The sequence below is a fragment of the Loxodonta africana genome, chromosome 4 (assembly GCF_030014295.1).
Source record: "Loxodonta africana isolate mLoxAfr1 chromosome 4, mLoxAfr1.hap2, whole genome shotgun sequence".
Lineage (NCBI taxonomy): Eukaryota > Metazoa > Chordata > Mammalia > Proboscidea > Elephantidae > Loxodonta > Loxodonta africana.
The window spans coordinates 19,883,355-21,036,787 of NC_087345.1; the positions used below are offsets into that span (position 1 = coordinate 19,883,355).

Sequence of the window (1,153,433 nt, forward strand, 5' to 3'; positions counted from 1 at the left end):
AAGGCGATATAGAACAATACAAGTTAGGTTTTTACTTAGAAAAATAGGGGTAAATAACAAGGTAACCACAAAGAGGTATAACAACTCCATAACTCAAGACAAAAGCCAAGAAAAACGTAACGACTCAACAAACATAAAGTGAAACACTACGAAAATGAGGATCTGACAATTTACTAAGAAAAACGTCTCAGCACAAAAAAGTATGTGGAAAAATGAAATTGTCAACAACACACATAAAAAGGCATCAAAATGACAACACGAAACACTTATTTATCTATAATTACACTGAATGTAAATGGACTAAATGCACCAATAAAGAGACAGAGAGTCTCGGACTGGATAAAGAAACACGAACCGTCTATATGCTGCCTACAAGAGACACACCTTAGACTTAGAGACACAAACAAACTAAAACACAAAGGATGGAAAAAAATATATCAAGCAAACAATAAGCAAAAAAGAAGAGGAGTAGCAATATTAATTTCTGACAAAATAGACTTTAGACTTAAATCCACCACAAAGGATAAAGAAGGACACTACATAATGATAAAAGGGACGATTGATCAGGAAGACATAACCATATTAAATATTTATGCACCCAATGACAGGGCTGCAAGATACACAAATCAAATTTTAACAGAATTGAAAAGTGAGATAGACACCTCCACAATTATAGTAGGAGACTTCAACACACCACTTTCGGAGAAGGACAGGACATCCAGTAAGAAGCTCAATAGAGACACGGAAGACCTACTTACAACAATCAACCAACTTGACCTCATTGACTTATACAGAACTCTCCACCCAACTGCTGCAAAGTATACTTTATTTTCCTAGCGCACATGGAACATTCTCTAGAATAGACCACATATTAGGTCATAAAACAAACCTTTGCAGAGTCCAAAACATCGAAATATTACAAAGCATCTTCTCAGACCACAAGGCAATAAAACTAGAAATCAATAACAGAAAAACTAGGGAAAAGAAATCAAATACTTGGAAACTGAACAATACCCTCCTGAAAAAAGACTGGGCTATAGAAGACATCAAGGAGGGAATAAGGAAATTCATAGAATACAACTAGAATGAAAATACTTCCTATCAAAACCTCTGGGACACAGCAAAAGCAGTGCTCAGAGGCCAATTTATATCGATAAATGCACACATACAGAAAGAAGAAAGAGCCAAAATCAGAGAACTGTCCCTACAACTTGAACAAATAGAAAGTGAGCAACAAAAGAATCCATCAGGCACCAGAAGAAAACAAATAATAAAAATTAGAGCTGAACTAAATGAATTAGAGAACAGAAAAACAATTGAAAGAATTAACAAAGCCAAAAGCTGGTTCTTTGAAAAAATTAACCAAATTGACAAACCATTGGCTAGACTGACTAAAGAAATACAGGAAAGGAAACAAATAAGCCGAATAAGAAACGAGAAGGACCACATCACAACAGAGCCAAATGAAATGAAAAGAATCATATCAGATTATTACGAAAAATTGTACTCTAACAAATTTGAAAACCTAGAAGAAATGGATGAATTCCTGGAAAAACACTACCTACCTAAACTAACACATTCGGAAGTAGAAAACTAAATAGACCCATAACAAAAAAAGAGATTGAAACGGTAATCAAAAAACTCCCAACAAAAAAAAGCCCTGGCCCGGACAGCTTCACTGCAGAGTTCTACCAAACTTTCAGAGAAGAGTTAACACCACTACTACTGAAGGTATTTCAAAGCATAGAAAATGACGGAATACTACCCAACTCATTCTATGAAGCCACCATCTCCCTGATACCAAAACCAGGTAAAGACATTACAAAAAAAGAAAATTACAGACCTATATCCCTCATGAACATAGATGCAAAAATCCTCAACAAAGTTCTAGCCAATAGAATCCAACAACACATAAAAAAATAATTCACCCTGATCAAGTGGGATTTATACCAGGTATGCAAGGCTGGTTTAATATCAGAAAAACCATTAATGCAATCCATCACATAAATAAAACAAAAGACAAAAACCACATGATCTTATCAATTGATGCAGAAAAGGCATTTGACAAAGTCCAACACCCATTTATGATAAAAACTCTCCCCAAAATAGGAATTGAAGGAAAATTCCTCAACATAATACAGGGCATCTATGCAAAGCCAACAGCCAATATCACTCTAAATGGAGAGAACCTGAAAGCATTTCCCTTGAGAACGGGAACCAGACAAGGATGCCCTTTATCACCACTCTTATTCAACATCGTGCTAGAAGTCCTAGCCAGGGCAATTAGGCTAGACAAAGAAATAAAAGGTATCCGGATTGGCAAGGAGGAAGTAAAATTATCTCTATTTGCAGATGACATGATCTTATACACAGAAAACCCTAAGGAATCCTCCAGAAAACTACTGAAACTAATAGAAGAGTTTGGCAGAGTCTCAGGTTATAAAATAAACATACAAAAATCACTTGGGTTCCTCTACATCAACAAAAAGAACACCGAAGAGGAAATCACCAAATCAATACCATTCACAGTAGCCCCCAAGAAGATAAAATACTTAGGAATAAATCTTACCAAGGATGTAAAAGACCTATACAAAGAAAACTATTAAGCTCTACTACAAGAAATTCAAAAGGACATACTTAAGTGGGAAAACATACCTTGCTCATGGATAGGAAGACTTAACATAGTAAAAATGTCTATTCTACCAAAAGCCATCTATACATTTAACGCACTTCCGATCCAAATTCCTATGCCACTTTTTAAGGTGACAGAGAAACAAATCACCAATTTTATATGGAAGGGAAAGAAGCCTCGGATAAGCAAAGCATTTCTGAAAAAGAAGAAGAAAGTGGGAGGCCTCACTCTACCTGATTTCAGAAGCTATTATACAGCCACAGTAGTCAAAACAGCCTGGTACTGGTACAATAACAGGCACATAGACCAATGGAACAGAATTGAGAACCCAGATATAAATCCATCCATGTATGAGCAGCTGATATTTGACAAAGGACCAGTGTCAGTTAATTGGGGAAAAGATAGTCTTTCTAACAAATGGTGCTGGCATAACTGGATATCCATTTGCAAAAAAATGAAACAGGACCCATACCTCACACCATGCACAAAAACTAACTCCAAGTGGATCAAAGACCTAAACATAAAGACTAAAACGATAAAGATCATGGAAGAAAAAATTGGGACAACCCTAGGAGCCCTAATACAAGGCATAAACAGAATACAAAACATCACCAAAAATGACGAAGAGAAACCCGATAACTGGGAGCTCCTAAAAATCAAACACCTATGCTCATCTAAAGACTTCACCAAAAGAGTAAAAAGACCACCTACAGACTGGGAAAGAATTTTCAGCTATGACATCTCAGACCAGCGCCTGATCTCTAAAATCTACATGATTCTGTCAAAGCTCAACCACAAAAAGACAAACAACCCAATCAAGAAGTGGGCAAAGGATATGAACACACATTTCACTAAAGAAGATATTCAGGCAGCTAACAGATACATGAGAAAATGCTCTCGATCATTAGCCATTAGAGAAATGCAAATTAAAACTACAATGAGATGCCATCTCACTCCAACAAGCCTGGCATTAATCCAAAAAACACAAAATAATAAATGTTGGAGAGGCTGCGGAGAGATTGGAACTCTTATACACTGCTGGTGGGAATGTAAAATGGTACAACCGCTTTGGAAATCTATCTGGCGTTATCTTAAACAATTAGAAATAGAACTACCATACAACCCGGAAATCCCACTCCTCGGAATATACCCTAGAGAAACAAGAGCCTTCACACAAACAGATATATGCACACCCATGTTTATTGCAGCTCTGTTTACAATAGCAAAAAGCCGGAAGCAACCACGGTGTTCATCAACGGATGAATGGGTAAATAAATTGTGGTATATTCAGACAATGGAATACTACGCATTGATAAAGAACAGTGACGAATCTGTGAAACATTTCATAACATGGAGGAACCTGGAAGGCATTATGCTGAGTGAAATTAGTCAGAGGCAAAAGGACAAATATTGTATAAGACCACTATTATAAGATCTTGAGAAATAGTAAAAACTGAGAAGAACACATACTTTTGTGGTTACGAGGCGGGGAGGGAGGGAGGGAGGGAGAGGGTTTTTTATTGATTAATCAGTAGATAAGAACTGCTTTAGGTGAAGGGAAGGACAACACTCAATACATGGAAGGTCAGCTCAATTGGACTGGACCAAAAGCAAAGAAGTTTCTGGGATAAAATGAATGCTTCAAAGGTCAGCGGAGCAAGGGCAGGGGTTTGGGGACCATGGTTTAAGGGGACTTCTAAGTCAACTGGCAAAATAATTCTACTATGAAAACATTCTGCATCCCACTTTGAAATGTGGCATCTGGGGTCTTAAATGCTAACAAGCGGCCATCTAAGATGCATCAATTCGTCTCAACCCACCTGGAGCAAAGGAGAATGAAGAACACCAAGGCCACACGACAACTAAGAGCCCAAGAGACAGAAAGGGCCACATGAACCAGAGACCTACATCATCCTGAGACCAGAAGAACTAGTTGGTGCCCGGCCACAATCGATGACTGCCCTGACAGGGAGCACAACAGAGAACCCCTGAGGGAGCAGGAGATCAGTGGGATGCAGACCCCAAATTCTCATAAAAAGACCATACTTAATGGTCTGACTGAGACTAAATGAATCCCGGCGGCCACGGTCCCCAGACCTTCTGTTGGCACAGGACAGGAACCATCCCCGAAGACAACTCATCAGACATGAAAGGGACTGGACACTGGGTAGGAGAGAGATGCTGATGAAGAGTGAGATAATTATATCAGGTAGACACTTGAGAGTGTGTTGGCATCTCCTGTCTGGAGGGGGGATGGGAGGATAGAGAGAGTGGGAAGCTGGCAAAATTGTCACAAAGGGGAGACTGGAAGGGCTGACTCATTAGGGGGAGAGCAAGTGGGAGTACGGAGTAAGATGTATGTAAACATATGTGACAGACTGACTGGATTTGTAAACGTTCACTTGAAGCTCAATAAAAGTTAATAAAAAAAAAAAGCTATGGAGCACGGTTTTACTCAGACACACATGGGGTCGCCATCAGTCGGAATCCACTTGATGGCAACTGATCCCCATCTGGAGAATGTTTGCATTTTTCTGTAGAGCCGACAAAATTACCCAGATCACTGCCACCTATTGGCTATGTGGAGGAGGAAGGAAAATGGGACCAAATCATCCCCTTTGCTCCATTAGCCCAATCAGAAATGTGGATCAACAGTTGTCATCCACCAACCAGATAACCCACTCTACCACTTTGGAGGTGGGGGGTATAAAAGGTAGGAAAGAGGCTGGCAGGTACAGACGGAAAGATTCTCCCAAGGGGAGAGAGGTGGGGAAAAGATTCCCCCTAACAGGGTTCAGTCATTCTTTTCCTTTTGTCTATCTGCCCCCTGCTTTCCATGGAAAAGGAAACAATGATATGAGGGCTATGTGAGTGGAGAGGAGAGTAGAGAGGAGAGATTTTTATCTGTTTTAAGTCAGCAGCATAATCCATCAATTTCAGGCACATCGAATAGACCAATTTAAAACAAAAGATTTTTCATTGGATTTCTGCATGTTCTATGTACACTAATAACACGCGAGGAGCCGAGCAGTGCCTGGGCGTCTCAATCCTCTTCTTCACAGACGCTAACAGAAGCTGACATTCTTCAGGGCAACTTCTCAAATAAACAGCCAGGTATGGGCAAGAAGCAAATGCTTTGTGCAAACACCAATCATTCTCATTCTATCCTCTTACATATTGGCATGCTCAAGATGTAAAAATGTTTTTTCAACCTATTCTCCTTTGAGAGATGGTGAAGAGGCCAGGGAGGCAATCTCAACGACAGGGAGTACTGCAGAGAGTGGGAGAGGAAAATGGGTGGCATAGGAGAGGTCAGCGCAATGGTAGTCCCCTTGGGGAGCCTACCCCGAAACCTCCCAGTATGAATGACTGCCTCCCCATGACATCTACAACTGTCACATGGCATTCCTTTGTTCAGGTGTTCTACCCTCTCCCTCCTTGCAGGTAGAGCTATGTTGTTCTCCTCTCTTAGTCTGAGGTTCATTAAATGTGAGGTTAAATAACACAGTGGGGTGGGATGGAGTAAACACACGGCCTATGGAAAAAACTATGGAGATAATTATAACATTCTTCCTCTTCCTCTTCCCCACTTGTAAGGCTCAAATAAAACTGAAAACAAACAAACCCATTGCCACTGAGTCAATTCTGACTCATAGCTTTATGAACTGTAATGCACTGTATTAGTCTAAGTGCTGAGAGGCACAGTAGCCAAGAACCAGGGGCTCCTGTTCAGACTAGTACAGACTAGTGCAAATCCCAGTGATACAGCACAGTGGTTAGGAGCAAGACTGCCTCTGTTCAAATCCCAGATACACCTACGACTACTAGCGGTTATGATTTGAACAGGTCACTTACCTTCTCTGTGCTTCAGTTTCTTGAGTTGTAAAATTGAGATTATAATGGAATGTACCTCAAAGGGTGGCTTTGAGAATCAAATGAGCAAACATGTGAAGCTTCTGGAACAATGCCTGGCATATAGTAAGCAATATATTAATGTTGTTGCTGTTAATTGCCTTTCAGTGGGCCCCTGACTCATGGCAACCCCATACACAATTAGATTGGACCCATTGTGATCCATAGGGTTTTTAATGGCTGATTTTTCTGAAGCAGATTGCCAGACCTTTCTTTCTAATCTGTCTTAGTCTGGAAGCTCCACTGAAACCTGTTCAGCATCATAGGAACACACAAGCCTCCAGTGACAGATGGGTGGTGTCTGCACTTGAGGCACATTGGCTGGGAATTGGACCCAGGTCTTCTGCATTAAAAAAAAAAAATCTGTTGCCATTGAGTCAATTTCCACTCATAGCGAACCTATAGGACAGAGAAGAACTACGCCATAGAGTTTCCAAGGAGCGGCTAGTGGATTGGAACTGCATCTGAGCTCTTAACCACTATGCCACCAGGGACCCTCTGAACCATCATTGCCCTCTTAACATTACCCGTTGCTGTCAAGTCAATTCCGACTCATAGCAAGCCTATAGGACAGAGCAGAACTGCCCCACAGAGCTTCCAAAGCTATAAATCTTTATGGGAACAGACTGCCACACCCTTCTCCTGCAGAGTGGCTGGTGGGTTCGAACCACCAACCTTTTGGTTAGCAGCCAAGTGCATAACTACTGTGCCACGAGGGTTCCTTATATTAACATTAAAAAACTATTAATAAACATTGTTATTATCATTATTAATTTACTAACTTGTACTTGGCTACTGCCACAGTCTTAGAAGTAATCTCGGAAGCAGAGAGAATCTTGAGAGCCCCATCTTGTAACCTCCTGCCCCTGTACCCTTAACGGGTGGGTGGCCAACCAGGAAATTAGCATTTCTCAAACACCTACCATGTGCCAGGACTAATGGTAGACGCTCAATACACATCATCACACTTTAGTCCCAATACAATTCAATGAGGTACATACTGTTATTTTCCCCATTTTATAGATGGGAAAACAAAGTTGAGAGAGAAACTTGCCTCTGGCAGCACAGCTAAGAAATGGTAGAGTTTAGATTCCAACTGAGATCTTCATAACCTATACCCTTAATATATCTTCATCAGCCACAGTCTTGCTCTGTGCTCCAGTGGGTGTGTGATAGTTAGCCTTCTCTCTCCAACCAGACACTCGGCATGCTGCCATTCCCTCCTCCTTCATTCCCTCCACCCACTCTCACTAAGTCTAAAAATATTTTGACCGACTCATTTATTCATAAGTTTCTGAACACTCACTATGTGCCAGTCACTGGCATGTGTGCTGTAGGTACAGAAATGAGTAATACAGTCCCTGTGATATGGATTGAACTGTTTCCCCCAAAAAGATATAGTGAAGTCTTAACCCCTGTACCAGTGAAATGACCTTGTTTGGAAATAAAGCCTTTCTTTGAAGATGTTGCTGTTGTGTACTGCCAAGTTGATTCCAACTTATGTTATCAACTAGGTTTATGTGAGGTTATACCAGAGTAGCGTGGGTCTTAATCCTTTCTGAAAATGCAACTACAAGTCAAGGAACACCAAAGATTGCCAGAAGCCACCAGGAACTAGGAGGAAGGCAAAATACTGCTCCTCTCTCAGAATGAATCAACCAGTCACTCTGCAGGAGAAAAAACCTGGCAATCTGCTCTCATAACTATTGCAGCCTAGGAAACTCTATGGGGCAGCTCTAAACAGTCATAGAGGGTTTCTATGAGTTGGAGTCAACTTGAAGGCATACAACACAACAACAACCCACAGAATCTGGGAAGCTCTGTGTTTCTCTTGCCAGGTAAACATCAGTTAGATCATTTGAATAAACGAGATAGAGTAAAAGACAGAGAACAACAGTAAATGTCTTAGTCTGAGTCCCTCCAGAAATCAGAACTAGAGTCAAGTGCTTGCATGCAAGATACTTTGTTTGGAAAGTGATCCCAGGGAACAGGAATGGGAGAATGCCAAGCAGATTCCCCACAAGGGTTCTTTTCGCAAATCCAGAGATGCCCTGGGGTAGAAAACACGGCATTCACCTGGGAGAGCTGGTTACTACAGAAATAGATGGAATAAAAGAACTGACAGTATCAGTGTCACCTGAGAGCTTGTTAGAAATGCAAATTCTCATGCCCCACCCTAAACTGACTACATAAACCAGACATTCTGGTGGTGGGACCCAGAAATCTGTGTTTTAACCGATTCCGAGGCATGCTCAAGTTTGGAAACCACTGGCCTATAGAATTGTTGGGCAGGACACAAGAAGCATCTCTAGCCAGGATTCTAGCAACTGAAAGTTCCAGTATCTTCAGATCGCCCCGGTAATAATTAGTCTTTCACTTTCAACTCCTCCCTTTTCCTTGATGTCCATATCCAACACATGCCCACCAAACCAAGCCAGTTGCTACTGAGTAGATTCAGACTCACGGTGGTTCTATGTGTGTGTAATAGAACTGCCCTCCATAGGTTTCCACAGCTGTGATCTTTTGGAAGCAGATCGCCAGGTCTTTCTTCTAAAGTGCCTCTGGATAGCTTTAAACTGCTAACCGTTTAGTTAGCAGTCAAGCGCTTAACCATTTACACCACCCAGAACTCCTACTGGCCCACACCCAAACCAAACCCACTGCCACGGAGTCAATTCCAACTCCTAGAGACCCTGTAGGCCAGAGGAGAACTGCCCCCTAGGGTTTCCAAGGAGCGGCTGGTGTATTCAAACTGCCAAGCTTTTGGTTAGCAGACGAGCTCTTAACTACTACACCACCAGGGCTCCTATTGGCCCACAAGCCTGTAACATTTACTTTTTTGGCCCTGTAAGAAAAGCTTTGCCTACTCCTGAAATAGAAAATGCAGAAGCTGACCCACACAAATAGAGTTGATTTTTTACAAAGTTGCAAAGGCAATTCAAATGGCCAAAGGCAATCCAGCAAATGGTGTTGGAACAATTGGATATCCGTATACAAGAAAATGAACCTTGACCTAAACTTCACACGTTATACAAAAATTAACTCAAAATGCATAATAGATCTAAATGGGAAACATAATCACACAAAACTCTTAAGAGAAAACCCTCATGGCCTTTGGTTTGGCAAAAAGTTCTTAGGCCTACTATCTGACCTGCCGATCTTTGATTTACCAGCCCCTACATAAGTAGGGGCCAAAAGCTTCATCCATAAAATAATAAATTGATAAATTAGACTTCATTAAAATTAAAAACTTTTGCTCTGCAGAAGCCAAAGTTAAGAGAATGAAAGGACAAATTGGAAACTGGGGAAAAATATTTTCAAATCAAATATCCAAACCAAAAAAAAAAAAATGTATTTAGAACATACATTTTTAAAAAATCTAAAAGCTCAACAATAAGAAAATCCAATTTTCTAAATGGGCAAAAGATTTGAACAGACACTTCAGTAAAGAAGATATCTGAATGGCAAATAAGCACATGAAAAGACACTGAATATCATTTAGTCGTTAGGGAAATACAAATTAAAATCACAAGGTACCCTTCACACCTATAAGAATGGTTAAAACCAATTAAAAAAAAAATCTGACACCAAGTGCTGGTGAAGGAAGGAGCAACTGATCTTTTATGCATTGCTGATGGGAATGTAAAATGGTACAACCACTCTGGAAACATTCTGGCAATATCTTATAAAGTTTTAAGCATACACTTACCACATGACCCAGAAGTCACACTCCTTATTATTTACTCTAGAGGAACGAAAACTTGGTCACCAAAAAAATTGTGCATGAATGTTTATAGTAGCTCTATTCAAAATAGCTCCAAACTGGAAACAACACAAATGTCCTTCAGCAAGTGTCTTAGGCTGAGTTCTTTAGAGAAGCAAAACCAGTGAAGCTTATAAATATATATAGAGAGAAAGATTTATATCAAAGAAATGGCTCACACAGTTGTAGAGACTGGAAAGTCCCAAATCCATGGGTCAGAGTGGAAGCTTCTCCCTACTTATGTAAAAAGGGGCTGGCAAATCAAAGATCGGCAGGTCAGACAGTAGGCCTCTAGCTCACAGGCTGTGGAAGCTGACGAATCCCAAGACCAGCAGATAAGACAGCAGGTAAGCTGCTAGCTCAAGACCCAAGAACCAGAGGTCAGACGAACAGAAGGTGGCTACAGGATCCAGAGCAAGCAAAGGCAGCAAACCTTGCCAGAAAGTCCACCTATATTTGATGCAGGCCACACCCCCAAGGAAACTCCCTTTCAACTGATTGGCTGCTCATGACAGATTGCATCATGGAGGTGATCACATTGTATCAGATCTCACTATGGAGGTGATTACATTATTAAAAAACTGCCAAACTACATCATAACTGCCAAATCACTAAGGATCATAACCCAGCTAAACTGACACACAACCTTAACCATCATAGCAGACAAATAGGCAAACTATGGTATATCCATACTATGGAATACTAGTCATTAGTACAAAGAAACATACTATTGGATGAGTACTTGGATGAATCTCGAAGGCAGTATGCTGAATCCAAGAAATCAATCTTGAAAGGTTACATACTGTATGGTTCCATTTACATGACATTCTGGAAAAAGACCAAAAAACTATACTGATTGCCAAACTATAATGGTTGCCAAGAGGTTAGGAGGAGGGTGTGCCTACCAAGCATGACAGAGATTTTTGAGATGACGAGACTGTTCTGTGTCATGATTGTGATGGCAGTTACATACACCTAAGCATTTGTTAAAACTCATAAAACAATAATCCAAAATAAAGTGTTTTACTGTAGGTAAATTGAAAACAACAACCAAAAAGAAAAAGAATGTAGGCTTTGGGGTCACTGTGTCTATAACTGGTCCCCAGCTTCAATTCTTACTGGCTGTATGATGTTGAATGAATCACTTAACATCTCTGCCTCAGTTTCCCAATTTTTTAAACAGCGATATTATTTTCTACTTCATTGATGTTTTGTGGGTATTGTGAAAATCCATGTAAAGCTCCCAGACATTGTTTGACCCGTAAAATAATAATCATAAATGTTTACTCTCATTATGAAGTTGTTAATACTGAATAGATTTTATTTTGTTATAAGAAAAATTATCTCTTCAGGGGGTTTGTAGAGTAATTCTCACTTAACTCAGAATGTCCTATTTGTCATAGCAACTTTCTTTATCTATTACCAGGGATTTTATGAATGTTGTAATTTGCCCTTTTAAGACCATGAGATCATCCCTAGCTATTAACCTAGTGTTGTCTGTCTTCCAGATTTTGAAGATTTTTCAGGTCTGATAGTTTAAAATAGTTTATGAGAGGAAGTCAGAACCCAAAACAGGAGTCCAGAACTGGAGTGATGGTGTCTGTTCTCACACTGCGTAGTTCAAATTCTTCCCATCTAGTCTTGAATACCATCACTTTGATGGAGTGAATTGTAATCCTTAACACATGACAACAATGATTCACACACGATTCCTCAACCATGGAATTTTCTCAGTTAGTCTTTAGTGTTCTGTGGTTCTGGAAAGAATCCTTCTTTTATATTACTTCCGCCACCCTGCCCACAGCCTCCAATCAACCCTATCACTCTAATGAGATGATGGCCTTTGATATGCCACTTTGGTCTTCAAAGGACTGAGCCTCTCTGCTCCCCTTCACAAATCAACATTAGCTTTCTTTAGCACATTTTTCACTGGAGATAATTGTTGTGACATGTCTTCAATTCCTCTCTAACGAAAGCGGAGCATAACCCAAGGCTTTTCAAAATTTGAACAAAAGGATTTAATCTCAATCACACATAACACAGTCATAGCCAGCTATCAGTGCAATGGCTTAACAAATGTATACTGAACATCATTTTTGTTATAGGTATGATAGGTACAAACATGACTAGACACAGCCCCACGGAGCCACAGGGAGTCTCGTATACCGCTGCTGAGAATGCAAATTGCAACAACACTAGAAAAAACAATTTGCCATTATTATTACAGCTGAAAATATATTCTATGACCCAGCGTTTTTACTCCTAGTTATATATCCTAGAGAAACCCGTGCACTTGTGCTCCAAGACAAATGTATAAAAATGTTTAAAAAAACACCATTCATAATAGCTCCAAACTGGAAACAACTCAAATGCCAATCAAAATTTAAATGGATAAATATATTGCTGTATATTTACACAGTGGAATACAGAAATGAATATGAATTAACTACAGTGATACACAACAACATGAATGAATCTCATAAAGAGTGTTAAACCAAACAAGCCAGACATAAAAGAATACACAACGTACAATTCCATTTATATAAAGTCAAAAAAAAGTATAATTAAACCATACTGTTAAGTTATGAAATGGCTGCCATAAACTCAAAATTACGGTTACTTCTAGCAGGGAAGGGGGTGTGTTGTGATTGAGGCTTTCAGGATATCAATAATGTTTTTTGTCTTAACTGGGGTGGTGGCTTCCCAGGTGTCAGTTTATATTCATTTAACTATATATTTACATTTTACACACTTTTGGGAGGTATATTTCAAAACTGAAAATAATTTTAAAAAGAAGAGAAAACATTCTCTACCCCGTCTCTCCCACTGAACGCCGAATGAATGGCACAGCTATTTAAGGGCTCTGGGAATAAATAGTTTCAGGAGGATGGGGAAGATGAGAATCTGAACCACTGAACCGAAAGTGAGTTTACTATTGCTTTCCTTCCCATAATTTCTCCAACCTGAAAGCAAGGCAGCGAGGAGCCAGAACTGGGCATCCAACACGAACAAAGAAAAAACTCCAGAAAAAGCCCACTAGCTCTGGCTTGAGGCACAGGATAAGCAAGGGCTAACACTCAGAGGGATTGTGCCAATCCCCATTTTCCTTCCGTTCTCTCGACCCAGAAGCAATCCTTTGATGTCAGAGGCCCGCTCCTATGGGAGGGCACAGGAGCTAACACTCTTAGGGAGGAGTGGGAACCTGGCTCTGTGCAGCTTGATCCTAAGGTGGGGCAAACACCGGTTGATGTTTTTAAAATTAACTTTATGTTTTAGAATAGTTTTAAATTCACAGAAAAGTTGTGAAGTTGGTAACAGAGTCTGCATATACCCTCCACCCAGTTACCTCCATTGTTAACATCTTACATTAGTTTCTGTCTTGGTCTTCACAGAGCTCGGCCCTGGATAGGAAGCACTTCCTCAGAAGGGCGCGGCACAGCAAGATAACTAAAGTCTTGCCAAAGGACTGAGAAGGGAAGCCCTGGGAAACAAACTGCTGGGAAGATCAGAGAAGCAGAAGAGCTCAGGACAGTGACTGCATAAAGTGGTTTATCAACTCATGTGCTCACATTCAAGTTGTACACTCTGATACTAATGAGAATATCTTAGGCTTTGAAAACTCAGTTAACAGACAGATCACAGCCGAGGTCCTAGGCTGACCACTGGGTGGTGCATACATGGGTTGGATCTAAATAGGATAACAAAGGTTTGAAAACGGAACAGATATTGGAACCACAGTTTACGAAAGGTGGGTTGAGACACCCAGAGTTGCATAACATACTGTTGAAAATAACCAGAATTTAGTCAGCGAAACAAGAACCAGAAAACTCCTAACTTCCATGGAGAAGCAATCAACAGTGCCAATGCCCGGATGACACAGATGTTTGAGTTATCTGACAAAGTCTTCAAATACTCCACAGTCTTGAAACAAATGGGAAAATAGAAAATCTCATCACAGAAATAAAAGCTATGTTAAAAACACAAAGAGAAATTGAAAAATACAATAAAAAATTTTTAATTTAGACCTTATCAAAATTAAAAACTTTCGCTGTAAAAGACATTTAGGAGATTAAAAACAACATGCAGAGTGGGAAAGAATATTCACAAACCATATACCCAACAAAATAATCATACTCAGAATACATAAAGAATTCTTGAAATTCAGCAGTTAAAAAAAAAAATCCAATTTGAAAATGGGCAAAAGACAGATATTTCACCAAAAAAAATTCTGATGACAAATAAACACTTGAAAAAATGCTCAAAAATACTAATGAATTACAAATTAAAACCATAATGAGATACTACTACATACTTGTCAAAAATACCCAGAGCAACAGATGCTGGTGAGGATGCAGAGAAATTGCACCTCTCATACATTGTTGGTGGGAATGTCAAAAGATAGAGCCATTTTGGAAAATAATTTGGCAGTTTCCTTTAAAAATGAACACACACTTATTTACTGTGACTCAGTGGTTATACTCCTGGGCATTTATCTTAGAGAAATGAAACTTTTGTTCACGCAAATATCTGTACATAATGCTCATAGCAGTTTTATTTAGAATAGCCAAAAACTTGAAATAACCCTCAGAATAGCACTTAGCAATAAAAAGCAATGAACTATTGGTGAAACGGTTAAGCATTTGGCTGCTAACCAAAAGATCAGCAGTTGGAACACACCAGGTGCTCCTTGGAAAGTCTATGGGACAGTTCTGCTCTGTCCTGTAAGGTCGCTATGAGTCAGAATCGACTTGACGGCAACAGGTTTTTTATATTTATATGAGACCAAAGTGACAACAGTAACTAAAACATAGATGACAAATTTAGGGGGCAATGAGTCTAAATTAATGAGGGTGAAACAACCAGAGCCGAAATAACAAGAATGTTGAAACAATGTAACAGAATGTAACCAATGTCACAGAACAGTTCATGTAGAAACTGTTACCTGGGAGGATGTTCTGATCTGTGTATTTTCACCAAAATTTTTCACCTTAAGAAGTGACTAGTTCAGATGCTGGTAAATAGGGAAGATGAACATATATCACATAACACTGACCATTAAGTAGCAAGAGAGAGGTATGTCCCGGTCCTCTACCTGGGGCCTTCACACTTGCTCTTCTAACTTGAATACTACTCCCCGGATTTCTGCATGGCTTGTTTTCTCATTTCATTCAGGATTCAGTTCCAATGTGAACCTCTCATAAAAGTCTTCTGTCTTAGTCATCTAGTGCTGCCATAACAGAAATACCACAAGTGGATGACTTTAACAAAGAGAAGTTTATTTACTCACAATAAAGTAGGCTAAAAGTCCAAATTCAGGGTATCTCAAGAGATTGCCTCAAGACACAATCCAGTCTTGTAGTTTGAGTCCTGCCACACTAACACAACTGCCACTCATCCTCTCTCATTAACATCATAGAGGCAGGATTTACAACATATAGGAAAATCACAAAATACTGGAAATCATGGCCCTGCCAAATGGGTACACACATTTTTGGGGGGACATAATTCAATCCATGACATCTTCCCAACATAGCCATGCCATTCTCCATTCCCCATTCCTGATTTATCTTTCTTCATAGCACAGATCACTACCTTACATTATACTACAATCATATATCACTCATTTATCATCTCTTTCAATGGAATATAATGTTTGGTTCATCCATGTATCCCTCACACATGGAACAATATTTAGCACATAATTGGCAGTCACTAAACCCACATGTCTGTCAGTTTGTCTTACTGTGGTGGCTTACATGTTGCTGTGATGCTGGCAACTATGCCACTGGTATTTCAAGTTCAGTAGTAAAACAACAACAACAACAAAAATCCAATTTGAAAATGGGCAAAAGACTTAAAAAGACATTTCACCAAAAAAAGGTATTCAGATGACAAATAAGCACTTGAAAAAATGTCACTGGTCTTTCAAATACCAGAAGGGTTACCCATGATGGACAGGTTTCAGTGGAGATTCCAGTCTAAGACAGACTAGGAAGAAGGACCTGGAGGTCTACTTCTGAAAAATTGACCGGTGAAAACCTCATGAATACCAGTGGAACAGGAAGACTCATTAACAACCTGTGATTTGCAGATGACACAACCTTGGTGCAGAAACTAAAGAGGACTTGAAGCACTTACTGATGAAGATCAAAGACTACGGCCTTCAGTATGGGTTGTACCTCAACGTAAAACAAAAATCCTCACAACTGGACCAATAAGCAGCACCATGATAAACAGAGAAAAGATTGAAGTTGTCAAGGATTTCATTTTACTTGGATTCATAATCAATGCTCATGGAAGCAGCAGTCAGGAAATCACACAACATGTTACATTCAGCAAATCTGCTGCAAAAAGACCTCTTTAAAGTGTTCAAAAGCAAAGATGTCACTTTGAGGGCTAGGATGTGCCTGACCCAAACCATGGTATTTTCAGTCACCTCATATGCATGGGAAAGCTGGACAATGAATAAGGAAGACTGAAGAAGAATTGATGTGTTTGAATTACGGTGTTGGTGAAGAATATTGACTATATCGTGAGCTGCCAAAGAACAAACAAACCTGTCTTGGAAGAAGTACGGCCGGAATGCCCCTTAGAAGCGAGGATGGCGTGAGACTTCATCTCATACTTTGGACATGTTATCAGGAGGGACCAGACCCTGGAGAAGGACATGATGCTTGGCAAAATAGAGGATTAGCAAAAGAGGAAGACCCTCAATGAGATAGATTGACACAGTGACTACAAAAATGGGCTCAAGCGTAGCAAAGATTGTGAGGATGGTGCAGGACAGGGCTGTGTTTTGTTCTGTTGTACAAATAGGATTGCTATGAGTCAGAACTGACTCGATGGCTCCTAAGAATAACAACAACAAACATTTGTTAAATGAATGAGTGAATGAATGAAAAAATGATGAGTTATCTAGGGGAAGGAAGAGGGGAGGGCATTACAAGCAGAAGAAATAGCGTAAACAAAGGCATGAATATAAGAAAGAGCACTCTGGGAACTGCAACCTTTTTAGAATTGCAGAAGTATATAGTCTGAGATGAGATATGGCAGGGGGTAAGGCAGAGAAAGTAGAAGAGGGCCAAGTCCTTGGAGAGCTGTGTGTGCTCTGCTTAGGAACTGGGACTTTATCCTGTAAGTAATGAGGAATCGCTGAACAGTTAGGCAGTGCGATGACTTGGCAGAAATATCATTTTAGATAGATGACTTGGACTTCAGGGTAGAAGATGGATTTAAGGAAGGTGAAATTGCAGGCAATGAAGAAACTGTTTCAGTATCCTTGAAGAGATGATGGCACTACAGCAGGGAAGTCAGCTGGAGAGGAAACAATATTTAGGAGGCAAATCTAGTCGTCTTGGTGACTGATTGGATGTGGTAGGTCAAGGAATGATGAGGGATCACGGATGGCTCACAGGTTTCTGGCTTGGATAATTTCATGGTTGCCTAACTATGATTAGAAATATAGAGGATAAGCACATTGAGAAGGAAAGGTGAATTTCTTTTGGGCATGTTGAGTTTGAGATACTTGAAGGACTTCGAAGTAGACATAGAAATCTAAAGTCCAGGGAGAGTTCAGGGCTGGCAATATAGAATTGGAAGCCAGCAGAGTAATGGCAGTACATGTAAAAACCATGCCATTAGCTGAGGTTGACCAAGGAGACCATGTCAAGAGAAAAGAACTGTGGACCAGTGAGAGAATGCACAGTGGAGAAGGGGATCAATGAAAGAGAAAAAGAAGCGGCCATAGTTGAGATAAAGAGAAGCAGCAGCTTCAAGAAAAAAGAGGGGTCAATAGTATTCAATGAAGCAGCATGATTCAAGAGAAAAAGAAAAGTGACCACAATTATTGCCCAGTTAGGAGTGTTGGCTTCCATGTCTATCTGACTGGGCTCATATCCTGGCTTCCTACGTAGCGTAAATGAATTATTCAACCTCCTTGTGCCTCAGTGCTTTCATCTGTAAAATGGGCCTGATAGTAGCACTTACTTCAAAGGTTGCTGTGAAAGGGAAATGAGTTAATGGGAGCGAAGCGCATTGCATAGTGCCTGGCACATAGCAAATACTCAATAAACATTACAGTGACCTTTCTGCCAACTTTCCTGCCAAGGAGAAGACTTGGTGGCCTAACATATGTGGAGGCAAAATGAAGTAAGCAACCAACCCCTTTCCTCAGCTGGTCTCATTGCAAGCATACCGCTCCTGCTTTTGCGGTGAGATTTGGAGTCATAAAGCATCAAGCCCTTATCTAAGGAACAAGGCTACAGGACTGATTGTCTCCATGAACCATGGCCTCCTCTGATTTTAGACCAGAAGAACTAGATGGTACCTGCTACCGCTACCAAATGTTCTGATCGGGGACACAGTAGATGGATCCTGATAGAAATGGAGAAAAATATGGGACAGAACTTCAAATGCTTGAAGAATCCAGACTTACTGGACTCATTGAGATTGGAGGAATCCTCAAGACTATTGCCATGAGATACTCTTTAAACCTTGAAGTGAGACTACCACTGAAGTCACCTTTAAACTAAATACCAATTTGGCTCAAAAAGTCAAGAATATCACCCTTGAGTACTGTGCTATTTTTAAAACATTATCTATATGAAACCAAACAGATGACAGCTACTCTAAAGCATAGATGAGTAGTTTGGAGGACAGTGAGACTAAGTTAATGGAAGCGAAACAACTAGAACAGAAAAAATGAGAATGTTGAATACAATGCGAAGAATGTAACCAATGTCACTGAATAGTATGTATAGAATTGGTTGGATGGGAGCGTGTTTCGCTGTATATATTTTCACTAAAAATGCAATAAAATATTAAAATAAGTAAGTAAGGCATCAGTCATTCTCTGAAAATGCTTGGAGAGCATAGGAAATACCCAGTCATGGGTATACTCTTGTTTCCTGGTTGTTTCATGTGAATAACCCTTGTCTTCCAAGTATGATTAAAAGGAAGCATGGTATTTGTGCCTGAACAGTAGTCCAGCTCTCCGAAGATAATGGTTCCAGCCCTTGCTTCTGCCACCAGTGAGTTGAGTGAACCTAGACAAGCCCACTGACTTCCCTGAGCCTCAGTTCCCTTATCAATACTGACATTTATCCTTCCTATCTCACAGAGCGATTGTGAGGACTTTATCACGCACTAACGGTAGGCTCTTTGCCTCAGTGGACATTGCTGAGAGAACCAGAAAGATGTGGCTCTGTCTAACGTTGCCAGCCTGAGACTTACCTGGGAGATGCTGAAGACCAACTGGCTAGTTGTGGATGACTGATAGATTACAACCTCTCTTAGTTTTCTAGTACTGCTGTAACAGAAATACCACAAGTGGGTGGCTGTAACAAATTTATTTTCTCACAGTTTAGGAAGCCTGAATTCTAAACTCAGGGTGCCAGCTATAGGAGAAGGCTTTTTCTCTCAGTTGGATCCGGAGCAAGTTTCTTGCCTCTTCTGAGCTTCTGCTCCTGGGCAATCCTTATGTGGCTTGGCATCTCTCTTTCCCTATCTCTCCTTGCTAGCTTGCATTTAATCTCTTTTATATCTCAAAAGTGATTGGCTCAAGATGCACCCTACACTAATCCTGCCTCACTAATGTAACAAAGACAACCCATTCCCAAATGAGATTATAACCACAGGCATAGAAGTTAGGATTTACAACACATGTTTTTGGGGGACACAATTCAATCCATAACACGAGTTCAATGAGAACACCATGGAATTTCAAATCTCTTCCCCCCGCTACCCTCCCTTGCAACATGCTTTCTAAGAGGTCATCCAGCCCCTGCTTCCACATTTCCAGGGATGGAGGCCTCACTCTTCACCAAGGCTACACACCAAGAGTGTGCTCCACATTTGAACTTCTCTCACCACCTGAAGGTCCTGTATTGGCATGTCTAAGTAGAAGAATCACCATCATGGGAGTCAAGGGAGTGGATGCCCAGTCAAGTCCTGAGCCCAATTAACTGTGAGATCTTGGACAAGAGCTTCTTCTCTGTGGGCCTCAGTTTTCTCATCTATAAAATGAGAGTGTTGGTTTGGCTCATATCAAGTTCACTCCTGGCTCTAAAATCTTTCGTCCTAAATTGAAAGGGACAGAGAAGCCTTCCTGAACTTCAGTGAGAAAGTCTTGTGGGATGAGTCACCTAAGAACGAAAGCAGCTGCAGTGTTAACCACCAGGTTTCCAGAGTCTATGGGAGTCATCCAGATAGCTAAACAAAGGGAAGCAAGTTTCCAACTAAAATACTTTGTTGTTCTTTAACCAGAAAGTTGGATTTTTTTCCCCTCCCTCTCTCTCTTTGGGTAGCATTTAATGTCCATGGGAGAGTACATTTTAAAAATTCCATGGAAAAAAATGCAAGATGACAATTATGTGAAATTGGACAAGAAGAACTTATCTTCATAACCGTCTCTTGTTCAGAGGCAGAGAAGGAAAATCAACCCACCATCATTTCCCAATTATTTCTCCTCCTGAAACTCATTAAGGCTTTCTCAATTCCTAATCAATACATTAAAGTTCCTCTGTTTTATAAAACAGTTCATCAATATTTTATGGTTTTAATAATTTATGTTTTACTACAGAAGCAGATGGATCCCTACAGCACACATGTTCTCTAGAGATGACAGAAGAGAAAGAAAACCTGAGTTGCAGATTCTGGACTGAAATAATCAGCCTTTCTGGGCCCCTGCCTCTAATTTGGATTTGAGAAGGAGATAGGGGCTAGGAGATGACCCACTTGACTATAAACTTCATAAAGGGAGGGTCCAGTTCTGCTCATGTCTTAACCATGTACAGGCACTATGCTGAGCACTCAACAGGAATTACTTCATCCAATCCTCCCAATAGCCACAAGAAAACGTATTATTGCCCCCACTGCACAGATGAAGAAACTGAGGCTCAGAATTAACAAAATAACTTAGCCAAGGCTACAGAGCTAGGAAATAGCAGAGCCAGGATTCGAATTAAGTCGTCTGACCCCAACACCCATGCAGTTAGCATCTCTACCCTAACATTGGTCAAAATCCCTTCTTTTCTAAATATTTATTTATTGAGTACCAACTTGGGTAAACTAGATAAATAGGCACCTGCCCTCACAGAGGGCGACATATTAGTGGGATTAGACCATAATCAAGTACGTATTTTTAATAATAATAAAAACTCCAAACTCTCACCGGTTTCCACCCAATTCCACCCTTACAAGAAGACTTCTGCAGCCCACCTCAATAGCCAGGCTGTCAACACATGACTTGGTCGTCTTAGGTGGACTCATGTGGTCAAGACTGAAGACCTGGATGGAAGAGGAGAGACAAGCCTTCCCACCACTGTTTGGTTTCAGACAAGTACTCTACGCAGTACACTTCTTGATGACTGCTTAGCCCTGGGATTGTGTTTTTCCCATCCACCATTTCTCCCAGTGAGTGTTCTCCTGGGTGCTTATGATTTCCCAGAGGATGTTATTCCCATTGGAGCTGTGGTTTGCTGCAAACCCAGGAGGACAGTAGCTTCTTTTCATGAGCCTACAAAGGAGCTGCAGGCTGGTGGAAACTTTTTCTTCTATTTCTAAGGTTGAGGCAAATGTATAAGGGCTCACCTGACTACAATTTCGTTGTCTGCTTATGAATTCATCTCCCATGTTAATTTCTTAAAACCAAGGTTTATGTTTTTTTCAGTGTTAGATCCAATCATGTAGTTCCACGCTTAGCACATACATAGTAAACAAGCAAACAAAAAAAACTCGTTGCCCCCAAGTTGATTCCGGGTGCTCAATAAATGTTGAATGAATCAACCATTGTTTGAGTTCAAAGCCTGTGACTGTCATTTACTTCCTGTGCAAACTTGGGCAAGTTACTTAAAGTTCTGTGCCTCAGTTTTCCCATAAAATGAGCCATAGGCTAGTGTTTACCTCCTAGAGCTCTCATAAGAAATAAGTGAGTTAATAAATATGACATATGGTGCGCAGGAAATACCTGACAGTTTCCTGGTTTCCATAGTAGGTATATAGGCAAAGGACCTTTTCCTGATGAATATAATTTTCCCATGCATGTTTTACCAGCGGATATTTGTCCCTCTCAAGATATGTTTCTGTGGGTATTTTCCATACTGTTGTTCTTTGTGTCATCAAGTCGATCCTGACTCATAGCCACTCCATGTGACAGAGTAGAACTGCCCCATAGAGTTTTCTAGGCTGTAATCTTTATGGAAGCAGATCTCCGGGTCTTTCTCCTGTGGAGCTGCTGAGTGAGTTCCAACTGCCAACCTTTCAGTTCGCAGCCAAGTGCTTACGTGTTGTACTACCTGGGCTCCTTTTTCCATATAAGATGTGGTTTTTCCCCCATATACTTTTTTTTAAATTGTGTTTTCAATGAAAGTTTACAAATCAAGTCAGTCTCCCATGTAAAAACTTGTACACACTTTGCTGTGTACTCCTAGCTGCTCTCCCCCTAATGAGATAGCACGCTCCTCTTCTCCACCCTATATTCCCTGTGTCCATTCAACCAACTCCTGTACCTCTCTGCCTTCTTATCTTGCCTCCAGACATAAGCTGCCCACATAATCTCCTGTGTCTACTTGAGCCAAGAAGCTCACTCCTCACCGGTATCATTTTCTGTTTTATAGTCCAGCCCAATCCCTGTCTGAAAAGTTGGCTTCAGAAATGGTTCCAGTCTTGGGCTGACAGAGAGTAGAGAGACCATTAAGTCTGGTCTTTTTATGAGAATTTGAGATCTGCATCCCACTGTTCTCCTGCTCCATCAGGGATTCTCTGTTGTGTTCCCTGTCAGGGCAGTGATTGGTGGTAGCCAGGTACCATCTAGTTCTTTAGGTCTCCGGTTGATGGAGTCTCTGGTTTATGTGGCCCTTTCTGTCTCTCAGGCTTATATTTACCTTGTGTCTTTCGTGGTCTTCATTCTCCTTTGCTCAAGACCCCTGCACAGTTTTGAGTGAACATTTTTCCAAGGGAAAATTTTCCTGGTAGGCATTTTTCCTAGAAAGAATACTTCTCTATATGTTATCTACCCCTGCCCCCCCCACCTTTTCTTGCAATGTTTTTTCCAATGAATACTTTTTCCAGTGAATATTTTCATCATGAGCGTCTTCATACTGAACACATTTCCCTGAGGATATATTTCCTAGGGAGCATTTGTAGTAAAACTTCTCCCTGATGTATGTCTCTTCCAGTCAGTATTATTTGCTTGATAGTGTATGTCTCCACAGAATATTTTCCAGAATGAAATTTTTCTCCAGTAGTTATTTTTCCAAATAGGCATTTTTCCTAGAAGTTACATGTTTTTTCTTGGATGCTCCCCCGAATAGTACGGTTCCCATTACTTTATACTTTTCTGGCTGAAACAGCAATAACCTCTCTTCTTTGGGTCACCTTCTGCTGGTCACCCATAAGGCATCCCCTGTTCACTCCATGTTGAGCATGAAGGTCTAACTCAGCAGAAGCAGGAAGTCTATTCTAGACTGTGCCTCCCTTTCATGCCGATGAAAGAATATACTGTCCTTAATTCGTTTCCCAATCTGCAGGTCTCCATAACTCTAGCCCTGCAAAGCCAGCTCAATAATTTGTGCCCTGTCCTCGTCCATGCAGTTCTGAGGTTGAGCTACAAAACCTTGCAGACACATAAAGATCCTGAGGAGTGTGGGAGAGGAGGCTTGGGGCCCTTTGCCTGTGTAATCATATTTGGGGCAACACTCCAAAGGTTTTCCCCTATGTAACTCTTCTACCTGAATATAGTTTCAGAAACATGGATATATGGTCCAAGTAGTTGAGACCCACCACATTATAGGGCTTTCAATGGGGATGGGCATAGCAGCTGGGAAGAAACACCTTATACATTCCATTAAAAACCAAAAAGCCAAACCCATTGCCATTGAGTCTATTTTGACTCATAGTGACCCTATAGGATAGAGTAGGACTGCTACATAGGATTTCCAAGGCTGTAAGTTTTTACAGAAGCAGACTGCCACGTCTTTCTCCCGTGAGGTGGTTGGACAATATTTCCCAGTTTCAGCCACGAGACTGAGTTCTAGCCAATGGGATATGAGCAGAAGTGATGTGGGTCGCTTCTTATTTCAGCCCATAGGACCCTCCTCAGCATGACACTCACACTCTATTCAGCTAAGCAGAGATTCTCTGAGGCCTTACGGAAAGGAGGAGCCACAACATGGAAGGAGCCTGGGTTCCTCAGGCACCATACAAATCAGAGCCGCCCTGCCTATCCACATCGAACTGTAATACAAGTAAGAAATAAAACATTATTGCAGTAAGCCACTAAAATCTGGGGGTCATTCACAACAGTATTTAGCCTTCCATGGGCAATTTACTTGCTTTCTCTGAGCCTCAGTTTCTGAATTAGTAAAATAAGGGGATTATGTAATAGCTAAGACACCTTGTCATTAAAAATTCCATAGGTCTCTAGCTCTCCCCAGCAGTAAGACCCAGGTCTTTGGTGATAAAAAAAGAGCACATCCACCCACCGAGCTGGCTCTTAGTGATATGTATGTTACTCTCGGAATAGATCCATTTCTTTTAATAATAGAACAGTAGATCCATCTGTAACTGGCTCATTTCCCAAACAGGGTTTCGAATGACTGGGCCTCAGAGCAGTTTGAGTCCTATAACATAAAATCAGTCAGCGATTGACTGAATTTAACTAATTTTAACTTGTCGGGTGGCCTCTCATTTAAATACCCTTTCTTAATATTTTTTCTATCACTGTTTCCTTGCCAGCTGTATACCCACAGAAGGATGATTCTGCATCTTCCAGGCAAGATAGCTCTCTGGGGGACCATCCACCTCAATGGAGTAGACACACATCTGATTTCCTTGATTTGGGGAGTTTGGGGCATACTTAGAGGGCATAGCAACTCTTTCCCCAGGCTGACTTTATTTATAGACAGAAATGAAGTCTTTAGTCACTCCTGAATGGCAGAAGACTATTAATCGAAAGATTGGTAGTTCAAACTCCCCAGAGCTACCTCAGAAGTAAGGCCTGACTATCTGCTTTCAAAAGGTCACAGCCTTGAAAACACTATGGAGTAGTTCTACTCTGCACATGTGGGTCACTAGGAGTCAGATCAAATCAAAGGCAATTAACAATAGTAACAACAACAACAATGAAGTCTTTTCAAGCTCCCATGATATTGGCTGTAGGTGAGACTGTCCAGGGCAGATGAGAGAATAAAGGTGGGTTTTGTTTGTTTGATGATGGTAATCAATCTCCCTAATGGTTGGTCAGTTCTGCTCTGTCCTATAGGGTCACTATGAGTCGGAATCTACTCAATGGCAAGGGATTAATGGTCCCAACGCTTCCCCTAGAGTTTATTCTCAACACAGCAGCCAGCATCATCCTGTTGAAACCTAAGTCAGACCATGTCATGCCACTGGTTACTGAATCCCAAAAGCTTCTTGTTGTTCTTAGCTGCCGTCAAGTCAGTTCTGACTCATAACAACACTGTTTACCACAGAACAAAACACTGCCTAGTCCTGTACCATGCTCAGAATCGTTGTTATGCTTGAGCCCATTGTTGCAGCCACTGTGTGAATCCATCTTGTTGAGGGTCTTCCTCTATTTTACCAAGCATGATGTCCTTCTCTACAGCTTGATCCTTCCTGAAAACATGTTCAAAGTATGTAAGACCCAATATCGCCATCCTTGCTTCTAAAGAGCATTCTGGCTATACTTCTTCCAAGACAGTCTTTTTGGCAGTCCATGGTATATTCAATATGCTTCACCAACACCACAATTCTTTGGTCTTCCTTATTCATTGTCCAGCTTTTGCACGCATACGATGAGATTGAAAATACCTTGCCTTGGGTCAGGCGCACAGTAGTGTTCAAGGTGACTTCTTTGCTTTTCAGCACTTTAAAGAGGTATTTGCAGCAGATTTACCCAGTGCAATTTGTCTTTTGATTTCTTGACTGCTGCTTCCATGGCTGTTGATTGTGGATCCAAGTAAAACGAAATCTTCAATCTTCTCTCTGTTTATCATGATGTTGCTCATTGGTCCAGTTGTGAGGATTTTTGTTTTCTTTATGTTGAGGTGTAATCCATATTAAAGGCTGTGCTCTTTAATCTTCATTAGTAGATGCTTCAAGTCCTCTTCACTTCCAGCAAGCAAGGTTGTATCATCTGTATAACGCAGGTTGTTAATGAGTCTTCCTCCAATCTTGATGCCCCATTCTTCTTCACAGAGTCCAGCTTCTCAGATTATTTCACAGCATACAGATTGAATAGGTATGGTGAAAAGGTACAACCCTGATGTACACCTTTCCTGACTTTAAACCAGGCAGTATCTCCTTGTTCTGTCCGAACAACTGCCTCTTCCTCACAAGCACAATTAAGTGTTCTGGAATCCCCATTCTTCGCAATATTATCCATAATTTGTTATGATCCACATATCTTTGCATAGCCAATAAAACAGAGGTAAACATCTTTCTGGTATTTTCTGCTTCCAGCCAGGATCCATCCAACATCAGCAATGATATCCCTGGTTCCATGTCCTCTTCTGAATCCAGCCTGAATTTCTGGAAGTTCCTTGTAGATATACTGCTGCAGTCACTTTTGAATGATCTTCAGCAAAATTTTACTTGCCTGTGATATTAATGGTATTGTTCGATAATTTCCACATTTGGTTGGATCACCTTTCTTGGGAATAGGCATAAATATGGGTCTCTTGCAGTCAATTGGCCAGGAAGCTGTCTCCCAAATTTCTTGGCATAGATGAGTGAGCACCTCCAGCGCTGCATCCATTTATTGAAACATCTCAGTTGGTATTCCATCCTTTCCTGGAGCCTTGTATTTCACCAATGCCTTCAGTACAGCTTGGACTTCTTCCCTCAGTACCATGAGTCCCTGATCATATGCTACCTTTTGAAATGGTTGAACATTAACCAATTCTTTTTAGTATAATGATTCTGTGTACTCCTTCCATCTTTTGATGCTTCCTGCATCATTTAATATTCTCTCCATAGAATCCTTCACTATTGCAATTCAAGGCTTGAATTTTTTCTTCAGTTCTTTCAGCTTGAGAAATGCTGAGCATGTTCTTCCCTTTTGGTTTTTTATCTTCAACTCTTTGCACATGTCATTATAATAATTTACTTTGTCTTCTCAATACGCCCTTTGAAATCTGTTCAGTCCTTTTACTTCATCATTTCTTCTTTTTGCTTTAGCACTCGATGTTCAAGAGCAAATTTCAGAGTCTCTTAATTCAGGTGGGATATACTCAAGGCCGTACTTTGTCTCTAGTGGACTCGATCTAATTTTCTTCAGTTTCAACTTGAACTTACACGTGAGCAATTGATGGTCTGTTCCTTAGCCGGCCCCTGGCTTTGTTCTGACTGATGATATTGAGCTTTTCCATCATGTCTTTTCACAGATATAGTGGATTTGATTTCTGTGTGTCCCATCTGGCAAGGTCCATGTGTATAGTCGCTGTTTATGTTGGTGAAAAAAGGTATTTGCAGTGAAGAAGTCATTGGTCTTGCAAAATTTTATCATGTGATCTCTGGCATCGTTTTTATCACCAAGGCTATATTTTCCAACTACTGATCCTTCTTCTTTGTTTCCAACATTTGCATTAAAATCCCCAGTAATTATCGATGCATCCTGATTGCATGTTTGATCAATGTCACACTGCAGAAGCTGGTAAAAATCTTCAATTTCTTCATCTTTTGCCTTAGTGGTTGGTGTGTAAATTTGAATAATAGTCATATTAGCTGGTCTTCCTTGTAGGCATATAGTTATTATCCTATCACTGACAGTGTGTAGTTCAGGATAGATCTTTAAGAGCTCTTTTTGACGATGAACACAACGCCATTCCTCTTCGGGTTGCCACTGCCGGTATAGTAGACCATGCGATCATCTGATTGAAAATGGCCAGTACAGCCCATTTCAGCTCACTAATGCCTAGGATATCAATGTTTATGCATTCTATTTCATTTTTGACAATTTCCAATTTTCCTAGATTTATACTTGGTACATTCTACATTCCGATTATTAATGGATGTTTGCAGCTCTTTCTTCTTGTTTTGAGTTGTGCCACATCAGCAAATGAAGTTCCTGAAAGCTTGACTCCACCCAAGTCATTAGGGTCAACTCTACTTTGAGGAGACAGCTTTTTCCCAGTTGTCTTTTGAATGCCTTCCAACATGGGGGGTTCATCTTCCAGCACTATATCAGACAATGTTCTGCTGTTATTTATAAGGTTTTCACTGGCTAATTCTTTTCAGAAGTAGAGTACCAAGTCCTTCTTCCTACTCTTTTTTAGTCTGGAAGCTCAGCTAAAACCTGTCTGCCATGAGTGACCCTGCTAGTATCTGAATACCGGTGGCATAGCTTCCAGCATCACAGCAACAGGCAAGCTCCCACAGTACAACAAAATGACAGACTAGTGGGGGCCCAAAGGCTTAGTTCAATTAAAATCCTCCAACTGAGAGCAACCCTACAGAACAGAGTAGAGCTGCCCACACAGGGCTTCCTAGGCTGTAATCTTTATGGAAGCAGACAGCCACATCTTTCTCCCGTGGGGCAGCTGGTGGGTATGAACCATCAACCTTTTGGTTAGCAGCCAAGCACTTAACCATTGCACCACGAGGGCTCCTAAAAGCCAAAGCCCCTTCAAATGCCTAAAGGCCCTCCATTTTCTGATCTGACCTTATTTCCTTCTCTTCTCTAGTTGCTTGTTCCATCCCAGCCACACATACCTCCTTGCTGTTCCCTAAACACCAGAAGCATACTCCTGCCTCAGGGCCTTTGCACATGCTGTTTGCCCTGGGACAATCCTCTCCCAGATATATTTATAGTTTCCTCCCACATTTTCTTAAACTCTTTGTTCAAATGGGGAAGTCTTCTCTGAAAATCTTATTAATAATTGCAAACCCCCCATCAATAACATTGCCTATTCCCCTTTTCCGATTTTACTTTCTCTGTAGCTCTTCTCAAGTTCTAGCATACTCTAATTTGCTAGCTTTATTTTATTGTCTGCCCCGTTCTCCCTGGATGTAAGCTCCATGAGGACAGACACTGTGTTGTTCTTTTATTGCCGTTCTTCCAGCGTCTAAAAGATTGACTGGCATATAGTGAATGCTCAATATATCTTTGTTGAATTGGAATGAAATTTTGTTCTGCCTCTTATAATTAGGAAATTATTTTCTAGGCCCCTTATGTTCAACACATTACATTATATACCATAGACAAGTGTTAATTATTGCTGTTTTTACTGTAACACTTCTGCAATTCCGATTTTGTCACCCAAAGTTAGAAAATGAAATGGCATTGCCCCAGTCTGAAAAGTAAGCCTGGGGAGGAGGAAGAGGATGGTGGGAGTTATTGAGTCACAGGAACCCCTTTCACTTAGGGTTGGGGATACCTGAGTCGCAGCAGAGGTTTCTAACCCAGGATGCATGAAACCCCAAACTTAAGAGGATCTGTAAATCCCCTGAAAACACAGGCACAATGTATGTGTTTGTGTTTATATGTATATTCATTCTTTTAACAAATGTTTGTTGAATGCCTGCTGATGCCGATACTTTCCTGTGCTTAGTAAAGTAGAGGGTCGGCAAAAAAGAGGAAGACCCTCAAGAAGATGGATTGACACAGTGGCTGCAACAATGGGCTCAAGTATAACAACAATTGTGAGGATGGCACAGGACTGGGCAGTGTTTTGTTTTGTTGTACATAGGGTCACTATGAGTTGGAACAAACTTGACAGCACCTGACAACAACAACAAAGCTTACAACAGGGAATGAAAGAGACAGAAGTGCCTGCCCTTAAGCAGCTTACGTTGGCAAGAGAAAACACATCAAACAAATATGTATTGTATACATTGTTGTTGTTAGTTGCCATTCAGTTGATTCTGACTCAGAGTGACCCCATGTGTATCAGAGTAGAACTGTTCCACAGGGCTATCAAGGCAGTGACCTTTCTGAAGAATATCACCAGGACTGTCTTCCAAGGTGCCTATGGGTGGGTTTAAAAAGCCAATGTTTCTGTTAGTAGTTGAACTCTTAACCATTTTTGCTTATACGAATATATACATATATTGTAGTTATTGTTAGGTGCCATTGAGTCAGATCCAGCTCTTACCAAACCTGTGTATAATGGAAGGAATCACTGCCTTGAAGTTCAAAATTCTTATTATTCTTGAGTCCCTGTGTCAAATCCATCTTGTTGAGGGTCTTCTTCTCTTTAGCTGACCCTCTACTTTACCAAGCACAATGTACTTCTCCACAGACTGGTACCTCCTGATAACATGTCTAAAGTATGTGAGACAAAATCTTGCCACTCTTGCTTCTAAGGAGCATTCTAGATGTACTTCTTCCAAGACACACTTGTTTGTTCTTCTGGCAGTGATGGTATATTCAATATTCTTCACCAATATCATAATTCAAAGGCATCAATTCTTCTTTGTTATTTCTTATTCATTGTCCAGCTTTAGCATGAATATGGGGTGATTGAAAATACCCTGGGCTGGGTCAGGCACACCTTATTCCTCAAAGTGACATCTTCGCTTTTCAATACCTCTAGGCTTTAAGAGGTCTTTCGCAGCACATTTGCCCAATACAATACATCCTTTGCTTTCTTGACTGCTGCTTTCATGGGCTTTAATTGTGGATACAAGCAAAATGAAATTCTTGACATTTTCAATCTTTTCTCAGTTTATCATGATGTTGCTCATTAGTGCAGTTATGAAAATTTTTGTGTTCTTCGTGTTAAGGTATAATCCGTACTGAAAACTGTACTTTTTGATCTTCATCAGTAATTGCTTCAAGTCCTCTTCACTTTCAGCAAGCAAGTTTGTGTCATCTGCATATCACAGATTGTTAATGAGTCTTCCTCCAATTCTGATGCCCCGTTCTTCTTCATATAGTCCAGCTTCTTGGATTATTTGCTTAGCATACAGATTGAATAAGTATGATGAAAGGATACAACCGTGATGGACACCTTTCCTGATTTTAAACCATGGACCATCCTCTTGTTTTCTTCCACTGACTGCCTCTTGGTCTATGTACAAGTTCCTCAAGAACACAATTAAGTGTTCGGGAATTCCCATTCTTCACAATGTTATCCATAATTTGTTATGATCCAATCAGTTGACTGCCTTTTATATAGTCAATAAAACACAGACAGACATCTTTCTTTCAGCCAAGATCCATCTGACATCAGCAATGATATCCCTTACTCCATGTCCTCTTCTGAATCCAGCTTGAATTTCTGGCAGTTCTCTGTAGATATATGTATGACTACAACCACTTTTGAATTATCTTCAGTAAAATTTTACTTGAGTGTGATGTTAATGATATTGCTGAATAATTTCCGTGTTCTCTTGTATCACCTTTCTTTGGAATGGGCACAAATATGGATTGCTTCCAGTCAGTTGATCAGTTAGCTCTCTTCTAAATTTCTTGGCATAGACAAGTGAGTACTTCCAGAGCTACATCCGTTTGTTGGAACATCTCAGTTGCTGTTCTGTCAATTCCTGGAGTCTTGTTTTTCACTAATGCCTTCAGTACAGTTTGGAATTCTTCTTTCAGTACCATCAGGTCTTGATCATATGCTATCTCCTGAAACATTTCAACGTCTACCAATTCTTTTTGGTATAATGACTGTGTACTCCTTTCATCTTCTTTTGATACTTTCTGCATTGTTTAATGTTTTGCCCGTAGAGTCCTTCAATATTGAAACTTGAGGCTTGAATTTTTTCTTCAGTTCTTTCAGCTTGAGAAATGCAGACTGTGTTCTTACCTTTAGATTTTCTACTTCCAGGTCTTTGCATACTTCATTATAATACTTTGTCTTCTCAAGATGCCCTTTGAAATCTTCTGTTCAGTTCTTTTATTTCATAATTTCTTCCTTTTGCTTTAGCTGCTCAACATTCAAGACCAAGTTTCAGAGTCTCTCCGGACATCCATTTTGGTCTTATCTTTCTTCCCTGTCTTTTTAATGACCTCTTGCTTTCTTCATGTGTGATGTCCTCTATGTCATTCTATAACTTGTCTGGCCTTTGGTCATTAGTGTTCAATGCATCAAATCTATTCTTGAGATTTTCTCTCAATTCACATAGGATATACTCAAGGTCATATTTTGGCTCTTGTGAACTTGTTTCAATTTTCTTCAGCTTCAATTTGAACTTGTATATGAGCAACTGATGGTCTGTTCCACAGTCAGCACTGGCTCATGTTCGGACTGATGATATCGAGCTTTTCTATAGTCTCTTTCCACGTATGTAGTCAGTTTGATTCCTGTATATTCAATCCAGTGAGGTCCATGTGTATAGTCACCATTTATGTAGTTGAAAAAAAAGATACTTTCAATGAATAAGTCATGGGTCTTACAAAATTCTGTCATGAGCTTTCTGGCATCGTTTCTATCAAGGCCATATTTTCCGACTACTAATCCTTCTTTGTTTCCAACTTTCACATTCCAATCTCCAGTAATTACCAGCGCATCTTGATTGCAAGCCTGATCAATTTCAGACTGCAGAAGTTGGTAAAAATCTTCGGTTTCTTCATGTTTGGCATTAGTGTTTTGTGTGTAAATTTGTCTTGGTCATCTAGTGCTGCTATAACAGAAATACCACGAGTAGATGGCTTCAACAAAGAGAAATTTTTCCTGTCACACTCTAGTAGGATGCAAGCCCAAATTCATGGCATCGGTTCCAGGGAAAGGCTTTCTTTTCTCAGCTTTGGAGGAAGGCCCTTGTCATCAATCTACCCTTGCTAGAGTAGCTTCTCAGCTCAGGAATCCCGGGTTCAAAGGATGAGTAGTCCTGCTCTTCATTCTTGGTAGTATGAGGTCTCCATGCTGGCTTCTCTCTTTTATATCTCAAAAAAGATTGGTTTAAGACACTATCTAATCTTTTGATGTCATCAATATAACTGCTACTAATTCATCTCATTACATTACAGTGATAGGATTTGCAACACACAGGGAAATCACATCAGATAACAAAATGGTAGACAACCATACAATACTAGGAATCATGACCTAGGCAAGTTGACAGATATTTTGGGGGGACACAATTCAATCCATGGCAGTTGTATAAATTGGTCTTCCCTGTCAGATAATATCCTAACACTGACAGTGCTGTACTTCAGAATAGATCTTGAAATGTTCTTTTTGAAGATTAATGTGAAGCCATTTCTCTTCAATTTGTCATTCAGGCATAGTAGACCATATGGTTGTCTAATTCAAAATAGCCAATACCTGTCCACTTCAGTTCATTAATACCTAAGAAGTCATTCAGACAGAACAGGGGGATAATGAGTGGTATAAAATCAGGAAAGGTGTACGTAAGGGTTGTATCCTTTCACTGTACTTGTTCAATTGTACGCTGAGCAAATAACCAGAGAAGCTGCACTACATGAAGAAGAATGTGGCATCAGGATTGAAGGAAGACTCATTAACAACCTTCAATATGCAGATGACACAATCTCACTTGCTTAAGGTGAAGAGAACTTGAAGCACTGGTTGATGAAGATCAAAGACTAAAGCCTCTAGTATGGATTACTGCTTAACATAAAGAAAACAAAACACCTCACAGCTGGACCAATAAGCAACATCATGATAAACAGAGAAAAGATTGAAGTTGTCGAGGATTTCATTTTACTTGGATGCACAATCAACATCCATGGAAGCAGCAGTCAAGAAATCAAACAACGCACTGCATTGTCCAATCTATTGCAAAAGACCTCTTTAACATGTTAAAAAACAAAGATGTCACTTTGAGGACTAAGGTGCCCCTACCCAAGCCATGGTTTTTTCAATTGCCTCATATGCATTCAAAAGCTAGAGAGTGAGTAAGGAAGACCAAAGAAGAATTGATGCCTTTGAACTGTGATGTTGACAAAGAATATTGAATATACCATGGACTGCCAGAGGAACGAACAAATCTGTCTTGAAAGTAGTACAGACAAAATGCTCCTTAGAAGCAAGCACGGTAAGACTTCGTCTCACATACTTTGGACATGTTGTCAGGAAGGATCAGTCCCTGGAGAAGGATATCATGCTTGGTAAAGTAGACGGTCACTGAAAATGAGGAAGACCCTCAATGAGATGGATTGACACAATGGCTGCAACAATAGGCTCAAGCATAACGACAATTTTGAGGATGGTGCAGAACCAGGGTAGTGTTCCATTCTGTTGTATATGGGGTCTCTATGAGTCGGAACAAACTCCATGGCACCTAACAACAACAACAGTGCCTGGAATATTGATCTTTATGTATTCCACTTCATTTTTGATGACTTCTCATTTTTCTAGATTCATACTTTGTACATTCCACGTTCTGATTTTTAGTGGATGTTTGCAGTTGTTTCTTCTCATTTTGAGTCATGCCACATCAGCAACTGAAGATCCCGAAAGCTTGACTCCATTCACATCATTAAGGTCAACAGTACTTTGAGGAGGCATCTCTTCCCTTGTGATCTCTTGAGTGCCTTCCAACCTGAGGGGCTCATCTTTTGGCACTTTATCAGGCAGTTTTCCACTGCTGTTCATAAGATTTTCACTGGCCAATTTTTTCAGAAGTAGACTGCCAGGTCCTTCTTTCTAGTTTGTCTTAGTCTGGAAGCTCTGCTGAAACCTGTACACCATGGGTGACCCTGATGGTATTTAAAATACCAGTGACATAGCTTGCAGCATCACAGCAACATGCAAGCCACCACAGTACAACAAACTGACAGAAGAGTGGTGGATATATCAATGTATATCCATATATATGGACTTTTTGAGTAAATTACTGAGAGCAGAACTGACTCGATGGCAACTAATACCACCACGGTATATATATATATATATATATACACTCACACACATGTATATAGGAAACCATAGGGTTTCCTAGGCTGTGATCTTTATGAGAGATTTCCAGGTCTTTTCTTCCAAGGAGGCACTGGGTGGGTTTGAACCAAAGAACTTTCAGTTAGCAGCAGAGCACTTAACCATTGCGCTACCACATACATGCATATATACATGTATATATTATAGGTAACAGGCTGGAAGGTAGCTTTTCAAGTTAACATGAACAACGATCTGAATAAAATAAGGGGTAGACAATGCACCTATCTGAAGGGGTAGAAGTCCAGGCAGAGGGAATAGCCCATGCAATGGTCCTGAGATGGGAAATTGCTTGACATTTTTAGGAAATGGCAAAGAGGCCTGGGGGCTGGAGCGCAGTAAGCAATGGGGAAAATGGAAGGATCGAGGACTGACAGATTAAGGTGGGAGGGGGGGCAGGCATACAGAATCTTGTAGACCAATGACTTTGGGTTTGGATTTAATGATAAAGACAGTGGCAGTCCACTGGAGAGTTGTGAGCAAAGGCATAACATGATGTTGCTTATGTTTTAAAAAACTCTCTCAAACGGCTGTGTGAAGAGCAGACTATAGGGGGCAAATGTGGAGGCAGGGAGGTAACTTAGGAAGCTGCTGCAGTGATCCCTGTGAGAGCTCATGGCCTGGACCAAGCAGGTGGCATGGGAATAGTGAGAAGTGCAGTTGCTGCCAGATTGGATGTGGATTTATGGAGATACTTCTGGAGAGATGGTCTTCACTAGACACTGTTTCTTCTGGTAGCCCAGCATGAGGTCCTCATTCTTCTGTGAGGAGGATCTCCATTTCACATTTTGTGAACTGCCCAGTTGAGGTGGTGTGCATGAAACCATCATATACATTTCCTAAACTTCCCTTGGCTGAGGGGTCAGCGCTTGACTTCAGCTGGGTCAATGAGGCTCTGTTTCCTGGAAAACTGAATCTTCAATAGGGTGACATAAGTCTGAAACTGAAACACATTCACCCTGACAGCTCCACCCTGGAGAGGCTGCCCATTAGTTCTGCTAGCCAGACCTGGATCTGCTATGGTCCCCTCCTTTCCAATGACTGGGGGTTTAGCTCTTCCTTTGCACCATTCCAAATTGTTAAGACAATAGAAATTATTTTTAGCATATGTACATTTTACACATATGTATATTATATATAAAATATATATTTAACATTTTTTTCCAGTTGCCTTTGAGTCAACTTCAACTTGTGTGTCATAACCCATGTGTGTCAAAGTAGAACTGTGCTTCACAGTGTTTTTAATAGCTGACTTTCAGAAGTAGACCACCATGCTTTTCTTCTGAGGTGCCTCTGAGTAGACTCGAACCACCAACATTTTGGTTAGCAGCCAAGCACGTTAATCATTTGCACCAACAAGAGACTCCATATTTAACATATATATATTTAGCATATATTTATTTAACATATATACCTAACATACTGTAATGCAAAATGTAACGTGTCAACTTGGTAGGCCATGACTCCCAGTACTGTGTAATTTTCCTCCATTTTGTGATCTGATATAATTGTCCTCCATTTGTGGTATTGTGTAATTATCCTCCATTTTATGTGTTCCAGGAGCCCTGGTGGTGTAGTGGTTAGGAGCTCACCTGTGAACCAAAAAGTCAGCAGTTCAAATCCACCAGCCTCTCCTTAGAAACCTTATAAGGTAGTTCTCCTCTATCCTATAGGATTGCTATGAGTCAGAATCGACTCCATGGCAACGGGTTTAGGTTTGAGTTTTGGCTTACGTGTTATAAATCCTAAACTTCTGTACGTCAATGAGGCATTAGTGTGGGGTGTATCTTAAGTCATGCCCTTGCTAGAGGATGTGACTCAAATCATGCCCTTTCTCAAGTCACATCCTTATCCAAGTCACCACCTTACTCAAGTATCTGATGGAAGGGGAGTTTCCCTGAGGGTATGGCCTGCATCTGGCATATACGAATGCTCTGGCAAAGCTCTCTCTCGTTCTGGATCCTGCCTCCAGCTCGTCATCATACGACCTCTGTTTCTTGGGACTGAAGCCAGCAGCCTGCTCCCTAGCCTGCTGATTCTGGGATTCTCCAGCTTCCACCGCCCTGTGACCCGGCACCCTGTCATCTGACCTGCCTATTTGGGTTCGTCAACTCCTGCAATCACCTGAGTCAGGAGAAGCCTCCAGCCTGACGCCTGATGTACAGATTTGGGACTTGCCAACCTTCACAACCATGTGAGCCATTTCCTTGAGAGAAGTCTCTTTCTCTCCATATATATATTTTTCACTGGTTTTGCTTCTCCAGAAAACCCAGCCTAAGACATATGCTATATATTTAATGTACTATATGTTTAACACATATATTTAACACACATACACATATATATTTATACATATTTGTTGTTGTAAGTTGCCATCAAGTCAGTTCTGACTTACGGTGACCCTATGTGTGCAAAGTAGAACTACTCCACATGGTTTTCAAGGTTGCGACCTTTTGGAAGCCAATCACAGGCCTTTCTTCCTAGGCACCTCTAGGTGAGTTTGAACCCCAACCTTTTTGCTAGTAGTTGGGTGTTTAACCATTTGCTCCTCTCAGGAACTGACTCTCTCTCTATATATATATATATCTATATAAAAAAAATCTATATAAATATAAATAATATATTATATATAATATATATTATATAAATATAAAATATCTACATAAAAATATATCTATATAAAGAAAATCTATATTAAAAAAATCTATATATACATATATAATTTGTCAAAGTTTCTCTTGTTTTCAATCAAATCACCTTAAATGACACAGAGTCCCTAGCTGTCAATAGAATTCCCAAGGGGTCCAGTATCTCCAAAGCTTAAGAATAATGTTTAACAGCCCTACTAATCAAAGAACGGCCTTCGGACCAGCAAGATTAGTATTACCTGGGCACTCAGTAGAAATGCAGAGTTTCAGGCGCCACCCCAGACCTCCTGAACCAGAATCTGCGTTTTAACAAGCTGCCCAGGGGATTCCTATAGCCATTAAATTTTTGAGAATCTCTTTTTTAGGGAGGAAGTTACTCAACTGGGATTCAAGAAACCTGGGTCCTAAATTTGGTTCTGTGACTAAATTGTCCTGTGATGTTGGCAAGCATCTTCCCTTTTAATCCTCTGATTTTTCTCACCTCCTATTTTTTTTTCCTGCAAAAAAATAAAGGAGGTAGAAGTGTGACTCGGTGTATACTCCCACAACACTGTGTATACGTCCACATTGAAGTGTGCAGAACTGAACATTATAACTAGTTAAATGTGCATGTCCCCTGCTAGACTGGAGGAGAGCTCAGCCTCATTCATTTGTATGGAGTTGTTTACTGAGTCCCTTAAGTTTCTGGGTAGCACAAACTGTTTGTGCTCAGCTGCTAACTGAAAGGTTGGCAGTTCGAACCCACCCAGTGGCACTGTGCAAGAAAGGCCTGGTGCTCTGATTCCATAAAGATTACAGCCAAGAAACCCCCATGGAGCAATTCTACTCTATAACACATAGGGTCACCATGAGTCAGAACTGACTCTATGACAGAGGGTTTGGTTTTGGTTTTGGTTTGGGGCTCCATGTGACAGGTATTGTGCAATGTTCTTGGGGTGATGATCTGTGTCTGCCCCAGCTCAGTAGTAGTGTTCAGTAAATGTTTTTGAACGAATTATTTAATTTAAGGGTTCCTTTAGAGACTTTTTTTTTTCTTTAGAGACTAGTTAATGCATTTGAATGCATAATGGAAGGTGATCTTTGTTATTACGAGGATTATCTATTTAGAAATTCCCCTCCTGTTCCAACAGCTTATGAATCTATGGAATATGTCACTTATCAACAGAAAAGTTAATGAGGATACATCGGGGTTTCCAGAAATCCTAGCCCCTCACCTAATGTCTCTCCTAAAGAGATGCCATCAGCAGGTTATTCTGCCCCATGCACAGAGGCCTTCTTAGAATATAAGGATTAGTAGATAACTCACCTGCTTGGAAAAACAGATGCTAACTTCTGCTTTATGGCTAAGCTTGGGGGGTTAGGAGGGGAGCAGAATAAAAGCAACTGTTTCCATAGTAACAGAAATGCACAATTTAAAGAACATAGTGTCTTGCTTAAATCTATTTATAAAGAATGTGTAGGAAATACAATTAAGGAAACTAACGCAGATGAAGTGCTTGGGTTCTGGCTTAATTGTCTGTCTTCCATCATTTAGCACTCAAGAAAAATGGGCTGCAAGAGGGCGAGGGGTCAGCACCAGAAGGGGGTGCACAAAGGAGAGCATGTGGCTTTCCTGCAACTTGGCAGAGCTGAGCCCCTCCCTGGTCCAAGCATTCCCAACCTTGAAGTAGCAGTTCTCATTGTCACAGCCTAGCCCTGTGTAGACAGTTTAAATGGCTGGCCTAAGGGTGTGGGTTAGCAGGTCATCACCTTAGGGGCATGATTTAGTTGTCCCTTCTGGCCCACCCTCGTCTGTCAGTTTGTCCTACTGTTGTGGCTTGCATGCTGCTATGATGCTGGCAGCTATGCCACCAGTATTTTAAATACCGGCATGGCCATTCATGGTGAACAGATTTCAGCAGCGCTTCCAGATTAAGACAGACTAGGAAGAAAGACCTGGCTATCTACTTTAGAAAATTAGCCAATAAAAACTTTATGGATCACAACAGAATATTTTCTGATATAGTGCTAAAAGATGAGTTTCCTAGATTGGAAGATACTCAAAATACACAGTGGCCACAATAATGGACTCAAGCATACCAATGATCATGAAGATGGCACAAGACTGGGCAATGTTTCCTTCTGTTTACGTGGGGTCAACTTGACAGCAACTAACAACATCTGGCTTACCAGACTTCAGAAACCTTTAGTATTGACCTGAAATTCCCACCGTAGATTTCCAACATCACATGTATAACCACCACCATCACCCCCCAATTTCTAAAATTCATACCACCACCAGGTTTCATTGGTTCATTGGTACCGCAAAGTCAACATATCCAAAACCAGCTCTTCTTCCTGACTGGTTTCCTTGTATTCCACCACCCTCCCTGGCACCCAGGATTGGTAACCTCTCACATCCCCAGATCCTTCCTACTCTTCCTCCACATTTGTCTCTTGCAATCTTTCAACCATCGTGCTCCAAGGCTGCACAAAAATAAAGCACAGCCGGGGCTGGATGTAGGTGTTCTGAGGCTCCTTCCTGGGCTAGAGCACCTGTCCTAGCCCACACCAGGTCCTGGGCTCCCCCTGTCTAACTGCCTAACTGTCTAAATTGGTGTAATAAGGAAAACCTGACCACACGTTTTCTGAACTCCCTAGCTCACCCCCATGGTTCAGATGCAAGAGAAGCCACAGGCTGATGTCTAACCCGTACAGGCTCAGTGGGAGCCCTGGGTGGTGCAAATGGTTAATGCACTCAGCTGAACTAAAAGGTTAATGGTTCTCATTCACCCAGAGGCACCACAGAAGAAAGGCCTGGTGATCCACATCCAAAAAATCAGCCACTGAAAACTATATGGAGCACAGTTCTATTCTGACACACATGGGGTTGCCATAAGTCCAGATCGACTGGACAGCAACCGTTTTTTTACAGCCTCACCGAGTGGATTTCAGTGTTTGCTGGTTCTGTACCAGCTGTGGTTTTTCACCTTCCTGCTATTTCTGCTTTTGTCTGGGGCACGGCTGTCCATACATACAGGGAGTGCTTAATTGTCAGTGGTGGCTGTTGATCTCTCTCCTTTGTTCTCTCTTGCTCGACAGCAATGGCAGATGCTCATTCAACCTGGAAAAAGCAAAGGCCACCTCAGAGCATGCTTGCTTCTCTCCTACTAAAGAGGCCAGCCAGAGAAGGCCAAAAGCAATGAGGACAGAGAGGGACATATTATCACCCAATAAGCAGGTATGCATGGGCTTAACTGTGTTTATTTACTAATCTGTAGTGTACAATTTCACATGAGTTTGATCTTAATTGTGCTTACTTCCTAATCTGTAGTGTACAATGTGGTGGAAAACAGGTGAAACTGTGCACTACAGATTAGTAAGTAAGCATAATTAAGCTCGTGCATACCTTGCTTACTGTAAGCCAGGTGCCTATAGTGTTTACTAGTTGATCCACCAGTGAGGACAGACTCCCAAACGGAATACAATGTGACTTTCCCTGTCATAAAAAAAAAAAAATATATTGCCGCTGAGTCTATTCCGACTCATAGTGACCCAAGGCTGTAAATCTTTATGGAAGCAGACTGTCACATCTTTCTCCCACAGAGCGGCTGATGTGTTTGAACTGCTGACCTTTTGGTTAGCAGCCAAGCACTTAACCACTGAGCCACCAGGGCTCCTTCCTCCTCGTCATGTTGCTGTTGTTGTTAGCTGCTGTCGAGTTGATTCTGACTCATAGCGACCTTACCTACAACAGAACGAAACACTGCCCAATACTTCGCCATCCTCACAATCATTGCTATGTTTGAGTTCATTATTGCAGCCACTGTGTCAATCCACCTCGTCGAGGGTCTTCCTCTCTTTTGCTGACCCTCAGCTTTACCAAGCATGATGTCCTTCTTCAAGGACTAATCCCTCCTAATAACATGTCCAAAGTACATGAGACAAAGTCTCCCTACCCTCGCTTCTAAGGAGCATTCTGGCTGTATGTACTTCTTCCAAGACAGATTTGTTCACTCTTCTGGCAGTCCGTGATATATTCAATATTCTTCACCAACTTCGTAATTCAAAAAAGTCAATTCTTCAGTCTTCCTTATTCATTGTCCAAGTCCTGCATGCATATAAAGCTATTGAAAATACCATGGCTTGTGTCAGGCACACCTTAGTCCTCAAAGTGACATCTTTGCTTTTTTAACACTTGAAAGAGGTCTTACAGGAGATCTGCCTAATGCAATGTCATTTGATTTCTTGACTACTGCTTCCATGAATGTGGATTTTGGATCCAAGTAAAATGAAATCCTCGACTACTGCAATCTTTTCTCCATTTATCATGGTGTTGCTTATTGATGCAGTTGTGAAGGTTTTTGTTTTCAGTATGTAATCCATACTAAAGGCTATGGACTTTGATTTTTATCAGTAAGGGTTGATAAAGACCCAGCACTAAAAAAAAAAGGTGAGGAAGAATATAATTGATAAAAACACAAGAATAAACAGTTTCTCACTTGTTCAGTGGACTCACCTGGGCCATTTCTGCAGCCCCTCACCCACACCTAAAAAAAGTCTAATCTAAATTTTCAGAGTTTTTTCTTCAGTGACTGAAGCTCTGTGACCACCGGTGCTGCTGAAGGAACTCCATCTTCAGGCCATTTCCCAAGCCATGTTTAAGCTCTTTCCCCGGCTCACCTTGCTCCTTCCTCTGACGAGCCAAGCTCATTCCTTTGGGGCATGTTGCCTCTTCTTCCTGAATATCTCTGCCCCAAATCATGGCTTGTTTGGCTCCTTCTTATCATTCACTTAGCTCAGAAATATACTCTTCAAAGTTGCCTTCCTGGATGACATTGCCTAAAGTGTCTGCCCACCCTCAATCATTCTGTATTTGTTCTATCTACTTCCTGGCACTCATTGCTATCTACAATTATTTTGTTCACTTATTGATCCATTTGTTTATTTTCTATTTCATCCACTAGGATATGAGTTTGTAGAAACAGAAACCCTGTCTGTGTTGTTTTCTGCTATACCCCCAGGGCCCAGAATAATACTTGGCATAGAGTAGAAGTTTGGTAAATGTGCAGTGCATGAATGAATTGATGGATGAAAGGTTGGATGGATGGATGGATGGATGGATGGATGGATGGATGGATGGATGGATGGATGGATGGATGGATGGATGGGTGGGTGGGTGGGTGGATGGATGGATGGATGGATGAAAGGATAGGTGGATGGATGGATAAAAGGATGGATGAAAGGATGGATGGATGGATGGATGGATGGATGAAAGGATGGATGAAAGGATGAAAGGATGGATGGATGGATGAAAGGATGGATGGATGGATGGATGGATGGATGGATGGATGGATGGATGGATGGATGGATGGATGGATGGATGGATGGTTGGATGGATGAAAGAATGGTTGGATGAAAGGATAGATGGGTGGTCAAGTGGATGGATGGTTTGGCGATCTATCCTATTGATTAGAACCACAAGGTTCAAAGCCTAACATGCTTGAGTGTGTATCCTGGATTGAACAGTTAGAAGTTACCCAACCACAGGCAATTTAGTCAACTTTTCAAGGTTTTATTTTCTTAATTTGTAAAATAGGGCTAAATAGAGCATTGATCTCATAAGATTGTGAGAACTAAATGGAATAGCAGAGGTAAAGCAGTAAGACATTGTCTGGCACATAACTCACACTCAGCAAATGGAATTATAATCATCTTTCTCTTTTCCCCTATTCTATTTGATAATGCTCTTCCCATTATTTCCAATTAATGGAGGTTAAAATTCTTTTCCTATCTTACCCGTAGGAAGTTCTCTTGGGGAGAATCTGGTCTAATGGTATCCCTCTTTAGTCTCATACTGAAGTTCCACTTCCTCACCTCTTTGCTGTAAAATAAGAATATAATGGCTGTTTATCAACTATCTACTATGCTCAGGTATGTTACACACATTACCTCGTTTACCCTCAAAGAATGCTGCCAGGTAGAAGGGGCAGACACTGAAACAGGAGTCACACAATATCAATCCTTCCCTTCTTCTTTAATGACAGAGCCATTACTGGGAGAAGAAGGCAGCACATAGAGCATATCCTAGCCTCCCTGGATGCAAATGTGGATTTGAGACTAAGCTGTGGCCAGTGAGATAAAAACGGCAGGGGGCCTCTAACTTCTGTACTAACTCTCTCCCACCACCCACACATGCATAGTTCCTGTAGCCTAGAACTGGGACTTGATGGCAAGGGCAACTTGAGCCACGAGGTGAACTTAAGCTCAGAAGTATCTTCATGAAAGCCATGTGCTAGAATGGTTGAGCAGAAAGGTAGAGGGAACTACCATTCTAGCCCTAGACTAGACTAGACTACTGTCAGACTACATTTATGGGAGGGAAAAATATATATAAATCACTGTTTTAAGTATCTGGCCTTTTCTGCCATAAGCAGAAAAACCTAATCCTAATCCTAACCTAATTCTAACCTTTACAATATGGGGGCAGTGGTGGTTCCATGGTAGAATTCTCACCTACCATGCTGGACACCTAAGTTCAATTCCTGGCCAATGCACCTTATGCACAGCCACCACCCATCTGTCTGTAGAGGCTTGGGTGTTGCTAAGATGCTGATCAGGTGTCAGAGGAGCTTCCAGACTAAGGCAGAGTAGGAAGAAAGGCCTGGTGATCTACTTTCAAAGGCCAGCCAATGAAAACCCTATGGATCACAACTGTCCAATTCCCAAGCGATCATGGAGATGGCACAGGACTGGGCAATATTTCATTCCATTGTGCATGGGGTCACCAAGATTTGGGAACCAACTCAATGGCAGCTAATAACAACAATAACCTTTACAACAGTCATTATAAACCTATGTTATTGACAAGGAACCTGAACCTCAGAGAGAGTGAATAACTTGCCAGGATCACACAGATATAAGGTTGCCAACCTGGTATTTAAATGCAGGTGTACAAGTCTTTTCTATTAATCTGCAAGCTATTCTTCAACTCAGAGCAGGAAAGATCTCAGAGAAGCTTACCTCACACCCTCTGACAATAAAGAGTCCTTTCTAGACAACACCTAAAAGATGATCATCCAGCCTCAGGCTTAATCGCCTCCAAGGATATCAAGCTCATGACTTACTGCTCAATCCTTTATAATAAAATTATTAAGAAGGTTCTTCTTTAAGGTGACAGCTGAAATGTATATCTTCATAACATTCGCACCATGATTTTGACCTTTCAAACCAGCAAGTCTCTTGCTGTGTCAGCTTGTCTCTCCAAACCTTTGAGGACAGCCATCAAGTCTTTCCTTGGTCTCCTGTTCAACAACAATGAAGTTCTCATTCACAACACAGACAGAAGGAGAGACTTTACCTGCTCAACACTGTGCTGTGCTCTGAGACACTCGATCACTGACCTCATGAAGCTTACAGTCAAATAGGACTTTCTAGGAGTACACAGTCTGCTTTGGCTACATTTGAGTTTGTCAGTTTCTTTTGCAAGAAAGGTCCCTCACTCTATTCCTGATCATTGGCACATACACTCATAAGCTTAGATTCTTGGTGTTTACCAGAGTTCTATTCTTAGCCCTCATTTCTTACCCCTGTCTTCATGCTCTTTCTTGACATTCTCAAGCACACCTATGATTTTAATAGCCACTGTATGCCAGCCAAGGAGCGAACAGAGGTTAAAGCACTCGGCTACTAACCAAAAGGTCAGCGGTTCAAACCCACCAGCCAATCTGAGGGAGAAAGATGTGACAGTCTGCTTCCGTAAAGATTTACAGCTTTGAAAACCCTATGGGGCAGTTCTACTCTGTCCTGTAGGATCACCACGAGTTGGAATCGCCTTGATGGCAGTGGGTTTTGTTTGGTTTTCAGTGTGTCAGCCAATCCCAGGCATTTACCTCCAGCCCACAACTCTTTCCCAGGCTCTAGACTCAAATTTTAAGATTGAATTGCCAACTCTACCTTGATGTACCACAAACATGTCAAATGCAATAGGCCCCAAAATTGAATTCATCATCTCTCTCTTTTCCTCCCACCCACCTCTTATACAGTCTCTCCTCCTGCATTCTCTGTTCTGGTTAATGTCACCATCATCTGCTCAATTCCCAGCCTCATTTGATCCCTTCCTCTACCTTACATGCCACCTTCTGAAGCCAATCTTTTATAGATCATGTATCCCTACCTCCATGGCATTATGGAGTCCCTTGTTGTTGGTTATCTAGACAATTCCAGTAACGCCCTGGCTAATCCTCCTGTTTCTAATCTCAACCCTGCACCTTCCAATTTAACCTACACACTACTAGCATTCATCTCTCTACAACAAAAACTGGACGCATCACTTCACCACTTAAAAACCTTTAATCGTACATGCCTACTTATAGCATCAACTGCCAATGCTGTAGCCTACCATAAAATGCCCTCACCCGTCATGGTCCAATTTATGTCCCCATCTTAATCTCATCTCCCTGACCATACAAATTCTATGCACTGTGTGCATTCCAGTTACAAGAAGCAACTCACTGCTTTCCACCATGCCACATGTTTTACTGGCTCTTCATCCTTCTTCTTTCTCTTGCTGATGGTCCATGTTTTGTTAAATAAAGCCTTCTCCAGTCTCCAGACTGTTACTACCTGTGTGCTCCCAGGGCTGATTGGACCTCTGCTAAACCTTGCTACAGACTGTACATGGCTTTTAATGTGACAACCTTTGTGACTACAAGCTCATGGAGGACAGTGATCAATTCTTCCCTATGTATTCCAGTGACTTGTATACACCCTGGACATAATAAAGGGAAATCAGAAGGTAATTAGCCATTCATGAGTCCCTACTATGTCCACCCAACTACAGTGAGAGATTCTTGACCACATCATAATAGTATACTTAAGAAGTGGCATTTATTAAGCACTTACTATATTCCTGACACTATGCTAAGCACTTTGCATATATTCTTTTTAAATAAGCCTCGCAGCAGCCCTTTATGGTAGGCATTAACATCACCTTCGTTTCCCAATGAGGACACTAATTCTTAGAGATGAGAAGGAAATTGCCAAATTGCCACAACTCAATAAGAAGCTAGCTGCACTTGAATTAAATCTATATGACTCCACAATACACCAGTTTATTCATTTCTGCAACCTCGGTGTGTGCTCAGGCACATAGTTGGAACCCAGTAAGTCAGTTTGTTGGATGAATAAATGGTGTTGGCTTTACCACTTCCTGGCATGTAGCTGGCCAAATGATCATGAGTGAAGAGGGCATTAGATTCCACTGGATTCTGTGAGATCTCAGGCAGCAACTTGTGCATCTCTTCCAGAATACTAGGTACCCTATGCCTGAGCAGAAAAGTCACTAGATATCAAGAGTAAGATATAGAAGAGCAAGTAAAAGTAGGTGCAAAATGCTGAAGGCAATTTAAAAAGGTGTTGTTTTTATTATTGTGTGACGTCGATTCCAACTCATAGTGATCTTATATGATAGAACAGAACTGGGCTATAGAGTTTTCTTGGCTGTAATATTTGCAGAAGCAGATTGCCAGGCCTTTTTTCCATGGTACCACTGGGTAGGTTTGAACCACCAACCTTTAAGTTAGAAGTTGAGTGCAACTGCTCATGCCATTCAGAGATCTTGACATTCCCTCTGTTGTTGTTGTTGTTAGGTGCCAGCGAGTCAGTTCTAACTCATAGCAACCCTACGTACAACAGAATGAAATGCTGCCCAGTCCTACACCATTCTCTTCTCAGGTGTTATGCTTGAACCCATTGTTGCAGCTACCGTGTCAATACATCTCATTGAGGGTCTTGCTCTTTTTCGATGACCGTCTACTTTACCAAGCATGATATCCTTCTCCAGGGACTGATTCTTCCTGATAACATGTCCAAAGTATGTGAGACAAAGCCTCCATCCTTGTTTCTAATGAGCATTCTGGCTGTACTTTCTCCAAGACAGAATTTTTCATTCTTTTGGCAGTCCATGGTATATTTAGTATTCTTTGCCAACACTAGAATTCAAAGGCATCGATTCTTCTTCGGTCTTCCTTATTCGTTGTCCAGCTTTCACATCCATATGAGGTAATTGAAAACATCAGGGCTTGGGTTAGGCACACCTTAGTCCTTAAAGTGACATTTTTGCCTTTCGTCACTTTAAAGAGATCTTTTGCAGCAGATTTGCGGAACACAACGCATCTTTTGATTTCTTGGCTGCTGCTTCCATGGCTGTTGATTGTGCATCCAAATAAAATGAAATCCTTGACAACTTCAAACTTTTTCTCCATTTATCATGATGTTGCTTACTAGTGCAGTCGTGAGGATTTTTGTTTTCTTTAGGTTGAGGTGTAATCCATACTGCAGGCTGTGGTAGTTGATCTTCATCAGTAAGTGCTTCAAGTCTTCTTCACTTTCAGCAAGCAAGGTTGTGTCATCTGCATATCATAAGTTGTTAATGAGCCTTTCTCCAATACCGATGCCCTGTTCTTCTTCATAGAGTCCAGATTCTCAGATTATTTGCTCAGCATACAGATTGAATAAGTGTGGTGAAAGGACACAACCCTGACTCAACGTCTTTCATGATTTTAAGCCACGTATTATCCCCCCTTGTTCAGTTTGAACGACTGCCTCTTGATCTATGTACAGATTCCTCATGAGTACAACTAAGTGTTCTGGAATTCCCATTCTATGAAATGGTATCCATAATTTGTTAGGATTCATACAGTTGAATGCCTTTGCATAGTCAATAAAACACAGGTAAACATCTTTCTGGTATTCTCTGCTTTCAACCAGCATCCATCTGAAATCAGCAACGATATCCCTGGTTCTATGTCCTCTTCTGAATGTGGCTTGAATTTCTGGCATTTCCCTGTCAGTGTACTGCTGCAAGGGCTTTTGAATGATCTTCAGCAAAATTTTACTTGTGTGTGATATTAATGATATTATTCTATAATTTCCACATTTGGTTGGATCACCTCTTCGGAATAGGCATAAATATGGATGTCTTCCAGTTGGTTGGCCAGGTAGCTGTCTTCCAAATTTCTTGGCAAAGAGGAGTGAGCATTTCAGCATTACATCCCAATTACTGAAACATCCCACTTGGTATTCCATCAATTCTTTAAACCTTGTTTTTCACCAATGTCTTCAGTGCAACTTGGACTTCTTATCAGTTCTCGATCATATGCTACCTCCTAAAATGATTGAGGAAACCCTGGTGGTGTAGTGGTTAAGTGATACGGCTGCTAATCAAAGGGCTGGCAGTTTGAATCCGCCAGGCGCTCCTTGGAAACTCTATGGGGCAGTTCTACTCTATCCTATCGGGTCGCTATGAGTCGGAATCGACTCGGCAGCACTTGGTTTGGTTTTTTTGGTTTAAAATGATTGAATGTCAACCAATTCTTTTCTACAGTGACTCTGTGTATTCTGGAAACCCTGGTGGCGTACTAGTTAAGTGCTACAGCTGCTAAACAAAAGGTTGGCAGTTCGAATCCACCAGGCGCTCCTTGGAAACTCTATGGGGCAGTTCTATTTTACCCTATAGGGTTGCTATGAGTCAGAATTGACTCGACAGCAATGGCTTGGTTGGGTTTGTTCTGTGTATTCCTTCCATCTTCTTTTGATGCTTCCTGCATCATTCAGTATTTTGCCCACAGAATCCTTACTATTGCAGCTTAAGGCTTGAATTTTTTTTTTTTCAGTTCTTTCATCTTGAGAAATGCCCAGAGTGTTCTTCCCTATGGGTTTTCTAACCCCAGGGTCTTTGTACATGTCAATATAACACTTGTTTTCTTGAGCCGCCTTTTAAAATTTTCTGTTCAGCTCTTTTACTTCATTATTTCTTCCATTCACTTTAGCTACTCGATCTTTCAAAAGCAAGTTTCAGAATCTCTTCTGACATCCGTTTTGGTCTTTTCTTTCTTTCTTGTCTTTTTAATGACCTCTTGCTTTCTTCATGTATGATGCCCTTGATATCATTCCACAACTCGTCTGGTCTTTGGTCATTAGTGTTCAATGTGTCAAATCTATTCTTGAGATGGTCTCTAAATTCAAGTGGGATATACTCAAGGTCATACTTTGGTTCTCTTGAACTTATTCTAATTTTCTCCAGCTTGAACTTGAACTTGCATATGAGCAATTGCTGGTCTGTTCAGCAGTCAGCTCCTGACCTTGTTCTGACTGATGATATTGAGCTTTTCCAACATCTCTTTCCATGGATGTAGTCAATGTGATTCCTTTGTATTCCATCCCGCCAACTTCACGAGTACAGTTACTGTTTATGTTGTTGAAAAAAGGTATTTGCAATGAAGTCATTGGTCTTACAAAATTCTATCACACTGTCTTTGGCATCATTTCTATCACCAAGGCTGTATTTTCCAACAACTGATCTCTCGTCTTTGTTTTCACCTTTTCTATTCCAATCACCAGTAACTATAAATGCATCCTGATTACATGTTTCATTGACCTCCTTTTATTATTATTATTATTGTAATTTAGATGAAGTTTTACAGAACAAACTAGATTCTCATTAAACAATTAATACACATATTGTTTTGTGACAATGGATACCAACCTCATGACATGTCAACACTCTCCCTTCTTGAATTTAGGTTCCCTATTACCAGCTTTCCTGCCCCCTCCTGCCTTCTAATCCTTGCCCCTGGGCTGGTGTGCCCCTTTATTTTTGTTTTGTTTTATGGGCCTGTCTAATCTTTGCCTGAAGGATAAGCCTCATGAGTGACTTCATTACTGAGCTAAAAGGGTGTCTGGAAGTCATGCTCTAGGGGTTTCTCCAGGCTCTGTCAGGCCAGTAAGTCTTGTTTGTGTGTGTGAGTTAGGATCTTGTTCTACTTTTTTCTCCAGCTCTGATTGGGACCCTCTATTGTGATCCCCGTCACAGCAGTCAGTGGTGGTAGCCAGGCACCACCTAGTTGTGCTGGACTCAGTCTGGTGGAGGTTGTGGTAGTTGTGGTCCGTTAGTCCTTTGGACTAATCTTTCCCTTGTGTCTTTGGTTTTTGTCATCCTCCCTTCCTCCTGAAGGGGCGAGACCAGTGGAGTATCTTAGATGTCTACTCACAAGGTTTTAAGACCCCAGACACTACTCAACAAAGTAGAATGTACCACATTTTCTTCATAAACTATGTTATGCCAATTAAGCTAGATGTTCCCTGAGACCATGGTCCCCACAGCCCTCAGCCCAGTAATTCAGTCCCTAAGGGAGTTTGGATGTGTCTATGTGAGACCAGGTAGGAACAGAAAAAGGCCTTAAACAACAAACTGTGTCAGTTAAAATTTTCTAGAAAAAGGATAGCCTTGACCACAAAGCATTGCTTGGCCCCACTTAAAGGGCAGTTAAAGTTTAAACACAATGGCTTGACCACAAAACGTTGTTTACCTGCCTTAAGGGTCAGTTAAATTTTAAGCACAATGGCTTCCGCTTCTTCCTAATCCTCTCACTTACAGTTGTTCAGGTCAGCCAGCCAAAGCCAGACTCCCGCACATGTGCTATGAGATAACCAGTGGCCTGAAGCTCAACCCAAGCTCTGAAACTCATGTCAAGGAACCATAAGACTCATGCCAAGGACCTAAAACTCACCAGACTTACTTCATCAGTGATAAAAAAAAAAATAGCTGAGCCTATTTCAGGAGTGTGGGGTCCATCGACTATTTCCATGCCCATTTCTAGCCCAGCCCCACAATAAATATACATGCTATTTTCCAGGAATTTAATGAATATGTATGATTTCCCCTTTCCTGTGTAGCATAGAACTTTCTCCAGTCCTTTGTTCAGAGAGACAGTGCTTTGAGAGTGCTCTCTCTGTCTCCTTACTTATCACAAGTAATAAACTATGCCTTGCTTTAAAATCCACTTAACTCTTAGTTATTCTTAACGAGAGTACGAGCAGCGAAACCACTGCTTTTGGTAACATACGGAGCTTCCATGACTTTGACTTTGACACATTGTGCTGGCTTCCCCAGGATTGTGTACTGTCTTCCCCTTCACCAAAGTTACCACTTATCTATTGTCTATTTAGTGTTTTTCTATCCCCACCCCACCCTTTCCTCATAATCATCAAAGATTGTTTCATCAGTTTTTATAGTACTGGTCTTGTACAATATTTGTCCTTTTGTGATTGTCTTATTTCACTCAGCATAGTGCTCCCCAGATTCATCCATGTTATGAGATGTTTCACAGATTCGACGTTGTTCTTTATTGTTGTGTATATTCTATTGTGTATGTGTACCATAGTTTGTTTATTGACTCATCTGTTGATGGGCATCTAGGTTGTTTCTTTTTTTTTTTTTTGCTATTGTGAACAATGCTGCAATGAACATGGGTCTGCGTGTGTCTATTTTTGTGACTGTTCTTATTTCTCTAGGATGTATTCCGAGGAGTGGGATTGCTGGATCATATGGTATTTCTATTTCTAGCCATATCATTTTCCAAAATGTTGTACCATTTTACCTTCCTACCAGCAGTGCATAAGAGTTCCAATCTCCCCACAACCTCTCCAGCATTTGTTCTTTTTTTTTTTTTATTCATACCAGTAATGTTGGGGTGAGATGGTATCTCATCGTGGTTTTGATTTACATTTCTTTAATAGGTAGTGATCTTGAGTATTTCTTCATGTGTCTGTTAGTGGCTTGAATGTCTTCTCTGGTGAAGTGTCTGTTCATTTCCTTTGCCCATTTTTTAATTGAATTATTTGTCTTTTTATTGTCAAGGTGTTGGATATTCCTGTAGATATTAGAGTTTGTGGGATTTGCCATAGCCAATTTTTTTTCCCAGTCTGTAGGTTCTCTTTTTATTCTTTTGGTGAAGTCTTTTGATGACCCTAAATGTTTAATTTTTACAAGATCCCAGTTATCTAGCTTATCTGCTAGAGTTTGTGTATTGTTAGTTATGGTTTGTATCCTGTTAATGCTGTGTTTTAGGGCCTCTAGCATTGATCCTATTTTTTCTTCTATGATCTCTATAGTTTTTGGTTTTATGTTTAGGTCTTTGATCCATTTTGAATTAGTTTTTGTGTATGGTGTAAGGTATTGGTACTGTTTCATTATTTTGCAGATGGACTTCCAGTTTTGCCAGCACAATTTGTTAAAAAGACTGTCTTTTCCCCATTTGTTGGACTTTGGGCCCTTGTCAAAGATCAGGTGACTGTAGATAGATGAATTTACATCTGAGTTCTCAATTCTGTTCCATTGGTCAATGTGTCTGTCATTGTACAAGTACCAGGCTTTTTTGACTACTGTAGCTGTAGAGTAGGTTCTGAGGTCAGGTAGTGTGAGTCCCCCTACCTTATTCTTCTTCTTCAGTAGTGCTTTACTTAGCCAGGACCTCTTCCCTTTCCATAAAAAGTTAATGATTAATTTTTCCATCCTTTTAAAGAATGTTCTTGGTATTTGGATCGGGATTACTTTGTACTTGTAGATTGCTTTGGGTAGAATTAACATTTTCACAGTGTTGAGTCAACCTATCCATGAGCATGGTATGTTTTTCCATTTATGTAGATCTCTTTTGGTTTCTTGCAGTAGAGTTTTGTAGTTTTCTTTGTATAGGTCTTTACATCCCTGATTGGATTTATTCCTAAGTATTTTATTTTTTTAGGGGCTGTTATAAATAATATTGTTTTCCAGTTTCCTTTTCACCATTCTTCTTATTGGTGTATAGGAATCCAACTTTTTTTTTATGTTTATCTTGTATTTTGCTACTCTAGTGAATTTTTCTATTAGTTTCAATAGTTTTCTTGTGCATCATTTTTGGTTTTCTATGTATAGTATTATATCATCTGCAAATAGAGACAGTTTTACATCTTCCACTCTCATTTTTTTTTTTTTTTGTCCATTTGGCCAGTGGTTTGTCAATTTTGTTGATCCTTTCAAAGAACCAACTTTTGGTAAGTTGATTCTTTCTATTGTTTTTCTATAGTAAAAACATGAGAGAGGCAAATAATCCAAATAAGAAATGGAATGGGGAACATTACAACAGAACCAACTGAAATAAAAAGCATCATAACAGAGTACTATGAAAAGCTATACCTTGACAACTTTGAAAACTTAGAGGAAATGGACAAATTTCTAGAAACACACCACCTATTTATTTTTTTCTCTGATCTTTATTATTTCCTTTCTTCTGGTGGCTGTGGGCTTCTTTTGCTATTCTTTTTCTATTTGTTCAAATTGTGTAGCTAAAGTTTTGATTTTGCCCTTTTCTTCTCTTTTGATGTGTGCATCTATTGCTATAAATTGGCCTCTGAGCACTGCCTTTGCTGTGTCCCAGAGATTGTGTATTTTGCTGTTGTTGGATGAAGTGCCATATGTCTTTGAGGCTAAGTTGGCTGATGGTGGCCTTTAAATATTCTGCATATATACAGTAAAAACATGAGAGGAGGCATGTTTCATTCTTGGATGGTCAGCTTTCCATCATTCATGATATTAGAGAAGTTTTCTGTCAGCAATTCTTCAATGATCTTCTCTATGTTTTCCGTTTTCTTTCCTTGTTCTGGAACTGTGGTCACTTGTAAATTTTTCTTTTGATTATATCCCACATCATTCTCAGGGTTCCTTCATTTTCTTCATTCTTTTCTCTGATTTTTCCTCAAAGTGATAATCAAATATTTGTCTTCAATTTCGCTGATCCTGTCTTCCATTGTTTCAAGCCTACTCCTCAGACCTTCTGACAGTGTTCATTTCTGGAATCATGTTGTTTATCTTTTGAATTTCTAATTGCTATTTTTGTATAATTTCTATTTGTGAATTTATTTTGACATTTTGTTCCTGTATTATTTTCCTGAATTCTTCCATTGTTTTTATCTGCCTTTTCCATGATTTTGTCTGCATTTCCATGATTTTGCCTATTTTTTCCTTATTTTTGCCTGCTTTTTACTCCAATTCTTGGATAGCTCTGGATATTAGAGATTTAAATTCTCTGTATCAGGTGGTTTCAGTGCCTTTCCTTCTACTGAAAGGTCATTTGGTGTTGCATTTTGGTCTACTACTGGAACCATCTTGTCCTTTTTTTTTTATGTTTTGGTATTGTCTACTGACTTCAGGACATTCAGTAGTTATTTTCTTCATTTATTGATTGTAGATTTGTTTGTTTTGTCTTGATTTTTTGTTTTATTTGGTTATGTCTGAGCAGACTGGCTGTGCGTTCTTTGTTGTTTGCTCATCTATGGCTATGATACTTCTCACCACCTTGTCCAATGGGCAGGGCCAGTCACTCAGCTATGGTGCAGCAAGCCAGGATCAGTGGAAAAGGAGGGGCTAGGATAGCTGGTTTGTGGCACATACTGGGGCCTACAAGGTGGGGCTGGGGTCAGTGCCAGGCAGGTCCCAGTAGGCCATGCCTGTGCTGCTCAGGAGTGCGAAGTTCAGCACAAGGTATAGATAAGCAGGGGCAGGGGTTGGAATTATGATGTGTGTAGCTAAGTGGGTGTGGGAAAGAAGAGAAGAGGGGAGAGAAACAGGAGCCCCCAGCCAAAACTGCTGAGGGAGCCTGCTTTTGGAGTGGCACAGATCAGGGGAAGCCATGTTCCAGTGGCTTTCTAGCCAGGCAGACAGGCACTGCCCATCAAGAAGGAACAGATACAGCACTCGCAGCTAGATGGGTGGGAGAAAGGAAGGGAGAGAGAGATAAGAAACTAGATTTTTAAAAAGGAGAAAGGCACATATGGCTAAGTGATCAGGAGAAAGGAATGCAATGAATGTAGAAAGAGACAAAAAAAAAGATGCTTGGTGGTTGGGAGGAAGGAAAAGAAGAGAGGTAGAGAGAGACAAAAAAGTAAAAAGAAGAAAGAAAAAAATGCCCCAAGGCAGCCCACCAGAGGTGAGTACCTAGCCAAGTGGCACTGCACAGTCTGTCCAGAAGAAGCGGAGATGACACACAGCATCAGATGTTCAGGAGAAGGGTAAGGAAGGGAGATAGAGACAAGAAACAGAGAAAAAAAAGAAAGAAAATGAAAATGCCCCAAGGGAACCCACTGGAAGTGTGTCCCCAGCTGACTGGCACTGCACAGTCTGTCAAGAAGGAACAGAGATGGCACACGGTGCCAGGCATTCAGGAGAAGGGTAGGGAAGGAAGGTACAGGAAGACAAGAAACTGAAAAAAGAAGAGAGACCAAAAAAAAAAAAAGATGCCCCAAGTGATCCCACTGATGTTGTGGAATGGACTGGGGAAGTGGTTCCCCAGCCTTGAGGCACCGCACAGCCCATCTAGAAGGAGTAGAGATGGCATATGGCACCAGGAGTTCAAGAGAAAAGAAGGGAAGTATGGTAGAGAGAGACAAGAAATTGAGAAAAAAAAAAAAAAAAACCCAAGGTAACCCACCGGATTGGCAGTACGGACCAGGGTGGTGGCTCCCAATCAGCATGGCACAGCCCATGTAGAAGGAGCAGAGATGGCACACAGTGCTAGGTATTCAGGAGACGGACAAAGAAGGAAAATAAAGATGAGAAATCAAGCAATGAAGAAAAACAAAAAGGAAAAAAATGCCCCCTGGGATCCCACTGGCATGGTGATGAGGACCAGGGAAGTGGTTCCCCAGCCAAACGGCACTTCACAGCCTGTCAAGAAGGAGTGGAGATGGCTCACAGAGCCACGTGTTCAAGAGAAAAGAAGGAAAGGAGGTGAGAGAGAGAAGAAACCAAAGGAAACTCAAAAAAAACAACAACAGGAACAAAAAAAGCAGCACTGAAGGAGCTGGCCAGTTTGTGCAGGGTGAATCCAAGTGGCACAAAGTCAGCACCCCCCAGCTGAGTGACCACAGCCTGCTGGGAAGCAACATAGGACGAGCAATGGGAAAAATGGGGGATGGGAAAGCATGTGCTTTGTCTCTTGCTGGGAGCTTCCTGAAGCTGTCTTCCCATACTCCTTGTCCTCAGATCTTGGTGGCTGAGGAGTCCAAGATGGCGAATCCATGCTGCCTTAGATGATAGGGGACCTCTACTCCATATCTCTGCTTGCTCTCTATTCTCTATCAGTTTCTTATACCATTCTTAATCTCTTCATTTGTTGCTGAGGGTTCCAGGATTGACGTTTGTCTCTGTTTTATTTAGTTTTTCAGGTCTTTGTTGTGGAGGGATAGTGTGGTGCTTCTGTCTATAATGTTGGCTCTTCCTCTGTTTGATCAATTTCTCACTGCAGAAGGTGATAAAAATCTTCAACTTATTCATCTTTGGCCTTAGTGGTTGGTGCATAAATTTGAATAATAGTCATATTAATTGGTCTTCCTTGTAGGAATGTGGATGTTATCCTATCACTGACAGTGTTGTATTGTACTTAAGGAAAGGTCTTGAAATGTTCTTTTTGATGATGAATGGAACTTCATTCCTCTTCAATTTGTCATTCCTGGCATGGTAGATCATATGATTGTCTGATTCAAAATGGCCAATACCAGTCCACTTCAGCTCACTTGTATCTAGAATAGCAATGTTTATGTGTTCCATTTCAATTTTGATGATTTCCAATTTTCCTAGATTCATACTTCATACATTCCACTTTCCCATTTTTAACAGATGTTTGCAGCTGTTTCTTCTCATTTTGAGTCTTGCCACATCAACAAATGAAAGTCCTGAAAGGTTGACTCCATTCACGTCATTAAGGTCGACTCTACTTTGAAGAGGCAGCTCTACCCCAGTCGTCTTTTGAATGCCTTCCAACCTGAGGGGCTCATCTTCCTGCACTGTATCAGTCAATGTTCCACCATGATTCAGGTCTTTGCTGTGGAGGGGCGGCATGGTGCTTCTGTCTATAGCACCATGTTGGCTCCACCTCTGTTTGACCAATTTCTGACTGAAGAAGTTGGTAGAAACCTGGCTGTTTACTTCTGAAAAAAATTAACCAGTGAAAACCCTATGGATAGCAGACATTCTCTCTAGCACCCTGGTATTCACCCTGTCAGGATGCGGTTGTCAACTCATTTAGAGCAACTCTTGTCCCTGGTCCTCACTGGTGACAGCTGTGATTTCACCTATGTGGAGCGACAGTCCTTCATGTTGCTTGTTCACCTTTTCCAGTTCATATACTAAATTAGGCAGAACCTCTTTCATTTATAAGCTAAAAAAAACCCAAAAAACAAAAAGAACTTCAAACTCAAACTAGCAGAAAAGGAAATCCATTAACAAAAGTAAATTTAAAAATCGAAGGTACTCCGATAACACTGTCAGAAATCCATCTGTCTCTATCCTTTGGCTTTGTTTTTCTCTCTATTGGTTCCAATCTCCCGTGAACTCTGTTTTTATGGTGGCAAGGTGGTCCCCAGCAAAACTAGGCTTCATCTTACAAGTTTTGCAGCTCTGGCAGAAAAAGGTCCCGTTTTCTCCAATGTTTCAGCAAAACTCCAGGGATGATCCTCATTATCCTAAACCGAGTCATAACTCTGACCCAAGCTATTAACTGTGACTTATAAGTCTTTTTTTTTATAAGTCAGATCAGAGCATGGGCTGAGGTTAGCTGCAGAGCTTCATGGCTGGAGATGAGGGGAAGTGTGGTTCCTCAAAAGAAAATCAAGATGCTATTACCAAAAGAAGAGGGAATGGATGCAAAATTAGAGAAGCAAAAATTAGATGTCAATGGTAAATCTTATCCTCTACACTGATGTTGGTGTTAGTCAACTCTGAATTGAATGGTTTTGTAATTTGTTTCTAATAGCTTAATACATCATTTTTTTTCAAGGATGGGCTTCTCTTTTCCCTTTTCCTTGCAGCATATAATGCTGATACTATCATTTTTGTGTTGTCCAGGATATCTAAGGAACTTCTACTTGTTGTGGACTTTTCTTGAACATTGAAACTGTTCTTTTGAACTTGACCATCTTTTCCAAAAAACCTGAACTCATCAGGATCTTCCAGTGGATGCAAGTGGATTTCTTAATATATCTATAACTTTTCTCCCTCCTTGTATTCATTCATTATTATAAAAAGTACAATTTTATTTTATAAGAATGTATACATTCTTTCAATAGTTATTTTTTTAACTGTGTGCAAGATACTATTATATAGCCTGACACTATTCCAGTTAACAAGAGAGACACCACCACTGTCTTCCTAGAGCTTATATTTTAGTAGAGAAGAGCAGGCTGTGAGGGTAGTTGAATCCAATTCTTGATGTCTAGGTGATTGCCTCGAATTCCTAATGATATACCCTGGAGATGCCCTAAAATATGAAATTTCTACCAATTTCTAGTGGTTTGGGTTCCTGCATCACCAAATACCCTCAGTAAAAGCACACTTTCTTTTTCTCTTTCCAAAAGAAATCTTCCTACAACTACATTTGTTAAATTATGCTGAAGACTTAGTGAGTAAGTAGGCACATATAAGTAAGATTGCTTAGGGAGAGTATAGTGCGAGAAGAAAAGATCTAGAATTACACCTTGAGGAGCTCCAGCATTTCAAGGCTGAAAAGAGGAGGATGTGGCCGTACAAGACTGAGATGGAGTTTCCAAAGAAAGGAGAGAAAGAGCAAGAGTGCAATGACAAGAGCCAAGGGAGGAAGAGTTTTACTGACAATGCTTGAAACTGCTATAAAATTAAGCAAGATAAATGTTGGGAAGTATTCATTGAATATAGCAATGTACAGATCTTTGGCAACCTTCTCATGAGAAATTTCAGTAGAGTGAAGAAGATAGATGAGGACTATGTGGGAGGTGAGAAAAAAAAATGCATGGAGCTCCTTTGAAGAGTGTGACTAAGAGTGGAAGAAGAGTGTGGTGGAAGACATGATGACTAAATGTAATGTGGTATCCTGAATGGATTTTGGAACAGAAAAAGGACATTAGGAAAAAACTGAGGAAATATAAAGTATAAAACCTAAAACCAAACCTGTTGTCGTCATAGACTCCCTATATAAATAAAGTATGGACTTTAGTTAATAATGCTGTTGTTAAAATGAGACTACAGGGGCACACCAGCCCAAGGGCAAGGACTAAAAGGCAGGAGGGGACAGGAAAGATAGTAATAGGGAGCCCAAGTTTGAAAAGGGAGAGTGTTGACATGTTGACATGTTGTGGGGTTGATAACCAATGTCACAAAACAGTATGTGTACTAACTGATTAATGAGACGCTAGTTAGTTCTGTAAACCTTCATTTAACGTACAATAAAAACAATAATAATAATGTTGTTGTTAGGTGCCATCAAGGCAGTTCCAACTCAGCAGCCCTGTGTACAACAGAATGGAACACTGCCTAGTCCTCCACCATCTTCACAATCCTTGTTATGTTTGTGCCCCTTGTTGCAGCCACTGCGTCAATCAATCTCATGGAAGGACTTCCTCTTTTTCACTGAACCTCTACTTTACCAAGTATGATGTCCTGCTCCAGGGACTGGACTCTCCTGATAACATGTCCAAAGTACATGAGACCAAGTCTTGCCATCCTCACTTCCAAGGAGCACTCTGGCTGTATTTCTTCCAAGACAATCTTACTCAGGCAGTTCATGGTATATTCAACATTCTTCACCCACACCATAATTCAAAGATGTCAATTCTTCAATCTTCCTTATTCATCCTCCAGCTTCCACATGTATATGAGGCAATTGAAAATATAATGGCTTGGGTCAGGCACACCTTAGTCCTTAAAGTGACGTCTTTGCTTTTTAACACTTTAAAGAGGTCTTTTGCAGCAGATTTGCCCAATACACCTTTTGATTTCTCAACTGCCGCTTGCATGGGCATTGATTGTGGACCCAAGTATAATGAAGTCCTTCATAAGGTAAATCTTTTCTCCATTTATCGTGATGTTGCTTATTGGTCCAGTTGTGAGGATTTTTGTTGTCCTTGCAGTATCTCCTTACTGTATTCGAAGGACTGCCTCTTGATTTATATATACAGGCTCCTCATGAGCACAATTAAGCATTCTGGAATTCCCATTCTTCGCAATGTTATCCCTAATTTGTTATGATCAACACAGTCAAATGCTTTTGCATAGTCAATAAAACACAGGTAAATATCTTTCTGATATTCTCTGCTTTCAGCTAGGATTCTGGCATCAGCAATGATAACCCTCATTCCACCTGTTGTTGTTGTTAGGTGCCATCAAGCTGGTTCCAACTCATAGCGACCCTATGCACAACAGAACAAAACACTGCCCAGTCCTGAGCCACCCTTACAATCGTGGTTATGCTTGAGCTCATTGTTGCAGCCACTGTGTCAATCCACCTCATTGAGGGTCTTCCTTTTTTCCACTGACCCTGTACTCTGCCAAACATGATGTCCTTCTCCAGGGACTGATCCCTCCTGACAACTTGTCCAAAGTATGTAAGACGCAGTCTCGCCATCCTTGACACTAAGGAGCATTCTGGCTGTACTTCTAAGACAGATTTGTTCGTTCTTTTGGCAGTCCATGGTATATTCAATATTCTTTGCCAGCACCACAATTCAAAGGCATCAATTCTTCTTCAGTCTTCCTTATTCATTGTCCAGCTTTCACATGCATATGATGCAATTGAAAACACCATGGCTTGGGTCAGGCGCACCTTAGTCTTCAGGGTGACATCTTTGCTCTTCAACACTTTAAAGAGGTCCTTTGCAGCAGATTTACCCAATGCAATGCATCTTTTGATTTCTTGACAGCTGCTAATGAAGATCAAAGACCGCAGCCTTCAGTATGGAATGTGCTTCAACATAAAGAAAACAAAAATCCTCACAAATGGACCAATGAGCAACATCATGATAAATGGAGAAAAGATCGAAGTTGTCAAGGATTTCATTTTACTTGGATCCACCATCAACAGCCATGGAAGCAGCAGTCAAGAAATTGTTCCACATGCTCTTCCGAATCCTGCTTGAATTTCTGGCAGTTCCCTGTGGACTGACGTATTGCTGCAACTGTTTTGGAACTATCGTCAGCATAATTTTACTTGCATGTGACATTAACGACATTGTTCGATAATTTCTGGATACCGTTGGATCACCTTTCTTTGGAATGAGCGAAAATATGGATCTCTTCCAGTCGAATGACCAGGTAGCTATCTTCGAAATTTCTTGGCCTAGACAAGTGAGCATCTCCAGTGCTGCATCCCTTTGTTGAAACGTCTCAATTGGTATTCCATCAGTTCCTGGAGCCTTGTTTTTTTGCCAATGCCTTCAGCGCAGCTTGGACTTCTTCCATCCATACCATCAGTTCTTGATCATATGCTACCTCCTGAAATGAGTGAACATTTATCAATTCTTTTTGGAACAGTGACTCTGTGTATTCCTTCCATCTTCTTTTGATGCTTCCTGTTGCAGTCAATATTTTGCCCATAGAATCCTTCAAAATTGCAACTCGAGGCTTGAATTTTTTTTTATTAATCTTTTTTTTTTTTTTTAACTGTGCTTGAAGTGAAAATTTACGGTTCAAGTTAGTTTCTCATACAAAAATTTATACATACATCGGTATGTAACCCTAGTTGCTCTCCCTATAATGTGACAACACACTCTTTCTTTCCACCCTGGATTTCCCATGTCCATTCAACCAGCTCCTGTCCCTTTCTGCCTACTCATTTCACCTCATCACACTCTTCACAAATATCATTTTATGTCTTATAGTCCAGTGTAACCTTTGCCTTAAGAGTTGGCTTTGAGAATTGTTTTAGTTTTGGACTAACAGAAAGTCCGGGGGCCATGTCTTTTGGGATAGCTCCAGTCTCAGTCAGATCATTAAGTCTGGTCTTCTTACTAGGATTCCAGTTCTGCATCCCACTTTCTCCTGCTCCCTCAGGGTCTCTGTTGTATTGCCTGTCAGGGCGGTCATTGGTGGTAGCCAGGCACCATCTAGTTCTTCTGGTCTGAGGCTGATGGAGTCTCTAATTTATGTGGCCCTTTCTGTTTCTTGGGTTCAAATTTTCTTGTGTCTTTGTTGTTCTTCATTCTTCTTTGCTCCAGTGGGTTGGGACCAATTGATGAGCTTAGATGGCTGCTTGCTAGCTTTTAACACCCCAGAAGCCACTCACCAAAGTGGGATACAGAACATTTTCTTAATACACTCTCTTATGCCGATTGACCTAAATGTACCCTGAAACCATGGTCCCCAGACCCTTGCTCCTGCTACTCTGTCCCTGGAAGTGTTTGGTTATATTCAGGAGACATCTTAGCTCTTGGTTTACTCCAGTTATGCTGACTTCCCCTGTATTGTGTGTTGTCCTTCCCTTCACCTAAGATAATACTTGTCTACTATCTAGTTAGTGAATACCTCCCTCCCCACCCTTCTAACCACCAAAGGATGTTTTCTTCTGGGTTTAAATCTTTTCTTGAGTTCTTACAATAGTGGTCTCATCAGTATTTGTCCTTTTGCAACTGACTAATTTCACTTAGCATAATGCCTTCCAGATTCATTCATGTTATGACATATTTCACAGATGTTTCACAGATTATTGTTGCATAGTATACCATTGTGTGACTCTACTATCATTTGTTTATCCATTCATCCTTTAATGGGCACCTAGGTTGTTTCCATTTTTTTGCTATTGTGAACAGTGCTGCAATGAACATGGGTATGCACATATCTATTCACGTGAGGGCTCTTATTTCTGTAGGGTATATTCCAAGGAGTGGAATTGCTGTATCCTATTGGACTTTGGACTTCTATTTCTAGCTTTTTTAAGGAAGCACCAAATTGATTTCCAAAGTAGTTGTACCATTTTACATTCCCACCAGCAGTGTATAAGTGTTCCAGTCTCTCCACAACCTCTCTAACATTTATTATTTTCTGTTTTTTGGATTAATGCCAGCCTTGCTGGGGTGAGATGGTATCTCTTTGTAGTTTTGATTTGCATTTCTCTAGTGGCTAATGATTGTGGGCATTTCCTCATGTATCTGTTAGCTGCCTGAATGTCTTCTTTGGTGAACTGCCTGTTCATATCCTTTGCCCTTTTTTTAATTGGGTTATTTGTCTTTTTGTTGTTGAGGTTTTGCAGTATCTTGTAGATTTTAGAGATTAGATCCTGATCAGATATGTCGTAGCCAAAAATTTTTTCCAGTCCATAGGTTGTCTTTTTACTCTTTGGTCAATCTTTGGATGAGCACAAGTGTTAGATTTTTAGGAGCTCCCATTTATCTAGTTTCTCTTCTGGTGTTTGTGCATTGTTAATAATGATTTGTATTTTGTTTATGTCATGTATTACAGCTCCTAGCATTGTCCTTATTTTTTCTTTCATGATCTTTATTGTTTTAGGTTTTATATTTAGGTCTTTGATCCATTTTGAGTTAGTTTTTGTGCATGGTGTGAGGTATGGGTCTTGTTTCATTTTTTTACAAATGGATATCCAGTTATGCCAGCACCATTTATTAAAGAGACTGTCTTTTCCCCAGTTAACAGATTTTGGGACTTTGTCAAATATCAGCTGCTCATAGGTGGATGAATTTACATCTGGATTCTCAATTCTGTTCCATTGGTCCATGTATCTATTGTTGTACCAAGACCAGGCTGTTTTGACTACCTGGTAGTACAATAGGTTCTAAAATCAGGTAGCGTAAGGCCTTCCACATTGTTCTTTGTTTTCAGTAACGCTTTACTTCTCTGGGGCCTCTTCCCTTTCCATATGAACTTGGTGATTTGTTTCTCAATCTCATTAAAAAATGCCATTGGAATTTGGGTCAGGGTTTGCATTGTCTCTGTAGTTCACTTTGGGTAGAATAGACATTTTTATAATGTTGAGTCTTCCTATCCATGAGCAAGGTATGTTTTTCTACTTAAGTAGATCTCTTTTGGTTCCTTGCAGTAGCATCTTGTAGTTTTCTTTGTATAGATGTTTTACATCTCTGGTTAGATTTATTCCCAAGTATTTTATCTTCTTGGAGGCTGTTGTAAATGGTATTGATTTGATGATTTCTCTTCAAAGTTCTCTTTGTTGGTGTAGAAGAATCCAATGGATTTTTGTATGTTTAGCTTGTATCCTGATACTTTGCTGAAATCTTCTATTAGTTCCAGTAGTTTTCTTGTGGATTCTTTGGGGTTTTCTGTGTATAAAATCATGTCGTCTGCAAATAGAGATACTTCTACTTCTTCTTTACCAATTTGGATGGCCTTTATTTCCTTTTCTAGACTAATTGCTCTGGCTAGCGCCTCCAGCACAGTGCTGAATAAGACTATCTCCACCTTCTTAAGTTCACTTAAGATGCTCTCTCCATTTCAATAAGATTGATACTTGTAGAGAAATGGGGGAAGGGCAGCTTTTGAAAGAGATAGATAGACGATGCATGACTGGGTAGATGGTTGAATGGATAAGTGGATAGGTGGATGGGTGGATGGGTGGATGGATGGATGAAAGGGTGGGTGGGTGGGTGGGTGGATGGATAAGAGCTAAATGACAAGTTTAAAACACTGGACTTAGGTAACTGGATTGGATCCACTTGACAGGGTAGAGATGCACATGAAGAGTTTTGAAGAAATAAAGCTACATTTACAATGCACAGCTATATGATGTGTAAATAAATGTGCAACTCCTCTGTCTATGGAGCCTTGTCCAGGATCCTTAAGAATCTGTGTGGAGCATACACATCTTTCCCACATGCTGATTATAACATCCCAGGCCAGAATTATAATTAACTCATCCCAAGGCTTCTACCATGCAAGTGAGTCAGTAAAGGAAAGGAAAGGTATGGTAAGGAAAGTTCTTGCTACAATAAGGGTTCCTTGTTGTGAGTGATCACCTACCTGTTAAAATTCACTAAGCTCTGGAGGTAAATTGTGAAGCCAGATGAAATGGAGAAGTCCATACCTGTTCCTGAACCATTCCTCAGAGGACTCTCAATCAGAGAAATTTAACTAAACCTGGATAAGCACGTTGGGATCCCCTGAGCAGAAGAAACTGTGAGACCAGCACATGGGTATTCCTAGTACACACCTATAACACCATCAGGAATGACGCTACTGATTTTCCTTCTATTTCAGTATATTCAGGTGAGAAACTAGCCAACTCATTGTTCTCTGTTTTGGAGAGCGGGGGCAAAGAGATGGTGAGGCTTCAGGGAAAATTACTTAGTATGCAGATAATTTTAGAGAAATCTAATTCAGAGAAATCTAATTGATGCTATGTGGTATGATATAAAAAAATTGTGTTTTTTGTTTTGGTATGATATAGACTTGCATAAGAAAGCTTACAATGCCAGGCAAGGTAGCAGGATCTGCAAGAGGTTGCTAGAGAATACTGGATTAAAAAATACAGCCAGCTGCAGGAAACCCACTCCCTTTTTAGAGCTACAAAATGTTGACATCTTATCTTAACTTCAAAATGGAACCGGGTGGGTTAAGGTCATTCACAAACTCAGGCTAGATCCCAGTGGTCTCCACCCTTATCCCCCAACCGTGCATTTATAACAAGTTCCAGGTGATGCTGACGACTGAACCAGGGACCACACTTTGAGTAGTACTGGTCTGGAGAAATTCTTAAAATACCAATCCCTGGTCTCCTCCCCTAGAGATTCTAATTCTATTGTTTCTTAGTTGGAGTCCAGACGTCATTGGTACTTCATAAGAGTTCCCAGGTGGTTCTAACATATAGCTGAGAGCCACTGCTTTAGGCCATAGAAAACTTACAGGGGAATACACAAACGCTCATCCGTACACATATAAACACAGATGGGACACTCTTGCATAGATAGAGTCTGATACAGCCTGACCAGACAAGGGGTGGGCCCAACGGAAATTGAGCATCACTATGCCTAACTCTCTGGGAGACTAAAATTCAAAAAAAAAAAAAAAAAGAAACCAGTTGCCATCAATTTTGACTTATGGCAACCTCATGTGCTTCAGAGTAGAACTGTGTTCCATAGGGATTTAACGACTGTGACCTTTCAAAAGCACCTCCGGGTGGGTTCAAACCACCAAACTTTAGGTTAGTAGTTGAGCACTTAATTGTTGTGCCACACAGGAAGTCCCTCTAGGAGACTAGGAGAAGAGTAAAGCAGGGAGTCAGAGTGTAGAGATGAGAGCTGTGTCCTGCATTTTGGTGATTCCAGGAATTCAACTCTTGCATGGACCTTGTGGAGCCTCGTGGTATGGAAGGGTGGAGGGGGGGAACACTGAGAGTAATCTAGAAGTATATGGTCCCCAAAAGAGTTAGGACTACAGGTGATAAGGTAACTATCTCCAAATAAAGAAAGTGAGCATTCACCAGGTGTCTAGGCTCACTTTATTAACCACACATTTGTGGATGTGCAATCCACAAAGCAAAATGCTTCCAGAACAAAAAAACATGGTTTTGCTCCCTGCTAGGCCCCTGCCTCCATTTGGTATGGAGTCAAGGAGATTCCAAGACAACCTTAATATCCTTAGGGAAAGGAGAATGCAAAAATTTACTAAGGAAAGAAGTGTAGGGAAAGAAATGTTTAGTCATTCAACCACTCAACAAATATTTACTGAGAAGCTACTATGTGCCAGGATAAAGGAGCATTCATTCTTGTGCTTCGCTTTTCCCATCTCAGCGTATGTGAGTTTGCACCCAGTCTGTCAGAAGCATTCACGTTGCTGAAGATGTAGGACTGTTTGTGGGAAAATGAGAAGAAGATAACACTGTAAACTGTAGGTGATTGATGAGTAAAGGGATCCTCCCATTCCATCCAACATATAGTCATGTCCCCATGATCTGCTTCCTTTGCGTTAAAAAATAAGCTTTGGTCCAGTCTTGTAAAAGAAAAAAATAAAATTTGATCAAACTAGGACTGAATTGAATGCATTGGCTGAAAAGTCAGGATCCCCCTGGATGGACCTAAGAGCTCATTTCTTTCTCTTACCCTAGTTAGGATGTTAGCAAGTAGGTCTGAATGAAAGCTGCTCTCACGCTGTCTAGAGTATCAGTTGACCTTCACAGTCTGTTCTGGTAACACACACTTAAGGAATGGAGAATAATTTCATCTCTTATGCACTTTTTTCAAAAGTAATTGCTCATCCCTTACTTCCATTAAGCCTTTTATTGAACACTTACTACATACTAAGTACATTAAGGATACAGAAACAAAGGACAAGATCCATCCCTCAAGTTGCTCACAATCTAGTGGGGAAGAAAGATAAATAAATGGTCCTTGATGGTGCCATTTGATGTGTGCTGGGATAAGAGATATTTGCAGAGAAGGAACCCAACTCAGGATGAGGATATTGCTGAAGGCTTTCAGGAGGAATTAATATCTGAACCATTTTGAAGGATGAGAAGGAGTTGGCCTAGTAACAAAAGGAGGGAATGGCATTCCAGATAAGAGGAGTACTACAAGCAGAGTCCAGAGGGGTAAGAGAGCATGTCATGTTCTTGGAGCTGTAAGTAGCTCTGGATGCCTGAATTATAGGGTCCCCACATTACTGGTGCTACAAGGGAGGTAACAATGACCATGACAACTAGAGAGAAGTCCAAGACAACAGATACCCAAGAGCTAAATTACATACTATCAACTCTAATTAGTATGGGTATTGAAGAAAAGGTAAGTTCAGTGAAAGCTGGGGCAGGGGACAAGGAGGATTTCTTGGAGGGAATATGGCAGCAGAGACCCTAGGTACTGGCTCAAGGCCCAGATCAGAATCCAATATGTTCCCATATTGTGTTCAATTGTAAAATGAGCGTGGCCTGACTCTTCTCATCCCATTTGCAGAAGTTTGCTTTCCATGAGAAGCTGTTTAGGGACATGCATTTGCTTGAAGCAGATTGGAGAGGCCATGGCTTTGGTACATGTGCAGAGTCAATTCAAATTGGATGGATTAAAGTGCATTTTGGCCAAAGGGTTTTCAAAAGTCTTTGCCAGGCTGGTTACAGACAGGCAGTTCACCTGATCATCTGACACCCTTCCATGTGCGGGGCTTATATGACTCTGGCAACCTTTTAGGGCACTTACCCAGAAAAAAAAAAAAAAAAAAAAGCATTATGCATCAAAGTGGAGGCATGATGCACAAGAGAGGGACAACAGAATCTCACTTAAACAACTTAGCACCAGCCTCAGCCACTTGCGGCCAGAAAAGATGATCTGTTTGAAGGGTGATGTTTAAAAAAAACTCGTTCCAAGCATGTACAGAAATAGTTTTTCCTAACAATTAAGAAACATTTTCGGATGCTTCACTGTGGCAGGGTATTTCAGAAACGTTCATGTCTTTAAATGCCAGATTCTTCAGACTGGCTATGGCAGAAGTATAGAGAAAAGAAAAGAAAAAAAAAAAAGATTCTATTTGAAGAAATTAGTTTCAGAATGCACTCAGCAGTAGTGGTTCACCATGGAAAAATTTTAATTTTTTCACCCTTTTAAAGACACACAGGAGTGCCTGGGGACCCTCAAGGCCCTTCATTATCACATCCTGCTTATCTCAGCAGCCTCTTCTTTTGGAACTCTTCAGTAGACCGGCTGCATTCCAGTGCTCTCTAAAGGTCAGTAATTAAGCAAACATTTCACACTGTTGGCTGCCTTAGTTTCTATGCTGTTCTCTCTGCCTAGAATGAATCTTCACCACTTTTTGTTTGGTAATGTCATTGTGCTGTTGGGTGCTGTCTAGTCAATTCTGACTCATAGCGACCCATGTGACTGAGCAGAACTGCCCCATAGGATTTTCTAGTCTGTAATCTTTAATCTTTAAAAGCAGATCACCAGGTCTTTCTCCTGTGGAGCCACGGGGTGGGTTCAAACCGTTAATCTTTCAGTTAACAGCCAAGTGCTTAACTGTTGTGTCACCAGGGCTCCCTGTCTGCTTGGTGAACTCCTATCACCCTTTGAAGTAAGCACAGACATTATTTCCACCAGGTCCCTCAAGATAGTTATTCATTTCCTCTCCTTTTTCTGCAGGAATACCTTCAAATCCCATCTTGATCACTTGAACAGGATGGGTGAGTCTTTACTCTGCTTCTTCCTACCTTAGAAAGATGGAGAGTCAGAAGCAGATACAGAACATGCCCTTTTATTCCGCTACCCACCCCAGCCACACCTTCCCTGGCTCTAAAACCAAAAACCAAGCCCGATGTCGTCAGATCGCTTCTGACTCATGGTGACCCCATGTGTACCAAAGTAGAACTGAGCTACATAGGCTTCTCTTGGTTTGGTCATCAGGCCTGGTTTTTCACAGTGATGCTGGGTGGATTTGAACTGCCAACCTTTCGGTCAATAGCCGAGAGCAAACTGTTTGCAGCATCCAGGTTTCCTGGCTCTGCCCTGAGGTTATTCTAAGAATCTCTTAAACTCAAGTGGGTATGTTCCTTCTCCTGTAAGAGTCAACTCTGTATATGTTCTCTTGATTGACGCATCTGTACCCAAATGTGCATATAATGATAGCGGACACTTATTGAGCACTATGTGCAAGGACACAAACTTGCTTGCTGAAAGCCAAAAGAAATACTTCTTGATGAAGATCAAAGACTACAGCCTTCAGTATGGATTACACTTCAACATAAAGGAAACAAAAATCCTCACAACTGGACAAATAAGCAACATCATGATAAACGGAGAAAAGATTGACGTTGTCAAGGATTTCATTTTACATAGATCCACAATCAATGCCCATGGGAACAGCAGTCAAGAAATCAAGTGACATATCGCATTGGGCAAATCTGCTGCAAAGACCTCTTTAAAGTGTTAAAAAAAAAAAGCAAAGATGACACTCTGAGGACTAAGGTATACTTGATCCAAACCACAGTACTTTCAATCGCCTCATATGCATGTGAAAGCTGGACGATAAACAAAGAAGACTGAAGAAGAATTGATGCCTTTGAATTATGGTGTTGAAGAAGAATATTGAATATACTACGGACTGCTTTTTTTTTTATGGACTGCTAGAAGAACAAACAGATCTGTCTTGAAAGAAGTACAGACAGAATGCTCCTTAGAAGTGAGGATGGTAAGGCTTCATCTCATATACTTTGGACATGTTATCAGGAAGGGACCAGTGCCTAGAGAAGGACATGATGCTTCGTAAAACAGACAGCAAAAAAGAGGAAGACCCTCAACGAGATGGATTGACATAGTGGCTGCAACAATGGGCTCAAACGTAACAATGATTGTGAGGATGCAGCAAGACCGGGCAGTATTTCGTGCTGTTGTACACAGGGTCACTATGAGTCGGAAATGATTCAATGGCACCTAATGACAACGACAATGTGCACAGAGTTTACTAAGCACTCCTCATGTTTGAACATCTTGAGTTTTTTTTACTTCAATCTGTATGAGTCTGGGCTGCTCAGGTGGTGGGGGTGTTGCGACAAACGATCAGCTTCATTTTGCCCTAGTGGCCAAGAGTGAGGATTGCGTTCTAGACACTCTGAAGAGCAGTTAGAAGAGTTTAGTGCAAAGTACTGTGGGAGTGCAAAGGAAGAGGCTGCTGATCCTGCTGGGGAACAAAGAGGGCTCCACAAAGAAGTGCCCTGAGTGAGTAATCAATCCTCCCATTTATGGCCATGTGTTCCAGATGACATAATGCATCTCGTTTATGATTTTTGGTAGTACACGGATGAACAGTTAAGTTAAAGAAAGAAAAAAGATGCCAATATAAAAATAATGGATAGCATAGGTAGAATGTGGATTTGGCAAAAATTTTAAAAATTCTAGTTTGTTATATACCATTCTCTTTACTTAATTGACCAATATCATTTGGCCTTTACTATGAAAGGATCATTAATCTAATTATTTTCAAATATTATTTCATGTGATCCTCATAGCATCCTTTCAAGGTAGATTGTTGTTGATAGCTGCCATTGATTTATCCCCCCCCCCAACTCATGGTGACCCCATGAGCAACAGAACAAAATGCTGCTTGGTCCTGCACCATCCCCATGATTGGTTGCAGATCAGACCATTGGGCCCCATAGAGTTTTCACTGGCTGATTTTCAGAAATAGGTCACCAGGATTTACTTCCTGGTGACCTATTTCTGAAATCTTAAACTTGAAGCTCCACTGAAGCCCGTTCAGCATCCTGCAACACCCAAGCATCCATTAACAGATGGATGGTAGTTGCTCCTGATGGACATTGGCTGAGAATTGAACCTGGATCTCCTGCATGGAAGGTGAGAATTCTATCGCTGAACCACCACTGCCTCCAATGAGGTAGGTGCTGTACTATTTTTAAGCCCGTACATAGAAGGAAACTAAGGCACAAAAATGTTAACAACTTACACGAGGTCATAGAGCTAGCAAGTGTGAGGGCCAGAATTTGAACCCAGACAGGATGAGGCTAGAACCTGTGCACTTAGACACTATAGTACGCTGCCTTCTCTGCAGGTATGTGTAAAAAAAACATAAGCTTCAAGAAGCTAGGCCCCATACCTCCTTTCTTTTTTTTCTTTTCTTCACTGTATACCCAACCCTTAGTTTACAGCATGACACATAAAACCAAAAAATCAAACCCACTGCCGTTGAGGTAATTCTGACTCATAGCAACCCTAAAGCAGCTCAATATTAAATACTTTTCGAACAAATGCATGGTAGAAAGAACAAATGAATATTTCTCTGGTTGCATTGACCACACTATTGTGTATACCTGTGTATATATTTGTTGCCTCTCTAAATCATGAGATTCTTAAAGGCAAGAACTGGGTCTGATCACCGCGTGCCTTAGTTATCTAGCGCTGCTATAACAGAAATGCCACAAGCGGATGGCTTTAACAAAGAGAAGTTTATTTTGTCACAGTAAAGTAGGCTAAAAGTCCATATTCAGGGTGTCAGCTCCAGGGGAAGGCTTTCTCTCTCCGTTGGCCTTCTTGTCAATCTTCCCCCAGGCTAGGAGCTTCTCTGCATAGGAATCCCGGGTCCAAAGGACGCACTCTGCTCCCAATACTGCTGTCTTGGTGGTATAAGTTACCCCCTCCCTGCTAGCTTCCCTTTCCTTTTATCTTTTGAGAAATAAAACTTAGTGCAGGCCACACCCCAGGGAAGCTCCCTTTACAGTGGATCAGGGTGGTGACCTGAGTATGGGTGGTGTCACAATCCCACTCTAATCCTCTCAATAGAAAACTACAATCACAAAATGGAGGACAACCACACCATACTGGGAATCATGGCCTAAACAAGTTAATACACACATTTTGTGGGGGACATAATTCAATCCATGATACTGTGGAATCCTCCAGTTCTGTCACATAGTATTTGCTCAGTTCATTATTTATTCAAAAAACATTTAGTGCTTTATATACTTCAGAGGTCCCTGGGTGGTGCAAACAATTTATGCTCAACTACTAACAAAAGAGGTGGCAGTTCCAAACCACTCAGCAGCACCACAAAAGAAAGGCCTGGAGATCTGCTCCCTTAAAGAATACATTCAGGAAAACCCTATGGAATAGTTCTACTCTGTAACAGATTGGGTCGCCATGAGTCGGAATCAACTTGATGGCAATGGGTTTGCTTTCGGTTTTATTACATTTCAAAACTACATATCACATAATGTTGTTGTTAGGTACCATCCAGCTGGTTCCAAATCATAGCAACTCTATCTGCATACAACAGAATGAAACACTGCCTCGTCCTGTGTCATCCTCATAATCCTTGTTATGCTTGAGCCCACTGTTGCTGCCACTGTGTCAGTCCATCTCATTGAGGGTCTTCCTCTTTTTCACTGAGCCTCTACTTTACCAACGATGATGTTCTTCTCTAGGGACTGGTCCCTCCTGATAACGTGTCCAAAGTAAGTGAGGTGAAGCCTCACCATAATTGCACCTAAGGAGCATTCTGGTTGCAGTTCTTCCAACTCACCTTTGTTCATTCTTCTGGCAGTCCATGGTATATTCAATATTCTTCGCCAACACCATAAATCAAAGCTGTCAGTTCTTCTTCAGTCTTCCTTATTTGTTGTCCAGCGTTCGCATTCATACGATGTGATTGAAAACACTATGGCTTAGGTTAGGCATACCTTAGTCCTAAAAGTGACATCTTTGCTTTTTAACACTTTAAAGAGGTCTTTTGTAGCACATTTGCCCAATGCAATGCATCATTTGATTTCTTGACTGCTGCTTCCATGGGTGTTGATTGTGGACCCAAGTAAAACGAAATCCTTGACAACTTCAATCTTTTCTCCTTTTATCATGATGTTGTTCATTGGTCCAGTTGTGAGGATTTTTGTTTTCTTTATGTTGAGGTGCAGTCCATACTGAAGGCTGTAGTCTTTGATCTTCATTAGGAAATGCTTCAAGTCCTCTTCACTTTCAGCAAGCAAGGTTGTGTCATCTGCATAACGCAGGTTGTTAATGAGTCTTCCTCCAATCCTGATGCCCCGTTCTTCTTCATATAGTCCAGCTTCTTGTATTATTTGTTCAGCATACAGATTGAATGAGTATGGTGAAAGAATACAACCCTGACGCACACTTTTCCTGACTTTAAGCCATGCAGTATCCCATTGCTCTGTTTGAACGACTGCCTTTTGTTCTACGTACAGGTTTCTCATGAGCACAATTAAGTGTTCTGGAATTCCCATTCTTTGCAATGCTATGTATAATTTGTTATGATCTATGTAGTCAAATGCCTTTTCATAATCATCTTTCTGGTATTCTCTGCTTTCAGCCAAGATCCATGTAACATCAGCAATAATATCCCTCATCCCACATACTCTTCTGAGTCCTGCTTGAATTTCTGATGCACTGCTGCAACCACTTTTGAATTATCTTCAGCATAATTTTACTTGCATGTGATATTAATGACATTGTTCAATAATTTCTGCAAACCATTGATCACCTTTCTTTGGAATGGCCATAAATATGAATCTCTTCCAGGTAGTTGGCTGAGTAGCTGTCTTCCAAATTTCTTGGCATAAACAAGTGAGCACATCCAGTGCTGCATCCCTTTGTTGAAACATCTCAATTGGTATTCCGACAATTTCTGAAGCTTTGTTTTTCGCCAGTGCCTTCAGTGCAGCTTGGACTTCTTCCTTCCGTACCATTAGCTCTTGATCGTACGCTACCTCCTGAAATGGATGAATGGTGACCAATTCTTTTTGGTGCATTTCGTTTCATTTTTGATAACTTCCAATTTTCCTAGATTCATACTTTATACATTCCATGTTCTGATTATTAGTGGGTGTTTGCCATTGTTTCTTCTCATTTTGAGTACTGCCACATCAGCAGATGAAGGTCCTGAAGCCTTGACTTCATCCACATCATTAAGGTTGACTCAACCTTGAGAAGGAAGCTCTTCCCCAGTCATTTTTGAGTGCCTTCTAACCTGAGGGGCTTATGTTCTGACACTACATCAGACAATGTTTCACTGCTTTCACAAGGTTTTCACTGGCTAATTTGTTCAGCAGCCGTAGCACTTAACCAGTGCACCACCAGGGTTTCCAATTTTTTCAGAAGTAGACCGTCAAGTCCGTCTTCCTAGTCTATCTTAGTCTGGAAGCTCTGCTGAAACCTGTTCACCATGGATGACCCTGCTGCTATTTGAAATACAAGTGGCATAGCTTCCAGCATCACAGCAACATGCAAGCCCCCACAGCACAACAAACTGACAGATGTGTGGGGATCACAAAATAGAAGATCCATAAATAGTGCTATTACGATGTTCCAGCAAATTGGGGGGCTGTCTTAACTCAAAGGAAATTAGCACATTGATCAGATATTTGTACCTGTATACTACCACATGTCATCACAACAGGGACAGCTGCCTTTAAGAAACCAGATTTTTCACAAAAGAGAAGTTGACAGAGCAGCCATATTACATCCATTCCAAAGGAATATGTTCTGGATTGAATTGTGTCCCCCCAAAATGCATGTCAACTTGGCTGGGCCATGATTCCCAGTATTGTATGGTTGTCCTCCAATTTTTGATCTGATGTAATTACCCAATGTATGGTAAATCCTAATCTCTGCCTGTGGTTACTGAGCAAGATTAGGTTATGTTAAAGAGGATTAGAGTAGGATGCAACACCCTTGCTCAGGCCACAGCCCTGATCCTATGTAAAAAATCTTCCCTGTGGTGTGGCTTGCACCCCCTTTTATCTTATAACAGATAAAAGAAGAGAGAATCGAGCAGAGAAAGAGAGGGAAACCTCGTACCACCAAGAAAGATGCACTGGGATGGAGCTCATCCTTTGGGCCCTGGGGCCCCTGTATTGAGAAGCTGCTAGACCAAGGGAAGATTGATGACAAGGATCTTTTCCCAGAGCTGACAAGAAAAGCCTTCCCCCAGAGCTGGTCCCCTGATTTTGGATTTCTAGTCTCCTAAACTGTGAGAGAATAAACTTCTGTTTGTTAAAGCCATCCACTTGTGGTATTTCTGTTGTAGCAGCATTAATAACTAAGACAGAATAGAACTGGATTCCTACTTTATGTTGAATTCCCCCGAAATGTGCTTCAAAGTTATTCTATTTTCAAAACTTTTAAAACTATTTTCAAAGTTATCCTTTGTTCAAAACTTTGTCAAGAACAGCTCTGTCATATAAAGTGAGGGTACCCATAAATCAATCAACTCACATTATATACATATATCTCACAGTGATGCCCACAAGAAAACGTACAGAACATTCTCATCAGACAGTTCATAATTCTTCTGACAAAATTATGTGATGGATACCCTTTCAATTATAATTAAAGACATTATACCATATGGCATGGCATAGAATAGTAGGGAGAAAATGAACTTTGAAGTTAGACTCATGGCTCCAGATTTGAGTCAGCCACTTGCTGGTTGTGTGCCCTTGAACACATAACTCCACCTCTCTTTCCTTATCTGGTAAATGGGAATAACCAGTGCCCACATGTAGGGGCACTCTGAGATAACCTGCCAAGTGCCAGACACATAATAGCTCTGAAATAGAAATTCTTTTCCTTTACTTTGTTTCCATGACGTTCTGTGTTCATAAAAAATAGTCAGCTCCATGTTATTAATAAGAAACAACAAAGGTAGAAAAGAAATGCCTTTCTAATGTCTTGGCTCTTTGAGTCAACCAAGAAAGGGGTTTGGCTCTTCTTGCTAATAAGGAGTAGCAGTTGAATTGAACAGAGTAATTGGTGGGACTAGCCCAATACCAGACTTTCATGGGTCATTTCAATGAATTCTTTGGAAACTCAGTAAGGGGACTTTCTATTGCACTATTTCCTAGGATGGGTGATACAATCTTTAGCAGACTATATATAAATTATGCATGGGTGCACATACTCAGCAGCGTGGTATCATTTTGAAATCTGTGGATCCTAGAGATGGGCTGCCTAGATTTAAACCTAGACTTCAATATTTACTAGTTCTTTGTCCTTAGGAAATTTATCTAACCTCCTTATGCCTCGATGGATAAGAACAATACAAAGCTCTTGGGGCTGTTTAGAGGACTGAATGAAATAATACATGTAAAGCACTTAGAACAGTGCCTAACATAAAATCATAAGTACCAATAAATTATATGCATTCAAGTATTAACAGGGTTATCTCTGGTGGTGGGATGATGGTGGATTCTCATTGTTTTATGCTAGTCTTTATTTTCTGAATTTTTTACAGTGTTAGTGTATTAATTTATGATCACATACACACACACACAGAGCAAACTTTAATGTTGTTTCAATTTGAGGAATTCTTAAAAACCGATAGCCTTTGATTCAAAGGGGCTGGGCAGAGAGTTGGAGACTCATATAGCACCAATAGATGGAATACAGGATAACTAACAATTGAAGATTTGGGGTTGTGATCTAGAGTAGTCCCTCTGCCACGAAGAAAGTAGCTTTAATGGCTTTTAATATTGCCTGAAACCTCAGGCCAAAGGGATGAAAAGAATTTTTAAAGTTGGTGTCCAAACTCAAATACCTACAGTTGTTCCTTTAGGTAACGTGAATGAGTGAAACCAACAGAGTGTAATCAGTAGGCAGTGGTGGGAGCCCTGGAGAACTGGACAGTACACACTCCATCTTAAGGTGGCAGTCACCACCCAGCTCATGCTGGTTGTAGCCATGCATTGTTGCCAGATCTTATGTTTTTAAAAGAGAATTTATATATGTGGAACATTATGTAAAATATCACAAATTTTAAATGTTGGAAATGAATTTTATTTTTTTAATAATTTTTATTGAGCATTAAGTGAACATTTACAAATCAAGTCAGTCTGTCACATATAAGCTTATATACACCTTACTCCATACTCCCACTTACACTCCCCCTAATGAGTCAGCCCTTCCAGTCTCTCCTTTCGTGACAATTTTGCCAGTTTCTAACCCTTTCTACCCTCCTATCTCCCCTCCAGACAGGAGATGCCAACACAGTCTCAAGTGTCCACCTGATACAAGTAGCTCACTCTTCATCAGCATCTCTCTCCTACCCATTGTCCAGTCCCTTCCATGTCCGATGAGTTGTCTTAAAAAATTATTGAAAGCTAAACAAAACATGTTATGAAGCTATCACTTTATAACCAATGTATTAAAGGCTCATCTCTATCCTAAATAAATTTGTAGGGGAAGCAGAAAGAGTTTATAGAAAGATCAAAAAGAGGCCGAGAGATACCTGGCAGGTGGGAACACAGAAGGAGCAGAAGGACCTGGGTTCTTGATGACATTGTTGAGACATAAACCAACCTGGGAATACGTATCTTTATACGTATCTCCTGTCTTGTTAAGAAAACAATAAATGCTTAATGGTTTCATCCACTGTCAGCCAAATTTTTTTTTTATGTGCAGCCAAATGCATCTTTACTTATATACGAAGTAAAAGTAGATCAGAAACAACCTGACAAGAAAGAAGGTGGTGGGGACAGGCAATTGTCTCAAACAAATATATTCATTCACTCAGTCACTTAACAAATACTTACTGTGTAACCACACTGTGCCAAATGGCAGGCTAGACACTGAGGTTTCAAGGGTAAACCCGACTCAACTCCCATCCTCACAGGGTTCACAGTGCAGTTGGCATTTGAAGTTCATCTTCATGGACCAAAAAGGGAAAGAGAATTGGCTTTAAGGACCAGGCAAGGTGAGTGGGCTGGTTACAGGTAAAATCTAGAGGACAATTTTATGTAGGTCAAGGTAAAGAAATAAATCAGTGCACAGGCCTTTGGCTGGATGCCAAGAACATGGAGCTTGTGTACAAATGTCAAAAACAGAGTGTTCAGCGGTGGCTCCCATGCCTTTTTATAACCTATTTTCATCTGGCTGCTACCTGGGGAGGCCCTGGCTCTCATTTCCTTGCCACTTTCTTGGACCATCCAATTTGATAGCATAATTTACAGTTCTCCCTTCTCAGACACTCTCTGGGGCTGAGGAAATGTAGGTAAGCAGGGTGTACAGTCAGAGAGAGAACTTTGGGAGACTGGGGTATCTGGGAGGAAGGAGCTAGCTGGAAATCACTCTGCTTCATGGAGCTGAGCAGGAAGTTGTTCTTTCTGTCATCTGCCTGTATCTCCTCCCTCTAATCTCCCCCACCTCCGTCTTTCTGCGTAGACACAAACGCCAGCTGTTGGGAAAGATTGAAGCTGGTTCAACAGACTCAGAAAGCCAAGTAGATTCAAAGAAGAGAGCCAGTTGTGTCCAATAGGAAAGAACTGCCTCTCCTTGCTGTTTCTGAGTCTTGATGCTCAGAAGTGGGGGAGGAGGTACAAAGGGCAGAAAGAAGAATGTCTAAAATAGAGTCCCATTTCCTTCCCTAAAACAAACAAACAAAACAAAAAAACAGTTGCTGTTAAGTTGATTCCGACTCATAGTACCCCTAGGTATGTAAGAGTAGAACTGTGCTCCATAGGGTTTTCAGTGGCTGATTTTTTGGAATTAGATTTCCAGGTCTTTCTTTCAAGACACCTCTGGGAGAATTTGAACCACCAACCATTTGGTTCATAGCTAAGCACTTAACTGTTTGCACCACCCAGGGACTCCTCCTTCCCCAAAGGCCCTTTTAAAGTAGCACAAAGAAAGAGAGGTTCTTTGTTGTCCTCCCTCAGACCAGCATTTGCCTGATAAGGCTAAGGAGAAACAGCTAATTTATTAAAGCACAGAGAATATGGTTGTTGAAAACCAAACCAGCTGCCACTGAGTCAATTCTAAGTAGAACTGCCCCATAGGGTTTCCAAGGAACGATTGGTGGACTTGAACTGCCAGCCTTTAGGTTAGCAGCTGAGCTCTTAACCATGGAGCCACCAGGTCTCCTTATGGTTGTTGAGGCACCATATAAAGTTCAAAGACTCACAGAGTGGAAGAACTGAAAGCGAATTTAAGCATCATCCAGTCTGCCCTCCACCCCATCCTATGCTTCAATACGCTTTGCTACATCATTCATTCAACAAGCATTTCTTGAGCACCTACTGTGTGCCAGGCACTGAAGACAGAACAGTGAATGAAGCAGGCAAAAATTGTTACCCCATGGAGCTTACAATCAAGTGCCAAGTGGTTGTCTTCCCTTAGTTTGAGGAGTAAATGAGATCCCATGGGCTCTAGGATTAGAACAGCCCTTCTTGGGGCAGATCTGACTCCCACAAAGCCCTTCCTCCACTGAACCAAAATATCCATTTCCAACTTTCTCTGCTTATTCACCTTATATGTGTTGAGCATATACACAGTTCTAGGCACTTAGCTTGAAGCTTTCACCTACTTGTCATTTTATATTCCTCACAATTATTCTACAGGAAACTACTACTCATTTGCATCTTACAGAGCCACAGAGAGACTACAAGTCTTGGCCAAGGTCAAACAATTGCCCGTGGAAGAGCCAAAACTGGAACTTGGGTCCTCTGACCTGAGGGCAGACCCATTGGTCAAAGGCAGCCAAGGACATTCTTGCTGGGTCCTGTCTGATCAGGCTAGATGAGTTTCAGGAATGAATGATGGCTGATCCCAGCTGACTGAAATTAATTCAGAATACTTCAGTACCCCTGCTGGTAAAGGAGTCTAAACAAAATCAAACCAGCTGCTGTCGAGTTGATTCCAACTCATGGTGACCCCATGTGTTATAGAGTAGAACTGCTCCATAGGGTTTTCTTGGCTGTAATCTTCCTGGATGCAGATTACCAGGCCTCTCTTCTGCAACACTGCTGAACGGGTTCAAAAAGCCAACCCTTGGATTAGTGGTCGATCACAAACCTTTTGTTCCACTCAGGGACCTCAAAGGAGCCTAGAGAGAGGAAAGTTCCCACTGCCCAGAAGAAATCATAGCTATTCTCTGGAATTGCAGAGCCATGCTCCCATTTTGCCTCAAGGTTGTCTCCAAGTACTCCTTGGAGCCCACAGACCCACACTTTGCCAGGAAATACTATAGTAATCCAGAATGGCTCTTAAACAAAGATGCTAGAGCAAGGAGAGGAGACAAAAAGTGATGGACCACAAAGGTGATCACAAAGATCCCTCTCTAGAATTCTCAGGCTCTCAGGAAGGGTGTAGAAAAGCCTTCTTATTGCTGCTCATTTCATTCAAACAGCCTGTCCTACAATGCAGGGGCTCAAAGTTTCAGGGATGGCCTGGTCCAGTCCTCTCATTTTACAGACGAGGAAGCTGAGACTCAGAATAGCTGAAACGACAGGCCTAAAGTAACACAGCCAGTGGATGGGAGATCAGGGGACGGGGACAGGGGCTTGTGAAGAAAGTCTCAGGCATTACTTGGTCTGATGGCACATTACTTGGGCGTTAACTCAATGCGCACAGCTGGCTTACAGGAACAGCAGGGTTCTGGTGGCTCTCTGGGAGGGAGACAATGGCCAGAATGCTCTGGAGTGACCCACTCTCTGTACGACCTAGGGAAAGTTACTTAACTTCTCTGTTCAGTATCTTCATCTGTAAAATGTAGATAATAATGGCAATAACAGCATTATTGTGAGGATTAACTGGGATACCCCAAGTAAAGCACATAGCACAGGGCCTAGCCCATAGTAAGGGCTCAGCAAATAGGGGTCATGATAGTAATGATAGCTCACTTACACTGAGCATCAACAATATGCTAGACAACACTATGCATTTTACACGCATTATTTCAATTCATACCCTCAACTCAGTGAAATAAGACTATCAGTCCGGGAGGTGGGGCCAAGATGGTGGACTAGACAGATGCTTCCAGCAGTTCCCTCTTACAAAAAAGAAGCAAAAAAACCAAGTGAAACATATATGTTTATGACAACCTAGGAGCCCTGAATATCAAAGGCAAAGTTAGAAAATGGACTGAGCGGCAGGGGGTAGGAGAGTCTGTTCAGAAAAGGAAAGGAGTTGCCAAACCTGAATTGCCAGGTTCCCTCAGGTGCCATTCCTGGGAGTGGCTGTCGCAGGCTGGTAGCAGTGTTCAGCCGCAGTTTCCCCAGAGTAACAGCCAGCCACACAGCCTACTCGCACCTCCAGAACCAGAGAAGAATGGTGCTCTCGGCAAATGCTAAGTACTTGCGTATATTTTACTGCACCCCTCACCCCCAAGCTAGCTTCAGTGGCTGTTGATTTTCTTGGTCCTGAGATAGGCCTTGTTGAGCGCCTAGAGCTATCCTCCTGGCATTGGAGAAGGAATAAATTCTCAACTGGGGGGAAAGATATTTTTCCAGCTCCACTAACCTGGGGAGCTCAGGACAGAAGCAGCTCCTGTGCAGGCAAAAATCATCTGTGGACTTTGAATAGCTTTCCCTACTGCATGGACCTGTGTGGGCCTATTTCAGGAGAATAGGCCCTTGTTGGCAGACTACAACTCTTTCAGCTGTGCAGTGAAGAGGTGGGTGTTTGATGCTTGACACCTCTTTGCCTATTAAACAGGGTCCTCGCCTACTACATCAGGGGCCTGAGGACTGGTGGCTCCACTCAGGTCACTGAGTCACCCATGACAGGAGTCCATGGATAACTGGTACCTCCCAGCTCTTACAAACAAAAACATTGGGTGCCCATGGTCCATCTACAGAACCCACCCACCTGTATGCTATAGGGAAGAGGGACATGCTTTCCTCAGAGACACTTGGGGGACGATTCTCATCCCCCTGCCTTATTCAGAAGGTGATCCCCTGCTGCAACCAGATACCGGTACCTACACCAATCACCCCTGCCCCTCTAAGACTGTAGGACAAAGCCTGTACCACACACTTGATGATCAGCTACCTGGACACCTGAGTTGAATTCATACAAGAAAAGAGAATGGAATCCTAGACTGATACACCTGATAACAGCTCTAGCCATCTGGGGACAGGACATCAGAGCTCCAAGGGTGAAAATAATCAAGCTAGCTCACTCAAGCAACCCATTTGGGCATATCAAAACAAAACAAAGCAAAAAGCTACAATACAGTAAGCAAACATAAAATGAACTAATACAATAACTTATAGATGGTCCAGAGAAAACAGTTAATATCAAGTCACATAAAGAAACAGACCATGATCGCCTCAACAAGCTCTCAAAACAAAGAATAAACTAATCTTCTGGATGAAAGTACATTCCTGGAATTACCAGATGCAGAATTCAAAAGATTAACATACATAACTCTTCAAGATATCAGGAATGAAATGAGGAAGGAGATCAGGCAATACGCAGAACAAGCCAATGAACACACAGATAAAGTAGGTGAAGAAATTAAAAAGATTATTCAAGAACATAATGAAAAATTTAATAAGCTAAAGAACCCATAGAGAGATAGCAATCAGAAATTAAGAAGATTAACAATAAAATTACAGAAGCAGACAAATCAATAGAAAGTCAGAGGAACAGAACTGAGCAACTGGAAGACAAAATTTGTGAACTTGAAGATAAAGCACTTGGCACCAATATATTTGAAGAAAAATCAGATAAAAGAATTTTAACAAATGAAGAAACCTTAAGAATCATGTGGTACTCTGCCAAGAGAAATAACCTACAAGTGATTGGAGTACCAGAACAGGGAGGAATAACAGAAAATAGAGAGATATTTGTTGAGGATTTGTCGGCAGAAAACTTTCCTGATATACTGAAAGATGAGAAGATATCTACCCAAGATGCTCATCGAACTCCACATAAGGTAGATTTTAAAAGAAAGTCACCAAGACATATTATAATCAAACTTGCCAAAACCAAAGATAGAGAATTTTAAGAGCCGCTAGGGAGAAACAAAAAGTTACCTACAAAGGACAGTCAATAAGAATAAGCTCGGACTACTCGGCAGAAACCATCCAGGCAATAAGGCAATGGGATGACTTATATAAACTATTGGAGGAAAAAAATTGCCTGCCAAGAATCATATATCCAGAAAAGCTGTCTCTCAAGTATGAAGATGAAATTAGGACATTTCCAGATAAACAGAAGTTTAGGGAATTCGTAAAAACTACAAGAAATACTAAAGGGAGTTCTTTGGTTAGAAAATCAATAATATCAGGTATCAAGCCAAGACTAGAACACTGGACAGAGCAATCAGATGTCAACCCAGACACGGAAATCACAGAAATAAATCAAGACAAAAAAATGCTCAAAACAGGGAAAGAGCAATGTTATTATGTAAAAGAAGACAACATTAAAACAATAAATATGGACTAAAAATGTAGTCATAGATCTTTCATATGAAGAGGAAGACAAGGCGATATGAAGAAATAAAAGGTTTAAGTTTAGAAAAATAGGGGTAAATATTAAGGTAACCACAAAGGAGACGAACTATTCTACACATCAAAATAAAATACAAGATAAAAACAGAGACTCAGAAGAAACAGAATCAACAATGAATATGAGGAAAAGACAATATATAAACTACTCAGCACAAAAAATTAAGTGGGAAAAAGAAACTGTCAATAACACACAAAAAATCATCAAAATGACAGCACTAAATTCATACCTATCCATAGTTATGCTGAATGTAAATAGACTAAATGCACCAATAAAGAGACAGAGAGTGGCAAGATGGATTAAAATGCACTGCCCAAGAGAGACACACCTTAGACTTACAGACACAAACAAACTAAAACTCAAAGGATGGAAAAAATAAATCAAGCAAACAACACTCTAAAAAGAGCAGGAGTGGCAATATTAATTTCTCACAGAATAAATTTAATTAAAATTAAATCCACCACAAAGGATAAGGAAGGACACTATATAATGGTTAAAGGGACATATAGCAGGAGGATATAACCATATTAAATATTTATGCATCGAATGACAGGGCTGCAAGATACATAAAACAAACTCTAACAGCACTGAGAAGTGAGATAGACAGCTCCACAATTGTAGTAGGAGACTTCAACACACCACTTTTGGTGAAGGACAGGACATCCGGAAAGAAGCTCAATAAAGACACGGAAGATCTAAATGCCACAATCAACCAACTTGACCTCATAGACATATACAGAACAATCCACCCAAAAGCAGCCATGTGTAATTTCTTTTCTAGTGCACATGGAACATTCTCTAGAATAGACCACATACTAGGTCATAAAGCAAGCCTTAGCAGAATCCAAAACATCGAAATATTACAAAGCATTTTCTCTGACCATAAGGCCGTAAAAGTAGAAATCAATAACAGAAAAAGGCAGGGAGAAGAAATCAAACACTTGGAAACTGAACAATACTCTGCTCAAAAAAGACTGGGTTATAGAAGACATTAAGGATGGAATAAAGAAATTCAGAGAATCCAATGAGAATGAAAACAGTTTGTATGAGAATCTTTGGGACACAGCGAAAGCAGTGCTCAGAGGTCAATTTATATCAATAAACGCATACACCCAAAAAGAAAAAAGGGCCAAAATCAAAGAATTATCCCTCCAACTTGAACAAATAGAAAGAGAGCAACAAAAGAAACTGTCAGGCACCAGAAGAAACAAAATAATAAAAATCAGAGCAGAATTAAAAGGAACAGAAAACAGAAAAACAATTGAAAGAATTAACAAGACCAGAAGCTGGTTCTTTGAAAAAACTAACAAAATTGATAAACCATTGGCCAAACTGACAAAAGAAAAACAGGAGAGGAAGCAAATTACCCAAATAAGAAATGAGATGGGTGATATTACAACAGACCCAACTGAAATTAAAAGAATCGTATCAGATTACTATGAAAAACTGTACTCTAACAAATTTGAAAACCTAGAAGAAATGGATGAATTCCTACAAGCACACTACCTACCTAAACTAACACAAACAGAGGTAGAACTAAATAGACCCATAACAAAAGAAGAGATTGAAAAGGTAATCAAAAAACTCCCAACAAAAGAAAAAGCCCTGTCCCGGACAGCTTCACTGCAGAGTTCTACCAAAATTTCAGAGAAGAGTTAACATCACTACTACTAAAGGTATTTCAGAGCATAGAAAAGGATGGAATACTCCCAATCTTATTCTATGAAGCCAGAATATCCCTGATACCAAAACCAGGTAAAGTCACCACAAAAAAAGAAAATTACAGACCTATATCCCTTCGGCGGTGGGTTATCCCTCATGAATTTAGATGCAAAAATCCTCAACAAAATTCTAGCCAATAGAATCCAACAACATATTAAAAAATAATTCTCCATGACCAAGTGGGATTCATACCAAGTATGTGGGAACAGGGAAACCCTGGTGGCGTAGAGGTTAAGTGCTACGGCTGCTAACCAAAAGCTCAGCAGTTCGAATCCACCAGGCGCTCCTTGGAAACTCTATGAGGCAGTTCTACTCTGTGCTATAGGGTTGCTATGAGTCGGAATCAACTCGATGGCACTGGGTTTTTTAATGCAGGGATGGTTCAACATTAGTAAAACAATTAATGTAATCCATCATATAAATAAAACAAAAGACAAGAACCACATGATCTTATCAATTGATGCCAAAAAGGCATTTGACAAAGTTCAGCACCCATTCATGATAAAAACTCTCAGCAAAATAGGAATAGAAGGAAAATTTCTCAACATAGTGAAGGGTGTTTATACAAAGCCAAAAGCCAACATCATCCTAAATGGAGAAAGTCTGAAAGCATTCCCCTTGAGATCAGAAACAAGACAAGGACGCCCTTTATCACCACTCTTATTCAACATTGTGCTAGAGGTCCTAGCTAGAGCAACTGGGCTAGATAAAGAAATAAAGGGCATACAAATTGGCAAGTATCTCTATTTGCAGATGACGTGATCTTATACACAGAAAACCCTAAAGAATCCTCAAGAAAACTACTGAATCTAATAGAAGAGTTCAGCAGACTATCAGGATACAAGATAAACATTCAAAAATTGGTTGGATTCCTCTACACCAAGAGAAAGAACATCAAAGAGGAAATCACCAAATCAATACCATATACAGTAGCCCCCAAGAAGATGAAACACTTAGAAATGAATCTTATCAGACATGTAAAAGACTTATACAAAGAAAACTACAAAATACTTCTGCAAGAAACCAAAAGAGACCTACATAAGTGGAAAGACATTCCTTGCTCATGGATAGGAAGACAGAACTTTGTAAAAAGTGTCTATTCTACCAAAAGTGATCTATGGATACAATGCAATTCTGATTCAAATTCCAATGACATTTTTTAATGAGATAGGGAAACAAATCACCAACTTCATATGGAAGGGAAAAAGACTCCGGAGAAGTAAAGCATTGCTGAAAAAGAAGAACAGAGCAAGAGGCCTCACTCTACCTGATTTTAGAACCTATTATACTACTGCAGTAGTCAAAACAGCCTGGTACTGGTGCGACAATAGATACATAGACCAATGGGACAGAATTGCAAATCCAGACATAAATCCATTCACATATGCGCAGTTGATATTTGACAAAGGTCCAAAGTCTATTAAAAGGGGAAAAGACAGTCTTCTTAACAAATGGCACCAGCATAACTGGATATCCATCTGCAAAAAAATGAAACAAGACCCATAACTCACACTATGCACAAAAACCAACTCAAAATGAATCAGAGACATAAATATAAATTCTAAAACAATAAAGACTATGGAAGAAAAAATAGGGACAATGTTAGAAGCCCTAATACATGGCATAAACAGATAAAAAAACATTACAAACAATGCAGAAGAGAAACTAGATAACTAAGAGCTCCTAAAAATCAAACGCCTATGCTCATCCAAAGACTTCACCAAAAAAGTAAAAAGATTACCTACAGACTGGGAAAAAGTTTTAAGCAATGACGTTTCCAATTGGCACCTGGCCTCTAAAATCTACATGATACTGCAAAAACTCAACTACAAAAAAACAAATAGCCCAATCAAAAAATGGGCAAAAGATACGAACAAGCACTTCACTAAAGAAGACATTCAGGCGGCAAACGGATATATGAGGAAATGCTCACAATTGCTAGCCATTAGGGAAACGCAAATCAAAACTACAATGAGATTCCATCGAAGGCTGGCATTAATCCAAAAAACACAAAATAATAAATTTTGGGGAGGTTGTGGGGAGTCTGGAACACTTATACACTGCTGGTGGGAATGTAAAATGGTACAACCTCTTTGGAAATCGATTTGGTGCTTTCTTTAAAAGCTAGATATAGAACTACCATATCCAGCAATCCCACTCCTTGGAATATATCCTAGAGAAATAAGAGCTTTTACATGAACAGATATATGCACATCCATGTTCATAGCAGCACTGTTTACAATACCAAAAAGACGGAAGCAAACAAGGTGCCTGTCAACGGATGAATGGATAAATAAATTATGGTATATTTACATAATGGAACACTATGCATTGATAAAGAACAGAAATGAATCTGTGAAACATTTCATAACATGGAGGAATCTGGAAGACATTATGCTGAGTGAAATTAGTCAGTTACAAAAAGACAAATGTTGTATAAGACCACTATTATAAGAGCTCAAGAAACAGTTTAAACAGAGAAGGAAATATTCTTTGATGGTTACGAGAGGGGGAGGGAGTCAGGGAAAGGGGTATTGACTAATTAGATAGTAAATATGAACTATTTTAGGTGAAGGGAGAGACAATACACAATGCAGGAGAGGTCACCATAACTGGACTAAACCAAAAACAAAGAGGTTTCCTGAATAAACTGAATGCTTCGAAGGCCAGCACAACAGGTGCGAGGGTTCGGGGACCATAGTTTCAGATGATATCTAAGTCAATTGGCATAATAAAATCTATTAAGAAAACATTCTGCATCCCACTTTGGAGAGTGGCGCCTGGGATCTTAAACGCTAGCAAGAGGCCATCATAGATGCATCAATTCGTCTCAACCCACCTGGATCAAAGGAAAATGAAGAACACCAAAGACACAAGGTAACTAGGAGCCCAAGAGACGGAAAAAGGCACATAAACCAGAGACTACATCAGACTGAGACCAGAAGAACTAGATGGTACCCGGCTACAACTGATGACTGCCCTGACAAGGAACACAACAGAGAACCCCCGAGGCAGCAGGAGAGCGATGGGATGCAGACCCCAAATTCTTGTAAAAAGTCCAGACTTAATGGTCTGACTGAGTCTAGAAGCACCCCAGTGGTCATGGTCCCCAGACCTTCTGTTAGCCCAAGATAGGAACTATTCCCAAAGCCAACTCTTCAGAAAAGGATTGGTCTGGACAAGTGGATAGAAAATGATAGTGGTAAAGAATGAACTTCTTGGATCAAGTAGACACATGAGACTATGTTGGTATCTCCTGTCTGGAGGGGAGATGAGAGTGCAGAGGGGGTGAGAAGCTGGCGGAATGGACACGAAAAGAGAGAGTAGATGGAAGGAGTGTGCCATCTCATTAGGAGGGGAGCAGTTAGGAGTATATAGCAAGGTGTATATAAATTTTTGTAGACAGGCTGACTTGATTTATAAACTTTCACTTAAAACACAATAAAAAAAAAAAAAAGATTATCAACCCAATTTCAATACGCAAGAGAAAACTGAGGTTCTTACCGCACTATGTGTGAGGAAAAATTACCTGCAATGTCTCAACACAAAGACTGGAAGGGATCCATATTTATGCCTATTTCCAAGAAAGGTGATCCAACCGAATGTGGAAATTATAGAACAATATCATTAATATCACACGCAAGCAAACTTGCTGAAGATCATTCAAAAACGGCTGCAGCAGTATGTCGACAGGGAACTGCCAGAAATTCAGGCTGGTTTCAGAAGAGGACGTCGAACCAGGGATATTATTGCTGATGTCAGATGGATCCTGGCTGAAAGCAGAGAATACCAGGAGGATGTTTACCTGTGTTTTATTGACTATGCAAAGGCATTCGACTGTGTGGATCATAACTAACTATGGATAACACTGCAAAGAATGGGAATTCCAGAACACTTAATTGTGCTCATGAGGAACCTTTACATGCATCAAGAGGCAGTTGTTTGGACAGAACAAGGGGATACTGATTGGTTTAAAGTCAGGAAAGATGTGTGTCAGGGTTGTATTCTTTCACCATACCTATCTAATCTGTATGCTGAACAAATAATACAAGAAGCTGGACTGTATGAAGAAGAACAGGGCATCAGGATTGGAGGAAGACTCATTAACAACCTGCGTTATGCAGATGACACAACCTTGCTTGCTGAAAGTGAAGAGGACTTGAAGCACTTACTAACGAAGATCAAAGACCACAGCCTTCAGTATGGATTGCACCTCAACATAAAGAAAACAAAAATCCTCACAACTGGACCAATGAGCAACATCATGATAGATGGAGAAAAGATTGAAGTTGTCTAGGATTTCATTTTACTTGGATCCACCATCAATAGCCATGGAAGCAGCAGTCAAGAAATCAAAAGACGCATTGCATTGGGCAAATCTGCTGCAAAGGACTTCTTCAAAGTGTTGAAGAGCAAAGATGTCACCCTGCAGACTAAGGTGCGCCTGACCCAAGCCATGGTATTTTCAATCTCATCATATGCATGTGAAAGCTGGACAATGAATAAGGAAGACTGAAGAAGAGTTGACGCCTTTGAATTGTGGTGTTGGCGAAGAATATTGAATATACCATGGACTGCCAGAAGAATGAACAAATCTGTCTTGGAAGAAGTGCGGCCCGAATGCTCCTTAGAGGCAAGGATGGCGAGACTGTATCTTACATATTTTGGACAGGTTGTCAGGAGGGATCAGTCCCTGGAGAAGGACATCATGCTTGGCAGAGTACAGGGTCAGCGGAAAAGAGGAAGACCCTCAACGAGGTGGATTGACACAGTGGCTGCAACAACGAGCTCAAGCATAACAATGATTGTAAGGATGGCGCAGGACCGGGCAGTGTTTCATTCTGTTGTGCACAGGGTTGCTATGAGTCAAAACTGACTCGACGGCACCTAACAACAACAACACAAAGAAAACAAAAAATCCTCACAACTGGATCAATAAGCAACATCATAATAAATGGAAAAAAGATTGAAATTGTCAAAGATTTCATTTTACTTGGATCCACGATCAATTCCCATGGAAGCAGCAGTCAAGAAATCAAATGACACATTGCATTGGGCAAATCTGCTACAAAAGACCTCTTTAAAGTGTTAAAAAGCAAAGATGACACTTTAAGGACTAAGGTGTGCCTGACCCAAACCAAGGTGTTTTCAATCGCCTCATATGCATGCAAAAGTTGGACAATGAATAAGGAAGACTGAAAAAGAATCCACGATTTTGAATCACAGTGTTGGCAAAGAATATTAAATATACCATGGACTGCCAGAAGAACAAACAAATCTGCCTTGGATAAAGTACAGTTAAAGTGCTCCTTAGAAGAAGGATAGTGAGGCTTCATCTCACGTGTTTTGAACATGTGCTCAGGAGGGATCAGTCATCATGCCTGGTAAAGTAGAGGGTCAGTGAAAAAGAGGAAGACCCTCAACAAAATGAATTGACACAATATTTGCAAAAATAGGCTCAAGCATAACAATGATTAAGAGGATGGCGCAGGACCAGGCAGTGTTTCATTCTGCTGTACATAGGGTCACTAAGAATCAGAACCGACTTGATGGCACCTAACAACAACAACAACAACATATCTTGTTAGTGTCAGAGGCTAGATGTGAATTGAGGTCTGTTTGGATCCCAAAGCTTGTGTGCTTACGCACCATGCCACGTCTGCTAGCCTGGAAGGGTTCAATTTCCCTGACAAAACACTGGCCAGAATGGCCCATATCCACACTGGGCTTCCTGTTCAGAAATCTGTCCTCCACTAGAGTAGGAGCACCCCAAGAGCAGGCAACTGCCCGTCTTGTTCACTACCGCATCCCGCCCCCCACCTAGTACATTTGCTGCTTAATGTTTGTTTGTTTAGTAACTAGTTGAAAGAAAAATGGAGTCACAGACTATGTCACCTGGAGGAAGAGCATGAAGGTGAGGGATAGTGGATCACATCCTCTCCCCCTCTCTCTTTACCTGGGACTTCTTTTTCTATCTCTTTTTTCCCCCCCTTTTCATTACCTGGAAGGCCCTAGAGCCAAAGCCTTGTGGAACCCAGATCTCCTCCTTAATCTTCCTGTGCTATTTCCTCTTCTGGTAAAGTTATTTTTCACCAGGTATCATATCTCTGCCATCTCCCTCTACAGCTAACAATCTTCTATTCACCCTGCAAGACCCAACTTAAATGCTACCCCCTCTGTGAAGTTTTCACACTGTCAGGGGACATAAGACCCATCTTTCTATGCTCCTGCTGGATTTTGTTTTGTTTTGTTCACATCTCTGCTCTTGCACTTACCAGGATGAAATCTCTGCCTCCCACCAAATGGTTTTCCTTTTCATAGTAAAAGTTACCTAAGGGAAAAGACTGTCTTCCTATCTCTATTTGCAGCATCTAGCACAATGGCTGGCAGATGCTCAGTAAATGTAGTGAAGGAATGAATAGAATGTGCCTAGTTCTTTAACAGAGTTTATCATTTTGAAGTAAGCAGCTTTCTTAGTCATCTAGTGCTGTTATAACAGAAATACCACAAGTGGATGGCTTTAATAAAGAAAAACTTATTTCCTCCCAATAAAGTAGGCTAAAAGTCCAACTTCAGGGCGTCAACTCCAGGGGAAGGCTTTCTCACTCTGTTGGCTCTGGAGGAAGGCCCTTCTCTTGGACTACGAGTTTCTCCATGCAGGAACCCCAGGTGCAAAGGACCTGATCTGCTCCTGGTACTTCTTTCTTGGTGGTATGAGGTCCTCCCAAAAATGTGTGTATCAATTTGGCTGGACCTTGATTCCCAGTATTGTGTGGTTGTCCTCTATTTTGTGATTGTAATTTTATGTTAAAGAGGATTATGGTGGGATTGAAATTTACTAAGGTCACATCCCTGATCCAGTGTAAAAGGAGTTTCCCTGAGGTGTGGCCTACACCACCTTTTATCTTACAAGAGAGAAAAGGAAAGGGAAACAAGCAGAGAATGGAGACCTCATACCACCAAGAAAGCGGTACTGGGAGCAAAGTGTGTCTTTTAGACCCGGGTTCCTGAGCAAAGAAGCTTCTAGTCCAGGAGAAGATTGATGAGAAAAACCTTCCTCCAGAGCCAACAGAGAAAGCCTTCCCCTGTAGTTGACACCCTGAATTCGGACTTCCAGCCTACTGGACTGTGAGAAAATAAATTTCTCTTTGTAAAAGCCATCCTTTTGTGGTGTTTCTGTTATAGCAGCACTAGATGACTAAAACAGGTACAGTCAGTTGGGGCATTGGTAGAATTCCCACTTTCCACGAAGGAGACTCTGGTTTGATTCCCGGGCAATGCACCTCACGCGCAGCCTCCACATCTATCAGTGGAGGCTTGTGTGTTGTTATGATGTTGAACAGGTTTCAGTGGAGCTTCCAGACTAAGACAGACTAGGAACAGAGGCCTGGTGATCTACTTCCAAAAATCAGCCAGTGAAAATCCTATTGATTACAATGGTTTGGTCCACAGCCAACCATGGGGTTGGTATGGAGCAGGCAGTAGGTCATTCCATTGTGCATGGGGCCTCCGTGAGTTGGGGGCTGACTCGCTAGTTGCTAACAACAACAACAAGCATTCAGTCATTCAGAAGCTTTTTTCTAGGTGCTTTCTCTGCGTTGGGTAAATTCGAGGGCCTGGGGCTAAACTGTTGAACAAGACAGACAGGGTCCCTGCCAACCTAGAGCTTACATTCTAGTGCAAAAAAGTGAAATAAAAAGCAACTACAGATAAAGTAATCAGTTTAGATAGTGATGTGGGCTGTAAAGAAGCTAATACAGGGGGCTGTGAGAGAGAGTTGATGGCTAATCCTATAGACAAGGTGGTCCAGGTGGCTTCTCCACTGAGGCGACATTTGAGCTGAGAACCGAATGACCAGAAGGAGCCAGGAGTGAAGGTCACTGGGCAAAGCTGTCCCAGGTAGAATGAGCAGCAAGCACATAGATGGGCTCTCAAGGGGACAAACTTAGAGTGGTGGAGGTACAGCAAGGGGACCAGGGGGTCTAGAGGGGTGGGAGTGAAGAGAGAATGGAGGAGATAAGCTCTAAAGTGATGCAAGCGTCAAATTATTTGGGTCTTATGGGCTACAATAGGAGCCCTAGTGGGACAATGGTCAAGTGCTCTGTGGCTAATCAAAAGGCTGTGTTTCGAACCGACCAGCCATTCCCAGGGAGAAAGACATGGTGGTCTGCTTCTGTAAAGATTACAGCCTAAGAAACCCTATGGGGAAGTTCTACTCTGTCCTACAGGGTCACTACGAGTTGGAATCAACTCAACAGTACACAACAACAACATGGGCCACGGTGAGAACATCAGAAGGTTTTAAACAGACCAGTGACATGATCTTCCTTATGTTTGCGGAAGATCACTCTGAGTAAGGACAGTGGGTTCCTGTTGCTTTAGCAGGTGTTAGACCCTGGAAAACCAGCTAGGAGGCCATTGCATTAGTCCAGGTGTGAGTTGTTGGTGGCTGGTTCAGGATATACTGGTGGTGATGGAGAAAGGGAGGAAGATTCAGGAGTATTTCAGAAGTGGTACCTGTAGAACTTGTGGTATCCTCGGTGTGGAAGGTGAGGGAAAGAAAGGAGTTAAGAGTGGTTGTGGTTGGGTCGGGGTTTCTGAAACAATCCATTCCCATTACACCCAGAGGTTTACAGAGAGGAACCCTCCCCATTTCTTCCCTCCACAATCAGCAGAAGATATTCAAGTCTGAAATCTCACCCAGCACCATTGGGGTGCCTTCTCGCTGCTCCTTAACTCTCCTTCACTTGCCCCCTGCCTCTTTGCCTCTTCCAAAGCACTGCTTGAGCCTTCGAGTCATTGCTGTTGCTTTATCCAGCAAATGTAATTTGGGAAAAGCAGGTTTGCTTTCTTTAGACATCATTCGTACACAGGAAAGTGCTACATCGGGGATGATGACTTCCATGGAAAGCAATCCCATCCCAAGGATGGTAGGACATTGCATGAGTCAGCAATGTCAGAGAAGAGTTTGCAACTGGAACATTGTAATGAAGTGCTGATTTTGGAGGGAACTTGATGTCTTGGAGGGAAGCGGCCAGAGCCAATTGCATGCCTTTTTGCCTCGTGGCTGCTGGAACCCTTGGAGGAGGTTGACAGCCTCTTTGCTATGAGAGCCTGTTGTAGACAGCAAACCATTAAATCCTAGACCGGGCTATGAAATTGATTTCTTGCACTTTATTTTCACAGTTTAAATGACAGATGCAGAGGGGGGCTGGTGATTGGTGTACTTGGGGCAACCATAATCTAAAGATCAAAAAGTTACCCCACCTTCCAGCCCCCTGTTCTTTCCTCCTCCCATTGGTGTGCATTTGGGAGGCTGAGCCCCTTCCCTGGCTATTAGACCAACTTGGCTCACAGTGTACACCCAGCATGTATTTATTTAATCATTCAAACAAAGTGTATAGAATGGCCCCAGGTGCTCTGAGGTTATAACCAGGAGCAAGACAGAGGCTATTTCTGTTAACTGCTGTTGAGTCAATTCTGACTTATGGTGACCCCATGTGTGCAGAGTAGAACTATGCTCCATAGGGTTTTCAAGGCTGTGACCTTTCTGAAGCAGAGTGCCAGGCCATTCTTTTGAGGCACCTAGGGGTATGTTCAAACTGCCAACTTTTCGGCTAGTAGTTTGCATCACACAGGGACTCCAAGACAGAGGCTACTGTCATGGAATTCACATTCTACTACGGAAAGAGAGACAGAAATAACAAGATAATTTCATAGAATAGCATTATAAAGAAAACACAATGGATTGCTAAAGTGTGACTCTAGACAGAGCTTGGCAAAATGTTTCTGTACAGGGCCTGAGTGTAAGTATTTTGGGCTTTGTGGACCACAGGATCTCCAGATCTTTTGTCACAATTACTTAACTCTCCTATTGTAGTGTACAAACAGCCACGAACAATACGTAAAAGAATGCAGAATAAAATTTTATTTACAAAAATAAGTTCAGTCCCCCGCTCTAGGGGAATGTGGTAGGAGACTGAAAAGATGGTGGTGTTTAAGCTGAGCTCTGAGTAATGGGCAGGAAACGGTCACATAAGGATTAGGGGAAAAGCAGCCCAGAAAAGGCAAGAGCATGTGCAAAGCCCTGAGTCATGACTATTTGAGGAACAGAGATGCCCATCTGTGTAGTGGAGCAAAGAGGAGAGACAGAACATGGTGCGAGTTTAGGTTAAGAGGTGGAAAGAAACCAAATCACAGTGGGCCTAATAGTCTGTAGTAAGGCCTGGCACATAGTAGGTATTCAATTAATTGATTATGCCTCTGTCAAAGCAAATTTAAGGAGCTCTAGAAAATTATCCCCCAATTCCTGGGTGGTGCAAAGAGTTAACATACTTGACAGCTAACCAAAAGGTTGGCAGCTCAAATCCGCTCAGAAGCACCTTGGAAGAAAGGCCTGGCAATCTACTGTCAAAAAATCAGCCATTGAAAACCCCATGGAGCACAGTTCTACTCTGACGCACATGGGATCCCCATGAGTAGGAGTCAACTTGATGGCAACTGGTATTGGTACTGGTACTAGGTTGTTACCCAAATAATTTAGGCTAAGATCCTTAATCTCTGTTCATCTCTCTGTGAACCAGTTGTAGTAACAAACATCTCATTTTGTTCTTGTGATCAAACTCCATCTAGAACCTTAGTTTCATTAGTGCTGTTTTAGCCATGTCCCCTGGTATGGGACCCCCTTGTGACTAAATGCTGCCTCCATAATAAAAAAATTTCCTACTCCCTGTATAAGGAACATGTTTGCTATGTATCATGGATTGAATTATGTCCCCCCAAAATATGTGTCAACTTGGTTAGGCCATGATTCCCAGGATTGTGTGGTTGTCCTCCTTTGTGATTGTAATTTTATGTTAAAAAGGATTAGGGTGGGATTGTAACACCCTTACCAGGTCACATCCCTGAACCAATGTAAAGGGGGTCTCCCTGGGGCATGGCCTGCACCACCTTTTACCTCTAAAGAGATAAAAAGGAAAGGGAAGCAAGCAGAGAGTGGGGGGCCTCATACCACCAAGAAAGCAGTGTCGGGAGCAGAGCCCGTCCTTTGGACCCGGGATTCCTGCATGGAGAAGTTCCTAGTCCAGGGTAAGACTGATAACAAGCGCCTTCCTCCAGAGCTGACAGAGAAAGTCTTCCCCTGGAGCTGACACCCTGAATTTGAACTTCTGGCTACTAGACTGTGAGAAAATAAATTTCTCTTTGTTAAAGCCATCCACTTGTGGTATTTCTGTTATAGCAGCACTGGATGACTAAGACACCATGTTTGCAGCAGGAATTCAGAATTGCTGCAAACTAGTCACGCTCCTTGGAAACTCTATGGGGCAGTTCTACTCTGTCCTCTAGGGTCGCTATGAGTCGGAATCGACTCGACGGCAGTGGGTTTGGTGTTTTTTTTTTTGTTTAGTGACTGCTAGTATGTCCACTTTTCCCTTTCCTATGGAAGTGTCTTGGTGGCTCTCCCAGCCAAGTTTCATTAGTGTATGTTGGATTTCAAGGGAAACAGATAATGGGTCATTTTAGTTCAGCGGTCTCCAGATAAAGAAGGACCACATTTGGTCCTACCATGCATTGTCCCTGATGAAAAAACTCCTGTGTGTCTCCCAGAGATGCTGGACACTGATTACAGCACCATGGCTGGACTGTTGGCCTCAAGGATTAGATGAGTGACCAGAAGGGCAGACTGTGGTAGTCACCATGGCTTTTCACAAGTCATCTCATGCTCCTCCTTGCATACACATGGTTGTTGTTGGTTACTGTAGAGTCAGCTCTTATTCAAAGCAACCTTAGTATAACATTGCCTGGTCCCTGTGCCATCTTCTTGATCGTTGGTATGCTTTTCCAGCACTGTATCAGACAATGGTCTGTTGCGATCCATAAGGTTTCCACTGGTCAATTTTTGAAAGTAGACTACCAGGCTTTTCTTCCTTGTCTGTCTTAGTCTGGAAGCTCCTGCTGGTACTTGAAATATTGGTGGCATGGCTTCCAGCATCATAGCAACCCACAAACCATCACAGTACAATAAACTGACAGATGAGGGGGTACAGACACATGGTGGGTGTGCTCTTTGTCACACATTTGAAATTAGACATCCCTATGTGACTTTTTTTGGTCAATGAAAAGTGAGCACAAGTGACATGCGTCACTGCTGGGAAGTAGCTTGTAGAGTCAGAGTGCAGTTTGCCCATCCCCTGCCCCTATTAGAAGACTGTGGAAGCAGGTATAAAGATGAAGCCTCAATCAGTCTGTATGCCTGTGACTCTCATGTGTTAATCCACATTGGACAGTTAGTGTAAGGAAGAAATAACTATCGATTTTGTTGAACTGCTGAGCTTTGGAGATTGTTTGTTACAGCAGTATTGTCTAGACCATCCTGGTAGATATACTAGTCATCTCCCTGTCTAAATGTCCACATGTCATTGAACAGCATTTATCAAATGGCTGCCTGCACTGTGCTATATCGCTAAAGTACTGACTTACACAAAGATGAATTAGACATGAACTCTGGCCTCTAGAATCTTATACTCTGTGGGGAACACAGTCAAAGAAACAGATAAATACAATTCAAGATGTCACAAATGCCATGAGACAGATGTCAACCAAGCGTTGTAGGAAAGTGAAGTGACATTAATCGCATGCTGAGTTGATAATAAAAGTACGATTAATTGACCAGGCTGGTTGGTAGATTATGTAGGCTCCATGAAATCAGAAATTTGTTTGCCTTAGTCTCTGCTATATCCCTAGCACTTCACACAGGGACTGGTGAGTAGATGTTTTATTGATATTTGTTGAATCAATGGATTTTGATTTCCATGAATATAGTAGAGGAATGAGTATTTCAGGCAAGACCATATTCCTAGGCATGGTACTTGACTTTATAATCTAAGGATTTCCACTTAGCTAGATAATATGAGGAGTCCCTGGGTGATGCAAAAATGGTTAACATGCTCAGCTGGTAACTGAAATGTTGCAGGTTCAAGTCCACCCAAAGTAACCTTGGAAGAAAGGCTTGGAGATCTGTGTCCAAAAAAATCAGGCATTGAAAACCCTATGGAGCACAGTTCTACTCTGACACACATGGGGTTGCCATGAGTTGCAATCAACTCAATGGTGACAGGGTTTTGTATGGTTTTGTTTTGGGGGTGGGGGGTGGAATATGATATGCCTAGGCTATGGAAGAGAGGCCTGGCAAATTGCTTCAATAAAGATTACAACCAAGAAAACCCTGTGGATCTCAGTTCTACTCTGTAACACACAGGGTCACACCATGAGTTGGAATCAATTCGATGGCAACAGGTTTGGTTTGGGGTAGGAAGGGGGTTGAGAGAGCCAACCGGGAGATGGGAATGGGAGTGAACCAGTGGCTCACTTCTGCAGAACCTTCTCTGTCATACAGCGAGTGCCTATTACCTTCGAGACCAGACGTCTCAAACAACTGGAGGAGAAAGGAAGAAAACGTAAATACGTGAAGTGACAAACTGCTATGATAATCCATTGCAGTGGAAACCTGAGCAACTTGATGACCTGTGTTCTCCCACAGGTTTTCAATGTTGGATATTTAAAAATATGGTGATGGACAAACATAGCATGTCTGTAGGCCATAGGCCAGTCTCAAGGCTCCAGTTTTCAAACCCTGCTTAAAGAGATGATCAGGAGTTTCAGGAAAGAAAAGTTCAAGTCCACAATCCCTTATCCACAATTTTGCAATTCTAAAAGCTGAGAAATGAAGGTTTTTTTTTTTTTTTTATGAGTTTGGCACAAACTCATTTGGCAGCAAAAACTGACTGAACTTACATGAAACAATTTATAAAAAAAGAAAATTTATAGTCTTCATTTATTCCTCTTTGTGTGAATATTCAGAATATTCATGCATTTCAGTATTCTGTGTTTGATTATGGGGCACGACCCCAGGGTATACTGCTAGACCCACCTCATATGGTGTATTATGGTTTTCTTAAATCCACAAAAGTTCTGAATTTTTGGAACACACTGGCCTCAGCATTTTGGATAAAGGACTAGAGACCTACAACACGATCAAATTCATAATCTTTAGGAGGGAAACGCTGATAGCAGTTTTCATGATAAACTAGCTGGAGGAGAGAAGGAAGCTAGTTAAGGAGCTGTGGCCAAATTAGTGGTGAAAAATATTGAAAGTGGCTCTAAGATGGAAGTGCTGGAAATGGAGAGATTTAAGGAATATTTCCCAGTTAGATCAACATGACTTGGTGCCCGATTGGAGGTGGGAGGTAAGCAAGGAAGGAATCCAGGATGAGTCTCATGCTTCTAGTTTGCAAGAGCGGACAGATGGTGAGGCATCTACCATGATGGAAAACCAAGAATGATTAGAAGTAAGAAGAAAAATTGTAAATGCCAGTTCGGACACATGAGTGTGTTGGAGACATGTGGTGGTTTTTGTTATTAGGTGCTCTTGAGTGGTTTCCAACTCACAGCAACCCCATGTGGCAGAGTAGAACTTCCACATAGGGTTTTCTTGGCTATAATCTTTAAGGAAGCAGATCAACAGGTCTTTCTTTCACAGAGCCACTGGGTGGGTTCAAACCACACCAACCTTTCATTTAGCGGCTGAGCGTTTAATTGTTGCACCACTAGGACTCCTTGGAGATATGTTGTAGAGAATTGGAAATGTGACTCTGAAGCCCCGGAGAGTAGCTGGTGATATGGGTACAGATTTTGGAGACTTCAGCTATACATGACATTTTCAACCCCAAAATATAATGAGGGAGGAGAGAGGTGGACCCAAGGACAGAAGACTGGTGATGCCAACATTGAGTACAATACAGAATGGGAACTGAGAAAGGACAGCCAGAGAGGTAAGACAAGAACTGGAGGAGTGGGCGCTCACAAAGGAACGAGCTTCAGGGAGGAAGATGTGCTTCACAGTGTCAAACTTTACAGAGCAGACATGTAGAATTCAAGCTGAGAAGAAAATGCCAAAATTTGCAATAAGGTCATTGGTGACTTGAGTTGGAGCAGTTTCAGGAAACTAAGGAATAAGTAATATGGGAGATAGAGTGAAATCAGTAAGCAGAAATTGTTCTTTCAAGAAGTTTGGTAATGCTGGAGGAAGAGGGTGTCAGTGTCTTGAAAGGATTTAGAGTCAAGAGAAAGGGTTTGTAGGATGGGAAACTTGAATATTTCTGCAGGCTATTTGTAGGAATTAGTGCTAGGGTAAGTTAGTTGGTCAATGCGTTTGGAGGCACTAGTGCTAGGATAAGGTTATCAATGTAGGAGAGAGGAAAGATAATCAAAGAGCTAGGATCATCTAGCAGGATAGTTAAACACCCACCAACATTTGGGATGTAGAGTACAGAGTGTTTCTTAGTATACAGTTGTTGTTGGGAAGAGTTACTCAGTGAGAGGCAACATTTTTCAGCCTCCCTTGCTTCCAGGTGAGGACATGTGATCACTTCTCACCAATGGAGTAGAGTGAAAGCAGTTGGAGTCTCCTCTGAGCTGAGGTGGTGAAAAAATGAGTGTACCTTCTCCACTCTTTCTTCCTCCATCTGCCAACTGGATGCAGAGGATTTTACAGCCCTAAAAGATGGCGACACCACAACATTGAAGGAGCCTGGGCTCCTGAGTCACCACCTGGAAGAAAACCAACAGTTAAGTCTAGTCGACCCTGACTCATAGTGGCCCCAGGTGTGTGAGAGTAGAAGTGTGCTCCATAGGGTTTTCAATGACTAATTTTTTGGAAGTAGATTGTTAGACCTTTCTTTGGGGACACCTGGGTGGACTCAAACCTCATCCTTTCAGTTAGCAGCCAATTGCATTAACTGTTCGCTCCACCCAGAGGGAAGTCTCTCATTATCAGGGAAAATCCACAGTGGACTATGACATGAGTGAGAAACAGGTTGTCTTAATCACTGAAATATGGGGTTTGTTTCAGCAGTTAGTGGCACTCTAACTAATACAGTCTGCTTATATATGCTGCTACTGGAAACCATGGTGGCATAGTGGTTAAGCGCTACAGCTGCTAACCAAAATGTTGGCCGTTTGAATCCACCAGGCGCTCCTTGGAAACTCTATGGGGCAGATCTACTCTGTCCTATAGGGCCGCTAGGAGTCAGAAACAACTCGATGACAATGGTTTTGGTTGGTTTGGTATATATGCTCCCAGATTTCATACTGCTGGATCCCTGCCATCTGCCAGAGAGTTTATCCCCTACTTTGACCCACCAACGACCATCTGGCTGGCAGCAACTACCATCTGTCCCATCCCGACTAAAGGTCTCTCATTCACTCAACACAAATGTGTTATTCTCCTGTTATGCAAATGGGTGGCACAATGGTTAACGCAATTGGCTGCTAACGGAAAGTCCAACACAGAGGTGCCTGGAAGAAAGGCCTGGTGATTTACTTCCAAAATATCAGCCATTGAAAACCCTGACACACATGGTGTCATCCTGAGTCAGAACTGGCTCGACAGCAACAGGTTACTTGTATGAGTCATGCACTGTACAGAGAGACAGGGGTAAAGCCATAACCAGGGCAGATCCTTGCCTTCATGTAGCTTATCGTCTAATGAAGCAGACAGACAGTAAAGAGATAAACATATAGTGTCAGGTAAGAATATGAGTTATAAATAAATAAATAAATATGTGTTATAAATAAATAAATAAATCAGAATAAAGGGAGAGAAGTGATGGGTGGGGTGCAGGGCAATTAAAAAAAATTTTTTTTTAATTTTGGTGAAAGTGTACACAGCCAAAGATATACCATTTCAACAATTTCTACATGTACAATTCAGTGACATTGGCTATATCCTTTGCAATACTACCATCCTCACTATCCTTTTCAAAATGCTTCCATCACCATTATCTTAAACTCACTACCCCTAAGCTTCCCATCCAGCCTTTCAAGTTGCCGTTTTCAATAAGCTGATCAGAAAGATCACTTTGAGGATGTGACATGAATGCAGAGACTTATGCTAAGCAACTGAGCAAGCCAAGGCAAGAGCTGGAGTAAAGGTAACTTAGACAGAGGGAGCAGCTTGTACAAAAGCCCAGACAAGGGAAATGCTTGGCATCGCTGCAGAGCAACAAGGAGCCCGGCATGGCTGGAGCCCCACAAACAAGGGGCCAGGCAGTGGTGAGAGGTGAAGCAGAAAGATAACCAGGTGCCAGATCATGGTGGGCCGTGGTAGGGATTTTGAGTCTGATTCTAAGAAATAGGGGAGCCACTGACCCTGCTTAGGTCCCTGGGTGGCACAAATGGTTTGCACTAAGCTAGTAACCGGAAACACTGGTGGTGTAGTGGTTAAGTGCTATGGCTGTTAACCAAGAGGTTGGCAGTTCGAATCCTCCAGGCGCTCCTTGGAAACTCTACGGGGCAGTTCTACTCTGTCCCATAGGGTCTCTATGAGTCGGAATTGACTCGATGGCAGTGGGTGGAAGCTAGTAACCAAAAGGCTAACGGTTTGAACTCACCCAGTGGCACCAGAGAAGAACAGCCTGACAACCTGCTTCTGTAAAGATTACAGCTGAGAAAACCCTATGGAGCAGCTATAATCTGTAACACATGGTATCATCATGAGTCAGAATCAACTTGATGGTAATGGGTACGGGCTGGGGTTTGACCCTGTTTATCTCCCAGGTGAGCTTTGGTGGCACAGTGGTTAAGCCTCAGCTGCTAACTGAAAGGTCTGCCATTCAAACCCACCAGTCGTTCTGCAGGAGAGAGATGTGGCAGTCTGCTTCTGTAAAGGTTACAGCCCTGGAAACCCTATGGGGCAGTTCTACCCCATCCTATAGGGTTGCTATGAGTTGGAATCGACTCAATGACAGTGGGGGTTTAGTTTTTGATTTAGCTCTCAGGCAGGCAGGATTTCTCCCACCACTCCCCAAGAGCCCCACCTTCCCTGCAGACCTGCCCCCAAGCTCCATCAATTCACCCTGAGCTCACCTGGGTGCTGACCAGTCAGCTGCAGTATGCATTTACCAAGGATCAACAGGGCAGAGCAGTAGCCTTCTTCATGGGGAAGTGAGTCCTCTGCAAAGAAAACAAAGTCCGCAGGCTTACTAGGGAAGCAGCAGCACCCACGAGGCAGGGGAGCTAAGTCTATATTTGAAGTGAGAAGCACGCAAGCAGGCGAGCGGGAGTCCAAACACAACTGCTTGTGCCTTATGCCAACGCAAATGAGTCATTTTGCCTCCTGGAGTTTCAGGAAGTTCCTCATCTCTGATACAGAGCCATCCCTCATACTAGAAGGCTGCAAAGATATGCAGGAAGGCTTGGGGCCTCGCAGACAGACGGTTTTCACAGTCACAGTGGCTCACATTTGCAAACTGCACTCACCCTCCTGCTTTCCCATCTCTGACACCCTGTCTTCACAACAATCTAAGAGGGGACTGGCAAGCTATGTTTTACAAATGAGGAAATTCTGGCTCAAAGTGGTGAAATGTTACGACTATTGTCAAAAACCTCATGATGGGGTTATTCTCGTGAATTTCAAAAGTGTAATCGTTACTTCCCTGGTGGAAGTCATCATGGAAACTTAAATTTTAAGACTCTTCCCATGTTCTACAAGGCCTTAAACCAGAGATCAGCAAACTATGGCCCACTGCTGGTTTTTGTAAATAAAGTTTTATTGGAACACGGCCATGCTTATTCATTGACTTGTCATCTATGGCTGCTTTTTCAAGCTGCAACAGGAGAGTTGAGGAGTGGTAACAGAGATTATATGGTCCACAAAGCTGAAAATATTGATCATCCGGTCTTTGCAGAATGAGTTTATCAACCAATAACCTCCACAATCAGCTCCCCCCCACCTTTCTTCTCTTATCTCCTCCACTCTCCTTTCTGCTCACTCTTTTTTTTAAGGTAAAAAATAATCTTTTTTTAATATTATTGCACCGTTTGTTTATGCAAATAACATGTGTGTTACACATTTTTTTGCCAACCATGCCCTCCCTCCGCCCCGGTATTTTTGTAAGCACACAATGCTAATTTTTTTACAATGATACGTAGAAAATATTAATACAGCACTGTGGGGCAGGATGCGGTTGGTAAAAACCATAACAGATACGTAAAAATACTGCATACATATAACAATACATTTGCCATTTCCACATTTATTGCATGTACAATTCAGTGACATTAAACCCACCAAACCAAACACATTGCCGCGGACTCCATTCTGACTCCTAGCAACTCCATAGGACAGAGTAGAACTGCCCCATAGGGTTTCCAAGGAACACCTGGTGGATTTGAACTGCTGACCTTTTGGTTAAGAGTAGTAGCTCTTAACCACTACAGCACCAGGGTTTCCTCACTGACATTAGCCAAGTTTATTATGTTGTACTGCTCACTCTTTTCCAGGCACATTGATCTTCCTGCACTTCCCCAGACAAGTCAGGCTTTTCCTGCCTGAGGGCCTTTGCACTTGCCATACTTTCTGCCTGAAAAACTCCCCCAATGATTTTCACATGCTGGCTTCCTTTCAAATTTGAAGTCTCAGGTCAGATCCTGTCTCCTCAGAGAGGCTTTCTGTCATCTCTAACTAACATGGCCCCCACTCCTGTCTCAAGTTCACTCTTCTGCATTTTCTGGCAGCATGTATCACCTTCTGAATTATCCTATTTGTTTGTATACTTATTGTTGAAGCTTTCCACTAGAATGAAAGCTCCATGGAAACAGGTGCCCAACTGTCTTATTCACAATTAAATCCCTCATATATAGAATAGTGACTGACACATAGCAGGAGCTCCATGTTGTTGCTGTTGTTGTTAGTTGCCGTTGAGTCAATCCTGATCCATGGCAACCCCATGTGTGCAGAGTAGCACTGCTTCAGAGGGTTTTCAAGGCTTTAACCTTTCAGAAATAGAGCACCAGACACCATCTTCTGAGGTGCCTCTTGGTGGGTATAACCGCCAACCTTTCAGCTTGTAGTTGAGTGCTTGACCATTTGCACCACCTAGGGATTCCTAGGATCTCCATAGTCAAGTGCTAAATGAATTAACAAATAAGTCGTAACTATTGTTAGTCTACATTGAGGTTTCTCAGCCTTGGCACTATTGACATAATTCTTTGTTGTGGGGGCTATCTTGTGTGTTGTAGAATATTTGGCAACATCTCTGGCCTGTACCTAATAGGCTGCAGTAGCATTCTCTAGTTATGACATTCAAAATGTCTGCAGACATTGCCAAATACCCCAGAGGGGGAGAGGACAAAATTACCCTTGATTGAGAACCCCTGATCTATATGGTTTGAAGTTGCCCTTGGAGCTTAAAATAAAACAGCAAGCTTTTACACAAGACCACAATCATTCCAGATTTCTAATTAATTATAGTTGTACCTAAGGGTGACCTCTGCTTCAGGGCCAGCTCCTTGATAAGTTGATGGAAATTGCTCCTTGAAGGGGGTGTCAATATTGTTTTGGAAACAGAGGTCTCAAGTTAGAAATCACAATAATGCTTCCAGTAGGGAATGATGAATAACTGGGGAGCCAGAGTGTACAGAGGTACAAGCCTTTACCTCATTGTGGACAGACATAAACATAAAGAGATGTTGTTTTACAACAAGATGGCAGGGGGAGGAGGCCATGTGGACAGAGTGGCCAAGGGGGTTTTTGGGGGACTTGGCCATTTACAGGGAATCAGAATTATTAATGTAAGTGCTTTGTTAAGTCTTTTTCCATGACAAGAAGAAAAATGGATGAGAACACAGACAGAGCAAATGCACTGACTGGCAGGGCCACCTGCTCTCTCTAGGGTCCGTCGATGAAGGAAGATGTGGAAAGTCATTTAGTGATCTTGTTCTGATGAGGAAAATGCTGAGTGCAGGAGCCTGCTAGAGCTGCAGGCTGGCTGCTGCTGCCCCTTTTGATGTAGAAGCTGGCCAATACGTTTTGCTCAGTTCCTGGGGATGGATTCTATTTTAATAGCTCTGGCCCCTGTGGGGCACAGCTTAATGGGCCACCCGACAGAGAGAACCATGACTCCCCAGAAGGATGGTTGTCCTCTGGCAGATGGCCCATGGGGAACTGTGATGTTAGCAAAGATGAAGGACTCAGGTCAGGACAAGCTGCCCTGACGCATCAGCGGCATTTTCTGATGCAAGTGAGAATTAGAGGGGAGACACTGAGTGACACCATCAGTGCCCAGAAACCTTGCCTGCCAAAGTAAGTAAATTTCTCTCAACTGACTCCCCCTGGGTCCCTTTTTTCCCTTCTGGCAGGCTCCAGTGACCCATCCTGCTTCCTGCTCCTAGTCGCAGCTTCCAGTACTTCCTCTGTTCCTCAGACTTTGTCTCCTACCAAAGGCTGGGCACAGCTAGGGTGTAGTCTTGGCTCCCAATGTTCGCTGGAGAAAGCAAGTGCATAGTCTTTCTATCCTAGGCTGTTGATACTAGAAAATAGCCAGGGGTGAATGAAAATCACCCAAGAGGGAAATGAATATAGTAGAATTTGTTGTTTTTATTTAGCACCCATTTCCCCTTCTGATCATATTTCTCTCATTTTGAAGGTTTCTACCATCCCCTAACTCTCAGTCCTTGAGGTCTGGGTTGTGGCTAAACTCAGCCTCACTGGATTCAGGGGTAGGAACATGACCGAGGCCTGGCCACATGGGATTCCACCCTTCTGTTCAGGGTGATGGTTTCAGAGATGGGCAAATAACGCAGGTCAATCAAATTGTCATTAATTCAAGGATTTATGCTGAAGAATTTAGGGAAGTGGAATGCTCCTTCTGCCTGGATTGAGGAGAGAACAGGGTGAATGCCAGAAGATGCTGGATGCCATCTTGCCACCACAGAGGGAGAGCTTGCCGACAGGGTCAACAGTAAAAAGCAGAACCAAGAGATGGGGACAGCATGATGGGATCCTGAAGACATAGAGAGCATCTGGGTACAACCATGCCTGAAGGATCTCTACCTCTGAACTTTTCAATTACCCAGAATATAAATTACATAAAGTATTTCTTTTCTCAAGCATGCTAGAGCTGGTCTTTGCATCTCTTGCAAAAAACAAATCTTGACTTTCAACCTACAAAAATTTCTCAGAGCCATAGTCTTTAGTCACATTACTGTTCCTAAGCCCCTTTCTTAGGCCATAGCTGGGTAATCCTCACATCCTAGAGTTATCCTCCTTGAACCCCAATGCTGGAAGCCGCAGAGTAAATACTTACTGAGCACATAATATGTGTAAGGCACCCTGCTTGGTTCTTTACCTGGGCTTTTTCATTTAACTCAAGTTATTAGAATAGGTGGTAGATAATTTTATCCCCAATTTAAAGATGAAGAAACTGAGGCTCAGAAAGCAAAGTAAATGCTACAGGTCATACAGCTAGTAAGTGGCGGGGTGAGTAGTCAAACCTAAGTCCTCTTCCCTTGGTTGTATAAAACTCTTCTCCCGCTAAAGCCTGAAGCTACAGTTAGGCAGAGCAAGAGTCACGTACGGCTTGGCTATTCAGTAATAATGATACGATTAGCTCCTTGAGCATTTATTTACTGTTAGCCCAAGCCCTGGGAGAAGTACTTTGCCTATAATATTTCTAATACACAACATTGTGAAATAGGGGTTACTTCTTTCATCATCACCCCTATTTTGTGAATGAAGATACTGAGGCTCAAAGAGCTTAAGATAACCTGTCCAAGGTTGTACAGCTAGTTCCAGAAGAGATGGGATACAAAACCAAGAAGACTCCTCAGCCAGTGCTCCTTCCTCTAGGCCAAATTTCCTCCCAAACCTCTTAGAGCTTTACTTTTTCTCCCACCCCCATGTAGCCCTGATTTGTAAAGAAAGTTCTTCTTCGGGAGGACCCACTTAAATGCTTCATGCAGGAAAAGCTTCACTCCCTAGTGAAAATAAGATACTTGAAGTATCTTATTTATTGATTTATTCATGTTCTACACACCCATAGACATAGCAGGTACATCATAAATACTTACTGAAGAAATCAAGGCAATCCTATACATTTTCCAGGCCTTTAAAATCTCCATATAGACCATTTGTCTCAAATGTGGAAATGGAGATTTACCCAAAAAACCTGCAAAAAAAAAAAAAAAAAACAAACAAACCACTAATTCCATGCCTACTGAATCAGAATATCTGAGAACAAGAGTAGGAATCTGCACGTGAAGAAGCACCCAGATGATACTTTTGTGCATCAAAATTTGAAAGGCATTCTGCTACACAGCAACAACCTGAAGGACAAACCTATACTTCATTCTTTCATTCAACAAATTTACTAAATGTTTCCTATACAATATGCACCTCGTTAACCACTGAGAATAAACAGTAGCCAGGATCCCTGCCCTCACAGAATCTGGCAGAGGAAAGCATACAGGTAATTACAAAAGCCATCATTCACTTAAATTATGCCAAGTTTTGTTGGAACACATAATGGCAGGACTTGATTTTGTTGGGGGCGGGGGTATGGGGGAAGAGGGGATCACTATAGGCTTTGTGGACCAAGTGATATTCATGTTGGGCTCTGAGGTTGGGTAGGAAATAACCAGGTATAGAGGGAAATGAAATGTGGCAGGCATAAGGAACAACATGTGCAAAGCCCTTGAGGCAGCAAGGTGAAAAGAAGGTTCTAGAAATGAAAGTAAAGGGAGAGGTCTACAGCTTGGAAAGTGAAGGTGAGGCTGCTACATTATGAAGCTAGGGCAGCAGATCATGGAGGGGTTTGTACACCATAATCAGATATGACTTTTTAACATATCAGGGCACCTGCTTTGTAGAAAAGAAATAAGAAAAGAACAAGAGTGGAAGCAAGAAAATCAAAGGAGAGCCTCTTGCTATCTAACTAGGCAAGAGAAGAAGGTGATCTGGACCAGGGTGGTTTTGCAGACAGCGGGCAGAAGCAATATTTATTTGGAAATAAAAGTGACAAATCTCGGTGATTGATCAGATAACAGATGCAACGATAAAGGAAAAGAGAGAGTCGCAAATGATTAGATGGAAACTTCAGAAGAGAATCAGATTTAGGTCAAGTAATATGACAAGCTCAGTTTTGAAAATATAAATTTAAGTATGTATCAGTTAAGGCTCAATTGCAGGCAGTAGACACCACTCTAGTTATTTTAAGCAGAAATGAATTAATACTTGGAATTAGGTACTTTCTCAGCTATCTGTTATAGCTTAGCAAACCACCCTGAAACATTGTGCCTTATAACAACAGCCGTTTACTCATATTACTAGTCTGTGTCCTGACAATTTGGACTGGGTTTAGCTGGGCAGTTCTTCTGATCTTGGCTGGGCTCACTCTTGTCTGTGGTCAGTCAGCATTAAATGAAAAGGCTCCGATTCTGGTTGGCTGGCTGCTGGCTGGAGGTAATAAGGGCCACTGGGCCACATGCCTTTCATCACTGAGCAGGCTGGCTTAAGCTATTCACATGGCTACTGGGAGGGCTGCAAAAGACAAGGTATGTGCAAAGCCTTAAGGTATAGTCTTGGAATGAGCACAATGTCACTTTGAGTTTATTCTGCTAGCTAATGCAAGTTACAAGGTCAGTCCAAATTCCAGGAGTAGGGAAATAGACTTCACTTCTTGATGGTTTGGCTTTGGTATCCCTGAGTATAGCAAACAGTTAACACGCTCGGCTGCTAACAGAAGGTTGGAGGTTCAAGTCCACCTAGAGGTACCTTGGAAGTAAGTCTTGGCAATCCACTTCCAAAAACTCAGTCATTGAAAACCCTACGAAGCATAATTCTACTCTGACACACATGGGGTCACCATGAATTGGAATCCACTCAAAAGCAACTGTTTTTTTTGTTGTTGTTGTTTGATTATTTTCTTCATGGGAGGCATTGCAAAATCTCATTGCAAAAAGGCATGGATACCATAGGGGGCACAGTTATGGAGACTTCCTAGACATGTTCAAATGCCTCACAGGATTGGTTTACTACGTTAAAAGGCATGAGACCATAGTCTCATGGAACAACTCAGTCAACTGGCATAGCATAGTTTATAATGTTCCACATGCTAGTCTGGTGAGTAGGATCTAGGATCTTAAAAGGTTGCAAGTGGCCGTGTAAGATACAACTATTGGTCTCTACTTGTCTGAAGCAAAAGGGGATGAAAGAAACCAAAGACCCAAAGGAGAAACTTGTTCACTGGACTGACAGCCCACATGAACCACAGACTCTTCTAGCCTGCGACCAGGAGAACTAGATGGTACCTGGCTACCACTAACGAAAGCTCTGATCAGGGACACAATAGAAGGACCCAGATAGAATGGGAGAAAAATGTAGAACAAAACTCAAATTCCTAAAAGAGTCCAGACTAACTGGACTAGTAGAGACTGGAGGAACCCCCAAGACTATCACACTAAGATGCCCTTTGAATTTGGAACTGAAGTCATTCCTGGAAGTCACCTTTTAGCCAAATAATACATTGGCTTATAAAATAGACAATATTGCCCATGAGTAATGTGCTCCCTTAAACAATCAACTATATGAGACCAAATGGTCAACATTTACCCCAAAGCAAAGATAAGATAGAAACAAAGACGAGATCAATGGAAACAGAACAAACAGAATGGAAATAATGAGAATGCTAGCACATTGAGAAAACTGTAACGAATGTCACGGAACAATTTGTATAAACATTGTTAAATGGGAAACTAAATTGCTGTGTAAACTTTCACCTAAAACACAATACCAAAACTGTTGTCATAGAGTTGATTCCAACTCATAGTGACCCTATCGGACGGAGTAGAACTGCCCCAATGGGGTTTCCAAGGAGAGGCTGGTGGGTTTGAACTGCTGACCTCTTGCTTTGCAGCCAAGGTCTTAACCACTGTGCCATCAGGGCCCCAAGATACAATAAAAAAAATTTTTTTTAAGGCATGGATATAGAGAGGAGTAAGAAATCATGGCCATTTTTGCGAACAATCTACCGCATGTACTTACAAAATCATTGGAAGGACTGGAGGAATAGGTTCTATGCTCAGCCTCTAGAAATGACTCTGAGAACTGCCTTCAGCCTTTACCACGATCAAAATCAAGGGGTTACAGTCAGGACCACTGATTTCAACAATTCATCACTATCACTGTGATCCAAAGATCAAGAAGCCCATTTTGCTGCCACCTGAGCAGCACCTGCCTTTCATCCAGTAAGTCATGCCTGGAGATTGGAAACCTGCTGCAGAAAAAGCCAGCATTCCAGCCACTGCAGTGGGAAGATACCCTCCACCTTCCAATCCCATGCAAGGGCATATAATTGGTGAAACCTGCTTTTTATCCAGAATTCCAGCTGCAAGGGAGACTGGGAAATGTAGTTGTTTGCTTTCCAGCCTCTATGGTACAGGAAGGCACTTTAGAAGGAGTTTGGAGAAGATGCTGGGTGCCAAACCACCACATATAGGTCAAGGTGATCATAAGCAAACCAAACAGAAATGCTAAGAAAGCAACTGGATAAATGCAACTGCAACTCAAGTAGGGGGTCTGGGCTGATCTGAGTTTTGAAGAGATCTGGGGGTTGGGGAGCATGGTCAGGGAATTCATACCTGTATGCCTAGGACTCATGGAAAGGCCATTTCCAGAATATATTTACTATTCTGTTATAGCCCCCATTGTCTCTGTACTTCTTGCTGCAAGAGAGCTATACTAGAAACATCCATAAATTACATTGAGGAGACCATTGAGCTTGTTACTCGGTAGCTCTGTGTCTTTGGCTACCCTCCTTCCTTCCACAGTCTCAGTTCTTTCCCGAGTACCGCAGGATGAGTAGGGACGACCCACAAAGGTGACTCTCAAAAGCCCATTTCAGCAACAAAACCTAGGAAAGTTCCTTGTCTCCCTGCACAGGTATGATTCATCCTCCCTCTCCAAGTCTCTTTGGTGAATGTACTCCGCCCAGCAGGTAGGAGAGGTTACTTACTTGACACTTAGCAATTACAGCAAGGAAGGTGCTCTCCCCTGCTGAGCAGCAGCTGTGCCCCTCACACAGGGTCCCTGCCTTCTCCTGCCCATTCACCTGTCACATCTGCACACACCTACTCCTATCCTGCCAATTACTATCTATGGGGCAATTACAAGACATAATCCAGTTACCATACAAGGGCAGGTTAATGGCTATGATCTAAGTAAGCCTCTAAGTCCACCCATTACAGACTCACTGCTTACTTAGGGACAGCCAGGTGGTCTGTAAGAATGTTTGGAGACCAAAGAGCTTTGTCCTGTGAGATTATTCAGTAGCTCTAAAGGATCAGCTGAGAGAGGTAACTAAAGATGGAAAAAGAAAAATCTAAAAATTTAGCAGCTCCATCTTTTTTTTTTTATCTATTATAGAATATGGGAAAGAATTTGGACAAGATAGTACTCCTGACATACAATTGAAAAAAGAACCCTGTCTATGTATTTAGAGGCCACCTGCATTTAGCAGAATGGTTGGCATCTGATGTTTTAGTCTTCTTACTGTTGTTGTTGTTGTTGGCCTTTCTTCTGTAGCACTGCTGGATAGGTTTGAACTGCCAACCTTTAGGTTAGTAGTCAAGCATAAACCATTTGTACTACCCAGGGACAGATTTGTACTCATAACACCCTCTAAGTCATCCTTCAAACAACTATGTGCTCTTTCTGAAATGCAAACATCATTGTGTTTTTCCCTATTTATAAAGTTTTGATGACTCCCATGGCCCTCCTTCCAGCAATTCTGCTTCAAGACTGCTACATCAAATCCTGCGTGAGTGTTCAGCCTGCCAGGAGGCTACTGCAGTAATCTAGATAAGAAGTGACATAAAAAAGGAGGGAGTCTCAGCAAGAGTGGAGATGGTAGGTAGCAGACATGGAGTATGCTTGGGAGAAAGGCTGTCAGCCCACAGAATTTGGCAGTGCAGGGGTTGAGGAAATAAAGAAACTGAGAATGACTCCTAGTTGTTTTGGCTTCCTCTACTGTCTTGGATGTAGTACAGGTAGAACGCTCTTTTGAAGTGAGGATGCTGAGACTTCATCTCATGTATTTTGGACATGTTACTAGGAGGAACCAGTGGAGAAGGACACCCTGCTTGGTAAAGTAGAGGATCAGTAAAAGAGAGGAAGACCCTAAAAAAGAAGGATTGACACAGTGCCTGCAACGATGGGTTCAAGCATAGCAACTATTGTGAGGATGGCACTGGACTGAGTAGTGTTTCATTCTGATGCTTGTAGGGTCATTATGAGTCGGAACCAACTCATTGGCACCTAACAACAACAACACTGGATGAGTTGTGTTGCCATTCCGATCTGGGAGAACAATGAATTTGGTGAATAAAAGTAAAAAGTTTGTCCTTGTTACATATGAGATGTCCATAAAATGTTCAACTGGACATGAGAAATAGACGTATGGATATATAAACCTAAAGTAGAAGAAGGTCAGAGCAAGAGACGGTAATTTCAGCATTATCATCAAATACATGGTTTATAAAAGCTTGAACTGGGCGACATCACTCAAGAAAAGACTATGAACAAGAAAAGGACCCTGGAATGAGCCCAGGGACACTCCATCATTTGGGAATCAGGCAAAGGATAACAAACTGGGAGAGGAGAATGACAACGCTAGTGAGGTAGGAGAAAAAGCAGGAGAGTGTGGTGTCACCAAAGCCAAGAGAAGCCCAGCACCCAAATAGATGAGGATAGAAAAGTCCAACCAATCACCCCTTCTGGAGGTTGTTTGATCAATGATGCCATCCACAGAGGAAGGGAAGCACTTACAAAGGAAATGATGTCAGGTAAATAACTATCTGATAATCAATAGCCATATCAGGCAGAAGCATATTTCAAGAGTAATTACAAGCTAAAATCACAGATCAGGGTTTGAATTAATTTTAAGAGTTTGATCTGATAAGACTGAGTCTCACAAGTAGGTAGAGATGGGCTAGACAAGGAAATATCCTGGGAGATCCCACTCCAACATCTGGATGATGTTTCTCAAGTGTCCACTTATTTAAAAAAATAATAATAAAGGTCTTAATATTTGACTTATAATTGTCTGGTAATGCTTCTAACTGTAGTTAATCCTTGCCTTTCATGCAGGAGACCCAGGTTCAATTTCCAGCCAATGTACCTCAATGCAGACACCACCCACCTGTCAGCAGAGTCTTGTGGGTTGCTAAATATTCATGTGGCAGTGATATTTCCAGACTAAAAAGGGACTAGGAAGAAAGGACTGGTGATCTACTTCCAAAAATCAGCCCATGAAAACCCTATGACTCACACAGCCTCATCCCATTGGGTACGGGGTTGTCATAGTGGGGGGCCAACTCAGTGGACACTAACAAAAACACAATCAGTTGTAGTTTCAAAGACAAAACAAATTACATCTTCATTTTCACAAACCTTTTTGATATCTGGCATTGCCTTCATTACCTTTTGCTCTGTCACCAACAGAAATCACAGATATTTTTATATCATATTACAGTTGTTGCAGGTATTTCAAAATATTGTTCACACTCATCTCCTACTTCAAAGGAGACCTGCTACTAGATATTATTATTTTATGAATTAATAAAGACATACATATATTACCATATCACAATTTTTTGTTTTGCTTTTTTTTTATTAACTTTTATTAAGCTTCAAGTGAACGTTTACAAATCCAATCAGTCTGTCACATATAAGTTTACATACATCTTACTCCGTACTCCCACTTGCTCTCCCCCTATTGAGTCAGCCCTTTCAGTCTCTCCTTTTGTGACAATTTTGCCAGCTTCCCTCTCTCTCTATCCTCCCATCCCCCCTCCAGACAAGAGATGCCAACACAATCTCAAGTGTCCGCCTGATATAATTAGCTCACTCTTCATCAGCATCTCTCTCCCACCCACTGACCAGTCCCTTTCATGTCTGATGAGTTGTCTTCGGGGATGGTTCCTGTCCTGTGCCAACAGAAGGTCTGGGGACCATGGCCACTGGGATTCCTCTAGTCTCAGTCAGACCATTAAGTATGGTCTTTGTATGAGAATTTGGGGTCTGCATCCCACTGATCTCCTGTTCCCTCAGGAGTTCTCTGTTGTGCTCCCTGTCAGGGCAGTCATCGATTGTGGCCGGGCACCAACTAGTTCTTCTGGTCTCAGGATGATGTAGGTCTCTGGTTCATGTGGCCCTTTCTGTCTCTTGGGCTCTTAGTTGTTTTGCTTTTTAAATGTTTTGAAAACTGAATTTCAGTAACTTTTTGGTAAACCTTTGTGTGTTATTTTATAGGTTTAAAAGCATTGTTTTGAAAAGGGGTCCATAGGTTTTAATAGGTTGCCAAAGGAATCCATGATATGAAAAGATTAAGAGATTTGAGTCTGGAAGGAAGTCTGGCCCCAGTGGGGAACTGCTTCAGGAAAAACATGGAAGACAGATGACTCCTGGTGCAAACCTGATCCAGATGAGAAGGTACTCCAGAAGTAAGATACCATAGATGAGAAGAAGAACAGAACTGAGTGGAAAATCAAGAAAGAATCAAGTAGGTGAAATTAAAACATTTGTCTTACTTATGTAGTGCTGCTATAACAGAAATACAAGTGGATAGCTTTAACAAACAGAAGTTTATTCTCTAACAGTCCAGTAGGCTAGAAGTCTGAATATTCAGGGCACCAGCTCCAGGGGAAGGCTTTCTCCCTCTGTAGGCTGGGGAGGAGGGTCATGTCATCAATCTTCCCCTGGTCTAGGAGCTTCTCAGCACAGAACCCCAGCTCCAAAGGACTCACTCTGCTCCTGGCATTACTTTCCTGGTGATATGAGGTCCTCCTGTCTCACTGCTCACTTCTTTCTTTTATACCTCAAAAGAGGTTGGCTCAAGATACAATCAAATCTTGTAGATTGGGTCCTGCCTCATTAGTATAACTGCCTTAAATCCTGACTTATTAACATCATAGAGGTAGGATTTACAACACATAGAAAAATCACATCAGATGACAAAATGGTAGACAATCACACAATACTGGGAATCATAGCTTAGCCAATTTAACACACATTTTGGGGGAACACAACTCAATCCATAACAACATTGTATTCTTAGTACTGAAATAAACAGCAAAAAAACAAGCATTCACTTTTTAAAAGCTTAACTTGGATTAGGCCTGGGCAGAAACACCCAAAACAGCAATTTCATAGAAAAGGCTAAAAAAAGACAATAGTGTGGGTGATCAGTTGTTATGTTAATGATCCCCAATATAGGGTTGCCTGATTTAGCAAATAAAAATACAGGGCTATTCAACCATAAAGAGAAACGAGATTCTGACACATGCAACAACATGGATGAATCTTGAAAATATTATGCTAAGTGAACCAAGTCTGACACAAAAGACAAATGTTGTATGACCCCCATTTATATGAAATACCTAGAATAGGCAAATGCATAGAGACGGAAAGTAGGTTAGTGGTTACCAGGGATGGGGGGAAGGAGGAATGGGGACTTACTGCTTAACGAGCACTGAGTTTCTGTTTGGGGTGATGGAAGGCTTGGAAATAGACAGTGGTGATGACTGCACAACACTGTAAGTACAATTAAGGTCACTAATTATACACTTAAAATGATTAAAATGACAAATTTCATATCTATTTTATCATACAAAAAAAATACAGGACACCCAGTTACTAAATTTGAATTTTAGGTAAGCAAAAAAAATTTTTTTCAGCATCAACTATGTCCCACGTGGTAACCCTGTGCTACGGCTGCTAGCCAAAAGATTGGCAATTCAGTTTGAATCCACCAGGTGCTCCTCGGAAACTCTATGGGGCAGTTCTACTCTGTCCTGTAGGGTCTCTATAAGTGAGAATCGACTCGATGGCAACAGATATGTCCCAAATAATTCATGGGACATACTTACACTAAAAAATACTATTCTTTGTTTACCTGAAATTCAAATTTAACTGGGTGCCCTGTATTTTATCTGGCAACCATACCAATGAATCATGCCTCCCAGTAGCCATACCTTTGCACCATCCCTTTCCATGCTGACTCTGTTGATGCTGTTTGTCCACGTGACTTGCTTTGGCCAAAGAGATGCCAGCAAATGTAACTGAAGCAGAGGCTTGGTGCAATGAGACTCACCCTCTTGGAATACTGCTGCTACCATGGGAGGAAACTCAGTTTAGCCTTATTGAGGATGAAAGACACCATGAAGAGAGACGCCCAGCTGACCCACACCCAGATGACCTTCTAGCTGAGTGCAGCTGCGTAAGCCAGATCAGGTGAGCCCAACAGAACCTCCCAGATTGCCAACCCATAGAATTGTAAGAATTACTAAATCGTTGTTGGTTTAGGCCCATACGTTTTAGAGGTGGTTTGTTATGTAGCAATAGATAGCCGATACAGTACATCTTTTTATAATTCACTTAACAAAAACTCTGGAGCACCTACTATATGTAAGCTACTGAAATAGGACTGCCATAAAAAGTAACATGAACTGGGTGGCTTAATACAACATAAATTTGTTCTCTCACAGTTCAGAAGGACAGAAGTCCAAATCAAGGTGTCAGCAGGGTTGGTTCCTTCCGGAGTATCTGAGGGAGAAATCATCCCATGTTCCTTTCCTAGCTTCTGGTGGTTGCTCACAATACTTGGTGTTCTTTGGCTTGTAACTGCATCACTCTGATCTCTGCCTCCATCATCAAATGGCTGTCTTCTCTTTGTGGGTCTCTACGTTCAAACCTCTCTCTCCTTTGTCCTATAACGAGACCAATCACTGAATTTAGAGCCCTTCCTAAACCAGTATGACCTCATCTTAATTTGATGACATCTGCAAAGACTCTCTTTCCAAATAAGGTCACATTCACAGGTATGGGGGGTTAGAACTTGATCACATCTTTTAGGGACAACAATTCAACCTACTACACCAACCTACAAAATACTCATCACTAAACACCTGCCCATCACTTTCAATAACCGTAGTTCTAGAGACTCTGCTTACCTTCTGTGGAAGGCACAGAAGGGAGGAGGGAGGAAGGATGAAGGGATGAAGGAAGAGAGGCAGGTTAGTAATTGAAGGAATGATTGAAAGGATAAATAAGTTAATGAATGAATGGTGAGAACAGAAGATTGGAGATCATCTGATAATCTGATAAAATGGCCTCCGATTATCCAGTAAGATTAAGAGGAAGATCAACTGCTTGAGGGTGTTGGGAGTGAGGAAAAGTGTGGGCTCCAGAGACAAGAAGAGCTTAACCAGCATCGACTAAGACAAGCAATAAGGCAAAGGTGCGGGGGTGTAGCAAGACTGATCTGCAAAGCATTGGTCTTTGATGGCCCAGGAGGAAGGGCAGAGAAAGGTGTACGAGCAGAGAAGCTACAGCAGAAGGAGAAAGGAGTATTAGGGGTAGTGGTGGCATCCCCAGACCAGTTCACCCTGGAGTAAAGTCTGAGTGGGGAGCATGTGACATTCCCTGCACTAAGTTCTGCTCAAAGTAAATGAGAAGCACTAATTGGTGATGAAATAAACAGGGAGAGTTCACTGCAAAAGGTCAGTGAGGACATTAAGCTGCCTGGGCATTATGTGTTGGGATCATCGGTTTCTGAGGCTGTGCAGGTTAATGCGATGGTCAACGAGATCAGCCCATGCTGAGAGCTCTTAATTCTGTCCTAAATTAAGGCAATTGAGATCATTTCATTAGCAATCTTCTAAAGTTTTCTCACTCTGGAGAGGAAAAATTACTTCCATTTTATTCTGATTTCTGAGAAAATTAGACTAGGCCCTAAGACTGTGCATGTAAGCACTTTCAAAATTATGAAGTATTATAAATATGCAAGAGATTGCTGTTGTTAAACAACAAAGTTGGCTTAGAAAGGGCAAAAAGAAGCCAACGTCTAGATGCCAAGCATTGTAGTAGGCACTTTATAAACATCGCCTCACATAATCAGCACAACAGCCCGAAAAGATGTCTTGTGGACTCCACTTTACAGATGAGGAAACTGAGCCCACCAATTTTTGGAGTCTGGCTGTGTGCTTGCCTGTGGGGCTGTGATTTGTGTCTCAGTTGTTTGATTTCCCTTTTCAGGGTGCAATCCAGAGAATTCATTTCTTCCAATACTTGAAATATAAAGTATATTTTCTATTACAATCATACTAGATGAACTTGGGAATCCAATCTGGGACCTGACACTTCAATTAGGTTTAATGCTATTTCTTCCTTCTAGTTGAAAGGATAAACACAAGAGTTGGAAACCACATCAAAACCAAACCCATTGCAGTCAAATCGATTCTAACTCATGGAGACCCCATGTGTTATAGAGTAGAACTGTGCTCCATAGGATCCCCTTGGCTGTCATCTTTATAGAAGCAGACCATTGGGCCTTTCTTTCTTGGCACCGTTGGGTGGCTTTGAGCTGCCAACCTTAATATTAGCAGCCAATCACAAACCACTTAAAAAAAAAAGATGTGTTAAATCCAAATATGCCCCTAATTGAGACTCCCTTCCAGTGATAATAATTATCAATGTTTTTATATAGAACATTACCATTTACAAAATTCAAGGCATCCCACACCTAATATGTTCAAAGGTGAACTTTTGATTCCCTCCCTAAGCTTCTCCTATCCTCAATCTCTTGCCAGTCACCCTCATCTCAGTAAATGTCACCATTTTCTTTCCAACTGCTCAGGCCAGGTGTTTCGGAGGCATTTTTCCCTTTGCCTCATGCCCTCCTTACCTCCCATTCAATCCTGAGTCCCAGACCCATTCATTTTCTCCATCCTTAGCCACACCCACCACAATCTCTCACTTTGATCATTGCCATGGCTTTCTAACTGGTCCTCCACGTCCATTCTTACCCTACTCTGACTCATTCTCACACACTAGCCTGGGCCATCTCCTTAAGACATAAATAAGTCAGGAACCTGCTTAGAATCCTCCAGTGATCTGGACTTGAGTTAATAATATTGTACCAACATTAACTTCTTAGTTTTGATAAATGCACCATGGTTATGTGAGACGTTAACATTAGGGGAATCTGGGTCAGGGTATGAGGAACTCTCTGTACAATATTTGCAACTCTGTGGCAAATCTAAAATTATTACAAAGTTAAAAAAAAATTAAACCCCCCAAAGACTTGAACTGAGATTGAAGCTCATGTGGGGTTACCATGAGCCGGGCCAACTGGTTGATGGCTAACAACAACAACCCTGCATCTGACTGTGAGCTCCATGAGGGCACATAGCATGTCTGTCTCATCATCCTTTCATCCCTAGCCTCAAGCACATTGTCTGGCAAATGCAACACGCTCAATATGAATTCTCCCCCTAATCTGTTCCCCCATCGTCTTACAGTGTAATGCTAAGACAGGCAGTTGGTGTGTTAATGCCCTGTGTCTCTAGAGCCAAGATTTCCTTCACAGGAGCACAGCCCTCGTGTCCTGGAAAAACTTGTCTTCACTGAGTTTCATGATAATTTACAAAGGGGCAGTAGTTGTTCAGTGATAGAACTCTCACCGTTTGTGCAGGAGACCCAGGTTTGATTCCTGGCCAACGTACCTCATGTGCAGTCACCACCCACCTGACAGTGGAGTCTTGCATGTTGCCATGATGTTGAACAGGTTTTAGAAGCACTTCTAGGCTAAGACATGGTAGAAAGACCTGCTCATCTTCTTCTGAAAATCAGCAGTAAAAACCCTATGGATCACAACAGTCCAATCCACAACTGATCCTGGGAATGGCAGGGAATTATTGTGCATGGGGTCACTATGAGTCAGGGCCAACTCGATGGCAGCTAACAACAACAGAGAATTTACATTTCCAGCAATATTATAAAAAATGCATTTTTCTCAATGGACAAAATGTCCACAGAAACCATGGACTCCATCAGTCTGAGACCAGAAGAACTAGACGGTGCTCGGCTACCAACAATGACTGCCCTGACAGGGAACACAGCAGAGTCCCTGGCAGAGCAGGAGAAAAGTGTGGAGCAGAACTTAAATTTGCGTAAAAAGACCAGACTTAATGGTCTGACTGAGACTGGCAGGACCCCTAAAACCGTGGTCTCTGGACACTCTGTTAACCCCGAACTAAAACCATTCCTAAAGCCCACTCTTCAGGCAAATATTAGACTGGACTATAAAACATAAAATAATACTCGTGGAGAGTATGCTTCTTAGTTAAAGCAGATCCCATACACGAGACCAAATGAGCAGCCCCTGTCTGGAGGCAGGATGAGAAGGCAGAAAGGGACAGGAGCTGGTTGGAGGGACATGGGAAACCCAAGATAGAAAGGGGGAGTGTGCTGTCACATTATAGGGATTGCAACTAGTGTCACGTAACAATACAAATATAAATTTTTGTATGAGAAATTGACTTGAGTTGTAAACTTTCACCTAAAGCACACACACACACACAAATACACTTTTGACCAAGGTTGATAAGAGAATAAGAAAAAACCCTTCCCACACACTGATTCTGGTCCCATTTCACCTACCGCACAGCCTGTAAAACAGATGTGGAAAACATAATAGTAAGAGATGGAAGAAATCAGCCTGCCGTTGAGACAGCCATCACTAATTCAGATAAACGGCTCTCAGGGGATTGCCTTCTGTCACCCCCTTAAAAGCTTTTGGTATCTTGTGATGCTCAGCTCAGCATTTTGGTGCTTGGATGATCCCCTCCCCCATAGCAGTTCATACTGAAGTTACAAAGATTCTACATATCACCCAGGGGAAAGCAACAGCCTTCAAAACAAACAGAGTACACATTATGGGTTTGTTTAATGAAAGAGAAAATGATACAAATAGCTGTCATCTATTGAGTATTTCATGGCAGACACTGAGTAAAGTGTTTGCCTTATATTATCGTGTTTGATTCTTCCCATTATGTTGCTCAGTGATGTAACCAAATGCCCAGGGTAGGCACATAGTAGGTGCTTAATAAATCTTTACCTGTAAATGAATGAACAGTCCTCTAACATAAGTATAATACTTGCTTTACAGATGAGTGTTCTGAGGCTTGGAGAAGCTAAGTAATTCATGCAACATGACACAAACAGAAAGTGGGGAATTCAGACTGAGTTCATGTCTAGTCTAAGCCTATACACTTAGCTACTATATCACACCACTTCCAATTATAACAGCTGATCATCACAACTCCATCTCCCAACTCTAATTCCGAAACTCATTTTGGATAAAACTAGTAAAATGAGTTATTTTGAGTCCATTTTGACTCATGGCAATCCCAAGTGTGTCAGAACAAAACTGTGCTCCATAAGGTTTTCATTTTGGATAAATGTCCATAAAATTACCTAATACTAAAGCAGAAGTTTAATATTTCCCCAAATCTAGGGATGGCCATTCTTAACACCCACTTCTGTATTGACTTTCCAGATGATTGGATTGGCACACTGTTCTGAAAGAAAGAACAACCTTATCAAGAGACCTTTCTTTGAAATAGCATTTGCCCTTACATTTGAAAGTCATCTGACACTATTTCTTCATTAGTTCAGGGTTGCTGAACTTCCACTTCCTTTTTCACTCAGTAGATGTATAGGGAATACACACGGGTTGGAAAGTCCAGATAAGATTTGCTGAGTAACCCAAGGGTGAGAACACTGGTTTGATTGGTGTTACCATCAGGCTGCTGGTCAGAACTCAGGAGAATCGGGCCTTAAACAGCTCCATCAGCTCTCAAGGCTTCCAGCCTTTCTATGGCGCACAAGAAGCCACAGGGGGAAATAACCTAGGCAAGGAGCTAAAAGGGGAGTGAGTAGTTCCTCTTAGAAAATATAAACAATTTTAGTGAGTAACAGTTACCGAACAGAACCATCATGGAGGAATATAATGGGATTGGTGCCCCTGGAGTTGTGCAATATGATGGACTCATATATGTACCAACAACTGTGTTAAACACCTTATGTGGATTCTTTCAATCAATTTTCACAATAAACCTGTGTATAAACAGTATTATTATGGGAACTTTCCAAATGAGGAAAGTCAGACTCAGAGAGATTCAGTTGCCCAAAGTCAAACAGCTAGTATATGGGAGAAGACTTTTACCAACATCTTTGAAAACCAATAATGATATGGAAACGCTCTGTGCAGTGGTGAAATGGACTGGGGTTTAGGAGGTCTGGGTTGTAGTCCTGAGTCAGCTTTTCACTTCATATACATTCATGGGCTAATCCTCTCCCTGCTTGAGCCTCATCTTCCTCATCTGTAAAATGAAGAGACTGGACTATGTCAGTCAATTTTATGGGGTTTTGCTGCCTGTGGGTAGTTAGTGTTAGGAAGAACAGAAGAGGATCCCTAGTGCAGACTGGGGCAGAGGGAAGGCATAAAAGATTTACAGGAGGTAATGCTAGACCTGGGTGTTAAGGATGAGTAGGCATTTGTTGGATCAGAAAAAAAAGGGAAGGGGGAACTTCATGCATTGGGAATAGCATATAAGAGATGAAACTAGTGAGCATAATGATTACAAACACTGCAACTCTGAAGTCAAAAAGACCTAGATATAAATCCAGTTTCATACTTCCCAGCTGGACAAATTATCTGATCTTCATCTCCTTTCCCCATCTGTAAAAAGGTGGAGGGGAGGGCAGGGAGCATAGTAGAACCTTCTTCCCTTTTCCTTATTCATTTTCCAGCTTTCATATGCATATGAGTCTATTGAAAACACCATAGCTTGGGTCAGGTACACCTTAGTTCTTAAAGTGACATCTTTGCTTTTTAACACATTAAAGACATCTCTTGCAGCACATGGCCCAATGCAATGCATCATTTGATTTCTTGACTGCCGCTTCCATGGGCGTTGATTGTCACTCCAAGTAAAATGAAAGCCTTGACAACTTCACTCTTTTCTCCATTTATCATGACGTTGCTTATTGGTCCAGTTGTGAAGATTTTTGTTTTCTTTATGTTGAGAGTAAAGGCCATAGTCTTTGGTCTTCATCAGTAAGTTCTTCAAGTCCTCTTTGCTTTCAGCAGACAAGGTTGTGTCATCTGCATATCACAGGTTAATGAGTCTTCCTCCAATTCCGATACCCCATTCTTCTTCCTATACCACCTTCTCAGATTATGCATTCAGCATTCAGAATGAATAAGTATAGTGAAAGGATGCAACTCTGATGCACACATTTCCTGGTTTTAAACCCACAATATCCCCTCTTTCTGTTTGATTTACTGCCTCTTAATCTATGTACAGGTTCCTCATGAGCACAATTAAGTGTTCTGGAATTCCTATTCTCTGTAATATTATCCATAATTTGTTTATGATCTATACAGTTGAATGCCTTTGCATAGTCAGTAAAACACAGTAAATATCTTTCTGGTATTCTCTGCTTTCAGCCAAGGTCCATCTGACATCAGCAATGACATCCCTTGTTCCATTTCATCTTCTGAATCCGGCTTGAATTTATGGCAGTTCGTGTTGATTTACTGCTGTAACCACTTTTGAATAATCTTCAGCAAAATTTTACTTTTATGTGATATTAAAGATATTGTTTGACAATTTCTGTATTCTGATGGATTTCCTTTCTTTGAAATGGGTACAAATATGGATCTCTTCCAGACTGTGGGCCAGGTAGCTGTCTTCCTAATTTCTTGGCACAGATGAGTGAGCACTTCCAGTGCTTTATTAGTTTGTTGAAATATTACAATGGTATTCCCTCAATTCCTAGAGCCTTGTTTTTCACCAATGCCCTCAGTCCAGCTTGGACCTCTTCCTTCAGTACCATTGGTTCTTGGTCATACGCTACCTCCTGAAATGGTTGAACATCGGCCAATTTTTTTGGTGTAGCGATTCTGTGTCTTTCTTCCATCTTCTTTTGACGCTTCGTGCATCATTTAATATTTCCCCTGTAGGATCCTTCAATATTGCAACTTGAAACTTCAATCTTTTTCTTCAGTTCCTTCAGCTTGAGAAATGCTGAGTGTGTTCTTCCCTTTTGGTTTTCTATCTCCAGGCCTTTGCACATTTCATTATTTTACTTTGTTTTCTTGAGCTGTCCTTTGAAATCTTCTGTTTAGCTCTTTTACTTCAACATTTCATTCTTTCACTTTAGCTGCTATATGTTCAAGACCCAATTTCAGAGTCTCTTTTGGTCTTTTCTTTCTGCCTCTTGCTTTCTTCCTGTATGATGTCCATGATGTCATTCCCCAACTCATCTGGTCTTTGGTCATTGTTGTTAAATGCATCAAATCTGTTCTTGAGATGGTCTCTAAATTCTGGTGGGATATACTCAAGGTCATACTTTGGCTCTCATGGAATTGTTCTAATTTTCTTCACCTTCAGCTTGAACTCGCATATGAGAAATTAGTGGTCTGTCCAACAGCCAGCCCCTGGCCTTGTTCTGACTGATATTGAGCTTTTCCATCATCTCTTTCTGCAGATGTAGCCGATTTGATTCCTGTGTATTCCATTTGGTGAGGTCCATGTGTACAGTCACTGTTTATGTTGTTGAAAAAGAATATTTGCAGTGAAGAAGTCGTCGGTCTTGCAAAATCTATCATGCAACCTCTGGCGTCATTTCTATCACCAAGGCCATATTCTCCAACCATCAGTCCTTCTTCTTTGTTTCCGACTTTTGCATTCCAATTGCCAGTAAATATCGATACATCTTGATTGCATGTTTGATCAATTTCAGACTGCAGAAGCTGATAAAAATTTTCAATTTCTTCATCCTTGGCATTAGTGGTTGGTGCATAAATTTGATTAATAGTCGTATTAACTGGTCTTCCTTATAAACATACGGATATTATCTTATCACTGACAACATTGTACTTCAGAATGGATCTTGGAATGTTCTTTTTCATGATGAATGCAACTCCATTCCTTTTCAGTTTGTCATTTCTGGCATAGTAGACCAACCATATGATTGTGTGATTCAAAATGGCCAATACCAGTCCATTTCAGCTCACGATTGCCTAGGATATTGATCTTTATCCATTCCGTTTCATTTCTGGTGGCTTCTAATTTTCCTAGATTCATACTTCATAATCCATGTTCCAGTTATTAATGGATGTTTGCAGCTGTTTCTCCTCATTTTGAGTTGTGCTACATCACAAAAAGATTAACTCCAACCATGTCTTAGGGTTGACTCTACTTTGAGGAGGCAGCTCTTCCCTACTAGTATTTTGAGTGCCTTCCAACCTAAGTGAATCATTTTCCAGCACTATATCAGATAAAGTTCTACTGCTATTCATAAGGTTTTCACTAGCCAATTTTTTTCCAGAAGTATACTACTAGGTCTTTCTTCCTAGTCTGTCTTAGTCTGGAAGCTCTGCTGAAACCTGGTAAAAAGGTTACCCTGCTGATATTTAAAATACCAAACTTAAAGCTTCTAGTATCACAGCAACATGCAAGCAACCACAGAACGGCAAACTGATATGAAGAAGAATTGATATCTTTGAATTATGGTGTTGGCGAAAAATAATAAATATACCACGGACTACCAAAAGAACAAACACATCTGTCTTGGAAGTTGTAGAGCCAGAATAGAAGCAAGGATGGTGAGACTTCATCTCACATACTTTGGACATGTTATCAGGAGGGACCAGTCCCTGAAGAAGGACTTCATGCTTGGTAAAGTAGAAGGTCAGGGAAATAGAGGAAGACCCTCAACGAGGTAGATTGACACAGTAGCTGCAACAATGGGCTCAGACACAGCACTGATTTTGAAGATGGCGCAGGACAGAGCAGTGTTTTCTTCTGTTGTACAAAGGGTCACTGTGAGTCAGAATTTACTGAATGGCACCTAATAACAACAGTAGAACCTACTGTATGAAGAATTGAAATTAAATCAGATGATCCATACAGTTCCTGCCTTAACACAGCACTCAGTAATAGTGAGCTGACTTCACTATTACTTACATTACTGTTATTAAAGCCTTAAGAAAATGGCATGTTCTGGGAATGGCAAGTTGATTGGTGTGGCTGCCCGTTCATTCATTCACCACATATTTATTAACAGCATCTGTGTACAAGACATGTTATAAGTTGATACAAAGGGGTGGGGCTGGGGAATCAGGATAATGATAGGAAATAAAGTAGTCATGGGAGAGGAAGACCATGTAAAGCCTACCAGGCTAAAGAAGGGAAATTAGCATTATCTTGAAATCTACGGTGAACCATGGAATGATTTTAAGCCACAGAGAGAAATTATCAGACTTTCAGGATGACCAGTTGAAGGCAGGGAGACCATTTAGGCTGTGGCAGATGATCAGGGGAAGAGAGATGTTGCCCGGAATTGAGGGGAGGCGGGAAGGATGGGGACTGGGGGTAAAGGCAGTGGTGATAGAGATGAGACAGTAAATTCCAAAGATACTAAGGAGATGAAAACTACAGCATAGAATTTTACTGGTGACTGGATATACCAGCAAAGGAAAGGAGGGAATCCAGGAGATAGATGGGTGGGTGGGTGGGTGGATGAATGGACGGATGGATGGATGGGCGGCTGGGCGGCTGGGTGGGAGGCTGGGTGGGTGGGTGTGTGGGTGGATGGTAGATCTGGATGTAAGGCAGCTCAGCTCTGTGTTAGACAAAATGTAACTCATGTTTTTCATCATACTCTATGAAGTGGTATTATGTCAACTCTTCAATAGTTTCCCAATTAAGCAACCCCAGCTTTATATCCAAGAGTGTTTGTAGTATCATATTCTAAAGTACTCTGAGCTTCAGAATTATTTTTAAATGATTTCATGTGTTGGCCTCTGGAAATCCCTATGGATTGCCTTGTAAGTAATGAAAGATCCATCGCACTGGGAAGTGGGAAACCTCTACCTCTGTGTCGTATTAACTGAGGAGACTTGGATAGATCACTTCTCCTTTCTATATCCCCACTATTTCTTGAACCTGTGAAATTAAGTATTTGAGTTAGATATTGTGAAGGTGTCTACCCATAGCTAACATTTTCCATTTGGAATTTGGTGTCTTTATGATACTATCTAGAATACCAGAAGGTAGGTTTTATTAAATTTATTGCAGTAATGAATATGTCAGCCATTTACCTAGGTGTATTACCTAGTCAGGATATCTTTCCCTCTAATATCAACACCTTATTTCAGCTACTATACTGCCTGGATTTGAAACCAGCCCTGTCAACTACTAGCTGTAGTTGACATGAGCCAGTAACATAGCCTGTCTCCATGAGTCTATTATTTCCAGATGATATTGGAAAGGATTAAAAAAAAAAAAAATGGCTCTATTAGAGATTATAAACCAGGAAATAGTTACTGGATTAGACTTCAGTTTTTTTCAACTCTCTTCCTTCAACCTGCCGTCCTGCTCCTAGAGCTAGGAGGACATTGGTCTTCAGTTACATTATTGGAATAAGATGAAAAGAATGTCTTTATTTTCTTAACAGCAGTATTCCATCTGGATACCTGGAGCTGGTTTAGTAGATGCTCAAGACCCAGCAGGCACTTTCACTTCCGATTGCACTCCACCCACAACTGAAACCCAGATGCCTTGGAACATTAACTTACTGTCTCAGTTACCTGGTGCTGTCATAAGGAAATATCCTTCAATTGGGTGGCTTTAAAGAACAAAGTTTACTTCCTCAGTTTTGGAGGCTAAAAATCCAAATCAGGGTCTTGGCTGTATCAGTTCCTTCCTGTGGGCTTTAGCCATGTCAATTCCTGAATACCTCTACCTTTTTTTTTTTTTTCTACCTTAGTTTCCGGTGTCTACCAGTGATCCTTGGTGTTCTTTTGCTTGTAAACAGATCCTCAGATGACATCTGTCTTCCGCTTGGTGTGTGTGTCCATGTCTGACCTCAGTAATGTAACAACAAAAAAAAACATATTTCTAAACAGGGTCTTATTAGCAGGTACAGGGGTTAGGACTTCCACATATGTTTCAGGGGGACATAATTCAATCCATAAAACCTGCCATAACCTGAAACCATGATCACTACTGATTTTAGAAACATCAAATTTACATTTTAAAAATGGATTCACGAAAACAACTTTTAATCACGGTAGATAGAGGACCCAATCTTCAACCTTTTCTTTAAACTGCAAATGAAGTGACTGTAATGCCTTCTCACTGGCCTGTCACACCACCCACTATCAACACCTAACAACAACAAATGCCAGGTGCACATGTCAAGAGCTATAGATTCATTTATTTGGTACTTACATCAGATCTCTAAGGAATGCACTACTATTGTGCTCATTTTATAGATAATGAAATTAAGACACAAATGGGTGTGGTAATCTTAGAGCTGGGAATTTAACCGAGGCACTCTGGATCTTGAATCTATGTACCTAAATCTGAATGCATTACCTATCTCAAAAAAAAAAAAAAAAAGAAGAAGAAAGAAAGAAATTTACTAATTTTTTAAAAAAGGAAAACACACTTACTTTAGAAAAATTAACAGGTACAGAATGTTAGCCTTCGATTTACTTCCTTCTAGGCTTTTTTCTATCCTTTTTTTTAGGGCAGAGTTATGATCACAGCTTAGATACAAATTTATATCCTGCTTTTAAATGGACTGGTTACATAATTAGCTCTGCTACAAGCTTTCTTGTAAATCACTTTTGTAAAGTGAATTTTTTTTTTTTTACTTGTTAATAATGGTGCCCAGTCCAAAAGTTGGAGTCCTACAGCCCCTGGGTCACATGGGCCCTGACAGAGCTTTCCTCCCAGAATTTATTTCAGGAATATGGAAGCTGATGGTGCTTAATTGGTACCTATACCCTGATTTTATATGCTCAAGAACATTCCAGTACTCTCTGTGCCTGGCGTTAGTGTCTGCTCCACAACCTGCTCACTGCCTTCTACCCCAGCCTCCTCTCTATGTCCCAGTCAGAGGTCTATATGGACAATTGATCATGGACATGGCAGAGGACAAGTGTTTGCTTTTTTCCTTTGAGTTCTTGTTAGTTTATTCCTCTGGGGCCTGTGGGTTACAATCTACAGAAAGCAAAGTCTGTACTTTTAAACGTTGGTTAATAAAGTGCTACTGCAAAAATGTGGGCATCCTCTGCCCTTTGCTGCTACCCAAATGCGGGATTTTTTAAGCTTACCTACATGCTGGAAAGAATACACCAGGGTGCAAGAGCTGGAATCCTTTATTTTCTCTTGATATTGACCTGTAATGTCCAAGAAAGTCCCCTGATTTCTGAACATGACTTCACCAGGGAACATATGGATCAAGGTAGTGATTCCAAATTTCGCTGATTAGTAGTATCACCTGGATTACCAGTTGCATTCTAGTTATTATGACCCTGTGCAAGACATTAGGGCTACGGGATAAAGAAAACCATATCCATTCCTCCTAGGAGGAGGTTGGAGTGAGAATGGGGAAAGAGAAGCTGTCTTAGGGAAGACAGTTCTAGAGAAGCAAAACTAGTAAAGCATATACATACATACAGAGAGAGATTTATATCCAGGAAACAGCTCACAGGATTGTAGGGCTGGAATGTCCCAAGTTCACAGATCAGGATAGAGGCTTCTTCTGATTTACATAGCTGCAGGGGCCGGCGAACCAAAGATCGGCAAGTCAGAGAGCAGAGCTCTTGCTCATAGGCTGTGAAGATCTGTGAATCCCAAGGTAGGCAGATAAGCTGCTAGTTCAAGTCCCAAGAACCAGAGGTCAGACGAACATGAGGCAGCTGCAGGATCTAGAGCAGGCAAAAGCCAGAATGTCCACTCATATTCAGATGCAGGCCACATGCTCAAGGAAACTCCCTTTCAACTGATTGGCTATCCACAGTAGATCCCATCATGGGGGTGATCACATAAAAACACTGAGAATCATGGCCCAGCCAAGTTGGCACAGAATCTCAACCATCATAGGAGCCATGTCCTAGAATTAAGGGTAGGGGAAAATTTCAAGAAGGATGAATAGTCAGTACCATCAAATGCGTCTGTGAAGGCCATCAGAACGAGAATGAAAAGGGACCATTTTACTTGGCAGTTAGTTCATTCACTCTACAAATGTTTGTAGAGAAATTGCAATTCTATGCTGTCTGTTGAAGACTTTAGTAAGACAGAATCAATAAGGTTCATGGCCTAAAAAAATAGTCTAACAGTTATTTTTTAATACACTTTTTAAAATAATAATAAAAAATCAAAATTAAACCCACTGCCGTTGAGTCAATTCTAACTCATAGCGACCCTGTAGGACAGATAGAACTGCTCCATAGGGTTTCCAACACTGTAAATCTTTATGGAAGCAGACTGTCACATCTTTCTAAGTGAAAATAATAATACAGTATGAAAAAAATGTTCAGATATAGGTTACTGGTCTCTGTTCAAAATATGATTTCAGTGGAAAGAGAAAGACAAAAGCAAGACTGCTGCAAGTTGGGCAATGAATGGAAGAAAAGGATTAATACAGTAATTGAGAAGAAGGAAAATCAGGGAACATCTTGAAGGAATGCTTGAGTTCCCGAAGTTTTGGTTTGGTTTTAGTTTTGATTTTATGTTTTGTGTGGACCAGCAAAGTATGTTTGGACACAGTACAAAAGAAGAGTTGAAAATAGAAGAAAGAAGCAGTAGCTTTGCCTCCCGTCTTAATCTGGGTTCTTAAGAGGAGTGAAACCAGTGAAGCACATAGACAAATATGTAGAGAGCGATATACTTCAAAGAAATGGCTCACACAGTAGTGGGGGCTGGCAAGTCCCAAAACTGTGGGTCAGGTGGCAGGCTGGAGGCTTCTGCTGGCTCACAGGGTTGTGGGGTCTGGCAAATCCAAAGCCTGTGATTAAGCAGCAGGTTGAAGACTTCTACAGGCTTAGGTCCCAAGAACCAGAGGTCAGGTGATGAGAAGAGTGCAGGGTTCAGAGAGGGAAAGCAAGTCTTACCAGAACATCCACTTCTATACTGGAGACAGGCCATGCCCCCAAGGAAACTCCTCTTTTATCTGATTGGCTGATCACATCAGATCACATCATGGAGATGATTACATTATATTACATTATAGAAGAGCAATCAGCCCAATGTCTGCCACACCACTGAGAATCATAGGCTAGCCAAGTTAACACACAACATTAACCATTGCACTTCCTAAAGGAAAACTGGATCCAGATGACAAGAGGATGGTTTATTTTGGAAAGCAGTGGAGCCCTTCTTTCTCTGAGGCAGGTAGGAAAACAGTAAACTTAGGCACATGCCCATAATTTTTTAAACCAAATATTTGAACATAGAGTAGTTTGTGCCACTTGCTGTCCAAGAGAGGCAACCTAGGGAGATTTACTTTGGATTCAAAGTTATTTAGCATTTCCAAGAATGTCTACATTTTATTGGGAAAACAGGACAGAATAATTACATTGGAAGCTTCCAGGAAAGTTAGGTCATATGCTTGCTTAGAGCTTTCCTGGAGATGGAAGTGATTGAATTTGAGAGAAATCATGCCTGCAGGTCTCCATTTTCTTGATGGGGTTGAAGTAAGGTCATCTGCTGAGAGTAATCAGGGTGGGGTGAAGTACAGGACTTTACGAGAGAGGCAATGGCTTGGAGCAGTAGACACAAAGATGAGAAAGGGCACCAACCAGAAGTCATCTTGCAAATTATTGGGAGCTGCTGCAGAGGGATTTATGTATTCTGGGACAGATGCTTCAGAGGTCATGCTGGTTTATGGGAAGCCTAATTAGGAAAGTTAATCAGATGCAAAATTATCCCAATGAATTCCACGCATTCCAAAGCTAAAGAGTTATGATTTGAGGATTGCCTGCTGTTTTGGAAGTTCTATGCTGCCAACTCCCCTCTATTACTGCAGTAATTGTTGGCCCCACAGAGGGTCTCTCTATATAAATGTACAGGGCATGTCATGCTTCTCCTGGGTGCCACCTATCTCTAGGCCAGCTCACTACCTTTAAATCAGTAGCAATACTTGTGGTTGTGCCTGAAAGAGAGACAGCACAGCCAGGCATGAAGCCTCCATAGCCTTCAACAGTGTGATAAAGTGTGCCATCCTGATTCCTGAAACTATGTACTTTCCATCTGCAAAATCTCAGCTCTGATACCTCTTATTAAAATGTGGTTTCTTATTTCCTAGGAGCACAAGTAGCTGCAGGAAATAGTTGACAATTCCATTTTTTTTTTCTTAACAGTTAAAGTTAAAATAACTGTACTTAAAAAGAATTGCTGACTACTTTTAATCATGATCTTGATGTAGTAAAAAATCTCAGCTCAGATTTTGGAGTCAGATAGTTCTATACTAGAAAATCAACTCTGTTATCTGGGATCTGTTAAGGTCTCTGCATCTCCATTTTGTTCTCTGTATTATAAGACTAACTCTACATGGATGGGTGGGTGGGTGGATGGATGGATGGATGGATGGATGGATGGATGGATGGATGGATGGATGGATGGATGGATGGATGGATGGATGGATGGTTGGATGGATATAGACAGACAAAGGGTGGAGAGAGGAAAAGAAGAAAAACACACACATTATTCAGGTTGTAATGGTTAAGAACAACACAGGCTCTGGAGCTAGGCTGCTTAAATTAAATCCAAGATATTTCAAAGGAGCTGTGGGACCTTGGGCAAGGTTTGCCTCATAGAAGGGTTGTGGAGATTAAATGCAATAATCCTATAAAATCTCCGGCACATAGCAATATTAATAACCAATAGTTATGACATCTGATACATGTTAACCACCAAGGAAAGCAACTTACGTGCATTGACCTACTTAACTCTCCCAACATCTCCATGAGAGGATACTGTCCCCATTTTTACATAAGAGGATGAGGCTCCAAACCATCATGTACAGCCAGGAGGTCTACCCATTGCCCAGCTCTGTGTTTGCCTTTCACAAGAACTAGATGGGCTGGGGCTTAGGGAAGTTAGGTAACTTGCCCAAGGTTACATGGGAAGTAAAGAGCAGATGAATAACATAAAGCAAGGTATGTCTGATACCTAAATATGTACTTTCTAATCCCTAAACACATTTTACCATCAGTACTTATGATTACACTACCTAAAATAGGCTGGTTGAAAACTCAGTTTAGTGTTCAGATGGGTAGAGAAGAAAAAAACTGTTGAAAAGCTTATCTTGACATGTATCCATTTCTTCTCTGCCCCCTCCGTCTCAGGCACTGCACAAATTCCATTAACAAGCCTACAAAGACAGCTTACACAGGATTTAAAATTCTTTTGCACTTAAAGCCCTGGTTATTCCCTACTCTCGATTAACTGGGTATGGCTTGCCCCTTGCTAATCCATCTGCAAATGCCCTTATTTCCAACCAGTTTGCTCTTGGCCACCCTTGCCTCTCTGTTCATTAATTTTTGCTGAGGAAACAAAAGTCAATTTAAATCCTAGCCCTAAAAACCTTAATTAGGAAGTCAGTTGCTGTCCTCATCCTCTGTGCTCTGACAAATTCCATGGATGAAGACCCAGCTTCAACACAGAGTCAGAAGAGTGGAGAAGCCTATCAGCATTTAATAATCCAGCCTGGAATTGACACCAGTGTGCAGATTCCAGCTCACTCAGGAGTTGTTAGCATCCCACTCTAGCCTACCCTTCCATCAACCCCCTTTTTGTCCCCTTAGAGTAATTCCCACATTGGATTCAACTCTAGTATTTGAGAGTTGTTGTTGTTAGGTGTCCTTGAGTTGGCTCCAACTCATAGTGACCTCACGTAAACATAACAAAACACTGCCCAGTCCCGCCCATTCTCACAATCCTTTCGTTTGTGTACATCTTGCAGCCACTGTGTCAATCAATCCTGTTGAGCCATCTGTCTCTCTTTCATTGACCTTCTACTTTACCAAGCTTGATGTCCTTCTCCAGGAACTAGACCAACCTGATAACAAGTCCAAAGTATGTAAGACGAATTCTCACCATCCTCGCTTCTAAGGAGCATTCTGGTTGTAATTCTCCCAAGACAGATTTGTTCCTCCTTCTGGCAGCTCACGGTATATTCAATATTCTTCATCAACACCGTAATTCAAAGGCATCAACTCTTTTTCTGTCTTTCTTATACATTATCCAGCTTTCACATGCACATGAGGCAATTGAAAATATCATGACTTGGGTCAGGCATGCCTTAGTCCTCAAAGTGTCATCTTTGCTTTTCAACACTTTAAAAAGACCTTTTGCAGCAGGTTTGCCCAATGTGATATGTTGTTTGGTTTGGGGACTGCTGCTTCCATGGGCGTTGATTGCAGATCCAAGTAAAATTAAATCTTTGATGCTATGGACTGAATTGTGTCCCACAAAAATATGTGTCAACTTGGCGGGGCTATGTGTCCCACTGTTGTGTGATTGTCCATCATTTTGTCATCTGTTGTGATTTTCCTATGTACTTGAAATACTACTTTTATGATGTTAACGAGGCAGGATTTGAAGCATTTATGTTAATGAGACAGGACTTAATCTACAAGATTAGGTTGTATTTTGAGTCAATCTCTTTCGAGAAGCCATCAGAGAGACGGGGTACCTCATACCACCAAGGAAGTAGCACTAGGACCAGTGTGTCCTTTAGACCTGGGGTCCCTGCACTGAGAAGCTCCTAGACCAGGGGAAGATTGATGACAAGGATCTTTCCCCAGAGCTGACAGAGAGAGAAAGGCTTCTGGAGCTTTCTCTCCAGAAATTTCTCTTTGTTAAAACCAACAATTTGTGGTATTTCTGTTATAGCAGCACTAGATAACTAAGATATGTGACTTCAATTTTTTCTCCATTTATTAAGATGTTGTTTATGGATCCAGTTGTGAGGATTTTTGTTTTCTTTATGTTGAAGTGCAATTCTTACTGAAGGCTGTAGTCATTGATTTCCATCAGTAAGTGCTTCAAGTCCTCTTGGTTTTCAGCAAGCAATGTTGTGTCATCTGCATATCTCAGATTGCTAATGAGTCTTCCTCCAATACTGATGTAACATTCTTCTTCATATAGTTCACCTTCTCAGAGTATTTGGTCAACATACAAATTGAATAAGTATAGTGAAAGGGTTCAATCCTGACACACACCTTTCCTGACTTTAAAACACACAGTATCCCCTTGTTCTTTTCCAATGACTGCGCTTGCTCTATGTACATGTTCCCCATGAGCACAACTAAGTGTTCTAGAATTCCCATTCTTTGCAATGTTATCCATAATTTGTTATGATTCACATAGTCAAACGCCTTTGCATAGTCGATGAAACATAGGTAAACATCTTTCTGGTATTCTCTGCTTTCAGCCAGGATCCATCTGATATCAGCAGTGATATCCCTCATTCCATAACCTCTTCTGAATCTGGCTTGATTTTCTGGCAGGCCCTGTTGATGTACTGGTGCAACAGCTTTTGAATGATTTTCCACAAAATTTTACTTTCCTGTGATATTAATGATATTGTTCAATAATTTCTGCTTTCTGATAGATCACCCTTCTTTGGAATGGGCACAAATATGGATCTCTTTCAGTTGGTTGGCCAGTTGTCTTGGCATAGACAAGTGAGTACTTCCAACACTGCAACTCTTTGTTGCAACATCTCAGTTGCTATTCTGTCAGTTCCTGGTGTCATGTTTTTCGCCAATGCCTTCAGTGCTAATTGGACTTCTTTTTCCAATACCATCAGTTCTTGATCATATACTTGTTCCTGAAATGGCTGAACATTGACCAATTCTTTTTGGTATAGTGAATCTGAGTATTCCTTACATCTTCTTTTTATGCTTCCTGCATCATTGAATATTTTGCCCATGGAATCCTTCAAAATTGCAGCTCAAGGCTTGAGTTTCTTCTTCAGTTTCTTCAGCTTAAGAAAAGCCGATTGTGTTCTTTCCTTTTGGTTTTCTAACACCGTGTCTTTGCATGTTTCACTATAATACTTTATCTTCTCCAGTTGCCCTTTGAAATCTCTGTTCAGCTCTTTTACCTCGTCATTTCTTCTAGCTACTCTACATTCAAGAGCAAGTTTCAGAGTTTCTTCTGACATCCATTTAGGTCTTTTCTTCCTGTTCTGTCTTTTTAATGACCTCTTGCTTTCTTCATGTATGATGCCCTTGATGTCATTCCACAACTATTCTGGTCTTCAGTCAATAGTTTCAACATGTCAAATCTATTCTTGAGGTGGTCTCTAAATTCAGGTGGGGTATACTCAAGGTCGTACTTTGGTTCTCGTGGACTTGTTCTAATTTTCTTCAGTTTCAACTTGAACTTGCATATGAGCAATTGACGGTCTGATCTGCAGTCGGCCCCTCGCCTTTTCTGACTGATGATATTGAGTTTTCCATCCTCTCTTTCCACATATGTAGTCAATTTGATCCCTGTGTTTTCCATCTGGTGAGGTCCACACCATTTATGTTGTTGAGAAAAAGGTATTTTCAATGATTAAGTTGTCAGTATTGCAGAATTGTATCATGCCATCTCCAGCAGCATTTCAATCACCAAAGCCATTTTCTTCTAACTACTGACCTTTCTTCTTTGCTTCCAACTTTCGAATTCTAATTATCAATGCATCTTGATTGCATATTTGATCAATTTCAGACTTCAGAAGTTGCTAAAAATCTTCAGTTTCTTCATGTTTTACATTAGTAGTTGGTGGGTAAATTTGAATGAATAGTCATATTAACTGATCTTCCTTATAGGCTTATGGATATTGTCCTATCACTGACAGCAATGTACTTCAGGAAAGATCTCGAAATGCTCTTTTTGAAGATGAATGTGATGCCATTCCTTTTCAATTTGTCAATCCTGGCATAATAGATAGTATGATTGTCTGATTCAAAATGACCAATACTAGTCCATATCGGCCCACTAATGCCAAGGAGGAGCCAAGCAATAGCTGCTAACCAAAAAGTTGGCAGTTCAAATCCATCAGCTGCTCCTTGGAATCCCTATGGGGCAGCTCTACTCTGTCCTTCGGGGTTGCTATGAGTCAGGATCGACTTGATGGTAATGGGTTTGATTTTGGTTTTGGTAATGCCTGGGATATCAGTCTTTGTTCGTTCCATTTCATTTTTGAAGAGTTCCAATTTTCCTAGATTCATAGGATGTACGTTTCACATTCTGATTATTAATGGATGTTTGCAGCTGTTTCCTCTAATTTTGAGTCATGCCACCACAGTACGGGAAACTGTCAAACACGTGATGGATTCTTTATGTAGGAAACAAGAAAATTCAAGAAAGATTGTGAAAAATCTACTTAAGTTCACATGTACAGATTACCTTCCCCACTTTACAAAGTTGAATAATTGCCCCTCTGCCCCAGAAAAGAGCTTTTTTTTTTTTTTTTTTTTTAACCTAGAGAGGGTACATTGAAAGGTCTCTGGTCTTGGAAACATCATGTCTCTAAGGGAAGGACTTTAGATAAATCTACAGCTTTATCAAACTAAATACAAAAATAATAAGTAAACATATGCATTCTAGATGCTGAAACTCTCAGTTATTCCCCCTTTCAAATTTCAGTATGCTGACATTTATGTCTTTTGTGAAAATCTTTTTATAGGAAAATTGTAAAAAAAAAAAAAAAGTATAAAGATGCTTAAAATGTAAAGTACCTTTCATGAGGATCCAACATTTAGATAAAAGAAGTCCTGGAAAAAGAGAACAAAAAAAATTAAGGGCGAGCATCAAAAAATAATTCAAGAATATTCACAAAGAACATGTTTTTCAGGATTTGGTAATTTACTGAATGTCCAGCACAATGGATGAAAACAAACCCACCTGTCAAGTGACATAATCACAAAAGTTTAGAACACTAGGGATAAAGAGATCTTTTAAGCTCTCAAGAATGAAAAAACATATACAAAGGATATGAATCAAAAAGGCTTCAGACTGTGTAATACCAACACTGAAAACTAGAAGGCAGTGGGAGAAGAATGTCTTCAAAATTAAGAGAGGAATTTATTTCCAAGCTAGAATTCTATACCTAGCCAAACTATCAATCAAGAGTCAATGAAAAATAAATATTTTTTTTTTCAGATACTGAAGTCTTTTTTTAAAAGTACTTCTGTTGGTCCTTTTTCAGGAAGTTACTGGAGAATACACCCCAAAACCAACAAAGAAGGCATGGGATACTAGAAACAGGAGATACTACCTGAGAGAGACGCAAAAAGAATCCCTGGAATGACTAATACGGAAGATTCCAGGACGACAGCTGTGCCCCAGGCATAAAAGGGCAAGAAGTCAAAGGTGGATCAGTTATAAAGGCTCAGAGTATTATTCATAAATATAAAATAGGTGGAAAATACCTAAAATATCTGTACATCTTGAGATATAAGGATATTTACACAAATGAAAAAGATTGCAAGTTGAATTATTGATAAGAACATAGAAAACTCAGCAAAAGGAAAAATAATATAACTAGCAGCTCCAGAGAAAACAAACCTTGTAAAGGAAAGGAAAAGTAATCATAATTTACTACACAGATCAGCTGTGAACAGCTTTTACATAGTCATAATAATGCAAATACAGAATATTAATCAAACAAAAATTGCAATGGTTAGGAGGTTGGGAGCTTGGGGTGATGACAAGAATATGTATGTATGTGTGGTGGAACCAATTGGAATTCTTAATGTCTAAAACTGGAAAATCAAGCTGCTTATTTAGAAACAGGGAAATAAACATCAAAATTTTCAGTGAAAAGAAATTAAAATTATTGCTTCTTCTGGGGAAAGAGAAATTAAACAAGAGGGACAGAGAATTCGTGCTTTATGTAACAAACCTTGTACAAATATTTTACTCTTTAAACAATAAAAAAAAATAATGAATAATAATATGTTGCTGCTGTTGTTAGGTGCCATCGAATCGGTTCTGACTCATAGGGATCCTGTGCACAATAGAACGGAACACTGCCCAGCCCTACACCATCCTCACAATTGTTGCTGTGCTCATGCCCATTGTTGTAGCCATTGCGTCAAACCATCTTGTTGAGGGTCTTCCACTTTTTCACTGTACTTTAGCAAGCATGATGTCCTTCTTCAGTGACTATTCCCTCCTGATAACATGTCCAAAGTATGTGAGACATAGCCTTGCCATCCTTCCTACTAAAGAAGCATTCTGATTGTACTTCCTCAAGATAGATTTATTCATTCTTTTGGCAGTCATTGGTGTATTCAGTATTCTTTGACAACACCTCAGTTCAAAGGCATCAATTCTTTTTTGGTCTTCCTTATTCATTGTCCAGCTTTCACATGCATATGAGGTGGTGGAAAACACCATCGCTTGGGTCAGGTGCACCTTAGTCCTCAAGGTGACACTCTTGGTTTTCAACACTTTAAAGAGATCTTTGCTGTCGACTTGCCCAATGCAATGAGTCTTTTGATTTCTTGACTGCTGCTTCCATGGGTGTTGATGGTGGATCCAAGTAAAATGAAATCCTTGAGAACTTCAATCTTTTCTCCGTTTATCATGATGTTGCTTATTGGTCCAGTTGTAAGATTTGTTTTTTCTTTATCTTGAGGTGTATTCCATACGGAAGGCTGTGGCCTTTGATATTCATCAGTAAGTGGTTCAAGTCCTCTTCACTTACAGAAAGCAAGGTTGTGTCATCCACATAACACAAGTTATTAATTGGTCTTCCTCCAGTCCTGATGCCATGACCTTCTTCATATAGTCTAACTTCTCAGATTATTTGCTCAGCTTAGAGATTGAATAGGTATAGTAAAAGGATACAACCACAACGCACACCTTTCTTGACTTTCGACCATGCAGTATTCCCTTGTTCTGTTCAAACGACTGCCTCTTGATCCATGTACAGATTCCTCACGAACACAATTAAGTGTTCCAGAATACCCATTATCCACAATGAAATCCATAATTTGTTATGATCCACACAGTCAAATGCCTTTGCATAATCAATAAACCACGGGTAAACATCTTTCTGGTATTCTTTGCTTTACCTAGGATCCATCTGACATTGTTGCCTCTCACTGGTCAAGAATGAGCAAGTAAGGCACATAGAGTTTTCCACAGGAGCAAAGCATTACTGAAGAGGCTTGCAAGGGGAGACGAGGAGGGCCTAGAGCAATGCATACCCGCTTCTTGCAGAATAAAAGATGGGCCTGGGTTTTTTAAAGTTCTTGGGTAGGAAAAGGTTCATATTTATTCATAGGCACAGGCGGGGATATGTTAACTAAGGTGCTCACGCAGCAGCTTTCCAATATTATGGGGTGTTGTGCCTGCACAGTCTCTTGCTCCCCGGGTTAGATTCCCCAGCTGGGGCTGCAGCCCCTCACTGCTCCTGGTGGAAAGTCACACAGCAGTCACAGGTGGATGTTCTTTGCATGTCCCTGGGGCTGGTTTTCTCCAGCTGCTTCTGAAAGGCAACTTTAAAGAAGTTTGTGGCCTATTTTTAGATACACTGCCCTATTGTTCTGGGGAATGGCTTTGTTTCTGCGTTTTGTGCTTTGGCCCATTTCTTGTTACTTTGCAGATTTGGGGGCCCCTCTGTTCTTTATCTTAATAAGTCCCTAGGTTCCACACTCAACCCCCTATTACCTCCCTAATAGTATAGTCTATTTCTCTTTTACCGCTCCTCCTCTAATCACACCAGTCTCTTCACTATTTCTCAAACAGGCACCCCCCAATCTCAGGGCCTTTGCTCCCTGTCTTAACATCAGCAATGGTATCCCCGGTTCCATGTCCTCTTCTAAATCCAGCTGGAATTTCTGGTAGTTCCCTGTCGATATACTGCTGCAGCTGCTTTTGAATGATCTTCAGCAAAATTTTGTTTGCATGTGGTATTAATGATATAGTTCAATAACGTCTACATTTGGTTGGGTCACCTTTCTTGGGAATAGGCATAAATATGGATCTCTTCCAGTAAGTTGGCCTGGTAGCTGTCTTCCAAATGTCTTGGCATAGATGAGTGAGCACTTCCAGTGCTGCATCTGTTTGCCAAAACGTCTCACTTGGTATTCTGTCAATTCCTGAAGCCTTGTTTTTTGCCAATGCCTTCAGTGCAGCTTGAACTTTTTCCTTCAGTACCATTGGATCCTGATCATATGTTACCTCCTGAAATGGTTGAATGTAAACCAATTCTTTTCGGTATAGTGACTCTGTGTATTCCCTCCATCTTCTTTTGATGCTTCCTGCATCATTTAATATTTTCCCCATAGAATCCTTCAGTATTGCAACTCGAGGCTTGATTTTTTCATCTGTTCTTTAAGCTTAAGAAATGTTCTTTCCTTTTGGTTTTCTAACTCCAGGTCTTTGTACATGTCATCGTAGTACTCTACTTTGTCTACTCGAGCTGCCCTTTGAAAGCTCTTTTACTTCATCATCTTTTCCTTTTGCTTTAGCTACTTGACACTCAAGAGCAAGTTTCAGAGTCTCTTCTGACATCCATTTAGGTCTTTTCTTTCTCTTCTGTCTTATTAATGACCTCTCCCTTTCTCCATGTATGATGTCCTTGATGTCATTCCACAACTTGTCTGATTTTCAGTCATTAGTGTTCAACGCATCCAAGCTATTCTTCAGATGATCTCTAAATTCAGGTGAGATGTACTTAAGGTCGTACTTTGGCTGTCTTCAACATCTTCTAATTTCCTTCTGTTTCGTCTTGAACTTGCATATGAGTAATTGATGGTTTGATTTGCAGTCAGCCCCTGGCCTTGTTCTGACTGATGATATTGAGCTTCTCCATTGTCTTTTTCCACAGAGGTAGTCAATTTGATTCCTGTGTATTCCATCTGGTGAGGTCCATGTGTATAAAAACCAAACCCATTGCCATTGAGTCATTTTACTTGGATCCACAATCAACACTTATGGAAGCAGCAGTCAAGATACCAAATGATGCATTGCATTGGGCAAACCTACTGCAAAAGAATTCTTTAAAGTGTTAAAAAGCAAAGCCTAAGACTAAGGTACACCTCACCCAAGCCATGGTGTTTTCAATTGCCTCATATACATGTGAAAGCTGGACAATGAATAAGGAAGACCAAAGAAAAATTGAAGCTTTTGAATTACGGCGTAGGTGAAGGATATCGAATATACCACAGACTGCCAATAAAATGAGCAAATCTGTCTTGGAAGAGGTACAGCCAGAATGTTTCCTAGGCGCAAGGATAGTGAGACTATGGCTCACATACTTTGGACATGTTATCTGAAGCGAACAGTACGTGGAGAAGGACATCATGCTTGGTAAAGTAGAGGGTCAGTGAAAAAGAGGAAGACCCTCAATGAGATAGACTGACATAGTGACTGCAACAATGGGCTCAAGCATAACAATTGTGAGGATGGGTCAGGACCAGGCAATATTTCCTGCTATTGTATGTAAGGTCTCTGAGTCAGAACTGACTTGACCGCACCTAACAACAACAACAGTAGCAGTTATCAATATCATAATCCCGACAAACTGGCTCTAGAGTGCCTACTCTCAAACACTATGCCAGGGCTCCTTAAGTTTTCTTTGGCATTCTGGTGAATCCCAGGATGCCTGTATTTTAAATGCATAAAAGCAAAAATATAAGATTATAAGGGAAACCAATTGTATCTCAGTGAAGTTATCAAATCTTTTAAAATGTTGTATGGCAATATACGTGTTTTTTTGTTACCACATTACACAGAAGATCCGGTAGTGGATCTAATATCTACCATAATTCCATAGTAGCAACGAGCAATAAAAGAAATGGAATATAAAAATGTCAACTTCTATTGTTGACAAAGTCTGTCAAGTACTATTAGCACAACTGTGATTTGCTGCCTATATTCACTGACTGAAGACAAATTATAGGGATAGGACAGTAAAACTAAAGATGCAGTCTTTACCTGTACTAATTTATCAACTCTGCAAATTTTATTCATGAACCCCAGGAAGATTCTCTATGCTCAACTGCCTCTCAACTTTGATAAACCCTTGTTGTTGTTAGGTTCCATCAAGTCAGTTCTGACTCATAAAGACCCTATGTGAAACAGAATGAAACATTGCCCAGTCCTGCACCATGCTCACAATTGTTATGTTTGAGCTTATTGTTGCAGCCACTGTGTCGATCCATCTCGTTGAGGGCCTCCCTCTTTTTGGCTGACCCTCTACCAAGCATGATGTCCTTCTCCAGGGACTGGTTCTTCCTGATTAACATGTCCAAAGTATGTGAGGTGAAGTCTTGCCATCTTACTCCTAAGAAGCATTCTGACTGTACCTCTTCCAAGATAGATTTGGTCATTCTTCTGGCAGTCCATGGTATATTCAATATTCTTTGCCAACACAGTAATTCAAAGGCATCGATTCTTCTTTGGTCTTTTTGTACATTGTCCAGCTTTTACATGCATATGAGGCTATCAAAAACATCATGTCTTGGGTCAGGTGCACCTCAGCCCTTAAAGTGACATCTTTGTTTTTCAACACTTTAAAGAGGGCTTTTGCAGGGGATTTGCCCAATGCAATGTGGCGTCTGATTTCTTGACTGTTGCTTCCACAGGCATTGATTGTGAATCCAAGTACAAAGAAATCTTTGACAACTTCAATCTTTTCTCCATTTATCATGATGTTGCTTATTGGTCCAGTTGTGAGGATTTTGTTTTCTTTATGTTGAGGTGTAATCTATATTGAAGACTGTAGTCTTCAATCTTCATCAGTAAGTGCTTCAAGTCCTCTTCACTTTCAGCAAGCAATGTGATAAATTCATAGATACCCTAATAATTTAAAATACTAAAACTTTATTTAAAAAAATTATATAGTAAGGCAAGAACAGAAAAAGGAAGATCCATTAAGGACTGAATACAACAGTAAAACTGTTGCCCTTCAGGTTGATTCTGGTTCATGGAGACCCCATGTATGCCAGAGTAGAATTGTGGTCTGTAGGATTTTCAGTGGCTGATTTCTGGAAATAGATCACCAGGCATTTCTTCCAAGGCATCTCTGCATGAACTCAAACCTCTAAACTTTCAATTAGCAGTTGAACACATTAACTGTGCCACCCAGTGTAACAGTGGGGAGGCATAAAATCCCTGATATTTTCAGTACTCTACGAGTGTTCCTTTCCTACTCCAAGTGCAGTCATTGGATGTATCAGTCATCTATTATCACAATAATTCCATGTAACAACCAAACTCCATTGCTGTCGAGTAGATTCTGATTCATAGCAACTCTGTAAGACAGAGTAGAACTGTCCCATAGGGTTTCCAAGGCTGTAAGTCTTTACAGAAGCAGACTACTACATCTTTCTCCTGGGGAACAGCTGGCAGGTTCAAACTGTTAACCTTTTGGTTAGCAGCTGAGCGTTTAAACATTCTGAGATAACTAGGGCTCCATCCTTGGATAACTAGGCAGCCGTATTTCTTTCATCCTCGTGCAGCCTAGTCCGAGTAGGTTCTCATGATGATGGCTGAGGTACAAGAGCAAGTCTAACTACAAAAAAAATTTTTTTATTGTACTTTAGCTGAAGATTTACAGAACAAACTAGGTTCTCATTAAAGAATTAGTACGCATATTGTTTTGTGACATTGATTACCAACCCCATGACATGTCAACACTCTCCCCTTCTCAGCCTTGGGTTCCCTATTACCGGCTTTCCTGTCCCCTCCTGTGTTCTAGTGCTTGCCCCTGGTCTGGTGTGCCCCTTTAGTCTCATTTTGTTTTATGGCCTGTCTAATCTTTGGCTGAAGGGTGGAGGGTGAACCTCAGGAGTGACTTCAGCACTGAACTAAAAGGGTGTCTGGGAACTGTACTCTCAGGGTTTTTCTAGTCTCTGTCAGACCAGTAAGTCTGGTCTTTATTTATTTATTTATTTTGTGAGTTAGAATTTTGTTGTACTTTTTTCTCTAACTCTGTCCAGGACCCTCTATTGTGATTTCTGTCAGAGCAGTCAGTGGTGGTAGCTGGGCACCATCTAATTGTGCTGTACTCAATCTGGTGGAGGCTGTAGTACTTGTGGTCCATTAGTCATTTGGACTAATCTTACCCTTAGATCTTTGGTTTTCTTCATCCTCCCTTGCTCTAGACAGGGTGACATCAGTCAAGTATCTTAGATAGCCACCCACAAGCTTTTAAGACCCAGGACACTACTCACCAAAGTACAATGTAGAATATTTTCTTTATAAACTATGTTATGCCAATTGAGCTAGATGTTCCCTGAGACCATGGTCCTCACAGCCCTCAGCCCAGTAATTTGGTCCCTCAGGAAGTCTGAAAGTGTCCATGGAGTTTCCATGACATTGCCTTGGAAAGCTGTGCTGGCTTCCCCGGTATTGTACTGTCTTATTCTTCACCAAAATTACCACTTATCTATTGGCTATTTAGTGTTTTTCCGTCCACACCCCTCTCATAACCCACCAAAGATTGTTTCTTTTTGTGTGCAATCCTTTTCATGAGTTTTTATAGTAGTGGTCTCATACAATATCGTCCTTTTGTGACAGACTTATTTCACCTAGCATAATGTCCTCCAGATTCGTCCATGTTGTAAGGTGCTTCAAAGATTCACCATTGCTCTTTATTGTTGCACAGTACTCCATTGTATGTATGTACCATAGTTTGTTTACCCATTCATCTATTGGTGAGCACCTAGGTTATTTCCATCTTTTTGCTATTGTAAACATTGTTGCAATGAACATGGGTGTGCATATGTCTATTCATGTGATGGCTCTTATTTCTCTAAGACCTATTCCTAGGAGTGGGATTGCTGGATCTTACAGTATTCCTATTTGTAGCTTTTTAAGGAAGCGCCATAACATTTTCCAAAATGGTTGTGCCATTTTGCATTCCCATCAGCAGTGCATAAGAGTGCCAATCTCCCTGCAGCCTCTCCAACATTTGTTATTTTCTATTATTTTGATTTGTCCCAATAATGCCGGGATGAGACAGTCTCTCATTGTGGTTTTAATTTGCATTTCTCTAATGTCTAGTGATCACGAGCGTTTCCTCATGTGTCTGTTAGTGGCTTGATTGTCTTCTTTGGTGAAGTATCTCTTCATTTCCTTTTCCCATTTTTTAATTGGATTATTTGTCTTTATTTGTAGAGGTGCTGGATTTTCCTATATGTTTTAGAGATTAGGCCTTTGTTAGATTTGTCATAGCTAAAATTTTTTCCCAGTCTCTAGATTCTCTTTTTACTCTTCTGATGAAGTTTTTTGATGAGCATAAGTGTTTAATTTTTTAAAGATCTCAGTTATCTAGCTTACCTTCTGGAGTTTTCGTGCTGTTAGTTGTGGTTTTTATCCTGTTAATACTGTATAATTAGGGCCTCTAGCATTGATCCTATTTTTTTCTTCTATGATCTTTATAGTTTTTGGTTTTATATTTAGGTCTTTGATCCATTTTGAACAGTTTTCATGCAAACATTTTTTATGGCTTGGCTTCAGTCACATTAGCTAGTATCCCATTGACCAGAGCAAAGTTGCACGGCTGAACCCAGCATCAGGGCCAGAGTGGATGGGTGCTACAAAGTCACATGGCAAAGGGCCTGCCTGGATACAGGGAGGAGCAAAGAATCAGGACCATCAGTGCAATCAGTCTACCACAATGGGTCTTCCTGTATGTCTTGTTTCATTTCATTCTTCATCTTACATCCACAGAATTGTCCTCATTAAAATCTGATAACATCAGAGCCCATCATTACTTTACCTTGAGGTCTTTTTACAACAACCTGAAGTGAAATTATGGGTTGAATAAGGTTGAGGATGTCAATTTCCCAGCTCTCTCAGCTGTTGTTACCACTTAACATTAAATAGGAGAGACTTTTCCGTCTGGACCTCCCACTTGGTTGCTTACCGTATAAACTTAGGAAGTTCAAACCAGCTGCTCTTTATTTTTCTTCACTAAGGTTGGAGACTTCCATTATTCAGCATCAAATTAAAAAGATAAGTATGTTGCTCTATTCCCAGAACACACAGAGAAATGGTAAAAAAAAATATATATATTTTGAATTACAGCAATTTCTCATGCATCTAATTCTCTACTACTCTCTTTACCTCTTTTTAAGTGAAAATGATTTGAAATAAATTATTAGTAAGTCAAGGTGCTGCACTTAGTGGAGAAAAATTACATAGGAAAGGAGCTAGGACTAATGTCAACACATGAGAACATTAGGCAGTAGACTTCAATTCACAAAACTAGGAGTTGTCTGCCTACATGTCAAGAATATGATATCGCATGACCCTGCTCGAATTTGTTAATGGCTCCTTAGTGCCTATGAAAATATTTAGCCTGACATTCAAAGCTTTTCACAATCTAGCCTCAACCAACTTTTCTAATTAGATACACCCAGCACTTCCCTTTATGTATTCAGTGCATTAGCAAAACCAACTTACACACCATATACAGTACAAGTTCCTTATCTCTGAATTTTCTCCTGGGGTCTTCTCTGCCTAAAGTATTCTTTCAACTCTCTGTTCCCTGAGCATCACCTGTCCATATCCTACTCTTCTATCAAGGCCAAGCTCAAAACACTTTCATTTGTTCAATAAGCATTTTTCGAGGGTCTCCTAAGTTACAGAGACTCTCCAGAAACTTCATGTAGGACAGCTCATTTAATTTCCATGACAAAGTCTGAAGATCAAGTAGGAGTTAGTCAAGCAAATGGAGATAGACAAGGAGGGGGCAGAAAGAAGAGCATTCCAGGCAGAAGCAGCAGCATGTGCAAAGGCCCAGAGGTATAGGAGCAGCAGAGTATATTCAGAGGACTACCGGTTGTACAATGTTGTTGTTGCTGTTATTAGCTGCCATTGAGTTGGCCCCTGACTCATGGAAATCCCATGCACAACAGAACAAAATGCAGCCTGATCCTAAGCCATTCCTTTAGTTGGTTGTGTATCAGATCATTGTAATCCATAGGATTTTCATTGGATGATTTTCAGAAGTAGATCACCTGACCTTTCTTCCTGGTCTGTCTTAGCCTGGAAGCTACGTTGAAACCTGTTCAGCATCACAGCAACACACAAGCCTCCACTGAGAGGTGTGTGGTGGCTGCATGTGAGTTGCATTGGCTGGAAATTGAACCCAGGTCTGCATGGAAGGTAAGAATTCTACCACTGAACCACCACTGTCTCCCTCAATATCGTCAGGAATATGCATTTTTCCTTCTCACTATGTGTTCCAAGTGGCCGCTTTCCATTCTTTATCTATGCCATACCAGGGGAAATAGAATGGCATATCTGATAAATTTGGGAAAAATGAAATCAACGTCTCTTTACTTGGGAGCAAACTACACACAAAAAGCACAAGTTCTATGCACCTACATTTCATACATTCTATACTGCTGGTTTAAGACTCCCTGAGCCAGCACTGTCTTTGGCTAGAGGGATATCTTGCCTAGTTCAAGGGACTCAGCTAGGAGGGCTATGCTGTTCACATAAACTGTGTCATCTGACCTAGCTGTTATCAGAATAAAGCCAAGGTCAAGTTGATTCCAAGTCATAGCAACTCTGTAGGACAGAGTAGAGCTGCCCCATAGAGTTTCCAAAGCTTTAATCTTTATGGAAGCAGAGTGCAGCATCTTTCTCTGCCTTATCAGAATGAGAGGTGGTATTTTGGTATTCTGACTCCTTTGGGTGGTTTACCACAACTTTTTCAAAGCCCATAAGAGGAAGAAGAATACTATTTATTGGGCCCCTCAGAGACCCCAACAACCACTGCTAGATCATAGGGTATGAGTTGGAGGAATAAGGTATGAGTTGGAGGAATAGGCAGCAATAAAACTGGGGTGGAAAACAGGGGAGAGACTGGCCAGGGAGAGTGCTGTATATTGTGTCATGGAGTTCTGCCTTTATCCTGAACGCAATGGGAAGCCACTAAAATGAGTAACACAATCATTTTTGTATTTCAGAAAAAATCATTCTGACAAAAGAAAAGATTGGAGGAGGCCAAAAGCGGAAAGAGAGACTAATTAGAAGGCTATGCAACTGTTCAAATGGGAGTTGCTGAAGCCTGAAGTTAAAGAAGGGGAGACAGAGGGATAGACAGCGATGCTAGAAATAACAGAGGCATTTCCTCCATGAGGCTTCCACCAACCTTCCTGTTCTGCCCCAATTCTCGGCTAGAAATAATCTCTTTCTTCCTAGGATGCCATATTCTTCTATTCATCTCTCTCTTACGGTCTTTATCATTTTCACCATTCTCTATAGTTACCGATCTGCCATATTTTACATACCTTACCAGACTGTCACTTCTCAAGGCCATGGAATTTGAAACCAGGGGTTGGTCTTCTGTTGATTCACCTTTATTTTGCCCTCAGTGACCCTACTCAGAATTACCCATGAAGAAATTAATTAAATGGTATCTTAGTTAGTTTCTTAGTAGTGCTATAAGAGAAATATCATAAGGGGGTGGCTTTAACAAACAGAAGTTTATTTCCTCACAATTCAGGAGGCTGTAAGTCCAAGTTCAGGGCCCCAGCTCTAGGGGAAGGCTCTCTCTTTTTGTCGGCTCCGGTGGAAGGTCCTTGTCTCTTTTCACCTTCTGTTCCTTGGCTCCTTGGTGATCTTTATGTGGCCTGCGTCTTTCCCCTCCCTTTGTACATCTTTCTCTGTGCCTGATCTGCTCTTTTTAAATCTCAAAGGTGATTGGATTAAGACATACTCTATACTGATATATTCTCATCAACATAACAAAAAGTGTTATTCCCAGATTGGATTACATCCACAGATATAGGGGTTTCGGACTCACAACACATATTTTTGGGGGACACAATTCAATCCATAACAAATGGATTAATCTTTATACATTGGAAGAGAAGGATTCTGATGATATCGGTTAAAGGTAAGTCTGAATAGAGAGCTGTAGAAGTTAACTTTTGCTGCATAAGAAACCATCCCAAAACTTTGTGACTTAAAACAACCATCATTTATTCATGCTCATAAATCTACAGGTCAGATATAAGCCAAGAACAGCCTGTGTCCACTGGCCTCATTCATGTGTCTGTGGTCATCTGGCAGGTGGCTGAGGGCTGACTAAACAAGCACAGCCTCACTCATATATCTGGCTTGTTGGTGGGCTGCTGGCTGGGGTCACCATATGTTTAACACTCTCTAGCACACTATTTTTTTTTTTAGCACACTAGCCTGGGTTCATCCTAAGGGCTGCAGGCCAAGTTTCTAAGAGAGTAAGCAGAAGTATGCAAGGCCTCTTGATGCCTAGAAACAGAATGGGAACATGTTCCTTCTTCTATATTCTATTACCCTAAATAAGTCACAAAACAAACCCAAATTTAAAGTATAGGGAATAGAATCCATCTGATGGGAAGATCTGCAGTGTCACACCACAAAAGGCATAGATACAGGAAAGTCTACAGAACTGGAGTCATTTCTGCAATCAATCTACTATGGGGCATTTTATTATTATTATTATACTTTAGAGGAAGGTTCACAGAGCAAACTACCTTCTCATTAAGCAATTAGTACAAATAGTGTTTTGTGACATTGGTTGCCAACCCCACGACATGTCAGCATTCTCCTCTTCTCGACCTTAGGTTCTCCATTACCAGCTTTCCTGTCCCCTCCTACCTTCTAGTCCTTGCCCCTGGGATGGTATGCTCATTTACTCTTATTTTGTTTTATGGTCCTGCCTAATCTTTGGCTGAAGGGTGAACCTTAGCATTACTGAGCTAAAAGGGTGTCTGGAGGTCATACTTTCTGAGTTTCTCCAGTCTCTGTCAGACCAGTAAGTCTGGTCTTTTTTTTTTTTCAGTTAGAATTTTGTTGTATATTTTTCTCCAGCTCTGTCTGGGACCTTTTATTGTGATCCCTGTCAGAGCGGTTGTTGGTGGTAGCCAGGCACTATCTAGTTTTACTGTATTCAGTCTGGTGGGGGCTGTGGTAGTTGTGGTTCATTAGTCCTTTGGACTAATCTTTCCCTCGTGTCTTCGGTTTTCTTCATTCTCCCTTGCTCCAGATGGGGTGAGACCAGTGGAGTATTGCAGATGGCCACTCACAGTTTTAAGATCCCAGACACTACTCACCAAAGTAGAATGTAGAACATTTTCTTTATAAACTATGCTATGTCAATTGAACTAGAAGTTCCCTGAGACCATGGTCCCCACAGCCCTTAGCCCAGTAATTTGGTCCCTCAGGGAATTTGGATGTGTCTATGGAGCTTCTTATCAGCAACAAAATGAAGAAAGCAAAATGTCATTAAAAAGGCCAGAAAGAAAGAAAAGACCAAAACAGATGTCAGAAGAGACTCTGAAACTTGCTCTTGAATGTAGAAGAGCTAAAGTGAATTCAAGAAATGATAAAGGAAAAGAGCTGAACAGAAGATTTCAAAGGATGGCTCAAGAAGACTCAGTATTATGATGAAATGTGGAAAAACATGAAGTTAGAAAACTAAAATGGAAGAAAACACTCAGTATTTCTCAAGCTGAAAGAACTGAAGAAAAAATTCAAGCTTCAAGTTGCAATATTGAAGGGTTTTACGGGCAAAATATTGAACAATGCAGGAGGCATCAAAGGAAGATGGAAGGAATGCACAGAGTCACTGTGCCAAAAAGAATTGGTCGACATTCCACCATTTCAGGAGGCGCGTATGATCAAGAACTGATGGTACTGAAGGAAAAAGTCCAAGCTGCGCTCAAGGTATTGGCGAAAAACAAGGCTTCAGGAATTGACGGAAACCAACTGAGGTGTACAAATGAATCCAGCCCTGGAAGTGCTTACCATCTATGTCAAGAAATTTGGAAGACAGTTACCTGGCCAACTGACTGAAAGAGATTCATATTTGTGCCCGTTCCAAAGAAAGGCTCCAACAGAATGCAGAAATTATAGAACAACGTCATTAATTCCACACACAAGTAAACTCTTGTTGAAGCTAATTCAAAAGCAGTTGCAGCAGTACATGCCAAAGAACTTCCAGATATTCCAGCTGGATTCAGAAAAGGGCATGGAATGTGAGATATTATTGCTGATGTCAGATGGACCTTAGATGAAAGCAGAGAATATCAGAAGGATGTTTACCTGTGTTTTATTGACTATGCAAAGGTATTTGACTATGTGGATCGTAACGAATTATGGATAACATAATGGGAATTCCAGAACACTTACTTGTGCTCATGAGGAACCTGTACACAGACCAAGAGGCAGTCACTGGAATAGGACAAAGGAATAATGCACGTTTTAAAGTCAGGAAAGGTTGTGTCAGGGTTGTATCCTTTCACCATACTCATTCAATCTGGATGCTGAGCAAATAATCTGAGAAGCTGGACTATATGAAGAAGAACGGGGCATCAGGATTGGAGAAAGACTCATTAACAACCTGAGATATGCAGATGACACAACCTTGCTTGCTGAAAGCGAAGAGGACTTGAAGAACTTACTGATGAAGATCAAAGACCACAGCCTTCAGTATGGATTGCAACTCAACATAAAGAATACAAAATTCTCACAACTGGACCAATAAGCAACATCATGATAAATGGAGAAAAGGTTGAAGTTATCAAGGATTTCATTTTGCTTGGATCCACAATCAACAGCCGTGGAAGCAGCATCAAGAAATCAAATGACATATTGCATTGGGAAATCTGTGGCAAAAGACATCTTTAAAGTGTTGAAAAGCAAAGACGTCACTTTGAGGACTAAGGTGCACCTGGCCCAAGCTATGGTATTTTTAATTGCCTCATATACATGCAAAAGCTAGACAATGAATAAGGAAGACTGAAGAAGAATTGATGCCTTTGAATTACAGTGTTGGCAAAGAATATTGGATATACCAAGGGCTGCCAGAAGAACATATAAATCTGTCTTGGAAGAAATATAGCCAGAATGCTCCTTAGAAGCAAGGATGGCGAGACTTTGTCTCATGTAGTTTGGACATGTTATCAGAAGGGACCAGTCCCTGGAGAAGGACATCATGTTTGGTAAGTTAGAGGATCAATGAAAGAGAAGAAGACGCTCAATGAGATGGATTGACACAGTGGCTGCAAAAATGGGCTCAAAAGTATGAATGATTGTGAGGATGGCTCAGGGCCGGGCAGTGTTCCGTTCTGTTTTACATGAGGTTGCTGGGAGTCAGTGCTGACTCTACGGTGTCTAACAATAACAACAACCAGCAGCAAACAAGAGAGAGGCTTGTTTGGTAATGGTGAATAATGACGATTCTGAAGATGTCGTTGTTGGGTGCTGTCAAGTCAATTTCGACTCACAGCAACCCCATGTGACAGAGTAGAACTGCCTCAGAGGGTTTTATAGGCTATAATCTTTATGGGAGCATATGGCTCGGTCAGGTCGTTCCTCTGTGGAGTGGCCAGGTGGGATTGAACCACCAACCTTTCAGTTAGCAACTGAATGCTTAACCACTGCACCACCAGGGCTCTTATGACAAAGGTAACAAACCCTTATTTCAAATCTGCTATGTGTTTTTCTCAATAAATCTATAATACAAGTACCGTTATAATCCCCATTGGACTAATATGGACATTATCTTTAAGTGAGGAGGTACCTTACTCAAGATTCTCCAGCTACTAAGCTACTAATCAGCAGAACTAGAAACACACATACAGCTTCAGCGTGTGGAATGCTGGACAGCTTGGCTGAGCCCTAACAGCAGAGAAAATCTGCCAGAGGTTTCCCTACTTCGCTGGGAGTTACAGGAGACTTCTTTTCATCTGTGTCTATTTTTCCTTTTGCATCTTCTTTCTCTTCAACCCTCTTGATTATCCCTATTTCTGTTAAGTCTGGTTTTCAGAGTTAGCTCATAGTGTTTTATAATAAAAGATTTTTTTTCTTTGCTTTATAGAGACATGGAGAGGATTAAGAGTTAATTTAATGTTTGCAAAATGCCCTGAGCACCTTGGAATTACATATGTCTTGTGCGTATAAGTAAGTGAAGTCTTCAGAGTATAGAGTCTCTGAATCACATGCTTAGAGTGTCTAAATGCATGTGTGCACACAGCCAGCTGAAAAAAGCTACTGATTCCATTAGACAGGCAGCAGGCAATCCTAGAATTTGCTCTTTAATGTGTGGTATGAGAAGAAGAAATTAAATCCAAAATTCCATCATCTACCACATTTGCTGTCTCTATATCAAGATGAACATCAATAAAAATGCCTTCCTTAATGTTTGATAATTCAAGTCCTCCTACCCCTATACACACACACACCTTTTCATCTTCTCCTCTTCCTCATTCCATCTCCTCCTCCCAAATACTCTACTTCTCAGGTTCCAATCAGCTGGCTGGTGACTAAGCAGCAAGAGGGAATAGGAGGATCTGCTTTGAAAAAGAGAATGAGAGCAAGACAGTGAGAAGTTTGAAGTTTATAAGGACACAATCTCTAGTTTTTTGCAGTTGCTATCTGCCTTCGAGTAGACTCCAACTCATGGTGACCTTATGTACAACAGAAGGAAATGTTGCCTGATCTTGTGTCATCCTCACAATCGCCAGCATGTTTGAGCCCATCATTGTGGCTGTGTTCCAACCCATCTCACTGAGGTTCTCCAGCCAAACATGATGTCCTCTTCCAGCGATTGATCTCTGCTGATGACATTTCCAAAGCAAGTAAGCCAGACAACATTCTGTTGTAGATCTCCAGACCTTTCGTCCTAGTTTGTCTTAGTCTAGAAGCTCTGCTGAAGCCAGTGTCATAACTTCCAGCATCATAACAACATGAAAGCCACCACAGCGTGATAAACTGAAAGATGGCTGATGGGAGACCTGCAAACCAGTTGCTGTCGAGTGGGTTCTGACTCACGGTGACCCCACGTGTGTCAGAGTAGAAGTGTGCTCCATAGGGTTTCAGCTGGCTAATTTGGGGGAAGTAGATCACAAAGCCTTCCTTATCAGGCTCCTCTAGGTGGACTCTAACTTTCAACCTTTCCATTAGCAGCCACCCAGAGACCCCCCCCCCCCAGTTTATTAACGTATCTTTATATCAATAATCAGTTTATTGCAACCACTCTCTGACTGAAAACCCGGGTGGCATAGTGGTTAAGTGCTACAGCTGCTAACCAAAAGGTCGGCAGTTTGAATCCACCAGGCACTCCTTGGAAACTATGGGGCAGTTCTACTCTGTCCTATACGGTCACTATGAGTTCTACTTGACAGCAATGGGTTTTTTATTTTTATTTCTTTGATTTTCTCTCTGACTGCTGTGGATAGACTCTTCCGTCTGTGTTGGCCAGTCTGAGCTTCTTGAATCTCAGTAAAATACCACCTAAGAACTCAGCATTCATGGAAGCCTAGGGTTCACAGACCCTCTGAAACCCATAATTTAGCTGGAATTACATGTGACCTCAATATGCCTTTGTGGATTGCCCTGAAACCGTTTAAAATATCTTCTTTTTGAAAATTGATTTCAGGTCCTAAACAACTGGTATATGAATGGATTTCTAGTGTGCAACCCCTGGTTGTCAGAGCTCTATGTGTATACAATTAGATGAAGCTAATCAGATGAGAGCCTCTGATGTCCAGGCCAACCCCTCTGACCTCAGGGTACATGTTCATGAATTATTTTCCCATCAATGTTGCTCTTGATTTTCACTTTGGCCAGATGAAATGAGTGGGCAGGAGAACCCAACACATGAGTGATCCCAGCCTCCAAATTACTTCGGTAAATCAGGGGATGAAAAAAAAAGATGGACAAAGAAACTAACATGCAGTAGGCATATCTTTTCCGTTGTTGTTGTTAGTTGCCATTAAGTCGGCTCCAGCTCACGGTACCTTATGAAACGTTGCCTGATCCTGAGCGATCTTCATGACCACTGCTATGTTTGAGCTCATTGTTGCGGTTATTGTGTTCATCCATCCCATTGAGGGTTTCCCTCATTTTCATTGGTCCTCTATTTTACTAATCATGTTGTCCTATTCTAGCCATTGGTATTACAACAGGCATCTCCAGGCGCTAGTTTAATTCTTTTTTTCTTTTTTCTCCTGCATTATCTCATTAAATCCCATCACACCCTTTAGGGATGGATGTTACTGCCTACATTTTACTTATGAAGTTATTGAGGCTAAAAATCTTCTGGTTACTCACATAGCTCTTAAATGGATGCTGAGCTCTTTAAGGAAAGGGTAGTATTTTACTCACCTTCATATCTCCTAATACCTAGTGCAGGACCTGGCAGAAAATAAATGTTCAGGGCAGATTTACCAGAAGAAAATTAAGAAAGTGGCACACTTAGAATGAAATCCATGCCTGTCCACCTCCAACATTTGTGCATTTTTTCTACAGAATCCACCTCTTTGTGTAAGAACACGGGGCATAGGAAACACCCCAAAATGAAAATCTATTCATCTATTTGACTGCTCTTCCCTTCCTTCCTGAAAATGAAGTATTATTGGAATGTGTCTTCTTTGATGGCGCAGGTATGTTATGTTTTACTCTTCCCATGTACTTGTATTATCACTCCTTTTTCCTACTTTCAGACATGAACCTTGAACTAGAGCTCCTCTTGAGAGATCCATTTGTGTCTCTAATAAGACCCTTGAATTCTTAAAAAATTGCAAATTTAGTTTCAAGAAATACATTCAAATGGGAAATTCTCATTGTACTACTAACTAGGGCTTTGGATCCAGTCCTACAAAACTCAACATGATCTTGCCTCGAGGCACCACTCTGTCCTGATTTCCCGCTCCCCTCTTCGTTACTCACTTGGCTCCAATCACAGTGACTTCGTTTCTGTTCTTTGGGCAAACCCATAATGCTCCAACTTCAGTGCCTTTGCACTTATGGGGTTTCTCTTCCTGTGGAAATTACACTGCTCACTCGCCCTCTTCCTTCAGGCTTCTACTAAAATGTCACCTAATCAAGAGGCCATTCCTGACCACCCTACCTCAAATTGCGCTTCGTCCCATCATTCTCTGGGTCCTTAACCTGCTTTCTTTACAGTCTTAAAACTTTCTGACACAAATGAATTTATTTATTGTCTCTCTCTCTCCCACCAGGATGTAAGGTCTTTATTTTGCTCACAGGTCTATCTACAATGTCTGGAGCAGTACCTGGAACTTAAAGGGACTGAATCAATATTTTGTGAATGAACGGATAGAATTCCTACGTCACAGATGGCAAACACATGTGCCTTCACTCTTCTCTTCCGTGTCTATATTAATCTCATTAATCATAAGCCAAGAGCAAACCATTTTATGTTGAATAAATTCCAACTCATGGTGACCCCATGTGTGTCAGAGTAGAACTGTGCTCTATAGGGTTTTCAATGGCTGCTTTTTTTTGGAGTTAGTTCACCAGACCTTTCTTCCAAGACATTTCTATGTGGACTCAAACCACCAACCTTTCATTTAGCAGCCAAGTGTGTTAACAATTTGCACCACCCAGGAATTCCAGGTCTAGGGAAGGGTCCCAAAATGTATGCTTTGATAAAAATTTCTAGATGATTTTGACGCTAATCCAAGTTAGACTTTGATTCTTGTAAGCAATCGATACAAACTTTCCATTTTTTTCACAAGATGAGTTTTTTCAAAATTCCTGGCTTCTTTGCAAGAAACTTTGGGTACTTACTTCACATGAACACTGCTAAACACGCGTTGAGCATTTCGTATGAACAAGCATTATGCTGAGCCGTTTGCATGGATTATTTCATTGAATTCACAAAACAGGCCCGTGAGGTAAGAACTGTTATTGTAGATGTGTGTGCTATTATCATCCCCATCTTACAGATGAGAAAACCGCGGCTTGGAGAAGTGAAGTCATTTGTGTAAGGCCCAACAATTAATAAGAGGCAAAGCCTGATTCTAGAACCCACACCCTTAATCATTAAGTTTACTGTCTCCCAATGACTTTCAGAAATGAAATAATAATTCAGATTAAATTAAATGTAAGAAACCTCACTGAGCAAAAGAATTTTTTTTTTTTAAATGAATCCTGAACATCTCTCCCACACGTCAAATTTCACTTTTCTGGAAAGTCCTCATATAGAAGTCAGAACTGGTTAAGCTAGATTTATATAGGGTGGAAAGCAATCAGAATAATTGGTTTGGGTAGAAAGCAAAGTAACCAATAAATTAGTTTGAACATGACCTTTCGAAGGCAGCCTTCTATTTTGCTCTTATTCCCTGGCCCTGAATTGCTGCTCTTTAATTGGTAGTTTGTTCTCTAGTCAGGCTGCCTGTTTCTGACACTGGATAATGCATTATGAGATAATCTACTTTCTGTGACTTCACACAGTTCCCATGGCAACCGTCAATGCCATTTCCTTGCAGAAAGGCTGCTTCGTGTATTCCAAATGTGTTGCTGGAATGTAAACATCTTCGATAAAAATGTCCAGTAAAATGACAGTCTGAGCAAGGAATGACATTTGTCTGATTATAATTATCCTAACTCCCTCATGTTAGAAAAATGGAGGCAGTTTGTTTTCAGTTTGGAGTTTTTTTTTTTTTTTTTTTTAACTTTTGTTGTCCTAGGGGAAAAATAAGGAAAGGATTTGCTTAACAAGACTTAATTGAAGAGACACAACTCTTCTGTGAAAAGACCTTGTTCAGAGTTCATTAGAGTCGAGGTGACAACATTCTGGGAGGAAACAAGCATATTCATCAACCCGGCTACCTCAGATACAAAGCAAGCACTCACCTTGAGTGTCACTTCAGGCGACCTAGACATCTTAACATTCAAAATTACTAATCCAAAATTCTTTTGGTCTCAGGAGAGAGCTCTTTATTTTTAATTCTCACTGGCTAGCTGTCCATTTCCTCAAAGTGAGTTTCTCAGGAAATTTATCACTCAAATGAAAGGTTTCAGATGCCACTCCAAATTACAGAAAATCAGCCTCTGGATCTTGACAGTATCTATACAGTGCTATCTCCTATTTCTTTGCACTTGCTGTTCCCTCTGCCTCGAATTCACTTCCCTGCCTTCTCACCTTCTAAGCCAGCTCACTCCACTCGTGCTTTGGGGCTCAGCTTGTGTAATACCTCCTCTAGCAAGCTGTGGTAGGCAGAATTCTAAGATGGCCCCAGAGTTTCCTACCACCTGGTGTATATACCTGGTATAATCCCCTTGACTGTGTGTGGTACTTAGAAATATGATAGAATATCTCTCGTCTGATTAGGTTAATCAAAAGGGAGTTTATTGAGTGGGCCTGACCTAAGCAGGTAGGTACTTAAAAGTTAATACACAGCTTTTAGTTTTAGCTCAGACATAGAAAGAACTTCAAAACTGTCATTCTTATTCTTTCACCAAGAATAAACTGGATATTCTGAAAAATCAACACATTTTCTTGGACCCAGCAGAGAGCTGAAGATGCAGAACAAACTGCCTGAAATCTGGAAAGAAAATCTTGTCCAGAGAAACACAGCTGAGATCTGTTTACCTGGAGCAAAAGTTTCTGGAGCCATAAACTTATAACAGACTTATATCCAAAATATAAAAAGAACACTGAGAACTCAACAATAACAAATCAAACAACCCAATTAAAAAATAGACAACATATACGAACATACATATACCTCACCAAAGACGGCATACAAATGGCAAATAAGCATATGAAAAGAGGCTAGAAATCATTTGCGATTAGGGAATTGCAAATTAAAATAACAATGAGATACCACTATTAGAATAACTAGAATCCAAAAAACTGACAATATCAATTGCTATTGGGGATGCAGAGGAGCAAGAACCTTCGTTCATTGATGGTGAGGATGCGAAATGGTACAGCCACTTTGAAAAACTGTTTGGCAGTTTCTTATCAAGCTAAATACGGTCTTACAATATTCTCCAGCAACCACGTGCCTAGGTATTTAGTCAAGAAATTCAAAAATGCATGGGAACTCTGGTAGTGAAGTGATTAAGAGCTCAGGCTGCCAACCAAAAGGTCGGCAGTTGGAATCCACCAGTTGCTCCTTAGAAACCCTGTGGGGCAGTTCTACTCTGCCCTGTAGGGTTGCTATGAGTCTGAACCAACTCGACAGCACACAACAACATATTCTACACCAGTGAGTATACACACATATTTTTCCTTGCTTTATCAGCTGAGAGGACTTAGAAGCACAACACCAAAGTAGCAACAAGCATTCTAGTATCCAGATCTTGGCTTCTAATACAATTCTCCAATGAAAGGAAAGAGGACATCTGAGAAATAGTTGATTCTAAGGCTGGAATAAGGAGCCTTGATGATTCAATGATTAGGCGCCTGGCTGCTAACCAAAAGGTTGGCAGTTCAAACCCCTTCAGCAGCTCTGCAGGAGAAAGACCTGCTGATCTACTCCCATAAAGACTGCAGCCTAGAAAGCCCTGTGGTGTAGCTCTGCTCTATCACATGGTGTTGCTATGAGTCAAAATCAACTCGACAGCACCCAACAACAACAATACTGGAGCAGAAAATATACAAGACAAATCAGGAGCATCTCCTAGTGCAAGAAAGTAAGGAAGTGGTTCAAAAAAAAAAAAAAACCTTGATGAGGTTATGTCAAAGGAACACAGAAGCCAAATGAAAGAGCTCCCAATGGCCAAAGCTTCCAATTTCAGCAACAAAATTAAACCATGTTATGACTTTATAACTCGAAGTACAAAATAAATATCAATGAGTTCATACTGATACAAATAAATGATTGAGTAAATAAATGTGGGGAAATAAATCTCCCATGCAAAAGCATTCCAAATAATTGTGTACACACTACACTCAAGTAGATGGAGCATAACTCCTCACTCTTTAATTGTGGGCTACACATAACTTTCTTCCAAACCTCACAGTACGGAAAAAAAAAAAAAAAAAAAAAACCACTGCCATCAAGTAGATTCCAACTCATAGCTACCCTACAGGATAGAGTAGAACTGCCCCATAGAGTTTCCAAGGAGCACCTGGCGGATTCGGACTGCCAACCTTTTGGTTAGCAGCCATAGTACTTAACCAGTACGCCTATGGAAAGGGGGTAAAAAGAAATGGAGTCCTGGTGGCACAGTGATTAACAGCTTGGCTGTTAACCAAAAGGTCAGCAGTTCAAATCTACCAGCTGCTCCTTGGAAGCCCTATGAGACAGTTCTACTCTGTCTGATAGGGTTGCCCTGAACTAGAATTGACTCCATGACAATGGGTTTGGTTCAGTTTACAGCAAATAGATTCGACAGATACTGCTTTAGGCAGGTGATCAAGATTAACATCAACAGTGGTAAGTCATGTTGATAGCATCTCCTCTTGATATGATAAGTGTCTGCTGGATTTGACAAGTTGAACACCAATGTCCAAAGACCAGACAAGTTGTGAAAGGACATCATACATGAAGAAAGCAAAATGTCATTAAAAAGACAGGAAAAAAGGAAAGATCAAAATGGATATTAGAAGAGACTCTGAAACTTGCTCTTGAATCTTGAGCAGCTGAAGCAAAAGGAAGAAATGATGAAGTAAAAGAGCTGAACAAAACATTTCGAAGGGCAGCTAGAAAAGACAAAGTATTATAATGCCATGTGCAAAGACCTGGAGAAAGAAAACCAAACAGGAAGAACATGCTCAGCATTTCTCAAGCTGAAAGAACAGCAGAAAAAAATTCAAGTCTCGAGTTGCAAAATTGAAGAATTCTACAGGGAAAATATTGAGTAACACAGGAAGCATCGAAAGAAGATGAAAGGAATACACAGTCACTATACCGAAAAGAATTGGTCGACATTCAATCACTTCAGGAGGTAGCATATGATCAAGAACCAAGGTTCTTGGTACTAAAGGAAGAAATCCAAGCCACACTGAAGGCAAAGGCGAAAAACAAGACTCCAGGAATTGACGGAATACCAATTGAGGTATTTCAACAAATGGATGCAACACTGGAAGTGCTCGCTCGTCTATGCCAAGAAATTTGGAAGACAGCTACCTGGTCAACTGACTGCAAGAGATCCATATTTGTGCCTATTCCCAGGAAAGGTGATTCAACTGAACGTGGAAATTGTCAAACAATATTATTAGTATCACAACCAAGTAAAATTTTGCTGAAGATCACTTAAAAGCAGCTGCAGCAGTACATCTACAGGCCACTGTGAGAAATTCAAGCTGGATTCAGAAGAGAGTGTGGAATAAGGGATATCATTGCTGACGTTAGATGAATCCTGGCTGAAAGCAGAGAATACCAGAAAGATGTTTACATGTGTTTTATTGACTATGCAAAGGCATTCGACTGTGTGGATCATAACAAATTATGGACAACATTGTGAAGAATGGGAATTCCAGAACACTTAATTGTGCTCATGAGGAACCTGTACATGGATCAAGAAGTAGTTGTTTGAACAGTACGAGGGTATACCGCAAGGTTTAAAGTCAGGAAAGGTGTGTGTCAGGGTTGCATCTTTCACCATACCTATTCAATCTGTACTCTGAGCAAATAATCTGAGAAGCTGGACTATATGAAGAAGAATGGGGCTTCAGGGCTGGAGGAAGACTCATTAACAACCTGTGTTATGCAGAAGATACAACCTTCCTTGCTGAAAATGAAGAGGACTTGAAGCACTTACTAATGAAGATCAAAGACCACAGCCTCCACTATGGATTACACCTCAACAAAAAGAAAACAAAAACCCTCATAACTGAGCCAATAAGCAACATCATGATAAATGGAGAAAAGATTGAAATTGCCAAGGATTTCATTCTACTTGGAGCCACAATCTACACCCATGGAAGCAGCAGTCAAGAAATAAAAAAAAAAAAAATGCATTTCATTGGGAAAATCTGCTGCAAAAGACCTCTTTAAAGTGTTGAGAAGCAAAGATATCACCTTGAAGACTAAGGTTTGACTGACCCAAGCAGTGGTGTTTTCAATAACCTCAAATGCAAAAGCTGGGCAACAAATAAGGAAGCCTGAAGAATTTACACCTTGAGTAATGGTGTCGGAGAAGAATATTGACTATACCGTGGACTGCCAAAAGAACAAACAAATCTGTCTTGGAAGATGTGCAGCCAGAATGCCTATCAGAAGCAAGGATGGTGAAACTTCACCTCACAAACTTTGGACATGTTATCAGGAGGAATCAGTCCCTGAAGAAGAACACCAGGCTTGGTAAAGTAGACCCTCAAAGAGATGGATTGACCCCGTGGCTGCAACAATGGGCTCAAGCATACCAGTGGCTGTGAGGATAGTGCAGGAACCGCCAGCATTTTGGTCTGTTGTACATAGGGTCACTTTGAGTCAGAACCTACTCAACAGTACCTAACAACAACTTGATATGATGTGATGAAAATGCACTTTACCTCTTTGTTTGTGATAATCTATTATTCAGCAATGGAAAACTAATATACTAGGTTTCCCAGCCTATTCCAGAGCAGATATATGTGTGTCTCTTGGGGATTCTCCTCCCATTTATCTATTGATCCAGTTTATACCTATTGAGACCTCCTGCATGCTGTGATAGACAGAGTGCTATGATAGACATAGATAAAGTGTGGTTATGAATGAGATATAATCCTTGCCTTCTTGGAGCTTAGGGTGTGGTGGAACACAAATACCATGTAGATGTTTAATTTACAAACTGTGATAACTTTTATAAAGGAAGTAAATAAAGCATGGTAGGAGAAGAGATACTGGGATATCAGAAAAGACTTCTCTGAGGAAATAGCACTTAAGCTGAGACCTGAATGATAGGTGTGAACTGGCCAGAAAGTAAATGGGAGCAAAGTGAACAGCATGTGCTAAGGTCCTGGGAAAGGAATGAGCTAGAAGATTTTGAGGAATTGAAAATGGCCAGTAGGATGAAAAACCAAAGACAAAGAAAAAACCTTGAAAGAAGCAAGATTAAACAGGTAGCACAGCTGCTGCAAGGAACAGGGCAGAGAGGCAGGAGGTATGTGTGCACAGGGAGGCCTGTCCACACAGGGTGTCAAAGCCCATGGCATATGTGTCAGGAGTTTATGCAGAGGAAGATGGGAGGCCTTTGAAGGGTATGAGCTGGAGCATACTCAGAGCACTGTGTTAGAATGTTCACTCCAGTTGGTGGAGAACAGATCCAGTAAAGGCAAGAGCGAATTTGAGCAGAACAGTTCAGAGACTCTTTCAGAAGTCCAGGCAGGAGGCTAGCTAGACAAGAGTGGTTGTCATGGATATAAAAAGAAGGAAAAGGTCTAAGAGCGCCTCAGGAGGTAGAGTAACTGAACATAGAGATGGGCTGATGAGGAGTGGAAGAAAGCAGCAATGCCAAGAGGACAACCAGGCTTCCAGTGCCATGAGTAAAAAGCCCTGTTTTCCAAGGTGAGGAAGACTAGGGAGGTGCCTGCTGTGCTCTTTCAGGACTACACCTTCATATTGCTGTTCCCTCTGCTTCCCACACCCTTCCACCCAGCTTGGCCTAGTTAGCTCCTACTCTACCTTCAGAACCCAGCTCAGGTGTTACTTCTTCTGAAAAGCATCCCCTGACCACCCAGCTTCAGTGCTTTTCTTCTGTTGTCCCTGACCATCTGAACATCCTCCCTCATAGCTAAGAGTGCTCTGTGGCATAATTGTCCCACTCAGTCCCTCACCCCAAGACATCAGGAAATTCTTGGGGAAAAAAAAAATTGCACTTCCAAATGCTTTACTTCCGACCAGAACATATTTGGCATGAAAGAGAGGTTTGCTGCATGAGAAAATGGAGTAATAAGATAAGAATGATTCAATATTGGGAACCACTGCTCCTTAGCACACAGTCCAAGTCCAAGGAATAAACAAAAGGCCTCTGAACCATGAAGCAAAGGCCACAAAGTGCAGGCGGTGAAGTTGATGTTCTTGATTCAAAGGCAGACTGCCTCGGCCTCGCTGAGTGCCAGTTCACTTCAGACATAATTTTAAGGAGTTTAATTTATCTGGTTTCTCAGTCCACAACAGATGCGATGAAGCTTATAAGCATTGCCACCCTGACAAGGAGGCGCAGAGCAGGAAAATAAAATGCACGTAAAACTATTGAAGCTGGGGTGTCTTGCTGCAAAATAGCAGCGAGTGGGTGTTTAGTCTTTAGCCTGTAGATACATAATAATTGCAAATTTTCTTAAATGGCCAGCATAATAATGAGCCATAATAATCTGCGTCGCGCTGTCCACATATGAGATTCAGTTGATCTTTTTAACAAATGCATGAGATTGGGTTCGTTGTTATAGAGGTTTTTACATATAATGAAATGAAGTCTCAGAGAAATTAACACGCTTGCTTGCCAGGAAAATAAGTTTAAAATTCATGAAGTACTGGAGGGTTAGAGTGGCCAGGAGTGGGGAGAGACAGGGGTATGAGACAGACAGAGGAGGGGTACACGGAGGTCATCAGAGGTATTGGTCATATATCGAGCTGGTAGTACAAGGGTGTTTGCTTTATTAGTATTAACATTTTGAAATATATTCTAAATATTTATTTGCATGTATTAATGCATAACACACAAAATGTAGGAAGCAGCTTGTTTGCCCAGGGTTACAAAATTGGTCTGTCGTAGAGCTGGTTGGCACTTGAGGTCTGACTTTATGATTCTAAATCTGGTGTCTCTCCTACAGCTTCATAATGTCATTACTGCATTGCAAGTGTCCCCATAGTTAGGGCAGGGTGCATCCAAACCAGTATCTGTGTCTAACAGGAGCATTCGGGGAGGAGACACGAGTGTCCTCCTTGATTAATATCCCAAAGTTAATAATAATAATAATGACATTGTTAATATTATTATTTCTCTTATTATAATCTTTGGGAACAGGTGTCTGAATTTGCACTGCACTATGCTTGTTGTCGTTGTTAGGTGCTGTTGAGTTAATTCTGACTCATAGCCACCCTACACACAACAGAACGAAACGCTGCTTAGTCCTGCACCATCCTCACAATTGTTGTTTTCTTGAGCCTAGTGTTGCAGCCACTGCGTCAATCCATCTCATTGAGGGTTTTGCTCTTTTTCACTGAGCCTCTACTTACCAAGCATGATGTCCTTCTCCAGGGACTGGTCCCCGATAAAATATCCAAAGTTGTATGTAAGACAAAGTCTCTCCATCCTTGCTTCTATGGGTGTTGTTTCCTGGAAGCAGCAGTCAAGAAATCAAATGACACATTGCATTGTGCAAATCTGCTGCAAAACACCTCTTTAAAGTGTTAAAAAGCAAAGATGTCACTTTAAGAACTAAGGCGGGCTTGACCACGGCATTTTCAATCGCCTCATATGCACACGAAAGCTAGACAATGAATAAAAAAGATAAAAGAAGAATTGATGTCTTTGAATTATGGTGTCGGTGAAGAATATTGAATATACCATGGGCTGCCAGAAGAACAAACAAATCGGTCTTGGAAGAAGTGCATCCAGAATGCTCCTTAATATCGAGGATGGCAAAACTTCATCTCATGTGCTTAGGATACGTTATCAGGAGGGACCAGTTCCTGAGGAAGAACATTATGCTTGGTAAAGTAGAGGGTCAGTGAAAAAGAGGAAGATGCTCAATGAGATGGATTGACACAGTGGATGCAACAATGTGCTCAAACATAGCAACAATTGTGAGAATGGCACAGGTCCAGGCAGTGCTTCATTCTGCTGTACACAGGGCCGCTATCAGTCAGAACCGACTCAACAGCACCTAAAAACAACATCAATGCTATATCTAAGGAGCCCTGGTGGCACAGTGGTTAAAGAGTTTGGCTGCTAAGCAAAAGGTTGGTGCTTTGAACCTACAAGCCGCTCTGTTGAAGAAAGATGTGGAAGTCTGCTTCCATAAAGATTACAGCCTTGGAAACCTTAGGGGGCAGTTCTACTATCCTATAGGATTGCTATGAGTTGGAATCAACTTGATGGCAGTGGGTTTGGTTTTGGGTTATGCTATATCTAGGAGCCCCTGGGTGACTCAAATGGTTAAGTGTTCAGCTTCCAGCTGAAAGGTTGGCAGTTCAAACCTACCCAGAGGAGCCTCAGAAGACAGGCTCTGCTTCCAGAAGGTCACAGCCTTGAAAACCCTATGGAGCAATTTTCCTCTGTGCACATGCTGTTGCCATGAGTTGAAATTGACTTAACAGCAACAAACAACAACAAATGCTATATTTGACTTCATATGTATAATGTATACATGAAATCACTCAGTCACATCACAACTATCCTGCAAGACAAGTTCTGTCATCCCCATTATACGGACAAGGAGGTGAGGGTTAAGCAACCAACTCCCAGAGAAGATGAGATTGAACCCATTTCTGCCTGACTCCAAAACTTCCTTCTATCCACCAGCCACTTCTTGTAACATAGGTCCCTACCCTCAGTCTCCTAGTTACATTTCTTAGCAGGAAAAGGCGAAGCGTGCAGGATCGCTCAGGCCGAGACCTGGCAATCCCCTGGTGCTTACATGGGAAGAACAATTACAGAACAGAACAGTTGTCAAGGTTTCACTTCATCCAGAATCATTGCGTAAGATGCTACGCATGTGACTGAGCCATGAGTCCTAAGTATCCTACTCCCATCTGACTCTTGGGAAGAAAAGGCTCAGGCTGACTTGCAGCAAGATAGACAGACAGGCAGCAGAGAGAGAGAGAAACCACTGATTCCTACCCACACAGCCACTTAGGTAAGGGGTTAGGGAGGCTGGGGCTCATGCCTTTGTAGTCACAATAACCTTACCTTCTAGACAACCACAGCTCTGTGATATTCTGGACCTTGAATTAGTAACTCTATATCATTTTTTTCTTCCTTTTGGAGATGCAGTGCCTGAAACGAGCTGCTGCGAGTTGTTGTTAGGTGCTGTTGAGTCAATCCCGACTTGTAGCAACCCCACGTAACAGAGTAGAACTTCCCCGTAGGGTTTTCTAGGCTGTAATCTTTACGAGAGGAGATCGCCAGGTCTTTCTCTCGTGGAGCCACTAGTTGGGTTCGAACTGCCAACCTTTTAGTTAGCGGCCGAGTGCTTAACCAGCTAGGAGTAGAGAGGGTATTTATTCAAAAGCCAAATGATGCTTTCTGCCTTGCTTCCAACACCAGCCTTAATGATCCCAGGCACTGCGCTGGCCTCCCTGTCTTCAGCTGCCCATCAAGCTGATGTCTTCCTGCAACTGTTCTCAGCTAGTTCAAGGTCCAGCTCCCAGGTAGTAAATGAAAGTGATCAACCTTCAGCCCATGCAAGTCACGTGGGCTGGCTCCCTCTTGGTGCATCACATCTCACGAGGCACGGTTACACGTAGTGTTACCCTTACGCCCCCTAACCAGGACCCCATGTCCTCCCTGCAGGTACCCCTTCGCCTTGCCACATCATTAACTGGGAAATCTTAGGGTTGTTTGCATCCTTAGAGATGCTACCGCGAAGAGCAATTGTGAAAATACTTCAACAGCCAAGATTCCTTGCAAACCCTGTGCTTTGCCTGTGTCACTCTTGAGAAGGGTGATTGTTATCCGTTTCTGAGCCTTAGTCTGTTTTCTAGTCTATAAAAGAGCCCTGCTTACCCATCCCATTCCACGAGTAATTTTTTAAATATACGCTTCCATTTGGAAGGAATCCCAGCACTCAGCAAACCCACCCTTGCTTTATTTTTCTCCACACACTAATTTCCTTTTAACATATTCTATTGTTTACCTGGAGTCCCTGGATGGCACAAATACATGGTTAAGTGCACAGCTACTAACCAAAAAGTTGGAAGTTCATATCCACCCAGAGGCACCTCAGAAGAAAGGCCTGACAATCTACTTCTAAAAGACAACAGCCATTGAAAACCCTACAGAGCACAGTTCTACCCTGACACACGTAGGTTCAGCGTGAGTCAGAATCGACTCAACGGCAACCAGTTTATTACTTCCCTGTTTGTTTTGTTGATGGTCTTTCCTCCTATCTGCACAAAAACATACAGACCATGAGACCAGGGCTTTTGTCTGGTATGTTAGTGCTGCATCTACTTGGTGCTCAATAGGTTCAATGAATGAATGAACGGATATTAGCAATAATTTTTTTTCTAAGTTTCCCAATATGCTTGGATAAGAGGCCATTTTTTTCCCCCAGAAAAACACTATGCCTCAGAAAACAGTCCCGTCTTATATTTAAATCCTTACAAAATCCCTGAAGGAGGTTGTTCATTCAGTTTTCCCCAGGATTATCACTTCAGAGTTGCAAATGTTAGATGCTATTCTAAACAAGGCATGTCTGCAGCTAGACCTGCCCTGGAACTTCCATTTTTACCCAAGCCAGTCCGAGCTCAGTTTTCTGTCACCTGCAACCAAGATCACTGACCAATACAACAGAGGAGAGAGCTACTGACTGTTGAACAAAGACTCCTAGAGAAAGGCTGTGCAGAAAGATAGCTAATGTTTACACAGCACCTATGAGGTAAGGGCTATTATTACGCACATTTCACCAGAGAGAAAACTGAGGCACGGGAAGGTTAATGACCTGAAAAAGTCGTACAGCTAGTAAATAGTAAAACCGGGGTTCACACTCTAGCAGACCTGGTTTCAGAGTCTGCACCGAAACCACTTTGCTTTACTGCCCTTTCCAACTTAAAGTCCATGTGAGGGTATCAAAGTATTAATAGAAAAGCCCACCACAAAAGCTAGACTTGCAGCTCTGTCATGTCCTGTGTGACATCTGGCGACACAAGGCTGTGCTGCTCACAGGGTGGTCACCCCTGATTGGATGTCAGCCTGTCATCTGAGGATGTCCATCTGCACAGGTAAGTGACCGAGATGGCCTCATGCAGGCAGCTCAGCACGCACATGGCCAGCAGGCTGGACTTTCTCACAGCGTCTCCTGCCCACTGATCCCCATGGGCAGCACTGGTCGGCTTTGACTTCAAACCCAAAATTCTTTCATAAGTGAGATTATGGGCTTTGGCAGCTCCCAAAAGGAGAAGGATTACTGCTTAATAAAAGAAAAATTCTTACTGAAACAGAGCATGGCAACTTTGACGTGCAGTAAGGGCAATGCTGGCCACACAAGGAAAGGATACATTCCTGGTGATAAACACCCATGGAGCACAGCTAGGGATGAAAACCAGTAAACTCTGGTAACTGTCGAGAAGGAGAAGCGTCATAACGTCTGGTCCTTGCCTTCAAGTGGAGTGAACATGTGGCAGCGGATGAGAGTTCTGGAGTCACACTGAACTGCACAAAGCCAAATAGCAGGAACAGTCATCTTGCTGTTTTCTATAATTTGTTTGATTTGTTTTGTCGTTTCTCTTTTTCTTCCTTTATTTTGAATTGAGTATTTGGTATTTCATTTTGCCTCCACTGTTGGCTTATTAGATACAACTTCGTTGTTTTATATTTTTCAGAGGTTTCTCTAGGCTTTACAATGCAAATCTTTAACCTATTACAGTCTGCCCTCAAATAATATTATACTACTCCACATATAAGGAGGCCTGGTGCCGCCGTGGTTAAGTGCGCAACTGCTAACAGAAAGGTTGGCAGTTAGACTCCACCAGCCATTCCATGGGACCTGGTGATCTGCTCCCATACAGATAAAGATTACAGCCTAGAAAACCCTATGGGGCAGTTCTACTCTGTCTCACCGGGTCGCTATGAGTCGAAATCGACTCGATGGCACCTAATAACCACAACTCTGCATGTATAAGAGCCTTACAACAATATCGTTCTATTCTTCCCACTCTTTATGCTATATTTGTCATACATTTTACTTCTAAGTATATGTTACAACCCCACAACACAGTGTTATTAAATTGCTTGAAATGGTCAGTTACCTTTTAAAAACTTTTTTTTTTAAGAAGGGGGATGTCTTTTATAATCACCTACATATTTACCATTCTTGGAGCTCTTTATTCCGCTGTGTAGCTCTCATCTGGCTTCGTTTGCCTTTAGCCTGAATAACCTCCTTTAGTAACTCCTGTAGTGCAGGTTTACTCTCAGCTTTTGACAAATGCTCTTCACTTTCTTTTGTCTAGAAAAGTATTTTATTTTCATGTTTGAAGGATATTTTCACTAGGTATGGAATTCTTCATTGACAGTGTTTAATTTTGGGGTGTTAAGGGTTCAATTGCATTGTCTTCTGGTTTGCATTGTTTTTTTAATCAAAACATCCAGAGTTTTCTTATGTTTATTCCCCTGTAGATAATGTGTCCCGTTCTCTGGATGCTTTTAAGATTGCTAGTTTTATTATTATTATTATTATTGCTAGTTTTCAGCAATTTGGTTAGGATGGACTTGGGGTGGTTTTCTTTGTGTTTATATCGCCTGATATTTGTTGAGTTCCTTGGACCATGGGCTTATAGTTTTCAACAAATTTGGATTTTTTTTCAATCACGATTTCTTCAAATGTTATTTTCTGTTTTTGTTCCTGTGTATAGTCACTCTAGTTACATTTATTGTCTCATGGTGTCAGGAGCTACATGTCACTGAGGCTCTGTTAATTTTTTTTTTTCAGTCCTTCAATTCAGTTTAGTTTCTGTTGTTACGTCTTCAAGTTCATCTGATTTTTTCTGTAATGTTAAATATACTGTTAATTCCATCCAGTGAATTTTTCATTTCAGATATTGTATTTTGCATTTCCAAAAATTTTATTTGGCTCATTTTTATATTTTCTTCTCCTTACTGTGTTCATTTTTGTTGTTGTTTTGTGCTGTCAAATTGGTTCCAACTCATAGTGACCCTGTGTATGACAGAACGAAACACTGCCCGGTCCTGTGCCATCCTCATGATCCTTGTTATGCTTGAGCCCATTGTTGCAGCCACTGTGTCAGTCCGTCTCACTGAGGATCTTCCTCTTTTTTGCTGACCCTCCGATTTACCAAGCATGATGTCCTTCTTCAGGGACTGGTCCCTCCTGATAACATGTCCAAAGTATGTGAGATGAAATCTTGTCATCCTTGTATCTAAGGAGCATTCTGGCTATACTTTTTCCAAGATAGTTTTGTTCATTCTTTTGGCAGTCCATGGTATATTCAGTATTCTTCACCAATATCACAATTCAAAGGCGTCAATTCTGCTTCGGTCTTCCTTATTCCTTGCCCAGCTCTTGCATGAGAATAAGGCAATTGAAAACACCATAGCTAGAATCAGGCGCACCTTAGTCCTCACAGTGACATCTTTGCTTTTTAACACTGTAAAGAGATCTTTTTCAGCAGAGTTGCTCAATGCAAGGCATCGTTTGATTTCTTGCCTGCTGCTTCCATGAGTGTTGATCATGGATGCAAGTAAAATGAAATCCTTGACAACTTCAATCTTTCCTCTGTTAATCATGATGTTGTTTATTGGCCCAGTTGTGAGGATTTTTGTTTTCTTTGTGTTAAGGTGTAAACCATAGTTTGTTCATAGTTTCCTTTAAATCAGAAAGCATACTTACAATACCTTTTTCAAATCATTGTCTGATAATTCCATCATCTCTGTAATTCTTAGGTCTCTTTCTGTTGACTGATTTTTCTCCTGGTCACATTTTTCTGTTTCTTTAAATGTGAGATTTTTTATTGCATGGTATTTTATTTTCTTCCCGAAAGAATGCAGAACTTTTTTGTCGGGCAGATAAGCAGTCTGGGTTCATTATTCAGGCTTGCTTTTAAGCTATATGTCTTATTTTGGGTTCTCTAGAGAATCAAAACCAGTGATATTTTATATATATATATATAATATATATAATATCACTTTATATATATTTTTATATATATATATAAAATTTTTTATATATTTTTATATAATTTTATATATAATTTTATTATATATATTTATTATATAAATTTTTATATAATTTTATTATATATATATAATTTTATATATATATATAAAATATTTTATATATATATATAATCAACAGTATCACTGAATAATGAACCCAGACTGCTTATCTGCCCGACAAAAAAGTTTTTTATATATATTTTTATATATATAAAATCAGGCCTTTGGACAAGTTCATTCTGGTTCAAACCCCTGCTGAGAATTGCATTTCTAACAGGTTCCCAGGCGATGCTAATACTGCTGGTTAAGGACGAATTCTGAAAACCACAAGTAAAACAGTGGTTCTCAAAATTTATCATATATAAGAATCACCTGGGGATCTTCTTAAACTGTAGAGTCTGAACCCCTAATATGTAAAGAGAGAGATTTACTTCAAGGAAATGGCTCATGAAATTGTGGGGGCGAAACCAAAGAAACTCACTGCCTTCAAATCCATTCTGACTCATAGCGACCCTATAGGACAGAGTAGAATTGCCCCATAGAGTTTCCAAGGAGTGGCTGGTGGATTTGAACTGCCGTCCCTTTGGTTAGCAGCCTGAGCTCAAGGCCAAAATCCATAGGTCAGACGGCAGCCTGGAGACCTCTGCTGGCTCACAGAGCATAGGGGCTGGTGAATCAAAAACCTACGGGTCAGGTAGCAGGGCGGAGACTTCTGCAGGCTTACATCCCAGGAACCGGAGGTCAGGTGATGAGAAGCGTGCAGGGGAGAGAAAGAGAACAAACTTTTCCAGACAGCAATTTATTTATTGGAGGAAGGCCACACCCCCAAGGAAATTTCCCTTTCAGTTGATTGGCTGATCATATCATGGAAGTGATTATATTATATTACATTATGGGAGAGCAACCAGTTCCATGTTGGCCAAACCACTGAAAAGCATAGCCTTGCCAAGTTGATACATAACATTAACCATCATACCATGCCAGGGTAGATCTAGAGCAGCCTTTACTCTGGCACTACTTTAGCCTTAGTATTAACGCATGACTGTTTTGGGTTTCTACTGAACACCCTGCTTATTCAAAGAGCTCTTCCTTTGTGCATGGTCATAACTCGAACGTCTCCAGCCTTGTATGAACCCTGAGAATTCTTTAGCTTCTAGCTCACCAGTCATTCTTTGCTTAGCCTCCTGTATGTGTCTTTGTCCTACAGCAACTAACGTGGGTGGATCCCTATGCAGATTTATGGAGCATGCGTCCTCTCTCTCTCTCTCTCTGCATAGATCGTCCTCTCCGGCTCTCATTCCGATAAATACCAGCCAACTTCTCCTCTCTGAACTCTATTACCTGTCTCTTGATCTCAGTAAGACCACCATGCAGCACAGTCAGGATAGTGTCTCTAAGCAGGAAGCTAGAGAATGGCAGCGCTCATGCCTTTATTTCCCTTCTCTCAGGGATCACAGTCCTGCACAGCCTGTTTCCCAGTGTCAGAAAACAGTCATTTCATATATTTTGTCCTGTTTTCTAGTAGTTTACAGTGAGATGGCATGTCCAGTCCAAGTTGTAGAATGTGAACACAGGAGTCTGGTCTGTTTTTAAACTATGTTTAGTGGCGAGATTCTCTTTTCAAATGAAATCTGTCATCCAAACATGATCCAGCAGAGGAATAAGTGTGAGAAATCCAGGTATCCCTGAATGTGAGTGTGTATGGTTGCACACAATTCTTTCATTATTTGTGAAACCCTTTGTTATCCCTCTATAGACATTAAGCTTGAAAATCATTTTCTAAACCAGTGTGCAAAGTGGAGACATCAGAGAAGGGGGAAAATGACCCTTAGGACTGCTGGAAATACACTAGAATTTATTTTTATTTTCAACTCATTTTGAAATTTCTATTTTGGTAAATGTTTTATGATGAGCAAGATATGTTAGAAGAGTAGCACATTTAAATATTTTAAAATTTAAAATATTTTATAAATAAATGCATATATGTAGGGAAAAAGGATGTGTGTTTTGTTTTTTACTAATAGAAGTGAATGATCAAAATAGCTTGAAAGCCACTGGACTAAATCAGGGATCAGCCAACTTTTCCTATAAAGGGCCAGATAGTAAATATTTCAGGCTTTGCGGGCCATATGGTCCCTGTCAAAACTACTCAGCTCTGCTGTTGTAACATGAAAGCAGCCATGGGCTATAAGTAAATGAATGAGCAAGTCTTTGTTCCAATAAGAGTGTATTTACCAAAACAGACGAAGGACCAGATTTGACCCACAAGCCGTAGTTTATTGTCTCTCGGTCTAGATGGTTTCTGCAGATTCTTTCACCTGGCATCTTCTGGCTCAACTTAAATCTGCAAACTGTAGTGGGCAGAGTGGAGTATCTTCAATACTTCTAGCTCCTGTCTATTCTTAGAAGGTTAATATAATTTATACCAATCGATCTTATTCTTTATATACACACACACACCTTCTTAACAGTGTTCAAATATATAACAAAATATCTTCACAATAGCCGAGTGGTTAAAGCGCAGACCCTGAAATCAAACAGAAGAGATTCAAATCCCAACTCCACTGGGTACAGCTAGACTCAGTTTTATTACCTCCCTGGCCCTCCACCCCCATTATGTGTAACACAGAACTTCTAACAGCTACCTAGAAGGCCTGTTGCAAGAATTGAAAGAGATGATGTATTTGAAAGCTAATACAGAAGCTGAGTCTTAGGGAAATTGGGAAGCTCACCTGAGCTTCCAGCTAACAGGAGGTGGTGCCAGAATTCAAACCCAAGAAATCTTAGTCCATTCATTCACTCATTCAACATGTTCGAGGTTCTGGGAATACATCAGTGCCCCCGCTCTCATGGAGATCCCATCCTGGTGCCCCCAGCATTTCCTTATTTTTAATGCTACCCTACACTGCCTCCCTGTAAAAGAAAGGGGTTATCAGGCAAAGTCTATTATCCCCAAATAAGGGAGATTTCAGATCTTTGACTTTTCAGAGAGTCTGGTTGTCCCCAAATAAGGGAACCGAGAAGGCAAGCCATGGTGAGATCACCAAGCCACCTAGAATTCCCAAACATTCTACTTTTCTTTGGCTGTCTTCTGAAACTCAGTGGGTCTAATGAGGGGCCTTTCTCATGGAGACCAAAGAAAGTCAGTATTGGGGGCTTCTGTTTCCATGGTTATTTATTTAATCTTAGACTGTTTTGATTCTGAGGGTTTTTTTTTTCTCTAGTTAGATTATGATTTTTTTTTTAAGACATTCGAGATAACTCGTATATCTTCCAATAACCCATTTCCATCAAGTCTATTCAGATTCATAGCGACCTTACAGGACAGAGTAGAGCTGCCCCATAGGGTTTTCAAGGCTGTAAATCTTTATGAAGCAGACTGCCGCGTCTTTCTCCCACGAAGCAACTGGTGGGTTTGAACTGCAGACCTTACTGCTAACATCTGAGTCCATAACCACTGTGCCACCAAAGCTCCAATATTGTGTTATTATTATTTTAGATTCACTACTTTGATGTCAGAGCCTAGAGAGAAAGGACTGGAAAGTTGATGCTAGTCTGGGAGGGTTCCTGGTAAAGCCATCACCAGATACCACACCCCACTTGACCAGTGGCAGGAGTGGTTCCAAGGGGGATAGGTCAAATTCCAAAAAAAGAAAAGAAAAGAGGCAGTAAAAGCCAGGTTGATCAGACAAGGCTTTATTAGGGAACTTACAGAAAGAGATCAGTGCCAGAAATCTCACAATGGGCAGTGACGCTCCCAGAGCCACCCAGGTAGAGGTCCGTGCATACTAGTGAGGATTGGGTATTTATATACAATAGAACTACGTGCCTTCCTGCAGTGGAGTCCAGGCAATAATTAATGGGGCTGTTTTTGTACTAGTTAACGAGTTTCAGTTGATGTTACCATGAAGTCAGGTGTTTGGTACATTTTTTCCTGGCAGGTCACTGCTCAGTCAGGTACTCTGGTCCTCCCCCAGAGTCCTCTGTGAGCAGGATCCATCTCATATTGTTTAGGGCCCTTTCATCAGGCATTTATGGTGCACTTCCCGGATGCCAGCCCTCAGCAATGTGGCGAATATAAAGGAAGTCTATCGCGTGCACATGTCTTCAGAGAGATTGGAAAGAGAAACACATAAATATAAAAAGCTAATAAGCACCAGGCTTCTCGGATGCAGATATCAATGGGCTCACTCAGGAGAGTCCATGAGCTTTGGAGCCACACAGACATAGATTCCAATTCCTGCTCTTCTACTCTCCACCTTAGTGGACATCCAGAGTAATAATAATGATAGCAATGTTGTTGTTGTGGGTTGCCATCGAGTTGACTTCATTCCCTGGCAACCTCAGTACAACAGAACAAGACATTACCTGGTCCTGCGCCATCTTCATGATCATTAGTTTACTCAAGTCCATTGTTGCAGCCACTGTGTATTTTGAGTATCTTCAAACCTAAGGGCTCATCTTCTGGCAGTATGTCAAACAGTACTCTGTTGTGATTCATAGAGTTTTCATTGCTAATTTTCAGAAGTAAATTGTCTGTCTTAGTCTGGAAGCTCCACTGAAACCTGACCCCATAGATGACCCTACTAGTATTTGAAATACTGGTGGCATAGCTTCTAGCATCACAGCAACACACAAGCCACTACAGTATGAAAAATGGCCAGACAGGTGGTGGAATGATATCAATAGCTACAGTTTTATTTAGTGCCTACTCTATGCCAGGTGGGGCCCTGGAGGCATAGTGGTTAAGGGCTCAGCTGCTAACCAAAAGTTTGGCAGTTCAAATCCACCAGCCACTCCTTGGAAGCCATGTGGGGTAGTTCTACTCTGTCACTATGAGTCGGAATTGACTCGATGGTAACAGGTTTGGTTTCATATGCCAGGCACAATGCCCTATACATACATCATGAGACATTGGTGGTGCAGTGGTAGAATTCTCACCTTCCATGTGGAAGACCCGGATTCAATTCCTGGCTAAGGCACCTCGTGGACAGCCACCACCTGTCTGTCAGTGGAAGCTTGAGTGTTGCTGTGATGCTGAACATATTTCGGCAGAGCTTCCAGACTAAGACAGACTAGAATGGAAGGTCTGATGATCTGTTTCTGAAAATCGGCCAGTTAAAACCCTATGGATGATGGGAATGGCTCAGGGCGGGAAAATGTTTTGTTCCATTGTGCATGCGGTCACCATGAGCCGGGGGCTAACTCGACAGCAGCGAACAATGTACATACATCATCATGATCACTAATTCTCTCAAATATAGAAGGTACAGTATGATCTTTACGTTATAGGTAAGGACAGAAAACTCAGAAGAGTTAAGCGAGTTGCCTGACATCACCCAGTAAATATTGGGAAAGGTGAGATTTCATTCCAGGTTTGTTTTACTCCTCAACCTGAACTCTTTGCTTCAATTTCCTCATTAATGAAATGAGTTTTATCGTCCCCATTTCACAAGGTTTTGTAGATTTAAATGAGATAATGTCTATAAAGGTCCTGGCCCAGGGATGGGTTCAAGAGATGCCAGTTTCCCTGTGGAAGCAATCCTTGGGCTTCAAGAATCTTAGCAGGCTTTGGGGAGTGGGAGAGGATGGGAGAGACTCAGAGACCATTTTGACAAAGTCTTTACAGCTCTCTCCTTTTTGTGTCTATGGTCGGGCTACTGGGAACCACGCAAAAAAGAGAAAACTTTGTCTGCTTAATGGCACAAATGGTTTGCACTCAACTGCTAATCTACAGTTTGGCAATTCAAACCCACCCAGCAGTGCCAAGAAAGCAAGGCCTAGCAATCTGCTTCCATGCAGATTACAGCCAAGAAAATCCTACGGGGCAGTTCTACTGTTTAACACATGGGGTCACCATGAGTCCGAATCAACTTGAGGGAAACTAACAACAGCAACAACTTTCTCTTAGCCACCCAGGTAACTGGACCTGGGGAAGGCGGGTGTGGTTCCACCCTTGGTGCAGATGCTCAGAGTTGGGCACAACCAGTGATGCCCCAACTCAACTGCCTTGCCAAACAGCCTAATAAACAGACAACGCTGCCCTCCTTGAGAAGTCATAAGCTCTTTTCCGTTTGAATTGACAGGGAAATATTTATCCAGGGTTGCAAATCCTCTAGGAGAGTATTACATGAAAAAAAAAAAAGGAAGAATTTTCTTGCTGTTTTGAAGATGCAGCACTTCCCTTTTGACATTTCATAAGGCATAAATTTGATAGCAATGGAAGCCCCAGAGACACACTGTTAGCTACACTGCAGGTGAAGGCAGATTGTGGAGGAACCCGGGGAGCGCTGTGTCCTTGCCATTGTTATCCTGAGCACACTCTTTTCTCCAGTATCTCTTGTATCCCTCTTCCCTCCAAGGTGAACTCACCAGGGATTCCAGCTTCCAGCTGATGCTCTTAAAAATGCCTGTTTTAATCCATGTCACTGGCTATGTTGCAGAACCCATCCCGACAGGCAGCAGTGCAGGGGTCTGGATTTCAGAAATTTGTCAACACTCTCAGGGCCTTGCAAGAACCGGTCCTTATTGTTTGTGGCTGGCTTTTTAAAGTCACCTTGTTGCTCTTGGGTAAGATTGCCAACAAGGTGGTGACATTAGGACCAAGGGGAGGTTTTAGTGGTTTTTTTTTTTTTTGCCATTTACTCAGTGCTATCAGCAGCAAATGGTCAGTTCCGATGATGCATTTGCTACAACAGCTTCAAAAAAATATTCTGTTAAAGGATTGGGTGGTATCTTAGTTATCTAGTGCTGCTGTAACAGAAATACCATGAGAGAGTTTAAAGAACAGAAATTTATTTTTTCAGCGTAGGAAATTCAGGGCACCAGCTCTAAGGGAAGGCTCTCTCTCCGTCAGTTTTGGGGCAAAAAAAAACCCTCATCTCTTTTAGCTTCTGTAGTCTAGTGTTCCTTGGTTCCGGCAATCTTCACATGGCATCTATCCTCCCCGATTTGTTGTGTGTCTGCGTCTAATCTGCTCTTTTTATAATTCAGAAGTGATTTGGTTAAGATACACCCCACACTGATAAGGCCTGCCTGACATAACAAAGAAAACCCTATTACCAAATGGGATCATATCCACAGGTTTAGGGGTTAGGATTCCAACTCATCTTTGTGGGGGACACAGTTCCATTCGTAAAAGGTGAAATTCAGGAATTGGTCCTATCTGAGAAGATTTCCTGGTGGCACAGAGGTTAAGAGCTTGGCTGCTAACAAAAAGGTCAGTGGTTCGAGCTCACCAGCTGCTCCATGGGAGAAAGATGTTGCAGTCTGCTTCCGTAAAGATTTATAGCCTTGGAAACCCTATTGTTGTTGTTGTTATTGTTGTTAGGTGCCCTTGAGTCGGTTCCAACTCATTGCAACCCTATGCACAACAGAATGAAACACTGTCCGGTCCTGAGCCATCCTTACAATCGTTGTTTATACTTGAGCTCATTGTTGCAGCCACTGTGTCAATCCACCTTCTTGAGCGTCTTTCTCTTTTCCGCTGACCCTGTACTTTACCAAGCATGAAGTCCTTCTTCAAGGACTGATCCCTCCTAATAACATGTCCAAAGTATGTAAGATGCAGTCTCGCCATCCTTGCTTCTAAGGAGCATGCTGGTTGCACTCCTTCCAACCTCGTTCTGAGACAGGGAAGAGATTGGGCTGACTGAATCAAATAAAAGCTACATTTCAAGGCCCTGTGTGCTTGACCAGCTATAAATTACTGATAATCTTCCTGAGTTGTTTTTGCAAGGCCTCACCAGGCACAGGGCATACGCAGTAAACATCAACGTGGCCTATGGATGACCTTCCACATGAGACAAACATGAACAGAGACCCCTCGCCGGGGCTCAAACCAAGATCCAGAGGCATCACACATCCCAGAGTAAGTCCTGTTTGACATCCTGGCAGCCTTTGTAACAGGCTCCATCTTAGCTCTGGCAACCTCTGCGAGTAAGTCCGTCTTGAATTCTAACTGCATGAGCACAGGATTTCCATAATCCCTCTCCTTCTCCTAGAAATCTCCACCCATCTAATGGATAAAGATAATGCCTTTTTCCCACCTAAGAACTTTTATAAGCCCTATGAAATCCTTTGTCCGGGAGAGACTGGAGGCTATTATAGATAGAAAACTCTCTTCCTCTCTCCCTCGCGAGCCTTTTACTCTGTCTCTAATAAACCTTTGTTCGTGTGGAATCTCTGAGCTTCTCCTGATCATGCTTGGTCAGAAGAAGGTGAGAACCTAAGCAGGGCTCAATCCCAAGCTGGGAAGCCCTATCCTGTAACAGTTCTTTTGGCAGTCCATGGAATATTCAATATTCTTTGCCAACACCACAATTCAAAGGCGTCAATTCTACTTCAGTCTTCATTATTCGTTGTCCATCTTTCAGCGTGACACCTTTGCTTTTCAACACTTGAAAGAAGTGCTTTGCAGCAGATTTACCCAATGCAATGAGTCATTTGATTTCTTGACTGCTGCTTCCATGGGTGTTGATTGTGGATCCAAGTCAAGTGAAATCCTTGCCATTTGGGGCAGTTCTATTCTGTCCTGAAGTGTTGATATGAATCAGAATCAACTTGATGGCAAGTTTGGCGTTGGGTTTCCTAGTTATTTAGAAAGAGTGTTGGGACGTAGCAGCTCTCAAGCCTTAGTGTACATAAGGTTTACCTGCTCATTTGATTAAAATTGTAGACTCCTACCAAGCTCCCGCCCCAGAAAGTTCTGATTTAATTGGATAGAACCCATGACTCTGCATTTACCAAGTTTTGTGCGTAATTTTGACGCAAATGGCTGGAGACCAACTTCCAGAAACGCTGATGGAATAAAAAGAAAAAGGACTTTGGACTCAAGTAGCATCTTGTTGTTGTTAGGTGCCATCAAGACAATTTTCAACTCAAAGCAACCCCATGCGGCAGAGTAGAACTGCCCGGTAGGGTTTTCTAGGCTGTAATCTTTATGGAAGGAGCCCTAGTGGCGTAATGGTTAAACTCTCAGCTGGTAACCATATAGTTGGCAGTTCAAATACACCAGCCACTTTGAGGGAGAAAAGACCTGGCCATCTGCTTCTGTAAAGATTACAGTCTAGGAAACCCTATGGGGCAGTTCTATTCTGTCCTATAGTGTTACTGTGAGTCGGAATTGCCTTAATGACACAAAACAACAACAAATCTTTATTGGAGCAGATCACCAGGTCTTTCTCCGAGGAATCACTGGGTAGGTTCAAACCTCCAACCTTTTGGTTAGCAGCCAAGTGCTTAACCGTTTTGCCACCAGGGCTCCTTTGGCAGCGTCTTACTCTGATGAAATACCAGTCCTGTCAGTGACTGCGTGACCCTGGCCATATGACTTAACCTCTTGGGCCTTGGTTTTCTCATCTGTAAATAAACTTCTGTCTCAGGAGCCAGTCACCGTTTTTGAACCTTTGGATAGAAAAGGGAGCAGGAATCCACATCTGATGGAGCCTCTGCTGTGTGCCAGACATGGATGCTTTACATGTGTTTTCTGATTACACCCGCTCCAGCACCCTGGCAGGTAAGTACTTCTCCTTCTTAAGTTCAAGAGCACCTACTTATCTGTGTGGGCTTCTGAAAAATGCCTGCAGAGCCGTGGTTTCTGGCCCATTTTCCCACCCACACACCCACCAAGCGGTTAATTTTGTTCAACACACACTCGTCGTTTTGTAAAAGCAAAGTAAGTTTGTCCAGGCCCTTTACTGTACTTCAGTCCCATAAACATGTATTGCTACTATCCATTCATTCATTCAGCAAGTGTGCATCCAGCTCCTCTAGTGTTTCAGGTCCCCTGTGAGATGGCAGGGGTCCCACAGTGAACAGGCACACTGGCCTCCCTCCCAGGCCAACTGGGTGAGCAGTTGGTAGTAGCTGGAGCAGACACCACTGGCCTCAGCCTGGGCCAGGAGAGGTGGAGGAGACACTGTGTGGAGACCATTCTGGAGAGCCAGTTGAGTGGAGTCAGAGGTTGGCGGCTCCAAAATGAGAGAGCTCGGGCCAGGTGAATTCAAAACACCTGCCTACGATAAATAGCAAAATAATGATAATGTGATATTTAAACACTGGCACCTAGACTTCTTATCAGCTGCATGAGGCTTGTTGGGAGAGGGCCAAAACAATGGAAAGGCCATTCACACACCCTCAGACAGGAATATTGAGATGAGAACAATCAGATTTTCTCTAAATTTGGTGCCCAGACCACAGGCAATGCAACCAACCACCTGGAGGGCTCATTTAAAATTCAGACTCCTGCTTCCTTCCCAAATCTGATTTAGAATGTTCAGCAGGGGTTGGGAAGGTCCATATTTAACAAACTCTCCAGGTGAACCTACTGTATCTGTTCTGAGAATTGCTGCTGTGGAAGTAACTCTTGGTAGTATCGAAACCCAAACCAAATCCATTGCTGTAGAATTGATTCCAAGTCATGGCAACCCCGTGAGCTGCAGAGTAGAAAACTGAGCTCCATAGGCTTTTTCGGGTATAATCTTTATGGAAGGAGACCACCAGGGCTTTCTTCCATGGCATTGCTGGGTGGATTTGAACTGCTAACCTTTAGGTAGTAGCAAGGGCAAACTGTTTTCACCACCCAGGGACCTCTTCTTGGTATTAGTGGTAATAAATATAACCATTGATAATATTTATTGAGCACTTTAAGGTTAGCAGTTCAAATCTACTAGGCACTCCTTGGAAACCCTGTGGGGCAATTCTACTCTGCCCTATAGGATCAACTATGAGTTCGAATCAACTTGACAGCAACAGGTTTGGTTTTTTGTTTTTTTCTATCTGCCAAGCACTGGTCCAGGTGCTTTACAGATAACTCATTCTATTCCTATAGCAACCTATTGTGATACTATTGTCATCTGTGTTTTACATATGGGGGAAACCGAGGCATAGAGAGTTTGGTGACTTATATAAGGCCTCACTCATAAAGGATGTAAACAAGATTCAAATTCAGACCTTTAGATTCTACTTGAGAAGACACAAATTTTCATAAAAGCAGAAACAAGATGTCCGTGGCAGTTATTTCCGGGTGGTGGAAGACCACAAAAAAAAAAAAAAAACCAAACCCATTGCCTTCAAGTCAATTCCAACTCTTAGTGACCATACAGGACAGAGTAGAATTGCACCATAGAGTTCCCAAGGAGTGCCTGGTAGATTCGAACTGCTGATCCTTTGGTTAGTAGCCATAGCTCTTAGCTACTACGCCACCAGGGTTTCTGGTGTGAAGACAAATGAGTTTATGTGCCTCTCTAAGTTTTCCGCAATAAATGATTTATTTTGGGGGTGGGGGGGATGAAAAAAGACCTGGGTTTATATTTGTCATTCTGCACTTGTTTGCTGTCTGAAATCAGGTAAATATTTTAATCTCATCGAGACTCAAGTTTCTCACATGTAAAATGGGTATAATAATTGTAGTTGTGAGATTGATCTAAGATATTTCAATACAGAGAGCTCAATGCTGGATACATACCTAGTGCCAAAACATAGTAAGGTCCCTTTTGTGACTTCTCCACCACTACTGTCTGACCCAAATAAGTCATGATTGCTTTATCTGTGCCACTAGTGACTGGAGCTGGAGCTCCAGTCTGAACTCTAGAACCTTCCAGCTCCAAGTGTAGTCCTGGGCCAACAGCATCAGCATCCCCTGGGAGCTTGCCAGAAATGCAGAATCCAGGGCCCACACCCAAGACCTATGGAATCAGAAGCTGCATTTTAAGATCCACAGGCGATTTCTCATGGAAGCATGAGCTAGAGAATTGGTCTCCAAACAGAGGAGTGTTATCCAGGAAGTAAGAACAATGATTTACTGGGGTGTAGGAAGAAAATGTTAGAATTTCTATTTTTATCGATTTTTAATATCCCTTTTTAATGTCTGATACATGTTTAAACCAACCAAACCCATTGCTGTCGAATCAATTCCAACTCATAGCGACTCTGTATAGGTTGAATGATATATATAGTTGATTAGTACTGAGTGTACATATACATAGTTTATAAGTAAACATTGTCTGAATGAAAGGGTCTCAGAGTTCTGCAAGCTCAGATAACATCATCTCTTTCTGCCCTCAACACTCCCAGCACCCACTTCCAGGGACTCTGTTGGTTCCCCACTACTGATATTCCCCAACTCATGGCAGCCCTCTGTGTCAAAGAAGAACTGTGCTCCATAGGGTTTTTGATGACTGATTTTTCGGAAGTAGATCACCTGGCCTTTCTTCTGAGGTGGACTGGAACCTCCAACCTTTTGGTTGGCAGCTGAGCGTGTTAACCATTTGCACCACCTAAGGACTCTATACTTTGAGTGAGGGACTCTCCATTTTGTTAATACTTTCCATTGTTATCCACCCAGGGAGTGAAAGTGTTTAATCACTTGGTATGTTGGTAGCCCAGCCTCTTTCTCATCTATCTCCTCAGAGAGGACACATTCCACCCTGTCCCTTCCTGGTATACATTTTAAAGGGGCAGTTCCATGCCTGTGGGGTACCCCATTCACTATCGCAGTCAATACTCTGCAGATTCCATCAGCTCCCTTGCTACCCTTCCTCCATCTAAAAAAAAAAAAAAAAACATTGTCAAGGAGTTGATTCCAATGCATAGCAACTTTATAGGGCAGGGCAGAACTACCCCATGGTGTTTCCAAGGTTGTAATCTTTACAGAAGCACATTGCCTCATCTTTGTCCCACAGAACAGCTTGTGGGTTCGAACCGCCAACCTTTCAGTTAGCATCCACCCGCTTTAACCACTATACCACCAGAGATCCTTTTCCTCCATCCGAAGAAAAAAAACAAATCTGTTGCTGTCGAGCCAATTCCAACTCATAGCAATAGTAGGACTGCCCCATAGGGTTTCCAAACAGCACCTGTTGGATTCGAACTGCTGACCTTTATGGTTAGCAGCTGTAGCTTTCCTCCCCACCTACTACACGCAAAATCCAAGCCCTGGTTAACACCAACACTCGGCTCAATCAGTGCCTACTCCAGGAAGCTGCATGTGACTGGGCAAAATACGCAATCAAGCCAATAAGGCTCACCTTAAACTGATGTCCACTAAAGTCAAATCGACCCTTCATCCTGCCTGGCCCTTGTACAGTGTTTCCTACTCCTTTCACTCTCCTACCCCTGTTCTTCAAACCTCCAAAACCTCTTCCTCCCTCCCCACGCTCAGCTCAGGACCTCATTTCCTGTTTTACTGAAAACAGGAAGCATTGAGAAAAGAGCCCCCCATGCTCACACCACATCCACCCACCTACCTGCACCTGTGCCCACACACTGCCTCCCTCTTGTGCTTTCAGATGAACCATCCACGTTCATGTACTGCCAGAGCTGCTGTTGGTAGACCGGCCCCATCCTCTCTCCTCCTTTCAAGGGCTCTGATCCTGTAATGACCCCCTTTGTCTTTGTCGGCTTCTTCTCCCTGTCTGCTGGATCATTGGCATAATGACATGTTCTACCAACTCCTATCTTAAAAAGAATCCTCCCTCAGCGGTGTATCTCCATCCAGCTATTTCCCTTTACTGTTCTGCTTTAGAGTAAAACTGTCCTTGCTAGCAGTCTCCAATTCCTCTCCAATTAGCCTCTCATGTCCACCACTCCCCATGCAGTGGTAAAGCCTCAGTTCTCATCCTAGGCAACCCATCTGAAGTATTTTGCATTGTCTATCGCTCCCTCCCTCTTGAAACACATTCTTCACTTGGCTTTGGGGCACTGTGCTCTCTTGATTCTTCTCCCCACCCAATCTCCTTTACTGGGTTCTTCTCATCTCCCTGACTGGTGGCACAGTGGTTAAGAGCTCACCTGCTAACCAAAAGGTTAGCAGTTCAAATACACCAGCCACTCCTTGGAAACTCAATGGGGCAGTTCTACTCTGTCCTAAAGGGCTGTTATGAGTTGGACTCGACTCCATGGCAACGGGTTTGGTTTTTGGTGTTCTCAAGTCTCTTGGTCTTAGCTACCAACTATATACTGACAACTCCCACGTTCATATTTCCAGCCTAAACCTTCCCCTGAATACCAGGTTCTGTATCCAAGGGCCAATCCAATATCTCCACTAGGAAGGCTAAGAGGACACTCAAAATTAACATGCCCTCCAACTAAACCTAGTCCTTCCGCTCTTTTACAACTCAGTAAAACATAACTTTATTCTCCCATTTGTTCAGGCCGAAAACTTTGAAGTCATTCTTGACTCTTCTTTTTCTATAATAACTCACAATCTATTGGTAAATCTCATAGGGTTTACAAGTCAATCTATCCACAATGTGACTGCATCTCACATCCTGGGTCTAAGCCTGCATCATCGCTGCCTGGACTATTGCAGTAGTCTTCTCACTGGTTCTGCTTCCATCCATGTAACACTCAGAATCATCCTTTTTAAACATCCTTCCATGACTTTCAATCTCCCTCAAAGCAAAAGGCCATGCTTTGCCCTCCTCCACCCACCTCTCTGATTTCATTTTCTTCACTCACCCCTTGTTACCTCCTTTCTAGCCACAGGCGTCTCCTGTATATTTCTAGAACTTGCCAAGCATACTCCGCCCTTGTGGTCTTTGCACTTGCTCTTCTTTTGCTTATATCTTGCTCCCCCAACTACACACATGGCTCAGTCACTGGTTTCCTTCAAGGCTGTACATGAAATTTGTCTATCAGAGAAAGAGGCCGTCCCTCATCGTCCTCTCTCAGTAACTCTTCCCAAGTCTCATTTCATTTTCCTTCCTAGCATTTAACCACCTGACACATAATCTATTCCCTTATTTGTTTATTCACTGCCTTTCTTCACCAGAATGTACACAGCATAAGGGAAGGAACTTTGTTTCATATTCCCAGTGCCTCAAAGAGTGCCTGGCATATTGCAGGCTCACTAAATTTTGAGGAATAAATGGAGTGCTACAAGCTGGGATCTTTTTTATTGAAGAGGAGAGAGAACAAGAAATTATTGATAGTCTACTATACCAGGAAAAAGTGTATTGGTGATTCGGTGGTAGAATTCTCATCTTCCCTATGGGAGTTGTTGTTGTTAGGTGCCGTCTAGTTGGTTCTGACTCATAGCGAAACAATGTACAACAGAACGACATACTGCCCAGTCCTGAGCCATCCTCACAACTGCTGTTATGCTTGAGCCCATTGTTGCAGCCACTATGTCAATCCATCTTGTTGAGGGTCTTCCTCTTTTTCAATAGCCCTCCACTTTACCAAGCATGATGTCCTTCTCCAGGGACTGATCCCTCCTGATAGCATGTCCAAAGCATGTGAGATATAGTCTCACCATCCTTGCCTCTAAGGAGCATTGTGGTTGTACTTCTTCCAAGACAGATTTGTTCGTTCTTTTGGCAGTCCATGGTATATTCAATATTCTTTGCCAACACCACAATTCAAAGGCATCAATTCTTCTTCGGTCTTCCTTATTCATTGTCCAGCTTTCACATGCATATGAGATGATTGAAAACACCATGGCTTGGGCTGGGCACAGCTTAATCTTCAAGGTGACATCTTTGCTTTTCAGCACTTTAAAGAGGTCTGTTGCAGAAGATTGCCCAATGCCATGCATCTTTTGATTTCTTGACCACTGCTTCCATAAGCGTTGATTGTGGATCCAAGTAAAATGAAATCCTTGACAACTTCAATCTTTTCTCCATTTATCATGATGTAGCTTATTGGTCAAGTTGTGAGGATTTTCATTTTCTTTATTTTGAGGTGTAATCCATACTGAAGGCTGTGATCTTTGATCTTCATCAATAAGTACTTTAAGTCCTCTTCACTTTCAGCAAGCAAGGTTGTGTCATCTGCATAACACAGGTCTTTAATGAGTCTTCCTCCAATCCTGATGCCCCATTCTTCTTCATTCTTAAATTATTTGCTCAGCATACAGATTGAACAGGTATGGTGAAAGGATATAACCCTGACTCACAGCTTTCCTGATTTAAACCACACAGAATCCCCTTGTTGTGTTCGAATGACCACTCTTGATCTATGTACACGTTTCTCATGAGCACAATTAAGTGTTGTAGAATTCCCCTTCTTTGCAATGTTATCCGTAATTTGTTATGATCCACACAGTTGAATGCCTTTGCATAGTCAATAAAACACAAGTAAACATCTTTCTGGTAGTCCCTGCTTTCAGCCAGTATCCATCCGACATCAGCAATGATATCCCTTGTTCCACATCCTTTTCTGAATTCAGCTTGTATTTCTGGCAGTTTCCTATTGATATACAGCTGCAGCCACTTTTGCATGATCTTCAGCAAAATTTTACTTGGGTATGATATTAATGATATTGTTCTATCATGTCTGCATTTAGTTGGGTCATCTTTCTTCAGATTGGGCATAAATATGGATCTCTTCCAGTTAGTGGGCCAGGTAGCTGTCTTCCAAATTTCTTGGCATAGACTAGTGGGCACTTCCATTTGTTGAAACATCTGAATTGGTATTCCGTCAATTCCTGGAGCCTTGTTTTTCGCCAATGCCTTCAGTGCAGCTTAACTTCTTCCTTCAGTACCATTCGTTCCTGCTCATATGATACCTCCTGAAATGATTGAACATTGACCAATTCTTTTTGGTATAGTGACTCTGTGTATTCTTTTCATCTTCTTTTGATGCCTCCTGAGTCATTTAATATTTTTCCTGTAGAATTCTTCCCTGTTGCAACTAAAGGCTTGAATTTTTTTTTCAGTTCTTTCAGCTTGAGAAATGCAGGGTGTATTCTTCCCTTTTGTTTTCTAAGTCCAGGTTTTTGAACATGTCATTTTAATACTTTACTTTGTCTTCTCAAGCCACCCTTTGAAATCTTCTGTTCATTTCTTTCACTTCATCATTTCTTCTTTTCTTCCATGTGGAAGATGCAGTTTCAATTCCCAGCCAATGCACTTCATACCCTGCCACCACCCATCTGTCAGTGGGGACGAAACAGGCTTCTCAGCCATATCTTGAACAGTACCTGAGCCAATTCTTCCTTCCTTCTTTCTTCTTTCTCTCCTTTCCCTCCCCTAGCCCTTCCCTGCCTCCAAGTAAGATCCTGATGTTAGCTCCCCAAATGGTTAAGTGTTAACCAATGTTTCCTCTAAGACTGTGGAAAACAAGTGATATTGATCTAAGCTTGTCAAATAAGACGAAGGATGGCGCCAGCTACCCCCTGAGCTGATGGGATAATGGCAGGAAAAGATCAACATGTTTGAGATACAACCACCAAAACCAAACAGAAGAAAGAGAGTGCATATTCCACAAGTCCCTAAAACTTATGGCCCCTTTTCCCTTAAAAACCCGAGCTGATCAGTAACCTGGTGAGACAGACAACTTTAGGAGGAGATCATTCCCCTCTGTCTCCATATACTGGTATATGTAATAAAGCTCTTGCTACCCACCTCACCCTTGTCTCAAGAATTGGCTATTTGCGGTAGGTGGCTCTAACTCACGAAATTGCGGTAACAGTGACTTGGCTGTTGTAATGATGTTGGACAGATTTCAGGAGAGCTTCCAGACTAAGATCGACTAGAAAGAAAAGCCTGGTGATCTATTTCCAAAATCAGGTGATGAAAACGCTATAGATCTGCAACGAATCATGAGAATGGCACAAGACCAGCAGCATTTTGTTTAGTTGTGCATGGGGTTACCATAAGTTAGTGGCCAACTTGATGGCAGCTAGCAACAACTACCAGGAGCTGTGCTATATTGTATTTAATCTTCGTAGCAACCCTATGAAGTATAACTTACATAGATATTATTGCCACATTTTACAGAAAAGGAAACTAATGTTCAAAGAGGTTAAGTCACTTGTTCAGGATCTCGTCATTGTTAGTGGTTTAGAAGACGCCTGTCCTTTGCCAGGGCTTCTCTCTGTGTGACTCCAGTATCTATCTTATACTTGTTAGCTTAGCTCCTTCTAGCAGCACCTTCACTGACTTGTCAGTCAACACCATGCCTTTTGGCCTTGATAAGTGGCATTACAGGATACATCCAAATGAAACTGTCGTGGAGCATGCTGTCTGCTTCGTATGCCAATATCCCCTACACACAATGTAAGTTAACACATTTCTCCTTCTGTCTTGGCCAACGGGAAGCTCAGAAACAAATCTGATACTCAATTAAAAGCATCCAAATCTTTTCATTGGCTCTAATTTCCTATTTCAATATATATTTTGTTAACTAGACAGCATATATGACCTCTATTCTAAACTTTCTTAAACCAGTTTAGAAAGGATTCTGGTACAAAGACTACAAATAAGGAAATACAATGAGGTATACTTCATTTAGGCCATCTTATTTTCTGGGCAGAAAGACATATTTTAACCTTTAAAGTTATTTGTATGGGAAAACTATATTTTCTTAGAGCCTTCAATAAGTAATTTAAATAATATCTTATCTTTAATGTTACACATGGGGGCTTATGAACCAACACGCTACTTCATATAAAAAGTGTATCCCGTGTATTGACAAAGTGGGGGTGGGGTGGGGGGGATCATATATACCAGCTTCCTCAACTGCTCTTCTGACTTGTTTCCTCTCTCTCTCTTTAAAACATGTGGGGCTGGTTGTTGTTTTGTTTTGTTTTTGTTTTTTAAAGTATGAGATACAAAAAGTAAGATGCCTTGAAACTAACAGGAATTTTCTCAGTATACCAGGGTGTATAGTTTAGACCTTTATCCCAAGCTTCAGATTTTGAGAAGACAGCTGTCCTTTGCCAGAGCTTGTCTCACCTGGATTTTGTAGTTAGGTATTTCTAGCCCCTGGAATCAAATCAGATCATATCTAATTTTGTGTTCTTTCCAGCACACGTAGCCCCACTGGCTCCCTCTCAATGCAGAATCCAAGCACCAGGCTTTTAGAAACTGGCCCTTTTTCCCAGGATATCATTAATCCTCAAAGCATTGGTGAGCTTTAAAAGCTGTGCTTGTGGCATGGGACATGGGCGCCAGGCCACGGCTTGTGCTCCGCATTTTCCAGAACAGGAAAAGTGGAACGTCAGCTAAGCTCCTGGTCCAGTTGCACATACTGAGTGACGTCAGAGTTAGTAGGCCTCACCCCCTCTCTAAAGCCCACTGCTTCTTTGGGACTATATTCTAACAGAGGGGTGTCAGAAAATATAAAAGCCTAAGACTTCTCCACCCCTCAAAACAGCTTGAACAATGCAGTCTGGAAGAGATCTATAAGCAAAGACTGGCTTCTAGGCTCAGAGTCCAGGTGGAAACTAGGGGCACCAAGGGGGGTGGGGGCAGTAGTGTTTTTATCCAGTGATTCATTTTAAATAACAAGAATGACCCAAATCTGGAAACACTTCAAAGGGCTTCCAGGTCCTCTGGCCCAATAGTTAAGAGTTTGGCTGCTAATCGAAAGGCCAGAGGTTTGAACCCACGCAGCCACTCCATAGGAAAAAGATGTGGCAGTTTGCTTCTGTAAGGATTACTGCCCTGGAAATGCTATATGGCAGTCCTACTCTGTCACATGGGGTTGGCATGAGTCAGAATCAACTCAATGGCAATGGGTTTAAACCAAACCAAAATCAAACCCATGGCCACTGGGACAGTGGCAGCTCCATGATTTGCAGAGTAGAACTGTTCCATAGGGTTTTCTTGGCTGTAATCTTTATAGGAGCAGATTGAGAGGGCTTTCTTCTGTGCTGCTACTGGGTGGGTTTGAACTGCCAACCTTTAGGCTAGTAGTCCAAAACAAACCATTTGTGTCCCAGGACTTTTTCTAGTGGTTCTCAAATACCAGCCAGGCTAAGCACGGGCTGTGCAGAATCACCTAAGCCTTTTAAAAATACATATTTCTAGGCTCTAACCTAGATCTCATAGCGAATCTGTAAGGACAAAACAGAACTGTCCCATAGGGTTTCCAAGGCTGTAAATCCTTATGGAAGCAGACTGCCACATCTTTGTCCCACAGCGCAGCTGGTAGGTTTGAACCACCAACCTTTCAGTTAACAGCCAAGCACTTTAACCACTACACCACCAGGGCTCTTTACAGGTTTGCTATGAGTTGGAATCAACTCGGTGGCAATGGGCTGCTTTTTTTTTGTTGTTGTTCTTTGTAACCTAGACCTATGAGCTCCAGGTCTTTGCACGTATCATTATAATACTTAACTTTGTCTTCTCAAGCCACCCTTTGAAATCTTTTACTTCATCATTTCTTCCACGCACTTTAGCTGCTCTTTATGTTCAATAGCAAGTTTCAGTCTCTCCTGACACCGATTTTGATCTTTGCTTTCTCCTCTTTTTAATCCACTTTTGCTTTCTTCATGTATGATGTCCTTGATATCATTCCACAACTCGTCTAGCATTCATTGAGTCAAATCTATTCTTGAGAGGGTCTCTAAATTCAGGTGGAATACACTTAAGGCCGTACTTTGGCTTTCGTGGGCTTGTTTTAATTTTCTTCAGCTTCAACTTGAACTTGCATATGAGCAATTGGTTTGTTCTGCAGTCGGCCCTTGGCCTTGTTCTGACTGATGATATCGAGCTTTTCCATTGTCCCTTTCCACAGATGTAGTTGATTTGATCCCTCCGTATTCTATCTGGTGAGGTTCATGTGTATAGATGCTGCTTATGTTGTCGAAGAAAGGTATTTGCAATTAAGAAATCATTGGTCTTGCAAAATTCTATCATGCGATCTCCAGCATCGTTTCTATCGCTAAGGCCATATTAACCAGTTCTTGATCCTTCTTCGTTTCCAACTTTTGCATTCCAATCACTAGTAATTACCAATGCAACTGGATTGCATCGTTGATCAATTTCAGACTGCAGAAGTCGGTAAAAATCTTCAATTTCTTCATCTTTGGCATTAGTGGTTGGTGTGTAAATTTGAATAATAGTCATGTTAACTGGTCTTCCTTGTAGGCATATGGATATTATCCTACCACTGACAGCATTTTACTTTAGGATAGATCTTGAAATGTTCTTTTTGACGATTAATGCGACGCCATTCCTCTTCAGTTTGTCATTGCTAGCATAGTAGACCATATGATTGTCTGATTCAAAATGGCCGATACCAGTGCATTTCAGCTTATAATGTCCAGGATATCAAACTTTTTGCATTCCATTTCATTTTTGATGACTTCTAATTTTCCTAGATTCATACCTCACACATTCCACATTCCAATTATCAATGTATTTTTGCAGCTGTTTCTTTTCATTTTGAGTCATCCCCATCAGCAAACGAAGGTCCCAAAAGCTTTACTCCATCCACATCCTTAAGGTCAACTCTACTTTGTGGAGGCATCTCCACAATCAACACCCACAGAAGCAGCAGTCAAAAAATCAAACAATGCATTGCCTTGGGCAAATCTGCTTCAAAAGACCTCTTTAAAGTATTAAAAATCAAAGATGTCACTTTGAGGACTAAGATGCACCTGACCAAAGCCATGGTATTTTTAAATCACTTCATATGCCTGAGGAAGCTGGACAATGAATAACGCAGAGTGAAGAAGAATTGATGCCTTTGTATTATGGTATTGATGAAAGAATATGAATGGACTTCCAGAAGAACAACAAATCGGTCTTGGAAGGAGTACAGCCAGAATGCTCCTTGGAAGTGACATGTTATTAGGAGGTACCAGTCCCTCAAGAAGGACATTATGCTTGGTAAAGTAGAGGGTCAGGGAAAGAGAAGGGGACCCTCAACTAGATGCAATGACACCGTATCAGCAACAATGGGCTCAAGCATTGCAACCATTGTGGAGATGGCACAAGACATGGCAGTATTTCATTCTATTGTACATAGGGTTGCTATGAATCAGAACCAACTCAAAGGCACCTAACAACAACAACAACAGACCTATGAGCCATTGGTTGTTCAGTGATAGAATTCTCACTTTCCATGCAGGAAACCCAAGATGAATTCCTGGCCAAAGTACCTCATGCACAGCCACCACTCATCTATCAGTGGAGGCTTGCTTATTGCTATGATGCTCAATGGGTTTCAGCAGAGCTTCCAGACTAAGACAGCCTGGGAAGAAAAGTCTGGTGATCTACTTCCAGAAATCAGCCATTGAAAAACCTGTGGGCCACAAGGGTCTGATGGGAAACCAATCACAGGGATGCTGCAGGACCATGCAGTGTTTCATTCTGTTGTGCATAGGGACACCATGAGTTGGGGCCCATTCGAAAGCAGTTAACAACAATAACAACAACCGAGACCTACTAATCACAATCTGCAGGGCTGGATCACAAATAAAAATCGTTGTTTTTAACACACTCTTCAGCTGCTCCTGTTGCACAGCAGTTTAAGAATGCTCTCATCCTTGTCGTTATGAATCTATTTATACGCTAAAATGGCACAGCTAGCAGAGGCTTAATGATAATTTAGTCAACCACATCATTTTACAGATAAGAAAACTGAGTCTCAAAGAGCTGATATGACCTGCTCCAGTTCCTAGACCCAAGGTTAGTTGACTGCAGCCCACTTAACTTTGAGTTACAGTTCGAATTTCAGGATCAAATTGGCAGCATTGAAATGCACTTGAATACTAACTTTTCAATCAGGACTAAAAATCAGATTTCTCATTTGAATTTGTCTATTCAATAAGCAGGTAATCTAAGTCATAAGAATAGGCATCCTCACACCCTATAGGACTCAATCAAGTGGTTTTTCCCCTTGAATGGGGGAAAAACTCATCCTGTGAACCTTTTTATTTTTCTGCATTGACCTTCGAGTATTGAGCAGAGTTGGCTCTGAATCAGGTCTCTCACTCTTTCCACAGTTTCCTGGACTGTTTTGCTCACCATCCCTCCTTGTCTCACTCTGTTGGATCCCTGTGGCTGGCTCGAGCCTTCTGAACACTCAGTGATCAGATGACCTCCTGAATCAGACCCTGAAAGCCACTCACCTGCAACAAACAAAATGCATTCTGCTCGCCACCTTCTCATGGTGGCAGGTTTGCAAACAAGGGTTGTACGTACAGGTGACATCTTAGAGAAAAAAGAAAATACGCATAGCACAAACCCTTGCCCCGGTAAAGAGAGTCAATTGTTCAAGGTGAATAAACATGCCATTTTAGTGATGGTGAGAATTGGAAGGGTGGCTGCAGTTGTTATCACCTGAATCTCCCTACCAAGCTCTCTCCCTCTAAGGATTTGTCCATACTTGTCTTTGCTTGAGCTACCGAGCCTAGGCCTGTTTTATCTTGCTGCTGGCAAGCTGGGTTTTCCACAGCACGTGCTTCCCCAGGCCTCTGCCTGCTTCAACTTGAGCCCAGCACGGAGCCTGGCACTTGGTGGACAGTCACCAAAATATTTTCTGAACCATTGACCTGAGCTTACCCTCTCTTATATCCATATGCTTCTTGGGCAACTTCCAACCTGATAATTGATCCCAAAGCAAGTTCTATCGCATCTTTATCTAACAAATATTGAGCACCTGCTGTTTGTTGTAGCTGTATTAAGATCAGTGAAGCAGAGGCCCTCCTTGCCAAGAGGCTGAAGTCCAGGGGAACTACAGACACACATGCGCATAGTCTTTACATGAGGCAGCCTATGATAAAGGCAACTGCAGGAGGTACAGGAAGGCAGGCAGGACAGTGGGAAGATTCTTGCTTCACTTTCTCTTTTACATTTTATTCAAATCACATCAAAAAAAAAAAAAAAAGACCAATTGCTGTTGAGTTAATTCTGACTCATAGCAACCCTGTAGGACAGAGTAGAATTGACCGGTAGGGCTTCCAAGGAGCAGCTGGTAGATTTGAACTGCTGGCCTTTTGGTTAGCAGCCGAGCTCTTAACCACTGTGCCACCAGGGCTCCATTCAAAGCACATACCAAACCAAAACCAAACCCGTTGCTGTCAAGTTGATTCCAACTCATAGCCACCCTATAGGACAGAATAGAACTGCCCAATAGGGTTTTGAAGGAGTGACTGGTGGATTTGAACTGCTGACCTTTTGGTTAGCAGCCATAGCTCTTAACCATTGTACCACCAAGGCTTCTTAAACTACATACAACCTCCTGATTCACTGTGGCATAGGTGGCTCAGTGGTAGAATTCTCACCTTCCATGCAGGAGATCTGGATTCAATTCCTGGCCAATACACCTCAAGCACAGCCACCTCCCATCTGCCACCACCTGTCTGTTAGTGGAGGCTTGTGTGTTGCTGTGCTGTTAAACAGGTTTCAGTGGAGCTGTCAGGCTATCTATTTCTGAAAATCAGCCAATGAAAACTCTGTGAATCACAATGGTCTGATCCACAGTTGATCGTGGAGATGGTGCAGGACTGGGCAGGATTTCATTCCATTGTGCATGAGATCTCCATGAGTCAGGTTATCAACTGGACAACAGTTAGCAACAACCCACTGTAGATCATTTATTGCTTCGTTCCTGTTATGGATTGAATCATGTCCCCCAAAAATGTGTATTGATTTGGCTAGGCCATGATTGCCAGTATTGTGTGATTGTCCACCATGTTGTCATCTGATGTGATTTTCTTATGTGCTATAAATTCCACCTCTATGATGTTGATGAGGTGGGATTGGCAGCAGTTATGTTAATAAGGCAGGACTCAATCTACAAGATTAGATTGTATTTTAAGTCAATCTCTTTTGAGATATAAAAGAGAAAAGCAAGCAGAGAGACTTGGGAACCTCGTACCACCAAGAGAGAAGCACCAGGAGCACATCGTGTCCTTTGGACCCAGGGTCCCTACTCTAAGAAGCTCCTCGACTGGGGAAGATTGATGACAGGGACCTTCCTCCAGAACTGACAGAGAGAGAAAGCCTTCCCCCAGAGCTGGAGCCCTGAATTCAGACTTCTAGCCTCTTAGACTGTGAGAATAAATTTCTCTTTGTTAAAACCATCCATCCAATTGTGGTACTTCTGTTATAGCAGCACTAGATGACCAAGACAGTCCCAGTCCCCACATGATAAGCTCCTTGTCATGGACTGAATTATTATCCCTCCAAAAATGTGTGTATCAATCTGGCTGAGCCATGATTCCCACTGTTGTGTGGTTGTCCTCTATTTTGGGATTGTAATTTTATGTTAAAGAGGACTAGGGTGGGATTGTAACACCCTTACTAAGGTCACAACACCAATCAATGTAAAGGGATTTTCCCTGGGGTGTGGTCTGCACCACTTTTTATCTTACAAGAGCTAAAAGGAAACGGAAGCAAGCAGAGAGCTGGGAACCCCATACTACCAAGAAAGCAGCACCGGGAGTAGAACACGTCCTTTGGGCCTGGGGTCCCTGTGCCTGAGAAGCTCCTCAACCAGTGGAAGGTTGATGACAAGGAATCTTCCTCCAGAGCTGACAGAGACAGCTGTCCCCTGGAGCTCACACCCTGAATTTATAGGACTTGTAACCTGCTAAACTGTGAGAGAATAAATTTCTTTTTGTTAAAGCCATCCACTTGTGGTATTTCTGTTATAGCAGCACTAGATGACTAAGACACTCCTCAAGAGCAGAAATCTTTGTTTCTATGCCAAAGACATAAAACAGTGTCTGGCACCTGGTTGGTGCTTCACAAATATTTTAGAATAATTTTGGGTTCAGATGGATCTGTAGTCCTTGTTCTGCCACTTACCAGCTATGTGACCTGAGCTTAATAGAATGGGATGGTCATTGATGGGCAGAGACAAGGAATGTTGGTGAGATTGGCTGGAGGGCATTCCAGGCTGAGGGAGGAGAACGTGAAGATTTTGGGTGGGGGGGATGGTGGGAGGGGTGGGGTGAAGACAAATGTCCCCACCCAGCCCCACTGCCTTTCTATGCCTGCCACATCCTGATCCAGGTGTTTCATTTCCCAGACATACCACGTACTTTTCCACCTCTGAGTCTTTGCCTATCTGGTCCCCTAACTGGAAAACCCTTCCGCACTTTCCTTTCCCTACTGTTGGTTAAAAAAAAAAAAAAAAAAACTTTTATATAGCACAATACAGTGCACATATCCCCTCCTCTAGGTAAACTTCCTTCACCCTTGATCCCAGAGGCTAAGCTCTACTTCTTTTGTGCTCTAATAAAAGTAATACTAGCGGTAGTAGCTAACATCTACTGAACACTTTCTACATAGCTGGCACCAGGTTATGTGGTGCATATGAATTAGATTATTTGAATTTCATGACCACCTTATTAAGTAAAAAAGAGGAGAGTCAGAAAGATTGTTGGTCCCACTTCACATGGCCAGAGCTAAGGCTTTGAAGTGTAAGGTGAGGAAGGAGCCACCAAATAGATTGTTGTTGTTCTTGTTGTTAGGTGCTATTGAGTGGATCTCTACTCATAGTGACCTCATGTGGACAGAGTAGAACTTCACCATAGGATTTTCTTAGCTATAATCTTTACAGAAGCATTTTGCCAGATCTTTCCCCCGTGTTGCTGTTGTTGTTGTTGTTAGGTGCCATTGAATCAATTCCAACTCATATAGGCCCTATGTACAATAGAACGAAACATTGTCCAGTCTTGTGCCATCTTCACAGTTGTTGTTATGCTTGAGCCCATTGTTGCAGTCACTGTGTCAATCCATCTCGTTGAGGGTCTTTCTCTTTTTCACTGACCCTCTACTCTACCAAGCCTGATGTCCTTCTCCAGGGACTGGTCCCTCCAGATAAGGTGTCCAAAGTGTGTAAGACAAAATCTTGCCATCCTTGCTTCTAATGAGCATTCTGGTTGTACTTCTTCCAAGACAGATTTGTTTGTTCTTCTGGAATCCCATGGTATATTCAATATTCTTTGCCAACACCACGACTCAAAGGCATTTCTATTGGGTATGTTCAAACTGCCAACTTCTCTGTTAGCAGCCAAGCACTTACCCGTTGTACCACCAGTGCTCCTTCCTAATAGATTAACCAAAACCAAACCCATTGCTGTTGAGCCGATTCCAACTCATAGCGACCCTGTAGGACAGAATAGAACTGCCCCACAGGGTTTCCAAGGAGTGCCTAGTGGCTTTGAACTGCTGACCTTTTGGTTAGCAGCTATAGCACTTAACCACTACGCCTGCAGGAGTAGGGATAGAAAAAAGATGCTTTAAAGAGGAGGAACAGAGACCATGGTGTTTCACCAAAGTAGGTTATTTCCCATGGAGAATGGGAGAGAGAAATGAGGCAGAGGTGAGACCCAGGGAAAGAGTAGGATGAGGACGCAAGCAAAGATCAGAAGGAGAAGAACCAGCATACCACACAAAGACATGGGAATTTCACTTTGCAGGTAATAGGCAGCCACAGAAGGAATTTATGCAGGAAGGGGGCATTACTATAATTGCATTTCGGAGACAGGACAGAGGAGAACATTTAAAGAGCACCCCAACCATCCAGATGAAAGATGATGTGTTGAATCAGAAGGACAGTAGCATCAATAACAGAGATTCGAGACCCCTTTAGGAGGTACACTTGACTGTCCTAGTTTGCACAAGGGGGTTCCAATCACTCCCCAGCTCCTGGCCTGGTTACTCCTCTCATTCAACAGATGTCAGCATTCTTGTCTTAAGGATGAAGACAATGAGGCCCAGGGAGGGTAGGTGTCCTGCTCAAGGTCGCACTAAGGATCTGATGATAGAGGCAGAAAGTCTGCCTGGCCTTTCCAAAGCCCAGATCTTCCCATGATCCTATACTGCCTCTGACCCTAAAGTAGGAAAATATTCTCTACCCTCAACTCTCCTTGTTTGTCACATTCAAATATGGGATGAACCTCTGACATATAGGCCATTGTATAGAGTCGATTCTGATTCATGGCAACCTCATGTGTTACACAATAGAACTGCTCCTGAGGGTTTCCTTGGCTGTAATCTTTATGGACTCCACAGTAATGGGATTTTTTTTTTTTTTTTTTAATCTTTATGGAAGAAGATCTCCAGGTCTTTCTCCTGAAGAGCCACTTGGTGGGTTCAAACTGCTAACCTTTTGGTTAGCAGCGGAGCACTTAACCCTTGTGTCACAGAGCTCCTTCCTTTAGAGATACACACATTTAATTTAGTCATATTTTATTTAATAGAAATTTCCCCTCCCCTAAAGTAAAAGCAAGGTATGACTTTCCCAACACCCTCCACCTTGCTGGAACTTCTGTGGCCTGGAAAGATTTCCTTCTAGCTGAGGCAGGTACTGGGAAGAGAATGGGAGGGAGACAGGCAGAGTGGGGGCTGGACTCAGGGAGGTCATGAAAAGATCAGTAACTTTTCCTTCCCATGAAAAGCATGAGCACACATAAAATGGGAGTACTGTGATCCATCTGCAAGAAGCCGTCTACCTCAAACAGTACCAAAAGGAAAGTCACATGAAAAACCCAATTTAGAAATTGCTCTGCAGATTAGTGAGGAATTGGTGCGGTGGTTAGGAGCGTGCCTGCTAACCAAAAAGGTCAGCAGTTTGAATCCACCAGCCACTCTTTGCAAACCCTATGGGGCAATTCTGCTGTGTCCTATGGGGTCGCTATGAGTCAGAATCAACTTTATGGCCATGGGTTTGGTTTGGTTCAGTAGTAAAATGGAAGGCAGTGGTGGTTCAGAGGCAGAATTCTTGCCTTCCACATGGGAGATCCAGGTTGGATTCCTGCCCAATGTGCCTCAGGCGCAGCCACAACCTATCTGACAGTGGAGGCTTGCTTATTGCTGTGATGCTAAACAGGTTTTATCAGACTTTTCAAATTAAGACAAACTAGGAAGAAAGGCCTGGCAATCTACTTCTAAAAATCTGCAATAAAAACCCTATGGATCACAATGATCCGATCCTATCGTGCATAGTGTCGCCAAGAGTCAGTGTTGAATCAAAGGTGGCTAACAAAATCAACAACAACAATAACATGAGTAATAAAAGACATTTATTTTCCAGAGTGGAGGCAAGGTACAAGTCTTCAAATTTAAAGGGACCATTAAATGCTGAGCAGTTTGAATGAAAAAGACACTATTTTGATGTTATGAGCTTGGGTACCTGGTATATGAGACGCTCAGCGGTAACTGGGCTTCCCACTCACACCCCGCTTGGTGCTCTGCACATAACTCTGTGGGGTAGTTTCCTTTTCTCTCCTCCTCAATGGCTTTCTCCGTTATCTGAAATGCAATAAAAGCATCTGTCCAGAACTCATCCTTAATGCTGGGCAATGGCGTCATTAGGGTTGGTGTCACCGAGTGCTGTAACTCATGGTGTCACCCCCATGCTAATGACTACAATATTGTAGCTGAAACAACAGAAAATTTGACAAAATCAGCAACCATAAAAACACCGGCTGCAAAAAAAAAATTGTGTCCTTGTAGCGCTTGCAAAGGAAAACTACGTGATTCAAAGCGTCATTTTAATTGGGTAATAATGACAGCTCTGACCGGAGCATATTAGAAGGTTCAAAAAATAAATTAGCATACAGTGTGAGCCTTATAGATATATCGATACACATAAGCTGGCCTACAAAAAATCGATATTGTTGTTGTAACTAACTACAGGGATATTTTTATTTAAAAAAAATAATAAATTTCTGCTGAAACACTGCTGCGAAAATTTTATAGACAGTCGTTTTGGTGTCACCCCCTCTAACAGTGTCACCCCATTTGGTCAGCACCCTCTGTACCTGCCTAGTGACGCCACTGATGCTGGGCCAAATGTCTATCTCAGAAGAGGCCTGTGGTGTCACTGGAGATGTGTATTCATTAGAAGTTCATCCAGTTTGACATAGCCTTGGCCTATGACTGTCTAACGCTTTAATCCCGGCCCAATTAGAGGGGAAATCAAAATACAGAACATCTTTGAGATCCTTTATTGCATATAAAACATGTAAAATGGTTTAAAAGCTCTCATGTAACAATCTGTCTGGGTAATATTTGAGTGTATTTATTGGATATGTTGACATTCAAGAGAGAAAATTATTGTTCATAAAGTAAAGCCGGCTGAGGATTGTAAGGATCCCTGAGCAGATAGCCAAAATAAAGAGTTACATAACCAATTAATTTTTAAAATAAGAACATATTAATCTGGCATGTAAAATATCAATTTTATAAGCACGGTTCAGAGCTGGGACTTGCTAACCTCTAATAGTTCTCAAGGAGTGAAGAGTTCACAGGTTATTTTGTTAATCAACTCTTAGGAGACAGATTTGGGGAAAAAAATTTTACTTATAAATGAAATGTATTTAATTTGGTGTCTCATTCTACGTCGATTTATCTTTAGAAGAACCTTTATCAAGATTTATAACAACAGCTTTCCATCAATAACTTTTTGGCAGTTACTATGCTACTCTACTGGGTGTAGCTTTCAAATTTATAATTAGGAAGACTTGGCAGATGGGACATATTGATCAATATCGTAGTCAATTTTCTATTATGGAAATAAATTGATATTTCCACTGTAAAAACATCTCTTTCAGTATCTCAGAATAACACTATTTCCAGAAAGACGGTAACTGAGAGGAAGTATAAATGTTAGACAAATTATACCAGGCATTTACCAGTCCTTTCAACTGTACTCCATTTGCAGCGTCCTGAGATGGCCAAGGAAACCCTGGTGGCACAGTGGTTAAGAGCTACTACGGCTGCTAGCCAAAGGGTCGGCAGTTTGAATCTGCCTGGCACTCCTTGGAGACTCTATGGGGCGGTTCTACTCTGTCCTATAGGGTTGCTATGAGTGAAAATCAACTTAATGACAACAGATTTGGGTTTTGTTTTGTTTTGTTTTGTTTGAGATGACCAAGGCACCTCAAGCACAGTCACCACCTTCTGTCAGTGGAGGCTTGTGTGTTGCTATGATGTTGAACAAGTTTCAGCGGACCTTCCAGACTAAGACAAACTAGGAAAAAAGATTACCTACTTCCAAAAATCAGCCAATGAAAACCCCTGTGGATCACAATGGTCCAATCCCATTGTGCATGGGGTCGCCAAGAGTCAGGGTTAACTTGACAATGGCTAACAAAAGCAAAAACAATGATAAACTGAAAAAGAAAAGACATTTGCCAGAGCGTAGGGCTCACTGAATGCTGAGCAGTTTGAATGAAAAGGACAATATTTTGATGTTACGACCTTGGGTAGCTAGCACATGTGGTGCTCAGAGGTAACTGGGCTTCCCACTCCCACCCCTCACACCTGAATCTCTGGGCTTCGCTATGCGGAGGTAGTTTTCTCTCACTTGTATAGCAACCTCCTCGCAGTTTGTTCTCAGCTCTTTGTCTTGGGTCGGGAGAACTGGATCCAAAAATTCTCTTACTATTCATCTGAGCAGGGCCAACATCTCTGGAGATGGAGTTGCATTGGTAGGAAGTGCGATGCTTTGCAGTGAGCAGAGGTTTAGGAATCAGCTCTGGATACAAACCCTGGTCTTGAACTTGAGCATGTTGCTGAGTCTCTCTGAGCATTAGGTTCTTCATCTATAAATCAGAAGCTGAGAGATGTAGATTCAAATCTTGGCCCTTCTACTTACTTACTAGCTAAGTGATTTAAACAGTTTACTGGGCTTCTTTGAGCCTTGCTTTTCTCAAACAATTGTTGTGAGAGCAAAATGAAATAATATATATAAATATCACAACACCACGGATGTGGCTAACCAATTGTAGTTCCTTTCCCCTTTCCTGTGATATGTTATATGAGCAATGTAAAGTCAATGAACCAAACCAAAAAAAAAAGTTGCCATCAAATCAATTCCAACTCATGATGACCCCATGTGTGCAGAGTAGAACTGCTCTATAGGGTTTTCAAGATTGTGACCTTTTGGAAGCAGATTGCTAGGCCTTCCTTCTGAGGCACCTCTGGGGAGGTTGAACTGGCAACCTTTCAGTTAGTAGTCGAGTGATTAACTGTTTGCACCCCTCAAGGATTCAATGTACCACGGTACAGAAATGTGAGATCTGATTACACAAAGCTCTTAGTCATTTTAGATGTCACTTTCTCTAAGAAGTTAAATTTATACCAAAATCTAAAATCACATTAATGTATCTGTTTTATTCACCAATTGTTCATGGCACCTCTGTCATCAAGTCAGACGCACGTATTTGTTGAGAAGCAAATATAGACAAAGTACTAGAGTGAATGGTAAGAAGACCATGTCAAGACCTTCAACCTCAAGAAGGTTAAATCTGGTTGGGACACTGAAGTACCCACTCAGCCCTGGAACATACCTAGTCTTGACAATGATGCTAATGTCTCCCAAGGTTAAGGGGAGCCCAGGCTGTCTGCACCTCAGGAATTCTTACAAGCACCTAATGTTTGCTGAATCATGCCAGAAGACATTGTGCCTGAGGGTTCTGGCTCTGGGGATTCCCACTAGGAATCCAGCCAGCTTGAGGAAGAGGAGGGAGTGGTACAGTCCTGCTTTACTTACTAACAGTTTCATCACCTCCACAGTGCACCTAAGGTTGGGGTATTGTCTGCTGCCACCATTATGACCATTTGATGCTGAAAAATGCTCAGAATCAGAGTAAAGTTTGGCCACTTCCTTAGTCTTGGCTCAAGCTTTAATCTTAGTGTTGCAATGGTTAGGATGGATAGTAGAAGACAAGGAAAGGAAAAGCTTTGCTTGTTTGGGAGGGGTGGGAGATTGGGTAGTCAAGAGTTCTATTTTGGACATGTTACAGCGTACATTCCTTTTCAGTACCCAAGTGAAAATGTCAAGTAGAATTTTCGATATGTATGTAGGGAACTCAAAGGAGATATCTGAAATGGTGGACTGAAGTTATAAATTGGAGAATCATCATTACATAGAGTAGGTAGAACCACACAATTCGTATGGCTCTCCAAGGGAAATAGTGTAGAGCCAGGAGAGAAACAAGCCCCAGGAAAGGTCTCCTGGGGAGATAGTATTGAAGGACCAATTATGATTTGGATGGATGAAGAAAGAGCAATGCCCAAGGTAGGTTCAAGAGTATGAACAAAGACACTGCAGCCTAAATTATGATGCCTTATTTGGGGCTAGTAAAGATACTAGCTAACCAGGTTTTCAAACCATACCCTATGGAGACCTAGGGGTTCCTCAGACCCTTCAGGGGCTGCCACTTGGGGTCAAAGGAAGATCAGCCATGTGAGTCTTCTAATCTCACATCCCTGCATCCACCATAACAGCTCCTTTCTAATCTCTTATTTTTTTTCACTTAATATTTTGTGGAAAGATGGAAGTTTAATGCTTTTTGAAAAGTTGATTTAGTGACAAGATCACAGGTCATAGTGTCCTAAGTAATATAATCCAGATTCTGCCATTTATGTACTGCATGACCTTGATCAAGGGTAAAAATCTCAGCCTCAGTTTACACTTGTGTAAAACGAGAATTTGTATGTACTTCATTTTGGAATAGAATGAAGTACTATAGTGTTGGCTTTCATGCTGCTGTGATACTGAAAGCTATGCCACCAGTATTTCAAACATCAGCACAGTCACCCATGGTAAACAAGTTTCAACAGAGGTTCCAGACTAAGGCAGACTAAGAATAAAGGTCTGGAGATGTACTTCTGAAAATTAGCCAGTGACAACCCTATAATCACAATAGAATATTGTATGATACAGTGCTGGAAGATGAGCCCCCTAGGTTGGAAGGCACTCACAATATACAGCAGCCTCAACAATGGACTCGAGCATATCAACAGTTGTAAAGATGGCACAACATTTCATTCTGTTATACATGGAGTTGCTGTGAGTCAGAGCCAACCCCACAGCAACAACGACAATAGTTTCTACTTTCTGAATTTTTTTGAGAGAATTAAATAATGAAAGCTATGTAAAGTATCTAATAAAGTGACTGGCACCTTGTAGGTCCTCAACTGTTCTGGTTTCCTTCCTTCCTAGAGAGAGTGCTGACCTGGAAAATCATTCCAGGCACAGCAATCCCTACAACCTCAGCCTTCCTAGCCTGACTCTAATGCCCTTTCATGTCCTTGGGGGTTTCTCTTCTTCTACTACCAGCCTCGATGATGCCCCTCACACCCCTACAGCCACACACATACACAACCACATATACACAATTTTATTTCCTTCTACTTCTCAACAACGCTGTCTTCACCTCATCTCAGCTTCATATGCTCAGGTTCCTTCTCATTTCCATAAATTCCTACATGTCAGCTGTGCCAGATCTACCAAGCCTCCTGAGGCCTCTTTAGGACCCTGGTGCAGAAAGAAACCTACCCAGTGGACCTGCCTCTCTTAAAGGGTCAGGCTTAAATCAGAAATTTCAAGAGTTTACCTGCTCGCTTCACCCCACTGAGAACCAAAACTAAAGATGCCTAGAAAGGGAGCTAGGGGGCTAGAGAATGAAAAGAGAGAAATTCTAAACGTTTGACAGAAAGCTATAAATTGCTGCTTTCCTCCCCAGGCAGACTGTATTTTCCAAAGATAGCTGCAACAATATCCTCTATCCCACATGCTCTTTGACAATGTGAGCTTGTCACTCCCCCATCAAGAGGCGGAATCTCATTCTCCTCCCTCTTGATATCTGATGACTCCCCAAGTGAACACAACTTGGCTGCTAATTGAAAGATTACAGGTTCAAGTCCACATAGAGATGCCTCAAAAGAAAGGCCCAGCAATCAACTTCTGAAAAACCAGCTTTTGAAAGCCCTATGGAGCACGGTTCTACTCTGACACACATGGGGTCACCATGAGTTGAAGCTGACTCAGTCGCAACTGGTTTTGATACATGAACTGGTCTGTGACTTGCTTGTAAACACTAGGATGTGCAGAGGTGACTCTGCGTGACTTTCAAGGCGAGGTCAGAAAAAGCCATGCAGTTTCTACCTGGTTTTTCTGGAATGCTCAGTCTGGATACTCCCACTAGAAAATCAGCCACCATGCTATGAGAAGCCCATGTCAATGAGCATTCCATAGAAACCAGGCCACATGTAAATGCTCTGGTTGGCAGATCCAGCTGAGCACAGGCTCTGAGTCATCCTAGCCCAGATGATTCCAAACTCCACTGTCTGAGTCTCCCCAAGTGAGGCCCTAGACATTGTGGAATAGAAAAAGTCATCTCATTTTTCCCTGCCTGAAGTCCTGTGCCATAGAAACTGTGAGCTTAATAAAATAGGTGTTGTTTTACACCTTTAAGGGTAGGGTGGTTTGTTACACAGTAATGGTTACAGAGATACTCCTCAACACATATGACAAGTGAGCACACGTTTGCACACACATGCTTATCTGTGGTGGGAAGTGGGATAAATGCTAAAGAAGAAAGATTAGCTCACTAACTCTCTCTCTACCCAGGTTTCCCCAATGGTCAGGTGGTAAGGAGGTGAGACCGTATGCTCCCAAAGACCCTTCCAGCTCTAACATTTTGCTTCCATGAAATCCTTCATTTTCTCTGGGGTATACATGACTTTCCAGGAGCAGTTACAATGTAGACAGCATCAAAACCTACAGGGAGAGGAATAAAGCTTTGTTGGTGGGATATCAGAGCCAATTGGTTAGTTTTCCAGGGGGCAGGGGAGAAGTAGTCACCCTAAGTTTCTTGAAATTATATTAACGCACTCCACAGGGTTTTCAAGGCTGTGACATCTCAGAAGCCTTTCTTCCAAGGCACCTCTAGGTAGACTCAAACTACCAACCTTTTAGTTAGTACTTGAGTGCTTAACCATTACCGCCCAGGGACTCCTTAGCCGATAATACCAAACCAAACCAGTTGTCGTCAAGTTGATTCTGAATCATGGTGAGCCCATGTGTGCCAGAGTAGAACTGTGCTCCGCAGGGTTTTCAATGGCTGATTTTTCAGAAGCAGATCACCAGGCCTTTCTTCTGAGTGAGTTCTGAGCGAGTTTGAACTGCCAACCTTTCAGTGAGCCACTTGCACCACCCAGAGACTTCTGTATAATTATTACGTAAATGAATTATATTACACGCAAGTATTGCTATTATTGCATGGAGTGGTATCATGTGTAGATGCTCCCTTTGGGCTAGGCATTCTTTTAGAGACTTCACATGAATTATCCCATTTAATCCTCTGAACAGGGCATTTCCCAGGCCCCCTATAAGCAGTACCCGCTCTGATGGACGCCATGTTAAGGCAACACAAAGGAACTGTCATGCTGGGAGATGAGTATAACTGAGAATTCTACCCCGGAAGTTGTTCTGTCCAGTCCAGGGGTTTTCAAACCTCGATGCAGTGAAACACTGTTTCATATCCTGAATCGAGGTGTTCTTCTGATAAAATTGAAAAATGTTATTTTCTCAATTGGCAGGGAAATATGTTAATAAGGAGAATTTTCAATTTTCCTCCCATAAAAGATGGTTTAAACTATTGATGTTCACTACTGTTTGCTGAATAAGAAAATCATTCCTCACTCAAAAGAGAGAGAAATAGTGGCACAGTTACGACAATGGGTCCGGAGTTTGATATGGGTTTTAAAAAAATGAATATGATGGATCTGCCACTTATGGCTGTGTGACCTTGGGCAAATCACTAAACTGTTCTGATGCTTAATCCTGTCATCTGTAACATGGGGGTAATGATAGTTCCTCCCTCAAATGGTTGTGTTCGGATTAACACGATGCCTGGCACATATGAATGCTCAATAAAAGTTTGCTGTTTTTATTAAGAAATCATTCTTATATCATTGCAGTCAAGTTCAAGATAAAAACCCATTGCTCAGGAGTCGATTCCAACTCATAGAGACCCTATAGAACAGAGTAGAACTGCCCCGTAGGGTTTCCAAGGCTGTAATCTTTAGAGAAGCAAACTGCCACATCTTTCTCCCGTGGAGTGGCTGGTGGGTTTGAACCATCAACCTTTTGGTTAGCAGTCAAGTGCTTAACCATTGTGCCACCACACTTTGCCATCAAGTTGATTCCAACTCATAGCGACCCTATAGGACAGAGTAGAGCTGCCCCACAGGGTTTCCAAGGAGTGGCTGGTGGATTCGAACCACTGACCTTTTGGTTAGCAGCCGTAGCTCTTAACCACTAGACAACCAGGGCTCCACTGTGCCACCAGAGCTCCTTAAATTCAAGATAGAAGGCAATTACTAAGGTGATTTTGACTCTCCAGAGAAAATCTGGAGTGCCTTGGTGGTGCGAATTGGTTAACACACTCAGCTGCTAACTGGAAGCTTGGAGGTTCAAGTCCAACAAGAGGTGCCGTGGAAGAAAGCACTGTTGATCTACTTCTGAAAAGTTGGCCATTGAGAACCCTATGGAGCCCAGTTCTACTCTGCAACACATGGGGGCCCCATGAGCTGGAAAACACTGGATAGCAACTAGTAGAGAAAGTCTTCAGGAAAAAGGGCGGTTGTGTGTGCTTGTGCATACAAATGAAACTTGCAAATTAGATAGCTTCTCACAAAAAAAATTTCCAGATTAGTTGTTTAATTTTTTACTTTTCCAATATAAAAATTTCCTAGAGAACAAAAATGTACCAAAGCAGGAAAGGCAGGGCCTTTGGAGTAGAACCAAAATGAATTCTAATCCTGGAAAAGTTACTTATCTTCTCTGAACCTTGGTGCAGACACATATTATGTGCTCAGTAAGTATTTGTGGAATAGAACTCTAAAAATTATTGTACTAATACCTGCCTTTTTCTTTTTAGGATTAAATGAGATACAAAGTGAAAACACCTAGCTCACATTTGCGGGCTGGCAAATGCTTGTTTTCTGTATTCCCATGCTCTTTTTTTAAGTACTTGGCTTTTCTTTCTTTTTTTTTTTTTTAACTAAACTCCAAATTTTTAAACTCCAAATTTGATTAGTTCTTTTCATTCCAATGACATTTAATTCGTCTGTTTATCATAGGGATAACTGTGTTTCAGCCACTGAGCTGGTTTCACTAAACACGTCCACCCTCTGTTCTAGAAATTCTCTAACAACTACATGCTGTGTGGATAAAGAAATGGCGCTTCTCAGAGGAACTCAACAAACTGCACAGAAATTAATCCTCATCCTTGTGGAGAAAGTGGGAAACACATGATTTTTCATTAACTTAAGAGGTAGTTGAGTTTGCTTTTATCACCTACACACACGTGCACACACACACACACACACACACAATCTGAGCACGATGTCTCCTTATAGCTGTGAAGTCTGAGATGGTCAGGGGATCATTAGATTCCCTTCCTCTGGAGGTAAATTTAGATACCCATGACTTCCTGAAAGAAGGTCATTTGTTATTTCATCTTCAAAATTAAGGAGTAGGGGGAGGTGGGAAGTTCCTGTGCTTCTTTTTTTAATGCTCAGCAATTTCAACTCTTTCACTTAGAAGCAACTAAATCTACATCACATGACTCACCTTCCTGCCATAAACCTGGTGATCAATCTAAAAGGCTGTCTGCCAGCCATTTCCTAGGTAACCAACCCCAAGTGACTTCAAGGGGCAGCCCATAACAGACTGAAACCAGCAAGAGAAAGGAAAAGCCTGTCGTTTTTGTGCGTTTTTCTCAATATGCTTAAATAATTAAAAACACCATCAAGAAGCTAATCCACAGATAAAATGATATGGAAAATATGATTGCAGAGTGCTTTTCTACCTTCATTGATTCCTTTGCCGGGGAAAGAACCATTTACTCAAACTTTAACCCATTGCCGTTGAGTTGATTCCTAGACATAGTGACTCTATAGATCAGAGTAGAACTTCCCCATAGGGTTTCCAAGGCTATAATCTTTATAGGTATGTGAAAGCTGGACAATGAATAAGGAAGACCAAAAAAGAATTGACGCCTTTCAATTGTGGTGTTGGCAAAGAATATTGACTATACCATGGACCGACAAAAGAATGAACAAATTTGTCTTGGGAGAAGTAAAACCAGAATGCTCGTTAGAAGCAAGGATGGCGAGGCTGTGTCTTACATACTTTGGACATATTGTCAGGAGGGATCAGTCCCTGGAGAAGGACATCATGCTTGGCAAAGCACAGGGTCAGCGGAAAAGAGGAAGACCCTCAAAGAGGTGGATTTACACAGTGGCTGCAACAACGAGCTCAAGCATAACAATGATTGTAAGGATGGCGCAGGACCGGGCAATGTTTCATTCTGTCATGCAAAGGGCCATTATGAGTCAGAACCGACTTGATGGCACCTAACAACAACAGCAACAATCTTTATAGAAACAGACTGCCACATCTTTCTCCCGTGGAATAGTGGGTGGGTTCGAGCCACTATCTTTCAGTTAGCAGTTGAACACTTAACCACTGTGCTACCAAATTTCTTGTCCTAAAAAAAATTTCTTCCAACAGTTGACATGAAGTTAGAGTTGTTAGGCCAGATCGTGTTGCGTGAGTGAGTTATAACACAGAGCACTCAAAATTTTAAGGTGCTTAGCTTCACTGAAGGGGTTGACAAAGGAGTAGGCAAAACTCCGTTTTAGTTCTCTTTCTCCTCTTGCTCTCTGTCTAAAATTAACCTCTGTACTGGTTTCGCAAGTAACAGAAAGGGGGTAGTGAGAATATGATTATGCTTAACCCAGGAGAAAATGTTCCAGGAAATTTATGATAAGATATGTTTTGCTTCAGATTGCTTTTGTTCTCAGAAAGTACATACGTAATCAGATAGAGATAGGCTCAAATTCTGTTTCCCTTTATTAGCTGTGTAACTATGGGCAAGCAACTACCCTCTCATCTTCAAAATGGGTAATAAGCCCATCAGAGCCCATGTTTGCAAGCAACATAAATGAACTTGGCTGTCTTAACCAAAAGAGTAATTCCTTGGAAGTACTTGAGGGGACTTATAGAATCAATGAGAGATCAGAAGACCAGTTGGGAAAGCTAGAAAAGGTGTGAGAAGGCTCCAGAGGGAACCATGGAAAGATCATGCAGCAGCAATGGTCTGGTTAGAGGCTGTTGTTGCTGTGGTCATGAATCTGACCTTCAACTAGCTCCATGTCGTTGGGTCACGGCTCAGGATTCCAAGTCCTAGGTTGTGACAGCTACATCATTTACATGCTGCTGCTGGCTCTGCCAGGAACAAAGAGGTCTCTTCAGCTACCATCACTGGGGGTGGATACTACCTCCAGCATGACCACACATATTGAGCTATTTTTAAAAAATAAAGAAGTTGGGCACTAAAATGACAAATGCTCACTCTCATAGACACTGACACATAATGTTGCAAGTTTGTTGCAAGAATGAAGGAGTTAAGGTCCTTAAAGTGCATATCGCAATGTACACCTCATAGCTGGCACTCAAAAACTGGAAGCTGTTATGTTTAGAAGTTCAAATGATAATCCGTGGAAGAAAAACTTTCAATTAACCACTGTCACGGATTGAATTGTGTCCCCCCAAAAATATGTGTCAACTTGATTAGGCCATGTGTGGTTGTCCTCCATTTTGTGATTTTCCTATGTATTATAAATCATAATTTCTGCCTGTGGTTAAAGAGGATTAGGATGGGATGTAACACCCTTGTTCAGGCCACATTCCTGATCCAACGTAAAAGGATTTTCCTTGGGATATGGCCTGTACCACCTTTTATCTCTCAAGAGATAAAAGGAAAGGGAAGTAAGCAGAGAGTTGGGGACCTCATACCACCAAGAAAGCAGCACAAGGAGCTGAGTGCATCCTTTGCACCCGGGGTCCCTGAGCCTGAGAAGCTACTCACAAGGGGAAGGAAGATTGAGGACAAGGACCTTCCTCCAGGGCCCACAGAGAGAGAAAGCCTTCCCCTGGAGCCTATGCCCTGAATTTGGACTTGTAACCCACTAGACTGTGAGAAAATAAATTTCTCTTTGTGGTATTTCTGTTATGGCAGCATTAGATGACTAAGACAACCACCTACTCTGTGCCTGGTGGAGCCCTGGTGGCACAGTGGTTAAGCGCTCGGCTGCCATCCCAAAGGTCAGCAATTCGAATCCACCAGCCACTCCGGAGGAGAAAGATGTGGCAGCCATAAAGATTACAGCCATGGAAATCCTAATGGGGCAGTTCTACTCTGTCCTATAGGGTCACCGTGAGTCAGAATCAACCCAACGGCAATGGGTTTGTTTTTTAGTTTTCTTCTGTGCCTGGCACTATGCTAGGCTGAGGATAGCGACCCTGTAGGGCAGAGTAGAACTGCCCCATAGGGTTTGCAAGTAGTGCTGATGGATTTGAAGTGTCAACCCTTTGGTTAGCAGCTGAGTGCTTAACCACTGTGCCACCAGGGCCCCACTCTAGTATACTGTAGGTTAATACAGTATTACATCTGTCTTAATGAGATTGCCATGTAATGGGGAAGGCAGAAAAGAGAAAAACAACAATTTGAAATAGCTGTGAAGAGGATCATATACTTTGGGTAGGGATAAAGTGCTCTGGACTTTCAGAGGAAGAAACTACCCCTTCTGCCCTAGAGGGAAGGAAAAGGAATGAAATGGTGGCATTTAAGCCTGGAAAACATTCTCCTCTCCATCCATCCTGACTCTGCACATTCTTCAAGCTGCTGCATCTAATGAAAGAGTCCTGTGCTTAAGCCCAAATGCAGACTGCAGGATAGAGTACAGAAACATCCTGGAATGAAACCCTCCAGGTAGGCAAGAGATTGCCAGCCAAAAAAACACACTCAGAAAAGCCGGTTGCTATTGAATTGATTCTGACTCATGGCAACCCCATGCATTGCAGAGTAGAACTGCAGTCTACAGAGTTTTCAAGGCTGCAACCTTTTGAAAGCAGGCTGCCAGACCTTTCTTTCGAGGGGCCTCTGGGTGGGTTTGAACAGCCAGCCTTTCAGTTAGTAGTCCAGTGCTTATTAACCATTTGCAACACCCAAAAATCCCTTTCTTCATTTTTTTTCTTCATTATTTGCCATTGTCATTCCTACACTATGCCCAATGGGCCCTTTTCCTCCTTATGTAATGGTCTGGCACAAAGGAAAGGGTTTTTCCTCACATTCATTGTATCAACAGATGGCCAGCATTTATTGAGCAGGTACTCCAGCAGCACCTCTCAGTGGCTAAGCACCTGAGTTACGGAATCAAGTGTCACAGATGCTGACTTACATCCTTTGCCAGTAACTCTTCATGTGACCTTGAACAACTCATCTAACATCTCTGCAATTATTTACCGCTGTGCAAACCAGTAGCGAACATAGTAAACTAGGACCTCAGAGTTATTGTGACACACATCTGTATACCACTGCAGGCTACAGGTGTTCAATAAGCATTAACTAAATTATTACCATAAAAGGTGTGTGAGAGGAGTCCAAAGCAGAGAGTGATTTCCACGCACAAAGAGAAAACAGGCTGGAATTTTCAAAACACTTTGTTACATACTAGCAAAAGGAAACAAACAAACAAAATAATCAAGAATTACAGCAGAACCCCAGACACCCTTTCAGCTCAGTAATGAGGTCACTCCCGAGGGTCACCCTTCAGCCAAAGATTGAACAGGCCCATGGTACAAAACAAGACTAACGAGGAGCACTAGCCCTGGGGCGGGGACTGGAAGGCAGATGGGAACAGGACAGCTGGTAATAGGGAACCCAGGGTTGAGAAGGGAAAGTGTTGACATGTTGTGGGGTTTGTTAACCAATGTCATAGAACAGTGTGTGTACTAACTGTCTGATGAGAAACTAGTTTGTTCTGTAAACCTTCATCTAAAGTACAATTAAAAAAAAAAGTTAAAAAAACAAAAAACAAAGAAATACAGCAGAGTTTGACATCACCAAAGGCAAGTTTCTGATTCTTCCATAGAGAGCCTGTTCCATTCCACCGTTTCTTCAGGGCCTAAACCAGCGCCTGACTCGTAGGAGATACTGTTTAAATAGTTAACAAATTATTTAATGAACCTTGTTTAATTCATCAGTGAGACTTATCCCAGGATCATCACTTTGCACAATTCCAGAAGGTACCATTACATATGGGACACATCAGTGACAACACCGTGCTTCAGAGCCGGACTTCAGAGTTACCAGGAAGCATTTTAAAGAATACTGATACCTGGATTCCACCCCTAGAGATTCTGCTTTAAGATTTAATTGGTGTGGGGTGTGGCCTGAGCATCAGGATTTTCCAACACTCCCAGGAGATTATAATGTACAGCAAAGTGTAAGAACCTCTGCTCCAAGGAGCCGTTGTATTCAGTGTGAGCGCTGGCCCCAGAATCCTGCAATCAGTGGCTTTGCTTTCAAGTTCTATTTTCTCTAATATATGTAGCAAGTGGGGAAAACGGGCAGGTCAGCCAAAGCTGTTAGTTTTTTGTGGAGAGAGAGTAGAGAATTGAGGTCAGGTAGGCCAAGGTCCCTGGGTGGCCCAAAAGGTTTGCCCTTGGCTAGTAGCCAGAAGGTTGGTGGTTCAAACCCACCTAGTGGCACTGTGAAAGAAAAGGCTGGCAATCTGTTTCTGTAAAGATTATAGCCAAGAAAACCCTACAGAGCTCAGTTCTATTCTGTAACACGTGGGGTTGCAATGAGTCAGAATTGACTTGGCACAAGACAACAACAACAAGTCAGGGGTTAAATCTAGGCCTGCCTATTTCTAAATTGTGTAACCTTGGGCAATTTATATCAGGTGCTTCAAAATTCAACAAGTTGAGATACATGGAGTGCCTGGCAGAGTGTAGACCACAAAGAAAGGTGGTTATAACAAAGGCTTCCCCAACTGTTTAACCAAGATCACTCTTTCTGCCACCTTCTCTCGCACTGAGAGTCTAAACCAGGGGTTGGCAAACTTCAGCCCACAGATCAAACCCAGTTGGCCACCTGTTTTTGTAAATGAAGTTTTATTGGAATTCAGCCATGCTCATTCCTTTGCATATTGTCTCCGGCTGCTTTGATAATACAACAGCAAAGCTGAGTAACTGCAATAGAGATGGCATAGTCCATAAAACCTAAAATGTTTACCATCTGGCCCTTTTACAGAAAAAGCTTGCTGACCCCTGGTCTAATCATCGGTTAAGTACATTTTATATGCTACTTACAAGAATAATGATACATGGTTATTTGCAAATCCTCTCTCCTATATTAAGAATTTAAATTCTTTGAAGCCAATCCATGTCATGTAGTCTTTCTCTGATAATACTATTTCACATTCCCTTCGTGTTTTCCAGAAAACTTTGATGTGTGAGCTATCATTTCCCACACAGTCTAGTATGGTGTTGAGCAAACTGAAGACATTCAAAAAATATTTGACTGATTGATTGCATTTCCCTGATTTATTTCAAGCTCTAAGCAACTGGGCCAATGGTTATTTTTATCGCTGACGTGATAGGTCATGAAAACCATCACAAATCCCTATATCAAATGAGGATGGAATATTTCAGACCACTGTATGAAATAGCTTTTTTTTTTTTTTGTACCGTTTCTGGTTGTCAGTAGTTTCCACCCGAATCCTTTATAAGCATTATGTGATTCTTCTCACAGGAGACAGCGCAGTTCCTGTAGGAAAAAGAAAAAAAGTTTAGAGTCAGACTTGAGTTAAAATCCCAGCTTGGCCACTTTCTTGCTTTGAGGCCTTGGCCATATGGCTTATGTTTCTATATCATTTAGAATCTAGGCAAGTCGGAAACATGTTCTTCCTTTCATTCATTTGTCTAAGTCTCACTTTCCTACCTATCAGTTTCACAAAACAATGGTTTGGGATTTTCCAGTTCCTGAAAAATCATATTGTATGAAGTGCCTTTTCAAGGCAAGGGCACAGACCAGTCTAAAGTCAGGTAAATTAGCTCAGAAAAAACAAAGATGAGAAGCAAATGTTCAAGGAAGAAGATAAGAGACGTCACGAAACACACGTCTATGAGGCTCTGGAGTGATGTGACATTTCTTGTCATTGAGTTGACCTACTTACAACTCTTCTATGCAATCCATGGCAAAGCACTTGATACTATTAAATATTCCATTTCTGAACAATATGTTGTTAATTTTAATGATGCTTTCTAGTTATTTTGTGCTTGCTACAGGAGGACCCCTTGAGTTTACCAGGGAGATGTCATTATAAAAGCAAGCTGAATATGGCCCAACTGCATAATGTGTGGCTAAATGTAAACCTGACATTAAGATTTTAAATGGGAAATGTATGTAATTATTCTGAGTTAATTCTGTCTTTATTTCAGGTATTGGGTGCTTCTTTGTTAGAATCGTGTCTCTGTCTTGTGCTGTATGTCTTCTTAAGAATGTGAATAATTTCTAAAAGAGCCTCTGAAAGGGATTATGTGGTAGAAAATAGACCAATTGAAGAATATTAAATAAAAAAGAGTTGGAAGAGATAGCTTTCAACTACATGAGAAGATAGTATAGTCACTAGCAGTTCTACACTATTGCAGGTAACTACAGGCATGAATTACCCTCCCTACTACGGTGGCGCAGTGGTTAAGTGCTACGGCTGCTAACCAAAGGGTCGGCAGTTCGAATCCACCAGGCGCTCCTTGGAAACTCTTTGGGGCAGTTCTACTATGTCCTATAGGGTCGCTATGAGTCGAAATCGACTCAATGGCACTGGGTACTATCATATACTTGGAAGAAAAATGGATTTTTATATCTGTATTTGAATATGGAACGATCTCAAATTACAGGAATTCACTTCAAAGTAAATAATGAACCAGGAAGACTTGAACTTGGGTACTCTTCAGAACCTTAATAATGATTACCACCACCAGTTACTATTGAGTTGACTCTAACTCATGGAGACCCAGACTCATGGCAACCCCATGTGTGTCTGAGCAGAACTGTGCTCCACACAGTTTTCAATGGCTGAGTTTTCAGAAGCATATCACCAGGTCTTTCTTTCGAGGTGCCTCTGGGTGGACTTGAACCTTCAGACTTTAGGTTAGATGCCGAATGTGCTGTTTGCCCCACTCAAGGACTCTTTGATATTGATAAGACTGGCTAATAGATAATAATAATACCATGGTACTTTATAGTGTATAAAGGCTTTAAACATATCTTATTTGATCAGCATAATGGCCCTACAAGGTAGCATGGCAGATATTTAAATTCCTATTTTTTGTAAAGAAAGAAACTTGGTCACCCAGAGGTGCCTTGTAAGAAAGACCTGGTGATTGTCTTCAAAAGACAATTAACTGTATAAAGAAAAAGTTAGGATATTGTATTATGGATTTTATAACATGTGTATATTAAAACATATAATAGCATAAAGGATAGGGAGGTAATCAAATTTCTTATATTTTATGTATAGCACAAAATGAACTGTAAGCAGAGTATAATAAATTAAGGATATATATTGAGTCCTTAGACCAGCAACTCATGTGGGGCTGTCATTATAAGAGGAATGGGATGACCCCAAAGTCAATGAAGAAAGGGCTTCAAGAAGGAGGGGATGATTCCCCACGTCCAACGTCCCTGAGAGGCCAAGAGAGGTGAAGATTAAAAACTGACAAATTTTGCTGAAAGTTATTGGTAATTTTGAAAAGAGCAATTTCAGTGCAGAGGTGGAAGTGGGGCTGGGGGACCCTAAATGGAGTAGGTTGTATAAGAGAGACTTAGAGTGGCCTGGTTGAGTGGATTGCAACAGCAAGTCTATAGACACATTTTCTTAAAGTTTTACTTTAAATGGAACAAAAAAACAATTATTTAGGCCTGAAATGGGGAATGAAGTTTGTTTAGTATTGTTTAAATATTGGAGGTATTTAGACATGTTTACCTCTAATGGGAATGAGCCAGTAGAATGGGAGAAGTTGATGATGCAAGACACAGAGGAGATCAATGAAGGAGCAGTAAAGTCCCCGAATAGCGGGGAGGGATGAGATTTAACACACAACCACAGGGGCTGGCCTGAACAGAGTTGCACCAGGTCTCCCACTGCAGCAGCAGGGAAGCAAAGGATAGGGGTGGGATGCAGGTTGGTGGGTGGATTAGGAAATGGCAAGACCAGGCAGTTCTCCTCTGCTTGATTTCATCAGCACAATGAACTCAGAGATGGGATCATAGGCTAGAGTGAGGAACCTGGAGCAGTGTTGGAACTTTAAGGAGAGAGGAGAAGCTAAGAAACAGTAGTCTCAAGAGTAAGAGGGTGAATGGATTAGGGAAATATAACAGGACTCCAGGAGACCGTGGGTGGAGCAAATGGTTAAGCACTCAACTGCTAGCTGAAAAGTTGGCGATTTGAACCTACCCAGAGGCGCCTCCTAAGACCAGACTTGCCATCTGCTTCTGAGAGGTCACTGCCTTGAAAATCCTGTGGAGCAGTTCTATTCTGCACACATGGGGTCGTCATAGTCAGAATCTCCTCAACAGCAGCTGACAACAACAAAGTAGAACTGCCAGCCAGTGCTAAAGTCTACTTACGAGTTGTCAAAATTTAAGTGAGATCTGTCAGCAGATTTGTGCAATTTCCTATATCCATGTTCTTTGAAGATTACTAGGGTCTCCTTAAATACTGTCCTAAGCCCTGTGATGGGTTACATCATGCAGGATCTCCCCACCTCTGCACAGAGCCTAGCAACTCAAGGACTGGTGTTTGGGAAGGATTGGGTCACTCCAACTTTGCAGGGACATTGGTATCTTCATGACGGGTATGTGAAGCAGTGACAGCTGTAGAGATCTTTTAAGTAGGTTCCACAGTGGTGCAGATGACCCATGAAAGCTGGAGCAGGAGAAGAAGATAACCTCCTTTGAAGAGTCCCCAAAATGGCCCGCATTCCTGCATGAGCAGAAGACATGGAGCGCAGAGCTCCAGAGTCACAGTGATTTGGGTGTAAGTGTGAAGTAGCCCATCCTAAAATCACAGATGGACGAGGCCAGAAGACATGTAAATTATAGGCAGCAGTTTCCATAGGTAGCCTCTTCACAAAGACTTTCCCTATAAAATCCCCTTCTTCCTTCCTCACCTTAAAAAACAAAAAAAAAAAGATGCAAAATCTGCCTTTTTTAAAGTTTCCCTGGAGCAGAGGCACTTCTTCAGCATTTAGATCTCAAAGGAGACCTCAGTTTGCAGAGTTACTCAGGGTTGCGACGCCAACAAAGTTAGGAAGTGAAGAGATGTGGGGCTGTCAGGTACAGTGGTGCAAGTTACTCTGCACCAGGGCACGCAGAGCATGGTGCACCATTTACTAATTGAAACAAAGGCATATATGGGCATGTGGCAGCCCAGAGTCAGCGAACTTGAAAGCAAAAACAGGGCATGAGTTGAATAGGCAGCAGAGTACTCTTCATCTCTATAAAGTATGCACAAGGACCTCAGGTATGGGAAGAGATTCAGGTTAAAGGTGGAGAAAGAGACTCAGTTATATGAATAGTTCTATGGGTATTAGCCACCACCTGGCTGTCAGTTTGTCATACTGTGGCGGCTTGTGCATTGCTGTGATGCTGGAAGCTATGCCACCGGTATTTCCGGTGAACACGTTTCTGCAGGGTTTCCAGACTATGACAGATTAGGAAAAAAGGCCTGGCGATCTACTTCTGAAATTTAGCCAATGACAACCCTATGGATCACAACAGAATATTGTGTGATATAGTGCTGGATAGAAACCCTGGTGGCGTAGTGGTTAAGCGCTACAACTGCTAACCAAAAGGTCAGCAGTTCGAATCTGCCAGGCGCTCCTTGGAAACTCTATGCGACAGTTCTACTCTGTCCTATAGGGTGGCTATGAGTTGGAATCGACTCAACAGCAGTGGTGGGTATCGTGCTGGGAGATGAGCCCCTAGGTTGGAAGTCTCTCAAAATACACAGTGGCCACAATAATGGACTCGAGCACAACAACAATTGTGAAGATGGTACAGGGCTGGGCAACATTTCGTTCTGTTGTTCATGAGGTCTCCACGAGTTGGAGCCAACTCAATGGCAACTGACAACAGCAAAGGGTCTTAGAGAACAGCCTGTTTAGCAAGTCTCTAAAGAAGACAATTCATGACACTTTATCTTCAATTCCACCTGGGGTGGAGTCTCTCAGAGTCTCTTCTAGTCCTAGTAGTTTCTGTATTTGCTCTTGTGTTCCCTTCCCTTTTTGAATACTCTTACTTATTTCGTAAAAGGAGCCACGGTGGTGCAATGGTTAAGTGCTCTGCTGCTAACTGAAAAGGTCGGCAGTTCAAACCTACCAGCCACTCCTCAGAAACCCTATGGGGTAGTCCTACTCTGTCATATAGGGTCGCTATGAGCTGGAATTCACTCAACAGCAGCGGGAGTCATTTTATATTCTCAAGACTTGGCCAAGAGTGGGCGCTCAGAATATGTTTGTTGCACTAACCTGGGCAAAATGCTGTATGTAATAAAGTGAAGTTCTAGGACAATTCTGAACTCAGAATTGCAACATTACAAAATCAGAACAGGTACTAAAAATAACTAACCTTTATTGAAAACTCTATATGTATTATATTATTTAGCCCTCACATCATGCCTATAAGGTAGATACTTTTATTACCTTCGTTTTACAAATAACGATAATAACCAATACTTACACAGTGTTTAATATGTTTTAGGCAATGTTCTAAGCATTTTGACTTATATGAACTAATTTAACTCTTTTAACCACCCTTTTCCAAATGAATCACTATGGTCTAATCCAAAACAGGTCATGGGGTGGCAAAGGACCAGGCACCATTTTGTTCTATTGTGCATAGGGTTGCCATGAGCTGGGAGCTGACTTGATGGCAGCTAACAAACAATGACCCTTTGAAGCAGGCACAGTTATCATCCCCATGTTACTGACAGCAAAGCTGAGTTTGCAGGTCACACACTCAGTAAGTGGCAGAGCTTGGAATCTATCTGGCTCCGGGGTCTACGTGATTAACAAAATATATTACATTGCCTTCCCAAATTCCCTGGTCAAAATAATAAACATCCCAGGACCTTCCAAAAATATTTACATTGATTCTTTCTAATATGATTTGGAACTTTGAATCCAAAACTCTGGGCTCTTAGGAAGAGGGAGAGTAACAACAAATGGGAAAATGAGTCTATGAATGTCCAATCCCAATGCATTGTGGATGGGAGGGAAAAAAAAAAAAAACCCAAGAGTTCAGAAATGTTTTCTTCCAAAGCTGACTGGGCCCCTTCAATGATTAGCCTGCCACTCTCACAGTAAGTGGCTCAAGTATAGATTTCCCATTTGATCATCAAACATTACCTCACTCCCCTCACAGACTTGTCAAATTTACTTTTAACTGCTCTCAGCACTGAGAAAGAAGGGGGGAGCAGGATAACAAGCCCCCACAATGTATAATTATGATAAACAAACAGAGGTAAACTACACCTGTCAAAATAAACCATCAGCATTGGGAATAGCTGCCTTCTCCATTGACTGTTTTGGAAACCTGGGTTATTCATCCTTGCTCCTTTCTCCTATTCCTGTTCCCAAGATTTTTTTTTTTCCTAATTTGTGCCCCTAGAGTAAGCTCAGGAGGTACTTGTCAGCCCCAAATTCTTCCAAAGATGAGAGAAAAGCTTAAAGTCAATTGTTCCTGCAGGAAATGAATTGCTAAATAACTAGAGTTCCCTGGAAGGGTGTCAGACATAGGCTGGTTCATTGTGGCTCAATCTATCAACGTTCAGCCTTTCAATAATACCCTCTTTTTGTTCTTTTCCTGAGGCTCTGCCAAGTGACAAAGAGACAATGGCGGTGCAGCATAGAAGTCAAGCTAATTTTAAGTATAACTATATTTAAGGAATGTTCAGCCGACAGTATTTTGGCTGCAGGAACACTTATTTCCATAGTCTCCCAAGTTCAAGTGCAACAAATGAAACTATTGACTAGTTTCAAGTCTGTGTCTACACCAGAGGAAAACAGCTGTGTATGTGGCTTTTAATGATAGTACACATATTTATTTTTCCTGCAAATTTGTTTTCCTACTATCCAGGCACTTCAGAGGAGTCCCTGGGTGGCTCAAACAATTAAGTGCTTGGTTACTAACCGAAAGTTTCACAGTTCGAATCCACCCAGAGGTAGCTCGGAAGAAAGGCCTGATGATCTACTTCTAAAAGATCACAGCCATTAAAGACCACATGGAGCACTGCTCTACTTGACACCCAAGGCGTCTCCACGAGTCAGAATCTTCTTGACGGCAGCTGTTTCTTTTTTCGCTTTGTTTTTTTGGTATTGAGGCATATCGGTCAGGATGCAAGAAGCCCTGGTGGCACAGTAGTTAACGTGCTTGGCTGCTAACCAAAAGGTTGGCATTTTGAACCCACCGGCAGCTTCACTGGAGAAGGATGTGGCAGACTGCTTCTGTGAACATTCCAGCCTTTGAAACCCAATGGGGTAGTTCTAGTCCATCCTATAGGGTCGCTATGAGTTGGAATGAACTTGATGGCAACAGGTTTGGCTTGGTCAGGATTCTCAGAGTGTGAGCTACAGAAATAAGCAAAGGGGCTTTATCGGAAGAGCAATGAGGTCACTCAGAATATCAGCCACTGAGTTGAGAATTAGGCAGGATCCAGGACAACTCTGAGCACATCAGGAATATGTCCTTAGGGAGACACGATCAGATTAATTTTAGTACAAACCATTCCTTTGAGAGAAAATCTGATTGACCTCCTAAATTCATGTATTCAGCCCCAAGAGTGGGTGAACAGGCTACTGTGAACAATGAGCCTATAACCAGAGGATGGAAGAAATAAAGACAAGTGGGAAGTGTACCTCCCACCCTGTGTTGAGGTTATAGCCCAATACAAGGAGCTCTTAGCCTTCCTGGATTTAGTCCTGCTCCAACCACGCTCTGCCCCAAGGCATGGAGCTGCTTGTCTTTCAGTTGTTGGATGCCAAGCTGCTCTAAGAAAAGAAGGGCAAGTGGGGTCTCTACATGAGGCCGTTCACACAGGGCTGAATCCACGAACTTGCCCTTGGCAGACTGGTTTAGGGATTCAGAACGTGGGACTGGGCTGTCGTTGTTATCTGCAGCCAAGTCGGCCCCCAATTCATGGTGACCCCAGGCAAAACAAAATGTTATGATCCGTAGGGTTTTCATTGGCTGATTTTTGGAAGCAGATCACTGGGCCTTTCTTCTAAGTCTTAGTCTAAAGATTCAATGAAAGCTGCTCAGCATCATAGCAACACACAAGCCTCTACTGATAGATAGGTGGCAGCTTGACTGGGAACTAGACCCAAGTCACCTGCGTGGTGAGAATTCTGCCGCTGAGCCACCACTGCCCCAAGGACTGGGTGGCTGGTTGTATTCAGCAGACAGTCCTTAAAGACTTCTTATTTGTAAATATCATTTAAAAACCCTCGATCCACTGGTGATCCTCTGTGGTTAGTTTTACTTTGGGATAAATAAATCCAAAGGTAATATTCAAAATCTTTAATAACCTGTGGAGCATAGCCTCTCTTCCCCAGGACGGAAGACACCAGACCCTACTTGCAAAGGAATTACCCCTTTAATTGCTGGATCATGGGAAGGTTCCACTGGAAACCCTGGTGGCTTAGTGGTTAAGAGCTACAGCTGCTAGCTAAAAGGTCAGTAGTTCAAATCCACCAGGTGCTCCTTGGCAACCCTATGGGGCAGTTCTACTCTATCCTGTAAGGATCACTATGAGTCAGAATAGACTCAACAGCAACAGGTTTTTTTTTTTTTTTTTTTTGGTGGTTGCAGGGGAAGGTCTCAGCCTCCAGAGGAAGAAGTTAGAGTGGCCAGGAATTTGTCAGGGCACTCAGGGATCTCAGCCAAGTGGCTGTTTACCAATCAGTACAGAACAGCTCAGTATTTAACCACGGGTGGTGCGAATGGTGAGAGTGCTTGGCTGCTAACCAAAAAGCTGGAGTTTCAAGTCTACCCAGAGATACCTCAGAAGAAAGGCCTGGCAATCTACTTAAGAAAAATTGGCCATTGGCAGCCCTACGGAGTACAGTTCTACTCTGACACACATGGGGTCACCATGAGTCAAAATCTACTCAAGGACAACTACTATTGTATATGGTTGTCCTGCTGGGTTCCTGAACTTCAGCCCAGTATTCATCCCCTGAAAGAGTTAAGCCTGTGGGTCTTTGAGCTCTTCAAGCAGATAAAAATCTGCCTAAGAGCAGTTTTAGAGATTAGAAGTTTTGACTGAAGGGAAAGAAGTCAAGGAGAGAATAAATAAAGGAGTTGTGAACAGGGAAGAGCAAGCCTATCCTAGTACAAGCAGGCGCTTTCTCCTCACTCCAGGGGAGGGCTCAGTCTCAGGGGCCCTGCCCTCCTGCCCACAGCTGCAGCCTCTGAATACCCACCTACGGGTCAGGCCCCACTTCTCAGGACCTCTCCATAGCTCCTGTCTGAGGCTTGACCTCAAGTCCTTTTGCTGCGCATTTGAGCCTGACAGGTTGTTCATGTCAAATAACTGCAGTCCTGTCCTATTCTTGAGCTTTAGTCTCCACTGAGATACTAAGGCCACCGCTGGCCCCCTGAAACTGGCTTCTGTTCCAATAATCTGCTAGTATACGGCACTGGGTTTCTGGGTTGGGTTATCTCATTCCCATCCTATAACTGGGCATGACTGCTCTGCCTAATTTCCCCTGCCATTCATCCGTTTGTCCATTCACAGACATGCCCTGAGGATTCCAAGATGAATCAAACACAATCTCTGCCCTGGAGGAACTTAAAACCTCCTTTTGAGCCCCAGCTCTGTGCCCCAGGATGACTACCTGCTCATGGACCTCTTTGAAAGGGACAGCCTAGTTGGGTATCTGGGTCTAGTCCTGGCTAAAATTTCTGAAGCTGCACTCCACCCACTTGCACCTGAGTACTGGGGTGATCAGTGGAGGCTACAGCACCTGGATATTAGGACCTGCCTGGGAGATGCCCTATCCCCAAATAATGGGATCAGCTCGACCCCCTCATCCTTCTCACACCTTCCCTGTTCTTACTAAATAACCAGGCACATCTAGCCATATCCCAGCATATAACCTTAAGCTGTTTTCTGAATTCCTGCTCCATCATCATCATGGGAGCTCCTGTGTTTTCCTTCTTCCTTGGGAACTTCGAGGCCAAGGGCTATATCAGTCTGTACTAAATGTGAATGTCTGGCATACCCCCAAAGTCTCTGCTTTTCGATGGAAAAAAAAAAAAAGTATGATACGAGCTTAAAGAGGTCACCATAAGAAAATCCTCACAAAAAATAGGTTATTAATTTGGAAGATGCCTGATTTTGAGATGTCCTACTTTGTTATCCTGAATTTCAGCCTTTGCAATCTTCACGTCTGGCTGCTATACAGCTGTATAACATTTACTTTACAGGATACGGGAGGTTAGAGAAATTGGCCAAAATGTGTTGGAGGGTATATCCTTTCTTTTCAGTGAGAAACCCAGTAACCCAGTGCTGTCGAGTCAATTCCAACTCATAGCGACCCTATAGGACAGAGTAGAACTGATAACCCCAAAAAGGCAAAATGTCACCTGAAGGTGTCAGACCAATTATTGTTTTCTTCCAAAATAACTGAGGATGTCTAGCTGGTGATGACAAAGCAGCCAGCCGTTGTCTTCCTGTGTTTGTTTCGTAGTGAAGTGAAACCCATTAATGTAAGTGGGCAAGGTTGGGTTGGCAGCATAAAAGCTCCCTGTCAACCTCCCAAGATGTGAAGAAGGAACAAGACCATTGGTGTTCAGCTGTGCAAAAGTCTATCTTCCTGATTCATTCACCTGAACCTTGAATACCCAGGGTCAACGGATTCTGACCCTCTTCCCCAGCCCCATTTAGCACATTGTATTGCAACCTGGTCCCAATTCCCCAGGCTTTCAAACCCATCACTCTTTTTCCAGTTGATAGCCTTGGTCCATCTTGAATGCCTGATGGCCAGTCTCTCTTTCCTAACTATGGTCTTGCCTGACATTCAGAAGCCCTCTCCAGCTGCTCCGTATGCTCTGGGTAAATATCTTTCTCAATTCTGTTTGGCCACTGGACACTGGACACTAGGATGGTGCCTCCGTTAAAAAGAGGACTAATAGCCAAACACAATTATTCTACGGAGTCAGCTAACACTTGTCTTTTCCATAAAGGTTGGCAATGGCAAGAGGCCATTCCCTTCAAAAGAAGCTGTGAAGTCTATTGCCTTTGTTTCTGTCTTGGATTTCATGAGACTTTGTGCAAAAAAAAAAAAGAAAGAAAAAAAAGCTGATTTGCTGCCTAAGTGGTGAATTTTGAAGTTATATGGGCATTGTGGGTTTTGCCTTTGGTTTGAGCAGCAGGGCCTCCCAGCTGGCTCTTCTTGGCCCAGCTCTTGGCTGTCAAAGCCATCTCTACAAAAGATACTCATCCCTTTTGGCAATTTGGTACATTGCAATAATTAGTTGACATTTTCTGTGATTGATAACAGAGCTTTTAAAAACAGATTATTTTTTCTGCCCCCTTGTCAAAAATCCAGGGCTTAATTGTTCTTTCAAAGCATTCTTGGGAGGGTTGGGGGAGGGTATGAAACCCAAAACAAAGCTGAAGTCTGTGTGAGAAATTTTCTGAAAACGTTCCATCATGCATCTGCTTGCTAGGCAATGAAATTTGTTGAGAAGACAGTCTGAAAAGGAAAGTGACTCCTAGACTTAATGTGCTCCTGGGTTTCATAGTTTATAAAGGCAAGGAGAAGCAAAGTTGGTTTTAGTTCCATTCTTGAGGAAATGTAAAAATTATACACCTGTCTTACTGTGTAAAACGCTATCAAACTACGTTTGAGTAGCAAGAATTCTAGAACCCAAGTTCCTGACCTGACTCTCATCAGGCATAGAACACAAAGTCATTCACTTATTCCCAAATATTTATTGAGCATTTTCTATGTGCCAGACACTATACTGGGCACTGAGAATACTTAGGTAAGTAAAGTAGACACCATGCCTACTTCAAAAGGTCAAGTAAAAGGATAATTAGATCCAGCAAGACAGAGGTCAACGGTAACCTTGTTGTTAGCTGCAGTCAAGTCGGGACCCAAGTCATGGAGAGCCCATGCACAACAAAATAGAATGCTCCCAGATCCTGCATCATCCCCGTGATCAGTTGTGAACTGGATCTTTGTGATCAATAGGGTTTTCATTGGCTGATTTTTGGAAGTGCATCTCCAGGCCTTTCTTTCTACTCCATCGTAGCCTGGAGGCTCCACAGAAACCTGCTCAGAATCACAGCAACATGAAAGCTCTTTCATTGGCCTTAGGAAGAGTCATTTTCCATGAAGTAATAGCATCAGAGGCTTTAATGAAGTGAGTTAAAGAATAACATGTGGGATAGGAGTTGGAGATTGTAAGGGTCAACAAGTGTTTCTAAACTTTTCAAGAAGGTAAACATAACTGAATCGCCCACTCTTACAGAACAGACACTATGCGTAAAGTCAATTTCACCCCGAGACAGGGTAAATGCATAGTGCTAACATTAAGCACTTGATGGGAGAGTTCTCTTAATTGAGTTTAAATTCAGAATGATTCGATTCTGTCCTACTGGAACAGAATGATTGTCATCTTTGTAAGGCTCATCCAAGGATGATTTCTCCTCTGTGTCACTTTTGTATTTCAGATACCAATGATTCTCTGTTATGGTCTGTGGCAACTACAACATGAGTTCAGACTAAGACCTGGGCTCTTTGAACATAACTTTGTTTGGAGTAGATGCTCCAAGGGCTGAGGATTGACATGTTTTTAAATATAGGATGGTCCTGAGATAAACTTATGAGTGCTATTGATTAAATTTTCCCTTGACCCTTACTTTAACTCTTCAAAACTCATTGATGTTGAGTCGATTCTGACCCATAGTGACCCTATAGGATGGAGTAGAACTGCCCCATAGGGTTTCCAAGGAGGGCCTGGTAGATTCGAACTGCTGACCTTTTGGTTAGCAGCTGTAGCACTTAACCACTATGCCACCAGGATTTCCATTTAACCCTTCACTACAGCTCTTTTTTTCTTTAACAGTAAAATTTCTGAAAACACATGATATAAAGCACCTAGAACAATACCTAGGACACAGAGAACACATACATATGTTTCCTGCTATATTACTATTATTATTATTATTTCTAGGGCCTAATCTCCCTCTATTTTCAGTCAGGGTTTCAAAGGTGAGTGCCCATATTGCACCAGTAATTCTTGACCACTAGGCAGATGATCGCAGAGAACAACCAAAAATAAACACTTGTATGAGTAATAGTTTGAAAAACCATAAAATTGATAACTGCAGACCAATTGTCGGGTGGGTGGGGTTGGTGCCTGGATTAATGACTTTTGAGAATCATAGAGCTACAAGTAACAGATAATACTGACTCAACCAACATAAAGATTACAGAAATTTTTTAATTTCTAATTGCAAGCACCCTGAAAAATGGTGACATTAAGGATAGAATTGTGTCCTCCCCCCAAAATATGTGTTTACATATTTTATTTTACATGGAATAATACGAAAAATAAAATAAAATGCTATTTTATATGTTTTAATATATAAAATATGTATATACATATTTACATGTTTACTGGAGTACTACGCCGTCAGTGATAGGATAACATCCATATGCCTACAAGGAAGACCAGTTAATACGACTATTATTCAAATTTATGCACCCACCACTAATGCCAAACATGAGAAAATTGAAGATTTTTACCAACTTCTGCAGTCTGGAACTGATAAAACACACAGGCAGAATGCATTGAAATTAATGATGATTGGAGTGCAAAAGTTGGAAACAAAGAAGGACTGGTAGTTGGAAGATATGGCCTCAGTGATAGAAACGACACCAGAGATCACACGACAGAGTTTTGGAAGACCAATGACTTCTTCATTGCAAATACCTTTTTTAAACAACATGAACGGTGACATATACATGGACCTTGCTGGATGGAATACACAGGAATCAAATAGGCTACATTTGTGGAAAGAGACAATGGAGAAGCTCAATATCAACAGTCAGAACAAGGCTGAGGACCAATTGCGGAAAAGACCATCAATTACTCCTATGCAAGTTCAAATTGAACTGGAAGAAAATCGAAAGTCCACAAGAAGCAAAGTATGACCTTAAGTGTATATCACCTGAATTTAGGGACCATCTCAAGAATAGATTTGATGCACTGAACACGAATGACCAAAGACAAGACGAGTTGTGGAATGACAACATGGGCATCATAACACAAAGAAAGAAAAAGGTCATTAAACAATCGGGAAAGAAGGAAAAAATGGATGCCAGAAGAGACTTGAATATAGAGTAGCTAAAGCAAATGGAAGAAATGATGAAATAAAAGAGCTGAACAAAAGAATTCAAAGGGTGGCTTGAGAAGACAAAGTATTATAACAAAATGAGCAAAGACCTGGAGTTAGTAAACCAAAACCGAAGAATACACTTAGCATTTCTCAAGCTAAAAGAACTGAAGAAAAAATTCAAGCCTTGAGTTACAATTTTGAAGGATTCTACAGGCAAAATATTGAACAACACAGGAAAAATCAAAAGAAAATGGAAGGAATACACAGTCACTGTACCAAAAAGAATTGGTCAACATTCACCCATTTCAGGAGGTAGCATATGATGAATAACCAATAGTTCAGAAGGAAGAAGTTCAAGCTGCACTGAAGGCATTCACAAAAAACAAGTCTCCAGGAATTGAGGGAATACCAATTGAGATATTTCAACAAACACACGCAACACTGAAGTGTTCACTTGTCTATGCCAAGAAATTTGGAAGACTGCTAACTGGCTAACCAACTGGAAGAGATTCATATTTGTACCCATTAACAAAGAAAGGTCAGCCAACAGAATGTGGAAATTATCGAACAGTATCATTAATATCACACGCAAGTAAAATTTTGCTGAAGATCATTCAAAAATGATTGTAGCAATATATCTACACAGAACTGCCAGAAATTCAAGTTGGATTCAGAAGAAGATGTGGAACAAGGGATATCATTGCTGATGTCAGATGGATCTTGGCTGAAAGAGAGAATACCAAAAGATATATACCTGTGTTTTATTGACTATGCAGGCATTCAACTATGTGGATGGTAACAAATTATGGATAACATTTCCAAGGATGGGACTTTCAGAACACTTAGTTGTGCTCATGAAGAACCTATACATAGACCACGAGGCAGGCATTCCATCATAACAAGGGGATACTAAGTGGTTTAAAACTAGAGAAGGCGTGCATCTGGGTTGCGTCTTTCACCATACTTGTTCAGTCTATATACTGAGCAAATAATCTGAAAAGCTGGACTATATGAATAGGAACTTGACATCAGGGTGAGAAGCAGACTCATTAACAACCTGTGACACGCAGATGACATAACCTTGCTTGCTGAAAGTGAAATGGACTTGAAGCACTTACTGAGGAAAATCAAGGACTATAGCGTTCAGTATGGATTACGCCTCAACATAAAGAAAACAAAAATTCTTACAACTGGACCAATAAGCAACATCATGATGAATGGAGAAAAGATTGAAGCTGTCAAGGATTTCATTTTACTTGGATGCACACTCAATGCCCATGGGAACAGAACTCAAGAAATCAAACGATGTATTGCATTGGGTAAATCTGCTGCAAAAGACATCTTTAAATTGTTGAAAAGCAAAGATGTCACTTTGAGGACTAAGGTGTGGCTGACCCAAGCCATGGTATTTTCAATTGCCTCATATGCATTCAAAAGCTGGACAATAAATAAGGAAGATTGAAGAAGAATTGATGCCTTTGAATTATAGTGTTGGCAAAGAATATTGAAAATACCAGGGACTGCTAGAAGAAGGAACAAAACTATCTTGGAAGAAGTACAGCCAGAATGCTCCTTAGAAGCAAAGATGGCAAGACTTCATCTCATGTACTTTGGGCATGTTATCAGGAGGGACCAGTCCCTGGAGAAGGACATCATCCTTGGTAGATGGTCAGTGAAAAACACGAAGACCCTCAAAGAGACAGGCTAACACAGTGGCTGTAATAATGGGCTCGAAAATAGCAACGATCCTGTGGATGGCACAGGACCAGGTCGTGTTTTGTCCTGTTGTATATAGGGTTGCTATGAGTTGGAACCAACTCAACATCACCTAACAACAACAACAACAAAATATGTGTTGGAATCCTAACTTTTTACCTGGGGATGCAATGTAATCACCCTCCATGATGTAACATAATGGTATGTTAATGAGCCCATACCAGTGTAGAGTGTGTCCTAAATCTTATCACTTCTAAGCTATAAAATGGGCAAATTAGACACAGAGGGAAGCACATACTGGAGAAGATGGATGCCATGTGAGGATGGCCAAGAACCAAGGAAAGCCTGGGTTTACCAACAAGGAAGAAATTGACAAGGGCAAGACCCTGTTTTAGACTTTTAGCCTCCAGAACTCTGAGAAAATAAATTTGTGTTCTTTAAAGACACCCACTTGTGGTATTTGTGTTACCACATCATTAGGAAACGAAGGCAGGTGGCTTCAGAATTGATTAATCCAGGGGTTCAGTGACATCATCAAGAACACAGATTTCTTCTAATTTTCAACTCTACCATGGATTTAGTTTTGTCAGCTTTATTCTTGGTGGGGTCATGGTCACAAGGGGGCTGTTGCAGTTCCAAGCGTTCCATGCAAGCATGGCAATGCCCAGGGGAAGGAGAGAGAATATCTACCATTATCTCTTGTTGTCGGAAATGAAACCTATCCCCCAGAGCTTCGGCATATTTCTCCAATTTCATTAGCCAGAACTGCATTAATCCACATTTCTAAACCAGGTTCTGGAAAGGGGAATGGGCCTCAAATAGTAAGTTTAGACTAATTGGGATTTACCTCTAGAGCTGGAAACTTTGCCAGCAATGATGAAGGGAAAATGGGCTTGGCAGTGGGTGCACCATCTGCTATGGTAGAATTACAGCACTGCCAGCTTGTGAGCAGTTTGCAGACTGGCGGCTTTTCTTTAGCAAGTAGAGAATAATCAGGCCTCCTGGGATCTCTTTCAGTGCAAGGGTACACAGAGTAGCCTGTGAGTGTTTTATAAATAAATATTTAACAAAGAGTTGGCATTCCGGGCTAGAGGTGATAAAGGAACAGTCTTGGAAACACTGCCTTCAGCTACTTCCTGCTGGACATGCATTGATAGCAATTGAGAAAAAAAATTTCCATGGAAAATGGATACTCCAAACTCCCTATATAACCCCCTAGCTAGAAGAGTAAGTTACTCCATACAGTTAGTGAGTATGGACAGTAAAATATTTAAAGCCTTTATAAAAATCAACCCCAGGAAAAAGAAACAATCACAATAAGAGCCCCACATTCCTTCTCCCAAATTCATTCCCTTAGAAATGCAATAGGAAGAGCTGAAGTAGAAAAGGAGACAGATAAATAGGTAAGGCATTTCTGAGATGTAGGAAGAGAAATTTAGAGATAGAGACTTACATTGAAAATCCATTTCTTGCCCTCTAAAAACCCAAGAGACGAGGCATTTTCCTCTCAGGGTAATTCTGCATTGTGTAATAGCAACATGACTGTTGACAGTTGGACAGTTGCTTTTTTAGGGAGTTTATCACTGTACAGACATTCAACCATTTCAGGAGGTAGCATATGATCAAGAACCAATGGTATTCAAGGAAGAGATCCAAGCTGCACTGAAGGCATTGGCAAAAACAAGGCTTAAGGAATTGACTGATCTCCAACTGAGATGTTTCAACAAAAGGATGCAACACTGGAAGCACTCACTCTCTATGCCAAGAAATTTGGAAGACAGCTATCTGGCCAATTGGCTGAAAGAAATCCGTATTTGTGCCCATTCCAAAGGAAAGTGATCCAACAGAATGAGGAAATTATCAAACAATGTCATTAATATCAGAAACAAGTGAAATTTTTCTGAAGATAATTCAAAAATGGCTGCAGTAGTACATCGACAGGGAACTGCCAGATACTCAAGTCAAGCTAGGTACACAAGAGGTTGTGGAGTAAGAGATATCATTGCTGATATTAGATGGATCTTGTTTGAAAGCAGAGAATACCAGAAAGACACTTACCTGTGTTTTATTGACTATGAAAAGGCATTCGACTGTGTGGATCATGACACAATTATTGGGATTTACCTCTAGAGCTGGAGACTTTGCCAGCAATGATCCATAACAATTATGGATCACACTGAGAAGACTGGAAATTCCAGAACACTAATGCAGAACCTGTACATAGACAAAGAAGCAGTTGTTCGAACATATCAAGGCAATACTGCTTGCTTTAAAATCAGGAAAGGTGTGCATCAAGGTTGTATCCTTTCACCATACTTATTCAATTGGTATGCTGAGCAACTAACCCAAGAAACTGGACTACAGGAAGAAGAACATGGCATCAGGATTGGAGGAAGACCCATTAACAACCTGTGATATGCAGATGACACAACCTTGTTTGCTGAAAGCAGAGAGGACTTGAAGCACTTACTGATGAATATCAAAGACTACAGCCTTCTGTTTGAACTATACCTCAACATAAAGAAAACAAAAATCCTCACAACTGGACCAATAAGCAACATCATGATAAACGGAAAAAAGTTTGAAGTTGTTAAGGATTTCATCTTACTTGGATCTACAAATAACACCCATGGAAGCAGCAGTCAGGAAATGAAACAACATATTGCGTTGGGCAAATCTGCTACAAAAGACCTCTTTAAAGTGGTGTCTTAGTCATCTAGTACTGCTATAACAGAAATACCACTAGTGGATGGCTTTAACAAAGAGAAATTTACTCTATCACAGTCTAGTAGGTTACAAGTCAGCTCCAGAGGAAGGTTTTCTCTCTCTGTCGGCTCTGGAGGAAGGTCCTTGTACTAAATCTTTCCCTGGTTGAGGAGCTTCTCAAGCACAGGGACCCCGGGTCCAAAGGACACGCTCTGCTCCTGGTGCTGCTTTCTTGGTCTTATGAGATCCCCAACTTTCTTCTTGCTTCTCTTTCCTTTTATCTCTTGAGAGCTAAAAGGTGATGCAGGCCACGCCCCAAGGAAACTCCCTCTATCTTAGATCAGGGAGGTGACCTGAGTGAGGGTGGTGTTACAATCCCACCCTAATCCTCTCAACATAAAATTACAATCACAAAATGGAGAACGACCATACAATAAAGGGAATCATTGCCTAACCAAGTTGATAAACACATTTTTGGGGGGTGATAACTCAATCCATGACAAGTGCTAAAAAGCAAAGCTGTCAATTTGAGGACTAAGGTGTGACTGACCCAGGCTATGGTGTTTTCAATTACCTCATATGCATGTGAAAGCTGGATGATGAATAAGGAAGACTGAAGAAGAATTAATGCCTTTGAATTAGGGTGTTGGTGAAGAATATTGAATATACTATGGACTGCCAGAAGAATAAACAAATCTGTATTGGAAGAAGTGCAGCCAGAATGCTCCTTTGAAGCAAGGATGGTGAGACTTGGTCTCCTGTACTTTGGACATGTTATCAGGAGCGACTAGCCCTTGGAGAAGGACATCATGCTTGGTAAAGTAGAGGGTCAATGAAAAAGAAGAAGACCCTCAACAAGATGGATTGACACAGGGGCTGCAACAACGGTCTCAAACACAGCAATGATTGTGTGGATGGTGCAGGACCGCACGGTGTTTCATTCTGTTACACATACGGTTGCTAAGAGTTGGAACCAATTCGATGGCACCTAACAAAAACCACAACATTGCTGTATCAAAGAGCCCTGGTGGTGCAGTGGTTAAGCACTGAGTTGCGAACCAAAAGTTCGGAGATTTGAACCCTCCAGCAGCTCCACGGGAGAAAGATGTAGCAGTGTGCTCCAGTAAAGACTAGAGCCTTGAAAACCCTATGGGGTAGTTTTACTCTGGACTATAGGGTTGCTATGAGTCAGAATCGACTTGACGGCAATGGATTTAGTTTTTAGTTTGAATAACTTTATTGAATCGACTTGACAGGAAACTGGTTTTTCTTTTCTGTCACCTTATTTTTGTTATTTTTTTTTTTATATCAGAGTTCCTGGATGGTGCAAAGGGGTAATGTACTTGGCTGCTTACCAAAAGGTTGGCGTTCAAGTCCATCCAGAAGTGCCTCAGGAGAAAGACCTGGCAATCTACTTCTGAAAAATCAGCATTGAAAACCCTATGGAGCACAGTCATACTCTGATGCACATGGAGTCACCATGAATTGGAATTGACTCGGCGACAACTGGTTTATCACCGTATCAGGCACTTGGCTGACAGTGGTTTCTCACAATCATCGCTAAAGATTTTTGTTTTTACTGTAAAAAGCCTCTTTATTTTTTATTGATTTATTTTTTTATTGTGGCAATTTTTACTTCATTGATGTAGCATTTCTTTTTTTTTTTATTGTATTTTAGATGAAGGTTTACAGAGCTAATTAGTTTCACATTAAACAATTATTATACATATTGTTTTGTAACATTGGTTGCCAACCCCATGACATGTTAACACTCTCCCCCTCTCAACCTTGGGTTCTTCGTTACCAGCTTTCCTGTCCCCTCCTGCCTTCTTGTCCTGGCCCTTGAGCTGGTGTGCCCATTTAGTCTTGTTTTGTTTTATAGGCCTGTCTAATCTTTGGCTAAAGGGTGAACCTCAGGAGTGACTTCTGTACTGAGTTAAAATGGTGTCCAGGGGCCATACTCTCAGGGTTTCTCCAGTCTCTGTCAGGCCAGTAAGTTTGGTCTTTTTTTGTGAGTTAGAATTTTTTTGTACATTTTTCTCCATTTCTGTCCAGGACCCTCTATTGTGATCCCTGTTAGAGTAGTTGGTGGTGGTAGCCAGGCACCATCTAGTTGTGCTGGACTCAGCCTGGTGGAGGCTGTGGTAGTTGAGGTTCATTAGTCCTTTGGACTAATCTTTCTCTTGTGTCTTTGGTTTTCTTCATTCTCCCTTGCTCTAGATGGGGCAAGACCAGTGGGGTATTCTAGATGGCCACTCACAAGCTTTTAAGACCCCAGACTCTATTCCCCAAAGTAGAATGTAGAACATTTTCTTTATAAACTACTTTATGCCAATTGAGCTAGATGCCCCTCAAGACCATGTTCTCCAGCCTTCAGCCTATTAAATTCAGGATCACTAAAATTTTTAAATCAGATTTTTGCTCACCACTTTTACCAATGATTCTTTGTTCCCTGAGACCAATCACAACTGCTTTGAGTTAGTTTTCATAAATTAACTAACGGTATGCATAAGCCCTTAACATAGAAAATAAAATGTAGTGTAATTAAAAAAATTTTTAGTCTTTAAAGGTTTAATCAAAATGACTTAAAAATTCCTGGATGTTAGAGCTAAAGGTAGATCAGTTTGTATTGTCCATCCGAAATCTTTAGTTAAAACATGAATGTTGTCACCAGCTATTTCTGGAGAATCCTAAAACCTTTCAGCTTCATGAGAAAGAATAACGATCCAATTTTTTTAATATCACAAACTGACACAAAAGAACAGGAAAGCTCTTTAGACAGCAATAAAGAGACAACTGGAATGATTAAGTAGATCAAGAGATTTTTCCAGAAAAGACTAAAAATAATTAGACTTGATAGAAAGAGACTTAGAGAAAGAGACTTTGAAGTCAGCAAATAAAATCATAGTCACAAGAAAAAGAACAGTCACTACCATTTATTGGTAGCCTACTATGTGCCAAGGATCATGCTAACTACTGCGTCAGGCAGAGTTTGAGGTTTCTGACTAAGTTGAACAGAAAGGGAATTTTGGGAAGGATATCAGGTGGTACACAGGGTAGTTGAGAATGCTGGCGAAGTCCATGCTAAAAACTGGCAGGAAATAGAGTCCCTACGGACCGGAACCCACAGGCAGGACATGACTCAGTGATCTGATTGGAGCACTACTGCATTTGAACAACTGCATCTCCTCCCTTGGACTGCTGCAGCTTCCAATTGGCCGATCTGAATCAAGTGGCCATGTCCTAGCTGCTAGTGAGAGGGAACATCTGCCCCTAGCCAGCTTCCTTATTGAGGAGGGGCATATCCCACCAAGGCCCTTATATTAGAGAATTTTACCATAATAGCAAGGGTATTCAGCTGCTGGGTAGGAAAAAAAAAAAAAGATACACATTCACTGAAGAATACCTCATAGTCTCAAAATCCATCTTCCTATAATAATAACAACAACAGCAAAAAAAGACTGCTTCCCACTAACATAATACCCATTCAAGTATCCCTAAGACGATTGACAATCGGCTATGAAATGTTCAGCTCAAAGCCCTGTCCATGGTAGGATTGTCCTCCTCCACTATCCTACAAGACCACTCAGGAGTGCCACCACAGTGGTACAGTCCTAGTTTACGCACATAGTACAGAACTACTGTAGACCAAACTCAAATTGTTTCCTACTCTATCAGTCACTGGAAAATCCCATGATGTCATAGATGTGGAATAAAAGGAAGCAAGGTAGAAGGGGTAAACATACAATCACTCCTCACTTATCAACAGATCAGGTTGTTATGTGAAAATTGACAGTACATAAAAATGGAAGATGACCACATAAGATCTCAAAATGGGGGATGACTACATCATTACATAATTGCCAAATTGCATCATTACATAACTGCCAAACCACTGAGAATCATGGCCCAGCCAAGTTGACACATAACCTTAACCATCACAATCGAAGTTACTATCACCTCCCACCTCAGCATTCACTGCTGTGTATATCATTAATGCACAAAATGGAAAGTAGTTTTTACTCCTTTGTAAATGCAAAATGTCAGATAACAAAATAGTCGATAAGTGAGGAACAGGTTTATTTGGAGTATAAGCAAAGTGTTGATACAATTTATTTGTGCCTTCAAGACCATTTGAGGGACTGTCTTTTGTGTGTGTATGTGTGTGTTGTTGTTGTTATTATGTGCCGACAAGTCAGTTCCGACTCATAGCAACCCTATAGGACAGAGTAGAACTGCCCCATAGGGTTTCCAAGGCGTGGTTGGTGGATTTGAACTGCCAAACTTTTGGTTAGCAGCTGAGCTCTTAACTGCCACACCACCAGGGCTCTATGTGTGCATGTAGTGACCACATAATTTATCATCCATGCTAGGACACCTGAGAATGAAAGGAAGCACTAGTAATAATTATCCTAGAACAACAGCATAAAACCACACTGTCCCGGGCAAATAGAAAATGTAGCACTTTCAGTTGTTGATGGAGTTGTGCTGGGAACACTAACCATTTAGGCTTGGTAGCTGAGACAACATTCTGTGATGGGTGGGTAGATTAGTTCACATGGTTACTTGGTGACTCTTGACCAGGGGTTCAATACCTGCCAGGACTCAGTATCCAACCAAGAACTGTTTGTCAAACAAGAAAACAGTTATTTGCTAAAGAGGGCATGGCATTGCTTCAAAACCACAAGATTTATGTTGTAATTCTTATATTAGACCTTGCCACGGGCTCATTATAAGAGCTCAATTTTCCGTAGATCCTTAAAACAGCACTGGGTCAACTAAGTAACAAGAGCCAATTGGCCAGGCTGCTTGCAATGAAGCCTAGACCATCTGGAAGTCCTTCTCTTACTGTGGGTCCCTTTCAGAGCGTCTATGTCACTTGGGAAAAGGGTGAGAATAGTAAATCCAAATGTGGTGTATGTTGTCTCCAAAATTCTTAGAGGTTGTGGACATAAGATGCAGCAATTTGTCCTTCCCTTTGGAGAGACCTTGCTGAGCATATTCCAGACCACTGGGCCTCCCAAAAACTTCTCTAAGAAGGAAGTCCCTGAATTATCATGAAGTTTACCTAGTATTTTCTGGTCCATATACCGTGGGTGAAGGCACCTCCATACCTGCTACTTCTTGCCCTCCAGGTCCTAAAGCCATGTCAAAAATGAAGCCAGGACGATGTTCAGTAGGGTGGTGGGTAATTAAGGCATCTTTGTTTGAAATTGTGGAATCATTGACAAGATGAAGAATGTGTCCTGCTGTCCATGAAGGGAGAAATCCTCCCTGGCCTAGAGAGAACAGCTATGGGAATACTTCTCAAAGATGCTGGAACTCTGCTCACCAGTATATTTTTCAAGGTCTGGAAAAAGGGTGTTTCTTCTAGGTTTGTGAAGGAAGATACTTAAGAAAATGACTGTGTGAATTGTAAATGATATGGCCACTCTACCATTCCTATCTCCTAGTGTCTTTGATTTTTCCCTTTATATTGCACCAAAGAATTTCTGTCATCCCTCCTCTAGTAGGTAGACAACTATTGAGTATATTTCAGTCAACCAAGCAACTCATCAACTGGAACTACTCCCAGCTGTTTGAGCTAGCACGCTGAACTCAGAGTTTCCAGTAGGTGCCCCCATATCAAAATTACTTTGTAAATGACCCGTCTTACTATGGCTTAAGCTTTTACTTGAACTCTCAGCTCAGGATAGGCTGGAATACGAGTCTAGATGCAGGCATGGACCCCATGTGTAGAACTAGTCTCTTCTTCTAAGATAATACCCCTAGGTAAGGGAGTTTATTCAATCTGCATGCTGAGCAAATAATCCAAGAAGCTGGACTATATGTAAAAGAACTCAGCATCAGGAATGAAGGAAGACTCATTAACAACCTGTGATATGCAGATGACACAAGCTTGCTTGCTGAAAGTGCAGAGGACTTGAAGCACTTACTGATGACCATCAAAGACTACAGCCTTCAGTATGGATTACACCTCAACATAAAGAAAACAAAAATCTTCCCAACTGGACCGATAAGCAACATCATGATAAACAGAAAAAAGTTTGAAGTTGTCAGGGGTTTCATTTTAGTTGGATCCACAAACAACGGCCATGGAAGCAGCAGTCAAGAAATCAAACAATGTATTTCATTGGACAAATCTGTTGCAAAAGACCTCTTTAAAGTGTTGAAAAGCAGAGATGTAACTTTGAGGACTAAGGTGTGCCTGACCCAAGCTATGGTATTTTCAGTCACCTCATATACATGTGAAACACAGACAATGAATAAGAAAGACCAAAGCAGAACTGATGTCTTTGAATTATGTTGTTGACAAAGAATATTGAATATACCATGGACTGCCAGAAAAATGAAGAAGTCTGTCTTGGAAGAAGTATAGCCAGAAAGCTCATTAGAAGTGAGGATGGCAAGATTTAGTCTCACGTATTTTGGACATGTTATCAGGACAGACCAGTCCCCAGAGAAGGACATCATGTTTGGTAATGTAGGGGATCAGTGAAAAAGATGAAGACTCTCAATGAGATGGATTGACACAGTGGCTGCAACAATGGGCTCAAACATAGCAGGTTGTGAGGATGGAGCAGGATCGGACAGTGTCTCCTTCTGTTGTACATAGGATCGCTGTGAGTCAGAACCAACTCAAAGGGACCTAACAACAACAACAAAAGGGAGTTACCTTCAAGCAATAGAAAAATAGCCTCATCAAACATGGAGGCCAAGGGCTGCTTTACCTGTATTCAGGGGGAAGATTATTGAGGGTTGAGAGTTCTCAGTGCTCTAAATCCTCCCAAATATCCTCATCCAAATCTTGAGGGCCCACTATTTTTTAACAATAACCCAGCTTTTACAAAAGGCATTTGGCAATGCATGAGTTCAGCAAACATTGCTTTGACAATCAATCCACAGGATAAAACTTTGCGTTTGGTTTTCGGCTGCAATAGATAAGACATTATTTAACCCTGTTCATTGAAAATCCTTGATTGCTCTTTGAGTTTTGAGCCAAAAATTTAGAGATTTGAGGATTCATCCTATTGCTTTACATTATGACCCACATTCCATGAATTTCTCATGCTCTTTGTAGGTGCAAAATATGCCATATTCATACAATTAACATTTTCTTTCTGTCCTCCTCATTTTTCATACTGTAAGTTTTAAGCTTCTCAGCCTGCCTTTTTTTTTCTCTTTTGCCCCCTCACTGCTAAGTGATGCGATTTCATTGCTTAACTTGAAGTTGCAGGTCCTTCTAACCGCTGATGAAAGAAATGTCAGGAAAACAAAGAGATAAATATATACTCTCTCCCTTCAGCTACAGAAAAATAGACATGATCCTACCCTTGCAAATATATTTTCCTAACAAAGGAGTCTTGTAAAATATTCAGAGTTTAGATGGATTCAGTGGCCTGGGAATGTTAGTTACCTTTAGCCTCTAAAAAATCTGTAATTTTCTTGTTATTTTAATTACTTACTGTCTGAGTATAACCTATAATGTGATGTCCTCAGTTTTGTAAAGTTTTAAAAGGGCTACCAATACCTGTGAAGTTTCTTTGGTAAACCAAAGGGATGCTTCCCTCTTCGTCCTACATGAGTGGAGATAAATAAAAATAATAATAATAAAGCTTTTTACTCTGTTGGCTTTCTTATTTAAACAAAGTATCTCAGGCTATTTCAGTAGCACCCTTTCAGACTGTTCTATAGTGGTGAACACTCAGTATGCCTTCAGTGGGCACTGCCTTTGAGGTGAACGAATGCATTGATTTAACTAGCTGTGGGACCACCACATACCTTAGTCTGCCAGATTCTCACAGCCCCAGTTAGGTCAGAAACAAGTACAGATCATTCCCTTCTGCCTAATGGTCTGCCGTTACCTGGAATCTACTCATCTGTGCCAACGAGTCTTCTTGGTTGCAAATGTCAGACAGAAAATTATTCTATTGGAAGGCTATTGCAGAGGTCACAGAGTTAATGGGAAAGGTGGAAAAGCAGATTCAGAACATATATAGAAATTCAGTGGAAGCTAAGAAGCTAAAGGAAGTTTCAGGGCTGTGCAAATGGTTAATGTGCTTGGCTGCTAACCTCAGAAGAGAGGCCTGGAGGTCCACTTCCGAAAAAACCAGCCATAGAAAAACCCTGTGAAGCATAGTTCACTCTTACACACATGGGGTCACATTGTGTTGGAATTAACTGGTTAAGAAGCTAAAGGAAGCAGTGATGATTCAGTGGTGGAATTTTCGACTTCCACGCAGGGACCCTGGGTTCAACTCCTGGCCAATGCCCTTCATGCATAGCCACCATCTGTCTCTCAGTGGAGTATGTCACTTTGATGCTGTATAGGTTTCAGCAGCGCTTCCAGACTAAAACAAACTAGGAAGAAAGGCCTGTTTCTGAAAATCAGACAATGAAAACCCTATAGATCACAATGGTCCAAACTACAATGGATCAAAAAGATGGCACAGAACCATGCAGCATTTTGTTTCATTGTGCAGGGGGTTGACGTGAGTCAAGGGCCCACTCAGTGGCAGCTAACAACAATGAGCTAAAACCATAATCACTTCCATGCCTTAGAGAGAGTTTGATTAGGATGCTACTTTAGGTACAAACATCCTTGGAAAGTGACTGCTGCTGCCCTAGACCTTCAATTCCACCATGGCCATCAGAAACAATTTCTAATGGACCCTGGTCTCTGCTTTGCTCCCTCAGGTTTCAAACTCCTTGATGGGATCATTTGAGTGGCTCGTTCTAGGTCACTTGCACATACCTTAGCTGCCGGGTAATGGGGAGAGGGGGAAAGGGAAGATCTGCCCTGTAATGGGTATTTGGATAGTTGTCCTGTTTCCTGGCAACCTAGTAGCTTCTGAACATTTTGTAATCTCTGAGTAGCCTACCACACACACATGGTCCCCACCTTGCCAAGGTAAAAGTCTGAAGAATCATGTATCCAGGTTCCCCTGCAGCCTCAGCCCAGACACGTAAACTCGGTTCCAAATATCACAAAGGGACAACATGAGGGAATAGGCTCTGTGTGAAGCATCTGCTTTGTGAAGTCCCTAGATGAACAATCGAGTTCCTCATGCAGAAGTGGCATCCAACAGACGGTGAAAAGTCAAGTTCCTAATAGGGGAGTATCCAGTACAAACTGGGGGCAGTAGCAGCAGTGTCCTCCTCTAGCCAGGTCTGCAGCATGGTTTTGGTGTTGTTCTGTCTTAGCCTGGGTTCTCTAGAAGAATAAAACTAGTGTAGCTTATATAAATATATTGGTGGTGTTGTCAGGTGCTGTTCAGTTGGTTCTGACTCATAGCAACCCTATGTACAATAGAACTGAACACTGCCTGGTCCCATGCTATCTTCACAATCGTTGCTATGCTTGAGTCCATTGTTGCAGCCACTGTGTCAATCCATCTCATTGAGGGCCTTCCTCTCTTTCCCTGATCCTCTGCTTTACCAAGCTTGATGTCTTTCTCAGGGGAACTGGTCCCTTCTGATAACATGTCCAAACCACATGAGACAAAGCTTTGCCATTCTCACTTCTAAGAGTGTTCTGGCTGTACTTCTTCCAAGGCAGACTTGTTCCTTCTTCTGGCAGTCCATGGTATATTCAATATTCTTTACCAACACTGTAATTCAAAGGCATCAATTCTTCTCTAATCTTCTTATTTATTGTCCAGCTTTCGCATGCATATGAGGCTACTGAAAATACCATGGCTTGGATCAGGCACACCTTAGCCCTCAAAATGACATATTTGCTATTCAACACTTTAAAGAAGTCTTTTGCAGCAGATTTACTCAATGCAATACATTGTTTGATTTCTTGACTGCTGTTTACATGGGCGTTGATTATGAATCCAAGTAAAATGAAACCCTTGGCAATTTCAAACTTCTCTCCATTTATCATAATATTACTTATTAGTCCACTTGTGAGGATTTTTGTTTTCTTTATGTTGAGGTGCAATCCATACTGAAGGCTGTGGTCTTTGATCTCCATCAGTAAGTGCTTCAAGTCCTCTTCACTTTCAGCAAGCAAGGTTGGGTTATATGCATATCACAGGTTGTTAATGAGTCTTCCTCCAATCCTGATGCCCCATTCTTCTTCATATAGTCCAGCTTCTTGGATTATTTGCTCAGCATACAGAGTGAATATGTATGGTGGAAGGATACAACCCTGACACACACCTTTCCTGATTTTAAACAATGGAGTATCCCCTTTTCTGTCCAAAAGGCTGCTCCTTCGTCTATATACAGGTTCCACACAAGGACAATTTAGTGTTCTGGAATTTCCATTCTTCACAATGTTATCCACAATTTCTTACAATCCACATATTCAAATGCCTTTGCATAGGCAATAAAACACAGGTAAATATCTTTCTGGTATTCTCTGCTTTCAGTCAAGATCCATCTTACATTAGCTATGATATCCCTTGTTCCATGTCCTCTTCTAAATCCACCTTGAACTTCTGGCAGTTTCCTGTTGATGTACTGCTGCAACTGTTTTTTAATTTACTTCAGCATAATTTTACTTTTGTGTGATATTAATGATGTTGTTTGATAATTCCCACATTCTGTCGGATCACCTTTCTTTGGAATGGGCACGAATATGGATCCCTTTCAGTCAGTTAACTAAATAGTTGTCTTCCAAATTTCTTGGCATAGATGAGTGAGCACTTCTAGTATTGCACCTGTTTGTCAAAATATCTCAATTGGAATTCTGTCAATTCATGGAGCCTTGTTTTTGCCAATGCCTTCAGTGCAGCTTGGACTTCCTCCTTCAGTACCATCAGTTCCTGATCATATGCTACCTCCTAAAATGGTTGAATGTCCACCAATTCTTTTTGGTACAGTGACTCTGTATTCCTTCCATCTTCTTTTGAGTAGTTTAATTTTTTGCCCGTAGAATCCTTTAATGTGGTAACTTGAGGCTCGAATTTTTTCTTCATTTCTTTCAGCTTGAGAAAGTCCAAGTGTGTTCTTCCCTTTTTGGTTTTCCAACTCCAGGTCTTTGCACATTTCATTAAAACACTTTACTTCGTCTTCTTGAGCCACCCTTTGAAATCTTCTGCTCAGCTCTTCATCATTTCTTCTGTTCCCTTTAGCTACTCCATGTTCAAGAGCAAGTTTCAGAGTTTCTTCTGGCATCCACTTTGGTCTCTTCTTTCTTTCCTGTCTTTTTTATGGCCTTTTGCTTTCTTTACATATGATGTCTTTAATTTCATCCCACAACTCATCTGGTCTTCTGTTATTAGAGTACAACGAGTTAGATCTATTCTTGAGATGATCTCTAAATTCAGATGGGATATATGCAAGCTCATCCTTTGGTGTCCATGGGCTTATTTTAATTTTCTTCAGCTTCATCTTGAACTTGCATGTGAGCAATTGATGGTCTGTTCCACAGTCAGCCCCTAGCCTTGTTCTGATTGATGATATTGAGCTTTTCCATCATCTCTTTCCACAGACGTAGTTGATTTGATTCCTCTGTATTCCATCCAGTGAGGTCCATATATATAGTTGCCGTTTATGTTGTTGAAAAAGGATATTTCCAATAAATAAGCTGCTGGTATTGCAAATTTCTATCATGCGATCTCTGGCATCGTTTCTGTCACCAAGGCCATATCTTCCAACTACACACCAATCGTTTGTTTCCAATTTTTGCTTCCAATCATCAGTAATTATCAGTGCAACTTGAATGCATGTTTGATCAATTTCATACTGTAGAAATTGGTAAAATTCTTCAATTTCTTCATCTTTGGCCTTAGTGGTTGGTGTGTAAATTTAAATAATAGTCATATTAACTGGTCTTCCTTGTAGGCATATAGATATTATCCTGTAACGATATTCTGCCTCATGTCTGTCAATTTGCCATACTGTGGGGGCTTGCTTGTTGTTGTGATGCTGGAAGTTATGTCACCGGTATTTACATACCAGCAGGTCCACTTGTGGCAGATAGGTTTCAGCTGAGCTTAAAGACTAAGACAGACTAGGAAGAAGGACCCGGTAGTCTACTTCTGAAAAGAATTAGCCAGTGAATAGCAGCAGAACATCGTCTGATATAGTGCCAGAAGGTGACCCTCCCAGGTTGGAAGGCACTCAAAAGATGACTTGGGAAGAGCTGCCTCCTCAAGGTAGAGTCAACCTTAATTATGTGAATGGGATCAAGCTTTCTGGGCCTACATCTGCTGATGTAGCATAACTCAGACTGAAAAGAAACAGCTGCAAACATCCATTAATAATTGGAACCTGGAATGTTTGAAGTATGAATCTAAGAAAATTGGAAATCGTCAAAAAGGAAATGGAATGCATAAACATCAATATCCCAGGCTTTTAGTGAGCTGAAATGGACTGGTATTGGCCATTTTTAATTAGTCAATCGTATGGTCTAATATGGTGGGAAAGACAACTTGAAGAGGAATGGCATTGCGCTCATCATCAAAAAGAACGTCTCAAGATCTATCCTGAAGTACAACACTGTCAGTGATAGGATAATATCCACACGCCTACAAGGAAGGCCAGTTAATACTATAATTCAAATTTACACACCAACCACTAGGGCCAAAGATGAAGAAATTGAAGATTTTTACCAGCTTCTGCAGTCTGAAATTGATCAAACATGCAATAAGTGTTCATTGGTAATTACTGGTGATTGGAATGAGAAAGTTGGAAACAAAGAAGAAGGAACAGTAGTTGGAAAATATGGCCTTGGTGACAGAAATGATGCCAGAGATCACACGATAGAATTTTACAAGACCAATGACTTCTTCATTGCAAATACCTTTTTTCACCAACCTAAATGGTGACTATACACATGGACCTCACCAGATGGAATACATAGGAATCAAATTGACTACGTCTATGGAAAGAGATGATGGAAAAGCTCAATATCATCAGTCAGAACAAGGCCAGGGGACAACTAACTGTGGACCATACCATCAATTGTTCATATGCAAGTTCAACCTGAAACTGAAGAAAATTAGAACAAGTCCACGAGAGCCAATGAACGGCCTTGAGTATACCCCACCTGAATTTAGAGATCATCTCAAGAATAGATTTGACATGTTGAACACTAATGACCAAAGACCAGATGAGCTGTGGAATGACATCAAGGACATCATCCATGAAGAAAACAAAAGGTCATAAAAAGAGACAGGAAAGGAAGAAAAGACCAAAAAGGATGTCAGAAGAGACTCTGAAACTTGCTCTTGAACTTCAAGCGCCTAAAGCAAAAGGAAGAAATGATGAAGTAAAAAAGCTGAACAGAAGATTTCAAAGTGCAGCTCAAGAAGACAAAGTAAACTATTATAATGACATACAAAGAGCTGGAGATAGAAAATCAAAAGGGAAGAACATCCTTGGCATTTCTCAAGATGAAAGAACTGAAGAAAAATTTCAAGCCTCAAATCGCAATAGTGAAGGGTTCTATGGGGAAAATATTAAACAATGCAGGAAGCACCAAGAGAAGATGGAAGGAATACACAGAGTCATTATACCAAAAAGAATTTGTCAACACTCAACCATTTCAAGAGGTAGCATATGACCAGGAACTGATGATACTGAAGGAAGAAGTCCAAGCTGCACTGAAGGCATTGGTGAAAAACAAGGCTCCAGGAATTGAAGGAATGTCAATTGAGATGTTTCAACAGATGGATACAGTGCTGGAAGTGCTCCCTGGTCTATGCCAAGAAATTTGGGAGACAGCTACCTGGCCAACTGACTAGAAGAGATCCATATTTATGCCTATTCCAAAGATAGGTGATCCAACAGAATGCAGAAATTATCAAACAATATCATTAATATCACACACAAGCAAAATTTTGCCGAAGGTCATTCAAAAACGGCTGCAGCAGTGTATCGACAGGGAACTCCCAGAATTCAGGCTGGATTAAGAAGAGGACATGGAACCAGGGATATCATTGTTGATGTCGTTTGGATCCTGGCTGAAAGCAGAGAATACCAGAAGGATGTGTTTTATTGACTTTACAAGGGCATTCAACTGTGTGGATCATAATGAATTATGGATAACATTCCAAAGAATGGGAATTCCAGAACACTTAAGTGTGCTCAAGAGGAACCTGTACATAGATCAAGAAGCAGTTGTCTGGACAGAATAAGGATATACTGCATGGTTTAAAGTCAGGAAAGATGTGCATCAGGATTGTATCCTTTCACTATAGCTATTCAATCTGTATGCTGAGCAAATAATCTGAGAAGCTGGACTACATGAAGAATAATAGGGCATCAGGATTGGAGGAAGAGTCATTAACAACCTACATTATACAGATAACACAACTTCGCTTGCTGAAAGTGAAGAAAACTTGAAGCATTTACTGATGGAGATCAAAGACCGCAGCCTTTGGTATGGATTACACCTCAACGTAAAGAAAACAAAAATCTTCACAACTGGACCAACAAGCAACATCATGATAAACAGAGAAAAGATTGAAGTTGTCATGGATTTCATTTTACTTAGATCCAAAATCAACACCCATGGAAGCACTCATGGAAGTCCAGAAGTCAAAAGACACATTTCATTGGGAAAAGGACCTCTTTATAGTGTTGAAAAGCAAAGATGTCACCTTGAAGACTAAGGTGCACCTGACCCAAGCCATGGTATTTTCAACCGTATCATATGCATGCAAAAGGTGGACAATGAATAAGGAAGGCCGAAGAAGAATTGAGATCTTTGAATTGCGGTGCTGGCAAAGAATATTGAACATACCACAACTGCCAAAAGAATGAACAAATCTGTCTTGGATGAAGTACAACCAGAATGGTCCTTAGAAACAACGATGGCGAGACTGTGTCTTACATACTTTGGACATGTTGGCAGGAGGGATCAGTCCCTGGAAAAGTACATCATGCTTGGTAAAGCAGAGGGTCAGTGGAAAAAAGGAATACCTTCAATGAGAGGTATTGACACAGTGGCTGCAATAATGGGCTCAAGCACAACAATGATCATGAGCATGGTGCTGGACGGGGGAGTGTTTTGTTCTGTAGTACATAGTGTCGCTATGAGTTGGAACCGACTGGACGGCACCTAACAACAGCAGTATTCTGCCTGCTATCCATAAGATTTTTATTGTCCAATTTTTTCAGAAGTAGATTGCCAGGCCATTTTTCCAGTCTCTGTTAGTCTGGAAGCTCCATCGAAGCCTATCTATCAAGGGTGACCCTGCTGGTATTTGAAATACCTGTGGTATAGCTTCCAGCATCACAGCAACTCACAAGCCACCACAGTACGATAAACTGACAGACAAATGGTGGATATTAATACATAGAGAGATAAATTTACTTCAGGGAAATAGCTAACACAATTGTGGAGGCTAGCAAGTCCCAAATCCATGGGTCAGCCGAGAGGCAGAAGACCTCTACTAGTTCACGTTGTCGCAGGGGCTGATGATTCCAAAATCTGCAGGTCAGAGACATGCTGGAGGCCTTTGCTGGCTGGTAGGATTGCATGGATGGGCAAATCCAAAATCTGCAGGTCAGGCCACAGGCCAGAGACTTCTGCAGGTTTATGTCCCATAAGTCAGAGGTCAAACAACAAGAAGAGAGCAGGATTGAGAGAGGGAGTGAGCTTTGCCAGCACATATGTTTATGTACTGGACGTATACAATACCCTCCAGAAAACTCCACTTTTCCCTTATTGGCTGCTCGCATCAGATCACAAAATGGAAGGTGATTACATAATATCTGCCAGACAACTGAGACTCATGGCCTAGCCAAGTTGACACATAACATTAACCATCATCGCCTGTTCCTATCCTCCTGAGCTGCTTTCTTCAGCCCTCCCAGTGATTCTGTAAATTAGCCCTCTTCTGCTTAGTCATCCAGTTTGTGTCGATCACAATCAAGAGCCCCGGCTGTTGATGTATCCCTCTTAGGTTTCCACATTGGAAGTTGGGGCCCTGCCTCCAAAGAATAATGAACACTTCCCCCCAAACAGAATGAGGTTTCAGAAGCCAGGTAGCCAAAAAAAAAAAAAAAAAAGACATATTAATACTACAAAACTATTCGTACATACATTATCTTTAACATGCACAAAACCAAACCCGTTGCCATTGAGTTGATTCCGGCTCACGGAGACCCCATGTGTTACACAGAGGAACTGCTCCATAGGGGTTTTTTTGGCTGTAATCTTAACGGAAGCAGAGCACCAGACTTCTCTTATGCAGAGCTGCTAGATAAGCTTGAACTGCCAACCTTCCAATTAGCACTCAAGCTTAAACAGGGACTCCTCTAACGCTCATAAGAATCCCTAAATTTGTTGTTGGCCTCCTTATTTTACAATGAAAAAAATTAAGTCACAAAGAGATAAAGTGGCTGTTTGAGATCACACAGCAAGCAGCTGGTAGAACTCCAGCTGACCCCATCAAGTTCTGATTCCCAGCAAGCCTTCCACTGTTTGTAGTTAGCTGCCATCCTGTTGGCCCCCAACTCATGGTGGCCCCAGCTCACGGTGATCCCGTGCACAACAGAACAAAACTCTACGTGGTCCTGTACCATCCCCATTATCGGTTGCAGATTGGACCATTGTGGTCCATAGGGTTTTCACTGACAGGTTTTTTTGAAGTAGATCACCAGGCCTTTCCTCCTGGTCCGTCTTAGTCTGGAAGCTCTCGTAAAACCTGTTTAGTATTACAGCAATATGCAAACCTCCACTGACAGATGGGTGGTGGCTGTGCGTGAAACGCCTGGTCTTTCTAATTCCTAACTTTTTGTTATTTTTGGTGATGCTATACATTTGCATTAACACTAAGTAAAAACACAGCATAAAACAAAATAAAAAATTTGACAGCAGCAACAACCATCTCTTCCCTTCAGAGAAAGCACATTTTTCCCCAATAGTAAATTTTGAGGGAAGTTTCTAAAAAGGGCATTATATGGGGGATATGTAGTGGGGTGATAGGCAATGCCCTCACTAAGAGTTTCACAGCGAACACGGAGGTGGGATTCTTTCTGCTGGTTTTAGAGTCAGTATAACATCACACCTAAGAACACAGGGTCTGAAGTCATACAAACTTGACTTTGAATCCCACCTCGGCCATTTGAGCTGTGAAGTCTTAGGCAAGTCCATTAACCTCTCTGAGCTTCATCTTATTCATCTGAACAACAAGGATAATAATAGAACCATCCCCTTGGTCATGGGGGTTGAAGATATAAAGCATCCAAGGCACATAGAGAGCTCAGTGTCTGACATATACTAGATGTTCAACAAAGGTTGGCTATTATTATCTTGGGTGACCTTTAATAAAAAGTGAAGGCATTCCACAGGGGAACGAATCAGCTAAGGATTCTGAGGGAGAGAGTACCTCATCTTGGCCTAGCTTGATCCTAAACCAGAATGAATCATGACTGAGGTTTTTAGTCTTTTGGTTTTCTTTTTCCCCCTGGGAGATAATAACATCTACCCTCCCTACTTTTCAGAGTCATTAGGTAGACAAAATACGATAATGTATGTGCAAAAAAAGCACTTCGAAAAAAAAAGTTAAGTGCCATAAAGTTGCAAGGCATTGTTGTCCTTGCTGCTCTTATTGTTTTTGGAAAGCTTTTACCCTACTAAATAATAAGACTTGCCCTTGAAAGCCCTTTAAGAGTATAAGGTCTAAATATGTGACCTAAAAAAAAAAAAAGGTTAAGGGATTTAAATTAGTCTTCCAAAAGAAAGGCTGAACAGGGTGATTTAATTATTTTTTGTAATTTGGGTATTACCTCCACAGGGAAGGTTGTGACCAAATTGTCTGGTTTCTACCAAGGTCTAAGCAATAGGAAATTAGCTTCAAGTACAAGTGGAGAAGATTAGGTTGACTCTAAGAAACACCTCCAGATATTTTTTTGAAAGGACTAAAGATGTCATATGTTGGTGATATTGGCCTAGCAGCTGGGGCTTTCAGAACAAGTGGTCCAGGTAAACATTTTAGACAAAACTGGGCCAGTGGTTTATAAAATAGGATCATGGCTTTTATTCTAAAAGTAAGCTGGAATGGGTCATGAGTTTGCAAAATTGGAATCTCAGAGCCAAACAACTGATTGGGGGTGGTCCCAGCAGAGTCACTATCCTGAAGTACCATCCCATTCTCACTGGAGAGAGATGGAAGGTGATGGGGTAAGAGAGAACATCACAAAGCAACTCAATTGTGAGTCAAAGAAAAAATGACAGTTTTCAAATAACCTTGCTGCTTAGGACAGGATGTTCCCAGGATAAGATTTAAGACTAGGCTACATGAGATGGTTAAGTAGGACCCCCAGTTCATATAAGAAAAATGCAGAGGTAGGGGAACCAGACCATCACAAAGTTGAAGTTTAGGTTTCTAGAATCTCCTTAACAGAGGGAAAACTAAAAAACAAAAAGAGTGACAGAATATTGTTGGAGAAGGCCCCCAAACTGAACTGACTCAGATCAGTATTAATTCATGCCAAGTTCAATGGGACCACACTGCTACTTGGCAATCCATTCATTCATCTCTGTTGATTCCCCTAAGTACTTCAATAGCTGTTCATGTCTTATCCTTCTCTTTAAGACTCTCCCTCCCACTCACTAAACTCCAGGGACACTGGCCTTTCAGTCCCTCACACCTACCAGTTTCTCTTTTCTCATTGCTTTGCACATGCTGTTCCCTCTACCTGGAATACCCTTTGTCCTCACTCATTGCCTGAGTAACTCCTACTCCCTGTCTCAGCTTAATTGTCTCTTCCTTGGTGTATTAGTTTCTTATGGCCATAACAAAGTGCCACAAAGTGGTACTTTAAACCACAGAAATTTATTCATTCATAGTTCTGGAGGCTACAAAGATCCTTCCTTCTCCATTTCAGCTTCTGGTGACTCCAGGCACTCCTTGGCATGTAAATGCATTTTCACATGGCTGTTTTTTCTCTGTCTGCCTCTCTGCATCTCCTCTCCCCTTTTATAAAGACACCACTCAGATGAGAGAAGAAACAGGAGAGAAAAAACACATCTGCTCTGTTCTCTATTGTATACCGAGAACTTAGCACCAGGCTAGAATGGTAAGCCCTCAATAAATCCTGGTTGAATAAATGAATGTTAGAATAAACTCTAAAGTCTCCTTTTTCACCAGCTTTCAGTATGGGCTTCACATAGGTTAAGCAGGAAAGAGTTAACTCATTACGATGTTGGTCCCAGTGGGAGGCAGCAAGTTGCTTAGGCTAATCTGACTGGCTTTGGTGGTTTCTCTATTCCAAGTATGTTGTCTTATGCTCTGTTGAAGTGGACAAGTATCCAAAGAGAAAAAGTAGTTTCTTATAGTCCACACTCTATTTTAACCCCAGCCTGCTTCTGCTGGGAAGTTAGAGTGTGAACTTCCCACCAAAATTATAGCACCAAGCAAATTCTTCCAAAGGTGATACTCATAAACAAAGGCCCCATATAACCATGGCACAAGAACAAACTGAGACCCTCACCCTCAGGAGCATGAAATAGCTTTAGCCAATCACACATAACCTTTCAAAATTGCTTACAAAAATATCCATTTAATCCCAGAAAAAGAAGCTTTATAACACCATAAGATGGCAAAGCGGATCTGTCAGATAAGCTATCATTTCCACCAACTACACAGCTGGTGGGTGGGGATGGAGAGGCCCACAGTCATGGGCCACCTCTATTAGGCCAGCAGAGGCAGCAGGTGCCTTAGTTTTGGCCAATCACACACAGTCATCCACAATTGACTACTAAAATATCCATGTAATCACAGAAAAGTCATAAATAGACCTTCATCCTAGGCATTAGTGAGCTGAAATGGACTGGCAATGGCTATTTTGAATAGGGTAATCATATGATCTACTATGCCAGAAATAACAACTTGAAGAGGAATGGCATTGCATTCCTCATCAAAAAAAAATTTCAGTGTCTATCCTGAAGTACAATGCTGTCAGTGATAGGATAATATCCATATGCCTACAAGGAAGACCAGTTAATTCGCCTATTATTCAAATTTACACACTAACCACTAAGGCCAAAGATGAAAAAATTGAAGATTTTTTACTAACTTTTGCAGTCTGAAATTGATTGAACATGCAATCAGGATGCATTGATAATTACTGGTGATTGGAATGCGTAAGTTGGAAACAAAGAAGGATCGGTAGTTGGAAAACGTGACCTTGATGATAGAAATGATGCCAGAGATTGCATAGCAGAATTTTACAAGACCAATGACTTCTTCACTGTAAATACCTTTTATCAACAGCAGAAACAGTGACTATACACATGGACCTCACCAGATGGAATACACAGGAATCAAGTTGACCACATCTGTGAAAAAGACAATGGAAAAACTCAATGTTATCAATAAGAGCAAGGCTAAGGACCGACTGAGGAACGGACCATCAGTTGTTTGTATGAAAGTTCAAGTTCAACCTGAAGAAAATTAGAACAAGTCCACAAGTGCCAAAGTACAACCTTGAGCATATTCAACCTGACTTTAGAGACCATCTCAAGAATAGATGTGACACATTGAACACTAATGACCAAAGACCAGATGAGTTGTGGAATGACATTAAGGACAACATACTAGAAGAAAGCAAGAGGTCATTAAAAATACAAGAAAGAAAAAAAAAAACAAAATGGATGTCAGAAGAGACACTGAAACTTGCTCTTGAACGTCAAGTAGCTAAAGTGAGTAGAAGAAATAAGCAAAAGAATTGAACAGAAGATTTTAAAGGGTGGCTCGAGAAGACAAAGTAAAGTAACATAATGACATGTGCAAAGACCTGGAGATAGAAAACCAAAAGGGAAGAACACGCTCAGCATTTCTCAAGCTGAAAGAACTGAAGAAAAAATTCAAGCCTCAAGGTGCAATACTGAAGGATTCTATAGAGAAAACAGGTGGAAGGAGCACACAGAGTCACTATACCAAAAAGAATTGGTTGACATTCAACCATTTCAGGAGGTAGCATATGATCAAGAACCAATGGTACTGAAGGATAGGTCCAAGCTACATTGGAGACATTGGCAAAAAAACAAAGCTCCAGGGATTGATGGAATACCAATTGAGATGTTTCAACAAACGGATGCAGCCCTGGAAGTGCCCACTCATCTACACCAAGAAATTTGTAAGACAGCTACCTGGCCAACCGACTGGAAGAGATCCATATTTATGCCTATTCCAAAGAAAGGTCATTCAACCGAATGTGAAAATTACTGAACAATATTATTAATATTACATGCAAGTAAAATTTTGCTGAAGATCATTCAAAAGTAGCTGCAGCAGTACATTGACAAGGAACTGCCAGAAATTCAAGCTGGATTCAGAAGAGGACATGGAACCAGGGATATCTTGCTGATGTCAGGTGGATCCTGGCTGAAAGCAGAGAATACCAGAAAGATGTTTACCTGTGTCTTTTTTTTTTTGACTATGCAAAGGCATTCAACTGTGTGGATCATAACAAATTATGGATAACATTTCAAAGAATGGGAATTCCAGAAAATTTAACTGTGCTCATGAGGAACCTGTACACAGATCAAGAGGCAGTCCTTCGAACAGAGCAACAGGATACTGCGTGGTTTAAAGTCAGGAAAGGTATGTGTCAGGATTATGTCCTTTCACCATACCTATTCAAGCTGAATGCTGAGGAAATAATCTGAGAAGCTGGACTATAAAAAGAAAAATGGGGCATCAGGATTGGAGGAAGATTCATTAACAACCTGTGTTATGCAGATGACACAACCTTGCTTGCTGAAAGTGAAGAGGACTTGAAGCACTTACTAATGAAGATTAAAGACCATAGCTTTCAATACGGATTACATCTCAACATTAAAAAAACCAAAAATCCTCACAACTGGACCAATAAGCAACAACATGATAAATGGAGAAAAGACTGAAGTTGTCAAAAATTTCATTTTACTTGGATCCACAATCAACACCCACGGAAGCAGCAGTCAAGAAATCAAACGACGCATTGCATTGAGCAAATCTGCTGCAAAAGACCTCTTTAAAGTGTTAAAAAGCAAAGATGTCACCTTGCAGAACTCAGATATGCCTCACCCAAGCCATGCTATTTTCAATTGCCTAACGTGCATGCAAAAGCTGGACAATGAATAAGGAAGACTGAAGAAGAATCGACGCCTTTGAATTATGGTGTTAGTGAAGAATATTGAATATACCGTGGACTGCCAAAAGAATGAACAAATCTGTCTTGGATGAAATACAGCCAGAAAGCTCCTTAGAAGCAGGACTGGCGAGACTACATCTCACATACTTTGGACATGTTATCAGAAGAGTAAAATCCTTGGTGAAGGGCATCATGCTTGGTTAAGTAGAGGGTCAATGAAAAAGAGGAAGACCCTCAACAAGATGGATTGACATAGTGGCTGCAACAATGGGCTCAAGCATGACAATTGTGAGGATGGTGCAGGAGCAGACAGTGTTTTGTTCTGGGGTCACTATGACTCGGAACTGACTCCACAGCACCTGACAACAACAACAGACCTTCATCATGACTCCCACACCTGCTCTCTGTGTAGGAACTCTAGGTCTCAACTAACCAGAAACTCACCTGCCACCCTCTAGCCCCAGGTGGTGTCTCTTGGCTACATCTTTTAGGTGCTGAAACTCCCAGAGAAAAGTTGAGCAGAAATTAGGCAGAGGGGCATTGGTCCTGGTTCCATCACAATCTGCAAGGTGCAGTCTCCCAGGTAAAGTAATACAGGGAGGGGCAGTGAGAGGAGTATCCACCCATTCAGAGTATCAGAGAGTCAGGTAGCAGGGAAAGAGAAGATTCTCTCTCAATTCGGCAAAGCCACACATGATACAAATCTAGTAGGGAATGGGGCATTGGGCCAGGAGCTGTTTGTGCCTATCAAACTTCTCTCCAGGTGTAGACCTAAAAAATGGTTCAAAACTACCACTCTGAGGATTGAGCTAAGGGAAAGCCATCAACCTAGCATATTGGTAAATGCTGGGTCTAGGTGGATTTATTCTTATTTGAGAACAAATGAGCAAGAAACAACAGGCATATGAAATCAATTTTAAAAAGTGCAGAATAAGGCAGAGAGAACATCCTAAAGACTTAAAGAAGACTTCTCTCAAAATGATTTACTATAGGAAATAAAGCAATATTTTAGAATCTGCTTGACATCCATAAAACTGGAACAGAAAGGACAAAATGTTAAGACAAAGAGAATGAAATTACAAGGGAGACAGGTGGTATAAATAAAGATTGTAAGGAGAATGAAAACTGAACTAGAAAGAGAAAAATTAAAATCTACAATGAAGCAGTAAAGAGTAGAATTGGAAAAATGGAAATTTGAATTGGTGATGTGGAGGATGGTCAGGTTAGTCTTCTCAGAAAGCATATGGAAAGGACTAGGGGTTAAAAGTAATGAGATGGTGAATGGTACCTGTAGTAGATGCTGCAGATAGATGAAATCCATTTGTCAAGGTTGTGAATAACCTTTAAAAATCCCTTGCAGTACAGTCATTGTAGAAAACAGTTCCGTGGCTCCTCAAAAAGTTCAACATAGAACTACCATATTGTTGTTGTTAGGTGCCATTGAGTCAGTTCTGACTCATAGTGACCCCATATACAACAGAACAAAACAGTGCCTGGTCCTGGGCCATCCTTGCAGTCATCGTTATGCTTGAGCCCATTGTTGCAGCCACTGTATCAATCAATCTCCTTGAGGGTCTTCCTCTTTTTCACTGACCTACTGCTTTACCAAGCATGATGTCCTTCTCCAGGGACTGATCCCTCCTGATAGCATGACCAAAGTAGAACTACCATATGACCCAGAAATTTCAATCCTAGGTATATACCCAGAAGTGAAAGCAGGAATGCAAACAGAAACCTGTACACCAATGTTCACTGCAGCACTTTTCACAATAGCCAAAAAGGTGAAAACAATGGAAATGTCCAATAACAGATGAATGGATAAACAAAATATGATATATATATATAATGAAACATTACTTAGCCATAAACAGATTACTTAGCCATAAAGAGATTACTTAGCCATCAAGAGAAATGAAGTCCTGATACATGCTATAATATGAATGAACCTTGAAAACATTATGCTGAGCAAAATAATTGTCACTAAAGGACAAACATTGTTTGATCCCACTTATATGAAAAAAGCAAATATATGAAAGCCAATGGTTATTAGTGGTGGGTGGGGAGAAGAAATGAGGAAGAGGGAATTTTTGTTTAGGAGGCATGGAGTTTATGTTAATTGTGGTGAAATAATTCAGGAAAGGATAGCGATAATGGTTGCACAACTTGAAGAATGTATTCAATGTCGCTGAATTATACATGTAGAAATTATAATAATACTAATAATAAAGCAATAAAATTTGTGTATGCCTGTGCTCTTAAAAACAAAAACAAAAACAAAACCCATGCAGCTTTTTTCTGGAGCCTTGGAGAAGTACCTCCAATTTCATCTCTTACCCTTTGTTATGATCTTCTTAATTTGTTCTAGTGCTCACACTTTACAAAGGCAATATGGCATTGTGGTTAAAAGCACATAGAGATAAATTGCCTGTGTTTGAATTCCAGTCCTATTGGGTACTAACTGTGTAGCCTTTGGGAAGTTACCTTTCTTCTTTATGTCCTAGTTATTTCATCTGTAAAATGGCCATGATGATGAGAATAGTTATCTACTCCAGGGTTTGGCATTGATTAAATGCATAAATGCATGGGCAGTATTTTGTACAGTGCCCAGCAGATTGCAAATCCATGGTAAATCATTATTCAAATCTTTGGTATTCTCCTTGGGCTCTTCATCTCTATTCAATCCTGCTTGACACTTCAGGAATGGTACTTGTTTTGAAGCTTTCATATGAAGTTCTGGGTTTTGGGTTTTCTTTTGGCTTTTCTCTCTGAAGCCTATGGAGAAATTCTATCTTTGCTCTTGGAGACTCCCCAACCCCAGTCTGGGACTACTTATCCCAGTCCCAACATTCCTAGGGAAATCAAACTAGAATTATAGATATTCTTGGAAAGCACCTAGGCCAGTAAAACAGATATAAACAGAAAAAAAAAAAAAAAGGTAATAAGAAATAAACCCAGATTTTCTTTACAGAGGTAATTTGGTTAGCATTTAAGAATAGGGGAAAGCTAGTATTAGAAGGCTGAAATAGGTAGGTTGGTTTTGCAATATTCCAGGTGAGAGAGAAGGGTGTGAGCTAAGGTGGTTACAGTTTGGATGAAGCAGAGGGGATGGATTTGAATGATACTTTATGGGTAGGATAGACAGGGATTGTGACTAAGGGAATATGGTAGATGAAGTCAATTGAAAGTTAAGCATTTAACCCATCACCTTGTTATGTTTTTCTCTCTTCCTATCCACTTGACTGTGAGCCACTAAAAGAACAAGACCTGTCTTTATTTTTATTAAAATCCTCAATGGTCAGCACAGTGACTGACACACAATAGGGATTCAGTGAATATTTGTCAAGTAATTCTAGATCCAAAATTTTCAGTCTCTGATCCCTTAAATAAGTACTCTGCTTTCACACCTCTGCTAAACGCCTTTACTATTTCTCAATGCTATAAACTCCATCCCTTTAAATCTGACCAGGTCTTGCCAAATCTTCAAAGTACAAGAATCTTTTCTCTGTAGAAGCCATCCAAAGACTAGTAGACCCCGGTGGTCTCTTTCATCCAGACTGATAGCACTGGTTGTCCATACTGCATCTTCCAAGAAAACTCAGTAACAATTCTTTGTATTTACCTACTGTTGCAAAATCATTTAACCCTTCCAAGTAAATGCTTTATTTCCTGAATTGGATTTGGGGGTGCTCAAACACATGAACCCCTTCTGTATTTCTTTTGGTCCACTCTACTGCTTACCCCCAAGAAGACCCTGAGTGGCGCAAACAGTAAACACTTGACTACTAGTTGAGAGATTGGTGGTTCGAACCCACCTAGAGCTGCCTCCGAAGACAGGCCTGGAGAACTCCTTCTCAAAGGTCATAGCCTTGAAAACCCTAGGGAGAAGTTCTGTTCTGTACACATGCGGTTCCCATGAGTCGGAACTGACTGCATGGCGACTAACAACAGCAACCACTCCCCCTTACCCACAGAATGCAGAGCAGAGAAACCTGTATATAGTAACTACTCAACAAGTCATTGCTTCATTGGGCCATATGATTCTAAACACTCGGGTTACCTTTTTTATCTCCTTAAGAGGACAATTTTTTTGTTTTTTAAAGATTGTTTAAGATGAGAAGTCCCTGACTTCCTGGCAGGGCTAGGTAAAGCTCTGTCAGATATAGCTCCTCTCTGGCTTTGAGGCATGCCCTAATCTTCCATCAGAGCAATACCAGTCTGAGGTTGGGGTTTGGGTGTTTAACTGAAGTGTAAGGATTTGCCCCTTTCGCATGGTTGTTGTTGTGTCATCAATACAAATCCCCTACTTCTGTGAACACAGCAAAAACACCTATCCAAATGTACAAAAATAAAAGTCAAAGGTTCAGTTGCCATGGTGGAACAACGTGATTCATTACAGGAACTTTGAGTGATCAGCAGTTCTTAGGCCATGTCCTTGCCAGAATGTAGATCTGCCAAGGTTAATGCAAGGATTCCGGAAGCAGGCTCCAACTCTCAGGATGGAAATATAGGCAGAAACCATGGCGTAGAGGTAAAAAAAAAAAAAGAGGTAACGATAGTTAAAAAAGCAAGCAGGCTGGGTCTCAGGACTTGACTCTAGACTCAGCAGAAGAATGGAATGACAAATAGGCTCTGGGAAAAGGATTAGTTGGGCGGGCCAGCCACATGTGATGAGTGTTAGGTGGTATGTGGGAAGTGCAGCTTGATGCTCATGGTCCATTCAGGTCTCTGTTCATACCAAGAGTAAAATAGCAGATGATTTCCACACTAAATTTCGCTTTCTAAAGGAGAGAAATTTCCTCATATCCTTCCAGGATGGGCTATCATTGCTTCCAGTAATAACCAAAACCAAACCAAACCCACTGCCGTCAAGTCGATTAAGACTCATAGCGACCCTACAAGACAGACTAGAACTGCCCCACAGAGTTTCCAAGGAGCACCTGGTGGAGTCGACCTGCTGATCTTTTGGTTAGCAGCCGTAGCTCTTAACCACTATGCCACCAGGGTTTCCTCCAGTAATAAGGAGGATGAGAAATGTTAAGTCTGAGTCTTCCGGCATTAGGCATTTATTATCTACATTGGTTAGGATACTTTGGGTTGCAAGTAAGAGGTTTTTACTGTTGTTAGGTACCATCGAGTTGGCTACAACTCATTGTGAACTTATGTATAAAAGAATGAAGCATTAACCAGTCTGCACCATCCTCACAATCATTGCTGTGATTGAGCCCATGGTTATAGCCATTATATCGATCCAGCAAGAGAAGACCCCACTAAAACTTATTTATACAATAAGCGGATTTATTGACTCATATTAATGGGGAGCTCAGAGTTAGCACAAGCTTCATTCAGTGACTTAATGGTGCCATCAAGGATCCTAAAGGAGGCACTGTTGGTACCCAGAAATCACTTCCTCTCCTTCTTTGCTAACAAAACTCAACAATGCTCTATCTTCAGAAGGCAAATCTTGGCAGGCTTAAGTCAATCAAAAGGGGAAGTGCACTAATACAAGAAAAGGCCCCTTTTGCCTGCTTTGTCCTTTCTGCTTTAGATCCTAGGTTTGAAAACATTATGTGCAGACCTGCAATGGCTATATTGTAGACATGAGGTGACATGAAAAACCAATATGGTGAGGGTGGCAGAATGAAAGATTTAGAAACAGCTTGGGTCCTTGATGAAATCATTCAGCTGCTATACCAAACAAGGACTTGCCTACCATATGATTTATCACTATATGAGATTATTATTATTTAAGGTCCTATTAGCTAGGTATTCTTTTACTTGTACCTCTTAGCATTCCTAGCTGATATAAAACCAAACCCAAACCCAGTGCTGTCGAGTCAATTCCAACTCATAGCGACCCTATAGGACAGATTAGAACTGCCCCATAGAATTTCCAAGGAGCGCCTGGCAGATTTGAACTGCCGACCCTTTGGTTAGCAGCTGTAGCACTTAACCACTACGCCACCAGGGTTTCCCTAACTGATATAGGTTGTATTTTCTCTCTGTGCTCTGCCATCCTCAGTGTCAGTTTTAGACTTTTTGGTAGCAATGTGACTGCAGCAGTTCTAGGCTTGTATCTGTATACTTCACTTTGAGACTGTGAAAGAAAACTTTTAGTAGTCCCAGCATCCGAAGTAAGTGTCTTAAGATTCATTTTGATTGGATCATCCTAGGTTATCTACTGAGCCTTGAACTAATAACGGTGGTCAGGGATATGGATGGCGTGATCGGCTTATGCTATTCAGGGTCTGCTCTTGGAACTGGGAGTAGATCAGTTTCAAAATAAAACCTGGACTTTTTTAGCAAATGCTTCCTGTGCCTTGCTCATATCCCCTAGGGACACCCTGTAGGACACCTCTACCTTTGACCAACAGTTTCCGTACACTGAAGGTTTCCTTCTTCAAGTACCTGTATCTCTCTGCTGAGGGTATGCCCTGAGAGCATGCTATGAGAGCATGGTGGAAGGGCCAGGAATTGAAAAATCTTCGGAAGCAACCTTCAGTGATTGAAAGTAGTTGGTTTATAAATATTCCAGGTTTCTTGACTCTAAGTGGGACTATACTAAGTTTTGTTCTGTACTCTTGCTGTTCAACCTAATAGTCACTAGCCACGTGGTTCTTTAAATTTAAATTATTTTTTAAATTCAATTCCTCAATCATGCTAGCTTCGTTTCAAGGATACATCTTTGTGGCTAGTGGCTATCCTACTGGACAATGCAGGTATAGAATATTGCCATCACACAGAAAGTTATTTCGAACAGTGCTGTTCTGTACAGTTTCTCAGAGAATCCTCAACAAAACTCCACCAGTGGCACACAGAGTAACCCCCTTATTTGCCTTCCTCCCCTTCCTATTTCATTTCCTCCTATCCTCACTGTGCTTCCTGGAATCACTTCCCAAAAAAGCTTCCTGCTCCCAAATTCTTGTCTTAGGGTTTACTTTTGGGGTAACCTTAAGTAACACAATACTTTTAGGAATAGGAAAAGATGTTGGGTAGGCTACTAATAAATGTTCTCTGTTGTTGTTGTTAGCTGCCACCAAGTAGTTTCCAACTCGTGGGGACCCACGATAACAGAATGAAACGTTGCCTAGTCCTGTGATGTCTTCCTAATCATTGGGATGACTGAATCTATTGTGGCTATTGTGTCAATCCATCTCATGGAAGATTTCTCTTGATTTCGCTGACCCTCTTCTAGTTTACCAAACATGAGGTCTTTTTCTAGTGATTGGTCTTTCCTGACGATGTGTTCAAGGTAAGCAAGCTGAAATCTTGCCATCCTGGCTTCTAAGGAGCATTCTGGTTGTATGTCCTCTACGGCCTTGCTACTCAAGGTGTGGTTCATTGACAGAAATTTGTTAGAAAATCAGAATGTCAGGCCCTACCCCAGACTTACTGAATAAAAACCCAAAAAACCCGCTGCTGTCGAGTCAATTCCGACTCATAGCGACCCTAAAGGACAGAGTAAAACTGCCCCATAGAGTTTCCAAGGAGCACTTGGTGGATTTGAACTGCCGACCTTTAGGTTAGCAGCTGTAGCACTTAACCACTATGCCACCAGGGTTTCCTATCAAATAAGAATCAATATTGAATTCTTACTGAATAAGAATCTACATTTTAATAAAATTCCCAGGGGATCTGTATGTACATTAAGCTTTGAGATACCCTGTTTTACTGTTCCTTTAGATGGGGTGGGGTGGGGAGGGGGGACCAGGAACTGACATAATACATCCTCATAACTCTAACTGCTATTTAAATAGGGTTTCTCCCTTAAAGGCTCTAAAAGGTAGACATGATTATCTTTTATTTCAGGACTTTCTTTCATTTTTGTATTGAAGGTCTTGAGGCCTACCAGCTTGAAGTCCCATTTCCGTCATGAGGAATCATAAACTCATTCTGCCCTTTATGCTGACCTCCTGAGTTCATTTATAAGCATTTTTTTTTTTTGCTTTTCTGTCTCCAGAGGGCCTGTGGCTCCCCAGTTAAACATTTTTTCATAAGGTGCTCAGAGAGCCTTATACCTGACAATGTTTCACTCTGATGGACTTTTGCAGTCAGTGAATAAATAAACCCTCTCTCCCAAAGACAATGGGATCTTCCATCTACAGCCAGATTTGTTCTAATTAGCTGGCTCTATTTTGGGAGGTTTGCAGTGGCAAGTCTTCCGGAAGTTAATAATGCTATTTTAAGAATACCTGTCTCTTCCCTGCTTAATGAACATGATGTGAACATAAAATATTTTTCATTCCACTGAGAAAGACTTTATCCCCATTCCTGTCTCATGTCTCAATTCTAGACTTGCTTTGTTCTTAGTTAAATTATGTTCAAATCACACTTCCCATTAGTGTTAATTTGGCGGCTTTTGCAACCTTCTTTCATTCTTCAGCTAGCAAGTGGCTTCTTCTCTGCTTAGCCCTGGTGGAGGCATTTTGTTTTGTTCAGATGGTCTTTTGAATATTGGCCAGAATTAGCAGAGGAACGTTCCATGCCTGGAGCCTAAATTTCCACTTGAAATGTGTCCGGATAGGACATCTTTTGCAGAGATTTCTCCAGCATTGGTTGAAGGATAATGAAGATTCTCTATACCTGTGTGGTATAATGGTTAAGTGCTACGACTGCTAACCAAAAGGTCAGCAGTTCAAATCCAACAGGTGCTCCTTGGAAACCCTCTGGGGTAGTTCCACTCTGTCCTATAGGGTTGCTATGAGCCGGAATTGACTCGGTGGCAATGGGTTTTGGGTTTTTGTATACCTGTGTAACCTGGTACTGTCTGATTCCTGACCCTTACAAAGGACATCTTAACCTTACTGATAAGATGTGGGGAAAGAATATAAGGACTGGGAGGCCTTGAAAACTTGATTGCTAGATACTGAATCCTGGAAACAATGTAGGGTGACTTTATGTAGGATCTTTGTTTTGACAAAGATCACTTGTTAAATATTAAATTTCTTCCAAACTGGCTGGTAAGTAACTGCTGCTGGCACTAAAGAATTAACACCTTACCTAGCAAGAGCCTCTGGGACTTTTTGTTAGTGATAGGACCCCTATGGCTGGCTTGACATCCCATAAATTGGTGGGCGGGTGCTCTGTCTGCTGTATGTTGTTGTTGTTAGTTGCCATGGATTCGATCGTGACTCATAGCGACCCCATGTGTTACAGAGTAGAACGGCTCCACAGGGTTTTCTTGGCTGTAATCTTAACAGAAGCAGATCGCCAGGCCTTTTCTTTCTTGGTACTTCTGGGTGGGTTCGAATCACCAATCTTTGCACTACCTAAGTTGTTAAATATTTTTAATATCACCCCTGTGAAGATTCATTGTCTTGCTATCCAGCACTTGAAGAACGTGCAAAACATTCAGAAAACAACCCCCAAATCTTAGAAAGCAAGTTCTGTTTGGAATAGTAAAATAACTGGATTGCTTTAAGATGGTAAGAGTATCAGGCTGCCTTCATTACAAAGAGTGCAATATTCCTTTCGTATTGTACCTTTTTTGGAGGTGACAAGTGTCAGACAACTAAATCCTTGACTTAGAGTCGAAATTGGACTCTAGTCTTTGAAAACATAAAGCCCGATTTGCCTGTAAACTTTGCACCGTGTTCTTACTTTGTCTTTAGATTCCAGTGCCATCAGGTACACGGACACAGAAAATGAGACCTGGGAGAAAATTGAGGTGAGAGCTTGTTTTCAGGCTTCCTCTTTGAGATGCCTTTAGGGCCCCCTAGTGGCTGTTTTAAGACCTCAGTTTTCTTAGGATTAAGTCTCCTTGACCCTCAAAAAAAGAGGCCTTTCTGAATATTCAAAAAAAATTTTTTTTTCTGAATATCCTCGGTGACAGGTACAATAACTGTGCAGAGATAAATAGATAATGGTTGGTTTAGAGGGCCCAATATTTTTTCATTTCCCAGTTCTTAGCAAAGAACTGTTCTTAGAAAGAACAGATATATCTATCACCTTACATATTTTATCCTGCATTCCTCTTACTACATTATGTCAGAGCTGAAATAATTTAAAGGATTTGTGTAAAAGGGCTATAATTCATAGGCAAGTACACCCTATTTGGGGTTTTCCATACATAAGTACGAATATATATCCCTTTGGGGTGTGTGTGTGTAAGGGGCGGGTCAGGGATTCGTCAGGCATCTTTTGAGTTATTCAACTATCTTAAAGCTGCTGCTTGGATTTGGGAGTTCAGGAGCTTTACAGTTTTCCAACGGAATTCTTTAATTGTGGGGCTTAGGTGGTGTTTGACATATTAACCAATTGAAAGGTTTAATTTGTGAAATCTTTCTCTCTGACAACATTCCTGTAATTTGGAGCATTAGACAGGCCACTGATTTAAAACAAACTGTAACGTTGAATTGATAGAGCAAAGCTTTTGCACATTTAAGGTGGTCATTGACCATGCAAGTAAATATTGTGAAACCCCCAATAACAAATTTTGTCTTCAGTGCATCAAACTGATCAGAGTAAATATTGCTCTTTCCCACACGATGGCCTTATCCTTCTTCCTGAAATACAATCTAGAGCATTGCTACACTTGAGTGAGTATAATGGAAGGGTTCCATATCCTTTAGTTTCTGATGTTCTTCAATTGTTTCTCCTTTGCTTGTAAATTTCAGGTCTCTTTTCCTTCCTCGGTCAAGCTGCCCTTATTAGTACGCTAATGTAATATAACAATGTATTTTACACCACTAATGAAGTGAAGCAAAGCGGTGCATAAGAATACAGCACAAATTCTTGCTTTAACTTTACCCAGTTCCCTGGTGGCTGATGGGGTGGGGTGGGAGGAAGACAGTAGGAAGGAAGGACCTTGGGCCCTCAAAAAATAAAAATGATCCCCTTGTTTTCAGTGCGTTCCAGAAAAGAGCTGCAAGTCAGAGGAAGAACTGAGCCGCATTCGAGCTAAAAGGCTTGGCATTAAACTTTGACACTTTAATGGTCTCTAGGATATTAGATAATATTTTATCATATAATGTTCTTCACCGACTCGGTAATGGCATCAAAAACAGATACGATCTCCTCTCCCTGCAACCTGCACGGTGAGACTCATTCCCACAGACATAAGACAGCAGGACCCCAGCTTCGCAGTTAACTTATCCCGAAGCTTCGCCGGGGACGCTGCTGTGCAACGGCTACCTTCCTTTCGCATTCTCGTCGGCTGTGTCGGCCACTGAGATTAGGTAAACTGCGCTTCAGAGCTGGGGGAGAGCCGATGGTGGTGGTAGTGGCGGCGGTGGTGGGGTGGTCGTGGATTAAAGAATCTGGAGTGAAGAGAGGGGACGGGGAAGGGTCGAGCTCAAGGCCGAGAGCGTGGCGACCTAGGCTGGAGCCAGAGTACGCAGCGGAGCGAGGGGCCTGATCTCCGACCCCTTGGGCTCCCAGCCTGACCTCGGGGGTGTTGGTCAGCCCGGTGGCTCGGGCTAGGCGTCCTTTTCTTACGCACTCCCCACCCTTGCACTTTTGCGTCTTTCCCCTTGCTCTCTTCAAGAACTAATGTGGGCTTCCCGATGCAGCATCGTCCGAGTCTGGCAGCTAAGAGAGATACGCTCGGAGGCAAGGCTGAGACGCAGCGGCCCGCTGGGATAGAGAAAGGTGGGAACCCGGGGGGAAAGGGGACCCCAAATAGTGGGACCGAGCTGAGGAAAAACCCGGCGAGCTGGATTCCGCGCCGGGAGCTCCGGTACCAAGCCGGAATTGTCCATCCCCCTGCGTCCTTTTTCTCTCTCTGCTTCTGCCATCTCGCTCCTCTGGGTTTTCTTTTGAGGCCTCCTCTTTCCATTCACTCTCACACCCCCGCCCCCTTTGTCCCAACCAATCCCACCCTCTCCCCTGGTAGCTTGTGGGGACTCTCGGCACCCCCATCTGAGTCTTTAGGGCTGGGAGGCTGCAAGTCCATTCAATCGGATGCTGGACGCGGAATTATTGGCCAGGAAGGAGAAAGCAAGAATGAAACCAGGCTGAGGAGCGAAGAGTGCCGTGTGTGCACGAGGTGTGTGGGAGGGAAGGGGGTGGACACAAATCTGCAGTTTCCCGGAAAGAATACGGAGCCTTGGACCGGATTTTTGGATACGGACACCAAAAAGCTGCTGTCGGAGCCCTTCAACGTGGCTCCTTGCAGCCTTAGGCTGCCCTGAACCCAGTCCACCTCCAAAGGAGGCGGCCACCCGAGTAGGAGGTGGAGGCGGGGAAACTTCCTACTTCCCACGGTGGCTGCTGTGTAGAAGGGGAAGTGGGCAGGCGGCTCGGGCCCGCGAGCCCGCACGCGCCTCCACAGCGGCAGCTGCGGACCGGCCCGCTTCCCTTCCCCCTCTTTCCGCGAGGCACGCCAAGCCCAAGGCGGCCGGGAGCGGCCGGGGTGGGGGAGCAGGGCGGGGAGCTCCCGGCTTGCACCCTTTCGTCCCGACCCGGCCCCGGATCCCGGCTCCGGGTGTTGCTACCGCCTCCGTGCGAGCGAACTGGAGAAGTGGAGGGGCGGAGCCTCGGCGGGGGGGCGGAGCCTCGGCGGGACGGCCTCCCGGTCCGCGCGGCTGCGGCGCCCGTCATTGGCCGGCCGCTGAGTCACGGGGTAGGGGGCGGGCACCCGGGAGGCCGCCGGCCCCGCCCCGCTCGGAGCCCGGCCCGGCTCGCGGTCCCCCCCAGCTACACAGACATGACACAGACACACAGTCACTGCAGCTGCTGAGCGAGCCCGGCGCTCTGGGCACGCGGCGGCGGCGGGGCCAGCCCGGAGCCCGGACCCCGCGCCCGTCCGCCCGCCCGCCCCCGCCAGCCCCCGCCCGCCTCTGAGCCCCGGCTCCCGCCCGGCCGGGCGCGCGCGGCGGACGTCTCGCCGGCTTCGGCCAGCAGTGCCCGGCTGCCGGCGGCGGCTGCAGCGGCCGGCCAGCTCTAAGCGCGGGCGCTCCTGGAAGCCGGCGCCTCTCGGCGGCGGCGGCCGAGGCCGGCGAGCGCTCCCGGCCGCAGGGCCGGACGCCTGGGCTCCCCGAACCCACCGCGCGGCGCCCCGCTCGCCGCGCCTCCGCTCCGGTGACCTTCCCGGGGCGCCTCCCCCGGCCCCGCGCCCCGGCCCCGCGCCCCAGGCCGGGGCGAGGCCCTCTCCGGCGCCTCCTTCCCGCGGAGCCGCGGGCGGGCGGTGCAGGCCCTGGGGGAGGGGGCGCGCGGCCGGCTGCAGCCCCCCCGCCGCCGCGCTCGGCTCCCGGCCCGGCCGCCCCTGCCCCGCTGCCGCGCCGGAGCCCAGCGCCGGAGGCTGGGGGCGCGGCCGCTCTCGCCTTGTCGGGTCGGGCGCGGGCAGGCCCTGCCCTGAAGGGGCGAAGCGGCCAGGGCACGGAAGGTGGAGCCAGCCCCGGCGGCCGCCGGCGTCTTCCCTCTGTCCTCTCCCCGGACCCAACCTGAGGTGGGAGCGCGGCAGAGTCCGGCCCCTGCCCATGCGGGGTGTCCCCGTCTTGGAAGAGTCTTCCTGGCAGAGAGCAGCTCCAGGCGGCGGCTCCGGAGGGAGAGGAAGAAGGGACAGTGCTCAGCCTGGGAGGTCCGGACCCTCCTCGCGGCATTTGGAGCAGGGGTCTGCCCCGAGTCTGCGCTTGGCATCGCCGGTCGAACTAGGGCAGCGCCTGCCGGGACCCCCCTGTCACTCTTAGGCGGCGTGCCGCCGCGCCGCTCAGCTTTTCCGCGTCTCCCTCAGCCTGGCAGCAGCCTCGATCAAGGTAAGAGCCCTGGGGTGCAAGAGAGCTGCCGCGGGGGCGTCCTGGTGAGCGGAGCCAGACAAGTTCTCCGAACCTGTGGCTGGTATCCCCGAACTCAGGGTGCTGGAGGAGAGGGAGGAAGGGAGGGGTGGGTACACCCTCTATTGCCTGGGCTGGGATCCCCGGAGAGGCTGGAGGTAAAAGCCCCCAAGTCTCCGATGTCCCTAGGACCTGTCCCAGGACCCTGTCCGGATCCTAGGCACGCAGGCTGGCCACAGGGCGCGAGCCAGGAGTTCCTCGTTAACGTGAGCAGGTGGTGCTTCCCTACCCCTTGCGTCTTCACCGCTTGTTAGCCTAGAGCACCTGTGCTTTGAGGACCTTGCTGTGCTTGGATTGGTCCCTCTTTGGCTGTACCCACTTGCCTTTTCTGGCGTGATCTTGTGAAGAACTTTTCTTTGCTTCCTGTTGCCGAGAGCTCAGGCCGATTAGAGGCTGAGCAGGCACAGCTTGTCAGACCCTGTATGGGAAAGAGTGGTTGGGTGGCAGCGATAACTATTGGGGGGGCTGGGGGAGAGACCCAACCAGTGCGTCAGCCCTATTTAGACAAAGCTGCTTGTGATGAGTGACCAGTGGACAGAGAGCCAGGCAGTCCTGTAAATGTCACCGCTTCTGAAGGGTGGAGTGACTGACTTCCAAGTTTGAGTGTCCTCAAGTCATTTTGCTTATTGCCTTATTACCTTCTTTTAAGTTTTCTTCTTAAGGAACCTTGATTCTACAAGCATGCCCTTGCCTGTTTGAAATTTATTAAACCTGTAAGCTTCTCCCGGAACAATCTGATTTTAAATGGGTCACTTTGGAGGGAACAGATTGCCTCCCGTACATTGACTCCATCCCCCCAGGTGACCCTGTTTAATGGAGATGGATTTTTTTTTTTTTTGTCCCTGTGCTGCTGTCCCCGGTTGAGCAGGTTTCTGCTGAATTCCGAATCCGTGAATTTTGTCACTCAGTCCATTAAAATGATCTCCTGAGGGAACAAAATAGCAGCTTACATTTTCGGTGAACGTCACAGGAAGTTTTACAGTGTCTTATGTAAGTGCCCCAAGAGAGATCTCAGGCTCCTGCTTTTTTTCACGGGGGTAGGGGGGTGGGGGGCTGGGGGCGGGGGGGCGGTGCAGTGTTCAAGTCATGGAAATGCAGAGGGAGGTCAGTCTTTGTCACAGGTGAAGATCTAAAGAGCTTATTCACTCCTTGGAAGCAGTCGCCTCAGGTTAAATTTTTCCTCTTCCTCTCCTGTCTTCCCACCTCTGTAGTCAGCTTTGATAAACTTAAGAAAAGAAGACTTAAGAAAAGAGAGGGTTCTAAATTAGGAAAGGTTCAAGCGGTGGTTTCCGTGGTTTCCTTTCTCACCTTTCACAAATGGGTGACATGAACGAATTAGTACTCACCGGCATGCCAGGTCCTCACTGGGGGAAAATAAAAGCAGGGCTTTCAGGCTTCACACATACCTTAGTGCACCTTTATTTTTCGAGAGTACTTTACTTAGTGAAAATTGGCTTGAGAACACACATTTATCGAGCCTGGCCCTGTTAATTCCATACCAGGAAGAAAACTAACTTGAACCAGGAGAGGCAAAGGTCATCAAGATTTAGATCCTAGTGGATTTTCAGGACTGGTGAGGAGAAGCAGCAAATCCCCTTTGGTAAGGTAGGTTATTAAAAAAAAGATAGGATCAGGGAGAGTGAGAAGTAGCTAACAAGTGTGGGCCCTCTTCACTAATGAAGTGTGCTGGGCTCTGGGCTAACTTTTTGGTGTGAGATGATGCTGATTCCTTTGGCTTTTAAACAGTAACTGGAAGGGCCTTAGAAATGGAATGAAAGGTTTTTTTCCATCTTATCCATAGGTCTCAGAAGTGCTTCCATGTCTTAGGAAGGTTGTGAAGGTGTCCATTAGTTCTGGGTTCCTGAGTTGTGCTGTAGAGTTGGTATGTAATGTAAGGCAGTCTGACCTGTCTTGTGTCTATTCAGCCACCTACAGTGGCAGGACACTAGGGGGGACTAGTTTTCTGTTCCACCATTGATGAAGAAACCACAAGGACCACCGTTACAGAAGGTTGTGTTTTATTTTCAGGGCTCGTGAACCTAACTTTCTGGCACACAATGTGCGTTTCACTAGTGAGTGGATTCCCAGTGCTGAAGCCATGGTTTGCTCACATCTAAACTGAGATTTGGACAGCCCTGAACCAGGGAACTGCAAGGGTTTTTTGAGACTGAAAAGGCTCAGTCACAATCTCAAAGCGTATGAGGGCTGTAAATGTTGGTGAGACACCTCCTGCAAATTCTATCTTTTGAACATTAGACCAGTTTAATCTTAAATTCCCTAAGGGTCTGTAATGAAAAGTCTGCTTTTTTGGACTGCAAATCCCCTTTAGTCTTCATAAGATCATGCTACTTGACAGCATCTCTATAGAGTGGACCCATCAAACTTAAAATACCTCCCTGTCATCTCCTTTGGGCACGTTGTCAGGAGGGGTAGGTCCCTGGAGAAGGACATCATGCTTGGTAAAATACAGGGTCGGCAGAAAAGAGGAGGACCCTCAGCGAAATGGGTCGACACAGTGGCTGTAACAGTAGGCTCAAGCATAACAATAACTGTGAGCATGGTGCAGGAATGGGCAGGGATTCATTCCGTGGTACGTAGGGTTGCTATGAGTTGGAAAGAACTCCACGGCACCTAACAACAACATCATCTCCTTACTTGTGTATATCTTACCTGTATACAAATGTCAATATAGCATTTGACAGTGTGGTTAAGCTTCTATCTCAGATGCTCTCTGCATTTTTAACAAACTTGGAATATAATTTTAGTTCCCTGAAGAACAGCCCCACTGTTCCTGGCCTACCCACAGTGGTAAAGTTTATCAAAGTTGACTCCAGAGGGGAGAAGACAGGTGAGAGGCAAAGTCCCAGAAGAGAGTGCCCGGCTCAGAACACTAGCATGACTTGAGGTGCATACATCTCCAAGATTCAGAAGGCCCAGTTCAGCATGTGGAGTTGGACTCAGTGTTTGGAACGTCAGAACCTGCATGAGTGATTGCATTTCCCTGCACCCTGGGGTCTGGCTGACCAATTCGGGACCCTTTGCACATATGTAGAGAGAGCTGCATATTTAGGGAGTTTGAGGGGGAGCCGTTGTTGGGACCTAGGGAAAATGGTCGACATAAAGCTTTATTTCTGCTGTTAAGGCTTTATAGATTGATTCTCGTAGGTGCAGTGCAGCCAAGGAATAGAGATTGGAACAGGAAAAGGCAATTACATTTGGCACTGAGCCCAAGGAATGAAAACTGGTTGGAGGGGATATATGCTGTGGACCTAGGGCACGCATGAAATCTGTGAATTTGAGAGAAGGCGGGGGGAGAGGTGGAGTAGGAAACCGAGGCAGGATACTGGCCTTCCTTAGAGCCAGTTGCTGTAGAGTAGACTCATAGTGACCCCACGTACGTCAGAGTAGAGCTATGCTCCATAGGGTTTTCAGTGGTTGAGTTTTTGGAAGTAGATCTCCAGGGCTTTCTTTCAAGGTACCTCTGAGTGGACTTAAACCACCGACCTTTTTGTTAGCAGCTGAGTGCGTTAACCGATTGCACCACCCAGGCCTCCGGCCACCCTTAGGGTCCTGTGAAAAAGACGAAGATGTCTTTGCATCCAGTGATTCTCAGAGAGGAGGAAAACACATGGGGTTGGGGTGTAAGACCCAGGATTACCGAGAACTCCAAGCACTGCCATTGGAGCAGCTTGGCGACAGCCGCTTCCTGGCATCTGCTCCGGTTGACGAGGCTTTGCTGCTCCAGTCTGGAGTATATGACATTGAGGGGTACTCAGGGACTCAACTTCTCATGGGCAGATTGGCATTTGGAGAGCAGTAGGCAGCGGCCAGTAAAGTTGGGTTTAATTAAATGTATCTTAGGAGACTTCTTCCTTCAATTCAGCAAACACTGATTGAACATCTACTGTATCATAGGTACCTTGCTCTGTGCCGAAGCAGCAGTGGTTCTGCAGTTCATTTATCATCCCTTAGGCGAGGCAGACATTCAGCCATTACTACGGGCTAAGTACTGTCAAGTTGGAGTTGACTTGACAACAACTGTTGTTTTGTTTTTGGCTTAAGTACTATCATACAGGTTTGTGTGAGTTTGGGTTTGCCAGGAGAATAGGAAGGAGAGAGTCTCGGGCAGAAAACCTCAAAGTACGTATGGGGAACAGTGGCAAATAGTGTGGCTGGAAGATGCAAAGTGCTGGCAAAGGAAAACTTGGCGTGAGGAGGGAAATAATGAGTCCGTGCTGAGGACTCTGCGTTAGCTTCATTCTGTCTGTATTCAGATGGTGGCAAGAATGGTTGTTGGCTGAGATCCAGGAATACTAGTTGATTATTCCACATCGTTATTAAAACCAGAAAGAAAAAGAAATTTTCTTGTTGTCCTTTATCTTACACATAGCATTTTGCTTGTACTGCAAAAAAAAAAAAAATTAGCCATGCAAATAAAGAAAGGGTCCCTTATCAATCATGAGTCTCCCCTCTTGTATACATGAATTATATCTGGGGCTTTCATTACGTCATTATGCAACAGTGGGAAAAACGACAATGTTACTTGACAAATGATATAGTAAAAAAAAAAAAAGAAATCCTTCTCCGTGAGAACAAATTCCATTTTGTCAGATTTGCATCTGGATAGAGTGATGGTCGCTTCTAACACTGACAAGGTTCTTGGGCTTGAATCATTTCAATTCTGGTCTAACTTTCTCTACTGTTGAAAAGGGGAGCATTTTGTAATATTGAGTGTGGAAATGTGTGTGTGTGTGTGCAGTTGTTTGTGTGTGGTCTGTGGGATGAGGAAACTGGTGAGGAAGAAAAGCAAAAGTGTAGGTGTAGAGGATGTTAGGAAGAATGGAAAATTACAGTTGCAGCAGCCATCTCCAGGGCCAAGTGTATTTAGTTTTGCAGAACAGGAGCCAGAAGGACAATGGTGGTAATAGTCAGAAACCTTTTGTGTGTGTTTATGTGTGCGTTTGCACATTTAGTTTGTCTCTGTCACCCAGCCATGTGTTGGGTGGAAGGCACGGTGGTTTAAGTATAATCAGATCTGGGTTCTAGCCTTGCATCCTGCATTAACTTGCCGTGTGACCTTAGAGTACTGCTTGACATCTCTGGGCTTCAGGTGCTGTCTCCACACATTCATTAAATTATTTGTCTTGTAACTAGCTGTTTAGAGGCCAGAGAGGAAAAGTACTTGCCTCTGCTAGTTAGTGGTCAAGCTCAGACTGTACCTTAGATATTCTGGCTTTCTAGTTTTGTGGCGGGAAGAGGCCTGACCAGTTAAGAGGTGTACTTTACCTTGAAATAAAAAAAACACTACAGCCGTGCAGTGCTGAAGAGAGGAATCACAAAATCTTTGCTGCCTGGTTGTAGGCTCTGCATAACGTAGACTGCATTAGAACTTCTCTGATATAAAGGCCAGCCTTGTCCCAAGCAGCTAGCCTTACTTGCTGCTAACGTCTTGTGTATTGTGGAAACCTGTTGGTTCTGGAATGTTACCTGTTCTTTCACTTGTTGCTGTTGTTCTTGTGCACCATTGAGTTGATTTTGACTCAGTGACCGCATGTGACAGTAGAACTGCCCCATAGGGTTTTCTAGGCTATAGTTTCTAAGGGAGCACATCTCCAGATATTTCTCCTGTAGAGCCGCCAGTTGGGTTCAAACCACCAACCTTTCGGTTAGCAGCTAAATGCTTAAACCATTGTGCCACCACCACCAACAAAAAAAACCCATTGCCGTCGAGTCAATTCCAACTCATAGTGACCTTGTAGGACAGAGCAGAACTGTCCCATAGGGTTTCTAAGGAGTAGCTGGTGAATTTGAACTGCTGACCTTTGGTTAGCAGCCAAGGTCTTAGTTATACTACCAGGGCTCCTATATTCTTTGGCTGCTACTTAGAAATAAGTGCTTTCTGATAACAAGGAATCCTGGAAATTGTAATTATTTCAAAATTAAGTAGATGAAAGCAGAGCTGCCTGTTTAGAATTTTGCAAAACCTGGACTCCTAACTTGGAAAGTGGAACCTTTTGGTTTGAAGGGGTGGCATGGGGTGGGGTAGAATGGAAATAGTTACTTTGTCAGGGAGCTGTTGGGTGAGTATGCAGGGAGGGATGTATAGAAGAAACAATTGTGCAGACTGACTTAATTTCAAGCCTCCAAATTTGTGAGTTTCTACAAGAAAGGCCGTTCGCTACTCTGGCATTGATCTCAGGGTGTGTGCCTGGGTGGACCGCTCATTGGAAGGAGGAGCTTTGAATGTAAGTGCGACATAAATATAAGGCTTGTTATATGATGATTCCAATATTGAAGCCAAGTGGAGGAGTATCCTATTTTAGGAGAACTTGGCATATAAAACAATTACATTAAGTAATTGTTTGGGGGTACAAAAGAATTTTTCACCTTACACAAGGGATTCATAGCCAGCATATCCTTTTAATTAGACGGTTCTTTTATTGCATTTTATGGTATTTGATTAACACAATCATGATGGACACTTTGGGGAGCCTTACCTGTTATATAAAACCAAGAAGGACTTTTCAAACAAACTGGAATCTTTTTAACTAAAAACCTGCTAGGTTTGCCTGCCAAGGAGCCTAATATTGAACTGTATTCCAGAAAGACATACAGCAGTTAAATAAACTTTCATTATTGTTGTTAGGTGCTTTTGAGCCAGTTCTGTACAATAGAACGAAACACTGCCCGGTCCTGCGCCACCCTCACAATTGTTATTCGTGAGCCCATTGTTGCAGCCACTGTGTCTTCATCTTTTTCTCTGACCGTCTGCTCTGCCAAGCATGCCATCCTTCTCCAGGACTGGTCCTTCCTGATAACATGTCTGAAGTATGCGAGACGAAGTCTCGCCATCCTCTCTTCTAAGGAGCATTCTCAATGTACTTCTTCCAAGACAGATTTGTTCATTCTTCTGGCAGTCCATGGTATATTCAGTATTCTTCGCCAGCACCATAATTCAAAGGCGTCAATTCTTCTTCAGTCTTCCTTTATTCATTATCCAGCTTTCACGTGCATATGAGGCAATTGAAAACCCCATGGCTTGGGAGAGGTGCACCTTAGTCCTGAAAGTAACGTCTTTGCTTTTTAAAAAACTTCCATAGCCATTGTCATATCACACAAAAGGTCCTTGAGTGGCATAAATGGTTTGCACTCAACTACTAACCTAAAGGTTGGTGATTTGAACCCATTCCAGCAGCGCTGTGGAAGAAAGGCCTGGAGATCTGCTTCTGCAGAGGTTGTTGTTGTTACTTGCTGTTGAGTCAGTTTCGACTTATGACAACCCCAAGTGTGCAGAGTAGAACTGCACCGCATAGGGTTTCAAGGCTGTGACCTTTTAGAAGCAGATCGATAGGCCTTACTTCCAAAGCACTCTGAATGGGTTTGAACTGCCAACCATTCTGTTAATCAGTGTATAATCAGGGACTCTTCTGGAAAGATTACAGCCAAGAAAACCCTCTGGAGGTTTTCTTGTTACTCTGTAACAAATGGGGTTGCCATGGGTTGACACTGAGTGGATGGCGGTGGGTTTATTTTATTTTATTTTTATCATACTGGGTTGAGGTGTTACTTTGGGTCCTTACTTCTTTCTGCACATTCTTCCTGGAGATTGCTATTAAAACTACCCACCTGCATGAGTGTTTCTTACCACGCTCACATTCTGCATCTAAGAATATATCAAGAGCAGGAATGGTTTAAAAAAGAAATTAGGTACGTGTTCCCAGGATTCTGAGTTTTCGTAATTGCAGAGACATGGAATTAATTTGCTTCTGCCTAAGCATGCAGTAGAGACGATGTGTATGAGACATTAAAAAAAAAATTGAAATTATGCCTGTCGACTGGCTCTTCTACTGTAACTCAGATATCTGGGGCTTTTTGCTTTTTGTTCTTTTATCTTCTGTGAATGTTTCCAAAAAAGAATTTGTGCTAGGAATGAAATAAGACATAAGGCATTTAAGGCTCCAGGGGTAATTTTGGGCAACCTGGAGTCGTAGATAATCACAGGGTGGGGCTGTAGTGGAAACTGCAGCCTCACCCATAATTTCTGCCACTCTTCTCACACTTCGGGGCTGTGTGTTGGACGGGCAGTGGACCCAGATGGAGATAGAGTCCTGACAACTGTGAGAGGCTGACATAGTACTTTTTTGAAGTACCAAGGCCAATTGGGGAGAAAGGGCTGCTCATCTTTCCAGCTCTCCATGGCAGCATTAGAATTTTAGAGGATTTACAGCAGAACATGGGCAGGTAGGGTTTCTTTCTTCTTGCTTTTTTGAACATTTAAATTCTGCAGGGGAACACGGGCTCTTGATTATTTTTCTGTGGTTAGGGAGTGTAGTGACTGCGTGCCATGCATTAAACACCTTTGTTATCACTGAGTACCGTTAATTCTTCTGTAGCTGACTGGAAATCTCCTCTCCCCCATTTTGTTTCCAGAACAGTTAAGCAGATTCTTAATATGCTAGCACTTATTTGGGTGCCAGGGCCCCTGGGTGGTGCAAACAGTTTGCGCTTGACTGATAACTGAAAGGTTGGCGGTTTGAATACACCTGGCTGCGCCATGCAAGAAAGACCTGGAGACCTGGTTCTGTAAAGATTGTTATTATTAAATGCCATCGAGTGCATTTTGACTCATGGCTATCTCGTGTCACCAAGTAGAACTGCCCTATAGGGTTTTGAGCCCTGGCGGTGTAATGCTTAAAAGCTTGGCTGCTAACCAAGAGGTTGGCAGTTCAGACCCCCGCAGCGGCTCCTTGGGCAAAAGACTTGGTGATGTGCTCCCATAAATGGTACAACCTAGAAAACCTTGTGGAATAGTTCTACTCTGTCACATGGGGTCACTAAGGATTGAAATCAACTAGGTGGCACCCAGCAACAATGATCTTTATGGAAGCAGATTGCCAGGTCTTTTTCACACAGAGTTGCTGAGTGAGTTCAAACCACCAACTTTCTGGTTAGCAGCTGGGCATTTAACCATTGTACCACCAGGGCTCCTTTTCAGTAAAGATTATAGTCAAGAAAACCCTATGGAGCTCAGTTCTACTCTGTAACACGTGGGGGTCACTGTGAGTTGAAGCTGACTCTATGGCAGCCGGCTTGGTTTTGGTTTTCTATTTGTATTCTAGTCTCCTTGACTGATGTCACCATTCATCTGGCAGTGGCATTTAGCTGTGGCTTCGGGAACCAACACAAGCACCACCGAAATGATAAACAGGGTGGGGCTTTCCTGCCTCCAGGCATAGTGCCGGGTGCCTAGTAGGTCTACAAGAAATAGTGTGTCTACCCTGAGTTGTTTGTTTAGTGAATGAATAAAATGGTCACTGTCTCAGTACTGGGATGGGAGTGATGGTGGAGGGAGAGGTAGCAGGGATAACCACAGGCTTAAACAACAACAAGATGGCTTGGGCTCCTTGAGGCCTCTCCAGGAAGCTGTTATTTTAAAAATGTGAAGGACATTTTACATCAGCAAAATGAATTCTCTTAAGGATCATTGTTGTGGTTCAAACATTGACGGCTTTGTAAAAAGGCAAGGAAAGTACAATACTGAAATGTGTGTTTTCTGTTCTCTAAATTTATGGGGATTTTAACTTGAGTGAGTGGAATGGACATAGACATACTGTAAATGTTTTTCAAATTTACTTGCCATGGTGCCTTTGAAAAGCGTTTTAGATACAACAAAACCATAGGATGGGTTGTGGATAATAGTATGTCCAGGGCTGCTGTTGATGATAATGACTTGGATGTAGATGATGATTCCCGTGTTAGGAGGATCTTGGACTTGGGAGAAAGGAGGGAGGGACTTGAGCGCTATATCTCAAGTTGGAAGAGCTCTCATCTGTCATCATGGGGGTCTTCTCCCCTTCCTCTGTTTATGTGACTCGTTCCCACCTGGGCTCTTTATTGCTAGCAAGTACGCATTGGAGTCCTGGGTGATGCAGATGGTTAAGGCACTCAACTGCTAATCTAAAGATTGGATGTTTGAGTCCATCCAGAGGTGTCTCGGAAGAAAGGCCCAGCATCCTACTTCCAAAAAATTAGCTATTAAAGACTGTGGAGCACAGTTCTACTCAAATACGCACGGGGTTGCCGTGAGTTGGAATTGACTCTGTGGAAGTCGATACTGAACTGGTGGGTACACGTTGATACCTTCTCTTGAGTAAGGCAGAGCTGCAGTGTTGAGAGAGCACTGGGGTTGGACAAGACCTTGGAGTCCCAGCAGACCAACACCTTCATTTTACAGCTGTGGAAAACTAAGGCTAGAGGATGAAACGGAATTACCCAAAGTCACATAGCTCCTAGGAGTAGAACCCAAGCTTCCTGACCCTGATTCAGCCTGTGTTTCTGCCTATTCAGACCCTATAACTTCCAGGCTTTTGTCCTCAGCCCCCATCCCTTTTCCCTGACACACTCTATTTCGTTCTGTGTACACCCGTGCTATTGACAATCATTTCCTACAGATGACAGTCATATCTGCACTTTAATCTCAGCTCTCTGTAGCACCAGAAAGACCTTTTCCCCTACTACTCCTTGGACAACTTAATTGGGTTTCCATCCAGCATCTCCTGGTCAGCAAGCATATCCCAGTTGAATTTGTCTTGTCCTTTGCCCAGCTAACTTCTAGAAAACAACCAATCAAAGCTGAACCAAAACAATTACCTTATGAATTTTCCTAAGACTAAGAATCACCCATCCTTAGAACTTTCACATCATTGTTTGCTTCTTCTGTACCATTGACTTCTAATTTGTTACCAGGTGATGCAAATTCCAACTCGTACAGTGCACCTGGGATCTCCTCCTTCCTGTTGATATTCCCTACATTCACCCAGAACTAGATCCTAAGTCGCCTGAAGGCAGTACCCTTTTATCTGTCCTTCTCTGTTACATCCTTAGCATAGGAGCCAGCATATGGTAGGCATGTGACAACTGTTGCTTTATTGAGTGACCCTGAACTAGTACAACAGCCTGCTAGTAGCTCTCTGCAGCTTCTCCCCAGAGCCAAAGCCTCCTGAACACCACTTATGGATTCCTGAAGTGCAGTGCTTATCACACTCTGCTTCCTAACACAGCTAACAAGTTGATAGTGCATATTGATAGTGCATGTCATCCGATGGGGTGCTTTCAGCTGCAGGTAACAGAATTCCTGACTAGGAATGGAGTAAACTATACTAGCATTCATCTCTCTCACTATCAAGAGGTCTCCTGGAGGGTGTGACTCAGGACCCAGCCCTTTTACGAACTTCCTTGGGCTGCAGTTTGGAAGGGATGGTGCTTCTTCTGCAGGCTGGAGCCAGACAGGGAGTAGAGGGCTCACTCCAGTACTTCTCTCTTCTTGGGGTGAAAGCCTCCAAGCAGACCACCCTTGGGGCTCATTGACCAGAACTGGGTTACTGGCCCATGTGTAAGGGTTCACCAGCAAAGGGGACCATGGAATCACCTGTTCTGGCTGTGGCGGCTACCCCAAACTGAACAGAATTTGAACTCTCTTAGGAAGAAGGGAATGGCTGGTAGGTGGGCACACAGAAACACCTGTTTCAAGTGATTCTTTTGTGCCATTTGACTACTCTTAATCATTTAGTCTTGAGAGCAAGCCTATGAGGTGGAAAGTGCTATTTTCCCACTTACATAGATGCAGAAGCTGAGGCTTGCCTGAGTCACACAGTAAAGATGCAACTCTTAATCGCTCTGCTGTTCAGACTCCTCATCTGGATCTCTCAGCGCTACCCTCGCCCTTGGCTTCCCTACCTTGCAGACTCACTGTATTTCCCCAACTCCTCTTCAGGTCTTCTGTCTCCTTAGGTGACAGGCTTTTGTCTGAAAATGCCCCGTGTTCTCCCACGTGGGTGCCTTTAGTACTTTGTTTCCTTTGCCAGGTCAGGCCCCCTGTCCACTTTTCTCTATCTGGTTGAAATCTCGCCTTCCTGCATATGGGCTCCATGGCCCTCGGTGCCTCTCTGAGGACATATCCTTCACTCATTTAGCCAACTTTCACTGTGTTGCTACGTGCAGGCCCTAGACAGCAGGAACACGGGGAGGTGATCACGTGTGATCTATCCTGCTGTCTAGTCTTAGTGAAAGGAGACCTGGTGGTGCAGCAGTTAAACACATTCGGCTGCTAACAGAAAGGTTGGTGGTTTGAACCCACCAAGCAGCTCTGTGGGAGAAAGATTTGGTGATCTGCTCCCTTAACAATTACAGCCTAGGAAACCCTGTGGGGCAATTCTACTCTGCCCTATAGGGTCTCTAGAGTCGGAATTAACAGCACTCAACAACAGTCTTAGTGAAGGAAGTAGATGCCAATAAAGGCATGAACGAAGGGCAGTTGGGGGCATTGTGTTGGATACCATTTGTGCTTGAGGGAGTCAGAGAAGATGAGAGTATTACACGGACCTGGGTCCTTGTGAATAGGAGATGAGGGATAGAGTAGGAGGAGACATTACCAGAAAACAAACCAACAAACAAAAAACAAACACACTGTGCTATGCTTGTCATCTCCTTGGCCTTGTCAATATCTAGTCCCTCACCTACATGTCAGCTCCTTAAGGGCTGTGACTAGGTTACACCCATCCTTGTATCAATGGGAGCATCCTGCAAAACTCCCAGCATTTAGGAACCCTTCAATAAACATTTATTGAATTAAATTGAAAGTCTCCTGTCCTTGCCTTCAAGGAACATAGTTGGAGAGATAAAAGTTAAGCAGTAATAAAACCAAACCAAACCTACTGCGTTAAGACAATTCCAACTCCTAGTGACCCTGTAGGACAGACTAGAACTGCCCCATAGGGTTTCCAAGGCTGTAAATCTTATGGAAGCAGACTGCCACATCTTTCTCCCACAGAGCGGCTGGTGGGTTCAATCTGCTGACCTTTCGGTTAGCAGCTGAGTGCTTTAACCACTGCATGACTGTCTGTGCTACCAGGGCCCACGTGAGCAGTAATAAATGACAAAACGAAACAAAACCCATTGCCATCAAGTCAATTCCAACTTACGGAGACCCTATAGGACAGAGTAGAACTGCCCCATAGGGTTTCCAAGGATTGGCTGATAGATTCTAACTACCAGCACTTTAGTTAGCTGCTGAGCTCTTAATCACTGTACCACCAGGGCGCCTGAGCAATGATAAATGAAACCCATTGCTGTTGAGTCGATTCAGACTGATAGCGACTGTATAGGCCAGAGTAGAACCGCCCCTTAGGGTTTCCAAGGAGTGGGTGGTGAATTCGAACTGTCGAACCAAATGAGCTCTTAACCATTGCACCACCAGGGCTTCTTAAACAATAATAGAATATTTAAATTAGCAGCTCAAAGCAACAATAGAGAGACTGTGGCAAGGCAGTGCAATTGATGATTGTGAATTGTGGAGGCTGAAAGGTGACCTGAAACCAGAGAGGGGAACTTATTTTAGCCACTTAAACTCGGTAGAGGAGGTAAGATTCCAGTGGGGTCTTTGTACACAGGATAATTAAAATCTGAATGGAAGGATTAAAAGAGGCAAGCATGCCAGGTTAGAGAGGTGTAGTGGTAGTTCAGTGGTAGAGTTCTCACCTTCCATGTGGGAGACCTGGGTTCGATTTCCAGCCAGTGCATCTCATGTGCAGCACCACTTGTCTGTCACTGGATGTGGCTGATACGATGCCGAGCAGGTTTCAGTGGTGCTTCCAGACTTTTTTTTTTCCAGACTAAGATGGACTAGGAAGAAAGGCCTGGCTATCTGCTTCTGAAAATCAGCCAGTGAAAACCCTGTGAATCACAGCAGTCCCGTTACCAACTGATTGTGAGGATGGTACAGGTCTGTTGTGTGTGGAATTCCCATGAATGGAGGGCCAACTTGAGGGCGGCTAACAACAAACAAAAGACATGCCAGGTTAGACTGATAAAGGAACCAATACAGCTTTTTTGCCGGTGGATTCTTACTTATAGCTATACCACAGGACAGAGTAGAACTGCCTCATGGGGTTTCCAAGGCTGTAATCTTTATGGAAGCAGACTGCCACATCTTTCTCCCACAGAGCAGCCAGTGGGTTTGAACTGCCAACCCTTTCCTTTGTTTAGCAGCTGAGCACTTAACCACTGTACCACCAGGACTCCTCTGACAGAGGGACAGGTATATATTTTGGGGTTAGAGAATAAGGTGGCTTGGGTTTTTTTTTTTTTTTAGCAAGGAGTTGAAGATGAAGTTGGCTAACTACGTTAGGGCTGTGGGCATTTGGAAAGAAGGGGAGACTTGATCAGGAAAATGGCATATTTAAAATGCTATTTAGGAAGGTAAACTTCGTAAAGGTGGGGGACAGATTGGAGTAGAGAGAGTAGGAGGCTGAGAGGTCATTGAAGGGGCTTTTACGCTAGTTCATATGAAGTTTTAAAGGTCACTGGGCTAGGACTGTTCCAGTAGGATGGAAGCTAAGAGAAGCTTCTGAATTTTTCTCTGATCCCAACCATTGGCTCACCCTGGTTTGCTTGATACTGAAATCTGAGATGGTTTTCATTGCCCACTGGAAGAATAGTCCTCAAGTCTGCTTATGACACAAGGAGCAATTCTTAAACTAGCACTCTCACCCTTGGTGGGCAGCTTGGCGGGGGATGGGGCTTGAGTGAAAACACACTGTCCGGAGCCGCTGTTATGGTTGCCTATCAGATGGGCCCGGGGTGGAGAACAGCCTCTTCCCTACCCTTGGGTGGCAACCAATAGGGGGTATATTGGAATAAATTAATTTTTTCTTCATGAGTGGCCCCTACTGCAGCTGTGGGGAGCTGAGAGCAACATGAGTGGAGCTCTGACCTCTGGGCTTCTGATTCACCTGGAGTGAAGCCTGTGCCTGGCGACCTGCACTGGGGCTGTTTCCCTGCCTCGAGGAAGAGCTTGCTGTAAGATTGCAGCGCAAGCTTTTCAGAATTGTGGAGTAAGCCATTCTGGATAACACAATTTTTCAAACAGGAGAGTCCAATCCCTTGCAGATAGTCTTTATTTTTAATCTTTAACCAATGAGTGCTTTTCTAGAATGTTCTGTATACTTGCCCTCACACAGCTCACTATGAGCTACTGGGAAACATCCATCTTTCTTATCAGGACACACAAAGCTTGCTACGAACTGGCCTTTGCCTTTCTCTGTAGCCCTGTCTTCTCGCACCCACCATTTCCTGTGTCACGAATCTCTAATTTATTCTTTTTCTTCCTTACTGGTTGTTTTCCCTCCAAATCTGCCAAGCAGTGCAAATACCTCTCCTTTGGCCTGGTAAACTCTTTTCCCTCTTTTATGCCTCGGACCTTTTTTTCCTTCTAATCCCAGCTCAGCCAGGGCTTCCTCCAAGAAGCTTTTCCTGACTCTGGACATCGTACTGCGTCCATGCCTCGTACTGACTTTGGTGATGCACATTCTCAGTTCTTTTACCGTCTGTCTTGCCAGAGAGTGAGGCCATTCAGTAAAGACTCCATCTTCTTATTCTGGGGATCTTAAGTATCTCGCCATATGCCTGGAACATGGTATGCACCTAATAAATTGTTGTTGTTGTTATTTTGAGTTTCATGGAATTTACTGTCCAGACATAATGTAACCCTTTCTTGCTGAACCTTGACTATCCTGCTATGTGGCAGGGACAGATACCATTGATGCGAATTAAGTTCTCAAGGTATTCTGAGCATACCAAATGCATGCTGTTGTTATTTGCTGTTGAATCAGCTCTGACTCATCACAATCCCGTGTACAACAGAATGAAACATTGCCTGGTCTTGCGCCATCTTCACTATTGTTGGTATGCTCAAGTCCATTGTTGCAGCTACTATGTATTTTGAGTGACTTCCAACTTAGGGGGCTCACCTTCCAACACTATATCAAACGATATTCCATTGTGATCCGTAGGATTTTCATTGGCTAATTTTTGGAAGTAGATCAGCAGGTCTTTCTAGTCTGTCTTAGTCTGGAAGTGCCACTGAAACCTGCCCGCCATGGGTGACCCCGCTAGTATTTGAAATACTGGTGGCATAGCTTCCAGCATTATAGCAACATACAGGCCACCACTGTATGACAAACTGACGAAGAGGTGGTGGAAAGAATGCATGCCCCCTGCCAATTTTTAGAATTGCTAGTGGGCTTTCCTGAGGCACATTGAGACCCTCAAGAAATTTGGTGGTGGTGGTGGAGAAAAGACCCTTGTCATCTCTTCAGACTCAGAAATATCTTCAGTGCAAGCCTTCCAGGGCTGAATATCAAAGGGTGTGTGGCTGAAGAACCTTTGTTATCTTCCATCGCTTCTTTCCATCTTCTGTCCTCTTCTGTATAATCTCGACGACTCTGCTGCCGTTACCGCCACTTCCACCCAGCCTGTCCTAATTGCTGCTGTAACCCCCTGCTTTTCCCTTTTTCTCATGTCTTCAGCTGCCTCCTTTTTCTCTTTCATTTATTTATTTTATTTAAAAAATTTTTTTATTGTGCTTTAAGTGAGAGTTTACAAATCAAGTCAGTCTCTCATACAAAAAGTTATATACACCTCGCTATGTACTCCTAATTGCTCTCCCCTAATGAGACAGCATACTTCTTCCCTCCGATCTCTCTTTGGTGTCCTTTCCACTAGCTTCTGACCTGCTCTGGCCTCTCATCTCCCCTCCAGATAGGAGATTCTTCTCTTCTTAGGCTTTTTAAACTGTAATAGAGAAGATCAGAATTCAGAGTTGTTGTCAGGCAACCCAAAACACACCCTTCCTCCAAGTCAGAACGTGACCTATCACTGGAGGCCTTAGCTAGAGTGTTTGCTTCTTCCTGGCCATACTGATGGTTGGTTTGGCCAGGATTTCTGTTTACTAAGCTTAATACCATTCCATATTCATTGAAGAGCCAGTTGCAGAATGGCAATTATAATTGATTGAGAAATTACGGAGTGGTGATGGGGGGAGTGGCTAGGGAGGGTTGGATCAATTTGTGCAGAAGCTCGGCAATAGCGCCGAGAACTCTTCTCCAGATAGCCACATGTTTATGTTGAAACATTTAATATTGTCTCTAGTATTCATGAGGTCCATTGGGGTTTTTATTACACTGCCCTTATAAGCTAGGCATTGGTGCTGCATGAATGGATTTGCTTAGCAAATCAAAGAGGGGTGACAGATGAACCCTGGAGTTATCGGGGATTGTGTGGTCCAGCCACTAGCAAAATTTTATGAACTTGCACTTGGCATGGGGCATTGGTTGTGAGGTTCACAAAGCCCCACTGCTTTTCCAGTGGTGTTTGACTTAATACAAAGCAAGGAATGATTTCTCTGGGTCTTAGGTTTTGATGAAGAGCCCTGGTGGTGAAGTGGTTGAGTGCACGGCTGCCAACCAAAAGGTCAGTGGTTCAAACCCACCAGCCACTCCATAGGAGAAAGAGGTGGCAGTCTACTTCTGTGAAGATTATTACCCAGCTTACTGCCTGTTGCTGTCGAGTTGATTCCCACTCATGGTGACCCTATAGGACAGGGTAGAACTGTCCCATAAGGTTTCAAAGGCTGTAATCTTTGCAGGAGCAGGCTGCCACATCCTTCTCCTGCAGAGGCTGGTGAGTTCGAACTGCTGGCCTTTTGATTAGCAGTCGAATGCTTAACCAATAACATCACGAGGGCTTGGGAAGCCTATGGGCAGTTCTCTGTCTGATAGGGTTGTTATGAGTTGGAATCAACTTGAAGGCAATGGGTTTTGGTTACTTTTTCAGACTCCCCCCCACCCCCCCGCCCACTGGGGTTTGTCCAGAACTCTTATTGAAACATAACATTTTTGACTTTATTAAATATGTTATTGTCGTTATTAGGTGCCCTCGAGCCGGTTCCGACTCATAGCGACCCTGTGAACAGCAGAACGAAACACTGCCTGGTCTTGCGCCATCCTTACAATTGTTGTTATGCTTGAGCTCATTGTTGCAGCCACTGTGTCAGTCCACCTCGTTGAGGGTCTTCCTCTTTTCCACTGACCCTGTACTCTGCCAAGCACGATGTCCTTCTCCAGGGACTGATCCCTCCTGACAACATGTCCAAAGTATGTAAGACACAGTCTCGCCATCCTTGCCTCTAAGGAGCATTCTGGCCACACTTCTTCCAAGACAGATTCATGCGTTCTTTTGGCAGTCCATGGTAAAATATTCAATATTCTTTGCCAACACCGCAATTCAAAGGCGCCAGCTCTTCCTCAGTCTTCCTTATTCATTGTCCAGCTTTCACGTGCATATGATGCGATTGAAAATACCATGGCTTGGGTCAGGCGCACTTTAGTCTTCAGGGTGACATCTTTGCTCTTCAACACTTTGAAGAGGTCCTTTGCAGCAGATTTGTCCAAAGCAATGCGTCTTTCGATTTCTTGACTGCTGCTCCCGTGGCTGTTGATTCTGCATCCAGGTAAAATGAAACCCTTGGCAACTTCAATCTTTTCTCCGTTTATCATGATGTTGCTCATTGGCCCAGTTGTGAGGATTTTTGTTTTCTTTATTTTGAGGTGCAGTCCAAACTGAAGGCTGTGGTCTTTGATCTTCATTAGTAAATGTTTCAAGTCCTCTTCATGTTCAGCAAGCAAGGTTGTGTCATCTGCATGATGCAGGTTGTCAATGAGTCTTCCTCCAATCCTGATGCCCCGTTCTTCTTCATATAGTCCAGCTTCTCGTATTATTTGTTCAGCATACAGATTAAATAGGTATGGTGAAAGAATACAACCCTGACGCACACCTTTCCTGACTTTAAACCAATCAGTATCCCCTTGTTCTGTCCAAATGACTGTCTCTTGATCTATGTAAAGGCTCCTCATGAGCACAATTAAGTGTCCTGGAATTCCCATTCTTTGCAGTGTTATCCATAGTTAGTTATGATCCACACAGCCAAATGCCTTTGCATAGTCAATAAAACACAGATAAACATCCTTCTGGTATTCTCTGCTTTCATCCTGGATCCATCTGACATCAGCAATGATATCCCTGGTTCCACGTCCTCTTCTGATACCGGCCTGAGTTTCTGGCAGTTTCCTGTCGGTATACTGTTGCAGCTGTTTTTGAATGCTCTTCAGCAAAATTTTGCTTGCATGATACTGTTCTATAATTTCCACATTTGGTTGGATCACCTTTCTTGGAAATAGTCATAAATATGGATCTCTTCCAGCCAATTGGCCAGGAAGCTGTCTTCCATATTTCTTGGCATAGACGAGTGAGCACCTCCAGCTCTGCATCTCTTTTTTGAAACTTCTCAATTGATATTCCATCAATTCCTGGAGCCTTGTTTTTCACCAATGCCTTCAGAGCAGCTTGGGCTTCTTCCTTCAGTACCATCGGTTCCTGATCATATGCCACCTCTTGAAATGGTTGAATATTGACTGATTCTTTTTGGTATAATGACTCTGTGTATTCCTTCCATCTTCTTTTGATGCTTCCTGCATTGTTTAATATTTTCCCCCACGGAATCCTTCGCTGTTGCAACTCGAGGCTTGAATTTTTTTCTTCAGTTCTTTTAGCTTGAGCAACACTGAGCATGTTCTTCCCTTTTGGTTTTCCATTTCCAGCTCTTTGCGCATGTCATTATAATACTTTACTTTGTCTTCTTGAGACGCCCTTTGAAATCTTCTGTTCAGTTCTTTTATTTCATCAATTCTTCCTTTTGCTTTAACTGCTCGACGCTCAAGAGCAAGTTTCAGAGTCTCCTCTGACATCCATCTGGGTCTTTTCTTTCTTGCCTGTCTTTTCAGTGACCTCTTCCTTTCTTCATGGATGAAGTCCTTGATATCATTCCACAACTCGTCTGGTCTTCGGTCCCTAGTGTTCAATGCATCAAATCTATTCTTGAGATGGTCTCTAAATTCAGATGGGATAGACTCAAGGTTATATTTTGGCTTTCGTGGACTTGCTCTGATTTTCTTCAGTTTCAGCTTGAGCTTGCATATGAGCAATTGATGGTCTGTTCCACGGTCGGCTCCTGGCCTTGTTCTGACTGATGATATTGAGCTTTTCCATTGTTTCTTTCCACAGATGTAGTCAGTTTGATCTGTGTGTTCCATCTGGTGAGGTCCATGTGTATAGTCGCTGTTTATGTTGGTGAGAGAAGGTATCTGCAATGAAGAAGTCGTTGGTCTTGCAAAAAATTCTATCCTTTGGTTTCCGGCGTTGTTTCTGTCATCAAGGCCATATTTTCCAACTACTGGTCCTTCTTCTTTGTTTCAACTCTCGCATTCCAATCGCCAGTAATTATCAATGCATCTTGATTGCATGCTCGATCAATTTCAGACTGCAGCAGCTGATAAAAATCTATTTCTTCATCTTTGGCCCTAGTGGTTGGTGAGTAAATTTGAATAATAGTTACAGTAACTGGTCTTCCTTGTAGCTGTGTGGTTATTATCCTATCACTGACAGCGTTGTACTTCAGCATAGATCTTGAAACGTTCTTTTTGACCATGAATGCAACACCATTCCTCTTTGAGTTGTCATTCCCAGCATGGTAGACTATATGATTGTCCGATTCAAAATGGCCAATACCAGTCCATTTCAGCTCACTAATGCTTAGGATATCGATGTTTATGCATTCCATTTCATTTTTGACGATTTCCAATTTTCCTGGATTCATACTTTGTACAGTTCAGGTTCTGATTATTAATGGATGTTTGCAGCTGTGTCTCCTCATTTTGAGTCGGGCCACATCAGCAAATGAGGGTCCCGAAAGCTTTACTCCATCCACGTCCTTAAGGTTGACTCTACTTTGAGGAGGCAGCTCTTCCCCAGTCATCTTTTGAGTGCCTTCCAACCTGGCGAGCTCATCTTCCAGCACTGTATCAGACAATGTTCCGCTGCTATTCATAAGGTTTTCACTGGCTAATGCTTTTCAGAAGTAGACTGCCAGGTCTTCTTCCTAGTATGTCTTAGCCTGGAAGCTCAGCTGAAACCTGTCCTCCTCGGGTGACCCTGCTGGTATGAGAATACCGGTGGCATAGCTTCCAGCATCACAGCAACACACAAGCCCCCACAGTATGAGAAACTGACAGACATGTATTAAATATGTTAGTAGGTATGTAATGCTTCAAATAGTGTCTTGTACAGTAGAAAGTACTCAATCAGTTTTAGCTATTGTCATTGCTGTTAATTATCGAGAGCTCCCCTACTTTCTCTTCTTCCTCGCCTCCTCTTGCTCTTGCCCCCATGTAGTGGTCGTGCTTGGTAAGATAAGAAAAGAAACGAAGTCCTCTGGTATGAGGAGGTGGCCACAGGCTTGCTCTTTTAGCCCTGTGCGGAGGTCTTAGAACACTAGCAGAGGTCCTGAAGGTAAAGGCGAACTCTTACCCGTTAATCACCCAAGGCTTCTTTACAGGAGCTGTGTGTCTACCTTGCTCCTTTCTTTCATTGGAAATTTGGTCTGTGACAGATAAGGAAGATGAAAACCTGGAAATGGTATAGGGAAGACCCTTCCTTAGGAAGTTATGATTAATAGTACTCAAAAAAAAAAAAATAGTGGCAATAATTATAGGTAGCTAGCTTGCTGCCATTAGGTCAACTCTAATTCCTGGCAACCTTTTGTACAGCAGAACGAAATGTTTACGGGTCCTGAGTCACCCACACGATTGCCAGCATGATTGAGTTCATCGTTGTGGCTCTTGTGCTGATTTGTCGTACCGAGGGTCTTCCTCATCCTCCCTGTCCTCTACCTCAGCAAACATGATGTCCTCCAGGGACTGATCCTTCCTGATTACATGTCCAAAGCAAGTGAGTCAGACAGTGTTCTATTGTGATCCATTAGGCTTTCATTGGCTAATTATCAGAAGTAGATCACCGGGCCTTTCTTCCTAGTCTGTCTTGATCTGGAAGCGCCACTGAAACCTGTCCACCATGGGTGACCCTGCTGGTACATGAAATACCAGGGGCATAGTTTCCAGCGTCACAGCGACACACAAACCACCATAGAACGACAGACACCATTTATTGAGTGCTTCTTATGTACTTATGAATTGTGCTTTACATATATGATGGTATCTGATCCTCGCTACAACCCTCTAAGCAGAGTATCTCCATTTTACAGGGGAGGAAACTGAGGTTTAGAGTGGTTGTTATTTGCCGAAAAGATAGACCTAGACATTGGAATCAGTTTTGTCTCCAAAATATTTGCTCTTAATCTCAGTCCCACGATCCACTCTGGACACATGAATGAATATACGTACCCTTGGGGTGACATGAAGACTTTCCAAGGAGTACACAGGTGTGCGTACTTTTAGGGGTTTAAGGTTTAAGGTTTTCAGGTCTTTGCTCACATATGTGCTCTTCCCTGAAATTAATCAGCCTGAGGCCACCCCTGCCAGGTCCATGTTTCTTTCTTCTGCCACCCCTTTCCCAGCCATCCTTCTCCTTTTTCTAATTGTACATTTCTTACCCAACACTAATCTTACTCTGATACGTTACTCTCAAGGGGCACCAATTTGAAATTAGATATGGGAACCATCTTTTAATCAAGGCAGTGTGGTAGGATTATCTTTGACCTGTTGAAGCTTGATGCTAGAAACAGGGTATTTGGTCTCCTTTCTGATGCTAAGGAACAATATAAAATTTTTAGCTCTTAAAAAATAACTTGTTTTTGATTTTTTTAAACTAAATAATAGGTATCAAATTGCTAAATACATCCTTAGAAAGTGTTTAGTTTATGCTGGAAACTTTTGATGTCAGCCTAAAAATATGCAAGGGGTGTATAGTTTTTCAAATTTCTGAATTCACAGAAGGCTTGCAGATCACTGCCTTTTTTTTTTTTTTCATAGACTGTCAGGGATATTAATAATCCCCTAAAGCTCATACATGCACTCTTGATGAAGTTTCCTTGAAATTATATGTGGCGTCAGTAAGCAGTTTAAATTTTGTTGGAACTTTTACGCATGTAGTTAGACGTGCAATCATGGCTTTGTGAGGATTTAAGATAGAAGCCTAATTCACACTGCCCTTAAGCAAAAACAGTTGGACTTTATCTGCTCAAGTAACTGAAAAATAGAGGCAATCGTCAGCAAGGCTAGATCCCCTCCAACAATGCCATCACGATTCTGTGTTGCTCCATATCCCGTCTCTGCTTTCTTCTGTGTTGGCTTCATTTTCAGGAAAGCTGTCCCCATGGTGAAGGTGGTACCCGGGAGCCCCAGGTGCGCATCCTACCCACCTCACCATTACCACTGAAGGGCTAGCATCCTTGTCCCAATAACCAGATGCTTTCAAGTCAGTTCTGACACATGAGGACTTCATTGGTGTCAAAACGCATGTGACCTCTACGGATTTTTTTTTCTGTCAATTATTTCCGTCTTCTTTTCCTGCCTTTTTATTGTGGTAAATATATGTGCATCAAATCATTGGCAATACCCTAGGGTTTCCAGTGGCTGATTTTTGGGAAGTAGATCACCAAGCCTTTCTTCCGAGGCATCACTGCGTGGACTTGAACCTCTAGCCTTTTGGTTAGGAACCAGGCATGTTTATCATTTACACTCAGAGACTCCCTTGTCCCAATAGGCCTGGTAAAAAGTGCTGGTCATGATTCTGGTTAGCCTGGCCTAGATCAGATTCCTGGAGCTGGGGATGGTGGAAGGGTGAGACGACTAACCTTACTTGATTGCCTTGAGAGAGGGAAAGGGGATGGTTCCCAAAGAGAAACTGCGCAAACAAAAAATTAAAATGTGGAGTAAAATGATTAACCTGAAGATACTGAAGGCATATCCAACAGATCACAGGTCTCTTCTGCAAAGCCCTTTTCTTCTGGGTGTGCTACCCCTGCCCACACCAGCCAACATGGCACCGTTATGATACCCATCTCCCCACTGACAGAATGACATTGGTGACCTTCTCTTTCCTGCTTGGGAATCTCAAGAAAATGACAAAGAATCCTTGACATTGTGTATTTTTTTTTTTTAAAGGCCATTGGTTTTGCAATATTATTTATTAAAAAAAAATTCAAAACGATGCAACTATACTTGTTTTAGCTCTGTGAGTGGATTTTGTTTTATTGGAAAATAATTGTGTAAACCTTGTTTGAAACACAGATTAGTAACAGATTCAATTGAGCAAACTGTTTCAGGCAGACTTTGTTGTTTGGATATGCTGTTCCCTTCAAGAGGAGTAGAGGGAAGCCAAGGTGCAGACACAACTGGCTGTGGGTTTGCCAAAAATGCCTGGGATCTGATAGCTTGAGTCTGGGCCTTTTGCCCTCTTGACTAGGTACTGCTGTGTTGGAATCGTGGATTGTTGTTTCTTATAACGACTTTCCTGCTATAGTGTTGAGAGTAGACTTCAGTTCTGAAATAAGTTTTATATAGGCAGTCCCTGGGTTACAAACAAGATCCATTCCCAAGTCTGTCTTTAAGTTGAATTTGTAGGTAAGTCAGAACAACTATACCAAAAACTCATTGCTATTGAGTCGTTTCTGACTCATAGCGACCCTATAGGACAGAGTAGAACTGCCCAGTAGAGTTTTCAAGGAGTGCCTGGTGAATGTGAACTGCTGACCTTTTGACAATTCTTATTTAGCGTTAGCTCAGATGCCTTTTTTTTTAGCCAAATGCTTGTCTTTGTATATTGTATATATTTTACCTTTCTATGCATATTAAACACTTAAGAGACACTTCTAAACTGTGCACTGTTTTCATGAGCATCACAGACTAGTGTGTGCGTCTGTTATTATGAAGCATTGTATTTAACTCAGATTTTTACTAGCTTTATGGCAGTGAATTCTTAAGTATGAGTTGTCGGTTGTTCATAGCCCAGGAACTGCCTGTCACTATTTTGGAGGATGGTGGAAGAGGTGGCCCTGAGCCTCTTACGGTGAAACCATGAGCACATGTTAAAGCCAGTCCTCTTTTTACTCTATCCATTGGAGCTGTGGATTACCTGGTCTAGAACTCTGCTGGGCTTTCAATGTGTGAGGGCTGGTGTGTGTGAGGGAATCTTGTCATCCTGTTTTTAGTGTCTTAGGGACCAAAGTTTGCAAGTGTGGAGTTTTAGTTGACCCAAGTCACTAAAGGATCGCACTTCTATCAGATACCACTTTCCATTTACACCTGGAGCTAACCTTCTTGAAGACTGTGGATAACAGGCCTGCCTGTTGTTCTGCTTTGCCAAGAAGTTGTCATTATTCTCACTCCTGCCTTAATTATCGTTTTAATATGATTTGTGTGTTCATTGTCTGGTCTGTCTGTGTCCGAAATGGAAAATCACAGCTGAAAAGACGTGGCAAATAGGTAATAGCTTGTCAAATCGTAGGCCTTTCATGTCGAAAAACGAACCCTTCCTCACCCAAATTTTGCTTACCCATAATCCAAAATTTCAGTAAATGCTTTGGAAAGCTATTTGCTTCAAGGCATAGTTAAAGTGCACATGTATTACTTGGAGCTTTGGTGGCACAATGGTTAAGTGCTTGGCTGGCTAACTAAAAGGTTGGCGGTTCAGACCCAACCATCGGCTTCCCAGAAGAAAAGACCTGTCGGTCTGCTCCTGTGAAGATTATAGCCTTGAAAACTCAGTGGGGCAGTTCTGCTCTGTCACTGCAACTCGGAGTTGCAGTCCACTTGGTAGCACCTAACATCAACAAAAACATGTTATGGGAGAAAGATGAAGGCCTGAAAAATCCATTCACGTAGCAGTTACCCCTTCATAGATCCGGGTGCATTGGGTTAACTGATTTGGAGCTTGATTTATGGAAAGCAAGTCACAGTCTGTGAGAGAATGGGACCCAGGATGAAAAAGTTTTGACCTAAAGCATGGTTTGTTATTATTTGCGTGTTATTTGGTAGCTCAACTTGGGTGCTAAGCTTACCCTCTCTGAGCTTACTCTTCTGACCGTGTAAAATAAGGCCTGTCATCCATTCCTACCTTGAGTGCAAGAATCAAACACAACCATGTGGGAAAGCACTCTATGAATTATGTTCCCGGGTGATGGCAGAATGCCCTGTGGCCATAAAATGTCTCTTATGCCCAGTGCATGGTATCTAATAACATTTGCATCTGACACATGATGTGCTCCGTGTGATTTTTTCCAATGAAAAGTTCCTTTGGAAGTGTGAACGTTTGACCTGACCTGTGTGTTGGGTTGAAACCCAGAACCACTTGGCACCAGACTTGCAAGGGAAGCATGACCCAGAGGTGTAGACTTTGCCCTCGTAGAGTCTGAGACTGCTGAGTTGCCTGTCTTGTCCTGACTTGCTGGCCACCGATGGCTGCCCTGCTGCCCTGCGGTATGATTTGGATGTAAATCCTGAGATATCTGTCCCAACTCTTGAATATTTCATGGAGAGCATGGGAATGCGTAGTAGTTTTATTGGTTTGTTTTCATGAGCTGTATTTTGATATACTAAAGAGGTTCATTTGGGGCAGAGACTAAGAATGTTTTCAGATGTGTTTCTTTTTTTCTCCTAATAATTTGCAATGATAAGGGGAAGAAAAGCTGGAAAACAAATCAAAAACAACCCTCATAACCCTCACACTGACATTTAAAGAATTTGGGGTCTTTTACATCTGTTTACATATAGCATAATATATATTGCTGTCTGAATATATGTATATCTAAGACTTTCTGAGATACCCAGTTGTTGTTAGCTGCTGTTACGTTGGCTCCCAACTAATGGCAACCCCATATACAATGGAACGAAACATTGCCCAGTCCTGACCATCCCCATGATTGGTTGTGGATTGGACCCTTGTGATTCATAGGGTTTTCATTGGCTGATTTTCGGAAGTAGATCACCAGGCTTTTCTTACTAGTCTGTTCTCATCTGGAGGCTCTGCTGAAACCCATTCAGCATCATAGTAACACACGAGCCTCCAGTGATAGATGGATGGTGGCTGTGCATGAGGTACGTTGGCCAGGACTCAAACCCAGGCCTCTTGTATGAAAGGTGAGAATTCTACTACTAAACACCAATGCCCCACTTGAGATGCCCAGAGCACTACAGAAATCTTCTTTGAGAAACAGTCCTAGCATTTTCCCCATCAACTGTATCAGAATTTGTAGGGGCTACAAGTCCTCAGAGGCATTTTTCTGGGCTTAATCCCTTCATCCATTCATTCACTGAACACACAGTTATTGATCATCTGCTGTGTGCCAGGCACCATGCTGGTCACTGGGGGTAAGGAGAAGAATAAGACAGGCCCTGCTTCCAAGGAGTTCTCATTCTGGGTGGCCTGGTTCACTGGGACTGGCTTAGGTTGACTCCTAGCTCTCTGCCCTATTTCCAGGCCAAGCTACATTCTTTCCCACCTGCTAACTACAGTTAGTTCTAAGCTAAAAGCTACCATATATCTAATTCGGCTTGGTATTTATTGGGTTGTTATCCCAAATTTTGCAAAGTCAGAGGCATCGCTTGGCCAGAAGGAATCCTCTTTGTTCCGCTCCCTCGAGGCTGCTCAATGGGCTTTGATGATCAGTAAAACTCAGCTCCATTTCTAACGTGGGAGAGCTTATAACTTTTTGCCTTTTCTGAATTTGAGTCCTTTATAGAGTGTTTTGAGAGTGGGGCACCGCCAGGCGCGGGTTTTATGTCAGTGCCTCTCAGATGGGCAATGAAGTTGTGGGATCAGTTTTGTTATATGGCTGCCTCTCATAGCACCACATTTGGAAGCATTATATCACAAGAAGTGTTCTTTTTATGGCGAGATTTAGATGTAGTAATTGAAATGGGAGTGCCTGAAAGGACTTTTGATGTTTCTACGCTGCCTACGGAAGTCGGCGGCCATCTTGCAGAAGAGCAAAGGGGGTATGTTGCCTTGTTCAGTTTGAGGGGGAAGAACTCAAACGGCACCCTGCAGTGGCTACATGGCCCAGCACAGTTCTCTTCTGAAGCACCTATCCTTCCATTCACTTCCTGTAGGATAAAATGGGGAGAGGACTTGTTTACAGTATTTAAAATAGCTGTCCTGGAAAACAGCGTCTCAGGGAGTAAGGGGGCAGGAGGGAAGGTTTGGGTAGGAGAGGCAGGAACTGGTAACCATGTCTTGGACAATTGCATCATGGGTTGGTTTTATTTTAAGATGGACCTTGCAGCGGTCTCTTTGAGCGAGCGAAGACGTAAGTAGTAGTATTTGACTTAAAGTTCTTCACACCTCTTCTGCAACTCTATGAGATGCAGAATCTTTCGGGCTCCAAAGGGACATGTGGACCAACAGTTTAATTTGCAGATGGGGACATTGATGCTCAGAAGGTCAAGGGCCTTGTCCAAGGTCATACTCACTTAGTGGTAAGACCTAGACCCCCTGACTTCCAGCCTCTCGCTGGCTCCTTCCAGCCCAGGCTGCCTTCCTCTTCATTCAGTGGCTCCTTTGAAGCATGACTAAAGTTGTTATTGGGTATGAGTGTCCCCCAAATAAATGGCACGGTCCTCCTGGTGAAGCTGGGTACCTTATGGGTTGCTACGGCTATGGCTGCATTGATGCTGGATGGAATACCAGGGCTGGGTCTTCTTTTTAAGCAGGGTCTCATTGGTCTGATTATTGAATGCATCTTTTAAAGATGAATATAAAACAGCTACCCTCCCAAGCAAATCATAAAACAAATTATGCCCTTGCCACCAGAACTAGACAGAAACAGCAGGCTCTTCGTGGCACCGAGAGTAATGGCTGCAATATCAAAACAGTGATGGAAAAACCAGGATCCCAATAGCTGAAAGGCAGGGAGGAAAACAGTCCTGTAATCCCTCAGGGATAATGGGTCTAAGCGACAGGTTCCTGTGATTTATTGTGCTTAATGTACTTATTTTTATTTGTCCCCTTCAACACAGAGCTTTGTCACTGAAGAGATTTGATAATGGTCTGTTGGCAGTCACTTAGACTCCGTAATAAAGCGCCACATTTTGGCTGTCTGTGAATTCGGCCGGCTTCATTGGCGTTCCCCCTCTGATTTCACCTTCCGTGGCTGAGGTGGGATTGATGGAGATAAGACTTCTCTGCCTCCCCTCAACATCCCAATCTTGCCACCCTGCCCTAACTTCGACTAGATAGCCAGGCTCCCTCTGCGGCCGCCCGGGCCCAGTCTGACTCCCCCTTTTGTTTTCTGCTACTTTGGGACAACAGGAAAACCAAACCAATCCGAACCCGTTGCCGTCGAGTTAATTTGGACTCATCGTGACCCCACGTGTTACAGATTAGAAATACTCCATAGGTTTCTTGGCTCCTTTATGAGGAGTCCCTGGGTGGCACAAATGGTTAAGTGCTCGACCACTAGCCAGAAGGTTGGCGGTTTGAATCCACCTAGAGGTGCCTCAGAAGACAGGTCTGGTGATTTGCTTCCAAAAGGTCACAGCCTTGAAAACCCTATGAAGCAGTTCTACCTTGCATGCATGGGGTTGTCATAAGTTGGGATTTATGGCAGCGAACAACAGCAACAATGTTTATGGAAATGGATTGCCAGGTCTTTCTTCTGTGGTATTGCTGGGTAGGCTTAAATCTCCAACCTTAGGTTAGTAGTCCAGTGCAAACTGAAGGAGGAACCCCTTATTCTGTGTGTAGTACCAGAGTCCCTGGACTTTGTTTCCATGAACCACTAGCAAGAGTTTACTGCTTGCAGCTTTCTGGGTAAGCAAAAATAAAAGTGGTGGAGTGGGTGTGTGAGGTTTTCAAAAAGAATGGGGTTGATTTGAAGACTCCAGCGTGTTCTGATCATGGGAGCCATCTGCGTTGCAAAGAAGGGTGTGTCTGCTTTACCAGATGTGAGGGAGCCAACCTGAGGTCTTCAGCTCTTACTGGAGAGGGAGGGAGGGAGGTGGAAGCTCCCCAGGGAGCCCCTCAAAGGGCTGGGCTTTATCACACAAAAACTACAAATATTAAAAACCTGTGATTGTGGAGTCAGTTCTGGCTCATAGAGACCCCATGTATTACAGAGTAGAACTGAGCTCCGTAGGGTTTTCTTGGCTGTAATCTTTATGGAAGTGGATCACCAGGCCTTTCTTCCATGTAGCCACTGGGTGGGTTCGAACTGCCAACCTTTTGAGTAGTGAAGTGCAAACCATTTGTATAACCCACGGACCTTTCATCACACAGAAACAGCCCCTACCCGGCCAAGGTTCGGCAGGGAACTCCAGGAAGCAAAAGGTAGGAAGAGATGGCTAGAAAAGAGACTCCAACTTTCCTCTGCTCAGTTTCCCCTCTTCTGAAGACTTCTTGCGGGTATTCCTACTCTCAGGCCTGGCCGGGGGTGAGATGCTGTGAGTACCTCATCCTCCTGTGCCTTCATGGCAGGGCTGGTACAGACCATTGCTTTCCCTAGGAGCTTTTCCAAATACCAAGAGAGAGCAAGTAAGGGTCATCACAGAAAACTCAAACAGCGTAATAGCATAAGACTCCCTTGAAAGCAGAATAAGTCACAAAAGTCAGGAGCAAATCAGGGTAGAGGGGGATCAGTGTCCCTGGCCCTGGTAAGTAGGGTGCTCTGGACACTGTTAAGCTTGTACTTTCTGGGAAGGTGGCAGTATCGGTGAGGGAGAGAGATGGTGCTAAGAATGTTACATTGCTCTCCTTGTGCCCCGTAAACGTCTTACAGGGTCCCCAATATTCTCCCCCAACATGGCTACACTTTGGCCTCAAAAGTGTTTATATAGCCTGTGGCAGACAGACTCTGAGGTTATGAATGGAATTGTGCCCTCCCCACTCCTCCCCCACTTCCAAAAAAGAAAAAAATGTATTAATTCCTAACCTTTGTACCTGTGAATGTGATCTTATTTGGAAATAGGGTTTTACTTCTGTTACTGTGGAGTTGATTGTGACTCACAGCGACCCCATGTGTGTCAGGAAAACTGTGCTCCATAGGGTTTTCAGTGGTTGATTTTTCAGATCACCAGGCTTTTCTTTGGAGGTTGCCTCTGTGTGGACTTGAACCTCCAACCTTTCTAGGTTATCTTTTGTTATCTGTTAAGTTCAGTGATGTCGTATCAGAGTAGGGTGGGTCTTAATCTTAGTCCCCTCTGAGTGATGTCTTATAAATGGTGAGAACAGACATGGAAACATGTCACAGGGGAAGACACCATGTGAGGCTCTGTCTACAAGCCAGGGAACACTAAGAAATGCCCAGGGCTACGAGAAGCTGAGGAGCCCTGATGGCACAGTGGTTAAGAACTGAGCTGCTAACCAAAAGGTTGGCAGTTCCAATCTGCCAGCCACTCTTTGGAAACCCTGTGGGGCAGTTCTACTCTACCCTATAGGGTTGCTATGAACTGGAATTGACTGAATGGCAGTGGGTTACCAGAAGCTGAAAGAGACAAGGAAGGATCTTCCCCTAGAGCTAACAGAGAGAGAATATGGCTTGCAGATTCCCTAGATTTGAATTTCTAGCCTCCTGAGCTGTGAGAATCCATTCTGTCCTTTAAAGCCATTCACTCTGTGGTATTTTGTTTTGGCAGCCCTGGGAGACTAAAGGCCTCCACCCCACAATGATCCTCACCTCCTGAGGGTCATGCATAGTATAATCTCTTTCTTGGGTGTGAGCAGGACTTTATTCCAGCTAATATCGATGCATGCCATTGAGTTGATTCTGACTCATAGCGACCCCATGTGACAGAGTAGAACTGGCCCATAGGGTTTTCTAGGCTGTAATCTTTAGGGGAGCAAATCGCCAGATCTTTCTCCCACAGAGTGGCTGTTAGATTCAAACCAACAACCTTTTGGTTAGCAGCCGAGTGCTTAGCCGTTGCTTCACCAGGGCTCCTTTCTAATCGATAGTATATAGCGAATGTCACCTCTGTGATTACGTTCTGTTACAGAAGTCTCTGTCTTGGTAACAGACTTGTTCTGGAAATTTACTGTTGGTTGAGGAAGTAAGTGGCCGTATTGGGGAGGCTCACGGGGCAGGAACTGTGTAGCTTCAAGGATCAGAGAGTGTCCTCCAGCCAACAGCCAGCAAGGAGCTAGGGTCTTCAGTCCTACAGGCACGAGCAACTGAATTCTGCCAACGACCTGAGTGAGCTTGGGAATGGATTCTTCCCCAGAGCCTCCAGGTGAGAACACCACCTGGTGACACCTTGATTGCAGCCTTGAGCCACATTAAGCAGAGGGCCTGGTTAATCCCTGCCTAGGCTCCTGACCCACAGACACTGAGAGAGAACAAGTGTGTGCTGTTTTAAGTTACAAGGTTTGTGGTGGCACAGTGGTTAAGCACTCGGCTGCTAACTGAAAGGTCGGTGGTTCAAACCCACCCATTGGCTCCATAGGAGAAAGATCTGGCAATCTGCTCCCTTAAAGATTACAGCCTAGGAAACCCCGTGGGGCAGTTCTGCTCTGTCCTGTAGGGTCGCTATGAGCCAAAATTGAATTGACGGCACACAACAAGTTTGTGGTAATTTGTTATGCAGCAACAGAAACCAAATGTATTCCTCACAGGAGACTTGTCTGTATTTACTTCATCCTAGTTTTCTGGCCCAGTCACCTCAGGCCTCCATCTTTGCTAGTCCCCTGGGAGTGTATTGATGGCCTATATTTCTGTCTTCTGTTTAAGTTCACATGTGTTCATGGTTAGAGCCCCTTAATGCTCCTACTGTTTTCCTGTTCTTTCCTGGCTTCTGGTTTGAGGGGTGTGTACCATCCCCTGCTGGTAGGAAGAATAGTGGTTTTTGGTGCGGTGACTAGCCTCTCCAGAGTCTCAGCAGATCAGACCCACCCACCCCTGTGCAGGTGAGCTCTCCTCTTCATCTTCACCTCTCCCACCCCCCACCCCACCTCTGGCAGTGGCATGACCCTGTGCTTTGTCTCCCCATTACCGTGCTCACAGCACAATGCAGACGATCAGATTTTCTGGGGCGGCTCTGATTTCAGACATTCCGCCCCATTTGATGTCCCCATAAACCATTAAAGTATTCTAGAAATTCTATTTTGGTATCTAAGCTCTTACTGGACAGGCTCCCATACAATAAATTAATAAGTGCCGCTGCAGTTGTTTGAGTACCTGCTACATGTCAAACGTTATTTATGATTCTCATTTTGCCCTCTCAGCAGCTCTACTGTGGTGGGTGTCCTGGTGCCTGGTTTGCAGGAGCGCACACTGAGACACGGTGCAGTTCATTTACTTGTCCAAGGTCACATGGAGCTCATGTGTGGCCAGACCAGCGTTATAACTCCATAGTTGTGCTTTAAACCACCTGGACCCACTATCTTAGCCCACAGCCTTAAGACAGTGCCGTGGTGTTTTTTGCCAGATCCTAGGTCCCAGTTTTCCTTGTAAAATAGAGTTGGTGCACACAGAGGCCATGTGGAGGTGTCTGGTAACTCAGGAACTCCTTCGTGCTGCACCACAGTGGGACAACGTGGGTAGAGGGCATGACTGAAACTTCACATTGGAATGAGGAGGGAGTGCTTGGTTGTCAGGGCTAGAGAGAAGTTCAGCTGGGGTTAGCTGCTCTGTGAGGTGAGTAAGGGGACCGAAAACTCTCAACTTTGCCTGTGTTTTGGAGTCATCAGGGAAGCTTTAAAATATACTGATGCCTGGGTCCCACCTTCAGAAATACGGATTCAGTTGGTTTGGAGTACAGCCTGGGCACTGGAATTTCGGATGACTGGATGACCAGGACATATAGCCAAGGTTCAGAGATACTGGAAAAGAGGGCCTCCATGTGGCAGGAAGTTGGGCAGGAGGTAGAGATGAGAGATGTAAGGATGGGGCCATGGCCTTGACCACCACTGCACTCCACCTTCCCGTGTAGAGGCAGATCCTGTGTGCTCACAGCCGTGGACCTGCAGAGGAATTAGAGAGTTCAGACACAGAACTGGCTTCTGGGAGTGGTACATGCTCCTGCTTTTCCTGTGGAACTGATGTTGTTATTGTTAGTTACTGTGAAGTCGGCCCTGACTCAAGGTGACCCCTTGTACAACAGAACAAAACACTGCCTGCTTCTGTGCCATCTTCGTGATCCTTGATATGTCTGAGTTCACTGTTGTGGTCATTGGGTATTTTGAATGCCTTCTAGCCTAGGGGCCTTATCATCCAGCACTATATTGGACAGTATTCTCTTGTGATCCATAGGGATGTCATGGGCTAGTTTTTGGAAGTAGATTGCCAAGCCTTTCTTCCTAGTCTGTCTTAGGATGGAAGTACTCCCAAAACCTGTCCACTGGGGGTGACCCTGCTGGTATTTGAAATACATGCTTCCACGTATTTCACTATTTATTTTGCGACTCCCTTTTAACTTCACTCTCGCCTTCTTCCTTACCCTGCTCTATTTTTTTGTATAGTATCACTATTTGTTAATGTGTTATGTAATTTCTTTGTAAGCTGATGAAGATGGCACAGGACCAGACAATATTTCGTTCTGTTGTACATAAAGTTGCCATGAGTCAGAGACGACTCAACACAAACACGTTGATGATGGTGGGATTTTTCTTTCTTTATACTTGCACATGGAAGGCTGTCAATAAATACCTGTCACTCGAGTGAACAAATAAATGGTTGCATGTAGCTTGTGTAGTGGGCTCCAGAATGGGAAAAGAATATTCTAAGACTTGTTCCTTTGGTCGAGCTCTGGGAGCAACTGCAGGGTTTACTTGGGTAGGGGGAATGGAGAGCCATGGGTTAATTTTATCTTACCTACCCTCTTTGAGCAGGTATCTTCTTTCTCAATTAAAAAATTTTTTTTTTTTTTTTTTAGCAGTTACCTTGTAGTGGAAAACGACACTTCTGCCAGCTTTAGTCTTTTATGTCTTCTAAACCGAGCGCTTTTCCCCGCTGTGGCTTCAATAATGCATCATTTCATAAGTTCGTGGAATTTAATGTGCCTCTGCTGAACCTCTAGTCTCAGCTAGGTACTTAAATGAAAATTAACCACTGTAGGTTGGATTCAAAGTCACCTATTCACCTTCTCCCTTTTTCTCCCCTCCCTCACCCCATGTATGCAAAACAGTGTCTCATTTTTCTTTTTTCAGTGAGAGGGTCTGATGTGGTGTGTGTGCACACAAGCTCCTTTGTGTGTATGGGAATGTTGATTTATTTCGTAATCTAAGATCCATGAAAAAAATAACAATATGTGCATGCAAGGTTTTAAAATCCTACCTCTCCAGCTAAACTACAGTGGGGTTTAGCGACCTGGAATAAACCAGTATTTAACGAGTGGTATTTTTACTGTTGTACCAACTTTAAGATTCATAGTGGCTGCTGGAGAAGTTGGCACGTGTCTTTTGGACGAGGCTCTGAAATTTACTCATTCTTTTCATTCATTCATTCACTCATTCATTTGTTCAGTGCCTAATGATCACTTTACATGCATGAGGTGCCTGGGTGGTGGATGTGATAGATGGTATGCATTAATGGACCCAATTCCTCACCGCTTTCTATATATGCAGCCTACACCACGTGACATTGTAGTTCCTTCTGAAGAGTGCAGCATATTTCTCTGACTTTTGACTTTGGGCTCAACTGTGTGACTTGCTTTGGCCTGTAGAATGAAGTGGAGGTGATGACATGCTAGTCCTGGGCCTAGACCTTGAAAGACCTAGCATGTTTCTTCTTTGTCTTGTGCGCCATTGCCTTTGCCAGAAGAATATGTCCTGCCAGCCTGTTGGTCTGAGGAGAAGGAGATTGAGAGACACTTGGAGCAGAGTCACCAGCCGACCCATGATCCTTTGGTGAGATGCCACACCCGGGCTAGATCAGCCAAGTCCTGGCCAACCTGCGATCCCAAAACCCACTGCCATCAAGTTGTTTCTTTACTCGCAGTGACCCTATAGGACAGAGTACAACTGCCCTATAGGGTTTACAAGGCCGGAATCTTTAGGGAAGCAGACTGCCACATCTTTCTCCTGCCAAGAGGCTGGTAGGTTTGAACCACCAAATTTTTGGTTAGCAGCTGAGCACTTATTGTTGCTTCAAGCAGTTGATTTGGGGGGTAGTTTGTTATGCAGCATTATTATGCAGCAAATGACTGATACAGTGCTGTATTAATATGACCCACACATGGATCCTGTTTGAAAGAAGTCTTAGAGGTTCTTGATGGTGGCGGGAGGGCCGGAACAAGATCATTCACTACCGTACAGGGTAGAGAAAGTGCTAAGAAAGGATTCAGTAAAACCTACCCAACAGAGGGAGTTTAAGGAGGGACAGTGTACCAGAATAGTAAGCAGAGTTGGCTCTATGGAGGAGATGGCTTTTGAGAAGGCATTTTTTAGATTATGTTATCAATGTTCAGAGTAGAGGAGCATTAACTAGTTTTCTGAGTTAACAAATACGTGTTGTTCAAAGTTGATTTCTCATCTAAGCCAGTTTCCCATTAAATATCTAAAGGCTTGGCTTTCAGTGGATCAAAACAAAGACACAAAGACTATTAAGACTCTCAACTTGGTGTCAGAGAGCAACACCCCCCTTTAACAATGGTGCTTATCACAAATAACATGTTCAACATGTATTTGGTGAGTAAAACTGAGTAGTGTACCTACTGTGTACCAGGGGTATGTTGGTTAAGGATTTTATAGTCATGATCTCATATATTGGTTGAGCATAGCATGGTGCCTTGCTCATAGCAGGTGCTCAAAAGATGCCTGTTTAATGAAAAAAATGAACAAATCTATTAAAAAGGAATAAGACAATGAACTGTGTCTGTATGGAAGTAATAGCCTGGTAGGGGAGATAGATTCCCAGGCTGATAACTTAAAAACAATGCAGCAGATTCAGTGATGGGATACTGGAACTATTTATAGGTATTTCAAGCACAGAGGAGGGAAGTTTGCCCCAGCCTAGGAAGGTCACACATCTCGGAAGGGGTGAATGCTGAAATGATCTTCAAATGATGAGCCAGCGTAAGGGGCTTGCCTGCAGAGGAGATAGGAGTCCCACAGAAACATATATGCTCCCCATTCAAGACCCAGTTCATAGCAGAACTGACTTGGTCCCGTCTGTCACTAGGGCATGTTGTAAGTGTGTCTTTGTGAGTGTTGTTAGGGTCTCTTTTTCCGCCCTGCTGGAGTGGCCTTTGAGGAGCTGCATCAGCCCTTTGGACCCCCAAAAACACCAGGCCCAGAACCTACCTCCTCACGTTGGACATTCTCTGTGAGTGTTGTTGATGGGAGTTGATTGAACAGAGGCCCTGTTTAAGCTCAGAGTGTGACTTTCGTCTCTGCTAGAACTTCAGGGGGATCAAGAAAAAAGCATTTATTTAAGGAAGCCATTTTGCAAGGCTTCCAAAGATGTATCAGTCCAGTTCCAAAATCTCAGTCTTATGAATGGATGGACTCCAAAGGATTTGCTTTCTTCCATTGAAAAAGATGTCACCAAATGGTGCTAAGAAATGCACAAAAGTCTGCCTAGCTCAAAAAAAAAAAGCACAGGAGGGTGCTAAATCCCTGGACCTTTGCCACAGAAATTGTCAGACCAACTACACGTGCAAACCTGACAATTAAAATGGGAAGACAATACAATTGACTAAGAACCTTTTTCATTTATATTGAATGAGGAGGCCGGTGGAAAAGCTCGTGTAATTAAAAGGAGAACGATGGTGCCTCTGAAGGGAACTTGGAACATCAATAAGAGTTCTAGAGGCAGATGGTACGTCTTGTTGGTTGTGCCAATTTCTACTTCAAAATATATGGCTTTCTTTTTGTTATGTGAGGTGGGATCCTGGACAAACCTACACTTTAAGATCAGGCAGACCTTGATTTAAATTTGATCCTTAACTGTTTTACTGACGTTAACAAGCTAGATGCACCTTAATTGTGGTGTTGGTGAATAGTATTGAGTATACCATGGAGTCCAGAAGAATGAACAAACAGCCTTAGAAGAAACACAACCTGAATGCTCCTTAGAAGTGAGGATGGTGAGACTCTAGCTCACTTAATTTGAACACGTCTTCAGGAAAGACCAATTGCTAGAAAAGGACATCATGTTTAGTAGAGGGTCAGTGAAAACTAGGGAAACCCTCAGTGAGATGAACTTATACATAGCCGCAACAGTGAACTCAAACATATCAGTGATCATGAAGATGGCACAGGACTTGGCATTGTTTTGTTCTGTTATACACAAGGTCATCATGAGTTGGAGCTGACTTGACGGCAGCTAACAACAATAACAGTGAAAATTTTACCAGTTTTCTCACCTCTAATATAGGTGAAATATTTTACATTTGAATATACTTTATAGATTGTAGGAGCTCAGTAAATGTTAGCTGCTTCCTCACACCTGTCTGTGATAAGAATACTATCTGTCACAAGCATTATTATTATGTTTATCCACCGTGCACACATTTCTTAGATTGTGAGGGAAATGGAGAGACACTTGAATATGTATTAGGTAGGAATTTCCTTGAGGGTATTGATGATTTTGACAAAACAGTAGGGGAGAAGGTAACCCACAATGAGTTCGTTTCTGAGATGATGTCCTTCTATGGGCCTGTAGATGTTTCTCTGAGAAAATTTGAAGCACCTTCTGAGTCATCTGCATGACAGCATATAACTGAGAACTAGCCCTGGATTTGTACCGATGAGTCATGGCTTTGGTACCAAATGGTATCTGTTCAGTTGCAGAAAGCTAATGAAGGAAGGACGGAAGGGGCTTACTCTGTAAAGGGGCGTATGGGCAGTTCCACATGGGCAGGAGAATTGAGCTTCACCGCACCAGGGCTGGGAACACCTGCCTCACAGGAACCCAGGCCAGCCTGAGCACACCAAATAGTATTCCCTCAGGATGTGATGCTCCTAGGTTCCTCAAATCAGCATGAACTATCACATTAAATTACTTTAAAATTGAATTGTATTGTTGTTGAACTTTAAAAAAATAAAAAGTACCTCGTAAGTTTATTTCGCTTCCTTGATTGTTTAAGAACAACAAGAGCCATGGGAGCCTGGACCTCATTTAATGTTCACGTGCTGTTCTCTTTGCTTGGAGTTGCTCTCCTACCCCTCACCTTTATTTCCCTCCCCCATATTCCTGGCCTCACTGCTATTTCAATTTAATTACTGCTTCCTCAGCCTTCACTTACTACCTTGCCCAGGTCAAAACTTGTCTTGTATGCTCCTTGAAGCAATTTTCCCAGTTGATTTTTAAAGCTCTTTGTGAAATGTTTTGCTTAATTTCTTTCTCTCTTGTTGGGCTGGAAGCTTCATGAGGGCAGGGAGCATCTTGTCCTTATTCTCCCCACTACTGTATCCTGCAGTGCCTAGCACAGTGCCTGGTATTTAGCGTTCAATATTTGTGACATTACATAACATTAGAATACAAACAAGCCAAGATTAATGTTCCCTGTCAATTTCTTTTCTATAAAAGTGGTCTGTAATCACTCAAGTTTGAGAAACATTGACTGAGGTGGAATGCTTTGACTCCCAGGTGAAAGAGGAAAAGCCAGACTTAGGCAGGTGCCACAAGTTGCCTTTTACTCAACTCTGACTCGTGGCAACCCCATGTGTATCAGAGTAGAACTGTGCTCTGTAGGGTTTTCAGTGGCCAATTTTCAGGAAGTAGAGCACCAGGTGCTTCTTTCGAGGTACCTTTGATTCGACTCAAACCTCCAACCTTGGGTTAGCAACTGTAAAAATGACGTGGAGGCGGTGTCTAACCTCCTTTAACTTCATGATGAGGAAGGAGAATCAAGATCAGCAGCCCAAGGCTGATTTCCTCTGAGGCACATATCAGGCATGCCTCCTCTTTCCACCATCTTTACCAGTTCTGACACCAGCCGTCCCTCCCATGGCATTCTTATTTCTTGGCTGAGTTCAATAACTCATTGCAATGGCGACACAGTACTCACAGATAATACCCATGATTGTGGGGTTTATTAGGGAAGTAACAGGTTACAGTACAGGTTCAGGAACACTCAGGATACGGTTCCCCTATCACAACAGACTTTTCTCAGCTGTGCCTGCAGGCATGCCTCTCTCTCTGGCCTCTTGGCCTCTGCCCTGCTTGGGCAAGTGTTACAAAGTTCTTTTAGCTCTGCCTGCTGAAATAGGCACCCTACTTTACCAATAATCGTCGGCCCTAAGGCGCTCAGCTGTAGCTCTGTGAGTTGGTAAACCTAGCTTCACCCAGTGCCCAGAGGTACCCTACTCTTTTAGCAAGACTTCTGCCTGAAGGCACTCAGCTTTCTTGCTCCACGGGCCAGGAAGCTCACTGCACTGTCTCCTGCAGCCTTTTCTCTGCCACTGCTTCTCGCCATCTTCAGTGTTACAGGCCTCTCTCTCAGTCTCCTGGTTTCTAGAGTTTCTCAGTGCAGGGTCCTGGGTCCAAAAGATGTGCTCTGTTCTCGGCCCTTCTTTCTTGGTGGTGGTGAGATCCCTTCTCTGCTCTGGAATTAGCTCTCTCTTTAAGCCTAGTGAGATGGCAAAACTGCACAGCCCCCGTGATGGGCCACAGTCACTTTATTTGCACAGTCCCACTCAGTCACTTGGGTGGGAGTTACAAGACTATGGCAAGAAAGGCCACATAAAAGCAATCTCTCACACTGCAGCAGCCCAGCACTTGAACCATTTGCACAACCCAGGGCCTCCTGGGGAGGTGCAAACTCCTCAGAGGGTGGGAATTCATTGGGTCTGTGCTTTCTTGCTGAGTGCCGGGGGCCAGGTCTGATGTTGGCCAGCTTCCATGAGGCCTGGGGAGAAGGAAGCAGCCTGCAAGTCAGCTTGGCCACTTTTTTGCATGAGATGCTTATGGGTGTGATTTTGTTCTTCAGGACCTCCCTTCCCTGGTTTGGGATCACCTGACAGGCCATTATAATGGATGTGTTTATGTCTTTTATGATAGTCGGAGAGGCTCAGACTTGAGCATGGGGTTGGGAAGTGAGTAGGAAGTGGTAGCTTGAGCATTCCAGTGAACCTGCACACTCGTAGAGGGTAGCTGAGCCACTTATTCCTGATTCTCAATATTTTAATGGGTATTACTTATTAGATTGCATCATCATTATAATTGTTAATAGCCTTTTTCAAGGTGACAAAGCATACTAACAAGCATTTTATTGCTCTCTCAGTATCACAGTGTCCTTACAGCAACCTTGTGATGTTGTCATGGCCTAAACATTCCCATTTTGCAGTTGAAAAGACTGAGGCTTAGAGGGATTGATTTGAACAAGACTTGAAGATCCTGTTATCTCTACTGTGTTATTTGGCCATCCGAAGGAAGTGTGCCTCCCAATGTGTGCCTGGACTCAAGTCTCAGAGGTCCAGGTTTCATTTCCCCCCTCCCTCCTTAGTGTCCTAGTGCTGCTGTTACAGAAATACTACAAGTGGGTGGCTTTAACAAATGTATTTTCTCCAGTTTAGGAGGCTAAAAGTCTGAATTCAGGTCATTGGCTCTAGGGGAAGGGTTTCTCTCGGGGGGAAGATTCTTGTCTCAGCTCTGTAATGTTCTTCTTGGTATTCCTTGGAGATCTCCACATGGCATCTATCTTTCCCCCATTTATACTTGTCTTAGGCTGGGTTCTCTACAGAAGCAAAACCAATAAAGCACATAAATATATATATATAGAGAGAGAGAGATTTATGTCAAGGAAACAGCTCACATGATTGTAGAGGCTGGAATGTCCCAAGTTCGTGGATCAGTATAGAGGTTTCTCCTGATTCACATAGCTGCAGGGGCTGGCGAGCCCAAGATCAGCAGGTTGGAGAGCAAGGCTCTTGTTCACAGTCTGTGAATATTGACAGATCCCAAGATGAGCAGGTAAGCTGCTAGCTCAAGTCCCAAGAAGCAGAGGTCAGACGAACAGAAGGGTCCAGAGAGGGCAAAAGCCAGAACATCCACTTATATTCAGATGCAGGCCCCACACGAACCAAGGGAACTTCCTTTAAACTGATTGGCTCCTCACAGCAGATCCTATCATGGGGTGATCCCATATAAACACTGAGAGTCATGGCCCAGCCATGTTGGCACCCAGTCTTAACCATCACAGTACTTGCTTGCTTCTGTGCCTAATGTACTTTTATATCTCAGAAGTGGTTGGTTTAAGATAAGCCCTACACTGATGTGTCTTCATTAACATAAGAAAGAAAACCTAGTTCCCAAATGGGATGATATCCCTAAGTATAGGGGTTAAGATTCTGACACAACACATACTGGGGGACACAATTCAATCTATAACCCTCATCCTCTGCAGAAGGGCACTTAGAATATTGGCTCGAGATAAAGTGGGTCAGTAGCAACTTAATCATATTTTCAGCAAGGGTAAGATTCTGTTCAGTTCTTTGAAAGTCAGCATTGCCCATGGAACGTACACTCTAGTCATACAAACTTGGGTTTGAAAGCAAGCTGTATCACTTCCTGGCTTTAGTGGATTACCTACAATCTTTCCGAGCCTCAGTTTCTGTATAGGCAAAATGGGGATAACAATTCTTAACCAGGACACCGGAATATGGGACGAGTTATCATTTAAAAGCTGCTTAGTTTAGCACTCACATACATGACAAGTATTATTCCTACCCCTCCAAACGTCTTATCTGCTCTTTTATTTAAAACAAAATTCTTGGTGAAGAGTCTCACAAATGCATGTGCTGTTTTTACTATAAGAAGCCCTGGCGGCACAGTGGTTAAGTGCTCGCCTGCTAACTGAAAGATCGGCAGTTCAAACCCACTAGCCACCGCATGGGAAGGAGATGTGGCAGTCTGCTTCTGCGATTACGTCCTTGGAAACCCTGTGGGGGCAGTTTTCTCTCCTGTAGGGTCGCTGTGAGTTGGAATCAGCTCGGTGGCAATGAGTTTGTTGGTACTGTCGCAGGCTTAGGGCGATTCTGCCTTCATGCCTGGCCAGCATCTTAGGAGCTGCAGAGGAGCTAGGGCTTCCAGGACTAGGAGGGGAGGTTGATATGTGCCATCTGGAAAGCTAGGGTGGCTGCTGTCATTGCCTCTTTGAGACACGGGTTTCCTTTAGGAGTAAGTGCGTGTACAGTACCTGCTACTGACGGCAGTGATCTGCAGGAGGTGGAGGTCCCCTTTCCCTGGGCAGGCAGATTAAAGGCTGGGTTGCAGGCCCTCTGGCAGTGTAAGCTGTGACCTCGAGAATCTGGCAGCTCTGTGGGGTGGTGGCATCTGGCCTTCGAGGGCCTCCCCAATCTGGCCTTACTTGGTCTCCCACTGATTCCGTGCATAACTGTGACATTCCTGCGAAACTCACAGTCACTGGAATGTAGCATGTGCCTTCCCATGCCAGGCACTGTGCTTGGGCTGGCACTGGAGTGGGCCTCAGGACATGCTGGTTTGATGAGTGGGCAGCTTCTCCTGGGCTGACTAACCCCTAACGATAGCTGTGTCTGAAGATCGCACTCTTTAATGCCATCAGAGGAAAGAGGCTTGACATATGGTGACCCTGGACAATGTTCTCTGCAAATGTAAAATTGCTTTAAAGTAACGTGTCTCCAGCAGCCTGGAGAGAAGGCTCAGGAATAATTAGTAAATGGAAGAAACCAGGGTTCACGGGGGCCAATTGGCTGGACCAAGGTCCTGTCCTCCAGAAGGTTACAGTCTAGTTGAGGATGAAAGGTTGTGTGTACTGAGCAGAGACCAACCTATGGTGCACACCTGGGTTCAGACCTTCATTTTTTTTCAATGATTCTTTCACAAATATTTAGTGAGCTCTGCTATGTGTGAGGCACAGTTCTAAGCACTGTGGACCTATTAGTCAAGCAAGCAATTAAGGTGTCTGTCCTCATGGAGCTTATGTTCGAACCAAACAATCAGAATAAGTAAAACAGACTGTGTCTTGTGTGATAATAAATGCCATGGGGAGAAAGAAAGCAAGGGTGGGAGTTTGGGAGGATAGGGTGTGTGTGGGGAGAGGCAGGGTTTGCAGTTTTAAGCAGGTTGGTCAGGGAGGGGTTCTTAGAGAAGGTGATTTGAGCAAAGACCTGAAGAAGGTGAAGAAGTGAGTTATGGGGCTATCTGGGGAAGAAGCTGAGGCAGAGGTAAGTGCAAAGGCCCTGGGGCCATAGTGCCTGGGTAATTGCTTATTGAGAGGGCACAAGGAGGTCATGCGGCTGGAAGGGAGCCACCCCTGAGGGAAGTCGTGGGGGATGAGGTCAGAGAGGAAGAGAGGAATGGAGACTGGATTGTTCAGGGCCTTGTGGGTATGGGGACCACCGGAGGAGAACCATGATCCGATTCACGTGTAACAGGCTCACTTAGGGCACTCCTGTATTGGAGATTGCTCATAGGGAGCCAAGATGGAAACAGTAGACCACTTACAGGAGAGATTTGGCTATAATTCAGGCACAAGATGAGGGTTACTTGGGTGAGGTGTTGAGAAATAGTTGATTCTGGGTTTCTGTTGCTTACATTCTCTTTGATCCTGGGTGAGTTACTTAATCTCATTGAATTTTAATTTTAAGGTGCCCTGGTAGTGCCGTAGTTAAGTGTTCGGTCGCTAACCAGAAGGTTGGTGGTTCAGACACACTCAGTGGCTCTACAAGAGAGAGACCTGGTGATCTGCTCCTGTTAATATTACAGCCTAGAAAATCCTGCTGTGGGGCAGTCCTACTTTGTTATATGGGGGTCACTATGAGTCGAAAATCGACTTGACGGCACTCAAGAACAACCAAACAATGAGAGTAATGTTGCCTCCTTCACAGGGTGATTTCAGGGTGGCAGCCGCGTGACAACAGCCTGGCCCCAGAGTGGCGCTTCCCTCCCTACAGCTGGCCTTGGGATTTTTGCGCTGCCCTCCCCTCATATCACACTGAAAGGGCCTTAAGCTGCTGAGGCAACATAAAGATCACAGCAGCTTCCTGCTGCAATGGCTCCTCCAGTGTTGGCAGTTGAGGGGCTCTGTAGAAATATTCTAATCTAAACTTCTTGCATTAATCGATTTGGAATCTGGGGCCCAAAGTCACTAATTTTCCCATTTCCAACATAATTCATCCAGCAGTGTGTCATGTCCCACGGCCCCCATGGATTTGTGGAGAGGCGGGGTGATTTGTGAACCACGCGAGGAAAGTTGGATTATGGAGCGATGAAGTAAGAGAATCCTCTGTCTGTCTATTGAAATCCCCATCATTTGGGGCCCTCAGAGTTCAAGATAATCAGAGCAAAGAGGTAGGAGAACGATGGAAAAAAATTAAAATTTCTGCTCAGTTACGTAAGCGGGCCACACGCACCTGTCGTGGCCTGATTGAATCTCAGGGGCTTACTAGAAATACTGTAGTGATGTGTTTAAGTGCGTTTTATTGCTCTGTGGGATTTAGGAAACTTTTATTTGCGCAGTGCCTTATTTATAGTCGTTAGTTATTTCGTATGGCAAAGGTCAGCAGTGCTGTTCCGCTTTTACTGATGAAGGAGGAGTTGGTTCCCTTGCTGAATTTCATCTTTGGTGTTTTTCCCAAGCTTTAACCGTGTCCCCCTGCTGGGAAGTCCCCTTGCTACTTGTGCTTCCTTTCACCAGCCCATTGATGACTGCTGAGGGCAGAAGTGGTATAACCTAGACTGGCTTTAAACACAAGCATTGCATTGGGACTAGGTTACTGGCCTTTTTCATTAAGTGGAAGGACAAAGGGTATTGAAGGACAGGGGTGGTTGTGCTGGTGTGGAAAGGGTGTTAGTACCCTCTCTATAAATGCGTTCTGTGAGACTTCTGTTCCGTGTCATCTGTCCATCCTGATTGCATTCCTGCCCTGCTGGCTTTTGCAGCCTCAGCTTCACACAGCAGTGAACAAGTACCATGTGCCAGTGTCTGGATGTTCATAAACATAAGACGATCCCCTCTCCCCAGTGAGTTGATTCTGACTCATGGCAACCACACCTGTGTCAGATAGCACCTTGCTCCATAGGATTTTCAGTGGCTGATATTTTGGAGCTAGATCTCCAGGCCTTTCTTCTGAGGCATCTCTGGGTGAACATGAACCTCCAACCTCTTGGTTAACAGCCAAGTGTGTTCACTGTTTGCACCTCCCAGGCACTTCTTACCAGCCTCATGGTCATTTCAGTGAAGCAAGGCCACATGGTGCATGTGAACCTGCCTTTCCTTTGGAAAAGTTGTGTTAAACCTCTCAGCCATAATGGGTTGAGATATTTTCATTTGAACCATCAGCTAGATCTTACTTTCAAAATCTGGAAACATTTTTTATATGCACTTTAGTTCTCTCTGCTTCTCTTACTCATGCCACAGACGTTGGTGTAAAGATACCACCGTCCCTTACATCTGCCTTGATATGTGCCATTTTGTGGGCAGTGAATGCAGAAGAGAGAAAAAATATATTTTAATGTATGTTTTAACCTTCTGATTGAAAAAATAAATGTTATCCCTCCAAGTTCTCCCCTCCTTCATAAGTAGCTTTTTTACTTCCAGTAAAGATGCTACTGAGGCAGGCCCCATATGGAGAGTCTAACCTTCCAGATGCCTTCCTGTGTTCCAGGCTTCCCGAAGTACAGTTACAACCGTGCCTCCCCTCTCCGGGTGCTGGAGAAGGAACTCTGCATAAGACACCCTGCTTACCATCCAGCTTAACAAGCAAACTGCTCAAAGCCTGAGGTGGCTTAGATGCCCTAAAGATCCTTGCACTAAGTTGCCAGGTGAGGTCACCTCTGGCTCTTCTAATAAGTAGCAGGGAATTTGAAGGAAAGGCGAGCAGCTGTGTGGGAAGGCTGATCTAAACCTCACCACCCAGAGAAATGGAACATGTGTTTCTCAAACATGTTCATAGACTGATCCCTTTTATGGAGGGAGGGGAAAAGAGTCTCCACAAAATTACTTTTTAGAACTGAATTTGAGAAACACTGAGTTAAGAAGCACAAGTTTTAATTCTATTGAAAATACATTTCAATTGCAGTTATCACAGCAAAAATCATGGCACTTGTGTGTGTGTGTGTGTATTAGTTTATCATCCAAATATAAACCGCAAATTTTAAAAGCTTGGTGGAACTAGCAGCTTCTGTCCCCAGAACATTTCCCTGGGTGGTACAAATGGTTAACCATCGGCTGTTAGCTTAGCACCTTTTTTTTTCTTTTTTAATTAGCTTAACACCACCCAGAGGTGCTTTGAAAGAAAGGCCTGGCAAACTACTTCCAAAAGATCACAGCCATGGAAAACCCTGTAGAGTGCAGTTCTACTCTGAAACACATGGGGTTCCCCTGAGTCGGAATCAACTTGACAGCAACTGGTTTTAAGTTTACGAGTGTGGGGCAGGCCACAGGAAGAGACGAGTGCGACCTTCAGGCTCTGGTTGAAGGGGAATAGGAGTGACTTGTGGAATTATAAGGAATGGGTCTGAATTCCAGCCCTGTCTCTTCTAGCTCTATGATCTTGGACAAGTACATAGTATATTTCTCAGTGAAACCTCATATTCCTTCTATGAAAGCTGGCATAGTGATAGCAATTGCATAGGATTGCTAAAACCGGTTGCCATCGATTCGATTCCAGCTCACGGTTGCTCCACGTGTGTCAGAGTAAACCTATGTGGCACAGGGTTTTTACAAAAACCAAAGAAAAAACCAAACCCACTGCCACTGAGTCTATTCTGACTCATAGTGGCTGATTTTTCAGAAGCAGATCACCAGGCCTTTCTTCCAGGGTACTTGGAGTGGACTCAAACTCTAACTTTTTGGTTAGCAGCCAGACATACTGTTTGCACCACCCAGGGACTCCTAGGATTTTTACGGAGCCTAAACGAGAAAGTACATCAAAGTTTGCTCTAATAACTTTTTGCTTTTTAGAAGCTGTGGATGACTGAGATTTTGGTCAAGACTATTCTTCCATCTGATGTAGACTCAAATATTCTGAAAAGTATGACAGTTGTACAGGGTCCCAAAATCTGTGGGATTCAATCTTTTGTTTCAGCCTAAAGGTTTTTCTTGATCATCCAGAAATGCTTGCAAGAACAAGAACATGTTAGCGTGGGTGGACACAATTTGGAGTGCTTGATTAACCCGGCAATTAATAAAAATGGAGAGGTGACAATTGGTGTTACCAAGCTACAGTTGAAAGCAGTGCACTTGGCCTCTCTCCATGCAAACAGATTGGTGGAGAAGCCACCCATGGGGAAGAACATCAGAATTCAGAAAAAGGAAGCTGGTTGGAAAGAAGGTACTCTGAACAATAAAACTGTGTATCGAAATGGGTTGGTTGACTGATTATTCGTTCAGTCAACAAAACTTTTTTTTCTCTTTTATTTTGCTTTAAGTGAAAGCTTACAATTCAAGTCCGGTTCTCGTACAAAAACTTATACACACATTGTTATGTGACCCTAGTTGCTCTCCCTACAATGTGACAGCATACTCCTCCTCTCCACCCTGTATTTCCCATGTCCATTCAACCAGCTTCTGTCCCCCTCTGCATTCCCAGCCCATCAGCAGACAGGAGCTGCCCACATAGTCTCATGTGTCTACTTGAGCTAAGAAGCTCCTCACAGTATCATTTTCTGTCTATAGTCCAGTCTAATCTTTGTCTGAAGAGTTGGCTTCGAGAATGGTTTTAGTTTTGGGCTAACGGAGAGTCCGGGGGCCATGTCCTCTGGGGCCCCTCCAGTCTCAGTCGGACCATTAAGTCTGGTCTTTTTATTGGAATTTCAGTCAACAGGTTTTTATTGCGTAATTACTGTGCATCTGACAGTGTGCCAGGAATGAAGATACATAAGGCAGAGTCTCTCCTATGAAGAGACTTCATGGTGTCGTAGAGGTAACAGACATGAGGAGTGCATTCTAACGCATGGACGTTGTTCCAAGCTTATGGGTACCCAAAGAAAGGAGTGGTTGGTTTTATGGAAAGGGAGAGAACAGTTACAAGAAAAGACGGTTTGAGCCAGATCCCATGTGATGAGTCCTTGGGAAAGAGCATTTTGGTATAAGAAACTGCAGGAGCCAAGGTAGGCAGGCACGAAATGGAATAGTTAAGTGGGGAGGCCAGATGACTGGGCTTGAATCTCAGCTCTGCCACTTACTAGCTAGGTGACCTTTGGCCAGTCACTGGGGCTTTTTGTGAGTTGGTTTTCTCATCTGTAAAATGGGGATGAAGAGTCCATGACTCACTGTTAATAAATGCCAAGCAAAGTATACTTGGCATATGGCGGTCCCTCCTGTGGTAATTCCAGCTCTGAGACATTTAAAGTGCTGGCTGGACCTAAGAGGGAACTATGATTGGGAATGTCCCTTTAGGCCAGGATTAAAGGCGTCTGAATATCATACATCCTGCTTTTGTCTGCAAACATTTATCCACACCCCGTTCAAGTTGTGTCTGCCCTTGAGATACCAAGCAATCCTAACCAAGGTTTTTTCTTTGTTCTTTCTTGGGGTGACCATCTGGAGAGGTCAGTGTTTTAAGGGATGGTTTCAGTGCTGTTAATTGAATTAGTGTTGAACACTAGAAAGAGCCCTGCTCAGCATCTAGTTAGTTAGACTGGGAGCAGATTCGGGTTTCACCGTTTGTGAGCCACATGACCTTAGGCAAGTCACCTCATTACTCCTGGATGTAGTTTCCACATCCATGAACTGAAGTTAAGGTATTTATGTATGGAAATGTAACATGTGTTTTAAGAGCTGGGATGACAGTTCCTTTTAGGGAGGGAACTGCCTTTGTGTAGGAAAATACCTTGATACACTAAAACAGCACTGTCAAAAAGAAATATAATATGAGCCATATATGTAATTTAAAATTTTCCAGAAGCCACATTTTTAAAAAAAGGTAGAGAAATCAGTGAAATTAATTTTAATATGTTGTATTTAACTCAATATAATCAAATTAAAAATTATTAATGAGACATTTATATACTGTTTTTCATACTAAATCTTTAAAATAGGATTCGTGTTTACACTTATAGCACATCTCGATTCAAACCAGCAACATTTCAGGTGCTTAGTAGCCACCTGTGGCTCCTGGCTGCTGGTAGGAGCCAAAGGCGTAATAAAGTGGTTCTACATGAGAAAACGAGAGGGAGTGATTTTTTTCCTTTCTTCTATCCTTATTCCTCCCTCCTTCCCTCCCTCCCTCTTGCCCCCCATCCTAAAAGGGAGAGGAAGATAAAGAATAGTGGAATCCACAGTGAATGCTTTGTGTTACTGGAGTTTTGTGGAAAATAGAGACTGGAATGAATTTCATGAAGGACCTAGAGGGAGCAACAACCCGCTAGGAATTCACAAAATCATGAAAACAGTAGCAGCTAAAGTATAGTGAGCGCTTACTCTGTGCCAGGCACTGTTCTGAGCATTTTACTGGATGATGTCATTTAATCCTCACAGAACTCTAACAGGTAATAATTTCCCCCACTTTGAACATGGGAACACAGGCCCAGAGAGGTTAAGAAACTGTGCCCAGAGTCACACAGCTAAGGCTTGAACCCAGGTAATTTGTCTCGAGGATCTCGGAGAAGGCTTTTCAGGCTTCCATTTGGCATAAAATTGGTGGTTTACACCAGAGGGTTAGGGACGGGAAGACTTGATTGATCACCTGGACTAGCCTGAACTTTACATTGTTAAGATTAAATTATATGGCAAATGGACTGCCCCAGCACTGTTCTTACACACAGTAGTTGTTGGGTGCCATTGAGTCAACTTCAACTCATAGCGATGGCCATGTGACAGAGTTGAACTGCCTTTAGGGTTTTCTAGGCTGTAACCTTTATGGTTTTTTTTTGTTGTAACCTTTATGGGAGCAGATCGCCAGGTCTTTCTTCTGCAGACTACTGGGTGGATTCAAACTACTAGCCTTCCGTTTAGCAGCTGAGTGCTTAACCATTGTGCCTCCAGGGCTTCTGGTAGTCCTTAGGGAATTCTTTCGCTTTTCTTCAGGTCCACAAAATAAGTTTTTATTTGTTTATTCATTTTATTTTTATTTTTTTAAAGAATGGGCTTTCTTAGCTTTGTTTATATCTAATGTAGATCCATGCCTGGTATATAGTAGCTACTCAGTAAGTATTTGTGAAAGTGAGTGTTGGGGAAGTATAATTAAAAACAAAATCTCCTGCCAACCCAGAAAACCTCTCGGCAAAAGTAGCAAGAAAGAAAAACCGTTTCATTATTGAACAAGCTTTCAACAAGAATGTGGTATACATCACAGGCTAAGAAGATGGCAAAGACTGAAAGAAATCTGATCTTTATATCACCAAGCAGATGCCACCCATTTCATACATGTCTTCATGATAAATGATGTAAGTAGACTTGAGAGCACCTTTTGTCGTACATAAAATAACAAACCAAACCCACAGCTATCGTGTTGTCTCTGACTCACGGTAGCCCCAAGTGCTACAGAGTAGAAGTGAGCTCCATAGGGTTTTCTTGGCCTTAATCTTTATGGAAGCATATTGCCAGGCCTTTCTTCTGTAGTGCCTCTGGGTGGATTCGGACAGCCAACCTTAGTAGCAGTAGTAGTAGTAATAGTAGGTTGTAGCCAAGCACAAACCGTTTGTGCCGCTCACGGACCTGTTGTCACATATGTTGTTGTTAGTGGCCATCAAGTTGATTGTGACTCATGGTGACCCCATGTGTGCAGAGTAGAACTGCGCCATAGGTTTCCAAGGCTGTGACCTTTCAGAAACAGAGTACAGCTAAGAAAACCCTATGGAGCACACTGTTCTGCTCGGTAACGCAGGGGTTGCCATGAGTCAGAACTGACTTGACGGCAACAGGCTTGGTTTTCAGGGCAAAGGCAGCTCATGTGGAAAGGCGAGGCCAGTCTCAGAGGCCGGTTTAGGTGTCCCATGCCAAGACTTATTTTCCATTTGTTTTTCTAGTAAACTTTTTTTTTTTAATTGAAGTGTAACATGCAAGCCGCAAAGTACAGGAAGCGTGAGCGTGCCACCTAATGCATGTCACAGAGGGAACACACCTGTGCTGTAGCTCCCAGATCAAGAAATAGGACATTGCCAGTCCCCCCCATCCATCCTAAAGGTAGCTGCTGTCCTGACTTCTTGACCCCATAGATTACCTTTGTGTGCCCATGCTTTCAAGCAAATCCTAATGGTGGGGGCTGGTGAGGGGATCTGGTTTGCCCCAGGGTTGGAGTTTGAACCTGGTTCCTGTGTCCACTGCCCAGATGGGAAAACCGAGGCTTGTAGAGATCATGCAGTTTGCCTAGGATCCAGGGCTAGAGAATAGATCAGAATTCAAACCCAGAGCTGTGATGCTCAAAGGCTGTGTTCCTGACCATTCCCTGCATTTTCTTCTCTGATACATTGTCTAAAATCCTGAGATGAAGATGCTCCGGGTGAGATAGCTGAGGTGAGCAACATCCTTAGTGTGGCTGTTGGGATGCTGTGGCCAGCTGGTCCTTCTCAGATTCCAGGGTGGCTGCTTCATAGTAGGGGCACACTCACCATCCTGGGGGCCTGAAGGCCACTCCTCACCACCAAAGTGACTTGGCTCACAGCCCCTGTCCCTGGTGGGGCTCCAGAAGATTCTAAAACAGGGCACAGAAGAGTTCCTCATTGCCCTATGCGTCTCACCTTCACTTGCTGACAAGCACTCTCAGGCACTGGTGAGGGACGTTTTCAATTAAACAAAGTAAAACAGTTGATTCCCAGCGAAGTGAAAAGGCTCCGTGCTGCCAAGTGCTAGCTAAATGTACCGGTTGCCAGCTCTGGGGGCATGGCTTTCTGCTGCCTCTGAGGAACCTCAGATTGCAACACTCAGGGGTGGGAAACAGTGGCAGGCTGGGGAGGGCAGCCTCTGCCGGGCCTGGCACCCTCTTGCAGCGGCCGGCGGTGGGCATATGTGTTTCAGGCTCAGGAGCTTTGCTTCTCTATGGCTTTTCTCTCTACCCCCACCATTCCTCAGTCAAGAGGGACAGGTGGAGGCTGTCATTCTGCAGTTGGCCCCCGCCACAGAGAGATTTGCCAACAGCCCTGGAATAGAGATACCCGCTGGCCTCTTTGGCCCTGAGTCTGCAGCTTGACCCATAAAGCTGTGGGCAGGCAGTTCCTTGGGCCTGGCTTCCTCTCCAGAGTGATGGGGGCGGGGAGTGGGCAGAGCTGTAAGCTCTTACACTAGGCTACCTGCCCCGAGGGCTGAACTGAATTGAAAAAGGCAAAATTAAATTCCGCCTCTGGAGACAAGGGTGCTTATAAAAACAAAGCCGTTCTTATTTATTGCAGTAATTCTAGCCAGTGAGTTGTTGAACAACTTACTCTTTGCTGGCCATTGGGCCAAATGTTATAGAATTGAATGGCACAGGCTTGGGCCAAACTGCCTAGGTTTGAATGCTGAACCTCTCTTTAACTATGTTGACCTTGGGGAAGTTATTTGACGTCTCTGATCATCTGTAAAATGGAGCTCACCTCTTAGAGTTGTCTTAGTGGATTAATCCATGTAAAGCAATTAGGATACTGTCTGGCATGTTGAAGGCTCAATAAACATATGGTGATGATGATGAGGGAGGAGGAGCAGGAGAAGGGGCACATTACGGTCTTCTCCACAATCTGGCATAGTAGGTAGTTTATTATTTCTAGTTTCTAGATACCCAAAACCAAACCAAACCCAGTGCTGTTGATTCGATTCCAACTCATAGCGACCCTATAGAACAGAGTAGAACTGCCCCATAGAGTTTCCAAGGAGCATCTGGCGGATTTGAACTGCCGACCCTTTGGTTAGGAGCCGTAGCATTTAACCGCTACACCACCAGGGTTTCTGGGAATAGGTACCAAAAACTCAAACCCACTGCCATCGAGTCGATTCCAACTCATAGCAACCCTATTGGACAGAGTAGAACTGCCCCATAGAGTTTCCAAGGAGCGCCTGGCGGATTCAAAGTGCCGACCTTTTCGTTAGCAGCCAGTATGCAACCAGGGTTTCCGGAAATAGGTACAGACAGGTTAAATTCCCAGCCCAAGGCTTCACAGCCAGTAAGTGGCAGAGCTGGGATTTGAACCAGGGCTGCCTGGCTCCAGGTTTTCCAGTGAATGGCAGGTAGAATGTCTAGTGCCTTGCCCAGGATTTAGTACCCAAAGATTAAATTTATTTCAAAAAAGACCGTGTCCCCCAGCACCTCATTTCTGTTAATGGTGGTGGAAGCATTTGGGAAAGAATAGTGGGAATGGTTGTACAACATGATAAATGGGATCAGTGTCACTGAGCTGTACCCGTGAAAATTGTTGAGTTAGCAAATGTTTTGTTATATATAGTTTTACCACGATTAAAAAAAAAAAAGATTCCCCCAGAAAAAAGCAATTGTTCTGATAAAAACAGGACAAATAGTAGTTATTTAATGATACGTTTAAATAAGACATGTAGCTGACGTGTGTTGAGTGACTTAGCCATTTCAGCTACTATATTTACGTTGCCTTATGGTTTGGGTAAGACATGCTGGTGACGCAGTGGATAAGCGTTCGGCTGCTAACTGAAAGGTTGGTGGCAGTACGAATTCATGCAGTGGCTCTGCAGAAGAAAATAACGTGGTGATCTGTAAAGATTACAGCCTAGAAAACCCTGTGGAGCAGTTCTGCTTTGTCCCCTGGGGTCTCTGTGAGTTGAAGTTGACTCCACGGCATGTAACAACAACAGCAGCGATGACAATTGTTTGGGTCCTGTCCTCAGACCTTAGAGGAAAAGTTTTGAGGTCAGCAAAACTAGAGGCACGTGTCTTCTTGCCCTGGTGGACGTGCTCCTGAAAGGCAGGTGCCTTGGTGTACAAAAACAGTGGCGGTGGTCTTTGGAAAAGTAAAGACATGTTCTAATCTTCTGTCTGCGCTGGCTTTCCTTAGCCTGAGCTGTGCCTGTTGCCCGTCTGGGCACCACAACCTTCAGTCTCTGTGATGATTCATTCTTGGGATCCTGTAAGGGGCTGTAACCAAGCTTGGACCACACCAGTGAGGAGAAGTTGACAAAGGTGTGCCGGCTAAGCACAGTTGGCCAAAATGATGGAGCATTTTCTCATTTAGTTCCCTGCATAGAGGCAAGCAAATAGAGGACCAGAGGAGAAGAATAAAGAAGGAGGGAGAGAGAGAGAGAGAGAGAGGAAAAAAAAAAAAGGTAGAAGGACCTTTGGTGGTGCAAAAGGTTTGTGCTTGGCTGGGAACCACAAGGTTGGTGGTTCAAACCCATCCGGCGGCACCGTGGAAGAAACAGGCCCAGTGATGTATTTCTGTAAAGATTGCAGCGAAGAAAACCCGACTGTGTAACACATGGGGTCTCCCAAGTCACAAATCGGAACAAAATTAACAACAAACCAAAGTGGGAGTGGAGGAAAGAAGAAATGGCAGGTGGATTGGGGGAGGTTGGGTGAGACAGGAGGACATGAAGCCTGCTGGAGAGGAGGGACTGAAATGTGGTGACATGTGCTTGGAATTTTGTGACGTGAGAGGGAAAGGGCAAGGCCAGTGTGGGAGGCACATCACAAGCCTGGTAGGCGAGGAGCAGGGGGCCATGTGAGGATGCAAGCAGCATGCAGGGGAGCATAGAGAGTGGGCAGACGTATAAGAAGGGGCCTTGAAGGCTACCCGATGGACAGACTGGCCCATGCTGGACACATCACTTGTTGTTGGGTGCCATCAAGTCGATTCCAACTCAGCAACCCCATGTGACAGAGTGGAACTGCCTCATAGCGTTTCTTAGGCTGTAATCTGTATGGAAGCAGGTCGCCAGGTCTTTTCCTCCCATGGAGTGGTTAGGTGGGTTCATACTGCCAACTTTTGGGTTAGCAACTGAATGCTTAACCATTGCACCACCAGGGCTCCTTTACACACCACTGGTCAGTGACAGAGTTTCCTGACTCCTCATCTAGTGCTCCTTCCATTGTGCCAGGTTACCTCCCAGGGCAGTGTAGAGGGTAGGCCAGAGGGAGACAGGGCTTGTTGAAGGAGATCTGCTCAGAACCCCACACCTGGGCCGGCTGTTTGCTGCTCTCTTACATCTGAGCTTCCCTCCTTCCCCTGAGGGATGCGGGCCTTTGGTGCTTCAGCAGGTTGCAGGGAGTGCTCCGTTGTACAACATTCAGGGCTGATACACAAATAAACTCCACACGTGCATCATTAGTCCGGGAACAGCGTGAGCTAATCAGGGCGAGCGACCGTCGTGAGCTGCTTATGCCAGGCCGGTTAAAAAAAGAAATACTCCTGCCTGATCCAAGGGCTTTTTGTGGGCGGTGCAGAAATAATAACCCAAACACAGAGTCAAATGTCTCGGGAGCCAGGTTGTGTGCTGCGCTGATGGGGCCAGGTTTTCCCAGCCCCAGGAGATAATCACTGCTAGGAGGGGCGGTCAGTTCCCTACCTGTCCTTCTCGAAGTCTCCCTGTTGTCGGTGGTGGCCCGGGCAGAGGTGAGTGGGGTGTGCTTCTGTTAAAAGGATCCAATTTGAACGTAGAAGGCTGTGTGTTTGTTTTCCCAGCTAGGTCGCTTCCCTGGCTCTTCAGCATGGACCCGAATTCACTCACTTCCATGGCTGTCTTCCTGCCAGCCTACTCCAATAAGAGCAACTCCCAGTGTGAGCCAGGCGCTGGCCCTTGATGCCCCACTCTTGAGGCCTGAACTTCAAATTTCATGAGAACTTGTCTCACGGATGTGGAAACAAGGTTCAGGGACATTAATTGCTCACAGCTCTTATACAGCTTGTGGTAGTAGCGATGGCGATGTTGATGAAAATGATGATGATGGAGGGGGAGGATGTGGTTGGTATGTGCCTTCAAGTTGATTCTGACTCACAGTGATCTAGTATGACAGAGTGGAACTGCCCCATAGGGTTTCCTAGGCTGTGATCTTTATGGGAGCAGATAGGCAGGTCTTTTCTCCCAAGGGAGGGGCTGGTGAGTTCAAACTACTGTTCTTTCAATTAGCATCCAAGTACTTAACCATTGTACTACCAATTCTCCTTGAGAAGGAGGATCACTACTATTTATTTTTCCAAGCACTGTGCTAAATTCGGAGCCCTGTTGGCACAGTAGTTAAGAGCTCGGCTGCTAACCAAAAGGTCGGCAGTTCGAATCCACCAGCTGCTCCTTGGAAACCCTAGGGGGCGGTTCTCTGCCCTATAGGGTCACTATGAGTCGGAATCAACTTGGTGGCAGTGGGTTTGGTTTGGTTTTTGGTGCCAGTTTCTTTGATAGTGAAAATTGCTGTCTTAGTTTCGTAGGTCTGCAGTAACAAAATCCCACAGAGTGAGTGACTTTAAAGGGCAGAAATGTATTGTCTCACAGTCTGGAGGCCAGGAGTCCCTGTCAGGGTAGTGGCTGTGCTGGTTCCTCCCGAGGGCTCTGAGAGAGAAAGTAACTGTTCATGCCTCGCGCTTAGGTTCTGGTGGCTACCAGCAATTCTTGGTGTTCTTTGCTGCGTGTAAGTGTGTCTTCATGTGGCGTCTTTCCCCTGTGTGACTGTCTCCCTGTCTATTCCCTCCTTTTACAAGACACCACTCATAAAAGATTGTTGTTGTTTGTTGCCATCCAATGGACTTCGATTCATGGCAACCTCACCTCGACAGAACAAATCCCTGAGTGGTCCTGTACCACTTTCACAATCATTGGTATGCTGGAGGCCATTCTTGTGGCTACTGTGTATTTTGAGTGCCTTCCAGCCTAGACGGCTTTTCTGCCAGCACTATAAATATCGGACACTATTTTGTTGTGATCCATAAGGTTTTCATTAGCCAGTTTTCGGAAGCAGATCACCAGGCTTTACTTCTTAACCTGGAAGCTCTGCTGGCAGTCATCCACCATGGGTGAACCTGCTGGTGTTTGAAATCTGTGGCATAGCTTCCAGCATCATAGCAACACCCAAGCCGCCACTGTAGGATAAACTGACAGACTGGGTGGTGGCAGAAGGGATTAGTACCCACCCTGCTCTGGTATGACCTCCCTAATATAACTGATAACATTTTCAGAGAAAGCCTATTTCCAAACAAGGCCACAGTCACAGGTGCAGGGGTCAGGACTTCAACGTGTGTTTTTTGGGGGATGTGGTTCAATCCATAACAACTGCCTTAATTGTAATAATGACTCACATTTATTTTGTGTCTATGCTGTGTTATGCAAGGTTCTGGGTGCTTTTTGTACGCTTGATCTGAGAACAACTCTGAGAGGCAGAAGCTGTTCTCCTTTTCAGTGTAAGCCACAGAGCTGGGTCAGGTCAGGACTTGGACTCCAGAGCCTGCTAAGGCTCCAGGACGCCTGATTATCATACCAGTGTGCTGCAGAGCTACTCTGTGGGTGGGAGAGTGGCTGGCTGAAAGGTTGGTGACAGGACACATCTCCGTTCTAGATTGTTCTTCCTCAGCTCCCAGACGTCCACCCTCCACCACCCCCTTCCTCCAGTCTTTTTCCAAATGCTGTTTTCTTCTCATTCGTCAACACGGAAAGAGACTTGACCTCTTGGTGCTGGGATAGTTTAGCTGAATGAACACTAATAACCAACACTAGTCATCTATTAACTTTTTATTTTTGAGGTTCTGAGCTTCAAAAGTATTTTTCTCTTAAGCTGACCAGTGAACTCTGTTCAACATTCATTATGGATTAGCAATTGTGAAAATTAAGCATTGCTGAATGTCCTATAGGTCACCAGCATGGGTTAGGCATTGAAAACATCTAGTATTTCAGGGAAAAGTTGCAAAAAGAAAGAAGGAAGGAAGAAAGGAAGGAGATATGTGTCGGGGGTGGGGATTGGTTGGGGTGGGTGGGTTGCTTTATCCTTCAGATAAGAAGCTTGACATTTTTGTGTCCTGAAGTTTATCCTTTTTTGCTTTGAAGATGCGTTCAGGTGTCACTTTTTTGCTTTGAAGATGCGTTCAGGTGCTCTGTTTACCTGTGCAGATTTAGGCACCTCTCCTGTCATGCAGCAATGCTTCTGTTCTTAACTTCAGTCTTACTTACCAGAGCATTTCCTTTCACACCGAGCCCCTTCTGGGCTGGGCGTGTTTTTTGTATTCCTGTTACCCAAAACAGTGCTGGCACACAGTAGATGCTCATTTAACGCTAGGTGAATGGAACTAGTACATACAAGCTTTGTAAGAAACTAAAACCAAACCAAACTAGCTGCAATCAAGGCGACTCCAACTCCTGGTGACCCCATGTGTGTCAGAGTAGAACTGTGCTCCAGAGGATTTTCAATGATTTTTCAGAAGTGTCTTGCCAGGCCTTTCTTCTGAGGCACTTCTGGGTAGACTCAATTGGCCAGCCTTTGGGTTAGCAGTGAGCATATTAGCCATTTGCACCCCCAGGGACCAGCTTTGTAAGAGAGGAGGTTTATTTCTTAGTACTGTCTATACATACCCCATTTACCAATTTCTGTACCCATTATGGATCTGGTTTGCTTTTAACTACTACAATGAACATGTATAAACTTTAATCTGAGTGCCCTGGTGTGTGCAGTGGTTAAGAGCTATGGCTGCTAACCAAAAGGTCAGCAGTTCGAATCCACCAGGCACTCCTTGAAAACCCTGTGGGACACTTCCGCTCTGTCCTGTAGGGTCACTATGAGTTAGAATCGACTCGGCGGCAACAGTTTGGTTTTTTTTTATACGTGCCAGTACCTATTTAATTAATATGCTTGTGTCATCAAGAAAGCATTTTAAGGTACCTATTTTTTTTTTTTTTTTATTAAGTGCAGATTATTTTCTTTGACAGTTGCAATACAAAGTTGAAAGAGAGGCCAAGGCTTTAAAATCAGACCTTCTAAGCTGGAGTCCAGATCAGACATATTCTCCTGGTGTTAGGCAGTTAAAGTGAGTTAGAGCACAGATTCTGGGCCTGAGTTTGAATCTCAGCTCCACCACATACTGGCTGTGTAACCTTAGGCAAATGACTTAACCTCTCTGTTTCCTTTAAAATAGGGATAACCTCGTGGGGGTTAAATGAGTTAACAATATATGTAAAGCACTTTGGACTAGGTGCATGTTGGTATTTGTTATTGCTGTTATTTACTGTTAACTAAGCCTCAGCATCCTCATGTATAAAATGTGACCATGGTAGCACCTAAGTCTTTGTAGAATTGTGGTGAGGATGAAATGAGAACCCACGTGAAGTGTCGGGTACAGAACCTAGAACAAAATAGTGCCCAGCAAACGTTAGCTGTGCCTGTTACTGTTGTTGCCGTCATCATCATCATGATGCCCGATGTTGGCTGGGTGACCTGGGGCCGTTCTCTGAACAGCTTTGAACCTCAGCTTCCCCATCTATTAAGTGGCGTGACTGGTAGGGCCAGTGAGTTACTTAACCTTTTGGATCTACATTGCCTTTTCTTTGAAATGGGAGGAGGTCAAACTACCTCTGGGCGGGGGGGCCCGGAATAAGGCGAGGGCCTGTGTGCGCGGGTGGCTCAGACGCGTCCGGCGCTACCCAGACATGCGTGGTTCTCTTCCTCCCTTGCCACCTGGCGCTTTACACATGGCTTTTGTAGCCCCCTGTCAGCATTGCCATGCAGAGTGGAGGATGCTCTTTCCTGTCCCCTGGGGCTGGGAAGATTCTGACAGGTGTGTCCAAACGTCAGCAGACTTGCATTCTCCAGACTCCTGCTTGCTTTGCAGTCAGAATGGAAAAAAAAATTTTTTTAACTTGGGAGCTGAACAGATTTGCTACAGAGGAGTCTAGATATCTATGGAAACAGTCCTAATTTTAGCCTCACCACACTTAATGCCAACCCAGAGGATGCTGTACCAGGTCAGGGCCCAGGGAATGAGGAAGGTGAGCAGGCTGAGAACGGTCAGAGCAAGCACAGAGTAACCAGCCACAGGCAGGCACATGCGAGGATGCTGTCGATATCAAGGTGGACACAAAGGGGCAGGCCTCAAGGAGAAAACGGGTCTGAAGAGCGGGCGCTGGAGAGATGAGCCTTCATCACAAAGTAGTGTTTTGAACCAAGGAATCTCCTCTGCCTTTCAAAATCCCACTCCTTTTCAGAGGCCAGTTCAAGACCTTTGTTTCCATGTCTCCACCTTTGGAATCAAGGAGCCCTGGTGGTGCAGTAGTTAATGCGCTTGGTTGCTTAACTGAAAGGTTTATTTCTGCAGGAGAAAAGACCTGACAATCTGCTACGGTAAAGATTCCAGCCAAGACAACCCTACGGGGCAGTTTTACTCTGTTGCATGGGGTTGCCAGGAGTGGAAATTGACTTGACAGCACCTGACAGCAGCCACCGCCGCCAGTTTTGCAATCAGCTACTTCCATCCTGAATTCTTACAAATCAGTTGAGGCGCTTAGGGTAGCCTGTTTAGTTTTGAGGTTAACGCACGTTCCTTGTGGCACCCCTGTCTGCCCCCATTTGATTTTGAGTCCCTCCAAGCCTGCCACGATCACCATCAGTCAGGTCTGTATGCTGAGCCTACCATGGAGTGGTGCAGAACATGTGTGACGAGTGGAATTTGACCGGACTGCTGATTTCTGGTTGACCAACATGGGCTGGGCAACCATAAGAAAGGGCCGTTAAAGGAGTGAGTACAATAAAGTATATGGAAGCACTGTGGAAGGGAAGGAGCCCCTGGATGGTGCAGACAGTTAATGGGCTGGACTACTGTTACGGATTGAATTGTGTCCCCCCAAAATGCGTATCAACTTGGCTAGACCATGATTCCCAATATTGCATGCCTGTCCATCATTTTGTGCTCTGACGTGATTATCCTATGTGTTGTAAATCCTAACCTCTATGACGTGAATGAGGCAAGATTAGAAGCAGTTATGTTAAAGAGGCAGCACTCAATCTACCGAATTAGATTGTATCTTGAGTGAATGTCTTTTGATCTATAAAAGAGAGAAGAGAACAGAGAGAGGACCCTTAGACTACTATGAAAGAAACGCTGAGAGTGGAGTGTGTCCTTTGGACCTGGGGTCCCTGCGCTGAGAAGCTCTTAAACCAGGGGAAGATTGATGACAAGGACCTTTCCCCAGAACAGCCAGAAAAAGAAAGTCTTCCCTGGAGCTAGTGCCCTGAATTTGGATTTCTAGCCTCCCAAACTGTGAGAGAATAAACTGTTTGTTAAGGCCATCCACTTTTTTCTGTTACTGCAGCACTAGATAACTAAGACAGCTACTAACTGAAAGATTGGAGGTTCAAGTCCACCCAGAGATGTCCGGGAAGAAGGGCCTGGCCATCTATTCTGAAATATCAGCCACTGGAAACCCTATGGAGCATAGTTCTACTTTGACATCCATGGGATCACCGTGAATCGGAATCAGCTTGACAGCAGCTGGTGTATTGCTGGGAAGAACCCACCTGGATGGGGGAAGGAAGTTGCCTGTCATTCTATTAAGGACATGCTGGGAAGCCACAGGCAAGAGGAAGCCTTGTTGTGCTGGGTATGATGGGCATGGAAGAAATGGACAGTGGTCCTTTTCAGTCATGCAGGGAGCATGCTGGTGGCATAGTGGTTAAGTGCTACAGCCACTAACCAAAGGGTCGGCAGTTCGAATCCGCCAGGCCCTCCTTGGAAACTCTGTGGGGCAGTTCTGCTCTGTCCTATAGGGTCTGTATGAGTTGGAATCGACTCGATGGCGCTGGTTTTTGGCTTGAGGGAGCACCCCAGTCACCCCATTTCAGCTCTGTCCTCCCAGCCTCATCACCTCCTAGCAGAAAGTATTGTAGACTGTTAGACACAGGAATAACTTAAAGTGTTATCCAGTCTTACGTGTTTTGAAGAGTGATACTCAAGACAACAATTTTTATGGTTGACACTTGGTTATGTATTTTATTTAAGTGTTCGTCTCCTAACCAAGAGGTTGGTGGTTTGAATACACCAGCTGCTCCTTGGAAACCCTATGGGGCAATTCTACTCTGTCTTGTAGGATCACTATGAATCAGAATTGACTCGAAGGCAATGGGTTTGGTTTTGGTATATAAAACTAGTATACCAAACCTGTCATTTCTCAGGTGTCATTGCTTGGGGTGAGGCAGGTATGTCATGGTAAATACCTCTTGCAGACCCCATGGATCACAGGGTGATGTTCACGCACATCAGTGGGCACTTGAGACCTTTACTAAGTGAACGTCTGCTGTAAGCATTTGGAAGTAAGCTGGTGCAGATGGAAGAGGCTGCTGGTATGAATTCTTGTGCTGAGTTTCCATCTGCCTAGTTGTATTCTTTTAAGCAAGATGAAAGGCGACATAGTTGTGGTAAAATTGGGCAGAGGGTGTGCAAGAGATTGAACAGTGGGCAGTAGGAATGGGGACCTCTTTAGGCCAGCAGCCCCGCCTTTGAACAGTGAGGTGAGCGAGGCACAGATAGTCCAGGTGGCCGTGATAGACTGTAGGAGCACTGGGACTTGAACCACATCTCCTCTTGATTCCCAATTTTGGCATACTAGGACATTAGTCAGTCCCTACCAGCACACTCAGCAGCACCACAGAAGAAAGGCCAGGCAGTCTGCTTTCATAAAGATTGCAGCCAAGAAAACCCTGTAGAGCAGTTCTGCGCTGTAACACATGGGGTCGTCACGAGTCAGAATTGACTTGATGGCACTCTTAAGTTGTCTCTTTTAATCTCACTAACAGGGTTGTGAGGCAGACACTCTTTTCCCTGCCTAAACAGAAACGAGGAGACAGACTCAGGGAGATGAAATAACTTGCTGGTCAGAAGAGTTGTTGTTGTGTTGCCATCGAGTCTTCTCCGACTAATGGCGACCTCTGTACAACACAACAGAACATTGCCTGGCCCTGCGCTATCTTCATGATCGTTGGTATCTTTGAGTCCATTGCTGGGCTCATTGTGTCAGTCTGTCTCATTGAGGGTTTCCCTTGTTTTCATTGGGTAGGAGGTAAATCCAGTGACTCAACATAGCTTCACCCCACAACACTTAACTGTGCCAGCGCCCCACAGAGCTTACCAAAGTGAGCTTTCAGGTTTTGGAAATAGAAAATGCAGAGGGATGGTGTCACTTGCCTTCCCCCAGGAAGCTCTGCCCAGGGTGTAATAGAACCAGTGCTGGAACATATGCTGCTCTGGCCAACCTGTGGGTCCCTAGGCTAGGTGGGAGTATCTGGGCAGTGGGATGCCTTGCTCTGGGTGGCTCTGCTTGTCCAGGGCCAGTGAAAGGCAGTGTGGTCCCTGAGCTGCCCTGGGGGAGAGGCGTGTGCCAGCCTCCCCCACTGGCACTGCAGAGAGGAGTGAGCAGCCCCAGCTGACAGGGTGAGTCAGAGCAGAGCCCAGAATAGAAGCCAGAGGGCATGTGCGCGAAGGCCATCGCTCACAGTCATTTGAGTTTTAAGATTCTCGTTAAAGATGATGAAGCTTTTATACATAACACTTTGCATACTGCTTTACAATTATATGTTAGTGTTGCCTGGCAACAGCTTCATGAGTTACCCACATTCACAGAGGGTATTAACTTGGGGTCACCCACGGGCCAGTTCACTTCTTGTGCATTATCACGCCTCCCTTGGCCCCCTACAACATGTCTTCGTTCCGTCCGTCCGTCCGTCCGTCCATCCATCCATCCGAGCACTTGTAGGCACATCCTTTGTAGGTAGTTTTATATTTGGCATTCCCTTTAAAAAGAAAAAGAAGAAAAAAAAAAATTTTTTTTTTCTTTTTTCACTGCTGGGAATATTCAATATGTGGAATATTTAGAAATGGAAATATTGGTGTTCCTATTTGCATAAGCAGTAGTAGCCTTTATTTGTTGAGACTGTAAACTCCATGAGGACAGGGCCTTTGTTCATTTCTTTCTTGAGTGCCACAAGAATGCCTAGCACATAATAGGTGTTCCAGGAACATTTGTTAGAAAAAAAAGAATGAACTGAATTGTCCTCCATGTGTTTAGCTCTGTGGAGGTGCGTTACACAGACTCCTTCTAATCTGCAGGAGCCAGGAATCCATCCTCTACCAAATGTGTGTATGCCCTCCATTTAGGATACCAGCTGGTGAGTGTTTGCCATTGTTGTAAGCATTATTGTAGGTATCGAATCCACCAGCCGCTCCTTGGAAACCCTGTGGGGGCAGTTCTACTCTGTCTTACAGGGCCGCTCGATAAGTCGGAATCAACCTGACGGCAATGAGTTTGGGTTTTTTTTTTTTTTTTTTGGTGTGCGTAGTTTATGGTCCTTGTGACTGAATAATGTCATTTCTCTTATCCCATTTCACTGATGAAGAAATGAGGCACAGAAAGTGACTTGCCCAAGGTCACACAGTGTCTTAGTTATCTAGTGTTGTTATAACAGAAATACCAAAGTGGATGGCTTTAACAGAAATTTATTCTCTCACAGTTTAGGAGGCTAGAAGTCTGAATTCAGCATGCCAGCTTTAGGGGAAGGCTTTCTTTCTCTGTCGGCTCTGGGGGAAGGTTCTTGTCTCCTTTCAACATCTGTTGGCCTGGTGTTCCTTGGAGATCTCCATGTGTCTTGGCATTGTTCTTCTCCTCGGTCTAGGAGGTTCTCAGCACAGTGACCTGAGTCCAAAGGACACACTTGCCCCCTAGCTCTTCTTTCTTGGTGGTGGTGAGGTTGCTTTTCTCACTGCTCACTTCTCTCTCCTTTTACCTCTTGTAAGATAAAAGATTTGACTCAAGCAAGGATGCAACTTGAATAAGGGTGTGATTTAAGTATGGGTGTAACTTGAGTTGTAAGGCAGTGGCTCAGAATACACCCCACACTGATCTTGCCTCATTAACATATAGAGGTTAGGATTTAGAATTGTCATGAACTGAGCTGTGCCCCCCAAAAATATGTGTATCAGTTTGGCTAGGCCGTGATTCCATTCCTAGTATTGTGTGATTGTCCACCATTTTGTCATCTGATGTGATTTTTCTATGTGTTGTAAATCCTGTCTCTATGATGTTAATGAGATGGGATTAGTGGCAGTTATGTTGAGGCTGGACTCAATCTGCAAGATTAGATTGTGTTTTAAGCCAGTCTCTTCTGAGGTACAAAAGAGAGAATCAACCAGAGAAACATGGGAACCTCATACCACCAAGAAACAAGAGCCAGGAGAATAGTGCATCCTTTGGACCTGAGGTCCTTGCACTGAGAAGCTTCTCCACCAGGAGAAGATTGATGACAATGTCTGTCCTCCAGAGCCTACAGAGAGAGAAAGCCTTCCCCTGGAGCTGATGCCCTGAATTCGGACTTGTAGCCTACTAGACTCTGAGAGAATAAGTTTCTCGTTGCTGAAGCTATCCACTTGTGGTATTTCCATTATAGCAGCACTAGATAACCAAGACAATAACACATCACAAAACAGAGGATGATTACATCAGATCACAAAAATGAAGAACAGCCACGTAATGATGGGAATCATGGCCTAGCTAATTTGACACATATTTGGGGGCAGAGGGGCACAGTTCAATCCATGACACACAGACACTCTCTCACCTGAGGTCCATCAGGATACGTTATTAATGAACTAGAGTATTATCTGTCAGTAGAAGAAGAAAGAGAAGCTTCATCCCTTACTGAAGACAGAAGTTCAGTGAAGCTCATTCCACCTCTACAGGCTCCACGCTTATCTGGAAACACGTGAGGGATTAGCTTTGCTGGATTAGCAGTTGTGGGTTGTCATGTGTTTGCTTTGTATTCAAGGAAACCTGAAATGAAATGTGAACACCCAGACAGCTTCGTTTGGTGACCAGAAAATGCTGGGTTGCTTTTGGTGTCTTCAAGTTAAGGAACCACAGTTCACAGCCTTTTGAAAAATAAAAGCACTTCTACCCCCCTTTATTCCTAACAAAGTTTATCTGAGCTCAGATGGCTGAGTCCTGTCTCCTAGAAATGGGGACAGCCCTGTCCAGACATTGTTAGATGTGCCACCTCCCACCCCCCATCATGAGACAGGAAGCCGTTGAGCAGACTGAGGGGGCAGGGATCTGGGCACCCCTCTACCTTGAAAGCAAAGAAGGAGACCACCATTACTGAGAGTTTCCTAAGTTCCAAATACTTTACTCATGCTATCTTATTTTAAGTAATTGCCCAGTGAGGCTGCATTAATCTCCACTTTAGAAATGAGGAATCTGAGGCTTACGGAGGTGACATGCGCCAAGTCAAAAAGCTGTTGAGCAGCAGATCAGGGATTTGAACCCTAATGTGTTGGCTCTGGTGTTCCAGTCTGCCCCAGTCCTGTGTGGAGTTGTGGGAACAGTGAGCTCCCTGCTGAGGCTCAACATGGAGGGAGCCCACTTTCTGGAACACATTCCCATGATCTTGGGCAACTCAGTTAACTTCCGTGCCTCAGTTTTCTCACCTGTAAAGTAGGATAATAATAATACCTCATAGGATTAACAATGATAACGTAGTGCTGCTGTAACGTAAGTACCACTAGTGGGTGGCTTTAAAGAACAGACATTTATTTCCTCACAGTTCTGGAAGCTGAAAGTCCAAATCAGGGTCATGGCTGTGTTGGTTCCCTCTGTGAGCCTCTCTCCTAGTTCTGGTGTCTGCTGGAGATCCTTGGCTTGTAGACTGTTCTCACATGGTGTCTGTCTTCCTACATGCACGTTTGTGTATGTGATGTGTGCCTGTGTTTATTCTGGTCTTTAAAAAAATTTTTTTTATTTATGTTGTTGAGAATATACACAGCAAAACATACATCAATTAAACGGTTTCCACATGTACAGTTCTATTCTGGTCTTTTTATAACTTGGAAGTGATTAGGTACACTGGTATGATTCCAACTGCCTGACTGATTGCGTTCATTAGATTTTATTATGGAAGGTGATTACATTACATTGCATTATGGAAGGTAATCTGCTCCGTCTAAGGCCAAATTGATTTAATCGCATGTACATACTCTGTGACAGCAACTAGGCTAGTGTTTGGTCAAACCTTTGGGAACCAAAAGATTGACAGGTTGACACATAAAATTAACCATCACAAAAGGATTAAATGATATTGTGGATAATGCCTGGCACATTGATTGCACTCAGTACGTGTTAGCTCTAATGGGGATAGAGATACGGTAGCAATAGTAATAACCATTACTGCTTTTACTATTTTTACTTCTGGTCACAATTTTTGACCATTGTGTTACTGGACTACCCTTCTTTGTTAATAGAGTTTTTATACTAATAAAGACTCAGCTCTCCTGATAAGAGCTTATATTTTACAGCGTGAAGCCCACAGACAACATCATGGTGACCTCCCAAGGACACTTAGTAGAGCTGGGGTTTGAACCCAGATCTGTCTTGCCTCCCCATCCTGGTGCTGTTCACCACCCCATACTGCTTCTCATGGGACCCAGGTATCTGCTGGCACACAGCTTTGTTTCCCATGGCCTTGGTGACTGCATCTGGCATGCACTATTTGAGTTAGGCTTCTCTACGTTTAGGTGTGGGGGAGCTCACACTTCACCCCAGGAAAAGTGAAAAGACAAGATTGCAGTGTTACTCAAGGCGGTGGGGTGTCTCAAGACTAGGCTTAACTAATTGCTCAGTGATTGCTGGGAAAAACCCTCTGTGTTATTCATGGCACCATTCAGATGTTACCACCCCATTGAAGCCCTCCCTGAAAACATGAACCCCTCACCCAGCTGCTAGACCTGAGTAAGTGGAGGTCTCCGTGTGCTCTCAGCATTTGTGTTGTTGTATACCATCAAGTCAATTTGGACTCTTAGCGACCCTACAGGACAGAGTAGAATTGCCCCATAGGGTTTCTGAGGAGCTCCTGGTGGAGTCAGACTGCCGACCTTTTGCTTAGCAATTTGTAGGAGCTGCTCTTACAGCAGTCCCCATGGTGCTTTCTTCTGATGGTCATGTGTAGCTCCTCCTCTCTACTGCCTGTGAGCTCTTGAGGTCAGGGGACTGTGTCTGTGATAGAAACATCTGGGTCTCACCCAAATCCAGTTCTCTTCTTCCAAGGACGCGAGAATGTTACCTTGCCCTACCCTTTTGCAGTTAGGCGGGGCCATGTGGCTAATCCTGGCTGAAGTGTGATGAGCAGAAGTGACTCCTCTCTAACTCCAGCCAAACCCTTTATTTGCTGGTCAAGAGCCAGTGAGGCTGGAGCGGAATGGTGGGGGCCGGGTTGGGTAGCGGTGCTAATGATACCAGATGCCAGGTAGGAGATGCGTCTAATTCTCAAAGCAACACTGAGAGGCCTGGGCATGTCTGTGTGCAGATTCTGCAGATGAAGAGTCTGAGGCTAAGTGAGGCTCATCACCTATCCAAGGCCCCACAGCTGAGATTCAAATCCAGGACTGACTTGTTCTGTGACAATGTGCGGCCATTAGGTGATGGGGATTTCTGTGTTGTTGTTGTTGATGTAGATTAAAGGTATGTGTGTAGGTGGTGGAGGGGGTGGGCATGGAGGATCAGCTGGCATACCTGCAGAGCTTGGTTCTTTGTGCTTAGTGGGTAGTCGAGATGGTTGGCATCCTTCACCCAGCTGGTGGCTGCGCTCAGCCTCCGAGTTAACTGAGGGAAGAAGAGGTACCTGTTAACTCTGTGCAGATATCAGCTTTCCTTTAATGTGGAGCTTTGGTGAGAACACCAAGACGGTGCTGTGCTTACTGACCTTTCCCTCTCTGCGCAGGTGGGAACAAAAGGAGGGTGGGAAGAAGAGGAGGAGACAGGAAGTGTGTCTGACTGAGGTGGAGGCTGCCTGGGCCATGCCGCCTCCTTAACACACATCAGGCAGAGGACGACTTTGAGTCTCGCCCACCCCAAGACTCCGGGGTGACGAATCAGCCTCTCAGGGGGAGGCACTGAGAAGTAAGGCTTCACACTCGAGGGGTGTTCCTGAAGGTGTAAGTCATGCCTGCAGAGGGGCCTTGCAGGATCCGCTGTCCAGGCCCCTGCTCTCAGGTGGATGACCATTCCAGTGGGTGTGGGCAGGTGGAGCTGTGGGGTGGCCCAAGAGGCTGCTGGGTGCCTGGCAATCGGATGTGTTCCCTTTGCCCTCACTTTGCCCAGCAGATACCAGTGAGGCTCACAGTGATGAGCCCTTTTCTGTGTGCAGGCACTTTCTAGGCACTTCACCTGCATTAATCCTTGTAATAGTCCTCTCTGAGCTATAGGTGATTCTAGTGCCCACGTTACAGGTGAGGACACTGAGCACCAGTGAAGTTAGGTCACTTCCTCAGGTCATACTTGCGGTTACATAGAGGAGCCAGTTTTGACAGGGCATTCTGACTCTAGAATTCTTAACTGTTCCCTCCAGGCATCTAAGCCATAGCTTTCTTATTTTGAAAATGAGGAGGGTGGGAGAAGCAAACATATATTTGAACACTTCTGTAGAGCAATGGTTATGAGCTTGGCTGCTACCCAAAAGATCGGCAGTTTGAATCCACCAGCCACACCTTGGAAACCCTATTGGGCAGTTGTACTCTGCCCTACAGGGTTGCTGTGAGTCGGAATTGACTCAGTGGCAACAGGTTTTGATTTTTTTGGTATTATGTGCCAGGTCCTATATTATTTAGATTGTGTATATTATCTTATCTAAATCTTATTTCAAGGCCTGGAGGAGTTAGGCATCATTTTGTTGATTTTTTTTCTGTAATTGAATGTAGATTGCCAGGCCTTTCTTCTGCAGTACTGTGCAGTGGGTTCAAGCTGCCAACCTTTAGGTTAGTAGTTGAGTGAAAACTGTTCTACCAAAGGTCGCACAGGTGCATTTAAACCCAGGTCTTTCTTCGACATGCAACTTCTGATTTGTTTTTACTTCTGAGACTCCTCCAGCCCTAGGAGTTGAAAAAGATTTTGATGAAGGAGAGATACTTTTGATAAAGGGTCCAGTGGAGAAGGTTCTAGAAAAGTTGGCTGAGGATTTTCTGGGCTCCTCAAAAAACCTGGCTGCTGTAGTGCTGCTGCTTTTCTGCCTCAGCTTCTGCTGGCTCGGCTGGTGGCTCTGAGCAGTGCCTGGGAGTGGATGAGGTGGCTTGGGGTAGAAAGAGCAGAGGCTGCCAGCAGGAGGCCCTGGTTCTGACCCTGGCCCTTTCTCACTAGATGAGCCCAGGCTGTCTCCCCACTGCCATGGGTTCAGTTTTGTCATCTGCAAGGTGAGGGTCTGGATGACCTCAAACCCTCAGGACCTGGAGGTTTCAGGTGCCTTTGAAGTCTGGCTCTGTCTGCTCTGCTCTTGGGGCTCTTACAGGCTGAGGTGGCCTTGGACCCATCCAGCTGGTACCTTTTTCTGAGCCCCCATTCAGGGACCCAGTTTGCATCCTGAGGGGAGGTGAAGGCCTTTTGCTCCTATCTCGCTGGTGCCCATTGTTTCTCCAGAGTGTACTTTCTTGATCTATGGAATCTACTCCGTTAGTCGGATTCAAGGAAAGCCCTTACCTTTGTTTTGGTATTTCAAACATGACTATCTTGAGATGCAGTTCTGAAATTCACAGGTATAGTAATGTAACATTATTTTCATGATATAGGCTTGAGTTTGCAAGGATAGCTCCCTTGAGGCCAGCAGTGTTTCCTTAAGCTTTGTTGTCGTTATTGGTTGCCACTGAGTTGATTCCGACTCATGGTGACCGTATATGTAACTGTTTCATGGGGTTTTTAATGACTGATTTTTCAGAAGTAGATCCCCAGTCTTTCTTCCAAGGTGCTTTCTTAAGCTTACAGGAAAAACCAAACTAGTTGCTGTCAAGTCGATTTCAACTCATGGTGTGTCAGAGTAGAACTGTGCTCCAAAGTTTTCAATGGCTGTGATCTTCTGAAGTAGGTCACCATGCCTTTCTTCTAAGGCACTTTCGAATGGATTTGAATTGCCAGCCATTCACTTAGCAGCCAAGTGCTTAATTGTACGCGCCACCCGGGGACTCTTCCTTAAGCTTGTTGGTATTGTGTGCTATGGAGTCGATTTTGACTCATGGCAACCCCATGTGACAGAGCAGAACTGCCCTATGGGTTTCCTGGGTTGTAACCTCTACGGGAACAGATTGCCAGGTCTTTTCTTCCGCGGAGCCCCTGGTGGGTTGGAAACACCCGAACAGGACGTGATAAATGAGTAGCTGTCTCCAGTGCACAGTGGTGGGTTTATGGTAGCCCAGGCATGATCTCCTGTGTGATATGCCGGTTTATGTCTGATTCAGTTAATCATCATTTTCTATTTAAAATAAGTGTTTTGTTTAAATAGGAGAGCATTCATTACTAATCACTAACATTTGTGTATAAACAACTATAAGAAAGATTTAAATAAATGCTTTCTTACCGCTTTCCCCTGGAAATGAACTGCAATTGAATGGTTAACTTTACCTTTCTTTAGCCGCATCATTTCTTTTGGTTGCTTGTCCGTTGGGGATATTTATTACTCACATCTCTTGAATTCTGACATATGGGGCTTCCTTGCTGTTTTGGTATCAGAAACTCATCATGGATTTTCTCCTGCCCTTGAGGAGAGTATATTCCTTTTGGTTTCCAGTTTTAATAGAAGAGGTATGTGATTAATGCGGTTAGCTCCCAGAGGCTGTCCTGCACTTCCGGCCCAGCGAACCCTGACTTTAAGATGCTATTTTAGCCTTTTCTGCATGCTTTTGGCAAAACGAAAATTGAAAAATGAAAAAAAGACAGTGACGGGCTCATCTGGCAGCTAACCTTAAAGGGGCCCTGTCTGTTTTTCAGAACCTACGTTTAGAAACATTCGGATCCATCAGCCACTTTAGAGCACTCCCAGTGCTGTTTCTTCAGTCTGCACAGAAACCTTTGCAAGCTCCATTTCCCAGCTGAGTGGACTGTGCTTAAGTGACTTGCCTAATGATCTCAAGGCTCAGTGGAAGGGCCAGACTTTGGGCTCGGTGCAGTCCTCCTCTAAGTCCAGGGCTTGGTGTCTCCCACAGGAGAAGATCCAGTGGCTTCCTCACAAGGACCTGGAAACAGTTTCTAATTCTCAGTCCCAGTGGAATTTTCTGTCTGCATCTTGTTCTCTTTGCTGAGCTCTCTACTTATCACCCTTAGTTACTGGAGAGACTTCACAAGCTTAATTTTAGTCTCTTAATTTGGTCTTAACTGAGGCGCTTAAGGGAAACCCTGGTGGCGTAGTGGTTAAGTGCTACTGCTGCTAACCAAAAGGTCGGCAGTTCGAATCCACCAGGCGCTCCTTGGAAACCCTATGAGGCAGTTGTACTCAGAATTGACTTGACGGCAATGGGTTTGGCTTTTGGTTTAAGGCACTTAGGAGGGCAGTTGGTGGTCCAGTGTTAGAATCCTCTCCTTCCACTGGAGTGACCTGTGGACCAATGCACTTCATGCAGTCTTTCCGTGGAGGCTTGCCCATTGCTGCGATGCTGAACAGGCTTCAGTGGAGCTTCCAGACCAAGATGGATTAGGAAGAAAATCTTGATGATCTACTTCTGAAAATCAGCCACTGAAAACCTTATGGCTCACAACTGTCTCATCCACAACTTATCATGGGGATGACACGGGACCCAGCAGTGTTTCGTTCCATTCTACTGCGCATGGAGACACCACGAATCGAGGACTGGCTCGATGACAGCTCACAACAACGACAGGGTCCTGAGAGAGTGGGAGATGGCTGAGACCTGGCCACACAGCTAGTTCCATCAGGATTGGTCCCATGGAATTACGCTTGGCTGTGTGGATGGAGAGCGTTTCCAGAGGAGCCTGGCCGCCTGAGAGCTGTTCCTGCCATGATTCAACATTCTGGTTGGGCCCTGCACCTGGCTAGGCGTTCTCTTTCGGTTTCTTTCTTCTGGGTCACAGTAAAACACCCTGGGAGGAGAAGTCTGGCATGGAGCGCTCTTCCACTGCCCCTCTTCTTTGTGTTGTCCTCAATCTAGGCTTTCACACTGAACACCATTGGTGCCTCTTCCACCGTTCCTAAAAGCAGGGGCCATTCCTTCTGCCTACTCATCACCCAGGTGCTAGTGAAGGGCTGTGGCACAGGGGGCCCTTGATAAACAGCACTGAGGAGAGGACTGCTTCTCAGAATGCCTCAGTCATTCTGACCTCTCATTATGACTTGAAACCTTTCCGTGCCTCAGTTTCCTCATCTGTAAAAAGGGGCTGAGGGCAGTACCTTATGGTGTAATGCAATGATTCAGTGAGCTAAATGTGGAATGAGGGCAGGTGTTTTTGTGTATCATATCCACAAGTGTTCAGTCAGTATTCACTGAATGATTAAGGAAGGAATCCCCTTTCTAAGCCTCATTTGCTCCTCTTTGAAAAATGAGATAATGGTGTTGATCTGTGGTTCTTAAGGAGAGATTCTTGTTGTTAGGTGCTCTTGAGTCTATTTCGACTCATAGCGACCCCATGTGGCAGAGTAGAATGGCCCCATTGGGTTTTCTTGCCTATAATCTTTATCGAAGCAGATCACCAAGCCCTTCTCCCACAGAGCCTCTGGGTGGGTTTGAACCACCGACCTTTCTGTTAGTGCTTAACTGTTTGCACCAACAGGGTTCCTTTTAAGGAGAGCAACTTGGCAGAAACTCCTTGGGGACCTTTTCCGGAAAGCTTACCAAGCCCCACCCTGGAAATTCTGATTCATTGGCAGGGCTTGATAATGTGTATTTTGAAAGCAAGGGTTCAGGTGATCCTGTGTGCAGCCTTAGTTAAGGATGACAGGCTGTCTTAAGCTCTGAGGTCTCTTGCTTAGTTCTGTGCCAGACAGACAGGTAGTGGGCAGGTGAAGTGGCCAGCAAATTACCAGAGCCTTCTCAATGCTCACTCCACTTCTCACCCATCCTTCAAGGCTCAGCTTAGAGACCACCTTCTCCAGAAAGATTCCAAATCTTTCTTGGCTAGAAAGCACCCCTCTCTCTCTGCTGAATGCCCCATAGTCCTGCTCCTCTGTTTCTTTAATACCACGATCAGCTGGTATGAGACATAAGACATGAGACGTGTTAGGTTTCCCTTATCATTTAAATATGCCACCAATAGCTTTTTCAAAAACTTTAGTTTTATATGTATAAGGAAGACTGTCTCGGAGATTTCTTCTGTTCTTAGACCAGTAAGACAGTTATCTTTGGTAGATTGGCCCTTTTTTAATAAACCAGAGATACTTGGAGGGGGGCCGGGGTGGGGGCGCTTTCCTCTTGCTGTGCAATTAGCCTTGATGATTAGGCTATCTTTTCAATTATGTTTTATTTTTACTTTCCTGGAATGTATCAAGTGCCCTCTTTTTTGTGAAGGTTACCCTTCAAGTGAGTAAAGGAGCTTGATTACAGCATGGGGGTGGGTACTTGCTTTGTATTTTTTAAAAAATGAAGGAACGTACTGGAGAGGGGTGATGTGAGCAGTCGGTGGAAAGGTCAGCCCTGGAGCTCTGGAAGCGGCCTTCTTCCTGAGACTGGAAACAGCTATTTTGAGGACCCAGGCTTTTTTTTTTCGGCAGGCAACTGCTAAAGAAATTAATCGTCACTTTTATTTTAGCGTTTGTTTTGTATTTAACAAAGCTTCCTGACCAATCCCTTGTGGCTTGTCATCTGTGCCCAGGGCAAGATGCTTTTTTTTTTTTTTTTTTAAGGCACGTTAATAATTGCTTTTATCAACTCTGACATTGTGGTATATTAGCTACTTAAATGTGGTGCTGTTTTTATTTTATTTCTCTGATACAAATGGATTTGGGGGTCAATTCTAGAGTGTTCTGGTAGCCTACTAAATCCCCAAGAAGAAGCTTAGTCTTCTTGTTCAGCATCTAAAGCAGTGTCCAGTGAGACCTTTGTGGGCCTCCAGCTACTGCCTGTCTGCATGCTTGGGTGGGGACCTGCTGGGAGTAGTTTTACTTTCACACTTGCTTCCTCTTGCCCACAACTGAACTGAGAGATGCTCTTGGGGATTCCTGGAGCATTGAAAGCAAAGAGCCAAAGGAGGATTTTGCTTCCATTTCACTCCTCCATCCATTCATTCGATAAATATTTAGTGCCTATCCTTCGTGGTGTAGTGGTTAAGAGTTCCGCTGCTAACCAAAAGATTGGCAGCTTGAATCTACCAGGCACTCCTTGGAAACACTAAGGGGCCAGTACTACTTTGTCCTATAGGGTCGCTATGAGTCAGAATCGACTCAACAGCAATGGGTTTTTTTTTTACCCCAAAACAGGAGCCCTGGTGGTGCAACATTTCAGTGCTGGGCTGCTAACTGAAAGGTTGGTGGTTTCAATCTCCCAGCTCCTCCATGGGAGAAAAGACCCGGCCATCTGCTCCTGTGAAGATTATAGCCTAGAAAACCCAATGGGGCAGTTCTGCTCTGTCCTGTAGGGTTACTATGAGTTGGAATTGACTCTGTGGTACACAGTAACAATAACAACATCCCAAGACAGGTTCTGGGGATAAAGAAGACAACAAAAACAGACCAAGTCCCTGTCCTCGTGGGCATGCGCATGGAACCAAGCTCTTTCCAAGGCAGCATATGTGGAAAGGGAGCTGTTTTTTTTTTTTTTTTTTTAGTGCCCTTGGTAACTTAGGCATACTTATTTGGCCTCACAACTATCTGTGAGGTAGTTATTATTAGGCATTATATACAGATACACATACATGTATCTAAAGGAGGCCTGGTGATACAGTGGTTAGGTACTGGCTGCTCACCAAAAAGTTGGTGGTTTAGACCCACCAGCCACTCTTAGGGAGAAAGATGTGGCAGTCTGCTTCCAGACAGATTGCAGCCCCAGAAACACTATAGGACAGTTGTACTCTCTCCTAAAGAGTTGCTGTGAGTTGGAATTGACTCGATGGCAACAGGATGCATGTATCTGTGAACATTAAATTGGTGTTTGCAGTTTTGCATAGCAGCTGTTGTTGCCAGTTGCTGTGTAGTTGATACTGAGTCATGGTGATACCATGTGTGCAGAGTAGAACTGCTCCATAGGGTTTTCAAGGCTGTGACTTTTTGGAAGCAGATCATGAGGTCTGTCTTCTGAGGTGCCTTTGGGTGGGTTTGAACCGCCACCCTTTTGGCTAGTAGTCGAACACTTAGCCATTTGCGCCACCCAGGGACTCCTTTGTCACACACAAGTCCCTCAGTAAACATATGTTGAATGAGCTCTGCAATTATGCAGCCTGGGTTTGAAAATAAACGCTGCCTCTTATCATTTATGCAGGGTTGAACAGGGACTTAAATGTTCAAAGCCTCATTTTCTCTTCTATTGGATGAGGATTTACCTCTGGGGTCACTGAGATCACACATGTGAAGTGCTTCGCAGACAGCCTGGTGCCATCGGACCAGAGGGGGCACCGTAGCTTCCTCTCCAGAATGTGGCTTTGTCCCAGGCACCGACAAAGCTGGCTTAGGGTGCTCCTGGCCAAGGATGTTTTGGGCCCTCTGGCCTTTTTCACCTGGTCCGGAGGGTTCCAGAGCCAACTAGCCGCACTCCCACTCTCATGGAAGACCCACCTCAGCCCAGGTGGTCCTCATACCCTCTCCCCACAGGAAAAGGCTGCTGGGTCAGCCTTGATCACACAGACACAGCCTGTGCGGGGGGGGGGGGTAGTAGGAGGGATGGGGGAAAGCTTTGGGTTTAGAGCTGGCCCTGTCGAGAGGACTGGGGCCTTGTTCTCATCACACCTTCTCAGTTCCACTGTTTATGCTTCTAAAATAAACAGAACTTTGTCACAAGCTGGCTGTATATTAATGCTGTTGGAATGTGCCTCAGGATGCGGGGTGGGGGGTGGGGCAGTTCTTTTGCCCAGGCACTTGGTACATTGTTATGGACGTGTCCTCAGGAAAGACCATTCACTGGAAAAGGACACCTATTTGGTAAAGTAGAAGGTCAGTGAAAACAATGAAATGGATTGACATAATAGCCTCAGCTGTGGGGTTCAAACATATCGGAGATCCTGGAGATAGCACAGGACCTGCGACCTTGAGTTCTGTTATCTGCAAGGTCTGCGTTGACTAGACGGCAGCTATAACAACAACAGACAAATCTGTATGTGAGTGAGGAAGCAGAAGCTGCTTCTAGTTCCAGAGCCCACGCTTTCTCCCCTAAGTCTGGAGTTGTTTCTGGATTCAGTCCTGCGTAAGAGTGAACTCACATCCAGTTGATTTTAGGAAAGGCAGCGTGTGGCAGGCAATCCGAAGACCCGGGTTATGGCTGGCTCTACCATTAAATTGTTAGGTGGTCTTGAACAAGTTCATTGTCCTCTCCAAGTCTCACTTTTCTCATTTCTGAAATGGGTTAATGATGCTAATTTTTCTTTGGATTGCTTTCCTATGGTCACCTCCATCACTTCCTTCAAGTCTGTTTGAATTTCATATGCGGGAGGCCTCACCTGCCCGCCCTATTTAACTCTGCTCCTCGCCTGGCACACCCAATCCCCTTTACCCTGATCTCCTTTTTCTTTTTTTCTGTTTCACTTATCAGCTTTTAACATACTGTTTGATTAATTTTTTATTTTTGGTGAAAATATACACAACAAAACATACACCCATTCAACAGTTTCTGCAAGTACAGATCAAAGACAGTGGTTACATAGTTCCCATCGTGTCATCATCATTCTAACTCTGCTGGGGGTGGTTAACCAGTAAGCACGGTATGCACTGGCTTACAATAAGCAAAGTATATACTGGCTTATGGTAAGCAAGGTACCCACGGACTTAGGTAAGCAGGGTACGCAGGGGCTTAGTTGTGTTTACTTACTAATCTGTATAGCACAATTTCACATGATGCGGTGAAAACCAGGTGAAATTGTGCACTACAGATTAGTAAGTAAGCACAATTAAGCTTGTGTATACCTTGCTTACTGGGTAATCTGTTCCTGATTTGTCCATACTGTCTCACTACCATTAACTTAGAACTCTCTGCCCCTTAAAGTTCTTATCTGTGTTTTAGAGTTACTGTGGTGAATTTGATCTTGTATAGGTAATTCTTTAAAGGGGGGCAGTGCTCAAGACAAACACTCTTAAAAAAAAAACTCTTTATTAGTTCAGCTAAATTGTTATTTAAAGATAACCTCATGGGATAGTTTTGGTTCAAGGTTTAAAGGTTATTTCTGGGCAATGGATCCAGGGTTTCCCCCAGTCTCAGTGGATTCAGTAAGCCTGGTTTCCATAAGAATTTGAAATTCTGTTCTACATTTTTGATCTTTTTGATTAGGATCCAACTATTGGGTCATTGATCAAAACGTTCGGTAATAGCTGGGCACCATCTATTTCTTCTGGTCTCATGGCAAAGGAGGTAGTTCATGGAGGCAAATTAGACCTGCGGTCCATTTCCTTCTATGATTCCTGGGTTTCTTTCTTTCTCTGTTGTACCAGGCGAATGGAGTAATTTCTTTCTTTCTTTCTTTTTAATCTTTTTCTCCCTCTCCTGGAATGTAACCTCATTAAGGGATGAGATCTTTGTTTATTTTGCACCTTGGCCCCCTTGGAATTGCCTGACACAAATAGGTATTGTGAATTGTTGAACGAGTTATTGAGAAAAGGGGAAAAATGAAGAACAGCCACCACCCAGCTTCAGACTGCTGTCACCTTGGAGCTGGCCTGGCTCCTACAGCCAGACCCTGGCATTCTCCTATTGGACATAAACAATTTCACAGAACACTGACATGTGACAGGGCCACTCTGTGATGATGGCGGAGCGAGACAAAAACATGACCACTCTGTAATCAAGCCTGAGCACAGATAAAATCAGGAACACCGTGCCAGCCACGAAACTGACCAGACGTTTCCTGTCTCTCAGCTCACATGAACAACTGCTGCTGCTTTACCGCTTACAGCTTCAGCTCTGCTCTGTTCTCCTGCCTCCCAGATACAAATCATGGAGGTTCCTGGCCATTGAATTCCTGCTTTGTGATCCAATCCAGAGCAAATCTTCAGTTCCTTGAATCCTCCCCAAATCACTGAGCACAAGCCTAAATGCTATGAAGAGTTCCTCCTCATACCCTCCTCCTGAGATACCCACTGTCATGCCTCCCTCATTGCAAAGAGCAGGTAAACCCAACCTCCTTTGACTTCTGGTGTGTTCCTGGTGGTCTTTGACGGAAGGCTTTGCATTATGTTTCATGTGGAAAAAAGTTTGGTAACTAGACATCATGATACAAATGTGTAGGTTGTTTTTAGTAGCTGGGTGATACTGAGTAAGGCTATTTAGGAAGGCATGTTATCTTCTGGGCCTAAATTTTCTGATTTGCAGATGAGGGGATTGACCAGATAATTCACTTGATTTCCTTACAGGTTTTATTTTCTGTAATTCCTTAGTATTGGTAAGCTTCTACTATGCGCTATATAGTGGGGGCTATAAAAGAAGTAGCTTGTCGTGTCTTGGAATTCCCTCCTAGGCTGCCATACTCACTATGTGCCCTGGGCAAGATACTTGAACTTTGGTTTCATTACTGTAAAATTGTGATGAATAATAATGATATTGGTAAATAACATTAATGCTGATAATGGCATAACATTTCCAAGCGCTTATTACTGTGTATTACCTAGATCAAATCTGTCTTGCAGGAAGTACAGCCAGAATGCTCCTTATAACAGGGGTGACTAGACTTTGTCTCACATACTTTGGACATGTTATCAGGAGGGACCAGACCCTGGAGAAGGACATCACGCTTGGTAGAGGGTCAGCAAAAAAAAGGAAGACCCTCTATAAAACGGATTGACACAGTGGCGGGAACAGTGGGCTCAAGCATAACAATTGCAAGGATGGCATAGGACTGGGCAGTGTTTTGTTCTGTTGTGCATAGGGTTGCTATGAGTCAGAACTGCCTCGACGGCACCTAACAACAACAACCTCAATCAAGCTTTCATTAATTCTCATAATAATCCTATGAGGTAACCAAACCCGTTGCTGTTGAGCCAATTCCGACTCGTGGCAACCCCATGTATTATAGATTAGAAATGCTCCGTAGGGTTTTCTTCTCTGTAAACTTTATAGTAGCAGATCGCCAGGCCTTCCTTTTGCAGTGCTTCCGGGTGGTTTCGAACTGCCAACCTTTAGGTTTAGACAAACACAAACTGTACCACCCAGGGACCTGTCCTGTGAGGTAAGTCCTGTTAAATGCATGAAGAAATGAAGTCACAGAGAGTTAAGTAACTTACTAAGATCACATAGCTAAAAAGTGGTAGAGCTGGTATTCAGACCTTGATCTTTGTGACCTCTGAGCGCAAACTTTTTTTTTTTTTTTTAAGTAAAGCAAAAAGAAAGTTTTATTTGGTATATATTCAAAAGGACAAAAGTCGAGAAGCGGACAAGGGTGTTGCCAGAGCTATGTCTGCTTGAGTCCAAGAAAGTACTACAGCGTAAGCAAGAATGGGAAAATGGACAAGCATGCCGCCACATGCATGTCTGTCCGAGTCCTTGAGCCAAAACTCTTAATGATAAAACTTTAATGAACTAAGGTGATTGCTGCTGAAGAGATAGCCAACAGTTACCTTAAATAGCGTTTAGCATGAATCCTGCTTTAAAAAGTGCACAGTTTAATTGGAGAGCTGAGTCATTCATGCATTACGTGGTGGTCGATACAGGATGTGCTAGAAGGCAAGAATGCAGAGGGGGGTACATGTTCGTCAGGGTGTGGAAGGTAAGAGAACAGGAGAGCCTTGCAGACTGGGGTGAACGGAGGAGGCAGGACTCCAAGTGACGTTGAAGTCTCGAGGAGAACACTGGATTGAGAGTCTAAAGACCCAAAGCCTTGTCCTGGTTTTTACTACATATGAGCTCTTAACAACTCTAAGCGTTAGAGTTTTGATTCGTAACAAATAGGATAATCATCTCTTCTCTTTATCTCACTTAGTAGGGAAGAGCGTGAAAGCACTTTATAATGGTCATGTGTTGTACAAGAGTAAGGCCTCGCTCTAATTGTGGAGGAAAAAAATGCAGTTTCAAGGTGTTTCACCCATCAGCCAGGTGCTAAGTGATTCCTGTCTTGCACTACCTAAACTTTAGAAACGAAGGTTGCCATAGGAACCTTGTTATTATAATTCAGAAGATACAGATGTGTTCATGTGGTATAGTTTTAAAGACCCTTTAGGTTACCGGTAGTGTCTGCAGCAGGAGTGTGGTGGGAGGATCACACTGGAGACAGTGTGGACTTACCATGACAGGGGGACCCAGCAGTGGACCTCCTCCTTCGTCCCCAGGTGAGGGGCCCAGGATACAGTTGCCTACCTTTAAACCACCTACCCTCCACCCTCCACTCTGAGTCAAACTTAGTTGTTCAAGGATTTAAATTTGAAAATGTGTTAGCCAGGTTATCCTTCCAAATAAGATTATAAAGTCTTCCTATGTTTAGGGGGCAGGAGTTCTTCCTGTGACATTTCAGGTGATGATGATAATGATGACGACAATAATAATAATATCTTGTTTATCGGGTGTTTGTTACATGCCAGATGCTAGTCATCATTCTCATGCATTATCTCATTTAGTGCTTGCAAATGAGGAAACAGAGGCATAGAGCTGATAAATTACCTACCACAGTCACACAGCCTGCAGGTCTCATAGCCTAGATTTGAACTGGATTTGAACCAAGTCCTTTGGACTCCAAGTTTCAAAGTCTTAAGACTCTGTTCCCTCACCCCCTTACAGATAATCCTATGAGAGATGTATCTAGGCCAGTCATTCGCCTTTCAGATGGAAAAATGGAGCTTAAAAGAGGTGAAATGCCTGTTCTAAGGCCATACAGCTGGTGGTAGCGGGGCCTCGGTGTTAGGGCCTTTGTCATCCTGACCCTCATTCCAGAAAGTTGATAGGACTTTTCTCCTGATGGATTTAAACATGTGTGGGTGATGGTTTCTTGGACAGAAGCATGGCACCTCTTTACTTTTCCACTGGAAAAGAACTCAGGCTGCAGAGCCAAACTACCTGAGCTCCCAGCCTCCCTGCGCCCCTTACCAGCCATGTTATCCTGGATTCATTACTTAATCTCTTTATGCCTTTATGTTTCCTCAGGTGGAAAATTGGGGTAATAACAATACCTACATCATAGGGTTGTAAAAAGAAGTAAAGGAATTGATAGACTAAAACTTTCAGCCTGCTGTCTAGTACGTATTAAGTTCTCAGTAAGTGCTACCTGCTAATGATGTATGCCATTCCTTGTTTGAAGGTTGTAGTCCTAATTTGAGTCTGTTCCAGTAGGCTGGAGCTTCTGCGCTCACCTCATGTGGAGGCTGTTGAGGAGATGGTGAAGTTGTTGGGGCACTGGGAGGTGCGGTGGAGAGGCTGTGGTTCATGGAAAAATGACAGTTGTTTACCAAGCCCACCCAGGTGGTTGGGTATTCTGTGAAGTGGTCCTGTGTGTGTCTTTTGGGCCTGGGGTTCATGGGAAAGGTTTGTTTGGATGGAGCCGGCTCTCCCATCCTTGGGGTGACGCGGAGGCAAGGGCATTTCCTGGTGATTGAAACTGATGACACTTCATGGCACATAGATCAAAAACTGACCTCCCGTGTGAACTTGGGTACATCAGTGTGGTAATGAAATCGAGGCTTAGTTTTTCAAAATCTTCACTGAAATATTTATGGAAGAGATGATAATATATTGGAACTTGATTAAAAATAATATTGGGGGTGGGGGGTCGGTAGGGTAGAGATGGAACAGGATTGGCCACAAGTTAGTGAGTGTTGATGCTGAGTCATGGGAGTATGGAGATTCTTTCTTGTTTTGACCATGTTTGAAATTTCTCCTAGTGCTATTTTAAAGAAAATAATAATCTTGTCTGTTGCTCAGCCATGTCACAAAGATAGGCACCCTCAGTTCCATTATGAGTAACACCCTGATATGTTTCAACTTGCTGCCATCTTAGAAAGATGATCTTGTTCAGGAATTTGTAGGATGCTGGGCCTCCTAGGGGGTGGGGGAGGTGAGAGAGAGAGAGTCTTAAGTAGGTGGGACTTCGTGAACCTCACAAATGCACTTCAGTCACAGTGGCTACATCTGTATGTTTCGTATCTTGGAGTCTCCCCGGAAGATTTCATTTAGGGGAAATAAAAAAGGGACTTTGCTGCTTAAAAAAAAGCTTGGAAGCTACCACCTGATTTTATAAACAAGAAACTGCAGCTTAGAGAGGGAAGGTGATGCACCCAAGTTTACACAGCAGGAAAGTTGCACAGCTCCAGACCCTTCCCTTAGCTGTTACTCTTTAAACCAGTTGATAGTTCCTCTTGAACAGGGTCCCTAAGGAAGCTAGATCGCCTGCATTCTGGTATCTAATGCTGCCTTTCCCTTCCAAGTGGAAGCTGTGCTGAAATCATTCTCTGCGGTCAGAGTGCCAAAGAGAGAGCCCCTTTAGGGATGAGTCAGCTGCTGCGCCAAGCTCCCGATGTCCTGTCTTACTGAACCCCTCACCCAGCACCCGTGCCAGGGAGCCCTGTGCAGCAGGAAGACATCGGACTGGGGAAACAGTCCCTTTGGGACTCCACATGAGCTGGAAAGCCTGTATATTGAACACTCAGTCATTTTTATGCTTGTTTCACCTGCTGGTAATCTCTGTTTGCCTTCAGTAAAACCAGGGGACCTTGGAGGGAATGAAGAGACACCCTGTCTTTCAGGATCAGGGACACACATGGAGCACAGTGGAATTCAGGGTTGCAGGGCCTTGTCTGTAAATTAAAGGGGGTTCCACCTCACTGCATATCCAGATATCATCCCAGGAAAGGAGAAGAATGGGTATGTTATGGGTTGATCCTGTCCCCCAAAAATATGTGTTGTAAATCCTAACTCCTGTACTGGTTATGATCACATTCAGGAATGGTGTTTCTTTGTCAGTGAGGGAGTATTAATGCAGGGTATGTCTTAAATCAGTGTCTTTTGAAATACAGGTAGTCCCAGACTTAAGACAGAGTTCTGTTCTGACGAATCCATCATAAATTGGTTCTGATGCAAGTCAAATACCTCATTTTTTTTTTTTTAGTTTTTATCATTATTGCCTTTTGTTATCAATGTCTATAAATCCAGCAGTTTGAACAGTAAATCATAAAATTGAACATCTGTGAGTGAACATCTGAGAATGATGACATCAGCTAATTATGTAGTGCAGTATATTACTGATGATAAAATGTACAACAGAAGAAAAGAAACAGCCTGTTGTAAGTGTGGTTCATCGTAACTCGAATACATCATAAATTGGGGGCTGCCTGTACCATAAAACCTGCGAAAACTGGAACCTGTATAAGGTAAAAACCTGTCAGAGAAAGAAAACTCAAGTATTTTCCACTAATAGAGAGCTATAGAAAAGTGGTAAGACTCCACCCTGTCAAAGGCAGAAAACTCGTGAGACCTGGAAAAACAAGGCAGTCCTGTTGAGCTCCGGCTCTCACAGGTTTCACTCTATAAAAGCACAGATTAAGCAAGCAAGCAGAGGTGGGGGATGATAGATGCCAGGCCAGTGAAGATTGCCAAGGAGCCAAGGAACAGAAGGTGATAAGAAGCAAGGACCTTCCCCCCAGCACCAGCAGAGAGAGAAAAGCCTACCTCTAGCGCCTGTGCCTGAATTTGAAATTCTAGCCGCCTAACTGTGAGAAAATAAATTTGTTTGTTAAAGCCACCCACTCGTGGTTTTTCTATTATGGCAGCACTAGATAACTAAGACAGGGTAAATCTAAAAGTATGAGGAAGAGACTCTTGAACAGACTTTTGGAGATTAGAATTGCTCGTAAACCCACGCAAAACCCACTGCAATCAAATCGACTCTGATTCACAGCAACCCTATAAGAGATTAGAACTGCCCCATAGGGTTTCCAAGGCTATAAATCATTGTGGAAGCAGACTACCACATCTTTCTCTGGTGGGTTCAAACCGCTGATCTTTTGATCGGCAGCTGAGCACTTTAACCACTGTGCCATCAGTATGCTTATATTAATACTAGCCCAGTGGATCTTAAGCTTTTGTTACTGCTCCAGAAACCTGCAGGATAAGTCATATTTCTGTCAGTAAAATTTTGGTAGAGATTTGGCCAGGTTGGGGATGAAGGGAGAATCAGTGGTAACGGTAGGGCATATAGAGAAGATGGTGGCGGTGGTGAGTTGGGATGTAGTTTGAATAAGCCCCCATGTGAGTTTTTACCTGTGGCTGTACCCCTCAGCCCCTGCCTACCTCTTTTGAGATCTATTTTCTAGTCTCTTTTAGTTTGACCATTAGAACAAGACTAGCATTATGGTGTGCCTTTAACTGAGCACAAGATGGCATCCATCCACCAGAGGCATAATTAATAATTTTAAGAAATGCTTAATGAGTGCCTACTGTATGCTCTGACACTGGGTTATAGGGATGACTGAGGCCCAGTCCATACTCAAAGGTGCACAGTCTAACCGATGACTGCCTTGACAGGGAACACAACAGAGAGCCCCTGAGGGAGCAGGAGAGCAGTGGGATGCAGACCCCAAATTCTCATAAAAAGACCAGGCTTAATGGTCTGACTGAGACTAGAAGGAACCCAGTGGTCATGGTCCTCAGGTCTTCTGTTAGCCCAAGATAGGAACCATTCTCAAAGCCAACTCTTCAGACAGGGATTGGGCTGGACTATGGGATAGAAAATGATGCCGGTGAAGAATGAGCTTCTTGGATCAGGTAGACACATGAGACTATGTTGGCATCTCCCATCTGGTGGGGAGATGAGAGGGCAGAGGGGGCTAGAAGCTGGCAGAATGGACATGAAAAGAGAGTGGAGGGAAGGAATGTGCTGTCTCATTAGGGGGAGAACAATAAGGACTATATAGCAAGGTGTATATAAATTTTTATGAGAGACTGACTTGATTTGTAAACTTTCACTTAAAGTACAATAAAATTTAAGAAAAAAAAGGTACACAGTTTAAATAAAAATAGAATGAAAAATAACATATAAGAGCGCAATCTTACTAAGTCTTTGCTCCTTGCCAGGTACCATGCTAAGGCTTAGACTGTGTTTGGTCATTTAGTTCTTGCAGTACCCTACAGGAAAGGTTTGCTTAATAGCCCCATTTTACAGATGGGACACTGAGGCTCAGAGTAGTCCTGTAACTTGCCTGAAGTCATAGAGCTAGTAGTACATGCTAGAGCCAGGATTTGAAGCTAGGTAGCTGTCTCCAGAGTGCCTACTCTAACTGCCATACTCTTCTGTCTTCCCCTGTGGAGAAATAGGATCGTGACCCATTACAGTATGAAGAACACAGCCATAGAGATAGACATCACTCAGAGGTGTGGAGAAAGAGAGTTGGAAAGAATCGAAGGAAAATCAGGGAAAGCTTCACAGAAGAAGTGAAAGTGGGCTGGGTTTTGAGAATATAAAGGAGTCTTTCAGACAGGCTTATTGTTAGTTTGGCTTCTGAGTCATGGCGATCCCCCATGCACAAAGGAATGAATCACTGACCAGTGCTGCACCATCCCCACAATCAGTTGTGGGTCAGACCATTGGGTTGTCACTGGCTGGTTTTAGGAAGTAGATCTCCAGGCCTTTCTTCCTAATCCATCTTAGTGTGGAAGCTCTGCTGAAATCTATTCAACGTCGTAGCAACACACCACTTGCATTGACAGGTGAACGGTGGCTGCACATGAGGCGCATTGACTGAGAATCGAGCTTGCATCTCCTGCATAGAAGGTAAGAATCCTACCACTGAGCCACCAATTCCCTCCCAGGCAGGCTGGCAGTACGGAGATTGTGGGCCAAAGGAGCAGCACGTGCAAGAGCCCAGTGGTGAAAAACAGAAGCCTTTGGAGAGCTGTAGGTTTGTTCCTGCTGGGGTGGGAAAGAGCAGGAGAGCAGCAACAGAAAACATGCTGGAAAAGTTCTCTAGGGTACCATCTGCACTGTACTCCGATATGGTAGCCACTAGCCACATGTGGCTACTTGGAATTAATTCAAATTAAGCTAAAGCTTTAGTTCCTCAATCTGACTAACCATATTTCAAGTTCTCAATAGTCGCGTGTGGCTAATGGCTGCCATATTGGACAGCACAGATGTAGAGCACTTACCTCATCGTAGAAAGTTGTGTTGGACAGCGCTGGGCTCAATCATTTTCTTATTTGTCACACATCTGTCAGGCTGCATCTGATGTTCTGGGTCGCATGCATGTGTCAGGTTTCAGAGGGTTTGTTTTATTTTGGCAGAAACAGCGTGTGTTGGCTGCCTAGGCCTGCAGAGTAGAGGGGGTGGATCGGGGGAAAAGCCTTGTATAATTTCTCAAGATATGAATATTGGTTATGTCTTTTTTTCATTTAGCGCTGCTCAAATCAATGTATAAAATCCCAAGAAATATATAATTTCTCCACTAAGCCAGCAGAGCTACTAGTTTCATTAAAAAGGTGACAGCAAGTCTATTTTTAATTTTATTTTTTATTAAAAAAATGCCCTACTGTTTGAGATTCTAATCTCTACCTGAATAATAGGTATCATTTTAGAGTTGTAAATGGCCAGTGCAGTAACATGCATTGAGGGTACTTAATAAATAGGATCTGATGCTTTACATTAGCGCAGGGACAAAAATAGGTCAAAAAGCTTTTCCTTTCTTTTGAGTACAGTGTTCTGACTTCCCAGGTGGTGAGGAGCCATTTAGAACTATAAAGGGATTTTGATTTAGGTAACAGTAAAACAGTAGCCTTGTTTAATTTTACAAAATTTCTGTTTTATGAAAGGAACTTGGCTTTCTTTGAAGTTTTGTAGGCTGTCGATAAATATTTTAGACTGTTACTGATGACCAAGAGATTCCGTTCCGAGGGCTTTTTGTGATTCACTCCTTGTGTTTTAAAATAATTGGCTGCAAATTTTGGAGAACTTACTTTAGAAGGTTTGTGCTTGAGTCCTGGTTCTGTCCCTTAGTGTCTGTGTGACGTTGGGTAAGGCACATAGCGTCCGTACTGGGCATCTCTTGGTTCTACTAAAAAAAATAAAAACCAAACCCATTGCTGTCGAGTCCACTCTGACTCATAGCAACCCTGTAAACCAAATCCCAGTGCTGTCGAGTCGATTCCGACTCACAGCGACCCTATAGCACAGAGTAGAACTGCCCCATAGAGATTCTAAGGAGCACCTGGCAGATTCAAACTGCCCACCCTTTGGTTAGTAGCCGTAGCGCTTAACCACTACACCACCAGGGTTTCCAGCAACCATGTAGGACAGAGTAAAACTGCCCCCATAGGATTTCCAAGGAGCACCTGGTGGATTCGAGCTTCCGACCTTTTGGTTAGCAGCGGTAGCTCTTAACCACTACACCTTATTTACCCTGCTCAACTTTCCTCAAATTTCCTGCTCACAGCCACTCTTCAGCCTGTAGATTTAGGTAGAGATAATATTGGGCCTGCCTTCAAGGTGAGACATATGACTCAGACCATCCCTAGAATTGGCTTAGGGATGGGTACATGACCAAGTCAGAGCCAGTAAGATATGAGACTTTTGTAGGAACTCTTGAGAGTTGAGGAGTTCCTAGGTGGCTCAAACATTTAAGTGCTCAGCTAGTAACTGAAAGGTTGGTGGTTCGAATCTACCCGGAGGTGCTTTAGAAGAAGGGCCTGGTGATACACTTCCAAAAGATTGTAGGCATGCTCCTTAGGGTTTTCGAAAACCTTAAGGAGCACAGTTCTACTCTGAAGCACATGTGGTCACCATGAGTCAGAATCCACCTAACAGCAACTGTTTTTTTTGTTGTTGTTGAGAGTAGAGATACATGTGCTCCTTTCCTCTGGCCTTGAACTCTGGGGGTTGTATAGCTGTGTACATCCTAGCTACATCCTAGCCAACCGCTGCTTGACACCTGCAAATGAAGTTAATATTGATAGATAAATCTCTTTGAGACTTTTTTGCACATTTGTAAAAGGAAAAGAAATTGGAAGAAATAGTACTTTGCCACTACACAGGATTGTTGTAAAGTTGAGGGAAAGTTAGATAGCCAGATACGTTTTAAAAATGGTAAGGTTACGTTCAGGTATAAGATATTTGCAAGAGAAAAGATGCTAGACGCTTTCAGAGCAATTTTGATTCTCTTCTTGTTAGACAAGGAGGAACAACTTAGTTTCACAGATCAGAGCTGGGAGAAAAGATTGTTGCTGTTAGCTGCTGTCACATCAGTTCCTCTCAGTTTCTGGTGTCTGCTGGCAATCCTTGGCATTCTTTGGCAATCCTGGGCCTCCTTGGTGCTGCTCTCTGTCTTCTGTCTTCCACCTCTGTGTGCCTCAATGTCTGTGTAGGTATTTTTATAACTCAGAAGTGATTAGATTTAGGATCCACCCTCCACTGGTGTGACCTCATTACTTTAACAAAAGAAAAACCTTATTTTCAAACACGATCATATTCACAGGTACAAGGGCCAGGGATTCAACACATATTTTGGGGGAGCACAACTCAATCCATGACAGAGGCCTCTCATTTCTGGCGGTTGGGGGGGAATGTTATTTAGTGCTTTGCAGGTCGTTTTGCATATAATATTATTAAATCAAATTATTTTGTGTTCAAGTATGAAGTCGGATGGGCTCCCACACCCAGTCAATATGGATGTGTTTCTCACATTTAGATCTCCCAGTGTTTGCTTGCATCATCTATGTTTCGGAGGCATTAGAGACATTTTCTCTAATGATCTGGCCCGTGGATCATTTTATAATTCCTGAAAAGTAAATGGAATGAGCCATCGATAGCTTATTATGCAGCAGAAAGTGCGTGGACTTTAAATGTCCGTGGATCTGGGTTTGAATTCTGGTGGTAGTGGACTTCATCTCTATCATGCGTTTGCCTTGAGGATCAGATGAAGTGATGTTTGCAAAAGTGTCTCACGTAGCAGGTAGTCAGTAATCACTTTTCTTATTTTTTTGTACATGTAAATGAGTTAATTTAAGGCAGTCAGGCTGGCTGTAGGGAAAGTAAGAACTTTATTAAGGAATGATTGGTCCCCATAGCATTCATGCTTTAATTCTTAGAGCTACTAAATCTTATCCCCATGAGATATTCTGTTTTTGTGATCTGGACAGGCTTCAATAGAATGATGAGAATGTTTTCCTTTTAGGTGTGTTAAAAAATGTTTGTTCATTCATTTATCTGTTCATTCACCACATGTGTAATGGACACCTTCTCTCCCAGGTGATAAGGACACATCTTTTTCCCTTTCTGAAGTCATTTCTTGACTTCCTGGCAAGTCTATGGACTGGGCTAGCCCGGGAGCTTCTGTTTAGATGGAAGTAGTATTTTCTTTCAGAGACTCCATGTTTCCCCCTTCTCTTGGGATATATATTTTTTGTGATGGGAGTAGCCCATTCTTTTCAATTTTTTCTCCCTTGATATGAATAAAAATGTGGAAGGCTGCCATGGGGAAGATGGACAGGGTTAATTCTGCAAATGCCACTGGGGAGACCTAGGCACTCTGGGGGAGTAACAGAGAGAAGCCTGGAACCTCAGAAACAAATCTTAACCACTGGCAATGTGGGCCAGTAGGATGGGCACTTCCAGAGTGTGGTTGAGTTCTACCAAGAGGTGTTTCATCAGAAGCCAAAGGATAATTTAAATAAATATATTTTTTGAGATCTTAATGGTTCTGTGAGTCACTGCAGATTGAGTACCAATAGCAGGCGGGACACCTACCACAGAATGTCAGGAGAACCTTGAAGATTAGACCTACTGCAGATAGCAGTGGGGAATGGTCTAGAGCCGGGGCTGATGAACTATAGCCCACCACCGGTTTTCGTATGATTCTTGAGCTAACAATAGCATTTACATTTTTAAATGGTCAAAAAAAATCTGAAGATCAATGTCAGAATATCAAAAGAAGAATAATGTTTCATGACACATGAAAGTTATGTGAAATTCACATTTCAGTGTCCATAAATAAAGTTTTGTTGGAACATAGCCATGCCTTTCATTTGTTAGCATCTGTGTCTACTTTACGGAGCCCCAGTTGTGCTGTGGGTAAGCACTCAGCTGCTAACTAAAAAATTCTAACACACCAGCCTTGGAAGAAAAATATGGTGGTCTGCTTCCGTAAAGACTACAGCCTTGGAAACCTTATGGTGCAGTTCTGTTCTGAGCTATAGGGTCACTATGAGTTGAAATCGACTCGACGGCAATTGGTTTGGTACAGGCAAAAAAACGAACAATGCAGGGGTTGTTACCAAAAGAAGATAGAATACACAGAGTCACTGTACTAAAAAGAATTGGTTGATGTTTATCCATTTCAGGTGGTAGCAGATGATCAAGAACAGTTGACTCGATGGCGAGGGGCTTGTTTTTTTTTATGGCTGTGTTCATGCTACAAGAGCAGAGTTGAGTAGTGGTGGAGTTGAGTATTGCAACAGAGACCATATGATTAAGTTAAGATTATGTTAATGGTCGCAAGCTACCATCTAGAAAGTGGGAGTCTGAGGATTGAACCCATGTAGTTTAAGATTCTGAAACCCGTATTCTTTGCTACCCTGGGCTGCCTCATGAAACCAAAGAGTGCAACTGAGACACCTTGGTGTGGAATGAGGGGTAGGGTAGAGCTTGACAGGAGTAGAGAGGACATTGAATTTTAGAAGGGTGAAAAAAATTATGGATGGGTGGAAAAAGCCAGGTGAGGTTGGGCCTGACATGTTGCAGGAGTCGTGAGCGTGACAGGTGCTCCATGGTGTGCAAGGAGAAGCAAATAGATGGAAAGATACGACAAGGCTTGTACTTAGTCCTGTTGGTTAAGGGAAGCCTTCCATTTTCCAGCAGGGACTGAATGAGGAGATTAACAGTACCCACTGTGTGACTGGCATTTGTTATTACGTTTAATCCCCTAACAACCCTGCGAAGAGGTAGCCTTGCACCCATTTTACAGAGGATACACCATACGCAGAGAGGTAGAGAGCTCTGCCCAGCATCACCTGGGAAGTAAGGGCTAGAGCCAGGATTTGAACTTTTGAACCACCTGACTCCATTGTTTTTCCATTTCATTCCATCACGTCTGTTTAGCCTACAGGAAGCAAAATGGACTTTAGGAGGAGCAGTCTGGACTCCACACTGCTCACTGCCAACCTTTCCTGCTTGCAGATCTTTTTAGAGGCTGTTGAAATGTGGCCTCTTCTAATGTAAAGTGCTTTTTTGAGTGTGCTTGCATGCACATGCGCACACATGTGCACACACACACAACTTTGCATACAAATTCAGGGGCTTTACCGAAGCCCATCTGTGAACCCAGGGTCCTGTTACCGACCTTGGGAAGTCAGGAAAGTCAGTTGGGAAGAAGAGGAAGAGAGTGATTCTCTGCTGGCCTCATCCATGTCGTTCTTGCCAAGTGGTGATGTTGTTCTTCCAGTGGTTAGCATAACCAAACAATTAAACATGTCTGGCCTGGGCTAGGAGCTCACATGCTTGATTTCATCTCGCTATGCCTGTAGCCCTATGTAGTAGGTGCCGTAATTTCCCATTTTAAGATGAGAGAACGAGGCTGAGTTTGGGGGATTTGTCTAAGCCAAGTGAGCCACAGAACCTGGATTCAAATAGCTTAGTTATGCTGCTTCTCTAAGCAGCTGGGCTGTGGTTAGTGGCACCATGTTTTTAGCATGAGTAAATGGTTGCTTGTAGGTATTGCCAGGTCCTCAAGTGTCATTTCTCCCCTGCCTCTGTGAGGCAGCTTAGATCCACGAGCCTGGGGGATGTTGTTGGATTTCTGGTTGCATCCTGAATGCTGTGCGATGCATTGATTAGTGTGACTGAAAGCACACCACATTCTTGGAAGGTGTTTCTGGTTGAATTATGTCCCCCAAAGATATGTGTTGTAAATTCTAATCTTTATGCCTGTGGTTATAATCCCTTATGGGGATGGATTGTCTTTGTTATGTTGTTGAGGTAGGATTAGCATAGGGTGTCTCTTGAGTCAATCTCTTTTGAGATATAAAAGAGAATACACAAGAGAGCTAAGCCAAAGTGGGGGAAGAGAGGTGCCAAGCCACAAGATGGACCAGGAGCTGAAGCTGAAGTGACAAGGACCTTCCTCCAGAGTTGACAGAGAGAGACAAAGCCTTCCCCTAGAGCTGGCACCTGCATTTGGAGTTTTAGCCTCCCAAGATGTGAGAAGATAAATTTCTGTTTGTTAAAGCCACACACTTGTGGTATTTCTGTTACAACAGCACTAGATAACTAAGACGGAAGGGTATAGAAAGGTGAAGTCCTTGCAGCCCCTGTTGCAGGCAGCAGCGCTGTTGATCCCTGCTGAGACAGCACCAAACCGTCCCAGGTGCTGAAAATCATAGGAGGTTTGCTGGGACTTGCCTGCTCTTACAGACCCCAAAGTGTGGAATTGTAAATGAAAAGACACTTAGAGATGCCACGTATTACTGGGCTGCTTCTGTAGCAGTAAAATATTATGCCAACATAAAACCCTTATAAACATGTAATAATAATTTACGCACAAGCACCAGCTATAAAGTGAAATTCCACATTTGCAGGATTCAGTTTTGCAAGAATTTTCCCTGGCAGAGAGTCTAGCCATTGTGTGAATTCTCATCTGGGTGGAGAAAAACAAAATCCATTTTCCTGATCGTGGTTATTCCTTGAAATAGCTCCTGCCTCTAACTTCCGTGGGAAAAAATTATTCTGCGTGGGAAATGCTGAGTATATCCTTTTGAAAGCTATAGCTGTGCTGTTGTTGTCAGGTGCCATCAAGTTGGCTCTGACTGTGACCCCAATACTTCCCAGCATGTTTTCTCCTTTTTCAAAATGGGCAACTGAGAGCTTAACATAACTAAAAAATAACTAAGGCCATGATAAACCTATAAATTGTTCTTCCTCTTTCTGCCTCCTCACATACCTCTGTTAATAACTTTGTTTTGACCAAATGTGTTAATGACTTTGTTCTTTGTTTTAAACTGATGCAAATAACCTTTTGTTACATCCAACTACCTGTGGCATACAACCCCCACAGGAAAGCTGGAGCCCAGGTATCAGATATGTCTATCTTTAGCCTAATAAACAAATGTCTGGCAGGGGACTACAAAGACACTTGTAACCCTTGTAAGATTCTGTATAAGCTCTAATGTAAAATTGCTCTTTGGGACTCCATAGAGACATCCTGTGTTGCTGCCGGGTCCCTGGTGATATATACATCTCCTTAATAAACTTTCTCACTCTTTCCGACTTGGGGTATGTTTCACTGGCTCGACCGCTTCAGGGCACGGACCCTAACTAGGTAACATGACTCATGGTGCCCCTGTGTACAACAGAACGAAACATTGGCCAGTCCTGTGCCATTCTCACAATCATTGTTATGCATGAGCCCATTGTGTCAATCCATCTTATTGAGTCTTCCTCTTTTTCACTGACTATTGTTCGACTCAACGGCAGTGGGTTTTTTTTTTTTTTTTTAATTGTACCAAGTGTGATGTCCCTCTCCAGGGAGTGGTGTACCCTCCTGATAACATGTCCAAAGTATGTGAGACGAGCTCTTACCGTCCTCCCTTCTAAGGAGCATTCTGGCTGTATTTCTTCCAACACAAATTTGTTTGTTCTTCTGGTAGTCCATGATATAGTCAATATTCTTCGCCAACACCATAATGCAAAGGCGTCAGTTCTTCTTTGGTCTTCCTTATTCACTGTCTAGCTTTCACATGCACATGAGGTGATTGAAAACGCTATGGCTTGGGTCAGGTGCACCTTAGTCCTCAAAGTGGGTTCCATGGATGTTGACTGTGGATCCAAGTACAGTGGAATTCTTGACAACTTAAGTCTTTTCTCCATTTATCATGATGTTGCTTATTGGTCCAGTTGTGAGAATTATTTTTTTCTCTGTGTTGAGATGTGATGCATACTGAAGGCAGTAGTTTTTGATCTTCATCAGTAAGTGCTTCAAGTCCACTTCACTTTCCGTAAAATAAGGTTGTGTCATCTGCACATCACAGGTTGTTAATGAGTCTTCCTCCAGTCCTGATGCCCCATTCATTCTTCTTCATGTAGTCCAGCTTCTTGGATTATTTGCTCAGCATATAGATTGAATAAGTACGGTGAATGTGTATAACCCCGATGCATACCTTTCCTGGCTTTAAACCACGCGGTAGCCCCATGTTCTGTTTGAAAGACTGTCTCTTGGTCTTTGTACAGGTTCTGCATGAGTAGCTTTGTTACTGAGGTCTATTAACATGATAAACTCTTTCTGAGGGCTTATAATTTGCCCTCACTGATACTTTTCATTTACTCGAAGAAGAGTGAAGTGAATAAGCAATCTCTCTCTCTCTCTTTTTTTGTCCCTTCAGCACTTTTCCCTCTGATATTCATTTTTATGCTTCAGCTTTTTATTTTTTAATGTTCATAGCAAAAACCATCAAATAGAAAAAGAAAAAATAAATCAGTCCTTTTCACCACTTTCCAGTTATGTCTAAAGATAAATATTTTATATTTACTTATTATGGTTGTCATTTTTCTCCACCATTGATCTGAAAGTTTCATGAGGAAAGGACCTTTTCTCTTTTGGCTACTATCGAATCTTTTGTTGTTCTTAGCCGTCGTCTAGTTGGCCTCCAGTTTATAGTGATGCCAGGCACAATGAAGGAAATGCTGCCCGGGCCTGTGCCACCCCCATGATCGGTTGTGGATTGGAGTGTTATGATCCATAGGGTTTTTATTGGCTGAGTTTCGAAAGTAGATCACCAGGCATTTCTTCCTAGTTCCTCTCAGTCTGGAAGCTCCCTTGAAACCTGCTCAGCATCAAAGCAACATGCAGACCTTCACTGGCAGACAGGTGGTGGCTGCACATGAGGTACATTGGCTGGGAATCAAACTCGTGCATGGAAGGTGAGACTTCTCCCACTGAGCTACCCCCGTTCCCTTGTTAGGACCCTTGGCCCCTTGCAAAGATCTTAGCACATAGCAGATGCTCAGTAAATCATTGTCGAGTAAGCATCGAATCCTTAGGAAGTGGTGGAAGGAGCCAGTGGTTCTGGCAAGTTATTCAGCTTCTTGGAGCTCAATGTTCTCACCATAAAATCGCAATGATCATCTCATACCATGACTGACTTTATGGGGTTACTGATTTGATTATACTTGGTTTACTTGGTAAAGTGTGGTTCAAGTGTTTAGGTATAAATGAGGCATTTAAAGTCTAATTGTGGAGATAGTATAATTAAAAGATAGTTAACAAGAAAGTCAACTGGCTCCATGGTAGACATGATGCCTTTCGGGTCTTGAGTTGACCTCATCAGCCCCCATAGTGGAGCTACCTTGGGCAGTATGAAATACCATAGTGGAGTTTCTGGAATGTGCTTTCTAGTTGAAGGTATATTTTGGCTCTGGAACTTACTGAATCACTGTGGCCTCCTTTATCCGCGTGAGGACATGGACCACACCTCACAAACTGTGGTACCTGTCAGTCCCTGCCTGGCCTAGTCGAACAACAGAGGTCTAATAACAGCTAACACTGGCACAGTTCTAAGTGAGGCCCAGTGTACAGTTTCGGTAAACTCCCCCAGGATCACACAGCAAATGCTGGAGCCTAGCTTTGAACCCAGGGAGTCTGAACCAGGCTGTGTGCTGTTACTTTTGCTGAGCCGTGTTGGCTCCCAGTGAGGGTGTCTTTCTGGTTACTGGGCCAGGTGGCAGACTGGAAGCCTCACCACACCCAGTGGTAAATCTGGTGCTATAGCTCATCTAACCTACTCTCTTCTGAGTGGAGCCAGCCTATCCCCAGCCCTTCTGGGGTTGCCTCATCTTGAATGACCCTTCCTTATGTCCATTCTTTCCAGTTCTACAACTGAGGGTCTGAGCCACAACTTCCTTGAAGCTTGGATGCTGTGAGACCTGGTTCCTTTGGCCATTCACCCCACTTTGGTTAAGGCTTGGGTTTGTCATGGCGTCTCTCATTGATTTTTTTTTTTTTGACCTCTGACCCTCCACCCCACTCCTAGCACTGTTCCTGCTGACATGTCCGTCGGGTGAGAGCTCCCAGTATGCATTGGGTTTAGTCTTTGCTTTCTACGATTTTACATCAGGCTTCACACATGGGTGTAGAAGATGGCCAGGTGGCTGCTGGTACTTCTGGAGCCAGGGTGATGTGAGCTCTGGGTGTCTGGACTCCTGGGAGTGTGGTTATTATGGTAGGTGCTAGGTACAGTGGTTGGCAGTTCGAATCTACAGGCTGCTCCTTGGAAACCCTATGGGGCAGTTCTACTTTGTCCTTCAAGTTTGCTATGAGTTGGAATCAACTTGATGGCAGTGGGTTTGGGTTTTTGGAGGGACACATGTTCCCTGGCCCTAGAAGGGTCCTTGTCCCTAACACATGAAGAAAGCACAGTATTATGGGAGTCCAGAAAAGGGACAACTGACTAGATGAGGTTTCCAGAGTAGGTGGTTGATTCTAGAATCTCATAAATGGAGTTAGAGTTAGCCAGGTGAAAGAAAAGAGGGAGGGCCTTCTGGACAGCAGTAACTGCCAGAGCAGAAAGGTGAGGAGCCTTGGGCATGTGAGGGTGGTGGGCACAGTGGCTGCCCGGGGATTATACCTGGGCCAGATTGGAAGGGGCTTTGTGTGCAAGACCAGTGGCTTGAAGTAACTTGATCCTCTTTGGGGGCTGAAGTGTGTGTGTGTGTGTGTGTGTGTGTGTGTGTATTTTGTGAGGACTCCACCCTGTAGCTTCTCCTCTTCCTTGGTGGTGTGTTTTTAAAGGTGAAGGGGTCTTGTGGCCGGTGGGATATGACTATGAAGGCTGGAGGGGTGGGCATGAAGCCATGAAAAGGAGACAAGTTCTTGTTCATTGATCTTTTTTGAAACTGAAAATACTTGTCTAACAACTGGGTCCAGGGGGCTGCTGTTAACCCTGAGAGTCCTCCTATGGGCCCCAGGGACCACCTGGGGAAGTCGGGCAGGCGAGCATTAGGCTTCTGGTGCAATGAGGAAAAGAGGAGAAGGTGGCAACTGATCAACTGCCCAACCTACCCCCACTGCAGCTCTGCTATCATCTTCCCAGCTCTCCCAGCCTTGCCTCCCTGTCTTCCAAATATGTTGGCAGAGGAAGATGGAAGGAGAAGCAGAGGAAGGATCACACATGTGCCCAAATGGAAGATAAAATGTACATTTTTGCAATACTCTTCTCTGAATGTTTTGGACACTCCTTGACTCTGTACCCTTGGGATCTCTGCTGCCACGTGAACAGCATCATAGTTGTTATTGTCATCACCATCTCCTGCCTCTAGGTGTTTATGTGCTGTTCATACTTTACATATAAGAATTCCTGTGATTCTCATGGAGCCCTACAGGCACAGTGGTTAACGAGCTTGGCTGCTAACCAGAAGGCTGGCAGTTCGAATCCACTGCCTGCTCTTTGGAAACCCTGTGGGGCAGTTCTGCTTTTTCCTATAGGGTTGCTATGAGTCAGCATCCACTCAGTGGCAACTGGTATAATTTTCGTAACAACCTGTGGAGCCAGTTCCCTGTTGCTATCCTTATTTTACATTTGAAGAAACTGAGGCACAGAGAGGCTAAATAAGTTTTCTCAGGTCACACAGCTAAGTGGCAGAGCTGGAATTCAAAACCAGGTCATGTGGCACTAGAATCAGCTTTGAACCATGTGCTTTCCTTTCTCTCCCAGAGGAAACATGTCCCTGGCGATTTCTTCCCCTCTTAGCTGAAAAGAAGGCAGGTCCTTACAGCAGCCTTGGCTTCTGGATGATGTTGGTTTCCCCCCTCCCTAGACCTCTACCTTGGCGTTTTATGTTGCAAGTTGAGTGTGGTCACCACAAAACCCAAACCAAACCCACTGCCGTCCAGTCGACTTGGACTCACAGCGACCCTATAGGACAGAGTAGAACTGCCCCATAGAGTTCCCAAGGAGCGCCTGGTGGATTCGAACTGCCGACCTTTTGGCTAGCAGCCGTAGCACTTATCCACTGTGCCACCAGGGTTTCCATGGTCACCATAGGCTCATGGAGACTGAGCTGTGCAGCCTCTTTCTGTAAACTTCAGCCATGGAGCGTCCTTTGAAGACAGAGTAGCTGTGAGTCCCATGGTGGGAGCACACACCCATCTCTTTAATAAATGAGCTGAAAGCATTGTTGGCTCCCAACCCGAAGGACCTTGTTGACTGATGAGCAAATGGTATCCTATACCTGTCATGGCTGTAGCATCCCTCATTTCCCCACAGTTGTTACCTTGCCAACAGCACTTTTGTTTGGTGTTTCTCCACCCTGTGCCTTCCTGGGACAAGTCATTTGTAATCTCTCAAGCAGGGACTTGTCTGCCCCCTGCCTTCTCCTTTTCAGGGAAGGGTGGTTTCTTCTCAGTATGTCTGGAGGCTACTTGGCTCAGAAGGAGTTAAGCCCAGCCAGGCTGCCTCCTGGGAACCTGTCCCCTTGGATCACTGTTAGTTTTAATCTTCATTATCTTGAATGACAATGCTGTCAGCACCCTGGAGGGGTCCTTGAGCAGCCAGATGGTGGCTGGATTTTTCTGCCAGTCATCAGTTTTCATCTGATTGCGGTACAGGTGCAGGGGAGGAGTTTGTACTTCCTGTAACTTCCACTGTCCAAGTAGACTCCTCCAGGGACTCTTACTGGGGACCATGAAGGCTGGGAGAATTCCAGAGGCAAGGTAGTGGATTCATTCATTTAATAAATATTCATTGAGCACCTGCTGTGTGCCAGGCGCTTCACTAGGCAGTGATGATACAGGAATGAGCAAAGCAAAGCCACTGCTCCAATGGACCTTATATTCTAGTAAACAGAGGAATAAGGTGGAATATGTCAGGGGGCATGAAGTGCTGGGTAGGGAAAATAAAGGAGGTCAACAGCACAAAAGGTCAGAGTTTCTTCATCCATGGAGAAGCCATGTGAGAAGGGGGGGATGTTGCTGTTTAGAAAAAGAGATTATAAAAAGCCTCATGGAAAAGGTAGCATTTGATCATAAGCCTGAATGAAACCACCGTATTACTAGGGAAGCACATTCCGGAAAGAGGGAACAGCAAGTGCAAAGGCGCTGGGGTAGGAGTGTAATTTGTAGGTTTGGGAACTAGCGAGGAGGCAGCAGTGGCAGAATTAAGTTTGGGGAGGATTACACACTGATTTTATGCACAAGGAATCCTTTTTCCTTTTCTCATTCTTAGTATTACTACATTTTGTCATTCATTCATTTTGTAATCCTTTAATAAAGATGCTGTTAATTTCAGGCACTCCCATTAGGGATTGGAGATTCAGAAGTAAATAAAACATAGCTATGCCCCATAGAACTCACAGCCTGTGGTGTAGACAGATTTGTAAACCAGTTATTCCAAGTATAGTCTTGTATATCTTGAGAGACTAGAGTTTCAAATGTAGTTTTCAAGGGATCTAACTTTTTTGAGAAGAGTTACTTTAAATTTTCTTGGTGCTTTTGATCAAGGTGAGGAAGGGAACATTGGCTCTCACACCTGTCACTCTTCTTGCCCATGGGAACTTGGACAGCTTAGAGAAGAGTATGGTGGCTGCAGGGATTTTTGGGTATCCATTTTGTTGATACAGAGTTCCTCTTGGGGAAACTCTTAGGATACTGGGTGCTGCCATTGAAAGCACCCCGAGTTGTCAGTGAGTTGTTTTTACCAACCCCTGGGGCCTCAGATCCTCCACTGTCACTTCTCTTGCTCATCTCTTTCACCTCTCTTTAGGTAGCTTCTTTACCTCTAGAGAGGTTGGTTCCTCATTGAAAAGGCATAAAACCCTTTCTTTCTCAACCTTCCTTCCTCCTGCATCACCAGGCTTCAAAGAAGAGCCAATGGCCAAGGCTTTAACTTTCCTAGCTTGGCCTTTGGAATCTGGCTTCCGTGTCTCAATCTGCTACATGTGCTATCGATGACCTAGCTGTAAGATCTAAACCCCTTTCTGCCGTCTTCACCCTTTCTGAACTCTGCAGCAGCATTTCCTCCCACTGACCACCTCCTTCCTCAGAAGCTCCCTCTCCACCCTTCCTTGAAAGGGATTCTCTTGAGCATTCCCATCTAATCGTCTGCACCAGCACCTCTACTCCTGCCCGTCAGAGGTTCTGTGGCTTTTTCTCATTTATCGGCTGGCTTCTTTGGTGTGTGAACATATTTTCCCACCTGTCCCGCTGGCAACTTCAAACTTATGTCAGATAGAGAACTCTTCTTTCCTCCTACTCATGATCACCCTTTGGACTCTTTATTTTTATGAATGGCACCCTTGTCCCCTCTTGCTGCCTCATTTCTAATCTGCCAAAATCATACGAATTCTTGTAGTATCGTCTCTGATATCCATCCTATTTGTTTCCTTTCAGTTTTTCTTTCTGGGATTACATTCTCTATAGAACAGTAGTTTTCAAAGTTTTGTCCCAAGAGCACCAGCTTCACCATCACCTGGGTCTTGTTAGAAATGCAAGTTCTTGAACCTCACCTCAGACTGAGTCTCAAACCCTGGAAGCAGGTTGATAGACTCTGTTTTAACAATCCACCAGGTAATTTTGACATTTCCTGGTTTGCGAAAGCTGAACAATGAATAAGTAAGACAGATGAATCGATGCATTCAGGCTGTGGTGTTGGCAAAGAATATTGAATATACTGTGGACTGCCAGAAGAATGAACAAAACAGTCTTAGGGGAAATACAACCATAATGCTCATTAGAAGCTAGGATGATGAGACTTCGACTTGCTGCTTTGGACATGTCACCAGGAATGATGAATTGCTAGACAAGGATTTCATGGTTGGTAAAGTAGAGGGTCAGTGAGAATGAGGAAAATCCTCAATGAGGTGGGTTGACACGATACTCGCAAAAATGGACTTGAGCATACCAACGATAACAGAGATGGCGCAGTACTGGGCAGTGTTTTGTCCTGTTGTATATAGGGTCTCCGTGGGTTGGAGCCACCGACAGCACCTAACTAAAACAACAATAAAGTTTGAGGACAACTGAGGTAGACCACTGAATGCGCCTCCTTCCCCGTCTTTATGCCTCATTTCTTTCTGTCCCTGTCAGGTGTACTCCATGATGTCAGCTTCACGTTCTAAGAGAACAGCCCTGATCAGCTCCCTCCTTTCATCACACACTTCCCTTGGCTCTGGCTTAGGCCACTGTGTGACAGGTCTGAGTTCACATTGTGCAGGGGCGAGGCCAGGCCAGAACTCTTCAGTTTTCATCTCTGATCTGCTGGGCTATCTCAGAAGTTGCTTTTTGGTAAATTATATTCCTTTGTAGATGTGCCAAAAATGTATACGTGGCAGATTTTTCTGGGGAGAAGGGTAACAGAATATTCTCTTCAATGAATAAAATGTCTTAGGGAAAGTCATAAGTTAAGGTAGCTTTTGTTTGGTAGGCTGGGTCTTCTGGTAAATCCTGGGCAAATTACTTTCACTTTAGGCCTAGTCTTTTTTTTTTTTTTTAGAGGAGGCTGAAATTAGCTGATTTCCAAGGCTACTTTCAGCTTGGATATTCTAGGTCTGTACTCTCCTTTGTCTGTTTGAAAGTTTAAATATTTCTTGATTTTCTTTAAAGTAGGAGGAGAACCAAAACGAGTGATACCCCACAGATGAAAAAAAAACAAAAATTTTAAGAAGTACTGTATACCAGTGTTCACTGGAGTATTGCTCATAATGGTCAAGAGGTAGAAACAACCCAAATGTCCATTGACAGATGAATGGATAAACAAAATGTGGTATTGTCTTAGTCACCTAGTTCTGGTTTGACAGAAACACCAGCAGTGGATGGCTTTAACAAAGAGAAATTTATTTCTGCACAGTGAAGTAGGCTACAAGTCCAAATTTAGGGTGTCACCTCCAGGGGAAGTCTTTCTATCTCTGTCAACCTTCTCATAAATCTTTCCCTGGACTAGGAGCTTCTCCACACAGGGACCCTGGGTCCAAAGGGCATGCTCTCCTCCCAGCACTGCTTTTTTGGTGGTATGAGGTCCGACCCCCGAACCCTGCTCACTTCCCTTTCCTTTTTATCTCTTGAGAAATAAAACATGGTGCAGGCTACACCCCAGGGAAATTCCCTTTACATTGGCTCAGGGATGTGACCTGGTAAGAATGTTAAAATCCCACGCTAATCCTCTCTATCATAAAATTATAGTCACAAAGCGGAGGACAACCACACAGTACTGGGAATCATGGCCTAACAAAGTTGACACATATTTTTGGGGAACACAGTTCAATCCATGACAGGTATATACATACAATGGAATATTACTCAGCCATAAAGAGAACTGAAGTCTTGATACATACTACAGCATGGGTGAACCTTGAAAACATTATGAGTGAAATAAGTCAGTCATAAAGGGATAGATATTATATGATATATATATATATATATTTCTATGAAATATCTAGAACAGGCAAGTGTATAGAGATACCAGGTTACTAGGGTTGGATGGGAGGGAGAGGGAAAGGAAGATTCAATGCTTAGGGGACACTGAGCTTCTGTTATCATTTACCATCAAGTCAACTCCGATTCCTGGTGACCCTGTTAAAAGTGATGGAAATATTTGGGAATGGATAAAGGTGATGGCTGAGCAACATGACGGACATAAGTTAATGTCATGCAGAAGTTAATACATGCAAAGAAAATTGAAATGGCAAGTGTTGTGTTACATATATATTTACCATACACACACACACACAAAGTAAAAACAGACAAACAAACCCCTAAGAAATAGTAGGGAGTCATCTGCTGTGTCTAGCGGTACTGGTTGGTCAGGATGATGAGCGTCAAGAATTGCCCACTGGGCTTGGCACCCCGAGGCCCCTGGCAACCTTGACAAGAGCTGTTTTTGGGGGAGTCAATTCAGAGGAAGAGTGAGGAGAAGAGTGGGGCTGGTAAGTGCAGATGCCTTTTTAGGGGGAGAGGGGTGGGTTGCTATAAAAGAGAAGAGAAATGGATGCGTCTGTGTTTGAAATGGATCCTTTCATTGAATGGGCAAGTCTTTCTGTCCTTGGCATCAAGATTCATGGATGTGGAACTGGGGGCATTTATTTTCTTCGCCCCATCCCTCCCCAGCTCTGTTCTGATGATTTCCAGAGTCCCTAGCCCTGCTCTCTTCCTCATGAGTGGCAGCTTCTGTCTCGTAATCCCAGCCGCTCCCTCTCCATCATTGCATCACGTGCGTTCGCGTGCATAATTCTCTCCCACGTCCACACCTGCTGCTTTGTTCTCACTAATTGCAGCTGCGGAGTGTAGCAGCTTCCAGTCTTTGTTGGAGTCGGGACTGGTGGGTGATGGGAAAAGCCACGATGGTCAGGTTTGTTCCCCTTTCTCTGTTACCATCCCATATTTGGGGATTGATAACTATCCCTAATCTGAAATGTACAAACTGGCCTCTGAAATGCTCCTTTAAGAAGTTTTTCCTTCACGATAGCCTGGTCATTTGGGGCCTCTCCATAGTTTTCTGTAGTAAAAACGGTGCTCTCTGCTGAGTGGGCCTGGGGAATTGTCTGGGTGCTTAGTCATTAAGTAACTTGTTTGTTGGTCAAGTTCTAGAATCACAAAATAATAGTGTTTGAAGACTGGTTCTTGGAGATGATCTAATCCATTTTCTTCATCTTGCTGTAAGACTATGGTGTTGTCTCAGGCATGAGCTGTAGTAAAATGTGCAATTTGACTTGGCCCTTGCTGCCTACCTACCTCCCCACCCCCACCATGCTAAAATGAGTTGGTGGACAATAATTATCATTATATTCAATTTTATAAACAAGTAGCATTTATTGAGGCCTTGCTGTGTGTTGTTGGTGTTGGGTGCTATTGAGTTGGCCCTTGAGTTATGGCAACCCCACACACCATGGGATCAGACCATTGTGATCCACGAGGTTTTCGTTGGCAGATTTTTTGGACGTTGATCACCAGGCCTTTCTTCCTAGTCTCTCTTAGTCTGGAAGCTCTGCTGAAATCTATTTGGCATCATAGTAACATGCAGACCTTCACTGACAGACTGGTGGTGGCTGAGTTGGTGGTGCATGGCCAGGAAATGAACCTGGGTCTTTTCTGCGGTGGTAGAAAGCGAGAATTCTGCCACTGAACCACTGCTCCCATACTTGTTAGATGCTGTTGAGTCAGTTCCGACTCACAGTGACCCACTGTGACAGAGTAGAACTGCCCCATAGGATTTCTTAGGCTGTAATCTTCACAGAAGCAGCTCACCAGGTCCTTACTCCTGTGGATCCTCTGGGTGGGTTAGAACTGCCAACCTTCTTGTTAGCTGCTGAGTGCTTAACCATTGTGCCATCAGGGCTCCTTTACCAGGTATTTTTTTTTTTAGGTACTGTTATTCACACTTTTCCTGTATTAGTTCATTTAATTCTCACTACAACCCTGCGGAAGTAGGCACTATTATTAGCAGAAAGCATTTAGACTTTATAATTGGTCAGACTTCTCAATTCGAGAACCACTGTTTGCTAGTTAAATTTAACCTCATGTGTGAAATGGGAGCAATGACACCTTTGCACAAGTTCATAATAAATACTTACGGGGAAAAGAATGAATCTATGGACAGATACGTTATGAACTAAGAGAAATACACACAAGAAATTTTGGTCGATAAAATGTTCGCAAAGGCTAGGGGCCTAAGGGCTTGACTTGGGCATGTGATATCAACCTTTTGGTTCCATCGTTTTCCCGTTTGTGAAATGAGGATAATGTCCTCCTTGTGGGATTGCTCTAAAGATTAGATTGGATGGTGCTATGGATTGAATTGTGTCCCCCAAAATTTGTGTTGTAAATCTTACTATACCTGTGGTTATAATCCTATTTGGGAATAGGGTTTTCTTTGTTGTATTAATGAGACCATATTAGTGTAGGGTGTATCTTAAATCAATCTCTTTTGAGATATGAAAGAGCATATTAAGGAAGCAGTGGGAAAGCAGAGATGGGGAAGGGAGATGCCATGCCACATGCAGTTTGACAAGATCCCGCTGAGAGAGAAAGCCTTCCTATAGACCCGACACCCTGAATTCAGACTTCTAGCCTCATATCATAAACGGTAAGAAAATAAATCTGTTTGTTAAAGTGACCCACTTGTGATATTGCTGTTACAGCAGCACTAAATAACTAAGATAGATGGTAATATAAACAAAGACCTAACCCAGTGTGCAAGATAGTGCCGTCAAGTTAGTGCACACTCAATAAATGGCAGCAATTGTCAGCTGGTATGGACTTCACAGACCAGTGAGAAATGCATTGTCATTGAGGGGCGGAGTTCTCTGGGGTGACCCAAAAGCACTGTACCGAGATCTTCCCTTTAAGCAGGACAGCACAGCAGGGTGAAGTGCAGATGACACAGTATGAGCAAGGGTGGCTCGACCCTGTGGAGCAGCAGAAGGAGCTCTGTTCACCTATGGGCCTGGCTGGAAAATTTCTCAGCATCCAACAGGAAGGCACAGTTGGCAGAAGATGCTGTTGGTGGCATGCAGATGCCTCGGACTACCATCACACTATATCTGGGCTGAGTCATTGGTCCCAACGTCACATGTGGAGGGCAGTGACAGAGAACACGTCGTGTTGTCTGTCCTCTCTGGTGGGTGGGTCTGGGGCACTTGTTCTGGAAGGATGACTGGGCCTCAGTTCTTTTCTGGTTACAAGTTCTATGGATGAGCTATAGTATTACTTTTGCATTACTGAAATGTAGCAAGAAGGTTGATTTAGATTAATATTTATTAACCTCTCTTCTGTGCATAGTTCTGGGAAGACAGGAGGAAAAGACGTGGTCTTTTTCATCACTGGGCATCTTTTAATCTCCTGGAAAACATAGGCAATATAGGCAAGGAGGCCAGTAATAACAGTTCAGTGTAAGGGACATGATGTACCAAGGTGCTGTAGAAGTATTTACATCACACACGCACGCACGCACGCACGCACGCACACACACACAGATACACACCCATTTGGGTAGCCAAAGTGTGTTTCATAGTCTGAGTATAAACTCATGGATTTTTCTCATTAGAAAACTTCTTAAATAATGACTCATGAGCTTTTTATTCCTTTTTAATACACCATTTACATTAGTCAGGGTGGATTATGTTTTCCTGTCGTTAAGAACAACGCCAAAATCTCTGTGGTTTAAATACCGAAGATTTCTTGCTCATGAACATATACAGCTTAGGTGTATGTATGTGTGTTGGGGGTGTCCTTCTGCCCTGTGTCACTCGTCCTGAGTTGGACAGTCCTCATCACCTGGAGTGTCACAGATGAAAGTGGCAGAAGTCAGGCGAGTCACATCCTGGTTCTTAAAGGCTTTTGCTGACATTTCATTGGCCAAAGTCAGTCACACGGCCACTGCTAACTTCCAGCGGCTGGGGAAGACCAGTCCTCCATGTGCCTGGAAGGAGAGGAGCCTGAAGATTCCTCATAACCATAAGACTTCCACATAATTCTGACCAGCGTTTTGAAATCCTAAGCTATAGGAGGTCAACAGAGTAGTGCGTTTGAAAGGAGAGCTTGAGCAGCTGGCACAAAACGTGAACAAGAAGTGACAGTCTGGCCTCTAGGAAAAATACAGAAAAGCCAAACCTACAAACTATAAGAGCCCAAACTGTGCCTCAGAGTGGGACCTTGGCTTGAGGCCCATCACCTGGACACCGTTGCAGCTCCCAAGGGCACATACAATGCTATTACAGCTTAGTGAAATTTAGTGCTACACAGTTCCTGTACCAGGCACGGTGCCAAGGTTAGGGATATATAATTAATTGGGATCATTAAGAAAAATTTAGAATATATTTATTATATTGACTACAAGATCAGGGAAGTGTCTTTTCACTAACTTAAAACTGAACATTTGAGCAATAAAAGCAATAAGTAAGCCTCTGTTACCTAAAAAAGTCACCTAAGTGGAACCTGGGTCAGTGGGGCATTGTTGTTGATAGTTTTCTAGATCCTTCCTGTGCACTTTTTAAGTGCTTGGTCATTTGGGCAGACTCTTCAGTTTAGCTTTCTAGTTCTTGGTTTTTTTTTTCCTTTTTCATTATGCTCATGGCTTTTGAGAATTTCCAGGAATGTATTGCAAATTGAGCTCCTTTGATATAAGCATATACGCATTACACACACATAGATTTATCTATTAGGAGAAATATGGGCTTCAGCAAGTAGAAGGCCATTGGTTACGGCCAGGGAGAAGATGTGCTCTCAGACACCCTCTATGAAGCTAGCCTGGAAGAAAGTGTCTTAACTATCCCTGACTCATGCTCCTGGATATCTTCACTTCCTCAGTCAGTCAAACACACGTTTGTCAGATACGGTTTATATCTCCAAGACATGGAAGGAAAAGAAAGACATATAAGGTGTGGTCTCCACGCTCTAGTTTACAAATATTAGGATGGGAAGGTAAACTGGTGTTTATTGAGGCCTACTATGTGCTTGAATGTTGCATTCAAATTGTGGTCTTGGTGAAGAATATTGAATATACTGTGGACTGGCAGAAAAACGAAGAAATCAGTCTTCAAAGAAGTACAACTAGAATGCTTCGTAGAAGCAAAGATGGCAAGGCGTTGCCTCACTTACTTTGGGCATGTCATCAAGGAAGACCAATCGCCAGAGAAGGGCATCATATTTGGTAGAGTAGAGGGTCAACAAAAATGAGGGAAACCCTTAATGAGATGAATTTATGTAATAAACCCAATAGTGGCCTCAATCATGATGATGGCGCAGGATAGGGCAACACTTTGTTCTCTTATACGGCAGGTTGCCAGTAGTCAGAGCTGGCTCAATAGCAGCTAACAACAGCTATGTGCCAGGCAGCATTTCAGGCTTTTTCTGGGTACATCGTCTCATTGAACCCTGTTGTTATGTGCTGTTGAGTTGATTCCCACTCATTATGACCCGGTACAGCAGAGCCATGGCTGTAATCTTTATGGGAGCAGATTGCCAGGTCTTTTCTCTTGCTGAGCCCCTGGTGGGTTCAAACCACCGAGCTTTCATTTAACCCTACAACTGCCCTATGAGGTAGATACCTTTTTTTTTTTCTTCTTCTTTTTTTTCTACTTTACTGATGTGGAGATTGAGACTTGGAGAAGATACTGAACTTTATCATATTTATACGGTAATGGCAGCATTTTTATATGAAACCAGGAGTCTCTTAATTCCAAAGGCAATGCCTTTGCTACAGTATCTACCAGCCCACATGAATTAATAAGAGATTTCTCTACAAGGGTAGAATCTCAGGAGGGAGGAGATTTTTGTCTGTCCTCTTCACTGCTATATCCTTGGTGACTATGTAAGAGCCTAATATAGAGAAAGACTCCCGCCCTCCAGGAGTTCACAGTCTAGAGCTCTAGAAAAGTGAAACTGGCAATTTATCATGTCAGTGCAGGGTATCAAGTGCCTTGGAGCAATGTACTGTATAACAGCCATGAAGAGGGCATACCCCATGCAGTCCATGAGGAGCCACTGAAGCTTTTCAGCTGGGGTGGGGTGTTGCTGGAATTGAGTTTTAACATGGATCGCTCATTTTTTGGCTTTTTGACCTTAGGCAGAGTGCTTAACCCTCTGAACCTTAGATCCATGTAATGTGAGAATACTGATAGAATACTAATTGTACTTATGAAGGAGCCCTGGTGGTGCAATGGTTAAGCGCTCAGCTACTTAACAACAGGGTAATGGTTTGAACCCACCAAGTGGTTCCATGGGAGGAAGACCTGGCAGCCTGCCCCTGTAAAGATTAAAAACATCCTAGAAAAATCCTATGGGGCGGTTCTACGCTGTCACATGGGGTCATTGTGAGTCGAAATTGACTCGACAGCCCCCAACAGCAGCAACAAGTGCACCTATCTCGTGGGGTTATTTAAGGGTTAAATGACACCATGTACCTAAACCACTTGAAGTTTGCTGTGTAAATGCTGGCTATTGATCATCCTTAATAACTAGTAATTGCTAATGGTAAATACAAATAAAGTTTAGCTAAGTATGTTGGGGAAATTAATACATGGTAACCTCTATTCTCATTTGAAAGAGTTGGGGGCAAAGTGCTATAGGAGGAATCAAGGAGAGGAAGAAAAAAATTACTTGAATACCTATTATATTGCCAGGCCCTAAACCAGGTAATAGAAGAGGAGGATCCCAGTAGGCAGGAAGGACAGTGCATTAGCTAGGGCCAGCTGAATAGACCCAAGTGTGTATACTGACTCAAGAAGATGTTTATTTCTCACTCACAGGATGACTGCATATGTTGGGGAGAATAAAGGAGGGGGTGTCTCTGCTCCACACAGTGGTCCAGGCTGAAGGAAACCCTGTTGTTGCCCACATATGGATTCTGAACTCTGCACAGTGGCTTCCTTTCGATATTGCTGGAGCATGAGCACTGAATGTAGGCCCTACATCAGTGCCACTCACATTCCATGGTTAGAACTTAGTCACAGTCACACCTCACTGCAAGGAGGCTGGGCATGTCATCTCTCTGAGTGCCCAGGGTTTGGTGAACAGCTAGCCAGTCTCCTCAAATGGCCCTGATTTTTAGGTAAAGAAGCCTAGTTTCTGAGAAGCTAATAAACTCCCTTAAGGCCCCCTAGATGATATGTTGGAGGCTTGATGGTGTAACAGTTAAGTGCTCAGCTGCTAACCTGAAGGTTGGCGATTTGAACCCATCTACCTGCTGTGTGGGAGAAAGACCTGGAGATCTCCTTCCATAAAGATTACAGCCAAGAAAAACCCTGCAGTGTAGTTCTGCTCTGTCACGTGGTGTCACTATGAGTCAAAATCGACTCAGTGGCCCCCAACAACAACAGATAATATATGGAGAAAGTAAGATGCACATTCAAGTTGGGCTTTTCCCAACTCGTCAGGGAATCTGTCAGGGTGGATGGGTGAGGGGGTGCTGGTTTGAGGATTATTCATTTCACGATGAGGTCATAAAGTAGATTGAATTGGATTAAGTAGTTAATGAAATTGAAAGAAGGATAATTGACGTCAAGATAGTTGATTTTAACTATGAGATGATGTAAGGGCAGGGAGCTAGTGCTGAGGAGGTGTGGTGATCAGTCTTTTGACATCGGAAAAAAATTTTTTTAATTATAGTGAAAATGTGCGTGACAAAACATGCACCATGTCAACAATTTATACATGTACAATTCAGTTACGTTGATTATGTTCTTCAAATTATGCAGCCATTCTTGCTATCCTTTTCCAAATCGTTCTACTACTATTAATATAGACTCAGTGTCCCCTAAGCCAAACTCCTCCCTTTCTCCCTCCCTCCCACTCCCTAATAACCCCTAATAATGTTTGACTTCTATACATTTCCTTCTTTCATATATGTGAGATCATACAGTGTTTGTCCTTTTTGTGACTGACTTATTTCACTCAGCATGATGTTTTCAAGGTTCATCCATGCTGTAGCATGTATCAGGACTTCATTTCTCTTTCTGGCAGAGTAATATTCCATTGTATGTACGTACCACATTTTGTTTATGTATTCATTTGTGGGTAGACATTTCAGTAGTTTCCACCTTTTGGCTATTGTGAAAAATGCTGCGATGAACATTGGTGTACAGGTTTCTGTTTGTGTTCCTGCCTTCAGTTCTTTTGGGTACATGCCTAGGATTGGGATTGCTGAGTCATATCGTAGTTCTATGTTAAGCTTCTTTGAGGAACAGGCAAAGTATTTTCTACAGTGGTGGTAGCGTCTGAGAAATTGAGTACTTGGTAAAGCAGAGGAGTACATGGATACTTATAGGGCTCTTAGAGTTGCCCTGGACGGTAGTATAGTTGGAAAGGAAGAAAAATCTGAGATTTGTTAGAGGGCACTAAAAGTATGAGAGACTGGATGGCGTAACGGTTAAGTGCTTGGCTGCTAACCAGGAGGTCAGAGTTTCGAACCCACCCAGCCACTCTGCCAGATAAAGACCTGGCTATCTGCTCCCATAAAGATTACAGCTTAGGAAACCCTATGGGGCAGTTCTGCTTTGACCTGCAAGGTCGCTGTGAGTTGGAACTGACTCGGATGACACACAAAAAGAAGTTTTTATGGCCAGAAGGTCTGAACTTCAAAAAAGTCGTCAGAACATTCGTGCGTACCTCATTTTCTAGCTCTGCCATGCACCCTATAGAATGTTAGACTGATGGAGAGCTTTGAGTTCACTCACCACTGAGAGGAGATAAAATGTGATGTGATGAGGGGACTGACAGAAATTGGCTGTCGTGATCAATACTTTTGCATTACACAGACCACAGGAGCCTGGGTGAACTCTGAAGTTGTTTGACATCTGGTATCAGGCTGCTGGTAAAATCGATCAGTCTAGTGCTCTTGAAGCTGGTGGTCTTTGAAGTTGTTTTTGAGCGTGAGAATAAATCAATCTACCATCAAGTATTTAATAAGGACATACTGTGTACCCACATATTTATGGCATCAGTTCCTAGGATGGCAGTGGGAAATAGGAATGGAGTATAATCTCCAGCCTTTGCCAGGATCTAGTTGTAGAAAAGATAACACTCGTGGGGAGTGGTTGAGGCACCGATAAAACATTTGGCCCACCTCAGAGGGGTCACTGTAACAGACCTCCAAAAGACCTGGATTCTCACCCTGCTGAGCTCTGTGAGGCTTTGACAAGTTACCAGGCTTTTGCTAGACCATGGGTGTCACATTGCTTAAAAATAAACAAAAAAGCACTGGCAGGGCTTTCTTGTTTTCATCATTCCGTACGTATTTGCAGTGTACCATGTGTTCAGGTCCACGGGGCACAGAAGGGAAACATACAGAGCTGCTGCCTTCAAGAAGTAGAAGGAACAAATTAACACATGCAGGGCGGGAAAAAAGAGCAGACTTTTACAGGCTGTCAAGAAGTATCTGTTGAGAACCTATGTATCTCCCTTCTAAAAGTCGCTTTTCTCAGGGCCACAGAGGTAGTCAACTGAGTAATACTCAGTAGCAACTCTCAAAATTGGAGTAGTGGTGTCAGTGGTAGGATTCTTATGTTCCATGCAGGACACCCAGCTTTAAATCCCAGCCGTTATACCTCACACGCAGCTACTACCCTTTAAGTGGAGCTTTCAGACCAGCACAGACTAGGAAGAAAGGCCTGCTGATCGACTTCTAAAAATCAGCCTTGAAAAAGTTATGGATCACAGTGGTCCCATCGGCAACTGACCATGAGGATGGAGCAGGACCAGGCAGTGTTTTGTTCCATTGTTCACGGGGTTGCCATGAGTTGGGGGCTGACTTGACAGCAGCTTATAATAACGACTCTCAAGTTAGTTACAATCTGATTCAGCCACATCGAACCCTCCTTCCCTTCCCTTTTTTCATTCACCATTTATTGAGCACCTATAGTTTATCGGGCTTTGGTGAGATAACCATGAATGAGTTGGCATGGTCCTTGTCCCCATGGAGTATACATCGTCTTTGGAGTAACAGACCAGCAACAAGTAAATACAAGTTCAGTTAGTAATATGTGCTAGGAAAGTACCGTGGAAAGCGACTTGTGTGAGGCACAGTGGGTGGGAAGGTCTTTGTAGTTCTCTCTGAGGAGATGACAGTGAACTGAGTCCCAAAGAGTGAGAAGCAGCTACCAGGGGACTCTGGGGGACTAGCGTCTAATACAAGTGTCAGAGGCTTGACTGACCCATGGAGAGCCAGGAACTGAAAGGCCACAAAGGGTGAATGTCTCAAAACTCAATAAGATGATGTAGGTAGAGTGCTTGGCCTACTGAAAGACACTAAGAAGTATTGGACATGATGTTTGGTAAAGTGGAGGGTCAGCAAAAATGAGGGAAACCCTCAGTGAGATGGATTGACACAATAGCCGTAACAATGGACTCAGTGATCGTGAGGGTTGTGCTGGACCCGGCAATGTTTTGTTCTGTTATGTGTATGGTTGCTATGGGTTGGAGCTGACTCAACGGCAAACAACAACAAAAACGATATTATAGATGAGAAATCTAAAACATGGAACTTGTCCAAGGTCAGATTAATTGAGGAGCTGGGATCTGAACCTAAGTTGTCTGCCTTAAGGCCCTTCTTCCAATGTATCAAGCTGCCTTCCCCACTATGCTGCTGCTTCCTGGCTTGCTCCCTCCCTCCTTCAGCTTCACCATCTGTCAAACGTGGGTTTTAATTTTGTCCTACTTTACCGCTGACCCCTCAACAATATTGACGTAACGGGGAGGTTGTAAGGCATAACTAACAAAAATGACAATGAAGCATTTTGCCAATAGAAGGTGTGCTAGTGAATGCTAATACGGATAAGGGCTGTCTGGGAGGAGATGGCAGATTTATCAGGCAGCTGTTTAGCCAGCGTGATTCTTCCTGCCCCAGCCCAATTACAAAGTTGAGTCCAGTTCCATGCTCTGTGCCTCCATTTGGATACCTTGCTGTGGTCTCCCCTTGTGTGGACTTGGTGGCTCAGCGGCAACTAAGCAGCTCTTTTGTGCTGTGAATTGGGCTTGACAGTCACAAGGACAATGGCCATCATGTGATGCTGGATACTTACCACCAAAGAATGCCATGTCGTCTGCTCTGAGGGTCTCTGGTCTAGTTGGGAGAGAGAGTAGTAAGTACCCAAGTGCAGTGAGGCGTGGTGAGTGCTGGGATCTACATGCAGACACGGAGTGCTATGGGACCACCTACGCTCTGGTTGAAGGAGAGGATGGAGGCAGGTCTGGGGAGCCCTGCATAAGGAGGTGAAACTGGGCTGAGTTGCAGCAGTGGTGCAGCGTGGTGGTCAAGAACTTGAACTCTGGAGCTGACCTGCAGCTTTCTGGCTGTTAGACCTGGGGTGAGTTGTTTATTACATTAGATCCTGTCATGGATTGAATCATGTCCTCCCAAAAATATGTGTCAACTTGGTTAGGCCATGATTCCCAGTATTGTGTGGTTGTCCTTCATTTTGTGATTCTAATTTTATGTTAAAAGGATTAGGGTGGGATTGTAATACCAACCTTACCCAGGCCATATCTCCTGATCCACTGTAAAGGGAGTTTCCCTAGGGGTGGCCTGCACCACCTTTTATTTCCCAGGAGATAAAAGGAAAGGGAAGCAAGCAGAGAGTTGGGGACCTCATACCACCCAGAAAGCAGCACCAGGAGCAGAGCATGTCCTTTGGACACGGGATCCGCATGCCTGAGAAGCTCTTCGACCAGGGGAAAATTGAGGACAAGGACCTTCCTCCAGAACCAACAAAGAGAGAAAGCCTTCCCCTGGAGCCGACACCCTGAATTTGGACTTCTAATTTACTAGACTGTGAGAAAATAAACTTCTCTTTTTAAAGCCATCCACTTGTGGTATTTCTGTTATGGCAGCACTAGATGACCAAGACAAAAAATTATTATTTACAGATTCTGTGTTTGTGAGTTCACTTACTTGCTAAACTTTGTCACCCCAGAGTCCATACTTAACAGCACTTTTGCGGTCGTTTCTGGACATACATGTGCACAGGGTGAACACATGTTCCCAGCTGAGGTTGAAGCCCTTAGCCACTGCACCACCAGGCCTCCAGGGCTGGATCATTGTGCGCTAATTCAGTGTTCGCAGAGACTTGCTGTGGATAACGGGAATCGGTGGTATCTCTATACGGCTGTATGATGAGGATGGTAATACTACCTACCTCATACTGTTTAAGCATGAAATTAATTAACATATGCAAAATGCTTAGAGCAGTAGCTGATACATGATAAGTACTTTAAATGTGTGTGCACGCGCGTGTACGCTAACCAGAGGTATTGGCACGTGCAAAGGCTTGTAGCTGAAACTGTACTTTCAAAAGGGTTGAAGTAGGAGACAAGGTTTAGGCAGGTGCCTGGCTGTGAAAAAGCTTGTGTGCCTGGCAAAGAAGAAACTACAGGGAATCTACTCTGTGTGTGTTGTGTGTGTGTGTATGTGTAGGAATAGGTGAAATAACCGATTGAGGACTAAACCAAGCATGAAAATCCAGATGCCACTCTGCACTGTTGAGGGTTGATTCTTTAGTTGCCATTTTTTCCCTTACAGGCCACAGGGGGTGCTCGCGAACTCTGGCCTTGAGTCTGTCCCTTGGACTCTTTGTCAAAATAGTGCAGGCATCTGAACTACCAAGCCAGGCTTTTGTGTTCTCATTTAACGGGAAAAATTGAATGCAAACAAGGAAAACTTTGGAGATAATTGGGCTCAGGAGGGTTGCCTGTTTTTCGGAGGTGATGCGCAGTTGATAGTCCCATGAAAAGTTCTTATGATGATCTACAAATGATTAGGCAGCTGAATTCCTTCCTTCTAAGCACACTCCCTGTGGTTTTCTTCATAAGGTGAGGACTCCCCAGTCTGAGGCCTGATGCTAAGCACTCCTGGGGTTCTGCCTGGGCATCTGTGTGGATGGGGAGAAATGTGCCCCTTCTGCGATGTCCTGTGTGGGTGAACAAAAAAGGGGAGAAGGAATCCAGAGCCTTGCTAGGACTCTATTTTTTTTTTTTTTTTGGCCTCCCAGTAATTTTATTCCTGTCAATTTTTTTGAAGGAGCCCTGGTAACACAATGGTTAACTGCCATTGGCTACTGAAAGTTTGGCGGTTTGAACTCACCCAGCAGCTCTGCGGGAGAAAGACTTGGCAATCTGTTCCCATAAAGATTACAGCCTAGAAAACCATGGGGGTAGTTCTGCTGTGTCGTATAGGGCCACTGTGAGTCGGAATCCATTTGACAGCACCCAACAACAACTTTGTTATTATTGTATTGAAATACACAGGAGAACACGTAAACGTTTAATCAATTTCTATATGTACACTTCAGGGACATTGATTACATTCTTCAAGTTGTGCAACCATTTTTGCTCACTTTTTCCAAATTCTCCCACCACCATTAACATGCCTTTAATGTACTCCAAGCAAAAGCCCCTTCTTTTCTCCTCCCTACTGCCCCTGGTAACCACAGACTTTTTTGGTTTGTATGTATTTGGAGCCCTGGTGGTACTGTAGTCAAGAGCTCGGCTGCTAACCAAAAGATGGGCAATTTGAATCCACTGGCTGCTCCTTGGAAACCCTATGGGGCAGTTCTACTCTGTCCTGTAGGATGAGAGGAAATTGACGGCAATGGGTGACGTATTTGCTTATTTCATATAAGCAGTGTCATGTAATATTTGTCCTTTTGTGACTGAACATAAATGCTTTCAAGGTTCATCTGTGTTGTGGCATGTATCAGGACTTCATTTCTCTTTAGGGCTGAGTAATAGTCTGTTTTATGTATATACTACGTTTTGCTTATCCATTCATCAGCTGATGGTGACAGAGTGGCCACATCAGTGGACTCAAACATGGCAACAACTGTGAGGATGGCACAGGACCAGGCAATGTTTTGTTCTTTTGGGTTGCAAGGAGTTGGAACTGACTCGATGGCACCTCACAACAACCACCACCCTTTGGCAATTGTGAATAGTGCTGTGATGAACGTTGGTGTACGTACCCACTCGGTCTTGGTTTTGGAAATTCAGTTTTCATTGCCAGCCAGTCTCTTCTCAAGTTGTAGGCCCAAGTGTGTCTGTGTCTCTGGACCAGGCTGACAGTTGCCTGCATTGCACACTGTTAGGTTCCTAAGGATGAGTCTTGGATGAAGAGTCCTGTTTGGTTGTGGAAGGCACTGTCAAAAGCCAGTTACTCACTGACTTGTGGTAAAACAGGTGAAGGCAACAGAGTGCTTTTTCTCTGATGGCAGATTCTCCTGACAGGAAAGGAACATAATTGAAAAATGGGTGATATTCACAGAGCAATTACTGTGCTGGTTAATGAGGTTTACATGAAGGCTTCCAGTGCATTAATGAAGAACAATGATTTAGGCATTCATGGTGAACAGCTGGACAGCTTGATAAAGAGGCTGACTCTGAAGGCCCTTGGCTTAGAACAGGTGATGAGGACCGATGGAAACGCTAGCCTCTACCTCCCTCTTCTTCAGTTTTCTTTGGGCTCACTACTGCCCTCCCCGGGAGAAACTGAACATGCTCTTGGCTGCCAGACTGGGCCTCTCATACAAAGGATGAGGAAAGCAGTTTGGCTCGGCTGTGGGCTTGCAGCTCCCTTGGGCTGTGCCTCAAAATTCAGCCAGTGGTAAATCATTGAGTCTCCTCTTTTTCTTGAGCATTCTCCTTAGGGATTATGGTGACTTTTGACGGGGCATAGTGTGGCTTGGAGGAGGTCCCTGACTGGCATAAATAGTTAAGCACTTGGCTGCTAACTAGTAGGTTGGAGGTGCCTCAGAAGAAAGGCCGGGTTGCCTATTACCAAAAACTCAGCCATTGAAGACCCTGTGGAACATATTTCTACTCTGACACCCATGGGGTCACTCTGAGTTGGACTTGACAGCAACTGTGTTTTTTTTTTTTTTCCCCCCTGGTTTTGGTGGCTTTGGAAAACAACATACAAGTTTGAGCCCAGCTTCGTGAGTCTGAGTTACGGCTTTATCATTGAATGTCTGGGTGTTCTTTGGACATGTCAATTTAGCTGCAGGGAGCTGCGGTTTCTTTATCTGTTGTGCTTACATTAAACTGTTGTGAGGATCAAATGAGATAATTTACATGAAGTTACTTGATGTGTATGTTACTTATTATCACAGTTACTGATTTGTCAAGGACCAAATAAAGTACTTGATCCTGTTGGGCACTATTGGAAAACCCTCATTTGCTGGCGCAGCATGCATCCTGTGTCTTGGCTCTTCGGACACCTTGGGATGGGTGGTGTCTGGTCAGTGTGTCTTGGCTCTTGGGACACCTTGGGATGGGTGAGGCTAGGTCGAGGAGAATAACTTGAGTGATGGAGGCACTTAGAGGCAGTTGACAGACCATCAGACTAGCCTTTCCTATAGAACATTCTGGAATTCGCAGTGATCATGTGAGAGTGAGCGCTGTGCTGTGGAAGGGTATTAATTTTGAAGGGCAGACAGACCTGACTTAGAATATAGCCCCAGTGTATCTTCTTACCCACCCTGCCCCCAGAGCAATTTAACCTCAGTGATGCTTTTTCATATTTTTTTTCCCCTAAAGTGGGAAAAATAATACTTACCTTTCAGACTTGTTACAAAGGTGTAGACTGTATCTGGCATGGTTTTAATGCTCAGTAAATAGTTGTTTCCCTTCCTGTATATTTATTCAAAAAAGCCATGGTGGCGCAGTGGTTAAGCGCTTGGCTGTTAAAGGCTGGTGATTTGAATGAACCCAGTAGCTCTGCAGGAGAAAAAACCTGGCGATCTGCTTCCATAAAGAGTACAACCAAGAGAACCTTATGGGCCAGTTCTACTCTATCACATGGGGTTACTAGGAGCCGAAATTGACTCAGTGGCACCTAGCAACAACATTATTTGTTCACTGTTCATTGAGTTGTTATAATGTGACACTTGTTTTAATCTAGAGATTTTCCAGTGGGGATTTGAGGCAGAGACTGGGAGCTTTACAGAATGTAAGAGAAGCTGGAAATACTAGTCAAGATGAGGGAAGTGTGGTGTTCAGGGTGCCAGAGCTTCCAGTATTCATGATGAAAATGCGTCTCATCAGGAGATCTTTAATCAGCAGATAAGATGGAACACCCTGAAGTAGTGCTCTGACAATTCAGACTGAGGGAGAACAAAAGCTGTGTGTGTTTCCCGATGGTTGTGTCCAAATAGGAATGAAAATACTTCACCATGGTCTGTGGGGCATATAGAAAGGTAGATGGCTATGGTCGAGTTGACTCTGACTCACGGAGACCTTATGTACAACAGAAGGAAACATTGCTGAGTGTATCATCCTTACCATCACTGGCATGTTTGAGTCTATCATTGCAGTTTTTGTGCCAATCCATCTCTCTGAGGATCTCCCTTTGCTCTTGCTTGCCTTCTACTTCATCAAACATGACATCTTCCTCTAGCAATTGAGTCTTCTTAATGATATGTCCGGAAACCCTGGTGGCGTAGTGGTTAAGTGCTACGGCTGCTAACCAAAGGGACAGCAGTTTGAATCCTTCAGGCACTCCTTGGAAACTCTATGGGGCAGTTCTACTCTGTCCTATAGAGTTGCTATGAGTCAGAATCGACTCGACGGCACTGGGTTTAATGATATGTCCAGAGCAAGTGAGTTGGATAAAGTTCTATTATAATTCATAAGGTTTTCATTGGCTGATTTTTGGAAGTATATTGCCAGGCCTTTCTTCCTAGTCTTAGCCTGGAAGCTTCTCTGAGACCTGTTCACCATGAGTGACCCTGCTGGCATTTGAAATACTGGAGGCATAGCTTCCAGCATCACAGCAACATGTATGCCACCACAGTGTGACAAACTGACAGACATTTTGGTGTCTGAAATACCAGTGCCTGTTGGGCAGAAGGGATCCTAAATGCTAGATGTACCCATCTTAAATGCTAGATATACCCATCTTCCACCAGGATATTTGCATGAGGCAGTATCTGCCACCCCTATTTTGTGATTCTGGTGCAGTCCTGGGGCACTTGCTATCTGAAGACTATCAAAAGAATTTGCATGATCCTGGTATATTTCCACAAGCTATTCAAGCAAGACTGGGGCTTGACAGCCATAGCTGAATAAGCTTGCCGTTTCTTAGAATGGTACTTGTACAGTACACATACTTCACTAATACTGCTTAAACCAATGCTGCAACAATAGCCTATACTTACATATCAATATGGTGCAAACGGTTAAGTGCTAGGCTACTAGCCAAAAAGTTGGTTAGAACTCACCCACAGGTGCCTCAGGAGCTAGGCCTAGGCCTGGCAATCTGCTTCCCAGAGGTTACAGCCTTGATAACCCTATGAAACAGTTCTACTCTGCTTGCATGGGGTTGCCAAGAGTTGGACTCGACTCGACCGCAGCTAACAATGATGGGACAAAGCCAGAAAGCAAGGCAGACCAGTCAGCTTAAATAGACCTGTATTGTCTTTGTCTCTTTTTTTCTCTGTCTGCTTGATGAGGCTGTGAGCTCCTTGAAGGACAGCTGGTTTTCTTTTCATCTCTGCGTTTCAGTGTCTAGCACTGGACCTGGCACGTTGTCAGGCATAGTGCGTGTTTGTTGGATGAGCGAACAAATAGTGAAGAAACTTCATGATCCACGCTGCGCTCTTGGCCCGGACAGCTGTTGAGGCCTGACTGCATATAGAATGAAATACTTCACACAAAAGGACACTCGGTCCTGGACCAGAACCCCAAGGGGACTATCTCAGAGGGTCTGATAGATGGGCAGGACAACCAGGTGACGCCTGCACCATCTGCCTCCAGCCCAGCAGATCAATGGTGAACGTGTGATGGAGTGAGGTCTCACCAATGACAGTGCACCCTGGCGGGAACATACACACTGAGAGGCCCTGGTATGAATCCCACTTTTCCTTGGAGACTTGAGTAGAGAAGGGCCTCATGGTATGAAAAGAAAGAGCCCTCGCTGTGTACACGTCTGGAGGAAACGATCAGTAGGAGAAGACATTACATGCCCCAGAGACCTTGTTTGCCATGAAAATAAGTGGCTGTCACAAATTATGGGCAGATGAGGTGCTATGTTGGAACTATGGAAAGGCAGAATGGCAGGCACAGTTCTCAGTAAGCTTCAGAGTAGGTTGGAGCTTAGCGTAGATGTGACCTCAAGTCTAGCCCTCAGGGCTTTATGCTCCTGGAACTTAAGATATTAAGTGCCCTTTAGTTTGATGAGAAATCAGTTTTAATGCCCATATTTGTATGCTAAGGAGACCTAGTGGCGCAGTGGCTAAGTTCTTGGCTGCTAACCGAAAGGTCGGAAGTTCAAACCCACCCAGAGGCCTGGGGAAGGAAAAGACTTGGCAGACTTCTCCTGTAAAGATTGTTGTTGTTAGGTGCCATCGAGTCAGTTTATTATGACTCACAGCAACCCTGTGCACAACAGAACAGAGCACTGCCCGGTGCTGCAGCATCCCTACGGTTGTTGTCATGCTTGAGCCCGTTGTTGCAGCCACTGTGTCAATCCATCTCATTGAGGATCTTCCTCTTTTTCGCTGACACTCTACTTTACCAAGCATGATGTCCTTCTCCAGGGACTGATCCCTCCTGACAACACGTCCAAAGTATGTAAGACGCAGCCTCGCCATCCTTTAAAAGGAGCATTCTGGTTGTACTTTTTCCGAGGCAGATTTGTTCGTTCTTCTGGCAGTCCATGGTATACTCAATATTCTTCACCAACACCAAAATTCAAAGGCGTCAATTCTTCTTAGTTCTTCCTTATTCATTGTCCAGCTTTCGCATGCACTGTAAAGTTTACAGCCTAGGAAACCCTATGGAGCAGGTCTGTTCTCTCCCATAGGGTTGCTATGAGTCAAAATTGACTCGATGGCGCACAACAATATTTACATGTTATAATGGTTTTCTGCATTTTCATGGTCAGATTTGGCTAAACCTATCAAAATAGTCTCTGAAAGTCTCTTTTAATGACATTCTGTGCCCAAGGTCAAAATGTCAGAATCATCCTCAGAAGCACTCTCTCTCTATCTGATGTCCCCTCCCTGTCCCTCTTTTACTTCCCTCAGTCAGCTGAGTGCTAAGCTCCAATGAGTCTGTTTGCTCTTGAGGTCTCCAGCTGGTCTTTTTGTATTCATGTGTCATAGCCTGGGTGGGGCCCCCATCATCCCTGGCCTGGACTATTGCACTAGCTGCCGGGGCCTGGTCTCCTGCTGCCCGTGTCTCCTAATCCATCATTCTCATGATGTCTAAGTGGTGTTTTTAAAGCTCACAGTAGCTCATGGCAGTCCCTGCTTAAACTACAGTTTAACATGGCGTCTAAAGCTGTTCACAGCTGGGCTCCAGACTGCCTTCCTGGTCTTGGGCCCTACCTCTATACTAAATTACAATTTTATTACTCCCTAAATCCAACATATAGTTGGAGGTTCTGCTCCGCCTGGAGTTGCCTGGGAAGAACGGCCTTGCAATCTGCTTTTGAAAAATCAACCATCGAACATGCTATGGAACACAGTTCTACTCTGACACCGCATGAGGTCTCCATGAGTTGGAGTCCATCGACAGCAATTTTTTCATGTTTCCAAGATTTGGGAATTCTTCTTTTCCTTAAAAAGCCTATTTTCTACCTGTCTGAGCCCTACTTATCTTTTAAGACTCAGTGTTTGTTGGTTGAATTGAACTGTGTGCAAACTGACTAGCGGGATACTGAGATTGGCAGACTTCTTGGGAAGGCGTTGGTTTAGCGTAGTGGAACTTCTCTTTAGCTCAAGCCGCGAGTTCCTCACAAGGGAGCCTAGTTTGCTCATGTCTTTCCTTGCTCTGCTAAATTGTGTTTTATTAATGTGTGTGATTGTACTGATGCTCAGGCTACTGTGTTAATGACCGATAATTGCCTTAATGAGCTATTTGTAAGAAATATAGTAATACCAGTAGGAATGAAACCAGACCCTGCCACAGCTGGAGATGTAATGGCCCTTTGACTGACTTCCGGGAGAAGCAGTCTGCAGGATTCCTGCAGTCAAAACAAGGAAGCGCACAGTTACCCACTGTCCTTGAACACCACATTTACCCATCCTTCATTTACCAGTTAGAAACCCTGGTGGTGTAGTGGTTAAGAGCTATGGCTGCTAACCAAAAGGTCGGCAGTTTGAATTCACCAGGAGCGCCTCGGAAATCCTATGGGGGCAGTTCTTCTCTGTCCTAGTGGGTCCCTGTGACTTGGAATCAACTCAAGGGCGATGAGGTTTTTTTTTTTTTTTTCCACTTATCAGTTAATCCTCTGTATATCAGCCAGAAGGCTGTACTGTGGTAGAGTAACAAATCTTAGTGGCTTATAACAATAAAGTTTTTTTCCCCCATACGTCATGTCCCTCCCAATTCACCTGTGGCCCTGTTTCATCTTGTCTTCACCCTGGGACCCAGGATAGTGAGGTGACCTGTGTCAGCTACCTTGCTGTTTGTCATGGCAGAGACAAAAGGGCGTTTAGGGAAATGCACACCCACAAACTACGTTGCCCTTGAGTCGACTCTGACTCATGGTGACCCTGCGGGTGCCTAAGCCTCCTTGATTACTCCTTGTTGTGTGTCAGAGTAGAACTGTGCTCAATGGGGTTTTCACTGGCTGATTTTTGTAAGTAGATCACGAGCTCTTTCTTCTGAGGTGCCTCTGGGTAGATTCCTATCTCCAGCCTTTTGGTTAGGAGCTCAGTGCGTTAACTGTTTACACCTTCAGGGACTAGTTTTTAAGCTTCCTTCTAGATGTGAAGAGAGCATGCAGGTTCTTACTTTTTCCGGCCAGAGTAAGTCACGTGGCTGTGCCTGGGCAGAGAAGGTCTGTCTGAATGTGCCCAGAGCTGTTGTTGTGGTTAGGTGTCATTCAGTTGATTCTGACTCATAGCGACCCTATGCACAAGAGGACAAGACGCTGCCTGGTCTTGCGCCATCCCCACAGTTGTTATTATGCGTGAGCCCATTGTTGCAGGCACTGTGTCACGCTATCTCGTTGAGAGTCGTCTTCTTTTTCATTGACCCTCTACTTTACCAAGCATGATGTCTTTCTCCAGGGACTGGTCCTTCCTGTTAACAAAGCCTTGCCATCCTTGCTTCTAAGGAACATTCTGGCTGTATTTCTTCCAAGAGAGATTTGTTCATTCTTTTGGCAGTCCATGGTATATTCAGTGTTCTTCACCAACACCGTAAGTCAAAGGTGTCAGTTCTTCTAGAGAAGTGATATTTGTGAACAGCCTGAGGACTGTCATACCAGTGGTAGACTGGTACTTTCATACGTTTCATGTAGTTTTATCCTGAGGAGTCTACAGGGAGATGTTATTGCCCCTGTATGAGGACACCGACTTTGGATTCAGCCAGTCCATGCTTCAAATCCTTACCTGAAATCACTAGCTTTATGATCTTGGCTAACTTACTTCACCTCTCTCAACCCGTTTCTTCATCTGTAACATGGCAACAGAGCTTTGGTGGTGCAGTGGTTAAGCGCTTGGCTGCTATAGAAAAGGTTGGCAGTTCGAATCCACCAGCCTCTACTTGGAAACCCTATGGGGCAATTCTGCTGTGTCCTATAGGGTCACTATGAGTTGGAATTGACTTGACGGGACAGGTTTTTTTTTTTTTATTTTGTTTTTAGGTTTAATGTGACGCCAGCAGTACTTGTCTTATAGGATTGTTGTTAAGGATTATATGAGATAATGGATCTGAAGGCACCTAAAATTTTGTCATAGTAGATGCTAGCTCTCTTTTGCATCTCCCTTTACACTAGATTTCGTTTGGGTAACGGACCCTGTATCTGTTTCAGCTGTCAGTTGTAGTTTATATCTGCATATTCCCATGTGGTAGCCACACCCACATGTGACTGGCATTATGCTGGAAATACAGCTTGTGTGAGGAGTTGAGCTGGAAATTTTATTTAATCTAATTTAAATTTAAAAAATGGAAGTAGTGTAAAGTATTTTTCCTTTGAATGCACCTTCTTTGTTTTGGAGGAACTCGATTTCACTTTAAATGTTGACAGTGTAACATCCAAATTGAGATGTACTCTAAAATACACACTGAATTTTGAATATTTGGTGTGAAAAGAAGGATGTCACATATCTCATTAATTTTTATATTGACTTCATGCTGAAATAATAATATTTTAGATAAAAAAAATTTTTTTTAGATAGGTTGGGTTAAATAAAATATTATTAAAATTAATTTTTCCTGTTTGTCACTTTTTAAAATATGGCTACTAGAATATTTAAAATTACATATATGCCTTATGTATATTTCCTTTGGGCGGCATTGGTTTAGTGATACAGAATGATGCCTATGTCTCACTGGGATTTCAGACTGATCATCCGTCTCTCCTTCCGTCCATCCGTCTGTCCTTCCATCCATCCAATATATACTTACTGACAACCTGCAGTGTGCCAGGTGCTGTGCTAAACACTCAGGAGCCAGTGTTGATCAACCCAAGCATGTTGTGTGATCTCCCAGTGTTCACTGTTTAGTGGGGGAGATGAGGGGTGACCATACCATCACATATGTATATATGTATAAACTGTAGAGTGCTTGTAGGAAAATGCAAGGGGCTAGGAAAGCATAGCACATCACACAGGACCTGGTCTTTTAATACTTTAGGTGGGTGGGTGGGGTTAGGGGAGGATTTGCTGACATCCAAAATGAGGAGGAGACTGGATGGAGATGTGTATGGGGTTTGGAGAGGAGTTTGCTAGGCAGAAGTCCCTGGATGGTGCCAACTAATAACACGGTTGACTGCTAACTGAAAGGTTGGGGTTTAAGTACACACAAAGGCACCTTGGAAAAAAGTCCTGGCAGTCTACTTCCGAAAAACCTGCTACCGAAAACCCCACTCTTATACAAATAGCGTCACCATGGGTCTGCGTTGACTTGACGGCAACTGGATCTTTGGTTTGCCCTCAGCTGAGAGCAGACCCTAAACACAGGTTCTCAGGCTGGAGTAAGAGGGGAGAGCTCCAGCAGTGACCTGGGGAGACCTGGGAGAGAGCAAACCTCTCTCCATCTGGTCCTTTCACAACTTCAGGAATAATCCATTTTCAGTAAAAAATGCAAGGAGAATGTGTGAAACTCCAAGTCCTTGGGTTGCATCCTCAGGGAAGGGGAACTCTGGCGCATGTTTACTCTGGGACTTGATCCATCTCACACATCACATTGAAAGTATCCTGAGGATGGAGAAGTACTGGATCATATTTATGTTTGCCATCCCAGAGTCATGCAAGGTGCCTGGCAGATTGTATTGGTTGACTGGATCTGTGCAGTACTGGAGAAGATTTGCTATCTGGATTACCTACACCCATTCCTGCCACGCACCTTTGGAGGAAGGGCTTGCATACCTTCCTTTACTGACTCCTTCCAGCACTCCAAGCCTTCTTCCTTCTTGTTCCAGATATGGAGACTGAGGAATTTAAAAATAAAGAACCAAGGATGACAGCTAACACTTACTGAGCACTTACTATGTGCCAGCCCCTATCCTAAGCGCTTCATATGGATTAATTCATTTAATCCCCATCAGCCCTCTGAGGCAGATACCATGGCAATCATCCTGGTTCTATAGATGATGAAACTGAGCACAGAGAATTTAAGAAACTTGCCCAGGATCACACAGCTAGAAAGTGGGAGAGTTGGGATTTGGATCCAGGCAAGCTGTCTCCAGAGCTTTGCACTGAATGACATGCTGTCCTCTTCCCTGCTGCACCAAACTGCCTGTCAAGCTGTTTCTGGAGGTTGCATGGTTTGAAAGTGCGTGGAGGTGAGTTTGAAGTCAGCTTTGATTCTGTAACTATGGCCCCTCTGAGCAGTACAGCTGGCACTTACAGCTAACCTTCTGAGGCCTGGACAGTGCACTGGATACTGTGGTTCAAAGATGAACGCGCTATTGTCCTGTTTTCAAGGAACTTATAGTTGGGGAGAGGCTGCATTACACAAAATCCAATATAGTGATATAGCCATGTCCCTGGAAAGTGTTCAAGGAACTATTTGTCCACTTCCAGTGTGTGATTAAAGGAAGAGGTGTTTCTGCTGAAGGTGCTGTAAGCACTGCGTCTCAAACATGTGCCAGGTTTATTTGGCTCTAGGCTGTCCTGGAGGCTGGACTCTCAGACTCTGCACCGTTCTAATGTGTGCCTCTAGCTGAGTTTGGTACGGCTACCCTTGGTTTTAGGGGACAGTGGTGGTTCAGTGGTAGAATTCTCACCTTCCATGCAGGAGACCTGGGTTTGATTCCCAGTCAGTGCACCTCCAGCACAGCCACCACCCATCTGTCAGTGGAGGTTTGCTTGTTGCTGTGATGCTGAAGAGGTTTCAGGGGAGCCTCCAGACTAAGACTAGAAAAAGGCCAGGCAATCTTCTAAAAACCAGCCAGTAAAAACCCAATGGATCACAGTGGTCCAGTCCCGTTCATTGTGCTTGGGGTCGCCATGAGTTGGGGGAAACCTGACGGCAGCTAACAATAACATCCTGGTTTTGGTTTTACTATCATGACTGATTCTCTGAGGAACCCTTTCACGAGCCCCCTTTTGCTTCTTTCCTTCCAGATGATATGGCCCATTTACTCATTCAGTCGTTCATTTACCCCTTCATTCATTCATTTAACAAATGCTTACATTTGCCTATACTTTTGCCAGGCACTGTTCTAGGCACAGGAAATACAGTGGTGAATAAAACAAAGACTCCTGTTAAGCTTAAATTCTAGGGGAGACAAGATATTAAACAAACAAAAAATTCATAGTAACAGTGAAAATTTTAATGGAAGAAAAGGAAGAAAACGGGCATGCCAGGTGGGAATGATGGGTTTTAGTTTTATATGGGGATGTCAGGGAGGGCCTTTCTGATAAGGAGACATTTAAGAGAGACCTAAAGGAGGCGAGGGTGAGACTGTCCCAGGCAGAGTAAAGAGGGCCAAGAAGTCTGTTCGTCCTAGGAACAGCAGTGACTAGAGCCTAGTGAGGGAGTTGGCGTTGCTGCTAGCCCACAAGCTACCCTTGTGCAAATTATCAAAGATGCGCCCTGGTAGACACAGCCTGCCTGTGTACCACTGCATGAGATGAACGGAACGGGATTTCAGCCCTCCCTCGCCTCTCTGTCAGACGCCTTGTCCAGGGCACAGCGTGCACTCGTCTGGTGGTAGCTCTAGTAAGAGGTCAGAGAGGGAAAATCGGGTGTAGGGGCTTGTAGTCCTCAAGATGGCTTTCACCCTGAATGAAATGGGGAGCCCTTAGAGGGTTTCAAACAGAGCAGGATTCATAAAACAAAGAAAGATTGACTTCATCATCAAAGTTACACATTTTGCTTGTGGGAGAGCGTTGTTGTTGTTCGGTGACTTCGAGTCAGTTCCGACTCACAGTGACCCTATGTACGACAGAACGAAGCACAGCCCTGTCCTGTGCCATCCTCACAATCTTTGTTATGCTTGAGCTCATTGTTGTAGCCACTGTGTCAGTCCATCTTGTTGAGGGCCTTCCTCTCTTTCGCTGACCTTCTACTTGACCAAGCATGATGTCCTTCTCCAGGGACTGGCCCTTCCTGATAACATGTCCAAAGTATATGTTAAAAAAAAAAAAGTACAGTAAGTGTTAAGAAGATGAAAAAATGAGCCACGACTGGGAGACAGTTGTGCATATCACATATCTGACAAAGGACTGATATCCACAATATGTAACACCCTCTTCACGGTGAGAAACTGAACAGTCCACTTAGAAAATGGGAAAAAGACTGGAACAGACACTTTACCAAAGAGAATATACAGATGGCAAATAAGCACATGGGAAGATGCTCAACATCACTAGCCACCAGGGAAATGCAAATTAAAACCACTCTGAGATACCACAACTGTCAGAATGGCTAAAATAAAATATATAAAATATGGACAATACCAAATGCTGGTGAGAACGTAGAGAAACCGCATGTCTGGTGGGAATGTGAAATGGTAGAGCCACTCTGGAAATCAGTTAGGTCATTTCTTGAAAAATTATAGATACATTTCTCAGATGACCCAGCAATCCTACTCCTGGGCACTTATCCTGGAGACATTAAAACCTGTGTTCTCATGAAAATCTGTACATGAACGTTTATAGGAGCTTTATTTGTAATAGTGTTTTCAAAACTAGAAACAACCCAAATGCCCTTCAACAGGTAAATGATTAAACAGAATGGGCTAGCTACATCCATATAATGGAATCCCCATTTGTTTGCAATAAAAAGGAGCAAACTTGATGCGGGCAACAACTGGGATGGATTGTAAAGCCATTAAGCTGAGTGAAAACAGCCAATCTCAAAAGGTTACTAACTGTATGATTCCATTTATATAAAATTCTGTAAATGACAAAGTTATAAAGCTGAAGAACAGATCATTGATTGCCAGGGGCCTAGTGGAGTAGTAGGAGGGAGGTTTTTTGAGGTGATGGAACTGTTCGGTGTCTTGATTGGGTTGGTGGTTACACAAATCTATACATATTAACATTTCAGAGAAATTTATGGAAAGACATTTTTAAAAAATGCACACACGGGAAAACTAGTGAAATCTTCCTAAGGTCTGTAGTGTCATCAGTTGTACTGTGCTGATATCAGTCCTGGTTTTGATGATGACTGTAGTTCTGTGGGAGCCCCGGTTGGCACAGTGGGTGTGAGTTCTGTACTGTGAGGTATCACCATTGGGAGAACCTGAGTGAAAGGCACCCAGGACCTCTCTGTACTCTTTTTAAAGCTTCTTGTGAATCTATAATTATTTCAAAATAAAAATAAATAAGTTAAAAATAAAGCATGGAGGTAAATATTGAGAGATCAGAGAGCATTTGACGCAATCCTCATCTACAAAAGGCTTGCTGTTTGAATGGTAGTGGTGAGGCACACCCATGCTCAACTTTTGGAAACAGAACTTTTGGGGCACAACAAAAAGCTGTATAGAGTTAAGTGTCTTAGGAATTAAAACAGGCAGAGAGTGTGTGGGGCAGCTAGACTGATTTCCCCTTCTGCCTACTGGCCGAATACAGCCAGCCACCTGGACATGGCAAATTCTAGTCTATATTTCACATCCCAGCTGCAGTGTGACCTCATCTATGGAGAGGGCTCTATTTTCCTTTTCCCCACTTTCAGTCAATCATTCTTGCTTTTCTTCACCCAAATGCTCCTAATCTGTCTCCTTACAAAAATAGACATCCCTTTCTGTTAGAGTCTCCCCATCTGCCCCCACTATCAGGCTAGCGCTTCAAGGGCATGGGTGATGTCTTTGTTTTCTCAGCAGCACTGCCTGGCCATAGTGTTGCTCCAGAAAGGCCTGTCAAGTGAATGAACAGTAGGCAGTGGTGTGCTCTTCTCCAGATGCTTTCTCTAGCCATGCACAGGTGGAATTGCAAGTGCCTCTCTGGCGTAGTGTTCTACTACTGACAGCATTCTGCAAAGTGTCAGGCATATTGCTGGCTCTCCTTCCTAGTGTGGGTCAAATTGCTATCAGTAATTTCTTGGAGAAAAGGAGAAGTCCAGGCGACAGTATGAGGAACGATAAAGAGATTAAGGTGTCCAAATCAACGATGCAGACTGGAATCCAAAATTCATCACTGTTGATGACCAAGGTCCCCAGTGTGGTTGTTTTTAATTGAATGCAAATTGAGGGCACACAGTGTTGGGTGGCAGGTTAAATGCCTGACCTTGAAATTTCCTTCCAGCTCTCTGGCTCTACTGTTGGGGGCATTAGCTCCACTCAAGAGGAGTATGGCAAATCCTGCTGAAGAATTCTCCCCTATAAAGGATGGAAGGCGGGCTCATAGTGACGGCATTCACAACCTGCGTCATGGACCAAATGAAGCTGGCCAGCTGCCAGTTTTCCACATTTCTTTAGGGCGTAACAGAGCTTGTGGCGGTAGAAGCCTGAGTGATTATGCCACCCCCTTTGGATTAGACCTTTGAAAATATGTCAAGATTTTCTGTCCAGCATTTAGAGCTGCAGTGCCAGCATGGAACATTCCTGATGCAAAAAGCCATGTGTGTGTGGTCAAGACAGTAGAGAAAGGGAAGGAGAGTATCCTTTATTGAGCACTCCCAGTAGCTTGCTTCCATCTGTTCCTCTTTAAAACCTCAGGAATACTCATAAAATTTCACTGTATTCCTTTTTCACTTATATTTTTTAGTATACTATATACAGGAAACCCTGGTGGCTTAGTGGTTAAATGCTATGGCTGCTAACCAAAAGGTCTGCAGTTCACATCCACCAGGCACTCCTTGGAAACTCTATGGGGCAGTTCTACTCTGTCCCATAGGATCGCTATGAGTCAAAATCAACTTGACGGCAACGTGTTGGTTTTTTGGCTTAGAGCCCTGGTGGTGCAATGGTTAAGTGCTTGGTTGCTAACCAGAAGATTGGCAGTTCAAACTCACCCAGGGAGAAAGACCTGGGGCTGTGCTCCTGTAAAGACTACAGCCTAGAAAACCATATGGGACAGTTTTACCCTATCACATGGGGTCATTATGGGTATTGTGAATAATGCTGCTGTGAACCTTGGTGTGTAAGTATCTGTTTGAGTCCCTGTTTTCAAGGCTTTTGGGTATAAACTTAGGGATGGAAATGCTGGGTCATATGGTAATTTTATGTTTGATATTTTGAGGAACCAACAAACTATTTTCCACAGTGAGTACGCCATTTTCCGTTTTACTGAATATTAAACCTGTAGCAGATGTATGGTTACCAAATATTTTCTCCCATTCTGTAGGTTGTCTCTTCACTTTCTTGGTAAACTCCTTTGATTCTCAAAAGTTTTTAATTTTGATGAAGTCTATTTTTTTTTATGTTATTCATCCTTTTGGTATCATATTTTAAGAATTCCTTGTCAAAAACAAAGTCTTGCAGATTTTGTGGTTTTAATACTTATTTTTAGGTCATTGATCCATTTTGATTTAATGTGAGGCGTGTAGAGATCCATTTGTTCTAATATTGCATGTCCATTTTTAAAGATAAATGCAGTTAGTGTGTGTGTCTAACACCTGTACTCATGCTTTATTTCAGACATTATTAAGCAGTTTACATTTATTACCTTATATAATTCATGCAATGCTGCAAATTAGAGTTGTGATCCCTGTTTTATGTATGGTCGAGATGAAACAGGATGGAGAGGGATGGTTACATGACTTGTCTATGGTCATATTCTAAGTGGCAAAACTGAGAAAACACTCAGATCAGTTAATCTTCGGAAGTGATGTCAACCCTGTTTTACAAATGAAGGAGAATCCTAGAACTCAAAGTCACTGTGTCAGTGAGGATGTCTTTGGTTGCAAGGAGCAGAGTCTACAGACTGGTTTAAGCAGTTTAGGGAATATATGGAAAATTTCTCTTTAATTGGAAACACCATAGGTAGGGCAGACTTCAGGTGAGATTGATCAGGGCTACAACTTTGTCTCCTGTAGGTTTCTAGACTCTGTCTTCTTCCATGTGCATCTTTTCTCTGAAGCACCATCAGGTCTACCATAATTGGAGCAACACAGGTACATGCTTCACAAATCGGTTAATCACTGTGGCCGAGAGAATGTCGTGTTGAGATTGGCTGAGGCACATTCCAGAACCAGTCACTGTGCCAAGGGGCCTTTGAGTCCACTGATTGGTATAGGTTAATTGGAACTATCCATAAAATTTGAGATACTGGGTCTCTTAGGCTGGGTTATCTAGAGGAACAAAACCAGTGAAATATATAAATATGTGTGTGTGTGTGTGTGTGTGTGTGTATATATATGCATATACATATATATATTTGTTAAGTGCCATCAAGTCAGTTTTGACTCAAAGTGACTACTATGTTGTACATAGTACACTGCTTGGTCCTATGCCATCCTCACAATAGTTGCTATGTCTGAACCCATCATTCTAACCACTGTGTCAGTCCATCTTGTTGAGGGTCTTCTTCTCTTTCGCTGACCTTCTACTTTACCAAGCATAATGTCCTTCTCCAGGGATTGGTCCCTCCTAATAACATGTCCAAAGTACGTGAGAGGAAATCTTTCCATCCTCACTTCTAAGTAACGTTCTGGTTGTACTTCTTCCAAGACAAATTTGGTGAAGAATATTGAATATACTGCAGACTGCCCGAAGAAAGAACAAAAGTCAGCCTTAGAAGAAATACAGTCAGAATCCTCCTTCTGAAGCAGGGGTGGCGAGGCTTTGGCTTACTTACTTTGGACATGTCATCAGAAAAGACCAATCACTGGACATCATGTTTGGGAAAGTAAAGGGTCAGAGAGAACAAGGGAAACCCTCAATGAGATGGATTGATACAAGAGCCACAACGGACTCAGAAACACCAATGATCGTGAGGATGGTGTAGAACCAGGTGATGTTTCCTTCTGTTATACATGAGTTCCCTCTGACTTGGAGCTGAATCAGTGACAACAACAACTTCTGAGTTTACTTTTAACCCAGCTACCCTCTGACCCGCCCCCTCCATCTGTTTTCTTGCTTTTGTAGTGTCCCTCTGTCTTTAATTACGGCCTTTTGAGATGCCTTTAAAAGCATCACCTTTTCACACCACCTTTCAGGTATAAATTTCCCCTCCTCTTCCACCCATCTCTATTTCCTTAAATTTTCCCAGGTGCTTCTACAAATGGCATTTTGCTGCTTCTCTTCTTGTGCTCTCCCTGGTACGATAATTTTATGCGGAAAAATGGTCCTGTCTCTGCTCTTCCTATGATTTATTAAAGTTTTCTTTTTTTAATCAGAGTTTTGGATTATTTGAAATGTTTCTCTCTTTACCCTAAGATTTTGGTTGGAGGTGGCTCCAAAGATGTTGGTTTCTTTTACCTCTTTTCCTGATGGGCTTCAAATCAGAAGAGGCCAAAGCTTGTCAGCAGTGCAGCTTTCCTCTGGCTTCTGTCTGCCTCCTTCCTTTTTGTTATTCTAGATTCTTAACTGTCTGCTCTTCAGTCCTTTTTGAAACTGACTCTCAGAAAAAGTTCCGATAAAGTGTTAAATTAGATAATCCTGGTATTTATGTGTATTAATGTATGTCTATGGGTGTAATTAGCACTTAATATGTTTTAAAAATTAGGCATCTATTAATTTATTTAAACATCACAGAACCTGAATGAGGTAGGTACCGTTATGATCACATTGTACCAATGAAGAAAGCAAGGCCCAGAGAGGTCAACTGACTTGCACAAAGTTTCACAGCCTGTAGGTTTCAGAGGCAGAATTTGAACCCAGGCTGTATACAGTTTTTACCATTATGTCTGCCATATTTACACACACACACACACACACACACACACATTATGTAACTATATGATACATAAATTATATAATATATAAATTGCATGTGTGTCATGATTGCTGCAAGGGTATAAAATGGTCACATATATGAAACATAAATACAAGTAAGTAATCCAAAAAAGTCTGTTGCCATCGAGTTGATTCCAACTCATAGCAGCCCTATAGGGCAGAGGAAAACTGCCCCACAGGGTTTCCAAGGCTGTAAATCTTTATAGACGCAGACTGCTGCATCTTTCTCCCAAGGAGCGGCTGGTGAGTTTGAACCACGAGCCTTTTGATTAGCAACAGAGTGCTTAACCACTGTACCACCAGTAGTAATAATTATTGTAACTAAGACTTAATTGAATACTTTGTGCTAGGCATTGTGGTAAATACTTAAGTTATTTCATGCTCAGTCTTCCAACGCCCCTACCACTTGGTACTATTGTTATCCCATCTTTTAGATGAAGAAATTGAGACTGAGGGATTAAATATTTCCTACCAGATTACACAGGTTATAGGAGCCCTCGTGGCACAGTGGTTAAATGCTTGGCTGCTAACCTAAAAGTCAGCGGTTTGAACTTACCAGCAGCTCCACAGGAGATAAGACCTGGCAATCTGTTCCTGTAAAGATTTCAGCCTGGGAAACCCTGTGGGGCAGATCTCCTCTGTCCTATAGGGTCACCATGGGTCAGAATTGACTCAACAACAACAACATCACAGTTTACACAGATGGAACCTGAATTCAAACCACTGGAAACGCAATTCTCTAAAGATAGGGTCAGCAACAACTCTCACCATCCTTTTAATCCTATTTCATGATAAAGACGGAGGAAAACACCACTTAAATTGCCTTATTTCATTTTCACAACCCTCCTGGGAGGCATTTTGGCTTTATTTTATGAGAATAGCAAAACATCCCCTTTCACCCTCAAGAGGGTCCGGCTTTGGTCACTATGGCCAATGGACTCTGGTCGCTAGACAGGTAAAGAAATTGAGCTTGGAAGATTAGTGCCGCTTGCCCGTGACCACACACGTGTAAAGGTGGGGTAGGCTTGAACTCTGGTCTGTCTGCGTGAAGAACGAGGCTCTCAACTGTTATACCCTCCTGGTTCCTGTGATTTGCTGCCTCCTTGCTTCTGCTGAGAAGTCCCTGAGTGGTACAAACAGTTAATGTTTTTAGCTGCTAACCAAAAGGTCGGAGGTTTGAGTTTGCCCAGAGGTGCCTCAGAAGAAGGGCCTGGCAATCTACTTCTGAGAAATTAGCCTTTGAAAACCCTATTGAGTACAGTTCAATATTGACACATAGGGGGTCGCCAGGAGTCAGAATTGGCTTGATAGCAACTGGTAGTGCTAGTGGCTCTTGCTGAGGGCAGTCTGGTTAAAGAATCAAGGTCCGTGGGTCCTAAGGGCTCCGCTGGGATTGTTGGTGCCTGCGCCCTCCTAGGGCATTTGTCATCCTGTTTCCTTCCTGGATCTGGCAGTGGTGATGGCGAGTGAGGGGGAGTCAAGAAGGCTCAAGCTGAGACCATGTGTAGTGGTCCCCTGATATTTGGGGTAGAAAGTATCCCAGGGGAGACAACTGCATGGTCTCTTTTATCAGTTGCAGATTATTCACAGATACGGCCATGTCTGTGTGGGGCTATCTGCATATTTCAGTGTCCTGAATCAGGGCTCCTGGAAGCTCCGGGGTATGTGAATTCAGGGGAATGGCATTCGTCAGAGGAGCCAGGGTGCCATAGTGGTTAAGCTCTCAACTGCTAACGGAAAGGTCTGCAGTTTGGACTCACCAGCTGCTACTGCGGGAGAAAGATGTGGCAGTTTGCTTCCATAAAGACTTATAGCCTTTTAAAGCCTATGAGGCAGTTCTGCTCTGTCCTGCAGGGTCACTGTGAGTTGGAATCATCTTGACAGAGGTAGGTTTGGGCATTCATTAAACATAAATTTATTGTTTTCAAGCTTTCAGCCCTATGTTATTCCAGCCCTTTTTTCCCCTCAGCGTTAATAAACTTCTTTATTTTCCCTGCAGTTGTGTGAGGGAGAGGCCCTACAGAAAACATGGAAATAAAAATAGTTTTTTTTTTGCAAAAAAAAAAAAAGCTGCCTCTATCAATGTAGTGTTTATTAGCTTTCCTGTATTTTTAGATCTATTTGCATGAAAGCAAGAGATTCTCACACCACCCCCTACTTTTATGGGTATGACAGAGAGGCAATAAGATGACATATTTTAAAGAAAAAAAAACGGAGGAGAGTGGAGACTTGTCTTATTTAAATAAGCAGAGATCTGTGGTGATAGAAAATAATGTGAACATAACATGTAGATTAGGAGATGAGCTGGGAAGGGTTCTATTTAGGGAGCAAGAATTTTTCCCCATGCCCTTGGAAAAGGCAGGAGGGACTCTGGAAGTGGCAGTCGTTGTTTGCTGCCATCAAATTGGCCCTCGACTCATGGTGACCCCGCGCACAATGGAACAAAACGCTGCCCAATCCTGCACCATCCCCATGATCAGCTGCAGATGGAACTGTTATGATCCTTAGGGTTTTCACTGGCTGATTTTTGGAAGCAGATCACCAGGCCCTCTACTCCTTCTTATTCCGGAAGCTCCCTTGAAACCTGTTCAGCATCATAGCAACACCCAAGCCTCCACTGACAGGTGGTGGCTGAGCATGAGTACAGTGGAGGAGATGGAATCCAGGTCTCCCACATGGAAGGCGAGAATTTTACCATTGAGCCATCCCATCTATATTTTGAAATAACAGCAGTTCTCCTGAGAGAAATGGAGTCCCCATTCCCCGCAGCCATGCTGGGCTTCAGCTTTTGGTGTTGGAATTGGACACTAGAGCCATGTATTTCCTCCATTGGAATTGTAGGGAAGAAAACTAAATTTACATCCTCATTTAAATAAATATGAGGGAACTGTTGGAAGACACTGTTCCCCATTTTGGCAGATTTTCTTCTCCGGTTGTGGTGGGCATTGTGTATGCTAGGCAGGAGCTGAGATGGATTGTGTCCTTCCTCATTTAAGCTTGGAAAAGTCTAGCATCCTTTATCAGATGTGGGGTGGTTGCCTGTTTCCTTTTCTTCCCAGCCGTGATATTTTTAAAATTGACAGCCCTGCAGAGATCCAGGGTTGTGAGGGAAAGACTGACATTTCAAACTTTCAGAACATATTTTCTATCTCTTCTTTGTATCACGAACGTGAATAATAGTGCCCTATAGAACAACTATCTCCGAGATGCCATAAGAGTGGGGCAAACATCTCATAAATCATCGAGGCACTGCCTGAGATAGCACAGCGAGTCATGGACACCCACGCCTCCATCTCCTCCCCTGGGCACAGTGAGGGCTCGCCTGTTTTTTTTTTTTTTGTGTGTGTATGTGAAGAACTGGCATGGGTGTTTAGTAAGATAGTACTTGGCACAGAGTGTATGCTCCATGTTAGTCTCCTTCCTCCAGCCCCTTGCCCCATGTTTTTCTTTTTTTCATAGGTGGGGTTTGGGGTGAAGCTCCCGAATGTAGTGTGAAAGTGTCCTGTCCTCCTGGGAAGATGGAAATTGGTGGCTTGGGAGCGAAGAGGAGGGTGTGGGTGGCAGTGGTGGGGGCTTGGGAAATCTTACATTTATTTCTTATGGAGGAAGAGTCCTAAAGCTTATTGTCTTTGTATGTTTTCCTTGACTTTGAATATGTGGCTTTATTCTTTTGGTTTGTAATGTTGCCTTAGAGTCCCTGGGTGGTGCACATAGTTAACATGCTTGCTGCTAACTGAAAGGTTGAAGGTTTGAGTCCACTCAGGTACCTCGGATGAAAGTCTTGGCGATCTATTCCAAAAATCAGCCGCTGGAAACCCTATAGAGCACAGTTCTACTCTGACACACCTGGGGTTGCCATGAGTTGGTGTCAACGCCAGAACAGCCAGTTATCAGGGCTACTGTGAAAATTAAGTGATACCATGTTAACTGAGCACCTATCCTAACAGATAAGATGTATAAACTATTTCCTTTTCTCATAGACAACGGGACTTATAATACTTTTTTCCTAGAAAGATGGTCGTAGTTGTTGGTAGTGGTAGTACTAGTACTAGTAGTAATTGTACTTGCACTGATAGTGGTAGTACTAGCACTGACAGTAATGGCAGTAGTACTAGTAGTAATAGTAAGCCCTTGGCTTAGCTTACATATGAAGGTCTGTAATCATTTCTATATAATAATCTGTGCTGCTTTGCAGCTGTATTTCTGTAGGAATTTATCCATAAAATGCCTAATAATGATATGGCATCAGTAGGAGTAAAATTTCCCACACAGGTGAATTCCCAGATGAAAGGGCAGTTTTCCTTTTAAGCAGAAATATTTCCAAAACTGAAATGAGACATAAATTGATTTTAAGAAATTGTTCTAAAGTCACTTAATCTAAGTTAATGTACATCTAAATCTAAATTCATTATCTAAACTTAGATATTTGAAGCCTGTTAATTTTTCCCTTCTCACGTGGAAAATATAATACTATTTAAAGTGTTTATAATGTGACTTGGTTCCCCTCTGTGCCATACTCTTATCCATGGGACTCCCCGGGAATTATTGGGTGTGACAAACTGTGTATCCCCCCAATAAACGGCCCCAAACTGTCATGTTTTTGTTGTTCTTATGACTGCTTTTTGTTGTTGTTCTTTCTTTAGTTCTTTTGTCAGCTGTCATGGTGCTGTCAGGCCATCCTCATCATCCCTAATTGCTTGTTGAAGGTTTGCAGTATATAGACGTTTTAATTTTAACTATCTCACCACTCTTTCATTTACTTCTAGAAAAGTGGATTTTTACTTCCTATATGGGTTTTTATAAAGGTCTTGTCTTTATAGCTCGTACAAGTTATGAAAGATAGCCATATACCCTTTACGTTCTCTTAAGGAAACTTAGTTTGCGGTGTCTAAAAAGAAAAGTCCTTGCAGTTGTTTTGGGTAGAATTTACCTGGTGTTCACTTTGAAAGACACATGCCTGTGGGCATTTTAAAGTAAAGATGAGGATTGAAACTTCAGAAGTAATCTAAATATGTATTCTGGATATGCACTGCTATGGAAAAAAAAAAAAATCAAAACAGCTTTTGGAAATACCTGTCAATTATATCCTACATTTTGCTGAATTTAGGAAGTTGGTATGTCACCTTAGTAGATGCTCTTGACTTGGAGTTTGTGTTCCCATTTATGTGTCGGCTAGGATAGACTTTGGTCAACTTCCAGAAAGTCACATAACTCCGTATTTTGTCTTGTTTTTGAAGGCAAAAATTTAGATGTTAGTATCTGGGTGGTATACATTGTCTAAGTATTTCTGATAAGTTATAAATACCTCAAGGAAAAGAACCATCTTAATTTTCTTTTTACTCAACAAGTATGTATTGCTTTTAAAGCAATTTGGTGTGAGCTTCTGTAGTTGAAAATGTATTGGGGTTGGAGTAAGACTTGTTTCAAATTCCTGCCCTGTCCTTGAATGATTTCAATCTTTGTGTGTCTGTTCCCCTTCACAAATAGTTACGGAGTATCTGCTGCATGTTGTGCCAGATGTGACGGACGCGGTTGTAGTCCAGGTGGACACCAGGTCCCTGCCTCATGGGGTTTACAACCGGGCTGGGCTTTGTGATCTCTGTCATTCTCATCTTCCCTTTCAGTGTTAGGCCACATTTTCTTAAGATCTTATTATTTGCTTAAATACATTTATGGTAATAAGACATTTATACCACTTCCATAAGTAGCAGGTTACCAAAGGAACTACCATGTTAAAGTCTGTTTGGATGCTCCTACCAGCCAACAGCTCCCTGAATGGAGGTTTCCAGTTCCCTTTGCCAAGTGTTGAAGGCCTGTTACTGACATTCTAAAACCATATTGAGACTCTCCTTGAAGCCATTATTGTTAGCTGCTATCGAGTTGGCTCCTGACTCATGATGAGCCCATGCACTCGGAACAAAATGCTGCCTAGTCGTATGCCATCCCTTTGGTCGGTTTACGACTGAACTTCTGTGATCCATAAGGCTTCATTGGCTGATATTCGGAAGTAAATCACCAGGTATTTCTTCGTAGTCTGTCTTGGTGTGGAAGCTCTGCTGAAACCTGTTCAGGATCGTATCAAAAAGGAAGCCTACGCTGACAGACCGGTGGTGGCTGCTCATGAAAGGCATTGACCAGGAATTGAACCCAGCTCTCCCACATGTGAGGTGTGTGTTCTACCATTGAACCACTGCAGCCCCCATTGAATCCATTAGAAGAATTGAAAGAAAACTGAAAAGGAGGAAATAACTTTCTTACCGTGTCTTTCTGAACTGATAGTTGGAGGTTTTTAAAAACAAAATTAAGTTCTCGATTTCCTCTGTTGGAGCTGAGCTCTGCATGATAGGGAAGGCTTCATGGAGGAAGGGACAGTTGAGTAGGGTCTTGGAGGGACAATTAGGAGTTGACCTGGAAGATAATATGAAGGAAGGGTATTTCAAAAGGCCAGTCATAAAATTGCTTTTATTTGGCTTTGAAATGTAATTTTTCTATTTGGTGTCAAATGTGGAAATTTGTAATTCCAGAACTTAAAAGCCATTTCACAAGAGTAGTTGGGCTTCACCATGAAGACCTATTCTCAGGAATAGTGTAGGAAAAGTACCCTGATCAATCCCTACCTGAGTCACTTCTTGCTTGGATTAAAGCTACCAGCCCAAACAGGTATGTCCCTTATCCCCTAAAACTTGCCTTTCCAACAAGCTTTCCAGAGGTTTGAGTCAACAAGTAGAGATTTCAAAGTTCTTCTCTAGTTCCTGTTTAAAATTGGGTAGAAGGTAAAGTTTGCCATTTGCTTTACTTAGAGAGGAAGAAGCAAGCCCTTGCTTTCAAGGAACTTACACTCTAGAGAAGACCTTCCTGGATGGCATACACGGTTAAGCCCTTGACTACTAGCTGAAAGGTTGGCAGTTTAAACTCACCCAAAGGCACCTTGGATGACACATCTGACAGTCTGTTTCCAAAGGGTCACAGCCTGGAAAACCCTATGGAGAAGTTCTACTCTGCACACGTGGGGTCGTCACGGGATAGTGATTGACAACAACAACAACAACACTATAGAGGGGAAGAAAGGTAGTAATACAATAAGCCATACCAGTCCATGTAAATAATGGTGAATGCTAGGAGGGAGCGGTGTTCGGTGCTCTAGGAGGCTTTCTCTGAGGACATGAGAGTTGAACTGAGACCTGGCAGAGTGTTGGTGGGGACATAAGGAAGAGGAGGATCTGGAAGGAGAGGAATCCCCAGAGATCCTTTGGAGGGACAGGGGAGAGTTAGGGCTCTGCTTCTTTATAAGGTCAGAGTATTTCCTATCTCCTGGGAAGAAGAACTGCCCCCTGCTTTCCAGGGCAACTGCTCCTAGCTTAGGAAGAGTCGGAAATGGAATTCCAAGGGCTGCTGCTGTGACTGAAAACCAAAAACCCAAATCTTTTGCTGTCGAGTCGATTTCTACTCATAGCGACCCTATAGTACAGAGTAGAACCACCCCATAGGGTTTCCAAGGAGCACCTGGTGGACTCGAACTGCTGACCTTTTGGTTAGCAGCTGTAGCTCTTAACCACTACGCTGTGACTAAAAAAACAAAAAAAACCTGTTGCCATTGAGTTGATTTCGACTCACAGCGACTTTGCAAGACAGAATAGAACTGTCTCATAGGGTTTCTGAGGAGCTCCTGGTGGGTTTGAACTGCCGACCTTTGGTCAGCTTTGCAGCCATAGCTCTTAGCCACTACGCCACCAGGGTTTCCAAATGTGGCTAGTTCCTCAAAAGACGTGCCCTTGGCTATAAGAGTAGTGTTATGGAGTCTCGACGTTGATGGCTCCGAGTGGGGGAATTTGGAGAGAAATATATTTGGGATGGCTGTTATTCCAACTGATGCACTTGAGTAAGACTCTTGGTATTCCTTTGCATTATAAAATGAGCTTAATAGTTAAAATATGAGAGAGTTTCATTCCAACAAGGGTATTAGTAGAACTTGAAAGAGGGCATTAGGCCTCAAAGATGACAGTCTTCTTGAGGAATTCATCATTTCTTAATGATCCTGATTTCTATAATCTAAACGCATGTTTTTGCAGTCTACAGGATTAAAAAACAAACAAACAAAAAAGAGGCTGTCGGAGTTGGCCCCAAGCAATATAATTCTGCACCTGGCTTCCAACATGGAGCATTTTAAATGTTCCTGCCATATCCCCTTTCTTTTACTTTTTTTCTACCCCGCCCTGGTTGTGGCGACTTAATACAGTGTGTCTGTAAACATCTATTCCTTGTTTGCATGGAAATAGTGCACAAATTCGATCAAATAGCTTTTCCTTTCTCTTCTGACAGGTTGGAATTTCTTTTTTTCGTAAGTGGCTTTGACAAGAGTCAGGGCCGAATTATGAAATCACCAGGGTGACCCTTTTTGTTCATGAGTTGTTAATGAACTTAGAAAATTGGGATCTCATCTGGCAGATAAACTTGACAAATAGCTTAAAAGTATTTGTAAACAAGAACAAATTGGGGTGTGTATTTTTTTTTTTTTCCTCCTCAGCTGGATCTGTGATCAGTACATGGGTTTTAGAGTTATTTGTTGTCGTTGTTGTTGTTTTTTTTTTTCCTATTTAATCTTGCCAGAGGTTTGTAGAATTAAGACAATTGGTTTCTTTGTGGCTTGGTTACATCCATTATGTAGCCAGCCTGGGGTACCAAGCACATAATAAACCCTTTAGAGTTCTTAACTGCTGTTGGCGAAAAATATTGAGTATACCATGGACTGCCAGAAGAACGAACAAATCTGTCTTGGAAGAAATACAGCCAGAAAACTCCTCAGAAGCGAGAATGGCAAAAAGACTTCATCTCATGTTCTTTGGACATGTTTTCAGGAGAGATCAGTCCCCGGAGGACATCATGTTTGGTAAACCAGAGAGTCAGTGAAAAAGAGGAAGATCCTTAATGAGATGGCTTGACACAGTGGCTACAACAGCGGGCTCAAACATAGCAATGGTTGTGAGGATGGCACAGTGCTGCTCAGGGTTTTGTTCTGTTGTATGTTGGATTGCCATGAGTCGGAACCAATTCAGCAGCACCTAACAACAACAGCAGTGGTTCTGGGTATTAGACTGCTAGACTTGAAGTAGGCACGTCTGCGCTTGAAATAGAGTTTGAAGTGCAGTTATTCATCGTGTGACTTTTATCAAGTTGCTTACCATCTTTGCACCTCAATTCCTGTTATGGGTTGATTTGTGTCTCGCCACAAGATATGTTGAAGCTCTAGCCCCTCTTCCTTTCCTGTGACCTTGTTTGGGGGAAATTGGGCTTTTCCTTGCAGGTGTTATCAGTTCAGTTGAAGGGTCCTCAAAGCCAGACACAGAAACAGAGCCACACTGGGGGAAGACAGATGCCATGTGATGATGGAGCAGATACATTTATAAGAAGCAAAGAAAGGCCAAGGATTGCTGGCAGCCACTGGAAATTGCGTGACAGGTGTGGAACAGTTCTCTCAAAGCCCCCAGAAAGAATCATCATGGCTGAGACTCTGGAGTCCAGAACTGTGAGAAAATAAATTTCTGTACTTTAAAGTTACCCACTTTGTGGTATTTTGTTATGGCAGTCCTAGTAAACCAAGACAATTCCCTAATCTATAAAATAGACAGCTAACTTAAGTTAATATATATATATATATATATAATTTATGTTTCAATATAATAAAATATATATGTATATGTTAAGGCCATGGTGGAACAGTAGTTAAATGCTCAGCTGCTAACCGAAGGGTTGGCAGTTTGAACCCACCAGCTGCTCTGAGGGAGAAAGATATGATAGTCTGCTTCTGTAAAGACTACTGCCTGGAGTAGTTCTCCTCTGTCCTGCAGGGCTCCTATGAGTCAGAATCGACTCCATGGCAACAAATTTTTATGTGTTAGGTATATGTATAGGAGTCCATGGGTGACACTAATGGTTAAATGCTTAGCTACTAACCAAAAGGTTGGCGATTCGAACCCACCCAAAAGCACCTCAGAAAAAAAACCTGGCCACCTACTTGTGAAAGATCACAGCCATGTGATCCCAATAGAATGTGGTTTTCCTCTGACACACATGGGGCCACCATGAGTTGGAATCTACTTGAGAGCAACTTTTTTTTTTTAAATATAGGTTGTTGTGTGACATCAAGTCCATTCCATCTCATAGCAACCCTATAGGACAAAGCAGAAATTCCCCACAGGGCTGTAATCTTTACGGGAGCAGATTGCCAAGTCTTTTCTCCTGCTTAGTGGCTGGTGGGTTCAAACCAGTGACCCTTTGATTAGTGGCTTAGCATAGGGCTACCAGGGTTTCATTTTAATGTGTGTGCGTTTATATTATATATATATACACATATGTAACATAAGATCCATTCCATACTTATCAGTACTTGTGACTATTTCCTGAAAGCAGAAGGACAGGCTGCTTTGACAGTAGAATGTCACTTTTATTGTAACCTTTCAACATATTCTTTAATCTTCTTACATTGTAGTACCTAAACTCTGAAGTAATTTAAAAAGCAAATTAGGCCATTGGAAATATTTTCAATTTCTATTTCCTCAGATTTAGGTGAAAATTTACCAATTCTTTCGTTAACTATCTGGGTTTCCTGTTCTATAAGCAGATTCTATGGTGGAAAAAAAGACATTCCGGAGTCAGATGGCTGGGTCTAAATTCTTGCTCCATCACTTACAGGCTTTGTGATTTTGGGCACATTGTTTAGTTTTCTCATCACCACTAACAGTTGCTGTCGAGCTGATTCCAACTCACGGTGACCCCGTATGCTTCAGAGTAGAACTGTGTTCCATAGGATTTACATGGCTGCGACCTTTTGGAAGCAGATTTCCAGGCCTTTATTCCAAGGTGTCTCTGGGTGGATTTGAACTGCCAACCTTTCAGTTTGTAACTGAGTACTTAACTGTTTGTGCCTCCCAGGGACTCCTATAAAATGGAGATAAAAAACCAAACTCATTGCTGTTGAGTCGACTCCGACTCTCAGCCACCCTATAGGACAGAGTAGAACTGCCCCACCAAGGAACGCCTGGTGGATTCGAACTGTTGACCTTTTGGTTAGCAGCCATAGCTCTTGAGCACTACACCACCAGCATTTCTGAAAATGGAGATAGTACTACCTAATATAAAAGGTTGGGTTGCAGTAACACCATATATGTCAAGCACTTAAAATATAGGGCGTAACATGAAGTACTGCTCAGTATGTGATAGAAAGTACTACAACTACTATTAATATTACTGGTTATTCATCAGTAAAAAAGCATTTGTTAAAACAGAAAAAGGGTTCTAATTAAATACAATATTACGAGACTCAAAGGAGTCTGGAATGACTTCACCAAAGAGGTAGTCCCTGAAGGATGGTTTGGAGGTTGTCATGAATCCACCATGCAATAAGGGGGGAAAAGGAAGAAGAACTTGAGACATCTTAGTGATTCAGTATTGATTGATTTTATGAGTTTCCGAGTTCCTTTTTAATACATGCATTCGCCTTATCAACATTGATGAAAGAAAACTCTAATCCCCCTCCACCACCCCCTGACTGCCCACTATTGTATTTTACACAAATAATGCTTGCCTTATATGTGTGTTTGCCAACCGCCCCCTCCTTTCCAGGTATTTTCCTTAGGGCGCTATGCTAATTTTTTTTCACAGCAACTTGTAAAAATAATTGACATAGAGGTGATTCAGAAAATACCTGGGTGGGGAGGGCCAATTTTTTTTTTTTTTTTACGTATTGCTGTAAAAAAATTAGCATAGTATATAAAAACACTTACAAAAATATCTGGTGGGGGAAGGGCGTGGTTTGCAAACAAACATAGAAAGCACATGTTATTTGTGTAAAAGTACAGTACCTTCTGCCTGGAGTACCTTGAGTAGACGCCTTTTTCCTTTCATGGATTTTTCATATCTCAGGCTTCCTTTTCACATCCCCTGGCCCCGATCTGCTTTCTAGGAAATCTCAAAAGGCTCTTTCAAAGTTGTTCTTTTCCTTAAAAAATTTGGTCTCTGTCTTAATGGAAGTCACTTGAAAGAGATCTAGAGCGAACTAACTGTCTTTTGCTAAGTGCTATAAAAAAAAAAAAAAAAAATTTTTATGATGAAACAAAACAAAAAACCCAAACCCGTTGCCATAGAGTCAATTCCGACTCATAGCGACCCTATAGGACAGAGTAGGACTGCCCCATAGGGTTTCCAAGGAGCATCTGATGAATTTGAACTGCTGACCTTCTGGTTAGCAGTCGTAGCTCTCAACCACTACACTACCAGGGTTTCCAGTGCTATGATTCAAAAAAAAACTAAAAGCCAAAACATACCGGTTGTTGTGGAGTTGATTCTGATTCATAGCGACCCTATAGGACAGAGTAGAACTGCCCCATAGTTTCCAACGAGCGCCTGGTAGATTCGAACTGCTGACCTTTTGGTTAGCAGCCATAGCACTTAACCACTACACCACCAGGGTTTCCAGTAATATCCTGCAGTATAAGTTTATGTTCGAAAATTGCCTAGGATAAATAAGGGTGGCTGTTGGATTTTTTCTTTTTTTAAACTTGATTTTTTATTTTGGTAGGATCTACTTGTGATATTAAGTCCTGACCCATAATTGTTCTGGTGGCACTCAGTATTTTTTAAAAATGAGATACAGTTTATATACCATAAATCTTAGCCTTTAAAGAGTACAGTTCAGTGGTTTGTATTATATTTACAAGGTTTTGCACCCATCACCACTACCTAATTCCAGAACATTTTTTTACCCGCAAAGAACGCTCTTAGGTCTTAGCAGTCACTCCCCCATTCCTCCCCCTGCCCCCCACCCTCTTCTCCTTTCTGTCTCTATGGATTTATACTGGCAGATTTTTGAAGGGTTTCTTTCTGTCCCATCACGAATGCTTTTAACCTTTCCGTATTTAGGCCTTTCAAACATTTTTTTTTAAAACATGAGTTGATTTGACTACATTGATGATTAAGATGATGAAGGTAAAACTGAAGCAGCAGAATAAGAACCGGTGAACTCAGATTCTAGACTTAATTCTGCTCTTTGCTTTTTGGGTAACTTTGCTCTGTCATTCCCTTGTCCAAGCCTCAGTTTCCTTGTCTGAAGAATTTGTATTGGATTATAGAACTGCTCCCTCCTCAAGCTCACTTTTAGGCTTAAAACTCACCGATGTTGAGACTGTACGTATATGTGTTGATTTGCTTTAAACATGCTGTTTCTCTAAGGCTCTTGCTTATCCCAAAAGCCAGAATGTGCCTATCCCTCCCTTCCTCCCATGGTATCTTCAGTAGCATCATATGCATGCAAAAGCTGGGCAGTGAATAAGGAAGATCGAAGAAGAATGGACGCCTTTGAATTGTGGTGTTGGTGAAGAATATCGAATATACCCCATGGACTGCCAAAAGAACAAACAAATCGGTCTTAGAAGAAGTGCAACCAGAATGTTCCTTAGAGGCAAGGATGGCAAGACTGCATCTTACATACTTTGGACGTGTTATCAGGAGAGATCAGTCCCTGGAGAAGGACATCATGCTTGGTAAAGTACAAGGTCAGTGAAAAAGAGCAAGACCCTCAATGAGATGGACTGACACAGTGGCTGCAACAATGGGCTCAGGCATAACAAGGATTGTGGGCATGGCGCAGGACCAGGCAATGTTCCTTCTGTTGTACACAGGGTCACTATGAGTCGAAACTGACTCGATAGCACCTAACAACAACAACAACCCTCCCTTCCTCCCTCCCTCCCTTTGTTGTTTCGATGTTCTATATAAAAATATTTATGAAGAAATACATTATATTTGTGTGTCTGTAAAGCAGAAGGGTCTTTTTCAACTAATTCCCTTTTCAGACAGCTATCCCACGAGGATTAGGAGTTAATTTATGTAAATTACTTAGCATGGGGGTGGCACATAGTGTTAGGCATACAGTTTCTGCTACTGAGTGATGGGTTCCCCTGGGTGGACCAGTTGACATTCGCCCACGTGAAACTTAATTGTCCCACCTGATTCCAGTTGAAAGCTTTCTCGGTTTTGGACTGGAGCCTCTGGTGTCTGCTCTCCTTCCCTCCTTGCCTTACACCAGTTAGTGAACATGCCAGTGTGAAATCCTAGATTTGAGAAAACAGATGGAGTGAGAGGAGCAGTTTAGCTTATTCTGCTCTCCTCAAGTGGCATAAGAAATGAAAATGTCCAAACGAAGACAAATTTATTAGATACCAAAGCCACCAGGCTATTGATTCTTAAAGCCAGACAGCGAGGTTATGAATTGGGTGATGAAAATGGAAAGCATTTAGCTTGACTTCTAGACGGGGACAGCTTTGTGTGTTATCACAGTTATTGGGTTCTCCTGACAGCCCCACAACTAATGAACTAGCACTTATTAACTAGGCTATTTACTTTATGTGCTGTGTCTGTCTCATGTGCTGTGTGAGTGAGATACGTCTGGGCAGTTTGATTTTTTATAGAAGCCTGGGTGCCAGAGACTTAATCTCTAACTTTGAAGGTGGCAGGAACATTGGCTGAAAGTTCTTACCTGGGACTAGAAAAGTAAGAGATTCTAGAAGTCAGGGATATTTCTGCCCCCTCTTGCAGGGAAGGGTTTTCTCACTCCTGATAGATTCTGATACTGGTAAGCAGGTGCTGTGTTTTGGGTGTTAGAACTGGAAGGGATGTTAGATCAGTTATTGAAACACCCTTATTTTACAAATGTGGACACTGAGGCCCCAGAAGCGTGGGGTCCAGCCCAGGTCAACCAGTTAGTTGCTGGCTGAGCAGGTCTAGAACCAGGTGTCCTGATGCCTGGCTTAGTGCTCTTCCTTTCACACCATTTGGAATGCTGGGACCTGCAGTGGCTTTCAAGGCCATCCTGTTCCTCCTTCAGCTGCTTTGAGTTAGTCTTGCTGCTCTTTGAAGAAGGGCTGCCCTGCCTGGGTAATGGGGAAAGGTGGCCTCTGTGGCCTTGGAATCCGTCATCCCATAGAGCTAGAAATACCCCTTCCTGACTTTCTGCCTCCTGGTGTGTTCCATTCTTGACTTTTGCATAATGGTGAAGGTAACCCATTAAGCATTCCATACCTTGAAAGTGCAATTAATTATGAGAGGGGGAAAAGGTAAACAGCATTAGTGGTTCAGTGGTAGAATTCTCACCTTCCATGCAAGAGACCTGGGTTCGATTCTCAGTCAGTGTACCTCATTCTCAGACACCACATATCTGTCAGTGCTGGCTTCCGTGTTGCCATGATGCTAACCAGGCTTCAGTGGAGCTTCTAGACTAAGACTGAGTAAGAGGGAAGACTTGGAGATCTGCTTGCAACATTCAGCCAGTGAAAACCCTGGGGACCTATGGGCCCATTGACTGATCTGCAACTGATCATGGAATGGCACAGGACAGGGTAGCACTTCCATCTGTTGTGCATGGGGTCGCCGTGAGTCAGCAACCAACTCACTGGCAGCTAGCAATAACAACAGGTGGGTTTACCTACACCCCTGACCCCCAAGTTGTTGTGTTTTTTTAATTATATAACTGTCACTAAGTACTTAATTAGTATTTATTGTGTAGCTTTTCAGTGCCAGATCATATGCTGGGTACTTTTCCACCATACTTAATCTTGGTTCTGTTTCCTCAGTGTATGTAATCTGCAAGATGTTATTTAACCCACCCTGAGCTGTAGTTTTCTCATGCTATGTTACCTAACCCACTCTGTGCCATGGTTTTCTCATGCTATGTTACCTAACCCACTCTGTGCCATGGTTTTCTCATGGGATAATGATACACAAATATTAGGGGCCTTGGAAGGATTCATTGAGATGTCAATGTTGACAGGTGCCCACTGTGGAGCCAGGCACTTAGTAGGCACTGAATACCTACGAGTGCTTGAGCCCCATGTGCCAGGTTCTAGGAATTTAAACTCATACATAATAATAGATATAAATCTTTGCGTGCATGGAGCATAAGAGATTTAGGGAAAAGTTGTTGTTTAATCGCAAAGATATTTATGCGCCCCAAACCTGGGGGAACGTTGAAACAAGGGTTTAAGGATGCAGCTGTTAGGAACCATCTCATGGTATAATTCACATTTTTTGAAATAGAGGGAACTTTTTTTCAGATATAGTTTGTCCTTAGAGTGACTTTCTCTCTATGACTTGAAACAGGAATTTCCTTTCTGACAGTCTCCCTCCTGTGGCCTTGGGGACACTGTGGTGGCTTCTTATTACATTGCAGCTCTTGACTAGAACCGGGTTGGTTATAGGCCATCCCCAGACCAGTCTCTGGCAAAGGCAAGAGGTATTGTAAAATACGCTGAGACCAGTCACGGTGTATCCCCTGCAGCTAGAGGCCTCATCCAGGAGCACGATGCTGCCCCACATCTGGATGGAATTGTATCGTATTCACAAGAAGGAGGGTGGCTCTTGGGTCAGCTCCATCAGGGTCTGCTGGGGGAAGTCTTCAGATGGGCCTCTGGGCTTGTGGGTTCCCCTTCACTTGGTCCAGTGCTCACATCATATTCTGGGTCATTACTTTCCTTAAACACAGATGCCACATTTCCTGCTCAGGACTCTTCAGTAACTTCCAGGGGCTGTAGAACAAAATTCAAGTTCTCCTTCACTTGGCATTCAAGGCCTGTCCTAGCCTGGCTCCCCTCCACCTGTCAGGCTTGTGTGGAGGTTCTCGGCACTTTCCACTCTGAAAGGAGTGGCTGGCTGCGTCCCCTGGTCCCGTGCATGCTCTTGCAGCTTCCCTAGTGGCCCCTTCTGCCACTAGGGGATCACTTCTCTTTCCTTCCTAGCCTTTTGAAATTGTCCCATCCTCTTTGACTCAGCTCACATATTTCCTCCTGGGAACCCTGTCTCCCCTCATCTTGATATGTGCTCATGGTATTTGTGTCTGTTTGTTTCCTACACCATTAAGGCTCCTTAAAGACAGAATCTGACTCAGGGCAGGCAATCCCGTATATGTCAAAGTAAAACTATGCTCCATAGGGTTCTTAAGGGCTGATTTTTAGGAAACAGGTTGCCAGGCCTTTCTTCTGAGGCACCTCTGGGTGGCCTTAAACTGCCAGCCTTTTGGTTAGCAGCTGAGCATGTTAATCATTTGTACCTCTTGGGGCCTCTTTTTCTTTAGTGATTTTTAAAAAAATATTATGTTTTTGGTGAAAGTTTACACAGCAAATTAGGTTTCCATTTAACAATTTCTGTACATATGGTTTGGTGACATTGGTTACATTTTCCAGTGACGCTGGTTACATTATCCACAGTGTATCAATAGTCTCATTATTTCCATTCTGGTTGTTCTGTTTCCCTTAATCTAGCTTCCCTTTTCTCCTCCCCCCGACTTTATCTTTGCTTTAGGGTAAATGTTGACCAATTGGTCTCATGTAGATGATTATTATTATTATTTTTAAAAGAGCTCCAGGACTCATAGGTGATTCTGTTTTGAGGGTCTCCTTTTAAGGGCAAGGGACACTGTCATCTCCATCTCTGATCCCACCACCGACCCCCGCGCATGGAATACAGTATACGCCCAATAAATACGTACCGCGTGGAACGGGATGAAGGTTGAGAGGTAGAGAAAAGGTAAAGAAATAGCTGCCTTCTTTTTATCATCTACCACAAGAAAGATTTACATAAAATCTCTGTAGGCCTTGAACACTGAGGGAAGGTAGACCCTGCAAGTTAGAGAAGTAATCTTCCACAGTCGGGAATTCTGAAGTGCATTTTGCAGTCTTGGCCCTTGGTAAATGCCTGTTTGCTTAAGCAGCATGAAAATGCGAGGCATGCCTGCTTAAATCATCACTTTCCAAAATGAAAATCAAAAGAATGAAGACCAAAGCACTCCAGTGGGTGGGTTCACGAGTAGCCTCATAGATGTGATTAAGGTCTGATTTAACATTCAGAAGAAAAACATAAAAATCAGTCTTCCTGTAGCTGTAGTCTGACCCCAGGAAAAGTGTATATCCTCAGGAAAGATCAATTTGCATTAAAGATCTGCTTGGCAATGCATTGTTGAAAGAGGTTAATATCATAAGTGGAAATTTTTGATTACCTCTCAATTTTTTTCTCCCTTTTGCTGCTCTACCTGTGTCACCCCAGGGAGCTCGGTGCTAGAAGTAATACTCGCTCCATCTGCCTATTGACAAGCTCTATTTAGCTTGAGTTCGTGCCCTCATAAAACAGAACCTAGATTGTATGGTGTAACACACTGGGTGGGAATTAAGAAAACTAGCTGGGGGTGCAGATCAACGCCCTCCAGTTCCCCAACCCAAGGAAGATGACTTTGGAGGAAGAGGTAACCACTGTGCATTTGCTCATCTTCCTGGGCATATGTCTTGTTGAAACATGTTTTGAGCCCTTGGGTTAGGGAATGGTCTCCCCTGAAGTGATGCCTTAGAGCTTGGTGTTTCTAACCCATTGCCGTTGAGTTGATTCTGACTCATAGCGACCCCATAGGACAGAGTTGAACTGCCTCCTAGGGTGTCAGGCTCTAAATCTTTATGGAAGCAGACTGCCTGCTACAGAGGAAGGGTTGGTGGGTTTGAACTGCTGACCTTTCAGTTAGCAGCTGAGCACTTAACCACTGGCTACCAGGGCTCCTTCTAAGGTATTTTTACCTCAGTGTTACTATCATTTAAGGCCAGATAATTCTTTGTTGTGGGACTCTCCTGTGTGTTGTAGAATATTTAGCCTTATCCCTGGCCTCCACCCAGAAGATGCCAGTAGCATTCCCCTCCCCAGTTGTGACAATCAAAATCCTCTCTAAACCACTGTCGAAATGATGAACTCACATACGACAGAGTAATGTTTCGCTTAGCTGTACGTAAGGCTACCACGAGTCACTCAGTGGCTACTAACAACAGCGATTAACTGCAAAGCTTCCTGGGTGTTCTTCCTCAACTCCATTCTCAAGCCTGTAGCAAGACTGCTCTAAACAGGATGATGCAAAGACTTAAAACAAGCCTGCGCTGCCCAGCACCATGGCCGCTAGCCCCATATGGCTGTTGACCATTGTGGCTAGTTCCAGTTAAGATTTGCTCTATAAGTGTAAGATACCACACTGGGCTTTGAAGACTTAGTATGAGATAAAGAATGTAAAATACTTCATAAATAATGTTTTGTATTGATTACATGTTAAGATGCTAATATTTTGGACATACTAGGTTAAATAAAATATATTACTCTTGTTTCTTTTTACCTTTTTAATGTGAGTACAGGAAATTAAAAATTCCGTATGTGACTCATGTTATGCTTTCACTGGATGACTCTGATATGAACTAAGAGAGGAGCTAAATTTGCTGGACATGTAGCCCGAATAAATAATGATGGTATTTGATTATTTTCAAATGATCTCAGATCCTACTTCTGAGGTCCTGGTACCAAAGCACTAATGGAAAACAGGATGAGTTTTGTTAAGAGTAGCCACTGACTTATCAAAGGAAGCATATGGGTTCTTTAAGAGAGAATTATTTCCTGGCACTGAATTTTGAGAAATAATTTGTTGCATGGGCCAGTCCTTTTTTATGGAATGCAAGTGGCCCCCTTTTAAAGAAGAGTAACATACTGAGTTACGTGTTCAGTGGAGTCATTTTTCTCCTAGTAGGTGTAAGACTGTCCCTTCCTTGTTAGTAGTTGTCTCTTTACCAGTACACACTTCCTGAGATAGGACCAGGGCACACCCATGTTTGTCTTTTCTCCCATCTCCCGACTTTATGAATGTCACAAGGAGCCAGGAGTGTTCATCCTATCCCTAGAATTTGATGGTAGACCAGCTAAAATTCAGTTAATTCATTTTAATGTTATTGATACTTCTACAGCATCAAAAATTCTTGTGTAATCATATTTTGGATTTCATTTGATCTCCCTTGATCCTTGCAATAACCCTTAATGCTTGGTATTGCCAGTGGGCTTTTTCAGAAAAGAGAATGTGGTTATTGTTAGCTGCTGTTGAGTTGGTCCCCGACTCTTGGTGACGTCAATCACAATGGAACGAAATGCTTCTGGGGCCCTGTGCCGTGCTTAGGATGGATTACAGATCAGACCATTGTGATCCATAGGGAGTTCATTGGCTGGTGTTCCAAAGTAGATCAGCAGGCCTTTCTTTCTAGTCCACCTTAGTCTGGAACCTCTGCTGAAACCTATTCAGCACCATAGCAACATGCAGGCCTCCTCTGATGAGATGTATGGTGGCTCTGCATAAGGTTCCTTGGTCAGAAATTGAACCTGGGTCTCCTGCCTGGAAGGCGAAACTTATACCACTGAACCACCACTGCCCTTGAAAAATTAATAGAGGCTCCAAGATTGTGAATGACTTGCCAAGGTCCTACAGTCAGTATGTGCAGAGCTAGGACTTGAACCCAGGTCTTCTGACTCCTGGTCCTTTTAAATTCTTGAAGGCCCATGCGAGACCATGCTTTGGTGTTTGTTTATAATAAAACAGACAAGATTGGCAGAAACTCTCAGGCTACAAGTAATGTGTCCTAACTGCAGAGCTGAGTGAAAATGGGTGGTTGACAACAGAGTGTTGGAGGCCCGGGTGAAGCCACTGCCCTTGATCTGTGACATCACAGTGGTTTTGAGGGTAAAAGGACATGTTTCCCTGCAGCAAGAGAATTTGACTTCACAGCAGGATCAAGACAAATACGGTTGGCAGGGACAGCTCTTAGAGTCCTTACAACGCAGTGAACTCCACGTTTTCAGTGTTTGTTCTAAAGCGTGTTGCGTGTGGCCGTTACTCTTCTGGTTCACATGGTCAATTTTTAAACAATGCCTCTTAGGCCAAGTGCCGTTTACCAAATGAAAAAAGAAATCAGATCCCCAGTTTGACAGGCCAAAGGATCAGCTGTAGGAGGGAGAAGCTTTGGAGTCTAATGTGCAGAGATACTTACTGAGGGAACAAGTGCAGTGTAGGCGTTCAGAAGGGACACTCCAGACCCAGAGGGAGGGGCCACACTCTATTGCATGTTCTTCCTTATGCAGCAGAGAAAGTTAACCAAAATGAACTTTGAAAGTGACCTCAAATGCACAAGAATGTGTCTGGATCACATCATTGCCACAGGGACATACTTGAGGTCCTCTGCAGATTCTGTATCTCATATTACAGGTGTACAGACAGCTAGCTGTCAGAACTGTGTTAAAAAGCCCTCTTTGAAGCAGAATTCCGTAGTGACTGCAAGGTACCTGATGACTGAGGATCATCTAGCATACCCGTCCATCCGTTCATCCATCCATCCGCTCATCCATCCACTCATCCATCCATCCTTCCTTCCATTCCTCCTTCCCTCATTGACTGCCTCCTATGTGCCTGGAAAGACACTGACTATAAAGCAGTCAAGTGGGAATTAAAATTTACAGGGCAAGGCAGACATTAAATAAGTAAACAATCAAATAGTTGTATCATTTCAAATTTTGGTGAGTGCTATGAAGGAAACAGCCAGGGCATAGTGACAGATAAGTGGGAGGAAGGTCTATTAGGCACAGAGTATATGAGAAGACCTCCCTGAGTTGATGGCATTTAAGATCTAGATCCAAAGGATGAGGAGGAGTCAGTCAAGCAAATGGTGGGGTGTTAGAATTCCAGGCAGAGGGAAGGCACTTGGAAAGGCCCTGAGGCATTATCCTGGAAGTGAAAGAGCCAGTGTGGCTAGAGTATATCTGAACTAAAAGGGGAGTGGCTTGCCATGAGGTCTAAGAGATAGAGCACAATCCATGTAGGTCCTTGTAGGTATGACAGAAAGTTTAGGATTTATTTCAAGGGCTGAGGGGGAACATTGAATACTTTTAAGCAGGATTTGACTTAGGAGGCTCTTGCACTAGGCACTGGCATGAGAGGATGGTGGCTTGGATCATGTAGTGGCAGTGGAAATGGAAAAGTGGATATATTAGAGATACTTTGGAGGTAAAAATCACAGGAGTTGAGGTTGCAAGGATTTGACAGGATGAGAGGGGTGAGGGAGAAATTGAGGATGGCTACCAAGTGTCTGATTTCACCAGCTATGTGAATAATAGCCAACATTAGGCTAATTTCCAAAATGTGAGGATAACCTATATCCCCACTTTCCTACTTCATTATTCTGACACCAGCCACCCACGTGGCACTTTTCTCTGACCCTAACCACACAGAGGTGGGCCTCCACAAGTTAGAACTCTATCCTTCCAGCCCCTACCAAATAGGCAAATGCCAGTCGCTGCTGGTTCTCACTGCTCCTGGTGGGTTCGATAATTTGCTACAATGACTCACAGAACTCACAGAAACTATAAGCTATACTTAACAGTTACCCATTTGTTATGACCAGAAAGGATACAAGCATCAGGCAGGGGCTGGGAGAGTCCCCAGCATGAGGTCTTCATTGTCCCCAGGGGTGTGTAACTCCCTCTCCCATGCATAGATGTTCTCACTGATCCAGGAGGCCCCCCAAAAGAGCCCTCCAAAGCCCCGGTCCTCTAGTCATTGGGACCTCAATGAATATGCATAATCTTAATGTATACTTATGAGCTGTCCAAGCAATGAACATGAATGACTACATCAGGCTCCCCTCCTACCTGAAGTTACTTATCCAGATGTGGGGCCTATGTAGTCCCTGCTTGCCAGGCTATTTTGGAAAACAAGATCCCAGCTGATGCTGATGCTCCTGGTCCAGAGACCACACTTTGAATAGAGATGGTTTGGTGTAACCCTGGTGGCACAGTGGTTAAGAGCCACGGCTGCTAACCAAAAAGTCAACAGTTTGAATCCACCACGCACTCCTTGGATACTCTATGGGGCAGTTCTACTCTGTCCTGTAGGGTCGTTATAAGTCGGAATCATCTCGACGGCAGTGGGTTTACCGTGTAACCCTTCCTGTCTTAAATGGAGCCGTGGTGGTGTCTTAGATGCTGGTCCTAGGGGGAAGCTTATAACACATGCTAGAAGACCTGGATCCCTTGCCCTTAAGGGGTTTTAGTCCAATGGAGGGAGATTAGCTAATGTGCATGAATTGATTAAAAGACAAGTGATAAGGAGTATGCTCCTGATTCCTATTGAACTTTAGAGACAGGAAGGAGAGCCTTCAAGAAGGGACCCACCGAGAGGTTCCACAGACGCTGTAAGGACTTGGAAGTCTTGCAGAGGCCCAGGAGAGGCGGAAAGACGTTCCAGGCAGGATAGAGGTTGTGTATGAGAAAGGATGGCTTGGGCAAAGGCATATGTGGGACTCTCATGATTAGCAATTGTTGTAGTCATCTAGTGCTGCCATAACAGAAATACCACAAGTGGATGGTTTTAACAAAGAGAGATTTATTTTCTCAGTCTAGTAGGTTACAAGTCCAAATTCAGGGCGTTGGCTCCAGGGGAAGGCTTTCTCTCTCTGTCGGCTCTGGAAGAAGGCCCTTGTCTTCAATATTCCCCTGGTAGGGGAGCTTCTCAGGTGCAGGCACCCCATGTCCAAAGGATGTGGTCCTCTCCCGGTGCTGCTTTCTTGGAGGTATGAGGTCCCCAACTCTCTGCTAGCTTCCCTTTTATCTCTTGAGTGGTGGTGCAGGCCACACCCCAGGGAAACTCCCTTTACCTTGGATGGGGAGGTAACCTGAGTGAGGGTGATGGTACAGTCCCACCCTAATCCTCTCAACATAAAATTACAATCACAAACTGGAGGACAACCATACAATACTGGGAATCATGGCCTAACCAAGTTGATATACACATTTTTAAGGGGACATAATTCAATCCATGACAGCAATACTAAAAATAAATATAATCAAAATTAACATCTGTTGAGTGTCTGTCTGAATCAGGCAAGCTTCTAAGTATATAAAATAACACCAAACCAGTTGCCGTTAAGTCGATTCTGACTCATGGCAACTCAACGTAGAGCTGTGCCTCATAGGGTTTTCAGTAGCTGATTTGTCAGAATTAGATCGCCAGGCTTTTCTTCTGCAGTGCTTCTGAGTGGATTCGAACCACCAACGTTTGGGTTAACAGCCAAGCGCATTAACCACTTGCCCCACCAGGGATTTGTCTAATACATGGCTTACGTTTAATCAGCCTCTGAATGTATCTGTCATATTCACATATTGGAGTGGAGACTGTCCTTTGTGGGGCAGCCCCTATGTGCCAAGCACTGTGCTAAAGCACCTTACATATGAGGAACCCCAGTGTTACGAAGACTTAGTAACCTGCCCTAGGTCACTGCTGATTGGTGTGAAGACAGGCGTCTCACTCATCTGACTACAGAGTACCAGTGGGCTACAAAGATAAGTAAGACGTTTTTCCGTGCCCTTGGATCGAGTTTAGGCAGAACTCTGTAGGCCTGTGTTTTTCAAACTTTAAAGAAAACCTTTTCCAATCAAACTAAATCTTGCCAAGAGCCCCAGTTTTACTAAAGAGCTGTTTCATGAGTTTATTTTGTAAGTTCAAATGTGTTATAAAGTCAATTAAAAAAAAAAAAAAACCAAACGCTTGTTTGGTGAAAAGAGCTGTTAGCTTCATGCTTTGTTTTTGTATCTTCTTTTAGAGATGAGTAATTGAAAAGGCAGTGGTTCAGTTCCTTCCCTTGCCATCTTGAAAAGACTTAGGTGCTGAAAGAGAAATAGTTGGAAACTGTGTTTGAGAGTTGAGTCACCTATGTTCTACATCCTAGTTTGGTGAGTAGCATCTGGGTTCTTAAAAGCTTGTGAACAGCCATCTAAGATATGACTATCGGTCTCTACTCATTTGTAGCAAAAGAGAAAGAAGGAAATCCAAGTTTCAGAGAAGTAACTGGTCTACAGGACTAATTATCTACATGAACCACGCATGGCCTTCTCTACCCTGAGACTAGAAGAACTAGATGTTGCCTGGCTACTGCTACCAAACGTTCTGATCAGGGCCACAATAGATGGATCCTGACAGAAAGGGAGAAAAATGTGGACCAGAACTTCAAATTCTCAAATAATCCTGACTTACTGGACTGATTGAGACTAGAGGAATCCCTGAGACTATTGCCCTGAGATACTCCTAAACCTGGAACTGAAACCATCTCCTGAAGTCACCCTTTAGCTAAATAGCAGGTTAACTCACAAAGTAAAGGATACTCCGCCCCCCTCCCCCCCCCGGCCTTGAGTACTGCACTCCTTTAAAAATCATCTACAGTAAAACCTGCAAAGCTGGAACCTGTGTAACGTGGAAACCTGTCAGAGAAAAGTACCTCTGCTAATGGAAAGCAGTAGAAAAGTGGTTAGACTGCATGCAACCTGTCAGAGGTGGAAAACTTTGGAGACCTGAAGAAACAAGGCTGTCCTGTGGAGTTCTGGCTCTCACAGGCTTCACTATATATGAGACCAAATGGCCAACAATTACTCTAAGGCATAAACGAGAAGCTTGGAGGGCAGTGAGGTTAGGTTATTGGGAATGGAAGAACTAGAACAAAAATAATGAGAATGTTGACACAATGTGAAGAATGTAACCAATGTCACTCAACAATATGTGTGAGATTCTTGAATGGGAATCTGTTTTACTCTGTATACTTTAACCAAAAATACAATAAAATATTTTAAAAAAAGAATTGAGTCACCAAGAAACATCTCATGGCACCAGTTCCTTAATTGTCAGATGTCCAGCAGGGAGAAGGTTGATGAAAATGTTCTTCAGTGATTAGCTTGTGAGTCCTATGAACGCAGGGCCCTGTCCTCATTTCCCTGATCTGTAGCCAGGGCTGGAAAATATAGTTGCAGAGTATGTGTTGAATGAATGAACCAATTCCTCACTGTTTGGGGAGATACAGTTTCATTTCTTTCATGTAACCTTATGAGATGACCAGAATGTTATTTTAAGACAATTATACATCAGTATCTTCATATCAGTATCTTCTCTGGAGGATACTGATTCAGCAGTCAGGAAATTAAACGACGTATTGCATCGGGCAAATCTGCTGCAAAAGACCTCTTTAAAGTGTTGAAATGCAAAGATGTCACTTTAAAGACTAAGGTACTCCTGACCCAAGCTGTAATATTTTCCATTGCCTCATAGGCGTGCCAAGGCTGGACAATGAATAAGGAAGATGGAAGAAGAATTGATGTCTTTGAATTATGGTTTTGACAAAGAGTGTTGAATATACCATGGACTGCCAGAAGAATGAACAAGTCTGTCCTGGAAGAAGTATAGCCAAAGTGCTCCTTGGAAGCAAGGATGGCGAGACTTCATCTCACATACTTATAACATGTTATCACAAGGGACCATGCTTGGTAAGGTAGAGAGTCAGCGAAAAAAAGGAAGACCCTTGATGAGATGAACTGGCACAGTGGCTACAACAGTGGGCTCAAACAAAGCAACGATTGTGAGGATAGCGCAGGACCAAGCAGTGTTTTGTTCTGTTGTGCATAGAGTTGCTGTGAGTCAGAACCAACTCAAAGGCACCTAACAACAACGACATCTTCTCTGTCAGATCTTTATTTAAAGTTTCCAAAGAGTAACATTTATTTTGTTTTGGTTTGAGTCATTGCTGACATGGTCTGTAGTTGTAAAGAGGGTAAATTTGAGACCCTTCCTAGCCAAATATTATTTATCAAAGGTTGGCCGAGGATGACCTTAAATTTGCAGTGAGTGTGAGAAAGCACCAATCATACTGTATTCTTACAGCATAACACGCCAGGTCTCCATGGTGATGAGACTCTACCTAAAGTAGATGGGCTTGAGCTTTGCTGCCATTTATGAGGTTGAACCTCTTGGATAGGACTTGTTTCCATGAGTACATTAGTGCAGGAGCCCCTGGGTGGTACAAATGGTTTAATGCACTTGGCTAGTAACTGAAAGGTTGGCAGTTGAAGTCCACCCCAGAGGTGCCTTGGAAGACAGGCCTGGTGATAGACTTCTGCAAAATGAGCCCATGATAAATGAACCCATGAAAACTCTACAGAGCATAGTTCTACGCTGATACACAGGGGGTCACATGAGTCAGAATTGGCTTGGGAATATAGTGTGTTTTTTTTTTTAAACAGAGGCATGACTCGATATAAGAAGAAAAAGGCTCAGTGAAAAGCCATAATGTTCTCAATCCATGCCCCAACAGATAAGAATTTAAATATAATCAAAGAAATAGCAGGAATGCGAGACCAAAGACAGGGAGACCAGCCAGGAGAAGGCAGTGGACTCCTGGCCAGATGGTGGTGCCACCACCAGGGAAGTGATGTGATCTGGGGTAGGTTGGGGTAGAGAGAAGTCAGAATCTTTATATTACTTTTAATAAGCACTGGTTTCCTCCAACAGCTAAGGGTGAGCAAAGGCTTCAAGCTGCCCTGAAGTGTTGCTTCCAGCAGAGTATTTTGAAGAAAGCCTGCCTCAGATACAGTGTTGCCACATTCACAAGCATTTGTTAGCACATGGGAAGAAGACTGCTATATATGATCTGTTTTATAAGTGCAATGAGTTCCTAGCTCTGTCCTCTTGGATACTGGTATAGCTCTGTCCTCTTGGATACTGGTATAGCACCTTGCAAGAAGGATGAAAATGTGTGGCAGGATTTAGCCAATTTTCCAGTTAGAATCAGGGGCCCAAATCCTCCAATTTTTATATGCACTTAGGATCCATTTGAGACCCTAAGCAGTTCGGTGGCATTTGGCCCATTGGGTTCCTTAGGTTTGTATTCCCTCTTTGGGTAAGCACCTAAGCACTATTTCTAGACAATGCACATATCTGGAACACCGATGAAAAATTATTTTTAACATCCTTGATGCTAATTAAAACATAGCCTCTGGTGTTGATCAGAGAGAGCTGGGGCAGAGCAGTTGGAGCGTAGGCTTCTGACTAGGGTTTTTCACTTGGTAACCGGCCACCTCTGGAGGGTGTATTCTCTTTAGGATACTACCTGTTAACTTACTCCATCTAGTGTGTAAACTAAAGTGAACACGTGCATACCACACTGTCGTCTTGTTAGGTGCTGTCAAGTTGGTTCCGACTCGTAGTGACCCTGTGTACAACAGAACAAGACGCTGTGCCATCCTCATGATCATTACGGTGTTTGATCCCATTGTTGCAGCCATCTCACTGAGGGTTTTCCTCTTTTTCACTGACCTTCTACTTTACCAAGCATGGTGTCCTTCTCCAGGGACTGGTCCTGTCTCATACCACACTGTGTGAGGTATTTTGAATTGAAAGCAATATGACAAAAGACATAGTGATTTAAGCTTTTTAAGTACTCCTTAAATTATAAAAGTAATACATCTATGATATGGGAAAATATATAATCATATATATTGGAATTACCCGTATCTCATACCCAGAGATAACTTTCAACATTTAGGCGTTTTTTTCCCCTAAATATAAATAGGTAGATGTATAGATAGACATAGGGTTTTCATTGACTAATTTTTGAGGTAGATCACCAGGCCTTCCTTCCTAGTCTGTTTTAGTCTGGAAGCTATGATGAAACCTGATCCTGCTGATATTTGAAATAACCAGTGGCATAACTTCCAGCATCCTAACAACACAGAAGGCACCACAGTAGGACACACTGACAGACGGGTGATGGTCATATGAATATTGTCCAATATGGTGCTGGAAGAGGAGCCCCTAGGTGGAAGGTACTCAAAATACAAAGTGGCCACAACAGTGGACTTGGACATACCAACAATAATGAAGAATGACAGAGGATGGGACAACATTTGGTTCATTTGTGCATGACGTAGACAGAAGTTGGAGCTAACTCAGTGGCAACAGTGACATCAACAGCATACATAGTTAACGTAGAAATTTAAGGAGCCCTGGTGGCACAGTGGTTAAGTGCTTAGCTGCTAACTGAAAGATTGGCATTTCGAAACCACTAGCCGCTCCTTGGGAGAAAGGTATGGCAGTCTGCTTCCCTAAACATTAAAAACTCACTGCCACTGAGTTGATGCAAACTCATAGTGACCCTGTGGGGCAGACTAGAACCGCCCCGCAGGGTTTCCAAGGCTGTGATCTTTTATGGAAGCAGGCTGCCACGTCTTTCTCCCAGGGCGTGGCTGGTGGGTTCGAACCAAAGACCTTTTGGTTAGCAGCCCAGCACTTAACCACTGTGCTACCAGGACTCCTTCCCTAAAGACTACAGCCTAGGAAACCCTTTAGGGGAGGTTCTACTCTGTCCTGTAGTCCCTATGAGTTGAAATGACTCTATGGCAATGACTTTGGTTTGGGGTTTTATAGTATAGTCAGTTTATTACTGTGAACTTGAGGGTACTTATGATCACGTTTTACTTTCAGCTTTGAACCCTACTTTTGTGGTTTTAGTATATTGTGATAGTTTTTCTGGGTCATGGAATATTTTTCCTGAATGAGAATGTGATTGGTTACATGGAGGAGAAGACAGAAGAGGAATCTATGGGCTTGGCCAAGGAATTGGGTGTTACAATTGAGAGAGGGGGTTTAGATATGACTGATAGACCCCTGGGTTAACAGGCGGGATGACTGTTAGACCCCTGGGTGAACAGGCGGGATGACTGTTAGACCCCTGGGTGAACAGACAGGATGACTGTTAGACCCCTGGGTGAACAGGCAGCAGTGGGGAGAACAGCTTAGAGACTGACTGTTCTAGTTGATGCCCCTGCATGTGCACATGTGTGGGATGTCCTTTCCAGCCTGTCTGCTGTCCCTTCCTCTATTTCTTCTTGTGCTCATTCCTATATTGACTTCCTGGAGTAAGTTCTGATATAAATTCAGATTTTTCTTTAAAACATATTTATAGTGCATAAGAGGTGTCATTTAAAAGTCAGACCCATGAAGGACTATTTTTAACTGTTGGGTTTAATTTCAGATACCAGTGTTATCATAAAAGGCAAACTCCCATGCTCTGTTTTAAAAGTTTGCACAAATTGTGAACGTTGAACTTCTGCAGATGGAGAGAAGAAAGGAGGAAAATACGCGTTTTAAAGAGTTGTTTTTTTAAATGTTATTTATATATTGATGCCAGTGGAGTTCCTATCCTCCTACTTTCCCCTAATGCCTAAATTTGTCTATAGCTTTCCAATTCTATTTGTGTGTTATGCTCTCTTTGGAATGGGAACAAACAGGTATGATATATTTGACCCTGTGAAAGAAGTAATTGTAAGATTCGATATGAAGGATATAGGTTAGACCAAAATGAAAAAATAGCCCCAGCAAGAGTTGTCAGAATCAGTTACTAAAGAGAGCTGAGGTATGTCTGCCTTGTAGTAGCTGTGTTACTTTTGGCCATTTATTGAACTTCTCCAGGTCTTCATTTTCTCTCTGTAAAATGGGGGTTAAAAATAGAACCTAACATAGATTATTTTGGGAATTAAATAAGCAAATACATGTGAAAAGCATAGAAAAGTGATTGACACTTGGTATTACTGCTAGTTCCACCACCTGTCTCAGTTTCTTCTACTGTGGTGTTTTGTACATTGCTATGATGCTGAAAAGCTATGCTCCCGGAATATCAAATACTAGCAGGGCCATCCAAAGCAGCCCTAATGGCGCACTGGATATGCACTCAGCTGCTCACTGAAAGGTTGGCAGTTCAAACCCACCCAGCGGCTCTGTGACAGAAAAGACCTGGTGTTCTGGTCCCATAAAGGTTAAAGCCTGGAAAACCCTCTGGAGCAGTTCCAGTCTGTCATGTGGGGTCACTATGAGTAAGAATCAACTTGATGGCACCTAACAACAACAACAACAGCAGGATCACTCGTGGTGGACAAGTTTCAGCAGAGCTTCCAGACTAAGACTAGGTAGAAAAGCCTGACAATCTACTTCCAAAATTAGCCAGTGAAAACCCTATGGATCACAACAAGAGAACGTTGTCTGATATAGTCCTGGAAGATGAGCCCCCTAGATTGGAAGGTACTACAATAGCCACAGCAATGGACTCAAGCATACCAACAATCATAAAGATGGCGAGGACCAGGCAACATTTTATTCTATTGTACATGGGGTTGCTGTGTATCAGAGCTGACTCCATGGCAACTAACAACTGCTAGTTATCTTTACTGTTGTTGTTACGATAAGAGAATTATATAAAAAAAAAAAAGACAAAAACCAAAAATACCATTTGCAATTTTAATGTGGCCATACATCCTGAAGGAGAGTTGAATAGGTGGGCCCTTCAGTATTTTTTTTTTTTTTTAATAATTTTTATCGTGCTTTAAGTGAAAGCTTACAAATCAAGTCAGTCTCTCACATAAAAACTTACATGCACCTTGCTACATACTCGCAATTACTCTCCCCCTGATGAGACAGCCCACTCTCTCCCTCCGCTCTCTCTTTTCATGTCCATTTCACCAGCTTCTAACCCCCTCTACCCTCTCATCTACCCTCCAAGCAGGAGATGCCAACACAGTCTCAAGTGTCCACCTGATCGAGAAACTCACTCCTCACCAGCATCCCTCTCCAACCCATTGTCCAGTCCAATCCATGTCTAAAGAGTTAGCTTCGGGAATGGTTCCTGTCCTGGGGCAACAGAAGGTCTGGGGGCCATGACCACCAGGGTCCTTCCAGTCTCAGTCAGACCCTTAAGTCTGGTCTTATGAGAATTTGGGATCTGCATCCCACTGCTCTCCTGCTCCCTCAGGGGTTCTCTGTTGTGTTCCCTCTCAGGGCAGTCATCGGTTGTAGCCAGGCACCATCTAGTTTCCCTGGTCTCAGGATGACTTAGTCTCCAGTTCACGTGGACCCTTCTGTCTCTTGGGCTCGTAATTACCTTGTGTGCTTGGTGTTCTTCATTCTCCTTTGATCCAGGTGGGTTGAGACCAACTGATGCATCTTAGATGGCTGCTTGCTAGCGTTTCAGACCCCAGATGCCACTATTCAAAGCGGGATGCAGAGTGTTTTCTCAATAGATCTTATCATGCCAATTGACCTAAATGTCCCCTGAAATCATGGTCCCCAAACCCCTGCCCCTGCTACACTGGCCCTCGAAGCATTCAGTTTATTTAGGAAACTTCTTTGTTTTTGGTTTAGTCCAGTTGCGCTGACCTCCCCTGTATTGTGTGTTGTCTTTCCCTTCACCTAAAGTAGTTCTTGTCTATTATCTAATTAGCGAATACCCTTCTCCCACCCTCCCTCCCTCCCTCCTCTCATAACCACAAAAGAATGTTTTCTTCTTAGTTTAAACTATTTCTCAAGTTTGTCCTTTTGCAAATGACTAGTTTCACTCAGCATAATGCCTTCCAGGTTCCTCCATGTTATGAAATGTTTCACAGATTCCTCACTGTTCTTTATCGATGCGTAGTATTCCATTGTATGAATATACCATAATTTATTTATCTATTCATCTGTTGATGGGCACCTTGGTTGCTTCCATGTTTTTGCTATTGTAAACAGTGCTGCAATAAACATGGGTGCGTATCTGTTATTTCTCTAGGATATATTCCGAGGAGTGGGATTGCTGGATCATATGGTAGTTCTATTTCTAGCTTTTCAAGGAAGCACCAAATTGTTTTCCAAAGTGGTTGTTTCATTTGACATTCCCACCATAAGTGTATAAGTATTCCAGTCTCTCCACAGCCACTCCAACATTTATTATTTTGTGCTTTTTGGATTAATGCCAGCCTTGTTGGAGTGAGATGAAATCTCATTGTAGTTTTTGTCTGTATTTTTCTAATGGCTAATGATTGTGAACATTTCCTCATGTATCTGTTAGCTACCTGAATGTCTTCTTTAGTGAAGTGTCTATTCATATCTTTTGCCGGTTTTTTAATTGGGTTGTCTGTTTGTAGTTGAGTTTTTGCTGTATCATGTAGATTTTAGAGATCAGGCACTGATCAGAAATGTCATAGCTAAAAACTTTGTCCTAGTCTGTAGGTAGTCTTTTTATTCTTTTGGTGAAATCTTTGGATGAGCATAGGTGTTTGATTTTTAGGAGCTCCCAGTTATCTAGTTTTTCTTCTGCATTCTTAATAATGTTTTGTATACTGTTTATGCCATGTATGAGGGCTGCTAATGTTGTCCCTATTTTTTCTTCCATGATCTTTATCATTTTAGATTTTATATTTAGGTCTTTGATCCATTTTGACTTAGTTTTTGTGCACGGAGTGAGGTATGGGTCTTGTTTCATTTTTTTGGAGATGGACATCCAGTTATGCCAGCACCATTTGCTAAAAAGATTCTTTTCCCCATTTAACTGTTTTGGGGCCTTTGTCAAATATCAACTGCTCATACGTGGATGGATTTATGTCTGGATTCTCAAATCTGTTCCATTGGTCTATGTATCTGTTGTTGTACCAGTACCAGGCTGTTTTGACTACTGTGGCGGTATAATAGGTTCTAAATTCAGGTAAAGTTAAGGCCTCCCACTTTGTTCTTCTTTTTCAGTAATGCCTTATTTATCCGGGACCTCTTTCCCTTCCATATGAAGTTGGTGATTTGTTTCTCCATTTCACTAAAGAATGTCGTTGGGATTTGGATCAGAATTGCATTAAATGTATAGATCGCTTTTGGTAGAATAGACATTTTTATAATGTTAAGTCTTCCTATCCATGAGGAAGGTATGTTCTTCCACTTATGTAAGTCTCTTTTGGTTTCTTGCAGAAGTGTACTGTAGTTTTCTTTGTATAAGTCTTTTACATCTCTGGTAAGATTTATTCTTAAAGTATTTTATCTTCTTGGGGGCTACTGTAAATGGCATTGATTTGGTGATTTCCTCTTCGATGTTCTTTTTGTTGGTGTAGAGGAATCCAACTGATTTTTGTATGTTTATGTTTTATCCTGATAATCTGCTGAACTCTTCTATTAGTTTCAGTAGTTTTCTGGAGGGTTCCTTAGGGTTTTCTGTGTATAAGATCACGTCATCTGCAAATAGAGATACTTTTACTTCTTCCTTGCCAGTCTGGATGCCCTTTATTTATCCATCCTAATTGCTCTGGCTAGGACCTCAAACACAATGTTGAATAAGAGTGGTGATAAAGGGCATCCTTGTCTGGTTTCCGACCTCAATGGGAATGCTTTCAGGCTGTCTCCATTTAGAGTGATATCGGCTGTTGGCTTTGTATAACCCAGTAAACCAGTGCCGTCATGGCTTTGTATAAATGCCCTTTATTATGTTGAGGAGTTTTCCTTCTATTCCTATTTTGCTGAGAGTTTTTATCATGAATGGGTGTTGAACTTTGTCAAATGCCTTTTCTGCATCAATTGATAAAATCTTGTGATTCTTGCCTTTTGTTTTATCTATGTGGTGGATTACATTAATTGTTTTTCTAATGTTGAACCATCCCTGCATAGCTGTTATGAATCCCACTTGGTCATGGTGAATTATTTTTTTGATATGTTGTTGAATTCTATTGGGTAGAATTTTGTTGAGGATTTTTGCATCTACATTCATGAGGGATATAGGTCTGTAATTTTCTTGTGGCGTCTTTACCTGGTTTTGGTATCAGGGATATGGTGGCTTCAAAGAATCAGTTTGGTAGTATTCCATCCTTTTTTATGCTCTGAAATACCTTTAGTAGTAGTGGTGTTAACTCTTCTCTGAAAGTTTGGTAAAATTCTTCAGTGAAGCTCTCTGGACCAGAGTTTTTTTTTGTTGGGAGTTTTTTGATTACCTTTCCAATCTCTTCTTTTGTTATGGGTCTATTTAGTTGTTCTACCTCTGTTTGTGTTAGTTTAGGTAGGTAGTGTGTTTCTAGGAATTCATCCATTTCTTCTAGGTTTTCAAATTTGTTAGAGTACAATTTTTCATAGTAATCTGATATGATTCTTTTAATTTCAGTTGGGTCTGTTGTAATATCACCCATCTCATTTCTTATTCAGGTTATTTGCGTCCTCTCCTGTTTTTCTTTTGTCAGTGTGGCTAGTGGTTTATCAATTTTGTCGATTTTTTTTCAAAAAACTCAGCTTTTGGTCTTGTTAATTCTTTCAACTGTTTTTCTGTTTTCTATTTCATTTACTTCAGCTCTAATTTTTATTATTTGTTTTCTTCTGGTGCCTGTGGGTTTCTTTTGTTGCTCTCTTTCTATTTGTTCAAGTTGGAGGGATAATTCTTTGATTTTGGCCCTTTCCTCTTTTTGGATATGTGCATTTATTGATATAAATTGGCCTGTGAGCACCACTTTTGCTGTGTCCCAAGGATTCTGATAGGAAGTGTTTTCATTCTCATTGGATTCTCTGAATTTCTTTATTCCATCCTTAATGTCTTCTATAATCCAGTGTTTTTTGAGCAGGGTATTGTTCAGTTTGCAAGTGCTTGATTTCTTTCCCCTGCTTTTCCTGTTACTGATTTCCACTTTTATGGCCTTATGGTCAGAGAAGATGCTTTGTAATATTTCAATGTTTTGGATTCTGCTAAGGCTTGCTTTAGAACCTAATATGTGGTCTATTCTAGAGAATGTTCCATGTGCACTAGAAAAGAAACTATACTTGGTTGCTGTTGGGTGGAGTATTCTGTATATGTCTATGAGGTCAAGTTGGTTGACTGTGGCATTTAGATCTTCCGTGTCTTTATTGAACTTCTTTCTGGATGTCCTGTCCTTCACCGAAAGTGGTGTGTTGAAGTCTCCTACTATTATTGTGGAGCTGTCTATCTCACTTTTCAATGCTGATAGAGTTTGTTTTATATATCTTGCAGCTCTGTCATTGGGCGCATAAATATTTAATATGGCTATATGTTCTTGGTGTATTGTCCCTTTAATCATTGTATATAGTGTCCTTCTGTATCCTTTATGATGGATTTAACTCTGAAGTCTATTTTGTTAGAAATTAATATTGCCACTCCTGGTCTATTTTGATTGTTGTTTGCTTGATATATTTTTTCCCATCCTTTGAGTTTTAGTTTGTTTGTGTCTGTAAGTCTAAGGTGTGTCTCTTGTAGGCAGCATGTGGACGGATCTTGTTTTTTACTCCATTCGGCTACTCTCTTGTTTCTTTATTGGTGCATTTGGTCCATTTACATTCAGGGTAATTATGGATAGGCATGAATTTAGTGCTGTCATTTTGATGTCTTTTTTTGTGTGTTGTTGACAGTGTCTTTTTCCCCTCTTAATTTTATGTGCTGAGTAGATTGTCTTTATAAATTGTCCTTTCCTCATATTCGTTGTTGTTGATTTTGTGTCTCCTGAGTCTTTATTTTTTTCTTGTATTTTAATTTGATGAGTAGGATAATTTATCTCCTTTGTGGTTACCTTATTATTTACCCCTATTTTTCTAAATTTAAACCTAACTTTTATTTCTTTGTATCGCTGTATCTTCCTCTCCATATGGAAGGTATATGATTACATTTCTTAGTCCCTCTTTATTATTCTAATGTTGTCTTCTTTTATATAATAGCATCGCTATTACCTGTTTGGGGTTTTTTTTTTTTTTAATTGCTTTTTTTTTTTGGATTTCCCTGTCTGGGTTGACTTCTGGTTGCTCTGCCCAGTGTTCTAGTCTTGGGTTGATACCTGATATTATTGATTTTCTAACCAAAGAACTTCCTTTAGTATTTCTTATAGTTTTGGTTTTGTTTTTACGAATTCCCTCAACTTGTGTTTATCTGAAAATGTCTTAATTTCACCTCTATATTTAAGAGATACTTTTGCAGGATATATGATTCTTGGCAGGCAGTTTTTTTCCTTCAGTTTTTTAAATATGTCATCACATTGCCTTCTTGCCTTCATGGTTTCTGCCGAGTAGTCCGAGCTTATTTTTATTGGCTTTCCTTTGTAGGTAACTTTCCGTATATCCCTCCATGCTATTATAATTCTCTTTTTATCTTTGGTTTTGGCAAGTGTGATTATAATATGTCTTGGTGACTTTCTTTTAACATCTAACTTATGTGGAGTTCTATGAGCATCCTTGGAAACTCTATGGGGCAGTTCTACTCTGTCCTGTAGGGTTGCTGTGAGTTGGAATTGTCTCGACGGCATTGGGTTTTTTTTTTTCTGGGTATGAGCATCTTGGATAGATATCTTCTCATCTTTCACAATATCAGGGAAGTTTTCTGCTGACAAATCTTCAACAATTCTCTCTGTATTTTCTGTTATCCCTCCCCGTTCTGGTACTTCAATCACTTGTAGGTTATTTCTATTGATAGAGTCCCACATGATTCTTAAGGTTTCTTCATTTTTTTTAATTCTTTTAATCTGATTTTTTCTTCAAATATATTAGTGCTAAGTGATTTATCTTCAAGTTCAGAAATTCTGGCTTCTGCTTGCTCAGTTCTCCTCTTACTTAGTATTGAGCTGTCTACTTCTGTAGTTTTATTGTTAATCTTCTGAATTTCTGATTGTTGCCTGTCTATGGATTTTTCAAGCTTATAAAACTTTTTATTATGTTCCTGAATAATCTTTCTAATTTCTTCAGTTACTTTATCTTTGTGTTTCTTGGCTTGTTCTGTGTATCGTCTCATTTCCTTCCTGATGTCTTGAAGGGTTCTCTATATTAAACTTCTGTATTCTGCATCTTGTAATTCTAGGAATGAACTTTCATCTAGAAGATCCCTGGATTTTGTGTTTTGAGAGCCTGTTGAGGTGATCATGGTCTGTTTCTTTATGTGACTTGATATTGACTGTTGTCTCCGAGCCATCAATAAATTATTGTATTAGTTTATGCTTTCTTACTGTGTTGTAGCTTCTTGCTTTGTTTTGTTTTGGTATACCCCTATGGGTTGCTTGAGTGAGCTAGCTGGATTATTTTTGCCATTGGAGCTCTGGTGCCCCGTCCCCAGATGGCTAGAGCTGTTATCAGGTATATCAGTCTAGGAGTCCATTCAGTTTTCTTGTATGAATTCAGCTCAGGTTTCCAGGTAGCTGATCATCAAGTGTGTGGTACAGGCTCTGTCCTACAGTCTTAGAGGGGCATCGGGGGTTGGCGTATATACTGATATCTGGTTGCAGCAGGGGGTCACGCTCTGAACAAGGCAGGGGGCTGAGAACCGACCCCCGAGCGTCTCTGAGTAAAGTGCTTCACTGTTCCCCAGAGTGTGCCAGGTGGGTGGGTTCTGCAGATTGACCATGGGCACACAAAGTTTTTGGTTTTAGGACTGGGAGGTACCAGTTATCTTTGGACCCTTGTCGTGGGTGGGTGGATGACCTGAGTGGAGCTTCCAGTCCTTAGGTCCCTGATGTGGTAGGTGAGGACCTTGTTTCATAGGCCAAGCAATGTCAAACATCAAACACCCACCTCTCTGCCACACAGCTAAAATGGTTGGAATCTGCCAACAAGGGCCTTTTCTCTCGAAATAGGCCCACACAGGTCCATGCAGACGGGAAATTTGCTCAAAGTCCATGGGCGGTTTATGCCTGGATAGTAGCTGCTTTTTTCCTGAGCTCCCCTGGTTAGCGGAGGTAGCAAATTACCTTTTCCCCAAATGCAAATTTTTTCCTTCCCCAAGTCCGGGAGGATGGCTCTAGGTGGTCGGTCAACAGGGCCTATCTCAGGCCCAGGGAATTCAGCTGCTGAAGCCAGTTTGTGGGTGGGGGTGCGCATTAAAGTGTACGCAAGTACTTAGCTTTTGCCGAGAGCACCGTTCTCCTCAGGTTGCAGAGGTGTGAGTGGGCCGTGTGGCTGGCTGCTTCTCCCTGAAGAAACTGCAGCTGAACGCTAGTACCAGCCCACCGCAGCCACTGCTCTGAGAACAGTGCCTGAGGGCTCCCCGCGATTCAGGTGCGGTAACTCCTCTCCGCCTCTGAAGGGTCTGTTCCTTCCCCTGCCCCTCAATTCGTTTTCTAAGTTTGCCTTTGAAGCTCAGGGCTCCCATCTTGTCACAAATATACTCGTTTCACTTGTTTTTTGGGGTCTTTATTGTAAAGAGGGCTCGCCAGCAGCGTCTTCCTATTCCGCCATCTTGGCTCTCAGCCTGGGCCCTTCAGTTTTAACTCACCCATGCAGCCAGTCCAGTACCTATTGTTGGGATCTGTTTTCCACAGGACAGGGGGACAGGGGGAGTGGGAAGAGATAAAACATAAGAGGCTGCACCTCTGCCCTTAGAAATGGGGTGTCATTCCTGTCATGAACTTGATGAATCTTTAAATAAAACCAGGTGCTGTCAAAGCGACTCCAACTCGTGTGTCAGAGTAGAACTATGCTTCATTAAGGTTTACAGTGACTGATTTCTCTGAAGCAGTCGCCAGGCCTTTCTTCCGGTGCTTCTGAATTAACTCGAACCTCCAACCTTTCAGTTAGCAGCAGAGCATGTTGACCGTTTGCACCACCCAGCGACTCTTGATGAATCTTTGCTGATCACTTATTCAAGGACTCTCTCTTTTAAGCCTCATTGCAACTTTCCAGGGTAAAGGGCATCACCCCATTTTGTAGATGAGCAAAATGAGGCTTACTCAGAGACAGGAGACTTATCCAAGGTCACAGCTCATCAAGTGTGGTGGCTGGATTTGCCCCCAGATCTTTCTAACTTCTCAGCCCTCTTTCCCCGAAGAGAGTCTGTGATTCTCATTTTTCGGAGTATCAGAGTTCCTGGGTAGTGTTTGTTTCCCATGCTTTAGATGGAAAACTTCTGGGGGGGCGGGGGCAGGTGGTGTGGGTGGGGATTTTTCTCAAGTCAATGTTTTTTGTTTAAAGGAATTTTTCTGTCTCAGTTTTACTTTCAAGTCCACACCCTCGAGCCTCAGGGAGTTTCATCTGTTTCAAAAGAGGGCTATTTAGGAAATCCTGTCAGAATTGTTGTTGAAGAAAGCCTGGTGTGGACAGTTGAAATTGGCTCTATTAGGTGTTTATTGCCAGCAACTTGCTGAACATAAACTCCTGAAGCTTGAGAAGGTTGCCTTTGGTGAGGATCTGATTTCATTTATTTCTTTAACAATTACCAGACACACCCGCAGGGGATAGGCACTGTGCTAAATCTTGGTGGATGCAAGGTGACTCAGATAAGTTGCCTGTCTTCTGGTGAGGACAGGAGATGGTTCAACCACACCATCATCATATGGGGCCTAAGGGTTGTGACGGAAGGAAGGACACATTGTGGGCGTACCGAAGAGGCCGCCCTACCCAGCCACTTCCTGGCCATCCACTCTTTGGGAATCTGAGGCTTTTTATACCCGTTTGCAGGTAGCAGGTTCTGCTCCATTAGGGAGGTTCCATGTGAATTTTCTTCTTCACTTGCAGCCAGCCCAGCATCTATGTTAGGAGGTGGACGGAGATGAGATTTGGGTAGTCTGTTGGTTTTTTAGCCGCTTTATAACTTACCTGACTTTCTCACCAGGTGAAGGATTTTGGACTCTTTACTCCCTGGGTAAGAGCCCTGATAGTGCAGTGGTTAAGCACTCAGCTCCTAACCAAAAGGTCATCAGTTGGAACCCACCAGCTGCTCCTTGGAAGAAAGATGGCATCCTGCTTCCGTGAAGATTTCCAGCCTTGGAACCCCTGTGGAGCAGTTCTACTGTGTCCTGTAGGCTTGCTATGAGTTGGAATCAATTCGATGGCAGTGGGTTAGGGTTTTGGTTTTTTGGTATTCCCTGGGACCCTGGGTGGCACAAATGATTTCCATTCAGCTACAAACCTAAAGGTTGGAAGTTCAAACCATTTGTACCACCTAGAGACCCCTGGAACATAAAACGTGCTAACTAAATGCTCCTTTAATAGGTGTGTTAACCCAGGCCCAGGACTGGTGTATATTATAAAATACACATGTGAGGGAGAGAAGGTGTGAGCGAGTACCTTTATCCTTGTTTCTTTCTTTTTTTTTAAGAACTGCCTCAGTTTTGAGAGATTTTAAGGCTATAGCATCATCTGTTGTCATAAAAGCTTAGCAGGAACTACTTTCAGGATCTATGGGAAAGTTTTCTTCAACAGTATGCATCCACTTACTGTGCAAAGAACTCAGCCCTTCCTCCCTACTCTCCCTTCCAGAAAGTACTATGACGGAGGCCGAGGACTTCATGCTCCGGGTAGAGAAACAGCACTGGGATTAGGATTGCCACTTCCGAGAGGATGCTGGGAATCTGCAGAGGGAGACGGAAATTCCTGGCTGCCTCTCTGACTCTTCTCTGCATCCCAGCCATCACCTGGATTTACCTGTTTGCTGGGAGCTTCGAAGGTAAGAATGGAAGCCAGAGGGAGAGGGAAGGAGAAAAGAAAGAGAATCCTGGCTGTGACAGAATCCCAGAAAGAACCTCAGAGTTGTCTGGTTCCAGTTTATCATTGTGTAGAACAATGGGCAACGGATGCCCAGTCACAGGAAATGACTTGCCTCCACAGATAGTTGGAGCCAGCTTCGCGGAGAAAAAGATAAAAACAAAAACAAAATAACGTACACCTTGATTCAGTGCCGGTGTGGTGGTTTTACAAACGTCAAATATCATTTTTGCCAAGTCACTTTGTCTGTAATGGGGACAGCATTGGACCCTGGAGGAATTACTCAGTGATTCGTGTTACAAGCCAGATGTTTTCATTCCATCTTCCATCTAGTCATTCACTTAATCACACTTTCAATGTTTTCTGTTTTTTATTTACTTATTTACTCAATTATTCCCTCACTGACTGACTTATTCGTTCATTCATTCGTTTATTTTTGTTTAACATCCACATTAAAAGGTGCTGAGACTATGGGGATCATGGATGTAGACGTTCACAGCATGGCTGAGGAGGTAGATAGGTTAGCAAATGATCGCCTGCATTGCCATGTGTGCTGTGGTCCAGGCTAGGGTACCCTGGGAGAGGCTTGCTGGAGCTGTCAGGCCTGGGCTGGGCATGAAAGATGATCCGTGATTCTGAGGGGCTTAGTAAAAAAAAAAAAAAAAAAAATGCAGGGACGCAAAAAAGGATGTATCCTCCCCAAGCAAACAAAAACAAATGAACCCTCTTGCCACTTTGCAGAAGTGTGTAGGAAGGCCCAGGCTTGCCACTTTTCCTGTCAGTAAATTCAAATGCAGAGTGGTGTTTTACCTATCAAAGGTGGTTTTCTGAGCTCCAGGGAGGGAAAGAATGGCAGTGTTGAAAAGCAAACTTTCTTTTTATTTACCCCTGCACTTGCATTTTTTTTAAAAAAGAAAATTATCTCAAAGGAAAATCTGTCTCCAGGATATCACTACTGTGTTTTCAAGCATTTCCTTTATGCATAATTTTATTGATAGCTCAAGGCTACCTTTTAATTAGGAGTTCCACTTTACTTTCTGAGATTTGCCCTGAATTAGCTAGGCTGAATGTAAACAAGGTGGAAATATACACCAGGCCGAGCAGAGAAGGGCCCGGGATTCTCAGTCCAGAGCTGGGGTCTGGGTGACACCCCGGTCACTGTTCCTGCCCCACAAGTAAATCCACAGAGCGGTTAGAGCCTCCCTCTAAGCAGTTTGATAAAGTACATTATGCCAGGGCAGTGGATGGCAATTTTTGGCAAAGGGATCAGAGGAAAGGTGAGTTGATCCTTGAAGAGCGATAAGGAAGTATTGTCCCAGCAATGGTGGAAGGCAGAGAGCACAGGATGCTAGTACAGGTTTAATAAGTTAAGGCATAGTACCTTTTAATAGGTTAACGAAACTGGCAATAATGTTTGATAGCATAACAAGAATAATAGCAATGATGAAATGATATAAACAACTGGTATTTTGAGCATTTCTATGTGCCAGTCACTGTTTTAAGGACTTTACATGTATTAAATCTTTCTTCACAATAATCTTATATATATTTAATAAAAAACAAAAAAACCAAACCCGTTACCATTGAGTCGATTCTGACTCATAGTAACCCTATAGTACAGAGTAGAACTGCCCCGTAGGGTTTCCAAGGAGCGGCTGGTGGATTCTAACTGCTGACCTTTTGGTTAGTAGCTGGACGCTTAACCACTGTGCCACCAGGGTTCCATAATCCTATATAGTAGATATAATTACTGTTTTACAGATGAGGAGGGTGAGGCAGATAAGCTTCAGTGAGATTACCAAGGGCCCAAAGGTAGGAAAGAGAGAGCCTGACTTGGATTCTCTGGCGCTTGAGCTTTTAGCTGCTGTACTATGCTGTACCAGCCTCTTGAAATGGACATCATGCTTGATAAAGGTAGAGGGTCAGCAAAAACGACGGAAACCCTCAATGAGATAGATTGACACAACCACAAAAACGGACTCAAATATACCAATGATTATGAAGATGGTGCAGGACTGGACAACCTCCGATTCTGTTATCACCAGGTCATCACCAGTCAATGCTAACTCAGTGGTAACTAACAACAAGAACAGCCATGCTGTAGACCAGGGGTTCAGTATGGTACTAGACTTTGGAAAGGAGTTTGACAAGGTATTACATGACCTTTTGTGTAGTGGAGAGTGGGTTGGGGGAGAGTAGTTGCTGAGTTTTGATTTGCGCACATTGACAGAAGCTCAGCCCAAACTGATTTTGGCAGAAAGAATTTTTGACTGACATAACTAGTAAGTTCAAAGGTAGGACAGGCTTCAGGCAGGGTGGGAACCAGGAGCTCAAATGATGTTTTTTTTTTTTAGCTCAGTCTCTCTCCATCTCTGTGTTCTGCTTTTCTCTATCTTGGTTTTTGTTCAGAGTGTCTTTTCCTACACAGAGGCGTTTGAGGCTTGCATCAGATCCTCATTTATCCCAATAGAAAGAGGACTTCTTCTTACCCTAAACTTCCTTGCCTCTAATTGGATTGTCTCAGGTTACTTGTGGTCCTGAAATCAACCACTGTGGTTGGGGAGGCTGGTGAGGGAAGCTCGTACCTTTTAGCCAGCCCCAAGCCATGTACTTATTTCTGGTCATGGAATCAAAGGGCTTTACCAGGGTGCCAACCTTCCCTGAAGCACATGGGCTGTGTTTGGGGGAAGGATGACCCCCAAGGCAAATGGTAGTGTTTCCCAAAAAGGAGAAACAAGAAGTTGCTCTGGGCTGTGAAAAGTTCATACTTGACTATGCTTAGATGTGATGTCAACTTGAAGGGTACTTTCCAGCATCAGGTCCTTGCGTAGTGCAAACGGTGAAGCACTCATCTTCTAACGAGAAGGTCGAATCCACCCAGAGACACCTCGGAAGAAAGTCTTGGTGATCTACTTCTGAAAAATCGGTCCTCGGAAACCCCATGGAGCTCAGTTCTATTCAGAAGCACATGGATTCGCCGTGAATTGAAACCAAGTAGATGACAACTGGTTTGGTTTGTTTTTTCCAGCATCATGGTGCCTGGCCCAGCCCTGGCCGGCAGAGGATCTGTGAGCAGTCACTTTTAGTGGCTTTACCAGACTGGCTGATAGATTATGGGAAACTGAGAAGATGGTACAAATACTCTGGGGCAACATACACAGAGTGAGTATAGGTTCTATATCCATTAACGTGATACTTAAGAATAAATTCTAGGGCCAGATCACAAAGAGCATCATGTAGGGGCTGGAGGAGTCCTGGTTGAGAAGCTGTGATGTGGGCTCACTGACCGAAGTATTCCAGCTAGAACGGCAATGGCGGTGATGGATGTTTTTGGATATCCATTAGCCCTTAGCGAGGCTGCCACATTCAGTTCTGGACTCTACGCTTTTAGAACAATCTAGATAAGTCAGCACACGTCGGAGAAAACTAGGCGAACGACAAGCCAGTTCAAACCTTGTTACACCAGAAATAGTGGGAAGCAATTGGAGATGTTTACCTTGGAGAAGCAGAGGCTCAAGGTGTACATGACCAGCTTCAGCAAACATTCCAAGGGCTGTCGCTTGAAAGAGAGCTTTGGTTTGCTCTGATGGCCCCCGAATCTATGGAGGGACATGGCCAGGAGCCAGATGTCAAGCTCAGACTAATGAGGATCCTTCTGTCCACCACTGTTGGAATGAGCTGCCCTGGGAGGCAGTGAAATACTTGTCATGAGAGGTATGCAGACAGACGTCCAGTGTCGGGAGAGTGTTGAGCATCAGGGGCCATTGCAAAGATAACCCATCTGGCCCTTCCTGACCCCGAGATCCTGAATCTCTAGAAAAGGCTGCATATTTTTCAGAAGACAAAGGCCGCACCTGTGGAGATCCTTGCCATTTGCCTCAGACATCAGTGCATTTCCAAAAGGGCCCGTGGAGACACTCTTCTCTCTGTAGTTAAACATAACAGTTTTATAATCCATTTATTGACACCCTTGAGTTTTCTGTTTCAAGGCAGGCGAAGCTGTAAATAAGGGCAAAGTTGCCACCTACATTTATGGAAATACAATTCGTACTTTATGTGCGTTTATTTTTCAACCCTGTTTAATTTCAATGGTTCTCCTGAGAGCAGAGCCAAGAGCCCCTCCAAAACATGGGTGCTCTTAATGTGAGTCTTTGGAGTTAGGTTACACGCAGCAGTGCAGTGTATTGAGACTGAGCACCGGGCAGGGTCAGAAGTCTCTGACTATAAAATCCACTCAACCAGAGTAGCTGGGTGATTAGGGCACAGTCACCTGATCAGTCTCTTCTCTTCTAGGTTTTAGTCTTACCCCTACGTGCAATGAAGGAGTTGCAAAATGAAGCCCATGGTTACGGATTGAATTGTGTTCCCCCAAAATGTGTTGGAGTCCTGACCCCTATACCTATGGATATAATTCTATTGGAAACAGAGTTTTCTTTTTTATATTAATAAAGCCATATCTGTGTAGGGTGTGTCTTAAACCTAATCACTTCTGAGTGACATAAAGAGCAGCATAGACTCAGGGACCAGCAAGCACAAACCGGGGAAGATAGATGCCACATGGAGATCACCAAGGAACCGGGGCTACAGAAGCTGAGACACGGATCTTCCCCCAGAGTCAACAGAGACTTCCCCTATAGCCAGTGCCCTGCATTTGGACTTCTAACCTCCTAGAGTGTGAGAAAATACATTTCTGATCTTTAAACCTACCCACTTGGGCTATTTTTGTTAAAGCAGCAGAACTAAGACACCCGCCTATTGGGGCACTTAAATTCTGTACGTTTATGATTGCAAGAATCTGGATGCCAGTGAGTTAGAAATGATCAGAATCTAACAAATTATATAGAAAAGAGAAGCTTAAAGGAAAATATAACAGGAAGAGGGAGAAGGCTTATTGTGATTTGCTCCCAAGTGTGGAACCACAATCATTGCATAAAAGTTATGGGGAAACAGGCATTGTCTTAATGTAAGAAAGCAGGGCCATTCTAACGATTAGATTGGCCAGGCATTGTACTACCCCAGTGGGGAAAGTGACCAGCGTCTCACTCCATGGCTAGCCCATCAAAGGCCAAGTGATCATTGGATAAGGATGCTAGTTGACCGGCTTCTCACCCCATGGCTGTCCCATCAAAGACCAAGTGACCACTGGATAAGGATGTTAATCAGTGGATGGTTTCTATTCATCCTTTAACTCCCAAGTTCCTGAAACCAACTTATTACTTCATTTCTTCCTCAGTATGCCTTTCTTCCTTTTCTACCTCAGTTCACTTCATTTCCAGCTACTTGTTCTTCAGGCTCCAACTTTGGTGTATTCTTTTCCTTTGATTTGGAGTAGTTATTTTCTTCCTTGCTTTGGTGTAGTTATTCTCTTCCTTGGACTTCATTCCCTACATCTACTTGGTTGCTCATTGCATCTGATCTTGGGCTCTTGCATCTGTGTCTTTTGTTTCCTCTCCTCTGCTGCTCCTGGCCTGGCTCAACCATTCATCCTTTTGTGATCAGGACTAATCAACAGCCTGGAAGCTATTCTTTGGGCTTCAGTCTCCCACACATCTGCTCCAACCTCCAGTGAGATGCCAAAGCTACACTCCTTGGCAGGGCTGATTTGCTTTTTGTCTGCCTCTCTGGCCCTATCTCCTAGCCTTCCCCCTCATGTTCTCTGTGAATATACTGACCCGTCAGCTTCTTGCTTGTGCTGCTGCCTTTTCTGGCCTCTGGTCTTCTCACATGCTGGCCTCTCTGCGTGAGACTTTCTTTTTGGTGGTGAAAACATACACAGCAAAATATACACCAATTCTACAGTTTCTACATGTATAACTCAGTGACACTGGTTGTATTTCAAGTTGTGAAGCCATGCTTACTATCCATTTTATATAACCATTAACATAAGCTAACTTGCACCTTTGCAAAAACTCTCCCTTTCCCCCTCCCTCCCACTGTGGTAGCCACTCATAATTTTTGATTTCTGTGTATTTACCAGAAACCCTGGTGGCATAGTGGTTAAGTGCTACAGGTGCTAACCAAAGGGTTGGCAGTTCAGATCCGCCAGGCGCTCCTTGGAAACTCTGTGGGGCAGTTCTACTCTGTCCTTCCTATAGGGTCACTATGAGTCGGAATCGACTTGATGGCGCTGAGTTTGGTTTGGCTTGTTTTACGTATTTATTACGTCATGTAAGTGAGTTCATACAGTATTTGCCCTTTTGTGACTGACTTAGTTCGCTCAGCATGATGTTTTCAGGGTTCATCCACGTTGTGGCGTGCATCAGGACTTCATTTCTCTCTATGGCTGAGTAATATTCTATTTTATGTGTATACCACATTTTCTTTCTCCATTCTTCTGTTGATGGTCATTTCTGTTGTTCCCACCTTTCAGCTGTTGTGAAAAGTGCTGCAATGAACTGGAACACACCACACCCTTTCTCTTCTTTGCTTGGCTAGCTAATACCCTCCAATCTAAGCCTACCCATTCTTATTCTTGCTCTTTAACTAGGATGGCTTCCTCTGCTACTGTTCCCCTAACTGCTTATACTTCCCCCTTCTTACTACTCATGGGGCTTTGTTTTTCTTGCTTTTATAATCACCTGTCTCCACGACTGGTTTATAAGCTTCAGAAGGCAAGGGACTGGTTCTGTTCTGTTCCTCCTGTCAACTGTAGTACCTACTATCCATTGCCATCAAGTCGATTCTGACTCATAGCGACCCTATAGGATAGGGTAGAATTGCCCCATAGAGCTTCCAAGGAGGGCCTGGTGGATTCGAACTGCTGACCTTTTGGTTAACAGCTGTGGCACTGAACCATTATACCACAAGGGTACCTACTACAGTGCCAGGGAAAGAGTTGGCCCTCACATGTTTGTTGAATGAATGAGCGAGTGAATAAATGTGTCCTTTCTGGCTTTGCATGCAGACAGCCCTCATCATTGGCTCCTGGACTAATCCTTGACTCCTTAGCATGGCTCCTGGGGTCTTTTAAATCTTTTCCCAGCTGACATTGCCTGTCTTCTCTCAGGCCAGTGCCTCAGGGAACTCCCTGAGGAAACGGTCACTTTCTTGCTTCTGAATGTTGCTCTTATGTTTCTTCTACCCAGTATACAGTTCTCCTTTCCGTGGCCTTCCTTTTGAGGCTACACTTTCAGAGCCCGTGATAAATGTCATTTCTTCGTAGTGGTCCCTCATTATTCCTGGGAAGATGCGTTTTCTCCTGTTGTCGGATTGTGGACGGAAATGTTGGTGGCAGCACTCACCAAGTGATAATTTGGTTGCTTGATGTCTTTCTAACCACTGGACTCTGAGTTTTCTTGAGGCAAGGGACTTGTTATGGATTGAATTATGTTCCCAAAAATATGTGTTGGAATCATAACCCCTGTACCTGTGGATGTCGTCCTATTTGGCATAGGGTTTTCTTTGTTATGTTAGTGAGGCCATATCACTATAGAGTGTGTCTTTAACCTAAAGACTTTGAGATATAAAAAGGCCAGTAAGCAAGCAAGCAGACATAAATGGGGGAAAGACAAATGCCATGTGGAAATTGCAGAGGAACCTAGGAACACTAGGGTTACAGAAGTCGAGACAAGTATCTTACTCCAGAGATGACAGAGAGAGAAAGGAGAGAGCCTTCGCTCAGAGCCAGTGCCCTGAATTCGGACTGGTAGCCTCCTGAACTGTGAGAAAATAAAGGTCTGTTTTTTGAAACTACCCACTTCTGTTACAGCAACACTGGCTAACTAAGACAGGACTGCTTAGTTTATCTTCATACTCCCAGTGCTAACTGACCGCCTGCTTCTCAATGGCACCTTAGTGTTTCCTGGAAGGAATCGGGTTTTGAGGGAAGTAAGAGCCCTGGTGGTGCAGTGGTTAAGCGTTTGGCTGCTAACCAAAAGGTTGGCAGTTTAAATCCACCTGCTGCTCCCTGGAAACCCTGAGGGGCAGTTTTACTCTGTCCTATAGAGTCACTATGAGTCAGAATTGATGGCAGTGAGGTTTTTTTTTTTTTAGGGGCAGCTGGTTTGGCTGCTAAACCAAAGGTCACCAGTTCGAATCCACCAGGCGCTCCTTGGAAACTCTACGTGGTAGTTCTACTCTGTTCTGTAGGGTTGCTATGAATTGGAATTGCCTCGACAGCAGTGGGTTTTGGTGGGTACTGGCTCCTGGTGCTCTGACCACCTATGATTTTGAGGCCCAATGTGGCTCCAGGAGCCTCTCCTTCCTTGTGGTTGTGATGTTAACTTTGGCTTGAGTAGTTCTGCTCAGCCACATCTTTGTTCGAATTATGATCATGCATGTTATTTTCTCACAGCCTCACCTTTTCTCATGGGCGCGTGAGTTTCATTTGTGGAGGGTGGTTCTTTCTTTTCAGCTTTTGCGCCCATCACGGAGATGTGCGTTTGGCTCTTACTGATTACCATCGTGTGTAAAGTGGTGCTTTACAGCCATTCAGAAAATTGTTCACACATGTTCCAAAACCCAAAACCAGATGGGTTGCCATTGAGTCAATTCTGACTCATAGCAATCCTATAGGACAAAGTAGAACTGCTCCATGGTGTTTCCAAAACTGTAATCTTTACAGAAGCAGACTGCCACATCTTTCTCCCCTGAAGCGGCTGATGGGTTCAAATTGTCAGCCTTTTGCTTAGCAGCCGAGTGCTTAACCAGGGCGCCACCAGGGCTCCCTCTGGTAATTCCTAACTAGCTCAGCACGGAAGCTTCTCATTGTCAGGGAGGCAGGCCAGCGAGGGGTGTGGGTGTTATTTAAAAGCAGATGCCTGCGGAGGATGTGAAGTCCTGAACATTTAAAACCAGTGTTGTGAGCAGGCACAGGATATTACTTTCTGAGCCGCTTTCAGCCGGCACTCAGGTTTTGTCCTTGGGACGCCTTGGTTCACTGTGTGTTCCGTTCTTATCAACACAGATGCCTCCTGAAATGAATGAGCTTGAGCGTCATCACAGTAAATCTCCCGACACTTAACCATTTTGAAGAGTTGCAGTGAGTCAGGGAGGTTAGAGCTTTTTCATATGGATCATGGGTTACAGGTGCCGTGGAGGAGGACATGGTACCGTATCCAAGCAGGGCTTGTCCAAATGTGATTAATTTTCCCCACCCTGTCTCTGCTTCCTTAAGTCCCCAGCTCAAAGACTGTACCAGAAGGCTTGTGAATACAGATTGTGCAAGTCGCTAGAGCGTAAATTTACTCAGGTTATCAGTATCGCCCAAGGCTAGGCTGCACGGCAGCTTTGATGGCAGCAGAACCCATTTCGCCTTCCTGCCAATGGCCCAAATGTATCACTTAATAAGGATATCATTGGGTGTAAGAATGCAGAATGCTGAATGCAAAATGAGCTGGAAAGCGTAATATAAAACTTTTATTGTTTTTTTTTTTTTTAATGGATCAGAAATGAAGAGTTTTTCTAGCCAGTGCTTAATGGCTGTCCGTGCTGAGCTGGAGCACATGCGTACAGAGAATGAGAACATGAACCCGAGAGTGAGCAGCCTCAAATGGCGCTCAAGCCACAGAGCGCAGGCAGGCTACATGGGTCTGGTTCTTCCCTTTGGGACAGAAGGAGCTTCTTTAAGGTCTTTACTCAGAGAGGGCAATTGAAGTTTGCCACAATTTTATTTTGTTGTGACGTGGTTGCTAAGGTGACCTCTACTTATACCTGGCCCTCAGTCCTAAAGTAATGTTGGCTCTTCTGCTGGGGTGGAGAAAGTGACCCTGAGGCACCACGCCACTGCAGCTCCTGAAGGAGCTCATGAAAAGAGCCCTGGACCAGGAGCCAGGTACTCTGATTTCTGCTAAGCCCACCTTGTTAGTTTCCTTTTGTTGTTATAAAAAATTATCATGAATGTAACAAAACAACACACATTTGCCATCTTGCAGTTCTGGTAGTCAGAAGTCTTATAATCAGGGTGTTGGGGCCGGCTGTGTTCCTCCTGGAGACTCTAGAGGGGAGTTCATTTTCTTTCCGTTTTCAGCTTCCAGAGACCACTTGAATCCCTTGACTTGTGGCTCCTTCCCTTCATCTTCAAAGCCATCAGTGCAGCATCTGCCAATCTCTTCTCTTTTTCTCTGACTTCTGCTTCTGTTGTTGCATTTCCTTCTCTATGACCCTCCTGCCTGCCTCTTATAAGGACCCTTGTGATTATATTGAGCCCAACCAGATAATCCAGGATGGTCTTCTCATCTCAAGATCCTTAATTTAGTCAAATCGGCAAAGTCTCTGCCATGTGGGGTAACATTGTCACAGGTCACATGAATTAGGATGAGGTCATCTACTTTGGGGCTGTTATTTGGCCTATACATCACCCTTTCCCTGTCCAGTCCCATTCTGCCACATCCCCTCCACCCTGCTCCAGTCCTTTAGAGACAAAGGAATGGTGTACCATTCACTTTCTTCACAGAACACCTTAACTGTGCTCTAGAAGTTTTGGGTTTTTAAATTTTTATTTGATATATAAATATCTTAAAGACCTTAGAACTCATGAAAAACAAACATCGTACTCAGATTCATCCGTCTTTTAGAACAATTCGATACTTGTGTATAGATGGAGAGATAGCTGCTATCCATTCGACTGCAACTCATGGCAACCTTGTGTACAACAGAACGACACATTGTTTAGTCCTGCGAAATCCTCATGATTGCCTGCATGTTTGAGGCCATCCTTAAAACTGTTGTGCCAGCCCATCTTATGGAGGGTCTCCCTCACCCTCGCTGGCCCTCTCCTCCAGCAAACGTGATTTCCTTCTCCAGCAATTGATCCCTCTTGATGACACGTCCAAAGCAAGCTCATAGGACGGTGTTCTGTTGTGATCTATAAAATTTTCATTGGTTAATTTTGGGAAGTAGATCACCAGGCCTTTTTTCCTGGTCTGTCTTAGTCTGGAAGCTCTGCTGGAGCCTGTCTACCATGCGTGACCCTGCTGCTATTTGAAATACTGGTGGCATAGCTTCCAGCATCACAGCAAAATGCAAGTCACCACAGCATGACAAGCTGAGAGACAGGTGGTGGACTTTGTGTATAACAAGTGTTTTATAAGTAACCAGGGATAAGGTTTCCTGAAAAGAAAGGCCTAAGACTTCTGTTCTTTGGGAGTTCCGGACTTAAAGTGATTTCATTTATTTTTGATGTCAGTTACTGATTTAACAAAAGTAAAGGAGGGAGGATTTCATTTAGACAGACCTGTGGATGGTTGAGTAGGTTTACTAATTTTAAGTAAATGGTAGCTGTTTGTATAAGTATTTGGAGAATTCTTTAGTGTTATTGACTAAAGCTGAGCATACCCCATGACCCAGCTATTCTATCCCTAGCCATATAAAAAAAAAAAACCCATATAGCAGAGAGAAATGCCTGCACATGTGCACGGACATGGGCAAGGATCTTCATATCAGCATTATTTGTGGTAATGCCGGACAGGGAACTGCCCAAAGGTCCAGCAACAGTGAGATAAACTTAACTGGTAGCATATTCATGCAGTAGAGTGCTGTATATTGTTGCTGGGTGCCATCAAGTTGGTTTTTGACTTACAGGGGACCCCGTGTGACAGAGTAGAACTGCCCCATAGGGTTTTCTAGACTGTACTCTTTATGGGAGCAGATCACCAGGCCTTCCTTCCTTAGAGCCGCTGTGTGAGCTTGTACGGGCAACCTTTTAGTTAGCAGATAAACACGTAACTGTTGCACCACTGTTGGACAGTGAAAATGAATACATTCACAACAGTGCTAAACAATAGAAGGCAGACACAAGGTAATACGTACTGTAGGATTCCAATTATAGAAAAGTCTAAATCAGTCTAGGCCTCTAGCCCTGGGGGCCCAGTGGTTAAGAGCTGCAGTGTGCTGCTACAGCCGCTAACCAAAAAGGGCTGGCAGTTCAAACCCGCCAGCCGCTCTTTGGAAACCCTGTGGGGCAGCGCTGCTCTGTCCTACAGGGTCGCTATGAATCGGAATCAGCTCCCTTCCATGAATCTGGATAGTGGCTGACTGTGGGGGGCAGAGTAGGAGAGAGTACGGGACAGGGCTTTGGAGTGCTGGTAGTAATTTTATTTCATTTTTGCCTATTTGATGGTTATACATGTATATTCACTTTTTGATAATTCATCAAGTTGTTTTAATTATGATTTGTTCACTTTTCTGTATGTGTTATTAAAAAACAACCTATGTAAATCTTCATAGTTAATTAAGTACCTGAATTGGAATAGATTCTGTGGGTTTTGTATTCTTTTCAAATGAGAGGAATTTTATTATGCTTCGGGATTTGCGAATCTTTGTCATGGCTTAACTTTGAAATTCAAATGCTTTTTTAAGCATGAAAATTTTCTTTTGGGATAGATGTTTAACACTTCTATTTTGCCGCATATCCTTTTTTGTTTCTTCCCGCTGTACTGTACCGTTTGGACAGATATTCCCCTTGCACAGGTCTGATCATAGCACTACCTTTGGGATCTGAAATGTCCTCATAAAACCTTAATTCTGAAAGCGCGTTTTCATCAATTTGAAAGACTGGTATTCCTCCCAGAACTCTTAACAAGGCACAGATCCCACGGATATTAACACAATATTATTTCTTCGTATTGACACCATGCCACGTTGGATAATATTCCCATCTGTACTAGTCAGCAAACAGACGTCTTCATCAAATCCTTGTGTCTGGAAAAGAAAACCCTTAGTGTTGAATTGTAGAAGCCAGGGAAACATGAAAACGATCATGTACTATTTAAACTATCACAGTGATGGAAATGATAGTGATAGCTCCCATTTATAGCTTGATTAACAGAGACTGGCTGCATTGGCCTATACTGTTGAGTTTGGCTCGCCCAGTGCTTCTACTGTTCTTGAATTAGTTGCTAACAGTTAAAAATTGGGAGACTGTGCGTAAAAATCACGATTTCTGTCTTTTCTGGATCCCCCAAACTAGACCCTCATTCCATTAGAGCAGACATTGGCTGGAGCTGAGTAGCAGCTATCTCTGTACGATGCATGTGTGCTCCAGTTTGCCACAGTCCCCACCATGCCGTGTTGCTCCCTGTGGCATCCCCCACACCGTTGTTAGAGATAGAGCAGTGTGAGAGGGAAGTGCCATGCTTGTGATAAGTGTTTGTCAATTATTGACCTTGCCCTGCCTGGCCCAGTTCCTCTGTGCCAGGTGCTGGGCTAGGGGTTTTACATACATCACCTCATTGATTCCTCCAAACAACTTCACACTTGTTCCATTTTAAAGATGAGGAAACTGAGGCTCAGGGAGATTGAGCTGTTTGGCTGAGGTCACCAGCTAGTAAGGAAGGGAAGTGGCATTCAAACCCAGCCTTTGTATTCAAAAGCCCCTGAACACTGCTGCCTGCCAACAACTTGCAGGTATAGAAACAACTGACAGGTGACATTTCAAGGGCAATATGCTCAAGTTTCAGACAACGACAAGACGAACCCTGGGAGAAGTGAAAAGGGGCTATCTTGAACAAGAAGGCAAACCATGTTCTGGGGCCAGCATGATTATTATAGCCAGTATAAGCAGAAAATTTCATTCGTCCTTTAATGCAGTTTGCGCTTGCTTGTTCTGTAGAATCAATTAAGAACAGGAATGAACGTTAGAAATCACCAGTACAGGCTTACACCCTAAACAAATAAAACGTGTTGAAGCTACACAAGGACTTCATATAGTGCAGGGATTGATGGTAGTGTGAACATGGGCTTTAGGGTCAGACAGACCTGAGTCTGAATTTTAGCGACACCATTTAAATCACGAAGTGACATTGGGCAAGCCACTTAACCTCCTTGGAGGTATTTGTGAAATGGGGAGCCTAAATTGTAGCTCATACTGTTAGGTGGTTGTTGTTGTTAGCTGTTGAATCAACCTCTGACTCCGCAGTCCCATGTACAACAGGATCAAGCCTTTGTGATCCATAGGGTTTTTAATGACTGATTTTTGGAATTAGGTCATCAGCCTGTTCGTCCTGGTCCATCTTAGTCTGGAAGCTCCACTGGCACCTGTTCAGCACCATAGCAGTGCACAAGCCTCCACTGACTGTTGGGTGGTGCCTCTGTGTAAAGTGCGTTGGCCAGGAATTGGACCTGAGCTTCCCGTACGGAAGGTGAGAATTCCACCACTGAACCACTAGCGCCCCCTACAGTTGTTACAAAGACCAAGCAAAGTACCTGATATAGAATGGTGATCATTCAATAACAGTTTTCCTCCCCTTTTAGTATTTCCCTATTGTTGTGTGCCACTGAGTCGATTCCAACTCATACTGAACCTCTAGGACAGAGTAGAGCTCCCCCATAGAGTTTCCTAGGCTGTAATGTAATCTTTATGGGAGCAGATTGCCAGGTCTTTTCTCCCACGAGCTGCTGGTGGGCTCAAACTGCTGACCTTTGGGTTTGCAGCCAAGCACTTTAAGCATTGCGCCGACAGGGCAGCTTTGTATTTCCCTAGAATTCTGAAATGTCATCCTGGGAGGGATGTAAAAGATCCCTTGGTCTGAGTTTTACACTGAGGACCCTGAGCCCTAGAAAACATGACTACTCAGTGGTATAATATAATTGGAGCCACCACCCAGATAGTCTATGTGGCCACTCTGTTTGCTGCTTGTTGTTGCCCTCAACATTTTCATTCAGAAATAGTAAGCGGAAAACCAAAGGTGAGTGCCAAGCTTGCTCATTTCTATCCATTTCTACTCCCAGGCACTCACAGCATCCCTCTAGGCGTCAGACAGCAGCGGGGGAGGAGCTACCATAGCTATGGTCATAACTGCACCTGCAGTTAATTGTGGATGCAGCGGCCATGCCTGGGGAAAATGAGATTATTTCACGTAAATGACCTGATGTGAGAATTTTAAAGAGGATTGAAGAGGAAAGGACCATCCTCTGGTGGAGAGTTTAATCACTTCCCTTAAAGAAGACTCGTCTCTTAGGGCTGTAGCTAGGTCAGCCATACCGGGGCTCTAATTCTCAAACCTCCCCTGAAAAGCTGTGTGTCCTCGGTGGAATAACTTAGCCTCTCTTAGTCCAAATTGCCTTCTCCAAAATTGGGGGTGGTGTTACCTGTTTGATAGGGTTTTTGCTTTTAGTGACAAATGAATCCACCATGCCTAGGACAAAGTGGGTTCACAAAGTCATTTTCTGTTCAGCAGTCGCTTTATATATGCTGACTGCTTTCTGAAGCAAAAACATACTCAAGGAGTCAATGGAGTTGAATGTTTAAGCCTGCACCCTTCTAAAGACCCCTGAAGCTGCCAAGATTCCTGTCCTTTCTAGGAAGGGACCTTTACATAAGAGGTATTTGGCATTTTCCCTCCAGCAGAGGGCACTGCATGCCCCATTAGACACGCCAACCAATTGGTTCCCTTAATGGAGCACAGCCTGTGTTAGGCATTGAAGCTTGCAGTGATGTCTCAGGCAGGAAGCGTCCCCACGATACCAGTTGGCAGCAGTTATGATCAGGTTTCCAATTGCTATCGAGCTGATTCTGACTCATGGTGACCCTGTGTGGGTCAGAGTAGAAGTGTGCTCCGTAGGGTTTTCAATGACTGTGGTCTTTTGGAAGTAGATTGCCAGGCCTTTCTTCTGAGGTGCCTCTGTGGATTCAATCAAACCACCAGCCCCTTGACTAGTAACTGAATGCTTAACCGTTTGTGCCACTGATGAACTTCAACAATTATGATTCGGTACCATTGTACCATTTAACGGGAGCTTTCTCATACACATTTACACAGTCCCCGCAGCAACTCCATTAGGGAGGGTGGGCATTCCCATTTCAAAGAGGAGGCAACTGAGCTTTAGAACCATTCTTTGAATCACCCAAGGTTATTCATTCATTCAGCACACATAGTCAGACATTGTTCTAGGCACTGAGGATAGAGCTGTGAATGGTTTTCTCCTGGGGCTTAGAGGAGGGACAGAGATAATGAATGAACCCATCCACCTATGCCGAGTAGTGATAAAGTGCCACAAAGAAAAAGCAGGGAGAGATGGTAGAGAGTGCACTTGGAGAGTGGGGTAGACAAGGGGATAAATGGGAAAGTGCAGTTCCGTATAAGGTAGTCCAGAGGCTGCTCTAATGGGTGATAATTAAGTACAGTCAGGTGGCAATCAGAGGACAAGCATCTCAGCAGAGGGAATAGCAAGAAGTGGTGATTTTTTGGTGCCTCCGTTACTTCCCTCGGGCTGCCGGAACAAAATACTACAAACCGGAGTACTTATAAGGACAGGAAATTGTTGTCTCACAGTTCTGGAGGCTAGGAGTCCAAATGGAGGGTGTTGGCAGGGCCCTGTTCTCTGCAAAGGCTCTTGGGGAAGATCCCTCCTTGGAAGCCTGAATTCCATTCCCAGCCAGTGCATCTCCTGTACACCCACCAGCCTGTCGGTGGGGACTAGCATGTTGCCATGATGTTGAGCAGGTTTGCTCGGAGCTTCTAGACCAAGACTCTATGATGGACTAGGAGAAAGGCTTGGCAGTCTACTTCCAAAAAATCAGCAGTGAAAACCCTGTGAATCACAGCAGCCTGATCTACGACCAGTGATGGGGATGGTGCAGGACCAGGCAGATGTTGTTCTATTGTGTGTGGGATCACCATGAGCTGGGGGTGCCTTGACTGGCAGCTACCAATAGTGATTTGGTTAGGACCCACTCTGCTGCAGCATGACTTCATGTTAATTGATAGCATCTTGAAAGACCCTATTTGCAAACAAGATCACCTTCACAGGTATCAGGAATTAGGAGTTCAACATAGCTTTTTGGCTGGACACAATTTAACTCCTAACAGGGCCTTTGCAAGGCAAGGAGAAAGTGGGGAGAGTGGTGGAGAAGTCAGGACTGGTAGGCAAGGTCCAGTCACGCAGGCCCTGGAGCGTGGGTCTTGTTACCCTGTGTTCTGGCTTCTCCTTCACTGTTCTCACCGCCTCCTCCCTGTGAAGCTTATTTCTGAGAGCCTAGACTTGCCTTTGGCAAAGATTGAGGAACCTGAAATGAGTATTACTTCTTTCTGCACATAGGAGGTCACCTAGATCTCTGGATCCAGAATTTACCAGATGATAATAATTACCGGAGGCGTTTCTTAAAAATATAGACTCCAGCCCACCCGGGGCTTTTATGAAAAATACAGGTTCCAGGGTCCTGCCTCAGACCTGCTAAATCAGATACTTCTGAGGGGATGCCCAGGTGTCTGTATTTTAAACAAGTGGCTTAGGTGATTCTTGAGTTCTGGCAGGTTTGGGAAGCAGTGGCCTGGATAAAGTGAAGCCTCTGGGTAGCTGGCTTCAGCTCTCCCTCTTCCCCTCCTGGGCACAGGGCCTTGGATCTAATAATAAGAATCAACATGGTAATGGCAGCACTAATTGAGTGCCTGCTGTGTGCCTTCCACTCCAGCCTTTCTCTATATGTAATCTCCTTTGACATTTAAATCTTAGTCCTCACCAAGTTCTTGAGGGGGTATTATTATCCCCAGTCAACGTATTGTTTATGCTTTTGTTAATCACTTCTCATGGTGAATTGCACCTCATTTGTGTGAATGAGTGCCTCCTTTTCAGAGTTGTGTAGACTGCATAAAGTAATGGTGTAAATTGCTCAGAAAGGTGCCAGGCACCGGAGTGCTGAACAAGTAGTTATTATCATTCTTATTTACTCTGATTTCCATGCCCTTCAGATGGTGAGGTCTTGCCTTTTCCTTAGTCACCTCTGCATCCTTAGTCTTTGACATAATACCTGGGATACAGTTAATTGCTCAGTAAGTATTAAAGTGTCAGAAATAATATTAAGCATTTATTATGCATCAAGCATCAAGTCCTTTCCGTCTGTCAGCTCATTTATTCCACGAATTATAAGTGCCCTATCAGGCAGGTACTAATTTTATTCCCATTTTACAGGTGAGGAAAGCAAGGTTTGCAGAAGCTCAGTAATTTGCTCAAGTTGCCACAGCTGGAAAGTGGTAGCGCTAAGATTTAACCCAGGCAGTCCTGTCAACCGTGCTCTCTCCAAGGTTCCTTTCATGAATTGACATGATTCTAGATCCTTTTCCCTTTTCTATGTAGACCACTTCCTCCTGCTTGGTTCTCCATGGTAACTGGGAAAAGTTGGTCTCTTCCCTGTTATGGATGATGTTGTTAACTGCCATCGAGTTGGTCCCCAACTCATGGCGACCCCATGCACAGCAGAACAAAATGCTGCCTGGTACTGTGCCATTCGCTTGATTGGTAGAGGATCAGACCATTTTGATCCATGTGGTTTTTATTGGCTAATTTTTGGAAGTGGATTGCCAGACCTTTTTCTGTAGTCCGTCTTAGTCTGGAAGCTCTGCTGAAACCTGTTCAGTGTCGTATCAACATGGAGTCCTCCACTGACAGATGGGTGGTGGCTGTGCATGGGGCATATTGCCTGGGAATCAAACCCAGGTCTCCCACATGGGAGGCACAGATTCCACCAGGGAGCCACAGTGCCCTTCACATGTACTTGGAAAGTGTACTGGTTTGAAACTTTGTCTCCAGGTAAAGTGGGCTCTGTCCTGTTGACCTTTCTTATTTTTCAAACTCTGAATTTTCCTTGCTTGCTCCTCGGATTATCTGCCAGTTGCTTCTGCTCCTGTTGATGATTGGATTCAGCGTCCAGGGACAGATAAGGGTCAGCCTGTTCTGAGCAGGAGAGATAACTGGGCCCTTGCCTTCCCCTTCCAGGAGCCATGCCTGTGATTTATGCTTCTCAGAATGCCGTGCCTGGCTTGCTCGCAGTGATTTGGGGCAGTTCCGGTGCCTGAACTCTTCAAATCACCAGTGCAGAAACGTACTCGGCACTTCTCAGCACCCAGCGAGGCAGGACCCACAGGTGAGCTGCTGCAAGGCAGCAGGAGTGGGACAGGTCTGGGTAGAGACGAGCACCTCACCCACGGCTTAATTTCATGTTTTGGGTAAACACTCAGAGGTGAGTGGCATGAAGGGTTAGCCAAGTAAGGATCTCTGAGAGGGAGATATTTACAGAATTCTTCGATTTCGCTTACACAAGTCTCTGTCTTAATAGATAGTCCTGCTCAGATGGCTCTCTGATGCGTAGAAAGGAGCCTGTTTTTCCTTTTGGTCTTCCCTCTGCTCTAGATAATTCCTGCATTGCTTTCCAGATGCTTCAGTGAGAGGTACTAATGAGAGAGAGACCCTTGAATTGCATTTTTTCCTCACCTCTTCATTTGATCTGTTCCCGGGTGAGATTCATGGGCTCCTTTAAGCTTTGAGGCAACCCCTTCCTTCATTAGCGTACCATAATGCGAGGTAACACTTAACCGACCATTTACTCTGTGTACTGTTCTAAACACTGTTCACTTTTTACAACACACCTCTAGATAGATACATAGATGGGCAGGTAGATAGATAGATAGATGGTAGATAGGTAAATTAGGTAGATAGATAGCTGCTGTCAAGACAACTGTGACTCGTGACAACCTTACGTATAACACAATGAAATGTTGCCCGGTCTTGAATCATCCTCATGACCGCCAGCACGTTCGAGTCCATTGCTGCATCTGTTGTGCCAATCCATCTCGTCAGGCGTCTCTCACCCCTTCTGCTCCACCAAACACGATGCTCTTCTCCAGCAATTGATTCCTCCTGATGATGTGTCCAAAGCAAGCAAGTCAGATTAGGTTCTGTCATGATCCAGAAAGTTCTCATTGGCTAATTTTCAGAAGTAGATTGCCAGGCCTTTCTTCCTATTCTGTCTTAACCTGGAAGCTATGCTGAAGCCTGTTTAGCGTGGATGACCGTGCTGATATTTGAAATACCAGTGGCATAGCTTCAAGCATCATAGCAACACACAAGCCACCACAGTACAGCAAACCGACAGATCTGTGGTGGACACACCTCTTAAGTAGTTGCTACCATCATTCTCTTTTTATGAGTAAAGTATCTAAAGCATAGGATGTTCAGCAACCTGTCCAAGATCACAGAGCCAGTGTGGGGCAGACCTAGCTTGTCTGGCTCAAAACTCCTGCTTTAACAATGGTATACATTGCTCTTGTGTCCCTCCATCCCTCTTCCCTCCTTCCCATCCATTATAATCAGTAACATGTATATATTTCCTGCTCTGTGCTGAGCACTGTGCCAGTCACTAGGGACCAGGGATGAGTAAGGTGGTTTTGGGGGGGTAGAGAAGGTGTAGAAATACAGAAGTCAGACCGTGCTGCTGGTGCTATGAGAACACAGGACTCCAGACACAGTGGGAACCTAGGTAGGGCAGAGTTCAGAAAAGGGCATCATGGGGGAGGTCACCCATGAACTAAGTCATGAAAAGTCGGTAGGAGTGGTTTGGGGACCCAGGAGAGAACATTTGGTCGCTTGGGAAAACAAATGGAACAGCCTGGAGTGAAAGGGGAATTGGAAGGCATCACACGTGCACCAAGCACTATCATCACCTGTTAGAAAGGGGGACTCTCTGGTTGGGGCAAATGTTAAGCACCCCACTACTAACAAAGGTTGGTGGTCTAAATCCACCCAGAGGTGCCTTGGAAGAAAGGCCTGAGGATCTACTTCCAAAAGACCAGTCATTGAAAATCCCATGGAGCACAGTTCTGCTCTGACCTGCATGGGGTCATCATGAGTTGGAATCAACTTGATGGCAACTGGTTTGGTGTAGTTTTATCAGAGAGAGTGCCCACCTCCAGGGAGTGAGGACAACAGGGTGGAGCGGAAGGGGCATGGGCTTTGTTGACAGAAAGCTTGGAGTTTGAAACCTGTCTGCCACTTCCCAGCTGTGTGACCATGGTCATGCCTCATAACTTGAATCTGCGTTTTTTTCTATGTACAAATGGGAACAATTAGACCGTCCTTGCACAGTGGTTCAAAGATCTAAATGGGATGGTTTATGGATGTAACTGACATCTGTTAGGCTCTCAGTAAATTGTTGCTCCTTGTTTTATTACTTTTGTTTTTGATGAGATCATTTATAGATAAACTTCAGATCTGTAGTTGCAAATGAAAGGTAGTATGAAAAAAAATTCGTTTTGGCACACAGTTGTGGCTCAATAAATACAAAGCGAAGGCCAAATTTGCACGCAGTTCAACTGGATTGCATGCCAGCAGCAGGGCATAGTGGGAAAAGCATGGAACCGGAAGAGAGAGCGATTTATCGGCTTGCTCAGGGTCACTTGGGTAGTATGTGATGGTGCTTATTTTCTCAGTGGATCTCTATAATAGCTCTGTGTGTGTGGCTGGGTTAGCATTATCTTTCCCATAGACAGAAAAGTAAGTCCCAGGGAAATTAAGTATCTTGTACAAATCATTCATATTGTTGGTCCTAGAATGGATTTCATCACTGACTAGCCATATGGCAAGTCCAGGACTCCTTTTCCTAATCTGTACAATTGGGATGATGGCACTTGCCCTGACCACCTCAAAGAGTTGTTGCCCAGGGCAAATGGACTAGTCCATGAAGAAGGAAACTCTGAAGTACATAAACATTAGCTGGCTTGACAAAGGGCAGAATTCCGTTGTTGTCGTTAGCTGCCATCAGGTTCGCCCCCGACTCATGATAACCCCGTATGTTACAGAATAGAACTGTTTCATAGGGTTTCCTTGGCGGTAATCTTTATGGAAGCAGCTCGTTAGGACTTTCTTTTGCAATGCTACTCGGTGGGTTCGAACTGCCAACCTTTGGACTAGCAGCCGATTGCAAACTGCTAGTAACATCCAGGCTCCTAGAATTTCGTTACCAGCTCATAATTTTCTAGTGTTTCCCTATTTTCTGGAAATATGGAAAATGGAAAAAAGAAACTGTTTTGGTCAATGCATGGATCTAAGATAGACGGCCGTCAAGTCAGTTTCAACTCAGCGACCCTATGTACAAACACTGTCCGGTCCTGCTCCATCCTCATAATAGTTGTTATGCTTGAGCCCATTGTTGGAGCCACTGTATCAATCCATGTCATCGAGGGTCTTCCTCTTTTTTGCTGTCACTCTACCAAGCGTGATGTCCTTCTCCAGGGACTGATCCCTCCTGATAACATTTCCAAAGTATGTGAGACATAGTCTTGCCATCCTCTCTTCTGAGGAGCACTCTGATTGTACTTCTTCCAAGACAAATTTGTTCATTCTTTTGGCAGTCCATGGTGTATTCAGTGTTCTTCCCTAACACCATAATTCAAGGCATCAGTTCTCCTTTGGTCTTCCTTATTTATCACCCAGCTTTCACATGCATATGAGGCAATTGAAAGCACCATTGCTTGGGTCAGGGGCACCTTAGTCTTAAAGTGACATCTTTGCTTTTTAACACCTTAAAGAGATCTTTTGCAGCATATTTGCCCAGTGCAAATGCGTCTTTTGATTTCTTGACTGCTGCTTGCTTCCATGAGTGTTAATTGTGGATGCAAGTAAAATGAAATCCTTGGCAACTTCAGTCTTTTCTCTGTGTATTATAATGTTGCGTATTGGTCCAGTTGTGAGGATTTTTGTTTTCTTTATGTTGAGATGAAATAGAGTAAGCAAGTCTATGGACATTAGAAAGATGAAATGCTTCCTGCCTCTGAATCTAGCTGAAGTCTTCAGGGAAGAAGGTAGAGGCACTCAGCCCCAGAGAAGGATGTCTGAGTTCACTGTCTACTCTGTTGTCCTGGAGAGCAGTTCTGAACCTGAGCTCACATCCTCTCTCTCCCAGCTTTTTCCCACCCTTCAAGGCCCAGCTAAAAGCCACAGTGCCTTCCCTGTATCCTTTCCTGGAATCTTCCTCCTTTCCTAGAATCACTGGCGTGTCCTTCCAGTGTAATCTGTAGCCTTCATGCCTGGGCCAGGCATTTAGAACCACAGTCTGCAGTCTTGTTAATGATCCTCCCTCATTCACTTATTCAGGAAAAATCAGGGACCTATTGTGTCCCAGGATACCCTGGGTGGTTCAAATGATTAGTGTGCTCGGCTGCTAACTGAAAGGGTGGAGTTTTGAGTCCACCCAGAAGTACCTCGAAAGAAAGGCCTAGCAACATACTTTTGAAAAATCAGCCATTGAAACCCAGTGGGGCACAGTTCTACTCTGACACACATGGTGTCACCATGAGTTGGGATCAACTTAACAGAAACTGGTTTTGGTACTATGTTCTGGGCATACTTTTAGGTCCTCTGAAGACACTCCAGTCCTCATAGAGCTTTTAGTCTGCTGGGGAAATAGAAAAGTAAGCAAGTTTATAAATAAACAAGATAATGACACTGTACTAAGAGCAACTAGGCATGCCATTTTGGATAAAGTGGCCAGGGAAGGACTTTGATGAGGTGACAGTCAGCTGAGATCTGTTGCATAATTATGAGCCAGCTGGTGGTGGGGCACTGTAGGCAAAGAAAAGAGGGTAAAGACCCAGAGGTTGGAAAAACTTGTCTATGCTTGCAAAAAGCTAATGGAGGCCAGTGTGTCAGGCGGGAAGTGAGCAAGAGGACAAGTGGTCAGAGATGGAGTTGGGACTTAGGCAGATGCCACATGGACAGGCCACAGAAAGGAGTTTGAATTCCTTTTAAAAATAGTGAGAAGACATTGAAAACTTGGGCTAGTGTGACAGCATGGCTGGGCATGTTAGTTTTCTTTGGCTACTGCAGCAAATTACCATAAATTTAGTGGCTTAAAACAACATGAATTTTTTCTCTTATAGTTTTGGAGACTAGAGGTCCAAAACCAGGGTTGAAGCCAAGGTGTTGACAGGGCTTGCTGCTTGTAGAGGCTCTAGGGGAGAATCTGTTTCCTTGTCTTTTCCAGCTTCTAGAGGCCACCTTCATTGTTTGGCTCATGGCCCCTTGCTCCACTTTAAAGCCAGCAGCCATGTCACTCCAACCTCTGACTTCATCGTTACATCTTTTCTCTGACTTTATTGCCTCCCTTTATAAGGACCCTTAGGATTACATTGGACCCACCCGAATAATCTAGGATAATCTCCCCATCTCAAAATCTTAATTTGATCATATCACCAAGAGTCCCTTAAGATAGCATATTCATAGGTTCTGGGATTAGGACTAGGACACCTTTGGGTGGGGGGCCATTATTAAGCTAGTGCACTGGATTTACATTTCAAAATGACCCATCTGGCTTCTGTGTAGAGAATGATCTAAGGGGGACTGGAGTTTAGGCTAAGCCACCAGCTAGGTGGCTAATATATTAATCCAGGAGAGTGGCGATGATGACCTGAGCTGAGATGGTGGCTGTGGAGGTGAGAGAAGTGGCTATCTGAAGATAGGTTTTGGAGGTGGAGCCTCCTGGTCTTGGTGATATTTGGGTTGTGAAAGTGAGAGGTAGGGAATCACCAATGACACCTAGATTTTGCCCTGAGCCTAGTGTGGAGGCTGGAAGAAAACCAGGTGCTGGGCTAGGGAATAAATAGATGAGATATGTTGATAGCAAAACAACGATCTGACAGTGAGCACCCCAACATGCTCACACGGGGTGTTGGGACCCTTGAAACAGTGACACCCAACAGTGAGGTGAGCTAGGAAGCCAGAGTCCACTCTTAGCTCTTATTTCTTGGTGGTAGGAGGTTCCTGTCTCTGTCTGCTCACTTCTCTGTTTTACGTCTCAAAAGATACTGACTCAAGAGACAACCTAATCCTGTAGATTCTGTCTTGCCTCATTAATATAACTGCCTCTAATCCTGCCTCACTAACGTTATAAAACCAAACCAAACCTGTTGCCAATGAGTAGATTTGGACTTATAGCAACCCTATATATATATATTTTTTTTTTATAGGACAGAGTAGAACTGCCCCATAGGGTTTCCAAGGAGCGGCTGGTGGGTTCGAATTGCAGACTTTTTTGATTAGCAGCCATAGCTCTTAACCACTTCATCACCAGGGCTCCAGTAACATCATACCCAACCCACTGCCGTCGAGTCGATTCCGACTCATAGCGACCCTATAGGACAGAGTAGAACTGCCCCGTAGAGTTTCCAAGGAGTGCCTGGTGGATTTGAACTGCCGACCTTTTGGTTAGCAGCCATAGCACTTAGCCACTATGCCACCAGGGTTTCCAGTAACATCATAGAGGTTAGGATTTACAACATATAGGATAATTATATCACCTCACAAAATGGAGGACAGTGACTCAATACTGGCAATCATGGCCTAGCCAAGTTGACATATATTTATGGGGATACCATTCAATCCATGACAGAGGGTTAATAGTGAGGTTTCTGCAGAGCTGAAGCCTCTTTTGCGGGGACTCTCAGCCACAAATCAGTTCTTCATCTTTCTACTCTGAGTGCTAAAATGCTGGACAAGTCTCCTTTTGGAGGGGCCATGTGAAATCAGGCCGAGGTTCTCCTCCTAACTTTCATGCCCCTTCTGTCCTTGAGCTTTGGAATGGAGCGCTGGATTTTTTCCCCAAACCAGCTGTGCTTGTGTAGGGTATTTAACCTCCTGATGCCTCAGTTTTCTCACCTGTAAGATGGATATGTCAGTAGTTCCTATTTACATACTTAGAGCGCTCAAGCGTTGGATTTTTTTGTAAGGTTGTAGCAGGGCCATAAAAAAAATTTTTTTTTTTTTTTTATAGCTTCTCCTTATTCCTTTTAGCTGCAGCTCAGGTGCTCTGGTGCTACCTCAGCATCCCTCGTCACCTTCCTCTACCTGGTGCTTAGTCAGAAACTGTGGTCCTGGGCCTTGGCCAGTGGTGTGCTGCCTTCGGGGCTCCAGACCCAGCAGGCTGGGTGTAATTGCAGGTTCAGCGTTCCTGAACTTGGCTCAATTACACTTTTGCATTTTTGAAAGTCTCCATTCCACTAAAGATGTTTGCAGGTAACTCCAGGGGACTAGTATTTGATGTTTCAGTCACTGGTTTTTCTGTAGGTGTTTTTATTCCTGTTAACTTGTAAGCCCCTTGAAGGTTCTGGCTTTCGGATTTCTTTAAATCCCCTACTGTGCTCCATATGCACGTTTGTTGTTGTTCGCTGCCTTGGAGTCAGCTCTGACTCACACCAACCTTACGGATAACAGAACAGAATGTTGCCTGGTCCTGTGCCGTCTCCATGATCATTTGTTTAGTTGGAGTCCATCTCGTTGAGGGTTTTCCTTGTTTTCACTGACTTTACCAACCACAGTGTCCTTTTCTAGCAATTGGTCTTTACTGATGATATGTCCAAAGTGAGCGAGGCAGAGTATGGCCGTCTTCACTTCTAAGCAACATTCTGGTTGTATTTCTTCTAAAACTGATTTGTTCATTCTTCTGGCAGCCCACAGCATGTTCAGTGTTCTTCGCCAACGCCACAGTTCAAATGCTTCAGTCGTTCGGTCTTTTTCATTGTCCTGCTTTTGCATGGTTATGAGCCTATTGAAAAGGCCATGGTTTGGGTCAGGTGCACCTTAGTCACTGAAGTGACAGCTTTCCTTTTTAAAACTTTAAAGAGGTCTTGTGTAGCAGATTTGTCCAGTATAATACATTGCGTCACACATCCACCCATTGCTGTCTGGTCGATTCTAACTCATAGCGATCCATAAGACAGAGTAGAACTGCCGCATAGGGTTTCCAAGGAACAGCTGATGGATTCAAACTGCTAATGTTTTGGTTAGCAACCTGACCTCTTAACCACTGTGCCACCAGGGCTCCTTGCTTCACACATAAAAAAAAAATCACACATAGTAGGTGCAAATTCTGTAGAAGAAGTGGTGCTCTTATTTCAGCCATTTTTTAAATTTGTATTTTTCAACCTAGTTAAGGAAGTCATGCTATATGCATGATACAGCAATAATCTTGTTTTGTTTTTTTTTTTTAGTATGGATGCACTATTATCAAAATTAAAAGACTAATTAAAGTCAGGGCAAAGACTTGTAATGCTGTACTGTACTGTAATGTACAGTACTGTAATGCTGTAGTATTGTACTATAATGTACTGTAATGCTATAGTACTGTACTGTTATGTAATGTACAGTATTGTAATGCTGTAGTACTGTAATGTACAGTACTGTACTGTAATATACAGTACTATAATGCCATAGTACACTTACCTGAGTACTGTGTTCCAAAGTGCTGGCTATATACACAGCAGAGATAAGTTCAGCAGAGACATTTTGATGATGGCTTCTCTTCTTGTAGGAGTCCCAAACTAGTCCCCTTCACATGTGAAATTTATCATCTCCTTGATGAAATGGCTCCAATTCATCCTATGAAACATGGGGGTAAGCCCCTTCTGGGATTCCCCTGTGTCTGTCCTACATTTTTCAAAACTTAAGCCCAAATGTCAGATGGTGTGGGATTTGGGGAACGGGGAATCTCGTATTTGAATGAAAATTCAGGCAGAGCTTGAGTTCGTGAGATTAGTAGAGTGGGGGAGTACCCTTGTCTGCTTTGCCTTTATTTTTTATGATGTAGTTTTGAGAAGGGCCTGATGCTTAGCCACACGTGAGACCTGTTCTGCAGGGCTTTATGATTCCCACAGATACTTTTGCTCATCTCTTCTTGGTTGCTGAGGTTTCTTCAGGGTGGCTGGCTGTTTCGTGTCACCTCCATTCATTCTCCACTCCCCTTTTTGCCTATTAGATCATTGAACAGTTATTTATTAAGCACCCACTGTATGTTTGGTACACATAGAAGGTCAGCGAAAAAGAGGAAGACCCTTATTGAGATTGATTGATACAGTGGCTGCAACAATGGCTAAAACTGTGATTGTGAGGATGGTAATGGGACCTGGCAGTGTTTTGTTCAGTTGTACGTGGGTCACTATGAGTCGGAACTGATTTCGATAGTACTTTTTTAACAACTTATGTTTGATACAGGGCTAGAGTCTAAGAAAGACACAGATAGCCCCAGCAAGAGTGTTTTCTTGTTGGTCTTTGGCCATGATGACTTCTTTCCATGTGATCATTCCCTGAAGATGGTGGTGCTTTTGGGAAACCAGGAGATAAAGTAACAGAAGCACTGTTTTTGGATAAGGGAGGTTACAGGGTGGGAGGAAGCTTTGAATTTAAGCCTAGAGTGTCGATCTCTTTTTTTGGGAAGGACTCACTAAGTCACAGTTGTAGTCAAAAATGTCTTCTGTAATAAAAGTATATGAGAATAATAAAAGGAGTAGTAATAGTAAATAAATAATAGATTAATAGTAATAAAAGTACTTTGGGAATCCCAAAGGAGAGACATATAACTATCTGGGAAGTCAAGGAAAGTTTCACAAAGAAGGTGCGTCTTGGGCTGAGAATTGAAGGAATAGGCCAGGGAGGGAGGGGTCGGAAGATAGCCCCTCAGCTCTGTTGTTGGTTGGGATCTTGAGATCCCAAAGAGTTCATGGGCAGAGTCTGTCTGCTGAGATTATGGAATGATCCCTGGTGTAGTCTTAGAGCTTAACCAAATCAGTCAAATAGTCTTTGTAGGGAAAGCGGCAGAGGAAGTGTGAAGCGCTGCACGGTGTCACGCGCGCACTGTCTCTGCTAACGGGTTTCTGTGTTAGCTTTGGCGTCTCGCAGGGTGACTGCAGAGACAGACTCTGTCTTCATAAATCTGAGGTGTCCCTTTCTGCTTCCATAAACACGAGGCACTCTCATTCCCTCCCCCACTCTCTCCACGCCCCCTCTTTGGCCCTCAGTAATTCTGTATTAATGGCAGCGATTAAGCCGCCTCACCTCATCAAGGGGAAGATATCAATCTTCATCAGGCCCAGGGAGGAGCCTCAGTTTTTCTGCTCTGCTCCCCCCTGCTCTCCGCGTGGAGCTCAACTGCAGCAGCGTCTGTGGGATGCAGTCCTGCATGTACTGATGCCTTTCGGTTGGTTCCCTTCTCTGATTCCCTCCCTTCGCCTCCTCACATCCCAGCATCCTAGCAAGCATTGCAGGCTGTAACTGAAGATCACTGTCAGCAGATGGAGGAAAGGAGAAAATGTTCTGTCGACAGGGCAGGACTGCAGCCGGAAACTGGAAGCTTTGGGTTTATGAATCCCTCGGAGAAGTGTGCCGGGACCTGCCTGCCTTTTTCATGCTATGTTTCTGTGATTAGTTGTGAGCCAAGGATGTTGGATGCCCAGGGCCAGGGCAGGAGGCAGGGAGGCCTGGATGATTAGTCAGAGAATTAGGAATGGAAAGAAGGTAGTTCCCCCAAGACTGGTCTTGCAAGAGGGAACCAGTCATCAATAATAGCTTCTTGTCCATTGGGTTTCTATTATGTGCCAGGCTCTGGGCCGACACTGTAAATTACACATTTTATCTCATTTAATCCTCACAAGTAAACTTGCCAGATGTGCGTTGCTCTTGCATTTTTCAGATGAGGAAACTGAGGCCTGAGAGGTTACATACCTTTGCAGGGTTGCATGGGTAGCTGGGAGGGAACTTCATTCTGCTCTAGATTTCCTGACTCCCTCTGTAGCGCTCTGCGCCTTGTACCTAGAGTGACCTGTAATTTATTGCCCAGACTGGAACACTTTTGAGAATGAAAGGAGGTGTAATTCATAATTACACCAGGACAGCAGGCATGAACTGGGCCTGGTCCAGGGGAAGGAGAAGCATGCTGTCTTACCTGCACCCCAGCTGGAGGCAGAGGGATACTTCCACCCACCTTTTGGAAGCAGACTGACAAGAAGGACACGGGCCCCTCTTCCCCATGTACCTTTCCTCCTGCGGGGAGTCATCTGTAGCCCCTGAGGGCCCTGCTGGCTTACCAGTTGCCCAACGCAGGCAGACCTGATGATTTTGCTTTTAAAATGAGGAACCTCAAATAACCACTGCTCAGCAAGCCTCTTTCATCCCCCGACCACCTTGGAGGAGGAGCTCCTTAACTCTCTCTGCCCTGTGTATCTGCCTTTTTCAGCCTTTGAGCACACCTGGGTTGGCACAATTCTTCTTTTTCCAAGAGTGGGCTCCGTTTATATATATGTATATTCCACCAGCAATCTTCTACTCCCAGGAATTCCTAAGACATTAAATTAGCAGAAAATTACATTAGTGCTAAGACCCAAACTCAGTTACCTGAAATACAAGTATTTATTGTGAGGAATAAAAGCACCTCATCTCTACCTCTCCACGCTGGGTCATACCCTCACACCGAATCTTATTAATACTGATTTTGTTTTAATTGGCAACATTTTTATTTTTTGGTAGGTGGTCTCAAAGGCACAGAGTATGTGATATGACATATCAGTCAGTGCAAGGCAAGCTTGTACATGGTTGTTCCACATGTGGTTTACCGGCTCTTTGGGCTACGGTCTGCAAATACGAATTCTGACAAAGGCCTTCAGAATCTCCCTTTACATGACCTGTCTCCCTGGGCTCTAGCTGTGTCAGCCTGCTCACTTCTTCTCTGACATGGCGGATACTTTTATGTCGTATTTTTCCTCCACTCTCTGTTTTTCCACTGTCAAGGCTCAAGCCAAGTTCCCCTTGCACCTGGCAGCCTTCCTGAGCTCACTGCCTTTCGTTCTTATAGTTGTCACCGCTTTTAAGGGACAGTGCCTTGCACAGATGGGCGCTCAGTATGTCCTTGTTGGCTGATGGGGCAGATGCCTTGCCTTTTAGGGAGTTGTGTGCGTTTCTGCTGGTAAGAGTGTGTGCTCCTTAGGAGCTGGGTCAGCTTTGTGGCCATCTCCCATCTCCTGCTCAGGTACGGTGCCTTACAGAGAGCAAAAGTATAGTGAGTACAGTAAGAGGTCACCTTAGCGTGCCAGGCTTTGTGTGTGCTAGCCCATTGAATCCTCTCAACAACATCCCAAAGTAGGTGTTATCCCATTTGTCAGAGGAAGAAACCCAAATGCAGAGAAGTATAACTTGCCCAGGGTCACCCAACTGGTAAGTGGTTGAGTTAGATTTTGAGCCCAAGGGTTCCAACTCCTGAGCCCAAGTATCAGTTCCAAGAATTTTTTTTTATTGCAAATGTCCCCTTTTGCTCTTAAGGTAGGCCAAATGTTTCTTATGTAGTTCACCTAGCCAAGCTAGAATGCTTAGGTACACAGAGCAACATTTCTATAACAAGCAGAGAAGTCACTCTTCTCCTGAGTCTACCTACAGGACAGTGCAGGCATAATGTTTAGCAGCTACAGGCTCCTTAGTCTTGAGAAAAACCCCATCCAGCAGTGTTGGAAGAGGTGCCCCTTACAGAAGCAGAAAGAGAGTAAAATGTGTGTGTGTGTGCATGTCTGTGTGTTTTGTGCTCTAAATGACACCAATAAGAAAGTCAAAAAACAACCCACAAAATGGGAGATACTATTTGGAAATCATATATCTAATAAGAGGCTTACATCCAGAATTCTCAAAGAACTCATAATATAACAAAGACATATAATCCAGTTAAAAAATGGCAAAGGATTTGAATAGACATTTCTCCAAAGAAGATCTACAAATGGCCAATACACACAAGAACAGATGCTCAACCTCCATGAGTGATTTAGGGAAATGCAAATCAAAACCACAATGGGATCCCACTTCACCTCCTACTGTTGTTGTGTGCCCTCAAGTAGATTCTGACTCGTATTGACTCTGTAGGACAGAATAGGACTGCCTCATAGGGTTTCCTAGGCTGTGATCTTTATTGGAGCAGATCACCAAGGCTTTTCTCTCGCAGAGTAGTTGGTGGGTTCTAACCACAGACCTTTTGGTTAGCAGCCAAGTGTTTAACCATTGTACCACCAAGGCTCCTTTCGCCCCTACTAGGATGGATATAATAAAAAAAAGATAGAAAATAAGTGTTGGTGAGGATGTGGAGAAATTGGAATCTTCATACATTGCTGTGGGAGTATAAAATGGGGCCGGCACTTTGGCAAATAGTCTGGCAGTTTCTCAAAAAGTTAAGCATAGAGTAAGCTTGTTGTTAGGTGCTGTCGAGTCGGTTCCGACTCATACCGACCCTGTGTACAACAGAACGAAACACTGCCGGGTCCTGCACCAGCCTCACAACCATTGTTATGCTTGAGCCCACCGTTGCAGCCAGATGGCCCAGCAATTCTACCTCTAGGTATAGAAGCGAGAGAAATGAAACATATGTCCACACAGAAACTGGTACATAAGTTGTTCATAGCATCATTATTCACAATAATTGTAAAAACAGCTTGGGGGAGGTGTCTGGAAACCAGGCCTCCCCTGGCAAGGCTGATGGAAGGGCTGGATGCTGGAGACTGAACCCCTTTCAAGGACCCGCACAAGGGATCAGACTCCTGGGCCTAAGACTTACCAGGATGCTCTACCTCCACACTGGGGCAAACATCACAGGGAGGCTTGAGCAGCTGGGCTGCTCTTGTCCCTGAATTGGAGAAACTGGAGGAGCTCAAGAACCAATCAACGGGGACTGAGTGTGTCAAGTGTGCACCATATTTCTGGAAAGCTCCATGCCTTTCCCCTCAGTTTAGTCCATAAATGAAATCTCATTTTAGAACAAACAGTTGATCTCACTCAAGCTTCTGGCTCTGTGGGCTGGGCGGGGCAGGGCTGTCCTGCTCACCCCAGGCCTGGGCCCAGGGCCAGCTGCTCAACGGAAGGGGCCTAAGCAGAGGAGGTAGGCACTCGACTGGGGATGAGGGCCTTCCTGGTGCAGTGTCTGAGATCTGAGGCCTATGGTGACTTGGTCCCCCAGGCCTGGGCATAATTTGGGCCTCCTATGTCCCTTCTGAGTCCCGGCAGATTCTCTGTGGAACCCAGATGATGCTTCCCACCCTCACACAGTGCCTCAGCAGCCCAGAGGAGATACTATTATCAGGGACCCAGTGGTTTTGGACTGCCAGCTCCATATACAGGGTAGTCCCTGTCTGCTCACCTTCGAAAAGGATCCCTTCCCCCATCCTCCAGTAGTCCAAGTGATGCTCTTCAGCGTCGTATAGAGAACTAAAGTATAGCGCACTCAGGCCAGCACACATAGGCCAAGGAGAACAAAGGCAGTCTTTTCCAGGAGAGCTGAGATTAAGACGCCCCGTTTCATCTGTCTCCAGGACAGACATTCTGCAGGACATAGGAGCCTAGGGCTTTTGCTCATAGAGGTCATGATACTCCTGCTGCTCCAGCTCGAGGTTATACTTCTCAGGTTCCCTGTTGGCATCTTCCATGTAGTCATTCACGAACTGGTCTGTGAGTGGGTGAAAATCGGCCTTGTCACCAAAGAAGTTGACAAACTGAGTTCCATTATAAAAGTAGCCTGCAGATAGGGGGTCTAGGTGGTGTTTCACATGGATATTCCTGATTTCCTGCTGAGTCAGCATCCGCCTGGTCTTCAGGGCTTTCCTCTGAGGTTTTTGCTTAGCTGACTGCTGCAACTAGTCCTTGACACTTTCTTCAGGGAGCAGGTGATGAACACAAGGTAGTAATCCTGCTGCCCACTGATCTCTTGAGGTGCGCTTCTGGAGTCAGGTGGTAGAGTGTGTCCCTCCAACACCGGCACAGCGCTTAAGGAATTGGCTAGTGTGTTGTGGCAGACCTCCATGTTTCTCTCAGAGTAATTATGGAGTTTATTAGGGAAGAAATAGTTACAACGCAGGCTTGAGAACACTCAGGATACAGTTCTTCTATCAGGATAGCCTCTCCCAGCTGTGCTCACAAGCACGTCTCTCCTTGGCCCTCAGTTTCTGCCCAAAGGCACTCACCTTTCTCTCTCTGTGGGCTGGGAAGCTCACTGCACCATCCCCTGTGCCGGGTTTCTGCTGCTGAGCCTCCCCTTCGTTGGTGGTGGTAGATTCCTGTCTCTTCTGGAATTGGCTCTCTTTTAAGGCAAAACTGACCAATCCCCGTGGTAGACCACAATTATCCTATCATACAGTCACTTGGGTGGGAGTTACAAAGTCATGGCTAGAAAGGGCACACACAAAAGTAATTAATTGGGCCACAATAACCAAATAGTGGAAACTAACCAAATGGGTAAATAAAATGTGGTGTATCCATACAATAGAATATTTATTCAGATATAAAGGAATGAAGTGTTGATATATGGTACAACATGAATGAACCCTGAAAATATTATGCAGAGTGAAAGACGCCAGACACAAAAGGTTCCATATTGTATGATTCCATTTATATGAAAGTTCAGAATAGGCAAATCCAGAGACTCAGAAAGCAGGTTAGTGGTTACCAAGGGCTGAGGACGAGAGAGTGGAGAGTGACTGCCAGTGGATGTGGGGTTTCTTTTTGACATGATTAAAATGTCTTGGAATCAGATAGTGGTATTAGCTCCATAACTCTTTAAGTATACCAGAAATCACTGATTTATACACTTGAAAAAGATGAATCTTACGGTATATGAATTACATCTCAATAAAGCAGTTATGAAAGATGACAAAAATGGAGCTGCTTAAGGTGGAGCTGGTCCAAGGGGCTTGTATCTTCCCCCATCTACTCTTTCTCTTGAACCCCCCCCCCACCTGGAGTGTTCTTCGAGATATCCTCAAGCACCCAGGGGGATAGTTTGGAGGGCCTTCATGGTTCTTCTGGCTTTGATATTGTATATGTATAAGAGACTGATGTGAAGGTTCATGTGGCAGCCAAAGAAAGCATAGAAGATGTTTTCTTCTGCCTGTGTCCCTGACTTTGAAAGGGGTGTGACCACCCAGCCTCCCAGTCTAAACCAAGTAGGAGAAGGTCATTGTATGGCCTGCCACTTCATGTACAGACCAGTCCTGTGCCAGAGACAAAGCAAAGGTTATGAAGAAAAAGAAGCGTGAGCTCCAGATTTCCTGTCATTCAAACGTGAAGGTCATATGGGGTTTACATGTTACTTCTGGAGGTAAAACAAACAAAAGAACAAAATAGACAATATCTTAAGATGGCCAAAAGAGCCTTTCTAAACACAAATACTGTTGTCTTAGTTCCTCCCTCGAAACCGTTCAGGGGTTTCTCATCAGCAACAGGATGACATCCAGTGCCAGGACCTCTGGTGGCCTGCTCCTGTCTTCTGCAGCGTGCACCCAGTCACATGGGCTTCCATACCCCGTTCCTTGACCTCGTCAGTGCTGTTGCCACCATCCTCTCGGCGAGCTCATATTCATCTTTCAAGATCCAGCTTCAATCGTCTCCTTGAATACTGTGGCCCTTCTCTCCACTAAACCATTCACTTCTTCTGTGTCTCCAGCCTTTGACATTTTATTATCATACTTAACATATCACGTAATGTTTTAGGCTGGGTTCTCTAGAGGAGCAAAATCAGTGAAGCATATGTATAAATATATATATATATATATAAATATATATAAAAATATATATATATATATAAATATTTATTTCAAGGAAATGGCTCATACAGTTGTAGAGGCTAGCAAGTCCCGAGTCTATGGATGAGGTGTCAGGTTGGAGGCTTTTCCTGACTCACGTGGTTGCAGGGACTGGCAAATCCCAGAATCTACAGGTCGGGCGGCAGGCTGCTAGCTCACATCCCAAGAACTGGAGGTCAGATGATGACCAGTCAGATGAATGATCGAGAGAGAGATAGAGCGAGCTTTGCCAGAACATCCATGTATATTGGATTCAGACCACATCTCCAAGGCAACTCCCCTATATCAGATCATGAAATGGAGGATAAGTACATAATACTGAGAATCACAGCCTAGCTAAAGGGCACATAACATTAACTGTCACTCATTGTGTTTATTTCTGTTTGTCGGTACTTGTGAGGTTTATCACATTACATTCTTAAAGACTAGTAGTGTGCCTGTCAGATAGGAAGGATGGATGGGTAGACAGGTATGTGGATGAACGGATGGATGGTGGACAGGTGGATGGCTGGTTAGATGGTTGGATGGATGGATGATGGACAGTTGGACAGGTGGATGGATGGTTGGATGGTGATAGAATTGTGCAGTCTCTCCTGATTACCCAATTCCGAAAGTGAAAAGCCAAGCTCTTTGAATCAAAGCTCAAAGTTTAAAATGCAGATTAACATTTAAAAGATATATGTGTCATTTCTATTTGAGTCTCTCTTTGGCAAGCAATCTTTAGACATTTCTCAGTGTAAATAACTTTGGATGTGTTAGAAAGTTCACCAGTGTTTAAGTTCATTAAATTAATGTTGTCATTTTGAGCTGCTGAGTGTGTTGCAGGTTGTAAGCCGTTCATCACAGTTCTGTAATCCTGCAGGAGTGTCACCCTTGGAATGTGGACTGTATTAAAAATAGAAGAATTACCTTAAAGAGCCCTAGACCTGAAATTAAATGACTCGGGTCTGCCAGCTAATGCTGGGTGGCATTATCTATTCATTCATTTAGTCATTCTACTAAACTCTGAGTACCAAATTTGTGCCATGAACTCAGCTAAGAACTCGGGATGCCAAGGTAATAGCAAACGGTTCCTGCGCTGAAGGGGCTTACAGTCTCCTGGGGGAGAAGGTGAGTAAAGCAGAATTCAAGTATGAAAATATGAGGCATATGATGGAAGTTAGCACAGGGGGCTGAGGTAGCATAGGAAGGGACACCCAGATCCCAAAGTTGGTGGTGGTGAGGAAAGCCTTATCACAGGAGATGACAGAGTCTTTACTACATGTCCTGCTTTCACCTGGCTACAGGTGAGGGATTGGATGCTGCACCAAGCGCAGAGAAAAGCATATGCAAAGGCACTGAGGGACCTGGGGAAAGTGAGGTGACTGTTATCAGGGACAGCAACATGAGAGCAGGTGATGGCCTCTGAGGATGAGCACTTTGACTGCAGTCATTGGAATACAGATGTTCCAGGGTAGTTTTTAAACCTTCAGTCACATTATTTTGTCTCTGTTTGCAGAAGATTGATGTACTTAGTCTTCCAACACTCACTTGCCCACTCGTCTCTTTATCCTTTGGGGAACAGGTGTGCTTGTGCACTACCCTGAGTCAGGTACTATGCTAAGCACTAGGCTCACGGTGGTGAATGAGACAACCCTCATGGGAGATTTAGCAGGGAGTTCTCATATTCTCTGCCTGCTCCTTGTTCACTCTGCTGCAGGAACACTACCGCTTCCTGCTTGCTGCTTGTCAAGCATACACCTGCCTCAGGGCCTTTGCACTGGATACTGGATGCCTTCTGTTGCCCTTCCAAATACCCCTGAGCTTATGGGTCCCTTTTTTTTTTTTTTTAATTTTTATTGTGCTTTAAGTGAAAGTTTACAAATCAAGTCAGTCTCTCATACAAAAATTTATGTATACTTAGTTGCTCTCCTCCTAATGAGACAACATGCTCCTTCTTTCCACCCTCTATTTTCATGTCCATTCAGCCAGCTTCTGACCCCCTTCTGCCCTCTCATCTCCCCTGCAGACAGGAGGTGCCAACGTAGTCTCATGTGTCTACTTGATCCAAGAAGTGCACTTCTCACCAGCATCATTTTCTATCCTATAGTCCAGTCCAGTCCCTGTCTGAAGAGTTGGCTTTGGGAATGGTTCCTGTCTTGGGTTAACAGAAGATCTGGGGACCATGACCCTCTGAGGTCCTTCTAGTCTCAGTCAGACCATTAAGTCTGATCTTTCTATGAGAATTTGAGGTCTGCATCCCACTGCTCTCCTGCTCCCTCAGGGGTTCTCTGTTGTGCTCCCTGTCAGGGCAGTCATCGGTTGTAGCCGGGCACCATCTACTTCTTCTGGCCTCAGGCAGATGTCATCTCTGGTTTATGTGGCCCTTTCTGTCTCCTGGGCTAGTAATTACCTTTTGTCTTTGATGTTCTTCATTCTCCTTTGGTCCAGGTGGGTTGAGACCAATTGATGCATCTTAGATGGCTGCTTGTTAGCATTTAAGACCACAGATGCCACTCTCCAAAGTGGGACGCAGAATGTTTTCTTAATAGATTTTATTATGCAGTTGACCTAGATGTCCCCTGAAATCATGATCCCCAAACCCCCACCCCTGCTACTCTGGCCTTTGAAGTGTTCAGTTTATTCAGGAAACTTCTTTGCTTTTGGTTTAGCTTATGGGTCTTTTACAAACATTATCAGTCAAGCAAAGAAAGCCTGGTCATATTATCCCTTCAGCAGTGTTAAGGAATCTGGGACCAGCTGTATACCAGAGACTCATTCACCTAAGGCGATGTTTGTTCCCTTCTATTTTTATCCCTATTCTTCTCTTTGTGGACTCGATAATTTGTTGAGTGTCTGCTTGATGCAAGGATCCACATGTGTAGAATTGTGGACCTGCCCTCCAGTAGCTAGTGGGGAAGCCAGACAGTGCAAGGCAGTCTAGAATAGTATCCTACGTGTTGAGTGTGCATGCCTAGTGCAGGTGTGTGCCTGACCTACTGGAAGCGAGGAGGAAGCATGGGTCTCTACTGGAAAGTCAGGGATGGCTACTGTCTCAGTCATCTAGTGCTGCTATAACAGAAATACCACAAGTGGATGGACTGACAAAGAGAAATTTATTTTCTCACAGTCAGTAGGCTAGAAGTCCAAATTCAGGGTGTCTGCTGCAGAGGAAGACTTTCTCTGTCGGCTCTGGAAGAAGGTTCCTTCTCATTAATCTTCTCCTGGACTAGGAGCTTCTCCTTGCAGGAACCCCAGGTCCAAAGGATGTACTCTGCTCCTGGTGCCGGTTTCTTGGTGGTATGAGGTCCCCTCACATCTCTCTGCACACTTCTCTCTTTTATATCTCAAAAGAGATTGGCTCAAGACATGATCCAATCTTGTAAATCCTGTCAATATAACTGCCACTAATCCATCTCATTAACATCATAGTGATAGAATTTACAACACACAGGGAAATCATATTAGATGTCAAAATGGTAGACAGTCATACAATACTGGGAATTGTGGCCTAACAAGTCGACAGATATTTTGGGGGGACACAATTCAATCCATGACAGCTACCTAGAGACAGTGTTTCTGGAATAAATCCCCTGGAAATGTTTTGATTTGTGGGTTAGAGGGTCTAGGCTGGAGGCACAATCTACAAGTGGATAGAAAGGGTAGATGATGAATTTAGGAAACTCCATATGGAGCTGGGGCTGATAAGATAGAGGAGACCCAGATCATAAAGAGTGAGCTGTATAGCGTTGATATGGAGCCATTTGAAGGGCTTTGAGCAGGGCATTTCCAGAACAGACTTGCATTTTAATTCAGTTTATTTGGATACTCCAGCCAGGCTGTGTGTCTGGCCTCTGAATGCCCCTTACCAGTTCCCAGCCCTTTGCTCCTGCCATTCATCCTCTGCTGATGTTGTCTTCCCTGTGTATGCTGCTGGCCCCACTTCTACCCATTCTTCAAAGCTCAGTTCAAGTCCCATCTCTCCTAGGATGCTTCCCTTGACCTTTCTAAGCCCTGATTTCCTCTTTTCCTCTCCTTCTCGGAACTTCTTTGCCACCGTTTTCTATGTTAGTCATTTGGAGAATGGACATGGTTTGTGGTTCCAGCCTTGTTAGCCAATGAATTTGTGATCTTAAGCATATCATGTGACCCTTCTGTGTCTTACTTTCTTCATCTACAAAATGGGCATGATAATAATACTTCCCATATAAGGAAAATAAACAGATCCACATTTGCTCTCTTCCCCGTACAAATGTAGCCTGGGCTTGATCTTTTTCCCATTAAATGCCATTCCTAGTGGGGTTTGAAGCCACAGGGCTCTAAAAAAAAAAGCTAGCCATGTTTTATTTCTCTTCTTGTTGCATTGTCTAGCACCATTCACTCTACCACAGGGTGGTGGGGAGAACGTAGCATTAGTCCCTCTCAGATTTGAATGTGGCCCTGTCTCTTACTTTACCTGGTTTGGCAAAATACTTAACCACTTTATGAACCTTGGTTTCTTCATTGCAGAAATGGGGGTAGTACAGTCTTCTATACTACCACTTGTCAGTGTGTTGTATTGTGGGGGCTTGCATGTTGCTATGATGCTGGAAGCTATGCCATCTGTATTTCAAATACCAGCAGGGTCACCCAGAGCTTCCAGACTAAGACACACTAGTCTTAGTCTAGTGGTCTACTTCCAAAAATTAGCCCGTGAAAACCCTATGGATCACAAAAGAATGTTGTTCGATATAGTCCTGAAAGAGGAGCCCCCTAGGTTGGAGGGCAGTACACAATCGCTGCAGCAATGGGCTGGACCATACCGATGATCCTGAAGATAGCACAGAATCCTGCAGTGCTTTGTTATATTGTTCATAGGGTTGCCATGAGTCGGAACCAACTTGATGGCAAGTAGCAACATGATCTGTTACCTCCCTTTGTGTTAGGATTGAATCAGATGGTGCCCAGGTCAGAATAGGTGCTAGTTAAGTAGCTTAATCAAACCAAGCTAACCTCATTATTTGATGTAGTCCCTGACATTTCTTGATTCTTGTTAACAATAACAAGATTCTTGATTCTCCTAACAATATTGTCATAAGAAATAAAAAACATCTTCTTTCTCTTGGGGAATCAATTCAGAGTTGCTCTTGTTTGTGAAGACCTCTTCCTTTCCACCCTTGACCATCTTCCAAAAGTCCATGGCACCTGTCTGGTGTCACCTTGCCCTTCAGATGACCTTGTTTTTGCTGCCAGAGTTTGCCTATCTGTGCTTGCCATGAGAAACCACCTCTGTCCACAGAACTTTTCCAAATCCACTGACGGATCATCTCAAAGCTTCTTCTCCTTGCCTATATTGCCTTAATTTCTCGTTCCTCTGCCATTAAGTAGGTATTGATTTCTATTAAGATAAACATCAGGATTTATTGAGCCGAGAGGTAAATACTGACAGAAGCAGGGAGGTGTGACCTGAGTAGGGAGGGAATTCTGGCCCTGCAGCCTGCCTGCTGCTTAGCAGGTGGAGTTCTAGCTCATGGCCCACCTTGGCCTGGGCAGATAATTAAAGTCTTGGACCAGGTAAAGAGGGTCTTTATGCATCTTGTATTCCAGTATTCCCAGCCTCAGCAGAGGGTGGGTGTCACGTTACTTTTGGAAGGAAGGAAAGGAGAGAGGAAGGAGTACAGTTCTTCCCTCTTCTATCTTGAAATAATTCTCTCCTGCTTATTGAGTCCACCTGGGCGTAGTTGAGGGTGTGAATGGTAACCCCTTTACAACTGTCTTAGTTCGCTAGCACTCCTATAGAAATGCCACAAGTGAGTGGCTTTAATGAACAGAAATTTATTTTCTCACAGTTCAAGAGGCTAGAAGTGCTAACTTAGGGTGCCAGCTCTAGGGGAACGCCCCCTGTCTGCTCTGGGGGAAGATCCTTGTCTTGTTCAGTTTCTCATCCTTGGTTTGAATTCAGAGCCCCTTGGTGATCTCCAGGTGGCATCAGTTTTTCTCCAGTTGTGCATCCTTGCTTCTGTGCCTAATCTCCTTTTGTATCTCAAAAATGAGTTGTTTAAAACACACCCTACACTGATAAGGCCTCATTAACTTAAAGAAAATCCCGTTCCAAAATGGGATTACATGCACAGGTGTGTTGTTGTTATTAGGTGCCACTGAGTTGATTTTTGACTCATGGCGACTCCATATGACAGAATAGAACTGCCCCATAGGTTTTGGTTTTCTTGGCTGTAATCTTTAGGGGAGGAGATCTCCAAGTCTTTCTTCCACAGAGCTGCTGGGTGGATTCATACCACCAGCCTTTTGTGCCACCAGCACTCCTTATCCACAGGTATAGGGGTTAGGCTTCACAACATATATTTCTGGGAGACACAATTCAATCTATAACAGGAATGCAATGACTGGGAGCCCTATTTCACACTTCTGTCTGTGGCTTCGAAGCATCACCAGCCTAATCAGTAAGGCCCTGTAGAGGTCTTTGTGTTCTGGACCCTTACTTAGTACTGAAGTACTTCCTGTTCCCTCTGCCTTCCTCACCTCCCTTTCATGCTCTCTCTTCCACCCTTCCCATCTAATTGCATGTGGAATTTTCAGCAGGAAGAAAAAAATGTGTTTCATCATTGACACTCCTCTAACTGGTTGTCTTCCTTTCAGAGCCCTGTGCTGGGTCCGCCAGTCACTCTGGCACGCTCCGTTGCCCACCTGGCCACACGTACTCAAGCCTGCATTTCCTTACACACTTTGGATCTGCTGCCCTCTGTCACTGTCACTGGGGCTCCTGCCTGTCTTCAGTCTCCTGTTCCTCCCACCTGCATGTATTGTCTCCCTCGGCACTTATGCTGGTTCCTACTCTGCTCTCCATCAAGCATCCTTTGACCCTTCCTCTTTGAAATTGTGCAGCTGCCTTCAGCTGACATTTCAGCATAATTCCATTTTTGAAGGAAGGAACTGGTTTAGTGTGCACTAGCTCCAAGTTTGTCTTTATGATATTTTGTCTCCCTTATCCTCCTCCCTGCCTTGGCTACAGCTCAGGAATGGGCGGGCCAGTGATGAGTTCCTGTTGGACTGGTGCTGGGTCAGGCTCTGCTAAGACTATGGCATGAATGATGTCCCCCAGGGAGGTCATAACACATGTGTAGTGGAGGAGAAAAGGAGGCTGAGGCTGTCTGTGTAGATGGCAAGGCTAGCTGAGGTCCTGAAAGACAAAATTACTGTTTATGTCTAGCACAGATACTATCTTCCAATCTTGTCTTAGTCCTTCTTTGAATTCAGACCCCCTGTTCCCCCTTTTAAGGAGCCCTGGTGCTGCAATGGTTAAAGCCTTGACTGCTAACTGGAAGGTTGGCTGTTCAAGCCCACCCAGTGGCTCCGAGAGTGGCTATCTGTTTCTGTAAAGATTAAAAATCAAACCCATTACTGTTGAGTTGATTTTGACTCATAGTGACCCTATAGGACAAAGTAGAACTGCCCCATAGGGTTTCCAAGGAATGACTGGTGGGTTCGAACTGCTGACCTTTTGGTTAGCAGCTAAATGCTTAACCACTGTGCCACCAGGGCTCCCTGTAAAGATTACAGCCTGGAAAACCCTATGGGGCAGTTCTGCTCTGTCATGTGGGGTTGCTATGAATTGAAAATTGACTCGACAACACCCACCAAGAACAACAGCATTCCCCCCTCACCCTGATTCCTTTAGGAAACCTCTCTTATGCCCCTCACCCCATTCTGTCTGATATCAGAGCTCTTATGTGTGTACAATCCTTGGGGTCAACAATACTGCCTTTTTCTTTTCTTGTTTTCACCTCAGCACCTTATGGAACATTACACATAGTAGGGCTTCTAAAAGCATCTGTAGGGTGAGCTGACTAGCAGAGGAAAGGCGTGGGGATAGTAATCTCTGAAATTCTTTGCTCATTACCCATGTCTGAAGTTGTTCTCTTTTTTAGTTTTTATTGTTCTTTAAGTGAAAGTTTGCAAATCAAGTCAGTTTCTCACACAAAAACTTATTGCTATATATTCCCAATTGCACTCCCCCTAATGAGACAGCCCGCTCCCTCCCTCCACTCTCTCTTTTCATGTCCATTTCACCAGCTTCTAACCCCCTCCACCATCTCATCTCCCCTCCAGGCTGCAGATGCCAGCATAGTCTCGAGTGTCCACCTGATCCAAGAAGCTCACTCATCACCAACATCCCTCTCCAACCCATTGTCCAGTTCAATCCCTGTCTGAAGAGTTGGCTTTGGGAATGGTTCCTGTCCTGGGCCAGCAGAAGGTCTGGGGGCCATGACCACTGGGGTCCTTCTAGTCTCAGTCAGACCATTAAGTCTGGTCTTTTTATGAGAATTTGGGGTCTGCATCCCACTGCTCTTCTGATCCCTCAGGGGTTCTCTCTTGTGTTCCCTGTCAGGGCAGTCATCGGTTGTAGCCGGGCACCATCTAGTTCTTCTGGTCTCAGGCTATTGTAGTCTCTGGTTTATGTACCCCTTTCTGTCTCTTGGGTTCGTAATTACCTTGTGTCCTTGGTGTTCTTCATTCTCCTTTGGTCCAGATGGGCTGAGACCGATTTATGCATCTTAGATGTCTGCTTGCAAGTGTTTAAGACCCCAAAGTGGGATGCAGAATGTTTTCTTAATAGATTTTATTATGCCACTTGTCTTAGATGTCCCCTGAAACCGTGATCCCCAAAACCCCGCCCCTGCTACACTGGCCTTTGAAGCATTCAGTTTATTCAGGAAACTTCTTTGCTTTTCGTTTAGTCCAGTTGTGCTGACCTCCCCTGTATTGTGTGTTGTCTTTCCCTTCACCTAAAGTAGTTCTTACCTGTTATCTAGTGAATCCCCCCTCCCACTCTCCCTCCCTCCCCCCTCTCATAACCATCAAAGAATATTTTCTTCTGTGTTTAAACTATTTCTCGAGTTGTAATAATAGTGGTCTTATACAATATTTGTCCTTTTGCAACTGACTAATTTCACTGAGCATAATACCTTCCAGATTCTTCCATGTTATGAAATGTTTCACAGATTCATCACTGTTCTTTATTGATGCATGGTATTCCATTGTGTGAATATACCATAATTTATTTATCCATTCATCCATTGGTGGGCACCTTGGTTGCTTCCATCTTTTTGCTATTGTAAACAGTGCTGCAGTGAACATGGGTGTGCATATACCTGTTCGTGTAAAGGCTCTTATTTCTCTAGGATATATTCCATGAAGTGAGATTGCTGGATCATATGCTAGTTCTATTTCTAGCTTCTTAAGGAAGCGCCAAATGGATTTCCAAAGTGGTTGTACCATTTTACATTCTCACTAGCAGTGTAGAAGTGTTCCCATCTCTCCACAGCCTCTCCAGCATTTATTATTTTGTGTTTTTTGGATTAATGCCAGCCTTGTTGGAGGGAGATGGAATCTCATTGTAGTTTAGATTTGCATTTCTGTAATGGCTAATCATCGTGAGCATTTCCTCATGTATTTGTTAGCTATGTGAATGTCTTCTTTAGTGAAGTGTCTTTTCATATCTTTTGCCCATTTTTTAATTGGGTGATTTGTCTTTTTTGTAGTTGAGTTTTTGTGGTATTGTGTAGATCTTAGAGATCAGGCACTGATCGGAAATGTCATAGCTGAAAACTTTTTCCCAGTCTGTGGGTAATCATTTTTACTGTTTTGGTGAAGTCTTTGGATGAGCTTAAGTGTTTGATTTTTAGGAGCTCCCAGTTATCTAGTTTTTCTTCTGCATTTTTAGTAATGTTTTATATACTGTTTATGCCATGTATTAGGGCTCGTAACATTGTCCCATTTTTTTCTTCCATAATCTTTATCATTTTAGATTTTGTATTTAGGTCTTTGATCCATTTTGAGTTAGTTTTGCACATGGAGTGAGGTATGGGTCTTGTTTCATTTTTTTGCAGATGGATATCCAGTTACACCAGCACCATTTGTTAAAAAGATTGTCTTTTCCCCATTTAACTGCTTTGTTGCCTTTGTCAAATATCAACCGCTTATATGTGGATGGTTTTATGCCTGGATTCTCAATTCTGTTCCATTTGTTTATGTATCTGTTGTTGTACCAATACCAGGCTGTTTTGACTACTGTGGCAGTGTAATAGGTTCAAAGATCAGGTAAATTAAGGCCTCCCACTTTCTTCTTCTTTTTCCATAATACTTTACTTATCCGGGGCCTCTTTCCCTTCCATATGAAGTTGGTGATTTGTTTCTCCAGCTCCTTAAAAAATGTTGCGATTTGGGTTGGAATTGCATTAAATGTATAGATCACTTTTGGTAGAATAGATATTTTTATAATGATAAGTCCTCCTATCCATGAGCAAGGTATGTTTTTCCACTGAAGTTGTTTTCTTGAGAGCCCCAGAGATGGTATGCCTCCCTCCTGCTTGGACTCTAGAGGTCGAACTTCTTTCGTCGTGAACTCAACTCTGAGCTTGCTTTGCAGTAACCTGGAAATTAATTTATGCATTTTCCCTTTTGTAAGAACTTCATAAAGTTCTTTGAAACTTGAATTTTTTTTCTTTCTTGTAATTGTCCTTGTACTGGGTTGAATAGTGTCTCCCCAAAATCTTTGTCTACCCAGAAGCTCAGAATGTGACCTTATTTGGAAACAGGGTCTTTACTGATGTAATCAGGTTAAGATGAAGTCATACTGGATCAGGGTGGGCCCTAAATCCAATGACTGGTGTACTGATAAGAAGGGAAATTTGGACACAGACACTCAGGTAAGAGACACAGAGGAGACTCATTGGGAGGGAAGCCCTGTGTAAATGGAGGTAGAAATTAGAGTTATGCTGACAAAAGCCAAGGAATACCAAGGACTGCTGGGAGCTGCCAGAAACCAGAGAGGCATGGGGCAGATTCTCTCTCAGAGCCCTTAGAAGGAAGCAGCTGTACCAACACTTTGATTTCTGACCTCTGGCCTCCTGAACTGTGAGGGAATAGATTTGTTTTAAAACACCTAGTTTGTGGTAATTTGTTATGGCAGCCCAGGAAACTGATGTAGCCCTCAGCTGCTGTCTTGTTTAAATAAGTCTTTGTTAGCCCATATCTGACTCCTGTACTTGGACTTTTGACTCCTATTATCCTCCCACTCTTTTCCTGTCGATACCAGAGGGGTCTTCCTCCAAGGCTGTACCATTCCCTGCTCAAAAGCCTTCTGTGGCTTCGTATTGCCTAGAGAATAAGAGACTAAGCCCAGGTATTATTACCTTCATACTGACTGCCTTCCATGATCTTGTACTAACTTCCCTTTCCAATTTTATCAAAACAGCTTGCCCCTCAACCTCAACTCCAGCCCAAGACCCCATTACTGGACACACCCTTGCTCCAGCCATAAAAGTTGGTTCCCCAAATAGATACATTGCTCTTCTGTCTCCATGCTGTTATCCACGCAGTGCCCACCCCCTTCCTCCTTGGCCATCCTCATCTTCTCTATAGAGCCCAGTTTAACTGTTTCCTCTACCAATACATGTCCCCTATTTGGTCTTGTCTGAATTATTTTTCCCTTATTAGGATCACCATTATACCCACTTCCGTTATGGGACTTACTATTTTGTACCTTCTACTATGACTCTTTCATATGTTCTTGTCTGTTCCATTCAATTCTAAGGGCATGCACAGAAAAAAAGAAAAGAAAAAAAAAAAAAAACGCAGTGCTGTTGAGTTGATTCCGACTGATTGTGACCCCATGGGACAGAGTAGAGCTGCTCCATAGATTTTCCAAGGAGCAGCTGGTGGACTTGAACTGCTGACCGTTTGGGTAGCAGCCAAGCTCCTAACCACTACACCGCAAGCACAGTATATACCCCATAAAGTGTAGCTTGGTCCTGTGCGTGTAACAGGCGCTCAGTGCGTTTTCATCCAATTGAAGAACTTTTGCTATCGTTGTTGTCACAGTTTTTGTTATTGTTATTTTCATCTTCATCATTAATGTCTTCATACTAGTAAGAAAAAATAGGTACCATCAAGCTGACTCTGACTCATGGCCATCCCGTGTGTGTCAGCATTGAACTGTGCTCCCCCAGGTTTTCGGTGGCTCATTTTCGGAAGTAGATCATCAGGTCGTTCTTCTGGTGGACTTGAACCTCCAACCTTTTCTGTTAGCAGCGGAACATGTTAACTGCACCACCTGAAAAAAACAATCCCACTGCCGTTGAGTCAATTCCAACTCATAGTGACCCTGTAGGACAAAGTAGAACTGGCCCATGTGGGTTCTAAGGCTGTAAAAACCTTATGAAAGCAGACTGCCACATCTTTTCCTACAGAGCAGCTGGTGGGTTCGAATCACCCACCTTTCGGTTAACAGCTGAGCACTTAACCACTGTGCCACCGAGACTCCTTTTGTACCACCAAGAGACTCCAATATCTTCATAGTGACGTAGAATTGATGAAGTTATTTCTTATCCAGGATCTCAGTTGTAGCTCTGACTGCAGTCTATAAGACAGAAATACCAAAAACAAAGATTTAAAAAAAAAATGTTAAGGTTGCACCCAAGACTTTCATCTTCAGGTTCAGCACCCAGGAAAATGATACTGCTGCAGACAAGGAGATAAGCCGTTTTCCGTGCTGAAGGGATGTGAGGTCCAGAGCTGCCAACAAGTATAAACAGAGCACCACACATCTGCAGGATGTGCCTGCTCTGGGCTTCCACCTGTCAACTGTGTGGGCTGCCCTTAGGTATCTGACTTAGAAAATGTCCCTTCAGGATACTTCTGGGAAATGTTCATGAATGTATTTCCCCTTTGTGCTCCTGGGTTTGAGGACTTTCTTATTCTTTTCATCTGGACCTTTAAAGTCAATGGGGACTTAGTAAGTTATTTGTATTGTTAACGGTCTCTCATGTTTGCTAAGCATCCCACTTAAAAGGAACTTGCACTTTTAGGTTTTCATGCAGCCCTCATAATAATCCTCTGAAAATAGTTGTCCCCCCGCCACATTCCACAAGTGAGTCAGTTGAAATTCAGGAGGCATTAGTGTTTTGCCATGGTCCCTGGATGGTGCAAACAGTTTGTGCTCTGCTGGTAACTAAAAAGTTGACCCCTTAAACCCACCTGCAGCACCGTGGAAGAAAAGCCCTGGCGATCTGCTTCCGAAAGAAAACCGTATGAAGCAATTCTACCCTGTAACACATGGTGTCGCCATGAGTCAGAACTGACTCCAAGAGCACAAGACAACAACAGTATGTTTAAGTGACTTGTCCAAGGTCTTACAGCTGGAAAGCCAAGATTTCAATCTAGATCTCGTCACTTCCAGTCCTTTTTTCCCTACACACACCTGATCCCAAAGTCACTTTTACTTAGATGATCTTAGTTAATCATCTGAGCAGCTGCAAATTATAAAACCCAGTTATATTGTTTGACAGCACACTGCTGAATTCCACTTCTCTCTTTTTCTGTTTTCTCATGTATTCCACCAAGATTTGCTTTGCCTTATTTTTGGAGGGGGGCGGGGGGTGGTTAAAATATACATAACAAAACATATACCAGTCAACAGTGTCTGCATGTAAAATGCAGTGACCTTGGTTCCAGCCTTCAGTTTGTGCCACCTTTCTCCACAACCGTTCCCAAACTGTCTCACCATCATTATCACAAACTCATTGCACCCTTAAGAGTCTCATGCATTTTTTTTGAATTGCTATTGTAAGTTGGATCATGTATAGATAATCATTTAAAAGAGTGTGATGCCTGAAATGCAGTCATTCTTTCTAATGAGGCTAAACCGTTATTTGGTTGACCAATGAAGTTAGGGAGTAGTTTTGGTTCAAGATTTAAAGATTTCCTCAGGGTAATACTTTCAGGAGGTCATCCTGTCCATCGGCTCCAGAATGTCTGGATTCCATGAGAATTTGAAATCCTTTTCTGCATTTTTTTCCCTTTTGATGAGGACTCTGCTATAAATTCTTGATCTAAATCAGGGCTTTGAACTGGTTCGTTCTGGTTTGAACCTATGCTGAGAATTTGCATTTCTAACAAGTGCCCAGGAAGTTATACATAAGAATCACCTAGGGATTTTGTTAAAATGTAGATTCTGATTCAGTATATCTGGGGTAGACATGTTCTGTATTGGTAGCCGGGCAACATCCACTTCTTTTAGTTTCATGTCAAAGGAGGCAGTTGTCCATGGAGGTGATTGGACGTGACTTGCATTGCCTTCACGGATTTCCTGACCCTCCTTCTTTTGATGCTCCTTGCTTTGCTTTTAAAGCTAAGAATTTCTGGTTTCCTTTCACTCGTTCAAGAATCTCATTGGAAAAAAGGACCCAGGAGCTGCTCTCCCAGAGCGGCCTCTAGTGCCCTACAAGGGGGGTCAGGTGGTTATCCTCATGCAGTGCTGTCGCTTCAGTTGTGAAAGATTTTCTTAGCAACCATCATGTGCTCTGCTGCCAGATCACTCAGACCCACCATTTCACTCCTTTAAACTTCTCATGGCCTTCAAGGACCTATTCAGTCTGGTCCCTGTCCTCCTTGCAGCCTTATCTCTGGCCAGTTCCTTCTCTGACATTCCGCCTTCCAGCCTTATGTCACCGCAAACCGTGTTCCCCAGCCTCTTGGCCTCCAGGTGTGTACTGTTAAATTGGCTCTCAGGACTGGGAGATGAGTAGGGGGGAGAGAAAGAAAAATGCCCTGACATATGCAGTATTTGCCTCTTTCTGTGGTATAAACTCTATGTATCACCAGAGAAGCCAGCTCCAGCTGGAATGCTGCTCTCTTCACCTGCCTGACTCCAGATTACTACTGGGATGTGGTTCAGATGGTACTTCCTGCAGCAAAATTTTCTGGATCAGGACGCACCTCTGTCCTGGCTAAAGAATTGCCCTGCTCTGGGTTCCCACAAGTAGCCCTGTGGACTTTGGTCATAAATAGCACTTAACAGACAGTGTTGTAATTGTGTGTGCTTGGTCCTCTTGCATCTATGTTCTGCACTCTTTCGGTAGGTAGGGGCTGTGTCTGGATTCATTCCTCTAACCCGGCACCAAGTACAAGGTTAAAGACATAGAAGATGCTTAACAGATGTTTGTTGAATATAGGCTTTTTTTTTTTTTATCATCAAAGAAACAGTAACCTTTGTAGTTAATTCAAGAGGAGTGCTTGATGTTGTTGCAGTTTCTAATTCCAGACATTTTAGTTATAAGACATAGAGATCTGGTCACATGTGAAAAGAGGCCCAAGCCCATTGCTGTCAAGTCAATTCCGACTCATAGTGACCCTATAGAAGGACAGTGTAGAACTGCCCTGTAGAGTTTCCAAGGAGCACCTGGTGGATTTGAACTGCCAACCTTTTGGTTAGCAGCCATAGTAGCACTTTACTACGCCACCAGGGTTTCCTGAAAAGAGGAGTGATGTTATTTATGAGATGCAGGTACATGCCAGAAAACCCAGGAACAGGAAGTAAGGCCTGGGTTTGACCTGAACATTTAGGAACTGAAACTGTTTCCTTCAGGGTTTAGGAGATAGAGGGTCTGTCTGAGTCCATGGGTGGTGCAAATGGTTAGGTTCTTGACTACTAGCCAAAAGGTTGGCACCTCCAACCCATCCAGAGGCTCATTGGAAGACAGGCCTGGCAATCTGCTTCTGAAAGGCCACAGCCTCGAAAACCCTATGGAGCAGTTCTACTCTGTACACATGCAGTCTCCATGAATCAGAATCGACTAGACAGCAGCTAACAACAGCAGCAGGGTTTGTCTGGTTCTCTGTCTCTTTTCCTCCACCTTTTTCCTCTGACTTGCTGTCTCTCTATCTCGCACCCTTGCCTCATTCACTCTCCTTGTCTTCTTCCTCTATTCATTCTTCACCTGCGTTTTTTGATCCTTTCTCCTCTCCAGCTTCTCCTGCTTTTTCATCTTTTGCACAACCCAGTGTGGTGTTCATAGTGCCAATTCTAAGTGACCTGTTAGCTCAGGCACCTCGCACCAATTAGAACTTACCTTTAAGTATCACTTAGCTAAAACGTCCATGAGAAGGAATGTGATTGGCTCAGCAGTGCCCTTGAAGCTCCTTGCACCTGTCTTGGGTTAGGAATCTGTGACGGATGTAGTGGGGAGGGCAGACTCAGGGTGAGACATGCAGACAACGAGGGACCTTTCTAGGAAACTCAGTAGGAAAGTGGCTCATTCGAAATGGTACAGTCCTAAGCTCAGTTGAAACGAAAAGTGATGGTAAACAGTTATTGGGGTAGGGGAGCCATTTCTCTCTCAGTAAAATGATTGTGGGTTGAGATATAATGAGCACAGCCCATCAGCCATGTGGCTAGCCAATCCTCTGTTGGCTCGTGTTGTTTCTACCCTGTAAGAATCTAAATCTATTAAAATAATCATGGCTTCAGCTTCTGTGACTGCCTCTGGGAGTCCAGTCAACACATTAATTAATTATCCTCAGTGTGAACAGATTTCCCTTAAAAAGCCTCCTGTCTGTTTATTTTTTTAGCCTCGTTTTGTGCCTTCCAATTTTTCCAACCTAGTTCCCCTTATATATTGGTTACTGTCTTAGGTTTCTCCTCAGTGTCTGGTTTGACTCTGCAGTGCTGTCTTCAGGTGAGCCCACGGTGGTTTTGATGGAGCACACTTAGCCCAGGCGCCCTTGATGCAAGAGGATGGGTCCTTCCGTCTTGGTATTGTCATTCTTGGATGTTTGTTCTCTGGACACGGTCAGTCGGTGTGCTAATAAGGAATCCTGAGCTGATGATAAATATCAGCACAGGTGGTGTGACTGAAGGGAAAGTATAGATGGTGCCTAGAATTTTCTGCAGCCAGAGGAAAAAGTTGTCTACACTGCAGTATGTTGTGATTAAGCCTTTCTCCAAATGGTTTATCTCACAAAGTGTCCCAAAAACCTAGAAATTAGAATGAAAAAAAAGAAAAGAAAACTTTAGGACTGTTGGAATGGAAGTAATGAGAACAGAGTAATGACAAAGGGATCTCTCAGGGGTTGAAATTTAATGGTGAATGGAATGGGCAGGCCCAACATAGGAGGATTGGAAGAGAGATGGGAAGCCTAATCTTTGAGACAAAGTGACCCTAGAGGAATGTGTTTGAAAGGAAATTTCAGGACATGGTTGGTTAAGTGATTCCATGTATGGTTTTCGTAATCGTCATTCTTCATGCATTCAGGCTTTTGTTTTTTGTTTTTTCATTTGTTGCACTGGAGAGGTAAGTGCCAGCTGGTTTCTTAACCACATTCCTTAGTGTTTAGATGTTCACAGAAGCATCTGTTGGGTCAAAAGCCTTCTCAGATAACCTGTGGCTCAGAGCACTCTTGTCCCACTTAGGCACTTCAGTCTCCGGGAGTGGATTTATTGGCCCTTCAAGGCGCCTTTGTGGCTTTTATGGATTTCTGCAGGGTCATAATATGACCCCAAGGAAGTACTTACTAGGTAAGGAGAAGAATTGGGTCAAGAAGGAGTATGGGGCCCTATCAATACTGGGAGTAAAAAAGCCCTTACTCTCTGGTAGCGGCTGAGAGCATATTTACAAAATACTTCTCCGAAAGAGGCCCTTCCTGGATAGAAAATATTGGCCTTTCACTCCTAGGGAGCCAATCGAAGGTACGGCCTGGGATGTCTCCCAGTAGCTTGAGAGTGTTACGCCATTGGATGTTACAATAAATACATAAATAACATCCAGTACTCACATAAATAGCAAAAATAATATCTAGCACTCACATACATAACAAAAAAATTCAGCATTTACGTACATGAATATGTCCTTAAATTACATGTGTAACATACATAAATAACATACAACACTCACAGTGTGGGACGGATGGGTGGGAGAATGAGAGTGAATGGAGTTGAATTCGTGAAAGAAGAGCCTCACAGACGTGACCCCCAAACAGTAACAACTTTTAGTCTACTTGGAGAGACGGAATATAACATACACAACTAAGAGGAGTATTCTCTGAGTATTAATTTATCAAATAAATCATTTGGGTACTGTTGTTGTTGTTGTTAGGTGCCGTCGAGTTGGTTCCGACTCATAGCGACCCTATGCACAACCGAACAAAACACTGCCCGGTCCTGAGCCATCCTCACAATCGTTGTTATGCTTGAACTCATTGTTGCAGCCACTGTGTCAATCCACCTGGTTGAGGGCCTTCCTCTTTTCCACTGACCCTGTACTTTGCCAAGCATGATGTCCTTCTCCAGGGACTGATCCCTCCTGACAACATGTCCAAAGTATGTAAGACGCAGTCTCTCCATTCTTGCCTCTAAGGAGCATTCTGGCCACACTTCTTCCAAGACAGATTTGTTCGTAGGAACAGAAAACCCAACTAACAGTGTATTAAACAAATAGTTAATTCATCTTACCATAAGAGCTTGGTATTAGGTGGTTGTTGACCTGTGCTTCAATATGTTTGGTGCCATACAGGCATCTCTGCAGGTCTTTTGACCTTCCCTTCATCTTTGCGGAATGGCCATAGGAACTCCAAGCATCAGCAGACACTCCCCAAGAGCTGGTTCTTAACATTTTCCTGCACATCTCTGCCTGTGCACCTTGAATTGGCAGCAAGTCTTTAGAGTCACTATGAGTTAGAATCGACTTGATGGCATAGGTTTTTTGGGTTTTGAACAGATAATGAAAAAGCAAAACTAAACCCATTGCCATCAAGTCAATTCTGACTCACAGTGACCCTGTAGGACAGAGTAGAACTGCCCCATAGGGTTTCCAAGGCTGTAATCTTTACAGAAGCAAACTGTCACATCTTTCTCCCAGGGAGCAGCTGGTGAGTTTGAGCCACGATCCTTTTGGTTAGTAGCCGAGTGCTTCAACCACTGCACCACCAGGGCTCTTCACACACAGCAGAGACTCAGTAAATATTTATCGAACAAGTGCACAGGTGTATGTAGGGTTGCCAGATAAAATACAGTACTCCTTGTTAAGTTTGAATTTCACATAAACAACTAACAATTTTTAGTGCAAGTGTATTCCAAATATTGTATGAGATATCCTGGAAAAAAAAAATTACTTCTTCATCTGAAATTCACATCTGAGCATCTATCCTGTGTTATTATTTCCTAAATCTAGTTATAGGAGCCAGTTAGGGAAATAGATTTGAGGGTGTGCTTTTCGACAGTTCGAATCCACCAGGTGCTCTTTGGAAACTCTGTGGGGAAGTTAGTTCTACTCTGACCTATAGGGTAGCTATGAGTCGGAATTGACTCAATGGCAACAGGTTTTTTTTTTTTTATAACTTTTATTAAGCTTCAAGTGAACGTTTACAAATCCAATCAGTCTGTCACATATAAGTTTACATACATCTCACTCCCTACTCCCACTTGCTCTCCCGCTCTTGAGTCAGCCCTTTCAGTCTTTCCTTTCGTGACAATTTTGCCGGCTTCCCTCTCTCTCTATCCTCCCATCCCCCCTCCAGACAAGAGTTGCCAACACAATCTCAAGTGTCCACCTGATATAATTAGTTCAGTCTTCATCAGCATCTCTCTCCCCGCCGCTGACCAGTCCCTTTCATGTCTGATGAGTTGTCTTCGGGGATGGTTCCTGTCCTGTGCCAACAGAAGGTCTGGGGAGCATGGCCGCCGGGATTCCTCTAGTCTCAGTCAGACCATTAAGTTTGGTCTTTTTATGAGAATTTGGGGTCTGTATCCCACTGATCTCCTGCTCCCTCAGGGGTCCTCTGCTGTGCTCCCTGTCAGGGCAGTCATCGATTGTGGCCGGGCACCAACTAGTTCTTCTGGTCTCAGGATGATGTAGGTCTCTGGTTCATGTGGCCCTTTGTGTCTCTTGGGCTCTTAGTTGTCGTGTGGCCTTGTTGTTCTTCATTTTCCTTTGCTCCAGGTGGGTTGAGACCAATTGATGCATCTTAGATGGCCGCTTGTTAGCATTTAAGACCCCAGACGCCACATTTCAAAGTGGGATGCAGAATGATGTCATAATAGAATTATTTTGCCAATTGACTTAGAAGTCCCCGCAAACCATGTTCCCCAGACCCCCGCGCTCGCTCCGCTGACCTTTGAAACATTCATTTTATCCCGGAAACTTCTTTGCTTTTGGTCCAGTCCAATTGAGCTGACCTTCCATGTATTGAGTATTGTCTTTCCCTTCACCTAATGCAGTTCTTATCTACTGATTAATCAATAAAAAACCCTCTCCCACCCTCCCTCCCTCCTCCCCTCGTAACCACAAAAGTATGTGTTCTTCTCAGGTTTACTATTTCTCAAGATCTTATAATAGTGGTCTTATACAATATTTGTCCTTTTGCCTCTGACTAATTTCGCTCAGCATAATGCCTTCCGGGTTCCTCCATGTTATGAAATGTTTCAGAGATTCGTCACTGTTCTTTATCGATGTGTAGTATTCCATTGTGTGAATATACCACAATTTATTTACCCATTCATCCGTTGATGGACACCTTGGTTGCTTCCAACTTTTTGCTATTGTATACAGAGCTGCAATAAACATGGGTGTGTATATATCTGTTTGTATGAAGGCTCTTGTATCTCTAGGGTATATTCCGAGGAGTGGGATTTCTGAGTTGTATGGGTAGTTCTATTTCTAACTGTTTAAGATAACGCCAGATAGATTTCCAAAGTGGTTGTACCATTTTACATTCCCACCAGCAGTGTATGAGAGTTCCAATCTCTCTGCAGCCTCTCCAACATTTATTATTTTGTGTTTTTTGGATTAATGCCAGCCTTGCTGGTGTGAGATGGAATCTCATGGTAGTTTTAATTTGCATTTCTCTAATGGCTAATGATGGAGAGCATTTTCTCATGTATCTGTTGGCTGCCTGAATATCTTCTTTAGTGAAATGTGTGTTCATATCCTTTGCCCACTTCTTGATTGGGTTGTCTTTTTGTGGTTGAGTTTTGACAGAATCATGTAGATTTTAGAGATCAGGCGCTGGTCGGAGATGTCATAGCTGAAAATTCTTTCCCAATCTGTAGGTGGTCTTTTTACTCTTTTGGAGAAGTCTTTAGATGAGCATAGGTGTTTGATTTTTAGGAGCTCCCAGTTATCGGGTTTCTCTTCATCATTTTTGGTAATGTTTTGTATTCTGTTTATGCCTTGTATTAGGGCTCCTAGGGTTGTCCCAATTTTTTCTTCCATGATCTTTATCGTTTTAGTCTTTATGTTCAGGTCTTTGATCCACTTGGAGTTAGTTTTTGTGCATGGTGTGAGGTATGGGTCCTGTTTCATTTTTTTGCAAATGGATATCCAGTTATGCCAGCACCATTTGTTAAAAAGGCTATCTTTTCCCCAATTAATTGACACTGGTCCTTTGTCAAATATCAGCTGCTCATACGTGGATGGATCTATGTCTGGGTTCTCAATTCTGTTCCATTGGTCTATGTGCCTGTTGTTCTACCAGTACCAGGCTGTTTTGACTACTGTGGCTGTATAATAGCTTCTGAAATCAGGTAGAGTGAGGCCTCCCACTTTCTTCTTCTTTTTCAGTAGTGCTTTGCTTATCTGGGGCTTCTTTCCCTTCCATATGAAATTGGTGATTTGTTTCTCTATCCCCTTAAAATATGACATTGGAATTTGGATCGGAAGTGCGTTAAATGTATAGATGGCTTTTGGTAGAATAGACATTTTTACTATGTTAAGTCTTCCTATCCATGAGCAAGGTATGTTTTTCCACTTAAGTATGTCCTTTTGAATTTCTTGTAGTAGAGCTTTGTAGTTTTCTTTGTATAGGTCTTTTACATCCTTGGTAAGATTTATTCCTAAGTATCTTATCTTCTTGGGGGTTACTGTGAATGGTATTGATTTGGTTATTTCCTCTTCGGTGTTCTTTTTGTTGATGTAGAGGAATCCAAGTGATTTTTGTATGTTTATTTTATAACCTGAGACTCTGCCAAACTCTTCTATTAGTTTCAGTAGTTTTCTGGAGGATTCCTTAGGGTTTTCTGTGTATATAATCATGTCATCTGCAAATAGTGATAACTTTACTTCTTCCTTGCCAATCCGGATACCTTTTATTTCTTTGTCTAGCCTAATTGCCCTGGCTAGGACTTCCAGCACGATGTTGAATAAGAGCGGTGATAAAGGGCATCCTTGTCTGGTTCCCGTTCTCAAGGGAAATGCTTTCAGGTTCTCTCCATTTAGAGTGATATTGGCTGTTGGCTTTGCATAGATGCCCTTTATTATGTTGAGGAATTTTCCTTCAATTCCTATATTGGTAAGAGTTTTTATCATAAATGAGTGTTGGACTTTGTCAAATGCCTTTTCTGCATCAATTGATAAGATCATGTGGTTTTTGTCTTTTGTTTTATTTATATGATGGATTACATTAATGGTTTTTCTGATATTAAACCAGCCTTGCATACCTGGTATAAATCCCACTTGATCAGGGTGAATTATTTTTTTGATGTGTTGTTGGATTCTATTGGCTAGAATTTTGTTGAGGATTTTTGCATCAATGTTCATGAGGGATATAGGTCTATAATTTTCTTTTTTTGTAATGTCTTTACCTGGTTTTGGTATCAGGGAGATGGTGGCTTCATAGAATGAGTTGGGTAGTATTCCGTCATTTTCTATGCTTTGGAATACCTTCAGAAGTAGTGGTGTTAACTCTTCTCTGAAAGTTTGGTGGAACTCTGCAGTGAAGCCGTCCGGGCCAGGGCTTTTTTTGTTGGGAGTTTTTTGATTACCGTTTCAATCTCTTTTTTTGTTATGGGTCTATTTAGTTGTTCTACTTCTGAATGTGTTAGTTTAGGTAGGTAGTGTTTTTCCAGGAATTCATCCATTTCTTCTAGGTTTTCAAATTTGTTAGAGTACAATTTTTCATAATAATCTGAAATGATTCTTTTAATTTCATTTGGTTCTGTTGTGATGTGGTCCTTCTCGTTTCTTATTCGGGTTATTTGTTTCCTTTCCTGTATTTCTTTAGTCAGTCTAGCCAATGGTTTATCAATTTTGTTAATTTTTTCAAAGAACCAGCTTTTGGCTTTGTTAATTCTTTCAATTGTTTTTCTGTTCTCTAATTCATTTAGTTCACCTCTAATTTTTATTATTTGTTTTCTTCTGGTGCCTGATGGATTCTTTTGTTGCTCACTTTCTATTTGTTCAAGTTGTAGGGACAGTTCTCTGATTTTGGCTCTTTCTTCTTTTTGTATGTGTGCATTTATCGATATAAATTGGCCTCTGAGCACTGCTTTTGCTGTGTCCCAGAGGTTTTGATAGGAAGTATTTTCATTCTCGTTGCTTTCTATGAATTTCCTTATTCCTTCCTTGATGTCTTCTATAACCCAGTCTTTTTTCAGGAGGGTATTGTTCATTTTCCAAGTATTTGATTTCTTTTCCCTAGTTTTTCTGTTATTGATCTCTAGTTTTATTGCTTTGTGGTCTGAGAAGATGCTTTGTAATATTTCGATGTTTTGGACTCTGCAAAGGTTTGTTTTATGACCTAATATGTGGTCTATTCTAGAGAATGTTCCATGTGCACTAGAAAAAAAAGTATATTTTGCAGCAGTTGGGTGGAGAGTTCTATATAAGTCAATGAGGTCAAGTTGGTTGATTGTTGTAATTAGATCTTCCGTGTCTCTATTGAACTTCTTACTGGATGTCCTGTCCTTCTCCGAAAGTGGTGTATTGAAGTCTCCTACTATAATTGTGGAGGTATCTATCTCACTTTTCAATTCTGTTAAAATTTGATTTATGTATCTTGCAGCCCTGTCATTGGGTGCATAAATATTTAATATGGTTATGTCTTCCTGATCAGTTGTCCCTTTTATCATTATATAGTGTCCTTCTTTATCCTTTGTGGCGGATTAAAGTCTAAAGTCTATTTTGTCAGAAATTAATATTGCTACTCCTCTTCTTTTTTGCTTATTGTTTGCTTGATATACTTTTTTCCATCCTTTGAGTTTTAGTTTGTTTGTGTCTCTAAGTCTAAGGTGTGTCTCTTGTAGGCAGCATATAGATGGATCGTGTTTCTTTATCCAGTCTGTGACTCTCTGTCTCTTTATTGGTGCATTTAGCCCATTTACATTCAGGGTAATTATAGATAAATAAGTTTTTAGTGCTGTCATTTTGATGCCTTTTTATGTGTGTTGTTGACGATTTCATTTTTCCACATACTTTTTTGTGCTGAGGCGTTTTTCTTAGTAAATTGTGAGATCCTCATTTTCATAGTGTTTGACTTTATGCTAGTTGAGTCGTTACGTTTTTCTTGGCTTTTATCTTGAGTTATAGAGTTGTTATACCTTTTTGTGGTTACCTTATTATTTACCCCTATTTTTCTAAGTAAAAACCTAACTTGTATTGTTCTATATCGCCTTGTATCACTCTCCATATGGCAGTTCAGTGCCTCCTGTATTTAGTCCCTCTTTTTGATTATTGTGATCTTTTACCTATTGACTTCCATGATTCCCTGTTATGTGTATTTTTTTTTTAATTAATCTTAATTTGTTTTTGTGATTTCCCTATTTGAGTTGATATCAGGACGTTCTGTTTTGTGACCTTGTGTTGTGTTGATATCTGATATTATTGGCTCTCTGACCAAACAATATCCTTCAGTATTTCTTGTAGCTTTGGTTTGGTTTTTGCAAGTTCTCTAAGCTTGTGTTTATCTGTAAATATCTTAATTTCGCCTTCATATTTCAGAGAGAGTTTTGCTGGATATATGATCCTTGGCTGGCAGTTTTTCTCCTTCAGTGCTCTGTATATGTCATCCCATTCCCTTCTTGCCTGCATGGTTTCTGCTGAGTAGTCTGAACTTATTCTTATTGATTCTCCCTTGAAGGAAACCTTTCTTTTCTCCCTGGCTGCTTTTAAAATTTTCTGTTTATCTTTGGTTTTGGCGAGTTTGATGATAATATGTCTTGGTGTTTTTCTTTTTGGATCAATCTTAAATGGGGTTCGATGAGCATCTTGGATAGATATCCTTTCGTCTTTCATGATGTCAGGGAAGTTTTGTGTCAGGAGTTCTTCAACTATTTTCTCTGTGTTTTCTGTCCCCCCTCCCTGTTCTGGGACTCCAATCACCCGCAGGTTATCCTTCTTGATAGAGTCCCACGTAATTCTTAGGGTTTCTTCATTTTTTTGAATTCTTTTATCCGTTTTTTTTTCAGCTATGTTGGTATTGATTCCCTGGTCCTCCAGATGTCGCAGTCTGCATTCTAATTGCTCGAGTCTGCTTCTCTGACTTCCTATTGCGTTGTCTAATTCTGTAATTTTATTGTTAATATTTTGGATTTCTACATGCTGTCTATCTATGGATTCTTGCAACTTATTCATTTTTCCACTATGTTCTTGAATAATTTTTTTGAGTTCTTCAACAGTTTTATCAGTGTGTTCCTTGGCTTTTTCTGCAGTTATCCTAATTTCATTTGTGATATCTTTAAGCATTCTGTAAATTAGTTTTTTATATTCTGTATCTGATAATTCCAGGATTGTATCTTCATTTGGGAAAGATTTTGATTCTTTTGTTTGGGGGGTTGAAGAAGCTGTCATGGTCTGCTTCTTTAAGTGGTTTGATATGGATTGTTGTCTCCGAGCCATCACTGGGAAACTAGTTTTTCCAGAAAATCCGCTAAAAAAAAAATGCAGTCAGATCCCTATCAGAGTTCTCCCTCTGGCTCAGGCTATTCGGATGTTAATGAGGCCTCCTGGGGAGGGTGGGGGAGGGAACAGAGAGATAGGAGAGTAGCACCTCAGAATATAGCCAGAGTTGCTTTTCTTGCTTGGAATGACTATTATATCTGAGATTCCCGCGGGCGCGTCACCTATGTGTGCTGGCTGTGTGGAGATTGCCCCTGGGGGTCTGGCCCGCTGGAGTCACGGTCAGATCCTCCGCTTCCAGCCGCACGCCCAGCGTCAAGGCTCCCCTACTGGGATGGTGCACTCTCGACTCCAAAATCAGTCGCTGCCTCCCGGGGACTTCTCGTCCCTCCAGCCACGTGGCCGTGCCGCCGCCGCGAACCAGTTGGGCAGCCTCCCGGGGTTAGTTCCGATGGGTGGAGCAGCTCCCCGTGCTTGTGCCGTGACCGAGTGTCCCGGCTGGGACGCTGATCTGCCCGCTCCAATACCAGTCGCTGCTTCCCGGGGACTTCTCCTATCGGCTGCGTCCCACGCCGCCCGCGCGACCCGGCTGGGCCCCTTCCCGGGGTTAGTTCAGCGGGGTGGAGCAGCTCTCCATGTTTATGCCGTACCTGCGTTCAGTCCATATCCCGGCGGGACGGTTGCCCGGCTGGGACACTGCTCTTCCTGCTCCGAGACCAGTCACTGCCTCCCGGGGACTTCTCCTACCGGCTGCGTCCCACGCCGCCCAGAACCGGCTGGTCCCCCTCCCGGGGTTAGTTCAGGGGGGTGGAGCAGCTCTCTGTGCTCGTGCCGTACCTGACTGGTACGCTGGCTCCAGGCTCTGGAAACAATTGCTGCTTCCCCGTATTAGTTCGTTCTCCATCTCTAAATCTGTGTTTGTTGTTCAGGGCTCGTAGATTGCTATGTATGTGATCGATTCACTTGTTTTTCCGTGTCTTTGTTGTAAGAGGGATCCGAGGTAGCGTCTGCCTAGTCCGCCATCTTGGCTCCGCCTCCGCAACAGGTTTTTTTTATTTCACAAAGTGAGAGCTGCCTGTTTTGATCATGTGGAGTGAGGTAGAAATTTGAGTGTGGAACATGCAGAGTTAGAATAGTGTATCTAGAGGGAAACATGAAATTGGAATTAGTTTTTTTTTTTTTTTAAAGGGGGGAGGGTAGGGTTGCTATGAGTCAGAATCGACTTGACGGCAGTGGGTTTGGTGGTTTGGTTTAATGGGGAATTGGAAACCCTAGTGGTATAGTGGTTAAGAGCTACAGCTGCTAACCATAAAGGTCAGCAGTTCAAATTCACCAGGCACTCCTTGGAAACTCTGTGGGGCAGTTCTACTCTGTCCTGTAGGGTCGCTATAAGTCAGAATCGACTTGATGGCAAAGGGTTTGGGTTTTGGGTGTAATGGGGAATTGGAGCCCTGGTGATGCAGTGGTTAAAGTACTCAGCTGATAACCAAAAGGTGAGCAGTTTGAACCCACCAGCAGTTTGAACCCACCAGCAGCTCCCTGGGAGACAGATGTGGCAGCCTACTTCCGTAAAGATTTACAGCCTTGGAAACCCATGGGACACTTCTCTGCCCTATGGGGTCTATGAGTCAGAATTGACTTGACGACAGTAGGTTTGGTTTCTGGTTTGGAATGGGCAGTTTACTCAAAATTAAATAAACCCGTGAGTGATTCGGAACTCCTTAGAGAGATTCCCTAGTGTTGGCTTTAGAACAATGAAAGGAAAGCCCGTTGTCAACTGGGACCTAGTGCAGTCAGTGAGGGGCCTTTGCTCGGCGACCAGGGGCCTATCTATGGAAAACAGCACCTATTATCAATCAGTTTTAAATTGCTGAATGACCTTTCGCAGCTGGCAGTGGAAACTGCCATGGCCGATAGAACCTGCTCATTAGCGCCCCTCCTCAGGTGGTGCCCAGAGCAAGTGCCCTACCCTGCAGTGCCTCAGTTATGCCTCTGTCGGTGACTTCTGTCTGTGAGCACCTGAGGGACTTGAGCTGTGTCCAGGATAGCGACTTTAACCCAGCATGCCAGGTGCCCCTGGAGTTGCAGATAGTGGGCCAGTCAGATTTTTAGTCTTTGCCACATGTTTCTGGATTGGAGAGTTAGGGAGAGAGAATTTCTGATCAGGGAACTTGTTGGAAATATAAATTCTTGGGCTCCACTGCAGACTAGGAAGAAAGGCCTGGTGATCTGAAAATTAGCCAGTGAAAACCTGTGGATCACAACAGAATTAAGATCCCCCGGTGATTCGTAGGTATAATTTCCTGGGAACTTGTTAGAAATGCAAATCCTTAGCGGGGGTTCTAACCAGAATGAACCAGTTTGAAGCCCTGCCCCAGTGTCTGACTCAACAGCCTGCCCCTTAAAAACGTCAGCTCAAAGAAGCAGGATGGCAGGGGTCTCTTGAACCACCAGGGAGCAGTGGGATGATTCAGTGGGTTTAGAAGAAGAAGACACTGTTGGTGGTGGAGTGGACTTGTGAGTATTGGTGCTAAGAAGTGGGAAAAGGCCTGGGTGATTGGCAGATACCCTGTTTGGGGTTCTGGCACCTGGCCAGTAACTTGTTGAGTGACCTCATATAACTACTTAATTTCCTCTGGACCTCAATTATCTGATTGTATAAAATGCAGGTTTCGAAGGAAGAGCTCTAATTTCGATTCTTTGCTGCCCAAGCTTCTCAGGCAAAGGATGGAGAGGGTGGAAGCCCCAGAGCTCCTGTGAATTGAGTATGGAATTCAAGTCTCCTGTTCCACATTCAGGGTCTTTCTCCTCCCTTTTGTGGCCTTCCTTATTTCTCTCTGCCCTTTGAAAACAAGTCTTTCTAGGAAAGTGCCTCCTAGGAAGTGAGAAGAGGCTTACTTTGAATAGAATCCAAGAGGACAACCTGGAGTGAGGGAGGGGGTCTTCCAGTGGGTCCTGACTTCAGATATCCAGTGGGAGGCAGATATGGTGATTTTGAATGAGTGACTTAACCTCTTGGAACCTCATTTTCTCAGTCTGAGTAAAGGGTGTCAAATAAAAATGAATCCGGACTTACATAGGAGGAAGGTTTACTCAAAAATTCAATTGCAATAGGGAGAATGCTGTGATATCTGAAATCTAGGAGCATCTCATAATTAAACAGAAAAAGACTTTCCTTTCATAGGGTAGGAGAGGTTAGTAGCTTAGGGGAACTTGGTCAGATGAGGAGGAATAAGCAAGTTGCAAGAACCAGAGTGGTTTGACAGGAAATGTATCTTGTTAGCTGGCCCTCAGGTAAGCTGATAAAAGGGGATGTTCAATTTAGTGCTTGCTTATACTTGGCGACAAAGTTCAGGGGCAGGTGGGGAGGAGAAGGAGCCCTGGTAGCATAGAGGTTAAAGTGCTCATCTGCTAGCTGACAGCTTGGCGATTCAAGTCCACCAGATACTCTGCATGAGAAAGATGTGGCAGTCTGCTTCCTTAAAGATTGTTGTTGGGTGCCAAAAGTCAATTTTGGCACATGGTGACCCTATGTGCAGCAGAAGGAAACACTGTCCAGTCTTGCTCCTTCCTCACAATCTTTGCTATGCCTGGGCCCATTTTTGCAGCCACTGGTCAATCCGTCTCATTGAGAGTCTTCTTCTCTTTTCCTGACCCTCCCCTTTACCAAACACGATGTCCTTCTCCAGGGGACTGGTCCCTACTGATAACATGTCCAAAGTATTGAGACATAGTGTTGCTATCCTCATTTCTAAAGAACACTCTGGCTGTCCTTTTCAAAGACAGATTTGTTTGTTCTTCAGTCTTCCTTATTCATTGTCTAGCTTTCACATGCATATGAGGCCATTGAAAATACCATGGCTTGGGTGTGGCTTGCCTTAGGCCTCAAAATGATATCTTTGCCTTTTAACACTTAAAAGAGGACTTTTTCAGCAGATTTGCCCAGTGCAATACATCACTTGGTTTCTTGACTACTGCTTCCATGGACGTTGATTGTCCTTGACAACTTCAGTATTTCACTCTGTTTATCATGATGTTGCTTATTGGTCCAGTCATGAGGATTTCTGTTTTTTTTTTTTTTTTTAATATTACAGCCTTGGAAACCCTATGAGGCAGTTATACTCTGTTCTATAGGGTCGCTATGAGCCAGAATCGACTTGAAGTCCATGGCATTGGCTGGGAAGGAGAGAAGCTTGACCGAAGTTTGGTCAAAACAAAGCAGGGGGTAAGACATGGGCAATTGTGAATTCTTTCGTTAAGGGGATAACCAGACATAGAGGGAAGTGGATCTAATGAGATATACTCAGAAAAGTATTCCCTCCTTCTGTCCTGCCACTCAGGAAGTGATCATTGAAAAGGTGCCTTACCATACCCACTTCTGTGAGTCTTCAGTACACATGAGGTAGCCACCCTGCTGTCTTTCCATCATCTCAGGTGCTTTCAGTTGGAACTGAGTGCAGTGGAGGTTTGAAATGGGTCAGAGTTCTATGCGTGTTGGCTGGTTCTTTGAGAAGTACCTGGTACCAATGAGGCCATGGTGCAGCAGGGCTCTGTGAGAACAAGTTGGGTAGTAACATAAGACCATGTCACAGTCAGTTATACCTGGACATTGTGGATTATTTTGCTAGTTTCTCTCTTTTTTAAAATTGATTTGTTACTAAGGTAAATTCATATTACAGTTCTTAATTTAGTACTTACATGATCAAACCAGTGAATACTTGTTATTATCCCCAGTATTGTGCTGTCTTTTTTTCTCAGTTTTGACTTTGGTCATTTAATTGTATAAAGCAGGTGACTGACATGCCCAGTGCTGCACAAAAAGAAGCCAAGATTGGAACTAGCTTTGTCTGGCCCAAGAGCCAGAACTTCGATCCCCATGCTCTTGAGATGCGAGTTCATTCACTCAATAAGAGAGCCCTAATTTTTCCAGGCAAAGACCAACTTTTCCATATCCCTGGAATCACATGATCACAGGATGGCGAAGAAAGGACATTTCTGATTTGTTAGTCACAATGTTAGTAGGATGGAACTTCCAACCTTAGTAGCCAACTTGTTAGCAAGGCAGGAGCAGCCCCTACTTGTTGGAATCCATAATCAGGACCATCTGGTTAATCATTGTGGACTGGTGATGACTCATTTTTAAATGCTGAATATCAAGGACAAAGAGTAAACAAATATATGGATTGAGTATTTATGGGTTAAAAAACATAAAGCTAAAAAATTAAAAAGAGAAAGAAAAAGAAGCTTGAAACAAAATCACCGCCTAGATAATTAAGGAACTGATGGATTAAATAGTGTCAACCTGGTTTGCTGTGTCCAGTTGCATTGCTGGTTGTGTGTTTTTAAATAAACCACTGATAACCACAGTAATGAGAGAACCCCAAGCTGTAATTGATGGGCCTCCTAGCAGCTGGAGGGTGGTGCCCTACATTTATATACTGGAGGCATGACAGGGTGAGGAGATTCTTAGCAAAAGGCTATTTGGGGATACATTTTAATGTGTTCCAGAAGGAATTGGAAATAGCCTTTCATTTTTCTTAATCAGATTCAGGGTATAGGGGATGGGTTAGGAACCTTTTTTAAAACAAACCCCATCCATTTCTTTAATGATCATCTGAGCAGCGAAAACCTCCTGAGACTATTATATGTAATCGTTCTCTAAGCTGTATCCATTTTCCATAGTCTGTAGATATATCTATCCCCCACCCCTTTTTAAATAAAACTGATTAATTATAAGAAGATAGATATAAAACAAAACTCTGAGCTTCTTAGCAAATCTTAGCCCTTAAGTGATGTAATTTTGCTCTCAAGATGGAGAAGTTCCATAAAGGGGAAATTTTGAGGACTAACACAAAACAAATTAGCCACGGAAATAGGCAACTTAGGTGCCTTTAAATTAGTAGCTGTCATTTCACCATCGACGAATATTTGTGATATGTCTTCTGTGAGTACAACTGCGAAGCAAGGCAGATTCCTGAAGGCTGTGGAGTCTATTCCTTAGGAACATAATTTTTTATTTTTTTTAATGTTGTGCTTTAGGTGAAAGTTTACAGAACAAATTAGTTTCCCCTTTGATAGTTTGTACATGAAGTGTTCTACGATATTGGTTGCATTCCCCGCCATATGTCAGTACTCTCCCCATTTCTGTCCTGGGTTCTCAGTTTCCTTTGGTCCAGATTTTCTCCCCCTTCCTGCCTTCTCACATTTGCTTTTGAGCAAATGTTGTCCTTTTAATCTCGTGTAATTGATTGTTTTAAGAAGCACATTCCTCTCGGGTGTTACTGTTTATTTTACAGGCGTGTCTATGGTTTGGCTGAAAGGTGGTCTCCAGGAATGGCTTCAGTTCCAGGTCAGACGGGTGTCTTAGGGCCATAGCCTCAGGGGTTCCTCCAGTTCCTGTCAGACCAATAAGGCTGGTCCTTTTTGTGAATTTGATTTTTTATTCTATATTTTTCTGGACAATGAATAAGGAAGACCGAAGAAGAGTTGACACCTTTGAATTAGGTGTTGGCGAAGAATATTGAATATACCATAGACTGCCAAAAGAACGAACAAATCTGTCTTGGAAGAAGTGCAGCCAGAATGCTCCTTAGAGGCAAGGGTGGTGAGACTGCGTCTTATATACTTTGGACATGTTGTCAGGAGGGATCAGTCCCTGGAGAAGGATATCATGCTTGTTAGAGTACAGGGTCAGCGGAAAAGAGGAAGACCCTCAACGAGGTGGATTGACACAGTGGCTGCAACAATGAGCTCAAGCATAACAACTATTGTAAGGATGGCTCAGGACCGGGCAGTGTTTTCGTTCTGTTGTGAATAGGGTCGCTATGAGTCGGAACCAACTTGACAGCACCTAACAACAACAACATTTTTCTCCTGCTCTCTCCCAGACCCTCTATTCCGGTCCCAGTTGGAGTGGTCAGTAGTGATAGCCAGGCACTATCTAGTTCTTCTGGCCTCTAGGTCATGTAGGCTGTGGTTCATGTGCTCCTTTAGTCCTTTGGACTAATTGCTCCCTTCAGTCTTTGATTTTCTTCACTCTTCTTTGCTCCAAGCAGGAAAAGACCAATAGTTGTATCTTAGATGGCTGCTTGCAAGCTTTTAAGACCCCAGACACTACTCACCAAAGTAGGGTGCAGAATATAGTCTTTATGAACTATGTTGTGCCAATTGATGTAGATGTCCCCCAAGTATATGGTCCTTCGCCTTCTAGCTTAGAAACTTCATCCCTCGAGGTGTTTGGTTATGTCTGTGAAGTTTCCATGACTGCCCCTTGTGTGCTCCCTTGTCCATATTAATATACATGCAGCACCTATAATTATGTATGTGGAAATATCCACAACCAATCGTATATCTGCAGGTGAGTTGTGTTCCCTTATACCTTCCCACACCTCTTTAGCATACCTATCTACCTATGTATCCGTTTGTAGATTATTGTTTGTTAGTACTATTGCAGGATTGTCTATGCAGCTGCCCTTTATTTTTGCTTCCTTCTCAGTGCCCTCCTTTGACTTGGTCGTGCTGTACTGACTTCGTCCATATTGTGTATTGCCTTTCCCTTCACCAATATTAATACCTCTCTTCTATCTAGTTAGTGATTTTCCCTCCCTTCCTCTCCTATTTCTGGTAACCATCTAATTTTTTTTTCCTGTGTGTGAACCTTTTTTTTTTTTTAAATCATAGTGGTCTCATATAATATTTGTCCTTTTGTAATTGACCTATTTCACTCAGCATAATGTCCTCCAAATTCAAGCACGTTATGAGATGTTTTGCAGATTGTTATTTATCATTGGATAGTGTTCCATTGTGTATGTGTACCATGGTTGGTTTTATCCATTCATCCATTAATGGGCACTTTTTGATATTGTGAATAATGCTGCAGTGAATATAGGTATGAATATGTCTATTCATGTCATAGCTCTTATTTCTTTAGGATATATATACCTGGGAGTGGGATTGCTGGATCATATGGTATTTCTAGCTTTTTAAGGAAGCATTGTACTTTTTTCTGTAATGGTTGTACCATTTTACATTTCTATCAGCAGTGTAAAAGAGCTCGAGTCTCCCCGTAACCTCTCTAACATTTGTTATTTTCTGTTTTTTTTAATTAGTGCCGTTATTTTCAGGGTGGGATGGTATCTCATTGTAGTTTTGACTTGCGTCTCTCTAAATGGCTAATGATAACGAGCACTTCTTCATGCGTTTGCTAGCTGCCTGACTGTTTTCCTTGGTGAAGTGTCTGTTCATGTCCTATGCCCACTTTTTAGCTGGATTGTTTTTCTTGTTGTTGAGGTATTAAAGTTCCCGTAAAATTTTAGAGATTAGACACATGTTGGGTATGTCGTAGTCAAAATTTTTTCCCAGTCTATAGGTTCTCTTTTTACTCTTTTGATGAAGTCTTTTGATGAGCGTAAGTGTTTAATTTTTAGGAGGTCTCATTTATCTAGTTCATCTTCTGCTTTTTGTGCATTTTTAGTTGTTTGGTATTCTGTTTATGCCATGTATTAGGGCCCCTAGTGTTGTTGCTATTTTTTTCTTCCATGATCTTTATAGAGCCTCCTCTCTCCTGAGAAGTCTTTCTTTTTTAGCACCCCATCCCTCAACTAGGCATTCCTCAAAGGTTTGAACACTTAATAATACAATTTATATTAAAGTATATGGTATTCTTCCATATTATTTATCTCCTCAAATTGCTTGTAAACTCCTTGCTATCATGAACTATTGCTATCATGAACTGATTTGTTGGTAACTGCCCGAGGTAGTTATTTGCCTGTATAACTACTCAAACACATTTGTTGAATGGCAAAAACGTTTTCCAAGTAGCAACATAGACAACAGAGGCTTGAAGTCAGTTAATAACGGTGAAGTTTTCCTTCTTTTTTTCCACCTAGCAAGTGCCTGGTGAGACAGGAAAATACAGCAGCGCAGTGTTGGAATTAATTATAGGTAGAAAGTTTCATTGGTCCTAGGGGTTTTTCATTATTCTCTGGCTGGGAAAAGCCCATCATTCTCATGGGCAGCTTCTTACCACTGCATTATTGCATTTGGTGATGATGCCCTGACAGGCTGGGTGAGTAGGAGGCAGAAACACTGTAGAGAAGAAAGGCACTGGCTTGGGTCTGATGTAGTCCTGAGCCATACAGTGGCAGCCTCGCTGTGTCACCTCCTACGGCAGAATCATAGACCTTAAAATTGGCAAGGGCTTGTTGAGGTTACTTCGATCCTTCCATCCGTCGGTCCATCCGTCTGTTTGTTCATTCATTCATTTATTCATTTAACAAACTTTTTCAGTGGGCTACTTTGTACAAGGCTTATACTAACCACCATCAGAAGAACATTCGAAAAGCCAAAACTAAATCTGTTGCCGTCGAGTTGATTCCAACTCATAGCGACCCTATAGAACAGAGTAGAACTGCCCCATAGGGTTTCCAAGACTGTAATCTTTATGGAATAAGACTGCCATCTTTCTCCTGTGAAGCAGTTGGTGGGTTTAGACTGCCGACCTTTTGGTTTGCAGCCAAGCACTTAACCATTGTGCCACCAGGGTCCCAAGAGACCATTAGGAAAATGTGAAGTACAGTTTGGAGATCAGGCATGTTAACATGGTGGTTGGTCTCACAGTTGAATGGCCTTTGATGAAGGTTATTGGACACCTTTCTTAAGATCAGTGAATGCAGTGGAAAATGTGTAGCTGCGTACTCCCAGGTCCTGGACAACTCCAAATAGAGAAGACTGAGTTATGATTGTAGGTGGTTACTGGTTCAACAAAGAGTTGTTCTAATCCAAGAGCACTCTTGGCGTGCTCAATGCCAATGACTAGTTGGGGTAAGTTAGACGAACCTGGGTATGAGTCCCAGTGTCGCTTTTTTAGATCTGTGACCCTGTGATGAGTTATATAACTTCCCAGAGCCTTGGCTTCCTTGTCTTCCTCACCAATAGCTACCTCACCAGTCTGAGCTTTGTGGAGTGGCAGGATTGTGTTGTTAGGGTCTTAGAGGTTTGGGCTTAAATCCTGAATCTGTGACTTCTGAGAAGTCATTTGCTCTCTCTGTGTTTTATTTTCCTCGGTGATAAAAAGATAGTAATGATAATCACTTGTAGAGATGAAACGACGCAAGAAGGCTTGTAATGTCAATGTTATAGTGCCTGGCACATGGAGGTGCTAATGAATCCTGGCTAGGCCAAGCAGAACAGATTCAGACTGGACCCTCCATTAAGGCTGCTCTACATACACATTCATGAGGGGCATGGTGGTTCACTGGTAGCATTCGCGCCTTCCACGCAGTAGACGTGGGTTTGATTCCCAGACAGTGCACCTCATATGCAGCCACCACCTGCTTGTCTGTGAAGGCTTGCATGTTGCTATGATGCTGAACAGGTTTCAATGGAGCTCCCAGACTAAGACAGACTAGGAAGAAAGGCCTGGTGATCTACTTCTGAAAATCAGCCAATGAAAACCCTGTGGATCACAGTGGTCCAATTGCATCTGATCATGGGATGGTGCAGAACTGGGCAGCATTTTCTTCCGCAGTGCAGTGGGGTCACCATGAGTTAGGGGCCCACTACAAACAACACATACACATTCACTACCACAGCCACCTTCCGTGGTGCTGTTTCCTGGTAGACAGACTCAGTGCCTGGCACATAGTCATATTAATGAGAAACCTATTACCCATTGCCGTCGAGTTGATTCTGACTCATAGCCACCCTATAGGACAGAGTAGAACTGCCCCACGGGATTTCCAAGGAGCGCCTGGTGGATTTGAACTGTGGACCTTTTGGTTAACAGCCATAGCACTTAACTACTACACTGCCAGGGTTTCCTGTTAATGAGAGTTTAAAAAAATGGCAGCTGTGCTGAGTGTCAGTGGCTTTATATGTATTTAACTCACAGAGGCCAATCACAGGACAGTGCCAGCCTCTGCTGAAAGCACTTTTTTCTCTCTTAGTCCATGTGCTTCATTAGTCCTGAGCCATTCATTCTAGGAAATGGCCAAATGTGTTTTTCCTAAGGGTCCCACTGGGAGATATTTGGGACTCCATCATTCTCAGCACCTCAGACATCACCAGCCTGGTGAAATGCCGTCTCCTCTCTAAAAAACCCTGGCTCTGTCCTGCCGTGTGTGTGTGTACAAATGTCCATTTAATCGGTCTCTTTGTGACGATGCTGCAGACATCTCCAGCGCTCAGTGCACTCTGGTTCCCTGGCTTCTGTCTCTGCCTTTCTCAGATGTGCTCACTGTTGCTGATTTTTATGGGGCTCTCGCCCCCCGGGCCTTCGCAGTACTACCCAAACCACAGTTGTGACATCAGCCTTTTGGGCGTGTGGGTAACCAGTGGGAGGCAGCTCCATCTGTAAACTCAAACGAAGAGGAGAACAGAATCCTCTTCTCTCACATCCCCCTGACTTTCCTGTAGCTTTGTAAGTAGACAGGGCCAAGTAGGGAATTTACAAATTGACACTTCTTTTTCCAAAGCAGCTTGAGTTTTTAAAAACTTCCTTTGAGTCCAGAAAACTGGGAGCAGGGAGTGGGGTTGGCCAGGAAGGCAGAGCAGTTGGAGAAGGGAGAGGGCATGATGCATGTGTACCTGGAGTCCTGTGAGCCTGGAAAATCTTGGCGCTGCTCTGCAAACCAAGCCGCCAACCCCAGTGCCAGGAGCCCTAGAACCATGTCCAGCTGTTCACACCTGGAGGCTTTCTAAGTTGCAATGAGAAGAACGTCCCTGGCAAGCCCAAATGTATCTTATGAATTTTTGTACATGTAGCTTGAATGCTTTTCTTACCCACCTGGGCACTGCCTGTATTTGACTGGTGGACAGACACATAGTGAAATGACCAGGCTGCTGAGGCCAGAGGGCAGGTGTGGTCCCCGAAGGGCCTCCCTTTCATAACTTGCAGAAGGCTGATGAAAAAGGCTAGTGCAGCTAGTGCCTGGGCAGTGAGGGGAGATGCCAAAGTGGTTTCCCCCTCCTCCCTTCCGTTGCTTTGTTAGTCATAACTTTGTTGAGCTGGAATTTGTCTCTTGTGTCAATCCTGGATCTACTATAGAGGATAAAAGCCTTACTTGGCAAAAACCAAACCCATTGCCAAGTCAATTCCAACTCATAGCAACCCTATAGTACAAAGCAGACTTGCCCCATAGGGTTTTCGAGGCTGTAATCCTTATGGAAGTTGCCCTGATCGTACAGTGATAAAGTGCTCAACTGCTAACCAAAAGGTTGGCAGTTCGAACCCACTAGCTGCTCTGTGGGAGAAAGATGTGGCAGTCTGCTTATATAAATATTTACAGCCTTGGAAACCCTATGGAGCAGTTCTACTCTGTCCTATAGGGTTGCTATGAGTCCAAATGGACTCAATGGCAACAAGTTTGGTGCTTTTTTTTTTTTTAATTTTAATCTTTATAGAAGCAGACTGCCACATCTCTTTTCTAACTTGGAGCGACTGGTGAGTTAGACCCACTGACCTATTGATTAGCAGCTGGATGTTGAACCACTCTGCCACCAGGGCTCCTTTTGCTTGACAAGGGGGTGGTGATTTCTTTTTTAAGGCTGCTTTACTCTTGCAGTGGTGTCAGATGCCAGCTGGTGTAGGATCAGGAGGAGTAGGGGATGTAGCTGCCTCAGGGCAGAAAAGATCCAGTCCACAGGATGTGTGTCTGCATCTTAAGGAGCAGAAAAGAACTTCAAGGGTGGTGGGATGCTTATGCAGATGACCTGTGGCCCAAGAACCTTTTGTCTCCATTTGCTGAATCATCTCCTTTCTTTAAAGCTATTCATCCAGTCTGTGTTAGAATCCCCATCCCCACCCTTTCAGGAAATCAGAAATTACTGATTTCATGGTGCTCTAGAGTTCCCTAGATGGTGCAAATGGTTTGTCCTCCAGTACTAATTGAATGGTTGGCAGCTCGAACCCATCCAGTGGTGCCATGGAAGAAAAGCCTGGAGATCTGCTTCATAAAGATGACAGCCAGGGAAGCCCTATGGAACTATTCTGCCGTCCGACTCATGATGTTCCCACGTGTTAACAATCAGCTTGGTGAAACAGGTTTGGTTTGGGTTGGTACAAACTGTTAACGTGCTCGGCTGCTAACCGAAAGGGTGGCAATTTGATTCTACTCTGAGGTGCTTGGAAGAAGGACCTGGTGTGATCTACTTGCAAAAAATTAGCCTCTGAAAACCCTATGGAGCACAGTTTACTCTGACACACGTGGGGTTGCCGAGAGCCAGAGTTGACTGTTTTTTTTTTTTTGTTTGTTTCTTTGCTTAATAGTTTTATCAGTCTTTACAAGATCCAGACTGACTTGTTTGAGGTCCCACATTGAGTTACTGGGATTTGTACCCATGACTTCCTTTCCCAGCTCAGTGCTCGCTCTCCCTTGTACCAGGCTCCTTCAGCTGCTTTCTAGGAGCTCTCACCTTCCTGTTCCTGCCTCTGCACTACAGATGGTGTCCCTCAGAGGGTGCCTTCCCCCTTCTCTCCTGGCCCGTGGTGAGAAAGCCCCTTTCATCCACTGGGGGCGGATGTTGGAGGCCTGTGCTGGGGTGTAGGCTGATCCTTGTGATCCATGGTTGCTATAATGGGAAGCAGCCCTCAGAGTTGAGAAAGATGTGCACTTCTATGCAGCCAGTCTGATGGGGTTGAAATAAACACAGCACTGATCAAACTACACCCAGCCTACACAACACAGGGAAGGCAAACCAAAATGGAATGCTGAGCTTTCTCACCGTCTTCTTTAGAAACCTTCTTTCTTGATGTGCACCTGGTATGAACTGTTAGAGGCAGTCTAGCGTTGGTAATTAAATGCTTAGGCTTTGGAGAGAGACCTGGGTTCAAATTTGATTAACGATGGATTTATTTTCCTTTTATAATCAATAGAACTCTTGGGCAAGTCACTTCTCAGAGCTTCACTTCTTTCATCTATAAACTAGACACGTTATAGCCTAGCTCATAGATAGTTGAAGTTAATAAAGTAATATATGAGTGTAAAGTGTTCAGCACCATGTCTCACACACACTAAGCATGCAGTAGTTAGTAGGTGCTTCAGCGTCATCGTTATTTTTGCCTCATTGACTTGGATGGATGCAATTATGTATATAATAAAATACCCAGCCTAGATTCTGGCCTGTGGTTATCTTTAATAAATAAAAGCTGTTTCAGTAGTTTTCGATAACTCAAAGATCGGGATAACTCAGCAGATACAGCAGGACGGGAAGGTTCCTGGACTTAAATTCTTCCCCCAGCCTTACCTCAAAATAACTGTGTTGGTATGGAGCAAGTCTCTTTACAGGGTTCACTTTCCTCAGCCATCAAATGGGGCTAAGCTTTGCTGTGGAGAGAATTGTATCCACCAAAAGATGTGTTGGAGTTCTAACCTCTGTGCCTTTTGATGTAATCCTTTTTAGAACATTTCTTTTTATTATTATTATTTTTTTTTATTGTACTTCAGTTGAAGATTTACAGAACAAATTAAAAAAACACCAAACCCAGTGCCATTGAGCCGATTCCGACTCAGAGCAACCCTACAGGACAGAGTAGAACTGCCCCATAGAGTTTCCAAGGAGAGCCTGGTGGGTTTGAACTGCCAACCCTTTGGTTAGCAGCTGTAGCACTTAACCACTACGCCACCAAGGTTTCCACAGAACAAATTGGCTTCTCATTAAACAGTACACATATTGTTTTATGACACTGGTTAACAACCCCATGACCTGGCAACACTCTCCCTTCTCGACCTCGGGCTCCCTATTACCAGCTTTCCAGTCCACTTCTGCCTTCTAGTCCTTGCCCCTGGGCTGGTGTACCCCTTTAGTCTCGTTTGTTTTATGGGCCTGTGTAATCTTTGGCTGAAGAGTGAACCTCAGTATTGACTTCAGTGCTGAGCTAAAAGAGTCTCTGGGGGCCATACTCTAAGGGTTTCTTCAGTCTCTCTGTCTGGCCAGCAAGTCTGATCTTTTTTTTTCGGTGAGTTAGAGTTTTGTTCTACACTTTTCTCCAGCTCTGTCCAGGACCCTTTATTGTGATCCCTATCAGAGCAGTCAGTGGTGGTAGCTGGGCGCCATCTAGTTGCACTGGACTCAGTCTGGTGGAGGTTGTGGTAGTTGTGGCCTATTAGTCCTTTGAACTAATCTTTCCCTTGTATCTTTAGTTTTCTTTGTTCTCCCTTGCTCCTGAAGGGGTGAGACTGGTGGAGTAGCTTAGGTGACTGCTCACAGGCTTTTAAGACCCCAGATGCCATGCACCAAAGTAGAATGTAGAGCATTTTCTTTATAAACTGTTACGCCAGTTGAGCTAGATGTTCCCTGAGACCACCATGGTCCCTACAGCTCTCAGCTCAGCAACTTGGTCCCTTGGGGAAGAGCATTTCCTTGTTACATTAGTGAGGGACCACATCAGGGTAGCGTGTATCCTAAACCTAATCACTTCAGGGTTATGAAAAGAACAGATCAGCCACAGAGTTCACACACAAACTGGGGACGGCAGGTGCCATGTGAGGGTTGCTGAGGACCAAGAAATGCCCCAGGAAATTGACAAGGAAGGAACTCAGACAGCCGACACCCCTGGTCTGGACTGGTAGCCTCCAGAACTGTGAGAAAATAGATTTCTTTTTCTTTAAAGCCACCCACTTACGGTATGCCTGTTACAGCAGCATGAGGAAACCAAGACAAGGCTTGCTGTGTGTTGAAAAGCAGTAACTGCAGGAATGGCTCAGTGTGAGAGAAAAACAGCACGACTGCTGGATCTGAATCACAGTGGCCCCAGTATCGCCCTTCCTGGAGAGTAAACGGCTACACCGTCACAGGAACTATAAATCGTGCCTGCTCTTCAACTCAGGAATTGTAATTTTAAAAATACAGATTGCCAGGCCTTTCTTCTGAGGTACCTGTGGGTAGACTTGAACCTCTCACCTTTCAGTGGGATGGGCTGGGACAGGCCCTCTTTGACTGGTTCATGGCAGTCTGACAGTATTTGGAAATTGAGAACTCTGCACATGCCACCCTAGTCAGGTATGTTTGGGTGTTTTTAACACTCCGGAGCCCTCTGTAGCTGTGGAGTATGTCAGGTATGTGAAAGGGTGTACTTGGCTTTCAGTTTGTGGAATGTTCCGTCTGGGAGGGAGCTGAGGGATTGTGAGGGCAACAACCGGCTATTTTAACTGAGGCCCAGAGAGGGTATGTGACTTAACTAAAGTTTCGCAGCAGTTAAATGCAAATGTGAGAGTTTGTGATCAGCCCTTGAGCCCCTTGCTCTCCTTCCTGTGGGTCCCCTGCTTTGGTGACAGCTAACGCATGGCCATGGCACCACTGCAGTTCCTGATCGTGGCCTCAGGGGCTTGGCGGCAGTGCCAAAGCAGGCCCAGCTTGTTCAGATCCGGGGCTGCTTAGATGCCACCTGAGTGATTCCTTTAGCAGCAAGCAACATTCCAGCAAATGGCTTCTGCTAGCAAAGGCCCCGGGGAAGGTGGCAGAGAGGGTTGCATGTGGCACAGAGAGTAGGTAGGAATCACGAGAAGCTTGGAGGCTGGCTAAAATCACACATGTGAAGCATTTTCTGTGTGTAGACAAGACTAGTCAGGAAGGGTTGGGAACATGGGCGAATGGGTTGTTCCTCTGCCCCTGAGCTGCCCTGATAGGCATCAAGTCTTGTATCAGGTATCAGGCTCAGTCACATGAGGCTCGGGCCCTTTGTAGCTCAGCGGGCTGCCTAGAGGTATAGCAGTCTGCAGAGACTCACTTGGGGTCTAGTGAGGAATGGCTCACATAGGTTCTGGCCCCAAGGTTAGGGTCAATAGTGTCTGTTACCTTTCCCCTTTCTGGAGGTGGGGGGCATTGGTGGGTGGCCTTTTAAGGCATACTGCGATCATCTGGCCAGGATTTTTGGAAAAACTTGGAATTTGCCGTATAATCCCCTGTCTACACACACATACCCATCCTAGAATCCAAAAACCAAAACCAAATCAGTTGCTTGAAGTTGATTTCAGCTCATGGTGACCTCATGTGTATCAGACTAGAACTGTGCTCCATACGGTTTTCAATAATTTTTTGGAAGTAGATCTCCAGGCCCTTCTCCCTAGGCACCTCTGGGTAGACTCAGACCTCCAACCTTGAAGTGAGAAACCAAGCGCATTAACGGTTTGCACCCAGGGACTCCCCCGTACCTGATTATAGCGCTACAAAGGTCAGTATGCATCTTTGAAACAGAATGGAGTTTGGAGAGGTAGAAATAGAGTTAAATATTCCAATAGATTATTCCTTCTTTTTATAAAGCCATTATAGACTATGATAAAAGAAATGAGAGTCAATAAATGGAGAATTATATATGTGATAATTGCTAAGAGTTAAGGACAAAAATTTGACGATTCAGTGTTTTAGTGTGGGCATTCTTATTATATCATCCTTCTGTTTAATAGCCTCCACAATGGCTCCTCACTGACTGCAGGATAAAATGGAAACTCAACCTAATGTATAAATCCTTTCATGATTTGGCCCATGCCTGCCTCCTAAAAAAAAAAAAAAAGGTAGTTTTATTTTTCCAGCATTTTTCTTTGACCTTCCTGAAGTTGCACCTACAACAAGATGTATTAGCTTCCTGTTGCTACTGTAACAAATTTTCAGGCATTTAGTGGCTTAAAACAACACGTATTTATTATCTTAACATTCTGGAGGTCAGAAGTCCAAGATCAGTCTCACTGAGCCAAAGTCAAGGTGTTGGCAGGGCTGATTCCTGCAGGAGGTTCTAGGAGAGAATCTGCTTTCTTGCCCTTTCTGGCTTGTAGTGACTACCTGCGTGCCTTGCCTTGTGGCCTCTTCCTCCATCTTCCAAGTACATCACTCCAGTCTCCACTTCCATCATCACATTGCCTTTCCCTGGGGCTCTGACTCCTCCTTTGTCCATTTTAGAAGAACCATTGTGATTACATGGGCCCACTCTAACAGGAGGATTTCCCCGTTCCAATATCTTCAGTCAAACCTGCAAGGCTCCTTTTGCTGTATAATGTTGCATTCACAGATTCTAGGGCTTAGGACATGGGCATATTGGGGGACCTCTATTCAGCCCACCACATGTAGTTCCCTAGCCTTTATACCTGGTGTTCTCTCTGCCAGGGACACCTTTCACTGCTGTCTTTGCAGAGAGGAGCCCTGGTGGTGCAGTGGTTAAGAGCTCAGCTGCTAAACCAAAAGATCAGCAGTTTGAATTCACCAGCTGTTCCCTGGAAACCCTGTGGGGCAGTTCTACTCTGTCCTATGGGGTTGCTGTAGGTTGGAATCAAATTGATGGCAGGAAGAGTTTTGCAAAGATAATGTCTATTCACCGTTCAGAACCCAGTCTCAGTGTCTCTTCCTCTATAAGAAGACTTCCTTCAGCCTCCCTTCTCCCCTGTCCATTGATCTGGCAACGTGCTCTCTCCCTTGCTTACATAACATCTAGTGCCTGCTCCGTTAGTAGCATTTAGGTGGTACAAACAGTTAATGTGCTCAGCTGCTAACCTAAAGGTTGGTGGTTCAAGTCTATCCAGAAGCACCTTGGAAGGAAGGCCTGGCAGTCTCCTTCCAAAAATCAGCCATTGACTGGGGTCTTAAAAGTTTACAAGCAGCCATCTAAGATACTGCACTGGTCTCACCCCGTCTGGAACAAGAGAGAAGGAAGAAAACCAAAGCCATAAGGGAAAGATTAGTCCAAAGGACTAATGGACCACAAATACCACAGCCCCCACCAGACTGAGTCCAACACAGCTAGGTGGTACTTGGCTGCCACCACTGACTGCCCTGACAGGGATCACAACAAAGGGTCCCAGACAGAACTGGAGAAAAATGTAGAACTGAATTCTAACTCACAAAAAAAGCCCACAAAAAAACAGAATTACTGGTCTGACAGAGACTGGAGAAACCCCGAGAGTATGGCCCCTGGACTCCCTTTTAACTCAGTACTGAAGTCACTCCTGAGGTTCACCCTTCAGCCAAAGAGTAGACAGGCCCATAAAACAAAACCAGACTAAATGGGCACACCAGCCCAGGGACAAGGATGAGAAAGCAGGAGGGGGCAAGAAGGCTGGTAACGGGGAACCCAAGATTGAGAAGGGGAGAGTGTTGACATGTTGTGGGGGTGGCAACCAATGTCACAAAACAATATGTGTGTTAATTGTTTAATAAGAAAGTAATTTGCTCTGTAAACCCTCATCTAAAATACAATAACAGCAACAACAAAAAAACCAACCATTGAAAACTTTGTGGAGTACAGTTCTACATTGACACACATGGGATTGTTACCAGGTGAAAACCCCAGGTTTGTGCTCAGCATGACTCGTATTGGCCAATAAATGAGAGACCCAGAAGGGATTACAAGAAAGGCACCTTTATTTCGTTGTACAGGAAATAGAGTCAGTCAGAGCTGCTGCTGCCAAGACTGCTCGCCAAGGGTGGGCAGGCAAGTTACTTTTAAAAGGGTTTACAAGTGGGGAGTTCATACAAGTTACATCAGCAACATTCTTAATCATACTATGCACATGCAGTGGGGTTTGCATATAACCTCCAGGGAAAAGCAGGATTCAAATGCACCACTGGGGGGTGGGGGAGCCCAGCAAAGGAAACAATGTTGCAATATGACACTGTATGGGAGGAAACCAGGTAAAGAGTACAGTACTGTGGGGTCTGTGTCTCAGGGTCGCCATGAGTCAGGCCAACTTGGCCTCACCTGGTTTGGTTTTTTGGTTGTTGGTATTGTAACCGTAGGTTTGTCTCCCTGTCCCTGTCATCCTTGGAGACAGAAGGCCCACATTTTAATCACCTTTTTTATCCTTGCCACTTAGAGAGCCATAGCTGCAGAATAGGCACTATGTGATGGATGCCCAGGAAAATGGGGACCAGGCCAGGAACCATGGCACCCACCGAGGAGACATCCCAAGGAGAATCCCTTTGTCCTGACTGCTGTGCTGCCTTCTTGGCCTGGAATTTCATTCCCTCCTGGGAACCGAAGTCCTTTGGGCTTCAGCTTGTCAAGGTCCCATGTTTTCCTGTCCCTTCAGCTGTCTAATTCCTTTTGCTGGGCTGCAGTAGATTAGCCTAAGTTAAAGCGAATAGACAATCTCCTATTAACATTTATATTGCTTTTCTTTTCTGTTTCTTGGTGAGGCTCTGAGGACCAAGGCAGCTTCCGAAAATGTTCTTTCATCTAAATAATGTCCCTGTTGGGGGCTGGATTCAGGCTTGCCTTCTGGCTGTGGAGACAAGTGGGTGTGGTGGACTCCTGAGCCAGTGGAAAATGAAGGCAGAGAGGCCCTTCTAGAAACTGCATGTTGGATTCGGTAAATGCGTGTTCAGTTTCCACTGTGTGTCTGCTCCTATACCGGGTCTTAGTGCAGAGGGTTCATATCTAGCATTTGTGAAGCGGTTATCAAGTGCCAGACATTTTTCCAAATGTTTTAATTTTATACAGGTTGACTTTTTAGAACATGCCTGGGGAATGTAGGTACCATCATTATCCCCATTTTATAGATGAAGAAACTAAGGCAGAGAGAGATTACAGAACCTTGCCAAGTTCTCCCTCTAGTAAGTGACATGGGGCTCCAGAGTACACTGAGGCGCTACTGCCTTGATGTAGAAGGTCCAGCCTGTGTCCCCACAGAGCTCGTGGCCTGAAGGGGGTGTCTGGCCTGGGGGTGCACTGCGAGGTGTGCCGGAGGTCCACCAGTAGTCATATTTGAAGGGTATTCCAGGCAGATGGAATACTAAAAACAAAAGTAGAGAAGCATGAAAGTTATTACGTTCAGGAAAGGGTAAGCAGCAATTCAGGCTGCTGTAGGTTCCCTGGGTTATGCAAATGGTTAGGCACTGGGCTGCTAACTGAAAGGTCAGTGATTGAAACCCACCCAGAGGTGCCTCGGAAGTAAGGCCTGGTGATCTGCTTCTGAGAGGTGACAGCCTTGAAAACCTAAGGACGGCACTTCTGCTCTGCACATATGGGGTCTCCATGTGCCGGAATCACCTTGGTGGCAACCAGTAACAACAACATTGACAAGGAGGGAAAGACTTGGAAGACTAGGAGGGTGTGGCCAGAGAATGGACTTCCAAGCCTGTGATTTGGAGGTAAGTAGCTCTAGTGAGGTTTATGATGTCAGGAGCAGTGTTTCTCAGTGGGCGTGCAGGTACCCTGGGCATTTTGTTACAGTACATGTTCGGATTCAGTATGCCTGGGGCCAGGCCTGAGAGTCTGCTTTTCTGACAAACTCCCAGGTGATGCTGATGCTGCTGACGCCTGGACCACACTTTGAGGAGTGAAGGTGTAGCAGAGAACACAAGATGCTACAGGGGAGCATGGGTGACCATTCTTAGAAACGACGGCCTTACGTTTCTGTCAGCCTTACGGGTTGGGTGAGGCTACAATAACTGTATCAAAAAGAATCACTGTAGATGGAGAGGAAAATTGGGAATTGGGGACAACAGTGTTGAGCAAAGTGGAGAAGGGGCTTGGAGATCTTTGATTAAATGGAGGCTGAAGGCAATGAAGTGGTGTAGCTGTTACAATTAGGCTCAACGGCATGTAACAAAAAGTCTCCAGTAACAGTGGCTGTCATTTTGTCACACTGTGGTGACCTGAGTGTTGCTATGATGTTGAAAGCTGTGTCACCAGTATTTCAAATACCAGCAGGGTCACCCATGGTGGACAGGTTGCAGTGGAGCTTTCAGACTAAGACAGACAAGAAAGAAGAAAGGCCTGGCAATCTATTTCTACAAATTAGCCATTGGAAATCCTATGGATCACAACAGGATATCGTCCAATATAGTGTTAGAGGATGAGCCCCTAGGTTGGAAGGCACTAAAGTACACTGTGGGAACAGCAGTGGACTGAAGTGTACCAACGATTGTGAAGGCGATGCAGGACTCGGCAACGTTTTGTTCTCTTGTACATGGAGTAACAGGAGTCGGAGTCGACATTGTGGCAACAAAAAGGAGAGCAGCTTTTTTTTCTCGTGGGTACAAGAAGTAGGAGGCTGGCAGCGATGAGTGGTATGCTGTTTTCATGATGTCATTGGATTCCCAGAGTCCTATCTTTCTGCTTTGCTGTCTTCAGTTTTAGGCTGAGGCACCTCTGAGTCCAGTATGGTTGCTAAAGCATCAAACCCAAGGGAGGAAAACTGCCTTTAAGTGGCCTTCCTGAAGTCTCATACAACCAGGCCCAGATGCAAAGACGCTGGGAGATGGTATCTTTTGTCTGGAGTGCATTTCTCCCCTGAATGTATGCAGGGTTCTTTTCCTAAGTAGGAAAGGGAGGATAGATATGGGATGCAACTGGCAGCCTTTGATGTAAGTGGAGCCCAAGGCGGGGACTTAAAAGGGGGGCAATTGAGTGAATCAGGTTCATAGGGGACGTCTTGGTGACGGCTTCTGGTGCTCAAGAGGCTCTCTGTCTACTCATGCTAGTGCTGATGTCCCTCTCCTCTGTCATAGGGCACCTGTCCAAGTCCTTTCACTCTGCGAGTCCAGCTCCACTGACACCTCCTCTGAGAAGTCCACTGGGACTCTTGAGTCAGAATCACTCTTCCATCCTCTGAACAAAGCATGGTATGGGCACCTCCATCAGCCCTCATTTCATGCCGTTTTGTATTTAGTCGTTTGCACACGCACCACTTCTTTAAATTGTGCGGGAGCGGCCAGCCCCCAGCACAGTGCCTGGTGCTCCGTTAATTCACGGGACGTTTTAGTTAAACCTCGGTGAGTCTCCATATCAAGCTGATGGTATGTGGTTCTAGGGTGCTTTTCTTTCTTTTTTTTTTTTTTTTGATCACGTGAAAATCTCCTGAAGGGCTTGTTCCATCTTGGTTTCTGATTTAGTAGGTCTTGGGTGAAGCCCCTAGTGATGCTGATGCTACTGGTTTAGAGACCACCCCCTGGGAGCTGCATAGATTTGGTGGTACCCCCCCCACCCACCCTGTAAAATTTGCAGTTTAGTCAGGATGGAAAATTGACATGTGAATTAAACCCAGGGAAATGAAGTCAGTGGATGAACTTAAATATTCAGGGACAAGGGTGTTTTGCAGTCTCGTTTCCAGTTTTTCTCAAATTCTCTACTTCCCCTAATATTACCAGGGCCACTGCCATCGAGTCGATTCTGAAGATGTTGCCAGTTATAAGAGGCACCATTATCTTATGTAAAACTGAAAATTTAAAAGCTTTTAATTAGTCTGGGACACAATGCTTTCTTAATCATCTGACTCTTTCCTTTATGCTTATTGAAAGGGCGCTTTTAGACCTAATGAGCCAGGTTTTATCATATTTTATGGTTGTGCCTACATGTAAAGGAAAATATGGGCAAATACATTGGTTCAGATGTTCCTGAAGCTTCTTTATCCACATCAAGTCTCTCCTGGTTCATACTTTGACTCGCCGTGCCCCGTGACTGTTTTTCTACATTGTGCCGTCCTCCGTGTCATTGTGAGCATGCGGCATTTCTTAGACGCGCCCCAGCAAGAAGGCCCTTAAGCCTGCTTAAAGGAGCCATGGTGGTCAACAGTTAAGTGCTCGGCTGCTATCTGAAAGTTCAGTGGTTTGAACCCACCCAGAGGCTCTGCAGGAGAAAGACCTGGCAATCTTCCAGCCCAGAAAATCTTATGGGGCAAACCTACTCTGTTACTTGGGGTGGTTGTGAGTCAGAATCGACTCGAAGGCATTCACCACCAACAAAGCCTGCTTTGCAGCTCTGTGGAGCTAGCCTCCTCCTGCCTCCTCTTTCAGGAATGTTGCTAAGAGCATCTGACTCTTCCCCTTTCTTTCCCATGACCATTTGGTTCAGAGCGGTGAAAAGTGTGCCTGCCTCTGCTGTTTCCAGAATTTTCTTCTCAGCTGCTCACACTGTTGTGCAGGTTTTTTGAATGTGCTGGCAGTGACAGCTACTTCACTGCTGCTGTGTGGCCTCCAGTAATTGCTAGATGCTTCTCAACAGCTGAGGCTGTAGAATGTAAAATATGGCTTGTCTTAGAATCGATGAACTTTTTTGAATGTGGGCCATGTACTGGACACACTGTCATGTGTTTTCACATAACCAGTCTCAGATAATACATACAATAATTGTCTGAGGTAGGCATTGTGGGCCTGGGTTCATAGATGAGGGCCTTGCAAGCGGGCGAGTACTCATTCACACATCAAATATTTGTTCCACTCCTATTATGTGTTGGTCAACACTCTAGGCACTGAGAATACTGGAGTGGACAGAAAATTTCCTGGGGGAATAGTCAGTGAAGAAATAAGTATATGAGACTGAGTCACATAAGTGCTAGTGAGAATAAAAGTAAGTCGGTGTGCAGGGGATTGGGGAAGGCTTTTTGAGTAGAGACTGGAATAATTTTAGGGTGCGCACCCTGCAGATGCAGATTCCAGCCAGGAAAACTGTACGTGCAAAGGTCCTGTGGTAGTCATGGGCTTGGCTTGTTTGAGGAACAGTAAGGAAGCCAGTCTGGCCAGAGCAGTGAAAGCTCAGAAAAGTTTCAGTAAGTGGCTCAAGCTGGGATGTAGCTGAGCTGAACTTTCCACGTCCTTGCGTTCCAATCCAGAGTCGGTCCACATTGAGGTAAGTGTGAGGGGCCGCTGCAGATTTCGCCCTTCTCTGCTCACTGGAGTGAGTTTAATCTTTTAAGAAACAAATGTCTTCATTAATTCAGCTCCAGTGGCAAGGCACAGCAGAAAAATATGCTCTTTATCGTCACCATTGCGCTGTCTAGGGGAGTACCCGTGGTGTCTGATTCTCGAGCAGCAGTTTAACCAACCCAGGTAAAGATAGTCTCACATGTGGGGAAGTGTGAAAAGGATGACAAAGAAATATCAACATTTCCTTCCCAGTGCACATTCTCAAAATAGAACATGGGGCTTTCAACTCTCTCCCCTTTGAAGAACATTGTCTAAAGGCAGGCTGTGGCAGCACACTGTAGAAGAAAGAGCAGAGAGCTAGGATTTGGTCCCAGCTCTGCCAGTAATTAGCCGTGGGACTGTATCCATTAGAGTTCAGTTACAGACAAGAGAATATGAAAGTTTGTATTGAAAAGGATTTATTGCCATTATTAGGCACCTTGCAGAATTCTAGGAGAGACTAGAAGTGCAGGCTCTAAGCTGAGCTGCTAGGAGCCACTTTTAGAACCACCCAGAACCAGACCACCAAAGAAGGCGTTGCCTTTCCCACGGTTAAGAAGCCACTGTGAAAGGAGGCTGGGTGGTACAAGCGGTTTGTGCTCAACTACCAACTGAAAGTTTGGTGGTTCGAGCCCATCTGGCGGCACCACAGAAAAAAGGCCTGGCAATCTGCTCCCCTAAAGATTACAGCCAAGAAAACCCTATGGAGCATTTCTATTCTGTAAAGCATGGGGTCACCGTGATAAACTCAAAATCTTACAGAATCATTACATCAGCGCCACTACCAACAAAAAAACTACTAAGTAAGGAAGCCACTGCAGCTGGTCACTGGTAAGGACCACTTCGAATCTGCTGCGATCTCGTTAGCAGAACTTCTTGATTCTGACGAAGTTAGGGAATGAGGGATCTCAACTACAGCTGCTGCAGAAGAAACAAATAGTTCTTCGCGCATGCTTGCCAGAAAGCAGCAGAAGAGTGGCCACCAGAGTCTGTAATCTCACGCAGGTGTGTCTGCTGCGTGGAAACTAGGCATCACAATAGGAATCCAAGATGCCAAGGCATTTGAAAAATGCCTGAGGCAGCCCCTGGGTTATGAAGGAGATCCATTCCTGACTCTGCCTTTAGGTCGAATTTGTAAGTTGGTAACAGGTGCGTAGGGTTCTTATTTAGCCTGTTTTTGGTGCAAGAGACGGCTTGAAGCCTTTTCAATGATTTAAAAGCCACGTGTGCAGCAAGTGAAGGTGGTTGTGATGAGTTTGTTTCGAGCAGGAGTTGAGTAGAAGTTGGTTTGGTCCTTTCCAAGTGAGGACGTATTTACATAACATTAAAGGGCAAGTAGGAGTTGTCCCTATGTTGGACATTCATAGCCCGGGGACTGTCGTATATAATGCATTCTGATTTGTTACCATTTAAAATAGTGGGCAATTGGTGCTCTGTTAGCTCTTTGGCACCACACATTTTATTTTCAGGAGCAAATTATTGAAATCCTAAGGGAGATGGTTGCATTTTAAGGTAAGTTGCAGACCCCAAAACACTGCTCATTTTGAAGGAAAGTAGAAACATGGTTGCATCAGGAGAAAAGGCCTGGTACCCCTAGAGGCCACAGAGCTGCCTAGAGAGGATTAGGACTTGCCCCCTGAGGCTGTGGCCCTTCCTGGTTCCCGAGGTGTCCCCCATCACCCTCACGTCAGACAATTGAAGGGACTGGCCCAGAGCGTAGGAGGAGGCTAATTGTTAAGAGGAGTCATGGCCTTCATCGATGCTCATTGGACATCAGTTGTGATGGAGTAGGACGCGCTGGGAAACGTCTGAGAGATTAATGGGGCTTAGCAAATTTTTATGTCAGAGCCTGTATGGAGGTATATGGATGTGAGCAGAGAGACACATATTTTGCTTGCTTGCTTGCTGGACCCCTCCTGCTCTGCTAAGAGCCATATTCCAGTCTTGAGTTCACATGGTTTCTTACTGTGCAGTCAATATTTGCCAAGGAGAAATGAGTCCACTGGTACCACCATGTCCGATACTCAGCCAGGCTTATTCTATCTGTGATCAATGTTGTGTGCACGGCTTGTAGTGCTGGGGTGACAACAAATCTATTTTTAATTCTGTCTTTCCCTCCCATCTTTGAGAAAAGAGTGAAACCACTCATCCTGACCAGTAAGCCTCTCCCCCTCCTCTGCCCTCCCTGGAAATGTCAATTGGATTAAAAGTTTGGAGTTGTGGCTGCCTCTACATCTGCTTACAGAGCATGGCTGGACTTGGGGGAGCAATTGCATGATGCCTTTGTGGCGTTGCTTTATTTATTTTCATTCAATCATGTCCATAGCAAATTTGCTCTGCTCTCCAGCCAAAGGATGATTTGCTTAACCGCCAGGGCTGCAGACTCAACCTGGGGACCCGCTCGAAGCAAAGGCTTATGGGCCTGCTGCCTCCCGACTCTAAGAAGGTTCTGTAATTAGGAAGGAGCTGACTTGCTTGTGGCTGAGGGTCCCAGGCAGGGCAGACCTGACCACCTACTTTCTGCCTCTACGGTGGCTCTGTGGTGCTGGCCTGAGTGGGCGGGAGTGTTGGATGGAGCAGTGGATGGACGGTGTGGGTGGGACAGCTTGGAAAGGGCTGGAGCAGGAGGGGATATAGAACTCCCTTCTGGTGCTGGCCTCTGAGGCTGGCGGGGCCCCCTGTGGCAGAGGTAAGGTGAAGACCTCCAACTTGGCTGTCTTGTAGAGGAGCCCTCAGGATCTCTTTCTCTTCTTCCTTTTCTCTTCTCTGGTCTCTGCCTCTCACAATCTCCTTCATCACCTAAGGTGGGAAGGTCCTTCTCCTGCTTCTTTTCTCTTTTCCTCTCTGTGTCCCCCCCTCCCCCCCACCCCGCCCCAGTCTTTCCCAGTGTCTCTAGTGGAAGAAACATGGAGAGTGTTTGAGTTCTTCTACCTGCTGATCACTGACTGTATGAACTTGGGCACCAGCTTTCTCAGGGGTTAATTGGGTATGTGAGGGACAGTGGTGGTTCGGTGGTGGAATTCTCATCTTCCATGTAAGAGAAAACCCCAAAGCATACCCACTGCCATTGAGTCGATTCTGACTCATAGTGGCAGAGTAGAACTGCCCTGTAGAGTTTCCAGGGAGTGACTGGTGGATTTGAACTGCCAGCGATTTGGTTAGCAGCCATAGCTCTTAACCACTGTGCCATCAGGGTTACCCATGTAAGAAAGAGACCCAGGTTCAATTCCTGGCCGGTGCATCTCATGTGCAGCCATCACCCATCTCGCATTGGAGGCTTGCTTGTTGCTGTGATGCTGAACAGGCTTCAGTGGAGCTTCCAGACTAAGACAGACTAGGAAGAAGGGCCTGTGACCTGCTTCTGAAAATCAGCCGATGAAAACCCTATGAATCACAAGGGGTCCATCGGCAACCGATCATGGAGATGCCGCAGGACTAGGCAGCTCTTCCCATTGTGCATGGGGTCCTCATGAGTCGGGGGTTGACTTGAGGATAGCTAACAACAACAAATTTGGGATGCAGTTACCTACTTCTGAGGTTGTTGAGAAAGCTGAATAATGACACTTTTGTAGCCTTTATGTTTAGATAGCACCTGCGGGTCCTACACAAGTATACTGTTAATTCTCAGGGCAACCCATGAAGTGGAGACTATTATTCTCATTTTACAAAAGAGGAAAGAGGCCTAGAGAGATTAACCAACTTACTGAAGGCCACACAGCTAGGACATGGTGGAGCTAATACTGGAACCCAGGGCACCTGGCTCCAGGGTACTTTCACACCATCCTGCGATTGATTACCCATGGAAGTGGCAAGCACCCAGGGACATGAGGGATGAACATGTATTGAACATCTCTGAGTAAAAATTCTTTAATGTGCATTGTGGAAGATGCACATTGTAAGTATTAAAAGATAATTTAGTCATGTTTATCTCTCCTTTTTAAATTTCCTTTTTGTTTCTTTTCCTTTATTCTTCTAGGAAACCCTGGTGGTGTAGTGGTTAGGAGCTACAGCTGCTAACCAAAAGGTCAGCAATTCAGATCCAACAGGCACTCCTTGGAAGCCCTATGGGGCAGTTCTACTCTGTCCTGTAGGGTCGCTATGAGTCGGAATTGACTTGATGGCAACGGGTTTGGTTTTTGGTTTTATTCTTTTACTTCTCTTGTTTGATCTAGCCTGCCTTCGCCATTCTTTTTGACTTTCCTTCTTTGTAGTCTCTCCAATATATCTCCTCTTCTCTGTGCCCATTTCCTTTTGGTCTTTTCTTTTTTTAGGTCCCCAAAACTTTCCTCTTCCCCCTCCATACCATATCCATTCTCCGTTCTTCCTTCCTTCGTCGTTCCTTCCTTCCATCCCTCCCTCCCTTCCTTCCTTCCTTCCTTCCCCTCTCTTATCTATCCCTCTGGATTTATCTATCTTGATACTTGCCAAACCAAATCCCACATCTCCAGCAGGGATTGAGGTTGACCCCCTGACACAGAGTGGCTTGAGCTCAGGGACTGTGCTGGCCCGGGGCCACCTATTATAGCACACACAGGTACCAGAGGATGGAGTGCTGCTCCTTCAGTCTTCGTCAGGGGGTGACCTTTATTTCTGCAGAGGAATTTCACCCTGGGCAGGGAAATCATTAATGCAGCACTATTCCTGAGAATTCAACCTCCCCAAAGCCAGAAAGTTCTGAGATGGGAACGCTTCATAATATAGCACATAACATAGTGCACACACACACAAGCACACACATTATGGCAGTAAATTTGTCAGCCTGTACAGTCACACACGGTTCTAAATATGGGCATGGTAGAAAGAGAGATGGTTACTGTGGGAGCTGTAATTTTTAATTTACTGCTTAGAACTCTAAACCTGGGCTTGGTGCTTAATGTAGTGTTTTCACATGTGGGTATGTGCTCAGGAAAGGCAGAAAACCTTGCAAAGTGAGGGCCAGAGTTGGAGGAGTCAGGGAGGGAGGTCCAGAGGTGGCTGCAAAATTGAGGTAGAGAATGGAGCCAATTAGTAGGTCCCTGGCACCCAGATCATCAGGATGGAAGCTGGAATCACTGGCTAGGTCAGCTCCCTCAGCTTGCCCCTGAGGAGACCAGAGAGGAAGGATGGTGTGGCCAGGGAAGGGGACTGTAGGAGACTGAGGTCTGGGTACAAAACAATGCCAATCTGAGGTTAAAGTAGCAGTGAACATTCAGGTACTGTTCCTGTGTGCTAGTTAGTCTCGGCAGGTTAGTACTCGCTTGTTTAATCCTCACCACAGCCCCATAACACAGGAATTCTTATTTCTACCCTACAGATGAGGACACGGAGCTAGAGAGGGGTTTAGGGCTGGGATTTTATTCCAGGAAGTCTGGCACCAGAGTTGGTACAGTTAACTTCACTGCATTATGTCCTGACTTTGTTACTTGTTAGCTATGTTATCTCGGGCAAGTTCCTTAATCTTTCTGGTCCTTCATTTACTTCCCAGTAAAATAAGAACCGAGGGCATTGGTGGTTCAGTGGCAGCATTCTCAAATTCCATGTGGGAGACCAGGTTCACTTCCCTGGCCAGCGTATCTCATGCACAGCCACCACCCTGTGGTCAGTGGACTTGAGTGTTGCTATGATGCTGAACAGGTTTCAGCAGAGCTTCCAGACAAAGACTGACTAGGACAAAAGGCCAAGAGACCCACTCCTGAAAATCAGCCAGTGAAAACCCTGTGGGGCACAATGGTCTAATCCACAATCAATCATGGGAAGCGCTGAATTGGGCAACGTTTTGTTCTGCTGTGCACGGGGTCGCCATGAGTCGGGGAGCAAATTTGACAGCAACTAACAACAACAAAATAAGGACAATAATACTTCCCTTCCATGGTGGTGGTGAATCTGAGGGGAGAACAAGCATATGGAAGGTCTAGGCAGGTGTGAAGTTTAATTATGACTGTTCACCATTGAGAGAGGGTGAGTGAGGGCCCCTGTCAGATAGAAGACGGATGGACAAAAAATAGTATTTGGTTATTTTTACTTTGTAAGTGGGTAGAACTCGTTGACATTGGGCCCACCTGACAAACAGCAGGTCCCCTTCCTACCTCCCACCTCCTCATCCTCTGAGCACTGGCCCCACGCGCCACTCTCCTCCTCCCAGTGGCGTACTTTCCCGCACACGTTGTAACTGAGAAGCCAACACCACCTGCTGAGACATGTTGAGTTGGCACAGCTTCCGGTATGGCTCACTTGAGCAGAAAAGAATGTGATGCTTCCTTGAATAGTCATTCATTCATTCAACAAATGTTTATTTCGCACCTACTATGTTCTCAGTCACTTCACGTGCATGCAAAACCTGGACAACAAGAAAGGAAAACTGAAGAAGAATTGACACATTTGAAGTATGGTGTTGACAAAGAATATTGACTATAAAAAATAACATGGATGGCCAGAAGAACAAACAAATCTGCCTTGAAGGAAGTACAGCCAGATGCTCCTTAGAAGTGAGGATGGTGAGACTTCGTCTCACATATTTTGGACATGTTATCAGGAGGGACCAGTCTGGAGACGGATATCATGCTTGGCAAAGTAGAGGGTCAGCGAAAAAGAGGAAGACCCTCGACGTGATGGGTTGACACAGTGGCTGCAGCAGTGGGCTCAGACATAGCAAAGGATTGTGAGGATGGCGCAGGACCTGGCAACAGTTTTGCTCTGTTTTACGCAGGGTTGCTAGGAGTTGGAGCTGACTCGATCACACCTGACAAGAAGAAGAACATGTTCTGAACCCTGGGGAGACATTAATGATTAAGACACAGTTCTTGGCCTCATGAAACTTACTTTCCAGTAAGGGAAATGGATAACAAATAAATTAAGTCACCTGGTGATGAGTGTTATAAAAAGTAAGTGGTTTACTTAGGAGATACAGTTTTTGTTCATGGTGGTGGAATAATTTGGAAAAGGACAGTGGTATGATTGCACAATATGATAAATGTAATTAATGTTGCTAAATTGTACATGTAAAGATTGTTGAATTGGCAAAGGTTTTATTGTTTACATTTTTGCTACAATAATAGAAAAAATAAAAATAAACAACTTAAAGGAACGCAGACTGAGGGGCTAATTAGAGAGTGGGATATTAGCAGGTCAGAAGAGGTGATCTTGGAGCAGAAGCCTGAGTAAAGTGAGACGGAGGAGCCAAGCAAAGATCTGAAGGAGAGTATTGCAGATGGAAGGAACAGCATTCCAGCTGGGTGGAACAGGAAGTGCAGTGGCCCTGAGGCATGCTCAAGGAACACCAAGGAGGAAGAGATGGGAACAGAGAGGCAGATGCCAGATGATATGGGGCCTCCCAGAGGCTGGTAAGAAGCTTGACTTCTGTTCCCAACACAACAGGAGGCCACCGACGTAGGTTGGCAGATAAAATACAAGATGGGAGTTTACATTTAAATGTCAGATAGGCCACAGATAATTATTTAGTTTGCGCATAACTGTGCACCCTGTATTTTTATTCACTAAATCTTGTGTGTGGAGGGCATATTAACTGAGAAGAAAAGTGCAGTCAGGGGGCGTCTTAGTGTCTTAGTGCTGCTGTAACAGAATTCCCACAAGTGGGTGGCCTTAAAGAACAGAAATTTATTTTCTTATAGTTTAGGAGGCTAGAAGTCTGAATTCAGGGCACCGGCTCTAGAGGAAGACTCTCTCTCTGTAGGCTCTGTGGGGAAGAGCCTTGTCTCTTGCAGCTTCTGTAACCCAGTGTTCCGGGGTTTCTTGGCATTCCCCATGTGGCATTTATCTTCACCATTTTCTGTTCCCTGAAACCCTAGTGGTGTAGTAGTTAAGAGCTACGGCTGCTAACCAAAAGGTCGGCAGTTCAAATCCACCAGGCACTCCTTGGAAATCCTACTCTGTCCAGTAGAGTTGTTATGAGTTGGAATTGACTGGACAGCAATGGTTTTTTTTTTTTTTTTTGGTCTCTTTGTCTAGGCTGTTCTTTATAACTTGGAAGTGATTTTCCTTTAGGACATACCCCACACTGATATGGCCTCATTAACATCAGAAAGAAAACCGTATGTTCAAATGGGATTACATCTACAGGTTAGGATTTCAATACCTATTTTTGGAGGTTGCGGACCGCGCAGGGGGCTGTTGCAGTCACCACGACAGGCCATGGTGGTCTAGGCTGTGGTGGTGCTAGGAAGTGTTTGGATTTGGAATCTGTTGTGGTGCCTGAGGAGCTTGTGAATGGATTGGATGTGAGAGGGAAAGAGGGAAGTAAAGTAGGGCTGGTCCTAAGCTCTGGTTCACAGGGAGGGGACATTGAGAGACTCAGGGATTGGTCAGCAGTGTGATTAACCGGACTCTTAACCTTTAACCAAGTTGCCAGCAGTAGCCCTGAGCTCAACCCATGCACCTTTTGGAGGGTAATGTATTCAGGCGCCCACAAGAACAAAGGCAGACTATGTAATTTTTCATGTTTTGCTGCATTTGTTTTATATTTGGTAAATTTATATACGCGGTGTATAGCTAGATCAGTCAATAGATAATATCCCAGATGAGCACTTCATCTTTTGTGCACTCAGCCTGAGCCAGATCCCCTGCTAACTGCTCCCACTTCTGTCTCATCTCGTTTGTCCCTCACACTACCTGGGGAGATTGGGGCTGTGACCATCCACATTTTACAGCTGAGAGAATCAGCAAGATTGTGGCTTGCATATATGCTTTATGTTGCCAGGGCTAGTTATTTATTCCCTATAAAGTTTTATGGGCACCTGATTCTTTCAGATCTACCCTCAGTACCCAACCAGGACATAATCCAGGTGAGAGGACATCTTCTGAAGCTGTCCTAATCCTTGGGGCCAGAATCTGAACCCAGTTCTCTCTGATTCCAGAACTTTATGCAGCCATCCTTCTCAGACTTTAGTGGGAATAATAATCACCTAGGGAGTTTATAAAAATGCATATTCTTGAGCCTCATGTCAGAGATTCTAGTTCATCCATCCTGGGGTGTGGCCCAGGAATCTGCATTTTAACAAACACCATAAGCATGGGGTTGCCATGAGTCTCAGTTGACTCAGCGCTGCAGATGTTTGTTTTTTCCTCAGTGACAGTAGCCAACAGGGACGTCTCTTGTTGCTAAGACCTTTGGCAAAGATGGGGCTATCTGATTATTTGCAGTTCATGGAGTATGGGATTGAAGACCTTCTTTTTTGTCACTGTCCCTTATTCAGTTCTTCTCTTGCTGCTGTTCTGGGTTTTTCAAAATGACTGTATGAGAGCCATAAATGGGTAGCTGGCCAGTTCAACCTTGCCACAGATGGGCATGTTGCTGAAACCAGAGAAGCTTGATGGCTTGTCCCAGGCCATCCAGCTGGTGAGTGATAGAAGCAGCAGTAGATAATAGATTGTGTGACTTCTAGCCCAGTGCTCAGCCTCAAATCTAGGTAGCCTATTCTTAGAAAGTAGACTAATGGAATCCCAGCACTGTATAGCTGAGAGGATCTTCTTCAATTTTTCGTACTTCCTTTTTCCATGTATAGAAATTAAGGTCCAAAGATATGAGGTGACGTCCTCAAGAATATAAAATGAATGTATGGCAGAATGGAAATTAGAAAATTGTGTGCAGTTCTGGACCTCCAAGGCCTATGGATACCTTGAGCTCCTGGCTAAAGCTGCTGCTTGTTTTTGATTGGGGAAATAGAAAAGAGTAGCTTATCTAGACCAAGGGAGTATAATTAGCCTTGAATAAAAGAGGGTACAAGGGACATCCTGAAGCAAATGTTAAGACCTTAGAAAAGAAAGGCAGAAATGCAGCTCAAACTGGCTTAGGACAAAGGGGAATTTATTGGCTGATGTTATAGGGAAGCCCAAGATTAGAGGAGATGTTGTAAGATTTCCCTCCCCTCTCTTTCACTCTCCTCTCTTTCCACCCTGGAAGAGGAGCAGACATGGCTACCAAGTACAGCTCCACGCTGCAGCGTTTGGCAACTTCGTTGGAAAGGAAGGGCTTAAGGCAGGGTTCTGATTGGCTGTTTTTCTATCACATGTCCATTCCAGGGGAACTCTCTGGTGTTAGGAGCATAACCACTGAAAAAAACCATTGCCATCAACTGTACCCTGACTCATAGCGACCCTACAGCACAGAATAGAACTGCCCAATAAGGTTTCCAAGGCTGCAGTTTTTATGGAAGCAGACTGCCACATCGTTCTCCCAGGGAGCAGCTGGTGAGTTTGAACCACTCACCTTCTGTCTTCTTGGTTAATAGCTAAACACTTAACCACTGTGCTACCAGGGCTTCTTATTGGGAGTAGGGGGGAGTATAATTGGTCTGTGCCTGCCAGCTCCACCCAGGGCACCTGGAAGTCCTCGTAAATGAAGGTGATGAGGAGGGTTAGCAGAAATCATCTGGCATATTGAAGAAGCGAAGTAAAAAGTTTTGGCTGAGAAAGTGGGAACAAAGTTGAAGACGAGTACATGTGATTGGGGTAGCATCTTGGGAGTATGTGAAGGGGATTGCAGGGAGGACAAAGGGAAGGGATACAATGAGCTCTCTGCTTCTTAGCTAGACTTTACGTGGCTTAGCAATATGTTTCTTCACCCTTGGATGTACTAATGAGGAATTTATCGTCATATACACAGTGACCTATAATGAGCTAGTTCCTGAAATTCCATAATTGCTTGCCATTGCCTGTGCCTAAATGGGCTGTCCCCTTGCTAATAGGCAGTGCTACTCAGGAAACAAAATGAAACACCAGATTTCCCTCAAATTAAAAAAGGCTCTCGAGAAGTTCGCTTGGATTTTCCTTGGTTCTCGAGGGTATGGGGCATCCTGAGTGCCAGGGATGTGAAGGATATAAAACACAATGGTAGCCTGGGGCCTATCTCTAGGTCCTTGCTCTCTCCTTGGCCTTGATAATTGTATTAAGGATCTCTTATGATCCCTGTAAACTTGTTGTCAAGGTGTTAGTGGCGGGAGCTTGGGCAGAGAAGGAAGCAGATGCCAGAGAGAAAAAGGCGGAGAAGTATTGTTCAAAAGTCCTTCCCTAAACAAATTCCACATTCACCAGGTGTACAATCCACGATGATTTCTGATGCTACTGACATAAGGGCAAGCACATTTGTCCTAAATCTTGCTTTGTGTCTTATTAAGGAGCTTCTAACTATAAAATTAATTGTTGAGTATCTCAAAATGGTATACTCTCAGAACTTTCCCAGCCTACTGGCTTCCATGCCAGAGGGCAAATGTCAGGCTAGAGTAGTCGTGCTGCTATTGTTACTATTACTACCACCAGTAGTGATAATAGTCATAATATCCATATGCCTACAAAGAAAATCGGTTAATACAACTATTATTCAAACTTACATACCAACCAACCACTAAGGCCAAAGATGAAGAAATTAAAGATTTTTACCAACTTCTGCAGTCTGAAATTGATCGAACATGCAGTCAGGATGCATTGATAATTACTGGTGATTGGAATGCAAAAGTTGAAGACAAAGAAGAAGGATTGATAAGTTAGAAAATACGGCCTTGGTGATAGAAACAATGCTGGAGATTGCATGATAGAATTTTGCAAAACCGATAACTTGGTCATTGCATATACCTTTTTTCACCAACATAAACGGTGACTATTTTTTTTTTATACACATGGACCTTACCAGATGGAATACCCAGGAATAAAATCGACTACATCTGTGGAAAGAGACGATGGAAAAGGTCAATATCATCAGTCAGAGCAAGGCCAGGGGCTGACTGGGTAACAGATCATCAGTTGCTCATATGCAAGTTCAGGTTGAAACTGAAGAAATTAGAACAGGTCGATATGAGCCAAAGTACGACCTTGAGCATATCCCACCTGAATTTAAAGACCAATTCAGGAATAGATTTGATGAATTGAACTCTAAGGACCAAAGACCAGATGAGTTGTGGAATGACATCAAGGACATCATACATGATGGAAACAAGAGGTCATTGAAAAGACGGGAAAGAAAGAAAAGACCAAATGGATGTCAGAAGAGACTCTGAAACTTGCTCTTGAACATTGAGTAGCTAAAGTGAAAGGAAGAAATGATGAAGTAAAAGAGCTGAACAGAAGATTTCAATGGGCGACTCAGGAAGACAAAGTAAAATATTATAATGACATGTGTAAAGACTTGGAGGTAGAAAACCAAAAGGGAAGAATACACTCAGCATTACTCAAGGTGAAAGAACTGAAGAAAAAATTTAAGCTTCGAGTTACAATATCGAAGGATTCTATGGGAAAAATATTAAATGACGCAGGAAGCATTAAAAGAAGATGGAAGGAATATACAGAGTCGTTATACCAAAAAGAATGCATTGGCAGAAAACAAGGCTCTGGGAATTGATGGAATACCAGTTGACATGTTTCAGCAAACAGATGCAGCGCTGGAAGTGCTCACTCATCTATGCCAAGAAATTTGGAAGATGGCTTCGTGGCCAACCAACTGGAAGAGATCTGTATTTATGCCTATTCCCAAGAAAGGTGATCTAACCGAATGCAGAAATTATTGAACAATATTATTAATATCACATGCAAGTAAAATTTTGCTGAAGATCATTCAAAAGTGGCTGCAGCAGTATATCCACAGGGAACTGTCAGAAATTCAGGCCAGATTCAGAAGAGGACATAGAGCCAGGGGTATCATTGCTGATGTCAGATGGATCCTGGCTGAAAGAGAATACCGGAAAGATGTTTACCTGTATTTTATTGACTGTGCAAAGGCATTCGACTGTGTGGATCATAACGAATTATGGATAATGTTGCAAAGAATGGGAATTTCAGAACAATTAATTGTGCTCATGAGGAACCTGTACATAGATCAAGAGGAAGTCGTTCGAACAGAACACCATACTTATTCAATCTGTGTGCTGAACAAATAATCTGCAAAGGTGTACTTTATCAAGAATGGGGCCTCAGGATTGAAGGAAGACTCATTAGCCTGTGTTATGCAGATGACACAAACTCGCTTACTGAAATCGAAGAAAACGTGAAGCACTTACTGATGAAGATCAAAGACCACAGCCTTCAGTGTGGATTACATCTCAACATAAAGAAAACAAAAATCCCTACAACTGGATCAATAAGCAACATCATGATAAACAGAGAAAAGATTGGCGTTCTCAAGTTTTTCATTTTACTTGGATTCACAGTCAATGCCCATAGAAACAGCAGTCAAGAAATCAAAAGGCGCATTGCATTGGGCAAATATTCTGAAAAAGACCTCTTTAAAGTGTTGCAACGTAAAGATGTCACCTTTAAAGACTAAAGTGTGCCTGATCCAAGCCATGGTGTTTTTAGTCACCTCATATGCATGCGAATGCTGGACCATGAATAAGGAAGACCGAGGAAGAATTGATGCCTTTGAATTGTGGTGTTGCTAAAGAATATTGAATATACCCTGGACTGCCAAAAGAATGAAGAAATCTGTCTTGGAAGAAGTACAACCAGAATGTTCCTTAGAAGCAAGGGTGGTGAGGCTACATCTCATGTACTTCCAACCTGTTGTCAGGAGGAATCAGTCCCTGGAGAAGGACATCATGCTCGGTAAAGTAGAGAACCAGTGAAAAAGAGGAAGATCCTCAACAAGATGGATTGACACGGTGGCTACAACAATGGGCTCAAGCATAACAGCAATTATGAGGATGATACAGGACTGGGCAGTGTTTAGCTCGGTTGTACATAGGGTTGCTATGAGTCGGAACCAACTCGATGGCACCTAACAACCACCACCACCACTACTGGTTATAATAAAGCAGCTACCATATAGCCTATACCTACAGCAAACACCCAGTTTCATTCTAGTACCTCTGAACCCAAGTGTCTTAGTTACCTAGTGCTGCTATAACAGAAATACCAAAAGTGGATGACTTTAACTGAAATTTATTCTCTCACACTCTAGTAGGCTAGAAGTCCAAACTCAGGGCGCCAGCTCCAGGGGAAGGCTTTCTTTCTGTGTTGGCTCTGGAAAAAGATCCTTGTCATCAATCTTTCCCTGTTCTAGGATCTTCTTAGTGCAGGAACCCTGGATCCAAAGGGCATGCCCTGCCCCTGGCGCTGCTTTCTTGGTGGTATGGGATCCCTGTGTCTCTCTACTCACTTGCCTCTTCCATTTCCCATTTTGTAGATTAAGTCCTGAGTCATCAGCATAACTGCCGATGGATAATCCCGTCTGATTAACATCATAGAAGCCCAAAACCAACCCCACTGATGTGGAGTCGATTCCAACTCACAGTGACCCTATAGAATTTCCAAGGAGCACCTGGTGGATTTGAACTGCCAACCTTTTGGTTAGCAGACATAGCTCTTAACCACTACACCACCAGGGTTTCCGTTAACATCGTAGAGGTAGGGTTTATAACACATAGGAATATCACATTAGGTGACAAAATGGTGGACAATTACACAATGCCGGGAATCATGGACTAGCCAAGTCGACAGATACTTTTGGGGGACACAATTCAATCCATGACACCAAGCTTGGGTCTTATCAGCAAGGGCTCCAGAGAAGGTCTTCACCTACCATCTACCATGGTAATGTTCAGTCAACCTGGTAGGAAGAAAGGCAGGAGATGGTAGATGGTTCAAGTACCATCTCCACCACATAGGATTTTAGTGACTTATGGTACATTTACTAATTGTTGTAGGCCTCAGTTTCCTCATCTCTAAGATGGGGATAATAACAGCACATACCTTATGGTGATAGAAGGATAAAATGAATAGTGTCTGGAACGATGCTTTGTATATATAGGAGGCTCTTATTATGTTTTTGTTGTTGTTAGCAGCTGTCGAGTTGGCCCCTGACTCATGGTGGTCCCATGTAGTACAGAATGGAATGGTTCTACATGTTTGTGCATCAGACTTTTGTGATCCCGTAGGGTTTTCATTAGTTGATCTTTGGAAGTAGATTACCAGGCCTTTCTTCATAGTTTGTCTTTGGCTGGGAGCTCTGCTGAAACCTGTTCAGGATTATAGTAACACTCAAGCCTCCATTGACAGATGGGCTGTGGCTGCACATGAAGTGCCTTGGCTGGAAATGGAAAATGAGTATCCTATACAGAAGGCAAGAATTCTACCAGCGGATTACTACTGCTCACTTTAGTATATGCCCTGTATTATTTCTCACCATCTCTCTCTACCACCACCACCGCCATCATCCTCACTGTTATTATTACATAGTTGATCAGAGCCAGGAAACCTGGGGTTGAAATGCTGGCTCTGCTCCCTACTCTTGTGTGACCTTGCACAAATGATTGGCCTCCTAAGCCTCAGCAAAATAAAACCACACGACTCAGGTGTTGCTTTCGTTCCAATAACATAGTAGTAGACACCTAGCAGAGTGCCTGGACTACAGTAGGTGATATGCGGTGATCTGTTCACCAGGGTAATATTGATAACCTTTTTTTTTTTTTTCACTGAGCATCTGCTGTATGCCAGTGTGTTAGTTACTGGGGATTTAATTGTCCCTAATTCCAAGAAGCCTACTGTTTCTTCGGAGACTCTATATGGCACAACTTGTCAGCATGTTTGGCAGTTAACTGAAAAGTTAAAGGGTCGAGAGTCCTCCCAGAGACGCCTCTCAAGAAAGGCCTGACAATCTACGTCCAAAAATTAGCCATTGAAAACCCTACAGAACACAGTTTTACTTTCACATACATGGGGTTGCAATGAGTTGGAATCAACTCAACAGCAACTGGATTTTACTGTTTCCTGAGAACACAGACATCACAAGAGAAGACTGCATACAAAGAGGTAGTTGCTGAAATGGAAGACAGTAGGAAAAGCAGCAGGACCAGTGAAGCTGAGCTAAGCTCTGCCCGAGGGGATCACAGAGGCTTCACGTGTGTGGTGTTGAGTGAGACTTGAGAAATGAGTAAGACCTGGATGATGGAGAAGATAATGGAGTGTCCTATGGAAGGATAAGAGGTGGGCAAGGTAGGAGAAGGGATGAGAGGTCAGGGTCAGGTCTCAGGTTCTTTGCTTCATATGCTTCCTTTAGGGCCAACTTTCATCAACTTTGTTGTTGTTAGGTGCCGTTGAGTCGGTTCTGACTCGTGGTGATCCTCTGTACCACAGAATGAAGCAGTGTCTGGTCCTGCCCATACTTACAATCGTTGTTATGCTTGAGCCCATTGTTGGAGCCACTGTATTAGTCCATCTCATTGAGGGGCTTCCTCTTTCCCGCTAACCCTGTACTTCACCAGGAGGGACTGATCCCTCCTGACAACATGTCCAAAGTATGTAAGATGCAGTCTCACCATCCTTGCTTCTAAGGAGCATTCTGGCTGTACTTCTTCCAAGACAGATTTGCTTTTTGGCAGTCAATGGTATATTCAATATTCTTTACCAACACCACATTTCAAAGGTGTCACTTCTTCTGTCTTCGTTATTCATTGTCCAACTTTCGCATGCATATTAGGCGATTGAAAACACCATGGCTTGGGTCAGGTGCACCTTAGTCTCCAAGGTGACATCTTTGCTTTCCAACACTTGAAAGAGGTCCTTTGCAGCAGATTTGCCCGATGCAATATGTCTTTTGATTTCTTGACTGCTGTTTCATGTGTGTTGATTGTGGATCAATGTAAAATGAAATCTTGACAACTTTAATCGTTTCTCCATTTATCATGATGTGGCTTATTGGTCCAGTTGTGAGGATTTTTATTTTATGTTGATGTGTAATCCATACTGAAGGCTGTGGTCTTTGATCTTCATTAGTAAGTGCTTCAAGTCCTCTTCAATTTCAGCAAACAGGTTGTGTCATCTGCGTAATGCAGGTTGTTAATGAGTCTTCCTCCAATCCTGATGTCCTGTTCTTCTTTGTATAGTTCAGCTTCTCAAATTATTTGCTCAGCATACAGATTGAATAAGTACAGTGAAATGATACAACCCTGGTGCACACCTTTCCTGACTTTAAACCATTCATTATCCCCTTGTTGTGTCCAAACAACTGCCTCTTGGTCTATGTACAGATTCCTCATAAGCACAGTGAAGTGTTCTGGAATTCTCATTCTTCACAATGTTATCCATAATTTGTTATGATCCACACAGTCCAATGCCTTTGCACAGGCAGTAAAACACAGGTGAATATCCTTCTGGTCTTCTCTGCTTTCAGGCAGGATTCATCTGACATCAGCAATAATATACCCGGTTCCATATCCTTTGCTGAATCTGGCCTAAATTTCTGGCAGTTCCCTCTTGATACACTGCTGCAGCCACTTTTGAATATCTTCACCAAAATAATGATACTATTTGATAATTTCTGCATTTGGTTGGATCACCTTTCTTGGGAATAGCCATAAATATGGATTTCTTCCAGTCAGTTGACCACTTAGCTGTCTTCCAAATTTCTTGGCATAGACTAATGAGCACTTCCAGTGCTGCATCCTTTTGTTGAAACGTCTCAATTGATATTCCGTCAATCCTGGAGTCTTGTTTTTTGTCAGTACCTTCAGCGCAGTTCGGACTTCTTCCTTCAGTACCATTGTTTCCTGATCATATGCTACCTCTTGAAATGGTTGAATGTCAACTAATTCTTTTTGGTATAATGACTCTGTATATTCCTTCCACCTTCTTTAGATGCTTCCTATGTAGTTTAATATTTTCCCCATAAAATCCTTTACTATTGAAACTCGAGTCTTGAATTTTTTCTTCAGTACTTTCAGCTTGAGAAATGCCCAGCATGCTCTTCCCTTTAGCTTTTCTATCTCCAGCTCTTTGCACATGTTATTATAATACTTTGTCTTCCCGAGCCACCCTTTGAAATCTTCAGTTCTTTTACTTCATCATTTCTTCCTTTTGCTTTAGCTGTTTGATGTTCAAAAGCAAGTTTTAAAGTCTCCTCTGACATCCATCTTGGTCTTTTCTTTCTTTCCTGTCTTTTCAGTGACCTCTTGCTTTCTTCATGGATGATGTCCTTGGTGTCATTCCACAACTCGTCTGGTCTTCAGTCATTAGTGTTCAGTGCATCAAATCTATTCTTGAGATGGTCTCTACTTTCAGGTGGGATGTACTCAAGCTCGTATTTTGGCTCTCATGGACTTGCTTTGATTTTCTTTCATTTCATCTTGAACTTGCATATAAGCAGTTGATGGTCTGTTCCCCAGTTGGCGCCTGACCTTGTCCTGACTGATGATACCGACCTTTTCCATCATACCTTTCCACAGATGTAGTCAATTTCATTCTTGTCTATTCCATCTGGCAAGGTCCATGTGTATAATCGCCGTTCATGTTGGTGAAAAAAGATATTTGCAATGAAGTCTTTGGTCCTGCAAAATTCTGTCATTCGATCTCCAGCATAGTTTCTACCACCAAGGCCATATTTTCCAACTGCCATTTCCTTCTTCTTTGTTTCCATCTTTTGCATTCCAATCACCAGTAATTATCAATGCATTCCGATTGCATGTTTGATCAATTTCAGACTGCAGAAGCTGATAAAAGTCTTCAATTTCTTTATCTTTGGCCTTAGTGTTTGGTGCGTAAATTTGAATAATAGCCATATTATTCGTCAACTGTAGCATCTTGAAATCCCGTTTCTAAGGAACACAGTATTCACAGACCTGTGTGTTGACATAAATCATTTCCATTGTAATATTACTTAAATGTATAACTTTTGTACAAACCAAACGCAAACCAAACCCATTGCCTTTGAGTCGGTCCTAACTCATAGTGACCCTTTAGGACAGAGTAGAACTGCCCCATTGGGTTTCTAAGGAGTGGCTCATGGATTCAAACTGCCGACCTTTTTGGTTAGCAGCTGAGCTCTTTAACCACAGCCCTACCAGGGACCCTTTTGTATAGAGGTTGCTCTAATAAAATATAAAAGCACAACAAGTTTATATAATGAATTCTAATAAAACTACAAAACTAACAAAGTTCAAATTACCAGCATTAATTTAATGTGTTCGGTGATGCTGTTTATTCTCCTTTCACGAATATAGGATGGATCAAGGTGGCATAGGATTTGGAATGTCTGTGTGGTACACAATAACTCATTTTTCTTATCACTTTTCCTCTCTTCCAACCAGAGTGCACTGAACCACTTTGCACCATGTTCTTGGCCTTTCCTTGTTGTGACTGTATCATTTACATATCCAGTTTTTCCGTGTTCTGTTTTCATTAGCCAGTTGCCATGGAGTTGATTCTGACTCATGGTGATCCCATGTATGTCAAAGGAGAGCAATGCTCCAATGGTGTCTATTAATATTATGGAAAATTCTTACTGTAGCAAGTGCTTAAATTGTGCATACTGTATGCCCGGCACTATTCTGAAGATATAGATCATACATATATTATGTATATACCACATTCATAATATATATGATAATATATATTGTGTGTATGTCATATACGTAATATATATATTATATATATTGATATATATAATATAAATATATGTTCGGCTGCTATTCATAAGGTTTTCAGTGGCTAATTTTTTTAGAAGTAGGTTGCCAGGTCCTCCTTCCTAGTCTTTCTTAGTCTGAAAGCTCTGCTGAAACCTGTCCACCATGGGTGATCCTGCTGGTATTTGAAATACTAATGGCATAGCTTCCAGCATCACAGCAACACACAAGCCTGCACAGTACGACAAACAAAAGTCCTTACAACTGGACCAATAAGCAACATCATAATAAACGGAGAAACTATGAAAGTGGTCAAGGATTTCATTTTACTTGGATCCACAGTCAACGCCCATGGAAGCAGCAGTCAAGAAATTAATTGACATTGTATTGGGCAAATCTGTTGCAGAAGACCTCTTTAAAGTATCCAAAAGTAAAGATATTACCTTGAGGACTTAGGTCCTCCTGACTTGAGCCCTTGTGGTTTCATTTACTTCATGTTCATGTGAAAGCTGGAGAGTGAATAAGAAAGAACCGATGCCTTTGAATTATGGTATTGGTAAAGAATATTGACTATACCATGGACTGCTAGAAGAATGAATAAATCTTCCTTGGAAGAAGTACAGTTAGAATGGTTCTTAGAAGCGAGGATGGCGAGACTTTGTCTCATATACTTTGGACATGTTATCGGGAGGAAAGAGTCCCTGGAGAAGGACATCATGCTTGGTAGAGGGTCAGTGAAAGAGAAGAAGAGTCTCAATGAGATGGATTGACACAGTGGCTGCAGTGATAGGCTTAAGCATAACAACAATTGTGAGGATGGCACCAGACCAGGCAGTGTTTCATTCAGTTGTACATAGGTTGCTATGAGTCAGAAATGACTTGATGGTACCTAACAATGACAACAACTTGTTAAAATTTAGTATTCAGGTCAGTGCTGCCATAGCTATTTGACAGTTTCAGATATAATCTACCTTAAAGATGTACAAGTACAAATTAGGCAATTTGATTTTTAAGTGCTTTTCCAGTAATATAAATAATGAAGTGTGTTGGAACTGGCAGGTATAGTACATTAAATTGAGTGCAATTAAAACAGTGTGATATTTTTAAATTAACAAGAAAAAAATAGGTGTCAGAATCAAAACTTCTGAATCTGTCTTTGCAGCCTCCTCCAGCTGATAACGGGGTAGATGCTTGCAGAGGGCATTAGTAACATTTATGCTCTGCATTTCGAGTGTGATGATAGTCACATTTAGCACAAAGAGCTCTTTGATTTCAGTTCTATGTAACAGGCAGATGACATTTCCAACAACATCATCTTTTCTGATATTTTTTTGAAAGCCGTTGACAAGGGGGTATTCTGAGAAGACATGCAAGTGGAAATAATGAGTCGCCTTCTGGGTAACATCTCAATGAGACATCTGAAAGTCAAGGTTTCCTCTGCTAGACAGAGAAGAATCTGCATCGTTCACGCTCATGGGCGGGCTTTGCCCTTTCCAAAAGCCACCAGGCTGTTCATGGAACTAAGAGGACGGCACAACTGTGAAGATTGTTTTTTGTTTTTTTATGTCCCTCCCAAAGGTCTGCTGTGAATGGGGTGAGATCTGCATTACCTTTATCCAGAAGTTCTTATAAAGCTCACGCTATAGAGATTTGTACATCAGGGTCCTCTTTTGGCTTCTTTGTTCTGGAGTTGGGGAGGCTCAGGCAGGATATCACTACCTGATTTTGTTGCAAACACACTTAGGCCTCTGCATTTGTCTGAGTGAGTTTCCCCTAGAAATGGTCATCTCCCTTAACTGTTCAGCTACTCACAGTAGTTAATGCCCTCTTCCAGTGGTCAGAGATTCTGTCTTAGTTACCTAGTGCTTCTGTAACACGGATACCACACATGAGTGGCTCTAAAGAGCAGAAATTTGTTTTCTCATTGTTCTGGAGCATGAAAGTCCAAATTAGGGTCTCAGCCATGTTAATTCCTTCTTCCTTAGTAGCCCCAAACATTCCTTGGTTTCTTTGCCATCCTTGCGTGGTATCTGCTAGCCCCTGTGTGTGTGTGTGTGTGTGTGTGTGTGTGTGTGTGTGTCGCTGTGTGTAATCTGCTCCTTTTATAACTCAGAAGTGATTAGGTTTAGAACCCAGCCTACTCTGGTATGATCTAATTGACATAACAAAGAAAACTTATTTCCAAACAGGATTATGTCCACAGGTATAGGAGTTAGGATTCCACCACAAATTTTGGGGGGACACAGCTTAATTTACAACAGACTGCATGGTAATTGTGTTTTTGGAAACTTGTTTCGTGGCCTGCAGCACATTCTTTTGAGTGGCCCAAATGGGGACCATGAGCAGCTTGTCTGTAGATTGACGTGTAGCATCCACATTTTGATGTCCCTGTAACTGCCAAAGTGGTTACTGCATAGAATTGACGCACACATTAATTCATTCACTCAGTCGCTATTTGAGTACTTTGTGTCAGGCACTGTCCTAAACACTGGATATAACGCAGTGGGCAAAGCAGACATGTCGTTGATCTCAGGAAGCCTGTATTTTAATGGTGGGATAGATATGAAACAACAATTTGTAATGTCAAGTAGAGCTGTGTGTGATGAAGAGAAGTAAAGCCGGGTGACCAGTGATATGGGCTATTTGAGATTGGGGGTCAAAGAAGATCTCTCAGAGCAGATGGCATTTGGGCAAAAACTTTATTATTGTTATGTGCTGTCAGGTTGATTCTAGCTTATAGCGACCCCATGTGACAAAGTCGAATACCCTATGTGGTTTTCTAGGCTGTAGTCCTAACAGGAGCAGATTGCCAGGTCTTTTTTCCCATGTAGCTGCTAGGTGGTTCGAACTGCTGACCTTTTGGTTAGCAGCAATGCACTTAACCATTGTGCCACCAGGGCTCCTTAAAGACTTCATTGCAGTTAGGGAATAAGCTATGGAGAGGTCTGAGGAAAGAGCGTTCTACACAGAGGTGGATGCTCAGTTGTATGTTAGTGAAATAATATTGATTCTCAGTACATATTTGTAGAAGGAGCCCTGGTGGCATAGTGGTTAAGTGTCTGCTACTAACCAAAAGGTTGGCGATTCGAACCCACCAGCTACTGTGTGGGAGAAAGATGTAGCAGTGTTCTTCTGTGAAGATTATAGCCTTGGAAGCCCCGTGGGGCAGTTCTCTGTCATATGTGATCACTGTGAGTTGGAACTGAAACAAAGGCACACATCAGTATGTGTACTGACTGTTTCTTTTAGCTTATCCATGTCCATCATGTTCATAGACATATGCAGGAATGCTATTTACCAGGTCTACAGGTCCTTATGGGGCCCTGGTGGCACAGTAGTTAAGTGTTTCTCTGCTAACCACAAGGTTGGCAGTTCGAACCCACCTACCATTCCTCGGAAACCCTAAGGACCAGTTCTGTTCTATCCTATAGGGTCGCTATGAGTTGGAATCAACTCGAAGGCAACAGGTTTTTGGTTTTATAGGTGCTGACGAACTCTAAATATTTGGTTGTTTTTCGTTTACTTTTCCCCTTCCACCTGAAAAGGTCCACATTTGGAATTCTAAGGGCTACAGTTCAGCACCAGGGACAGAGGGCAGATGCCATTCGTAGTGGGATCCCTGGTTGCACAATGGTTAAGTATTTGGCTGTTAATCCAAAATTCTGTGGTTCAAACTCACTAGGGGTCTGCAGGAGAAAAGACCTGGCAATCTGCTCCTATAAAGATTTCAACCTAGGAAACCCTATGGGACAGTTCTACTCTGTCTTATAGGGTCGCTATCAGTTGGAATCGACTTGATGGCAAAGGGTACATGTTTGTAGATTCAGTTCAAGAAGTTTGGGGAGCAGGCATTTTTTAAACACGCCGGGTTGTTTGGGGGTAAATTCTGATAATTAAGAGACAGGATAACATGTTAGGTTAAATGCATAGTGGAATAACCTTAGAACCTTCTGTCACATTTGATCTGAACATTGGCCTGGAAGACCACTTCTAAGGAGGGGCTTGACAAGGTCTACCACTGAAAGCCTCAGCGTGTCTATTCCTGTGTGAATCTTAGTCTGCTGGAGTTTCAGAGAACCTCTGAGTCCATTCATGTTTTTCTCCCACCCAGTGCAGAGCTGAACCTTCTCTTTCAACATCCCCAATGGGGCTCTGTGTCCAGCACCCTCTTGGGGACCTGCTGGGATGTGTAACTCAGTTAGTTCTACTGAAGATAGCCCACTCAGTTCTGGACAGACATGTCCAAACCTAGCTCATTGTCCCATGGAGATGCTTTACCCCTCTGCTTCTCCCTTTTGCCCAGGGTGGCTGTTTGTCTGTGTTTACAATGTTTCAAGCCCGAAATCAGTGGTTCTCAATGTTGAATATGAGGCAGAGCCATCTGGAGAGTTTTGTATGTGATGCATTCCATGGTTCCAACCCACACCATGAGTTGGGGTCTTGGGCATAGGGGCCTGGCAGATTATCTATATCATCTGTCTATCTAATCTACCTATCTAATCATCTATCTATCTAATTTATCACCATTAAAATTTAAAGATATGGATTTTTTTAAAATAAAGCTCTAAATATAAATCTGCTGTGCATTCATAATTAAGGCATTGACCTTGATGCATTGACATTGTACCCCAGGGGTCAACCTTTCAATTAGAACAACATCAAGTAAAGTGATTAGACAAAGGATGTTAAGGGATGTCGTCTCTATCCCCACCACAGTGTCTCAGCCGTGCCCCTTCTTCCTGGTAGTCAAGAATGGCTCTGTTCCATTGCACGCTCTGCTCAGATTTGTTGAGGATATGTCATAATAACCAGACTCTTCTTCCCATCTCAGCGGGTCATTAAGAAATACTGAGAGATCTGGGTCAGGTTGGAGAAGCGGAAAAAAGAGAATTAGTTGGTTCTACAAAAAAAAAAAAAAAAATTTTTTTTTTACTGCTGGTGCTAAAACCAGAACTTGAGCAGAGATTTACCTTTTCATCTCTTATGGACCATTTGGACAGAGAAATCAGAGAAAATGATGAGGTTCCCTCTGCTAGCCTCTCCATAGTAAAATCTCATAGAAAGTGAAGAATTTTTGCAATGTCAGTAATCCCTCTTCCTCCGAACGTCTTATGTACACATTCAAGTGATTATACTCAGTTATCTATAGCTGATTCAGATATTTCAAGGTGTCCATTAGCAGTCCTTATAGGGTTGCTATGAGTAGGAATCGACTCGACGGTGATGGGTTTGGTTTTAACGGCTTTTTATTAGAAGTCATTATCAACTCCTTTAAAACAAACAGGAGGCTCCTATCTCAGTTCTTGTGTCCTCACACTCAGTCTTTTTTAGGGGCAAAGAGCCACTTTCTACACCTGACCAAATAGTATCCCTTTGTATATAATAAGAATAGCCCTCCCCCCAACTATATTTTTATAGTTTTATGGGTTTTTCATCTGTACAATTATTTTTATCACTTTTTCACTTGGTCTTTCTCCAAGTCCTCTAGATTCTTCCTGAATTGAGTAAACACATCCCACATCTTTGAAGTCATTTTTGGCAAATGTTTTTTTGATTCCAGCTTGGCTTGGTGTGCCGATCTGTCTGCTGTTTCCCTGAGATTTTAGGTCTCAGTCGTCTTTTTCCCTTTTTCTTTTATTAAACATGCTGCGGTGTCTGCACTCTACTCACAGAACAGAGTTTGGCTTTTGCCATACCTCCTGCATTCCTGGATGGCTTTTTTACCTCATGTCCCCTCCATGCATGGCCATGGCTGATTGCACTGTGATACATCTGTGACCCAGTCCTAGTTAGCCCCTTTGCTTGTTTGTGACCAACTGGGTTCTCCTTCTCAAGAGTTTGGAGAGAGAGACAGTAGAAACTGTGGGTTCAGAGCAGAAGGGGAGGGCGGCATCCGAGCAGGGTCAGCACTGTGGCAGGCGTACCTGTTGACATAGGTGCACAGCCCCTATCAGTAAGCAGAAAAAACCAGCTAGTGAAGCAAAGAGCATGCCGTACACTCAGGAAAGCACAGATGGAGAGACTCGTGCTTCTGACACAGGGAGAGAGAGAAGTGCCTTGATTTCCAATGGATTTCCAGTTCCTACAAGGATCAGTGTGCTTTGTTCTTATAATGTTTCCATGGATTTATGATAAACTGTCCTTTTCTTTCTTGGACCAGTTTGAGTGAGTTTCTATTGCCTGCTCCTGAAAGGTTGAAGAACAACTCGCGTTCAGAGCTCTTACATCTTGCAGGTCATTTAATTATATTCGTCTGTCCTTTCCACAAAGGAATTGTTTCTCCATCCTTAAGCAGTTAGCTACATGGCATGGTGAAAAGCTGCCGGGAGTTAAAGTTCCAGCACACCCGGATTCTAATCCTGGCTTTGCCATTGACGTGATGGGTGATCCTGTGCAAATTGTTTCAGGTCTTTGAGCCTCAGTTTCTTCTTTTGTAAAATGGAGATAAATAACATTTGCTTCACAGAGTAGGTTTTTAAGAAAAATAAAACTTTAAGAGACATTTTATTTTTCATTTGAACACATTTATTGGGTTGGGTTCTTTATATCAGTTATTTTTTTAAAAAAAACGATGTTTTTTTGATGAAAGTTTATACATCAAATTCGATTCCCATTTAACAATTTCTGTATGTATTGTTCAGTGGTATTGATTACATTTTTCACGATGTATCAACATTCTTATTATTTCTGTTCTGGTTTTTCCATTTTTATTGATCTAGCTTCCCTGCCCTCTCTTACCTTCTCATCTTTGTTTTAGGGCAAATGCTGACTGTTGGATCTCATACAGATGGTTTTTAAAGCAGCACAGTACTACCTTGCTTGTTTTTTGAGTCAGCCCATTATTTAGCTGAAAGGTGACCTCCAGGAGTGGTTTCAGTTCCAAGTTTAAAGGGTATCTCAGGGTGATAGGCTCAGGGATTCCTTTAGTCTCTATTGGTCCGATTAGTTTGACCTTTTTTAAGAAATTGAGTTTTGTTCTTTATTTTTCTCCCATTCTATCCAGGACCATCTATTTGTTCCTGATCGACATGATTGGTAGGGGTAGCCAGGTACCATCTAGTTCTTCTGGTCTCAGGATTGATGAGGCTGTGGTTCATGTAGGCTATTAGTCCTGTAGATTGGTTTCTTCTTTTAGTCCTTGGTTTCCTTCTTTCTCTTTTGCTCCAGATGAGTAGAGACCAATTGTTGTGTCTTAGATGGCAGTTTGCAAGCTTTTAAGACCCTAGGTACCACTCACCATACTAGGCTGTAGAACATAAACTTTGTGAAATATTATGCCAAGCTGTGCCACAAGACTATGGTCCTAAGCCATCAAATCGGGTAAACTAGTCCTCCAAGGTATTTGGTTATATCTAGGAAGTATCCATAACTGTGCCTCCTATGTGCTTTATTGTGTATAAGAATATATATGCAGCACACCCAAACATGTATATACATATGCCCATGGATACACCTATACACGCACACTTACATGTACACGTATTCCTTACTGTACACATACATATCTACCTATGTAACCTCACAGATTTTTTGGTTGTTATCGCTGTTATAAAATTATATGTGTTATAGCATTTACCAAAAACGTCCCTTATTCTTGTGTACTTCTTAGCATCATCATTTGTTTTGGTCAGGTTGTCCACACTTCACACACATTCAGTATTGCCTTTCCCATCACCAAAAATAACAAGTGTCTACTATCTAGAGAGTGGTTCCTCCTCTCTCTCCCTCCCATCCATGGTAACCACCAATGAACATTGATTTCTGTATGTATACTGATTTTTGGCTTTTTATGTAAAGTGAGATTATACAGTGTTTGGCCTTTTGTGATTGACTGACTTCACTCAGCATAATATCCTTCAGATTCATCCATGTTATAAGATGTTTCTGGCACTCATATTTATTCTTTATAGGGTGGTATTCAATTGTATGTATGTACCACATTTTGTTTATCTGTCTGTTGATGGGCACTTAAGTTGTTTCCATCTTTTTACTATTGTGAATAATGCTGCAGTGTACATAGGTGTGCGTGTGATGTCCAAATATCATTGCTTTGAACAGTATGAGAAGACTTGTTCTTGGCTGTTAAGGACAGAGGTTGGCAAATTACGAACTGTAGGTCAAGTCTGGCTCACCGTATACTTCTGTAAATAAAGTTCATTTGGAACATAACTTGTACATTGTGGCTGCTTTTGAGCTACAACGGCAGAGTTGAAGACTTGCAACAGAGACCATCTGGCCCACGAAGCCTAAAAATATTTGAGCCTTAGTAGGAAAAGTTTACCACCTCTTGTTCAAGGATCTTACAGGCTTGATAGGAGTAATAAAATGCCTTAATATGCATGTTGTATATTATTGTAGAGTTGAGCTTTTTAATTTTATTGTACAGCTCTATTGGTCTTTGATAGAAATTTTAGCTTTCATTTATTTGACCAGTTGGGACATTTTATGCCATTCTCAGTTCTCTTTCAGCTGCCTTTATAAAATGTTTTCAGCTAGCCGGCTTTTTTTTTCCTAGCCATTTAATCTGTAATATGACATGTGGGTTTAGCCTGCTGGACGTATTGGTCACACACAAGAATTTGATGTGCTCAGTGGCATCTCTCAGGGCATTCTCTCCCTTGTGACTGACTGGCTCTTGCTCCCCTGGTTTTATCTCCAGAACCTGGCCTCTTTTGGGGAATCTCAGCTGTGACCTGAGCCTGCAGCGTCTGTACTCAGCAGTGAATCTGCATACGCCCCTTTCTGGTGTTTTGTGCAAAAATATCCTTTGTTACCGAAATATCACCCTACAACTTGCACTGATAGTGTCTGTAATGTATAAACACATAGAACTGTCTTTTGGAACAAGAATTTTAAAAAGCATTAAAAAAATTCAAAGCTAGGCTTATGCAAGAGCTGTGATTTGGTGAAAATGTCATGAATTTCGGAGATAGATCTTTGTCCAGACCTCAGTCCTGTTACATACCAACTAATGACCTTGGGCCAATTACCTGATTTGTCTGCGCTTCCATTTACTGTTCTCTGGATTGGGGAGAATATCTGCCTAGAACTTTGGAGAGGATTAATGGAGATAATGCATGGAAAGCCATTAGGGTCATTATTTCACATGTAATTATTGGGGGAGGGGCTCTAGTGTTATTTAGAGATAATTCCTCTGTTGTCAAGGCTCTCAAAAGTTTGGTGCCATTTATACTAGAACATTCTCTGATCAGAAGTCTTCAGAGAACATCAGCTTTGCTAAGCCTTTGGTTTGTGCCATACTAGGCAGCTCTGACCTTACACCTTTTCTATTTACTCCGGTCCACTCATACTGGCCTTTTTTTTTTTTTTCCTCCTTCTCTCCCTGTTTTCAGATATACCATGCTGTTCATTACCTTTTGAGTTTTTACATCCTGTCATTCTATCTACAATATTCTAGTCCTTCCCATTTTTGCCTAGTTAATTCCTTCTTGTTTTTCGTAGTTGTTTTGGCTATTGGAACAAATTCCACTTTCTCAGGAATGCCTTTCCTGAACCAGTCAAGGTCAGGTTCTCCTCTTCTCCTCATTTGTTAAACAGACAAAGTCTTTCTTAAAAAAAAAAAAAAAAGTTTTTTTTTTCTCTCTAAAAAAAAGAAAAAAAACCCTATTAAATGCTAGGCAGTGGTTAAAGACCTTGGCTGCTAACCAAAAGATCAACAGATGGGACCCACCAGTGGCTCTGCAGGAGAAACATGTGGCAGTCTACTTTTGTAAAAACTTACAGCCTAGGAAACTCTACGGGGCCGTTCTACTCTGTCTTATAGGGTCACTATGAGTCAGACTTGACTTGATGGCAGTGAGTTTGGTTTTGTTTTTATGCTGGAAGGAGCCCTGATGGCACAACGGTTAAGCACTCAGTTGCTAACTGAAAGGTTGGTGGTTCAAACCCACCAGTGGCTGTGCAGGAGAAAAGACCTGGCGATCTGCTCCCATAAAGATTATACCCTAGGAAACCCTACGGTTCAGTTCTATTCTGTCATATAGGGTCTCTATGAATAGGAGTTGACTTGACTGCAAGCAACAGCAAAAACAGCATGCTGGGAAAACAAAAACATACACTACCTCTCCTCTCTTGGAACTTGTAATCAGTATAAGAGCATTGCAGGCATACACATAGGTATGGGTTTCCTTGTGCTTGAATTCTTCTCAGAGGAGACACCCATGGTGGCCAGAGAGCCAGCACATAATAAATTAGATATGTTGCGGACATCAGGTTGAGACTTCCTCGAGGATGAGGCCCTTGGGTGCAGATTGAAAAAGTGAATAGGAGTGAGCCAAACAGAGAGATGCTGGAATAGTGACCCAGACAATGGGAACAGCATGGCAAAGTCCTGGCAGTGGGACAGAGAGACAGGACAGTTTTCTGGAACTCATGTCAGGAGGCTGGAGGGAGTGAGGGTGACATGCTGTGACAGGAGAGCAGTGGGGCTGAGCAGGAGCGGCCTCAGAGCACATGAAGGAGTTTCGCTGTTGCCCTCAAAATGAAAGCCACTTGTCTTGGTTATCTAGTGCTGCTATAACAGAAATACCACAAGTGGATGACTTTAACAAATAGAAATTTATTTTCTCACGTTTTAGGAAGCTAGAAGTTTGAATTTAGGGTGTCAGCTGTAGGGGAAGGCTTTCTCTTTCTGTCAGGTCTGGAGGAAGAGCCTTGTCTCTTTTAGCTTCTGCTCCTGGGCTGTCTTCATGTGGCTCGGCATGTGTCTTCCCCTAGCTCTCTCACTGATATGCTTGTTTAATCTCTCTTGTATCTCAGAAGAGATTGACTCAAGACACACCCTGCACTAGTCCTGCCTCATTCACATCGCAAAGGCAACCCATTCCCAAATGCAATTATGGCCACAGGCATAGAGGTTAGGATTTACAGCACATGTTTTGGGGGGACACTATTCAATCCGTAACACCACTGATGGGTTCCCTGTGGAAGGGTGGCATGGTCAGATTGGTGTGTTGAAAAGATCCTACTGTGTGGCAATGGATTGGGGTGGGGGCAAGAATGGATGCACATCAATCAATGCAAGCCTATTTCCATAGAGAGATCCTAGCTGGTAGCTTAGAATGGAAGTGCTGGTGAGGATGGAGAGAATACCATCCATCTGAGAGATACTAAAAAAAAGCCAAAAACAACCTGTAGGTGTGGAGTCAATTCCGACTCAGGGCAACCCCATGTATTCCATAGTAGGAATGCTCCGGGGGTTTTCTTGTCTGTAATCTTTATGGAAGTAGATTGCCAGGCCTTTCTCTATGCTGCCACTGTGTGGATTTGAACTGCCAACCTTTAGTTTAGTAGTCGAGCATAAAATGCTTGCGCCATCCAGGGATCCATTGTCATCGTTAGTTTCTGTAGAGTTGGTTTCAACTTACAGTGACCCCATGTGTGCAGAGTAGAAGTACTCTGTAGGGTTTTCAAGGCTGTGACCTTTGGGAAGCAGATTGCTAGGCCTGTCTTCCGAGGCACCTTTGGGTGGGTTTGAACACAATTTTCAGCCAGCAGTCTTAACCAGTGCTTAACCAACCATCTTTGCTACTCAGCTGCCTACCTAGGGGCCTAGGGAGGCAAAGAAGCTAGAACTTGAAGATGGTTTAGGTATGGAATAGTTCAAGAGCAAAGGGGAATATAGCATCAAGGGTGGGTTCCTGGGTCTCAGGTTGCCAAATGGGTTGGGCCGTTTACTGAGATAGAGAATTTCCGTACGTCCTCTCACAGCTCTCCGTACTTAACACAATTATGACTAAGCAATTCAATGGACAATCATTTGTCCTCCTGACGAACCATAAATATTACCTGAGCAGACACCGTACCTACCTTCTTCACCACATGCCCCCAGCACCTAGCGTGTCTTGCTTATAATAAGTGCTCCATAGATATTTGTGAAATGCACATAATTTGTGATTTATCAAATTTGCCTTTCCGCTAACTACTTTGGTTCTTAAGCTTATTTCTAGGGTTGAGGATTTAGGGATCAATAAATAATACCCCTTCTTTTTATGTCTGAGATGAAAACAAAATGAGAAAGAGAGAGACACAGGACCAAACAAAATGAAATCAAAATACCACTTTTTGTTAAAACCTTTTGGAGTATGTGTCTCAACCAAGTGTCTTCATCATCCCAAATTAGACAGATTTAGCGGCATAGCAAATGCTGGCAAGCCTTCTCCTCAGGGACAGGTAGATCCAGTTTTACCACGTAACACGTGTTCTTTGCAGGCAGACAGACTCTGAAAGAACAGGAATTCTGGGCCAAGCTGAGCATGTCTAGGTCCTTCAGGCAGACTCGCCAGTCAGATAATTAACGAGAAGCCAGGTGTGTGGTCAGGGAGTGCTGGCTCTGCAAGGAAACCGAGATAAGTGAATCCCCTAATATGGGATGGCTTTTCTTGCTGCCGAGTCCTTGGGTAGTGCAAATAGTTATTGCACTCGGCTGCTAACCAAAAGTTGGAAATTCAAAGCACTTTGGAAGAAAGGCCTGGCAACTTCTGAAAAATCATCCATTGAAAACCCTGTGGAGCACAGGTCTACCTTTTTTTCCCCCTTACAATTTTTCATGATGATAATTTTTTCTGTGGCACATCTCGAACTGTCCAAAGTCCCTGGTCCCCTGACCATTTTCTGTCCCATGTAAAGAAGACCGAGCATGAGGTGCGCTTGGGATACCCATCTCCTCTGCTGTGAGCTCATTATAGAACAGCCTGAATAACACCTCTCTTCTTAGTGCTCCCACTCTCTAAGACTCACAGGGGACAAGGTGATTTGTTACTACATAATACTCAAGCTTAACAATGATTGTAAGGATGGCACAGGACCGGACAGTGTTTCTTTCTGTTGTACGCAGGGTCACTATGAGTCGGAATCGACTCAATGGCACCGAAGGACAACAAGAGCAATACCCAGCTGTTTTCTAACTTTTGGAACTGTCCAGATAAGTTGGGTGACAGTCGGTTTTGCTTTCGATTGATAGAAGCTTTTCTCTGCCTGGAAAGACATTTCCCTTAAACATAACATTTTAAGGACAGAAATACCTTCGTGTAAAATTTTTAAGAGGCATTTTTTCAGTGTTCTTTTTTACTTGATTGCAAGATAGACAAGAATAGTCAAGCATTCTAGAAATCTTAAATGATGCTTTGGAGAAATGACAACGTACGTTGTTTCAATGTGGTGAACATCCAGCGCGTAGTGAAGTTAAACAGTTCAGATGTCACCTGATGGCTGTTTCTCTTTTTGCTTTGGGGATCAGAAGAGTAATGGCTCCAGCTCCACTAGGCATAAGCTTCAGCAATGATGTAGATTAAAGAAAGGTGGACTAGAGTGTGTCACCCGAGGGGTCGGGCAGGACTTAAATTCACTCTAAGTAGACTAGTTTTGGAATATATGAAACCCACCTACGTAAACACCACATAATGGTAACTTTTCTTTGTCAAGCATTTTACACTTTATACAAAGCTTTCTTTCACTTAGATTTGACGAATTAGGTGAAATTACCTAAACATCTCGTGTTAGTTTTTGGTTGCTGCCAAGTTGGCTCTGATTCCCAGTGACCTTATGTAGGATAGAATGAAATGTTGCATGGTCCTGTACCATCCTCAGGGTTGTTGCTGTTTGAGCCCATTGTTGCAGCCACTGTGTCAGTCCATCTCATTAGAGGGTCTCCCTCTTTTTCACTCACCCTCTACTTTACCAAGCATAATGCCTTTCCACAGTAATTGGTCCTTTCCAATGACATGTCCAAAGTAATTGAGACAAAGTCTGGCCATACTTGATTCTAAGGGCCATTCCATTCTGGCTGTGCTTTCTTCAAGACGGATTTGTTCGTTCCTCTGGAATTCCATGGTATAGTCAATATATTTGTAGAAACCTCATAACGGCTTTCAAGGGAACTGGTCTGACTTGGGCCCTGACTCCTCACTGTGGGCCTAACTGTAGTATCCACGTAGTGGGATATGAAATTCTGGGGACCGGGGAAGACTGGTAAAACTAAGGTGTATTGAGTTTTGTGTTACAGAGAAGCTTAAACATTTTTGTGGCCTCCACTGGCCTCAGGATGGAGCCCAAGCTCTTCAATGTGCTTACAAGGCCCTCTGACCTGTCTACCCACCTCTTCCTCATCTTTCCAGAGCCTTATCTCACCAGTCCCCACCTAGTCCTCAGAGCCTTAGCCATATCAAACTTTACTGTGAGCACTGCTCTCTCATCTCCAACGAGAGTTCACCACATTTTTTCATATCATGGGGCCCTTTGTGTCTCGAGGGGAGTCCTGGTGGTTCAGTGGTTAAGCGCTCAGCTGCTAACCGAAAGGTCAGCATTTCGAGCCCACCAGACGCTCCATGGGAGAAAGATGTAGCAACCTCCTTTCTTAAAAATTATAGCCTTGGAAACCCTATTGGACAGTCCTACTGTATCCTAAAGGGTCGCTGTGAGTAGTGGGTTTGGTTGTTTTGGTTTTTAGTGTCTCATTAATTTTTTCACAGGGTCTGCTAGGCAGTTCTACTCTGAAACACATGGGGTCATTATGAGTTGGAATCAACTTGACAGCACCTGGTTTGTGTTTTGTGTGTGTACGTGTGTTTGTGTGTGTGTGCATACTAAATAAAATATCTAATGATTTTGTTTATTAAGTGTTTATGTCCTAACAATGTAGTTGCTGTTTGAAAAAATAATACACATAAATTGAAGGAAAAGTAGTATTTTCATTGTACTCTCAAATAACTGTAGTTATTTTCATATGGGACATGTGCACATGTTGGGCACAGTATAAGTTAAACCTTGGAATCGGATTGTACACTCGTTCACACTGATTTTCATGACATTCTAGCACCTTCCAGAAACTATATGACATTGTCAGAAGGAATGCGGTGCAATCTGCTGTTGAACCGGTGAACTGCACTGAGCTGATACCTCAGGCAGTGCCCAGCATATACTGAGTATCACTGTACTTCTCTAGAAAACTTACACAATATTCTGCAGGGCCCATGTGAATGCACTGTGGCACCTGGGGGTACCTTGGCACACGGTTTGGGAACCATGCTTCTAAGCCTTTTCATATGCCATTCCCTGTGCATGATCACTTGTCCTGTCAAGCCAGCTTGTTGCTCATCTTTCAGGTGTCAGTGTAGACGTGATGACTCTTAGACGTTTTCCCTGAACCTTTAAAACCAAAGTGTCGGAGCTTCTTCTGTATGCTTCCTTACCATCCTCTCCGTGGTCCTGCTATTGATGTCTTTGTGCTATGTATAATTTTATCTTTATCTTTTCCTCCACTGGGCTTGAAGTTACTTGAAGGAAAGGGACTATACATTGACTGTCATGTTGTAGACGCTCTATAAACGTGTCAGTTTAGTGAATGAGGGAATGAATGAACGAATAACTTTTATTGCCTCTTGTTCAGGATGAGCTTTCAGACTGAAGAGAACCAAAATAATGAGATCAAACGAACAGGTTGAGGAGTGCAGGGCTCTTTTCATTTCTGTGAGAGTGTCTTTTGTAAAAGCCTGACCTTGGTGACGTGTGGTGCCTCATGTCTTCTGTGACCTCATTTGCATACCACAGAGCTCCTGGTTATAACCACGAGGCCAGGTGAATTACAGCACGAATAACACCAGAGTTCGTTTCCATCCTTTTGCATTTATTCGTGTTGGGAGACGCTGGCCCGTATACACATCTCTGTGGTTCAGAAATTGGGGGTGTGACTTGCTTCAGGACGTATATTAAGTTGCCTCACGTTCAGACTCCTGGCATCCTGTAGCATTATAGGAAATACAGTTGTGCTGCAGTGATTTAATCTAGGGGTGATGGAGGCTTGGGGACTATGATGTGGTTCCTGTCGGAGCAGATCCTGGAAAGGGTCGCCAGGCCTCAGCAGGTGGCGGTTGCCCAGGAGTCTGCACACAGATCCTGTATATTTCTGGTGTCTGTTTCTGGAACATTGGGAGCCTTCTGATGTAATGAATATCAAGGGGGAACTGTTGCCATCAAGTTGGTTCCAACTCATGCCACCCCATGTGTTGCAGAATAGAACTGCTCCAAAGGGCTTTCAGGGGTGTGACCTTTCAGCAGCAAGTTGCAAGGCCCTTCTTCCAAGGCACCTCTGGGTGGGTTTGAACCACCACCTTTCAGTTAGTAGTTGAGTGCAAATCATTTGCAGCATCCGGGGCCTCACTTCAGGGGTCATCTGATGTAATGAATACATCCAGGTGACCATTTCCTCTACCAGGCTAAAATCATGCAAATAGCTTTTCAGAGCCCTACAGACATTGTTTTGCTTTATCCTCATAATATGAAGATGACAATGCTGTTACCCACTGCAGATCGCTGTTTTTATTACTAAATTAAGTAATGTGCATGAACGTTGGCTAATAACAGTAATAGTAATCCCAATAATGTTCTGTGTGTCTTCACTTAAGAATAACATTTTGTTCTATCTCCATTTTTTTTTTCACAAGATTTCTTATCATATTTAGGCCTTTACTATAGGCCTTTTTTCTTAAATAGCATTTTTTTTTTTAGGTAGAAAAGTTTGTTTCCTGTTAATTAAGGCTCAGAGGTATTAAATGACTTGCCCTAGGTCACCCACCTGGTAGCCCTTCTGTATGCACCTCTGTGGTGGTCCGGGGCTGCAAGGGGAAGTCTTTTCTCACCTCTGCCCCAACTGTGTGGGTCTTGAAGACATCAGTAGCGCAGCCTGAGTCTTCAGGACTCAAGATCTGCTGAGTTGTGTCCTAAGGTCTGCTGTTGGGTCTGGGTGGCTGCTTTAACTCTGCTCTGTCATGACCTTTCTTTATTGGACGGGAAGATCTGTTACTATGCACCTTTCCCACTGTTAAATACTTATACTACTCCCAAAGGTATGAAAGTGATAAGAATGAGCAGAATGTGTTCTAGAAGCAATTCAGGGAATGTGAAGAGAGTGTTGGGGTTTTGATTAGAAACCAGAACCTGCTCCGCCATTCTCTGAGAGCTCTGCAGTACCTTTAGGTCTCTGGGTCTCACTTACCCCATTACAATGGGCACATTCCCTTCTCTGCCTACATCAGTTGATGCAAGAGAGCAATGGACAAGCACATCCACAACAAAAATTATAATAAGTTAAACCAGTTGCCTTCAAGTAGATTCCAACTCATTGTGACCCCATGCGTGTCAGAGTAGAACTGTGCTCTATAGGGTTTTCAATGCTTGAATTTTGGAAGGTAAATCACCAGGCCTTTCTTCCGAGGTGCCGCTGGGTGGATTTGAACCACCAACCTTCCTGTTAGCAGTCGAACATGTTAACCATTTGCACTGCCCAGGACGCCTTAGCACACCCACAGATGCTCCACATTTGGTCTAATGGTGTTATGACAACATAAAGGAGCGTTATTTTTATCAGAAGCACATAGGGTGGTTATTTTGGAGTTAGCACCCATGGTTACAAAACAGCTGACTTGTGCTTGACTATTAACAGAAAGGCTGGTGGTTTGAACCAGGGTTTTGAATTAGCTCCTTCAGGTTCAAACCCCTGCCGAGAATTTGCATTTCTAACAAGTTCCCAGGCGATGCTAATGCTGCTGTGCTGGTTAGGGACCAATTCTGAGAACCACTAGTAGGGCAGTGGTTCTCAGAATTTATTGTACAGAAGATTCACCTGGGGATCTTGTTAAACTGTAGATTCAGGCTCTGTATGTCCGGGGTAGAAATGCAGATTCTCAGCAGTGGTTCAGACCGGACTGAACCGGTTTGAAGACCTGATTTGAACCTACCCAGAAGCTTTTTGGAAGAAAGGGCTGGTGATCTGCTTCTGAAAGATCACAGCCATGAAAACCCTATAGAGTGCAGTTCTATTCTGCAACACATGGAGTCACCATGAGCTGGAATTGACGCCACCTGGTTTTATCTCATATGCATCATGGGAGCTAATTCTTCCTGTATGTTATCTTGTTTATTCTCCCCAATAAGATAAGTGTTGAGTGGACGATTCTTAACTGACTTCCACTTAAGGACACATCCAATGACCAAGGATTCCTGAATTCTGTCAGACACAGTGTTTGGTGCCCACCTCATGGGATGTCTCCTGGCTGTGAGCCTACTTTGTAGCACTGTTGGCATTTCTGATCCCAGCAGTTGAATTTGGTGCTTAGCATAAGACATTTTAATATATTCTCAAGCCTATTGTAGCATATCTTTGCCTTATAATTTAATTACATAATTTAATTAATCATTACACAAAGCAGTGAAATATGAGTGCAGGAAGAATGTGTTTCTGTAAAAATGAGGTTGCATATACTGGAACAACTGCATAAAGGCAAATTGCTTTAAAAATAGCTGTCAGATTAAATGTAAGCAAGACAACTAAAATATGCAGAAAAAGAAAAATATGGGAAGATTTCTGTACCCGGATTATTTCACAAATGTCTTTTAGCTTTTTCCTATACTTTAGAAAACCAAATTTGAATGCCAACTTTCACTTAGTGGGCACATGCATACAGAAAAAGCCTTAGCCCCATACCCAAAGACTGTCAAATGAATGCGTGTTTTTAGGTTATAAATTAAAATATTGATAATCCATATATACCCTGAGGATACTATGTAAGCGGGTTTCTACTGAGTTTTTAAGGTCCATAGGTGATGCAGATGGTTTGTACTGAAATACTAACCTAAAGGTTAGCAATTCTAACCTAACCAGTGGGACCGCAGAAGAAAGGTCTGGCGATTTGCTTCCATAAAGATTACAGCCAAGAAAACCCTGTGGAGAACATATGTTCTACTCCGTAACATACGGGTTGTCACAAGTCAAGATTGACTCAACGGCAATGGGTACGTAATTATTACCTCCGTTTTACAGATGAGGATAATAAAGCACCTGGAAGACTACAATTTTTTTTTTTATTATACTTTATCCTGTAGGCTGCTTGGCTACTTTGGTCTTTAGAATGTCCTGGGTGTAACTTTAGATACCTTTTCCTGGCAGCTTCCTTATTACAACAAGGCCATTGTTCCTAGAAACATCAGTATTTTGAGTCCTAGATTTTGCAATCTATGCGAAGGCCAGCATCCTCACCATGCTTCGGGGTGTAATGAATGGTTCTTTGGTGTATGACGTCCTTCCCCATGGGAGGATGAGAGGCTTGCTGCTCATGTCTTCTTTCCTCCTCAAGCCAAGATAAATGTCATCACACAGATAAGCCATCGGATACTTGGCATTTGATGCTGCTTGTGTTTCCTTCTGGCTTCTTCTCGGCTGAAGCTTCTTAGTCGACAGCTGCAAAGACTGAAAAGTGTCAGGAATACGTGACGAGGTAGAAGCCCTCTTTCTGGAGAAACAATAGCTGTGCCCGCATTCAGTGGAACAACCCAGGTGTGCGTGTCTCTGTGTGTGTGCTTGTGTGTCTGTGCATGCGCTGGTGGGCAGGGCTGGATAATCACAACCTCATAGACACTTTTTGTGGGAGAACTCATCCTTCTCAGTTCTGGAGAGGAGGTCTCTTATGTGCGCTCTCAATTTTGACAGATGGCGCATTTTGGGAAGTGGGGCTTATTTATGCTGAATACCAGGCTTGCTTAGTGTGGAGAGGCACATGCAAAGCCCACTGGGAGCCCCACCCTGCTCGAACCTCCCCAGCACTGCACAATCAGGAAGCCCATTCTCCCTCCCATTGTGGCTTCTAGAAAAGTGTGCTTTACATATGCAAATGCAGCCCCCAAGTTTCACTTAATAATTATCAGCTGGAGATTCTATTGATGAGCAGCTGAAGCTACTCATCAGGCTTGAAACTCTGAGTTAACCATTTCTGGGCCCCCTGAATACTGCTGCTGCAGACCGGCCTCTCTGAATACGTGCCTGATTGAGACCAAGCTTTCTGATTCACTCCGTTCTGCACTGCTCCTGTCAGGCCGGAGCCTGGCCAGCTGAGCCTTCCTGACCCCTTTTTTTTTTATCATGTGTGCATCTTCCCCATGCCCCTGCCTCCCTTCTCTTTTACCAGCTCCAGAAGGCAGCATAGATCCATCTCTGTTTGCAGTGGCAGGATCTCTATTTGCAGTGGCAGGATTGCTTACCGCTCTAGAAATAATGGCCTGTGGATCCCCGGCAGTAGCTCTCCTGCTTAGGCAACTGTATACGCCCTGTGTAAAAGGACACAAGGCATGGGCAACCACGAAGCTGGGTGCCCAAAGTGTCTAGATCAAACTATCAGGAACTTAGCTGCTCTGTGTGTCTCCTCCTTTCCTTTCCTTCTGCATCCGTGAAGCTTGTCGTCTAATAGTATATTTTGGCTTCTTTGCTTTTTTTTTTTGTCAGCTGTGCTTGTTCTTCGGGCCTTGGTGGAATCAAGCACATGGCTATAAGTACTTTTTTTTGGATTCCCTTAGCATTCCTGTTCCTATAAAAAGTTCCTTATTTTCTTGATTCTCACTGAAACTGCCCTGCTTCTTGTCTCCCTTGTAAGTGAAGTGAGGGGTATCCCCTGCTTGTCACATAGGAATGCAAACTTTATTTCCTGGACAAAGCTCTTTAGGGGCAGGAGTAGAATGAAAATAGAGTTTACTGGGGAGTCAGTTAGACTTTAGTTCAGCCCAGACCCTTCGGCTTTTCTGCACTAAGCCTTGACAAGCTCCTTATGCTCAATGAGCCTCTGTTTCTGGCTCTTTAAGATTGGGACAATAAAAGCTAACTTTGGGACGATTAAATAAGATAATGCGTGTGACTCACCAAGCCAAAGTGGGTGGTCAGTAAGGGATCTATGATTACCACTGTCATTTGAAACACAACTCCCATCATTGAACTTTTCCAGCAATAGTTTGTATTTATTGATTTAGTCATTCGTGACATTTATTGAGTACCTACTGTGTGCTGAGTTCTAGGTCCTGGGAAATGATGGATGAGTCAGATCCACAAAAGACCCTGCTGCCATTGAACTTGTATTCTAGATGTGGATAAGGCAAATAACAAGGGAACAAAGAAATTTGTATTCATAGTGAGAGTATGATATGTGCAGAGGAGAAGGATAAACCAGGGTGAAGAGTGAGACATTGGTGCTTCAGTGGTAAACCCCTCACCTTCCATGTGGGTTCTGTTCCTAGCCAATGCACCTCATAGGCAACCACTGCCGCTCTGTCAGAGGAGGCTTGTGTGTTGCTATGATGCTGAACAGGTTTCACTGGAACTCCCAGACTAAGATGGCCTAGGGAGAAAGGCCTGATGATCTACTTTCAAAAATCAGCCCATGATAACCCTATGGATCACAAGGGTCTGATCCGCAACTCGTCGTGGGTATGGTACAGGACTGGGCATTGTTTTGTTTCGTTTTACATGGTGTCACCAAGAGTGAGGGGCTGACTTGACAGCAGCTCACAACAAAAACAAAGGGTGAGAGAACGGCTGGGACCGAGAGGTGGGCAGGGATGGGATTTTAAGAGGATGGTGTTTAGGAGGTCCCTCTGAGGAGAGGTAGTTGAGATTTCTGAATTAGCGGGTGAGAGGCAACAGCAAGTACAGTTGTAGGGAGGTGGGAGAGCACTTGGTACCTCTGAGGAGCATCTAGAAGGCTAGTGTGGTGGATGCAAAGAGCTGAGGAACAGGTTAAGTTGAAGTCAGAAGGTAACTGTGGTCGAGGTTATGTAGACCTTTAAGCCACTGTAAGGTATTAGGATTTTGTTTTAAGCTTGATGGGAAGCCATGGGAGGGGCAGTTTGAATAGGGTAGCACTGTGGTGTGATATCCTTGTTCAGTGTCATTTGGCTGCTGAGTGGTGAGTAGACTGAAGCAGGGTGACCAGTTAAATGGCTATTACCTGATTCTAGGTGAGAGGTGGTGGGAGCCTGGACTGGGGTTGTATTGGTGGAATTGGTGAAAAGGGTTCGTATTCAGGATATATTTTGAAGGTTGAGCCAGCACTCAAATATACTATTAATGCAGTGCCTGTGGGACATGAGGGGAGAAGATTTAAGAATGAGCCCTACATTGTGGCCAGTGCAACAGAAACAAAAGTAGTGCCATTTGCTGAGAAAGGGAGCAGTAAGGTTTGGAGGTGGGGATCCAGGGCTTTTGTTCAGAGGTGGAGATGTCAAGGGACTCTTAAATTGTCATCTCTTTCCACGGTGTCATAGACACATAAGAATGCCTGCGGCCTTATGGATACTTTGTTAGATCCTTGGGAAACAAAGGACATAGCCCTGCATTCACGGTCACAGTATTTGGCCTGAACAGGTGTTTGATAAATCTGTGTTGAGGGAATGAATAAGTCACATTGTGAAACCAGTTGCATAAACAGCAATTACAAATGTAATAGAGCCACTGCTATAGATCCCTGTTGTGGAAGGTTGTAGGAAATCCAGTGCCAGTGGAGACGGAAGGAGCGGCCAGCTCAACCTGGACAGATTGGAGAAGGGTTCCTAGGAGTGACTTCTGAGCCAGATTTTGGAAGGTCAGTGGCAATTCACTAGGTGAGAAGGAATACAATGGAAATAGCGCATATACCAAAAACAAAACAAAGCAAACTTGTTGCCTTTCAGTCAATTCCAACTCATAGCAACCCTATAGGACAGGGTGGAACTGCCCCATAGGGTTTCTAAGGAGCGGCTGGTGGATTTGAACTACTGACCTTTTGGTTAATACCCGAACTCTTAACTACTGCACCACCAGGGCTCCAAATACTTACTGTTTCTTTCCCTTTCCGTTCCCCCCTCCCCCAACCCCTCACCCTCCAGGAACTTAGTGTAGGACTTACAGGTGTAGGGGCTTAGGAAACTGCCCTTGCTGAAGTTCATTGGTTCTGTTAGTTACTCTTTTGGCCCAGAAGATGAAGTTATAACGTGCAGGGCATTTCAACAGCAATTCCAGGAAGCCCCAGAAAGACTAGAAGCTGGGTTTCCTTTCGACGAACCTGTCCCATGATTCCCTTTCTAACAGTGTCTCAGAGGTCTATCCCATTAGTGCAGCCTCAGGTGGACCCCTGTGCTACATGGGGCTCTTCTCTTTGGGGCCAGGAACGTGGACCCAGTTCCAAAGGCTCCTCCACCAAAGGCGTGTCTTTAGTCCCCTGTGTTTGTTCACGCACGCTACACCCAGGCTCGTTCTTTCTCTGCAGAGGAAAACCCCAACTCTGCTTCAAAATGGAGTTGAGTTGAGGGTACTTTGTTTTGTTCTTCTTGCTTTTATGATACTGCTGGAAGCAACTTAAAAAAATCACCATCATCCCAGGAGTGGGACTTGGAGGAAAATACAATCTGTCAGAAGCAGAGACGGCAGGTTTTGAGCTTAATAGGTATTAGCACAATATTTTACCCAAACATCTATCTTGCTCTTGGTAATATGTTATCTTTGCCAAATGCCCATCCTGATAAAACATTATTTCTGTCAAGCTGAGCTTCTGATAAAATCTTCTGTCCCCTTCCCTAAATCTATCCCAATAAAACCTCATTCTTCATTTCTGATTTCCTCTCAAGGGACAATTTGGATTTGGCAGAAATGGGTGAAAAGGATTTTTCTTTTTCATTTCTTCGTTTCATTGTAGATACTCAGGAGAATTAGAATGTAACTTTAATGCAAGTCAAGCCGATAAAGGGGGGTTGGAGGCTGTTGAAAAAGGGAAAAGAGGATAGGAAAACAAGGACAGTCATTTATAGGCTAAGGGATGCTCAGGCAAGCTTTTGCTTGTTTTGTCTTGTTTTTAATTTACAGTCGAGCGGAGGAAGATAACATTCATTGATTTAGGTGACGTGGCAGTTTGCAGGAAAGCGATGCTATTGAAGGAATCAACCACATTCACAGAAATACTTGCTTCCTTTTCTTTTTGAAATGTGTTAGAATGTGCTTTATGGCAGTTACTCATGCTGCTTGCTTGGCTCTGTAGCCATTGCTAACTTTTACAAATGCAAATTAAGAACCTTACTTGTCTTTGATAACTAGCTCTTCCTACTTATCTCCCTTCCAACCCCTTCCTTCCAGTGTCTCATCTGGTCCAACTGTGTAGTGAACACCACAGGCCTGAGTTGGGTCCTCTTGCTGGGCTGTGGCCTCCATACAGCATTCATAGAGGGTCGGGCAGGAGTGGGCAGGTAGCCGGAAGGCCAGTGGCTTTGTCTCAGAGCCAGTGGATGGTAGAGGAGATGTCAGAGGGTCAGGAGACAATGATGCAAATCCAGTTACCTCCACACTGAAGCCAGAGCTCCTCCTGGAAAGACCAGAGATGGGATCAAGAGTCCCCCTGGCCCCCTATATTAATCCTTGCTTACATGCAGACGAGGGAAGAGAACTTTTACTCATAGTTGGTGTGTGCATAATTTCAGGTTTAGTGCTCCAGTCAGCAGACTGACCACCATCACTGGCATCAAGCAGGAAGACCACTTTTTAGACATTTGTCATGTTTTGTACTCACCTTTCCTCTTCTAGTTTCTAGGGCATTCACGGGAGTACTACCGTCCAAACTCAGAAAATAATATCAAAGTCACGTGTGTTAGTGGGTAATCCCCTCCCATCTAGAAGAGCAAAGGACTACAGTTCAATTGTGATACTGTCCAGTTAAATACATACTGATGGTATAAGGTAATCAATCACTTTTTTGGGTCCTTTTTATAAGGGTCCCTAATTCTTTTCCACAGATCTGAATTTCACTCTGATAGGTGCTGTTGAGTTGATTTTCAACTCATAGCGGCCCCATGTGACACGGTAGAACCACCCCATAGGGTTTCCTAGGTTGTAATCCTTATGGGAGCAGCTCACCAGATCTTTCTCACTTGGAGCTGCTGGGTGGGTTCAAACTGCTAACCTTTCAGTTAGCAGCTAAGTGCTTAACCATTGAGCCACCAGAGCTCCTTAGTAGAAACAGTGGGAGGATGAAGGAGCAGGAATGGTGAGGGCAAGGACTTTGCTGATTGATCTAGGGTCCTGAAACAGCCACTGGCTGCTATTGAAGTCTCTCATTTCTCTCTTGAGTCCAGACATTATTGTCAATCTTTCTCATTTAAAAAAAAAAAAAAAAGGAAAATAATTTTTGATAAGTGAATATGGCCACTAAGAATAACAATTTGAGGTTAATGCCAAGTATGACTCATGTATGTAGAAAAGATAGTTTTCAAATTTCTTAGTGTGATGAATGAAAAATAAAATTTAAAAACACTGCTAAAGAATGATCCCATGTGGCTCTCTTGCTTTAAATGAGATTTTAGTTGGGGGAAAAAAAATCAAACCTCATTACAAATTTCTACTGTAAAATATGATTCTTCTTAGCTACTCTTGGAACATGTTAGTGGGATTTTTTGAAGGGCTATGAAAATTTCATATAAAACAACACATTTGTTACAAACATTTAAAAAAATTAAATCGGTGGAAAAGCACGAAATCTTTCATCCTGAGTGCTGTCAAAGAGAAAATTAAGAAATTCTGAATGTTTCTGGATCTGATTCTTCATTCAAGAGCCGTGTTGATGACTTAGGATGCCCAGTTCATGTTTTGCAAAGGATAAATCATCCTGCTTGTTTTGCCTTTACTTTTCATGAATGTACCAATGAGAGAAATTCTGACCAGCTGCTGCATATGTATGAAATATGACTCAAGGTACTTTGGAAGGAGAAAGACTGCTTTCTTAACTTCAACCATGGGAGGCCACCACTATAAGCTGATGAAATCTTTAAGGCTGAGTAAAAGAGTGGTTAAAGTGGGATTGGAGGGTCAATAAAGATGATTGGAATATGGGTTTATTGTGCTCTAACGTGCTGGTTGATTCTCAGGAGTTGGGGTGAATATCCAAGAACATTTTCCAGGGTACACTGGATCATTACCCTCTAATAGTTATTTTCCAAACTACCCAGTAATTTAAGAGAAGGCTTCAACCCTCTCAAGTCATTCAGTTATGTAAAAAACAATGCATTAAATGCACCGTTCTTTTCCTTGGTGACGATATGAATGCTGCTAATAAAATCCAACTGTTCCATACTTGGACTCCTCAAAGAGGAATGTGATGGGCCTGGTTTACAAGCAGAAAGACCCAGTGGCCCCGTTATGGAAACAGTAGTTCAGAGACCAACCACTTCAGGCTTTTGAAGCTTAGGCTACTTGGCAGGAATATTCAAAGCTTAGAGATCATTGAACCTGAAGTTTCAAGGGAGCAAAACACCAACACTGTTGCTCATTATAATAACACTTGAAGCATTTGTAGCCAAAAATCTAGTCTGAATACAGCAAACTGGTTCTAAAACTGTCTTCATTTTCTTGACTTAATGAAGCTCTTTAAGACAGGGTTATTGAAAATAATTACGTGAAGGGAATAAAAAAATAAAATCTCATTTAGCCTATTATGGGAGTGTGAATCCAGGCTTCTTTCCCTGGCTTTGTGCTGGCAAATTCTTTTTAGAAGCTTGTGAGGAGCTCTCTTCTTATTGGTATTTGGTCACTGCCAGAAGATCTCCAAGGTCTTTGCTGGAACTCAAGTTTGCTTTGGTTGACAAAGATAACTTCCAGAAAATCCCTTTGGGGGATTTTTGGGTAAGACATTTCCTGTTTACCCCCCTAACAAGTGAGCAGGCTTTGTGTATCGTCATTGCCATTTTCTTCCCTGCAGCAAATCTGGTGGTCCTGCACTTCTGGGTAGGAAAACGGTCCAACTGAGACCTCTTTCTTGCTATGACTTACATGCTGCCTAGGAAAGCTTAGGAGAAGTCAGCTGACTCAGTTTTCACTTGGACATTCAGTAGTAAAAGTGAGACTTTCAAGAGGAAAATGAGTTTTCTAAATTTTTCTAAAATTGCGTTGACTACAACATTTAATTTATTTTGAAAATTTAAACAACATTGAAGGAGAATCTGAAAAGGGAGAGCATTGTGTTAAAAAAATTACAAAAGGCTTACTTAGCACAGTCGAGTGGGGAAGATGAGAAATTGAAGATTTCATTGGAATGAAGCAACCTATTGGTCAGGGGAGCTGGAGGATCTGTCTGCTGGGTATAGGCCCTGCTTTTGAAAGAGGCTCTTAACCCTAGAGGGAGGATTGACGTGAGGAAAACAAGCCCCAGTCTTGGAGGAGCTGGAAGACCGGGCAGCTTCTGGCGTAGGAAATCAGGAAGAGCCAGTATTATAAGATGGGAGCTACTCTAAGAATGTGGTAGAGCCTTGGTCAAGGGAACCTAAGCCCAGGATGAGAGCAGTACTGGAATTAAGGGTGGCAGGCAGATAAGACCTCTGGGTCTAAGGCAGTTGTTATTTCACCTTAAGGAGCCAGCAGGTGTGCTTGTGAGTAGAGTTCATATTATCACAAGAAGCTAAAGGACTGGGAAGGTATCTTCACCAGTGTTTCTCAGTGATGGCCGCACATGAGAACCCCATGGAGGTGGCTGCTTCTAAGAATGCTCATAGCTGGACCCTCACCTCTAGCGATTCTGAGTTAATCTGGGATGGGACCTATGCACATTAATATTTCTTTTAATGTTTTCTAGGTGATTGTAATGATAGCCAGAATGGAGAACCATTGACCTAAAGTCTAGTGAATGAAGCAAGGGGGAAAAAAAATAGGTTGGACTTGTTTGGAGAGGGCGAATGGGAGACATTCTGGATTGGTGCAGAAAGGACAATTGATCTGGAGCCAGTGAACCTGGGTTCAAGACTCCCTAATCTGCCATTTGCTGCTGGGATGACACTGAACAATTTAAATCATGTTTCTAGTTCTTGATCATTTCATTAGTCAAATGGGAATAATGAGAACACCCACTTCATTACAGTGTTGCATAAATTAAACTGGGATGACACACACACAGCAGCCTGCACTGCACATGTACTCAGAGGAGCTGAATACACGTTTGTTGAATTTGATACATGACCTTGAAGTAGGTGGAGTTCCTTCTGAACATTTGTCAAACTGCAAAATGTGGCGGAAATAGGGTTGAAGAACATTATCCCTGCCACCTGTGAGTGAAGCTGGCAGGAACAGGGAGAGATTGGAGACAAGGAGACTGTCATGGATTGAATTATGTCCCGTCACCCCACCCACCCCCACCCCAAATGTGTGTATCTACTTGGTTAGGCCATGATTCTCAGTAGTCTGTGGTTGTGCTCCATTTTGTGTTTGTAATTTTATGTTAAAGAGGATTAGGGTGGGGTTGTAACACCCTTACCAGGTCACATCCCAGATCCAGCATAGAGGGAATTTCCCTGGGGTATGGCCTGCACCACGTTTTTTCCCCTTAAGAGATAAAAGGAAGGAGAAGCTACCGGAGAGTTGGGGGCCTCCTACCACCAAGAAAGAAGCACTGGGAGCAGAGTGCGTTCTTTAGACCCGGGGTTCCTGCACAGAGAAGGATTGTCCAGGGGAGGATTGGTGAGAATAGACCTTCCTCTAGGGCTGACAGAGAGAGAAAGACCTCTCCTGGAGCTGACGCCCTGAATTTGGACTTCTAGCCAACTAGACTGTGAGAAAATAAGTTTCTCTTTGTTAAAGCCATCTACTTGTGGTAGTTCTGTTATAGCAGCACTAAATGACCAGGACAGAGACTAACCAAAGAGACCAATTTAATGTTCTATAACAAGGGTCCACAACTTTAGCCTGCAGACTAAACGAAGCCCGCCACCTAATTCGTAAAGTTTATTGAAACACAGCCACCCCCATTCTGTATGTATCTTCTGTGGCTGCTTTTTTTTTTTTGCTATAAGGGCAGCTGATGAGTAGTTGCAGTAGTAGCAAGTATGGCCCACAATGTCAAGAATATTCTGTCTCAGGGCATTTACAGAAAAAATATGATGACCTGTGTTCTAGGATAAGACAAAAGGCTTAGCTTGGAATGGAATGTGAAATGGAATGAGAAGAACAAGTGCTTCAAACATCAGGAAGGAAGAATTGGCAGGCCTCGGTGACAGATTGTACGTAGGGAGATTTTGTCACATAAAGGTTAGGGAGGCAGTGTCTGTATCATGAGAGCGATGCAAGAGGACAACTTTCCCGTAAGCTGTGGGTGAGTGCAGAGTTTTGGGTTCCTAGACTGGAGAGACGGAGGTCTGTCACCACTGGTAGGGCCTTTTAATGAGCTCCCTGCATCCCATAGTTTTACTCATTTGCAGGTGGTGGGTAGCACACACATTACTAAGCACCAGCGCTCCGGAGAGATCCAGAGATATTCAGACGCACACGAAATTGACTCAGATCATCACTTAGGACATTTTGGGTGGCAAGTCCCTAATCTCTGTCACTGCTCTGCACGGAGGCTGATTTTCAATTTACCTTTTTGTTCTGCATCCTAAGATGTTTTGATTCTTAATTCAGAACATTCATCTCGAGAGGATTCAGAGATTCAAATCCGATGATAAATTCATGTTTGTTGAGAAGTTTTGGAGGGAGGAAGAAGAGGTTGTCAACTCAGGTTTTGAGTAATGTCTTGTTTGACATTTGCAGCTCAAAGTGGGCTGAACTGCTTATCTATACGTATAGATGCTGCGACAGAAAGATGCACGGGGATATAAATAGACTGTGCCTACCAAAAACATAGAAACCCAGCAGGAAAGGTAATAGAATGGCAAAGGGAAAGGGGCTCAGAACCTATCCATGGTTTCCTTTACCTGTCCTACCTCCAGGTTTAGTGGGGTGGAGCTGGGAGGGGGGATTTGAGTATCTATTCTGCTTAGACCTGTTGCTAGGCAATATCTATTAATGTGTGTATGTATATTTATATGCGAAGGTCCTTGGGTGGTGCAAATGGTTTGCACTTAACTACTAACCTCATTGTTGGCAATCCAAACCCACCCAGCAGTGATGCCGAAGAAAGGCCTGGCAATCCGCTTCTGTAAAGATTTGCAGTGAAGAAGACCCTATGAGCAGCTCTATTCTGTAACACATGGGGTCACTATGAATCAGAGTCGAGTCAAAGGCAACAGATTTAGTTCGGGGTTGGAATTTATATGTGTGTGTGCATACACGTACCTACATTCCCTGATTTTACATAGAGAGATACTGAGTCACAGAGGAGCTACTTTGTCTAAGGTTATTTCTTAGTAAAGGGTGCAACCGTAATTCCACTCAGGTCCCCCTTATTTTGAAGCCCACATTCCTATTACTCGTCTCCACTTGATTCGTGTGTCTTCCTTGGTTATCTCTCCCTCTTCCCCCGGCGTTCAATATTATAACAAGGTAGCTTTTAAAACACCTGGCAGCTTAAGATTTGCTAGCCTTATTTTTCTCATGTCTTTTTTTTTTTTTTTTTAATTCTAAATGCTGATCCTTCCCTCCATTCCTTCTGCAAATGCTTGTTAAATTCAGGAATTGTGCCAGACCTTGAAGATAAAGAGACTACATATTGGGCAGTGCCACTCAAAGTCTGGTCTGCAGACTATTTGTGGTCCCCAATCAGTTTGCTAGTGATCTGCAACAAGTATGGAAATAGGGAGTAGGCATTTAGAAGCTTCTAGACCAGTTGGACTTTGTTTCTTGATGAACTGAGTATGGATCAGTTTGTTGAACTCAAGTTATGAGTCACACTTGGGGCAAGTCCTGTACTAGTTGTCCAGGATGGATTAGGGGAGGAGGAGAGGAGCAGGGAGAGACTGGTCCTTCGCTACTGATAGTTGAAAACACTGGTGTGAGCACAAATGTTTACATAGGCTATAAAATTCACTGCCTTGAGGTGATAATGGCAATGTGACATGAAGCTAGGAGAGTGTTCCTGGGAGTGACCCAAAGGCCATCAGGCTTGACAGAGAAGGACAGATTACCTCTAAGTGTTGACCTTTCGCTGTCCTGACACCCGAGAGGATCAGGAACAGCCTGAACAGGGAGGTCAGGAACCAGGGAGATGAGAAATAGTCCAGGAACAAAAGCGAGAGTCAGAATGAAATAAAACTGGAATGAGCTGTGAATGTGGCAGGTCAATGGGGCGCCCCCTTATACTAACTTCTGGTTATCTGGGAATGGGATCATTCATCTGGGTTAGACATATGGGGTCCATCCAAACAATGAGGCCATGAAAGGTTAGAGCTGAGAGGGGCCTTTGAGCCCAACTCTAGAACCCTCTCTTTGAGGAGAAGCCATGGCTGAGACAGGAAGGGGCATGCTTAAGATAACATCATGAAAACAAATCAACCAACCAGAGAGAGAATTTTGCCACTACTTGAGAACTTCTTAACAATCAAGACAGTGGGCGTAGAACAAGCATTGCCTTTTGTAACATTGGTTCTCCTCACTGAGGTCTGACTTTTATTATTTTGTGTGTCTTCAGTGGTGACAAATCTGTAGAGTTTTAAATTAGAGGAAACAAACACAAGTCTTTGAGAGCTAAGTCTGTTTAGAAACCACTTGATATCTTTAAAGAAGCTGCTGTCGAGTCAAATCCAACTTAGAACTGTGCTCCATAGGGTTTTCAATGGCTGATTTTTTTAGAAGCAGATTGCCAGGACTTTCTTCCAAGGTGCCGCTGGGTAGACTTGAACCACCATCCTTTTGGTTAGCAGTTGAGTATGTTACCCCTTGTGTGACAAGTAGACACAGGGTGCTGATAGCATTTTCCCTCAGTAACTCTGAATTGGTAAACATCCTTCTGGTATTCTCTGCTTTCAGCCAGGATCCATCTGACATCAGCAGTGATATCCCCGGTTCCACGTCCTCTTCTGAAACCAGCCTGGATTTCTGGCAGTTCCCTGTCGATAGACTGCTGCAGCCATTTTGAATGATCTTCAGCAAAATTTTGCTTGCGTGTGATATTAATGATATTGTTCTATAATTTCCACATTCGGTTGGATCACCTTTCTTGGGAATAGGCATAAATATGGATCTTTTCCAGCCAGTTGGCCAGGAAGCTGTCTTCCATGTTTCTTGGCATAGACGAGTGAGCACCTCCAGCGCTGCATCTGTTTGTTGAAACATCTCAATTGATATTCCATCAATTCCTGGAGCCTTGTTTTTTGCCAATGCCTTCAGTGCAGCTTCGGCTTCTTCCTTCAGTACCATCGGTTCCTGATCATATGCTACCTCTTGAAATGGTTGAACATCGACTAATTCTTTTTGGTATAATGACTCTGTGTATTCCTTCCATCTTCTTTTAATGCTTCCTGCGTCATTTAATATTTTCCCCCATGGAATCCTTCACTGTTGCAACTCGAGGCTTGAATTTTTTCTTCAGTTCTTTCAGCTTCAGAAATGCCAAGCATGTTCTTCCCTTTTGGCTTTCCATCTCCAGCTGTTTGCACATGTCATTATGATACTTTGTCTTCTCCAGCAGCCCTTTGAAATCTTCTGTTCAGTTCTTTTACTTCATCAGTTCTTCCTTTTGCTTTAGCTGCTCGACGTTTGAGAGCAAGGCTCAGAATCTCCTCTAACATCCATCCTGATCTTTTCTTTCTTTCCTGTCTTTTCAATGACCTCTTGTTTCATGTATGATGTCCTTGATGTCGTTCCACAACTCATCTGGTCTTCAGTTACTAGTGTTCAGTGCATCAAATCAATGCATCAAATTGATTATGTAATCATTTTTTAAATTTATAAACACATAATCAGGAATTATAATTGTCATCCAACATGCAGAATGTGGGGCTATTGGGAGAGGAGCTCGAGGAGGGAGCAGGTCCCCAAGGGAAACATGTTTGCTCCTCCGCTTTGCCTCTGGTAGAACTTGACCTGGCTAAGGCTGAAAGCAAGACTGTTTAGAGATGCTTCATTGCAAAGTAAGCCAAGGTTTTTTGGCCACTTGCTCCCACAGACCACTTAGGGAACAGCTCTGTGTTCAGAAATATTGTAGCTTTTACTAAGTTACAATTCATCTTAGCCATAGTATCACCCAAGCCCATCAGGAAGTGTTTGCAGGAACTCATTTATACCTATGCTCAGTGCTTTGTATTTTGGTATCTTGCTTAAGCCTGTCATCACCCTTGCCAGGTTAGTATTTGTGTCCCCATTTCACAGAAGAGAAAACAGTCTCATACAGTTTAAATAACCGCTTCAGAGAGCAAACTTAGGTCTTGTTTATTGTTAACTTTTCCTGGTGGGTTTCTGCCCCAAATGCTCCGAAATCCTTTCCTGAGAAAGAAGACCTCTCCAGAGCCCAGGGCATTTGCACCTGCAACTCAGTGCATAAATGCAGGAGCTTGGCAGAGTGCAAAATCAAGTAGACCTTGTTTCCAATCACACTTCCCCATGCTGGGTGCACGATGTAAGTGTTTAGAGTCTCAGTTTCCTATAACAGGGGTACTTACTGCCATCTTCTTGTGTTACGATAGTGACTTAAGAACTGTTGGTGTATGCCACCTAGCCCAGTGCAGATACATAATAGCGCTAGGTAGGTGTAACTCTAACCCTCCATGGAAGCAGGTGCGCATCTTATCCCACCCCTGCTCAAAGGGCCCATCTTAGTTGAGAAAACACAATTGCTGTTAGCTGCCTATTGTTTTTCATTCTCCATGGAACTAGTATGGTTTTATCAAATAGGGAGGCCAGTTTCAAAAGCCTGGGTCAGAGCTCACAATTGGCCAGCTGGGTGACAGTGTAACCTCAATCAACTGATGAGCTCATGTCCCCAGAGACTCTGCCTCTACTTTGATGTGTGGTCCTGGGCAGTGGAATTGAGTGAGTCCTATTTGTTGCATTGATAGGCAAGGACCAGGAGCTCAGGCGTTTAACCTGAGGTGATTAAGAGGGAAAAAAGGAGTCCTATTTGTTAAGACCCAGAGATACATCAAAAAGCCCTGGGCAGAGCCAGGCCCAGCACCAGCAGCACGAGGTGAAACCTTCAGGGTGTTATTCAGTGCGCTCTTTGATCCTGAAGTTTTGTGAGTCATAGAGACTCCCTGGGACAGTTTGGAAGCTCAGCAGGGTCTGGGCAGGAAGGAGAAAAACTCTGAGTGTGGATAAAGACGAGGGTTTTTTTTTTTTTATTGGCAGGAGGCTGAGAGAGGTAATTTTCCAGAAAAATGATTTTTGCTTGGTAGCTTCTGCAAGCAGTGGTGAGCGTATCTGAATCCCGGGATTTCTGTAGAGTGGGAACAGAGAGAAGTGAAATCTTTGAGTATGTCTTGTGCAGCTGGGGCTCCTCAAAAGGAAGCATGCATTGAGTACCTACTGTATACAGAGCCCTATTCTAAGCATCCTTGGGAGAAGGAGTTTTTAAATTAATAGATTTACTTTTAATCACACATGTTTGATTCTGAATATAGCCTGTTATGAAAGTGCAGTGCAGTGAAGAGTGTACAGGCTTAGGTGTAAGACAGACCTGGGTTGAATTCTCACACTACCTTGTTCTGGTTGTGTAACTTTGAAAGACCCCCTTCTCTTCTCTGTGCCTCCAGTTTCTATTGCAGTGTTGTGCCAACAGTCAGTTTAATAGTAGTTGTTTTTCTGGGAAAACCTTGAGAATGGTTGAGCTTTCTATTTTTTTCTTCCTCATTGCCTTGTATTATCTTCCTCTTGGTATAGATGTATGCATCCACCTTGCCAGCATTTTATCATCTATTATATGATATGTTATCACAAAAACAAGAAAGACCCAGCTTTTGCCCTCACTCAACTCACAATCTTCCTAGGAAACATTTAGTTAAAAAATTTACCAAATACAGGCATACCTCAGAGGCATTGTTAGTTGGGTTTCAGACCACTGCAATAAAGGGAATATCACAATAAAGTAAGTCACACAAATTTTTTTTTTTCCAATGCATATAAAAGTTATGTTTATACTATACTGTAGTCTATTAGGAAATCCTGGTGACTTAGTGGTTAAGAACTACGGCTGCCAACGAAAAGGTTGGCAGTTCAAGTCCACCAGGTGCTCCTTGGATAACCCTATGGGGCAGTGCTGCTCTGTCCTCTAGTGTTGCTATGAGTCGAAATCGACTAAATGGCAATGGATTTGGTTGGTTTTGGTAGTCTATTAAGTGTGTAATAGCATTATGTCTAAAAAAAACAACACACATACTTTAATTGAAAAATATTTTTTGCGAACTGTCATCTGAACCTTCACTGGGTTGTAATCTTTTTGCTGGTGGAGGGTCTTGTCCCGATGTTGATGGCTGCTGACTGATCAGGGTGGTGGTTGCTGAAGGGTGGTGTGGCTGGGGCAATTACTTAAAATAAGACAACAGTGAAGTTTGGTGCGTTGATTGACTCTAACTTTCATGAATGATTTCTCTGTAGCATGCCATGCTGCTTGATAGTGTTTTACCCACAGTAGAGCTTCTTTCAAAACTGGAGTCAGTCCTCTCAAACCCTGCTCCTGCTTTATCAACTAAGGTTATATACTATTCTAAATGCTTTGTTGTCATTTCAACAGTGCTCACAGCATCTTCACCAGGAGTAGGTTCCATCTCAAGAACCCACTTTCTTTGTATAGCCATAAGAAGCAACTCCACATCCATTAAAGTTTATCATGAGATTGTAGTAATTCAAATACATCTTCAGGCTCCACTTCTAATTCTAGTTCTTTTGCTATTTCCACCACATCTGCAGTTATTTCCTCCACTGCCATCTTGAATCCCTCCAAGTCATCCATGATTGCTGGAATCAACTTCTTCCAAACTCCTGTTAATGTTGATATTTTGACCTCATCCCATGAATCACAAATGTTCCTCATGGCATTGAGAATGATGAATCCTTTCCAGAAGGTTTTCAGTTTACTTTGCCCACTTCCATGAGAGGAATCACTATAAATGGCAGCTATTGCCTTATGAAATGTATTTCTTAAATAATAAGACTTAAAATTCAAAATGACTCCGTGATCCATGAACTGTAGGATGGATGTGTTAGCAGGCATGAAAACAGCAGTAATTTACTTGTACTTCTCCATCAGAGCTCTTGGGTGACCAGGTGCATTGTCAATAAACAGTAATATTTTGAAAGAAATCTTTTTTTCTGAGCGGTAGGTCTCAACAGTGGGCTTAAAATATTCAGCAAACCATGTTGTAAACAGATATGCTCTGTCCAGGCTTTGTTGTTCCATTTATAGAGGATAGGCAAAGTAAATTTAGCATGATTCTTCAGGGCCCTAGGATTTTCAGAATGGTAAATGATCATTGGCTTCAGCTTAAAGTCACCCCTAGCAAGAGAGTCAGCCTGTCCTTTGAGACTTTGAGACATTGAAGCCAGGTATTGACTTCTCCTCTCTAGCTATGTGGCATCTTCTTCCAATATAAGGCTGTTTTGTTTTACATTAAAAATCTGTTGCTTAGTGTAACCATCTTCATGAGTTGCCTTAGCTAGATCTTCTGGATAACTTGCTGCAGCTTCAGCTTCTACATCAGTGCTTACTGTTTCGCCTTGTATTTTTATGTTACGGAAACTGCTTCTTTCCTTGAACCTCATGAACCAACCTTTGCTAGCTTCAAACATTTCTTCTGCAGCTTCCTCACCTCTCTCAGCCTTCATAAAATTGAAGGGAGTTTGGGCCTTGTGGTTTGTGGTGCCCTCCGAAATTATAATAGTAACATCAACGAGCACTGATCATAGATCATTATAACAGTTATAATAATAATGAAAAAGTTTGAAATATTGTGAGAATTATGAAAATGTAACACAGAGACATGAAGCGAGCACATGCTGTTAGAAAAATGGCACCAATAGACTTGTTTAATGCAGGGTTGTCACAAACCCTCAATTTGTAAAAAACGGAATATCTGCAAAGTGTGGTAAAGCACAAAAAAACGAGGTATGCCTATACAGTGACAGATGCACGTTTCCATAGCGCTGTGTACAAAATACTGCTGCAATAAGCTGTAGGATATTTTTACCTAGGGGTTGAGGAAGGCTTCAGCTAGGGGGTGATTTTCCCAAAACAGGGTTTTGCAGGATAAACAGGAGTTCATATAGGAAGAGCTCAGTAACCTTACCAAAAACCAACCAAATCCACTGCCGGTGAGTCAATTTCAACTCATAGCAACCCTACAGGACAGGGTAGAAGTGCCCCGTAAGATTGCCAGAGAGCAGCTGGTGGATTTGAACTCTCTGTAGAATCGCTATGGGTCAGAATTGACTCAACAGCAGCAGGTTTGGTTTTGGTTTTGGTGTATCTTTTTTTGTTTAGCAGCTGAGCTCTTAACCACTGTGCCACCATGGCTCCATCATTCGTATTTCTTTAGCTTCTTCTTCTTTTACCTCCTTGTCTTAGTTATCTAGTGCTGCTATAACAAATACTACAAGTGGATTGCTTTAACAAACAGAAATTTATTTTCTCACAGTTTAGGAGGCCAGAAGTCTGAATTCAGGGCGCTGGTTTTAGGGGAAGGCTTTCTCTCTTGTTCGCTCTGGAGGAAGGTCCTTGTCTCTTCAGCTTCTGCTTCCTGGTTCCTTGGAGATCTCCATGTGCCTTGGCATCTGTCTTATCCCATCTCTGCTTCTTTCCCTTGCTTGTTTAATCACAGGCGTAGAGGTTAGGATTTACAACACATATTTTTGGGTGACATAATTCAATACATAAGATTCCACCCTTTGGCCTCCAACAATTCATGTCCTTGCCACTTGAAAAACTCCATCACATCATCCCAAAAGTCTTAAATCTACTCTAAGTCCAAAATCTCGTCTTTTGAATCACCTAAATTAAATATGAGTGAGACTTTAGTCATATTCTGTCCTGGGGCAAAATTCCTCTTCATCTGTGAACATGTGAAATCTACAATGCAAGTTATCTGCTTCCAAAGTGCAGTGGTAGAACAAGTACAAGGCAGACATTTACATTACAAACGGGAGAAATTGGAGGAAAGAAGTGATAATGGGCACCAAACAAGTCCAAAATCCAGCAGAACAATTTACATTAGCTCTCAAGACTTTAAAATAATCCTCTATTCTGTAAGACCATCTGAACAATGGCCCCACCCCCCAGACGGGATGTTGGTGGCCATGCCCTCTAGATTCTGGGTAAGGGCCCCTTAGTCCTGGGCTTCAGCTCCACCTTCGAGGCCGTCTGGGATAGCAACTTCGCTCCCTCAGGTTTAGGTGGCCTCGTTCTCCTACTCCATCTGAGTGGCCACCCTGCCCCTTTGGCCTCAGCAGTCCCTGTTCTTCTGCCCCTTGGGTATGCAAACCTGCCTCCTCAGCTTTGGGTGGTGCCCCATCCCCCTGCCACACCTTAACAGCAGTCCCACACTCTGGAACCAAGTTGGGGAAGATCCAACTCTGAATCCTAGGAGGCTGTCGCCCCCCACTCTTTGAAACCAAGAAAGCCCTGCTTCTCATGCTCCTTCCAACAGTTCTGCTGATCTCTGGGCTGTTCCAGGGATGGTCTTTTTATTTTCTTGGAGGATAACAGATGTAGTTCCTTTGGCCTCTTTCTTGCCTGTAGTATTCCAAGAGGCAGACAGCGTTCTTTCCTTTCTTCTGTCTTCTTCAGTCTAAGCTGATGGGTTTTCTGCTGTGATAATTGATTAGAACCATCAGTCACAGGCTTAATCTCTTCAACAAAAGATTGTGCAGCCACATCCTCGGTGAATATTTTAGGGCAACTGATAACACTCCTCATCGTCTTTTGCTCTCTCCCCCTACCTCCAGCTCCTTCTTTCCTCCTTCCTTCTTCCTGTTCTTCTCCTTTCCTCCTTTCTCCTCATCCATATTCTTTATTGATAAGAATATCTACATAAGAACATGCCAAATAGGGAGAGGAAGAAACTGCATTTAATTAGGAAAAATTATATGTTGATATTCTTTTCTAAATAGCATATTAATTTTTATCACCCTAGTAAGTCATTCTGTTCCTAACTTTGTTCCCAGTTCAATCTGCATGCATTTATTTGTAACTCACTTTCCATCTGCTTTCTCTTAAAAATGAGGCTGTGAAAGGAGCTTTGCTACGCAGTAATGAGTGTCTGGGGTACATGGAGGGGTTTGGAGCATACTTCTTTCTAGGTTAACTCTTCCCTGCTTTTCCTGTACCCTCAGATGGAAAGCCCGTGTCCCTGTCTCCGCTGGAGTCCCAGCCGCACAGCCCCCAATACACGGCCTCCAGCCAACGGGAGCGTGAGAGCCTGGAAGTGCGCATGCGTGAGGTTGAGGAGGAGAACAGGGCCCTCCGCAGGCAGCTCAGCCTGGCACAGGGCCGGGCCCCAGCCCATCGCCGTGGCAACCACTCCAAGACTTACTCCATGGAGGAGGGTACTGGGGACAGCGAGAACCTTCGGGCAGGTATCGTGGCGGGCAACAGCTCCGAGTGTGGGCAGCAGCCGGTCGTGGAGAAGTGTGAGGTAAGAGCATCAGCAGCCCTGGAGGCAGCCCTCCAAAGGCTGCATCATCCTCACCCCTTACAAAGTCCTTCTGGAATATAGCTGAGTGCCTGGAAAGAGCTGGGATTCTTGAGTCAGGCCTGGGTGTGAATCCGGCTCAGTAACTAACTTTGTTATATGTCCTAGCAAGTTGTTTAGTCTCTGAGTCTCTGTTTTCCCATCTGGAAAATGGGGTAATATGACCTATTACGCAAAAATATTAAGAAGAGTTAACTGATAGACCTTATCCTTTACATCTTTGTGGTTCATTCTGACTTGATCAAGGTTTCTACACTAGTAGTCATCCTGTAGGGCACCAGTTATTTAGACTACAGTCTGAATGATACACCTTGGAGGTGTGGCCCTGTTGGGCAGTTCCCACTTCACTTTATGAAGAACCTCTGCAATTCCAGAACCAGAGATTGGCTGTTTATCTAAAACAGCAGTTTGAATTTATGTAACTCAGTATCATGAGTTAGAATCAACTCGGCGGCACTAGGTTTGGTTTCTTTGGTTTTGGTAGTATCATTTCCCACTTTTAGAGTACAGATTATTTTTTAGTGACTCTTTGGAAATTTGGAACACTTACCCATGCACGTGTTGTATCCATGCTTACGTGTGCCCTAACTGCACACACGTATGTGCACACACACACACTTACTTCCTGCTTCTTCCAGTTTCCCTGCAGAAGTAGTGAAGCATCCCTGTTAAGAACAAGGCTTTTTTTTTTTTTTTTAAATTGTGCTTTAGGTGAAAGTTTACAGTTCAATTTCTCATACAAAAATTTATATACATATTATTTTGTGACATTAGTTACAATCCCCACAATGTGATAGCATAGTCCCTCTTCCCAACCCCAGTTCCCTGTGTCCATTCAACCAGTTCCTGTCCCTTTCTGACTTCTCATCTTGCCTCCAGACAGGAGCCACCCATTTGGTCTTGTGTATCTGCTAAAACTAAGAAGCATACTCTTCGTGTGTATTATTTTTTGTTTTATAGTCCTGTGTAATCTTTGTCTGGAGAGTGGGTTTGGGGAATGGTTTCAGTTCTGGGTTAACAGAGCGTCCCAGGGACATAATTTCAGGAGTTTATCCAGTCTCTGTCAGACCATTAAGTCTGGTCTTTTTACCTCAGTTTGAGTTCTACTCTGCATTTTTCTCCTGCTTCGCCTGGGACCCTCTGTCATGTTCCCTGTCAGGGTGGTCTCAGGCTGGTGGAATCTCTGGTTATGTGGGCCTTTAGTCTCTTGGGCTAGTATTTTCCTTGCCTCTTTGGTGTTCTTCATTCTTCTTTGCTCCAAGTGTCTTGGGACTAGTTAATGCATTTTAGATGGCCTCTCATAAGCTTTTAAGACCCCAGACACCACTCACCAAAGTGGGTTGCAGAACATTTTCTTAAGAAACTTTATTATGAAGAACAAGGCCCTTTGAGACACAGACAAACCTGTGTTCATATCCCAGCTCTGGTGATTGCTGCTCTGGTACTTAAGCAAGTTACCTAATCTCTCTGATCTTCAGGTATCTCTTAGGTCAACTGCAGAAAAAGATACCTACTTCATGGAGTATTTGTGAGAATTAAATGAGATAGGTGTAAAAGCCACAAAGAGTGCCAGGTACATACGAAGTTGTCAATTATAGGTAATTATTGTTATTTTAATTTAGAGATAGACAGTGCCTACTGTCTTTACTTCATGTCCTGGCCACATTCTTGGAATATTAACCTTCAGACTCCCTAAAGAGAAAACACTTTGCAAACTACAGTATGCTGTTCACATGGATGGGATTATTAAGTCACTTTGGTGATGATACATTATGCCCCAAGGAAGTATAGGGCTTATTGAACGATGTAGACAAATTCCATGGAAGCTCAGAGGTAAGGGAGGAGATGCTAGCCTGGAGGCTAGTCAAGGAGAGATTTCTCAAGGCTGATCGATGTCTGGATTGGCAGAGGTGGAGAAAGGTAGAGATATTCAAAGAGGGATGTACATGTGAGTAGGAAAAGCATGAAGCAAAAGTGTTGTCATAGCAGGAAAGAAATCAGGGCACAGTGAGTTGGTCAGTCAGGTACAGGAAACCTGGGTAGGAAGTAGTTCTACTACATAATTATCACTCATTCGTTCATTCATTCAGCAAATACTGATTGAGCGTGTTATACATCTCGCACTGTTTTAGGTGCTGGGACGTAGCTATGAACAAGAGAGACAAAATTGTCGTTCTCCTAGCTCCTGTATTCTGGGGTGGGGGTTGAGGGGGTGAAAATGATAAACAAATAGAGAAGTACAAATGCCACTGTGTTTATTCAGCCCTTACTCTAAGCCAGGCTCAATCTCATGTAATCTTCGACAATTACCAGTGCCTCGTGTTATTATCTCTCTTTTATATTGATGAAAATTGGGACTCAGAGATGTTATCAAATTCCCTTGGTCCTGGCTGGAAAGGAATTTTGGGACCCTGATTTTGGGACCTGCCGTGCTTGCCTGGGTGGAGCCTTGTCTGGTTTCTCGTAGGTTCTCTGTCATAGGTGACGGCCATGGTGTCTGTTTGGGGTGGGTGATGGGAGCCCCACTAACCAGGTGGAACGGCCCAGAGTGAGGATATTGTCTCTCAAGACTCTTCACGTTATTATGACTCCACAACCGTCAGTTGCCAATGAGTCAGTTTCAACTCAGGGAGACCCTATGTGTGTCCCAGTAGAACTATACTCTGTATGGATTTCAGTGACTAATTTTTTGGAAGTAGATTACCAGGCCTTTGTTCTGTAGCACCTGTAGGTAGACTCCAGCCTTCATCTTGTTGGTGTTAACTGTTAACCGTTTGGAAACCTTGGTGATGTAGTGGTTAAGAGCTATGGCTGCCAAACAAAAGGTCAGCAGTTCATATCTGCCAGGCGCTCCTTGGAAACTCCATGGGGCAATTCTGCTCTGTCCTATAAGGTCACTACGAGTTGAAATCGATTCGACAGCAATGAGTCAGTTTTCTTTTTTGGGGGGGCAGGGGGGTAACCATTTTCACAGCCCAGAGACTTCTATCACGTCTTAGCCCTACCTAAAGAACTGACTAGAAATCAAGGGAGTGAAAATAGAAAAGGAAAAGAAGAAAAAGTGGGTATAAATAAAATAAAAGGAAAAAAATGATTTGTGCTAGTTAGGGAATTTATTTTTCTGCTCTACTCTGTCTGGCAAGTGGTGTTGTTCCCCTGCTTGGATTTCTTAAAGATACATGCTTGAGTCAGGGATCACCAAGACCTCCGCTAGAGTCCTCTACAAGAGCTCAGCATGTGGTCACACGCATGGCTGTGATTATTGCAGCTAAAGGATACAAAGCAAACTTGGCAAAGGGAAAGACACATGGACCAAGTCCAGAGGAAACCAGGCACGAGTTTCCAAGAGTCCTCTCCCAGTGGAGTTAACACAGGACACACTTAATTCTCCCAGCAACATGTGTTGTGACAACACGTGTGAAATGTCGTTTACCAGGGACACTCACTAAACACCCAGTGCCTAGGGTTTTTGTTAGAGGCTGCTCATGTAAACACCTTCTGCCTACCATGGACCAAAATTCCACAGCCCCAGAAGGGTAGCAGGTGTTCAGCGTAAACCACATTGTTTGTGCGGTTTAGGCACAATGAGCCACTATCATCAGTGGCAGGAATGTTGACAACCTTCCCACAGTCAAGTTCCCAGAATCCATCTAAAGGCCAACTGTGCAAATAGGCCTTTCCAAGGATTACCTGTTATGATAACTGTTTTCTGCATAGCCCTCTATTTCTGAAGAGAGCTTGGGCCCCAAGTCTACCAGAATAATGCAGGCAAAGCCATGAGACGCGAGTTTAACCTTGGCCCCAGTCCTATCTTAACAGCTGTGTGTCCTTGAGCAAATTATATCTCTTTTCTGGGTCTCCTTGTCTTTATCTGTAAATTGTGGATTAAAATCAGGTTCCTGTCTCTTACTATTTCAATGACAATAATGAATATGAGAGGTTGAGGAAAACGCTAAGACAGTTATATTAGCGTTAGAGTCCACTATGAATGATCAAAAAACCCCAGCTAGCAGTGGCGTAAAAACAAGATTTGCATGTTATTTCTCTTTGTGTCTTAGAAGTTTGGAGGCCATCAGTATAGGGCTGGCATATCACTTCCCAGTGTCAGGGGTGCAGGCTCCCATTGTCTTTTGCCCTAGCCTGCTTGACTGCCATACCCAAGGCCATCTCATGGTCCATGATGCCTGTCAGGTTTTAGCTGTATCATCTACATTCCAGCTGGCGGGAAAGAAGACACATTAATGACGGACATACTACCTGTCTTTAAGAACACATCTTAAAAATCTCACATATCAACTGCCCTGACAGGAAACACAACAAAGAATCCCTGAGGGAGCAGGAGAGCAGTGGAATGCAGACCTCAAATTCTCGTAAAAAGACCAGACTTAATGGTCTAACTGAGACTAGCAGGACCCCAGAATTCATGGTCCCCAGACCTTCTGTTAGCCCAAGACGGGTACCGTTCCCAAAGCCAACTCTTCAGACAGGAATTGGGCTGGCCTATAAGATAGAAAATGATACTGACGAGGAGCGAGCTTCTTGGCTCAAGTAGACACATGAGAATATGGGCAGCTCCTGTCTGGAGGGGAGATGAGAAGGCAGAGGGGGACAGAAACTGGTTGAATGGACACGGGGAATACACAGTGGAGAGGAGTGTGCTGTAATTCGGAGTACGAAAACCAAACCCAGTGCCGTTGAGTCGATTCCAACTCATAGCGACCCTATAGAACGGAGTAGAACAGCCCCGTAGAGTTTCCAAGGAGCACCTGGCAGATCGAATTGCTGACCCTTTGGTTAGCAGCTGTAGCACTTAACCACTACGCCATCAGGGTTTCCATAGCAAGCTGTATATAAATTTTGTTTGAGAGACTGACTTGATTTGTAAACTTTCACTTTAATCACAATAAAAAAAAAAAAAAATTCACACATCAGTTACTTTTAGAGCCCATTGGCAGAATTTAGTTGCAGGGCTACACCTAGCTGCAAAGGAGCCTGGAAAATACAAATTTTACTCAAGGAAGCCTTGTTCTTTGCTAACATTGTGATGTTATGCTACTAGAGAGAACCAGTATTGGGACTCCAGTGAACACTCCCTGCCACTTGAGTGACTTCCAAATTTGAGTGTGCTTTAGAATTACATATTAAAAATACATATTCCTTTATTTTTTTAAGACCCACACAGACTTACTGATGGAGACTCTCTGGGTATAGGTCCCAAAAATATGGGTATTAAAAAAAAAATCATATCTGAGATAGTGGAGAGTGCTTCAAAGTCAGTTAAGTCACAACATAAATGACAGATGGGGTTCTCTTTATCCGTGTGGTCTTTGAGAGATAAAGCAGCAATTTAGGAATTTAGACTTTGCCCTCATGACTGTTAACATAACTTAGTTTTTACTCTTTTGACTTGTACCTGGGAAAAAGGCTTTTTTTGTTGTCATTGCTATTCATTTGCTTTCCTTTTCTTTCTCTGGGTTTCTTAGACCTTTAGAAAATAGAGTTTATATGTGGTGAACCCCTGGTCCTGTACAGAGCTTGTTATTGTTAGGTGTTTTGAGTTGGTTCCAACTCATAGCGACCCTGTGTACAACAGAACGAAACACTGGCCCATCCTGTACCATCCTCACAATTGTTGCTATGCTTGAGCCCATTGTTGCAGCCTCTGTGTCATTCCGTCTCATTGAAGGCCTTCCTCTTTTTCGCTGATCCTCCATTTTACTAAGCATGATGTCCTTCTCCAGGGACTGGTCCCTCCTGATAACATGTCCAAAGTACGTGAGTTGAAGTCTCCCCATCCTCGCTTTCTAAGGAGCATTCTAGCTGTACTTCTTCCCAGACAGATTTGGTATATTCAGTATTCTTAGCTAACATCACAATTCAAAGGTGGCAACTCTTCTTTGGTCATTGTCCAGCTTTTGCATGCATATAAGGCAATTGAAAATACCGAGGCTTCACTCAGGTGCACCTTAGTCCTCAAAGTGACATCTTTGCTTTTGAACACTTGAAAGAGGTCTTTTGCAGCAGACTTGCCCAATGCAATATGTCATTTGATTTCTTGACTGCTCCTTCCATGGGTGCTGATTGAGGATCCAAGTAAAATGAAATCATTGACAACTCCAATATTTAGAGCTTCAATGTTAAGAGCTTCCACAGATGACTTTGAAAGCCTTGATCTACTGCCATCATATTTGAAAATGGTCCACTCTGGGTGCACATTTACCTTGACTTGCAGGCTTCATACACATTAGTAGTATGCTTCCTCTGTCCCCCATCACTCAATGCCTTTAAAGATTTTTTTTGAAAAAGCCATAGAGGCAAATAGAATATGTCAGTCAGTGGAGTCAAAATAGAAGCCTCCTGTTTCCCAACACTTTTTGATTGCAACAGCTGAAGCTAGTCTTGACACTGTCAGCGTGCAGGGTCTCGTAACCAAGGACTGTACTGTCATGTGTTGTTGCTCTGAAACTTCCCTGCGATATGACAAGTATTTCTTCAAACTCTTCTGTAATGACACCTTGGGCGTCGGCCAAGATACCTGTTTATAAAAATAATGGACCCTTGTCAGTCTCAGTGCCCTCTTATCATTTCTTAATTCTGTGGCATTCAGATAGCAGCCTGTTTTATCTTGCAAGAAAACCAACCTTAATTGTAAATCAAGAATATGCAGTATGGAATACGGTTGTTCATCAAGCATTTATGAGGCCCTGACTGTGGAGGAGGCACTGGGACTCACCCCCTGGAGCGTTGGCCCTTCCTGTCCTCACACCAAGCCCTGTGATCCCTGTGACTCCCCCCATGGCTTGCGGAGCCCCTGAAGCCTGGCCTTGCATTACAGTCAGTGAGCATCCACTTCTGTTTTCTGCAGGGTTGAAATAATGCTGCCTTTTGGGTCAGTGGTTCAGTATTTAGAGCAAATAGTCAGAATTAGATCAGGGCTCCCTGAGAGAGGAGAGGTGTCCCGGAGGTGTGTAACATGATTTTAGATGATACAGGAGGAACACTTTTTCAATCATTTTGTATGTGTTTTATTGGAGCACGGTGCTATGGGTTTAACAGCAGGATTCTGAATTCAGGCCCTTGCTTCGCCACTGACTAGCTGAGCTATGTGACCGTGGCAAGTTACTTAACTGAGCTGTGTCTCAGTTTCTTCCCCTTGAAGTTTCTTCCATCGTCAGGAAACCCTGGATATTAGAAAAACTCTGTATATAGAAATTCCAAACCCTCCATTTGATAGGAGCAGACACTGAGGATCAGATAGGTTAGTGGGTTTGCCCAAGGTCACTCAGTGGGCTAGAGGCAGAGCTGGGACCAGTCCCTAGATCTCCTGATTTCCAGCGCTTTGTTATTTATGTACACGGTAACAATCCATGTCCTCTCTCCTCTTTGCCTTTTTCTTCTATAACTCCTGGAAGATTTGTCAATTCAAAGGGCTCGAGAGATGTGATGGAAGCTGGAAGGAGAGTTGCTGCATTTTACTTCTTTTAGACAAGTGGGGGGAAGTGGCGCTCTCCATTTGAGAGGTATTGGAGATGTGTTCTTTAAATCTGTACAACACCCCTCATATGCTCTCAAAATAATCACAGCTGATATGTTGAGCCTTTGCTATAGAAACTCTTCTCCATGCTTTATAGAGACCAGTGGTTCTCCAGGTGTGGTCCCTGGACCAGCAGCATCAGCATCCCCTGGATGCAGGTAACCCTTCTTCCCCACCATCAAACCCACTGCCTTGAGTTGATTTCGATTCATAGCAGCCCTATAGGACAGAGTAGAACTGCTGCACAGGATTTCCAAGGCTGTTAATCTTTACAGAAGTAGACTGCCTCCTACAGAGCAGCTGGTGGGTTCGAACCACCGACCTTTTGGTTAGCAGCTGAGCACTTTAACCACTACTGACCAGGGCTCCCTGGCCCCTACCCCAGACCTCCTGAATCAGAATCTCTGGAGTTGGGGCCCAGCAGTCTGTTTTAAAAAGCCCCGCAGGTGATTCTGACACACACTGGCATTTGAGAGCCACTTACTAGGTGTCGTCATCAAACCCTTGAGGGTAAGAAGTAGTATGTTCCCTGTTTCACAGTGGAGGAAGTTAAAGCAGAAGATGATAAGCAACTTCTCATTATGCTGTTTAAAAAAAAAAAAAAAAACAATTGCCATCCAGTCGACTCTTACTCATGGCGACCTCACAGCCTCATGTGGGTCAGAGTAGAACTGTACCCCGTAGGGTTTTCAATGGCTGATTATTGGCAGTAGATCGCTAGGCCTTTCTTCCAAAGCACCTCTGGGTGGACACTAACCTCCAGCCTTTTGGTTAGCAGCCAAATGCAATACCATTTGTAGCACCCAGGGGCTGCGAACATTACTAAGCCTCAGCTTACTGATGTGCTTGCTCATATTCACGTGTTTAATCTTTACAACAACCCAGTAGGGTGGCTATTTTTATCTCCATTTTACAGATGAGTACAGTGAGGCTCAGGGATGTTCAGTGACTATTCCAAAGTCAGGAAGCTGGGACTCAAACACAGGTCTTTCCATCTTGTCTGGAACATTTCTCACTAACCCTCCACTGCCTCTGACCCTGACTCACTGCTGTCTCCTTTGCCCTCCAGCTGTGAGCTGCCATGATGTCTATTTTCTAGGAGGCCTCGGAACCCTCCCTGGGAGGCCTTGCCTCCCTGCCCCAGTACACTAGTTTGAAGCTGCCATCCAGAATCTGGGCTGAGCCCGTCTTTTCATAGCATATCCAGTGCCTCTGTGTAGGTGGGCTTCCCCTTTTCGATCCTGCAGCTCCCTCACCTCATAAGGGATGCTGTAACTAAATTGCATCCCAAAGCAGAAAGCCTCAAAGGGAGCACCAGCCTTCTGAGTCACTGTCGATGGGGTTGCTGGGAGAAGCAGGGCTGGCAGAGTGTTGATGACTTCTGCCAGGGCCACTACTTGCCCGCCATCCCTTAGCTTGGGTCTCATTTTCCTTTGGGACAAGGCTCATTTTTTTCCCTGCATCCATATATGAGAAAATGCCCTACAGAAATTTTTTATGTATGGCAGCAGAGCACAAAAAACTTTCTTTTTCAGGTGCTCACAGATGCTGGCAAGCATAGTTACAAATCTAAGCTAGTCCTGAGTGTCGTGGGTGATTGTTGCTCAGTCCAGCCATTTGAAGTGCCCTCTCCTCCTGGCAGTTCCCCCTGCATCCTCTCTGTCTGGGTGACGCTGGCAGCTCAGGGATGCAGGAACACTGAGCTGACCATCATAGCAGTGCTTCCTACTCTCCGATGGGATGGTCCAGTTACCTGTCTTTCTGCCTCTTGATCCCAGGGGCAGGAACTATCTAATTAGCTTTGTATCCCCTGAGCCCAGCACAGTGCCTGGCACAGTGGAGACTCCAAAAACGCTCAAGTCGTGAACCTTTCCTGCAGGACCTAAACATAAAGCCCACTCACTTGACCCCAGTGGCTACAGGAATGAACCCTGGTTCACAGCTGTGGTGCTACCTCACCTGTATCTTCAGGTGCAGTTGGGAGAGACTCAAGATGTGCCCAGCACTATGATCAAGAATGAAGACAGTGAGCAGAAAGCTGGAAGGGTTTCCTCAACCCCTTAGGACTATGAGAACTTTGTATAGCTTTTTAAAATTTATCAACAAAATTATAAATGTAACTAAATATAATTAAATTATAAGTAAATCATTGTATATAACTAAAACGTGTATGAAGATATAGAACATAAATAATGCATAATTAGTACACATAAAATTCTAAATATAATGTTTATTCTATAAAAATAAATTTATAAATTCCCAGGTTTTTTTGCATTGGGCCTCTCCTGCCTTGTTACAGCAATTGTTATCAGCAGTGTCTCTATGAATGCCTAAAAATCTTACTTTTTTTCCAACTCCTAGGACAAATGACATGCTGAAGAATAGTCCCCACTATTGGTTGGAGCTCAGGGGTCAAAAGGATTTAATGGAGAGCCAAAGGCATGATCAGGGTTGAGGGGAAGCAGCCAGGGGAATCATTGCATCCCCTGGATCTGAAGGAGCAGGAGGGTAACAGAAGTCAGCAGAACTGGAATTGTGGGAGAGACCGTGGCAGGAGCGGGGAAAGCAGACTTCTCTTTCCCCCTGCCCACCAGTCTCCTCCTGGTGCCTCCTGTTGACCAAACTCAACCAGAAACAAGACAGACAAGAGCCAGTTAGTTCTGTCCAGAAAGGTCAACCTCTGGGACTCAGAGCAAGTTGGAGAAGAGTAGAGAGTGAATCTTTAGGGTCAAATGAGAACACCAGCCCACCTTCCATCCAGGATATGTCTCACATAAAGGCGAGTATTACATCTACCATTGCCAAGTGTAGGGAGGCAGTCTCAGATCACAGGGGGCAGCATCTGATTGTCATACCCCACCCAGTGGGAACATGTCCCAGTCCTCACAACCATCTTTAATAATCCGCCATATTGAGAAACTTGAACACCTGGACTTCATAGCCTCAAAACCTGAAGTTACCGTGACAAGATTTTTGTGATCCTGCTCTTTCGAGGAACATGCATCTCTGTTCCTTACTCCCCAACCCCCACCTTGCCCCACTCCCATTGTTCACTTCTATACCCACAACAGTTTGGATTACCCAAAACCCCAAGAATGTATTCACTAACACTCCAATCTTCTGCTTTCCTGGAGTAGCAGGGCCCTGCTGATACGGCTTCAGGTGATGAATTTATTCATAGTGGCAGGTGTATTGGATGAAAGTAAAGAGATTGGAAAATTATGTAAAGTGTTTGAGAATGTGCGCACTTGTGCTTGCATTTAATGGGCCCATTTAGAAAAGTCCCTGAACCCTGAAGCCAAGACGAAGTTTAATATCTCCGAGGCTGCATGTTTAAATATTTGTGGTTCAGAAGAGCCTGAGTCAGCGTGTGTTTACCCATCCTGGTACCATTCCTGGTTATGTCTCCTACTTGCCGGCATTTTACTGTTCATTTCCTTCATGACTGAGAGAGTGGCAGTTGGGTGCACATCATGATCTTTCATCCTGAGTCTTCTGGAGTTGTAATCCAAAGATAAGTGGTGGTGTCTTCATTTTACAGGTGGAGAAATTAAGATATGCCCACGTTAGACTGAGAGAAGGTGGTGTTAGAACCCAGGAGACAGGAATAGTGAGCCTCTCTCCTGGCTGTAATCTTTGCAGTTAGACCCGCCTCCCCTGAGCTGCTCTGTGGGAGAAAGATGTGGCAGTCCACTTTCATGAAGATTTACAGCCTCGGAAACCCTGTGGGGTACTTCTACTCTGTCCTAGAGGGTCGCTCTGAGTCGAAATCGACTTGACCACAGTGGGTTTGGGGTTTTGAGTCTTTACAGAAGCAAATTGCCAGGCCTTTCTTCCACGGCTGCTGGATGCATTTCCAAACTGCCAACCTTTAGGTTGATAGTCGAACACAGTCCACTGGTGCCACTGAAGAACCTATCATAATCTGAGACATCTCATGAGAACATTTTATACCCGTAGAGAATGGTGTTTGTATGGAACAAGGAGGTAGATGGAAAAGGTTGTTTACAACAAGGATAACCAAACCTGAGTGTTCCAGCTGCCCTAGCCCTGCCAGGTGCCTTGAGGACTTGAGGAGATGAGTATCTTTGACACCTATAATTCATTCATGGCACACCAAGAGACCCCATTTGAGAAGCTGTCGTCCTGAGAACATTTTTTGCTATCGTTGGAATGCAGTGGGCCAAGCACCGTATTCCTCCCTTGGCACTTGTCACCTCACATACTTCATGCAGTCATTCTGAAAGACGTGTGTCACAGCACTTAGGTTGCAGCTTTTCCAGGGTCACTGTGTTAAAGGGCAGAGCCAAGACTCACGTCAGGAGCCCAGGTTTTTGGCGGCATAGCTGAGCAGATGACCTCTACGGTATCTTTTGATCCTAACAGTCTACTATTTTTTCAGTGATATTCCAGATGGGACCCATAGGTGTTCATTGGTCCCTTTGCCCTGTTGTAAGTTTTGGCCCTAATCTAAGACATCTTGTGTGAATGTTTCACAAACTCTGAGCCATAACTTCTCTGTGTGAGAGCCCTGATTGCCATTTCATTGTTCAGAACATATTTCTTTGTACTCTCTTGTTATCAGCTGTCACCATCTCCCAGCTTGAGGGTAGGAGATGCACTGTTTGCCTGTTTGAGCCAATCACCATTTCTCTCATCCCAAAAATGTAATTGAAAAGGGTCTTAATGGTTTCCAAATGATAATAGCTCCATAAACTGATTAAAAAGGCCTCAATAAAGCTGTCTCAAGTTATTCTCCACAGCTGCAGACAGTGCCCTTTGTTTTCTAATGATCCCAACAAGAAATAAGGGCAATTTTTCTTCTTTGGTTAGGGACAAAACACAAGGAAGGCCGCCTTCTGTCTGCCTAACTGCTCTCTCCATTTTCTTTTCTTCCCAGACAATCCACGTTGCTATTGTCTGCGCAGGGTACAATGCCAGCCGTGATGTCGTCACCTTGGTCAAGTCCGTCTTGTTTCATAGGTAAGAACAATTTTTGTACTCTGCAGGCAGGTATGTGACTGACCGCCTACATATTTCCTTGGGGAAGGGTTAAATAATAGCCAAATTTCTCATCAGTCATTTACACTGCTACAAAAATGTAATTTTTGTCTGAAACCCTGGGAAGATTATTGTGTTAGTGTTTCACAGCAGCGATTAGGTGATATCTTGCAGTGTTTAAAATTGTAGCTCTCGGACCTATCAGGACCTTCAGGGACACCCCCAATTTGGTGCTTAAATTTCCTAATCTGCTTCCCCTGCCTGGTGGTCACTGGTCCTCTCCGCTTACACGTGCCTGTCAATCAGCTGCTCACCGTATTCCAATGTGGCCATCCCACCTCTGCACATTCCTGGCCTTTAGAAGTCCTGCTTTATATTACATGAAAATTTTCCAAGGTGGAGATGGAAATGGCCCTAGCGGAATGCCCATGGAATCCGTACAAAGGATGGATTCTTCTTCCACCTGGAAGTTTCAACATCTCTCTTATCTCTTGCCCAAGTTAAACTCTTGCTGTTTGCTTCTATTGTCTCCTGGGATTTTCTTCCATCCCCTCACTATTTTGATTGATACCAGACATACTCAGCTAATAACCAGAATTTAGTCCATCATGCCAGCCAGTGCCCTTGGCTCATTCTCTAACATTCTTACCAGGAGTTGGGATGAAGCCTGTCTTCAGCTGTAACCAGCAGTATGGAAATGAATTGGATGACCAAGTCAGGATCCAGAAGGTTCTTAGAAGCTGGAGCAGTCATGATAGCTGTCAAAGTTCAACTTAACAGCAATAATTGTAAAATTCTACACCTGGATCCAAACTGTCCATGGTAGAAACAGTCATTGAAACCCTATGGAGCACAGTTCTACTCTGAAACATAAGGAGTCACCATGAGTCGGAATTGATGGCAACTCGTTTGGTTTTGGTGTTTTAGTTATCTATTCAGTGTGTGTCTCCCTTAGTAGAATTTGGGCCCTCTGAGGTTATAGACCGTGCCTTGTTTGTCTTTCTTCCCTGTATCAGAGCAAAATACCTGGTATTTCTTGCTCAATACATGTTTAACAAGTGAATCTGGAAGATGCCATTAATAAATAACCTAAGGATAATTTGAGAACCCTGGTGGCATAGTGGTTAAGTGCTACAGCTGCTAACCAAAAGGTCGGCAGTTCGAATCCACCAGGTGCTCCTTGGAGATTCTATGGGGCAGTTCTACTCTGTCCTATAGGGTCACTATGAGTCGAGTCGACTCGGTGGCATCGGGTTTGTTTTTTTTTGTTTATGTTTTTTAAGGATGATGTATTTAACCAGTTAGCTAATATGTCCAGTGCATATTTAGTTCGGTTTCACATTTATGCCACACTGTCTTCTGTTCCACATTGCTGTCGAGTGGATTCCGACTCGTAGTGACCCTACAGGACAGAGTAGAACTGCCCCATAGGGTTTCTAAGGAGCTACTGGTGGCTTAAAAAACCCCAGTGGCGTCGAGTTGAAGGAACTGCCAAACATTTGGTTAGCGGCTGAGCTCTTGACCACTGTACCACCAGGGCTCCCCGCCACTGTGTAGATGATTTTCAGAGGATCGTTTTTATTTTTACTGTTTAGACTTAAGTTCCTGTATCAGTTAGATTTTGCCGTGAGCTATTTTACTCCAGTACTTATTTGGTATAAGACATTTATTTATTAGGTCTACTCTTTCGACTAAACTCTCCCCTCAGTGGTTCTTTTTTTTTTTGTTTTGTTTCCCCCCTTGTAGTGCAAATACACACACACGCCCCCCACACACAAACTTCGTCAATTCAAAAGTTTGTACTTGCACAATTGAATGACATTGATTACAGCCTCCTTGTTACATAGCCCTTATCCCTGTCTTTTTCCTAATTGTTCTGCTGCCCTTAAACATAAACAAAGGAAGGGGGTGGATCTTTTGCTGGGCTGTCTTATGTGGTGAGCTTGTAGAACATCAACTTCACTGCCCTCTGGGAGCGGGAAAGGGGTGTAGACAAAGTGAGAAACAAATATAAAGCAATGCCAGCTAGTGAGAGGGGCTGTTGGTCCCCCCCCTCCAATAGCTCAGCCCAGTTGAAATTGCAAGTTCAGCTGCGCATCTGAAGGAAATGGGGGTACCGAATAATGGGGGGCTGAGTAGGGTTTGACCCCAGCTCCTCTGCCGGTAGGTGAGATGCCCTTCTCACACTGTCATAGCTTCTGTACAATTGTTGAGCCTTTCTGTGGTTCTGCAGTCATTCTCCGCTGCTTGAAACCAGGTATTTTGTCGATGAGGCATTGAATTCATTGAGTGGTTCTCAGCCTTTTATGTATTTATTCCTTGTCTCTGCTAAAGAACTTGGGTTCCGCCCTAACAGAAACAAAAAGCCCACTTTTTAGAAATGGTTATTTGCATGATTACAGATATTCAATTATTCTGTTTTTTCAATTACGGCAAGTTTTCAGGTCATAAAAACTTTGGGTGGCGTCGCTGGACGTAAATATTATTGCAGTTGCTTCAGCTACAAATCAAATCGTTTCAGTAGTTGTTGAAATTGTAAGACTCTTGAGTATAAACCTTTACTCCTACAAGTAACAGTGTAACACAAAGATGGTGAATTTAAAAATAGCTCTAGTATTATTATCGCTGCTGATGGCACGCCACTCTTCCATGGATGCCTGGGGATCTGAGAAGAAAGCAGTTTCCTCGTGTGTGTCACGGAAATTCTGCACCTGGCTTCAGCGACTGCTTGATCTTCTTAGATGGCTTGCACCAAATGACCTCTGAAGTCCCTCCCATCCCTGAAAATTCTCCAAATGAGAATGATTCTGTGAATTGAAATACTGGTGATAATGAGTGGAGGCATCAAGACAAAAGGACATGTGAAAGACTTTTTTGCTAAGAAAGTCCAGCTATAAATAGCTTCATTGCCTCCCAAGCACGTTATGGGGATTAACTAATACGTGATTATAAAATGCTTTGACAAATGAAGTACCTTCCTAACATTAAATAATAATATAATAATAGTGGTACAGCATGCTCCTCTTGGCTTTCACTGTTAATTACAGTAACTAGATTTCTTTTTCAGACAAGATTTTCAGGAAATTTTTATTTGAGGTTTGCCTTGTTACATCAAATCAATTTTATTTCTACAGGCAGCCTAGTGACAGTGGGCACATTGTAGTTTAAAAGATGGTAAGAGTGGTATGGGCACACTTATACACTGATACCAGCGCTAAAAATTGCTGTAACATTTTGGAAAGAATTTCCAGAGTTTGGAAACCCTGGTGGCAAAGTGGTTAAGTGCAGCGGCTGCTAACCAGAAGGTCAACAGTTTGAATCCACCAGGCGCTCCTTGGAAACGCTATGGGGGAGTTCTACTCTGTCCTATAGGGTCGCTATGAGTCGGAATCGACTCGACGGCAGTGGGTTTTTGGTTTTTGGTGCCAGTGACCTTGCTACTATATGACAACTTTAGGGAGTCTATCCTAAAAAGATAACTCTACCTGTAGAAAAAAAAAAGAGAAAACTTTTATGAAGTATAGTTTGTAGTCATAAGATTTCTATAATACTTTAAAGCAGTAAGAATAAATAATGGAGCATCCTCTTATAGTAAGTCACGTACTTTTCGAAATATGTTATAACATGGACCCGTGCTTAAGATATAAAGGACAACACAATTCAGAAAGTTTGTTGGTCCTAGTTGCTGTTGAGTCAACTTCGACTAACAGTGACCCCATGTATAACGACAGAATGAAGGATTGCCCGGTCCTGAGCCGTCTTCACAAGTGTTGGTATGCTCAAGTCCATTGTTGCTGCCATGGTGTGTTTTGAGTGCCTTCCAACCTAGGAGACTCATCTTCTAGCACTATAATGGACAATATTATGATCCATAGGGTTTTCATTAACTTTCAGAAGTAGATTGCCAGGCCTTTCTTCCTAGTCCTTGTTAGTCTGGAAGCCCTGCTGAAACTTGTCCACCAGGGATGACCTTGTTGGTATTTGAAATACCAGTTGCATATCTTCCGGCATCATAGCAACGTGCATGACACCATAGCCTAACAAACTGACAGCCTGGTGGTGGTCAAAAATGTATGTGTAATATGAATGCCAATATATAAACACATTGATGTGTGTATCACACATATACAGATACATGTGTAAAACCAGAAAAAAACCAAACCTATTGCCGTTGAGTCTATTCCGACTCATAGCGACCCTATAGGACAGAGTAGAACTGCTCCATAAGGTTTCCAAGAAACACCTGGTATATTCCAACTGCCGACGTTTTGGTTAGCAGCTGTAGCACCACCAGGGTTTCCAGATACATATATGCATGATCAAAACACAAAGATGTGAAAGACTAATAGAAAATACGTAACAATGGAATTGTTTGCATGTTGTGTTGTGGTGGTGGTGCTCTTATTTTTGCTCTTATTTTCTCTGAACAGGTTTGTTTTGGGTCATCACATTTTGCAACCTTTATAATAAACAAGAAAAGTAATGATTTACTTGGAAAATACTATATACAAATTTTATGTGAGTAAAGGTGTACCTAGTAGAAAATAACATCATAGATGTCCGTGTTACCTAGATGGAAGGATATTCAAAGAAAAACTGGGGGGATACCCGTAACTGCAATCTCCATTGCAAATAACCTGGAAAATATGGCTGCTCTTCAAAGAAACAGTGTTCTTAGTGAGCAAGAAAAAAATGTTTGTTTAGTAACTAAGTGTTACCTCTTGGGCAGGAAGGTGGACCAGCTTGTAAAAATTTGATAAGGTTTGCTGGCATGATCTACTTACACTCCACAGCCCTGTTTGCAGGAAGAAGCTTGGTTACTTCCCTTACTTTACGTATCGACCAGTCCTTTTGTCGTGTTTTGTTTTTGCATTTCATTTACGCCACTGAAAATCCTGGTGGATTAAATAGCATATGTGTGAGCAGTATCTGCGTCTAATCGTCTTATCGCTTATTCAGGCTTATATTATAGAAGCAGTTTCTAGGTTGTGAGGGGAGCACAGGATTTTGAATAAAACAAACTGACGGCCTTGGGCCCTCCTTCTGGCCTTGCTGCTTACTAGCTGGATGGGACCCTCAGCAAGCCACTGTGCTTGCCATGAGTCCTCTTCCCCAGCCCACCATAGAGCATTGTTGTGGATATCAAAAGAGAAACTATTTGTAAAACTTTTTTGAATTTTTATTTATTTAAGAAGTACTAATGTCTCTGGGGGACGTTGACGGTTCAGTGGTAAACTTCCCACCTTCCATGCGGGAGACCTGGGTTCGATTCCCAACCAGTGCACCTCATACGCAGCCACCACCCGTCTGTCACTGCAGGCTTTGTGTCGTGAGGATGATAAGCAGGTTTCAAAGGAGCTTCTGTAGTAAGATGGACTAGGGAAAAAGGGTTGATGATTTACTTCTGGGAATCAGCCAGTAAAACCCTGCAGATCATAGTGGTCTGGCCTGCAACTGATCGTGCAGAGGGAGCAGGCCTGGGCAACATTTTATTCTGTTGTATGTGGGGTCTCTGTGAGTTCGGGGCCAACTCGACAATAGCTTACTCTGCGCCAGGCTAAGTGCTTTTGAGGACTCTGTTCCAAGTGCTTTTTGGGTATTAATGCATGTAACCTTCATGACACCTCCATGAGGGGGGTGTGATTATTATTCCCATTTTACAGATGATGAAACTGAAGAACAAGAGTTTCAGTCATGGCACAAGTTCACACAGAAAGGGTGGGCAGATCTGAGTTTGAGCTCAGTCAGTCTGGCTTCAGAGTCTGAGCACTTAACCACTCTAAGACAATAAAGAAGTTACCATTTTCAATACCATTATTTTTATTTTTAAGGCACCCTGGTGGCGCAGTGGTTAAGTGCTTGGATGCTAACTGAAACGTCAGCAGTTCGAATCTACCAGTTGCTCCATGGGAGAAAGATGTGGCGGTCTGCTTCCATAAAGATTTATAGCCTTGGAAACTAGGGGGCAGTTCTACTCAGTGGCGTCACTAGGGTTGATGTCACCCAGTGCAGTAACTGATGGTGTCACCCCCTGCCCCGCATGGTCCTCCTCCCATACCAGCCCATACAGAATCCTTAGCAATGTTTATTATCAATTCTAATCATAGAACAGTGTGTGATAAGTATAGTTGTGGATTGCTTAAATGTAATATTTCTTAGATTATATAAATATTAGCAACAAAATCATCCTGTAAAATCTTTCTACATTGAATTACAACATTATTAGTTAACAACATTGTTAGTAACTGAGCGGAAGTCTTTTTTTTTTTTTTTTCTCCTTCTTTTCCTTTAATTACTACTTCATTCTCAAAAAAGTTCTTGATATGGGTTCACAGATACTAAGTACCACAGTATTGTAGTTAAAACGCCAGAAAATTTGACCAAATCAGTGATCATAAAAACACCAGCAGCCATGAAAACTACAGTGCGTGCTTGTAGCACACGCAGACAAACCATGTGATTCGAAGGGTCATCGTAACTGAGTAATAATGACAGCTCTACCTGGAGTGCATTAGAGAGTTCAAAAAGTAAGTTAGCGGAGAGTTTTAGCCTTGTAGGTATATTGATACATGTAAGCCGGGCTTACGAAAAATGTTGTTGTTGTTACAACTAACTACAGGGATATTTTTATTAAAATGTAATACGTTTCTGCTGAAAAACTGCACAAAAGTTTTATAGACAGTCATTTTGATGTCACCCCCTCTGACGATGCCACCCAGTATTGGCTGCATCCCCTGCACTCCCCTAGTGACCCCACTGGTTCTATTCTGTCCCATAGGGTAGCTATGAGTTGGGATCAGTTCAACGGCAATGGATTTGGCTTGGTCTGGTATTTTTATTTCTAACTGTCATACTGGGTGACCATGTAGACATTGTGATCATTACCACTATCTCCATAATGATCATCATCCCCCTGGGTGTATTATTTTTGAGGTGCTGAGCATAGAGTAAAAGTGAAGTAAGAAAAAGGGTTTTAAATGCCTGGACACCAATGTTCTAGTAGGACTTGAGAAAAAAATAACATGGGCAAGTAATTTATAGTTGCTGTCAAGTTGACTCTGACTCATGGTGACCCCGTGTGTGTCAGAGTAGAACTGCGCTCCACAGGATTTTCAGTGGCTGGTTTTTTTGGACATAGATTGCCAGGCCTTTCTACCAAGGCACCCCAGGGTGGACTTGAACTGCCAACCTTTCAGTTAGCAGCCAAGCACATTAACCATTTGCACAACCTTGGGACAGGTAATACCTGTTCAAAATACATTTGAACAGAAAGCGAGCTATGCTATGTGGCCATGCTCATGAATGTAAAACTAAAAAGACCTAATGAGCATGGCTCAGATGTTAAGCTTCACATATGCTGTCACATTTGAATTTCATCCCAAGCTGGTATAGTCAGTGCCAGCATACTCACAGAGGGATGAGGAAACCAAGGCTCTCAGAGGTTAAATAGCTTGTCCAAGGTCAAAGGTGACCAAGTGTTGGCCCTGGGATTCAACCTTGGCTCTGCCAAACCCAAGAGTCCATGAGGCCTTTTGATTTTCTGGAAAGTTGGTCTGTTGTCCTCTCACAGAAAGCTTTTGTGACATGAGACTACCTTGTCCTTGAAGCTCCCCATATTACCAAGGCCACTCAGTCTCTGAAACCAAGAACTCACGCTGAAAAGCCCCCATTCTGGCTGCTGTGTTGTTCAGAAATGAGCTCTGTTAAATCTCAAAGTGTAATAGGCTCAGTGAGTGTTCAAGTTGCTGTCACAGACTCTTCTCCTAAAATTGCCATTCCTTTGTAAACTTAATAATTAAGGATTATTTCGGCTCAGATGTCCCTGTGCATTTTAATAAAAACAGAGCTTCTAAGCTCTCTGGCACGTTCCTGAAAAAATAAGAAAGGCAAGCAAAGAAGGAAGCTGTGGCTTAATCATCATTGCCTTTTTGTATTACCATATTTATTGCATCCCATCCTGGAACAGGGGAGCAGTTAAGGAAACCAGAGGCAGCAGGAACGTTGCTCATTAAGAGTGAAGGCTGCAGGCTCCGCTGAAGATGAAGCACACGCTCGCTTCATTCTTTAGTGAAGAAGTGCGGTCTGATCTGTCCACAGAACGCGCTTAATGTCTGTAGCAATGTCTGTGTTGCTGTAACCCAGGCAAGCTGTGTGGACTCGTTGTCTTAAGACCCAGGCCAGCCTTTTCTCATGGGTCTAAAGCTGTGCTCCCAAATAAATCTATTACTGGTGCCTTGTATGAAAGACTATTTGAGCTGTTATACTGATGTAAAATTAAATAATCTTGAATCATATAGTGAGGAAATTATTCCCTTTGTGATTCTTCTGAATGAATTCTTATTATCTTCAGTCTGTAAAATTCACTTTGGTGTATACCTGTCTTTAACATCAGCCTAACTCTTGCTAATCTCCCTTTGAACAAAAAGAGAATAGGACATGGACTCATAGCCTTTGAATGATGTTGGCATTTGCAGGGCCCATCATTAAAACTAGAATCTAAGTGTAAGTGGTACAAAGGGTTAAAGTGCTTGCTGCCAACCAAAAGGTTGGCGGTTCAAATCCAACCAGAGATATCTCTCAAGAAAGAACTGATGATTTACTTCTGAAAAATCGTCCATTGAAAACCTTGTGGAACGCAGTTCTACGCAGACATGTGTGGGGTCACCATCCCTTGGAATCCACTGGACAGAAACTTTTGGTTTTGGTTTTGGGTTAGGTTTTTTTTGTTGTTGTTGTTGTTTTGGAGTTTTTTTTTTTTTTTTTTTTTTCATTAAAACTATTTCTTAACCTCCACAGTTAGGAAGGAATCCTGGTGGCACAGTGGTTAAGAGCTTGGCTGCTAACCAAAAAAGGTTGGCAGCTGGAATCCACCAGCCACTCCTTGCAAACCCTATGGGACAGTTCTATTCTGTCCTATAGGGTTGCTGTGAGTCGGAATCAACTCGACAGTAAGGGGTTTGGTTTTTTTGGTTTTAGAGTTAGGAACCAATTGAGAAACATGATTCAAAAGTCATGCATATGGAAAATGAAATACCACCTTATGCCTGTTATTCCTGAATTGCAGAGTGTTCTTTCCTCTGTGGCCACATTGGGCTTTCTCTTATCCATTACCACGTGAATCATTCTAGCCTCCGCCCCTAGTTTATTCTATCCCTGCAGTGAAGCTCTGGTGGCGTAGTAGTTAAGTGCTATGGCTGCTAACCAAAAGGTTGGCTATTAAAATCCACCAGGTGCTCCTTGGAAACTCTGTGGGGCAGTTCTACTCTGTCCTGTAGGGTCGCTATGAGTCAGAATCCATTCAACAGCAGCAGGCTTTTGACAGTGAGATACCTAAGCTCCACCCGGAGGCAGAATAGCACGCTGTTCCCAGGAATCAATTTGTACTTCCACATTGGCCAGAACTTGGTCACATGGCCATGCCTATCTGCAAAGGAGGCTGGGAAAATTTGGTCTCTTTTCTGGCTATATCCATATTTCTAGTACTAAAGAAAAATGGGAGAGCAGATTTTGGAGAGAACATTCAGTCATTGCTGTGGGCTTTTGAAGAATTTTAAGCATCTCTGGCACTGGGTTCCTGGTAATTGTGTCAAACTGTGGGGACATTTAGATTTCTTTGAATAGTTATTCGCTTGTCCATTTATTTATTCTTTCAATAAACAATTACTGGGTGCAGATACACATACAGTGCAAAAATCTAGAGACAAGATTATTAACAAAATACAGCTCCTGATGACAAAACATCATCTAGCAGAGGACAGACAAGTGAATAGTCAGTAAGTAGATCATTGCAGTCCAACCCAGTGGGGTTAATACTGAGCTAAAAATTCAGTGGGAGGGTAGTTCAGCTATAAGAAGGGCACCCAACCCAGTGAAATGGTTTCCTTGAAGGCCTGGTGTCTAAACTGAGAACTGAAGGCCAGAAGCGGTTATCCAGGCACCAAGTAAATGGTCCAAGAAGAGGTGACAGCGTGGAGACAAGCCTGCCGGAGAGTACAGCCAATCCCCAGAGCTACAGCCATGGCCAGGCACTGTTGTACGCCCTGGGGATAGAGCAGTGAATGCGCCAGTAGGTGCTTTGTGAAACTGGAGAAACCGTGCTGTAGATAGCTCACAAGCTAGAGGAGAGGAGACGGGGACGGACAGACAAATAACAGATTGACTAAGAGAGTGATGGAGGAGGGAGACAGGACCACTCAGCTGTGGTGGCAGTGGAGCCATCCTGAAGGCTAAGCAGGAGTCAGTCCTGTGAAGGGCTGGGAAAGAGAATGCAGGTTTGAGGAGGGAGTGGGAAGACATGAGCTTGGAGGGTATATGGAGTGAGATCATCACAGGTCCCGTTAGCTCCATGCAGGAGGCTGAACTTTTCACCTTGTACGGTGTGCAGGGAATTGTGTGATTATTTTGGAGAGATCACAGGAATTATAGGATGGCGGATATATATTGAAGAGAACGAGCTCAGAGGCAGGGAGGGAAGGGGTGAACATAGCCATCAGAAATCACTGACGGTTGAAAAAAGCCCAGAAACTCATTGCCATAGAGTCAATTGTGACTCATAGCGATCCTATAGGACAAAATAGAACTGCCCCATAGAGTTTCCAAGACGTGGCTGGTGAATTTAGACATAATTATAAAAAAAATTATAGCTAACATTTATTAAGTCCTTACTACCTGCCAGACACTGTTCTAAGTGCTTCATATATTTTAACTCAGTCATTCTGACCGTAACTATGAGATAGGATCTGTTGTTTTCATCCCCATTTTATAGATTCAGAAACTGAGACTCAGGCATTAAGGAACTTGCGCAAGGTCGCGTCGACAATTTGTGATAGAACCAAAAGAAGGTATAACCAGTCTGACCATTAGACTAGGCTGCCTGCCGGGACTTGGCAATCGATTGCATTTGGGGAAAGTGGATGAGGAGAGAGCCCAGGTGATGCTCATGTTTCTAGCTTATACAGTTGGATGAATGATGCAGTTAACTCAGCCAGGAATTTCAGGAAGGACATGTCAGGCGCCAGGAGAGGGCAAAATGATTTCTCTTTCAAAAACTGGTTTAGTTACTCACCCATGTAACCATTCAGAGCAAATGGGAGCACTTACTTAATATGCCGGGCGTTGTTCTGGATGCTCGGACACAGCAGTGAATGACAAAGTCCCTGTCCCCATGGAGCTTACATTCTAGAGAAGAGACATGTGCGGCACAAACGCTCCGCTGATAACTGGTAACTTGGTGATGTTATGAGAATTGTAACTGGACCTTCTTGGTTTCACGGGGTCTCTGGTAGGACCCTCTGGTTGGCAGTTGGATTTACTAGTGCAAAGCTCAGGAGACAATTGTGACTTACACTGAGGCTCCAAGCAAAGTGCTTTAGGCTGTTTCCAGGTGTTTTTACTACGGCCCATAGAGAAGGATGCTGAAAGGTGCAGTTTACAGGAACTGCTTTCTTGTGATGGTACCGCGAGTCTCACAGGAGGGCAGCTGCTGGCCAGCCTGTGTCGATTGCTGGGACCATGTCAGCAACCTGCCAGAACTGGCATTTGAACCCGTTTTGATTGGAATTCCGAAGCATTGCTCTTTCACACTGTATAATGCGTTTTTTATTTGAGTACTACCTCATTAAGGCTGCTGGACTGAGGTTGAATGAATGAAAGCAGTGGAAATATTAAGAGTGAGGATGAGCTGATATTCAATGACGGGAGCCCCAGACAACTTCATCTTTCTTGTGTGGTTTCCCTTTGGAGAGGAACATGAGAAAACAGAACTTAGCACTGTATTGTGCAAGATGCATCTTACTAACTGCATACATCCAGGCTAAAGACTTTGCTCTCTGCTGCTGTGTTCTGCATTAATGCGGATATGCTCAAGTGGCAGTTATAAGGGATTGGCCAGGTTGTTACAGCATGCTCTATTTAGGAATTTTGGAAGCACCAAACCAAAACCCGCTGCCGTCGAATCGATTCCGACTCATGGTGATCCTACAGGACAGAGTAGAACTGCCCTGTAGAGTTTCCAAGGAGCACCTGGTGGATTTGAGCTGCTGACCTTTTGGTTAGCAGTCATAGCACTTAACCACTATGGCACCAGGGTTTCCTTTGGAAGCACACATACCCTAATGAAAGGTACAGTGGTTTGCTTGAGCTGGGTATCACAACTGTTTTGTCCTGTCTTTTCTTTGGCCGCCACGTCCATGAAACGGTCATATAGAGAGAAATGTCTTCTCCTCTCAGCTCTTACATCCTCATCAGTAAGCACTGGTTTGGTCAGGTGCCTGATGGACTTCCACAGTTGCTGTTAGAAACCAGCCACACCTCGTGGGTTGTTAAGGATCACCTGTGTTTTTACTGCTGGATTTTAGCTGCCTTACCTCCGCCTCCTCACTCTTCTTCTTCTCAATTCCCACAGGCGGAACCCTCTGCACTTCCACCTCATTGCCGACACCATCGCGGAGCAGATCCTGGCCACGCTCTTCCAGACGTGGATGGTGCCTGCCGTGCGTGTTGACTTCTACAACGCAGATGAGCTCAAGGTATGAGTGGAGAAGGAGATGCCTCCCTGGTCTCCCAGCCTGGAAGTTCTTCTTACATGTGGTTTAGTAGACTGTAGCAATGATAGAACTCTCAGTCCCAACTTAAAAATGTCCAGTATATAACCAAGGTTGTTTGCCAGCTGAACCTGATTTTATTATCAAAAGCATTAAATTAACCACTTTACTGGCACAGAATCCATTTTGGTCTGTGCAGTTCTGGCCACCAAGGCTTTCCATAGATGCTGGAGGCCATTGGCCTTGTACATATGAGAGAGAGATTTTTTTGTACCTGTTACGTAGAGAATTCTGTCACCCAATAAGGTAAATGCTGAACTCTAAGTTTGATAGACCTGCTTTGAATTTGTGTATTGTCATTTACTGGTCTTGAAACACAAAGCAAATTGCCTACCTTTTCTGGTCCTCAGCTTTCTCATCTGCACAAAGATGGTTGTAATATCAAACTTATGGGGGTAATGGAGTTACTGGACAGCACAAATTGTTAAGCACTTGACTACTAACTGAAAGGTTGATGGTTTGAACCCACCCAGAGGCACCTTGGAAGAAAGGCCTGGTGATCTTCCTAATGGTCACAGCCTTGAAAACCCTATGGAGCAGTTCTACTCTGCACACATGGGGCCGCCATGAGTCAGTATCGACATGATGACAGCTGGTCATGGGGCAATAAAGTGGCTCAAACGGCAGAATATATGCTTTTTTTTTTTTAAAAATTTTTATTAAGCTTCAAGTGAACATTTACCATTCCAATCAGTCTGTCACATGTAGGTTTACATACATCTTACTCCCTTTTCCCACTTGCTCTCCCCCTATTGAGTCAGCCCTTACAGTCTCTCGTTTCGTGCCAATTTTACCTTCTTCCCTCTCTCTCTATCTTCCCATCCCCCCTCCAGTCAAGAGTTGCCAACACACTCTCCCGTGTCCACCTGATTTAATTAGCTCACTCTTCATCAGTATCTCTCTCCCCCCCACTGACCAGTCCTTTTCATGCCTGATGATTTGTCTTCGGGGTTGGTTCCTGTCCTGTGCCATCAGAAGTTCTGGGGAGCATTGTCTCTGGGATTCCTCTAGTCGCAATCATACCATTAGGTGTGGTCTTTTAATGAGAATTTGGGGTCTGTATCCCATTGGTCTCCTGCTCCCTCAGGAGTTGTCTCTTGTGCTCCCTGACAGGGCAGACATCGATTGTGGCTGGGCACCAACTTGTTCTTCTGGTCTCAGGATATTGTAGGTCTCTGGTTCAAGTGGCCCTTTCTGTCTCTTGGGTTCTTAGTTGTCGTGTGACCTTGGTGTTCTTCCTTTGCCTTTGCTCCCGGTGGGTTGAGACCAATTAATGTATTTTAGATGGCTGCTTGTTGGCATTTAGGACCCCAGGTGCCACAATTCAAAGTGGGATGCTGAGTGTTTTCATAATAGAATTGTTTTGCCCATTGATTTAGAAGTCCTCTCAAACCAAGTTCCCCAGACCCCAGCCCCTGCTTCGCTATCCTTTGAAGCTTTCATTTTATCTCGGAAACCTCTTTACTTTTAATCCTGTCCAATTAGGCTGACCTTCCTTGTTTTGAGTGTTGTCTTTCCCTTCACCCAAAGCAGTTCCCATCTACAGATTGATCAATAAAAAGCCCTCTCCCTCCCTCCCTTCTTCCCTCCCCCCTTTGTAACCACAAAAGTATGTGTTCTTTTCCGTTTTTTCTATTTCTCAAGATCTTATAATAGTGGTCTTATACAATATTTGTCCTTTTGCAACTGACTCATTTCGCTCAGCATAATGCCTTCCAGATTCCTCCATGTTATGAAATGTTTCAGAGATTCGTCACTGTTCTTTATCGATGCGTAGTATTCCATTGTGTGAATATACCACAATTTATTTACCCATTCGTCCGTTGATGGACATCTTGGTTGCTTCCAGCTTTTTGCTATTGTAAACAGAGCTGCAATAAACATGGGTGTGCATATATCTGTTTGTGTGAAGGGTCTTGTATTTTTAGGGTATATTCCGAGGAGTGGGATTTCTGGTTTGTATGGTAGTTCTATTTCTAACTGTTTAAGATAACGCCAGATGGATTTCCACAGTGGTTGTACCATTTTACAATCCCACCAGCAGTGTATGAGAGTTCCAGTCTCTCCGCAGCCTCTCCAACATTTATTATTTTGTGATTTTTGAATTAATGCCAGTCTAGTTGGTGTCAGATGGAATCTCATCGTAGTTTTAATTTGCATTTCTCTAATGACTAATGATCGAGAGCATTTTCTCATGTATCTGTTGGCTGCCTGAATATCTTCTTTAGTGAAATGTGTGTTCATATCCTTTGCCCACTTCTTGATTGGGTTGTTTGTCTTTTTGTGGTTGAGTTTTGACAGAATCATGTAGATTTTAGAGATCAGGCGCTGGTCTGAGATGTCATAGCTGAATATTCTTTCCCAGTCTGTAGGTGATCTTTTTACTCTTTTGGTGAAGTCTTTAGATGAGCATAGGTGTTTGATTTTTAGGAGCTCCCAGTTATCGGGTTTCTCTTCATCATTTTTGGTAATGTTTTGTATTCTGTTTATGCCCTGTATTAGGGCTCCTAGGGTAGATCCTATTTTTTCTTCCAAGATTTTTATCGTTTTAGTCTTTATGTTTAGGTCTTTGATCCACTTGGAGTTAGTTTTTGTGCATGGTGTGAGGTATGGGTCCTGTTTCATTCTTTTGCAAATGGATATCCAGGTATGCCAGCACCATTTGTTAAAAAGACTATTATTTCCCCAATTGACTGACACTGGTCCTTTGTCAAATATCAGCTGCTCATACGTGGATGGATTTATATCTGGATTCTCAATTCTGTTCCATTGGTCTATGTGCCTGTTGTTGTACCAGTACCAGGCTGTTTTGACTACTGTAGCTATATAATAGGTTCTAAAATCAGGTAGGGTGAGGCCTCCCACTTTCTTCTTCTTTTTCAGTAATGTTTTGCTTATCCGGGGATTCTTTCCTTTCCATATGAAATTAGTGATTTGTTTCTCTATTCCCTTAAAGTATGACATTGGTATTTGGATTGGAAGTGCGTTGTATGTATAAATGGCTTTTGGTAGAATAGACATTTTTACTATGTTGAGTCTTCCTATCCATGAGCAGGGTATGTTTTTCCATTTAAGCGTGTCCTTTTGAATTTCTTGTAGCAGAGTTTTATAGTTTTCTTTGTATAGGTCTTTTTTACATCCTTGGTAAGATTTATTCCTAAGTATTTTATCTTCTTGGGGGCTACTGTGAATGGTATTGATTTGGTTATTTCCTCTTCGGTGTTCTTTTTGTTGATGTAGAGGAATCCAAGTGATTTTTGTATGTTTATTTTATATCCTGAGACTCTTCCAAACTCTTCTATTAGTTTCAGTAGTTTTCTGGAGGATTTCTTAGGGTTTTCCATGTATACGATCATGTCATCTGCAAATAGTGATAGCTTTACTTCCTCCTTACCAATCTGAATACCCTTTATTTCTTTGTCTAGCCTAATTGCCCTGGCTAGGACTTCAAGTACGATGTTGAATAAGAGCGGTGATAAAGGGCATCCTTGTCTGGTTCCCGTTCTCAAGGGAAATGCTTTCAGGTTCTCTCCATTTAGAGTGATATTGGCCGTTGGCTTTGCATATATGCCCTTTATTATGTTGAGGAATTTTCCTTCAATTCCTATTTTGGTGAGAGTTTTTATCATAAATGGGTGTTGGACTTTGTCAAATGCCTTTTCTGCATCAATTGATAAGATCATGTGGTTTTTGTCTTTTGTTTTATTTATGTGATGGATTACATTAATGGTTTTTCTGATATTAAACCAGCCTTGCATACCTGGTATAAATCCCACTTGATCAGGGTGAATTATTTTTTTGATGTGTTGTTGGATTCTATTGGCTAGAATTTTATTAAGGATTTTTGCATCTATGTTCATGAGGGATATAGGTCTAAAATTTTCTTTTTTTGTAATGTCTTTACCTGGTTTTGGTATCAGGGAGATGGTAGCTTCATAGAATGAGTTGGGTAGTATTCCGTCTTTTTCTATACTTTGAAATACCTTCAATAGTAATGGTGTTAAGTCTTCTCTGAAGGTTTGGTAGAACTCTGCAGTGAAGCCATCTGGGCCAGGACTTTTTTTTGTTGGGAGTTTTTTGATTACCATTTCAATCTCTTTTTTTGTTATGGGTCTATTTAGTTGTTCTACTTCTGTATGTGTTAGTTTAGGTAAGTAGTGTTGTTCCAAGAATTTATCCATTTCTTCTAGGTTTTCAAATTTGTTAGAGTACAATTTTATGTAGTAATCTGATATGATTCTTTTGATTTCATTTGGTTCTGTTGTGATGTGGTCCTTCTCGTTTCTTATTCGGGTTATTTGTTTCCTTTCCTGTTTTTCTTTAGTCAGTCTAGCCAATGGTTTATCAATTTTGTTAATTTTTTCAAAGAACCAGCTTTTGGCTTTGTTAATTCTTTCAATTGTTTTTCTGTTCTCTAATTCATTTAGTTCAGCTCTAATTTTTATTATTTGTTTTCTTCGGGTGCCTGATGGATTCTTTTGTTGCTCACTTTCTATTTGCTCAAGTTGTCGGGACAGTTCTCTGATTTTGGCTCTTTCTTCTTTTTGTATGTGTGCATTTATCGATATAAATTGGCCTCTGAGCACTGCTTTTGCTGTGTCCCAGAGGTTTTGATAGGAAGTATTTTCATTCTCATTGCTTTCTAAGAATTTCCTTATTCCCTCTTTGATGTCTTCTATAACCCAGTCTTTTTTCAGGAGGGTATTGTTCATTTTCCAAGTATTTGATTTCTTTTCCCTAGTTTTTCTGTTATTGATTTCTAGCTTCATTGCCTTGTGGTCTGAGAAGATGCTTTGTAATATTTCGATGTTTTGGACTCTGCAAAGGTTTGTTTTATGCCCTAATATGTGGTCTATTCTAGAGAATGTTCCATGTGCACTAGAAAAAAAAGTATATTTTGCAGCAGTTGGGTGGAGAGTTCTGTATAAGTCAATGAGGTCAAGTTGGTTGATTGTTGTAAGTAGGTCTTCCGTGTCTCTATTGAGCTTCTTACTGGATGTCCTGTCCTTCTCCGAAAGTGGTGTGTTGAAGTCTCCTACTATATATGTGGAGGTGTCTATCTCACTTTTCAATTCTGTTAAAATTTGATTTATGTATCTTGCAGCTCTGTCATTAGGTGCGTAAATATTTAATATGGTTATGTCTTCCTGATCAATTGTCCCTTTTATCATTATATAGTGTCCTTCTTTATCCTTTGTGGCGGATTTAAGTCTAAAGTCTATTTTGTCAGAAATTAATATTGCTACTCCTCTTCTTTTTTGCTTATTGTTTGCTTGATATATTTTTTTCCATCCTTTGAGTTTTAGTTTGTTTGTGTCTCTAAGGTGTGTCTCTTGTAGGCAGCATATAGATGGATCGTGTTTTTTTATCCAGTCCGTGACTCTCTGTCTCTTTATTGGTGCATTTAGTCCATTTACATTCAGCGTAATTATAGATAAGTAAGTTTTTAGTGCTGTCATTTTGATGCCTTTTTATGTGTGTTGTTGGCCATTTCATTTTTCCACATGCTTTTTTGTGCTGAGACGTTTTTCTTAGTAGCTTGTGAGATCCTCATTTTCATAATGTTTAACTTTGTGTTTATTGAGTCGTTACGTTTTTCTTGGCTTTTTTCTTGAGTTATGGAATTGATATTCCCTTTTGTGGTTACCTTTTTATTTACCCCTATTTTTCTAAGTAAAAACCTAACTTGTATCCTTCTATTTCGCCTTGTATCACTCTCCATCTGGCAGTTCAATGCCTCCTATATTTAGTCCCTCTTTTTGATTATTTTGATCGTTTAGCTATTGATTTCCATGATTTCCTGTTGTGTGTATTATTTTGTTTATTTATTTATTTTTTAGAATTAGTCTTAATTTGTTTGTTTTTGTGCTTTCCCTGTTTGAGTTGCGTTGATATCAGGACGTTCTGTTTTGTGACCTTGTATTGTGCTGGTACCTGATATTATTGGTCATCAGGCCAAACAATCTCCTTTAGCATTTCTTGCAGTCTTGGTTTAGTTTTTGCAAATTCTCTAAACTTGTGTTTATCTGTAAATATCTTAATTTCTCCTTCATATTTCAGAGAGAGTTTTGCTGGATATATGATCCTTGGTTGGCAGTTTTTCTCGTTTAGTGCTCTGTATATGTCGTCCCATTCCCTTCTTGCCTGCATGGTTTCTGCTGAGTAGTCTGAACTTATTCTTATTGATTCTCCCTTGAAGGAAACCTTTCTTTTCTCCCTGGCTGCTTTTAAAATTTTCTGTTTGTCTTTGGTTTTGGCAAGTTTGATGATGATATGTCTTGGTGTTTTTCTTTTTGGATCAATCTTAAATGGGGTTCGATGAGCATCTTGGATAGATATCCTTTCTTCTTTCATGATGTCAGGGAAGTTTTGTGTCAGGAGTTCTTCAACTATTTTCTCTGTGTTTTCTGTCCCCCCTCCCTGTTCTGGGACTCCAATCACTCGCAAGTTATCCTTCTTGATAGAGTCCCACATGATTCTTAGGGTTTCTTCATTTTTTTTTAATTCTTTTATCTGATTTTTTTCCAGCTATGTTGGTGTTGTTTCCCTGGTCCTCCAGAAGTCCCAGTCTACATTCTAATTGCTCGAGTCTGCTCCTCTGACTTTCTATTGCGTTGTCAAATTCTGTAATTTTATTGTTAATCTTTTGGATTTCTACATGCTGTCTCTCTATGGATTCTTGCAACTTGTTAATTTTTCCACTATGTTCTTGAATAATCTTTTTGAGTTCTTCAACAGTTTTATCAGTGTGTTCCTTGGCTTTTTCTGCATTTATCCTAATTTCATTTGTGATATCTTTAAGCATTCTGTAAATTAGTTTTTTATATTCTGTATCTGATAATTCCAGGATTGTATCTTCATTTGGGAAAGATTTTGATTCTTTTGTTTGGGGGGTTGGAGAAGCTGTCATGGTCTGTTTCTTTATGTGGTTTGATATGGACTGCTGTCTCCGAGCCATCACTGGGAAACTAGATTTTCCAAGTAGTCAGCTAAAAAAAAATGCAGTCAGATCCCTATCTGAATTCTCTCTCTGGCTCCGGGTATTCGGATGTTAATGGGGTCGCCTGGGGAGGGTGGGGGAGGGATCTGAGAGCTAGGAGTGTAGCACCACAGAATATAGAGCTGAACACCACGTTCACACTCCGCCCCCGTTCGCCAAAATCCGGGCTGGACGGGTCCCTGGCTAGGACACTGCTTTCCTTGCTCGGAAACCAGTCCCTTCCTCCTGGGGACTTGCTCCGGTGCGCGGCACCGCTCGTGGGCACTGGGTGGGCGTTTCCCGCACGAACGGGTGGGCCCGCCCCCAGGGTCTATTCAGGCGATTATAATTAGATCCCGTGGTCACGCCCTGCCTGTGCGCGCGCCCAAATCCCAGCGGGATGACTTCCGGGTTGAGACGCTGCTTTCCCTGTTCGGGAACCAGTCACTTCCTCCCCGGGACTTCTCCTTCCGGAGCGCCACACCTCTCGTGCGAACTGGGTTGGCGTCACCTGCACGGCCAGGTGGGCCCGCCCCCTGGGTCAATTCAGGGCAATAAAAATGGACTCCGTGCTCACGCCCCGCTCGTGCGCGCGCCCAAGCCCCGGCAGGACGGAACCCCGTATGGGACGCTACTTTCTGCGCTTCGGGACCAATCAGTTCCTCCGCACGGCCAGGTGGGCCCGCCCCCTGGGTCAATTCAGGGCAATAAAAATGGACTCCGCGCTCACGGCCCGCTCGTGCGCGCGCCCAAGCCCCAGCAGGGCGGCACTCTGTCTGGGACGCTACTTTCTGCGCTTTGGGACCAATCAGTTCCTCCCGGGGACTTCTCCTTCCAGTGTGCCACACCTCTCGCGCAAACTGGGAGGGCGTCTCTCGCACGACCAGGTGTTCCCGCCCTCTGGGTCAATTCAGGGTAATAAAAATGGACCCCGCGCTCATGCCCCGCCCGCGCGCGCGCGCGCGTGCCCAGATCGCAGCGGAATGGCTCCCCGTCTGGGATGCTGCTTTCCCTGTTTTGAGACCAGACACCTCCGGGGATTTCTCCCTCTGGTGTGCCGTGCCACACGCGCGGACTGGTTGCGCGTCCTCCCGCACGAACGCGTGGGCCCCGCCCTGGGGTCACTCCAGGGAAACACAGCTGACCCCCCCCCCCGCGCGCGCCCCGTCGGCTTCTCGCCTAACTCCCGGCGGACGGCACGGCACCCCAGCTGGGACGCTGTTCTCCCCCCTCTCAGATCAGTCACTGCCTCCCGGGTGTTTCTCCCTCCGGCTGCGCCCCTACGCCGCCCGCGCCAACCTGCTAGGCTTCCTCCCGGGATGGGTTCGGGGGGGAAGGGGTGGGCCCCCTTTCTGTGCCATCTGCCCCCCTGGGCTCTGCCCCAGATCGAGCTCCGAAGGTCACCTGCCTGGTGCGCTGGCTCCTAGGTCTGAAAACAGTCGCTGTCTGCCCGTATTTGTTCGTCCTCCGTCTCTAAGTCTGTGCTTGTTGTTCAGAGTTCATAGATTGTTATGTATGTGATCGATTCCCTTGTTTTTCCGGGTCTTTGTTGCAAGAGGGATCCGCGGGAGCGTCCACCTAGTCCGCCATCTTGGCCCCCCTCCAGAATATATGCTTTTAAAAGATTGTGTTGAATAAATATTAAAGATTATGTTAGGTTGGAGGGTCCCACCCAAATGAGACCCTTTTTGTCATATCACTTCCTTGTTTAGAATCCTTCTGTAGCGTCATTTTGCCAGCATTGAGATGGAGATTTCACAACCTGACTGAAGAAATTCTCTATGTTCTGACTTCTTACGCTTCCTCCAGCCTCGTTTCTTGTCATTCCCGCAGGTGTGCTCTATTTCTTAGCTCTTAGAAGCCACCTGTGGTTCTCTCTGCTTTCTCTCCTATGTTTGAGCCTTTGGTATGCTGTTCCATCTATCTGATGTACCCCTCCCACCTAACTTGTCTCAACTCCTACTCATCCTTGAGGATTCAGCTGCCTGGCTGCCACCACTGAGAACTTTCTCACTTCTTCAGGCGGGAGGAAGAAATTTCCTATTCACTTGTCTGTCTCCTGTTCAACTTTGGAACCTTCTTAAGCAGCGTGCTCTTTTCTTTATTTCTGGTGCATAGTAGGTACTGTTATGCTTGTGGATTCAACAACTTGCTGTATTAGAGGAACTTTCAACTTGGCAGACATACTTTGATGCTCTGTCTGCAGTCACCTTGGGAAGGGCTAAACGCCTAGGCATGAGGCTGATTCTGGCAAATTGCTTGTTCCAGACCTCATAAAGCCATTATCTTTTCATTTCAGAGCTATAACATTTTAAATAGATCACAGAGATGCCGGCCCAGGTTTTTGATTTTCAAATATTTCAGGCTCCGAGGTTGATGGAGATGTTCAGAATTTAGCATTTGGGAATTGTCGCGGTAATTTGCTTGCCATCCCGATCTATTCTGAGTGAAAATTGATTAACACTCTTAAAAACGGAAAAACAAAATTTAGTAAATTGCTGCACTAATTAAGGTGAAAGCCAGCCACTCTGTCTCCTAGGGTCTTCGTGCCAACACCGTGGGGAAAAGCAATGGGAGAGAAGGAGCGGCATCTGGCGTGGATGGACAGCCTACCTCCTCCTTAATCGTTCTCCTTTCTTTTGGCAGTCCTGTGCAGTGTCTTTCAAGTTTGCCCTCTCTACTTTTTAGTAAAAATGAAACACAGAAAGAAAAAAGGGGTTGAAAAATCCTGAGCTCAAGTCCTAGTCACTGTTGAAGAACCCTCTGATTTTGGTTCTGAGACTTGGCTCTCTCAGTTGGGTGTGGACAGTGTCTGCCCCTCAAGGAAGGGATTAAATTGTGGACAGTGTCTGCCCCTCAAGGAAGGGATTAAATAAGATAATGCTTGGGGTCACCACATTTCTGAGGCCTGTCTTGCTTCAAAGCACGAATGGGCAGCCAGGTGTCTGTCTGTAAGTGGTCCAGCAATGAGATGTATAAGGAAGCTCTGTCTGTACCACAAAAAAAAAAAAAAAAAGCTGCCGTTGAGTCAGCTCTGACTCATCGTGACCCCAAGTGTGTCAGAGGAGAGCTGTGCTCCAAAGGGTTTATCAATGACTGATTTTTCAGAAGTAGATCGCCACGCCTTTTTTCCAAGGCGCCTCTGGGTGGACTCAAACCTCCAACCTTCAGTTAGCAGGTGAGCTCCTTAATTTTTTGTACCACCCAGGGATTCCCCATCTGCACCAGCCCCTGTAAATCCCAAGAGCAGCTCTGGGGCAAGTGAGTGAGTGTCATTCTGCGGCAGGTGCACCAGGAAGGGAACATGATAAAGCACCACCCGGTCCATGACATTAGAGAAGGAAGATGAACACGAGAGAAACAGAATCATACCGTGTTCTGCAGCTGTGCTCAGGAAGCGTGTCAGATGGGACCCTCAGCACGCACACACGGTGGCCTCCCCCAGTGCGGCTCCGAGAAATCACTTTGTACAGCTGTTGGAAATGACGTCTCTCGGAAACGCTCCTGCGGGCCCCTTATTATGTCTGTTAGTGCTGGAGAGCAGAGTATTAGGGAACAGGAAATTTGTGAGGGACTCGTGCATGATTAAAAAGGGACCGTGGGAAATTCACGGTGGCCTGCTGCATTTCTGTCCGTGATGGCCAGTTAGTGTGGATTTGCAAATAGTGATCACTCAGCCTATGTATCTTTGTGGCCTGTGAAATGCTCTTGGTCTTCCTGATGTTTACGCCGGCCCATTCATTCCCAGCCTCGAGGCCCTGGATCCACAGGCTTCCCAGGACTGAGAATGGCTTTATACTCTGAGCTGCCCTCCAGACATGCAGCTCATATCGCCAGGGGAGGAGGAGAGTGTGTTTCTGTGTAGAGCTTTGTAGATGGCGACATGCTGTCATTACTTCTCGTCACAACTCTGTGGAGGAGGGGAAACAAGTTGTATCACCTCCCTTTCCCAGATAATTCGAACATCGAAGCGCAGGGTTGAAGAGTCTTTGCCTAAGACCAGGCAGCTAACAAATTCCAAGGCCAATATTTGACTTCCCCCTTTCCAAATGAGATGACAGTCAATACGAGATTGTATAACACACTATGCACAGATGTGGTGCAGATCCTCAGGGAAGGAGGCAAACGGGCTGCAGCTCTTGGGGAGCGAAGTCACCACTGAGGAGTTGCACTTGAACTCAGAGTTCCTCTTTGCAGTGACTTTGGACCCCACTGGCTACAACCTCTGTTATTTCTGGAACTTACTCTGTTTTGCATGGTTCTCTCATGGAACCCTCGCAACAACTCTATAGAGTAGGTCTTATTATTATTCTCATTATACAGATAAGGAAACTGAGCCTTAAGAAGGTCATACTGAATCTCAAATCACATAAGTAGTACCTGGCAGAGCCAGGATTAAAAGCCAGGACTTGCAGACTCCACAGCCCATGCTCTTTCTCCTGGATTACATTTCCCCCTCCGTGGCCTTTCTTAAGCTGAGATAACATCATTGCGTCTAGACAAGGGTCCTCTAAGCGCTCAGTGGTGTGTCCTTTTTCTGGCTGTTCCTGAAGAACAAATGTGTTAGCATGAACCTTCCCTTTTAAAGACCTGCTGGAAATGAAGTTTCCTACTGGGGATAAAAGTACAGCAGACTAACTATGCTGCTGAGGTTTGGGACTACTGTGCTACTCACATTCAAGAGCCATGTTCTAAACAGCCATCCCTCTAGGTAGCTTGCTTTAAATCAGCAAAACATCTCTTGCCAGGCTTAGACAAGGCCCGGGGTGTATAGCAGCCTCTGATCTTGCTCGAGTTTGCCCAGAAAGTCACCCTCATGCCATCACTGGGGTGAGGATGACCCCGAGCTTGCCTAGGAAAGCGGCTGGGGCAGGAACTGTTTCATGATCCACCTATCTAGCTGGGGGCCCTAACACATCTCCCTTCTTCTCAGACCTGCTCCACGCTCATTACCAACATCAGAAAGGTTGCTGAGTGGGACTCAGGGCTCTGGTGACAGAAAATATTGATGGTTGACTCTCAAAATTGGCTTCCGGCTCATACTTAATTGCCTTTGTGCTGATCTCTGTGGAGAATAACCCAGGCTCTTTTTAGATAACTGCAATCTCTTGACACCCTGCAGTCCTTTGGGAGGCAAACTTCCATTGTTCCTCTCCCTGGGGGTGGATAAAGTGCTGCCTACCCTACCTGTTTCCTAGGAAGGCACTCTTCCTGAATGATAGACAATTTCAGCTCCAAGAGACTGATGAGAACATGAAATCATAGGATTTCAAAGTTGGAAGTAGGCTTAATACTTACTGACTTTTTTCACGGCTTCAAACTGGTTCATTCTGGTTTGACCCCCTGCTGAGAATTTGACTTTCTACCCCAGATATACTGAATCAGAATCTACATTTTAATAAGATCCGCAGGTGATTCTTACGGAGATCTTGTTAAAATATAGATTCTGAGTCAGTATATCTGGGATAGAAATGCAGATTCTCAGCAGGGGGGTGAACTGGACCAAACCGGTTTGCAGCACTGCTTCTTTTGGACGTACAAGGACAGGTGAGTTTTTCAAAATCTCACATGTGATTCTTGGCAGAGGCTGAACCTCAGAGCCTTGACTCCAACACATTCCTCTTCCCAAAACTAGGCCTGCGTGTTCTGATTGGCAGGCTTGGGATATAGTTCAAGGGCCCACACTTGGCAGTGGTTGAGCTTCAAGCTTTAAGCGCTATGACCAGATACCTTTGTGGCCTGGAGCAATTCCAGTTAGACTCAGCCTACACAGAGAGACAGAAGACCTGGAACCTGTCTCATGGAGAACATGCCTGGTAGAGCAATGAGAAGTAAGACATTCAGTTTCATTGATAATATGGTAATACTCAGAACAGCACGCAGAGCTTGATAGTCACCACAATTGGTAACTCTGGAGTCTCTTCATTGGTGATAACTTAATTCAGTTAAATGACATCTTGTAATTTAAAGCGTAGGACATTGGTGGTTCAGTGGTAGAATTGTCACCTTCCACGCAGGACCCCTGGATTTCATTTCAGCCAGTGCACCTCATGTGTAGACACCACCCATCTGTCAGCGGTGGGTTGCATGTTTTTATGATTCTAAACAGGTTTCAGCAGAGCTTCCAGACTAAGATGAACTAGGAAGAAAGGCCTGGCAATCTACGTCTGAAAATCAGTCATTGAAATCCTTATGGGGCACAAAGGTTTGATCTGCAACCAATCATGGAGATGGCGCAGGACCAGGCAGTATCTCATTCCGTTCATGACTGTAATTAACCTCATGAAGTTTCTCTTTTCCAAAACCATTGTGTCAATTCCTCCTGTCCTCCCCACAACAAAGGAGTATCTGCTGACCTCTCACCAGAGAAAATCCATTTTGGCTTGTTTTCCTAGAATAGTTGATGGATTTATGCTCTGTTCTTTCTCTCCTTTTGGGGTAGCTTTTTGCAGGGGGGCTGACTGAAGGTAAACATTATTCCCAAGTCTGGAAACATTTTTGTTTTCTCTATTCATATATCTTTCCTGGTTCCTGGTCTATCCATGTGCTTCTGAATATAGGAGCTGGTTCTATAAGGGTAGCAGTGTACCTCAGGTCTTTGTGATAGCCTTTACCTACAGAGAGAGCTTTTCTCAGCTAGTGGGGGTGAGGTCAAAATATGGATTAATGCAACGCATTTGAAAACATAACGTTTCTATGTTCAGAAGTCTTGTCTTTGGCCGCTAAAATGTCAGGCATGGAAAATTGTTGATAACAAACAGAAACGCTCATCTGCATTAGAAAAGAACCTTTCTTGTCAGTTGTGTAATTCGCTTCATACACAGGCAAATGTTCCTTTATATAAAAGAGCGTCCCAAAGAACGGCCCCGTCGCCTTTGGAGAATCACAGAATCTTAATTAGGAAGGAGCTTGGCAGTCAACTGGCATAACCTTCCATTCTCTTCTATAGTATTCTGTACAAATGGTCATTAACCTACTTGTGAATACTTCAAGAGATAAGAGATCATTACTGCTCAAAGGACCTTTCTCCATATTTAGAAAGTCTGTTAGAAATACTTACTTATGCTTTACTGAAACCTTCTTCCCATTGATTCCCCCCATTGGTCCTGTGGATTAGTAAAGCACATGTAAGCATATATATCATTGTCTATTCACTTACTCACCTTTAGCACTAGGCTGTGAGAACCTGGAGAGGCAGGGCCTGTAACTTTCATCTCTGTGCCTGGCTCTTATGACGTACTTGGCCAGTGGTGACTTCCAGCAAATGCCCAATTTTTTGGCGGCGCACAGAGCAAGTCGCCCACTTGCTTGAAGACCTGGCTGGCATGCCTATTGGGTCCCTTCTTCCCACCAGTCATTATCTTCGTGTCCTGAGTGGCAGTGCTTGGAGCCTAGTTGGCACTGAAATATGTCTCCTGACCCACCCACTGCCATCGAGTGGATTTCGATTCATAGCGACCCTATAGGACAGAGTAGAACTGCCCCATAGAGTTTCCAAGAAACATCTGGCAGATTCAAACTTCCGACCTCTTGGTTAGCAGCTGTAGCACTTAACCACTATGCCACCAGGGTTTCCTGTCTCCTGACATGCTTGTATAATTAAAGGCTTCCAGGCACCTGGCTCTACTCTTACTGTCTTTCTTGAATGTGTTCCATTTTGTTTCTGTCCCAGATCTCTACTATTTTCTTTGTGTCTTCAAAGTACAGGAATTGTTTCCAGCTTATATATATGCCATGCCCCTCCTGGAGGTATAGCTGGTCTGGGCTCAGAGACTTAAGCTCAGTAAAGCAATTAATACCTCCTGACTGACTTTTTACCCATCTTGAGCATTGATTCCTTCTCAGACTTGTTTACTGCGCTTTTCTCGTTCATTGTTCATTCTCCTTGACAAAGAAGAAAGTACTTTCATGTACCTTATTTTATCATATCCTTCTAAGAACTCCGTGCAGTAGGAAGGGCACATGCTTTCTTCATTTTATTCAGGAGGAATTTACCAAAGGTTGTTCTGCTAGTCAGGGGTGGAACTGATACTAACAGCCAGTTCTTCTGGCCTTCAGTGCAAAGCTATTCTCTTGTACCACAAATCTTAATTGAAAACTTGGGGTAAAAAACAACTTCAGTGATTCAAGAGTATGGTTATAATGATGGATTTGGGAATCTAAGCTATATATCTATATATGAAAGACAGACTGACCAGAGGTGGCTGATGGATAGTATAAAAGAAGATGGGCTGAGTGAACTAGAAATTACTATGAGGTCAAGGAATTGAACTGGAAGTTACTATGATGTTAAGAAATGTTTACAGTGGGAGTGTGTCTTAGTCATCTAGTGCTGCTATAACAGAAATACCACAAGTGGATGGCTTCAACAAAGAGAAATTTATTCTCTCACTGTCCAGTAGGCTACAAGTCCAAATTCAGGGCATCAGCTCCAGGAGAAGGTTTTCTCTCTCTCTCGGCTCTGGAGAAAGGTCCTTGTCATCAGTCTTCCCTTGTTCTGGGAGCATCTCAACACAGGAACCTCAAGTCCAAAGGACACACTCTGCTCCCAGAGCTGCTTTCTTGGTGGTAGGAGGTTGCCAACTCTCTGCTTGCTTCCCTTTCCATTTATCTCTTGAGAGATAAAAGGTGGTGTATGCCACACCCCAGGGAAACTCCCTTTATGTTGGATCAGGGATGTGACCTGGTAAGGGTGTTGCAATCCCACCGTAATCCTCTCTAACATAAAATTACAATCACAGAATGGAGGACAACCACAGAATACTGGGAACATGGCTTAACCGAGTTGATACACACATTTTGGGGTGGGGGGAGCAGGGACATAATTCAATCCATGACAGAGAGGAAGTCCTTTTCCAAATGTTCTGAGAAGATAAAGGGCTGGATTTGGAGAGTGCAGTTGTTAGAGTTTGATATTTCAGGTAATATCCATATTTTTGGCACATGACCCTGGGATGGTGTGGCTGAACTGATGTGCTGTAAAGGTAATGAAAATTAGGAGCTCCAGGCTCTCCAAGGCCAGGGTGTTGGATGGCTCACTCATAGGATGATGAAATCCAAAAGCAGTTGTTAGCAGCTAAAAAGAATTCTGTACCTTCACGTCAAAAGGATCCCCTACAATCCAAGTAAAATCAGTAATAAGTTGCCTGCATCTGGGTATATGTTAGAGTTACAAGTATTAAAATAATCCTTCTTTTAATAATAATACTAGCTCTGGTTCATAAAAATGTACTGTGCCACAGTGTGCTAAGTGCTTTATTTACATAATCTTATTTTATCCCCACAATAAGCCTTGACATGGCTATGATTATTTTCACACATTTCCAGGTGAGGAAGCTGAAGCTTATAAAAGAAATCTGCTCAGATCACTCAGCTAATGCATTGCGGAACCAAAACATGAATCCAAGTTGTCTGACTCTAGAGCAGTGCTGTGCAATAGAAATATAATATGAGCCACTTGTATACTTTAAATGTTCTAGTCCCTGGCTGGCACAGATAGTTAAGTGGCTCTTAACTGAAAGTTTGGCAGTTTGAACCCACCAATAGGTGCCTCAGAAGAAAGGCCTGGCAATCTACTTCTGAAAGGTCACAGCCATGAAAACCCTATGAAGACAGTCATACTCTGTACACATGAGGTTGCCATGAGTCGGAATCAACCTGAGGACAACTGGTTTGGGTTTTCTGTTTTGTTTTGTTCAGTAGCCATGTTTCAAAAGTAAAAGCAAGTGAAATGGATTTTAAGAATGCATTTTATTTCATCAAATTATTAAAAATATTGTCATTTCCACATGCAATCAGTATCTTAAAATTTGTTAATGAGATATTTTACGTTCTTATTTTTATCCTCAGCCTTGGAAATCCAGTGTATGCAGTACACTGAGAACACATCTCAGTTTGCACTAGCTGCATTGCAGTTGCTCAGCAGCCATATGTGGGTGGTGGCTTTAAGCAGGCCTAAACCTTTAATACCATGCTGCAATGCAGGGCCAAGGGGTGGAGAAAAACTTACTATCTTCGAAGAATAGAAGATCCTACCTCCGCTTTTTCCACGATAATGATAAATGTCCAAATAAAATGTCTATAGAGTTTGGAGCAAAATAGAGCCCCAAGAACACCAGCCAAGTCCTCTCATGTTTAATGGCCACAGAGGGAAATCGTGTGCTACGTAAGAGCTCAGAAAATAGACATCAGTGTACATTTCTTGAAGGAAGTACCATCGATCATTTGCCAGCCACCAAAAAGAGTAATCAAAAGGAATATTTAAAACTGAAAAGGTCTTGTTCTAAAGGAATGGGCAGTATGTACTGAAAGAAATTCCACTTAGAAGGATCTGTGAATAATTGTTTTAAGCTGGTTTCAAAGCTGAATGCAAATGCCAGAGGTTGTTTTTGAAAATACATACAACCAACCAACTGGTGACAGTCATGTTAAAACAGCCTGGCAATTGCGGGTTAGGTTTAAAAGCTCTTAAGTTTCTTGTGGTTTGTGGAGTAACTCAGATGACATTCGTTAACCTGGAAAAAGGGGGGAAAAAGATAAGATGTTTATGCAGAACTTAAAAGTGATCACTGGTAAAGTTATAGATGGAATCAGAACTTCTGAGTTACTGAAGATGAGTGTTGCAAAGGAAACAAAGCCTTAGATAGTAGTGGAGGAAAGAACTCAGCCCTTCAGCCTGGCTCTGGGTGTGGGCTTTTAACTCCATATATACACTGCCCTATAGGGTCGCTGTGAGTCGCTATCAACTTGACATCAGTGTGTTTATATACAGAATACTGTGTGCAACTCCATACTGACGTATGAATGCACTGAGGTATAAAGTTGTGTTTGCCTGCGGAACGTTTGCGTTTGCTGCTGCCAGTTACCTGAGACGCTGTCAGTCCCGATCACTTTAAATCAATTCTCCACTTGAGGTTTGTCAGCTCTAAAAGATAACTTGAGTTCAGCCTGCAAAACACTGTGTGGTACATTCTTGTTGTTGTTGTCAGGTGCCATCGAGTCGGTTGCGACTCACAGTGACCCTGTGTACAACAGAGGGAAGCACTTCCCAGTCCTGTGCCATCCTTATAATCATTGCTCTGTTTGAGCTCATTGTTGCAGCCACTGTGTCACTCCATCGTGTGGAGGGCCTTCCTCTTTTTCACTGATCTTACCAAGCATGATCTCCTTCTCCATCATGGTATGCACTAGAAGGTATTAATGATCAGGAGAGACCTCCCTGCCACCACCATGCCCATCATGGTCAATACTAGCATGTTTCCTCGTTCTTTCCTCTATATAGTGGGTTTTTTTCTAGGTCACCTTTATGCTGAAAGTACAGAACTTTAGGTCTGAACTTGATGCAGGGGTCTTCTCTCTGGCTCCTTATTTTCCTAGCCTTGGGCTTTACCTTCTTGTTCCTGAGCTCCCACAGCAGTGAAAGCAGAAGTTCAAGGTTACCAGGATTTGAGTGTTTCCCTCTGGGCAATACTTGGTTTGAGGAATTTCTTATTTTCTTATTCCTACTTTGAATAAGTTATTCCAACTTATTTCCAACTTAGACTTCCTTGAATGTTTGCAGCGTTGCTCTCATTCGACACAAATTTTTAATGTAACATGTAGTTTTTTTTTTTTTTTTCATTTTTTAACTTTTTCTTTTAAATTGCATTTTCTGAGGGGTTTTGGCGGTTATCTTGTCCACCATACTACCTGAAATAGAAGTCCTTCCATCCCACTTTCCTCCCCGATTGTTATCTAGAGCTCAGTTTAAATCTCAAACTGTTCCTTATCCCAGCATTTGATTATTCTATTAATTAATTCTGTTAATATTTGGGTTATCATATCACCCTGTGCTTTAGCCTTTACGGCACTTGTCAGTGTATAATATTTGTTAAATGCTTTCCGTGCTTGCATATTTGTGGTATGTGTGACTCAACCCACTAAAATATAAAGCCCCCAAGAATAGACCCCCATCTGCTCTTTGCAGCAGCATCCCTATTGTTAGCGTGGTGCTCACATACAATTGACTCTTAAGGTTTGAATGAAGAAGTCTCGATAAGGAAACTGAGGCTTTCCCTGACTCAGCAGCGAAGAGTCCCAGGAACAGTTAATTTTATGTGCTGTGAACATGAAAAGGCAAGAGTGGTATCTCATGTACCGGGTATCTATAAACCCTTGCTCAGGCAAGAACCTCAAATCTGTAGAGAAAGAATAGATTACGCAGCAAAAAGCATCGTTGTGAAGAGGGAGCATTTGAGAAAAGATTAAATAGGACATAACTACATATAAAAAATAAATTTTGTGGATTGATCAAAGAGTTAAGTTTAAAAACAGTTACATTGAACATGACTGGAAGAAAACTAAGAAATGTTTGATCTAGGGGTGGAGAAGTTTTATAAACTTAAAAGAAATGGAAAACAAATAGAAAAAGGGAAAATTTAGTAGATTTGATTAATCGAAATGGGAAAGAAAACAGTAAAAATTCTGAATGTTAATAAGCAACTGAAACATATTTGAGTGGTATGCTATAAATTGGGAAAATTATACCTGAAACAGTTATAATACATAAACCCAAAAACCAAACCCATTGCTGTCAAGTCTATTCTGCCTCATAGCAACCCTACAGGGCGGAGTAGAACTGCCCAAGGAGCGGCTGGTGGATTTGAACCACCTTTTTTGTTAGCAGACGAGCTCTTAACCACGGAGCCACCAGGGCTCCATAACATATAAGGAGCTCTTATATATAAATAGGAAAAATGAAAAGACTGCTGGAAAGATAGGCAGAGGATCAGAGTAAGAGAATGCACGAAAGAAGAAATGTAAATAGTAAAAAAACATTGTGTGTATATAGTCATATGACAATATTACTAAGTATTCAAAGAAATCAGAAAAATAAGGTTTTTATATTTAAATAACAAAGGTTTTAAAATATTTTTATTTAGCAACGGCAAGTATCCACTAGAACTGACTCCCATGAAAGTCTCTTATAAATGAACCTCAGAATAACCTTTCTTGCAATAGTTAGGCAATATGTATCAAGAGTCTTAAAAATATATATGAACTCTGTGATCCAAAACTTAATTTATTTGGAGGAAGTAAGCCAGAGACAGAGCAAACGATTTCATCGTAGTATTGATTTGTTTCAAATAGCAAAAATTAGGCACAGCCCAAATCCCAGCAGTGGTAAAGGGTAGATTCTGATGCAGCCTCACAGTAAGATATACGGAACTTTTCAAAACTGGTGTTTGAAGAAGATTTTTATTGATTTAATAACAAAGTTGAATGTTGCTTGAATAAATGAAGAGGGAAAAATGGTGTGCTGTTAACACTGTTTCAAAAAAAGATACGATGCTATGGCCCCCAACATTTTCATGGCATCGATATATTTATGTAATTATAAAAAAAAACTAGAAGAAAGTATGGCCAAATTTAATATGTTACTTCTGGGTATAGGGATTCTGGTAAGTTTTTTGTTTGTTCATTTGTTTTCCTTTGTATTACATTTGTATTACATTTTCTACAGTGAGCACAGCTGTTAAATATATTTTTTCCATTACTCTGAAAGGAAAAGCAGAGGGAGAGAGGGAAAGAGACGGTAATGACCTCAAGCAGATGGGTAACCAGAGGACAAGCCTAGGATTCTCCATGAGTGGGGGCAGATGTAAACGCCCATGCAGACTGTGGGGTCTGGCCCAGCTGAGCATGAATCATGGCTGTCAGTGGTAGCCTTGACTTTAGTAAGAGTGGCTTCTGAGTGGAATTTCTTGGGCCTTGTGTGCCTTAATGAGCTAGCCCATCCTTTTTATTGTTGTTAGCTGTTGTCGTGTCAGCTCCCAACTCATGGCAACCCCATGCACAATGGGACTGAATGGACGATTGGGATCCACAGGATCATTGGCAGATTTTCAGAAGTAGGTCACCAGGCCTTTCTTCCTCGTCCATCTTAGGCTGGAGCTCTGCTGACATCTGTTCAGCATCTCAACAACACATAAACCTCCACCAACAGACAGGTGGTGGCTGGGCATGAGGTGCATAGGCCAGAATCAACCCGGGGCTCCTTTGTGGAAGGCGAGAATTCAACCAGTGAACCTTTTGCTGCCCCCTTGGATTATATTTGAGAGTCTTTGTGGGACAGGTAATGGAACATGGTGGGGAGAGGTCACTAAGGCATGTTTCACGCCACCCTTTTGTGCAGCCACAAGTGACTCCTCTCCACATCATCTTTGCAGTCAGTTCCCTAGACTTTTCCACAGCCATCGCTATCCATGAGGTTGCTTTGGTTGTAAGTAAAAAAGAAAGCAAACAAATTGTTCCAGCTCCAGTAAAGGTAGCTTAAAAATCTATTCGTTTTTCTCACATAACAGCAAGCCTGAAGGTTGGCGGTTCCAGGGTGATAGTCATCTTCTTAGGCTCTTTTGGTTACAAAGAGGCCCTAGCAAACCCAGCAGTGAGCAGCTCATGAGACAGTAGGGAGGAAGAAAGTGAACTTTAGTGTTGATCTCTGTCTCCCTCTCTCCTTTTATCAGGGAGGAAAACTTTCTCCCTGGTTCATTGGTCACAATTGGGTCACATGCCCATGTCTAAAGGGGAGACTGCGAAAGTGAGAGCCTTCTGCTTTTGTTTTAGTTTTCAGCCTTTATAGTGGAAAATTGGAAAAGTGGCTTTTGGATAGGCCAAATAGGATCTGTCACACTTCCTCTGTAGGTTTGTTGTGAGAAGAAAATGCATATTTAGGAATTAGGAATACTCAGTGTGTACTGTATTTTTACGCAAATAACGCATGCTTTATACATTTTTTGCAGCTGTGCAATACAACACACCCCTACGCGTTGTTTTTGAAAACACACAATGCAAATGTTTTTTAGCACGTCACTGACTTGAGTTTCAATTTCCGATCACGTGGAAACGTCACTTAAGGTAGATATTGATTTTATATTACGTGAACAAAAATACTTAGCAGTAGATCAACTATTGAGTAAATATGCTATAATTTTGAACATAAAGTAATAGAAACAAATGTGCAGTTTCAATTGTTTACTTTAGTCCCAATTCGTGTGGGACTACCAAACCTGATCCATGACTTCTTGACCATGGCTTATACCTTTATTATACAATTGTGATCAAAAGTAACACTTTTGGACTATTTTTATACAAATAAGGAGGAGATTAAAGAAAATGAACAGAATGATATGATTTGCCTGTAATGTGGAAGGATGGGTGAGTGATGCCAAAACTCACTTCTGGAAATGTCTTGAGACATTCATGGTATATGCATATATGCCAGAACTGTTGTACTTAATTTCATCATTTCCACTTGCTTTGTGTGTGTGTGTTATTTACGTGCACATATTATTGCAAAAAAAATACAGTATGTAAGTTTTGCTGTCCTTTAACTTTTGCCCTTGAATCTGTGACTTTGGAGTTAAATAATTTGGCATTTGCTTTCGATAACTTTTTTGGAATTTTCCAGGACACATAGAATATACATGGGAAAGGTCCTGGCCCCTGAGTCATCATGGTGGGTGGACTGCTAGTAGGGTCTCCATCTTCTCAGTTGTTGTTGTTGTCGTTAGGTGCCGTCGAGTTGGTTCCGACTCTTAGCGACCCCATGCACAACAAAATGAAAAACTGCCCAGCCCTGAGCCATCCTTACAATCGTTGTTATGCTTGAGCTCATTGTTGCAGCCACTGTGTCAATCCACCTCGTTGACGGTCTTCCTCTTTTCTGCTAACCCTGTACTCTGCCAAGCATAGTGTCCTTCTCCAGGGACTGATCCCTCCTGACAACATGTCCAAAGTATGTAAGACACAGTCTCGCCATCCTTGCTCCCAAGGACCACTCTGGTTGTACTTCTCCCAAGACAGGTTTGTTTGTTCTTTTGGCGCTCCATGGTATATTCAATATTCTTTGCCAACACCACAATTCAAAGGCATCAACTCTTCTTCAGTCATCCTTATTCATTGTCCAGCTTTCAAATGCATATGATGCAATTGAAAATACCATGGCTTGGGTCAGGTGTACCTTAGTCTTCAAGGTGACATCTTTGCTCTTCAACAGTTTAAAGAGGTCCTTTGCAGCAGATTTACCCAATGCAATGCGTCTTTTGACGTGTGTGTCAGTTTGTGGTACTGTGGGGCTTGAGTGTTGCTGTGATGCTGGAAGTTATGCCACCAGTATTCAGATACCAGCAGGGTCACCTATGGAGGATAGGTTTCAGCTGAGCTTCCAGACTAAGACAGACTAGGAAAAAGGACCCGCCAGTCTACTTCTGAAAAGCATTAGCCAGTGAAAACCTTATGAATAGCAGCGGAACATCTTCTCAGTAGCACAGGGAAATAGTCTAAATTGGAAAACCTGATGTTAACTCTAACCAGTAAAAAAAAAAAAAAAATTTTTTTTTGTAGGTGGCTGATTTTCAACTGATTAGGAGGACTGCGCAGTGTTTTGTTCTGTTGTGCATAGGATCACTATGAGTCAAAATCGACGCGATGGCTCCCAAAAACAACAATGACAGGAGGAGGAAGGAAGTCAGATTTGTACCTTAGGAGTTCCAGAACACTTAATTGTGCTCATGAGGAACCTTTACATAGATCAAGAGGCAGTTGTTCAGACAGAACAAGGGGATACTGATTGGTTTAAAGTCAGAAAATGTGTGCGTCAAGGTTGTATTCCTTCACCATACCTATTCAATCTGTATGCTGAGCAAATACAAGAACCTGGGCTGTATGAAGAAGAACAGGGCATAAGAATTGGAGGAAGACTCGTTAACAACCTGCATTATGCAGGTGGCACAACCTTGCTTGCTGAAAGTGAAAAGGACTTGAAGCACTTACTAATGAAGATCAAAGACCACAGCCTTCAGTATGGATTGCACCTCAACATAAAGAAAACAAAAATCCTCACAACTGGACCAACGAGCAACATCATGATAAACGGAGAAAAGATTGAAGTTGTCAAGGATTTCACTTTACTTGGATCCACAATCAACAGCCATGGAAGCAGCAGTCAAGAAATCAAAAGACGCATTGCACTGGGTAAATCTGCTGCAAAGGACCCCTTTAAAGTGTTAAAGAGCAAAGATGTCTGTCACCTTGAAGATTAAGGTGCGCTTGACCCAAGCCATGGTATTTTCAATCACCTCATATGCATGCGAAAGCTGGGCAATGAATAAGGAAGACTGAAGAAGAATAGATGCCTTTGAATTTTGGTATTGGCAAAGACTATTGAATATACCACGGACTGCCAAAAGAACAAACAAATCTGTCTTAGAAGTACAACCAGAATGCTCCTTAGAAGCAAGGATGGCGAGACTGTGTCTTACATACTTTGGATATGTTGTCAGGAGGGATCAGTCCCTGGAGAAGGACATCATGCTTGGCAAAGTACAGGGTCAGTGGAAAAGAGAAAGACCCTCAACGAGGTGGATTGACACAGTGGCTGCCACAATGAGCTCAAGCATATCAACGATTTTAAGGATGGCTCAGGACCAGGCAGTGTTCCGTTCTGTTGTGCATAGGGTCGCTATGAGTCGGAACTGACTGGACGGCACCTAACAACAACAAATCAATCAGTAGATAAGATTTGTTCCATGAACTAAACCAAAAACCAAACCCGTTCCTATTGAGTCAATTCTGACTCATAGTGACCTTATACGAGAGAGTAGAACTGCCCCATAGGGTTTCCTAGGTTGTGATCTTAATGGGAACAGACTGCCACATTTTTGTCCCATGGAGTGGTTCGTGGGTTCGAACCCTTGACCTTTTGGTTAACCACTGCACCACAAGGGCTCCTTGTTGAATGCATTGCAAACCAAAACCAAACCCACTGCTGTTAAGTTGATTCCAACTCATAGCAACCCTGTAGGGTTTTCAAGGCTATAAATCATTATCGAAGCAGACTGCCACATCATTCTTCCCCAGAGCAGCTAGTGGGTTTGAACCACCAATGCTTTGGTTAGCAGCCTACCACTTTAACTGTGGTGGCACCAGGGCTCCATGTTGAATGCCTTACTCCAGGAAATTCCTGGTATAGGTAAAAAAGGTAATGCCTTCTCCAAGAATGCAAAGTTGAAAACTAAGGAAGTAGGGAATAGTGTCTTATCAGCTAGTTATCAGCTGGAATAGTCAGAATGGCCTCCCTGAAGAAATGGGACTTTGAGCTGGGCTTGGGAGCTAGTGTGATTTCCAGAATTGAAGGGAGAAAGGAAGGGCGTTCCCTGTGCTGGGTACATCACTGTCAAGGACACAGAGGCTGAGCAGGGGCTTTGAGGAGAGGAGGGTGGAGGGGAGGCATTGGAGCCTTTTATCTGGCTCTTGCAAATAAGCAACAGGCTTCTATTGCCCAAAGAAAAGAGCACCTTTTCCCAGGCAAAACTCCTTTGCTTGCTTATTATCCGCTGAGCTTAGCTATAAAAGTTAATACTCTTGTTGTGGCATTTTCCTGTCAGAAAAGAAAGAAATTCATTTCTTTTAACTGCCTGTCATTTCCTTCTCTTTTTCACTTGGAGGCCACCACGCCTCTTTGATAATAGAGGAGACTGATAAACCAAATTACTAAAGCTCTGGCCCAGCGTTAGATTATTTTTACCTTCTAGTCTTCAGTACCCACACAGTCAGGATTAACACATTACATTATACACATTTTAATTAAAAACAAAATAGCGAACAAGTCAAATGCCTGTTATAGGTAAAGCATCTTGGAAAGCTCTAAGGGAGTTTCAAGGTAAAAATGGTGAATCTCTGCCAAGGAGGATGCTTATGTGGGGAGACAGTTGTGTACCCAAGTGAGTTACCAAGGGGGTAAACGGCAGGAGAGAAGCATGCTTACTAGTTTAATGTGGACCTAACTGGCCTTTTATTTGACAAATTGAACTTTCATTTTACAGGGCCTAGAATCCATTTTAATAGCAGTGTTCCTGATCTATTTGTTGGATTTTAGGCTGAAAGAGTAGCTGGATTGAATTGTTGCTAGCCACACCAACTTTCTTATGGTTAGTCTTTCCATTTTGTTGTTGTTAGCTGCTGTCGACTTGGCCCTCAACTCATGGCAGACCCAAGCACAATGGAGTGAAATACTGCCTGGTTCTATGCCATCCCCATGATCAGTTGTGGATCAGACCATTGTGATCCATATGGTTTTTATTGGCTGATTTCCAGAAGGATCACCAGACCTTTTACCCACATCCATCTTAGTCTGGAAGCTCTTTTGAAACCTGTTCAGCATCATAGCAACACACAAGTCTCCATTGATAGACAGGTGGTGACTGCATATCAGGTGCCTTGGCCAGGAATCAAATCAGGTTCACCTACATGGGTCTCTTGCTTGGAAGATGAATATTCCACCACCGAATCACCACTGTCCCCAATACCTGGATGGGATAAAATTAAATTCCTTCCTGAGATTCTCTTTATTTTACTTATTGGGTAAATTCCAATAGGATGCCAATGATACGCCATGTAGGGCATTGTCAAGATGAATAAGTAAGTCCAAGACTCTAACCTGAAGGATCTCAGGCCCAGTGACCCACTGATACAAGGATCCTGGGGGCAGGATGTCTTGGTGGATGAGTAGAAACTCAATGAAGAATAGAATTGATTCACTTAGAGTATGCCAGTTCCCAAAGAGAAGGTCCAGAAATATTTTGGTTAAAAGCTACCTCCGTAGACTGTGTTCATCCTCTCCAGATGACTACTTTGAACGACAAATTGATTTAACCACTGACTTGATAGGGTTTCATGCACTGGCTATAGCAGTACAGGGAGAGAGGAACCAATTCTGACTCCTTGAATTGTGGAACAACCTGGTGGGTGGGTGGTGGTGTCATCTAAGAAGGGGAAAACTGAGGAAGGAATAGGCTTTAGTTTAGCAGAAAGAGCAAGGGTTGTGTTTGCCATTGAGACATACACTTAGAGATGGTAGGTAGTAGAGTATGTTGTGATTGAAGCTGTCGAAAAATGGACAAGTGTTCATACTTAATGCAGCCCCCCTCTTTAAAAATGGCATCGTGGAGAAGGATCAGCAAACTCATGGTTCCCCTATTCTGTAGGTTTTGGCAAAGCGGTATACCTGGGCAGGGGCACAGCTGGATACATGGTAAGGCTGTGCTCCAGCAGAAGGAACCTACTCTCCGTTTCCTTTTGTACAGGACCAACATAAGAATGCTCTTGACCACTAGAAGTTAACATTTTGGACTGAGATGGCAGGGAGCCTGAGTTTAGGTAGAATGAGTTTAGGGGAATGCTGAGTTATGCCAGCTGTCAACCACCTCAAGCTTGGGGACATTGGTCCTTTGTCCAGTTGGATTTGGCATGAGCCCTTTCTATTGGGTGGAGGAGGGGCCTAGGTCTAGTGGAAAGTTGTAATCTCTCCTCCTGGGACAGGGGCAGCAATGGCCCTGGCTAGGTCATTGCCTCCAGCCAAGAGAGGTCTCCCTGAATCAGTCACTGGACAGTCATTTTTAAGTCTCATTTAATCTTTCTTTTTCTGTGGTTGTTATAAAGTTGTTGAGGACCATAGGTGGCACAGATGGTTTGCACCCAACTATTAACCTAAAGGAACCCTGGTGGCGCAGTGGTTAAGAGCTACGGCTGCTAACCAAGAAGTCAGCAGTTCGAATCCAACAGCTGCTCCTTGAAAACCCTATTGGGCAGTTTACTCTGTCCTGTAGAGTTGTTATGAGTTGGAATCAATCGACTCAATGACAATGGGTTTGGATTATTATTTTTTTTTTTTCTTTTAATTCACCTAAAGGTTGGTTATTTGAATCCACCCAGCAGCACCACAGAAGAAGGGCCTGCCATTCTGCTTCATAAAAATTATAGCCACTGAAAACCCTATGAGGCAGTTCTGCTCTATCACATAGGCTCTCCATGAGCCAGAATCCACTCAACACCACCTTTTTTTTTTTTTAATAAAGTGGTCTCTATAAGTAACAATGTGTAAGGATTTTAAACGCTTGTCTCCTTCCTCTCCCAAGGTAGCATCTTACCTCTGGATAATGTGATATTGCCATTGGGTCAAAACCAAGGCAGATGGAGTCTTACACTCTCGCACTGGGATCAAGTCAAGACTCTGCTTGTTTCATCTACATTTTTCTGAGTTGTCACTAGTGCTTTAGAACAGCGTGCCTCCACCTCGGCACTGTAGACATTTTGGGCTGGATAATCTTTGTTGTGGGGACTATACCATGCATTGTAGGATACTGAGCAGCATCCCTGGCCTCAACCCACTAAATGTCAATAGCACTCATCTCTCCAATTCATGACAACCAGAAATGTGTCCAGGAATTGCCAGATGTCCCTTGGGGGGCAAAATCACCCCTGGTTGAGAACCACTGCATTACCATCTGACAAACTGTCCAAGCAAGGCCTGATTTGATTCTTTTGGAGAAGATGGGGTAGAAAACCCAGGCCACTATAGTCAGAGATTAGCCAAGTGAGTATATGTCTTATTATTTCTACCATATGCTACATAAGCCAAGTCTAGATGCTGCCTGGATGGAACATACCACCTCTGGACCCCATGGTGATATCCATTTGTAACTCTCTTCTCACCTTTGAGACACATGGGGCCAGATTCTCTTTGTTCTCTAATTAAAACATGGAAATCCAGCCAGCACCATTTCTTAACAAAGATAACCCTGAATGGAAGACTTGGAAACTTTAGGTTCTCCTTTTTCGCACCGTGTCACCAGCTTGATTTAGGGGAAAGGGACACATAGATCTAGGTGCCAAAATACAAGTTTTCTTGCTTAAAAACAATAGATAATATCTCTCATTCAATTAATTCAGTCTGCTTCACAGCACATGACAGTCTGAGAAGGCCCCAGGCCTCATAAAAGTGATTTTCCTAGAGGTTGGAGGTGTTGAGTTTTAGCCCTACCATTTATTAGCTGTGCAACTTTGGGCAAGGATGTTTTTAAGTCTTAGTTTCCTGCTTATAAAATGGAGATGGGAATTCTTTACTTGCTTAATTTCTAGAACTGTGTCAGGAAATCGAATGAAATAATAAATATACTACACTGTAAAGTGCACATACGTTATTGTCGTCATCCCTATGATCATTTTTGGAAGATGGTCATCTTCAAAAACTGACCTGTTAAATATCCTTTTATGTATTCATCTCCCTTGGCTAAAAACTCATCTAACTAAGATATTTTCATTGGATTTAACCACCCGGCAAAGCTGAATTCAAGAACCCCAGTGGGTTTTAAATCTGCTCACTACTGGCTAAATAATATGTTTGAAGAGAAAATAGCAAGCAGTGATCAACATCTTATTCATAGGCATAATAACACTGCCGAAACTCCCCTTTCTCATCCTCTGTTATTATTAATGTGGTGTTATTACTTCACGTACATTGAGTCCCAGAATGTGCTTGTTCCCTTTACATTATATATACATAATACATAAGCCTCATCCACCCTCCACAGCCAACCGTTACCAAGAAGCAGAGGAAATCACACAAGTGCTGACAGATGTGGGAAGCACTGCCATTTCCAGCCTGCTCACTGTGATCAGGCCTTTATTCTACTTGTCACTTAAGGAAATATTCCCTACTTCCAGGTTCAGGATTAACTACCAACTCGTGAATGCCGGTTCTGGCAGGCATCCTGCTCGGTGCTTCTGTGTACATCGTCTGGTTCTCAGTCCCACAGAACGAGTGGGTGCCTTTGTGTGTAACAGGTGCAGAACCTGAGATTCAGAGAAGGGAACTGACCAGACTCCAACTTGAGTTTTCTGAGTACAGTGCTCATTTCATTACTCTGTCCTGTTCCCAGATCCAGGATGCTTAAATAGTCCCACACCAAGGAGTTTGCTTAAAAAATGTACTCTATATATAGAAACCTGGTAATGTCTGTACAAATAAACAAACAAAAAATCCAAACCCGCCGCCTTCTAGTTGATTCCAAGTCATGGCAACCCTATAGGACAGAGCAGAACTGCCCCACAGGGTGTCCAAAGATGTAAATCTTTCTCCCAGGGAGCTGCTGCTGGGTTTGAACTGCCAGCCTCTTGGTTAGCAGCCACTGCGTCACCAGGGCTCCTCTGTACAAACAGAAATCCCCCCAAAAAGAACTAAAGATAAGGAGCTATACTATTATTTTAGGTGTTGATTTTCTTGGTTAGAATTGATTGGTTGCTTCATTTTCCCAATTGGTAGTCCCTCAGGTTTGATTACACGTAAGAATCAGTTGGTAATCTCTAGTGAAAACAATACTCAAAAAAATACAACAGCAGGGCCAGCCACCCTTAATTACACATTAGAATCACTTGTGATCATTTTAAAAGAAGACAAGCAGCAATGCCCGGCTGCACTCCTGGACAGTCCAGCCTTATTTTTCTGCAGCAAGCCCAACAGTGGGCCCCAGGTGACTGTAACATGCAGCCACAGTTGGACCCTGGCTCTCACTGGTCTTCGTCAGTGCTCTTAGAGAAGGCCACCAGACTCTGGGTGACCTGTGGTATGGGACCCCAGCGGTGGTGGTGGTGTTCGTTGCTGTTCAGTCAGCTCCAACTTATGGCGACCCCATGTACAACAGAATGAAATGTTCCCCTGCCCTGTGCTACCTTCGTGATCGTTGGTATGCTCAAGTTCATTTTTACGGCCACTATGTATTTTGAGTGCCTTACAACCTACGGAAACCCTGATGGTGCCATGGTTAAGAGCTCGGCTGCTAACCAAAAAGTCAGCAGTTTGAATCCACCACCTGCTCCTTGGAAACACTATAGGGCAGTTCTGCCGTGTTCTCTGGGTTGCTATGAGTCAGATTGAACTCAGTGGCAGTGAGTTTGGTGGTTTGTTCCAACTTGCGGGGCTCATCTTCCAGCACTGTATCAGACAGTATTCTGTTGTGATCCATAGGGTTTTCATTGGATAATTTTTGAATTAGATTGCCAGGCCTTTCTTCCTAGTCTGTCAGTCTGGAAAACCAAAAAAAAAAAAAAAAACCGTTACCATCGAGTTGATCCCGAGTCATAGCAACCATATAGGACAGAGTAGAACTACCCGTAGGGTTTCCAAGGAGTGGCTGGTGGATTCAAACTGCTCACCTTTTTGGTTAGCAGCTGAACACTAAATCACTTCACCACCAGGGCTCCTGTCTTAGCCTGGAAGCCTCACTGAAACCCATCCACCATGGGTGACCCTGCTGGTATTTGAAATACCAATGGCATAGCTTCCAACATCATAGCAACCTACAAGCCACCACAGTACAAGAAACTGACAGATGTGGGGCCCTGGATAACCAAAAAAAAAACCAAACCCGGCCCTGGATAGCGTTCTTCAAATAGTAACCATTGGCTTTAAAAGGCTGAGCATCAGAGGCTAGATTTTTCCCTGGCACAGTCTTTGTGTGGTAAGGCATAGAAATTAAGAATCCGTTGTAATAGATTTTTTGCATCTGAAATTTTTTTCAACCTTCCCTTTCTGCTTTTCGTTTTGGTGTTATTAACAGCTTGCTTAATAGAATGTCGCTCACCACTGTAGTCCTGCAGAGACTAGAGAAGTGTTTGTATCGAGAAGGCGTGTGACTTTTCATTAGTTGTATTGAATATAATTGTGTTGAAGTGTCCATTCATCCTAAACATATGAGCTTGATAGAGTAGTCATCTTTACCTTTTCTAATTTTTCTTCCCATAACCAAAACCAAATCCATTGCCATTAAGCTGATTGCAACTCAGAGAGACCCTACAGGACAGAGTACAACTGTCCCCATACGGTTTCCAAGGCCATAAATCTTTCTCCCATGGGTGGCTGGTGGATTCAAACCAAAGACATTTTGGTTAGCAGCCAAGCACTTAACCACTGTGCCACCAGGGCTCCTTTTCTTCCTATATTCAGGCCCAATTCGTTGCTCCCTTCCAAGAATTCTCTTAAGACTTTGTACATAGGTTTCGTTGCCTCATGATTATTTGAAGACCTTATTTGAGTCAGTTTTTTAAATGATTAAGATTTGTGGAAAGAGACTTTCAATCTCAGCCTCTGTAATATTTTGTAACCACGTGATTTCCTAAGTGTCTACTTAATAGGTCCATTGTGTGATTGGCAAGATATTTGTGAATTGTTTAGTACCATGCCTGTTACATAGTAATCATTTAGCAAATGTGATACTGTTATTGTCATAAATATGATAATATTCCTCTCCCTTTTTAACTATGATCTCCTGCAAAATATTCTTAGAATTTTGTATTTGCTGTAATTTCCTTAGAATATAGCACAGAGTTAGGTGCATACAATGTTTACATAAATGAGCCACTTTCAGAATTACCTGATTTTTTTTTTTTTGAAGGACATTTTAGAGTATCAGGAATTTCTTTGATCAGTAGCCAAATCCCCAAGTGGAAATAAAGGCATAATGGAATTAACCTGTATGACACAACAGCTTCTGTAGTACTTTCTAAGGGTGACATTCTGTTTTTGGAGGGATAGTATCTTTAATTGTTAGAAATGACATTACTCCTAGCTTTCTGCTATAACAGCTCAGAGACTGAATTATCAGGTAGCAATGGATTTCAATGATTTTTTTTTTATTAAGTAAAGGAAAAAAAGAAGAAAATCCATCAAAACTAAGAAAATCAGATCAATTACAAAAATGCTTAAAGATATTCAAAAGACCTCTTCGTGGGGAATAAACATTAGTCACGTGGTAAACCAGGGTTTGAGGATGCTCAGTGACTGGGGACATTTATGCTGGGCCAAATGGCTTTTGACCTGATTTTGGTTTTTTTGCCCCATTGGGAAGCTGGTTCTCTTGGGCAATGTTGTTGTTTGTTTGTTTTGTCGTGTATTTTTTTTTTTTAACATTTTATTGTGATTTGGGTGAAAGTTTACAGAGCAAATTTCATTTCCCATTCAGCAATTTATACATATTTTGTTTCATGAAGTTACTTGTAATTCCCTCGGTGTGGCAGCACTCACCCACTTCCTCGCTAGGTCCCCCATTTCCATTCGCCCGTCTTTCCTGCCCCTTCCTGCCTTCTGAACTTTACTTATGGGCAAACGCTGCCCTTTTGGTCTCATGGGGTTGATTGTTCTGAGGAGCACATTCCTCACGGGTGTTATTGTTCACCTTATAGGCCTGTCTGTTGTTTGGCTCAAAGATGATCTCTGAGAGTGGGTTCAGTTCCAGGCTTGAAGAATTTCTAAGGGCCATTTTTATAGTCTGGGGGTTCCACCAGTGTCTATCAGACCAGTAAGATTAGTCTTATTTATGAATTTGAATTTTTTTTTTCCTATATTTTTCTCCCACTCAGTCTAGGACTTTCTATTGTGATCCCTATCGGAGCTGTTGGTAGTGGTAGCCGGGTACCATCTAATTCTTCTGGTCTCAGGCTAATGAAGGCTGTACTTCATGTGACCCATTAGTCCTTTGGACTAATTGTTTCCTTGAGTCTTTGATTTTCTTCATTCTTCTTTGCTCCAGAGGGGAAGAAACCAATAGTTGTATCTTAGATGGCAACTTTCTTTTCCGTTCCCTCATGTATGATAAATTCTAAACCTAGGCAGCTTAGACAGCTATTCTCCATACCTGGTTTCCTTGACAACCGCTCATATAAATAGCAAGGGCCTGTTGTGGGGGGTGAATGCTAATATAACCACAGTCAGCATTGTCTGAAAACAAGCTTCAAGGTCAAGGTTAGAATATTTGAAATTACAAGATCTGTGGTTGACAGGAGTGACCAGTAAAGAGGGCAGTTTTGCCTGTTGGCCAGGAGACATTTTGATGACCATTGCCAAGGTTTTCCTTTCGCTCTTTTTGTACCACACTAGGGGAGTTTTGCCTTCTGTGTCTTCTGAAAGAAAACAGTTTTTAAACCAACCAGAAATTAATTAAGTGGCACCTCTGGTTCGTCCTCTTTAACCGTCTTTACCTACTTGGGGGTTGCCCTCCCATGTGTTCAGAGTCAAAGTGACCTGCAGGGTGGCTCTCTGAAGCTCTCTGAAGCTGGGAACAGAGAGTGTCACACACAGGCGAGGGCTTCACCTTCAAAGTATTTCCAAGCGCTCTGAAAATGAAAGGTGCCTCATTAATGTGAAGCAGCATGGTGCCTTGTTAATTGTAGCCTATGATGCTGCCCTTTAGATGGCTCCCTGGGAAGGAGGTTGTCAGACTGGGAAAGAAGGGAAAGGGGGAGAGTAGGAGGGTGGGCAAAGGACTCCCCAAATCTCCAGGTGAACTTGAGAACACATAACTGTCATGATTTTTGATTAGTCTTCTGATTAAATTCAGGATGGCAGAAAAAATAGCTAGACTCAGAAAATACTAAAATCTGGATTCAGGTTTGTGTTTGTGTGTGTGTGTTTGCCCACTTTGTGGCTACTTTGGTGTTATATGATCGTATACAGGACTCTTTCTCAGCATTTTCCCATTATCACACCCCCTTACCTAAGGGAGCTTTTTGGAATCCCTGGGTGGTACAGAAGGTCAACATGCTTGGCTGCTAAATGAAAGGTGGGAGTTCGAGTTCACCCAGAGGTGCCTTGGAAGGAAGGTCTGGTGATCTACTTCTGAAAAAAATCAGCTATTGAAAACCCTATGGAATGCAGTTCTACTGTGACACACATGGAGTCACCATGAGTTGGAATCAACTTGATGGCACCTAGTTTGGATTTGTCTTTGAAGAGGTCTTTTTTCTTTTCTTTTTCCCCTAATTGCACCCCTCCTGCAAGTTTTTAATACTAGATATATTATAAATCTTGGTATGGCCAATTTTCACCACTCTTAAGAAGGTATGCTATAGAATAAATTTATGGTCATAGGGAAATAAGTAAGAGCCCCTCCCCCTTCATTTAATAACAAAACGATTATCTCTATTCTTAGAATTTTGAGCAGGAGTTAAGAATAATTTCACATATAATGTCTACTATGTATTAGAATTGAAAGTACAGGCATAGCTTGTTTTATTGCGCTTCTCTTTATTGCACTTCCCAGATACTGCATTTGTTTTTACAAATTAGAGTCTTGTAGCAAATAAGTCTGTTGGCACCATTTTTCCAACAGCATGTGCTCACTTCGTGTCTCTATGTCACATTTCGGTAATTCTCAAAATATTTCAAATTTCTCACTATCATTATATTTGTTATGGTCATCTGTGATCTTTGATACTACTATTGTAATTGTTTTGGGGCACCATGAACTGTGCCCATTTAAGATGGCGAATTTCACCAATAAATGTGTGTTCTGACTGCTCCTCGGGCCCTTAAAAATTATGCTAAATCTACTCTTCCTGTGCTCTATAAATGGAACAACAAAGTCTGGATGACAGCACATCTGTTTGCAACATGGTCTACTGAATATTTTAAGCCCACTGTTGAGACCTTGCTGCTCAGAAAAAAGATTCAAAATATTACTGCTCATTGACAATGCACCTGGTCACCCAAGAATGGTGATGTACAAGGAGATTAATGTTTTTGTGCCTACTAACACAACATCCATTCTGCAGCCCGTGAATCAAGGAGTAATTTCAACTTTCAAGTGTTATTATTTAAGAAACACAGTTCATAAGGCGATAGCAGCTATTGACAATGATTCCTCCAATGGATCTGGGCAAAGTAAATTGAAAACCTTCTGGAAAGGATTCATCATTCTAGATGCCATTACGAATATTTGTGATTCACGGGAAGAGGTCAGAATATCAACATTAACAGGAGTTTGGAAGAAGTTGATTCTAGCCCTTATGGAAGTTGATTCCAACCCTCATGGATGACTTTGAGGGATTCAAGACTTCAGTGGAGGAAGTAACTGCAGATGTGGTGGAAACAGCAAAAGAACTAGAATTAGAAGTGGAGCCTGAAGATGTATCTGAATTGCTGCAATCTCATGATGAAACTTCGACGGATGAGTAGTTACTTCTTACGAATGAACAAAGAAAGTAGTTCTTGCTGTGAGCATTGTCGAAATGACAACAAAGGATTTAGAATAGTACATAAATTTAGTTGATAAAACAGTGGCAGGGTTTGAGAGAATTGACTCCAATTTTGAAAGAAGTTCTACCGTGGGTAAAATGCTATCAAACACCATGGCATGCTACAGAGAAATCGTTCGTGAAAGAGTCAATTGATGTTGTCTTATTTTAAGAAATTGCCACAGCCACCCAACCTTCAGCAACCACCACCCTGATCAGCAGCCATCGACATCAAGGTAGGCTCTTTCACCAGCAAAAAGATTACGACTCACTGAAGGGTCAGATGATGGTTAGCATTTTTTAGCAATAAAATATTCTTTCATTAAGGTCTGTACATTGTTTTTTTAGACATAATGCTATTGCACACTTAATAGACTACCAAAAAACAAAAACCCAAACCCCTTACTGTCGAGGCGATTCCAACTCATAGCAACCCTATAGGACAGAGTGGAACTACCCTATAGGGTTTCCAAGGAGCAGCTGGGGGATATGACCTGCTGACCTTTTGGTTAGCAACTGTGCCACCAGGGCTGTAAATAGACTACAGTATTTAAAACAAAAAAACAAAAAAAAACCCCGTTGCATTGAGTCGATTCCGATTCATAGTGACCCTGTAGGGTAGAACTGCCCCACACAGTTTCCAGGGAGTGCCTGGTGGATTTGAACTGGTGACCTCTTGGTTAGCAGCTATAGATTTTAACCACTATGCCAACAGGGTTTCCAGACTACAGTATTAAAGAAATATATATATATATTTTTTTTTTTTTTTTTTTATAGTGTAGTGTAAACATAACTTTTATATACACTGGGAAACCAAAAAAATTCATGTGACTCGCTTTATTGCAATACTCACTTTATGGAGGTGGTCTGGAACCGAACCTGCAAGGTGTGCCTTGCTAAGACAGCACAGGATCTCATGTCAGTTGCTATCAAGTCGGCTCTGACTCATAGTAACTGTATGTATAATAGAATGAAGCATCACCCCATCCGGTGCCATCTTCATGATCGTTGGTATGTTTTGAGTCCATTGTTTTGGCCACTATGTCAATCCATCTCACGGAGGGCCTCCCTCCCCTTCACTGCCCCTCCACTTTATCAGCCATGATGCCCTTTTTTAGGGATTGGTCTTTCCTGATGTTCAAAATAAGTGAGCCAAAGTCCAGGCATCCGTGCATCTAAGAAATATTCTGGTTCTATTTCGCCTTGAGACTGATTTGTTCATTCTTGCAGTCCACAATATACCGTATTCAGTGTTCTTCACCAACATGACAATTCAAATGTATCGATTGTCTCATCATCCACTCATCAGTTGGTCATTCCGTGGTGGCTTGCCTGTTGCTGCAATGCTGGAAGCTGTGCCGCTGGTATTTCAAAGACTAGCAGGGTCACCCATGATGGACAGGTTTCAGCAGAGCCTCTAGACCACGACAGTCTAGGAAGAAAGGCCTGGCGATCTACTTCCAAAAGTCAGGCAATGAAAACCTTACAAATAGCAACGGGATCTAATAGGGAATGCTATATGGCATAGCCTATTTCATGTGATGCTCACAGGCAACCCTCGAAGCAGGAATCATCCCCATTGCAGATAAGGAAGCTCAGCTGGTTTAAGACGGCTACCGGGAGTCTTCCTGCCTTGAAGTCCTATCTTCCCTCTAGGTCATGCTTTTGCTGCTGGGTCACCCATGGCATCTTCCCGTCCACACAGGCATGTGTACTCATACGAAGACTGAGATGCTTGTTAGAACATACACTGATAAACCCCATACCATCTAATTTAGAACTAAGACAGTACTTCCAAAGCCACCTTGGGTGTCCCACATCCATCGCCCTGTGCCTCAGCCCCATCTAGATACACCACCAGCTGAATGATGTGATAATGCGTTTTAAACTTGTTTGTTTTTACATCTCCTCAAACTGTACTATTAATTCCCTCAAAACAGTCATCTGGCACCACAGAGCCTCACACGTAGAAGTCTCTGAAGTGTTTGTTAAATGAATAGATAAATAATGAATGAATGAAACAGGTTCGTCAGCATAACCCTATCATGCAGAATGGTCATCAGTAAGCAGCCCCTATTAACAATCATGGTGACTCCCTGTGTGCAGAGTAGAACTGTGCTCCGTAGGATTTTCAAGGCTGTGACCTTTAGGAAGCAGATTGCCAGGCCTTTCTTCTCAGGTGCCTCTGAGTTGGTTCGAACCGCCAACCTTTCGGTTTATAGTGAAGCACTTAACTGTTTATGCCGCCCGTGGACCACCATGAGTCAAAATCGACTCAGCAGCAACTAGTTCGGTCTTTTTATTTTTTTTTAATCTCAAAGATTAACAGGGAACATGAGATTTTCCATACATGTATCGTTGTACTTTTGTTTCAAAAGTATTCATTGAGAGCCTTTTCTGTGTCAGACACTGTGCTAAGTATACAGACATAAATACATACTGTGTGCTGTAATAAGAAAAATTGCTGCTTCTAAAAATATTAAGTCCAGGCTACACAGGAACTAATGCAATTTTCTCCTCAGTGCATTGAAAAATCTATTAGTTGGGAAGGCAACTATATTTCAGGAAATTAAACCACTGTAACAGTCCAGTTCACAAATCAGAACTCCCAGTGCTTTGAAATGGTCCATTTCATAACAAAATGTACTGAGGGATGTGTGGCAATCCAGAAGTGCTCCGACAGCCAAGCCCTGCGAGCTGCACAAAGCTAAACGGGATGTTCCTGCCAGGCGAGGAGAGAGGAAGGGGTTCTGTTGCCACTGTTAGGAGGAGGGGTGTGTTTTTAGATCCATGATTGTATTCCTCTTGATTCGCTTGCCGTTGTCATCAGTCTGAAGTTACTTCCATTTGTGAAAGATGATTTCTTGGTAGATTACTGAATGAGGAGCATTTTAGGTGGAAACCAGCCAGTCTTACTTTAGGCTGGGCTTCTGTGTTGCGAGTGTTAATTGGTATGTAGTGGAGATTGCCCTCACCTGGAAATACAAGTGTCCAGGCTCTTAGAAGATTTCTTTCCAAGTTGCCAGTGTAGGAAGATGTAAAGTATGTAACTCTGCTCTTCTCTTGACACTGGTTACTTGGAATTTCACTGGCGGACGTAGAGCTACTTTTACTGAAATGGAGATTTCTAAGTTGAAAAGGAAGAACAGCCCTGAAACTTTGGTTTCCCAGACATGAACTATTCTTTAGTTGCTGTCCAGTCGGCCGGGTCTCACGGCGACTTTGTGTGTAACAGAATGAAAAGCCGCCCACTCCTGCACCGTCTTCATGATGGCTGGTATGCTAAGGTCCTGGGTTGCAGCCAATGTGTCTTTTGAGTCCCTTCCACCCGGAGTTATATTGTGGTTCTTCCAACCCAGGGGCTCATCTTCCGGCACTATATTGGCCAATATTCTGTTGTGCTCCATAGGATTTTCAGAAGTAGACTGTCAGACCTTTTTTCCTAGTGTATCTTAGTCTATAAGCTTTGTTGAAACTTGACCATCATGGATAACCTTGCTGGTATTTGAAATATTGGAGGCATTGCTTCCGCATCATGGCAACACACAAGCCACCACAGCACAACAAGCAGACAGGAGGGTGGTGGCCGTTTAAGTACATGGATACCTAAAGAACTCCTGATCTTCCATCAACACTTCCTTTTAATCTTTCAGAAGGTGTTTTTCTCTGTATACATCCAGAAAAGTGTCAATTTCAGGCAGCACCCTTACATTCGGGGCCATCTTCTGCCTTGTTTCTGAACAGTGAGCTGGCTGGTGATCCAGTAGAAATAACTCAGCTGAGAAACCTGGGGAAATAAGTTGTGTTTTCTCTATGTCCTAGCTTGGTGTTTCTTACAGTCTGAGGACCACCTGATTTAGAATCAGCTGGGGCGATGGTCAAAAATACAGGCCTAGTGAATCACCACCTCTGAATGATGCTGGGAACCTGCATTTTCAATAGGTGTTCTCCAAGGTTCTGATGTCTCTGGGCTTCCTTCTGTTAACCTTTCCTCCACAAGTTGCTAGAGTATATTGAAAAAATGCAGTTGAGGCCATGTCTCTTTGTTAATGAAAACCCATGGTGTCTCCCCACTGCCTCTAGGATATAGTCCAGAGCTCTTTAGCATGCTATAGAATACCGTCCAACGTTTGGACATTTCTGACTTTCTATATCATCCTTCTACATCACTTCCAACTCCCAGGCTTTACGATTGGACGTATTATACTGTAGTAATTTTACACGCACATGCACACATGTGAGCCCAGAGACATAATTGTTCACTTACACCTCTGTGTCTACACTCATGCTAATCCACCTCCTACAAGGCATTTCTCCTAGTATTTGATTGCTTCCTTCCAACTCATCTTTCAAGACCCAATTTTAGGCTCATCCCTTCCAGGCACCTCTATCTGATTACCCTTTCCCTCGCATTATTCTTTCATTGTCCTTCTAGACCGTTGATACATTGTTGTTGTTAGGTGCCGTCGAGTTGGTTCCAACTCATAGCGACCCTATGCACAACAGAACAAAACACTACCCAGTCCTGATCCATCCTCACAATTGTTACTATGCTTGAGCCCATTGTTGCAGCCAGTGTGTCAATCCATCTGATTGAGGGTCTTCCTCTTTTTCACTCTCTACTTTAACAAGCATGATGTCCTTCTCCAGGGACTGATCGCTCCTTATAACATGTCCAAAGTATGTGAGACATAGTCTCACCATCCTTGTTTCTAAGGAGTATTCTGGCTGTACTTCTTCCACAACAAATTTGTTTGTTTTTTTGGCAGTCCGTGGTATATTCAATATTCTTCGCCAACACCACAATTCAAAGGCGTCGCTTCTTCTTCTGTGCTCCTTATTCATTGTCCAACTTTTGCATGCATATTAAAAAAAAAAGGCGATTGAAAACACCACGGCTTGGGTCAGGTGCACCTTATTCTTCAAGGTGACATCTTTGCTCTTCAACACTTTTAAGAGGTCTTTTGCAGCCGATTTGCCCAGTGCAGTACGTCTTTTGGTTTCTCGACTGCTGCTTCCATGGGTGTTGGTTGTGGATCCAAGTAAAATGAAATCCTTGACAACTTTAATCTTTTCTCCATTTCTCATGATGTTGCTTATTGGTCCAGTTGTCAAGATTTTTGTTTTCTTTATGTTGAGGTATAATCCATATTGAAGACTGTGGTCTTTAATCTTCATCAGTTGAAGTGCTTCAAGGCCTCTTCACTTTCAGTAAGCAAGGTTATGTCTTCTGCATTGATACATTACATACATGAAACTTATCATATTTCAGTTCATAACACTGTATAGTCATAAGTAGGGTAACCAGTCTCCAAGATGGCTCTCAATTATCATGTCTCCTAGCATATGTACTATTTTCTGTTCTCTTTGCACATTGCATGAAGGTGACCTGTAGAGCCAATAAGACATTATGGAAATGATGTCGTGTGATTTCTGAGGCTAGGTTATGAAAAATATTGTGGCTTCTACCTTGCTCTCTCCTGGATCGCTCACACTAGGAAAAGCTAGCTGCCATGTTGTGAAGGCACTCAAGCAGCCCAGTAGGGGGAGAAGGGGAGTTCACATGGGAAAGAATCAGGGCTTCCAACTGGTTCATTCCTGTTTGAATCCCTGCTGAGAATATGCATTTCCACCCCCAGATATGCTGAATCAGGATCTGCATTTTAATAAGATCCCCAGGTGATTCTTACGTATAATAAATTTTGAGAACCACTGCCCCATTAGTGGTTTTCAGCAGGATTTGAATGGAAATGAACTGCTTTGAAGCCTTGGGGAACTGAGGCCTCCAGTGAACAGCCAGTGTTATTGATAGGCATGTGAGGGAGCCATCTGAGAAACAGATCTTCCAGCCTTAATCAAGCAGATTGCAGATTTAGCTGACATCATCGCAGCAGCCCTGTGAGAAATACTGAGCCAGAACCACCCACCTAAAACCCAGAAACCGGTTGCTGTCAAGTTCATTCCGACTCACAGCAACCCTATAAGACAGAGTAGAACTGCCCCATGGAATTCCCAAGGCTGAAATCTTTACGGAAGCAGACTGGCACATCTTTATCCCATGGAGTGACCGATGGGTTTGAACTGCTGACCATTTGGTTAGTAGCCAAGGGCTTAACCGTTGTACCACAGGGGCACCTTCCCACCGATCTAATGTACCCTCAAATTCCTGACATAGAAAGTGTGTGAGATAATAAGTGACTGTGTTTTAAGCCTCTATGCCTAGAGGCCACTTGTCACACAATGGATAACTAATACAGCAGACTTGTTTGTCTTTCCTCCACTAGATCAGAGGCTCCCCAAGACCATCAGCCATGTTCTATTCATCATTGACCCTGGTCCTTGCCCCTCAGTCCCAGACCCATATTAAGTGTCCTGCAAATGCTTATTTAAATGAATCCAACTGAACTAGAGTTTTTCATTGCTGGCAAGGCTAAATGCTCACAAAAGCATTCTTTTTGACTAGTAGATACGAATCTCATGTTTTGTGTTGCCCTGTGCTTCATTAAAATGGTAATTAACAATAACCCATCAACCTAAGGAATAGCATACACATATATAAGAAGGTGGGAGCAGCGGAGGTTGAGTGGTAGAATTTTCACATCCACGTGGGATACCTGGGTTCAGTTCCTGGCCGACGCACCTCATGCGCAGCCATCATTTGTCTGTCAGTGGAGGCTTGCATGTTGCTATGACGCTGAACAGGTTTCAGTGGCACTTCCAGACTAAGATGGACTAGGAAGAAAGGCCCGGGGATTTACTTTTAAAAAATCACCCAAAAAGGTCGAATCCACAACCAATCATGGGGATGGTGTAGAACTGGGCAGCATTTTCTTTTGTTGTGCATGGGGTTGCCATGAGTTGGGGCCCACTCAAGGGCAGCTAACAACAACATACTTATATGCACACATATTCATATATGTGTGTATAATATATATGTATATAAAACTAGAATCTTCAAAATTCCATGGCATATGTGCTGTGTGCCCATTTTCCAGTTGAAGAAACTGAGGTATAGAGAGGTTTCATTACTTTCCCGTAGTGATCCAGCTAGGGAGTGATGGAGCTAGGATTCAAACCTGGACCATTTTCAAAGCTAATATTGAGCCCTGAGTTCTCTTAACTCATTTAATCCTTCTCCAAACCTCATGCGATATGTCTTATTTTCTGTTTTACTGGTGAGGAAATAGAGGCATAGAGAGGTGAGCTTGCCAGTCTAGTGGTGGTGGAGTCAGGATTTGGAATCTGGTCAGTCCAACTCCAGAGCTTGTACTTACTTCGTGGTCTGCCCAAAGGCATCCTGCCAGCCCCCGCCCCACTGAGCTTCTCGCCCTCCATTTTTCAACAATTATGTTCTGAACATCCAGGTTGGTTGCCAAGACGACCACTCGGAAACAAGATGAAAGGCAAATGACTTTTCGAACGCTCTGCAGCTTGGGTGACTTTTAATTTTAAAAAATGTGTCAAGGTGATTTGTAATCCACAAAAAAATGTTATGGGTAAGAATTCTATTTTGAGAAATATACGTCTCCAGGATGATGGAGGAAAGCCTGCGGACTACAAATATCGTAACACCCTGGGAAGGGAGCAGGTTATGTCACTGTTATCTCTATTTTACAGATGAGAAAATTAAGGCTCAGAGAGATTTAGAAGCCAGGAATGCCCAGCTCCAAGCTCCAAGTACACCTTATTGCCATGAAAAACTGCTTCTTAGTGAAAGAGGATTTGGCTGGATGGAGGCAGGGACTGGCTTCTGCCCTTATAATAACCCAGAGAAGTGAAGAGTCCATCGGAATAGACCAGGGCAGTGGGAGCAGAGAAGAGGGAAACCCTCGCATTACTTCAGATTAGAATACCAAGGGCGGGGGTAGAAAACTGGAGTGAGGGAGAGGAGTCCGTTCTCACCTCCCAAACTTCAGGTGCTGGGATAACGATACCCACTCCTTAGGCTTGTTGGGAGGGGTTTGAATAAGACAGCACAGGTTGGTGTTAGCTGCCATCAAGTCAGCCCCCAACTCATGGAGACCCCATGCACAACAGAATGAAATGCTACCTGGTCTTGGCACCATCCCCATCATCAGTTGTGGATTGGACCATTGTGATCCATAGGGGTTTCGTTGGCTGATTTTTGGAAGTAGATCACCAGACTTTTCTTCTAGTCAGTCTGGAATCTCTGCTGAAATAAATCACTGACAGGTGGGTGGTCGCTGCCCATGAAAGATGTTGGCCTGGGAATTGAACTTAGGTGTCCTTCATGGAAGGTGAGAATTCTACCCCTGACAGTCAGCCTGACCCCCAGGAAGTACTCAATAAATGTTAGATAGCGAAATGTTATTTTCATTACTGGGCCATCCCAGTGCCTCCTGAAAACCAGCCTCTTCAGGAAGCAGTGGGTGTCATTTCCTACAAAGCCAGCATCTGTCTTTCCTTTGTCTATCAAAGGTCAGAAACTTGGCACGACCCTGAGACATGGCTTTTCCTCATCCCCATTGCTTTGGTCAGCCACCATTGAGACATGTCTTCTATCCAGCCTTTGCCTCCAAACTCTTGTCACTGTCCTAATCAGAGCGTCTGAGTCACGTTTCTGTGGACCACCTAACATCAGATAAGCTTTAGAATCACCTCAGAAACCATCCATGGTGTCCAACAACTTATTTTGGAAGCTTCAGGAAGGTGTTTTTTCCCTTGAGAACATTCCCTACTGCCAACTTTACACAAACCAAAACCCCTGCCATTGAGTTGATTCCAACTCATAGCAACCCTTGTAGGACATAGTAAAACTGAATCATAGGGTTTCCAAGGCTGTAGTCTTTCTGGAAGCAGACAACCGTGGAGCAGCTAGTGGATTCAAACCACCGACCTTTCGGTTAGCAGCTGAGCGCTTTAACTACTGTGCCATCAGGGCTCCTGTAAGTTTACACAGAAATTCATAAAACCTGAGATTGCTTATGCTCATTTAAGTAAGTGTATTAGGTGGCATTCTTGGGTGCGATTGCATTTTTGCTAATTAAAGCTCAGAACATGCTGCTTAGAATTATTAACAGCCATTGCAAGGATAATAGCCCATCCATTAAAATAAGCCTAGCTTTCATTTTTATTATCATTTTAATTATACGAACCCTTTGGCATGTTTATAATGATGGAGAGAGTACTTCGATTGTGCTGCTAGGCTCTGTGGCCTCTGCAGGACACTCTTGGGGAAATCTGCATGATGCTCTCCAGGTCTCCTTAGCCTTCCTCTGAGGATGGTCTTCTCTTCACTGACCCCAAGGCATAAGGTCTCTGGTTGGATTGAAGTTTGGGGGCTGGGGGCCTGGCAATGAGAGTAACACCACTAGGAATTGCATAACATGGTTTCATGGAGGACCACTCCCGCCCATTTCTCCTGAAACCAAGGGGCACCTGGGTGGTACAAATGGTTAACATGGTTGTATAAAAACCAAAAGGTCAGAGATTTGAATCTACTTAGAGGTACCTTGGAAGAAAAGCCTGGCAGTCTACTTTGGAAAAATCAGCTGTTGAAAACCCTGTGGAGCACAGTTCTACTGTGACACACATGTGGGTAACCGTGAGTCTGAATGAACTCAATGGCAACTGGTTTTTAAAACCAAGAATGTACTGTCCCATTTGGAGATTCACCAGAGGAGGCTTTGAGTCTTCCAGTAGATTTTAGTTGGTGACTTTGTTCATTTTTCATATAGAATCATTAGGAAAGGTGATGGGTGCTTATTTCCACTGATAACACCATCTCCATTTTGGACTTAGCCTTCACTGACAAAGGCACCAGAATTTCTCACTTATCAGATAAGCTCAGAAGCATGAATCACCTGAGCCTTGATAGTACTGGCAGATGCTAAGTGGGAGAAGAGAAGCAGGCTTTGCAGAGGCCCACTAAGTGCCCAGTATGAAGCCAGGCACTTTCCGATGTTCCCAACAATATGGTGGGTATTATTTGCCCTGTTTTGCAGATGAGAAAACTGCAGTTGAAAGAGGTTAAGTGATTTGCCTGAGGTCACACAATTTATTAGGAGTGGTTGTCATTGTTGTTAGCTGCCTTCAAGTTGATCCCCAACTCTTGGTGACCCTGTGCACAACAGAAAGAAATGCTGCACAGTCCTGTGCCATCCCCATGATCAGTTGTGTCTTAGTTATCCAGTGCTGCTGTAACAGAAATGCCACAGGTGGATGGCTTTAACAAACAAAAATTTATTTTCTCACAATGTAGGAGATTAGAAGTCCAAATCCAGAGTGTCAGCTCTAGGGGAAGGCTTTCTCTATCTGTCAGCTCTGGGGCAAGGTCCTTGTCATCATCTTCCCCCGGCCTAGGTGCTTCTAGGTGCAGGGACCCTGGGTTCAAGGACATGCACCCTTCCTGGTTCTTCATTTTTGGTGGTAAAGAGGTCCCTATCTCTCTCCTTCCTTCTTTCTCCTTTTATCTCTTGTAAGACAAAAGGCAACGTAGGCCGCACCTCAGGAAAACTCCCTTTACATTAGATCAGCGATGTGACCTGAGTAAGAGTGTTGCATCCTGCCCTAATCCTCTTTAACATAACCTAATCTTGCTTCATTAACCACAGGCAGAGATTAAGATTTACAAAACAGGAAAATTACATCAAATCACAAAATGGTGGACAAACACACAGTACTGGGAATCAAGGCCTAGCCAAGTTGACACATATTTTTTCTGGGACACAGTTCAATCCATGACAAGTTACAATTAGATCATTTGTGATCCATAGGATTTTCATTGACCGATTTTGTACACTAGATCACCAGGCCTTTCTTCTAGCCCATCTGAGTCTGGAAGCTCTGTTGAGACCTGTTTAGCATCATAGCAACATGCAAGCCTCTATTGACAGACGGGTGGTGGCTGCTCATGAGGTCCATTGCCTGGAAATCCCACACAGAAGGTAGCAATCCTACCACTGAAGCTCCACTGCCCCATATTGCAAGTGGAGCTAGTCCTAAAAAAAAAAAAAAAAAAAGTCCTAAAGTCCAGTCTATTTCCATTGCACCATTCAGACCCCAGACTTCAGTGATTATAGATACTTGCACTCATGTTACAAACAGAGAGGAAAATATCCAAGGTAGGACTTGAACCCAGGCCTGGCAGACTCCATGGTCATGCTGATTTGTTCATTCAAATATTTTTTGAGTAGCTACTGTGAAGATACCACCTTAATGAAGACATTGCCCTTGCCCCAAGGAGCTGCAGTCAAGTGGTAGAGAGAGACATGGGAAATTAAACACAGCATGGTACATGCTATTCCTCAGGAAGGAAGAGACCTGGCTTTTGGAGCCCTCACCTAGCCTGGGGCAGGGGGGAACATGGTGACTGGAGGTGTTGGCTTGTAAGTGGAGTCTTGAAGGAGGGGCAGAATTTGGACAAAAGTAGGTGGATGGATCCATCCATCTATCCAACCATCTATATCTGCTTCTTACCATAACGTACTTTCCCCCAAAGATTCTTTTATTTTCTACCCTTCCCTGGCATTTTCTTTCTGAATACAAACTCTTTCAAATGCCTCCTTTATCTCTGATTAAACACTCTGACTTGACTATGTATTAAGTTGGGGACTAGGGTCGACACTCAGGCCTGAGCTCATGTTGAGATTAATATATTCATGTAGTCCCACTGCTCTGCGATGCATCCGAGGGCCTCACATGTACGTTAAAAATAAAACTGAGAGTCAGGGCATTCTAATTAGAGGCTTAACCCAGCACTGTGGTACTCAGTCTTCACCCAACTCTCCTGCTTTGATGGTAACCAAAATAGATGAATAAGTTAATCAAAGGTCTGATTTAAATAGCACAGCTCAGCAGCGTGGACCAGTGACTGTCAGGCTTCAGTTCAGGGAAATTCTCAGGGGAGAGGAGGAACTGAGCTGAGTTCCAAAGTCCAGGGCTTTCATAAGGAAGAGGTTTATAAGCACACTGGAGGGAATTTTTCTCTAAGTCCTCAAGCCTTAGATCTTAAGGTAGATGGCTACTCAAGAAAGTTAACTAACTCACAAAGCAGGGATACTGTGGTCTAGGAAAGAATGCAAACCCTCACTTGGCAAATTCTAGCTGTGGCTTTACAGCTCGCTTGCTGTGGGATCTTAGACGAATCATTCACCCTCCCTCCATACCTCCTCCCTTTCCTCCATCCATTCATCCATTTATACCTCTTATTTTGCACCCCTTGTGTGTAAGGCATTGCACTTTGACCTTGCTATCACCTGTTTGATTTCTGTCTTCTTGTTAACAGTATGACTGTTGTGATTGTGTTGCTTGTCCCTCTAGATCACTTTCCACCGTGCCTCATGCCCCAGGAGGCTGACCCATATGGACTGTACCCCGGAGTTTACTTGTCCTCTCGCTTCCATTGGGGTTTGGCCCAAGGGTCACCCGAGCAGGAGATCAGCGAACAGGAGTAAAGCCAGGTTGAGGTATTTTTCCCTGTCCCCATCTTATGGGATTGCCACAGGTAGGCAGTATCCTACTCACAGTCACTGCTCCTGCCAGGTGGCTTATTCATATGGCACCCCTCTCTGGATTCCAGCAGCTGCAGGCCTTGGGGTGATAACAGGCCCCCATTCTTGCCCACCCCAGAATACTGCACATTTCCTTGTTACTGTCCCAGAACATTGCTTGATATTGTTGTTGTTAAATGCTGCAGAGTAGATTTCAACTCATAGGGAGTTGATTTTGACTTATAATGATCCCATGTGACAGAGTAGAACTGCCCCATAGGGTTTTCTAGGCTGTTACCTTTAAGGAAGCAGATCGCCTGGTCTTCCTCCTGTGGAGCCATTGGGTGGGTTTGAACCGCCAGCCTTACCATTAGCAGCCTTGAGCTTAGCCCTTGTGCCGCCAACCTGTTGCTGTCTAATAGACTCCAACTCAAAACGACCCTATAGGACAGAGTAGAACTACCCCATAGGGTTTCCAAGGAATGCCTGATGGATTTGAACTGCCAGCCTTTTGGTTAACAGCTGTAGCTCTCAACTACTACGCCACCAGGGTTTCCCCAGGAGCCTTAGGGCTTCTTAAACTCTACATACCCTTAGGCAAATAGTCCTTTTATTATTCAGTTTTCCTCAGATTACCAGTTTGAATGTACCATCTGTTTCTTCCCACACCCTGATTGATACAGGAAGGTAAACTGGAGAGGTGGCTGCCTTTTATAGATGAGGGAACCTGAAGCTCAGAAAGGTAGGGTAACTTCTCCTAGGAGATCTCAGAATCCAGGTGTATCTGATTTCAGAACCCAAGGTTTTGTGATCCACTGTGTCTCAGAGCCCCTTATCTTCAAGGTAACGAGTTAAAAGAGTCCTAGTGGCATAGTGATTAAGTGCCACAGCTGCTAACCAAAGGGTCGGCAGTTTGAGTCCACAAGGGGCTTCTTGGAAACTCTATGGGGCAGTTCTACTCTGTCGGCACTGGGTTTGGTTTTGGTTTAGTTACCTAAGGCTCCACAATCAACAGCCATGGAAGAAGCAGTCAAGAAATCAAAAATGCATTGCATTGGGTAAATCTGCAGCAACGGACCTGTTTTAAGTGTCGAAAAGCAAAGACGTCACCTTGAAGACTAATGTGGGCCTGACCCAAGCCATGGTATTTTCAATTGCATCATATGCATGTGAAAGCTGGACAGTGAATAAAGAAGAGTTGACACCTTTGAATTGTGGTGTTGATCAAGGCCTTTGAATTGTGGTGTTGGTGAAGAATATTGAATATACTATGGACTGCCAAGTCTGTCTTGGAAGAAGTACAACCAGAATGCTCCTTCGAAGCAAGGATGATGAGACTGTGTCTTATATACTTTGGACATGTCGCCAGGAGGAATCAGTCCCTGGAGAAGGACACCGTGCTTGGCAAAGTACAGGGTCAGCAGAAAAGAGGAAGACCTCAAGGAGGTAGATTGATACAGTGGCTGCAACAATGACCTCAAGCATAACAATGATTGTGTAAGGATGGCACAGGACAGGGCAGTGTTCGTTCTGTTGTGCGTAGGGCCGCTTCGAGTCGGAACAGACTCAACGGCACCTGACAACGACAGTTATCTAAGTACTTCGAAAAGCAGGTGGGGAAGCAGGAGGTGGAAGGATGGAAGCTTCTGTTTGCAAGGGTCTTTTGTTTACCTGGCACTTGAGTCCTTTAAATTTCCTTTAATTTTTATGTCAACTAGGTTAATACAGATGGCACCACCATTTTATAGGTAAAGAAGCTGAGGCTTAGAGAGATTAAACACCTTACAAAGGGTTGGAGCCCAGATTTGAGCTCCTGTCTCTCTTCCCCTCTGGGCTGCCTGGGTACACAATTGCAGCGACTACAGACACAGGGCTGGTTTTGTTTCCCAAAATGATTTTTCTTGAGACTGACACATGGTGAGTAGTTCAGTCTGTCAGTTTAGGATGTTTTTGGTTTGTTTGTTTTTCCTGGTCAAAATTGTACTGATTTCTGCCAAGGACTCTTGAAAAACTGAGAATGAGGAGTAACTAAAAGGATTTTTTTCAAATAAACTGTGAAGATGAGAGCATAATATGGAGTGGGTTTGAGAGATGGAATGGGTTATATGTGTTATCTCAAGGAGTTCTTTCTCGTAGCTTCCGTAAGTCGGCTTCGTGAGTAAGTCAGCTTCCTGAGTTCCTGTTTTCCCACCATCACCAGATCATGCTATGTTTAAAAATATGTAGGTTTCATTTTTTGTTTATGACAGTGAAATAGTAATTGTTCATTTTAAAAAGTTGAAAAGTACACATTACCTTACAAAAAAGTACACATGTATGTAGTTACTCCCACCATCTCAAAATGATCGCTATGAATAATTTGATGTCTTACCTTCCATTTCTTCTTCATCTGCATAAAATGAGGTGAATATATGGTCATGTTATTTGATTATAATAGTAGTTATTAAACAAAAGCAATTTTGAAACTTGCTTTTTTTCTTTTAGCATTATATGTGTCTTAATCTACTTTGCTTTTAGCCATTGCATAGTGCTTTATCAAATTAAAAAGTACCAGGCTTTAATTCGCTGTTCAATTTTTGTACATTTGAATTGCTGCTGTTTTACTTTTATAACATGATGATGAACATCTTTGCAAATAAAACATTGGTTTCTCATTTTTAACTATGACTTTTTTTTTTTTAAGGTAGACCCTTTAAAATGTCATTAAAGGACAAAGGGAAAAAATGTGTTTTGGAATCTAGATAAGGTGGCCACAGTTCCTATTAAAGGATTCTCCCGCAAGTGATAATTTCTTGAAAGTAAGAAATGTGCTTTGGCTTCCAGTGAAGCTAGGATGGGGCTCCTACCCAGGATGGACTTTGTATACAACACTGCACCTGACAGCTTTCATCATGCCTGGGCTTATGTATTTTTTTAACCTTTCTGTTGGCTTCCAAATGGTACCTGTGTACAAGATGTGTGCTTTGCTGACAGCTTTACCCACTTGGCTGACATTTATTATTCTGTTACATCTTGTGAGGATCACAGTGTCAGCACCCTATGGGTTGTTTATTCTTGTCTTCTCTGTGTGTGTCCTGTATTCCTGTAGGGTAAAGATTATGACCAGGCCGTCCTCATAGATGTATCTGAGAACAAGTCTGTAATCTATTAAATTACAGTTGAAAAAAATACGTAAACCTAAGCTTTAACAATACCATTAAGCAAGTAATTTTTTTTTTTTTCCTTTTTAAATGACATAGAAACGGGATATGATTTAAAGAAGCACACCTTTCTAGGGAAGGCCCCAGGGGAGCCCTGGTGGCACAGTGGTTAAGAGCTCGGACTGCTTACCAAAAGTCTGTAGTTCAGGTCTACCAGTCAGTCCTTGGAAAACCTATGGGGCACTTCTACTCTGCCCTATAGGGTTACTATGAGTCAGAAACGACTCAGTGGCAGAGGGTTTGGTTTTTTGATTTAGGCAAGGTCCTTGGGTGCTACAGACAGTTTGGACTCAACTAGTAGCTGAAAGATTGGCAGTTCAAACCCATCTAGCAGCATTGCAGAAGAAAGGCCTGGTGAAGTTGCTCTCATAAAGATTACAGCCAAGCAGCCCCTATGGAGCAGTTCTCTTCTGTAACATACTGGGTTTGCCGTGAGTCAGAATTGACTTGACAGTAATAGTTCTAATTATTTATTTATTTTAGGGCAGATTAGGTATTGATTGTAAAATATGTATATGATTCAATTTTTGTATTTTATTTTGCCTTTTTGCATAGTTTTATTTTCTCCAATTTGTAACAAAAAAATTCTTTTAAACAGCCTGAGCATAGTGCTTACGGGTAAATACTTATTTCATAAATATTGTTTCCTCACTGTTTAGATATGCCATGTCCATTCAGTAAACTTCCATGTGCCAAAAGGTAAATCACATGAACAAATTTTTAATATTAACTCATTTATTCAATAAATTTCTAATGGATACCTTTATGTTTCAGACACTATTCATAATTTTTAAGCAGCAAATTAATGTAGTGATTGTTTTTCTTTTTTTGTCTCCTGTGCTGTCTCTGCCCTCCCCTGTCTAGTCTGAAGTTTCCTGGATCCCTAACAAACACTATTCTGGAATTTATGGTCTGATGAAGCTTGTCCTGACCAAGACCCTTCCTGCCGACCTGGAACGGGTCATCGTCCTTGACACTGATATCACCTTTGCTACCGACATTGCAGAGCTGTGGGCTGTATTTCACAAGTTCAAAGGTAACTGTAGCCCATTTTTCCTGGTGTCTTTGCAGGTGTCACCATGCCAAGAATAGTGATTGTGTTTAAGAAAAAAAAAAATGTGAGGTCAACTCTAATGAGCTTTTTGTGTGTGTGTGTATTGTGCTTTAGGTGAAAGTTTACAGCTCTAGTTAGTTTCTCATACAAAAATTTATACACACATTGTTACATGACCTTAGTTGCTATTCCTATAATGTGACAGTACACTCCTCCTTTCCATCCAGAATTTCCCGTGTCCATTCAAGCAGCTCCTGTCCGTTTCTGCCTTCTCATCCCACCTCCGGGCAGGAGCTGCCCATTTAGCCTTCTGTATCTACTTGAACTACGAAGCACACTCTTCGCGAGTATCATTTTATGTCTTATATTCCAGTCTATTCTTTGTCTGAAGAGTTGGCCCCAGGAATGGTTTTAGTCCTGGGTTAACAGAGAGTCTAGGGGCTTCCGCCGGTCTCACTCAGACCATTAAGTCTGGTCTTTTTACTAGAATTTGAGTTCTGCATCCCACTTTTCTCCTGTTCTGTCAGGGACTCTCTGATATATTCCCTGTCACAGTGGTTCTAATGAGCTTTTGATAATGAAATGGATGAGGAATTACAAATACAGTTTCATATCAACCCTACTTCTGTTTGAAACCTGTTAGAGTAAAGATGGAATTTCTTTCCATTTCTTTAGTGAACCTTGATCTCAGGAGAGATAAGGTCTAGGTTCATAAGAAGAACTGATTTGGAATGCTTCGTAACAGATGTTTACCTAATGTCCACATTTTGCATGCAAGTAATTGAGTGTTGACATACCTGTGTGGAGGACAGGCATTTCTTGTTTTCTGTTTATCAAATGATACCTTGATTCCTGGAAAGTCTGGGAAGTAGTAGAGATGAGTATTGATCATAAAGTGTTTGAACATGTTCTTAGGGCTTTTTCTCTCGGTCATGTGATGGTTTATCATTTTTAGTAGGTATAGAGGTTTGGTTTTATAAGATGCTCCTTCTAGTCTGGTTTGTTTCTCCATAGCAATTATTGTAACCTTTGTCACTGCCTCCAGGTATATGAAAGTATCTGTGGGGATATATTGCATGACTTGAGTAAGGGCGGGACTTGAGTCACACCCCCCTGCAAACCTGTTACTCAAGATATCCCCCCTCCTCCCCTGCACCAGTCCTGCCTCATCTGCCCCGTGGAGTCAGTTCCAACTCATAGCTCACAGCGACCCGAAAGGACAAAGTAGAACTGCCCCATAGAGTTTCCAAGGAGCGCCTGGCAGATTCAAACTGCCGACCTCTTGGTTAGCAGCCGTGGTACTTAACCACTAAGCCACCAGGGTTTCCCATGAACATGGCGGTTGGTATTTACAGCATATACAAAGGAGGATGATTATATCAGATCACAAAATGGAAGACAGCCACATAATACTGGGAGTCATGGCCTATCCAAGCTAAGTATCACAGGTTCCATACACCTTATTTGCATAGTCCCACTCAGTCATTGTGTGTGAGTCACAAATACTATGGCTAAAAGGGCCATATCAAGTAATTCTTTCACCACAGTGGACTTAACTCTGCTGTGGGTACCTGGGAGAAGTGGCAGGTTGGCACAAATCTCTGGCTATTATTTTAATATCCCTCTCCCAAATGTCTTTCTTAAAATCGCATTATTCTAAAACCCCTCTCTATTTTGAAAAAATATAATGAGGGAGAAATTATGGCAATGAGATTATTCTTTTTTCTGTTTCTTTTTTCTCTTTATTTTTTAAATTGCTCTGGCTTCTGTGGTTAAAAGCCCCTTCTGACTCTTCTCTGTCTCCCCTTCTGAAAAGGAAATACTACCTAGTGATTTTAAATCACAGCACTTCCAAAAATCACAGGATTTTCCAATAGGTTTCTGTTTCCAATTGTAGATGAGAGAGTTACATTCTTGCTCACTCTGGTTTCTGTTGGCTTCTTCTCTGGGTCTCTTAAAAATTTGCTGTTGAGTCGTTTACAACTCATGGTGACCCCATGTGTGTCAGAATAGAACTGTGCTCCATAGAGTTTTCAGTGGCTGATTTTTTAAAAAAGCAGATCACCAGTCCTTTCCTCTGTAATGCCTCTGGGTGGACTCAAATGCCCAACCTTTCAGTTAGCAGTATGAAACTTAGTTTTAGTCTGTAACACATGGGGTCAGTATGAATTGGAATTGACTCACTGCAGTGGGTTTGGTTTTTTGACTGTGTGTCAGGCAGTGCACTGGGCTCTGAATTTAAAGAGATGGGTAATACAAGGGATAGTGAGAGTCATCACCTCTCCTGGAGGGGCTAGAAAAGGCAGCTGGGAAGATATCGTGGAGAAGGTGATAATCATGCTTCATTTTATAGGATAAGACTGGGGGAAAATGTGTGGTAAAAAAAAAAAAAAACCGAAATTCCCCTTTGGGAGTGAAAGACTTACTACTTCCACTGCAGGGAGTGCTGCCTGTAGATGACCCTCAGTTATCAGTCCCCTTTGGGAATTGCCTCAGCTGAAGAGAGTCACCTTGCCCAAGGTCACACCCCTTTCCTGGACCACTCCATACAATCAAATGACTGATACTTATGGGATCCCGTGGGATAAGCTGTGATATTCCGTTGAGACTACCTGACAGCTCAGTGTCTCCCTCTGCTCAATCCTTTATCTTCCCCTCCCTTCCTCCCCTTCCCTTCCATAGGTATTGATCCTAAGAGCAATTCTTATTTAGCCTCTTGCATGCTAACTTCCATCTCAGGGTCGACTTCCCAAGAAAACCTGCAACATATATTTAGAGCTGTAAGTTTCCCTTGGATATGGGTAATTTATCAAGATCACTGGAAACAGGTGATCAAAAATTGTCTGTAGAGTTGTAGCTAGGGAATTACCTTTATTCCATCCCAACTAGGACTGGCCATAGTGTTAATGGGATTTGGAAGCTAGTAACAACATTAATAGTTGGGATTTTTAAATACTCCCAATATTGTCTACGGAGGAGAAGCTACCAGAAGCTCCTGCTGCTCTCATAGCTGTCCCGAGGATTTGCATTCGAAGGGCTTCCAGGGTCAAGGCCATTCTTGGGACTGAGCCTAGTATGTGGGCCAAGATCAAGACAGGGACAAGGGAACTTAAATGTAAGGAGCTGAGTTAATGGACTGGATTTTACTTGTTCATTCTGTCATTGGTTTATTTCTAGCATTTGTGAAGCCCCCACTGTGCAGAGGAATGTATTAGAGGCCGTTGTTATCTAAAGCTGTGGAGAACGCAGCACCTGCCTTCAAGGAGCTCACAAATAAGGCAGACGTGAAATTTTTATGTATCACCAGCAAAGGGATATAAAAAGCATCTGAGGTCTTCCATACCCAACCAGACTTTTCTGGGAAATGCAAAGGTGAAAAGGAAAAAAGTAAGCTCTTATCCACAGGTCACACTTTTGTACAGCTTTTTGGTGACGATTTGTTTCTAAACTGGAACTCTAAGGAGCCAGGTCACAGAACAGGAAGAAATCGTCTTAGGACAGACCCATAAATGTAAGATATTCTGGTCCTAGGGGAGAGGACACCTGCCGTAAAGGCAGCTACAATCAACTTCTCTCTTTGAAAACATGTTGAGCAGCCCAGGTATAATTTGGCCTTTTTTATTTTCTGTTTAGAAGAGCTACTGAGACCCTCCCTCAGCATCTACCGTTTGGAACTCCTGCGTGAACTTTTTTGAAAGGCCTCCTTAGTGATGCCAGCATGCCCCCTGAGCCACATTGTCACCCAACGAGCAAATGCCGCTGTCACATCATAGCAATCTGCACCCTTACTGTGCTGCTCCAACTGCTGGGGGTTTTTCAGGCCCCTCGTCCTGAGCAGAAGCCATTGAGCTCGGAGTCATTCAGCATGTGTACCGAGCTCCTACTAGTTGCCAAACAGTTTTCTGACTGTTGCAAGAATAAAACAAATACAAATCCTACCCCTATGAAATTTGTCTTGAGTGGGAGAGACAGACAATAAACAGATAAATAAAATATATAGCATATGAGACGGTGATGAGTGCTCTAGAGAAAATTAGAGAAAGGAGATAAGGAATCCCTGTGTGGGGGGGATTTTAATATTTAGTTAAGGTGATAACTGAAGGTCTTACAATAAAGATGATATTTAAGCAAAGAAAGAACAAGCATGCAGAAAGGTAGGGAAAGAGTGGGATAGTGTTCAAGCATAAAGGACAGTAAAAAACAAATGAAACCCACTGCTGTGCAGTCAATGCCAACTCACAGCAACCCTGTAGGACAGGGTAGAACTGCCCCTTTAGGGTTTTGTCTTAGTCACCTAGTGCTGCTGTAACAGACATACCACAAGTAGATGGCTTCAACAATGAGAAATTTATTCTCTCACAGCCTAGTATGCTACAAGTCCAAATTCAGGGCATCGGCTCCAGGGCAAGGCTTTCTCTTGTCGGCTCTGGAGGAAGGTCCTTGTCATCAGTCTTTTCCTGGTCAACGAGCTTCTCAGCACAGGGATCCTGAGCCCGAAGGACGCTCACCCCTGCTCTTCATTCTTGGTTGTATGAGGTCCCCAACTCTCTGCTTGCTTCCCTTTTACCTCTTGTAAGATAAAGTGGTTCAGGCCACACCCCACCAGATCAGGGATGTGACCTTATTAAGGGGGCTACAATTCCACCCTAATCCTCTTTAACATAAAATTCCAGTCACAAAACGGAGGACAACCATACAATACCAGGAATTATGGCCCAGTCAAATTGATACACACATTTTTGGGGGAACATAATTCAATCCATGACAGATTTCCAAGGAGCAGTTGGTGAATTCTAACTGCCAACCTTTTGATTAGCAGCTGAGCTCTTAACCACTGCACCACCAGGGCTCCTATAATGAAGAGTCAGTGCAAAGTTTCTGAAGCAGACGTGGCCTGCAGTGCTAGAGGGATAAGGTGGAGGCCAGAGGGCGCAGAATGAGCAGAGGGGAGGAGCAGGACTGACAGGTCAGATTTTGGGGGCTTTGCTGGTAGGGCAATGGGAAGACTTTGCCTTTCCTAATCAGTGATGTAGGAAGCCATTGGTGGGCTTTGAGTGACTTGATCTGAGTGGTGCAAACAGTTAACATGCTCAGCTGCTAACTGCAAGGCTGGAGTTTCAAGTCCACCCAGAAGCACCTCAGAAGAAAGGCCTGGAGATCTACTTCTAAAAAATCAGTCATTGAAAACCCTATGGAGCACATTTTCTGTTCTGACACACTGGGGTCACCATGAGTCAGGGTTGACTCAAGCACCTGCTTCTGTTTTAATGGATCATTCTGCTGCTCTTTTGAAAGTAGGAGGAGACAGGGACACCATCTAGGAGACCGTTGCAATCATGCAGGTGAGAGATGCTGTTAGCTTAGACCTGCATAAAGTGCCAGAGGTGGGGAGAAGTCATCATATTTGGGATGTATTTGCAATGTCAAGTAATCAGAATTTTTGTTGATCTGATGTGAGGAATAAGAGAAAGAAGGGAGTCCGTGGTAATTGCAGGGTGACCGAATAGATGGAGATTGTACTTGTTGAGAAGGAAAAGACTGCAGGGAGAACTGGTTTGGGCAAGACCAGGAGTTTGGGACATTTTAAATTTGAGAAGCCTAATTGGACATCGAGGCCCTGGTGGCACAGTGGTTAAAACCTCAGGCTGCTAACCAAAAAGGTTGGCAGTTCGAATCCACCAGCTGCTCCTTGGAAACCCAGTGGGCAGTTCTAATCTGTACTATAGGGTTGCAGTGAGTTGGAATTGACTCGACAGCCGTGGTTTGTTTTGCTTCATTTTTTAATTGGACATCTGCCTGGAGATGTTAAGGAGGGAGGCAGATATATGACTATTTGTAAAGCAAAGAAAAAGTAGCTACTGTTTCTTGACGAGTTCTTCTAGGCACTGAATAGAAACTTTGCACACCTGAATGGCTAAATAAACTAAGCCCTAGAGAAGTTAAATAGCTTTTCATGCTCAAAGAGCTAATACAGAGCAGAGGTGAACCCAGAACCATTTGGCTTTAGAGTCTCTGCTCCTTCCACCACGTGTCCTTCCTCTGCGGGCTTCAGGATCCAGCGGAGGAGACGGTGCCCACCCACCTAGAGGCCACGTGTACATCTCAGATCACTGAGCACTGATCAGAGGGTCACCCATGACCCCTGAGTGTCTTAGTTTTAACTGCACAAAAATGTGGAAATAAGATCTGATTTTAGTGGTTTGGGGTGGCTGTTGTGAAGATATAAATAATAAATGCGTACTCATAACTTGAAGTTTTTGGAAAAAAGCCACATTGAATATTCAAGAGAGTGTTTTTATTCCTATCAACAAATGCTTCCCATTTAAAAAGAGCTTAATGCCACCATGTGGAGTTCTAGCCCTCACAGAGGATGGTGAAAAAACCCAGTACAGGTGAGCATCACCCGACCCACCCTCACGGTGCCAAGTGTGGACACGTATGTCACACCTGCAGAAGTTTTTTAAGAGCCTAATAATAGACTCACTGCGGGCTACTCATTGCCAGCATTCTTAGGGCCTTACTCTGTACCACCATGCTGTTAAACACTTTATGGGTAAACTCATTTAATCCTCACAGCACTCCCGTGCAGTAATTACTGCTAATGGTCCTATTTTAAAGATTTGGGAACTGATGCTTAGGGAGGCAAAGAAGCTTACCCAGGCTCTCACAGCCGTTAAGTTGTAGAGCTGGGATTTGAAATCCAGTGCACTTTACCCTGTACCCTACCACCAGGTGCCATCAAGTTGATTCCAACTCACGCTGACACCCTGTGTGTCAGAGTAGAGCTGTACTCCAGAGGGTTTTCAATGGCGGATTTCTTTGGAAGTAGATCCCCAGGCCTTTCTTCCAGTCCCCTGGGAGGACTCGTAACCACCAACCTTTTGGTGAGCAGCCGAGTGCATTAACTGTTTGCACCGTCCAGGACTCTACCCTATACCCTATATTCTCTATAAGAGGAGTAAGATAAAGCATTGTTTTCTTGGTAAAGTTTAGAGTCTTTGAAAAGATCAAAGTTACCAGTATGAAAGAACTCCAGGTGACCATGTAACCCAGTTAGTAGGAGGCCACAGGTGATCTAGGCACTCAGAGAATAGATTCATGGAGGAGGCAGAGTCATAGAAAAGTAGTTTTTCCAAGATTTGAGGTATAAAATCTTGGTCTCCAGAATCCTAGCCCAGCATGTGGCCTCCCCGAAATAAATTAACGTAGCTGTGCATCTGAGGAGCTCTATCCATTGGCCCATTGTGATCCAATAGGAAGAGCCAGAATTGGGTTCACTAATAGCTCTGTGAAAGAGCTCTGGTGGCACAGTGGCTAAGTGCTCGGCTGCTAACTCAAAGGTTGGTGGTTCTAACCAGCCAGTGGCCCTGTGGGGGAAAAGGCTGGGGCATCAGCTCTCATAAAGATTACAGCTTAGGAAACGCTATGGGGCAGTACTACCGTGTCTTATAAGGTCGCTGTGAGTTGGAATCGACTCAACGGTACACAACAACAACGGCTCTGTGACGGGTAAGTGCTCGGGTGCTAACTGAAACGTTGGCAGTTCGGAACCCATTGGTTCCACAGGAGGAAGACCTGATGATCTGCTTCTGTAAAAATTACAGCCAAGAAAACCCTAGATGGGGCACTTCTAATCTGTCACATGGAGTCGCTATGAGTCAAAATTGACTCAACAGTACCCAACAGCAACAATAATGGCTCTGTGACCTTGGGCAAGCTACCTGATTTCTGTCAGTGAGCGAGGAACAATGCTAATAGGGTCATTGTGAGAACTGCAGAAGATAATGTTTATTTTTCTTCCCGTATTCCATTTTCTCTAAAGGCCCTTGTCAGCATGTATGGGATAATGGCGGACATCGTTAACGCGTGTCTGCTCCATTACCTCACAGCTTTGTCCTCAAAGCCATTGGGACTGGGGGTGGTTGTACATGTAGACTAATGTAGAAAGGCTGGATATGAAAAACACTGAAAATCATAGCTTTTAAAGACATTTGTAAACCTTCTATGTTTATAATCAGTTGCCTTGAAAGGACATTTCTTTTAAACTCCATGAAGTTTCTTTGGAGTCCCTGGTTGGTGTGAACGGTTAACGCACTAGGCTGCTACACGAAAGGTTGGCAGTTCAGATCCACCCAGAGGTGTCTTGGAAGAAAGGCTTGACAATCTGCTTCCCAAAAATCAGCCAGCAAAACCCTGTGCAGCACAATTCTCCTCTGACACACATGGGTTTGCTATGAGTCAGAACCGACTCAGCAAGCACCTGGTTGGTTGATTGGTTTTGAAGTTTCTTTAGACATTGTCTTTCTCACCCTGGCCCTGCCTTACCATCCGTTGTTCTTGGTTCTCTTCGTCTCCCTCTGGGGATGGAATTGGTGGATGGAAAGAGTTTTGCAAATGAAGTGACCAAGTTTCACATCCTGGCTGGTATACTCATCAGGTAGGTGATCTTGGGAGGCAATTTAAGATCTCTCAGCCTTCTTTCTTCATCTGAAGAAAGAATATACTAACATCTTCACAGTGGTGGTATGAGATTCGAAGGAAGTGAGTCATTGGTCCTGGTACCCAGTAGATGTTCGGTCCATGCAAATTCCTTTCCTATGTCTATGCTTGTTTTTTTTCCCATCACTTTAAATCGTTCTCCTTCCCTCCCCACCATCCACCTCCAAATGCATCTCTCATTCCTCCCTCTTTTATGAACGGAATCAAAGGAGATCTTTCATGATCAACCACATAACCACACACCAGTCGGGTTTCCCTGATTAAAGCCACCCGCTTTCTGCTGGCCTGGCATGGCCTCTCCCACTGCTTGAGGTAGACAGGTGCCCCCTCATCTCACATCCACTCCTGACAGCTCCAAAACTTGAGAGACTGTTTTGCTGCAGGGAAGAAAAACAGAATTTTAAAAGATGTAAACTCTCAAATCAAGGGCTTTAAAATGACTCCAACAGTGTCTGCATGGGTGGTGTGCTAGTTAGTACAGAAGGTGCTGGAATTCTGCTGGGAAAAGAGCAAGACTGGGCCTGTGTTCTTTGTCATCAATTGTAAGATTTCACTAAAAGCCTGGGGCATTACTCCTTAATCTGTATTTTACCATATTTTCTTAAATTCCCATAGACTCTCAGTATTGATAGGGCCCCTTCCTTAGCAGCCGTATTTGTTTTCTTTTGCTTCATTTTGTTTTTCAACTTCTTCTAAATCCTAGTTGATTTTCCACTTGGAGAGTTTCATTGGCCCCTTGCATTATTTCTGCCCCGTTTCTCCTCCTCACGCCCTCCTGCTTTTTTGCACATCTGTTGTCTATGTTGCCTTTTCTTCAGAATCAGAAACCGGCACCGTGGTTTTCTTGGGAGGTGTGCGTGGTTCTTCCATTTGACCAGATGGAATGCACACCATCGAGGAACCATCACGGATTTTATTCCTGGCAAAACTGGTGAAGAAGTTGTAATTCTTTTCAAATCTGCCTTCTCTTACTATGTGACTTTACGAGACACTGACCTTCTCTGAGCCTCTTTTTTGTTTGCCCTGTAAAAATGAAAGGAATGATACTGGAATAACTGCCCCAGAAGCTTTATATTGGTGGTTAAGTCAGAAAACAGCTCTGCCTTGCACAGTACTTAATAAATGGTAGTTCCCTTCTTTCCTTCTTCATGTCTGTTTTCTTCCTGTTCATCAACTTGAAATTCCTGAGAGCTGGAATAAGAGAAGCTCCCATCCCTCCCCGCTTTTCTTTTTTCCGTTCTTCCTTCCCTCCCTCCGTCTTTCCTTCCATCCTTCTTTCTGTCCTTTCTTGCTTCCTTCCTTCCACCACCCATTCAATCACTCATTCCTTCATTAATTCATTGTCATCTGAGCCCCTGGATCTGCCCTAGGCACTGGGGATGAAATAGTAATTAAGACAGAGCCTGTCTTGCCCTCACTCTGCCAGTGTCTGTTAATGCTTTTTATGTGTCAGGCACTGGATTGTTCATTCAGCCCTCATAAAAGTAACTGTCTTGCCCAAGGTCATATATTGAACCTGGCAGAGCTAGGATTGAAGCCAAGCTGACCCCAGGCTGACCGCACCGCCCACACTCCTAACCAATGAATTCTAGAGTCAACTGAACACACAATTACTTGAAAGCATAGAAAGTACCTTGAAACAGGGTGAGATAGGATCCCATTTTAGGGAGAGCAGTCCTGGTCAAGGGGCTGGGGGAGAGTCAGGGAAGGCCTCTCATGAGAAGTGATATGGAAGCGTTAGCCTTCTTCCCTTGGAGGGAATGGCATATGCAAAGAGAGAGAATGGCACAGGCAGTGAGGAGAAGAAACATGAGAAAACACAGGCAGACTTTGTGCTGATGTCCCTGCTATTCTGTCCCCAGAATTCTGCTTGTCTTGCTGCCAAAACTTTCTCCCAGGTCTTGCTCAAATCCCAGCTTCTCAATGATGCTTTCTCTGACTGTCCCATGTGACCCTACAACCTGAGTTACCCTCTCACCTACTCACTCTGCTCTTTTTACTTTTTCCCATAGCACTCACCACCTTTGAATCTAATACACAGTTTATTTATGTATCATGTTTATTGTGTTCTCCCCACCCCACCAGTATATACATCCCACACAGGTAGGGTTCTTGTCTGTCTTATTCACTGACATACCCCCAGTACTTCAATTGGTATCTGGCACATATTAGGTGCTCGCTAAATATTTGTTGATTAAATAAACAAAAGGGGGCCCTGGTGGCACAGTGGTTAAGTGCTTGGCTGCTAACTGAAAAGGTTGGTGGTTTGAACCCACCCAGCAGTTCCATGGGAGAAAAGACCTGGCAACTTGCTGCTATAAATATTATAGCCTAGGAAGCCATATGGGGCAGTTCTGCTCTGTGCTATAGGGTCACTATGAGTCGGAATTGACTCAACAGCACACAGCAACAACAAATGAACAAATGAAGCTTATGATTTTAGGTGAAATTAGTGGTGAGAAATAAGGCAAGTATCAAGGGTCTTATAAATTACAGCTGTGGGTTTTATCCAACGGTAATTGAAGGATGGTTCAGAGTTTTGGGTAGGGAGTTCTTATGCTTAGATTTGGAAAGATTCCTTTCACTGTAATGTGGAAATAACCTGAAAAGAAAGGCAGAAAACCAGTACCTCGAAAGGGAGTTTTGGCAGCAGTCAGAAGGCTACAGCTCCTGTGCAAGCAGCATATGATAGTGACCTATAGCCAGATATTGACCTTGGGGTAGAGCCAAGGACATGTAGTTGGAGACGAACTAGGGAAGTAGAATGGATAGCAGTGGATGAGGAAGATGGTGAGTTCAGGTGTGGACATGCAGAGATGGGATGGACAGGTCTGATTCTTACAAGAAAGGTCTGGGCTTTGGGGGTATCTTCAGGGGTTTCCTTTTTGGTCCTAAAATAGAACTTTTTAGTGTTAAAATAGATGTTCTCACCAGATTATTGTGGTTTCATTTTCAAGACTTCCACATGTGCCCCCAGTGTAGACACCAGGGGTGCCAGGAGCTAGGACTCCTGGTCCTGGAGAGTAGCTAGATTTGATGCTTACCTCAGGAGGGCTGATTGAATGGTGGCTGGACGTAATCAGCAAGTACAAAGGCTGGACAAGGTATGCTTGGTGTAGGCAATGATTAGCAAGGAGGAGGAACTGAATGAATGCTGAGCAGAACTCATTAAAGGAGAGATCACTGAACTCGCCCTAATTGTGTCATGAGCTCTGCTTGTGCGGACCACAGACAGTCACTGCCTTGTAAAACCAGCATTATCCTGAGCACCTGGGTCTGTCCTGCTCACTGGGTGGGGCTGAACAGCCACCTTGATAGATCACCAGGGTCCCCTAAGGATAGACAGGACCTCTGTCGATTGTGTGGCTTTCTTCATTGCACAGGAACCAGGCTGTCTGAGAAATGAGCTGAAGGATACTTTGAGGCTCATAATAAAAAAGAGTGTGGGGGGAGACCAGTTTCTGGAAGTTGATAGGAGATTATTGCTTCTCCATTTTCTTTCACTTCTTCCTTAACCAATTCAATTGTCCACCTCCAGGGTGGCAAGACAGGGATGTTTCCAGGGCCTTTGCTTCAGATTTCTCAACATCCTTGACATTTTATAACCTTAGGAAGTTATTCAAATCTCTGAGTACCCACTTACCATTGGCAAAAGTGGACAAATCTGCTGCAGAAGACCTCTTTAAAGTTCAAAAAGCAAAGATGTCACGTTGATGACTAAGGTGCACCTGATCTAAGCCATGACCTCTTCAGTTGCCTCATGCATGTGAAAGCTGGACTATGAAAAAGGAAGACAGAAGAACTGATGCATTTCAATGAAGGTGTTGGTGAAGAATATCGAATATGCCATGGATTACCAGAAGAAGACACAAATCTTTCTTAGAAGAACTGCAACCAGAATGTTCCTTAGAAGTGAGGATAGCGGGACCTCAGCTCGCTTACTTTGGACATGTCATCCAGAAAGCCCAAGGACATCATGTTTGGTAAAGTAGAGGGTCAGCAAAAATGAGAAAAATCCTTAGTGAGATGGATTGACACAACAGCCACAGCATGGACTCAAACATACTGATGATGGTGAGGATGATACAGGAGTGGGGAACATTTCATTCTGTTGTATGTAAGGTCACCATGAGTCAAAGTCAACTCAACAGCAGCTAACAACGTTGGCAAAATGGGGATAATAACACCCATAGGGTATTGCTGTGAGAGCAAAATTGAATGATACGTAGAAAGGTTTTAGCACAGTACCTGACACAGAGTAAGCACTTAACCAGTGTTAGCTGCTGATGTTATGAACAGATAACTTGTACTGGCCCTTTAATGTTATGTAAATTTGCCCTCATTTTGAAATGATTGCACCAACCCCTGCTCACAAGTTCTTCGTTGCAATCGCTTTCACTTGATACATGTGCAGCTTGTAAGTCATTGTATAGGCTTCCAGCCTTTTCTTGCACTAAACAAAAAACCTATTGCCGTCGAGTCAATTCCAACTCATAGTGACCCTATAGGACAGAGTAGAACGGCCCCATAGGGTTTCTAAGGAGCAGCTGATGGATTCAAACTGCCAACCTTTTGGTTAGCAGCTGAACACTTAACTGCTGTGCCATCAAGGCTCCTTTCTCGCACTAAACCAAACCCAACCCAACCCAACCCATTGCCGTCTAGTCGATTCTGACTCAGTGATCATATGTGCTTGTTCTGACTTACCTACAAATTTTTAAAAACACACTTAGGAAAGTACCTCCTTTTTGACCTGGGACTTCTGTAACTTAATTATTATCATAATAGGGCAACTGTCTACACACCTATGAGATTCAGGCTGAGAGGTCCCTGACATTCCTTCTTTATGAGTAAGGAAATTTTCCAAAATAACCTTGAGTAGTGCCCGGGAGGAGGGTCATGTGAGAATAGGAGTTGAGCATTTTTTCCTAATTAGAAAGAGCTGGTGGTGTGTTGCTATGAGTCGGAATCGACTCGATGGCACTGGATTTGGTTTGGTTTTTGGTTGGTGGTGTGTCTCCATTGAGAGCACAGGCCTTGGAGTAGGACAGCCCTGAAATTGAGACCTGGCCCTTCTGTAGCAATTTATACTTGTTTCTCGGCCCCAATGGGAATAATATTTCAGAAGAAAGATACGTAGTTCACCTAGTACCTTGCAGGTATTCTGTTATCTCTCATCTGAGATGCAGGTTTTTCACATTTTGCAGTTTCCAAAGTTGAGGTGTGACTGACAAAAGCAGATTGACAGATGGTCTTTTTCTTCTGGAAAATGTTTTGATAGATCCTACAATTGGTAGCCTTTAAAAATCCAGAAAATATGATATTATTCTAATTGGTGTTATTTCTCTGGCTTTTCCTTTTATGTCTGAGTGATAGAGGAGAAATGGAATAGGGCTTTAGACTGGAGAAGAAAGGGCTGATTTGGGAGGCTGATTAGAATCAATGAAAGAGAAGGATTTTAGGGCCTTAACAATTCACTCCTTGATTATCTTTTATTGTTTGACAACAATCCTGGGACATCTGTGCCATTGCTATTTTTGGTCACTCATATCTCACACATTGGAATACAGTAAGTCCCCAGGCAGGGGCAGATTAACCAGTAATCACAGTACACACTGGCTTACAGTAAGCAAGGTATGAGTGGGTAGGCATGGGTTTAATTGTTAATTCTTAGCTAAGTAAGCACAATTAATTAATTGTTAGTTACGTAAGAACAGTTCAGCCCAGATGTACCTTGCTTATTGGGTAATCCATCCCTGTTCCCGGGTTATGAATGTCTGGCTTACGGACAACTCATACTTGCCCGTTAATAGTGTGTAAATTTGCCCTCACCTCAAAAACAACTTGAGTGAACTACCTCCTACTTGCAGCAAACTCTTCATCGCTGTCACCTTCACTTACTGCATGTGCAGTTTTTAAATCACTGGGAAGGCTTTGAGTCTTGCACTAAATAAGAACTGTATGCACCTGTTCCGACTTAGCTACAAATTCTTAAAGACACACTTAGGAATGTATCTTTTTTGTAACCTGAAGACTGCATGTGTTTTCCGTCTCCTGGCCTGCCCTCCCATAGTTGAGTCTGATTCCTATTTCCTGCAGAAAACCAACCTGTTGCCACTGAGTCGATTCTGACTCATAGCGACCCTATAGGACAGAGTAGAACTGCCCCATAAAGTTTCCAAGGAGCAGCTGGTGGATTCAAACTGCTGACCTTTTGGTTAGCAGCTGAAAGCTTGATCACTGCACCACCAGGGCTCCATTTCCTGCAAGCAAGTCTTTGTGCATCTTGAGAGCACGAAAAGAGGGGAGGTCAAGGGACACTGAGTCAGGGAACTGAAGCACTGTGGATTTCTTTGAAGATTTCAGAAAGAAACAGTGAAAAGCTGACCAGCATTAAATCCAGAACTACAGGAAAGCTGTTCTGCCCAGAAGTCTCTTGTCATCTACTCAAACAGTCAATAAATATTTATTGAACACTTACCTGGGACCAGATGCACAAGTTTCACTCTCCGAAGCTCCGTCCATTAGATATTCATGCGACTAAATCATCCTTTTTAAAAGGAAAAAAAAAATCAGACACTTCTGGGAACAGGGAAGGCTACTTGCCATTGATGTGATTTATTTAGCTAGATTGCTTTTCTAACATTTAGCTGTTATCAGCTGCGTTGAGTTAAGGAGATTGTGATTATGGAGTAGCTGTTTTGGATGCGTAGAGCTTTTAGGTGGGTGGGGCTGTCCTCCCAGCTGATTCTGGGAGAGAATAGGCTAGAGGAACAGCTTGTGGCCACATAAAGGCACTAGGGACCTGGTGATGGTGACACTGAGAGACAGGACAAGTAGTGAAAGAGGCATGAAACAGATACCTATTGAATGAGCTTATAATGATAAAGACAAAGTCTGTCTTTAGAATAATGTACTCAGGAAGTAATGTACTTGCCTACTCTACAAGTCTCTTGGCCAAAGGAACCATCCATGAGGGTTAGGTCTACTCCTGAATCTACATTAGCACCATACCAGGTTGGATGACATAGGCATGTGAAGACCTAAGCAGTAGCCTAAGGATCATTTACAACTTTGCACAGTAATTCTGAGTTGCAGGGTAGAAGGAAGGATCCAGCATCAAAATCACCTTTAGGGTCTTTTCAGAATGCACAAGCCCAATGCCTGCACCCATCTCCTAACAACAGACTTGATACCAGCAACAACTTGAGATGGTGGTAAGTACCCTGTCAAGAATCATTGCTTTGGCGCAAGGTTTCTCAGCCTTGGCACCAGGGCTCCACTGACATTTAAGGCTGATAATTCTTTGCTATTGGTGGTGGGAAGCAGGACTATCTTGTGCCTTGTAGAGGAGATGTTGCCCGATCCTACATCATCTCCACAGTCACTGGTATGCTTGAGTTCATTGTTGCAGCACTGAGTGTCTTCCAACCTCTGGGGTTCATCTTTCAGTGTTATGTCAGATAATAGTCTGTTGTGATCAATAGCATTTTCATTGGATAATTTTCGGGAAGTAGACCACCGGACCTTTCTTCCTGGTATTCTTTGTCTGGAAGTTCCACTGAAACCTATCCCCTTTCTGCTTTCTTAGTAGGCTCCTCTGGGTAGACTTGAACTACCAACCTTTGTTTATCTGCCAAGTACATTAACTGCATAGCTCCCAGCATCATAACAACATGCAAGCTACCGCAGTAAGACAGACAGACAGACAGGTAGTGGTACAGCTTATTTACCCATTCCTACTCAGAGACCCCTTGCCAGAGGGCCCTTTAGGTGACTTCCAGGTTGAGACATCTATTGTGTGTACTTCAGACTTTCTTTTCCTTCTCTTTACTCAGTACAAGCCTCAAAGGTACTTGAATTACGTATTTTCTCTTCTGGTAGTACTCCAGCAGAAGGTTAGCAGCTGGTAGTGAATTTCTTCTTTCAGAAGATAAATAAATGCATTCGTTCTCCTTTACCTGGAAGGATAGATACATGGTACCAAGGGAAAGTATGATTGAATTAACCAGACTCAAAAGCATTTATATCCACAGAAGGCCAGGGATTTGGTTAAGGCCTGCTGGAATTTATGATCTTCTCTCAAAATTGCAAGAGGGACCAACCTTTTCCTCATCTACGTACTCAGAACAAGGGATATTGGTGCATGTCATTTGGTGACAATCACAAGGACACAGATTTTTTTTTTCTCCTAAATGCATATACATGGATTATTAGCAGCATCTAATATATGACAAGGACGGACGTGGCTGTCAACAAGACAAATACTCTGGCCTCCTCCGCACAGTGAGCTGGGCTGGCCTGTCTGGATGAGGGCGGTGGGCAGAGATGTGTGTGCAGGGTGCTTATTGAGATGGATGGAGGGATGTCCTTAAAGAAACAGTGTAGGTGAGCATAGGCCCTGGTAAAATCGCCAGCTTTGGTAGAACTAAAGGTCCCCCCCTCCCCCCACCAACAGCCATCTCTATCAGAAAAGGGAGGCCTGGTTCCTGTTATTTTTTTTGACGGGTCTTATGGACAGTGGTACCTGGATGGTACAAATAGTTAATGTGCTTGGCTGATAACCCAAAGGTTGGTGGTTCAAGTCCACTCAGAGATGCCTTGTAAGAAAGACCTGGCAATCTCCTCCCAAAAAACCAGCCACTGAAAACCCTGTGGAGCACCATTCTACTCTGTCACACATGGGGTTGCCATGAGTCAGGATCGACTCAACAGCAGCTGGTAGAAACCACAGAGGCATGACAGTTTGGGGCTTTTCTTCTTTTTGGCTTAGATGTCAAAAGAGGTCTTAAGTCATATCCCGTGATAGCAAAAATTCTTATTTGATGAAAGGAAAATTCTCCAGTCCAGCCCGTAATTCTCTTTCTTATATTTATTTTTGAAATATAAAAAAAGAATGAGGCAGCCATTAGAGAGCCTGCCTTATGTTGTGGTGCGGTGGTTAAAAACTCGGCTGCTAACCGAAAGATTGGCAGTTTGAATCCACCAGCTGCTACTCAGAAACCTTACGGGGCAGTTCTACCCTGTATTATAGGGTCACTATGAATCGGAATCTACTTTCTTACTAGGCACCTCTGGGTGGACTCGAACTACCAACCTTTGTTTATCAGCCAAGTACATTAACTGTTTGCACCGCCCAGGAACTGTTTTCCCTAAGACTCATCAAAAGACAAGAAAACAGAACCAGAGCTCCGTTTTCTGATGGAGGTGGTTATTAGTGAAAAAAAGACCTCTTTGCTTCTTTTTTTTTTTCTTTTTAGTATATTACGCAGAGGGGAACATGTTGGTGGGAATGAAACTTACCTTTTTTGCAGGGCGGGGGGAATGATTTTAGATTTACAGAAAAACTGTGAAAATAATATAGAGATTCCTATATCCCATACGCTCAGTTTTTCCTTGTGTCAACATCTTAGTACAGTACATTTTTTACAGAACTTACATCTAGAAGATGCCTGGTGGTCCAGGCACCATATTTCCTGCTAGGTGGTATATATACATTAATTTCTTTTATCCTCACAATAACCCTGAAAGTGCATAGTCTAAACCCCCTTCTGGCAAGGGCGACCAAGGTTGAGAAAGATTAGATGACTTAAGTGCCAAACCCATTGCCATTGAGTCGATTCCGACTCATAACAACCCTATATGACAGAGTAGAACTGCCTTATAGGGTTTCCAAGGAGCAGCTGGTGAATTTGAACTGCTCACCTTTTGGTTAGCAGCTGAGCTCTTAACCACTGCACCACGAGGGCTCCACTGTTAACTAACTAAAAGTTAAATAACTAAAAAAGATCATCTAACTACTAAGTGATAGAGCCAACACTACAGCCCATCTCTTTAATTTGTTTATCCATTCCATGGGTTTTTTAAGCATTGCTCCTTGTTAGTCTGTAAATCAGGTACTGAGTTTATAAATGAGCATAAAATACTGCACCTGCCTTTACGGCGATCACATTCTAATTGAGAATTCAGAAGGGCAAACAAATGATAATAAAGGATTGTGATGAGAAGAAAGGGAGGCATGTACCAAGTGTAGTGGCACCATCATGGTGAGAGTGATTCACTCTGCTTGGGGGCTGGCGACATAAGATAAATTGTGGATTGGCCGGAGAGCTCCAGTTGGAAAAAGGGAACAGCTCCTTCCAAGCAGGAAGAACAGAATGAGCCAAAGGCACGAAGACGTGAAACAGCGTGGTGTGTTCCCTGGACTTGAGATACTTTGTTCTGGTTGGACTAGATAGTGCAAAGCATTGGGTATGAGAGGAAAGTTGGGAAGAAAGATCAGGAAATAGGCAGGAGCTACATCTTGGAGGGTTTGGCGTGCTGTGCCAGGTTTGGACTTTGTCTAGAAGACAGTGAGAATCTACTGACAGTCTCTGAGGAAAAGAGTGACCTGGCCAGACCGATCAGACGTCAGTCTACAAAAATGATTATGCTGCAGGGGGAGAATGGCTTGGAGGGTACAAAGCTAAAGCCCCATGGCCCGATTAGAAGGCCATGTCCATAACCCAGGAAAGAAATTAGGATCTCCTGAACTAAGGCAGAGGTGCAATCACAGAATCAAGCCCTAATAAGGCGTAGAAATGGGTGTCCAGACAAAACGTGGTGCAAGAGAGGAAATATAGATGATCCTAGTTTCCCAGTGTAGAAAAGGAGATCAGAAATACAGAGGAAGCGTAGAATTAATGAATTAAGGTCTTCTGTCTCTCTGACTTTTTTGTTGTGGTTGTTGGTGTGTAACTATAGCAAATGCTTCCTCATAATGTCCTACAGTGTCCTCCACTGCAGTAGACATGCTGTTGTACCCGTTCAGCATCCGTTGCCCCCCTCTGCTAATATCAGCAGAATGTCTTTTTTTCTTATGAATACCAAGCCTCCCCTTGTCTCAGTTGGTTTTCAGTGGGGGGTGTCGTATAGTGGGGACAGTGTCGATCCCATCTTCAGCTGTAAGGATGAAGACATAATCCACTCCTGGCCATAACAGGACGACAGACATCTCCCTGACTGTCATGATTGGTTCAGGGATGGATCTATGACACAAGCTAAGCCAATCAGAACTAATAATATCAGGCCAAGGATTTTTGCTGGAATTATTGGGAAAATATTCTCTTTCCACTGCAGTTGCTAGCTGTTAGGAGGTGAGACTGAGAGAGGGAGACCACTCTCAGGAGGGAGACCTCTCTCAGTCATTTTGCCCTTGGGTCAGAGTCCCAAGACCAACCCAGGTTCAGTGGTTTCCTAGGAGGACTCACAAGACTCAGCATATAGTTATGCTCATATTCATTCTCAGCATATAATATACACTCAGGGCTACAATTTATTTTAGCAAAAGGATACAAACCAGAAATCATCACAGGGAAAAGGCACGTGGGGTGAAGCCCACAGGAAACCAGGCACCAGCTTTAAAAGTCTCTTCCCAGTGGAATCATACTGGATGTGCTTAATAACTCCAACATTGAGTTGTTGACAACATGTGTGCAATGTCATTTACCAGGGAAACTCATTAAGGACTCCGTGTCCAAGGTTTGTATTGGGGGCTGGCCATGTAGGTACCCTCTAGCTAGCATCTATTAAAATTCCAGACTCCCAGAAGGAAAACAGGTATTCAGTATAAACCATATTGCTTGCACACATAGTTTAGGCACAATAAGCCATTCTTGTCAGGGAATGATGGGAACCCTTCCAAAATCCAAGTTCCTAAATGCCAGCCAGTGGCCATCCTTGTAAGCAGGCCATTCTAAGGATAGCAGTCTCAGGCCTGTATATTAACTTTTTCTGAACAGCCACTTTGTTTAAGAGTAAAAGTGGAGCTGAGAGGTTGACAAGAGAGGGATTCCAGATTATATTGTGTTGTAGTCCCTAGTTTATTAGTCCTGGGGAAAATTCAGCCAGAATGCTCTTTAGAAGCAATGATGGTGAGACTTACTTTGGACTCATCATCAAGAGGGACCAGTCGCTCGAGAAGGACATCATGCTTGGTAAAGTAGAGGGTCAACCAAAGAGAGGGAGACCCTCAACAAGATGGATCGACATAGTGGCTACAACAGTGGGCTCAAGCATACCAATGATTGTGAGGATGATACGGGACTGGGCAGCGTTTCGTTCTGTTGTACATAAGGTTGCCATGGCCAAGAGCCAACTCAACAGCAATTAACAGTCCTTAGTTCCAGCCATGCCTGCAGGAAAAAAAAAAAAAAAAAATTATTTCATTTTGTTCCTTAAATCAGTGTGAGTTTTTATCATTTGCAATCTAAAAAAGCGTGCTGGCTGATAGAACTTGTTCTAAATAAACAAGATGTTCTCTTTTGATTCCCTTATTGAACTCATCACTTGTCAGTAGACGCAGCCCTCTTCCATAACAGGGACTTTACCCCCAAAGCCTTGCTTAGTGCTTGGCCTGTGATAGACGTGTAGTAAATTTTGGCATGAACAAATTTTCTTTAGCATTTTAGAGGATTATTCTGCTTAGATGGAGAAGGTAGATTTTGGAACCTATTTATCCCCAAATGTGACCTAAATTAAAATTTTGACCTAACTGAAGATCGCCTTGATCTTTCCTTTTGCAAATTAATCTTCACCGAGAAATTGGCCGCCGCTCCTGGTGAGCAGCACCTTCTACTTACACTGCCTGTCCTGGGCCTTCTTCCTTGTGTGGTCTAATGAACTGTGTCGTCATTCCAGCAGATTAGCTGTGTGCCTTACTGAGAGATCAATTAAAAAATAAATTAGTGTGTGTCAAAGTGGAAAGGGACAGTCTTATTTGAAAGCAGTAAGAAACAAAGCTTTGTAGCAGCTTTACTGACGTGCTCATGTAGAGAATAAGAACTAGAAGGTATCTTAGAGACCATGATCTAGTTTAATGCTTCTTGTTGCAAACATGATGATGTTTGCAGTTACAAGAGGACTTAACTTGGATGCAGACCTCTGTTTCATCATTATTAGCTGGGTGGCCTGAGCCACTCTACTTTTTTTGATTCAAAGGTTCAATATCTGTTCAATAAATATTTATTGAATGACCATTGAAGGAATGAACAAATCTGAAAAATAAATGGGTTTGACTCGATGACCTCTAGTCATTAAGCCAGTTGCCATTGAATCGACACCAACTCATGGCAACGCCATTTATGTGTCAGAGAAGAACTGCACGCCATAGTGTTTTCGGTGGCTGATTGTTCAAAAGTTGATCACCAGGACTTTCTTTTAAAATGCTTCTGCATGGACTCAAGCTGCCAACCTTTCCATTAGCAGCCCAGCGTGTTACCTGTTTGCACTACCCAGGAACTCCCTCTAGTCATTAGGTGATCTCTAACGCCCCCCTTAATCTTACACAGATTCACACTGGCAGAGGTAGAGCCAGATCTATGTCAACTAGGAGTATTCTTTATACTTCTCTTGCCCCACACCCTGCATTCATCTGCAGCAACTCCTGTTGGCTCTGCCTTCAAAGTATATCCCAACCCAAGCCTGTAGTTGTTAGGCACCATCGAGTCTATCCCATCTCGTAGTGACCCTGTGTCCAACAGAACGAACCCCTGCCCGGTCTGGCGCCATCCTCATAATCGTTGCTATGTTTTAGCCCATTGTTGTGGCCACTGTATCAAGCCATCTCGTTGAGAGTCTTCCTCTCTGTTACTCACTCTGTACCAAGGTTGATGCCCTTCTCCAGGGACTGGTCCCTCGTGATAAAAATGTTCAACTATGTGAGACAAAGTCTCACCATCTTATCTTCTAAGGAGCATTCTGGACATACTTCTTCCAAGACAAATTTGTTCATTCTTTTGGCAGTCTGTGGCATGTTCAATATTCTTTGCTATGGTGGTTAAGATTGTCAACTTGGCTGGACTGTGATTTTCAGTGGTTTGGCAACTGTATGATGTTGTGATCACCCCCATGATTGGATCTGCTGTTGAGTAGCCGATCAGTTGAAAGGGAGTTTCCTTGGGTGTGTGGCCTGCATTGAATATAAGTGGACATTCTGCAAGGTCCATGGTTTTACTCACCCTGGATCCTGCAGCTGGCCCTACTCATCTGACCTCTGGTTCTTGGGACTTGAGCCAGCAGCTTACCTGCAGCCTTGCCTCCTGATCTTGGGATTCATCAATCTTCATGGCCTGTGAGCAACAGCCCTGCTCCCCAACTTGCCAGTCTTGGATTCACCAGCCCCTGTGGCTGCGTGAATCAGTAGAAGCCTCCAGCCTGATCCACAAACTTGGGATGTTCCAGTCTCTATAATGGCATGAGCCATTTCCTTGATATAAATCTCTCTTTTTCTCTCTCTTTACATATATATACGCTTTACTGGTTTTGCTTCTCTAGAGAACCCAGCCTAAGACATTTGCCAACACCATATTCAAATGCATCAGTTCTTCTTTGATCTTCTTTATTCATTATCCAGCTTTCCCATACATATGAGGCGATTGAAAATACCATGGCATGGATCAGGTACATCTTGGTCCTCAAAGTGACATCTTGGCTTTTTAGCACTTTAAAGAGTTCTTTTGCAGCAGATTTGCAAGTCTAGTAGATACTAAAAACTTAGATATTGAATAAATAAATTTTGGTCTTTAGCCTCCATGGCTATTTGGATTCTACAATCCTTTTTTTTTTTCCCCCTCCTTCTGCCCTTTTAAGACTAGAAAATAACAGTGTCCTGGAGTCACCAAGGAAACCCTGGTGGCCTAGTGGTTAAAGTGCTACAGCTGCTAACCAAAAGGTAGGCAGTTCGAATCCACCAGGTGCTCCTTGGAAACTCTATGGGGCAGTTCTACTCTGTTCTGTAGGGTTGCTGTGAGTCGGAATCGACTCGACGGCAACAGGTGTTTTTTTTTTTTTTTTTTTGGAGTCACCAGGGGGACTTGAACCACTGAGGTTTATCCAGACATGAGAACGATCCAGGGCAGGAATGAAGGCAGAGTGACAGAGATGATGAAATCTGCCAAAAGACAGACTCCCACAAGATATCAGATCTCCTACAAGGAAATGGTGCTCTGCTGATCTCTCCCTCCGAGTTAAGCCCAGTGAGAACCTCCAAACATTTGGCTTCCAGATCCATCCTAGTTTCTAGCCTGTATCTCTAGAGACGGACTTGGCAGCGGTTACAATGTGAGGTGGCCTTTTTAAATAGCTGGTGATGTTCTTCACAGCAGCACATAGTAGGTGCTCAGTCCAAAAGGTGTTGCCCTGACTTAGATTTTAAGAGATGCCCTGATATCCCATCACATCACCTCCACATTTTGGGAGAGGAAATGGGAATGCAGAATATGTTTTCCTTCTAGAAAAGTGAGAAGAGAATTCTAGACAAGACAAAAGGAAGGCAACATAAAGATGCCTTCGGGGCATTGTTGTGAGAGTGAAGGAGCTTCCCCTGCAACAGGCAAAAACAAGAATTTACTGGACCCTTTTTTCAAGAACAGTCTGCTCTGTCGTGAGCACCTTTAAGGTTCACAGACTGATCCACGTTACGTGTGTGTCATGAATAAAACAGTGCATGTCCAGAGCAGCACAAAGAAGAAAATAATACTCACCTGTGTGTCTGCTATCTGGACTTGATTGTTGTTCACATTTTAGTGTATTTCTTTTCAGATGTTTTTCTGTGTATATAGAATATTTTTAATAAAACTTGGGCCATATTAAAATGCTATCTTGTATATAATTTTTCTTCTTAACTACATATTACCACTGTTTTCCTATGTTATGCATAATATCATTTTTTATGCTTCTCGGTATTTCATGGTATGCTGAATACTGTCTATTCAGGCCTTCTGTTTTAGATTCTTGGGCTGCTTCCAACTGTTTTTGGTATTCTAGAGGGAACTAAAATACTAACCCTCTCTTTTGAATATTGTAAGGCTAGGACATGAGTCTGTAGAAGCCCTGAGCTCAGTAGTGCAGTGTCTTAGCCAAGAAGAGTCAGATAGCCCTGAGTTCAAATCCCAGCTCTGGCTGTGTGTTCTTGACTGTATGCAAACCATTTAACCACGCCCCTGCCATTCTTTCCTACCATGAAAGTGGGTGCTTTCTCTGTCAGCTCACAGAGCAGGGCCTGAGCACTGAACCAGTCTACCGCCAGGCCTTTTGTTCAAAGTGCTGCCAGGATTCCCTTACTACACCTTGCTCTTTTTATCTGTAAAATGAGAATGTAGGCCCATAGGTATTTTTCAAACTTTCTGGATGGCATCCCACAGTAACAAATACATTTTATACCACAATTCAATGACCTTTTTGATCCCTTTCCTTCTCCTAAATGCAGTTATCTTCAACTCTGGCTGCATGTTAGAGTCATCTGGGAGCTTCTTAAAAATAATATGACCCTGGCCAATGATACGAGGGTCTGTGGTGTGGTGGCTGGGCATCCATATATTTTTAAGCTCCCTACATAATACTAGTGGAGCCCTGGTGGCACAGTGGTTAACAGCCTAGCTGCTAATCAAAAAGGCTGGCAGTTGGAATCCACCCCCGCTCCTTGGAAACCTTATTGGGCAGTCCTCCTTGTCCTGTAGGGTCACTATGAGTTGAAATCAGCTCAATGGTAACGGGTTTTGAAGGGGCATTGGTGGTTCAATGGTAGAGTTCTCACCTTCCATGTGGGAGACCCAGGTTCAATTCCCAGCCAGTGCACCTCACATGCAGTCACCTCCTGTCTTCTCAGTGGAGGCTTCTGTGTTGCTAGGATGCTAAGCCAATTTTAGGGATGCTTCTAGACTGACCGGGAAGAATGGCCTGGCAATCTACTGAAAATCAGCCATTGAAAACCCTGTGGATCACAACAGTTTAATCCACAGCTGGTCATCGAGCAGGACCAGGTAGGATTTGGTTCCATTGCGCATGGGATCTCTGCATCGGGGGCCAACTTGATGAGAGCTAGTAAGAACAACTCACAATACTAAAATGAAGCCAGGCTTAATACTCAGTGGCCTGAAGTCACTGACCTGATGTTTACTGTAACAAAAGAGACATTGTGTCTGGGTTATTTTGCCAGTTGGGGTACTAGGACAGGATAGTATTTGGGAGAAGTGTTTGGAGACAGGATTAAAATCCTGGCACTTGTGCCTCCCAGGGAAAAGTGCCAACCTGTTTAGTTTGTGTCAAGAGCTCCAACAGTGATCAAAACCCAATCCAACATCATAGATACCAGAACAGGTCAGGACTGGGCTGCTTGTAGGATCGAGCACACACGCAGCCAAGGCAGGGTTGGCACTTGGTCAACTCCAAACTTTTAGCTGACAAATAGCACAGGGGGGACTTGGCAAGGCCGAGTCACACGGCACCCCCGTCACAGAATGGAGGTTCACGCGGCTCTGTTGCTTTTGCCGAAGGAGGAGAAATGCCATTTTCTCAGCGGTGGTTCTTCTTGACTCATTAGTGTAGTTGGCATGTGGTTATTTTTTAACTTCTCTGCAAATGTTCATAGAGAAGGGGAGTGAAAGGCGGGAGGTGTTCATGTTTCCTGAGCTCCTGTGGTGTGCGGGCTTTTCCAGGACTGACATGGCTGGCCCACTCCCACAGGCCCACTGCTCCTAGAACAGATGAGGGACCCAGGCCTGAGCCATCTGAGGTCAGTAGGCCAGCAAGTGGCCAACCCGGGGATTTCCTCCCATGTCAGCCAAACTTCAAAGCCCGAATTTTTTCTAAGTAATGCATGTCTTTAATTGGATTTAATTAGACTATTTAAAGGAACTTTTCAAATAAGTTTGTCAGGCCAGCCTAGGTAATAGAACAAGATACATGTGAGTGGGCCACCTCCCACATTGGACCCACGTGGAACACCACAGGCTCCCTTACAAGAGAACACCAACTCTCAGGGTTGGCGATGGAGTGAGTGTGAAGCCTAGACGCCCATCGGCCTTTTATTCCCTTACTACACCTTGCTCTTTTTATCTGTAAGATGAGGATGTAGGTCCATAGGTATTTTTCAAACTTTTTTGATGGCATCCCACAGTAAGAAATGAATTTTACACCACAATTAAAAAAAAATATGTGTGTATATATAAATATAGAGAGATCAATCAATAGATAGCTGCCACTGAGTTGACTGCAACTCCTGGGTCATTGTCATGTTCGCCACATGTTCAGGTCTATTGTTGCGGCTATTGTGTCAATCCATCTCACCAAGGGTCTCCTTCGCTCTCGCTGGCCCTTTGCTTCACCAAACTTGATGTCCTCCTCCAGTGAGCGATCCTTCCTGATGACATGTCCAAAGCAATTGAGTCAGACAGTGTTCTGTTGTGCTCCATAAGGTTTTCATTGGCTGATTTCCGGCAGTCTATTGCCAGGCCTTTCTTCCTAGTCTTCCTACTCTGGAAGCTCTGCTGAAACCTGTCCACTGTGGGTGACCCTGCTGGTATTTAAAATACAAGTGGCATAGCTTCCAGCATCATAGGAAACACGCAAGCCCCTACAGTATGACAAACTGACAAGACAGGTGGTAGAATATACATATATACAAACATATATATACACACACGTAGTTATATACAAACATACACAGATACACAAAAGAATACTTAACCTTACTATATTCAATGAATTTTTCTATTTCTCTTCTAATCCATTTGACATTTTAATTTTTAAAATGCCAGTGAGAACCCTCTACCTTACTTTCACAATCCTCTAATGTGTTAAAACCCTGGTGGCACAGTGGTTAAGTGCTATAGCTGCTAACCAAAAGGTCGGAAGTTCGAATCTACCAGGTGCTCCTTGGAAACTCTATGAGGCAGTTCTACTCTGTCCTATAGGGTCACTATGAGTCAGAATCAACTCAATGGCAGCGAGTTTTCTAATGTGTTGGAAACCCTAGTTTCAAAAACACTGGACTGGAAGATCTCTTACAATGCCTTTTAACTCGGTATTAGGCATTCTGAAATTCAGCAAAACTGCCAGTCATCAGAGGCAATCATAAACATATTTTATAGAATCCGTGTGTGGGAAGTGGCCCTGGGATCTTGTTTAGGCTGCTTCCTTCTCGCCTGGCAGACCTCCACTTAAATGAGATCGAGTACATGGTAGTACTGAGCACAGTGGCTGGTACGTAGTAGGGAGCCTCATACGTCTCATTTTCATTTTCTTTCCAGGCAGGTGTCGTGTCTTATCCATTTCTGTATTGCTAGCAGCTAACATAATGTGTGGCATTGGGCTCAGTAAGTTAATGGGAAAAAGATGAAAAAATGTGGCTCAATTCTCTTTTTTTATTAAACTTCAGGGAAGATTATGCAATCTGCTTTATTATGCAGTTCATTTTTCTTTTTCTTTTTTAACTAGCTTCAATTTAATTCATGAATACATGTTGAATGCCTACTGTGTGCCAAGTAATGTTGAGCCTGAAAAAATACTAAATAGTGCACAGTTGCCATCAAGTCGATTTCAACTCCTGGCAGCCCTATGTTTTATAGAATAGAAATGCTCCATAAGACTTTCTTGGCTATCATCTTTATGAAAGCAGATTGCCAGATCTTTCTTCCACAGTGCCCTGGGTGTGTTCAAACAGCCAGCCTTCAGGGTAGTAGTTGAATGCAAACTGTTTGTGCCACCCAGGGGCCTTAGGTGGCCACTAGAAGCTGAATAAGATAAGAATGAATTTTCCCTTAGAGCCTGCAGAAAGAACCAACTCTTCTGACACCTCGATTTTAGTCCAGGGAGACTGATTGCAGAGTTCTAACCCCCAGAAGAAGCCCTGGTGGCACAGTGGTTAAGAGCTTGGCTGCTAACCAAAAGGTAGGGAGTTGGAATCCACCAACCGCTCCTTGGAAACCCTATGGGACAGTTCTACTCCACAATGGTAGGAGAATATATTTGTGTGGTTGTAAGCCATTGAGTTAGTGATAATCTTTTACAGTATCCACAGGAAACTAATGTTGTTGTTGTTAGGTGTTGTCGAGTCGGTTCTGACTCATAGCAACCCTGTATACAACAGAACGAAATGATGTCCAGTCCTGCGCCATCCCAACATTCGTTATGCTGAAGCCCATTGTTGCCGCCACTGTGTCATTCCATCTCATTGAAGGTCTTCCTCTTTTTGCTGACCCTCCACTTTACCAAGCATGATGTCCTTCTCCAGGGACTGATCCCTCCAGATAACATGTCCAAAGTATGTGTGATGTGGTATCGCTATCCTTGCTTCTAAGGAGCATTCTGGTTATACTTCTTTCAATATAGATTCGTTCATTCTTTTGGCAGTCCGTTGTATATTCAATATTCTATTAGGAAACTAATACAGTACGTAAATGGCCTTTGGAATTTATTTCACCTCTTTAAGCTTGAGTTTCCTCACGTGTGAAAATGGGGATAAACTCAAGCAATCATACCTGAAGTAGCAACCTCACAGGTATGGCAACGGTTGTGTATGTATATTTAAACAGATGGCTTAGCCCAGTACCTGGCACATCATAAGGCCAAATTCATTTGTGGAAATAAAGATGAGAGAAGTGACCGGGGATAGCATCTTCGTTCTGTTTTATCGTAATGCTTGCTGACTTGTTGTTGTTTCTGGTTAAACTACAAGCTAAGGAGCCCTGTTGGCATGGTGGTTAAGTACTTGGCTGCTAACTGAAAGGTTGGCGGTTCAAACCTACCCAGCAACTCCGAGGGAGAAAGACCTGGCGATCAACTTCCATGGAGATTATAGCCAAGAAACCCCTATGAGGCAATTCTTCTCTATCACGTGGGGTTGTTATGAGTCAGAATTGACTTGGCAGCACCCAACAACGGTGACAAAATGACAAGCCCTGCATGGAACAGACCTTATATGCTGGTTCACCACTATGTCCCAGTATAGCACAAGGCAGGGCTCACTAAGCGTTCTATAATTAATTGATGAATGAATCCCGTGTTACATTTGGCGGTCCTCAGTAAGGGAGGAGAAATGAACAGTGCAGAGGCCGTTTGTACAGGAAGAGAGACCAGGTAGGGAGGCCCATGTGCCACCACAGTAATCCAGGTGGGAGACGGTTTTTCAGATCTAGTTAAAATCCCTCATGTTGTACCTCATGCTATTCCTGTCCTTCACTCTATTCTCAGAGGGAAGGAACAGCTGCAGACTGTCCTTAAATAGTCTCTTCACCACCATTAATTTGTTCTCCGGCCTTCTCTTTCCAAGCAAAATGACCCAAATTATTGTGGCTTTCCCTTGTTCAGAGTGCAGCATTGTAATGCCTAGCAGATGTTGCAGGCGGATGGCTCCAAGGACAAATTTGGCTTGCGTACATGTTTTAAGGGACCCACACAAACTTTTTTTTTTTTTTTAAATGTGAATTATAAAACGTGGCAGCTTGAACACATGCACTTGACTATCTCCCAAAGTCGACTACAGTGACAGGAAAGACATGACAAAAGACACAGTTCACAAGGACAAAGGTAATGGGAGAGGAGAAAACCACAGAAAAGGGATGTCAGTAAATTGGGGGAGCTAGAATCATACGAGGGCGTGAGAACTGATACCGCAGAGCAGTGGTCCCTCTGGGCAACAAGGCAGCACACGGCTGCTTGACTCTGCTGAGCGGGCAGTGCTTGGGAGTGAGAGGCTCCAGGTAGCCCCATGCCGTTTGGGATGTGAGTATGAGAGGGTTCTGTATGGCCCAGTGGTTAAGAGCTATAGCTACTAACCAAAACGTTGGCAGTTCGAATCCACCAGCCACTCCTTGGAAACCCAATGGGGGAGTTCTGCTCTGTCCTATGGGCTTGCTATGAATAGGGTCACTATGAGTCGGGATCAACTCGGCGGCAGTGGGTATAAGAAGCAATTACTGGAACCAATGGGGGTAAGAAGTAATTGCCATCAAGTCAGTTTGACTCATGGTGACACCATGTGTATCAGAGTAGAACTGTGCTTCACAGGGTTTTCAGTTTTTTGGAAGTAGATCACAGGCCTTTCTTTTCAAGTAACTCTGGGTGGATTTGAACCTCCAACCTTTCAGTTAGCAACCGAGCCTATGAACTGTTTGTACCACCCAAGGACTTGGAATCAACTGGGCAGCACCTGGTTAAGAAACAGAAGCCCTGAACCTTTTTTTAGCCCAGGCAGCCAGCTAGATGTACCTCCTCTGAACCTCACTTTTTCTCTTGGGAGACACTGGGCCAGTGGCTCTGACCACAGGTGCATCATGCAAGCTGGGAAGGGAGAGTGAAAATAGGGGCAGCCCCTAAAAGGTCACATACTGAAAAGGAAGACTCCATAGCCCCTTCTTCTAATCAGAACTCAAAAGATTTGGGGCCATTTGAAGTTATCTTTAAGCTATTCTGAGCTTCTGGACTCTGTTTTAAGATGCTGGGGTGGGACTCTGCTAACATCTCAGCATGCCAGTGGGTTCCCTGTAAGGTTCTGCAGACAGAGGCACTGGAGGGAGACTGAGGCAGGAGGGGAAGAAGGGGCTTGCTCCTGCTTGTCGCTGCCTGTTTTTCTCAGAATCACCCAACCAAGCTCACTCACCAGCTTACACAGTTGGTTCTAATTTTCAGTCCATCCTCTCGCCACTCCTAGGATCATGGTGCCCTCTCTCAGAGGTCTGGGTCCCAGCTCTCTTCCTCCACCCCACTGCCTTTCAAGCTTCTAAATTCTATAACTCCTAACTCCTTTTCCTTGTTTCCCCAACCCTAGGAATGGCAGTTGTTAGTTGCAGCTGCTGTTTCTACAGTGTCTCAGCATTTCCTCTTTGCTTTTACACTTCCCACAGACCTAGCTTCCAGTTGCTGTAGTATTGATTCCAACTCCTGGCAACCCCATGTGTTTCAGAGTAGAACTGTGCTCCACAGGGTTTTCTTTCTTTTTTTAAAATTAATTAATTTATTATTATTATTTGGTGAAAATATATACAACAAAACATAAACCACTTCAACAATCTGTACATTTACAATTCAGTGACATTGGTTACATTCTTCAAGTTGTGCTACCTCTCCCCGCAACCGTTTCCAAACTATTTCACCATCATTAATGCAAACTCATTGCCCCCCTAAGGTTCTCATCTATCCTTTCAAGTTTCTGCTGATCACATGCAGATAATGTGATCACATATAGATTATTTTTTAAAAGAGTATGTAGGACATTCCAAGACCCACCAGTGGATACCTGAAACTGTGGATAATACCGAACCCTAGATATACTTTTTCCTCTACATACATACCTTGACAGTTAACCTGATAACCAAGACAGCTGCTTAGTGACTAATGGGTAAAAGTAGGTCGTATAAAATGATGATTCACATTCCAGGCAGGATGGAGTGGGACAGCTCAAGATTTCATCATGCTTACTCAGAAGGGTGCACAGTTTAAAATTTATGAATTGTTTATCTCCGTTGACCACAGGTAACTGAAACTGCAGAAAGCAAAACTGCGGATAAGGAATGTGTCATGGATTGAATTGTGTCTCCCCAAAATATCTGTCAGCTTGGCTAGGTCACGATTCCATTGTCTGTATGATTGTCTACAGTTTTATCATCTGATGTGATTTCCCTTTATGTTATAAATCCCATCACTATGATGTAATAAGATGGGTTAGCAGTGGTTATATTGATGAGGTCTTAAGCCAATCCTTTTTGAAATATAAAAGAGAGAAGTGAGCAGAGAGACATGGGAACCTCATACCACCAAGAAAGCAGTGCCGGGAGCAGAGTGCGTCCTTTGAACCTGAGGTTCCTGCGCTGAGATGCTCCCAGACCAAGGAAAGACTGGTGACAAAGACCTTCTTCCAGAGCCGATAGAGAGAGAGCACCTTTCCCTGGAGCTGGTACCCTGATTTTGGACTTCTAGCCTACTGGACTGTGAGAGAATAACTTTTCTTCATTAAAGCCATCCACTTGTATTTCTGTTATAGCAGCACTAGATGACTAAGACAGGGTAGCTACTGTACTACTTAATGCAGACATTCTTTTTGAATTAGGCTAAATTTATTATCTGGTTCAAAGATGACTTCAGGGAATAGTTTCAGTTCAAGGTTTAAAGATTTCCTCAGGGTAACAGTGATTCCAGAAAGTCTGGATCAATAAGGTTTTCAATGGCTGCTTCTTCAGAAGTAGATCTCCAGGCCTTTTCTTCCAAGGTACTTCCGAGTGGCCTCAAACCGCCAGCCTTTCGGTTAGCAGCCAAGCTTGCTAACCATTTGCACCACCCAGATCCTCCTCAAATGATTTTAGGCTGAAGAACAATAAACACTAACATTTATTGAATTCCACGTGCCAGGCACAAGGTTAACTTTCCTCCACTTCATGTTATCCCACTTGTTACTGATTAACAATCCACAAAGCCTGGACATTCTACATCCATTCTGTTGTGAAATGGAGGCTCAGAGAGGGCTGCCTCATTTCAGCGTTCCCGTCAGCCTCGCCGCCTCTGAGGAAGGGAATTGCACACCGGCAGAGGCAGCCTGCCGCAAAGTTTCTGAGGGGCCATATGGGAAGACAGACTCTTCATTGTGTAGCTAATTGAAAATAGGATGGTGTTCTGAATAGAACTCAGCTGATAGGAACAGTCCCGAGTGGGGACTCGTCCTTTCAGGCATGGACAGGGCCACCCGGCAGCTGACTACGTTAATAAACTTGTCAGGCAGCTATTAGAATAGCTTAAAATTATCCAGATTTTTATGGGTACCTAAAAAGCCTGAACAGCTCTTGTCTTTGCTCATAAAGTGAACACCTGTTAGCTCCTGAAAGACTGGTGTCTGGGCTGAATGGCTGGGCCTCAGCACATCTCTTATCCTGGGATGCTTAGCCACGTAGGTGGGTTTTAACCATTCTCTAAAATGGACCCTGAAGTGCAGGCATCTGTTTGGCATTTCTTCTTTTCTAAATATTTTTAGCTTTCATATTTTCCCCACTGAAAGAATTTGTAGTCAAACGTCCAGATCCAACAATCAACTCTTGAGTCGTAAGCTGCCACGTGTCTTGCTCTGTGTTGTACCTTTGGTACACTGGTTAATACTCGTGGAAGCCCTTTGAAATGAATTAGCATCTGGACATTATCCAGCAGCAGTTTCCAGGCCAGCTGTGCCAAGCACTGTGCTTGGCACTCACACTGGAATGAATAGATACTCTTGTTGTATGTGTGAGAGAAAAAGGATTACAGGGCTGAATTCTTTCTTTCATTTTCATAAAGCTACACAGTCTGAGTGTCATCTCTAGAAAAATCAGGAGGACCCCAAAAGTCTAGAACTGAAGTGAATGATGGTTGTGATCATGATTTGCAAACAACAGCTGTGCTACCTCTTGGCTGTGTGACCCCAAGCCAGTGACAGCCGGCCTTTCTAAGCCTCAGTTTTCCTATCTGTAAAAGACCTCTTTGAAGCATTGAAAAGTAAAGAAGTCACTTTGAGGACTAAGGTGTGCCTGCCCCAAGCCTTGGTACCTTCAGCCTGTCACGTACATGTGAAAGCTGGACAATGAATAAGACCAAAGAAGAATTGAAGCAGTCGCATTGTGTTGGTGAAGAATGTTGAACTTCGTGGACTGCCAGAAGAATGAGCAGATCTGTCTTGGAAGAAGTACAGCTAAAAGGCTCCTTAGAAGAAGGGATTGTAAGACTTTGTCTCATGTACCTTGGCCATGTTACCAGGAGGGAACAGTCCCTGGAGAAGGACATCATGCTTGGTAAAGTAGAAGGTCAGCGAAAAAGGGGAAGACCTTCAACAAGATGGATGACACAGTGGCTATAACAGTGGGCTCGAACATAACAACAATTGTGAGGATGGCACAGGACCTGACAACGTTTCCTTTTGTTGTACATAGGTTCACCATGAATCGGAGGCAACTCAATATCACCTAACAACAACAAAAACAAACTGGGGATGAAAATACTCTAACTTAGAGTGTTAGTGTCTGGTTTGAGTTAATCTATGAAAAAACCATAGTTCGGCACAGAATAGGGACTCAATAAGTGGCTGCCCCCCAGCCCCCCTTTTCAACACTTGCACATTTATGCGTTCACCACTTGCGTGCACAGAACCAGGGATACAAATGAGTGTAAAACAGGATCTTTTCCCTCAAGAAGCTTACAGTCAAAACTGTTTTATTCTTGTAAAATTTCTCAAAGGTGAGTAGAACAGGTGCTGTAGGTGGGGAGGGAGAGAGGAAGGACATTGAGAGATTAACAAACCCGGGATCTCATTTTATAGGAAAACAGGCTTAGAGAGAATATGCTAAAATGGAAAGAAAGGACATACTCATTCCTCCTTGTCTTAGTTATCTAGTGCTGCTGTAACAGAAATACCACAAGTGGATGGCTTTAACAAAGAGAAATTTATTTTCTTACAGTCTAGTAGGTTACAAGTCCAGATTCAGGGTGTCGGCTTCAGTCAAAGGCTTTCTCTCTCTGTCAGCTCTGGAGGAAGGTCCTTGTCCTCAATCTTCCCCTGGTGAGGAGCTTCTCAGACGTGGGGGCCCCGGGTCCAAAGGACATGCTGTGGTCCTGGTGCTGCTTTCTTGGTGGTATGGGGTCCCCAGCTCTCTGCTTGATTCCGTTTCCTTTTATCTCTTGAGAGATAAAAGGTGGTGTAAGCCACACCCCAGGGAAACTCCCTTTACACTGGGTCAGGGAGGTGACCTGAGTAAGGGTGGTGTTACAATCCCACCCTAATCCTCTTAACATAAAATTACAATCACAAAATGGAGGATAACCACACAGTACTGGGAATCATGGCATAACCAAGTTGGCACATATTTTGGGGAGAACACAGTTCAATCCAGGACACTCCTCACGCATCTTACTTTCATGCATTCATTTAGCAAATATTAATGGAATGCCTACTATGCGCCCAACAAATCAGATTTGTGCACCCTTGCTGTACCTAAGTTCATTGAAAAATCCTGTTAAAACATCTTTTCCAGATTATCTTGGCACTCCTGAGGCTTCATGCCCCTCTGTAAAATACCCACCTCACACAGGCATGTAACTCTGTTGCAAGCATCCACTGGAAGGAAGCTCACCTGGCAAAACGGGCTTCTGTAGCCATGGGCAGCTTGAACTTGAGTAAACCCTGTGTAAGCCTAAGCCAACGTTTCTCTAATTTCCCCTCCCTGATTTGAGTTCTGCCCTAGAGACCCTGCACTGAAGCTGGATGATTTTCCTATGAAGGCCCTTGAGGTAATTGCAGATGGCCGTCACAGCCGCCTGAGAGTCTTCTCTCCTCCTGGCCAAACTGTCCACATTCCTCAAGGGAAAGGATTCTAAGTTCTTCAGGGTCCCAGGCTGGGGGAGGAGCACAAATTCATGAAACCAGCATGGGCTTTGGAGACAGACAGATACTACGTATTCACGTTCCACTCTTCCACTTTCTAGCTGTGTGGCCTTAAGCCAGTGAATTAATCCCCATCAGGCTCCCCAGAAGGAAGTGGAGATTACAGCGGTGTCTACCTCTAGGTAGTTGGAGGATGAACGGATATAATTTTATGTGAGTTCTTGATGTGCGGTAGATGGTCCCAGTGGTCTACAAGTGCAGTTCTCCTGCCCCACAGCATCTCCTGTGCAAATGCTGGTGTGATGTTGCCAGGCCTCAGCTCACAGGTGAGGTAGGTGAAATGCCATCAGGCCACGTGAGTCTCCAGAGTGGCACACCTGTCAGTGAGAGTATCAGGAGAAAGATAAGACAGCAGTGCTTGTCACCAAGAATGCCTGAGTGAAGGATCAATCTCGCGGTACTTGAGCCCCTGCTGCATACACTGTGCTACTTCATGGCCAGTCAATCCCATATTGTCCTTTGATGGGCAGAGAAAATGACCAGACAACCAAATAATTGCATTGAAATCAAAGCCCATCATGCAGGCTGATATTTCTTGTGCTCGAATGTGAGTCAGTGTCTGCGTCCTGGGGAGCGTTCAGATCCTGGTCACTGTCCCTGGAGGTTCAGATTCTGTAGGCACTGGGGCAGGGCCTGTACTCCTATGAAACATGCAGTTGGTCTTCAGGCAGCATGGCTTCACAGTGCACAAGAGGGTGAATATGCCTAGCTTCTGAATGTCTGAGTGAACAGAATCTTGCAAGGCCAGAGAAGCCAGACTGCCTGAAAGAGAAGGATGTTTGCCTCCTGGTGGTCTTCTTTTCATTTTTAATGTAGGGGAAAAAAATAAAAACAGTATCTTAAAGAGGCTGATTCGATAGCTTAAAAAATGCCTCTACAAATGAGTCCTCCCTACCAGTCAGTGGTATCTGCTACCATTTCATGAGCATCCTTAGTTTTCCAAGTCCTATGCTGGATCCCCTGATGGCACCAAAGGTCAGGAGTTCAAATCCGGCAGGCATTCCTTGGAAACCCTGTGGGGCAGTTCTACTCTGTCCTGTAGGGTGGCTATGCGTCGGAACTGACTCGACGGCAATGGGTTAGGTTTTGGTTTTTTACATTGGATACTATTTATATTGTTTCTGTTCAGGGAACTTGGCTACAGCTAACAGTCCTTTAAGCTACAAGGAGGTAGGGAGTCCAGTGCCTGTGCAGCTCAACAGTGTCACCAAGGCCCCAGACTCTTCTCATCCTTCTTCTGTTCTTAGCATATTGGCTTTTTGTCTTCATGCTTCTCGCCTCATAGTTGCAAAATGGCTGCCATAGCCCCAAATGTGTCTTTGCGCTGGGATTCCAGGCAGTGAAGAACAGGCAGCACCCAACATTTTCTCCCCTGAGAAAACCCTGCCTTTTTGTTTAGGATAGGGACCTCGATAGCAGACTTCCCTTTACATCTCATGACTTAGAAATGGGTCACAAACTGAACCCTGGGCTTCATCACTGCAGTAGGGAAAGGGATTCCCATGACTGCTTTTTGTAGATTATGCATCATTCCCCAGGGATAGGGAGAGGCCGACCTTCCTTGACATCAGGAATCTCCACCTGCTGCCTGAACTCAAAAGCTTGTTCTGTTATATGGGAAGAGGGGGAAGACTTCTGGGTAGGTGACAGCCAGTATCTCCCATGAGCTCAGAGAGGATAAGTAACTTGTGCAATGATACACAGGCAGCAGGAGGTAGAGTTGAAGGTCTTACTCAGGTTTGCCTTTAAAACCTGTAGGCTTAACCATTTTGCCTCCATGCGTCTTATATCACACGATCGTCTAGTAAATCAGAGATGCCTTCTGTTCTGGCAAACCTTAAGCCCATGCCCCCATGTCACAGATGAGAAAAGTAAGGCCAACATTCAGGAAGTTGCCTGGTGGTCTCTGAACCACATCTGCTTGCTTTATGGCATTTAGCGCTTTCTGCCCTGTGGACAGTATACACGTTAGGGCTGCTTTGTGCCTTGTGTACACTTCATCGTCCACTGTCATTTTTGGCTCAGGATGCCCGACTGATAAACGGTCTTGACCCAATGGCCCAGTAGACAATGGAGCGTCCACAGTAAATAGGAAGATAATTTCAGCTGTTGTGCGTTGATTGACATCAGCGGTGGCATTGTAACTGCCTAGTGCTACTCACCCTGAGTGACAGAAAAGCGGTGCAAAAAGTAGAGGACAAGTGGGTTGGGTGGCCAAGGCAAGAGGCGATCGTGAGACTCACTGGTGATGAGCCAGGGATTAGAGAGGCATCCTGAAAAACGATGGTATAGCACCCAAGACAATCTCTGAAATTCCTTCCAACTCTTTGGAGAGTTCCTTTTTGGCATGGCGTCGACTGGTAGGAAAGAACCTGAGGAAGGAAAAGCAAGAGAGAGTGATTAAAGAAAAAATTGCCACCCATGTTTAGGGTGCGGGATATGGGTAGTAAAACGTTGCAACTTGTTCATGATGGGTGTGTGGTATTTGTTGTAGCTGATGAGTTTCTCAACTCTGAGAAATGGGGATGATGGCAGCAACTACCCCTCAGGATTGTTCTGAAGATTGAATGAGTCAATACGTGCAAAGTGCTTAGAATACTGCCTGGCAGATAGTAAACAGTAAACATTAACGACTATTTTTATTAACATAAGACATATTTCGAGATTTGACCCTCTGAACCCTTCCATACTTTGAAGAAGAAGAAAGTGGGTATGTTTACTTAGTGCAAGGGTTTGTTATAAGAATACTTTTTTTTTTTTAATTTAATCCTTCCAACAGCGTGACAGATTAATGTTAACGTTCTGCTTTTACAGAGCAGGACACCTAGGGAGAACAGAGAGGCTAGGCTGTCTCTTCAAGCCCAGAGATGCATTGACACCAAAGCTGACTTTGTTCTGCTCGTCCATACAGGATACCTACCTCTTTCTACACCTGGCTGAGCCTTGTTCTAGGAGACGCCCTGGTTTGTTACTGGGAGAGCCCAGCTCCCTCTTCCTCCTCCTGTTCCTCCTGGGCCTTCTCTCTTTATTCTTTCTTTTTGTTATTAGTTTGTTGTGGCCAAGTGGCTAGACAGTCACTTTCTCTTTGTGTTGCCTCCTTACCTTTAATGGGGTCAGCGTCCAGGCAGATGATTTTACCTTCCCTGAAGGGAAGACACACAGGAGCCAGGGAAACCCAGACTGTGTGGCACCCAGGGGTCAGACTGGAGTCACATCTGATTCAGGGGCATCTCAGCTGTTCTCGCTGGAGAAAGATGACAAAAGGGGTTAAGATTTGTGGGCATCTCTAAACGGTTTTCCATCCCAATACTACCCACCTAAGAAGAGTCAGAGTCCCTGGGTGGTACAAACAGTTAAGGCACTCAGTTGCTAACGGAAAGGTTGGAAGTCAGGGTCTGCCCAGAGGTACCTGGTGATCTACTTCCAAGAAAAATCAGCCATTGCAAACCCTGCGGCGTACGGTGCTACTTGTACGCAGATGGGGTCACCGTGAGTTGGAGTTGACTTGATGGCAACTGGTAGTGGTGGTGGAAGAGTCATCTCAGAATTTATCCCCCCGGGAGCTTCCCTGGCTCTGAAGGCAGATGTTGCTCCTTAATCTGTGTTCCCACTGTATCTCCTAACCTACCCAGTGGAGTCCCTCCCATGCGGTGCTGTCATTACCTCTGTGTCTGCCTGTCTTCCCCACTGGGCCAGTGTTTCTCAAAGAGTATTCTGAGAACCACCTACCTCAGAATCACCTGGGGCACCCCTGGAAATGCAGATTCCCAGGTCCACTGGGGCTCTGGCCTCGGACCCTTGCCCTGGTGATGCACATGCTGGCTGTGGACCTTGCTTTGAGAAACGCTGCACTCGGCTGCGAGCTGCTGGGGAACAAGTCTGTGCCTTTATCTTTGCGCTCCCAGCCCCTAGCCTGGTGTGTGTTTTAATTGAATGGTGGATTAATTGAGTATTTGATTAATTACTGTACAAAGAGAACAGAGAGATGTGCAGGAAAGGGAAGAAGAAAGTTCTAGTTTCCTAAGAGTAAAGGAAAACAGAATAAATCAAAATTGCCCTGATAAATCAGAGTGGCCCCAGTGACTTGAGGGTTCGGCTGGCGCCCCATGCAGGCTCTCTCGGGAGACGGGTGAGAGCACGCTGGTCCTGCTCTCTGGAGTGTGTGCACTGCTGAATTTCCATCTCAAGCCAAACCCTGAGTCTTGGAAGCTAACTGAAATGTAAACAGATGCCCATTTCAGATGTTGCCATCTGCTAAATGCCTCCAAAAGCCCCCAAGTTCAGTTCAAAATCTCCTCTCAGAAGTCCATTCTCCTCCCCCCAAGCCAAGCAGGGTTCATCGCTCCCTTATTTATATGTCCTCTCTTCCTACAATAGATCTATCCCCTTAAGGGCCCTCCAAACCCATTGCTGTCAAGTCGCTTCCGGACCTGTAGGACAGAGTAGACCTGCCCCATAGGGTTTCCAAGGCTGTAATCTTCACGGAAGCAGACTGCCACATCATTCTCCCTCGGAGTGACTGGTGGATTCGAACTACCAACTTTTCAGTTAGCAGCCGAGTGCTTAACCACTGTACCACCATGGCTCCTTAAGGGCCCTACCTTGTACTTATTGGTCCACATGTATGTCTCCCTCAATGGATTAGAAGCTTTTGAGGACAGAGAACTTTCCTGTCTTAGGAAAGTACCACAGACGTAGTAGCTCTGCTTCCTAGGAACTATGTCACTCAGTCTCCTGTATCTGATTTTCTTGATCTTGAATGTCATAAAACGAATGATGAAGAAGTAGGTCATGCTGTCAGTGGAGAAGATGCTCAAAGGCTAGGGGAGGTTCTTTATGATCATTTATAATATATAGCATAGGAGTCCCGGCGAGGGGGGTGCAAACAATGAAGTCCTCAGCTACCAACCTAAAGGTTGGTGGTTCAAACCCATCTGATGATGCTGTGGAAGAAAGGCCTGGCAATCTTCTGTAGGATTATAGCTAAGAAAGTCCTATGGGGCAGTTATACTCTGTAACACATGGGGTGGCCATGAGTTGGAATCAACTCGACAGCAACAGGTTGGTTGGTTTGTTTTGTTTTTTGTTTTTATAGCAACTCATGTTTAACATTGTGAAGAACCATCAAACTGTTCTAAAGCGGCCGCACCATTCTGCTAACCTGTATCTTAGATTCAGCCATTCATGTGCTAAGAATGCCAATACTCCCTGTCTTATTGAATGCCATCTAATCAGGCAGGTGGTGAAAACAAGTGATGAATGTGGAGCAAAGAAGTGTAGCATCTTCCCATGACTGCAGCCCCTCTGAGCACCAGTTAGAAGCAATGAGTGGGTCCAGTGTACTGGGAAAAAACACAGAGGACCCAGGGCATCAGGGCCACCTAGGGACAGGTGAAGTTGTTTAACCATCAAGTAAAAGCGCGATGATATTGAATAAATTTCCAAGTCTGAAGCCTGCATCTTAATGATACATCATCTGTCACACGTATTTGTTTTTCTTTATTTTCTGTGACATGCAACGGAATATTTGAGAGACTATTTCCTGCATTGTCAACACCCTGAGATGTTTTAGCATGTAGTATTTTAGCCTGCTTCATTCAGTCTCTTTCTACCTTGTACAACATTCACAGTCCGGATACTTAGTACCTCCAGTTTCTTATTGAAGGTCACATCTTTGATGTTGCAAATCGTGCTGGTACCCTGGCCGGCAGTGGAATTTGCACAGGAAACCATCTCGTTGAACACGTTTTCTCTGCACCTCTGTCTTGAAGGATCAAGCTGAACATACTACTCCTGGGAGGTCAAAGGACCCCGCCCCCCCCATTCTCAGTGGCAGAATGTGTAATGAGACCTTCTTCAGAACGGGGTTCAGGTTTAACTCTCCGCCTCCTTCTTGCCTGCCCCAATTAACGTGTGTCACAACTAAGATATGAGTTCCATCTTTATGATATCAACACAATGCCTCATGGAAAAATTCTAAACAAAAGATTAAACCTATAAGTCCTCCATAAATCTGAAGATCTGTGTACCAAGTTAATATGTGCTAAACCATCTCAAAGTGTTAACAAGCTTGTCACATATTATTCAAAATCCCCTAGGGTCCCTCTTACCTGGTTTCATTACCACAACAAACTACTTCTTCCAGACAGGATAAACTGAGTCAATGTACGTGGTAGAGAAGGGCCCCCTTTGCCTTGCCTTGCCCTCTGCAAGTGGACTGTGATTTTCTTGCGGCTTCTATTTGACTTCGGTTGTTTTGAGCTCTGTCTTGCAAGTGTTGGCAGATCGGTAAGCTTGGCCAACCAGGCAGAGGGAAGAGGCTTTCTCAGGCCCCCAGGGGAGAAGGTTTACTCCACTTCCTCACACCCATATTGGAATGGGAAAGTGCATGGGCTGTGTCTACTACCTCTGGGGTAAAAGACAGTTGCCTAACCCAGTGTAATTTGGGTAGAAGGTGGATTGGAGGGCATGGGAGAGCCACAGGAAAAATAGTAATGGATGAGCTGTTATGTGGCCCCAGGATTGAGTTGGAAATTTTTTCTGCTCAAGACGATGAATTTTGCATCTGATCTTATACTTGGAGCATTAGAAGAGACTTCATAAGATGAGAGTCAGATGAAGAAAAACTTGTTATTGTTATTTGCTGCTGAGTTGATTCTGAGTCACGGAGACCCCATACGTGCAGAGTAGAACTGTTCCGTAGGGTTTTCAAGGCTTCCAGAGGCAGATGGCCAGGTCTGTCTTTTGAGGCATCTTTGGGTGGGTTTGAACTGCCAACCTTTTGGCTAGTAGGCAAGTGCTTAATTGCTTGTGCTACCCAGGGACTCACAAAGAAAAAATAAATAGATTTAAAAGGAAACAGTAGCTGCCAGATGTCATGGATTGAATTGTGTCCCTCAAAAATATGTGTCAACTTGGTTAGGCCATGATTCCCAGTATTGTGTGGTTGTCCTCCATTTCATGATTGTAATTTTATGTTAAGGAGCATTAGGGTAGGATTCTAACACCCTTACTAAGGTCACAGCCCTGATCCAATGTAAAGGGAGTTTTCCTGGGGTGTGGCCTGCACTACCTTTTATTTTATAAGAGATGAAAGGGAAGCCAGTAGAGAGGAGGGGACCTCATACCACCAAAAAAGAAGCACAGGGAGCAGAGCCCATCCATTGGACCCGGGGTTCCTGCATGGAGAAGCAACTAGTCCGGGGGAAGACTGATGAGAGGGACCTTCCTCCAGAGACAATAGAGAGAGAAAGCCTTCTTCTGGAGCTGACACCCTGGATTTGGACTTCTAGCCTACTCAACTGTAAGAAAATAAATTTCTCTTTGTTAAGGCCATCCACTTGTGATATTTCTGTTGTTATGGCAGAACTAGATGACTAAGACAACAGGAGATAGGCATGGTAGAAGAGGGAAGGTTGTGGTAGCAGAATAGGTGTGATTTTAAAGGGGTAACACTAGGGAGATGTTTGTGGTGATGGAATAGTCCTGTATCTTGATTGCAGTGGTGGTTACACAAATCTACACATATACTCAAATGGTGTAGAATGGTTCTTGTGCATGGCACTGATGTTAGTTTCCTGGTTCTGACATTGTACTCTAGTTACATAAGATGGAGCCATTGAGGGAAACTGCTGCTCTGGGAACCCTTCTGCTAGGGTGTAAACAAGCCTGGGCTACCCTGCTGGAAAATAACAGATGTGAAGAGAGAACCCCATTCGTTCATCTGAGCTGTCCTCTGATGGCTGTAGAACCCATCATAAAGTAGCCAGCCTCACCTGGCCCACCAGCTGACTGCAGATGCATGAGCAAGCCCAACTAAGAGATTGGCCCCATCTGGTCCAAACCAGAAGAACAGCCCAGCTGAGCCAAGTGAAATTACCTTCTGCACATTTAAGGCAGTATGTTTGGGAGATGTGTTACATAGCAGAAGCTAACTGATACAATGTGCTACTTCTAGGACAAAGCTCCTAAGAACTGCATATGCCTTCTCCATGCTCCGTTTTCACCATCACATCATCCTTCTTGAGATAACGCATAGTTCAGAAGCAGGTAGAATATCTCAGTTTTCAGCCAGGTAGGCAGTGCCATCAAGTGCTCATCAAGACTCCACTTTGCCAGGCACTGGGGAGTGAAAATCAGATGTCCTGTCCTCAAGAAGCTTCTCCCCAGTGAAAGGAAAACCAAGAAACCGTTGTCATTGGGTTGATTCCAACTCATGTGTAAGAGTAGAACTGTGCCCCATCGGGTTTTTGTTTTTCGTTTTTTTTTTTTTATCTAAAGGAAAAATGTTAACTCTGAAAGTTCATGTTTTAGATAAAAGCAATAAGTAAAATATTAATATGTTGAATTGGAGATGATTTAAAAGAGTTCCCGTTGACTGTAAAATTTATCTCGGAAATATAACCATTTTAAAGTACTCCATAGAATTTTTGTCTCAGACAGGGTTCTCTAGAGAAACAAAACCAGTAAAGTGTATATAAATATATAGAGAGAGATTTTATATCAAGGAAATGACTCACACAGTTGTAGAGGCTGGAATGTCCTAAGTCTGTGGGTTAGCCTGGAGGCTTCTCCTGATTGAGGTAGCCAAAGAGGCTGGTGAACCCAAGATGGGCAGGTCAGATAGCAGGGCTCTTGCTCACAGGCAGCAAAGACCCTCAAATCCCAAGAACAGCAGGCAAGACAGCAGGTAAGCTGCTAGCTCAAATCCCGAGAACTGGAGATCAGACAAACAGGAGCCAGCTGCAGGATCCAGAGCTAGTAAAAGCCCAGGAACTTTACCAGAATGTCCACTTATATTCAATGCAGGTCACACCCCCAGCGAAACTGCCTTTCAACTGATTGGCTACTCACAGCAGATCCCATTACGGAGGTAATCATATTGAGTCTCATCATGGAAGTGATCACATCATCATACCACTGCCAGACTACATATTAACTGCCAAAAGACTGAGGATCATGGCTCAGCCAAGCTGACATACAACCTTAACAATCACAGTTATCAATGGTTAATTTTTCAGAAGTAGATCTCCATGGCTCTCTTCCCGGGGTGGCTCTGAACGGACTTGAACCTCCAGCCTTTCAGTGAGCAGCCAAGCACATTTACTGTTTGCACCACCCCAGGCACCCCTGAAGTGAAAGAAGATACACGTAAACCATGCAACAGAAAAGTAAATGTGTTTACTGGCACTGGTAACTGCAATGATGAGAATAAGTTGGCAAGGAAGTGCTAGAAGGAAATAGGACATTTAGTTAGCAACCCAACCGTCTTTGTACAAATGAGGAAAGAGAGATCTGAAGACAACAATCCACAAAATGATAGCTAGTGTTCTGCACAGTAATCCCATGAATTTTTGTCAAACCATGTTTCACAAAGCATTGCTTAAACCAAGACAGAAAGATGTAGAAAACTCTGGGGAGTCAACTGGAGCAAACTAGCAGTAGAATTCAGACATGGCCTCTCGAAGCAGCTGGGAACTGACCTTGGTTCGGTTTCATGCCCAGGTGAGTCTTTTGGGTCATGTGCTCTGGGCGGTGTAAGGTAGAGGTACCACAGTTGAGTACTGCTGTGTTCTTTCAGCAGAGAGCTGTCAGAATCTCCTCAGTTGCTTGTTAGAAACCCGGAAGCCTGAAATCTACACTCTGTAATTGTGGGATGGGGGAACTGAATTTCTAACAGCTAGCTCCCTGGGTCTTAGACACACAGCAGGTAAAGAACCACGCGCATAAATGGACAGAGTTTCTTAACCTCTCTACAAGAGGAAACCAGCTAGAAGCAAAGTTTTGAACCCTAAGGAAAAGAAAATGCTGCTTATACTGAGTACCAAAAAGAAAGAAATCCCCCTTAAGAACGCAACTTGGAATGTTCTTTGGTATCTAACACAGGAACAGAATGCTGGCTGGCGATGCCACTACCCAGATCGGCCTCCCAAAGACTGAATTGTTTTCTACTGGTGATATTTTTTTCTTTATTTTTCACTTCAAAACTACTAAGTTTTTTTTTCTTTGGTTAAATGGCAGGCTTACTTCAGTAGGCCCCCACATCCCTGCCCCCACTATTCATCTCTAGTAAGTTCTGACTCATAGCAACCCTATAGAATGAGTATAAGTGCCTCATAGAGTTTCCAAGGCTGTAATCTTCATGGAAGCGGACTGCCACATCTTTCTCCCATGGAGCTTCTGGTGGGTTCAAACAGCTGACCTTCGAGTTAACCAGCCAAGCACCCAGGGCTTGTAAAAATAGCAGTAATTTAGAAGAGAACTGGGGAGGAATCATCAACTTTTAAAGGGAATTAGGAAGTAACAGCCTCAGGGTGGACGATGGGGTCCTGGAGCTGATACTGAAGCCTAGGGATCTGTGGGCAGCCAGCAGGGTCTGGTACTGTTTCCTTAGCTCAGGTATCCTGCCTCCAGATCGCAGGCCTAAGGTGAGTTTGAGGGGTAATGGTGCCCCCTTCTGGTGCAAGTGAATAAGGAGGTCAGGTTTGCTGAGTAGACTTGCGTTATCTTGAGCAGAGTGGAACTTCATGTTCTACCTTAGGAGGGGAAACCATGCCTTTGCTATTTCCCCTCAGGGAGCCCCTCCCTCCTGCCACCCCCTTTCCTTGTCTCCTTTGAGGCGAGCCCCTCTGTGAGATCGATGTGTTCTCCCACAGGCGAGGCAGCTGAGGACCTGCAGAAGCACTGCCAGAGACCCTGTACCTGTGCTGGGTCAGGAGCGCTTCAGTCTCGATTTGCATTTTCCTTCACCATCTAGATCTGATCCGTGGGTGTTGGGTTTTAGTGTTCTGCAGGAAACCCAAGTATTCTGTGACTGCGTGTCAATCTGCAGCAAGAGAAACTTTTATTTTTCTTTTCCTAAGGAAAATTCTAACTAGCTGATAAAATGTATCAGAATGTATCTGATACATGAGACACTGCTGGTGTATCAGAATGTGGTCAGAATCTAAATCTTGCTCAATAACCATACGGCTCCCCCAGCCCAGGCCACCCAGGATATATTCCACACACTCTGTACTAGGGATTACTAGGGACAACAGGCCTCATTTTTCACAGATCAACTCCTTCTTAACTGTCCTTAGCCTGGTGACCTGAGAGACCCCTCTGGGTAAACAGTATACTAGATACTCTAATGGTCAACAGTAGTGAAGGACTCAGACTCCAGAGCCAAGCTGTTTTTGTTGTTGTTAGGCGCCATCAAGTCGATTTTGATTCATAGCAATGCCATGTGATGGAGTAAAAATAGGGTTTTCTAGATTTTCTAGGTTGTATGGGAAGGAACCCTGGTGGCACAGAGGTTAATGTGCTGGGCTGCGGACCAAACGGTTGTTGGTTGGAACCCACCAGCCACTCTACTGGAGAATGATATGGCAGCCTGCATCTGTCAAGATCATAGCCTTTGATCTTGGGGTACATCTAGGTCAACTGGCATAACAGTTCTTAAAGAAAATGTTCTACATCCTACTTTGGTGAGTAGCTTCTGGGGTCTTAAAAGCTTGCGAGCGGCCATCTAAGATACATGTATGGGTCCCATCACGTTTGGAGCAGAGGAGAACGAAGAAAACAAAAGACACAAGGAAAATATCAATCCAAAGGCCTAATGGACCACATGAACCACAGCCCCCACCGGCCTGAGCCCAGTAGAACTAGATGGTGCCCAGCTACCACCATCAACCACTCTGACAAGGATCTCAATAGAAGGTCATAGAGCAGGAGAAAAATGTAAGACAAAATTCAAATTCACAAAAAAAAAAAAAATACCAGACTTACTGGTCCAACAGAGAATAGAGGAACCTGAGAGTGTAGCCCCTGGACACCCTGCTTAGAACTGAAGCCACACCCAAAGTCCACCTTTCAGCCAAAGATTAGACAGGCTTATAAGACAAACAGTAACACATGTGAGTAACACATGTGAGTAACGTGCTTTTTAGTTCAGTCAAGTATACTAGATCAAATGGGCAACACCTGCCCAAAAGCAAAGACTAGAAGGCAGGAATGGACACGGGGAGCCCAGGGTATAAAGGAAAAGGGGGAGAGTGCTGACACATTGCAGGGATTGCAACCAGTGTCACAAAAACAATTTGTACATAAATTTTTGAATAAGAATCTAAATTGCTCTGTAAACTTTCACCTAAAACACAATCTAAGAAAAAAAAAAATCACAGCTTTGGAAACCCTATGGAGCAGTTCTGCTGTATCCTATAGGGCCACTATGAGTTGGAATCAATTTGATGGCAACAGGTTTGCTTTTTTTAATCTTTACAGAAGCAGTTCATCATATTTTTCCTCCCATGGAGCCCCTGCTGGGTTTGAACCACCAGCCTTTTGGTTAGCAATCAAGTGCTTAACCACTGTACCACCAGGGCTCCCCTGTCACTACTTGTTCACAATTAAGGACAATCTGCAGGAAACAAGCCATATGCTGCCTTCCGGAGCTCAGGATTTTCATCAGCTCTTCTGAATTATTCACACTCCTCATTTTCTTTATTAATGGAGATTATAAAGAGTTGGCAGCATCTTGGAGGCCCAGGCCCTATCACAAGAGTGTTTGTTTTCTTTTTAAGGCTCCAGTAAATATTTAGAAAGAAAATGATGGTATCCCTATAGGTACTTGTGTAGGCTTCTTGTTAACACTTTCTAGGAAACATGGGACAAATTGCTTACCATATTTTTATGCAAATAACACACGCCTTCTACCTTTGTTTGCCAGCTGCACCCCCCCCCCATGAGGTATTTTCCTAAGTGCTGCTATGCAAAAATTTTTACATGTTGCTATAAAAAAAATTTAGCATGGCACACTTACGAAAATACCTCGCAGTGGGAGAGCATGGTTGGCAAACAAACATAGAAGGTGTGTGTTATTTGCATAAAAATACAGTAAATAGGAAGGAATGGGGGGGTCATCTCCAATTATACAGCTGTTGTTCTTGAGGGTAATCTTGGACAGTTCTCTGTGAGTGCTATAGCAAGGACAAGACCAGCTACGTAATCTGTGGGGCCCAGTGCAAAATTAGGTGCAGGGGCCCTCATTCAAAAATTATTACGAATTTCAAGATGGCAACAGCAGAACATTAAACCAAGCGTAGGAACTTTCTCAGTGGGGAGCCCTGTGGGACTTACAGGTCAGACACCCGTGAAGCCACCCCTGGCAGGGCTGCTGGGATGTGTAACTTCTTCCTGTGCTCACTGGGCTCCAGTTCACTGGTCGTCTTGCTGGGCCCTCATCACACTAGGCCCCCTTCTGCCTAAAGACTTTGCACTTGCTGTTCTTCTAACTGGAAGGCTCTGTCCCCAGACTATGCCACATTCCTCCATTTCCTTTAGGTTCCTGCTCAAATGTCACCTTAGCCAAGGGACTTTTCCTGGCCACACTCTCTCAACAGCACTCCCTTCACACTCCCCCTGCACCCTGCTTTATTTTCCTGCAAAGACTTTACACTCACTGTGTGTTTATTTCTATATCTGTTTCTCGTCTTCGCCATAGTGAAATGATCGCTCTCGCAGGCAAGTCATTTTCTTTGGGCCTTGGCTTTCCCCTTCAGTAAAACAAAGTGCTTGTTTGAATCCTGTGTAGTTCTATGTTTCTGACTCAAATAGTATTAGAGCTTGGCCAATTGTTTCTCTTACCCATTTAGACTGGCCAACTGAACTATGGCTATTTGACATATATTGTGCATGTGTATATAAGTCTGTGCACACACTTGTGTCTATCTAAATATGCATATGCATTGTCGCATTTCTTAAATGTTAAATGTGACGTATGTTAAACATTTGTTAAATGTGTTCAATGTGCATACGTATATATACGTACATACATCATCACTTTTACTTGTACTTTTTTTTTTTAATATATTATACAGTTTAACTTTGTTGTAGAGTGAAGCCTGTATACATGTATATTAAAAATTAAAATACAGACATTGACTTTTAAGCCCATGGGGCTTTCCGCATTGGTCTTTGTAATCCACCAGGCAGTGTTTTATCTGCTGGAAAAAAAAAAAAAAATTCCTGAGATGGCATTTTTTCACGTATCTGGGAGTGCTCTGGGGCCAGAAAAATGAATCTGTGCCCCTTCCAGTTCAAGGCTTCTGGCAATCCTGTTGTGATCCAGGAAGGTTTTATTTGATTTTCTCTTTTGTTTGCTTGCAAGAGTTGTATCTTCCTCCCTCCAGATTCCACTCTTCAGCCCACTTATCACCAATCTGCTCAAGCGGAAGAATTTTCTTGCTGCTGGTCTCTATTGTTCTGGATGCCATTTGTAAGATTCAGGACCCTGACCATGTACCAGACTGGAATAGGGACAGAAAAGTGCTTGCATTGCTCTGTGCTCAATAATACTCTGATTTCACAAGGTTTAGCCCAGTTAGAACACAAAGGAATCTGAGCCAAAATTTAGACATGGGTAGCTTTTCCTATGACCTTGAAATTAGTCTCGATCAACCTTAAATTATTGAAGATTGACCACCATGCAAAGTGGTTTCTCCTTTCATTAATCTCACTAACTGGCTGCATTTGTCACAAATCTTTTTCCTCGCCAGCACAGGAACCCTTTTCTGCAAAAGGCTCTTCTCCAGCAGTGCCTTTCCTTTGCATTCCTTACTTTTATTGGAGCGTTTGATGAATGATCACACCAGAGCGCATCCTGACAGCCATGCTTCTGCCTGTGTTCCCCCAGAAAAGTCATCTGAATGCACTGTCTGCATCTTCTGGGGTCTTTGGGTACCGGGAACCTCTCTTTGCAAAAACCTTGGTCTGGGTGGTACAGCACATCTGGCTCGGGCATTTAAAAAAGTAATGTGAAAAATATCTGTGAGCTTGTTTCCTCATTATAGAGTAAAGCATGTGTATCACAGAATAGGTTGGAGAGTAGAGAAAATTAGGAGGAAGAAGACAGCACATCTTGTAACTTACAGATCATCACTATTTGATTTGGTGGCCCTCAGTCTGTTTTTTCTATGCATTTTTTTTTCATTGTACTTTAGGTGAAGGTTTACAGAACAAACTAGTTCTCATCAAACAATTAGTACACATATTGTTTTATGATATTGGTTAGCAATCCCACAACATGTCAACACTCTCCCTTAGGTTCCCTATTACCAGCTTTCCTGTCCCTTCCTTCCTTCTAGTCTTTGTCCCTGGGTTGGTATGCCCCTTTAGTCTTGTCATGTTGAATGGGCCTGTCCAATCTTTAGTTGAAGGGTGACCTTGGGAGTGACTTCAGTACTAAGCTAGAAGGGTATACAGGGGCCATACTCTTGAGGTTTCTTCAGTCTGTTAGGCCCGTAAGTCTGGTCTTTTTGTTTGAGTTAGAATTTTGTTCTACATTTTTCTCCCCCTCTCTCCGGGACCCTCTATTATGATCCCTGCCAGAACAGTCAGTGGTGGTAGCTGGGCACCATCTAGTTGTACTGAACTCAGTCTGGTAGAGGCCGTGGTAGCTGTGGTCCATTAGTCCTCTGGACTAATTTTCTGTTGTATCTTTAGTTTTCTTCATTCTTCCTTGCCCCTCAAATGTGAGACCAGTGGAGTATCTTAGATGGCCACTCACAGGCTTTTAAGACCCCAGATGCTACTCACCAAGGTAGAATGTAGACCATTTTCTTTATCTCCCGAGACCATGGTCCCCATAGCCCTCAGCCCAGCAATTTGGTCCCTCAGGGAGTTTGGATATATCTATGGAGCTTCCATGACCTTGCCTTGGACAAGTTATGCTCACTTCCCCAGTATTGTTTACTGTCTTACCCTTCACCAAAGTTACCACTTACTTATTGTCTATTTAGTGTTTTTCCATCCCCACCCCTCCCCTCCCTCGTAGCATCAAAGATTATTTCTTTTTGTGTGTAAGCCTTTTCATGAATTTTTATAGTAGTGGTCTCATACCATAGTTGTCCTTGTGATTGACTTATTTCATTCAGCATGATGCCCTCCAGATTCATCCGTGTTGTGAGATGCTTCACAAATTCATCATTGTTCTTTATCATTGTGTAGTACTCCATTGTGTGTATGGGCCATAGTTTGTTTATCCATTCATCTGTTGATGGGCATCTAGGTTGTTTCCATCTTTTTGCTATGGTGAGCAATTCTATGCATTTTTTAAAGACAGTTGATATCATTCTATATGCATTTCTGATGCCTGCCTTCTATTTTCACTTAACATTATCGATCTTCATAACAACCTCTTTCCCTGGCTGGGCAATGTCGCATCAAATGATATATCATCATTCCTGTTTTTAAAACATTCTTGCCATTGTTGGCCAGTTAGGATGTTTCTGAGTTTTTAAAGATTTAATTAAGGCTCTGTTGAATATGTTTGGCATACTACATTCTTCTTATTTCAAGTTAGTTTTTAGTTAGTTTTTAGCTCCATAGGGTTTTCAGCAGAGTGTGATTTCTGGGTCAAAGAGCTGACATTTTTTAAGGGTCTTAAACTCTACATGGTCAGTTTTCTTGCTGAAAGGCAGGTGCTGCTTTGTAGTCTAACCAGTGAGGTCAAAGAGGGCTCTGGCAGAGGGAATGTAATGTTTTCACTCAATGAAGTTCTGCCCATGTCTTTGATTTTTCTTTTATATAACTTTTTTTTGGTTTGTTTTTAAACATGACTTTTTGATTAAATATTTTTTTCTTTTTTTTTTTAATACTTTAATTTTAGTTGGTGTAATTTGTCCACCAGCCCGCAAGTAAACTGTTCCCTTTCCAGGGCCTCAGTTTTCCTATCTGTAAAATAAAGAGATTGGACAAGATGATACACTTGGGTTTCATCCAGGTTTGTGGGGTGGCCATTACAGTTGGACACTTTGACAAAAGCCATCTCTTCTGGGAGAATTGGAGGCGGAAAGGCTGGCTGCTAAGTAGAAAAATGACATTTAGCTTCAGGGGATAAAAGCAACCTTGACATTACTCAGATTTGTCTTGCTGAGATGGAGTGAGCAGACCTGCCTCCAAGTGATGCAGGATGCATCCAAGACAGTCATAGGTGAAAAGACAGAGCTGGGCCTGCCAGCAGCTGGAACACACTCCTTCTTATAAATATATTTCTTCTACCAAGTCCTTTTCCGGGGGAGGTGTTCCATCACTGCCACCAAAACACCAAACTCACAGCTGTCGAGTGGATTCCTACTTCTAGCGACACTATAGGACAGAGTAGAACTCTCCCATAGGGTTCCCCAGGCTGCAGTCTTTACAGAAGCAGACAGCCACATCTTTCTACCACTTTACTGCCACAGGGGCTAGCAAACTACCCAGGTTTTCGCAGCTCATTCTCTAGGCTGGAGTCATTCTGTTTCTATGGGATTAATCCTACTGGGGATACTGCTTAGGTCATTTGTAACCTTAGAGTATTTGGGAACTAGGATAGCAGTAGTGGTTCAGTGGTAGAATGCTCACCTTCCTTGTGGGAGGCCCCGATTCAATTCCTGGCCAATGTACCTCAAGTGCAGCCATCACCCATCTGTCGTTGGAGGCTTGCATGTTGCTATGACACTGAACAGACTAAGATGGACTAGGACGAAAGGCCTGATGATCTGCTTTGGAAAATCAGCCAAGGAAAACCCTATGGATCACACCAGCCCAATCCTGTTGTGCATGGGGTCGCCATGAGTGGGGGCCCGACTTGACAGTAGCCAACAACAACAACGTGGCGACAGAGCTAGAAGTGATCTGTGGTTTATCATACAAAACCAATTCCTCCTTTGCTGTCTGCAGTAATGACATGGATAACATGTAGAAAACCGCTTTAAATGCCACCTGTGCTGTCTGTATCAGAGCCTTCAAGTCTCCTTAACAGCTTAAAAGATACTCAGTAAACACCACATTGGGCATTAAGCTTTCACATCACTCCACATAACAGCATAAGGAAATACATTCACAGGTACAACTCTGTGTGTGTCGCACTGGCAACATAACAAAGAAGTAGCAATAAACGCTGCATGTGAAAATACCGGAGCACAGCTGCCACATGTGGAAACATCTGTCCAAATGGGAGCAAAATCTGGCTGCCCCAGATTGGTCTCACTAGTCATTTAATAGCCCATCAGTAGAATGTGAAGAAAGTCAGCTTTGTCTGTGATTGACTGCTTGACATTCTAGCACTAACATGGCACCCACCACCTTGAATCACGGTTATTTCATTTATGTGCCTGTCCACCTCACAAGAACGGGACCATGTGCCAGTCATCAGAAAACCTGGGGCGATGTAGCACGAACTTGAGAACTGAAAGCTAAGTCAGTTTCTCTGGGCTTCAGTTTTCTTATCTACTGAAGTGTAGGTAATACCACTTGGCAGTACAAGCAATAGAGTATGCACGTTGCTGTTGAGTCAGTTCCAACTTATGGTGACCGTATGTGTGTTTGAGTAGAACTGGGCTCCATACGGTTTTCAATGGCAGATTTTTTGGACATAGATAGCCAGGCCTTTCTTCCAAGGCACCTCTGGATGAACTCTAACCTCCAACCTTTCTGTTAGTAACCAAGCAAGTGAACCTTTTGCACCATCCAGAGACTCCTAATAGTATAATCATTAGCACATCCTCTAGAGCCCAGTTGCCTGGGTTCAAAGTTTACCTCCACCATTGATTAGAGTGACATTGACCAAGTTATTTAACCTCTCTGTGCCTCTGTTTTCTCATTTGTAAAGTTCCTAACTCATACGGCTATTGTGGGGATTCAATAAGTAAATATGTGTAAAGTGCTCAGAGGAGACTTGGGACATAGTCGGTCTTATCCAAGCTCCACTGTCACCGTCACCACCACCTTCTTACAAGGTGGCTGCAGGGATTAGGACTACTACTTTCATATTGCTTGGTCCGTGGTTGGGGCTTAATGGTTATGTTTAATCCCTTACCTCCCAGCACATTGCGTGGTTGTGGTAGTTTATTGAATAAAATAATGAGCTCATTTAGGTTTAGTCTCTCATCTGTGAGGTAGGGGATGCAGTATTTATTTTAATGTATTATTACATTCACACATACTCAAAGTGTGTCATGCCAGAAGCAGAGGACTTTTTTCAGATTGCCAAGTCATCATAACTCGGTGAAGCCGAGGTAAACATGCATCATTCCCTTTCCCTTCGCCCTGTCTGAGATCCATTCTGTCCAAATGAAGAGCAAGAGAGACTGTAAAATGCCCTGTTAGGTTTGGGGCACAGGAGGCAGGGCCAGATTTCATTTCTAAAATATTCTTCTTGCATAGCTGTCCCCCTGTTGAATGTGCCACCATCTACCCTTGCCATGAGATGTGTGCTGAGACCTACAAGGCACTCACTCTCATTGCATTGTCTCCATTTTGCAGATGGAAAAACTGAGGAGTGGAGGAGGTAGAACCTTCCAAATGAGGAGGGGGAGTGGGTAGGACCTGCCTTGGATGAGGCTAGAAGAGTATTGGAGAGGCTAGCGGTCTCAACGTGTGGTCATGCAACCAGCAGCATCAGCATCACTTGGGAACCTGTTAGATATTCAGTTCTTGGACCCCACCCCAGACCTACTGAATCTGAAACTCTGAGGCCCGGGCCCAGCAATCTGTGCTGTAACAAGCCCTTGGGTGATAGTAATGCTTGGGAAAGTTTGAGACTCAGTGGCTCAGGCTAGGCATTTCAGGCAGGCATGTTTTCTTGTGAAGACAGCCTGAGGCCTGATATACCTGTTTCCTCTCCTCACTCCCCAAGCAAATATATACCTGTGACCACACAATCAGAGCGGTAAATTGGAGCCAATTAGCAGCTAAGTAACTGCCAGTACTTGTCACCAGGGTAGTTGTTAGTAATTAGCACTAATGACTCTGAAGAGGAGAGCAGTTGTGCTTCAGAGACATCCCCACCATTTGAATTTACTCTGGTTTTTTTTTTTTTTTTTCACCATTTTCCTGCCATAATTCTCTTTTACATGCAAACACCATCGCAGTTGGATGGATGCTTCTCTGGAGACAAGATTACATGAGGTGATAATACGTGGTGGTGTTTTTAACGTTTGCCAGGATGAGCTGATTGAGTTGAGGTATATGTGAAAGTTGGGAACAACCTTTTGGGTGCACCTGCAGAATTCCTATAGCAGTATCAGGGTGTACACTGTAACCTCCTGCAGAAAGCATTCAGTGGTTTATAGGCATGAAAGAAATTGCTGGGTGAGATCACCAAATATAATTCTCTCTGCTTTTTTCTAAGTACAGAACCGTAGAAAAAGAAGAGAAACCAAGAAAAGAGAACTTTTCAGCTAGAAAAGTCACGTGTAAAAATTTCAGTGTTGAGTTACCAAACAGAAAGTTCTTCTAGGAAATTCTTAAGGCTGGAATTAACATGCTCCTCTCATCTGATGGCCCATGAATATGATAAGTGTTGGAAGAGAGTAAAGCCCGCTTTCGGAACTGCTATGGATTGAATTGCCGCCACCCGAATCCTCGGTACCTGTAAATTTGACTTTGCTTGGAAATAGGGTCTTTGAACATATTATAAGTTAACATGAGGTTATAATGGAATAGACCAAATCCGGTTGCTTTTGAGTTGACTCCAGCTGATGGCAACCCTGCGAGTGTCAGAGTAGAACTTTGCTCCACAGTTCTCAGTGGCTGATTTTTCAGAAGTCGATCACCATTCCTTTCTTCTGGGAGTCTCTAGGTTGACTCAAAACTCTAGCCCTTCCGTTAGCAGCCAAGCACATTAACCGTTAGCACCGCCCAGGGGCTCTTAATGGATTAGGTGGGTCCTAATCGAATCTCAGCAGTGTCCTATAGAAGAGGACTAGAGACACAGACAGAGGGAGGACAGCAATGTGATACTGGAGTTATGCTACAGCTGCTAGCCAGGGAATCCCTGGGGCTACCAGAAGCCAGGAGAAATAAGACAGGACCTTCGTCTAAAGCCTTTGTGGGAAGTGCGACCTGGTGGACAAGTTGACTTGGACTCCTAGTCTCCAGAACTGTGAGACAATAAATTTCTGTACTTATAAGCCACCTAATTTGCCATACGTTGTTACAGCAGCCCTGGGACACTAATAGAGGACCCAGAATGCTTCCTCAAGCTGGCAGTGATTGTATCAGCCTCCTTCCCGATTCCCTGCAGTGCCTGCCATGCCTTGCCCAGGGGAGGCCCTCAACATCAGTCTTTAGATTGTTGAATGGCCTTGAGTAGAGTTGATTGAATGGCATCTGATTCTGGCTCTGGGAAATTCTCTCGTTCACCACAGATACCGTGCTCCGCAATGATCAAAGCTCATCGCTGTGAAGGTTTTTGAAGTTGGCAGATGTTTAGTTGTGCGGGGTCTTGTTAATTAGGAGAGGGGGCAAGTTATCAAAGGGAAGCCTGGCTGTTTCAGCTCTGTCTCCTTTCTTTCCTCAACCCAAAGATGTAAAATTAGGGAAGTTTGGCAAAACTTGGAGGGGGGGGGGCCGCAAATTGTGTGATTTAAAGGTTCACCTCCTTCAGGAGGTGACAGCTATTTTAAACTGTTAGACTATTTGTAAAGAGCAAGTCTGGGACAATTCCCACAGGTGTATCACTTCGGAGGAGCCCTGGTGGCACGGTGGTTAAGCGCTTAGCTGTTAACTAAAAAGTTGGCAGTTCAAACCCACCAGCTGCTCCGTGGGAGGAAGAAGTGGCAGTCTGCTCCCACAGAGATTTACAACCTTGGAAACCCTGTGGGGCAGTTCTATTCTGTCCTAAAGGGTCACTATGAGTCGGAACCAACCAGACAGCAGTTGTTTTTGGCATATCGTTCAGGACCACGCCAGTGTAGTGTAAGCTTTGGTTCCTAGGCTTCACAGGTTAGAGGAGATCCTGAACATGTGTCGAGCAGAACAGCATGGTTCCTGGACATATCCTTAAGGATGTCAGCATCCTTAGCCAGGTGCTCGAGGCCCCCTCCAGCTTCTGACAACAGGTGCCGTAAAAAACCCATTGCTTCAGCCACGCTAAACTATTTGGAATTTACTGAATAAAACAGTTCATGTGCCCTCAGTTCTCTATGCCTTTGCCAAAACGATCTGAATTCCTAGGGTGCCCTTCACATCAGCCTGCTAAACTCCTGCTCATCCTTAAGGCTTCCCTCGGGTGTCGCCTCGATCCCAACCCATGGTGACCTCGTGTGTGTCAGAGTAGAACTGTGCTCCGCAGGGTTTTCAGTGGCTGATTTTTCGGAAGTAGATCACTAGGCCTTTCTTCCTAGGAGCTCTGGGCAGACTCCAACCTCTAACCTTTCGGTTAGCAGCCAAGCACATTAATGGTTTGCACCACCCAGGAACTCTCACCATGGGCTGGGTGCTCATAGCCCCCTGTGTGGACTTAGATCACAGCATGTGACTGCCATAATCGGTGATTCCCTGATCTCTGCAGGACTTTCCACTTCTGTCCTTTCAGCCTGTGAGTGTCTTGAGAGCAGAGACTCTGCCTTGCTCTTGTGTCTCCTGAATGTCTGGCATAAAGCCTCGGTGCATAGTCTGTGCTCAGTAATATTCATTGTCCAAGACAAGTAATTATCATGGGTTTTAAGAAGAGGTAGGCAGCTTGCAAAATGGAGGTCAGAATTATACTAGAATTTTTACTGAAGAAGGGGACACATTAGAACTCCATGGATTGTTCATCTAGTTAGTTACATGATATTTTTTCCAGCACCTCCCCAAGTGGAATCCTGCAAGTTGGGTTCAGCCTGGACGAAGAGGAAGGGCCTGGCCAGGACACGGCCATCCACAGTTTTCTCTGGCTAAGGCCAGAGCCCTGCTTTGGAGGATCCCATCTCTGGCCCCAGGAGACGTGGTTTCTGCACCAAGTTTAAAGTTGTTTTTCGTTGCTGGGCTTAAATAGGAAGTTGTTCCAGAAGCAACAGCTGCCTTTCCAGCCCTAAGTAAGAAGACTATCTTTGTGTCAAAAAATGTTTCATTCAGCACGTATGTTCAAGGCACCCTGCGAGGCAGAATGGTTTGAAATGTGACCCCATGCCACCCTTCAGGGAAAATACAGTCTTATACGGAGGCAGGCAGGTGCCGATGAGAAGACATGAATAGTTTAGAGTCCTAAAACAGTCCCTGTTGTGGGGCATAGGGGGACCCCTCCCTGGATTCACACACTGTCTTCAGGCACCCGGCAGGCCCCTGGGGTGTCTGGGTGACTGACGCAGGTCTGGTGAGGAAGACGGCAGGGTAATTATACCCCGTATGGAACACCCAGCGCTTTGTCGGAGCGGTGCCAGGGTGCTCCGGGAGCAGAGTTGTTGTCAGAGCCATCATTTATTAAGCATTGATGAGTGAGCGAAAAGAAGGGAAAATTGATTCCAAATGACAAGACCAAGAGACGTTTCCTCAAATGATATGGTCTCATCATGACGACAAAGAATCCTAAAGGCCTGGGAGGCCTGCCTGCCTTACCCAAGCCATCAGTCCGCCTGTGAACAGACACCCCCACCTCCTCAGTGACAGGGAACTCAGTACTTGTCAAGGCAGCGTGTTGTGCCTCCGGAGAGCTCTGGCTCTTCGAATTCTTCATAAAGCACCTCCTCCCCACCAAATCTCCTCCTGTAACATCCCTCTTTGTTCTGGTTTCAACCCTCACCATGCAGACCAAATCCCTTTTCCTAACATTGCTCTTCAGATGTCTAGGGCTCTATAATGGACCCCGTGAGCCTTTTCTTCTTCCAGGGAAGCCTCCTCTGGTTTCTGCAACCCTTCTCGGCATGGGTGATGTATGAGCTGGGCAGGGGAGCCTATTTGTTGGTGGTGGTGGTGTTGGTCGCCATGGAGTTGATCCCAACTCACAGTGACCCCATGTGTGCAGAGTAGAATGGCCCATAGGTTTTTCAAGGCTGTGGTCTTTCAGAGAAGATTGCCAGGCTTGTCTTCTGAGGTGCTTCTAGGTGGGTTTGAACCTCCAACCTCTCAGCTAGTAGTCACCCGCTTAAATCTTTGCACCACCCAGGGACAAGGCCTCCTCTTTGCTGTGGTAATAATATTAGAAACAGCTCCAGACAGAAGTCGAAGATACCTGTGAGAACCTGACAGCCTGAAGCTTCAGCTCAACCCAGAGTCGGATGGGCCACAGTAAGAACATGGCGTTTCTGGCAGCCACTTTATTCGGTTAATAGTAGTCCCAACACAGAGCCCTGGGCTCTCTGCTCTGCAGGACACAGAGTGGGGATAGGAGAGGAAATGACCAAGCCATTTAGGCCACATGCCTGTTCAGTCCTGATGAGACTAAAGGATACAGGCTCTTTAGGAATACACTGTATAGTTAACTTTTTTTTTAATTATACTTTAAGTTAAAGTTTACAAATCAAGTCAGTCTCTCATACAAAAACTTATACACACCTTGCTATGTAGTCCTAGCTGCTCTCCCCCTAATGACATAGCACACTCCTTCCTGTACTCCCCATGTCCATTCATCGAGCTCCTGTCCCCCTCTGCCCTCTCATCTTCTCTCCAGACAGGAGTTGCCCGCATAGTCTCATGTGTCTACTTGAGCCAAGAAGCTCACTCCTCACCAGTATCATTTTCTGTCTTATAGTTCAACCCAATCCCTGTCTAAAGAGTTGGCTTTGGGAATGGTTCCAGTCTTGGGCTAACAAAGGGTCCGAGGACCATGACCTCCAGGGTCCCTCTCGTCTCAGTCAGAACATTAACTCTGGTCTTTTTCTATCCCATTGTCTAGTCCAATCCCTATCTGAAGAGTTGGCTTTGGGAATGGTTCCTGTCTTGGGCTAACAGAAGGTCTGGGGGCCATGACCACCGGGGTCCTTCTAGTCTCAGTCAGACCATTAAGTCTGGTCTTTCTACGAGAATTTGGGGTCTACATCCCACTGCTCTCCTGCTGCCTCAGAGGTTCTCTGTTGTGTTCCCTGTCAGGGCAGTGATCAGTGGTAGCTGGGTAGCATCTAGTTCTTCTGGTCTCAGGCTGATGTAGTCTCTGGTTTATGTGGCCCTTTCTGTCTCATGGGCTCATCTTTACTTTATGTCTTTGATGTTCTTCATTCTCCTTTGCTCCAGGTGAGTTGAGACCAATTGATGCATCTTAGATGGCCGCTTGCTAGCATTTAAGACCCCAGATGCCACTCACCAAAGTGGGATGCAAAATGTTTTCTTAATAGATTTTATTATGCCAGTAGACCTAGATGTCCCCTGAAACCATGGTTCCCAAACTCCCATCCCTGATACTGTGGCCTTCGACGCCTTCGGTTGTATTCAGGAAACTTCTTTGCTTTTGGTTTAGTCCAGTGGTGCTGACCTCCCCTGTATAGCGTGTTGTCTTTCCCTTCACCTAAAATAGTTTTTGTCTACTATCTAATTGTAATTAACGTTTTTAACTTTAAATATTGAGGAGTTAGGAATGAAGTCGCTCTGGAATGGAGTTGCTCTCTCTGGTTTTGGCAGTCAGTCATTAATTGCCTTCTCACATTTTTTTTTCACACCTGACACCTTTGGCAACCTGTCCCCTTCTCACCTGGGGTAGCCATGTTCACTCTGCCTTAGCATCCACACTAGACCAGAGGGTAAACACTTGAGTAATGCACCTGCCTGCAGATGTGATCAATTGTGCTCTTCAGTGCCATTTGTTCCAATCATCACAGCGTCTTCTTAAGGCATGAAGCTCTGCTAACTGCTCTATTGCTCTGACACACATGAGGTCACCATGAAGCAGATCCACTCAACAGCAACTGGTCTTATCTTGTGGCAAGCTGGATGCTAACACTTCGTGTGAAATACTTCATTTCGTTGCAGCAGCCCCATGAGTTCATCCTATGCTTCTTGCCCAGATGAGAAAACTAAAGCATAGAGAGAGAAACACACCTGTCCTGTTTCATGTAGCTCAGCAATTAGTTGAGGTAGGATTCAAAGTCCTGTCCAGTGCTCATCTTGTAACTCATAGTCAGTATTCTTTTTTTTTTTTTTTTTACTGTGCTTTAGTTGAAAGTTTATAGCTCAAATTAATGTCTCATACAAAAATATATGCACGTATTGTTATGTAACACTAGTAGCTATCCCAATAATGTGACAGCACACTCCCCCTTTCTACAGCAGGTTTCTCATGTCCATTCAACCAGCTTCTGTCCTTTTTGGCCTTCTCATTCTGCCTCTGGACAGCAGCTGCCCATTTAGTCTTGTGTATCTGCTTGAACTAAGAAGCACCCTCTTCACAAGCATTATTTTATGTTCTATAGTCCAGTCTAATCTTTGTCTGAAGCGTTGGCTTCAGGAATGGTTTTAGTTCTAGGTTAACTGAGAGACCAGGGCCCATGTCTTCCAGGGTTCCTCTAGTCAGTCAGATCATTAAGTGTGGTCTTTTTACATGAGTTTTAGTTTTGTACCATACTTTTCTCCTGCTCTGTTAGGGACTCTCTGTTGTGTTCCCTGTCAGAGCAATCATTGGTGGTAGCCAGGCACCATCTAGTTCTTCTGGGCTCAGACTGGTGGAGTCTCTGGTTTATATGGCTCTTTTGTCTCTTGGGCTAGTATTTTCCTTGTGTCTTTGGTGTTCTTCAGGTTCTTTGCTCCAGGTACGTTGGGAGCAATTGATTCATCTTAAATGTCTGCTTGCAAGCTTTTAAGACCCCAGATGCCACTCACCAAAATGGGATGCAGAATGTTTTTTTAGTAAACTTTTTTATGCTAATCAACCGAGATATCCCCTGAAACGATGGTCCCCAGACCCCAGCCCCTGCTACTCTGTTCATCGAATTTTTTGGTTGTATTCAGGAAACTTCGTAGCTTTTGGTTTAGTCCAGTTATGCTGACTTCCCCTGTAGTCATTATTTTTTGAGATAAATTTTATGTACTATAAAATTCACTCATTTAAAATGGTTCATTGGTTTTTAGTATATTCTCAAGAGTTGTGGGACCATTTGCCACAGTCTTATTTTAGAACTTTTTTATTACTCTTTTTATACTGGTTAGCAGTTTCCCACCCCTGACCCCTGCCCCAGGTGACCACTAATCTACTTTCTATGTCCGTAGATTTGCCTATTCTAGACATTTCATATAAATAGAAGCATATAGTGCATGGCCTCTTGTGACTGGCTTCTTTCACTTACCATGTTTTCCAGGTTCATCCATGTTGTAGCATGTCTTTCCTTTTTTATGGATGAATAATATTTCGTTGTATGGATATACCACATCTTGTTTAGATACACATTTAGATCGTTTCTCCTTTTGGGTTATTATCAATAATGCTCCTATGAACTGTCATACATACTCTTGTGGGAACATGTTTCATTTCTCTGGGTATATACCTAGGAGTGGAATTGCTAGATCGTATGTTAACTCTATGCGTAGCATTTTAACGAACTGCCAAACTCTTCAACAGAGGCTGTCCCATTTCTCTGTCACTTTTCTTGACTGCTTTTTTGAGTATAGGAGCCATATCTTAGGACCCATTGCTGCCAAGTTGATTCCAACTCATAGCGACTCTATACTGCCCCATAGGGTTTGCAAGGCTGCATTCTTTATGGAACCAGACTGCCACATCTTTCCCCATGAAGCAGCTGGTGGGTTTGAACCACCGACTTTTCAATTAATAGCCTAGTTCTTAACTACTGTGCCACCAGGGCTCTTTAATGTCTTAGGAGTGCTCGGTAAACCCTTCCCCCCTTCATTATTCTAGTTCAACAGCTATTTTGGTGGTTTGTGGCTCCATTGCACAGGTCAGCCTGTCTGTAAAGTTCTGGAAGCATCCCTGATTGGAACCCCAACTCTGGGACTCACTAACTCTGTAGCCTTGGGTTTGTCAACTAGTCTTTCTCCATCAGCAGAATGAATTGATGTAAATATTTAAAGAGACACTGTAAAAGCTGAGGGAAGGCCTAAAACATAGTAGGTAGTCTTTCATTTACTCAGAGCTTATACTTGATCCCCTACTATGCACTGTAAAACTGCATAGTAGGAGTTAACGAGGTTAGCCGTGAAAACAACAGACAGAAATTCAGGCCCACACAAAGCTCATGTTTTGGGGGATGGTGGAAGACAGCTCCCCATCCCTCTTAACTCTTCAGCTTCACCTCTCCACATGCTTCCTCTCTCTGACTCACTCTGGAAACACTGGTGGCCTTGTTTACAGAGTAGTCATCCTAACTCCCACCTCAGGTCTTTACACTGCTCTTCCCTCAGCCTGGAACTTTCTTCCCAGTGTCCCCTACCTCCACCTGTGCTTCTGTCATCCCAACATGGTCTTCCAGTCCCACCTGGGTCATCACTATCTCAAAAGAGCCTCACCTGTCCAGGTGGGCTCTTCCTGTTGTCTGCTTCCATGTATATCACCTGTTTCCCCTTCAGAGCATTTATCACAGTTGTAATTTTACATTTATTTGCATGATTCTCTGATTGATATCCGCAGAGACTATAAACTCCAAGAGGGCAGGCTGGGTTGCCATTGTTCATCTTGTAGCCTCAATGCCTGGCACACAGTAGATCAATTCAATAAATATCTATGAAAGGCATGAATATTTGGTCCTTCCCTATGATTACAAACTATCAAAAGTCACTGGCTCTGAGCTAAAAGGACAGTATGGATCTCAGCAGTCTTGATGAGTGAAGAGCTACATTATAAGCAGCCTCCCACTCCATCAGATCACCAGGCATGGTGTTCAATTAGAATGCCTGTTGATGGACAGCCAGGTGGTGTTCAGCAGGCTGAGATGAAGAAGAACTTGGAGGATGTCCTTCCAGTTCCAGGCAAGAATCCCAGAGCATTTAAGATCAGAATCTTGGGCTGCTAGCAGGCAGTTTCAGGCAGGGCTTGAAATGGATTCCTTCCAGTTTGAACCGGTGCTGAGAATTTGAATTTCTAACAAGTTCCCAGGCAATGCTAATGATGCTGGTTAGGGACCAGTTCTGAGAACCACTAGTAGAACAGTGGTTCTCAAAATTAATTATACATAAGAATCACTTGGGGATCTTGTTAAACTGTAGATTCTGATTCTGTGTTTCTGGGGTGGGAATCCAAATTCTCAGCAAGGGTTCAAACTCAAAGTGTTTCAAAGCCCTGATTTCAGCGCATTTCCTACTCTACAATAAAGTTGACTAATCCTCCCCCTTAGCCACCCTCCTCCACCCCAACCACCACTATCACCTGGTCATCAGGTGCCTACTTCCAGATGAGTGGCCCCCTAGGGCAGGGTTCATTCTGCAGGAAAGACACAGGATGACCCCTTGCCCTCTCCCCCAGTCAGCATCTTCTCTTTCGTGCTCCTGTTCTTGTGAGGAGCAGTGTCTTTCCCCAACCCCTCTGCTGTTCACTGCCTTTGAAGTGTAAGTCATAAACTTTTAGAGATGGTGACAAGAAAAGCCTTATTACCTTTGTCCCTGACTTGGAGAGTTGCTCTAATCCACTCGCCTTTGGAGTTTGCCTCTTTAATGGTTCATTTCCAACCCTGTACCTCTCTAATAGAGCCCTGGGGCTTCTTTGAAGGGCCCAGTCTCCTCGCTACCCTTTCCCACTCTCTCGATTCCTCTTCGTGTTTCAGGCCTGTCATGGGGGCCTTGGACTGGGCCAGGAAGGCTTCCTTGGGCTCCGTCTTTTCACTGGTCTTGTAATGATGGTTTGCCCCTCTCTACTGAGTTTGTTCCTTTGCTAGGAGCAGATGTTTCCTACTCCATTATTTTTGGGGACAGTCTATTCTTCTTTTAGTTTAGCTGTGGATTTCCATTAAGCCAGTTCCTTGGATCTGCCTCTGTGTTAGCAAGTGCTAAAGTAATAGTAGTAACAGTTACAGTAATAATAATGATAGAGAGGGAGATGATAGGTAGACAGATAGATAGATGATAGAGAGAGAGAAAGAGAGAGAGAGATTGATTGATTGATTGATTGATTGATTGATTGATTGATTGATTGATTGACTGATTGATTGATTGATTAGATAAAAAAAAATCAACCCCAACTCACGGTGACCCCATGTAAAACAGAATGAAATGCTGCCAAGTCCTGTATCATCCTCACAATTGCCGACATGTTTGAGTTCATCTTTGTGGCTATTGTGCCAGTCCATCTCACCAGGAGTCTCCCCTCACTCTTGCTGGCCTTCTGCTTTACCAAACATGACAGCCTCCCCCAGCGATTGATCGTTCCTGATGATGTGTTCAAGGCAAGTGAGTCGGACAGTGTTCTGTTGTGATCCATAAGGTTTTCATCAGCTAATTTTTGGAAATTTGGGCCGTTCTTCCTAGTCGTTGTTAGTCTGGAAGCTCCACTGAAACCTGTCTACCAAGGGTGACCCTGCTGATATTTGAAATACCAGTGGCATAGCTTCCAGCATCATAACAACACAGAAGCCACTACAGTATGACAAACAGACAGACAGGTGGTAGGGTAATAGTAATTAACCAAACCAAATCTGTTGTTGTCAATTCCGACTCATAGTTGACCCTACAGGACAGAGTAGAATAGCCCCGAAGGGTTTCCAAGGCTGTAAATCTTTACAGAAAGAGATCGCTACATCTTTCTCCTGCAGAGCGGCTAGTGAGTTGAAACTCCCAATCTTACAATTAATAACTGAGCACTTAACCATTGCACCACCAGGGCTCCTAATAATAATTATACATATGTACATACCATTTATTGATAGTGCCTGTCATTAGGCTAACATCTTCATATTGTTGTTATTGTTGCTAGCTGCTGTCGGGTCGATTCCGACTCATGGTGACCCCTGGTGACAGAGTAGAACTGCATCGTAGGGTTTTCTTGGCTGCAGCTCTTATGATTGCCGGGTCATTTCTCTGGCAGAGTCACTGGGTGGGTTCGAACGGCCAACTTTTCAGTTAGCAGCGGAACGCTTATCTGAAAATGTTACACATTTGCACCACCAAAGCTGTTTCAGACACCTTCATATACATTGTCTTGTTTAATCCTCCCAACAGTCATGGAAGGAAAGGTACTTTTATAGTCCTTATTTTACGGATGAGGACACGAAGACTTGGAGAGGTACGTAGCTTGCCCAGAGTCACATGGCCAGCAAGGAAAGCTCCTGTGTTAGAATGCAAGCAGAGTGACACAAGCCCATGAGCTTAATCACTTTAGAAACTAGGACGTTATGAGACCTGTTTTTCTTTAACAAACACACTAGAATTTTTATATCCAAATGGTCTCCCATGGGAGATTTCGCACTTCCATGATTCTTTTCGCCTTGCGTTAATTGTCAGCATCATGGTCCTCAAAGGCTGTTTGTACCTTTAATTGGACAGATAAGATGAGGGGTTTCCAAAATTGAGATGAAGTAAGTGATTTGCTGACTTCTTTGCTCCCTAAAGATGTTCCAGAGCTTAAATTAAAAGGTCTTCTGAGAGAACCATCTTCCACTTAGCACCCAACTGTTGGCAAAGCTGGTGTGGAGAAGGAGAGAGACATATAAGCAAATTTATATATTATTTTAGGAGTCCTTGCATAGTGCAAATGGTTAATATGCTCAGCTGCCAACCAAAAGGCTGAAAGGCCAAGTCCACCCAGAGGTACCTCAGAGGAAAGGCCGGGGGATCTACTTGTAAAAAAAAAAATCAACCGTTGAAAACCCTATGCAAATAAATAAATAAATAAACTGAGTAAATAAGTAAATTAGCAAAATAAATATATACAAATTTAAAAAAGAGAATTCTATGGAGCACCGTTCTACTCACACACACATGGGGTTGCCATGAAACGGAGTTGACTCAGCAGCAACTTAGACCTGGTAAATTATTTTACATATATTACGTGGCTTATGTATTACCCCACAAGGTATTTTCATAAGGGTGCTATGCTGATTTTTTTGTATCGACACGTAAAAGAAAATTGGCATAGTGGTGCTTATGGAAATACCTTCGGGGGCGGGGGTGGGGGAGGCGTGGTTGGCAAACAGATGTAGAAGGTGCACGTTATTTGTATAAAAACACAATATATATTAAAAGAAAAAAAAAGTGGTTATATATCTATTCCCTGTCCTAGCGCATGATTGCATACGGCGCTCTGGGACCAGAGAGGACTTTAGGTCTCCTCATGCTCTGCTGGCTTAAGTGATAGAGGAATCCTTTGCTTCTATAACTGAAAAAGCCAGGGGTGGGGCAGGTGTCAGGCAGCCTGCAGCTTAGTTCTGGGAGATTCTCTCCTCTTTGTCCTCAGGCTGGCTCCTTTTTAGGTAGCAGATGACTTCTGCTCCTGGGACTGTGAGCTTTCTCATTCTCTGTGGGTGGGCAGAGAAGGGGGGCCTGTGCTTTATTTGAATTGTACAATTTTAGGTCACAAGCCCACTCCTGAACCAAGCTTTATGGCTAAATAAGTGGACTGTGCTGATTGTCTTGAGCCAGACAGGGTCTGTGCTTAGAACCGTGGGTGGGTCAGTCACCCCTAAACTGTGTGGCTGCCACAAAATGGAACAAGAGAGGAGTAGATGGGAGGAGGCTACCTCAGTGTCCATCACGAGCAGGAGGCGAATCCAACGGAAGGCAACAGGCCAGACGTCATATCACAGAGGCTGCTCTGGATGTTCCTCATCTCAGAGGTCATAAATAAAATTGTCTTTAAAGCCACACAAGTCTCTGCTTTATAGTCTGTTTAATTTTTCAAAAAGAATAAACCCTTATTACCTACTTGACAAAAACTAGTTGCCACGGAGACAATTCTGATGCCTGGCAACCCCACGTGTGTTAGAATAGAGCTGTGCTCCATGAGGTTTTCATTGGCAAATTTGTTGGAAGTAGATTCCCGTGGATTTCTTCTGAGGTGCCTCTGGATGGACTCAAACCTCCAGCGTTTCAGTTAGTAGCCGAGCGCGTTAACCATTGGCACTACCCAGGGACACCACCTTCCTTGACCACTCACCGTATTCACAAGAATTACATGTGCAAAGGATACTTGGCTTTTTTTGATAATTAGATATAAACTTTCAACAGCAAAGATATGCCGTTCCTTAGGTATTCAGAGGATATGTTTTAGATCCAAAGGCAGTTGCAAGACACTTGGCTGCAACTGTAATTTTAACAACAGGGACATCATTAGTATACCTATCCAGCCTCCAGGTGACAATGCTGAAGGAGAAAATGTCCTAATCACAGCTTGCTTTTTTCCTACCAAGTCATTCTAAGGAGCTCTAGAGATGTTATCTTAAGAGAACAATCTGATTAAAGAAGGACTTGAGTTTGAAGGAAATGCAATCAGAGAAAAAGTTACATTTGATCCCTCAGCTGTGGGGCCAAGGGCAAGCCGCAATTTATTTCTAATCCTTGGTTTTCCGTTTGTAAAATGAGCACCCTGTAAGCTTTGCTTTCTGCAGTGTTGTGGTGTGGTTAGTTGCTGTCAAGTTGATTTCGACTCGTGGCAACCCCATTTGTGTACAGTAGAACTGCTCCGTAGGGTTTTCGAGGTTGTGACCTTACAGAAGCACATCGCCCGCCCTGTCTTCCAAGGTGCCTCTGGGTGAGTTTGAGCCGCCAACAATTGGCTGGAAGTTGAGCACTTAACCATTTGTGCCACCCAGGAAGTACAGGGTAGATCAACTGAAATCACTACGTGAAGGATCTAATATGCACGTTAACAGCAGATGATTAACATTAATCATTTAAATTGATTTATTTGACACAGCATTAGTAAAAAGTTAAACTAAAAACCAAAAATGACGATGCAAAGGCATTTGACTCTGTGGCTCGTAACAAATTATGGGTAACATTGCGAAGAATGGGAATTCCAGAACACTTAATTGTGCTCATGAAGGAACCTTTACATAAATCAAGAGGTAGTTGTTTGGACAGAACAAGGAGATACTGAATGGTTTAAAGTCAAAAAAGGTGTGCGTCAGGGTTGTATCCTTTCACCACACCTATTCAATCTGTATGCTGAGCAAATAATCCAAGAAGCTGGACTATATGAAGAAGAATGGGGCGTCAGGATTGGAGGGAGACTCATTAACAACCTGCATTATGCAAATGACACAACCTTGATTGCTGAAAGTGAAAAGGACTTGAAGCACTTACTGGTAAAGATCAAAGTCCACAGCCTTCAGTATGGATTGCACCTCAACATAAAGAAAACAAAAGTCCTCATAACTGGACCAGTGAGCAACATCATGATAAATGGAGAAAAGATTGAAGTTGTGAAGGATTTCATTTTACTTGGATCCACAATCCACAGCCATGGAAGCAGCAGTCAAGAAATCAAAAGACGCATTGCATTGGGCGAATCTGCTGCAAAGGACCTCTTTAAAGTACTGAAAAATAAACACGTCACCTTGAAGACTATGGTGCGCCTGACCCAAGCTATGGTATTTTCAGTTGCATCATATGTATGTGAAAGCTGAATGATGAATAAGGAAGACCAAAGAAGAGTTGACACCTTTGAATTGTGATGTTGGTGAAGAATATTGAATATACCATGGACTGCCAAAAGAACGAACAAATCTGTCTTGAAAGAAGTGTAGCCAGAATGCTTCTTAGAAGTAAGGATGGCAAGACTACATCTTACATACTTTGGACATATTGTCAGGAGGGATCAGTCCCTGAAGAGGGACATCATGCTTGGCAAAGTACAGGGTCAGCAGAAAAGAGGAAGACCCTCAACGAAGTGGATTGACACAGTGGCTGCAACAATGAGCTCAAGCATAACGACGATTGCCAAGGATGGCGCAGGACCAGGCAGTGTTCGTTCTGTTGTGCATAGGGTTGCTATGAGTTGGAACCGACTCAACAGCACCTAACAACAACTAGTAAAAAGTTGGAAGTAATTAATTACATATTGTATTGGTATTCATACATTGCTCTAGAAGAAGAGTTGCTCTCATTTATTGAACAGGTACCAGACACTTTGTATACTTTATCCTATTGAGTAATGTCAAGAATGTAGCCCTGAGCTTCTGACATGATTTTATATGAATCATTTCTGCCAAAATACAAGGCTCTTGTTTTAGTGTTCAGAATGACTCAGTTGACACAGAGCCCTTACTGCCTTACTGCCCCTCCAAGTATCTCGAATACTTCAGAAACAGCTTGTTTTCAGAAAGTAAATAGGTGAATGAATGAATGAATAAACCAACAAGCAAGCAAACAAACAAAAACAAAACAGTAATCAAAAAAGAAACAAAACGTAGTTGTACATATTAGTTCCTTGCCAGGAAAGGAAACGCACACCAGTGAAAAAAATTGCTGAGACGATTGTAGAGAGAAAATTTAGGAGTTTTTAAGTACAGAAAGGGGAAGTGGGGCAGGGAGAGAGACTTGAAAACTGTATTCAGGCTCAGATGGCAGAAGTCCACAGGTTTTGTACAGAGTTATTGGAAACAGATTGTACAGTTCACTGGTTAGGGAAGAAAAGAGAGCGAACCTTTAGGTCCAGCCACAGCCTGGCGTGATCGTGGCCCTTTAATGATTTGAGCTGTTTAAAACCAGTTGTGCTGAAACACACACTCACTTTTGGTCTCTTCCAGGGATGTCCTGCTGGAAGTGGAAGATTTTCTTTTTATACTTTATGCACATAACTGTCTGAGGTACAAAGTGGTGAGCAAGACAGCCAAGGGGCTTATCCTCATGGAGGGAAGATATCTAGTTGGGGGAGACTGATAATAAATAAGCAAGGTCATTCAGGTAGTGAGAAGTGCTATGAAGGATATAACAAGGGTTTTTTGCTTTTTTTTTTTTTTTATGTGATAGAGACTAGTGGGTGGAGTGGGAGGCATATTTAGAAAGTCATGGACTATGAGAAGGTTCAGTCAGGATAAGGGGTTGATGAAGAATGTCCTAAGCAGAAAAGAAAAACGTTGCTGTCAAGTTGATTCCAACTCGTGCGACCCTGTCGGACAGAGTAGAACTGTCCCATAGGGTTTCCAAGGCTGAAATTTTTACGGAAGCAGACTGCCACGTCTTTCTCCCGTGGGGCGGCTAGTAGGTTCGAACTGCCAACTTTTCAGTTAACAGCCTGGTGCTTATCACAAATGCAAAGCAGAGGAGAGTTTGTGATGTTTGATAAAGAGAAAGGGAGCCAGTGCCCCTGAAATGCAGGGAGGGGAGGGGTGTCGGGGTGGGCCAGGGCTCATTCACGTAGGGCTTTCTGATGAAGTGAAGGTAGAGGACAGGGAGAAGGGAGGAAATCAGGAATAACTTAGTTTGGGACTTAGATAACATCACTAAGAAAAGAACATTGTGCTTGGTAAAGTAGAGGGTCAATGAAAAGGAGGGGAACACTGAATGAGATGGATTGACACAATAGCTCCATAATGAATTCAGACATACCAAGGATCATGAAGACGTTTTGTTCTCTTAATACATAGGCTCATCATGAGTTGGCACCAACTCAGCAACAGCGAACAATAGCAAGCATTACTGAGTGGAGTTTAGCTCTCCTTCTCAACCTTAGGGTGCAGTTATCTGTGTAGAGGCAGCGCATTGGATAGATAGAGCCTTGAGGATAATTTCCTGCCCTCTGTGGACTTGCAGCGTGACCTGGAGAAGCCGATTGTCTTTCTTTGCTGTGATTGTGCAGAACCCGCAGGTGTTGTGGAAGCAGTGGTGGCAAAGGAATAAGGAGAATCAGGTTTCTGGCCTTTACTGCAACCACCATACCAACTAACCTGGTGGCTTTAAGCAAATCTCTCTGAACCTCCTATTTCTTATCTGCAAAATGAGTATAACATGGTTCACATGCTCAGCTGCTAACCAGAAGGTTGACAGTTGCAGTCCATCCAGAGGTGCCTCAGGAGAAAGGCCTGAGAATCTACTTCCATAAAGTCAGCCACTGAGAACTCTTAAGGAGCACAGTTTTACTTTGACACACATGACGTCACTATGAGCTGGAGTTGACTCAATGGCAACTTTTTTTTTTACCTACCTGCTAGTGAGTTGTGAATATCAGTGGGAAAAATGGATATGAGAATAGTATGAAGACAGTTTGAAAGATACAAATGATGTTATTGACCTGACCTATTGAAAATAAAATACGGGAGTTGTTGTGAAGTGCCGTCGAGTTGATGTCAACTCACAGCAACCCCATGTGACAGAGTAGAACTGCCTCATAGCGTTTTCTAGGCTGTAATCTTTACAGGAGCAGATCACAAGCTCTTTCTCCCATGGAGAGGATGGGTGGGTTCCAACCACCAGCCTTTCGGTTAGTAGCCGAGCACTTAACTCTTGTGCCCCAGGGCTCCTTAATATCAGAGTACCACCTGTAATATTTTAATAAAATTATATTCATCATCATTGATCGTTCATGGAGCACTATGTGCTAGGCACATAGTTACATGTATTAAAACAAAACAAAAAAACCCAAACCTACTGCCATCGAATCAATTCCGACTCATAGCGACCCTGTAGAACAGGGTAGAACTGTCCTATAAGGTTTCCAAGGAGCGCCTGGTAGATTTCAACTGCTGACCTTTTAGTTAGCAGCCGTAGTTCTTAACCACTATGCCACTAAGGTTTCCTTACATGTATTAGTTGATGTTATAGCTTAGTAATAGTCGGTTACCCTATTCATTTACTCGAGCCATCAAATAGCTTTTAATCTAGGGGACCTTATCTCACTTAATATTCCCAACAGCACTGAGAGGCGGGTATTGCTATCTCCATTGTACAAGTGGAGAGACTGAGGCATGGCAGTTAGATTCAGTGCTTAGAACCCTACAGCCTGTAAGTGAAAAAAATTCCAGCTCTACACCTGAGGCTGGCTGACCTCAAAGTTCATCATCCAACCATTATACCACATTGCCTCTATCAGTAATGCTCCATACAGCTATAAGCATCCCTGGTATCTGTAAATGAACTATTGCTCAAGCCTTTGCTTCTGGGATGAAGAGGTTAACAAATTTCACCTGGGCATTCATCTTTGTATCTGTGTTAGGCAATGAATGGACATTGTCATGCTCAGAGTAGCATCTTTTAGATGAGAGCCTTCAACAGGGCTTGAACGAGTGCATAGTACACTGCAAATAGAAAGAGCCCATGACTGATACTCAGTCAGAAGAAGCTAGCGAACCCTACTCAGCAAATGTGTGAGGAGGGCTTCTGAATCATATCAGGACAGTGAGCATATTGATACTTACTAGCTTTGTACCATGTCAATGTGGGCCAAAGAGCCAGGCTGCCTGGGCTCATTGTTTAAAGCAAGATCTCTGGAATCCAGCTACATGGATTTGGATATTCAACCCCAACCCCAAGACATCCCAGCTGGCTCCCCTTCGGCAAGTGGCTCAATCTCTTTATCCTCACTTTCCTCATCTGCAGAATGAGGGTGCTCATACTGCCTGTGTCACATGATTGTTGAGACGTTGTAATTGCTGTTGAGGGTAGCGATTGGGGTGATGCATGGGTGCAGTACCTGGACTAGTGCTCTGTGTTAGCTGTCATCATTATTAGGCCCATCAATTGTGTCCCCTCCGCAAATGACACTGTTGGATGTGGACATACAGGAAAACACCAAGCTCGTAGGGCTGTCCATTTAAACACAGAGATTTTTAGGGAGAAAGTAGCATGGATAAGTTATTTCTCAGTTCAGAAAAGTACACTCAAATTATTTGCCAGAGCATTAATATTCTCCGTACTCACCAAGCCATTAAACACAATTTGGGCTTTAATGGGGTACTTTGTACTCCTCTTTGCCCTGGAAATGGGTTGGAAGGGGAGGCAGCCTGGTGGAATATGTCGCCTTTGAAGATGGGTTGTACATCCCCCCATTGGCCTCCCCTCTCCCTTTGGGTGTTTGTCCTTATGTCAGGGACTGCTCAAAGCCCCAGGACAAGGGCAGTGCATCCTTCTGTATAGTCAGTAATACATAACACTTTTTCAGTTAAAACACGAACAAGCATATTACAGGGCAAGCTATAAAATGTGCACAAACCATTAAAATAAAAATTGAGACTTCAAAGAAATCACTTGCTACTGGCAGGCTCCTGTGGGCTGTATATACAGTCTGGAGGGCTGTTAGGATTATGTTCATGAAAGAATCTGTAGCACTCAGGGGACTCACCACCTGTGCCTTCAGACAGACCAGGGAGTAGACTCTGCTCTACTTGCCATGTGTATGGGAGTATGTTAATTAGAGGCTCAGTTTCTTCTGCTATAAAGTTTTTTTTTTTTTAATGTTGCCCTTAAGTTGATTCTGACTCACAGCGACCCCATGTGTTACAGAGTAGAGCTGTGTTCCATAGGGTTTTCTTATCTTTATGGAAGCACATCTCCAGGCCATTCTGCAGACCCACTGGGTGGGATCGAACCACCAACCTTTAGGTTAGTAGTTGATCACAAACCACTTGCGTCACCCAGGGACCTTTGCTGTAAAATAGAGATGTCGATTTCCATTTCAATAGGTTTTGGAGAAAATCAAATCGGATAACACATGGGAGAGATAGAACGAAGTGCCCTGCAGGGGATTTGCCCCAATATTTTTTTCCACCCTTCTTTGGCTTCAGTGAGCATTAAGGAATCCAGGTGGATCTGCTCTGCTCCCTGTCTTTGGACTCTGCAGCCCCGGGTACCAGCTGTTTGTGCCTCTCGGCTAAAGGGCCTTCATCTCAAGCTTGGAGTATTTCCAGGCCTTTCTCTGGCATTCCCTTGGTGATGCATTAGCTCATCTGTTTCCTGCCAGTGGCTGGCCAGGCCCCATCAGTCTTCCTGCTTACCTGTTCATCCAGCGGCTTTTTGTCTTTTCTGTCATCACCCATTTAGAGTAATGCAGCACTTTTCTGGTGCCCAGTCTGTGCAGAGCGCTGCCAGTGACGCTTTACGTCTTTGTAGTTTTCAGATACTCAATAGAACTCTTTTATCATTGATGTAACCATACGGCATTGGCAATGGGTCAGCCCCCATCTCAGCAGAAATTTCACAATACAGCTGGCTCTGGAATGGTTTTCTTTTGCCCCAGACTTTGTCTCCATTTTAGAGTAATTCAGCCCTATCTTGAATTCTCTCTTTTCTGTTTCAGTTTGACCATGTTGTTTAGTTTCAGATATGTAGCACTAGGCACCAAGACGGATGAATTCATACCATTCAGAAGCTTTTTGCACCTGCCTGGTGCTGGGCGCAGAAATGGGGCGATCAAACATGTGATCGAGTTCCACTTTCAGATTAAGAAAGGCAAAGCCCCTCGTGATTTCCCCTTCGCAGGCAAACAGCTAAGGCTCAGGGAAAATGAGCCAACCAACGCTTTAATTAAAAGGAAGTTTTGAGAAGATTCCCTCATCTTCATAACTTTCTCTCATCTTGAAATGAGCATTGTCTTTTCAATCATTGAATCCTGGCTAGCTGGGAGAGCTCAGTTAGGAATATGCATTAATCTTTTTAACTACCTTTATCAGGGGTTCTGTCTGGTCCTCCGTGGACATAGGTGTAATGACCTCTGCAGCTTTCTATCCGCGTGCAGCTCTATATAAACACATAGCTTCTTGCTTGTACCTATTCATTCTTGAGCTGCATTTTACATAGTCACATGTAGTAGATTACCAGCTAGTTAGAAAACAGCATTGTAGTGCTGTCAACCTTCTGGAATGTTCCTAAACTTGGAAGTAGGTATAGAACAATCAACACTGATAAGAATTTCTTACACTGAGTCTCAACACTATTGTATTAAGATATATGTGTGTGTGTATGTATGTGTGTGTGTATATACACCTTAATGTGTGTATTAAGATACATATATATATATTGCTGTTAACTACTGTCAAGTTGGACCCTGATTCATGGTAACATCACACACAACAGAACAAAATGCTGCCCAGTCTTGAGCCATTCCGATGGTTGGTTGCAAACTGGACTGTTGCGGTTATAGGGTTTTCCTTGACTGATTGTCAGAAGAAGATCGCCAGATTTTCTTCCTAGTCTCTCTTAGTCTAGAAGTGCCACTGAAACTTGCTTGGCATTATAACCACATATGAGCCTCCACTAATGGATGGGTGGTGGCTGTGCATGAATTGCAATGGTTAGGAATCAAACCTATGTCCCCTGCATGGCAGACGGGAATTCTGAAACACCACTGCCCCCTCCACATATATATATATATACATGTATGCACATACATATGTACTTGTGTGTGTGTACAAACATACCCTCTCTGCTACTCTGAAAGCAGATGGCGTTTTCCCTGTTTTTCTGCCCAAGGTGGTCTCACTGTGGCTTAAGTGCGATGAGCTCAGTGGCCTCAGGCTCACTGAGTTTCAGGCCCAGTTTTGTCTCACCTAGGAGCTGAGGTCTTTCCACTTTCTCATGGAAAATGTATTATTGTTGTGTGCTGTCAATTCCAACTATATTGACCCTACAGGACAGAGAAGAATTGCCCCATAGGGTTTCCTAGGCTGTAATCTTTTTGGGAACAGATCACCAGCCCTTTTCTCCTGTAGAGCCTCTGGTGGGTTTGAGACACTGACCTTTTGGTTAGCAATTGAGCGTTTAACCACTGCGTCACCAGGGCTCCATAGAGAATGTATAGCTGTCATAAAGGCATCGGACTAAGAGTGATGAGCATCCAGGGAATTGTCAACAGTGATGTGAAGAGGTGGGCAACAGTGATGTGAAGAGGTGAGCAACAGATCCCCACGGTAGAAAGAGAGAAAGCAGAGACTTACAAGGCTCTGCAGCTTGGGGTGGGGAGCAAAGAGCCCCTGAAATTTTAGTGACATGGGCTTTGAAAGCAAAGAACATCTCCACCACATTTGAGTATTGAGAGTGTTGGAGATGATGTAGAGGGTCCATCACCTCCCTCACTGCATGCGATGCCTTGGAACACCAGCCATCTCTTTAACGAGCAAATACCAGATCCTGATTCCCCAGGTACCGTAGCACTCCCTGTCACATTTACTAGAGAAGTCCTGCTAGAGATTGATCTCATTCTAGTCAGAGACCAAAATCTGAAACGTGAAAATAATGTACTGATGATGTAACATGGCAGACATGCAAGAAATTGATTTAGATTAGTAATAATAAGTGTTAACGACAGCTGATACTTACTGAGAAGTTTCTATGTCGTTGGTGCTATTCTAAATATTTTCTAGGTCTCATTTCATTTAAATGGCACATCAGTGATGTGTCCTGTGTGAGCGAAGAGCAAGAAGGAAGGAAAAACAGAAAGTGTTTTACAAATATGGGCAGAATGGCAAGGGTTCCTCGTTGATGCTTTATCGTAGGATCACAGGGGTGGATTATCTGACAGGCAAGGTAAGCACAGTGCCTACCTTGCTTACCAGATCGTCTGTAGTGAAACCCATGTGAAATTGTTCACTGAAGATTAGTAAGTAAGCAGGAATAAGCCTACGTTTACCTTGCCTCTAGAATAATCCACCCCCAGGTAGGGAAGCTGGGCCAGGTTAGCAGTTGGTGTTCCGTGAAAGCTTCTGGAATGCATAAATGAAGACAAGATACAGTCCCTGCCCTTGAGGAATTTGAACCTAGTGGGGCTAATAAAAAAAAAAAAAATAGATACCTAAATATATAAATATAATGTAATATCACATAGTAACTAGATAAATGAAGGTGTTTGCCACATACAAGAGAGCCAGTAATTATTCCTGACAGGGTCGGCCAAGCAGTAGACAGTACCATTGCAGTGAGAGGTTGAAGGAGAAGGAGCAGGAGGAGGACATTCCACATACAGACATGCGTGTAAAGGTGCTGAGTGTCTAGAGGGATAACCTGGATAGAACAGGAGGAACCCTCCTCTGCCCCATCCTTGACTTCCTGTCTCCCTCTACCTGCTTAGCCTCCTTAGCGTTTATCTTCATCTGAGCTACTTTAGTTTCTTGCTTGTGTAATGTCTCTCTCTGCACTAGAATGTAAGCTCCATCTGGTCAGGGCTTTGTCTGCTCTACTCATTTGTCTATTCCCAGTGCCCCGAACAGGGCAGAGCACATGGTAAGTGTTAAATAAAGGTTTGCTGAGTGAATGAATAACATTGTTTTTTCCAAAAGATAGAAGAAAACAATTACCATGTATATTTTATCTAAATATAAAGGAAAGTCCCTCTCTCCATGACCACTATCCATTTTATTTAGTCATGTAACAACTATTATGCAAACCTGGGTGGCGCAGATAAGTGCTCGGCTGCTCACTTAGGCTGGGTTCTCTAGAGAAGTAAAACCAGTGAAGCATATAGACAGAGAGATTTATATCAAGGAAATGACTCCTGTGGTTATAGAGACTAGAAAGTCTCAAGTACATGGGTCAGGCTGAAGACTTCTCCTGACTCACATAGTTGTAGGGGCTGATGAACCTAAGACAGGCAGGTAAGCTGGCAGGCCACTGGCTCACAGGCTGCAGAGGCCGACCAATTCCAAGATCAGTAGGTAAGCTGCTAGCTCAAGCCGTGAGAGCTGGATATCAGGGGAACAGGAGCCAGATGCAGGAGCCAGAGCAAACAAAAGCCCACGAGCTTTGCCAGAAAGTCCACATACATTGGATGTAGGCCACACCCCCAAGGAAACTGCCTTTCAGGTGATTGGCTACTCATAACAGATCTCATCACGGAGATGATTACGTTGTCTCACATCCCATCATGGAAGGGATTACATCATTACATAGTTGCCAAATTACATTGTAACTGCCAAACCACTGGGGATCATGGCCTAGCCAAGCTGACACACATCCTTAACCTTAACCATCACAGCTAGTAACCAAAAGGTTGGCTGTTCCAGTGCATCCAGGGGTGCCTCAGGAGAAAGACCTGATGATCTCCTTCTGAGAAGTCAGCCATTGTAAATCCCGTGGAGCACAGGTCTGGTCTGATGTACATGGGGTCCCTGTCAGTCAGAATTTACAGCAACTAGTTTTTTGTTGTTTTGTTCTTCAGCACCTATTATTTAGCCTACTATGTAGCTTATATAGGAGCCCTGGTGGTGCAACAGTTAAGCACTCAGTTGCTAACCAAACGGGTGCCAGTTGAACCTACCCAGTGACTCTGTGGGAGAAAGACCTGCGACCTCTTCCCATGAAGATTACAGCCAAGAGAGCCCTATAGCGCTGTTCTGTCAAGTGGAGTCGCTGTGAGTTGGAATCAGCTTGATGGCACCTGACGACCACAGCATAGCTGACATATTTATTTATCTATTATCTGTCTTCTCTCACTACAGTGTCAGCCCCATGAGAATCAGGATCTGATCTTGTTTTCTGCTTCTTTTTTTGCATTCCTATACCTCCACCACCTTGGGCACATAGCAGGTGCTCAGTGAGTGTTTGTCAAATGACTGAATGAGATTATCACTGGAGAATTGAGTGGAGAGGAGCAGTCTGGGGGCAAGAAGGCAAACTCTGTCAGGTTGTGAAGGAAATCCTATACCAGGCCAAGGACTTTGGGTAGGTGCCCTCGGGAAATGAATCTTTCCTGAGGTTTTGGTGGTATGATCAGATTCACATTTCACAAGGAGCACTTGGTTTGGCTAGAGGGAGATTGGGAGCAGGTTGTCGTTTTATTTGTGGTCAAGTTGATTCTGATTCATGGCCCCCTGTGTGTACGGAGTAGAACTGCTCCATAGGATTGTCAAGGCTGTGATCTTTTGGAACCAGATGGCCAGACCTTTCTTCCGAGGTGCCTCTGGGTGGGTTTGAACCACCAACCTTTTGGTTAGTAGTCCAGTGCTTAACCATTTACGTCACCCTGTGACTCCAGGTTAAAGCACCAGTTAGGAGGCAGGTTATACCTAGACTGATGACTCCTTGCATCCCTAAATATTTCAAAGCCTTTCCCCAGTTGTGAAGATTAGTTGCACAGTTTATTTTGGGGGAAACTATCCTTTAGGCACTGGGTTATCAAAATTAAAATTGTCAGGACAAATGGTAGGGGAGCCATTTGGCTCATAAGAGTGGATCCTGTATGTCTTTTTTTATGTCTTTATCTTTGCTAATTAGTAAAAGATCTGAAAATTTAATACCCTTGAGTGGTGCTGAACTGTTAGTAACCATAGCTACTAAAGCTGCCCTATAAAACCGTCCAAATACACCGGGAAGCACTTTGTCAGCACAGCCCAGAAATAAGAGCAGCCTCATCCTACTAGCCCTGAAAAAGTAGGGAAAATGTGCCAGAATTCCACCTGCTCCGTGGAATTGACACTTGTGCCCTCGTTGTCTGATTCTCTTGTTTCTCCTTCCATGTCTTACCTTTCATCACCCAGCTCTATCCAATAGAACTTTCTGCACAGATAGAAATATTTTGTATCTGCACTGTTCAGTACAGTAGCCACTAGCCACACATGCTCATGGAACAACACTTGAAATGTGGCTAGTACAACCGAGGAACTGAATTTTTAATTTAATTTTAACCAATTTAAATTTAAAGAGCCACTGGTGACTATCATACTGGGCAGTGTATCTCTAGACATTTGTGTCAACTCCATCTGAAATTTTACCAAGTCCTTTCTGCACACTGAAGTGTTAGGAGACTAGAACTATCCCAGTCTGCCTCTTTCTGGGAAGAAGAAACTGGAAAAATCCTTCACCATTACCTGGCTCTGAGGCTAACTGTGAGTAGCACAACTCGATTAAATAAGATTCTCCTTATACAAGTGCTTCACACACTGCCCATGGTAAATGCTCAGCCGGTCGTTGTTATTTGTTGCTCATTGCCGTTGAGTTGGCTCTGACTCACGATGACCCTATGTATAGCAGAATGAAACATTGCCTGTTCCTGTGCCATCTTTATGATCATTGGTACGTTTGAATCCATCATTGTGGCCATTGTGTCAGTCCATCTCATTGGGGGTTTCCCTTGTTTTTTGCTCATCCTCTCCTTTACCAACCATGATGTCCTTTTCCAGTGATTGGTCTTTCCTGATGACATGTCCGAAGTACTCACCTCCTGTTGTTGTTGTGTTGTTGTCAGGTGCCATCCAGTCGATTCCGACTCATATCATCTCCTACCTAGCATTTATTTAATCCTAACACCCCAAAGGGGAGATATCAATATCTCCATTTTGAAGCTATGGAAACTGACACTCAGAGTTTAAATCAAGTGCCCAAGGTGTTTTTGCAGCCACTGAGTAGAATAGAAATTCCTTGCCCAAGTATGTCTGTGCTTTCCAGCGCACCGGGCCGAGAAGCAAACAGACTTCCCAGATTTCAGTGAGCAGCATCCCCCTCATCTGCTGAATGAAGTCACCCTTAACAACATCCTTGGCAGTACCTTCTCACATCTCCTGTATTTGATGCCAACACAAACCCTGAGAGATGGATAGGCACTTTCTCTGATTGCCAACTTGACAGTGGCTGGAAGGAAAAGCCTTAAAACCAAAGCACTCTCCAGAGATCCTGGCTTGAGTAACTCATGAGCCAGAAAAGCAGTGGAGGGGTGCGTATGGGGGAAAGGAAGAAAAAAGGAGAAGGACCTTAGGCTGCTGCAGAGAAACCCATCAGACAATATAAATCAGAGTGAGAGGACCTGACGATCTCCATACCCAGCATGGAGTGGGAACCAGCAGCACCAATGGTTAAGCACTTAGCTGCTAACTGAAAGGTTGGCAGTTCGAAATCACCCAGAGATACTTCGGAAGAAAAGACTGGCGATCTACTTTTCAAAAATCAGCCATTGAAAACCCTATGGACCAAACAATAGTTCAGCTTAACTAGTAAAGAACGTCTGCCTCTAAGCATAATGGTCTTTTAAGAAGTATCTGCAAAAGATCTCTTTAGAGTACTAAAGAGCAAAGATGTCATTTTGAGGACTAAGGTGTGCCTCCAAGTCATGGTAGTTTCAATCTCCGCGTATGCATACAGAAGCTGTACAATGGATAAGGAAGACCAAAGAAGAATCAATGCCTTGGAATTATGGTGTTGGCGAAGAACTGCCAGAACAAACAAATCCGTCTTGGAAGAAGTGCAACCAGAATGCTCCTTAGAAGCGGGGATGGTGAGACTTCATCTCACATACTTTGGACATGTTATCAAGAGGGACCAGTCCCTGGAGAAGGACATCATGCTTGGTAAAGTAGGGGGCCATTGAAAAAGAGAAAGACCCTTGATGAGATGTATTGGCACGTGGCTGCAACAATGGGCTTAAACATAGCAATGATTGTGAGGGTGGCACAGGACTGGGCAGTGTTTCGTTCTGTTGTATATAGGGTTGCTATGAGTCTGAACCAACTCGACAGCACCTAACGGCAATATGGGATCAAATTGATTACAGCAACTCAAAATATTAGGTAGGAACCTTAGGGAGCAGGGAGTTTATGTTCATGGGGAAGGAATAACTCAGAAAAGGAGGGTAAGAATGGTGGCACATATAGAAATTGTTAAATTGGTATATATTTTGCTGTGTATATTCTCAACAAGAACAATAAAATAAATTATGAAGAAAACCCTATAGAGTACACTTCTCCTCTGACACTCATGGAATCGCCAAGAGTCAGAATCGACTCCACAGCAACTAGTGGGTTGTTGATGGGTTGTTGATGGGTGTTGAGGCCTGGAGGCAGCTTTCCAATGCCAGATGCTCACCTTTCTTACTGTGAGTTGTAATGCGTCTTTCTCCCCAGTTTGACTGAGGTTCCCTTAAAGGCAGGGACTACTTCTCTTTCAAAAATCTTTGAGCCCCATTGCCTTGTTTCCTGTCTTGTTGATAGGAAATGCCAAGTAATTATCTGTCAGATGGATGAACAGGTGAATGAATGAATAATTTGTTGAGCGTAAATTCACTGTCACCCTTAAGCACTCCTCCCCCCCAAAAAGTATCTGCTCCTGCCACCTTACAGCAATATAGGACTGGAGAATAAACCCAGGCTGCAGTCAGTCTCCTGGGGGAAATTTACAGAGGAATATTTTCATCTGCAATTCAGATCTAGCCTTTTGATAAGAGTCACAGAATTACAATAAGAGCAGTTGTATGCCCAGTAAACAGATCGGACAGGAATCTAGATTTACGCTCCTGAATGGGTTGAGGCTGTTTAAGCAGCAGCTTCTGAAGATTCGGCAACCCTCAGGCCAAGTTTGGGGGGTGGGGGCTGGAGAAACTCAGCAGTTCCACTCTCTCCATCCTGGGGATAGAGGAGGAAGCGGCAGGAGTACAGAAATAGGGCCGGATTGGCACTGGTTTGTGTAATCCCCATTGGATTGGTGGAGTGTGACAGTTGCCTGAGGAGTATTTAAATAAGATTTGGTTGAATTGTGTGAAAATTAACTTCCCTGCTTTTAGGTGCTCTTTCTCTCTCTCTGAAGTTGCATTTAATCTCATTGATGGATTTTCTCCGTCTTTCTCTGGCTCTCTCCCTGTCTCTTTTGTTAAATTCTGCTGACTTTGTCATGGTATCTTGGGTGCACTCCAGGCTTGATTTTGATGCTGTTTGAGATCCTCTGGCTGATTAGCCAATAGATAAAATTAATGAGATAATATAACTGAAAGTACTTTGTAAATTGTCAAGTACTGGGCCCCAGTGAGGAGGAGGCCTGGTGGTGCAGTGGTTAAGTGCTTGACTGCTAACTGAAAGGTGGGTAGTTTGAACCCACCAGCGGCTTTGTGGGAGAGAGATGTGGCAGTCTGCTTCTTGACAGTCTTGGAAACCCTATGAGGCAGTTCTACTCTGTCCTATAGGGTCACTATGAGTCAGAATCAACTCAAAGGCAATGGGTTTGGTGGGTTTTGGTGCCCCAATGAGGAGGTAGCTTGTGTGGGCTGATGGTGATAGTAGTTGAACTTAACCAAAATCAAAACCAGTTGCCATCTGGTTGATTTCGACTCACAGTGACCCCATGTGTGTCAAAGTAGAATTATGCTCCATAAAGTTTGCAATGGCTGGTTTTTTGAAGCAGACTGCCAGGCCTTTCTTCCAAGGCATCACTGGGTGGTTAGCAGCTAGGCACTTATTTGTTGCTACCACCCAAGGACTCACGGCAGTTAGACATACACCCCGTTTTCTTTGGCTTTGTGGAGCCACAGGAACTTAATGTGATTTTTGCCGTATAGTCCTCCTAATATCATGGGACAAAGAAATGGAAGAGCCCTTGGATATCCTATCATCCATCCCTCCCATTTAGATAACTGAGAAAACTGAGGTTCAGAGTGAGCAAGCCACTTGTGCAAGATCAACCAGAAACTTGGCAGCAGAGCCAGCACTGGTGGGCATGATGGTTTTCCTGTCCTTCCCCCTTATTTCCCTTTGCTGGCAGGAGTGCCAAGTAGCAAATCTGCAAAGACCAACTTTTGGAGCAGTGGTCCTTGTTTCTAACAGTTCCATACTGTTGAAAAAAGAGAAGTGTTTTCACTTCTTGAAATAATTGAGACCTATCCATTCAGCATTCCTTTATCCTTGGGCACTAGGGTTTAACACCAAACAAAACAGACAAGGATCCCTGTCCTCTGAGGAAACAGATGGGAAATGCATAAGCAAGTAAATACATAGTGTATGGGGGTGTTAGGTGGTGATACGTGCCTTGGCAAGGATAATGAAAAGTAGAAGACGGAGGCGGAGAGCGCCTAGGTACCAGGCGAGAGGAGTTGCTATATTAAGGGGTAGGGGGGTAGGAAGGCGCAGTATCAGGGGTCAAAGAGACCTCACTGATAATGTGGACTTTGAACCGATGGTTGAATTTAGATGGTGGCCTCACTTAAATCCCAAAATAAATGTAGTAACTTGGTGGAAATCAGGACAAGATTTAAAAAAAAGCCTGAGCATCTAATTGACAGAAAGTCATTGGCTATACACTAAAATATTAACAGTGCCTGCGTCTCTGGTTAATTGCATTTCAGTTATCACTATTTTGTGTATGTGTGTGTTCTGAATTTTTTACAAGGAATATGTATTACTTTCGTAATTGAAAAGAGATTAGGTTGGTTTGTTTGTTTGGTTTTTGGTTTTTTTTTTTTGAGGTAGAGGAAAAACCACGGAAGATATTGGTTATGTGGAGTGGTGGGATTTCAGTGTGGTGAGATGATGAGCCGAATTAAAGGGGGCGGGGTTTTAAGTGTGGGTGAGTCCTGGGTGGTGCAAACAGTTAAGCACTCAGCTGCTAACCAAAAAGTTGGAGGTTTGAGCTCACCCAGAGGCTTCCTGGAAGAAAGGTCGGGTGACCTTCTTCTGAAAAATCAGCCATTGAAAACTCTCTGGAGCACAGTTCTACTCTGGTACATATGGGGGTCCCATGAGTTAGAATCGACTGGATGGTAACTGTTTGATTTCTTTTAGGTGTGAGTGAGAAGTGCGGATGTGTAGGGGAAGAGAGAGATGGAACAAGGATAATCAGATTTGGGGCAGGGGCAGCTCTTCATTCCAACACTGCGTTTACTGACAGATTTAACTAGAGAAATTTGGAGGAAAGAAAGTAAAAGCAATCATTCTTATTGGTATTGGTTTAAAGTCATCAGGAGAATGGGGCCTGGCCCATCTCCTGTTACAGAGGACCCACCTTTATGGAGGGGAGAACTACAGTTGCATTTTCCACTTTGATCTCCTGCAGGGCTCACAGTGCCCCAGAGCCTCTCTGGTACCTTCCCTCCTCCTGGCTTTAGGATGTGAGGGTCCTTGATCCCTTGAACATTGCACTTGGCCTTTCAGATGCAGGAACTCTGAGAAGATGGGGAAAAGGGTTTATCATCCTATAGCACTGGTTTTCTAGGAACATAATTCTCTTTCCAAGTATTATTCACAATAAGATTTATTGAGTAAGCCCTGTTCCTGCATTTAAATCATGATGACATTGGTTTTAAAAAAAAGATTCTTATATAATCATTAAGTTGAAACTCCTCAAGGTTAGGGACCCTGGCTCATTTTTCTTTGTATCATCCGTAGCACCAGTCCCATAAATATATATATATTTTTTTAGAAAAAAATGATAAAATGAGAGGAACATTAGAAATGTAGTTAGCTAATTTAACATTAGAAATGTAGTTAGCTAATTTTTTAAACATGGGAACGTCAAAACTCTCTCCAAGGGGTCTATTATCTCAGTTTCTTAGTGTATCTGGTGAGGAGCACATTTGAAAGGTATCATATTTACAACCCAAGTACATAAATGTATTTGTAGGAACGACACAATTGTCCTTAGTCCTAATCAGTTTTGTCCACTCTTTGCATTTCCCACCTCCTTGACTGGGCAGCGGTGGTTTACTGGTAGGATTCTCGCCTTCCACACAGGAGACCCGGGTTCAATTCCTGGCCAAGGAACATCATTTGTCTCTCTGTGGAGGCTTGCATGTTGCTATGATGCTGAGCAGGTTTCAGCAGAGCATGAAGACTGAGACAGTAGGATGAAGGGCCTGGCAATCTACTTCCAAAAATCAGCCAATGAAAACTCTGTGGATCGCAACAGTACAATCTGAAGGCAGTCATGGGCAGGCATAGAACTAGGCAACATTTTGTTGCATTGTGCACGGAGTCACCATGAATCAAGGACATCTTGACAGCAGCTAACAGCTAAAACAACCTGCCTGGAAGCAGCTCAAGGATTATTAACAAATCTCATTATTCACGTAAATCAAAGGAATCAGAACAAACTTCCAGCCTTCTCGACTGTAGGTTTTACTTATCTGCCAAACACCCGCAGATAACTGCGTGCGCACCACCAGGCCTTGCCCAACAACAAATGGAAATGCCCAGGGGCAGGGGATTTTCTCCCCTGGACAGGTTACCCTGTCTAGGTCCCCAACCCCTTGGTGTATCGTCCCTGTTTGCTGAAGAGGATTCTAAAAGCCAGCCGCCCATCACGGTCCTGCCTTTTTTGGTCTAACAGAGTGAAAATAATTTAATCGTTCCTTAATGAGGCAGGATCTTCCATGCCTTGTGGTTATAATTAAAGAGCATCAGCGATCACTGTAAGCATCCCTTTTGCTGGTGCAGTCCCTTCCTCTTTAGTTCCCCTTGGCTACTTCTCTGGCCCCCACTCCCCTCTACCTCTGTCTTTAAGTGCCAGGAGCTTCTCTCTCAAGATTTCTAAGCTGCCTCTTACTCTTACCTTCCATCCTTGCCTCTCCCACCTGCTCACTGCTGGCACTCTCAGTTCTCTGTACAGGGAAGTTCACTAGCCAGTGTTGCATTCCCCACGCCCCATGTCAGTATACTCCTGTCTTAGCTTCCTAGTGCTGCTGGAACAGATACCACAAGCAAACGGCTTTAAAGAACAGAAATTTATTTTCTCATAGTTCGGGAGGGTAGAAGTCTGAGTTCAAATCACTGGCCCTAGGCAAAGGCTCTTTCCCTGTGGGCACTTGGGGAAAATGCTTGTTTCAGCTTCTGTAACCCTGGTGTTCGTAGGTTCCTTTGGTGATCTCCACATGGTATTTGTCTTTCCCTCCCACGTTTGTGCTTGCTTACTTGCTTCTCTCTGTGCTTCTTCTTTTTATGTTTCAAAACTCATTAGGTTAAAGATACATCTTGCACTGATGTAAAAAATGCATAGCTGATTATGAGGATGGCGCAGGACTAGGCAGTGTTTTCCTTCTGTTGTACGTACCATCACTGTGATTGGGAACCAACTCAATGACTCTGACAACAACACTGACATAGTCTCCTTAATATAACCAAGAAAACCCTACTCCCAAATGAAATTACATCCGCAGGCACAGGGGTTAGGATTCCAACACACATTTTGTGGGGACACAGTTCAATCTATGACGTTCCCCAAGCTTTTCTGGACATCAGGCTAAGAGGGGAGAACATTTTCATTAATAAAAGAAACGATGGATCTCTCCAGGGTGAGCTCTAGCCCATTGCCATTGAGTCAATTCCAACTCATAGCAACCCTGTAGGGCAGTAGAACTGCCCCATACAGTTTCCAAGGAGTGCCTGATGGATTTGAACTGCCAACCTTTTGGTTAGCAGCTGTAGCTCTTAATCATTACTCACCAGGGTTTCCAGGGTGAGCTCTAGAAGTAAAAACTCCGTCTTCTTTAAAGAGAGAGAACTAGACCAAGGACCACACCCTGAGCCCTCTGGATTTGACCTTTCCCTTCATTTTCTCTTCATTCTTTTCATTTTCACTGATGCTATCTTGCTGGCCCTCAGGATAATACCACTTAATTCTTAATGTTCTGGCTCAAGCACTAAGGAAGGAAATCTAATACAGACCAACCAAGATGTTCAAAAAGATTGAAAATCTCCTATTTGAAAGGAGGCAAAGAAAGATACTAGTAAGGAGAATACGAGAAGCATAACAACAACCTAAAGAAGATAAGTGATGGAGGTTTCTGGTGCTACAGTGGTTGGTTTGCTTCTAGGCCTTATAAGTCCTGTCCTATTCCACATGCAATCTCTGCTTTCCTGGTCTCCCAGCACCACGTGGAGAGGTACTGTGCCAACCTCCACCATCAGGAAGTTGCCACAGTTCTTAACTTCTTGGCACAGGCATCATCAAGAACGATGGGGCCAGCTTTCCAGTTTGCTTCCCCACCCCTAAATAGGGTCTTTGAGCTCCTGTTTTTCTTCTGAAGGAACAGTGTTTCCTTGTGGCCCATTGAATGACATATCCCTACAGGGTGAAACCCTTCTTTCACGTGGAGGGATTGGCCTTATAGACCCAGAAACCATGAGTCCCTTGAGGATCATATTATCCTTTGCTTGCCCTTGAACTGCCAGCACCTGGCATAGGGTCCAGCTTAGAGCATCATAAGTTGATACTCGATAAATGTGTGAGAAGTGGAAGAAAAGAGGAGGAGAAAGGCAAGAATAATGACACCTTGTGTTTGTCAATATCCTAACCATGACAGACCCATTGCAAGAGTTGTGGAGTAACTGGGGGGTTATTCTAGGTTGTAACCTTTCCTGCAAGTCAACTTCCAAGACTTCTGTCTTTGACCTCAGGCCAAGTGATTTCACCTAGTTCTCTATTCAAGTTAGTAATAAAATTTAGCAATCATCTTTATGACATTTAATAGCTTTGAAGGTCCTTTCAGTTGAATTTAAGAGGTAGTTTGTAGAGTAGGGTGTCTCTGAGTGGCACAAAGAGTTAAGCACTTGGCTCCTGGCTGAAAAACTAAAAAGTTGGCAGTTCAGTGACAGCCATTGAAAACCCTATGGAGAGTTCTACCCTGACACACATGGGGTTGCCGTGAGTTGGAATCAACTTGACAGCGACTAGTTTGGTTTTCCTCTTTGTTTTTTGGTCTGTAGAGTAGCATTGGTATTGTTTTTATTCATGTTTGATAGGTGAGAATGCTGAGAATCAGAGAAGTTGACCTAGTTGGCTAGTTAAGGAAGGAGCAGAGGAGAAATTTAAATTTAAGTTTTCTAACTTGAAGTTCTTGACCCTGTCTTAGACCCCTGTGGCACTCAAAATTTTGTTCTAACTAAGGCTGCTACTGCTTGACTTGCTAAGAGAACTAGTATACTCTCTCTGGGCCCAATTTCTAAATAAACTACCAGCTTCCTCCTGGGTTGGTGGTTGCTCTATGGGGCAGAGTTCACCCAGGGAATATCTCCCTTGAAAACAATTCCTTTGATCGTGCAGTAGGTGGATTAGTGATATCCCTGAAATGAAATGGCTTTATTTCCCTCTTCTGTGTAAATATTACCTTACCACTTACTATCTGACAAGTAAGGAGACGAGAAACTACAAATGAAAAATTGGGAGTAGAGTGAGAAGAGGAAACAAGCTCCATTTTTTAAAAAATCTTGAAACAGGGAAAGTGTTTATCATAGGTGAAAAACAATGGATCCGTATTTGAGTATGTAAAATGTTTCTACAAATCAATAAGAAAAAATAAATAAAAAGAATGAGCAAAAGACACGGACAGGGTCTTCACTGAAGAAGAAACACAGATACGTCAGTTAACACACACACACAAAAATTCTATGTCTCAAGTAATCAAAAGTAGAAAATGAAAATAAGAATTAAATATTGGTCGTGCTTTTTTTTAAAGTACCTGTGGTAGTAAGGTAAGAAAAATACATATACCTGCCTTTGCTGGAGGGAGTATAAATTGGGGAAATGTAATTGCAGGACAATTTGACAAAATATATATAAAATTTTAAAGTAGGCATATATTTGGCATAGCAGTTTCATTAGCAGAAATTTACTAGAGATGAAAACAAGGGTATTTTATCATTATTTATAATAAGAAAAATTTGAAAACAAACCCAACTGCCAAAAACAGGAATTTGTTACAGTTAGGTATATCCATAAGATAGAATAATATGGGGCAAGTAAATAAAATATGAAATATTGACATGGGGAATATTGATGATATATTTATAAACAAACAAAAAAAATCAACTGCATTGAGTTGATTCTAACTCAGAGCGACCCCATGTTTGTCAGAGTAGAACTGTACTTTATAGGGTTTTCAGTGGCTGGTTTTTTGGACGTAGATCACCAGGCATTTCTTCCAAGATGCCTCTGGGTGAACTTGATCCTCCAACCTTTCAGTTAGCGGCCAAACATGTTAGCCGTTTACACCACTCAGGTATATATATAGATAAGTAGAAAACACAGGCTGTATAATAATTCTAGCATTATTTTATCTTTGTCAAAGTGTATGCCTGCATATCTAAACATAGAGTAAAATTCTTACAATTATATTCTAAGATTATCTTTAGGTGATAAGCTTACACCTTATTTTCTTCTTGGTGCTTTTTTCCATTTTGCAAATTTCATTCCAAAAACACTGTTTTGTTTTGTCTTCAGAAGTAAAGGTAAAATGCATCCAAAGTGATTGGAAACACTGTCTTGATGTACTGAGGTTCCATTTACATGCAGCTTTTGGAGATTTTGTCTGTTGCTTAAAGCAAGGCCCAGCTCTTCTGGAAAATGCTCCCTGGGAGGACTGGAACCACTGCAGAGTCCCCTGCAGTACACTCCGCGGGGCTCACCGCTCCTCCCTGAGCACAGAACCAGAGAAACAAGCAGGAGATTTATTCCCACTTGACTTCTTGTTCTTATCCTTTTTGATTAAAAAATACATCAAGACATGAGACGGATGGAAAAACCCATAAAAAATTTTTTTTCCGAGTCATAAAAGGCTTTTACATGTCTGACATTAGGATCACGAAGGGATTAATTGACACTGCCACTCGCTGCCTCTCTAGCAGAGCATGCTCTAGCTGGGATGCAAAGTCACTGAGGATGCCTGCGTCTTCCCCTGCTGTTGTTATCACCCTTCTGTGTTCAGTTCAGGCAGCCTATGAGGCTTTTGCAGTTCCTGGAGGCCTGGGACCGTGTACTGCTGTATTCTCTGAACTTTCTGCATTGCCTGGCCCATAGGAGGCATTCATTTTTGTTAGTATCCCCCCACCACTCTTTTTGATTCACATGAATATTAAAATGGCCTAATAATTTTGGGGAACAAACAGAACAGGAAGTAATCTGAGAGTAATTTAATTTGTCAGTGAATAGTAATTGTTGCAGCCAATTTTCCAAATGGTATCTTGGCTTAGTTTATTCTGTCATTAATTTGTTCATTCAATGAGTATTTATTTGGTTTCTAGCATGTGGCAGGCACTGCTGTAGTCCCATTGGATACAGCACTAACAAAGGCATTTATATTCCAGTGGGGTTGAGATCAGTTCCTTCCTTTCTTCCACCCTTCATTCCTCCCATTCTTCACCCCTTTTCTCCATCATTGTCTCCCTCTGTACATCTATTTCCATCCATCCATCCATCCACCCATCCCCCTACCTGTCTACCCACCCATCCATCCCTCCATTTCTCAGTCCATCCACTCATTTACCCATTCACCCATCTTCCCCCACCCCCCCACCCATCCATCCCTCCATTTCTCCATCCATCCACTCATTTACCCATCCACACATCTACCTATCCATCCCTCCATCCCTCCCTCCATTTCTCCATCCGTCCACCCATCCATACATCATTTATTGTGGTCATCAGGTGCTTAGTGCTGTGCTAATCATTGGAGGGTACCAACAAAACCCTGTTCTATTCCAAAAGAGTGTAGGATTTCATGGGGAAATGAGACAGTGTCAGGACTGCCCATTAAGATGTGCTGTTAGGCATAACCCCACAATGGCAAGAGCGTACTTGGCAGCACCATTTCCTTCCCTCCCACAGATCACCTTTTTCCTTGTCACAGAGCAACTCGTCATTATCTACTTCCAATTTCTGTAACTCGCCTGCTTCCTGGGAGGCAAGTTTGCCTCAGATATCAGGCATAAAGAAATCAAAGAGATGTCACCTTGCTACCAGGAACACGCTGGCAAACAGTCAGGTTCTTTGAGTAATCAGCTGCTGTATTGGTAAAAATTTTGACTTTGATCACATAGGGAACCACCTGCTTAGTTTGGGGTGAAATGGAAGGTATAAGTCCCACAAGACCCAAGGTCTAGGCCCTTGGGCCAGCCCCTGAAGAAAATAACTAACAATACATTTTTACACCTTGAAGTGCAAGCCAGTTATTTGTACTGTCCCTGCTATGGAAATTCAGTGAAATAGGGGAGAAGAAATGACTCTTATTGAGCACCTATTAGATTCCCTCCCAGCACTGGGCCAACTGCTTCCATATGCTATCTCATTTAATTTTCATAGCTATCCTGTGACAGAGAATTCATTATGTTTTCACAGATGAGGAAATTGTGACTCAGAGAGGTTAGTTGACTTGATCAAGGTCACAGGTAGTGAGCCTTCAAACTGAGTTCCCCAATAGGACTATTTGACCTCATCATCAAGTCTGCAATTAGGAAAGCAGCATGGAGGAAGGCTTACCATTGGCACTTTATTTGAAGTTTCCCCGTGGCAATTATTACATCCTACTTCGTAATGCAGCATTACTTCGCAAACGGTTTTGTAGAACATAAGATGTTAATAGGTGTTCTAGGCAAAAAAAGGCTTCATGGTTAAATACATTGGGGGAGCTGCAAGGTTAAACAGGTTCATTGTGGAGCTTCTTAACACCTTTAGCATACTCCCATGTCTTGTGAAGCTCAAAGAAGAAAACATGACAGGCCTGGAAGAGCACACGTGCCTCATGGTACTAGTGTCCCGTGAAAGCCATTGTGGGCAGTATTGTTCATTCAGCAAGGCTTTAATGAGCCTCTACTCTGCATGTGGACCCTGTGGTCCATGTTTTTGCCTTCCACTGGATCATGAGTCCCTCTAGGGCAGAGATTGTATCTTATTTCTCTCTCTTTCCCCAGTGCCCACTGAACTTGTCATAATTAGAGCTCAATTAGTGTCTGAGTTGTATCAATCAGGGCCTTGACCTTGATACTGAAGAAAGTAGGAGAAATAGCTATGGAGTTGGGGGGAGCTTCCAGGAGAAGAAGTAGGGCTGTGATTCTGAAGTACAGATGGAGATGTTGTGGCGGGCGGTGGGGAAATGTGTAAAGAGGGTTGGTTGAGGCAGAAAGTAAGTATGTTAGAATCTGCCATAATCAGAGATCCTTTCTCTGGGCATCTGAGCTATTTTTATTGCAATGAAATGGACATTTGCAGGACATCAAAAAACAAATGGTAGTCAAAGGCCTTGATTCTTCATTTCCTATTAATGGCATTGCTTAGTACTGTTTCGGTTACAGCCATACTGCTTCTAGCCCATTGCTTGAAGGTGGGATTATCTGACTGAGCCGTTTGACCAGAGAAGCTCACTATGACTTTTAGATGAGGTAATGGTGGGGGTGGTGTGTGTGCATGGCTGGGGGAATTGTGTGCACGACAGCCAAGCCTCTGGAATATGTTCTGAATCCTTTTATTGTTTTTTCTTGAACATAAAGTTCAGGTCCCAAGAGAGCAAGCCTCTTTTCTTTTACTTTATGCAGGATAGTGGTAGACAGATTTTTCCCTAATGTTTTATTGAACCCAAAAGAACAAGCTCTTATGGTTCCTAAACAAAAAGGTACTTTTCACAAAGAACCTGTAGATGCCATAATTGTCAGATAGAAACTTTCAACAAAGAGCCCTTTAGGCAGTGCAAAATTTGCAAAATTCCTTTCCTTACAACTGACTGCAAGCTTTTTCTTGGAAAGAACGCTTTGGCCTTGCCTTACTTTTGCTTAAGTGTCGTGATTACAGTCTGCTGACTCATGTAAGAATGCTGGATCTATACACTCAAGTGTCAGGGTGTCTCAAGCCCCAGGTAGGGCCTTTCCTGTGAATAGTCCTTGCAGAGTCCTCTTGTCACCAGTGGCAATTTGAAAACGTAAGCTGCACGCTATCCCTCTGCTCTTCTTTTTAATCTCTTTGAAAACCTTTTCCAGAAAACTTATTTCTGCCTGTCCTAAGAAAAGAGAACTTGTGATACGCTTGTAAGGGAACCCCTACAAGAAACTTTGTCTCTGTGTCCTGGGCAGTCCTGAGCCTCCCCACTGTCCTTCTGTTCAAGCAAGAGTAGGTAAGCCAAGGAACAGCTGTTGTGTCTTATGACATGGGCAGGTAACAAAAGAACTAAACCCCTTGCTGTCTCATCGATTCTGACTCATAGCGACCCTGTAGGACAGAGTAGAACTGCCCCATAGGGTTTCCGAGGAGTGGCTGGTGGATTTGAACTGCTAAACTTTTGGTTAGCTGCTGAACTCTTAACCACTATGCCACCAGGGCTCCTACACCATCCACGCATTTCCAAGTCATGTCAGGAAAGCTTAATGTCAGGTGTAGTATACACCGTCTGCTACACACCTGTGTACACACTCTGCTAATGCTAGTTATCCACACCCTGACTGACAGCCATCTCTGTTTAGGTCTCTGAGCCTGCCCTCTTCGCCCCGGCCTTGCCAGGAATATATCCCCGTTGGGACTTCTGTAGCTAATACCCAGTTATTCCCTGGAGGTGACTGTAGGGAACAAGACAGAAATGAAATGGTACCTTATTAAAATGACAATTTAATCACACCTCCCCAAACTGTGGGCTCTGGATGATATAGGGGCAACAGAAATGGGGTTAAAAATAATGGCTAATTGTATGATATGTTAATTATATCTCAATAATGACATATAATTGTGTACTATGTTAATTATATCTCAAATAAGCATTGTTTAACTACTACTAGTAGAGGGTCAGTGAAAACAAGGGAAACCCCCAGTTAAGTGGATACACATAGTAGCCACAACAATGGACTCAAACATATCAGTGATCATGAAGATGGCACAGGACAGGGCAATGTTTTGTTCTATAATATGTAAGCTTTTCCATGAGTCAGAACCAACTGGACAGCAACTACCAACAGCAGGTACTAAGTATTCAATATGTGCCAGGAACTGGGCTGAACATTTTCTTTGCAGTATCTTCCTGAATTCATCTTTCTAACAATCTCTGTAATGTAAACCCAATTGTTATGCTTATCTTACAAACGAGGAGGCAGACTCAGATACTTTGCAACTTGCCCTTGAATGGTAAGGCCATGCAACCAGGAAGTGATGAAACAGGGTTGCCTAACCCCCCAAAACCTACCTTCTATACTGGATTAGTGAAGAGTTCAGCAATACTTCGTCTAAGCTCACTGTTTTATACCCCAAAGCCCTGCTCCAGTGAATAGACTCTGACATTCCCTGTCTCCATATTCAGCTTTTCTGCCCCTACCCAGTTGAATCCCTTGTGGATCCCAAAGACAGGGAGGTAGTGATGGGTGCAGTTTGACATAAGAAGGCATTAGGTCTCAGTAAGCCCTGATTTTACTTTCAGAAACAGATGTTGCTGGCTCCTTATTTCTATTCTACTGTCTTCTTTTCCAACCACTTCTCCCTTAAACAAAGTTGCTTTCCAGATTGCAGACAAGCAGCTGTGTTTTAGGTGCAGAAGTTTGCACATCTTGCTGACAGCTGAGTATCCTCTGGGGACATCAGCTAACCCGTGGTGCCCTGCCCTTTTTCTGCACTCCTTCTTTTCCTGTAAGCTTTCGTTGGTTTCCTCAAGTAACCACAACATAATTAAGCAGGACTGTTTTCCAGTTACTCCCTATTATCTCAAGGAGATGCTCAAGGTAAGGCTCAGGATTGCTTATCAAAAATGTAGAGAGGATGCGTGCCCTGGTACAGTGAGGCCTCAAACTCATACATATGCAGTGGAAGGCAGGTAACATCAACATGCAAAGCTTCCCAAGTGTAAAGTGGTAGGTGCTAAGCCTCTTGAATTGTAACCAAGCATAACACCTGTCTAGTTCTCTTGCCTTTTAGAAAGCAGTCTAAACATAATGGCCAACAACACATGTCTCAGACTCTTTAGGTAAAAGAGATTATTTAGGCTTAATGACCTTGAAGTCCTCTTGAAAGCTGATGAACCTGTGGTATATGATTCCTTTGCAGAAGTCAGGCCAACCTACTTTTACCTCCAAAGATGAGTTGGAGAACTACTTTGCAGAAAACTATAAGAATTTGAGATGTTTTCAAATGGCGGAGTGGGAGGAAGGTGTGCTTTGATATCAACCATAGATTTCTAGAAAGGACTATGAATATGGAATGGAATAAATTTTTGTAACTTTGAGACAATGACCTCTCCTTTTTTGTCCTCCCTCTCCTCATATTCACTCAGCAGATATTCTTTGAGCATTTTCCGTGTGCCAGGTACCATGTTTGTATGGGTGGAGGAGGGTAATAAGTAAGAATAGGTGTATAATTTTGAAAGTACATTATATTTTAATATGGTAGTATCCAGTAGGATGACTGACTTATCCTAGTTTGCTTAGAACTTTCTTATTTTAGCATTAAAATTTCCATTTCCTGAAAACCCCTCAGTCCCAGGCAAACAAGGACATTGAGTCACTGGAAGACTCAAGCATGACTGTTCTGGAAGATGTGATGAAGTTGTCATGTGCTGGCATCAACAGATAGGATTCTGTGAATCTGACAGCCACAGGTGCAGATATACTCTATTGGTGACTTAGACACTCCTAGCAGTACTGAAGTTGGTATTATTTACTGGTACTGTTATTTTACAAAATAGTGAAAAACTCTTGCTAAAATCCCCCCCCCAAAAGAAAGTACATTCATTGTTACATTAGTGGAAAATTCAGTATATTAAATACTTGGAGTTTAAATATAAAATAGAATCTAGATTTTATGCACAAAAAATTTTCGATACCTTTTCTAATTAATCTCTGGTGAGACATTTGAAATCATGAGAGGTAAAGGGCAATTGTTTGTGGTTTAGAATTGCCCTGAGCATTGCAGAATATCAATCATCCTTTGATGCTACCTTGTAAATGCCAGTATCTGTTGCCATCAAGTTGATTCTGACTCATAGTTACCCTATAGGACAGAGTAGAACTGCTGCATAGGGTTTCCAAGAAGCAGCTGGTGGATTCTAACTGTGGACCTTTTGGTTAGCGGCAGAGCTCTTAGCCACTGTGTCGCAATAGCATCTTCCAGTCATAAACCAAAAAAACCAAACCCACTGCTGTCAAGTTGATTCTGACTCATAGCAACCCGATAGGACAGAGTAGAACTCCTCCTTGGGTCTCCAAGGTTGTAAATATTTACAGAAGCAGACTGCCATACCTTTCTCCCAGGGAGCAGCTGGTCAAACCGGTGACCTTTGGGTTAGGCGTTGAGTGGTTAACCACTGTACCACCAGGCCTCCAATCATAGCAGCAACAAAAACCACCTGCATGAATTTCCAAGCCACCTCCTAGGAGGCAGTGCTGCCCTCATTGGAAATCAGTGCATGAGATGTTTGAGAAGAAAGAAATATTGGAGAAATGATAAGTACAACTGAGTCCTTTTTTCTTCTGCGTGTTCTCATTCTTTTTTTCTCCCTCCTTCATCAACTGTAACTGTTGAATTTTTCTCGATGTGCATCAGCCTACAAAGTACTTAGGAAAGTCTTCAGATAACTACCATCTTTGTCTCCAAAGAGCTTGGAAATACAAAGCCTACCGAAAGCACCAACCCTAGAATGACCCATGGTTCTGAGTCCGCATCGTCTGTCGAGTAGAGCTGGTGCAGAGTATGCACCAGCTGTAGCTGGATTGATTGAGTGTTCTTTCCATCATTTCCCCTGACTCTCTACTGAGACTCTACTCCTTATCTTTTATTAATCATAAAATCAGCCCAGCACTTTCAGCCTCTTTTCTTCCTCTGGACCGGCAATGGGAGAGAAGGATGGTGCTAAGGCCTGCACCTCCCAGAGTTGTGTTTGGTCTCAGTTACTCAACGTGGTACATACTCTCATGGTTTTTTGGGTGGAAAACAAAAGATGGATAAGACCCAAGAACCTAGTAATTGGAGAGAGGAGACCTCTAAGTAATTATTAAAGAATCACATTTGAGAACTCAATTAGATGCTTTGTACATTAAAGCAACAGTAATGATACTAAGTAATATTAACGACAACAGTAACATTTATTTTTATACTTTATGGGGTTGTTTTGGACTTTGCAGAATCAATGTCTCATCATCACTGAAAGGAATCTGAAATGTCATCGAGTGCCACCGCATTTGTAAGTCACTTTCACAAGCATTATCATATTCACTTCTCCCAATAACCCTCTCAATATCCCTGTGGTGCAGAGACCTGACCTGGGGTTCGGTGGGATTAGATGATTCGACCAAGCTCCCACGACCTGAACATAACTGGCCACTTGGCGCGGCTTTAGCTGGTTCAGCTGGCCCGTGCAACCTTCAGGTGAATGTTTGTTAGGTGCCTGCTGTGTTTCAGCATCGATGATCCAGGTGCTGGGGATATAGACAGGAATCGGAATCTCTACCCTCAAAGCCAAGCAGTTTAGGCTTGAAATCATTAGCAAGAGAGGGCTTGTATCCTTTTTGAGCCCATTAATAATACCATGATTTGTAATTAGTGAAACGCACAGTTCCCGGGGAATGGTGAATGTGGTGTTACGGCAAGATTGATCTCTCAATGGTCTAAGCTGGAAAAAAGGGATTTATGAGGAAGCAGGCACCAGTGAAGACCTGGGCTGACAAGTGGTCAGCTAGAGGAGAGGAGAAAGGATGAGGATTCTGTGAGACTTCTCAGGAGACGGATTGGCATGATGGCGAGAACCGAGCTTCAGAGTCAGATAAACCTGGGTTTGAATCCCAGCTCTGCCACTTTCTAGCTGTGTGTTCTTGGCCAAGTGTTTTCAGGATTCCCCACTCTCCACTTCAGTTTAGCTACACACCTCCCAGAGCTACTGGAAAAAATAAAATAAGATAGTAGATGGAGAATATCTATTCCCAAGAGGTAGCCACTAAATGACATGGCTTTGTTTTCCATCTCTTTTTCAAACAATTTTTTTTATCAGAATTTGGCAATTAATTGCATTTAAGGCCCCAGGATGTGTTGCCTATGAATGGTGACAGTAATAGAAAAATTAGGAGTTTAGGTTTTTGACATGTTGAATTTGAGTGACAGCCTCGTGAAATGCCTGGCGTAGAGTTGGAGAGATGGGGCTGAAATGCAGATGAGGTTTGATAGGAGTAGGGAGCATTGGAGACATTGATTAGTAGAGTCTTCGGCAAAGAAATGAACTCTCTGATGAAAGACTGACAGGGTCAAAACAGAGACCAGGCTCTTCGTGCTTTGTGTTCTCATCAGCATTGCCCAACTTTTGGAAACAGGCAGTTTAATTCCGTTTGATGGGGACACTTGGATGTTACGTTCAAGGTCTGAGCTCCTTGCAGCTTCCTCGTCTTCCACCATTCCACTTGGCAGGATTGGCTGCATGTGCAGGTCACCCCTCAAAGCCTACTAATGGCAGGAAAGAAGCAGAAGCTAGACGTTTCATTGGTATCCAGGGTGGCTGAGATAAACCAGTTTCCACAGACAGAAGGCATTGAAGAGTGGGACCTTGGGTAACTTGGAACTCTACCAAAGGGATTCCAGGTGTTGGAATCAGAGCACCCTCCTCCTCTGTTGCTTTCTGCCCATGTAACATTAACATTATCCGGAGAGCAAACGCCGAGTAATGAAGTCTGCGTCACTCCCCGTCTGTCTCACTAAATGCCACTTGGAGCCAACATCTTTTCCTTTGACAATAAAATCAATGAATGAAATATTGCAGGGTTGAAAGCAATGCTGTACAGAATTCATTATGGGCAACACTGGGTTCCAAAGGATGGAAAGTCTCGTTCCCTCTGTGCTTTACTTTCCGAGAATATCAACACAGCCACTTAATGAAACTTCAACCTTCTGTTAATCCTTCACCTGTTTGCTTTTAAACTTGGATTCCTTGAACAAAACTCAGAAGACCTTCTGTTTTGAGTCTCTCTCTTTATGGATGAGTTATAATTTTAAAAAATGAAATATGCATCCGTTAAAGGAAAAAAGGACTAGTGAATTAGGAAAATGAGGGGGAATTTTGCTAATCATCGTTGGGTTCTTCATTAGCCCACACCATTTCTTTGAGTTGTTCTTTCTTGAGAGTATCTCAACATGGCAGTGAGCTGAGCATCATGATTTGTACAGATGGAGAGATAGGCAAGAGTGGGTGAGCAGAGAAGGGTGGCTGATGAAAGTGAGGGTGTCCATAGTCTTTTCCCTGGAGTTGCCACCCGCGCCTTGGAGAATGTAAGGCAATGTTGAAACAATAATGTCATTTCTTTAGAAGTGATGAAAAAGTAGGATCAATGTGAGAGAACTGCTTCCTAAGGTGTGTGTGCAGAGTGGGGAGAACAGTGAAGAATCAGGGAATCCTAGTTATGAGATGCGTCTGTTACAGCATGTAAATCCAGTTCACTCAGTTTTACTGCTGTGTGTGAATAAGCCACAATGTATTTATCTATTATTTTATCACATGACATTTGGGTGTTGACCATTTGGGGCTGTTCCTGACAATGCTTCTATGAATATTATTTCTGTATCTCCTAGGGTTTTCCTGAGGGATTACACATGGAAGTGGGTTATAGAGTATATATACTCAACTTCGATAGTGATTGCCAATGGTTTTCCAAAGTGGTTCTTCCAGTTTACGCTTGCAGACTTAGTGATTAAGAATTTCCATTCCTCCCCATCTTCATCAGTCACATTATTGTCTGACTTTTAAAGTTTTGCAAATTTAATAAGTGAGAATGATGTCTCACTGGCATGTTAATTTGTGTTTTTTAGTCTCAAGTTTGCTCATTTCTAATGTATTTATTGTCTGGCAGAATTTTCTGAGAAATATTTGTTGATACCTTTTGCTCACTTCTTTATAATTTATTTGTAGCTGTTCTTTATATGTTCTGGATACTAAGCCTTTGCCAGTTATATATGTTGCAAATATCATTCCTTATTTTATTGCACATCTTTACAGTTATTTTAGGGCATCTTCACTATAAAAAAAAAAATTTTTTTTCTTCACTGTATCAAAAAAAAAAATTTTTGATACAGTGAAGTTCTTTATTGCAATGGAGTTGAATTTATCAATCTTTTCCTTGATGTTGTTGTTGTTAGCTGCCGTCGAGTCAGTTCCGACTGATAGCAACCCAGCATACAACAAAGCAAAACACTGCCCGGTCCTGTGCCATCCTCACAATTGTTGTTATGCCTAAGCCCATTGTTGCAGCCACTGGGTCCGTCCATCTCATGGAGGGTCTTCCTCTTTTTCACTGACCCTTGATGGTTTGTATGGTTTTGTATTTTATTTTAAAAATCTCTCCTACTGTTGTTAATTGCTATAGAGTTGACTTTGACCCATGGAGACCTTATGCGTAACAGAATGAAATTTTGCCCGGTCCTGCACCATCTTCATGATCTTTGATATGTTTGAGCCCATTGTTGAAGCTATTGTGTCAGTTCATCTCTTTGAAGATTACTGTCGTTTTCACTGACCCTCTGCCAAGCATCGTGTCCTTTTCCAGCAATTAGTTTTTCCTAATGACAAGCCCACAGTAAGCAAGATGGAATCTTACCATTCTCTCTTTTAAGGAGCATTCTGACTGTACTTCCCCCAAGACAGATTTGTTCTTTATTCTGGCAGTCCTTGGTATATTCAGTGTTCTTCACCAACACCACAATGCAAATGAATCAATTCTTCTTCTTTTTTCCTTTTTCATAGTCTAGCTTTCTCATGCATGTAAGGTGTTTGAAAAGACCGTGGCTTGCATCAGGCACAATTTAGTCATCAAAGTGACATCAGGTCTTTTGCAGCAGATTTTCCCAATGCAGTACGTCATTTGATTTCTTGACTGCTTCTTCCCTGGGTGTTGATTGTGGATCTAAGTAGAATTAAATTCTTGACAACTTCAGTTTTTCTCTGTTTATCATGATGTTGTTGATCAGTCCAGTTGGGAAGATTTTCATTTTCTTTACATTCCAGTGTAAACAATACAAAAAGCTGCAGCCTTTTATCTTCATCAGTAAGTGCTTCAAACTGTCTTCATTTTCAATAAGCAAGTTTGTCATTTGCATATCACAGGTTGTTAATGAGTCTTCCACCAATCCTGGTGCCAGCTTCTTCTTCATATAATCCAGCGTCTTAGATCCTATTTGTTCAGTGTACAGATTAAATAAATAAAATGAAAGGATACACCTCTGCAGCACACCTTTTCCCGCTTTGAACCACGCAGTGTGCCCTTGTTCTGTTGGAACAGCTATCTCCTGATCCATGTACCGATCCCACATGAGCACAGTTAAGCGTTACGGATTCTCTGTATTTTATTCTGAATTTTCAAAAGGGTTGCCTTTCACATATAAGTCCTTCATTCACAGGGGATTTATTTAAATGCAAAGTATGGATAAAATGTATCTATTTTTACACACATGTGTGGACATATATGTACATATTTTTTGGATCCAGCATTTTTAGATATTTTGTACAAGGGTTTTGTTTTGTTTCTCAAGATTTATTATCCTCCATAGTGTCAGATCCTGAAGTCCTAGGGAGCTATGTAAAAATCCCAAGTCCTGGGCCTAATGCCAGCTTAGCAGATGAGAATCTCCTGAGATGGGGACCACGTATATGTTTTTTTTAATCTCCCCAGAGGATCCTGATGCCCACCACTGCTAAGAGATGATTATTATAATGAAGAAATGGTCCAGAAGCAGTAGAGTCTCAGCCAGAGAGCTAAAATTGGCCCATAATTTCGGGAGGCTTTATAGAGAAGGAAATTGCATTTTACCCTTTTATAACACTCCCTGTCATCCTCTTGACAGCTGCAGTTAGATTTATGGTGTATAAGCACCCCAACATCAGCGTCATCCCATGTATTTGAAGGCCCCTAAGTAATGTCCGGAGGCAACCACCTGCTTACCATGTGTGCAGCAAGACCATGTGACTCAGCTTACCATGTGGCATAAGATACTGCAGCACTTGCTAATGCCCATACACATATCTGCCTATTGCAGTGACTCTGAGCCACCAGTGAGCCACCTTACAGAATGGGAACCCATCTGTATTATTTTCTGTTGTTACTGAGTGCATGGAGTGGGCTGTCTGGGCTGATGGATGCAGCATAAAAGTCTGAGAAATCCACTTGTACTAGGTTGGCAAGGAGGATTCTGGACAGGAGACAAATCTCACAAGGTTGGATCTCATTCTTGGGGGATCCCAAGCTGTACCAAATACTAAGATGGCAGGAGAGCTTTGTGTGACTTTACTCTTCACTACCCTGTAAAAGGCTTTAACATGGAGCACATTCCTAGGTCTACACAGAGATGAAATGCTAAACAGTGCTAGAGGCGTGTACTTCGGGAGTTAGGGAGACGTAGACTTGAATCCTGGCTCCACGATTTATTGACAGCATGGAAACAGGCATAGGACTTCAGCTTCTCAGAGCCTTAGTTTCCTTTTCTGTTAAATGGAAGGTAATAATACCTATATTCTAAGGTTACTGGAAGAATTAAATAATGTATTTGAAATGCCCTGTACATCACCCAGAATATAGTGGGCACTTAGCATTATTGGAAGAAAGGCCTAACTATCTATTTCTGTAAGATTACAGCCATCGAAAACCCTGCAGACTTCAGTTCTACTCTGAAACACGTGGGGTTGCCATGAGTAGGAATCAACTCAACAGCAGTGGGTTCAGTTTTTTAACATTGTTATTTTTGCTGTCGCTATTATGGGGTAGGATTATTTTCATATTGTTTCCCTGTTTAGCAAATTTGATGCCTACTCACCTCTGCATACAAGTCAGGACCAGACTCCTGTATTCACAGGTTGACCTCAGTTTACCTTCCTAGTTTTAGTTCCCAGTAATAGCAATAACAGCCGCAGCTGGTTTATAGAGCAACTCTTAAGTATCAGGCACCAAACCAGGCACTTTACTGTCATCCTTACAGTAACCCTGCAAGTAGGTTTTGTTAGTTCCGTTTGACAAAGAGCGAACTGAGGCTTAGAGAGTTAAAGTACTTTGTGAGGTCACACGGCTGGCAAGTGCTAAGATGGGACTTAAACCAGAATTATGCTGTTTTCAATATGTTTACAGTCTCCCCTTCACCATGCACTTCTCTACCATGATTGCTTTGGTAAAGGTATTTTCTGAGCCTGGAATGCCCTTCCAGCTCCTATTCTGCCAGCTGAAATCTTACTAATCCTTCAACACCCAGCAAATGACCCTCCCTTGTGAGGCCTTTTTCTAACTTCCCCAATTGCATAAAATCACTCTCTTACAACATTCCATTGGCATTTTACTTAGCTTCATTTTGGCATTATTGCATTTGACATTGTCTCGTACATCTTATGCACATAAATGTCTGCTCTACTTATTTTTAATATATTCAAGGTCAACACTTGTATCTTTCGTTTTTTATTTAGCCAGAAACATCCATTACACTTAATAGATATTCATTAAACACTTGTTGAATGAAAGATTAAAAATTGCATTCTGAAGGGTCCTGGTTTCATGGGACATCTCAGTTAGTTGACCTAATAACATGTTCAGTGCTTCTGTTCTACCACCTAGTTCATTGTATAGTATCTGGGGTTTGAAAAACTTGCAGGCAGCCATCTAAGGCACAACATTTGGTCTCTATTCGCCTGGAACAACACAGGAAGGAGAGTCAGGAACAGGAGGCTAATTGCCTCTATGAACAACTGCTTCCTTTGCCATGAGACCAGAAGAACTGGATGGTGCCCAGCTACCATTACTGAACATTTTCATCAAAGATTCTGTAGAAGAATCCAGGTCGAAAAGGAGGAAACACAGAACAAAATTTCAGATTCTCATGTCTGCCTTGAGTATTATGCTCTTTTAAGAACTATGTATATGAGATTAAATTGACAACCAAAACCCAAAAAATCTGTTGCCATTGAGTTGATTCTGACTCACAGAGACCATATAGGACAGAGTAAAACTGCCCAAAGGTTTTCCAAGGAGCGGCCGGTAGATTCACACTGAACTTTTGGTTAGCAGCCGTAGCTCTTAACCACCGTGCCACCAGGGCTCCAGATTGACAACAGCAACTCAAAATATTAGAAAAAAACCTTAGGGGCAGTGTATTTATGTTAATGGGGGGGGGAACAACTCAAAGAAGGAAGATGAGAATGGTCGCACAACTGGAAGAATGCAGTGAATGTCGCTGGATCGTACATACAGAAACTGTTGAATTGGTGTGTGTTTTGTTGTGTATATTCTCAACAACAACAAAAGAAATAAATTTTTAGAAAAGTGTGTTCCGCTCTGTTCTTAGTTATGTTTGTCATTAAATCTATGGTGATAATACACAAGCGACCACCATCTGTTAGTGGAGGACAAAGTTGACATACACGTGCACTAGAGTGTTAATAAAGTTTGTTAGTAGCTACGAAAGGTCCCAACTTTTATAAGTTGCAGAAGTTTATTTGACTTGATCACGTCTGTTCCAAGTCCAGGTCTTTCTCTGTAGCCCCCTTCAAGTTTCTTCATTCACACCTGGTACCTTATTCCAAATCTACAGAAGGTGGCTGGACAGCATGTTGAGTTCTATTAACTCCGAGCTGCAGCTGCCCCCATGAACAAGGTCTTTAAAATGACTCATCATGAGGAGCTTTACACCTAAGGTCTGGGTCACCATCAGTCATGGATGGCATAAGTGGGAGAGAATTAGAATCTCTCGGGGGCTAAAAGGTTGCATTTATAACAGGTTCTTCCATTTCTGTGATGTCTTTCATTCAATGACACTTCAATAGAAAGTTAATTGAAATGGAAAAGATCAAGCACAAAGTCACTCCCTAAGCAGAAAGGAGTTTATAAGATGTTTAGGGTCATTCCACACTTTGATCAGGCATAGATTGAGAAGTCGCAGGCAAACCAAAAATTTTGCTTCCAGACTATTTACAAAGACAATGATATGTCCAGAGTCTGCCTGTCTCTATGAAAGATTGAAAATACCAAAAGTGGGGAATATCAATTGAGCAAATCAGGTCACACAGCCTTTAGTTCATAGGGGAGATTTTGGTACACACGGATTGGTATTTGTATCTAAGTTTTAAACAGATCTGAATAATTGACAGCCTTAGAATCTGAGACTGTCAGAACTCAAAGGGACTTTAGGGATTATTTTGTGAAAATACCTTATTTCACAAAAGCTTAAGTCCAAGTCTCAAAGCAGTTGGTCCTAGCATAGAGCCTGGGTGTCCTGTTGCTCAGACTGTCGAGAATCTGGCCATAGTATAGGGAGGAAATGTGCAAACAGATCATCAGTGCATGGTAGGAGAATTGTTGTCAATGGAGGTACTTTACAGCCACGGCTTTTTCTTTGACTTACAGTCCACTCATTAGAATTATGTACATCTTTCTTGCCTACCCTACGCCCATAATGCAATTTCCAATTTCAGTCATTTAAGGCCAAGTAATTAAAGACACTCATCAAGCACAGGAATACAGAATCCAACTAGATTTTTACTACCTTTCCCAGTTGTCTGACCTAATAGAAATTTTTTTGCACCTCACCATTACCGAATCTTTCTAAAGAATTCAATTTATTTTTCAGGGAAACAACTCTCGTTTCACATTCATAATTAATCAATCTGCATAATATTCACTTAGAGTACTTCATTGCAACAACAAGAAGTGGCATAAGCAGGTTTGGGAACAACCACAACTCACTTTTGGTAAGCACCCAGCCCAATTGGTAGAAACAGGAATGTGTAGACATACTGGAGAACAACCTGCTCCTAGTGAGCTTTCTGCATGCTTTAAAGGTCAGTCAACAAGAAAGGAGTAGGTATAGGCCTGCAATCCATTCGTCCTTCCCTTTATGGACAGGGGAAAAGAAAGAAAGGTGACCTAGTCAAGCCTTATAAACATACTAATGGCCATCTGTCAGACACAATACTATTTATTACAAGCCAGTCTTTATCTGTGGATCGCAGTTTGCTAAGATTTCTGTGGTAAACAAATCTGGAATCAATGGATTTATGGGCTATAACTCCCTGGAAAAGAGCATATAAAACTATCAGAATATAAAATGGAGACGTTTCATGAAGTGACATAGCTCCCTATAGAGTAAGCCATGACAACATGCATGGCTCGGAAACCTTGCATGCCAAATCTGGGCCGGGGCGCTTTTCAGCATGGCAAGGAAGTGAGGGACAGCACTGGCTGTGCCTGGCTTCTCTCTGCTTCTCCTGTGCCTCATGATTACTTATGTCCTTGTTGTCATTAGTAGAGCCTGATTCTTATGAGTCTGACTTTACCAATCTGATCCTTCGTGTCATCTCAGTTGTTTCATCCAGTACATTGATTTAGGAGAGCTGCTGCTGTGTGTTTAAAATGCAGTGGGAGAACGGATAAAATGAGCGATCTTTCCATTTGTCAGAAGGGATTCTACTTGTTCAGAGTTCCGAGAAAACTTTGAGTGAGAGAAGCCAGCCCTCTGGGGGAAGCTACAGGGAGCAAAACAGTAACAGCAGAGGGAGGTTAGAGCCACAGTTGCTCCTATGTGAATTTAGCTAGAACAAAGTGAAAAAACCAGGAGCCAGGAGAGACACTGACAGACAGACACACAGAATGAGGATGGACTGGACACAGGCTGCTGGTCATGTGTGCTCCAGATCAAGGTGCACAGGTAGGAGCTGGCTGCTTAGTGCTTAGTGAGTGTTCCACTCTTCCTGGCTATAATTGACTTTTTTTTTTTTTAAATAATAAATATCGTGTTTTCGATGAAGGTTTACACAGCAGTTTAGGTTCCCATTCCACAGTTCCTCTACAAGTTGTTTAGTGACATTAGTTACATTCCTCCCAATGCATGATGAACATTCTCGTTATTTCTGTTCTGGTTGTTCAGTTTCCATTAATCTAGTTTCCCTGCCCTCTTAAATTTTTAACTTTGTTTTAAAGTAATTGTTGACCATTTGGCCTTATAGATAATTTTTAAAGGAGCACAGTAATTACATGTAATATTCATTAGTTTGTAAGCCAATTTGTTATGTAGATACAAGGTGACCTCGGCTTAGTTTTGGTTCAAGGTTTAAAGAATATCTCAGGGAGACAGTCTTGGGGAGTTTTCCAGTCTCAACCGGTCTAGTAGGTCTGGTTTTCTTTTTTTTCCTTTAGGAATTTGGGTTTCTGTTCCATATTTTTCTCCCATTGTATCGGGATCCATCCATTGTGGCCCTGATCAGAACAGTCAGTAGTGGTAGCCAAGCACCATTAATTCTTCTGGTATCAGGGTAGACAGGACTGTGGTTCGTGTAGACTATTTGTCCTATAGACTTGTTTCTTTGAGTATTTGGTTTCCTTCTTCCTTTTTTGCTTCCAGCTAGTAGAGACCAATAGTTATATCTTAGGTGGCTGCTCGCAAGCTTTTAAGACCCCAGACACTACTCACCAAACTAAGACGTAGAACATAAACTTTGTGAACTATATTTTGCCAGTTGCCCGAGATGTCCCATAAGGCTATGGTCCTAATCCTTCAAACCCAGAAATCAGATCCCAGAAGGTGTTTGGTTATGTCTAAGAAGCATCCATAACTGTGCCCCCTATGTGCTTCATTTTATATATATATGAATGTATGTGCAAATATTCATATAGATGCATATATATACACATATGCATACATCTGTATATACGTACACATATACATACCTATACACAGATATGCCTACATACGTATATGCCCACACATAGATTTTTTTCGTTGTTTCAAAGCTATGTATGCCATATCCATTACCAACAGGTCCTTTTTTCTTCCGTGCTTTTTAGTGACATTGTTTACCTTCGTCAAGCTCTGTGTATACTTCACCCTCATTCAGTGTAGACAGACTTTTTTTAAATAGCAGATAGTAAATATATTTTTACTTAGTGGGCCACATATGATCTGTGTTACATATTCTTTGTTTTCTTTTTTTATAAATCTTCAAAAATGTAAAAATAACTCTTAGGTCAAGGGCTGTACAAAAAGAAGTGGTGTGCTGGATTTGGCCCATGGTGGTAGTTTGCCAGCCTCTGGTCTAAATACACCAATTGAAAGATGAGATTATCAGAATGGATTAAAAGAAAAAAGAAACCATGACCTAACTGTATGCTGTCTATAAAAAGCTCCCTTCAAATATCTTGATAAAGGTAAGTTAAAAGTAAAGGTGAAGAAAGAGGGGACGTGCCTCCTAAGCACTCCACCCAAGATGGAAGTTTTCATAAAATTCCCTCTAATTGCACTGAGATGGGAATTTGAGAGATGTGCAAGGGGTTCTCCCTACATTTTCCTTCCTTCCCTTTATATGGAAGTCAAGTTTCTGGCAATTTCAGAGTTTCAGAACATAGCCTTGAAATTGGAAGTTAAGGATGCCTCTGAGTATCATCAGTAACTCTGGCAAAACCTGAGCTCTTTATGCCACAGAAAGGCCTTTAGACACATATTCTGAGCCATAGCTACTCTTATATTACATATAATATTAAACACATTTGCTTCTCCAATAATCTCATCAGATAAGAAACTACCAGTTAGAAGGGAGAAAAACGAGAATCTAATGTGTAAGGCAGAGTAGGAAAGGAGTGTGACAGCACAATGCCACCAGACAATATAAATGGTTACTTAGAGCACTCAAGGAAAGGTTAACCAGTTGCCATCAAGTCAGTTCTGACTCATGGCAACCCCATGTGTGTCAGGGTAAAACTATGGATAGTTTTCTTTTATCAATTTTATTTATTTTACTGTTAGGAGCATACACAGAAAAACATACCCCAAGTCAACCATTTCTACATGTATCATTTAGTGACATTGATTTTACTCTTCGAGTTTTGCAACCATTCTCATCCTCCTTTTCTGAGTTGTTCATAAACTCACTGCCCTCTATAAGGTTGCTTTCAAATCTTTCGAGTTGGTGTTGTCAATTTGATCCCATATAGATAGTTCTTAAAAGAGCATAATGCTCAAGGCAGACTTTTTTACTAGTTAAGCTAAACTGTTGTTTGGTTTTAAGAAGACTTCAAGGAGTATGTTTGGTGTAAGATTTAAAGATAATCTCAGGGCAATAATTTTGGGGTTCATCCAGCCTCCATGACTCCAGAAAGACTGGATTCCATGAAAATTTGAAAATGTGTCCTGTATTTCCCCCCATTTGATCAGGATTCTTCTATAGAATCTTTGATCAAAATGTTCAGTAATGATAGCCAAGTTACTGTCCAGTTCTTCCGGTCTCATAGCAAAGGAAGCAGTTGTTCGTGGAGGCAATTAGCCACACATTCCACATCTTCCTCCTATTCCTGACTCTCCTTCTTCCTCTGTTACTGCAGATGAGAATAGAGACCAACTGTTGTGCCTTGGACTGCCAGTTGCAAGCTTTTAAGACCTCCGGCACTATGCAAAGAACTAGGAGGTAGAACAGAAGCACTAAAGATGTTATTAGGCCAATTAACTATGATGTCCCATGAAACCATGACCCTAAACCTCCAAACCAAGAAGCTAAATCCCATGAGGATTTTGGTTGTACATAAGCAGCCTCAGGAGCTATTCTTTTTTTTTTTTGGTACCCAAAACTAGTTGTTGTAAATATGTCTGTCACACAGCTTTTGCCAATCAGCTTTTTACTGGTATACAACTTATTGATAGCAATTAACAATAATCAGTTATGCAGCCATACCTTTAATCAATGCTATATTTCCACCACCGTTAACCCCTTCTTTCCCCTCTCTCCTCCTCCCCTGGTGATCATTAATTTTGTTCTCTATATATTTGCCTTTTAAGGGAGGTCGTACAATATTTGTCCTTTTGTGATTGACTTATCTCATTGAGCATAATGTCTACCAGCTCTGTCCACATTGTAGCATGTATCATGACTTTATATCTCCTACTGGCTGAGCAGTATTCCATTGTATGTATGTACCACATCTTGTTTGTCCATTCTTCTGTTGATGGGTATTTAGGTTATTTCTACCTTTTGGCTACTGTGAGTAGCACTGCAATGAACATTGCTGTACAAGTCTTTGTTTGAGTCTCTGCTTTCAAGTCTTTTGGGTACATACCTAGGTGTGGAATTGTTGGGTCATATGGTAGTTCTATCTTTAGTTGTAATTGACTTTCTGTGTATGGGTTATAGCTTTATAAACTCACACCATTTGTGAGGGAGTAATTTTGTTTTTTCTCTGGGAGACTAGACTGAGAGTGTATGGCTGTCCCAGTTAGGAAGTCAGTGAAAGACAGCATCTCAAGGTCTTTGCTAGGAGAGAGTTCCAAACCTTTATATGGTGGCAATGAAGTCATGTTGTCCCTGGCCCTCTCCTAGAGAGTAGACAATAGAAAATGCTTTTCAAAAACACATGTCCAGTAAATCATAGTCAGAGGCTATGCAAGAAGTTTAAATGAAATGGAACCTAACAGGTCCTATGTTTGTACAAATACTGTATTTTATGTAGTACTCATTATAGCCTACTCTATCTTATAAGGACCCCTGGTGGGACAGTGGTTAACAGCTCAGCTGTTAACCAAAAGGTCAGCAGGTCAAATCCACTAGCTACTCCTTGGAAACCCTGTGGGGCAGTACTACTCTGATGTACTGTGAGTCGGAATCGACGGCAATGGGCTTGGGGCTTATCTCATAGAGGTAACTTGTAAGAAAGGATATAATATTTTATATATGAAGATCTTTATAACCCACACTATTTTTAAAGTTGTGCTCTGAGCTCCATGGTAGGCAAAGTAAAAAGTACACTGGTCAATTAGAGAATTTTTTTTTTCCGATTGTGGTAAATCCCTACATCACAAGATATTTGGCATTTCAGTAGTTTTCACATGTACAGTTCAGTGGCATGAATTATGTTCATCACGTTTTTCAACCATCATCCTTATCTGTTGTCAAATGATACCATCACTAAGCTTCTGTTAAGGGTGACGGTATCATCTTAGGATTCTTGCTCCAAAGGAAAACATATCATTTCATCAATGGAACCTAGTTAACACTGTTGTTTAGTTTTAAAAGGGTTTCTCCCCTGAACCTTCCCATATGGACTGTTGTATCAATATGAGGAATATTGACCACTCACCCAGTGGGCAGTATCCCCAGCAATACCACTGCAATAAGTGTAGTCGAGTTTGATAAAGCTTTTCAATTCAGCGTCTAACACTGGGCTTTTTCTCAGCCCAGGCGGTATGACTCAAGCACACAGCATTCTGTGATTCCCCCACTGCCCTTCAAACAGACCCCTCTCCCCTGGGCCTTTGGAAATATGCCAGTAACAGATTGTTCAGGGTTCATTTCTTACAGCAAAAGAAATGAGCATTTTGTAAGATGTAGTATAATTTAGTATCATTTAACTGAAATAATAATAATGTTGGCTAAGAAGAGAGTGGGAGGGCCCTGCCATCTTCATGGGTCCCACTTAAATTTCTAAACCTCTGGCCTACAGGGATGAGTCATTTTATTCAGGACAGAGAATCTCGCCTCCTTTGATGGCTCTGAATGTTATTCTGACGTCTCTGCCACGTAGCAGGTGCCTTCCTGACCTATTCATTCTCCAGCGACATGGAGCCCTAAATAAGGAACAAATGTCATCCCAGGCAGACTTTTCACCTGCCACTAGGCACTAAATTGGTGACCTTTTCCAGATCGTGCCTGTGACAACAGCCTTTTTATGCAGCCAGCTCACCTGGGACAGGCGCACAGGGGCTGCCACAGTTCCCTGCCTGGAGCCCTCAGCACCACACGTCTCTGTTCATCTGTCACTCTTTCTTCTCTCACTGACGTTCTTCTGAGCAAGGGAAAAGTTCCTTTCTCCTCAAATGTCATCTTGGCTATGCTTTCCAACCACCCTTATCTTCAGTGGTAGGCCTCGGTTAGTCTGGGGGTCTCTAGTGGAGCAATACCAGTGAGGCGCATATATATAAATATACGTATTTAGGGAGATTTACTTCAGTGAAATGGCTCACAAAACTGTGGGGGCTGGCCAGTCCCAGATCCATAGGTCAGACAGCAGGCTGGAGACTCTGCTGGCTCACAGGATTGTAGGGGCTGGAGAATCCAAAACCTGCAGGTCAGGCAGCAGGCCGGAGGCTTCTGCAGGCTTACATCCCAGGAATGAGGGTCAGGTGATGAAATGAGTGCAGGGGAGAGAGAGAGAGCAAGTTCTGCCAAAACATCCATTTATATACTGGAGGTAGGCTACCCTCTGCCCAAGGAAGTTTGCCTTTCAACTGATTGGCCGATCACTTCGTGGAAGGTGATTACATTATATTACATTATGGAAGAGCAACCAGTCTAGTGTCTGCCAAACCACTGAGAATCATAGCCTAGCTAAGCTGACACGCAACATTCACCATCACAGCCTCCTCAACCGCGATAACATCACTCACTGTTCCTTTATCTGCTCTACTTTTCTTAGTCCCTCTGATCATCACTTCACATTTTATGATATATTTATTTGTGGTCTAGCTCTCCCCCTAGAATGGTAGTCCCAGTGAGGCAGGGGTTTTCTTGTTTGTTTACAACTTAGAACACTAACCAATTGCCCCCAAGTCAATCCCATGTTTGTCGTAGTAGAACTGTGCTCCATAGTGCTCGCTGTGGTTGATTTTTTCAGAAGCAGATCACCAGGCCTTTCTTCCAAGGTGCCTTTGAGTGGACTCCAACCTCCAACCTTTCAGTTAGCAACTGAACATGTTAACTATTTACACCACCCAGAGACTCTACCCGGAACACTACTAGGCACATAGTCAGCAGTCAGTAAATAACTGTCGGATGAATGAATGCATGGGAGAATGAGGGAATTAGTGAATGAATGAATGAGCTGAATTTCATTGCAATGTACTCTCTGGTTCCTGTTTAAGAAGTCTTTTGTGGCCAAGCATTCTTTGCTTAGTGGTTATCCACACACACATACACGCATGCATTCCATTGCTTACTTTGTCCCACCGCTGCCCACCCCATCTCTGTGACTTTGCCAGACGAAATGGCTTTCTACCCTGGACTTGGAAGCCTCCGTTTAGTCTCCATCAGAAAGGATAATAAAACTATTAAAAGGCAAGGTCTTATGCATTGTGATATAATACCGTGCCACGAGAAGACCATTAGCTGACTGTTACAGTTGTGTTGACCTTGGCCTGCAAAGGGGGGACTCTCCTTCAAGAAGGACAGCAGTGAGCAGGTTTATAGAGAAGGAGTTCAGTGGGCTGCACGTGGACCGGCTTCACTGACAGAACCCTCGCTCGCTGTACACCAGGGGCATATGTGGTGTGTTTGCTGTCTAGCATGTGTGGGTACTGGCTGAAGAAAGTCTTGTATCAGGGCATGAAGAGAAGCCAGGATCCATGTATATACCCCATTCGTGCTATTAATTTTAGCCATCTTCATTCCCAAGTTGATACTGAGTGGTTGATAAGTACTTTTTTTTTTTTTTTTTTAAAGAAACAAGGGATGTGGCCTGTGTGATCACATATCACTTCCCTTGGCTGAAACTTAGTTTCATAGGTTATACGATGACAAGATTCAACTAGACGATTGCTTAGGTTTTTTCCAGACGCAGTGTCTTTAACCATATTATGGTCTTCTGTTTATATGGTGTTCTAATGTCCTTTTTATGTCCGCAGTTTGTTAGCGCACCCCTATAACAGCACATTTCAGCACACCTGCTTGGTTGTCTGCTTCCTGTCTCCCCACTGAAACCACAGCCTTCATGAGGGGAGGACCCTGTATATTTGTGTCTTGTCACCCAGAGTCCAGCACAATGCCCAGCACTCTAGGACATTCGATGAACAATGCAACCCAGCTCCTTTACTTGCACTTGCCAGCCTTTAAATTGAAGTAGTAAATGTGCAATGAAATGCCCTAAAAGATGCGTAACTTGTGGAAAATTCATAAATCATCCATGTGTAAATTCTCAGTAACTGATTACTCCTGGCATGTCGTCTCTAACACCTCGTAGATATAGGAAACTTCTTTTGATCCCCTCTGTTCTCCTCCTTTTTTTTCTTTATTCCAGAAAAATAACACCTGGGCCTTGGAAGCACCCATCATTTAGTACATTTAGTACTAGTTGTGTGAAACCAAGAAGTCCCTGGTGGTGCAAATGGTTAACACACTTGGCAGCTAACCGGGAGTTTGGAGATTAGAGTCCACCCAGAGGCACCATGGAAGAAAGGCTGGTGATCTACTTCCAAAATATCAGCCGTCGAAAATCTTGTAGGACACAGTTCTGCTCTAACACACACAGGGTTGCCATGAGTCAGAATCAGCTCTACAACAACTGGGTTTTTTTGCTTTGTTTTTGGTGTGAAACTGTGCTAGTTATGCTCTGTCTCTGGGCCTCAGCTTGCTTACTTATAAATGGGAATAATAAGACTAACTAACCTTCAGGGTTGGTGAGAGGGTTAAACAGAAATATAAAGCTTCTAGTGTAGTGCTGAATAGGGGCTAAATAAATATTAGTTGTTTCTTCTAGGGCTCAGTTCAAGACATCCCTTTCCCTCTAAGCTTTCCCAGGCAGCCCTTGATGATTGCTCTTTGGATGCTTTATCATAGGATACCTTTTTGATTATTTATCTTGGAACATCTGTATCCACTTTTGCAAAATAGACTACAGAATGTTAAGAGTCAGGGAGCATCATGGCACCTACTAAAGCATTTCCTCCCTCCTTAAAAAGCCAAAAACAAACCATTGCTCTCAAGTCAATTCCAACTCATAGTGACCCTATAAGATGGAGTAGAACTACCCCATAGAAGTTGCAAGGAGCAGCTGGTGGATTTGAACTGCCAATCTTTTGGTTAGCAGCCAAGCTCTTACCTCCTTCCTTAAAACACCAGTTCCCTTTGAGTTCATTCTGCCTCGTGGAGACCCCATGTGTGTCAGAGTAGAACTGTGCTCCCTAGGGTTATCAGTTGGCTGATTTTTCAGAATTAAATCACCAACCCTTTCTTCTGAGGTTACTATGGGTTGAGTCGAACCTCCAACCTTCATGTCAGCAGCCAAACGCATTAACCATTTGTACAACCCTTTCTTAGCCCAGCGTTCTGCAGATAATAGGTGTTCAACTCATTTTCCTTTATAGTGAAGAAGATGGCCCAGTATAAAGGAAAAGAGGATCTACACCACATGGCCTTGGTTGAGTCACAAGCCCTCTCTCTGTTTCCATTTTCTCATTATTCAAATGAAGAAGTAGGCCCAAAATATCTTCCCTGGTCCTTGCAGCTTTGATATGCTGTGCCCTGGTGCTGTCCCTAACTTTACAAGATATTTGACAAAGCCCAAAAGCCTCATCCTCAGTGCAGGCGCTTTCCTGGACACAGAGGGGATTCTCTCCTAGGAGCCTGGTCTAAACTTGAGTGTGGTGTCTGAGCAGTTGCCCTGAAGTGCGAGTCAAATAGAAATGTGGTCTGGGGCTCAGCTCTTCTTCATAAGTGGGCCGGCTTGTCTGGCATATTCTTTCATGGACAAAGACTGGCAACTGAATTCTCTTCTGAAAGAGTATGCATCCAGGCACGTGCCTACCAGACGCTTCAGTCCAAAATGGGTGAGAGTAATAAAGAAGCCTTGGCTTTTCAGTGAGTATGCTAAGGAAGCAAAAATTTGAACAGACACTTAAGCAAAAAGATATGTATGGATGGCCAATGAGCATATGAAAAGATGGTTGACATCTTTTGATGCTAGTCATCAAAGAAATGCAAAATAAAACCAAAGAAGCTAGCACTACCCACCTACTAGAATTGCTGAAGTTAAAAAAACTGATAGTCCAAAGTGAGGATGTGGAGCACCTGGAACTGCCCTACAAAATTATACTGGCCCTTGGGGAAACATGTCAGCATCTTATAAAATTAAATATATAGTTACTATACAGTTCAGCAGTCCCTCACGTAGGTATTTACCCAAGACAAATGAAAATGTATGTCCACTCAAAGACTTACACATAAATGTTCATAATATCATTATTCGTAATAGGCAAAAACTGGAATCAACCCAAGTGTTCATCAACTGATGGACGTATAAATAAATCGTGGCATAGTTGTACTTTGGAATACTACTCCACAATAAAAAGGAATGAAATATTACTACATACAACAACTTGGATAATTTTCAAAGCCATTGTGCTAAGTACAAGAAGGCAAACATAAAAAACTACATTACATGGTTATGACTCTACTTATGTGCAATTCTAGTCATAATTCTAATTATGAATTATGGTGTTGGTGAAGAATATTGAATATACCATGGACTGCCAGAAGAACCAACAAATCTGTCTTAGAAGAAGTACAGCCAGAGTACTCCTTAGAAACAAGGATGGCAAGATTTCATCTCACTTACTTTGGACTTGCTATCAGGAGGGAACAATCCCTGTAGAAGGACATCATGCTTGGTAAAGTAAGAGGGTCAGCGAAAAAGAGGAAGATCCTCAATGAGATGGACTGACACAGTGGCTGTAACAGTGGGCTCAAACAGCAATGATTGTGAGGATGGCGCAGAACCAGGCAGTGTTTAGTTCTTTTGTACATAAGGTCACGGTGAGTCAGAACCGACTCGACAGTACCTAATAACAATAATTAGAAAAGGGTAAACCATAGTGACAGAAAGAAAATTAATGGTTACCTGGTATGGGGTCCAGGGAAGGGATTGACTATAAAATGGCACAAGAAAAGTTTAGGGTGTTGGAAGAATTTCTATAGCGTGAAGTGATGGCAGTTACATGACTCTATACAATTACTAAAATTTGTCAAACTATATTTCAAGTAGGTGATTTTATTGAATTTTATTGTACTTCAGTAAAGTAGAAGGGGAAAAAAATGAATGACTCCACAGCTTTTGGTCTAAGCATCTGGGAAGATAGAGAGCTGGAGTTGCTATTTATTGACATGGGGAACACAGAGGGAAAGATCAAGAGCAGAGGAGGACCTTAAGGGTTCAATTTGGAATAGATTAAGTTTGAGATACCTATTAGAAGTCCAAAGTAGAGGTGTCGAATGGGCAGTTGGATTTATGATTCTGAAACTCTTGTGTGGAGATCAGACTGGAGATATAAATTTGAAGTTGTCGACACACGGGTGGTATTTAAAGCAGTGGCCTAGAGGATATCACCAAAGACACAGGGGTTTGGTAGAGATCGGGTCCTGTGGCCCTCCAACATTGGTGGTGAAGATAAAATGGGATAAACTAGGAAAACTTTACTGGCGTATACCAAGTAACATACTCAGCTGCTAACCAAAAGGTTAGTGGTTCGAGTCTACCCAGAGATACCTCAGAGGAAAGGCCTGGCACTCTACTTCCAAAAAATCAGCCATTGAAAACCTTATGGCACACACTTCTACTCTGACTCACGTGGAGTCACCATGATTCGAAATCAACTCAAGGGCAACTGGGGCTGATATAGTCCCCTGAAGACCAGCCTTAAGAATATAAAGAGATTTTGTCCATAAGCTTCCTAACTGTTTTTCAGCCATCTGGTGGCCTTTATTGCTATCTTCCACCTTCCAGGTTGTGTTTCAGAGAATAAACTTTGCTCAGCATCTGACCCCTGAATAAATAGAATACCAAGGAGGAACAGTGCAATTTCAGAAGTGATACAGGGAAAAAAAGCATTAAGTGATAGCTACATAAGACACAAATATTTGGTAATACGGGAGTGATTAATCAAAGTTGAACAGTATTTTACAAGTTCATTTTATTTCACACTTATAACAACCTTATGATAAAAATGGGGTGAATTTTATTATCATCCATTTAAAACAAAACAAAGGCTTGGAAGATCAAATGGTTTGGCCCCAGTCGCACAGTTAATAATTGGAAAAGCCAGAGCTTAAATGTTGGCCTTATAATCTGACAAACATGTGTTTTCTGCAACCCCAGTGGGAAAAGTAGACACTGACTCCAAAAAAAAAAAAAAAAAAAATTTTTTTTTTTTTTTAGGCACTATTAAATAGTGAGTCAGAGAAGACTCCAGGAGTGAAATATCTGAAAGATGCCATCAAATTGTGTTTTTAAAAAGGACAAATCCAAGAAGTCCATGGGCAGAAGTTGTAGCTGGACCTTCTCCAGCTCCCTGGCCTAGTAGAATCCCAGTCTGAGAGATGGCAGCCTGGGATTGAGGCGATAACAGCAGCCTTGGAAGAGCTCCTGGCAGCTTCACGTTCCTCTTTAGTTTTTCCCTTTCCAAAGACCAAAGATCACAGAAGGAAGAAGAGAGAAATCATTATTTGAGATTGAGCAGGAGTTTTTAAACTGTAAATTCAGTTAATGTGGGCCCTCTCGGGGCTGACTTGGTGGAGAAGGAGGGCAGGTTTTTGGGTCTTGGCAGCTGGGATCGTTATCTGGACATTTATTGGCTTGCAGATTCTTTTCTGAGTCTCAGGCCTTCCTTTTCAGTTCTCCCTTGGTGCCCCTGGGTCAGATGTGCTCTCAGCTCAGTGCCCTGGGATTTATGCTGAAGGAAATGAAGCTCAGAGCCTCCCAGTGAGCAAGCAGCGGAGCTCTGTAAAGTGCCCTGGACTCCTGCCCGTAGCCCCAGGTGGCGGCGGTATGGGGGCAGAAGCTGGTGGGCTGGTCAGGTAGACCTTGGCCAGCCTTTCTCCCATCCTCTCAGGAGTCGCTGGGAGGTGCAAACAGTTAACTTGATCAGCTACTAACCGAAAGGTTGGAGGTTCGAGTCCATCCAGAGGCACTTCAGAAGAAAGGCCTGGTGAACTACTTCCTAAAAATGAGCCGTTGACAATCCTATGGAACATAGTTCTGACACACATGGGGTCACCACGAGCTAAAATTAACGTGACAGCAACTGGTTTTGCCCATCTTCTCTGTTTCTTCTGGAGCCTTACCCAGAGTGGTGCTAGCTGTAGCCCTTCCCCTGGAAAGAGAAGTGCCTCAAAGATGGGTCCACTCTTGTGCTCCTAATAATGTGTGCAGTTTTGAAAACATGGGCTCTTGCAACAAACATACTCAAATGCAAGCCCTAGCCCTGTGACGCCTAGCTGTGTGACCTTGAGCAAGTGTCTTTACCTCCCTGAACCTCAGTTTCTCTTCTGAAAGATAGAGATGACTGTGGTGCCCACCCACAGGGTTATTGCAAGGTATCTCTGAGATGATGCAGAGACAACACATATCCCAGTGCCTGGCAAAGTACTTACAGAGGGGTTTCACCCGAGCAAAACAGGCTCCTCCCCTCACAGGGCAGCTGTCCTCACAGACGTAAGCACAAATGACTACCATTGTCTGGAAGAAGAAAGTATAAAGACTGTCTAACATGAAGAGGATGTTGAGAAAACTCTTCATTGGCTTAGAATAAAGAGACCTCACAATCTTAGGTTGGAAGGAAGCTTCGAAGGCATCAAATCCAGTCCACTGCTCAATGCGAAAACCCCCTCTGCTTCCCTCATTGACCACCCACTTCCAAAGGTCCCAGACCTGTTGTGCATCAGAATTAATGAGGATTTTGTTTAAAATAGAGTTCCCAGACCTCACCCTTAGAAGAATCCAATTCAGCAAGGTTTGGAGCAGGACCTGGTAAACTGCAGACAAACCATTTGTAGAAATCATGAAATCCGGAAAGGATTTCTTAAGAACGTAGGTCTGTATTCTTCACTGTTGTGTCTGTAGCCACCAGCACAGACCTGGCACACAGAAGGGACTCAAAAAAATGCCTTCTGAATGAAGGCTGAATCATGCATCCTCTTCCTGAACCATTCCAACACCTAGAAACTTCTTCCTAGAAAGTTATTTCCATGTTGGTGCATTTTAATGGTTATTTATGGAAACCCTGGTGGCGTAGTGGTTAAGAGCTATGGCTGCTAACCAAAAGATCGGCAGTTTGAATCCACCAGGCACTCCTTGGAAACCCTATGGGGCAGTTCTACTCTGTACACATGGGGCCGCTATGAGTCAGAATTGACTCCAGGGCAGCTAACAGCAACATCTTCCTTTAGTATTCACTCTTCAGGCCTAATTCTGTCTTCCAGAGTGACACAGATTCTAATTCTTAGAAAGCCTTCTACATAGATAAGGCCAGTAAGAGTGGGATAAAAAAATATCTTTCCCCAAATGAAACAAGGGCTCAACACTGAATAACCTGGGGTGAGGATGCTTTATCATGTAACTAAAACCTAAGGAAGAAGAATGATGGACAGAACTAACTTTCTAATTCTGGTACATGGATTCCATCTCAAGGACATGTGATATAAACCTAAATAAGAGCCCCAGTGCTTCATGCAAGTCCCTGAAAAGTTGAACAAACAATAGCTTCACAACATAGGAACGGAAACAGAGTTAGGCTAAGCAACGTAGAGAATGTTCTTGATGGTTAGTAGTATTTAGTTTAGAAATATCGTACATAAACTGAAAATCCATATTAGAAATCTTAGGTAGGGCTCAGGTCACCTCTATCAGGGAAAGTGAGCTGTTGACGTAACAACTCCGTGATCAAGGCTTTATTCTACACCTGTCTTAAATAGCCCTAATACGTAGGGAAAAACAACTTTCTACAGGATAAGTTTCTCTGTCACATTACGTGGTATGACAACAGAAATTATAATAGCGATTATGTTGTTGTTTTGTTGTTGTTAGTTTCTATCGGGTCATCTCTGACTCATGGCGACCTTATGTATAACAGAATGAAACATTGCCCAGTCCTGCACCATCTTCGTGATCATTGGTATGGTTCTGTCCATTGTCGTGGCTGTTGTGTCAATCCATCTCATTGAGGGTTTCCCTCATTTTCGTCGGCCATCTGCTTTACCAAACATGATATCCTCTCCTAGCTATTGGTCTTTCCCGATGATATGTCCAAAGTAAGCAAGTCAAAGTCTCACCATCCTTGTTTCTGAGGAGCTTTTGACTGTATCTCCCCTAAGACTGATTTGTTCATTCTTTTGGCAGTCCACAGTGTTTTCAGTATTCTTTGTCACCATCACAGTTCTAACACATCAGTTCTTCCTCTCTCTTGTTTATTGTCCAACTTTCACATGCACATGAGGTGATTGAAAAGACCGTGGCTTGGGTCAGGTGCACCTTAATCATCAAGGTAATATCTTTGATTTTTAGAACTTTAAAGAAGCCTTTTGCAGCAGATTTTCCCAATCCAGTACATCACTTGATTTCTTGACTGCTTCTTCTATGGGCATTGACTGTTGATCCTGGTAGAATGAAAAATAGCAATTATAGCAGCTGACATTGAGGGCCTACTGTGTGCCAAGCATTTTATTCAGCCCTTTACATGCACTGTCTATTTAATTATCACATCCACTCCATGAAGTAGGTACGATTACCATTTTGTAGAGGAGGAAACTGAGGAACTAAGAGTTTACCCAAGACCTATCATGGATAAAAGAGCTAGGATTTGAACCAGATGTGTATTGGTAAAGTTCAAAGAAAGATGAGACCACGTTTGAGAAGCTTATGCATAGAAACACTCAACTTTATAGTTTTGCAGTCCTAGCTCTTCCATAAACTGTATGATTTTTAACACTTCCCTCATCTTCTCTGGTCATCTGTAAAAAGAGGCAGTTCAAAGTAATTACTCAGACTCTGTAATCCCATTGTGTGTTTAGGTGGAGCTGAACTGCAGAAGTAGGAGCCCTGAAACATCCAAGTTCTGAAAGGGCCCTTTCAAACCTTTCAGGCTTGTTTAAATACTCTTTTGTGTTGCGTCTTCTCAGGAGATGTTTTATTATTCTGCCCTCACTAGCCAGGGGCACCTGGAGCCACAGAGCAATTCTTTTATGATGTTTAGTAAAGGGTAATGTGATACCAAATGTTTTCCTTATTATAGCCATCCTTGCATTCCACACACACTGAAGGGTGCTCTTAAAGGCTTTTCTATTTTAAAATAGCTTAGTAGAATGACTGTGAGGTTGGAAGAGCATCGTTGCTTTCTCTGCTGATACTCTGGACAGCCTCTGGTTATAACATTTTAACATTCACCTACTGGAATAAGCACAGCTGGTTTGATATGCAACCGTCATTGGTAGCCTCCCTTTGTGCACTCAGGAGCTTTCCTGGGCGTGGGGAAAAGGAGACAGCACTAGAAGTATCCAGCAGATCAGAGCGAGAGCCACTTGCCTCTGGAGTTTACCTCCAAAGGTTAACTAGTATGCCCCCACTCCCTACCCCATTCAGGTACAGTTCACCAGTTCCCAATGGGCTAGGATTGCAGGGATGTGGAAAAAAAAAAAATTTTTTTTTTTTTTTGTAGATAAGATTTATTTTTCATTCATCGATCCATCTGTCCATAAACATTATACTGGACCTCAGGAACATTTAAGCTTTTTTTTTTAATTAAGGAAGCAGAATAATCAGATTTAAACCAGAAAACCAGTTGCCGTTGAGTTGACTCCAACTTCTGGTGACCCCATGTGTCTCAGAGTAGAAGTATGCTCCATAGGTTTTCACTGGCCATGATCTTTTGGAAGCAGAGAGAGAGGAGCCCCATGTAGGAGGCAGGAAAGTTCAGAGGGAGCAAAACAACCAGTACAGTTGTCACAGAGGCTAAAGACTACAAAAAGGGGGGTGGCATGAGGGGTGGAGGACGGGACAGAGGGCCAAATGCTGCAGAGTCCACTTCGTGCAGCTAGTGTCAGCGCTTGAGTATGAAAGCTTAGACACTATGGTCTGCCTTGAGCATTGTGTTCTTTTAAAGAACTATCTAAGCCCATTGCCATCAAGTCGATTCCGGCTCATAGCAACCCTATAGGACAGAATAGAACTGCTCCATAGGATTTCCAAGGAGCGGCTGGAGGATTCGAACTGCCGACCTTTTGGTTAGCAGCCAAACTCTTAACCACTGCACCACCAGGGCTCTAAAGAGTTATCTAAAAATATATATAGGATCAAATGGACAACAGCAACTGGAAAGATTAGATAGGAAGCTTTGGGGGCAGTGAGTTTATGTCAATAGAGAAGGAACAATTGGAAAAAGGAGGGTGAGAATGGTTGCACAACCTGAAGAATGTCATCAGTGCCACTGAATTGTACATGTAGAAATGGTTGAATTGGTGTATGTTCTGATGTGGGTACTTTCAACAACAACAAAAATAAATAAAAAATTTAGACATTGTGAATAAAGACCATCACAAAAGGCAGAAGGAGAAACACCTTCACCTGAGCATATGCTAAGAGCCAGGCATGTTGCAGATTTTATCTTATTTAATCTGCACATCTGTTCTGGAGCTAGGAGATAGGTTTTATTCTTCCCCTCTTAGAATAAGGAAACTGTATTAGTTTCCTAGGGCTGCCGAAACAAAGAGCCCCAGGCTGGGTGTCTAAAACAACAGAAATGTATGCTTCATAGCCCTGGAGTCTAGAAATCTGAATTCAGGGTGTCGGCAGAGCGGTGCTCTCGAAGGCTGTAAGGAGGATCCTTCCTCGTCTCTCCCAGCTTCTGGTAAACCCAGGCATCCCATAGCTTCTGGCAGCCTAACTCCAGTCTCTCACTCTGTCTTCAAATGGCCATCCCTCTCTGTGTGTGTCTGCTCCTGTGCGTCTATGGACACCAGCCATATAGGATTAAGGCCCACCCTACTCCATTATGACCTCGTGTAACTAATAACATCTATAAAAACCCTGTTTCCAAACAAGGTCACGTTGGTAAGTTTGAGGGTTTGACTTCCACATATATCTGGGAGGATGCAGTTCAACCCAGAAGAGACACTGAGGCACTCAGAGAAGTTATACCTTGGTTAAGTCCTACAGAAAGTGTTAAAATCCTTTGTCTTTTTCATTTGTCATGCTACCTTCCTCATAGCCACATGTCCTGTGGGACATTTCTGGGGCCAGGAGGGATGGAAGCGTCATCGTGGTCCCCCACCCTCAACTCCTGAACAGCAGGAGCCCTGCCTTGAGCCAAGAGCTGGGGAGGGAGGAAAGAAGGGAGAGGAGTTCTTCCCAGCCCAGAGCCATCAGTCGGCTGGCTGGTGACACAGACACCAGGGCCCCGGCAGAATAGCAAGCTTGTTCACTCTTGTCTGGCTATTAGTGGTGATGTATGAATAAGCAAAGAAGACAGCTTCATTTTCATAAGTTAACTCGTGCCTAGAGTAAGGAAGATGAAGAACAGTGCACTTAATCATAACCACAGGGCCAGCACGGAAAACAATGACAAAACCTTTGCTGTTAGTCACGGTGTTTTATTATAATAACTCCTAAGAAGACAAGATGGGCGGTGCAGAATGCTGAGCAAGTCTGTGGCAACCCGTGCCATCCACCCAAGGGGATTCCTGGGGGTTTTACCTCTTCATGGGATGGCAGGCTTAGGCTGTGTTTACATAATAGAGGTTAAAGCTTTAGACTTTGACCTCTAGAAACAGAAGAGGATTTAGATGTCACTAGGCCAATGAGCTGGGACTGGCAGAACGCCAGAAGATGACTTGTCTCATGCACGCCGTCACCAGGGAACAGAGGAGCCCTCTCTGCCTAGACGCACCCTCTTCAGAGAAGCTATGGGGAAGCAATAGGCTCCTTGGGAATTTGGAGGTATGAGTGGAAGGGCAGGGGCTGCCTGCAAAGCAGGAATGGTTCTGGGAGATGACTCCGGAGATACGTCAAACAGGCATCACCGACTTTCCTGCAGAATCAATTATTCACCGCTCTCCATTCCTCTGCCTTATCAGTGTTTCTGTCACTGCAAGTATCATGCAGTTTCGTAATTGTTTATTCATCTCCCCTTCTCACTGCCTCTAGGGCAAGGACTGGGTTTTGTTTGTCTTTGATTCCTTAGTATTTTGTGTGGTTTCTCATACAAAGCAAACCCTCAGTCGATACTAAACTGCACCAATGTCTAGGCAGACTAAGGGTCACGCACGCTAAGGAACGAAGGAGAGCACTGAGACTGGAGGTCTAGGCAGAGGGGGCAGAATATAAGCCAGTTACCGTCAAGTCGATTCTGACTCATAACAACCCCACGTGTGTCAGAGTAGAGCTGTGCTCCATAGGGTTTTTAATGGCTGATTTTTCAGAAGTAGATCTCCAGGCCTTTCTTCCAAGGTGCCTCTGGGTGGACTCAAGCACATTAACTATTTACACCACACGGGGATTCCTGGGGCAGAATATGGGGCCAGGGAATTCCGGGTGTAATGATAATAGCAAATACCTACTAAACATTCTACTATTTTTTAGATGCTGTTAGTGGTGATAAGCAAAGAACAGTTTCATTTTCACAAATTAACTTTCCTAGAGGAAAAAAAAAGGCAAATTTAATTCTGAGGTAGGTACTATTTATTAACTTCATTTTAAAAATGAAGAAACAAGCATAGCAAGCTTAAGCAAGCCTAAGGGCACACAACTAGTAAGTGGAAGAGCCAGGATTTGAACCGGGTTAGTCTGGCTCTGGCTTTCATTTTCTTCACCACTTTACTGTACTCGAAGAAGGGCAGGTAACACAGGAGGCTGCTGCTGAGGTCTGCCTGTTCGTGGGAGCTGGATTTTGATGCCACATGGGTTTGTTGTGTCCCAGTGCCCTGCACAGGAACCTTGCCCATGACTGGAGGAGGGGCAGAACTTCCGGCCTCCAATCCACAGTTCTTAGATTTTAATGTGCACCTGAATTACCTGGGGAGTTTGCAGATTACTAGACCCCCAGAGCCAGAATTCATATTCAGAAGTGTTGACATATAAGAGAACTAATGTATATTACTTTCTCCCACTTCAGATTCTGAGCCAGTAGAGAAAATAGAGAGTGAAATAGCATCCTATTTTACGGATGAACGTTACATTGGAGAACTTGTTGTACATGTCGCCTGCAGTGGATATTCCTAATACCAAACCCCATAGTTGGAATTGCCCACCCTGTCACAGGAGTGCTGGGCAGCTGTGACCTCCTCAGGAAGGGCCTGCCCTATAAAAGCCCTGGTAAGAAAGACAAGATTACATGCAAGCTCCCTGCTAGCATGCTGGCTCCTGGAAGAAGGGATGGAGAGAGGGGCTGAGCTCCGAAAACTCAGTTCTCTCTGAAACTCGCCAATAAGATAATTCCTTCCACTTCGGTGGAGAAGAGAAAGGGCTGGTCAAGAAACTAGGAAATACTTCTAAGAAACCAGAGAAGTCTGTGGGAGTTGGGGGCAGGGGGCAGCACACCCCCCTCTACACATACTAATGAGTGACTTGTCTGTTAAGGCCCTGGACTCTGCACTTTTAACTAAAACCCCAGGTGATAAAGCAGGTGGGAATGAGAAACAAAGTTCTAGAATGACTTCTTAGTGCAGGATGACCTCCAAAAAAAAAACCACATGATGGAGTCGCTTTCTTTCAGAAGCTCACAGGTTAGGTTGCACAATGATATTAAAAAATAGCCATCACTTAAAAAACCAAAACCAAACTTGTTGCCATCAAGTCAATCCCGACTCATAGCGACTGTACAGGACAGGGTAGAACTGCCCCATAGGGTTTCCAAGGAGCACCTGTTAGATTCGAACAGCCGACCTTTTGGTTAGCAGCCGTAGCTCTTAACCACTACGCCACCAGGGTTTCCAGCAATCACTTACATAGTACTTAATATGTTCCAGCAGTCCCTGGGGGTACAAATGGTTCACACACTCATATGCTAACCAAAAGGTTGGAGGTTTGAGTTCACCCAGAGGCACTTTAGAAGAAAGGCCTAATGATCTACTTCAAAAAAGTCAGCCATTGAAAACCCTGCGGAGCACAGTTCTCCTCTGACCCACGTGGGGTCATGAGAATTGGCTCCGTGGCAAAATTTTATTTATGTATCTTTTAAATATGTTCCAGCCCCTATTCTAAACTCTTCATACCTATGAAGTCATTTAAACCTCCCGACAGCCAGAGAAGTTAGATACAGAAGCAGAGGGAGGTTAAGTGATTTTCTCAAAGCTACACAGCTAGAAAGCGTCAGAGCTGGGAATCGGAACGAGGCAGCCTGGCTCCAGAGTCTACACTCTCCACCTGCAGCTTCACTGCTGCACCTGGTTGCCTGGTTCCCTGTCCACAGGGTGCAGACCTCCACAAGGAGCGGGACCGTGGAGGTAGCTGGGGATTCTCAAACACTGATGCAAGACTAAACACAGTTGCTCACACTTACTATTTTAATAATCAACATAGCAGCCATGAACCCATTAAAAAAAAAAAAATCTTAGTAGCTGTTTATTATTTTGTTTTTCTCTCAAACAATGGATATTAAACTTATAACTTTTATGTTGCTAATTGAGATTTTTTTCCTTTAACTTTATAGAGGATCATTGTACTTGGAAGGATTGTATGCTACCATTAAAAGAAATGCAGCCCAGATATGAATTGAGAGAAGGGAATTTGCATGTTGTAACGTTCGCCATGCAAAGTAGTCCTTCTTTGGAGAGCAAGACCTTGAGTCCGGTCCTTGAGTAGAGCTTGTTGTTGCCATCAAGTCAGCTTCAACTCATGGTGATCTTATGTATAAGAACAAAACGTTGCCTAGTCCTGTGCCATCCTCATGACTGTTGGTTTGTTTGAGTGCTTCATTGTGGCTGTTATGTCAATCCATCTCATGGAGGGTTTTCCTCTTTTTCAGTGACCCTCTACCACTTGGTGTCCTTCTCTAGTGATTCATCTTTCCTATGACATGTCAAAAGTAAACGAATCAAAGTCTTGCCATCCTTGCTTCTAAGGAGCATTCTGTAGAGCAGCTGATGTGAAAGAGGGGGTGCTGCCACCCCCTCTCTGATGTTCCCCATCCAGATGAGGCAGATACCTGAGTTGCCAGAGTTGAGTGGAAGAATATGTTGATGTTGGTGAACGGGGATGGAGTGAAACATTTTACAGATTCAGAAATGTGGGAACGCTAATACACTAACATGAGTTGGCCACGCATCTAGGAGAGATTTACCCATCAGATGTCATTCATTGAGAGAACATTTACAAAGCACCTAGTGTGTTTCAGATACTACATGTCCTTGCCCTTAGACTAATGCAGAAAATGAATATTTTCAAAAGAAGAGTGTAAGTACGCCTGCATATCACTCACTTTGTCCTTGAAAGAATGTAAGTCAGCTGACGGCCAAAGCCCCAGTAGGAAGTGCTAAGTAGAGATGTCTTTCACCTAATATGGCAGTGCAGATAAAGTAATAATTTAGACAGAAGGTATTCATGGATGGTTTCATGTTTGAAATAGGCCTAAAAGGATTATGAGTGGTGTAGGTGGTGTCAGCTTGTCATACTGTGGTGGCTTGCGTGTTGCTATGATGCTGGAACCTATGCCACCAATATTTCCAATACCAGCAGGGTCACCCACAGTGGACAGTTTTCAGCAAAGCTTCCAGTCAAAGACAGACTAGGGAGAAAGACCTGGCAATCTACTTCTAGAAATTAGCCAGCGAGAACATTATGGGCCACAAATGAACATAGCCTGACTTGCTTGCTTTGCGCACGTCATCAGAAGGGATCAATTGCTAGAGGAGGACATTATATATGGTGAAGTGGAGGGCCAGGGAGGGTGTGGGAGACCCTTGGTGAGAAGAATTGGCTCAATAGCCACAAAGAGGACTCGAACATGTTGGTGATTGTGAGGACGACATGGGACTGGGCGACATTTCCTTCTGTTGAACATAAGGTCACCGTAAGTTGGAGTCACCTTGATGGCAATAACAACAGCAACAGCAGGGGCAAGGGCAATTCTTGGTGAGAGGGCTATATGAGCTAGACGCAGAGGTGAGAACGCCAGGAGCAAAACAACATGCATTTCAATTTGGCAGGAATTAAGTATGGCTAGTTTTTTTTTTTTAGTAAAGATGAATCTGAAGAAGTAGATTGAATAAAACACTCGGAATGCTAGCATGCAGAATTTGACTTTCAGATATCTGAAAATTACCTGAACTTCAGATGTCTACCGTAATTCAATGAGAGATCATCTCCTTTCATTGGTTCTGAGTACATGATATACCAAAAAACAGTGTAGCACCAACCTGGGGTCCTTAGTGATTATGGGCCAGCTCCCCGAAAGACCACACTTCCCCTTTGTGGCCCCTGGTGTGAGCATATTAAATGAGTTCTCTACCAAAAAAAAAAAAAAAAAATTTATTTTTTTTTTTAGTTTTCTACCAGGGGTCACAACATCAGCACGAGGCACACAGCATTCTAGCTAAGGGCCCCGTGCCTTTCAGATCTAATTGTTTTCCACGAATGTCCCAAGCCAAGCTTGTTGCCCATGGAATTGATCGACTCTTGCACTCCCTGAATTGGTGATCTGTTTTTCTGAGAGGTTCTACAAGTTTTGGATGCGAGCATATACAGTGACAAAGTGGGCGGTAGTATTTTTCCCCTGCCTCTAATTTATGTATTTGTGCCGGGGTGATGATTTAGATAGGAGCTCGATAAATTGATCAAATAAATTATACCAAACCCACACACTATCATTTCAGGGAGCTGTCAGCACACCAAGGAGGTTCTATATCACCCTGCATGGTATGTCAGGAGAACCTCTGTGTTTTCCTAACGTGCGTCTGGGCTTTCATTTGGTCAGAAAGGTCTTTATTTCCAGACTGGCCAACAATGGGAGGATTTTAGTTCCAGGAGGCATTGCTTAGTTGTGGAAAACAGTGATTGTTAGTCGCAGGACGTTTGACAAGTTATGTAAATGCTCTCTCAGTTTCCCTTTCTATAAAATGTGGCTTCATAATTCCTGCCTCCAAAGTGTGTTGGAAAAGTAAGCAGTAATAACTTGAGATGGTGGAAAGAGTTGGGGTGTTAGACAAATGTAGATCCATATCCTGGCTCTGAAGGCAGTGGTGTTTCAATGGTAGAATTCTCACCCTCCATGAGGGAGACCCAGGTTCAATTCCAGACCACTGCACCCCTAGCATGGGTGGGTCTCTCAGTGGAGGTTTGCATGTTGCTGTGATGCTAAACAGGTTTCAATGGAGCTTCCAGACCAAAACAGGCTAGGGAGAAAGGCCTGCCGATCTACTTCCAAAAATCAGCCAGTGAAAACCCTATGGATCAGAACAGTCTGATCATGGGGATGGCAAAGGACCAGGCAGTGGTTTGTTCCATTGAGCATGGGGTCATCATGAGTCCGGAACCAGCTGGATGGCAGCTAACAACAACATCCTCGCTCCATCACTAGTTATGCAAACCACTGATCCTCTGTGAGCCTCAGTTTCCTAGTCTGTTAAGTGGTGTTGAACATAATTCCAAGAGAATACCTTTTACAAGTGGCATGATGGTGTTGTCTAATGCAAGCCAGTTAGATTCAGTGCCCTACTTAGGCGACCTGGAGACTTGTTCCTGCCCAAATCCCAAAGACATCTATACCCTAAGAGACTGACTTGGAGACAGACTCGCTTACAGACACTAAGGTACGTGAGAGACTGAGGCCAACATCAAAGCAGAAACTGAGTGCTGGGAACAGAGAAACAGTTTTTCCTCTAGATAATGTTCCTCCAGAAAGGGTCCCTTTCAACATTTTTTAAAAGATAATGTTTACGTGATACTTGTTGACATATGATAAATGTATATTAGAGGAAACAGTTGATGGGCAAGAGCAAAAACACTGTGAGAAGGTAGTCAAAGGGTGGCTCTTTTTAATGTGCTCTGTTTGCATCAAACAAGGGTCGTTTCTTCCTCTCTGGTGTGAAAGCATTACCTCAGTCCCTGCCCAGAAAGCCAGTAAATTAATATACAATGGGAAAATCATTTAGAACTGGAATAGTGGAAGAATAGTGTGTCAATGAGTATGCGTTGCACAAGTTAAGGGATGGGTGGATGGATGTTTGGATGTGTGGGTGGGTAGATGGATGGATGTTTGGATGCATGGGTGGGTTTGGATTCTGACTTTATCACAAATTACCTGGGTGACCTTGGACAAGTTAATTAACTCTTGACCTCTATTTCTTCTCAATGAAATGAGAATAATAATAATGGCTGCATAATTGTGAGAATTAAATATGGTAATACTAGTTAAGTTGTTAGGTTAGGAACTGGAAGTGAATAAAAATTCCCAATAAATATAAGTTATTGTCATGATCATTTACCATTATTATATCTTCTGTTAAACACTCCCTGTTCAACAAGGCTTCTTCTATTAAGACATTTGCATTCTTTGTATTTACAGGTCAGCAGGTCCTGGGGTTGGTAGAGAACCAGAGTGACTGGTACCTTGGAAATCTGTGGAAAAATCACCGCCCTTGGCCTGCTCTTGGAAGGGGCTATAACACAGGTAAATCATGGGGGTGTCAGAGGGCAGGGTTTACAAAGAGTGATGTGAGGGGTCAGTACTTCTCCCACAGCTCAGGAGGAAGCACCCTGATTGTGTGAACTCGGCAGCAGGCAGTATATTGGCAGTTGATCTTCCCATTCTGTCCTGGTGCAGCAGCTACAGGCAGAGTAGCTGTTGAGTGTTGGCAGTCTGTGACACTTCTGCTGGCCTTCATTCCTAGATCCTGTCGGACATCTTCATTAGTATTGATCTGTAGACTCCTTAGAGCCATTCATAGAGGCTAGAGGTCATTCTGCAGTAATAACCCCAACATTTCAGTTTTTAACACAATAGAAATTTATTTTCTCACTCACACTGCATGTCCACTTTAGGTCGGCAGGGATCTGCACTCATTATAGATGTCCAGGGTTTATCTCAATGCGTAGTGTCGTGTGTGGGGAGGGAAAGTAGCAGATATCATAACCACTTAGTCAGCCCCTGATGCTTGGAGAACTCATATAAAACAGGACCGGATCAATATGATCCATAGAGTTTTCACTGGCTGGTTTTTTTGGAAGTAGATTTCCAGGCGTTTCCTCCTGCTCTGTCTTAGTCTGTAAGCTCTGCTGAAGCCTGTTGAGCATCATACCAACATGCAAGCCTCCGTTGACAGACAGGTGGTGCATTGGCTAGGAGTCAAACCAGGTCTCCGGCATGAAAGGTGAGAGTGCTACCACTGACCCAGCACTGCCTCCCACAGATGTCATATTGGCTCTGAAAATTTCCACTCAGAAGTGACACAATTTCTGCTGATATTTCACTAACTAAAGCAGTTTATATGGCCATGCCTACACAGGGGATATGGGCAATGGAAGCCCACCATGTGCCCAGGAGGAGAAAAGGCAGGGATATTCGGTATAAGCGGCACTTACGAGTGTACAGCCCTCAAATACCAGGTGTCTAAAGTCAGATCCATCATTCTACCCTGTCCTACCCCCATGTGTCCTAGTTACGTGGCTTTAATAAAGAGAAATTTATTCTCTCACAGTCTAGGAGGCTAGAAGTCTGAATTCAAGGTACAAGCTCCAGGGAAAGGCTTTCTCTCTCTGTTGGCTCTGGGGGAAGGTCTTTGTCATCAGTCTTCCCCTGGTCTAGGAGCCCTCAGCACAGGGACCCCGGGTCCAAAGGACACACACTTCTGGCTCTTCTTTCTTGCTGGTAATGAGGTCCCCATCTCTCTGATGGCTTTTCTCTTTTATATCTCAAAAGACATTGACTCAGGAAACAACCTGAAATTGTAGATTGAGTCCTGCCTCATTAACACAACTGCCTCTAATTCTACCTTACTAACATCATAGAGATAGGATTTACAACACATAGGAAAATCACATCAGATGACAAAATGATGGTCCATTATTCAATACAAGGAATCATGGCCTAGCCAAGTTGACACACATTTTTGGGGGACACAATTCAATCTATAACATCCTGCTTTGTTTCTATCCCTGTTATTGGTGTTATTTATTCATTCATTCAGTAATTGTTCAACGACTGTCTGTTGAGTGCTTACTATACTGGTGTGGAATTCGGCAGTGTCAAGCCAGGCACAGCCTATGCCCTCATGGAGTGTACAAGCAAAGCCTCCCTCTCCTTAGGCTCAGTCCCTGCCCATTTCTATCTTTGAATTGCCTCTGAATCCTTCTGTCCTCTCCTTCATCCTCACTGCCTCGCTTTGATATCCTACTCTTAAAGGATGCAGATTCTGGATCTGTATCAGGACTAGATCTTGGAACTCAAGGAACTAGAGGGTGGGTCAGGCCAAGAAGGGCTGGGACCTAGCATCTGGATTGGGCCAGGTGTCTGCGGGTTATGCCACCTGAAGATGATAGGTGAAGCCCTGTCCTACAGGCTGACAAAAATGACTTGTCCTCTCTCTGAGCCCCCCCACCCCCCAATTTGGTACAGAATGTGGAGTCAGGAGACCAGCTTTGAAGGGCAGGAAGTGGGTGTCCTGGATGTGGTGGGAAGAGTCAGAATGTCCAGTCTGAGAGCTGAGGGTCAAACTCCAGGTCAAGTGCAAACACCAGGCCAAAGAGGCAAAATGAAAAATGGTTAGAGTCAAGCTTTCCAGAGTGAGAGTTCAGAGATGGGGTCAGAGTGGGGTCAAAGCTGGTGGAAGACAAGGAAGGAAAGGTCCAGGGTCAATATCCTAAAGAGCCAGAGACGGCAATCTGGGGGCCCTTTATTGAGATGGGGACTTCACTTAGTTGACATTTGCCAGAAGCATCCAGGCTTGCCTCCTGTCTGTAATCTTTTTTTTCCCTCTAACACCTACTAGGCATTAGAGCCTACAGAGGTTGCAAATGAGGAATTTTAACCACCACCCCAGTGCTGAGCTAGAGCTAGAGCTTGGAGGTCTCTTGCTGGGCTGAGTATTAACCCTTTAGTTGCTGGATCATGGGAAAGTCCAGGTAGTCCTTGGGGGGAACCATGTGGGGTGGGGAGGGCAAAGGGGGCTCAGAGCAGTGGCTCCTTATTAGCCAGCACAGGAGTATTTCAGCATGTTAATAATGGGTTAGGCAATGCAGAAGCAGTGGTAGTTCAGTGGTAGAATTCACGTCTTCCATGCGGGAGACCTGGGTTCAATTCTTGGCCAATGCAGCTCATGCATAACCGCCATCCGTCTGTCAGTGGTGCTTTCAGAGTAAGATGGACTAGGGAGAATGGCCTGGCAATCTACTTCTGAAAATCAGCCCATGGAAAGCCTGTGGCTCACAAGGGAACGTGGTCCGATCCACAGCCAATCATGGGGATGGCACAAGACCAGACAGCATTTCTTTCTGCTGTGCCCGGGGTCACCATGAGTTGGGGGCTGACTGGACAGCAGCTGCTAACAACAGCAACAAGGCAGTCGGTGCCTCTGCATACCAGCTGAGGACTGGCAGGCACCATGCCAGGTGCTTGTAGGTGTTATCTCATTTGGTCCTCACATTAGCCCCAAGAGGCAGGGGCTGTGCTTATCTCTGTTTTATACCCGAGGAAACTGAAGCTTAGACAGTTTAAGGCAACACCCTTGATAAGTGAAGGGGCCTGTGGCATCAACTGGTACTAACTTTCCTAGCTTGAACTTGAGTGGCAGAATCAAGAAGACTTTTAAAATGTAGACTGTAGAACACTTTTAAAATGTAGACTGTAGAACACTTTTAAAATGTAGGACTGTGCCCTGGAAGATTGTCATTGAATGGGGCCCAGGACTCTGTCCTGTCAGAAGCCTCCCAGGTGTCCTGAGCAGAGAGTACAAAGGCTTGCTGTGATCAAACAAGCTTTGCTGGAGCTATTTGCTCAGTGCATTTGAGGTTGGACTCTTTATGCGCCTGCGTTGGGCCAAGCAGAGGGCTCCACTGGGCTTCCCTTTGTAAGCAGAACAATCATTCCATGCTGGTCTTGGGCATCTGGATTTGCAGGTACTTTCACTCCGTGCTTTCCTAAAGCTGGGGATACCATGTGTGTTGGGTGGGAGAAGGGAAGCCTGAGGTGAACCCTGGTGTGTGTGTTTAGTCTCCACCCCCACAACGTTGTTGTAGCTGTGTGCTGTCAAGTCGATTTTGACTCATAGTGACCGTTTGTGATGGAGCAGCACTGCCCCAAACAGTGTTCTAGGCTGTAATCTTTATGGGAGCAGATGGCCAGGTCTGTCTCCCATGGAGTCGCTTGGTGGGTTTGTACCACTAACCTTTCAGTTAGCGGCCAAGCACTTAATCACTGGGCTACTGTGGCATTTTTCCAACAACATAGACTGATAGAAAATGTCAGGTGGAGATATACCGCAGCGCCCCCAGGACACAGCATCGGGTCGTGGTTATCCACATAAAACAAAAACCAGGTCATTGATCCAGGTTTGCAGAGAGAAGAAAAATGTAGCACCCTGGGAATTTATTATGACAAAAATGACACGTCCCATCCCTGCCCCTCCCAGTTTGGTACAGAATGTGGAGTCGGGAGACACAAAGTATCTAAACTACCACCTTCAGCTCCTACTGATATGCCAAGGCAGTGAGTTACTTCCCCTCTTGCTGGTAATAAAAGGGCAGAGCAGATGGGAAAAAACCCTGTTAAAAGTGATGTGTCCATTTAAATAAGCCAGTGACACCCAGTGATCATTAGACAAGGATTTATGCCACATCGAAATGCCTTGGCTTTCACCATGGGGACTTATTTTAAAATGAAGGACTGTACCACACATGAGCGGAGGAGCCATCCAGACATTTAGATTCTCATGGAAAATATGGAATCCACTGGAGGAAACCCCTAGCCCTTAAACCCCCAGTTGATCTCAAAACTCCAAAAAGAGTTAACTCCAGCAAAGATGGAGCCTTCTGTTTGATGTTGGGAAACTCAGGGAAATCCAAGTTAGAGTCTCAGCTCAGCCATTTAGCACCTAGGAACTCGGCCAAATCCCTTCACTTCCTGCACCTCGGCGCTGTCTTTTGTAAAATAGGAAAATACCAGACCCTAGCAGGTGAGGGTTCCTGAGGTAACTTATTTAACATAGTGCCTGCAAAGATATTGGAAACCCTGGTGACATACTGGTTAAGAGCTGTGGTTGCCAACCAAAAGCAGTTCGAATCCACCAGGTGCTCCTTGGAAGCCCAGTGGGACAGTTCCACTCTGTTCTGTAGGGTCGCCCATGAGTCGGAATCAACTCAACAGCAACAGATTTGGGTTTTTTTGGTTTAAGTCTAGTGCCTAGCACAAAAGAGGCACTCAGTAAATCTTGGGCTTTGTCCTCTTGCATTTTTCTGCCACTTATTCTATCAAGGATTGACTTGATGGTAGTATAAACAGTGGCTTAAACGGTGTGCCCAAGTCTCCTAAGCCCTTAGACCAGAAAGTTTTTTCCTTTTCCGCAAATATAACGCAGTCATCTAGCAGTTTTTCTCCTATCTCTTTGCTGGTGTTGTTAGGTACCATCGAGCTGAGAACTCGTAGCAACCCCGCGTATATATAACAGAATGAAATATTGCCCAGTCCTGCGCCATCCTCGCCATCGTTGCTGTGTTTGAGCCCATTGTTGCAGCCTCTCTGTCACTGGAGAAGGACATCATGCTTGGTAAAGTAGAGGGTCAGCAAAAAGGAAGACCCTCAACAAGACGGAGTGACACAGTGTTGCATGTCTCTTTGCTAAATAGAAAAGACCAGCTTTTCACATTATTTTAGAAAAATGACTGTTTTAGTTTGTATATCAGCTTCCTGACTGTTCTTTATGGAGTCCCTGGAGAGTGTAAATGGTTACATGTTAGCTCCTAAGCAAAAGGTTGGCAGTTCAAACCCACCCAAAGGTGCTGGGCCTGGCAATCTGCTTTTGTAAAGATTACAACTAAGAAAATGCTATGGAGCAGTTCTAAGCTCTGCAACACATTGGAGCACCATGAGTTGTGATTGACTCGACCATACCTTTTCTTTTTTTACTGTTCTTTACTTTGAATACCCCCAGAAAAAGCATGAGATATTTGACTTGGAAGATCTGCCTTTGGGCCTGACTTTGCTGCTTTTTATCCTGTACTTTTAGGCAAGCCACCCACATTCTCAGAGTCTTGAGTTTCCTCATTTGTAAACTGAGAATAGTAATCCTACCTCAGAGTCCTCTGTGAGGGTCCATTGAGGAGGTATAGGTACATGTGCCTGCTCAATCAATACGTTTGCAATGCTTGGTAAAGGAAAGGGTCAGTGAAAACAAGGGAGACCCTCAGTGAGATGGATTAATGCAGTGGCTGCAACAGTGGGCTCAAACATAGCAACAATTCTGAGGATGGCACAGGACCGGGCAGTGTTTGGTTCTGTTGTGCATAGGGCCACTATGAGTCAGAGCCAACTCAATGGCACCAAACAACAGGTACATGTGTCTGGTAGACCAATGTGCTTTAGGAAGATGATCACAGCTTTTATTTCTCCTCCTGACCCCAGCACAGCGAGTAACTGTTTTCAGGTGATTCAGATTCCCCCACATTCACTAAGGCACTGCCATGCCCTAGGCATCGTACCAGGCACCTGGGCATGCGTCATCGTCATTAATTCCTAGAGTTATCTTGTAAGGCAGACATTCCCTTAAGAAGAGCCAGCCAAGTTCCTCCTTCCTCTTTTTGTTTTTTCTTTCCCAGTCTAATTTCACAAAGCCCAGGGAGGCCCCAACAGATCAGGTGAGATCTGCCCACCACCTCTCACTCATCCCCCTTCCTTTCTTCCTGGAGCTACTTACAACTTCATTGCATCTGGATGGAGCTTCTGGCCTCAGCAGCTGCGGGTGACCAGGCAGATCCTAGCACAGAGCTCCTGTCTATACCTGTTGAGGTGGAGTTAAGGACAATCCCGCATCCTGGCTTAAAAAAAAAAAAAAAATCCTGGCTTAGAGATGGATTAATTCCTGACCACTCTGTCCATTCATCACCTTCTGGGTACAAGAAGGATTGTCATTCATCCAGCAGTTAGCTTTCAGCAAGACTTCAAAAAAAAAAAAAAAGGCTTTTTGACAGCCTCATTAAGATTCAGCCTACTTTAGCTTGTATGCTAATGATTGAATATCTTAAAAACAAACCCAGGCAAAGAAGAGAAGAGGAAGGAGCGTGAAAAGGAGCAGGCCACTGGAGAATAAGGAGAGGGAAGGTTAAAAAACAAACAGAAAAAACAGTCGACATAGAGTTGATTCCAACTCACAGTGACCCCCTATGTTTCAGAGTAGAACTGTGTTCCATAGGGTTTTCAATTGGCTGATCTTTTGAAAGCAAATCGCCAAGCCTTTCTTCCAAGGTACCTCTGTGTGTATTTGAATTAAAATTTTCATTTGGTTGCCAAGCACTTAACCGTTTTTGCCACCCAGGGACTCCAAGGGTAGGTAGACCAGTAGAAGTAAGATTAGTTCTTTGAGTAGGAACCCAAAGGTTACTCATGGAGAAGGTATGCCTGCCCAGAGATGAAGGACATAGTACAAACCAAAGGGTGTGGTTTAAAAAGAAAAAAATTAAAAATTAAATGAATCCTGTTCCTTGCGGTCCCCAAATTAGGCCAGAGACGGGCAGGTGGATAGGATACATGGCTCTCTAGGGAGGGAGAATTTCTCTAGGAATCCCTATCCACAGAACAACAAAATTGGGACATTCAAGGACTGACTCACCTCTGAGTTCGGAGTAAACTCTGGCAAGAAGAAGGAAAAGTGATAGGTGGTAAAGATGGACAGCACGGTGAATTCCGTGGCAGAGATTCGAAAAGAGAAAACCTTTGACAGGTTGCCAAAGAACTACAAACAAACGGCTTTAGCGAGATAAAGAAGTGTGGGAAGGAGGCTAAGGCTTAGCCCTGCCGCTAACATCCAGTCATCTGCAGCCCTGGGCAAGTGTCTGAGCTGTAGTTTTCTCTCAAGAACTAAGGCTTCTTCATGCTCTGAAAGAATATTATGATTGGATGATTGCTCTCTGTCAAAATTGTATCCAGAGGAACAAGATTGAGATGTAGTTCATTCATTCCTGCATTCATTCGGCACGTGTTACTGAATGTCTATTATTCTGTCAGGGTGGGGGTGGTAGAAAAATACTTCAAGAAGATGAATGATACCAGGAACCTTCCTTCAAAAATATCATAGTGTCATAGAGGAGAGCTTGAAAATCCACAAATCAATTCAGTATGATGAGCCTCTAGCATGATTGAGAATCAGAGTTGAACCTCAATCCTACAGTCACCCTGGACCAGCATTTTCTAGGTGATAGAATTCCAAAAGACACTGCCGGAGATGTTGATATGTGTTTAGAAACTGTGGACAAAGGGGGTTAAGAAATCCCTCTTTTAGAGATTCAGGTCGCATGTCAGCATATTAAATCCAATAAAAACCAGTCACCATTAAGTCGATTCCAACTCATGGCAACCCCAAGAGTGTCAGAGTAGAACTCCGCTCCATAGGGTTTTCAGTGGCTGATTTTTAGAAAGTGGATTGCCGGGGCTTTCTCCCGAGGTGCCTCTGATGGACTCAAACTGCCAACTTTTCTGTTAGCAGCAGAGTGCATTCATCATTTCCACCCCCCAGGGACTCTGTCCGCATATTAGAGATTCTGAAAAGCTCAGAAGTAAAGAAAACTATTAAAACCAGCAGCATTCCCTACTTTTGTTTGATCCTAGAGCTATGGAAACAACTTTGCGGGGCGTGGGCGGGAAATGCCCCTAGACTAACTCTGGAGTCAGAGATTATCTTTTTTTTTAGCTCTATGTTCCAAACTCTTGAAATCAAGCCAAAAAAAAAAAAAAAAAACTCATTGCTAGTGAGTCATAGTGACCCTGTAGAACAGAGTAGAGGGCCCCACATGGTTTCCAAGGCTGTAATCATTACAGGAGCAGATGCCACATCTTTCTCCCACGGAGCCACTGGTGGGTTTGAGCCACTGACCTTTAGCCGAGCCACCAGGTATTTAAATGGAGTTTATAGAATAATCCCATCGAACGATGCATCCTGTGAAAGGTTCGTATGACACCGTGTTCGATAGAAACATCCGTTCCTTTTTTGCCGCCGGTTCTCATTCACCTTTTTACTGTAAGGCCACTATTACACCTTAGTCATCATCATTACATATCTGCAGCCTGTCACCAGGCAGCACAGCTAGTGTAGCTATCCACCCCCCCACCCCACCCCGCCCTACCCCCCACCCAGCCACCACCTGGACCCTTCGGCCCATTGCTTCTGAGTCACTTCGAATGCCTGTCACCTCTCAGGCCCACTGCAGAAATGGTGCCTCAGTATCTCCAGAGATGAGGCTGGGAAGCTGTTACTTCAAACAAGCTCCTTCCATGATTCTGGTGGTTACTAACGTTTGAAAAACAGGTACCTAGGCCTCCTATTACCAACTTTTATTGCCACGTTACATATCCAGTTCAAATTGAACTTGAATTCACCTGAAAAGTTCCATGAATGACTGTTCGGCCAGAGGCTCCGTGTAGTAGATTTATCGAGCCCAGAGCTCAGCTCTTATATTTATGTCTGGTGAGCTATATCTGATTTGGGCTAATCTTGGAGTCATTTTATTAGACTTCAGTTTAGTTTTCAACTTGGGGTCATCCACAGAAATAACAGGAATGCCTTCTGTTGACTCAGTCAGTGGCCTTGCCCTGTGCTTGTAACCATTATTTATAATGCCTTTTTTACAACACTGGAATAAAATTCAAGGATTGCCTGTGTTAAACTACCTACAAACATAATTAAAAAAAAATTATACAGTACCCTGGCTCTGATATAAAGAAGACGTAAAAGGAAAGTAATTTATCATAAAATATTTACTTCAACATGTAATTGCTCAGGTTTGGCTACAGCAGAGACTTGCTTAAGTAATCAAGGGCTTTTAATGCCTGTGTTCAGGGTAAAACGTCTTCGGTGTGACAGCTGCAAAGGCAGAATGGCACCGATGTGGTATTGGCAATCCAGATTCCACGACCGATGTCTGCCGTCTGTAGTCAGTGTTTTCATAGTAGTGAACAATTCTTGGTAAAGTATCTGACCACAGGAAGACCTTCTTCCCTTGATTTGTACTCCGAGGTCATTGTATGTTGGTGGTGGTAGTGGTGCTGGTTGTCACAGAGTAGATTCCAAGTCATGGCAACCCCATGTATCAGAGTAGCACAGCTCCATAGGGTTTTCTTGGCTGTACTCTTAACAGAAGCAGATCACCAGCCTTTTCTTCCATGATATCGCTGGGTGGGTTCAAACCACTAACCTTTTGATTAGCAGCCGAGCAATTAACCATTGCACCGCCACGGCTCCTTTCAGTTAATACTAAAACCATGGAAACAACTACTCTGTGTTTTTCTGTAAGTAATGTTAGTCTCAGGCTCAGATAGTTACAAACAATTGTAACAATGACAGTGTTCGTGGTTAACCCACTTGGCTGTTCACCAAAATGTTGGAGGTTTGCCTCCACTCAGAGGTGCTTTGAAAGAAAGGCCTGGTGGTCTACTTCAAAAAAAATCAGTCACTGAAAACCCTATGGAGCACAGTTTTGCAATAAAACACATGGAGGTATCCATGAGTCAGAATCGACTTGACAACGTCTGAATTTTTAATATACAGTTATAAATATGACTGTCCAGTGGGGCCTACTTGGATTGCCAGAACATTCTTCATTGTGCTAGAGTGTCCCAGGAAGCCATACCGCCCTCTTCCAGAGTCACCGGTTCAAGGTATCACAGATGTTGAGCAGGCTGGCTGAAACGCAAAGCCACAATGTGCGATGTGCATGTTAAAGAGTGTCCTCAAGGTTGGCGTTCGTGAATAAGATAATACTGCCTGCGTATAGGGAATATTCAGCCAGCCAAAGGTCTACTTACACAGTACTACCACTGAGTCACTTTTCTCCACTTAACATTTTACCTAAACTTTGGTGATGTTCACTACCTAAATCCTGTCCACTTCATATCCTGAGCCAGAATCTTCTTTGACCTTAGTCCTGGGTTCACACAGACTAAATCTGCTCTTCCACTTGAAACAACGAGCAAACAAACCTGTCGCCAACGAGCTGATTCCAACTCATGGCAACCCTATGCGTGCAGAGTAGAGCTGCTCCAAGGATTTTCAAGGTTATGACCTTTCAGAACCAGATCTCCAAGCCTTTCTTTTGTGGCACTGCTGGATGGGTTCGAACCATCAACCTTTCGGTTACTAGTTAAGCACAAACCACTTTTACCATCCAGAGACCTTTCTACCTGGTAATCCCTTAGATATCTAAATGAAAGGAAGCGAACAATACGTCCTAGTCTTCTCTTCTGTGGCCTTATCAGCCCTAGCTGTCTGAGCCCCAGTTTATTCATATGTGAGATGAGGATTGTTATAGTACCTACCTTATGAGGGGTTATTATGAGAAGTTAAATGAGATAATATGGTACATTTTGTATACATAGATGAGGCTTCGTGTGTAGTAAATGCTCAGTAGATGATGTAGTGGTTGATGGTCATCGTTACTGTTAGGTGCCGTCAAGTCAGCTCCAACTCATAGCGACCTTACGTATAACAGACAAAACACTGCCCGGTCCTGTATCATCCTCACAATCGTTGGTATGTTTGAGGCCATGGTTGCAGCCATTGTGTCAGTCCATCTCATTGAGGGTCTCCCTCTTTTTCCCTGATCCTCTACTTTACCAAGCATAATGTTGTTCTCCAGTAGTTGGTGGTGGTGCTATTTAAAAAGTAAATTAAAGGACTCCAGGATGTTTGGATTCTTACCATGTTGGCCACCCTGCACTCCTGTGGCTCATATTTTATTTTTCACTTTAAGAGACAGTATTGTTTATGCTCTGGACATAAACAGCTCTGGGTTCAAGTCCCATCTCTACCCGATATTAGCTCCATAATTCTGGGCTACTAACAGCCTTTTCTTTCTTTTCCACATGAGTTCCTATGTCATAGGGTTGCTTTGAGTAAAATAATTATATAATATTTATAAAGTGCTTGGGACAGTGTCTGAGTCAATAAATGCTAGATATGAATTTTTCCCTTTTATATTTGAGGTTCACAAATGGGGAAAGATGATCGTGGTTCTTTAGCATCTTTTGACGGTAACTCCATCTTTAGTCCACTTAAGATGCCCAGGACTGAGCACGCTCACTCCCAGGGCTGACCATCCACTTGTTCATTCATTCATTAGACAGATGTTATTGTACACCTTTCATGTGCACAGGGAGCCCTGTTGGCACAGTGGTTAAGCACTTGGCTGCTAAACAAAAGGTTGGGCAGTTCAAACCCACCCGGCGGCTCTGTGGGAGAAAGACCTGGTGATCTGTTCCGTAAAGATTACAGCCGAGAAAACCTTATGAGGCCAGTTCTACTCTGTCACCTGGGGTTGCTGTGAGTAAGAATCGACTCAGGGACACCCAGTAATAACACCACTATCGTGTGCAATGTTCCAGGCTACATTCTAGGTCCAGGGGATGCCACGGTGAACAAGCCAAAAAGGAGCCCTGTTCATAGCCTTCCCTTGTGCCCCTTTGATGTCTCTCCTCCTAGTGTCGCCCTCGTCACTCAGCTCCGGCCACTTGGCCTCCTTGCTGTTTAAATCCGCAGGCCTCTCCTTCTCCAAGCCGCAGCTCTCCACCCACTTCCGTGCCGGTGGTTCTTCAGAGCATTCGTTGTCTCTCTGACCTTCTCTAATGCTACTTTTTTTATTTCCTAATTTTCTGTCTCTTCCCATAAGGATATAAATGCTCTAGGATAGAGGTTTGTTTTTTGTTTTTAGTTTTATTTTACTGTTCTATCTCCTGTACTTAGAATCATGCCTAACACTTATTAGGCATTGAGTAAATATTAGTATTTGTTGTTGAATGAAATACAGTAAACCCTGTGGGCAGTTCTACTCTGTCCTATAGGGTTGCTATGAGTCCGAGTCGACTTGATGGCAGTGGGTTTAGGTTTTTTTTTGTTTGGTTTTTGGAAACCGTGGTGGCATAGTGGTTAAGATTTCAGCTGCTAACCAAAAGGTCAGCAGTTCAAATCCACTAGGCGCTCCTTGGAAACCCTATAGGGCAGTTCTGCTCTGTCCTCTAGGGTTTCTATAAGTCTGAATTGACTTGATGGCAATGGGTTTTGTTGTTGTTGTTGTTGTTGTTGTTGTATTTATGTAATGTCCCTCCACACTGTGCATGCAATCTGTACAAACACTACGCGAAAACCCACATCAGCAGGCCCGGGCACTTAACCCCCAGCGTCTCCCTTCAGCAGCACTAGACTCTCTGAAGTACTCCAGCGAGGCAGCCAAATGAGAGTCCCTTGTTATCGGACTTGGTGGGGGGCCTCTAATTAAACTGAGTTTTCCCAGTTGCGTTCTGAAGAGATGGCAAGATTTCCCATTGCTTGCCTTCCTGAGCCCAAGCCATTGATCTAAAAGAGTTACTGTACCATTGCTCCCTCCCTCCCTGGGGCACTGGTCTCACAGAAGACGATTCTTTGCCATCCAGTCAATTCTGACTCATAACAACCCCATAGGACAGAGTAGAACTGCCCCATAGGGTTTCCTAGGCTGTAATATTTTATGGAAGCAGACTGCCACATCTTTCTCCCACAGAGCAGCTAGTGGGTCCGAACTGCCCGCCTTCCAATTAGCAGCCAAGCGCTTAACCCCTGCGCCACCATGCTCCTTAACAGGAGAGAATGTGTAATTAAGGTTTCCCGAATCTGACCTTAAGGGGAAGAACACTGCTCCCAACTTCTCCTCTCACTGAAGAGACCTTTTCTCCTGACCTCTTGTCCTTACAAATGAAGCTCCAGCAACAAAGTCTCATGGTTTTCACCCTTCTTTGCTAAGTAAGTCTCAGGGCTCGAATGCTGAGTAAATAGAAAACAAAACAAACAACAACAACCAAAGAAATATCCAAAACCCACTGTACAAGGCATCAGCAGCAGCGAGGAGAACAGCCACACGTCGCTGACCTGAAATGCCAGGTTCCTCCTGACATTGTCACTTACTGCTTGTGCAGCCTGAGCTGAAGGTAGCCCCACAACCTCTCCAAGCCTCGGTGCTCTCACCTGTGAGTTGAGAATGGGAATGCCTCCGCTGAAATTCCACTATATTGCTGAGGAGGTAGAAGATGCAGATATCGTGAAGCTGTACCATGTTAGCAGCAGCAGCAGTTTCTTAGTATCTGAACACATGAGGCACTGATCCAAGTCAAAAAACCAGAAACCCAAACCATTGCCAACAAGTTGATTCCAACTCATGGTGACCCCACATGTGTCAGAGTAAAACTGTGCCCCATAGAGTTTTCAGTGACTGATTTTTTAGTAGATCAGGCTTTTCTTTCAAGGTGCCTGTGGGTAGACTCAAACCTCCAGCCTTTCAGTTAGCAGCTGAGCATTTTAACTGTTGACACCACCCAGAGACCCTTAGACCAGTTACCATTAAGTCAACTCCGACTCATGGCGACTGCATGTGTGTCAGAGTAGAACTCTACTCCATAGAGTTTTCAATGGCTAATTTTTCAGAAAGTAAGCATTTGCATCACCCAGGGACTCCAATCCAGGTCAACCCTTTGTTAATTACATGGTACCCACTTGCTCTTACCAGTCTGGTCCTACTCTGTGTTTCCAGCTCATCTTCCTCCATTTCTCAGTGTACAGGCTCAGAGGCTCTCAGTCTTTTCTGTCCCAAGGAATATGGCATGCACCCTGTCTCAAGAGGAGCTCACTGTGCTTTGATATCCAATAGGTTGATGAGCAGTTTCAAAAATCCCCCAAGTCATACTGCCTACCACAGAGAGCCTCAGGGGAGAATTAGAGATATTATAAGGTTTATGGAATCCTCAGGTGGTACAGATGGTTTATGTGCTCAGCTACTAACCAGAACATTGGAGGTTCAAGTCCAGCCAGAGATGCCTCAGAAGAAAGGCCTGGCCATCTATGTCCAAAAAATGAATGACTGAAAACCCTACAGAGCAGAATTCTACTCAGACACACGTGGGGTCACCATGAGTCGGAGTCTACTCAACAGCAATTTGGTTTATACGGTTTCTATGCATGAAGTATAAATACAAAGAGTTCGTATTCTCTCACATGGCACTTGGTAAACTGTAGATTTTTTACAGCACCTGACACGCAATAGACTCTTCAGAAAGAGTAGTTTCATTGCTTTAAAATTTCGTGATAAACTTTGCCAGGCGTTTTAAGGGTGCTAGGTCCCTGGGTGGCCTAAGAGGTTCACAATCGGCTATTAACCTAAGGGCTAGCAGTCGAGCCTATCCAGCAGTACCATGGAAGAAAGGCTTGGCAAAGTTCTTCTGTAAAGATTACAGCCAAGAAAACCCTATGGAGCAGTTCTAGTCTGTCACATGGGTCCATCATGAGTTGGAATTGACTACACTGCATTGAGTATAAAAGTGCCAGGTTACTACCCAAGAACAAGATCGCTTTCTTTTTAATTTCAGACTATATTTTAAAAATTATAACACCAATCATGTGTTGTAAACATGTTTACATGTGTTGTAAAGGACAAATAGTGTAGAAATGCCTTGATGTGCTAGAGTCAGCTTGTACCAGGTAGTGAGAGCCAATTATTAGATTTCCAGGAAATATGGAATCTGGTTGTTGAACATAACATTCTTACAAATAACAAAAAAAAAAAACTTTTTTTTTTTTTTTGAACACTAGATAAGCTTAAATTCACTGCCATCAAGTCAATTCTGACTCATAGCGACCCTATAGGAGAGAGTAGAACTGCCCCCATAGAGTTTCCAAGGAGCGCCTGGTGGATTCGAACTGCCAACCTTTTGGCTGGCAGCCATAGCACTTAACCACTATGCCACCAGGGTTTCTGCTAGATAAATTTACAATCAAATAAATTATTTTAAAAAACAAAGGTATAAGTACTCACACTCATTACTTCCTAATCATTTTACTACATTTTACCTGTGGTCCTAAGGTTATTTACATCTGCAGTAGCAGCAGTCAGCAAATCAAGTGATGCATTGCATTGGGCAAATCTGCGGCAGAAGACCTCTTTAAAGTGTTAAAAAGCAAAGATGTCACTTTAAGAACTAAGATACCCCTGACCCCAGCCGTGGTGTTTTCAATAGCCTCATATGCATGTGAAAGTTGGACAGTGAGTAAGGAAGACCGAAGAAGAATTGATGCCTTTGAATTGTGGTGTTGGTGAAGAATACTGAATATACCATGGGTTGCCAGAAGAACCAATAGATCTGTCTCGGAAGAAGTACAGCCAGAATGCTCATTGGAAGTGAGGATGGCGAGACTTCATCTCACATACTTTGGACATGTTATCCAGAGGGATCAGTCCCTGGAGAAGGACGTCATGCTTGGTAGAGTAGAGGGTCAAGCGAAAAAGAGGAAGACCCTCAACAGGATGGATTGACACAGTGGCTGCAACCATGGGATCAAGCATAACAACGATTTTGAGGATGGCGCAGGACCAGGCAGGGTTTTGTTCTATTGTACATAGGGTCACTAGGAGTCAGAACCAACTCGATGGCACCTAACAACATAACAACATATCTTTATGGTGGAAATACTGGATAATGGCATGCTACTGTACATCCCTTCCTAACTCTGTGTTCAGTGTCATTGCGTTGGTAATTTGAATCTACCATGGTGGGAGTATTTATACCATGGAAATTGGCAAAAAGTACAGATTGGGCCATTTTCTTTCTGGAGAGCCTGTTGTTAAACATTTACCAGCACACCACTGAAGTATATGAAATTTTATCCCCCATCACATTTTCCAAAGTTAAGCACGGTTCACAGTTTGTAATATATTCCTGACTTGCCTCTTTCCGCAGATGTAATTATATCTGTCAGTGTATCTATCTCCGTATGCATCTTGTTTTGTAATTGTTACATGCTCTATTTAATTAAAAATAAAATCTTGTATATCTTTCTACCTTGGTGTATAAAAACGTATTTTCTTTGTTCTTTTTAAGAAGTATATACTTTTTCCATGTGATGAATGTATCATAATTTATCTAGTTTCCTATTAATGGACATTTTGGTTGTTCTTAACCCTCCTCCCCCCATTATAAAAAATACCACAGCATAAACATCTTCACATATTTGTGTCTGTTTGTTTATGCAAGTATTTATATGCACAGCATTCTAAGAAGTGGTACCGAAATATCAGGCCTGGATATTTTAACTTATGGTAGATTAGAAAATGCCATGCATGTCAGGGATCAGGCAACTAAAAATAATTAGAGATACCTTTTTAAAGTAAATAATTTTAGTAATAATAAACAGATTTGTGTGTATGTATTTTGTGTTTTTATTTTTTGTTTTGTGTGTGTGTGCTGAACACACAATCTGAAAACTGTACATTAATCAGCATTTTGCAGAATAGCTACTTACTGGAAACTCAACTTCAGCTTCTTCAGTTTAGATGTTCTCTGATAAAAGTTTCAGGACTTTGAAGCCGTGCCTGAACTAGTGGCCAAGTGAGGCTAAAGCCATTTTCTTGCTGTCAGTAACTCTACCTGGTTCTGGCATTTCAGCCTTGAGACCAAGTGAATTGACCCGCCTTACTAGTGGACTGGCAGGTCACTTCACTTCATCTCAAGCCTGAAATCCCAGAACTAGGTAGAGTTACCTACTAGTGGGCCAGAAACCCTGGTGGCATAGTGGTTAAGTGCTACAGCTGTTAACCAAAAGGTTGTCAGTTCAAATCCACCAGATGCTCCTTGGAGACTTTCTGGGGCAGTTCTGCTCTGTCCTATAGGGTCACTATGAGTCGGAATTGGCTTGATGGCAACAGGTTTGGTTTCTTTGTTTGTTTGTTGTGGTTTACTGATGGACCCAACGGTTAAGCATTCAGCTAACAGAACGAAAGGTTGGCGGTTTAAACTACTGGGCAATCTGCTTCCATAAAGATTGCAGCCTAGAGAACCCTATGGGACATTCCACTTTGTAACACATGGACTTGATGTCACCTGTCTTAGTTATCTAGTGCTGCTATAACAGAAATACCACAAGTGGATGACTTTAACAAACACGTTTATTCTCTCACAGTCCAGTATACTAGAAGTCTAAATACAGATTGCCAGCTCCAGGGGAAAGGTTTCTCTCTCTGCTGACTCTTGAGGAATGTCCTTGTCATCAATCTTCCTGTGGTCTAGGAGCTTTTCTGCGCAGGCACCTTAGGTCCAAAGGACACACTCCGCTCCCAGCATTGCTTTCTTGGTGGTGTGAGGTCCCCCTGTCTCTCTGCTCACTTCCCTTTTATATCTCAGAGGAGACTGACTCAAGACACAATCCAATCTTGTAGATTTAGTCCTGCCTCATTAGCATAACTGCCATAATTTCATTTCATCATCATCATAAAGATAGGATTTACAACACATAGGAAAATCACATCAGATGACAAAATGATGGACAGTCACACAGTACTAGGAATCATGGCCTAACCAAATTGATACACATATTTTTGGGGGACACAGTTCAATCTATGACAGCACCCAACAACAGCAACATTAGTGGACATAAGGGACAGCCATTTTGTGAATGTTTTCCTGCCCCCACCCTGCTGACCCCTGTGGTTTCTATTTCACTAACTGGGGGGTGGGGGGTGGGAGGTCATTTACCATGGCAAGAACTAATAGCCACCCAGATGCCTGTGCTGTTCAGTTGAAGTAGAAGGGAAAAAGGAAGGATATCTTCCTAAATCTTCCTACCATAAAAAAATAATCTGTCATTCATTCAGCACACAGTTTCCTTGAAGATGTATTCATGATGGGAAGAAGCATCTGGTCTCTTGGCTGTCTCTCAAGTTCACAATCTTAATCTCTTAGATTTGACTCATGTTTTCATGTGTATTAACTCATGTAATCCCTGTTTTACAGAGCAGTCGATGGAGGCTTAGAAAGGTTAATTGATTCCAGACTTTAGCAGAACTAGTAAATGACAGAGCCCAGTGCCTAAGCCTACCTGGAAGTCTCTTCTTGGGACTTTAGCACTTGAGATGGGTAGAGCAATTCCTTAGCCCTGCTCAGAGTAGGTTTCTCCAGCCTTCTCCCCAACACACAGGGTTAGAGAGCTGTGGACCATCTTAATAACATCTTGCCAGTCCACTGAATTTACAGGAATTAGAGGAGTTGGAATCGTGGGTGCACACTGGAATCACCTGGGGAGATTTTTAACACCCTGATGTCCAGTTCTTGCTCAAACCAGGACTTCCAACCAGTCGTTCTGATTTGACTTCCTGCTGAGAATTGCACAGGGGTGGGAATGGGGGGGAATCCACCCAAGATATACTGAATCAGAATCTACATTTTAACAAAAATCCCAGGCAATTAAACTTTGTGCCATCAAGTCAATTCCAACTCACAGGGCTCCTACTTATACATAACAGTTTCACAAGATCCCCAGATGATTCTTATTTATATGTAAGACTAACATTTTAACAAGATCCCCAGGTGATTCTTCTTTATACATAAGAATCACCTGGGGATTTGTTAAAATGTAGATTCTGATTCAGTATATCTGGGGTGAAATGCAAATTCTGAGACCAGCTCAAAGCAACTAAATCAGAGCCTCTGGGGCAGGACCAGACCATCAGTAGGAGGTAATTCCTATAGCTGGATAGAAATCCTCTCTCGCCTTTCCAAAGGCTGGATTAGAGAGACACCCGTGTTCACCTGAGCTCATCTTTACTTTCTTTCCCTCTTCTTTATCCCCTGTACTCTATTTTCCTAACCATCACCAAACTATGGGGCTCCGTACCTCCTTGAATTTGTGTGCCTTCATTCAGCAGAGATTTTTTGATTATCAGCTGTGTATAATATCAGGCTCTGGAGATGGTTGAGTAAAACAGGAACCCTGGCCTCATACTACTCACAGTGTATACAAGCCGTTATAACTCACTAGGCTGCTAACTGAAAGGTTGAAAGTTCAAGTCCACCCAGAGCTGCCTAGAAAGAAAGGCCTGGTGATCTACTTGTGAAAAGTCAGCCACTGAAAACGCTGTGTAGCACAGTTCTGCTCTGACACACATGGGGTGGCCATGGGTAGGAAATGACTAGGTGGCAACTGGTGGCTGTATAATGTATAAATGCTCTGAAGAAGAAAGCCCTTGGATGGCAGGGAGGAGAGAACCTGCAGGTACCTACCCTCCAGTGTCCCATTTGCATCCCTGTTGTTGCCAGGATTCTGGCCCATTATCCGTACTTCCTGGGGCTGACAGAACCCAGCATAAAATGCCAGTGACATCACTGAGAGGACTCAGCCTCCTGCTCCTTCAGTCTCCTTGTGAGCTGTTCCCAGTCATCAGCCGTTATGTTTAAACAAACCTCCCTGTCCCCCTGAGCCGTTATGTTTAAACAAACCTCCCTGTCCCCCTGAGCCTCTCCTTGCCTTATCTTGTTATGAGAGCATATTTGACATTCCCCCACAGCAGGTCAGATGTATTTGAATCAGAATGGCAGGAAGGATCCTGAATTGGTTAGCAGAGCCCAGTGGGACTCCTACAAGTGAAGGGAATCTCAGCTCAGACAATTATCCAAGAGGAATAGCCGTCACCACACCTGTTTTGCTGTTTTTCTTGCTTGGCTTATTGTTCCCACGTTGATGAAGCACAGACTGCGTGCTCAGCACTGTGCAAACAAGGTTGGTGGAAGCAAAAAAAAAGAAATAGAAAACATTGGCCCTTGTCCTCAAGAAGCCTATAATCAAGTCAGAGGGGCCAGGAAAGTATACTAAGGAAACATTTTATTTCTTAATTTTATTTAAATTATGCTTAGTATCTTCCTAATGAATATTTGTTAATTGTTTACAAAAGGGGATCGCAAGCACCAAATCTGGCCACTGCCTGCATATATCCTAAGCAGGGCTTGTTCCACACCTGCTGAGAATTTGTATTTTCACCCCAGATATACTGAATCAATCAACATTTTAACAAGACCTTCAAGTGATTCTTATATTGAACAAGCTCCCCAGGTGATTTTTGTTAAGATGTAGATTCTGGTTCAGTATGTCTGAGGTAGAAATGGAAATTCTCAGCAGGAGATCAAACCAGACCAAACCAGTTGGAAGCCCTGATCCTAAGCTAAGAGCTGTGCATAAAATTCTCTCTCACCTTCCATGCGGGAGACCCATGTTCAATTCCTGGCTGGTGGACCTCAAGCGTAGCTACTACCCGTCTGTCAGTGGTGGCTTGTGCGTTGCTATGATGCTGAACAGGTTACAGCGGAGCTTCCAGAGTAAGATGGACCAGGAAAAAAGGTCTGGCAATCTACCTCCAAAAAATCACTTAGTGAAAGCCCTATGGATCACAACTGTCCAATTCAACTGTGCACAGGGTTGCCATGAGTTGGGGTCCAACTCCGCGGCAGCTAGCAACAAGCTAAGAATGGTATTTACATTCTTAAATGGTTGAGAAAAGAATCAAATGACAAATGTTTCGGGGGGCAACTGAAACATTTTGTGAAATTCAACACTCAGTGTCCATTAGTAAAGTTTTATCAGCACACAGCCACACCATTTGTTTTTGTTTTATCCAGGCTGCTGTAAGAGTCCTTGAGTGGTGTAAACAGTTAAACACTCAGCTACTAACAAAAAAGTTGGCAGAGACACCCCCCAAAAAAGGCCTGGCGATCCACTTTAGAAACATCAGCCATTGAAAACCCTGTGGAGCACGATTCTACTCTGAAATACATGAGGTCTCCATGAGTTGGGATCCACTCACTGGCAACTTTTTTGTTTTTGTTTTTTCTGTGGCTGCTTTAAGGTTACTGTGGCAGAATTTAAGTAGTTGCAACAGAGATCCTTTGGCTCGCAAAGCCAAACATGTTTACTGGCTCTTCTGAGGATTAAAGGAGCTGTTTTAAATTTAAAATATAACTCAGTGATCTAGGCCTAATATACCAAAAAACCAAACCTGTTGCCGCCGGGTCAGTTCCGACTCATAGCAACCCTATAGGGCAGAGTAGAACTGCCCCATAAGGTTTCCGAAGAACAGCTGGTGCATTCGAACTGCCAACCTTTTGGTTAGCAGCCAAGCTCTTAACCATGGCGCCACCAGGGCCATGCTTTATACGTATATAAGAGCAGAGTGTTCTTTTGTTCGACCTTTTATTCCCCAGCACTTAGAGTAGTCCCAGTGTATGGTAGGGGTTCAGTCAATATTTATTGGATGGATGGATGAATTTTCACATTTAGTCCTCCAAATAACTAGTATAGTTGCGAAATGCTTGGCCTGTGGAATCAGACAAATTAAAGCCCCAAACTGCTCCTCCAGGCGCCATGATGTAACCTTGGGCTTGCCAGCTTCTCTGTCCCTGTGTCCTCAACTGAGAGCATATCACATGGAAGCATTGTGAAGGCTGAATGAGACACAAGGTGCACCACACGCCTCTGAAGCCCGAAGTGGGAAGGGCATCAAAACTGAGTGAGATGCGTGCTTTCCAAGTTGGACACTGATGTTTCGAGACACAGGCTTCTTTGAAATCTTGCCTTGTTAGCATGGTCTGAACAGGAAATCTTGACAAAGTGTTGAGACTAAGAGACTATGAAAAAAATTCCAAAATACAAATCTGGCATAGAGGCAGCAGTCAAAATTAAGGAGCAGCTTCATAGGTCTTTCAGGAAGTAGACACTTGGACCGTTGGAGAGAATGTGGGGGACCTTCTGCAGGTGGAGGGGGACAAACATGGTGTGAGAGTACAGTGCAGTCGGGTGTGCACATAAGACAGAGCTGTGGTCTTGTGATTGTACCTGAGACCTTTAGGACCCGCTACTCACTACTGGACTGCTAGAAGAATGAACAAGTCAAGTACAGCCACAATACTCCTTAGAAGCAAGAATGGCAAGCCTTTGTCTCACATACTTTGGATGTGTTATCAGGAGGGAGCCATCCTCGGAAAAGGACGTTGTCTTAGTCATCTAGTGCTTCTGTGACAGAAATACCACAAGTGGATAGCTTTAACAAAGAAAAATTTATTTCTTCACAGTAAAGTAGGCTAAAAGTGCAAATTCAGGGCATCAGCTCCAATGGAAGGCTCTCTCTCTGTCGGCTGTCTCATCAGTCTTCCCCCAGACTAGGAGCTTCTCTGTGCAGGGACCTTGGGTCCAAAGGACATACTCTGCTCCCAGTGCCGCTTTCTTGGTGGTACGAGGTCCCCTTGCCCCTCTGCTCGCTTCTCTCTTTTATATCTCAAGAGATTGCCTCAAGACACAATCCAATCTTGTAGATTGAGTTCTGCTTCACTAACGCAACTGTTGCCCATCCTCCCTGATTAACATCATAGAGGCAGGATTTACAACATATAAGAAAATCAAGCAGTACCAGGAATCATGGCCCAGCCAAACTGATACACACATTTTTGGGGGGACGTAATTCAATCCATGAATGACATCATGCTTGGTAAGGTAGAGGGTCAGGAAAAAAGAGGAAGACCCTCAATGAGATGGATTGCCACAGTGGCTGCAACAGTGGCCTCAAGCACACCAACAACTGTGAGGATGGTACAGGACCGGGTAGTGTTTCGTTCTGTGGCACATAGGGTCACTATGAGTGGGAACCGACTCAACAGCACCTAGCAACAACAACTCACTTGCTTTGAAGTATGGAGACCTGATAAGAATGCATCACTAGACTTCCTAGTAATGAATTCCATACCTGTTTATACCAGGCACATATTTCTGCAGCTTGATTTCAACGTTTCTGGATTTATTTTATAGTGATTGGATGATAAGACAAAGAAAATATATGTGTAAGGGTAATGGCAGTTCATTCCTATTGCAAGTATTAATCTTTCTAAATATTTCTTACACTGTGATATTTAATAGTCTTTATTTAATCTAATGGGGTAATATAATTGTAAACGGGTAAATCCAGACCATTTATCTCACAGAGGGCAAGGGAAGGAATCACATGTATTGAGGACCCTGTATTGTGTTGCTGGCAGCAGCTAACATTCATTGAGCATTTATTTACTCTGTGCCAAGCAGTATCCTAAGTGCTTTTCTTGCCTTATCTCATTTAGTTCTCACAACATCCTTTGTATGGAGGATTACTCAATCCAAAGTCTCAGTAGCGAAGCCAAGACTGAAACATATATTTCTGCGTTGAAAGAAGGATGCAGCTAACCCTGTAGGGCTTTATGGACATGATTTGTTGAAAAATCTTCACTCCCCACCTATGAGGGAGAGAAAGATGGAGGGAAGGAGAGAGAAGAAGAAGGGAGTGAATTATTGTGTTAGTTATCTAGTGCTGCCATAACAGAAATACCACAGGTGGGTGGCTTTAACAAAGAGAAATTTATTTTCTCACAGTAAAGTAGGCTAAAAGTCCAAATTCAAGGCATCAGCTCCAGGGCAATGCTTTCTATCTCTGTCGGCTCTGGAAGAAGGTCCTTGCCTTCAATCTTCCCATGGTCGAGAAGCTTCTCAGGACGTGCTCTGCTCCTGGTGCTGCTTTTTTGGTGGTATGATGTCCCCAACTCTCTGCTTGCTTCTCTTTCCCTTTATCTCTTGAGAGTTAAAAGGTGGTAGAGGCCACACCCCGGGGAAACTCCCTTCACACTGGATCAGGGAGGTGACCTGAGTAAAGGTGGTTTTATAATCCTACCCTAAACCTCTTAACATAAAATTACAATCACAAAATGGAGGACAGCCACACAATACTGGGAATCATGGCCTAACCAAGCTGACACATTTGGGGGTGGGGGGGCACAATTCAATTCATGATAATTACATATTGTGACTACTCCTTAAAATAATTAACCAGCATTCTGTGATAGCAGATAACAGGGAAGATGCCTCTGAGGATGTGACATTTAAGCTGAGACCTGAACCTACCAGGCACCTAACCAGGAGAAAAGAGGACAGTGGCCCAGTTGTAAACATCTAGCTTGGCCTGTAAAAGCTCTGTGGGCCAGGATATGGAGTTTGGATTTTGTCCTGTAACAGTGGTAAAGACAGCACCTGGCCTAAAGAGAGTGTCCGTGATATTTTATACATTTTTTAAATTAGTAGTAATGCATGGTGTACAATCAATTTCTATTTATCATTCTTTGTTAAATAGTAACTTTACAGAATCCGCCCCCTCCGACCTTACATTTCATGAAGCTATTAATGTGCTTTGCTCTGCTTGCTATGCATACTAAGAGGCATTCCCAAACCTCCTCCATCCAAATGTTCATATGATTGTAGGATAGAGTTGTACAATCCTATTTCTGTGTTCTAACTAAAATGATTGGGACAAAAGGGACTGTCAGCATTAACCATTCATTATTTCCCAGAGAGATACTCAGTTCATCTCACTACCCCTTTCCTGGGCTCTCCAGCGGCTCCTTCTAACACGTCAGCGTGAGGCAACCCAGATGACTTTACAATGTTTAGCCTCGGAAAGTTGACAGCTCCAGCCCCACCTACTACTTTACCTCACTCTCCATTCCCCCGTTTCTTCCATTTTGGAATTACCACCCATAGGTACACTCAAAATCCTTGTATGAATAAAGTAAAAATCTTATGTTTAAGGAAGATACCCACAGAAGTAATTCTGCCCAGAGTAGAATATTCTCTAAGAGAAACTTGCCTCTGGGGAAAAGGACAGATGAGAACAGAGGTGCAGAGAAGTGAAAGGACTGTCCCAATGTCACACAGCCAGGAAGTATCAGAGACCAGATTCAGATGCAGGTCTGTCTGACTCCAAGCCCTAGCTCTTTCCAGCACTCTCTTCTTTGCCTGGAAGGTAGCAAATGGGCTGAGGAGTTAGGACAGAGAGAATTTCCTGATAGCAAAGTTGGTGCAATCGTCTGTCATGATTGGGAGATGGGTACTCGTTTAACAAAAGGTCAGTTTGTTTGTTTACATTAATCACACTGTACAACCATCACCCTTATCCATTGTCAAATTTTCATCACCATTAACAGATACTTACTGCCTCCTGACAGGGATTCCCTGTTTCTCTTCTCCCGGCCACTCTTGGTAAACACTAATAAACCTTGATCTCTGTATCCTTTTTTTCTTCTGTATCCTTGCCTCGTCTACATGTTTCATGTAAATGGGATCATTCAATATTTGTCCTTTCGTGAATGACATTTCATTCAGTATAATGTTTTTCAGGATTCCAAACCAAATAAGCCAAACTCAGTACCATCGAGTCAATTCCAAGTCATAGCAACCCTGTGTTGTTAGGTGCCGTCAATTCGGTTCCACCTCACAGCCACCCTATGTACAACAGAGCGAAACACTGCCTGGTCCTGCACCATCCTCACAGTCGTTGTTATGCTTCGGCCAATCATTGCAGCCACTGTGTCAATCCATCTCATTGAGTGAGGGTCTTCCTCTTTTTTTGCTGACCCTCTACTTTACCAAGTATGATGTCCTTCTCCAGGGATTGGTCCCTCCTGATAACATGTCTAAAGTATGTGAGGTGAAGTCTTGCCATCCTTGCTTCCAATGCGCATTCTGACTGTATGTCTTCCAGGACACATCTGATTGTTCTTTCGGCAGTCCATGGTATATTCAGTATTCTTCTCCAACACCATAATTCAAAGCATCAATTCTTCTTCGGTCTTCCTTATTCATTGTCCAGCTTTTGCATGCGTATGAGGCGACTGAAAACACCACAGCTTGGGTCTGGTGCACCTTAGTCCTTAAAGCAACATCTTTGCTTTTTAACACTTTACAGAGGTCTTCTGCAGCAGATTTGCCTAATGCAATGCGTCCTTTGATTTCTTGACTGTGGCTTCCATGGGTGTTGATTGTGGATCCAAGTAAAATGTAATCCTTTACTACTGTACTCAGCCATGAAGAAAAATTAAGTGCTGATATGATATATGCTGCAACATGGATGAATTTGAAAAGATTGGTTTTGACTGCATAACCTAGTTTGTTTGGCTAAAGGCAGGGGCTAGGTAGTCCCCCCCGCCAGAGACACACGCTCATCCAGGACAAATTAATTGCCTTCTCAAGAGTCCATAGCAACTTGAGTGAGTTTATTTGTGTGCATCACAGCACTTTTTTCAATCAGTCATTCAGCAAATATTAGTTGAACCTCTGTTAGGTACTGCTAGGTATTATTTCTGAACGCATTCATTTGCTGGTCAACTCAGTTATAAGCACTCTCTGAATTTGTCTGCTGTGCCTGCAGTGGACACTGGTGTAGATGCCATGGAGATGACACCGTCCCTGTGTAGAGAACCCAGCGTCTAGTGGGAGATATGTGTGAGTGGATGACCAAGGAGCAGTGACAGGGTGTGAAAGCGCGGTGGCTTTGAGGTGCACAGGAAGCATTGGGGTGCACCCCGGATGAGTCCTGGAAGGAAGGTTTCAGAAGAGGAGGAGGTTGGGGAGAATGAGGAGTAGAGAGAATAGGAGGTCGATGGGGGGAGGAGGGAGAGAAAGCAAATGCACGTCCCAGAAGAGTGTAACATTATATTTAGATGGATTCTGAGCTTAAAATTCCATGATTTTAAAGAGATTCATAATTGGTTTTGAAGGTTTCCAGTTACAGGAACAGAAAAATAAATAAAGGGGGCATAGCTCAGGATGACTGTGTGCCCTTAAAAGCCGACATGAGGAGGACAGCAAACGCATTTATTTTTTGCCCCACGCACCCAGCACTGGTTTATCTAACTAGACCCCTTTGGTTATCGTTATTACTAAGAATCACCCTGGATAATTGCTCACAAGGACAGCTTCTACCATACTTCCTCCCCCCACTTCAGAGAAATGGAAATTAGTTTCTGGGGAGAAGTTTCACCCTGTATTAAATATATTCTTAGAGGGATAATACAGTTTGGCTCCACTTCCCACCTTCTGTCTGTGTTATTGAGGCTGGATGTTACTAAGGAAAGGACATTTGCCACTCCCCCTGAAAGCTGGAACCAAGGTACTTTTGCACATTCTTTTCCAATGACTAACAGCACAACAAAGCTGGATTTGGTTTCCCCTTCTTCCTCCCCAGCCCTAAATGCACTCCATTTAGCTAATCCAATTTATAGGAAATCCTCTCTCATTAGCAGGACAGCCTGTGGCTTTCCCCAAATAAGGCTGGGAGAGAGCAGATAGTGTCAGTCATTAGCACAGGTTCAGACCCCAAAGGGCTACATGGCCTTATGCCTGGTGGATTTACTTTCCATCAAGACGGTCTTTTTGTGCCCACGGGAATAATGTTAATAGCCCTGGCTGACATTTATTGAACACTTGTTATGAAAGTGGTATTTCGGATGGATTATTATCTGGTGTGTAACTTTCACTAGAGCCTAGGAGGCAGGCCCTCCTTGCTGTTCCTGCCATGTGTCAGCTCCCGCAGGGTCTTTGCACTTGGGGGTGCTTCTGTTTGCATCTTGCTTCACCCATATCAGTGTCCTGCTTCCTTGCTTCCTGCAGGTCTTTGCGCAAATGTCCCTTTGTCAGAGAAGCCTTTGCTGACCACCCTGTTTAAAATCGCAACTGACACCCCACCTGAGCACTCTTATCTGCATTCCCTGCTTTGCTATAATCATCATATATGTGTGGTATCATATGAAGGAGCCTTGGTGGTACAGTGGTTAAACGCTCGATTGCTAACAGAAGGGTCAGCAGTTTGAACTCACCAGCCACTCCACGGGAGAAAGATGTGGCAGTCTGCTTCCATAAAGATCACAGCTTTAGAAAAACCCTTTGGGATACTTCTACTCTGTCCTATAGGGTTGCTAAGAGTCAGAATCAGCTCGATGGCAGCAGGTTTGGTGTATCATGTAACACGCCATATGTTTCACTTATTTTGTTTGTTGTCTTTCTTCTTTATTAGCATATAGGTGAGTGGTGGGTGAATTCAGTGCCTACAAGTCAATATAAAGAACCTAGTTTGGTGTAAAAGTATACCCCAGGTAATAACGGTACCAGTATCTAGTTGCCATTGAGTCAATTCCAACTCATGGCAACCCTGTGTGTGTCAGAGTAGAAGTGTGCTCCATAGGGTTTTCAGTGGCTGATTTTTCGGAAGTAGATCACCAGGCCTGTCTTTCAAGACGCCTCTGGGTAGACTCAAACTCCCACCTCTTGTTTAGTAGCAAGAACACTGACAACATGCACCACCCAGGGACTTCAGTAGCTTGTATTTAATTAAGACTAAACTATGGAAACCCTGATGGCATAGTTGGTTAAGTGCTACAGATGCTAACCAAATGGTTGGCAGTTAAATCCCCCAGGCGCTCCTTGGGGACACTATGGAACAGTTCTACTCCGTCCTATAGGGTCGCTGTGAGTCAGAATCAACTCGACTGGGCTGTTTAAGAGGTTAGATGAAATAATATCCATGTAGCAGTCAAGATCCCAGCAAGATACAGATCCAACCAGATGGTTCAAGATGCTTTAATGAAGACACTGCTTACAGGGAAGAATGGACAGGATTGAGGGTATTAATAAGGGATGCTAAGGCACCCAGGGACTACCAGGAGCAGAGAGCTGTTACTACCTCTTGGTCAAAAGTAGCAAAGGGAAGAGATAATGCTGCCAGAACCCAGCGAGAGCTGGAGCCATTGCAGCTGGCTGCCTAACAGCAACTGAAATGGGAGAAGATACAGCCACTGTTGGAAACACTGTCCAAAACAGAAGATATAGGGAAGGAATACCCTGACATCTGACCTGTTGCTGGTGCTTCCAACCATGAATCAACCCTTAGGGATGCCCAGTGATCCAGTCTATAGGGATTCATCTCCCAGGGCACAGAACAAAACCAAGAAGAGATCTGGGAGTAGGCACACAGAACGTGCAGCCCAATACTTGAGAGTGCCCAACACTCAAGAAGTGTTCATTCTTTCCACTCATAAATGGGGGATGAAATGTAGAGAAGAGGACCATAGCTCTGCATAACCCATTGTGTGTTTTCTCAGCGTAGGCTTTTTGTTTGCACATGTGCATGAGTGAATAGTGAAAGAATGCACACCGTGCCCCTTCATCTGGGCTTGCTGTGTTTAAGATGAAATTGCAGAAGGCTTCTTGCCCTTTCTGCAGTCCATTAGCTCAGCATTCACTCAGAGCAGTAATGCACTTTCAACTGGTCGGACTTGCTCAGCCGTCCCGGCCGCCTTGCCCTTCTTGATAGGCAAATGAGACATCTTGTACAGTGAAGCATCCAGCCAGACCGAGAAGGAGAGCCAGGTTCATTACTTGTAAAAAATTAAATCTCCACACCAACAAGCCGGTCGGCAGATCCAGCTTTTATTTAGAAAAGTGTAGTCGTTTGTAGTACCCCATGTGAGCCACGGGGTTTCAGATCCCCCGCAGGCTCAGCAGTGGCTCCCTGGGCTTTTGCATCTACTGCTGGCTTTTCTAAGCATTGCAATATGCTCCATTTTTTTAGTGGCAATTTTAAGGACAAAATTTTGGTACTCAATTCGTTGTTCCCTCCTATAGAGCTCAGAAAATACTTTCTTCTTCCCAAAAGACACCGACTGGAGTGTCTTTACTGACTACCTTAACTACAGCAGCCTGGGCACAGCCAAAATTCTTTGATCAATATTTCTTATCTCCTTTCTGAAGGACTAGCTATGGAAGGCTCTCTTATCTCAGAGCAATTCCTATAAGAGGCTCATCTCCTGGTGGATTTTCGCTGTGGGAGAAGAGAGAACCACAGACCACTGAGCGTGATTTCTGCCTTGGGTTTCTCTTGTCACTTGCCATCTAAGATGGGAAAAATCACTTCCCTTCTATGATTTCATGACTCTGCAAATCTGTCCAAATCTGGAATGTGGTAATAATAAATTTGGCCCAAGACAATAGCCTCGGGTGCCTGGGAATTGTTAAATTACTCTTATGAGCTGTTTTAAGACAAGAATCAATTGATGCGGAGTCAGCTCCAACTCACGGCAACTCCATGTGCGGCAGAGTAGAAGTCCACTCCGTAGGGTTTTCAATGGCTGGGTTTTCAGAAGTAGATCACCAGGCCTTTCTCCCAAAGTGCACTGGATGGACTCAAACCTGCAACCTCTCAGTTAGCAGCCGAGCATGAAACCATTTGTGCCACACAGGGACCCTGCCTTAAGGCAAGTGGTTTTTGAGTCTTGACAGTTGCTCACCTTTTTCTTTGCAAAGCGCTCTCTTGGTAAGAGGAACTACTTGTGGACTCTCCTCAGGTCTGTGAGGTTGATCAGATATTAGTCTCTCATTTGGCAATGGAGTCTGAAAGGACTAAAGAGAACTGAGATGAGTTTAAACAGACTGCTAAGAGAGAAGCAGAGAGTTGGAGGGAAAAGAGAAATAAGCACAGGAGGAACAATGGGAACATCAGGGATTTGGGTCCTTGACTGTTTCACACTGCTTACTAGCTGTTTGTAGGCCTCCGGGTGGCACAAACTGTTTGCGCTTGGCTACTAAGATAAAGGTTGGCAGTTCAAACCCACCCAGAGATAACACAGAAGAAAAGGCCTGGTAATCTGCTTCTGTTAAGATTACGGCCAAATAAACAGAATACAAAACATTACTAAAAATGAAAATGAACGAGAAACCAGAAGACTTCACCAAAAGAGTAAAAAGACCACCTACAGACTGGGAGAAAATTTTCAGCTATGACATCTCCGATCAGCGCCTGATCTCTAAAATCTACATGATTCTGCCAAAACTCAATCACAAAAGACAAACAGCCCAATTAAAAATTGGGCAAAGGATCTGAACACGCACTTCACTAAAGAAGATATTCAGGCGGCTAACAGACACATGAGGAGATGCTCTCGATCATTAGACATTAGAGAAATGCAAATTAAAACTACGATGAGATTCCATCTCACTCCAACAAGACTGGCATTAATCCAAAAAACACAAAATAATAAATGCTGGAGAGGCTGTGGAGAGATTGGAACACTTATACACTGCTGGTGGGAAAGTAAAATGGTACAACCACTTTGGAAATCGATTTGGCGCTTCCTTAAAAAGCTAGAAATAGAACTACCATTAAAAAAAAACAAAACCAAACCCAGTGTCATCAAGTCGATTCCGACTCATGTGAGAACTACCATATGACCCAGCAATCCCACTCCTCAGAATATATCCTAGAGAAATAAGAGCCTTTACACGAACAGATATATACACACCCATTTTTATTGTTGCACTGTTTACAATAGCAAAAAGCTGGAAGCAGCCAAGGTGTCCATCAATGGATGAATGGGTAAATAAATTATGGTATATTCACACAATTAAATACTATGCATTGATAAAGAACAGTGATGAATCTGTGAAACATTTCCTAACATGAAGGAACCTGGAAGGCATTATGCTGAGTGAAATTAGTCAGATGCAAAAGGACAAATATTATATAAGACCACTATTATAAGATCTTGAGAAATAGTTTAAACTAAGAAGAACACATTCTTTTGTGGTTATGAGAGGGGGGAGGGAGGGAGGGTGGGAGAGGGTTCTTTACTGATTAGATAGTAGATAAGAACTACTTTAGGTGAAGGGAAAGACAACACTCAATACAGGGGAGGCCAGCACAACTGGACTGGACCAAAAGCAAAGAAGTTTCCTGAATAAACTGAATGCTTTGAAGGTCAGCGGAGCAGGGGCAGGGGTTTGGGGACTATGGCTTCAGGGGACATCTAAGTCAATTGTCAAAATAAATTCTATTAAGAAAACATTCTGCATCCCACTTTGAAGTGTGGCGTCTGGGGTCTTAAACGCTAGCAAGCGGCCATCTAAGATGCATCAACCCACCTGGATCAAAGGAGAATGAACACCAAGGTCACAAGGTAATTATGAGCCCAAGAGACAGAAGGGGCTACATGAACTAGAGACCACATCATCCTGAGACCAGAAGATGGTGCACAGCTACAACCGATAACTGCCCTGACAGGGAACACAACAGAGAACCCCTGAGGGAGCAGGAGAGCAGTGGGATGCAGACCCCAAATTCTCATAGAAAGACCAGACTTAGTGGTCTGACTAAGACTAGAAGAATCCCAACGGTCATGGTCCCCAAACCTTCTGTTGGCCCAGGACAGGAACCATTCCCGAAGCCAACTCATCAGACATGGATTGGACTGGACAATGGGTTGGAGAGAGGTGCTGATGAGGAGTGAGCTACTTGTATCAGGTGGACACTTGAGACTATGTTGGCATCTCCTGTCTGGAGAGGAGATAGGAGGGTAGAGGGGGTTAGAAACTGGCTAAACAGTCACGAAAGGAGAGACTGGAAGGAGGGAATGGGCTGACTCATTAGGGGGAGAGTAAGTGGAAGTATGTAGTAAGGTGTATGTAAGTTTATATGTGACATACTGACTTGATTTGTAAACTTTCACTTAAAGCACAATAAAAATTATTAAAAAAAAAAAAAGATTACAACCAAGAAAACCCTATAGAGCAGTTCTTCTCTGCACACATGGGGTCACCAGGAGTCAGAATTGACTCGATGACAACCACCCACCACCAGTAGCTGTTTTACTTTTAGCTGGTCACTTAGCCTTTCTTTCTGACCCACAGTTTCTTAGGGGAAATGGGGACAGGAGGGCATGAATTTGATAACCTTCTGAGGTTTCTTCTCTCTTGATAGTCTGTGATTAAAAAAAAATTAAAAACTAGCAAAAGGCGTAGCGAGCACCTCCCACTTGGGAAAGCCCAGCCAGATTTGAGAAGTGGGTCACTGTTAATGGTGGACTGGAGGTACAAAGCCAGAAAGTCACTTGTCTCCAGTCAACTTCAGGGACCCACATTCCTTTGCTTTGAAAGTGGACTTGTGGTGGTTGTTGTCAATTCCACCTTACGGTGACCCCGTAGGTACAGAGTAGAGCTACTCCTCCATTGGATTTCCAGGGCTGTGACCTCTTAGAATCAGATCTCCAGGCCTTTCCTCTGAGGCACTTCTGAATGGGTTCAAACCGCCAAACTTTCAGCTAGTAGTTGAGCGCTTAACCGTTTGTGCCACCCAGGGACTCCGTTAAAAGTGGGTGGAGAAATACATAAAGAACTCCTACAAGCCAGTAAGAAAACGGCAGACGACCCAACATAAAAGTGAGCAAAAGACTCGCAGATGTATTTCCCAAGAGGTTGCCTGTTACGAATTGAATTGTGTCCCTCAAAGATGTGTGTTGTAAATCCTAACCCCTATACCTTATACCTATGGTGAGTTGGAATCAACTCGATGGCAATAGGTTTGGTTTTTTTGGCTATACCTGTGATTATAATCCCATTTGGGAATGGAATTTCTTTGTTATGTTAACGAGGCAGGAGTAGTGGAGGGTGTGTCTTGAGTCAGTCTCTTTTGAGATATGAAAGAGATTAAACAAACAAGCAGAGCAGAGATGGGGTAATACAGATGCTAAGACATACGGAGATCTCCAAGGAACCAGGAGGCAAAAGCTGAAGAGAGAGGGACCTTCCTCCAGAGCGACAGAGAAAGCCTTCCTCTAGAGCCAGTGCCCTGAGTTCAGCCTCCTAAAGTGTGAGAAAATAAATTTCTGTTTGTTAAAGCCACGGACTTGTGGTATTTCCGCTAGAGCAGTACTAGATAATAAGACAATGTCCAGCATATGAAGGACAGTTAATGTATGAAAAGGTGTTGAACTTCACTAATCATTAAAAAATGCAAATTCAAATCCATAGTGAGATACCAGTGCACACCTACCAGAACGTCTAAAATGAAAAAGGCAGGTAATTCCAGTCATTGGTGGGAGTATGAAGCAATTGGAACTCTCAAATACTACTAACGGGAGTGTAAACAGGAAGAACTACTTTGCAGTATCTAGTAAAGCTGAATGTTTGCACACCATATGCTCTAGAATTCCATTCCTCGGTATATTACCCAACAGAAATGCATGGATATGACACAGAGACATGCTCAAGAACATTTATGGCAGCTTTCAACACTGGCAACAACCCAATGTCTGTCAGCAATATAATGGTTAAATAGAATAAGATATATTCATGTAATAGATGATTATACAGCATTAAGAATGAACAAACTATAACTCCATGCATTCATGTGGATAGATTTCACAAATATACTATTGAACCAAAGAAGCCACTCACAAAAAGTGTACATACTATGTGGTTCAATTTATATAAAATTTACAGACAGACAAAACTGAAACTATGGTGTAAGAGGTAGGGATGGTGCCAGGATAATCGTTGTTGCCCTATGGTGTATGTGTGATCGTAAGGGAACACGAGGGGTTCTTAGCTGTTGGTGATATTCTGTTTCTTGGTCTGTGTTATGCAATGAATTATGTCCCCCCAAAATATGGAGCTCTAGTGGCACAGTGGTTAAGTGTTCGGCTGCTAAGCAAAAAGGATGGGCAGTTTGAATCCACCAGTTGCTCCTTAGAAACCGTATGGGATAGTTCTACTCTGTCCTATAGGGTCACTATGAGTCGGAATCAACTCAACAGCAACAGGTTTAGCAATGGGTATGTATGTGATTATAATCCCATTTGGGAAGTTGTCTTTGTTACATTAATGAGGCAGGATTAGTGTAGGGTGTATCTTGAGTCAGTCTTCTTTGCGATATAAAAGAGATTAAACAATCAAAGCAGAGCAGAGATGGGGGAGGACACATGCCAAGCCAAGATCACCAACACCAGAAGCTCAAAAAAGACAAGGACCTTCCTCCAGAGCCAACAAAGAAAACCTCCCCCAAGAGCCAGCACCCTGAATTCAGACTTCTAGCCTACTGAACTGTGAGAAAATAAATTTTTGTTTGTTAAAGCCACCCATTTGTGGTATTTCTGTTATAGCAGCACTGAAAGAACTAAGACCACCTGAAGTCGAGTTACCAGACTGAGTTCACTTTGTGAAAATTCAGCAATCTGTACGCTTATGATTCATGCACTTTTCTGAACGGGTATTACGTTTTAACACTTTTACTTATAAAAGCAAAAAAAGAGAGGGTAAAAAGGTTTTTGCAAGTCTTTGTTAAAGATTGTTTTCCAGGCACTACACCATTCATGTTCTTAGCCATATCATCGTCTTGGCTGCGTGATTTCCATCCAGTGAGGTGAAGAAGGGTGAAGTCTTGTTCTCTCAGTGGTCTCTGAAACCTTTTCTGACCACTCCCCACCAAATACGATCCAGTCACACCCTCCTTTGTGAACCCACCCAGTCAACCCAGAGCATGCTGTTGTTGTCATTAGTTGCCATCTAGTTGGCTCCGACTCATGTCAGCCCCGAGCACAACAGGGCAAAACATTGCTTGGTCCTGTCCCATCCCCATGATCAGTTGTGGACTGGACTCTTTTAATCTATAGGGTTTTCACTGGTTGATTTTCAGAAGTAGGTCACCAGGCCTTTCTTCCTAGTCTGTCTTAGCCTGGAAGCTTCACTGAAATCTATTTAACATCATAGCAATGCTCAAGCCCCCACCAACAGACTGGTGGTGGCTGTGTCTGAGGTACATTGTCTGGGGATCGAACCCTGGTCTCCCACATGGAAGGCAAGAATTCTACCACTGAACCACTGAGGTGCCCATAGCACCTCCGTACTTTTAAAAGCAGGAACCAATGTTGTCTTCCTCTCTATATACACCTAATGCCTGGCACATAGAAGTTGCTTGGTAAATATTTACAAAATGAATGGTGGAAGTGAGTGAATGACCACTAGCCTTTTATAGGGTCCAAGCAGCTTTTTATATGCCATGCCATCCATACTTTCCAAAGTCAGGGAAGGCTTCAGGTGGAAGGATTTTTGTTTTTTCTCTCTCCTCTCTTTCAGGAGAAAGGACCAATTTAAAAAAGCTAAAAGTAGACTACAGAGCCTTTTTTAATTTATATGATCAAAAGTGTGTCCCAGGTGAAATCAGCAGGGGCTTTTAAATTAAGTGGTTTTTAATAAACTTACTTTTTATTGGATTATGCATGAAAAGAGCAGGAAGGGGGAAGCCCGTGATTGTGAGGGTCATTTTCATAAACATTTCGGAGATGAGCACCCCATGCTCCCCAGAGCGTGCTGCTGTGGCAACCCGCTCACCTCCCACTTAAGGTCTCTCTGGTTCAAACCAGCAAAGCAGCAGGAGTGACTGAGGAACTGGGGAACAAATCTCCATTTTCACGTAGAGGCCCTCTCGGTGCAGAAAGAGGCTAGAAAATGCAGACCAGAGCCAGTGAGGACTCAACGTGAAGGAGGAAGCAAAATCCTACCAGATTCCACAGGGACGGGGTTCTGGTGCATAAGCCTGGAAGGTGCTGGATGTGGTAACCCACTTTAGACTCACTGTGCACGTTGAAATATCAGGCCCTGTTTAACTTTATCCCACCATTCCTCACCCCCTGCTTCTCACAGCACCTATTGGCATCCTGCAGAATGCCATGGAACACCCTGTGGGAAAAGTAGAGCTTAGGGATGAAAGGTTTAATCTGTAGCCTGCTCTGAACCTGGCCTGAAGACGTCACTCATCCAGAATTGAGGAAGCCTGTGGTCTGAAAGAACCAAGCCAATTCTAGTCTTATTTTTTAGAAAACAAGCTGTATAGAGAGAAAAGGAGAAAGGAGGGAGGGAAGGAAGGAAGGAGCGAGGGAAGGAGGAAAGAGAGGAAGGAGGGAGTGAAGGAAGGGAAGGAGGAGGGAGTAGGAAGGAAGAAGGGAGGGAGACAAGGCAGGAGGAAGAGTGGCAGAACCCCCTTTTAAATAGGTAGTTTTCGCCGTGCGTGGTGTGGCATTCGCTCTGCTGAAGGAGTCCTGCAAGAGGTAGTCATGTACATGGTGAGAGGTTCATTGAGTGGACTCCAAAGCAGAAAGAAGCAGATCTTCCTGACATGCAGGGGGGAAAGTTGACATAAATTAGTTCTGAAACAGTGTCCTGATTAAAATCCTTCTTAGTGCCTATCGGTCATGTCACGCATGCTCACTTATATACCAAGTCAGGTTGTACCCTCTGCAGGCAGCTTCATTTCCTGCAGGACTGTCGTCAGGAAGCTCTGCCTCCTTTCCTGGCCTTGTAGAATGTCATTCTTCTTCCAGGGCTTTACACTGGCAATCTGGTTTTGGCTTATGGCTTTTGCAAAGTCCTTCAAACACTTAGGAAACCCTGGCAGTGTAGCGGTTAAGTGCTATGGCTGCTAACCCAAGGGTCGGCAGTTTGAGTCCACCAGGCACTCCTTGGAAACTCTATAGAGCAGTTCTACCCTGTCCTGTAGGGTCGCTGTGAGTTGAGTCGGAATCGACTCAATGGCACTGGGTTTGGTTTTTTTTTTTTCAAACACTTAACTGTCCTCCAGGGCCTACCTGTTGCTTAATCATCATCACCGTCTTTAGTCTGTTCTCAGTTTTGCAGCTGCACCGTTAAAATCAGTATCTGGCTCATAAGAAAGCACGTCATTGCTTCTCTCCTGTCTGCCTAGACATCTACCTTTCTTTCCCTGCCATCTTGGCTCCCGAGCTCTTCCTACATATTCAATTTCGAAAAAAGAAACATTGCCATCTGATGCACAGATGAAACACCCTACCACTGGACCAGATGTTCGCCAGAGAAGCCTTTGATTTTTTATTTATTTATTCATTTATTTATTTCGTGCTGGTCTCATGGTCCCAGCACAACAGCTGAAGGTAATGCCCTGCCAGCCCCATGCATCCCAGCAGGCTCTGTGGAAAGTCTGTCAAATTTAAAGCACGCTCGCTGTTCCAGTGCAGAGCACTGGCCTCCTGGGCAAAGGGCTCTTTCCACGCTCTGAGACCCTGACGGCAGGTATGGAAATGGACGGGATGATGCGGCAGCAAGTCCCAGGCAACAGGCAAAGTCCAGCTTTTTGGCACCACCTTCGCCCTGCCAGCAAGAAAACAGTGTTGAAATCTGACTTGGGGCACGGATTCCAAAGCCAAAGCTGTATTGTTTCAGCTTGAAAGGGTCCAGTTTCCAATGAAGCCGTTTCCATTATTTTAACCGGTGTTCACTTGAAAAGCTTGTTCCCACTTTGCATGCATACATATAATTCGTATTCATTCTCGTGGGAATTGTACAAGTTCAGCGAGTGATAATTAGGTACCTTAATGAGGAAATGTATAGTTTCTGTTACTATTGTTTATTAAGCTTTTATGTACCACTTCATATTTTCAGAGCCCTTTGCAATCATTAATTAGGGTATCACCCCAGCGATACAGGAGCGAGGTCAATAAGGAGAGTTTTGTTTCTCTTGGAAATACTGTTTTTCAGCTTCTGTACTTCCTGGGTGTGCACTCCTAACCTTTGAAAAAACAGATTCTGTAATAAGCTCCTATCAGTGGCATTATATTTAATAGCCCTGAATAGATTCCCCAGCTACTGAAGAATACAATTTATGCACATAATTATCCTTATTGTGGATTTTCTTTCCTTTAGCATTATTATTTTTTCTCCCTGTGGTTGTATCTCATAGCTGTCACTTGTAGTCACCCCAAGGAACCTCATAATCACTTTGGTTGTGACTACATAAGCTGACTTTTGGCAGAACACAGGCCTGGAATTCTTTCACATGTCCAGTGCATCCCACACTCCCAAGGGGATCCTTTAGAAATAGAAAGATGAGTGAAATACTAGGCATGAACATTTATTCTGAATTAATTTTTATCCATCCAGCAATATTGGTTACTGTTTACCCTAGCAGATACTTTTAAAGATACAATTTTTTTTTAGTACTCATAATCCTCTCGGAGCTATATAGAATCGTCCCCATATGACAAATAAAGGATTGAGGCTCAGAAGTCCCTTGTTTTCAAGAGTCGTGTTGCCAGTAAATGATAATACCAGGGCACAAACCTAAGGCTTCCATTTCTAAGTCCACTGCAGTTTCTACTGCTTACCAAACAAAAACCAAACCTGTTGTCGTTGAGACAATTCCAACTCATGGCGACCTCATGTGTTACGCAGTAGAAACTGCTCCATAGGGTTTTCTTGGCTGTTATCTTTACAGAAGCAGATTGCGTGGCCTTTCTTTTGCGGCACCACTGGGTGAGTTAGAACCACCAACCTTTGAGCTAGTAGTGGAACGCAAACCATTTGGAACTGCCCAGGGACCTCACTACATACAGCCTCCCCTTTTGTGGTCGCTACAGAAACGCCTGGCTCCAGCCTTCCCTCTGCTGCCGTGTATGAGGGCATGAGGATATTTAGTGTATATATAACATGTGGTTAATTACAGAGTTATGAGCAAAGACAAATGTTTTCATCCATGCCGGACAACTTTATGCAGCCTCTTTCCTCTTTTTAATTTTCTTTTTGGGGAAGAGAGGGGGAAATGGTTCATTACCTCTTAAGGTCTGCTGTTCAAATGTGATGGAAAATGTTTGCTACCTGATAAAAATTCACAGCAGCTTGTTCTACTGAAACCGCTGCACGGAAGGGAGAAGCTTGTCTGCGTGACCTCCCTCTCCCTGTCCTTCACTTAAGTAATCGTCTTCATCCTTTAGGTTTCAGTCGAAATACCATTTATTTCAGGAAGCCTTTTCCTAATGCTTCATCCCACACCCAGACAACGACAGGTTTCCCTGTACCACATTCCCACAGTTCTTCCCACACCTTGCCTTTATCACCAGGCTTGGTCCCTGGGTAGAGAAAACAATTAAGCACTTTAGCTAGTAACCAAAGGTTGGCAGTTTGAATCCATCTAGAAGTGCCTTGGAAGAAAGGCCTGGCAACCTATTATCAAAAGATCACAGCCATGGAAAACCCTATGGAACACAGTTCTCTGGCACACATGGGGTCGCCGTGAGTCAGAACTGTCTTGACGGCAGTTGGTTTGGTTTTTTTGTTTTTGGTGTTTTGGTTACCTGTCTTCCTTCCCTATTAGGCCTTGCTCCTTGAGGACAAGGACTGTGATTTGCGGACTTTTGAGTCCTCGGTTAACCCAGTGAGTAGAACCATAGGAGGTGCCTCAAAGATATCTGTAAAATGAGTTGTAAAAGAAAAGACTTCTGAAAGCAGGACTCCTGGTCAAAGGCCAGGCAGGATTCCCGACGGTGTGTTTGGCATGTCAAGGGTAGTTCACGTATGACCAGGCTGTAGGGTCTGGGAGCCCTGATTCCCATAAGTTCCTGTGGGCCTACATTAGTCAAGTGCCTGTTTTGATCCATGTGCAGCAGGCAGCACAGGCTTTCAAAAAGTCAAAATGTGAAGGAAAGCCATCCCATAGGCCCTGTTAACGTGGGCACATGTCTTCATTAGCTCTAAGAGAAAAGACCCTTTTCCAGACGGGGCAGTAGGAGGTACTTGCCAGCCCTCTAACCTTGGAAGAATCACCTCACTTCTCAGTGCTTCAGTTTCTACGTCTACCCAAAGGCAATACTAACATTAGCCCTGCCTCCTTGCTAAGGATCTTGGGAGTTCAGAGGCGACAAGGACTGTGAAAGCTCTTGAATGTAGACGCTGAAGCTGATTTTTTATTGAATTGGAGAATGGCGTGTTTAGTCAACATTCTGGGATTACCTAAGAGGAACTCAAGCTGAGTATTGGCTCATCGGGTTTGCAAAGAAATAGCATAAGGTGGTTGAACATCATAGTGCCCTTGGGCTAGTTTTACTGGAAGGACAGAATAGAAAAGTAAATTGTGACCTGACATTCCAGGCTAAGAAATTAGGACTTGTCCTTTAGATCACCATAAGACACACAGAAGGAGCCCTGGTGGTGTAATGGTTAGAAGCTAGGCTGCTAAGCAGATATTGGGAGTTCAAACTCACCCAGCTGCTCCATGGGAGAAAGACCTGGTGGTCTGCTTCCATAAAGATTGCAACCAAGAAAACCCTATGGGGCAGTTCTGCTCTGTCACATGGAGTCTCTCTGAGTTGAAATCAACTCGACAGCACAGAACAGCAACAGAAGCAGCACCTGGGGTTGCCATGAGTCGGAATTGACTCTACAGCACAAGACACACGCACATGATATTGAAGACCTGGGAGCCTGCGAAGTGATGTGGTAAAGCATTGTTTTAGATTGACTTTTCTAGGATGGATTCATCCACGGTGACTCCCTTGCTCAGGATCCTTCACAGGCTCCTCTTTGTTCTCAGCAGTGCTTGCCAATGAGTGTGCCACACATGAGTGACAGATGTGCCCAAGTAGTAATCCCTCAACCATGGGGACATCAGAGTGGAGCCTGGGGCAGCTGGAGCCCCTGGGGCAGTGCTTGTAGCCATACATAGCTTCCTCTATATCCCCAAACCAAACCTTTTGCCGTGGAGTCAATTTCAACTCCTAGTGACTCTGTAAGGCAGAGTAGAACTACTCCATAGGGTTTCCAAGGCTGGTGGCACAGTGGTTAAAATCTCAGCTGCTAACCAAAAAGGTCAGCAGTTCGAATCTACCAGCTGCTCCTTGGAAACCTGTGGGGCAGTTCTACTCTGACCTATGGGGTCGCTATGACTCAGAATCAACTCTAATCAACTTGACAGCAACGGGTTTGATTTTTGGTATTGGAATCTTTACGGAAGTAGACTGCCACATCTTTCTCCCATGGAGCCGCTGGTGGGTTCAAACTGCCAATCTTTTGGTTCACAGCAAAGTTCTTGACCACTGATAGACTTACCTTCGTGTCCCCACAAAGGGCCTGGCAAAGATTAAGTATTATACATCCCTTAAACCCATGCTGAATTCATTTCTTTAATAAAATCCATGAGATTGGGAAAAGTAGGAAAGAAAAATAAGCACACGCCTATTTCAGTCAGTCCGCACGTCATAGGTTCTCGATAAATAACAGTTGAATGAATGAATAAAAGAATAGCTGTAACAGCATTTTAAAGGAGATTGGTGAGAGTCGGTGATGGCTTGGGTATAAGAGCCAAGGAGGATGGAGTACTTCAAGACGTTTCCAGACAAGAAGCACCCTTTGGCACAGCAATCCCTGTACAACTTTGAATCCTTTGTCCTGGTTAAGCTCACACACATGTGCAAGAATTGGAATTAGACTATTTATTGCAGCATTTTTTAATCATAGCAAAAACACCGGAAACAACCCCAATGTCCTTCTGTAGGGAAACGGACAAATAAATTGTGGCCTATTTATACAGTGAATAAAGGAATTACAGTGAACAAACTAGATTTAGAAATGTTAGCAAGGTCAAATCTTAAAGACATAGCACTGGGCAAAAAGGGAATTACAGTAGAAGTATGCAATACGAAGCCCACTAAAAACACCGTATTTGTTTATTACCATATGCACTGGAAATAAAAATATAAAAACCTGCATGGAAATGAAGCACAACCACCACAGGATAGTGGTTGCCTCTGGGGAAGGGAAGGAAAGAATGAGATGGGGGGAACCTTTGATTTATCAATAACATCTTATTTTTTAATAGCAAGTATGGCAGTGTATTAGCATTTATTAAATCTGGTTGGTATTTGTTATATTAATCTGTGCTTTTCTCTAGGTTTGAAATGATTGATAATTTAAATCACACGAAGGCTGGGAAACTGGGAGACGGCAGTTTGTCTCCTGCATTTAGAATTTGCTTCTGGACACCCCCCGCCCCGCCCCTTTTCAACTAGACTGGCAATCGGGGCAGAATTACATCTGCCACTTAGGACTCGCCAAGTCTTAACACCATTTAAAAGCATCAGTTCTCAGCTTAGTCTCCAGAGACTATATAGATCTAACATTGACCTCTCTGGAGGCTTCTCTTCAAACTGTACATTCATATCTTTCATCATTGTTTATCACTTCCAAGCCCCACCACCACTTTTTCTATATATTGAAGCGTCTGTTCAACCTAATTAAGGACCTCTGGGTAGCTCAGTGGTTATGCGCTGGACTGCTAACTGAAAGGTCATCTGTTCAAACCCACCAGCTGCTCTGTGGGAGAACAATGAGGCAGTCTGCCGCCATAAAGATTTCAGCCTTGGAAAACCCTGTGGGGCAGTTTTACTGTGTCCTATAGGGTCACTATGAGTTGGAATTGACTCAACAACAGTGGGTTTGGTTTTTTGATTTTTTTTTTTTTAATTAAAGATTCCAGTTGGCTCAACAGTTAAGTGCTTGGCTGCTAACTTGCTAACTGAAAGACTGATGTTTCAAAGCCCGCCAGCCGCTCTGTGGCAGAAAGACCTGGCAGTCTGCTTCCATAAAGATTACAACCTAGGAAGCCCTATGGGGCAATTCTACTCTGTCACATGGGGTCTCTATGAGTAAAAAATTGACTCAATGGCACCTAACAACAACATCTAACCTAATTAGAATTATTCTCTGCAGTAAGATTTAATGAAATTCTCTTTCACATGTTTAACTGGAATCGATTGCCAGTGACTTACATCATGATATTCTCTTGATTTCTAACTTCGTAAATTTTCCTCTCCTTTCTTCCCTCAAAAAACAATAAAAAAAAAAATATGTTTGTGGTGAATTATCCTATTTCCTAAAGTGCTTCAGGAGACCCAAGTTCGATTCCTGGCCAATGTACCTCATGCATAGCCACCACCTGTCTGTCAGTGGAGACTTACACATTGCTATGATGCTGAACAGGATTCAATGGAGCTTCCAGACTAAGAGACCAGGAAGAAAGGCCTGGCAATCTACCTCCAAAAACCAGTGAAAATCCAATGAAGCACAATGATCCAATTCCATTGTGCATGGGGCCACATGAGTTGGGGGCTGACTCAACGGTGGCCAACAACAACAAAAGCGCTTCCATAGTTGGAGGACAGTTTCAGCAGTGTGCCAGAGCTAGCTTTCACTGGCTCAGGAGGGCAGTGTGTCCATTTCTTCCCAACCTAGCATTCAATGACGTTACATCGATAGCCAGAAATCAGCCATGGTGGGAGTGTTTACGCCAAGGAAATTGGCACGTGCTACAAATCAGGTTGTTTTTCACCTCCCCGCCCCCCCAGGAGAGCTGGTTGTTAAACATTTTCTAGAACATTCCCTAGAGCCTGAGTTGTCTGAGGTGTGCACAGCAAGTAACGTTTTCCTCTGTTTACGTATATAGACACTGAGAGTGGAAAAGGAAAGATTGGCCTGAGTCTCACGGCTCAAGTAGCATCGGCTCCGGGCTGTGTGGTAAAGCAGAGGAAGTACTGGCTTTAGAATCAGGAAAATCCAGATTTAAATCTCAGCACAGCTACTTTTGAGCAGTAAATTGGACAAGTATTCGACTTAGCCTTCTGAGCCTCAGTGTTTCCGCACCTGTAAAGTAAAGATGACGATGCCGCTCCTGTAGAGACCTTGTGAGCATGGAATGAAATGATCTGGTGGGGGAAAAAAAAAACCTAGCAAAGCACAATGGGGATGTGTAGTAGGTGTTAGTGCCCTGTCCTTCTGACTTAAATGTTCAGATCTCTTTGCATCATACCATTCTTCCCATGACCGTATTTCATATTTCATCTGTACCTGTCCCAAACATGTTACATTTAATAGTGATTATACTTTTCTGCCACATCTCTGCCACTGGAATAAGTATAAAATCTTGGAGTTGACATTTATGTGTGATTTCGGGAAATCCATTTCTTTCCTACACTCTTAGAATTGTGTGTACTAGATATCAACTAAGATCATTTTTCAACTGCCTGGAGTTCTCGCCACTGCCCATTCTGCTGAGCTAAGCATCTTAAGGAGGATTGATTTGGGGGCCCACGGGTGCTGTGATTCCATCCAACAAATTAACTGTAGTGGCCTGTGGGGAAATTCGCCTGGCTCTCTGTGCTCTGAGCTGTGTGCTTTCTCTGCCCACTGTATCGGACCTGATGGTAGATGGCTGCTTTTAAGCTCTTCGGCAAAGCTGAAATATACTTTTCCTATTAAATTTTAATTTTTTTTTTTTTTTTTGCCTTAGCAATACATTTAGTTATTTTAACATTTTTAAAAATACAAAAAGGTATGCAAAGGAAATTTTCCTGCCTTCACTATCCCTCAGCCACCTGGGCCTCTCCCCACAAAAACCAACAAAAAAAAAAAAAAAAAAAGAAGGTAAAGAGGAGGAAGAAACACAACCTTGTATTGTCAGTTTGTGAGGAAGCCAAAGGCTTTTGGAGCTCATCTTAAAGACCCAGCATCAGCACTGCTGTCACTGTAGGTTACGTATATGTTGATTTGGGCCAAAGAAGACCCTAGCTGGAATCAGGAACCCATATGGCTTGTCAGTAATTGTAAAGCAAATTAGCGAAGATGTACTCAGAATAATGTCATGAAACCAAAAAAACCAAACTGGTTGCCGTCAAGCCAACCCTGACTCATGGCAACCCTATGTGTATCAGAACTGTGCTCCACAGGGTTTTCAGTGTCTGATTTTTTAGAAGTAGATTGCCAGGCCTTTCTTCCAAGGTGTCTCTGGGTGAGTTCAAATCTCCACGTTTTTCAGCTAATAGTCAAGTACTGAACTGTTTGTGCCACCCAGGGACTAACACTATGGAGGAATTGTTTTTCGTCGGTAAAAATAAATGATATATATTGTACAAATACCATTTATCAGTTTTGACCTAGGTATATTATCATATCTTTGTGGGGGGTAAAGAGGAAGAAACCTACTGCTTATAAGAAATGTACTATGTGCCAGGTGCAGTGCTAGGCTCTTTTGCCCATTTTCCTCAATCCTTACAACACCCTTTGAGGTCTGTACACCCACTCCTCACTTATCAGCATGGTTAGTTTCCAAAGACCAGGTTGCTATGTGAAAATTGGCATTATGCAAAAATGGAGGGTGGCTGCATCATTGTATAACTGCCAAATTGCATGTTACATGACTGCCAGACCACTGAGAATCATGGCCCTGGCAAGCTGACACATAACCCTAACCATCACAGCCAGTGTTACTTTAACCTCCCACCTCAGCATTCATTACTACCAGACCTACGTTGTTAATGTGCGAAAGAGTCGGATAGGAGATGTCTTAGTTATGTAGTGTTGCTATGACAGAAATACCACAGTGGATGGCTTTAACAGACAAAAATTTATTCTCACAATCTAGGAGGCTAGAAATCTGGATTCAGGGTGTCAGCTGTAGGGGAAGGCTTTCTCTCTGTCAGCCCTGGGGGAAGGTCCTTGTCATCAATCTTTCCCTGGTCTAGGAGCTTCTCAGCACAGGTACCCGAGTCCAAAGGACGCGTTCCACTCCAAGCTCTGCTTTCTTGGTGGTGCGAGGTGCGTCTCCTCTCTGCTCTCTTCTCTCTTTTATATCTCAAAAGAGACTGACTCAAGATACAACCTAATCCTGTAGATTGAGTCCTGCCTTATGAACATAATTGCCTCCATCCTGCCTCATTAACATTATAGAGGTTAGGATTTACAACACATAGGATAAATATATCAGATCACAAATTAGAGGACAACCACACGATACTAGGAATCATGACCTAGCAAAGTTGACATACGGTTTTGGGGGTCAAAATTCAATCCGTAGTGGTAGATTTGTTTCTGTTGTCGTAAATGTGAAATGTCAGATAATAAGCTAGTCAATAGATAAGGAGTAAGTGTATTACACTTCTCCATACAATAGGGATGTTTCAGAAAGATTGTTTACAGACCAGGTAACTGCAAAGCCTGGGGCTGAACACAGGTGTGTTTGCCTCCAAAACGTGTGCCCCAGACTGTGATGTTTCACTTGAGGAACCGTCAGAGGGAAGACTTCTCTCCGGTGGTCTCTTCTCTCTTCAAGACACCATCCCTGATGGCTGGTGGTTGCGTTGAACACACGTGTGCCTGCCTTTTCTATCTTACTGCTGTTTTTCCGTCATCTATTCAATGTTCTTGCCCAGGGGTGATCCTGCTGCTTCTGGATAAGCTGCGGAAGATGAAATGGGAGCAGATGTGGAGGCTTACCGCAGAGAGAGAGCTGATGGGCATGCTGTCCACATCCTTAGCTGACCAGGTGAGCGGCCGGGTTAGAAGGGGGGGAGGTTATTCCTGAGTGCCCTGGTAGTGTTTATCAAAGAAACATAACAGTCGATGAGTCTGAATTATTTTTCTACCTATTGTGTAACTCTGTACACTTGCACAGACCTACCTTATCCTTGACGATCTAAAACAACAACTCAACTCTCATTAGTTCATTCCCTTCATTCGTTTGTTCATTTAGCAAACTTTCACTGAACACTTGGAGACTAAGCTGAGAAATAGAATTATGGAGATAAATTAAGGATGCAGTATTTGGTCTAAGAGAGCTCAGAGTATATTGAAACCGAATCATAAGTAGATGACCATTTGGTGTGTTAAGCAGAGGTGATAGTCTTCACCGGCAGTGGGGAGCTTGCAGTGCCTGCTCCATGTAATCCCGTGTACACGATATGATTTCCCTTGCCTCTCTGGCAGGTGGAGTCTAACTTTAAGGCAAAACCTTTTGCTTAGACCCTATACCAGAGATCCTGTACTCAAGGGAAATTGCATTTAAAAGGAAAGAACAAACCAGTTGGCTGGAGAAACCAGTTGGCTGGAGAGGCCATCTGAAAAAGTTTTCAAGCTCTACCGATTACCAAATATTCATAAAACCCTCATTTCTCATTTTGAACTGCAGGGCCCTAAGTCTTGGGCCTTGGACCTACCAGGACAGCTCGCTTATATTTTGATCTCCTGTGATTTTTTTTTTTTTTTTATGATGCAGGGCGTGATCTTGAAATGCAAAGACAATTTCTCTGGGTTCTCTCCATTTTTTTCCTTTCTCCTTTTTCCAAAGAGCAAGCTTACTCTCCATGCTTTTGCTCAAATGTTCAATTGCCAGATTTGTCAAATTCCTGCAAAGTTTTCTTTGTTGCTTGTACAGAGGAGGCAAGAAACTCTGTAGGGTTACTTTACTATTTTCCTTAGCATTGTTATTGTTCAGTATTTCCCAAGTAGCTAGAAACTAATTTCATTTTTCAAACATGAGCTATGGTATAATTAATGTGTTAAAACATACCCAGGTAGCTGTTTCAAACCTGAAGGGGAAATTGCCCGCCATCATCATATTTTAAGTCAGGTCACAATGACTCACTTGTGTCCCCGAAAGCCAGCCATTGTATGTCCACGTCCAATGAGGATAGTTTATTCAGCCATCTCCCGCTGTGAAGGCCCATAAGTCACTCCCAGCACCACCTGTCAGCAGCTGGTTAATAAGTATGGCCCAGTGCTGGGCTTGGAGAAGAGCCCAAAAGAGGTTGAATCTCCCAAGACAGGCCAGAATTGACTTTTGAAATGGGGAAAGCGTACTCTGGCCACCGTGGCCTGCAGGAATCCCAGGAGCATCCATCACTGAGTCCACAGAAAGCCCCAGGTAAATAAGCTGCTAAAACTGAGGACCTGCAGTTTGTCTCGACCACCTGAATGAGCAGAACAACTTATCATCATGCAGTTTCCTCTCCAGGAGGCTCAGGATGGATGACACAGGGCTCCTTGATGAGCTGGGGAGAGGAGATGAAAAGATACTTCATTTATCCAGTGCTGGCTAGGGTAGGAAAGACGCTCCCGGTCTGTCCCACGTGAGCTCACTGGCTGATGCTTTATGAGACCAGCAGGACCCATGAGCTTCAAGTTGGCCCTGGGCTGTCCCCATCTCTACTCAAATGTTATTGCTTGGTTCCTGGAGAAAAAAGGGAAGGGAAATAGCCCACAGTTCAGGTCAGCCCGTGTTCAGAGCACGGCTCAAGGGAAGCCCTTTCCAAGGAGATGCAGTGCCATGAGAGCCAAAATCTTAGGCTGAACCCACCTGACTGTTTTGACTATGACTTTGGTTTTTATCCACAGGATATTTTCAATGCTGTCATCAAACAAAACCCCTTCCTTGTGTATCAGCTGCCCTGCTTCTGGAACGTGCAGCTGTCGGACCACACCCGCTCTGAACAGTGCTACAGAGATGTGTCTGACCTGAAGGTAAAGCAGGCCCAGGAGGTGGGGTGAGGTGCCCTGCAGCGGCAGAGGGAGCCAGAGCTGGGGGACCCTGTCAAGGGGATGAATGGCTAGGCGCTTTGTGTGCAGTGTGGGGAGAGAGAGGAGGGTGCAGAAGAGCAGGACGAAAGCTCTTTCCTTCTTTGTTTCTCGTTGGGGCTTTCAGGGAAGCCTAAGGCCTCCCGGCATAACCAGATACACGGGAACTGGCTTGTGTGGCTTTTCTTCTTGCCACATGCTGCTGGCTGTTTCGTTTAATTTGAACAAAAACATTTATTGAGGGCTTACTCTGTGCCAGGTGCTGTCAATATGGAGACGAATAACTTAGTTCCTACATTCAAGTCATTCCGGGTTTAGAGGAAGAGAGAAACATGTCAGGAAATGAGTGAAAAGCCTATGGCAGCTGCTGTGATAGATGTGAGTGGGGGGAAGACACAAGCATAAATGTCTCATTCTGCCTCCAGAGAAGGGACAGTGACAGGAGAGCCTTCATCATTGGTCTCTGGGTATCAAACATAATTCCTAAGTCCTAGTAGATAAAGACAGGTCCTAGCAGTTACCTACTGCCATAAATAATGCTACATAACAAACTGCTCAGATAGTGACCTCATCAGTAACCATTTAGCTGATGAGTCTGCAGGTTGGCTGGCTGGTTCTCTGATCATCACCAGCTTGCGATCAGGTCTGATGGCTATTGTCTGGGCCAACTTGGCTCCCCTCCAATGTTTCCCAGGTCCCTTCAGGCCAGTCTGGCCTGTTCTAATGGTGAGGCAGAGCTACAAAAGGAAGCCCTAGTGCACAAGAAGAAAACTTGAGTCATTGTTTGTAATACTCCACTGGCCAAAGCCATCACATGGCTGAACCCAGAGTTAAGGAGTGTGTCAGAACATTCCACCTAGAGTGGGAGGAGTTCCAAGTGGGAGACTTAGGTTCATTCCCTGGCCAGTTCACCTCATGAACACCCACCTGTCTGTCAGTGGAGGCTTGCGTGTTGACAGGATGCCGAATAGGTTTCAGCAGAGCTTCCAGACTAAGATGGACTAAGAAGAAAGCATGGGCGATCCACTTCCCAAAATCAGCCAATGAAAATCCAACTCATCACAGTGGTTCAATCTGCAGCTGGTTATGGGGATGATGCAGGACTGGGCAGCATTTCACCACATCATGCATGAGGTCACCGTGGGTCGAAAGCCAACTTGACGGCAGCTAACAAGAACACCAACAACGTTAAATGACAGAAGAAGGATTTGAACATAGGCCTGTCTGACATCAAGTACGTTTGCCACTCTGGATGTTTCAAAGAAGGAGGACATATATGCATTAATAGTTCATTTCATGAAAAATTTATAGGCAAATAAGCGGGAGCCAACACGAATCAAATAAATTGTAATAACAACTGCCTTAGTCATCTAGTACTGCTATAAAAGAAATACCACAAGTGGATGGTTTTAACAAAGAGAAGTTTATTTTCTCAGAGTCTAGTATGGTGAAAGTCCAAGTTCAGAGCATCAGCTCCAAGGGAAGGCTTTCTGTCTCTGTCGGCTCTGGAGGAAGACCCTTGTCTTCAATCTTCCCCTGGACTAGCAGCTTCTCCGCACAGGAATCTCAGGTCCAAAGGATGTGCCCCGCTTCCAACATAGCTTTCTTGGTGGTATGAGGTCCCAACTCCCTGTTGGCTTCTGTTTTATCTCTTGTAAGATAAAAAGTGGTGCAGGACATACCCCAGGGAAACTCTCTTTACACGGATCAGTTATGTGACCTGGGTAAGAGTGTTACATCCCACCATAACCTTCTTTGACAGTAATCTGATCTTGCCTTGTTAACCACAAGCAGAGATTAGGATTTACAACATACAGGAAAATTACATCTATCAGAAAATGGAGGGCAACCACACACTACTGGGAATCATGGCCTAAACAAGTTGACACATATTTTTGGGGGACACAATTCAATCCATGACAACAACCACTGCAAGTTTTAAGAAGGAAAAAGGAACCCAAACCTTGATTTTCTAAATCAGTCCTTTATAATTGACTTTTGATTCATTTCCACCCATCTACATTACATCTCCAAAACAGAAGCTGAAGCATAACAATGATCGTAAGGATGGCGCAGGACCGGGCAGTGTTTTGTTCTGTTGTGCATGGGGTCGCTATGAGTCGGAACCGACTCGACAGCACCTAACAGCAACAACAACACCTTACATCTCATTTATAAGCATAATGCACATGGAATTTTATATTCTGATTTGTGCTATGTCAAGCATTTTCTGGACCAGCGACATGGTTCATAAATATCATATCTGGTAGTTATATACCATTCCATCAAGTGGCTGTATCATACATTACTTAGTCATTTCCTTACTTGGATTATTTCCAGTTTTTCACAACCATTGATTCTGTTGTAATGATGTGCTTTGTCCATAAGCCCTTTTTTTCTTTTACAGTATTTATAGGTTACCTTCCCAGGAGGGAAATCACAGAGTCAAAAAGAAAGAACCTCTTTTTTTTCCCCCAAAGTTGAAGTTCATTGAAAAATTTTAGAAAGTGTTTAAAACAGAAGTATCAGCATCATTCATTCTTTCAATCAGCATTTATGAAATTCCTTCTGTGTGTCAGGTACTTACTAGATATGAGGAAAATAGATGAAATAAACAAGTAATTTTTCTAGGAATATAGTAAACTTGAAGTTCAGAGAGGAGAAAAACAAAACTAATCCTGTAAAGAACACCTAAAAATGCCAGAATAAAAAAAAAAAGTTTTAACATGTTGACAGCATAGTTGATCAGTCCATCAAGAAATAGGAATAAGCAGAAGCCAGAAACAATAATAAAGTGTGAATTGGAAAGATAAGCTAAAAGTAGCTGTATCTGACATTTGCATCTGGGGTCATTTGTTATTCCTGGCAGCCTAGAACCTTGTCTATAGGTAGGTATATTGTTCAAGAAGGAGCCCTGGTGGCACAGTGGTTAAACACTCAACTGTAAACCAATAGGTCAGTGGTTCAAACCCACCAACCACTCCTTGGCAGAAAAATCTGGCAGTTTGCTTTCATAAAGATTGCAGTCTTGTAAATCCTATGGGGGCAGTTCTGCCCTGTTCTGTGAGTCAGAATGGACTCATCAGCATTGGGTTTCTATTGTTCAAACCAGGGGGTGATTGATATTACTAGTTACACTGGGACAAGAGGCCTAAATCAAAGTCTGTCTCAGGCAAACTATATGTTTGATCATTCTGTTGGAAGGTTGTGCATGGAATCTTGGGCCCAACAAGAAGAAAGGCTATTAGAAGACCCTCCCTCCATAAAATCAGGACCCATGTGGATAAAGATGAGTAAATAAACAATTAATAAAATTTATAGTATAGAAGACAATAGGGATTGTTGTCTGTTTCATCCCTGGCTTTAGGTAGAATGTGGGGGAAATGTTTTTCCTGAAAATTTCTAATTTCAAGCCTGTGCTCATGTTGTTTGAGGGGCTGAAATTACATAGGTGGGGCAAAAACAAGATAGAAAAAAGCATGAAAATTTGCTAGATACCTGGCAGAAGTGAACACAAATCTAATCTGGGAGAATAATCTCAAAACCCAGGCTTCAGAATTCTTCAGATGAAGTTTAAAGGGACGTGAGTTTTCAAACAGGAATCACAAAACACACAAGGAAATAAACTACCATGAGGAAGGGCAGAAACTTCAGACTATAGAGTAAAACATCAAAGACTGCTGCTGTTACATTAATCAGATAAAAAAAAAAAAATCAGATATAAGACATTAAATAAGGATTTTTCTTGTATTGAAGAAATAGAAGAGAATATTGAGAATAGAGGAACAAGAGATTCTCAAAGATGAATAGACTCCTTGGAACTAAATAGGACTTTAGAAGTAATAAATATCATAACTGAAAGTAGAAATTAAATGGATGTGTTAAGCAATAGATTCCAACTGAATCTCTTAACTGAAGAAAGAATTAGTGAACTGGGAGACATAGCTGAAGAAATTACCCAAAATGCAGTGAGGAAAAAAGAAATGGAAAAACTGAGAGAAGTTAAGATATCTGAATATGTTTGGTTAGACTATCAGGAGATAATAGATTTGAAAGTGAAGCCACATTGGATGAGATAGTGAGTTTGTCACACAGTTTAAATAGAGAAAGCCATACGTGTAGTGAAATTGCAGCACCCTAAAGAAAGTGATCTTAATAATAGCCAGAAAGAAAAAACAGATTACAAAGAAATTGCGTGTGTATAATGAGAGCAGTGTTCTCATCAGCAGAAATGGAAGCCAGAAAAGAGTAGAATAGTATCTGCAATATGCTGAGAGACAATAAATTATACACATAGCATAACAGTCTTTCAAGAATTAGGAGCCTGGTGACACAGTGGCTAAGAGCTGTGACTGTTAACCAAAAGCTCAACAGTTCGGATTCACCAGCCATTCCTTGGAAACCCTCCGGGGCAGTTCTACTAGGTCCTCTAGGGTTGTTATGAGTCAGAGTCAACTTGAGGGCAACATGTTTGGTTTGGTTTGTTGTTGTTTATGGACATGTGTGCAGATCACCAGGCCTGATTTTCGAGGTACCTCTGGGTAGATTTGAACTGCCAACCTTTTGGCTAGTAGTCTAGTGCTTAACCATTTGCCCTACCCAGGGACTCAGTGATTAAAGGTGGAGAACAGGGATAAGAATCAGATACACCTTCCAGTGTTTCTTAGGATAAACAAAAAATTTCTTACCATGATAGACAGGGTATTACAGTTTCCTTTGGTTTGGGGTTTTTTCAGATAAGCAAAAATGAAGAGAATTTACCCCAAATATACTTATAAGAAAGAAACATCTGAAGAATGTACTTTGTTGTTGTTAGGTGCCAACTCATAGCAACCCCATTGGACAGAAAAGAACTGCCCATAGGATACAGAAGGAAACACTCCGTGGCCCTGTGCCATTCTCACAATCGTTGTTATTGACTACACTGTTGGAAAGAATGTACTTTAGGAATAAGGAATATGGTCCCAAATTCAAAAAAAGAATGTTGAACAAATTGGAAATATGTAAGTATTCCAAAGAACAGTTTATAAATAATAATAATGTATAATTTGTGAATCGAGGAAGGTAATACCTAAATTATCAGACAACGACAGCACATAAGTCAGGAGGGAAGTGATTATTCTTTGATCTTTGTTTGCTGGGAAAGAAAACAACATATTCCCTTTAGATGATAAGCAAGGTATGCATAGCAACATTCCAAGGTTAAGCACTAACAGACTTTAAAAGGGTACTTAACTTCCAAATCAAGGATGGGTGGAATAGAGAATAAAATAAGAAAATTTTAAAAAGAAACCAAAATAGATCAATCATTAAAAAAAAAGAAAAGAAATGCAAGAAAGTGAGGAAAAGCATAGAAAGAGTGAGAAAAAATGGAAAACAAGAACTCAAGATAATGGACATATGTCCAAATTTATTAATAATCAAATACATGTAGAAAAATAAATTTTGGCAATGAAAAGACAGCAAGACTGTCAGATTGAATAGAAAAATGATGTAAACTATATGCTATTTACAAGAGACATACCTAATATATAACTAACCAAAAAGGTGGATAGTATTTTTATGGAAAAAGATTATCAGGCAAATGTCATTCAGAAGAAAACTGGGATAACTATACTGATATCAGGCAAAGTAGATATTAAGACCAAAACCATTAATAGGGATAGAGATAGTCACAACTTAAGAAGTTACAGCTCACCAGGAAGATGCAGCAATAGTAAACTCATATACATCTCAGTTTGTTGTTGTTGTATGCCATCACGTCGATTCCAACTCATAGCAACCCTATCAGACAGACTAGAACTGCCCTATGGTGTTTCCTAGGCTGCGACCTTTACAGGAACAGATCACCTGGTCTTTTCTCCCATGGAACAACTGGTGGGTTTAAACTACCGCCTTTCTGTTAGCAGCCCAGCATGTAAGCATTGCACAACCAGGGCACCTCTTATCTCATACCAAACCAAAACCAAACCCAGTGCCGTCAAGTCGCTTCCAACTCATAGCGACCCTAGAGGACAGAGTAGAACTAACCGCCCCATAGAGTTTCCAAGGAGCGCCTGGCGGATTCGAACTGCCAATGCTTTGGTTAGCAGCTGTAGCACTTAGCCACTACACCACCAGGGTTCCCTATCTCATACAGTAGCCTCAAAATATATAAGCAAAGCTCATTAGGACTCCAGAGAGAAATTGACATGTCTACTACCAAACATTTATATGAGAGTAACCATGTACTAGACCGTAAACCTTATCTCAGTACATTTCAAAGGATCATATCATACCATAGTTCTCTGAATACAGTAAAGTTAGAATGTGGTAACAGTAAGATTTTTTTTTAATCTATTTGATTAATAAGGAAGACTGAAGAATTGATGCCCTTGAATTCGGGTGTTGGTGAAGAATATTGACTATACCATGAACTGCCAGAAGAATAAACAAACTTGTCTTGAAAGAAGTACAGGCAGAATGCCCCTTAGAAGCAAGGATGGCGAGACTTTGTCCCATATACTTTGGACATTTTATTAGGAGGGACCAGTCCCTGGAGAAGGACATCATTCATGCTTGGTAGAGGGTCAGCGAAAAAGAGGCAGATCCTTAATGAGATGGATTGACACAGAACCTGCAACAATGGGCTGAAACAGCAATGATTGAAAGGATGACACAGGACCGGGCAGTGTTTCGTTCTATTGTACGTAGGGTCGTTACGAGTAGGAACCAACTTGATGACACCTAACAACAACAATTACTCATAGTTCTAAACAGAAATTTTAAGGGAAACAAAAAACTACTTAGAACAAACCAACTCAACGAACCCAGTGCTGTCGAGTCGATTCTGACTCATAGCAACCCTATAGGACAGAGAAGAACTGTCCCGAACAAGGAAAATAAAAACAATACCTGTCACAATTAGTGGGATGAAGCAAATATGCAGGGAAATTTATAGCCTTAAATATTTGTATGACATCTGAATTATCTTCTAGCCATTAAATAAATTAAATCAATAGATAAACTTCTGACAAAGAAAATGCCATCACCCGATAGTGAATAGAGATACAGTCGGTCACATTTTTTTAATCAAAGGCTATTTCTAATTTTAAATAAACCTTTCCAGAGAGTAGAAAAAGACGAACACTTTTCAACCCATTCAGTGAAGCCGGGGTATCCTTGATACCAAAATCCGACAAGGAGAGTACAAGAAAAGAAAATTACAGGCCAGTCTCATGCATATAGATGCAAGAACCCTAAGTAAAATATTAGGAAACCAATTCCAGCCATGTGTAAAGTGGATAATGCATCAGGGCCAAGCTGGATTTATTCCAGGAAAGGCAAGGGTGATTTAACATTGAAAAATCCTCTTGTGTCATTCAGTGTATTAATAGATTAAAGGAGAAGCATCATGTAATCATCTAAATAGATGCAAAAAAGTTATATGAGAAAATTAAATACCCATTCATGACAAAAATTTTCATCAATGGCATCTACTGGAAGCAAACTTCCAGTGAACACTTGCTCTGGGGTGTGCCAACTAATTAATAAAAAATAATAGAAACCCAAAGAACACCCGCACCATATGGGAATTTGGTATTTGAAGAGGTGGTGTTGTTGATCATTGGAGAAAGGATAGTTTTCCACCAATGGAAATTTAGGAAACAGATGATTATCTGTATGGGAAAAAAAAATAATAATAAATGGATCCCTACCCCAGACCATGCACAAAATTAATTCCAGAAGGATTAAAGACTTAAAAGTGAAAGACCAATTTAACTTTTTATTTAAAAATAGGAAAATGCTCAACAGTGACAACAAAATAGATAAAACTATATATTAAAAAAAAAGGAAAATGTTTTAGGACCTCACAGTTGGGAAGAATTTTTTCAAGCAAGACACCAAAAGCATAAATCGTAAATGAAAGTATTGATAAACTCTACCACATTAAAATTAACAGCTTTATCAAAGGAATATCACAAAGAGAAAAGAAAAAGATATTTCATGACATATAACTAACAAAGAACTAGTTAACAAAATATATAAAGAACTAAAAACCAAACACATTGCCATCGAGTCAATTCGGACCCATCATGACCCTATAGGACAGAACAGAATTGTCCCATAGGGTTTACAAGGAGCAGCTGGTGGGTTCGACCTGCCAGACCTTTTGGTAAGCAGCTGAGCTCTTAACCACTGTGCCACCAGGGCTCCATATAAAGAACTATTACTAATTAATAAGAAAAAAAATGTGCAGCTATGTCATTGAATTACAAAGAAAATGGCCAATAAACTTTTGAAAACATGTACAAGTTTATTGTTAATCATGGAAGTGAAAATAAGACCACAGTGAGATATAATTTCACACACACCAGACTGGGAGATGGGTCTATCCAGCCTCATTCGATCAGTAGGAACTCCCCTACACAGCTTGTAGGAGTGTAACCAAATTGGCAAAACAATTTGGCACTCTGTTGTACAATTGAAATTGTTAGTGTTTCACAGTCCAGGGTTTGCGTGTTGTATTAGTCTCCTGGAACTGCTGTAACAAATTATCACAAACTAGCTGGCTTAAGGAAACCCTGGTGGTGTAGTGGTTAAGTGCTATGGCTGCTAACCAAAAGGTCCACAGTTCGAATCCACCAGACGCTCCTTGGAAACTCTGTGGGGCAATTCTCCTCTGTCGTATAGGGTCTCTATGAGTCAGAATCGACTCAATGGCAACGGGTTTGGGTTCTTTTTTTTTTTTTTTTTGGTTTAGATGGCTTAAAACAACAGAACTTTACTCTTGCATTGTTCTGGAGGCTAGAAGTCTGAAATGAAGGTGTCGGCAGGGCCATGCTCCCTCTGAAGGCTCTAGGGGAGAATCTGTTACATGTCTTCTCTTAGCTTCCAGTGTTGCTGGCAGCCCTTGGTATTCTTTGGTTTGTAGACAGCTGGTCCAAACTCAGCCTCCCTCATCACTTGGTGTTCTCCTTCATGCGTCTGTGTCTTCTCATCTTTGAGGACACCAGTCATGTTGGCCTCAGGGCCCACCCTACTCCAGTATAACCTCATCTTAATTAACTGTACCTGCAAATACCCTATTTCCAAATTCAGTCATATTCTGAGAATCCAGGGAGGACACGAATTCTGGAGGGACACCATTCAACCCAGTACTGATGTAATTGGTAAAAAATTGGCAGGTAGATCAGTTCATTTGTATAATACCTTGTAGTTTACTAGACACTTTTAAATGTAATCTCTTCACAGCAACTCCAGGAATTAAGTAGAACAAGGTATTTATTCTTGTTTTATGGATAAGGAAATTGAGTCTTCCCTGGCACCGCTGGGTAGGTTCAAACTGCCAACCTTTAGGTTTAGTAGTCAAAAGCAAACCCATACATTCCCATTGCCACCTAGTCAATTTTGACTAATAGCAGTTCTATGGGACAGAGTGGAAATCCTGGTGACATAGTGGTTAAGAGCTACAGCCGCTAACCAAAAGGTGGACAGTTTGAATCCACCAGGTGCTCCCTGGAAACTCTATGTCCTATAGGGTCACTATGAGTCGGAATCGATCAGTGACCTTTTGATTAGCAGCTGAGAGCTTAACAATGTGCCATCAGGGCTCCTATATTTGCCTTAAAAAAACTCAAACCAAACCCTTTCCCGTCGAGTCGATTCTAACTCTATACGACAGAGTAGAACTGCCCCATGGGGTTTCCAAGGCTGTGGTCTTCATGGAAGCAGACTGCTACATCCTAGCCTCATAGAGCAGCTGGTGGTTTCTAACCACCAACCTTTAGGTTAGCAGCTGAACACTTAACCACAGCATCACCAGGGCTCCTTATATTTGCCTTACATCTAATTCAGTGGCAGATTTTTACAGGGACTTGTCTTTATTGGGAAACCCTGGTGGCCTAGTGGTTAAGTGCTACGGTTGCTAACCAAAAGGTCTGTAGCTCGAATCTACCAGGTACTCCTTGGAAACTCTATGGAGCAGTTCTACTCTGTTCTATGGGGTCGCTAGGAGTCAGAATCAACTTCACGGTTTTTCTTTTGTCTTTATTGAGTTCTTTCAAAGAATTTAGCTTGCCTCTTTTTGCACTTGTGTGTCATTAATCCAAATATTTAATTAGATTTCCGATTACATAAGAAATACAAATGGCATGTGTACATACTTGGTAACAGCTCACTGTTGGTAAGCATAAAGCTCAGCTGGTAAGAGCAGAAATGCTCAGGCACCTATTAGAACGCAGCCAACTAGCCCTGAGCATCAAACCTGCCCTGGATGTCAGGGGAGAACTTTTGTTTTAAGTAGAGGTTGCGAAGAGAACTTCTGGGAGGAAAAATTAAGAGTCCCTGTGTGGTACAAACAGTTAACACGCTTGGCTGCTAACCAAAAGTTTGGGGGTTCCAGTCCACCCAGAGGTACCTCAGGAGAAAAGCCTGGCTATCTACTTCTGAAAAAATCAGCCACTGAAAACCCTGCGGAACACAGTTCTACTCTGACACACATGGGATCACCATGAATTGACTCAGCAGCAACTGGTTAAGGGGAAAAAATGGTTTTACTGAGGAGACAGAAGAAGTATATAGGCTTTTGGAGTCGTGAAATCCTCTAAATTGTAATGACAGTTCTGCCTCCTATCAGCTGAGGGACTTGAGTAAATCACTTAACCTCTCCCAGACTCAGTTACATCCCCCATAAAATGGAGGCCATTATTCTTGGCCCCCATTCTCAGCCAGGCCCCTTGAGTGCTCCAGAGAAATGCACTTGACTTTTATTTCAGTCTTTTGTGTTTCAAAGACCTTCATTTTTATCTCTTCAGTCCTAAAGCTTGATGACTTAGCCTTCTCTGACTGAGTCGAAGATAAAAAGAGAAAGGCAGGGCCCCAAAAAGATCATTTTTTTTTTTTTAATCTCTTCAGTAGCACAGACTCTTAGGAGACCACCAGAGGGCTGTGTGCTATGTTAGAAAAGGAAGAATTGGACAGATTTTATGATACTTTGTGCTAGCCCTTGAGTCATCCATGAGCCATTAGAGGAGAAAGCCCTGGCCAGACATGGTGGATACCAAAAAAAAAAAAAAAAACCAAACCCATTGCTATCGAGTCAATTTCAACTTGTAGCAACCCTATAGGACAGAGTAAAACTGCTCCATAGGGTTTCCAAGGAGTGGCTGGTGGATTCAACCTGCTGACCTTTTGGTTAGCAGCCAACCTCTTAACCACTGCATCACCAGGGCTCTTGGGTTACTGGAGCCCCTCAGCTGAGGACGCCATGGCTCCTGCCATGAGGAAGTAAATGGAAAATTCCAATACAGCCTGCTAAGTGGGCGGTGTAAGGACATGAAGGGGGCTGAGATAACAGGAGAGAGGCACCTATCTAGCTGTGTTGTCTGTGGCTTGGAGGACCTTCTGTAGGAAGTCTGAGCTGAATCTTCATATCTAGACTCCCAGCCTTCTAAATCTTCTCCTTCCTCCTCTCTGCCTTCATACCACCCCTTGGCCCCCAGACATCCTTGCTGCCTCTTTCTGCAGTCCTGTTTAAACCACTGCTCCTCCCTGTACTTATGCTCCTGGAACTGGGAGTGAGTACAAGGGTTGCTTGGGGAGGGATAGGAACCCAAACACAAATTGTTGTTGTCGTTAGTTGCTGTCAAGTCGACTCTAACTCATGGTGACGCTATGTACAACAGAATGAAACATTGCCCGGTCCTGCATCATCCTCACAACTTCCAGCATGTTCGAGTCCATCATTGCGGTTGTGTGCCAGTCCATCTCACCAAGGGTCTTCCTCACCCTCGCAGGCCCTCTAATTCACCAAACATTGTGTGCTCCTCTAGCGATGACTCCTTCCTGATGCTTTGTCCAAAGCATATGAGTCTGGCAGTGTTCTGTTGTGATCCACAAGGTTTTCATAGGCAAATTTTCAGAAGTAGACTGCCAGGCCTGTCTTCCTAGTGTGTCTTAATCTAGAAGTCAGACAATGTTCTAAACACAAGTTAGGAATAGTGAAATGGATGCCAAGTAGGCAAGCAATAGGGTCCTCCCCACCATTGCTTCAAAATACCTCTTTCTGGGATAGACAGGAAATACAGAGGAGGTGAACCTTGACCCGGACCTCAAAGGACAAAAAGACATTTTCTAAGCAGATTGGGTGAAATGGTGTTCCAAGCATGGCCTTACTTAATCTTTACAAAAGTTTCATCATCCATTTTATACATCAGAAAATTATGGACCATACGGATTAAGTACTTCCTTGCCCAGAGGCACACAGATAAATATGACAGAGCTGAGATTCGAACTCATGTTTGTCTGACTCTAAGTCGAGTGCTTTCCTCTGATAGGAGGCTGAGTTCCCACCTGAATATGTTTTCGCATACGTGATATAATGAGTCTATAAGATTATTCTGTGCAAACTCTCTTTGCATTCAATGGGTTTGAAGGTTAACCCCAGAACAGAGACCCTTAACATAGCATTGTCTCCTTAAAAAAAATTTGAATTTTGAGCAACAGAGTGCTGAGAGACTGACTTTTAGACCCCGACCCATTCATAAAATGGGGATTTAGTATACTGAAAAGACAAATCCTAAAGCAGAGGAGAAAAATCAAGAAAGCCTGTGCTGTCCATATGGGAAAATGATGGATTTTCCTAGAGGCAATTTGTAGCATTTGCATAAAAGGAGTAGTACATAACTCAAGCTTTAAACCATTTTGTAATACTCAGAGTTGTGTCAGTTTTCACAGCTTTTGAGGAAGATGAAGGGCCTCCATGCATTAGCATAGTGAACGTGCCCTAGTTAAGCAGATTGCTGTGAAAAATGAGGCAGGGAAAGCAGAGAGAGGGTAATAAGAATGATAAATGGTAAGGTTGATTTTAGAAGATTAGGATGGATGGAGGGAGGAAAATAGTTGCTTTGAGGGAAAAGATCTAAGAATTAGAATCACACCCCCTCAACCAGACCTGTCTTTACTTCAGGCCAATTTCATTTCATGACTTAAATCCAAAGGCTCAAGGCGTTCTATTGCCTTTGTGTGCACTGCTGTGGTCACTAAACTCTAGGACTCCTCAAGATTAAATACAAGACAGCTGGCCCCAATTCAAGTAGCCAGTCTTCTGGCACTGTGCTCTGTGTTTCCTGCCTTGACATCACTCATTCATCTGCAAACATGGCAGAGTGTCCACTCTCGGCCAGCCTGGGGGGCTGTCATGGAGTCCCTTAACGTATCTTAGCCAAGTTTTATCCTCTGAGAAAGATGAAAAGAAAGTAATCATGACTTTACAGAGGAGATGTAAAGGTTAGAAGAGGTAATATACGAAGCACTTAGCACAGTGGTTCGAGACCTATGTTCTAAGCGTATTATGTTGTTTGTTGTTAGCTGCCATCAAGTCAGCCCCCAACTCATGGCAACATCATGCCCGCTGGGATCAGACTGTTGTGATCCACAGGGTTTTCAGTGGCAGATTTTGGGAAGTAGCTCTTCAGGCCTTTCTTCCTAGCCCATCTTTGTCTGTTAGCTCCACTGAAACCTGTTCAGCATCATAGCAACACTCAAGCGTCCACTGGCAAACAAATGGTGGTGGCTGAGCTTGAGGTGCATAGACCAGGAATCGAACCCAAGTCTCCCACATGGAAGGTGATTATACTTTTTATTTAAAAAAAAAAAAAAAAAATATTGATCCTGCTGTCTTCTTGGAGCTGTTTTCAGTCTGCTGTGGCAGAAACGTGTAAACAAGGGATCTTCTTACTTTGTCGGTTCCAATGCTTTCATTTCACAGATGAGGAAATCTAGACCCAAAGAGGGGAAGTGGCTTGTCCAGTGGTAAAGCACTGAATGGTGGCTGTCTTAGTCATCTAGTGCTGCTATAACAGAAATACCACGCGTGGATGGCTTTAAGAAAGAGAAATTTATTTCCTCACAGTAAAGTAGACTAAAAGTCCAAATTCAAGGCATCAGCTCCAGGGGAAGGCTTTCTCTCACTGTCAGCTCTGGAGGAAGGTTTTTGTCCTCAATCTTCCCATGGTGGAGGAACTTCTCAGGCACAGGGACCCTGGGCCCAAAGGACATGCTCTGCTCTTGGTGCTGCTTTCTTGGTGGTATGAGGTCCCCAACTCTCTGCTTGCTTCCCTTTCCTTTTATCTCTTAAGAGATAAAAGGTGGTGCAGACCACATCCCAGGGAAACTCCCGTTACATTGGATCAGTGATGTGACCTGATAAGGGTGTTACAATCCCACCCTAATCCTGTCTAATTTAAAATTACAATCACAAAATGGAGGACAACCACAGAATACTGGGAATCATGGCCTAACCAAGTTGATACACACGTTTTTTTTTTAGCGGGGGGGGACATAATTCAATCCATGGCAGTGGCACAGCTGGGACAAGAACCTGAACTTTATATAAATGTGTTCTACGTCCTGCAAGACAATGTCACGCTAAGTGGAAAGGACCTGGGGTAATTTCAGCTTTAGTCTTTTGCCTTCCCTCAGCACTCATCCAGTCTTGCCTCCTTTGGTAATTTTCAGAACTTAGCTCCTTTGGGTTTTATTGATTTATATTATCTATCATTGGCTTTGTTACACTTAGCTGATGAATTTCAGATGCAATTATTTCTTAAAAACAGCAAGTTGCCTAGAAGTGAAGTAACGGCTTTGTAAAACTTGCCCTCCAGTAACGTTTTCTGGAATATATGTCCAAACAGTTCCAAGAGCTGTTGATGGGAATTCTTTAAAACAGAGGGGGATGGAGGAGGGGAGTGCTGTGTGTTGTTGTTGTAAGTGTCCAGTCATTAAAAAGGAAAAACAGTCAAACACAGCCACAGTGGCACACACGGAGAGGAGAGATAAACAGTCAGAAACAGACAAAAGCAAAGAGACTTAGCAGATGAAGAGAGGAGAAAGCGGTTTTTCTAGTATTGCTGGTATTGTTGGTTGCCATCAAGTTGATTCCAACTCATGGCGACCCCATGTGTGCAGAGTAGAACTGCTCCATAGGAGTTTCAAGGCTGTGACCTTTCAAAACCAGATTGCCAGGCCTGTCTTCCAAGGCACCACTGGGTTAGAATCGTCAATCTTACAGCTAGTAGTCAAATACTTAATAGTTTGCGCCACCCTGGGACTCCATATATAAAATATATCCATACAATTCTAAGAGCTATTAATGGGATTTCTTTAAAACAGAGAGGAATAGGGGAGGGGAGTGGCATGTACAGCCTACCAAACAATGTTGCATGAAGCCCTGTAATATGGATACAGTAGGTATGGCGCAATGTTTCGTTCTGTTATACGTGGGGTCTCTATGAGTCAGAGCTGACTTAATGACAGCTGACAACAACAACAATGGTATGGATTTCGTTTATCTCCAGCATGTCTTACAGTTATTGACACTGAACAGATCCCTTTTATTTTGGAGTAACTTGTAGGACTAACTGGTGCATTAGAAGCCTACTGTGAGAAGTACTTCCCTAGATATTATGTCCAGGCTCTATTAAGAAGAAAAGGATTTGGGAAGAGGGAATTACCAACAAAGCAATATTTGGGGACATGGACATTGAGCCCCTTACCAGGAGTCTCCCATAAGGAAGGTTCAGATAACGTGGTGTTAGCCCTGGGCCTCAAAGCAGACGAAGAGTGGTCTTGGAAGACTTAGGAAGTCTATTTTCTAGATTCTGGGGAGAGTGTGAATGTGGCTTATGGGTTCAGAGCCAGACAGTGAGCAAAGAAGAGTGGCTGAGGTAAGCAGGAGATCATGCTTTAATTTTCCAGTTAGCATGATGAGGGCAGGCAGGTGGCATATCCAGGCAAACAAGTGAAGATCCAAATTACCTTAGAGGAAGGGTATGCAGAGGAAATTACATTCCAGCAAGCTACCCAGATGCCTACTCGGTGCAAAGATTCGAGGATCTAAAGATGAATTAAGTCATGATTCCTGCCCTCAGAAAGGCTCACAGCCAGGCAGAGGAGACAGAAGTGTCAACAGGTAATTTGCAGGTAACATGGATGATTGTTGCTATGTGTCTTTGATTCCAACTCATGGTGACCCCATGTGTTACAGAGTAGAACTGCCCAGAGGGTTTTCTTGGCTGCAATCTTGACGTAAGCAGATCACCAGACCTTTCTCCCGCAGAGCTCCTGAGTGGGTTCAAACTGCCAACCTTTTGGTTAGCAGCCGAGTGCTTAGCTGTTTCGCCGCTAGGGCTCCTTAAGATGAATGACGCTGTGCAGAAATCCATGACTGACTGGAGGAATCTTAGAGATGCCAACAGCAAGAGAAATGGAGGTTTCAGAAAAGAGAAACAGCATAAATGAGCACGAAGGGCTGCAAGATCATGGTGTCCCCAAAGTAGAAGTAGGTGAGGATGCAATATAGGACACTCAAATCGAGTTCAGGTGGTGTGAGGCCTTTTTTGCCATGCTAAAGGTTTTGTTTTTTTTTTTTAAAGGAGCTTGGATTGTAACTTGTAGATCACAGCAGTAAAATATTTCTCTATTTTTCTGTACTCTATATTCTGACCTATTTCTGTATGCATATATTTTTATTGTTAGGTATGAATTAAACCAAAAAAAAACCAAACCCAGTGCCGTTGAGTCGATTCCGACTCATAGCGACCCCATAGGACAAAGTAGAACTGCCCCATAGAGTTTCCAAGGAGCGCCTGGCGGATTTGAACTGCCAACCCTTTGGTTAGTGCCATAACATGAATTACTATACTAAAGTGTTAAAAATATATATCATAAAACATAAATATGAAATTTTATTTTAGCATATGTTTAAGCAATTTAATTTAGTAAATCCTTTTACTCTTATAAATATTATTAACATTACTATTTTTAAATAATGGCAGCATTACTGAATGCACTCCATTATGTTTGAAATCTTGGTTTAGTATTTGTAGCAGAGTGATTCACAGGCAGCTTTTAAGGACATGTTACAGCAGTACTTGGTTTCAATGGCTATCGTTGCAAAAAAGATTCTCCCTAAGACACGCAGATCCAAATGGGGGAAAAAGTGCTATGCACATTAGATTTTATATTCATTTTTCAATTCCATTCAAAAATTGTGTGATAATTTCAGTGATATTCAGCTATTATATCTAAATCCTCCTTGATGACAATCATTTGTTCTTACTAATGAAAAAGATTTTTTTTAATACATTTTTTAAAAACAGTCAAAACCCACTGTCATTCTTTATTTGGAAGTTAATTATGAAAGTTAAAAAATTCTGCTTTGAAGTTTTCTAAGTATGAAGAAATGAGGTTTATGATACTGTCTTTTTTTTTTAGTTATCTAGTGCTGCTAGTAACAGAAATACCACAAGTGGATGGCTTTAACAAAAAGAAGTTTATTCTCTCACAGTCTAGTAGGCTGGAAGTCCAAATTCAGGGCGTCAGTTCCAGGAGAAGGTTTTCTCTCTTGGCTCTGGAGGAAAGTTCTTGTCATCAGTCTTGCCCTGGACTAGGAGCTTCTCCACACAGGAACCCCGGGTCCGAAGGACAAGCCCTGCTCCGGGTGCTGTTTTCTTGGTGGTATGAGGTCCCCATTCTCTGCTTGCTTCCCTTTCCTTTTATCTCTTGTAAGATAAAAGTTGGTGCAGGCCACACTCCAAGGAAACTCCCTTTACATTGGATCAGGGATGTGACCTTAGTAAGGGTGTCACAATCCCACCCTAATCGTCTTTAACATAGAATTATAATCATAAAATGGAGGACAACCACACATATTTGACACATATTTTGGGGGGAACACGATCCAACCCATGACAGATACCTACATTGTTGCCGAGTCAATTTTACTCTTAGTGACCCTATAAGATTATGATAGGTAACACATAACTTTTGACCCCAGAATCCTGTAGCAATGGAAACAATTTCAAACATTTATATTCTAAAAGCTCTGTGTATCTCACAGGTTTGTCCCTAAAAGTGGTTACTTTCTCAGTCATCATCTTTACGCTGAAGGCTCAGAGTGCCTGTTTTTGTTTTATTGCAGTGAAATATATGTAAGAAAACATTTGCCATTTCATCCATTTTTATATGTACAATTCAGTGACATTAATTACATCCGCGTGTGGTGCTACCATCATCACTGCTCTCATGTTTTTATCACCCTTAACAGAAACTCAGTCCCCCTTAAGCTGTACCTCTCCATTTCTCCCTTCCACCCATCTCTAGTAACCACTGATACACTTTGGTCTCTGTGCCCTTGACTAAGTATTTCATATAAGTGGGCTCATAAATATTTGTCCTTCTGTGTCTGACTTATTTCACTCCTCATAATGTGTCCAAGATTCATCCATGTCCTAGCATGCATTAGAACTTTATTTCTCTTTGTGGCTAATAATATTCTATTGTATGTATTTTTTTAAGGGCATTTTGTCAGTTGATGGACACTTGGGTTTCCGTCTTTTGACTGTTGTAAATAATGCTGCGGTGAACACTGGTGTACAAGTATCTCTTTGGGTTTCTGCTTTTGATTCTTTTGTGTATTTGTACAAGAATAGAATTGCTGCATCGCTTGGTAATTCTATGTTTAACTTTTTGAGGAACCACCGTACTGTTTTCCACAGTGGCTGCAACATTTTATAATCCCACCAGCAATGGATGAGGGTTCCAGTTTCTCCACATCCTCTCCAATACTTGGTATTTTCCATGTTTCTGGTAATAGTCAGTCATCCTAGTGAGTATGAAGTGGTATCTCATTGTGGTTTTGACTTGCATTTCCTAGAGTGTGTATTTTCTATTCAAAAGTATCAAATAGCATACTGCCGACAACCATCTTTTCATAAAAACTGAAATGCATGAACCATCTTTTCCTATGCCATCACTTTTAAGTCTTTTGTCGTGGGTTAACCAGCAAAGCTCTGCATTGTACAGAAGGTTTTCAGTGTCACTGCCCATGTCGTTAGAAAGTGTTGTAAAAATCCTGTGATAGTTTCACAGTCTTATCTTTATAAAATTAACCAGTGACATCCAGTAGCCTTTGCTCACTCAGACTTCAAGTGCTTTCCTGCAGACTTACCTGTCAATGATGCAGTACAGGAATTCCGTACAGAGAGCTCTCTCTGTAACCTTACCCGGGGGTCCTGCTGTGACTCCAGTTAAAGCAACAGCGTCCTCAGGGATTATACACATACTCTTCCCGTTAGACATTGTCATCATTAAAGTAGGAATTTGTTACTCAGAATATTGCTTCTCTAGGACACCTTTCCTGTAGAGCTCACAGAAAAATTTTTCTTTGTGTATTTCATTATCAAGACAGATTCTCGCAGAGAGCATAACCCAAGACAAGTTAGAATCCTCTGGACTTTGATCTAACTCTGTAGTAAATCTCCCGAGCAGTTTGTCCTAATACTACTTTCTCTGGGTCTTCAGCAATGTTTTCTGACTCTTCCAACAATATTTGCTGATATAGGGATTTACTTAATTTTGTTGCCATTTTATCTTTTGTGTATTTTTTTCAGCCATTTTTGCCAGGGCGGGAAAGACAAATGCTTCCTTATTGGATGTTTTTATCTTTAGTTTTCTTATGTAAGAAATTTCCAAAGAGAAGTCTGAACTCTTCTTACGGAGTTTAGTGAAATGTTGTAAACTTCTAGCTGAGTATCACAAGACTCTAAGCATCATCAAAAAATTAGAGAGGCTTGTCTTCATACACTGAATGATTTGTTTTTATATGTCTTGTTCATCATTTATCCTTGTACCAACATGAAGTAGTATCTCTAGGCATAGTACACACACTTGGGATGAAACTCTTCCTTAATGCTGCTTGTCGTAAATCCATACAAATAATCTTGAGAGTTTAAAAAATGTGTATACTTTTTGGCCAACTTCTTGTCAGATCTAATTAGGTAGTTATTTGTGTAGTTTGTAATGTAGCTAAAGAAGGGCTCATATTGGGAGTAGAAATACCAGCTCAGCTGTTTTTTCACTGTTCACATGAGCTTGTCTTATCCATGTTCTTAATTTGTCTTTCCTTTGTACGGCTCTTTTAAAAAAATAAATAAACATTTACTTGGAAAACTCTTAGAGAAAAATTGCCAAGATAGTACAAAGCATTTCTACATACTCCTCATCCAGTTTCAAATCCCCCTAATAACATGATCTTATATAACCATGCTACATTTGTCAAAAGTAAGAAAGCAACGCTGGTACATTACTGTTACCTAAACTCTAAACTGTTTGCATTTGAGCAGGTTTTCCATTGTTGTACTGATCTGTGACAGTGTCTCCATCTTTCCTTGTTTTTCATGATCTTGACAGTTTTGAAGAGGACTGGTCAGGTATTTTATAAAATAGCCCTTACATATGGCTTCTCCAATATATTTTCTCATGATTAGACTGAGTTTATGGGTTTCCGGAAGTAATAAAACAGAGATGAAGTACCCTCCTCGTCACATCATATCAGGAAGTACCTGATATCCACATGACATCACTAGTGATGTCAACTATAACCTCTTGTTTAAGATAGCATCTGTCTAGTCTCTTCTGTTGTTGTTAAGTGCCATCAAGTCAATTCCCACTCATGGTGACCCTGTGTACAACAGAATGAAACACTGCCTTACAGTTGTTGTTATGCTTGAGCCCAGCATTACAGGCACTGTGTCAACCCATCTCATTGAGGGTCTTCCTCTTTTTTGCTGACCCTCTAATTCTTTTTCTCTTCTCCTAAAAAGTTACTATTTTCCTCTTTTAGACTAAGTTCAGCCCATTATAGGAGTGGGGAGATTAAGCTCTGCCTTCTGGTGAAGGGGGATCCACATATATTGTTTGGGATTCTTCCAGAAGGAAGATTTGCCTCTTCTCCCCCATTTATTTATATACTCAGTTACTTATTTCTATCTGTATGGACTTGTATATTTCTCTTATACTTTGGGCTGTAATGCAGGGCTTTTGTTAAACCATTTTTTCTTCATGATGATTATTTTAGTTAGATATTATCATTATTAATTGCAAATATTATTAAATACACTAAAATAAATAGTAACATGATTGGTAAAACACTTTTCCAGGCATATTTAAACCACAGTACATCTCAGTATGGGAGGACTCCAAGACCGTGCCTCAGCTTTGACTCAGGTAGATATGACTGCCCAAATGACAGAGGTGATCTTTTCTCTTTGCTTGTGCTGTTCTCTGTTATGGCAAGGTGGCTTCTGGCTTCTGGCGGCTCTCAGCCAGAATGTAGAACTTAGTCGTTCGACAACTGTCTTGTACGCGTGCTCTGAGCCAGGCACAGTTCTGAACAGTGAATGAGATGATATGGATCTTTACGCTCATGGAGCTTATATGCTAGTGCAGAACACAGTTACCAAACAAGAAAATAAATGATCAAATTGATGTTATCAGGCTTAAGTAAAATGTGCTATGAAACAATTAAAGCAGAGTAATGTAAGAGCAGCTAGCACTCATGACCCCAAGTTGAATAAAGAGACTCCATGAATGACTGTGAAAGGACTCTCTTGCCCCTTCATGGGAAACATACCCACCCTCTGTGTTCTTAGGAATGGGCTACTCTGATTAGTCAGCCTGAGTCACTTGCCCATTCTTCTAGAAAATGGGGCATTACTGACAACCCCATTAGAGCTATAAGAAGAAGGCAAGGTCCAGTTCCACAAAAGAATCCAAGACAGACAGAAAAGGAGAGAAGGTGCCAGCTGGATCCAGGAAAGTGCAGCTGCTTTTCCCAGCATTTCCAAGCAGTGACTCGCATTGTCCTCTTCCACCTCCAGCGAGGGCATTACTAACAGTCAGTTTGGCAGTATCACAGTGGACTCACCCGAGCTGCTCCCCAACCAACCGTCAGAATCCCTCTGCTAAAGATTCTGTGCCTGTCTCCAATGGTAGAATCTGCTTCCCTCTCTCCTCCCTGTTCCCAGATCAGCATAGAGGAGGACGCTGTCAGGATTATATGAAATGTGGGTGGTGGTTAAGTCAGCTCTGATTCAAGGCAACCTTATGTATAGTAGAATGAAACCTGTTCAATCCTGCATCATCCTCACAATCGCTGCCATGTTCAAGTCCATCGTTGCAGCTGTTGTGCCAACCCATCTTACTGAGGATCTCCCTTGCCTTCACAGGCCCTCTACTTCACCAAACACAGTGTCTTCCTCCAGCAATTGACTCCTCCTGAATATGAGTCCAAAGCAAACAAGTTGGATAGTGTCACAAGGTTTCCATTGGTTAATTTTCTCCCCAGTCTAAGTCTTGAAGTTCTGCTGAAACTTATTCACCATGGGTGACCCTACTGGTATTTGGAATACCAGTGACGTAGCCTCCAGCATCATACCAGCACATAGACTACCACAGTACAACAAACTGACAGATGAGTGGTGGGAAACATGGATAAACTCTTAGTAATTCTTAGCAGGACTGACTGTCATTCTCAGGTCTTACATTGGTTGTCTGCAGCAAAAGCCACATAAAGGCAGCAGACATTGAGGACTGTCATAGTGTTCGCAACTCTTCTCCATTTCCTGCTATGAGCAGTCCACCGGGAATTCTTCACATGTAACAGAATCAAGTTTGAATTGATTTTATCCCTATTTTATAGCAAACAGAATCCCAAACATTGAACATGATGAACATGAGAGGTTGTGGCTTGATTATCTCATGTGGATGCGTGACCCCCCCAGCCCTGAGTCACATAGTAGGTATTCATTCCCCTGTTGTCATTCTTCCCTCACCCCAACCTCTACTTCCTCGGGCAGGGAAAAATAAGAACTGTTACAGCTGGCAGAACAAGAAAGGCTAGAATAGAGGACATGGCCTTGAACTCATGCACTGGCCTGGGTATCCTTATTTTCCAAGTGAGAGGACTAAGTAATCAGTGAGTTTGGTCTGTTTTCTTCCCCTTCCCTTGCTAATGATACATTTCTGTCTGGGAAGAAATGTTAGTTTGGGGCTGAAAGTTGTAAAAACCAACATGCGGCAGGAACCTATATAAAAGGAGGCAAAGATTCGTGAGGGCCAGGGCACTGAACCATGTTTGCTGTTACAGAGCACTTGCAGCCAGAGTCATGTCTGGGTATCAAGGGTACCGTTTCTGTTTAATAGCAGCTACCTGGTAATTGGGAGCCCTGGTGGCTTGGCTGCCAACCAAAATGTCAGGGGTTTGAATCCACTAGCCACTCCTTGGAAACCATCTGGGGCAATTCTACTCTGTCCTGTAGGGTCACTTTGATTTGAAACCGATTTGATGGCAATGAGTTTGTTTTGTTTTGTTTTTTCACCTGATAATTGAGGGGCAGTGGTGGGTCAGTAGTAGAATTCTCACCTTTTCATGCAGGAGGCCCAGGCTCAATTCCTGGCCAATGGACCTCATGCACAGCCACCACCTGTCTGTCAGTAGAGGCTTGCGTGTTGCTATAATGCTGAACAGGTTTCAGCAGAGCCTCTGGACTAAGATAGACTAGGAAGAAAGGCCTGGCAGTCTACTTCTGAAAATCAGCCAATGAAAACTCTATGGATCACAAGGGCCCAATATTCAACTGATTATGGGGAGGGCACAGGACCAGACAGTGTTTCATTCAGTTGTATGCGGAGTCTGCATGAGTCGGGGGCTGACATGACAGCAGCTAACAACAACAACTTGGTGATTGGCCAGAATAGAAATGGAAAAGGAAGAGAGGTGGAATAGAAGCTTCAGCAGTAGATGCAAAAAAACAAAGCTGGGTGGATTCCATTGGCAGCCAACGAACATTGACCAGGCATCTGATATGTGCCTGTTACTTTGCATGCAAAGTTAGCCAGAAAAACAGGTCTTGCATTCAAAGAACCTGCAGTCCAAGTTTTAAATAGAAACTGAGGGGCAGCATCCCTTTAGCTAGTGCTGAGCCTTCCTCGGGGAGAGCGTATATTCCTGGAGACTCTACTCACATGTACTGGACACCAATCTGCTCCAGGCTCTCTGGTGGGCACCTTTACATTGTCTCATTACTGATCTGTGGCAGGTATTATTATTTCCTTTTAACAGATTGGAAAATCAAGGCTTAAATACATTGAGTTTTTTGGGTGATGGAGTTGGGAAGAAGCAAGGTGATATTTTAATCAAAGTCTTGCTCCCTTGCCTATTAACCCAGTGGAAACCCTAGTAGCGTAGTGGTTAAGTGCAATAGCTGCTAACCAAAGGGTCAGCAGTTCAAATCCGCCAGGCGCTCCTTGGAAACTCTATGGGGCAGTTCTACTATCTCTGCCCAGCACATAAAACTCAACTCAAAGTGATGGTCTTCCCTAATAGCCCCCTCTTCAGGTGTCTCTTTGAGGACAGCCAGGAGGAGCCCTGCCCCTAACCTGGCTTCTTCTCTGGGCTGTGTTCTCCGCGCCTCCCCTCCCTTTTCCCCCAGGCTCTTTGACAATCTGTAGTTCCTTATGTAAAATCTTGTTTCTTATTTCTCCTCCTCCTTGGAGATTCTGTCTCCATCCAGCCTTTCTGTTTAGTGACTGTTTATTGTTGTTGTTTTATGCCGTCAAGTCAATTCTGACTCATAGCAACCTTATGTGACAGAGTAGAACTGCCTCATGGGGCTTCCTAGGCTTTAATCTTTATAGGAACAGATCACCAAGTCTTTTCTCCTATGGAGCGGCTGGTGGGTTCGAATCGCCGATCTTTCAGTTATCGGCCAAGCACTTAACCACTGCACCACCAGGGATTCTTAGTGACTGTTTATTAACGAGCACTAAAACCAGATTTGTTTGGTAGTTTAATGAGCATGCTCAATATGCCTTCACCTTCATCGGTTCCTCAGCCCTAACCTTGACCACACCACCACAAGGTCACTATCCTGATGCCCTTTTCACAGATGAGGGACTCCACCATGGTATTAGCCAACTTGGTACAGCAGCCAACTTGGTGCAGGCTGCACAGCTGATAAGAGCTGGCACTGGGACTGGCATGTGGATCTGTCTTTTCTCCCTGCTACACATCATAATCCTGAGGATGACAGCAGAAAGGGCACGTGCGAACGTCATTCTTCCCCTTGAAACACCAAACAAGGGGATAACAGGGGGCTTAAACTCCTTCAAGAGAAAATGACAGGCTGTTTGGCCCTTAGACAAAGAAAAGAGGGATATGTTTCTCCATCCTAAAACCTTTACGAATAGGGCCTTTATAACTGATTTGCCGTAGACAGAATGTGAGGATTATTGAGAAAGTCATCATCACAATTTCCATCCTTGAACCAAAGGGCAGTCATCGAATACTAACTACCTTCCAGGCACTGTGGCACTCGTGAAGAATAAGACGACACACTCCCTGGCAGCCCAGAAATTCAATTCTACTGCCAGATGCAGGCATGTAAATAAATAGTTACAAAAGCATTTGATGAGTTCTCTAATGGGGTTAAGTGTAAGAGTTTATAGAGTACTGAGGAGGGAACCAGAAACTGCCTAGGTGTTATATTAGTGGTATCACTAAGGGGGTGCAGGGGTGCAGAACGCACCGAGACGACACTGTTAGAGGGGGTGACACCAAAATGACTGTCTATAAAAATATCCCTGTAGTTAGTTAGAACAAGAAAACATTTTTCATAAGCCCAGCTTATGTGTATCAAAATACGTACAAGGCTAAACTGCTATGCTCATTTACTTTTTGAACCTTCTAGTGCACTCCAGTCAGAGCCATCATTGTTACCCAATTACAGTGATGCTTCGAATGACATGGTTTTGTCTGCACTTGCTACAGGTGTGCACTGTTGTTTTCATTGTTGCCGGTGTTTTTATAGTTTTTTATTTTGATTTTGTCAAATTTTCTGGTGTTTTAGATACAATATTGTGGTAATTACTGTTTGTGAGCCTGTATCAATAACTTTTTGAGAATGAAGTAGTAATTAAAGGAAAAGAAGGGGTGACATACGGAAATTATGATTTACAAGTAGTATTAGTACAAAAAACATTAGTAACGAATCTGTACGGCCTGGTATGGGAGGAGGTCCATGGGGAGGGTGACACCATGAGTTACTACACTGGGTGACACCACTGTGTTATATCAGGGACACTTACAACTATGAAAATCAGGAGGAGCCCTGGCGGTGCAACGGCTAAGTGCTTGGCTGCTAACTGAAAGGTTGGAGGTTGGATCTCACCCAGCGGCTCTGTGGGAGAAAAACCTGGAGATCTGCCCCCATAAAGATGAAAGCCAAGAAAATGCTATGGGCAGTTCTACTCTGTCACACAGGATCGCTGTGAATCGAAATCAACTTGACGACACCCAACGATAACAACATGAAAATCAGGAAACCCAAGTTGCAGAGGCTCGAAATAAAATAGAAGGTTTGCATTTCTCATAACAGTTCTGGAGGTAGGCAGCTACGGACATTGCTTCATAGTTCAGCAATATCTTGATCTCGCTCTCATGGTCATAGGATGGCTGTAATTGCAGTCATCACGTCTCTGTTCAGGACAGGTCGATGGGGTCGGAGGTGTGGGCATAAAATGGCACCAGCCACAGCTGAACCTTTTTATCAGGAAATTATATACTTTCCCGTGGATCTTTTTCAGCAGTCCTTATTAACATGGCTGCAAGGGAGTCTGGGATAGCAAAGAATAGGATCCTTGTGATTGGCTTATATCTTAAATGGATCATGATCATTCACAGAGCCTGAGGACATTGCAGTGCCAAAAAAAAAAAAAAATGGTGTTCTGTTAGGAAGGAAGAATGGGATGGGGAGGGAGACATACTGGAAGGCAACCTCTGTGGTCCAGGAAATCTTTACAAAAGAGCTGCACTTGAGCTTGGCCATGAAGGACAAGCAGACATTAGGTAGAGAAGAAGTAGAGGACATTCTAGGGAGGGGGAACAGCAAATACAAAGGTACAGAGTCATGAAAGACACGTTCAAGAAATATCAGAGATTTCTCTTAGCCTGGGGAAAGAGCTGGAATTTTAAGTGGAGTCAGTTTGTGGCAAGCTTAAATGGCAGGCTGTGAAGTGTAGACGTTATTCTGTGGGTCATAGAAAGTCAATGGAAGTCTTAGGGTAAAAAGGGTAGGAGACCCATTTTTCAAATATCCCTCAACCCAGTGACTTGGAAGAAATAAGGCTTATCTTCTCATTCACTTTGTATTTGCACAGACACCATCAGATATTTTATGAACTCTCTGGGATCTAAAAGCCAGAGTTTTATCTGAATCCTTTCCACAGCCTTGTCCTTGTACCGAGGTCTAGTTTCTGCCTTTGAAATGCTTTTTCCTGTGCCCTTGATGGGCGATAGAATTTCTTGTGTCTCCTTTAATCACATTGACTTCTGCTGTCTTCCCAGATGCTGTTTAAGTTTCCTGGACAGTAATCAATTCCTGCCAGTTTTCTCTGGCTCACTGCAGGCTGGCTCCAAGTCTGCACATACACTCAACCTCTGTAGATGTTTCAGATCCAACCCGATCGCACCCGGGGGACCCCTGATGCTTGACAGCTTCTGAAGCCCACTTGGCATGCAACCTCGATGCTTCCTTCTTCGGTTTCTGCAGAGGTGGAGGTTCAGCCTGTATAGCTGGCATGTCTTAGTATCTCAGGGATGACGGGGGTCCTCATGTTTGGAAGGGGAAAGTAGGCTTCATTTCTGATCCTGAAATATCTGTAGGGAGATTGGTGGTTCAGTGGTAGAATTCTCGCCTTCCACGAGGGAGACTTGAGTTCAATTCCCAGCCAGCGCACCATCACCCACCTGTCCGTGGAGGCTTAAGTGTTGCTATGATGCTGAACAGGTGTCAGTGGAGCTTCTAGACTAAGATGGACTAGGAAGAAAGGCTTGGAAATCTGCCTTCAAAAAGTCCTGGGGTGGGCACAGGACATTGTGCATGTGGTCACCGTGAGCTGGGGACCAACTCCGCAGCAGCTAACGACAACAGCAAATGGTCTGTAACTCTCATGTTCGTTTCTGTGAATCATGTAATGAGGAAAGACCGGGGAGGTAGAAGAGAGACATACTCCCAATTTCTCTATCTACTTGGGTCTAAATGTTGGTTCTCCTATTTTCTACATATTTTCCAACCATTTTCTAAACCTTCCTTATCTGAAAGATGGGATAAAGATAATATCACTTATAAAGTCATGCGAAGATTAAAAGAGCTATTACAATAATGTGTTCAGAGCAATGCTTGGAATCATAATTATTATTATTACCATTTTAATACGCCTCACAAAGTAGAGTTAAGTTACGATAGGCTTTCTCCCCAAGCCTGGTAGACCCACATGCACGTACCAGCTCCTCACAAAAATCTATTTTGAGCACATTCTACATTGTCACTCCATCTTAGGTGTGAAAGCTTGTCAGTACGTGTCATATACACCACCAGCTTGCTGCCCCCAAGCCAGCAATAATGGGTGATTCTGTCCCTCAAGGGACCAGAAAATGACATTTCTTACTAGATAGAAAAGCGCTGATCAAAAATATCAGCAATATGGTTCCTGAGTCAGGGTTTCAGAGTCAGGGATGTGATTTAACGGAAGGAGAGGGCCCAGGAGACAGAAGCTGGGCATAATGTCACCTTCTGCTTTGTGACCTGGGCAAGGCTTCCCTACTCCCCCCTTGTCTCCTCCACCCTTAAAGCACATCCCCCCAGGAGAGTCACTGACAGCCTGACTTTAAAAACCCATGCTATAACTCAGCCATAAGGGAAATGAAGTCCTGGTACATGCCACTACATGATGAACCTTGAAAACATTATGCTGAGTGACATAAATCAGTCACAAAAGTACAAATACTTTATGATCCCACTTATGTGAAATAAGCAAATATATAGAAACCAAAGATTATTAGTTATTACCGGGGGTTGGAAGGTCCCTGGGCGGCACAGATGGTTTGCACTGATTGTTGTAGTAACCAAAAGGTTGACAGTTCAAACCCATGCAGCAGCACCACGGAAGAAAGGCCTGGTGATCTGCTTCTGTAAAGATTACAGCCAAGAAAATCCTTTGGAGCAGTTCTACACCGTAACATATGGGGTTGCCATGAGCTTGGTTTGGTTTTACTCATAATGGGAGGGAGGAAGGAGAGAATAGTTTTCCCTTAGGGACTATTGAATTTATGTTAACGGTGGTGGAATAATTTGGAAAAAAGTAGCAGTAATGGTTGCACAGTTGAAGAATGTAATCAGTGTCACTGAATTATACACGTAGAAATTGTTGAACTGGGGAATGTTTCGTTGTGTATATTTTCACTACAATTAAAAATATATATTATACTTGTGATGTAAAAATGAACAGTTATTGAATGTCAGTCTCTCCCACTAAGCTGTAAATCCCACCCAGGCAGGGTCACCTTATATGTTCATCTCTATATTCACAACACCTATGTCAGTGCCTGGCATGTAGTTCAAAGTAGAAAGAAAAAGATTTTGGAGCAAGATAGACCCGAGTTTGTGTTGGGCTTGATCACCTACTAGCTGAGTGACCTTGTACTAGACCCAGCCCCAAGCTCATCATCTGTAAAATGGAAATAATAATAGAAACCTCACCAGATGTTCCGGGATTGAACGAGGTAATATATTTGTTGTTGTTGTGTTGTTGTTAGGTGCCATCAAGTCACTTCTGACTCATAGCGACCGCATGTACAACAGAATGCAATACTGCCCCGTCCTGCACCACCCTCACAATCATTGTTATGCTAGAGCCCATTGTTGCAGCCACTGTGTGTCAATCCATCGCATTAACGGTCTTCCTCTTTTTTTTGCTTACCCTCTACTTTATGAAGTAATGATGTACTTCTCCAGAGACTGATCTCTTCTGATAACATGTCCAAAGTATGTAAGAGGTATCTCTCCATCCTTGCTTCTAAGGAGCATTCTGGTTTTACTTCTAAGACAGATTTTTTTTCGTTCTTTTTGCAGTCCATGGTGTATTCAATATTCTTAGCCAATACCACAATGCAAAGGCGTCAATTCTTCTTTGGTCTTCCTTATTCATTATCCAGCTTTCACATGCATATGAGGCCATTGAAAACACTGTGGTTTGGGTCAGGCACAATTTAGTCTTCAAGGTGACGTCTTTGCTTTTCAACACTTTAAAGAGGTCATTTGCAGCAGATTTGCCCAGTGCAATGAGTCTTTTGATTTCTTGACTGCTGCTTCCATGGGTGTTGATTAGAAATCCAAGTAAAATGAAATCCTTGACAATTTTCAGTCTTTTCTCTGTTTACCGTGACGTTGCTTATTGGTCCAGTTGTGAGTTTTGTTTTCTTTATGTCCAGGGTGTAATCCATACTGAAGGCTGTGGTCTTTGATCTTCATCAGTAAGTGCTTCAAGTCCTTTTCACTTTCAGCAAGCAAAGCTGTGTCATCTGCATAATACAGGTTGTTAATAAGTCTTCCTCCAATCCTGATGCCTCGTTCTTCATGTTATTCCTTGGATTATTTGCTCAACATACAAATTAAATAGGTATGGTGAAAGGATACAACCCTGATGCACACCTTTCCTGACTTTAAACCATGCAGTATCCCCTTGTTCTGTTTGAACAACTGCCCCTTGATCCAGGTACAGATTCCTTATGAGCATAATTAAGTGTTCTGGAATTCGCATTCTTTGCAATGTTATCTGTAATTTGTTATGATCCACACAGTCGAATGCCTTTGCATAGTCAATAAAACACAGGTAAACATCTTTCTGGTGTTCTCTGCTTTCTACCACAATCCATCTGATGTCAGCAATGATATCCCTCGTTCTACATCCTCTTCCGAATCCAACTTGAATTCCTGGCAGTTCCCTGTCGATGTACTTCTGCAGTCACTTTTGAATGATCTTCAGCCAAATCTTAACTTGTGTGTGATGTTAATGATATTATTTGTTAATTTCTGCATGCGGTTGGATCACCTTTCCTGGGAATAAGCATAAATATGGATCCCTTCCAGTCGGTCGGCCAGGTAGCTGTCTTCCAAATTTCTTGGCATAGACGATTGAACACTTGCAGCTCTGCATCCATTTGTCGAAACATCTCAATTGCTATTCTTTCAATTCCTGGAGCCTTGTTTTTTGCCAATGGCTTCAGTGCAACTTGGACTTCTTCCTTCAGTACCATCGGTTCCTGATCATATGCTACCTCCTGAAATGGCTGAATGTCAACCAATTCGTTTTGGTGTAGTGACTCTGTGTATTTTTTCCATAAAAATACTTCCATCTTCTTTTGATGGAAGTAGACTGCCAGGTCCTTCTTCCTAGTCTGTCTTAGTCTGGAAGCTCAGCGGAAACGTGTCCACCATGGGTTACCCTGATACCAGTGGCGTAGCTTCCAGCATCACAACCACATGCAAGCTCCCACATTATGACAAACTGACAGACTCATGGGGTGTATATATATTTATGTATATATATAGAGAGAGAGAGAGAGAGAGAGAGAGAGAAATTCTGTGGGGCAGTTCTTCTCTGTCCTATAGGGTAGTTATGAGTTGGAATCAACTCTACAGCAGTGGGTTTGGTTGGGGGATATATAGATATATTTAAAGCCCGTTGTCATCAAGTTGATTCCAACTCATGGTGACCTCACGGGTTACAGAGTAGAACTGAGCTCCGTAGGGTTTCCTTGGCTGTAATCTTTACAGAAGCAGATCACCAGGCCTTTCTTCAATGGCACCACTGGGTGAGTTCAAACCATCAACCTTTCAGTTAGTAACCAAGCACAAACCATTTGTACCACCCAGGGACCTACTGTGTGTATGTAATGGAGTATTCTGTGTTCTGATGATTAAAAACTAAGGTAAATCTGAATATACATTAAAAGACTTTGAGTGGTCTTACCTATCAGACAGTAGCTGGGTTGCAAAGAATTTTCTAAAAGCCCCTTCGGCTGCCAATGACCCCCACTCCTCTTACCTTCCTTTAACCTTTGTTGCTTTTTATATAATACTAGTATTTACCCACAGTCAATACAGAAACCCAGATACCCAGATAGATGCCGAACAGAATGAGGCATGATGGGATATGAGATGGCTTGGGGGTGGGGGCAGGCTCCGGGAGACTGTTAGCCTTCCCTGTCACAGCCTCACCCTGTGATCTTGGACAAGTCACCCCTCATCTCTGTAAACATCACTGTCCTGAGCTACAAAATGTGAGGGTGGGATTAGCAGAGTCGCAGGTCCCCTTCCAGTCCCGGGAAGCTCAAACAACAAAATGCTCAGCCCAGTGAGGCTGTGTACAGTTGTGGTTGAAAATCTGGGATTCAGGGTGAAGACCTGGCTCCAGTCTCAGCTTCTCAACCTACCAGCTATGAGATGTGGGCAAGTCACTGGCCATCTCCATAAAATGGACAATGGGATTCAAATGGACTTTTTGGTAGGATTTAATAAGAAATTGTCTCCAAAGTGCCTGGCGGATTTCTGAATGGTAAATTAATATCATTTGTCTGGGAACCCACGGACCAGCCCCTGTTTCACTTAGTTTAAGCTTCTCCCTGTCAAGGGAGCCCGTGCCTCCCAAGCGCCAACGCACTTCCGTCAGCCCTTCTGCTGGCTCAGCACCTGGCAGCCACCAGCATCTTTTGCAGCAAAGACATGATCACCACTGGGTATGAGTGACATCCAGCTCTCACATGCAATTATTTTAATGGATGGCTTAGGACCTTCTCCATGCCCCAATCGGATGTATTCTCAGGGGAGACTCTTCCCTCTCCCACCCTTCAAAGAGCCAAGAAATAAAACCGCGCGCTACACACTCATTTTTACGGGAAATACAAACTTCATCAGGTGCTCTCATTCCAGGAGGTTCTGCTGATCCTTTCCGCACCCTCCTGAATGCTAAGTGCCTCATTCTTTACCTATTGCTGCAGCAGGCTTCATGCTCCTAGGAGGGAGAAAGGAAGACGGAACAATAGTTGTGCAGTCTGGTTGCCCCACATTCACAGAGGCACCCTGACATGCAGACACCGTGCTAGGCATTTATTTCATCTTCTCAGCATCATTGTGAAGTCAAGGTTACCGATACCCACCTCGCACTGAGGAAGCTGAGGCCCCAAGCAGTGAAATAAATGAGTTGCCCAAGGACACACAGCTATTAAGTAGCATAGCTGGGGTTCAGACTTAGCCTTGTTTGACTTCCATGGTTCTCGCTCTGGTTACTACACCATTACTGATTATAGGCATGTGAAAGCTGGACAATGAATAAGGAAGACTGAAGAAGAATTGATGCCTTTGGATTATGGTGTTGGCAAAGAATTTTGAATATACCATGGACTGCCAAAAGAATGGACAAATCTGTCTTGGAAGACGCACAACCAGAATTCTCCTTTGAAGCAAGGATGGTGAGGCTACCTCTTACATACTTTGGACGTGTTATCAGGAGGGATCAGTCCTGGAGGGCATCATACTTGGTAAAGTGGAGGGTCAGCAAAAAAGAGGAAGACCCTCAACAAGATGGACCGACACGGTGGCTGCAACAGTGAGCTCAAGCATAACGATTGTGAGGATGGCGCAGGACTGGGCAGTGTTTCGTTCTTTGGTACATAGCATTGCTGTGAGTCGGAACTGACTCGACGGTACCTAACAACAGCAACACTGATGATAGGAGTCAGGAGAAAGTGGTTTGGACCAAACAAGCTTCCTGTTACTCAGTCCTGTGGGGTAACATTTACCCAGCCAACTTCAAGGGGAATCACTGCTGCATGTACATCCACAGGACCCCAAGAGAGAGGGCAGGGGAAATGGGTCCTCTAGACCCCGCTCTACATGGCAGGCCCGGGACCCTGCTGCAGGCTCTTGCAGGCAAGACGGAGCTGAAGGAAGGAGCCAGGAAGCGACTGAGCTACTGTCAAATAAGCCTCTCCTCCCCTTAGCACGTGGAGCTGTAGAGAGGATGGTGGGAGCTATTCTGTTTCCTCTATAATCTCTCAAAATAAAGCATAAGAGAGGAATTTTTAAAAACCTGGCTGTTTCTGTTCTCCACGGTGTAAAGGAAAGAACCCCGGGCTTTGGAATCAGGCAAACTTTTGTTTGAATCCCAGCTCCAACATTTACTAACTATGTGGCCTTGGGCAAGTTACTTCTCCACAGTTTCTTCGTCTTTGAAATTACAGTCCTTGTTAGGAACACTGTGAGGATTAAAAGAAGCCAATGAATACAAAACTTTTGGGGAAGTGTTCAAGCCATAGAGAGGGCCAGGAGAAAGCTCCCTAGCTAAGGAGCCAGGATGGTGAGAGGTGCCTGCCTCAGGTCTGCTGAGCATCAATGCCCACAGCCCTTCTAGCACAGCTAGCCAGTAGGCTCTGGCTCCCCTTTCCCATTGCAGGTATTCTGTTGAGAGCCCCTGTGGGCAGGGCTCAGGTTTTCACTGGTACCTGCCGGGGACCATGGCGAATGTGACCTTGGATGGACTAGAGCCACCGTTACCTGGTGGCCTCCCTTGGGATCATCCCCCAGCTCTGTTCTTCTTGATACTGTGTGATTTCTCTCACCTGGACCATGCTCCCTCTCCCCTTGACCCTCTGCATCCACGCCATCATTCAGAGCCCAGCTTCGGGCCCACAGCTGCGGGAAGCCCATCTCACTGGCCAATCCCTCAATCATCGCTGTCTGTAGTGAAATAAACATCTATAACACTTGCTGTCTGCATGGGCGACTGCAGGATGATCTCAGAGTCAGTGTGAATGTAGCAGGTGGGCTGGAGCCAGGCTGCCAGGTTTGAAGCCTGATTCTGCAATCTCCTACATGTATTACCTCAGGCAAATTGTATACTCTTTCTGTGCCTCTTCATCTGTAAAATGGGGTCTGTAATAAGTGCTTCTCCCATAGGCTTGTTGGGAGTCTCCCACAGACTCCGACTCATGGCGACTCTTGTGTCACAGTAGAACTGTGTTTAGTAGGGTTGTCACTGGCTGATTTTTTTTCCCGAGTAGATTGCCAGGCCTTTCTTCCAAGCTGCCTCTGGGTGGACTCGAACCTCCAACCTTTTGTTAGCTGCCAAGGACGTTAGCTGTTTGTATCACCCAGGTACTCCAAGTAGGTTAATACTAAGTTTTTATTACTAATAGTTATAATATTTTAATAAATAGTTATGGATACCAATGATGAATATTATTAAATAATATTAATAAATTAATAGTGCTTAGAACAGATTTTAACACATATTAAATACTTCATAAATATTAGCGTATTTTCTTCATTTTTTTTTTTTGATACGTTAGCTTGCCTTTGCAACCAAATCAGGAACTTTGTCCCCAAGGCCTCCTCTCGCAGCTGGAAGTTGCGGTGGACTCATAACTGGTGTCCCTGGCTCCCATTTTGTCCCTACAACCCCCTCCCCCAACATATTCTCCATTAGAAGCAGAGTAATCCTTTTAAAACCCAGAGTTAGTTTTCCTACTCCTTAAAAGTCTCCTGTGTCTGCACTGGCTTTAAGACAATATCTGTGTTCTGAACGTGGTCCTCAAGGGTCCGAGATCTCACCTCTGCTTACCTTTCCAACCACATCTCCCACCGACCCACCCATGCATCCTGTGCTCCAGCTACAATGCACAGCTTCTTGTTTGCCAAGTGAACCACACTGCCCGAACCTCTTCCCTCTGCCTGAATTATGCCCTCCCCCATCCCGCCATCCCAGGCTCTCTCTCCCCAGGAAGTGTCTGCTCATCCTTTAAGCCCAGCACAGGCACCTCCTTCTATGGTGCTTTCTTTCACAGTGCTGCTGGGTGGATTTCCAACCTTTCAGTTAATGACTGAGAGCAAACCATTTGCACCACCTAGGGTCCTAAACTGGATGTAGTTGCTACTAAAGGAAGGGAAGCTGGGGTGGTGCCCAGGACCAGGAAGCAGACAGGAAGGGGCAAGTCAGCCTCCCAGTTTCTCTCTCATGCCCCCTGTCACCAGCACCTAACAGAGAATAGCTGGCAGAGCAGAAATGGGGTTTGCAGAGCCCCAGGCTTGACATCACAAAGTAAGTTTGGAGGTGAGAGATGATAGTGTACTAACTGGAACAGGCAGAGCTGTTACTATTCCCATTTCACAGATGAGAGAACTGAGGCACACAGAAATTAAGTAACTTTCCCAAGGTTAAATAGCCACCTAGAGCAGAACCAAGATTGAAATCCAGGCAGAAGACCTGCCAATCTGCTTCTCTAAAGATGACAGGCAAGAAAACCCAATGGTGCAGTTCTCCTCTCAAACACGGGGTCGTCATGAGTCAAAATCAACTGGATGACACCCAACAACAACAAAGAGCCTGGCCTCAGAGCTCTTGACCTCTCTGCCATAAATGTTGTACAAATGGATGAGTGAGTGAATGAATAAATCAGCAAACACACAAACAGTGCTTAACCCAGTGTGAAGCCGCATGCTTCCTACCTGTGCTGGGTCCCCCCTGCCTGACTGTCTCCTTCTTGCCCCTCCAGGTCATTCACTGGAACTCCCCCAAGAAGCTTCGGGTGAAGAACAAGCACGTGGAGTTTTTCCGCAACCTTTACCTGACCTTTCTGGAGTATGATGGGAACCTGCTGAGGCGGGAACTGTTTGGCTGCCCCAGTGAAGCAGATGTCAACAGTGAAAACGTAAGTGCTCAGCCAGGCTCAGCGGGTCTCGGGTGGCCTTTTCCATGTGTCTGCTAAGTACCTCCCGCGTGCCAGACTCGGTGCCAGCTCAGGACATGACCTCAGTGAACAGGCCATCCCTGCCATGGGAGGTCACTGGTGGGGAGATGGGCACATCAGCAGACCACGTCAGTGCTGAAGGCTGTGGGTGGAGGAGGGAAGTATGACCCAGGCTAGGTGCAGTCAGAAATGTGTCTTACGTGAGAATTTCCAAGTGGAGGAAAGAGAAGGAGCCACAGCACCAGTGACACAGCGATAGATTGTCTGTCTCTCTGTGGCCTTGAAACTCTGAGGTCGTTCGGCACCTGCATGGGAGATCCACAATTAAGTTGGTCAGTGCACAAAAAGAGAATTTCACGCGTAACTGGCTCCTTTAGGGCTTAGCATAGTTGACAGAATTGTTGGATAAGTAGTCATAGGCCTATCTAACATTCTTCATTGTTAATTTTTCATATGTTGTTGTTAACTGCTGTCAAGTTGACTCCTGATTCATGAAGACCCCAATTGGCTGATTTGGGGAGGTAGATCATCAGGCCTTTCTTTCGAGCCCATCTTAGTCTGGAAGCTCTCTTGGAACCTGTTTAGTTGTCCATAGCAACACGCAAGCCTCCACAGACGGATGGGTGGTGACTGTGCCTGAGGTACAGTGGCCGGGAATCAAACCCAAGTTTCCCACATGAAACTCGAGAATTCTACCACTGAACCACCGCTGCCCCTAATGCTCATAGAAATCTTTTATTTCCCCCATTTAGAGTTGAAGAAGTTGAGGCACCGAGAGGTCTAAGCAGACTGCCCAGTCACACAGCAAGCAGGACACTGACTTCAGGCTCGGGGGGCAGGTGTGGGGAAGCAGCATGCTGTTGAGGGGAAAGCAGGCACGTGGAGTCAGCCGACCTGGACTCGGCTTTACCTGTTGCTGTGGAGTCTGTTCTGACTCGCAGGGTTCGGCTTTAATCTCATCCAGTTACTACCTGTGTGACCCTGGGCAAGTTCCTCAACCTCTCTGTGCTTCAGTATCCTCAACTGTCAAATGGGGATTAAAATCATTTGTTTGTCAGGAACGTTTTGAGACTAAGTGAGAAATTGCACGTAGAACACCTCGCTCAATGTCTGCCATGTGTTAGATGCTCAGTAAGTACGCGTTCCCTGCCCTTTCCTTGACTGTTAGTAATACACACAGAAGTCATTGGTTCATTCATTCGTTCAACAAACATTTACTGAGGACCTTTTATTTATTCTGAGCACTGAGTTGAAAAAAAAAAAAAAAAGATACAGAGGGTCCCTACTCTCACGGTGCTTATATTCTAGTGTGGGAAACACAATTAATAACTAAACATACGATGAATAAGGAAAACCAAAGAAGAATTGATGTTTTTTGAATTATGGTGTTGGTGAAGAATATTGAATATACCATGGACCGCGAAAGGAGTGAACAAATCTGTCTTGGAAGAAGTACAGTCAGAATGCTTCTTAGATGCAAGGATGGTGGGACTTCATCTCACATACCTTGGAGGTGTTATCAGGAGGGATCAGTCCCTGGAGAAGGACATCATGCTTTGTAAAGTAAAGGGTCATTGAAAAAGAGGAAGACCCTCAAGGAGATGGATTGACACAGTGGCTGCAACAATGGGCTCAAGCATAACAACAATTGTGAAGATGGCACAGGATCGGGTAGTGTTTCGTTCTGTTGTACATAGGGTCACTGAGTCAGAACTGACTCAACAATACCTAACAGTAACAACTATCAAGAAAAATTAGTAGTCAGTGGCAAGGACTGCATAGTGATGTATTCACAAGCAGCTGGGCAGCTCCACTGGGGAATCAAGGAGGGCTTCTCTGAGGAAGGGGTCTTTAAGCTGAGATCAGAATAATGAGAAAGAGCCAGGCCTCAGCATGAGGAATGCAGTCAATGTCACTGAATTGTGAATGTGGAGGTGGTTGTATTGGAGAGTGTTTTGGCATGTATATCTTAATCACAATTAAAAAAAAAAAAAGTAAGATCCAACTGCAGAAGAGCAAGGGAAGTGCATTCCAGGTAGAGGGAGTAGCTGTGCAAAGGCCCTGAGGCAGGGACAGGCTCCACTGTGAGAAACAGGATGGTTTGGGGGCTAGTGGGAAATCACAGGACAAGGGAAGTTGAGCAGCAGGTAAACAGGGTCCAGAGCGCGACAGCATTTGTAAACCAGGTGAAAGAGTCAGGATTTTGTTTCATTACCATTAGTGGTTTTTTGTTTTTTGTTTTTGTGATTTTGGATGCTGTGAGAATTCCTTTGGGCTCCAATGGCAGGGGAGAGCATCTGTGGAAAGATTGGAGGTATCACTCATACCTGGCTGCTTATCAGGACAACTCTCTGGTGAAATTACCATCCCTGCTCTCTGTTGCTTGGCCTCAGATCACAGTGGAGCCCCCGATTGCTCCTCTGGCCCTTCTCAGCATCACCCCAGATGCCTTTCTCCACATCTGCCCTTTACAACCAGCAGTAGAGGAAAGAAAGCCATTAAGCACTTGAAATCTCGATTCTGGGAAGCACTTAGAGGCTTCGACAAACACTGTGTTCTTTGAGTTTTTCCTTTAGTTCTCTTTGCTCAAATCAGTATTTGTCATCATCATCAATATTTGAGTGCCCATTTGGTACTTTTTTCCAAAAGCTAAATGAAAACCGTACTTTTGCTCTTTTTTTTTTCCCCTTCTGTGTAAGAGGCTCAAATAAAAAGCCTTGCAGGATAAAGGTATCAGTTGATCATATCAGTGCGTTCCCGTGGTGAGCTGAAAGTCATACCCAGTGGAACTCCCTTCATAAATGACTCACTGGCTTCTCCCACTGTCACCTTCACTGGTGGGGCATCAAGGTGAAGAAGTCACCGAGGGTCTTTCTCAGAGTCTGTGGCTGCATGTATTCGGTCAGTAAGCATGTGTGGGAGACCCTGGGTGGTGCAAACAGATGATGTACTCCGCTGCCAACCAAAAGGTTGGAGGTTCAAGTCCACCCAGAGGCACCTCAGAAGAAAGATTTAGTCATCTACTTCCAAAAAATCAACCACTGAAAACCCTATGGGGCACAGTTCTACTCTGATACACATGGAGCCTCCATGAGTTGGGACGGACTTGAGGGCAACTGGTACTGGTATTAAGCATGCATGAATGCCAGCCATCTGCCAGCCACCATGTGGGGTACTAGGGCTGACATTAGAGGCTGGCCAGTCCCTACACATGAGTGGCTTGCTAAATAAAAACTGCTGGAGACACCAGGAGCCAAGCCTGTCCCATCATGGAGAGCACCATAAACAAGAGACCAGCATTTCTAAGCACACAGCCACAGCCATCATCCCAGCCACTCTCCCCGGGCTGCTTCTCCTGAGACAGGCTGGCCTCCTTTCTCTTCCTTCTGCATTCTAGGCTCATTCTCACCTCAGGGCCTTTGTACTTGCTATTCCCACTCTCTGGAACGCCTTGCCCTTGGGTGTTTAAATGTCCCAGAGGTGGCCTCATCATAGAGACTTTCCCTGACCACCCCCGCGAAGCTTATGTACCTTATCAAGTCACTTTCTGTGACATGCCCTATTTTATTTTCATCATAGTGTATGCAGCTATCTGCAGTTATTTGGTTCATGGATTTGTTTCCTAGTTTTTCCCCAAATACAAGACCAGAATATAAATCTGTTAGAGACTTTGCCTGTATTGTTCACCCCTGGGTCCCCATCCCCTAGAATAAAACTAAACCCAAAAAACCCACTGTCATTGAGTAGATTCCGACTCATGTAAGTACATAGTAAGCACCCAGTAAATACTGCGTGAATGAATGATTTGAGCAGATGAGAGAGAAGAATGAAACATCAGGTAAGGGAAGAGAAGATGAGAAAGTGAGGAGTTAAAAGAGCACGTGCCTAGTTTGTGTTCTAGAGCACAGGGCTTGTGGGGAGAGAGATAATGGGTGGAGCCAGCCGGGAGGCAGATCTTGAAAAGCCTTGGCTATGCCTAGGAGTTTAGAAGTTGTCCTGTCGGCAGTAAGGAGCCACCGAAGGGGTTTAATCATAGTCAGATTTACACTTGAGAAAAATCATTCAGTGTAGAGAATAGAATGAAAGGGATGAGACTGGAGGCAGGGACCACTTGGGGGGCTATCCCCACATCCCAGGCAAAAGACAATGATTGAGCTTTATTATGGATTGCATTGTGTCCCCCCGAAAATATGTGTTGGAGTCCTGACCACTGTGGATGTGATCCCATTTGGGAATAGGGTTTTCTTTGTTATGTTAACGAGACCATATCAGTGTAAGGTTGTTTTCAACCTAATCATTTCTGAGTGATATAAGGGGCAGCCTAGACACAGAGACAAAGGAGCACAAATGGGGGAAGAGAGACACTATCTGATGCCAACAGAGGCAGATGAATCTACAAGCCCAGGAACTCCAAGGATTTCTGGCCACCGGAAGCTGAAATAGACAAAGAAGGACCTCCCCCATAGAGCCACACACTGCATTCGTGCTTCTAGCCTCCTTACCCATTGCCACTGAGTCAATTCCAACTCCTAGTGACCCTATAGGACAGAGTAGTACCTCCCCAGAGGGTTTCTTAGGCTGTAATATTTACAGAGCAGACTGCCACATCTTTCTCCTGAGGACCCACTGGTGGGTTAGAATTGCTGAGCTTTTGGTTCACAGCCCTTAACCACCGCACTACCAGAGCCCTTAAACTGTGACAAAGTACATTTCTGTTCATTAAAACCACCCACTGGTGGTATTTCTGGCACAACAGCACTGGCAAACACAGGTTCTTACCTAGGGCAGCAGCAGTGAGGATGGAGAGAGCAGAATAGATTCCCTCTCCAGCCCATTGTTCTGTGGCTCTAAGAACAGGGGATCAGATGCACCTGGGACCTCTACATCAAGACAGTAGGTCCCCATGCCGGGCTCCAGCCAGGTTCTCTGGCTTCAGCTGCCAGCAGCGGCTGGGGCTGGGCAAGGCTAGAGTCTGTAAACACAGCACTTCTGGAGCTGCATCTCCGTGGGGAGTTCTACCACCTGTCCTCCGCAGCATGTCAAGTGTTATCTGCAAACACAACCAGCGGGAAAGGGTAGCGCCCTGGGTCCTGCCCAAAGCTGGAAGCTCCCAGCTCTGTGGGACGAGGTCGTTAGAGCTGTGACAAGTGCACAGATGGTGATGAGTCTCAAAGAAACTCAGGAGCCTCTTCATCGGATCCCAGATGGCAAACAACTGCCAGCCACAGGCTAGTGACCCAGTGGGGAGCATTGCAGGGCAGAGCCCTGCTCTCATGCTTGCCTAGGGAGGACTGCAGACAGTCAGGCAGTTGTTGTCCTGTGTGGTAAAGCTGTGATGGCAACAGTGCTTTGGGAGTACAGGAGACTGGGGGAAAGAAGGTACATCAGGGAAGACTTCCTAGAGGAAGTGAGGTTTGAAAGATGAATAAGTCGGAGTTGAGGAGGGAACAGCATGAGCAAAGACAGACAGAAGAAAACACGAGCCTGGCATATTCAGGGAACTGCTAGGGCTTGAGACTCAGAAGAAGGCAGTGGGAGAACTATGAAAGGGCTGCACAAGCTAATTTTTACATTATTATTATTTCTTCACTGGGGAGGTGATGATGATTATAAGGGCATGAGCTGTCTGGGAATCCCAGATCACTTATGTTAATAGACACAACATCAGAGAAGTCACTTAAATGCCCTGAGCCTTGGGTTCACCATCTGAAGAATGGAGACGTTGATGCCTTTGTCACAGAGTCTCATGGGTAATTTATGTTCAGTTGTCAAAAGAAGGGCTTGACACCAGGAACACAGTGTTCATTGACATGTATTTTTTTTCATACATGATAATGCCCCACTGATCTGATAATAATCCATTTTCCAAGAATGGGCTTCAGGTTTTATCAACAATTCTGCAAAAAGGCCCAGCAGAGAGAGGAACCTGCAGAGTTCCATGTATGCATGTGAGAAGTTTTCACATTTGCTCTTGGTCAAACAATCCCAGGCAGATTGCCAACCAATTACGAGACTCACAGTGGTAAGGAGAGACCATGTGGTTGACTTTTCTGCCAAGAAAGAAAGAAAAGACGAAGGGATTCAACCTTTTAGTGAGGAGCTAAGATGGGACAAAAGATTGAAGTTATCAAGGATTTCATTTTACTTGGATCCGCAATCAACGCCCATGGAAGCAACAGTCAAGAAATCAAACAACACATTGCATTGGGCAAATCTGCTGCAAAGACCTCTTTAAAGGTAAAAAAGCAGATGTCACTTTGAGGACTAAGGTGCATTTGACCCAAGCCATGGTGTTTTCAGTCGCCTCACATGCATGTGAAAGCTGGATGATAAATAAGGAAGACCAAAGAAGAAGTGACATCTTTGAATTGTGGTGTTGGGGAAGAATATTGAATATGCCATGGAGTGCCAGAAGAACAAACAAATTTGCCTTGGAAGAAGTACAGCCGAATGTTCCTTGGAAGCAAGGATGGCAAGACTTTATCTCATGTACTTTGAACATATTGTCAGGAGGTATTAGTCCCTGGAGAAGGACATCATGTTGGTAGAGGTCAGTGAAAAAGAGGAAGACCCTCAAGGAGATGGATTGACACAGTGGCTGTAACGATGGGCTCAAACTTAACAAGGGTTATGAGGATAGCACAGGACTGGACACTGTTTCATTCTGTTGTGCGTGTCGCTGAGTTGGAACCGACTCTCCAGCACCTAACAACAGCAACAACAACAAGACAAGAGGAGCAGGTCCCCATTTCAGAGCCTGTGTCAGGACATTTAGTTTGGTTTGGAAGAAAACAGGCTTCAACAATGGTGTAGAGTGATGGTAGCTGATGGGCACCACCACTCTTCCTTGGAGATGTCCTCCTGGCCCATTGCTTGTGTGGGTACCTCTCCCTGGAACCAATAATTTAATTGATGTAATGCATTGTAAGAGTTCACTGAACAGCAGCAACAACAACAACAAAACTCGTTGCTGTCAAGTCAATTCCAGCTCCTGTAACCCCATGTGTTAACACAGTAGAACTGCTCCGTAGGCTTTTCTTGGCTGTAATCTGCATGGAAGCAGATCATCAGGCCTTTCTTTAGTGGTGCCACTAGGTGAGTTTGAACCGCCAACCTTTAGGTTAGTAGTCAAGCGCAAACTGTTTGCGCCACCCAGGGACCTTAGAGTTCACTAGGCATCGGTTACTATTATCTGCATTAAGTCGGGATGAAAGCTAGAACTCTCTGTATTAGCATTTCTCCCTTTCTTTGGCTACCTACCCCCACCCAAGAAGCCCTGGAACTCCACAGAACACAATTAGATAATCACAGACCTTCTCCACCCTGCTATCCATGCAGAAATCCAGCTACAGTATCCCTAACACACTTGCCTCTGGCTCCTGCTAGAATCTTTCCAAAGACAGGGAGCTCGCTACCTCCCAAGGCAGCTTACTCCACTGTTGGAAAGCTCCAGATGCTAAATAAACCATTCTTTCCTGCATTGAGTTGAAGTCTTCCTTTCTATAAGGAGCCCGTTAGTCTGAGTCCTGTCCACTGGAGCAATGAAAAATAAGGACACCCTTTTTTTTTTTTTCTCTCTTGTATCTGACAACATGTCAGATAGTGTCTACGCTACCTAATGGTATCTATACTATCTACACTGTTGTTGTTAGATGCCATCGAGTCAGTTCCAATTCATAGCTACCCTTTGGACAGCAGAATAAAACACTGCCCGGTCCTGCACCATCCTCACAATCGTTGTTATGCTTGAGCCCATGGTTGCAGCCACTCTGTCACTCTATCTTGTTGAAGGTCTTCCTCTTTTTTGCTGACCCTCTACTTTACCAAACGTGATGTCCTTCTCCTGGGACAGTGCCTCCTGATAACATGTCCAAAGTATGTGAGACAAAGCCTGGCCATCCTCGCTTCTAATGAGCATTCTGACTGTACTTCTTCCAAGCAGATTTGTCCCTTCTTCTGGCAGTCCATGGTATATTCACTCTTCTGCGCCAACACCATAATTCAAAGGCTTCAGTTCTTCTTTGGTCTTCCTTATTCATTGTCCATATACTCTCTACACAGATGTATCTGTAAATATCTATATAATCTATATATCTATTCTATCTAGGAAACCCTGGTGGCGTAGTGATTAAGTGCTACAGCTGCTAACCAAAAGGTTGGCAGTTCAAATCTGCCAGGCGCTCCTTGGAAACTGTATGGGGCAGTTCTACTCTGGCCTGTAGGGTTGCTATGAGTCGGAATCGACTCGACAGCATTGGGTCTTGGTTTTTTTATTCTATCTAATATTTCCATGCAGAGTGTTACTCACATACATGCAACTCCCCTGAACCATTGTGTTTGTAGTGTGATGCTTTATTGTCAAGAGTGCCTTGTTCCACCTAAGAAAATTTTCCATATAAAGGAAGCTCACCTTTTGAAAGGCAAAATCATTAAAATATATGTGTTTTCACCAATTTGGATGGGACTCTTGCTAAAGTACATACTTTTCCTTTAGTAACCAATATATATTAAACTCAGTTTACAGTTTTTGATGACTAAGGGCTGCATTGAGTAGGATGGAGAGGGTAAGGATTGACCGGAGGAGAGAAGACGCTGTTTATCCCGGGAGGAAAGGGCCTCAGACTATTTGCTGCTTACTCTGCAGCTTCCTTTCTGACAGCTGTCACTTTCAGTTCATCAGCTTCAGAACAACCCTTTCTGGCTCCCCTCCCTGTTCATCCTTCACCTGGCAGCCTAAGAAAGACCAATGGTATTTAAGTCTGAAAGAATGCTGGTAAAGGAGTTATCCATTGTCATGTTAGAAGTTAAATTGTGCAACATTTCAAACATCCAGAAGGTGCAAAATAAAAATTAAAATTAAAAAAAGACTGGACAGCAATGAATTTTACCATTGATATTGTAAGTCAACAGTCAGTGTCTGCACATTTATAGCTTCCTTACCCCATGCCCACAGCAGACATCAATAATTGATGACCACACTCTTTGCACCCAGGTCGAACCCCACACTCCTCCCCAACACAGCCCTTAGACAGCCAGTACTGATACCAGACAGTGGCATGCGAGCTGAAGCCCGTTGGCCATCCCTGTGCTAGGTCTTCTGTCACTCTCGGGATTAGCTCAGCTCTTTGTCCTATTCCAAGACCTTGCTCGGCATTCTTCTATCTTTTGAGAATTGGAGATACCCTGCAGAGAAAGAGAAATATGACTTTAATCTTCGCCACAGCCATGGGAGGTGTTTATTATGAGTCACATGTCACAGATAAGAGAACCGAAGTTCCGAAAGGATGAGTTATTTGCTCAGAGTCACACAACTCCTCAATGGCTAGGCCAAGGTTAAAGTCAGAGCTATCTAACCCTAAAGCGACAGTCCCAGGGTCATGCTTCCCAAGTGGATGTAGCTATGTATTTGGAATTAACATCACAATAACTGTAAGTTTTTTAATGATTCACCTAGTTATTTTACTTGGTTTTTCTTACTGTTTCCCTAACCCTGCAAGGTAGTTATTGGTGGTAGTGGTAGTTAGATGCCAGTGCGTCACACGCACAACAGAAGGAAATGCTGCCTGGTCCTGTGCAATCTCTATGATCAGTTGCAGTTTGGACTGTTGTGGTCCATAGGGTTTTTGTTGTCTGATTTTCGGAACTAGATTGCTGGGCCTTTCTTACCGGTTCATCTCAGTCGGGAAGCTCCACTGAAACTTGTTCAGCTTAATAGCAACACATAGGCCTCCACTGACAGCCGGGTCATGGCTGCACATGAGATGCATTGGCTGGGAATCAAACACTGGTCTCCCCCGTGGAAGGCGAGAACTGTACCACTGAACCCCCAGTGCCTCCTAAGCTAGATATCTCCATTTTACAGAGGAGGAAATGGAAGCTCAGAGAATTGAAGTCATGGATCAGGTCAATGCAGAGAGGGAGCTGGCTTTGAGCCCCTGACTCACAGTTCAGTGGTCTTTCTACAACTATTTAAAGCACTCCCCATTAAATTGCAACACGTGGCCCCTGTTCCTTTACTCCCCATCTCTAGAGTTCCCTCCTTTATTTATCAGCAGTGGGCATTCTATATATTAACACTTATTCATTTTGTTGATTTATGTCTCCCTCCGCTAGAATGTAAACTCTGTGGCTGCAGGGATTTTTGTCTATTTTAGTCATCATTATCACCTTCTGCCTGAAAGATTGCCTAGTATTGTTATGTGCTTGGTAAGTTGTGCTGAACAAATGAACTATAACACATCTTTCCCTTGAAGCATTTGTAATGTGCCAGGAAGATCCCTGTGCTTGGAACCAGAAACCTGGCCCCAAGGACTGGATCTATGACTTGTAGCAGAACTCTCACCTTCCACAAGCCTCCATTTTCTCATGTGTGAAAAGATCAGTGAATAAACCCACCCCAGACCATTAGGGAAGCCCCTCGGTGGTACAAATGGTTAACGCACTTGGCTGCTAACCCAAGGGTTAGAAGTTCAAGTTTACCCAGAGGCACCTTGGAAGAAAATCCTGGTGGGTTTACTTCCAAAAAATTAGCCATTAAAAAGGCTAAGCAGCACAGTTGTACTCAGTCACACCTGGGGTCGCCATGCATGGGAATCAGTTTGACAGCAACTGGCTTTACTGGTTAGGCTGTTGGGGTGGTTGACGGAGTTGAGGTAGACCAAGTAGCATGCAGCCATGGGACGTTATTGTTACGAGTGCTGGCCAAAAGCTGATTTGGGCACCTTCCCCCCAAACTGCTCTGAGATCCCTACCTCCTTTCTGAAATGAAGAGGTGTTCCAAGTTTAAGTTCCTCATGCTGCAAGGGTGATGGGCTGCCTGCGGGACCACGTTCCCTGATATTAAGCCCACTAAGAGGAAAAAAGACAACAGCATCACCATGGCTCAATTAGAAGTTAAAAATAAGACACATATAAACAGATTCTATAAACACTTTATGGCGCCACTCTGCGTGGCAGTGCCAAGGAACAGATGGCTCTGTGGAAACAGCTGTATCCCAGAGAAACCCCAGAGAAAAGCCAGAATTCATTAATGCTCTCACATGCGAGCCACATGTCACCAAGCGTTTCGTCACATGTCACCAAGCCTTTCGTCACGCGGCGGGCAGCATAGCCAAGGGTGGACAATGCCCAGAGCATTCAGACAGGCTTCCCAGGGCCAGCCTCCAGTGGCCCTCTGGGGGCTTATGAAGTTCCCAAAGCCTTATGGACCCCAGGTTTGACCTGAGAGGCCAGGGGAGGGGATGAGGGAAGAGGAGGAGCAAAGGAGTTAGTAGTTTGTGAACCAAGGGGTCAAGATACTCGTGAATATACGGCAAGCCACAGGGTACCCCTCTGGTCTGCCTGCTTTTTACTGTCTATCCTCAATTTGCATACTTCCCTTTGTCTAAACTTATGGGACTCTCTCTATTCTCCTGTGCCTTTGTAGCAGCCCACTCCCTCCTGTCCTTCTAGCTGAGTCACCTTCCACTGAGCAGCCTCTCCTGCCCTTGCATATTAGGTTAAAGAGCAGTTCTGGAGCAAGATAGCCCCATATAAAACGCTAGGAACACTAGCTGTGGGATTTCAGGCAATTGACTTAAACTCACTGTGGCTCAGTTTTCTCATCTGTAAGATGAGAATAGTAATTATTCCTACCTCGTAGATTTATGAAGACTAAATAAAGACAGGTCAGAAGCTTAGAATAGTGTAAGCACATAACACATCCCCCCCCCATTAAGTTTTATGTGTATTATTTATTCATATTGTAATTGCATGGAATTGTAGGTGCTGACTTGCTTCTTTGCCCCTCCTTAGAAGGAAGGATGACAAGAGTATATCTTACATATTTTGAACATATTGTCCGGAGGGATCAGTCCTTGGAGAAGGACATCATGCTTGGTAAAGTACAGGGTCAGCGGAAAAGAGGAAGACCCTTGACGAAATGAATTGACACAGTAGCTGCAACAATGGACTCAAGCATAACAATGATTGTGATGATGGCACAGGACCGGGCAGTGTTTTGTTCCGTGGTACATAGGGTCACTGAGACAGAACCGACTCAACAACAACTAGACTACATAAACTCTTTAAATGCATAAACTGGGGATCCATTCCCCATTCCTAGCACAGAGCTTGGAGTTAATTGTGTGTATGGATGAAGATGGCACAGGACAGGGCAATGTTTCGTTCTGTTATACCTAAAGTCACCATGAATCAGAGCCAATTTAATAGCGACTAACAGCACTTGTGTGCAGTGAATGACTTCATACTGGTACCTGAGAAGGCAGGAGACCATGCCTTTTTCTTCTTTCTCCCCTCAGAGCTCCGGTCAGGGCTGAGCAGACCCTCTCTGAACATTGACTGGAACCCATGTCTCTCCCCTCCCACTAAAGAATGAAAGTGGCACCTGGTTTGGTTTCCTTGATAAAAATGCATTGGGTTCCTGGAACTCTGTTGATTAAAACACACAGCAGGCAACCAGTGTGAGCAGGTGATCTTCCCCTACCTGTCTCTGTGATTCAATAATAATCTGTATGATTTAATAAAAAGTAACTGCCTCGTGGCAAGCACAGAAAAGCACACTGGATTAGGTTCCGGAAGACGGGTTAGAGTTGCAGCTTCTCTGAGCAAATCTCTAGTGCCCCAGCGTCCTCACCTGTCAGCTGAGTGTACTACAGGCAGCCCTGCCCATCTCACAAAGGTGTTAGGGAGGAACAAACGAAATAATGGATATGAAGAGCGCTAAAAAGTGAATGTAGAAAACAGTACCCTTTGAGTGTTATCTTACCTACCAGACATGTCCCTTCATTGTGCCAAGATATCAGAAGGAGGAGTGTTGCAAGAAGAAACCAGTGGCCTTGTTATTATGTTGTTAAAAAAAAAAAAAATTTTTTTTTTTTTTTTATGTTGTCAGGTGCCATCAAATCGCTTTTGACTCATAGTGACCCTATTTACAACAGAAGGAAACACTACCTGGCCTGTGCCATCCTCATGATCATTCTCACGCTTGAGCCCATTGTTGTAGCCACTGTGTCAATCCACGTAGGTGAGGGTTTATCTTCTTTTTCCCTGGCCCTCTAGTTTACAAAGCATGATGTCCTTCTCCAGGGACTGATTCCTCCTGATAACGTGCAAAGTATGTAAGATAAATTGTCGCCATCCTCGCTTTTAAGGAGCATTCTGGCTGTACTTCTTCCATGACAGTACAACAAACTGACAGACGTGTGGGGGACCAGTGGCCTTAGAGGCTCTTTATTTGGGCCATTGTACTATGTCTTCATCACTTAATGGCCACTATTTTTTTTTTTTTTATTCTAAAGTGGCTGTGTTAGGTAAGACTCCTGTTGTTGTTAGCTGTCATCAAGTCAGCTCTTGACTCATGGCAAATCCATGTACCATAGAATAAAAAGTTGTCGGGTCCCACACCATCCCCATGATCAGTTGGAAATCAAACCATTGTGATCCATAGGGTTTCCACTGGTTGATTTTCAGAAGTAGATCGCCTTTTTTCCTAGTTCTTCTTGGTCTGGAAGCTCCACTGAAACTTGTTCAACATCATAGCAACACACAGGTCTCCCCTGACAGACAGATGGTGGCTGTGCTTGAGGTACGTTGGCAGAGAATCAAACCCAGGTCTTCTGCATGGGCAGCAAGAATTCTACCACTGAACTACCAATGCTTCCTTCTAGAAGTTGTAAAATGGCTTAACATGCTGGAAGTTTATTACTCGTTCATGTGAGATCCAGATGGCATTCCTGTTGGCAGGCAGCTTTTCTCCAGGCTCAGGGACCCAGATTCTTTCTATCTTGTAGTCACAGAATCGTCAATTGCTAACACTAGAAAGAACCTCAGAGATGGATTAACAAGGCATTGTAGTGGCTTGGTTACCTGCAAGAACTCAGCAGAAATATACCTGGGTTTGAGTCTCAGCTGCTCTTTTCACTAATTGTGTGGCCTTGGACAAGTGGCTTACCCTTTCCAAAGATGAATGTCTTCGTCTATGAAAAGTAGTCCCTAACTCACAGGGTGGTTAAGAGTGCTGAACAAGAAAGTGCCTGCAGAGTCCAGCGCATTGTCTGCCCAGTGAGTGCTTGATCCTTGAGAGTTATCTCATGAAGCCTACGGGGTAAAGAACCTGAGGAAGGTGGCCTTTGTTCTTGGCTCCAGAGAAATAACCACTGGAGTAATTGGGGAACCTTGGTCTAGGACTTCCAGGCCACACCTAAGAATTTGTGCTAGCAAGTGGAAACTGACCTGACCAGAAAAGACTCACCTGGGAGGCTGTTATCAGCTGGCCTTAGGAGGCATGATTTAGCCTATCCTGCAGAACTGGTCAGTAAAAACCTTGAACGCAGAGAGCTTCCTGGTTGATGAGGACATCTGCGCTCAGAAGGGTGGTACGTCCCTTGGGACATGAAAGCTGTGTGGGGAACCATCCCAGGCCTCACCCCATGCGTCTCTTCATTTGTATTCTTTGTGGCTATAATAAACCTGTAGTTCTAAGTGTGGTATTAAAAAAACTATAGCCATCAAGTCGACTCTGACTCATAGTGACCCTGCAGGGCAGAGTAGAAATGCCGCATAGAGTCTCCAAGGCTGTAATCCTTACAGAAGCAGACTGCTCCGGCAAAGCAACTCGTGGGTTCAAACCACTGCCTTTTTGATTAGCAGCCGAACTCTTTAACCATTGTGCCATCAGTATACTCTCCATGAATTCTGTGAGTTGTTCCAGTGAATTATTGAACCCAAAGGTGATGGAACCAGCAGGTCAGAAAATAAGGGTATTGTATGGACTCCTGAGCTTGCAGCTGACATCCTGAGGGGTTGTGGGAAATCAGCCCCAAATTTGTGACCAGCGGGTCAGAAAGCAGCGGTGTCATGTAGACTCCTCAAACTTGCAGTTGTCATCTGTCTGTTTGGACGTCTAAAAGACAGTGTCCTTTTAACTTCTGAGTGCCGACCTAGCTCCAGGTGGCTAGGATCAGCAAGCGAGTGCCGGGCTATGGCTGGGTACAAGAATGGAGAAGCAGGAATGTGAGGACTGGATCACTCTCCACATTTTGGGGATTGGATTCATGCTGACCTTTATCACACAAAGCCCAAACTCTTTCTGACTTCTGGGAGAAATGACTTGCTCAGGGTCGTTCAGAAAATGAGTCTTGGAGAGATCAGGGCTCGGTTTCCAGTCATCCTCATGATCTCACTGCAGTTTTGCTTGCTGTAGACAGGAATCCCTCAGGCCAGAGCACAGAGGCACACTCCCAGTCCCCCTGAATCCGCAGGCATGACCAGCCATCATCTCTGGCAGCTCAGAAGTCAATCCAGGGCCCTGTCCTTAAGGATGGGAAGAAATAAATGCAAACTGCTTAAAGGACCATTCCCTTGAGCCCAAATCTCCCTGTGCCTCAGCTGGCTGCCCAAAGAAGCAATTTAGCAAATGCATTTTATCTCAGGAGAAATCTGTCTTTTGTTTCTTTGACTGACTTGTCCGGAGCCCTCTGCTCCCCCGTGGCCAGAGTGCCACAGCATTCAGACCTGTTAATGAAAGCACTCGCCTACAGCCCAGTGTCTCCCTGGAGAAATTACTCATATCCTGGGTGGAAGGATGCCTTTTTTTTTAAGCTGGTGGAGTCTCCCTTCATGAGATAACATCAGCCACACAGTCAGCAATAAGCAAGCCCAGATTAGAATTTGAAATGGCGCATAATGTAATCATAATAACATTGCTTAGGTTTATATAGCACTTTACAGTTTACAAAGCACTTTTACATGCATTAGCTCATTTGAGGAAATTGCAGGGAATTAGTTAACTACAGAAAAGTATGAGGAAGCAAATAAAATTCATCTGTGAATCCACCACTCAGAGGAAATTTCCGTTAACATTGTGACGGGTTGCCTTCAATCTGTTTTCTATGTGGTTCTTTGTTTGCCTGTTTCCTGTATTGGGACCAGATTGCGTATACATTTCTATGGCCTGTTTTGTTCATGGAACAAAGTTGTATCTTTAACCATCTCATTTGATCCTCACATCCAGCCCATGGGGGAGAGGTAATTGTATTGTGACAATGTCCCCAGCTTGGGGTCCACGACTGAATTCTCAATCCAGAGCCTGCTTCTTGCTAGCGAGGTAACTGGCCGTTTACTGAAACGTTTTGAGCCTCGATTTCCAAAGATAACACCCAGTTCAGAGGATAGTTGGCAGATTAACGCTACTGAAACATCATACCAGAAAACATCCCACGCAGCACCTGACTCATAGTAGGTGCTCGGTCCGTGTTAGTTGAATGAAAGCACAAACCACCATGCTGATAATGAATATGATATTAAAGCTCAAGGAAGGCATCTGACTGGCCCGCAATCCCGTACCTGCCAAGGGCTGAAGTTGGGTAGGTCTGTTGGCACTATGACTGATGTGTTTTCCATAAAACCCAGTGTGGGTGGTACCGAAACCAAGCCCGTTGCCATCGAGTTAATTCTGACTCATAACGACCCTACAGGACAGAGTAGAACTGCCCCACGAGGTTTCCAGGGAGCACCTGGCAGATTCGAACTGCAGACCTTTTGGTTAACAGCCATAGCACTTAACCACTACGCCAGCAGGGTTTCCGTGTGGTTGGTAGACAACAGTATTCCCTAAACCCTATCCCTTCTGCACTGGGATGGCCACAGGTAAGCCTGGGATGTGGATGTCACTGAGTCACATTAATTGGTACCATGAAGTTCATGGTTAGAGGCTGCTTATCCCCCAGGATGGCTGGTTCTGGGATGGGCCATGCTGCGATTGTTCTGGAGCACCCTCATTGGTCACTCACTGCTGTCTTTCCTAACCTGCAGTGACTATCAGGCACATCCAGTAGAGGCTTGCTGAGCATACAGGATGCTCTGGAGAGTCTAGGTCCAGGGGAGTCAGAGAAGAGGGGGATACAGCCTCTGCCTTTAGAAGCTCACTGTATGGGTGCTGGAGCCACTGACCTTGTGTCTTAGTTATCTAATGCTGCTGTAACAAATACCACAAGTAGGCGACCTAAAGAACAGGAATTTATTTTCTCAGTTCAGAGGCTAGAAGTCCAAATTCCGGGCACCAGCTCTAGCCGAAGGCTCTCTCTCTGTCAGCTCTGGGGAAAGATCCTTGTCTCCTTCACCTTCTGTAGCCTGGTGCTCCTCATTCCTTGGTGATCTCCATATGACATTTATCCCCCCCCCCACCACCACCATTTGTCCTTGATTGTCTCTGTGTCTACACTGCTCTGTTTCACTCACAAGTGAGAGGTTTAGGACACACTCTACACGGATATGGCCTCATTAACATAGTAAAATCCATTTCCAAATAGGATTACATCCACAGGTATACAGGTCAGGACTCCAACACATATGGGCGGTGGGGGGGGGCACGATTCAGTGCATAATACCTTGATATGTCATTTTTCCCTGACTCATTCACATGAGGGCTATATGTGCTTTAGTTGAGTGTTGGGGGGGGTGGGGGGAGGATGAGAAACCCACACACATTCATTTCTCACGTTCTGGTCATTAATGCTATTTTTCATATGGTGAGGAGAAGCTTCTTGTTGAAAACTCATTCAGGAAAGACCCTTTTCTCCGTACACATGTGCCTGCACACTCATAATACACATCCTCATCCTTACACACCCATCCTCACGCTCACACTCATCCTGCACACACATATGCCTGCACACACACATACACACTCACATACACTCATTGTCACACACACACATCTTGCACATACACACCCACACCCTCAAACACTCCCTCTCTTTTCTTTGTGGAACTGGAAGCCGTGCACTCTGTCAACACATTAAAAACACAAAACAAAAGCAAAACCCTGCTTGTGCCGTGAATTTTGCAGATTTTTTTTTTGTTCTCTAACGGGAAAGAATTGCGTGTGCTCTTTTGCAGTGTGGGTGAAGGAGGGAAGGAAGATAATATCAGTTGGTTGTTTCCTCTTCGGAGGCAACGTCGTGGTTCCCAGGCATGTTGGAGTTCCTTGAGGAGAAGGACATGGGGACTCTCCGATCCTCATGCATCAGAAGGGCCCTTCACACTCATGTGGCCCCTGCCTTCCCTGCCCCCAGGCCCTTGGCATGAGATCCTCCTTCAGGTGATGTCTGAGGACAGAAGGCAAGCAGCTAAGTGCCTTGAAGGGCCTGGGGACTCCCTTTCCAATTAGTGATAATAACAACCATGATAATAGGTGACGTCTGTTGAGTGTTTACTTCCCTCCAAACACTGTATTCCTCATGCGAAGCATCTCTCAGAATCCTCCTACAATCCCTTGGTGTAGTTACTATTAGATAGGTGGAGAGCTGTTGTTGAGTTGACTATGACTCATGGCGATCTTAGGTACGACAGAGTGAAATGTTGGCCAGTCCTATATCACCCTCATGATTGCTGGCATATTTAACACCATCATTGCAGCTACTGTGCCAATCCATCTCACCAAGGGTCTTCCTCACCCTCATAGGCCCTCTATCTCAACCAAGCACAATGTCCTCCTCCAGCAATTGATTGGACAATTTCTGTTGTCATCCAAAAGGTTTTCATTGGCTAATTTTCAGAAGCAGATTGCCAGGCCTTTTTTCCTTGTCTGTCTTAGTCTGGAAGCTCCACTGAAACCTGTCCATCATGGTGACCCAGGCGGTATTTGAAATACGAGTGGCATAGCTTCCAGCATCATAGCAGCACGTAAGCCAGCACAACAAACTGACAACCGGGTGGTGGTACTTACTATTATTATCCCCATCTTACGGTTGAGCCAATTGAAGTGCAGGAAGGTTAAGTAACTTATCCAGGATTTTGTAGGCATGAGTCGGGCCAGTATGCTGTACATGCTTGCTGCCCTGCGGCTGAAAGACCATCTCTCCTGGAAAGACAGCATGGTAGTAGCAGAGCACGGACCCACGTTTGACCTTGAGCCCAGCCACACCCTGAGTGACCTCAAGATCTTGAAACTGCTTTCTCAACTGTCCAGTGAGGTTGCAGATGCCTCACCAGAGGGCTTTGAAGAGGAAGGGAAATCACCCTCACCCAGCACCCTGCAGGGAGTTTGCTTGCTCTCCAAAACCTGTTCAGTAACCACAGACCCTAGAATTGCAAGCATCAGAGCCAATAGTGACCTTCAGAAGCGTCTGTTGGTTACCTCCTATGCATATAGTTAGAGGACACAAAGGAAATTGGAAGGGCAAGCCTTAACTTCAGAGCAGGGCTTCTGACTCCTTCTTTCTATCTCAGACCACTGCTAGGAATTTGAGTTTCTAACAAGTTATACATAAGAATCACCTGGGGATCTTATTAAAATGTAAATTTGGATTCAGTAGATCTGGGGTGGAAATACAAATTCTCAGCAGGGAACTCGTTAGAAATGCAAATTCTGAGCAGAAGTTCAACAAAGGGATTTGGGTTTAATCCTGCAGACCAGAAAGGGTCCTCTGGCTCATGGGTTCTCAGTTGGAATGAGAAGTCCCGTTTTTTTCCTGGTTTTTTATTAAACTCTTGGCAGAGTGGGAATCTTCAAAAAGGCAGAGACATCAAATTGGATTTGAAAAGCTAAAGAGTATCCCTGATTGCATCCTTTTTAACAGTTAAACATTTTAAAGTGACAAAAGCGGAGAATGTCTCGCAGACCACTGGCTCCCAACGGATCCCCCACGGAAACAGTGGCCCAGTACAACTCTGAATGCATGCACATATTTCCAAATCCCAACGGAATTTGGAAATATGTGCATGCATTCAGAGTTGTACTGGGCCACTGTTGGTCATCACAAAAATTGGAGAATGCTGCTAGCACTTAGTGGACAGGGGCGCAGAAGGCTGAGTGTCCTGCGATGTATGGGGCAGGCCTACATTTGAAGAAGTATCCCGCACAAAATGCCAGTAATGCCTGCCCTTAGCGACCTAGTGCTGATGTCACAGAGATACTAGAAGTGGGTGGCTTTAACAAACAAATTTATTGTCTCACAGTTGTGGAAGCTGAACGCCCAAATCAGGGTCTCGACCAAGCTGATTTCTTCCTTGTCAGTCACCCTGGCATTCCTTGCTTCCTTGGCTTGTAGAGAATCCTCACATGACATCTATTCAGAAGTGATTAGACTTAGAACCCACCCTACTGGTATGATCTGATTAACATAACAAAGAAAACTATCTCCAAACAGGATTCCACCCACTGCCGTCGAGTCGGTTACATCCACAGAAATAGGGGTCAGGATACCAGCACATATTTTGGTGTGAATGCACAATTTAATCTATAACACATTTGTATCACCCAGAAAGTTCACGATTTGAACCCACCCGCTGGCTCTGCGAGAGAAAGACCTGGTGATCTGCTTCTGTAAAGATTACAGCCTCGAAAACCCTATGGGGCAGTTCTACCCTGTAACACATGAGGTGACTGAGTCAGAATCGACTCAGCAGAACCCAACAGCAGCAGCAACAACAACATCAGTTTTCTGTTTCTCAACCCACAAAACCTCAGTGGCGTACACCAAGGAGTGTTCACTGAGGCAATTCTACTGATCTGGGCTCCCTCACGTGACTGGGGGCATCTGGCTGGTGACTGGGGCAACTGGGGAGACTCCGTCTGCTCCAGGTGCCTCTCATCCCCCCGCAGGCTAGCCTAGGAATTTTCTCATGGCGTGGTAGAGGTACAAGAAACACCAGTCCTCTTGAGGCCAAGCCTTAGGATTGATATAGCATTGCTTCCCCTGCATCCTATCAGCCAAAACAAGTCACACTCCAGCCCAGGTTCCAAGGACAGGGAAACAGGCTCTGCCTCTTTAATAAGCAGAACTGCAGAATTGCATAGCACAGGGTAAGGATACGGGAGAGGTGAAGAATTGGGGCAATTAATGCAATCATCTACCGTCCTGCACATCTTGAGAAATAATGCCGTAGCTTCATCTATCAAGGCAATGGTCTGAACTGACACAAGGTTATACAGAAGGAAGCGAATATTTTTTCTTGTTGATTATTACACTTTTGGTTTGGAGATTTAAAAAAAGAAATGCCTTCTTCTTGAGAAAATGCCCTATTACATTCTGCCAGATTTTTAACTAGCCATGTAAACTTTATTTTTATCTATATGGCACCGTGGGCTGGACAAGGCTGATGTAACAAAGAATATTGGAACCACCTGTGTGACCTTTAGGAAAGTATTATTTTTGTTGTTGGTGTTGTGTTGTTAGGTGCTGTCAACTCTTCCCCAGTCATATTTCGAGTGCCTTCCAATTTAAGGGCTCATCTTCCAGCTCTGTATCAGTGTTCCACTGCTGGCCATAGGGTTTTCATTGGTCAACTTTTTTTTGGAAGTAGACCACCAAGTTCTTCTTCCTAGTCTGTCTTAGCCTGGAAGCTCCACTGAAACCTGTCCGCCATGAGTGGCCCTACTGGTATTTGAAATACTGGCGGCGTATCTTCCAACATTACAGCAACATGCGAGCCACCATGATACAACAAACTGATGGACAAGTGGTGGAGTATTATTTTTAAAATGTCAATAATATTGAAATGTAATGGACATACAATAAGCCTACCCATGCAACCCCCTCCAGATTCATGGGAGAACATTCTCATCACCCCAGAAGCTTCTCACCTGCCTCTTGCCAGGTCCTTCACCCTCTCATCCCACCCACCGACCTGATTTCTATCTATAGATTCATTTTTCACCAGGTTATTTTACTTTTTTTAATGTCAGTGCCTGTCATGGATTGAATTATGTTCCCTCAAAAATGTGAGCATCAGTTTGGCTGGGCCATGATTCCCAGTATTGTGTGGTTGTCCTCCATTTGTGATTGTAGTTTTATGTTAAAGAGAATTTGGGGTGGGATTGTAACACCCTTACTAAGGTCACATCCTTTGTCCAATGTGAAGGGAGTTTCCCTTGGATGTGGCCTGCACCATCTTTTATCTTACAAGAGATGAAAGGGAAGCAAGCAGAGAGGGGGACCTCATACCACCAAGAAAGCAGTGCTGGGAGCAGAGCACATCCTTTGGACCCGGGGTCCCTGCATGGAGAAGCTCCTAGTCCAGGGGAAGATTGATAAGAGGGCCAACAGAGAGAGAAAGCCTTTCCCTGGAGCCGACGCCCTGAATCTGGACTTTTAGCCTACTTTACTGTGAGGACATAAATTTCTCTTTGTTACAGCAATCCACTTATAGTATTTCTGTTATAGCAGCACTAGATGACTAAGACATGTCTTCATCTATAAAACAGGATGATCATCTCTGCCTGGTTGTGTTATAGCAGTGTTTGCAGGAGACAGAAATACCATGTATCCATGAAGGACTCAGCTCTCAAACCTTAAACCCTTAATTAGTTCCTTGTTAACAGGTTAGCCTGATCTTTTTCCTGTTTGGAGTAGGAAGGAGAGGAGTAGAGCTCATGAAAGGATTTCTTCAAGCCAGTTAATGAAGTAAGACTTTCAGAGATAGAAAAAAGGGAAGAGAAAAAAAAAGTAAGGTGCCGATGCTCTAATTAAATTTAGATGAAATTAAGGGAAAATTTTGGTTTTTGGTGATGTATTTGTTTTTCTTTCCAATCAGTTGTTGTGTGCCGTCTAGTTGATCCCAACTCATAGCAGCCCCACCTGACAAAGTAGAACTGCCCCATAGGGATTCCTAGGGTGTAATCTTTACCAGAGCAGATTGCCAGGTCTTTCTTCCATGGAGCCGCTGGGTGGGTTCGAACACCAGCCTTTCAGTTAGCTGCTGAGTGCTTGACCATTGTCCCCCACCCCCCAGGGCTCCATCTTTCCAATACCTGGTACAAAGATTGAAAAGTGTAGCTCTGGGTTGAGAAGAGCTTGAACTCCACAAAGGTAATGCTCCATGCAGTTTGTGGCTACTTTTTCTCTGAAAGTTTTCCCTGTGTTATCGGAAACTTACGCTAAGTAGTCCAGGAAAACATTTTTTGTTAGTTGTAAGGAGTCTTGGTTGGTTATACGTTTGTCAGTGAGTCTGCCATCATTCTCAGGTATGAGGGGCTCGTTTTTCAGGTGGTGAGCACACGTTGTCCTTCATCATCACCTTTTTGAAGTTAGATTATGTTACAAGGTGGAATAAAAATGGTGGTCGTCTTCTTCAGTCTTTGACCCTGTCAACGATGTCCCAATAGATAACAGTTTCAGGGAGGGCAGGGCACCGTGGGTAGGCTCCTGGGCCCCGGGGTATCCTTACGCCCTCTTTCCATCTTTCAGCTCCAGAAGCAGCTCTCTGAGCTGGATGAGGATGACCTGTGCTATGAGTTCCGGCGAGAGCGTTTCACCGTCCACAGGACCCACCTGTACTTCTTACACTACGAGTACGAGCCTGCTTCCGACAACACGGACGTCACCCTGGTTGCTCAGCTCTCCATGGACAGGTATGGCGGACGGGCCCCACCCTCCACACAGTCCCCTCACTTCCAGCCTCACAGACTTGGAATATTGAAGGCTGGTAAAATGGGGCATGGAGCTCGTCCCCTCCCAGCACTGAAAACCAAGGGCTCTTGTCTTGTCTTTTTTTTTTTTCTTTTTGAGTATGGAGGGCGGGATTGATTCTGAGAGGCAGAGTCCTACTCAGATTACTTCAAGGAAAAGGAGTGCATTGTAGGGAAACACATAGACCAGAGCCTCAGTTGTCCCTAGAAAGCAACTTCCCTTTCTTTTCCTTATGCTTCTATCAATGCAGTAAACATGCATCAAGCGTTTGCCGAGACAGTACCAGCATGACCTCATCTTACAGAGCTTACAGTCTAACACAGTGGTTCTCTACCTTGGCGGCACATCGTATCCCCCAGGAGCTTTTAAAAGGTCATGTCTAGGCTCCGTCCCAGACCAGAGAAGTCAGGGTCTTTGTGAAGTAGAGCCACTGGCATTATTTTCTTTTGCTTCGTTTTAAGTTTCCAATATGCAGCCAGGATTGAGAATGCCGGACTAGTGGTATAAACCAAAAAAGCCAAACCCATTGCTGTCTAGTTGATTCAGACTCATGGCGACCCCACATGTTTCAGAGTAGAACTGTACTCCATAAGGTTTGTCCTAGCCATCTGTTCCTGTAAAGATTTCAGCCTACGAAAACCTATGGGGCAGTTCTACTCTGTCATATAAGGTCACTGTGAGTCGGAATCTACTCGATTGCCCACAGCAACAACAACAATTTTATAGAAGTCGATTGCCAGGCCTTTCTTCCATGGCGCTATTGGGTAGGTTCAAATCACCAGCCTTTTGGTTAGTAGCCTAAAAAAAACTATATAACAATAATAAACAGATAAAATGATTATAATTATGATAAGTGCTTTGAAGGAACAGAGATTAGTAATAACAACATCATGTGGGGGACCTTCTTTAGATGGTGTAGCCAGAGGAAGCCTCTCTGAGGAGGAGACATTGCTGCAGAGACCAACCTAGAGGATAGTACAAAGAGTCAGGCATGTGAGTTGCTGAGAGAAAAGTTTTCTAGGCAGATAAAATAGCAAGTGCAAAGGTTCTGTGGTGGGAAGAGCCTTGTATATTCAAAAACCTGACAATGGACCAGTGTGGCTGAAACATAGCAGAGGATCGGGAGTAAAGAGTAAAGTGGCATGAGATAAGAGTATATGGAATGTTAGAAGCTCATGAGATATTTGGGTTTTATTCTAAGTATGGTGAGAAGTTATTGAAGATATACATACAAAATTATATGATCTAATTTATATTTTTAAAAACATCTCTCTGGCTGCCATGGTTTGGAAGCCCCGAGGTCACTTACTCCGGGCTACACAGCTTTTCTGTACCTGACCATTCTATATGGCGCCTCCTGCCTCTGCTGGTCAGTTTCCTGTTCAGTTTACTCATGGCCCACAGTGGCTGCCTTAGCCCCAACTTCCTTCATGTCATTCCCCCTCAGCTCCCACCATTAGGAAGGGAGCTTGACTGATTTGTTCTGCCATTTCAGCCACTTCAGATGCCTGTGGATGGAATCCTATGGGACTGTTTTAGGGACTGCATGAGTTTATGCCTGTGTAATGCTGGCAACAGTACCTGGGGCATAATAAGTGCTCAATAAATATCAGTTACCATTAGTCGTGAATGACTGAAGAAAGAACAAACAAATGAAAGAACAAGCACTTGGGCATGAAAAGGTTCACGTAAAGTAGTCTGGGAGTTCCAAGGAGTGAGCCGAACCTTGAGTCCAGAGGCAGTCTGGTTATGATTTATGGTTGGTGAGCGTGGCTTACAGAAGCAGATAGGAGATTCCTTGAGTTGCAAGCCCCCACCTGTGACAACGTGACTGCACATGTAATTCAATGGCCTCATTGGCTAGTGATCTCTTGGAGATTCACAGGCTCTAAGGGAACTTTAAGGCCTCTAGAACTCCTGTGAACAAATACATTCTGACCATAGCAGATAAGATTCAGTTATCAGCAGGAAATATCCCCCTGGCCTGGGCTGCAAGTGACCCTGGTGGGATCTTCCCTCACAGCCTACATAAAGTCCCAGCACCACTCACATCTGCTGAAAACACCAACCACAGAGACCTTCCCTTTGAAGCACATACATCCCCAAACATGGCAGACACATTGTGACAAGTATCACCATCCAGACAATACTTCAGAGAGCCCAAGGAATTCCAAGCCATAACGAGAGACACTTAGTGGGACATAATCAAAATTATAAAGTGGTAACACCAGCTGCTGAAGATGGTAGAAATTCCTACAGCCACTTCCACTCCATCCTACACATCCAATTATGATGTAGCTCGCTGACTGGTGCCTGCTGGATTGATTTTTAATTTAAGAAACATTCCGGGTGTGTTTGTAAACCTTTGAGTCAAAAGTAGGCTCTACATGAATGCCACAACAAATTAGGGGAAACGGCATGTGGGCCTCTGTGTCGGTCTCCCTCTAGAATTCCATTCAGAAAGAATGAATGTTGCCTGGCGTGACTGTGAGCTGGCAGGTCTGTTTCTCTCCCAGTTGCCTAAGATCCTTCTCCTGCATCCTAGCAGAAGACAGGAATGGTTGAAAGGAACAAGGGGTCTGATCCAGAAGGAAGGCACAGAACCTTCTGACATCTGGCCAGGGAAAAACTTGTTTTTTGTTGTGTGTGTATATGTTAAAATACGTAAGAAAACATTTGCCGTTTCAGCCATTTTTATGTATAAAATTCAGTGACATTAATTACGCTTACCATGTTGTACAACCATCACCACTACCTCTTTCCAAATTTTTTCATCACTCTTGACAGAAACTCAGGGCCCCTTAAGCAATAACTCTCTTTCCCCCGCCTAGCCCCCTGTCTTAGATTGGGTTTTCAATAGAGAAACAAAACCAGTGAAACATGTATATATGTATATATATGGAGAGAGAAAGAGAGGTTCATCTCAAGGAAATGGCTCACACAGTTGTAGAGGCTGGCTTGTCCCGAGTTCATGGATCAGGTGTCAGGCTGGAGGCTTCTCCTGACTCACGTAGCTGCAGGAGCTGACAAACCCCAGATCGGCAGGCAATACAGCAGGCCATTGGCTCATGTCCCTAGAACTAGAGGCCAGATGATGACGAGCCAGATGCAGGATCCAGAGCAAGACATCAGGCTTTGCCACAACATCCATGTTGGGTGCAGGCCACACCCCCAAAGAAATTCCCTTTACAACTGATTGGCTGATCACACCAAATCACATCATGGAGGATGACTACATCATTACATAACTGCCAAACTATATCATTACATATCTGCCAAACCACTGAGAATCATGACCCAGGCAAGTTGACACACACCTTAACCATCACACCCTCCTTGGTAACCACTAATAAACTTTGTTCTCTATGTATTACCTATTCTGGATATTTCACATAAGTGGGATCATGCAATATTTGTCCTTTTGTGTCTGACTTCACTTAGCATAATGTTTTCAAGGTTTATCCATGTTATAGCACATATTGAAGGAGCCCTGGTGGTGCAGTGGTTAAGTACTTGGCTGCTAACCAAAAGGTCAGCAATTTGAACCCACTGCTGTTCTGGGGAGAAAGATGTGGCAGTCAGCTTTTGTAAAGATTTACAGTCTTGGAAACCCTATGGGGCAGTTCTACTCTGTCCTGTAGGGTTGCTATGAGTCAGAATCGACTCAACAGCAGTGGAGTTCTGGTTATAGATATACCACATTTTGTTTATCTGTTCCTTTGTTGATGGACATTTGGGTTGTTTCTACTTTTTGACTATTGTGAATAGTGCTGCACCTAACACTGGTGTACAGGTTTCTGTTTGGATCCCTGCTTTCAAGTCTTTTTGAAAGCAATTCCAGTCGTGGAATTGCTGCATCATATGGGAATTCTATATTTAACTTTTGGAGGAACTGCCAAACTTGTTCTTTAGTGTTCTTCTGACAAAGATGTTTAAGAACGAGCTATCCTTCCCGGGAAGCCTGTGGCTCATGGATCTTCTCTGTTTTGGGGGAGTGGAAGGAAGGAGATCTGGGGTGACATCAGGGTCATGTCCTCTGGAGCAGTGCTACTCCAGTCGTGCTCCATGCCCTGCAGTGTGTCATTTCCTGGGAGCCTGTTAGAAGTACAGTTTTTCAGGTCCCACCCTAGACCTACTGAATCAGAATCTCTACAGTGGGGCCCAGAAATCTGTGTTTTAATAAGCCCTCCAGCATGAGTAAATTTGGAACATACTATTCTAGAGTGAGAAAAGGTAATGCCTTCTGCATGTAACAGCCAGAGGGATCTTTTACGACTATGGATCAGGTCATGTCATTAAAACCCTCTGATGATATTGTATGGTCCCACAACTATAAGAAGTCAAGAATAGATATACACATAGAAAGCAGTGTCCTTTGATGGTTACCAGGGATGGGAGGGGACATCATTTTCTAGATAGTAAACCAAAAAACCAAACCCATTGCCATTGAGTCGATTTCAACTCATAACAAACCTACAGGACAGAGTAGAACTGCCCCATAACAAGGCTGTAAATCTTTACAGAAGCAGACTGACACATCTTTCTCCTGTGAAGCCGCTGGTGATTTCGAACCACTGAGCTTTTGGTTAGCAGCCGAGTGCTTTAACCACTGCTCCAGCAGTGCTCATTCTAGATAGTAGACACTTGTTATTTTTGATGATGGGAAAGGCAATACCAAATATGGGTGAGATCTGCACAACTTGACCAAGGTGAATGAAAACACTAAGAAGTACACAGGAAAAAGAGACAGTTATGATAAGTTCTATAACATATACAATTGTGCAAGAACAGTAATAACAGCCAAAAAATATGTGTGTGGTTACATAGGTAGATAGGGATGCATATATGTGTGTAGGAAGGTACATGTGAGTCTCTGTAGGCATATGTGTATACGTGTTTGTGTGTGCTGCATATATATCCACGTATGTAATAAAGCACATAGGGGGCACAGTTACAGAGACACCCTAGACATATCCAAACAACTCACAGGATTGGTTTACTGGGTTAAAAGGCTTAGGACCATAGTCTAGTGGGAAAACTTAATCAATTGGCATAACATAGTTCATGAAGAATATGTTCTGCACCCTAGTTTGGTGGGTACCATATGGGGTCTTAAAAGCTTGTGAGCAGCCATCTAAGATACAACTATTGGTCTCTACTCATCTGGAGCAAAACAGAATGAAGGAAACCAAAGACTCAAAAAAGAAACCAGTCCATAGGACTAATAGCATACACAAACCACAGCGTCTTCTAGCCTGAGACCAGAAAAACTGGATGGTGCCTGACTACCACTACTGACCATTCTGACCAGGGACATAATAGAAGGTCCCAGATAGAATGGGAGAAAAATGTCAAATAAAACTCAAATTCCTAAAAAAGACCAGACTGACTGGACCGAAGGGGCTGGAGGAACCCCCGAGACTGTCGTGCTAGGATACCATTTGAACTTAGAACTGAAGCTACCCCTGGAGGTCACCTTTTAGCCAAATAATAGATTGGCTTATACAATAAACAGTATCACCCATGAGTAATGTGCTCCCTTAGACAACCAACTATATGAAACCAAAGGGTCAACATTTACCCCAAAGCAAAGAAAAGAAGGCAAGGAGGGGAAGGGAAACTAGATCAATACCAATACAACAATAAAAATGATGAGAATACTGACACATTATAAAAACTGTAACCAATGTCACGGGACAATTTGTATAAAAATTGCTAAATGGGAACCAAATTAACTGGGTAAATTTTCACTAAAACGCACACAAAAGCCCCTGATGAGTTCTCGTTGCATTTAGAATAGCATCCAGCCCCTCACTGTGACCTTCAAGGCCTCATGGCCCAACCGCTGGCCACCTCCCAGCCTCATCCTTTTTCCTTCTGCCCCTCACTCTCCCATCCTCTGACCATTATATTCCACCTTCTACTGCCTCATCATGTTAAGCTTTTACTGTAAGAGCTCTTCCCTCTTCCCAGAAAGCTTTCTCCCCAGATTCTCATGAGGCCAGCTCCTTCTTGTTCTCCAGGTCTCTAGTTTCACCTCCTCAGAACTGCCTTCCCTGGGCAGCCCTCATGGTTCCTTTTTACCTTATGACTGTTCTATAACCTCTCTAAACCCTTAGTTCCATCCAAATGTATCTTAGTTTGGTTTAATTATTGTCTTCTCACCATACAAAGTGAAGCTCTAGGAGTACAGGAACCTTGTCTGTCTTATTTTCCCTAGGGCTTAGCACAGTACATAGCCCCCTATAGACACTCAGAAGTCCCTGGATGGTACCAAACAGTTAATATGCTTAGCTACTAACCAAAAGGTTGGAGGTTCGAGTCCACCTAGAGGCTCCTTGGAAGAAAGGTCTGGCAGTCTACTTCTGAAAAATCAGCCATCAAAAACCCTATGGAGCACAGTTCTACTCTGACATACATGAGGTGGCCATGAGTTGTAATTGACTCAAGGGCAACTAGTTACTGGTAGCTATGCAGTAAGTATTTCTTGAATAAATGGGTGTTCAAAAGACAGAAATAGAACCAAGGGGGGAAATTATAACTGTCGTATACTGAGTACATATGGTGTTTTTAGCTTTATGCCAGACACTCCATGTTGTTGTTAGGTGCTGTCAACTCATATCAACCCTTTGTACATCAGAACAAAACACTGGTCCTGTGCCATCCTCAGAATCATTGTTGTGTTGGAGCACATTGTTATAGCCACTGTGTCAATCAATCTCCTTCGGTCTTCCTTATTCATTGTCCAGTTTTCCCACGCTTATGATCCTGATATTAGTAAGTAAGCACAAATAAGCCTGTGCTTACCTTGATTATTGGGTCATCTGCCCTGGTCATGCCCCTCTCTGCGGTTGAGCTCTTTCATTATAAAGATCAGACGAAATGATCTCTAAGATCTTTTCTATACTGAAAATCGTTTGATTTTAGAATTAACCTTGTCTCTTAAAACACTTTCCACTGGCCCGTGTCATTGCTGTGACTGGTTCTCTGTCTTCCTAGAGACAAAAGAAAGACTTGGCACAGAATTTTGCATCAATAAGAGCTGCTTAGGGACACATCATAGGGAGCAGGTTTGGGAAAGGCAAGCCTGAGAGATGTCAAGAGAATGGTGGCTCTTGAGGCAGAGCCCGGGAGGGACTGAGGAGGAGGAAGGAATGGAAAGATACTGACCCCAAGAGAAGAACCATTCTCGTTCAGGGAAACAGGCAGTGATGGGAAGATATCAGGGACATTTTTCTCAGGCTAACATCAGTACATATTGAACAATGAATGGTCTTCCTCCTGGGCTCTGGAGTAAGACCAATCTGAGTGGGATTCCAGCTCCATCACTTTCTAGCTGCCTGACCTGAAGGAAATTGCTTCACCTCCTTGAGCCTCCTCACCTGAAAAACAGTGATGAAAATCTCAACTTTGCAGAGTGGAAAACTTAAGTATTTTGTCTCTGTTCTCACTGTAAGCCCCTAGTACAGCTCAGAAGAAGGGCTGGGCCAGGTGGAGCTTACTCACTCTGTTTGGAAAACCCAGACCCTGAGTCGAAAATCAAGTCAGTGGGAGAATGCAGGGTGGAAGATGGCATCTCTTCACGCCCACACATTCCTGCTGGAATCCTACTCCCTCTAGAAGCTCTTATTTCCACATATTAGAAACTGTTATTGTTGTTCGTTGTTGAGTTGGCTCCAACACATGGCAACACCATGTACAACAAAATGAAACGTTGCCCAGTCCTATGCCATCTTCATGATCATTGGTATGTTTGAGCCCATTGTTGTAGGTATTGTATAGTGCCTTCCAACCTAGGGGGCTCATTTTCCAGCACTGTAGTGGACAGTATGCTGTTGTGATTAATAATGTTTTTATTGGCTAATTTTCGGATGTAGATCACCAGGCCTTTCTTCCTAGTCCTTCTTAGTCTGGAAGCTGTGCTGAAACCTCCACCATGGTTGACCCTGGTATTTCAAATACCAGTGTCATAGCTTCCAGCATCATAGCAACACACACAATGTTATAGTACCACAAACTGATAGACGGGTGATGGTATTAGAAATTACTGTTGCTCTTTTTTTCCCCAAATCTACCAAGGCTATCTATACAAAGAGCTCTCCCTTGAAATACACAGTCTTCCCGTTTTGCAGAAGATGCAACTGAGGTGCAGGTGGGATAGTTAAAAATGCCAGATGCTCAGAGCCCAGGAGAGATCAGGGCCCTACAGGACAGACCGAATGCCACATTCAGTGAGATTAAGTATTGTGGAGAATAATAGTGCCTTTGGTCAAATTGATTAACAAGCATCATAAGGGATTAGAAGTGGAAGGCATTTTGCCCTGGTGAATATCTCAATCCTCATATTGAAAGAGGGAGCAAATCCAGGCAATGCCAATTCACACAACCATTGAAAGGAAACCGGGAGTCCCTCAAGAATGCCATTGAAACAAGATAGGTGTCCCCATTTGCTTTTGTTTAGAAGCATGGAAATGCATGGAATCTATTTCCCAGTAATCATCTGAATAAAGTGAGCATTCTGACCAGGAGACTGCTGATTATGTACCTCTTGCTGGGTAGGAAAAAAAATTGAAATAGACTTTGACTGTTTCTTAACCATAGATTTTATGTACCAGGCACTTCGAATGCCTTTGAAAAAAGTAAAAATTTCTCTTCAAACATTTCACAGAACCCTCTGATTGAAGCACTTTTTGTTTTTCTCCTGGGCTGTGTTCCTCCCCTAGTCTCCTTGGCTTGACACCTCCAAGGTAGCTTTGCAAAATTGGCTGAAGCCCTGAGGCAAGAAGGGCTCCAAACAATGAAGATGGTATCACCACGGGTACACTTGTGTCCCTGTTGTTCACATGGTTTTCCATTGTCTTTGGCAAACATTCTGTATTATTTATCTCTCGCCATCCCCAAGGCCCTGTCAATGAGTCTGTCTACACATACCTGGTCTAAGTCCAAGAATGAAAGATGACTGAACAGCTAAGATCTCGATTTTTTCATCAGAAAAATTGGGATAATGGCAGCTAACTCAGGAAAGGGCCTGGTACATGGTATAAAACAAGTTGTCACGGAGTCAGCTCTGACTCATAGCGACCTCATGTGTGTCAGAGTAGAACTGCGCTCCATAGGGTTTTCAGTAGCTGGTTTTTCAGAAGTAGATCACCAGGCCTTTCTTCCAAGGTGCCTCTGGGTGGCCTTGAACCTCCAAAGCATTAACCATTTTCACTACTGGGACTCCTGGTAGGTGGTAGTGAGTAGTTACTATTACTCTCATTTTTACTGCTTATTTTAATGCTTCTTGTGACTCAGTGGCCTCAGTCTGTCTATTATGGCTGGTCACTGCTTTGAGGGGCAGTAGTACAGTTGTACCTTTTCTTGAGAGAAAAGGAGAAGCATAGATATTTTAAGCTAAACGAGCTCTTTAGATCTTTTAATATAATCTCCACTCCCCCTTAGAAGAGAAGGTGCCTAGGTGGTACACGGTTTATGCTCAAGTACTAACCTAAAGGTTGGCTGTTCGAACCCACCCAGCAGTACCACAGAAGAAAGGCTTGGCGATCTGCTTCTGTTAAGATTGTAGCTAAGAAAACCCTATGGAGCAGTTCTACTCTGTAACACACGGGGTCGCTATGAGTCGAATTGACTGGATGGCAACTAACAGCAACATTAAAAAGAGAAGGCGTGTGAAGCTTAGACTGGGCAGTGCTCAGTATCCTGCATTCAGCTGGAAGCAGCACGGTGAGTGTTTTATGCCCATTTTATAGGTAACGGAACTGAGGTTTAATGAACTCCCCCAGCCACACAGCAAGTAATGCTTCTAGCAGAGACTTGGATTCAGGTCAGCTGGCCAAGTGTCAGTGGAGGCAGAGTCCCAGCAGGAGGCTGGGCAGATGATGCGCGGCTGGGTCTAGGTCCCCATAGCTCACCTGTCCCTGTCTCTTCCAGGCTCCAGATGCTGGAGGCCATCTGCAAGCACTGGGAGGGGCCCATCAGCCTGGCCCTCTACCTGTCTGACGCTGAGGCCCAGCAGTTCCTCCGCTACGCACAGGGTTCTGACGTGCTCATGAGCCGCCACAACGTGGGCTACCACATCGTGTACAAGGAGGGCCAGTTCTACCCCGTGAACCTGCTGCGCAACGTGGCCATGAAGCACATCAGCACGCCCTACATGTTCCTGTCTGACATTGACTTCCTGCCCATGTACGGGCTCTATGAGTACCTCAGGTAAGGACTGTGGGCAGGGACCTGCCACCACGCCAGCCACTCGGGTAGGAAGGCACGTACGATCCTGGGGTCCCAGAATCAGAATGTACCTTAGAATCATCATCTAGTCCAACACTGTCCTTTAATAGATGGGGAAACTGAGGCCCAGAAAGGGGAAGGAACTGGAACTTGCCTAAGCCCACCCAGAGACAGAGCTCCCGACCGCCAGACCTGGAAGGGGCATTAGGCAATTCACTGTCTTCATGTCCCCGATGAAGAGCCTGAAACCCGAGTTTGAGTAATGAAACAGGAACGGCAGAGCTTGGACGGGAAACATCTCTCTCATCGCCCAGCTAATGCTCTTTCCATTGCTTCTATGAAAACATATCTTTGCTCTTCACATTTTGGATCAGAGAACCTTCATTTCCTCATTCTGGAAAGATCACTGTCTAGTCTTTAAAACAAATCAAAATGGTGATTATGGTTCACGTTGATTGCGGTGCCTTCTCTGTGCCAGGCACTGTTCTGATTTTTTACAAGGACGTTTTATCCTCTCCCCATCCCCTGCCATAGATGCTACTATTATCTTCATTTTACAAATGGGAAACTGCAGGAACAAGACCTTAACCAGTGGCCAAGGTTACAGACCTCGTAAAGGGTAGAGCTGAGTCGAAGCACAGCCAGCCTGACTCCAGAGCCACGCACTTAATCACCACCGTGGCTGCCTCTGTGAACCTCTGATGTCCCTTCCAGCTCGCCCCACTTAGCGGGCAGGTGTCCAGCTGCTGAAGAAAGTTCTCGGCTCGGGGAAGGCTCGGATGTCTGTGTGGTGAATGTTGTTTATTGTGGAATAATCAAGCTGAAAGGGACTGCAGAATTCATATAGCCTAAAGGTCCCCATCTGACATATGAGAAAAGTAGTCACAAGAAGTTCAATGTTCTTCCCATAGTCAGACTACATTTTTAAAAAATCCTTTAGTTCCTGTCATTTGTCAGCACAAATGATCTCTGCTGGCAATTGAGTGCTTACCTGGATCCAGTTACCATGAGAGGTGGTTCGCACGTATTCTCTCGTTTGAGCCACACATCAGGGCCAAAATGCAGGCATGCGTTTCCCCATTTTACAGGGGAAAACAGTGGGGTTCGGAGAAGCAAAGTAATATGCTCAAATCCACATCACTTGGAAATGGCAGCATCAGGATTTGAACCCGTGCCTGTCAGGCTCTGAATCTGCAGGCCACCCTGCTTCATACTTCGCTGGTTATCCTGGAGTTTCTGACTGTCCCAACAGGGAGGATCTGATTCCTTTCTGTCTTCCTCCCTTGCTCTTCTTCCTCTCCGTCTTCCCACCTCTCTCTTAAAAGAGCCTCCAAAAGGCTTTTATATCAAAGCCAAGGCATAGGCTTTCTATGGACACCCCACCTGCCCTTCTCTTCCTAGTGCCAGACAAAGCAGCCTGTAGTCTCTGTCCAACTCAGGTCACCTTCCAGGGGCATCTTGAGGTTTCATAGCATTAATCCCCTCCTGTGGAAACCTTGGTGGCGTAGTGGCTAAGTGCTACTGCTGCTAACCAAGGGGTTGGCAGTTCAAATCTGCCAGGCGCTCCTTGGAAACTCTATGGGGCAGTTCTACTCTGTCCTATAGGGTTGCTGTGAGTCAGAATTGACTCGATGGCAATGGGTTTGGTTTTTTGGTTTTGGTGGAAAGAGGGGAGTTCAGACCAGTCTTTCTAGGTTAAGAACAGCAGGGTGAATGAACCAGAGGCAACATAGCCCTGGGTCATAGAGGATGGGAGCTGTGGTCTCAATGAACACTCCATAGAGCATGAGATCTTCAACTCTGGAGCCTGCAGGCCCTCCAAAGTAGAACTTTTCTTCCAACTCCAGCTCCAGCTGGGGCCTTGGAATCCCAGTGTGTGGAGTGAGGGTGCCCCCATGTGGCCAGATAGAGCTTCCCGCCCATGATTCCTAATAGGTTCCAAAACCTTGGCAGATTGTGGATGGCAGGCTCTGGGTCTTAGGGCGCCCAAAGGAATAGGTGATAGGGGTGAAGGCTACCCTCCACCAAGAAGAGAGGGACCTCTGGGATGGGACCACTCCCACGCGCCACCATTCCTCAGGACCCTCTTCCTCAGAAGCACCTCAGGGGCCTTCATTCCAGCTAGTTAAAGGTGGGTGAATTGGTCCCTTCTCAAGAGTCCGTGATCTGTACCCTTTCTATCCAGAGGCTCTTATGATTTCACCTCCATGGAAGTCACATTTGAAAAATATTACACACAGACTGTAGTTTTATGTTGTATTTCAGCTTTTTATAGATCAAAGGCATCGTTAACTGCTAATGAAGACCTTACTCAATTTGAAATAACCAGTGTTGCCCATTAATTTGAATTGATATTTTAGTTAATGCACAGTTACTTGAGGCTTTAGTTGGCTTTAGACACATTGTCAAAGGAAGGTGTATGGTTCCCCTTACGGTTTTGAAATACTGGAAATTGTTCCTAAAACCCCATTGCTTCCTTCCTGAGTGGAGAGTGAATGACCTTGTCCAGTCCTCTTTAGTAACATGTGGAAACTGAGACCAGGGAGATGAAGTGACTTACCCATCTAGAGTGAGAAGATAGCGGAGCTTTCCTGATTGTTTTTCTCCTCCGTCCACAGTGTCCGTTCATCTTTTCATGCATTACTTGGTAAATGTTTATGAGCCACCTACTGTGTGTCCTCATCAGTGAACCCCTCAGATAGGATCCCTGCATCCCACAGTTTACAGTCCGACCAGAAAGACAGAAAATTAAGATGCAAATTCAGTTAAGTGCTTTAGGCTCCGTGATGAGGGTGTGGGTGTTGGGGTGCTATTAACCTAATCTGGGGGTGGAGGAAGCTCAGGGAAGGGTACCTTGCAGGAACTGAATCTACACTGGAGCCTGCAGGCTGAGAGGGAATTAGGCAGTAGAGGTGGCAGGAGTTCCAGGCAGAGGGAGATGACCATTCCAGAAATGAAGGGTGGCTGGAGTTTAGGTGGGGAGAACAAGAAGAAGTGATGTGGCCAGAAGCATGTCAGAGTGGGTACTGCAGGACTTTCTCGTGAAATGTGCCCAGCAGTTTGGACCCTATGAGGCAGGTGACAACAGAAAACCACTGAGGAAATGGCATGATTAGATGTGCATTTGAGAAAGATCATTCTAGTTGCATTGGGGAAGGATTGCAATCAGCAGGACCAGGGGAAGGGAGATGAGTTAGAGACTGTCACCATGATCCAGGTGACTGAGGCACCAACAGTGGCAGCAGGGACAAGCACATGGACCAGAGAGAGATTCTGCAGCTGAAATCAAGAACTTTCTGCAGAGGTGTCTGGACTTTGAAGAGGAAGATGGGAAATTTTTTTCAAATGTTGCCACTTGAGACTCCCTTTTCAGAGCTTATGTGCAGGAGTCCTGACTGCTTTGCCACCTTCTCATGGTGGCTCCGCCCAAGGCTGCTGTGCCCACGTCCCCAGTGCATTCAGCAGGCTAACACGACAGTATCCACTTCGAGTGTTGTGGCGGGTGGGCAGGCACTGGCTGGGACCCAGGAATTTCTGTTCCAGCTTGGACTCTGTGCTGTAGTGAACTGCGAGACTTCAAGCAATTCCATTTTCTTCACTCAGCCTCTGTTTCCTTATTGTAAAATGAAGAGATGCACTCATATCCATTACCCATTGCCTTCAAGTCGATTCCAACTTGCAGCAGCCCTGTAGCACAGCGTAGAACTGCCCCACAGGGTTTTCCTAGACTGTAATCTTTACAGAAGCAGATCACCACGTCTTACTCCTGGTGGGTTCAAACTGCCCGCCTTTCAGTTCACAACCAAGCGCTTAATTACTGTGCCACTAGGGCTCCTTGGACTCATATCAGGGATCCCAAACTCAGTTGCCCAAAGGGACAAGGACCTCAGCATAAAGGATCCAAGAATGTATGATTGAGTAGAGGGATCACAGCCCCCACCTCAGGGAGCAGGCGTTTCTCCGCTCCAAGTGTGAACTTCTTGGTGGGCAGAGGCCTAAAGTTACTAGCTCTTCATATTTTTCAAGAGGAGCTGGGAATCTGGGTTTTCACATATTTATTTTTTTAATATTGGCAAGTAATTTAAAATTTTAAGTGCTATCGGGCTGGATAGAACCATCTCACTCCCTCCTACCTCCGACCACCAGCTTGTGACTTCTCACCTAGGTAATTCCTACCACCAGTTGCCATCAAGGCAGTTCCGATTCATGGCAACCCATGTGTGTCAGAGTTGAACTGTGCTCCGCAGGGTTTTCATTCGCTGATTTTTCAGAAGCTGATTGCCAGGCCTTCCTTCCAAGGCACTTCTCGGTGTACTTGAACTGCCATCCTCTTGGTTAGCAGCAAGCACATTTACCATGTCCACCACCCAGGAACTCCAGGTAATTCCTAGGCACCAGATTTTTGAGAATTTACAAGGAATATGACTTTATCAAAAGCCCAGAATAAATATACACTGCCCTTCTTATATGAAGATATCCATATGGACTTCCATTGACTTAAGGAAAATTTTTGCAGCAAGTAGGATGGATATGTTTCTGATCCAAACATTATCAGTGGATGTACCTCATTTTCAACATTATATTATTGACTTGGGGTGTGGCTAGGAGTACTGTTTGCCACGGTAGCTGTGGAAGCTAACAAAGCCAGTGGGCCCTTTTGGAGACTGATTTCTTCAGCATTGATATCCAACAAAATGTACTATCTGAGCCCTATCAAAATACTAATATTAAAAGTCACGGTTACAATTTATTGAGCCCTTAACCATGTGCCAGAAACCCTGCCGGCTGCTTTGCATACATTACTGCTCCTCTTCACACTTCTCTATGAGCTGAGAATTACGCAGGTGACTAAACCAAGGCCTGGAGAGGTAAAAAACAGCCCAGGTCACACTGGCAAAAACTAGATCTGAACCTGGGTCTCTCTGACTCCACCAAATTACACTCCCACTCTAAATTACTTTCAGTGTATATAGATTTTTCTTCATTTGACTAATGTCTAATACGGTACCTGGCATTGGTGGTGTTATTCTAGTTGTTAGGTGCTGTCAAGTCAAATCTGACTCATAACGACCCCATATGACAGAGTGGAACTGCCCCGTGGGATTTTCTAGGCTGTAATCTTTAGGAAGCAGATTGCTAGGTCCTTCTCCTGCAGAGCCAGTGGGCGGGTTTGAACTGCCAACCTTTCATTTAGCAGCCAAGCTCTTAACCATTGTACCTGCTGCATAAATGTTTGTTGAGTGAATAATCGCAGGCTGCCTTCTCTGGGGTTGGACTGTTTCCTCCCTGAATGTGGCCCTTTTCTCATGGAGGCTGGAAGTCTCCTCCTCAGATTCTCTCTGAGCTTTGGAAACTTACCATCGCCTGTCTACCCTCTCCAAAATAACATTCCCCAGGAGGAATATTTATTCTTTCTTCCTTTGGTCCATTGTCCCCTTTGGCACCACTTGCTCTGATGACACCATGCAGTTGCCACTGTCAGTTGATTCAGTGAACATTTATTGAGTGCCCACTGTGCTGGGTGGTGGGAATTCAGCAGTGTATGGACAAAAATCCCTGCTCTCGTGGAGCTTACAAATAAATAAGCAAGATCATTTCAAATAATGACTAGGAGCTACGGAGCAATAAAGGCTAGTGTGATAGAGTCACCTTAGCCAGGGGAGGGGGCATCAGGGACAACCCATCTGAGAAGCCGACATTTGAGTTGAGCCCTGAATGAAGAGGAGGACCCACCACGTGAAGATGCGGCTGAAGTGTGTTCCAGGCAGAGGGAGCAGCGAGTGTAAAGGCCCTGAAAATAGTCACTGAAAACAAACGTGACACTGTCATTTCTGGAAATCAGGGAGCAGGCAGCTCCAGACGTGCATTTGAGAATTGGCACAGTAGCACCAAGTGGCAGATGCCAGTTTCTAGACCCAGGTTGAAACATCACCTTCCCCAAGCTGACCTCATATTTTTCTGACCCTCCTGGCACTGATCACACATTCCTGCCACCTTAAAACTCCAAGGGGTGTGTGTGTGCGTGTGTGTGTGTGTTTTTTGCATGAACCTTAGCCTCTCTGTTCAGGAACAAAGAATATACCTTTTCTGGGCCTCAGGATAAAATTCTCAGTAATAATGTCCAAGTTTTGGGGGAAATTGTGGAGATCATAGGGGTGTAGCTCTTACTTAGCATAGTGCCTAAACCCATTACCATCAAGTTGATTCCAATTCATAGCGACTCTATAGGACAGAGTAGAACTTGCCCAGAGGGTTTCCAAGGCTGTAATGTTTATGGAAGCAGACTGCCACATCTTTCTCCCACAGAGCTGCTGGTGGGTTCAAACCACCAGCCTATCAGTTAGCAGCTGAGTGCCTAACCACTGCACCTGGCTCTCAGTAAATACTCAACAAAAAGGAACTGCTGTTATGATAATAGAACCCCTGGGATTGCTCACTGAAAGGTTTGAGCTCACCTAGAGGTGCCTTGGAAGAAAGGCCTGGTGGTCTACCTCCGAAATATCAGCCATTGAAAACCCTATGGGGCACAGTTCTACTCTGACACACACAGGGTCACCATGAGTCACCCAACTTGACAACAACCAGTACTGGATTATTATGACAATTATTGCTAATATTTATCATACTGTCCAGTATCCCGGGGTTTTGAGCATGATTTGGTCCCTTCCATAGAGTGAGCAGGCTGTTTAGATGGATGGCCGCCTTCCTCCTCGACACGCCGGTATATTTGGGTGGCAACAAGTTTTGAGAAAGCTTCGTTGCTACTGAACCTCTGAGGTGAGACCCCAGTAGCAGTTTTGAAGCCAGAGCAGGCTGGTTGGCAGCCCTGTGATTGGATCCCCAGGCACTTATTCCTGTCACTCTTTTTGGAAGTCTACTTGGTTACCAAAAAAAGTTCAGCTTCATAGCTCTTGGAACAGTTGCTTAGCAACCAGTTAATATTATGGCAAAAACAAACAGATCGTTTGGAAAATCATGAAATCAGTTACATGCAGGACGTAACTGTGGAGTTTCACTAAAATATCTCCCCACCCCTTCACCTGTTTCTTCTTAAAGATGAGCCTGTGGGTTTGCAGCTTTCATTCTTGATTTCAGAAATGGCAGGTGAAATTTTGCAGGGCATGACAGAAGGCATGCAGACCTGCGTTTGAATCCAGGTGCTGGCGCACTTGTCACATATGAGACTTCGGCCGGGTTACCTGGTCTCCCAGATGCTCAGTGTCTACAGTTAATAAAGGGGCCGGTAACAGCCCCCTTGCAGGGTTCCGGTAGATGCTTGATGCAAGTTAATTTTTTTCTGTCCTTTGGCCTCTTCAGGAGTTCCTAGTTTGTGCAAATGGTTAACCAGTGGACTACTAACCAAAAAGTTGACAGTTCAAACCAACCCAGAGGCACCTCAGAAGAAAGGCCTGGCAGTCTGCTTCTGAAAGGTCACACCCTTGAATACCCTGTGGAGCAGAGCTGACTCGATGGCAACTTTTTTGTTGTTTTTTTTGTTTTGGTCTTTTCATAGCAGTCAGTAATGGAATTCTTTACCAGCCCCATACCCCAGCCCCTGCCATTCCAAACTCTGCAACCTTCAAGCCTGGGTGACTTTGTGTGGGAGTCCCTGGGTGGCACAAACAGTTGGCATACTTGTCTGCTATCTAAAAGGTTGGCAGTCCGAGCCCACCCAGAGGCACCTTGGAAGAAAGGCCTGGCAATCTATCAGCCCCTGAAAACCCTATGACACACAGAGAGTTACCAGGAGTCAGAATCGACTAAATGGCAACTGGTGGTGGTAGGAATGACCTAGGTCAGAGGGCACAAGCTGGTGGTCTGGGCGGGGTAAGGGGGTGCTATTCGGCCAGAGGACATGTTTAGTTTGCTCAACGGTGTGACCAGTCCTCAGTGGCAACTGGTTTGGTTTGTTTTTCTGTTTTGTTTTTTTTTTTTTTTTTAATTCCTGTTACCATCTCATTTTTTAAATTCTTACTGAAATAGAGAAACTACATATTCATATTCATTTATTTTAAAAAAATGTATTAGTGAGCACCTACTATGTACCAGGCAGTGTGCTGCGTTGTAGGTGACAGTGCCGTCCCTGCACCCATCAGACTTGCATTGAAATGCTGGGCGCTCCCTACTCAGCATTCGTTTGACCTCGGGACAGGCATGTGACCCCTCTGTCTCTCCTCATCTGTGAAATGGGGATCATATTATTTCTTCCCTAGTAAGATCCTGGAAAGGTTAAATGCCTTGGTATTTGGAAACACCTAGCATAATGCCTGGAACATTCCTTACTCCATAAGTACACTCACCCCTCTATATGCACAGGTTCCACATTCAGATTCAATCAACCATGGATCAAAAATATTTGGGGGGAAGAAAAAAAACTTTCTTTTCTTTTCATCATTCCCTAAACAATACAGTGTAACAACTATTTATGTTGCATTTTCATTGTATCAGGTATTATAAGTAACCTAGAGGGATATAAAGTATATAGCAGGATGTGTGTTATATGCAAATACCACACCATTTTGTATAAGGGACGTGAGCATCCTTGGATTTTGGTATCCGTGGGAAGGTCCTGGAACCAGTCCCCCACAGATACCGAGGGATGACTTTATCCATTGAGTGTCCGCCATGGCCAGACACTGTTCTGGGTGCTGGGACTATGACAGTGCACAGAAGAGGTAGGGTCCCTGCCCTCGCAGGGCTTATCCTCTAGTAGGTGCTCAAACCTTAGGTGCTGCTACTGCTGCTCCTGTTGTTATTACAATTAATGATAGCTCGTGATACAGAGATAAAAGGCTCTCAGACTGAGAAGCAGATGATCAAATGTGGAAGGTCAGGAAAAGTTTCTGGAAGAAGTAATAGTTGAGTTTAGGTCTGAAGGACTAATAAGTATACAAAACACACTCTGTACTGATAATGGCCATATTAACATAACAAAGAAAACCCATTCCCAAGCTGAGATGGGGGAAGATACATGCCACCTGAAGATCAGGAAGGAACAAGGACCTTCCCCCAGAGCTGTCAGAGAGAGAAAGCCTTCCCCTAGAGCCAGTGCCCTGATTTCCAACTGATAGCCTCCTAAACTTTGAGAAAGTAAATTTCTGTTCTTTAAAGCCATCCACTTGTGCTATTTCAGTTACAGCAGCAGTAGGGAACAGACAGTGGGTTACAGCTAAAGTTCTGGAATGGCAGAGGGACCCACGTGGGACACCTGGACAGCTTCAGTCCCTTGGGCCTTCCCACATCCACAAAAAAAAGACTGCCATTGAATCAGTTCCAACTCATAGGAACCTTCTAGGACAGAGTAGAACTGCCCCAGAGGGTTTCCAAGGAACAACTGGCGAATTCAAACTGCCAACCTTTTGGTTAGTAGCTGCAGCTCCCAACCACTGTACCACCAGAGCTCCGCCTCTGTCACTAGCCCTGCAGAATCCTCACCTAGGTCTAATGTCTGAAACTTAAAACTTTGCTGCTGTCTTCACTGCCTTTGGGGGCAAAGGTGCCACATGGGCAGAGAGAATGTTCTTTGTCAGGGATGACACAGGATGACATTGTACAGAAATGAAGAATTTCAGTCTTACTCTGTTCACTCCAGCATGACATCTAACTACCCTTCCCCATCCTGTTTTCCCTGGCACATCATGGCTTCTCTATAAATACCTGCTAAATGTATGCAGAAATTTGAACAAGACCAGGCTGAGGTGGCACCTGAACAAGACCAGGCTGGCTGGCTGCCTGCCGAGAGACTTTACCAGGTGGCATTTCCTTGGGTTAGTTCATCCTTTTAATTCTACTATAACATTTAACATTTATTGAGCACTTACTGTGTGCCGAGCACAGTTCCAATCACTTTCACGTGTATTTTGTCATTGAACCACAATTCATATTACAGATGAGGATGTGCAGGCTAAGTAGCATGCCCGAGGTCACAGCATTAGTGTGGTCTGCTGGCTTATCCTGGGATTATCCATATCAGAAAACTGCGTGAGGTCAGTGCAGGAGGTGTTCTATGCTTAAACTATTGGCTCTAACTCTCTGTTAGCCCATCTCCACCATCACCACGACAGCCATGATGATTGTAACAGCTTATATTAGTTATGTGCGTGCTGTGTACAGAGGAACTGCCTTAACCTTTACACAAGTTAATCCATTTCATCACTACAGAAACCCCACAGCAGTTACTAATGCTGTCTCCAACTCACGAGGAGAAAACTGTGGCGCAAAGCTATAACATGCTCAGTCAGGAGTACAAGCTGGTGAGTGTCGAGGTAGGACTGGAATCCAGGCAGTCTGCCCCAGAGCTACCCTCATAACCACGGAGCTATTTACTGTTCCTCTCATAATCCCTGGGTGGTGCAAATGGTTAACGTGCTCGGCTGCTAACCAAAAGGTCGGAGGTTCAAGTCCACAGAGAGGTGCCTCAGAAGTGAGGCCTGGCAATCTACTTCTGAAAAATCAGCCATTGAAAACCCTATGAGGCACAGCTCTACTCTGACACTCACAGGGCTGCCAAGATCAAAATGAACTTCACAGCACCTGGTTGATTTTCTCATAATCCACACCAGCATTGAGCACAGTGCCAGCATATAGTGAGCGCTCAGTGGTGTTTATCCGTTATTCCTAGCATTCAACATCAGGATAACGGGTGATTAAATAGGGGCCTTAGGATTAGAATTACATGGGATGATGACTATAGAGTCCCTAGTACTGAACCTGGTACATGGCCAAATGCTCAAGAAACAGTAGCTACCATCATTACTGTTTTTAAAACGTGCCTCCAAGAGTTCATTTTTACCCTTTGTTTCTTACCTGTTGTTGTTAGTTGTGGTCGAGTCGATTCTGACTCATGGTGACCTCGTGTGCAGAGTAGAACTACTCATAGGGTTTTCAAGCTGTGACTTTTTGAAGCAGATTGCCAGGCCTTACTTCTGAGGTGCCTCTGAGTGGGTTTGAACTGCCACCCTTTCAGTTAGTAGCACAGCGCTTAACCCTTTGGTGCCACCTAAGGTCTCTAGTTTCTTACTTACCCCTCTCTGATGAGTAAATTCTCCGTCTGGATATGTTAATGCCATCAATTAGGGAGACTCTTGATCTCACCGGGGGCCCTTGGCTTTCTGTGACTGTACCTATCTCTGACCTGCCCCATTGTTTGTGTATTTTACAGTTTCACTCCCTGCAGACAGCCTTGTCTCATCAAGTCCTTACTGCTGTCCCACACACCACCTGGAGGCCTCTGGGCCAGGAGTGCATTTCCTAGGCCAATGTGATAGAATAGGGAGCCCTGGGGGTGTCGTGGTTAAGAGCTCGGCTGCTAACCAAAAAGTTAGCAGTTCACCAGTCTGACTCCTCCAGTTGCTCCTTGGAAACCCTATGGGGCAGTTCTACTCTGTCCTATATGGTTGCAATTAGTAGGAATCGACTCAATGGCAGTGGGTTTGGTTTTGTGATAGAATTGGAGGCAACCTTATTACCCAGCCTCAGTTTAGGGAATGAAGAAAGGATGGGAACTCTGCTACTTCCTCCCTGTACCTAGACCTCACCCTGAAGTGACCTGTACAGCCTCAGTGCTGTTACTCGATTATTGCCCACTCTCTGGTTGAAAGCCATGCTTACATCTAATAGTGTTGAGCTAGGTAATGTGAAGCAGGGGGAGCGGGACAGCTGGAGATGGGCTTCTCAAAGTCTCACTCCCTGAGTCTCTCACATCTGTGCACGCACGCACACATACTCTGTGTTCTTTCCCTGTCTCTCTCTCACACAGACACACACACACACACATTTGTCCATCCTGTGACCACCTTAGCCCTGCTTCTCTTCCCCATATGTCAGCTGGCTCCCTGGTCCCTTTGCACTATGCCCCATTAGCACTGTGCATGCATTTTTTTTTTTTAGTACATTAGCTTCGCAAACTACTACATCTGCCTTTGATCCCTTGGTTCTGGTCAAGATCAGCAATGTCCCCCTCAGTGTCAAATCTAACAGGCTTTTCTCCATTCCTATCTTTCTTGATATCTCTCTGCTAGTTCCAGGAATAAGCTGGAATCAGGAAATCAGGGTTGGATCTCAGACCCACACGTCAGCATTCTCTTCCAGCAGGGACAGCACCAACTGTGTCCAGGTACTCCTTGAGATGGTGTTGAGCATCACATGAGAATGTGAGTGGAAAGAAGGAGGAAGCACGTTTGCAAGCGGCCTCATATACCAGGCACATGACAAATGTTATCTTTCTTATGACAACCCATTTGAAGATAAGTGTTTTTATCCCTTTTGCAAGTGAGCCCTGGTGGTGCAATGCTTAAGCACTCAGTTGCTAACCAAAAGTTGGTGGCTTGAACCCACCCAGCGGCTCCATGGGAGAAAGACCTAGTAATCTGCTTCTGTAAAGATTGCAGCCTAGAAAATCCTATGTGGCAGTTTTACTCTGTTACATGGGATCATTATGAGTTGAAAATGACCACACCTAACAACAATAATGGACATGTTAGTTAGGAAGGTCCCATTCCTGGTGAAGGACATCATGCTTGGTAAAGTAGGGGATCAGTGAAAAAGAGGAAGACCCTCAACGAGATGGATTGACACAGTGGCTGCAACAATGGGCTCAAGCATGCTGAGGATGGCACAGGACCAGGCAGGGTTTCCTTCTGTTGTACATAGGGTCGCTATGGGTCTGAACATACTAGATGGCACCTAACAACAACAATAATGCAAGTTAAGAAGGTTAAAATGCATATGGACTTAACTGGCAGAACTACAATTTTTGCCCAAGTATTTCCAAAGAACCCTTTTAACAGTACCTTCTTCATCCCTACTTATGGCAACAACAGGTTGATTTCTTTGTTCCCTCTACATTGATTGAGTGCCTAATGTCTACCTGGCATTGTGCCAGAGCTAGAGACAACAACCATGAACAAAGCTCATCCTTGTCCTCAAGCCTTATAGGGCTGATGGTATGTAAGCAGACAATCTGTGTGTTATTACCATCGTCATCACCATCATCAGGGAGTGAAACAGTCCAGGATGGATGTGACCAGAAGGAGAAGCAGGCCCATTACCAAGGAGACACCTTGAATTGGTTAGCAGGGCGAGAAAGGGAGGTGCGGGCAGGCAGCCTCCTCCAACTGGCTGTCTGCAAAGCCTTGAGAGACAGCATGATGCCCTTCTGGGGTTTTGGAAACAGATTCACACTCCAGAATAAGTTGCTTTCCCTCCTCCCATCCACTTTTAATATAGCTTTTCATATGAGTCCCTGGGAACTTGTACAAGAACTGCTTGGATTCCTTAAGACTCAGTTTTGATTAAACAACGGGCTCGCTGACATTTGATGCTGTGAAATTGGGCTGTGGAAATCCAGGGCTCTGAGAGCTGACAAGTCTGGTTTTCTCCTGGCTTTCTGACAGCAGCCTCAGTGCCTCCAACCTCCTGGTTCCCAACACTTTGTCACTTGTCAGCATTGTCCTCAGCTATTCATCGCACTGCCACAAAATCAGTGCAGGCATTTCTGTTAAAGGAGGAGAGGCTCACATGTGCAGAAATGGAGCAACTCCTGGCCCTGCCTAGGAAGTAGGGGCAACAGGAGGAACTGGAATGGTAACCGGTCAAGAAAGATGAGTCTGTTAGATTTGTCATGGATGATGTCATGGATCGAATTGTGTCCCCCCAAAATATTTGTCAACTTGGTTAGGCCGTGATTCCCAGTATTGTGTGGTTGTCCTATATTTTGTGATTGTGATTTTATGTTCAAGAGGATTAGGTGGGAATGTAACACCCTTGCCCAGGTCACATCCCTGATCCAATGTGGGGGGCAGTTTCCCTGGGATGTAACCTGTACCACCTTTTGTCTTGCAAGAGATAAAAGGACAGGGAAGCAGCAGAGTTGGGGACCTCATACCACCAAGAAAGCAGTGCCGGGAGCGGAGCGCATCCTTTGGATCTGGGGTCCCTGCACCAAGAAGCCCCTAGTCTGGGAGAAGATTGATGAGAAGGCTGACGGAGAGAGAAAGCCTTCTGCTGGAGCTGACAGCCTGAATTTGGACTGAGCCTACTTTACTGTGAAGAAATAAATTTCTCTTTGTTAGAGCCAACCTCTTGTAGTATTTCTGTTATAGCAGCACTAGATGACTTAAGACAGATGATGACATTGCTGACCTTGGCCAAAGCCAAGAAGTCAAAAGCAGGTTCTAGTCGTTTGAGAAGCTAATGGGTGGTAAGAAGTGTAGGTGACCCAATAAGGCAGTAGGTCAGTGCACATATCTCTAAACATCAAAACACTGGTTTCTTTCTGGCCTCTGCTCCAGTTAGCTCCTATGTGGTAGGATCTGCCATGTGGATGAGATTGCTATTAAGGAGCATAGTGAGTTTGCAGTCTAGCCTCCTACTATCTCCCTCCACCCCTTTCCTAACCAGTCCCCCACCTTGAGCTTTGAACTCTGAGATGTTGCCCCAGTGACAAGGTTGGGAAGGTAGACACAGTCTCCACATTAACAGGCTTGACCAAATTAGGTGCTGTGATTATTCATCTCTCCTGGTTAAGCCTTAACCGCTGCAGCCTCAATATAGCTATCATCTTGAAGAAGATGGTGATGATGACATCTACTAGATGTGTTATAATAAGGCAAATTTCTTAGCCCATCAGAGCTTTAATGTCTTCACCAGTAAACTGGGAATAATAGTACTTATGTCATAGGTTGTGATGATTAAGGGAGTTCTGCATATAAAACGCCACAGTGCCAACTAGGCACTACCCCTAGGTAGTGCCAACACTTAATACACTCGGCTGCTAACTGAAAAAGTTGGAGGATCCAGCCCTCCCAGAGGTGCCTCAGAAGAAAGGGCTGGTGATCTGATTCCAAAGAATCAGCCACTGAAAATCCTGTGGAGCACAGTTCTACTTTGACACACATGGGGCCAACATGAGTCAGAGTCGACCTGACAGCAGCTGGCTGGTTCGTCACTGTCTTAGTCATCTAGTGCTGCTATAACAGAAATACCACAAGTGGGTGGCTTTAACAAACAGAAATTTCTTTTCTCACAGTTTCAGAGGCTAGAAATCCCATTTCAGAGCGCCGGCTATGGGGGAAGGCCTTCTCTCCCTGTCGGCTCTGGGGGAAGGTCCTTTTCTCTTCAGCTTCTGTTTCCTGGTTCTTGGAGATCTCCATCTGACTTGGCATCTGTCTTCCCCCATCTCTGATTGCTTAACCTCCTTCTTTTATATTATGTAAGAGATTGACTGAAGACATACCCTACACTAAACCTGCTTCACTAACAAAGACAACCTGTCCTCAAACGGGATTATAACCACAGGCATAGATGTTAGGATTTACAACACTTATCTTTGGAGGACACAATTCAATCTATAATAGCAACCTACAGCGTACCAGCACACTGCAGGAAATTTTGTTTCCCCAAATGCTATGCAGTCGGCCCTCCGTATCTATAGGCTCTGCATCCCCAGATTCAACCACTTGAAGATGGAAAATATTCAGAAAAAAAAATTCCAAAGAGCAAAACAATACAATGTAACAACTATTTACATAGTATTCACATTGTAGTAGGTATTATAATCTAGAGATTATTTATAGTACAAGGGAGGAGGTACATTAGGTTACATGCAGATGCTACACGATTTTGTATAAGAGACTTGAGCACCTGGAACCAAGCCCCTGCGGATACCAAGGGACGGCTGTGTATGTGTTCTTGTTTCCAGAGCTTTGCAAATACCTAGACTATCCAACTCCTGTATCTTGGTCAGAACACAGCTCAGCTGGGCAGTTGTCTGTAATTACGCACCCAGAGAGCACTACACCACGCGTCTGTCTTCCTCCATCCTACACTTTAAGTTCTGAAAGGACAGAGGTTATATCTGTTCATTCAGCTCTGTACCCAGTATTGCAACTGGCTTCATAAATATTCATTAATTAATGAATGTATTATCTTACTTAGCTCTCTTAATACCAACTCTGTGAAGTATTTATTATTATCAAGATAGGAAACAAAAGCTCAGGGAGTTAAGAAAATTGTTCCTGATTACACAATTAGCAAAGTGGTGAAGTTAAGATAGAATCTACAGCATCCGATTTACAAGATCATGCTCTTTTTCTCACCATGCAGCTTCTCTTCTAACTGGCATCCCCTGAGAGATACCCAGCCCTCAAGTGTGTTGAAAATAATTTTAGCTGACCCCTCTTGAAACACCAGAATATCCAGCCACTTTGATGGTGCAGTTCCATATGGCCGCTCCTATGGATTGAATTGTGTCCCCGCAAAATACATGTTAGAAATCTAGCCCGTATACTTGTGGATATAATCCTATTTGGGAATAGGGGCTTCTTTGTTATATTAATAAGGCCTTATCAGTGCAGGGAGAGCCCTGGTGGCTCAGTGGTTAAGCATTCAGTTGCTAACCAAAAGGTTGGCAGTTGGAATCCACCAGCCACTCCTTGGAAACACTATGGGGCAGGTCTACTCTGTCCTATAGGGTCGCTATGAGTCGGAATCGACTTGATAGCAGTGGGTTTGGTTTGGTTTGGTTTGATTTGATCAATGTAGGGTGTGTCCTAAACCTAATCACTTCAAAGTTATAAAAAGAACAGATCAGACACAGATGCAAGCACGTATTGGGGAAGAGAGACACCATATGAGGATCAATTACAAGCTGAGGAACCAAGGAATGCCCAGGGCTACCAGAAAGGATTCAACATGGTCCAGACCCTGATGTGACTTTTAGCCTCCAAAAAACACCAGCTGCTATTGAGTCAATTCTGACTCATAGCGACCCTATAGGGCTGAGTAGAACTGCCCCATAGAATTTCCATGGAGCATCTGTGGATTTGAATTGCCAACCTTTTGGATAGCAGCTGAGCTCTTAACCACTATACCACCAAGGCTTCTTCACCATGAGAATACCAATTTCAGCTCTTTAAAGCCACCCACTCGTGCTTTTTCTGCTACAGCAGCACGAGGGCACTAAGACAGCAGCCACACAGCCGGAGCTGAAGAGCCACTGCCCCTCCACAGTGACCGTGGGCTTCCCAGTTCATCCCAGCCCACCGCCCTCCTCCTCCTTTTGCCTCCTAACCTGAAGCCCGATGTCACCAGCGTTGATCATGCTGCTTGCACTGTCCCTTCCAGCCCACTCCACTCCTTTGCATCACTGGCCTGGCCCTGCGAGTGTTTGAGCTTGCTCCCCTGATCTAGACCAACCCAAAGAGGAGACAATGTCAAACCATGTGTTCCTGTTTAAACTCAGCTCTGGGCTTTCTCATTTTTCTTTACATCAGAAGTAGGCTGTTTTCTAATTTTGTGTTCCTGAAGATAACATCAAATTGAGTTTGCAATGCCTAAGCCCACCGCAGTGAGAGAGGAAGATTTTGTTTCAGGGACTGCAGAGTAGAATAGAAAACATACAGTACAGAAACAGCAGCTACATAATTACACCTTTGGTGGAGAGTGACGAGTAACCTGAGTCCCATTTTCAGGCAGGTCAGGACTGTTTGGGGGACACCTATCAGTTGCCATCAAGTTGACTCCGATTCATGATGACCCCATGTGTGTCAGAGTAGAATGTGCTCCACAGGGTTTTCAATGGCTGATTTTTTGATAGTAGATCACCAGGCCTTTCCTTCAAGGCATCTCTGGGTAGACCTGAACCACCAACCTTTGGTTAGCAGCCAAGCATGTTAACTGTTTGCACCGGCCACTGGCTCCTTATGGCACACCTTGTTAGCTACTGTCGAGTCGACTTCAACTCATGGCAATCCCCTGTGATGGAGTAGAACTGCCCTCATAAGTTCTCTAGGCTGTAATCTTTACAAGTAACCCTGGTGGCATAGTGGTTAAGAGCTCATCTGCTAAGCAAAAGGTTGGCAGTTCAAATCCACCAGCCATTCCTTCGAAACCCTGTCCTATATGGTCACTCTGAGTTGGAATCAACTCAGTGGCAACAGATTTGGCTTGGTTTTTTGGAATCATTATGGGAGCAGATCACCAGGTCTTTTCTCCCACGGAGTCGCTGGGTATGTTTGAACCACCAACCTTTCGGTTAACACTTAACCATTTTGTCCAGGGCTTTGAACCTGTTTGTACCCCCTGCATTTCTTACAAGTTCCCTGCTGAGAATTTGCATTTCTACCCCCGATGTACTGAATCAGAGCCTATAGTTTAACAAGATCTCTAGGGAATTCTTAGGTAAAAGTTCCTAGGAACTTGTTAGAAATGCAGATTCTCTTCAGGGAACTTGTTAGAAATGTAAATTCTCAGCAGTGGTTCCAACTGAAACAAACTGGTTCACAGTCCTGGTTTTGTCACCAGGGCTCCCATGGAACACCTAGACGGATCAGATTGGAAAACATGGGCCACCACTCTTAGCTCATTATCAAGGGATAGGTATCTATCATGGGGTTTTACTTATTTCCTCTCCTCTGGGCCGTGTTGGTCATTTTTTCCAAACTGCTAAATCTACTGAACTTCCCAACCTGCCCCTTGCAACTATAATAAATTAGTACAAACTTAGTTGGTTTAAACAACACAAATGTATTATGTGATAGTTCTGGAGGTCAGGAGTCCAAAATGGGCATAATGGGGCTAAAATCAAGGTCTGAGGAGGGCTACTTTCCTTCCGGGGACTCTAGGGGGAAATCCTTTTTCTTGCCTCCTAGAATTGACTTGAGGCCACATCACATCCCTCGGCTTCTATAGTCACATCTCCTTCTCTGACTCTGACACTCCCACCTCCCTCTTGTGATTGCATTGGGCCCACCCGAATAATCCAGTATAGTCTTCCCATACCAGGAACACACACCGGGCAATGGGGCCTTTGCACTGGCTGTTTCCTAGGCCTACAAAGGTCTTTCCCTAAGTAACCATAACATCCTTAATCACATCTGCAAAGTCCTGTTTTCACAGGTTTCTGGGATTAGGACATGTATGTCTTTGTGGGGCAGTACTGTACCTACCACGACCTTCACTGGCTGTCTTAGTTTCCTAGTGCTGCTGTAACAGAATACCACAAGTGGGTGACTGTAATGAACAGAACTTTATTTTCTCGTGGTTCTAGAGGTGAGAAGTCTGAATTCAGCTCGTAGCTCTAGGGGGAGATCCTTTCTTTGTCTGCTCTAGTGGCCAGTAATCCTTGGAGTTCCTGGGCCTGTAGATTCATCTGCCCCCATTGTCATTGGATAGTTTCTGTCTTCCCCTGGTATGTGCATGGGCGTCTCTGTGTCTAGGCTGCTCCCTAGACCTCTGAAATGATTAAGTTTAAGAAATGGCTTACCCTGATAGGGCCTCATTAAAAGAATAAAGAAAACTCCATTTCCAGATGGGATCACATCCACAAGTTACAGGGGATAGGATTCTAACACATATTTGCAGGGGACACGATCCAGTCCATTACACTGATCTAAAAGACCCTCTATACTCTGCAACACCCCTTCCTCATTACCTCTGCACTCATCTCCTGAACTCGCCTCATGCGTGATTCTGCCGTGGTCACACTGGCCGCCTTGCTGTTCTTTAAACACACACCAGGCATCAGTGCCTTTGCACTGGCCATTTCCTAGGCCTACAAAGCTCTTCCCCTGGATAATCACATGCCTCACTCCCTCACCTCCTCTAAGTATTTGCTCAAATGTCCCCTTCTCAATGAGACCTACCTTGACCACCCTATTTGCAGTTGTAAGCCATCCTCCACTGCAGGTATCCTAATCCCCATTTTGTTGTTGACGTTGGTTGCCAAGTGGCTTCCAACCCATGGTGACCTCATGTGTTACAATGTAGAACTACTCCATAGGGTTTTCTTTGCTGGTGGTGCAATGGTTAAGCACTTGGCTGCTATCCAAAAGGTTGGTGGTTGGAATCCACCAGTGACTCCACAGGAGAAAAGGCCTGGCAATCTGTTTCTGTAAAGATTACAGCCTTAGAAGCCCTATGGGGCAGTTTTACTCTGTCGTATAGGGTCTCTGTAAGTTGGAATCAACTCAACAGGACACGACAATAACAGTCTTAATGGAAGCAGACCACTAGGCCTTTTCTTCCACGGTACCACTGGGTGTGTTCAAACCACTGACCTTTAGGTTAGCAATTGAGCACAAACCATTTGTGCCATACTAAAAAAAAAAAATAACCCAAATACTATCCAAGTACTAAGTATACAAATACTAGCACATTGTGGAATGAACAAATGAAATAACAAAGTAGTGAAGTCAGCTCTTGGCTTCGGGCAGAGGGGTAAGGCTAGATAGGTCCACCTTCATAACCCCTGTCATGCAGACATGAGAAGAGGGGAAGGCAATCATCATAACAGCCAGCATTTATTGAGTGCTTATTGTATACCAGGCTCTGTTCTAAGTACTTTGTATGTATTAATTCATCTAACCCTCTCTCAAACACCCTCTAAGGGTAATTTATTGCCATCTCCATCTTATAGATAAGGAAACTGGAACAAAGAGGGTGAGTAATTAGCCAGAAGGAGAACCTAAGCAGCCTGGCTGCAGAGTCCATGTCCTTCCCACTGTGGGACTGAGAAGGCGAAGTCAACAGAACTGTGCCCTGCATTGTTGTCCTTTCCTATGAGACCCTTTCCCATATTCTCTTCATGCCAGGAAGGTGGGCTGTGTCCTTGGTTATAGAGACCTGACTCTAGGTAAAAGGATGGGGTTAAAAAGAGTCAGAAAGAGGGAGGATGAGTGAGGGAGAGTGTGTGTATGTGTGTGTGTGTGCGCACGTGTGTGATATCAACTGCCAGGGTCCATCCAGGGCACTGTGATAGAATGTGTTTTGTACATGAGAAGGACATGTATTTTGGGAGGCTAATTGGTGGAATCTTATGGATTGACTTGTGTCCCCCCAAAATATGTGTTGGAATCTTAACCCCTATACCTGTGGATGTAATCCCATTTTGGAATAGGGTTTTCTTTGTTGCATTAATGAGGCCATGTCAGTGTCGGCTGTGTCTTAAACCTGCAGATTAGGCAGGGGAGCGAGCACACATGGGGAAAATAGATGCCGGCCGCATGGAGCTCACCAAGAACCTGAGGGATGCTGACAGACACGAGTACCTTCCCCCAGGGCCCACAGAGAGAGACTTCCCCTAGAGCAGGCATCCTGAATTCACACATCTAGCCTCCTGAACTGTGAGAAGATAAATATTTGTTTTTTAAAGCCACCCACTCATGATGGTTTCTGTTACAGCAGCACTAGGGCACCTAACACAGGCACTGACCTAGGTCTGGTCGTTTTAAGGACCAGGGAAGCCCACCTAACTAACAATCTCCCTTTTCATGCCGTGTCTTGGACTTAACGCTGAGTCCCCTGAGGGCTACCGTCCCTGCCTTGGTTGGTGTATGAAGTCTTGCTAGTCAATCACACTTCCTCCCCTGTCCATCCGGTTTTCAGGGTGGGAGCAAAAAGGGATGTGAGCGATTTGCATATGTGAGTGAGTTGAGCGGAGGGGCTGAGGAAATGGGATATGCAGAGGCAGAGGCGGCGGCTGGGGACTCTGAAGATAAACACTACCCAGCTCCATTTTCCCACTGGTCAGCTACTCCAGATTGGAAGAGGTGAATTTATTCTGTCAGGAACACCTGAATTGTTTTTGCCTTGAAGGCAGGCTCAGAGGGCACCCTGGAGACTGGGATCTAATAAGCTCTCTTCCATAGACAAGCGGGCTAGCAAGCGAAAAATGGGTCAGTGTGCTGACTGCGGTGAAACCTCCTCTGCCCTTGCCCAATTTCTGGAAATTGGGCTCCTGGTATGCTGAGCCTTGAGAGCAGAACTAATTTATTAATCAGTTATTTAAATCCAGAACTGTGTTAGGCTCTAGAATGATTGTTTCATTCAAGCTCACAGCAACCCTGAGTGACACGCATTACTATCTCCATCCTACCGATGAGGAAGCTGTGACTGGGAGATGGTGAGCAATGTGCCCAAGGTCCTAAGAGATACTGGCAAGATCCTAAGAGAGACTGATGGGCAGGACTTGAACTTGAGTCTCTCTGGCTTTGAGGCACCTGTTTTTGTCCTGTATCATTACGCCAGCAGTGTTCTGAGTTATCTGTGGTTTCTTTGAAGAGATTTTCAGTCCAAAAGTACTGTACTGTGGTTCTAGATGTTTCTGAAGGGGTCTTGGACACAAGCCACGGTAGCAACTATCATGTATCCAGTGCTTGGTATGTGCCAGGCATTGCACCGAGTACGCACACACACACACTCCCGCTTTTCCTCTTCAGAGTATAAGTGCATGAGCTCTGAGACTCAGAGGGGTTATGGTGACTTGCCCTCTTGACTTCTTGAGTGACTTACCCAAGTGGACAACTCTGGTGGAGCCAGAGCTAGAAACCAGGTGTATCTGGTTACCACTACACCAAACTGCCTTCTAAAATCTTCAATTTTAGTAACTTAGGTTTAGCAAGCCGGGAGAGGTTAATAAAATGACCCAAAGCCACTCAGCTTGTCAGAGCTGGACCTAGAACTCAGTCTCTTAGCTCCCAGCCCCGCCTCTTTCTCACCTCACTTGATCGTCCTCCTGCTCCCTGAAGACCCTGCATTTGAAGCATTCCATCCCCTGAGGGACTCGCTATCCCGATAAATGGTGGCAGCAACTTGTTCAACCCCAGGTGGTCAGCAAGCCACAGCCAGCGTAGAACAGACAAAGAGACACAGCGTAGAAGGGCCCAGGCTGGCAATACCATCTCCGTAAACATGTGCTCAGAGTCTGTACCCTGGAACCGTTTTATTGCTGAAACAACTTCATAATTAGGCCCTTTCGGGACAGAAGTATCGAAATCTCCTTGAGCTAAAGTTGAAAGGGACCTATCTGGTGACAAATCCATCTTCGTGGCAGTTCATGTTTTAGTGAGATTAAAGGGAATTTGCAGAAAGCACTCCAAAATATGATGCTCTCGATTATGAGGGAAAAACGGCTTGCTAGGCCCCATTTTGTAAGTCATGCTGCTTCCTGGGAGATACTTCTAGATATCCCAGTGTGTCTGTATATGTGTGTGTGTGCATGTGTGTTTGTGTGTATAGCAAGTTCCTGTGCGGTGCAAATGGGTAAGAACTTGGCTACTAATCGAAAAGTTGGCAGTTCAAACCCACCCAGAGCCTGTTCAGAAGAAAGACCTGGTGATCTGCGTCTGAAAGGTCACAGCCATGAAAATCCTATGGAGCACAGTTCTGCTCTGAAACATATGGGGTTGCCATGAGTCCGCATCAACTCAATGGCAACTAACAACAATAGACAGACAGACTGACTGATTGATTTATATAAAATCCCTCAGTTAGGGTTGTTTTGGTTACAAGCAACAGAAATCAACACTAGCCAGCTAAATTAAAATGTAAAGAAATCAAAGAAAAACAAAACAGTTGAGAGGTATATCTTCTGGAATCAAAGGAAGAATTGGAAAACCAACACTTGGGACCACAATTAACCAGGCAGCCCTGGGCCCCTCCAAGGTAGCAGTTCAGAAACTTCCAGAAGGGTACCTGACATTAATGCAAGCCAGCTCTGGATGTTTCAAAGGATGAGAAACTGATTGGCTCAGTTTGGGCTAAGTGTCCACCCTGGATATTCTGCCTCAGCCAGGCATTCGTATAAGGCACGGCCACTGGGGAGCCGCCCCTGTGATAGGGGCTACAGAAGCGAGAATTATTTCTGAGCACGACACCCTAAGAAGTGGCTACCAAAGTAATCGTGGCTATAATAGTCATTTGAGGCTTGGGTAGATAGAGACATCCACATTTATATAATCGTATCTATATTTATGGTTTTTGTTTTTATATCTAGTGTAGGAAACCCTGGTGGTGTAGTGGTTAAGTTTATGGCTGCTAACCAAGAGGTCGACAGTTCGAATCCGCCAGGCTCTCCTTGGAAACTCTATGGGGCAGTTCTACTCTGTCCTGTAGGGTTGCTGTGAGTCAGAATCGACTCGATGGCAGTGGTTTGGGCTGGTTGGGTTATGTTTAGTGTTTGTGTGTGTGTGTGTGTGTGTATACACTCTGCCCATTCCCTTTGTAGTCAGCCCTCCCAGCCTCCCCTTCATGTCCATACCATTCATATCTTAAAATAATTCTCTGCAAATGTAATCTTGGGTCCTCATTTAGAGGTCAATGGCAAGAATATAAGTGCCATGCTAGCAGAGACTTTAGCGGCCTTGTTAATTATATATACCCAAGTGCCTAGCACCGTGCCTGGCACAGAGTAGGTGCTCATGGATTGCTGAATGAGCAACAACCACCCTCCCTAGGTGGTTACAGGTACATTGCTTTCTTGGTACAAGGACAAGGTAAGTGCGTACCTTTCCTGGAGAGCCCTGGCACTGCCTGTGTCTAATGTAGGACTGAGATGAAAGTGCTGGCTGACCTTAAATGTCCGACTATGGATGAGAGAACTCGTGGCTGCTTGAAAACTATGACATCTTTGTTCAGAGGGACAAAGGGAGAGGTGAATCCAGGCCAGGATGGGCTGACTCAAGGCACTGGTTCTCAGACTGGCTATGTATAGCTCACCCAAGTTCTGTCTCAGTGTCCTGCCTTATGAACTACCCCAGAAAAAATGACACGAAGGCTAGATATCATTTGGCATAGAGTTAGCTAAAGCATAATTATAAAGAGTGTGCTACAAATGATATTCAGGGGCTTTTAAAATGTACTTCTAACTCGCCTGTCAACCCTGCCTTTTCCACTGGGAATCAATAAGACCTCTGAACCAATTGTGACTTCAGAGAATTGTCCTTATTCTGACCTGGCCCAGATTCTCCCTCGTCATTCATGTAACCAAACCCTGCTGATGTCCTTCTTAGACTGTGGCTCTAATTTGACCCACATTGACCTGGGTAGGATAATTACTTCCTTGTAGCATAACTACTCTTTGCAGCCCAGCCTCAGTCCCTGCTTGGGCTCAGGTTCAAAGTCTAGTTGAGAAAAGAGACTTTAATAGCACAACACGAAGCAGCCATATTACTAAGGAAAGCTACTTCTTCCAGTATTTTGCAAAATGCCTTCCATGGGCTATATTACCCCAAGAGAGGCCACTTTCTCATTTCAGAGATTACAAGCAGACAGCCCATGCTGGGGTGGAAACCCAAGGGTCAGGGTCCAAGTCAGAAGTGAAATACCAAGATCATGGCCAAAAGCGATCCGAGAAAATCAAGCCAGGGAATGATCGTAGCATTGCAGTATAATAGTGATCATTGCTATGTGCCTGCCATATGCTGTGTGTGCTAAGCAATACTTACATTACCTCTTTGTTGTTGTTGTTGTTGTTAGATGCCGTTGAGTCGATTCCAACTCATACTGACCCTATTCACAACAGAACGAAACACTGCCCGGTCCTGTGCCATCCTTGCAATCGTTATGCTTGCACTCATTGTTGCAGCCACTGAGTCAATCCACCTCATTGCGGGTCTTCCTCTTTTCCACTGACCCTATGCTTTGCCAAGCATGATGTCCTTCTCCAGGGACTAATCTCCCCTGACAACATGTCCAAAGTATGTAAGACGCAGTCTCGCCATCCTTGCTTCTAAGGAGCATTCTGGTTGTACTTCTTCTAAGACAGATCGGTTCGTTCTTTTGGAAGTCCATGGTATATATTCAATATTCTTCGCCAACACCACAATTCAAAGGCGTCAATTCTTCGGTCATGCTTATTCATTGTCCAGCTTTCACAGGTATGTGATGTGATTGAAAATACCATGGGTTGGGTCAGGCGCACCTTAGTCTTCAAGGTGACATCTTTGCTCTTCAACACTTTAAAGAGGTCCTTTGCAGCAGATTTACCCAATGCAATGCATCTTTTGATTTCTTGACTGCTGCTTCCATGGCTGTTGATTGTGGATCCAAGTAAAAGGAAATCCCTGACCATTTCAATCTTTTCTCCGTTTATCATGATATTGCTCATTGGTCCAGTAGTGAGGATTATTATTTTTTTTTTGTTATATTGGGGGCAATCCATACTGAAGGCTATGGTCTTTGATCTTCATTAGTAAGTGCTTCAAGTCCTCTTCACTTGCAGCAAGCAAGGTTGTGTCATCTGCATAACGCAGGTTGTTAATGAGTCTTCCTCCAATCCTGATGTCGTTCTTCATATAGTCCAGCTCCTTGGATTATTTGCTCAGCATACAGATTGAATAGGTATGGTGAAAGAATACAACCCTGATGCACACCTTTCCTGACTTTAAACCAATCAGTACCCCCTTGTTCTGTCCAAACAACTGCCTCCTGATTTATGTAAAGAGCACAATTAAGTGTTCTGGAATTCCCATTCTTCACAGTATTATCCATAGTTTATTATGATCCACACAGTTGAATGTTTTTGCATAATCAATAAAACACAGGTAAACATCCTTCTGGTATTCTCTACTTTCAGCTAGGATCCATCTGACATCAGCAGTGATATCCCTGGTTCCACATCCTCTTCTGAAACTGGCCTGAATTTCTGGCAGTTCCCTGACAATATATTGCTGCAGCCGTTTTTGAATGATCTTCAGCAAAATTTTGCTCGTGTGTGATATTAATGATACTGTTCTATAATTTCCACATTCGGTTGGATCAACTTTCTTGGGAATAGGCATAAATATGGATCTCTTTCAGTCAGTTGGCCAGGAAGCTGTCTTCCATATTTCTTGGCATAGTTGAGTGAGCACCTCCAGAGCGGCATCTGTTTGTTGAAACATCTCAATTGATATTTCATCAGTATCTGGAGCCTTATTTTTTGCCAATGCCTTCAGAGCAGCTTGGACTTCTTCTTTCAATATCATCGGTTCCTGATCATATGCCACCTCTTGAAACGGTTGAACATCGACTAATTCTTTTTGGTATAACTCTGTGTATTCCTTCCATCTTCTTTTGATGCTTGCTGTGTCGTTTAATATTTTCCCTATAGAATCCTTCACTATTACAACTTGAGGCTTGAATTTTTTTCTTCAGTTCTTTCAGCTTGAGAAACGCCGAGCGTGTTCTTCCCTTTTGGTTTCCCATCTCCAGCTCTTTGCACATGTCATTATAATACTTTACTTTGTCTGCTCGAGCCACCCTTTAAAATCTTCTGTTCAGTTCTTTTACTTCATCAATTCTTCCTTTTGCTTTAGCTGTTCAACGTTCAAAAGCAAGTTTCAGAGTCTCCTCTGACCATCTTGGTCTTTTCTTTCTTTCCTGTCTTTTCAATGACCTCTTGCTCTCTTCAGGTATGATGTCCTTGATGTCATTCCATAACTCGTCTGGGCTTCGGTCACTAGTGTTCAGTGCGTCGAATCTATTCTTCAGATGGTCTCTAAATTTAGGTGGGATATACTCAAGGTCATATTTTGGCTCTCGTGGACTTGCTCAGGTTTTCTTCAGTTTCAGCTTGAATTTGCATATGAGCAATTGATGATCTGTTCCACAGTCGGCCCCTGGCCTTGTTCTGACTGATAATATTGAGCTTTTCCATCATCTCTTTCCACAGATGTAGTCAATTTGATTTCTGTGTGTTCCATCTGGCGAGGTCCATGTGTATAGTCACCACTGATGTTGGTGAAAGAAGGTGTTTGCAATGAAGAAGTCTTTGGTCTTGCAAAATTCTATCATTCAATCTTGGGCATTGTTTCTGTCACCAAGGCCATATTTTCCAACTACCAATCCTTCTTTGTTTCCAGTTTTCACGTTCCAATCACCAGTAACTATCAGTGTATCTTGACTGCATGTTCAATCAATTTCCGACTGTAGCAGCTGATAAAAATCTTCTGTTTCTTCATCTTTGGCCCTAGTGTTTGGTGCGTAAATTTGAATAATAGTCATATTAACTGGTCTTCCTTGTATGGATATTATCCTATCACTGACAGTGTTGTACTTCAGGATAGATCTTGAAATGTTCTTTTTGATGATGAATGCAACGCCATTCCTCTTCAAGTTGTCATTCCCGACGTAGTAGACTGTATGATTGTCCAATTCAAAATGGCCCATACCAGTCTATTTCAGCTCACGATGTTTATACATTCCATTTCATTTTTGATGATTTCCAATTTTCCTGGATTTATACTTCGTATATTCCAGGTTCAAATTACTAATGGATGTTTGCAGCTGTTTCTTCTCATCTTGAGTCATACCACATCAGCAAATGAAGGTCCCGAAATCTTTACTCCATCCACGTCATTAAAGTCGACTCTACTTTGAGGAGGCAGCTCTTCCCCAGTCATCTTCTGAGTGCCTTCCAACCTGGGGGGTTCATCTTCCAGCACTGTGTCAGACAGTGTTCTGCTGCTATTCATAAGGTTTTCACTGGCTAATGCTTTTCATGAGTAGACTGCCGAGTCCTTCTTCCTAGTCTGGAAGCTCCGCTGAAACCTGTCCTCCATGGGCGACCCTGCTGGTATCTGAATACTGGTGGCATAGCTTCCAGCATCACAGCAACATGCAAGCCCCCACAGTACGATAAACTGACAGACACGTCGGGGATTACCTCATTAGGTCTTCACAACTCTGAGAGGTAGATCTTACTACCACCATTTTAGGGAAGAGAAACCTAAGTCACTTGCCTGGGATGACAAGACTCAAAGTGACAAAGCCAGGATTCAAATCCCATCTGTGTCCATGTAGCCTCATGCCATATGGCCCTCCCTCAGATGGTCTCCCACCCCACGTGGTGGCCACAGAGCTAGGAAATGCAGACAGATCTAGAAGGACAGGAGCAGAGCGTCAGAGGAGCAGAGCAGAAGACCAGGCACAAAGGCAGGAGTGAGTGAGGATATGGAGAACTTACCCACCAGGAAGCATGGGTACTAGACCCCTGTCTTATTGGGCGCTGGCTGCATGTGACGGGTCTGTCCACTTAAAGGCTCCGCATCCATAGGATTCAAGGGATTGAAAAGACATGGAGATGGCACCTAGAAATGGCTGGATTGGTGGTTCTCTCATCAGCTTTATGTCCAACTGCTCATCTTCCATGTGGCAAGCAGTATAGTAGCCATGTTTGGCCAGCCCAGTGAACCCAGCTGGCTGGGCTCAATCCTCTGTGAATCCTTTGAAACCTTCCTTCTACACTTGGCCCTGGCTAGAGTGCCCACACTGCAAAAGTGTAGGAGCTTCCCCGCAGCCCCTCTTGGCTGTCCTGCCCTCTGTTCACTCTCTAGAAAGACCCATCTTTCTGGCTCAGAGGCAGCAGCTCTCAATTCTACTCTGGCCTTCCTGGGTGGTATTTGTAAGCTTCTTAGCCTTCCTGGGCCTCAATTTCCTTATCTTTAAACTGGGTGGTTGACTTGGACATTCTCCCTTACACTCCCTGCCCTCCTGGGAAAGGCCTTGCCTGGCGTCATGGGGACCCTGTCTCTCCTCCTGCTTTCTCTTTTCAGGAAGTCTGTCATCCAGCTCGACCTTGCCAACACCAAGAAAGCAATGATCGTCCCCGCATTTGAGACACTGCGCTACCGACTCTCATTCCCCAAATCTAAAGCAGAGCTGCTGTCAATGCTGGACATGGGAACTCTCTTCACATTCAGGTGAGTGGTCCTCTTTATGGTACTCTGCTGTTGTTGTTGTTGTTAGGTGCTGTTGAATCGGTTTCCACTCATAGCGATCCTACGTACAACAGAATGAAACACTGCGCAGTCCTGTGCAATGTTGACAACTGCTGCTATGTTTGAGCCCATTGTTACAGCCACTGTGTCAGTCCATCTTATTGAGGGTCTTCCTCTCTTTCACTGCCCCTCTACTTTACCAGGCACAGTGTCCTTCTCCAGGGAGTGGTCCCTCCTGATAACATGTCCAAAGTACTAGAGAGGAAATCTCACCATCCTCGCTTCCATGGGGCATTCTGGCCATACTTCTTCCAAGACAGATTTGTTGATTCTTCTGGAAGTCCATGGTATATTCAGTATTCTTCGCCATCTCTTAGGGCCAATCAAAGACCTCCTCTCTCCTGGGAAACCCCAACACCAATGCTGTTGACCCTGAAGAGAAGTTCATTGCTGACATTAGACCATTTTAAAGCCAAGGAAAGCACCACTGGCCCTGAATAATGTTTATGGAATATTCTCCCCCCAAATGCCACATGCTTTATTTTGTACAGGGTGACAGGTATTATGCATCCAGAAGGAAAGATAGGCACGTTGAGTAGAAAGGTGCAGTTTAATTTTTGTGTGTGTGTGTCTTTCTAAACTCAGTTTCGGTTCTTGCTTCCAACTCCTGGTTCTGAATTCTCTCTTTTGTTTGCTTGTTCATTCATTCATTTGGTAAGTGGGCTTCATTTTATTAGCATCATTGTTGTTAGTCCCTCTCCCCTTGGGTTTGGGGGTGGGGGTGGGTGTGTGTGTGGGTGTGGGGGTGTGTGTGTGTGTGGTCTGTCCAGTGGTCCTCAGGCCCGGGACGAGCAGCAGTAGCTTCATCAACTGAAGTCATCAGGGTGACTCTAAGGCTACACACAGCAGAGGTAGCAGCTGACTCTTCTGTAGCCTGAGTGACAGCTGCAAACAAAGCAATCATTTTCCTGATTTCCCAGGCTGTGTGTCCTGCAGAACTGCCAGCAGGGGAGTGCCCCAGGAGTCCGTATGGCTACACAGATGTGATTGGGTTCCGTCTGCTGGGGACAGACTGTGGCATTAGTGTAGCGTCCCCAGGGGAAGTAGGAGTCCTGCTGGGTCTCTTAACAGAACAACCTGAAGACAGAGCTGTTGCTTCTGCCTGCTCATCTTTTAAAGAGGTACTTCATTTTGAACAATGGAGTTCCTGGGTGGTGCAAATGGTTAACACACTTGGCTGCTACCCAAAAGGTTGAAGGTTCAAGTCCACCCAGCAGGGCCTCAGAAAAAAGGCCTAGTGATCTATGTCCAAAAAACCAGCCACTGAAAAGCCTGTGAAGCATAATTCTACTTTGACACACATGAGATCACCATGAGTTGGCATCAACTCAACGGCAACTGTTTGGTTTAATAATGGCCAGCTCTTCCTTTGAGCGAAAAGGCCACATTTCTAGACAATCTGAATTTTATCGAAAAGATTTGTAGTAATGATAACTTAGATTTTCACACCACTATTAAGTTTGTAGAGTGCTTTCCCAAATTTTATTTTGTCATCAAAGTAATCTTATGAGGCAGGTTATCCATTCAGTGATTTAGAGGGTATTGTTTTCACATCTTGTACAGATGAAGAAATTAAGGAGTGAGAGGTCCTAGTGGATCCAGAACTCCAATGCCAGCCCTTTTCCTCTACCCAGAGTTCTGAAAAGTCATCTGAAAGAGTTAAGACCCCTACAAAACAAGCAGTCTTTCTTTTCAGAAAGGAGTAACAACTTCCATTTAATGAGTGCTTAACATCTGTCCTATAGGGTTGCTATGAGTTGGAATCAACTCAACGGCAACAAGCTTGGGTTTTTTGTTTTTTTTTTTTTTTTTTAGCTTAACGTCTAGCAGTAGCCCCAGTGGCTCAGTTGTTAAAGCGCTCAACTGCTAACAGAAAAGTTGGGGGGTTGAACCCACCAACCACTCTTCAGGAGAAAGATATGGCAGTCTGCTTCTGTAAAGATTTATAGTCTTGGAAATCCTATGGGGCAGTTCTACTCTGTCCTAGAGGGTCGCTATGAATCTGAATCGACTTGACAGCAATAGATTTGGTTTTGGTTAGGTTAGTATAATGTAGGCCATGTGATCAACTCATTCAATCATCATAACAAATCTACCAGGCAGGTGTTACTATACCCATTTTAGAGATAAAGAACTAGAAGCTCTGAGGGGTTAAATAACTTGGCCAGGAACACACAGCCAAGAAGTGCCAGAGTCTGTGGAACTCCAGAGCCTGTCTATCCTCTTAATCAAAAAGCCATTAAATCTCTTTGATCAAGTCCTGAGTTTTTATACCATTCACTGTTTTAAAGATGCAGAGGAGAAACTTTCTGCTGGTAATTGAGACTTTGAGGCCAAACTTTAGTCCCAGTCTCCAAAGCAGCCTTCCTTCTCTCTCCATCCCCAGGTGATTTGAGAACTAATTTCAAGGCCAAGTCAGTGAACATGAGAGCTGGGGTGTGGCCTGCTGTGTCCATGATTGCTGCTATGGCCCACAGCTTGCAAGCCACCATGCCAGGTGCTAAATTACAGACCTTCCCTCCAACAAATTGTTTTTGTCCCCTTCTCTCCAAATGATAAACTCTTAAGCCTCCAAGCAGCTGAAAACTACTTCCACCATACCCAAAATGAACGAGAAAGCATCCATACTCGGAGTCCTCTAGGACAGTGGTTCTCAGAGTGGGGTCCCTGGACCAGTAGCATCAGCATCACTGGAACTGTTTTGAAATGCAGAATCTTAGGCTCCACTCCAGATATTCTGAATCAGGTACTCTGGGGGTGGAAACGACCAATCTGAGTTTTAGACAGTTTTCCAGATGATTCAAATGCACACTTGAGTTTGAGAATCACTGCTCGAAGCAAAGGAGTCCCTGGGTGGTGCAAACAGTTAAGCACCCGACTACTAGCCAAAAGGTTGGCAGTTCAAACCTACCCAGAAGTTCCTCAGAAGACAGGCCTGGTCCTTCCAAAAGGTCACAGCCTTGAAAGCCCTGTGGGGCAGTTCTACTCTGCACACGTGTGTCGCTATGAGTCAGAATTGACTTGATGGCAACTAACAATAACAACAGCTCAAAGCAAAGTGACCCCAAATCTCTTCTCCTGAATAGCATCCTGCAAAGAGGTACCAGGAAAGCTCTCATCACTATTTTTTTGGAGGCTACCTGGTGTTTATGATCTCAGAATACAAGCCCTGGAGTCCAGTATCTGCTGGACTGATAGTGGACTCCTCTGGTTATTTTCAGGCCGTGGCCCATTTTAACGACGGGTTAATTGTAGCTGAAGTTCCTGGGTGGTACAAATGATTTGCACTCAACTACTAACTGAAAGGTTGGCAGTTTGAACCCACGCAGTGGTACCAGGGAAGAAAGGCCTGGTGATCAGCTTCCATAAAGATTATAACCAAGAAAACCCTATGGAGCTTGGTTCTACTCTGTAACACATGGTATCGCCAGGAATCAGAATCAACGCAATGGTAACGAGTTTGGTTTTTTGATTAATGACAACTTCATTGCATTCCAGGCTGACCAGCCATTCAGCCTGCTTATCACTGTTTGGGGCTGAGTCCATGGAAGCAGCCTTACCACCCAGAGGAACAGAACTAAGCCAGCTGCCCAAAAGCTGACGAAGCTGTCCCTGCCTATCCCTCCCTTCACATTATAAGAGGCCACGATTTTAGTAGGGGTATAGGATATTGCTGAGAGCTAGACGTGGGATCACTGTGAATTAATATTATATCTGTGTGGCAAACACAGGGAAATAATGAAAATATCTTCATTTTTTGAGGACTTACTATATATCAGGCACATCTCTGAGAACTTCATGTGAATTCATTTACTCAATCATCATAACTCCATGAAGTAGGTATTATTATTATCATATCTGTTTTACCAAGAGACGGAAATGAAGGTGCAGAGGGTTAAATAACTCGTCCTAACGTGTTGAATGACAGAATTCAAACCCAGGCAGGCCGGCTTAGGAACCATTGTTTTTTGCCATTTTGTTAAAGTGCCTGTTAGGGGACAAGGAGTTATGAATGCTTCTGTGTTCCAGCATCGTGTCATGCTCTTTACAAACATTTTCTCATTTCAGCTTCTCAAGGATTCAACAAGATATGGTATTATTTATACAAGGGGAAAATAAAGGTTAGTTAGCCGAAGTGCTTTGTTGTGCAAGGTCTCACAATTTGTAAATGGCTGAGGTGGGATTTGAACCCTGGTCTGATGATCCCACTGTACCATGCTTTGAAACTAATGCATGTTCACAGCTGTTACTTGTTGTTGTTGTTAGGTGCCCTCGAGTTGGTTCTGACTCATAGCGACCCTGTACACAACAGAACGAAACATTGCCCGGTCCTGCGCCATCCTTACACTCACTGTTATGCTTGAGCTCATTGTTGCAGCCCCTGTGTCAATCCACCTCATTGAAGGTCTTCCTCTTTTCCACTGGCCCTGTACTTTACCAAGCATGATGTCCTTCTCCAGGGACTTGATCCTTCCAGACAACATGTCCAAAGTATGTAAGATGCAGTCTCATCATCCTTGCTTCTAAGGAGCATTCTGGTTATACTTCTTCCAAGACAGATTTGTTCATTCTTTTGGCAGTCCATGGTATATTTAATATTCTTCGCCAACACCACAATTCAAAGGCGTCGATTCTTCTTCAGTCTTCCTTATTCATTGTCCAGCTTTCACATGCATATGATGCGATTGAAAATACCTAGGCATTAGTGAGCTGAAATGGACTGATACTGGCCATTTTGAATCGGACAATGATATAGTCTACTATAGTGGGAATGACAACTCGAAGAGGAATGGTGCTGCATTCATCGTCAAAAAGAATGTTTCAAAATCTATCCTGAAGTACAACGCTGTCAGTGATAGGATAATATCCATACGCCTACAAGGAAGACCAGTTAATATGACTATTATTCAAATTTACACACCAACCACTAGGGCCAAAGATGAAGAAACAGAGGATTTTTATCAGCTGCTGCAGTCTGAAATTGATCGAACATGCAATCAGGATGCATTGATAATTACTGGTGATTGGAATGCGAAAGCTGGAAACAAAGAAGGATCAGTAGTTGGAAAATATGGCCTTGGTGACAGAAACAATGCCAGAGATTGAATGATAGAATTTTCCAAGACCAACGACTTCTTCATTGCAAATACCTTCTTTCACCAACATAAATGGCAGCTATACACATGGACCTCACCACATGGAACACACAGAAATCAAATTGACTACATCTGTGGAAAGAGACGATGGAAAAGCTCAATATCATCAGTCAGAATAAGGCCAGGGGCCACCTGTGGAACAGACTATCAATTTCTCATATGCAAGTTCAAGCTGAAACTGAAGAAAATCAGAGCAAGTCCACGAGAGCCAAAATATGACCTTAAGTATATCCCACGTGAATTTAGAGACCATCTAAGAATAGATTTGATACATTGAACACTAGTGACCGAAGTTCAGAAGAGTTGTGGAATGACATCAAGGATATCATACCTGAAGAAAGCAAGAGGTCATTGAAAAGATAGGAAAGAAAGAAAAGACCAAGATGGTCAGAGGAGACTCTGAAACTTCCTCTTGAACGTCGAGCAGCTAAAGCAAAAGGAAGAATTGAAGTAAAAGAACTGAACAGAAGATTTCAAAGGACAGCTCGAGAAGACAAAGTATTATAATGACATGTGCAAAGAGCTGGAGACAGAAGACCAAAAGGGAAGAACGCACTCATCATTTCTCAAGCTGAAAGAACTGAAGAAAAAAATTCACGCCTCAAGTTGCAATAGTGAAGGATTCTGTAGGTAAAATATTAAACCACACAGGAAGCATCAAAAGAAGATGGAAGGAATACAGAGTCATTATACCAAAAAGAATTAGTCGATGTTCAACCATTTCAAGAGGTAGCATACGATCAGGAACCAATGGTACTGAAGGAAGAAGTCCAAGCTGCTTTGAAGGCATTGACGAAAAACAAGGCTCCAGATATTGATGGAATATCAATTGAGATGTTTCAACAAACAGATGCAGCGCTGGAGTTGCTCACTTGTCTATACCAAGAAATGTGGAAGACAGCTTCCTGGCCAACTGCCTGAAAGAGATCCGTATTTATGCCTATTCCCAAGAAAGGTGATCCAACCGAATTTGGAAATTATAGAACAATATCATTAATATCACACAAACAAAATTTTGCTGAAGATCATTCAAAAATGGCTGCAGCAGTATATCAACAGGGAACTGCCAGAAATTCAGTCCAGTTTCAGAAGAGGACATGGAACTAGGGATATCATTGCTGATGTCAGATGGATCCTGGCTGAAAGTAGAGAATACCAGAAGGATGTTTACCTGTGTTTCATTGACTATGCAAAAGCATTTGACTGTGTGGATCATAACAAATTATGGATAACATCGCGAAGAATGGGAATTCCAGAACACTGAATTGTGCTCATGAGGAACCTTTACATAGATCAAGAGGCAGTTGTTTGGACAGAACAAGGAGATACTGATTGGCTTAAAGTCAGGAAAGGCGTGCGTCAGGGTTGTATTCTTTCACCATACCTATTCAATCTGTATGCTGAGCAAATAATAATAGCTGTCACTTGGGCTCTGCCAATTCTGTCAAAGGCTTCAGATGTTAAGACTATCTGCTCAGCAGTTTACAAATAGGAAATCAACTCCTTCCTGTTCTGGATTTTGGATTAGACTCAAGATTGACATTCTCACACCATCCCTCCTTTTCACACTCCATTAAAGCACTATTCCTTGACCTTTCATTCCTCTTCCATTTAAGTGACCTTGATTTTGGTGGAAGTTGCTGAATTGATGGAGTTCAGATTCGAGTCCCTGCCTTCTCCTAGCCTGGCCATGTCATCCAAGAACACAACTTGATGGAAGTCTGACTGTTGGCCAGTGCCTACGCAGCCACCCTGAATTGTGCCTGGAGGGCCGGAGGAAGTCCATCCTCAGTGTTGAAAGAGCAAAACAAGGAAGAGGTCATGTTCCCTGCCGAAACAACTTCACTAGCCACACCGAACACTCTCATGTGAACCCTTGCTTACTTTAAAGAAGCTTCCCTGAGGCAAAGGTGGAACCCAGGACTGTGAGCTCCTTTCTCCCTACAGGAGTCCCTGGGTGATGCAAATGATTAAACACTCAGCTGCAAACTGGAAGGTTGGGGGTTCAAATGCACCCAAAGATGCCTCAGAAGAAAGGCCTGGAGATAAAGTTTCGAAAGGTCACAGCCACTAAAAAATCCTAAGGAATATAGTTCTACTTTCAAACACATGAGGTCACCGTGAGTCAAAATCAACTCGATAGCAACTGATTTGGTTTGGTTTTGGTTTTCTCCCTACAGTTAAGCTGTCGAGCTCACTTTCTTCCTGTCTTGTTTTCATTTTATGAGTCTTCTCTTTCTACTTCTGCATATTATCATTCCCTAACCACTTCCTCTTGGGCTTTGTCTATTACTTCAGTGACTACCAACTTCCTGCCACCTCCAGGCAGCTTGCAAAGGTGTATTCCTGCCCCACTAACTGGTCCCTGCCTCAGGTACATCTTAGGTTTTTAGATTACTCATTCATTCATTCAATTTAGTGTAGTATTCATTGAGTACTTGTTCATAGGTCAGAGAGTGAGAAAAATAACCTAAGAGAGGCAGCCTAGTGTTAGTTAAAGATCCTGGCCCTTGGCCCTTGAGCCGGACTAACTAGGTTTGAATCCCAGCTCCACCATGTAGCTATTTGTAACTTGACATTGGGTAAGTTATAAGAATTTTTTTATATATAATTTTATTTATTTTGTTGTTGATTGAGAACATACACAGCAGAACATGCACCAGTTCAACAGTTTCTACACGTACATACCATTTAGTGACATTGATTACATTTTTTTGAGTTGTATGAATATTCTCATCTTTAAATTCACTGCCGCCTAAGATTTCTATCTAATCAATTTGATCCCATATAGATAGTTCTTAAAAGAGCGTAATGCTCAAAGCAGACTTTTTTTTTTTATTAGTTAAGCTAAACTATAGTTTTAAGAAGACTCGGGATGTTTTTGGTTTAAGGTTTAAAGATTATCTCAGGGCAGTAGTTTCAGGGATAAGTTTTAAGAATTTAAAAGAATATATATAGTGTTTAATACAGCACACAGTGCATGTTAAACCCCACAAAAACCCAGTGCCATCAAGTCGGCATGTTAGTGCTTAGGAAATGTTAGCTTATTATTGTTCTCATATGGTTGCATTCATTTTCTATCACTGATAACAAATTACCACAAATTAGCATCTTAAAATGACGCAAACTCACTATCTCACAGTCTTTGTGGGTGAGAGGGCTGGGTACAGCATAGATGGATTCTCTGCTCAGGGTCTTACTGGCCTGAAATCATGATGTCAACAGTGCTGTGGTTTCCAGTCTAGAGTACATGGTTCTTTTCCAAGCTCACTGGTGGCTGGCAGACTTCCTTTCCATGTGGGATGAAGTGCGATGAGGTCCCCATTTTCCTGCTGTCTGTTAGCTAGGACTGCTGTCAGCTCCTAGAGGCCACCCACAGTTCTTTGCCACATACACTCCCACCCCCCTAGACAGCTTACAACATGGCTTTTTGCTTTCTTCCCAGCCAGGCAGAGCACTCATCTCTCTGACTTACTGTTCTGCCTCTGATCTCTAGAGCCAGATTTAAAGGGCTCACGTGATTAGGTCAGGCCCATCCGGACAATCTCCCTTTGGATTAATCCAAAGCTGACTGATTAGTACCCTTAATTATATCTACAAAAATCTCTTTTCCAATATAACATAGGATAGTCATGGGAGTATGTATCATCGTATTCACGGGTTCGGCCATCTCCCAAAGGGCCAGATTGTACAAAGGTGAGAGTCATTGGAGGTCATTGTTTTAGTCATGTAGTGCTGCCATAACAGAAATACCACAAGTGGATGGCTTTAACAAAGAGAAATTTATTTTCTTACAGTCTAGTAGGTTACAAGTACAAATTCAGGATATCAGCTACAGGGGAAGGCTTTCTCTCTCTGTCGGCTCTGGAGGGAGGTCTTTGTCCTCAATCTTCTGGTTGGGGAGCTTCTCAGGCACAGGGACCCTGTGTCCAAAGGACGCACTCTGCTGCTGGTGTTGCTTTCTTCGTAGTATGAAGTCCCCAACTCTCTGCTTGCTTCCTTTTCCTTTTATCTCTTGAGGAAACTCCCTTTTGGATGAGGGAGGTGACCTGAGTAGTCCTTTTAACCACAGGCAGAGATTATGATTTATAACACATCGGAAGATCACAAAATGGAGGACAACCACACATGGCCTGACCAAGTTGATACACACATTTTTGGGGGGCTGTAATTCAATCCACGACAGTCATCTTAGAATTCTACCTACCACAATGGTCTCTGGTAGGAATAACTATAGTACAAGCCAGCCTGCAATTAGCTGTTCCGTAGAAATGACAGCATTCCCAGAGTCCACCTACCCTTTCATAGTGAGTATCTCCTTGCCATGAGGAATGTAGATAAAGGACTATATCAGCATGTACTTCCACTTCCTTCAAATCAGCAGCATTTGGCAAGCTCACATCCTTCGCCTCCACCCAGTGACATTTCTCATGTGTCCTAGGTACCACGTCTGGACGAAAGGCCACGCACCCACAAACTTCGCCAAGTGGCGGACTGCCACCACGCCTTACCGGGTGGAATGGGAGGCCGATTTCGAGCCATACGTTGTTGTGAGACGGGACTGCCCTGAGTACGACCGGAGGTTTGTGGGCTTTGGCTGGAACAAGGTGGCTCATATCATGGAGCTGGATGCACAGGTGAGATGGATGGAATGACCTGCTGCTGTTGCAGGAGGGAAGGAGAGGCCTAGATCTGAGAGCAGAAAGGGGACCTTGGAGACAAGAAAGCAGAGACCTAAGAGGGAACAAGATGTGTTCAGAGGCCTGGACTAAGAACGTGCCAGAGCTAATCCTTGAGGCTGTTGATTCCCAAACCATTGGTCTATATCTACCCTTGGGTAAGAGTTGGTTCCAAGCCAGGCCCCAGCCCTATGTAAGTTTTCTGTGACAAACCAGTTCATCCTTTCATTCTCACCCAGTCTCGTGATGATGATAAGCAAACGACAGCCATTCATCACCTGGCCTCTGAGTCATATAAGTGACAGACGGCATTCTAGGAGCTCCATATGAATGACACAAAGCATGCCGCTGACACCCAAGTATTATTCCACCCTAGAACTACATGAGTGGTTTTTATGCTGTGTTTAGTCATAAAACCCTTTCATCCATTCAGCTAGTATTGATTGAGAACCTACTTCAATAGAAATTATATGCAGAATTTTAATATTTTAAAGCAGGGTTTGGCAGGCTTTCTCTATAAAAGGTCAGACAGTAAATATTTTAGCCTTTGTGGCCCTACAGATCTTTGTCAGCACTACTCAGCTCTGCCATTGTGGTACAAAAGTAGCCTTAGACAATATGTAAACAGATGGGCGTGGCTGTGTTGCAATAAAACTTGATTTACTAAAACAGGGTGGCAGGGCCAGATGTATTAGTTTGCCAACCCCTGTGTTAAACAACCAAAATCAAAGTTGCTCTGGCTAAATTAGGAGAAGGTTGCCTGGGCCCCCAACCCCACCTTTTCCCTTCATGTGTTAATCTCCAAGGCACCTCCTCATAGACCATAGTGTAAATATTTCTCAAGGACAGCACTTCAAATTCAGGAAAAGCGAGGGTAGGGCACCCGGAGCTGGCTGCCCATGAGAATCACCTGGAGAACTTTGAACAGGTCCAAGATGGCTAACAGCAATCCCAGGTGATTTTAATGCACGTCTAGGGTTGAGAACCACTGATGTAGAGAGAAGGTTGTAGAATAGTGCCCATTTTTAAAAACAGAAAGTGTTACCTCTCCTAGCCATATTTTACTAATACGTGGAGAGAGCCCAGCACTGCTAGCAGACAGAAATGTTTAATCTGCCTCAGCTTCTATATGAAAGAAAAGAAATGTCGTAGTCTTCATGTATCTACCAGTGTTGTGAGGCAAACCAGTTCAAATAAAGCTCACCTGCCCTTCCCTGAAACCTGGGCTTTGTTTATTTTAGACAATTTTGAGAGAGCTCTTGCAAATGTGTTGCCTTTTCCCTTCTTTGACAGTAGCCCATGCCAAACATAATTTTACCCTTTCCAGTAACTTAAGGAAATAATGAGCAAGCACCTGACGGACGGTATAGCCACACCTCTCAGTATAGGGGTTAGTAGGATTTAGAGGGCTTTTTGTCCCTACATGAAATGCAGGGGTGGATTACCCAGAAAGCAAGGTAAGCATGGGCTTACTTGTGCTTACTGACTAGTCTGTAGTGTACGATTTCACATCTGAAACTCATGTGAAATTGGTCACTACAGATTAGTCAGTAAGCACAAGTAACCCTGTGCTTACTTTGCTTACCGGGTAATCCATCCCTGTCAGGGATTATAAATTTGAAAAGAAGCTTTGATTCTGTAGGAAGGTGCTGTGGGGTTGGGAGAGAGACAGAGGGCAGCCATACCTAGAAGCAGAATCTTTAATGTGGTGAAAAAAACGTCAAATTGTTCACTACAGATCATCTGGTAAGCAAGGTAAGCACCATGCCTGCCTTGCCTAGTGGATAATCCACCCTGATGAAATATCCCAGACAGCTAAGCTCTGTGAGTTCTACTGTTTTCTTTTCAAGGTTTTTCTCACTCATTCCTCACCATCAACTGTTATTTCTTGCTGCTGTCACTATTTTCCTATCTGTAACAGCTACCATCACACTTCACAATTTTCCTTTTCTGGTTTCCTTCTTATCTGCTCTGGGCTAGGAAACTAGATAACCACAGTTTATCAGAAATTATGCCCCAAATCAGAGTAAATAGAATCTGAGCGAAGGTATGCTGGGTGCTCCTTTGAGTTCCACATTCTGTATCTTGACCATACCAAACCAAAAAACCAAACCCACTGCTGTCCAGTTGATTCTGACTCATAGCAACCCTACAGGAGAGATTAGAGCTGCCCTGTAAGGTTTCCAAGGAGTGGCTAGTAGATTTGAACTGCTGACCTTTTGGTTAGCAGCTGAACGAGAGAAAACCGTTGCAGTCAAGTCGATTCCACCTCATAGTGACCCTACAGGACAGAGTAAAACTGCCCCATGGAGTTTCTAAGGAGCGCCTGGTGGAGTCGAATTGCTAACCTTTTTGGTTAGCAGCTGTAGCACTTAACCACTAAGCCACCAGGATTTCCTTTGACCATACAGAGACCTTTTATTTTTGATCTGAGTTTTTCTGCCAGGTCGATGTTGTAACTTGTAATAAGGATGTGTAGGGGAGAGCTATGGTCTCAATGAGCCTCATCTAGTCGAACATTTGGGGGTTTTGGGGGAGGATTTTTTTTTTTTTCTTGTGGTCAAAGTATCTGTAACACAAGATTGACAAATTCGGCATTTTTTCACATGTGCAATTCAGTGACATCAGTTGCATCAGTCATGTTGTACAACCATCACCAGTGTCACTTGCCACGTTTTCCATCCCCGTAAACAGGTATTCAGTGCTTTCTAAACAACGACTCCTCCTTTCCCCCTCCCTCCCACCCCTGGTAAACACTAAGAGACTTTGGTCTCTATGCATTTGCCTGTTCTGGGTATTTCGTATGAGTAAGGTCGTGCAGTATCTGTCCTTCTGTGACTGACTTCACTCACCATAATGTTTTCAGGATTCGGCCGTGTTATAGCATGTATTGCGACTTCCTTTTTTTTTTTCTGGCTTATGTAATTCCCACATTTTGTTTTTCCATTCATCCGTTGGTGGACATCCAGGCTATTTCCACCTTTTGGCTATTGAGAAAAGCGCTACAGTGAACACGGGTGTACATTGGAACATTTGTTTTTGTTTTTTTCATTCTTTTTTTCTTTTTTTTTTTGTCTCTTTTGTACTGGTCCTGTTGTGGTTGTCAAATCTCGTCCAAGTCCTATGAGAAATCACAGAAACAGATGTCAGTTAATTGAGCCAGAGGCTTCCCTATGGTCTGCACCATCCCAGAGTGACCGTGTGAGTGTGACCTCACATTTATCAAGAACCTTTTATGGGCCATGAGCTGTGCTCAGCACTAGCCATACATTATTGATTTCATCCTTACAGTCATCTTCCAAGGTAAATATTTTATAGGCGAGAAAACTAAGATTCGGAGCAGCTAAGTAATTTGTCCAAAGTCTTAGCAGTGTCCGCGAACTGTCTCACTCTAAACCTTACATGCTTTCAGTGGTGCTACCTTGCTTCTTGGTGTCGTTCACCAGTTCGTTCATTCACTTAGTCATCCATTTGGGCATTCACTGCCCAATGGTGAGGGCTCCTGAAAGTGCTCACACTGCTTTTGTCTTCTTCCAGGAATATGAATTCATCGTGTTGCCCAACGCCTACATGATCCACATGCCTCACGCCCCCAGCTTTGACATTACAAAGTTCCGTTCCAACAAGCAATACCGCATCTGTCTCAAAACCCTGAAGGAAGAATTTCAGCAGGACATGTCCCGCCGCTACGGCTTCGCTGCCCTGAAATATCTCACGGCTGAAAACAACAGCTAGCACCAAGGTGCCCACCACTAGGGAGAGACACGCTGCAGGGGAAGAGCCACTTGCTGTTGGGGGCCCAGCCTTCAAACTCAAAATTTAGCAGTGCTTTTTGGTTTGTTTTTATTTGTCTCTTTGGCCCAACAAAGCTGCCCTCACTACAGAGGCCTGGAACAAGGTTCCAGCAGCCCCTCTCTGCCCCACAACCCAGCATTCCCAGAATGTGGAAAAACAGCCCACCTGTACTATCTCTTCAAGAATGGGACACGGGGGGTGAGAGGGAATAAGAGATCGTCACCTTACCACAGAGCCACACAACCAAGGCAGGTCTTTATGCTGTTCTCGTTGGTTTTTAATAATTATGCTTCCCATCATAGCTGGGGAGAAACAGAAGTCAGGGTGGTGGGGGTTATCCATCCCAGGAAATAAAATAAAAAATGCCTCTTCATTAAGAGGGAACTTTCTTTGCCTTGCAATCTAGGTGAGTACCTAAGAAGGAGGGCAAACCAATGATCTAAACCAACTATTTGGAAAAATCCAATGGGGACTGGTATCTGGAGGGACCTAGAGGTAGTGGTGATTGGTTCTTTATCTTCAAGGTCACTCTTGTTTTGTTTTGATTTGTTTTTGTTTGAGGGATTTTGTTTGTTTGTTTTTGGTCTGGGAATCCAATAGAAAAGCTGGTCCTTTGAGGGTCTAAGGGAGAATCAGCTGCCTCAGTGTCCCTCTATCAGCAGTGGCCCAGCAGGGAAGACAAGCATCTTCAGCCAGTAGTTAAACACGGGCAGCTTTCTTCAGGATCATCACCGAAGCTCCTGTGATTTCGAATTCCTTACTCTCCCAAATCCAGGGGCGACAGTGGGGACTGTGGAAATGCCCAGGCTGACTGTTTTATACCGTCACATTTTCTATTGGCAGTGACGGGTTCACAGGGAAAGGGCTTTGAAGAAACTATTTCAGTGCACAAGAAAGGTACGAACCTCTCAGGCCTTTACTGCGAGCCCAGGGCTGAAGATTCATGTGTTGTCTGGAGACCCAGGGGAAGAACGTGTTTGGATTCCTCTGTGTCATGCCTGCTTCACTGTGGATGGGAAGAGGCCGAGACCTCAGTCTCCCTTTGGGACCTGCCCAAGGGTAGGCAACACCTTCACTGCTACACAGATCACGGAGACACTGGACTTTTTACCCATTTTCTTTAATCTTCAATATTAATGTTGTGTTTACATTAATGAGAACAAGAGTCAGTGCCCCACCCTCTGCTGGGCTGTTTGTATTGAGTTGCGATGTGAGCAGTGAAAGCTGCCTTCAATAAAGGAAAGTACGGACTGTTTCTTCCCCATGCCCCTCCCACTCTTGTAGGATGCTACTGAGACCTGCTTCAGTAGGGACAGCAAAATCCATAAACAACAACTTCACACTTTATGTTCTCCCGGCTTATTTTTCTCATCATTTGAATTTTAATCTTTTCCATTTTTTTTTCTTTTCTCCTTGCCTGAAAGTAGATCTCACTTTATCCTCTAATCCTCAAAGCATTTTTAAATTTTCCATCTAGCTCTTGTCTCAAGACTGAAACCAGATATTTTATAGACCAATTGTGAGCTACCAAGGTAACTCGTGGTAATCAATAGTAAAGTAAACACCCCCTCCCTTTGGTCTGGTAGTTATATGGAACCCCACAGCAATCGGATTCATGAGACCCCTCAATGTGTTATATGTTCAAGTGATGCTTCACTCAGATTTATACAGAAATTAGGAAAACTATAATTAGGGCTCATCCTTATATAGATATAAAAAAAAATACAGAAGTTTATATATATATACACACATACATACATATATATGTACATATACATCCACACATGCATATACATATGTGTATGTATATACAGTTTATTATAAAAGTACTATCTGAATAATATAAAAAAATAAAACAATACAAAAGTATGCAAAGTACATATAAAAACCCCCTTTCTCCAGTGGTATACTGAAGCTAGCTTCTGCCAGCTCAGGAGAAATTACTGTGTGCATCTCTTTCCAACTCCATGTTCAGTGACATCATATTTGTAGCTTGAACTCAGCCATGGCAGTATTTACACCATGTGAATCAGCAAACACCACAAATCAGGACATTTTCCCCGCAAGAATCAATTGGTAAACATTCACCAGGACACCACTGCCTTTTTCTCTCCCATATGTACACATAGATACAGACACACACAAATTCCTCTTCCTTCCCGAGAAAAGACCACTTTTAATACGTGTTGATACGGTTTTTGAATGAGTCATTACTGGCTACTTGAATGGAAACCCTGGTGGCATAGTGGTTAAGTGCTACGGCTGCTCACCAGGAGGTTGGCAGTTCGAATCCACCAGGCGCTTCTCAGAAACCCCATGGGACAGTTCTACTCTGTTCTACACAGTCGCTATGAGTCAGAATCGACTCGATGGCAGTGGTTTTTGTTTTTTGTTTTTTTGGCTACTTGAACCAAGTGAAAATATGCTGGTAGCACCACTTCTTTAATGTTGTGAGTTCATTTTACATTCTCTGAAACCTTTTATTTTTCTGATTTTTCTTGGCATCTGAGTCATGCCAAACCCCCTTGCTTTCACTTGCATTTCTACAAGTAACCATATAATTTATCATTCAAACCAGGTCAGTTCTGAGACTGAGAGAAGGTGCTAATTACTTTGAGACAATAGGTATAAACTGGAGAAGGTGTATAGTTTCATGTACACTGAAATTATTAAAGCCATAAACTGACACTCCAAGCCAGGGAAAGAAAATTGTGTTTCCCCAAAGACAGGTGCTTGACAATCTGAAGCCGATGTCACTTAAGGCTGGAGTTCGGATCTTTGGCTCATGGCCAAGTTCAACACAGAGGCTCCAGGTGCCAACCCAATCAAGGAGCACCAATGGCACTCATCGCCAGCACTCACTGGGAGCAGCAGCTCACTGCCAGCCCCCGCTCGTGGGGGGACTTGGAGCCATTTGAGCAGAGCCCATCACTAAGGATGTTGATCCCTTTGCATCAGTTCCCTGGGGCGAACAATCTTATGAATGGGTCACACTGATGTTTTCATGCTTAAATAAAAAACCAACACCGTCTTGGCTTTCAGTTGGGAAGAAGGACAGGGTTTTCCCACTTAGCCCCACTAACATCCAGCTGTTCCAAAGCACCGTGGTTCAAGTCCCCTTTGCACGCATTAGCTCATTGAATCTTCCAGCAAAACTGTAAAGTGATACTACTGTTTATAGATAAGGAAACTGGGTGAGCCCTGTGAAATTAAGTAACTTTCTCAAGTTCACATATGTGTGTCAATCTGTGGCAGAATTTAGCCAGAATTTCAAGTCTGCTAGTTTGAGGAGTCCATGGCTGGTGCAAACAGTTAAGCACTGGGCTACAAATGGAAAGGCTGGAGGTTCAAACCTACCTAGTGGTGCCTCAGAAGAAAACCCTGACAATCTGCTTCCAAAAGGTCACAAGCATGAAAACCCTAGGGAGGATTGGTCTACACACATAGGGTTGCCATAAATCGGAATTGACTTAATGGCAACTGGTTTGATTTGCTTTTACTTCTTTGGACCCAAACCACATAACCTGGAGTGCTGCCCCCTTCCCCAATAATGAAAACAGGTATTAAACATTGGCAGACAAGAGGATTTCAACCTATATAGGAAGATCATTGGATTTCTAGTCTTTGTCTTTTAGCATCCATCTAATGACATAGCAGCCTCTCCTAGATGACCCAATTTTTGCCATGTCCACAGACTTTCTGAAAATAGATTTGAAATAGACCCGGGCAATTTATAATCATAGACAGTTGGGTTTAACTCCAGGGGACATTATTGATTCCCTGAATGCTTTTCTTGAGTTATTTCCTGGGTTACATGGCACAGGTACAGTAGCTAAATTTTAAGCTCCACCTTGGACCCCAACTCAGCATGCTGCATCAAAGTGGTCTCTCTGAATGTATTGAGCTGATTTATAGAGCACATATTTGCTGGGTTGACTAATAGCTTCTTTGTGCCCCTTAATGAAAGGACAGACCTTACTTTAATTCTCTTTCTTCCAAAGACCCTCCTGTCTTTGAGTTAAGGCCTCATTTGTGGTCACCAGGCCTTTGGGGAACTGTGTGTTAGTGGAAAAAGCTGGAGTTAAAATCCCCTCTCAGACTCAGCTTCTGCACACTCTTGGTGAAGAGAAGAGCTACAGTTTATTGAGCCAAGATTTCTATGGTAGTTGGCACTGATAGATCCTCACAACAATATTATAATACAAGGAAGGTTTTGTCAGCCATATTATTTAGCTAATGGAACCAGCCCTTAGAGAAATCCTGTGATCTGATCAAGATCACACAGGTTGTTAATGAAAGTATCGGAATTTGAACCAAAATCTGACTGGCATCCATGTCTTTCCACTATTTGAAATCGGCTTGGCTAGTGAGCTTACACATTCACATTTTCATCTAGTTCATGGTGATATGCTATTTTTCCCTTAACTTTTCAATCCTAAGTGTTTATTAAAGTTTATGGAACATTAGTTGTCTTACATATGCATCCTAGGAGGTTTTTATTCTTTTAACAGAAATGTTCTTAGTGTCTTTGATTTCAAGGGAGGATCACTGCTACCTGAAAAGAGGTAATAGTGGGCACCACAAAAATGTAGGGTTTCTAACTATATTTGGTGCACTTGGTCGTTGGTTTCTTCCAACATGTTCCAATAGCCTTGAGAGACTCAATCTTCTGGAATGAATGAAAGTCAGTTCTGGGACAGTGTTTCCCCACGTGTGGAACCAAGACCATCTGATCATTGGGGCCGGGGCAATAGGAAATGATTGAAAAGGGTCACTCAGAGCAAAACTCTTCAGCAATTCCTGGTAAGTTACGCTGCAATGGCAAGAAAGGAAGAAAATAAGTCCTGCAGTGACATCGGAATTGTTTCATTGCGCTCTTTATCATTTCTTTCTGCATTCTGCAGCTATTTATTGAGCATCTACTTGGTGACAGACACTGTGGATATAACAGTGAACCAGATACAGTCTGCTTTCAGGTAATTTACAATTAACTAGGGGACAGAGAAGTAGGCAGAAAATGTGAAAGATAGGTTTTAGCTTATTGCTTCGATGAAGGTTTAGTTTTATTTAACTTCTCATTTTAAAACTTAAAGAAGTTTTCAAATTTACAGAAGAGTTGCAAGAATAATATGATGAGCTTGTGTATACCCTTCATCCAGATTCATCAATTGTAACACTTTGCTATATATGCTTCATCTCTTAATGTTTTTTTCTGAAACATTCGAGAGTGAATCATAGACATCAAGACCCTTTAAACCTAAATACTCTAGCATGTATTACCTAAGAGCAAGAACAATGATAAAATTGAGGAAATTTAGCATTGATACAATACTATCATCCCAATGCACAGTTTACATTCAAATTTTATTTTGCTCATTATCCCAATAATGTCCTTACAGCAGTAACCCTCCACTCCTATGACACCCCACCTCGATATCAGGATTCAATCCAAGATCACATATTGCATTTAGTTGTTTTGTCTCTAAGTCTCTAATCAAAAACAGTTCCTTGATTTCTTTGTGTTTCATGGCAGTGATATTTTTGAAGAGTGCAGACCACTTGGTTAGTTTAGTGTTTTCAGTGAGAAACTGACAGACACTGGGCAATTCATAAAGTAGGTGCATGTGCGTATGTCATGACTTTTTGAGTTCATTGATATTATGTAGCATATTATGTGACAATGAATAAAGGAGACTGAAGAATTGATGCCTTTGGATTGTGGTGTTGGCGAAGAATATTGAATATACCATGGACTGCCAAAAGAATGAACAAATATGTCTTGGAAGAAGTACAGCCAGAATGTTGCTTTGAAGCAAGGATGGCGAGACTAGGTCTCACATACTTTGGACATGTTATCAGAAGGGATAGGTCCCTGGAGAAGGATATCATTGCTTGGTAAAGTAGAGGGTCAGTGAAAAAGAGGAAGACCCTCAACAAGATGGATTGACACATTGGATGCAACAATGGGCTTAAGCATGGCAACTATCATGAGGACGGTGCAGGACCAGACAGTGTTTTGTTCTCTTGTACATTGGGTCACTATGAATCAGAACCAACTCAACGGCACCTAACAACAACTACAGCAATATTAATATGACATAAAACATAATGGCAGATGATTTTGAAGAAGACAGAACTCAGAATATTCATCATCAAAGTGTACGTATAGCTGAGACAGCCCCATAGGTGGTTTTTTTTTTTTTTAAACCCTAATGCAGTGAGTACTATCATAGGACATAACACTAACCCCAATTAGTCGTCTTATCACAAAACAGTGGAAGTGATCATTTTCTACCTGCTTAAAAGTTTTGCAGCTTCTAAAACATTCATTTATTGAAATGCTTTGTTTTTGTTATATGTGCATTAGAACGGATGTGTATTGTGTGTGGATATAAATGTGAATCTTTTTATTGTTTTTTTTTTTAATTCAATTTCTCAAGTTTACAAAGAAAAAGATAAATGAAAACAGCAGTGAAGGAATTCTTACCTTCCTCTGACTTCATCATGTCTGGGCCCACATATGTATTTCAACCTTGAATCTCCACCCCTCCAAAGATTAGTTAGTACTTAGGTAGAACCGAGCAACTTGGTTTCTTTTTCTATGACTATTAAGATCAATATTCAATATTCAGACATTTAGAACATCAGAAAAGCCTTCCACTTAGGTGAGAGAAAACTGTCTCTCCCTACTAATACCAGCATCCATGAAGTAGAAGGACAAGCAGACTTCTTTATGTACGTTGCTTGGCAATCTGGCCTCAAAACCAAAAAAGTCTACTCGTAAATCTTTCAGAAATGCCTCTGTTTTCTTGGTGATCGTTGGATGCTGTGACACACCAGGCTGGTCACTCTCAGATCCCCAAATACCAGAAATACCTTCATAAGAGTTATGCCATAGAGTCTAGTGCGTTTTGTATATATTCCTAAACACAGGACCATTCTGATCTTGGACAGTTCATCAACTCTGAGTTATTTGAATACATGAACCCATGTCTAATCCAGCAAAAAAAAAAAAAAAAACTGTGGAAGACCTCTTACTTAATCCTGTTCTCTGTCAACAAATCTGCTACAAACATTGTAACATTGCTCAGAGTTACCCATAACAAACCAATCACAACTACCGTTTATGGATCTCTTATTATGTGCCAAAAAACCGAATCCACTGCTGTCGAGTGGATTCCAACTCATAGTGACCCTATAGGACAGAGTAGAACTGCCCCATAGGGTTTTCAAGGAGAAGCTAATGGATTCAAACTGCCAACTTTTTGATTAGCAGCCAAGATCTTTCATTTTTTAAAGTTGTGCCTTAAGTGAAAGTTTACAGTTTAAGTTAGCTTCTCATACAAAAATTTAAACACACATTATTATATGACCCTAGTTGCTCCCTCTCTAATGTGACAGCATGTTCTTCCTTTCCACCCCAGATTTCCCGTGTCCATTCAACCAGCACCTGTCCCTTTCTCCTCATTTCACCTCCGGACAGGAGTTACCCATTTAGTCTCATGTATCTATTTGAACTAAGAAGCACACTCTTCACGAGTATCGTTTTGTGTTTTACAGTCCAATCTATGTCTGAAGAGTTGGTTTTGGAAATGGTTTTAGTTTTAGGCTAACACTCCAGGGACCATGACCTCTGGGGTCCCTCCAGTCTCAGTCAGATCATTAAGTCTGGTCTTTTTACTAGAATTTGAGTTCTGCACCCCACTTTTCTCCTGCTCCGTCAGGGACTCTGTTATGTTCCCTGTCAGGGTGGTCATTGGTGGTAGCCAGGCACCATCTAGATCTTCTGCTCTCATGCTGATGGAGTCTCTGGTTTATGTGGCCCTTTCTGTCTCTTGGGCTAATATTTTCCTTGACTCTTTAGTGCTCTTCATTCTCCTTTGCTCCAGGTGGGTTGGGACCAATTGATGTATCTTAGATGGCCATTTGCTAGCTCTTAAGACCCTAGATGCCACTCACCAAAGTGGGACGCAGAACATTTTCTTAATAAACTTTGTTACGCCAGTTGACCTAGATGTCCCCTGAAACCATGGTCCCCAGATCACTGCCCCTGCTACTCTGTCCCTCAAAGTGTTTGGTTGTATTCAGGAAACTTCTTAGCTTTTGGTTTAGTCCAGTTGTGAGCAGCCAAAATCTTAACTACTGTGCCACCAGGGCTCCTATTCTGTGCCAGATGTGTTAAATTGGTTGCTTCTAGTTTCTATAGGAATCCCATGAGAGGGGGAACTATTGTTTTAATAGATGAGGAAACTGAGTCTCAGTGAGATTAAATAATTGGTGAAACCACAGATCAAACTCTATTTTTCTGACTCTAAATACTGTTCTTTCTATTATCGTCATTTTCAATGATGAGAAGCATCAGCACAGGAACGAAGTTCCAAGGGTCTCCATAGTTTTGGTGGATGGAAATAAAATGGGTATGGGGTCTAGGGACATTGGGCACTGGTGGAATCAGAGAAGTCTTTGCTAAGGGAATCTACCTATTGGCCTCCTATGGGGTTCCCAATCTCATTGTAGACTAGGCTAGGCTACCAAGACTCCGTCCCTTAGAGTCTATACCCTTATAAACTACTTCTTGGTAGCCATGAACCATTCTGTATAATCTAAGCCAATAATAAAAGTCTAAGACTGGGAAGAAGGGAAACGGAACAAATACCTGTTGAATGATATGCACTATCTTATTTAATCAGTATACCATGTATGGTGTAGGTATTATCCCCACTGTAAAGATAAGGAAACAGAAGCTCAGAGAGTTTAAATGTTGTTGGGTGCTGTTGAGTTGATCCTGACTCAGCAACCCCATGTGACAGAGTAGAACTGCCCCCTAGGATTTTTTTTTTTTTTGCTGGGAGGGGAGGTGCTTAATCTTTATGGAGCTGCTGGGTGGGTTCAAGCTACCAACTTTTGGTTAGCAGCTGAGTGCTTTACCTTTGTGCCAACAGGACTCCTTAACAAAACAAAACAAAAAACCCAGACCTGTTTCCGTCAATTCTGACTCATAGCGACCCCATATGACAGAATAGAGCTGCCCCACAGGGTTTTCAAGAAGCAGCTGGTGTATTTGAACTGCTGACCTTTTGGTTAGCAGCCAAGCTCTTAACCACTGCATCACCAGGGCTCTTCAGGGCTCCTTAGAGAGAGTTTAAATAACAACCCTGAAAACTGAACCCAGCACTATGTGGCTCCAAAGCCCTCATGTTTTCAATGGTCTACACTGTTTCCTAGAGATTCAGATAAACACAGCATTATAGAACTTTTGCTTTTGAAAGGGCCATGATAGTAAGAATAAGTCTGGTAATTGTGTAATTAATCTTTGACTTAAACTGGTGCTTTTCAAATTTTAATGTGCTATGAATCACTTGGGAGGATCTCGTTAAAATTTGATTTAGCAGGTCTAGGGTGCAGACTGAATGTTTGCATTTCTAATAAACCCTCCTGTGGTGCAGAGGCTGCTGGTCCTCCGCCCACATATAATGTAGTCTTTTCATACCTTAAAGAATCAGCTTATTTCCAGATATGTGTGCATCCTTGTTTAGCAGTCATCACTAGATATTACAGAAAAACATTTAAGCAAATGATTTTTTTTGTTTTTGTTTTTTAAACAGTTACTGGGTTTTAGCCACTGTGCCAGGTGATAATCATTCAAAGGTGCATAAGACATAGTCCTTGCCCTCATTGAACCCCAGTACAGCGGGAGAGCTAGACACTTATCTAAATAGTAGCAATATAGGGAGCTTGGCGGAAGGTTGTTCACTCCAGGCTGGAGATCAGAGAAGGCTTCCAAGACAGATGACATCTTCCAAGGCAGATGGCACCTGAAGGAAGATGCTTGTTGGCCTAAAGATAAGATGGCAAAATGATTTAAGTGGCTTACCCAGTATGGACAGAGATTGGTAGAGGTTTGAGTCCATCCAGAGGTGCCTTGGAATGAAGGACTAGCAATCTACTTCTGAAAAATTCATCCATTGCAAGCCCTATGGAGCAAAGTTCTACTTTGACATACGTGGGGTCGCCATGAGTCAGAGTCAACTTGATGGCAACTGGCACTGTTACTAATACTCAGTATGGAGAGGACTGAGGCTGTCTTGTTTTCCTTGACCCTGATTTAGGCTTGATTTCCCCATGAATGAGTTAGAATAAGACTTTTACCCTGTGGACTCCAAGTGCCTTACCTTCAGGATTAAACTTAGTTTGTGAATTTAGATCTATCCGTGAGGCCTTGAGCTTGGCATTTCATCTCTCTGAAGCTCAGGACTCGTGGTTTCCATGTCTATAGTATGAAGTGTTTGATCTTTTGATCATTTCCAGCACCCTACCTGCCATAGCTTTCTGTACTTCTGTGGTCAGCGATGATGGCACCAAAAAGATATATCCAATCCTAATCCTTGCAACAACAACAACAAATCCCTAGAAACTGTGAACATGACCTGATTTGGAAAAAGTTTTTTTGCAAATGTGATTAAGGATCTTGAGATGAGATTATGCTGGATTAATTCGGTGGCCCCTAAATGTCATCACAGTATTCTTATGAGAGGCAGAAGAATATTTGACACAAACAGAAGAGAAGAAGGTGCTATGAAGATGGAGGCAGAGATAGGGGCTATGTGGCCACAAGCAAGGAAACACTGGCAGCCACCAGAAATTGGAAGAGGCAAGGAAAGCATGTTCCCCTAGAGCCATGAGAGGGAGTACAACTTGCCAGCACCTTGATTTTGAACTTCCGGCCTGCAGAACTGAAAAAGAATACAGCAGCCCTAGAAAACTAATGCCAGCTTCTAAACACAAGTCCCTGGGTGGTGCAAACATTTAATGTGCTCGCCCCTAACCAAAAGGTTGGAGGTTTGAGGCACCTGGAAAGAAAGGCCTGGAGATCCAAAACATCAGCCACTGACAACTCTGGAGCACAGTCCTATTCCAACACACATGGGGTTGCCGTAAGCCAGAAACTTGATGGCAGCTGTTAAGGAGAAAACACTTCAGTTTGACATCGAGGGGTGGGTATGACTAAGGGCCTTCCAACAGAGGGAACAGTCTGTGGAAAGGCCAGATGGGATGAGCGTTGGGTGTGCTCAGGAAGAGCAAAGGGCTTGGGGCCACTGAAAAGCTGCTGGTGTCTTCTCCTACCTTTGTGTCGTAGTTGCAGAAGGATCCGTGGTGACACCAACAGCCACAATGGTGGCTCACTAAACCGAAACCAGTCACTGTTGAGCAGGGGCCTACCTACGGAAAATAGTGCCTATGACAATTAGTTTGCAATTGCTGAATGATCTCTCACAGCTGGCCAATAGAAACATCTCATTACCACCTCTCCTCGAGCAGCACCCAGTGCACCTGCCCTACCTACTGTACCGTTGAGTCAGTTTTGACTCATGGGGATCCCCTGTGTGTCAGAGTAGAACTGTGTGCCATAGGGTTTTCCATAGCTGATATTTCAGATGTAGATTGCCAGGCCTTTCTTCTGAGGTGCCTCTAGGCACATTAACCATCTGCACCACCCAGGGAATCCAGTGGCTCACTTTGGAGCCTTAAACAGAGAAGAACATGACTCTCCTGGTCATTCATTGTCCCCCAAGGAACAGTTTGACCGAAATCAAAGAAGGAAAGAGAATTTCTGGAAGTCATTTAGGAATTCCTGGGCCAGAGGCAGTGTGGTCATTTATAAGAGCTCAGACTTAAGGTCACGTAACACCTGAGCTCCTCTCTCCGGCTGGCCACTTAACAGCCACGTGATGGTGAAGCTACGTAGTGTCTCTGCCCTGGGTTTGCTTAACTGTAAAAAAAAAAAAAAAAGGACTAAATCCTGCCTGTCTTTTAAGGTTTTGTGAAGATCAAATGAGTTAACATGAGTAGGTGTTCTGTACTTGGTAAAAAAGCAAAGCACTTTATCAACACAAGGCATTGTTTGCTAGAGAACTCTTCACCCATTGTGCCCTCTCTTCAGTGCCTCACGGAGTGGGAAAAGGGAGCGAGGAGTTTAGTTACCATGAGCATCCCTGAAACAGAGGCTCTTCTCGGGCATTCATTTGTCTGATGAGCTCTGAGCACACACCACAGCCAGTGTTGCTGCTGGTGGCTGCGCACTTTTAGAGATGAGGAAACAGGCAGAAACAGAGTTAATTCCCAAGCTGCTAAGCAAAGTGAGAGTTATGTCTGCAGGGCTCCAAAACTCATTTTCTTCACACCTCACCACCCTGACAAGAAGTCAGATACATAATTCACCCCACTGAACTTCTAGGATCAACTACTGGTTCGTATCTGTTTTGGTTTTGCTTCTTTTGTTTCATGTCTTACTTTCGGTTTATTTTTTCTTTATAAAAGAAACTTTTCACACATTCTCCTTCTAACTGAGGGCCTTTTTTTTTTTTTTTAACAGCAAAACAGGGTTTATTTCACCATCTGTAAAGCTGAAATTTTGTATTATACTTCATGGTTGAATTATCTTACTTTGGAAAACATTCTTTACTCTTCAATTAAGTCCCAGGAAGGAAACGTTATTTTTTCTTATACAATGTACTTTTTCTTTATTATAGTAAATATATATGTACTTTTTTTTTTTTTTGCCTTTTCAACATTCTTCACATGTACAATTTAGTGACATTAGTTTGTTTTTCGTGTTGTTCAACCACTGCCATTACCTGTTTCCAAATTTTCCCAACTCCCTTAACAGAAGCTCGGTGTCCCCCAAGCACTGAGTCACCCTATTCACCTCCCTTCTACCCATCCTTGGTAACCACTAATAAACTTTAATGTCTACACCCTTGCTGAGGGCCACTTTTGAATTCGAGACACAGAAAAGTGGCCCAAATGCCTTTAGTTAGAAGTGGCATGAGATCATCTAAGGAGGGAATACAGATACAGAAGAGAGAAGAGCCTGAGACAGAGCCCTGGGCACTCTCAAAAGTCCTAGTTCTCATTATTCTCTGGAAGTTTAAACGTAACTAAGTTTTCATCAAGCTAGAAAATAAAACCAAAGAAAAACCAGGAGAACATCAATTACAGCATCCTGTGGACAAACCTCTAATTGCTACAACCAAGTGATCTCCGTCACCCTCCTGGCTCCCAAGTTGTAGTCATGTTTCCTTTGTACCTGCCTCCATCTCCAGGCTGTGCACTCCTTGAGAAAAAGGACCACGTCCTTCACTGCTGTATCCCCATCACTGGCACGTTGTCCAGCACAAAGGGCTGCTCAGCAAACGGTCACTGAGTAAGCGCTGATTTTCAATCCTTGGAGATGTTGGAAAGAGACTGTTGTCTTACTTTGGGTAATGCCAGGTTTGGTTCTTACTTTGGGCAATGCCAGGTGTGGTGCCGAATGTAATGGGTATTAGCATTTCCTTTAGAAAACACGGAGTCCCTGGGTGGTGCAAATGGTTCATGCGCTCAGCTGATAAGTCAAAGGCTGGAGGTTTGAATTTACCCTGAGATGCCTGAGAAGAACGGCCTGGCAATTTACTTCCAAAAAATCAGCCATTGAAAATCTCATGGAGCACGGTTCTACTCTTGACACACATGAGGTCGTCATGACTTGGAGTTGACTTGACAGCAACTGGTGTTTAGAAAATACTGGCATTTTTGAAAGAGAAATCTCTCCATTCCATTCCAGACATCCTCACCCCCCAGCTATTCCTTCTCTTTTCTCTTGTGATCATATTCTTCCTGGGGTGGGGTCGGGGTGCTCGTTTTTGTTTAATTAAATGCAACATTCAGTGAGAACTTGTTGCCCTTAAAAGAGGGCACTGAGAAGCTCACTACTTAGTGCAGAAGATGAACGCAGAGAAACCATCCATAAGAAGTACCAGCAACGGCACTGGTTTCAAGGGAGGTTTTTACCTTCCTGTGATTGGCTGAATGAGATCATTTGATAATACGAGGGTAGTTCTTTCGCAGTCATTTTCTTTTAGAAGGGAAGTATAGCTCCAGCACCTGATACCGTACTTGCCCATGGTACAGCAGACAGACAAAGCACTTTGCCATAGAGTTGATTCTGACACGTTTCAGAGTAGAACTGCGTTCCATAGGGCCTTCAATGGCTATCATCTTATGGAAGGAGATCACCAGGCCTTTCTTCTGTGGCACTGCTGGATGGATTTGAATCACCAATCTTTCAGTTAATAGCCAAGAGCAAACCATTTTGCACCACTAAGGAACTTTCCAGCACATAGTAGGTGCTCAGTAAATACTGCCTTGGGAACAAGATATAGCTAGATCTTGCACCTCTATAAGCCTTGGTTTCCTCATCTATTAAGAGAAAACAATGAAAATCCTACCTCCCAGGCTGAAGAGGTTTAAATGGGATAATGCTTGGAACATAGTAAGTGCTCACCATCATGCGAAATTGCTTTTTTTCTTTGTCTTTTAGCTTCTCTGGGTTTTTTTCAGTGCCTTTCACACATTTCCTCTATGCCTCCTTGAGAGAAGGAGAAAGGATGGCCTTTAAGGTCTTTAGGGCTAGGCTCAGAGCCATAGCATAGGGGCTGGAGGGAAGATGGGCAGTGAGAGGCCCAGGATGGTAGGGGTCAGGGAGAAAGAGAAAGGGAGGGTATGGGTGCTAGGAAGTAGAGAGAGAAGAACAAGATACACTAATGGGGAAAGACAGAGGGCCAATCCTAAGTGCTTCTTGTGTTTTTAATTATAGTCCCTCCAAGTGATACATCTCTCTACACTTTTCATATACATCATCCCAAGCAATCTTGTAATATAGGCAACCAGTAAAATCAGTTACTGTCTAGTCAAGTCTGACTCATGGAGATCCCATGTATGTCAGAGTAGAACTGTGCTCCATTGGGTTTGCAATGGCTGATTTTTTGTAAGTGGATCACCAGGCCTTTCTTCCAAGGCACCTCTCAGTTAGCAGCCGAACTTGTTAACCGTTTATACCACCCAGGGATGTGATATAGGCAGTGTGTACATTTTTATCTGAACAGTACAAATGAGAAAGTTAAAGTTTAGGGTGGTTAATCGATGTGGCCCAAGTCATGCATAAGAAGCAGAGCCAGAGCCCAAACTCAGGCCCAATTCAAGTTCTGTGCTCTTTGAACCGCTGGTTGATGAGCCATCAGCAAGAGAGAGCAGCTAAAGTGAGTACTGGGTCTAAGCAGTTCATCAAATGTATGCTCTCAGGAACTGTCAGAGTCTGCAAAGGGCTTATGAAGAGGAAAATAAAAGGTTATGGTTGGCTGGAGGTTAACAAATAAAGGAAGCAAAGGTTGAAAAGCTTCCAATAAATCATCTACGGATTTTCTTCAAGACTGCTGGATGACTGAACCATAAAACTGGCAAGCAGAAAGCAGACAGGGAAGAAGGTGCGCGGATTACTGAAGGGAGAAGGGAACTAATGTGTGTTAACCAGCCATGTGTACAAGGCTGTGTGCAAGGTGTGTGACCTGCATTATCTCACTGATTCCCTCAACCAACCTTTGGAGATAGATGCTGTGGTGCTCATTTCTATGGATAAGGGAGTAGAGGCCAGAGAGGTTAAGCAAAAGGACCATAGCCTCACAGGAGTATATTGTCATTAGTTGTTATAGAGTTTCATGGCAACCCCAAGCACAAAGAAATGAAATGCCGCCTGGTCCTGTGTCATCATTATGATCAATTACAGATCAGACCATTGTGATCTGTAGGTTCGCATTGGCTGCTTTTCAAAAGTAGGATTGCCAGGTCTTTCTTCCTAGTCTGTCTTAGTTTAGAATCTCCCCTGAAGCGTGTTCAGCATCATAGCAACATGTAAGCCTTCACTGACAGATGACAGGTGGCTGTGCACGAGTGCATTGGCCGAGAATCAAAGCCAGGTCTCCCACATAAATAGAAGGAGAGAAATCTACCCCTGAATCACCATTGCCCCCCAACTCAGGGGAATAACAGGACTATTAACTGAAGTCAGTCAAGCTCCAAACTCCATGTCCTTTCCACTTGCACGCATCCCAGAGAGACCAGAGGGGTTTCAGGCAAGATTTCTCAGAAGGGAATAAAGGAGGAGAGTCTGAGGAAGGGCTCCATTCAACCAGGCAAAGGGGTGGCAACACAAACTTTCCGAAGTGCATGATAATGACGCTCCCGGGGCCTTCTTTATGTGCAGAAACCAGAGGCCTCTCCATTGAGTTATCACCGTCTGGAGAAGCCAGGGCGGGCTATTTTCTGCATTCCCGGCAACAAGTAACTACAGATCAAATGACCCAAGTGGATAAACTAATTGGAATTAAATGAGATTAATCAGAATTAGCTTTATTACTCCTTTATCAGGAATGTCAAGGCTGTGTTTGCAAAGATGAAGAAGTGCACGTAAAGTATGTGTGTGTGTGTGCACGTGCGTGTTATTATTACCCACTTTGGAAAGTGCACACACACATCAGGCTTGCAGAGAAACAGAAGGCAGGAAATGTTTGATATGGCAGGGGGCTGAAGGAATTTTTCTCCAAGTGTATTTTCGCCCTTCGAATATTTTATAGATAAAAAGCTGCTTTTTTTTTTTCTATCACTTGTTCTTATTGGTTGCGGACGCATTGATTCTGACTCATGGCAACCCCAAGTGTGCAGAACACAACCGCTCCACAGGGTTTTCAAGGCTGTGACTTCTCGGAAGCAGATCACCAGGCCTGTCTTCCGACGTACCTCTGGGTGGGTTTGAACTACCAACCCTCCAGCTAGTAACCTAGTGCTTGACTGTTTGTGCCACCCACGGACTGCATGTGATTAAAGGTGGAGAACAGGAATAAGAATCAGATACACCTTCCAGGATTTCTTAGGATAAAGACGAAGTCTCCTATCGTGACGGAGAGGGTGTTGCAGTCTCTGGCCTCTTCTTCCATTTCTAACCTCATCTCACAGCACACTCCACCCCAGTGTCTAAAATGTCCTTGATTCTTTCACCTAGCCTCCTCCTTGTCATTCTCCCGCTCCAGCTCTAGCCTCCCTCCCTCAAAAAAGCTCTCATTGATCTCCCTGTCCAGGGAGCTCTCTCATGGTGATGTCTCATAGCACGAAGCACTTCCCCCATCACACCTATCACAGTTGAATTTCACATTTGTTTTATGTAGTGATTTGCTCAATGACTACTTCTCTGATAAGACTGTAAGCTCTAGAGATGGGTAAGCATGGGAACTCTTTTCATTCACCAGATTCAACACGTTGTTATTGTCGTTGTTGCTGTTAGGTACCATCAAGTTGGTTCCAACTCATAGTGACCCTACGTGCAACAGAATGAAACACTGCCGAGTCCAGCGCCATCCTCGCAATTGTTATGCTTGAGCCCATTGTTGTAGCCACTGTGTCAATCCATCTCGTTGAGGGTCTTCCTCTTTTCACTGACCCTCTACTTTGCCAAGCATGATGTCCTTCTCCAGGGACTGGTCCCTCCTGATAACATGTCCAAAGTGTGTGAGACAAAGTCTCACCGTCTTCGCTTCTAAGGAGCATTGTGGCTGTACCTCTTCTAAGACAGATTTGTTCATTCTTCTGGCAGTCCATGGTATATTCAATGGCAAGCACGGGAACTGTTTTTATTCACCAGATCTAACATGTCCTAAATAGATATCTGTTAGGTGAATACATGAATGAACTTGGACTCTCTTTCCAGATGCATCTCTGCACAACTGCTCATTCCTGAGCAAGTCATTTCCCCTCTCTGGGCCTTCCTTCACTCATCTATAAAGTGGCAGAGTTGGTTTAGATATTTCTAAAGTCTTTCCTGTTTCTGTGCTGTCAAAAACTAAACGGGTTGTTGTCGAGTTGTCTCCGTCTCATGACGACCCCATGTGTGTCAGAGTTGAACTGTGCTCCACAGGGGTTTCAGTGGCTGATTTTCTGGAAGTAGGCCGCCAGGCCTTTCCTCTGAGTGGACTTGAACCTCCAACCTTTCCATTAGCGTTAAGCATTTGCACCACCCAAGGACTCCTTCTATGCTGTCAAAAGCTGTTTAAAGGCTTTCCAAGTCACGTGGGGAGAGGTGTTATCTCCTGGGGAGGTTTATGTTCCTCCTCATGATAAGGAGAAAAGGACTCCTTTGAGATTGCCTTGGAATTCCAGCAACTAGATCCCTTACCTCCCTTTCCACTGGGCTCTATGTGTGTGGTATATGCATACAGGCATCAGCTTCAGAGGAAACCCAGAACTTGAATTTTGTCTCTGAAATTTACCAACTATGAGACGGTAGGCAAATTCTGAGCCTTGTCTGCAAAATGAACACAGAAATATATAGATTAATGTATACTGCACTGGGCTAGTTAAATGAAAATGCACGCAGTATAGCTAGCATAGTGCTCGTACACACTCGGTGCTCAGTAGATGCTAGTTTCCTTTCCTCTCCTTCTTCTCACATGACTGGGACATTTATTAATACAGCAATGGGAAGCTGGGATTTTTGGCACATTAAGATAAAGACGATAACTTAACTGTGAGCGGAACTTAATAACTTTTCAAAGCACTTTACCAGGCAATTCTGTGAGCAATCCAAAAGAGAGATAATATTCCTATTTTGCAGATGTGAAAAGTACAGGCCACTAAACTAGAAAGGCTTGCACAGGATCATGGAGAAAATTAGTGGTAAATCGGGGTATTGAGTTTCTGCACGCCTGGTGCCCATTTCTCTCCAGTATTTGGCCTCAATTTAACAGTTGACCAGCTTCAAAGACACCTAGGTACCTGTGAATCACTTAAATAAGTGTTATCCACACAAAGCCCAGGAATCTCTTCTATTGTTTTTCGGATGTGTAAAAACCACATTTGAAGGACTGTGGAGCTACAGATCTTTAAGTAGATTAATTCTGCTGCAAGAATTGTTGGCTGCCTTGGTTCCTACCTGTGCACAGAAAGGAAAAGCTGCCTGGCCTTAAGTCATCCTCCTTGTGATCCATAAGGTTTTCATTGGGTGATTTTTGGAAGTAGATCAGCAGGCCTTTTTTCCTAGATCATTTTTGTCTGGAAGCTCTGCTGGAATCTGTTCAACATCATAGCAACACACAGGCCTCCAATGACAGACAAGTCATGGCTTCGCGTGAGGTGCACTGGCTGGGAACTGAACCTGGGTCTCCTGCATGGAAGGTGGGAATTCTACCACTGGACCACTAGAGTTGATAAATTTTTGTCTTGGCTCACTGACAGTTCCCTGCTCAGATGGTTGAGGAAGCAACAAGAGCTGCCATTCTGGACTTGATTAAAATCAGTATGGAAGAACTGACCAGCTGTGTGGAAATGACTGGAATCTTGGAAGAGAGAGCCAGGTCAACACAGAATTGGCAGGGGGTGAAAGGAGGAAGCCCATGCTGGGCTAGGCTAGTGCTCTTAACTTTATACTGCAGATGTCAAATGTCAGTGAAAAATAGACATGACTCCAGGAACAGACTGTTTATAAAAGCAAAACATTTCAAATGGGTTAGAACAACTTGAAAAATGAAACCTGACCATATAATTTAAAACATTCCCAGCCAGAGATGAAAGAGACATCTTCAGAAATTAATGTGTCTGTATAGGTACAGTCCCTGTCTGAGGTGGGGGCCTTCGGATTGCAAGTGCCAAATTCACTTTGAAACAAACAACAATGGAAGTATTAGAAGGGTCTTGGGGTAAATGATGAAACCCAAGGGCAGCTAACCGTCTATAGTGGTTGTGAAGCTCTGTAGCTAAGCCTCTCAAACCACAAACTCAGAAGTACAAGAAATATTACATTTCTTGATTTTTCTTTATATTGCCTTATATCTGGTTTTGATTCTCCCATTTTGCCAGGTTGGTGGAAAATAAAATCTTAGTCATTTGGGGATGGCCTCTTCCACCTTCATCCAAGACGGCAGAATTTGTACAAAGCATACCACAGAATACAGGAGAACTCTCCAGCCTTCCCACTGCCCGTCTGTCAGTCTGTCATACTGTGGTGGCTTGTGTGTTGCTGTGGTGTTGGAAGCTATGCCACCAGTATTTCAAATACCAGCAGGGTCACCCATGGTAGACAGGTTTCAGCTGAGCTTCCAGACGAAGACAGCCTGGGAAGAAAGGCTTGGTGATCTACTTCCAAAAATTAACCTTATGGGTCATAACAAAGCATTGTCCGCTTGCTTTAGATACATCATCAGGACGGATCAATCGCTAGAGGTGGAAGACCCTTGATAAAGATGGATTGGCATAATAGCTACAGCAATTGACTTGAACATGTGGACGATTGTGAGAATGACACAGGAGTTGACAGTGTTTTTATTCTGTTGTACATAAGATCTCCATGAGTCGGAATTGACTTGATGACAGCAGCTAACAACAACAACTTATCTTTGGTCAGCAGGACACAGTTTTCCACTTACAGCCCCACTTTTCCCATTATCCCCATCTACACTTAAGGCCTACGGGCTTTGCTGCTTTTCTGTTGGATCATACAGGATTTGATGTGGCTGCACACAAAAAACAAAAAAAATAGCCCTGACTCACTAACACAAACACATTGCTATTAAGTTGATTCTGACTCATGACAACACTACAAGACAGAGTAGAACTGCCCCATAGAGTTTCCAAAGCTGTAATCTTTACGGAAGCAGACTGCTTGTCCCGCAGAGTGGCTGGTGCGTTTGAACCACAGGCCTTTTGGTTAGCAGCAGAGCACTTAACCATTGCGCTACCAGGGCTCCTTAGTCATTGACATAGAAATCAATTTCTCACTCATATAAAAGAAATCTAGAGGTAGACAGTGCGGGGTTGGAACAGTGGCTTTGTGACCATTAGAGACACGAGCTGTTTTTATGTTACTGCTCCCAGCCCACCACCACCCAGAATCCAAGAACCAAGATCGTCGCTTGAATTATAGGCAACAAGGTAGAGAAAGAAAAGATGAATAATAGCACCGATAAAGTTAACAATTACTATGGGCCCAGGACTGTTCTAGTGCTTTACATATTTTCTCATTATTCCTTCTAGCAACTTGTGAGACTGGTACTATTATTATCCCATTTTAAAGTCAAGGAAACTGAACCACAGAGACTTTAGGAAACTTTTACTCAAGTCCCCACAGCTTGTAAATGGAAGAGCTGACCCTTAAACCCAGGCATCTGGCTCCAGAGTTTATAGTCTTAACTCTTTTAAAGATTAAGGGTTTTCTTAAGCGATTTCTCCTTTAAAAGTGATATGTAGTATGTTTACTTATGTCTAAGAGACTGCACATAGTAATGGACAATGGCTCAGACCATATATGACAACAGAACTCTGACCCACAACTCCTGCCCAGGAAGTCAAATCACAACCTGCGGAAGTTGACCTGGAATGATCAGGTCTTGGTCAATGACCAAGCTTCCCTACTTTTTTGTCTCCTGTTTTCAATTCGGGACCAAGCAGAGAAAACCAAATATGCTCCCTGTTATGGACTGAATTGTGTTGGAATCCTAACCTGTATACCTGTGGGAAGGAAGCACAAACGGGGCTGGGAAGACAGATCCCATGTGAAAATTACCGAGGAATCAAGGAACATCAGGGCTACAGAAGCTGAAAGGGACAAGGATCTTCCACCAGAACTACAGAGTGCCCTCCCCTATAGCAGGTGCCCTGAATTCGGACTTCCGGCCTCCTGAACTGTGAGAAAATAAATCTCTGTTCTTTAAAGCCATACACTTCTGGTATTTCTGTTACAGCAGCACTAGGGAACTAAGACAGTCCCCAAACCAAACACATATGATGCCCCACTTCTGCTTAACCCGCCTCCAGCTTCCCCATGCCAACAATCTCTGATCAAAGCATACCTGAAGCCTTCTCTTTTTTTCACTATAAAGCCTCCCCACTCCTCTGCCTGCCTTTGAACCTCTGCTAACGGTAAGGCATGGTGGCTGACTCCCTTGCTATAGCCACTTCTGTGTGTTCTCATTTGGGTGGTCTTCATTTATTTCCACACATCTCATTGGCTAGAACTTAGTCACATGACCAAACCTAGCTAAAACAAGGCTGGGAAATACAGTCTTTTACCTGGGTAGCCTTGTGCCCAGCTAAACATTTGGTACTGTTTTAGTAAAGGAGAAGAAAAGAATGAAAATTGGGAAACAGCTAGGAGCCTCTGTCTTACCTACAATGCTCTGGGTATGAAGATCTCGGTGAAGCTTGGCAGCAAAGACCTGCCCTCTCAGACTCATGAAGCAAACCCTGCCTCAAAGACTGTTTTGGAGTATTGACTGTTTTAGAGTATTCACAGTCTTCCGGACCTTCCTAATCTCCGATTTTCACCTGATCTACTTCCTCCCAGCTAACTCCATGTCGTCAGAGGTGCTCCTCCCTGTCTTGTCACCCTCTGGGACATGTAGCACTACTTTTCAATTGGTTTAGGGCTTTGGGAAAAAACTAAGATAATAAAAACAACTTGTACTTATGGCTTCTTTATGATCATTGATTTTACTGAGAACTTTACATTTTTAATTAATGTAAATGTGATGACAACCCCATGAGGCAGATGCTATTATCCCCACTTACAGATGAAAGAACAGGGTGATTAAGAAACTTGCCCAGGCTCACACAGTCAGGAAGTGAGGTAGTTAGGATTCTTGTAAACCAGATGGCCTTGTTCTGGAAGTCTCTCTTAAACACAGCCCTACACTGCTTTTCTATGTTGTCTTCAAGCAACTCTTGCTTTCTACCCTGTAAAATCCACGGTCAAGGGAATACCAAAGGGCTAGCTACCACCTCTGAAGTTTCTGGGTGGTGCAAACCATTATGTACTTGGCTAACAACTGAAAGGTGAGAGGTTTTGTCCACCCAGATGTATCTTGGAAGAAAGGTCTGGCAATCTACTTCTGAAAAATCAGCCACTGAAACCCTGTGGAACATAGTTCTACTCTGACACTCATGGGGTCACCATCCAAGAGTCGGAGTCAGCCTGACAGCACCTGGTTTGTTTTTGTTTTGTTTTGTGCGCTACCACCCCAGAATGGGAGCAGGGAGGAGGAGAGAATACAAATTGAAATTTCCAAAGAATTAAAACATTCCAAAGAATTTCCTAGGAAGAATGCCTTGCTAGGACCTGGAAAGCCCTCAGCAGCTCATCTCTTTGGTTCCTTGTCTCTGATTCAGTCTACACATCCGTCCATTCTCCTCTGTCACCAATTCATGGATTCATGGTGTACAATCCAATTAGGGCCCATTTCACAACATCTGAGTTTATAATCTCTACATTCAATTACTGGGAGAGAAAGTGTGACTTCTCAGGTGTTCATATCTTGTCCAACCAACTGTGGCCAATGAGCATGATGATGCAGCACAAATGTGGCAGCCAAAACCACAAAACTGGTGGTGAGCTCAAAGAGAAAGGGAGTAGCCCGAAAGAGTAACTCAGGCTCTGTGTTTTAAATATATGCATGAGTGCACAATACAGAAGAAGGTAGACATAACTAAAAAACAACAACACCAAAAAAATGTACGAACTCGAAATATGAGCAGAGGCTGACAAAGTTGTAAATAATACACAAAGGAAACAAAGAAAGGTATGGAATCACACATTTGGACAGATATGGGAATGTTAACACACAGAGAAGAGTAAATGCCATAATTCCTACTTTGCTTCGCTGCCAAGGGGGATAATTTTCAACTATAAAGGGTAGGAAAGCTATCTTTCAGCGGATGCTTCCCTGATGATAAAAGATAATAATAAGAGAACACTTAATATGCTTTAAATGAATTCATATTCCCAGAACCAGTAGAATTACATCTCAGGGCACAGATCGTAGTAATAAAATGCATACGAGTTGCTGGAGTCGGTGTTGCTGCTTTTTAAGAAATGATGGACAATTGGAGTTAAGCTGAAAGAGAGAAGGTAAATTTGATCTGTCTTACCAAAAGGCAAAGAGAAAGGATTCTAGAGATAAATACGAATGAGTTTGCAATTGGGGCAAGAAAAAATTGAAGGGATTATCATGAAATAGATGTGTCATGAGCATTTATAACTTAGAAAGTATCATAGTTATCTGTTGTTAGGGGTCATCCAGTTGGTTCCTACACATAGTGACACATAGTGACCCCATGCATAACAGAATGATGGAAACATTACCAGGTCCTGCATCATCCTCACAATCGTTGTTGTGCTTGAGCCCATTGTTGCACCCACTGTGTCAATCCATCTCACTGGGGGTCCTCCTCTTTTTCATTGACCTTTACTTTACCAAGTATGATGTCCTTCTCCAGGAACTGATCCCCCCGATAACATGTCCAAAGTATGTGAGAAGTAGTCTTGTCATCCTTGCTTCTAGGGAAATTTCTGGCTGTACTTCTTCCAAGATAGATTTGTTCGTTCTTTTGGCAGTCCGTGGTATATTCAACGTTCTTCACGAATACCATAGCACAAAAACATCAATTCTTCTTTGGTCTTCCTTATTCATTGTCCAGTTTTTGCATGCATATGAGGCGATTGAAAACACCATGGCTTGGGTCAGGTGCACCTTGGTCTTTAAAGTGACATCTTTGCTTTTTAACACTTTAAAGAGGTCTTTTGTAGCAGATTTGCCCAATACGACGCGTCATTTGATTTCTTGACTGCTACTTCCATGTGTGTTGATTGTGGATCCAAGTAAAATGAAATCCTTGAGGACTTCAATCTTTCCTCCATTTATCATGATATTGGTCGCTATGACCATGGGGTAGCTATGAGTTGGAATCAACTCAACGGTACCTAACAACAACAACATCACGGTGTTGTTTATTGGTCCAACCAAAAAACCAAACCCATTTCCACTGAGTCAATTCCCACTCATAGCGACCCTATGGGACACAGTAGAGCTGCCCCATAGGTTTCCAGGGAGTGCCTGGTGGATTCAAACTGTTAAATTTTGGTTAGCAGCCATAGCTCTTAGCCACTATACCATCAGGGTTTCCCTTATTAATCCAGTTGTGAGGATTTTTGTTTTCTTTATGTTGAGGTGTAATTCATACTGAAGGCTGTAGTCTTTGATCTTCATTTTAGTTATCTTAGTTATCTAGTGCTACTCTAACAGAAATAGTACAGGTGGATGGCTTTCACAAACAGAAATTCATTTTCTCACAGTTTAGGAGGCTAGAAATCTGACATGATCTAGGGGAAGTCTTTCTCTCTCTATTGGCTCTGGAGGAAGGTCCTTCTTTCTTCTGATCTTCTGCTCCTAGACAACCTTCATGTGGCTTGACACCTACCTTCACCAATCTCTGCTTCCTAGTTTGCTAGTTTAATCTCTTTATATTTCAAAAGAGATTGACTCAAGACACACCCTACACTAATCCTGTCTGATTAACCTAACAAAGAAAACCTATCCCCAAATGGAATTATAGCCACAGGCAGAGAGGTTGTTGTTGTTGTTTTAGGTGCCATCGAGTAGGTTCCAACTCATAGCAACCCTATGCACAACAGAACGAATCACTGCCAGGTCCTGATCCATCCTCACAATTGTTGCTATGCTTGAGCCCACTGTTGCTATGCCTGAGCCCATTGTTGCAGCCACTGTGTCAATCCATCTTGTTGAGGTTCTTCCTCTTTTTTGCTGACCCTCTAGTCCACCAAGCTTGATGTCTTTCTCCAGGGACTGATCCCTCCTGACAACATGACCAAAGTATGTGAGATATAGTCTCACCATCCTTGCTTTAAGGGGCATTTTGGTTGTACTTCTTCTGAGACAAATTTGTTCATTCTTTTGGCAGTCCATGGTATATTCAATATTCTTCACCAACACCAAAATTCAAAGGCGTCAATTCTTCTTCTGTCTTCATTACTCATCGTTCAGGTTTCACATGCATAGGGGGCCATTGAAAACACCATGGCTTGGGTCTGGCGCACATTAGTCTTCACGGTGACATCTTTGCTTTTCAACAGTTTAAAGAGATCTTTTGCAGTAGATTTGCCCAACGCAATGCGTCTTGTGATTTCTCGACTGCTGCTTCGGTGGGTGTTGATTGTGGATCCAAGTAAAATGAAATCCTTGACAACTTCAATCTTTTCTCCATTTATCATGATGTGGCTTATTGGTCTAGTTGTGAGGATTTTTGTTTTCTTTATGTTGAGGTGTATTCCATACTGAAGGCTGTGGTCTTTGATCTTCATTAGCAAGTGCTTCAAGTCCTCTTCACTTTCAGCAAGCAAGGTTGTGTCATCTGCATAACACAGGTTACTAACGAGGCTTCCTCCAATCCTGATGCCCCATTCTTCTTCATATAGTCCAGCTTCTCAGATTATTTGCTCAGCATACAGATTGAATAAGTATGGTGAAAGGATACATTCCTGATGCACACCTTTCCTGATTTTAAACCACACAATATCCCCTTATTTTGTTCGAATCACTGCCTCTAGGTCTATGCACAGGTTCCTCATCAGCACAATTAAGTGTTCTGGAGTTCCCATTCTTCGCAGTGTTATCCATAATTTGTTATGATTCACACTGTCAAATGCCTTTGCATAATCAACAAAACACAGGTAAACATCTTTCTGGTATTCTCTGCTTTCAGCCAGGATCCATTTGACATCAGCAATGATATTCCTGGTTCCACGTCCTCTTCTGAATCTAGCTTGAATTTCTGGCAGTTCCCTGATGATATTCTGCTGCAGCCGCTTTTGAATGATCTTCAGCAAAATTTTACTTGAATGTGATATTAATGATTTTGTTCAATAATTTCCACATTTGGTGGGATCACTTTTCTTGGGAATAGGCATAAATATGGATCTCTTCCAGTCAGTTGGCCAGGCAGCTGTCTTCCAAATTGCTCTGCGTAGATGAGTGAGTACTTTCAGTGCTGCATCCGTTTGTTGAAACATCTCAATTGGTATTCCATCAATTCCTGGAGACTTACTTTTCGCCAATGCTTTCAGCGCGGCTTGGAATTCTTCCTTCAGTACCATTGGTTCCTGATCATATGGTACCTCCTGAAATGGTTGAACGTCAATCAATTCTTTTTGGTATAGTGACTCTGTGTATTCTTTCCATCTTCTTTTGATGCTTCCTGAGTCGTTTAATATTTCCCCGGTAGAATCCTTCACTATCGCAACTTGAGGCTTGAAGTTTTTCTTCAGTTTTTTCAGTTTGAGAAACGCCGAACTTGTTCTTCCCTTTTGGTTTTCTATCTCCAGGTCTTTGCACACATCATTATAATACTTTACTTTGTCTTTTCGAGCTGCCCTTTGAAATCTTCTGTTCAACTCTTTTACTTCATCATTTCTTCCTTTTGCTTTAGCTACTCGACATTCAAGAGCAAGTTTCAGAGTCTCTTCTGACATCCATTTTGATCTTTTCTTTCTTTCCTTTCTTTTTAATGACCTCTTGATTTCTTCATGTATGATGCCCTTGATGTCATTTCACAACAGAGAGGTTAGGATTTATAAAATGTGTTTTGGGGGGACATATTTCAATCCATAACATTCCACCCTTTGGCCCCCCAAATTCATGTCTTTGTCACATACATAACACATTCACCCCATCACATCATCCCAAAAGTCTTAAATCAACTCCATGTCCAAAATCTCATCTTCTGAATCCTCTAAATCAAATATGGGTGAGATTTTAGGGGCAAAATTCCTCTTCATCCATGAACCTATGACATCTAAACTACAAGCTATCTGTTTCCAAAGTACAATGGTAGAACAGGCATAAAGTAGACTTTTCCATTACATGTTAGGGGCAAAAGACCCCAGACTTGAATGCAATTAAAGGAGATTTTTAGTAAGCCAAGACAAAGACATTCATTGCAATAAGGGGTCTTCCAGAAGTGCACCAGGCTCAAAAGACTAGTAGAATCCACTGAATCACAATCAGGGAGTCTTCAATATACTGTTACAAAAGGGAGTGAAGCTATGTCATTGTCAAAAGCAGGATAACAAAGTGAGATCTTAATAATGATTGGTTTACAGATCTTTGTTGACTAGTTACCTACTTAGTGATGTTACACTGATTGGTGCTTACAGTTTTAAGTCTCTGTAAAGATGAGCTATTTGTGTTAAGTCTTCTTTGGAAACAAGCTAACAAAATTCTGATTGGGTCTTTTTGAGGTAAGATAGTTATTACTTGGTGATGTGGGTGTTTGGTTGGTCAATTAACACTTAACAACCGTAAGGGTTCACAAAGGAGTCACAGAACCTTTTTCCTCTGCAAATGTAGATGTTACATAAAAGCTCCTTGGCTTTGTTACAAGGAAAAGCCACATTATCTTAGATGTCAGATAACAGATAGAACTGCCCTAAGAAGTTTAGCTTTCTGGTTCTACAAGTTTTCTACACAGAGTGAATTCCAAAACTGTGTCCCACTTTAGCTTTTCTTACTCGGATCAGATACATCAAAAATAATTTTTAGGGAAAAGCTTGGCTGCTAAACAAAAGATCAGCAGTTCAAACCCACCAGCCGTTCCTTGGAAATTCTATGGGACATGTCTACTCTGTCCTATAGAGTCGCTATGAGTCAGAATCCACTCGACATCAAAGGGTTTGGTTTTTTGGTTTCCGTACCAGTTACAGAAGTGAGAAAATGGGGTGAAAGAAGGGATAATGGCACTCAGCAAGTCTAAAACTCAAAAGAACAATTTACCTTAGCTCTCCAGGCTTGAAAATAATCTGTTCTTTGGGACCATCTGGGCAATGGGCTTGCCTTCCAGAATCTGGAAGTTGGCCACACCCTCTGGATTCCAAGTGGAGGCCTCTTGGCCCTGGGCTTTAGCTCTGCCTTCCAGGACCACTAAGACAGCAACTCTGCTCCTTCAACTTTGGGTGGCTTCACTCTCCTAGTCCTTCTGAGTGTTGAACCCACCTTCTCAGACCTAGCAGGCCCTTTGTTCTGTCCCTTGGGCATGGAAACCCCACCACCTCAGCTTTGGGTGGTAGCCTCATCCCCCTAGCACATCTTAACAGTAGCCCCACACTCCGGAACCAAGCTGACAAAGATCTGACTCTTTGAAACCTAGGAGGCTGTGGCTCCACCCCTTAGATCCAGGAGACCATGGATCCACCCTCTGAAACCAGGAAGACCCGGCTTCCCGTACTCCTTCCAAAAGTTCTACTGATCTCTGAGCTGCACCAAGGATGGTCCTTTTCTTTTCTTGGAGCACAACAGGTGTAGCTCCTTTGGCCTGCTTCCTGCCTGTAGAATTCCAAGAGGCAGACAGCATTCTTTCCGTTCATTCTTTCTCTGTTCCCTTCAGTCTAAGGTGATGAGTTTTCTGCTGTGATAGTTGGTTAGATCCATCAGTCACGGGCTTATTCTCTTTAATAAAAGAGAAATTTTAGGACACTGTAAAAACAGTGTGGGGACTGTGTCCCACTACCTCTAACTTCACAAGGGGGAAGTAGAATCAAGATCAACAGCCCAAGGCTGGTTCCCATGAGGCCGAGATCAGACATGACTCCTCTCTCTGCCATCTTTACCAATTATAACATCAACCATCCCTCCCATGGCACTCTTTCCTTCTCTGCTGAGTTCAATAATTCATTGCAATGGCCACACAGAACTCTCAGATCATGCTCACGATTATGAGGTTTGTTAGGGAAATAATAGGTTACAATCCAGGCTCAGGAACACTCAAGGATACAGTTCTTCCATCAGGACAGCATTTTCCCAGCTGAGCTCACAGGCATGCCTCTCCTTGGCCCTAGGCCTCTGCCCGAAGACACTCAGCTTTCTCTCCCCTTGGGCCGGGAAGCCCACCATGCTGTCTCCTGCTGCCAGGTCTCTGCTGCCATTGCTTCTCACCATCTTCAGGGTTACAATTTGATCTCTTGATCTCGTGCTTCCAGTAGCTTCTCATCACAGGGATCCCAGGTCCAAAGGACATGCTCTTCACTCTGCTGTTCTTCTTTGGCGGTGGTGGTATCTTCTTTTTCCTGCCTCTGGGATGGCTCACCTCAAGCCCAGCAGGATGACAAAACTGACCAATCCCTTTGATGGGCTACCATTACCATATCTGCTCAGTCCTGCCCAATTGCTTTTGTGGGAGTTACAAGACCATGGCTAGAAATTCCACACAAAAAAAGAAATCTATCACACTGCAGACATGTGTCTTTAGTTTGTACAACAGAATTTTCCAATTCTTTAAGTTTTGTTTTCATTTTGCACAGTGCATTTTTAAGTCCATCTCTTTCCTCTTGCATTTTACTATAATTGGCAAGGAAAAACCATGTGGCCCCTTTAAGATCTTCCTTAGAAATATCATCAACCAGCTATCCAAGCTCATCAATTACAAGTCTACCTTCTACCAAACATTGGAACATAATTCAGATAAGTTACTTGTCATTGCATAAAAAACATTGCCCTTCTTCCATTGTCCAATTACATGTTCATCATTTTCTTTTAAAGCCTCACCAGAAGCACATTTAATATCCACATTTCTGTTAACATTCTGTTGCTGACACCATATGTATTCTCTTAGACAATGGAGACTTTCTCTGTAGCTCTCCTCACTTCCTTCTGAACCTCACCAGAATTGTCTTTCATGTCCATAATTCTACCAAGGGTCTCTTCAAGGCAATCTAGGCTTTTACTATTAGGCATCTTAAAACTCCTTCAGCCTCTACCCATTACCCAATTCCAAAAATCACTTCCACATTTTAGGTATATGTTAGAGCAGGACACTACTCTTCTGGTACCAAGTTTTGTCTTAGATATCTAGTGCTACTATAACAGAAATACCACAAGTGGAAAGTTTGACAACGAAACTTTATTTTCTCACAGTTTAGCAAGTTAGAGCTCTGAATTCAGGGTACTGGCTCTAGGTGAAGGCTCTCTTTCTCTGTTGGTTCTGGAGAAATGTTCTTGTCTCCTCTGAGCTTCTGCTCCTTGAAAATCTTCATGTGGCTTGATATCTCTCTTCCCCAACTCTGCGTCCTAGCTTGCTTGTATAATCTCTTCATATTTCAAAAGAGGTTGACTCAAAATACACCCTACACTAATCCTGTCTCATTAACATAATAAAGAAGACCCATTCCCAAGTGGGATTATAACCACAGGCATAGAGGTTAGGATTTACAACATCTATTTTAGGGGAATGGAACTGAATCCATAACACTCTACCCCTTGGCCCTCCAAAATTCATGTCCTTGTCACATGTAAAACATGTTCATTCCATCACAGAAAGGTAATTACTAGGAGCTGGCAAAGGTTTATTTTGTTAGTTTATTCATTCATTTAAACATTTACTGAGTAAGCCATAAGCCAGGCACAGGGGTGATAAAAAATACATTGTATTTAGCTTTACTTTCAATCTAGCAGCAATCACTAATAAAAAGTCAGACCTAACTAACCTCACTTTCTTGATATTTTCATCAGTCTGGTAGAACATAGGGATGCATTTAGATTTCAGCAAGGCCTTTGAAATGGACTCTAACAAACTGTGGACAAGATGGAGAAATATCGACTGGCTGATTGTTGTTAAATATTTTCCTAACTGGTTAAAGCATTATAAACAGAGACTGTTGACTAATTGCCAGTCTTTCCACAGTTTGAGCTTTTTTTGAGGTCCAGGTATATTGTTTCCCAGTTGGTGGGGAGAAGGTGGGAGCCGAAAGACTGCAAATTCTTATCACCTAGGTAGAACAGCAGTGGGGGAAAATGACCTGGCAATAGATATTGGTATTGGGGTTTGAACAAAGTTTTTAATTTCCCATTTGAATTTTTAAAAAAGTGCTGAATGGTAAGAAAAATAATATGTAGAGGAAGAATCAAAATACCACCTTTATTACCAAGAAGTTGATATTGCCAACTGGGACATATCTTCAGGCAGCTGAAACTCTTATATTAGACTCTAGATTTAGGAAGGTCCACCTTGTCAGAGACAGTGTTGGGCTATGGTCATACGGTCCATTGTGAGAGCAGTCTGTTAAATGTTTGGTATGATCCCAAGAGGAACAGGGAAAGAAGGCACTGGGTTGCACATCCCAAATTTCTTCTTGAAAAAATCACAAAGCAGATATATAAAGATAGTAAAGGCCAAGAATTATGATAAATGGTGAAAAAATTGAAGTCAAATATTTCATTCTACTTGGATCAATATTCAATGCCCATAGAAGCATCCATCGAGAAATCAAATGACATATTGCATTGGGAAAATCTGCTGCAAAATACCTTTTTTAGCTCTTTCAAGACCCAATTAAAAAAAAATTTTTTTTTATTTTTCATTTATATCATGTTTTTTCATTAATGGAATTCATGCTGTATTATCGAGTATGTCTGAATTTTTAACAGGTAATATGGATTTTGGGAAATACTATGTGGGACACATAAGTCTCGTTGGACATATGAACATGAAAGGCTTATCTCACTGCATGTAAGCCTGATAAGTGAAAAATATAAGTGAAATTTATACATTCCAGTGGTCTTTCAAACTAAAAACCTGTTACTGTCAAGTGTATACTGACTCATAGTGACCCCATAAAGCAGAGTAGAGCTGCTCTATAGGATTTCTAAGGAGTGGCTGGTAGATTTGAGCTGCTGACCTTTTGGTTAACAGCTGAGCTCTTAACCATTGTGCCACCAGGGCTCCAGTGTTCCTTCAGTGTACTAAAATGTGTGATTACATTTCATGGCCCCTGAAAATAAATCATTTCATCGATTATTTCCTCATCATACACCTTCCCAATAACACTCCTGAAACAGTAAGTATACTTACAAGCCTTATCTCACTATGAAGAGGGTAAAAGAGACAAAAACTTCACACAAGCACTTCTCTGGCAAGGAGGCCCTCATACAATGACCTCTCAGCACAGCTCTATTACGCCAATGAACTTACTTCTGGTTTGTGCTGTTATGCAAGGCCCTACCCAGATGCCAGAACACACCATTAGTGGAATTAGAGTGTCAAAATAAACTCAGACACCAAAAATGCAAGTGGAACATATAAGCCACCCCTGGTCACGAGATTCAAGTGTTAAAAAGCAAAGATGTAACTTTGATGACTAAGGTGTGCCTGACCCAAGCCCTCGTCTTTTCAATTATCTTGTATCTTATATTGAAAGCTGGACAATAAAAAAGGAAGATCAAAGAAGAATTGACTCACTTGAATTGTAGTATTGATGAAGAACATTGACTATACTGTGGACTACCAGAAGAATAAACAAGTCAGTTTTGAAGGAACTACAGCCAGAATTCTCCTTTGAAGCAAGAATGGCAAGACTTCATCTTGCTTACTTTGGACACGTCATCAGAAATGATGAATTGTGCGAAAAGGACACCAAGTTTGTTAAAGTGGAGGGTAACTGAAAATTAGGGAAATCCTCCATGAGACGGATTGACATGGGGCTGCAACAATGGGGCCCAAACATACGAACAATTGTGAGAATGATATAGGACTAGGTGATGTTCCATTCTCTTATACATAAGATCATCATGAGTTGGAGATGACTCAAGAAAAACTAACTAACAACAACATAGGCCAGGTATATTTCACTGGTTGAGCTACCTCCGTATGGAAGGAAACATCAGGAGTAATAAAGAATTTCCTTCCTAACTGTCTTAGGCTGGGTTCTTTAGATGGTCTTGGGGAACATCTAGCTCAATTGGCATAACATAGTTCATAAAGAAAATGTTCTACATTCTACCTTGGTGAGTAGCTTCTGGGGTCTTAAAAGCCTGTGAGTGGCCATCTGAGATACTCCACTGGCATCACCCCTTCGGAAGCAAGGAAGAATGAATCCTGGACCCATGAATCCTGGCTATGCAAGAAACAGCACCATATACTGGACGTTGATTTAGAGCATATTACAGCCTCCTGGAGAACATTGCCCCAACACTGCAAGGTATTGCCACTTAGCTAGTGTAATAATTGTGTCTTTAGAAGGCAATTCCATCATTCTATTAAGCCAGCTGTTTCAAGATGATGGAGAACATGGTAAGACCACTGAATTCCATGACCATGGGCCCATTGCTACACTTCATTTGCTGTGAAGTGAGTACCTTGATCCTAGGTCATGCTGTGTGGCATAGCATGATGGAGGATAAGGCATTCTGTAAGTCCACAGATAGTAGCTTTGGTAGAAGCATTGCATGCAGGGAAGGCAAATCCATATCCAGAGTGTCTATTCCAGTAAGAACAAAAAGCTTCCCTGTCTGTAATGGAAGTGGTCCAATATAGTCAACCTGCCACCAGATTGTGGGCTGATCCCTTTGAGGAATGGTGCCATATTGGGGACTCAGAGTTGGTCTCTGCTGCTGGCAGATTGAGCACTCAGCACTGGCTATAGCCAAGTTGGCCTTGGTGAGTAGAAGTCCATGTTGTTGAGCCTATGCATAACCTCCATCCCTACCACCACGGTCACTTTGTTTATGAGCCCATTGGGCAATGATGGGAGTGGCTGTGGAAAAAGGATGATTGGTTTCCACAGAACATGTCATCCTATCCACTTGATTGTTAAAATCCTCCTCTACAGAGGTCACCTTTGGTGAGCATTGGCATGAGGCACAAATATCTTCACTTCTTTGGCCAATTCAGAGAGGTCTATCTCATACCTCTACTCCATAGCTCCTTGTCACCAGTTTTCCAATCATGTTCTTTCCATGTCCCTGATCATCCAACTAAACCATTGGCCACATGCCATGAATCAGTACATAATTTCATATCTGGCCATTTCTCCTTCCAAGCAAGGTGAACAAGCAGGCTCATTGCTCAAAGCTGGGAGGATCTCCTTTCACCACTGTCCTTCAGGGAGGTTCCAGCAAGGGGCTCTAGCGCTACCAATGTCCACTTCCGAGTGTTGCCAAAACGTTGAGCAGAACCATCTGTAAACCAGGCAGAAGTCTCTCTCTTCCTTACTCAACTGATCATAAGGAACTCCCCATGAAGCCATAGGTTCAGACTGGGAGAGGGCAGATAATGTGACAGAAGTGCAGACCATTGACATTTGAGCCAATTCCTCGTGCAACCAACTTGTGTCTTCAGGTCCTACTCAGGTCTAATCTTGTATATACTATTCCCATTTAATGGTGCAGTGCTGCTGTTCACATTCAACTTTATGATTCTGTGGGTCAGGCAACACCCAGTTCATGATGGGTAGCTAGGGTCACATGGTGACTTGGTGGTCCATGTTTAAGCATTCAGTCTCTACTACCACCCAGTAACAAGTAAAAAACTGTTTCTCAGAAGGAGAGTAGTTATGTGCAGAGGAAGGCAGGGCTTTATCCCAAACTCCCAAGGGTCTGCACTGTGATTCACCAATAGAGGCCTGCCAAAGACTCCAAACAGCATCTCTATTTGTCCCACTTCAAACACCACTGGATCAGCTGGATCATGTGGCCCACGTGGTGGAACAGCTTGCACAGCACTTAAGCCTGTTGCAGAGCCTTCTCTTGAGCTGGGTCCCACTCAAAACTAGCAGCTTCTCGAGTCACTTGATAAATAGGCCAGAGTAGTACACTCAAATGAGGGATATGTTGCCTCTAACATCCAAGAGGCTCACCAGGCATTGTGCTTCCTTTTTAGTTGTGGGAGGGGCCAGATGCAATAACTTATCATTTACTTTAGAAGGAATATCTTGACATGCCCCACACTACCGGACCCGTAGAAATCCCTCTAAGGTGGAAGGTACCTGAATTTTTGTCAGGTTAATTTCCCATCCTCTAGCAAGCAAATGTTTTACCAGTAAGTCCAGAGCCATTGATACTTCTTCCTTACTAGTTCCAGTCAGCATGTTATCTATGTAATGGATGAGCATGATGTCTTATAGAAGGGAAAGTTGACCAAGGACCCTGCAGACTAAATTATGACATAGGTCTGGAGAATGATATACCTCTGAGACAGGACAGTAAAAGTGTATTGCTGGCCTTGTCAGCTGAAGGCACACTGATTCTGGTGGTCCTTTGAAACAGGTATGGAGAAAAAACATTAGCCAGGTTAATAGCTGCATCCCAGGTACTGGGGGATGTATTAATTTGCTCAAGCAATGAAACCATATCTGGAACAGCAGCTGCAGTTGGAGCCACCACCTGGTTACGGTTTCAATAATCCACTATCATTCTCCAAGATCCGTCTGTTTTTAGCATGGACCAAATAGGTGAGTTGAATGGGAATGTAGTGGAATCATCACCCCTGCATCCTTCAAGACCTTGATGGTGGCAGTTATCTCTGCAACCCTTCCAGGAATGCAGTATTGCTTTTCGTTTACTATTTTCCTAGATTGGGGCAGTTCTAATGGCTTCCACTTGGCTTTTCCTATCATAATAGCCCTTATTCCACTTGTCAGGAATCCAGTGTGGGAGTTCTGCCAGCTGCTGAGATTATGTATTCCAAGTATGCATTCTGGAAGTCGGGAAATCGCTATAGGTTGAGATCAGGGACACACTGGACCCATTGTGAGCCAAATCTGAGCTAAGACTCCATTAATAACCTGACCTCCATATGCCCCCAATCTGACTGGTGGGCCATAATGATGTTTTGGGTCTCCTGAAATTAATGTCAGTTCATTCATCCCCCAAAACTCTGATTATTTCCTTTTCTACAATGAATAGTCACTCTCATAAAAGGCCTTAGATCCTTTTGGGGAAGGCTGGAGGAAAGATTAACAGTATAAATTCTTGGTAGCGTAGTGGGGTCCTTTCTCAAGGGACCTGGCCTCCCCTTCATTTAAGGAGTTGTGGGTCTGTAAGTTGGATCATGTCTGGGAATCGATTGAGAGGCTGTGACTCTCTATTCTGGCGATTCTAGTTAGACTGCCCTTCACTTACTAAAATTCCGTTTGTACAGATCAAGTAAATATTTAGCCAATCTGTGATCTACTTCACTTTTGGGGACATCGTGACTAAGTAGCCAATGCCTTAAATCCATATGAGTCAGACTATTCTGATTACTGCTTTAACTCCACTGTCCATTATGGTAACCATGCCCAGCTTGTCTTTGTCAATTAAGTGCCTCCACTTGATCCCTACTACTACAAGGTGCAATCAGCCCCATTGTAGTTAGATGTCTTAATTCAGTTTGGGCAGTTTCCATTGTCAAATCTGACTTACATAAAATAGCAATCACAGCAGTCTTCAAGGGTGCTGGGGCTCCCTTCACAAATTTGTTCCTTACCCTTGTGGTAAAAAGTGTGTCCTCTGGGCATTCCATGTGCGGGTCTAACCTGATAAATCCACTCTAACATGCCAATTTCCTAAGCCTTTGAATTCCTTCTACAGTATACCAAGGCAGGTCTTGTACTTCAGCTTGACTTAGTATGGGCTACCATGTAATCCATGCTTCAACGAACCAATCGAGTAAACTATTAGACCCTTTCTTAACCTCTCAAGCTGAAACATTGAAGAATCTGTGCTTAGTGGGCCCATAACAATAAACTCAGATTGATCCATCTTTATGTTCTTTGCACCATTATCCCACACCCTTAATAGTCATTTCCACACATGTTCCCCAGGTTTCTATTTTTGCACATTAGAAAACTCAAGTAGTTCTTTTGGAGTGTAGCATACCTCCTCCTGGGTCATGCTCTGCACTTCATCTTTTGGGGCTCACTGGACTTAAGTGTATTTATAGACCTAGAAGAAAAAATGGATGGTAAGGATTTGTTTTGAGAACATTCAGCAAAGTCTTGTAAGGCATCTACCTCAGGTGATGCCCTGGGTAATGGCTCAGATGTGTCCCCAGGGAATGACATCAATAGCTTTAAGACTAAACAGACTTGAGAACCAATTCGGAAAACTCATCCTCAATTTTATATTTCTCTAGAACCACTCTTAGTACCAAATGTCTTAGGTCTGCATTCTCTAGAGAAGCAAAACCAGTGAAGCGTGTGTGTATATACACACACACACATGCATGCACACACATATATGTATATACATATATGCATGTGTGTGTCTGTATGTGTGGAGAGAGAGAGAGGGAGAGAGATTTATATCAAGGAAATGGCTGGAAGGTCCCAAGTCCATGTGTCAGGCTGGAGGCTTCTCCTGACTCACGTAGCTGCAGTGGCTGGCTGATCAGATTGCAGGCCCCTCGCTCACAGGCTGCAAAGGCTGATGAATCCCAAGATCAGCAGGTAAGCTGCTAGATCAAGTCCCAAGAACCAAAGGTGATATGAGGATCTTAAGCAAGCGAAAGTCAGTGATTTTGCCAGAAAGCCCACGTATATTGGATGCAGACCATACCCCAAGGAAACTCCCTTTAAACTGGTAAGCTTCTCATAGCAAATCTCATCATGGGGGTGACTACATTATATCAGATCTCATTATGGAGGTGATTACATCATTACACAGCAGCCAAACTACATCACAAGTGCTAAATCACTGAGAATCATGGCTCAGCCAAGTTGACACACAACTTTAACCATTGCATTAAAAATGGGTTCTAGATGGAGCACATGGGCAGTTCACATTCAAGAAAACACAGTAGCCTATCTTTCCACCAATGGTGGAAGCAGTTGGCTTTAGGATATCCAATAAGATAGGTCCAGGTAGTGAGCAACAGTAAGACATCAGGCTGGGTCATGGGTCAAAAATTAAATATAAAGATCCAAACTTGAGAAAAAGAAATGGAAAGAATGAAGAAGGATGTTAACTTATTCAACAGCCTATAATTTAGAATAAGTCCCTGGTCCAGGGTGAGGGTTCTCTCAAGAGAGAGAAATGTAGTCAGAATTTCTAGCACAGGCATTGTAAAAATATTATAATATAACCTCTGTGTATTAGTTTCCCAGGGCTACCATAACAAAGTGTCACAAATTGGGTGGCTTATAACAACAGATATATATGTATATTTTATGAACTTCTGGAGTCGAAAACCCTGAAATCAGGTTGTTGGACATGTTAATTCCTTCTAAGGGCTCCAAAGAAGAATCTGTACCATGCCTCTCTCTTAGCTTCTGATGATGGTCAGCGATCCTTGGTGTTTCTTGGCTTGTAGATGCATCACTTCAGTCTCTGCCTCTGTCTTCACATGGCCATCTTCCCTTTCTATATAAGGAACCCATTCATATTGGATTAAGACCCACACTACTCCAGTATGACCTCATGTTGTCTAATAACATCTTCACAGATCCTATTTTCAAACCAGGTCACATTCACAGGTACCAGGGTTTAGGACTTCAGCATATCTTTTGGGGGAACACAATTCAATTCATAACACTTAGTTTTTTAATATTTTCTGACCACTTAAAGAGCATTTCTTGCACACAGACACTAATTTTAGGTTATATCCAGGTTGATAATGAATAGCTGGAGACATATGGCCAGGCACAGTAATCAGTTATTTTATTTCCTTAATATTTTTTCCTTCTAAACTGGAACTTTTCAGTTTACAATTATAGGAATGCTCACATAATTCTGGATATTCAAATAAAACATTGGCTCAGAAAGATAGAGTTTTATCAGTAAGATAATTTTCCATGTTCCATTAGACATAAACGCAACATATGCAAAGTTTTAAGTTTCAACCTGGGAGATGAATACCAATCCATTTTTTGGTTGTGTGTGTCTCCGAATTTCTTCATGATCTGTGGCAGCAGTTGGATGTGACTTTTTCAACATCATCAATAATATATTATTGGTTTCTTTGTCTGACTATTGAAGAAAATTGTTAACCGTAATGACCAATTTCTTCACAGTATTCTCTTCTTAAGAAATTCTAATGTCTTGAACATTAAAGATTATAATAATTTAGCTATGAAATGCTAGATTCAATTTATTAAAGATACTGACTCCAATTTTTAAATCCATCTATCCATTTTAAATAATTGTATTAACCAAGTCAGATTGAAATGTTTTCTTTTATCCCTAACTTAAAAAAAAAATGAGAACCTTTTGCTTTTACAAATACTGTGTATGAAAAAAGTAGAGTTTTGTATTCACTGATCATTTCTTAACACATCTCACTAGAGAGATGTACATATACCATCTAGCATTTAATCATAGTAAAATTTCCCAGTTTCTTGAAACACTGGATCAAGATGGGGAAGGGTATTGTTGGCTACTGATTATAAAATATTTGGGAAAATCTATATGCACCGTTGGTGTGGATCCCAGTACATTCTGTACTTGTCCTTTGTCATGGCTCACAAATTATTTTCATTTAAAGGAAAAAAAAATCCTTTCTTATGTCACAGACTTTCAGTGATAAAAATTTGATGAGCACTTTTCTGTCATATATAAATAAAAAACCAAACCAGTTGCCACTGAGTGGCTTCTGACTCATGACAACCCCATGTGTTTCAGACTAGAACTATGCCCCATAGTGTTTTCAATGGCTGTGATTTTTTGGAAGTAGATCACCAGGTCTTTCTTCCAAGGCACCTCTGGGTGATTCAAACCACAATCTTTTATTTTTTTCATTATTTATTTTTAATAATTTTTATTGTGCTTTAAGTGAAAATTTACAAATCAAGTCAGTCTCTCACCCAAAAACCCATATACGCCTTGCTACACACTCCCAATTACTCTCACCCTAACAGCCCGCTCTCTCCCTCCACTCTCTCTCTTTTGATGTCCATTTCTCCAGCTTCTAACCCCCTCCACCCTGTCATCTCCCCTCCAGGCAGGAGATGCCAACATAGTCTCAGGTGTCCACCTGATCCAAGAAGGTCACTCTTCACCAGCATCCCTCTCCAACCCATTGTCCAGTCCAGTCCATGTCTGAAGAGTTGGCTTTGGGAATGGTTCCTGTCCTGGGCCAAGAGAAGGTCTGGGGGCCAAGACCACTGGGGTCCTTCCAGTCTCAGTCAGACCATTAAGTCTGGTCTTTTTATGAGAATTTGAGGTCTGCATCCCACTGTTCTCCTGCTCCCTCAAGGGTTCTATGTTGTGTTCCCTGTCAGGGCAGTCATTGGTTGTGGCCAGGCACCATCTAATTCTTCTGGTCTCAGGAGATGTAGTCTCTGGTTCATGTGACCCTTTCTGTTTCTTGGGCTGATAATTGCCTTGTGTCCTTGGTGTTCATTCTCCTTTGCTCCAGGTGGGTTGAGACCAATTAATGCATCCTAGATGGCCACTTGCTAGCATTTAAGACCCCAGATGCCACTCTTCAAAATGGATGCAGAATGTTTTCTTAATAGATTTTATTATGCCAATTGACTTAGACGACCCCTGAAACCATGGTCCCCAGACCCCTGCCCCTGCTATGCTGGCCTTCGAAGCATTCAGTTTATTCAGGAAACTTCTTTGCTTTTGGTTTAGTCCAATTGTGCTGACCTCCCCTGTATTGGGTGCTGCCTTTCCTTCACCTAAAGTAGTTCTTATCTACAATCTAATTAGTAAATACCCCTCTCCCGCCCTCCCTCCCTCCCCCATCTTGTAACCACAAAAGAATGTTTTCTTGTTAGTTTAAACTATTTCTCAAGTTCTTATAATAGTGGTCCTATACAATATTCATCCTTTTGCAACTGACTAATTTCACCCAGCATAATGCCTTCCAGGTTCCTCCATGTTATGAAATGTTTCACAGATTCCTCACTGTTCTTTATCGATGCATAGTATCCCATTGTGTTAATATACCATAATTTATTTATCCATTCATCTGTTGATGTGCACCTTGGTTGCTTCCATGTTTTTGCTATTGTAAACAGTGCTGCAATAAACATGGGTGTGCATATATCTGCTCATGTAAAGGCTCTTATTTCTCTAGGATATATTCTGAGGAGTGGGATTGCTGGATCATATGGTAATTCTATTTCTAGCTTTTTGAGGAAGCACCAAATCGATTTCCAAAGTGGTTGTACCATTTTACATTCCCACCAGCAGTGTATGTATTTCAATCTCTCCACAGCCTCTCCGACATTTATTAAATTGCATTTTTTGGATTAATGCCAGCCTTGCTGGAGTGAGATGAAATCTCATTGTAGTTTTGATCTGCATTTCTCTAATGGCTGATGATCGTGAACATTTCTTCATGTATCTGTTAGCTACCTGAATGTCTTCTTTAGTGAAGTGTCTATTCATATCTTTTGCCCATTTTTTAATTGGGTTATTTGTCTTTTTGCAGTTGAGTTTGTGCAGTATCATGTAGATTTTAGAGATCAGGCACTGATCAGAAATGTCATAGCTAAAAACTTTTTCCCAGTCTGTAGGTAGTCTTTTTACTCTTTTGATGAAGTCTTTGGATGAGCATAGGTGTTTGATTTTTAGGAGCTCCCAGTTATCTAGTTTTTCTTCTGCATTCTTTGTAATGTTTTGTATACTGTTTATGCCATATATTAGGGCTCCTAACATTGTCCCTATTTTTTCTTCCATGATCTTTATCATTTCAGATTTTATATTTTGGTCTTTGATCCGTTTTTAGCTCTTTTTTGTGCATGGAGTGAGGTATGGGTCTTGTTTCAATTTTTTTGTAGATGGATATCCAGTTATGCCAGCACCATTTGTTAGAAAGACTGTCTTTTCCCCATTTAACTGTTTTGAGGCTTTTGTCAAATATTAACTGCTCATATGTGGATGGATTTATGTCTGGATTCTCAATTCTGTTCCATTGGTCCATGTATCTGTTGTTGTACCAGTACCAGGCTGTTTTGACTACTGTGGCAGTATAATAGGTTCTAAAATCAGGTAAAGTAAGGCCTCCCACTTTGTTCTTCTTTTTCAGTAAGGCCTTATTTATCCAGAAACCACCAATCTTTTAGTTAGTAGCCGGTCACTTAACATTTTGCACCACCAGAGACTCCTTCTGTCATATGTACACTACACATATTCAAGGAGTTGAGTCATACTCTGCATATCAGTGGTTTGATCCACATGTAAAGCAAAATATATGCTGGAAATTCAAAATATACACTTGTAATTTCTCTTCCCATTTTATGCCATTGATAGTATGCAACATCTAAAAAGTATTATTTGATTCAGAAATTTTGCCAAATTTCCATTAACTTTTTAACTAGTTCAACAGACTTTCAACAATAATGCAATTTATAGATGTTTTGAATAACACCTCTGTAGTTTTGGGCTCTTCTCTACATTTGGATATGAAATTCTTTCATTTCATACTAGCCAAACCAGTTGCTATGGAGTCTGTTCTGATTCATAGTGATCCTGTAGGACACAGTAGACCTGCCCCATAGGTTTCCAAGGCTGTAATCTTCACAGAAGCAGACTGCCACATCTTTTTCCTGAGGAGTGATTGGCGGATTGGAACCGCCCTCCTTCCAGTTGGCAGCCGAGCACTCTAATCACTGTGCCACCTAGGGAGCATTATTTTTTGCAAGGACTGGGTAAAAGAACTCATCTGGTGCAAAGTTTCTATGGCTATACGAGGTATCTGCAACGTTTCAAAACTGACAGTTTCCTAGGAAGCAGAAGCAAATGGATTGCAAGTTCAACAAAATTTTGAATTTTTCAGATTTTCATTATTATCTTTTATATTTATATGTTTTTGGCTAAAGATAAAAATTCATATTCTATATTGTAATAACTCTTTTCCACATTTACATTTATAATGCTATTTTCCCATAGAAGCAGTAGTCAAGAAATCAAACCACACTTTACATTGGGCAAATCTGCTACAAAAGATTAAGTGTTAAAAAGCCAAGATGTCACTTTAAGGACTAAGGTGCCCCCACCCCAAGTCACGGTGTTTTCAATCACCTCATATGGATGCAAACGCTGGGCAATGAAAAAGGAACATTGAAGAAGAATTGACTCCTTTGAATTATGGTGTTGGAAAAGAATATTGAATATAATGTGGACTGCTGAAAGAATGAAAAAATCTGCCTTGGAAGAAATACATCCAGAATGGTCTTTAGAAGCGTGGATGGCGAGACTTTGTCTCACACGCTTTGGACATGTTATCAGGAGGGATCAGTCCCTGGAGAAGGGCATAATGGTTGATAAATTAGAGGGTCAGGGAAAAAGAGGAAGACCCTCAATGAGATGGATTGACACAAGTGGCTGCAACAATGGGCTCAAGCATAACAATGATTATAAGGATGGTTTACAGGACCAGGTAGTGTTTTGTTCTGTTGTATATAGGGTTGCTATGAGTCGGAAGCGACTTTAAGGCACCTGACAACAACAATGCTGTTTTGAATTATTACACTTACTTCACTATTTTCTTTTTTAATGAACCGTTTTACAGCTAATGGTACTTTTTTTTAAAAAACAAACATCTAGGGAACAAAATGCAACATAGGGTAATAATCTTGAAATATGAAAATATAATAAATGAAAGCAATCACACTCATAATGCAAATGATGTAAAATATTACCTTCCTTCATAGCACAATAGTTAAAGCGCTCAGCTGCTAACCAAAAGGAGGGCAGTCCAAACCCACCAGCCACTCTGGAGTAGAAAGATGTGGCAGTCCACTTCTGTAAAGATTACAGCCTTGGAAACCCTACGGGGCAGTTCTACTCTGTCCTGCAGGATGGCTATGAGTCAGAAGGGCATGGAACCTTTAAGAATGTAATGATTTTCAAAAACAGAATGAGGTTTCTATAAAAGGAATAATTAATTACACATTTCAAATATGTGAATAAAATCATTTCCTTGCTTTTATCTCTAACATTGCCAAGCCACCAGCAAACCATTGACTGATTATTTTGGGTAGGGGGCATAGTCCTAGCATACCGTTGGGGATGATGGAGTGGGGGAATAGGGAGGTTAGGATATGGAATGGAATGTGTCATTACAGGGGTGGGTCAAAGTGTCATCATAAGGAGACTAATAATTAGGAGCAGAAGGAAAGACCCAGAAGTCAAGACTGGGCCACCAAATGCCAGAGTTGGAAGGTGAGATTTAATTATGAGCCTCATCAATGGGAATGGGGTGAGAGAAGACAATTGAATCTTGCTTTAGCCTGGATCACCCCAGGCAGTGGCTATAGTTTCCTGGACCAGGGTCAGCATAAGCAAGGGGAATAAAGTAGGGCTACTCCTCTACTAAGGAGCCCTGGTAGTGCACTGGTTAAGCGCTCAGCTGCTAACTGAAAGGTTGGCAGTTTGCACTCATCCAGCGACTCTGCAGAGGAAAGACCCTGGAGATCTACTCCCCTAAAGAGTTGAGATACTCTTTAAACCTTGAACTATCCCCTGAGGTCACCTTTTAGCTAAATAACAGATTGGTTCATAAAATAAACAATATCGCCCAGGAGTATTGTGCTCCTTTAAAAAATCATCTGTATGAGATCAAACAGTCAACAATTACTCTAAAGCAAAGACGAGAAGGTAAGAGGGCAGGGAAACTAGAGTACTGGGAACAGAGCAACCAGAATGGGCATAACAAGAGTGTTGACACATTGTGAAAAATGTAACCAATGTCATTGAACAATTTGTGTAGAAATTTTTAAACGGGAACATAATAAAAAATATGCTGTGTAAATCCTATGGGGCAGTTCTACTCTGTCACATGGAGTTGCTATGAGTTGAAATCGACCCTACAGCACACAACAACAATCTTTACAGAAGCAGTTTTCCAGGCCTTTCTTCTCTGATGTCGCTGAGTGGGTTTGAACCACCAACCTTTAGGTTAATAGTTGATCACAAACCATTTGTGCCACCCAGGCTACTTATTCACTTTTAAAGCCAAGGTATTCTCTTACCTTCCTGATTATGTTTAGCTGCTTGGGGAGAACTAGAGCTTTCACACAGCCAATAGAGCACCCCCAGAAAAATTAATTATGATGTCATAAAAAAAAGAAAATTTTTTTTTTTTAGATCTGCAAAATACGAAATTTGAAGACATCGGCTTTTTTAAAGGGCGGGGGGGGAGGGGTTGTTGTTTTGCCACTGCTGTTATTGTGGTAGTTGTTATCCACCAGCCCCTCACCCATGATTGAGAGTATTAGATAGGCAGCTGTCATTGAGTTGATTCAGACTCATTGTGACCTTATGTACAACAGAACAAAGCATTTCACAGTACTGCATCATTCTCATGATTATTGGCTTATCCGAGTCCATTATTGTGGCTCCTGGGCCAATCCATTTCACTGAGGTTCTTCCTTGCCCTTGCTGGCCCTCTATTTCACCAAACATGATGTCCTCCTCCAGCCATTGATCTCTCCTCATGATGCGCCCAAATTAAGCTGGACAAGGTTCTGTTGTGATCTATATGGTTTTCATTGGCTAATTTTTAGAATAAATTGTTGGGCTTTTCTTCCTAGTCTGTCTTAGTCTGAAAGCTCTGTAGAAACCTGTCCACCATGGGTAGCCCTGCCGGTATTTGCAATACTGGTGGCATAGCTTCCGGCATTACAGAAATGTGTGGGTCATGGTGATGAAAGCATTTAGATGATCACTAATAGTGCCACCACTTCTATGCCTTTTCTCTAATTATATAACTAGCAGGTTATCACTTAAAACTTGATGGTTCAAGATATTACTGAAAGATTCTCTAATTCTCTATTATAGCAGGTTAAGGAGGAGACAGCTTGCTTAGTTGATTTCTAACTTCTTTGATTCCTAGAGAGATGAAAGTGTATCTTTCCTTTGAGAGCCCTAAAAACAGATTTGGTGCTCATATTCTGAGGGGCTTAGATTTTCCTGGAAATATTCTCCTCCAGTAACTCCCTTCCACTTTGACCTCCAAGTGCCGAATTTTAGATAAAATGGGACTAATAGATGGAGTTGAGGGAGCAGAGTATGATGACTCAGAAGACTTGGGTTCAAGGTCTAGCTCTCTTCTGACTAGTCACGTAGCCTCTTTGAACCTCAATTTCCTCATCTGTAAAATGTAGACGTCCATACTTGCCTTAGCTTTTTCCTAATATTTGTGGCAAGAATTGAATAAGATAATGAGCGTGGAAGAAGGGCTTTGAAAACTGTAAAACGCCATGTAAATTCGAACTGCTATGAATATTTACTATAGGAATGATGATAATGTGGATGATATTGCCTGGAGTGGGTTTCAGAATTCTTGTCTACAGTGGGCAAATAAATTAAAGTACTCTGTGGGTATTTGCTAACTCCAGTGAAGTCCTTGGCTGATTTGACAGAATCAAGAAAAGTGACCTCAATACTGTTTTTGGATGACAGCGCTACAATTCCTAAGTATTTACCCAAAAGAAACATGAACGTATGTCCACAAAAATGTTAGTACATAAATGCTTATCGCAGTTTTATTTAGGAAAGCCCCAAACTGGGAACAAATCAACTGCTCATCAACAAAAGAAATTGTGGTATATTCATGGAATAAAAAAAAAAAAAAAAAAACTACTCAGCAATAAAACAGAAAAAACTACTGATATACACAATACGAGCAAATCTCATAGACATTATGATGGGAGTTAAAAGCCCAACACTGAAGACTCCATACTGTTCAGTTCCATTTATGTTAGCTTCTTAAATAGGCTAAACTAAACACTGATGACAGAAATCAGATAGCGGTTGTCAAAGCAGGAGTTGGAGAGGGAGGTATTGACTAAAAATAGGAACAGGATACTTTCTGGGGTGATAAAAATCTTCTAAATCTCATTAGGGGTGTTAGCTACATAGATATATATACTTGTCAAAACTTGTTGAACTGTATTTTTAAAATGTGTATGAATTATACCTAAATGCATCTTATTTAAAAGTTGTATTTTGGCATAAAGTTTCTTTTGAAGCCTTCTATGATTAGTGTTAATTCTCTCCCTAGGCTTTAGTTCTCAGCCCTGATAGTTGCTAAATTCAACCTATATTAACTGAGCACCACCAAAGTATTCTGTACTATTTTAGGCCTGGTGGGAAAACCAAAAGAAATAGGAATTACCTTCTGTGCGGAATATATATATGAAAAAAAAAAATCAACTTAGTCCTTTCAGTTCCCAACAGGAGTTCTGAGATTATATACATGTCAACCAAAATTATGTAAGATTGCTTTAAAAAGTAGAGAGCCAAAATATTCATTTACACTGTACAACCTATCTGTCAATGAATAAGACTGTGTGAGTCAGTCAACACATTTCTATCCCAGGTACAGAAATCTACTTGGGAAAGTGCATTAAGGTTAGAAGATTGATGGGTACATACAAATTGAATTTGGAGAAGGGATATTTTTAACAAGTGCTAGGAGCAGAATGAGTCACCTGTCTCCACCACAGGCACATAAATGCCATGAAGTCTTTGGTGAGTCAAAATTTTCACCACCTAGGAGTGTACTATGAACATACTGACAGTGCCTAATAAAAATGGATGAGTAGGCACTGTCTACTAATTATATTATTATCCATTCTTTTATGTATTCATTCAATCATTTATTCACTTACTTAATATTGGTGGGAAGCTTATTATGTGACAGGCATTGTGCTAAATGCTGGATATTCAACAGCAAAAAAGATCCAGTACTTGTCCTCAAAGGACACAGAGGAATTGCACTATGTTGTTAAGAGAGCACAGAGAAAAAAAGGGACCTCTAAATTAGCATTGAGGAATCAGGGAAGGTTTCAAAGCTAAGGGGATGGGGATCGAGTATGTCTGAGAGGAAGTATTGTTTCAGGCAACAGTAATAGCATGTGCAAAGTTCCAGATATGAGAATGAACATTCATGTTCAAGGAAGTCACAGTGGCTCATTATAGATGAAGAGAGCAAGATAGAGAATTAAGTGAAGAGGTTAGAGAGAGATGTAAGAGCCTGATCATGCAGAGGTCTGTGTACTGTGTTAAGCTGTTTGGGAATTTGACAAGTTGGCAATTCCCACGAGTACTAAGCCATGGAATCAGGCAATGAGAGAGTGCCTTGATGTCAAGCCAGAGAGGTCATACTACTGAATCTAAGCAGCACACACCCAGGAAAGAGACAAGTCATAAACTTGGAGCTAAGTTGTAGATTGGCAATTAGAGGTAAAATAAAAAGCATCAAAACAAAAGATACTATAGGAGCAAACAGGAGGTTAATTGGATTACAAAGTAAAGAGTATAGGAGGTTCAGACACAGTTTCAACAGATGATAAGTAGTCCCTTGACCTAGGGTGGGTTAATAATGGATGAGAAAGCATTAACCGAAGTTGATAGATGTATGATAATATATAAGCTTGCAGATTCTCCCTAAATTGATCTATAAGTTCAATGCAGTATCAATCAAAACCCCAATGGCAAGTTTATTCTAAAATTTATGTGGAAATGCAAGGAATCTGGAAGGATCAAAACAATATTGAAAACCTCAGAAAAACTTGGAGAAGTTAGACAGCTTGATTTCAAGACTTACATAAATATGTAATCAAGACAGCATGCTATTGACATGAGGAAAGACAAGTATATCAGTGGAACATAGTAGTCCAGAGATAGACTCACACATATGTGGTCACCTGATTTTGGCCAAGCATCAACTCAGTTCAAAGAGGAAAGGAAAGGCTTTAACAAACAGTGTAGTAACAGCTGAATATTAATTTGGAAAAAAATGAACTTTTTATCTACCTAATGCCAATCACAAAAATTAATTGGAGATGAACCATAAGCCTATATGTAAACCCTTAAACCATAAAATTTTAGAAAAGTGTATGAGAATATCTCCTTGATCATGGGCTAGGTAACGATTTCTTAGAAAGGACACAGAAAGCATTAACCACAAAATAAAAACCGATAAAATGAATTTCAAAACAAAAACTTTTCCTCATCAAAAACACCATTGAGAAAATGAACAGTCAAGCCACAGACTGGAAAAATATATTTATAGTACCTATATCTGACAACGGCCACACATCTGTCAGTTTATCACATGGGGGTGACTTGCATGTTGCTGTGATACTGGAAGTTATGCCACCAGTACTGCAAATACCAGCAGGGCCACTCATGGTGGACGGGTTTAAGAAGAGCTTCCAGACTAAGACAGAATAGGAAGAAGGACCTGGATGTCTACTTCTGAAAATATTGGCCAGTGAAAGCCTTATGAATAGCAGCAGAACATTTTCTGGTATCGTACCAGAAGATGAGCCACTCAGGTTGGAAGGCACTCAAAGTATAACTAGAGAAGAGCTGCCTCCTCAAAGCAGCGTCGATCTTAATGATGTGGTTGGAATAAAGCTATTGGGACCTTCATTTCTTGATGTGGCACGACTTACAATGAGAAAAAAAAAAAACAGCTACAAATATCCATTAATAATTGGAACATGGAATGTATAAAGTATAAATCTAGGAAAACTGGAAATCATCATAAATTTAATGCATAAACATCGATATCCTAGGCATTAGTGAACTGAGATGGACTGGTGCCAGCCATTTTGAATCAGACAATCGTATGATCTACTATGCCAGGAGTGACAAATTGAAGAGGAATGGCATCATATTCATGGCCAAAAAGAATATTTCAAGATCTATCCTGAAACACAATGCTGTCAATGATAGACTAATATCCGTGTGACTACAAGGACAACTAGTTAATAAGATTACTATTCATTTTTACCTGCCAACCACTAATGCCAAAGATAAGGAAATTAAAGATTTTTACCAACTTTCACAGTCTGACATTGATCAAACATGCAATCAAGATGCATTGATAATTACAGGTAATTGGAACGTGAAAGTTGGAAACGAAGGGTTGATAGTTGGAAAATATGGCCTTGGTGACAGAAACCACACTGGAGATTGCATTATAGCATTTTGCAAGACCAATGACTTCTTCATTGCAAATACATTTTTTCACCAGCATAAGTGCTGACTATACATGTGGACCTCACTAGATGGAAAATACAAGAATCAAATCGACTACATCTGTGGTAATAGGATGGAAAATCTCAATATCATCAGTTAGAATAAGGTCAGGGGCCGACCGAAGAACAGATGATCAATTGCTCATATGCAAAGTCAAGTTGAAGCTGAAGAAAATTAGAATAAGTCCATGAGAGCTAAAGTATGACCTTTAGTATATCCCACTTGAACTTGGAGACCATCTCAAGAACAGATTTGACACACTGAACACCAATGACCGAAACCAGACAAGTTGTGGGACGACATCATGCATAAAGAAAGCAAAAGGTCACTTAAAAGCCAGGGAAGAAAGAAAAGACGAAAAAGGGTGTCAGAAGAGACTCTGAAACTTGCTCTTGAATATACAGTAGTTAAAGCAAAAGGAAGAAATGATCACATAAAAGAGCTGAACAGAAGATTTCAAAGGGCAGCTCAAGAAGACAAAATAAACTATTATAATAACGTGCACAGACTTAACGTTAGAAAATTCAAGGTTCGAGTTGCAATTATGACGGATTCTATGGGGAACATATTGAATGACGGAGGAAGCATCAAAAGAAGATGGAAGGAATACACAGAGTCACTGTACCAAAATGAATTGGCAACGTTCAGCCATTTTAGGAGGCAGCATATGACAAAAAACCAATGGTCTTGAAGTAAGAAGTCCAAGCTGCACTGAATGCACTGGCGAAAAACAAGGCTCTGGAAATTGAGGAATACCAAGAAACAGATGTAGCACAGGAGGTGCTCGCTTGTCCATGCCAAGAAATTTGGAAGACAGCTACCAACTGGAAGAGATCCATATTTGTGCCTATTCCAAAGAAAGTGATCCAACAGAAAGCAGAAATTACCAAATAATATCATTAATATTACATGCAAGTAAAATTTTGCTGAAGATAATTCAAAAGTGGTTACAGCAGTACATCAAAAGGGAACTTCCAGAAATACAAACTACGTGGAATGAGGGATATCATTGCTGATGTCAGATGGATCCTGGCTGAAAGCAGAGAGTACCAGGAAGATATTTACCTGTGTTTTTTTTTTTTTTTGGCTATGCAAAGGCATTCAACTGTGTAGGTCATAACAAATTAAGGATAATATTTCCAAGAATGGGAATCCCAGAACACTTAATTGTGCTCATGAGAAATCTATACATAGACCAAGAGGCAGTGATTCGAATAGAACAAGGGGATACTGCGTGGTTTAAAATCAGGAAAGGTGTGTGTCAGGATTGTATCCTTTCACTATACTTGTTTAATCTGTATGCTGAGCAATAATCTGAGAAGCTGGACTATATGAAGAGAATGGGGCATCAGGGTTGGAGGAAGACTCCTTAACAACCTGCGTTACGCAGATGACACAACCTTGCTTGCAGAAAGTGAAGAGGACTTGAAGAACTTGCTGATGAAGATCAAAGACCACAGCCTTCAGTATGGGTTACGCCTCAACATAAAGAAAACAAAAATCCTCACAACTGGATCAATAAGCAGTATTATAATAAACAGAGAAAAGATTGACGTTATCAAGGATTTCATTTTACTCGGATCCACAAACAACGCCCATGAAAGCAGCAGTGAAGAAATCAAATGATGCATTGAATTGGACCAATCTGCTGCAAAAGGCCTCTTTCAAGTGTTAAAAATCAGAGATATCACTTTGAGGACTCAAGATGTGACATTTTCATATACCACATATGCATGCAAAAGCTGGGCAACGAGTAAGGAAGACCAAATAAGAATTGATTTATGCCTTTGAATTATGGTGTTGGCAAAGAATGTTGAATAGACTATGGACTGCTAGAAGAATGAACAAATCTATTAGAAAAATGCTTCTTGGAAGTGAGGATGGCAAGACTTCATCTCATGTACTTTGGACATGTTATCAAAAGGAACCAGTTCCTGGAGAAGGACATTGTCATGAATTGAATTGTGTCCCCCGAAAATACGTGTCAACTTGGTTAGGTCATTATTCCTAATATTGTGTGGTTGTCCTTCATTTTGTGATTGATACAGTTTTCCTATATGTTGTAAATCCTAATCTCTGCTGTAGTTTATGAGGCAAGATCTGATTATTTTGAAGAGGATTTGGGTGGGATGTAACACCCTTGCTCAGGTCACATCCTTGATCCAATGTAAAGGGAGTTTCCCTCAGGTGTGGCCTACACCACCTTTTATCTTACAACAGATGAAAGGGAAGCAAACAGAGAAGGAGGAATCTCATAACACCAAGAAAGGAGCACTGCAAGCAGAGCGTATCATTTGGACTCTGGTTCCAGAACCTCCTAGTCTAGGGGAAGATTGATGACAAGGACTTTCCTCTAAAACCGACAGAGAAAGCCTGCCAAGAAATTTGGAAGAGAGCCACCTGGCCAACTGACTGGAAGAGATTCATATTTATGCCTATTCCCAAGAAAGGTGATCCAACTGAATGTGGAAATTATCAAACAATATCATTAATATCACACACAACCAAAATTTTGCTGATGATCATTCAAAAGTGGCTGCAGCAATATATGGACAGGGAACTGCCAGAAATTCAGGCAGGATTCAGAAGAGGATGTGGAACCAGGGATATCATTGCTGATGTCAGATGGATCCTGGCTGAAAGCAGAGAATACCAGGAGGATGTTTACCTGTGTTTTATTGACTATGCAAAGACATTCGACTGTGTGGATCACAACAAACTATGGATAATACTGTGAAGAATGGGAATTCCAGAACACTTAATTGTGCTCTTGAGGAACCTTTACATAAATCAAGAGGCAGTTGTTCGGACAGAACAAGGGGATACTGATTGGTTTAAAGTCAGGAGAAGTGTGCATCAGGGTTGTATCCTTTCACCATACCTATTCAATCTGTATGCTGAGCAAATAATCTGAGAAGCTGGACTATATGAAGAGAATGGGGCATCAGGATTGGAAGAAGACTCATTAACAACCTGCGTTATGCAGATGACAGAACCTTGCTTGCTGAAAGTGAAGACGGCTTGAAGCACTTACTGATGAAGATCAAAGACCACAGCCTTCAGTATGGATTACACCTTAACATAAAGAAAACAAAACTCCTCACAACTGGACCAAGAAGCCACATCACGATAAATGGAGAAAAGATTGAAGTTGTCAAAGATTTCATTTTACTTGGATCCACAATCAACGCCCGTGAAAGCAGCAGCCAAGAAATCAAAAGATGCACTGCACTGGGCAAATCTGCTGCAAAAGACCTCTTTAAAGTGTTGAAGAGCAAAGATGTCACCTTGAAGACTAAGGCATGCCTGACACAAGCCATGGTATTTTTGATCGCGTCATACGCATGCGAAAGCTGAACAGTGAATAAGGAAGACCAAAGAAGAATTGATGCCTTTGAATTGAAGTATTGGCGAAGAATATTGAATATAGCATGGACTGCCAAAAGAACAAACAAATCTGTCTTGGAAGGAGTACAACCAGAATGTTCCTTGAAAGCAAGCATGGCAAGACTCCTTCTTACATACTTTGAACATGTTGTCAGGAGGAATTAGTCCCTGGAGAAGGACATCATGCTCAGTAAAGTACAGGGGCAGCAGAAAAGAGAAAGACCCCTCAACAAGATGGATTGACACAGTGGCTGCAACAACAGGCTCAAGCATAACAATGATTGTCGGTATGGCGCAGGACTGGGCAGTGTTTCATTCTGTGATACATAGGCTCACTAGGAGTTGGAACCAACTCGATAGCACCTAAAAAAAAACAACAACAGCCTGTGAAAGAATAAGCTTCTGCTTGTTGAAGCCATTCACTTGTGGTATTTGTATTATAGCAGCACTAGATAACTAAGACTGACGTCACGCTTGCTAAGTCAGAGGGTCAACAAAAAAGAGGAAGACCTTCATCTTGGTGGGTTGACACAGTGACTGCAATGATGGGCTCATATTGAGCAACGATTGTGGGGATGGCACAGGATCAGGCAGTGTTTAGCTCTGTTGTACATAGGGTCACTATGAGTCAGAAACGACTTGAATGGCACCTAACAACAACATATCTGACAAAGGGCTCATACTCAGAATGTAAGAATATAAAACCAAAAAACCAAACCCAGTGCTGTTGAGTTGATTCCGACTCATAGCGACCCTATAGGACAGAGTAGATTTGCCCCACAGAGTTTCCAAGGAGCGCCTGGTGGATTCGAACTGCCGACCCTTTGATTAGCAGCCGTAGCACTTAACCACTATACCACCAGGGTTTCCAAGAATATAAAAAAAAAGAATACAAAGAGGTCTTTAAATAACAAAAAGGCAAACATCCAATAAAAATGGGCAAAGAGTTGAATAGGCATCTAAAAGACATAGAAATGGGCAATGCGAAAATGAAAACATGTTCAACATTACTAATTTTTTTGGAAATTTAAACTCAAATCAAAAAAGTTACTACTTCACACCCACTGTTGTTGTTAACTGCTGTTGAGTTGACCTCTGATTCATGGTGACCTTGTGCACAACAGAATGAAGCACTGCCTGGTCTTGCACCATTCCCATGATTAGTTGTGGATCAGATCATTGTGATCCACAGGGTTTTCAATGGCTCATTTTTGGAATTAGAACTCCAGGTCTTTCTTCTTACTCTGTCTTAGTTTGGAAGTTCCTCTCTAACCTGTTCAGCAAAATAGCAACATGCAAGCCTCCACTGATGGATGGGTGTTGGCTATGCATGAAGTATACTAGCCTGAAATTGAACCTGGGTCTCCTGAGAGAATAAATAAAAATAAAATAAAATGAAAAGTGAATAAATCCTGCTAAAGTTGAGTTTATTAGAGAAAAATTATAAAACACCCAAGGAAATGAACTATCATGAGACCATGTGACAACAGAAGAATTACCTACTCCCCCTGGAGCTGGAACTAATACAACAAATCTGAAAGAATTGTGTTCTCGATTGGTACCATTGAGTAAGCTCCAACTCATAGCGACCCCATGTACAACAGAACGAAACACTGCCCATTCTGTGCCATCCTCACAATCATTGTTATGTTTGAGCCTGTCGTTGCAACCACTGTCTCAATCCATCTTGTTGGGGGTCTTCCTCTTTTTTGCTTTTCCTCCACTTTCCAAGCATGATGTCCCTTCTCCAGGGACTGTTCCCTCCTGATAACTTGTCCAAAGTTTGTAAGACACAGTCTCGCCATCCTTGCTTCAAGGAGCTTTCTGGCTCTACTTCTTCCAAGGCAGATCTGTTCATTCTTCTGGCAGTCCGTGACATACTCAAAGAATTATAAGTATGCTGAAAATAAGTAAAGTAGTAAGAAATAAAAATACTAACAAATGGGAAACAACAACAGCATTTAGAGTAAAAAAGGAAATAGCAACAAATAAAACTTCTAGAAATGAAAAACATTGCGATTGAAGTTAAAAACTCAGTGGTTAGGTTAAAATCAAGTTAGATGCAACAAAAGTGAGAATTAGTAAACGGGGTAAACTACTCAGAATGCAACAAAAAAAGAGAGAGAAAATATAAGATAGAGTTAAGAAAAATGGGGGATAGAATGAGAGGGTCCAAAATAGATCTGGAACCTGTAAGTACCTGACCAAAGAGCTTCACAATATGTAAAGCAAAAATTGACATAATTACAAAGAGTGTGACAAACCAATAATAGAGGTTTTTTAAGATGTCTCTTTTAGAAACTGATAGACTGAGCAGACCAATATTAGTAGGATTTAGAATGTTTGAATGATCTAATGAGCAAGCTTGAGTTAATGGACAAATAGAGATAGATAACACCAAAGATAATAATTTTTTAAAAAGCGTTGGAAACACTATAGGGTAGTTCTGCTCTGCCCTATAGTGTCTCTATGAGTTGGGATCAACTCCATAGCAATGGGTAGAACAATTACAAAAAGTGATCACATGCTAGCCCTTAAATAAAATCTTAGAGAATACCAAAAAATAAATATTTTGTCATGCAGAAAATTCGAAATCAATAACACAAATGAAACCCACTAAAACCACATTTACTTTGCAACTGAAAATACACATCTTTGTAAGTCATGGTTTGAAGAAGGAATTACAGTAGGAATTAGAAAATATTTAGAATTACATAACAACAAAAGCATTATGTACAGAAGCCTTTATGATACTGCTAAAATAGTACTTCATAGAAAATTGATAGCCTGAAATTCATATCATAATAAACAAGAAAAACGGAAAATAATTTAGGAAGCTAGTCTACTCAAGAAGACGAACAAGAAACAGAATTAACTCTCAGAAATAACAGTGGTAGAAATAATAAGGGAAAGAGCTAAAATTAATGAAATAGGAAACAAAGAAACAATAAACTCAATCAAATCAAAAGTTGTTACCTGTTTAGCAGATTTATTCACTTTCTTTTTTGTTTTGGGTTAGAAGAGAACCATAACCACTATATCATAAAAACGTTCCTTCAGGGTGGTTTTACAATTATTTCTGCTTGAGCCCTGGGGTTTCAATCATCTTGAACTAATTTTATTTTTGTGTTCTCAGCTTGGGTTTTTCACTATGCACAGAGTTTAAGCTTTATTTTTACATCCATGTCTAGCAAAGACAAGAGACTTTGATTTTTCATAGATGACTCTCTCTGCACCCCTCATGCATTCTGCTAAATTATCAGGAGAGAAGTAAGCTTCCTCACTACTGATGACTGGCTCCGTGCTGTGTCCATATGGTAGCGAGTTTACTGACAGTGGAAGAATTCAGACAGAGCAGCATAATCTTCATAGGGTGTGGCAGAAGGATTTGTTAAGAGTTGGACTAGAGGACCATTATGGCCCAACTCTAACCATTCATGTTCATCTCTACTGTCTTTTATATTTGTTACAATTTTCAACTGTTTTCCGCATACATTGCCTCTCTTGGTAATGAGATGCCAGTGACTCAATGGTCTTTAAGCTCCCTGCCAGAAAGCTTCAAGCCTTAAATCTCAGATTCCTGTCAAATAGCTGGAGAACAGCTTCCTGAGTCATGTTCAGAAGGCGCAGGAGACTCGTCTAAGTCTCTCTCTCCGATGCTTGGGGCAGACTCCATCTTTTTCATATCCTTGGGTAGCTGTCACATCTGCCCAATTCCTGTGCTCTCCCTCTAGCTTTAAGGCTGGACTGGCCTGGTGCCTGATGGGAAGGAGTGTCAGCCTTAGCCACCAACACCTTGATTAATTATGGTTTCTTGGTGTCAGCCACAGTGGGAGCCTAGAAATTGTCAAACTTTAGCTCAATCTTTATTCCCGCTGAGAAGAAAAATTTGAAATTTAGTCTGGCAGAAAGAACAGTGAAACTTGCAGGTTGAGGTGTAAGCTGCAGCATTAACCCAGGGGGAAATGTTGTTGGTTTTTCACACCATAACACTTTCAGAAGAAGATTTTGGGAGACTTACAGAAAGAAATGTACCTATACACACACACATGCACACAAACACATATACATTAAACCCATTTCCATCCAGTCAATTTCGACTCATAGCAACCACATCTGACAGAGTAGAACTGCCCCATAGGGATTCCAAGGAGTGGCTGGTAGATTCGAACTGCTGAACTTTTGGTTAGCAGCCAAATGCTTAAAACAGGGCTACTCCACATATTCATTGTTGTTGTTGTTAGGTGCCATCGAATCAGTTTTGACTCTTAGTGACCCTATGTACAAGAGAACAAAACACTGCCTAGTCCTGTGCCATCCTCACAATCATTGTTACATTTAAGCCCATTGTGGCAGCCTCTGTGTCAATCCATCTCACTGAGCGTCCTCTTCTTTTTTGCTGACCCTCTACTTTACCAAGCATGATGTCCTTCTCCAGGGACGAATTCCCCCCTGGCAACATGTCCAAAGTATGTGAGACATAGTCTTGCCATCCTTGCTTCTAAGAGCATTCTGGTTGTTACTTCTTCCAAGACAGATCTGTTCATTCTTTTGCCAGTCCATGGTATATTCAATATTCTTCTCCAGCACCACAATTCAAAGGCATCAATTCTTTTTCGGTCTTCCTTATTCATGGTCCATCTTTCACAGCCATAGGAGGTGACTGAAAACACCATGGCTTGGGTCAGGCACACGTTAGTGTTCAACGTGACATCTATGCTTTTCAACACTTTAAAGAGGTCTTTTGTAGCAGATTTGTCCAGTGCAATGCATCTTTTGATTTCTTGACTGCTGCTCTCATGTACATTAGGAATCATGAATAGAAATACAATATATGGATTACTGAAGGAAGAGGAAACCAAGGTGCCAGGTACTGAGACTATTAATATTTTTTTCAATATGAAGAGTCGTAGCAGGTTGTATTTCCCAAAGATGGCCCTAACAGTAGGTCCCATCCCACATGCTCTTCTGCAATGAGACCTTAATACACTCTCAGTAAGAGGTAGAGTTTATTTCTGCACCCCCTTGAATCTGAGCAGGCCATGTGCTTGTTTTGACCAATAGAATATGGTGAAAGTAATTCTGTGCTCATTCTGACTGCAACACTTTAGGTCTTCCACCTATCTGTGCTATGTCTGATCTGCTCTTGGGTCAGACTGTGACCATTCTGGGTTTGACACATTTTGTGAGGCACACTTATACCTGCATATACATAGCACACCTCCATTTCTATTGTGTGGTCCTGTTGCATTGTTTATTTAGGGAAGAGAGCCTGGCAAATGCCCTGTACTTTCCTTTCTGCTCCTCAAACCTATTTGGGTTTCTTGTGGCGCAGTGGTTAAGTGCTACGGCTGCTAACCAAAAGGTCAGCAGTTCAAATCCACGAGGCACCCCTTGGAAACTCTACGGGGCAGCTCTACTCTGTCCTATAGTGTTGCTATGAGTCGGAATTGACTTGACAGCAGTGGCGGGTGGCAGTGTGCTCTATCTCTTAGGGAGCTATGAGGCTCTTAGGGACTCTCATCAACATCTAAGATTCATGTCCCCTCTGATACTCTCCCTTCACCCTAGTCTGGGAATTCTTTCCTCATCTGTCCAACCCTACCTCCATCTCAGGAAACCTGATCCTGAAATAAAAAGATGTGGATGGAGGCTGGAAGGAGGACAGAAGGTAGGAGAAAACGTATGATATCTGTAGACATATGATATCTGTCACGTGTGGAGATTCTTAGCATAGGCTTGGCATAGAGTAAATGCTTCTACAAGTGGTAGCTGCTGTTATTTTATCATCCTTCTCCTCCTTGTCCTTCTCGCCATCTCATCATCATCATCATCATCTTCAATACCACCGCCTAAGCTGCTAGCAACCTGACTGAGACAACCTCCTATATCTGAAAGTATACCCATACCCTGCTCTCATTCTGTTCTTTCTCTCACTAGAAACTACTCAGAATTTCTCCTGCTTTCATGTATGCTCAAGATATCTGGGCCTGCCTTAAGAAACAAGCCCCTGGTAATGTTTAGCAGCCATCAGAAAAATAGAAGTTTGAATGAGTTTTAATAACTCAGAATTCCCAGCATTCTACCACTGAAGCTCTGCAGAAGTTTCAGAGACCAGTGAATCCCCCAGCCCAGATGATGAATGAGGGACAGAAATACCATGTGAAGCATAAGCACAGGCTCCCTGCTGGGAATGTGGGTTATGTTTGGTATGCAGTCACTTTCTCATTTTTCCCCATCATTTTGAAGAGCAATTGGCAAGTTCTAAAAGGCTTATGAATCCATTGTAAAATGGCGGCCATTACTCTGCCATTTTTCACCCTGCCTTGTGAGTAGGCCCCATTTATCTGTGGCTTCCATGCTACCCAGTTTTCTTTTCCTCTTTCCTGTTTTGCCTTCCTGTCCACTAGACTCCAGTGAGGCCACCACTTAGGGGGACACTTCATCAAAATCGTCATGCCAAGAGCTGCAACAGAGGAGCCAAAGTGGGAAAGTGTCAAGGCTTCCCAAAGACCAGCAGGAAGATGGGATTTATCTTAAGCTCACCTTCAGCCCATCTACTGCCAGACCCCCAGCCCCATGGTAGTCTTATCTTGGTCGTTTTTTGTTCCCTTTCTCCCAGCAGATGAGCATGACAGAGCTCATCCTTACCCCTGGTCCCCGGATGACATCTGTTGACTAGGTATTTGCGGGAAACGGTGTAACTCAGTGGGTGCACTCCACTTTGATGCCATTACAGTTCTTGGAACAGAAGCATCTGCTGGGTTTAGAAAAAGCCATCGGCCTATGCTTTTTTCTAAATCATTAAAACGCCACTGGCACTTTGACGAATTGGCACCGATCTTCAGGCTTAGCTACTTGGAGCAATATGTTTTGCAGGCTGAGAGAAACAGCTGTAAAACTCTGGTAAAAATCTGTTCCACTGTGTTCAAATAAGTTTTAGGTGAAGGCAGGTTGGTGAAGTAGAAAAGGCATGGTCTTGGAAGTCAGATGGATCTGGGTTTGAGCCCTGACCCTTCTGCTTACTAGCTGTGCATGGTGAGATGTTTACTTAACCCAGCCGAGCTTCAATTTTCCTATCTGTAAAATGGGCACAAATATACGATTCTTGCAAAGTTGTTGTTATGATTAGAGATAATACTTTTTAAGGGTGTGGAAAAAGGTTGGTGCATTATTAATGGCCTCTAATAGGAAGAGTAGCAGCAGTAGCAATATTAATTATAGTTGAAATAATAACAGCAGTAGTACTCATAGTTAAAGTATTAATAGTAGTAGTAGTTGTTCTAAGAGTAATCAGTGAAGGGATGAAGGTGCTGGCCTAGGAGCCAAGAGACTTGGACTGTACAGATGATGAACTTAATGGGCCACGATGACAGGAGGGACCTTTGGGACTGATGTATCCTAGAATCAGTGATGATTGACAACGAGGTGCAATGCAATGTCCTCATTTTATTCTTCAGCTTTGGCGAAACATGTTCCATTTCAACAATGGGGCTCAAAGGAAGGGCCTCTGTCCACTCTGGTGGAGAGCTATGTGTGGCAATGTGCACAGTGGCCCCCAGAAGCTGGTGGTGCCACAGAGACATGATTTTGAGGCAGCCTACGTAAATGGACTTAAGCCCAGAGAAGCAGACCAGAGGGAGAAGTGACAGGCAGTGAATGGTTTTTGGAACATAAAGCACTCTTTGGGAATTCCCAGAAATGCCTGAGAAAAGCACTGGCCTTCCAGCAAGTGACAACGTGAGTGATTATGTTATTCGGTTATCTAAAAATAGAGGCTTACTCTGAATTTTGTCACATGTGGGCACAAATTTCTACCGTTAAAGCAACTAACGTGGTGCCTGGCACATTGCAGGTGCTCAATAAGGTCATTTCCTTTCCCTTATTTTTTGATCTTTTGTGAATTAAGGGATCTTTGGGAAAAAAACAAACAAACAAAAAGAACAACCCATCGCTGTCAAGTCTATTCCCACTCATGGCAAGCCCAAGTGTTACAGAGCAGAACTGCTCCATAGGGTTTTCTTGGCTGTAATCTTTACAGAAGCGGCTCTCCAAGCCTTTCTTCCACAGTGCCACTGGGTGAGTTCCAATCATCAACCTTCAGGTGAGTAGTTGAGGGTAAACCACTTGTGCCACATAGGGGCCTTAAGGTACCCCTGAGGCACCCCAGAATTAGCACCAAGAAGGTGGGGGCTTCCCTCAGCCCTACTCCCAGGTCCAGCTCGGCAGCTTTGCTAAGCGGGCCACCCTCAGCTGCTGCTCCTGTCTGGTCTCTGTCGCATCGTCCAGAGTGCTACCACCCAGAGACACCTCCTGACAACCAAGTGGATATGGAAAGGCAGTGTCTTCTGCTGGGAAGCTGAGCAGAAGCTTTCTCAAGAGCCAGGTGACAGCATTGACAGCCCATGCCTGGGGGCCTTCATCAGAAAGTGGGAAGTTTGGAATTATCCGGGTTTCCACACAGCGACCTGGCAGCCACTTGCCTGCCCAGCAGGGTCCATGCTCACCTAAGCACCTCCTGCATGCAAAAGAAGGACAAAAATTCTCTACCCTTCCCCTTACAGACAAATGACTTTGAATCTTTGTTCTTATTCATCTCCTTTGGCTGACAGATCTGGTTCTGTCTCCTTTTGATGGAGGCTGACAGCCATGAGCCCGTGGGCCACCTCTGCTGCTTCTTCCAGACATCAGCTCCTCTCCTGATCCTGCTGCTAACAAGTGTCACATTGAGAAGGTCTGCTTTGACAAGGCCTGCAGTATGGGATTGGATGCATTATTCAGCTGGCACTAGGGAACTTGTTGGATCTCAGTTCAGGTCATGGTGGACCCCTGGACATAGGGCGATGCTTTCCAAAGTGTGATATGTGCATAACAGGTAATACGTGGCATGGTTTTTCAGTGGTGCCAGGATTGAACATTTTATTGGAGTAAAATGTATTGGTTTTCCCTTAGAATATAAAGCTTCCCCTTACAATAGTTTTTTTTTTTTTAATCAAATCATTTAAGGAAATATGTGAATTAGTATAAAGAATATCAAGAACTTAAAAGTACTGGCTATTGTCACTAATGTACATAGTACCATGGGTGTACATGAGGTTGGAGTCTCTCGGTATTGGTAAATGGTTAATGCGCTTGGCTGCTAACTGAAAAGTTAGAGGTTTGAGTCCATCCAGAGGCACTTCAGGAGGAAGACTTGAAGCTCTACTTCCTAAAATCAGGTAATGAAAAGCATACGGATCATAATGATCCAATCCACAACCAATCACGGGGATGGTGCAGCATTTCATCCTGTTGTGTATGGAGTCACCATGAGTAGAAGGCTGACTCAATGGCAGCAACACAAATACCAACAGGGGGAGACTTCAGGAAGTGTTGAACTCCATATCTGGGTCAACCTTGTTGTTGTTCCTGGGTGCCATGAAGTGCATTTCAACTCATAATGACAGCATGTGACAGAGTAGAACTACTCATAGGATTGTCTAGACTGTAATCCTTACTGAAAGAGATCACCAGGTCTTTCTTGCATGGATCCACCGGATGTATTCGAACTGCCGACCTTTTGGTTAGCATCTGAGGGCATAAACATTGTGCCATAGGGCTCCTTTGGGTCAACCTAGAACCTAGGAAAGAGGCATCTAGGAGATTAAGAAGTGAGTATTTAGGAGATCAAGAAGGCTATGAAGGAAGATTTCAGAAATTTGCAGAAATACAAGAAAAGAGTTTTGGAATTTAGATATTGCCATGAACCAGAGAGGCATAGAAGCAAATTATACCTCAGTCTTTCAGGGATAATGAGAACCCCATTTGATGTTGTTGTCATTGTTCGGTGCCATTGAGTCAATTCCAACTCATAGTGACCCTGTGTATAATAGAATAAAACTCTGCCCAGGCCTGCGCCATCCTCACAACTCTTGCTGTGCTTGAACTCATTGTTGAAGCCACTGTGTCAATCCGTCTCACTGAGAGTCTTCCTCTCCTTCACTGACCTTCTACCCTATCAAGCATGTTGTTCTTATATGGACTGATCCCTCCTGATAACATGTCCAAAGTATGTGAGACATAGTCTCACCATCCTTGCCTTTGAAGGGAATTCTGATTTTACTTCTTGCAAGACAGATTTGTTCATTGGCAGTTCATGGTATATTCAGTATTCTTCACCAATACCACAATTCAAAGATGTTAACTCTTCTTCAGCTTTCCTTATTCATTGTCCAGCTTTCACATAAATATGAGGCAATTGGAAACACAATGGATTGAGTCAGGGGCACTTTCGTCTTCAAGGTGACATCTTTGCTCTTCAACACTTTAAAGAGGTCTTTTGCAGCAGATTTGCCCAGTGCAGTACATCTTTTGATTTCTTGGCTGCTGCTTTCACAGGCGTTGATTGTGGATCCAAGTAAAATGAAATCTTTGACAACTTCAATCTTTTCTCCATTTATCGTGATGTGGCTTCTTGGTCCCGTTGTGAGGAGTTTTGTTTTCTTTATGTTAAGGTGTAATCCATGCTGAAGGCTGTGGTCTTTGATCTTCATCAGTCAGTACTTCAAGCCCTCTTCACTTTCAGCAAGCAAGGTTGTGTCATCTGCATAACGCAGGTTGTTAATGAGTCTTCTTCCAATCCTGATGCCCCATTCTCTTCATATAGTCCAGCTTCTCGGATTATTTGCTCAGCATACAGATTGAATAGGTATGGTGAAAGGATACAACCCTGATGCACACCTTTCCTGACTTTAAACCACTCAGTATCCCCTTGTTCTGTCCGAACAACTGCCTCTTGATTTATGTAAAGGTTCCTCAAGAGCACAATTAAGTGTTCTGGAATTCCCATTCTTCACAGTATTATCCGTAGTGTGTTATGATCCACACAGTCGAATATCTTTGCATAGTCAATAAAACACAGGTTAAACCTCCTCCTGGTATTCTCTGCTTTCAGCCAGGATCCATCTGACATCAGCAATGATTTGCCTGGTTCCACATCCTCTTCTGAGTCTGGCCTGAATTTCTGGCAGTTCCTGTTGATATACTGCTGCAGCCACTTTTGAATGACCTTCAGCGAAATTTTGCTTACGTGTGATATTGACATTGATAATTTCCACATTCAGTTGGATCACCTTTCTTGGGAATAGGCATAAATATGAATCTCTTCCAGTTGGTTGGCCAGGTAGCTGTCTTCCAAATTTCTTGGCATGGATGAGTGAGCATCTCCAGCCCTGCATCTGTTTGTCAAAACATCTCAATTGATATTCTGTCAATTCCTGGAGCCCTGTTTTTCATCAATGCCTTCAGAGCAGCTTGGACTTCTTCCTTCAGTACCATCAGTTCCTGACCATATGCTACCTCTTGAAATGGTTCAACATCGACTAATTCTTTTTGGTATAGTGACTCTGTGTGTTCCTTCCATCTTCTTTTAATGCTTCCTGTGTGGTTTAATATTTTCCCTATAGAATCCTTCACCATTGCAACCCGAGGCTTGACTTTTTTCTTATGTTCTTTTAGCTTGCGAAACGCCGAGTGTATTCTTTCCTTTTGGTTTTCTATCTCCGGCTCTTTGCACATGTCATTATAATACTTTACTTTGTCTTCTCGAGCTGCCCTTTGAAATCCTCTGTTCAGTTCTTTTACTTCATCTTTTCTTCCTTTTGCTTTAGCTGCTTGACGTTGAAGAGCAAGTTTCATAGTCTCCTCTGACATCCTTCTTGGTCTTTCCTTTATTTCCTGCCTTTTCAATGACCTCTTGCTTTCTTCATGTATGATATCCTTGATGTCATTCACAGTCATTAGTGTTCAACATGTCAAATCTATTCTTGAGATGGTCTCTAAATTCAGGGAGGATACCCTGGCAGCATAGTGGTTAAGTGCTACAGCTGCTAACCAAGAGGTGGGAAGTTTGAATCCACCAGGTGCTCCTTGGAAGCTCTATTGGGCAGTTCTACTCTGTCCTATAGGGTCGCTATGAGTCGGAATCGACTCGACGGCAGTGAGTTTGTTTGAGGTATACTTAAGGTCGTGTTTTGGTTCTCGTGGACTTGCTCTGATTTTCTTCAGTTTCACCTTGAACTTGCATATGAGTAACTGATGGTCTGTTCCACAGATGATGGATGTTGAGCTTTTCCATCATCTATTTCCACAGATGTAGTCGATTTGATTCCTGTGTATTCCATCTGGCAAGGTCCATGTGTATAAGGTGAAAAAGGTATTTGCAATGTAGAAGTCATTGGTCTTGCAAAAGTCAATCTATGTGATCTCCAGCATTGTTTCTATCACCAAGGACATGTTTTTCAACTACCGATCCTTCTTCTTTGCTTCCAACTTTCACATTCCAATCACCAGTAATTATCAATGTACCCTGATTGCGTGTCTGATCAATTTCAGACTGCAGAAGCTAGTAAAAATCTTCAATTTCTTCATCTTTGGCCTTTGTGGTTAGTGCATAAATTTGAATAATAGTTGCATTAACTGGTCTTCCTTGTGGGCATATGGATAGTATCGTATCACTGATAGCGTTTTCCTTCAGAATAGATCTTGAACATTTCAAGACTACAGTTTAGGAGGCTAGAAATTGGAATTCACAGTGCTGGCTCTAAGGGAAGGGTTTCTCTCTCTGTTTGCTCAGAGGGAAGGTCCTTGCCTCTTCTGAGCTTCTGCTCTTGGGTAATCTTCATGTAGCTTTGAATCTCCCTTCCCCCATCTCTGCTTTAGCTTGCTTGTTTAATCTTTTTTATATCTCATAAGAGATTTACTCAAGACACTGCATACGCTAATGCTGCCTCATTAACCTAACAAAGACAACCCATTCCCAAATGGGATTATATCTATAGGCATAGAAGTTAGGATTTACAACACATATTTTTTTGCAGACACAATTCAGTCCATAACATATACCTGCCTTTTGCTATCAACTGGTATACATATATACACACACGATCAAGAACCAAACCCTCATATACCCATATATATCAGTATACATATACACACCTGTGTATCTATATACCTGTGTGTATATATGTATATGTATATGTATATGTATATGTATATGTATATGTATATGTATATGTATATGTATATGTATATGTATATGTATATGTATATGTATATGTATATGTATATGTATATGTATATGTATATGTATATGTATATGTATATGTATATGTATATGTATATGTATATGTATATGTATATGTATATGTATATGTATATGTATATATGTGTGTATATATATATAGACCCTGGTGGCATAGTGGTTAAGAGCTATGGGGTTTCTTTTTTTTGGTATATATATGCATATGTATGTACGTCTCTGTATCTATAAAAACCAAAACCAAATCATTGCTGTTGAATCTATTCCATCTCTTAGTGATCCTATAATACACAGTAGAAATGCTCCACAGGGTTTCCAAGGAGTGAGTGGTGGATTCAAACTGCCGACCTTTTGGTTAGCAGTCGAGCTCTTAACCACTTTTTGGGTTTATATCTCTATCTATCTATCTATCTATCTATCTATCTATCTATCTATCTATCTATCTATCTATCTATCTATCTATCTATCCCTCTATCTATCTATCCCTCTATCTATCTATCTGTATATATATATATACCAGTTGTGGAAGCCTGGGCGGCGCAAGTGTTTTGTGATTGGCTGCTCCCCTAAAAGTTGGTGGTTCGAACCCACCGAGTGGCTCTGCAGAAGAAAGACTTTGTGATCTGTTTTCATGAAGATTACAGCCAAGGGAACCCTATGGAGCAGTTCTACTCTGTAACACATGGGGTCACCACAAGCCAAAATTCTTTTGAAGTCAATGTTTTGTTTTGTTTTTTTTCTTTTTAATACCAGCTGCGGTCAAATTGATTTCAAGTCATGGCGACCCCATATGTTGCAGGGCAGAACTGTGTTTCATAGGGTTTTCAAGGCTGTGACCTTTCAGAAACAATCGCCAGGCCTTTCTTCTGAGATGCCTCCAGGTGGGTTCGAACTCCCAATCTTTCAGTTAGTAGTCAAGTACTTAGCTAACTGTGCCCCCCAGGGACTCCCTCTGATCATGGGAGGATGTCATTTTTCTGATCCCAGGTGTGTTAGGAAGGTTGAAGGGGAGAGGAGACCCAGGGCTCACAGAGGAAGTGCCTTTCCTGACCTCCCATTTTCCCAGGGCGTTCCTTGCCTGTGAGCCCAGAGCTCTAGTCACGCAAGGCTGCATTCTGTCCCTTGAATAGTAAGGGATTACAGGCAGCTGCACTTCTAAGGGAGTAAGCCCAAAGGATTCAGCTGAAAGCATTTCCAGAAGAGGCTGGGAGGGGGAGGAGGGCATCCAGCACGGGCCATTAAAACGTACAAGATACAGAGATTGGTTCTTTTTCTATGACTGCATCCTCTGCTGAACAGCATCAAACTCACAGTAGTCTGTGGAAAGCCTCAGTGCCGTGTGCAGGCAATTTACAACTTGCTAAGATTATCCCTCCATACCTGTTTCAGGCTCAGAGGAAAGAGAAAACCGGGTCACTGACGATTTTTATGGGTCAGGAAAGCGAAAAGCTTATGCCTGTGTGCTCTTCAAATGAAAAAAAGAGGGAGGCAGAACCTAAATTTTCCTTCCCTTTCACTCTGCCCAGTTCTTTCATCTAACTCTGCGTTTACTCCGCTCTGTGTTCTTATGCTGGGTCTACACTTCCCTCCCTTTTCTTTTGTTAGGCTATTTATTTATTTCTTCCTTGATTTTTCCACATTTTAAACAACTATTAAAATATAAAACAAAAACTTTTATAACCTAACCTCTGAGCTTCTAACAATATTAGTATAACATCTCCCCCTAGAGAGAAGGTCATTTTGAGCAAATGACTTGAGCCAGCAGCAAACAGTAAATTCTATGCCGCCCGAGATGTGTGTGTGACCCCACAAATCCACAGATGGCCTTTCTTTGTCCCCTCCCATTAAGACAGGTCAGCAGCTCTCCCCAGAGCCCACAGCAGTGGAATGCAGGGTTGAATCAAATTCACCATTGGCTGTATGATCCTAGCGGTTATCAACTCTTGTAGCATGCTGTAACGGAAATCAAGGTTACAGTAGTCTTTTACTAGAAAGTAATTTCAAGGTTTTTTCACTTCTCAGGACTAAGGCTGGGGTTCGGGGAGGGATTTCAGCTCCTTTATGAAAGATGTTGAGAACAAACTGTCCCTTGTGACACTGCGGGAGCTTGACCTGAACTGTTGCTCTGAGCTTCAGCCTAATTGGCTGCTCTGTAGGCAGGCTGGACAATAATAAGTCCACCAGGAATGAGGCCTGTGCTTTGGCAGCTTGAAAGAGATCCTCTGGAATCAAGAACAGCAGAGGGTCATTTCTTCTTTTTTTTTTTTTTTTTTCATTGTGGTGAAAATATCCACTATCTCACTATCTTTGAAATCCTAACCTCTGTACCTGTAACTATGACCTTGTTTGGAAATAGAGGTTTTCTTGTTATGTTAATGATGTCATACCAGAGTAGGGTGGGTCCTAAACCTAATCACTTCTTTTTTTTTTTTTTTGACTTCCAAATCTCTTTTATTGGTGAGGTGTGGGGCTGGGAGGCAGCGGGCCCTCACTGCATAGCTTGTTTGTTGGTGCTACTTCCCCAGTCCTGTGGCTTCATCATGTCTGCCTGCTCAGGCAGGCTGGAGAAGGGCTTGATGGGAAGGGCCTTGAATGTGTCATTTGCCCAGAAGGCCAGCCCAACTGTGGCCAGGGCCATGCAATCTGACTGGTAAAACCACACTGTGGATATTCCTAACTGGTGGGTATAGTGAGAGAGAGACCCAGAAGCCTTTCATTTTCTATGTCCTTCTCAGAGCCCTCTGCATCCAGCCAGCAGGTAAAAGCAGAGGAATGGAGAAGACATAACTGCTTTTTAAATGCCTTTGCCTAGAAGTGACAAACATCACTTCCACTTTGATTTTATTGGTGAAAACTAGTCACATGTCCCTATCTGGATGCAAGGGAGGCTGGGAGATATAGTCAGGGACTGAGTACTTGCTTCCAAGCAACCACTCTATATTATGGCAGTGGAAGCATGAATTCTGGCAGACAGTAGCCATCTTTGCCGTGCTGTGTGACCTAGGGCAAGTCTCTTACCCTTTCTGAATCTCACCGTCCTCATCTATAAGATGGAGCCAATAGCACCTGACTTATTGCGTTGTTACAAAGATTATATGAGCATATGAATATCATTCTATATGTGCAGTGTCTGGCACACAGTAAGCCCCCGATAATTATTTATAGAGGATCCTGTTCCCAAAGAGCTCATGACTTATACACATAGCAAGGTAATGAGATATGAGTGCCCTGAAGGAGAGAAGCTAAAGTGGTATGGGCATTGGAAGATGGGAGAAATTATTTGCAAATACTGGAACGTGGGAAGACTTCAAAGAATCTTCTGTGAAGTGGTCTTGAAGGATGGATAGGATTTGTGCCTGTGGGAGTACAAAGTTAAGGGCATTCCGGGCAGAAAGAATGGTATGCATAGAGGCCTAGCAGAGAGAAAGGATGGAGACTGGGCAGTGGACATTTAACGGGGTGAGAGTGTAGGAGGAAACCCTGGTGGCGTAGTGGTTAAGTGCTATGGCTATGGAGGTTGGCAGTTTGAATCCGTCAGGCACTCCTTGGAAACTCTATCAGGCAGTTCTACTCTGTCCTATAGGGTTGCTATGAGTCGGAATCGACTCGATGGCATTGGGTTTGGTTTTTTTTTTTAGAGTGTAGGAGAGTGATGGTGCGTTGAATGTCAGACAAATGAAAAAAAATTTAAGACATTAATTAAGAAGTTTCGATTCAAGGAGAGCTGTTAGAAAGGCTTTGGTTCAGGGACATTAACCTAGCTGTGGTGCCTAAGATGAACTGGAAAGAGAGGAGCTGCAGGTGGGGAGACCTGCTGGGAGACTCCTGCACTGGTCCAGACAAGAGGTAATGAGGTTTCAGAACGTGCTGTTTGTGGACTGGGATTTTCTATTGGGAATGCTGTGCCTTTTAAGGGCTTCTGAACACTTAGAGGTTTCTTTAAGCAGATCTGATGGAGGGAGCAAAGCTGTAGTGAAAAGAGCATTGGAACTGAATTCCCGGCTCCACCACTTTAAAAGTGTGAGATCTTTGGAGATGTCCGTGATCTCTTTGAGCTGCCTTTTTCTTATCTGTACCCCAGATGTTCTCATCCTTCCCACCTCACTGATGTGCTGTGAGGAACAAATGAAATAACAAATGTGAACATGCTTGCAATTATTTAATTGTAAGGTAATTAAAACATATAAAGAGGCACAAAGAATGAAACAATAAGCCTTACCTCATTTAAGGGAGAATCTATTATCAACATAGTTAAAATCCCCTGTATGCTGCTGCAGGCTGTATCCTTTTTGCTCCCCTCCCAGAGACAATGTATTGTTCTGAATTTTGTATAGTTCATTCCCATGCATTTCTTTTTATAGTTACTACTTCACATGTATGTGTCTTCAAGCAATATAACAATACACGGTCTGTAAAACTGTAAGTGGTATCTTTCAAAGCACCTCTGGGTGGGTTCAAACCACCAACCTTGTGGATAATAGCTGAGGGCTTGATCATCAGCACTGCACAGGGGCTCCTCTTTACCCTCTAACACCACGGGATTGACTGTAGTTTCCTAAACTCCAGTCCAAACTTTATCAAAGTTTTTTTAAACTATAATCCAAACTTTATCAAAGTCTCATGGCTTTGCTCATACTGCCCCCTCTGCCTACCACTGTCTCGTTTGCCCGCCATTTTTCCTTTTGTTTAACCGTATTTATTCTCCGGCCATCATTGTTAGAAAGCTGAGCCCATGAGTTTCATTGAAAGAAATCTGGGTTAATGAATTGTTGCCACAGCATCTCGAGTTTATCCCTTTTACAATTCTTGCTATTTTGAGTTTTATGAATCTATTTATAAGAATATAAAAGTATCACATTGTTGAAATCACATTTATACCTATACTCCTTCTAATAGATCTGTATTCTGTCTTACAAGTACCATGTCCATTTATTTCTGTAACTCCTATTGTTGGCTGCATGGAATTGATTTAACACAAAAGAATGGAGGCAAGTCCCTGGGTAAACGCCCCCAGAAAGGTCTGATTGTGCCTCAACTTGGTGAAGCCAGAGAATTTCATAGGAGAGGCTTGTGATAATAGTGAGACTTTGACAATTAAGGCGATCAACTATTTAACAAGAGTGAGAGAGAGAGAGAGGTGTTTGCAAACAGGCAGCGAGCTCTACAGAAATTGCTGACTATCACCAGTGGTTTTTGGCTTATAAGCTACTTACAGTCTTGTGAAAAAAGAAAGAATGTACAGTTGGTTCTTTGAAGGCTGTACAGTAATGCAAAGAACAGGGATGGGTAATACACAAAATCCTGGAGATACGGATCTTGGAAAGAAAAAACTTTTAGGTTAAACATCTACCATCTGTCACTCCTTGGGAAAACAAGAAGGGGCATTAATGAGGATGGTTTGCAGGGGTGTATTTAATGATAAGCCAAATGAAATCCATTGCCGTCTAGTCAATTCTGACTCACAGCGACACTATAGGACCTAGTAGAACTGGATCACAGAATTTCTAAGGCTGGTGACGTAGTGGTTAAGAGCTCATCCGCTGTCCAAAAAGTTGCTTTTGGAATCCACCAGCTGCTCCTTGGACGCTCTAGGAGGGGGGCAGACTTACTTTGTCCTATAGGGTGGCTATGAGTTGGAATTGACTCAATGGCAATGGGTTTTTGTTTGTTTGTTTTTTTAGCCTTTATAGAAGCCGATTGCCACATGGAATACATTGCCAGACAGAATGCACAGGAATCAAATTGACTACATCTGTGGAAATAGATGATGGAAAAGCTCAACATCATCAGTCAGAACAAGGCCAGGGCCCGACTGTGGAACAGACCATCAATTGTTCATATGTAAGTTCAAGCTGAAACTGAAGAAAATCAGAGCAAGTCCACGAGAGCCAAAACATGACCTTGAGTATATCCCACCTGAATTTACAGACCATCTCAAGAATAGATTTGACATGTTGAACACTAATGACCGAAGTCCAGACAAGCTGTGAGTGACATCAAGGACATCATACATGAAAAAAGCAAGAGGTCGTTAAAAAGACAGGAAAGAAAGAAAAGACCAAAATAGATATCAGAAGAGACACTGAAACACTTAGTACACTAGGATATAGATCCTGAAGAAAAAGCTTGTGTGCGAACACTTCAGTGGGAGTGCTGTCTCAGGAAAGCAGGAATGAGGTGAAAGGGGGAGTGTGGCAAAGATGCCGGGAGAGCAAATGAAACAGAGTGCAGCACTGAGCTGGCCTCAGCTTGTAAGAAGCTGAGAGATTCCTTGGTCTCCACGATTGTTCTCTGAGAGGCCGCCCAAAAGACAGTGTCTCCAAATAGTCCATGGGAGAAGGAAGGGAGAAGGATTTACCTGCTCGATTCTGTCTCACAATGGTTGAAAATGCCCCATGGGCTTTGACTCCATCACATTTTGGGGGAGCAGTAGAGGCAACAGTGGTGTGAATCACAGAGCCTGGGGAGGGCCTGTGAGCAGTTGAGAGACAGAGAAGCCCCACTCATCTGCCTGCAGCTGGCAGCAGAGGGCCTGGCCAGGTGAGCCAGTGTACACAGGAGCACTTAGAGTTTTTTGCAGTGGCAACAGGTGGTGAAATGTGTGTGGTGTGGGGTGCCAGTCTTGAGACAAGGTGCTGTCAGGTCATGTCTGTGAGTGATGTAAGGGACTAGGAACGGCCACCACAGCTGGTCTGCAGAGCAGGCAGAGCACCATGAAGACAGTGACAGAATTCACTGAAGACTGAAACCTCCCCTTGGAGGTATCCAAGAATGCAGTTCTGCCTGGTGCTCTTTCTGAACCATCGTCAGTTAACACCGCACAGAAAATCACGGTTGAGGAAATTCAAGGAGGTTACTTTCCTTGTATTTTTTTAGGGAATGAGATAATTGAAGGTCCTAAGTAGTTGGCGATTGACTTGCTAACCTAAAGGTTGGCAGTTCAAATCCACCGGCAGCACTGCAGAAAAAGGTCTGGCCGTTGACTCCCATAAAGATTACAGCCAAGAAAACCCTGTGGAGCAGTTCTACTCTGTCACACATGCAGTTGCCTTGAGTAGGAAATCAACTCCAAGGCAATGGGTTTGGTTTTGGTTTTGGTTTGGGAGGACACTGAAAAATAATTTTTTTTTTTTACCCACTAGATGTCACCCTCATGCCATCTGGTCTTCCACATTCACTAACACAATTCTGTAGAGGGAGAGAGAGGATCAGGGCACTACTCCCCAAAAGCCAGTGAGGTTTGAGTTAGGGAATGGTCAGCAGCCCCTGCACTAATGACCAAGGTTGAGAAAGATTTAAAGTGAAGGTGACAGACTCCTTGATTTAGAGCACGCAGCTCTGGGTTACTTTGGGACAGTGTTTCTCAGCTTTGACTGCACGCTGGAAACACCTGGAAACCTTTAAAAAAAAAACGATGCCTGGGCCCAACCTCCAGATCCATCTTAATTGGTCTGGGATGTGGCTTGCTTATTGGGAACTTTAAAAGGTCCCCAGATAATCTTATTGAAGAGCCAAGGCTGAGAACCACTGCTCTAGGCTATTATTATGAATCTAGATGGTGTGCTTATAGTAAATATTTTTAACTGAATCATAGATGAAATGCACTCTGGGAGCTTGCTTTTACAGCAAAACAGAGTAAGTGAAAGTCAGTGGAATCTTTTGGGAAAATGATCCCACCCCATCACATTTTCCTGTGTTTGAATTTGATTCATAAGTTATTTACTGAGCATCCATCTTAAGTAGCAGTCTGTGTGAGTCCCATAATACCATATAGTCCTGAAGGGCCCTAGTGGATGTGAGATAGGGAAGAAACAGGGACCGAGCCTCTAGGCAAGGAGCTCTGCAACACATGCAACTTGCAACTTACTTACAAAAAATGTGCTTTGCTAATGATGCAAAACTCCCATCCTTGAATGTGTGATAAAGAAAGAACAAACAACTACTCCCTTGTAAGATGTTTTCAGAGGAAGCAGCCCTGGAGCATTGCTCAGACATCTGCAAGGTGACGGACAGATAACTTCTGCCTGATGCAATTACCCTCAACAGGAATAGAACCAGCACCACAAAAGGGACTGTGCAGGCATGACTCCCTATAATAAGTCCTGCCACCCAGTCCCAGGAGCCTTTGCTATGGGTTCCATCTTGGATTCCAGATGCACGTGCGACCTAATTTAGTATACACCACCATTCTGAGAAATAGCCATCCCTTGAAAGAAACCTACTAAATATTCATTACCCTATTATCCTCGCCCAACCCATATAAGCCCCAGAAAAACCTTTGTTCAGGGGAACAGAGGCTAGCGTTGCCTGGTCCCTCTCTGTTCCTCACTCGCGAGCCCTTACTCTCTTTCCGTCGCTAATAAGCCTTTGTGTGGAGCCCCTGAGCCTGTCCTGGTCATTCTTGGTCAGTAGAAGGCAAGAACCTAGGCAGGGCTTAGTCCTGAGCTGGGAAGCCTTGCCCTGCAACAAATCTAGGAAAACTGGGAGCAAAACTGTTTGAGGGTTGGGAAGGGCATGCTTTGTTCTGGGAACTCTTGATTTGAGGACCACATTCAGCACTGCAGAACCGATGGAGGCTGAGGCCAGACATGTAGGCAAGAGAAGATCAAAGGGCAAAGGGAATATGGGTTTTAACCAGTAGACAACTGAGAATATTCACCTAGGGGGGTATTGTGATGAGATTTGTATTTGACACATGAATAGATGCTCAACATCATTAGCCCATCAGGAAAATGCAAATTAAAAACACAATAAGATACTGCCTCACTCCCATAGGAATGACGATGATAAAAACAAACAAGCAAACAAACAATAAAATGGAAAACAACGGATTTTGGCTAGGTTGTGGAGAAACTGGACCCGTCATCTGTTGCTGGTGAGAATGTAAAACGGTACAGCCACTGTGGAGAACAGTTCGGCAGTTCCTCAAAAAATTGAACATAGAACTCCCATATGACCCAGCTATGCCAATCCTAGCATATACCCAAAAATGAAAACAGGAACACAGCTAGAAACCCATACATTGCAGCGCTTTTCACAATAGCAAAAAGTGGGAACAACCTAAATGTCCATCAACAGAAGAATGGATAAAAAAATGTGGTGTGTCCATACAATCCACCACTCATCTGTCAGTTTATTTTACTGCAGTGGCTTGCATGTCGCTATGATGCTGGAAGCTATGCCACCAATATTTCAAATACCAGCAGTGTCACTCATGGAGGATAGGTTTCAGCAGAGCTTCCAGACTAAGACAGACTAGGAAAAAGGACCTGGTGATCTACTTCTAAAAAAATAGGCTTTTGGGACCTTTACTTGCTGTTGGGGTATGACTCAAAATGAGAAGAAACATCCGAAAACATCCATTAATAACAGAAACACAGCCTTCAGTATGGATTGCACCTCAACATAAAGGAAACAAAAATCCTCACAACTGGACCAATAAGCAATATCATGATGAATGGAGAAAATATTGTCAAGGATTTCATTTTACTTGGATCCACAATAAAAGTCCACAGAAGCAGTAGTCAGGAAATCAAAGGACACATTGCATTGAGCAAATCCGCTGCAAAAGACTTCTTTAAAGTGTTAAAAAGCAAAGATGTCACTTTGAGGACTAAGGTTCGCTTCACCCGTGCCATGGTGTTTTCAATTGCCTCATATGCATGTGAAAGCTGGACAAAGAATAAGAAAGACTGAAGAAAAATCCACACCTTTGAGTTGTGGTCTTGGGTAAGAATATTGAATATTCCATGGACAGCCAGAAGAAGGAACAAGTCTGTCTTGGAAGAAGTACGTCCAGAATACTCCTTAGAAGCGAGGATGACGTGACTTCATCTCACATACTTTGGACATGTTATCAGGAGGGACCAGTTCCTGGAGATGGACATCATGCTTAGTAAAGTGGGGGATCAGTGAAAAAGGAGGAAGACCCTCAATGAGATGGATTGACACAGTCGTTGCAATAATGGGCTCAAACATAGGAACAATGATTGTGAACATGGTGCAGGACCGGGCAATGTTTTGTTCTGTTCATAGTGTCACTATAAGTCAAAACTGACTTGACAGCCTCTGACAGCAACAACAGAACCAGGGCTTTTCATCTAACTTTTCCAGATGATATGTACATAGATACTTTTCTATGTGTCCGTTTATTCTTTTAGCTATGCATGTACCTGAGAATCGTATTTGTAAGATTCCCTGCTAAGCTTTGGGAATTTCTCAACACGTTCACTGAACTCCAGGGCCTGCTGTCTGTCTGAGAGACAAATGTATACACATTGATATACCGATTTAAGTGGTAAAGGGAAGAGGACCTGATGGGGAAAGAAAGGAAGGAGGTGATTCTACCAGGGAAAGGGACAGGGGATTGGTGATCAGCCAAGGCTTGATGGAGAAGGTTCAGCTAAATATCACAATACCCCCCCCCCAAAAAAAAAAACCAAACCCGTTGCCGTCGAGTCGATTCTGACTCATGGTGACCCTATAGGACAGATTACAACTGCCTCATAGACTTTCCAAGGAGCGCCTGGTGGATTTGAACTGCCAGCCTTTTGGTTAGCAGCCATAGCTCTTAACCACTACACCACCAGGGTTTCCAAAAATATCACAATGAGTGTTGATATTCACAAGGCAGAGTGGGTGGAGAAAGCATTCTGGGAAGAGGTAGCAGCATGAACAAAGGGACAGAAACCCCAAATGCTTGAGGTGCTGAAGGGATGATGAGCAGTTCTCTATGTTGTTGTTGTCAGTTGCCATCCAGTCAGCCCCGTGTCTAGTTACCCAGTGCTGCTACAACAGAAACGCCACAAGTGGATGGCTTTAACAAACAGAAATTTATTTTCTCACAGTTTAGTAGGCTAGAAGTCCAAATTCAGGGTGTCGCCTCTTGAAGAAGGCTTTTTTTTTTTTTTTTGTCAGCTGTGGGAGAAAGTCCTTGTCTCTTTTGAGCTTCTTCTCCTGAGCAAACTTTATGTGGCTTGGTGTCTCTCTTCCCCCATTTCTGCTTCTTTGATATCTCAAAAAAGATTGACTTAAGACGCACCCTACACTAATACTGTCTCATTAACATAAAGAAAATCCATTCCCACATGGGGTTATAACCACAGGCACAGAAGTTAGGATTTACAACACATATTTTGGGGAGACATAATTCAATCCATAACCCTGGCCTACATCATTCGTAGATGAAATCTCATCTTCTTCACTTTTCTCCTTCTCCTCCTCCTCTTCTTGGGTCAGGATAGTTTTAATGATTTTTCTCTTCAAATCTGCATTTCCTCTAGACCCTGAAAATGACTTCCCACCCAAGTTCTATGAGTAAACATACACAGGACACTCACTGAACAGCTATACCTTTTGCCCAGAGGGCCACTTCCCTGAGTTTCTCTTTTCTCTTAAGTAGTGGGACCCACTCCACTCCTTGTTTTACTTTTTAGTGGTATAAAACCTTTCTCTGATACATTCTGTGTAGTGATCTGAGGCAAAGAGCAAGAAAACATAAATGGCGAAACCCAAACAATGGTGCAGGCAGCCTCTTATGATCATAAGACATAGTAAGCGTGAATTACATGATCCTGGGAGCCCCCTTTTCACCCTATACGTTCCCTAGCATCACAGGCTCTGGGTACAGTCCTGGATGTGCTGTGTGATGGATCACAGTGTGGGCTCTGGAGTCTTCAGGTGTCCTTACAAGCTGGGTAACCTGGGGCAGGCTCATTAAGATGAATGAGGTCAGTGTTCTCTCCTGTGAAATGGGAATAAAATAGCGCCTCTACCTTCATCCTGGGGAAGAGAATGATCTCCAAAGACAGACCATGAGCTCCCTACAGTTCCAGCCCCTACCTCAACCCAGAAAATGTCATTGGAAGCATTGATTAGCCATAAGAACAGGGATCCTTGCTGAGTAGTGTGAGTCCCTGAGAAGAAACCTGGTGTCCCCTTACCTGGGAAACCCATGGGTAGTTGGGGTCAAGTAAAAGCATTTTCAGCTCTCTGGCAGTGGTTAAGGGCCCGGTCATTAACCAAAAAGCCAGCAGTTTGAATCCACCAGCTGCTCCTTGGAAACCCTATAGGGTAGTTCTACTCTGTCCTACAGGGACACTGTGGATTGGAATCCAGTTGATGGCAGCTGGTTTGGTTTTTTAGATGGGACCATGCTCCACTCTGTGAGTCTGTGGGAAAAACAAGCTCTTGGAGCGTTGAGCTGCTTGGTGGGGGCTGAGATAAGACCCAGGGCCGTGGAAGGCAAAGGCTGATTGGGCTTTTTGCCCTGGGCTCAGGGCAGCCTCCTAGACATTCCTGTATACAAACATATGGAAAATCAGGAGCCCCACAGCATCTGGAGGACCAGCCAAGAGGACCAAGCACATTCTCCCACACCTGGGAAGCCTCCTGACCCTCCCACCTACACACTCCCTACACCTCTGCTTTCTACTGCTCCCACTTACTGCCTTACTCTCAACACCGCTGTGGCTTCATGGTCCTTTGCACCTCCTCTTTGGCCACACCTGTGCATTCACTGACCTCCTTCCTTCTACATCCATCCACACCTGTGCCTCCTTGTGGTCTGTCCCTCCTCCTCATTCCCCCCTATTCCTTCCTCACTTACCATGACTGGCTGCCTCCTGGCCCCACCCACCTCATCATTACCCACACCTTGTGGTGTTTGGGCCCCTCGCATCTCCTCAGGTGTCGTACAAGGCCTTTCCACTTATTTCTTCCACCTCCTCAGTCACCACACATCTGGGAGTTCTCTAGGCTTCCCCCATGTCCTCATCTCCCATAACTTGCCTGTCTCTTGGTCTCTCCAAACTCTCACTCCCCACACCTGGGCTGTCTCCTCACCCTTCCCTCCTCCTCGTTATCCACCCCTGTCAAATATCATGAAGTCAGACAGTCAAGAAAATGCTTGTACATGATGCTCACAACAGCATTACTCGCATTACTCAAAAGGTGGAAACAATTCAAATATCCATCAACTAATAAATGGATAAATGATATGTGGTAAATCCCATACCATGGGATAACATTCAGCCATAAAAAGGAGTTAGATACCGACACAAGGTACAATTTCGGTGAACCTCAGAAACATTGAGAACAAAAGGCCACATATTGCATGGTTCCATTTAGTTGTAAAAGTCCATAATATGTCAATCCATAGACACAGAAAGCAAGTTTGTGAATGCTTAGAGCAGGGGAAGAGGGTACGAGAGTGACTGCTTCAAGGTTATAGGGTTTCTGCTGGAGGTGATGAAAATGGTCTGGAAGCAGAGAGTAGTAATGGTTGAGCAGCATTGTGAAAGTGTAAAGTCACTGAATTATATACTTTAAAATGATGATAACGTGAAACTTTATTTTTGGTGAAACCTAAAACTCTTGAAATTAACTGATAAAATAAATGCTGAACAAGAAAAAAAAAAATGCCAAAAAGTAAAAGAGATGCCTTCTCAGGTAAGAGGCATGAAGGCTTGGACCTGAGTAAATGCCAGCTTTAGCTCTGGACCTGATGTTGGAGGTCGTGTTGAGGCTGGCTTTGCCCCAAGAGTGGGTGGCAGAGGCACTGCTCAAGGAGGATGTGCAGAGGGCTCCGGAGGGGAATCTTCAGGTGCATCAGGAGTTGTTTCCGGAGGTGATGCTTGAGGCGGATCTGGGTTGGGTTGCGGTGGTGACACTCCAGATGGACTCGGAGCAGGTCCCAGAGGGCACGCTGGAGGTGGACCCGGAGCAGGTCCCAGAGGGCACGCTGGAGGTGGACCCGGAGCAGGTCCCAGAGGGCACGCTGGAGGTGGACCCGGAGCAGGTCCCAGAGGGCACGCTGGAGGTGGACCCGGAGCAGGTTGCACAGGTGAATATTCATGTGGATCTGGACCTTCATCCAGCGTCAATGCTCCACTTGTATCTGGAGCAGGTTCTGGAGGGGATGCTCTAGGTGGATCTTGAGCAAGTTCCAGAGGTGACACTTGAGCTGGAGATGCAAGAAGAGAAACGTTCACCAACACAATGTCCTTTCCTGTGCCCTTCCAAAGATGAAAACCTTTTCTCTGCCATTTAGAAAAGCTCAACCCCAAGAACTCCTCTCCAGGAAGTTTTCCCAGACTTCGGTCCACCAGATGAGTGGGTAGAGGATCCTCTGAGCTCTGGCCCAACACCAGCCTCTGGGATCTCCTCCCTGTGTAGCCCAGCCCCACACCCCTGCACACATGCTCACATGCACCAACCCCCGTCCTCCTCACCCTCTTGCTCTGTCTCAGCAGGCTCTGGGTGCTCCAGCTGGGCAAGGAGTAGGTTGGCCTGGCACTCTATTACTGAGCCTGGCATGTTCAGCTGAGCATAGGCCTTCAGCATCTTGAGAGGGAGAAAGTCTGGAGGCTCATCAAAATCCTCAGAGTACTCTTCCAGGAAGGTGCCCAGGATGAAGGAGATGGCGCTGAGGGTGGCAGGAGAGCAGCAGAGTCAGGGGCCCAGCCTTCCTTCCACACTGTGCTCTCACAGCAGCCCTGCAGGGACTGGTCCTGTGTGCCTGCCTCTGACCTTCTGGAAGCCAGCATCACCCCACTGACTCACCCCACTCAGGCTGTCCTGGCAGTGGCAGAGCCAGTCACCCAGCAGGGGAGTAGCAAAGAAAAGAGCCTTGATCCCAAGAACTCTCCTTTAATGGTCTGATCAACTCTCTCCTTTGTCAGGAAGCCTGACATACTTCTCTGTCTGTCTCCCCTGGCCTCTCCACACTGGAGAGAAAATTACCTGACAGCAGGGAGATTATGTCTGTGTTTACCGCAGGGCCTGCACACAGTAGGTGTTCTGTGAATATGTGACAGCTCAGGGAGAAACTGAGTCCTTCCTCCTGCCCCAGCCTGCCCAGAGCCCTCAAGGCTCCTCAAGCTGGAGCTCATGCCCCAGCCTGTTGCCTTATTTTCTGTTGCATGTGAGTCTCTTCTTCCCACTGACACTGTTCTCCAGAAGGGCAGGGGCCCAGCCACCTCAGCCTCACATGCAGCTGAACACCCACGCCTAGGGTCCAGGAGACTGGGGATCTCACATTGAGGAGGAAGTCAAGCAGAGCTGGGAGAGGACTTTGGTGGGGATGGGTTTTCTCGGTGGCCAGCTCTGAGCCTTCAGTCACCCCTCTGCTCCCCAGGACACCAGGGCTCCATCCCCAGCTCTCTGTGTCTTCTTTCCTCCTGCAGGGGAAAGCCCCTGAATCCATTCCTCTAGGGGGAATCTGGAGCCCTGACGGTGCAGCGGTGGATCCCAGGGCTCTGCCCAGCCCCTCTCCAACCACAGCCCCTCCACCTGCAGCTTCCCACCCTTCTGTGCAGGCAGGAGCCCCTCATTCACAACCCGAAGTCCACTCACTCTTTCAGCTGGTCCTGAGGCCCACCGTCCCCGTCAGAATAGGGAAGAACACATCCGTACCTAGAGGAGACATGAGGGCGTCACATCTAATGCACTGTGGACACTGCTACCTGCTTCCCATGTCTGCTGTTGCTGTCTGACTCTCCGACTAGAATGGAGGCCCAGGAAGGCATCGACTCTTCTCTGCTGTGTTCATTGAATAATACTTAGTATCTGCCCTGCAGTGCTTAAGAGCTTGGCTGCTAACCAAAAGGTCGGCAGTTCAAATTCCCCACCTTGGAAACCCTATGGGGCAGTTATACTCTGTCACTGTGAGCTTGAATTGACTCTTTGACAATGCATTTCATATACGGGTTTTTTATATATGTGTATATATATATATATATATATATATGTATACACCCAGATATATATATGTATATATATATACTCAGATATATGTGTGTGTGTATATATATATATACACACACACACATATATGTAAGGGTCTTGATAGCATAACGACTAAGCTCTTGGCTGATGTCAGAAAAGTTGGCAGTCCAAATCAACCCAGCAGCTCTGTTGGAGAAAGACCTGGGAATCTGCTCCCATAAAGATTAAAGAAAAGAAAACTCAACGAACAGTTCTGCTGTGTCATAGAGAGGTGCTAGAAGTCAACACTGACTCGATGGCAGCTAAGAACAACATACATACATTTGTTGGATGAATGAACTCTACCAGCACCTTTCCCGATGTCTGAGTGGCCTGGGGCTCATCTCCCATCCCCCAGGGATCCCTCTTCTGGCTACCTCAAGGACAGGAACCCACTGGAGAGAACCTCAAACCCTCTTTAAAAATGGGGAAATGGCTCTGCTCTAGGTCATGGCGTTACTGAGAGGTGAGGCTGAGAGCTTCTTCACTGGGGAGTGATAATGATCAATGAGGCGCCCTGGTGGTGTAGTGGTTTAGAGCTTGGCTGCTAAACAAAATGTCTGCAGTTTGAATCTACCTCCACCTCCTTGGAAACCCTATGGGGCAGTTCTACTCTGTCCCATAGGGTTATGATGAGGTGCAATCAACTTGACGGAAACAGATTTCAGCAGGTTTAGTGAGCCTCTTCTGCAGAGCCAAACTCCAGGTTAGCACTGTCCGTGGCTTTTCCCAGAGAGTCCTCACAATACCCTTAGGAGCAGATCCTCTTAGCACTCCACTTTTCAGAGGTGAAGTGGTATTCCCAAGACACAGTCAGTTAGTGGCACTGTGGCTTCTGGGCTGTAGATGGGTGGGCACTCACCTGAGGAAGAGCAGATCCAGGACCTGCTGGGTGGTGGCGAATGCTCTGTAGTTGCTCAGGAAGGTATGGATGTAGGAGAGGTCACCCCTCAGGAAGGCGGGCACCAGGTGCTCTACCAGCTTCTTTAGTGTGCCTGCCTTGATGGTCCGCACAGCACAGGTCTCATCCAGGTCCAGGGCTGACTCATGGTTATACTGGAGGTGGGAAAGTGGAGGGATACAGAGTCAGAGGGAGCACCATGAGTGTCATGCAGCCCCAGGAGAGTCGGGGGCCAGAGCTCAGACCAGAAACACCCAGGCTTTCGGTGATTTGTCACAGGAGGTAACACATCAGTGCTTTTAGCAGAAAGTGGTTCTCAGCTTGCAAAGCAGAATCTGAGGTGGGATATGATTAAAAACATAGGAACCTCAAGTCATTTTGTAAACCAAGTAATCATGGTATCTCTCCGTATTAAGAGCATAATCCTCACAGTGAGTCCTCACATGGCGTCCCCATTCTACAGATGAGAACGCAGAAGCTTAGCAATGTCAAGTGGCTACTCAAAGTCACATGGTCAGAGCCCAGAACCCTCCACCACAAGGGCTGAGTGATGTTCTGTCTGTGCTGTGTGAGGCTTGGTCTGCTCCTATCATGGAGAGGAAGGGTCTGGTGCTACCTCATTTCCTCCCCAGTTTGGACACAGTGCACAGAGCCAGCAGCCCATTCCTGGGAGTCTCTCCTGGGTGGGGATCCCTCGATTAGGACACACTAAGACGTTCACTGCAGCACTGCTGAAAGGGCACCAGTAAGGGACCATGTCCAGGTCCACAGCACTGACTGCCTCAATCGCTGTACTAACTGATCTCCTTTCTAGAATAATCTGCAGGTGAGACAGTACACAGCCCTTGACCTGGAGGGGGCCACGGTGTTGTGTGCCATAAGATTGTAAGTTGCAGAAAAAAGTATGTCATAGCATGAACCCTGGCCGTTTTGGGTAAAAAGAATCCTACTAAGCGTGAGGCTGTGTGAGGCTGGGAGGTGTGGAAGGACAGTGGAGCTCTGCGGGACACCTGGCGTCAGGAGTGAAAACACTAGAAACAGTAACAAAATGTGGAAGTAGTCCCATACACATGAAGAGAAAGCGGTACAAAGGGCTTCCCTCTGATATTCCCGTGTGGAAGAGTGACTTTGCTCTGGGACAAGGCTGGGGATTAGCAGTGGGGTTGGGGAGGAGTGAAGGGGCGGTGGTGAGATTCCCTTGGGAGGTAACTTGGAGGCACACGAGGGGAAAAGCCCTGGTAGGGAGCTCAGGGGTGCCTTCAGGTCAGAGTATGGTCCCTAGGATCCCCTCTGTCCATCTCTGGGTCCTAGGTGTGAAGACCCTGCCCATCTGCACTCACCCTGATCCTGCGATGGCCCTTTCCGGCCCCTTTCTCAGGGGAGAAGGAGTACCTGATGTTGTCACCCTGCTCCTCGCTGATGTCCTGTGGGGAGCTCTGCAAAGACAGGGCCCAGTGGTTAGCCCAGGAGGGATCAAGGGCCTGTGCCCAAGGCCGCTTCCTTCCTTCTCCTCCCTTTCAGTCCCTAGTGCTGGCCTGGGCATCAGAGAAACTCCCAGTTCCCTGTCACCATGTCCTGGGTTGTGGGCTGATGGCTGGGGGTCCACCACACACAAAATCATGTGGTCTTGGCTGGGGCAGGAATGAGGGTTTCTCTGGCTTCTCCCATCCTCGGGCAGAAAGGAAAGGTCCTTGTTGAACAGAACAGGCAGTCATTCCTCTTGCTGGGCAGCCTGAGGCTGAAGCACCAAGCCCTGGACAGGTCCACCAGCCACGGCTGCCCAGGCTCTATTAGGCCCCTCTCTCTGTTCCCACTGTCTGGGGAGCGGGAGAGCTTGCAGCAGAGAGGAGGGGGCTCAGGAGCAGGGGTACAGATATCAGTCTCTGAGACCTAGGAGGGGCTAGACCAGCATGGGGTCATCAGTGACCCTGTCTATGATGCAGCTAGGACTGCAGGGTGACTACCCCACACAGAGGGAGCATGCAGCTCAGAGAAGGCCCAGGTGAGAGTGCCCACTCAGCCTGTGACCCACTGTCAGTCCTTTCCCTAAAGCCCTGGGTCTAAACTGGAACCTCTGCAAAGAGACTCAGGGCCCAGCCTCCTATATTATCAGGGGGGTGGGGTCAGGGACGTGAACCAGGTCCCTACCTTTGCCACTTTTGCTTTCCAGTCCCCTAGGTACCCAAACTCCAGCTCCTGGTCAGACCCTAACCTCATGGAACCCAGTGATGGTGAGAACCATCATGAAGTGCCAGTTGTAAAGCGGGATCATTTGTGACATCTTTCCATCACCTTTATCCTCTCAAGTCTTCCCAGATCAAATGACCCCTCCTTCCCTGATCTCCACCCACCTCTCTCCCTAATGAACCCTGTCTCATCCTAACAACTTTCAGCCTCATCAGCTCTGTCATCCTTTCTTCTCTAATCCCAGGCTAGGCCACCATGAGGACAAGGGCTGGCATGACCTGGGGACTGATAGGGCCCAGGGAAGGGTGTTGGGCTGCCCAGGTGAGATCACAGTGTTGGCCTGACCTGAATTGGCCTGCCCTGGGCCACCCTGTGTTACCTTTGGTTTCTTTTTGGCAAATGGCAGCCAGAGCTTTCGGGGGTGAAGGCTAAGGTGTCGTCTGAACCTTTTCCAAAGATTTGGATGCCTGGGTTTCCCGAGACAACAAGAAAACATGTTAGTGTTTCGAGAGTCTCCACCCAAGTGAGCTGGGTATGGGTCTGTGTCTAGAATGTGAGGGCTTGGTTACCATGGTTCCAAGTTCTGTTTGGCTCGATTGCCAAGGAAGTGAGGTCACACCCTGGGTCCACTTGATTGGGCCCCCTCCTCAGATGAGACCCCCTCAAAGGCCCTTTTGGGTTTCGGATTCTCCACCTTTCCCCCATGCCATCTCAGTAACTGTACACAGTGACACCAACACAGCCCTCCCATCAGAACCCAGGGAAGGCCTGGGCGCATCCAAGGCCCCTTGTTTGAGAAGGCAGAGCTGGGTTCACACCAGGCTCCTCCCTCTTAGTCAGCAGTTTGTGACGCTGGACAAGTCACTGTGCCTCTCAGGCCCTCCCCAGTCTCCTCACCTGCACAGTGGGGGTCATTCTTGGATCTACTGCCTAGGGTCTTCACCAGGTATATGTAAGATAATACCTATAAAACCAGTGGGAATGTGACATACGTAGCTAACGTCCGAACTTAGTGGTCAAAGAATTTCAAGAAAAAGTGGGAAGCAGCATGTAATACAATTCAAAACAGGGCTGGGTTCTGGTGTCGTGATCTTTAACAAAGTCACTTCCCTCTTGGACTTGATTCCCAGTCTCTACCATGAGGGGGATGGCGTTAAGTGAAAATCAGATATGAGCACCCTCTGGCATAAGCCCTCCAATAACTTCCTCTGATGTTTGGAATCTGACCCAAGTGACTTGTCCTAGACTAGGGTGTGGGACATCTGTGCAATGGCTGCCAATGATCCTGCCTCCTGGTCTACACATGCTGTGTCATCCCCTCCCTTAGTGTGGACTGGACTCAGGGACTCACTTCTAAGGAATAAGGTAGGGCATATTTTCTTGGCTCTCTTATCTTCTCTCTCTCCATCAGGGAAGCACGTATGACCTGCCCTATGGAGAGGGTCATGTGACAAAGGACCAAAGGAAGGTCTTGATCAACAGACAGACAAGGACTGAGGCCCTGAGTGTAATAGCTCACTGGAAACTGAGTCCTGCCAATATCACGGGAGTGATCTTGGAAGTGGGTCCTCCCCCTGTTGAGCCTCAGTTGAGACCACAGTCCAGCTTCCTGAGATGATTTCAGGCAGTGGCACCAGCTCAGCTTTGCCCAGAGTCCTGGTCTGCAGAGATTGTGAGATCATCCATGTGTGTCGTTGTGAGCTGCTAAGTTTTGGGGTCATGTTGTCAGAGAGCTGTAGATAACTCCTCCAGTCCACCAGGTCCTGGGATCTGTGCCTGACCTCACCCCTCCCTCCCTCCTCTTCTCCCAAGCTCACCTCAGCCATACTGGTCACTTACCTAACCTCCTCTCTGTGGACATCTCAGTTATTTTTTTTGAGAGCAGGAATTTGGTATTTTTAAAAACAATAAGACTATGCACATTATTATTACTAGCTGTAAACTTAACATTTTATGTACACGTGCATTTTTTTAATTGTGATTTAGATTAAATTTTACAGAGCAAATTAGTTTATCATTAAACAGTTAATACATAAATTGTTTGTGCCAACCCCGTGATGTTCCAGCATCCTTCCTTCCTCCACCCAGGGTTCCCTGTTTCCATTCATCCAGTTTTCCTGTCCCTTCCTGCCTTCTCATCTTTGCTTTGGGGCACATTAGTCTTGTATACCTGATTGAACTATGAAGCATGTTCCTCATGGACAATCTCACTTCTATCTCCGAGTCTCTGCACCAGCTGTGCTTTCTCCTTTGCACTCTGTCCCCAGATTGTGCAAGGTTTGTCGGTCTTGTCATTCTGGTTGCAACATCAACGTCGCCTCAGTGAGGCCTCTCGGGGGGCCCTCCTACATAGAATTCCCCTATGCCTCCTCCCACACTGCACCCTGCTTTATTTTCACTTTAGCACTTGCTCTTTTCTTCTGCATGTATTTGTTTTCATGATTTTGTCTGTCTCCCCTGCAGAGTGTATGCTCTTGGATGCAGGGGCCACATAGGTCATGTTCAGCACCCACCCAGGACCTAACACTGCCCTGGCACAGTGTGAGTGCTTGGGACCAAGTTGGTGAATGAAGAAATGATAGCATCTCAAATTCCCTTAACACCCCCGAGCAGCTCAGAATGTAGAGATGTATCTTGATAATAGGAAGTTCATGTCAGAGCCAGGGGGATGGCCAGACTGGCCTCTGGTGACAATCCCTTTGCTCCAGTTGCTCCAAAAAGCCCAGGGTGCACCAGTGGCAGCAGAGGCTCCTGCCCCCTGGTGGCCAATGTTACCACTGCAGCCCCAGGCAGGAAAACTCACCACAAAACCCATACCTTCTTCAGGTGTCCTCAATGCAGCAGCTTTCCTGGGTTCAGGGGGTAAAGGATGGGACCCAGGCCGTGTGGGGGACTTGGGAAACCTCCCTTCCCCTCTCTTTGCCTCCATTACCCTAGGGTGTCCAGCTACTCTCGAGGCATCCTTCCCACATTCAAGGCAAAGACTCCAGCCCTACTTCCTCAGGAGTGACCCGAGGATCCGACAGAGACTGGTCCTGACTCTGGACCTGGACTTGTGGTCCAGTGCTCTGCCCTGCACTGTCCAACTCCATGGCGCCAGACTCACAGACTCCCTAATCCTCTATTCCAGGGAGCAGAAAGCATTTCTAAGGGCTATGGAGCGTCTTCAGTCATCAGCGGAGAACCAAGGCCAGCAGACACTTCTCTGAGTCTGTGCAACCCTTGTGGGCACCCATTCCAAGCACGCCAGTTTATACAGGAGGAAACCAAGGCCTTCTCTTCTGAAGCCTTCTTCACTTGGGAGGGGCACCTCCTAGCTCAAGAGGCGGAGGGCAGTGACTGCAGGATCAGGCCATGTCCCCTCTGGATTACCCTGGTTGTCACCTAGACCAGTCAGACCCCTGGGAACCTTGTGATCCCCCTGCCCTTCATCGTGGCATCTCTCCCTCCTCATGCTGTGGGCTGTGGGCATGTGGCTAGGAGACTGTATGCCCCATGGCAGAGCTGCCTCCACCCTGTTTCTCCCCTCCCCCCATCACCTCCTTGGAGCCCAGTCCTCCTCTGACCCCACCCCCATGGCTCCCACATGTGAAGTCTGTGTGTGCACACCATGCATGTGGGGATGCTGAGAGGAAAACAGCCCTTCCAGTGGAGGGGGGCAGGGAGTTCCCCCATCTTAGGGGCTCTCATTCCCAAAACAACCCCCACGGGAAGGAGTGCAGCCCTGCCCTAGGAGTCAGAGCCCTTCCTTTTCCTCTGGACTGTTGGTCCCAGCCCCTTTCTAGGCCTCAGTTTCCTAACTGTGCAGTGAGCGTTTGGACTTGGAACTGTTTAAGCCCGTGTTCAAACACTACTCAAAAACGCCCTGCCCCAACACACACACACACACTCAGCTCAGGAGGTGCACCAGTCCCCAGCCTCCCTTGAGCGGGCAGAGGCGGGGAGGCACCGCTAGGGCAGCCAGACCTCTACTGGTGGACGCATGCGCATGCCAGAGAGTCAGTGCGGGGCCGCGCACAGCACGTGCACGTCAGCCCGACCTTGCCAGATGCACGAGCCACGCAGCAACCGCCCTGGTCATGTGACAGGTCGCACGTTTCACGCCCCGCTGCTGTAAGTTTTGTGCGTCTGCCATTTCCTGTGTTAGAGTCTATATTCATTGTTCTGTGTACTTTTTGCTTCTTTTTCACATTTTTTTAATCATGTGACTGTTCGTTTTCTTATTGGTTCCCGGAGCTCCTTATATATTGGGGATGTTAACCCCTTTGTTATTGAGGTGGAAATATTTGTTCTCCGTTTATCGCTTTTTCAGTTTTTAAAAACATTTATGGTGATTTTATTTGGCATGTATTAAGATGTCAGTTCTCCCCAAACGATCTAATAGATTCTATACAATCACAATAAAAAATATGTATCAGCAGAGCTCTACTTGTGGAAACTGACAGCTCGTTCAAAAGTATATACAGAAATACCAAGAGTCAAGAACACTCAGACGATCCCCTAGAAGCTGGAGGAGTTACACAACCATCTCCACCTCCAGCCCCTTCGCCCTCCACCGGTTTCCTCCCTCCAGATCTTTCTAACACTCTAAGAACTTTTGAATATTGAGCTTCAGCGTTACTTCTAGTTGTCTCCGCCTTTCCCATCAAGGCACAGGATGGCGATGGTGCGCCCCACTTGAGTTTCGACTTCCAAAATCACGGCTTAGAATCCTGGCACTGAGTTTCAGCGTTTAGGGGAGCAGCCGCGAGAGAGCACTCGAACCACTGGTTCTGCCCACCAGGCTCCCTAGCATGGGAATCAGCTGGTGCTCTGCCGGGAAGGACCTGGGCCCAGCTCCCATGAAGAGGGCAGAAGCTTTCCTTCCTGCGGGACCCTAAGCCCCAGGAAGGGAGTCGCAGCAGTTTTAGAACCAAACTAGCACCAAGTCAGCAGTGAGGACAATGCTCCCTCTTCATGGCCCACACTGCTGAAGAGGAAGCTTGGCTGTCGCTTCTCCCAGAAGGTTTTCTTCAATAGCATAGAAACCATGCATTTTCTAGGCTGCTTCTATGTGTTGTGTTCTTTACTTTCTCATATAATATTTTAGCAAGACATATGCAAACAGTTTGCACTTGACTACTAGCCTAAAGTTTGCCTGTTTGAACATACCTATCTACCCAGTGGCACCAGCCCAGAAAGACCTATAGACGGTAAAGATTGCAACCAAGGAAACCCTATGGAGCACAGTCCTTTTCTGTAACACATGGAGTGGCGATGAGTCAGATACACTGAACATCAACTGGTTTGGGTTCTTTTCTTATTGTTTGTGCTTATTTGTTTGTTTTACAAAAGTACTTGTTTGTTGGTGGTTTTGGTAGGTTGAAATCATAGGATGCTGTAGTATATTTTTGGTTTCAGCATTGTTGCTGGGGAGAAACTCCACATATTTAGAGAGAGGGGAAGCTCATACCTGATCATAAAACCAATGTACGTAATACTGGGACCTTAAATCGAGTCAATTGGGTGCACAGTCGGTGCCAGGTTGAGCCCTATCCAGAAACTCAGGGAGAAATTGAGCATGCGTGTCTTGTCATTGTTAGGTGCTGTCAAGTCGGTTCCGACTCATAGCAACCCTATGCACAACAGAACGAAACACTGCCCAATCCTGTGCCATCCTCACAATTGTTGCTATGCTTGAGCCCATTGTTGCAGCCACTGTGTCAATCCATCTCATTGAGGGTCTTCCTCTTTTTCGCCGACCCTCTACCAAGCATGATGTCCTTCTACAGGGACTGATCACTCCTGATAACATGTCCAAAGTATGTGAGATGTAGTCCTGTCATCCTTGCTTCTAATGAGCATTCTGGTTGTACTTCTTCCAAGACAGATTTGTTCGTTCTTTTGGCAGTTCATGCTATATTCAATATTCTTCAGCAACAACACAGTACAAAGGTGTCATTTCTTCTTTGGCCTTCCTTATTCATTGTCCAACTTCGGCATGCATAGAGGTGATCGAAAACACCATGGCTTGGTTCAGATGCATCTTAGTCCTCAAGGTGACATCTTTGCTTTTCTACACTTTAAAGAGGTCTTTTGCAGCCGATTTGCCCAATACAATGCATCTTTTGATTTCTTGACCTCTGCTTCCAAGGGTGTTGATTGTGGATCCAAGTAAAATGAAATCTGTGACAAATGCTATCTTTTCTCTGTTTATCACGATGCTGGTCCATTCATGAGGATTTTTATTTTCTTTATGTTGAGGTGTAATTCATACTGAAGGCTGTGGTCTTTGATCTTCTTCAGTAAGTACTTCAAGTTCTCTTCACTTTTCAGCAAGCAAGGTTGTATCATCTGCATAGTGCAGGTTGTTAATGAGTCTTCCTCCAGTCCTGGTGCCCCATTCTTCTTAATATAGTCCAGCTTCTTGGATTATTTGCTCAACATACAGATTGAATACTTATGGTGAAATGATACAACCCCGATGTACACATTTCCTGACTTTTAACCTGGTAGTATTCCCTTGTTCTGTTCAAACAGCTGCCTCTTGATCCGTGTACAGATTCCTCATGAGCTCAATTAAGCGTTCTGGAATTCCCATCTGCAGTATTATCCTTAATTTGTTATGATCCACACGGTTGAGTGCCTTATCATAGGCAATAAAATGCAGGTAAACATCTTTTTAGTGTTCCCTGCTTTCAGCCAAGATCCATCTGACATCAGCAACGATATCCCTGGTTGCACACCCTCTTCTAAATCTCTCTTGCATTTCTGACAGTTCCCTGTCGGTACACTGCTGCAGCACTTTTTTTTTTTTTTTTATTAACTTTTATTAAGCTTCAAGTGAACGTTTACAAATCCAATCAGTCTGTCACATATAAGTTTACATACATCTCACTCCCTACTCCCACTTGCTCCCCCCTTCTTGAGTCAGCCCTTTCAGTCTCTCCTTTCGTGACAATTTTGCTGGCTTCTCTCTCTCTCTATCCTCCCATCCCCCCTCCAGACAAGAGTTGCCAACACAATCTCAAGTGTCCACCTGATATAATTAGCTCACTCTTCATCAGCGTCTCTCTCCCACCCGCTGACCAGTCCCTTTCATGTCTGATGAGTTGTCTTCGGGGATGGTTCCTGTCCTGTGTCAACTGAAGGTCTGGGGAGCATGGCCGCCGGGATTCCTCCAGTCTCAGTCAGACCATTAAGTTTGGTCTTTTTATGAGAATTTGGAGTCTGTATCCCACTGATCTCCTGCTCCCTCAGGGGTCTTCTGCTGTGCTCCCTGTCAGGGCAGTCATCGATTGTGGCCGGGCACCAACTAGTTCTTCTGGTCTCAGGATGATGTAGGTCTCTGGTTCATGTGGCCCTTTCTGTCTCTTGGGCTCTTAGTTGTCGTGTGGCCTTGGTGTTCTTCATTTTCCTTTGCTCCAGGTGGGTTGAGACCAATTGCTGCATCTTAGATGGCCGCTTGTTAGCATTTAAGACCCCAGACGCCACATTTCAAAGTGGGATGCAGAATGATTTCATAATAGAATTATTTTGCCAATTGACTTAGAAGTCCCCTCAAACCATGTTCCCCAGACCCCCGCCCTTGCTCCGCTGACCTTTGAAGCATTCATTTTATCCTGGAAACTTCTTTGCTTTTGGTCCAGTCCAATTGAGCTGACCTTCCATGTATTGAGTGCTGTCTTTCCTTTCACCTAAAGCATTTCTTATCTACTGATTAATCAATAAAAAACCCTCTCCCACCCTCCCTCCCTCCCCGCCTCGTAACCGCAAAAGTATGTGTTCTTCTCAGGTTTACTATTACTCAAGATCTTATAATAGTGGTCTTATACAATATTTGTCCTTTTGCCTCTGACTAATTTCGCTCAGCATAATGCCTTCCGGTTCCTCCATGTTATGAAATGTTTCAGAGATTCGTCACTGTTCTTTATCGATGCGTAGTATTCCATTGTGTGAATATACCACAATTTATTTACCCATTCATCCGTTGGTGGACACCTTGGTTGCTTCCAACTTTTTGCTATTGTAAACAGAGCTGCAATAAACATGGGTGTGCATATATCTGTTTGTGTGAAGGCTCTTGTATCTCTAGGGTATATTCCAAGGAGTGGGATTTCTGGGTTGTATGGTAGTTCTATTTCTAACTGTTTAAGATAACGCCAGATAGATTTCCAAAGTGGTTGTACCATTTTACATTCCCACCAGCAGTGTATAAGAGTTCCAATCTCTCCGCAGCCTCTCCAACATTTATTATTTTGTGTTTTTTGGATTAATGCCAGCCTTGCTGGTGTGAGATAGAATCTCATCGTAGTTTTAATTTGCATTTCTCTAATGGCTAATGATCGTGAGCATTTTCTCATGTATCTGTTGGCTGCCTGAATATCTTCTTTAGTGAAATGTGTGTTCATATCCTTTGCCCACTTCTTGATTGGGTTGTTTGTCTTTTTGTGGTTGAGTTTTGACAGAATCATGTAGGTTTTAGAGATCAGGCACTGGTCGGAGATGTCATAGCTGAAAATTCTTTCCCAGTCTGTAGGTGGTCTTTTTACTCTTTTGGTGAAGTCTTTAGATGAGCATAGGTGTTTGATTTTTAGGAGCTCCCAGTTATCAGGTTTCTCTTCATCATTTTTGGTAATGTTTTGTATTCTGTTTATGCCTTGTATTAGGGCTCCTAGGGTTGTCCCAATTTTTTCTTCCATGATCTTTATCATTTTAGTCTTTATGTTTAGGTTTTTGATCCACTTGGAGTTAGTTTTTGTGCATGGTGTAAGGTATGGGTCCTGTTTCATTTTTTTGCAAATGAATATCCAGTTATGCCAGCACCATTTGTTAAAAAGGCTTTCTTTTCCCCAATTAATTGACACTGGTCCTTTGTCAAATATCAGCTGTTCATACGTGGATGGATCTATGTCTGGGTTCTCAATTCTGTTCCATTGGTCTACGTGCCTGTTGTTGTACCAGTACCAGGCTGTTTTGACTACTGTGGCTGTATAATAGGTTCTGAAATCAGGTAAAGTGAGACCTCCCACTTTCTTCTTCTTTTTCAGTAGTGCTTTGCTTATCCGGGGCTTCTTTCCCTTCCATATGAAATTGGTGATTTGTTTCCCTATCCCCTTAAAATATGACATTGGAATTTGGATCGGAAGTGCGTTAAATGTATAGATGGCTTTTGGTAGAATAGACATTTTTACTATGTTAAGTCTTCCTATCCATGAGCAAGGTATGTTTTTCCACTTAAGTATGTCCTTTTGAATTTCTTGTAGTAGAGCTTTGTAGTTTTCTTTGTATAGGTCTTTTACATCCTTGGTAAGATTTATTCCTAAGTATCTTATCTTCTTGGGGGCTACTGTGAATGGTATTGATTTGGTGATTTCCTCTTCGGTGTTCTTTTTGTTGATGTAGAGGAATCCAAGTGATTTTTGTATGTTTATTTTATAACCTGAGACTCTGCCAAACTCTTCTATTAGTTTCAGTAGTTTTCTGGAGGATTCCTTAGGGTTTTCTGTGTATATAATCATGTCATCTGCAGATAGTGATAACTTTACTTCTTCCTTGCCAATCCGGATACCTTTTATTTCTTTGTCTAGCCTAATTGCCCTGGCTAGGACTTCCAGCACAATGTTGAATAAGAGCGGTGATAAAGGGAATCCTTGTCTGGTTCCCGTTCTCAAGGGAAATGCTTTCAGGTTCTCTCCATTTAGAGTGATATTGGCTGTTGGCTTTGCATAGATGCCCTTTATTATGTTGAGGAATTTTCCTTCAATTCCTATTTTGGTAAGAGTTTTTATCATAAATGGGTGTTGGACTTTGTCAGATGCCTTTTCTGCATCAATTGATAAGATCATGTGGTTTTTGTCTTTTGTTTTATTTATGTGATGGATTACATTAATGGTTTTTCTGATATTAAACCAGCCTTGCATACCTGGTATAAATCCCACTTGATCATGGTGAATTATTTTTTTGATGTGTTGTTGGATTCTATTGGCTAGAATTTTGTTGAGGATTTTTGCATCTATGTTCATGAGGGATATAGGTGTATAATTTTCTTTTTTTGTGGCGTCTTTACCTGGTTTTGGTATCAGGGAGATGGTAGCTTCATAGAATGAGTTGGGTAGTATTCCGTCATTTTCTATGCTTTGGAATACCTTCAGAAGTAGTGCTGTTAAGTCTTCTCTGAAAGTTTGGTAGAACTCTGCAGTGAAGCCGTCCGGGTCAGGGCTTTTTTTTTTGTTGGGAGTTTTTTGATTACCATTTCAATCTCTTTTTTTGTTATGGGTCTATTTAGTTGTTCTACTTCTGAATGTGTTAGTTTAGGTAGGTAGTGTTTTTCCAGGAATTCATCCATTTCTTCTAGGTTTTCAAATTTGTTAGAGTACAATTTTTCATAATAATCTGAAATGATTCTTTTAATTTCATTTGGTTCTGTTGTGATGTGGTCCTTCTCGTTTCTTATTCGGGTTATTTGTTTCCTTTCCTGTATTTCTTTAGTCAGTCTAGCCAATGGTTTATCAATTTTGTTAATTTTTTCAAAGAACCAGCTTTTGGCTTTGTTAATTCTTTCAATTGTTCTTCTGTTCTCTAATTCATTTAGTTCAGCTCTAATTTTTATTATTTGTTTTCTTCTGGTGCCTGAAGGATTCTTTTGTTGCTCACTTTCTATTTGTTCAAGTTGTAGAGACAGTTCTCTGATTTTGGCTCTTTCTTCTTTTTGTATGTGTGCATTTATCGATATAAATTGGCCTCTGAGCACTGCTTTTGCTGTGTCCCAGAGGTTTTGATAGGAAGTATTTTCATTCTCGTTGCTTTCTAAGAATTTCCTTATTCCCTCCTTGATGTCTTCTATAACCCAGTCTTTTTTCAGGAGGGTATTGTTCATTTTCCAAGTATTTGATTTCTTTTCCCTAGTTTTTCTGTTATTGATCTCTAGTTTTATTGCCTTGTGGTCTGAGAAGATGCTTTGTAATATTTCGATGTTTTGGACTCTGCAAAGGTTTGTTTTATGACCTAATATGTGGTCTATTCTAGAGAATGTTCCATGCGCGCTAGGAAAAAAAGTATATTTTGCAGCAGTTGGGTGGAGAGTTCTGTATAAGTCAATGAGGTCAAGTTGGTTGATTGTTGTAATTAGATCTTCCGTGTCTCTATTGAGCTTCTTACTGGATGTCCTGTCCTTCTCCGAAAGTGGTGTGTTGAAGTCTCCTACTATAATTGTGGAGGTATCTATCTCACTTTTCAATTCTGTTAAAATTTGATTTATGTATCTTGCAGCCCTGTCATTGGGTGCATAAATATTTAATATGGTTATGTCTTCCTGATCAATTGTCCCTTTTATCATTATAGAGTGTCCTTCTTTATCCTTTGTGGTGGATTTAAGTCTAAAGTCTATTTTGTCAGAAATTAATATTGCTACTCCTCTTCTTTTTTGCTTATTGTTTGCTTGATATATTTTTTTCCATCCTTTGAGTTTTAGTTTGTTTGTGTCTCTAAGTCTAAGGTGTGTCTCTTGTAGGCAGCATATAGATGGATCGTGTTTCTTTATCCAGTCTGTGACTCTCTGTCTCTTTATTGGTGCATTTAGTCCATTTACATTCAGCGTAATTATAGATAAAAAAGTGTTTAGTGCTGTCATTTTGATGCCTTTTTATGTGTGTTGTTGACAATTTCATTTTTCCACATACTTTTTTGTGCTGAGGCGTTTTTCTTAGTAAATTGTGAGATCCTCATTTTCATAGTGTTTGACTTTATGTTAGTTGAGTCGTTACGTTTTTCTTGGCGTTTATCTTGAGTGATAGAGTTGTTATACCTTTTTGTGGTTACCTTATTATTTACCCCTATTTTTCTAAGTAAAAACCTAACTTGTATTGTTCTATATCGCCTTGTATCACTCTCCATATGGCAGTTCAATGCCTCCTGTATTTAGTCCCTCTTTTTGATTATTGTGATCTTTTACCTATTGATTTCCATGATTCCTTGTTATGTGTATTTTTTTTTTAATTAATCTTAATTTGTTTGTGATTTCCCTATTTGAGTTGATATCAGGACGTTCTGTTTTGTGACCTTGTGTTGTGCTGATATCTGATATTATTGGTTCTCTGACCAAACAATATCCTTTAGTATTTCTTGTAGCTTTGGTTTGGTTTTTGCAAATTCTCTAAACTTGTGTTTATCTGTAAATATCTTAATTTCGCCTTCATATTTCAGAGAGAGTTTTGCTGGATATATGATCCTTGGCTGGCAGTTTTTCTCCTTCAGTATTCTGTATATGTCGTCCCATTCCCTTCTTGCCTGCATGGTTTCTGCTGAGTAGTCTGAACTTATTCTTATTGATTCTCCCTTGAAGGAAACCTTTCTTTTCTCCCTGGCTGCTTTTAAAATTTTCTGTTTATCTTTGGTTTTGGCGAGTTTGATGATAATATGTCTTGGTGTTTTTCTTTTTGGATCAATCTTAAATGGGGTTCAATGAGCATCTTGGATAGATATCCTTTCGTCTTTCATGATGTCAGGGAAGTTTTGTGTCAGGAGTTCTTCCACTATTTTCTCTGTGTTTTCTGTCCCCCCTCCCTGTTCTGGGACTCCAATCACCCGCAGGTTATCCTTCTTGATAGAGTCCCACATAATTCTTAGGGTTTCTTCATTTTTTTTAATTCTTTTATCTGATTTTTTTTCAGCTATGTTGGTGTTGATTCCCTGGTCCTCCAGATGTCCCAGTCTGCATTCTAATTGCTCGAGTCTGCTCCTCTGACTTCCTAGTGCGTTGTCTAATTCTGTAATTTTATTGTTAATCTTTTGGATTTCTACATGCTGTCTCTCTATGGATTCTTGCAACTTGTTAGTTTTTCCACTATGTTCTTGAATAATCTTTTTGAGTTCTTCAACTGTTTTATCAGTGTGTTCCTTGGCTTTTTCTGCAGTTTGCCTTATTTCATTTGTGATGTCTTGAAGCATTCTGTACATTAGTTTTTTATATTCTGTATCTGATAATTCCAGGATTGTATGTTCATTTGGGAAAGATTTTGATTCTTTTGTTTGGGGGGTTGGAGAAGCTGTCATGGTCTGCTTCTTTAAGTGGTTTGATATGGATTGTTGTCTCCGAGCCATCACTGGGAAACTAGTTTTTCCAGAAAATCCGCTAAAAAAAAAATGCAGTCAGATCCCTATCAGAGTTCTCCCTCTGGCTCAGGCTATTCGGATGTTAATGAAGCCGCCTGGGGAGGGTGGGGGAGGGAACAGAGAGATAGGAGAGTAGCGCCTCAGAATATAGCCAGAGTTGCTTGTCTTGCTTGGAGTGACTATTATATCTGAGACTCCCGCAGGGCCCGTCGCCTATGTGTGCTGGCTGTGTGGAGATTGCCCCCGGGGGGTCTGGCCCGCTGGAGTCAAGGTCAGATCCTCCGCTTCCAGCCCCACGCCCAGCGTCAAGGCTCCCCTACTGGGACGGTGCACTCTCGACTCCAAAATCAGTCACTGCCTCCCGGGGACTTCTCGTCCCTCCAGCCACGTTGCCGTGCTGCCCCCGCGAACCAGTTGGTCTGCCTCCCGGGGTTAGTTCAGGTGGGTGGAGCAGCTCCCCGTGCTTGTGCCGTGACCGAGTGTCCCGGCTGGGACGCTGTTCTCCCTGCTCCAATACCAGTCGCTGCCTCCCGGGGACTTCTCCTACCGGCTGCGTCCCACGCCACCCGCGCGACCCAAATGGACCCCCTCCCGGGGTTAGTTCAGGGGGGTGGAGCAGCTCTCTGTGTTTATGCCGTACCTGCGTCCAGTCCAAATCCCGGCGGGGTGGTTCCCCGGCTGGTACGCTGCTCTCCCTGTTCCAAGACCAGTCACTGCCTCCCGGGGACTTCTCCTACCGGCTGTGTCCCACGCCGCCCGCGGAACCAGCTGGTCCCCCTCCTGGGGTTAGTTCAGGGAGGTGGAGCAGCTCTCTGTGCTTGTGCCGTACCTGACTGGTACGCTGGCTCCAGGCTCTGAAAACAATCGCTGCTTCCCCCTGTTAGTTCGTTCTCCGTCTCTAAATCTGTGTTTGTTGTTCAGGGTTCATAGATTGTTATGTATGTGATCGATTCACTTGTTTTTCCGTGTCTTTGTTGTAAGAGGGATCCGAGGTAGCGTCTGCCTAGTCCGCCATCTTGGCTCCCGTGAATCTGCTGTAGCACTTTTGAATGATCTTCACCAAAATTTTGCTTGCATGTCATACTAATGATTTTGTTCTATAATCTCTGCATTTGGTTGGATCACCTGTCTTGGGAACAGGCATAAATATGGATCTCTTCCAGTCAGTTGGCCAGGTAGCTGTCTTCCAAATTTTGTGGCATACATGAGTGAGCACTTCCAGCGTTGCATCCTTTTGTTGAAACATCTCGATTGGTATTCTGTCAATTCCTGGATCCTTGTTTTTTCCCAGTGCCTTCAGTGAATCTTGGAATTCTTCCTTCAGTACCATCAGTTCCTGATCATATGTTACCCCCTAAAACGGCTGAACATCGACCAATTCTTTTTCGTATAGTGACTCTGTATATTCCTTCCATCTTCTTTTGATGCTTCCTGCATCGTTTAATATTCTCCCTGTAGAATCATTCAATATTGGAATTCGAGGCTTGAATTTTTTCTCCAGTTCTTTCAGCTTGAAAAATGCTGAGTGTGTTCTTCTCTTTTGGTTCTCTATTTCCAGCTCTTTGCAGATGTCATCATAATATTTTACTTTGTCTTCTTGAGCCACCCTTTGAAATCTTCCGTTCAGCTCTTCATCATTTTTTCCTTTTGCTTTAGCTACTCAACCTTCAAGAGCAAGTTTCAGAGTCTCTTCTGACATCCATTTAGGTGTTTTCTTTCTCTTCTGTCTTTTTAATTGCCTCTTGGTTTCTTCATGTATGATGTCCTTGATGTCATTCCACAAGTCATCTGGTCTTCAGTCATTAGTGTTCAGCGAGTCATGTCTATTCTTGAGAGAGATGGTCTCTAAATTTAGGTGGGATATACTCAAAGTCGTATTATATAAGTGTCATTATATACATGCTTGTGTTAAAAATTTTAACAGTTATTTTTTCATACAGTGTTAAAGTGGTTAAACAAAAATTGAAAACTCTGGAAGTATACGTATTAAAAGTCACATTATTTGAAATTTATAAAGAAAAACTATGTAAATAAAAACTTCCTTTTTTACTGCAAAAACATAGTTTATTATAACTGTACTTATCTGGCTTTGTGGTTGTTGTTGTTAGTTTCCCTTGAGTCAATTTCTACTCATAACAGCTCCCTGTATGCAGAGTAGAACTGCTCCACAGGGTTTTCAAGGCTGTGACTTTTCAGAAGCTGATCTCCAGGACTGCCTTCCAAAGAGCCTGTGGGTGGGTTTGAACTACTAGCCTTTTGGCCAATAATCGAGTGCTTAACAGTCTGCACTACTTAGTGTCTTATTTTATTGTTTTCTGTTTGTCTCCTGTGTTTTTGTTCCTCTGTCTCTATTTGCTGCCTTCCTTTTGAGTAATTGATTTTTTTTAATATTACATTTTTACTTAATTTTGTTATTGTAGTAAAATATATGTAACCCCAAACTTGTCACTCCAACCATTTTTAAGTGTACAATTCCATGACATTAATTATATCCACAATGTTGTATAACTACCACCACCATCCACCTCCAAAATTTTTTGTCACCTGAAACAGAAACTCAGTATCCTTTGAGTACTAAGTCCTAATTTATCCCTCCACCTTCCCCTGGCAACCCCCATCTCTATTGTTTGCCTATTCTAGATATTTCTTATATGATATTTGTCCTTTTTTGTCTGACATTTCACTTACACCAATGTTGTCAAGCTTCATCCAGCTTGTAGCATGTATTACAACTTCATTTCTCCTTATGGCTGAATAAAATTACCTTGTTTTTAATTACCGATAAGGAAAAACTTATGCTATTTTGCTGTTTGTTTTATGTGTGTCTGATACATTTTTTTGTCCCTTATGTGGTTTCCTTTGTATTTATTCTGCTTGGGGTTCACAGAGCTTCTTTGATGTGTAGGTTGATGTCTTTTTATCAAAATTAGTTACTTTCACTCTATAGGTATTTTCTTGCTTCTTTTTTATACCAAAAAACCCCAAACCCATTGCCATTGAGTTGATTCCAACTCATAGTGACCCTATAGGACATAGTAGAACTGCCGTATAGGGTTTCCAAGGAGTATCTGCTGGATTCCAACTGCAGATCTTTGGGTTAGCAGCCTTAGCTCTTAAACACTGCTCCACCATGGTCCCTTTCTTATTTATAGTGGGTAGCAATTCAGATCTGTGCTGACATTACTTGGGTAGTATGTCTTCAAGTACATTTCTGTCTCATTCTCTTTCTTGTCTCTTTTTTGAGAATCCAGCAGATGTATGTTCAACTTCTCTAATTTGCCTACAGGATCCTGATGCTGTTTCTTTTCTTTGGTTTTTGTTTTGTTTTTTATCTCTCCCTCTTAGTGGATGATTCTTGATGATTTATTTTAAAGTTTACTGATTCTTGCTTTTATCATGTTCATTTTGCTAGTAAGTCAGTTGAAGGAAAAATGTTGTTAGCTGCCTTTGAGTTGGCCCCCAACTCCTGGCGTCTCCAGATACAGTGGAATGAAATACTGTCCAGTCCTGTGCCATGGAACCATTGTGATCCATAGGGTTTTCATTGCCTAGTTTTCAGATCACCAGATCTTTCTTCCTAGTCCATGTTAGTCTGAAAGTTCCACTAAAGTCTATTCAGCATGATAGCAACATACAACTCCACTGACAGACAGGTGGCGCCTGCTTATCAGGTGTATTGGTTGGGTCTCCTGCGTGCAACGTGAGAATTCCACCATATTGAAAAGCACCAAAATTTTCAATGTTTTGTAGTGTTTTTTCTGTGTTGAGATTCCATCTTTTTATCCATTATAAGCATATTTCCTTTACCTAATTCAATATAAAAGGAGACTTGTCGGCACAACGGTTAAGCACTTGGCTATGAACCAAAAGGTTGGCAGTTTGAGCCCACCCAGCAACTCCTTGGGAGAAAGACCCGGTGATCTGCTCCCATCAAGATTACAGCCTTGGGAACCCTATGGGGCAGTTCTGTTCTGTCACCTGGGGACACTATGAGTTGAAATAGTCTCAGTGGCACCTAACACAATAACAGCAATTCAACATAGTTATAACAGTAGTTTTAAAGTCATTGTCTAATAATTGCCTTCTGTAGGTTTTCTTTTCTCACAACACATAGTCATATTTTCCTGTCACTTTGTATGTTGAGAAAGCCCTGAACATTGTGAATGTTACATCATGGAGACTAGATTCTGTTATACTTATCTACAGAGTGTTTACAGATTGGTTTTAGCAGGCATTTAACTTGGCTGAGCTCACACTGAAGACACACTCTGGTTTGTCGTGGATAGTAACTCAGATCTAAGTTAATACTGCTTTCAAAAAACTCACTCGTGCTTTTTGTTTCCCCTAGTTATGACTTCAGCTCAAATTTGCCTGCTTTTGTTCACTATATAGAGCCATTGGGTACTTATTCTTATGTATTTTGTCCAGAATACGTAGGCATTCCCTTTAGGAGCATCTGTTTGTAGAGGTTATTTCTCTATTATGGAAGTGATCAATTAAAAGCATAACTGAGCTTTAAGATAGGTCTGTTAACTTGATGCAGGTACATATTGTACCACTCACTGATGGACAACTAAACAAAGAAAATAAAAGAGAAATAGTTGATTAATTAATTAGTTTAACTTATTATCTTCTTATCAAGAATGGAAAATATGGTTGATGAATTTTTTAGGAAAGGAAGTTAAATTTCAAAGCAAGAAATTGGAGATTTTGGGAGCAAGCAGATGGAAAAGCCCCTGGTTCAAGAATCAGAATATACACAATCTTTATAGACTTCTATTTAACCCTAAATTGTCTGTCAAAATCATTTCCTCAATCCGGTCCCCTATTTTCTTTTCAGTACAATTATGCAGGGAAAATTTAGAAGCGTAGGAGCTTGACTCGTAGGATTGGGCTTGAGAATAGACAAGAGAAGAAGCAACAAATCAACGTTCATCTGCTTCAGAGGCCCAGCTTTGGCCATTAACCATAGTGAAGGCTGCGAGAATGGGTGGACAGAAGTTTCCAGCACTGAATGCCAACTTTCTCTGATACCCTAGAGTTAAAATCTAACCCAAGCATCAGCCTAGGAGAGACCCAAAACCCAAGCATTTGGAGTAATTGAATGAATCATCTCTCTGCCCCCAAACCTTGAAAGTTAAGCTGGTGGGAAAGGAAAACGATGCTGAAGAAACACTTAGCAAAAGACCTTCTATCCCTAGGTCCTGATGCCTGGGGAAAGACTAAGGGTTCTCCCCATGGGATTCTAGGGTAAGTTTACACATTAGTGACTCTCATAATAGAACGAACCAGTTATGTTAGTAGTCTTTACAAAGAACTTTCTTCTGCAATCCAATTCATGCCTATGCCAACCTCAAAGGACAGTTTCACCATAATACTGGACAAAGAAACGGGTTTCATTTCAGCCTTGTCAATGAATTTTGAAGCAGAATGGAGTAGTAACAGAAGCCAGATTTGGGCCAACACTCATATCCCCTTTATATAAACACTCTGTGCTATAAAAATTATTATAGAAGCTCTATGCCATGAATAAAGTAGAGGGCAGATGGTCCCAGAAGTCATTATATTATCCTTTGGAGAATATATTAAATTTTAATACTACAACACCTATAGTTCATATCAACCAGCTGTGTCCCGCATTTGCAGCACACGTTAGTATACTCTGATTCTGTTTGCGCTTTTCTGTATCTACCTCTGTTTCTCTCTTTCACTCTCTCCCCAGTTGTGATTTGCTGTGACTTTCTCTGTCTGACAGCTTCTTTCTTTGATTCCCTTTTCTGTCTCTCTTTTGTCTTCTACGTTCTCTGCACTGTTTCCTGCCCACTCTCTCCTTGAACTGCCTCACTTTTTAACTGATAATTATATGAAAATAAAGAACTTTCTAAAATAAGATATGTTGTGCTCGATGTTTTTACAAAGTGAAAAAGCTCTATTTTTTTCATTTCTTCATCTACCCTCCACTGTCCTCTCTCTCCCTCTTTATTTTCCTCATTGCATTCCAGAGAGTATTTTGTCATGCTAAACCGACACATGCACATGCCACACACACAGAATAAAATTATGAATGGAGAAATACAAAAACATACTGTAAAAGTCTAAGACAAATGGAATAATTAAAATGCATTTTTTTCACCCGTAGTCATTGCTGTGGTTTCCTAGGGCTGCTATGTCAAAGTACCACAAACTGGGTGGCTTATAAGAACAGAATTTTTGTGTGTCATAGTTGTCTTAGTTATCTAGCACTGCTATAACAGATATACCTGTTATACAGGTATTGCTGTCCTATATGCTGAGGACAGCACTGTGACATCTCAGTAAAATAAAATAACTTTGTCCCTTATGTCTAGTGGTGGACCTAACTGAACTTACATTGAACTTTTTTTTTTTTTGGTGGTCCGTGAGTCTGTGTGTGCTTGTATATTGGGGAAGCAGGGGGAGGAGAATTAATAACTCAAAACATAGGTATGTTCCCTAAGGATTTTTATTCAGACCGTGACATCTTGTGCCATAATTGAATGAAGTGACACAGCAGTTTAAAGAGTGAGCTCCAGCCCTGGTTGCATCCACAAACACGGGCTAACGTTCATTCACATTCCTCAACCTTTTTTCCCTTTACTTCAACAAATACTAATACCCGGTCCTCCTCCTTTCACAGAGTGTTCTGGGAAGTTACACAATGCAATAAGTACTGCAAACCATTCTTAGCTTTTGAGATTTTCTCATCGTCCTCTTAGAATTATTTTGACAGATTCCCAAGACTTTCTTGTAAGAAACAAACAAACAAAAAATGAAAGATTTTCTTGACCTGAATTATATGTCCACCACCCTTCTGTCAGTTTGTCCTACTATGCTGGTCTACATGCTGCTGTGAGGCTGGCAGCTATGCCACCAGTATTTCACATACCAGTAGGGGCACCCATGATGGATAGCTTTCAGCAGAGCTTTCAGACTAAAAGTAGGAGGGAAAGCTTGGTGATCTGCTTCAGAAAATTAGCCAGTGGCTCTCTATGGATCATAACAGAACACTGTCCAGTATAATGCTGGAAGATGAGCCCCTTAGGTTGGAAGGCACTCAAAATACCTAGTAGTGATCCTGAAGATGGTACAGAACAAGGTAGCATTTCATTCTATTGTACATGGGACTGTCTTGAGACAAAGCCGACTTGACAGCAACTAACATTGACAACAAAATATGTATACTGCTCTAACTAGCTAGGTAATACAGGAAGAAGGACAGAAACTATTGTGCCAGCCACTTTAAATATAATATCTTCTTTAGGCTTTACAATAACTTTGTAAATTATAAATATAATTACTCATACATTACAGATATAATTAAATGAATTATGCAAGCTTGGAAATGGTCAAATTACAATTGAATCAGTTCTTTTCTGATTTGGAAACATGATTTTGATGTTTGTCTTCATGATTTTAAGTAATATATTATCAAAGTCATAAATCTGGGCCAGTTTTGCTGGCAGGACTATGATTGATACCTCCTTGGAGGTAAGAATTAAAATGATATCATTACTGGGTGGTAAGTTAACACTTGGAAACTCTGTACTTACAGGAGTTGATTCATCAGTGTAGTAATGGAATGAAGCATCCTGGAGCAATTTCCTGTAGTATTGGTACATACTCTTAACCGATACCTGGAGACTTCTAATGTTATGGACTCTAATCCTTATCCAGGCACCAATAGCATTGATTTATTAATGGAGATAATTGTATGCCTATAATTTCCTATAACTGTGTAGGTATTTCCCGCACACTTGGTGACTTATGATATCACCCTTTTATTAGCTCACACTTTCATAGGTCAGAAGTGTCTGGGTTCTCTGCTCTGACTGCAATCAAGGTGTTGTCAGCCTGTGTTATCATCTGGAGCCTGAGGTCCTCTTCCAGTCCACTCCTGTTATTGGCAGAGTTCAGTTCCTTAAGGTTGTAGTACTGAAGTCCCTGATTTCTTGTTGGCTGTCAACTGGAGGCTGCTGTCAGCCTCTAGAGGCCACTCTCAAGTCCCAACCCAGTGGCTCTCTCCATCTCAGCAACTGAGAACCTCCCTCATGTTTAAACTCTCTCAGGCTTCAAATCTCTCGGACTTCTTCAACAATCAGCTGAAGAAAACTCTGTTTTAAAGGGCTCATGTGTTTAGGTTAGACTGGCCAGGATAATCTCCCTGTCTTAGAGCCAACTGATGAGTAAACTTAATTACACCTGCAAAATCCCTGTTGCGAGGTAATGTAACGTGTAATGTCACAGAAGTAACACCATGGTTCAGAGATCATGTGGGCCATCTTAGAGTTTTGCCTACAACAGTAATGCATTGACAAATCTTGTATTCTAGATGTATTTATAAGAGCAGTGATAAGAATCCATAAACAAGACTCATTGCCGTCGAGTTGGTTCGGACTCAGGGAGACCCCACAGGACAGAGTAGAATGGCGCCACAGGGTTTGCAGGCTGTACATCGTCATGGAATCAGACTTTCACATCTTTCTTCTGCAGAGCAGTTCATGGGTTCAAACCACCGACCTTGCGGTTAGCAGTGGAGTGCTTAACCACTGCACCACCAGGGCTCTGCAATAAGAATACCCAGTACCAAAAAATTAGCAATAAGAATAGTAACTAATTATTTGGAATCTGTCTTGTACCTAGGAGGCATTCTAGATGCTCTACTCAGTATTTCTCTAACCCTTACAAAAAGCCCTCTTAGGTAGTTAAATTATCCTATTTAGCATATGGGAAAGTTAAGCTCTGAGAGACTAAGACACTTGTCCAAAGTCATACAAATAGGTGAGATTTTCCAACTCTTTTTGTTATGCCATGCACTATATTTACCAGTTTCTTAATAATGACCACATGATTTTGGAAGTATGTTCTTTAAAAACCTGAAATTATTAACCTTTTATTATAAAGTACAGTGAATTTTTACAATGTTAAAAAAATAAAATTTCATTCCTAATAATTGTCTTAGTAATGGAGATTTAGGGTGACCAAGGGAAATTGGTTCTAAATACAAATCCCTAAGAAAAGTAGAAAATAACTGTGGGGATTCATATATTCATCATGGAAGCAAGAAACGTTTACTTAGCATCTTTCATTTCTAAGAGCAATAGTAGGTAGTATAGAGTAAGGCAAGGACTTAATAACTGCACAATAAATGCTTGTTGCACCGAATGCGCCTTTTGCCCTCAGGTAGCTACCAGTCTGTTCCCTGAAGGGTAGAGACATGTAATTTGCTACATCACCCTCTCCAGATAGCACTAAAGAGTGTCTACATGAATGACTTTAAGGAGATTAAGAAAGATTTTCTAAAATGAGTAAAGTCAGAACTTGGTTTTGAAGAATGACTAGAAAAATGACTGGGAATATAATTAATAAAATTTTAAGACTGTTATCCATGTTATCCTTTAATCGAACCAGTGCTTTATTATCATCACAAAGACAAGAAATTTAGACAACTTGTTTAAATATGGACCCTGAGCAATGGTAGAAGTCCCTTAGTCCATAAGAGATAAACATTATGGGTGAGTAGCTCCTTGGTTTTCATTATGTCCCATCTAGAGAGCATCTGGGGCAGACTTTTATAACCTGGGATGATTCTTCTCTTTGTTAATCTTCTCTGGACAGGTTACAACACTGATACTTGGGGTATTTCATGGACCTGTTGACCAATAACTGTTTACTTCTTGGGATGCTTAGGGTTTGCTGCCCTTTGACAGAGTCACAAACATGTTTCCTTCATGAGCCAGGGTATTTGCAGCCAGTCTCTGTGAACCTTTCTTCACTACTCTTATACTCTAGGTTGCTGGATTTGGGCCCTGCCTGTGCTAGCAGCCCTAGATGGTATCAGGTCTACAAGAAATCCTGAGTCCTGTAAGACTATTTTTATCTGCCCTATTTACCTTGTTTGTTTCCATTTGAGTGAAATGTTCACCAAAAAAACAAAAATAAAACATTGCCGTAGAGTTGATTCTGACTCTTAGCAACCCTATAGGATAGAGTAGAACTGCCCCGTAGAGTTTCCAAGGAATGCCTGGTGGATTTGAACTGCCGTCCCTTTGGTTAGCAGCTGTAGCACTTAGCCACTATGCCACTAGGGTGACTCAGTGAAATATCCCAGGTGATCTTGATGGACAGTGACTACTGGGGCAAGTCATTTCATGAGAATAATGGTTAGAGAGTCAGAATTTCAAGTCTGATGGCACCTGAATCACCTGGGAGCTTTTAAAGCAGATGCCAGGAATGCACCCCACACTTACTGAATCAGACCTTCAGGAATGAATTCAAGGTATCTGTATTTTTAAACAGCCCTCCAGGTGGTTTTGAATGGAGAGCCATAATTCCAGCTCTGGTTGATTTATTACATGTTTTTCAAGGTCAGGAAGGCACACAAATACACAGACACACAAACACACTAATGCACACACAGGTCATACAGTATTAATGTAAAGTAGTGTTTATTGGGAGAATACTTCAGCCGGATGGGTCAGGAGAATGTACTGTCCCTCTGAGTCATTACCCTGTTGAGAAGAGTGTCAGCCTTGGATATCCTTGAAGCATCAAGGAAAGCGTTCCAGTAGAGGGGCCTCACTCCCATAAATCTTTACAAAAGTATAGGAAATTTTTGAAAGAGAGGGGAAATGTTCAGTTTCCTGTGTAACAAAGAAGGTTGCCTGGCTGGGGGAATAATGTTATTAAACTGGAGCTTAGCTAGGCGAATTTCCATCGTAATGTTGCAGCTATCTTTTAGAAAAAGTGTGCTTTTCCTGTGAGTAAACTCAGTTTTGCTGAGCCAAGCCATCAAAAGAGGAAAGGGAAAGAACCTCCAGGATTTTCTATTAGGTAAAGCAAAAAATTGAGTTCTTTCCTAAGTACTTTACTTAGATTTCTGGTACTCCTCTAAACCATCTTTACTTCAGGTTGTTTGAGGACATGGTAACTTTCACATGGTCACATTACATGTCAACGGTAAAGTCTGAAAAAAAGCTACTTGGTTTGGACTCAGAAGGAAGCACTGCAGTGTTTCAGAGGGAGAAAACAGGATTTCCCTCTGCTTACCATTTAGAAACTGGGGAGACATGCTGGTGGTCTTGTGTGCAAACAGCTAACTGATTCCAACAGGAGCAGCCTGAGCGAGAGATGTCTCTCAAGGAAAAGCGGTACAGAAGGTGCGTCAAGGGAGTTAAGTCTAGCACGTTTACCACAGAAGGAAGATACTGATCAGAACATTTACCTGTCCGTGACTCGGTTCCCTCACTTCTAACATGGTAGGTAATAACGCCTTTTACCCGTATTGCCCTTACCAGTTACCAGTTGCTGTAAGGCTGATTCTGACTCATGGCAACCCCGTGTGTGTCACAGTAGGACTGTGCTCCAAAGAGTTTTCAATGGTTGATTTTTTGGAATTAGATCACCATGCCTTCCTTCTGAGGTGCCTTTGGAAGGGCCTGAACTGCCAACCTTTCAGTTAGTAGTCAAAAGCTTAACCGTTAGTGCCATCCAGGGACTCCCATAGTGCCCTTGATGTTATATAATCTCTTTCACGTCATTTCATGCAATCTCCCCATTTATCTTTTATAGATAGTAGGAACTAAGATTAGCTTTTAATGTAGTTTTAAAATCAAGGGGGATGCTTGTTTTGATTCATTCCAGGATTGGTAAAGTAAGGAGTAAATTTTGATTCATACAAAAATCCTCAGAAAAATATTGCTGATTATTACTATTTTTTTTTTTTATTTTGCTGTAGGTAAATCTGATTATTTTTTAAATAGAATATGAAGCCAGTTCTAATATATTAAAGGACAGAATATATGCTGATATTTTAGCAGGAAAATCTAGGATAGTGAACTTAGGGAGACCATCATACGAAACATGTTCTTATTCACTTGGTTCAATGTTCAAGTGCTTTGGACAAAGACACATGGACCCTAAAGGGGCCACTCGCTGATACCTACCTGACTCGTCTGCTAAACAAACAAAAGCAGTTGCCATTGAGTCAATTTCTACTCAGGGCAATGCTATAGGGGCAAGTAGAACTGCCCATAGGGTTTCCAAGGCTGTAGTCTTTACAAAAGCATACTACCATGCCTTTGTCTTGCAGAGTTGCTAGTGGGTTTGAACCACTGACCTTTGGGTTAGTACCTGAATACCTAACCACTGCACGATCAGAGCTGCTGACTATTCTACAAACTGTGGAGGTGACCCTTATAGCACCCACACACTTGCATCCATGGCATGGTCATGTCTGTGCTGACTTTGCCAACACCATAAGCCGACCTGTGGGCAGCACCTGTATTCTAGGGGTACATTGCTATTATGGATGGATTCTCATGGGTTAAGAACCTGGCTATCTCCCTTTAGTTCTGAATATCTACCAAACCTACAACTGAAACCCTTCAGAAACTTCACAACACCATGATCCCTAAGCAGGGATTCCTGAACCTGGCCAAGTATTACACTCACTTATGGACCTTGTTAAACATGGAGCCCACTAAACAAGCACATTCCAGGTCACCACCCAGAGATCCTGATTCAGAAAATCCAGGGAAGAGCAGGACTTATTATTATTATTCTCTCTATAAGTTATTCTAATAAAGAAGCAAATTTGGGAGTTACTATTTAATTTCTCCACCACCCACTCTGTCAGTTTGTCGGAGCTTGTGTGTTGCTGTGATGGTGGAAGCTATGCCACTGATCTTTCAGATACCCATACTGAACAGTTTTCCGTGGAGCTTCCAGGCTAAGACAGACTAGGAAGGACCTGGCAGTCTACTTCTGAAAAAAATTGGCCAGTGAAAACCTTATGACTAGCAGTGGAAAATTATCTGATATATTGCCGGAAAATGAGCCCCTCGGGTTGAAGAAAGTTAGAACAAGTCCATGAGAGCCAAAGTATGATCTTGAGTATATCCCACCTGAATTTAGAGACCATCTCAAGAATAGATTTGATGCATTGAACACTAGTGACCAAAGACCAGATGAGTTGTGGAATGATATCGTACATGAAGAAATCAAGAGGTCATTAAAAAGACAGGAAAGATGAAAATGGATGCAGAAGAGACTCTGAAACTTGCTCTTGAACATAGACTACCTAAAGCCAAAGAAAGAAATGATGAAATAAAAGAGCTGAACAGAAGATTTCAAAGGGCAGCTCAAGAAGACAAAGTAAAGAATTATAATGACATGTGCAAAGACCTGGAGAAAGAAAACCAAAAGGGAAGAACACTCCTGGCATTTCTTCGGCTGAAAGAACTGAAGAAAAAATTCAAGGCTAGAGTTGTAAAACTGAAGGAGTCTACGGGGAAAATACGAAAGGACACAGGAAGCATCAAAAGCAGATAGAAAGAATACACAATCACTGTACCAGAAAGAATTGATCGATGTTTAGACAGTTCAGGAGGTAGCATATGATCAAGAACCGATGGTACTGAAGGAAGAGGTCCAAGGTACACTGAAGCCATTGGTGAAAAACAAGGCTCCAGGAATTGACGGAATACCAATTGAACTGTTTCAACAAATGGATGCAGTGCTAGAAGTGCTTATTCGTCTATGCCAAGAAATTTTGAAAACAGTTACCTGGCCAATTGACTGGAAGAGATTCATATATGTACCCATTCCAAAGAAAGGTGATCCAACAGAATGAGGAATTATTGGCCAATATCATTAATGCCACACAGAAGTAAAGTTTTGATGAAGGTCATTCAAAAGTGGTTGTAGCAGTACACTGACAGGGAACTGCCAGAAATTCGAGGTGGATTCAGGAGAGGATGTGGAACAAGAAATATCATGGCTGATGTCAGATGGATCCTGGCTGAAAGCAGAGAATACCAGAAAGATGTTTACATGCGTTTTATTGACTATGCTAAGGCATTCGGCTGTGTGAATCATAACAAATTATGGATAACACTGCAAAGAATGGGAATTCCAGAACATTTAATTGTGCTCATGAGGAACCTGTACATAGAACAAGTGGCAATCGTTCGAAAAGAACAAGAGGATACTGTATGGTTTAAAGTCAGGAAATGTGTGCGTCAGGGTTGCATCCTTTCATCATAATTACTCAGTTTGTATGCTGAGCAAATAATCAGAAAAACTGGACTGTATGAAGAAGAATGGGCCACCAGGATTGGAGGAAGACTCATTAAAAACCTGGGTTATGCAGATGATACAACCTTGCTTGCTGAAAGTGAAGAGGACTTGAAGCACTTACTGATGAAGATCAAAGACCACATCCTTTGATATGATTACACCTCACATAAAGAAAACAAAAATTCTCCCAACTGGACCAATAATCAATGTCATGATAAATGGAGAAAAGATTGAAGCTGTCAAGGATTTCATTGAACTTGGATCCACAGTTAACATCTTTGAAAGCATCAGTCAATGGATCAAGCATTACACTGGGCAAATCTACTGCAATAGACCTCTTTAAAGTTTTGAAAAGCAAAGATGTCACCTTGAAGACCAAGGTGCACCTGACCTAAGCCTTGGTGTTTTCACTGCCTGCAGCTGGAAGCGGAGCGCCTGGTCAGGTGAGCCGGTGAGCACAAGCACTTAGCATTTCTTGGTGTGGCAACAAAGGGTGAAGTGTGTGTGGTGTGGGGTGCCAGTCTTGAGACAAGGTGCTGTCAGGTCAAGTCTCTGAGTGATATAAGGGACTGGGAATGGCTACCACAGTGGCAGGCAGAACACTGTGAAGACAGTGACAGAGCTCACCGAGGAATGAAACCTCCTCTTGGAAGTATCCAAGAATGCAGTTCTGCCTGGTGATCTTCCTGGACCATTGTCGGTTAACGCTGCACAGAAAACCACAGCTGAGAAAATTCAAGGTGGTGACTTTCCCTTGTAATTTTTCAGGGAATGAAACAATTGAAGGTCCCAGAGTGACGCAAGCAGTTGCCGATTGGCTTGTTAACCTAAACGTTGGCAGTACAAACACACGCAGAAGCACCACAGAAGAAAGGCCTGGCCATCTTCTCCCATAAGGATTACAGCCCAGAAAACCCTGTGGAGCAGCTCTACTCTGTAACACATGTGGTTGCTATGAGTAGGAATCAACTCCAAGGCAGTGGGTTTGGAGGCAGGTGAAAAATAAATTCATGTTTTACCCATTAGATGTCACCCTCGTGCCATCTGGCCTTCCATCTTCACTAATACTGCATTCTCTAGGGGCAGACAGAGGATCAGGGTACTTCTTCCCAAAGGCCTGTTGAGGTTTGGGGTGGGGACTGGTCAGCAGCCCCTGCATCAGTGACCAAGGCTGAGAAGGATTTGAAGTGAGAGTAACAGACTCCGAGATTTAGGGCACACAGCTCTGGATTAGTTGGGAACAGTGCTTCTCAACTTTGCACACCGCAAACACCTGGAAACCTTTCAAAAACTGACCTGGGTCGCAACCTCAAGATCTGTCCTCGTTGGTCCTGGATGTGGCTGGGGCATCGGGAGCTGTAAAAGCTCCCCAGATAATTTTATTGTAGAGCCAGTGCTAAAGACCACTGCTTTAGGCTGTTATTGTGAATCCAGATGTTGTGTGTATAGTAAATATTTATAATCAAATCACAGATGACATGCACTCTGGGAGCTTGCTTTTACAAGCAAAGCAGAATAAAGGAGAGTCACTGGATTCTTTGGGGAAGTGACCCCACCCCAGCACATTTTACTATGTTTGAATTTGATTCTCAAGATATTTACTGAGCACTCATCTTAAGCAGCACTCTGTGTGAGTCCCATAATACCATATAGCCCTAAAGAGCCCTAGTAGGGGAGGCCAGTTCCTGTAGATCCCATCTACTACCTCTGTAGCTGCCAATTAGTTTTGGAGGGGTTGAGGTCACTGGTGTCACTAGGAGGTTGTGGGGGGTGCAGACCACACTGGGTGACACTGTAAGAAAGGGTGATGCCGAAATAACTGTCTATAAAATTTCTATGCCGTGTTTCAGCAGAAATATATATATTTTTGATAAATATATCCCTGTAGTTATTTATAACAACAAAAGCATTTTTCAAAAGCTCAGATTACATGTATCAATATACTTACAAGGCTAAAATTCTACACTAATTTACTTTTTGAATCTCTAATGTGCTCTGCTCAGAGCTGTCATTATTACCCAATTATAGTGATGCTTCCAATCACTTGGTTTCTTCTGCGCTATTTACAGATACACGTTGTTGTTTTCATTGCTAGCAATGTCTTTATAGTCACTGATTTTCTGATGTTTTAGCTACAATGTTATGGTAATTAGTATTTGTGAACCTATATCAATAGCTTTTTAAAAAATGAAGTAGTAATTAAAGGAAAAGGAGTGGTATACAGGTAATACTATTTATGAGTAGCAGTAGTCTAGAAAACATTACTAAGGATTCTGTCTGGTAGAGGAGGTCTATCGGGAGGGTGACACCATGAGTTACAGCACTGGGTGACACCAACCCTAGTGACGCCACTGGTTGACATGATAGAAAATAACTATAGAAAGGAGATTAGGAAGCTGAAGCAGTAAAACAAGGAGCCAATCAGGTATACAATGGACCTTTTAGCAATAGATTCTCTTGCCATTATCTTTCCAGATTCTTGCTCAGAGAAATCCAGTGACTTACACTGGGAAGCCACGGGATGCAGCGACTCCAAAGAAGAAGGTTTCAGCTTTATGACATTGTTCCCATGCACTTAACTTGCTAACTGCTAAGGAACCCAAGCAAGTTCAAAGACGGGGATTGTTTGAGACCCACATAATCCATGCAAGGTGGAGGGAACAGCCATATTCTTATTCTCCTGGAACAAAAAACATAGGGAGATCTTCCAGTCTACTCTATGTGGTCTTCATGGATTTCATTTCTTTGGCATCCCATTTGAAAGATCCTCACCTTTAATTTCTCTCTTTTCTAGATCACCTGCATCTAACCAGGTATCATAGGATAGTGAAAGGACTTTCTGCTCATTCTAGAAACTAATCCCCTAACCTGTGGAGACCCACTGCCGTTGAGTCGATTCCAACTGATAGTGACCCCTTAGGACAGAGAAGAACTGCCCCATAGGTTTCAAATGAGCAGCTGGTGGACTTGAACTACTGACCTCTTGGTTAGCAGCCATGCCCTTCTCCACTGTGCAACCAGGGCTCCAAATGCCCAAAAGGTGAGTAATATACACACTAAGCATCCCTCTCCAGGCTTATTAAGATGAGGCCAGGACAGTCCTAAGACCAACACCCATCCACACTATCTTCCATCGATATAAAGAAAATACCAGAAATTTGATTTGATTAACAAAGTGGAATTTACTAGAATATGGAATCATATTTAGTGGAGAAAATATGTCTCTTTTCATCTCTCCTTTCCTCTTAGTGTTGCTTACTCCCCTCCCGAGTCAAATTTGGGGGTGTTTCTAGAGGACTACTTTCAGAGACTGTGTGAAATTACCAGGAGGGCGATGCTTTGAATTTGATGTAAGCCCGGAATTCTGTAGCCCTGTTGGCTATCTGCTGAAGCAGTGGGTTTGCCAGTGTTCTCTCTGTATGTTATAGCAAGAGGAAAAGAAAGAAGTAGATGGAGGCAGGGTGAAGAGAGGAGCTAGTAATGGGGTAGCCTGCACGCTTACCATCTGGTGTGCCAAAGATCAGGAGTTTTTAAGGGGCCAAGTGAAATCAAGAGTTAGCCAGTCTTGAGTTTGTCTTGCCAGTGGCCCCTCTTAGGAATCTGGGCAGCAAATGAAGAAAACCAAAAAACCAAACCACTGCCATTGAGTAAATTCCTACTCATAGCAACCGAATAGGATGGCCATTGGGGTTTCCAAGGCTGTAATATTTATTGGAGCAGACTGCCACATCTTTCTGCCACAGAGTGACTGGTGGGCTGGAACCACTGATCTTTGGTTAGCAACAGAGTGCCTAACCACTGTGCCACCATGCCCCTTAACAGGTGAGGAATACCATGGAATAGCATTTTGCAGTGTCCTACCTGGTGCAGAAGCTGAGGGAAATATTTAAAGGAGGTCAAGTTAGAAGGGTTCTTTTCCCATATCAGGGGGCTGTGCAGTGGGGGACCTCAGGGGCCTCCTGAAGCCCTGAAAGATGTACCTCACTTGGATGTCTGCCACAGACAGGGAAGAACCATCACCTATGCCTGCTAAATAAAAAGATTTTTGCCACCTCCATCTCACCTCCCTCTCCCTGTTTTATACCCTGATCTTAAAGAATCCAGAAGTGTCAAGAGGAAGGAGCAGGACATATGGAGGAACAGAGAAAAAGTGTCCACTCACCAGTGCACAAGGCAGGTCTGGGCTGGTAGGGAGGGAAATGCTTTGAATTAGATATAAGAATGAAATTTCAAACTGGACTAACTGGGATAGACATTGTAAGACCGAACAGTGCCTAGAAAGCTTTGAAATCTGCCCAATAGGCCACAAAGGAGGAGAAGAGAGTCTACGGTGCTTGCTTGAAGACAGTAGGTGGAGAATAATAAAATCATTTTAATTTGTAACCCACATTACTAGGCTGGGTTCTCTAGAGAAGCAAAATCAGTAAAGCATATAAATACATATATAGAGGGATTTATATCAAGGAAATGGCTCACACAGTTGTAGAGGCTGGAACGTTCTAAGTTCGTGGGCCAGGCTAGAGGCTTCTCCTAATTCAGGTAGCTTCTGGTGCTGGCGAACCCAAGGTTGGCATTTCAGACAGCAGGGCTCTTGCTCGAAGGCTGTGAAGACCAATGAATCCCAAGATGGGCAGGCAAGATGGCAGATAAACTGCTAGCTCAAGTGCCAAGAACCACAGGTCAGACAAACAGGAGCCACTTTCAGGATCTAGAGCAACCAAAAGTCCAGGAGCCATGCCAGAAAGTCCACCTATATTGGATGTAGGCCACAATCCCAAGGAAACTCCCTTTCAGGTGATTGGCTATTCACAGCAGATCCCATCATGGAGGTGATCACATTATTTCAAATCTCATCATGGAGGTGATCACATCATCATATGACTTTCAAACTATATCATGACTGCCAAACCACTGAGAATCATGGCCCAGTCAAGTTGACAAACAGCCTTAATGATCACGCCCACTAAGTTCAGATTGTTCAGTAAACTATTTACAAAAATTTAACCCTAGGCGTAGAATCCATTTTACACCGAATTTTCATGGAGAACCAGAGAACCATTTGACTGCTTCATATATTCCACGTGATTTCTTTTTGGCTGTAGGCTTGTGGGTCTGCATATGTGTCCTTGAGTGTCTAGTGATTTGTTCTGGACTCGACTCTTAGTGATCTTTCCAAAGAAATTGGTGATCAAAGCTTTAGTCCCAATGCAGATCAGTGAAAGATTAGTACTAGTTCTAAGAGAAAAGAAAACATTCAGTGAAATCTGATTGAATTTTATGATTTGTATTTCCATTTTCTTGCCAAATTTTTCCTAACAGCTTTAAGTAGTTAAATATTCAGATTTTTAAAGGGAGTTTGTACTTTATAGGTACCTATAACTTATGATAATTATATGTTAAGAAACCCATTGAAATGAAATAATCCTGGACATTTCCAGGGTTTCGTGGACAAAAATTAGAAACAACATACATATTCAACAATAGAGTAATTACGTTTTGTACAGTTAGAACAGCTCTTTAAAATAATGATGAGCACATGCCTGGCAGAAAATACAGTTGCATACCTCAAGACGCTGAAAATTTTGTAACAGCATGGAAACAAAAAAAAACTATATGTTGTATGCAGCATTTGTTGTTGTTGTCAGATGCCATCCGGTCAATTCTGACTCATAGGGACCCTGTGCACAACAGAATGAAACACTGCCCGATACTGTGCCATCCTCCCAGTAGTTGCTATGTTTGAGTCCATTGTTGCAGCCACTATGGCAATCCATCTCGTGGAGGGTCTTCCCCTTTTTTGCTGAATATCTACTTTACCAAGCATGATGTCCTTCTCCAGGAGCAGGTCCATCCTATTAACATATCCAAAGTACATATATGCAGTGTATACTAAAACAAAAAATTTAGTGTAGCCGGGTACAAAAATTATTATTTTAATATTGGTGCCTAGTATCTCAGGGCTTGCAAGATCCTAGGAGATATTTATTCTCTCTCATTCATCACATATATTCCATTGTTCCATTAGCAAATTCTGTTGTTTCTACCTCTAAAATAGATCTCAAGTTTCATCTGCTTCTTTTCACTTCTCTCCATCACAATTACTATCATCACAGTCTAAGCTATTTCCATTTCGCAGTACCTCAAAACATTGAACATAGAACTACCCAGCAATCCTAATCTGAGGCATATGTCCAGAAGAAGTGAAAACAAGAACACAACTAGAAACCCATACACCAGTGTTCTCTGAAGCACTTTTCACAACTGAAATGTCCATCAACAGATGAATGGAAAAAAAAAAATGTGGTATATACATACAGTCCACCACTCATCTGTCAGTCTGTCATACTGTGGTGGCTTGCATGTTGCTATGATGCTGGAAGCTATGGCACCGGTGTTTCAAATAGCAGCAGCGTCACACATGGTGGACAGGGTTCAGTGGGGCTTCCAGACACTCAGACAGACTAGGAAGAAGGGCCTGGTGACCTACTTCTAAAAAAAATTGGCCAGTGAAAACCTTATGAATAGCAGCTGAACATTTTCTGATATAGTGGTGGAAGAAGAGCCTCTCAGGCTGGAAGGCACTCAAAATATGACTGGAGAAGAGCTGCCTCTTCAAAGTATGGTTGACCTCAATGACATGGATGGCGTAAATCTTTCGGGACCTTTATTTGCCATTGTGACATGACTCTAAATTAGAAGAAATATCTGCAAATATCCATTAAAACTGGAACATAAAATGTACGAGGTGTGATCCTAGGAAAATTGGAAGTTGTCAAAAATGAAATGGAATGCATAAACATCAATATTGTAGGCACTGGTAAGCAGAATTGGACAGGTAATGGCCATTTTGAATCAGAAAATCATACAGTCTACTATGCAGGGAATGATAAATTGAAGGGGAGTGATGTCACATTCATGGTCAAAAAGAACATTTCAAGATCTGTCAAGATATGTCTTGCAGATTTTTACCATCTTCTGCAATCTGAAATTGATCAAACATGCAATCAAGGTTCATCAATAATTATTGGTGATTGGAATATGAAAGTTGGAAAAAGAGAAGGATCATAGTTGGAAAATATGACCTTGGTGTTAGGAAGGACGCCAGAGATTGCATGATAGAATTTTGCAAGACCAATGACTTGTTCATTGGAAATACCTTTTTTCATCAGTGCAAACGATAGCAATACACATGAACCTCACCTGATGGAAAACATAGGAAACCAATAAACTGCATCTATGGAAGAGATGATGGAAAAGCTCAGTATCATCAGTCATAACAAGGCCAGGGGCCAGCTGCAGAACAGACCATCATATGCAACTTGGAGCAAGTTGAAGCTGAAGAAAATTAAAACATGTCAGCGAGAGCCAAAATGTGACCTTGAGTATATCACACCTAAATTTGGAGACCATATCAAAAATAGATTTGACACATTTAACACTAATGACCAAAGACCAGACGAGTTATAATGATGACATCAGGAACATCATACATGAAGGAAGCAAGAGGTCATTAAAAAGACAGGAAAGAATGAAAACACCAAAATGGATATCAGGAAAGACTCTGAAATGTGCTCTTGAAAGTAGAGTAACTAAAGTGAAATGAAGAAACAGTCATGTAAAAGAACTGAACAGAAAATTTCAAAGGGTGGCTCCAGAAGACAAAGTAAAGTATTATAATGAAATGTGCAAAGCCCTAGAGCTAGAAAACCGAAAGGGAAGAACATGCTTGGCATTTCTCAAGCTGAAGGAACTCAAGAAAAAATTCATGGCTCCAGTTGCAATATTGAAGGATTCTATGGGCAAAATAGGGCCCTGGTGGTGCAGTGGTTAAGAGCTTGCCAGTTCCAATGTACCAGCCACTCCTTGGAAATCCTATAGGTCAGTTCTACTGTGTCCTATAGGATTGCCATGAGTCAGAATCAGCTCACTGGGAACAGGTGTGATTTTTTGTTTTATGGGCAAAATATTGAATGCTGCAGGAAGCATCCGAAGAAGGTGGAAGAATTACACAGAGTCACTCTTCCAAAAAGAGTTGGTTGACATTCAACCATTTCAGGAGGTAGCGTGTGATCAAGAACCTATGATACTGAAGGAAGAAGTCCCAGCGGCATGGAAATCATTGACGAACAACAAGGCTCCAGGAATTGACAGAATAGTAAGTGAGATGTTTTCACAAAGGGATGCACCCTTGGAAGCACTCACTTGTCTATGCCAAGAAATGTGGAAGACAGCTACCTGGCCAACTGACTGGAAGAGATCCATGTTTGTGCTCATTCCAAAGAAAAGTGATCCAACAGAACGTGGAAGAGGATGTAGAACAAGGGATCTCGTGCTGATGTCAGATGGATCTTGGCTGAAAGCAGAGATATCAGAAAGATATTTACTTGTCTTTTACTTACTAGGCAAAGGCATTATATTTTGTGGATCATAAAAATTATGGATAACATTCAAAGGAGGTGAATTCTATAATACTTAATTGTGATCATGCAAAACCTGTACATAGTCTAAGAGGCAGTTGTTCAAAAAGAACAGGGGGATAGTAAGTGTTTTAAAATAAAAAAAGATGGTGCAGGACCTGGCAGTGTTTCATTCTGTTGTACATAGGGGTTGCTATGAGTAGGACCTGTCTTGACATCACCTAACAACAACAAAAACAAGGGCTTTTAATCCAACTCTTCCAAATGATATGTGAATATATACTTTTCCTTGTATCCATTTATTCTTTTAGCCATTCATGTACCTGATAACGGCAATTTCAAGATTCCCTGCTAAGCTTTGGGAAGTTATTGACACATTCACCAAACTCCAGGGCCTGATGTCTACATGACAGACAAATGTATACACATAGATACACACATTTAAGTGGTAAAGGGAAGAGGACCCAATGGGGGCAGAAAGAAAGGAGCTTATTATACCAGAGAAGGCAGCAGGGGACTGGTGATCAACCAAGGCTTGAAGGAGAAGTTGATAATTCAGGAGAATATCATAATGAACATTGACATTTTAGTAGTGCAATTCAGGGTGCCAGCTATAACGGAAAGCTTTCTCTCTCTGTCAGCTCTGGGGGAAGGTCCTTGTTTCTTTTGAGCTTCTGCTCTTGGGCAGTCTTCATGTGGCTTGACATCTTTCTTTCCCCACCTCAGCTTCTTTGCTTGCTTGTTTAATCTCTTTTATATCTTAAAAGAGATTTACTTAAGACACATCCTACAGTACTACTGTCTCATTAACGTAACAAGAAATGCATTCCCACATGGGATTATAACCACAGGCATAGAGGTTAGGATTTACAACACTTATTTTGGGGGACATAATTCTGTCCATAACACTGGCCTACCTCATCCACAGATGAAATCTCATCTTCTTCCTTTTCCTCCACCTTCTCCTCCTCCCCTTCTTGCACCATCACATTTTCCGGGGGCAGGATGATTTTAAGGAGCTTTCTCTTCAATTTTGCATTTCCTCTAGACCTTGAGAATGACACTGTCCCCAAATTCTATGAGGAATCACACACAGGACACTCACTGAACAGTGGTATCATTTCCTTGGGCTTCTCTGTTCCCTTAAGTAGTGGGACCATTCCTCTTCTTATGTTACTTTTTTCATTGGCATAAAACCTCTTTCAGATACATTTTTGGTAGTGATCTGAGACAAAGAGCAAGAAAACGTAAATGGGAGGCCCAAACAAAGGTGCAGGCAGCCTCTTATGAGCATGAGCAGACATAAGGAGCATGAATTACATGATCCTGGGAGCCCCTTGTTCACTCTATAGATTCCCTATCATCACAGGCTCTGGACGAAGTATTAGATATACTGTGTGATGGATCACACTGTGGGCTCTGGATTCTGCAGGTCTTCTTACAAGCTGGGTGGTCTGGGTTCAATAAGTTGGATGTGGTCAGTGTTCTCCCCTGTAAAATGGGGATAAAACAGCGCATCTACCTTCATCCCGGGGACCGGAATGATCTCAAAAGATGGACAACGAGCTCCCTTTTTACCATCCTATAGCTTCAGCCCCCACCTCATACCAGAAAGTGTCACTGGGAGCATTGATTAGCTGTGGGAACAGGGTTCCCGGTTGAGTGGTGTGAGTCCCTGAGAAGAAGCCTAGTATACCCTTACATGGCAAGGCCATGAGCAGTTGGGGTCAATTACAGCATTTTTAGCTGTCTGGCTGTGGCTAAGAGCTTGACTGCTGACTAAAAGGTCAGCAGTTTGAATCGAACAGACTCTCCTTGGAAACTCTATAGGGTAGTTCTACTCTATCCTATAGGGACACTATGAGTTGGAATCCAGTCGACACCAACAGGTTTGGTTTTTTTCATGGGTCCATGCTCCCCTCTGGCTGGGTGTGTGAGGAAAAATGAACTCATGGAGAGTCAAGTGCTCCATGGAAACAGAGACAAGACCCAGGGCCCTGAAGGGCAAAGGCTGTTTGGGCTTTTGGCCCTGGACCCAGGGCAGCCTCCTAGACATTCCTACACAAACATATGGAAAAGCAGGAGCCCCACAGGATCTGGAGGACCCGTCAGGAGGACGAGACACCTTCTCCCACACCTGGGCAGCCTCCTGACCCTTCTACCTCCCTACTCCCTACACCTCTGTCTTCTACTGTTCCCACATACTGCCTTACTCTCAACACTGCTGTGACTTCCTATCCTTCACACCTCATCTTTTGTCACAGCTGTGCATTCATTGACCCCCTCCCTTCTACATCCACCAATGTCTGTGCCTTCTTGTGGCCTGTCCCTCTTCCTTGTTCCCTATACTCTCCTCACTTACCATGACTGGCTGCCTTCTGGCATCTCCAAACTCATCATTACCCACACTTCCTGGTTCTCTTCAGGGCCGTCTCATGTTCTTGGTTCTTATACAAGGTCTGACCTCTTATTCCTCCCACCTCCTCAGTCACCACACATCTGGGAGTTCTCTAGGCCTCCCCCATGTCCTCATCTCCTATAACTTGCCTGTCTCTTTATCTCTCCGAACTCTCACTCCCCACAGCTTCACTGTCTCCTCAACCTTCCCTCCTCCTGCCATTTATTATGAAGTCAGACACTCAGGCAAATACTTGTACATGATGCTAACAACAGCATTACTCACATTAGTCAAAAGGTGGAAACAACCCAAATGTCCATCAACAAATAAACAGATAAACAAAATGTGATGAATCCATACAATGGGACAACATTCAGTCAGAAAAAGGAATTACATGCTGACAGAATGTGCAACTTGGATGAACCTCAAAAACACTGAGAATAATAGGCCACCTATTGCATGATTCTATTTAGTGGTAAAAACCCATAGTATACAAATCCATGGACACAGAAAGCAAGTTGTGAATGCTTAGGTCTAGGGGAAAGGGTCCTGGAAAGTGACTGCTTCATGGCTATAGGGTTTCTTTTTGGGGTGATGAAAATGCTGTGGAACCAGATAGTAGTGATGGTTGAGCAGCACTGTGAAAGCATAGAAGCCAATGATTTATACACTTTAAAATGATGAAAATGTGAAACTTTATTTTTGGTCAAACCTAAAATTTGAAACTAACTAAATGATAAATGTTGAACAAGGAAAAAAAAAAAACTGCCAAAAAATGGAAGAGCTGCTCTATCAGGTAAGGGACGGGAAGGCTTGGGCCTGAGTAAATGCCAGCTTTGGCTCTGGACCTGATGCTGGAGGTCGTGCTGAGGCTGGCTCTGCTGTAAGAGTTAGTTCCAGAGACAATATTTGAGGAGAGTCTGCAGAGAGTTCTGGAGGTGAATCTTCACATGATTCTGGAGTGGTTTCTGGAGGTCATATGCAAGGTGGGTCTGGAGTGGGTGCCAGAGGTGAGCCCCCATACAGATCTGGAGCCTATTCCAGAGGCAAAGCTCAGTACGGGTCCGGAGTGGGTTCCAGAGGCAGTGCTTGATGTGGATCCAGAGCCAGTTGCAGAGGTGAGTCTCCGTGTGGATCCAAAGTGGCTCCCTCAGGAGAATCTTCATGTAGATCTGGAGTGCGTTCCAGATGAAGTGCTCTAGATGGATCTAGAACTAGTTCCGGAGGTGAATCTTCACGTGGATCCGAAGTGGCTCCCTCAGGCGAATCTTCATGTAGATTTGGAGTGTGTTCCAGATGCAGTGCTCTAGGTGGATCTAGAACTGGTTCCGGAGGTGAGTCTTCATGTGGATCTGAAGTGGCTCCCTCAGGCGAATCTTCATGTAGATTTGGAGTGTGTTCCAGATGAAGTGCTCTAGATGGATCTAGAACTGGTTCTGGAGGTGAATTTTCGTGTGGCTCTGGAGCATGTTCTGGAGGCGACACTCGATGTGGACCTGGAGAGGGTTCCAGAGGTAACAATCGATCTGAATCTGTAGTGGGTCCTGGAGGGAATGATCGAGGTGGCTCTGAAGTAGGTTGCACAGATGGATATTCATCTGGATCTGGAGCGTCTTCCAGTGGTGATGCTCTACTTGTATCTGGAGCAGGTTCTGGAGGGGAGGCTCTAGGCAGATCTCGAGCCAGTTCCAAAGGTGATGCTTGTGCTGGAGATGCAAAAAAATAAAACTTAGCAACACAAAGTTCTTTCCTTGTGCCTTTCCAAAGACGAAAAAGTTTTTACTGCCATTAAGAAAAGCTTGACGCCAAGAACTCCTCTCCAGGAAGTTTTCCCAGACTTTGGCCCACCAGATGAGTGGGCAGAGGATATTCTGAGCTCTGGCCCAACACCAGCCTCTGGGATCTCCTCCCTGTGCAGCCCAGCCCCACACCCCTGCACACATGCTCACATGCACCAATCCCCGTCCTCCTCACCCTCTTGCTCTGTCTCAGCGGGCTCTGGGTGCTCCAGCTGGGCAAGCAGCAGGTTGGCCTGGCACTCTATTACTGAGCCTGGCATGTTCATCTGAGCATAGGCCTTCAACATCTTGAGGGGGAGGAAGTCTGGAGGCTGATCAAAATCCTCAGAGTACTCTTCCAGGAAGGTGCCCAGGATGAAGGAGATGGCGCTGAGGGAGGCAGGGAAGAGCAGGGTCAGGGGCCTGGCCTTCCACCAATACTACTCTCTCACAGCAGCCCTGCAGGGACTGGACCTGTGTGCCTGCCTCTGACCTTTTGGAAGCCAGCATCACCCCACTGACTCGCCCCACTCAGGCTGTCCTGGCAGTGGCAGAGCCAGTCACCCAGCAGGGGGCTAGCAAAGAAAAGAGCCTTGATCCCAAGAACTCTCCTTTAATGGTCTGATCAACTCTCTCCATTATCAGGAAGCCTGACATACTTCTCTGTCTCCCCTGGCCCCTCCACACTGGAGAGAAAATTCTATGAAAGCAGGGAGATTGTGTCTGTATGTTTACTGCAGGGTCTGTGCACAGTAAGTGCTCTGTGAATATGTGACAGCTCAGGGAGAAACTGAGTCCTTCCTCTTGCCCTAGCCTGCCCAGGACCCTCAAGGCTCCTCAACCTGGAGCTTATGCCCAGCCTGCTGCCTTGTTGCCTCACATGCAGCTGAGCATCCAGGACTGGGGTTCAGGAGATTGGGGATCTCAGATTGGGGAGAAGGTTAAGCAAAGCTGGGAGAGGGCTCTGGTGGGGATGGGTTCTCTCAGTGGCCAGCTCTGAGCCCTCAGCCATCCCTCTGCTCCCCAGGACACCAGGGCTCCATCCCCAGCTCTCTGTGTCTTCTTTCCTCCTGCAGGGGGAAGCCCCTGAATTCATTCCTCTAGGGGGAATCTGGAGCCCTGGTGGTGCAGTAGTGGATCCCAGGGCTCTGCCCAGCCCCTCTCCAACCACAGCCCCTCCCCCTACAGCTTCCCACCCTTCTGTGGAGGCAGGATCTCCTCCTTCTCAACCCGAAGTTCACTCACTCTTTCAGCTGATCCTGAGGCCCACCGTCTCCGTCAGAATAGGGAAGGACACATCCGTACCTAGAGGAGGCATAAGGGCATCACATCTAATGCACTGTGGACACTGCTACCTCCTTCCCATGTCTGCTGTTCCTGTCTGACTTTCTGACTAGAATGGAGGCCCAGGAGGGCATGGACTCTTGTCTGCTGTGTTCATTGAATAATACTAAGTACCTGGAAAAGTATCTGCCCTGTAGTGGTTAAGGGCTAGGTTGCTAACCAAGAGGTCAGCAGTTCAAATCTTCCAGCTACTCCTTGGAAGCCCTGTGAAGCACTTCTATTGTGTCGTATATGGTCACTAGGGGTCTAAACTGACTCTACAGCAATAGGTTTTATATATATATATATATATATATACACACACACACACATATAATATAGATATAATACATATATAATATACTGGGTTTGGGTTTACATATATAATATTGATATAATACATAAATATCATATAGATGTGATACATATATAATATAGGTATAATACATATATAGATATAATATAGATATAATACATATATATATTTGTTAAGGAGTCCTGATAGCACAACAGTTAAGCACTAGGTTGATATTAGAAAGGTTGGTGGTCCAAATCAACCCAGCAGCTCCATGGGAGAAAGACCTGGTGATCTGCTCCTATAAAGATTTCAGGAAGGAAAACCCTACGGGGCAGTTCTACTCTCTCATATAGGATTGCTAGGAGTTAAAATTTACTCAACCGCATCTAATAACAACATATATTTGTTGGATGAATGAACTCTACTAGCACCTTCCCTGATGCCTGAGTGGCCTGGGGCCCCTCTCCCAGCCCCCAGGGATCCCTCTTCTGGCTACACCAAGGACAGGAATCCACTAGACAGAACCTTAAACTCTCTTTACAAATGGGAAAATGACTTTGCTGTAGGTCATGGGGTCATTGAGAGGTGAGGCTGAGAGCTTCTTCACTGGGGAGAGGAATTGATCCATGTGGAGCACTGGTGGCGCAGTGGTTAGGAAGTCAGCTGCTAACCAAAAGGTCGGCAGTTGGTATCTACCAGCCTCTCCTTGGAAACCCTATGGGGCAGTTCTACTCTGTCCTATAGAGTTGCTATGAGTTGGAATCAACTTGATGGCAACAGATTTCAATGGGTTTAGTAATTAATGTGAACATCCCCAGCCTCTTCAGCAGCCTTTTCTGCAGAGCCAAACTCCAGGTCAGCACTGTCCCTGGCTTATCCCAGAGAGTCCTCACAATACCCCTAGGAGCTGATCCTCTTACCACTCCACTTTTCAGAGGAGCAAACAGAGGCTCAGAAAGGTGAAGTGGTATTCCCAAGACACACGGCCAGTAGGTAGCAGTGTGGCTTCTGGGCTGTGGAGGGGCTGGGCACCCACCTGAGGAAGAGCAGATCCAGGACCTGCTGGGTGGTGGCGAATCCTCTGTAGTTGCTCAGGAAGGTATGGATGTAGGAGAGGTCACCTCCTAGAAAGGCAGGCACCAGGTGCCCCACCAGCTTCTCTAGTGTGCCTGCCTTGATGGTCCGCACCTCACAGGTCTCATCCAGGTCCAGGGCTGACTCATGGTTACACTGGAGGTGGGAAAATGGGGGGATACACAGTCAGAGGCAGCTCCATGTATGTCGTGGTGCCCCAGGAGGGTTGGGGCCTGAACTAAGACTGGAAACACTCAGGCTCTCAGTGATTTGTGTCAGGAGGTGACACACGAGTGCCTCCAGCAGAAAGTGGGTCTCAGCTTGCAAAGCAGAATATGAGGTGGGGTATGATTAGAAACGTAGGAACCTCAAGTCATTTTGTAAACCAAGTAATCATGGTATCACTCAGTATTAAGAGCCTAATCCTCCCCATGACAAGACATCCAATTCTACAGATGAGAAAACAGGCTTAGGGATGTCAAGGGACTGCTCAAAATCACATGGTCAGAGCCCAGAACCCTCCACCATCAGGGCTACTCGATAGTCCCTCTGTGCTGTGTGAGGCTTGATCTGCTCCTGCCGTGGAGAGGAAGGGTCTGGTGCAACCTCATTTCCTCCCCAGTTTGGAGACAGTGCACAGAGCAGAAACACCATGTGACATCCTCATTGATGGCAAAGCAAAGTATGTATTTTTTTTTAATTCTTTGCATTAGAAGTGTCTTTGAGGACATGAAGCTGTGGTGGTCCCAGATCCAGGCAAGAGTAAATTTCTGGAGATTCCCTGGTGGGAGAAACACCCCCATAGGGTCAAGGATCTGAATAGATGACTCAGGGAGAGCAAATCCAAATGGCCATAAGCAACTGAAAGGGGGTTCAGCTTCTTGCAGGGTGATTGTAAATTAAGTAAAACAATGATTCCATTGGCCACCCAGACAGTAGATTGGCAGGAATTAAAAAGAACGATCATACCCAGGATCAGGCTCACTACAGATACCCATCTACTGTTATAGACTACTGGTGGCCATGTAACTAACACGGCTCTTTTTTTTTTTTTTTCTTTTTATTGTGCTTTAAGTGAAAGTTTACAAATCAAGTCAGTCTCTCCTACAAAAACTTATATACACCTTGCTATATACTCCTAGTTGCTCTCCCTCTAATGAGACAGCACACTCCTTCCCTCCATTCTCTATTTTTGTGTCCATTCAGCCAGTTTCTGACCCCCTCTGCCCTCTCATCTCTTCTCAAGACAGGAGCTGCCCACATAGTCTTATGTGTCTACTTGATCCAAGAAGCTCACTCTTCACCAGTATCATTTTCTATCCCATAGTCCAGTCCAATCCCTGTCTGAAGAGTTGGCTTTGGGAATGATTCCCATCTTGGCTAACAGAAGGTCTGGGGACCATGACCTCTGGGGTCCTTATAGTCTCAGTCAGACCATTAAGTCTAGTCTTTTTACAAGAATTTGGAGTCTGCATCTCACTGCTCTCCTACTCCCTCAGGGGTTCTCTGTTGTGTTCCCCGCCAGGGCAGTCATTGGTTGTAGCCAGGCTCAGGCTGATGTAGTTTATGTGGCCCTTTCTGTCTCTTGGGCTCATAATTACCTTGTGTCTTTGGTGTTCTTCATTCTCCTTTGCTCCAGGTGGGTCGAGACCAATTGATGCATCTTAGATGGCTGTTTGCTAACATTTAAGACCCCAGACCCCACTCTCCAAAGTGGGATGCAGAATGTTTTCTTAATAGATTTTATTATGCCAATTGACTTAGATGTCCCCTGAAACCATGGTCCTCAAACCCCTGCCCCTGCTACGCTGGCCTTCGAAGCATTCAGTTTATTCAGGAAACTTCTTTGCTTTTGGTTTAGTCCAGTTTTGCTGACCTCTCCTGTATTGTGTGTTGTCTTTCCCTTCACCTAAAATAATTCTTATCTACTTTCTAATTAGTGAAAACCCCTCTCCCTCCCTCCCTCCCCACTGCCGTAACCATTGAAGAATATTTTCTTCTCAACACAGCTCTTTTTGAAAGGAATCTGGCTCTAGAAGTCTTAACTTTAAGTGTGCATATCTTTCAACCCAGCAATGCCATTCCTGGGATACTGTCTCCCCTGGGTGGGGACCCCTAGATTAGGACACACTAAGACATTCACTGCAGCACTGCTGAAAGGGCAGCAGAAAGGAATCATGTCCAGGTCCACCAGCACTGACAGGCTCAGGCTCAGTCGCTGTGGTAACTGGTCTCCTTTCTAAAATAACTGGTAGCTGAGTCAGGACACAGCTCCTGACCTGGAGGTGGCCATGATGTTGTGTGCCATAAGTTGCAGGAAAAAGGTATATCGTAGCATGAACCCTGCCCTTTTTGGATAAGAAGAATCCTACTAAGCATGAGCATGTGTGAGGCTGGGAGGTGTGGAAAGGCAGTTGAGTTCCACGGAACACCTGCGGTCAGGAGTGAGAACACTCAAAACAGTAGCAAAATGCAAAAGTAGTCACAGCCTACATGAAGGAAAGCAGCACAAAAGGCTTCTTTCTGATATTCCTGTGCATATGGGAAAAGTGACTTTGCACTGGGCCAAGGCTGGGGTTGAACACTGGGGTGGTGGAGGAGGGAAGGAGTGGTGGCAAGATTTCTTTGGGAGGTAACTGAAGGGGAAAAGCTCTGGTAGGGAGCTCAGTGGAGTCTCCAGGTGGTGTCTGGTCCCTGGGACCCCCTCTGTCCATCTCTGGGTCCTGGGTGTGAAGACCCTGCCCCATCTGCACTTACCCTGATCCTGCGCTGGCCCTTCCTGGCCCCTTTCTCAGGGGAGAAGGAGTACCTGATGTTGTTACCCTGCTCCTCGCCGATCTCCTGCAGGGAGCTCTGCAAAGGCAGGTCCCAGTGGTTAGCCCAGGAGGGATCAAGGGCCTATCTCCAAGGCTGCTTCCTCCCCTTTCTTCCCCTTCAGGCCCTGGTGCTGGCCTAGGCATCAGAGGAGCTCCCAGTTCCCTGTCTGTCACCATGTGGTGGGGGTGGGTGTGAAACATGACAGTCCTGGGTTGTGGGCTGATGTCTGGGAGTCCACAAAACCAAGAATCATGTGGTCTTGGCTTAAACAGGAAAAAGGGTTTCTCTGGTTTCTCCCCATTTGCGGGCAGAAAGGAAAGGCTGTTGTTGAATAGGCAGTAATTCCTCCTACTGGGCAGCCTGAGGCTGAATTGCCAAGCCCTGGACAGGTCCATTAGCCATGGCTGCCCAGGGTCTATAGGCCCCTCTCCCATCTCCTACTGTCCAGGAAAGAGGAGAGTGTGCAGTGGAGAGAAGGGGGCACAAGAGTAGGGGTATTGATATCAACCTCTGAGACCTGCAGAAGGATCTAAGAGGGGCTACACCAGCATGAGGTCATCAGTGTCCCTGTCAATGTCACCACTAGGACTGTAGGGTGATTACTGCACACAGGGTGAGCATGCAGCTCAGAGAAGGCCCAGGTGAGAGTGCTGACTCGGCCTGTGGCCCACTGACAGTCCCTTCCCTAAAGCTCTGGGTAGAGACTTTGGTCCCAGCATCCTATATGATCAAGGAAGTTGGGGCAGGGACGTGATCCAGGTCTCTACCTGTGCCATCCCTACCCCCTAGTACCCAATGTACCCAAATTGATGGGCAAGGCCCAGCCACACCCAAACCCCTGGTCAGGCCCAGCCTCAGGGAATCCAGTGATGGTAAGATGTTATGGGGACAGAGCCTGGGAAAGCCCTCAATGAGTACTGATGGCACCGCCATTATCGTCATCTTCATCATCACCTCTACACTCCCAAGCCTTCCCAGATCAAATGACCTCTCCTTCCCTGACCCCCACTTACCTCTCTCCTCTAAATTAGCCCTGTCTCACCCTCAGCCTCACCAGTTCTGCCCTCCCTGCCCATAGATTGGTTCCCCATGAGGACAAGGTCTCATGTTCTGGGACTGGTATGGCCTGTGGAGTGGTGTCAGGCTTCCCAGGTGGAATCATAGTAGTGGCCTAGCCTGAATTGGTGTTTCCTGGGCCACTCTGTGTTACCTTTGGTTTCTTTTTGGCAAATGGCAGCCAGAGCCTTCTGGGGTGACGGCTAAGCTGTTGTCTGAACCTTTTCCAAAGAGTTGAACTCCTGGGTTTCCCAAGACAGCAAGAAAACATGTTGATGTTTTGAGTGTCTCCACCCAAGTGAGCTGGGTAGGGGGCTGTGTGTAGAATGTGGGAGCTTGGTTACCAGGGTTCCAAGTTCTGTTGGGCTTGATTGCCAAGGAAGTGAGGTCACATCCTGGGTCCCTTACTTGGGCCCCATCCTCAGATGAAACCTCCACAAGTGCCCTTCTGGGATTCTGAATGCTCACCTTTTCCCCATGCTGTCTCCATAACTGTTCATGGTAACACCAACACAGCCCTTACCACAGAACACGGGGAAGGCCTGCAGGTATCCAAGTCCCCTTGTTTGAGAAGACAGCTGGGGTCACACCTGGCTCCTCCCTCTTAGTCAGCAGTTTGTGACGCTGGACAAGTTACTGTGCCTCTCAGGCCCTCCCCAGTCTCCTCACCTGCACAGTGAGGGTCATTCTAGGATCTACTGCTTAGGGACTTCACCAGGTGTACGAAAGATAATACCTATAAAACCAGTGGGATGGTGACACGTGTAGCTCATGCACAAACTTAGTGGTCAAAGAATTTCAAGAAAAAGTGGGAAGCAGCGTGTAATACAACTCACAACAGAGCTGGGTTCTGGTGGTGTGATCGTTAACAAAGTCACTTCCCTATTGGACTTGATTCCCAGTCTCTACCATGAGGGGGATGGTGTTAAGTGAAAATCAGTCTGAGTACCCTCTGGCTTAAACACTCCAATACCTTCCTCTGATGTTTGGAATCTGACCCAGGTGCCTTGTCCCAGACTAGGGGGTGGGACGTCTGCACAATGGCTCCCAATGATCCTGCCTCCTGGTCTACACATGCTGTGTCATCCCCTCCCTTAGCATGGACCGGACTCAGGGGCTTACATCTAAGAAATAAGATAGGGCAAATCGTCTTCGCTCTCTTATATTCTCTCTCTCCCTCATGGAAGCATGTATGATCTGCCCTTTGGAGAGGGTCATGTGACAAAGATCCAAAGGAATGCCCTGATTAACAGACATGGACTGAGGCCCTGAGTATAACAGCTCACAAGAAACCCAGTCCTGCTGATAACACAGGAGTGATCTTAGAATCAAATCCTCCCCCATCGGCCCTCCATTGAGATCACAGTCCAGTCTCCTGAGGTGCTTTGAGGCAGTGGCCCTAGCTAAGCTATGCCCAGAGTTCTGGTCCACAGAGATTGTGAGATCATCCATGTGTGTTGTGAGCAGCTAATTTTTGGGTTCCTATTGTCACAGAACAGTAGATAACTCCTCCAGTCCACCAGGTCCTGTGATCTGTGCCTGTTCTAACCCCTCCCTCCCTCCTCTCTTCCCAAGCTTACCTCAACCACACTGGTCACTTATCTAACCTCCTCTCTAGACAATCTTAGGTGTTTTTTTTTTTTTTTGAGAGCAAGAATTTTATATTCTTAAAAGAATAGCATATATACATTATTATTACTAGTTGTAAACTTGGGTTTTATGAGCATGTCCATTTTTTAAAATTGTAATTTAGGTGAAACTTTGCAGGATAAATTAGTTTCTCATTAAACAGTCAAGACACAAATTGTGACTTTGGTGGCCAGCCCTGCAATGTGTCAACACTCTCCCCTTCTCTACCCAGGGTTCCGTGTTTCCATTCATCCAGTTTTCGTGTCCCTTCCTGCCTTCTCATCTTTGCTTTGCGGCTGGTGTGTCCATTAGTCTTGTATACGCGATTGAACTATGAAGCACGTTCCTCATGGAGAATCTCACTTCTATCTCCAGATCTCCACACCAGCTGTGTTTTATTTTCCCTGCAGCCCTTGCCCTTTTCTTTTGCATGTATTTGTTTTCATGATTTCGTGTATCTCCCCTGCAGACTGTGTGCTCATGCGTGCAGGGACCACGTAGGTCGTTTTCAGCACCCACCCAGGACTTAACACAGCCCTAGCTCAGGCCAGGTGCATGGGGCCCAGTTTGATAGCATCTCAAATTCTCTGCCCAACCCTGAGCAGCCCAGAATGTGGAGATGTAGCCTGTTAATAAAACAAAAACCCAAACCTGTTGGCGTTGAGTTGTTTCTGATCCATAGCAGTCCTAGACAGAGTAGAACTGGCCCATAGGGCTTCCAAGGAGCAGCTGATGGATTTGAACTGCCAACCTTTTTGGTTAGTAGCCATATGACTTAATCACTATGCTGTCAGGGCTCTGATAATAGGAGGTCCAAATCTGAACTAGGGGAATGGCCAATATGGCGTCTGGTGACAATCCCTTGGCCCCAGTTTCTCCCGCAAAGCCCAGGGTACACCGCTATCAGAAGAGGCTGCTGCCCTCTGGTGGCGATTGCTAGCACTGCAGCTCCAGGCAAGAAAATTCAACACAAAACCCACACCTTGTTCAGGTGTCCTCAAAATAGCAGCTCTCCTGGGCCCCAGGGAGCAATGGAGCAGGAAGCAGGCAGTATGGGGGACTTCAGAAGTCTCCTTTACCCTCTCTCTGCCTCCACTGACCTTGGGGTGTCCAGCTCACTTGCGAGGCATCCTCCCCTCATTGAGGGCAAAGACTCACTTCCCCAGAAGGACCCCACGGCTCCAACAGGGACTGGTCTTGACCCTGGACCTGGACCTGGACTTGTGGTCCAGTGCTTTGCCCTGCTCTGCCCAACCCCATGTCCCCAGACTCACAATCCTCTCTTCCAGGGAGTAGAAAGCATTTCTAAGGGCCAGGGAACATAGTGGGTCATTGACAAAGGACCAAGGCCAGCAGACACTTCTCCGAGCCTGTGGCACTCTTGGCGTAACCTTAATTTACACAGGAGGAAATCAAGGCCTTCTCTCCTTCAGGCCTTTTCACTTGGAAGGGGTTCTTCCTAGCTCCAGGGGCTCAGAGCAGTGATTTCGGGACCAGGCCATGTCCTCTCCGGGTTGCCCTGGGGGTGACCCAGACCAAGAAAACCCCTGGGTACCTTGTGATCCTCTTGCCCTTCATCCTGGTATCTTCCTTGCCCCATGCTGTGGGCAGTGGGCATGTGGCTAGGAGACTGAATGCCCCATGGCAGAGCTGCCTCCACCCTCTTTCTTTTTTCCCCATTGTCACCTCCTTGGAGCCCTCTCCTCCTCTGACCTCATCCCCATGGTCTCCACATGTGAAGTCCCAAGTGGGATACTAAGAGGAAATCAGCCCCTAGTGTGGAGCGGGAGCACAGGGGTCCATGCATTTTAGGGGCTGTCATTCCCAAAGCAAACCCCACGGGAGGGCGTGGAGCCCTGGCCTAGGAGCCAGATCTCTTCTTTTTCCTATGGATCCTGCCCACCATGTTTGTTCCATGTTGGTCCCCTCCCCTCTCTAGGCCTCAGTTTCCTAATTGTGCAGTGAGTGGTTGGACTCGAGAAACTGTAAGCCTGTGCTCAATGAGGACATAGGACCAACTCCCCCAGATCCCCCTACCCCCGAACCAGGTGGGATTTGGAGTCGGGCTAAGTTCAAGGGGTGTGCCAGCTCCTGGCTTCCCTTGAGCAGGCAGAGGTGAGTGGGCACCTCTTGGGCAGCCAGGCCTATATCCAGGGCTGCAAGCGCACGCAGGTGAATCAGGGCAGGGCCGTGCACACCACGTGCAAGTAAGCCTAGCTTCACCACACACGCCTGCCATGCAGCAACTGCTCTGGTCATGTGGCAGGTCCCACGTTTCACACCTCTCCGCTGTATGTATTGTGCCCACATATTTTCTTGGGTTAAAAGCTATTATATTCATTTTTCTGTGTACTTTTTGTTTCTTTCTCACAGTTTTCTATCATGTGGCTTCCCTTTTTCTTACTGGTTCCTGGGAACTCCTTATATACTGGGGATGTTAACCCCTTTGTCTGTGATCGAGGTGGAAACATTTGTTATTGTTTTTTCATTTTTTTGAATAAAAAGTTCTGGTGATTTTATTTGGCATGTACTGTTAAGATGTCTGTTCTCCCCAAACGATCTATAGATTCAGTATAATCACACACACACAAAAATATCAGCAGAGTTTTGTGGAAACTGACAGCCAATTTAAAATTACTCATAGAAATACAAAGAGTCAAGAACACTCAATCTCCTAGAAGAAAGTTGGAGAAGTTACACTACCATCTCCATCTTGGGCCCCTTTGCTCTCCACCTGTTTCCTTCCTCTATATCCTTCTAACACTCAATGGACTTTCGAATATTGAGCTCCGTCGTTACTTCTTTGCTTTTCAGCACTTTAAAGAGTTCTTTTGAAGTTGATTTGACCAATGCAATGCGTCTTTTGGTTTCTTGACTGCTGCTTCCATGGCTGTTGGTTGTGGATCCAAGTAAAATGAAATCCTCAACATCAGTCTTTTTTCCGTTTATCATGATGTTGCTCACTGGTCCGGTTGTGAGGATTTTGTTTGCTTTATGTTGAGGTGCAATTCCTACTGAAGGCTGTGGTCTTTGATCTTCATCAGTAAGTGCTTTAAATCCTCTTCACTTTCAGCGAGCAAGGTTGTGTCATTTGCATATCGCAGGTTGTTAACGAGTCTTCCTCCAATCCTGATGCCGCGTTCTTCTTCATATAGTCCAGCTCCTCTGATTATTTGCTCAGCTTACGGATTGAATAGGTATGGTGAAAGGATACAACCCTGATGCACACCCTTCGTGACTTTAAATCATGCAGTACCCCCTTGTTCCGTTCGAACAAGTGCCTCTTGATCCATGTACAGATTCCTCATGAGCACTTTAAGTGCTCCAGAATTCCCATTCTTCACAATGTTATCCATAATTTGTTATGGTGCACACAATGGAATGCCTTAGTACAGTTAATAAAACAGAGGTAAACATCTTTCTGGTATTCTCTGCTTTCAGTCACAATCCATCTGACATTGGCAATCATATCCTTGGTTTCTCGTCTCCTTTTAAATCTGGCTTGAATTTCTGGCAGCTCCCTGTTGATATACTGCTGCAGCCACTTTCAAATGATCTTCAGCAAAATTTTGCTTACATGTGATACTAATGATATTGTTTGATAATTTCCATTTTGTTGTGTCACCTTTCTTGGGAGTAGGCATAAATATGGACCTCTTTCAGTCGGTTGGCCAAGTAGCTGTTGAAAAGCAGAGATATCACCTTGAGGATTAAGATGCACTTGACCCAAGCCATGGTGTTTTCAATCACCTCATATGTATGTGAAAGCTGGACAATGAATAAGGAAGACCAAAGAAGAATTGATGCCTTTGAATTGTAGGGTTGGCAAAGAATATTGAATATCCCATGGACTGCCAAAAGAATGGACAAATCTATCTTGGAAGAAGCACAACCAGAATGCTCCTTAGAGGCAAGTATGGTGAGACTTCTTCTCACATACTTTGGACATGTTATCAGCAGGGATCAGTCCCTGGAGAAGGACATCATGCTTGATGAAGTAGAGGGTCAGTGAAAAAGAGGAAGACCCTCAAGGAGATGGATTGACACAGTGGCTGCAACAATGGGCTCAAGCACAGCAACGCTTTTGAGGATGGTGCAAAACCAGGCAGTATTTCCTTCTGTTGTGCATTGGGTCGCTATGAGTCAGAACCGACACAATGGTACCTAACAACAACAACAACCTTACTTCTAGTTTTCTCCACCTTTCCCATCAAGGCATTGGATGGGGATGGTGCACCCCACTTCTGTTTTAACTTCCAAAAGCATGGCTTAGAACCCTGACACTGAATTTTAGCATTTCAGGGAGCAGCCATGAGAGGGCGGGCGAACTGCCATTTCTTTTCACCTGGCCCCCTAGCATGGGTACTGCTTGGTGCTCTGCAGGGATGTACCTGGGCGCAGCTCCCATGGCGAGGGCAGAAGCTTTCCTTCTCATGGGACCTACCGCCCCATGGAGGAATCACAGTAGAATCGGGACCAAACAGGTGCCAAGTCAGCACTGAGGAGAATGCTCCCTCTTCATGGACCCAACTGCAGAAAAGGGAGCTCAGCTGCAGCTTCTCCTAGAAGGTTTTCTTCAACAGTAAGCACAGAACCTTGCATTTTCTAGGCTGTTTCCACATGTTGTGTTCTTTACTTTCTCATACAATATTTTAGCAAGGCTTATGCAGCAGTTTGCACTCATAGTGCTTAAGTGCTATGGCTGCTAACCAAGAGGTCAGCAGTTTGAATCCACCAGATCCTTGGAAACTCTATGGGGCATTTCTACTCTGTCAGAATCGACTCAACAGCAACGGGTTTGGTTGGAAAACCCTGGTGGCGTAGTGGTTAAGAGTTCGTCTGCTAACCAAAAGGTCAGCGGTTCAAATCCACCAGGTGCTCCTTGGAAACCTTATGGGGCAGTTCTACTCTGTCCTATAAGGTCTCTGTGAATCAGAATTGACTCCATCGCAATGGGTTTACTAACCTAAAGGTTGGTTGGAACCATCCCCAGCGCTGAGGAAGAAAGGCCTATAGATAGTGAAGATTGCAACCAAGGAAACCCTACCAAGCATAGTTCTACTCTGTAACACATGGGGTAGCCATGAGTTGGAATACACTGGACAGCAACTGGCTCGGGTTCTTTTCTTTTTGTTTTTGTTTGCTTGTTTTACTCCATTTGCTGATGCTTTTAGTGCCCAGAAACTCAAGGAGAAATTGAACGTGGGTGTCCTTACATGCATGCTTTTGTTAACAATTTTAATGGTTATTTTTTCATAGGATATTAAAATAGTTTTACAGAAATCGAAAACTTTAGAAGTGTATTAAAAGTCATTATTTTAAATTTATAAATTTAAAAATAAAAATTATATAAATAAAAAAATTCTTCTTTTACTCCCAAACCATGCTTTATTGTAATTCTACTTCCCTGACTTTGAAGTTATTGTTGTTAGTTGCCCTTGAGTTGATTTCTGTTCATAGCAGCCCCATGTATGCAGAGTAGAACTGTTCTCTAGGGTTTTCAAGGCTGTGACCTTTCAGAAGCTGTCTTCCAAGGAGCCTGTGGGTGGGTTTGAGCTACCAACCTTTTGGCTAGTAGTCAAATGCTTAATGGTCTGTACTACCTAGGGTTTCTTAGGAAGCTAATTCATCAATAATATTTTATAATTATACTTCTTAGCTTATCTCATTTTCAAAGGAGAGTATTGCCACATTTGACATTTTCTCATGACACAGTAATGATCTTAAATAATTTTTAAATAACTTCAGCTTACTGAAATGTCTTTTACAGGACCCCACTGTGAATGGTATTGTTAAAATAAATAAACAACCTAGGTGCCCATCAACAGACGAACGGATAGACAAATTATGGTACATACACACAACTGAATACTACTCAATGATAAAGACTGATGATGAATCCAAGAAACATCTCACAACATGGGTGAATCTAGAGGGCATTATGCTGAGTGAAATTACTCGGTTGCAAAAGGACAAATATTGTATGTGACCACTATTATATAAACATAAGAAAAGGATTAATTTAAACACAGAAAAAAACATTCTTTGATGGTTACAAGGGTGGGAGGGAGGGAGAGGGGAATTCACTAATTAGGTGAAGGAAAGGACAACACACAATACAGGGAAAGTCAGCACAACTGGATTAAAGCAAAAGGTAAGAGGTTTCCTGAACACAACCAAATACTTCAAGGGACAGAGTAGCATGGACAGGAGTCTGGGAACCATGGTTTCAGGGCACATTTAGGTCAATTGGTGTAACAAATTTTATTAAGACAATGTTCTGCCTCTCACTTTGGTGAGTGGTGACTGGGGTCTTAAAAGCTTGGGAGCAGCCATCTAAGATGCATCAATTGGTCCCAACACACATGGAGTGAAGGTGAAAGAACACTAAAAACACAAGGAAAATATTAGCCCAAGAGACAAAAGGGCTACATAAACCAGTGACTCAAACAGCCTGAGACCAGAATAACTGTATGGTGCCTGGCTACCACCAAAGACTGCCCTGACAGGAAACACAACAGAGAGTCCTGGACAGAGTGGGAGAAGAGTGTGGAGCAGAACTCAAACTCATGTAAAAAGACCAGACTTAATGGTTTGGCTGAGACTGGAGGAACCCCTGAAGCCATGGCCCCTGGATGTTCTGTTAACCCAGAACTAATACCATTCCCAAAGCCAAAGATTAGACTGGACTATGAAACATAAAATACCACTTGCGAAGAGTGTGCTTCTTAGTTCAAGCAGGTATACGAGACCCAATGGGCAGCTCCTGCCCGGAGGCAGGATAAGAAGTCAGAAAGGGACAGAAGCTGGTTGGATGGACATGGGAAACCCGGGATGGAAAGGGGGAGTGTGCTGTCACATTATAGGGATTGCAATTAGTGTCACATAACAAATATGTGCGTAAGTTTTTATATGAGGAATTAACTTGAGCTGTAAACTTTCACTTAATGTACTATAAAATAAATAAGTAATAAGCAAATAAATAAATGTTACATCCAAACTTTTTATAAAATTGTACTGAGAAGAATTTCCCAGTGATCACCATGGTGGTTTTTTAAATCTCTTCTATTGCACACTGTTTAAAACTATAAAGGTGAAATATCTACGGGACTTAAGTTGTCAGAGTATTATAAGCCTCGAGCCAAGACAGTGGCTGCTTTTGTAAGTCAGATGTAGTAATGGAAAATTATTTTTCTCCAGTTTTCATTGGCTGATTTTCAGAAGTAGATTACCAGGCCTTTCTTCCTAGTCCATCTTAATCTGGAAGCTCTACTGAAATCTGTTCAGTGAAGCCTCCCCTGACGGATGAATGGTGACTGCCTGTGAGGTACAGATTCCTATAGGCCTCACCTTAGCTTGCATCTCACTGCCTCTGCTGGCCTGCCCAGTTTCATTTTATGCCACCTTCCCCTTGACATAAAAGCCTCTCCATGTCCCTCTTAAGGACATTGACAGCCACGGAAGCCTTCACAACCACAGATAAGAAATATAGACGTTGCCTGCACAATAGGAACATGAGGAGCCAAAGAAACAGCTCATTACTTGGTGGTTTTGCTTGTCTGAACACGGGGTGGCACTGTCCCCCCACCAAGGGGAAGGCTAATGTTGAAGGAGGACTTCTGTAAGCAATCATTCTCCTAGGAGCTGTGACTTTAATGATGCCACCTGATGAATATTGAAGACAGTTGTGCAGCCTGCCCTGGACTTTTTTTTTTCCTATTGTACTTTAAATGAAGGTTTACAGAACAAACCAGTTTCTCATTAAACAATTAGTACACATATTGTTTTGTGATATTGTTTACCAAACCCAATTCTGATGTCCTGTTCTTCTTCATATTAACAAATGCATTAATGATATTAGGAGGCTAAAAGTCTGAATTTGGAGTCCTGGCTCTAGGGGATGGCTCTCTGTAGGCTCTGGAGGAAGGCCCTTTCTCTTCAGCTTCTCCTTCCTGGTTCCTTGGAGATCTCTGTGTGTCTTGGCATGTAGCTTACCCCTTCTGTCTCTGTGCTGCTTTGTTTCATCTCTTTTTGTATCTTGTAAGACATTGACTGAAGATACACTCTTAGGCTGGGTTTTCTATAGAAGCAGAACCAGTAAAGAGCATAAATAAGTATATATATACACACACACATAGAGAGAGATTTATATAAAGGAACTAACTCACACAATTGCAGAGACTGTGACTTCTCAAGTCTGTGAATCGGGATAGAGGCTTCTTCTGATTCACATAGCTGCAGGGGATGGTGAGCCCAAGATCCACAGGTCGGTGAGCAGGGCTCTTGCTCACAAGCTGCAAAGGTTGACTAATCTAAGATCAGCAGGCAAGACTGCAAGGCTTCTCTTGATTTACATATCTGCAGGAGCTGGCGAACCCAAGATTGGCAGGTAAGCTGCTAGCTCAAGTCCCAAGAACTGGGGGTCAGATGAACAAGAGGCAGCTGCAGGATCCAGAATGAGCCAAAAGGCTTGGCAAGGCGAGCAGGAAGGAAGTAGGTGGTGGAGGGTGGAGAGATGAAGGCTAAGGGGATGGTAAGCTGCCACAGGCCCAGCTCCCAGCAGTACCACTAAGCAGATTCCATCACTGGAGAGATCACATATCAGATTTCAACATGGAAGTGATCACAACTTTATACAGCTGCCAGAAGACTGAGAACCATGGCCCAGCCAAGTTGACACACAATCTTAACTATCACATACACCCTACACTAATCCTGCCTCATTAACATAACAAAGACAACTCATTCCCAGAGAGGATTATAACCACAAGCATAGAGGTTAGAATTTACAACACATTTTTGGGGGGACATAGTTAAATCCATAACACCTAATAACAAATAATATTGAGCTCATCTTCAGGTACCTGCTGGTTATTTATATATGAATTTGGGACAGTGTCTTTTCAAATCTCTTACCCATTTTATTTTATTTTTGCCTTCTTATTATTAAGTTCTAAGAGTCCTTTCTGAATTCTTGATACTTGAGAAAAAGTTATATATATATATATATATATAAAACTTTTTCTATTCTGCGGCTTGTCTTTCTTTCACTTAAAAAAGTCTTTCACAGAGTAAAGGCTTTTAATTTTGAAAAAATCCAATTCATCAGTATTTTTCTTTTAATAGGTCGTATTTGTTATATCTTAAGGAATTATTTGCCTGATTGACGGCACTGGGCTGGGCTAAGGTATGAAGATTTTCTCCTGGAAATAATATATTTTTAATTTTACATTTAGGCTTATGATCCATCTTTTTTTGCATGGAAAAAAATTAGCTCCGTTTGTTGCAAAGTCTTTCCTTTGCTCATTAAAATGACTTGGCATCTTTGTGGAAAATATTTCTGTCAGTCTATTTCTGGACTCAGTTCTATTACATTGATCCATATGTCTATGCTTACACCAATTCCACACTGACTTTTTTGCTGTAGGGTTATAATCAATTTTGAAATCAGTCAGTATAAGTGCTGCAATATTTTTATTTATTTTTTTCCTCCAAAATAACATGGCCATCTTAGGCCATTTATATTTCCACTAAATCTTCAGAATTAGTGTATCAGTTTTGATTGGGGTTAAATAATTTATAGATTAATTTGGGGGAAAATTAACATCTTTATAAATTGAGTCTTCCAATCTGTGAACATTGCATATCTCTCCACTTACTCGGGTCTTCTTTCATTTCTCTCAGCAACATAGAGAGGTCTTGCACCTTTTTAATTAAATTATTCCTAAATGATTTGTGGGAGCCCTGGTGACCTAATGGTTACAAGCTCGGCTGCTAACCAAAAGATCTGCTGTTCAAAACCACATGCTGTGCCTTGGAAACCCTACAGGGCAGTTCTACTCTGTCCTATAGGGTGGCTATAAGTCAGAACCAGCTCAACTCCACCTAACAACAGCAACAACAAATAATTTATGCTTTGGGTGCTAGCGTAAATGGGGTTAAGTTTTGATTTTTTAATCCATTTTATGTTTTTAGAACATCAAAGTACAACTGAATTTTATTAGTTCAACCTGTATCCTGCAACCTGGCTAACTTTTTTAGCTCTCATAGTTATTTTGATAAGTTCTTTGGATTTTATATGTAAACAACCATGTCTTCTGCACATAGAGGCAGTTTTTCTTCTTTCCAAATCTTTATACCCTTTTAAAATTTTATGTATTTGTGTCTATTGCCCTGTCTAGGCTAGGACCTCTTGTACAAAGCTGAATGTAAGTGATAAGAGCAAGCATCCTTGCCTTGTTTCTATTATTATAGAAGAGAATATTCTTTTTTTTAGAATTCTTATTTGCATGTTATTTTATAAACCTATCTCAGAACTGGTTCTTTCATAAGGCCTTACTTACCTTCTGCAGTTGTCAAAAACATCTTTGAACCAGTTTCCTCTCCCATAAGAAACAGAGCTGATCAAGTTGGCCAAAAAAATAGCCATAGGCCTTTGGAAAGTCTCATCTTGAATTCAAATGGTAGATATTCGACTCATTTACATGATCACATACTGCTAAGGATTCAAGGTTGATGGCAACACTAGATACCTTACAGACTATTTAAATCAATCTTCACAACAAGCCTATGAAGAAATAACATTGTTCTCTCTTAATAAGTGAAGAAACGGAGGTTCTCAGATCTGACGTAGCTTGCTGAAGATCCTAACTCAAAACGGGGAAAGGCAGGATTCAAAGCCAAGTCTTAACTATGCTACGCTGCCTCAGATGATAATTACACCAGCTTAAAAAGAAAAACAAAAATATTTCCACAAGTTACTGCAATAAGAACTGTTTTATTAAACATATGGATGCACTTATCTAGTACAAAGCACAGTAACATTTCTTCTTCTCCTTTGCCCTGCTGGGCCGTCACTCCAGAACCTCACATCCATACAACACGCTTTCAGCAGGAGTCAGGACAAGAGGCCAAAGGAAAGTGTGATTCTGAAAATAATTCCACATGACCAAAGTGGGAAACAAAAAACAGGCAGAGGTTAGTAGGTGTCTCGGCTAGCTCTGTGCCAGCTGACTCTAGTCTTGTTCATTTTCTCTCATCAAGAAATATTACGGAAGAGGAGCTCCCAAGCGAGCATTTATTTAGTATTACTGCCTAATTCTTTTGGTAGTGTCCCTCTCCCAATTCCATCTATCCTGATGTTTAACGAGCTTATCTGTAACCTTTCCAAGAAATTCCACCTTGGTTTACATCCCTGTCAACTGCCCATCCTTCCCTGAGCTTCAAAAACCAAAAGAACAGTAAGTTTCAAAAGGATGTTAGCTGAGACTTTTCATAGATGAAGCCTACTTCCTAGAAGTCAAATGACCAAACATCTGCATAGCTGGAGATTGTGAAAATAGATTCAGCTAGGAGATATCTTAGATCCCCAGTTAGGTCCAGTTATTCTCCGTCTGTGGACTTAAAATAGTCATTATCCACAGTGGAATAGGTATGTCCCTCGTTGCTAAGAAAATCCACAGCTTGCTTGATTGAGACTGCACTCATGGACTGGAGCTGAGTCTTGAGATCATCAAAGTTCAATCCTTCAGGTCTTAGGCAAGCTTTGATCAAATTCAGCACCTGGTTTTGGGCTACAGTGAGGCCATTTACAGGAATGAAGCTATTCTCACCAAAGCTCCCTGCTTCACCCATTCCTGGATTGCTGATAGGTGCTCTCCCTACTGAAGGCTGGTTGTTAGACTTGCTTAGCATCATGTGTGCATTGACTGCTTCCAGGATATGTGTGATGAACTCATTCATATTCTCCAGGGGCATGGTTTTGAAGGTTACCAGGCTTTTTTTTGTTCTGAGTAGATCTCAGGTGGCTGGCCACTTTCACATATGTTTCTGGAGGAACCACAGCGTTTTTACCACTTGGGTCATCTGTGTCAACCCACTGGCAAACATCCATAGGTGCAGCTGTCATGTCATCTATATGTAAGCAATGTTGGTTGGTGCCTTTTCTGCATGTCTGATTATCCCCAAGATTGCGACCTGTGAAATCTCAACATTGCCAATTTTGAACACTTCGTCAACCAGGGTGGCAGAAAGCAGCCGGGATACGGTACAGAGTACAATGTGCTGGGCTCGGGCTCTTGATTTCTTTTCAGCTTGAGTAGGTGTGGGCGACCCAAAGCCCCCCGCTCCGGGAACTGTGTAGCCGCCAGCGCCAACATAGGCGGAGCTGCCATAGTTTTCAGATCCACTATTCCACGTTTGGGTAGTGACTCCGTCAGGATCTGATCTAGTGAGTCCACCGGGCACCTCAGGGCCCTGTTGCTGTCGCAGCAGTCTAGAATAGAATATTCTTATTATTCTATTCTCATAGAGTACCTACCTACCCAGTAGAATATAAAAAAGCATCTATATTTCACCATTAATTGTGATGTTAGCTATGGTTTTATTTTTGTTGTTCTTTTTGTATATGCCCTTTATCAGTTTCCTACTATTACTAGTTTGAGGTATTCCTCCCCCCAACCCATGAAAGGGTGTTGAATTTTGTCAAATGCTTTTGCTGCATTTGTTAAAATGATAAAAGGTTTTGTTTTTTTCTGTTAATGTTGAATTAATTGATTTTCAAATATTACTCTGAACACTGAATTTCTGGGAGAACTTCATCATGAGATATTATCTTTTTTAGATATTGTTTCATTCATTTTGCTGGCTATGAGCTTTTGCCCGTGAGGTCATGGGCTATATCAGTTTGTAATATTATTCCTCCTTCTTATTCTTGTCCTTGTGGTGGTTCTACTGCTTTTTCTCCGTCCTTCTTCTAGTCCTCGTCCCCTCCTCCTTCTTTTTCTCGTCCATCTCATTTCTCCCTCCCCATTTTGTCCTCCTCCTCTTCCTCTTCCTTCTTCTTCATAATATCCTCACCAGTATTTGGTATTGTTATGCTAGTCTTATGAAACAAATGGGAAACTATCCATTCCTCTTCTATTTTTTAAATTACTTTAAGATTGGTGTTATTTCTTCACTTAATGTTTGATATAATTTATCAGTGAAATTGTCTGAACATGGAATTTTCTTACTGGAAAGATTTTTTTAATCACTTATTTTATTTTCAATAGATTTATGTCTATTCAAGATTTCCATTCCATCTTGTGTTGTTTGAGTAAATTGTATTTTTAATGAGATTTGCCATTTCATCTAAGTCGTCACATTTGTTGGCATAAAGTTGTACGTAATGTTTCCTTACTAACCTTTGACGTCTGCAAAATCTATCATGATACCCCACTTTCTTTTTGGATTTTTTTTTTCTTTATTGCTCACCGTAGCAAGGAGTTTATACATTTTATGGATCTCTTCAAAGATACAATTTTTGACTCTATTATTTTTCCCTATTGTTTCTCTGTTATCTATTTTTCTGATATTTGTTCTTAAACCCTACTGTTTTTTTCCCTCTACTTACTTCTTCTTTACTTTGCTTTCCTTTTTCTAGTTTATTAAGGTGGTGCCTTAAGACATAGATTTTAGATATTACTTCTTCCTTAATATAAGCGTATAGCACCATAAATATTTCTCTAAGCACTCCCTTAAATGCATCACACAGATTTTGATATATTGTGTTTACACTATTATTTAATTCAAGTTATTTTCTAGTTTCCTTTTTGATTTCTTCTTTGACCCATAAAATATTTTAAAATGTGTGGTTTAATCTCCAAATGTTTTTGGTTTTCCTAGTTCTTTCATTGTTACTGACTTCTACCATGGTCAGAGAAGTATTCTGGGTAATTTTAATCTTTTAAGCTTATTGAGACTTGCCGTATGGCCCAAAATATCATCAATCTTGATGAATGTACCATGTGATCTTGAATGTGTATTCTTCAGTCATTGAGTCTAGTGTTCTCTAAATATCAGTTAGGTCAAGGTGGTGAATAATGTTGAGATCCTCTCTTCATTATTCTATCAATTGCTGAGTAAGGGATGTCAAAATTTCTTGCTGTGTTTATAGAATTTTTCATTTCTCCCTTTTGTTTTGTCAATTTTTGCATCACACATCTTGAAGGTCTATTATTACGCATATAACATTTCCAAAGGTAATTTCTTCCTGAGGAATTGACCCTTCATCATTATGAAATGTTCCTCTTTACCTTCGATAGTGCTCTTTGTCCTAAATTCTCTTTTATTTGATATTAATATACCTACTCTTGTCTTTTTATGCTTACTATTTGCATTAGTTTATCTTTTCACATTCATTTATTCTTAACCTATCAGTGTTTATATACGTCAAGTGTATTCTTTATATACATCTTACTGTTAGATGTCCGTTTTCAGTTCATTTTGGTAGTGTACACTTTTTAATTGGACCCATTAACATTTAACATAATTTTGATATGTCTGTATTTTGTTTTCTTATTATTTGTTTTCTGTATGTCTCTTCTTTTTGTTCCTCTGTCTCTTTTTGCTGCCTTCTTTTTGACTGATTTTTTATACTACATTTTTACTTGATTTATTGATCTTTTAAAAGTTTTATTGTAGTAAAATATATATAACCCAAAACTTACCACTCTAACCATTTTTAAGTGTACAATTCAGTGACATTAATTACATTCACAATGTTGTGCAACCACCACCGCATCCGCCTACAAAATTTTTTGTCACCTGAAGCAGAAGCTCAGTACCCGTTAAGTGATCACTCCTGATTTCTCCCCCTCTCCATAACCCCTGTCTCTATGCATTTGCCTATTCTAGATATTTCTTATAAGTGAAATCATACATTTGTTCGTTTGTGTCTGATACTTCACTTAGCCCAATGATTTCAAGGTTCATCCATGTCGTAGCATGTATTACAACTTCATTTCTCTTTATGGCTGAATAAAATTCCCTTGTGTGTAATAGGGGCTGTAGTGTCTCAGAGGTTAAGAGCTCAATTGTTAACCAAAACGTTGACAGTTCCAATACACCAGCCATTCCTTGGAAACTCTGTGGGGCAGTTCTCCTCTGTCCTATAGGATCTATGAGCCAGAATCAGCTCAGTGGTACGGTGTATGTAATTACCAATCAGGAAGAACTTCTGCTATTTTGCCATTTGTTTTATCTGTGTATTATACACTTTTATCCCTCATGTGGTTTCCTTTGTGTTTATTCTGCTTGAGGTTCACAGAACTTCTTTGATCTGTAAGTTGATGTCTTTTTACCAAACTATAAGTTGATCTGTAAGTTGATGTCTTTTTCACCAAAATAGGTATGACACTGTAGGCATTTTCTTGCTTATTATGGTTGGTAGCAATTCAGATCTGAGCTCACACTGCTTGGCTAGTATTTCTTCAAATACGTTTCTGTCTCATTCTCTTTTTTATCTCTCTTTGGGAATCCAGTAGATGTATGTTAGACTTTTCTAATTTGCCTATGGGGTCCTGATGCTGTTTTTCTTTTCTTTCAATCTTGTTTTCTCTCTCTTCCTCTGATTAGATGATTCCTGTTGATTTATTTTAAAGTTTACTGATTCTTGCTTTTATCATGTCCATTTTGCTAGTAAATCAATTGAAGGAAAACTATTGTTCACTGCCTTTGAGTTGGCCCCCAACTCATGGTGACTCCACGCACAATGGAATGAAACACAGTACAATCCTGTTCCATTGAACTGTTGTGATCCACAGGGCTTTCACTGGTTAATTTTCAGATCACCAGCCCTTTCTTCCTAGTCCATGTTAGGCTGGAAGTTCCACTAAAGCCTGTTCAGCATGACAGCAACATGCAAGCCTCCACTGACAGACAGACGGTCGCTGTACATGAGGTGCGTGGTCTGGGTCTCTCATAAGGAAGGTGAGAGTTCTACCGTGTTGAAAAGTACCAAAATTTTTATTGTTTTGTATTGTTATTTATCTGTTGAGATTTCATCTTTTTATCCATTACAAGCACATTCCCTTTACGTAATTCAATACAAGGAGACTTGTTTGTGCAACAGTTAAGCGCTTGGCTGCTAAAGAAAGGTTGGCAGTAGGAACCCACCCAGCAACTCTGTGGGAGAAAGACCTGTGATCTGCTCCCATAAAGATCACATCCTTGGAAACCTTATGGGGCAGATTTACTCTGTCATGTAGGGTCGCTAAGAGTTGAAATACACTCAATGGCACCTAACAACAATAACAATGATTCTACGTAGTTATAACAGCAGTTTTAAAGTCATTGTCTGATAATTGACTTCTGTAGGTTTTCTTTTCCTGCATAAATGAGTCATATTTTCCTGTCACTTTGTATGTCGAGAAAGCCCTGGACATCGTGAATGTTACATCATGGAGACTAGATTCTGTTCTACCTATCTACACAGTGTTTATAGATTGGTTTTAGGAGACATTTAACTTGCTTAGACTCACACTGAAGACACATTCTAGCTTGCAGTGGATAGTAACTCAGATCTAAGTATACACTGCTTTCTGAAAACTCATTCATGCTGGTTGCTTCCCCAGTTATGGCTTCAGTTCAAATTTGCCTGCTTTTGTTCACTATACAGAGCCATCAGGTAGTTGTTCTTATGTATTTTGTGCAGAGTTCATAGGCATTCCATTTAGGAGCATCTGTTTATAGGAGGTTATTCCTCTATTATAGAAGTGGTCACTTAAAACCATAATTAAGCTATAAGATAGTTCCGGTAACTTGAAGCAGGTACATATTGTACAACTCCTTGACAGACACCTAAACAAAGAAAATAAAAGAGGAATAGTTAATTAATTAATCTGTTTAGCTTATTATCTCCTTAGTAAGCATACAAAATGTAGTTGAGGAATTTGTCAGGCAGGGTAGTTAAAATTCCAGAGCAAGAAGTTGTCTGGAGATTTTAGGAGCAAGCAAGTGGAAAAGCCCCTGGTTCAAGCATCAGAATATACACAAACTTTATAAACTTCTATTTAACAATAAATTGTCAAAAATATTTCCTCAGTCTGGTCCTATATTTCCTTTTCAGTACAATTGTGCAGGTACAATATAGAAGCCTAGGAGCTTGACCCATAGGGTTGGCTTGAGAATAGGCAAGAGAAGAAGCAACACATCAAATTTCATCTGCTTCAGAGGCCCAGCTTTGGCCGTTAGCCGTACATAGTGAAAACTGTGAGAATGAGTGGACAGAAGTTCCCAACACTGAATGCCAACTTTCCCTAATACCTTAGAGTTAAAATATAACCCAGCCATCAGCATCAGTAGAGACCAAAAATCCAAACATTTAGAGCAATTGATTGAATAATCTCTCTAAGCTGGTGGGACAGGAAAACAACAGCTGAAGAAACACTTAGCAAAAAACCTTCTATCCCTACGTCCTGATGCCTGGGGAAAGATTAAGTGTTCTCTCCTTGAGATTCTTGGGTAAGTTTACACATTATTGACTATCATAATGAAATGAGCCAGTTATCTTAGTTCAGAGATCTTTTCAAAGTACTTTCTTCTGCAATCCAGTTTATGTCCATACCATCTTCAGGAGATAATTTCACCATAACACTCGACAAAGAAACAGGTTTTGTTTCAGCTTTGACAATGGATTTTGAAGCAGAAAGGTGTAGTAACAGAAGCCAAATTTGGGCCGACGTTCATATCCCCTTTATATAAACAACTCCATATTATAAAAATTAGCACAGAAGCTCTATCCCATGAATAAAGTAGAGGGTGAATAGTGGAAAAAGTCATTACATTTTCTTTTGGAGAATGTGTTAAATTTTAATACTGTAATGCCTGTAGTTCATATCAACCTTCTGTGTCCTATATTGCAGCACACATTAATATACTTTGATCCTCTTCATGCTTTTCTGTATTTGCCTCTGCTTCTCCTTTTCTCTCTCTTCTCAGTTGTATTTGCCATGACTTTCTCTCTGATGGCTTCTTCCTTTGATTCTTTTTTCTGTCTCTCCAATGTCTTGTGCATTCTTTGCACTGTTCCCTGCCCACTGTGTCCTTGAACTGCCCTTCTTTTTAACTGAGAATTGTGTGAAAATTATGTACTTTTAAAAATAGAGTATGTTGTGCTCAATGATTTAATTTGGAATTTTCAGAAATTATTTGAAAAGGGAAGTTCTATTTTTTTTCGTCTCTTCGTCTATCCTCCACTATATTCTCTCTCTCTTCTCTTTTCCTCATTGCATTCCACAGACTATTTTTGTGGAGAAAAAGACACACACACCACAGAATAAAATTATGAATGTAGAAATATAAACAAATAAGATAAAAGTCTAAGACAAATAGAATAATTAAAAAGCATTTTTTTCACCCATAAACATTGTAATGCTTTCCTAGGGCTGCTATATCAAAGTATCACAAACTGGGTGGCTTATAAGAAATTTTTTGTATCAGAGCTGTCTTAGTTATCTAGTGCTGCCATAACAGAAATACCACAAGTGGATGGCTTTAACAAACTATAATTTATTCTCTCATAGTCTAGGAGGCAAGAAGTCTGAATTCAGGGCACCAGCTCCAGAGGAAGCCTTTCTGTCTCTGTCAGCTCTGGAGGAAGGTCCTCGTCATCAATCTTCCCCTCGTCTAGGAGCTTCTCAGTGCAGGAACCCCAGATTCGAAGTGTGTACTCTGCTCCCGGCACTTCTTTTTTTGGTGGTGTAAGTCCCCTTGTCTCTCTGCTGGCTTCTCTCTTTTATATCTCAAAAGAAATTGGCTTTAAAACACAACCTAATCTTGTAGATTGAGTCCTGACTCATTAACATAACTGCCTCTAATCCCACCTCATTAACATCATAGAGGTAGGATTTACAACACATAGGAAAATCACATCAGATGACAAAATGCTGGACAATCACACAATACTGGGAATCATGGCCTAGCCAAGTTGACACATGTTTTCAAGGGATACAATTCCATCCATGACAGTAGTCTTAGAGCCTAAGAGTCCTACATGAGGCTGAGAGTCATGCTGATTCCTCCTGAGGGCTGTGGGGCAGAGTCTCTTGCATGCCTCTCTCCTGGTTTCTGGTGATGGCCAGCGATCCTGGGCCTTCATTGGCTTGTAGATGCATCACTCCAGTCTCTGCCTCTCTGTTCACATGCCTATCACCTCTCTGATTGTGTCTATGTGTTTCTCCTCTTTTATGAGGACAGCATTCTTATTGGATTGGGACCCACCCTAATCCAGTATGACCTTATGTTAACCTACTGATGTCATCTTCAGACACCCTATTACCAAGCAAGTTCACACTCACAGATACAGGCGTTCAGATTTCAACTTATCATTTTGGGGGACACAATTCAATCCTTAACAGGCATCTACACAGTTTTTAAAGTTCAGTTAAAAATTTTTTTGAATTTATTTATTTTGCTTTAGGTGAAAGCTTACAAATGAAGTCAGTCTCTCATACAAAAAGTTATACACACCTTGCCATGTACTCCCAGTTGCTCTTCTCCTAATTAGATAGCACATTCCTCCTCTCCACCCTGTATTCCCCGTGCCCATTCAACCAGCTCCTGTCCCCCTCTGCATTTTCATCTTGCCACCAGACAGGAGTTGCCCACATAGACTCAAGTGTCCACTTGAGCCAAAAAGCTCACTCCTCACCAATATCATTGTCTTATAGTCCAATCCAATCCCTGTCTGTAGAGTTGGCTTCTGGAATGGTTCCAATCCTGGTCTAACAAAGGATCTGGGGACCATGACTGTCAGGATCCCTACAGTCTCAGTCAGACCATTAAGCCTGGTCTTTTTACGAGAATTTGAGATGTGCATCCCACTGTTTTCCTGCTCCATCAAGGATTCTCTGTCATGTTCCCAATCAGGGCAGTGATCGGTGGTAGCTAGGCATCCTCTAGTTCTTCTGTTCTCAGGCTGATGGAGTCTCTGGTTTATGAGCCCTTTTCTGTCCCTTGGGCTCATCTTTACCATATGTCTTTGGTGTTCTTCCCTCTCCTTTGCTCCAGGTAGTTTAAGACCAAGCGATGCATCTTAGATGGCCACTTCCTAGCACTCAAGACCCCAGACACCTCTCACCAAAGTGGAACGCAGAACGTTTCCTTAATACATTTTGTTATGCCAATGGACCCAGATACCCCCTGAAACCATGGTCCCCAGACCACCATCCCTGCTACTCTGGCCTTTAAAGTGTTTGGTTGTGTTCAAGAAACTTCTTTGCTTTTGGTTTAGTTCAGTTATACCAACTTCCCCTGTGTTCTGTGTTGCCCTTCCCATCACCTAAAATAATTTTTTGTCTACTATTTAAAAAAAAAAACAAACTATCTAGTTAGTGAATATCCTTCTCCCTCCCTCCCCACCCTCGTAACCATCAAAGAACGTTTTCTTCTGTGTTTAAACTTTGTCTAGACTTCTTATAATAGTGGTCTTATACAATATTTGTCCTTTTGCAACGAATTTCACTCAGCATAATGTCTTCCAGATTCCTCCATGTAATGAAATGTTTCACAGATTCATCATTGTTCTTAATCATGTAGTATTCCATTGTGTTAATGTACCATAATTTATCCATTCATCTGTTGATGGGCACCTTGCTTCCATCTTTTTGCTATTGTAAACAGTGCTGCAATGAACATGGGTGTGCATATATCTGTTCCTGTGAAGGCTCTTATTTCTTTAGGGCATATTTCAAGGAGTGGAATTGCTGGGTCATATGGTAGTTCTATCTCTAGCTTTCTAAGGAAGTGCCAAATCAATTTCCAAAGTGGTTGTACCATTTTACATTCCCACCAGCAGTGCATAAGTGTTTCAGTCTCTCCACAACCTCTCCAACATTTATTATTTTATGTTTTTTGGATTAATGCCAACTTTGTTGGGGTGAGATGGAATCTCCTCGTAGTTTTGATTTGTATTTCTCTAATGGCTACTGATCATGAGCATTTCCTCATATATCAGTTACCAGCCTGAATGCCTTCTTTAGTAAAGTGCCTGTTCATATTCTTTGCCCGTTTTTTAATTGTGTTATTTGTCTTTTTGTTATTGAGTTTTTGCAGTATCATGTAGAGTTTAGAGATCAGACCCTGATCAGAAATGTCATAGCTAAAAAATTTTCTCAGTCTGTAGGCAATCTTTTTACTCTTTTGGTGAAATCTTTGGATGAGCATAGGTGTTGGACTTTTAGGAGCTCCCAATTATCTGATTTCTCTTCTGGTGCTTGTACATTGTTAGTAATGTTTTGTATACTGTTTATGCCATTTATTATGGCTCCTAGCATTGCCCCTATTTTTTCTTCCATGATCTTTATCATTTTAGATTTTATATTTAAGTCTTTGATCCATTTTGAGTTAGTTTTTGTGCATGTCTCTTCCATTGGTCTATGTATCTATTGTTGTACCAGTACCAGGCTGTTTTGACTACTCTGGCAGTATAATATGTTCTAAAATCAGGTAGTGTGAGGCCTCCCACTTTGTTCTTCTTTTTCAGTAATGCTTTACTTATCCAGAGCCTCTTTCTCTTACATATGAAGTTGGTGATTTGTTTCTCCATCTCATTAAAAAATGTCACTGGTATTTGGATTGGGATTGCATTGTATCTATAGATCACTTTGGGTAGAATGGACATTTTTACGATGTTGAGTCTTCCTATCCACGAACAAGGTATGTTTGTAGGTCTTCCTTGGTTTTTTGCAGTAATGTCTTATAGTTTTCTTTGTATAGGTCTTTTACATCTCAGGTTAGAGTCATTCCTAAGTATTTTATCTTCTTGGGGGCTATTGTAAATGGTATTGATTTGGTGATTTCCTCTTCAATGCTCCCTTTGTTAGTGTAGAGGAATCCAACTAATTTTTATATGTTTATCTTGTATACCGATACTCTACTGAACTCTTCTATTAGTTTCAGTAGTTTTCTTGAGGATTCTTTAGGTTTTTCTGTGTATAAAGTCATGTCATCTGGAAACAGAGATACTTTTACTTCTTCTTTGCCAATTCGGATGCCCTTTATTTCTTTATCTAGCCTAATAGGTCTGGCTAGGACCTCCAGCACAATGTTGAATAAGAGTGGTGATAAGGGACATCCTTGTCTATTTCCTGTTTTCAAGGGGAATGTTTTCAGTCTTTCTCCTTTGAGGACGATGTTGGCTGTCAGCTTTGTATAAACGCGCTTGATCATGTTGAGGAATTTTCCTTCTATTCCTATTTTGATGAGAGTTTTTTTTTTTTTTTTATCATGAATGGATGTTGGACTTTGTCAAATGCCTCTTCTGCATCAATTGATAAGATCATGTGGTTCTTATCTTTTGTTTTATTTATGTGATAGATTACCTCGATTGCTTTTCTAATGTTGAACCATCCCTGCATACCTGGTATGAATCCCACATGGTCGTAGTGAATTATTTTTGTGATATGTTGTTGAATTTTATTGCCTAGAATTTTGTTGAGGATTTTTGTGTCTAAGTTTGTGAGAGATATTGGTCTGCAATTTTCTTTTTTTTTTGTGGTGTCTTTACCTGGTTTTGGTATCATGGATATGGTGGTTTCACAGAATGAATTTGGGAGTATTCCATCTTCCTCTATGCTCTGAAATACCTTTAGTAGTAGTGGTGTTAACTCTTCTCTGAAAGTTTGGTAGAATTCTCCAGTGAAGCTGTCAGGGACAGTACTTCTTTTTTCTTGGGAGTTTTTAAATTACTTTTTCAATCTCTTCTTTTATTATGGGTTTATTTAGTTGTTCTACCTCTGTTTGTGTTAGGTTAGGTAGGTAGTATGCTTCTAGAAATTTTTCCATTTCCTCTGTTGTTGTTGTTGTTAGACACTGTTGAATGGGTTCCGACTCATAGCGACCCTATGCACAATAGAATGAAACACTGCACAGTCCTGTTCCATTCTTAGAATCGTTGTTATGCTTGAGTTCATTGTTGCTGCCACTGTGTCAATCCACCTCATTGAGAGTCTTCCTCTTTTCTGATGACCCCGTACTCTGCCAAGCATGATGTCCTTCTCCAGGGTCTGATCCCTCCTGACAACATGTCCAAAATATGTAAGATGCAGTCTCGCCATCCTTGCTTCTAAGGAGCATTCTGGTTGTACTTCTTCCAAGACAGATTTGTTCGTTCTTTTGGCAGCCCATGGTATAGTCAATATTCATCACCAACACTACAATTCAAAGGCGTCAATTCTTCTTTGGTCTTCTCTTATTCATTGTCCAGCTTTCACATGCATATGATGCGATTGAAAATACCATGGCTTGGGTCAGGTGCGCCTTAGTCGTCAAGGTGACATCTTTGCTTTCAACACTTTAAAGAGGTCCTTTGCATCAGATTCATCCAATGCAATACATCTTTTGATTTCTTGACTGCTGCTTACACAGCTGTTGATTGTAGATCCAAATAAAATGAAACCCTTGACAACTTCGATCTTTTCTCCGTTGGTCATGATGTTGCTCATTGGTCCAGTTGTGAGGATATTTGTTTTCTTTATGTTGAGGTGTAATCCATACTGAAGGCTGTGGTCTTTGATCTTCATTAGTAAGTGTTTCAAGTCCTCTTCACTTTCAGAAAGCAAGGTTGTGTCATCTGCATAATGCAGATTTTTAATGAGTCTTCCTCCAGTCCCTATGCCCTCCTGTTCTTCAGCATATAGTCCAGCTCCTTGGATTATTTGCTTAGCATACAGATTGAATAGGTATGATGAAAGGATGCAACCCTGATGTGAACCTTTCCTGACTTTAAACCAATCAGTATCCACTTGTTCTGTCCGAACAACTGCCTCTTGATCTGTGTAAAAGTTCCGTATGAGCACAGTTAAGTGTTCTGGAATTCCTGTTCTTCACAATGTTATCCATTAATTTATTATGATCCACAAAGTCGAATACCTTTGCACAGTCAGTAAAACACAGGTAAACATCCTTCTGGTATTCTCTGCTTTCAGCCAGGATCCATTTGACATCAGCCATTTCCTTTAGGTTTTCAAATTTGTTAGAGTATTATTTTTCATAGTATTCTGTTATGATTCTTTTAATTCAGTTGGGTTTGTTGTGATACTGCCCATTTCATTTCCTGTTCGAGTTATTTGTTTCATCTCCTTTTTTTTCAGTCTGGCCAATGGTTTACTGATTTTGTTACTTTTCTCAAATAACCGGCTTTTGGTCTTGTTAACTCTTTCAATTTTTTTTCTATTCTCTATTTCATTTAATTCTGCTCTAATTTTTATTATTCGCTTTCTTCTGGTGCCTGAGGGTTTTTTGTTGTTCTCTTTCTATTTGTTCAAATTGTAGGGATAATTCTTTGATTTTGGCCGTTTCTTCTTTTTGGATGTGTGCATTTATTGCTATAAATTGACCTCTGACCACTGCTTTAGCTGTGTCCCAAAGATTCTGATAGGAAGTGTTTTCATTCTTATCGGATTCTATGAATTTCTTTATTCTGTCCTTAATTTCTTCTATAATCCAATCATTTTTTGAGCAAAGTGTTCAGTTTCCATGTGTTTGATTTCTTGTCTTTTTTTTTCTGTTATTGTTTTCTAGGTTTATGGCTTCATGGTCAGAGAAGATGCTTTGTAATATTTTGATGTTTTGGATTCTGTTAAGGTTTGCTTTATGGCCTAGTATGTGGTCTATTTTAGAGAATGTTCCATGTGCATTGGAAAAGAAAATGTACTTCTCTGCTGTTTGGTGGAGTGTTCTGTATATGTCTATGAGGTCGAGTTGGTTGATTGTGGCAATTAGGTCTTCCGTTTCTTTATTGAGCTTCTTTCTGGATGGTCTTCCCTTCACTGAAAGTGGTGTGTTGAAGTCTACTACTATTATTGTGAAGCTGCCAGCTCTCTTTTCAATGCTGTTAGGGTTTGTTTTATGTATCTTGAAGCCCTGTCATTGGGTGTGTAAATATTTAATATGGTAATATCCTTCTGGTATATTGTCCCTTTAATCATTATATAGTGTCCTTTCTTATCCTTTGTGGTAGATTTAACCTTAAAGTCTGTTTTATCAGAAATTAGTATTGTCACTCCTGCTCTTTTTCAGTTGATGTTTCCTTGATATATATATTTTTCCATCCTTTGAGTTTTAGTTTGTGTGTCTTTAAGTCTAAATTGTGTCTGTTGTAGGTAGCAGATAGACGGATTGTGTTTTTTAATCCATTCTGCAACTGTCTGTCTTTTTATTGGCGCATTTAGTCCATTTACATTCAGTGTGATTATGGATAGGTATGAGTTTAGTGCTGTCATTTTGATATCTTTTTGTGTGTTGTTGACAGTTTCCTTTGTCCCTTTAATTTTTTCTGCTGAGTAGATTTTCTTTGTAAATTGTGCACTCCTCCTCTTCATTGTTGTTGATTTTGTTTTTCTAAGTTTAAACCTAACTTTTATCTCCCTATATCGCCTTGATTTCCTCTCCATATGGAAGATCTATGACTACTTTCTTTAGTCCCTCTTTATTTATTTAATGTCATCTTTTACATAATGACATCACTGTCTCCCTGTACTGAGAGTTTTTTATCTTGATTTAGTTTTTGATTTCCCTGTCTGAGTTGATATCTTGTTGCTTTGTCCTGTGTTCTAGCGTTGGGCTTATATCTGATATTATTGATTTTCTAACCAGAGAATTCCCTTTAGTATTTCTTGTAGTGTTGGATTTGTTTTTGCAAATTCCCTAAACTTCTGTTTATCTGGAAATGTCCTAATTTTGCCTTCATATTTGAGAGACAGTTTTGCTGGATATATGATTCTTGGCTGGCAATTTTTTTCCTTCAGTGCTTTATATATGCCATCCCATTGCCTTCTTGCCTGCATGGTTTCTGCCAAATAGTCCGAGCTTATTCTTGTTGAGTCTCCTTTGTAGGTGACTTTTTGTTTATTCCTGGCTGCTCTTGAAATTTTGTCTTTACCTTTGTTTTTTAGCAAGTTTGATTATAATATGTTTGGGATCTACATTGTATGGGGACGGATGAACATCTCGGATAGATATTTTCTCATCTTTCAGGATATCAGGGAAGTTTTCTGCCAACAAATCTTCAACAATTCTCTCTGTATTTTCTGTTATCCCTCTCTGTTCTGGTACTCCAATCACTTATAGATTATTTTTCTTGATGGAGTCCCACATGATCCTTAGGGTTTTTTTTTTTTTTCATTTTTTTAAAATTCTTTTATCTGATTTTTCTTTGAGTTTATTGTTGACAAGGGTTTTACCTTCAATCTCACTAGTTCTGACATCCATTTCCTCAATTCTCTGCTGACTTTCTACTGAGTTGTCTATTTCTGAAACTTTATTGTTAATCTTCTGAATTTTTGATAGCTGTCTCTCTGTGGATTCTTGTAGCCTATTAATTTTTTCATTATGTTCTTGAATAACCTCCTTAATTTCATTGACTCCTTCATCTGTGTCCTCCTTGGCTTGTTCTGTGTTTTGCCAGATCTCTGTCCTGATGTCTTGAAGAGTTCTGTATATTAATCTTTTGTATTCTACATCTGGTAATTCCAGGAATACATCTTCGTCCGGAAGATTTCTTGAGTCTTTGTTTTGGTGGTTTGTTGAAGCGATCATGGTCTGCTTCTTTATGTGTTCTGATATGGACTGTTGTCTCCTAGACATCTATAAGTTATTGTATTAATTTATTTTATGTTTGCTCACTGGTTCCTAAGTTCTTGCTTTGTTTTATTTTGATATAACCAAATAGGTTACTAGAGTGAGCTAACTTGATTATTGGAGCCTTTGAAGCACTAATGTCCTGTAACTAGATGGCTAGAGCTATATACAAGCATAGGAGTCCATTCAAACTTCTTGTATAGATTTAGCTCAGGTGTCCAGATAGTTGATCAGCTAGTGTGTGGTGAAGGCTCTCACCTACAATCTTAGAGGAGCAGTGGTGAATAGTAGAGGCACAGGTTTCTGGTTGCAGCAGTGGGTCACACTCTGAGGAAGGCAGTGGGCTGACAACTTTCCCCTGAATGTCTGTGAGGAAAGCATCTCCCTGTTCTCTAGAGCACACTGGTGGGTGGGCTCTGCAGGTGTACCACAGGCACCCAATGCTTTTAACTATAAGGACTGGGAGGCACCACTTATCCTTGGACCCCTGTTGCAGGTGGCTAGGTGGCATGGGTGGAGCCACCAGTACCACCCAGGCCTCTGCTGTGGGTATGTGAGGATCCTTTTCAATAGGCAGAGCAGTATCAAACATCAAAAATCCACCTCTCCACTGCACAGCTGAATCAGTTACAGTCAGACCTCAAGCACATTCACCCTTGCAATGTAACAGCCAGATTCTATCTGCTTCCTGGGGCTGCCTGGGTCCATGCAGGGGTGAAAGATATTCAAAGTCTGTGGACTCCTTGTGAATGGACAGGAGCCACTTCTGTTCTTAGTTTCTGGATTAGGGGAGCCAGCAGAATATTTTTCCCCTGTTTGTTAATTTGTTCTTTCTCCAAGGCCCAGGAGAATGGCTCAGGGAGTGCAACACAACCTATCTCAAGCCCAGGGACATCAACTGTCCCTGAAGCTGGCTGAAGCAGAGGGAGAAGGGGTCAGATAGATGGGAGAGTTCTTTCAAAAGGAGGTGCTAGTAGATCCGTGTGATAAATTAGACAAAATCACTTATCTTGTGCCGAGAGTGCTGTTTCATCTCAGATTCTGGAGGCATGCATAGATTCTGTGTGCTGCCTTGACCCCGCCACAGTCACACCAGGGGTTTGGGGCTGTGCCACCTTGCTTTCCTCTTTTGCTGAAGCAGCCGCACCCAGGTGCCACCACCAGCCCTGGCATGGTTGCACCTGGGGATCAGGGCTGAGGCGCTCCCACTGAGTCAGGTCCTGCTGCTTCTGCACTGTCTCTCTCTCCCCTGTCACTTAGTCTGATTTCTTAACTTTGCCTTGGATGTTCAGGGTTCCTAGCTTGTCATATATATAATTGATTCACTTATTTTGGGGGGTCTTTGTTGTTTTTGTTGTAAGAGGGACCACCAGAAGCATCTGACTACTCCACCGTCTTGGCCCCCTCTCAGTTGAAATTTTTGATTCAAGCTTTCTAGAGGAAAAAAGCAAGGGTCCGGGTAAGGCATGGTCACTTATATACTTTACTTTTGCTTTAAAAAAATGTCAATTCCTTGAGGGACATATACTTAGGTGGAAAAAAAAAAAGTACCCAGGAATTGTGATCTTCTAAGTGAAGTACTTAACCACTTCCTCAGTAACATTTCAATAGAAAATTCAGTGCTGGATTTCAAATAATAGATAATTCTAGTGACTCCTCCAAAAAAAAAAAAATTTTTTTTTTTCTCCACCCTCCAAACATACTAAGGAGCCCTGGTGGCACAATGGTTAAGTGCTTGGCTGCTAACCAAAAGGTTAGAGGCTTGAACCCACCCAGAAGCTCTGTGGGAGAAAGATCAGGTGATCTGCTCCCATAATGATTAAAACCAAACTCCTTGTCATTGAGTCAATTCTAACTCATAGTGACCCTATATGACAGAGTAGAATTGCCCCATAGGGTTTCCAAGGAGCGGCTGGTGAATTCAAACTGGCAACTTTTGGTTAGCAGTTGAGCTCTTAATCACTGCACCTGCAGGGCTCCTGCATAAAGATTAAAGCCTTGAAAACCCTATTGGCAATTCTATTCTGTTGTATAAGGTCGCTATGAGTTAAAATTTACTCGACAGCACGTAACATCAACAACAATGACATAGTGACAGATAAAATTAGATGAATTAGGCAAGCTTGGAAATGGTCAAATTAGAATTGAATTCAGTCTTTTTCTGATTTGAAAACATGATTTTAATGTTTGTCTTCATGACTTTAAGTAATGTAATATCAAAGTCATAAATTGGGCTGATTTTGCGGGCAGGAATGTGACTGATACCTCCTTGGAGGTAAGAATTAAAATGATATCATTCCTGAGCGGTAAGTTGACAGCTGGAAACTCTGTACTTACTGGAGTTGATTCATCAATGTAGTAATGGAGCAATTTCCTGTAGTATTGGAATATACTCTTGACCCATACATGAAGACTCCTAATGTAATGGACTCTAATCCTTATCCAGGTATCAATAGCATTGCTTTATTAATGGGAATAATGGTATGTCATTATATCAGTTTCCTATAACTGCATAACAATTTGCCACACACTTGTTGACTTATGACATCACCCATTTATTAGCTCACATTCCTATAGATCAGAAGTGGCTCGGTTCTCTGCTCAGGCTGCAATCAAGGTGTTGGCTGTTTGTGTTACTATCTGAAGCCTGGAGTCCTCTTCCATGTTCACTGCTGTTATTGGCAGAATTCAGTCCCTTGAGGTTGTAATACTGAAATGCCTGTTTTTTTCTTGGATGCCAACTGAGGACTTCTCTTAACTCCTAGAGGCCACTCTCAAATCCCAGACCACTGACTCTCTCCAACTCAGCAACAGAGAACCTCCCTCAGGTTGAAATTCTCCCATGCTTCAAATCTCTCTGAATTCTTCTTTAGCAAACACCTGAAAAAAAAAAAAAAAACTCTGCTTTTCAAGGGATCTTGACATTAGTTTAGACCCATCAGGATAATCTCCTTCTCTTAGAGCCAACTGATTAAGTAACCTTAATTATATCTGCAAAATCCCTGTTGGCATGGAATATCACATGTAATGTCACGGGAGTAACAACATGGTTCACAGATCATGGAGGCCATCTTAGAATCTTGCTTACAACAGTCATTCATTGACAAATTTTATATTTTAGATATATTTATAAGAACAGCCATAAGAACCATAAACCAAACCCATTGCTGTTGAGTTGATTCTGACTCAGAGCAACCCTACAGGACAGGGTAGAACTGCCCCATAGGGTTTCCAAGGCTGTAAATCTTTATGAAATCAGCTTGTCACATCTTTTTCCTGCAGAGATGCTCATGGGTGTGAATCACCAGCCTTTCAGTTAGCAGCGGCATCCTCAACCACTGCACCACCAGAGCTCTGCAATAAGAACAGTAACTAATTATTGGGAAACTGCCTTGTACCTAGAAAGCATTCTAGACGCTTTACTCAATATTTCTCTAATTCTTACCAAAAATTCTCTTAGGTAGCTACATTATCCTATTTAATAAATGGGGAAAGTTAAGCTCTGAGAGGCTAAACAACTTGTCTAAAGTTATTTGGATAAGCGAGATTTTTCCAACTCTTTTCACCATGCCATGCACTGTATTTACCAGTTTATTAATAATGACCACAATATTTTAGAATGAAATATGTTCTTTAAAATTCTGTAATTATTAACATTTTATTATATAGCACAGTGAAATTTTAAAGTGTTAAAAAATAAAATTTCAATCCTAATAATTGTCTTAGTAATGGAGATTTTAGGGTGACCAAGGCACACTTTGCAAGAAAAACGACTTCTTTGGAAATACCTTTTTTTCAACAATGTAACAGCAACTAAACACATGGACCTCGCTGGATGGAATACACAGGAATCAAATCAACTGCATCTGTGGAAAAAGACAAAGAAAAAGCTCAATTACATCATTCAGAACAAGGCCAGAGGCTGACTGCAGAGCAGACCATCAATTGCTCATATGCAAGTTCAAGTTGAAACTGAAGAAAATTAGACCAAGTGCACGAGAGCCAAAGTAGGATCTTAAGTATACCTTACCTGAATTTAAAGACCATCTCGAATATAGATTTGACACATTGAGCACTAATGACCAAAGACCAGATGAGCTGTGGAATGTCATCAAGGATATCATACATGAAGAAAGCAAAAGGTCATTAATGAGACAGGAAAGAAAGAAAAGAACTATGTCATGTCAGGAGAGACTCTGAAACTCGCTCTTGAATGAAGAGTAGCTAAAGTAAATGGAAGAAATGATGAGGTAAAAGAGCTGAATAGAAGATATCAAAGGGTGGCTCGAAAAGACAATGTAAAGTATTATAATGACGTATGCAAAGATCTGGAGTTAGAAAACCAAAAGGGAAGAACACACTTGGCATTTCTCAAGCTGAAAGAAATGAAGAAAAAATCCAAGCCTCCAGTTGCAATTCTGAAGGATTCTGTGGGGAAAATACTAAATGAGGCAGGAGGCATCAAAAGAAGATGGAAGGAATACACAGAGTTACTAAACCAAAAAGAATTTCATGAGGTTGTATATGATCGAGAACTGCTGGTTCTGAATGAAGAGGTTCAAGCTGCACTGAAGGCACAGGCAAAAATCAAGACTCCAGGAATTGACAGAATACCAACTGAGATGTTTCAACAAATGGATGCAGTACTGTAAGTGCTTACTCATCTGTGCCAAGAAATTTGGGAGACAGATACGTGGCCAACCCACTGGAAGAGATCCATATTTATACTTATGCGAAAGAAAGGGGATCCAAATGAATTTGGAAATTATCAAATAATATCATTAATATCACACACAAGTAAAATTTTGCTGATATCATTCAAAAGCAGCTGCGGCAGTACATCCACAGGGAACTGCCAGAAATTCAAGCCAGAATCAGAAGAGGACATGGAACCAGGGATGTCATTGCTGATGCCAGGTGGATTCTGGCTGAAAGCAGATTGTACTGAAAAGATGTCTACCTGTGTTTTATTGACTATGCAAAGGCATTCGACTGTGTGAATCATGACAAATTATGGATAACATTGCAAAGAATGGAAATTCCAGAACACTTAATTGTACTGATGAGGAACCCGTGCATATCAAGAGCAGTGGTTCCAACAGAACAAGGGGATACTGCATGTTTTAGTGTCAGGAAAACTGAGTGTCAGGAAAACTGTGTGTCAGGGTTGTCCCCTTCACCATACTTATTCAATCTGTATGTTAAGCAAATAATCCGAGAAGCTGGAACATATGAAGAAGAATGGGGTATCAGGATTAGAAGAACACTCATTAACAATCTGCATTATGCAGATGACACAACCTTGCTTGTTGAAAGTGAAGAAGGCTTGAAGCACTTACTGATGAACATCAAAGACCACAGCCTTCAGTACAGATTACACCTCAACAAAAAGAAAACAAAAATCCTCAGAAACGTACCAATAAACAACACCATGTAAAACAGAGAAAAGATTTCATTTTACTTGGATCTACAATCAACACTCATGGAAGCAGCATTTGAGAAATCAAAGGCAAATCTGCTGCAAAAGACCTTTTAAAGTGTTGAAAAGCAAAGATGTCACCTTGAAGACTAAGGTGGACCTGACCCAAGCCATGGTGTTTTCAGTCACCTCAGATGCATATGAAAGCCGGACAATAAATAAGGAGGACATAAGAAAAATTGATGCCTTTGAATTATGGTGTTGGCAAAGAATATTGAATATACCATGGACTGGCCAAAGAATGAATAAATTGGTCTTGGAAGAACTACAGCCAGAATGCTCATTAGAAGCAAGGATGGTGAGACATACATGGTCTTACATATTTTGGAAATGTTATCAGGAGGCATCAGTCCCTGGAGAAGACCATCATAATTGGTAAAGTGGAGGGTTAGTGAAAAAGAGGAAGACATTCAACGAGATGAATTGACACAGTGGCTGCAACAATGGGTTCAAGCATAATAATGATTGTGAGGATGGCACAGGACCAGGCAGTGTTTTGTTTTATTGTAGGTGGAGTTGCTATGAGTTGGAACTGACTGCATGGCACCTGAAAACAATGAGGGACATTGTTTCCAAATACAAATTCCTAAGAAAATAGAATATAGCTGTGTTCATTCATACATTCATCATGCAAGCAAGAAATTTTTATTTAACATTTTTCATTTCTCAGGGCAGTAAAAGATAGTATAGAGTAAGATAAGGATATAATAATAGCCCAATAAATGCTTGTTTCACCGAAAGTCCCTTCTGTCCTTAGGTCACTAACAAGTCTGTTGCATGAAGGGGACAGACATATAATTTGATACATCGACCTCTACAGATAATACTGAAGAATGTCCATATGACTGACTTTAAAGAGATTAAGGTAAATTTTCCAGAATGAGTGAAGTCAGAACTTGGTTTTGAAGAATGATTAGAAAAATGACTGGGTGTCTTATTAATGAGTTTTTAAGGCTGTCATCCATGTTATCACTTAATCGAACCAACGATTTAATGTGTAGGCTCCAAGTGCCTTATCAGCATAAAGGCAAGAAACTTAGCTAACTTGTTTAAATATGGATGACGAACAGTGGCAGGAGTCCCTGAGACCACCAGAGATAAGCATTATGGGTGAATAGCTCCTTGCTTTTCATTATGTCCCATCTAGAGAGCATCTGGGGAAGATTTTGATAAGCTGGGATAATTCTTCTCTTTCCTAATCTTCCCTGACCAGGTTACAGCACTGATACTTCGGGTATTTCATGGACCTGTTGACCAATAACTCTTTACTCCACAGGATTCTTAGGATTTCCTTCCCTTTGACAGAGTAAGGAACATGTTTCCTTCATGAGCCGAGGTATTCACACCCAGTCTCTGTGAGCCTTTATTTACTACTCTTTTGCTCTAGGTTGCTGGATTTGGGCCCTGCCCTTGCTAGCAGCCCTAGATGGTACTGGGTCTACAAGAAGTCCTAAGTCCTGTAAAGAATGACCCCGAGGGCCTCCAGGTTCCCCAGGTCCTAGACGTCTGACTGGCGAACCAGGTAAGACTATTTTCATCTGCTCTATTAACCTCATTTGTTGATTTCTCTTTTAATGAAATGTTCACAGACTCAGTGAAATATCCAGGTGGCCTTGATGGCCAACAACCACTGGAGCAAGTCATTTCATGGTCAGAGAGTCTGATTTTCAAATCCAACAGTTCCTGGATCACCTGGGAGCTTTTAAATCAGATGCCAAGAATGCACCCCACACTTACTGAATCAGAACTTTAGAGATGGAGTCAAGGTATCTGTATATTTAAACTGCCCTCCAGGTGATTTTGAATTGAGAGTCATAATTCCAGCTCTGGTTGATATATTACACGTTTTGCAAGGGTCAGGGAGACATACACACATACACGCATGCCATACAGCATAAATGTAAAATAGTGTTTATTGGAAGAATACTTCAGACAAATGAGTCAGAAGAATGTATTGTCCCTCTTATACATTGCCATTCTGTTGAGAAGGGTGTCAGCCCTGGCTATCCTTGAAGCATCACGGAAAATATTCCAGTAGAGAGGGCTCACTCCCATAAATCTGTATAAAACTACAAGGAATTTTAGAAAGAGAGAAGAAATGATCAGTCACTTGTGTAACAAGAAGAAGGTACTTGACTGAGGAAATAACCTTATTAAACTTGAGCTTAGGTAGGAGAATTTCCATCCCAGTGTTGCAGCTATCGTTCAGAGAACCCATATTTTTCCAAAGAGTAAACTCAGTTCTGCTGATTCAAATCATCAAAAGAGGAAAGGGAAAGAGCCTCCAGGACCACCTACTAGGCTGTCTAAGAGATTGACGTCCTTTAGTAAATTCTTTATCTAGATTTCTGGTGTTCCTCTGAACCGTGTTTATTTCATGCGGCTTAAGAACATGGTAATAGCACGACTTGAGCAAGGCAAAGTCATAGAAGCTTCCTAGACATATCAAAACACCATGAGAGACCAAGTTCCTGAGGCTGAGGGCTGGGAACCATGGTCTCAGGGGACATCTAGGTCAATTGGCATAACATAGTTCATAGAGAAAATGTTCCATATCTTACTTTGGTGAGTAGCGTCTGGGGTCTTAAAAGCTTGCGAGTGACCATCTAATATATATCTATTGGTCCCATCCCATCTGGAGCAAAGGAGAATGAAGAAAACCAAAGACACATGGAAAATATTAGTCCACAGGCCTAATGGATCACGTGAAACACAGTCTCCACCATCCTGAGCCCAGAAGAACTGGATGCTGTCTTACTGCCAGACAGACCACTCTGACAACGATCACAAGAGAGAATCCCAGACAGAGCAGGAGAAGAATGTAGAACAAAATTCAAATTCACAAAAAAAGACCAGACTTACTGTTCCGACAGAGACTGGAGGAACCCTTGAGGTTATGATCCCCAGACACCACACTCCCCATGTGTCTCTTTGTGGGGGCTTGTGTATTGCCGTGGTAGTGAAAGCTATGCCACTGGTATTCGTATACCTCCAGGGTCACCCATGGGGGACAGGTTTCAGTTGAGCTTCCAGACTAAGACAGACTAGGAAGAAGGACCCAACAGTCTACTTCTGAAAAGAATTAGCCGTTGAAAACGTTATGCATAGCAGCAGAACACCATCTGGTACAGTGTCAGAAGATGAGCCCCCCAGGTTGGAAGGCACTCAAAACACTACTGGGGAAGAGCTGCCTCCTCAAGGTAGAATCGGCCTTAATGAAGTGGTTGGAGTTAAGCTCGAGGGACCTTCATTTGCTAATGTGGCACAACTCAAAATGAGAAGAAACAGCTGCAAACCCCCACTAATAATCAGAACGTGGAATGTACAAAGTATGAATCTAGGAAAACTGGAAATCATCAAAAATGAAGTGGGACACATAAACATTGATATTCTAGGCATTAGTGAAATGAAATAGACTGGTATTGGCCATCTCGAATAGGACAATCATGTGGTCTACTATGCCGGGAATGACAAGTTGAAAAGGAGTGGCGTTGCATTCATCGTCAAAAAGAACATTTCAGGAACTATCCTGAAGTAAACACTGTCTGTGATAGGATAATATCCATACGCCTACAAGGAAGATCAGTTAATATGACTATTAGTCAAATTTACTCGCCAACCACTAAAGCCAAAGATGAAGAGATTGAAGATTTTTACCAACTTCTGCTGCAGTCTGAAATTGATCGAACATGCAATCAGCATGCACTGTAAATTGCTGGTGATTGGAATGAGAAAGTTGGAAACAAAGAAGAAGGAACAGTAGTTGAAAAATATGACTTTGGTGATAGAAACAATGCCAGAGATTGCATGATAGAATTTTGCAAGTCCAATGGTTCCTTCATTGCAGACACCTTCGTTCATCAACATAGATAGTGATTATACACATTGACCTAACCAGAGGGAATACAGAGGAATCAAATTGACTAAATATGTGGAAAAAGATGATGGAAAAGCTCAATATCATCAGTTAGAACAAGGCCAGCAGCCGACTGTAGGATGGACTATCAATTGCTCACATGCAAGTTCAAGTTGAAACTGAAGAAAATTAGAACAAGTCCACGAGAGCCAAAGTAGGACCTTGAGTATATCTCACCTGAATTTAGACACCATCTCAAGAACTGATTTGACGTGTTGAACACTAATGACCAAAGACCAGATGAGTTGTGGAATGACATCAAGGACATCATACACGAAGAAAGGAAGAGGTCATTAAAAAACAGGAAGGAAAGAAAAGACCAAAATGGATTTCAGAAGAGACTCTGAAACTTGCTGTTGAATATTAAGCAGCTAACACAAAAGGAAGAAATGATGAAGTACAAGAGCTGAGCAGAAGATTTAAAAGGGCAGCTCAAGAAGACAAAGCAAATTGTTATAATGACATGTGTAAAGAGCTGGACATAGAAAACCAAAAGGGAATAATACGCTCAGCATTCCTCAAGCTGAAAGAACTGAAGAAAAAATTCAAGCCTCAAGTTGCAATAGTGAAGGATCCTGTGGGGGAAAATATTAAAAGGTGCAGGAAGGATCAAAAGAAGATGGAAGGAATACACAGAGTCATTATGCCAAAAAGAATTGGTCAGTGTTCACCCATTTCAAGAGGTAGCATATGATCAGGAATTGATGGTACTGAAGGAAGAAATCCAAGCTGCACTGAAGGCATTGGCAAAAAGTAAGTCTCCAGGAATTGATGGAATATCAATTGAGAAGTTTCAACCAACAGATGCAGCACTGGAAGTGCTCACTTGTCTATGTCAAGGAATTTGGAAGACAGCTACTAAGCCAACCAACTGGAAGAGATCTATATTTATGTTTATTCCCAAGAAAGGTGATCCAACCGAATGCAGAAATTATCGGACAGTATCCTTAAAATCACATGAAAGTAAAATTTTGCTGAAGATCATTCGAAAGTGTCTGCAGCAGTATATTGACATGGAAATTCCAGGAATTCAAGCTGGATTCAGAAGAGGATATGGAACCAGGGTTATCATTGCTGATGTCAGATGGATCTTGGCTGAAAGCAGAGAATACCGGAAAGATGTTTACCTGTGTTTTATTGACTATGCAAAGACTGTGTGGATCATAACAAATTATGGGTAACATTGCAAAGAATGGGAATTCCAGAACATTTAATAGTGCTCAAGAGGAACCTGTACTTAGATCAAGAGGTACTGTTCAGACAGAACAATGGGATATTCTGTGGTTTAAAGTCAGGAAAGGTATGCATCAGTGTTGTACCTTTTCACCATACATATTCAATCTGTTTGCTGTTCAAATAATCCGAGAAGCTGGACTATATGAAGAAAAGTGGGGCATAAGGACTGGTGGAAGACTTATTGACAACTTGTATTATGCAGATGACACAACCTTGCTTGCTGAAAGTGAAGAGGACTTGAAGCACTTACTAATGAAAATCAAAGACAACACCCTTCAATATGGATTCCACCTCAACACAAAGAAAAGGAAAATCCTCACAAATGGACCAATAAGCAACATCATGATAAACAGAAATCATTGAAGTTGTCAAGGATTTCATTTTACTTGGATCCACAATCAACACTCATGGAAGCAACAGTCAGAAAATCAAAAGACACATTACGTTGGGCAAATCTGCTACAAAAGACCTCTTTAAAGTGTTGAAAAGCAAAGAAGTCACTTTGAAGATTAAGGTGTGCCTGACTCAAGCAATGGAATTTTCAATCGCTTCATATGCATGTGAAAGTTGGACAATGAATAAGGAAGATCGAAGAAGAGTTGACACCTTTGAATTGTTGTGTTGGCGAAGAATATTGAACATACCGTGGAGTGCCAAAAGGACGAACAAATCTGTCTTGGAGAAAGTACAACCAGAATGCTCCTTAGAAGCAAGGATGGAGAGACTGCAACTTACATACTTTGGACATGTTGTCAGGAAGGATCAGTCCCTGTAGAAGGACATCATGCTTGGTAAAGTACAGGGTAAATGAAAAAGGGGAAGACTCTCAACAAGAGGAATTGTCACAGTGTCACAGTGGCTGTAACAATGGGCTCAAGCATAACAACAATTGCGGGCACGTCACAGGACAGGGCAATGTTTCGTTCTATCGTACATCGTGTCTCTATGAGTTGGAACCGACTCGACGGCACCTAACAACAACAACAATGCGGTAGCAATACTGTCGGACCTTGTCTAACTTCAGGGAGATTGAGAATCAGCATCAGCACAAAGCTGATTCCTATGAGGTGGAGATCAGACATAAATCCATTCTTCAACCTTTTTACCAGTTCTGACACCAGCTGTCCTCCCCATGGCACTCTTTACTTCTCTGCCTGGTTCAACAATTTGTTGCAATGCCTACGCAGAACTCACAGACCATACTCACAGTTATATGGTTTATTAGGGAATTAACAAAGGATCAGAATTAATTTGGAAGTAACAGGAATAACTCAGGCTGCAGTTCTTCAATCACGACAGCTTCTTTTTGGCTGTCACCACCAGGCCCTCACTCTTAGCCTGGGCTCTACTCTGGCTTGGGCCTGGCCTCTGCCCTGCTCAGGCCTAGCCTTTGCCCTGCCTGGCCTCTGTTCCCAGTCAGGCTTGGCTTCTGCCCTGCTCGGGCAAGTGTTAGAGCATTTTAGCTTTACCAACAAACGCCCAAAGGCACTCCACTCTGCCAGCAAGCCTACTGCCTGAAGGCCCTAAGATCTCTTGCTCCATGGGTCAGCAAGCCCCTTTAGTGCCACTGACAAGTGTCTGAGGCATCCTACTCCACTGCTCTAGTGTTACAGATCTTTCTGTCTCCTGGGTCTGGGAGGTTCTCAGCACAGGCACTCCAGGTCCAAAGGACATGCTCCACCCCAGTCTCTTCTTTTTGGTAGTAGTGAGATGCCCTTAAATCTCTGTCGGATGGGTGCTTATATAGGAAGGTGGCTCAATCCAATTGAGCAGATTTTATGTACACTATTGCATATTGGAAACCCTGGTGATGTATTGGTTAGCCCTACGTCTGGTAATCAAAAATTCGACTGTTTGAATCTACCAGGTGCTCCTTGGACACTCTATGGGACAGTTCTACTCTGTCCTGTAGGGTTGCTAGGAGTTCAAATCGACTCAGAGGCAATGGGTATACAGGTATTCACATATTAAGTGACCAATCCCCTCACTGGACTAAACTGACCAATACCCTTACAAGTAGCTCCATCTATTTGCATAATAACTGACATTTTCTACTGGCAGGGACTGACTTCTCCCTGGATAACTGTAACAAGGACAACTGTAACAACTCCTCAGGACCCAGGGGAAAAATCTCACAAGCAGCTTTCCTCCTCCCTGTCTTTCACAAAACTAAGGCAAAAGGCCAAGCTCATTTCACCACAGTGTTTCATTGAATGATTTTTACTTTATACTTTGAGGATTGTTTATGCTTGTCTGCTGGTGAGCATGAACCGATGAGAAAAGGAACATTCAGCCAACAAATACTATTAATGAGCCAGCTCAGGAACAGCAAATCATGCTTTGTTCACAAGTTCGTTCATCTTGGGTTTTAGGTACTCATTTTGGAGCTTTATGACATGCACAGGTAATATAGGCATTGTTTGAAAAATTTAATTATTCATATGAAGAAATGACCAAATTCAGTAGTTTAAGGAATTCTGCGGTTAAAAAATGGATCCCACATTCTCTGTCACCCAAAGTCCTTTAAAGTAATTACTAAACAGAGTGCTAAGGCAGCATTTTCCCAAACTTTGTCTACAATATAATTTTTTCCCTGGATCTTGATTAAGATGCAAATTATCCTCATCTATCCTGAGACCAGAAGAACTAGATGGTTCTCAGCTATCGCTACCAGTTATTCTGATGAGGTCCACAATAGATGGACCCTGAGACAATGGTAGAAAAATGTGCAAGAGAACCTCAAATTCTTAAAAAAAAAACAAAAACACAATTACTGGACTGGTTGAGACTAGAGTCCTCCCTGAGACTAATTGCCCTGGGATACTCTTTAAATCTTGACTTGAAATCAGTCCCTTTTAGCTAAATTAGAGATTGGCTTACAAAAAAAAAGAATATCACCCCTGTGTACTGTGCTCATTTAAAAAATTATCTACATGAGACCAAGCAGTCAACAATTACTGTAAAACAAAGATGAGAAAGTAAGGGGGCATGGCAACTAGATTGATGGAACGAGCATAATGGAAATAACGATAAAGTTCATGCATTGTAAAGAATGTAGCCAATGTTACTAGATAATTTGTGTAGAAATTGTTGAATCGGAATCTAAACCTCTGTGTGAAAAAAAAAAAAAAAAACCTTCACTGAAAAGTGGTTAAGAGCTTGGCTTAACCAGAACATAGGCAGTTCAGATTCACCAGCTGCTCCTTGGAAACCCTATGGGGTAGTTCTACTCTGTTCTATAGGGTCACTATGAGTTGGAATTGACTCGATGTCGATGGATTTTTTTGGATATATATATATATATGTACACTTTGTGTATGTGTGTATACACACACACACACAGAGCTCTTAACAGCTGTGTCACCAGGACTCCATATATATATATGCATGTATATGTGATACAAATTCCCTGGTCTTCTTGCTAGGAGCTTTTTAATCTCATCGGTATATGTCAACTTCTAATGAGAATGGCCCTAGAGTCATAATGCTTTAATAAATAAAATTTCATGGGCATTAAATATATTTGAAAGGTTATTTACTCTTTTATTTATTCTTTTAATTATTCATTCAACAAATGCATATGGAGTGTCGATTCAATGTCAAAGTTTGCCCTCTAAATTCTAGATGTAAACTTCGTACCTCTTGCCTCAAGTAATGCATAGTCAAAGAGCGAAAATTCATAATTAAAGTAAGATTTCAAAATTCCTGTTACATGGATTGTGATAAATGTTTGTACAAAATGTTGTTATAATGCAGAGGAGAAAGAAAAATTCTCAGTCTGAAGTGGATAAGAAAAGGATGATATTTGAGCTGAGTCTTGAAGGATGAGTAGAGTTGGGAGGGATGGAGGTGGGATGGTATAGGAACCCACTGAGTGTGAAAAGGATCAGCTCAGAATCATTCCATTTCACTTCCTGTTTATTTTGCAATTTAGGAGAGCCTTTTGGTAGACAAGGATTTCCAGGGCCAAAGGGGTTACCAGGAAACATTGAGAAGTGTCCATGCTCACAAAAATCCTCCTTTGCAGTGAAGCTGAGTGAACTCTTCCCAGGCTCCTCCCAACCCATTGTTTTCAAAGAAGCCGTGCACAACCTTCAGGGACACTTTGATCTGGCCACTGGGGTCTTCACCTCTGCCTTCCCTGGCATCTACAAGTTTGGCTTTGAAATAGAAATGTTCCAGCATGCTGTTAAGGTGGTACTCATGAAGAATGGTGCCCAAGTCATAGAAAAGGAGGCTGAGGCCAAGACTAGCTATGGACATGTTTCAGGAACTGCTATCTTAGAACTGGTGAGGGGGGACAGGGTCTGGATGCAGTCCAAAGTGAACCTAGGAGAACATGAAAAAGGAACTCGTCAAACTACTTTCTTTGGATTTTTGCTCTATGAAAGTTAACTGCAGAGAAGGAGTATTCGTCCCTTCCTCAAGAGGGTCTGACATGAAGAATAGAATATTCTCTTCCTCTTGCTGTACCAGAGACCCTGGGTGGTACAGATAGTTAAGTGCTCACTGCCAACTGAAAGATTGGTGGTTCGAACTTACCTAGAGGCACCTTAAAGGACAGGCCTGGAGATCTGCTTCTGAAAGGTCACAGTCTTGAAAACCCTATGGAGCAGTTCTACTCTGCACACATGGAATCACCATGAGTCAGAATCTAACGACTGTACCAAAAGGTTAAGTATTTGAACAATTCCCAACAGGCCAATGTGAGTTTAACACTAATGCCGAAACAGTAAATGCTAATGCAATTTATATTTGCTGTTCAGCTACAAATTATTGGCATCCTCTCGTGTTTTTAGAACTGTGATAAAATTTGTATGTGTCCGTATATGTGGATATGGTGAAAAAAGGTAGAAAGGAACTGTTATAAATCAGAACCAACCTTACATACAGAGGTGGATAGTTGTCCAGTTATAACGATGTTGAACATTAGGAACGTCCCCTGCCTTCTAAGTACTCAGAGGTGACCCTTCTCCTCAAGCAAAACTTTTTCCACGATAATTAAGGATGAGGCTAATGACAAAAACACCCCTAGGAAAGGTAGGTAAAGATTTTTCTCCTATTACAAGAAAATTAATATGAGCTGATGGTTTTTTCTGCAAGCTCTATTTTATGGGAAGATGGTGGAGAAGGACAAGATGCAAAAGGTACTTTTTGGAGGTAATTTTTCTCTTTTTCCATACTTACAAAATTACATCGTAGCCTCTGGGAGCTCTCTAAATCAACTTGATCTTCTACTCTTTTATAAACAAACAAAAAAAAAACAAACCAAACCCGTTGCCATTGAGTTGATTCCAACTCATAGTGGCCCTATAAGACAGCTCTACTCTAGTGGATTTGAGCTGTGGTGTAGTGGTTAAGAGCTACAGCTGCTAACCAAAAGGGGCAGCTCTACTCTTTCTTTTAGCGTTGCTATGAGACAGAAAATCTATGGCAATGGGTACTCTTACATATATCCTAATAATTTGTGTTCACTGTATTAAACTACTTTGGGGGCTATCCATTCATTAACTCGGTGTCTATTTGTGCTCTCATGCATTAGTAACTACCAAAACCAAAACAAACCTGTTGCTGTTGAGTCAATTCTGACTTATGGAGACCTCAAGTGTTATAGAGAAGAACTGTGCTCCATAGGGTTTTCTTGTCTGTAATCTTTACAGAATTTTAAGCCTTTCTACCATGGAATGGCTGAGTGGTTTGAACTGCCAACCTTTAGGTTAGCAGTCAGTCCAAACAGCTTGCTCCACCCAAGCCCCTTTCTTAGTTAACTGCCAGTGGCCTACTTATCACAGAGCCAAACCAAACCGAACCCACTGCCATCGTCTATTCTAAATTCAAAGGGTGTTCACTTCAAAACCTGAACATTTTCTCCTTCCTGCTGTCCTAGTTTAATACCTCTTCACACTTCAATGACATAAATTTCATAGAATTGATAAGCATGTTGGCTGCCAATACGTCTAGAACTATCTAAACCCTGGACTCTCAGTTTGTAACGTCCTCATTTTCTATTATTTTTCTCCACTCTTCTTCAGCCAACCCATACTCTTCAACTTGTTATCATGCAAAACTGTTCCATCTCCCAAATCACTAATTTAACATTCCTCAACCCTGGTGGCATAGTGCTTAAGTGCTACAGCTGCTAACCAAAACGTTGGCAGTTCAAATCCACTAGGCGCTCCTTGGATACTCTATGGGGTATTTCGACTCTGTCCTATAGGGTCACTATGAGTCAGAATCGACTCGATGGCTATGGGTTTGGTTTTGGCTCTCTCCAACAAAGACGTGTAATCTGTTATCATCGAGTGGATTCCAACTCATAGTGACTCTATAGGACAGTGTAGAACTGCCCAATAGGGTTTCCAAGGCTGTAATAGGGTCTCTATGAGCTAGAATCGCCTTGATAGCAATGGGTTTTTTTTTTTTTTTTAATCTTTATGGGAGAAGGCTGCCACATCTTTTTCCCACAGAATGGCTGGTGGGTTTGAACCACCAACCTTTCCGTTAGCAGCTGAGTGCTTAACTGCTGTGCCACCAGGGCTGCTAACAAAGACACAGGAGCTAGTTTAAAATTTCTTCTACTGGCCAAGTCTGAGATAAATTGCTTATTAAAAAAATAATGATAGTAATATAACAAACTGAAATAAGTAAGAATCCATGACTGATAAGAAAAGCAGAATGAAAGAAAAAGTTGATAAATTAGATTTTATTAAAATTTTAAAAGTCTTGTGCTTAAAGAACATGCTCAAAAATGTAAAAATGTCAGCCCATACATGGGAAGAAAATACTTGCAAATCCTATATCTGATAAGGGACTTCTATTCAGAATATGTAAAGAATTCTTACACCTCAACAATAAAAAATAAATAAGCCAAGTAATGATAGGTAAAGAATTTAAGTAAACATTTCCCAAATGAACATGTAAAAATAGTCAATAAGTACATGAAATGATGCTCAACATCATTAGTCATTAGAGAAATGCAAAACAAAACCACAATGTGATATCACTTCACACCCACTAGGATGGCTATGATTAAAAAGGCAGAAAGCAACAGGTATTGGTGAGGATGTGGATAAATAGGAACCCTGATCCATTGCTGGTAGTATTGTAAAATAGTACAGCCACTGTGGAAAACAATTTGGTGGTTCCTCAAAAAGTTAAAGGCAGAATTACCATGTTGTTGTTGTTGTTAGGTGCTGTCAAGGCAATTCCAACTCAGAGTGACCCTGTGTACAACAGAACAAAACCGTGTCCAGTCCTGTGCCATTCTCACAATCGTTGCTATTCTTGAGCCCATTGTTGCAGCCATGTGTCAGTGCAACTTGTTGAGGGTCGCTTTTTCGATGACCCTGTACCTTACCAAGAATGATGTCCTTTTCCAGGGACTGGTCCCTCCTGATAACACATCCAAAGCACTTGAGATGAAGTCTTGCCAACCTAACTTCCAAGGAATGCTCTGGTGACAGACAGACATATTTATTCTTCTGGCAGTCTATGGTATATTCAATATTCTTCTCTGTTCTTCCTTATTCATAGCTCAGCTTTCACATGCATATGAGGTGATTGAAAATATTCATGGTTTGAGTCAGACATGCCCTAGTTCTCAAAGTGATATCTTGGCTTTTCAACACTTTAAAGAGATCTTTTGCAGCAGATTTGCCCAGTGAAATATGTTCTTTACTGCTGTTCCATGGCCATTGATTGTGGATCCAAGTTAAATGAAACCCTTGATGACTTCAACATGTTCCTCATTGGTTTTTAGCAAAACACCTCAGTTCTTTGCTATCTGGGCCTCTCCATAGTGCTGCCTGGGTATCCCCACAACATGGCCACTGGCTTCCCCTAGAACAAGTGATGAGAGAGAGAAGCAAAGGCCACACTTTCTTTTATAACCTAGCTTGGAAGTGACATATCACCTCTGCTTTGTTATACTGGATACACAGATGAACTTTGATACACTAAAGGAGTGTATTACACAAAAGTATAAGTAAATCAGAAGGTAGGACTCATTGGGAGTTATCTTGGAGGCTGGATCTCATAAAGGTTTAAGGGCCTGCCATCACTGAAATTTTTAGGTTTTCGTGACCTGGAAGACACTGAGCATTCCTTCTAAAGTAGTTTCACCTCACGCTTCTTATTATATGGAGAAAGAGGCACAGTGTTTGTGATCACTTTTGATATTGGAGGAAGCATGTATTGAATTCCAGAATATTGCTTGGTTCATTTCATCAGGTGAAACAGAAAGCTAACAGTTTTTGAGTGGGCCAACAGCAAAACACAAAATCCATTGCTTCAAGTAAATTCTGACTCCTAGTGACCTTAAAGGACAAAGTAGAACTGTCCCATATTGTTTCCAAGGCTGTAATCTTTTATTTTTTTCTCACCTCTTACTAATATTTAATATATGAATTGATAGAAATACATGAATGTAATTGATAAACAAACTGCACATATTGGGTTGTGTTCAAATTATTTTTTATTGATGGGGAGAAAATAAGAAAACTTGGAGACCTGTTTCTTTTAAACTGCTCTTTCTTTTTAGTAATTTGTTTACTGCCGGTAATAAGTAATAGGCACCTATTTCCAGCTGAGCTGAAAAATGCCTGCCCCACCTCCCTGCCTGCTCCTGGCCTCCTGGCTCCATTCATGACAGAATGTTCCAGAAAATGGGAACGATCACATGTTGGGCCTAAAATGGCTCCATGTCTCTCTGGAAAAGGGGCAGTCGGGCAAGCTGAGTTTCTTAGTGTTGCTATAACAGAAATTAATTTCCTCACAGTTCAGAATGCTAAAAGTTCAAATTCAGGGCACCAGCTCTAGGAGAAGGCTGTCTCTCTGTTGGTTCTGGGGGAAAATCTTTGTCTTTTCAGCTTCTGTCCTTGGTTCTTTGGCCATCAACATGTGGCATCAGTCTTCCCCCATTTGTCCCTGTTTGCTTCTCTGTCCCAGATCAACTCCTTTTACATCTGAAAAGTGATTGGTTTAAGGCACACCCTACACTAATATGTTCTCATTAACATAAGAAAGAAAACTCTATTCCCAAATAGGATAACATCCACAGGTATGGGTTTAGGATTTACAGCACATATTTTTGGGGGGTAAAATTCAATCCATAACACAAAAAAAAACACAAGCCATTCCCAAACACGGTTGCTGCCTAGCATTGCACCTTGTAGCAGACCAGGACACATTCGGTGGATTGAATTTATGGTCACAAAGTTTTCCCCCAGGTCAAAAGTGCAATTTATGAAGATGGAGGCAGAGATTGGAGTGACACAACCACAAGCCAAAGACTGATGTTGTCGTCTCTCTTATCAGGTACTGTTGAGTCAGTTCTGACTCATACTGATCCCATTTACAACAGAAGAAAACGTGGCCCAGTCCTGTGCCTTACTCATGATCCTCGCTATGCTTAGCCCATGGTTGCAGCCACTATGTCAATCCATCTTTTTGAGGGTCCTCCTATTTTTCCTTTTAAAAAAATTTTTTTGTTGTACTTTAGATGAAGGTTTACAGAGCAAAACTAGTTTCTTGTTAAGCAATTAACACACATATCATTTTGTGATGCTGGTTGCCAACCCCACGACATAGCAACACTCTCCCCATCCTACCTTGTGTACCATATTACCAGCTTTCCTGTCCCCTCCTGCTTTCTCATTCTTGCCCCTGGGCTGATGTGCCCATTTAGTCTTATTTTGCTTTATGGGCCTTCTAATCTTTGGCTGAAGGGTGAACCTCAGGAGTGATTTCATCACTGAGCTGTACGAGTGTCTGGGGCGGGGGGGTGCGGCCAAGATGGCAGTGCAGTCAGATGCTTCCTGTGGTCCTTCTTACCACAAAACCCCCCCCAAAACAAGTGACTCAATTATATAAGAAAATCTAGCAGTCCTGAATATCAAAGACAAAGCTGAGGAATCAGACTTAGTAGCGGGTGAGGGAGAGAGAGTTCAGAAGCAGTGGGCAGTTGCCAGACCTGACCCAGCAAGAACTGGCATCCTGCAGGCCAGGAAGGCTAGTGCCAGTGGTGAGGCAAGCAGTGATACTTGCGATGAATTTTCCACATCAGGAGAGATCAAGTGGCAGAGTCTACTCATGCATCCAGAATCAGCAAAAAGTGGCGCTCAGTCGGCAAAAGATAAGTACATGCATCTAACCTACTGGATGGATAAAAAAACACCCCTTTGGGAAAAACCTCTCTCCCACTTACCTGACCCCTTCCCTCTCTGCACTGGGTCAAAGCTGGCTTTAGAGAGTGCTACATCCTCTGGGCTGGGAGTAGGACCCATCACATGCCCTGAGCCATTCTCCCAGCCATGGAGAGGGAACAAATTAACAAACAGGGAAAAAATAATGTCAGCTCCCGTAAGCTGGGAACTCAGGGCAGAAACAGCTCCTTTGCCTAGGACAGGCATAAGGGGTCCATGGACTTGGAATGCCTTTCACCCTTGCATTGACATGTGTGGGCCCATTTCAACAGCATAAGCCCTCATTAGCACAGTAAAACTGGGTATATACCTGAAACCCAACTTCAGCTGTATCAGCTATACGGTGGAGAGGCAAATTCATGACATTTGACACCACTATGCCCGTTAAGCAGGGTCCTCACCTACCCACATCAGGGGCCTGAAGACTGGTGGCTCCACCCACACCACCTAGCAACTCACGATAAGGGTCCAAAAATAAGTGGTGCCTCCCAGTCCTTATAGATAACAGCATTGGGTGCCCATAGTCCAGATGCAATACTCACCTACCTACGCACTCTAGGGAACAGGGACGCGATTTCCTCACAGACTCTCAGGGGCAGTTGTCAGCCCCATGTCTTGCTCAGTGTGTGACCCACTACTGCAGCCATATACCTGTGCCTACACCAATCACCCTTGCTCCTCTAGGACTGTGGGGGAGAGCCTGCACTGCACACTTGATGACCGACTGCCTAGACACCTAAGCTGAACCCATATAAGAAAAGCAATCAGACTCCTGGGCTCACATACCTAGCAACAGCTCTAACCATCTGGTGACAGGAAGTTAAAGCTTCAAAGGCACCAATAATTAAACTTGCTCACTTGAGCATCCTATTTAGGCATATCAAAAGAAAACAGGAAGCTAGGACATAAAGTAAGCAAACATTAAATAAATAAATACAATAACTTATTGATGGCTTGGAGACAGCAGTCAATATCAGATCACATAAAGAAACAGACCATGATGGTTTCACCAAGCTCCCAAAACAAAGGATCAAAAAATGTTCCAGATGAAGAGAACTTCCTGGAATTACTGGAGATAGAATACAAAAGATTAATATACAGAGTGCTTCAAATTCAAGAGATCAGAAAGGAGATGAGGCAAAACACAGAACAAGCCAAGCAACACACAAACAAAACAATAGAGGAACTTAACACAACTAGAGAAAAGCATAATGACAAATTTGATAGGCTGCAAGAACCCACAGAGAGACAGCAAACAAATCCAGAAGATTAACAATAAAATTTCAGAATTAGACAACTCAATAGAAAGTCATAGGAGCATAATTGAGGCAGAATTAGTGAGACTGAAGATAAAGTACTTGACACCAACGTATTTGAGGAAAAATCAGATAAAATAATTAAAAAAAAAAGAAAAAACCCTAAGAATTATGTGGGTCTCTATGAAAAGGAATACCCTACAAATGATTGGGGTAGCAGAATGGGGGAGGATAACAGAAAATACGGAGGTAATTGTTGGAGATTTGTTGGGAGTACAAGAACAGGGGGAGGGGGATAACAGAAAAAACAGAGAGAACTGTTGAAGATTCATTGGCATAAAACTTCCCTGATATCATGAAAGATGAGAAGATATCTACCCAAGATGCTCATTGATCCCCACACAAGGTAGATCCCAAAAGAAAGTCACCAAGACACATTATAATCAAACTTAGCAAAACCAAACATAAGGAGAGAACTTTAAGAGTGGCTAGGGATAAATAAAAAGTCACCTACAAAGGAGATTCAATAAGACTAAGCTTGGACTACTTAGCAGAAACCATTCAGGCAAGAAGGCAATGGGATGACATATATAAGTACATAAAAGCCTTGAAGAAAAAAAAAATTGCCAACCAAGAATTATATATTCAGCAAAACTCTCTCAAATATGATGGCAAAATTAGGACATTTCCAGATAAACAGAAGTTCAGGGAATTTGCAAAATAAAAAAAAGAAAAAGAAATTACAAGAAACATTAAAGGGAGTCCTTCAGTGAGAAAATCAATAACATTAGATAGCAACTCAAGACTAGAACACAGGACAGAGCAACCAGAAATCAACCCAGACAGGGAAACCACAAAAATAAATCAAAGCTAAAATGATCAAAACAGGGAAACAGAGATGTCATTATGTAAAAGATAACAACATTAAAACAAAAAGGAGGGACTAAAAAAATACAGGCATAAAAAAAAATAGTCATAGACCTCATTTATGGAGAGGAGGTCAAGCCAATATAAAGAAATAAAAGATTGGTTTAAACTTAGAAAAATAGGGGTAAATATTAAGGTAACCACAAAGGAAACTAACAATCCTACACATCAAAATAAAAAACAAGAAAAGCATAAAGACTCAACAAATACAAAATCAACAACAATGAAAAAAGGAAAAGAAAATATATAAAGAAAAATGACTCAGCACAGAAAATTAAGTGGAGCAAAGAAACTGTCAACAACACACACACACACACACACACACAAAGACATCAAAATGACAGCACTGAACTCATACCTATCAATAATTATGCTGAATGTAAATGGACTAAATACACCAATAAAGAGACAGAGGATGGCAGAATGGATAAAAAAAGAGGCTCTGTCTATATGGTGCCTACAAGAGACACGCCTTAGACTTAAAGACACAAACAAACTAACACTCAAAGGATGGAAAAAAAAAAACTATCAAGCAAACAAAAGTAAAAAAACAGCAGGAATGGCGATATTAATTCTGACAAAATAGACTTTAAAGTAAAATACACCACAAAGGATAAGGAAGGACACTATATAATGATTAAAGAGCAAATACACCAAAATACATAAAACAAACTCTAACAGCATTGAAAAGAGAGACAGACAGCTCCACAATAATAGTCGGAGACTTGAACATACCACTTTTGGTGAAGGACAGAACATCCAGAAAGAAGTTCAATAAAGACATGGAAGATCTAGATGCCACAATCAACCAACTTGACCTCATAGACATATACAGAATACTCCACCCAACAGCAGCCAATTATACTTTCTTTTCCAATGCACATGGAACATTCTCCAGAATAGACAACATGTTAGGGCATAAAAGAAACCTTAACAGAATCCAAAATGTCGAAATATTACAAAGCATCTTTTCTGACCACAAAGTCATAAAAATAGAAATCAATAACAGAAAAAGCAAGGAAAAAAAAAATCGAACACATGGAAACTGAACAACAATTTCCTCAAAAACTACTGGGTTATAGAAGAAATTAAGGATGGAATAAAGAAATTCATAGGATCCAATGAGAATGAAAACATCCTACCAGAACCTCTGGGACACAGCAAAAATCAGTGCTTGGAGGTCAATTTATAGCAATATATACACACATCCAAAAGTAGAAAGGGCCAAAATCAAAGAATTAACCCTATAACTCGAACAAATAGAAAGAGAGCAGCAAAAGAAGCCTTGGGCACCAGAAGAAAGCAAATAATAAAAATAATAGCAGAGGTAAATGAAATAGAGAATAGAAAAACAATTGAAAGAGTTATTAAGGCTAAAACCTGGTTCTTTGAAAAGATCAACAAAATCGGTAAACCGTTGGCCAAAGTGACAAAAGAAAAACAGGTCAGAAAGCAAATAGCCCAAACAAGAAATGAGATGGATGATATCACAACAGACCCAACCGAATTAAAAGAATCAAACAGAATACTATGAAAAATTGTATTCCAACAAATTTGAAAACCTACAAGAAAAGGATGAATTTCTAGAAACATACTACCTACCTAAACTAACACAAACAGAGGTAGAACAACTCAATAAACCCATAACAAAAGAAGAGATTGAAAGGGTAATTAAAAAACTCCCAACAGAAAAAAGCCCTGGCCTGGATAACTTCACTGGAGAGTTCTACCAAACTTGCAGAGAAGAGTTAACACCACTACTACTAAATGTGTTTCAGAGCATAGAAAAGGATGGAATACTCCCAAACTCATTCTATGAAGCCAGCATGTCCCTGATACCAAAACCAGGTAAAGACACCACAAAAAAAGAAAATTACAGACCTATATTCCTCATGAACTTAGATGCAAAAATCCTCTACAAAATTCTAGACAATAGAATTCAACAACATATCAAAAAATAATTCACCATGACCAAGTGGGATTCATACCAGGTATGCAGGGATGGTTCAACGTTAGAAAAACAATGTAATCCATCATATAAATAAAACAAAAGACAAGAACCACATGATCTTACCAATTAATGCAGAAAAGGCATTTGACAAAGTCCAACGACCATTCATGATTAATAACTCTCAGAAAAATAGGAATAGAAGGGAAATTCCTTGACATAATAAAGGGCATTTATACAAAGCCAACAGCCATCATCCTAAATGGAGAGAATCTGAAAGCATTCCCCCTGAGAACGGGAACCAGTCAAGGATGCTCTTTATCACTACTCTTAATTAACATTGTGCTGGAGGTCCTAGCTATTAGGCTAGAAACAGAAATAAAGGGCATCCAAGTTGGTAAGGAAGAAGTAAAAGCATCTCTACTTGCAGATGACATGATCTTATACACAGAAAACCCTAAGGAATCTACAAGAAAATTACTGGAGCTAATAGAAGAGTTCAGGAATTTATCAGGATACAAGATTGTTGTTGTTAGGTGCCCTCGTGTTGGTTCCGACTCATAGTGACCCTATGTACCACAGAATGAAACAATGCGGGATTCTGAGCCATGCTCACAATCGTTGTTATGCTTGAGCCCACTGTTGCAGCCACTATGTCATTCCACTTCACTGAGGGTTTTCCTCTTTTTCACTGATCCTCTACTTTACCAAGCATGATATCCTTCTCCAAGGAACTAATCCTTCCTGACAACACGTCCAAAGTATGTAAGAAGCAGTCTCACCACCCTTGCTTTTAAGGAGCATTCTGGTTGTACTTACTCCAAGAAAGATTTGTTCATTCTTTTGGCAGTCCATGGTATATTCAATATTCTTCACCAACTCCACAATTCAAAGGCCTCAATTCTTCAGTCCTCCTTATTCATTGTCCAGCTTTCATATGCATATGATGTGATTGAAAATACTATGGCTTGAATCTGGTGCACCTTAGTCTTTAAGGTCACATCTTTGGTTTTCAACACTTTAAAGAGGTCTTTTGCAGCAGATTTGCCCAATGCAATGTGTCTTTTGATTTCTTGACTGCTGCTTCCATGGTTGTTTATTGTGGATCCAAGTTTAATGAAATCATTGACACCTTCAATCTTTTCCCTATTTATCATGATGTTGCTTATTGGTCCACTTTTGAGTAATTTCATTTTCTTTATGTTGAGGTGTAATCCATACTGAAGGCTATGGTCTTTGATCTTCATCAGGAAGTGCCTTGAGTCCTCTTCAATTTCAGCAAGCCAGTTTGTGTTATTTGCATATTGCAGGTTGTTAATAAGTCTTCCTCCAGTCCAGCTTCTTGGATTATTTGTTCAGCATACAGATTGAATAGGTATGGTGAAATAATACAACCCTGATGCACACCTTTCCTGACCTTAAATCCTTGTGCTATCCAAACAACTGTCTCTTGATCTATATACAGGTTCCTCATGAATGCAATTAAGTATTCTGGAATTCCCATTCATCGAAATGTTATCCATAATTTGTTATGATCCACACAGTTGAATGCCTTTGCATAGTCAATAAAACACAGGTAAACATCTTTCTGGTATTCTCTGCTTTTAGCCAGGATCCATCTGACATCAGCAATGATATCCCTGGTTCTGCGTCCTCTTCTGAATCCAACCTGAATTTCTGCCAGTTCCTCTCATTATACTGCTGAAGCTGCTTTTGAATGATCTTCAGCAAATTTTTGCTGGCATATGATATTAATGATATTGTTCAATAATTTCTGCATTTGGTTGGATCATCTTTCTTGGGAATAGGCATAAATATGGATCTCTTCCAGTCAGTTGGCAAGTAGCTGTCTTCCAAATTTCTTGGTATAGATGAGTGAGCACTTCTAGTGCTGCATCTGTTTGTTGAAACATCTCACTTGACATTCCATCAATTCCTGGAGACTTGTTTTTCACCAATGCCTTCAATGCACCTTCAACTTCTTCCTTCAGTACCATGAGTTCCTGATCATATGCTACCTCTTGAAATGGTTGAACGTTGACCAATTATTTTTGGTTTAATAACTCTGTATTCTTCCCATCTTCTTTTGATGCTTCTTGCATCATTTAATATTTTCCCCATAGAATCCTTCACTATTGTAACTTGGGGTCTGAATTTTTTCTTTAGTTCTTTCAGCTTGAGAAATGCCGAGTGTGTTCTTCCCTTTTGGTTTTCTATCTCCAGCTCTTCTCACATGTCAGTTTAATACTTCCCTTTGTCTTCTTGAGCCACCCTTTGAAATCTTCTGTTCACCTCTGTTACTTCATCATTTCTTCCATTTGCTTTAGCTGCTTGAAGTTCAAGAACAAGTTTCAGAGTCTCTTCTGACATCTATTTTGGTGTTTTCCTTCCCTCCTGTCTTTTTTAATGAACTCTTGCTTTCTTCATGTATGATGTTCTTGACGTCATTCCACAACTCATCTGGCCTTTGGCCATTAGTGAAATCTATTCTTATGAGGATGTCTAATTTCAGGTGGGATATACTCAAGGTTGTACTTTGGCTCTCGTGGACTTGTTCTTATTTTCTTTAGTTTCAACTTGAACTTGCATATGACCAATTGATGGTCTGTTCTGCAGTTGGCCCCTGGTCTTGTTCTGACTGATGATATTGAGCTTTTCCATCTTCTCTTTCCACATATGTAGTTGATTTGATTCCTCTGTATTCCATCTGGTGAGGTCTGCATGTATAATAAAACCAAATGCAGTGCCATCGAGTCAATTCTGACTCACAGCAACCCTACAGGACAGAGTAGAACTGCCCCATAGAGTTCCGAAGTAGCGCCTGGTGGATTTGAACTGCCAACCCTTTGGTTAGCAGCCGTAGCACTTACCCGCTACTCCACCAGGGTATTTATAGTCGCTACTTATTTTGGTGAAAAAAGGTATTTGTGAAGAAGAAGTCGTTGGTCTTGCAAAATTCTATCATGCGATCTCTGGCATCATTTCTATCACCAAGGCCATATTTTCAACTACTGATCCTTCTTCTTTGTTTCCAACTTTCACATTCCAATCAGCAGTAATTTTCAAGGCATCCTGATTGCATGTTTGATCAATTTCAGACCGCAGAAGCTGGCAAAAATCTTCAATTTCTTCATCTTTGGCCTTAGTGGGTGGTTCCTAAATTTGAAAAATAGTCATATTAACTGGTCTTCCTTGTAGGCCTATGGGTATTACCCTATCACTGATGGCTTTGTACTTCAGGATAGATCTTGAAATGTTCTTTTTGACGATGAATACAATGCCATTCCTCTTCAAGCTCTCATTCCAGGTGTAGTAGGCCATATGATTGACAGATTCAAAATGGCCAATATCAGTCCATTTCAGCTCACTAATGCCTAGGATATCAATGTTTATGTATTCCATTTCATTTTTGAGGATTTCAAATTTCCTAGATTCATACTTTGTATGTTCCATGTTCCAATAATTAATGGATATTTGCAGCTGTTTCTTCACGTTTTGAGTTGTGCCATATCAGCAAATGAAGGTCCTGAAAGCTTGACTCCATCTACTTCATTAAGGCCGACTCTACTTTGAGGAGGCATCTCTTCCGCAGTCATCTTTTGAGTGCCTTCCAATCAGCGTGGGTGGGGGGGGTCCATTTTCTGGCAGTATATTAGATAATGTTCTGATGCTATTCATAAGGTTTTCATTGGCTAATTCTTTTTAGAAGTAGACTGCTGGGTCCTTCTTCCTAGTCTGTCATAGTCTGGAAGCTCAGCTGAAACCTGTCTACCATGGGTGACCCTGCTGATGTCTGAATACCAGGGCATAGCTTCCAGTGTCACAGAAACACACAACCCCCCACAGTATGATAAATACTGACAGACACTTAGGGGAGGATACAAGATAAACATACAAAAATCAGTTGGATTCATTTACATCTGCAAAGAGAACATCAAGGAGGAAATCACCAAATCAATACAATTTACAATAACCCACAAGAAGATAAAATACTTAGGAAGAAATATAACCAGAGATGTAAAAGATCTATACCAAGAAAACTACAAGACACTACTGCAAGACACCAAAAGAGACCTACATAAGTGGAAAAACATACCTT

General features: G+C 43.1%; 2 protein-coding genes, 1 non-coding gene and 1 pseudogene across 6 annotated transcripts; 2 read left to right on the forward strand and 2 right to left on the reverse strand.

Moving 5' to 3' along the window:
* Positions 1–271,704: 271,704 nt before the first annotated feature.
* LARGE1 (LARGE xylosyl- and glucuronyltransferase 1) lies at positions 271,705–965,537 on the forward strand. Of its 2 annotated transcripts, none has more exons than XM_003405322.4 (15): positions 271,705–271,819; positions 447,529–447,715; positions 590,987–591,288; positions 603,780–603,862; positions 616,284–616,407; positions 668,862–669,033; positions 801,716–801,820; positions 848,864–848,976; positions 850,824–850,949; positions 887,275–887,430; positions 910,659–910,822; positions 920,814–921,092; positions 950,423–950,569; positions 960,245–960,440; positions 964,020–965,537. In XM_003405322.4, the coding sequence occupies exons 2-15, from the start codon at positions 447,610–447,612 to the stop codon at positions 964,215–964,217; spliced, it is 2,271 nt and encodes a 756-aa protein (XP_003405370.1). In that variant the 5' UTR covers positions 271,705–271,819; positions 447,529–447,609; the 3' UTR covers positions 964,218–965,537. The 2 variants fall into 2 exon arrangements, with proteins under 2 accessions (XP_003405370.1, XP_023395037.1); XM_023539269.2 differs by lacking the exon at positions 271,705–271,819 and adding an exon at positions 466,405–466,552 and having other exon boundaries at positions 447,603–447,715.
* LOC111748500 (small nucleolar RNA SNORA76) lies at positions 524,532–524,668 on the forward strand. Its single transcript, XR_002784214.1, has one exon. It is a non-coding gene; the product is annotated as a small nucleolar RNA SNORA76 (small nucleolar RNA).
* A 77,881-nt stretch (positions 965,538–1,043,418) lies between the features above and the next one.
* Positions 1,043,419–1,054,975, reverse strand: LOC111748035 (ral guanine nucleotide dissociation stimulator-like). 3 transcript variants are annotated; one of them, XM_064283647.1, is made up of 7 exons: positions 1,052,165–1,054,975; positions 1,050,892–1,050,958; positions 1,049,148–1,049,243; positions 1,047,769–1,047,962; positions 1,046,496–1,046,555; positions 1,045,373–1,045,566; positions 1,043,419–1,045,104 (listed from the first exon to the last, which is right to left on the reverse strand). In XM_064283647.1, exons 2-7 carry the CDS (start codon positions 1,050,907–1,050,909, stop codon positions 1,044,704–1,044,706), a joined length of 963 nt encoding a protein of 320 aa, XP_064139717.1. In that variant the 5' UTR covers positions 1,050,910–1,050,958; positions 1,052,165–1,054,975; the 3' UTR covers positions 1,043,419–1,044,703. The 3 variants fall into 3 exon arrangements, with proteins under 3 accessions (XP_064139717.1, XP_064139716.1, XP_064139718.1); XM_064283646.1 differs by having other exon boundaries at positions 1,050,892–1,054,975; XM_064283648.1 differs by lacking the exon at positions 1,049,148–1,049,243 and having other exon boundaries at positions 1,050,892–1,054,975.
* Positions 1,054,976–1,109,342: 54,367 nt separating this feature from the next.
* Positions 1,109,343–1,109,959, reverse strand: LOC100672116 (replication protein A 32 kDa subunit-like; annotated as a pseudogene).
* Between the last annotated feature and the right edge of the window lie 43,474 nt (positions 1,109,960–1,153,433).

What these genes read in the sequence shown, in the direction of transcription:
- LOC111748035 (XM_064283647.1), bottom strand. An exon ending in CTGGATCTGCTCTTCCTCAG is followed by an intron (nt 1,046,556 to 1,047,768) that starts GTGAGTGCCCAC and finishes TGTCTCCTCTAG; the next exon opens with GTACGGATGTGTTCTTCCCT. An exon ending in CCTCAGGACCAGCTGAAAGA is followed by an intron (nt 1,045,567 to 1,046,495) that starts GTGAGTGGACTT and finishes TGCCACCCTCAG; the next exon opens with CGCCATCTCCTTCATCCTGG.
- LARGE1 (XM_003405322.4), top strand. Translation starts at nt 447,610, where the DNA reads ATGCTGGGAATCTGCAGAGGGAGACGGAAATTCCTGGCTGCCTCTCTG. An exon ending in GTTTGCTGGGAGCTTCGAAG is followed by an intron (nt 447,716 to 590,986) that starts GTAAGAATGGAA and finishes CTGTACCCTCAG; the next exon opens with ATGGAAAGCCCGTGTCCCTG. An exon ending in GCTCAGCTCTCCATGGACAG is followed by an intron (nt 910,823 to 920,813) that starts GTATGGCGGACG and finishes TGTCTCTTCCAG; the next exon opens with GCTCCAGATGCTGGAGGCCA.